General features: G+C 41.5%; 7 protein-coding genes, 1 long non-coding RNA gene, 3 other non-coding genes and 4 pseudogenes across 26 annotated transcripts; 6 read left to right on the top strand and 9 right to left on the bottom strand.

Annotated features, from left to right (window-relative positions):
• Positions 1-130,018: 130,018 nt before the first annotated feature.
• TBX4 (T-box transcription factor 4) lies at positions 130,019-162,565 on the bottom strand. 6 transcript variants are annotated; one of them, XM_010339712.3, is made up of 9 exons: positions 162,389-162,565; positions 158,298-158,480; positions 157,359-157,510; positions 149,128-149,247; positions 147,443-147,590; positions 136,158-136,310; positions 135,085-135,173; positions 134,738-134,967; positions 130,019-132,188 (listed from the first exon to the last, which is right to left on the bottom strand). In XM_010339712.3, the coding sequence occupies exons 2-9, from the start codon at positions 158,475-158,477 to the stop codon at positions 131,569-131,571; spliced, it is 1,692 nt and encodes a 563-aa protein (XP_010338014.1). In that variant the 5' UTR covers positions 158,478-158,480; positions 162,389-162,565; the 3' UTR covers positions 130,019-131,568. The 6 variants fall into 6 exon arrangements, with proteins under 6 accessions (XP_010338014.1, XP_003929128.1, XP_010338012.1 ...); XM_003929079.4 differs by having other exon boundaries at positions 157,359-157,453; XM_010339710.3 differs by lacking the exon at positions 162,389-162,565 and having other exon boundaries at positions 158,298-159,984.
• Positions 162,566-193,158: 30,593 nt separating this feature from the next.
• On the bottom strand, positions 193,159-195,134 carry LOC101052675 (small ribosomal subunit protein uS2-like; annotated as a pseudogene).
• A 15,342-nt stretch (positions 195,135-210,476) lies between these two features.
• TBX2 (T-box transcription factor 2) lies at positions 210,477-220,745 on the bottom strand. Its single transcript, XM_010339986.3, has 8 exons — positions 220,660-220,745; positions 219,228-220,077; positions 217,859-218,126; positions 216,673-216,819; positions 215,418-215,494; positions 215,155-215,318; positions 214,121-214,755; positions 210,477-211,944 (listed from the first exon to the last, which is right to left on the bottom strand). The coding sequence occupies exons 2-8, from the start codon at positions 219,623-219,625 to the stop codon at positions 211,489-211,491; spliced, it is 2,145 nt and encodes a 714-aa protein (XP_010338288.2). The 5' UTR covers positions 219,626-220,077; positions 220,660-220,745; the 3' UTR covers positions 210,477-211,488.
• On the top strand, positions 219,917-233,685 carry LOC141581930 (uncharacterized). Its single transcript, XM_074389098.1, has 3 exons — positions 219,917-219,956; positions 220,144-220,553; positions 225,986-233,685. The coding sequence occupies exons 1-3, from the start codon at positions 219,917-219,919 to the stop codon at positions 226,418-226,420; spliced, it is 885 nt and encodes a 294-aa protein (XP_074245199.1). The 3' UTR covers positions 226,421-233,685.
• On the bottom strand, positions 226,898-888,758 carry BCAS3 (BCAS3 microtubule associated cell migration factor). Of its 10 annotated transcripts, XM_039475902.2 has the most exons (27): positions 888,654-888,758; positions 886,973-887,060; positions 882,897-882,951; positions 875,834-875,909; positions 865,871-865,977; positions 832,386-832,467; positions 787,467-787,539; positions 722,519-722,626; positions 719,560-719,636; positions 708,774-708,850; positions 693,245-693,328; positions 683,120-683,290; positions 675,158-675,251; positions 661,115-661,248; positions 619,188-619,452; positions 593,987-594,137; positions 582,174-582,218; positions 574,074-574,198; positions 570,716-570,881; positions 568,495-568,595; positions 531,787-531,887; positions 528,552-528,748; positions 523,951-524,048; positions 251,816-251,983; positions 239,719-239,784; positions 230,879-230,969; positions 227,647-227,733 (listed from the first exon to the last, which is right to left on the bottom strand). In XM_039475902.2, the coding sequence occupies exons 2-27, from the start codon at positions 887,053-887,055 to the stop codon at positions 227,697-227,699; spliced, it is 2,832 nt and encodes a 943-aa protein (XP_039331836.1). In that variant the 5' UTR covers positions 887,056-887,060; positions 888,654-888,758; the 3' UTR covers positions 227,647-227,696. The 10 variants fall into 10 exon arrangements, 8 of the variants coding, with proteins under 8 accessions (XP_039331837.1, XP_010338009.1, XP_010338008.1 ...); XM_039475903.2 differs by lacking the exon at positions 230,879-230,969 and having other exon boundaries at positions 226,898-227,733; XM_010339707.3 differs by lacking the exon at positions 239,719-239,784 and having other exon boundaries at positions 226,898-227,733.
• Positions 621,906-622,453, top strand: LOC104651608 (immediate early response 3-interacting protein 1 pseudogene; annotated as a pseudogene).
• LOC120367055 (small nucleolar RNA U13) lies at positions 646,114-646,212 on the top strand. The gene has a single exon (XR_005581555.1). It is a non-coding gene; the product is annotated as a small nucleolar RNA U13 (small nucleolar RNA).
• On the bottom strand, positions 803,952-804,024 carry TRNAK-UUU (transfer RNA lysine (anticodon UUU)). The gene has a single exon. It is a non-coding gene; the product is annotated as a tRNA-Lys (tRNA).
• LOC120367032 (small nucleolar RNA SNORD74) lies at positions 886,184-886,260 on the top strand. The gene has a single exon (XR_005581532.1). It is a non-coding gene; the product is annotated as a small nucleolar RNA SNORD74 (small nucleolar RNA).
• Positions 888,759-903,507: 14,749 nt separating the features above from the next.
• PPM1D (protein phosphatase, Mg2+/Mn2+ dependent 1D) lies at positions 903,508-960,781 on the bottom strand. Its single transcript, XM_039476860.2, has 6 exons — positions 960,098-960,781; positions 939,066-939,294; positions 933,647-933,771; positions 922,173-922,363; positions 916,196-916,438; positions 903,508-909,395 (listed from the first exon to the last, which is right to left on the bottom strand). The coding sequence occupies exons 1-6, from the start codon at positions 960,567-960,569 to the stop codon at positions 908,838-908,840; spliced, it is 1,818 nt and encodes a 605-aa protein (XP_039332794.1). The 5' UTR covers positions 960,570-960,781; the 3' UTR covers positions 903,508-908,837.
• Positions 926,821-926,935, top strand: LOC120367096 (U2 spliceosomal RNA; annotated as a pseudogene).
• Positions 960,782-1,000,603: 39,822 nt separating the features above from the next.
• LOC120366840 (uncharacterized) lies at positions 1,000,604-1,048,636 on the bottom strand. Of its 2 annotated transcripts, XR_012514507.1 has the most exons (4): positions 1,048,416-1,048,636; positions 1,013,144-1,013,236; positions 1,009,145-1,009,315; positions 1,000,604-1,003,041 (listed from the first exon to the last, which is right to left on the bottom strand). It is a non-coding gene; the product is annotated as an uncharacterized LOC120366840 (long non-coding RNA). The 2 variants fall into 2 exon arrangements; XR_012514508.1 differs by lacking the exon at positions 1,013,144-1,013,236.
• A 26-nt stretch (positions 1,048,637-1,048,662) lies between these two features.
• APPBP2 (amyloid beta precursor protein binding protein 2) lies at positions 1,048,663-1,126,044 on the top strand. The gene is made up of 13 exons (XM_039476389.2): positions 1,048,663-1,049,108; positions 1,073,764-1,073,852; positions 1,080,623-1,080,774; positions 1,090,218-1,090,341; positions 1,104,660-1,104,828; positions 1,107,401-1,107,490; positions 1,109,719-1,109,786; positions 1,109,865-1,109,970; positions 1,110,684-1,110,808; positions 1,115,985-1,116,070; positions 1,117,880-1,118,070; positions 1,120,648-1,120,813; positions 1,123,652-1,126,044. The coding sequence occupies exons 1-13, from the start codon at positions 1,048,971-1,048,973 to the stop codon at positions 1,123,903-1,123,905; spliced, it is 1,758 nt and encodes a 585-aa protein (XP_039332323.1). The 5' UTR covers positions 1,048,663-1,048,970; the 3' UTR covers positions 1,123,906-1,126,044.
• Positions 1,064,377-1,064,888, bottom strand: LOC120366839 (splicing factor 3B subunit 6 pseudogene; annotated as a pseudogene).
• Positions 1,126,045-1,140,523: 14,479 nt separating the features above from the next.
• Positions 1,140,524-1,152,004, bottom strand: CHCT1 (CHD1 helical C-terminal domain containing 1). The gene is made up of 6 exons (XM_010339702.3): positions 1,151,939-1,152,004; positions 1,148,829-1,148,930; positions 1,148,406-1,148,581; positions 1,147,933-1,148,032; positions 1,144,753-1,144,948; positions 1,140,524-1,140,737 (listed from the first exon to the last, which is right to left on the bottom strand). The coding sequence occupies exons 1-6, from the start codon at positions 1,151,987-1,151,989 to the stop codon at positions 1,140,652-1,140,654; spliced, it is 711 nt and encodes a 236-aa protein (XP_010338004.1). The 5' UTR covers positions 1,151,990-1,152,004; the 3' UTR covers positions 1,140,524-1,140,651.
• Between the last annotated feature and the right edge of the window lie 1,429 nt (positions 1,152,005-1,153,433).

Genomic DNA, 1,153,433 nt, shown 5'->3' with positions numbered 1-1,153,433 from the left:
GCTACTGCAGTTCGCTAACACACACATTAGTTTATTTCTTCAGCCGCACATTGTTAAAGCCAAAAACTCAAATCTGAATATTGACTTTCCATAAGCCTTTGCCCAAAGTACTTATCCATAGTATAGATCAAATTACAGAATAAAATTTTATCTGAAAACTTATTTTTATTTTTATTTTTTGAGATGGAGTTTCGCTCTTCTTGCCCAGGCTGGGGTGCAATGGCACAATCTTGGCTCACAGCAACCTCTGCCTCCCGGGTTAAAGCGATTCTCCTGCCTCAGCCTCCTGAGTAGCTGGGATTACAGGCATGTGCCACCATGCCCGGCTAATTTTGTATTTTTAGTAGAGATGGGTTTTCTTCATGTTGGTTGGGCTGGTCTCGAACTCCTGACCTCAGGTGATCTGCCCACCTGAGCCTCCCAAAGTGCTGGGATTACAGGTGCAAGCCACTGTGCCCAGCTGTTCTCTGAAATATTTTGATGTTCAAATGTAGTATAATAATTGCATTACATATATCATATTACTAGATTTTATTTACCTTTTGTTAGTATTACTCCAACTGGTACAATAAATTTATTTATGAATAATGAATGAATGACATGGTTCAAATCTTACAGATAGGGAAACTGAACAACGATTCTGTTTTTTTTTTTTTTTTTTTTTTTTTGAGACGGAGTTTCGCTCTTGTTACCCAGGCTGGAGTGCAATGGCGCGATCTCGGCTCACCGCAACCTCCGCCTCCTGGGTTCAGGCAATTCTCCTGCCTCAGCCTCCTGAGTAGCTGGGATTACAGGCACGTGCCACCATGCCCAGCTAATTTTTTGTATTTTTAGTAGAGACGGGGTTTCACCATGTTGACGAGGATGGTCTCGATCTCCTGACCTCGTGATCCACCCGCCTCGGCCTCTCAAAGTGCTGGGATTACAGGCTTGAGCCACCGCGCCCGGCACGATTCTGTTTTTATTATTATTAGGGTAGGAATTGAATTTAGGTTTCCTACTAAGTTCTATAAGTAGTATCAGTTACCATAGTAGGTGTACTTCTCTGTATATCAATTACTATACTAGATGTACTTCTCCCAAAATAGTCCGAAATCTCAAATCTTCATAACCTAGGAATGGCTGAGCATTGAGTGAAGATAGTATTGCTGGCACCACTATAAGAAATCAAGAATGATTTAAAAAAATCCTCTTTTGTCACTAACAACCACTTTCTTCCAATGGAACTGGCAACTGCTGCAAAATACACTTTTCAAGAAATTAGTAAAATTAAATATTTTAAATAGAGAATGTGATATTTGATTGAAATTATTGCTGTATTTGGGATAATGTAGACAAACCATTAGAAGAAAGATTCAGTTATTTTAGGGAGAAAAATCACTTTAAGATAACCTAAAAAAATCTGTATTTAGGTTTCTAGCTCTTTCCTTCCTTTCTTTCTTTCTTTCTTTCTTCTTTTTTTTCCAATAAGATAGGAACAAAGTGATGTAATATTATAATTTTATATATTGATGATTTAGATCAATACATAAATCATCAATGTATAAAATTATACATCATTTTAAAAATTGTTGCATATTGTGTGTATATGTGTGTACTCATCTATATGTACTTGGATATATATGTTTACATGTGTGTGTATATCTCTCTCTCTATATATGTGTGTCTGTGTGTGTACTTAGATAGATACGTATCTCCTGGGAGTGGGAAAAGAAAGAAAAAGAGAAGTTCAAGGTGTTGGGGTGAGTAACAAATAAAATGAAGGAAAAAATGAGATTCAAAATAAGTCATAAACAGACTTATTTTGGTAGACAGACAGCTAATAAAATTGGATTATGAGGGTAAAACATATATAGCCGGATTTTGGTAGGGTTTTTTTTTGTTTTGTTTTGTTTTTTTGAGATTGGGTTTCTCTCTTGTCCCCCAGACTAGAGTGCAATGGCACAATTTTGACTCACTACAACCTCTATCTCGTGGGTTCAAGCAATTCTCCTGCCTCAGCCTTCTGAGTAGTTGGGATCATAGTCTCCTGCCACCACAGCCGACTAATTTTTGTATTTTTTTAGTGGAGACAGGATTTCATCATGTTGGCCAGGCTGGTCTCGAACTCTAAACCTCAAGTGATCTGCCTGCCATGGCCTCCCCAAAGTGCTGGAATTACGGCTGTGAGCCACCATGCCCAGCCCAATACAGCTAGATTTTTAAAAACAGATAATAATTGCTGGAATTTCAAAATCAGGTATTTATTGAGTACATATATTTGCTTGGCACTATGCTAATAAGGGAATCAAGAGGAAGTTTAAGCCATGGTCCCTGCTTTCAGGAATATAAAATCCAGTTGGGATGACCAAATTAACCTGGAGAAATAAGTTATGTGATATTATTGTGGAATGAGTTAGCTCTTCAAAGGCAGTAGAATTCACAGGTTTTAAACAAAAAGCATGTAAATTCCTTCCTAAAGTTTCATACAATCATTCCTGAAATCAGGTCGTTCTTGTTTTCACTAGGAAATTATAACTTATTTGCTAAGAAGTATATAAGAAGCAAGTCTATTTAATGTTATAATATCATCACTGTTTTATGTTATTCTGGAATGTAGCCACTAAAGATTTAAAGCCATGTTTTTGTAACCCTTCCTATGACTGCTCCAAGAGCCAGATAAAGTTAAGCTGATATTTTGATTCAAACCCTGATACCAAGCTGGAAGCTTTCCTTCTTCTGTTCCTACCCTGTATGCACTTGGTAAAGAAAAAATATTAACAGAAATGACCTACAGAATCCCTTAACTTATCAGCAGGGATAAATTTGTAAGACATAATTTTCTCATGTTATTTCAATACTATTAAAATGTTTCAGATAACATCAAAATTTGATAAAGAATTTAAACTAAAATGAACCTCCACTGGGTGAATGGTGTTGTTACTAGCATCGTATAGATCAAGATTGTTTTACAATAGAGAAGTCCTTTGTGGTCAGTGGGTATAAAATGTGGCTTTAAATGCCAAAGTGTAATGAAATTTAATTTATGTCACTCTATTTTTGCTTTCTTTTCTGTGAACTAATCATGAATCTACTGTGTCATTTGAGTTTGCTTAACAGCTGGTGTTAATGAAAAGACACTGGTCGAAATATATATAGTAAGGATGGCTATAATAAACCCAGTACAATATGCTGAAAATTTTTATGAGTCTATTCATAATATACATGCGAACTTGTCAGAAAAAATCAATACCTTAGTGAACAATAAAGTTGGGGGGGGTACTCTGAGATCAGAGTTTTTAGACTATTCTACTATTTGCCTTAAGTCTGTAAAAGGTAGCTATTTTCAAATTATATGTTAATTGCATTTGCTTATTTTTAGCTAGCTATTTTGTCCCTGAAACAAATCAAAGATTTGTTTACCAATTTTTTTTCAATATGATAGCTTCTAGCTGTTAAGAAAAATTGGATATGATGATATTAATTTGCTGTTAACTAATGTCGTACAACATTGCTAAATGACAGTCCATCTGTCAAATTAACGTCATGACATCCTACTTGTTATTTTAATATGTTATGAAGATGAAATGTGTTTTTTAGATATGTTTTACATTTGTACTAAGTAATGGAAAGTACGATATATTATGTGCCTGTGCCCTGAGGAAAGTTTTGAACAAAAATAATTGAAGGTAATAAATCTTACCCCCTTTCCCTCTGTGTTGCCCCTTTCCTTGTATACCTGCTGTATGACTGACTGTATCTCCTGTGTGTAGCAAGCCTTTTAGATAGCAGCAAAGACTGAGATCTATTGTGTGCATTTAGAATAAAACCCAGCCTACCTCCCAAAAGTTTGCTTTACCCTGGACCATAGACCTAAAAATATTCTCTATGATCAGTTTTATGATTGGATTCCCTTTCCCAAGATTGAAATGTGCTCTTGAATGATGTTGCTATTGTTACTATCAGACAAGTTTTTCAAATAATTAGGAACATCTACAAGCTAATAAATCTCTCCTACAGTTTTAATTTGATTGTGTACTTGGTAGATGTTTTTGCTTAAGAGGGTGTGTGTGTGGCGGGGGGGGGTACATGATTTATAATGTGTTTGGGTTTTTTGTTGAAATTGTCATAGGCAGCTGTGCGGTAAAATTTGGCGCAGAGAAATGATGCAGTTCACATTTGATATATAAGTTATTATTCTCTTTAATAATGCCTTGATCTTGGCAACATTCCCCAGTGTCAATTTTTACAATTTGAAGATCATTCACTTTGAGACACATCACTCTAACAACTGGTGTTCCTTATAGTGCTTTGTTTTCATGTGTAAATATACAGCACAATTAATTATTATACAGTATCTTAAAAAACGATAAAAGAGTTTCACAACTTTTGTGTAACATTATCCAGAGTATGTTCAGTGTATGTATAAATATGACAATATCTTGTGAAAGCAAATTTTCAACTATTTAAGTGGAATACTTTTCAACAAGAAATAATGATGTGAATATAAACTAATCCAATATATATGAATGTAGCCCAGGCTTGCAATATTGGTTTATCCATTAATTTTCTTAGCCCAGGTGTTTGTTTAGTGGGAGTCATCTCACGAAGTGATGATAGATGTATTTTACTCAGAGCTGGTTATACAAACTCTTGTACTCTTCATGCTCAAAGCTGTTTGGTTAGGAACCATTGCCTAGAAAGTGGAAAAAGTAACCATTCATGAAAATCATTCCTAACCTCTCAATAAAAAAAAAAAAAAACCACTTTCTAAAAGCTTTAATAAACAAATCAGAACATTTTAAAACCCAGGTAGAAATGAATTTTATTAACAAATTTACTATAAGATTCTTATTGAATAATTTTATGTATTTTTTTTCTAAAATGGGGATCTTTCACTATACTTCTTTCTTCTCCCCTTCCCCCTCGCCCTTCTTCTTTTCTTTTTTTAAATGTAGTCTTTCTCTGTTGCCCAGGCTGAAGTGCAATGGAGTGATCTGGGCTTACTGCAACCTCCTCCTCCTGGGTTCAAACGATTCTTCTGCCTCAGCCTCCTGAGTACCTGGGATTACAGGTGGTGGGACCACACCCAACTAATTTTTAGTAGAGATGGGTTTCCCCATGTTGGCTAGGCTGGTTTTGAACTTCTGATTTCAAGTGATCTGCCTGCCTGGGCCTCCCAAAGTGCTGGGATTACAGGCATGAGCCACCACACCCAGAGAAAACCACTGTTATTGATAACACTCTGCTGTGTATGCTTCCAGGATATTTTTTACAAAACATTTAAAAAATGTAGTTATGCAAAGCATATGCAAATCACCTTTTGTCACTTAAGAGATATCTTTTCAGGTCAATAATATAGATCGATCGATCGATCTATCTATCTATCTATCTATCTATCTATCTATCTATATATTTTTTTTTTTTTTGAGAGGGAGTTTCACTCTTGTTACCCAGGCTGGAGTGCGTTGGTGCAATCTTGGCTCACTGCAACCTCCGCCTTCCAGTTTCAAGCAATTCTCCTGCCTCAGCCTCCTGAGTAGCTGGGATTACAGGTGCCCATCACCATGCCAGGCTAAGATCTTTGTAATTTTTAATGATGACATGGTATTCTGGTCACAGTTAAACAACATAGAGGTAAACTACAATTTATTTAGTAAGACTCTGTGAATGAACATTTCAGTTGCTTCCAATTTGGAGTGATTATAAACAAAATGGTAATTTTTTGGAGTATATTCCTAAAAATTCAAATTATTGGATTTAAGTGTTGAGATATTTTACAATTTTATGTATCTTGTCAAATTGCTCTGAGAGTAATACCAGTCAGTATGTAAATTTACACTGCCACGAACAGTGTGCAAGAATGCTTTATGCTCTCACTTGCTCTGTGTATAATCTGTTTCCAATATTTGCCAGTTAGATAAAACAAAAATTCCATTTTATTGTTGTAAGTTAAACATCTTCTGCTGAGCATGGTGGCTCAAGCCTGTAATCCCAGCACTTTGGGATGCTGAGGTGGGTGGATCACCTGAGGTCAGGAGTTTGAGACCAGCCTGGCCAACATGGAGAAACTCCGTCTCTACTAAAAATAACAAAAATTAGCCAGGCATGGTGGCAGTGCCTGTACTCCCAGCTACTTGGGAGGCTGAGGCAGGAGAACTGCTTGAACCCAGGAGGAGGAGGTTGCAGTGAGCCGAGATCATGCCACTGCACTCCAGTCTGAGTGACAGAGCAAGACTCAATCTCAGAAAAATGAAAAATCTTCTATTACTGATGGAGTAACACATCTTATACATTTATTGACCATTTTAATTATCTTCATTTTTGAATTACCAGGAAATGTATGCCTTTTCTCTATTTTTCTATTTAAGTATTTGTCTTTTTAAATTTTATTTTTAATTAATTTATTTATATTTATTTTTTCTTTTGATTTTTTTCTTTTTTTTTTTCCCCAGGAAACCATGTTTGAATATTTTTTATTTTTTGATAAACACTAGAAATGAAAGGTATCTGTCTTTTAAAAATTAATTTGTAAGAGCCCTTTATATAGCGAAGATATCAACCTTTTGCATATCATATGTTGAAGTATTCTTTTCTTTTTTTTTTTTTTGAAATGGAATCTCACTCACTCTGTCTCCCAGGCTGGAGTTCAGTGGCATGATTTCAGCTCACTGCAACCTCCGTCTCCTGGGTTCAAGTGATTCTCCTGCCTCAGCCTCCATAATAGCTGGGACTACAGATGCATGTCCACACTCGGCTACTTTTGTATTTTTGGTAGAGATGGGGTCTTATCATGTTGCCCAGGCTGGTGTCAAACTCTAGACCTCAAGTGATCTGCCCACCTTGGCCCCTCAAAGTTCCAGTCTTGAAGTTTATCTTTAACTTAGTTTATGTTGTGTGGTGAATGGTCAATTACGTGGTGAATTATGTTAGCCTTTTTAGTGAGTTTCTAGCTTTAGTGAATGCTAAGAAAGATCTTCTTCACCCAAGAATATGAAATAATATATTTTATTTTCTTTTAGTGTTTCAATAGTTTTGTTCCATTTATTTTTAAATTCATTTTAATTGATAAATAATTAAAAGCAATTTTTTTTTTTGAGATGGAGTCTTGCTCTGTCACCCAGGCTGGAGTGTAATTGCGTGATTTCGGCTCACTGCAACCTCCACCTCCCAGGTTTAAGAGATTCTCCTGCCTCAGCCTCCCGAGTAACTGGGACTATAGTTGTACACCACCATGCCCAGCTAATTTTTGTATTTTTAGTAGAGGTGGAGTTTCACTGTGTTGGCCAGGCTGGTCTTGAACACCTGGCCTCAAGCGATCTGCCCACCTCAGCCTCCCCAAGCCCTGGGATTACAGGCATAGGCCACCGTGCCCGACCTAATATATAATTAACATACATTAAATTGTACATATTTAAACTATATAATCTGACAAGTTATGATATGTTTGTAACCCAAGAGGCCATTCATCATCTCAAAAAGTTGTCTCATCCCTCTTCGTGGGTCCTCCCTCCCACCTCTTTTTCTGCAACCCCTTACCCCTTACATCCCCAAACAACCACTGATCAGCTTTCTCTCACCATAGACTACTTTGCATATTCTAGGATTTTATATGAATAGAATCATATAGTCATACAGTATGTTACAGTATGTATTCTTTTTAGTCTGGCTTCTTCCACTCAGCATAATTATTTGCAAATTTCATCCATGTTGTTGCACATGACCATAGTTTACTTTCTTTTCTTGTTCAGTGCTATTCCATTGTATGGATCCGCAAAATTTATTTGTTCACATGTTAATGGACATTTCATTTGGGTAACGTCCAGTTATTTATTATTACAAATGAAGCTGCCATGACCGGTCACGTACAGGTATTTGTATGGAGGGATCCTTTCATTTCCCTCGGGCAAATACCTAAAAATGAAACGGCTGACTCATGTGGTAGTTATATGTTTAACCCTTTTAGAAACTGTCAAACGGTTTTCTAAAGTAATCGCACTATTTTACATTCCTATCAGCGAGGTCTAAAAGCTTAAGTTCTTCCACCTTGTTGTCAACACTTGGTATGCACAGTCTTTTTGATTTTAGCCATTCTAGTGGGTATGTAGTAACATTTTATTGTGATTTTAATTTGCATTTCTCTAATGACTATTGATATTGAGCATCTTTTCTTGTGTTTATATATCATCCATAGATCTTATTTGATGAAGGGTCTGTTCAAATCTTATGCTCATTTTAAAAAATGAGTTGGTTTGTTGTTGAGTTTTAAGAGTTCTTTATATATTCTGGATTCCAGTTCTTTATCAGACATGTGCTTTGGACATATTTTCTTCCAGTCTGTGACCTTTCATTCTCTTAACAATGACCTTCAAAGAGCAGAAACTTTTAAGTTTGATGAATCAAATTTGTCAATATGGATCAAACTTTTGGTATCATATCTAAGACATTTTTGCTTTGCTCTAGGTTACAGAGATTTTTCTCCTGTATTTTCTTCTAGAAGTCTTATAATTTAAAGTCTGTGATGCACTTTGGGGTCACTGTTGCATGTGATATGATGTATGAGTTCAATTTTATTTTTTTGAATCCAATTATTCCAGCAACATTTGTTGAAATTAGTCACTTCCCTTCACTAGATTGCTTTTGTACCTTTGTCAAGAGTAACTTGTCCAGGCTAGGCATGGTGGCTCATGCCTGTAATGGCAGGCTAAGGTGGGAGCATCACTTGAGCCCAGGAGTTTGAGACCAGCCTGAGCAACACGGTGAAATTCTGTCTCAATGAAAATACAAAAAGTTAGCCAGGTATCCTTGTGTGTGCCTGTAGTCCTAGCTACTCAGTAGGCTGAGGCGGGACAATTACCTGAGCTCAGGAGATCAAGGCTGCAGAGTGAGACCCTGTCTCAAGAAAAAAAAAATGTTGTCCACATATGTGTGAGTCTATTTCTGACTATATTCTGTTTCACTTATTTGTCTATACTTACGGTACCACACTATCTTGACTGTTATATCTTTTTAAGTCTTGAAATCAGATAGTGTTAATCCTCCAACTTTGTTCCAATTTTAATTCATCAAGAAGACATAAAAATCTTAAAAATTTATAACTTCAATAACAGAGCTTCAAAATACATGAAGCAAAACCTGATAAAACTAAAAAGAGAAACAAACAAACCCACAATTATATAAGAGATTTCAAAATCCTTCTCTCAATAACTGATATGACAAGTTGACAGAAAAGCAGAAAAGGTACTCAAGCCTCAAATAACGTTGTCAACCAACTTGGACAGCCCAACTACCAACAGCAGGATAAATATTCCTTTCAAGTGCTCATAAAATGTTTACCAAGAGAGACCATATTCTGACCCATAAAACAAGTCTCAATAAATTTTAAATAATTTAAGTCATGCAAGGTAAGTTTTCTGATCACAGTGCAATTTAATTAGAAATCAGTAATAGAAAAAGATATTTAAAATGCTTAGGCCCTTGGAAATTAAACAAACTAGTTCTAAATAACCCATGAGTCAAAGAAGAAATCACAAAGGAAATTAGAAATTATTTTGACTAGAGAGAAATTTTTAGGACTAATAGCCTATATTAGGAAAGAAGAAAGGACTCAAATTATCGACTTTAACTCATACCTTAAGAAAATGGAAAAGGAAAAAAAAGAGAGAGAAAAGAAAATGGAAAAGAAAGATCAGCCGGGCGCGGTGGCTCAAGCCTGCAATCCCAGCACTTTGGGAGGCCGAGGCAGGTGGATCACAAGGTCGAGAGATCGAGACCATCCTGGTCAACATAGTGAAACCCCGTCTCTACTAAAAATACAAAAAAAAAATTAGCTGGGCATGGTGGTGCATGCCTGTAATCCCAGCTACTCGGGAGGCTGAGGCAGGAGAATTGCCTGAACCCAGGAGGCGGAGGTTGTGGTGAGCCGAGATCGTGCCATTGCACTCCAGCCTGGGTAACAAGAGCAAAACTCCGTCTCAAAAAAAAAAAAAAAAAAAAAAAAGAAAGATCAGATTAAGCTCAAAGAAGGAAGAAGACAAGAAATAAGGAGAATAGAAAGCAATAAAATGAAAGACAGTAATGAAGAAAATCCATAAAATGAAAAGCATGTACTTTGTGAAAATCAGTATGAGTGATTAACCTGTAGCCACCCTAATCAAGAAAATGAAAGACACAAATTGCCAAAATCAGGAATAAAAGAGAACATTACTAAAGATCCTACAGACATTGGAAAGATAATAAGGGAATATTATGAGCAATTTTATTCCCATAAATTTGACAGCTTAAATTAACTGAAAAAAAAAAAAAAAATCCCTCGAAAGACAAACTGTCAAAACTCGTTCAAGAAAAAACAGATAATCTGAATAGCCCTGTATCTATCCACAAAACTGAAACGTTTAAAACAATCCCATAATGAAAATGCCATGCAAATACTACTTAACATTTAAGAAAGAAAAAATATCAATTTTATACATATTCTTTCAGAAAAGTGGGAATATTTTCTAACTCATTCTATGAAGCTAGTGTTACCTTGAGATGAAAACCATCAAAGATATCACAAGAAAACTACAGACTGATATTCCTCATGAACAAAGTTGTAAAAATTCTAAACAAAGTATTAGCCAGTCAAATCCATCAATGTAAGAAGAATGCATCACAATAAAGTTGGGTTTATCCCGGGAATGCAAGAATGGTTTAATATTAAAAATAAATCAATGTCAATCATCATATTAACAAACTGAACAAGAACCACCGATCATCTCATAGACACAGAAAAAGCAATTGACAAAATCCAACACACATTCTTGATTAAAAAAAAAAAACTCTTAGCAAATGAGAATAGAAGAAAATTTCTTCAATTTGGTAAAAGGCATTTACAAAAAATATCCTTCTAACATCATACTTAATGAAGAATGATGGAATGCTTTCTCCCTAGAATTAAAAAAACCAGACAAGTTTGTCTCCTCTCACCATGCCTATTTAACATTAGTGGTGTTAGCCAGTTCAGTAAACAAGAAAAGGAAATAAAAAGCATCCAGTTAGAAAGGACGTTCGCAGGTGATATGACCATCCATGTAGAATATCCAATGCAACATACACAGCTGTACTAGAACTAACATGAGTCCAGCAGGTGGCAGGATGCAAGAGCAATATACAAAAATCAATGATATTTCTATATACTAATAACAATCAGAAATTGTGATGAAAAACAACATATTTGCAACACAAATACAACATACTTATTAAAAATATGGAACATTTAAGAATAAATGTGACAAAAGATGTACAAGTCCTGTACTACTAAAACTACAAGACATAGCTGAGAGGGCTGGGTACAGCAGCTCATACTTATAATCCCAGTACTTTCGGAGGCTGAAGCAGGAGGATTGCTTGAGCCTAGAAATTCAAGACCAGCCTGGGCAATGTAGCAAGACCTCATCTCGACTAAAAAAAAAAAAAAAAAAAAAAAAAAAAAAAAACAAAAGAAAGAAAAGAAAAGAAAAAGAAAAGTAAAGGAAAGAAAGGAAAGGGAAATGGCAACAAACGGAAAGGGAGGAACCAGCCAGGTGTGGTGGCGCACACCTGTAGTCCCAGCTACTTGGGAGGCTGAAGTGGGAGGATTGCTTGAGCTGGGAGATGGAGGCTGCAGTAAGCCATATTCACGCCACTGCACTCCAGCCCGGGCAACAGAGTGAACCCCTGTCTCAAAAAAATAAAAACATTGCTGACAGAAATTAAAAACCCAAATAATGGAGAGATATACCTTGTTCATGCATTGGATGACCCAATACTTTAAAGGTATCATTTCTTTCCAAAGTGATCTTAATCAAAATTACTGTGAGCTTTTTAGTATTAATAGATAAATTCTAAAATTCATATGGAAATGCCAAGGGCCTAGAACGGTCAATGCATTTTATAAAGTGCAGATGGTGTTCTTGATGAATTAAAATAATTTGGGTCTTGAAGTCTAAGAAGTCAGATAAGCAGGAGAAATCTTGGGCTGACTGAGGCTAGATTTATTCAGACAGATTGTTTTCCCCTCTACTTCATTCCAAAAATATTTAAGATTGGTAGTTTTTAGCTCCTTCAATAATCTAGGTATTAGAATAATGCTCTTCAGAAAATAAATTTTTACGACAGCCTTATGGTAAGAAAGGCATTGTACATAGGGACCTCGTGCATATACGTATTTATACTTTTTTTTGAGATAGAGTCTTACTCTGTCACCCAGGCTGGAGTGCAATGGTACGATCTTGGCTTTCTGCAACTTCTATGTCCCAGATTCAAGCGATTCTCCTGCCTCCGCCTTTTGAGTAGCTGGGATTACAGGTGCACACCACCACACCTGGCTAATTTTTGTATTTTTAGTAGAGATGGGGTTTCGCCATGTTAGTCAGGCTGGTCTCGAACTCCTGAGCTTGTGATTTGCCCACCTCAGCCTCCCAAAGTGCTGGGATTATAGACATGAGCCACTGCACCCAGCCTATTTATCTATATTTTATATATGAATGTGCATACAAAAAAGTTTCACACACACACACCAATTACCCTTAATATATGTAGTAGAGTCTGGTATTTTCTCTTCTCTTCCACATCATTTTTAAAAACTAACACTAGCTATAACCCACTATTTTGATTTAGTAACCAATGACTGGATTGCAACCTGCAGGTTGAAAATATCGATATGAGGGGCCGGGCGTGGCGGCTCAAGCCTGTAATCCCAGCACTTTGGGAGGCCGAAGCGGGTGGATCACGAGGTCGAGAGATCGAGACCATCCTGGTCAACATGGTGAAACCCCGTCTCTACTAAAAATACAAAAAATTAGCTAGGCATGGTGGCACGTGCCTGTAATCCCAGCTACTCAGGAGGCTGAGGCAGGAGAATTGCCTGAACCCAGGAAGCAGAGGTTGCGGTGAGCCGAGATCGCGCCATTGCACCCCAGCCTGGGTAACAAGAGCGAAACTCCGTCTTAAAAAAAAAAAAAAAAAAAAAAAAAAAAAAAAGAAAATATCGATATGAATAACACGTAGTTCATGTCCTCAAGTTATGACAGAAGCAGACACATGAACAGATAAAGTTCAGCACAGCATGATAAACTGTGCTAAGACATGAGGCGCTGTGGGATGGTAGGGTTGGCGAAGTGAAGAACAGTGTCATTGGTGTCCTAGGCCAAGGGAACCGCAAGGGAAAAGAAAGAGAGCTTCAAGTTAAAAGTAGAGAGTAGTAGGGGAGAGAAGCTAGAGATACATAGGGAACCAAGTCATTTAGGGCTTTGTGTGAGGAATTTGGCCTTCATCCATCCTGCGGATGATAAGAAGCTATCAAAGTACTGTAAGTAAAGAGGTGATGTGATCCGATTTGTGATTTCGGGAGATCACTCTGGCTGTAGTGTGAAAGGTAAGAGAAGGACAAGACTGGGAACGAGAGGGTTAGTAAGTTATTGCAAAGGTCCAGGGGAGAAATCCTAAGAGCCTGAACTTGGCCGGGCGCGGTGGCTCACGCCTGTCATCCCAGCACTTTGGGAGGCCGAGGCGGGTGGATCACGAGGTCAAGAGATCGAGACCATCCTGGTCAACATGGTGAAACCCCGTCTCTACTAAAAATACAAAAAATTAGCTGGGCATGGTGGCGCGTGCCTATAATCCCAGCTACTCAGGAGGCTGAGGCAGGAGAATTGCCTGAACCCAGGAGGCGGAGGTTGCGGTGAGCCGAGATCGCGCCATTGCACTCCAGCCTGGGTAACAAGAGCGACACTCCGTCTCAAAAAAAAAAAAAAAAAAAAAAAGAGCCTGAACTCATCTGTAGAAGTGATAAAAGATGCACATTTTGGCCAGGCGCGGTGGCTCACACCTGTAATCCTAGCACTTTGGGAGGCCGAGGCAGGCGGATTGCGACATCAAGAGATCGAGACCATCCTGGCCAATATGGTGAAACTCCGTGTCTACTAAAAATACAAAAATTAGCTGGGTGTGGTGGCGTGTGCCTGTAGTCCTAGCTACTCAGGAGGCTGAGGCAGGAGAATCGCTTGAAACTACGAGGCGGGGGTTGCAGTGAGCTGAGACTGCACTACTGCACTCCAGCCTGGGTGACAGAGCGAGATGCTGTTTCAAAAACAAAAAAAGAGGCATATTTTAGAGATCAAATGAAAGACTTGCTGATTGAGTAATTGATTTAGTATAGGAAGTAATGGCGAGTGTAGGAGAAGAAATTATGATGTGATAAAACTCCCATTTAGTCATTCAGCCATCTGAATTAAGATGCTTCTTAAAGGGCTTTTATAAGTCAGGCACCCTACTGGGTGCTAGCAATCCACCCAGCATGGCGTGGTGAGCAAAACAGATATGATTCCTATTGTCTTTAAGCTAACAAGCATTGGGACATTGCCTGTACCTTGTCATGTACACAAACAGACATTATCTGAATAATTTAAAAAATAGGTATGTAAAAATTATGATAGCTATTCTGAAGGAAAGGAGTAGTGTTTAGATTAGGAGATCAGAAAAGATCTCTTTTTTTTTCCTTTTGAGATGGAGTCTTGCTCTGTTGTCCTGGCTGGAGTGCTGGGTTCAAGCAGTTCTCCTGCCTCAGCCCCCCAAGTAGCTGGGACTACAGGCGTCCGCCACCACACCCAGCTAATTTTTTGTATTTTTAGTAGAGGCAGGGTTTTACCATGTTGGCCAGGCTGGTCTCGAACTCCTGACCTCAAGTGATCTGCCCACCTCAGCCTTTCAAACTGCTGAGATTACAGGCATGAGCCGCGGTGCCCAGCCAAAAAGGCCTCTCTTAGTGACACTTTAGGTGAGACCAGGAGAGTAGACAGGCAGGCAGATGATTGACAGGGTACAAGTAGCCTAAGTGGGTGCTGTGTGTCAACTTCCTCATCTGCAAAATGGGAAGAGGAAAATGCAGATAAGGTATTTCTTGTAAAGCTTTTTAAATATGGGAAGGTGTTGTTTGCTTTGTGATTTTCATTAATTTTGATATTACAGTTTTTTTCCTGAATATTTTGCATCTGGATTCATTTATTTTTAAAGATTTGCATATTTAAAAATGTTTAGAATAACTAAATATCAAGGTACAGAAATTTTAATACATGGCAACTCTTTCTAAAAGCTCTGATTGCTAATCAAACTCAATTTGACAAGCATATATTCAGAGCCTACTATGTTCCAGGCACTTTACATACATTTTTTTCAAAGTCTCACAATAATTTGAGAAGAAAGGATTAATTCCCCCATTTGCAGGTTAAGAAAGTGAAGTTTTGAGAGATTGAATGACTTGTCCAAATTCACATATGTAAGGGACAGATCTGAGATTTAAAACCCAGTACTTCTTCTTGCATATATTTTCTCATTTAATTCTGAAAAATACCATATAGCATATATATTATCACCCCAAATGTACAAATGAGAAAACCAAAGGTTAGAGAGATATAGTGGTTATTCAAGGTCAAACAGCCAGTAAATGATGGATTGGTAATTCAAATTCAGTTCTATCTGACTCTAAAACCTGAGATCTTAACCATTATGACTTAGACCTTCTCATATGTTTTAATATAATACCTTGTGATAAATTTTTTAAAATTAAAGTAGCATGGAAGAGAGAATAGCCAGCTCTAGTAGCAAAGGGGATCAGTTCAGCCTTCTAGGGAAGGTGCTGTCGGAGCTTGGTGTCAAAAGGTGAACAGAGATCACTTAGGCAAATAAACAAGAAGAGGACAATGGGGGAAGATGAACATGTGAAGTGGCATAGGACCGTGACACGTCACAATTCCAATCTCAGCATGTATCTTCTACACACAATTCTCTGGAATGATGTTCTTTTCCTATTCTTTGATCGGTCACCTTCCCATGGTTTTCATTCAATAATGGTTATTACTAAGAACTTTATGCCAGACACTGTCCACAGAACTCCCTTTCTCAGACAATAGAGGTCTTGGACTTTACAAACACAAATATCTGGTTAACCCTCTTGAAGAGTCCCAGTGATAGCAACATAAGAAACATCTTAACTCAAGGACCTGAGCTCTTTGCAGACTTACTAGCTGAAAACAATTAAGTTGTTGGGGTGCCTTCTACAAAGGTGAAAAATCCATTTGGGGACAAGATAAAGTTCAATCCCCAGTGCGTACTAATGGGTTGGAGGCCAAGTACTTTTTTTTTTTTTTTTTTTTTTTTTTTTTTTTTTTTTTGAGACAGGGTCTCGTTATGTCACCAGGCTGGAGTGCAGTGGCGTGATCTCAGCTCACTTCAACCTCTTCCTCTCTGGTTCAGGCAATTCTGCCTCAGCCTCCTGAGTAGCTCGGATTACAGGCACACGCCACCATGCCCAGCTAATTTTTGTATTTTTAGTACAGACGGGGTTTCACCATGTTGGCCAGGGTAGTCTTGATCTCTTGACCTTGTGATCTACCTACCTTGGTCTCCCAAAGTGCTGGGATTACAGGCGTGAGCCACTGCGCCCGGCCAGAGGCCAAGTACTTCTAACCCTCTGCACTTACAGCCTTCTTTAACTCTCTTAAAGACTGAAATACATCTTCTTTAGTTCTCCTATTATCAGACCTATTAACTTCAGCTTCTCAGTGACCTCTAAGTCTAGGCAGCATTTTCCTATTGTCTGTCCCACCAAACTCAATATTACACTTTTTTCCTTCCTATACAATGTCCTCCTTCTCTCCCTTTTCTTCCTTCTCTGATCCAAGTAAGCAGTACTGTGGAATCTGAGATCTGAAGCATGCGGTATTTTGTAGGGGTACACCATTGAGAGGGATCACTTTTAGACGTAGGGACCTGCCATCTGCAACCAAACAGCATCTAGAGATTTGTGCATCTAATGTTCCACTTAGTGAGCCTTAAGGGGGAATGCTATTGGTACTCTGGTCAAAAGCCCAGCCATTAGGAGTTCCAGAGAACAAATTCAATGTGGAAAATCCCGTACTACTTAGAAAATTGGAACTGGTCTCTAATCAAGTGATGATTAAATCTGTGATCCTCTTTGAAGACCTACTATTACTATCCGGACACAGCTGTGGAAGTTATACTTGTAAAGATGAACCTGGATCAATGGGAACTACTCTAATAAGCTGAGATCCTTTAATCAACATCCTGGGGATGAAACAAATGTGGAAAGACTTGTCCTTCCTAGTTAAGAGACTATGATCTTTTTATCTTCGATCCCACAGTTACCTGTCAATGCAACACTCAGAAGCCATTTCAGATACCTTCTTGAGATTGTAGCTGTGGCCAGGCTCGGTGGCTCATGCCTGTAATTCCCACCGCTTTGGGAGGCCAAGATGGGTGGATTACGAGGTCAGGAGTTCAAGACTAGCCTGACCAACATGGTGAAACCCCCGCCTCTACTAAAAATACAAAAATTAGCCAGGCGTGGTGGCATGTGCCTGTAATCCCAGCGACTCGGGAGGCTGAGGCAGGAGAATCGCTTGAGCCTGGGAGCTGGAGGTTGCAGTGAGCCGAGATTGCACCACTGCACTCCAAGGGAGACTCCAACTCAAACAAACAAACAAACAAAAAAACCAGAAAAACAAACAAAAAAAAGATTGCAGCTGCTTTTTTCTATCTGTGGATGGGGTCTGAACAATGCTTTGGCTTGCCCTATTCCCTTACCTGGTATCGATTCTTGTCCCTAATTTTATGCCCCAGTCTGCCTGCTCCTTTAGTGAGTTCCAGTCTAAATTAATCCCGTTGTTTGTACAGTTTTGGGTTGCTGTTTTGCAATTACTTTTTTCTGGTCCCTGTCATTTGGCTGTGCCCCTTGCTTAATTTTATCACAACCCCAATTTATCTACATCATAGAGAAACTACTTTAATGTCTCTTAGTATTTGTGGGCAGGTCTAAGAGCGAAGCCTACGCTGGTTAATAACTTCCCACCAGTTTTGAAGATCATCAGTGCAATGAAACCAATGAATACTTTTTAAAGGATGTAATGCCTTGAAGTAATATGATTAGCATTGAAGAGGAAGACAATACAAAGGAAAGTCATGGTTCTTGCCTTCAAATAGCTACTGTCTAGTGAGGGAGACAGTAATAGAAACAATGACAGACAATGTAAGTTTAAATTGGAAAACAAGTCCAAGAAGCACCTGGTTGTACAGAGGAGTGCCCAGATGAGAACAGAGATGACTTTACAAAGGAGTTGGAATGCTAGGCCAAAGCTGGAGGATTGCTTGAAGCTGGGAGTTCAAGATCAGCCTGGGCAACACAGTGAGACCCAGTTTCTTAAACAACAACAAAAACAAACAAGGACCAGGACCGGTGGCTCACGCCTGTATTCCCAGCATTTCGGGAGGCCAACGTGGGCAGATTACCTAAGGTCAGGAGCCTGACCAACACGGAGAAACCCCATCTCTACTAAAAATATAAGATTAGCTGGGTGTGATGGCACATGCCTATATTCCCAGCTATTCTGGAGGCTGAGGCAGGAGAATCACTTGAACCCGGGAGGCAGAGGTTGCGGTGAGCCGAGATTATGCCATTGCACTTCAGCCTGGGCAACAAGAGCAAAACTGTCTCAAAAACCAACCAACCAACCAACCCAAAATAAGAGCAAATGTTTATATAGTATCATGTACCAGGTACAGGTACTGCTTGGAGCACTTTACGTATATTAACTCATTTTAAAATATTTTTATAGGATTTTAATATATAACTATAGAGGGTAGAGCATAAGTCAAAACACAAAAGCCTAACTCATAAATTCTTTCTCAGCCGTAAAAGGGATTAGGTTAATAATACCTCATTCTCAAAACTGATCAGAAAACTAGATTAGACTGATTGGAGAAGTAAGCCAGGTGGCTGAATAGAGATACCCAGAAACAAGATCTTTAACTATGTTTATTCTCTATACTACAAAAAGCTAGATTATGGAGCCACTTTACCTACCTATAATTGTGGGCTTATGTTATTTTTTTTACATATAAATCTCAACAAGTAGTACAGAATTTTTTCCCATTCCAACAAATTAAGTATTTGAGGATGTGTTGCTAGAGACACAAGGGAAGTACAGGAGAAAGAAAGGGCTACTTTCCCCAGCCACGAACACAGGAAAAAGCCCTAAGCCTTTGGGCAGAGGTAACAAAAGCAGGAGTTTAGTATTTCATCACAGAACGCAAGAGAATAATCTCCAGTTATACAGGTAGGGAAGATAAGACACTTAGAGCATTTGTCTAATGCTATGAAAGGAGCTGGCACTGAGCAATGGATTAAATCTAATTCAGCTAATATATTTGATCAGATGCAGTTAGAATAACCTTTCAGGTTGCTAAATAAGCAGAAGGTAGAATGTATAGCCCTGATCACTGTGGTTAATTTTGAACTACTGTAATCTGCCTATAACCAAGCAAGCTGTCATTCGGAGACCAGGGTCAGCATTTCCTTTCCATTTATAGGGCTGTGAACCCCTGAAACATAAAAATTAAAGCTGGCCACTTACGGACATCTCTTTGGGACCACTTACATGAAATGACGAATAGGGTTAAATTCTAAAAAATTAAATACAAAGAGATTTCCCAGAAGTTAGGCATAAACTGTCATTAGGTACATTTTCCATTTTGAATTCTTGTGGATGGGAGCCAATAGGATGATGAGACCAGCATCACATACTGCAATATGCTCAGTACGTAAATGCTTTGTATTTGAAACTTTTGTATTTTTGGCTGGGCATAAAGCAGCATCTTTCAAGCCAAGTAAGAATAATAAAAGAGAGAAAGCTTTTGTAGGTTAAAAAAAAAAACTATTTCATTTTACTTTTAATTTTTATTTATTTATTTTTAGTAAAATTTTTAATTTCAAATTAGAGAAATTTTCTATACAACATGAAGACTTAGCAATTTTCTAATGAAAATCAGAAATTCATTTGGGGTTATTTAACCTTTTAAAAATGTACCTAACATTGAGGATGGTGAAATATTACAATTTCAAATAAAACAATTCAGTCTCTTTTTTTAAAAATTTATTTATTTTACTTTACTTTAGGTGCGTACTGTATCCGGCACTTCTCCCCATATTGTCCCTCCCCACCTTTTCCTCCCTCCCCGCCACTGCTGTCTCTCCCCTACCCCCCCAACTGTCCCCAGTGTGTCATGCTCCTCTCCCTGAGTCCACATGTTCTTGTTCAACACCCACCTATGAGTGAGAACATATGGTGTTTGGCTTTCTGTTCTTGTGTCAGTTTGCTGAGAATGATGGTTTCTAGATTCACCCAAGTCCCTACAAAGGACACAAACTCGACTTTTTTTATGGCTGCGTAGTATTCCGTGGTGTATATGTACCACATTTTCTTTGTCCAGTCTATCATTGACGGGCATTTGGGTTGGTTGCAGGTCTTTGCTATTGTACACAGGACTGCAATGAACATACATGTGCATGTGTCTTTATAGTAGAATGATTTATAGTTCTTTGGGTATATGCCCAGTAATGGGATTGCTGGGTCAAATGGAATTTCTATTTCTAGATCCTTGAAAATCGCCACACTGTCTTCTACAACGGTTGAACTAATTTACACTCCCACCAACTGTGTAAGAGTGTTCCTATTTCTCCACTTCCTCTCCAGCATCTGTTGTCTCCAGATTTTTTAATGATCGCCATTCTAACTGGTGTGAGATGATATCTCAGTTTTGGTTTTGATTTGCATTTCTCTAATGACCAGTGATGATGAGCATTTTTTCAGATGTTTGTTGGCCTCATATATGTCCTCTTTTGAAAAGTGTCTGTTCATATGCTTCACCCACTTTTGAATGGGGTTGTTTATTTTTTCTTGTATATCTGTTTTAGTTCTTTGTAGATTCTGGATATTAGCCCTTTGTCAGATCAGTAGATTGCAAAAAATTTTTCCCATTCTCTTGGTTGCCAATTCACTCTAATGATGGTTTCTTTTGCTGTACAGAAGCTCTGGAGTTTAATTAGATCCCATTTAATTTATCTATCCTGGATTTTATTGCCATTGCTTTTGGTGTTTTAGTCACAAAGTCCTTGCCTATGCCTATGTCTTGGATGGTTTTGTGTACGTTTTCTTCTGGTGTTTTTATGGTGTTAGGTTTTATGTTTAAATATCTGATCCATCTGGAGTTAATTTTAGTGTAAGGTGACAGGAAGGGGTCCAGTTTCTGCTTTCTGCACATAGCCAATTTTCCCAACACCATGTATTAAACATGGAGTCCTTTCCCCATTACTTGTTTTTGCCGGTTTTGTCAAAGATCAGATGGTTGTAGATGTGTGGTGTTTCTTCTGGGGTCTCTGTTCTGTTCCATTGGTCTATGTCTCTGTTTTGGTAACAATGCCATGCTGTTTTGATTACTGTAGCCTTGTAGTATAGCTTGAAGTCTGGCAGTGTGATGCCTCCAGCTTTGTTCTTTTTGCTTAGGATTGTCTTGACTATGTGGGGTCTTTTGTGATTCCATATGAAGTTTAAAGTGGTTTTTTCCAGTTCTGTGAAGAAGATCATTTATAGCTTGATGGGGATAGTGTTGAATCTATAGATTACTTTGGGCAGTATGGCCATTTTCATGATACTGATTCTTCCTAACCATGAGCATGGAATGTTTCTCCATCTGTTTGTGTCCTTTCTTATTTCATTGAGCAGTGGTTTGTAGTTCTCCTTGAAGAGGTCCTTTACATCCTTTGTTAGTTGTATTCCTAGGTATTTTATTCTCTTTGTAGCAATTGTGAATGGGAGTTCGCTCTTGATTTGGCTCTCTGTTTGTCTGTTATTGGTATATAGAAATGCTTGTGATTTTTGCACATTGATTTTGTATCCTGAGACTTTGCTGAAGTTGCTTATCAGTTTGAGAAGATTTAGGGCTGAGACGATGGGGTCTTCTAGGTATACAATCATGTCACCTGCAAATAGAGACAATTTGACTTCCTCCTTTCCTAATTGAATATCTCTATTTCTTTTTCTTGCCTGATTGCTCTGGCTAGAACTTCCAATACTATGTTGAATAGGAGTGGTGAGAGAGGGCATCATTGTCTAGTGCCTGATTTCAAAGGGAATTCATCCAGCTTTTGCCCATTCAGTATGATATTCGCTGTAGGTTTGTCATCATTTTATGTACATTCCGTCAATACCTAGTTTATTGAGAGTTTGTAGCATGAAGGGCTGTTGAATTTTATTGAAGGTCTTCTCTGCATCTATTGAGATAATCATGTGTTTTTTGTCTTTGGTTCCATTTATGTGATGGATTACATTTATGGATTTGCATATGTTGAACCAGCCTTGCATCCCCGGGATGAAGCCTACTTGGTCATGATGGATAAGCTTCTTGATGTGCTGTTGCGATCTGTTTGCCAGTATTTTATTGAAGATTTTTGCGTCGATGTTAATCATGGATATTGGCCTGAAGTTTTCTTTTTTAGTTGAGTCTCTACCTGGTTTTGGTATCAGGATGATGTTGGTCTCATAAAATGAGTTAGGGAGGATTCCTTCCTTTTGTATTGTTTGTTACAGTTTCAGAAGGAATGGAACCAGCTCCTCTTTGTACATCTGGTAGAATTCGGCTATGAACTCATCTGGACCTGGACTTTTTTTGGTTGATAGGCTATTGAATGCTGCCTCCATTTCAGCCCTTGTTACTGGTCTATTGAGGGTTTCAACTTCCTCCTGGTTTAGTCTTGGTAGAGTGCAAGTGTCTAGGAATTTATTCATTTCTTCCTGGTTTATTGGTTTATGGGAGTAGAGCTGTTTGCAGTAATCTCTGATAGTAGTTTGTATTTCTGTGGGATCAGTGGTGATAACCCCTTCATTGTTTTTTATTGCATCTATTTGGTTCTTCTCCCTTTTCTTTTTTATTAATCTGGCTAGTGGTCTATTTTGTTGATCTTTAAAAAAAAAAACCAGCTCCTGGATTTATTGATTTTTTGAAGGGTTTTTGTATCTCTATCTCCTTCAGTTCTGCTCTGATCTTAGTTATTTCTTGTCTTCTGCTAGGTTTTGTGTTTTTTTGATCTTGTTCCTCTAGCTCTTTCAATTTTGATGATAGGATGTCGATTTTATATCTTTTCTCTCTCCTCTGGTGGGCATTTATTGCTATAAATTTCCCTCTTGACACTGCTTTAAAGGTGTCCCATAGATTCTGGTAAGTTGTGTCTTCATTCTGGTTGGTTTTGAAGAACATCTTTATTTCTGCCTTCATTTCATTGTTTATCCAGTCGACACTCAGAAGCAAGTTGTTCAGTTTCCAAGTGGTTGTGCAGGTTTGAGTGTGTTTCTTGATCCTGAGTTCTAGTCTGATCACGCTCTGGTCTGATAGACTGTTTGCTATGATTTCTGTTCTTTTGCATTTTCTGAGGAGTGATTTGCTTCCAATGACGTGGTTAATTTTAGAGTAAGTGCAATGTGGTGCTGAGAAAAATGTATATTCTGTGGATTTGGGGTGAAACGTTCTGTATATGTCTATTAGGTCCACTTGGTCCACCTCTGCATTCAAGTCCTGGATATCCTTGTTAATTTTCTGTCTTGTTGATCTGTCTAATATTGACAGTGGAGTGTTGAAGTCTCCCACTATTACTGTGTGGGAGTCTAAATCTCGTTTTAGGTTGTTAAGAAGTTGCTCTATGTATCTGGGTGCTCCTGTGTTTGGGGGCATATATATTTAGGATAGTTAGCTCTTTCTGTTGGATTGATCCTTTTACCATTATGTAGTGTCCTTCTTTGTCTCTTTTGATCTTTGTTGAATTCCATTTTATCAGAGACTAGGATTGCAACCCTTGCATTTTTTTTGTTCTCCATTTTCTTGGTAAATCTTCCATCCCTTTGTTTTGAGTCTATGTGTGTCTTTTCATGTGAGTTGGGTTTCTTGAATACAGCATACAAATGGGTTTTGACTTTTTATCCAGTTTGCCAGTCTTTGTCTTTTGATTGGGGCATTTAGGCCATTTACATTCAATATTAATATTGTTATATGTGAATTTGATCCTGCCATTTTGTTACTGGCTGGTTTTCTTTCCCATTAGTTGACTCATTTTCTTCATTGCATTTTTGGTCTTTGCCAACTAGTTTGCTTTTGCAGTGACTGGTACTTGTTCCTTTCCGTGCTTAGCATTTCTTTCAGGAGCTCTTGTAGGGCAGGTCTGGTGGTGACAAAATCTCTCAATAATTGCTTGTCCGTAAAGGATTTTATTTCTCATTCACTTATGAAGCTTAGTTTGGCTGGATATGAGATTCTGAGTTGAAGGTTCTTTTCTTTAAGGATGTTGAATATTGGCCCCCACTCTATTCCGGCTTGTAGGGTTTCTGTCAAGAGATCTGCTGTAAGTCTGATTGGTTTCCCTTTATGGGTGACCTGACCTTTCTCTCTGGCTGCCGTTAGCATTATTTCCTTCATTTCGATCCTGGTGAATCTGACGATTATGTGCCTTGGGGTTGCTCTTCTTGAGGAATATCTTTGTGGAGTTCTCCATATTTCTTGAATTTGAAATTTGGACTGCCTTGCTAGGCTTGGGAAGTTCTCCTGGATAATATCCTGGAGCATGTTTTCCAGCTTGGATTCATTCTCCCCATCATATTGAGGTACACCGATCAAGAGTAGATTAGGTCTTTTCACATAATCCCTTATTTCTTGGAGGCTTTGTTCATTTCTTTTCACTCTTTTTTCTTGTCTTGCCTTCTCTTTTTATTTCACTGAGTTGATCTTCAATCTCTGATATCTCTTCTTCTGCTTGATCGATTCGGCTATTGAAACTTGTGTTTGCTTCACGTAGTTCTCATGCTGTGTTTTTCAGCTCCATCAAGTCATTTATGTTCTTCTCTAAGCTGGTTATTCTAGTTAGCCTTTTGTCTAACCTTTTTTCAGGGTGTTTGGTTTCTTTGTATTGAGTTAGAATGTGTTCCTTTAGCTCAAAAAAGTTTGTTATTATCCACCTTCTGAAGCCTGTTTCTGTTGATTCATCACACTCCTCAGTCAAGTTGTGATCCTGTGTTGTTGAGGAGTTGTGATCCCTTGAAGGAGAAGAGGTGTTCTGGTCTTTGATGGTTTCATCTTTTTTGCACTGGTTTTTTTCCCATCTTTGTGGATTTAACTCGCTGTTGTGTCACGGAGCTGCTTGATGAGGTAACTTGTCTGCCTGTGGAGGCGCTACTGGGTTTCTAGGGACTCCATCAGGTTACTAGGGAAGCTTTGTCTTTTTTGTTTATACTGGGAGATTAGGCCCACCTCTTCCAGTGACCTGTAGGTGCTGCTGGGTTGTCAAGAACACCATCCCATTGCTACGTAGGCTTTCTATGTTTTTTTGTTAAAACATGTAGCCCAGTCCCACCCCTCTAGTGGTGGGTTGTGCCCTTCCTCCACTGGGCTGGAACATTCAGCGTTCATTTCAGACTGTGGCACTGGCTACGCAACCCACTAGAGTCAGAGTTTCAGGCCTCTGGGGTTTGTGGGGGAGGATAGGAACCCACTCCAACCACACCCAGCAGTCTCCCCCTTTCAGCTTCCTCTCTCCCGTCATGGGGTAGGGGCCCGCCCAGCTGCTCCCACTTACAGCTCCCTCTCTCTCTGGGTGGGGGGAGGGGGCAATAGCTCAGTCTGAAGGCTCTTATTCAACTCCACACTTATCATTCCCGGCACTTGACTGGCAAAGATCCCCCTGTTCTGTGTATTGCTGAGGCTTTGGGAGAAATGCTGTATCTGGACCGGCATATCAGAGGGGGAGCCTCCAACTCACCGGTCAGATACACTTTCTGGGTGAAGCAGCACCCCTCCCCACCTCAGTCTGCCCTGAGTGGGCTTTGCTCACCATTGGACCAGACCCATTGAAATGAACCTGGTACCTCGGTTGGAGCTAGGAGATCTCTGGATTTCTGTGTGTCTCTCACTGGGTGTTGTGCACTGGAGTTGTGTCTAATCGGTTGTCTTGGGTAGGATCCAACAATTCAGTCTCTTAACATATACTAATGCCAATGAGCTAGTTCTATGGAAGTATACTTGTTGCAATTTATTTTGTTAAAAGTTAGTTAGAATCTTCCTTGGGTTGTAGTTCCAAACAATTGTTAACATAATTATCTGAAATTGAGTAAGGCATAGAATTTTTGAGGTCTTTTTGTTCCCCTGATGTTGTTGAATCTTAACAGATTGTAAAAAGAAAATTTTTTTGATGTTTAATCAAAATAATCAAAGTTGGATTCTTCTCTATATCAACTCAGTAGCCTTTTCCACCAGCTTTGAGTATGATTTCTTCTTCCAGGTAGACATAGCTGGCATTGAGAATGAAGAGAAACGCTACTGTCTATTCACAGAACTCCTGGGATCCAGAAAAATACCAATTTTTTTTTTTTTTTGAGATGGAGTTTTGCTCTTGTTGCCCAGGCTGGAGAGCAATGGCATGATCTTGGCTCACCATAACCTCCGCCTCCCATGTTCAAGCAATTTTCCTGCCTCAGCCTCCTGAGTAGCTGGGATTACAGGCATATGCCACCACACCTGGCTAATTTTTGTATTTTTAGTAGAGATGAGGTTTCTCCATGTTGGTCAGGTAGGTCTTAAACTCTCAACCTCAGGTGATCCGCCTGCTTCAGCCTCCCAAACTGCTGGAATTACAGGCATGAGCCACTGCACCCAGCCTGAAAAACACCAATTTTAATAAGACACTAGAATCATGTGATGCTTTGATACCTATCCCCAATATTTTATTGCTTGAGAAGAAAATGTATGTATCTTCTATTTTGGAAGAAATATATATATTCCTTTGTTTTTGTTTTCAAGTCTCCAAACCTAAGCAGCTTTGCAAAGAGAAATAATATTAATACATCCTTGCAGTAGCTTAAAAGCCAGTTGAGAGACACTCATATAAATGGGAAGGGTTGGAAGCCTGAGGTGCCTTCTTTCTATGTTGCTTTGCTGTTGCTTACTCTGAGAAAGTGAGGCCTATGTAATATCCTTGGAAGGGTGATGAATTGAGAAAGTTATCTTCTGGTAGAATTCTGAATTTCAGTATAATCATGCTGGGGTTGGGGGAAGCTTCCCATCAGCAGTCACTTTACAGACCCAGTGAGTTATCAGGACAGAGACTTTGGCATCTCTGTAGACAGATATCCAGGAAACAAACAAGGGGCAAAGAAAAGCTCATGAACAAGCACTTTGGATGCCAGCTGCCCCAGTCCAGCCCTTATTCTATTTTTCCTCCCTGGTTACATTAAAGGAAAAATTGAATAGCACTGGAAAACAAAATCCTCATGACCTTCATAAATTCGGACTTTATAAACGGAGGTGGGGATTTCAGAGCAATGACAGGAGCTTTAATAAAGGAAAACAGAATACCAAACCAGGAATTTTAAAATCGAGGAAATACTCCGTGTTGATGAAAGGTACGGCTGTGGAGATTTAAGGAACTGGAGGGAACTGATTTCCCGTGGAGAGTCCTCCAGCTCTGGAAGCATTCTTTCCCTGGCATTGATGTTGAACACAATTCCATTCTTTTTTTTTTTTTTTTTCCTTTCTGGAAATTCCTGGCACAATTTCTGATTTGGCAATTGGAACTAATTACATTCTTTTGTTCACTGCAATTAAAAAACTACGTTTCATTTTAAAACACAAAACTTATGCCCATCTAGAATTACTGTATTCCTGCTATGAACGAATTTGCTGTCGTTAGGTTTAAATCAAAAGATATCTGAGTCATATAATTTTAGATACATATTTCAAATATACATTCCATGACTAAAGTTTAATTTCTCATAGGATGATGGTGCCAATCAGTTCTCAGCTCCTAGAATTCAAGAAATAGAAAATCCTCTAGGTTTTCCAATGGTTGTGGCTCACTGGAAAACGCACAGGGATTTTGATTCATTTTGTTTTCTTTACTTTCACATTTGCCCAGGTCAGGTTAGGCAACCTGGTATAGGAAAAAGAGAAAACAGGGAGTCAGAAATGTGAGTTCTCTTCCGAAGTTTGTCACTTAACCAAGCATCATTAGGCAAATTATTTAACCTTAATGCACCTCAGTTTTGAAATTCATATAATGGAGATAGTAATACCTATTCTACGTTCTTCATGGGCTAATTGTGAGGGTCAAAACAAATCATGTGTTGGAAAGTTCTGGGTAAAGAATAAAGAAGAGTCAGGCTGGGCGTAGTAGCTCACACCTGTAATCCCAGCACTTTGGGAAGCCAAGTCAGAATGGATCACTTGAGTTTGAGACCAGTCTGGTTGCATATCCCTTCTTTAGTGTATGAACAACTGAAATAGTCTGTACTCTTAATATGGCTTATTAGGCCTTGCATGGTCTCGCCTCTGCCAGTCTTCTTCTATTTCCCTAAATGCTCTGGTCATAATGAACGTCTTTCCGTTCCTGCCACATCATGCTCCCTTGCCATCCATGTCTCCACTTGCTGTTCCCTCTACCTGGAAAATTCCTGGTCATCTTTCAAATCTCAGCTTCAAAATCATTTCCTCAGGAAAGTTTACCCTAATCCTTAGACTAACTGATGTCTCTCTGAAATATGTTCTCATTATGCTTCTCTTTGCTGCAATTACTTGTTTAGTATTTGTCTTCTTAATTGGATGAAGTTTCCATAAGAATAGTGGCCATGCCTTTCCTATTCACTGCTGGGTTCCTAACCAAGTTCCTATCAAGTAATAGGGACTCAATAAATAATTGTTGAGTGAATAAATGAAAGAACAAATTGACAAGAGGTAGCCCTCAGTAATTGTTTGTTGGATGAATAGTCTTAAAACCAAATATACTATTAAATACAACTTGCTGTACAGAGGAGAGTTACCCTCAGCAAGCTCACTGCCATGGGTCATGAATGGCAGAATCTGAAATTCTGGAATTCTTTTTGGAATTGCCTTCAGAACATATAATATGTTCTCCTAAATACTCTAGATAATGGCAAATATTCACACTTTGAGATTCGATTTTATTTTGGAAGCAGCAAAATCATGCAGAGCCAAAATGGGTGATCAAGCTGGGTAACTCCACCAGAGGTGAAAAATTAATTATGTGTGACTATAAATTAATGAGTCTGAGTTTTCTACACGGCTCATAAACCAGGTCATAAGGCAATTCCAATAGAGAAGTTTCAAAAGTGTTTTGATCTAATGCAGGATTGTTACAATGTTTGTATAGCTTCCTAAGGGAACTCCTTTGTAGGGGGCATTGCTCATTTGATGTATACCATCAGACATTTAAAAAAGAAAACTTGTTTCTTTTAGTCACACTTTCTGTGTACATATGTGCTTTCTCCAAGCTTCAGGAAAAGCATAATATGGTAGAGCCCACACATTAGAATTAAATGTTACTTATCATTATTGTGAATACTTACAATAATATGCAAATTATTGATCATCATAATTTGGCCACAGGTCACCACAAAACAGTTACTCTAGCCCACCTACTTTGAAATACCTCCAACAAAATGTTATGAAATATAGATAATTCTTTGCCAACTAAGGTAGTTCTCCAGGGTGTCAACCACTCCGAGACTGGGCTGGCTCTATTCATTGAAGTTAATGAGTGAGTCCAAGGTTCATGGCACAGATGGTGCCTTCACACTCTGGTCAGACGCCTCGAAATATGTATTAATGGTCACAAGGGAAATCGTGGGCAAGAACAGAACTACAAAAATAAATCTAATAAAAGCAGCAATAATAAATCTCACTTAGATCCCCCACTATGTGCTAGAAATTATGCTAACCTAAGCACTTAATATACAGGTGATATTTTTCATTTTAGATCACAAAGCTAAGAGAGGTTGATGATACTCATTATCATACATCTCTCAATTAGAAGAGCTAGACTGAGAACTCACAGTCCACATGATTCCAAAGCCCATGCTCCTTCCACTTCACTCAGATTATGTAATGAACTGGAATGAGGCCACCCGCATATGCAAAAATGGTACATTCTTAGATCCCAGCTCTACGATTGTAATGCTTTTTTTTTTTTTTTTTTTTTTGAGACAGAGTTTCGCTCTTGTTACCCAGGCTGGAGTGCAATGGCGCGATTTCGGCTCACCGCAACCTCCGCCTCCTGGGCTCAGGCAATTCTCCTGCCTCAGCCTCCTAAGTAGCTGGGATTACAGGCACGCGCCATCACGCCCAGCTAGTTTTTTGTATTTTTAGTAGAGACGGGGTTTCACTATGTTGACCAGGATGGTCTCGATCTCTCGACCTCGTGATCCTCCCGCCTCGGCCTCCCAAAGTGCTGGGATTACAGGCGTGAGCCACCGCGCCCGGCCACCATTGTAATTCTTTTTGTGCCCATTTTTTCAGCAGTGTCTCAGTCTTCTGGCAGCTTTACCTTCTTCAAAATGAGCATCAAGCTTTTCTGTTGGGTGCCTTTTTCTCATAATAACCTACTAAACAGTCTCTCTACCTCTAGTCTCTTCTCTACAATCCAGAGTTGCATAATGTTGAGCATTTTCTGCCATGTTCTCAGCTTTCCTTAACGAGTTATGCCAACCTTCTAACTTCATTGCCCCCAAAGTTGTTATTGCCCGTCCTTCGCAGAGGATCGGCCTCATGAAAACTGATTTTCCATTATCTTTACTTCTTGTAGAATGGCAGGCACATTCTTGTAGAAAGGCACCAAGCCTTCCCTATGGGGAATGTTTCTTGCCACTTGATAATTGAGTCTGATATGGGGAAGGGTAGGGTGGGGGTGCAGGGCTGATGGAATGTTTCTAGTTACTAAATCTGATACCTGTATCTTGTTCAGGTACAGACTCCAATGTGGAACCTCGCTACTGGACTCTGTCAGTCTCTAGGGAACACATCAGCTGTCATAGCATTTTTGTCATTTCTCCATCTTGATTATGCCATTATGTAGATAGAACCAAATTCAGTTACCACTTTTAACTTTGTCCCCTTGATGAGGTTCTTGGAGAGAAGCATGGTTTGTCTTGTGTAGTAGGTAGGCTGGCCCATTATCTCTGTTTTCATAGCAAAAAAAAAAAAAAAAAACTATGACACAAGAGTCTTTAGTGTCCAGTGATAGGGAAGCATCCAGCTAAAGAAATTCGAAAGAAAGCTGGGTGAGGTGGCTCATGCCTGCAATCCCAGCAGCTTCGGGAGGTCCAGGCAGGCAGATCACAAAGTCAGGAGATCGAGACCATTCTGGTCAATATGGTGAAACCTCATCTCTACTAAAATACAAAACATTAGCCAGGCGTCGTGGTGCTTGCCTGTAACCCAGCTACTGGGGAGTCTGAAGCAGGGGGAATCCCTTGAATACCAGAGGCGGAGGCACACAGGCTGCAGTGAGCCGAGATCATGCCACTGCACTCCAGCCTGGCAACGGAGCAAGACTCCGTTTCAAAAAGAAAGAAAAAATTTCAAAAGAAATTAGTAAAGCCTTGTGTCATGAAAATCTGTGAATCAATTTTTTTCTACCTGTTTACAATTTAGCATGCTTTAACCTCATCTCCTTGTGCATTGGACTTCATAGAGTTTATTTTAAGGTCATTAGAGTCTATTTCTAGCCCATCATTAATTTTAATTCTTTGTCTATCCCTGGCCATTCATCATGGTTTATTTAATTATATATTATAAGCATCTCTTGAGTCACCTCTGCTCATAGAGCTCTTTTCTGGGCCCGAAAAATAATATAGAATTTTATAAGCCATCCTCTATTCTCAAGAGCCTCTTATATTGTAATGAGGAGAGTAAACACATGAAAAAAAAATCTTAGCTAAGAGAAATATTTCCAAGGATATAAGAAATAATTAGAAAGAAAACATCCAGGTGTGGTGGCTCACGCCTCTAATCCCAGCTCCTTGGGAGGTCTAGGCAGGAAGATCCATTGAGCCCAGGAGTTGGAGGCCAGCCTGGGCAACATGGGAAAACCCCATCTGTACAAAAAATATAAAAATTAGCAGGGGGTGGTGGCATGCACCTATAGTTCCAGCTACTCGGGAGGCTGAGGTGAGAGGATCACTTGAGCCTGGGAGGTCAAGACTGCAGTGAGCTGTCATTGCACCACTGTGCTCCAAAGGAGACCTTGTTTCAAAAAAGTAAAAATAAAGAAAACATGCAAAGAGGAGAATTATTAGGTGCTTCAAATTGCTATTTTAGCAGGCTCTTTTTATCTGTGTATTTTTCCAATATCTTGCTCAGAGCAGCTTACAATATTATTAGTCTGCTAATACTAATTTTCCAAGGTTTCTGGAAAGTGATTTAGAAGCAGGAATTGGTATTCTCACCAAATACACTAGGGAAATAAATCAAAACTGGACTTGTACCAGGTCTCATGGCAATTATAGAAAAGATATTTAGATGGCTTGACTGCTAGTGATTTACTAAAAATAAATTGATTTCTAGGGAGATTTGGCCACATATTTCTTCGTTATCTGTTAGTCTACACAATTCTTCCTAACTTCTGTAAAGGTTTTCAGTGTGGAAAATAAATTTCAGGATGTGATAATTAGTGATAAAAGGGCTTAGGGTTATCCAGAAAGAAACCCAAGAAGAGAAACATGCACCAAACGTTGAAGAATACTAGCAATGATTTTTACACTTGTTTTACTCTAAATCGTCATTTTTTGAACTTTTAATCGTGATTCACATTAAGAAATACATTTGATCTTAAGACTCAAAGTTGCTATCTTCACTGTGTGAAATGTACTTTTGCCATTTTATATATTTCAACTTTTTTGTTTGTTTGTTTGTTTTGAAACTGAGTATTGCTCTGTCACCAGGCTGGAGTGTAGTGGTGTGATCTCGGCTCACTGCAACCTCTGCCTCCCGGGTTGAAGCAATTCTCCTGCCTCAGCTTCCTGAGTAGCTGGGAATACAGGCACATACCACCATGCCCAGCTAATTTTTGTATTTTTAGTAGAGACGGGGTTTCACCATATTGGCCAGGCTGGTCTCGAACTCCTGACTTTGTGATACACCCGCCTCGGTCTCCCAAAGTTCTGGGATTACAGGTGCGAGTCACCGTGCCCAGCCATCTATTTCAATTTTTAAAATTCTGGTCAGGACCCAATAAATGGATCAAAATCCATAGATTGAAAATTCTTGCTTTAAATTGTCCACAGCTTAAAAAAACAAGTATGAGTTAAAGACAGCATAGGCTAATCCAAGCCAACTTTAGTAATTTGACATGATCATTTCTTTTCCTCACTGATAAATATGTACTTTAAAAAAAAAGAAAACCTAGTGTGCTTGAATTAACGTTTTCTTGTAAGACTCACCTGGGAATTAGAACATTTTGTTTGCCATCTATGAATCATTACAAGAAATGCCTTTTCTGAATTTTGCACCCATTTTTTAAACAAAGGAAATGATACAAATGGTATTCTAATTCCATTTAAAAAAACTTTCAAAAGAAGGAAGTTATTAATAAATGTGCTCAACATTACATAGTTTTAGGATACTGAAGCGTTTTTGCTTAGGTTGTCTGTGCTTATTTTAATGTAATAGTCCAGAAAGGATAGACGGATGTATTTGTTGTTTTTGTTTTAAATCAACTAGTGTGAATTTTCAAGAGCAAATTTCTGCGTTCTCAAATAAATCATTTGTATCAGATTCATCTGTTCCTTTTCATATGGTTTATCACAAGTGGGTTGCAGCTGGCAGCCTTACAAACTGGAATTTGGATTCTATTAACAGCTCCAGTGAACGATTTCTCTGTAGTATCTGGGCTTCTTCATTGCTACACACGGTGAACATGGCTTTAGCACAATTACTTAAAGCTCCCTCAATTAGAAATTGCAAGATAGCTGTCATCAAACTCATGTAATGTGGACCAGCCGAATGTCTGGCAGAATTTGTATGTGCAACAGATTAAATACCTGCATTGTTTTCTCATCTTGAAGCAAATACATTGCTTTTATAGCTAATGGAAAAATCAGAAGTGTTTCCATTATCTTAGTTTTAAAAATAACATACAACAAAGCAAATCTCAAAGTAAAATGCCTGTTTTTTAAATGTCACATTTAGGAAGTGAATAAAATAGCTTTATTTACATCAGAGTGAAACTTTAGCATCATCTTTAAGATGTGAAATATAAAAGTAATGAGGGATTAGTAGCTTTTGAGTAAGTAGCATAGTTGCTAAACATAATGAATTTACCGTCTGGAAAGTCCATTTAAAATTCACTCTGCTTCTAAGCAATATTGTGTCATACAGTAGAAAATGCAATAGGATGTATAGAAGGCCTTGAATCTGGTCTTATCCGTTTACTGATAGTGTAACTTTAGATGATTTGCTTAACCTTTCTAGGCCTCAATTTCCTAATTTTAAAAATGAAGGTGTTGAACCACATGGTTTCTAAACTTTGTAGTATCTTGGGAATAGTTAGGGTTCAGTTATGTAGTTAGTATATGAATGTTAACAGACAAGAATTACTGACTCTTTTCTTTCCATAATAATTAGTTCGTGCCTAATCTTTGTTTGAATGCCATAAAGTTGAATAAACATTAAAAAAAAAATCTCTGACCATTCTTAGAAACTAATAGAAAAGAGGTTTCTAAAAGTCTATTATGGGCTATGCACAGTGGCTCAAGCCTGTAATCCCAACACTTTGGGAGGCTGAGGCATGACGATCACTTGAGGCCAGGGGTTCAAGAGCAGTCTGGGCAACATAGCAAAACCCCATTGTTACAAAACATAAGAATAAAAAAATTATCTGAATGATATGGTTTGGATGTTTGTCTACTCCAAATCTCATGTTGAAATGTAATCTCCATTGTTGGAGATGGGGCCCAGTAGCACATGCCTGTAGTCTCAGCTACTTGGGAGGCTTAGACAGGAGGATTGCTTGAGCCCAGGAGTTCAAGGTTGCAATGAGCCGTGAACATGCCACTACACTCCAGGCCGGGCAACAAAGCAAGAGCCTGTCTCACAACAGCAACAACAACAGAAATTTTAAAAGTCTATCTGGTTATCTAGGCAAAGCTAGTGACTACTATACTAAAAGAATAAATCCTATAGAAAAACCATTAACGACAGAGAGAGTCATAAAACAGTGTACTCATCCTCTCATATCAGTGAAAAAAGGCAGTGTGCTTTTAGACAATTGAATTCAACAAAAATTATGCTTACTTATGAATACCAGGACTACCAGCGACAGGGAATGGTGACCATCTGGATCTAAGAAGTTTCTTCTTCATGTAATCACAGTGATGACATCATTCATAAGCGGCAGAACATAGGAAAACATTTATCTTTCATTCCACAAGGTGGTGTGTTTTCTGTTTAAACTAGTTGGGGGTAGTATTTGTATTCTGAATCTAATGATGTGCTTTTTAAACCATTTTCTTATTTTTGCCTTGTTTGTAGTACATCATTTAGAATCTTGCCTCTGGGTCTAACAAATTGCCCCATGTCAATGCAGATACGTGTACTTGTTCCCAAATTGATAACATATGCCAAGATTTTCTGTATTGCCATCAACAAACACACTCCTGGGCATCTTGTGGACCCTCATCCCAATGAGAAGTCCAAATGTATTCTCTCTCAGCAAGAAAATCAGCTTCCCCTGTGGCTATGATTTTAAAAATTAAATACACTTTAGAGAAATAAGATGATCCTTTACCTGTAAATATTATTTGCATAAATATAGACCTGAATGAATTTGTGAAATAATATTAGAAGTAATTCAGAACAAAAAGTTAAGGATTATTGGCAATGAAGTCCACCAACTTTAACCTCTCTAAGATTCTACTTAGAGCCATCCAAGTATCTGGATTCTGCCTTTCTTTCTGTGCCATAATAACATCTCGAACTGAACCTCCTCTTTTTTTTTTTTTTTTTTTTTTTGAGACAGAGTTTCGCTCTTGTTACCCAGGCTGGAGTGCAATGGCACGATCTCGGCTCACCGCAACCTCCGCCTCCTGGGTTCAGGCAATTCTCCTGCTTCAGCCTCCTGAGTAGCTGGGATTACAGGCACGTGCCCCCATGCACAGCTAATTTTTTGTATTTTTTTTAGTAGAGACGGGGTTTCACTATGTTAACCGGGATGGTCTCGATCTCTTGACCTCGTGATCCACCCGCCTCGGCCTCCCAAAGTGCTGGGATTACAGGCTTGAGCCACCGCGCCCGGCCGAACCTCCTCTTAAATACTCTCAAATGAGTTCCAGGGTTAGTTTCAAGGAATCCAGGTGAAAGATGTTTGGTTTCTGCTTATTTGTTTCCTTCTAGATGTTTGTTTCAAGTACATCTGTAAACTGAACATCAGTGGTAAGGTATGTGGGCCATTTAACCATTCATTCATTCATTTTCTCACTCATTTGTTATTGAGGGCCTTCATTGTTGTAGACATTGTATTAAGCACTGAGGATGCAAAGATGGAATAAACTCTCCCCTAAGAGAAATATTCATGATAGCATTAAAACTAATATTCAGCAAAGTAAATGAAATTTAATAACTTTTTATTTAGAAAATAAACCTTTATTTCAAATGCTTTTCTCTATTGTTTTCTTTCTTCATTTGTTTTGTTTTGTTTTGTTTTGTTTTGTTTTGTTTTGTTTTGTTTTTTGAGACGGAGTTTCTTGTTGCCCAGGCTGGAGTGCAATGGTGCAATCTCGGCTCAGTGCAACCTCCACCTCCCAGGTTCAAGTGATTCTCCTGACTCAGCCTCCTGAGTAGCTGGGATTACAGGCACCCACCACCACGCCTGGCTAATTTTTTCATATTTTTAGTAGAGATGGGGTTTCTTCATGTTGGTTGGGCTGGTCTCGAGCTCCTGACCTCAGGTAATCTGCCTGTCTTGGCCTTCCAAACCACTGGGATTACATTGTTTTTTGTTATTGATTTGAAGTTATTGTTTCACTTATTTGTTACTTTCTTCAAAACAGTTTAAGCTAAGAGTTCTTTATGGTTTAAACACCATATCTTGCCAGAAAAAAAAAAATCAGTAAATGCATTTAAACATTTTGTAAATTTTAGCAGGCTTCTAATTATTATTTTATTCTGATTTTTGCTTTAAAACAAATTTATATTCTCACTGTATGCTTGGGTCCTGGAATGTTATAAACATGGTGAGAAATTTCTCCCAGCAGGTCTTTGGGGAATAGATCTCAAAGATTATGTATTTAGAGAGGATTATTTAGACAGGTCTGAGCTCAGAGATCAGGAACCAGTACACATCACAAAAGCAAATATGATTATTAATAGGACACATAATGGAAAGTTTAACTGTGCATAAGAGAAATCAATAGTCTTTTTTCACTCTAGGAGGGGCTGACTGTCATGTTAAAGAGTATCCTGGTTCACATGCAAAACAAAGCCTGAGATCAAATGCCTTCCTAAACTAAAGGATACATTCAGGTGTTTACCTTTAATAGTCTTTCTGCTCAGGGCATTAAAAATGGTGGATTAAAATGAAAAACATTCTGTATCCTGAGAGACAATAATACTGCTAAATGGTAAGGTAATTCTTATTCAAACTAAAAATGTCTCTTTTTCTTTCACTCAAATTGAGTCATCAGAATGTATAGTATTATGCTTAAGCCAATAAAAAGAAGAAAGAATAAAATACTCAGAAGTAAAACATGTTTATACTTACACAGTTTCAAGTTAGAAGTGGTTGGGTAATTATCTCACTAAACTGCTATACAGCTACAGTGTTTTAAGGCTTTAAATTTCTGAAGTGCTGCACAGATATTAATAAATTGATTCTTACAACACTAAAAAATTTATGTATTGTCACTGAGATTTCTAAGACAGAGGGAGAAATTTCAAATCATTTCAATGAGGGTACACTGGGCTGGTGGGACTGTGGCAAGTTTTAGATATCCTTAAATCAGTTGTGTTCCAGAGGCAAGAGAGGTACTTCTGGAACAATCAGGGAACAATTCAAGATTGGATTTGATTGAAGGCCAAAATAAACAATAATTGCTACAGATTAGCATAGAGAGGTGGAAAGCCAGATCAATCTTAGAGCAGTGGGCTATTTTGCTTCTTAAGAAATAGGAGGCCTTAACAGACTATGATTTCATCTTATATCCAAACGACCTCAGCACTGTAGCTGGTTTGAGACTAGAGGAGGGAGTTGCTCTTCCTTGCACTCAAAGGCCGTTTCATTAGCATCTAAGATAGGTGCAATCTTGCTTGTCAAATATTCCCAAACCAATAGACAATAAAAACCAGGCATTCCCCAGGAGCAAATCCCCAGAAGAATGACCAGAAATCCGGGAGGCAAACATGATGCAGTTTTCTACATGAGTTCTCCCTCCTTGCTTTTTTTTTTAAATAAATGAGCTAATTCATGAGATTTCCAAATGCATTCTTTTGACATATGGTAAGAGGGTAAACATACTGAATTTATTTCAGAGGAAGAAGTAACCTGATTGATTCAAACAGTACCTCGGAATTGATTCAGTAATGTCAAAAGTCACAACTTCTTTTTATCACTGGATTCACGAAATTGCATCAGAGGAAGATATATGCTTGAGTGTGATTGCTCCCAGACATGCATTTTTCTTCCATGGAAGATCTGAACAAATACTCAAAAGCCAACTTGCACTCATGTGGGTTTTAGTGGCACGCCTCCAGCATGACTTCTCCCTGAATGCTATGCCAAAACGTGTAAAACAGCGAGGATATATCCTGACACCAGTCATTTTCTTTCTGGCATTCAAATTCAGACTCTTCTGTTGATATAACTGTACTCCAGATTTTTTTTTTTTTCTTTTTTTGAGACAGAGTCTTGCTCTGTCACCCAGCTGGAGTGCAGTGGTGCGATCTCGGTTCACTGCAACCTTCGCCTCCTGGATTCAAGCAGTTCTCCTGCCTCAGCCTTCTGAGTAGCTGGGACTACAGGTGCCTGCTACCAAGCTTGGCTAATTTTTTTTTTTTTTTTTTTTTTTTTTTGTAGTAGAGACGGGGTTTCACTATGTTGGCCAGGCTGGTCTTGAATTCCTGACCTCGTGATCTGCCCACCTTGGCTTCCCAAAGTTCTGGGATTACAGGCGTGAGCCACTGCACCCAGCCCCGTGCTCCAGATTTAACTAGTTATCTTGTATTGCTTTTTTGAGGTGAGGGCAGGAGTGATCAGCAGGCCAGCATGGGAGCGAACATGTGACAAATCAAAAGGATATGAGAAGTTGTTAAATGACAGAAGAGTTCTAAAACCAGAGATCATGATATGCTTACTTTGAAATGAACAATGTCAATTTCAAAGCCCATCTTAACTGAATATAGAGAAAGCAGACCCTGGAATGAAGTCAAGTACGGTGGAGGATTAAGTCTTCATTCCTTTTCAGGAGGAAGAGCCCCTCCCTGCATGCATGTCACCTCACTAACAGGCGGCAGGAGACACTGTTGGGCTGTGCTCTCTTCCCCAAGTGAGAGGTCTGGGGATGGATGAACTCAGAGATCACTCGCCTGTGAATACGGGGAAAAGAACCCCTTTCTACCGCAAGGATTTAATGTGATGTTGATGGTAAGTGACATGATCACTGAAAACAGATGCCATATGGAGTCTTATTGATTGATGTGCAGATCTCTGACAGCAGAAACACAGGTTGTCAGTTTGCTTTCGTGGTTGTCTTCCTGAAGATCCAGTCAGGAAAGGCTCATCTTCATTTCAAATGCTGGAACATGAACCACGCTGACAGAGGAAGACAGGGTTCTTCTAGCCGGCCTTGTTATTTCAAAGTGTAAGCAACAGGGGGAAATTTCTCTAAAGGCGAGACTCAGGAATTTTGAAATCCCCCTTCACAAAGTCTCATTTTTAAATGAAAATTTCCTCTTAATAGTTCACTAGGACCTGTTTTTTTGTTTTTGTTTTGTTATGCTTTTAGACAGTTGCTACTACCTTTAAGGAGTTTGCCATCTTTCCAGATCTATGCCATCTTTCCAGACAACTTTGGTTAACTCGGGGTTTGTGGAATGAGGGATTACAGCCCCTGGTGCTTTTGTGTGAGTTTAGATGCTGGTATAGTCCAAAGAGATAACATGACTTCACCATGTGTAGTAAAACAGTGACTGACTGAAAGTAGGAACCCTGTCAGGAGGCAGCTAGAGGAACCCCTTCACCTGAACAAAGGTTGCGAGACGAAGCTGTTTGCTTCTAATTGGTGTGGTCTGATCAAACAAATCAATTGAGTGAAATATTTATAAGCTCTAGAGTGAAAGATATTCTTTAGACTCTCAAAGGACGATATATATATTGTTAGCTACTAATCATGTGTGATTCTGTAAAAAAAAAAAGCACGTGTCAACAACATCAGAAATGATGGCATTGGATAATATCATACAGTGTTAGGGCATACTTTATTCCAATGGTAGATTCTAATAATATTTTCTGGATTTATTTTTGATCAATTGGCTCATATTATGTTTGTTTTAACAATATTTATTTTTTAACAATATTAGATATTTTTCTATAAAAGCAATACATATTTTTCATTAAAAACATGGATAACATAAGAAAAGCCACCCATAGTTTTACTACCCAAAGACAACCAGTATATTTTTCTGTGCTGAAAAATATTTTTAAAAAACATACCATATATACAATTCTACATTCTGTGTCTTAAACTTCTCACTATATCACATAAAATATGTTTTGTGTTAAATTCTTCTCAATTTTATTTTATCAGCCTACGGTGGTAATTTTCAAATGAATATACTGTGGTATTCTCAGCTATGTTGATGTTTATCACTTTATCATGAGTACTACTGCAAGGGACATTGCTCTGCAAACTTGTATCTCTGCATCTTGGTTTATATTTATATAATTGGCTACCAGACATAGAATTATTAGATCAATTTATAAGAACATTAAGGCTTTTGATAGAAATTGTGTATTTTCCAGGATGATTGTTTCATTTTACGCTCTCTAGCAGAGCACAATCGTGTTCATTTCATGGCTCAATCACATGGCCGATTTTTGAAACTCTCTTGAGATTTCATGAGGCACAGTGGAATTTGGAAGGAGATGTGGCTGCTGTTTGACCTTTTCCATAACTCCTTCCCTGTCCAATTTTCTTCATTATGAGATTAATTACAAAATATCTCACAAAACCATTGTGTAAAAAAACCTACTAAACATAGATGGAAGATAATTCATAATTTAAAAATACTTCTTAAGCACCTGCTGCATGTGGGATTGTGATGAATACAATTGTTTTTTTTTTCAACTGCATGCTTAACAATTTTAATTTTTCCCAGATGATAGTTGTCTAGGGAATAAAAGGATGAAAAACTGGTTAGGGTATTAGGAGACACATTCTCCACCTGGCTCTTTCACTAACGTGCTGTGTGACCTTGGGTAAATTACTTAACCTCTTTGGGTCTCTATTACTTCACCAAGGGACGGCATTGGATTTAACCAGATTATGACTAAAGTGCTTGTGACTCTAAGATTCTTTGATACAATCAGAGACATTTTTCCAGAAAAGGATGAGTCTTCTAACAACTCCTCCTTTAAAAATCCAAATGGAGAGTGTGTACGATATTTATTTCCGAAAACTCTCAGTGAGTGCAAATCTGTATTGCTGTACTGGGGTAACTTTCATCTTTCTATCCAGATTTTTCTTTAAATAAATATCATGAATTTCACCTGATCTTTTTGTCAGTTAAACAAAAACATGAAAATTGTAACAAAGAATCCTTTAAAAATACAAATATACTACAGAATGTGCCAAATTATACCTGAGTTTTGTACTATAATGGTCACTGGTTTCAGGGAGAATTTCGCAAAAATTTTTGAAATCAGAATTTAAGGCTTGTAATTACAGCACAAAAGATATCTTACCCTGAACAGATAGCATCACTTTATCTGGGCTGCAATTAACACTTTATTTCACTTTTGTATCTGCTCTAGAATATGGTGCCAGCAAGAAAAAAAAATCATATATTATTTCCTACAGAATATTTAGCTAGATGTGTTCTTTAAAATAAGTTTTATTGAGATGTAATTCATATACCATAAAATTCACTTTTTAAGGTATACAATTCGGTAGTTTTTAGCATATTCGGGGTTGTACAACCATCACTAGAGCTATGTGTTAAATACATAAAATGAAAATGTCTGGACAGTGTAACTAGTGTTTATTTCTGTTTATTGGATGTGGTATTATGCATATGCCCTTTTTTGCTATTCAAGACCTTGTTTGATTGTAAAAATTTAAACCATTCAGAGTTTATAAAATAATTGGATATATGTTATGGGCACATTTTTAGTTTAATTTGAAATCTACCATCTACTAAATACTACTGGAAAATATTTTGTTTCCATAACAAAAATAATTTAAAATGTGTGTTTGGCAGTTTTATAATACAACGAAAGATGAGTAAGATGCTTGCAAAAGCTTATATGTTTCTGAATGTATTTTAAGTATTAAGAGTTATTTGAAATTTACACTGCCCTCTATAGACATAATTCTAATGGATGATTAAAAATATCATGCCCAGAGAAAAATATCTGAAGATGATAGAGGGATAATAGTTGTCTTTTCTCTCCATGCCATGGGGAGGTGGGGAGGGGGAAACACTGCTTGTAGCTTGTATCTTGAGAAAGCACAGGTATGATTCAAAGCAGTAAGTAATAATCATTAAGATATTTCTGTTTTATCTGGGTTATTTCAAAGGATTGATTATGAGTCAACTAGATTTGTCTTAACCTTTTGCTTTGCAATGAAATTGCTAGCAATTTTTTCTTAACTATTTTATAAACAAGCTGAATAACTTGCTTCTGTACTGAATGACTTTCTAGTAATATGTACTACCAAAGCTATAAAAACATAAAGCTATCATTTTAAATTTAGATTTTCCTCTTAACACTAAGTAAACTTTACAATATGACATCTCATTTCTCTTCTCTAGTCCATTTCTTAGGAACTGAATGGGTTGTCACAAATTATTCTCTTACTATTTGATTTGAGAAATTGATACTCATTTCACAGATGAAAAATTTGAAACAAACCTCTCACTAGAGAGGTAAAAAGAAGAGATGAATGTTCTTTCAAGGACCTCAGTACAGATCTGAACAATAAGAATCTCTGAGTGTCTGCACAGATTACTTGAGATGACTTCGAATAAGTCACTTAACCCTTACAATACCTTATTTTTCTCATCTGCCAAATGAGAGAAAATGGTGGTTTAGTTATATGGCTTATGATGACCGAAAGTCATTGCGTAACATCAAGGAATTGTGTAAGATCTATCGCTGGGAAGGTATCAACACACTAACATTTTTAATAGAACCTATACATTTTCTGTGGAAGTTTTATTCACATTGGGAAACTAGTCAAACTCGATGTAAAATACACTGAGACACTACGAAGGTATAAGTAAGATAATTCAGATGATGATATGTTAAGGAGATTATGAACATTGATTTTTTTTTTATTTTGTTCTTTGGTGAGCATTGAAATCTAGGAGAAGCAAATTTCGCTTGAGGAACTTAAGATGACTCATAATAAGACAAGAAAAATGCGAAAAAAAAGCATAAGACAAAAGAGATCAAATACTTAGCCGAAAGAAAACAAACTTGGAAACTAGTTAAAGACTGGAAATGGTAGGCATGAGTTTCATTTTTGTGAAGTTGGTTGGTTATTTCTGGAAGTGTTGCGTGTTTTATAAATGCAGTTTATATATTAGTTGGATGCTAATTGTCCAACCAGAAAAAAAAAAAATTGTCTTCTAGAAAGACTGATGCCCTCTGTTGCTACTTATTGCCTTCTGCCTCTGTCAGAACAGAGGGAAAGAGCAAAACTCAAGGCAAAATAGTCAGGGAGCAATCCTGTGAGTGACATTTGGAGCCAGCACCCCTGTGGGCTGAATTACCTGCTTATGAATGACTGTGCCACAGCTCCACCCAACTGCCCTCCGAAGTGAGTTCGTAGCATCATCCAAGGACACAAACATCATTCATTTGAAAAAGTTCCTGTGGTAATAACATCTTATAGAAATGTATGCCATGGAACTTCAGGAAAACTCATATCAAATGGAAGCATTTTCTGCATGGAATTTCTCTTGAAGTGAAACTAAAATGAGTTCCTTTGGTAACCAGGAGAAATGTCGGCCAAAAATTCTTTTGGAACTAATGAGTACTTCCCTACTCAAGGAAGCAACTTGAAAGACCATTCAAAATGTATGCTGGCTGGCCAGGCCTAGGATCAGTATTTGTTCACGTTATCAAAGCACATGGAGAGTCCTGGCTGCAGATGGCAGCATCACACTAATGCATCCTTCCCAGAGCTTCCCAGGGCTGATTTGTGGGAAAGACCCATAAAAGCTCTTTGGTGCCTGGAGGACTAAAGTTCACTCTCTTTAAAAAAACAGCCACAGGTTTTCTTTGTTGGGGGTGAAACTTTCCTCAACTCTTTAAGCATCCATTCCCAAAGTCACTGTGATCAGATATTTGTGGGGCTTGAGAGACAGACACGATGAATGTGTATTTTATTAGAGCTTCTGAAAATACCAGTTGTAGGGCCCTTGAAAACACAGATTTGTCAGCATTTCACGTTAATAGGCTTTTTATTTGTTTGTTTTTCTTCCTGATTTATAGACAGCACCCCATTATAGAGGCAATATATCTTCATTTAAATAACTTTCAAGTTATTTATGACTGGCAAGGACTTTGAGGCTGGGGTGTTTTACTTTGTTTTATTTTTATTAAGAAGTTCATTCTGGTGCTAGGGTAACAGTAGAAATAAAAGCAATTTAACAGAGTTCCCTGGATGAGTGGAATAATCTGAGTTAATTGCATGACGGATCCAAATTTTTGAGGAGAATGTTTCATTTCCAGCTATATTCTAACTTCAATTTATAACAAAAATGATATGTAATCGATAAGTGATGAAAACTTACTGTGTGACAGAGTCTTTTATGTCTTATTTCATTTAACTCTTGCTACAAATCCATGATTATTCTCACTTTGCATCTGAGGAAACAAGGGCAAAGAGACTCAATGACTTACCCAAGACCTCACAGCTCATTGTGGTGGAGCCAGGCTGAAATGCAGGAGTTTTCAGGATAAGATCAGTCCCTTCAGAGCCATGATAGCTTCTTCTCTGAGAACGACAGGCTAGTAAGCAGGCAGGAGAGCTTCAAGACGGGAAAGAGGATGTGACTTGTAAGCACTTGAAATGGGTGGTGAGTGATTTTTAAAATTTGTTTATTTCTTTATTGAACAGATATTTATCAAGTGTTTTGTATGTGCCAGGCCTGGGACAGGAACGGCGGAAACACTGACATCATCTATAATACCCAGTTCTTGATCCTTTGTTATCCGCAGAGGGAAACCCAGCATGCAGACAGATCGCTGAAACACAGGGCACTCTGTCACTGCATTTAGCACACTGTATCATACAATAACATGGGGACCCAGAGAAGGCAAACCTTACCCGGGCTGGAGGAGAAAAGAGACTTCCTGAAGGAGATGATGCTTCAGTTGAGCCTGGTGGGCTAGACTGGCATATTGGAAGGGATGGATGAAAGGCATTCCAACCAGAGGGGCAGCAGAAACCAAAGCCAGCATGGCATGCACCTTAAATGGCATCCAGCTTCCACACTAAAGAGCACAATTTAGAAAATAATTGTGTCAAGTTCAAAGGGAAGCATGGGAATCGCTATTTTCTCATCAACCCTTTCATTAACCTAAAAACTGTTATAATAATGCTAAATGTCAAGGTCATTTGTATGGTACCCTCAACCACCAAAAGTATAGTGAAGAATGTGGGAGGGGAAGAAAAATACAAAAACTAACATTTATTGAATACCGTTCATGTTATCTCAGTCACTGTTTCCCATTAACCCTGTGATATTATTAAGGTACCTTGGCCGGGTGCAGTGGCTCATGCCTGTAATCACACTTTGCGAGGTTGAAGTGGGTGGATCACTTGAGGTCAGGAGTTCGAGACCAGCCTGGCCAACACGGTGAAAACTTGCCTCCACTAAAAATACAAAAATTAGCTGGGCGTGGTGGCACACACCTGTAATCCTAGCTACTGGGGAGGATGAGGCAGGAGAATTGCATGAACCTAGGTGGCGGAAGTTGCAGCGTATCTGTTCTATGATATGTCTTTACAATGCTAAGGAAGTTGCTAATAGTTAAGTAACTAAGAAAGGGCAGTGCCAGGGTTGAGACCCTGGTGACTCTAAAGCCCATACTCTTTTAATGGTTTCTTTCCTCATAGTACCCTCAGGATGAGCATCTCAAAGTCTGTGTACTGACTTTCTTATGCATTTTACCCATCAGAAAGCGCCTCAAACTCTAACTCAGGTGGTTTCCTTTTATAAATCCCAAATCTATTCTCACCACCAGCTCGTCATCTCACATACTGATTAAAAATCAACCCCCCAGTTGGATGCGGTGGCTCATGCCTGTAATCCCAGCACTTTGGGAGGCCCAGGCAGGCAGACCACTTGAACTCCGGAGTTCTAGACCAGCCTGGCCAACATGGCGAAACCCCATCTCTACAAAAAACACAAAAATGAGCTGGGCGTGGTGGCGCATGCCTGTGAGCCCAGCTACTTGGGAGGCTGAGGTGAAAGGACTGCAGTGGGAGGATTGCTGGAGCCCGGGAGGTTAGCCTGCAGTGGTCTGTGATTGTGCCACTGCACTCCAGCCTTGGTGACAGAGACCATGTCTCAAAAAAAGAAAAAAAAATTAACCTCCCTCTGGCCTCAGTTTCACCACTACCAGTTCAGTTCTTTTCCTAAAATAGAACTAATCACATCATTTTCCAAACAAAAATCTTTACTGCTTTCCAGTTGCCTTCATAATAAAGCTCAAACTTCTTAGCACAGTACTGTGCTCAAGGCTGTTCTCTTAACCCTGCATTCATCTGTCTGTCTCTCTTTTTTAAAAAATTTATTTATTTATTTTTATTTTTTGAGACCAAGTCTCGCTCTGTCACCCAGGCTGGAGTGCAGTGGTGCAATCTCACCTCACTGAAACCTCCGCCTCCTGGTTTCAAGAGATTCTCCTGCCTTAACTTCCTGAGCAGCTGGAATTACAGGCATGTACCCAACACCTGGCTAATTTTGTATTTTTAGTAGAGACAGGGTCTCACCATGTTGGACAGGCTAGTCTCTAATTCTTGAGCTCAAGCAATCCAACTGCCTTGGCCTCTCAAAATGCTGGGATTATAGGCTAAGCCACCACGCCTGCTCATTCCCCTGCCTTTTACCGTAACTGTATGACACTGGACTACTTACCGCTGCCTAAATATGGTATGTTCTCTTTCCCTAAAATGTACTTCCCATCCTTCTTAATCTGACAGGATCTGACAAAATCCAATTAATCTTTCAAGGCCTAGTTTAAATGTCACATCCTCTGTGAAACTTTCTCCTATCTCTTTGTGTTAAATTAATACTTTCTTCTTTATACTCCCACAACATGATTCCCACCTTTATTAATGCACTTATTTTGTTTTAAAGTGGGCTGTGTACATGTATGCCCATTGAATTGAGAGTGCTGTCATACTCACCATCACATATGAAAGTCACTCACAATTCCTCATAAGCCAAAATAGTAAACACTCAAAATGCTTATTGAATGAATAAAACTCAGTTATCTGAATTCACAGAGGCATTAAAGATAATGAATTAGGAAGGGGAAAATGAGATTGCAAGTTATGACAGGCATGCTGATTGTAGGGCAACATACAACTCTCAGTAAGAGAAAGCCACATAAAATATAAATAACTAAAAATACCAGTTTGGGATTATTTGCTATAAAGTTAAATATCCCATTTATTTCAGTAGACCTTGAAGTGGCTTTGTTACTGCACAATACAATTGATACTAATAATAATGACCCAGTATCACTGTGAAAGCATTTAAAATTTGTTGTACAGAGTATGTACATCCTTATTCATGGTGGCATGAGGATTATAGCTCAATGTAATACAACTGAGAGTACAGAAATAAACTCATGTGTCTATAGTCAACAGACTTTTGAAAAAGGTCCCAAGATCATTCCAATGGGGAAAGAATAATTTTTTTCAACAAATGGTGCTGGGACAACTGGATATCCATATGCAAGAGAAGTTGGATCTCTACCTCACACCATATATTGAAACGAACTCAAAAGCAATCAAAGACCTAACTGTAGGATCTAAAACTATAAAACTCTTAGAAGGAAACTTAGGTGTTGATCTTTATGATCTTGGATTTGGCAATGGATTCTTAGATATGACACTAAAAGCACAAGCAACAAACAAGCAAAAAATTAGATAAATTGGACTTCATCAAAATTAAAAACTGTATATCAAAGACACTATTAAGAAAGTGAAAAGTCTGGACATGGTGGCTTATGCCTGTAATCCCAACACTTTGGGAAGCCACAGCCTGGACAACACAGGGAACTCCCTTTTCTATAAAAAAAAAAAAAAGCAAGAAATAAATTAGCTGGGTATTGTGGTAATATGTGCCTGCAGTTCTAGCTACCTGGGAGGCTGAGGCAGGAGCAGTAGCTAGAACTACTTCAGTCAGGTAGGTCGAGGCTACAGTGAGCCATGATCATGCCATCACATTCCAGTCTGAGCAACAGAGCAAGACCTTGTCTCACACACACACACACACACACACACACACACACACACACACAGAAGGAAAAAAGAAAAAAAGTGAAAAGACAACAAAAAGAAAAAAAAAGTGAAAAGACAACAAAAGACAATAAAGTATTTCCTTTTATTCTTTATTCCTAAAGAATAAAAGGAAATATTTGCAAATCATGTATCTCTTAAGGATCTAGTATTTAGAACATATTTTTTAAAAAATCTTACCAGTCAACAACAACAAACCCAATTTCAAAATAGGCAAATGGCTTGAATAGTCAGTAGCTAATAAGCACATAAAAAATACTCAGCATCACTTGTAACTAAGGAAACACAAAGCAAAACCACAAAGAGATACCACTTCACAGCCACTGAGATGGGTGTCATTTTTAAAAAATGGAAAATACAAGTGCTAGTGAGGGTGTGGAGAGGTTGGAACTCTTGTGTATTGCTGCTGGGAATATAAAATGGTGCAGCTGCTGGGGAAAGCAGCTTGGTGGTTCTTTGGAAAGTTATAGAATTTCCATATGATCCAGCAATTCTACTCCTAAGTACCTACCCAAGAGAATTGAAAAGATGTAACCAAACAAAAAATTGTACAGAAAAATTCATAGCATTATTCATAATTAATAGCCAGAAGGTGAAAAGAACTCAAATGTCAATCAACGAATCAGTGGATTTTTCAAATGTTAACATTTTGCTATACTGGCTTCAGTGAATTTGGTGTGTATGAATCTGTCCCATTTATTTATTTATTTACTTTGAGATGGAGTCTCACTCTGTCGCCCAGGCTGGAGTGCAGTGGCACAATCTTGGCTCACTGCAACCTCTGCCTCCCGGATTCAAGCAATTCTCCTGCCTCAGCCTACCAAATAATTGGGACTACAGGTGTGTGCCACCATGCCTGGCTAATTTTTAATTTTTAGTAGAGACAGGGTTTCACCATGTTGGCCAGGCTGGTCTTGAACTCCTGACCTCAGGTGATCCGCCTTGGCCTCCCAAAGTGCTGGATTACAGGTGTGAGCCACTGCACCCAGACCCCTTTATTTTTATATACTGTTTATGTGTTTGAATTTATAAACAATATGTAGTATTGCTTTATGTAGTTTTACAATTTTTGGCTGAGTGTAGTGGCTCAACCCTGCAATCCCAGCACTTTGGTAGGCCAAGGTGGGCAGATCACCTGAGGGTTTGAGACCAGCCTGGGTAACATGGTGGAACCCTGTCTTTACTAAAAACATAAAAATTAGTTGAATGTGGCAGCTTGTTCCTGTGATTCCGGCTACTCAGGAAGCTGAGGCAGGAGGATCACTGGAGACCAGGAAGTCGAGGATGCAGGGAACCGTGATTGCACCACTGCACTCCAGCCTGGGTGACAGAGCAAGACCCCGTCTCAAACAAAAAATCTGTATAAAAGACATCATAGGCTGGGCGCAGTGGCTCACGCCTGTAATCCCAGTACTTTGGGAGGCCGAGGCAGGTGGATCACGAGGTCAAGAGATCGAGACCATCCTGGTCAACATGGTGAAACCCCATCTCTACTAAAAATACAAAAAATTAGCTGGGCATGGTGACACATGCCTGTAATCCCAGCTACTCGGGAGGCTGAGACAGGAGAATTGCCTGAACCCAGGAGGCAGAGGTTGCGGTGAGCTGAGACCGCGCCATTGCACTCCAGCCTGGGTAACAAGAGTGAAACTCCGTCTCAAAAAAAAAAAGAAAAAAAAGAAAGAAAGAAAAAAAAAAAAAGAAAGACGTCATAGCTACCTCACTGTGTTTTGCTTTTTTTCCACTCAATATTTTAAATATATTGTAAAATCTGTTATGTAATTGTAAGCCATTCAAAAGACTTTCACAGATGTCTTCTAACTTGGTCTCCCTCCCTTGACTGTCTGGCCGTCTCCACTAACAGCCCTGTTTAATTATTTGAGCAGTTGAAAATTCTAATAATCAAGGTAATGTATGACATAGTTTAGAAACATAGTCATAATACCTTCTACAAGTTTTTCTGTTACAACCAGGATTACAGAATTTAAGTTATAAGACACAAAGCATTAAAAAAATATGATTAAAAGGTACAATAAGTACTCAAGAATCTTTGTTTAATTATATTTCAATTTCTGGAGAACACTGGTCATATACATAATTCAAGCACTTTATCAAAATTAAAACTATCGAGAAATAGGCATACATTTAAAATATTTAAACAATTTGGGAATAAAACTATGTAGTAAACATATAAAGTCAAAAGTATGGGCAGATTAATAAACATACTTAGTATATACACACTAAATCTGTAGATATTTTGTATCATTAGATCAGAACTTATGAGAGTTGTATTCTCAGACCAGTCTTCAGCCTTCAATCATATTTGCTTGAGAAACTAATTTTATCAAGGATGAACTTAGGTTTTTTGTTGTTTTGTTTTGTTTTGTTTTGTTTGAAATGGAATCTTGCTTTGTCGTCAGGCTGGAGTGCAGTGATGCAATCTCAGCTCACTGCAACCTCTGCCTCCGGGGTTCAAATGATTCTCCTGCCTCAGCCTCCTGAGTAGCTGGGACTACAGGTGCCTGCCACCACACTCAGCTAATTTTTGGATTTTTAGTAGAGACAAGCCTTCACCATGTTGGCCAGGATGGTCTTGATCTCTTGACCTCATGATCCTCCTGCCTCAGCCTCCCAAAGTGCTAGGATTACAGGCGTGAGCCACTGCACCTGGCCAGTGTTTGGCAGTTTTATACATCCTTCAAGTAACCCCATTCCCCATCCCAGTATAGCTACTTTTCATAACCTGTGGACTTCACAAAGGCAACCTCTCTTTTGATGTAGATGGACATTTTTTTCTGGCCTGGAGCATGGTGCATGTCCCTGATCCTCTCCTTCCCAACTTTCCTACTTTATGTGCTTGACATTGTCAGTTACAAGGCCTCAAAGATGAACTAGACGTCTGGCTCCAATTCATATTCGCTGGCACCTGAGCCATTAGGTTAGCAATTGGTATATGCATCTTTCAGGCTAAATGCAAATGTGCCTCATGACCTCACTCGTAACAGTATTTCCCTGGGTGGTATTTCTTAATATGGGTTATTATTATTCTCTGTGAATCACTATGTCCACAAAGGTGTGGTTGGTTAGGTAAACACAGAGGAGATACATGAGCTAAAGCTGAACCTGTAGAAACATTCTATTTCCAGTGCTTATAGTAATGACTTGCACATTTGTAATATCTCTTTCTGGCGTTTTTTCATGGTGGGTGTTGAACCTGGGAGAAAAAAAAAAATGGAGATAGGTGGAGGTTGGTGAGGAATGCTTCCCACTAACAGATCAAGACATCTAAAGGTCTGGCATGATGGCTTATCCGTATGTCTTCCTAGCTCTTTGGGAGGCCCAGTGAGGGAGATTGCTTGAGCCTAGGAGTTTGAGATCAGCCTAGGCAACATAGTGAGACCCCAAATCTACCAAAAAAAAAAAAAATTAGCAGGGTATGGTGGCATGTGCTTGTAGTCCCAGCCATGTGGGAGGCTGAGGCGGGAGAATAGCCAAGCTCAGGACTTTAAGGCTGCAGCGAGTGGTGATGGAACCACTGCACTCCAGCCTGGACAACAGAACCAGACCTTGTCTTAAAAACAAACAAAAAAAAGGCATCTCAAGTATAGGTTTGCTTTTAAGTAACAAAAATGCACATGAAACAAAGTTACCACTCAAAGATAGTTCTCACATAGATTAGTCACTGTAACTTTGTAATACATTCCAAAATGTGTTTCTTCTTTGAACTTTTAATTGAAATGAAACCTGGATTAATTAGCATGTGGCTTCTTGTCTCAGAGATCAACGCGTTTAAAAACCAGGTGAAGAAGTCAATTTCAATGTTAATCTAAGGTGTTTGAAATTTCTTTTAGCTTTAAAATGCTTCAAAGTATCCAACGTATCAGATCTATAGAAAAACAGATATGTGTTTAGGAACTTTTCAGCTTGTTTTCACTTCATTTTCATTTTTAGTTTGCATAGAGAAAATAGTTCCTAGTAATAATTGTTTCCAGTGAAAAGAAGTTCAAGCCAAATTGAAAATATTTTTTGAATAGCTCAAGCGATTTATAATTTATATAGAATGCAGTATTGTTCATTCTGTACTCTTATTCATAAATGATATTGTTTGATCATTGTTAACATGTTAGGTACAAGATCAATGATTTTTGCTTGATAATACCTTGTATTTAAAACTGTTTTTAAAGTTTATTTGTCATCTGGTTTTAATGTGGTGGAGTCACAATACATGAAAGAGAATATTCACTAGACCCATCTTTTGGGTTACACCCATTAACACAAAAGTTGTAATGTTTTCTAAGATGCCTTCATTTAATTGCCAGCTATGCTGAACTTTTCACAAGTTGCATCAATAGTGAGTCACTTAAATAAAAATTCACTAGTGTGTACAATAGAACAAAAGAAAGAGGCAAAAGAAGTTTCGGCCTCTAGACAGATGTAGAATTTTCAAAAGGCACAAAGAGATAACTTTTTGTCAACTTCTCATCCTATAAAAGAGCTGTAAGAAAAATACTAAAGAGTCTAATACCATGTAAACATTAATAGAAAACTAATATTTCAGCAGGTGTGCGTGTTGCTTTTTCAACTGAACACAGTAATCCTTTGATCATGTCTCTGAAAAGGCTTTCTTTCCCGGCTATGTTGCAGCAACTTTTCTTAAAGGTATAGCTTCATTTTCCGGAAATTTCTTGATATCTTAATTAGTTTTTGCTTTTTAAAAATATTCCATAGAAGTAATTTGGAATGTAATTATTGGCTACTGTGAGAATAATTGTTTTGCTTTTAGAATTTCTCCTGTTTAGATAAATTTACTAACATCTGTTATTAACTATATCATACACTAATATTAAGCTTTATTATAGTCAGAATTATACTTTTTCTTATAAGATATTAATATAATAATTAAGCTTCACTAAAGAACAAGTATTTAGAGTATGCCTATTAAATACCCAAGACTGGGCAATCTACTGTGTTACATAAATACAAAGAAAAAGTACTGCCTTCAAGGAGCTTACAGTTGATTTAATATTCACATCTATTAATATACTATTAGGATTAAACATGTGTCTGATGCCAAAATAATAGCCAGGGAAATTGTCTACAATTGAAAAAGTTATTTTTTTAAAAAAGCTATTAAATTGGTGATATATTACTATGTATTATCATTGCAAACTGTATATATATATATATATAATATACATTTCTATATTATATATATATATATATAATTTTACTTTAAGTTCCAGGACACATGTGCAGAATGTGCAGGTTTGTTACATAGGTATACATGTGCCATAAGGGTTTGCTGCAACTATCAACCCATCACCTAGGTTTTAAGCCTCACATTCGTTAGGTATTTGCCCTAATGCTCTCCCTTCCCTTGCCCCCTACACCCTGACAGGCCCCTGTGTGTAATGTTCCCCTCCCTGTGTCCATGTGTTCTCATTGTTCAACTCCCACTTATGAGTGAGAACACGTGGTGTTTGGTTTTCTGTTCCTATGTTAGTTTGCTGAGAATGACGGCTTCCAGCTTCATCCATGTCCCTGCAAAGGACATGCCGCATATATACATCATGGAGTACCAAGCAAACTGTTTTTAACGCTTTCACCTTTCACCAGGTTTCGTCAGTGCCCTACAGACATAGTGTGAGGGCAACCCTCCCTACTACTAATGTTTTAATTCAAACGTGCAACCCAGTTTACCTCCCAGCTGGGCTTCCTTCTTGCCTCATTCTCAAACCTCTGTTATCCATACTGCCCTGGGAACAATTTGCCTAACATTTCCTTCTAAAAAATCTTGGTGGTTTTTCATTACCAACTGAATAAAGTCCAAGCTCTTTAATATGCACGTAAGACCTCTCCCTCTCCCACCCCGAAGCCTTACTCAATCTTATCCTCTGCATCTCTCTATCTACTGTAGAATTTGATGCTCTAGCAATACTGGATGGGAAAAAAAAAAAAAGGCTGTTACATACATACAACAGCTGTTTCATACCTTTGGTGTCTTTTTCCTTACTGTATTCCCTCTGCCAGCATTGCCCTCCGGTGAGTCTTTGCCTGGCGAATTCTTCCTCATCCTTTAGGATCAATTCAGGCATCATTTTCTCTAGAGGTGCTAGGTTGACGTTAGAAGTCCCAGCTGGGTGCGGTGGTTCACACCTGTAATCCCAGCACTTTGAGAGGCCGTACTTGGGAGGACCACTTGAGGTCAGGAGTTTGAGATCACCCTGGCCAACATGATGAAACCCTGTCTTTACCAAAAAGACAAAAAATTAGCGGGGGCGTGATGGCGCATGCCTCTTCTCTAATCCCAGCTACTCAGGAGGCTGAGGCAGGAGAATTGCTTGAAGCTGGGAGGGCGGAGGTTGCAGTGAGCTGAGTTTGCACCACTGCACTGCAGCCTCAGCAACAAGAGTGAAACTCTGTCTCAAAGAAAAAAAAAGTCTCTTTTTCTGTGATCCCACAACAATCTCTGCAGCTCTCTATTCAGCATATTATATTGAGATTATGCATGTATATATAGAGGACATATATTCATTTTTGTATCATCAGTGCAACTGAACAGAATGCATGGATTAGTAGGCCTTTTGGAGTAAACATGCATAGTTCAGTAGGTACTTTTTTCTTGTTGATAACTTTACTACTTTTTAGCGGAGTGCCGTTGGGCAAATCTTCAAAACTGTTTTTTCATCTTTGGTTGTTCTTTGTTGTTTTTTTTTTGAGATGTAGTTTCGTTCTTGTTGCCCTGGCTGGAATGCAATGGCGCTATCTCGGCTCACCGCAACCTCTGCCTCCCAGGTTCAAGCAATTCTCCTGCCTCAGCCTCATGAGTAGCTGGGATTACAGGCACCTGCCACCACACCCAGCTAATTTGACGTATGATTCAGCCAGCTGTATGATTCCAACTATGTCACATCTGGGAAGGCAAAACTATAAGATGGTAAAAAGATCATTGGTTTCAGCAGAAGGAGGAAGGGGTTCATAGATGGAGCACAGAGGGTGTTTAGGGAGCGAGGACCTTCAAGATTGACACCTGTGAATAACCGGGTAGCCTTCTTAATATGCATGTGTTCAACAATAGAAGCACACACACATACTGACGGTACATGTGTACACACACAAATGCTGTGATCAGTGTAAGAAACCAATGAAAAATCTGATTGTGAGTTAGACGTTGAAGCATCCAGTTTATTATTAATTCATTACTTTCTTAAATAAGAAATTCCAGAATTACATCCTCTTCTGAAGAATTACAGCATGTGAATTACAGCCAGAGACATTTTTCAAAATCTTAAATTGGGAACCACAGCTTAGTGGAAATAGGGAGATATGAGTTCCAAATACCCTGACTGTGGTGGGGTTAGGTGAGAAAATAGAGTGATTTCATTTTAGTGCTGGTTTGTAACATTTCATTTCCTCTTATAAAAGTACTTTGACCTTTGTGAAACACGGGAAATGTAAAAGGACTGAAAAAAAGACCCAGGGGTTCTTTCCCACCCTTCCAGAACCATCTCCAAAAGATCCTTAGACCAGAACACCTGCTTAGTATTACTCAGATGGGTGGTTTTATATCTTCCAATAGCAAAAATGCTAAATGAGGGAACTGCAGGATAATAGTGTCCTTAGCAGCTATGTACTTGGCATAATCTGGCACGTTTACCTAAGAGCTTGCTGTGTGCTTAATATGTGAAGTTCCTTTTCATGGCTGTTTGTTTCTGTTGGACTGTATGTGTTAAAAATAATACAAGGTCAAATTCCATAGGAAAGCATGGTTCTGATTGAATTTCCAGTCCCTAGATCTGGACCTAAGCCAGTAGGATCTGGGAATGTGGCAAGGATGGTATGCCTTACATTGCAGCACTCAAAAGTGACTACTTAGGGTGATTAACTAGTGGTGAGGATAGGTTTGGAGAGGTATTTCAACCAGACTGATTAGCAAGTGGTTAGATGGGACAGGAACACGGGTAAAATATATGCCCCCTCTCTGGAAGGGAGCTAAAAGAATGCCCTGGAAAGAGATGAAAAAATGAGTCAATATGTGTTCTTAAAAGTGATTTGAGTTAAAGAGTCCAAGCCTTAAATGTAAGTATTTAGCCATATAATTTGGGGCAACTTATAGGTAATGTTGCCTTTAAGCCCATTTTTGACTACAAACTAAGAATGAAATTTTTTTTAAAAAGCTCTATGATGTCCCTAATACTATATTAGTCTAAATTAAGCTCTGAAAGGTTCTGTTTTGTATCTTTTTAATTTCCTTTGTGAAACAACCCAACAAACACACGTCTACGTGCTGAGACTTTTCGAATTAGTTATTGTACAAACAATCTGTTCAAGAATATCACTCTTAAAAAATACATTGTGATTGTTAATGTGATTGTGAAGATGGTGATTCCTCCAACAATCAGGATTTTAACCATTGCTCGGTCACCCTCCTACTCAATTTTTATCTATGAGATTTTGGTTCTCACTTATATTTCTACTCCAGAACACTTTCAGTCTTCTGCCTGGAAGGCCTTTCTCACCTTTTGAGCTTAATGAAATCCTATTCATCTTTTAAGGTACAGCTTAAAAAACATCTCCTACAGAAAATCTTCCTCATCCTCCATCCTCCATCCTTCCCAAGCAAAATTATTCCTCCTATTTCACAGTTCTATAGGACCTAGCACTGTGTCTACTAACCCTACTTGTTACATTTTATCATAGCATGTTTTTATGATTCTCTCAAATTAATTGTAAGCTTCTTGAGGACAAGAATTGTCTTTTTCTAGAACATCTACTCCCCATGGTCACGAAATCAGCATAAAGGCCAGGTACAGTGGCTCGTGCCTGTAATCGTAGCACTTTGGGAGGCCAAGGAGGGCTGATCACTTGAGGCCAGGAGTTCAAGACAAGCCTTGCCAACATGGCAAAATCCTGTCTCTACAAAAAAAAAAAAAAAAAAAAAAAAGGAACGAAAGAAAAGAAAAGAAATTAGCATAAAGTCTTACACATGGCTGGCACTTAAATGTTTTTTGAAACCAAAGAATCAAAAATAGAAATTTTTCTCTCCAGGGAAGAAGCATCTTTCCACACACATTCTCTTGCTCTGTTACTGAACTGGGCTTCCTGTCTGCTCATGTTCCCAACGATGTGAATATGAGCTTCCTGGCTTTATATCTGCAAATATGTTTATCGGTTTTCTCATTGTGGAATTGGACGTGTTCCTTTGAATCCATTTACTTATTTAAAAATGTACATGTTGACCATCTACTATGGTGTACTGAAATTTTCATCGACGTTAACTCTTCATTTTCTTAAAATGTTGATAAATAATAATATCTACTACTACCATCAATTGCATAGCATTTTACAGTTTACAAAACACTTTCAGCCAGGTGCAGTGGCTCATGCGTATAATCCCAGCACTGTAGGAGGCTGAGGTGGGCCAATATCTTGAGTTCAGGAGTTCAAGACTAGCCCTGGCAACATGGCGAAACCCTGTCTCTACTCAAAAAGTACAAAAATGAGCCAGGTATGGTGGCACATGCCTGTAGTCCCAGCTACTTGGGAGGCTGAGGTGGGAGGATTGCTTGAGCCTGGGAGGCCAAGGCTGCAGTGAGCTGTGATCTCGCCACTGCACTCCAGCCTGGGTGATAGAGTGAGATCCTGTCACAAAAACAAAACAAAACAAAACAACAACAAAACCACTTTTACAGCCACCATTTCATCAAATCTTTTCAATATGTATGAAGTGGATATTATTATTATATCAACTTTTAAGGCATTTCTTAGGTTCTCAGCTAACTTTAAAGAAAAGCGCTTTTATTTTATCATGTTGAATCATAAAATATAAGATCTCTAAGAGACATTAAAGATAATTGAGTCCTATGCCTTCCTTTTACAGAAAAATAAACTGAGATAGTCTCACCTTAACAGGTGAGATCTCAGACTCAACTGAGATCTGGATTGGCAAAGTGACTGAAGCTGTTGCATATTCTTAATAAATGTCAGAGTTTAAGTTGTAATAGAATCTGCCTTCTGAGTCTGAGTTTGATATCTAGCCACTACTCATATGGCCTCTAGGACACAAGTTTGAGTAACCATCACCCTCATTTTTGAGAAATTCTATTTATTCATTTTTCAGAAGGATCAGTTCTGGCACAGTTTTGCAAATCTCTTGTTCTTGTCATTGTCTTCTTTCTGATTTGTATTCTTTTTTTCTCCTTTGCCTGCAGTATCTATAGTAAAACTTATGCATACCTACACTGTACATACAACTTTCACCATGCAATTTTTGCTTTCTGGAAGATTTCATCTATCTAGCTCACTAACCTTCATTTTTTCAAATCTCCTAATTTCTTAACCTTTAGTTCTTGTTTTGAATATTCAGATAGTTAGTTGGATAGTTTTATAGCATTTACCCAAAGGTCTGATGAGAGCGCTGGGTAATTTGATCATGGGGGCTTTGTCGCCCAGTAATCCTCCTTTCCAGAGGATTCAGGGAATTTTAAACTGGAATGAATTCTTAAAGATACATGGTCTAATTCCATTGTCTTATGGATGAGGAAAATGATCTCCAGTGAAAAGAAACTCGCCTCAAGTGATTTGGATTCTGGATCCAAATCCTAACCACAGTCTCTCTACCACATTGTATTTACTGCTTCTTGCCTGGAAATAAGATCTCTGGACAAGGGCAAGGGCATCGGCTGAGTGCAGAAAAGGGAAGCCAACGCATTTAAGTTGACATAATGATAATGTCCACTTCATACATATTGAGAAGATTTGATGAAGTGGTGGCTGTGAACATGGTTTTGTTGTTGTTTTGAGACAGAGTCTTGCTCTGCTGTCCAGGCTGGAGTGCAGTGGTGCAATCTCAGCTCTCTGCAACCTCCTCCTCCCAGGTTCAAGTTATTTTCCTGTCTCAGCCTCCTGAGTAGCTGGGACTACAGGTGCGTACCACCATGCCCAGTTAATTTTTTATATGTAAAGACAGGGTTTCATCATGTTGGCCCGGCTGGTCTCGAACTGCTGACTCCAGGTGATCTACCTGCCTCAGCCTCCCACAGAGCTGGGATTACAGGTGTGAGCCACCACACGCAGCCTGTTTTGTTTTTTTGAGATAGGGTCTCACTCTGTCACCAAGGCTGGAGTGCAGTGATGCGGTCTCCAAACCAGACACTACTAAACTGGTCAAAATTTCAAATAATTTGAAATTTCTGTTTATAAAAATTGACCTTAATTGTAGCTAAACCTGGAGGAGTCTTCTGCACAGCCTGGGAAACCTTCTCTCCCTATTCCAGTTTATCAAACTATTAGAAATACATTTTATTCTGAATGAAAAATGATCATTATGTGACGATTTTCTAGCACTCTATGTTATCCTATCTCTAAATGCAAGCCCTATTATTCATTTCTTGGTACATTACAGGGAAATACTGATAGTGCCTCGGCTGAAACTAGCTGAACTTAAAACATTGTACATGAACCCTTTATAATTTATTAACGAGATTTGAGCATAGAGCCTGATTTTTGTAAAATTTGGTTCTGTGAGACAGAGTCTTTTGCATTGATTTAAGGTATCTAGATTCAGACTGAAACTTTCCAGACTTGAGAGTGTTCACATTTTCGTAGCTCAATTGTAAATCATCTTTCATTTAGAAGATTTAAAGACAGACTTGAGATCTAAATCTTTTTAGTCACCTTCCTAACTAGGAACAGCCTCTAGAAGGGCCTTGTTATGGTGTTTTCCTAATGGATTAGAACAAACAGTTTGATAATGTTCAAATAGAACAAATACTATCATGAGGAAAACAACATTTTCCTCCAAGAGTTAAATGTAAAATTAGGTGTCATTACAGGGCATTTGGAAGACGTTTGAAAGCGTCTAGTCCAAGCAGACCAAACCGCTCCAATGTAATGGGCAGCAAATCAAAACCAGAGTGGTAGGTTTGTTGTTCTTGTATTTGTTTTGCTTCATCCTGCTTGATTATTTTGGCAAAGTGAAGCTGAAACGGCCATGCTCTGAAGTTCTGTAAATGTAAGCTTTTAATTAGGTAAAGGACTCTTTTGCAGCTCTTGTTGGGTGCTCATTTTGTGCTTGGAATGCTTTATTCTCCATACGCTGGTATGTTTTGAAAAGAGTTGCGGTGGTCCGCGCTGACTCGCTCCAGAAGCCACGAAAACCCTCCTCCACGGAGCTTTTCCGAGTTTCATCCGCTGGGAGGTGGCTCTTGTAGGTGCCTGATGCGTTTGAACATCTCTGGAATTTTCTGTATGTTTGCACTGTGAAAGCGAAACTCAACTCTGTTCCTGTGCTGAAAGTTAAATCTGATGAAACGTTTTCTATCTAAAAATTGTTTTAAAATTAAAAACATTTTAGAGTTAGCGCTACCGGTAAATGGTAGGTTTTTCCCAGAAGAGGGTCTTATCTTCTTTCCTTTTTTGCTAATATTTGCTCGAATGTTTGACTGATTTGCACATGTTTTTCCATCTGTGGTTTAACTTAGAAAATGAACAGAGGAGAAAAATAGTTATCAAGTGATGGTACAACGCTGTGGCTACCTTTTTTTTTTTTCTTTGAAGCAAAGCAAGTTTTATAGTCTTTAAGCTGATATTTTTCATTTGGATGAAACAATCTTGAAATAATAATCTCGTGTACTAGGATTTTTAAAAGGTTATAATCTGCCTTGCAAACTATTCATTTAAACAATGTAGGTAAAATCCAGGTGATACAGAAATTAAAAAAATTTTAAAACAGTTTGAGAGGGAAATTTTAATTAGAATCAAATTGGAAAGTGTGTGTAAGGAAATATACGTCATTTTTAGCATTTTGGGGTACAGCTAAAGGAAATCCCTAAGCCAGCTTCTTTCTGAAATAGTAAATATGTTGCATATAAATTAGGAACCAGAATTAGAGGATACTCTATTTTTTTTTTCAGTTAGAATTGGGTCTGCTGTTTAAATCTAGAATACGACAGTCATCTACATTATACAAAAAGCAGCCACTTTTATGAAAATGAATCCTAAAGTACGTGTGTAAATATTCAAATATCAAGGATGTCTACATGTTTTTCTATCTGTGGTTTTAACTAAAAAATGGGACAGAGGAGAAAAATAGTTATCAAATGATGGTACAGAAAAAAAAATTGACACCCACTGATGATCTTATCACACTTATTCTTGCGAAACAGGTGTCTGAACTGATTTGGGAGCTTTGGTTTTATTTTTGTCAGTGTTTAATTTCCTGCCATGCAGCTGCAGTTGGTGTTATGAGATTTATGTGATTAAGTGTGCAAAATGACAAACAAGCCTGTCTGCTGCTCATCTTCTCTCTTTAGTCACCTAATCACCTTTGGATTCTGGGCTCTGTCAATGAGTGAGTCCCTCGCGCCGGTAAGCCGCATTTATCAATCTAAACATTTGATCTGCACTGACCGCATTAGTTGGAGGTGAGGTCTAAGATAAAATTTGCAGTTTGGATTTAGGAAGGCATTTTATAATCCCATATTGGAAGTTGTTTCCTTGGTTAAAGTAAGCCTCTTTCTTTCTGGTCACGTTGACACCACACAGGCCACACAGTCCTGCGTATGCGCCTCGGCTAGGTGGGAATCATAGCAGTGCTGCCAATATCGAAAGCCTCAAGAAAGGTAGACTGGTCAAGACCATCTCATCCCGCAGGAATGAGGTTACTTGGAATTCAGAATCATTTATTCTTGGAAGCAAAATGTTCACAGTGAAGGCTTGAGACTTAATACAAAATCAACCTGAGGTGATTTGGGGCGCAGTGGCTCACATCTGTAATCCCAGCACTTTGGGAGGCCAAGGTGGGTGGATCACTTGAGGTCGGTGACGGGGAGTTCGACATCAGCCTGGCCAACATGGTGAAACCCCGTCTTTACAAAAAATACACACATTAGCTGGGCGTGGGAGGTGCGCATCTGTAATCCCAGGTACTCCGGAGGCTGAGGTGGGAGGATCTCTTGAACCCGGGAGGCGGAGGTTGCAGTAAGTGGAGATTGAGCCACTGCACTCCAGCCTGGGGGATAGAGCAAGACTCCATCTAAAACACACACACACACACACAACCACCCTGACAGCAGTACTGTAGTTTACGTATCTTTCACTTGCACGGTACTTGACACACTTGAAGGATTTGGGGTGATTGATAGTTCTCTGTGTTCAAGGTGACGCCTGCCTTCCTGCAGATACTATCATCTTAGTGTATTAGTGGTAGTAATGACTGGGATTTAGGTAACACTGTCTTAAGTAAGATCACAAAGTATTTTATGCTTATTATCTCCTCCCCTTGAAGCACCAGCCAATATTACTCTTTAGAACATGCTGGTGGGGAAACTGAAGAGGAGAGGACTTGACTCAGTCCCACAGACACACGGTGCAAGGTACTTTGGGTCTCTGATCTCCCAATTGCTAACCTGCTGTTTCTTCAACCCAATTGACTCTTCGTTTTTCTCAGTGATTAGGAGCCATTAGCTTTTACATTTCACTCCAAGATTTTGTTTTCTGCAAAAACAAAATCTCTAGACAGTGGGAAATACATTTATGTGTAACGGCTTGCATTTGTATCATAGTATATGGGTCTTTGCATATGGTTTGACATGTGTTTGTTTGTTTGTTTGTTTTTTGAGTCGGAGTCTTGCTCAGTTGCCCAGGCTGGAATGCTATGGCACCATCTCAGCTCACTGCAACCTTGGGTTCAAGTGATTCTCCTGCTTCAGCCTCCAGAGTAGCTGGGATTACAGGCGCTCACCCACCACCGGGCCTGGCTAATTTTTTTTTTTTTTTTTTTTTTTTTTTTTTTTTTTGAGACAGAGCCTTGCTCTGTCGCCCAGGCTGGAGTGCAGTGGCACGATCTTGGCTCACTGCAACCCCAGCCTCCCAGGTTCAAGCGATTCTCCTGCCTCAGCCTCCCGAGAAGCTGGGACTACAGGTGTGTGCCACCATTCCCGGCTAATTTTTCTGTATTTTTAGTAGAGACAGGGTTTCACCATGTTGACCAGGATGGCCTCCATCTCCTGACCTCGTGATCTGCCCACCTTTGCCTCCCAAGTGCTGGGATTATAGGTGTGAGCCGCAGTGCCTGACCTAATTTTTATTTTAGAAGACATGGAGTTTCACCATGTTGCCCAAGGTGGTCTTGAACTCCTGACCTCAAGTGATCCATTTGCCTCAGCCTCCCAAAGTGCTGGGTTTATAGGCATGAGCCACCGCTCCTGGCTGGTTTGACATATATTTTTAACAAAACTGAGTGTGACAGGATGACCTCACTCTGAGTCTTGAAAGGCGAGGCACAGGAGCTGCTGAACTTTCTTTGTATGGAAGCCCAAATGCACAATGCTGCCCTGTTGCAAATGTGATTGGATAGTGCTAGAGATGATGTGGGCCTTCTTTATATTTGGGGCTTCGCTTTCTCTCATCAGCTTTCATGGGATCCTTTCCTTCCCTCGCCCCCTGCACCAACTCTCACCATTCACATGTGACTGTGGGAGTTGACTCAACTGTTTGCAGTTCTGTAGAATTCCTTTACACAAAGCAGATCCCGCCTTTGGTGCTTTGTGTACGACCAAGCCCTCTAACACCCGGTTCCTTTTGTCAGCATAAACCCCAATTTGAGAGCATTTCTTGTGGTAAAAACACAATCTGATGAAGACATGAATTGGGTTTGACACACATTTGGCTTGGAAATATGTTGTTGGTAAAGGATCCCCCTTAAGCGTATTTGTAAATGCAGATATTTCTCACTTTGAATTGACTTTTCATAAAGTGAAGGGAAAGGAAGAAAAGGGAACCTTAGGAACATTGAACATTCATTTTGCATCAGTCCCTGTCTTTTGTGTTTTCACAAATCCAACTTCTTCAAACCTTAAAAAAAAAAAAGAAAATTACTTCTCTGCTGGGCACGGTGGCTCATGCCTGTAATCCCATCCCAGCACTCCGGGAGGCCAAGGCAGGTGGATCACAAGGTCAGGAGATTGAGACCATCCTGGCTAACACGGTGAAATGCTGTTTCTACTAAAAATAGAAAAAATAGCAGAGTGTGGTAGCGTGCACTTGTAGTCCCAGCTACTCGGGAAGCTGAGGCAGGAGAACCACTTGAACCCTGGAAGTGGAGGTTGCAGTGAGCCAAGATCAAGCCACTGCACTCCAGCCTGGGCAACAAAGTGAGACTCCATCTCAAAAAAAAAAAAAAAAAAGTTATTTATTCCATTTGAACAGAGGAGAAAATTGAGTGAAAGGTCAAGTAACTTGAACAAGTTCCTTGGTAATAAACTAATGAATAGTGGAGTCTTAATTCCAGTCCTAGCATGTGGGATAGTTACTGGACAAACTATACTGGAGAGGCCCTTGGGTGAATTTAAACACTGATCATGAGTGTCATGGAAATACTGGAATGAAATCGCACTTAAGGATCAAGTGCACTACATACACAGCCATGGCCATGCAGGTATTAAATATAAACACAAAAGAAACCTCTTCCAATCCCTTAGCTTGTGGCATTTGAGAACGGCTTCTCACAAAGACCCCACTTTAAATGTAATCATAGTGTTTTCAAATCTGAGATAACTATGAGGAAATCTGAAGCAAAATGTGTCCTAAGCTCAATGGCCTGGCAAAATCCAATATCTTTTTTTTTTTTAATTCTATACTTTCTATTCTGTTTTATTGATCTATTTGTTTACTTCCTTTTTTTCTTCTTCTTCTTTTTTTTTAATTGCATTTTAGGTTTTGGCCAATATCTTTTAAAATCAGACTTCATTGGGGAGTAACTTGTAGGAGAATCTAGTGTTTTCATTAACATTGCAGCATCTGGGTAGAGTAAATAAAAATTATGTGGAAAAGGGACTATTTCTATTGACTATTGTGTATTTCTAAGTACTAACAATCTGAGACAGAGTACTTATGGATTGACAGAAAAAGCGCTTCCCTTTTTAAAGGCATCTAAGCACAGGCTAGGGGGCATTAGATAATAGATTATTTCCAACTCTTAGCATCGGTGGATTTAAATTCTGCAAACATTAAATCACTTCGTAATTGTGTTTGAAAAAAAGCCGTGAAAAAACTGTATGCCTCGAAAAGGAAAGAAGGAAAAAGGGAAGGAAGGAAAGTGAAAGAAAGGAAGGAAGGGAGGGAGGGAGGAGGGAAGGACGGGGAAGGAAAGAGGGAAAGAGAAAGAGAGAAAGAGAAGGAGGGAGGGAAGGGAGAGATGGATGGAAGGAGAAGGAGGGAAGGAAGGAAGAAAAGGAAGGGAGGGAGAAAGAAGAAAGAAGAAAGAGAGGAAAAAAGGAAAGAAGGAAGGAGAAGAAAAGAAGAAAAAAAAGAAAGGAAAGAACAGAACAGAAAAGAACCAGAAAAACCTGTAGTGATCAGGCCCGACACAGACCCGAGCCGGAAGACAGTGCGAGACCCTGAGCGCACGGAGACCGAGAAGTCCGGACGGTGAGAGGAGACCTAAATTCTACCTCATACACATTTCTGCGTAGGTTCCAGTGGCACAACTATCCGTGTGCCTCTGAAAATAATTTTTTCTACTTTGGGCAAGCGATAGATGGCCGATGCCTGCTTGATGTTTTTCTGAAAATTAATCCCGGCAGTGAAGCCATTCATATTTTCAACAGTAGAGGTCCTCAGTATCACAGTTCTTCAATGAAGTTGCTGAACACAATTCTCCCACCCTTGAATTATTTGGCATTTATGGTTGCTTATGGAACTTAAGTCATTTTATGGATAGAATTGTCTATTATTATGTCATTGATAAACAAAAAAATGTAGCCCTCATGGTCTGATCTTGGCTTAAAATTTCAGTCTTTTGTTAACGGCTGAAATAATGTGTCAAAAATGAGTTGACTCAACAGTGAAATAATTTGAAAAATATATATAAACCATTCTCTTAAAGCTTTGGAAGAAAAAGACTATGAGAAAATGTTTAGAGACAATGTCATAATTTATTGTTATGAAAGAAAACAGTGAATTTGGGAGAAGAAAGGGGGGTGGTGGTTCTGTTTTTCTAAGAACTGTCAATTAACTTTGTCTATGGTGTTTAGAACTATAGAGCTACAAGATAATTCGGGTTTTTTGTTTTCTTTCTTTCTTGTTTTTGTCCCAGGGATTTTTATTTGAATTTTCTGTCTGTAGACACAATTCGCTATGAACAACTCCATTTACTCTTTTTTTCACCAGAAATTGACATTGTCCTTAACTCCTCACAATTCTTTATTCTCCATATAACAATTAGGAAATCTTATCAATTCTACCTCCTATATATTGCATGTCCCATTTTCCATCTCTCTGGCTCCCATTGCCCTAGTCTGGGTCCTTAACTTGGTCGTTACAATTCTCTTCTAACCGGCCTTCCTATTTCTAGTTTCATATCTTTTTAAACCATTCACTGTGTATTTATAAAACCACCTTTCCAAAATGCCAGTCCCCTGTTTAACACTTCCAGTGGTTTTCCATTGCTATTGAACAAAGCACAAATTTCCTAGCATAGCCTGCCAGTTCCTTTATAACCTTGTCCCTAACTAGCTCTCCAGCTTTATTGCTTCCTTTACTTTTTACCATAGCCCTCAAATCCATGTTCCAACTACACACGGAACTACTAAGAGTTTGTCAGATGCATCAGACTGTTTCAACCTTTCTGTCTTCCCCCGCTGTTTTTCTCCCAAATATTACTATTCTTTCTTCTTTCCTGAAGGATTTTTTTTTTTTTGAGGCAGAGCCCTGCTCTGTTGCCAGGCACGAGGCTGGAATGCAGTGGCTCTAGCTTGGCTCACTGAAACCTCTGCCTCCTGGGTTCAAGCAATGCTCCTGCCTCAGCCTCCCAGGTAGCTGGGACTACAGGCGCGCGCCCCCACGCCCAGCTAATTTTTGTACTTTTTAGTAGAGATGGGGTTTCACCACGTTGGCCAGGATGGTCTCCATCACTTGACCTTGTGATCCACCCACCTCGGCCTCCCAAAGTGCTAGGATTATAGGCAAGAGCCACCACACCTGGCCAAGGAATTTGTGTACCTGACAAATAACTAAATCTTTCTTTAAGATCCAGGCCAAGTATCTCTTGCATTGTAAAACCTTTCCTGAACCTCAGGCAGGGTTAACAGTTACTTTTTTTGTGCCAACATTCTATATATTCTTTCACTCCCATAGACCCCGTAGTACACTAGCTGCTTTTCCTGCTAAACCAGTGATTCTCAGTGGTGGCAGGGAGTGTGCTGGGGACAGTGCAATTTTGCCCATCAGAGAATATTTGGCAATGACTGGACCCATTTTCTGTTGTCACAGCAATGGGGTGGAGGTGGTGCTACTGGCATCTGTGGGGTAGAGACCAGAGATGCTGCTAAACATCTTCTAATGGCCGGGACAACCTCCCACCACAAAGAATTATCCAGTCAAATGTGGGTGGTACCAAGGTTAAGAAACTCTGTGTCAGACTGTAAAATTGTATGTCTTTTAAAAACAACTTCCAATCCTTAGAACCTAGAACAATGCCAAGCAAAGTTTAGGCACTAAATAAATGTTGGTTGAAGAAGTGAAAAATTCCACAGGGTTATCTACAGGGAATCCATTCAAGGATTTTCTTTAAAAAAGATTATTTTAAAAAATAACCAGAGCCCTAATTCAATCACATTCAAAAATATACATTGACATTTATCTTAAAATTTCCTCAATAATGCATAGAGAGACTAGATTAAAATTTTGATCTGATTATATGCCCACCTCTTCCAAAAAGTTATAAAATGTCAAAAAAAAAAAAAAAAACAACAGAAAAAAGAAAAAAAAGAAAAAGTTCATCAGATTAGATATTTTGAAGAACTCCTGAAAGAGACCATAAAGGGAGGAAATACTCAAAGAAATAATAGAAAATTTCCCAGGTCTGAAGGAAGATTAAAAGGGCCTGCATCATGGGCTTACATCAAAATACCAAGAATAAAGAGAGGAAAAGCAATCTACAAAAGGATAGATATCATAATGACATTTTATGTCTAATTACTGGAACTAGATACCAAAATTATATTGAGATGAAATAATAACTCAATATAATGAGGGAACATTATTTTAAAACTAAAATCTTATTCCTTTTTAATAGTTAAATAGTGGGACAAAAATTAAGACATTTTCAGACACAGTAAGACTTAGAAGTTTATCATCACAAATTTTGTCTTTAGAGAATTACTAGAAGAATTCTAGTGGAGTATAAGGAATTCAGAGTAATATAAGAGATATCAGAAACAAACAATAAGCAAAGAAGCAAAACCTAAAATAAGTCTAATAATATTCATGCATGATGAAAAATAGTTAACAACAACGTGGAACTAAAGTACCAGATGACTTCAATTTGTGAGGTAGAAGAAGAAAGACAAAAGTACAAGAAAGAGAATGAATGTTTGCTAAGACTCATGTTGGGTCCAAGAGGTGCCTGGACATATACACAAATGATTTCAAAAACAGAAAAATTAGAAAACGTAATGTTAAAAATGTTAAATAAACCATTGGGAAAATGAAATATATGGGTTCCAAAACAATAAATAAAGGGAAAAAGAAGAAATAAATCAACTCAACAAAAGGCAATCAAAAAGAAATAACAGTAAATTGAAAACATAAAGTGAGGTAGCAGGATTAAATCAAAATATGCCAGTATTCGTAATAAATGTAAACCAGTTAAATTCTCCAATTAAAGGATAGAAAATCCAGTTAGGTTTTTCAAAAGTCTTGTTATATGTTATTTACAAGAGACATATATAAAATGATGAAGAAAACTTTAAAATGAAGAAGTGGAAAAATCTATCTCAGATAAATGTTAAGGAAGCAGATATAGCAATATTAATTTCAGACAAAATACTAGTTTTAGTGTAAAAGATGAAAAACAACAAAAGGGATAAAGATTTTTCATTTTGATAAAAATACAATCCATCAAGAAGAAATAAGAATTTTGAACTTTAATGAACTAGAACATAGCTTTAAAATACACATTATTCTGTAACAACCAATAGAAATTCAAAAATAAATTCACAAATCCACAATTAAAGTGGAATAGTCTAACAACTCCTTATGAGAAATCAGATGATCATGTACACACACAAAGTAAAGACGTAAAGAATTTATACTAACAATCAAACAAATCTGAGCTAAATGATGTATGTAGAACATTATACCCAAGAAAAGCACAATACATTTATCTTCAAACATCCATGGAAGATTCTCAAAATTCAGTCATGTATTAAACTATAAGTGAAATTTTAATAAATATCAGAAAAACAGAAATCTTATGCGACATGAATTTCCAATCACAATTCAATAAAATTAGTGATTAGGAATTAATAAAGGATATTTCCCCCAAAATCTCTCTATGAAAAAATAATTAAGCATCTTTAATGTTACTCTATTAAATTACAAACTATTTGGAAATGGAAATCATGAAAAACACAATATACCAAAATCTACTGGATGCAAACAAAGTTATATTTGGAGGACATTTTTAGGGTGTAATTAGAACATAGAAAGATTCAAATGACTTAAGCATTTGGCTCAAAGAATTAGGGAAAAAAAAAAAAACAATAAAATAAGCCCCTCAAAGAAGTAATGAATTAATCAAGATGAAAGAAGAAATTAATGGAAAACTCAAACAAGTAGAACTAATGAATAAAACAAAAAATTGAAGTTAAAACAATCAGTAAAATATACAAAGTTCTTGCAGATCTGATCAACATCAAAGAAAGCACAAAAAGCACAAATAAATACATTTAAAGTTTATCTACATACCAATAAATTTAAAAATCTAAATAAAACAGAATTTCTAGAAAAATATAACTTAAAATCTATTCCATAAGATAAATAATTCAATATATTTAAAGAATGATAAGTGAGAAGTCTTCCTCTAAGAAGCATCAAGCTTAATATTGTACAGATGAATCCTACAAAATCTCAAGGAGTAATTGTTTCTTTTAATAGATAAAATGTTCTAGAAAATAGTAAGCTAAAACTTTCTATCTCAGCCTCATAGGCAGAAACCAAATCTGGACAAGGGGAGCCTACACTTAGATATAGACCGATGTCATTTATGAAAGATCAAAAATGTAAATAACATATTCACAAGTAAAGTTCAATGATATATTAAATGGTAAGTACATTATATCAAACTAGGATAAATGTCAGAAATCCAAAGATGATTTAATCGTCTATAAATTAACAGATAAAAAAATAATAACCTCCCTTTAAAAAAATTTAATAAAACTCAGCACCATTCCTTATTAAAATAAACAAAGACAACCATTTTTAGTGAATTAGAGATAAAGGTAAACTTCCTTAACTTGACAAAGTTTATAGCAAATATATAAGCATTTCCTTAAAAATCTGGAACCAGATAGGATGCCCTTTATAACTACTGCTTAATGTTATACTGAAAGCTAATGCAATGTGAAAAGGAAAGTAAATGAGAATAATAAATATTGGAAACAGACAAAAGCATCATTGTTTGCAGACCATGTGTTAGTCTAATTGAAAAATCAACAGCTCTAAGAACTACTAAGAGAATTTTGCAAAGTAACTAACTAAAGATCAATGTAGAAAATCAATGGATTTCTTAAAATCCAGCAATTACAGGAAATAAATAAATTCCTGGGAATAAACTTAACAAGAAATGTGTATGAACTACATAAAATAAACTACTGAACTTTGATGAAAGTTATAAAAGAAGATTCAATGGAGTTAAATACCATGTTATTGGATTGGAAGACCCAATATTGTAAAGATGACAGTTCTCCTAAAATTATTCCTAAGTTTAATGCAATCTCAAACAAAATCCTGGTAAATATTTCCATGGATATTTGACAAGCTGATTAAATAATTGACAAGCTGATTCTCAATTATTTACTGAAAGGAAACTGAATAAGACCATAACAGAACTACTTGATAAAGAACAATGAGGGAGCAGTTGCCTTACCATATTCAAAAACTTGCTATAATGATATAATAATTAAAGCATTGATTAAAAGATAGTAATCATGCAATGTTTGCTCTAAGACCTCAACTCAGTAACAGAAATACAGCTGGAAAATACCAAAATACTTGGAGATTAAACAATACACTTCTAAATAACACATGTCAAAGAAGAAGTCTCAAGAGAAAATTTAAAATATTTTGGAATTACATAAAAATAAAAACACAACTTATCAAAATCTATGGGATGTGGCAAAACCAGTGCTTAGGGGAAAATCTGTAACATTGAATGCATATATTAGAAAACAAAGATCTAAAATCAATCATCTAAGTTTCCAGTTTAGGAAATGAGAAGAAGAGCAAATTAAACCTAAAGTAAGTAGAAGAAAAAATAATAATAAAATCTGGAACAGAAATCAATAAAATTGAAAATAAGAAGTCAATAGAGAAAAATCAATAAAACCAAAAGCTGGTTCTTTAAAAGATCAATAAACTTGGTAAGCCTTGGCCAAGCTAACCAAGAAAAAAGAGAAAGGACACAAATTACTAGTATCAGAAATAAAAGAGGAAACATACTACAGACCCTATGAACATTACAAAGACAATATAGAAATACTATCAACTGTTTTCCACCCACAAATTTGATAAACTAGATGGAATGGACCAATTCCTCGAAAGACACAATCTGCCAAAAGTCACATAAGAAGAAATGATCTAGGCCTATGCCTATTAGAGAGACTGAATTAGTAATGATGACCTTACAAAACAGAAAGCACCAAGCCCAAATGGGTTCATAGGTGAATTCTACCATATTTACTTTCAGAAGATAAAAGTGTTACCCTAGTATCAACACCAGACAAAGACATCACAAAGAAAGAAAACTACAGACCAATGTTGTTCATGAACATGGAAATAAAAATCTTGAACAAAATATTATCAAACTGAATCCAAGAATGTATTAAAAAAACTCAACACTGTTACCGAGTGAGATTTATATCAGGTATGCAAAGCTGGTTCATCATTTAAAAATCAGTTAATGTAATTCATCACATCAAAAGAAGGCTAAAGAAGAAAAATTACTTTATCATATCAATAAATGCAGAAAAAAGCATTTGACAAAACGTAATGCCCATATAAGCAATTATAGCAAGTTTGCAGGATATAAGGTTAACATACAAAAGTTAACCACTTTTCTATATACCAGCAATAAATAAGTAGAACTTGAAATTAAAATTCTATTTCATTTTATTTAGTACCCCCAAAAATAAATTACTTAAGTATAAATTTAACAAAATATTTACATGATCTCCAAAATTCTAATGAAGGAAATCAAATAAATAAATAGAGATTCCATGTTTATGGACAGGAAGAGCAATATTGTCAAGATGTCAGTTGTTCCCAGCATGACCTATAGATTCAATGCAATTCCAGTCAAAATCCCAGCAAGTTATTTCGCGGACTTCTTTTCGTTCTTTTTTTTTTTTTGAGATGGAGTTTTGTTCTTGTTGCCCAGGCTGGAATGCAATGGTGTGATCTCCACTCACTGAAACCTCCACCTCCCAGGTTCAAGCAATTCTCCTGCCTTAGCCTCCTGAGTAATTGGGATTACAGGCATGCACCACCATGACCTGCTGATTTTTTTTTTTTTTTTTTTTTTTTGTATTTTCAGTAGAGATGGGATTTCTGCATGTTGGTCAGGCTGGTCTCAAACTCCTGACCTCAGGTCATCTGGCCGCTGCAACCTCCCAAAGTGCTGGGATTACAGGCGTGAGCCACTGTGCCCAGCCTTTTTTGTGGATTTCTACAAACTGATTCTAAAATTTATATGGAGAGGCAAAAGACCCAGAATAGCAAACGCAATATTGAAGAAGAACAAAGTTAGAGGACTTACACCGCCTAATTTCAAGACTTACTACAAAGCTATAGTAATCAAGACATTGTATTAATAGTATTGGTGAAAGAATAGACAAATAAATCAATGGAACAGAATAGAGTACTAAAAGTAAGTGAACTATCAAGCCATGAACAGACATGGAAAAAACTTAAATGCATATTACAAAGTGAAAAAAGCTGCATACTGTAAAGGCTGCATACTGCAGACATACCCCAGAGAGATGTGGGTTTAGTTCCAGACTATCACAATAAAACAAATATCACAATAAAGTGGATCACACAAGTGTTTTGGTTCCTCGGTGCATATAAAAATTATATTTGCACTGTACTGTAGTCTCTTAAGTGTGCAATAGCATTATGTCTAAAAAACAATGTACATATCTTAATTAAAAATATTCTATTGCTGACTGGAAGCAGTGGCTCATGCTTGTAATCTCAGCACTTGGAGAGTCTGAGGTGGGCATATCACTTGAAGCCAGGCATTCGAGACCAGCCTGTCCAACATGGTGAAACCCTGTCTCTACTAAAAATCCAAAAATTAGCTGAGCATGGTGGCACACACCTGTGATCCCAGCCACTTGGTAGGCTGAGATGTGAGAATCACTTGAGCCCAGGAGGCAGAGGTTGCAGTGATCTGAGATCATGCCATTGCACCCCAGCCTGGGTGACAGAGCAAGACTCTGTCTCAGAAAATAAACCCATAAAACTTTATTGCTAAAAATGCTAACAATCATCTGATACTTAAGAGTCATCCAGTGAGGGGTGAAATCAACTTCTTCCAAACTCCTGTTAATACTGATATTTTGATTTCCTCCCATGAATCACAAATGTGATTGCATCTAGAAGGGCAAGTCATTTACAGAAAGTTTTCAAGGGATTATGCTCAGATCCATCATGGAAATCACTGTCTATAAGAGCCATAGACTTACAAAATTTATTTCTTAAAAAAATGAGACTTGAAAGTTGAAATTATTCCTTGAGCTATGAAGTATAGAATGGATGTTGTTTTAGCAGTCATGAAAATAACATTAATCTCCTTGTACATCTCTATCAGAGTTCTTGATGACTAGGTTAATTGTCAATAAGCAGAAATATTTTGAAAGGAATTTTTTAATAAGCAGTAGGTCTCAACAGTGGGCTTAAAATATCAATAGACCATGTATAAAAATCAGTAGCATTTCTATACACCACTAACATTCAAGCTGAGAGCCAAATCAAGAATGCACCGTCACTTACAATAGCCGCAGACACACAAACACCCAGGAATACATCAAACCAAGGAGGTGAAAGATTTCTACAAGAAGAACTACACAACATTGCTGAAAAAAAAAAAAAAAAGATGACATGAACAAACAGAAAAACATTTCATGCTCACGGAATAAGAACAATATTGTTGAAATGGCCATACTGCCCAAAGCAATCCACAGATTCAACTCTATTCTGTTAAACTACCAATGTCATTTTTCAGAGATTAGAAAAAACTATTCTAAACTACATATGGAACCAAAAAAATAACCTGAATAACCAACACAATCCTAAGCAAAAAGAACAAAGCCAAAAACATCAAGTTACCTGACTTCAAACTATACTATAAAGCTATAGTAACCAAAATAATATGGTACTGGTGCAAAAACAGACACAGAGATGAATGGATCAGAATAGAGTACCCAGTGTATAGTCACACACCTACAACTATCTGATCTTTGATAAAGCTGAAAAAATAAGCAATGGGGAAAGGACTCCCTAGTCAATAAACGGTGCTGGGATAACTGGCTAGCTATATGCAGAAGAATGAAACTGGACTCCTACCTTTTACCATATACAAAAATTAACTCGAGACAGATTGAAAATGTAAGACCTCAAACTCTAAAAATCCTAGAAGAAAACCTAGGAAACATCATTTTAGACATCAGCCTTGCCAAAGAATTCATGACAAAATCCTCAAAAGCAATTATAACAAAACAAAAATGGAAAAGTGGGACCCAATTAAACTAGAGAGCTTCTGCACAGCAAAAGAAACTCAGCAGAGCAGACAGACAGACTACAAAATGGGAGAAAATATTTGCAAACTATGCATCTGACAAAGGTCTAATATCCAGAATATATAAGGAACTTAATTCAACAAGCAAAAAACCAAATAACCCACTTACAAGTGAGCAAAGGAAAGACATTTCTTGAAAGAAGACATACATGCAGCCAACAAGCATATGAAAAAAATGCTCACTATCACTAATCATCAGGGAAATGAGAATCAAAAACGTTAGTAAGATACCATCTCACAGCAGTCAGAACTGCTATTATTTAAAAGTCAAAAATAAATGCTGGCAAGGCTGCAGAAAAAAGGGAACACTTATATACTGTTGTTGGGACTGTAAATTAGTTCAACCACTGTGGAAAGCAGTTTAGAGATTTCTTAAAAGAACTTAAAAACAGAACTACCATTCAACCCAGCAATCCCATTACTGAGCATATGCCCCAAGGAAAATAAATCGTTCTACCAAAAAGACACATGCACTTTTATGTTCATCACAGCCTATTCCCAATGGCAAAGATGTGGACTCAATTTAGGTGCCCATCAACAGTGGACTAGATAAAGAAGATGTGTTACATATACATCGTGGAATACTATGCAGCCATAAAAAGAATGAAATCAGGTCCACTGCATCAACATGGATGGAGCTGGAGGCTGTTATCCTAAGCAAATTAATGCAGGAACAGAAAACCAAATACCACCGCATGTTTTCATATATTAGTGAGAACTAAATATTGGGTCCACATGGATATAAAGATGCAAACAATAGACACTGGGGACTAGTGGGGAACAGAGTTGGGAGGAAAAGGCTGAAAAACTACCTATTAGTAATATGCTCACTACCTGGGTGATGGGATCATTCATACCCCAAACCTGTGTTATGCAATATACCCATGTAACAAACCTGCACATGTGTATATCCCCAAATCTAGGCTAAACATTGAAATTATAAAAGAAAATGTGGCCGGACAAGGTGGCTCCCGTCCTGAGATCAGGAATTTGAGACCAGCCTGGCCAACACGGTGAAATCCCGTCTCTACTAAAAAGACAAAATTAGCTCAGTGTGGTGGCGTGTGCCTGTAATCCCAGCTATTCAGGAAGCTGAGGTGGGAGAATTGCTTGAACCCAGGAGGTGGAGGTTGCAGTGAGCCAAGATCTCACCATTGCACTCTAGCCTGGGCAACAAGAGTGAAACTCCGTCTCAAAAAAAAAAAAAAAAAAAAAAAAAAAAAAAAAAAAAAAAAAAAAATCACCAAAGTCATACATGGATGTGCACTTTGTTAATCCATCTATAGTACACAGGCAGAGTCAATTAAGCACAGTTCTTAAAAGCCCTAGGATTTCCAGAATGATTAAATGAGCATTGCCTTCAACTTAAAATCACCAGCTGCAGTAGCCCCTAACAAGAGAGTCAGCCTGTCCTTTGAAGCTGTAGTCCAGGCATTGACTTCTCTCTAGCCACGAAAGTCTTAGGTGGCATCTTCTTCGAATGGAAGGCTGTTTTTTTCTGCATTGAAAATCTGTTGTTTCGTGTAGCTACTTTCATCAGTGATCTTAGCTAGATCTTCCACATAACTTGCTGTAGCTTCTTCGTCAGCACTTGCTGCTTCACCTGCACTTTTATGTTATAGAGATTTCTTCTCTTTAACTTCACGAACCAACCTCTTATAGCTTCACACTTTTCTTCTGCAGCTCGCTCACCTCCCTCTGCCTTCATAAAAGAGGAGTAGGGCTTTGCTCTGGATTAGGCTTTGGCTTAAGGGAATGTTGTGGCTGGTTTGATCTTCTGTCCAGACCTTTAATACTTCTCCATATCAGCAATAAGTCTGCTTTGCTTTCTTCTTCTTAATTCTTTTTTTGAAATTGATTCTCACTCTGTCACCCAGACTGGAGTGCAGTAGTACAATCTTGGCTCACTGCAACCTCCGCCTCCCCAGTTCAAGCAGTTCTCCTGCCTCAGCCTCCCAAGTAGCTGAGATTACAGGCACCCACCACCACGCCTGGCTAATTTTTGTTTCTTAATAGAGATGGGGTTTCACCATGTTGACCAGGCTGGTCTTGAACTCCTGACCTCAGTTGATCCATCTGCCTCGACCTCCTGTTTTTTTTTATTATTGATGCATTTTCAGTAGCACTTTTAATTCCCTTCAAAAACTTTTCCTTTACATTCACAACTTGGTTAATTGTTTAGCACAGAGGCCTAGCTTTTGGCTTATCTCAGCTTTCAACATGCCTTCCTTACTAAGCTTAATCAATTTTAGCTTTTGATTTAAAGTGAAAGAGACATGCAGCCTTTTCTTCCATTTGAACACTTAAAGGCCATTGTAGGGTTATTAACTGGCCTAATTTTAATATTCTTGTGTCTCAGGGAATAGGGAAGCCTGAAGAAAGGGGGAGAGAGACAAGAGAATGGCTGATCAGTGGAGTAGTCAAAACACATGCAACATTTACTGATTAAGTTTGTCATATTAAATGGGCATGGTTTTGTTGCCCCAAAACAATTATACTAGTAACATCAAAGATCACTGATCACAGATCACCATAACCGATATAATAATAATGTAAGTGTTTGAAATATTGTGAGAATTACCAAAATGTGACCCAGAGACACGAAGTGAGCATACGCTGTTGGAAAAATGGTGCTGATAGACTTAGGTGATGCAGGGTTACCACAAACCTTCCATTTCTGAAACATGCAATATCAGTGAAGTGTAACTAAAAGAAGTATGCCTGGCTGGGCATGGTGGCTCATGCCTGTAATCCCAGCACTTTGGGAGGCCAACATGGGCGGATCACAAGGTCAGGAGTTTGAGACCAGTCTTACTAATAGGGAGAAACCCCGTCTCTATTAAAAATACAAGCTGGGCATGGCGGTGCATGCCTGTAATCCCAGCTACTCAGGAGGCTGAGACAGGAGAATCACTTGAACCCAGGAGGCAGAGGTAGCAGTGAGCCAAGACGACGCCATTGCACTCCAGCCTGGGTGACAGAGCAAGACTCCATCTCAAAAAAGAAAAAGAAAAAGAAAGACATATGGCTGTATATGATTTTAATGATGGGACGTTACGGAAGAGGCAAAACTATGGCGAGAGTAAATCGATAAGTGGTTGCCAGGAGTCCAGGGGGTCGGAGGAACGAATAGATGAAGCACAGGGGAATTTGAGGTCAAGGAAACTACTCTGTATAATGGTGGATACATGTCCTCATATTTGTCAAAATGTATAAAATGTACAACGCCAAGAGTGAACACTAATGTAAACTATGGACCCTAGGTGTGATGATGTCAGTGTGGGCTCATCAGTTATAATAAATGTGCCATCCAGGGAGGGGATGTTAAAAGACTTTTTTTTTTTTTTTTTGAGATATAGTTTCACTCTTGTTGCCAGGCTGCAGTGCAATGGCACGATCTTGGTTCACTGCAACCTCCACCTCCTGGGTTCAAGCGATTCTCCTGCCTCAGCCTACCGAGTAGGTGGGAATACAGGCTTGCGCCACCATGCCCGGCTAATTTTGCATTTTTAGTAGAGAGGGGGTTTCTCCATGTTGGTCAGGCTGGTCACTAAAAGACTTTTTGAAAGGCAATTTGAAATGCTCACTCTCATCAACCTATTACTTAAGTTTCTTGGGTTTTTATTCTAGATAAATACTTACACGTGTATACACTGACATATACACGAAGATGTTTATCCAGCATTGTTTATAATAGCAAAAAATAACAAAAGATAAGTAACATAAATATTCATATAGCTAAGTAGACTATGATTCTGTGGTTTCACGGAATACAATCTCAATTTATGAACAGTATTTTAAAATCAAAATGGAAAGATATTTATATGTGTGTGTGTGTGTGTGTGTATATATATATATACACACACATACAAGATATAAATATATAGAAAAATTGTCAGAAAGAATAAACCAAACTATTAATAGTAGTCACATCTTGGAAAGGGTGTGGGAATAGAGATTGGGAATAGAGATGGGAAGGAAGTACTTTCAATATTTATGTTCCCTACTTAGATATTTTCTAAAATTTGGAGAATATATTTCTTGTATAAATAATTCAAAATTGCACAAGTGTTTGAAATTATACCCATATTTTGAAAGTAATACATGTTTATTTTAGAAAATACGGAGATGAAAATATAAAAATAAACAATAGCCTGTAACCCAGAAATAGCCACTATTAGCATTTTGATGTACAGATGGTCCCTGACTTACAACAGCTGGACTTTCAATCTTTCACCTTTACGATGGTGGAAAAGCAATACCCGTTCAGTAGAAACCATAGTTCGAGTTTTGAATTTGGATCTCTTCCCAGGATAGGGATATGTAGTATGATACTCTCTCATGATGCTGGGCAGTGCCAGTGAAAGTGAACAACCAGCACAGCCACTCTGGCTTTCACTTTCAGTACAGTGTTCAGTAAATTACAGGAGATACTCAACACTTCATTAGAACATAGGCTTTGTGTTAGATGATTTTGCCGAACAATAGGCTAACGTCAGTGTTCTGAGCATGTTTAAGGTAGGCTAAGGCTAAGCTATAATGTTCATAAACTGAGGAGTATGTGTATAGCCTACCAATTTTTCTCCATATCTTCGCATTTTTAAAATAAAAATAGTAGCCAGGTGTGGTGGCTCATGTCTGTAATCCGAGAACTTTGGGAGGCCCAGATGGGTAGATCACTTGAGGTCACAAGTTCGAGACCAGCCTGGCCAACATGGTGAAACCCCGTCTCTAGTAAAAATGCAAAAATTAGCTGAGCATGGTGGCAGGCGCCTGTAATTCCAGCTACTCAGGAGGCTGAGGCAGGAGAATTGTTTGAACCCGGAAGGCAGAGGTTGTACTTAGCTGAGATTGCGCCACCGCACTCTAACATGGGTGACAGAGCAAGGCTCCATCTCGAAAATAAATAAATAAATAAAAATTGAAAAATAAAAATAGTATTATATATTATGATGATCTTCCCTAACACATTTGATTATGAGTAAAGTTTAAATTAGGGATATTAATCAATTGACAGTATGTTTCAAATACACAGAATGTTTTTGTACAACATCCTTTTAAAAGGGGTGTAGATATTCCTTCATTTATTTAATAGATACTAGGGATATAATTGTGAGTACAAGTATAGTGCATATAACAAATTCCGTGTTGAGGAACTTTTCGTTTTTTCCCAATATTTCACTGTTAGAATCAGTACTGACATATCTCCGTAATTAAATTCTTACTATGATCGTTTCCTGAGACTAGTTTCCTAAATTGCTAGAACTGTTATTGCTGGATCAGAGGTAATGTGCATTTTCTAGGCTTTTGATTATCTTTCCAAAAGCCCTTCAGAGAATTAGTGTTTAATACCCACCAGCAGTGCATGAGAGCGCCAGTTTCCCAGTGCCCTGACCAATATTAGATATTATAATATTTCAAAGTTTGATTTTGATATGCAAAATTTCACATTCTGATTTTATTTCCATTTATCAATTCTTAGATTATAAAGTTTAAATGAGAGTTATTTACCCTTTGACAATATGTTTCAACTATATGTAAACTGTTTAGCCCCCAAACCATAAACTGAGATTACATTTGATTGTCTTTAGAGGTCTCAGTTGCTTAGCTGCTTAGACATGCTATTAAGCATGTAGTTTATACTTCATGTGTCTTTGTCTGAAAGGTATCACGCTACATACCAAAAATAACATTATGATTTTGACTCATGATAGATTCACGTATTTCCTTACAGAAAAATAAATTTATTTTTAATAAATTAATGATGTTTTAAAAATTAAAATGTTTTCTGGAAAACTCTATTCTTTGGGAGAAAGCTTTCTTTATGCGAGATTAAAATCTACTTTGGAGTTTTACGTGGATTAAGTTTTAAATTAACATAGAAGAATAACAATATGAATCAATTTGATCAAAGAAAAAGTGTCACTAATTATTTAAACAAGACACTTACAACGGGGATTTAAAGGCAAAGAAGCGGATTTCCCTTGCATGTGGATCAAATCAGAAGTATCCCATAATTGACTCTTTACAAGACCCTGCTTTAGTATAATGGACTAGATATTAAAGCTCTGAGTATTTAAAGCTAGTTTCCGTCTTTCTCTAAATGGAGGCCCGCCACTAAGAGCTATTTTACAAGTCTGACACATTAGTTGCATCACGAGGTAAGACCCTGGCTCTGCTCCTATGGTCCGGAATTTCAAGTGCTTTCAATAGTTAAATGGTGTGAAATGGGTAACATTGAACCTGTGAGAAGCAATGAGCGTCTTAAAAAATAAATTCCAGATGGGAATGGATATAGATACTGTAATGGTTCTTTTCAATGAATTAATTCCAAAAAGAGCTCATACATCTTTTGAATTTTTAGCCAACTTATTTGTGAATAACTTTGGGGGGAAAATGGTAATTTTTTCCCCTTCCATTATTTAACATGGCCTGGGAACAAAGGGGGTTTTATAAACGTCTACTGACAGATCAAACACGGGAGCAGAAGAAGAGGAGTCAGATACTGAATGTTTTATAACTTTCCTACAGCAGTAAAGTCAGAAGGGTCAAGTCAAGACCACAGATCTTCCTTAAAGTGCTATATCACACTAAATAACCTTTTCATATTTTAGCATCCCCACTACAAAATGGAGTTCTGGTACCTACCACTATATAGTACATTATTCAGGGAGACATAATGCATTTTAACGTACCCAAATGTTTTGATTTTACAGCATCTTTAGTAGTTCACATGCAAAATAACTCTGAAAAAGCATTTCCGTGTATTGAAAAGGGTTTTATTGTCTGACTAGATGTGAGCTCAAGTCCCAAATCTGCCACTTAGTAAAAGTGTGACCCGAATCAGGTTACCAAATCTCTCAGGGCCTCAGTTTCCTTATTTATAAAGCAAGGATCATAGTTATATCTGTAGGAATATTAAGAGGATCACACAATTCAGTGTCTGAAAAGTCCTTGGCAGAAGGCTGACTTGTAAGCCCTCAAAAATCATGGCTATTACTATTCATAGTGAATGCTTGTCCAATTAAGTTTCTTGTCATTTTTCTTCCCCATAATCAAAATGTAGTACTAGACTAAGGGGTATCAAAAAGAGGTCCTATTCTGACACCCAAACACCAGCCATTCTTTTCTCTTTAATGGAATACAGACTATTGAAAAATACATGTCTGCTTCTACTACCCAATATAGCACATGGAATAGAGCCAAAGCCGTACCCCTGGAGTGGGCCTCTGAAGCTCTAGCTTCGTGTCTTCCCAGCACAACTGCCCAACCAGCCGCTCACAGGCACTGCTGGTACCATTAGGATGAGAGTCACATCAGCCCAGATGAACGCGGGACTCACTCCACAACTTGCCAGTGCTCCATTTGGCAGTAACTTCGTGTAAGTAGAAGGTGCTGGAAGAGGCAGGATGGCAGTCTGGCCCTGACTCTAGTTAAAGTTTTCCGTGTTTTCATTACCAACTCCATTTTTATGGTTTAGTTCTTGGCTATAGTAAACTCCAGATTGAATAGATGCCTCAAATATACATCTGAGACCAGCCTTTCGCCTTAAATAGCAGTCAAGTTGCCTGCAGATGCATTGTTTTTTGAAATGGAGCATAGAAAGGGTTTAAAAAAAAATGTCAGGCGTCAAGCAGCCTCACAAATCATTTTTATGTGGCTTCCTGGACCTTTGTTTTTAGCAAATCCCTTAACGGGGGATTGACTCATTTGTGTGTTTCTTCAAAGGAAGGATTTTGCAGGTAGCTCTTCATGAGGCCTGCTGCCTTCTAGGATTTGGGAGAAGGAGTTTTAAGAGAGCAGATATGTTTATTTTTGAGAAGTCATTGTTTGGTACCTGCAGCCATTAGCTCGGTGACTAAGGCGCTGGCAATCTCTGGGGTAAAAGGATCTGTGTACTCCTGTAACTCAGCACCACAGGTCTGAGATCCCAGGGCTGAGCTGGAGGCTAAACCGTGATGTTTCAGGATCTTATTAGCACAATTAATAAACAGACTTGATTCTATGCTAACCGGAGAACTGATTGGGTCTTCTTTTATAAATAGAAATTCTATCATATGATGTCTGTTTTTGAAAGCAAAGCCGCTTAAACATTATCAAATTATTTTTTGTCCCTTTGTGTTGTGCTTTTGGAATGAAAATAAATACGTAATTTAGATGGCGTGTGCCTCTCACTAAGTTAAAACATAAGCAAATCTACTTAGCCAAAAACCAAATTTATTCTCATTTTATTAGGCAGGTGGTGTACATATTAGATGATTTCCCTCTCGGGTTTTACATTTATTTCATGTGTTTTTCTCCAAAGAACAGGAGTTATTCTGTCAAAAGTGGGGAGGTGAAATCGCGGTTAAGGGGATACTGCAAATTCTACCCTTTCAGCAGAAGTAATTTATAGTTTCATAATATTCCAAAGTTACTCTTTGTCTTTTACATGACAATTTATGACCAAGGTATGTTCATGTTTCCCTTACCCCTTGCTACAAGCCTGAACAAATAAACTGTGTGCATACAGGGCCTGTTTCTCCATGCTGTTTTCCAGGTATGGTTATTTCTTTTTTCTTCCCTTGACCCCACATGACATAAGCTAAATTCTGCACTGCATTATTTTAAACCAGAAAGCATATACTGTGAAACTTAATTGGTGAGAATGACTTTTTGTGTTATTTTGTCTGAAACTATGCCTTAAAGTAATCCAACTGATTGTAAAAAATCAATATACTGATAAAAAACCAATAGAAGAAAAAGGTTTGGCTGCCCAGAGAAGATATGTATCTTTGAGATGCCTAAAAATAATTTTTTCAGACATTTGCCCTTGGGTTTAAAAAACATTAAGTCATAAAAAAATATGTAAAAAATAGTGTGGCAAACACCTCTCCACCCACAACCTAACTTAAGAAATTCCACATTAGCAGTAAAATCGAAGCTGTTTGTGTGTACCTTCACTAGCTGCAGCCTCCTTCCAACCGCCTAGATGAGAGAGTCTAGCATTTTATCATTTCCAGGCACTTCTGTATATTTTACTATATATGCATTGGATCTTTAAACTATACATAGCATTAATATCCATTTTTAAACACTTCATAGAAATGTTATTATCCGTGTGTATGCTTATGAAAAATTGTTTTTTTTCTCTCAACATTTTGTGTCTTGCAGCAATCCACACTGATAAATGGAGCTCTAACTCACTAATTTTCACTCCTCTGTGTTACTTCATTCCATGGTGATACCACCATCTACTTATGAAATTCCCGTGAATGGATATTTAACCCACCTACTATTTTTGACTATTATTAACATTGCTAGTGTGAACATTCTTGTGCATATTTTTTTGTGCACATGCACAAGAATTTCTCTAGAGCATATCCCAAAAGTGGAACCGGTAAGTTGTGGCATAAATGCATATTCACTTTCTCTATTTATTATCAATTTATTTTCCAAAATCAAGTCAAATTATACTCCTACCAGCAGGTTCTGTTTCACTATCTCGCCAACACTTACATTAAAAGACTTTGTAATTTTTGTTAATATCTCATTGCTTACTTAGTGAGGTTTAATATCTATTTACCGTCCATGCGTGTTTCATCTTCTGTGAAATGTAATTTTCTATCTTTAATCCCTTTTTGAGGGATTATTTGTCTTTTTCACACAGATTTGTAGAAACTCCTTGTGTATCCTGGGAACTTAACCTTTTTGGGTTCTCTAGATTTTAAATACCTTTTTCTAGCCTGTGTCTTGTTTTTTACTTGTGCTATGGTATGTCATTTGATAAACTTCAGTTTTAACTTCCAAAATAGTCAAATTCACCAATTTTTTTCTTTTTAGTTTATACTTTTTGTGACTTAAGTACTATAACCTTATAGTATCAAATGTCAAAATGTTAGATTTTTTTTTTTTTTTGCCGGGTGCAGTGGCTCACCTCTGTAATCCCAGCACTTTGGGAGGCCAAGGCAGGAGGATCACTTGAGACGAGGAGTTCGAGACCAGACCTCCTGTCTCTGGTCAAAACAAAAAAACCCCAAATATTAAATCAATACGTGTGTGTGGTGGCACATGCCTGTAGTACCAGCTACTTGGGAGGCTGAGGTGGGAGGATCACCTAAGCCAGGAGGCAGAGGTTGCAGTGAGCCGAGATTGCACTGCTGAACTACAATCTGGGTGACAGAGTGAGATCCTGTCTCAAAAAACAAAACAATTTGATTTTTGGTGGGACAGAGTTCCCCACCTTGTTTTATTTTGTTTTTCAAAATTATGCCCTGTATGTTTACTCTTCTTTTGTAATAGTATGACTTTGAATATCAATTTCTAGCTGTCTGATGATTTCCATGAATGGGCTGAGTATATCTTTTCAGAGTTCATACCATCACAGCCTCCTCACCCATGTCTCTGCTCCTCTGCAGGCCATCTCTGTCTGTCATAGTCTCTCTTCAGCTCTCTCCAATTGGCAGGGAAGTGTAAAAACTTGTGGTTATCAATCTCGATAAAGTTTGCTGAATAATTGGTCAGTAGCTCAATAAACGGCCAAGAATCATAAACTCCTAAAATTTTCATGCTAAAAGGAATCAGAGATCATTGATGTAAACCCCTTTATAAATATGAAGGTAAGAGAAATTACGACAAAATCAAATTTCCCTAAGCAGTAGAAAACGAACCCATGATTGAATACAGAGAGCGTTAGATTCGAACAGTTCTTACTACCTACATGTTTCACCCTCTCTAAACTGTAAGTTTATCGCCCACAGTTTTTGTGAGCATTAAATGTTAAGTATCCGGCATGATACCTGAAATACTTTAATTAATTTAAGTAGGCACTTAATGTTATTTTCCTCTCCCTGCCTCCTAATCCCTGCCCATAATGATAAGCACAGTGCAGTGGGAATTTAGTCTAAGGGGATTTGAGAATGCTTCCCAGAAGAATGCACAGAATTAGGAGTAGGAGATGGCCAAGAACATCCTAGGCCCCAAGGAACATCGTGCATTCGGCAGCAGTTCACAGAATCTAAGTTATGCTATTGTAGCCCACAGATATATTTTCATAATGAATAAAGAAAAAGGTTTCCAGAGGCTTCTTTGCAGGTTTATACTGTGATGATGAATTGGAACAAAAGAGTTGTCTCTCTTAATGTGTTTTAGGCTTGAGTTTCTTGTTAAGCATTTCAGCTGTTTCTGAGTGTGTTAGAGCAAAGGTGGGATAGAGTAGTGGATCTCAAAGTAGGGTCCGCAGACCCCTGAGAGTTCCCAGGATCCTATCAGGACCAGGGGGTCCAAAAGGGCAAAACTAATTATTTTCTTAATAATTCTGACGCAGGCCGGGTGCGGTGGCTCACACCTGTACTCCCAGCACTTTGGGAGGCTGAGGAAGGTGGATCACAATGTCAAGAGATCGAGATCATCCTGGCCAACATGGTGAAACCCCATCTCTACTAAAAATACAAAACTTAGCTGGGCATGGTGGCACATGCCTGTAATCCCAGCTACTTGGGAAGCTGAGGCAGGAGAATCACTTGAACCCAGGAGGTGGAGGTTGCAGTGAGCCGAGATTGCGCCACTGCACTCCAGCCTGATGACAGAGTGAGACTCTGTCTAAAAAAAAAAAAAAAAACCCTAAGGCATTTGTCTTTTTTGTACTATGTTGACATATGCATTGAGGGTTGAAAAGTCATGTTTGTAAAACTACTATCGCCACATGTACTAGTTAGTAGTCACTTTATTTTTTTATCACAATGCACTTACATTAAAAACAAAAGCAAAACAACAAATAAAAATAGCCAGTTTCAGGCTGGGCACTGTGGCTCACACCTGTAATCCTAGAACTTTGGCAGGCCAAGGCGGGTAGATCATGAGGTCAGTAGTTCGAGACCAGCCTGGCCAACATAGTGAAACCCCCGTCTCTACTAAAAATACAAAAATTAGCTGAGTGTGGTGCGTGCCTGCAATCCTAGATACTTGGGGGAATTGCTTGAACAATTCAGGAGGCGGAGGTTGCTGTGAGCTGAGATTGCATCACTGATCTCCAGCCTGGGCCACAGAATGCAATTCCATCTCTGGGGCGGGGCGGGGGGGGGGGTGGAATATATATATATATGTTACTTGAAAATATCCTTGGTGAAGTAACATTTATTTTTCTAAACCTCAACTCTTGGTAAGGGTCAGTGTGGTAAAATGAGAAGCACACATAGGCACTTCTGCTGCATACCAAAAGACAATGACCATTTCAAGGAAAACTACCTTGTAATTGAGTTGCAAGCTGAGTTAGCTGCTTTTTTCATGGCACCTTATTTTTATTTGAAAAATGACTGACAGACAAGTTTTGGTTACTCAGATTTGGTAGACATTTTCTCGATGATGAGAAAAGGAGCCTACCACTTCAACAAAGCAATTTTATTGTTGCCAACAATAAAATTCCAACCTCCAAACAAAAACAGAATTTCAGAAAACATTCAGTTGTTTCTGATCACATGAATGATGACATTAAAAAATATCACAAATGTTAACAAATGTGATTTGTGGATAATGTATAAGGAAATGTGTCAACATTTGGACCTGCATAACTTAGTGAACTAATGTTTTGCAAGTTGCCAATAAATGATGTCGTTTATGGGGAAGCAATCCATTCAAAGTACATGAGAGGCCAATGATTTTAATGTAAAGAAAAACAAAGTTTTATTATTAAGGGTTTGCATTCTATACTGCAAATAATCATTGAGAAACTATCAATTTTTTAAAAGAAGTATCAATTTTTTTTAAAATACCAATTTTTTGGTGTAACATTTAAAAAATAGTCACAATGATCTTCAAAGGCTACTTGAAACACTTCTTCCTTTTTCAACCACATGTCTGTTTTGAGGCTACTTTTTCTTTTCTTTTTTGGTTTGGTTTTGTTTTGAGATGATGTCTTGCTTTGTCACCCAGCCTGGAGTGAAGTGGTTCGATTCCGGCTCACTGCAACCTCCTCCTCTCGTGTTCAAGAAATTCTCCTGCCTCAGCCTCCAAGGAGCTGAGATTACAGGTGCCTGCCACCACATCTGGCTAATTTTTGTATTTTTACTAGAGACAGGGTTTCACCATGTTGGCCAGGCTGGTCTCAAACTCCTGACCTCATGTGATCCGCCCACATTTGCCTTCCAGAGAGCTGGGATTACAGGCGAGAGCCACTGTGCGCAGTTGAGGATACTTTTTCTTTATACACTTCAACCAAAACAACATTTCACAACAGAGCAAATGCAGAAGCAGATATCAGAATTTGCTGTCTTCTGTTAAGCCAGACAATAAAGAGATTTTATAAAAACAACAGATACTACTATTACTACTACTCTTCTTGATATTTATGTTTGGGAAAATATAGTTTTGAAAATTAAAATTGTTTTACTGTTAACACGTAATGGGCTTATTTTTTAAAGGAATTAATAAAAAGATATTTAAGTTTTTTTCTCGATATTAGTTTCCAGTACACTAAATACTGATAGAGATAATTCATGTACATAAAATCTCTTTGGGGTCATCAATAATTTTTAAGAATAAAGGGTCCTGAAGCTAAAAAGTTTGATAACTGTTAGTATAGAGAGAGAATAAACTTTGGGATCTAAAGAAGAAAGTATTAGGAACAATGAAATTAAAATTAGAGGTGCACAAGAGACTGTAGACACCCAAGCTGTGAATTAGTGTGGGTGATGAATTATATTGAATTAGAGCAAGGCTATGATGCATTAAAAGGTAGCACAGTGCAGTAAAAAAAGTTTACTGGACTCAGAACTGATTTCTCTTTCTAATTTTACTGTTAAGCACAGTTACTTCAAGTCGAGTAACTAGAAGTCACTTCCTTTTAGAGTTGCCAGACTTAGCAAATAAAAATACAGGACGCCCTGTTAAATTTGAATTTGAGATAAACAACAAATTATTAGTGAGCATAAGTATGTCCAGAATATTGCATGGGATTCAAATTTAATAGGGTGTCCTGTATTTTATCTGGCAGCCCGACTTCCTCTTCCAGGTCTTAATTTTCTCATAAGTAAAATCAAGGTGTAGGCGAAATTCCTATATGTCTGCCCTTCTACGGAAGCTGGTCTGTGACGATAAAAAGAGAAAAACTCTAGGGAAACACAGTGTGTTTGTGTGTGTGTTGATACCGAGTTGCAAATGGTCCTTTATGGAGAAGGACTGTTGTGTGTGTTGACGTTGTTCTTCCTACTTCTTTGGCATTATAATATTCCTGCTTTCATGGGATGACAAGTATTATTTTTCTAATGCCCATTTGGCAAAATTTATAGCTGATTCTTGAAATGGTTTTGAAGTGTTACTTGTATATAAAACCACTGCACTAGACGGTGTCTAAGTTTTCTCCCAGCTTTCACATTCCATGGATTTTGTCTTTGCAAAGGCAAAAGGACACACAACTCTTTCACCGGACAGCTGATGTGGCTCCATCATTTCTCTTCTAGGACACATTTCCTCAGTGTGTAATACAGAGAGAACAGCTTCGCTCTTCTCTCCCACACTGCTAGTTGCCGGGAGAGTAAATGAAGTCATGTCTGGAAAGTGCCCTGATCTCTTCAGAGAAGAACCTAGAAGGGGAGGGAGGTGCCATTGCCCTGAATTTGGAGCAATCGTGACGTTTTCAGAATGAACTGAAAAGCTGAGTAAGTATACTTCAAGTATTGTTTTTGATTTGCACATCTTCAGTTTGAGCCTTAACAACATGTTTGCTGTGATTCCAGGAATTTTGTGATCTTAGTTCGGTGTTGACATTTTACATCCTTCCCAGGACTGTAAGTACTCTTTAAGGAATGTGTGGTTAATGTAGTAGAGAGAAAAACCCCAAATCACACTGCATCTGAGAGCCAAGAAGTCCAGCCTTTTTACTGGCTTCCAATACTGGCATTAAATAAACATGACTCGTTTTTCTGGAAACACCTGTCAACCTTAAACATGCAAGGACAAAGCCAGAATCTTCGAGGCTCACTGAATAGCTAAGTCAGACATCATTTCTCTTCTCCAAAGATTGTGATTGTTTGCTTATTTTTTTCATACAATTTCTTAGACTAGGTTTTCACCAAAAATAAAAGCCAAATATGATGCATCACGGGCAGAGAATTCTTAATCCAAAACCCCAGAGATTACCTGACTTGATTATTCCACATACTCTGTATTCTCAACCAAAATAGACTTCTTTTTAAAGAGAATCCAATTTCCAATGGGTTTAACCTAGAAAAACAGCAAAAAGCTAATAAAAGCTCGGAGGCTCATCCAAGGAAAGCATTGTGGCTGCTACACATTTGGAATCTTGATCTAGTGGAGAGGTTTGGAAAAGCTGCCAGTTCCTCTAGTGAATTTGCTGTTCTCTGGGATGTGGGATGGGGCACCTGGTAGACTCCTAGTAAATTCTTGACCAGGAATAAATTATGCTGGACTGCGTTCCTGTATTGCCAAAACTTGGCCTAATTGAGATAGTGGAGTTGTTAACAGACTTAATCTTTGTAAAGAAAGAGTGTGAGTGTGGAGACAACTTCTCCAGCTTCTTCCCACTCACTCTTCACCACCCTTTGTGTTCCTATTTTGTGGCACAACTGAGAACCGACTTTCTTCAAAGAAACATATCTTAAATGCCTGTAGTAGTGCCTGCAGTCTTCCTGTTCATTCTCTGCCGTAGTATCCTATGCCAGGGGTGTTTTACCAAGAGGTGCTTTACCCTGCAATCGCTCTTCAGACCTGAGTCGATTCTTCAGGCATCAGTAGCTGGATAACCTCAGCAAGCATCAGATGACCTTCCTTTCCTCCCCTCCCTATCCCCGCAAAATGACCTTTTCCTTCCCCTCCCCTATATATAAGATCTCTAAATCTGGCACTGTGAGTTCTATTCTCAGATTCAGCCCCTCCTGTCTCCACATATTGCACGGTCTTGATGGAGGATGGGCAAGTCCCCAAATCAAGGCTTAGCCTGGGAGGGTCCTTGGCTTCACCCAGTAAAAAATTCAAGGGTGAGCTGGTGGGGGGTTCAACGGCAACTTTTATTGAAGCTGCAGTGTACAGCTCCTTGCAGAGCAGGGTTACCCCATTAGCAGCAGCTCAGAGGCAGGGCTGCAATCATATTTATACCCACTTTTTAATTTTATGCAAATTAAGGGGCAGCTTATGCAGACATTTCTAGGATGAGGGTGGTAACTTTCAGGTTGTAGAGTGGTTGCCATGGAAAGGGACGGTACCTTCTGGGTGCTGCCATGGCAATGATAAACTGACATGGCACACTAGTGGGCATGTCTTAGGTAAGGTGCTTCTGCTCTTCCCTCAATTTGGTCTGGCATCCAAGCCCCGCCTCCAGAGTACAGTTCCACCTCCTACATCAATCTGATAGAATTTCTTCTTTCTTCTTCCCTGCTGGGTTTCAAAATCGATCTTGTTTTCCTTATGTTTAGGTGGATTGACTGAAGACAGGGGCTAGATTTGTAGGGCCTACCGTGTCCTCATGCTTCCCTGAGACCCAGGTTTCTCTGGCTGCTTCTCCACATCTTAGAAAAGTTGATTACACACCCTGTAGGTGAGAAGTTGTGCCTCGTATGGAATTATAAAGCAAATAGTTATGAAATGCCATGATCTCTGAAGAGGAAAGTAAACATCAAGTACAAAACAGAAAACGTCACTTATGTAAGAATGCTTATTGAGGCCAGATTGATGCTACCATGAAATGTCTCATTCTAGCGTATTATATACATCAGATTCTAAAAGTGGACCACAAAAGTGGACCAGCATAAGCCACATCAGCTAGTGGCTTTGGGGAGCAAATGACAAACAGATAAGTTTTTGTATGAGGTGAACTTAGCCTGTTGTGTTATGGTGAACCACAGGACAAATAGAAAATTATCATCCTTAAAACAACAACAACAAAACTCATTTGTTGAAGCCCTAATATATGCCAGTAATTATGCATATGTTATTCTAGTATTCAAACAACTCAGCAAATTTAGGTATTATTATCCTCATTTTCGAGATAAGGAAACTTCTTTTCGGAGAGATGAAAGGATAGTAAGAGAATTGTTTTGTTTTGTTTTGTTTTGTTTTGAGATGGAGCCTTGCTCTGTAGCCCAGCCAGGAGTGCAGTGGCACGATCTTGGCTTGCTGCAACCTCCACCTCCTGGGTTCACTCCTCAGCCTCCCAAGTAGCTGGGATTACAGGTGCACGCCTCCATGCCTGGCTAACTTTTGTATTTGTATTGTTTATTGTTTATTTGTACTTTATTGTTGGCCAGGCTGGTCTCGAACTGCTGGCCTCAAGTGATCTGCCAGCCTCGGCTTCCCAAAATGCTGGGATTACAGGCATGAGCCACCGCACTTAGCTAAGAATTGGAATTTAAAACCAGTCCTGTAGCCTTAGACGTCTTCTAGTCTAAACTGGTCTTCTTTATACAAACAGGGACACTGAATCCCAGAGACGGAAAATGGACATTCCAAGGCCATATCGTTGTTAATAGAAAAGCTGGAGTTAAAAACCGGTTGGATGGTGCTTCTTTCTGTCATATTCAGGCTCTTAATGATCTAAGGAATCTGCAGCTATAGCATAAGAAAAGCGAAGCAGGATAAACCGTATGCTAGACCATAAAACAAGCCTCAATAAAAGTAAAAGGATAAAAATATCACAAAATTTCACAAGTATGGGGAAATTTAGACACTCCTAAATAACCAATGAGTCAAGGAAGAAATCAAAAGGGAAATAATAGAAAATGCTTTGAGATCAAGAAAATGAAGATATGACATACCAATTCTAGCTGGAATGCAGCTAGAATAATGCTTAGAGGGAAATTTATACCTGTAAATGCCTATGATTCTTTTAAAAAAGAAACCTCAAGTTCATAAGTTAACCTTCCACTTTAAGACATTGGACAAAGAAGAGCAAACTAAGCCTTAAGCAAGCAGAAGGAAGGAAATGAAAAGATCAAAGCAAAATTCATGAAATAAAGAATAGAAAAACAACAGAGAAAATTAAATGAAACAAAAAAAATCCTGGTTTTTAAAATGATCAACAAAATTAGCAAACGTTTGGCTAGACAGACCAAAGAAGAAAGAGAAGACTCAGATTACTCAGATTGGAAATGAAAGTGGGGACTCTAAAGGAATACTACTCTAAAGGAATCGTACGTACTACGTACGATTGTACACCACTGCATTAGACAGCCTAAATAACATGGGAACATTCCTGGAAACACACAAATTATCAAAACTGGCTCAAGAATAAATAGACAATCTGAATAAAGTAATGGCAAGTAGAGATTAGATTAGTAATAATAATAATTTTAAAAGTACCCACAAAGTAAAACCCAGAAAGAGATGTCTTCATTGGCCAATTCTACCAAACATGTAAACAAATTAATACCTATTCTTCACCAACTCTTCTAAAAAATAGAAGATGAAAGAAGAAATAAATCTATCTATATTTGCTGATGGCATGATCTATGTAGACTATTCTAAGAAATTCACTAATTATTAGAACTTATAATAAATGAGTTTAGCAGGGTTTCAGGATACACAATTAACATATAAAAATGTATTTTTGGAGACAGAGTCTCATTATCATCCAGGCTGGAGTGCCATAGAGAAATCTTGGCTCACTGCTCCCTCTGCCTCCTGGATTCAAGCAATTCTCCTGTCTCAGCCTCTGAAGTAGCTGGCACTACAGACGTGTGCTGCCACACCCAGCTAATTTTTTGTATTTTAGGAGAGATGGGGTTTCACTGTGTTGCCCAGGCTGAACTGGAACTCCTGAGCTCAGTCTGCCAGCTTTGGCCTCCCAGAGCGCTGGCATTACAGGCATGAGCCACGGTGCCTGGCCTAAAAAGGTATTTCTATAAACGTTTCTTGCAATGACAATTTGACTAAAATTTAAAAAGCAATTCCATTCACAATAGCATCAAAAAGAATTCATATTTAGGAATGAATTAACAAAAGAAGCATAAAACTTACTCTGGAAACTAAAACAATTTTTTGAAAGAAGAATTTAAAGATCTAAATAGGCCAGGCATGGTGGCTCATGCCTGTAATCCCATCACTTTGGGAGGACGAGGCAGGTGGATCAAGAAGTCAGGAGATCAAGACCATCCTGGCTAACATGATGAAACCCTGTCTCTACTAAACTACAAAAAACTAGCCAGGTGTGGTGGCACACGCCTGTAGTCCCAGCTACTCGGAAGGCTAAGGCAGGGGAATTGTGTGAACCTGGGAGGCAGAGGTTGCAATGAGCAGAGATTGCGCCACTGCACTCCAGCCTGGTGACAGAGCAAGACTCCGTCTCAAAAAAAAAAAAAAAAAAAAAAATATATATATATATACACACACACACACACACATACACACACACACACACACACACACACACACACACACACACACTGTAGCTGGGCGTGGTGGCAGGCATCTGTAGTCCCAGCTACTTGGGCAGGAGAATCACTTGAACCCGAGATGTGGAGGTTGCAGTGAGCCAAGATCACACCACTGCACTCCAGACCGGGAGACAGTGCAAGACTCCATCCCCCACCCCCACCCCCCGCCAAAAAAAAAGATCTAAATAAATGGAAAAACATCTCACATTTGTGGACCACCAACAGACATATAACAAAGATAGCAAGATGCAACACAATCCCTATCAGAATCCCAGCTGGTTTCTTAGTAGAAATTGACAAACCGATTCTAAAGTTTATATACAAAGTTGATGGACCCTGGAATAGCCAAAACAATCTTGAAAAAGAAGAACAAAGTTGAAGGATTCACACTTCCCAATTCCAAAACTTATTACAAAGTAACATTAATCCAGACAGTGGTACTGGCATAAAGATACATTAGGCTTTATGGGATTTCTAGATTTTCAGTTCTATCTCATTGATGTATATTCATGATGTAAATACTGATGTAAAGTATTGTGTTATTTTATTCTCCCACAGATGGGAGAATATACTTGCAATTGTATTTCTAATTAGGGACATGTATCTAGAATATATAAAGAACACTTATCACACAATAATAAAAGATAACTCAATTTAAAAATGGGAAAAGAATCTGAATAGACATTTCTACAAAGAAGATACACAAATGGCCAATAAGCACCTGAAAAGGTGCTCCACATTATTCATCGTCAGGGAAATGCAAATCCAAACCACAGTGAGGTATCACTTTACTAGGATGGCTAGAATCAAAAAAGACCTGGGAGTGCAATTGCTGGGCCATTTGTTAACTGTGATGACTGTCTGAGGAACTTCTGAACAGTTTGCCAAAGCAGCTGCACCATTTTACATTCCAAACAGCAGTGTGTGAGGGTTCTAATTTCTCCGCATCTTCAACAACCCAAAACTTGTTATTGAATGTTTGTATCTGGCTTGTAATTGAATATTTGTAACAATATTATTCATTATTCCCAAAAGGCGGAAACAATCCAAATGTCCATTAACTGATGAATGTTTAAGCAAAAGTAGTCTGTGCATGCAATGGAATAGTATTTGGGTATAAAAAGGATGAAGCACTGACACATAGCACGCCGTGAACAAACCTGGAAAACATTATGCTGACTGAAAAAAGCCAGTCACAAATCACATATTGTGTGATTGCATTTATATGAAATGTCCAAAATAGGCAAATTTATAGAGACAGGAAGTAGATTAGTGATTGCTTAGGGCTAGGAAGTGTGGGGGGAAAGTGGGTGAGAGAGAGAGCTAAAGGGTATGGGGTTTATTTTTGAGGTGATGAAAATGTTCTAAAATTGATTGTGATGATAGTTGCACAACTCTGTGAATACACTAAAAATCATTGAGTTAAACACTTTAAGTGGATGAAGTATAGTATGTGAATTATATCTCAATAAACCTGCTAAAAATGCATTCATGACAGGTAGCATTATAATTAAAGAAATTACTCCTGTTATTACAAAGCTAAACAAGGAAGCATCAAATAAAAGTTCTCCAAAGGTTTAAAAAAGAGAGAGAGGGAGACAGAAAAGAGAAAGCTTAAATCTTAAGGAAAAAATAACAAAATGCCAAAAGTTAAGTAAGGTGGAAATCTGAAAGCTCACAAAATGAAGGATGGCTGAAATCAAATCCCCCAACATAGGTTCTCATCCGGTGCTGAGACCTTTCTGCATATCACAAGGGCTTCCTTTGTCAGTTTCAAATCCTGTGTTTCTCCACACTTTAAAAGTTTTTGACCAAGAGTTAAGGAGTTTAGTCAGCAAAAACAATGAGAGAAGAGGGCAAATGTCTTCTCTGTGTAGTGGTAGAGGGCAGAAAGGGCAGTTAAAATCCACAAAGGTTTACCCAAAGCCTGCTCGGCATCTTTGTACTAGGCTTTGCAGGGAAAACAGGGATGTATAAAATATGATATCCTTGCTCATAAGGAGCTTACAGACTCTCTGAGAAATTCAATAGAGTAAGTGAACAAGCTCTTTTGGCTGGAGAGATGGAGAGAGGAGAAAAGAATATCTAGCCTGCAACTTCCTGGCAAGTTTGCATGTTTCATAAGATTAAAAATACTGGAAAATAGTAACTCAACTAGTTAGGTTCACAACACTGTGTGACAGACAGATAACCCCTCTTCACTTCTCTGGTCAGGTCAATCTCTACTAATCTAAAAGACTAGTTTAGACTAGTCTTTTAGAAGATGACTAGTTATTACTTACCTTTCAATCCCCACCCCCTCTTTTTTTTTGAAATGGAGTTTTGCTCTTGTTGCCCAGACTGGAGTGCAATGGCAATCTTGGCTCATTGCAACCTCTACCTCCTGGGTTCAAGTGATTCTCCTGCCTCAGCCTCCCCAGTAGCTGGGATCATGGGTGCTCGCCACCACGCTCAGGTAGTTTTTTTAATTTTTAGTGGATTTGCCACGTATGCCAGGCTGATCTTGAACTCCTGACCTCAAGTGATCTGCCGGTCTCGGCCTTCCAAAGTGCTGGGATTACAGGCATGAGCCACTGTGCCCAGCCTGCCTTTCAACCTTTAAAGTATTTGAAGTAGGATTTATAACTACTTATCCCTCTGACAATATCATTAGAAACATGTCATGAAAGATACTGCTTCTGCAGCCCACAGATTATTATTCACAAAACATGCTTTAATGAATAGTACTTCACAAACTATGTGTATGTGCAGATTCTGCTAATGAATGGTGGTTCAATAAAGTCACTGCCATGAAGGTGAGAGAACGCACATTCCAATGGAAAATTGTACCATTCTCATCTCCCTCATCTCTGACAAATGCAAGAATCTGTCTACATGATGTGGTTTCTCCTTACCCCCTCCCTTTTACTCTGCATTTTGTGTTGATCTCCCCACATCTAAATGGAGGGCTCAGAGCAGAGTTCTTCCTGAGCTTGATGCTCTCCAGTCCTGTCTCCTAGGACAATCACAGTCTACCCATGAAAGCCCCAAATTGGCCACTTGTTGCATACAAGGTTTCTGTTGACTTTTTTTTTTTTTTTTTTAATAGAGCCAGTCATGTTCTGGATGAATCTGTGCTTAAGTCTGGTCTGACCCTGCACCTCAGTGGTTTTATTGGCTGTGTGTTTGGCGCTGGAATCCTCTCTCTAGCTATTGTCATTATTGAGACTACTTGTGTCTCCAGCGAATCTCTCCTAAATCCCCGGTGGTTATCTGGCTTGGGTATGTGTGTCTACGAACTGAGTGCATTCTTGTCTAAAGTATGTCCTGACTTTCTGATAGCAGCCATTGCTGACCTAACTTTACTAGGTACTCTGCTTGATATGATTAAGATTAATGAGGCCTCGTCTCAGTCATGAACCTATTCAAGGATAAACTTGTAAATCCAATGAGTTCTGAAGATGACTAGTTACTACTTAGCTTTCAACCTTTAAGGGATTTGAAGGATGATTTATAACTACTTTTCCCTCTGACAATATCATTAGAAAGATGTCATGAAAGATACTGCTTCCACAGCCCACAGATTATTATTCAGAAAACATGCTTTTATGAATAGTACTTCATAAAGTATGTGTATGTGCAGATTCTGCTAATGAATGGTGATTCCATAAAGTCATTGCCATGAGGGTGAGACAACTCACATTCCAACTGAAAAATTTATCACTCTCATGCCTACTATGTGAGTACCGTCTTCAAGAAAAAGACATGAAAATTATAAAATTACACTCATGTAAAGATAAACTTGAGAAAGGTATAGCTCCCCTGTTATTATGTATCTGGACAGAGAGCTCAGTTTCCCCGGGTAGCTGGGTGCTTGCCATTTAAGTACACTTTTCCACCGGTTTAAGCAATGTAATTTCTCTGGCTTCTTAAATGGTTATAATTTAACCTTTTTTAATGACTCAGAGCCATCCGTTTAAACGTGGAGACAGCATGACAGTGGAAAGAACACAGACTCCAAAGTCAGCAGACCTGTGTTGGAATATTGGCTCCTGCTGTGAATAGCTATGTGACCTTGGGTAAATTTCTTAATGTTTTCCAGCTCCCATTTCTCATCTGTAAAATGGGAATGCTAAATCACAGTGATGATTTGAGAATTATGTGATAAATGGCAGTTTTTTTTTTAAGTACTCTTCACCCCAAAATTCTTTTTCAAGTGAAATTAATACAGAGTCCCATTGTGAACAAATAAAAGTGGAAATGCTCTGAGTTTTAAAAATTATTGCATCAGCTGGCCGCAGTGGCTCACACCTGTAATCCCAACAGTTTGGGAGGCCAAGGCAGATGGATCACAAGGTCAGGAGTTTGAGACCAGCCTGGCCAATATGGTAAAACCCTGTCTCTACTGAAAATTCAAAAATTAGCTGGGCATGGTGACGGTCGCCTGTAGTCCCAGCTACCCGAGAGGCTGAGGGAGGAGAATCACTTGAACCCAGCAGGCAGAGGTTGCAGTGAGCTCAGATTGTGCCACTGCACTCCACCCTGGATGACCACCCAGGCTGGAGTGCAAAGGTGTGATCATGGCTCACTGCAGCCTCGACTTCCCTGGGTTCAAGCAATCCTCCCACCTCAGCCTCACGAGTAGCTGAGACTATAGGCACATGCCACCATGCCCAGCTAATTCTTGTATTTTTTTTGTAGAGACAGGGTTTTGCCATGTTGTCCAGGCTGGTCTCCAGCTCCTGGACTCAAGCAATCTCCCCCATCTTGGCCTCCCAAAATGCTGGGATTACAGAAGTGAGCCACCATGCCCAGCCCTATCTGCTTTTGAATATGGTTTTTTCTTACTATCAAGCTGCCATCTACCTTTTCTCACTGCAATCAGTGCCCCTCGCTCACAAAATCATCTTTAATTTGCTACTTCTTTCTAACTAGCTCTAGGCTTAGGAACCAGACAACTGTGACTCACAAGTTCTAGGTGAGGGTTTTAGACTACCTATATGAGTAAAAGACATAATCACATACCTTGGGCTCGTGCTTTGCAACACAAGTCTCGGTTATTCAGAGACCTTTTTGGAAAGCAGTGTGGTGCAGTGGAAAGAACGTGAGTTTTAAATCAAACAGACCCAATTCTGCATCTCAACTCCTCTACTTGTTAGCTGTGTGACCTAGGGAAAGTTGTTCAATCTCTCTGAGCCTCAGATTCATCATCTGATAGAGAAAATAAGACCAAAATAGAGTTACAAAGATTAAATGAGGAAATACATATAAAGTATATAATGGAGTTCCAGACACATAGCAGGTGATACATAAAGCTTCATTCTCTCCCTTAACCCTCCAGTTTTGCTTTCTTCCTGGTTTATAGCTGTGTATCTGGAGAGACTGAGCTCTGACTGGGTCAGGGGAGATATATAGCCTAAAATATGGAATACATTAGGAAAGGAATCATGGTGAGACCATAGGAGATTGGGATCATGAGAAGCTGAGAGATGGAGTATGGCCATAATTTCTTACTAATAAAAGAAAGAGGAAAAAAATCCCAAGATGAGAGAGAAATTTTGTGAATGCCACAGCATAGAGTCATTAAGACAAACCGGATCACATATATGCAGTTGCAAGTGTGGTTTGCCCTTCATCGGGCACTATTCTTAGCTGTTTTGTCTTGCCTGCCAATTTTTGGCATCAAAATCCCAACTATAGCCAGGCGTGGTGGTTCACACCTGTAATCCCAGCACTTTGGGAGACTGAGGCGTGTGGATCTCCCGAGGTCAGAAGTTCGAGACCAGGCTGACCAAAATGGAGAAACCCCATCTCTGCTAAAAATACAAAATTAGCCAGCTGTGGTAGTGCATACCTGTAATCCCAGCCCAGCTACTCGAGAGGCTGAAGCAGGAGAATCACTTGAACCCCACACAGCTGGAGGTTGTGGTAAGCAGAGATCATGACATTGCACTCCAGCTTGGACAACAAGAGCTAAACTCAGAGGCCGGGCGCGGTGGCTCATGCCTGTAATCCCAGCACTTTGGGAGGCCGAGGCGGGTGAATCACGAGGTCAAGAGATCGAGACCATCCTGGTCAATATGGTGAAACCCCGTCTCTACTAAAAAAATACAAAACATTAGCTGGGCATGGTGGCACGTGCCTGTAATCCCAGCTGAGGAGGCTGAGGCAGGAGAATTGCCTGAACCCAGAAGGCGGAGGTTGCGGTGAGCCAAGATCGCGCCATTGCACTCCAGCTTGGGTAACAAGAGCGGAACTCCGTCTCAAAAAAAAAAAAAAAAAAAAAAAATAGAGCTAAACTCCATCTCAAAAAAAAGAAAAGAAAAGAAAAGAAAAATCCCAACTATAGTTAGGAGCTGGAATCCACTTGGTTCAAGTATCATGAATAGTTAAAGGATTTTGTCTGTTTGAACTCAAGACTTCATAAAGACTTTTAAGAGGATCTTATTGATCCATTTAAAGGCTTGACTAAATGTATATTATGTGATGAAATATAGGACGAAATGTACATTGTAGAATAAGCTATATTTTATTTGTTAATTTATACATAAATGTCTAAACTCTACTATAATCATCAGGTTCTGATTATGCATTAATACAGTTTCAATATTAAGCAGTAATCATTTTACGCTAAAGAACTGGTGGGTCGTCTCTCTCCCGGTACTGTTCAGATCCTACTCTTTCGCTGTGTGGTAGTACATTGCCGACTTTCTGACTTCTATGCTGTCTGCTATTCCTGCTGGTCTACCTTGTCCAAATGCTTTAAACTGTTGGCAGAAAATTCTCAGCTTCTCTGTCTGCAATTGCTCAGAGTTCGGTCTGTAATTGCAGTCCTTTGAACTGTATTTCCATAGCACTAGCAAAACTGTTCCCCATCTCCTCCCGAACAGAACCATTTAAAGCTGTTACAAATGAAAGTTCACTTTCTTTCACTCTGTGCCCTCCAACATGCACGCCGCAGCCACTCTCTCTCTTGCACGGCTTTGATATCTCTTGCTCTCACTTGCTTGTTGTCTGCTCTCCCTTTCTCTGTTTCTTTTTTTAGGAGGAGAACAGAACAACCTGAAAAATGTGCAGAAGAAATGATAGTTCTTGGGTCACATCACACCTTCCTTTGTGACTGTAGCAAACTAGAGTTTCGTTGTTTAATTATTTCATGCCCACATTTATATGGGCATCAGATATCTAAGCAAATTTTACCAAATTATGAAACAATTTCTTAAGCAGCTTCTGTTATTTTTACGCTGTTTTACCCTATTGTTCTACAAATAAATTTGGACCATGGACTGAAAGGTGTTATAAGAATCTCCAAGGAAAATAAGATTACTGAAGCTAAAATTGGGAAAGAGTAAAAGAAAGAGAATTAAGTTCGAAAACTCAATTTAGTTCCATTTTAAAACTATGCTCGGCCGGGCGCAGTGGCTCACACCTGTAACCCCAGCACTTTGGGAGGCCAAGATGGGCAGATCACCTGAGGTCAGGAGTTCGAGACAAGCCTAGCCAACATGATGAAACCCCATCTCTACTAAAAATACAAAAATGAGTCAGGCATGGTGGTGGAGGTTGCAGTGAGCCGAGACTGTGCCATTGCACTCCAGCCTGGGTAACAAGAGTGAAACTCTGTATCAAAAAACAAAAAAAACAAAAACAAAACAAAAGCAAACAAACAAACTCATTGGAACCTCACTTGTACCAATTCTGTGACATGTTCTGGAGTCCTTAGTGGTAAAGAAATAAAATACATTTTTTTAAAATAATGAATTCTTTTTTAAAGGTATAAAATCAGTCTTTTAAATTAAGAACCCATAAGGTAATGAGGACTCCACTTTGTGTGTGTGTGTGTGTCTGTGTGTGTGTGTGTGTCGGAGTCTTGCTCTGTCACCCAGGCTGGAGAGCAGTTTCGTGATCCTAACTCATTGCAACCTCAGCCTCCCAGGTTCAAGCAGTTCTTGTGCCTCAGCCTCCCGAATAGCTGGAATTGCAGAGGTATGCCACCATGCTCAGCTAATTTTTGTATTTTTAGTAGAGACAGGGTTTCGCCATATTGGCGAGGCTGGTCTCGAACTCCTGGCCTCAAGTGATCTGCCTGCCTTGACCTCCCAAAGTGCTGGGATTACAAGCGTGGGTTGTCACACTCAGACCAAGGACTCTGCTATTATCATCACTTCTAGTTCCATGAAATGTAGGAAACAGAAGAAATCTATGAAATCAGCACCAAACTTAGAATCAGGACATAGTTTAAGCCCTGGCTTTTCATTTACTCCCTGCATGACCTTGTCCAAGTCGCTTAACCTCTCTGAGCCACAGTTTATAAAAGTGAGATAACCTTCCTTAGAGGGATGCTCTGATTAAATTATGAGATTATACACTAGGAAGCACTGTGAAAACACAATTTTATTTTGCAGTTGTCAATTTCCATTCTTCTCTCCCTTTGGCTCACTCATGCCAGCCCTCTCAGTTCCGTACCCTGTCTTGCTTCAAGGTAGAGGAGCACTACCTTCACTTAATACTTGCCTAGGGTGTGTCATGCACTTTACGTGTATCACCATTTATTTGTTTGTTTGTTTGTTTGTTTATTTATTTATTTATTTATTTGAGACAGAGTCTTGCTCTGTCACCCAGGCTGGAGTGCAGTGGCATGATCTCAGCTCACTGGCTCACTGCAACCTTCACCTCCCAAGTTTAACTGATTCTTGTGCCACAGCCTCCCGAGTACCTGGGATTACAGGTGTCCAGCACCACATCTGGCTAATTTTTGTGTTTTTAGTAAATATAGGGTTTCACCATGTTAGCCAGGCTGCTCTCGAACTCCTGATCTCAGGCGATCTGCTGCACACTTCGGCCTCCCGAAGCACTAGGATCACAGGCATGAGCTACCACGCCCGACCAACCTCATTTAATTCTCAAAACAATTCTGTGAGGTAGGTACTTGGAAGATTTGAATCCAGGCAGTCGGACGCAAAGTCTGTATGCTTGAGGCCAGGCTGATCTGAGGTAACTTGCAGGCAGCAGTCACTATCTGTCACTTTACTGCCATGAAGGAAAAAGTTTTTAATAGAGGTGTTCCTTTCAGGAGGATATAAACTCAGCACTCAGCAAAAGCCATTAGTAAATCCAGCGGGAGCCCTGGATGCCTCAGAAATGGTTCCGTTCTGCAGCCATAGAAGGATTCTCAGGAAGCTAGTGGCTGGCCCTGGAAGGAACGGAGCCCCGTGCAGTGCCTCTCAGGACACTTGGAAGGTTTGAGACCAGGAGGGCTGGCCAGCAGACCAAGGCTGCACCAGAGAGCTTGAAACCAGCAAGGCTTCCCCAGGCTGGACTCCGAAGCCAGCTCAGAGCCGGACCCTGAACATCTGTAGATGGGCTTATATCTGAGCTGCCTTTTCTAGCCAGACCAGAGGGAGGCTTGGAGAAGCCTAGAAGAGAATCAGAGGCCCCAGAGTAAAGAAAGTTGGACAGGAAGCTTCCTAGCCCAGCAGGGGCCAGCAGCAGCGAGCAGAGAGCACTACCCCCACCAGCTCTTGAAGTTCTACGAAGTGCAAAGATTGTGTCAGCATTTCCATTTTAAACCCCTAATTTCATAGGTTTACAGCGCCAGTCATAAAAATTCACTCTGGGCTGAAGTTTGGCATCCAGTCTCTTAGCTTTTTTAAAGCTGTGCACTCAAAAATGGAGACATGTCTAGTTTCAGACGTTTTGGGGACTCCTATAAACACCCCCAAAGCTTTGGTAAAAATGGACTGCTAAACTGTTTTCTATGATGCAGCAAAGCCCTGCCTCTGTGAGTTTTCAGAAAATGTGTTATGAAAAAGTAATATTGTTCCACCAGAAATACAGATTCCGCACGCACTGAACTAGGGCAGTGGAAAGGAATAGAATCGATTGTGGCTGCAACGTGTCACGTGACCTTTACCGTGACTCACCACCCGGGGGCCGAAGCTCTTACTTGAAAAGACATATCAATTTCCAACTGGAGGCAGCTTCCTAGAGGATTGGAATCTGCAGATGATTCAGGTTATTACAGGTTCTGTGACCTCAACCAATATGTATTTAAACCTCCATTTCCTTTGTGATGAAAGTGGAGATAATTATACTCTCCTTGCAGGTTTTCTGTAAACAGAAAAGATCATATATGTCAACACATGTAATAGACTGACTTTTATTGGTAGCAACTTATAGGTAACTCAGAGAAGCAAAGGTATCTGTGGTGATCATTAATGGAAAGTTCTCTAACCTCTTCATTTTAAGATTTCCACTCATTCCACACATCCTCTAATACCTCTCACTGGCCACTGAGGCTGGTAAAGACATTCAAAATGTGAGTTAATTTGAAAAATCAATCCTCAGGGGAAAGCTCCCAAGAGTGACGTTATAAATCCCAATGTTTAAATGATGCAACATGGCAAGAAGCTAATATTTAATAATTCTGCAAGTATGGCAGGAGTCCCTGAGAGTGGCGAGAGCTTGAACCAGGTGACTTAGCTCGAGTAATAATACTCAGGCAGACTGGTACTCATACCAGTCTGCTTGATCTGCGAGAAGTTCAGAGAGCCTCATCTTCCCAAGTCCTGGGGCTTTGACAATTTCAGGAAGAGAAAGAACAACAGTAGCCCGGGCATATGTGCCCCTGAAGGAAAGGCAGAGCAGCAGCAGGGCAACCACCCTATGGGACCTCCCTATTCCTGAGCAAGAGGCTGCCCCTAGATCCCAAATAGGCTGGGGGAGTCGAGGCTTATCTCAGGGGAGCCAGGGAATGTCTGGCTACGGCGCCTGGTTTGGGAGCAGGGAAAGGAATCTGTGCCTCTGAGCCCAACCCCAAGCTGCCAACATGCTTTCTATCTCTGGAAACAAGGATTCTGTCAACAGAGGGATTTTCAGAAACATCTTCATTAATACTGGTACCACTGAGATGCCCATGGAACACTTAAGGGTCAGTCAAACCTGAGGTTTTAACTTTTCCTTTTTAAATGTCAACAGCAAACTGCACATCTCCCAACAGTTAACAATTTTACCTGCTGCTGTCTAATCCTTTAATCCACCACAAATTCCATTCCAAAGGGAGTCAATAAAGCAACATAAAAGTGTTCGATGAATATTAATTGATTAGGAGAAGTGAGTGAAGTTCCTCTTAAAGCCAGTACATTTCCAAGCTCTTAGTACTACTTCGTTCTCCAGGTTTTAAAATGATACAAAGCAATATATGGAGAGTATATATAGGTCGATGAATAATAAGATAAACACTTATGCACCCAAAATACAAGCTAAGGAAAAAAAAATCACTCACACCACCAAATAATCCCATGCAATTCTCCCCAATTTCAAATTCTTTTCCTACACCTTTGAGGCTGCACTATCCTGAACGGCATGTTTATTACATGTTGCTCACCTATGTACGTATGCAACCCTAAACTATACTCCTTAGTTTTTTGTTTTGAGTTTAAGAAACATGGTTTCATAGGCCAGGCACAGTGGCTCATGTGTTGGCCTCCCAACACTTTGCGAGGCCAAGGCAGGTGGATTCCAAGGTCAGGAGTTCGAGACTAGCCTGGCCAACACAGTGAAACCCCTGTCTCTACTAAAAATGCAAAAATTAGCTGGGCATGGTGGCAGGCACCTGTAATCCCAGCTTCTTGGGAGGCTGAGGCAGGAGAATCGCTTGAACTCGGGAGGCGGAGGTTGCAGTGAGCTGAGATTGTGCTATTGCACTCCAGCCTGGGTGACAGAGTGAGTGAGACTCCATCTCAAAAAAAAAAAAAAATGGTATCATACTATATGTATCCTTCTGCAGCTTCTTTCATGCATCATGTTTGCAACATTCACTCATGTTGATATGCATGTCTGTAATTCATTTATTTTCATTGCTGTTTCATATTCTATTGCTTGACTATGCTAAAATGTATTTAACAAGTATCTTCTTGATAGATACTTGGATTGATTCCAGTGTTTTGCTACTGCAAACGATACTGCTTTGAATGTTACTATACCTGCCGCCTGGACAACATGGCAAGAATTTCTCCAGGGATTTCTTTCTGCTGGATTATAGGGTTTGTATGTCTTCAGCTTCCCAGATAATGCCAAATTGCTTTCCAAATGGTTGCACACAACCACCAACAGTGTGTATTTGTTTCAGTTACTCTATATTCTTTTAATGTTTGGTTTTATTTGACTTTTTAAGTTTTGACAGTCTAGTAAATGTGAAATGGTAACTCTTCGTGATTTTAATTTTCATTTCCCTGATGTTCAATGAGATTGAGCATCTTTCTCATAAGTTTATCAGACAGTCCTATTTGTTCTTCTGTGAAGTACATGTTTCATATGGTTTGGCTCTGTGCCCTCACCAGCTTCATCTAGAATTGTGATCCCCACGTGTTGAGGGAGGAACATGGTGGGAGGTGACTGGATCATGGGGGCACTTTCCCCCAAGCTGTTCTTGTGATAGTGAGTTCTCATGAGATCTGATCCTTTAAAAGTGGTAGTTTCCCCATCCTCCTTCTCTCCTGCCACCATGTAAGACATGCCTTGCTTCCTCTTCACCTTCACCGTGACTGTAAGTTTCCTGAGGCCTCTCAGCCATGCAGACTGTGAGTCAATTAAACCTCTTTTGTTTATAAATTACCCAGTCTCAGGTAGTGTCTTTATAGCAGTTTGAAAACAGACTAATACAATGTTCAAGCCTTTTGCCCAACACTTTTTTTAAGAGACAGGGTCTTGTTTTGTTGCCCAGGCTGAAGTGCACTGCCATGACAGGCACTATCACAGCAGCCTCAAACTCCTGGGTTCAGTGAGACTCCCACCTCAATCTCTTGAGTAGCCAGGACTATAGGTGCATGCCACAGTGCCCATGGAATTATCTGTCGTTTTCTTATTTGTTTATAGAAATTCTTTACATGTGCTGTATCTTTGTTAGCTAGTGTATTGCAAATATATTACCAACTTATCTTTTCCCTTACTTGTGCTGACTTTTGATAAGCAGAAGTTTTAATATAGTTTGTAACTATTATCTTCATTCTTTTCTTACATTACTGTTTCTCAGAGGAGGAAAAATAAGCTGGGATTTAGTTTACCCTTAGTGAGTGCCTCCCCCAGCACCTCTTGGGCAGTGTTGTTTGGGAGGAATCTGGAGTTGATTCAGTTTATTTCACACACATTTTTTTTCAAAGCAGGAGTTTGTCTCTAGAGGCCCCCAAAAAGTACAGGCTTTGGTTGATAACTTTCACCTGTTCTAGGGGCATTTTGCTTAGTGTCAAACAGCTATCAGAGTTGCAAAAATATTATTTACTCCTGAGAGTCAGTACGAAGCTGTAAAAAGAAACCCTTCCCCTTTACTTAGGGTTCACTATGGAGCTGAACAAAGCTGGTATCTAAAGCACATTCCAGTCCTTATCCCCTGTGTAAGTTCTGAGACCCTCAGTCTCCTGTCTGTTAAATGAAGATGATTGCACCTGCCTCACTCACTCGTGAGAATCTATAAGATGATCCAGATCAGCTGCCTACATGGCACTCAGCTCTCAGCAAATGCTTGCTCCCTTTGCCTTAGGAAGTGTAGTCCTTCCCAGCAGTCAACCTGCTCAGCCCATCTGTGATCTCTGCCACAAACCCGTCCTCCGCTGGTCTCCCCTAACTCGCATCCACACATGTGGCCTATGTGAAGACTCCAGTAGAGAAATAATTGTTGGCCCGAGGTCCGGCTCTTTAAATACTCAGGAATATTAGCACCATGCGTTTGATCATTCTAACTCACTACGTTCCATGTATTTGTCAAATGAAAAGCCAAAGCACAAAATTTTAGGCCAGGATTGTACAAAGTACAATTGGGCATTCCAATTTTTATTTTGTTAATCACAAAGTTTCATTCAAAAATGCCCCCTAGACCTTCATTCTTATCCTCCTCCCCTGTCCCTGTTACAGCACACAGACCCAAACCCCAAACACACACGTACACACACACAGACACACACACAGTCACACACACCCCCCTTCCTGCACAGGGTTTTCTCTGTTGCCTTAATCTACTCAGAGTAGTCAGCTATGATCAGAGTGAATCCAGAGGCAGTTGCAGTGATGTTTGGATTCAAAGCCTCCTATTCTGTCTTTACTGTTCTTTACTACAGAATTTAAGAATCTTTTCAAGGTTTTTCCCCCTCAGTTGACCTTTTCATCAATAGACCTTGGCCTGGCTAGCACCAGGTACATGAGCTTGGTCAAGTAATTAGATGCCCTAATGTTTATGCTGCTTATTTCTTCATTAGCCAAGTTTATGTTTTAGTAAACACACCAATTCGAGATCTCAAATATTCCTTGTAAGTCATTCATTCGTTTATTTTACAATCTTTCCCACTTGATCAGCTGCACTGCTTCATTTATCACCTTCCCATTCTGAATTACTTTAAAAAGATTCTTCATTCATTCATTCATTTAATCAGCAAATGTTGAGTGTTGTTTTGGTTTTAAAAATGTGCTCTTAAACTTGCCAAAGCCATTGTTACAGCGTTTAGTAACTTCAGAGCCCACTGATCTGTGTTTGTGTTGTTGGTGTGCACGTTGCTTTTGTTATTATATTCAGATCATTCTTTTTATTTATTTTATTTTATTTTTTAGAGATGGGGTCTCACCCTGTCACTCCGGCTGGAATGCAGTGGCATGTTCATAGCCTACTGTAGCCTTGAACTCCTGGGCTCAAATGATCCTCCTTCCTCAGCCTCCCAAGTAGGTGAGATTACAAGCGTGAGCCACAGCACCTGGCATTATTCAAATACTTCTATCTCATTCAATTTTCATTAATATCAAAGGCCTCCCCAGATCTGGTGATGTTCAGCGTTTCTGTTTTCCTCTAATAAACTCCAACCGTCTTTGGCATGTACCGCTCCGTGGCAGCTCGCGGACGCTGCTTTGTAACACAGTTGTAATTTTGCTTGTGTTCTCTCCCGTCTAGAGTGAAAGTGCAATCCCAAGTGTCTGCCTGCTCCCTTTCAAATGTCACTTTTTTTCTGGTATCTTTGAGGAAAGGGGGTTTTATTTCAAGGACACAGTCCTAAATTGCCCTTCCTCCATGTGGCGCTGCTACCAGCCACACGGCCTCAAGGAGGGGTGATGCGGAGGAGGCTGTACTTTTTATTGCCCTCACCCTTTGTTTCCTTCAACGCCATCTACACAGGCTGTTAGGGAGAGTGTGTTTTTATGGGAGTCACAGAAGGGCTAACAATGTGGTAGAGCAAACGTGGGCGTGAACGCGAGACAGCCAGGTCCAAAAGTCCCCAGGCTGTCCCCACGGTAGAGAATGTTTCCTAGAAAGAAAGAAATTGTTCTTTCCTTCGGTTCTGGCTTACTGCCGTATTCATAAGCCCTCTTTTCTCCCTAATCCTTCTCATATATCCTGTCCTTCTCATACATCTCTGTTCTCTCTGATGACCACCCACCTCCTTCACAGTGATTCTCTGCAGAAACTCAAGTCTTCTCACGTTATTCCACAGGGAAATTCAGCTCGCTCTCTGTCTACCACAGCTCAGTGATGCCTTTCTCAGCCAAAAATGCCATCAAGAGTTTTTCTAAACAATAACTTCATCTACCCTGAAAATCAGTTTTGCAGCTTTCCTATAGGAGAAGTGCCTGCAATCAGTTTTTGTTTGAAATGGCAGTTTATTTCTTACTACTACAAATGTGGGGACCAGATCTTATTTCACATCATTCATAGCAACTCGCACATGAGAGCTTCTCATTTTGCTGTTCCACTCTTTGGATCTTGTTTAACAAAAACACTTGCATTCCAATTTCATGTGTGAAAAGGAGAGGGAGGAAAAAGGTGAAGACAGCATTGACTCCGAGGTTTCTCACCTACATGAACCCAGTGGTTGGTGAATCATAAACCTCTGCTTGGGACACATAAGAAGAGACCCTTTTTTTTTTTTTTTTTTTTTGGTAAGGAAAAGGAAAGAGTTCAGTTTTGAACATGTTAAGCTTGAGTTTTCTACGGGACATCAAATAACAATACCCAGAGGGCAACAGGAATACAGATGTTGGTACTCGAGAGAGACGTGGTTTGTGTCTTGATTTGTACATTCTTCTACTGTTTTATTATTGTATTTTCTTTTACTAAATATTTGACGATTGCATCTCTTTCAATTTGATCTCCAAGAACATCATGTATTTGCTGACTTCTCCATCTATCATCTTATTTCTAATTATTTTTTCCCTTGGCATGCTTTGTGATTTCTCTTTTAGGTTAACCTAGACACTAAGGATGTACAAATCTTGATCTCATGATCCACTCGCCTAGGCCTCCCAAAGTGCTTAGATTACAGGAGTCAGCCACCGTGCCTGGCCTTGGTTTGTGTTTTAAGCTAAGTATTATTTATTATAAAAGGGTCAAAAAATTGAAAAAATTAAAAATTAAAACATTTACAAAATAAAATGCTACAGTAAACTAAGATTAATTTATTATTAAAGCTGGGCATGGTGGCCCGTGCCTGTAATCCCAGCACTTTGGGAGGCCGAGGTGGGTAGATCACTGGAGTCGAGGAATTCAAGACAAGCCTGGACAACATGGTGAAACCCTGTCTTTACAAAAAAATACAATGTATCCTATCGTTAAGTGACATGTGACTATAATTTGCAAATAAGATTAACTAGAAAATCTAAAAGAAACGAATAAAAACCTCTAGACTCAAGAGAGTCATAGTAGTCCTTTACAAAATAAAAACTGCTTTCCTACTGCATCTCAGAAATAACCACTTAGAAAATATAGGCCAGGTACGGTGGCTCACGCCTGTAATCCCAGCTCTTTGGGAGGCCGAAGCAAGCAGATCACCTGAGGTCGGGAGTTCAAGACCAGCCTGACCAACGTGGAGAAACCCTGTCTCTACCAAAAAAACGAAATTACCCAGGTGTGGTGACACATGCCTGTAATTCTAGTTACTCCAGAGGCTGAAGCAGGAGAATCGCTTGAACCCTGGAGGCCGAAGTTGCAGCGGACTGAGATGGTGCCATTGCACTCCAGCCTGGACAACAAGAGTGAAGTTCTTCCGTCTTGAATAAAAAAAAAAAGAAAGAAAAGAAAAGAAAATGTAGTGGAAAAGTATTGAAATAAATGCCATGCACAATAAAAACAAATAAAGAACAAACTAAGTCTGGAGATGCAGACGAGGGAAGTTAGGGGAATTTCTTTCATATGGGCCATGTTGTGGGTGGTAATTATACCCCTCATTTTTGCTCTTACTGCACACATGCTACTTCTGAGTTCCCAGTTAAAGAACATGCTGCTAGATTATAGGACCATGTCCGCCTTCTGTTTCCCATATGAAATATACTAGCAAGCTCAGTGCAGAGGCAGAGGCCTGAAACTACCTGATTCCTCTTGTTTTTGGACATTTTTCTCAGTTTGACTCAAACTTTAAATAGAGACTCAACGGAAAGAAATAATCACTTTGTGAACTAATGAGAAAATATCTCTATATCAAAATTATTAATCTAACTGTCTCCCTCCCAACCTGAGGACTAACAGTTCCGCAAGATTTAGCGTCTGTATGCCTCTTAAATTTCTTTGCTCCAGTTCAGCACACTTTTTTTTTTTTTTTTTTTTTTTTTTTTTGAGACGGAGTTTCGCTCTTGTTACCCAGGCTGGAGTGCAATGGCGCGATCTCGGCTCACCGCAACCTCCGCCCCCTGGGTTCAGGCAATTCTCCTGCCTCAGCCTCCTGAGTAGCTGGGATTACAGGCACGTGCCACCATGCCCAGCTAATTTTTTTGTATTTTTAGTAGAGACGGGGTTTCACCATGTTGACCAGGATGGTCTCGATCTCTTGACCTCATGATCCACCCGCCTCGGCCTCCCAAAGTGCTGGGATTACAGGCTTGAGCCACCGCGCCCGGCCCAGTTCAGCACACTTTATCATCAGACCTTTCAAAAATGAATCTGAACTGGCGTTCTCAAACACACTAAGGCCAAAGGAAAGAGAAAGCAAGCTCTTTCAAAGCAGAGTTCCCTCTCTCCTGTCATTCCTCTCTCCCCAGCTCTGACAGATAGGTTACTTGGTACAACAAGGAAGACAGCTCATCTGTGAGTCCAGCGTGACGTTTAAAGAATCATTTGTGAGCTGGAGACTATTCTAAATCACCAGTGTCTTTTGCCTCATGGTTGACTCAGGCTAGATCCCGGTTTCTGTTAGAACAGAGCCATTTGGGAAGTAAAAATGCTTATGGGAATTTTAAAAAACAGGGACATAATGGTATGCATTGTGGCTATGATTTGTATTTCCCTGATGACTACTGAAGTCGAGTCCCTTTTCATAGAAGACTTCTGATTTTGGCCATATTATAAGTTAGATAACCTGAAAATACTCCTGCTCAAAAATCTCTTGGAAGATGGATAAAAATAGAGCAACATTCACTTAAATACATAACTGAGCTTGCAGGAAAGTAAGAGAAATCTCAAAGACCAGAAATGTACAAACTAAAGGAGTTGTACCTTTAAGCTGATGCTGGGACTACCTGTGTTATTAATAAAAGGGCTTAAATTTTGTTTTTCTGCTAATAATTAGTTAAGGGTTATCTTTATTATTATCATTGTTAGGATTTAGAGTCAGGGTCTTGATCTGTCACTCAAGTTGGAGTGCAGTGGTAAAACCATAGCTCATTGCAGCCTTGAACTCCTGGGCTCAAGTGATCCTCCCACCTCAGCCTCCCAAGTAGCTAGGTGCATGTCACTGCGACCGGCTATTTTTTTAAAATTTTTAATAGAGTTGGGATATTGCTGTGTTACCGAGGCTGGTCTCGAATGCCTGGGCTCAAGTGATCCTCCCACCTAGGCTCCTCAAAGTGCTGGAATTACAGGGATGAGCCACAACACCCAGCAGATTATCTTTTAAAAACAGACTAATTTTGAGTAAAGTTTTTTGAAGTATAACATGCATTCAAAAATTTGCTCAAGTTAAAGTTGTACACTTGGATGTATTTTCACAAAGTGAATACATCCATGTAACTAGTGCTTATACGAAGAAACAGCCTTTTACCACCTCTCCAGAGGCCCCCCTTGTCACCTGTTCATTCAGTCACTGCTCATCCCTCCTAAGGAAATCTCCATTCTAACTTCTAACAGCATTGACGGAGTTCTGCCTGTTTGGACTTCATATAATGAAAACATGAGATCTGTACTCAATGAAGCCTGGCTTCTTTTGCATAACATTATATTTTGCAAGATTTAGCTATGCTTTTGCATTTAGTTGTAACTGATTCATCCCCACTGCTATATGAATACCACAATTTATTTATCCTTTCTACTACAGAGGAGCATTTGGGTCGTTCCCACTTTTGTAATATAATGAATAATGCACTGTTAGTATGCTGTACAAGCCTTTTGTAAAGCACATGTATGCATTGCTTTTGGATATTACTAAAAGGAAAGTTGCTTGGCCATAGGGGACATTCCTACTAAACATAGTTATGGGATACTGACAAACAGTTTAGTAGATACTGACAAATAATTTTCCAAGTGGTTGTACCAGTTTACATTCCCACCAGCTGTGGATGAAAGTTCCACTAACACTCAGTATTATCTTCTTTATTAGCTACTCTGGTGGGAGTATAGCAGTATTGCATTGTAGTCATAATTTGCAATCTCCTGATGGCTATTGAAGTTGCGCGCCTTTTCATGTGTTTCTCAACAAGTGGAGTATCCTCTTTTGCAAATAGCCCATACAAGTCTTTGCTCATTTTTCTATTGGGTTGTGTGTCTTCTTCATTCTTTCTTTTCTTTTTTGAGACGGAGTCTCACTCCGTCGCCAGGCTGGAATGCAATGGCACTATCTTGGCTCACTGCAACCTCTGCCTCCCAGGTTCAAATGATTCTCTTGCCTCAGCCTCCCAAGTACCTGGGACTACAGGCCCGCACCACTGCGCCCAGCTAATTTTTGTATTTTTAGTAGAGATGGGGTTTCACCTTATTGGCCAGGATGGTCTCAATCTCTTGACCTCATGATCTGCCCAACTTGACCTTCCAAAGTGCTGGGATTACAGGCGTGAGCCATGATGCTGGGCCCTTTCTCTTATTGATTTACAGAAGGTTTTAAAAATGCATTCTGAATTTGAGTCTTCAATGTCTTCTATTCTGTGCTTGTTTTTGTTGTTGTTGTTACCTTACTGGATCTTTTGATACACATACATTTTTATTTTAATATAGATTCTGTCAGTTTCTTCCATTATGACAGTGCTTTTTGGGTCCTTTTTAAGAAATCTCTGTTTAGCCTGAGGTCACGGAGATATTATTTTATATTTTCTTTTAAAAATATTTTATTGTTTTCATTTCATATTTAGATCACAGTCAATCTGGAAGTTATTTTTTGTATTTTTTTTGAGTCAGGACTGAAACTTCACTTTGTTCCATAGAGATATCCGATTGGCCCAACAGCACCCTTTTCCACTGCAATGCTGCCCTTTTCATAATTCAGCTATTATGTACGTGTGCATCGATTTCTGGACTTTTTGTTCCGTTCAATGGCCCATTCATCTACCTTTGCACCAGCCTTAACTGCTATAGCTTTATGATAAGTCTTCATGTAGTGTGAGACCCCCTCCAGTTTTATTCTTCTTCAAGACAGCCGGGAGCTTGAGTTTTTACTGACATATGGGGACAAGAAATTAATGGAGTTGATATTGAGATTTACGAATTACTGAAACCCCCCAAAACTCCCACGCTGGCCAGGCGCAGTGGCACACGCCTATCAAAACAGCACTTCGGGAGGCCAACGCAGGCAGGTCACTTGAGGTCATGAGTTCAAGACCATCCTGGGTGACATGGTGAAACCCTGTCTCTACTAAAAATACAAAAATTAGCTGGGCATGGTGGTGCAAGCCTGTAGTCCCAGCTACTTGGGTGGCTGAAGCATGAGAATCGCTTGAATCCAGGAGGCAGAAGTTGCAGTGAGCTGAGATGGTGCCACTGCACTCCAGCCTGAGTGACAGTGTGAGACTCTGTATCAAATTAAAAACAAAAACAAACAAACAAACAAACGAAAAACTCTCACTCAGCACAAGACAAAGAAATTTTGTCCCCTGTTGAGTTTGGGGTCTGAATTTATACTTCTTGCATAGTCTAACGATCTCCAGACTAAAAATCAATGTAAGAGGTTAATCTTTAAAAACAAAACTTTTCTGAAGGACTCTGACAGGAGATAAAGCCTAGCTTAGGATGAATTCTCACAAAATTTTAAAATAATAAAAGATAAATATCTGTGGTGAAATATCGGTAGACCCAATAAATGGCAGGGTTAGATTAGCCAACCCCTCCCTGCCAGAACTTCAGCTAACAGAATTATCCTCTAGAGATTATTTAAAAATTGTTCAAGATAATTACAAAAAAGAAAAGATTGTGAACATCAGAAAAAAACCAAGCTGACTTGAAAAAGAATCAGAGTTTCAAGGAATGAAACACACAATTGACCTTAAAATTGAGAGTATTCATTGAGTCAATGAAAGTGGAACGTCACAGTTAAATAAATGACTGGTTCTAACCACAGAAGCATAAATATGACCCTGATTAATTGCCATTTTGTACTGCAGCCATCTTTGGTTGTGACCTGCTGAATACCAGCAGACGTGGAATAAACAGAAAATGTTCTGAATGGGCTGGACATCCCTACCAACTCCTTCCCAGGGTATTTGTCTGTCCGTCTTAAATGCTAAATGTGGCATTTCTAGTGAAATACTACCAAAAGGGTAATGCTGAAAAATGACCTAGCAAAACAGAAATTCAGAGGAAGCTTCCTGGTGGCTACACAGTTACCACTGGAGGGTTTTTTAATGCCACCTACGCAAAATGAGCCCCATCTGGCCTGTTTAGGCTTAGACTGTGTTGCAGGCAGCTGACATAATTCCCCATGTTTAATTTCAGCACTTTCCCCAATCTGCACAGTGGAACCAGCCCTTTGAATTTAGATTCTAGTTTCACCACCTACCGCCACATCTGGCCAGAGTCAGCCGTCAGTCTCTGACGCCTCCGTTCCCCTCCCACTTCCAGAATCCTCACCAAAGGCTCAGGCCACCCTGCGGCTGTGCTTCCGCCCATCTGAGTCCTCAGGTCCCTCAGGAAATGGAGATAGTTGCTGCTATTTACAATTACTCTTGCCAGCCATGGCCCTTGGTGCTTTATATACATTACCTCATTTATTTATTTATTTATTTATTTATTTATTTATTTATTTATTTTTTCCAAGACAGAGTCTCACTCTGTTGCCCAGACTGGAGTGCAGCGGCGTGATCTAGGCTCACCGCAACCTCTGCTTCCCAGGGTCAACTGATTCTCCTGCCTCAGCCTCCCGAGTACCTGGGATTACAGGCACCCACCACCACAGTGGGCTAATTTTTGTATTTTTAGTACAGATGGGGTTTCACCATGTTGGCCAGGCTGGTCTCAAACTCTTGACCTCAAGTGACTCGGCCTCCTAAACTTCTGGGATTACAGGCATGAGCCACCGCGCCCTGCCACGTTACTTCATTTCAATTCTCATAACCACCCTGAGACATATACATATATAAATTCCCCCAGTTTTTAAAAAATAAAGAACCTGAGACTGTTTTTTATTTTTATTTTCCCCAAGATCACACCCTATAGCACCTCAGAAAGGAGATCTGAACCTATGTCTGTTCTAGGTTTTTTTCCATAACACTAAGTAGCCTGATTTGTGGCTTATTATCGTATTTTCTAAATCCAGCTTCTTTCTAAAAAGACAATTCGTTTTCATAAAGGTTTCAACATTGGCAAGTAAACAAAAGAGGTTGGCTCTGTGGTCTTCACAACAGCCACGTTTCTGCTGCATGCCTGGCTGGTCCCTCAGCTGGGAGCTGCTGCCCACTGTTACGGAAACCGCACCCTGGACAGGCTTTATTGATGCCACCTTCAAAGCCAAGGCAGCCATCTGAGAGGATGGAAGAAACCAGCAAAGTATGGGATTCTGGTGAGCCGTCCCAGGTACGGTTGTGTTTTTATGCACCGGCACATTCGTGGAGCAAATTTGGTGTCCTCATAACGGCAGTTAATGAGTACAAGCGAGGTTCAGTTCTTTGTGTAAACAGGGGAGACAGCCTGTGTCTGAATATAATTCCGACTGCATCGAGGTCATTTTAGAGCTGGTGGAGCTCTATTTGTCTTAGGAAATCTCGAAAACTTTTATAGGGAATTCGGAAAATATTTTCGGCCAGCAGGAAAGATAAAATCCCTGCACACAACGTGCAGGCATGGGCCCAGAGACTGAACAGACAGACTGCTGTAAAACCCCTGTTTAATAAGGCATTAAAATGCCATCGACCTGGACACATTAAAAAAAAAAAAAAAAGAGCTATGAAAACAAATACCATTCAAATAATTAGGATCTTATGCCTGAGGCCAGCCTTGATGCCAAGCAGGGACTTCCCTGCAGGAATCGGAGCTGAGCCCGATTCCCAAAAGGAGGAATCAGCCAAGACGAAGGCAGCCCTGGGCCTGGGATTTTTCCCAGCCCCCCTCCACGCCTGCCTCTAGATGCCAAAGTCAGGGTGTTTGCAGTCCCTTCCCTCCCGAGGACATCTTAGGTAACTCTCTAGTCCAGTAGCTCCAGTGGGGATCGTGTGCCCCTGAGGCTGACTGATGTGCCTTCAGGAAGGCCCGCGGGGAAGGCCTGTAAGGGTGGGGCCTGGTACCTTTCTGCTCCACAAAGGACAAGGAGGCATTTCAAGGCCTACTCTACTGGGGAACGATGTGCCAAACGGGAGTGAAGGTTGGATAGTGAACATTTGTTTATGAACGTAGCTGTGAGGGGGAAAAAGATGTCTTTTCATTAGCTTCTGCAAACGTGGAGGCTGCTGCTGGACTATTTCCTGCCACATCACTGCTGAATAGCTGAAAGCCAGGTGTCCAGGGGCACTTGCTTTACCACCCTAATGCCGCCCCCTAGGGTAGTTTCCAAGGGCCCAGCCTCAGAAATCTGAAAAATAAAGAACGTGCCATTTTATTATTTCTGGAATGATTGATTGTTTGGGGGCACCAGCATAGCGCAGGGTTGATGCTTAGCAGGTCTAATTGAAGGAGCTTTCGTAAAACTGAGTGTTAAATCTGATTGTGTCTCTGGTACAATGTGAGAGGGCTCTTTATTCTCACATGAATTTGTATCCATGACCGATAACTCTGCTTAAGGAATCCCATGGAGAAAGTTGTATCTGTCTGTGTTTCTTGTTTGATTTCTTCTTCCTCCCGTACATTTTCTTCTCTTCCGAGAGATTGTAATCACAGCAAAATCTGAAAATGAGAGAGCAGAGAAAGAGAGAAGAAAGGGGGCGGGGGGAACAGAAAGAAAGAAATACAAAGCCCTCTCATTTGCTGGGGTTAATTTGAATTGAACCAGTTGGTTTCGTTTTGTGATACAAAAGAAAAATTCAGGCCTTAGGGCCTAAGACTTTCATTAAATTCAGCTTTGGCAAGTTCTAATAACACAGGGGTTTATTAAAAGCGTGAAAAATGTCATTGCCGAAGCCATTTCTAAGCCGCGGCTTCACCTCTCGGGTATGACTCACGCTTTCTCCCTGGCCGCCTGAGCTGTAAAGTTGGGGGCAGGATATTTGGGGTCCAGGGAACCGGCTCCTTGAATCTCTCTTGCCATTTGGCCGGGATCATGTCCCAATTAGAGACCTTGCCGTACAGAGCAGTAGCTGGACAGCAAAAGTGAGAGAGGGGCTGAGTGTTCAGGGCTGTTACAAGTGATCAGTCCAAAGGATCCACACGAGAGGAGCACTGTCGCCGATTGTTCCCGGCCGCAGCCACAGGCTTTTCCGTGTGTGCCGGAAATTGACCTCCTCAAAAGCTGAGGATGCAGGCAGGGAGGGGAGGCGGGTAAGGCAGGTGATGCTAAATCGTGCCCCTCTCCGAGCGAATGGAATTGATCAGTACCTTGCCAATCATTCCCCCTCCTTAGCCTATGAAAAACAGTGGCTCTTTTCCACTGATGGGACCATCGAGAAGCTTACTCGTCGCAACCGCCTTTCATTTCCTACTACGTGTTTTCATTCAGAAGCGTCTCATCGGGCCCGTGGACCAAGGCCAGGAGGTTGGCCACACAGGTATTACTCATCCCTTTTTGTAACAGAGGACAGTGAAGACAAGAAAGACAGAGGGTCCTGCCCAAGGCCTCCAACAAGACAGCAACAAAGCTGGGACTTTCTTTCCACAATAGATGTTTCCCTGGTGTCACCAAGTGTGGCAAGGGACGTGGAACGAGGGAGCCAAGCTCAAGCCACCCTCTCCTGGGTGCGCTAGTGAGGATGGCTGGCTGACCTGCTGGGGGCACACTCTTTTCTAAGCGTCCTTGAACGTTGTCGTGCATCCTGGGTGAGACCCAAAGCCCTGGCAAGGTGGGGCGCTCAGAGCGCTGGGAGGACCGGGCTGGAGCCCCCCAGCGTCGCCCGCCTGCCGCTCGCCTTGTGTACCCAACTGCACAAAGATCTGGACTTCGGCATCGGGTAAAGGAGGCTTAACCGTGAGACGGGAGATGCAATAAAGTCAATACACAGAATTTCCCAGGAAAGAAACATCTCACTCTTTGAGACAGCTAAAATGAGTCCTGTGCAGACAGGCAAATTATGTGGAGGGAAGGGGGACAATCTGAACTGAGCACATGTTTCATCTCTATTATCTCATTTAATCTTTTCTATAACCTTGACAGATAGGGAGGATTTTATTACCCCTCATTAACATGGGGAGACAGGCTCACAGAGATTAGGCAGACATCTAACAAGTAGGGAAGTTCCAGGCCTTTTCCCTTTCTGCTCCCAGGCCTGGCCTCTCCACGCAGAGCTCTGGTGATCTGCCTCTGGGGGGACGGCAGAGAGCCAGTGCATCACAGGAGGGGCAGAGGTCCCAGCTGCGAGCAGAGACACCTGATGACCGCCCCGTCCCCCTGTGGCCTCCACACTTTTTTTTTTTTTTTTAAATCTCACCCCTTCAGCAAAAAACCTTAAGGCCAGATGAAGTGGCTCACGCCTGTAATCCCAGGACTTTGGGAGGTCGAGGCAGGTAGATCATGTGAGGCCAGGAGTTCAGGACCAGCCTGGCCAACATGATGAAACTCTGTCTCTACTAAAAATTTAAAAATTAGCCGGGCGTGGTGGTGCGCATCTGTAGTCCCAGCTACCCAGGAGGCTAAGGCATAGGAATCACTGGAACCTGAGAGGCGGAGGTTGCAGTGAGCTGAGATGGTGCCACTGTACTCCAGCCTGGGCAACGAAGCAAGACTCCGTCTCAAACAAACAAACAAACAAACCTTAAGGCACAAGCTACCAATATCTTATTTACAAATTGATCTACTTATTATACGTATGCACTACTATATAAATATAGAGGTTCGATATTTGAAAAGTATGAGAATAAGTTTAAAATGTAAGATAAATAGAAAGAGCAGTTCTGGTTCCTCCGTCCCTAACTTTGCTCTGGCGAGGTCTGCTGTGGATTCAGACAGAGCCTTGCCATGGCTGAGAAATTCGTGATTGCAAACATGATTTGGGAATCATCGTCCTTTAGCGCTGCAAGGGTTGTGAGGAGCTGTGTGGAAGAGGAAAAGGAGGCTCAGAGAGAGGGGAGCCACGGCCAGCATGACACAGACGGGACCAGGACCACGCCTCCCCACACCGAGTCCCAGGCTCTGTGCTCTGGTCTACACCGATAGAAAAAGAAGCCAAAGGTTCATTTTTGGGGTCAGAAAATTAAGTTTGGGTCTCTTGTGGGACAGGCTGGAGCTTAATGCCTGAGTCTCCTATGCTGTGTCCCAAGTACATTGAGGTCCATCGCTGCCCTGAAGAGATGGTCACTGGCTTTTCAGTCTGGGCCACAGAGCATGTGGGTCAGGCTCCCAGCACGTGGAGACTAGAGAGAAGGAGGACTGTGCTGTGCCATATTTGATGCTATTAAAAGCAGCCTGCATAGTTTCCATCATTCCTAATGGAGCTGCGTCATTTCACAGACCCAGCCCTCGCTTCAGGCACCCTAGTTAGGAATTCTGGAAGTTACAGAAAAGAGACTCCCGAGCAAGTCTCTTCTAACTCATCCCAAGGAAGCATATTTCGACCAAGAGTTGGGAAGACAAGGAAAGGACACCCTAGCTTTGCCACCCAAGCCAAGTGGGGCTTGGGGACATTCCCAAAACACTTTATTCCCCCCTCCCGCAAACACTTTAAACAGTTGCTTTCGAGGTACCTGAACTATTTCCCGACTCTACCAGCTTGGGCCGAGGTGACTCGCCCACATGGGGAGGCGAGAGCTAGTGCCGTGGCACCCCTCCTTTGATCAGCCCCTGCTCTGTGAGGTGGAGAGCAAAAGACAACCCAGCTTCATGGCCCTGCGGGGATGGGTCGATTGGTGGAGGTGACTGTAAATTATCATCCTCTAGAAGGGTAACCCTCGGCCATTTTGTACCCTTCAAGTAGTAAACTTATTTTAAAAGACATTTGTTTTCTTTTTGTTAATAAACTCAAAGTCACTAAAAATACAAAGCGATTGAGTCCAGTGGCCTCAGAGGAAAAGGGAAGAAGGCAAGACCGGCAGAGAACGAGCAGTGGCAGCGGCGATAGTGGCAGCAGTAGTGGCATCTTAGAGAAAAAAGCGGTGGCTCATGCCTGTAATCCCAGTACTTTGGGAGGCCGAGGTGGGCGGATCACGAGGTCAGAAGTTCAAGACCAGCCTGAACAATATGGTGAAACCCCATCTCTACTAAAAATACAAAAAATTAGCCAGGCATGGTGGCGCGCATCTGTAGTCCCAGCTACCCGGGAGGCTGAGGCAGGAGAATTGCTTGAACCCAGGAGGCGGAGGTTGTGGTGAGCCGAGATCGCGCCATTGCACTCCAGCCTGGGTAACAGAACAAGACACCATCTCAAAAAAAAAAAAAAAAAAAAAAAAAAAAAGCCAAAGCTTTGGGTTAAAGAGACCTGGGTTTGAAGTCATTGCTGACCCATAACCTTGAGCACATTTCTTCATCTCCCTGAGCCTCAGTTTCCTCCTCTGTGAGGTAAAGGTGTTAATTCCTCTCCTACCAAGTTGTGGGGAGGATTAGAGATGACAATCCTAACATAGTAGGGTGCCAAGCTGGGTGCCTGAGGACTGATTACTAATAAACTCAATGTAAAGTGTATTTTTCTTTTCTCATTTTGCAGATGAGGAAACTAAAACTCAGAGAGTTCAGATTCCACCCTGCTTTTCTGAATGTGAAATCCAAAGCAATGCCCTTCCGTAAGCGGGGCAGGAAGGAGGGTGGGAGCCGGCATTTGTTGAGTGCTTGTTTAGTGTCGGAACATCAGGGATAAGAATGTGCCAAGCCCTCTCACATATGTTGTTTTAATCTCCATGATCCCAAGAAGCAGATGTTATTTGCAATATTATCTCCAATGCATTGGCAGGCGCAGAAGGAATGGCTATGCTGTTGAAAGGCACAAACCAGAAAGTGACAGAGCCAAGTATTGAACCCAGGATTTCTGGCTCAAGAGGCAGAATTGGTGTCACTACCTCGTGGATGCTGAGAAATCTACTTCAGTGAGACAGCATTCACCCCTCGGGAAAAGGGGATACCAGAGTGCAAAATCCAGCACCTGTTCTTGGTAGAAGGCTAGAAAAGGAGCAGCAGCAAGGTAGAATCTTAAGTCATCAACTCTTTTTTTTTTTTTTTAAGATGGAGTCTCACTCAGCTGGAGGCTGGAGTGCAGTGGCGCGATCTCAGCTCCACCTTCTCCCAGGTTCAAGTGATTCTCCCGTCCCAGCCTCCTGAGTAGCTGGGATTGCAGGCACCCAACATCATGCCCGGCTAATTTTCATATTTTAGTAGAGACAGGGGTTTCACCATGTTGCCCAGGCTGGTCTTGAACTCCTGACCCCAGGTGATCTGCCTGCCTCGGCCTCCCAAAGTGCTAGGATTACAGGTGTAAGTCACCGCGCCCAGCCAAGTCATCAACTCTTAAGGCTGCAGGTAGTCAGCAGGCTTAAAGAATACCTGGCCCATGGGCACGGTGGCTCATCCCTGTAATACCGGCACTTTGGGAGGCCAAGGCGGATGAATCATCTGAGGTCAGGAGTTCAAGACCAGCCTGGCCAACATGGTGAAACCCCATCTCTCCTAAAAATACAAAAACTAGCTGGGGGTGGGTGGGTGGAGCATGCCTGTAATCCCGGCTACTCAGAAGGCTAAGGCACAAGAATGAGAATTGTTTGAACGTGGGAGGTGGAGGTTGCGGTGAGCCAAGATGGTGCCACTGCACTCCAGCCTAGGAGACAGAGTGAGACCTTGTTTGGGAAGGAAGGGAGGGAGGGGGGGAGGAAGGAAGGAAGGAGAAGGAAAGAAAGAAAAGAAAAAGGAGGGAGGGAGGGAAGAAAGGAAGGAAGGAAGAAAGAATACCTTGCCCCGACTTTGTCAAACCTGTTGCTCGAGGATCCTCTGCAGAACTCACCAGCCGAGCCTCCAAAGACCCTGTGGCCACTGGCTGCCTCATTTTCGATCAGCTCCCAATTTCAAAGAGCCCTGCTTGCTCTCCTGCCTGGCCTGGAAAAGGAAGCGGCACGCAAAGCAGCCTTGCCGTCTCAGAACCCGGGGGTCTCAGGTGGCTCTTGCCGGGATGAGCCTTTCTCCTACTGAGGGTGTTTCTAAAAGCAGAAGGCAGGACAGCTGGGGAAGGTGTGAGGGGAGCCTCAGTGTGCCCAGGCATAGAACAGGAGTACACGTCCCGCCTTCCCGTGGGAGCGGTGCTCTCCGATGCCATAGAGGATTCACTCCGTTACAGCTGGAGGAGTCTCACAGCTCCTTATACCCAGTGCTAAAGGTTTACGTGAGCACATGCGGAGAGACTCATCTAGCTCACTAGCTTATCTGCAGGCTGATCTGTGGGGAGTGGCTGCTTCGCTGCTGCCCAGTGGCCCATACAGGTACCTGCTAGGGTTGGAGAGAGGAGAGAGGTCAGGCTGTGAAGGGATGAAGGACCCAGGAGCACTGTCGTTTCCCAGGCGCATGCCCTGTGCCAGGCCCTCGGCTAGAGGCTTCACGCAAGGAGCCATACTGGGGGCTTCTTGGCCTTAGTTTGATTTGTTTCAGGTTTTTTCTCTTAAGAGAGCGGCAAGGCCAGTCCCATCTTGGCATAGAGTGAGTGGTCTCCTATGGAAGGCTTTGAAGGAAGAGGCCATTTGGAATCTTTGAAGGAGAAAGAGGTGTCAGGGATTGGGGGTCAGATGCTGGAAACCCCTGCTCCAGTACTCCCAGGCCCACCTGCCCCGAGGAAGCAACAGACCTATCCAGCAGCCTGTGACCCTGGGGGTTGGCCGGGAGCAGTGCCCTGCTTCCTCCCCAAGCGAAAGGTGGCCGCCAGAGCGCAGGATTCAGGCCACGCAGAGCTGAAAGCAGGGTCGCCAGTGAAGGCAGCAGTCCCCTCCTTGAGTGGCCTCACAGCTGCTGCTTGGGCAGTTCCCTGCTCCACATGTCAGAAAACCGTCACTCCGTGAGCGACAGCCTAGGCCCAGGAGCACCGTTCACAGCAGCCCCAGCTCCAGAGCCTCCTGCAACTGACATCTTGGCCAGCCCAGATCCAAGGATTTGCTGGGACAGCAAACCCTGCCGGGCCTGCTGGAAGCGAGGAAATGCGTAGGGCTGTGGAAGATCTTCAGGAGGTAGAATCTGCAGTTTGGTGGGTGGGTGGGGAGGGAGGTGGCATCGAAGCCCGAGCTTCCGACTGGAGCAACTGGATGCCGGCTGGTAGCGCCGTGACCAAAACGGAGGGCGTGAAGGAGGCCTGGAGGGAGTCTGGGCTCCAGCCCGAACCGGAGGACCTCACATCTCTTTCCGGCAGAAACGTCCGGGAGACGGTATCAGGAGAGAGAAATGAGATTGGACTTGAAGTTCGTTGGCACATGCTGGTGAGAGAAGCCGTGGGAGCAGATGTCATCACCCAGGGAGGGGACCTCGGGAGAGCAGAACATGCTGAACACCAGCAGCGTGAAAGGCCTGGGCAGGAGAAAGGTGTCCGAGGGGAGAGCCAGAGCGGGGAGGAAAACCAGTTCGCGGGGGAGGCCCAGAGGCCAGCCTCGGGCCACTGGGCGGCGCTCAGGAGAGCCAGCATGTCCTCAAGTTACTGCTGTTAGGCTTGGGGCATAATTTCTTTCAGCCTTTCTTCTTTTTCTTTTCTTTGGGTACTTCTATAATCACAGGCTTTTAAAAAAATTTAATTAAACCTTTTAATTGCAGAAATAATATGTGCCCATTGTAACAAGTTAAATAAAACAGAGAAATACGATGGAATCATCATAAACAGTTTCTTCTAAATCATATCTGTGTCCCTAACACACACACACACACACACACACACACACAAATACACATCGTACACATACACCACACATGCACGTAAATGCACGCTATCTCCTGGACGTTTCTGCTTAATTGATGTTAGGAACTCCAGGAGACTGTCTGTCAGAAGTTTTTTTTCATGGAGTATTTCACGTATATACAGATACAGCTGATCCCCTGGTTAACTGCTATCTAATGATCTAGTTTTGCTACACCAATCTTTTTGTTTTCATTTCAAATGTTCTTGAAATTGTACTCTACATTCTGATCCTCTTTTTTCACTTATTTTTAAATCAAGACTCACGTCACTAAGGGCCCTTTGTAAACATGATTTCAATGACAGCATCATGTTTCCAGAATGTGAGTCTCTCATAATTTACCAATTTACTTTCTTCCAATTTGGGGCCATTAAAAAATAAAACCACAATGAGTATCATATAGTATTAAACTACGTCCACATGTCCGGTTATTTTCTTTAGGGTATGAACACTTTTAGAGTCTTTACCCATGCTACCAAATTGCTCTTTCCAGAAAAACCGTATCGATCTGTTCTCCCACTAGCAGCGACTGAAAGAGGCCTCCAACACCTTTTCTTAAATGTTTACTAATCTGTTAGATGCAAGTGGCATGTTATCACTTCAATTTGCGTTTTAGATTACCAGTGAGGTTAACTCTCCAGTTGCAGTTCTTGTAAGACCTATCTGAATAGGCACCCATGCTCCAGTTTTCCAAGGAGGAGGTGGTCAGCCTTCCTCCCTCACCACCGCCCAGTCCCAGCCCTGAGCCCTCCTGCCCAGAGGTTTGGACCCACCCTTCGCTCCAAAATGGTTCTTTTCCTTCTGGTCCTGTGTCCCTTGCCATCTGCTCTCATGTGTCTTCCATCCCTCCACATCCCATGGCTGGCCTCTCTGTCTCTCTGCTTCGGTGCCTGTGGGCGCCTCTTGCTCTGCACCCCAAAACCCTTGCACCGGAACAACCAAACACAAGCCTAGAATGTTTAAGCAGGCTGCCAGGGCCTGCCATTGGCCTGGGATCAGTGCTGACAGGCCAGCAGACACAGCAGAGGCCCCTGCTGCCCTGACCTGGGCCCGGAAGAAATGGGAGGCCACCACTAGGGCCTCCCCTGCAGGGACCGGGGAAAATCCCCCCATCTTTCCCTTTCCCATTTTCCTCCTCTCCCCATAATTCCGACTTAGGCTTTAACTTTCACAAACGATGCCATGTGCTGGCTTGGGGTTTCTGCAGGAGAATTTCTGCACTCTTCGGGGCACTGGGGCCTGTTTGCCCTTGTTAGAGAAGAGGGACCCTCGATGCTCTGCAGACCCCGTCAGGCTGCGGTGATAAGCAGGGCTGTCTGAGCTGCACCATGTAAACCTGGCCCTTCCGAGTGAGACTTCGCAGAAATCCCACTGGAGATTCTTCGGCCCCTGCGCTGTCTACTTCCCTTCATAATGATAAATGGCTGAAAAGAAAACTATCTAATCTCCAAACTGCTTGCTTTTTCCCCCCTCCTCTTTCTTTAAGGAGAGAAGGAAGAACACAGTCACATAAAACAGAGTCCTTCATCGCCTGCTCCTCAGGAGACGACTCCTTCCCTTTTCATCCCGGGCCTGTTTCTGATCTGTGATGGGTTCGCATTGAAAGCTCCAGCCCGGCCCTCCCTAATCAGCCGCGACAGCCGCTGTGGTTGCTCGGGTTGCCCATCGAAATTGAATTGATTACCCGGCCCCTTTGCCATTTTGTTCGGCGCACAATTGCTTAATAGCTGTCACCTTGGCTTTCAGTCCAGGCCGGCTTCAGGCTGACTGGTTCCCATTACTTGGGATGGCCAGTGCAAGTTCATCACCTTGACAGGATGTCCCTGATTGCTTCCGTATGCCTTGGAGACCTGTCATCGATTTGCGTGGGGGGAGAGAGGGCTTGCAGGGGACGGCATTGAAACCTCTTGGCTGCAGGAACGGCCAGGTTTCGCTGCAGAGCGCACCGTGTTTGAATCACGACCAGATCTTCTTGTCAGGAGTGTGGCCTCTGCTGACATAGCTGCTAATGAATTTGTAAATTTTTAAAAAATACCAAATAACCCAGCCTGTTCTAACCTTTGCTGTCGCCACCTGCCGCCTGGGTGAGGGTGGCAAGCTACCAGTCGCTCCCTCCCCACCCCTTTCTCCTGCCCGCTGAGCCGGAGACCCGGGCTGGGAGAGAAACATCTTTCAAGCGAAATCCTTTGCGCTGGGAACTACTTCAATTAGACAGCAGGGGGAATGTTAACATGCCCTCCGGCCTTTTAAGTGGGTTTTAATTTTATGTTGTAAGATAAGACACTGCAAGGCTGGACTGCTGCTCCTGGAGCAGGCTCCATTAGTGGGGCGAGCCGAGGCTTCTTGACCCCCTGAGGCCCAGCCAAGGCTGGAAGTCGGTTTGGTTTTTTAACAATTTGTCGGGCTGACCCAGCTTCTCCTTCCCTTCTCCCTTTTGTTATTCCAGGCTCTTCTGCGGTTGAGGGCCAACTGTTGGTGGCTGAGTTGCTGCTGAGAGGCCTGCCTGGGCTTCCCCCAGGGGCCTGGCCCTGGGCTGGAGAGCACAACCCCCACGGCCGCTGCCGGGGGACACGCAGCTGAACGTTAATTGGCGTTTGTCCCCTTCCCAGGCAGGGCACAGCAGAAGCAGACCCTTTTCATGTGGCAGGTTTCTGGCTGATGATGTATGACCTGTTGGCGCTTCTGAATGGTGCCCTTTGTTTCGGGATATCCCATGTGCCCCCTTTTTATTGAGCTGTTGATTCAGAGGGGCAGGAAAGTTCCACAAATCCCACTGCAGGCCCGGCTCTGGCCATGCCCAGGTGGGGAAGCCCGGGGACCTCACGCTTCCCAGCAAGCTGGCAGGAAGCTGTGGGCTGCCTTAAGGCAAAACACCCCTTTAAGAAGCGGCTTTCTTCATGTCAGACTCAGCCAACCACGTGTTTGGAGAGAACCCGGGAACATCCGCATTGCCCCCAGCCCTCTGACTGGGCTCTAGAAGGTATGGAGTGTCCCAGATGTGCAGTCTTCGCCCAGAATAAAACAGTACAGCAGGTGGGAGTTAGGAAGAGCATCCCCCCCCCCCCACATCCCCTGAGCCAAGCTCAGTTAACATCTTTCTCCATAACCAAGAAGCCCAAGGTGGGAGCCAACAGCTAAGGGAAGATGGGGCTTGGCTTCCTGTTCTGCAGGAAGAAGTCCAGCTGGAGAGCTGCCCTAGAGCCACAGAAAGACTGCAGGGAAACAGGAGACAAGGTGGACTCCTTACCCAGCAGGAAATCTCCTTTGGCCCTAACAGGGCAAGGATTCAAGGGCGCACCTCCCTTGCCTTCTCTTTTCCTGGGTTTCCAGACCAGCCTGCAGTGGAGATGCTGGACGCAGGCGAGCAGCTTTGGGGAAGGAGCCACGAGGGGCAGGGCAGGTAGCAAGGCCTTACGGAGGGGGAGCCAGCAGCACCTTCCCATGCCTGCCTCTTCCAACCTAGAGTGAACCTGGGCTGGATTTCACCTCTTTTTTCCTCTCTCCATCTTGTGGCCAAGCTTCAGGGACCTGGCAAAGGTGTGGGCAAATGGGAACTTTGCCAGGCCTTGACTCACCCTCTCTGGAGTGACAGTGGTGATGAGCTCCAGGAAGCCCCTGTTACTGACTTGAACCTGCTCTTCAGTTCCTTTTCTGAAGCAGCCACATAAAATCCTATGAGAAATTCCCCACTTATGAGACCACTTCCCCCAAACGGCCAGCTTATGTGTTGACTGCCGAAAGGAGACAGATTCTTCCTTTACTGCCTGGCCTGCCCTTATGGGGTCTTTGTGGACCCTGGAGTCCAGGTTCATAACCTGGGGAGTAGCATGAGATCAAAGGTGCAATTGCTCTGTTGGTCCTAAGTGATTTCACTCTGAGCTCAGAGGCTCCACGGTACAAATGTTCAGAGGCACTGAGGGCCTCACCTGACACTTGAGAAAAAAATACCGGCAAAAAGGAGGCAGAGGCCATTGCAGAGGCAAGAAACGACAAGTCAATAATAAACAGCATCACACGCTTCACAGTTGTAAAATGGCTTTATGTTCCGATATGCAAAATAAAACGTCCATGCTATATAACAAAACACTTGAAGTTTCATATCACCTGTTAGCTAATGTGTTTTCTAAAAAAGCTTTATCTGTAGTGTGTGTGTGTTTATATATATATATTTATTTATTTATTTATTTATATGTTTTATCTAAACCATTCTTAGTTTTTAATATCAAACATGTAATAAAAATTTAAATAGATGTCTTTCCAAATATCGCCTCCAATGTTCATTTTTATTAAGTTCATTCATTTGTAAAAAGCAAAGCTGAATTTGACATGTGGCCTGCATTTGTGAGATATATATATATATAATATATTTATTTATTTATATAATATATAAATAACTGTTCAGCATGCAAAGAGTTTAGTGATTTCCCAAGTTTGATGGAGAGTTCACCCCAGCCACACTGATGGCCTGGTGGTGTTCGATGCTAAAACGCAGGGCTGAGGACTGTGTGAGCACCACGCTAGAGAATTCTCTTTGCTCCTCTAAGCTCGCTGGCTGAATTTACTGGAAGAAATGAATTTTTCTCAATCATCTTTATTTCTGTTGGGCTTTCTCGCTCCAGAAGCGTAGATTTTCTGAGAGCAGAACAGGCCCTGGAGAAGCCAGACATCATCTCCAGTGTGGTCTCCTGGGGATGAGGCCAGGTGGGGTGTGTTTCATAATTGCCCATCATAGGCTGCAGATGGTGTGGTGCCTGGGAGGCCGACTCTCTGCACACCAGAGTGACAGACTGTATGTTGGGGATCTAGGGGGAAGAGCTCTGTGCTTTATTACAAAACCTGAATGATGACAGAGATGCTACTGGTTGCATTGTATCTCCTCTTGAAGGAAAAATTTAAAAAACCTTTAAAAATATCCCTCAGGTGACATTTAGCACATGGCCCTTTCCGATCGTCATCCCTCAGACCTCAGAGCTCCAGTAATCAGTGTCTAGGTCACTCACTGAGCAGCCAGCTGCACTCTCAAAGTACACTTGGTGGCTTAGCTGAGCCCATTCTCAGGCAGCCTCCCAGACTTGACAGAAGCCAAAGGAGTGGGCCTCCAGCCACCAAAACAAGACTCTCAGCTCCCCTTGCAAATAGAAGGCCAGGCCCGCTACGGTGTGCACAGAGCTCTCACACCCCAGCAATGAGAATCTTTCCCCATGGGAGAGACCTCGCCACCTGGCCCCTGAGAAAATCAACAATTACAAAACCCTCTCAATCACTCCTATGAACCCTCCACTCCCATCCCACCCATGGGCATATCAAGAGATGTCAGATTACAATGGACCCAGGTCCTGTAGCCAAAATCACTTCTTAGATAATTGTGGTTTCTTTTTTCCTTGCCATGACCTCAGTTGTATATCAGAAGATGGATGCTCTCCACATACGTGCTCGCGTGCACACACACACACACACACACACACACACGCCCTCTGGAATACCTCCCTGTGTTCCTTGGTAGTGCAGGCCACCCAGAGGTTAGTACTGGAGCAACACGGTCCCGGGGCTGTGAAGCAGGCATGGGACTCATCCATCAGTCCAGTTCTCCACAGTCCCCATTCCTGAATGGTACTGTAGGGAAGATTCTCGGGACAAGGAGAAGGTTTGAGAGTAGAGAAACTCATTGGCAGCATTCAGATGCGGAGAGGGTGGCTTCCTCTCACACCCCGGGGCGAGGCCGCGCTCTCTTGGGAAGGAGGCGCTGGGCCCCCGCTCTCGGACCTGAGACTGGGAGAGCTGATTGTAGACGCTGAAGTGGGTGTTTCCTGGTGGCTGGGAGCTCTGGGCGGAGAGGGTGGGCAGCCGAGGCATCATGGTGGTGGCGGTGAAGTGCGTGGGGAAGGGCTGGTACGGCACAGTCTCCATTGTCTGCACGCTATAGCTGGTGTACGGTGCCACTGACGTCCACATGTTACAGCTCAGCGGAGGTGGGGGCAGGTCGTCCACCCCAGACACCCCAGCAATCTCGGGCCCTGAACCTGAGTACATACAGGCTTCTCTGGGGGTCACCTCACTGCAGTAGGAGGGGCTCAGCATCTGCTGGTCGTAGGGAGGGGGAGAACGGAAGTAGTGATCCTCCCCCACTGAAGAGGGGGCTTCCAGATAGGATCGCTTGCAGGGTAAGTCCAGGTGGCGGGCACTGTCTGCTGAAAGACAAAGCAACACTCAGGAAGAGCCATTTCCACCAGCCCAGGCCTCAGAGCACCCTGCTGGCTGCCGGGCCAGCCTGTCCTTGTCTCTCCACGCCTGCCCTCCCCATGTTGCCATGGCACTCCCAGAGCCATTTTAATCAGCCACAGCTTTTATAGTGGCAGCTGCCAAGAAGTGGTCGGATTACAGACCCTAGTCAGAGGCCACGGGGGACACCACATCACCGGACACTGAGTGCCAGGCTTAGCCAGGCAGCGCCAGGCTTTGATCCTTGGCCAGCCTGACTCTTGGGAGTAAGAGGCCTTGGTGTGCAGTGGCATTCTCTGGCAAGGCTTGCCCTGGCCACGGAAAGTGGAGGCACTTGCCAGGCCAGCCCAGGCCCAGAGGCCTCATTTGTCTGAAGTAGCCAGAAAATTAAGGCCGTGAGGTTTCTGCCCCCATTCTCAGCTCCCAGGAAGACCTCAGAGAGCCAAAGCCACTCAGAGGCATGCTTCCGCTGTTTTTAGAAGAGGAACTAACTTTACATGTTAAAGAAGAGCCATCAGACTGTTACTACCCAGGTTCCAACATGACAGTGTCTACAAAATTAAGAAATAGAAATGATAAGTGAAAAAGGCGACATACTTTTCAGGCTAAGCAGATACTCTGGAGGAAGATGACATCGGATGCCACAAATCATGTATGTGTGCCTTTCAACATCCTCCACCAGGAGGTCCTAACTATCTGGAATGGCACGATCCAGGGCTGACCCAGGCCTGAGGGTTTGGGGAGCAGCCCACTGAGCCAATTGACTCATTTGGGCAGGGTGAGGTGGCTCACGCCAGCACTTTGGGAGGCTGAGGCACTTGAGGTCAGGCATTCGAGACCAGTCCGATTGACATCGTGAAACCCCGTCTGTACTAAAAATAGAAAAATTAGCCAGGTGTGGTGGCATGCACCTGTAATCCCAGCTATTCGGGAGGCTGAGGCAGGAGAATCACTTGAATCTGGGAGGCAGGGGTTGCAGTGAGCTAAGATCGTGCCATTGCACTCCAGCCTGAGCAACACAGCAAAGCTCTGTCTCAAACAAAACAAAACAAAACCCACTCGTCCACGGCTCATCTTGGCCTCCCTTCTCCTGTTTTCTCCAGGGCTTCATTCTGGCAGCTCTGCGTGTGCACACACGGGGTTGGAAACAGAGTGGCTGAGTGGGTGTGAAGGTCTATGCCCACCTCTCCCCTCTGCCCCCGCTGATGGCATCTGCCCTGCCCGGGGAGACCTGCTGACCCCTCCCTGACCCTGCTCTCTCCTTAGCCCCTCAGCCCGATTCTCCATCTTCTCTCCAAATCCCTCTCTTCTCCCTGCACTAAGCTCTTGATCCTGGCAGGAGGCCCAGTCACTCTAGGTCAGGAGTGAGCAAACTTTTTCTGCAAAGGGCCAGATAGGAAGTATCTCAGGCTTTGTGGGCTGGAGGGTAACTGTTGCAACTACGGAACTCTGCTGTTGGCCCACGAAGCAGCCATAGGCAACCTATAAATAAATGCGCATGGCTGTGTTCCAATAAAGTTTCATGGATCCCAGAACTTTAATTTCATATAATCTTCACATTTCAGGAATTATTCTTCTTTTGAATTTTTTCAATTATTTTGAAATGTAAAAACTATGGTGTACAGGTAGCAGGCCGGGTTAGCTCCAAAGGCCACAGTTTGCAGACCCGTGCTCTAGGTCACTGAGTTCTAATGAGACCTGTGCAGGGGATACTCAGTGCTCTGAAAGGGCTAGTTCCTAGCAACAGGGCTGAGGGAACATTCTGGATGGCAAGCAAAAGTCCCCAGGCTCATTCTGAAGGGAATTTCAGTGGCCTGGTAAGAGCTTCTGGTAGAATAACACAAATCATCGCAATTCTATCCATGGAGAAATCAAGACCTGGCACGGAGCACGGGTGTCACGGTGCCCGGCTCTGGGCTCCTCCTCTTTACGAAGGTGCCCGGCACAGAGGGTGCTGTGGCTTGTCTTCCCAGCCCCCATCTATAGCCACAACAGCTTATGTCAACTCTCAAGCATCCTCTGCAGATCCCGGAATGACTGGGTGGAAGGCTCTCTGCACGCGGGGCACCGAGTCCTCCCTGTTCTAGAGTCGAGGTTGCTTTGACAAATAGCAGCCCCAATCCCAAAACCTCTGGACTGGGAAGCATCAGCCTCTTCCTGCGCTTCCAGGCAGAGCGCAGCTCACTGCGTGCCTTCAGCCCAGTGACTGCAAAGCAACACTTGGAACGGTGTCTGGGGACACCAGGGCTACAAGCTGTCAGTGAGGGTTCCAAAGGCTGCATTAAAGACGAGAATCAGCTTCCCTGCACTGGGAAAGATGGCCCTGCACCCAACCATGATTCCTAACACTTCAGGCCCACTCTCCCAGGCCACACAAGCATCAGATGTGTGTGTGCATGTGTGCGTGCATGTGCGTGCATGTGCGTGCATGTGTGTGTGGGGGGGGTGTGGAGTGGTTGTGGGTAGAACCTCACCCCTCCTCTGACCCTTTAGGGCTTCTAGACCAGGAGAGCACTACCTCGTCTTTTCAGGCAGTGATAGAAGAGGCTTGAGTCCCTCTGGGCGGGGAAGGTGCTGAGGGGCAGGTCCTGCGGCTCCGTGAGCTGTGAGTGCGCCCCATTCTCGTGCTGGTAGTGCTGGAGCGCCTGGTGGGTGCCGAGCAGGGGGCCCACGTCTGGTGTGCCCGAAAGCTGGGGGGAGATGAGCCTCTGCCTCATGATGCTTTTGGAAATCACAGGGTATTCTTTGCTGAAGGGGTGGGGAGGACAGGAGGAGAGACAGGAAGAGAGTGAAGACGCACTGAGGGTCAGAGTCCACGTGCCTGAACCCCGTCTGTCCCCCACCCCCGGGGCCACGCAGCCCCACCTCTGCAGCCGGGCCACGCGCAGGTCACTGTCATCACTGCCCCGGAATCCCTTAGCAAAAGGGTTGTTCTCAATTTTCAGCTGGGTGATCTGTGGAGAGAAAACACACAGGGTCACCGGGAGGAGGGTGGGACTGGGCTGGCCTCCAGCCCTCCCTCCTCCCCAACCCTAAGCACAGGCAGAACTAGGGCAGGTCTGGGGAAATGGGCCTTGCCATTCACACCTGGCTTGCCCCTGGCCCTGATCCCTTCTTGCTCCCCACCCTCCAATGCTTTCTCCTGCTCCCCAGCCCCCTGCACTGCCCAGCGTCTGTCCCCATGGGTCTCTCCCGGGGACCTGTAACAGCTTCCCAGTGAGCACCCTGGGCATGCCGCGGGAGTCCGTGCCGCCACCTCATCAGGCTCCGAGTGACCGCTCTAGATGCAATTCCGACTCTGTCACGCTTCTGCCTAAAATCCACCGAAACCACAGCCCTTCCCCCAGGGACCCCTGCCCACCTTGCCAGTCCCTGTGTGCATACTGTGGAAAGCAGATGGGTGTGGCAGAGCATGGCTGTCAGTGACCGGCACACAGTGGGGGTGCCGGGGCTGGGCGGGGCAGTGCCCGGGCTGGGTGGGAGGTGGCTGGGGCACCTCCGCCCACAGCCAGGGGAGGCCCCGGCTCGGGCTCTGCTCCCACACAGCTGACAGCACCCAGGGCTCCTCCCCCTTCCCTACCCCTCTCTCTGCAGGCAGCAGGAGATGAACCAGGAGACAGAAGACTGTGGAATGAAAGTGCCCAACGCTCAAACCGCAAGGCAGGCTCCAAGCTCTTGGTTTTTACAGTTGCCAAATTGCTCCAATCCCCAAAACACAGAGACTGTAATTCCTCTGCGCCAGAGATGGACAAGTTGAGGGTCCTTTTCTGTTCATCGTTCAGTGTGTTCGTGGCTCTGAGGGACTCCGCAGGCTTCTGAGGGCCCCGCACCCGGCCTGCCCAAGCCCTGCTGGGACGAAGACCCTGCCTCTACGCATGGTGGAAGGAGTGCAGGGCGGTATAAAGCGGGGGCTGTGGGGCTGTGAGCAGTGGCTGTACCTTGTGATTCTGGTAGGAGGTCACGGAGATGAAGGAGGTCTCTGGGAACACGTGGGTGCAGAAAGCAGTGTTTTTGGAGCCGAAAGCATTGTTCTCATCAGCCTTAACGATGTGGAGCCGCGGCTGGTACTTGTGCATGGAATTGAGGATGATCTGGAAGAGAAGGGTCTCAGGCTGAGTGCCAGGTCTCCACCCGCCAGCCCCAGGCCCTGACCTCGTTCATCTGGTCCTGGGCTGATTTTTCTCATTATCCTCAAAGCCCAGGATCCAGGGGGGCCTGCCAACCAGGACTGAAGCTCCCAAGTCAAGAACCAGGCCCTGGGGCCGAAACTCTGGCCCCCGGCCCCACTTAGCCTCTCTGTACCGGCACTCACGCCCAGCCCCAGGCCCTCCCTGATGTGATCAATTGCTTCACTGTGGCAATGCAGACCTTGAGTAAGCCCTTGACAGCGTAAAAGGTTGTGTGAACTCAGCAAAGTGTAGCAGGTGGAATTCTGAGCTGTCAGCAAACGTCCAGGGTGCGGCCGAATCACTGCTTAATCTCAGACAAGTCACTCGGACTCTCTGTGCCGCCATTTCCACGTTTGTAAAATAGGATCATAACACGTAACCTCCCTCCCTCAGGGGCCCCATCCAGCCTCACCTTTTCTCATACCCCTCTTACGCATGACCTGCCTCTTCTAGAAATACTTGGGTTTTGCAGGATGAGGGAGAGGGAGGAAGCTCAGGAAAATGTCTCACTGTAACTTTTTTTGTCACATTGCTCATCATTCATTCATGCATTTCTTTTCTTTTCTTTCTTTATTTCTTTTTTTTTTTTTTTTGAGATGGCGTCTCACTCTTGTTACCCAGGCTGGAGTGCAGTGGCGCAATCCCTGCTTACTGCAATCTCCGCTTCCTAGGTTCAAGTGATTTTCATGCCTTAGCCTCCCAAGTAGCTGAAATTACAGGCATGCCCCACCAATCCCAGGTAATTTTTATATTTTTAGTAGAGACAGGCTTTCTCCATGTTGGCCAGGCCGGTCTCAAACTCCTGACCTCAGGTGATCCGCCCACCTCGGCCTCCCAAAGTGTTGGGATTACAGGCGTGAGTCACGGCACCTAGCCTTGTTCATGCGTTTCTCAGCATTCACAGAGGCCTGCTGACGGTGTGCTGGGGAGACCCAGATGTATCCTGCCCTCAGAACTGCCCAAGGTCACTCCCAGCCCTCAGGGAAGGTCTTTGTGAGCTAGAGTTCAAGGTGCCAAGGTTAGACGGCACAGTTCCTAAAATAATGTCATAGAAGGCCAGAGGCCCCCTGGCCCCAAGGGCCTCTGAGGATGCCGTGGGCTGAGGGAGGCCAGTTGCCTTGCTGGACAAAGCTTAGCAAAGCACCCTGGAGGCTTGGCTGCCGGAGCCCCCGGGGGCAGCTCACAGTAGTTGCTGCTCCAAACCCGCTTCATTTGGCTGCGCCCCACGGTAGCAGCTGCATCATGTGCCATTAAAATGTATTTTTTATCGTTGACATTTGCCAGACGCCCTCCCCATTGAAGGCAGGACCAGGAATTTGGGGCATTTTATCAGCCCTGCAGCTTCTGTTAACCCTTTGGTTTCTGTCCTGGCCGGGCCAGACAGGCCCTCGGGCTCCCTTCCCCCGGAGCTCCCTTCTCTGCAGCTGACAGTGCCCTTTCCGCGGGTCCATGGCTGTGCCACCTTCTAGGTTCTCAAGGACCAGGTCTGGTGCTGACGCTTAATGAAAAGGTTTTTTTTTTTTTCTTTTCTTTTCTTTTTGAGATGGAGTCTCACTCCGTCACCCAGGCTGGAGTGCAGTGGCGCGATCTTGGCTCACGGCAGCCTCCACCTCCTGGGTTCAGGTGATTCTCCTGCCTCAGCCTCCTGAGTAGCTGGGACTACAGGCGCGCGCCACCACACCTGGCTAATTTTTGTATTTTTAGTAGAGACGGGGTTTCACCATGTTGGTCAGGCTGGTCTCAAACATCTGACCTCGTGATTCACCCACCTCGGCCTCCCAAAGTGCTGGGATTACAGGCGTGAGCCACCGCGCTTGGCCTTGAAAAGTTTAACTCTGGTTGGTGACCAGAGTGCTGAGAGAAAGGCCAGAGCCAGGCTCTTCCATGATAAGCCTGGGCCAAAGTCATAGTCTGGGAAGACTCTGCTCTCATTGTGCCCTGGGGCACAGGGACAGTCTAGAGAGCCAGTTCAGCTGAGGAGGGGGTGGGCCACGAGCTGGGCTGTGGGCACTGGCCTTCCCTGGGCTCCTTGGTTGGGCTGGGTGCTCCATCCAGCAGGAACCACACTTTCTGCCTTCCGCACTGGCCACACCCCGCTCAGCCCTCAGTGACAAACCTCTGGACCCTCATGAGGCAAGTACATAACCACCCAAACCCCAGACCAGGTCTTGCAGCTGGGAACTTGCTGCCCCACTGGGGGCCTGCCAGGTGAGGAATGCAGAGTGAGGCTACAGGACACAGGTCCCGCTCAGAGAGGCCTCATTGATGTTTGTCCCTTTCCAGGACGCTGTGGTGAGAGGAACTGGGCCTGGAAAACACCTCCCAGCCCCTTTAGGTGACTCCATCATGCTGCACGATTCACAGAGCTGCAGGCGCCCACAGAGGACCCAAGTTCCTGGAAGATCCAGCAGCGGAGAACCGGGGAGGTGGCCGATGTCCCAGGAATGCCCAGTTCCCACCTGTGCACCTTTGCACACACAGTTCCCTCTGCTGTCTTGATCTTCCTTTAACATTCTCTTCTCACCTTCTGGGCCTAACATCTCTTCCGGGAAGTCTTAGGTACAAGGGCCTGCTCCGAACGCCCAGTTCTGAAACTTGCTTCTCATGCATTATCTACCTGGCTGTTACTCTGCTTTCTAGTGGCTTCCTATTTCTTCTTGTTTTAATTCTAAACTCCTCGGGAGAAAGGACCATACCTTTTAACCTTTGTACCTCTAGGCTCCTTTGCCCCCCGAGACAGGATCTAGTGAGTGCAAGGTCAGGTTTGGGAGTAGGACAATCTGGGCCACGGCCACAAACCCTCCATGGACATGTGGATCCTCCTCTCTGGTCTTTACTTGCTCACTAAAGACAAGATCATCTCTACGGCTTTTTTCAGGTCAAAAGCTGTGATGAAACACGGACAGAGATGCTCTCCCATGAGCTCCCGCATGTGCCAGCTCCCTGGCATGAAGGCCTCCCTGCCCCGGTCACTCTAGCTCTCCGGTGGTGGAGGGACAAAGGGAGACCAAAGACCGTGGGCTGAGAAAACTCTAGACAGAGCCGCAGGCGCCAGCACCCCATGCAGGCTGTGCAGGACACTAGAACAAATGGCAGCGGCCACCCGCTCCTGACACCTGAGTAATCACGAGCCATCGTGGGCTGGTCACAGCCCTGGGTAACATCATCAACTCCCATTCTCCTCACCATCATCCCCCTCCAGGTCCACTCAGTGACCAATTCCCGTGACTCTTGTACACCCCTGCTTCAGGCCCCACCGTCTCTGGCCGGGGTCCTGGGACATGCTCCTCCTACCTCCATCTACTTTCTCTCCGTTTCCACCTGCCACACATCGTATCAATTCAGTCCCCTGCTCAGAACCTTTTGGGAGCTTCAGAAGATGCGCGTTGCTTAAGGGCAGGGCTTTCCGTATTTCCTTCTCTTTCCCCCACATCCCCTCCTGCCACTGCTGCCAGTATATAGGGCTCAATAAATGCCTTGTAGCCACAATCCCACCTTTGATCATTCCCTCTTGACCCTTGGAATAAAAGCCAAACTCCTTAGCCCATCAGACAAAGTCCCTGATGACGAGTGTGGGAAGAATGCCCAACACGCCTTCCAAGGCAGGGAACCAGCCGGGCTGGCAGTCAATGCTGCAAAGAGGGAAGCTGCCAGTCCTGCAGGGCCAGGTGGGAGCACTAGGTGAGGGTAACCCCAGTCACAGAGAAGTCAGGAAGGGTGCAGAGGCCTTCATGATCTCTGTTCACCAGCGTCAAGCCCTGAGCAAGCTCTTCTCCAACCATTGGGGTCCTCATCTATAAAGTGGGGCCTTTGGCTAAGTGGTTCCAGACCCCCTTCCGACTCTGACGGTCTGGAACCTGGACAGGTATCTGGAAGACAGTCCCACCCACTGAGCCAAGGCAAGTATAGACTTGAGCCTTAGTCCCATCAGCCGGGAGAATGTGAAACCAGCTCTGTGACTCACACACCTGGCTTTGCTCGGAACTTCCTCAGGCGCCACATTAAACTACTTTGCCAGAGTTTCACATTTATATTTGCTGCAGAGGATATGGGGCCAAATGGGCCAGCCACGTCAGCAACCCTTCTACATGACTGGTTCCGTCATCATCGTTTCACAGAAATGGGATTCATTACGTTCTGGCCACGATTCAGAACCCTGTTCTATTTTAACAACGGCAGTTGCTTCAAACATCCCCCTCCTCAAGAGATCGCCATCGCGTGCTTGGCCAACAAGGCCCAGATTTATCTACATCAGAATCACAGAACATTAGGGCATGGAGAGGCAGACCATGGAGATCATTTGTGTCCAACTCTCTAATCGTACAGATGAGGAACAGAACGCTGGTAGCGGGGCCGTGACTCGCCCAGGGACACACAGCTGGTTGGAGACTCAGTCCGGAGCAGGATCCAGATGGCCTTTGAGAGAGCCTACACTTCTCTCTACAAGCTCAGAGTTAATGAGAAGGTGCCAGTTAAACGCTGTAAGGGACGTGGGTCGGCAGGCCCTACTGTCCATCACGGAACGCACGTTATCTGGATGCTAGCCACTCAACAGTGTGGCTAACGTCCATTTTGTCAGACACTAAAATCGGATTTACCCTGTGTCACAATTTAACTTTCCATGACTACCTTCTCCATCATCCTTCTGATCCTCGCCAGCTCTACAAAGAGGTTAGGACAGAGATGGGCTCTCAGCTTAAAAAACGAAGAAGAAAAGAAAGAAAACTGAGACCCAGAATGATAGGAGGTACATCCAAGGAAAATTCAGACTAGAACTGAGTCAGGAAGCCCATCAGCCCACTCAAGAGGCCTTGGCCAGATGAGCCTTAGGCCTCCCTCCCAGGGGAGCAATCCTGGGTGGTACCATGGAGCCTCCAAACCTTCCTGCCTTCTGCCACAGCAACAGCAATAGCAGCTGGCACTTACTGAGCATATCCTACGCACCAGGGCCTGTGCCAAGTCATTTACATACATCACAGAATTAATCTTTATAGCGTCCGTATAAAGTAGGCATTAATTATTATTGCCCTTATTTTAACAAGCGAGGGACTGCGTGTCGGGGAGGTGCAGGCGTTTGCCAGCATCAGACAGCTGATTTGAGGCACAGCCAGCGTTAGCACTGATTTCCAAGCCTGAGTTCCTACCTTCACCTGGCTGGGGAGGGTGGGGCCTGATCTGGAGTTCAGGGCTTGGCACGTTGTCAGGGGTCAGCAAATGTGGCAGGAAGGGAGGAAAGAGGGAGATAAATAGTTCTGGGTCCCCAATGGCAAATTAGCAGCATAAGCTTTGGGGGTCAGCAGCCCCTGGCAGGGAAGTGGTTTTGCTGTCTAATGATCACCCCCTTCAGCAGATTCTCATTCGCTTACCATCCAGCAGCACCCACTGGCTTGCTAGACACAATGGTTAGGCACTAGGATGCCACAGTGATTGAAAACCTCATGGTTTACCATCTGGTGGGGAAGTCACATAGTAACCCCAAAACTGAGCTGTGTAAGTGATGGGAAAACGTGGTGGAAGAGGGGCTGCATTCATCAGGGTAACAAGTCAGGTGACCCACAAGAACAAGAAATGGGCAGGGCTGTTGCAAGGAAACCTGAATATGTTTTGAAGGAACAAAAAGCCCTTCAGCAAATAGAAAAGCATTCCTATCAGTCTTCCCTAAGTAAATGTATAATTTAAAGCAAATCCAATAAAAATACAAATAAGTTCCTTTTCAGCACTATAAGCTTATTCTAAAGTTTATGTGAAAAAATAGACAAGACTAGCCAAGAAAACTCTGAAGAAGATCAAGGAGGCCCAGTCCTGCCAAACACTAAAACCTATTATCCAGTCTCAACAGCGAACAGACTGGCGTGTGAACAGGCACACATTCATACGGGGATTTAGTGTTCAGAAATAAGGCACCTCAACCAGGGAGGAAAGAGGACGACTCGGTTAGTGGTGCTGGGACAACTGGATACCTCTCTAGAAAAAAAGAAAAAAAACTGGATTCACACCTCAAATCAATGCCAGGATAAATTCCAAAGGGATCAATGCTTTAAATGTTAAAATCAATCCATAAAATACTAGAAGAAAATTCCCTTATAAGTAAGGCGCGGACTAGGGCTTCAAAAACTCAAAATCCAAAATCCATAAAGAAAAGACTGATCAATTCAATCAAAAGTATCACCCTGGGAATATCCCTACAAGCAAACCAAATGACAAATGATGACCTGGACATGTGTAACTCATATCACAGATAAGATCTAAATCCTCCTAATTTATAAGAGGTCCTAGAAATTGATATCAAAAACCTACCGAAAAATGAGCAAAGGATAAGAACAGCAGTTCACAGGAGAGGAAATTTATAGAAAAAGTTGCTTAACCTTACTCATACTATGCAAATTCAAGCTAAACTGATACCCACTTTTCATCTGTCAAACTGACAAAAAGCCACAAGTTTGCTCTCCCACCCTTCCTGGTAAGGCTGTGGCAGTGGTGGAAATACATACATCAGTACAGCTCCCATGGAGGGTAATTTGGTGATATTTTCAAAGTTATAAATACAAGTACCATTTGAACACACCGTTTGTCACACAGGTAGACTTTGCACAGCATAAAATGGCATGTGCACAAGCTTAATCAGAAGAGCAAAGAATAAGAAAACATCTAATTCCTTCAAACAAGAACTGGCTACATGATTTCTGAAACAATCATCTGAGCAAATTCTATGCAGCTGCAGGCCAGGCACAATGGCTCACACCTGTAATCCCAGCACTTTGGGAGGCTGGGGCAGGTGGATCACCTGAGATCAGGAGTTGGAGACCAGCCTGACCAACACAGTGAAACCCCATCTCTACTAAAAAAAAAAAAAATACATATATATATATACACAAAAATTAGTGGGGTGTGGTGGTGGGTGCCTGGAATCCCAGCTATTCAGCAGTCTGAGGCAGGAGAATTGATTGAACCTGGGAGACAGAGGTTGGAATCAGCTGAGATTATACCACTGCACTCCAGCCTGGGCAACAAGAGTGAAACTCCATCTTAAAAAAAAGTAATAATAATAATAATTCTGTGCAGCTGTGAAAGGGATGAGGAAGCCCTCTGAATAGACTATTCTCCAAGAGAGATTATTGTTTACAGAGCAAGATGCAAAAAAACGTTTCTATAGTATGTCACCTTTTGTGTATAAAAGAGGGGATTTCAGGTAACCATGGTTTTCTGCAGCAGAGCTTGAAAGAAACAGTGGATCAGGAACAAGTAAAGAGAGATGTATTGGAGACATTTTAGTTTATTCAATGACTTATGTTTAAAGCATGTGAAAGTATTTCCTATTCATAAATAAAACTTTAAGATGCAAATAGGTATAAAATTATACCTTTGGCAAGTACTAGCATGAAAAGGTGCATAGCGCTCTGACAGCATAGAATAAGGACCCCAACTCTGAAGAAGGGGCATTTGAGGTTGGGTCTCGAAGCTCAGGAGTAGCTACCTAGGCAAAGAGAGTGGGAAGACAGTCCCAGGCCTAAGGGAGGGGCAGGCAGGCCTCTGCCAGTTATGAAACCCAGCGGCTAGAGGAGGACGTAGCATATTAAGGGGACTAGTGTGTGCCACTTTGGGACTGAGGAGCTGCAGCCCACACCTGTGGCCCCAGGACTAATGCAGATCCTCCAACAGCTGGACTCACTGTGTCAGAGGTCATAAGCTGGCCGTCCCTCCCTCCTCAGCAATCTGGGACACCCATATGCCACCATTTCCGAGTCCTGCTGCAGGATACAGGTTCCACCTATGCCCCGGGGAGGCGCTCCCCAACTTCTTGAAGCCCAGGTATTGCTAGAAGCTTATTCAGTAGAGAGGAGAAAGAAAGCGGGGGTGGGGGGATGAGGGAGAAGCAGCTTCCCTTCCCATCTCATGTTGCCTGGCACAGGACCCTGCTGGGCATGGGAGGGAGTGGCAGGCTGGAGGGAACAATGGGCAGACAGCTTTGTGGCCAGCAGAACAGCAGAAACAAAGCTGGATTCAGGCTACCTGGAGGCAGTGCATCCAGCCCCAGCCCTGTGGTCCTTTCTGCTCCTGGCCCTCCCCAACCTCGGGACTGGAGCTGACTCCCAGGTGCCGATGGTCAGACTCTGAATCCGCTTTCCTGAACCTGCCCTCCAAGGTTTGGACTGGAAAATTCCTTATGGGTTTCTGCTTTCAGGGCTTTCCTAATCCCACAGCAAAAACCCACAAGGAGTTTCTCGTCAGAGCCCAGTCCCGTGTTTCAGGAGGTTCTGGCCATACGGTCTCTCCATCTGCCACACAGGACGGGCTACCACGTCCAACACGTCAACTGGACCCTAAGGTCCTCAGACTTCAGAGCAGAGCAGCATTCACGGAAGGAGGGAAGCTTGAACGACAGGGAAACCAGGAAAACTGGATCATCCCAACATGGCTGTTCTACGCCCTCGCCCCCGACAGTCAGTGCTTCCTGCTCTTTGAGGCCTTAATGCACCAGCGAACAGACACATGGCCTCCCAGCCACCCTGCTCATCTCCTGGGATGAGGAAATGGGGCGGCTTGGGCCTGAGGATCTCCAAGCTAGAAGGACACGGAGTTCACCTGTTAGGCCCCAAGATGATGCCACAGCCATTCTCATGGGCTCTCGACTTGCCCCTTCACAAGGAAAGAGCCTGCCCCTTTGGGCAGGAGTCGGGGGTGAGGGCTGCTGATAGGAGGCAGCTGCTCCAGCTCCTGGGATACCATGAGGATCCCCAGGAAAAGTCCAAATCCCCGTGGCCATAGATAGTGCCTTGAGGCCTGGAAGCTTTCAGGGCAAACTGAAAACGTGGAAGTGGGTTGTGCAGAAGGAAGGGCAATTCCCAACACAACATGGTTTTCCCCAGGCCCCTGCACTTAGAAGCCAAGAAGGGCGACTCCTTCGCCCTTCAGTGGGAGCTCACCACTCCCACAGGCATGGGCCAAGGGCCAGAAGAAAGTCAGCAGCCGAATGGGCTGCTGTGTCCCGATCTGTCCCTCATAGCCCTGTGTGAATGGCCAGGGGCTGCTCCCTCTTCAGGGCTGACGATATCTAAATAGGTGACGATAGAGCCCTGGGTACGGAAAGGCAGTGGAGAAGCCCAGAGAACACCGGGCCGGGAAGCAGAAGGCTGGGCTCTGAGCCAGTACCTGGGCCCTGCCACACCCACAGGGCTGTTGTAGCCAATGAGCGGCAAGTAACTGGGTAAGTGTAGGGACAAAGGGAAAAGTGAGGAGAAAGCGGAGTTCTCGTGGGGAGTATCCCTATCGCCAAGGCAAGGGAAGCCCCAGGTAGGCATGAGGGGTGCAGCCAGGGGCATCACAAGCCCGTCGAGCTTCCTCAGTGGCCCTGACTTGTGTGCAGGGTTATCACAGATCACTCACAGATCACTCACAGACCCACGGAGAGACACCGGAGGTTAGCCACGCTGGGAAAAGCTACCGCTGGGCTGTGAAGGCCAGAGCGCTCTCTCCCACTTCCTAAAGAAGGCCCAGCTTTCCATGCCTTAACTCCCTCCCCTGTCGCTTTCTGGAGGTCCTCTGAGGCATCCCTGGAGCTGGGAGCCTGACAACAAGCTGTCACATCCAAAATCCTTTCCAGGCTTGGGTCCCTAGGGACTAATGGCCACCTGAAGATGCAGCTCTGTATTCACCCCCATGGGGGCTGTGTGCGTGTGCAGTCATGGGCCAGGCTTCCTAGCCTCCCAACACAGAGGCCCTCCCTACCCTTTTGAGTTGGTGCCACAGCCTGGCCAAGCACAGGAAGTCAGGTAGGAGTTGACTGGGAACAAAGTCTTGACCAGAATGGGACCCAGGAAGACCCAGGAAGCCCCTCTGTCTCTCAGCTAAAACGCCCTGGGGCTCAAGGAGGCGGGAACTTGGCTGATCCTCCCCTTTGGGCATGGGCCTGCCCTGTATGGGAAACCCAGTATAGGGACTCACAAACTGGATAAGATAAGGCAGGAGTTGATGGTATTAATTAAGCATGCTCCCAGCTGCTTGTTCACAGCCCACCAATGACTCAGAAGAGAACTGAACAGATTCTGAGAAATTAAAACTCGAAGCTCATTGCCAGTTACATACCCATCAATCAGCAAAGAAGGATGGCTGGAGTTTTCCATAAGGAACTATGATTCAGGCATCCTGGCAGCACACAGCTGCCCAGAACTAGAGCTGGGGCAAAAACCGAGACATACCTGTGCATCCCGTAACCCCACCAGCCATGCCTGCATCTCGGCGGCCTCCACTGCCCCTACCCTGCACCTCCCAGTACCCACGGGCAGTCTTGAGGGGCGGGGCCTGTACCCTGGCAGATAGTACCAGGTCGCCAGACTTCTGTTTGCCACACACTTGAGCTAAAAATTTCCACATAAAAATCTCTTTTTTGTGGCCTTGCCAGGGCCAGATGGGGAAAGAATGAGCTTGGGCAGCCTGGATGGGGCGTCAGCAGCATCCCCGGGCCTTCAGAACCTCTTCTGTGAGGGCCAGGCCAGACCCAGCAGGAGCTAACACCGGAGCCAGGACAAGGCCTTTCCTTCTAGAAGTAGGCGGCCGTCAGGCCAGGGAGGCGATGCACGCCACAGAGGTGCTTCGGAATGCATCGGTGACTCTTGCTCAGAAAGGCTTACTCATCTTGTGTTATGTTCCAGCAAGGCCAGATTTGGGGGAACTGCAGCTGAGATGTGGCCTGTCCCCTTTATCATCATAGCTGCCATTTATTTAGCACCTCCCGTGTGCAAAGTGCTTCCTGTATACCCTCTCATTTAAATCTCACAACATGAAAGGTACATATGGTCATCTCCATTTTCTAGACAAGGAAAGTGGGGTTCAAAGAGGCTGAGACAATTGCCCAGAGTTACCCAGCCAGTAAGTGGCCGGGAAGTCCAGCTCTCTGCAGGACTCAGAGGCTTGAGCTCCTTCCCTAAACTGGTCAGCGAGTGCCAAAGCCTGGAGCTGGATCCCAGAGTGGATTCCCCTCAACCCCATCCCGGCCTGTCTTATCCCTAATACTGTCCCAGACTTGCCTCCCGAAGCCAGGAAGCCCCCATCCTTACATGGCCAAAGGGGTCCAGGTGGTTGTTTGTCAGTTTCAGCTTCTGGAAGGAGACCAGCTGCCGCATCCAGTGGGCCCCCGTGGCAGGAGAATCTGGGTGGACATACAGCCTTCCTGGCATGGCCGGCTCAGCCTTCCCTGCCACCATCCTGTCAACAGAGCAGATAAGAGCTGGCAATTACCCCGGGGGCTGGTGAGGCCAGGTTCCCTGTTCCCTCTTGGAGCAAACCCCGATTGACCAGAGAAAAAAAATAGCTGCTGGTCCCACCACATTGTCAAATTAGGACTTCAGGGGCCAGAATGAGGGACAGGGGAGAGAATGCTGTGAAAGAGAGAGCAGTTCTGAATCGCCTTTATTTTACCGCAGTAGAAAAAAAAAAAGGAGGTTACAGGGAAATGGGGTCATTTATTCGAAGGACTGGGGCTAATCACAAAGATAATGTGGGGAGATTTAGGCACTTTTGTGTAAATTCACACTTAGGATTAAAAAATTTTTTCTTTTTAAGAGACAGGTTCTCACTGTCACCCATGCTAGTGGTATGATCTTAGCTCCCTGCAGCCTCCAGTTCCTGGGCTCAAGCAATCCTTCTGCCTCAGCCTCCCAAGTAGCATGCGCAGTTAACTTTTTCCATTTTTTTATAGACACGGAGATCTCACTGTATTGCCTCGGCTGGTCTCAAACTCCTGACCTTCAAGTCATCCTCCTGCCTCTGCCTCCAGAGTAGCTGGGATTACAGACATGAGCCACCACACCTGGTATGATTATGATTGTCACATGTTATAAATTATATTATTTAGAGGGAGCTTCTCAGAGGATCTAGACAACTCCCAAATGGCTTGTCCCCATAATAATGGTAAGAAATTAATTGGTAGCTCTCCCCTCAGCCAGAGTCTGCTCTGAACTCTAATCTAGCCCAGAGAGAGAAGAAACAGAAGCGTGGCCCTTGCCAGGACATGGCCACCAAACCCCGCCTCCTCAGCCCAATCTCTCCAGCTCTGTGGCCCGCCTGCCACGGAGCCCAGCATCCTGGCCAGCTGCTCGCTCCTGGAGCGCTGTTCCAAGCTCCCGGCCAGTTAGGGACTAAGGAGTTGGCCTCATGAAAGGTAGCCCAGAATGTATTGACCTGTCCCCAGTTTGGTTTTGTCCCTTCACCTGTCTCTGTCTCTCAGCCTCTCACCAAAGAGTCCTATCCACCAACCCCCTGGCAGAGCTTCACTTAGTCGATGGCTGGAGGGGCCTGAGGCCAAGGAGGACACAGAGCAACAGACACCAGGTAATGGCCCTGCTCCTAATGTCCCCAGGAGAACTGCTCCCAGCTTTCCCACAGTGAAGCACTGACAGAGCCTAAATCTGGCCAGTGTTCATAATTTGTCTGTCACCTGACAGCCTGGTCACCAAGTCCTGACTGTCCATGGCCATGAGAAGAGTAGAGACTCTTGCAATCCACCAAACTCCCAAACATGCAGCTGGTTTTCAGCCCGACCCCAGCCCCAGCTGCAGCAGGTGTGCAGACATTCCTGACCACCTCAGCCTCGGCAGGGCCAGTGCCAGGCAGTGGACTCCAGCCTGCAGATCTGGGCACTCACCCAGGTCGCCAGGAAATTCCCCGGACCAAACACCAGGTGGGGGCATGCGGCCAGCGGGTGGATGAGGGAAGGGAGGCGACGTGGTGATGGTCCACTTACCATTTGTTGTCACAGAACTTGTAGCGATGGTCATCGGCGGGGACGATGTCAATCAGCAGGATGTACTTGGTCTTGGGGTTCATGCCCGTGACTTTCACCTTGTAGCTGGGGAACATCCTCCTGCGGGAGCCGAGGAGTGAGGCGGAGCGTGAACAGAGCACCAGGAGAGATGGAACAGAGCGAGCGAGGGGGCAGAAGGTCACCAACAGGTACTATCCTTTTGGCCGGCGATCCTGGCATTGGTCACAGCTGTGTGACCTGCACAACTCACTTCCCCCTCTGCCTGCACTGCCCAGGGAACAGGCGCCACTGGCTGCTGTCCCTGAACCTTGCAGCTATCAGTCTGTGTCTAGGAGGAGAATTTACACCATTTCCCAAATTTGCTTATTGTCTCCCCGATAATCCCCTAAGACTTGGGGCTAGTGCCTTGAACAGCTGAAGCACAGAGACCCCAGTCAGGATGGTGGGAGCAGGTTCTGATGCCAACCTGGCTGCCTTAATTTCCCTCCTGTTCTTTGCCAGCCCAGACACAACTGAAGTTCTGGGGTGCAATTATAGGGGGCCAGAAACCCCCATCGGCTGCTTTCATAAACAATGAGCTGCCTCCTCTGGGTCAGGCCTCTGAGGAAACCCTTAGGCCTTAAACCAACTCACAGGAAAACGGGAGACTGCTGTCAAAACCCTGCTAGGCTTGGGCTCTTCCGGTGTGACCAGCAGGGGAGCTTTTCCCTGTGAATACCTCACCTGGACCTGCGCACCCTGAGTACCAGGGGAAAGTCTGTCCAGGAGCCTCATGGATAAGAGAGGGCACAGATTCCGAAGCCACCTGCTATGGTCCACAGCCTGGCCCCCCACTGACAAGCCTTAGGGGACTTGCTTGAACCTCTCTGTGCCTTGGTTTCCTTATCTCTAAACGAGGATAGCATGACCACCTGTCTCATAGATTGCTGTGTGCATGACCACAGACCCCTGCTGCACTCCACCCTCAGCAAAGTAACAGAGAAATGGTATGACCTACTCCTATGAAAATGGATTCACCAAAACCCAGGAAGTTTGTCGTTTCCTGCAGCCCATGCTGCGGCCGTCCAGGGCCCTGAGGTTCAGGGCACATTCTAGAGGGGGCTTCCCCACACCCCTCAGCACACACACACACACACACACGCACACACACAACAGCAAGGCGGGTACACAAACCCGCACTGCCCCCTCCCCTGGTCAGCAGGTCCCTGACTTCACCAGAGGGAAGAACAGAACTTCTCACCATCCTCCTCAGACACCATCCCCTGCCTCCAGCTGATTTTCCACAAAGGTGTCCCCAAGAGAAACAGGATCCAAACCTAGCTGAAGCCACTTCGTGAAGACACTAAGCCCCCTGAGCTATGCTGTGCACTGTCCAGCATGTCCACTCTGGGGAAACCGTCAGGTGGTTGTCTGCCTCTCACTAACCCGAGGCAGGATGGGTTTCAGGAGAAGCTGTCCAAGACACCAAAAACAGATGATCAGAGGCCCCTAGCTTGTCACCAGGTGCACCTGGGCAGGACAGGGGCTTCCAGAAAGGGTCAAGGCCTCTGTAAGCTGGCAGGTTCTAAGCCCAGGCCAGGACCCTGAGCGAGGTGGAGGGTTCACTTCCACGCCAGCCCCGCCTGTGCCCCCCTGTTGCTGGAGGAGAGGCCTGTGCAAGCTCTGTAGGCCGGGGACGTGGGGACGGGGGGCGTGTGCCCGGGCGCGTGTGAGTGGGTGTGCAAGTGCGCATGTGTGGATGTGTGCGTGCCTGGAGGGAGGAGGGAAGTTCTAGCTGCAAGTCTAGGGACTTATAAACCGTGTGGAAGAATTTGTCTCAGATGTCAATTGAAAGCATTTTCAAATGTCCACCCCGCCCCCTCTCCAGGAATGGGGGAAGTAAGGGGCTCAGGAACCCAGCCCTGCCTCCTGCTTACCAGCTCCTCTGTGGGGCCTGGGGGCGCAGCTGGAGCCTGCACCACCCTTTGCTGGCCTTGCCTCTCTCCTGGTGGGCCTACAGCTGAAGCAGGAAGGGCAGCAGCTGCCTCGCCTCCCCCTTCCCTGGGGGAAAGCCAAGAATCCTGCCCCCTCCAGGCCACCATTTTGTAACTGCCACAGAAAACAGCCACAAAATGGGGCAGCCCTGGCCATGCTTGGGCTGGCCTGGCACCGGGGGCCTGCACTCAGCTTGTCTCCTGTAATCATTCCAGGTGGCAACAACAGAGAGCCGCCAAGGCTTCCCTCCAGGACCAGTGTCCACACGGGGGGCCAGGAGCGGAGGGCTCACTGCCACTTGGGCAGGCGTCATAGCCTAGGCCGAGAGGAAGCTAAGGGGCCCTGGCCTTCCCCGTCTCTTTCCCGCTGCCGGGCTTCATCTCCGAAGCCCAGGAGGCCTGGCTTACGCTGACTAAGTGCTTTCTGGAAGGCCTTTGAGGAGCCAGTGCCCTGCGTCCCCCCAGGTGTCTTGGGACCTGGTCCCTCCTGGAAGCTGATCATAGGCCGGATTCCTGGCTGATCACAGCCTCAGGGAGATGTGAGCAATGGCGCAGGGAAGGGGAGTATCTCCCAGCCTCGCCTCCCGTGCCCACCAATTCCGCTCTACCTGGGGCAGCAGCGAGGGACGGTGGGATGTCTGGTCTAAACCGGGAATTCAAAAGCCCTCTGCTCAGGCTGAACTGGCTCAGGGGGGTCCATTGTCTTCAATGGAACAGATGTCTACGTCTTGGCGGGGTCCAGTTCGGGGACTGCTTCTGAGCCATGCAGATCACCCTCTGCGGTGGGGTGGGGAGGCCCTAGGCACCATCGTTTCCCTGCCTAGGTGACTCCAGAAGCGGGAAGAGTCCACCCAGGGCTGGGGAAGGGCTGCCTGTGAAGGTGAGGCCCCCTCTCCCACCTCCATCAGCCTCCTGCCCCGGTCGAGGGGAGAATTCAAGGCCCCATGGGCATCTGCCCCTGGGTTCCTGAAGAGACTAAAGTCGGTGCCCAGACGCCTGACTTGGGGGTGTTCAGCAGCGCCCTGTGCCTCGGGCGGCAGAGGCCAGGCTGGGTTTGGGAACTGTGACTTCCTCTGGGCTCTGCCCCTCTAATGAAAGGTTTGAAATGATGGAGTGAGATGCAATTTTTTTTCTGTGATTTATGACGTAGATTGTACCTGAAAACCAACACCCTACGGTGGCAAGCAACGCCCTCTGCATGTGTGTGTTGGGGTGGGAGGGGTGACCAAGAAGGAAGGACTGCGGGGGGCCCCTGTATCCGCACAGGCACTGTCTACCTCTGGGCCCCCCCAGCGAGCCCTCCCCCGGGGCGCTCTCCCTTGCTCCCCTCCCTGCACCTTCTCCCTGCGCCCCCCACTCTCTCTGGCTCCCGCCTCGTCCTCCGGCCCCTCCTTCGCCCCAGCCCCTCGGCGCCTTTTCCACGTGCTCCTCACCTTCTTTCTGTGCCCCACGCGCCCTCTCCATGGTCCCCCAGTTCCCCGCGCCCCATCGGGCTCCCGAGCCCCCAGACAGGCGGGGACTCCCCCCAACCCACACGCGGAAACGGCTCCGCCAGGGGAATAAACAAGCCGCCTGTTCGCCGGCCCGGGAGGAGATGAAAGCCCGGGACTTCTCCTCTGATCATGAAACAGGCTCCGAAAGGGTGCGCGGCTGGAGCGTTTATCTATTCATACTCGGAAATGGCTTTAGAATGAACTGCTAAGATAAGCTTGCTCGGACGTTTCTCGGTGTTGGAGGCGCGCGGGGCCCGGGGCGCGGGTTTGGGGCTTTTTTATTCTGGCAACAAACCCGTAACTGAGAACTCACTGCTGAGCGGGGACACGCCAGTTCCAGCTCGCTGCGCTTCGAGACCCGCGGGAGCTCCCCGGCCAAAGCGGTGACCAAATTCAAGGCGCTGACTTACTCGCAGCCTCCTTCTGGGAAGGGGGACAGAGACTAGGGGGCACCCCTAGATTCTCTCCACCTGGAGGGTCCCCCAAGCCCTAACCCCACCGCAGTTCCGCCTTTCTCGGGGGTCCCTGGGGACTCCAGGAAAGAGCTACGCGGACCCTCCCTCAATGTAGGGGGAACACCAGCCGGAAGGGGTCAGCAGTCTAGAGAGCGGTTTGGAGGGTGGGAACGGCACTGACTGGCAGGCACACAGGAAGGATTCTGGGGCGGTGGTGGTGATGATCTATTTCTTTATCTGGATGAAGGTTACATGAGCGTGTTCATTTTGTGCAAGCCCGTAGGCCTGCACACTTAGGATGCGTGGGTTCTTCTGTGGGAATGTTCCACTGCAATACATTTAGGTTAAAAATCATGTATGTGTGTGTACACCACCCTCCCATGTGTATATATGTGTACACATATTTAATTCTTGGATCCCAGAGCCTGAAAAGAACCCGCAACAGGAAAACGGCAGGGGTCCCCTGAAAACTCTTTGTTTCTCCAATCTTGATGTCGGGGAAATGGGGGCGTCTTCAGGAGGAATCTTGGGTGTGCTGGGAAGAGGCCGGGGCCCAACATCCAAGCCTGGGGTTAGAAGTGGGGCTGCTGGTGCCACTTACACTGAGACCCAGCCTTTTGTAGCCAAGTGAGTTCTGATTCTGAAGCTACTAAGTCAATTTTCACGTTTCACACACATGCACAGAGGCATACACACACAGTTTTCTAATTCACCCAAAGCGTGTTTAAGAAATATTTTCCCTGAGGGAGGGAGGGGTGAGTGTGTGGAATGGATGTTTTTTTGGAAGATCAGTTGCTTCTCTTAGATTTTTTTTTTTTAAGGCACTTCCTTCTGATAGACTTTTACTTTCAGAAAATACTTTAAAAAGAGATCAAAGCACTCTCTCCCCAACCCACTTTCCCAGTGTCTTCAACCCTTACTTCTCTTATCATCCACGCCACTGGGTTCTGACGCTCTGTATACAGAGTGAGGGCAATTGGCTTTGAAGCCCCGGATTAAGCCGGGCCAAATCCTTGCCTCAGAATAACAAACAATACAGGTTCAACAGGAGTTCTCATCGGTAGTTCATTTTTCAAACGCAAATTCACTGTCACTAACACAAGCAACATTGAACTCAACAGGCTATGAAGGCTGATAGTGGAGATTTATCTGGTGGCAAAACCATGACCTAGGAGAAGGGTTAGGCAATTTTCATTTTGGGGAGGTTTATATTCAATGTTTTTGTGGCGCTCACTTTTATCTATGTTTGGGAGAAAATGCAATTTCTCACATGGATCAAGCTTGGCAGGGATGTGAGGAGGCCAAGAGAGGGATCTGCTGTCTGCAGTTATCAGCATGAACCTTCTGGGCGCAGAGTCCTGAGAGGCTGAGACGGGTTGCAGAGGGCTGTGGCCCCCATTTTGCACCTGACATGGAGGTTGCTGAGGATTCAGAAACTGGTGGCTCACACGGTGACTGGCATTTTATCCACCAGCCCAAATTCATTGGCCGTTCAAAGTCACTATCCAGTGAAAGGGATTCTCTCCGTTGACCTTCAAGACTCTCAAGGACCCAAAGGGCTAAGGTAAGAAGGAAGCCTGTGACCCAAGAACCCAACCTGGCTTGAGAACATTCTAGGTCTGCTTCTCCAGGACCCACTCCTGCCCAGCCAGATGGCAGTTATCATGTCCCTAATCAGCCAGGGTGTCTACAGCAGAGCCACAATCCACACTGAATAGGACCCCATAAAAAAGCAATCAGGGGAACTTATCAAAGTAGGGATTGTGTTCTGGAGTTGGGGTACCTCATCTGTTTTGCCTATGTGGACCTGGCGACTGACTGACTTTGCTTCTCTGGGTTCTCTTGGTTCTCCTCCAGCTCTAACCATCTAGGAAGCTATGATTCCAGGTTTAGCAGAAAGGTCCCGACTAAGAAATGGAAATGTCCCAAGAAGGGTTCCTGTAGAGGCACACAGAATTTGGGGAGCAGGGAGAGCCACTGGACAGGATGTTGAAGAACCACAGCCAGAGTAAAGCAGATCAGAGCAATAAAGTGATTGCTGAAGGTGGGGGCAGCTATGAAGGAGGAAAGGGCATCTGTGGGGGGTGAGGGGTTGGGGGCATGAGGCTAGTGATTTCCTTAAGAACTAGACTCGGTGCAAGGACAACTTTCTGACAGACAAGGGAAAGGCTGTGATGGCTCCATAACTGGCCAACATCATCACAGCCATTTAAAAATTATTATTATTCCCTAAGGTCCATCTCTAAGCCTCAACTGAGATCAAGCACAAACATCTGCCTGAAGCTGGCCACCTCTGGGAGTGTGTGCATAAGTGTATGTGTTGGGAGAGGAGGCGAAGGACCCACGCAGAGGAAGGAAACCCCACTGAGGAAAACCACAACATGCCCTTTGTTTAAAATGGCAGAGCCAGGCATGCACAGAAAACATGCTGGCCAGTTATTTTCAAGAGACAAAGTTACTTCTGCTGCCTAAAAGTGAAAGTTCTGAACCTTTCTTTCTTCTTACCTTCTCTCCACATCAGCAGGCACAAGAGTGAGCCCCATTCCCCTTCACACTTGACCCCGTGGATTACCCATTTACCAAGCGTCATCCACATGATTCCCTGGTTTGAGTCTCACAGTAATAGAAAAGGAAAGGACAGCAGATAGGTCTTCAGTCACCATTTCCCTGACACCACTGAGCTACAAAGAGACTGTAACTTGCCCAAGTGCACTCAGCCAGGAAGAGGCAGGGCTTGTGACACCTGGCTTCCACTGTCCCCAATGACGGCTCCCTGTGGCACCCTCTGCCAGCCCCCTAATGCATCCTCCTTCCCTATCTCCATCCCCAAAATGCAGGAAGCTCAAGCCCTAAAGTAAACTTACTTCCTCTTCTGATAGATGCCCTGAGTGGTGATGCCACCTCCCTGGCTAAGACCTGAGGGTGGCCAAATGCCCAGACCTCTACCCTCAACAAAATAAAACTTTATAAGGCCTGCCAGTGAGCAGAGACAGGAAGGACCACAGCACCCCTACACTGCACACAGCAAACCAGCCGGCTTTGTGTTTCCTTTGAATAGTCTATCATTCCCTAAGCGGTTCAGCAGAGCTAAGCTCTCTTGAACGTAGAAGAAAATGCTGAGCAGGTTGCCAGACACGTCTCTAATTATTGCCCATATTATTCACCAGCACTTCTTGAGTGCTTGCATGTGACAGGAACTCAGTGCTTTACATACAATGTATGAGGCAAGACCTGTTCTTTTACAGATGGAGTGGGGAGGGGGCAGAGACTCGTTAGTACGTTGTCTGAGGTTGCACAGATGAAAGTAGCTGAGTTGGAACTGGACCCCCCACCCGCCAGGGTCTGGCTCCGAACTCCTGGCCCTTGAAGCTTCATCATCTTATTCCTTCGAAATCCCAATTATGAGAGACATCCAGGCAAAGGGGCATTTCACACCTAATCTGTCCTCAGGAACCGAAATCAAGTGTGTGTACGTGGAAGGGGCAGAGTGGGTGGGGAGGGAGTTCCCGAACCTGAACTTGCCAGCGTCTCTGTCTACTGCAATCCGCCTTCACCTGACAACTGCTCTCCTCCACATGCCTGCCCCCACCGCAGACTCCGGCCCCACTGAATCTCTCACTCCCCCGCCTGTGAATATGCCTCCTCTTAGCCTCTCCTCCCTGTTCTCTCCCACAGACAACAGCGCATTTTAAAGATGTTTCCACTTTATAAATCATCCTTCTCTGGCAGCCACCGACAACCGCTCTCCCAGCAACACACACGGAGCCCAACGTGGTGCTTTCCCTTTGGCCGGAGACGGGGATGGAAACGGAAGAGCTGCGCCCCTGAGATGACAAGCTCGGGGTTCCAGTCACTCACGAAAATGTATGAATACTGAACAGCAAAGTCCGGTTTCCTCTCCCCATCTACTGAGAGGCATCTCAGGGTCCCCAGTGGATGCATTCCCGAAAAACCTTCGCAGGTCCTCGAAGAGAGGAGGACAAAGCAGCCCCCCAGGGGGCCAAAGTGCTGCCCCTGGGACTTTGGGCTTCGCGATCCCTGTTTGCATTCATTTGCATAGCGCTGCCCCTTCCCTTGGCCTTCCACCGCGAGGCCCGCGCGGCTGCGGTGGCCCCCTGCGGGCTTTGGCGGCCCAGTCCCCAGCTGCGGAGGGAGGTGGCACTGTGGCCGGAGGAGGCAGAGAGGACTCCCACAGGCCACCAGGCCGGGCCGAAGAGGACTTCTAAGGGACCCCCTGACCCCGGGTGCTCCCCACAGCCATCCCCGGAAGTAAACCTCCCAGCGCTGACCTGCCCGCCTTGGTGATGATCATCTCGGTGCCCGCCTCGTGGAACTTCTTCCAGAGCTCCTTCTCATGCAGCCCCACCTTGATGTTCTCGATGGTCTGGGGATGGGAGGGAGAGGGACTCGTGTCTGCCTGGCCCAGGGCTCCACGCGGAGCCTGAGGAAAGAAGAACCAGACCCGAAAAGCTGTGCGGAACCCTACCCACCCGGAGCCCACGCCTCCAGCTTTCGTTTCACCGAATGATTTTGAACTCTTCGTGAATTTAAAAGAATTAACTGGTGGCTAAAACACCCTCCTTTGAAGGTGCACCTACGGAGGGACCCGCAAAGGACACATAGTGGCCAGCGCAGGTTAGACGACACTCCTGCACACTCATGAACATTTCCGTGGCGGGCCACCGCCACAGGCTCGCAGGGCAGACACAGGCAGGGAGAGGCGCACGCACCCTCGGCCAGGCTCGCGCCTGCAGATGGTGCACATAGATGCCCAGGCGGCATCCCGCACGCTGTGATCCTCCGATTATCACTGTGAAGTCCCTCCGCGATGTCCCAGAGGCCTCGGAGCCCCGCAGCGGCTCCCATGCGCATCTGCGGGGTCGCCTCCTCCTGCCCTCCGCTCAGTCCCAGGCCCTTTCCGGGTTGGTGGGGCTGGACACTTGGTCCTGGCTGGCTGCGGTACTCCAGGGGTCTCCCTCTCTCTTACTCCCTCTCTCATCTATCTCTAGCGCGTCCCAGAGTAGCCCCGAGGGCTGAAAGTGGAGAAGGACCCAGAAGGCAGAGAAAGTGAGCCCTGCCCAGTGGAGAACGAATAGGCAGACCGTCCTGAACCCACCCAGGTTCCCCCGAAAGCGCGTCCTGCTGACAATCAGACGGAATGACCGACACAGGCGGCCCCGCAGGCAGAGCGACGCCCGACTTTTACCCGACGGCTGGCGCAGCCCTACCTGCTCCGCGGTGGCGGCGGCGACGTCGGCCCCGGGGCCCGGGGGGCTGCCTAGCGCGGCTCCACTGAGACCCGGTGCTGCCAGCGCGGGCTCGACGTTGGCGGCGCTGGCCTCGCCGAGCGCTGGGCCCGGGGCCCGGAAGGCCTCCTCGCTTTCGGACAGGCCTTTATCCTGCAGCATCTCCTGCGGGTACAGCACACAACGAGTCACTCGCTCAGGTCCACGCTCGTCAGAGGCCCCGTGGCCCTCTCCAGCTGTTCCAGGGGCTTGGTGCGGGGCGCAGAGGCTGCCCTGGCACACGTGGACCCCGCCCCCTCCTGAGCTGGAGGAGGGAGCCTGCATGGAGGGCAGGTCCCTCGTCTCCTCCCTTCGGGCTGTGGACCTGGGAGGGTCTGCGCCAGTTCAGTGTTTGCCTGCCCCTGGGTGTGGGGTTCTGTGATGAGTAGGTCTGGAGGAGGGACCGCCCTCTCGGCATTGCCCCAGCTGCACCCCGAGTCCCTCCCTCCTACTGGGCTCAGGTGGAGCCTGAGGCCTGCGTCTTCTCGGCTGTTCCCCAATAACTGGGGTCCAGGCCTCTCTGTGGGCCCCAGGACAGCCTGGACACTTCCTGGCCATGTAGGAAAGGAGAGTCAGGCTTCTGCAGCTCCATACCTGTGTGCAGAGAGGGCCTCGGGCTGGGCGGCCCCTCAGGCTCACCTCACCCATCTGCCCTCACCAACCTCTCAGCACTGAGGCAGAGATTTCCTGAACCAAAGGTTTTACTCCAGCACACTCGCCGTCCACAGACACCCTCTTCCTATTCCAGCGCAGACATCCTCACACCCAAACACAGCCGCTCACACAGCATCCCATTCGCCTGAGCAGCCACCTCTCCTGGGTGACAGATCCAGACCCTGCCCTTGGCCAGGGCCTCCCTTTCTGGTGCTGGCGTTCGCACCACAAGCTCACTCAGGCGCACTTTAGCGCCACAGGGCTCTGCTTTGGGCCTAAAGACCCACACCCTTCCCAGCCAAGGACCGGGTCAGTAGGCCGGGCCCATTCACAGGAACCACTTAGCCCTGCCTGGCACAGCTGCATTTCTCCGCGTGCCTTGGCCGATTCACTCGCCTACCCAGGTGTCTGCTCCCTGCCCGAAGCAGGTCCTGGGGCTACGGGATGAGAGTCCAGCCTGAGAGCCCAGCCTGCCCGCATCCCCTAGGGGTGTGCCCCGCTCCCGCTCCCTCCGCTGCCTCTTTCCACCTCGCCGCTCTTCCCCATCCTGCTGGACCTGGGCGCTCCGGTGGGGCTTTCTGCAGGTCTGAGGGCCCCTCTTGGCGCCGAATGCTCCGCCTTTCTGCCTTTCTCCTCCCACCTTCTTCCCGTTCTCCCCGGGGCCTCTGGGAGCATCCCCGGGCTCAGGCCTCTCGCCCATTCTGTTCCGAGGCCTCCGCATCCCCGGCCTAGACTTCGACTCCCAGGGCCTCGCAAAGTAAACAAGCAAAGTGCAACCGAGGAGATAAAAAGGGGCCGGGGCCAGTCCGGCTTGGGAAAAACCCATAAAGATAAGGCTGACAGGCGGGCCGGTATTCGGCTACAGCCGCAGGGAGAGAGACTGGCTGGACATGGCCAGCGCCAGCACCCGCCTCCGGCACGTGTGAGCGGGGGCGCCGAGCCTCTGACACGCAGGAGTCCCTGCACAGGGGGCCACTGCCTTAGTGAGGTAGCTGCCCGCTCGGACCAGCGCCCTGGGTCCGACTATGTCTGGGGCCCCGGGGGGATTGGCGCTGGCGACCTATCGATCGGCTGGTCCCAAGTGTGGCGGCTTGCGGGATGCAAGGAGGCGTCTCGCGCATGGCCCGCATGGCCACGGGGTCCTCTGTGGAGCTGTCGGCACACCCGGAGCTGTGCAGTCGAGCTCTGCGGCTCGTGCCCTGCGCTCTCAGTCCTGCATGCTCGGTCCTGCCCCGTGAGGAGCTCCTTCACGGCCCCTGTCCCCCGACGCACGTCCTGCAGCTCGGACTGGGGACCAGGCCTGCGCGGCGCTCTTTCCCGGGCTCCGGCTTTGCCGCTTCCTTTTCTCTCGGCCACGAAGCCACTTCCTGACCTCGCCACGGCTTGCCCCCTCCGAAGCTCCCCATCAATTTCCTTTTTTTCCAGCCCTGCGGCCGTGCCCGCGGTCCTCTCAGACCTCGAGCTTGGGCGCGCTCGGACGCCGGCACCGCGGGACCCCGCACTCAGCCCCGGCCGCGGTCCGCGCTCCGCGCTCGGCGCTCATCCTTCACGTCCGCTCCGCGGCGGGCGCGGCCCGCAGCCTCCGCTCCCTTTGCGATGGGGTCCATTTCTTTCAGCTGCCTCGTTTTGCAGAGGCCAGCCTTTTTCTTTTCACTGTTTGGTTACTGGTGATATGTGTCTTGCACTGGGGGAATTGTTATTGCTTCATATTGTTTTTAAATATTTTAATTGTCCTTATTATCAGAGTTGTATTTTGGTCCGTTTGGGAACGTTGAGAGTATCCTACCGCGTGGATTATGACTACTTTGTATCTTTAATACTGCATGGTTAAAGCCCTGGTTTGATTCGTTAGTTTACTGTTATTACATTTGTTGTTTTTCTGTCACTGCTCCATCATTTCAGGGCCGCCTGGCACATTTATAATACTATCACCAATATCGAGGTGACATAGTGTTCCAACAGGTCACGGTTAATCTATTATTATTTTTTATTTTCGCGTTGTATCCCTAATACGTTTCTGTTGCTTGCTCTTCATTTGGTTTATACTTTGTCACGCTGTTTCAATAATTTCTTGTTTACTGTAACTTGTCATATAATTGTTTTCAAAATTCATGTTAAATTTCTTCACGTCTTTATAATACTGCTTGTTATCTAACCACAATTTGTTTTGTTAGGCTTGCTCATAACGCTCCAGGTATTATTTTTTCCACACACCCTGACAATATCTTGTTACTTTGTAATTATTTTTAATGTTACAGATCTTAATTTGCTGGTTATTTTTCATCACATCATTACCTCTTGTTATTTTGCCATACTTTGTAATATTGCTGTAGCTCTTAATACTCTGATTATTTTTCATCACATTGGTACAATACTTCTTATTAATCAACCATTATTTATAATGTTCTTGTGACTATTCATACATTGGTCATAAATTGTCATATTACTCCAGCAATTCTCGTTAATATGCCTTTATTTATATTACTATTGCTCCTAAGATTTTAGTTAATACTTGTTTTAATAGTTCACTATAGTATCAATAATACATTATATTATTCTATCACTACCACTAATAGTATTTCCCTTAATACTATTTTTCATTGTTCATCTTTCTCCTATAGTTTCTTAGTTTCCTACAGTTCAGAACTTTGTTACACTATTACTATGTGTTGTATTGATGCTATTGGTTTTAATACAACAATCCTTAAATTGTTCCTCTATTTAGAATTACTTTGTCTTTAATCTTTTTAAAACTGATTACTATTTTCACTTGATTCTGAAAGTGACTATGATTTTATTATTTGAAAGTTCACGTGTTATATCAGTTATGCCATTAGCCCTTTCTTTGGTAATTGCTCACATTCTCATAATCTTTAATCATCGACCATTATTTATATATAATTCTCCTTGTTCTAATTTTGACTATCTTGTTGCATCAAAGGCTCTGAGTCCAATCTTCTGATCACACATTTCTACATGGATTTTCGCTTCAGTACCCGGCCCTCTTTCCTGGCCTTGCATATTCATTCTGCAAACACCAATTTCCAGGGCCCCGCTCCGCATGTCACGGCTTAACCCTGTTCTTAGGGTGCTGGATCTACCGTTTCTAGGCTCTTGGGTCCCTAGACCCAATTCGTCGCGTTACTCAGAGAGAAGGGCTTGTGCCCCAACTACTGGGTGTCGGGCCGAGGCGGCAACCCGACCGAAGGCACTTCGCGCCGCCTTCCTGCAACCTTGACCGCCCCTGAAGTTCTTCCCCGGGTCGCGTTACTCACCCCTTTCCAGCTCATCCTCCCCGACCCTGCAGCCTAATCCTGAACCCCTGTGGCCCCAGCCCCGCACTCCCAGCTCGTACCCACTCGGCTGGGACTGACACTCACCCTAATTGCGGTGCCGCATGCGGAGGCAACAGCGGCCGGAGGTCCCCTGCAGACTCAGGTCCGAGGAGCGCGGGCCGGCCGGCCGGGGCTCCGACTCCGTGGCGCTGGGTCAGGGTCCCGCTGCCCGCCGTGCCCTCGGGGCTGGACACATCCCGGCTCTGGAGCGGGCCCTTGATCTCCTAGGCTGCACTTTGGGGCCTCAGCTCCCTCCTCCCTCCCTCCCTCCCTCCCTCCAGGGCCGCCCCCCCTCTCCGCGCTGACGTCGCCGCCGTCAATCAGTCCGCGCCCGCTGTCCCCCAGGGAGGGGGGCTCCAGGGTTACCCGGCGTCGCGGTCCCCGGGACCCCGAGCCCTACGCGAGCCGCCGGCTCCTCCACCGCGCGGCCCAGTGCCCTCCCCTCGGCCCTCGGGCCCCGGGGTCCGGGTAGGGGCTGGGAGCCCCGCATGGTTTAGATTAGAGCGGCGGCAAGCGAGGACCAGCAGCCGCGCGGCTCGCAGCCATGGCTGGACGACCAGGAGGGCTCGCCCGGCCCCGCCGTGCCCGCAGAATGGGGCGCTCCACGGCCGGGCCTGGCCCCCGCCTGCCGGCGCCCGATTCCAGGCAGCAGCCTCCACCGACCCCAGGCCGCGGGCTCCTCCCGGAGCCCAGCTCCCAGCCGTACGCGCCGTTCATTTGGGAGCCCGGGTCCCGAGGTCGAGGCGCACACGCGCTTCCCAGGCCCACGCTCTGCTTCCCGACCATGCCCACCACGCGGCCTCGCACCTCTAGGCCCGGGCATGCTCGGGGCGAGCTGGGCACGGCCTGGTCTGGGCGCGGCCCCTCTGCTCATCCGCCCTCCTTGTCTGGCCGAGGGGGCCGCGGGCGCTGGACCCGGCCTGGCGCGCCTCGGAGTCGGCCGCGGAGGTCAGGGGTGAGGACCAGGGAGGAAGCCCGGTGGCCTGGCGCGGGGCGGCGGTGGCGGGGAGGTGCTGGGTCGGCCTCTGAGTCGGGGCCGAGTCCGGCTCAGGCCTTGACCGAGCCCAGGCCGAGCTGGAAAGTGCCAGGCTTGGCAGTGCCTCCTGGGGAAACTGCGGCCCAGGGCCAGGATTCTGCGGCAGCTCCTTGAGATCCTGGAGAGCTGAAGAGGAAGCCCAATGCCTGCCCTGGTCTAGGAAACGGAGACTGGGGAGCATCCTGCCCCGAGCCAGCCGGTTCTTCCCGCCTCAGAAAGGGAGGCCTGCTTAGTGCCTACACCTCTCTGCCCAGCCTCTCCCCGTTTCTCTCTGTCTGTGTCTGCCACAGGACTCCAGTTCCACTGGCAGACAGACCCATGTGGACCCCAGCCTCTGCCCCAGCCTCCCCACCTGTCATATGCCCAGAATCCTGGGGCAGGAATAGGCCTGCCCACCCATCTGCAAAGGCCCCAGAATTTTCACCAAAAAGGATCCCCAGAGGGTTCCTCAGAGCTTAGCATGGGCTGCCTCCATCCCTCCACCGTGTCTTCAACCAGCCTCTGTCTCTTTCCGGATTCTGACCTCAAAATCAGCTTGAAGGGAAGGAGATGGGGAAATTCTTTTCCTAGGTGGGTCTGACCCTGTTCTACTGCTAGGAAATGGAAAGCCAGCATCAATGCCTTCTATACCACCCTGCACTCAAAGGCAGAAGCAAAACACCGACTCAGAAAAGCCAGTTGTTGCTGCTGTCAGGAGCCGGAAAACCAGCTCATCAGCGCGCCACTGCTCAGGTCCCTAGCACCCTTACAGTATCAGATCCCACCACCCCACCACCACTCTTCTCATGGAGTCTCAAACCAGGGAGGGGAAGTAATATCTAAGCTGGATCCTTCCCCAATCCTGCGGACTCCTGGAACGGAGAAAAGGAAGGCCCTGGCATTTCAGGAGATGCCTGGGGAGTCGTGTTTCCTGTGGTAGGGAGATCTGGATGACATGCCTCAGCTTCTTCTCACAAGCCCCCTCCCAAGCCCTCTCCAACAGCCTGTAGGGAAATCCTTTGCAAATAAATAGTATACAGACTAACCAATCAACTACTGTGCGAAATGGTGAACACGGAAGGCAGTGAATCACCAGGTACTATGGGAAGACTAGAGTTAGGCCAGACTCCGGAAAGAATTTGTTGACAATCATTGGAGGACGTTCCTAATGAGACTATATAGTATAGCTCTTTAATTAAAAAAAATAAAAAAAGCTAGACTGGAACCTTCGTGTAAGGGCAAGGCTTTCTGGAGACTCATGGCAGACAGTCTAAATTAATATCAACAGGTTCATGATGACGGGGAGAAATGAGATATGGAGGGAACAGGTAAGCTTTTGGCAGGGAAAAGGAAGGGGAAAACCAGCCACCGAGTGAGTAAGCGAGAGAGGCTGTCTGCACACTCCCCATTATTAGAATGGAATACCTCAGTCCACTGACTTCACGACACACATTTTTTTACATTCTGATAACTCTGAAACTGGGATGCATCTGATAGCTAATGGTGTGTCATAGTTTAATTAGCAGCGTTTTTTCTTCTTAGTTCTATGTAGAATAATAGAAAAGCTTATAATGGATGTTGCATAGCATTTGATGAAAAAGAGCCTGTGTGGAAGAGGAAAAGACCAGTTTTTTTTTTTCTCCAAAACTACTTTGAGGAGTTCCAAGTATAAAAATCTTCCTTAACTAGCTAAACAAATAAATGACGTACCACACATCTGTCACACTGATTTGGGTTGTCTTGGAGAAAGTGCTCAGTTTTGGTAACAGGCTGACCTTAGTTTTGAAATCTGGCTCTGATTCCTTGCTCACCATTTTGCAGCTAGGTGACCTTGGGCAAGTCCCTTAATGCCCATATAAAATGGGGATGATTACAGCAACCTCCTAGCTCATTGTGAGAATTGCCTAAATTAATGCCTGTAAATGCCTGGCATGTGGTAGGTGGCTGATAGAGACTACTCACAAGTATTTAAAAAATGGCTTCTACCTTTCTCCTTTCCCCAAAAGGCTGTAGAGGGGCCCAGGGGCCTTGGAACCATTCAGTGGTAGGTGCCAGGTCATGTCTTGCAAGGCAACCTGTGTCTGCCTCCAAGCCGGGGAGGAGGCGGGGTCCAGCCCCCCACAGGGAGGTGTTGGGGAGGAGGGCTGGGGGAAACCGTGTCTGTGTAGCATGGCTGAACATAGAAAGCTCTATTGTAGGAAAGCAGGAGGGGTGACCCAGCCTCAGCTGCTAGTGTGAGGGCTGGGAAGGGAGGGGCGTTCTCTATGGCCCCCTGGGAGGGGAGGGGGTGCTGCTTGCTGACTAGCCCACTTCTGGGCTACGATGTCACAGGGCTGGTGGCTGGGGCAGCACTGTGGACTAGCAGGTAATGTGATACGGCCGCTGTGGGCAGCAGCAAATATAAAGCTGGTAAGGTTAAAAAACAAACAAACAAAACCAAAGAAACAAAATTAGCTAATGAAACCATAAGTAGAAAACCACATTAGGATCAAGGAAAAAGGAGAAAGTATACATGCTATCACTAAATGCTGACAAAGTTATTAGAATTGAGAATAAAATCTGGCTTACGAGCAGCAGAGGAAAATGGTAGTTCTCCGTATCAGAAATGTGGAAACAGTAAGTCTTCGGTGAACGGTGAAGGAACAGACTTTGTCCTGGCCCTAAATTTTGAAAGTAGATTCTTGGCTGAGTGTGGTGCCTCACGCCTGTAATGCCAGTACTTTGGGAGGCCAAGGTGAGTGGATCATTTGAAGTCTGGGGTTTGAGATTAGTCTGGCCAACATGGTGAAACCCTGTCTCTACTAAAAATACAAAAATTTACCAAACATGGTCGCGCACTCCTGCAGTCCCAGCTATTCAGAAGGCAGAGGCAGGAGAATCGCTTGAACCTGGGAGGCAGAGGTTGCAGTGAGCCAAGATCACACCACTGCACTTCAGCCTGGGAGACAGAATGAGACTCTGTCTCAATGACAATAATAATGATAATAAAGTAGTTTCTCATGTAAATGTTTATTGTTATATCTGTACAGTGTTTTATCATTTACAAAGTGGTTTCACAGCTGCCATCTCATTTGATACTGAATTAACTCCATTTTGTCTCTGTGTTATGGATTCATTCATCCAAAGAAATATCAAGTGCTTACTATGTGTTAGACACATAAACAGGAGGAAAGGCCAACTGACCATTCTATTTATTAGTCAATCAGTTGGGACTGCGAAACGGTCAGTTGTGCCCCAACTACTGGGTGTCGGGCCGAGGCTGCCAAACGAAGGCACTTAGAGCTGCCTTCCTGCAACCTTGACCCCCCCCTGAAGTTCTTCCCTGGGTCAACCCAACTGATTGACTAACCCGTCACTAACTGCAAATTCATTAATGAATGACCTGCAAACTGACTAATTAGTCACCTAAATAATCAATCCCAGAGAGAGCAGGGGCTACAGGATAAGTGGGGGATGCCAGTCAGCACAGTGAGGTGGCTCCCTAGAGCCTGGGGTGACTTTGATTGAGGATGACCTTTTGTTGGAGGATGAGCTGGCACCATAGTGTAGCAAAAAGAAATTACAATTAAAAAAAAAAAAACCTAGGTTTTTGGATCACTTAATAAATACCAGTGCCAAGCCTCAACCCAGACCAACTGAGTCAGAATCTGTGAGTAGAGCCAAAGCCGGGTGTGGTCACGCTGCCTGTAGTCCTAGCTACTCAGGGGGCCGAGGTGGGAGGATAGCTTGAGCCCAGGAGTTCCAGGCAAGGGTGAGGACCACCGGTCTATGAAAATCATGAAAATCCTTTTCTCTGATCTCCTAGTCTCTCCTGTAGCTAGAGATGGCCCCGTAATCCAGTGTTGGCCAACGAGACCTAAACGGAAGACCGGAGGGGAGAAAGGTTGTGGGAAATATTTCGTTTTCTTGATAAAGGAGAAGATGTGGTCTTCCTTTCCCCTGCAGATGAAATCCTTGAAGTTCTCACTCTCTAGAGACCTTAAGGCAAGAAGGATGAAAGTCAATATGTTAAGGGTATCACAGAAAAAAAAAAAGGGGGGCCTGAGTTCCTTATGGCATCATTGAGCAGTTAAATCAGTGCCACCCTGCTTTTTACAGACAAGAAAAATAAACCTTATTTCTTTTCATCATTGTTTGTCTGAATGGATCTCTGTTACTTACAGCCAAATATACTCCTGAAGCATATGTACAAGTTCCAAGCACAGTGTTTTTTTTTTGTTTTTTTTTTTTTTTTTAGAAACAGGGTCTCACTCTGTTGCCCAGGCTGGCATGCAATCATAGCTCACTGCAGCCTCAAAAACTTCTGGTTTCAAGCCATCCTCTTGCTTCACCATCTCAGTGCTGAGCGCCTTACTCCATAATGAAAGACACTTACCTGAGTGTGCATGTGCCCAAGCCTTCCAATCCAAAACCAGGACACAAAATCCCTCCTCATTTCTTTCCCAGTTAGGTTTTCTGTGTATGCTGTGGTCTGAGGCCAGGGATTCTCATTAAGCTCCAAAAGGAAAAGGATGCATGAGGCAGTAGGGACTTGATCTGTCTGTCCCCTGTGGCTTTATTGTCACCCAGTAGCCCCAAGTCTTGGTTCCAGATTCCTCAGCCCACATCCCATTCAGATTAGCAAGCTCAGGATGGCTGTGGGGCGGGAGCCTGAGCTCCCTCTGGGAGGCTGGAGAAGGACTGAGCAGGGGATGGGTAGAGGTGGTAGCAGCAGCTTCTGCAGGTGCTTCCCCTCACACCACAGATGCAGGTCTGCTCACCTGACCTCTCACCCTACTCTCCCAGCCCTTCTCCCGTCAGGGAGAACTAGAAACTTCCATGTAGAAAGAACTGAGGACTGGGCTGCCTTGATCTCTGAGCTGGGGGTGGCAGACTGGTCTGAGCGCCTTTGGGACTGAGGGCAGAGACAGTGCGGCACAGGTGGATCCCTCCTTTAATTCTCATTTGAGACCCTACAGAGGTAGGGAATGAATGATGAAGTCTGGGTTTTGCATAGCCTGAGCAATCTAGACCTCCTGATCCAGAGACCTTTTTCTTCAGTGGATTTTCTGTAGAAAGTCAGCTTCCCCCTTCCCCATTCTTACACTACATGCTCCTGAATCCCCATTTCCTTCAATTTTCTCCAGTAAGTCTTCTCTGAAATACATGCTTATTTTACTACCAGAGGAAGGTATATCTGCTGGGGTCGTGTGAGGTGAAAATTTGTTCTAAATCAGAGATATTATTGAATTTTTAAAACACCTCCCTTTTTTTCCCTTTCTCCTTTGCGTTCTTCCTAAGCACAGACAATCCAAATTTGGCTTTAAATTCAGCTCCTTGGGGATATTTCTGAATGAGGGGCTAAAATAAATTAGAATGCAAGTATCAGAAAATGCTTGGAATTTGACATTTAAAAGCCTGAATTCAGGTCTGTTTACAGAGGGACCAATAGCATGTTCTAGGTCAGAGTTTTAAGGCAAGAGCAGAGTTTTCAGGCTCTGCTTCCTCATCTATAAATGAATTGAATACTAACACCCATGTAATACAGGGTTGCACTGGGGGCTCATAGGGCAGTAGAAAGGATGAAGTGACAGCACATAGATAAAATTGCTTTGAGGGCGGCCGGGCGCGGTGGCTCATGCCTGTAATCCCAGCACTCTGGGAGGCCGAGGTGGGTGGATCACGAGGTCGAGAGATCGAGACCATCCTGGTCAACATGGTGAAACCCCGTCTGTACTAAAAACACAAAAAATTAGCTGGGCATGGTGGCTCGTGCCTGTAATCCCAGCTACTCAGGAGGCTGAGGCAGGAGAATTGCCTGAACCCAGGAGGCGGAGGTTGTGGTGAGCCGAGACTGCACCATTGCACTCCAGCCTGGGTAACAAGGGCAAAACTCCGTCTCAAAAAAAAAAAAAAAAAATTGCTTTGAGGGCTTACAATTATAGCGAACATTTACCGAGCACCTACAATGTGCCTGGCAGAATTCTAAGAAATTTGTGTGTGTTATCTCATTTCAACCTTACTACCTTCTCAGGTGGTTACTACCATAAACTCAATTTTGCAGATGAAGAAATTGAGGTCAGACAATTTGCCCAATACCATACAACCAGGAAATGAAGTCAGGAGTTAAAGCCAAACTAGTCTGAATCTTCAATGCCTATGCTTTTAAATAAACCGCTCTCCAGTCTCTTAACCTAAGCCAGTTTTATTTGTTAAACAGAGAAAACACAACCTCCTTCATGGTGTTGCATTCTATGTACATATACATATAAAAATATATGGATAGTGTCTGGCACATGGTAACACTCTAATATGAGTATCATTATTATAAATAGGACTTGACCAAGGTCTCACAGTAAGAAAAGAGGTCACTGGATCTAAAAGGCTGGAGAATCCAGGATCATAACCTATTGGTTATGATTATTGTTCATTTGCTAAAAAATACAATACTCACCCAGAGACCAAAAACTTAATCATCTCGCTCTTCAGATTTCTAAGAGAGGGCACTTCCAGTATCCTTGATGCTCCTAAGAATAGCATTCTCTGTCTCCTGCTGACTCCTACCATGTTAGCCACTGGAATAAAGCCAGCAGGACTGCCACCGGAGTGAGGGAGTGAGCTGCTCACTCACCAGGACACATTGCTGATGGAACGAAGAGCGCTGTACACACAGACTCTGCTGTCAGCTTTTCATGTGCAAAGATGGTGTTGATGGCCCTTTCTAGCTGAGAACACAGCCTTGGCCAAAAAAGGCAAATTAGGCCAACGCAATGGCTCAGGCCTGTAATCCCAGCACTTTGGGAGGCTGAGGTGGGAGAATTGCTTGAGCTCAGGAGTTCAAGACCAGTCTGGGCAAAATACTTAGTATGGAGACCCTATCTCCACCTGGTGCAGTGGCTAATGCCTGTAATCTCAGCACTTTGAGAGGCTGAGGCGGGTGGATCACTTGAGGTCAAGAGTTCAAGATCAGCTTCGCCAACATGGTGAAATCCTGTCTCTACTAAAAATATAAAAATTAACCGGGTGTGGTGGTGCATGCTTGTAATTCTAGCTACTTGGGAGCTGAGGCAGGAGAATCACTTAAAATCGGGAGGCGGAGGTTGCCGTGAGGCGTGACTGCACCATTACACTCCAGCCTCAGTGACAGAGTGAGACTCTATCTCGAAAAACAAACAAATGAACAAATAAACAACAAACAACAAAAACACCTTATCTCTATAAAATACAATTTAAAAAAAAAAAGTAAATTCTCGACTACGTCAGAAACAAGTGATCGTAAGGAAAAATGTGCTTTCATCTAGAATAAAATCCTCTGTAACAGGTCACTGGGCAAAGAACCCTCTGCTTCTACCCCACATCCCATCTACTTGGGCACAGATCTACTGCCCCAGAGGCAATCCAGCCCTGGGTATGGAGGGACACATTAAAGCGTTGCATAAGGTGCTCAGAACACCATTCTCTCTCCTTCCTTGAGTCTGATTTATTTATTTATTTCAATTGCAATTTATATTTATTTATTGATGGAGTTTCACTCTTGTTGCAATGGCGCGGTCTCGGCTCAACACAACTTGCATCTTCTGGGGTGAAGTGATTCTCCCGCCTCAGCCTCCCTAGTAGCTGGGATGATAGGCTTGCAGCACTTCGTCCGGCTTATTTTGTATTTTTACGAGAGACGGGGGTCTCCCCATGTTGGTCAGGCTGGTCTCGAACTCCCAACCTCAGGTGATCCATCCGCCTCAGCCTCCCAAAGTGCTGGGATTACAGGCATGAGCCACTGCGCCTGGTGGAGTCTGATCTATTAATATGAAGGCACTATATAAACACAGAGCCAAATGACTCATGGCAACAAAGCTGAATGAAACTCCAATGAAAGGCACGTCGTTCCTGCCTTCCACTCCTTCCCCACATCACAGGGCCCTTCCAGCGGTCTGTACCAAGCTCAAGCCTCTTTTCCAACTGCAGTCCCAAGAAGCTGTGTCCTGGAGCTTTCTGAGTGCCCCCATCCCATGTCACCACGGTCCTCGTCCCCTGCTGCCTTCTTTCTCAAACGTCCCCCATCTGCCTGGGGCCCCGCTCACCCACAGCTGCTCTCTCTGTGCTTAGGTTTTCAGTCCCCAGTTCTAAAGTGCCAGGCACAGTGGAAATGGGAGTGGAAGGAGGCCTGATGTGGGCATCAGTGGGAAGATTTGGAAGAAATTGGAGAAGGGACTTTGCTCACTGCTCAGTGACCAAAACCTTTCAGATTTCACGAAGAAGGGACACTCAACTGAAGGCCTACAGGAAACTTCCTTGCCTCCAAGGCCCATAAGCTCTCCATCAACCTGGGAAGTGCCTCCTCACGTCTAGCTTCAGCCCCTCTTGCTGCAGTTGGTCCTTTCTCTGTCAGAGGCTGGTCAGGCCTCCACAGTAAGACTTTCCATTCCCTTGTTCAGTCTCCAAAGCCGGGGTGGGGGCTGTCCAAGGAGTGCTCCGCCCTGGAGCTGTGCCCACAACTGGCACGGGACAGGGTGCAGACCCGAGCCTGTAGGTTCGCGAGAGGCAGGCCGGGGGCTGTGGCTCCTCCGGGAGACGCAACAGGCCCCCGACGGGAGGACGGGAGGGGGTCCCTAGGCCCGAGCACCCCCTGCCCCCAGCCCCGCGTCCGTGCGTTTCTGAAGTTTCTCCTTTGAACGTGTGACTTTATTTATTGGGCCTCGTTGAACCTCGGCCACGTCCTCCCAAGATCACTGATTTGGTAACTGTGGCTCAGCCTGCTCCGGCATTCGCCTCGGGATCCGATCCGTGTCCTCCCAGCTAGTTGGAGGTTGTCCCCGTCTTCTCGCTGGGCAGGTAGGGGCTGAGTCTCGGTTCCGTGATGCAGGACGACGCCCCAGGCTGGTGAGGCGCCTGCCCGGCAGCCGTCTGGAGTCTCATCGTTCTCGTTCTCACCGCGGCCCTCGCCAGCCTGCGGGAGGCCGATTCCTGAGCTCACCTCGCTGCGCCAAGCGTCAGGGAAGGTGGCTCTGTACCCACCGCCATCCCCAGCAGGAGTTCCCTGAATGGCTACTGGGGCTGTCCTTCAGCTCAGAGGGCCTGCATTCTACCAATTGAAGCTCTGATCGCCCCGGAAGCCCGCCCCCTCCACCATCTTGGATTCCGGAGGGGAAAGGGGCCCCATCAACCAGGGGGAAGCGGGCGGAGGTGGGGCCGAGGCCCGAGCTGGCGCCCACGTGGCCGCTAGGCCTGTGCCTTCCCGCCACCTGTGGCCGGCAGGCTGGCCCCTGTTGAGCTGCAGCTGCAGCTCCCAGACACCAGCCCAGTCCGTCGCCAGGGGATTAGTGTCTGTCTGTCGGTTGGGACAGCCTCAGTGGGGGTTGTCCCGGCCTAGACAAGGGCCTCCACCTCGCCTTTCCCCAGGACCACCCCCCCTGAGTCCAGCATGGGTAGAAGGGATTGTTTTGGGGGGTCTGACTGCCTGGAGTGCTGATCTCTCCCAGAGCTGAGGTGTGGGGTGACCACAGTCCCCCTCCCTGCCCAGCCTGAGCCACATGTGCTGGGAAGTTCATTTCCCCTCGCTTTGCAGAACGGGCTCGGGGATTGACCCTGGGAGTGACCCCAGTGTCAGGAGGCATTAATGATCTCCATACGGGCAATAAACAGGCAGACCGGCTGGCTGGGTGTGGAGGTGCCCTGGAATGGGGCTGCCTTATTAGCCTCACATGCACTCGTGGGTAGAGGCTTAATTAGGAAGGGCTCCCTCCTCTGTCTCCCCCTCCCCCAAGCATCCTTGAGCTCCATGGGAACTTAAAGTCTTCTCACTGGTTCCTCTGCTCCTCAAGGGCTTCCTCAAGAGGCAGCTTCTTCAGACGTCAGCTCAGCCATTTGTCCGCCTCTAACAGGACTTTCCACTCAGCCCTGATAATAAGGTCTATCTTGTTCTTAAAAGCCTCCAGAGGCAAAGAGTGCACAAACGTTCTGAGTCAGCTCACTTTTTTGTCTACCAGACCCAGGAACAAGAAGGTCTTTCTCTTCTTTAACTTAAATCCCCCTTGACCATTTAAGCTGAAGCCTGTTGAGCCTTATTTTCTCAAAGAGCACAGGGAGATAGCTGCTTACCACCCTTTCCTTCCAGTCTTTAGTAACTGCCTGGTGATTACAAAGCACAATCTGATCGATCACAGCTATCTCTCCAACTTGACTGCCATTAGGGAGGTTGCTCATTCTAAGTGTGTGACTTCTTCTCTTTGAGCTTCAGTTTCCTCATCTGTACAGCTCACTTAAAATTCACCAGACACCACAGGCTAGGCACAATGCTAAGCACTAGGGCAATAAAGCTGAGGAAAACTCAAAATCTAGTTTAGGGGAGCCCCCAGTCCAGTGGAGGAAACAGACTTGTAAACAAAAGCCGTAATAAAATGTGCTCAGGGCTTTAATCTTAAATCCTTACTGAGTGTGAAGAGAGTACAAAAGAGGGATTCACCAACTCATCCTGGCTTAAAAGATGAATATGAGTGGGATCCTTCGAGACAGAGAATGTGGGAAAGGCACCCAGGAGAAAGGAAGAATATAGGCAGAGGCATAGAGAGTCCTGTTTGAGGAGTAGTGGGGCTGGAGTGATAAATGAAGCCTTGTTGAAAGATAAGGTTTGGGAAAGACCTTGTAAACCATATTAAGAACTTTAGCTAATGGCAATGCGGAGCCATAAAGAGTTTTTTTGAGGGGGAGGAGAGAAGGAGCAGTTTGGACTGATCAGATTGTATTTAATTTAATTAATTTATTTCTTTGAGATGGAGTCTTGTTCTGTTGCCCAGGCTGCAGTGCAGTAGTGTGATCTCAGCTCACTGCAAACTCCGCCTCCTGGGTTCAAGAGATTCTCCTGTCTTAGCCTCCTGAGTAACTGGGATTACAGGCATCCACCACCATACCTGGCTAATTTTTGTATTTTTAGTAGAGATGGGGTTTCACCATGTTGGCCAGGCTGGTCTCAAACTCTTGACCTCAAGTGATCTGCTTTCAGCCTTTCAAAGTGCTGGGATTATAGGTGTGAGCCACCATGCCCAGTCCAGATTGTATTTTAGAAGACGACTGGTAGTGGGCAGTTAGATTTGCAGGTAGAGACTGGCAGCAAGGAGTGATGAGGACAATTATTATGAAGTTATTAGAAAGATATTTAGGAGACATGGAGTATGGAAGAGGCAGGAGTTAAGGGATGTCTCCGGGCAGAAGTATGATGGATGGTTGTGATTTTGTACACAGGACTTCATCGCCCCGCTTTTCAGGTTCAGAATTTTGGTTGAGTTTGAGGAGAAAGAATCATTCTCTAGAGGCTTTTAAAAACAAGGTTGACAATATCAGGATTGAGTTACAGTTTGGTGGGACCATCACTGAAGGGGTTCTGCTCACCCCCAGCTAAGACCATGTGACCTTAGCACATTCAGATGCTTTCTTCCAGTAATTATAGAGTGCAATCCTGGCAAGAAAAGGACTTTTTAGGAGCAAGGGAGAGGTCAGCAATGTAAACTACTCCCAACTATATTAAGGAGGATTTGAGGAGGAGGAAGTTAGAGTCACTGGGGACATCAGGAAGAACAGATTAATGGAGGGAAGATAGTAGTTCATCTCCATCCCAGGCTGTTGGATCATCAAATAAGCTGGCTACCATAAATTGGAAGGAGTCACCAAATGGGAGAGGCTCACACTCTGGTTTTCCTAGGCTCCTGGAAAGAATCATAATGCTGGCCTCCTGTACCAGCTTCTCTCTCCTGGGCATTGACTAAAACTTGCCAGTAAGTCCCTATACACCACCGGAGTCTTCACCTGCCTAGAGGGCCTGTTTTGGGGAGCCCTCTCTCTCAGACTCACTTAGAAGTCAGGCCTACCAGCAGAGAGTCTGAAGACAACCCTGCAATCATGCTGTATTTTTGCAGTGCATGACCCTTCATAGTCCACCCTCCTTATTTCACTGTCAGTAACATCCCAATGCATCATCTGACATTAAAGCCCTCCAAGATTTAACACCAAATCTGTTTCTACCTCAGTCCCACTGCCCCTCCTCAGGAACCAAATTCCTCTTCACACAGCTCCCTCACAACGACCTTCATGATTTGTTTAAGGCACCTTTGTTTACACAGCATCCCCTTGATTTCTCTCCCTTGATTTCCTGCCTACCTGTATCCTTCACAGTTTATGGAACATTTTCACATACCTGAGCTCAGAACAACCCTGAGAAGCAGGAAAGAATGCAGATGGTATCACACACATTTTACAAATAAGGAAACCAAGGCTTAGAGGAGTTAAGGGACTTTCCCAAAGCCACACAACTAAGAGGGGGCCTCTTTAGACTTTTGAAATTCCATGGCTTCCAGATTCCAGGCTCCAGAATCATAAAATTTAGTGCAATTGTCACCTCTTTGTGAGCCCTGGACAGGCTGTAAACTGCATGCAATTTGACCCAGAGGGTTTCTGGACAGCATGCCATGGTGGTTAAGAGCTTGGCCACTGGGTCCAATACATCTCAGGTATTATCTTGGGTGATCTGCTTAGTTTCTCTGGTCCTCAGTTTCCTCATCTGTAAAATGAGCAAAATAATACTCATTTACTTCATTAAGTTATTAAATATTTGAGAAGCATTTACAACACTACACAGAAAATAGATTTACTTGAAAGTGAAATGGATTTGGTTGGAAAAGATTACACTTATTTATTGTCCATGATATTACCACTGCTTTAGAGTAAAATGTCCTCATTGGAGAGAATCTGGTAATTTTGGCAGAGTGCAAAGAAAACAAAAGAGATAACCACTGAACATTTTTGCCAGAGTGATGACAGCAAGATGGTAGAATAAGAGATTCCCATCCTCATACTTCCATAGAAATATCAATTTTGACAACCATCCATGGACAAGAAGAATACCTCAAGTAGGAAACCAGGAGTCCAGTGAAGCAATTACAGAACTCTATCCAAACAAACAAACAAACAAAATTAAGACTAGATGCATTGATGAAGATAAGAACATGGTAGCTCATGCCTGCAATCCCAGCACTTTGGGAGGCTGAGATAAGCAGATCACATGAGGTCAGGAGTTTCAGACCAGCCTGGCCAACGTGGTGAAACCTTGTCTCTACTGAAAATACAAAAATTAGCCAGGTATGGTGGTGGGCACCTGTAGTCCCAGTTACTCAGGAGGCTGAGGGAGGAGAATTGTTTGAATCTAGGAGCTAGAGGTTGCAGTGAGCTGAGATTGTGCCACTGCACTCCAGCCTGTGTGACAACAGTGAGACTCCATCAGAAACAAAAGGTAGAAGAAGAAGAAGAGGAAGAAGAATAAGAAGAAAGAGAAGAAAAGAAGAAGAAGAGGAGGAAGAAGAAGAAGAAGAAGAAGAAGAAGAAGAAGAAGAAGAAGAAGAAGAAGAAGAAAGAAAGAAGAAGAAGAAAAGAAGAAGAGAAGGAAGAAGAGTAGTTTGACTTGACCTACATCACCCCACTCCCACGACAGCATGGCTTAGTGCCCGAGTCCATAGTTTCTTCCATGGGGAACAGTGAGAGTGAAGTGAGTGTCCAGCTTCCCCAACCTTACAGGTTATTACCCAAGAGGCTCACTTCTGCCTCACCTCACCCAGATCACTGAGAAGACCACACAGCTAATAGTCTTGAGGGGGCTAGGAATAGCCACACAACTATTAAAAACCAGTGGTAGATCCCATTAATTGGCTTGAGACTCCACCAGGAGTCCTGCCTGAAAACCCTGTTGGGATGCCTCGCCTTCAGTACCTTCAATTAGATGACTCACATCCCCAGCAGTCTGCATGTGCCCCTGAAATGGCACATGCAAAAGTCCTCAGATGGTATTTGTGCACTCCTGAGACAGAGCACCTGAGCCTTCACAGATAGTGAGTGCAAGCCACCACAGAGGACACATGCAAATCCCCATAGACAGCACATAGATATCAGCAGCTGTCTCAGCTTTGCAGGATTGAGAGAAGGTGTGCAGTCTCAAACACTTCAAGGCACTACTTTGGAGAAAATTAAAAGGAGGCCCTCAACACCTGGCCTGACTTTACAAGATTGAGACTAGGCACACAATCCTAAGATTTAATCCCCCCAAGGGGGAAAAAGAGAGTGGGGCAGGTGAATTCATAGAAAAGGCCTGAAAGCCCTCAAAATCTTGACGTGATTATCTTTTTCTTCCAAAGCCAGTTAGTAGAGACTGGAAGAAGAGACTGGTTCTTCAAAAACAGAAATGCAACACTGCAAGGAACTGAAGAATTAAGAAAACATGACACCACCAAAGGAACAAAATAAAGCTCCTGTGGTTGATCCCAAACAAATTGAGACCTATGAGTTGCCTGACAAATAATTCAAAATAGGTGACTTAAAGAAGCTCACTGAGGTAGATGAGAATGCAGACAACTAAACAGTATCAGAACAATACAAGAACAAAATGAGAACTAAACAGAAATTCTGGAGCTGTAGAATACAATGAATGAACTGAAAAATTCAATAGAGAGCTTTGACAGAAAACTTAATCAAGCAGAAGAGAGAAGCAGTGTACTCAAAGACAGATCATTTGAAATTATCCAATCAGAGCAACAATAAGAAGAAAGGATGAAAAAGACCTATGTGACTTATGGCACAACATGAAACAAAACAATATTTGCAGTATTAGTCAATGTTCTAACATATTCAAAGTGCTGAAACAACAAAAACAACTGCAAACCAAGAATACTTTACCCAGCAAATCTATTCTTAAGAAATGAAAGAGAGATAAAGACTTTTCCAGCTGAGGGAGTTCATTACTACTCACAAGAAATGCTAAAGAAAGTTCTTCAGGTTGAAATAAAAGGACATCAGCCAGCACTGGAAAGAAGAAATTCCAGCTGAGGGAGTTCATTACTACTCATAAGAAATGCTAAAGAAAGTTCTTCAGGTTGAAATAAAAGGACATCAGCCAGCACTGGAAAGAAGAAAAGAAGAAAGAAGGAGGAAGGGATAAGGAATAAGGAGAAGAAGAGGGAGAGGGAGAGGAAGAGGGAGGAAGGAAGAAGAAGAAGAAAGAAGAGAAGTGAAAGGACACCAAATATAAGAAACATGAAATTTATGAAACTTACTAGCAAAGGTAAATGTATAGTCAGATTCAGAATGGTCTAATTCTGTAATGGTAGTATGTAAATTACTTTTACCAACAATGTAAAAGTTTAAAGACAAAAGTATTAAAAATGACTATAGCTACAATAATTTATTAATGAATGCACATTATAAAAATGTAAACAGTAATATTAATAACATTAAATGTAGGGGAAAAGAAGTTAAAGTTTTTGTATGTGATCAAAGTTAAGTTTTTATCAGGTTAAAACAATCTATTATAACAATAGAATGTTTTCTGCAATCCCATGATAATCACAAAGAGAAAAATCTGTAGTAGATACACAAAATATAAAGAGAAAGGAATCAAAACATAATACTATAAAAATTATTGAATCACAAAGGAAAACAGTAATAGAGAAAACAGCAAAGGACCTGCAAAACAGAAAAAAACTAAATGGCAATAGTAAGTTCTTACCTATCAATAATTACTTTAAATATAAATGATTTAATTTCACTAATCAAAAGACAGAACAGCTGAACAACTAAAAAACAAAATCCTAGGTTGGGCATGGAAGCTCACGCCTGCAACCCCAGCACTTTGGGAGGCTGAGGCGGGCAGATCACCCGAGTTTGGAAGTTCGATACCAGCCTGACCAACATGGACAAAACCCGTCTCTACTAAAAACAAAATTAGCCAGGTGTGATGGCACATGCCTGTAATCCCAGCTACTCCAGAGGCTGAGGCAGGAAAATCACTTGAACCCAGGAGGTAGAGATTGGGGTGAGCCGAGATCATGCCATTGCACTCCAGCTTGGGCAGCAAGAACGAAGGTCTGTCGCAAAAATTAAAAAATGAGAAATAAAAATCCTGCTATGTGCTGCCGACAAGAGACTCACTTTAGCTTTAAGACACACACAGGCTGAAGGTAAAGGGGTGGAAAAAGATATTCCACTCAAATGAAAGCCAAAGAGAGCAGAGGTAGCTATACTTATACTGGGTACAATAAGTCAAAAAGTCTCAAAAGAGTCAAAGAAAGTCATCATATAATGAATAATAAAAGAGTCAGTTCACCAAGAAGGTATTACAATTGTGAGTATACATATACCCAACATTGAAACACCTAAATATATAAAGCAAATAACAACAGAACTGAAAGGAGAAACAGAAGACATTCAACCTTGGATAGATCATCCAGACAGAAAATCAATAAACAAACAGCATTCAGTGTAATACTAGCAAGCTGAATTCAATAGCATATTAAAAGGATCGTATACTATGATAAGGGGGATTTATCCCTGGGATGCAAGAACGGTTTGACATATACAAAAGAATAAATGAAGTACACTACATTAACAGATAAAGAATTTTTAAAAATGGTCATTTTAATATATGCAGAAAACACATCTGACAAAATTCAATATCTTTTCATGATTAAAAACACTCAACAAATTAATTATAGAGGAATGTACCTCAACATAATAAAAGTCACATATGACAGCTCACATCTGACATCATATTCAACAGATGAAATTTGAAAACTGTTCCTCTAAGAAGAGGAACAACTCAAATCTGCCCACTCTCACCACTTGAATTCAAAATAGTACTGGTGTTTGCCAAAGCAATTAGGCAAGAAGAATAGATGAAAGAAATTCAAATTGGAAAGAAGTTAAATTGTGTGTTAGCAGATTATATGATACAATAAATAGAAAATCCTAAATCCTGTCAGAACTAATACACATCTTCAGTAAAGTTGCAGGATACAAATTCAACATATAAAATGCATTCGCATTTTTATGCACCAACGACAAACAACCCAAAGAAGAAATTAATAAAATGATCTCATTTACAATGGCATCAAAAAAATAAAATACTTAGGAATAAATTTAACCAAGGAGGTGAAAGATCTGTACCCTAAAAACTATAAAACATTGATGAAAAATATTGAAGAAGATACAAATAAATGAAAAGATGTACCACATACATGGACTAGAAGAATTAATATTGTTAAATTGTCCATACTCCAAAGCAATCTGCTGATTCAATGAAGTCTCTATAAAATTTGAATGGCAGTTTTTACAGAAATAGAAAAAGCAATTCTAAAGTTCCTATGGAAGCACCAAAGACTTGAAATTGCCAAAGCAATTTTGAGAAAGAACAAAGTTGAAAGAACCACACTCCTTGATTTCAGACTACATTACAAAGCTATGGTAATTGAAGAAACATGGTACTAGCACACAAACAGACATCAACAAATAAAACACAATAGAGAGCCCAAAAATACATCCATGCATTTATAGTCAACTAATCTTTCGCAAAGACACCAAGAATACACAATGTGAGAAAGGACAGAGTCTTAATAAATGCTTTAGGGAAAACTGGATATCCACCTGCAAAAGAATGAAACTAGATCCTACTCTTACACCATATACAAAAAATTAACTCAAATTGGATTAAAGACTTAAACATAAGACCTGAAACTGTAAATCTCTTAGAAGAAAATATAGGCTAAAAGATTTTGGACGTTGGGCATGGCAAAAACACCAAAAGCAGAGGTGGCAAAAACACCAAAAGCAGAGGCAACAAAAACAAAAACAAACAAGTGGATTCCTCAACCTAAAAAGCTCTTGCATAGTAAAGGAAACAGTCAACAAAATGAAAAGGCAACCTATGGAATGGAAGAATATATTTGCAAACCACATATCTGATAAAGGTTAATACTCAAAATATATAAGGAACTCACGCAAGTCAATAGCAAAACAAAAACAACAATAAAAACACAAGTAGCCTGATTAGAAATGGACCAAGGACCTAAGCCAACATTTTTCCAAAGAAGACATACAAATGGTCAACAGGTATATAAAAAGGTGTCCAACATCACTAATCATCAGAGAAATGCAAATCAAAGCCACAATGAGATATCATCTTACACCTGTCAAGATGGTCATTACAGATTGAGCATCCCTACTCTGAAAATACAAAATATAAAATGGTTCAAAACCTGAAAGTTTTTGAGTGTCAACATGTCACCACCAGTGGAAAATTCCATATCTGACCTGATATGATTGGCCATAATGAAAATGCAGGCACACAACACACAGTTTATTCAGCATCCCCAAGGGGGAAAGCCACCTGTAGCCCCCTTTAGCTGTGATATATCTTTTCTGCACATGTCCAAATTTCCCCACGTAAGCACATTCACCAAGAGTTATAAAATGGCGTAACCCATTTTTAAAATGGTGTGCAGGCCAGATGCACCAATTTCAGGTTCTCCACAGTGCCCCATATAGGGTCGATACCTATGTGCATTACTCCCCGTGGGATTTCTTTTTGCTTATTCTCTGCTCTGTGGTGTAAAGATATTAGTGAAAATGTCAAAAAGGCTTACGGATACTCCTGTGGGGAACAGTGGTGAGAAACAGAGGACTCGGTTATGTTTATCTATAGCACAGAAAATTAAGCTATTGGAGAAAACGGACAGCAGGGTACGCATGAAATGTCTTACAGAAGAGTATTGTGTTGGAATGACGACCATCAATGACCTGAAGAAACAGAAGGATAAACTATTGAAGTTCTGTGCTGAAAGCAATGAACAGAAGTTAATTTTAAAAAATAAAATAAAAAAACAGGCTGGGTGCAGTGGCTCATGCCTATAATCCCAGTACTTTGGGAGGCCAGGGCAGGCAGAGATTGCTTGTGCTCAAGACCAGCCTGGACCACATGGCAAAACCCCGTCTCTGTAAAACAATACAAAACATTGACTGGGTGTGGTGGCTCATGCTTGTCATCCCAGCACTTTGGGAAGCCAAGGCAGGTGCATCACTTGAGCCCAGGAGTTTGAGATCAGCCTGGCCAACATGGTGAAACCTCATCTCTACTAAAAACACAAAAATTAGCATGTGGTGGCACACACCTGTAATCCCAGCTACTCTGGAGGCTGAGGCATGAAAATCATCTGAACCTGGAGGATGGCGGTTGCAGTGAGCCAAGATGGTACCACTGCGCTCCAGCCTGGGTGACACAGTGAGATTCTGTCTCAAAAAACAAAAAAACAGGCCAGATGCAGTGGCTCACACCTATAATCCCAGCACTTTGGGAGGCCAAGGCAGGTGGATCATGAGGTCAGGAGAACAAGACCATTCTGGCCAACATGGTGAAACTCCGTCTCTACTAAAAATACGGAAAAAAAAAAAATTAACTGGGCATGGTGGCACATGCCTGTAGTCCCAGCTACTCGGGAGGCTGAGGCAAGAGAATTACTTGAACCCAGGAGGTAGAGTTTGGAGTGAGCCAAGATCCGGCCACTGCACTACAGCCTGGGCAACAGTGCAAGACTCCATCTCAAAAAATAAAATAAAATTAGCTGGGTGTGGTGATGTGTGCTTATAGTCCCAGCTACTCAGAAAGTGGGAAAATTGCTTGGGCTGGAAAGGTGGAGGTTGCAGTAAACCAAGATTAAGCTACTGCATTCCAGTCTGGGTGACATAGACATTGTCTCAAAAAACAAAATAAACAACAAACAACAAAAAACAACAGTGTATAAAGTAATAATGAAGATCTTGATCATGTATTTGAAAGAGTGGGATCAAAAGTGCTGCAGTAAATACCGGCTACTGATCATGAAACAAGCAAAGATCTATCACGGTGAACTGAAAATTGAAGGGAACTATGAATGTTCAACAGGCTGGTTGTAGAAACTTAAGAAAAGGCAGCATTACATTTTTAAAAATTTGCAGTGATAAAACACCTGTTGATCATGAAGTAGCAGAGAAATTGACAAGTTTGCACGAGTCATCACTGATAAAAATCTGATGTCACAACAAATCTGTAATGCTGATGAAACATCACCACTTTGGCATTATTGGCCCAGAAAGACACTGACTACAGTTGACGAGACCTGTAATTCCAACACTTTGGGAGGCCGAGGTGGGCAGATCACCTGAGGTCAGGAGTTTGAGAACAGCCTGGCCAATGTGGTGAAACGGCATCTCTACTGAAAATACAAAAAAAATTAGGAGGATGTGGTGTCGCATGCCTTTAGTACTAGCTACTCAAGAGGCTGAGGCACAAGAATCGCTTGAAGAGGTTGAGTGACAGAGGTTGGCAATGAGCCGGGATCATGCCATTGTACTCCATCCTGGGCAACAGAGCAAGACTGCCTCAATTTAAAAAAAAGGAAAAAAAAAAAAAGATGCCAAAGATAGAGTAACTGCTGGGATGTGCTAATGCAGCAAGCATCCATGAGTATAAACTTGCTGTGATTGGCAAAAGCTTGCATCCTCCCTGTTATCAAGGAGAGCTCTTACCAGTCCACTAGTAGGCTAACAAGAAGGCATGGATCATCAGGGACGTCTCTTATGATTGGTTTCACAAACATATTGTTCCGGTAGCCAGTGCTCACAGCAGGGAAGCTGGAATGCATGATGATGTAAGACTGTTATTCCTTGATAACTGTTCTGCTCATTCTCCAACTGAAGTTCTCACAGAAAATAATGTTTATGCCAGGTACTTTCCCCCAGATGTGACTTCATTAATTCCATGTGACCAGGTATCCTTAGGTCAATGAAGAGTAAATATAAGAACACTTTATTGAACAGAATGTTAGCAGCAGTGAACAGAGGCATGGGTGCAGAAGTTTTTCAAAAGGAGGTGACATGAAGGATGCCACATATACTGTTGCCAGTGCTTGGAACACAGTGACTAAAGACGTAGTTGTGCGTCCCTGGTGCGACCTCTGGCCTTTGATTACGTTCAGTGGTGATGAGGAATAAGGTAGTGACTTCGAAGAATTGTGTATCGAGTGAGAATTGGTGTTAAGTGAGAAAGAAATGGCATCTGACCTTCTTTCACGTGCAAAAAATATACCTTCAGAGTCTGCCGGTAAGCTGGAAGAAGTAGATATCAAAGGGGCTTTCACATTGATAATAAGGCTCCTTTTGTTTACTCATTGGCTGATGGTGAAATAGCCAAATGGCTCCAAGTCAAAGTGATTGTGATAATAGTGGCAATGAAGATGACATTGTTAACATTTTTTGCAGAAAAAATGTCTGTAGATGGCATGGTGAAAATGTATGATGGGCGTATTAAAGGACTTAAGCAGCATGCGTTCCTAAGAGATTAAGAAATCATGTCTGTTTATAAAACCAAAAAAAAAATACTTATTTTTTCTTCTTCTTCTTCTTCTTTTTTTTTTTTTTTTTTTTTTTTTTTTTGACAGGTTTGCTCTTGTTGCCCAAGCTGGGGTGCAAAGGCACAATCTCGGCTCACCGCCAGCTCTGCCTCCTGGATTCAAGCAATTCTTCTGCTTCATCCTCCTGAGTAGCTGGGATGACAGGCGTGTGATACCATGTCCTGCTAATTTTTTTGTGTTTTTAATAGAGATGCGGTTTCACCATGTTGGCCAGGCTGTTCTTAAACTCCTGACCTCAGGTGATCTGCCCGCCTCGGCCTCCTGAAGTGCCGGGATTATAGGTGTGAGCCACTACACTTGCCCAAAAAGACACTTCTAAGACAAAAACTGTTGTTGGCTGGGTGCGGTGGCTCATGCCTGTAATCCCAGCACTTTGGGAGGCCGAAGCAGGAGGATTACTTGAGCCAGAAGTTCGAGACCAGCCTGGGCAACATGCTGAGACCCTGTCTCCACAAAAATAAGAAATAAAAAATTTAAAAATTAGCAGGGCATGGTGTTGTGTGCCTGTAATCTCAGCTACTTGGGAGGCAGAGGCAGGAGGATTGCTTGAGCCCATGAGGTCAAGGCTGCAGTGAGCCATGTTCACACCATTGCCTTACAACCTGGGCAACACAGTAGTGAGACCCTGTCTCAAAAAAAAAAAATGGTATGTCGTATTTTTTACCATTAAGTGCTTTTGTGTGAATAAATGTAAGGAAATGATTGTTGAATTAGTAGCATATAAATTTAGATTCAGGCATGACAGTGATGCTAAACAACCACAGATTGTCCACACTGGTTGCTGCGATCCTGGCGCCTTTGCTTTCTGATGGTTCCGTGTACACAAACTTTGTTTCATGTACAACATTATTTAAAACATTGTATAAAATTACCTTCAGGCTATGTGTATAAAGTATATGTGAAACATACGTGAACTTTGTGTTTAGACTTGGGTTCCATTCCCAAGATATCTCATTACGTATATGCAAATATTCCAAGCTTTATGTCCAGTTTTTATAATTTTTCAGGGTTTTCTTTTTTCTTCTTCTTCTTCTTCTTCTTTTTTTTTTTTTTTTTTTTTTTTTTGAGACGGAGTTTCGCTCTTGTTACCCAGGCTGGAGTGCAATGGCGCGATCTCAGCTCACCGCAACCTCCGCCTCCTGGGTTCAGGCAATTCTCCTGCCTCAGCCTCCTGTTCTTTTTTCTTCTTAATGCTTAGTCCATTACTTGTGCGCTTACCTATTTGTAAGAGTGAAGAGTTAGAACAACCTTTTAAAATAAAGCTTGGAATATTTGCATATATGTCATGAGATGTCTTGGGAATTATTTTAAATCCAAAATGCTTCTTGTCCTAAATATTTCAGATAAGGGACACTTAAATTTTATTTAAAAAAAAATAAGTGTTGGTGAGGGTGTGGAGAAATGGGAACCCTTATGTATACTGTTGATGGGGATATAAGTTGGTATGGCCATTGTGGAAAACAGTGTGAAAGTTTCTCAAAAAAATTAAACACAGAAGTACCATATAATCCAGCAATCCCAGTTCTAGGTATTTGTCCAGAGGAATTGAAATTAAGGTCTTGAAAAGTTGCCTGCACTCCTATTTTCAGTGCAGTATTACTGAAAATAGCAAAGATACGAAAATAATCTTAATGTCCATCAACAAGCAATGAATAAGGCCGGGTGTAGTGGCTCACTCCTGTAATCCCAGCACTTTGGGGGGCCAAGACCAGTGGATCACTTGAGGTCAGGAGTTTCAGACCAGCCTGGCCAACATGGTGAAACCCCATCTCTACTAAAAATACGAAAATTAGCTGGGCACACTGGCGGATGCCTATAATCCCAGCTACTCAGGAGGCTAAGGCAGAAGAATCACTTGAACTCGGGAGATGGAGGTTGCAGTGAGCTGAGACAATGCCACTGCACTCCAGCCTGGGTGACAGAGCAAGACTCAGTCTCAAAAAAACACACCAAAAAAACCCCCAAAACAATGAATGAAGAAAATGTGGTGCATACATATACAATGAAATCTTATCCCATCTTAAAAAAAAAAATCTTTTCATTTGCATCAATTTGGATAAGCCTGGGATTACAGGCATGTGCCACCATGCCCATTATGCTAAATGAAATAAGCCAGACACAGAAAGACAAATCTGTAAGATATCACTTGTATTTGGAGCCTAAAATAGTCAAACTCACAGAAACAAAGAAAAGAATGATAGTTACCAGGTGCTGGGGGAAGGGGAAAATCAGAAGATGTTGGTCAGAGGGTGCAAAGTTTTAGCTATGCAAGATGAATGAGTTCTAGAGATCTAATATAAAGCCTGATGACTGTAACTAACAATACTGTACCATATGCTTGAAATTTGCTAAGAAGGTAGATCCCAAGTTTTCTCACCGTGCACACAAAAAAGATAACTATGTGAGGTGACGGATATGTCAATTGTCTTTATGGCAGTGATTATTCCACAATATATATCTGAATCAAGTGGTATGCCTAAAAACATACAATAAAAGGATAAAACGATGCTCTCAGAATAGGCAAATAAATAAATAAATCCTTTTTTTTTTTTTTTTTTTTTTTTTTGAGACAGTTTTGCTCTTTTTGCCCAGGCTGGAGTGCAATGGTGTGATCTCAGCTCACCACAACCTCCACCTCCTGGGTTCAAGTGATTCTCCTGCCTCAGCCTCCCAAGTAGCTGGGACTACAGGCATGTGTCACCACACCTGACTAATTTTGTATTTTTAGTAGAGATGGTGTTTCTCCATGTTGGTGGTACACCTAAAAATATACAATAAAAACTCTGGTCTTGAACTCCTGACCTCAGGTGATCTGCCTGCCTCAGGCTCCCAAAGTGTTGGGATTACAGGCATGAGCCACTGCTCCTAGCCATAAATAAATACTTTTTTAAAAGAATGCATAGGTGGGGGGAAAAATGCCTATACTAACCCATTGAGCAAATGTAGCTTTTTAAAAAAAATTATTCTCATCATCATAAATAAATGAAGCTTTTAAACTTTAAAAACAAATTGTGTCAAGTAATCTTTCCCTCTTAAAAAAATTTAAATTATAAAATAAAACAGATCTAGAAAATAAAAGTCAGACATCGGATTTTCAGATAAGGTCATTTTTATTAATTTATTTCAGCATTAGTGCCCAATTTTTATAATTTTTCAAGCTTTTCTTTTTTTCTTCTTAACGCTTAGTCCATTACTTGTGCTCTTGCCCATTTGTAAGAGCAAAGAGTTAGAACAACCTAAATATCAAATAATTTATGGGTTACTTAAACAAATTATGGCCATTTACTAAACCATATGTATGGAGTGATCCCAGCTTTGTAAAAATTAATTGCAAGGTGTGACCAGTGGTTCTCTCTGAGAATGTGCGATTGTGGGTGTTCTTTTGACTTATGTTTTTATTTGGCTCATTTGTACATTTTTCTATAAGAGTACACATTGCTATTTTAATAAGAAAAAGAGAAATAAGAACAATAATGATAAATAATAGCTAATATTAAACACCATATACTAGTGTGTCAAATGCTTGATATAAATCACTTGTTGGCTGGGTGCATGCTTGATATAAATCACATGTTGGCTCATGCATGTAATCCCAGCAGCAACATAATGTAGACACGATTACTTACTTTTAAAAATAAACTCTTATTTTTAGAATAGATTTATAGAAAAGTTGCAAAAACAGCACATAGACGTCCCATATTCTGCCTCACACCCAGTTTCTTCTGTTGTTAACATCTTACATTAATATGATATGTTTGTGTATTTGTCCATTCTCACACTGCTATGAAGAAATACCTGAGACTGGGTAGTTTATGAAGTAAGGAAGTTTAGTTAACTCACAGTTCCTTATACCTGGGGATGCCTGGGGAAATTTACCAGCATGGTGGAACACGCCTCTTCACAGGGCAGCAGGAGAGCGAATGAGTACAAGCAGGGGAAACACCAGATGCTTATAAAATGATCAGGCCTTGTGAGATTTGTTCATTATCACAAGAACAGTATGGGGAAAACTACCCCCTTGATTCAATTACCTCCACCTGGTCCCTCCCACAACACATGGGAATTCAAGATAGGATGCGGGTGGAAACACAGCCAAACTGTATCAATTTGTTACAACTAACATCCGTCTTTCTTTCAGACTTGCTTAGCGTTATTTATTTATTTATTTAACGGAATGTTCTTTTTCTGTTGTAGGATTCCATCCAGGAGACCACATTACATTTCGTTTTCATGTCTCCACAGGCTCCTCTTGGCTGTGCTCGTTTCTCAGACATTCCTTGTGTTTGATGTCCTTAAATAGTTTTAGGAAGTGCTGTCAAACATTTGGTGGAAGTTCCTTGATTATGGTTGGTTTGGTATTTTTCTTATGATTAGACAGAAGTTATGGGTTTGGGGGAGGAAGGCCACAGAAGTGGGGTATCATTCACATGAATCATATGGAAAACATGTTATGAGAAAAATTTCTCACTAACGATGTTCGCCTTGGTCACCAGGGTGAGGTCGTGTTCACCAGCTTTCCACCGTAAAGGGTATTCTTTTGCCCATTTCCATGCTGCAGTAGCTGGCAGGAAGTCACCAGCACAGCCCACCCTTCAGGAGTGGGGAGTCACACTCCACTTCCTTGAGCATGGAGTATCTACATCAATATTTGGAGTTCCTCTTCACAGATTTGTCTATTCTCTTCCATTGACTAACTTACTTTACTCGATCATTTATTAGTGTCAGTATAACTCATGGATCTTTATGTCATATGTTGGGTTATAATCCAGTACTGCCTTACGTATTTCATTGCTCAAATTGTTCCAGCTTTGGCCACTGGGAGCTCTTTCAGTGGGCTCCTGCGTTCCTTTGGCCCCATTATTATAATTCACCTTCTGCAAACGAGAAAACTAAAGAAGAGAAAAGCTAAATAACAGCCCAAGGGTCACACTGCTGGTAAGTGTCTGTTTCTAAGTTTGGGGCAGCAGGCGTGACCTCTATACTCCAATACCTCCTCTAAAAAAATTACACACCTATAATCCCAGCTACTCAGGAGGCTGAGGCAGGAGAATCACTTGAACCCAAGAAGTGGAGGTAGCATTGAGCTGAAATTGTGCCACTGCACTCCAATCTGGGTGACAGCCAGACTCCATCTCAAAAAAAAAAAAAAAAAAAAAAAAAAAAAAAAAAAAAAAATCCAGGTGCGGTGGCTCATGCCTGTAATCCCAGCACTTTGGGAGGCTGAGGCGAGTGGATCATGAGGTCAGAAGATCAAGACCATCCTGGCCAACATGGTGAAACCCTGTCTCTACTAAAAATATAAAAAACTTAGCTGGGCATGGTGGCGCACACCTGTAGACCCAGCTTCTCGGGTGGCTGAGGCAGGAGAATTGCTTGAACCCAGGAGGTGGAGGTTGCGGTGAGCCGAGATCATGCCATGGCACTGCAGCCTGGGCAACACTGCGAGACTCCATCTCAAAAAAAAAAAAAAATTACAGCAAAAAACAAAAACAAAAATTAAAAGAAATAAAATACACACACACATACATACACACACACACACACACACACACACACACACACATACATGCTTTTAGGACTTTCAGACTTTTCTGATTTATCTTAATCTGGGCCGGGCGTGGTGGCTCACGCCTGTAATCCCAGTACTTTGGAAGGCCGAGGGGGGTGGATCACGAGGTCAAGAGATCGAGACCATCCCAGTCAACATGGTGAAATCCCGTCTCTACTAAAAAAATATATATAAAAAATTAGCTGGGCGTGGTGGCGCGTGCCTGTAGTCCCAGCTACTCAGGAGGCTGAGGCAGGAGAGTTGCCTGAACCCAGGAGACGGAGGTTGCGGTGAGCCGAGATTGTGCCATTGCACTCCAGTCTGGGTAACAAGAGCAAAACTCTGTCTCAAAAAAAAAAAAAAAAAAAAAAAAAAAGAATCTTAATCTGTAAACTTTGGCTATGGTTTTCTTCCTTGTCTGTGTGTGTGTGTGCACGTGTGTGTGTGTGTGTGTGTGTGTGTGTGTGTGTGTGTGTGCCTCTAGTATTCTCCCATGAATCCTTATTGTTAGATTTTTCATTCATTCCAATAAAGGCTTTACTGTTGGGTGTTTCGGTTATTCCAAATTTTTGCTAATTTACACAATACAGAGAAAAATGATCAGCTACAAAAGAATCAGAAGTTTAAAAGTAGATTTAAAACACCCTGAGAAGGCTGGGCACAGTGGCCCACGCCTGTAATCCCAGTACTTTGGGAGGCCAAGGCGGGCAAATCACCTGAGGTCAGGAATTCAAGACCAGCCTGACCAACACGGTGAAACCCTGTCTCTGCTAACAAGACAAAAAATTAGCTGGGCGTGATGGCACAGCTACTTGGGAGGCTGAGAGAGGAGAATCTCTTGAACCTGGTAGGCGGAGGTTACAGTGAGCCGAGATCGTGCCACTGCACTCCAGCCTGGGCAACAAGAAGGAAACTCTGTCTCAAACAAAAAGAAAAGAAAAGAAAAAACACCTGAGAAGATGGACATAAAGTCATCAAAGGTTCCGAAACCACTTCATAAGATACTGAAAATCTGAACGTTTCAAAACAGCGCTGTGGATTTTAGTTTTCGTCATGTCACAAGGCCATGCTTCTGATCAAATTGCCTTTTTTTTTTTTTTTTTTTTTTTTGAAACAGGGTCTCGCCGTTGCCCGGCGGAGTGCCGTGATACAATCACGGCAGCGCCGACCTACTAGGCTCAAGTGATCCTTCTATCTCAGCCTCTCCAGGCTGGGACCACAGGCACATGCCACCACACCCAGCTAATTAAAAAAAATGTTTTGTAGAAATGGGATCTTGCTATACTGCCCAGGCTGGACTCAAACTCCTGGGCTCAAGGGATCCTCCCACCTTAGCTTCCCAAAGTGTTGGGATTACAGGCATGAGCCACGGCGCTCAGCCTCAACCTGCTTTTGGCCAAGACATGGAGCCCACTTGCTCCAGCACATTGCTCCCTGCACTAACCTCCAGGCATGAGACCTGAGTGCATGTCCAGACTCACTAGGCTTCCTGCTCCCTCTGTCTGAGAGCTGCACAGGAAAGCACCGCCCCTTGATGGGAGGCTCCACACCCCGCCCTGCACCATCTTGCCAGCCAGTCCATTTCTGCGCTCCAAGCACACCAGTTGTCTGAAACTAGAGAGTACGTGCTCTCTGGGATCCATGCTCCACTCTCTCGGCCCAGCCTTAGCCTCTCCCAACCTGCCAGCCCAGCTGGGGCCCTCAGCACACACAGCAGCGACCCCACGAGGTGCTGCTGCCCGGCCTTAATGCATTCCACAAGCCTGTCCCAGCCTTCACCTCCCTGACCCTCACAATAACCCTGTTTAGAACCTGTGTCCAGTGGACAGAGGAGGAAACAGGCGTAGAGGCGAAATGGCCAGGTTAGAGGCAGAGTCTAACAGAGCTAGAGCCTGCGCCTCTCCCTTTACATCCAGTGCTTCTGCCTACCCTCGCTGCGCCTGGTCTCTGCTCTGGTCTCCCCAGTGGGAGATGCTGATTCAAGACACTCCCTGCCCCTTGCCAGGCTTGGGTTGGTACCTGGGGTATCTCTTCAAAAGCAGTCATCTCCTTGCATCTGCCCACAAAAAAGGAAGCAGCAGAGAGCTGAGGGGTTCCAAGCCTCTCCCCTCTGACAACAGTGTCACAGACAGGACCAAAGTCGATATGAAGCATGAGGAGAAAACCAACACCAGGCCGCCACCCTGGCTGCACAGGCACAGCCCCAGAGAGCCCAGAGCAAGGTTTCCCAAAGTTGACACCATAGACATGTGGGCCCGAGAGTTCCATGGCGTGGGGGCTGCCCTGTGCATTGCAGGATAGTCAGCAGCATCTCTGGCCTCTATCCACTAGATGCTAGTGACAGCTTGTGTAAGCAAATATGTCCCCAAACACTGCCAGACGTCCCCTCGGGTCCAAAATCACCCATTTACAAACCCCTGGTCTCGCATTTCCAGGACAGAGTCTATTTTAGCTGGATTCTTTTCAAGAAAGGTATTCAATATTTAATGTAATGGATAATTATTATTTGTTTTAGAACGAGTTGAACTAATCATTGTTGAATGGAAATCAATTGGTTACTAATTAACTGACTGGAGGTTGGAAATAATCTGGTGAGAAATAAGATGATTAATATTACTGCAGGTAGAACTAGAAAAGTCCTTTAAAAGTTCAGCTGAGGCCTGAACTTTATCAGGTCGGCTGTCTTGATTTAGGATTTTAAAATACAATCATAGCCTGGTGCAGCTCACTCCTGTAATCCCAGCACTTTGGGAGGCTGATGCAGATGGATCATGAGGTCAGGAGTTCTAAACCAGCCTGGCCAAAATGGTGACATGCTGTGTCTACTAGAAATAGAAAAATTAGCCAGGTGTGGTGGCACACACCTGTAGTCCCAGTTACTCAGGAGGCTGAGGCAGAAGAATCCCTTAAACCCAAGAGGCAGAGGTTGCAGTGAACTGAGATTGTGCTACTGCACTCCAGCCTGGCTGCAGAGCGAGACTCCATCTCAAAGAAAAAAAAAAAAAAAAACATCTAGGTGGGAAGAGCAGCTGGGGCCTGAACTCTTGCTCTCTGCCCAAAGGCCTGACATGCTGGGGATGGCTAAGTCAGTGCCCAGCCTGCCTTAGGAAGGGGTCTAGTGGCTAACCCCAAGGTGCCAGGTGATCTCTGGCTGAGACACAGACCTTCTGTCAATGTCTCAATGTCTCTGCCCACTGTCCACATACGCCTTCTCCATTCCAGGACTTGGCCCATGAAAACAATATGGGGGTCCACAGATTAGCAGGTGCCTGGTGGCCTCGGCTCCTGAGGCCTGAGTGAGCAGAGGGCAGAATCTCCCCCATGCACCCCACAACCCACCATTCTCAGCATGGGGGATGTGTTCGCCAGGGGTGCGGGTTGGCATTGAGTCTTCAGGCCAGAGGAGCAGAAACACCATCTACACAAAGGATCGATACATTTGCCCAAGATGCAGAAGCTCTTACAGCCTTTACTCTTCAGAAAGACAGTGGAATGGAGGGGGTGGGGAGCTATTTTCTGTTTCCCCCAAGATGGACACAAAGTCAGGAGCTTCTCCTGAAGGAGAGCTTTGGATAGACAGGGCAACTTCTGGCAGCCAGGGCATGAGAGAACTGAGTCGGTGAATCACTGGCCACGGGCAGGGAGGAAGCTGCGCGGACCTTCTCAGGCCCTCTGAGTCAAGTCCTCTGACTGTGGATTCCCGCCTCGGCCTGGGATGGAGATCCAGCCGAGCATGTTCAGACTCAGTAGGTCAGGATGGAGCTCGGATGACTTTAACGTTTTTTTTAAAACTGATATTTAGTTTCCATCAACCTTACTTCCATGGTGCTTAAGAGCCCGTGCAAGAACAGCTTAAGGCCATTCAGTGGTTGTTCCTGCCCATTCAGTGGCCTGACAGTGGAAGCTGCAGACCGGGCTTCCGTGCCAGGCTGAGCTCTCTAGTCTTCAGCAGGGAACTGCTGGATAGGCACAGAGGGCAGCTGAGGCCTGAACTCTTGCCCTCTGCCCAAAGGCCTGGCATGCTGGGGTGTGGTCAGACCAGTCTGTACCCTCAGGCAGGGAAGCAGTGAACTCGGGAGCTGGAGCAGTCCACTTACCAGGGAATTCCTCCTTGCTCACAGCCTTTTCGGCAGCAGCCTGCTCTTCGTTGTCAAGTCTCTTCAGGAGCTCTGGAGAAGGAGAGATCAGGCATGACCTCCCACGGGTGCTCCTGGGAAATGGTGCCACGTATGCGCAGAGCTTCCCAAGCCAGCATCCACCGCGTTAAATCCACTGAGTGAGCTCCCTTGCTGTGGCATGGGATGGCAATGTCCACGTAGCGCAGAGGAGAAGCTGTGTGACACAGGGCGCTGGGAGGTAGGTTAACAACCCTGAACGGCTGGTGGTCAGCCCTGAGGTCAGTCACCATGAGAAGCCGTGGCTCCCGGGAGGCTGCCTGGCTCTGGTTGGTGAAGGCTCCAGGAGTGAAGCAGCAGCAATTGGAGTGGCTCCAGTGGCAGCAGCAAACTTCAGCATGGCCCTCTGGCCAGTATTTCTGGAGGATGTGACACTGACATCAGCAGGGTTTTCAATGGCAAACAATGGCCCGAGCTGCCAGTGGAAGCTTCTCCCAGGTCTTCTTTGGATGGATGATGTAGATGGCATCACTTTTCCTTTTCCAGATGTAGCGTTCCAACTGGAAGTCAAGATTGGTGCCACCTAAGTGGCTTCCTGCTGCCAGGAACTTAAGGACATCTTCCTCCTTCATTTGCGGGACATCGAGGGCTCCAGACATTGCGAAAGTTTCCCTTTAAGTTAAGACAGTAATGCAGAGCAACACCGTATGGACCCCTTTGTGGGTGGCACGGAAAGGACTTTAACGCTTGTAATCAACCCGTGGGCAGTTTGGAGGCACTGAGAAGGCAAATTCATGTTCTTTGCTCTTGCACGTCCTTTTAATCCAGCTCCCCTCTGTCTGAGAAGTTGGCAAGCTCCGCTGCAGCCCCGGGACCCCTGAGGGCACAACTGCGTCATGGACCCCCCAGTGCCAACCAGATGCAATGGTTGCTCAATACATATTTGTTGGAAAACAAACTGTCAAGTAAATCTTTCTATGTGAAAGATGCCTATCCTTAAAAAAAATGTTTAGAGCAGTTTGGCTTGACTGCAAAATTGAGAGGTGTTGTTTATTCATACAAATTCATTCATTCATAAGTGGTTTCCCATATGCCGTCTGCCCCGACGCATGCACAGCCTCCCCCATTTCCAATGTCCCCAACCAGAGGGGTACATTTGTTACATTCACATCCTATTTTAATTTTAATTATTTTATTATGTTTTATTTTGTTTTATTTTTTATTTTTTTGAGACAGGGTCTCTGTTGCTTAGGCCGGAGTGCAGTGCAGCCACTCACTGCAAACTTTGCGTCCTGGATTCAAGCAATTCTCCTGCCTCACCTCCCAAATAGCTGAGATTACAGGCACCCACCACCACACCCCACTAGTTTTGTATTTATAGTAGAGATGGGGTTTTGCCATATTGGCTAGGCTGATCTCAAATGCCTGACCTCAAGTGATCTGCCCACCTCAGCCTCCCAAAGTGCTGGGATTACAGGCATGCGCCACCATGCCCAGCCCCCATATTTGTAAAGTTGGGACTATATCTATCTATCTATCTATCTATCTATCTATCTATCTATCTACATTTATTTTATATATATATATATACACATTTATGATATATATATTTATTACATAAAATTTCCAATTTTAACCATTTTAGGTGTACAGTTTAGTGGCACTAAGTACTTTCACATTGTTATGCAACTATGAGCACAATCTATTTTCAGAACTTCTTATCATTCCTAACAGAGACGCTGTACTCATTAAGCAACGACTCCCCATTCCCCTCTCCTCCCAGCCCCTGGTAACCTCTACTCTCCTTTCCGTTTCTATGACTTTTCCTATTGCAGATATTTCAGCTAAGCAGAATCATACATTTGTCTTTTTGTGTCTAGCTTACTTCACTTTAGCATCAGGGGCTTAAAGTTTTCTCTATATTGTATAGCATGTATATTCAATATAGAGCAAATAGCATATATCAAAACTTCATTCCTTTGTACGGCCAAATAATATTCCATTGAATGTATGTACCACATTTTGTTTATCCATTCATCATTAATGGACATTGAGATCGTGTCCAACTTTCAGCGACTGTGAATAATGCTGATATACACTGGTGTGCAAGTATCTGTTCGAGTCCCTGTTTTCAATTCCTTTGGGTGCATACCCTAAGAGTGCAATTGCTGGACCATGTGGTAACTCTATGTTTAGCTTTCTGGAGGACCACCATACTGTTTTCCACAGAAACATCACCGTTTTACATTTTCAACAGAATGTACAGGAGTTCCAGTTGCTCCACATCCAGGGCTGTTGCGGTGGCTCACGCCTGTGACCTCAACATGTTGGGAGGCTCAGGCAAGAGGATCACTTGAGTTCAGGATTTTGAGATCAGCCTGGGCAACACAGTGAGACCTCGTCTCTTTAAAAAGTCAAAAATTAGCCAGGAGTGGTAGCACATACCTACAGAGCCAGCTACCAAGGAGGCTGAGGTCGAGGGTCACTTAAGTCTAGGGGATTATGGCTGTAGTGAGGTACAATTGCACCACTGCCCTCCAGCCTGGGCAACAGAGTGAGACCTTGTCTCGAAAAAAATTGTTTTTTCCTCCACATCTTTGCCAAACTTGCTTTCTTTCCTTTCTTCCTTCTTTTCCTTCCTCCCTCTCTCCCTCCCTCTCTCTCACTCGCTTTCTTCTTTCTAGTACAGGTGGTGGTCTCACTATTTTGCCCAGGCTATATTATAAATCCTGGGCTTAAGTGATGTTCCCTCCTCAGCCTCCCAAGTAGCTTGGATGACAGTCAGGTGCCACCATGCCTGGCTCGCTCTCTCCCTCTCTTTTAAAATTCTAGCCATCCTGGTGAGTGTGGAGTGATATCTCATGGTTGTTTTTTTTTTTTTTTTTTTTTTTGACTTTTCAGATTGGTTTATTTTACTTAATAATAATATGCATTTAAATTTCCTCCATGTATTTTTATGGGTTGATAATTCACTTCTTTTTTTTTAATTGCATTTTAGGTTTGGGGGTACATGTGATGAACATGCAAGATTGTTGCATAGGTACACACTTGGCAGTGTGGTTTGCTGTCTTCCGTCACCTCACCTGTATCTGTCATTTCTCCCCATGCTATCTCTTCCCACCTCCCCACCCCCCGCCCCTCCCCCATTTCCCCCCAACGGACCCCAGTGTGTAGTGCTCCCCTCCCTGTGTCCATGTGTTCTCATTGTTCAACACCCACCTATGAGTGAGAATATACGGTGTTTGATTTTCTGCTCTTGTGTCAGTTTGCTGAGAATGATGGTTTCCAGGTTCATCCATGTCCCTACAAAGGACGTGAACTCATCGTTTTTGATGGCAGGAGGCCAACAAACATATGAAAAAATGCTCATCATCACTGGTCATCAGAGAAATGCAAATCAAAACCACATTGAGATACCATCTCACACCAATTAGAATGGCGATCATTAAAAAATCGGGAAACAACAGATGCTGGAGAGGATGTGGAGAAATAGGAACACTTTTACACTGTTGGTGGGAATGTAAATTAATTCAACCATTGTGGAAGACAGTGTGGCGATTCCTCAAGGACCTAAAAATAGAAATCCCATTTGACCCAGCAATCCCATTACTGGGTATATATCTCATGGTTTTGATTTGCAGTTCCTTAATGGCTAATGATGGTGAGCATCTTTTCATGTTCTCACTGGTCACTTGTATATCTCCTTTGGAAAAAATATCTATTCAGGGTCCTTTGTCCATTGTATAATTGAGTTATTTATCCTTTTGTTGTTAAGTTGTAGAAATCATGTATTTTTCATATTAAATTCTTATCAGCTATATTATTTACAATTTTTTTCCGCTTTGTGAGTTGCATTTTTACTTTCTTGATAGTGTCTTTTGGTGCAGAAAAGTATTTAATTTTATGAAGTTCAATATATCTATTTTCTTGTCATCTATGCTTTTAGAGTCATATTTTCAAAACCATTGCCAAATTCAAGGTCATGAAGATTTGCCTCTGTGATTTCTTTTTTTTTTTTTATTGCATTTTAGGTTTTGGGGTACATGTGAAGAACATGCAAGATTGTTGCATAGGTACACTCATGGCAGTGTGTTTTGCCCCTGTGATTTCTTCTAAGAGTTTTGTAGCTTTAGCTCTTAAGTTTAGGTCTTTGATGCATTTGGGGGTTAATTTTGTATATCATGTAAGGTAAGGGTTCAACACATGAATCCCCTCCCCAACTGCCACCCTCCAAATCCTATCTTAACCACTGCATTGTCTACAATGTCCCATCCAGGAGACGGAACTGTGGACATCCAGTTTTCCCAGCACCACTTGTTGAAAAGACTATCCTTCTGACATCGAATGGTCTTGGCACCCTTGCCAAAAATCAAATCTCGTTTGGATTGATGACTCAGTATGACAACTGGAGTCAGTGACCAGAGACCCTTTCAACCACGGAGAGCTGGTAATGGATCTTGTCTGAGAGTGCGGCCAACCCCGCCTCCCACGCAATCCTCTCTGGGGCAGTTGTTGCACGGGGTGCTGGGAATGATATGGCTGTCTTCAGGAATCTACTTCTTCAAGGGATGTTTTAACTTAGCACTTGAAAAGGAGGCAAGGTGGTTTTCTGGGAAGAGATGACAGATGTGCGTTTGAATCCTGACTGTGTCTCTAGCCCCATGGCACTGGCAAGTTGGCTTAGCTGTCCAGGCCTCAACTGTGCAATGGCAAAGTTGTGTAACTGGCCACATACAATCAGTCTGCCCTGTCCCTGCTCCGGGGACACTACTCCTCACAGCTCTGTCTCATTTTCTTGGTGCAAGAGTGGGCACATGACCTGGCCTCACCAAATATAGTTATCTTTCTCCTGTGCCCTGAGTAGATATTGGACCCTCATGGGAGCCAACCCATCCCCTGAGATAGTTTGCTCTATGCACAGAAAGCAGCCTCCCTCTTCCCCTGGAAATTAGGGCTCTGCAGGCCATTTGAGCCTAGGCTGACCTAGGCACTTTTTCCTGCTGCTTGGGGAGTTCGTGCCTGAGAGCTGAGCCAACACAGAGGGAAGTCCGGCTAAGAGCTGGAGCCAATCAGAGACAGCCCAGTCTTATTTGAGTCCCTGGAACCAGCTATGCCTGAAGTCTACACTTGCCTTTATCGCTTATGTAGAGTAATACATTCCCTTTTTGGCTTAAGCTAATCTGAGTTGGGCTTTTGTCAGTAGGAGCTACAAGAGCCCTGACCTGTATAGGTTTCTCCAGAGCAGTTGTATGGATTAAGAGAAATCAGGCCAGGCGCAGTGGCTCATGGCTGTAATCCTAGCAATTTGGGAGGCCCAGGCAGGAAGATTGCTTAAGTTGAAGAGTTTGGGACTAGCCTGGGCAACATGTTTGAAAGCCCAGTTTCTACCAAAAAAAAAAAAAAAAAAAAGGAAAAAAGAAAAAAAAAAAAACTGGGCATACTGGCATGTACATGTAGTCCCAGCTACTTGGGAGGCTGAGGTGGGAGGATCACCTGAGCCCAGGAGGTTGAGGCTGCAATAAGCTGTGATCATGCCACTGCACTCCAGTCTGGGTGACAGAGTGAGACCCTGTCCCAGAGAGAGAGACAGAGAGAGAGAGAGAGAAATATATTGCGAAGTACTAGGCAGTCAGCATGCATTTTGAGAGAGACCAGGAAGCCTGGTTTTCTGGTGTGGCTGCACTGACAGCAGTGGTGGAGGAGAATGGGTTGTTTGTACGGGTGGAGGAGGGAGATGGGCATATGACCCCAGGAGTCAATCCGAGTGTTTCCTTGGGATTGTTCTAAGTAGAACAGCAGAGTCATTTCCTTCCCTTCTGAGCCATGAAGCTGGATTTCTGTAACTCACAGCTGCCTGCAGCCAAGCCCCCTGCCACATGAAGAAGCCCATCTGTGGTAGGAGAGAATGATGCCAACACAGAGAGGAAAGAAATGAGAGAAAAAGCAAGGGAGAGAGACAGAGACAGAGAGAGCGAGTGCTGGGGCATGTGTCTCTGGCCCCCAGCATTCTGAAGGCAGCTGCCCCTTCCCTGCACTCCCCGGGTCCTGTGCAAGCCAACACACTGCCTTTTTCTTCAGCTTGAGTTGGATATCTGCCCTTATGACAGAAGGATTCCTGACTAATATGTCCAGAGGCCAGCTGAGGTGAAGCCATAAAAGGCCTGCTGGGTCGGCTGGACAGCCGGGACTGTGACCCTCATTCTTGGCATGGGAAAGGCCAACATCCTTCCCGGCTGAGCAGCTCTCACATCTGGGTATCCAAGGCAGATGGATACCTGGGTGGGGACAGACAGGGCTGACGCAGGGCACTGACACATGAATCCCCTCCCCAATTGCCACCCTCCAAATCCTTCCTCAACCACTGCATTGTCTACAGTGTCCCGTCCAAGAGACGGAACTGTCGTGACGACGACGTGGCTAACTAACCTGTTTCCTCAGCTCTTGCCCAGTTTGAGGGAGGACGCCCGGTTCTTCTCTGCTGGTCTGATGAGGGTGAGAGCATGGGTTGTCCTGAGCCCCCAAGGCCAACTTGATAGGTGGAGAAATGTACAGGCAGGAGGCCCCAGTGATGCTCGGTTTACCTCCCTGTGGCCTCGGTCACACCTGGTCCATTTCCATGAGAACTCACCACGTTCTTCCCTGTGTACCTGGCATGGCATCCTACATTCCTTCACTCACGTCACTCAACAGACATTGATTGAGCACCTAGATGTGCCATAAAATGTTCTAGGACCAATGATAGAACCATGAACAAAGCTCAATTCCAGTGAGGGGAAACAATAAGCAAAATAAGTAAGTAAAATAGTCTCACTACGTCCGATATCAACAACCAGAGGCAGGGAGGAAGGGAGTGGAGAGGCTGAAAGTGGGCTCCTGTTTTCCATCAGATGGCCTAGGATGGCCTCACCAAGAAAGAAATCAGGGACCAAGGAGTAGTGTGGCTGGCACATTCAAGAAATGGCAAGGAATTGCTGGTGGGAGGGTACCATGGTAAGCAGTTTGGTGGTTCCTCAAAAAGTCAGCACTTGGATAAAAAGGTATCACTTTGATAAGTGCTAACTGGTAAGTTCCTCAAAAAGTTGGCATTAACTGCTTTGGATGCTGGTGGGGAAAAAAGTTAGCATTATCATTGGCCCCAGCAATTCCACTCCTAGACATACCCAACAGAAATGAAAACATATATTCACACAAAGACTTGAACACGAATGTTCAGAGCAGTATCATTCATAATAGTCAAATGCCCATCAACTGATGATGAAGAAACAAGAGGTGAACAACCTGGTGATGGAATTTGGCTGAGCTGTGCTACAACACGGGTAAGCCTTGAAAACATTAAGCTAAGTGGAAGAAGCCAGTCGCAAAAAGGCACAGAGTGTATGATTCTATTGATATGAAATGTCCAGAATGGGCAAGCCCACAGAAACAGAGGGCGGCTTCGCGGTTGTCAAGGGCAGGGGAGTGACAGTGGTGACTGTTGCACAATCTGGTAAATAGAGTAAAAACTAATGGATTGTACCCTTTCATAGTACATTTTATGCAATCATATCTCAGTTTTTAAAAAGAAAGAAAAAATGGCAAGGAGTCCAGAGCGTGTGAGAGACAGAGGGAGGATTCCCCACAGGTGACACAGCAGCCATCACTGAATGCATCCTTGTTGAAGTGCTGTGAACACAAGAAGGGTTAACCCCTTCTTAACCTCCATCTTTCCACCCTGCGGAAGAGACCTCTGGCTCCCAAAGGGGTGAGAGGGAGAGCAGCTCCCTCTGGGTGTGGCAGGTTCTGATGTCTGAACAGATGGGGACTGTCACACAAATCCCTGCTATGTCAGGGAAAAGACCAGCAAGGCATGAGAGAAGGGGGCACTTGAACCAAGGTGACCAAGACCAAGACTGGTGCAGCCCTAACCTCCACGTTCCCTTTCCCTGGGCCAACTCTTCGCTTTTCCCCACTGATAGAACCTGTCTTGGGTTCTCTGAAGCTCAGTGTTTCTGCCTGTGAATGGAGGAGAAGGGAAATTATCCCTCAGCCCTGGCCCAGAGCCTGATGGAGGAAGAAGAGGCAGGCCCTTGTGTGTTAGGCGTGGTGTGAGGGGAGACATCTGTGCCTCTGCAATGGTGCCCCTGGGACCCAGGCCAGAGTCTGGTCCCCCACCCCAGCTCAGATGGAAGCTGCCAGTACAGCATCTGGAAAGGCAGTGCATTAAGTCAGATGGGCCCCTCTCGCCCAGCAAGGTCCCAAGGGAGGGAGTCGTGGGACAGGTACGTTTCTATCAGTGAGACAGGAGCAGGGGGAAGCCTTGGAACACAGCTGCTGTCCCGGGCTAGCTGTGCCATGTGAGGGATCAGATCACAGAGGACACTGCCCATTCCCTCCACTCTGGGTGGCGGCCACATTTCCTCCTGCCCTTTGCAGAATACGTAGATGAGTCTATTTCAGAGATGAGGAAGGTGGAGGCGGAAGGAGCCAAAGCCCCAGAACTACATGTGCCGCTGGGATTTGAACCCAGGGCTCTCTGGCTGCACAGTCCGTGTTCTCATTCATTTCCCTCAATGTTAATTCCCTGGCAGCAGCGCCTAGCTAGACATGAGGGTGGAGGCACAGGGCGCTGGCCCAGTGTCTGGGAGGCTGCAGCCAGGTAGGCTGGGAAACCCCGGCTGGCGGCAGGAGGGCGAGGGGCTCCGGGCCTGAACCCAAGCCCCGACTCCTGGTCTGAACGACTCCAGATCCCCACCTAGTGGTAGGAGGGAGCCACTGCCCGCACAGCGCAGGCAGTCCGCAGCAGGTATTAACCCAGCCGGGTCACCAGCAACCATCCTGCGGCCAGAAACGCCCCGTCCCCGGGCCGCGCTTCCCTGGGAGAGGGAGGAGGTGTCGCCAGCGCGCGTGCGCACGGAGGCTCTTCGGCCTCCGGACTTCGCCGCCGTTCATCCGCAGACACCCAGCGTGCAGGCCCGTCGGGCCCCCTCTAGTCTAAACCCCCCAGGTTTAGGGCGCATTCAGGCAGGGTCTCCCTGGCCCGCGCCTGGCCTCCAGGGTGGGAAGGGGGCTCCTCTCTGGCAGGCCCAGCCCTGGCCGCCGCGCTGGGCTGAGGGGTATTTCCCCACTCGCACAGCGCCGCAGGCTCCGTCCTCCGCAGTCCTTAGGGTCCCCCCAAGGGGCGGGAACCATCACTCATTGGTCCAGGCTCCAGACCCGCCCCACGATGAACCACGCAGAAGTAGGTGCCGGTATCCCCACTTGGCAGCGGTGATGGAGGAGAGGTAGAGGCACGTGCCCAAGTCCACACATTCGTTGACGACTAACACGAGACAGGGCGTGCATGGGCACCCAACTCAGGAGGGAGAAGGCAGAGGCGCAGCTCCCTGGAGAAGGAGCCAGTGGGCTGAGTTTTTTTGGAGGAAGGCAGGAAGAGCATTCCGAGCCCAGGAAACAGCATGTGCGTATGGGAGGCTGAGGCAAGGCCAGCAAAACTAGCCTAGAGGTGGGCAGTGGGGGAGGAGTCATGGGGAGGGGGGTGAGTAGGCAGGACTCACACAGGCCCCAGTGTCAGGCCAGGGAGGCTGGGCTTGACCCCAAGAGCAAGGGAAGGCTTTGGGAGGCTTTAGCCAGGGCAGTGACTTCATCTCGGCCGCATTTGAGGAAGGCCCTCTACTCCACAGGAAAGATTGTGGGGGCAAACGTGCTAGGAGCTTCCCCAAGGGACCCAGGTGGAGAGGTCTGCCCTGTCCTTGGGGGACAAGGTTTTTGCTCCAGAGGCCAGAAATTTCCAGACCCTTAGGCAGCAGAGAATCACCCGCACAGCTGGAGAGCAGGGTTTGAGGGCTAGGAGTGTCTGTGGATGGCCCGGAACTTTCTCCTGCAGAGGCACGTCCTCAGGCAAGACACACACACTCCCTGGGCCTCAGTTCCCCAGGAGAGAGAGGAGACCCGGTTGGCTGAAAGGAAGACCGGAAGCCGTCCAGAGTTCTCTGCGGGGGGGACTCAAGTGGACTTGGAGAAGGGGCCTCTGGCCCAGGACCTGGAGGTGGGGGTTGGGGGAGTATCCTGGAGGGACCAGGTGCACTTCAGTCACTCACCCAGCAAGGGCTTTCTGCACTCCTGCCAAGTGTTACGCACATAGACAGGCACCTGCCACACAGACATCCACGAATACACGGACACATGCGCATGTGAAGATGTTTGGTGGGGTAGTTTTCCTCGGAGAAACCAGGCCAGTTGGCAGCTCCCCAGTCTCTCTAAGGCTCTGCAGCTCCTCTCTGCCCCCAGTTTCCTGGGGCAAAGTTTTTTCCCACCCCACCCTATGCACTGCTGTGTCTTCTCTTGGGAGAAGAATGTCGCTATCTCCTACCAGATCATTGGCTCCCTCAATAAGGATGCTGTTGTCTGTTTCCCTTATTCCTGGGTCTCCCGGCCCAGTGTTGGGGTATGTGTGTGGGGATGGCAGGGTGAACTCCTGGGTGACTTGCTCAAAACTGAGAGGTTTTCCGGAACTCAGAATACCAGTACTTCAACCAGAACTGTTGTGGGCAAATGGGGACAGTTGTGGGCAGGCAAAGCATGGAAGTGTGGACAGCCCCCCAAGAAGGAAATAAAGAAAACCCAAAGTGAGGGCAGGGTGAAGGAAGCGACCAGCCAGTCCAGGGCTCAATGAAAACCAGCCCCCAGGACAGCCCGCCACAGGCCAAATGCCAGGGGACCCTGCAGCCTAGGGGCTGTGGAGCAGGAACGGCAGGCTCAGGAAAGGACACAGGCCCCGGGGTCTGCCAGAGCCTGGTGTGGTCCTGTGACCTGCTTCTCAGCCTCTCTACCACCTTGGGCCATTTTCTTGTCTGTAAAATGGAGGTGATCGTACCAACCACCCAGTGCTGAGAATGAAATAAAACGTTTGTGTGCGTATTAAGCACACAGTGGCTGTTCCACAGCTGCTCCTGTCAGGCTGAGGAACAGGCACCATGGGGCCAGAGGACATCCTGCTTGTTCTCTTTGGGAGAGAAATAAATAATAATGAGGGCGAAAATGAGCCGCGCCCTGAGCTGAGCACCGGACGCACTCCCTCCCACCGCTCCTGTTAGTTTTACTCTGAGAAGCCCCTGCCCTGGCCAGTGGTCCTTGGGGGCCCAGCTGGGCTGATGGGAACCACGAGGCCACCTCCCCCCGGCCTGCTGGACTTAGGATCTGAGCCAGGCTGCTTCTCCCGAGAACATCCGGGCACTCCCTCCTCTGCCCCTTTCGCCCTTTGCCTGTTGCAAGTCTGACTCTTGCCCATCATCACTTCATCAGCGAAGGTTTCCAAGGGCCAGGCCCACAGGATTGTGAAAGAGCTGTCCTTTACTTACTGGATGGCCTTGGGAACCTCACTGCATTTTTCTGAACCTCAATGTCAGTGAAATAGGGACTCACAGTCTCCACCCTGCCAGCGAGGGTCGGGGAGAGACCACATGTGAAAGTGTGTTAACTGTCGTGAGGGCTTCCTCGCAGGTGAGAAATTAGCCTGGGGAACACCCTGAAACCTGGGTGCCTGAATGGCCTTCACTGGTATTCCTTTCTCTCTTCGAAGAGAAGTCACATTCAGTCAACAAAGTGTGGTGCTGGGGACCAAAGTCACCCACCCCCGAAACCAACAGCCTGTGTCTCTCCAAAAGCAGCTTGCTCAAGGTGGAAGGCCAAGCTGTGACTGAGCCCCACAGGGAGTGGAGGCCACGGATTCCCTGAGGGGTTTGGACCTAGAACGAAATTTCCTCATTGGGAATTCACCCCGGCCACCAGCCCTGTCCCCCACCCCAAGAATCTTGGCCAAGGGCCTCCAAGTCGGTTACTCTGCCTATCCCTCTGGCTCAGATTCCTCAAGCATTCAATGGGAACATGGCTCTTGTCTGGGCAGTTGAGGCTCGGTGGGGTGGTCATTGGAAATGGCCTAGGTCAACTGGCCATTCGCAGATCAATCTGATTTTAGTCCAGACCACTTATTTTGCAGATGAGGATTCTGGGGCCCAGAAAATAAAGTCGCATTTTTGAAGAGCACCCACAGCCCTCGAGGCAGAGTTCGACCTTGTACCTATCTAGCGCCTGTCCAGTTTTCCTACCAAGCAGCGACCTCAGCCATAGATGAGCGTGCAGATAATTTTTTTTTTTTTTCTTTGAGATGAAGTTTCGCTCTTGTGACCCAGGCTGGAGTGCAATGGCGCGATCTCGGCTCACCACAACCTCCGCCTCCTGGGTTCAGGCAGTTCTCCTGCCTCAGCCTCCTGAGTAGCTGGGATTACGAGGTCGAGAGATAATTATTAAATCACCAAAGATTCGGTCCTATTCTCTGCTACACTACTTTGAAAGAGAAAAGAGCTGAGAGCCTAGTGCGGGGACATCTGGCCTGGGTCACATCACCCAGCCGGTGACTGTATTGCAGTGGAAATCACCCTCTGGTGTTAGCCGTGCTGCTTTCTAGCCGTGTGCCCCGAGGAAACGTGTGTGGGGTTAATCTCTGAGGGTGTCAGAGCTCATCTGGGGACACAAAGGCTCAGCTGGAAACAGGCTTCTAAGCCCCACCTCCTCCAACTCTGGCATTCCCCGGCCAACGGGCCTCACATCCCTCGCCCCCTATTCAGACCTGACCCAGAGCCTTGGAGGCTTTCAATCCAAGGGCGACATTCTCAGGCTGACCCCTGTGCCACCTCCCCCAGTTCCCACCACCTCCCGCTGAATAACGCAGCCAAAGCCTCCCCTACGGAGGCCGGACCTTAGGAGCGGCTCCACCGGGCACATCCTGCCCTCGACCCTGAAGACCCCGCCCTGAAGACCCGGGTGAGGGTGGTGAGGAGGGCGGGTCGGAGCCGTAGGTGCCCTCTCCGCGCGTGGAGCGCTGGATGCCCTCCGATCCTTCCCCTACCCCGCCCCCAAGTCCTCACCGTCGAGTTGGCCTCGCGCTTCCAGGGCCGTGCGCCCGGCGCCCCGCGGATCCCAACCACAGCCCCCTTCGGAGGGGCCCGGGAGGCCGGAGTCCCCGCGGCTCCTTCCCCGCAGAGGGAACGCGAGGGTCCAGCCCCGCCGGCGCGCAGGAGAGGGCAGGTCGGGGTCTGCAGCCTGCCTGGAAGGTCGCCGAGCTGGCGCTGCCGGGCGGCCCCGGGAGCAGGGTAGAGGGCCCCATCCCGAGCCCCGAGCCCTCAGCTCCGCGAGTCCGCAGCCCCGAAGTCCCTCGGCGGCCTGTGCGGGGCTCCGGAGCCGGCTCTGCGTGCTTCGGTGGCTGCGCCTCCGCGCCCCGCTCGCCGGGGTCCGGGTCTGCCTTCCGCGCGCTCCGGGCGGCCGGTCCCGGCCCTGGCCTGCAGCGCCATCTCGTGGGCCTGTGGGGAGTTGCCGAGGCCCGCGGCCTGGGCGGATTGGGGTTCGCTCCCAGCGGGGCGCTGCGGGAGCCGCCCAGAGGACGCGCGGGGAAACGAGGCGCAGCCGTCCGCTCGGGAAACCGGGTGTTTCCGGAGTGGGCTCGGGGTCCCAGGCCTCTTCCCCATCCAGTAGGAGGAGCAGATGTGCGCCTCCAGAGAGCCCCAAATGCAGTCCAAACGCAAAACCGTAACGGGCGTGCTCGCACGCGCTCAGCGCCGGGCGACCAGCCTCCACCCCGAAGGCACTCCCGGAGGATACCCAGGGGAGCCGGAGCGCGGGCTCCCTCCCCAACGCGCGGGGGCTCCCCCGCTGCCGCCCGGTCCTGAGAGCGCGGAGCGCCCGGGCTCCTGCGGGCTCCCGCCTGCCGGCGCCCGGCACCTCGGGGCCCCGAACAACGAGGGAGGGGAGGAAGCGGGGCTGGATTTTGGGTCCTTCCCAGAGCGGAGGAAGGCAGGCTCGGGGTGTGAATCCCGATCCCGTGGAGGCTGTCCCTCGCGGGGCCATCGCGAAGCCGGGACATGGGGCGTCGGGGGCCTCGCGTCTGGGCGCTCGCGCGTGGGACTCCTGGAGACAGTGAGGCTGAGAGCGCCCCTCCCGCCCCGGGAGCGCCCCGCGCAGGGGTTCGCGGTCTGCTGGGGAGCGGGGCCCGGAAGCCGCGCCCTTCGGGAGGGCCGGGCCGGGCCGCACCGGCGGCGGCGGGGCAGAGGGGGAGGCCGGGCTTGAGAGCTCGGAAGAGTCCGATTAACCCAGAGGAAATGAGGTCCCCGGGCCTTGGGATCAGCGCGGCTTAGCTGCTAGGGGCCTCTCGGAGGCCCCGCACTCAACCCACCGTCTCCGAGTCCCCCGGGACTCGCACGCGCCACCCCACACCGACAAGCGCAATTCGCTCGTAGACCCACACGCCCCCCACGCGGGGCCGCCAGCAGGCATCGCCACCGCCCCAGCACCGGCCCTCCTGCCACGCGCCTGCCGGCGGCTCTGCCGTCCAAGGCCCCGGGCCAGGCCCTGAAGGGTTAAGGAGGCCTTGCGGCACCGGAGCGGCGGGTACGCGGGGCGCCAGGGCTAATTGGCGACCCCGGGGACAATAAGGGCTGAGAGGCCGGGGACGAGGGTGGCTTAATTGGGCTTGGGAGTGGCCTAGCCTTTGTCTGGGACAAGGTCCAGCCGCCAGCCGCGGGTTCCCGCAGTCGCACTCAGGCTCCCAGCTGGGGCCCAGCGGAGCGCGGGGTGGGCGACTCGGAGGGGACAAGTGCGGCGGGAGGTGGCGGCGGGAGGTGGCGGCGGGAGTGGGGTGGGGGATCTCGAGGCCCTGGAGTCCCCACCCCACCCGGGTTGCTGCAGCAACGACGCGGCCTGAAAGAGGCCGCCCCGCCCGGCCTTCGCAGCCACCAGTCTCCCCCGCGCCCGCGCCCCTCGCGCGACCCCAGGACGGTGCCGCCCCCTGGTGTCCGCAGGCCGCTGCGAGCCCGCGGCGGACTCGTCTCCCTACTAAGGTCCTGCTGAAAGTGAGAAGCCGTGGGACGCAAACGCGCCTCTCCTCTAGGAGTATCAGAGGCGTTTCAGCCCAAAGCGACCTCCAATCAACATGCTGCCCACGGGCTTTTATCTGGGCTGAAAAAGGGGTGTCTCTGTCCCCGTCGGGTTCCCGGACCTGCCCGCAGGTCTGGGGCAGGGAAGCGGGAACCCACCCTCTGGGGTGGGGACACGGTTTACTTACTGCAGCCTCCCACTCTGCACTGGCTGAGCCCCCTCCCCGCTCCAGCCGCAATCCGCGTGGCCTGGGGGCAGCCCCCTCCTGGAGAGGCGGGCCTGGTTCTCTCTCTTGCAAATGTATCCGCCAGCGAAAACGTCCTGGGCGTCTGGGGGCCCAACTGTCTATTCCACCTTCACTTTCACTCTTCCTCCATCTCAACGTCCCTGGCGTCTTGGAAGCCAGCACCCGCCCCAAGCCTCACCCCGTGCAGTGCCCAAGTTGGGCAGCCTGTTCGGGCAGGGCGTTCGGGGTCCCCAAGGCTTAAGGAGGAGAGAACTGGGAAGGTGGTGGATTGCTCGGTGACCCACCAGACCCAAGGTTGAAGGAGTGCCTACCCAGCTCCCACCCTTCCCCACCGCCACTGCTAGGAGTGGGGGCTGGGGACACCTGCTAGCTGGGCGAGGAGGGTGCGGCCCTGGGCGCTCACCGGAGCGGGGCGGGAGGCAGCTGTCCTTGCAGGAGTGGGTCTCCGGGAAGGACCAGCCTAATGGAGATGGGCACAGCGGGATCCCTGGGACACCCCAGTCACGCCCATTATTATACAGGGGAAACTGAGGCAGGAATAGAAATAGCCCACTGACCCCACTCCCCACAGGGATTTAGATAGATGAGTTAAAGTAAGAACTTTTAGTCCAGTTTTTGCCACTCTAGCTAACAGCCCTGACGCGGAGAAAACGTTTGTCTTTGAGGTTCAGGAGGTAGAGAGACGGGAAGAATTCTAGCCTCCGCGATAATTGGCGGGGGGTAGGGGGTAGGACACAGCCGAACCCCTCCTCGGAAGGGAGAGAGAGAACAGGGAGCACCCATCCTCCCAGCCCACCCACCCAGAAGCATTGAAAGGGGATGCGTTTCCCGTGTGATGCCCGGAAAGGGAGTCGGAGGCCTGGAGTCCAGGCCGCTCGGCTGCGCTCCTCCCGGCGGGGGTGGGGGCCCAGGCCCGGGGCGCCGAGCGGCGGGAGCGGCCGGCAGGGGGAGCCCGGCCCCGGCCTGGGACGCACCGGGGACCCGGCATCGCGGCTCCGCCCGCGCCCCCGCCGCCCCGCCGCCCCGGGATGCGGCTGCCACGCTGGGCGAGGGGCGCGCAGCCTTCTGTCCCCGCCTCTGGTCCCTCCTTGCGCGCGTGCAGCGCCCCCGCCCCGCGCGGCCCACAGAGCGCACAGCGCCGTTCACTTCGCTTGGTAGCGTTTTATTGTTTTCTCGCGTTTTTGTCGTTTCGTTCTCGCTCTGGAGCGAAAAGTGAAAACCTGAGGTGGAGCCCGCGGGCCGGGCGAGCCAAGCCCGGGCGGAGGGGCCGAGGGGCCGGCGGGGTGGGGGCTCCTCCGGGGCTCGGGGCCTTCTCCCGCCGCCGAGGGCCCCTCCAGCCCTGTACAATATAGATGCTCACGTAAAATGGAAAAAAATTTAAATGTATGAGTTAATCTCTATATGTACACAGCAATGTACACCTTTGAATAAATTAATACCAATTTGCATATTCTGGGGACCTTAAAGCTTATTTACACAAATTACCATTTATTTCATAAATATTTTTTTTTCCCCTGGGGACTCAAGGCAGAAGTGCCACTCCCTACGCTGACCCAGGGCTGGGAGGCGTGCCTGTCTCTTCCGGGAAGAGGTGCAGGGACTACAGGACAGGTACCCTCCCAGCTCAAGTCTACACTGACTTCAGTCTCACTGGCTCCAGCATCCCTCAACCCAGCTTTTCTCTCGCGGTACAGGCCCAAGGCCCAGGGCTCTGGGACTCCCTCCGAGGCTCCCACCCCTGACCCCTGCACCTTCTGGCTTCTGCAGGGACGCTGGGCCCCGGATGAGGCCTTTCCCACTGGGCTGGAAGACCAGAGACACCCTCGGATGCCACCTTGACGCTGGAGTGGATCTGGACCGAGCCCAGCAGCTCCCAAGTTACTGTGTTTCCGGCAGCCTGATTCCTTGTTGAGGCCCAGGGAAGTGTCCCAGGCCCCGACTTGCCAGATGAGGCTTTATTCCGGCTGCTGCCGCCCACTTTTCTCCTTTATTTAAATAAATACCCATTCTGTGCTGTACACGTCCCAAGCAGCAGGGGCAGGCAGCCCCAGTGGCCTGCGAGGCAGGGGAGCAGCAGGGCAGCCCCTCACTTAGGCGACTCCCGGCCTGGGGAGAGGGCTCGCTGGCTCTCCAGCCCACTCACCAGTCTCTGGATGCTCTGCAGTTCATTGGCCGCCTCCTTGGCCGAGCCACTGGGCGACAGGGCAACGCGGGACGGGGCCCCTACTTTGCGGAGAGCCAGCTCGGGCAGGGGGCTGGGCTCTCGGCTGTTTCCGCCAGCAGCCTTGGAGCCCTCGGAGGAGGCCAGCCCAGTGGTGAGGAGGCTAGTGCTAGGCGGGATGGTGACCGGGATCTGGTAGGGGCTGAAGCGCAGGCGGGGCCGGGCACTGCCCAGGAACGGGCTGCGGGACAGGGAGCTGGCGGCTGCGGCGGCGGCAGCTGCAGCGCTAGTGGCCGGCAAAGCCGAGGCGGCTGCGGCCGCTGCTGCCATGTAGGTGTAGGGGTAGGGGAAGAGGCCTCCGAAAGTGGGCATTGGGATTCCCTGGAAGAAACAGAACAAGACAAGGGTTAGACATCCTGCCTGAGGTGTTTCTGAGGGTGGGCTGGGTGCTGGGCTGGGGTGGTGCTATCCCCAACACCTTGCCCTGCTGTTTTAGGTATGTAAAGACACAGCTTACCTAACTATAACCACAGGCAGCACACGTAAGCACGAGCCGGTGTGCCTGTGGCCAAAACCAGTTAGAAGGGGGAGATGGCTTCAGGCTACAATGCAAAGGCCTACAGTCAAGCTCTGTGCTGGGTATTACAGAAGGGGGAATGGAAAGCACAGGAAACGGGGCAGGCCTGGGGCCAGGCGGCAGGTAGGCAGCTTTGGCTGTCTTGGAGTTTCTGCTCATTCAGAACGGTGTCCTCACCACCCCTCCTATCTGCAGGCTCTGAAGGGCTGAGGGTGCCCAGGCTGGGGAAAGAGCCTTGCAAAGTCCCCTTCTGCCTGCTCACCTGCTCAGGGTTCTCCTGCCTTAGCCAAGAAGAGGGCACAGGTGCCAACCAGTTCATAAACTGGCCTGAACGTTCTACAGGGAACTCCTGGCAGCACCTCCCTGGCAGCTGAGGAAGGAATGCAGTCTTTGCCTGTGGGGGGCACTGCAGCCAGGAACCCCTGGACAAGCACCTTCCTGAGTCCATGAGGTCGGCCTCCTACATGGTCTGACCTTTGAGATAATGGCTCACTCCCCAGAGCAGGTGGGTATGGGGAGGAGGGCAGGGGGCTGAGAACTGTGCTGGGCTCCCTGAGAGCCTCAGGCCTGGCTCAAGCAGGGAGAAGCAAAGAGGTAGCCTCATCAGGCCTGAGAAAATGCCCTCCTGAGAGGGCCAGGCCCTACTGAGCATTTCAGACCTGGCATCTCAGGTTGGGAGGAAGGAGGGAGGCTTCAGATCTCTTCCTGATCTGAAATGTGGCTCTGCCTGAAGTCTGGTATGGGCTGCACTGGCCTGGGAAGGTAATCACCAGCAGCTCCAACAACGGACGCCTCCCAGGTCCGCACCATGCACCTGTTGCAAGGCTGTGACTGGAAACCCTGACTTCCTCATAACCTCTGTGATGCGGGTGATCATTACCAGTTTGTCTGGGGAGGAGGCATTCACATACACAAATAATGAGGAGTGCAGATGAAAGCTCTGGGCCCTGAACTCCATTCTCCGGAGGCTTCCCCTCCAGCTCAGAGCCCTAGAGGAGTGATGCTGATACCTCAAACACTCTACACACCCTAACACTGAGCTGTGCGTAAAACTCATTTCAGAATTGCCTGTGCTCCCCACCCCAACTTTTAAAACGTTTGCTTCTGAACCAAAGGAGCTTTCTCAGACCTGGATTCCTATTTTCCTTCCCTTGAGATAAGATCTCAAGGATTCAATTTGCCAGAAACCTCAGAGGGAAGAAAATGAATGAAGAGATTCCACATCTTTCCACAGGGAATATTCCACCCAAGCAACCAAAGAGGCCACTCTCCCCACCGGATCTCCTTACTGTGCCCCAGCCACATTTTCAACAACACTCCCCTGGGAGCTCAGAATTTCCATGGAGCATGAGGAGCTGAGTCCTCATTCCTGACATGTGTCTGGGGGTCTGGGGGAAGTCAAGGTAGGGGCAAGACCAGCCTTGTCCTTTGCCAGAGCAGAGGACTTTGCAGAAGGCCTGAGAGGGGCCAGAGACATCTGGGAGGGCGGGCGGTCAAGTTTCCAGAAAACAATGCAAACGCTCCTCCTCCCTTTGGCTGCCTGGCCACCCCAGCCTTTCAGGACAGAAGGGAGCCAAGGCTCTTCGCTCCCAAGAAAGATGTCCTCAGGCCAGGAGAACAGACTTCACAAAAGCCAGGGGCGGCTCTGGTTTGTGAGGGTCCGAAGAGTCGGATGGGCACTGCACTCCTCGCTGGCGCCACGGGGAAGGAAGCAGGCCCAGAGAGGGTCAGGGACTTGCCAAAGGCCACACGGGAGTCAGAAGCGTCGCCCTGGCCAGCCCCTGGACCTACAGCACAGTCCTTCCTCTTTGCTAAGAACCCAGGTGTCCTAAAGGGCGACCCGGGGCCTCCCCTGGACGGAGTTCTTGTCTGCCAGAGGCTCCCAGCGCCCCTGGCACCCCTCGGGCCCTCTGCTGGCCTCAGCCGCCAGCCCCCTGGCCTCCTCACTTGCTGGCACTGCCACGGGGTCACAGGCCTTACCTGAGATGCCAGCATGTGCTGGGAGAGGTGGAACGGGAAGGGCGCGGCGGTGCTTGCTGCGCTGGCCGCGGGACCCAGCCCGCCTGCGTCCAGCCCCGCGGCGGTCCCGGGCCCGCCGCCTCCGCCGTTGCCGCCGCCTGCCACCGAAGCCAGCAGGTGACCCATGCCCATGGCGGAGAAGGCGCCAGGGCCCATGGTGAACTGTCCGGGGTGCAGGAAGAGCGGCTGGCCGGCTCCCAGCGGCCCAAAGAACTGCTGCCCATGCAAGTGGCTGGAGAAGGCCAGGCCAGGCAGGTGTCCGGCGCCCAGAGGGGACGCACTGTCTGTCTGCACCACCAGCGGCGCCAGGCCGGGCTCCTTGCCCTCGGCCGCCTCCTTGCGCCCCTCGTCCTTCCTCCGAGCCTCGGTGCGCTCCTTCTCCAGGCCCCGCAGGCCGAACGGGCCGTCCCCGCCGCTCTCGGCCGGCTCCTTGCCCCTCTCTGGGCTGCGCCGCTCCCGGGCGCGCTCGGGTTCGGTCAAGCGAGGGGGGCTGGCGCTGCCTGGAGCCGGGCTGCGGCCTAGGGGCGCCCCCGCGCGCTCCTCGCTCAGCCGTTCCGGCTCAAGGTCGCTGTCCGCGGCACAGGACTTCTCCTCAGCTGCGGGGAGAGGGGGCGCGCCGGTTACAGGGGCCGCGGCGGAGGCCGACGCGCAGGATCAAGGAGACTCGGGAAGGGCTGCTCTCGGGGAGGCCGAGTCGGAGCAGCTGCAGGAGTCTGGCAAGGGGCAGCTGCAGATCACTTAATCCAAGACCCGAGATTTACAGTGGAAGGAACCAAGCCCTGGCGAGGAAACCCTACAGCCAGAGAATTACACGGCGCCCAAGGGCCAGGCTCGGAGGCGAGCTGCACCTTCTGGCTCTCGGGACCGCCCTCGCAGGGGAGTCCCGGGACGGAAACCCAGACACTCGCTGACGCTTCCTCCCTGGCCTTTCAGATGAGCCGGTTGACCACCCGCCACCCACGACCTCCCTTTCCCTTCTCCGGTCCGACCCTCACCTCGAGCCCGGTGCAGGCGCAGGGGACTCGGCGCTGCTCCCGGGGAGGGCGGTGGTTCCCTCGCGGGAGGAGGGTCGCAAGACGAGGCGTCCGACTCTGCGCCATCGCGCTCCGGCTTGCAGTGCTCCTCGTACAAGCGCAGAGACGGCAGCGTCAGCTGCTTCCTGGGGATGAGCGGAAGGAGCGGGTCAGCGAAGAGCGTATCCCTCCTGCGTGTTGTTCCCGCGGACACCCGCCACAGGGCTGCCGTGCTCGCCCCTCACCTTTTCTCCCGCCGGCCGTTCCCGGTGTCCCGGAAGCCCTTGGCAAACGGGTTGTTGTCGATCTTCAGCTGCGTGATCTGCGGGGACCGAGGGGGCGGCGCTAGGTCAGGCGGTGGCTCTTCCAGCCTGGTCGGGGGCACCCCGAGGTCAGCGGCGGGTGGCCACAGAGGGGAGACCCAGGGAGCGTCCACTTGGTACCCACCCCCCCGGGATGGGACGCCCCGAAGTGAGGCCGGCGGGAGGGCCTCGCGAAGTGGTCCTCCTCCAAAAACTTCATTCGAGGAATTATCCCTAGACAGGTCCAAAGTTGTGCCACTGAGTCTGAACCCGCCCAAGCATGCTCACCCGCCCGCGGGCTTGCGCAAGTTAAACGACCCCTCTCCTGAGCAGGCGCGCACAGAGACTGCAGAGCACACGCAAGGCCGCAGGTACACACAAAGCCAAATCACTCACCAGCCCGCGCACGCCAAGTATACACAGAACAAGCTCCCACAGAACCAAACGAATTCATCCGCCTCCACAGTTATCTAACACACCCCAAACTGAGCACGCACAGCCCAGCGACACTTTGGTTCACAAAGCCACAACGACAAGCACGGACACTCGTACCCTCTCTTTCACTCGACAGTGGCGCATAAGGGCACAGGCCTAGAGCGGTGATGCTCTGTCCACTAGAACGAGGGTGGAGAAGCCACAAGCAGAAAAAGCCCTTTAATTGGAAGGAAATTAAGCGCCTCCCAAGGGGTCTTGCGCCTCCCAAGGGGTCTGGACTGATCCAGAGCAGTAGCCAGGGGTGCTTTGGGGGGGCTGTCACCTGTCCCACCCTCTGGCTCCCCCGGGAGAGTGAAAACTGGGCCCCGGGTTCCCACCGTCCGGAGAGCCTGGGCAGATTGCCTCGGGCGCCCTCCTTCATTTACATTCTCATTCCCGAGCCAAGAAATAAACGAATAAAATGTAAAAATGTCTGCGCTGGTCCAGTCTCTGCTAATTGCTTAGTAAACATCTCCACCCGAGCGAGCGCCCAGCTGTTCGCGCGCCCTAGGGGAGCCTGCGTGTGCGCGCAGTGGGCTTGAGAGGGCGCCTGGAGGATTTCCGTGGGTGCTGACCGCAGGGATGCGAGGCTCGGGGCTCTGGAGCCGGTCGCAAGCGCCTGGATCCGATGCGGGGGGCTGCGGGGGCGGTGAGCGGACCGCTGGGACTGCACGGGTCAGGGGGCGTCGGTGCAGGGGCTGGGCCCACCGCCTGCCCCGCGCACCTTGTCATTCTGGTAGGCGGTGACGGCGATGAAGTCGGTCTCTGGGAACACGTAGGTGCGGAAGGTGCTGTACGGCAGCTTCAGGATGTCGTTGGCTCGTACGATGTGGAAGCGCGGCTGGTACTTGTGCATGGAGTTCAGGATGGTCTGCGGGGAGGGCGGGGTTCAGCCGGCAGCCACCAACCTCGGCCCCAGCTTTTCTATTCTTTGGGGACCTGACCTTTCCCTCTCTGTTTCTCTGTCTCTTTCTTGGCTCTTCCCCTTCCCCATTTTCTCCTGTCTCTGCTCTTTTCTCTTATTTCTTTTTCTTCTACTTTTTCTCTCACTTTTCTTTTTCATAGCGTCGCTTTCTCTCGCCATTAAAAAAAAAAAAAAATTCCCGGTTGGCAACAGAAATGAAACATAGCAAAATAAAACAAAACAAAAGCAAACAAACAAACAAACAAAAAGACCTCCCCAAAACCCTAAACAAAATAAAACCCTACAATTCCACTCTTAACATTCTCTTCCTTTCTGGCTCTGCAAAGGCCCCTAACCCCACAGGGAGAGGATTCCAGCCTTTGGGGGCTCACCAACTGCCCTACCTCAGAATGGGCTCTTCCTTTTGCTCTATGAAACCCCACCCCACCCCCCATTTGCTGGGGCCTTGCTCAGGCATGAATGGGGAGAACCCCCAAACCCTCTCCTTCTAGTTGGGCATCTGCCTGGGGGAGAAGGAAAAGTCTTAGGGAGGCTGGGGAGGGTGGTTTAACTTTTAAATCCCCTAGTCTTGGGGGAGGGCCAGGGACGCGGGGCTTGGTGGAAGGGTGACGGACAAGTTGAGGTCACGGGCAGGTCTTCCAAGCTCGGCACCTACAGGCCAAGACCAGGGTGACCTGCGGGGCCCCCAGCACTGCAGACCCAGTCCGGGCAGCACCTGCCTCCCTCTTGACCTAGAGGGGCCCTCCACAGCCTGATGAACTGAGATCGTGAGCTGCCTGGAGCTTAACAGCCACCAATCCCACCGTTCCCCAGGCTTGATGAGCCGGGCTCCGGTAGGCCACAGGGCAGTGACCCGGGCAGGAGTACTCTGGGGGTTTGCCCAGCGCTTCCCCCTGGGAGATCCTGGGGCCCTGCTCTCCTGCTCAGCTGCAGGGCCAGGTCGGCACTCTCCCGCCCGTTGTTCCCACCCTGCCCCTACACTCACGAAGCCGTGCTTGTCAGAGATGTTGTTGGTCAGCTTCAGCTTGTGGAAGGCCACAGGCTTGGCCATCCACTGCTCCCCCGTGGCTGGGCTGTCTGGGTGGATGTACATGCGTTTGGGCATCTCAGGGTCGGCCTTGCCTGCCACCATCCAGCGCGAGTTGTGGAACTTATAGCGGCAGTCGTCAGCGGCGACAATGTCCATCAGCAGGATGTACTTGGCCTTCTTGTCCAGGCCGCTGACTCGCACCTTGAAGGGGGGGAACATCCGCCTGGGAGGGAGGGAAGGGAGGAGATCCCATTGGAACCGGCTCTTCTGGGTCCGAGGACCCTCCTTCTCCTTTATTTCTCCCTGCTCCCTATGGCGCACACCGCTGCTGCCTGGCTGTTCCCCCTGTGGTCCTCTGCTCTGCCCTCTCATCGCTGCCCCGGGAGACCCCATATGTGGTTGTTGCTCCCGGGAGATCCCATTTCTGCCTGTCAGACCCTAAACGGCCTCCTTTGGGCCTTGTGCTCAGATCTGGGGACCCTCTTTCTTCCTGATCTGAGATGAAAGCCGACGACCAGGAGAGAAGTCTAGGTCCTTCAGAAATATTATCGCTTCTCCTGAATCTCCCCGAAATTCGTTCAGGGGAAATACCCACTTGGGACGGAAGCTCCCAGAAATAAATGTGGAAGGTGTCTGTATTGGGAACTGGGCTACAGAGCCTGATCAGACATCCCGGCCGTGCAGTTCGGGGGAAGAGGGTGAACCCGAGGCCTGGATTCTCGGTGGCTGAGTCAAGGATGGAGGGGCTGGGACTGTGGCTTTCTTCTGGCTTTAAGGCCTGGGGCGGCGGATGCGTCCAGGGCTTGGATCCTCGCGGTGGGGCAAGGGATTCCAGCCCAGTGACGCGGTGGGCTCGGCTGAGCCAGTGCTCGATACCGGGAACCGAGGGACCGGCCTGGGGCTAGCGGGGCGCGGGTCCCACTAGGAGCTCCGGGGTAGGAGCAGAGTCTGGAAGACGCTGAATTTCCCCCGAGCTCGGAGACGGACCCGGACGCAGAAGGGCGAGAGTGCGGGGCAGAGGAGACTGCCAGGGCCAAGCCCCGCGCTGGGACTCAGAACTGTTGGGGCTATTCTTTAGCAGCCTGTTTTCGTTTTATTTCATTCGGGGGATTTTAGTGTTTTTGTTTAAAAAAAAAATTACTCCAGCGCCAAACGAGAAAAGTCAACTTGGTTGTCTGTGGGAGCGAAGCGTGGCGTCAGGGCCAAAGCCTGGAGCCCGGGACCGGGAGCCGGGAGTCGGGAGTCCCGGGCTCTGCGCTGGTCGGTGCGGTCGCGTGCCCCAGCCCGCCCGCCCGCGCACCCTCCAGCCGGCCGGCCGCCCTACCTCCCCGACTTGGTGATGACCATCTCCGTGCCCAGCTTGTGAAACTGGTCCCACAGCTCCTTGGCCTCCAGCGTCACCTTGGGGTCGTCCTCCACCTCGTCCTCGGGCTCCAAGCTCTTGAGCGAGCGCAGATGCGCGGCGGGCGGGTGCGGGCCCAGTGCCGAGACGTGCAGCCCCGCCTCGGCCGCTGCTGCCGCCGCGGCCGCTGCCGCCGCCGCCGCCCCCGCCAGGCCCGGGTCAGGCAGCGGCTTGGCCAGCGCGCCGGGCGGCAGCGCGAGTGCCGGGAAGAAGGAGGGCTGCGCCGCCGCCAGGAAGGCGGACATGGGGAAGTCGGCGGGCCGTGGCGCGTGGAACGGGTGGTAAGCCATGGCGCTGGCCGCCAGCGCCGGCTCTCTCATCGGGACATCCGGCCCAGGCGCCCGGGGCCCGGGGCCGGGGGCGCGCGGCTCGGACCCCCGGCCCGGGCGGCGGCGCGCGCGGAGGACGGACGACCCGGGTGGCGGGCGCGGCAGCTGCTCCTCCGGGCTCTCCGTCCGGCGCACCGCCAGGGGCACTGGGCTCTGTGCGCGGGGGGCGGCGGGGGCTCTGCGCGGGGCCGGGCTGGGCTGGGCTGGCCCGCTCCGGCGCCGGGGACCACGCGCGACTGGTTAGATCTTGTCGTGATCTCTGGAAAACTGTGACTATCTCACATGTCCTGCCCAGCTCGGATCCCCTGCGCTAACGAGCCAGGCCCCCCTTGATTGCTGATTTTACGCTTTTTGGACCAATTGTGGGTCTCCGGGGGCGGGGTTTTGACAGCTCAGGCCAAGCTCCGGCCGGGAGGGGGGGCCTGGGAGAAGGTGTCGGAAGCCTTAGCAGTAAGAAAACATGTCAACAGAATAAAATATTAACCAATGACGGGCCGCCGGGCCCCGAGACCCCTCCTCCTGTCCCGGCCCCCACCGCCCGCCCGCGCCCACTGCCGCCTGCGCGGGACTGGAGAGCGCGGAGGGCCGACCTGACCCGCCGAAAGGGCCTAAGGCGAGGGGCGCCGGGGTCCCGGGGCCTTGGGGAAGGACCCGCAGCCGCACGCTGGCCCCAAGTGCAAAGCATTTACATGGCCCGGAGAGGAGAGGGGGCGCCCTCCTTCTCAAGTGCCTGGAGGCCCGGCCGCTCTGGCCGGCTCCCCAGATTGGCCTCCGACCCAGCTCCCGGTCGCGGCGCCGCCTGGGGGTCCCTGCGCTCCGGAGAGAGATTGCAGGCGCTGGAAAGCGAGGCCAGTGGGCGGGCGACTCGGGAGGCTCGGGCGGCCGAGGTCCCGGAGCGGATCCCAGGTGGCGGGAGCTGGTGAGTGGAGCCATGGCCGAGCCCTGCTGGGGCCGGCGCAGGCGGGAGCGGGACGCGGCCTTGCGCTGGGGAAACGCGGGGACCCCCTACCCGCGCCCGCGCTCACCGGAATACTCGGAAGGAACCTGGAGTTCTCCGCAGGCCCCGGCCCCGCCCTGAGTTTTCTGGAGGCTGGGAGAGCGGGTCCTCGAGGCTAGAAAGGTGAGCGCACCTTTCGCTGAGCACAGGGCGGCACTGCGCGGGCGGACCCCGGATTCTCCACCCGCGGCCCAACGAATTTTCGCCCTATCCGGTACCGGAGACGAAAGTCTACTTCATCCGAAATACCGGCATCCTCTTTTCGCCCTGTCAACCACTTTTTAAGAGTCTGTTCTCATCTCTCGGAGCCTCCTAAGTTCAGGAGTGCTAAGCAACGAATGCGGGAGTCGGGGTGTCTGGGAGCACCTATGACTGAAGCCCCCTCCTCCGCGATCAGTCTTGTCTTCTGTCTTCCGGCAGCCCCAGTATTTCCCCCCCACCCCACGAAGTGATTGTGTGTGTGTGTGTGTGTGTGTGTGTGTGTGTGTGTGTGTGTGTTTCGGGCCCGGTGTGATGCCCCCTGCGCGCAGCAAGAGCTGTAACTCAGGGTGTGCACGGGGAGAGTGGAGCGATCACGCACCTGCTTCCAATCGGGCTCGGGCGCGGACACTCAGGCTGATTCCTGGAGGTCGCGTTCCGAAGGAAAAAACAGAGCATACACTAACCACGGGTGACACTCCCACCCGTAAAACCGCGTGGTGGGCGCGTGCATCCCACATCCAACATTGACCCATGCAGGCGCCCGCCCGCTGCGCACACCGGTCGCAGGGCACCTCGTGTTGAACGTTGGGAACAACGTTTAAAGGCTGGATCTCTTCCGGCAGTGCGGATTTGGGACCTGCGGAAGCAGTTCGGCCTCTGCGACCGTTTTCCCTACTTTTCGGGACCGACCCCAGGGCACTCACAACTCATTACTGCAGGTATGAGCGCCGCCCCCGCAGGGTTTTCTCCACGACCTAGCTCTTGGCTGGGTCGCTCCTCTCTTAGTACCTTTTCTCTGGCCAGAACGAATCTTTGACTCCGCGCTGCGCAGGCTACGCAGCCGGGGTAGGATCCGTTGCAGTTTTGCACAGGCAAATACCTGCCGGCTCCACCTTAGGCGAGATGTGCCCCTTCGGGGAGGGGCCCTTGTAGACACGTTTGCGCAGCCGATGAGGTGACCAGATAACCAGGGCAGCTTTCCTTAGCCGGGTATCCAGGTACCGGCCTAGAAATCTGTGAATACATTTGCAAAGTCGAGTGTGAAAATGTGTGTGTGTGTGTGTGTGTGCACGTACTTTTGTCCTTGTAAGAGTATGTGTACATCTAAATGTGTGCGTTTTAGACATTAGTCCATCCATAGCTGGTCCAGGAGGTCAGAGGCCTGGAGAGTTTGAAACACGCAGGCCTGGGCTATTTAACCAAGAAACCTGGCGGCGACAGTGCAATGGCTGCCTCTGGGGACGGCGACCCCACCTACAGTGCCACGGACCTGTCCTCTGGCTTTCCAGGGGTCTGTCCCGGTCAGGATCCCACCGCCCGCCCCGCCCCGCCGTCCCGCAATCGCCCGGAGGTCCTGTGGCAGCCGCTCTGAAGTCTGTAGCGACCCCCAGCCAAACTCTCCGGCTAGGAATGCCGGAGGCTCATCGAAAACTGGCGCTAGGGAGGCCTGGGAGGCCCTGAAGCGGCGCCGTGCGGCTCCCGCTGGGCCCCTCCCCCGTCAGCCTCCCCCCCTTCCCAGGAACCCGCGCCCCTGGAGGACTCCCCGGGGCCGAGTGTGCGTGTTTCTTTAAGAGGCCCCGGGGGGCGCCTCGCAGGCCGCCCGGGGCTGGAGAGGGAGGGCGCGGGAGGGGGCGGCTGGCGCCAGGCGGCCGAGGCTGCACAACAAAGCTCCGGCCCCTGTCACTTCGCATCGGCCGGGCCCCGCAGACGGGCGGGGGACGCGCGCTCGGCCGCCCCTCCCTCTCGCAGGCGGTCTCCGACCCGGGCGTCGGATGAGCTCCGGAGGGTGGTGCGCGGACAGTGCGCCCGCGCTTCCCGCAACAGCGAAAGGGGGCGGGGGCGGGGGCGGCCTGGGCCCGGTGGGGCCGCGGTCCTGAGGCTGACGCGGCTGCCCTTCCGTCTGCTGGCCCCGCCATCCCTCGCAGCGTCGAGGGGCACTGCTGGGACCTTCCCCAGGTTGAGCCTCCGAGGTGGCAGGGGGTCCCCGCCGCTTCCTCGTCTGTGTGCGAGGCCGGGGTTGGGTGAGGCCGGGGTTGGGTGAGCCCGCGGGCAGGGGGCGGCAGATCCGGCTGTGCGGCCGTGTGGCAGCGGGGACGACGGACGTGCGTCCCAGTAACGGGGCGCGGGCTGCAGACTGGCTTCAGCGCTCGCTGGCAGACGAATGTGCCCAGGCTAAGCACAGGGGACGCGCGTGGCCCCGTGCTATGGGCAGCTGTGAGGGTGCCGCCGGGCGCCTCGGTCCCCGCCTGGACGTGGGGAGTGTGGGGGTGAAGGACACTCCCAGGACAGAGTCGCTTCCCATCACGGCTTCCCAGCCATACCGCACCTCCCGGAGCCCTGGCGCCAGCCAGCCCGGTTTAGCGGCCGGGCCGGGCTCCCCCGCGGTCCCAGGTCTGGCTGGGGTGGGGGCCGCGGCCTCCGTGACCCCAGCCCGCAGCGGCCCGGCCCGTCCCGTCCACTTAAACAAATTGCCGCTGACAGGCGCGCAGTCTCTCTGGAGCCGCCGCCCGCCTGTCGCCTCCCTCCTGTCCCAATTATCCCGCGCGGGGTCGGGCCAACTGGCTGGGATGGGGCGGGGGACGCGGGGAGAGCGGGCGGCCAGACTCCCTTCTTGTTGCGGGGTGGCCCAGGGTAGCGCCTCCGCAGCCACGGCCTGTGTGGCCCGGTCCCTCCTCATCCTGGCGGATGCGAGGGCAAGGCCCAGCCTGGCCTCTGCGGGCCGGGAAGGGTGTCGCTCTGCACCTGAGGGCGAGATCACGCGGCCAAGAACTAAGGCCGCATCCCCGCTGGACGTTGGATGACTTTCCCAGAGTTCTGGGGAACCCCGTAACCCTGGGAGCTGCAAGACGGCTCAGTGTCTCGGGGCCGCGGTTCCGCTGGTGGCGGCTGTATGCTTGGGAAAGCTGGGCCGCAGAAGTGAAGTGCGCGTCTGTGAACCTTCGTGCGTGGATGTGCATGGGGCAAGATCATGGGTGCGGGTTTCTGGGATCACGGGAGCGTGAACGGGGCGCTCGATTGAGTGGCTTGCAAGACGGGGTAGAGGGCAGGAAGGACCCAAAGGACGGGCCCACCTGCGACAGAGGGGCGGGGCTGCCGGGGCGCTTACAGGCTCTGGGTTCGCATTCGGAAACGCTTTCGAAGGGAAGCGGGTCCGGATTCCCTGGAGCAGCGTGGGGACGGCGCCCCACAATCCCGGGCTCTAGCTGCGCCGCCTCTGCCCTCCCCGCCCCTGCTAAGAGGCTACCTGGCCTGGCTGTCAACCTCTGCACCTCGAACCCTGGGTTTGCCTGGTGGACCCGCAGCTTGCCCTTTGCCTGCTTCGGCTCTGTGTCGCACTTCCGAGAAGGGCATGCTGCTCTCTCCCCTCCACTCCCTCCTTTACACTGAGGACCCTGAACCCCAGAGGTGCAGTCATTTACCCAAGACCACGTGCCTGCTGGCGGCAGAGCTGGGATGGGACCCTGGGACCTTAAAGAGAGCAAGTCCAAATCCACTCCCAAGGAGGCAGTACCGCTGAGCTGCCTACCCCTGCTCTTACAGCAAGGTGATCCTGAGATGCCAGGGCCGCCATCCTCCCCTGGGCTCTTGCTCTGAATTCGAGACATACAGGATGCACTGTCACTTTGCCTCTAGAGTCTCCAGTTCTAGCTCTGCAGGAGAGGGCTGCCTTCCAGCTGCACAGAGGCAAGGGAGCAGCTGCAAAGGCAGTCTCTCAGCCCCAGCCGGAAGCCTGATGGAGTCGGGATGGAGGTCAGCCGGGTCAGCATCCTGGATGGGATGGGAGCATAGGACAGGAAGCTCAGCTCTGATTTGGGTCCCTCTAAGGGAACTGGCCAGGGTATGAAGCATGAAGCAGCCAGGTGCAGACAGGGATGGGTTCACTAGGTGTGTGACTTTATGACCTTGGGCTAGGCCCTGCCCTACTCCGGGGCTCAGGCTTGCTTGCCATTGGTAAGAAATGAGGATCAAACAGAACTCTCAGGCACTTTCTAGTTTCGTGAGCCCCTGAATTGTGAAATAAAACATTACCACTGAGAAACCATATCCACGTCCAGACTGGTGGCCGCCTACCTGGCCTCCGCTCATTTACAGAAGGGCTGGCTGGCTCTGGTGTTCGAGCTTGTGTGCTTGCGTCAGCCTCAGGCCCACTGGGCCTTTTCTCATCCTAGACAGTACCCTCGCTCCTTCAGTTGCCACCCTGGCTCCCACCAGCCTCTTTCCAGATCATGAAGATATTCTTCCTTCAAATTGAGAGGAAGTCCATAGTCAAGTTGCCCGTTGACCTGGTAGTGCCGAGAGAATCGGGAGGTCACGTGGATTCCTAAAGGTCCCCTGGTCTGGCCACAGTTTGATTCATGCTCTGATGCCCTCCCAGGTGATGCCACCATGAGGTCTGCTGGGGCTGGGGTGAGTCCCCAGATTGCCCTGGATGTTATCAGTAGAGGAGAGGAAGCAGCTGTTCAGGGGCCAGTGGCCAGTAAAGACCCCACCCTGGGGCCCAGCTCTCACTTCCAGCTGATTACAGGCTATGGCAGGCTCCATAACCTCCCCAATTAGCCGGAGGCCAGGCCCAAAGCCCTTCTGATAACCTGAGCTCTAGTGGCAGCCGCTGTGGGGCCAGCTTATCTGGCCTCTCTTATCCTCACCCTTCCCCCACATACTCAAAGAGTTGCCCTGGCTTTGAGCAGATGAATAACCAGATTGTCCTGCAAGCTCAGCCGGCAAGTCCAGCCCTACACCCACCACTTTCCCTGCCCCGGGGAGGCCACAGCTGTTTTGCCCCCGCTGGAGGGGAAGGGCCAGGCCAGGGAGGACTTCTGACTCTCTAAGCTGCCAGCCAGTTCCCTGAATGGCTGCGAGAGACCCTGGCAGCAAGGTCTCTGCCACAGCCACGTGTCCTAGGGTGGTTTCAGAGGGGCTCATGCTTCCTGGGGCAGGGAGACAGGCCATGGGCAGCACGCACAGGTAGCCTGGTAGCACTCTCCTCCTTGTCCCTTTCTGACTGGCTTAGCTGGGTGTAGGGGCACTGCCAGGCCCATCAATAATTCAGCAAGATGGGGAAAAGCCGCAGCTCCTCCAGCACCCCCTACTGCTGGGGCCAGGCTTGTGTTCCTAGCATGCCTCAGTTTGGCATGTGACTTCTCACCCTGCAGGTGCCCAGGCTTAGCCCACCCCGTGTAGGATCTTCTTTCAGCCTACAGAGCCTACTGGGATTCAACAACCCTCCACCTGTGCCTCCAACGTGCTCAACTGATCTGGCAGAGGGAACTGACGATGAGGGTCTCTCGGGCACCAGGGATGGGATGGGTGTGTGTGAAGGGGGCAGGGTCCCCAGGGGCGGTCACAGCTCTGGCGGGACAGTTGCATGGGAAGGCCTGCTTGTTTGTGAGCTCAACTTTTCTATGGCTGTTCCATTAAACTTAACCCAAATCACTCCTGGCTTCGTGGGTTTCCTTCCATTCTCCAAGGCCTCCCCGGGGTCTCTGGGAAGTGTGGGCCAGGGAAGGGGCACTAGGACTAGCATTCGTCTCCTTCCTGCTTCCTGCTCAATACACCATTTGTCCTCCCTGTTCCCGTCTCCTTGTTGACACTCATTTTAGGTCCAGAAGTGGTGGCGGTGGGGCAGGGGACAAAATCAGGCACGTGTCATCTGAAGATTCCAGCCAGGTTTCCCGAGATACCCACCTTCACCTGACCGCCCTTCCATCGTCTGAGTTTGAAGAGAGAAGCAGTTACAAGGCGCCCCCCGGAAAAGGCTTTGCCAGGCTCTCCTCCCCACAGCAACCCACCAGGACGTGGCTAGGCAAGACCCTCAGGCAGGAGGGTCCAAGCCTGTGGTACCCCAATAACTCACTGCCTCTGGTAACGGGCAAGATGCTTGAAGAATGGGCTTAAATCAGGCCCCATCCAAATTCCAGGGCAAAAGTTCTCCTTCCCATTCCAACCCTCCACGGACTCCTTCTGTCCCCGGGTGCACATGAAAGGGGGCGTTGGGATCCTGGGCGCTCAGGCCACAGGACTCTGCTCAGCGTTTGGAGCGGACCCTGACCCCAGCAACTCAGGGATAGACACCAATTGCAGCATGATTTATTGGACAAGACGTGCACTTTTCGACAGGGCCTCAATAACCACGGTTTCCTTCACTGAACAGTACAGGACCAGGATAAAGGGGCTTAAAGATAAGAAAGACAAACTCTTCCCATCAACAGATGCGGAGAGAAGGGAGGAAGAAGAGGTGTCTCCTCCTGCCCTAATACTCTGGGCCTCAGTTCGCCCCGTGCTGGAGGGGGGCTGACCAAGGGAAGCTGGGGCAGCATGTATCACAGCCAGACGTGACGTGAGGCTGTGGCTGTCTACTCAGGGTCAGGAAGCCCGGCTGGACCATCGACCCTGCCCCCACTCAGGCCCCCAGATCTGGTCACTGTTCCAGACCCCTCCTCCCCAGTGGATCTGGTTAAAAAATACAAAAGCGGATCCAATGCAGCAGGATGTTATGTGCAAACACACACAGGGACTGGGTTTCTGCAGTCTCTCCTGGCCACAGCCTCCACTGACAGGTACGGAGGGCAGGAACGCCGAGGTGCTGGGAGAAGGTCTCTTCTCCATCCAGGTAGGATGGGCGGCTGCTGTCACTAAGCTTGGGGAAGGTGTTGATGAAGGAGGAGCAGAGACTGAAGGGTAGGACCAGAGGGGGGCTTCTCCCCTCCTCCAGCAGGGGAGGGGGCCGGCCAGTCAGAAGCAGTTGCTGGTACCTACGGGAAGCCAGTCGGGAAGAGGCTGAGGGGCTGGCTCTCATTGGTGGGCAGCGGAGATCGGTAGCCATCAAAGTTTCTTGGGATGCTGCCACTGGTGGAGCCTGAGCTGTTACTCAGAGTCTCGATGCTTCCCTCTCGCTGAAGTTCTGCAAGACAGGAGAGGGCCAGGCCTGGTCAGAGTTGGGTCTGGGGAGCAGGGGCACCACCTGGGCTAGGCTGCCTGCCTTGAGGCATCATTCTGGGTTCACTTGTGTCCTTCCACAGGGGGATCCTCACCTGCTCCCTGGATGGGCAGGGGGTAGCTCAGGGCACAGAAAAGCTCAGCCAGGGGAGGGAAAGCCCCTTGGCTGGCAGACTCCGGTGCAAGAGCATGGTCTTTCCCTGTTGCGAGAAGCCCTTTAGCCCCAAAGCACGACCACCCTGATGATGTGTGTGGACGGCACCGCTCTTTGCGGGGCCCGAGCCCGAGCCTGCACACACACTCATGCTCAGCCAGCATGCCCCCAACTCCACAGTGCCTCTTGTCCCGGCTCTACAGGGGAGGCAGGTGGGGAGAAGCCAGGGTACCGGAGGGCCCGAAGCGCCCCTGCCTGATCTGTCCCCACCTCCCCTCTCCTGCCCAGCCTGTGCCTGGAGCTTCCGCCTGGCATTGCCACTCACTCATTCACTCAGGCTCACGCACACAGTCCGCCTGCTGGCCAGGTCTTGGCTCATCTTTGGCACCTCCTGGCAAGTGTCCTGTTTCCCTGGGAGGGATGCCTGGTTTGAGGGGCCACTCCACTGAAGAGAGGGGTCCCTGTTTGTCTGAAGTACCTCCTTTCTCCTTTCCTCTCAGGCCCCAAGTCTCCGGGAGGCCCCTCAGCGTCAGCCTGAAAGACAGGCAGGGAGCCCTGCCCACCTCTTCTCCACCTCCCTGGCTGTGCACATGCATGTTCTCATTTCAGATATGGCAGCCTGACCCATCTCATTCAGCTATGGGCCCCTCCAGCGTCCCACCATCTCCTGACCTAAGTCAGGCCCTGGAGTAGGTGGGCTGGGAACAGAATTCCCTGTTTGCTGAGTGCAAGGAAGAGCCAATTACTTGCCTCTTTGAAGGTGGTCAGTTCCTATTCCCTTTCGGTCTACCCCGGGGGCTCTGACACGTGGGCATACACACACCAGGCAGTGTCTTGAGTCTGCCCTAAGCCAAGATGTGTAGACCTGCAACGTCTCCTTCTCTAAGGGACGCTTATGACTGAGGGGGCCTGGCCTGTCCACCAAGGACTGCAGGACCTCAGCGCAATCATTTGAAACAGCAAGATGCGCACAAATGTTGCCCTCATCTGGCCTGGCTCGAGACCTTGGTCTTCAGCCTGCAGCCGCTCCCAGGCCCCCTGCAGCCGCACGCGCAGCACAGCTGGCTCTGGTTAGGGAATGAAGGGGTCATGGCCTTCACTCCTGGACCGGCCAGCCAGGAACGAGCCACCGACCCCCACTCCCTGCAGGCCCCAGGAGCAGCAGCCACAGAGTGGAGTGGGGAGGAAGTGGGCGCCTGGGCCGGGGGCCGGGAGGGCTGGGATGCCCTCGCCGAGTCTGTGGCCCGGGTCTCGGTGGGACGGTTCCCTGGGACACCATGGCCTCTCGGCTGATTGGGGGAAGAGGCGGATGGGACTGTGGACAGGGGCTGAGGGCCTGGCTATGGTCCCTGACCTCTAAGGGACACTGGCTGCCTGGGAAAGTCAAGAGCTGTCTGGATAAGGATTGAAAACAAGGCAAGTAGGATCTCTTTTTCCTGTTCCTTCTTCAGTATCACCCTAATTTGTGGGGACAGGCCATTGTGCCATGAGATGGAGAGGATGGGAAAGCCAAGAGCAGACCCTGGGAATTCTACATGGAAGCTCCAGATTCCAAGAGAGCCCCCTCTGTTGCCTTCCTTCCCCACAAGCGAGCCGAGGCGATGGATCTGGGGCCCCACCGCCCTCAAGCGCGGCCGGCCGGCACTAGGGGGCGCTGACAGCAGGACCAGGCGGGCGGGAGAGGAAAGAAAAGCAGGGGCTTCCTTAGGATCGGGGGGTCACGCCTAAGGAAGAAGGCCCCAGAGGAAGGACCCACCGGGATGGGGAAGGCTGGCCCTTTTTTCACAGCTGAGGGACAGCTTCAACGGCCTTGATGCAAAACACCCCCATGTCCACACTGCCAAGGAGGCCAGGAAACAGGAGCCCGGGCCCCGGCTTGGCACCACCGCTGTCCCTTGGCACAGGCCCCCAGCAAAGACCCCAGCAGCCTCAGCGGCCCCACCAGCGGGTCTTCGTGGATGCACCCCAGCCCATCACACCACAGAGCAGAGACAGGCGCCCAGCCTACAAGATGAATGTGCTCTTCCCGGGGCCCAGGGGCGGCCTGAGCACCTTGCTCGAATTCTCCCTGTCCCAGTCAGGCCCGGGGAAGATGGACTGGGGCAGGCTTCTCCCTCGCCCCCGCCTGAGGGTGACCAAGGCTCTGCTGAACTTCTGTCTCCTCTGCCTCTGCCCTGGCTAAGCCTGCACTGTGCGCCTCGGTCTCCTCATCTTGCTTTTCGTCTGTGTGAAAGCCCTCAACCCCTCCTGAGAGTCCTCAAGGCAAGGTCTGAACTCCCCAGCACTACGAAATGGCCTTGCATGACCTGCCGCCAACCCCTCACTAGCGGTACCCGGTGTACCTGAGGCACAAAAGGGATGAAGCCATGTGCTGCGTGGCCCCTCCAGGGGCTCTGGGCTTCTGGGCCTGCGCTCACAGAACTCGCTCCGACTAAAATGCCCTTCACCGGCTCCCTGGCCCCAGAACACCCACTCATTTTCCAGAGTTTAGCACCAGCGTCCACTCCTCTGTGGGCTCGTCCCGTCCCCTCGCAGAGCCCGCCGGACCCCACCCTGCACTGTGCTGACTCCTAGCCCAGCCCCCCCATGTGTCTCCTCATCCAGGGGAGAGCCCCTCAGGGGGCTTCTCTGCCTTATCTCTGTATCCCTAGTGGCCTGGAAAATCATGGGTGCCCTAAACATTTCTAGAATGAATGAATGAATGATGTGGGAAGGGGAGGTGGGGGCCCATTATTCAACACAGACTCACAGTGAAAGAAAGGGAGGCCTGCTGGCCCTGGGGCAGCCTGGTGGGCACTCTTCTCCAGGCCTCCTGTCAGACCCCTTCTCTTCCTCCCCCTGCAGACAGGGGTGTGTGTGTGGGAAGTGGCGGGGAGGAGGGCTGCTCAGATCCCCGCTCCGTCATCCCGGCCGCCCAGCCCTAGGACAAGCGGCAAATGGAAATGTGTGGCCTTACCTTCCTCCATCCCGAACGCATGCTTTGTTACTGTTGGGTTGATCACGGACGCTGGGCTGTTGGCATTGTTTTTTTTTTCCTTTTTTTTTCCCTTTTGAAAAGAAAAGCATTGAGGAATCTTTTTGGAAAAGATGGACAACGATTGAGAAGTACACTGATCTCTGCAAGCAGGTGGAGAGATGTCAGGAGGCACGGGGCACACCGGGGGGAGGGGAAGCTTGCAGTTGAGGAGGACAGTGACATGCACGTGTCAGGGCTAGGGACCAATGCATCTCGGGGGTCCCAGAGATGGAAGTGCTGTGACAGAGGGAGCCAAGACCCTGTTCCACGTGGGGGAGGGGAGGAGTGACAGGCTCAGCATGAGGAGCAGTTGCAGGAAGTGGGAGGGGTGGGGACCTATGGCACATGCAGTGCCAGATGGGGCCCCATGCGGGTGGGCTGCCAGACGAGGACAGGGAGACAGACTGCAGTTTTCAGGGATGCCCTTGGACCTTCTGACTCAGTGACCCAACTCCCGGCTGCTGCCCTCCTCCCCAACTCCCGATACCCCCAGGTCTGGGCAGCTGTCCTGTGGCTGAGACGGCCCTCTGGGAGAAGACCGTCAGGAACCTGCCAGGGCCGGGAAGAGAGTGCTGGGGGCTCTGTGGCAGGGAATGAGCGTCCCCAGCTGCCTCCCCCCTTAGCTGTGTGCAGATTCTGGTCAGTGGGAAAAGCTCTAAAAGAACTTCTTCTCCAGGCCCCAAAGTAGGGCAGGAGAGGAGTGGCTTCCAGACAAGTGGCTAGACCCAGTCACCTCACTGTGACCTTGCATTCTCCAGGAATGTGGTCCCCTGGTCAGGGGGTGCTATATAGCAAAACCAAGAAGAGGAAGCAGCCAGTAGCCCTGGGTCTGCAGCTGCTCCCCCCACCCCCAAGAAAGAATGGCTGCTGGTGCGGGCCACAGGATGCTGGCAGCTCCGGCATCACTGAGACCGGCCCCTATGCCCACGCTGGACAGCCATCCCCGTTGGCTCATGTTGGAAATGGGCCTGTTACCCTCAGCTGCCCTTCTATGCCTTGGGCCAGGATGGACAGACCACAGGGGTAGGGGGATAATGAATGAGTAGTGACTGACAGGTGCCTCTGCTGTCATGAAATAAGTGAAGGATGAGACAGCTTGATCCTTGGTACTACTGTTCTTAGGGTGAAAAAAAAAAAAGGAAGGTGGATCCTCATGCTGCCCCACTCCATATGGAGTGAGGTCCAAACTCAAAGGTGTTAGAGGGGCTGGCCTTGTGAGAGAAGCAACCCTGGCCACCAAGGAGCCTGTGCCGAGGAAGATGGGGCGGGGTGTTCTCTGTGAGGAGGCAACGGCACAGCTGCCCACACCTTGCCCAGCGTGCAGCATGAGCCCCTGCCCCTCTGCCCACGGTGTGGTGCTGTGTCCCCTTTGCCAGGCTGTGAGTTGATGGGCAGCGGACTCTCTGGGAGGGGTGAAATGCGGAGAGCACAGGGCCTATATGAGATGCAGGGAAAGCTGGGGAGACCAAACCAGGGGCCCCAGCAGCAGGTCAGATCTGAAGTTAGGCCGGGTCAAGTGGCTCACACCTGTAATCCCACACTTTGGGAGGGCAAGGCAAGAGGATCACTCGAAGCCAAGGGTTCAAGACCATCCTGGGCAATACAGCAAAACCGTGTCCAAAAATCAGAAGATTAGCGGGGGCATGGTAGCACATGTCTGTAGTCCCTGCTACTCAGGAGGCTAAGGCAGGGAGATCCCTTGAGCCTAGGTATTCCAGGCTGCAGTGGGCTATGACTGTGCCACTATACTCTAGCCTGGCTTCCGAGCTGGACAGCCAGGAGTACGTCTGGCCAATCAGAGGCCCTGAGAAAAGCTCCTCTGGCTTGTGGTAGTGGGGTGGGGGACACTGAGCCCTAGTCTCAGCGACCTGAGAGGAGCCAGAGAGGGCAGCGCTCTGTGTGTATGTGGTTAGGAAGAGGCCGCCTGGGGCTCCTGGCCTGGGGCTTCGGGCAGCTCTGGCACTCCTGCTACCACAAAAGGAGCAGCGTCTATGGCTCTGTACATGAGCGTCAACATGCTGCCCGCTGAAGGGATTGGCGAGCACTGCGAGTGGGTCCTGGCTGCAGCTCTGCACCCAAGCTGCCTGGGGAAGCAGGAGGAAACCTCAGGGTTCAGCCTGACCCCGCTCCCACAGCTCCTCCCCTTCCAGCAGCGAGGGGAGGATGTTTTCCGAAGCCTCAAGAGAACCCGAGAAAGGCAGAGGGGCAGTGTCTGCCCAGGCTGGTGGAGGCATTTAGGGAAGTGGTAAAGAGCACAGCCCTGGCCAGCTGTACCTGGGAGACTTTGGGAAAGTTACTTGAATCTTTGTCAAGCCTGAGGTTCCCGAACATGAGGTTAACATGTCTGTGTCACGGCCTGGTTCTAAGAATGAAATGAAATAATGCATGTAGAGTGCATCACAAAGTGCTTAACGCTTCCAGTCAGCAAATGTGAGTTACTATTATTGCTGCAATCGGATTAGTCACTGTGATGATCCGCAGGGCTACAGGGTCCCTCTCCAGCCTCCCTCCCGGGGAGGTATCTCTGCCATCCAGGCTCTCATCAGCTTGGCTTCCACGGGAGCTTGGGAAGGAGTCTTTCTTTTTAATCAAGAAATGGCCCAGGGAGGAAGATGGCAGATACGTGTTTACAGCTTTTCATTTCCCTCCTTGCCTCTTTGCAAATACCCTTTTCCAAGATGGAAAATAAATTTCTAATCCTGTTGACACGCATCGATTTTTCCCTCCTGCACCCACCTCTCAGCTCTCCCACATCAGCAGGGGCTATGGTTAAGACCCTTGCCGGGGCTGGGCTCGTGGTAGCCCAGGGGAGCAATGGCTGCACGGCATACGGCAGACAGTGAGCTGCCAGAGCTTGCCCAGCACCTGGCTTTGAGGAGGTGTGCAACCAACAGCTTTGGTCCCCTTCTGCCTGGGGCTTCTTGAATGGGAAGTGAGGTACATAGTCGGGGAGACCCTCTCATTAGGAGGTCAGGCATTTTCTGCATTTTCCCCTTGATGGGACATGGGAGGTAGAGACCAGGGGACCACAGGACCGCTAGAAGTTCAGCAAATGGACCATATGTGGTCTGCCCCAAGCGATCAACTTTGCCAGCGAGGGGCCTGTGCGCAGAGCCCTTACGTTCTACAGACAGGACCAGCTACGCAAAATAGGGCTTGGAGAGAGAGAGGCTAGGTGGAGGGAAGACGAACAAAACGCGTGGGGCTGTGCACGGCTGGCAGCTTCCTGGTGCTGGCACCTGGAGAGGGGTGGCCCAGGCAGACGTGGCTCGGGGCTGCTTGTCTTACACCAGTCCTGTGCCTGGAAACAACTGCTCTCTCTTCCGGAGCGTGGCTGGGGAGGCGGGGGGCCTGTTGGGTCAGACAGAGATGGAGTTGGCCGAGCCTGCCTCTAAACCCCTGACAGCCTCGTCAGAGACCACACTCTGGGCTGGAGCCAGCCTCAGCCCCCAGGGCACTTTTTAGGAGGTGAAAAGTGCAGCAGTTAAAGGCGGCCCTGTTTCCCACCGCACTCAGCATCCCCACCTCCCAGGCTGCCTGGCTCCCCTCAGCTTACCCCCACGCCCTGCAGTGTGGGGCTCCCCTCCCCCCAGGTTCCCTCTGAGGCTCCAGAGCTCACTGCCACACCCACAGACCAGGGGTCCTCTTGGCCCACCAGTAGCGAGTGCCTGGGACGACGGGGGCTGGGGCCGGCAGGGACTGAGACGGCAGTGCCCGTTCTCCTCTGGAAGGGGTTACTGTTCCCTTCCCACACGTGCTAGAGGAAGGAAGGAGGGCAGCTTCTGGTAGCCGAGGATGAAAAGACTCCTCTGGTTCTGCTAACAGGAATCCTGGTTTGGGCTGCGGGCACCAAGGAGCAGGTGAGAGGCAGTGCTCCCTCCGGCCTGCGAAGGGCCTTCACGCCTCAGTCTGAGCGCAGACCCCTGGCCCAGGCGCCTCATGCACTGGTGCCTTCCCCACAGCACAGCCTGGGCTCTTGCAAGCTCTTGCTTGAGTGCAGGCATGGCCTCCTCCCTGGCTGGAGTCTCTTTCCACCCACAGGCTCCTAGGAACAGGCTTTCTCTCCTAGCCCAGCTTTTGTTTCTGACCAGAATGAGGCCACATGGTGCATCCTGCACCACCCCCACCAGCTCCTAACACGGAAGGGAGACCTCTGGGGCTCTTGGCTCAGGATCCCCAGAACTGCTGTCCTTGGCCACCGGGGCCAGGCACAGGTGCTTAAAGCCTCAGCAGGGTTTGCTGGGAGACCTGAGGGTGAGAGACCTGAGATGCTGCCAGGCGTCCACCACCCCTTGAAGGGGAAAGTCATGACTGACATCTGGCTAGGGAGAGAGAGAGGACCCTCTCTGTGCCTGAGCTTCTACCCGAGAAACCAGGGAGGGCACGGGCATGTCCCCTTCCCGCCGGGACCCAGAGAGGAAAGTTCAGGCAAGCCCTGTTCATGACAGCAGGCCAGTGTGGCCTGAATGCCATGAGCGGGGCTTAGAGACAGACTAGAGCCCTGGATCCCCAGGGGCCCCAGCAGGGACAGGGCAGATGCCAGGAGATGTGTGTGCTGGAATGCTGGGGAGGGAGGAAGAAGGTGGAGAGGTGGGGGAGGAGAGAGGCCTAAGGAGAACTCGGGAGGGGCCTCTCCCTAGCTCCTGTCCCACGTTTACCAGGCTTGTCACTTAGGGCAGTCACGCCTCTCCTCTAGAGCCTACTGTGCCTGTGTGTGTCATAAGGAGAGCACTGGAGTTCCAGGTGGAGCTTCAGCCCAGCCCGGGTTCACCTTTGCAGCCTTTGAACCAGTGAAGTGTGGTAGGACCAGCATGCCTGAGCCTCGGGCTGTGCTGGCCTGGGGGGGCTGCGGCCACATCCCCCACCCCCAACAGCTGCTACACCTCACTCCCAGGAAAGCCGCCTTACTCAGGCCTCCCCAGATCTTGGCTTCAAAGGAGAACATGGCCGGATCACCCACCCAGACCACCTTGACTAGACCCCATATCCAGGGACCCTCTCGGTGCCCACACATGAGTGAAATTTGAAACCCTGACCAAGGGAGAGTACATGCAGCCACCACACGCCATACGAGGGGACAGAAAAGGCTGCACTGACCCAGCTCCTCTGTTCCTGTTTTGATGTGTCTGAGAAGCCGGGCTCAGGACCGGCCAGCTGTGGAGAAGCCCTGGCCTACGGCTCCCCGTGGCGGCCTGGGGAGGAGGACTGTGGCCTCAGTCCTGCCACAGATGTGCCAAATAACCTGGGCAAGTCACTTCACTTCCCATCTGCGTCAGCGTCTGTGGCACAGGAGGGGAGGGTCTGCTCCGGTGACCACACTGGGTATGTGCGGCTCTAACGAGAAGAGCATGCGGGGGGCTTTAAGAAGCAGAGCCCGCCCCGGACACGCACTCGAGACCCGTGAGTAAAACATAAGCTTTGCTGCCTCTGCTGTCTCCAGCAGGCAGAGAGCCCCCAGGAGCGGGGTTGAAATGCCCCTCCCACCTCCGGCTCCTCCGTGCCACCCTGGGAGCAGAGCCTTGGCTGATGCCCTTTAGGGGGTACTCAGTGCTGAGGGGCATGGCAGGCGGGCTTGGGGGATGAAGAATGTCTGGCCAGGTGTCGCCATGCCACCACTCTGTGTGGAGGGGCCTGGAGGAGTCTCAGGCACTAGCACACAGGCCCGTTCTGGCCGGCTATGAAGAGGGCGCAGGGCTTGGAGCTCGCCCTTGGCACCAGGTGCTGGCAGCTGGCCTTGACCTGCCTGTGTCCTGGAGTCCAGCCTTGAAGCTCGGAAGACCCACCCTAGTTCCCGGCTCCCTGAGGTCCCCTCCAGCGTGACGAGATAGCACTGGGCCCTGTGGACCACAGGGGAGCGGCTGTCCTTTGAATGCTGCTGGCTGGCGGGCACAGCCACATCTGGTTCTCATTCAAATGTCCAAATGTAATTAAATTCCCTACAACACAGCGGAAGAGTTTGGTAAGATGTGGCTTTCCCCTTCTCCATCAAGGTTAAGAAATCAGTCTCTCATTCCATGGGCAGACGTGCGTTCCTCCCTGCCACTGGTCCGTCCTATTCTGCAAAGGCGAAGGCCTGTGCTCTGATCTGTTATCTAGAGCTTATGGGGCTGGGGCCAGCATGGGATACCCGGATCTCCCCCACCCCCATGTTCCATTTACCCCCCTGAGAGGATTAAGAGCTGAGGCCAAAGCTGCGGGCTTGCAGCTGAGCAAGGCGGTGTGCTGGGAGTTGGTCAGGGGTGGGGGTGGGGGGTCAGTGCCCCCACTCCTTCTGAAAGGGTCTCCCTGACCCTGAGGAGATAGCACTGTGCCGAGGCTCACCTCAGTGGCACACCAGTGTCCTTCCACTGCTGGGATGTGGGGGTGTCATAATAATCTCCTGAGGGGACTCCTGCTTTCTCTGTAGCTCTTCACAATAGGAAGTACTCGAGGATTATGATTCTGGAGTCTTTGGGACAAGGAACCCCCTGTGCTTGGGCATGGCCCTACAGCCCAGGGCAGGGGAGGACCTTCCCTACCTCTTACTTCTCACCTTAGGGCCCTGGGACTGCTTCGAGGAGGCACCCCCCTACCTCACCCCCCACCCCGTACACGAAGGAGGAGAGGCGTGTGAGACACTGGAGGAATCTGCCTAATAGACAAGGCCCCACGTGGTGCCTGAGCCCTCTCCAGGAATCTCCAGGACCTCCACATCTCACAGACTGCCACTTCTGGCCTGGGAGGGCTCTGGACAGCTTAAGGGACAGCTGGGTCCAAGGTGCAGTCCTGTGTGAGAGGGGCGTCCTGTTTCGGGCTTCAGTGCCTCTGCTCCTCGGCCTCCTGCCCAGGACTTCCCCATATCCAAATCCAGGCAGAACGGTCCCCGGAGGGCTGCTTTTCCCAGCTTCCCTTCCCACTGGAGGATCTTCAGTTCACGGCACTTATGACTTTCATGGTACTGGGTTCCATTCTACTTCCTCTGTTTCTAATCATTGTGGTACAGGCTTTATGAGAGTTTCTTTTCTTTTCTTTTCTTTTTGGAGACAGGGTCTTGCTCTTTCACCCAGGCTGGAGTGCGGTGAGGTAATCTCCGCTCACTGCAACCTCCGCCTTCCGGGTTCAAGCAATTCTCCTGCCTCGGCCTCCCGAGTAGCTGGGATTACAGGCATGTGCCACCACGCCTGGTTAATTTTTGTACTTTTAGTACAAGTGGGGTTTCACCACGATGTCCAGGCTGGCCTCAAACTCCTGGCCTCAGGTGATCTGCCTGCCTCAGCCTCCCAAAGTGCTGGGATTACAACCGAGAGCCATTGCGCCTGGCCCCAGGCTTTATGAGGGTTCCTTTATAAGTGAGGGTCTTTTTCACTTTGAAACGAACTGTCCTGAAAGTTAATAACTTGTTTCGGCTGTGACTGCTACCCAGAAACCAGTGGGGGTTGGAGAAAGGATGACCAGGCTCGGGGAAGGAGAGAATTTTCTAGATTAATAATGCTATGCTGAAGTTGAGGTTCCTTTAAGACTCCAGGCCAGCTCCTGTGTTAGAGTCCCACATGCTGCTCACAGCAACCCTAACAGAGAACCAGACCCACATACAGGCACATACGGCATCTGTGTGCCGAAGAATGCTGGCCTTAGGGACAGGCTCACACACCCAAGTTGGTGTGAACCAACCAATCCCAACGTCACGGACCTGGCTCTAAAGAGGAAGAGCTTTTTATATTTGTTTCCAAATGGTAAACCTAAGTTTGGTCATAGATTTAATTTTTCGGTGGCATTTAGCATCTGGTAGCCTTGACTTCGGTGAACAAGGTTCGAAATTGACTAACCCATTTCTTGGTCTAGTGTTCCAGGCCAAGCCTAGCCAAAGGAATGGTGTTGGGGCACGGCCTCTGTTGCCCTCTTTGGGGTCCCAGCCTGTGTCTCAAGCCCACACGCTGTGGCTGGGAGAGGCTCACGGTCTCAGCTAACCGTGGAGATGCCGCCGCCCGTCCAGATGGAAAAGGCCGGGCTGAGGCCAGGCTGCCTTTGTGCTGTGCTCGCAGACTGGCTGCTGGTGCCGGGGCTCTATTCATTATTCAATTCAGCTGGCTCGGGTGAGCCTTTCCATTTGCTCCTCCAGAAGGAATAACAAATCTAGAAATGCAATTCCACTTTGGTGTATTAAGATATTGATTTGCCTGTCGGGTGGAAGTGCATTTGCTCTGTCAGCCCTCCCACGGGTAGGAAGGGGTTAACCAAATGTTTATCACAAGGCTGGCTTCAGAGTTGAAAGTAATGTGATCAGTAATGAATTTTGTGTTACATTAGGTTGTATAAATGGACAGACAAGCGCAGACAACAAGTGGCCAGGAGTCGGGGCTAATCTAATGATGTAAAAATAGAGACAGCACCAATTATACTAGGGGCCAGCTCCAGGCTCCTGCAGGGACTGCAAATGAATAGGTACAAATCAAATTACTCACTAATAGACGCACTACAAGAGGGGCAGTCAATGGTAAATGCATTAGAGCCTAGTGACCTCTCTGCTCTGCACAGCAGAGTCCGAAAATTTGACTTCCATCTTCAAAGTGGGGGGCAGGGAGTGGCGTTCTCAAAGAAACTCTTGTTGGGTGAAGGATGACAACCGCTCCCCATCCCAAACCAGTCCCCGGCTAGAAGAGACCTCCCGCCTAAGCTGACCCCTACCCTCACTTGAGTGCTCCGGGGCCTGGGCATGAGGGGGTAGGAGAGCACCCTTCTGAAGGACAGAAGCAGCAGTGGGACAAACCCTTCCATGTAGGCAAAGATAGGACGTTACATACCAAAACACTTCACAGCCACGTGTCTCTCGGGGGGGAAGGTTTTTACTGCTACGTCAAGGGCTGTGTCTGTATTGAAAATAAAATATTCCTTTAAAGAAGATCACAAACTGCACCTTTAAGAGAGCAGGAAGAGCTGAGATCAAAGTGAGTCGATACCCAAATCTGGTCTGACCACTGAGAGCTTCGCGGGGGTATTCACGGTCTGTTCCCAGGCATGGCACGCCTAGGGTTTTACAGACTTCTCACTAGCCTAAACTGGTCTCATCCTTCCCTCTCCCCTCCTCCCCAGGCCAGCTGACTGAGTTCCAACACTCCTGCCTGCTGCACAGGGCTGGGGTAGGGAAGTATGTGGAGAGAAAGTCAGGATCTTGGGTAACCCCTCAGATTTTCTTCCTATTCTCAGCTTCCGTGGATTTAGAAACCAGGTGTGAAGTTCAAAGCTGCCTGGCAGTGTGTGCTTAGGGAGAGGTCACCAAGACCAGCTCGAGGGCACTAACCGCACACTCCCATTCAGCTCTCAGTGGTCGGGGATGGATAACGCACGAAACCAAGAAACTCCAGGCCTTCCAAGGACCCAGCCCAGGCTCACACTCCTCCAATGCCCACCTCGGGTCAGCACCAAACAGTCACACACAATGCTGTGGAGATGGCACGCTGGCCCAGGCCCAGTGGAGCCGGGAGATGATGGGAACATTCCAGGAAAAGCGAACACAGCGGGCATGGAATGGAAAAGTCATCCTGAACAAATAACACAGCTGGGTGGCGATTCTCCCCAGACTCCATGGAGGGCGCAGAGGGGTGGAAATGCTAGCTAGCGGACTACACCCAGTAAAAAATATGTGAGCAACGGGGGAGGCTGCGGAGCCTGGTGCTGGGGATTTTGCCAGCAAATTTAAAAATGTCTTATGCAGTGCGCTGGCAGGTCCCTGGGGGCAGGAGTAGGGTAGGAGGGGGCATGGCAGGAAGAAATAAGCAAAAGACTGAGGATGGAAAGCTGTTTCCGGTAAGGGTGCTCCAAAATGCCTTCTTCTGCTAGGGAACTTGGCTTTTCTGTTAAGTCAGATTGGCTTGGCTTGGCCTGGCCTTCTGGGTACAGGGCTCTCTATGGCTCCTAAGAGCCAAGACTCTGGATTCCTAAAGGGTCAGAGAGTCATTGCCAACTTTCATTTTCTGTGAGCAAGTGTATCTCCCTCTCTGAGCAGCCACCATATCCAGGGGGTGGCCTGCAGGTCTCAGGCCACATTTTGAGAAGGGGGAGGGGCAGAGGCAGGGGCAGAAGGGAAAGGTGGGTATTTAACCATCCATGACCACATTCAACTTTGTTCAGAATCTCACACCTCACAGAAAGGTCAGTGGTTAAAAGTCAATACTGTGGCAGAGGAGGAGGAGCAGGGAGAAATCCTCCCTGCTGTTAACCATTTACCTACGTTAATGCTTCCAGAGGACAGCCTGTGCTCTGGGGGTCCGACAGCCCTCCCCCAGCCCCTCAGTCCAAGCCTGTGCCTTTCCACACTCATTCCTACTTTCGTGTCAGGACAGCAACTGGAGAGGGGACTCTGAACGGTCACAGAGGTCACACCGGCACTTCCTCCTTGTTGATAGGAATCTACTGTGCCTTGGTGAAAGAGTTGAAAGGTGACTTTAGACAAGTAAGAAATAAGCAGAGGAGATTCTCAGCCCCAAACTCCCACTGCAGCTCTGCCCCTGGTGGGGCCTCCGATAGCCTTAGTGACGAAGGTGGGGGAACGATCTACCCAGAAGCAGATTTGGGACCTGGCCAGAAACTAACAGGTATGACTTTTAATCAATAGTTATTCCCATTGCCTTGACTGGCTTTCATTCACCTCTCAGAGGCCCCAGAAACCCATCCAGTCACTCAACAAACATTAACTGAGGCTCAGCCTGGCTCTCCTTCCAGTGCTGGCTGCTGGGCAGGAAGAAGGCAGGTGGCTGGGGATAACAAAGCTGATTTAGACTTGGTTCAAAGAACCAGAAGTGGGTCAAGACGCACTCATGGGAGTATGAGTGAGGGCGGGGCTGGAGCGACCACCAGGGTTGGCCCTTTTCCAATGGCAGAACCCAGGGAACTGGTCAGCAAGTTAATGGAAAAGACAACATACACTTACTTGCACAGGGCCCAGTGTCCAGTGAGTGGGTGGTGCAGAAATTCAGAGACAGAATGGGTTGCACACATTTGGCTTCATGATCAGGGAAAGCAACACAGAAGGGGTGAGATTTGCGCTTGGCCTAAGACTGGGCAGAGCGGAAGGGTGGCGGTCTCCTGAGGGCTGACCAACATGTGCCAGAGCCAGGTGAACAGGGTGCGTGCTGGGGAGGCTGGGATCCTACATTTGTGTGAAGGTGGAGGAGGTGGAACATGTGGAGGTGACTGCGGAAGGGGAGGTGGGACATCAGGCTGGAGGGGAAGGTGGGGAAGGCCTGTAAGAGACCAGAAGCACGATGGCGAGGAGCCTGAGTGGTAATGCGCAGGCCTAGGCACTTTCTTTTCTTTTTTTTTTTTTTGAGACGGAGTCTCGCTCTGTTGCCCAGGATGGAGTGCAGTGGCACAATCTCGGCTCACTGTAACCTCTGCCTCCCGGATTCAAGCAATTCTCCTGTCTCAGCCTCCTGAGTAGCTGGGACTACAGGCACACACCACCACACCCAGCTAATTTTTGTATTTTTAGCAGAGATGGGGTTTCACCATGTTGATCAGGTTGGTCTCGAATTCCTGACCTCATGATTCGCCCACCTTGCCCTCCCAAAGTGCTGGGATTACAGGTGTGAGCCACCGTGAGGCCTGGGCACTTTCTGAGCAGGGAAGTGAGACGGTGGTCAGGGCAGGCTCTGCAAGCGATGGTCCCCTTCCTCCACTGGATCCCTGCTTATTCTGAGTAAAAGGGGAGGACGACTGACATGACTGCCACCCTTCAGACCAGGTGACACCAGCAGGATCTTCATAACTGAAACCTCTTCCCAGATATCTTATTTTAATCCCACATCTTTCAGTTATAATCTCACTTCATGTCTTCTGTTTCCTCCTTTGTACCTGGCAGTGCTGTGACAATTCGAGGACATTTGTGTGACAGGCAGAGTCTGAGGCGTGGCCACTGCTCCCATGGGGAGGAGTCAATGAGAGAGACCGAGTGGTCCATACAACGGCCAGAACATCAGAAGCCAGGACGCTACAGGAGGCCGGCGATGACTACATTTACTAGCTCCCCCTCCCACTGCATCAGAGAGGAAGAAACTGAGCCCAGAGACAGAAAGGCACATGCCCAGGGTCACAGGCTTCCCCCATTTCTTGATGAGGGCTTCAAATCCCATCAAAAAGGGGGAAAAACAAACAAACAAACAAACAAAAAAAACAAAAAAAAAACGTTTTTCCCAATGGCAGGAGCTTGATGCTGGGAACTGAAAGGGCTCTCAGATTTGGCCTCTCCTGCCAATGGAAAATAGCTAGGAATAGGCAAGCCGACACTGAACTGAGATACAAATAGCAACACCAACATCACCACCCCTGCCGAGGCCACCGGCTATCCCCCAGTCTCGCTGGCGCAGCTGCTCCCTCTCGTCCTGAACAGGGATGCTTGTCACCTGCTGGTGGGACTGGGCCCTCTATCTGGTGGCCCTGTGCCTCTGGGGACATTCTCTTCTCCCACCCTCAGCAATCAAAGCATTAGGTACTAGAGAGTTCTAGCTTTGCCTCTGCGTTCTAGAGAGACCATGCCCCGTGGGCAGGGGAGCTCTCCTGACTTCCGCTTGGTCTAGCTCACTTAGGGAGGCCCGGTGGGTAGCTGGGGGTAGACGTCAGAGAGAAACAGACCCACACTTCAGTACTGTGGCCTCTGGTGCTTTCATCTCTCTGAGGGTAGGAACCATGTCTCTGATTCTTCCCCAGCCTATGGGGGAAGAAACTGGCAGAAGCCGACAGAGAGCCTGCCTGCCCCAACCACAGAAAGAGCACGTCGGGCCACTGATGAGGTCACTCAGAGAAGACACTGAAAGAATTTTTCTAGAAGCTGTAGCAGGAGGAAAACTCCAGGGCCCAATTAGGTGAGGCAGAGGAAAGGCCCTCGGTGCTGGCTAAGTTGCTTCGGTGACAGCGTTTGCTGAGGAGCTTGGTGTTGCAGAGACGGGCAATTTTAGGAGCAGTGGGCAATCAGGGATATTGCCCAGAGAAGCCTAGAGTCTTTGGCAAGACAGCCAGACCAGGCCAGAGCTACAACTTGCACAGAGGAATCACCCTTGCCTTCTTGAGAAGGGGGCCGGGAAATGGGATAGGTAAGCCTTGGAGGAAAAAAATTAAAGACTGAAGACTGGGTCTCATGGGCGGCCATGCTGGGCATCCTGGAGAAGAGAGAGAGTCTTACTTTCAGGAGGCCAAAAGACTGTGACCCTTCCTGGGTATCCAGGATAAACACCAGTTTGGCTGAGAGGATGGCTATAGGAAGAGGAGGGAAGATTCTACGGAAAGATCAAAGCAGCTTGGTGGCTGTGCGTGGCGGCGAAGCCGGGAATGTGACCTATGGGGCTATAGCCATGCTGGCCCTGTGAAGGCAGCATCTTCAGCTTACAAGACCTCTGGGTCTGCTTAGGATGGGGTCAGGGTAGCTAACGCAGGACCCATAAAGGAGGCTCACCTTTCACTTAGAATCAGAAAATCTCAGGGCCCACACCACACATGTAAGTGTCACTTCTCCAGCTGCCTGCAGTAGCACTGCCAGTTCCTGTTTCTATGGCCTTGCAATGAGTTGGGTCAGCAGGGTGCATCTATTTACCCCTAGGGCTGGACTGGGTGAAGTTTTCTTTTCTGAATTGTAGATTTAAAAAATACGTTGGAGGTAGAAAATTCTAACCACCACCACATCTTCTGAAATGTCTGCCAAGTCCAATGTGGTCAACTACTTTCTAGAGCGAACACTGACAAATCGATTATCTGCCTTTAAGATGGGACTGACCGGAGAGTAGGGATGGCTAAAAGATAAGATAACTGGCCCAGTACAGTGGCTCATGCCTGTAATCCCAGCACTTTGGGAGGCCAAGGTGGGCGGATCACCTGAGGTCAGGAGTTTGAGACCAGCTTGGCCAACGTGGAGAAACCCTATCTCTATTAAAAATAAAAAATCAGCCAGGCATGGTGGCGCATGCCTATAATCCCAGCTGGGAGGCTGCGGCATGGGAATCGCTGGAACCTGGGAGGTGGATGCTGCAGTGAGCGAAGACTGGGCAACTGTACTCCAGTCTGGGGGACAGAGCGAGATCCAGCCTCAAAAAAAAAAAAAAGAGAAGATAATTAACTCATGGCACTGGTGCCTGCAATTATTGTCATCTGATCATGTGGCACACTGTGATGGGATGGAGCCAATATGGCCCCTATTGGAAATGCAGCCTTAGGATGAAAAAGTTCCCAGCCCTCAGTATTGAGCCAAGTAGGCGTTCCAAGGCCCTTTGGAAGAGCTGATTCTATAGGCAGGAGAGGGGTCCAACACACTGAGTTATTTGGTACATATCTGATCAACTCCAGTAAAAAATAGCTCACACTTATTGAGAGCTGACTTTCTACGGTCTCAAAAGACTTTATTAGCACATACGATGTGCACGCACACGCACACATACACACATTCACACACACACACACACACACATATATACACACGAATAGTGCTTTTAGGTCATCTTTTGCAAAACATAGGCAATCAACAAATATTTGTTATTAACTTGCTGAAACCTCCCGAGATCACTTAAAAACTGCCTAATGTTCAAAGTGTGATTTTTATGTTAACAAGAGAACAAGAAAGGTGCAGCCCTTTCAATACATAAAAGTAGCTTCTGGCCGGTGTGGTGGTTTATGGTTGTAATCCCAGCCCTTTGGGAGGCTGAGGCGGGCAGATCATGAGGTCAGGAGTTAGAGACCAGTCTTGCCAACATAGTGAAACCTCGTCTCTACTAAAAATACAAAAAATTAGCCAGGTGTGGTGGTGTATGCCTGTAATCCCAGCTACTCGGGAGGAGGCTGAGGCAAGAGAATTGTGTGAACCCGGGAAGTGGAGGTTGTAGTGAGCCCAGATCATGCCATTGTATTCCAGCCTGGGCGACAGTGCGAGACTCTGTCTCAAAAGAAAAAAAAAGTAGCTTCCAACAGAAATCTCTGGAAGAGCTTTAGTTGAAAATAATCTTAAAGCCCTTTCTGCAGAGTAATTAACACACAAACAGGAAAACTCAGAGGATTTAGGAGAATAAGCTAGAGTGTTGACTTTCAAAGTGCAGATTACAATTCATCAACGTATTATGAAATCACTTTAGTGGGTCATGAATGTATTTTTTTTAAATGAAATAAAATAGAAAGTACAAGATAGTTCTTTTCTTAGAATAACAGAAGGCGGCTGGGCGCAGTGGCTCACGCTTGTAATCCCAGCACTTTGGGAGGCCAAGGCGGGCAGATCGTGAGGTCAAGAGATCGAGACTATACTGGCCAACATGGTGAAACCCCATCTCTACTAAAAATACAAAAATTAGCCAGGCGTGGTGGCGGGCGTCTGTAATCCCAGCTACTTGGGAGGCTGAGGCAGGAGAATCGCTTGAACCCGGGAGGTGACAGTTGCAGTGAGCCAAGATCACACCACTGCACTCTAGCCTGGGTGACAGAGCCAGACTCAGTCTCCAAAAAAAAAAAAAAAAAAAAAAAAAGACTACTTTAAATAGGGGCCAGGCACGGTAGTTCATGCCTGTAATCCCAGCAGTTTGGGAGGCTGAGGCAGGCAGATTACTTGAGGCCAGGAGCTCGAGACCACCCTGGCTAACACAGTGAAATCCTGAATGTACTAAAAAATACAAAAATTAGCCAGGCATGGTGGCAGGCACCTGAGTCTCAGTTACTCAGGAAGCTGAGGCAGAAGAATTGCTTGAACCTGGAGACAAAGGTTGCAGTGAGCCCAGATCATGCCACTGCACTCTAGCCTGGGCAACAGAGTGAGACTCCGTCCAACAAAAAAGAAAAAAGAAAAGAATACTTTATACAGTGATCCCGACCCATGCATAAGGCCTGGGCTTTTGATATCAGATGTGGGAGAGCACTAAAAACAAAGACTAGGGCAGCTACACAGTTATTCAAAGAGTTAAAAGTCTAAAGAGAAAATGGACTTAATATGTACACAGGTGTTTATTTAAAAAGCTTTGTTGCTGGAATTAAGTTATATCTTTACCTAGATACAAAACAGTTGGAATAAGTCAATGTTTTGTTTACTTTAAAAATTCTATTTTTCTAGAAAAGGCAATATTGAAAGGAATGTCTGCTAAGCAGGAATTAGTCAAGTTATTTTGAGGGGGGTAACAGAGAGAGGAGGGGGCTTTGAGAAACAGCATTCCAGGCAAAAGGAAAAGTATGCACAGAAGCCTGGCGGGCAAGAGAGTACATGTGCTCAGGGACCCTCTGGGGGTTCAGCTTGGCGGGAGCTCACCCAGGGCAGCAAGAGATGAGTCTGGAGCGAGGGCGGTGGCTGGTCTCAAAGGGCTCTGGGCATCAGGATGGGGGAACTTGAGAGACGGAAAGGGTCCCAGGAGCGGCATTCAGTTTGTGGACATGTGGATATGTCAGTAGGTAGCTAGCCAACTTGGAAATTATTTGGAAATCATCAGTTTATGGATAGTAATTGGAGACATAGAAGCAGAGACTGCTTGGTACTGGGGCAGAAGAGACCAGGGCCAAGACAGGGCCTTGATAAATATGCCTAAGGATGACCGAAGAAAAGGACTGAGAAGCAGCCAGACGCAAGAGAAAACCAGGAGAGAGTGGTGAAAGGCAGCAGCAGGGAGAGCATCGAGAAGGCGGGGGGGGGGGGGGGGGGGGCTGGCAGGGCCAGTGTTGAGGTGAACCCAGTCTCTGGAGGTGACTCTGGGAGAACCACTGCGGCTGGGCGGGCTGGGGTGGGAACTGTGCCTCCTCCGCTACAGGAGGAGAGGGGAGCATTGAGGCAGGGATGTTTAGGATGTGGGTAGCAGAAAGTTGAGATATTTATCAAATGACAACCTCGAATTTTCTCTCTGAGAGTAAGGCACAAGATGGTGGAGTAAGATTTGAGGAGAAGGGGGAGTTTGAAATAGGATCCATCAGAAGGACAGGGACTTCAAGAGTTCAAGATGATGGACTGAGCACAGGCACCATACTAAGTGAACTCAGTAAAGGGAAAAAGATCAAAAAGAAAATACAGACTCTTAGTGGACCAGAGATCTGAAGAATCTCTAAGAATGAAGATAGGCCGGACGCCACGGCAGTGAGCAGGGGCTGCTGCAGAACTGGGGAGGCCCAGGCCTCGCTGCGTCTCTACCGCAGACACTGCGCTAGGCACTGGCTTCTGCTGCAAAAGATGAGTGCGAACTGAGGAATGGGGGCGGGGCATGAGGAAAACACAGTGCAGGCTCCAGTGGAGAGGAGAGACCACGGGTCTGTAGAGGCGCCAATCAGAATAACGTGCATTCTTTCTTGGGAGCCCAGGTGTAAGAGCAGAGTTGGACTGAGCTCGAATTGGAGTTTGCTGAATGGGAAGATGGAAGGGTGACAGGGGCCAGGAGCATAAGGATATTAGCAAGAATGCAATTCAGCCAGTTATCTTAGAGCTGGAGCTGCAAATCACATATGCAGTCGAATTCAACTATTTAGTCAGCATCCATCACAGACCACAGAACTGCCATCTGCCCTATAAGTTAACAATCATTTAAAACTGATCTTCTCAAACTTCAGCAGGCACAGGGATCCTGCTGAAACACAGACCCTGACTGAGTGGGGCTGGGTGGGGCCTAAGAGTCTGCATTTTTCACCAGCTCCTGGCTAATGATGCTGTGGTGGGTCTGAAGACCACTCTCTTTTTTTAAAAAAATGTATTTTTGAATTGACAAAAATGATATATATATATATCATGTGCAACACAGTGTTTTGAAATATGTATACATTTGGAATGGCTAAATTGAGCTAATTAGCATGCATTATCTCACATACTTACCATTTTTTGTGTTGAGAACGCTTAAAATCTACCCTCTTAGTCAGGCGTCCCCAAATTTTTTACACAGGGGGCCAATTCACTGTCCCTCAGACCATCGGAGGGCCGCCACATACTGTGCTTCTCTCACTGACCACCAGTGAAAGAGGTGTCCCTTCCTGAAGTGCGGCGGGGGCCGGATAAATGGCCTCAGGGGGCCACATGCGGCCCTCGGGCCATAGTTTGGGGACGCCTGTTCTTAGTGATGTTCAAGAATACATTGTTACTAACAAGCATCACCATGCTGGACAATAGCACTCTTGAACTTAATCTTATCTAACTGAAACTGTGTGTCCTTCGACCAAAGCTACCCACCAACCCCCAGAATAGTGAAACCCCACTCTGAATAGTTAATTTGAAAAGCTTTTGCTTTACCTTGTGGGTAGCTGACCTGCCCTATGGTACAGCTTACCAGCCAGGTGCTGGAATGCACACTGTTACATCTCCAGAACCTCTGTTAGCCAGCTGACACCATGTGACAGGTTGAAATTGGCCATAATAGGAGTTTTTACATTACAGAAATCTACAAATCAAGGCTGGCTACACCTATTTAACAGCGAGGCATGCTATAGAATAGGCTTCTTCATCAGGGATCATGAGAGCAAGTTTTCAGTTGGCCTCTGTGCTTCATTCATACTTCGATAATGAGGCCATTGGTCCCGATTGCTGTGCCTTCTGGAAAGCATTAAGGGAACTGACTTATCTCTGCGGCATCAGAGGACCTAACAGAGGCATACACTTGCTGACACTCTGTCCTATGAGCCAAACTATAGAAGCAGGCTTGTGGGAAGAAAGGGGGACTGCGAGGTTGCTATGGGCAAAGAGTGACTTGCTGGACATTGTCACCCATGTTGCACTGTATTTCCCCAGCTATCTACAGGCAATAGGCTGACCTGGGCACAGTTGTACCAGGGTGCCCTTTCAAAGTCCCAGGGTGCACCACCAGGCTGATGATTTACCTCTAGTTGGAAAATGTGAAAAGTGATTCTCCACCACGGAAAGTGGGTAACTTCCGTAAGATCTGCTTCGCTTATTGGCCTTTAAAGCGGACGTAGTTTTAGGCTGGGCATGGTGGCTCCTGCCTGTAATCCCATCACTATCGGAGGGCAAGGCAGGTGGATCACAAGGTCAGGAGTTCGAGACCAGCCTGGCCAACATGGTGAAACCCTGTCTGTACTAAAAATGCAAAAATGAGCCAGGTGTGGTGGTGGGCGCCTGTAATCCCTGATACTCGGGAAGCTGAGGCAGTGGAATTGTTTGAACCCAGGAGGTGGAGGTTGTAGTGAGCTGAGATCGTGCCACTACACTCCAGCCTGGGTGACAGAGCGAGACTCCGTCTGGGAAAAAAAAAAGTAGTTTTTTTCTTAAAAATAAAACACACATCTAATATGGTCAGAGAAAGCCAACTGAATCACTTTTGGTGACAGTTTGGGGAGGACAATGAAATCCCTCTGCTCAAAAAAACAAAAGGGACCTGTGGGTCATGCAGTTTTAATTTCCTCTATCTTTCTTTCTCTTTTCTTATTCTTTTTAATTTCATGAACCTGCTTCAGGCACAAAGCCTCTCCTGAATCCCTCAGCTGTCTGGCAGATGCATTGCTGCCAGTGCCGCGCAGGTTACGATGCCAGACTGAAGTTCCACAGCTGTGACTCAACGCACCTTCAAATCCGCTTGCTGGATGACAGTGAAATGCTCCCAGGGGCTCCTGAGAAGGTGGTGGGACAGAAGAGCCACCCAGGAGCTCCTCCAGCCCTTGGAAGAGGGAGGCTGCCGGGGATTGAGTCCAGTGGCAGCGGGCTCTGGTTTACGTGAGCCAAGGCTGGCCAGGGACCCCAGAGATGCAGGCGAAAGGCTGTGCCATGAGCCACATCCCTGCTTAGGCCCCCTTCCAGGGGAAGCGAAGTCAAGCCCCGGGAGACGGCAGAGCTGCTTCTCATCTAGAACAATGGCATGATGACATGCTACCCATGCAGCCAAACTCTTCCTCCCCTGCACCCATTGGTTTCATCCCGTTCATTTGCCAGTTATTACAGGAGCACCATGGGCAGGCCACACAGCCGGTGTGAGTGAAGGTGTGGACTCAACGTCACCGCACAGCTGGTGCTGTGGAGATGACACATCTTAGTGGAGGGGCTGGCCTGGGGGTGGGCGGAAGTGGGGAAATGCCTAACTATAAACCCAAACATCTAAAGATCTGGAGGAGTCACAGGGAAGCGCGACCTTTGATGATGCCAGACATTTCAAGCCCTGCCTCAATGCTCTGACTCAAAATCTTGCTGGTCCTGATCGGTGCCCGCCCCAGGGTTGTAAGTTTCTCCTCACCGGGGTCCTCTTTCCAGGAAGGCATATGGAGTGGGGATGGAGCAGTGCACAGCAGAGTAACAGTCTTGAGAAGACTCAGGCAAGCCAGAGGGAAAAGGCCTCCAGCCAGCAAGTGAGGTGTGTGTGTGTATGTGTGTGTGTGTGTGTGTGTGTGTGCGCGCGCACGCGCGCACGTGTGCGTGCATGCAAGCTTTCTTGGCCCAGCACTCACTTTTCATTTAAGGACATCTTCTGACTGCTCTGGGATGCAGGAAGCCACCCAGACCCCAGTTGCTGGACTCGCTCAGAAGCAAGAATGCAGGGCCGAAGGCAGCGTGAGGAAAAGCTGGTGGGGGCTGGAACCAGCCCAGCCTGCTTCATGCTTACTCCGCTCAAGGGGGAGGGTCCTGCTAAGACTTGCCAATCCAAGTCAGTGCAGCCTGAGGACTCTGCCTGGGCGCTGCTGGAAGACTTGGGGACACTCCCAAAGGAGGAAGGTGTCTTTCTGGGAGCCACTTGCACAGTGGTGTTGGTCACAGCAATCCTGCATGTGGTATTCCACGCGGGAAGGGCAGTTCCACTGGGAGCTCCCCTTACACAGGATTTCCACACCAGAGCTCAAATGGACAGCTGTTGGAGTGCTAACTAAAGAAATGGACAGCAGAAACAAACGTATGCCCACCAACGATTCCAAAGGAGCTCTGCGCCAGTAGGTGCGGGTCCTGATCAAGTCAGGCTAGAAGTCTGATGACCCCTTTACCTGTTCCGGATCCCACGACATCCCGGCTGGGTGACTCGGCCATGGCGTCAGCGAGCCGCTCCCGGAGGCCCTCCTCGGTGTGCTCCATGGAGGACATGTGCCGCAGCCCGAAGCCCTCGGGCCAGCTCCCGCACACCTCCAACAGGGTCACGCTCCGGTCAAAGGTACCTGTGGCACACACGGGACATCTGACGTTGAGTCCACACCTTCAGAGAGCAGGTCGTTCTTGTCTCCCTCCCGCCCGCTCCTTTCCATACCCAGGGTCCATTTCCGCCTTTCTGCAGGATGGAAGCATACCGCGAAACAGCATGTGTAGCGCAGAATAAAGCAGCTCATGCCGCTGAGAACACGCAGGTCTCTGGAGTGACTTCTGTTACACTGAGGCTGGTGGTTTTCACAACTATTTCTGAGGAGCTACAGGGCTCCCCTGGTCTTCAGCGACCACCTCAAGAACTGGGACGGGGGAAGGCAACCTCCTTCCCAGGTTCAACCCACGCATCCCTACTTTCCTTTTATTGATACAATGGGATTCCACCTAAAATTTCATTTAGGGCCAGGAGTGGTGCCTCACACCTGTAATCCCAACACTTTGACAGGCCAATGCGGGAAGACTGCTTGAGGCCAGGAGTTCGAGACCAGCCTGGTCAACAGAGTGAGACCCTGTCTCTATAAATAAATAAATAAATTTTTCTGTAAAGAAGGGGTTATATAGCCTAATTTTTTTAAAGCTTTCTTAACCATTATATCCTATAACCTATAACCAACCTTCTCATTTATCACTGAAGTTCAGAGATGTTATGGCCCAAGATCGAATAGCAAGTCTGTGGCAGACAAGGTCCAAGGACTGGCTCTCCTGATGCCTCAGTTTAGAACGTGTTCTGCTTCCCCATGTAGTCTCCCAGCTACCCAAGGACAAGTGAACAACCAGGGAATTATTCTGGGGGATACCAGCAAAGAGTTGGGTGATAGCATCTTCGGCAAGGATCTGTCCTCAAGCCAAAGCTGCTCCCAAATTCCAAAAAGTACGTGGCATTCTGCTGAATGCTAAGATTAGATTTTACATGCGAGATCACTTCAAAGTCCAAATTGAAATCATTCTACTTTATTATACAGGAGGTCTTCTGTGAAAGCTTATTTCATCTACTCTCTTGGAAGGAGATTATAGTCATGCTCCGTTGCTTTAAGCACACACCATTTCCCCAGCGATTAGGTAACTGAATCCACTGCATTTATTGGGCTTGGTTCCTGCCAGCACCAGGAAGATGGGGAAAAAAATGCAAATGCCAATGTTTCCCAAAGTTAAAAGTACACGAAACACACACTCTTTATCAGGCCTTGCTTCTCCTCTTTGATCAGCCGTCAGAAACTATCTTCCCCAGGCAGTCAAGACTGGGCAGTGTCAGTACACACTCCCTACCAATGACAGGTGGTAATAGAGAGGGTGCGAGCCCCAGCCTCGGCAGGCGGCCCTGCCTCTGATAGCGGCCACAGCAGTGAGGTGATAACCGTTAGTAAACACCCCGACAGCCGGTGACTCCATACATCAGCAAAGAGGGCCAGATAATCCTGAATTCTCCCGGCCAGACAAAGACCCTTGGCCAGCCTGCTGCGATTTATATGTGTGGCAAGGGTCACTACTGGCTCCTGAATTTCATCAGCCAAGTTTGGCTTTGATTTATCTCATACCTAATTGGAGGGAAGATTCCTGGCACTGGGAGAATGGGCAGCATCTGTAAGTGCCTCTCCCCAAAAAGAGGCCCCCCCCCCAACTTGGGAGCGGGTTGCTTGGAATCAAGTCAGGTAGGACTTGAGAATGGGGAGCTCCCTATACCACCTCTCTCCATCAAGAAGGGTCCGGTTGTACATCTGGTAAGCTAGGCACTGGAAATTGGGGGTGTGGGGCTGGGTGTCAGATGATTCTCCCAGGACCTGAGCTGCACTAGAGCCATGCACTGACAGTGCCAAACCCACAGCAACACTCGACCACCGTTGGCAGCAACTCCCAGGTGACCAGCTCCTTAGGGAGGAGGGCTCTGACATATAGTAGGCTTTTGATTCTGCTGCCTACTCACGCGTGATGCGTGGCCAGTCCTTCTATCTCCTTTTCCATCTCTAAAGGAGAATGAATAACCCTTTGCCCTGTCGCACAGGAGTGGAGAGATTAAGCGAAGTCCCCACTTCCAGCACTTCCCCAGTCTTGCCTGACAAGATCTAGTGCTACAGTGCTACAGCCTCATCGTTTTTCTGAAGCGTCTGCATGGGACCCAGGGGCGTAATGATAACAAGAACACGCAGGTCCTCCTCCTCCCTGTACACTCGGCTTTTTTTTTTTGAAGACAGTCCTGCTCTGTCCCCAGGCTGGAGTGCAGTGACGTGATCTTGGTCTACTGCAACCTCCACCTCTTGGATGCAGGTGATTCTCATGTCTCACCCTCCTAAGTAACTGGGACTATAAGCACGTGCCACCACACCTGGCTAATTTTTGTATTTTTACAAAATACAATGATCAAGAGAGCAGATCATTTGAGGCCAAGCGTTCAAGATCAGCCTGGACAACACGGTGAAATCCCATCTCTACTAAAAACACAAAAATTAGCTGGGCATGGTGGCGTGCACCTGCAATCCCAGCTACCAGGGAGGCTGAGGCAGGAGAATCACTTGAACCTTGGAGGCAGAGGTTGCAGTGAGCTGAGACTGTGCCACTGCACTCTAGCCTGGGTGACAAAGTTAATCAATCAATCAAAGTTATAGCACGAAAGGTTTGGATAAGAGTGGGGCCAGTCCATAAGAGATGGTAAAGTCCAGAGGGGTGTGTAATATTTTAAGGGACAAAGTAACATTACACAGGAGAAAAGAATTATGAGCTAGTATCAGAGTGGAGGATGGAAACAGGCCTGGCCTTCCGGGTAGACTAATGCCTGTGAGCTGTACGATTCCAGGCATGTGTCTCTGATTCCTCGTCCACAAAAATGGAAGAACAATACAACCACATAGGACTGTTGTGAGGGTTGCAGTAGATAAATGTAAAGGACCTGACACATAGTGAGTGTTCTGCGCATAATAGGTATGTTCATGTATATGTTCTTATTGACAAATATGTATACCTTTATACCGCTTGAGACATCATAAATTTTGTCTATCACAATGATCCTGAGAGGGAGTAGAGGTACTATCCCCCATTTACGGTGATGAACCTGGGAGCTCTAAGAGGTCACATGACATGTGGAAAGTCTCTCAGAAACAGATCTAGAACAAGGGTCCCTAATTCTTAGCTTGGAGCTCATTCTATCAGCTCACACACTGTTTCCCTTAGCAGTACCTGTAGTGGAGAAATGTTCTGTTTTTTTGAGACAGGGTCTCACTCTTTTGCCCAGACTGAAGTGTAGTGGTGCAATCACGGCTCACGGTAGCCTCACCTTTCTGGGTTGAAGTGATCCTCCCACCTGAGCCTCCCGAGTCGCTGAGACTACAGGTGCGCACCACCATGCCCAGCTAATTTTTTGTCGAGACAGGGTTTTGCCATGCTACCCAGGCTGGTCTCAAACTCCTGTGCTCAAGTGATCCACCCACCTTGGCCTCCCAAAGTGCTGGGATTCCAGGCACGAGCCACTGTGTCTGGCGAAGAACTATTACATGTGTAAACCACTTCTATCTTTCTTGTCATTCTGAGAACTTCTGTCACCTTCAACCAATGACATTTAAAAATCTTTCCGACTCTCAACCAGCCCAAGTTGCTTAGAGTTTGGTGGTAATGATGATGAGTCACTCTGTCTGCTGGATTGCACATGCAAGAGAAAAAAAATTGATAGTAGGTCTATTCTCTCTTATCATGGGCACAACTAGGAAGCTGTGGATAGAAGACTAGAGATACCGAAACTGTTCAGTAAAGGAGCACTTGACCACTTTTCCTATCCTGGGACATCACGGAGAGGATACAATCAGTGGTCCTGCTTCTGCTGCTAGAAGTCCCATCAGAGGCTCTGTCACACCTGCTGTCTCTTTCCCTTCCACCCTCGCAGCCTCTTTGCTGAGAACAGCAAAGGTGCTCCTGGAATCTCCCTGTCCTGGAGTAGAGCAAGGCTGCAGGTGTGTTTCAGCAGGCACTGGGGTGAAGAGGCCAAGCCCTTGGAGGGTGAGGTCATCTCTGGGCTCTTAGGAAACTGCACATCTTGTCAGTGTTGATGGCGCAGCTATCAGTCATCTGACCAGCCCAGGGACACTCCATCAGATGAGCTGGCCCTTTGAGCCCTATTACAGGGGAAAGGGTCAGTTTCAAGGAGGGAGAAGCTGCTCACTTTAGTGCAGGCTGTTTGCAAAGGACAAAATAAACAGGCTTGGCAACAAAGATCTTTTGCGGAAGCAGTACTCTACTATTTACAAAGCCCTCTCACATTTGTTATTTCAGTTAACTCACACATACATCAAATACGGGTTAGTGCCCACTCTGACATGAGTCGAGCACCGTACTAAGGTACAGAGTGAATTAAAAAAAAAAAAAGAAAGAAAGAAAGAAAGAAAAGAGGAGCTTATGTGACTTCACCAAACTATGGGAAGCAGCAATTACCACTATTTTGTAGATTTCCATCTTACTGAGTTTCAGAGACACGAGGCCTCTAGTTCTAAGTGCAGCAGTCTTCCCAGGATATCTCCTGGGGATTCTTTCCTTCAGGGCTGCCTCCTGCCCTGAATACCATTTTCTAAGAATGAGTTCAAGTCTTACCTGCTCAACTACCGAAGGTATAAAGAATACTCTTGCTCAAACTCTAACGGCAGAAAAAGCTCTCTACCTTTCCAGGTAAAGTTGGTGAAAGCTAGGCACTTACTCAAAAAACGTGTGCTTGCATATACAAAATTATGCAAGCAATTATGGGCCATCTGTGGATGCCTCTGAAACCCACCTGTGAACCCCAGATTAATTAGATCATTCCTATGGCCGTTTTTCTGTACTGCCTTACACTGTTCACATGAATTGCTTTTCCAACTAGTTTAGAAGCTCCAGAGGGCATGAATTCCTCCATAACGAAAATAGGCACAGAACTTTGTACATCATGCTTCCTCAAAACAGGTTCATTTATTGACTGATTATGACCAGCTGGGAAATCTAACAGTCACTTTGGAGTCAACACCCTTTGGGTGGGGTACCAGAGCCTGAATATCTAGGGTCAGAGTAGGCAGAAAATGGAGTTAAAATTAAAAGAGAGGAAGGAAGAAGAAGATAAGTGAGCAGAAAACAATGTCACAATTTTACCCTACGGCCTTCTGTGTACTTATTTTAGATTTGGAGGCCCTGGAAATTAGAAAAACAAAACAGTCTGTCTAGGACGGCAGAGAGAGTTGGTCTCATCCAGGTGAGCGTCCCAAATCCTCCTTCCCAGCTTGGCATCCTGTGCTATACTCTCTCCCCAGAGGAGAAATGGGTCAGGTTCTTGGGTTTCACAAACCCATTAAAGGCATGCTGTGACAGCTGGCAAACTGGCAGCTCCTGGGGAGGCTCGGGGAACACGTGCTTTACCTTTGTATACCATTGTTAAAGGGGCAAGGAAGCCCAGGGACTGCAGGTGGAGGGGACAGGTAGGATGCTCCTCTAAGCTGATAGTGTCTAATCACACCCTAGCTATTTATGAGACTGTGACACAGCCTCTGCTTTGCATTAATTAGGTTCAGCCCAGGTTGGGACTTTGCTGGGAGCCTGTTGATCAGATTTCCAACCACCAGGGAGGCCAGATACCAAAAGCAAAACCTGCAATAAGCAATGCTTTGCAAGATGTTAGCCCTCCCAGGTGAGAGGTTGTGGTGATGATGTCTACAATAACTAAGAAATGATCCCAGGCATGATGAAGGGAAGCAGTGTAGAGGAAAGCCTCCTTGCTAAGCTTACCAAACTGCTCACCAAACTGAGCTTAAGTCTGCTGCTGTGGGGACACCTCTTTCTCCACACTCTAAGTTGGTTCCTGTAAGCACAGGCTGACATTAGCTCTTCTTGGTGCAATGGTCAATTTCATGTGTCAACCTGACTAGGCTAAGGGATGCCCAAATAGCTAGTAAGGCTTATTTCTGGGTGTTTCTGGAAGAGATTAGCATTCGAATTGGCAAACTGAGGAAAGAAGATTGCCCTCACCATTGTGGTTAGGTATCATTCAACTGAGGGCCTAAATATATTAAAAAGGGAGAGGAAAGGCAAATTCATTCTCTCCTTTCGAGTTATGACATTAACTAACTCCTGCCCTTGGGCACTGGCACTCCTGGTTCTCAGGCCTTTGAGCTTGGACCAGGACTTAGACCATCAGCTCCCCTGGTTATACTCTACCAGCTTCCTTGATTCTTCACCTTCAGACAGCAGACAGTGGGACTTCCTGACCTCCATAATCACATGAACCAATTCCCAAATAAATCTTCTTTTATCTATGCATCTCCGTAGATATCTCTTTTATAGTTGTTTCCCTAGAGAACCCTAATATAATTGGCCATCAGATATGTCCACAGGCATATTACATATACCACAGCTATATTATATATTCTACCTGTGGATACATCTGATGGCCAATTATATTAGGGTTCTCCCACGGTGACATATAGATATATATCAGATATTGTATATTATATGAATCATATCACATGGTCCTGAGCCAGGGAAGAGGGGTTCGACAGCAATTGGACTAAGAATTTCTTTGCAATCTAACAAAGTTATTTTGACAAGGAGGCCACTTTCACAATTGTCATATGTGATTATAATGCACACTCTAAAGGTTAGAACATAGATTACAAATCAAGACATTTAGGTCATAACTGGAATTCTCCCTGAACTTTTCTGGTTACTCTGGGCAAGTCACTCATCCCTCTGGGTCTAATATATATATATGTAATATATATACTACGCATAGACATGTATATAATGACGTCATGTGGACTATGTTATGACTAACAGATTAGTTCACTGTAGGAAGCCAGGTAGGGTGAGAGGAGATGAGGACCCCATCTGTCCTTCTCAATCCTTTAGGTTGATTCCCAAGGTAACAGCCTTCCTATATCCATAGACAGAGCGAAGGGGCCTGGAGTCCAGCAATCTTTTATGACTCCGATGATCTAATGTTCACCAAACTTGTGACAACTAGTGAACCACGATATGCATCCACTTGGCTGTGAGGTTTGGGTTTGGGGCATTAGGTTATTCTTTAACGATACTACTCATGTTTAGAAGTGAACTGAGCAGAGAAAGGAAAGGTACCAATACAGCAAAGAAATGCCTTTGCCAGTGTTGAAAAGCCAGGAGATGTTGATGTGCCAGGTGTGGTGACAGCATGCACATCTGTTCTCACAGGCCCTCAGGGGCCCCAGTGAGAAACGACTATTCCTTGGTCAGAAGTCCATGAGCAGACTACTGGGTGTGGCCAACATGGTCCAGAGCCAGGAAAGAGGGGTTTAACTGGACTAAGAATTTCTTTACAATCTAACATAGTTAGTTGGACAAGGAGGCCGTTTTCACAACTGCAATATATACAATAGCATAATGCATGCTTTAAAGGTTAGAACATAGACTACAAATCAAGACATCTAGGTCATAATTGGAATTCTATTAACTTTTCTGGTTACTCTGGGCAAGTCACTAATCCCTCTGGGTCTCTCTCTCTCTCTTTTTTTAACTATTCTGTTTCTCTCTCTGCAGAATCACCCCGCTAGGTCTTAATTTTCCTATTTATGACACAGAAAATAAATAAATGATGTCCATTTAAGGGGTTCACATTGGCACTAATAATTGCAATGTCATTAACAATAATGCACTACCAGAAAATGGTGTCTGATATTTGAGGTATCCTAGGGAAAAAGCTACCAATTTCATTTTCTACAGACCAGAGGACAATCAGCAATCATACCATAAGAGTCTTGTTTTTACCCAATTAAAGGCATATGTTAAACAGAAGACCTGGGTTCAAATGCCAGCTCTTGTTACTTTCTCACTGCATGACCTCAGGAGAGTCATTTTCCCTCTTTGAACCTTGGTTTCCTTATCGACTACAACGGGTAGAATGGTGTTCCATCCTCCCCCCCACCCACCTCCAAAAAGATATGTCCAGCTGGAGCCTCAGAATGTGGCCTTAAATGGGGTCCTTGCAAATGTAATTAAGGATCTCAAGTTGAGATCATCCTGGATTTAGGGCGACTCCTACATCTAATGACTGGTGTCCTTAAAAGAGAAAAGAGGGGGCCGGGCATGGTGGCTCACACCTGTAATCCCAGCACTTTGGGAGGCCAAGGCGGGCGGATCACGAGGTCAGGAGTTCAAGACCAGACTGGCCAACATGGTGAAACCACATCTCTTACTAAAAAATACAAAAATTAGCTGGGTATGGTGGCTCGTGCCTGTCATCCCAGCTACTTGGGAGGCTGAGGTTGGAGAATCACTTGAACCGGGACCCAGGAGGCGGAGGTTGCAGTGAGCTGAGATCGCACCACTATACTCCAGCCTGAGCTACAGAGTGAGACTCCAACTAAAAAAAAGAGAAAAGGGGGATCACAGACACAGACGGAAGAAGCCCATGTGAAGACAAAGACAGATTTGAGTTATCCTGCCTAAGCCAAGGGAAGCCAGGAGCCGTGAGAAGCCCGGAGAGGCAAGGGAGGACAGCGTGGCCCTGCTCACACCCTGATTTCAAACTTCTGGCCTCCAGAAATACGAGAGAATACGTGTGTTGTTTTAAGTACATCAAGGTAATTCCTTAAAGCAGCCTAGGAAAATAATAAACCTATAAAACAGGGAAAGAAATATTTGGCTTCCAGGGCTGTTGTGAGCATTAGATCAGATAGTGTATGAAAGAGTATATTAAATAAAAGTTGGCCGGGCGCTGTGGCTCATGCCCGTAATTCCAGCATTTAGGGAGGCCAAGGCAGGTGGACCACCTGAGGTCGAAAGTTTGAAACCAGCCTTCAAACAATATGGTGAAACCCCATTTCTACAAAAAATATATATAAAAGTTGGCCAGGCATGGTGGCATGTGCCTACAGTCTCAGCTATTTGGGAGACTGAGATAGGAGATTGCTTGAACCCAGGAGGTGGAAGTTCCAGTGAGCCATAATTGCATCACTGCATTCCAGCCTGGGCAACAGGGCGAGACTCTGTCTCCAAAAAAAAAAAAAAAAAAAGAAAGAAAGAAAACAAAAGTTATAGGCAGGATAATCACTCGAACCTGGGAGGCAGAGGTTGCAATGAGATCGTGCCACTGCACTCCAGCCTGGGTGACAGAGAGAGACTCCCTCTCAAAAAAAACAGAAAACAAAAAACAAAAAAAACAACCCTGAAGTAACCTGATGTAACTAATCAGCTTTTTGTTTGTTTCCTTGATCTCACCTTATAAAACCCATTGTTCTCCCATTGGCCAGTGGGAACTCTCATTCTATTTTGTAGAATGGAGGCTGCCCAGATTCATGAATCACAAATAAAGCCAATTAGATCTATAATGAAGTTTGTTATAATTTCGTCTTTTGACAAGTGCTTTGTAAGCTGCACAGGCCCATTCAAAATTAGAGGATTACCCTTGGGCTCTGTAAGCAGCTCTTCTTAGGGGCAGTGGGATTCTATGAAAGGGTAAGAGAGTGACTGAGGGAACACTGGGTCAGAGGCAAGCAGCCAGAGGAGCAATACTGGGGCAGGGAACGGCCGCGTCAGCTCCTAGCCTGGGCAATACCACCGGTAAGGCTGACTAGTTATGTGTCAATTATGTAGCCAGGGCTTTGGTGGGGAGTAAAAGCATATAGTGAGGATGTGTACCCCACTTTCTCTGAGGATGCCTGCAGGGGGCACAGGAGAGTAGGGGAAGCAACCTCTTAGCTCTGATCTCCCCACATCTAAGGGTGAAGACAGAACTTTGCAGCTTCCTAAATTCTTTAATAAGCAGGCAGAATTATACTCAAAATGGGTAAGAATGGAATGAGATAGACTTGTGGGCAGGAATATCACTGGGATAAGCTACCTGAAGGGCAATTTGGCAATATGTATTAAGAATCAAGGCTGGATGTGATGGCTCACACCTGTAATCCCAGCACTTTGGGAGGCTGAGGTAGGCAGATCACCTGAGGCCAGGAGTTCAAAACCAGCCTGGCCAACATGGCAAAACCCCATCTCTACTAAAAATAGAAAAATTAGCCAGGCATGGTGGCACATGCCTGTAGTCCCAGCTACTCGGGAGACTGAGGCAGGAGAATTGCTAGAATCCAGGAGGCGGAAGTTGGAGTCTGTTGAGATTGCGCCACTGCACTCCAGCCTGAATGATGGAGGGAGACACTGTCTCAAAGAAAAAAAAAAAGAATTAAAAACATGCCCAACTAACCACCTAGGCAGGGATGCCACTTCCAGAAGCTAGCGCAAGTACATGACCTAGGAAGCAACAACCTTCATGCATAAATACACTCATTGCCGTTCTAACACTACCCTGTGCTACGGTACTTGTTAGGAAAATTATACTTCATTCTTGCAGTAGAATATTAGGTGGTCATAAACATGATGTTTAAAATTAGAAATTCTGCACTTGGCCTACAGTTTTTGAAATCAGTTTTTAAAAATACAAGAAAAGACAAAGTTGAGAGAGAATAAAACGCCTCCTGGGAGAAGCACTCATGCTAGGACCAGGCAGGGGACCTGGATGAAGTGTGGGAGGGGCCTGACCTGGCTGCCATGCTTCCTCTGTCAAATCCGGTGCTGACCCTGACTCAGCCAGGGGCAGGTCGGCCCGCAGCTCCATGGCCCATGTCTGACTCTTCTCCCAATGGCCATGGCTGGCTGCACGCAATGTTGACTCATCCCTGTGTACATATGGCATATGTATTTTTAATTCATATTAGGAATGTGCACCAACTTGTGTGTGAAAAATGGCGGAAACAATTCCACCTCTGTACAAATGTCATACATCAGATCAGAAAGGGCTAGAACAACTCTGGAAGGAGCTGATTTTAAAATCAAGTCCCTTTATCTGTCCTCTTTGTCTCCCCTCCCCACAATTAACCTCTGGATAAACAGGCCCAGCTTCCTGGGAGGCACCTTTTCATGACTGTCAAGAACTATCTGGGCCCTTCAGTGACATCATGAGGTCATTGAGCAGGGCTGTGAGCCCAAGAGATCAGTCATCAGCGTAGGTCTGGGTAATAAGAATCTTGACTGACTCCACACTCAGAACAAACATGGAGGTGCTTCAGGGAACAGGAGAGCCTTCCAAGGCAGGCCGACACCGGTATTCCCAGAATGGACGCCAGCGACCCTTTACTCTTCCGCTTAAACTTGGCACACTCATGATTTTTCCCCCTCCAAGTGGGGAGAGAAGAATCACTTTGTAGTTGGGCTGCAATGAAAATGTTTCCTGGCTGGGCGAGGTGGCTTACGCCTGTAACCCCAGCACTTTGGGAGGCTAACGCAGGCAGATCACAAGGTCAAGAGTTCAAGACCAGCCTGCCCAACATGGTGAAACCCCGTCTCTACAAAAATATAAAAATTAGCCAGGCATAATGGCAGGTGCCTGTAATCCCAGCTACTCAGGAAGCTGAGGCAGGAGAATTGCTTGAACTAGGAGGTGGAGGTTGCAGTGAGCCGAGATTGCACCATTGCACTCTAGACTGGGCGACAGAGACTCCGCCTCAAAAAAAAAAAAAAAAAAAAAGTTTCCTGTAGGTTGCCCTGACCTGCTTCTTCAGGTAGATAGAAAACGTACACAGAGGGCTGTGATAGGATTCCTATAGCAGGGCTCAGAATACACTTCAAGACAAACTATCCTCAGAAACCTAAGAATTCCTTGAATGGAAAAACATGGAACTGAATCTCTCAAGACAGCAAGCATACAAACCAGGTTTTCTAGGACAGTTCTCATTCCAAAGAAGTCAGTCTGTGGTCAGATATCAGGAAAGGTAAGAGAACTAACATTTGTCAGCTCTCCATTTTGCATCAGGCATAGCTAGCTACTTTATGCACACTACTGCATTTAAATCATCCCAATAACTTTATGAAGTGGATGTTATTCCCATTTTACAGTTCAAGAAACTGGCAGAGAGAAGTAAAATTTTTGCTGAAGATGACAAGATCAAGGATACAGTCAGGATTCTGATTCTAGGTTCACTGGACTCCAAAGCCTGTAATTTCTCCACTAAAACCATGCCGAATTTTTATTTTGAAAATACGGTTCCAGTACCAGTGAGGGGTTTTCAGCTCAGTCTTTCTATTTCAGAATTTTAAATCGGTTCTTGCAGTTGGGTGTTTGGGGTGGGGGGAGCAACCCAGCTAGATCCTGTGATTTCTGTGCTCCACAAATAAGTCAAATACGAGGCTCTCAACTGAGAACTTTGAAGTCTGAAACCTGGGCCAAACAGTGTTCTGTTTTTGTTAATCAAAGAAGAAGTTTTAAAAACCAGATTTATCACGACTGGATTTCAGATGTGAAACCCAATATACACACAGACACGAGTGGCTTGTTCTCCTGGATTATTTCTGACCTTTCACTCTCCTCTGAGGATCTGTGTTTCCTCAGAGTGCAAACTCTCTGCCTCCCCAGCTGGCGGAGGTGTCTGGAGGCCCAGCTTTGCAGGCCTGGGCCCCTGCTGGCCTTGGGAATTTCAAAGACCAGGGAGGGATGGGTGGGCACATTGGCTCCGACTTGGAGCCAGCGGCTATTTGTTCCTCTAAGGCCCTCGGACAGCCGCTGTGGGGAAAGGAAGGGAGGAGTCCGCCTGCCCTGAAGGGGAGGGGCCCAGATGTGCCTGCAGTACTGGAGGAGTGGACTGGTTTGATGCCTGACCCATTTTTTTGTTTGTTTGTTTTGTTTTTTTGAGACAAAGTCTCGCTCTGTTGCCCAGAAGATGTTGCACTTCCCGTGTCCAAGTGATTTTCCTGCCTCAGCCTCCTGAGTAGCTGGGATTACAGGCACCCACCACCACGCCTGGCTAATTTTTGTATTTTTAGTAGAAACGGGGTTTCACCATGTTAGTCTCGAACTTCTGACCTCGCGGTCTCCCAAAGTGCTGGGATTACAGGTGTGAGCCACTGCGCCCGGCTTCCTGACCCATATTTAGCTTTCTTATTTTGGCAGTCTCCTAACTATGTGGGTTTTAAAATGGCATTCCCAGCTTGGGCAATAAACATCTGTATTTGCAGTGTATGGTCAACCTTCCACTTCTCTTGGCCACCTACACCCATCAGCTCTCACTCCAATGGACAAACCTGTAGCAGATTTTCAGGCTGGAGCGTAGGGTCAGGCCCTGGGATGATCTGGGCCTGGCCTGCTATTCTGACCGGGGGTCAAGCATTTTACAGGCCCTTACACTGAAGCTGTTCAACCAAAGACTTGGCATAAGAAGAGCAGGCTAAGCAGCAGCACTGTTCTGGAGTTGCTGGGGATGGTTTCCATCAGGCCCTGAGGCTTCAGGTGGGCAGAGGACCTTACACACAGGGGGGATGGGATTAGCATGAATGTCAAGGCCCAGATGTCCCCCACTCAAGAGCAGTGGAAGAGTCCACAGGAACAGGAAGTCTCTCACGAATGTCGCACATGTTTTCACAGATTCAGTACATATTTTCCCATAATTCTTTCCTTTTGGTTGTGGGATCACAGCAATTTTTCCCACAGGCAGAACAGACGCTGTCAACTCCATTTCACAGATGAGGGTGCCGAGGCTCAAGGTGGTTCAGCGACTTGCCTCAGTCAACTTGGTTTCTTACTGCCCAGGGTGGTTGTGCGACCCTCTGTGAAGGTCTCAGTGAACAAACTGGCGCACTGCAGAAGCATCATGGCTGCCTGCGGCGGGCGCGGAAGCGGAACCATCATGGTGCACTGGTGAGTGACCTTGCTAAAATCTGACCAGGGCCCTCGTCTCACAGGGACTTCCCTGACTTTCAGCCTCCTGTCCTGGTCTTGCACCTTGGGGCTGGGGACAGCACTCAGCTTGGTATCACTAGAATTTAACACACAAGGTGTGCTAGGAGCCTGTTCCACACCTGAAACAGAGGGGTGCCTGGGAACTGTCATTTTCCGCCTTGACATGCCAGAGCATTTGCTCAGCCTTGGCTGGTCCTCTTGACTCAGCAGCCCAGGCATGGAAACCAGGGAGAAAGCAGGGAAAAGCTGAGGAGCTGCAGGAACACACAGGGTGAGCCAGGAGGCGCAGACACCCTAACGATGACAATCATCCCTCAGGCGCACACTGCTGTGCCATTTACAAGGCCCTTTCACAGCCGTTTGCTCCCGTGATCCTCACAACACCCCTAGGGAGGAAGTCAAGGCAACCATTACGATTCGCCTTTCCCGTTTCACAGCTGAGATTGCAGGGAAGGGAAGTGTGCGCAGAGCTTAGACGGAGAACCCAACTGTACACTCAGTCGCTTTCTCGTCCAAAGCGCGCTCCACCTGCCGCAGCAACCAGCAGCCTCACCTGGCATCCGTGGGAAAGGCGCTGCTCGGGCCCCTCCCCGGCCCTCCTGAGTTACAAGCTGCATTTCACTAAGACCCGCAGGGGTTCTGTGTGCCCTCACCCCGGCCTGTCCCCGGAGGCATATTTTAGCTGTCGGTCCCCTTAGAGTATACCTGGTTCTATCTCCTCTTTTAAACACGAGGAAATGGAGGCCCAGGGAGAGGAGGGGACAGAGCATGGCCTGTGACAGAAGCAGGAGTAGACAGAAACTTGGTCCTGTACATCCGTCTTGGGCTCATGACGTCGGCTTGTTTATCCAGCTGACCTTCAACTGGTGTCTCCCTTTTCTCTCTTCCTCCTCCCCACCCCAGGAGTCAATCCTCAAATCGCCTTCAGCCGCCAGTCTCTTGGCCTCTCCCTGCAGTCCCAGCCTTGTGTGAGGCGTTAACATGAGTTCCAGGGAAGGGGGTTAACGCTCTATGAAGGCAGAGAGAGAAATTCAGACCTCCCGCTAGCAGCCCAGGACAGGCCTTCCCTGCGCCGCTGCAGAGGGCGAGCGAGGCTTGGGTCGTCTCTGGCCTTTCCCCTCACCGGCCTCGCTGCCTATAGGAGAGGGGTGGGAGTCCAGGCTCCCCTGAGGAGAAGGCTCTGCGTAGGCCTTGTCAAAAGCCCACTTCGTTAGTAAGTGTGAAAAGTGCCCAAATCACTGTGTTAATCTGGTTATGATTTCCCCTCCACTCACGGTCTCATCGTGTGCCAAGTGCAGCGCCTACGGGTAAAGAGTTTCTGAGATGAGGCTGCGGCTGGAGCCGGGGTCAGGATCCCCCCCCCCCACCTCCACTTCTACTCCACCGAGGCCAATCAGGATGCTATTCATTTCCCTAGCTAAGAAGCGAGTTCACAAAGGCCAGCAGGGCCTCCTCTCACCCCTTCCTTGTGCAAGAAATGCCAATTCCTCCCTTGAGGAGGAAGCAACATATTTTGTTTCTGCTTTACTCAGGCAAGGAGCAGATTTATAGTCAGCCCAGGGTGTGTTTGTGTGGACGAGGAAACCTATCTTTTTATCTCTGGGCCTAAGGTACACAATGGATTAGAAGAAGATTGGATTCATCCATAAAGAGGGAAAAAAGAAAAACGTCAAAGCAAGAAGGGGCTCCCAGGAGGGGCCCGGAGACCTCCTGTAACTATGTCGGAGGGACACGGACCTGTCATCTCACTCTGAATTAGGGCTAACAGCTGAACGAAGGAATTCACTTCTCACTGTTTCATTTTAGTTTTGGAAATGCCTTTAGGGTTGAAAAACTACTAGGAGCACTTTCTCATGTCTCTCAGATTGCGGGGAAGAAAAGGTAAAGAAGTAAAAGCAGTGCTTGCTGCAGAAATATCTAGCGAGCAGCTCAGTGAGCTGCCAAAAGGTCAGCAGTCCTTTCCAGGCCTCCCTCTAAAGGGAAGAGGCCTAGATAGGAGCGGTATGTCCTCTGATGTAGGAGGTGGCTCTCCAGTTCTGAAGATCTGAAATGGCTGGTAGTGGAAGAACCAGCCCATCTCCTTCCACCCCTGTCCTTGGAGCTACCCTCTAGCAGAAGTTGTTTGTGCCTTTTCATCTGGCTGCAATCTCTTCTCTTCATTTGGCACCTCCTCACATCCTCCTGGTTAAGCCATTGTGAGATGGGGTGGGGATGGGGATGGGGGAGAGATGAGGTAGTTATAAGGCCACCGAGCTCTTTCGGCAGAAAGAGTACTCAGTCGAGAGTGGGAAGCTAGTGTTTGATCTAGCTCTGGTATGGCCTAACCACGCGACCTTGTGCAACTCACTTCACCTCCCGGTACTTCCGTTTTCTCCATTGTGTAAGAGGAATAATTCATTGTAAGTTTCAAAACTGTGCTAAGATTCAAATGATAGGCTACATGACAGATCATTCAAGAAGCAAACTTGGAATCTGAATGTCAAGTACTGATTTTGCTCCCAAAAGCCAGGTGGCCTTTAGTGGGTGCTTTCACCATTTCACACCAGGTACTTTGAGATGTAAGGATAATTCCCATGCTATTTGGTTTCTTGAGGAGTGGAAACGTTCATAGTTCAGGAGACAGCTAAACTGGAAATGAGAAGTTACCAGCAATGTCTTTACAATAGCTTTAATATTGCACGACATACTCAACTGCTATCCTCCAGGATCAAACTGAGCTCACCCTGAAGTTATTCTGATGTCCCAAAGGTATCTAAGGTTTAGGAAAGCACCCAGCACAGATCTTGCCACATATAGGTGCCCAGTAATTGTTTACTGAATGGATGGGGGAAAGAACAAGCCTTCACTATATTCGGATCTGAAGTACGCATGATGGGTCTGAAAGGGACCTCCAGACAGCACCATCCTTCAACCTCTCATTGCAAAATAGCTCTAAGTTGTGGCAAATGGCAGGATGTCCTTCTTTTTTAAGGTCAAAGGCTGGGCATGGTGGCTTACCCCTGTAATTCTAGCACTTTGGGAGGCCAAGGCAGGAGAAGCGTTTGACCTCAGGAGTTCCCTTGGCAACACAGGGAGACCTCATCTCTACTAAAAATAGAAAAAAGTGTGTGGCAGCACATGCCTGTAGTCCGGCTACTCAGGAAGCTGAGACGGGAGGATCTCTTGAGCCTGGGAGGTTGAGGCTGCAGCGCGCCATGACTATATCATTACACTGCTGCCTTGGCAACAGAGCAAGACTCTGTCTCAAAAAAAAGAAGACTGAATAATATTCCACCATATATATACAGCACAGTTTCTTTATCTATTCATCCACTGACAGATTGCTTCCATATCTTGGCTTTGTGAATAATGCTACAGGAACATGGACACACAAATACCTTTATGAAGGAATGACTGAATTTCCTTTGGGCATACCTTAAATATATACAATAGTATGTATGTATGTATGTATGTATGTATGTATTTTTGAGACAGAGTCTTGCTCTGTCACCCACACTGGAGTGCAGTGGCACGATCTTGGCTCACTGCAACCTCTGCCTTCTGGGTTCAAGTGATTTTCCTGCCTCAGCCTCCCGAGTAGCTCGGTGGAATTACAGGTGCCTCCCAGCACACCCGGCTAATTTGTGTATTTTTAGTAGAGACAGGGTTTCATCATGTTGGCCAGGCTGGTCTCTAACTCCTGACCTCAGGTGATCTGCCTGCCTGAATCTCCCAGAGTGCTGGGATCACAGGCATGAGCCATGGCACCTGGCCAAAATTTATTATTATTTTTTTAAATGAAATAAAAGCATCCAAAAAAGGAGCGCTCCCTAACTTCCTTAGAGGCACATTCCTGAGTTTTCTACGCAGTAGGTCCCTTCTCTCTGCAATAAATATGTATAATTTAGGTTTCTATTTTTCCTAGAAAGACAATGTTCCAAAGCTAATTGTTTAGGAAAGATTATTGATCTTAACTATTCAGTAATGAATGACAATGTTTGAATTTCAAAAATTGGCAATTTCACACAAGGGGCACTGGCCCTCTGAACTGCTACTATGCCTAGTACCTTTGGTAGAGAAGAAGGCCTTATTTACAAAATTACTCCTGAGAGCAGATGTATTAAGCATGCTTCAATAATTCCACGGCTGGGGACATGAAGCAGTGTTAGGTCTTAAATACATAAACAAGTACAGCCAGCTCTTTCCATGGCAATTACCCAAAAATGTCTTCTTTGTCTGCATATGGTACCTCTTCCACACTTCTTTAATAGTCAGCTCTGAAACATATGCTAGTTTGAAAAAACATGTTGGATTACAGTCAAGCCCATTATTCCCCAAAATGGAGTAGGCAATCAGACTGTCTACACCAGGGGGCAGTGAGGGGCTCTGGTCTAAAAGCTTTCAGAGAAGCAGGGCTGGACCAATAATCTAAGAGCAAAATTTCCAATGGAGTCCCAGATACTCAGTTGTTCAGAAACTCTGTTAGGTCAGTGGGTTAGCATTTTCATCCCCACGCATCTGAGGGACTCACGACATGGTTCCATCAGTAACAGTGGCTCGTCGCCTTGGGGATTCCCAAGAACTTTAGGTTGGAGGGTGTTTGTGTGTCAGGTGGGAGAGTAGGAGTGTGATCTGCAGAGTTGGAAAGAACCTATGATCTGGAGAGTCATTCCCAGACTTCCCTGATAAGAAGAATCACCTGGAATGCTTATTGAGCAAATGAATTCTCAGGCCCTTCTGGATATTCCAATGCAGTAGGGGTCTAGGGTAGGACTGGATTCTTATCCAGGGATTTTGGAAACCACTGCTCCAAATCACAGGTCCTCAAATCCGGCCTTAACTCTGTCCAAGAGACTGCAGAAACACATGACCGTCCCCCCACAATCATGGCAGCTAGCTACAACGATGTGGTCCCTTGTGGGCAGCCCAGATTCTATTAAGCAAGTTGACTTAATTGGGAAATTGCTGACTACCCCCATCCTTAGCTTCCTCAGGTTTCCTCTTCCCTCTCTGACCACCCCCAGGTCACTCCCAAGACCTTATTTTATTCTCTCTGCAACTCAAATTTTTGGTGCCCTCAGCCTTCTTCTCTTCTTTCTTGAGCGAGCTCAGCTACTCTAACAGTTACAAATACCCAATGCTACCTACATGCTACTGACTTCCAAAACTGCACCTCTAACTCAGTTCTCTCCTGGGCTCCAAATCCATTTGCGTAAGACCAAACACCCTTGCTGGATGTTCCACAGGCATCTCCAACTCAACATCTCCCAAACAAATCCACTACCTTACTTCTCCAGCCCTTGCTCTTCCTTCTCTAGCCCTACTTAGGTGGGTGGCAACACCTTCTTCTCATTGCCCCAAACAGTGCCCCTCCATCCAGCTGACCGGTAAGTCCTGTGGATTTTCCTTCCCAAGCCCTCTTGAATTTATCTCCCACTTTTTGTAGCCACTGGGCTTAGGCTCTTACCGGTTCTCATTGGGATTACTCCAGCAATCTTTACACTGGTCTTTCTGCCTATTAATGTGGCTTCCCTTCAATTCATTCTTCCTAGTGCCACCTGAGTGACCTTTTCTACAATATGAATCTGAACATTTTGCTCTGCCCTCAGGATGAAGCCCAGTCTTCTTAGCACAACTGTCTATCATCTGGCCCTACCAGCTTTCCAGACTCTGAACACTACACCCCACCTTGCACCTCGCCCCCTGTGCCTCTGCATCTGCTGCTCCCTCTGCCTGGAATGCCTTGCCCCGTGAAGTCCTATTCATCTTTGGGGACTTAGGTCAGCTGGAGAAGTCTACCACTCCCCTTCTGGGTCTGACTTAGGTCTTCCAACAGGCCCCCACAACACTCTAAGTGCAGAATTTCCACTGAATCACCTTCACATAGCACCTAAAGTTACCAATTCCACAAGAGACACAATAGATGCCCATTATGCACCAGCCACCATGCTGGATGATGGGAAATTTGGTAAAGGAGACAGACAAAGGCAATACAATATTTTCTGGACCATCTTCCCACTGGACTGTAGGTTCCTGATGGGCAGCATCTGGCTTTTCCTTTTATAGATCTCTGTGTCCCAATGCACAGCACAGTGCCTCAGTTCCTGGCACCTAGCAGGAAGAAGGGAAGGAAGAACTCAAGGGGAAGACAATACAAAAGCTACAATTTCACTATCCAAATATTTGAAGAGTGATTCTGGCCGAGTGTGGTGGCTCATGCTTGTTAATCCCAGCACTTTGGGAGGATGAGGTGGGTGGATCCCCTGAGGTCAGGAGATGGAGAACAGCCTGGCCAACACGGTGAAACCCCATCTCTACTAAAAATATAACCAATTACCCAGGTGTGGTGATGCACACCTGTAATCCCAGCTATCCAGGAGGCTGAGGCAGGAGAACTGCTTGAACCTGGGAAGTGGAGATTGTGATGAGCTGAGATTGCACCACTGTACTCCAGTCGGGGTGACAGAGCAAGACTCTGCCTCAAAAAAAAAAAAAAAAAAAAAAAAAAAAAAGATATGTTAAAACAAAAATCAAATACTTAAACAGTGGTTTTATTGAAAAGGGAATTGATTGTTTTGTGGCCCCCAGGGGCAAAAAAGGACACAGGGAGAGGACAATGACCTGATTTCAGACCAACATGAGAAGAGGTGCCAAGTGATATGAGAAGCTGCCTTCTGCAGCCTTGAGATTTAGCCCAGCATGAGCTGCTCCGTGAAGCCCTCCTGGAGTCACCCTGGACGAGGAACCAGTGCCCCTCCCACATCCTCACAGCACATGCCAACCTCTAACACGGTGTAGATATGCTTGTGAAGTGGCTTGCCTTCATCCTTCTCCTACACCTGATACTGATTGTTTTGTCTTATTTTTATATTTGCAGAGCCTAATGGAGGCAGTACAGGAAATGGTTAAAGGCTCAGGCTTCAAGGCCCTTGTGTCATCTAATAGTTATGTGGCCCTGGGCAAATTATTTACCTCTCTCGGCTCAATTTATACAGCTGTAAAATGGGAATAATAAAAACACTAAGGCTTCAGTGAATGTGCTCAGTACAGCACCTGATACATAGTCAACGCCTGAATGTGCTGCTATCCCACAGAGCCTAACAGTCCCGGGCAGCTCTTCCATTTCAGAAAGAAGCTGAGGTATCAAGTGACTTTGTATTAGGTCAGAGAGCTGGACCCAGAGGCCAAAACTTTAGACATCTCATATAACATTGCTTTCAGGCGACCGGGTGCAGTGGCTCACACCTGTAATCCCAGCACTTTAGGAGGCCAAGGCGGGTGGACCACAAGGTCAGGAGATCAAGACCATCCTGGCCAACATGGTGAAACCCCATTTCTACTACAAATACAAAATTTAGCTGGGTGTGATGGTGCACGCCTGTAATCCCAGCTACACGGGAGGCTGAAGTGGGAGAATCATTTGAACCAGGGAGTCGGATGTTGCAGTAACCGAGACAGTGTCACTGCACTCCAGCCTGGCGACAGAAGGAGATTGTTTCAAAAAAAGAAAAAAATTCCTTTCAGGCATTTAAAAAAGTTTTCTCCTGATTTTTCAATCACGCTAAAATGACCTGACAATCAAAGGAAGTACTTCTCCAAAGGAATACAAATGCTGTTTGTAGATGACATCACTCTTCCAGTCAGGAGAGAAGCCCAGAGCTCACAAAATCTGTCCCGAGCATTCGTGTCACTGGACTCTGCAGGCCTTGTAAGTCAACTCCTCGACATCAACAAGGATTATGGCACGAACCCCACGGTCACCTTCTCAACCACTCCTGCCAAATACTAAAAGGATGATGTCAGGTGCATGACCAAGCCAATGCCCTTGGCCTTGACATTCACTGACCTCCAGTACATACATCAAGGACCTTCACCTTCACTCCAGCAACTCAAGGAGCTGGCTCACGGCATTGTCTACAATTGGCATTTCTAGGACTTTAAGAGAGTCATCATGAAACTTCCTATTCATCTCTCCCCCTCACTTCTTATTCTTATCATGCTCTTTGACCTCAAAGAGCCTGCTCACCCCTGAAGCCCTCCTCATTATCCCAATCTACTGGCTTCCTCCTGGTGCCACTCCTTCACTGCCCATCCCTGTATTTGGGGTTCACAGGTCCTCTAACACCCTCACCAAGTCTGCCCTAAACCCCCTTCCCCACCTCTGCTCCTCCTAGCCTATCTGCCACTTCCGCTTTGCCAAACCATCAAGATGAACCATCCAGGCTGCTGAGCTGTGCTACACAAAATGCGCATGCTTGTGTCAAATGGCACCATGGCACATTTCTCAGCTAGGCGTTCCCTGCTCCTCAGCCCGCACTCCTTCCTTCCCTTCCCCTCTCCATCCCTCCTTCATTTATCCATGGATTCCTGGCTACTTCCCTCCTGTATTTCTTCCTCTCAAGCTCCCCAAACCTGTCACAACTTTTTCCTCATTCTCGGGAAATCACCTGCCATCAACTGCCTCTGGGATTCCCTTTCTCGTTCTTTCCTTTAAAGATTCAGCTGTCCACACATCTTAAAAGTGACCCAGGGTAGGAGTGACAAGCACAAAACACAGCCCCTGAAGAACTGCCCAGCCAGCTGGTCAGGCAGAGCAGAAGCAGAATCTCCTCTGATGAGAGCAGGCAGGAGAGCGAATATTGTCCGGGAACAAGAGAACAGTTCTTCCCAGCTTCAGTTTCCCACTGAATACATTCTGGAGGGTTTTTTAGTTTGCCCTTGTCACTTCTGTTCTTCATCAGAGAGCTGGTGCTGTGTGAGGCTGAGTGGCATCCCGAGGCGGAGGAAGATGATTACAGCAGGCGAGCTCTGCCCCAGGCGGATGGTTTATAATCCAGATTACCCTGTGCTTCCTCCACATGAGAGGGACAGAGTGGCTATTTTTCTGTGAGGGGTGTGTGTGTGTGTGTGTGTGCGCGCACGCATGTGTGTGCGCGCGCGTGTGTGTGCGCGTGCATGCGTGTGCGTGTGCGTGTGTGTGTGTGTATTTTAGATCCAGGACAGGAATCATAAAACCTGTCTGTGGTGGCAAACAAGGGCCTGGGGTGACATGCTACTCATCATGGCTGTCCCTTACTTAATGAGCTGGGCCCTGCTGCTTCCCTGGCTCACCTCTCCCACTTCCTTTCCCCGTCCTTTTGGGAAGCCATGATGAACCTCCCTCAGTCCCTCCAACAACCTCCTTCATTTCACCCCACGGCCTTTCCATCTTCGCCTTGCTCATCCCTCGACTGCAGCTTGAATGGAACTTCTGAGAAGCCTTTTCTGATCCTCCCCTGGGTTAGGTCAGGTGCCCTGAACCTGCCCTATCAGCATGAAACACGCTCTACTGCCACTTCCGGCTATTTCCTCTTTCAGAATATAAGCCCCAAGGGGGCAGAGATATCATCTGCTTTGCTCTCCATGGTACCCTCAAAACTTAGGACCCGCCTTCTTTGATGTCTCTAATATTGGTCCCAGAGAATCAAGGACTTTAAATGTCAACAGGACATTAACATCACTGCACAGATGCAAGAAAGTCCCCATGAAGAAGAAGCTGGGCCTGGAAGGAAATTAGTCTTGACAAGAAGACCCAGGGTCTTGGTTGAACAGGCCCATGTCTCTGACAAAAAGAAGCAACTGGTAAGAGGGTGGCTCTTTAAGAGCAAGGGGATTTTTTTTTTTTTTTTAATGTCAAAAGATGATTTGGGGGGGTAAACTAAGGTTCCCCTAAGTAAAAAGGGTTTGCATGGTCCACCTCCTTATGGGTGTCAGTGAGGCCTCTCTTTTAGACTCAGATGCAGTGCTCCCTGGGGTCGGGGGCTAGCCGGCATCCTCAGCCTACCCTCAGGCTCCTGGCTCTTGTCTTCTGACTCTTGTCCATCTCAGCCCACTCAGGACCTTCTTGCCAACCACATTTCATCTGGCCAACTCTACCCAAGCCTGCATCCAGCAAGGCCCCCAGTTCTGCTGGGATGACCTGACTTCACCAACGAGTCACCCAACAAAGCACTGGACTTTGTAGAAGGAAAAGAAAGGGGAGGAGGTGGTCTAGGGTCACCACGGGGGCTGCAGGGCTGGACTGCGCAAAGAACGCTGACACAGATTTGCTTCTCTCTTTCCAGGCAAAATGCCCAACTGGCACTGTTTTTAGAGGAATTAAGCTGCTTTTGACTTAGACAGAGGATAATCACAAGTTCCTGGAGGATAATATTGAGAGGAGAATCTGTCAGGAGAGACATCTGATCACACTCAGAGGTGGCAGAGGAGCGACAGTGCCTTGCCATCTCCCTGTTTGGCTCAAACCTCTGCCTACGCTTCCTCAACCAGTACTTCTCCAAGGGGCCTCCCATCAACGAGTGAGCTTTCCACTGTGTGGAGCTGCAAGGCCCACCCCAGACTACAATCAGAATTTCTGGGGCAAAGGGTATCTGTATCTTTAAAAAGCTCACCAGGTGATTCTGAGGCGCTCCCTGTTGCTATAAACCACGGCTGGATCTCTGTTCCTGCCTGGGTCGGTGTGTCTGCCTGACCACTGGTGGTCAGAGAACAGGGTGCAGACCTGTGTATTCTCTCCGTTCAGAGGCTACTCTGGCACCATACACAACAGGCTATGCAATGGAAGGGCTCGTTCTGCCCTTCCAGTTGGCAGCTTTAGAAACATTACTGTTTCCACCCTGTGTGGCAACAGCCTTAGCCAATGTGTTTATGAAGACCCACGGCAGAGAGCGATGACAGAGACACAGGGTGCCACCCCTCCACGAATTAACCCTCCTCAGTGGCCCAGGAGGCTGGCAGAATAGGATAAGGTGGCCAAGAAGTTACTCTCTCGCCTTCGTTTAAAAGAAAATCTCTTCATACGGTACACGACAGAAACCTCTAGCCCTTTACTGTGTTTATTTCTGTAGTGTGGCGCATGTCTCTGTCTGCTCAGGACTGTAATGGGGGTCAGCACATGCCTGCTGCGTGACTGAGCAACCGAGCCTGCCACCCTGGGCTTGGGCTCTCTACCTGTGTAAGCGCCTGCCCCAGTGAGGAAGAAAAGAGGATGTGCTCGGCGTGGGGAGGTCCCGGACGGCGACACTGCCTCACTCACTGGGCCTGAGGATCAAGACGGAAAGGGCATCCTTAAGAACCAGGCCCTAGGCTGGGCACGGTGGCTCAGGCCTGTAATCCCAGCACTTTGGGAGGCTGATGTGGAGGGATCACCCGAGGTCAGGAGTTTGACACCAACCCGGCCAACATAGTGAAACCCCATCTCTACTAAAACTACAAAAAGTAGCCAGGTGTGGTGGTGCGTGCCTGTAGTCCCAGATACTTAGGAGGCTGAGGTAGAAGAATTGCTTGAACCCAGGGGGCAGGGGTTGCAGTGAGCCGAGATCATGCCACTGCACTCCAGCCTGAGCGAAAGAGACTCCATCTCAAAAGAATCAAGCCCTAAGCCATTGTCCTAAGTTCATTATTTACTCCATTGTCTGTCCACATCTCATAATCACTTTTCTGTCAATAGTTTCTAAAAAGCTTCTTAAAACTATGATCCCCACTCAAAAACTGTTGTCCAAACCATCCCTGAAAAGGAATACCCACTTGTGTCCTACTGGCTACTAAGTTTAAGATATTTGAGTATTCCCATCTCTACTAAAAACACAAAAAATTAGCTGGGCGTGGTGGCAGGCACTGTAGTCTCAGCTGCTCAGGAGGCTGAGGCAGCAGAATCGCTTGAACCTGGGAAGCAGAGGTTGCAGTGAGCCGAGATCGTGCCACTGCACTGCAGCCTGGGTGACAGAGTGAGACTCTGTCTTAAAAAAAAAAAAAAAAAAAATTGGATTCACAGAGAAAAGGCCAGATGATTGCCACTCCCTGAACCCATCTTTGGGGGCTGAATCTCATGTTTTGGAAGCAGCATGATAACAACCATTGTGGCTTTGGACTGAGTGTGCTTTTCAGTTGCAACTGTGAATCAACTGTGATTTTATGGTTCTGCAGAGGGACTGCTGGCCTCCTAAAGGAGGCTTTCCAATGCTGTGGAAAGAGCACTGGACTTGGAGACAGAAGACCGGAATCCATCAGCAGCTGGCTGAGTGTCACTGCACGAGGGCTCCGGCTCCACCAGCTTCAGTGACTTTATGTGCATAACGGGGATAATGTATCTGCCTCTCCACTTGAAGCATTGCTGAAAGGATCCAATAGAACAGGAAGTGTCCGTTCACTGCCTCTCTGTAAATTCTAAAGTGCTTTATTTTGGGAAATCCCAGGCTCTCCTCTGAGGACGCCACCTGCCCCAGAGTCCTCTCCTGAGGTGGCTGACCAGGGTGAGAGCTGATGTCCTCTTTGCTCCTCATAGACGCTCTAGACTTTTCTTTCTTTGATTAAACCCCCACCTTTGACTGTGTCGTAAGATTATTCCACCCACTGCCCCTTCTTGTTACAGTCTGTTCCTGTGGCCACCCCATGCTCCCAGCACACTCACACTCCTTATTCCTTAAGGATTCCAGCTCCTGCTTCACTGCCACTCTAACAGTGTCACAACACCAACCTGGTCAGTCACAGCGATGACCCTGTGAACAACCTGGCTCTCAGGCGCTGACCCTCCTCCCTTCCAGTGCCCTTCTCCTACCCCTCTGTCGCTCACTGCCACAGCCCTACCTTTGATGGAAGTAACAATAACTGCAAATCCCATCACAATCCCAATCTCAAATATCCCACATTGATCAAAGATCCCTCTTCTCTTTCTGGTTCTCTGCCTCTGCCACCCCAATGCCAAGCAGCCTTCAACCTCCCCAGGGTCTATAATCCATTGACCCCGCCTGCTTTTCACTGTCCCCCCCACCACATCCAGCTGTTACACTCAGTCCCTTGCACACACTCTCAGCTTCTGCATCCTTTTCTCTCTTGGCCATACCTGCCTGGTGAAACCACAACCTTGTTAAATCCAGCTTCCCACCCGCTCCCGGCCCCCCACAGCAACTCGCAGCTGGGAGAAACGCACACCATGCTAAGTGGTCTGAGCCTCAACTGATGATCCCTCACCTGAAATGGACCTTTCACGCCACCCTCCAGTCCTACTTCCTGAGCACATTCCTCTTCTACCCTCCCAAATGATCACTTCATTGTTGCTCCTCTCCCGTCAAACTTCCAGTATGTTCACCACCATTCTCACTTTCAGTGGGGGAGCTTCGAGGGTGGCTTCATCAAGAAAATGGAAGCCATCAGAAAGGGATTTCAAGTCCCGTCCTGGCATCCACCCTCCCCCTGCATCTTCATATACACAGTCTCCCTTCCTTCCACCAAGGCCAAGCCCTCCATCTATGCACAAGCCCTGACCCCCTCTTGCCATCACTATGCTAGTATTTCTTCCATTAAAAAGAAAAAAAGAAAGACCTTCTTGACCCCATTTCCTCTTCTAGTTACCGCCCCATTTCTCTCCTTCCCTTAATCAAAACTCCTTGAAAGAGATGTCTGGACTTGCCGTCTACAATTGCTTTCCTCCCTTTCTCTCTTTGAACCCACTCCAATGAGGTTTTGCCCCGCCGTCTGTACTGAAACTGCTCTTCCAAAGTTAATGACGTCCCCATTTCTTTTTCAACAAATCAATTAATGCAGAGACCTCCACATTACTGAATCCCACAGCCATTTCTCAGCTGTCATCTGACCTCATCTTTTAGCAGGTCAAGTGTGCTTTTGGCATAGCTGATCCCTCTCTCTATTAGCTTTAAGGACAGCACACTCACCTGGTTTTCCTTCCATCTTTCTGGTCACTACTTTGTAGTCTCCTTTACTAACTCTTCCAATAATCTCTTTTGTCTTTTTTTTTTTTTAGATAGGGTCTTGCTCTGTTGCCCAGGTTGGAGTGCAGTGGCACAATCTGGGCTCAATGCAACCTCTGCCTCCCAGGTTCAAGCAATTCTCCTGCCTCAGCCTCCCAAGTAGCTGGGATTAGAGATATGCACTCTACCATGCCCGACTAACTTTTGTATTTTTAGTAGAGATGGAGTTTCATCATGTTGGCTAGGCTGGTCTCAAACTCCTGACCTCAGGTGATCCACCCACCTTGGCCTCCAAAACTGCTGAGGTGTGAGCCACTGTGCCCAGCCTCCTCATTCTTTACATGCTGAGATTCCCTAGTTGACCTGCAAAGCTTTGGTGTGGTCAAGAAAGGATGAGAATGCCAAGGGAAGTCCTAGTTGAAGCTCCTTTAGGTGGCTCCATGGGTCTTCCCATTGCATCCTCGTCCTCTGGATCCAAGGGAGCCAGTGCCTCGAGGCTCTCACTCACCGAACCAAAGCCCTTTCTTCATTGGCTTTCCGGTGTGACCTGGGATGAAGGAGAGGTGGGCACTAGGGGCAGGGAGTAAAACAGACTAAGGGCAAGGGGCGCCTACCACTCTCAGAATCAGAGTTGAAGCTGAGAGCTGGGAAGATGACTGCCAATCACCAGTTTCTGGAACCTCCACAGAACAACCTTCCCAGGAGGTCACATGTCACTGATTGAGTAATAGGGTCCAAAAGAACATGAGAAAATGGGAGAAGCAGATGGGTCTTTGCGAAAATTCTATTCCCAAAACCAAGATGTTAAAGTCTGGCTCACTGAGGAATGGGGTAATGGGGTATGAAGAGGGACGTGACTGCCATGGAGGGGGTAGGGGAAGAAGGGTTCATTTTATTTGGTATTTTTCCTTTCTTTCTTTCTTTCTTTTTTTTTTCTTTTTCTTGGTAAGGGCACCAGACAGGCTTCCCATTTGAGGACCGATAAGAATTTGCCTTGGGACATTGAAAAAAATAGCTTCTCAGTGTCACAGGGGAAAATGTATTCTTCCTGGGAAATGGAAAAGGCATTAGTCAGGGTGAGGACACAGAGCTACGACTCCCACACGGGCCTGCTTGGCCAGATCCAACGGTGATGGGCAGCCTCCCCCACCCTGGGACAGCCTTCTTCTTCCAGGCTGGCTTTGGCCTGACTCACAGCTCCAAAAGCCCCTGCCTCCCCTCAGCAAACAACGCCAGAAAAACATCTGCTACTCCTAACCTTCTACTTCCCAAAAGAAATGATTAAAAAGTTAAAGAAACACTTCCATATGGAAGAATCCAATTCCAACAGGTCACCACAAAGATACTTCAAACACAATAAAACAGGAAGAGCTAAAAAAAGCAGAGAAGTTCACAGAACCCACACAATCTTTTATATAAAGGGGAAAAAAAGCAACTCTGGTAACTTTACACAGTTCAGAACACCATTTGGCAGTTAAGTATGTCCTTAATCTGCTGAATTTGCTTATTATAGTAAAGGTTTAGAAGAATTTGAGAGTGGTGGCCAAAAATACTGCAATAATCTCTACTCCTAAAGTAAACTTACAAAGCGAATTAACTTCTTCAACTGAAATATTTTAAAGTTGAGTCTATCCCCTACCTCCCACCCCCGCCGGAGACTGGCCACAGGGAAGACACGGTCACTTAAAATCAGAAACACTTGAGTGGATTTATGGTTATTCAACCAACAAATATTTATGGGGCTAACATAAGCTGGGCCCAGTGTTAGTCACAGAGATACAACATTAGGCATGACATTCGACCTGCCTTTGAGGTGCTCACAACACAGAAGGAACACTACAGTGCCTAAGTCAGAACCCAGACTAACAATGGCCCCAGATCTGTGGGCTACTGGGTGGGGCGCTTGCCTTCACCGAGACTTGCTTTCCTCAAGTATAAAATGGGATAGAACTATCTTCCAGCCGGGCGCGGTGGCTCACGCCTGTAATCCCAGCAGTTTGGGAGGCCAAGGCAGGTGGATCACTTGAGGCCAGTCGAGACCAGCCTGGCTAACGTGGTAAAACCCCATCTCTACTAACAATACAAAAATTAGCTGGGTGTGGTGTCGTGTGCCTGTAATCTCAGCTACTCAGGAGGCTGAGGCGGGAGAATTGCTTGAACCCTGGAAGCAGAGGTTGCAGTGAGCCGAGATTATGCCACTGCAGTCCAGCCTGGGTAACAGAACAAGATCTTGTCTCAAAACAAAACAAAACAAAACAAAACAAAACAAAACAAAACAAAACGATATCTTAGTGTGCATCAGAACTTTATCTCTCAGAATCTCTTCCCTACTTGAAAAAAAAGAGAACTACCTTCCTTGCAGGACTGGTGTAGGAATAGGCACACCACAAATTCTCCATATCAAGGAGGCTTTCTCTGTCACTAACGCCTTCAGAAATGCTGAAACATTTCAGCCAAGAACCCAGTGAACACTTTAAGGCTAGAGGAGACGGAGCAGACCAAAAAATGATCTGTAAGGGTGAACGCAAAAAGAAAAAGGAAAAAAAAAATACTATACTAAAAACAATCCCACCAATATTTCATTTAGGTGTACTAGAAACCGTAATTTTCTTCGGAGGGTAACAGACGCAGAGGCCGTTCCCACAGAGTTTGGCAAATCAAAGGCGAGGGAAGCCTGGCAGGAACTTGGCAGGAGGATCCCTGTGAGCGTTTTGTTGCTCCAAGAGGAAGACCTGGGGCCGAGGCTGTGGGCAAAGCCAAGCCTCGTCCTGGAGGCTGCAAGCTGACTTCTTTGGCCACCTCCCTTGGGCCTTAAATTGCTTCCTGAGGTGAGGCCCCCAGCTAATGGTTTATTTACAATAGGAAGAAGCGCTGACCTGGGAGAACACTGAATCACAGACCCCCACATTAGCCAGGAACACCAGTACTCTCCACCACTAACTCCCCAAGGCATGCGAATCTGCCACCGCCTCTATTTACACATAGTCAGGGCTCACGTCCCTGTTCCACTCAGGTGAGGCGATTTTAAACAAAGTATAAAAACAGGATCCTGGGGAGAAATCCAGGTTTGGAGTTCGGAAAGGATAAAGTTCTTTTTTTTGAGATGGAGTCTCACTCTGTTGCCCAGGCTGGAGTGCAGTGGGTGATCTCGGCTCACTGCAACCTCCCCCTCCCAGGTTCAGGCAATTCTCCTGCCTCAGCCTCCCAAGTAGCTGGGACCACAGGCACAAACCACCAGGCCCAGCTAATTTTTGTATTTTTAGTAGAGATGGGGTTTCACCATGTTAGCAAGGCTGGTTTCGAACTCCTGACCTCAGGTGATCTGCCCGCCTCAGCCTCCCAAATTGCTGGGATTACAGGTGTGAGCACTTGGCCAGAAAGGATAAAGTTCTGCTGCTGCCTCTCCTGTATAACCTTGGGCAAAAACCTTTTCCTCTCTAGGCAAAATGACATGACACATTCATGCTCCCAAATCTAGCTTTCCCCAAAGAAATGTGTCAGTAACATTAAGACAAACAAAAAATGGATATAGCACCTCTGTGGATGAATGAAACGGAGCCCTAGTGCAAAGTACAAATGATTGTGACTGTGGGGAAGCCAGGCTTGGCATGAACGCAGTGCACCTTCCAAACTAGAAAGTCACGCTACCTGTTATGTAAAAACTGCCAAGGCTGCTGCCAGCCTAGCTGAGCTAGACCTGAGCATAGGTGGGTAAAATTTCTAGAAAGACCCACAGAGAATAGGAAGAAAGCTCAAAGCTCTCTGTGGGAGGAGGCTAACAAAGACCAGGGGAAAGAAGCCTCAGAGAATGCAGGCTGTCTGTTCTGGTGTTTAATATCTAAGAACTAAAGGCAGAAGAGGTGCAAAAAGCTTAATAGTATTTGTAGTTCAAATTAAAGTGTTCAAAGCCCCGTTATAGAGCAGGGTAATGTATGCAATGACATCTGGGACTGTAATCAGCAAAGCGCTTTCAAGAGCTGCCAAAGCAAACAGCCAAATAACAAATCCACTTTACAGATCATCAATCCGGTCCTGGACTTGCCAAGGTAAATAGTAAAAGGCTGAAGTTTGCTTTGCAAACCAGGGAGCTGGGAGTTTAGCGAGGCCTTGATCCAGAGCAGCACCACTGGGGCTGGGCCTCTGGAGCCGGAGGTGCGAAAGGAAAGCCAACACGCCCTGTATCTGAAAAGTACGGAAAGGGGGCCAGGAGAGAGGGCTCCCTGAGGTTGGGGCTGGTCGCCCTTGGGGTGAGGTCTAAAAACAGCTGTCAATCTGGCAGGCAGCCACCGCTGCCAGGCTGATGAGTGCCCCCTCAGGTGCCCACTCTCCAGCTCGGACTCTGGCACTTCGTGTTTCTGGCCAGATTGGAGTTTGTGGATTTCTGAGAAGAAAATACAATCAGAAGCTGCTTTTTCTCCCTTTCTTCCACTTTCTAAGAGGGGCAATTAATTTTCAAAGCCAGAAAGGCATTTCTTTTTTTCTGCTTTTTTCTAGAGATGGGGTCTTGCTTTGCTGCCCAGGTTAGTCTTGAACTCCTGGCCTCTAGTGACCCTCCTGTCTCAGCCTCCCACAGTGCTAGGATGAGCCACTGCACCTGGCCCAGCAGAGCATTTCTCAGGGAAGTCAGTCAGCACCCATAGCAGCAGGCACAGCCCTAGGGAGTGGATTGTCTACTGCAAAGCCTGACTCACAGGGACGCTGACCCCCTGGTACTTTGAGCTGAGGCAGCTGTAGAGGACCAATGGCCCAGGGGCATCTTGGCATCACTGCTGAGAGTCTTACAACTGGAAAAAAGGCCCAGACCCTTTGACGGGACCCAACAGACAGAAAATAGTAGTTCTGAGTAAGAGGGGGAAAGGAGGCAGTCCTGTACCATTAGGGACCTTGACAACAGACACATTGCAAGTGTTCCCTGGAGACCAGGACTCAGCATGTTAGGCCAGAGGGGAAAGTCCCCCTCCTAACCCTGGGAAGAAATCGCTGCTGTGACCGTACGAAGCACACACAAGGCCTGCGGACTTTAATGGAAGCAGGCTTGCCTAAAACAAGGCTCCCTAAGGGAAGTTTGCTGAGTCAACTTGGTGAGAAAAAGAAATGGGCTGAGAATGACACCAGGCTGAAAGTTGGGGCAGTGATGTCCCTGAGGAAGACTCTGGCCCGCTCTGGGTGCCCCTGGGATGACCACAGTGCCAAGGCTTTATTCTTGGTAACTGAGGTCCTGTGCTCAGGTAAAGGACCTCAGTCAGGTTATCAGGCAGGTTCAGGCACTCTCCATCCAGAGACCAACTTCTGCTCAGGAAAATCAGGTGTAGTAAAGTTCTCACCCTTACGTGCTGGGCCCAGGCCCATCAGTGAGTCAGACATTTACTGGACATTAATAAATACGAGTTGCTGTTCCTGTGACACTTCGGTTTCCCAAAAACACGATTCAGTATCTGTGGTGCCTCCTTTGCCCTCTTAGGATCTATTATGTGTAAGACATTCGCTCAGTGACTGGATATATCATTATTCTTACAACGTAACTCTGCAACGTAGGTTTTATCATCCTATCTTATAGATGAGAAAATTGAAACCCAGAGAAGTTACGTAACTTGCTCAAGGTCATCCAGCTCAGCCTTGTCTCCTACATGCTTTTCCCGTGACTTCTAAGGAACTAACTATTGATCCCCACATCCTCCCTCTCATCAGTGTTCAAGGGGGGTGGCTGGGACATGAGCTCGGAAGCTCTTTGTTGACACTTCTACTGTATTGTGATCATCTGTCTACACATCTGTCTCCCTTGCTAGGCTGTGAAGACCTGCAGGGCTGGGATTGTGTCTGATTACCTTTCTGAGTCCCTAGGGCTCTCTCAGGGGCTCATCAAATTATATGTTGAATTAATATCCGAATGAATGCTGACTCATCTCTCAATCAGGGAACCAAATGACCAGGAAGGATCAAGAACTTGGCAGGGCACCGTGGCTCACACCTGTAATCCCAGCACTTCGGGAAGCTGAGATGGGCATATCACTTGAAGCCAGGAGACTGAGACCAACCTGGCCAACATCTCTACTAAAAAGACAAAAATTATGCGCATGGTGGCAGGCCCCTGTAATCCCAACTACTCAGGCGGGTGAGGCAGGAGAATCGCTTAAACCTAGGAGGCAGAGGTTGCAGTGAGCCAAGATCGTGCCACTGCACTCCAGCCTAGATGACAGAGCGAGATTCTGTCTCAAAAAAAAAAAAAAAAAAAAGGTTCAAGAACTTGATAAAGCTCTAGTGTTAGTTTAGAGGGCAAGAAAGGCTCTTGGGCTCAAGATGGCATTGAGGGCAGACAGACAGTGTGTAGTTTGCACAGGATTGGCAATGTGAGTGGACAGGAAGGTGAGCTATTAGTGATGCTGAGGCAGAGGCCTGCCTGCCACACAGAATGTCTCCACTTTGTCCTCGGCCTGGCTTGAAGTCACAGACAGCTATTGCCTGGTAAGAACTGGTGCCCTCTGAAGATTACAGGTAGAGATCAGCTGCTGGGCACAAACTCCTCTGAAGATGGAGCTTTCCAGGACTAACAATCACCGTGGCAGTGGCTGACAAGGTCTGAAGGGCCGGCCGCTCCCTGTGCATAACGACACTGCTCCTCTCACCGGACTTCACTTCTCTGCTCACACAGGTGTCCTCTCTAACCCACCTGCCAATAAAGGTCTAGACACAGGTGTGAGCAGGGTCCAGGGAGACAGGCAGGGTCTCAGAAAAGCACCTTGCTGGGTCTATGAGAAAGGGCTTGCAGAACCTCCAGGCTGCAGCAGTGTAGGTTTGGGGAGGGCAGTATTCTAGAAAGCTCACTGAACTTGGAGTCAGGAAACCAGATTACAGTACTGGCTCTACCCTGGACTTGCAACAGGACTTCTCTGAGCCTTAGCTGCCTCCTTTTTAAGATGGAGATAGGCTGGGCGCTGTGGCTCATACCTGTAATCCCAGCACTTTTGAAGGTCAAGGCAGGCGGGTCACCTAAGGTCAGGAGTTTGAGATCAGCCTAGCCAACACGGTGAAACCCCGTCTTTAGTAAAAATACAAAACTTAGCCAGGCGTGGTGGCAGATGCCTGTAATCCCAGCTGTTTGGGAGGCTGAGGCAGGAGAATTGCTTGAACCTAGGAGATAGAGGTTGCCATGAGCCCAGATCACACTATTGCACTCCAGCCTGGGTGACAGAGCAAGACTCTGTCTCAAAAAAAAAAAAAAACAAACAAAAAACAAAAAACAAAAAACAAAGGTGGGGATAATAATTCCCATGTCACAGGGTAGTATAGAGATTAATAGAGGCAACCAATTGGAAAGAACTCTGTAAAATTGTAACAGTCTCTTTACAGGACAGTCTTTTCTTGCTGTCAAATATGGAGCCATAAACCCTCCTTTCAATATGGAGCCATAAACCCTACCAACCAGTGAACTCTTCGTCCCTCACAACTATTTGAACAAGGTGACCTCCTCCCGTGCCAAGGTAGGCGTCCAGGATACTCTCCAATAAAGGGCAAGCAGGGGTTCCCTTGGTGAAGGAAGCTGGCCTCTCGGATGATGGAGAGAGGGGAGGGGATGCCGAAGTCGGAGCAGGATGTTCAGGGCCCAGAGGACTCGGTGTCTGAGCGCTGGGCATTCCTTAAGTCTGCTGTCCTAGTGAGAATGTTTTAGTGAGTCACTAGGCAGTATCTGTTCTATGAATGCCTCTTCTTCTGCCCTCAAAACGCAAAAGAGAAGCCATCTAGGTGTCACTCCACAGAGCCTTTCCAAGAGAGGAGCCTGTGGCCCAGCTCCAGAGCCCAGCGGGCTGGGTGGCAACTCTCTGCGCTTGTTTGAGGCAGCCTCACCCTGCTCATGGGAGGCTGAAACCCGCATGCCAAACCAGACACACATATGGAGAGGATTAGCCCAAACATGCAAAAGAGACAGACCAGCACAGGATGATACAGAGGAAAAGGCTGGTTTGGTACAACCCCCCCAAAAAGCATACCAATCGAGCCCATCGCAGGCTCAGTTACGGGCAGATAAAGCTCTTGCCAGCCCTAGTGACGGGCTGAGCATTCAGGCAAGTCATCAGCTAAGGCCAAGAAACACACCAGCCACGTGCTGAGTACGCACTGAGAAGCCATGCTAGACGGGAATGACACGAACGTGTTCTTTGTTTATGAATTCTCATCATAAGAATTCTTTTACTGTCCCTCTCCTCTAGGAGTGGGATGGAGGAAGGGTTATATTATTTGAACCTTTTCTTTTTTTTTTTTTTTCCTCCACTTAAAAACATTTAAAAATAAAAATTTAAAACTAGACATGGGGTCTCACTCTGTTGTCCAGAGGGTTCTTGAACTCCTAGGCTCAAGCGATGCTCCTGCTTCAGCCTCTCAAAGTACTGAGATTATAGGCAGGAGCCACTGTGCCCAGCCTGGACCTTTTTCTTGAGGTTAAAGTTGTCTTCAACTAGTTCTGGGCTTGAACCAGGTGACCTCCTCCTGTGCCAAAGTAGGCATCCAGGACATTCTCCAATAAAGGGATAAGGGCATGTGGCTGCTTGCCAACCCTCTCCCCACTCCCAAGGAAATTTCAGAAGCTCTGGTGATCATACCCTGTCAGAACCAGATCCAGAGAACAGAACGTCCTGGAATGAAACAAGGTAAAGTGCTTGTCACATGCCTTATGAAAGGAAAACCTCTCCGAAGATCAGCGGGAACCTTTGGCAACTGTCCAGCCAAAGAGCCCCCCTCCACACTCCAGCACCCATCACCTCCATCCTCTGCCCCTGTGTGCTCAGGGTTCTAGGGTTGCTACTGTTTCATGTGTATTTCTCTGACCTTGCTGGGGAAATCCGAAGCTCCTGGAAGGCAGGAAGGGGTTGTAGATGCTTTTCTCACCTCTACAAACAGCATCTATAGTAGTTTTCAAGAAGGAGTTGTATTTGTTCAATCCCCTGGCACTGTTCTAGTGCACACTCACCACCAAGAGAGAGGCCCTCTGGGAGGTGGTTTCACCTGACCCAGTAGGGGGATGGCAGAACTGTCCCACCATCACTGCAGGATGTCAACACTGGCAGAGACCATTGCACCATCAGCTGATTTTTGCAAATCCCAGGGAAAGAAAGTGACTTGTTCCCAGTCATGCTATGGAGTATAGTGGGAGTGCTGGGACTAGAACCCGGGTCTCCCTACTTCCTGGCCATTGCTGCCGGAGTCCTCTGTGAACTTCAAGTGTCTGTGTGCTCACTGGCATGTGTTTCCGAGGAATAGCCAGACGGGCAGGGGGGACTCCTGGGGGCCTGTGGCTGTGGAGGTCTGAGAAGCTACGGAGTCTACAGATCAGGAATGTGAATCTCAGCTTCATCATGGACTTAGCCAATTGGCCATAGAGGCACATGCTGTCCTCTGTCATAAAACCGTCCACTGAGAAGGATGGCCTGCTGCCCAGGGAATGAAGGCCTGGGCAACTCATTTGGGGGCCCAGGCCAACTCAGAGTGAACACTTGGGCAAGTGAGAAACTACTGGCCGGGCATGGTGGCTCATGCCTGTAATCCCAGTGCTTTGGGAGGCTGAGGCCAGAGGATCACTTAAGGCCAGATGTTTGAGGCTGCATTGAGCTGTGATTGTGTCACTGTACTCCAGCCTGGGTGACAGAGCAAGATCTTGTCTCAAGAAAGAAAGAAAGGGAGGCAGAGTATAGGAGGGGTGAGGACGAAAGGGAAGGAAAGAAGGGAAGGAAGGTAGAAAGAAATGAAGAAATTAAAAAAAACTACTCCCAGCCCTTCTCCCAGCCTATGAAAAGAAACCAGAAATTTCAGAGACCATCTTCATTGACTCAGAAGAGACCTCCGGGCATCTAGACTGAATTCTGAACTGTAGCCATCTGTTTACTTGGCAATTTCCCCTCAACCGAAAGTTCTGTCAGGGCAGGGGCTGTGTCTTCATTTTCTATTTTCAGGACCTTACAGTGTCTGCTATATGGAAATTCTCACTAAATGCTCGTTAAACAGCCGCTCTAAACTTGATCATCAGGGACAGCTGCTCGAAGAATGAGCATGTAAACAGGGTCTTGCAGTCTTCATGGGTAAGTGCAGTGAGGTTCTGCAGGTGAGCTTGGAGGAGGTGGCGAGAACAAATGGAGGATGGAACCAATTTTCCTCCTGTCACCCTCACCTGGAGCTATTCCAGCATCGGTCACCATTCCTGCTCTCACTTCTGTTTTCTTCAAAAGTCTTGACCATTATTTCTGATTAGAAAGATAATGTACGGCCTGGATGTCTGTATCCTCCCAAAGTTTATATGTTAAACCCTAACCCCTGATGTGTTGGTATTTGGCGGTGGTGCACATTTGGTCATGAGGGTAGAGTCCTCATGATGGGAGGTGCCCTTAGAAAGACAGCTTGCTTCAGCCCGGCGTGGTGGCTCACGCCTGTAATCCTAACACTGGGAGGCTGAGGCGGGTGGATCACGAGATCAAGAGATCGAGACCGTCCTGGCCAACATGGCGAAACCCTATTTCTACTAAAAATACAAAAATTAGCTGGGCATGGTGGCAGGCGCCTGTAGTTCCAGCTACTCGGAGGCTGAGGAAGGAAAATTGCTTAAACCCAGGAGGTAGAGGTTGCAGTGAGCCAAGATTGCACCACGGCACTCCTGGCAACAGAGTGAGATGCCATGTCAAAAAAAAAAAGAATAAGAGCCTACTTTTTCACCCTCTGCCATGTGAAGACACAGAAAGATGATGGCTACCTGCAAACCAGGGGGTGGGTCCTCACCACACACCAGATGCGCTGGCATTTTGTTTTTTGTTGTCTTGTTTTTTGAGACAGGATCTCACTCTGTCGTCCAGGCTGGAGTGCAATGGCACAATCAGGGCTCACTGCAGCCTCAACCACCCCTGGCTCAGGTGATCCTCCCACCTCTGCCTCCTGAGTAGCTGGGACTGTAGGTGCACACCACCATGCCTAGCTAATTTTATATTTTTTTGTAGAGACGGGCTTTCACCCTATTGCCCAGGCTGGTCTTGAACCCCTGGGCTCAAAGGATCCGCCAGCCTTGGCCTCCCAAAGTGTTGTGGTTACAGGTGTGAGCCACTGCGCCCAGGCTTGCTGGCACTTTGATCTTGGACTTCTGGCTTCCGGAACTGTGTTGTTTAAACCATCTAGTCTATGGTATTCTGTTATCGCAGCCCGAATTAGCTGACAATGGCGACTGTAAACTATTTTACCTATATAAAACCACAAAGCAGAATGAGAATTTCCTGTTTGTTTTTGTTGTTTACTTCCCCAGAGACAAGCACTCTTAATGGAGCTTTATGCTTCTACTAGTCTTTTTTTTTTTCTCTACAGGTTATTAGACACATTGTTTTTCACTTGCTTTTTTAAAACGTAAACATGTTCTCAAGCGTTGTTAAAAAGCTATAGGTTATTCCATGATACATACATAGCAAAATTTATTGTTACTATCTCTACAGATCAACAATTATTTCATTTTTTTCTTTGCTGTTACAACAGTGCATTTGTCTATACCTTAATACTTTTACCTACATTTTTGTAAAATAAATTCCTAGAAGATAAATTACTGGGTGAAAGAGAATAAACTATTAATGTGTAATGGTTACTACCAAATTGCTTTCCAAAAAGGGTGCACCAATTTACACTCCCACTAACAGTGTCTGATCAACCACTACAAACCTTAAAGTCACACCTACTATTAAGCCCCTTGAATTAATGTCACCTTTGTTTTATTCAGTCACACTTGGGCAGGGTGTGGTGGCTCATGCCTGTAATTCCACCACTTTGGGAGGCTGAGGCAGCTGGATCACTTGAGGCCAGAAGTTCGAGACCTGCCTGGCTAACATGGTGAAACCCCATTTCCACCAAAAATACAAAAATTAGCTGGGCGTGGTGGCGGATGCCTATAGTTCCAGCTACGCAGGATGCTGAGGCAGGAGAACTGCTTGAACACAGGAGGTGGAGGTTGCAGCGACTCAAGACTGTGCCACCACACTCCAGCCTGGGCAACAGAGAGAGACTGTGTCAAAAAAAAAAAAAAAAAAAAAAAAGTTCTGCTTCATTTTCTATTTGCTCCCTCGTCTCCATACCACATACCTGCCTGTTATCTAACCCTCAATATAGTCTCATTACAATTCTATGACATTGTAAACATTTACATTTATTATATTATTTTGTAAATGTCTCCTAGACTCTGAGGTCCGATTGCCTCTAATATCGATTTTTTAAATTTAGTTTTTTAATAAAAAATTTTATTACCCTTTTATATTTCCTTTAAAAATATTTTTCCTTCTACTGTCATTTCTTTTTTCTTTTTTTCCTCTAACAACAAATACAAATAGATTTTGAGCTGCCTAAAAGGAGAGACGGTGTCCGATCCATCTTTTCGTCACCTCCCATTCTTCTCTCCCCATTCTTTCCCAAGGAAACACCTAGACCAAACATCTCTTCTGTGCTGAAGACCCATAGATCCAACTGTGGATTTAGCATCCTGATATCTCCACTGGAAATGCAATGCATCCAAGCCTCCTCCTCCATGTGACTGGCAGCTCTTACTGAATGACATCAAATGAATGAAATAAGCCAGAAAACTGAGGAGAGATCCTTACCATCTCCTTCTCTCCACCCACCCACATCCACTCCATAACAAAGCCCTCCTAACACTCATGATTGTCCACATTACTGTCCTCTTCTGTTTGCTACTGGGGAAGCCTAATTCATTCCATCATCTTCCACTTAACTTCTGTAACAGTCTCCTGTCCTGTCTTCCAAACCAAGGCCAGAGTGATCTTTTCTTTTTTCAGACGAAGTTTCGCTCTTGTTGCCGAGGCTGGGGTGCAATGGCGTGATATCGGCTCACCACAACTTCCACCTCCCAGGTTCAAGCGATTCTCCGGCCTCAGCCTCCCAAGTAGCTGGGATTATAGGCATGCACCACCATGCTCGGCTAATTTTTTGTATTTTTAGTAGAGATAGGATTTCTCCATGTTTGTCAGGCTGGTTTCGAACTCCCAAACTCAGGTGATCCGCCCACCTCAGCCTCCCAAAGTGTTGGGATTACAGGCATGAGCCACCACACCTGGCCCAGAGTGATCTTTAAAAACTCAAATATGATCACTTTACCTTCTGCTGAAAACGTGCTTCTCATTCAGGATAAAACTAAAGTCCACATGAGCAGCAAGACCTCACCGTCACTCCGGGTTATTTTCCCCCTTAGGTGCTGAGCTCCCGCCACCCAGGCCGTCTTTCAACTTCTTAACAATTTCTTTTACCTCCTCCCCTCTTACCCTCTTTGCTGATGTATTTCACCCATCAGAGCCAAGCTTAAACGTGACCTCCTTAGGGAGACTCTCCCTGCGTACCCCTTTCAGATGCTCTCAGACCACATGGAATTTTTCCTTCATTATACTCCACACAATTTGTAATTATGTTAATTTGTGAGACTGTCTGATTAATGTCTATTCCCCTCCTAGACCACAAACTTCACAAGCTCCACTGTGTCCGGGGAGAGTGTATTTAATAGCACACACAGTTAGCATTAATAGAGATTTGACGGATGACGAACAAATGAATGGTGGGTGCTTAGTAATGGGTGACAACATGATTTTTCACTCTTCTTTCTGCCAAGGCTTCTCTGCGGTGTATTTTAGCCAGATTTAATCTGGATCCAGATACTGTGAGTCTCTCGTGAGAGAAACACTCGGCATGACTGGGTCCCAGAATACAGTCCCTAGGGACCACCGTATCCTGTTTATCTTGCCACAAAGACCGGAAAAAATGGAGAGACGCATTTCAAAAACACCTCCCTAAAAAAGCCCCTGCTTTGTGGAGTTGGCCCATCTCTCTCTTGCTGGTCATCATCAGGCCTGTTACTCCCGGAAGCCAGTTATTCTTTGAAAATGGAGCCCTGTCACTTTAAGATTCTAGTCCCTTGCTTGGGCCATATATCAATGCTCCCTGCTGCAGTGGCTGTGCTGCCTGCTGTTCAAATTTGTCCAATTAGACACAGCCCCGTGGGGTGGAATTCAGTGTGAAATGTGCCTGCCACTGACCAGGAGTGAATTGGTGTGGAAAGCCCTCAGGGAGGGCCAGTACAGGTCTTCCCAGTGAAGGCTCACCACCCTCCGGGCAATGCCCATCTCCCTGAGGCAGAGGGTCACCCTGCAAGCCGTGTGAGCCCTAGTAACTGTTCAGGGCAGGGCGGGGAGAGGCCACCCGAGTGTGTGTGGGACAGGGTGGAGGTTGAGATTCAGCCTCCACAGATATGAAAAGGTCAGGGCACTACTCATATGGTTGTTAGTTACTTGCAATGGTCTCTATCAGCCACACAAACGTGATTCTGTCACTCTGTAACATTAGTTAAATGCTAAGTGTGTAACAGCCGGTGGTCCTGTTGTGGTACACAGAGACACAGAGTCAAACATTCAAAAGCCCCCCATCGGCAACTCATTTTGCAGTGAGGGGAGGGGGGCTTTAAAGCACAGGCTAACTGTGCATAGTGGGACAGACTCCAGTGGAAATGGTTTTAAGATAAGAATTTTTGGGGCTGGGAGTGGAAGCTCATGCCTGTAATCCCAGCACTTTGGGAGGCTGAGGCAGGTGAATCACGGGGTCCAGGAGATGGAGACCATCTCAGTCAACAGGGTGAAACCCTGCCTCTACTAAAAATACAAAAATTAGCTGGGCCTGGTGGCGTATGCCTGTAATCCAGCTACTTGGGAGGCTGAGGCAGGAGAACGGCTTGAACCCGGGAGGTGGAGGTTGCAGTGAGCTGAGATCATGCCACTGCACTCCAGCCTGGTGACAGGGAAAGACTCTGTCTCAAAAAAAAAAAAAAAAGAATTTTCATTATCTCTAACAAAAAAATCTCCTTTGCAAGAACTCTCTAACTTAAGTTTTAAAATGGTTCCTCTTTTTCCTCTAGCAGCTCAAACTTTTTTCTAAAACTCTTGAAAGTCTTAGAAGGTTAGACTTCTGAACATGGAGGAATTTCAGAGATCCATCAGTCTACATTCTTTCTTCTTCGTTTTTTTTTTTTTTTTTTTTTTTTTTTTTTTTTTTTTTGAGACAGAGTTTCGCTCTTTTTGCCCAGGCTGGAATGCAGTGGCACGATCTTGGCTCACTGCAACCTCCACCTCCCGGGTTCAAGCAGTTCTCCTGCCTCAGCCTCCCGAGTAGCTGTGATCACCTCACATGTCAGCTCTGGGCTTCAGTTTCACCAATGGGTACGATAAAGGACGTGGGGTCTCTTCCACCTCTAACTCACTGATTGAAACATTTCTTGAGTGCTTAGCATATGTCTGGCACTGGGGATATAGAAAATCGGAAGGGTGGAGTCCCTGCCTCTGGAGGAGTTCTCAGCCTGGAGGAGTTCTCAGCCTGGTGTGAAGTGTCCCAGGATGACCCATGCGCTAAGTGGTCTAGCAGAGAGCGCACTGAGAACACAGAGGAAGGCAGCCCCAGCCCAAGAGGTGTGAGGATTCCGGCCGGAAGCCAGGGTGAACACGATGAGAAATCCCCAAACATCTCACAGACACTAACAGTTCTTACCTTGTCTCCCGCCCAACCTTTGACAAGGAGCTACCATTTTCCTCCAGGAAGAATGTGCAAACAAAAAGGGAAGAAGCGTCTGGAAAAAGTGAGACACAAGGAGGCAAGGAGCCCACGCAGGGACTGGGGGCCGTGGAAGGCCAGCGCTGCCTGTTGCTGCTGGATCGCTTACAGTGCAGAGCTCCGCAGCAGGACACTGGCTTCCTGGGGACTCGGCCCCGCGGTGATGAATGGACCCTGAATCCTCGGCGGGAAGAGGGAAGTGGAGCCTATTAAGGAAACAGAGGCTCACCTTTTGACAGAGATGCCATATGGAGGAAGGAACTGGAGACCCTGGTCACCAATTTCCCCGCAAATTCACGAATCCCCTCCACACCCCCAAGTTCATAATTTTGAGAACAGCTAAGATATTTCTCAAAACACTTTTACATTATCAACAACTTTTCTCTTCCAAATCCATCCTCCCAAGTAGGAAGGATGAGTGTTACTGCTTCAGTTCACAGAGTAGAAAACCAAATCTTAAATCAGCTCAGGGCCACACCTGTGATCACACAGCTTACCAGGGAGGGTCAAAGCTGAGCCTGGAACCAGGGCTGGAACTCCCTTACAGGAACTGCTCACTGCACTACTTATTTCCATGTTGTGGCTGAGTGCGCCACATAAATTCATATTTAACTAGTGAGATTTAAGAAGAGAAGAATAATCAGAATGGGTTATAAATGAGTCCTTCCCCCTGGGGAAGTTTGGGCTCTAGACAAAAGTCTTCACATTTTTAAAAGGCTCCCCTTTGTGAAATGAACAATCTGGCCCATGGTCATCAGCTGCCTAAAAGACCGATGGATTACAGAAAATTTCCCATGTGATGCTAAATTCATGTGACCATTCTCCTTTTTCTTTCTTTCCTTTTTTTTTTTTTTAAACCAACTGCTTAGGAGCTCAATCAAATTAATTGCAGCACTTTCAAAAGGCATCAAAACAGCCACAACGCTCCTTAAAAAGAAGGAAGGTGCCTTGTTTTCAGAAAAAGATGTAAACTCCTCACCCTAGGGTACTCAAACAGATACTTATTCCATGACAATCTGCCCCTTTCTCCCAGAGGACCACCCCCGCCCCCACCACCACCTCTCTCTCTCTCTCTCTCTCTCTCTCTCTCTCTCTCTTAAAAGAGAGGCTTAAAAATATCAACATCAATGAGACTACACTTTTAGCTTACTTCTGCCAAATTTTATTTTCAGTTTTGGGTAACTGGGAGTTCTTTATGGTCAAGGACAAAAAAAACCAAGAGGCTGGAAAAACCTCATTAAAAAACCAACTAACACAACTCGCTTGTTTGAAATGAAGTGAAGGCAGGAGAAAGGGAGGAAAAAGGAAAGAGTGGGAGGGAGAGTGAGGCATGTTCTTGGCTGTGCCTCAGATGTGAAGAAATGTCACAGCTAAATAGTGGCTGAGTTTCAGTCTCACTCCTTAGAGGAGGGCGGAAGGCTTGGAGGGATGGGTGTAACCCTGGCAGGCAATCCTGGTCCTTACTAGGGGTAAGGAGAGACAACAATTCTTTCTCATCTTAAAAACTGCTCAGTTTGACAGCCCCTGAAACAGTCTCCCAGAGCCTAGTCCCTTCCTTCAGAGTGGGTCCCTTGCATTTAAGCAAAGAGCCTTTACACAGAAGCTCACTCATGCCTCCCAATACTAATCTGAGGAAATAAGTGGGGGTAGGTGTTATTATGCACAATTTACTTATAAAGAAATTAAGCTGAAGCTCAGAGATCGATAACTTGCCCAAGTTCATACAGACTGCAGGGATTAAAATCCAGCCCTCCAGGGTTCGCCCCACCATCCCCTTTTGTTTCCCAGCAGAAGCATGGCCAGATCGAAGAGCACTAGGTCAGTCTCGTTTTAGAGACTAGAACAGCCACAAGGATGATTTGCTGGTCGGCCTTCCTAGGGCTTGCACTAGTATGAAGAAGCCCTGATGATAAAGACCAAATGCCAACCTAAGTGTCAGTCAACAGAGCAGGGTTCTCTGAGGGGGAAGAGATAAGGGTACAAGCAGCCTGGCGGCCTACAGGGGCATCCAGATGACCCAGGGAGGAAAGTGCTTCCTGACCACAACCTCTTACCACCCGACACCGAATGGCCTCTTCTCGGGGTCATCAGCCACTTGCCATTGCTGCTTTTGCTCATGCATTTCCTCATGGCCCAGGACTACAATCAAGCTCTTTGAAAACAGGTCATGAGCTTCCCCAAGAAGCCACAGTATGAATAGTGAAGGCACATGGGAGATGAGGTAGGAGGAATGTGAGTCTCTCAGTCAAATATAATCAGGATCTTTTTTCTTTTGCTACTGCTCTGTCTTTACTTGGGTTAAAAAGGTGTTAACCTTTTTTTTTTTTTTTTTTTTTTTTTTTTTTTTTTTTTGAGATAGAGTTTCATTCTTGTTGCCCAGGTTGGAGTGCAGTGGCACGATCTAGGCTTACTGCATGCAACCTCTGCCTCCCGGTTCAAGCAATTGTCCTGCCTCAGTCTACCAAGCAGCTGGGATTACAGGCATCTGTCACCATGCCCGGCTAATTTTTTGTACTTTTAATAGAGATGGGGTTTCACCTTGTTGGCTAGGCTGGTCTTGAACTCCTGACCTCAGGTGATCTGTCTGCCTCGGCCTCCCAAAGTGCTGGGATTACAGGCATGAGCCACCACGCCCAGCTGGTGCTACCATTTTATTTCATGCAACATCTATTCAGGGGAAGGGATGTTACAGCAAAATGAAGAGCCTGCCTTAAACAAATGAAGAGGTAAGGGAAGCTGGAGATAAAGTTTTACTTATGTTTGTAAAGCTCATTAGAAGAAAAAGAAAAGGAAGTCAAAAGACACTAGGTTAAGGATTCAGAAGACATGAGTTCTAGTCTCAGCTTTATTATTTCTTAGCTGGATAAGATGAAAAAATCTTAAATTATCTGGGCCTTTGTAAAAAGAATCCATTAAATGAACTAATAATAATAATCCTTTCCTGTATCACAGCATGCTTTAACGTTCATTTGAGATAAGGTATATGAAAGCCCTTTATAAAACATTACACACGTGCTATATTATTATTATGACTGAAGAGCTGATTACACGTGTTTCGGGCAGACTGAAGAAACTCGCCATGCTATTTAAGAATATGTTAGAAAAAGGTTTCACTGTGCTCTCTGAGTCCTGTTCCTAAACTAGGTCAATGTTTTGTGACTCAAGCAAAAGAGAAATAGGCTGAGAAAATTTGTAGTAAAATATATTCTTTCACCATACTCCTTAGCTAAGAGTCCAAGAGATGAGTGAGGAGCCCAGGTCTTTTGGTTCATAGTGCTACTGTCTAGAAATGGACCATCTGATGCAGAAGGAAAAACTGGGCTTTGGATAAAAGAGACCTGCGTTCGAATTCCATCGGAAAGGTTCTCATAATAAATGCACAGAAAAAAAAAGACGATTCTGTCTGGGCACGGTGGCTCACACCTGTAATCGCAGCACTTTGGGAGGTCAAGGCGGGCGGATCACCTGAGGTCAGGAGTTGGAGACCAGCCTGGCCAACATGGTAAAACACCTTCTCTACTAAAAATACAAAAATTAGCTGGGTGTGGTGGTACAAGCCTGTAATCCCAGCTACTTGGGAGGCTGAGGCAGTAGAATCACTTGAACCAGGGAGGCAGAGGTTGCAGTGAGCCAAGATCATGCTACCACAGCCTGAGAGACAAAACAAGACTCCATCTCAAAGAAAAAAGAAGAAAAAAAAGAAAAAAGACTATTCTGTGAAAAACTGTGAGTTTATGCACAAAGGAAATTTAAAGTCTACCTTCAAAGATACATACTACTTCTTATTGTAATGTCATTATAGCTACTGAGCCTGACTAAAGGCTAAAAAAGATACAGTTCTGCACTAAGGAGAAAAGAAATTACTTTAGTTGATGTCAAAATGATAAGCCATCAAAAAATTGTGGTTTATTCAGGAGAAAAAAGATCTCTTAAACAGACCTTGATAGCCTGGCAAACTTTTAAATTTAATCTCGTGATATTATGTAAAAAAAAAAAAAAAAAAAGCCTCTATAGGATATCAAGCAAATGTATAAAAATGTGATCAATACAGATGGCATATTATTTAATTATAATCTTCAGTGACAGAGACAATACGAAAATCTCGAGGCAACATTCTGACAGTGGAATAAATAGATATAATTATTCCTCATACTAATCCCAGCAGAATTGTAAATTATCAAGCTAGACTGTACTTCTGAGTTCTAAGGTTTCCTTAATATAATAGAGTTTAATGTAGGGGGTGTCATAGCACCAAAATTCTGTCCTTTTATTAGAATAGAACACTCTCTGAGGATTTCAAGTTCAGAGGGTCAGAATGGCCCTGAGCTGTCTACATATTGCTAGTATTCCCCGACCCCAGCTACCTACTGGGATAAGCACGTGCAGAAGCACTGTAGTGGGGAGCACAGGCCCAGGGCAGAGGCGGGCAGAGGAGTTCCGAGTAACTGTGCATTCTCCCCATCTCGGAATCACAGACTCACAAGTGGAAGGGCTTTAGAAATCCTCTAGCCCTTACCCAGAATTGTACGGAGCAGAAAAATGAGGATCAGAAAAGAGAATGCGCTTGCTCAAGATCACATGGCTTCCTGGCAGAACCAGGTCAAAACCCAAGTTCCATGATGCATAGTACAAAGCTCCTTCTATGTCACTCTGGGAGCAAAAGCAATTGCTGAGGTGGTCAGCTAGCACATGGCCAATATAGCTGTGGCTATTATCATACCAACAGGAAGGAAAGTACTCTCCAGCAGCGGCCAAGAGAAATTACAGTTAACATTAACATGATGGAACCAACTTCAAAGTCACTCCAGCTGGACTCTAATAATGGGAGATGAAACTGCTAACCCTAGCAGAAAGTTGCAGGTGGACAGCTCCGGCTGGAAATAGCACATGTCCTCGGAGCAGGAGGGCTCTTCAGAAACCCCAACACAAGGCTGCTGCCTCACTGCAGGGTGGGGAGGCACAAGGAAGTAACCTTTCATCTGTGGGCAGTTCCACACGTGATTAAGTGGTGCATCCCTTGTTAACGCCATAAGACACTTAGAAACACCCACATTTGTCAGTTGAGGGGAAGGGGAGGAGGGGCTGCTAATGTCACAGAGAGAGGGAGACAGTGCTGTCTGGGTAGACTTCAAGAAAGACTACAGGCCAGGCGCGGTGGCTCACACCTATAATCCCAGCACTTTGGGATGCTGAGGTGGGTGGATCATGAGGTCAGGAGTTTGAGACCAGCCTGGCCAATATGGTGAAACCCCATATCTACTAAAAATACAAAAATTAGCTGGGTGTGGTGGCAGGTGCCTGTAGTCCCAGCTACTTGGGAGGCTGAGGTAGGAGAATCTCTTGAACCTGGGAGGCGGAGGTTGCAGTGAGCCGAGACTGCACCACTGCACTCCAGCCTGGGCGACAGAGTGAGACTCTGTCTCGAAAAAAAGAAAGAAAGACTACAGTAGGCAGGGAAGACAGGAGAGAAGAGGGCTGCTGCTCCATCGCCACCAAGGAGTGCAAACAGGGCACTGCAGATTCTGGACCCTGAGAAGAAAGGTTCCAATGGAGAAAAGTCAGTTAATTCTAGAATTTCTACTCCTGCCTAGGTGGACTTCACCCGTGGAACACTCAGTAACTTCTGGCCAGTTTACATCTTGAATGAAGAGCTGATTCCACCTTGCAGAGAAATAGTCCTAGCCATCCTTTTTCTAGGATATGTTCTAGTCGGCTCTTCCCAGGGCCCTGACTCCTGGTGTGATGGTGGAGGAGAGGAACCGAGGAGTGGGGACGGAGCTCTAGCAGCAGAGGCGGCCTCTGGCCCTGCTTCCTGCACAGCCCAGACACCCGCAGCACAGACCCTGTTCTTGCTGTGCCTTCACTGTTGGTCCTGCATGCTCAGCCTGCCAGAACAGCCTTGGGCATGGCATTCGTTCAGGCTCTGCCTGGACCCCACCCCACAGACCTCATCAGGGACCTCGGCTCAAGCCTGCCCTTAGGGGGCTGAAGGGGAGGAGAAGCCTCTTGTGGCAGGGCCCCTTTCTGGCTCTCACACTGTGACTCTGCTCTAATTACTAGGCTCTGTCCTGTCCCTGAGGACAAGTTCCCCAATCTGGGCACTGGACCCCTGCCTTGATCGGCTTCGGTTCTTAGGAACAACTGTGCCCTACTTACTCTGTCAACTACTATTCTCCCACCCCACCCCACTCAAAGGGGTCTTGCTGGATTCTAAAGGTGCTGCTGAGGCCTCACTGCCACTTGGCCCTCTTGGTGCTACTACCCCACTGACCTAGGTCTCTACACTGAGCCCTCTCCTTGCATGGCCTCACCCCGACCGTCGATGAAGCCCTCCATGCTGCCATGAGCTGCCCTTCCCTGCTCCATGCCCCAAGCACCAGGAACTGTCTGGTTCATCCAGCCTGATGCAACCCAGCCCCATCAGCAGGTGTTTGGGAAACACTTTTTTGCTGATAGAGGCCATACACTACCAGCAGATGAAATAATTAAAGCATATGACCTGCTATTTAGGAAGCATGCCGTTACACTGTTGTATTCTATCATACTGTATATTGTGTGCCTCGGGTGGGCTCTGAGGAGTCCTCTCTCTCTCTCTGGCCCTTCTGCTTTGTCTCGAGCTAGCGAGGATGGCAGGAAGACATGGCACAGGGGCCTCTTAAAGGGCTAGCAATGAAATGCTCAAACTGATCAAATACCTAGGGCATAAGAGCTAAATATAATATAATGGATATAAGTATATTAAATTTAGAGAGACGATACTACTCTTTAGAATCCTAAACTTTTTTAAGAAAACAAAGCAGTGGACAAATTTATTTTATTTTATTTTATTTTTGAGATGGAGTCTTGCTCTGTCACCCAGGCTGGAGTACAATGGCATGATCTTGGCTCACTGCAACCTCCACCTCCCAGGTTCAAGTGATTCTCCTGACTCAGCCTCCTGAGTAGCTGGGATTATAGGTGCCTGCCACCACGCCCAGCTAATTTTTGTATTTTTAGTAGAGATAGGGTTTCATCATGTTGGCCAGGTCTTGATCTCTTGACCTCATGATCTGCCTGCCTTGGCCTCCCAAAGTGCTGGGATTAAAGGTGTGAGCCACCACGCCTTGCCAGCACCTGCTATAGATGGTCACTAACCTAGGCACTGGAGATCGCAGATGAAAAGGGAAAATCCTGGTCCTAAAGTGGTTCTGTGAGATAGAGAAGTAGATAGATGGACAATGGAGGAGACTTTAAGGTATCAGCTACGGGCCCCCGTGAGCCTGCCTAGGAGTGAAGAGGAAAGGCTGTGCGGAGCTGTGCTACTGCAGGGGAGCCGTGGAGGGGAAGCAGCAACGTGTGGAGGCAGATGGGAGGGCAGAGGTGCTGGGTGAGGGGCACATCAGGGAACATCTCAGGGATCAGTACCAGCAAAGGCATGCGGCATCAAACAGCAGTCATTCAGCCCGGTCACATCCCAGGACCCACATGGGGTAGTGTTGAGGTGTGAGACTGAGGCTGCAGAGTCCTTGGGGACAGGAAGAGACACCTCAGGATCGCTGGGACTCACTGGTCTATACCTGGGCTCTGTCATTAACCAGTGACTCGTGTAGCCTCTTCCATGGGCTTCTTTGTTCTGGGCAGCAAGACGCAAGAGCAATGGTGCCGCTGCCAGCCTAGCGTCTGCTCTGAGACTGTTCTGAGGGACCTACCACACCTCAGAACAGGCGGGCATTGGCTGGCACAGTGGCTCACACCTGTGATAACAGCACTTTGGGAGGCCGAGGCAAGTGGATCACCTGAGGTCAGGAGTTCGAGACTAGCCTGGCCAACATCGTGAAACCCGGTCTCTACTAAAAATATAAAAGTTAGCCAGGCGCGGTGGTGGGCACCTGTAGTCCCAGCTACTCAGGAGGCTGAGGCATGAGAATCACTTGAACCTGGAGGTGGAGGTTGCAGTGAGCTGAGATTGTGCCACTGCACTCCAGCTTGGGGTGACAGAGTGAGACTCCATCTGAAAAAAACAAAACAAAACAAAACAAAACAGGGAGTGCGTGCTGAGCGGTGTGGAGTGACGTGCCTCTGGAATGTTGGGGAGAGGATTCAAGGCATTTTCCAGGCACACAGTTCCTCAGATGGGCGAAGAGGAGTTCCAACATCAGACAAACGTAGCAACTGCTAAGAGCATTCAAATTCGGAATTCCCTCTGGCGGCTGAGATCAACATTTCTCACAGAGGAAACCTGGACAAGTCCGATCTGCAAAGACCATTATCCACTCCCTATGTCTAGTTTATTGGCCCAGAATACCAGGTTAGCGAGCTGAAGTAATTAAACATCAAGCCAGCTGTTTTAGGCAATTAGGTAACATTTTTCATTTAGGAGACCACACAACAGAGGGGAGAGAACAGGGAGATAAGACCTGTGTTTTGATTTACTAAGTCTCTGCTGCAGATAAAGCCCAGCTTTTTGGAACCCTTCAGGCAATTACTATTTCAGGCTTGGCAAGAACTTGAGTCTGAAAGTAACTATTGGGCTTGTCTTGGCAAGACTCAAAGTCACTGTAGCTGTAAGGTTGTCCCAGGCAGTGGTGGAGGGGAAAGTCGGTGGCAAGAGGAAGCCAGGAACCGTAGTCATTAGGAGGGCTGTCGCAGGCTTGGAGCTCAAAGGAGGCCAAATCCAGGCCTCCCACAACATGTTCTTAGAGAGGGAATGCGGTCAGAGGGTGAAGGCCCGGGCCCGCTGGTTGGGATTCTGCGGTTCCCTTTCTGGCATCTGTACTTGCCAGTTCTGTGGGCACTGTTTACACTCCCTGCCTCAGTATCTTTTCCTATAAAAGAGGAGGAGACTGAGAGCTTTTAGGTTTGTGGGAGCAAAGGAAAGAGGTGCGACTGGCAGGCTGCTGATGGCGCCTGCTTAGTAGAAAGGGAGAAGAGAATGTGAGTATCAGGAGATCAAAACGTGAATCTCCTCCCTGCCACCCACTAAGGTGACTCAGCTCAAGTCACTTCCCTGTGCCTTGATTTGTAGGCACCAAACCAGGGAGGTGGCCTACGCTAGATAATCCTAAGGGCCCTTCTAGTTCTGGCATTCTACTATCCCCAGATGCCAAGCCAGATAATCTGCTGGGCTGAAGGCAAGTAAGATTCTCTTTGAATGGAAAAGAGGAACAGCCTGTGCGCTGCCAGCCAGCTTCCCCCACAAGACTCTGGAGCCAACACCAAGTATGGGGCCGGGCGAGAGGGCTGGCGGAGGAGACAGCAGGCCCGCGTGTGGTCACTGGCTCCGCGGCATTGAAACATCTCTTGCTTGAGCTCTTCCACTTAATTGGGAGCTTGCCTTTCCAGTTGTGTATTTTTATCCTGTGCCCTGGAACCCAAACCATTAGGTTTGTAGCCAAAGGCTGCTTCTTGTTTAATCGTTAACTGCCTGGGCCCTGAGGAGCTCTAGCCTGGCCGGAAAGTCCTCCTCCAGATGCTGCACCTCTTCAGCGAGCAGGACCCAAGAGAGGACACCGAGCTGGACCCAAGAGAGGACACCGAGCTGGACCCAAGTCCGCGCTCTGTCCTCCAGCCTCGGAAATAAATCCCCTACATTGTCTGGCCCACACAAATCCCAGTTCAGCCAGGCCTCTCCTGTGGGGTTATTCTGGTAACAAAATGCTTGACATCAGCAATTCTTTTCTACGCTTACCCGCTCTCAGAGATGAGCCAACTGGGCTATTCCTTAGGCTCCACTTTCTGTGTCTGAAATGCGGTTGAAAACGAATATTCCAGATGTTTCCTCACATTTTAAGCAGAACCGCAGATTAAGCTTCCTATAGGAAGGTAATAGGGCACAGTGGAGGGGGGACAGTCTTTGGAGTGGGATCATGGCGTTGAAATCGTGGCCCCACCCTTTCCAGTCGAATGGCATTGAGAAAACATTGGTTCTTTGAGCCGAGCCTTAGTTTCCTCTCCAAGCAAAATAACAGCATTCGCTTTCTCTACCTGGAAGTCATCACCACGAATCCAAAGACTGTTTTGGTCATCACTACTAGTCTTAGCCTAACACAGAGTAGGTGTCTCAATGAATGCCACTGAGTCAGTGATTAAAAACCTCACAGGATTTTGAGGAGATCAACAAGATGAAAGACAGGAAGTGTCTAACTTTGTCCCTGGCACTTGGGCAGTGCGTGTTCACAAACTGGCAGTGCTTGGAGCCACATTTCTTCCACCTGAGTGAGGTGGATGCTCCGAGAGGAATGCAAGTCTTCGGTTACACCCACTTAAGTTGTGAAGAGGCCGTCACGTGGGAGGGAGGACCGGCACTGAGAAAGCTCTGAGTGTAACCAGTCCTGACCCCGAGGCCACTGCTGAGGCTCAATCTCTGGCAATCAGATACAGAGCAACTGATGTCCCCGACGGTGGTAGGAGGCCCTGCAGAAATACCGATGGCTTTCTGGCTTGAGGGTCTTCCAAGGAGATGCATAAAACTAGACCCGGGCATGGAAACCAGCACGAGTGCCCCTGGCACACTAGACCATTGTTCCAGGACAGAAGCAACTCAGATCAAAATGGTGAGTGGGATTTTCCTTGCATTGGCCACAATACATATGTTTGTTCAAGAAAAAAAAGTTGGAGCAAGAAGACATGAACGTCTGCTGCTAAAGAAAAGCTTGTTTGTGCCAGCCACAGTGGCAAGATTGTTCGGGGAGTCCATCCCGAAAGTCCAACTACCCCATCAGCATGGCCGAGGTCAGTGTCAATTTGCGGTGTGCCAACTGCTGTAGCCACTTCAGTACCAGATGTGAAACACACAGGGCCCCTGCCTTTCGGGAGGACTGGCATCTACTGGATGTGCTAGCCCCTCTGAGCCAATACCCACCCCTTCTCCTTGCTCCCTTCCCCTTCCTTGGACAGACTTAGACCCCTCCACAGACAGCAAATAACCACAACATGCAGAATCCCAGACTTGCTTATGGAGAGCTGGATCCACTGTCACCTAGGGGTGAATGATGGGAACTCGGCAAGGACCAGCACCTCCTACTGACAGCCCAGGGCCCACATTTTAGGAGCAAGAGATCAAACGAATCTCCCCTCCTGCTTTGTTGCTAACAGGACACCCAGAAGCCACAACTATCTGCAGAAGTACAGCCTGATGAGGCGGAGATGTGGCATGACCTGCTAACCTTACGCTTGACTTAAAAACGTGTTTCTTCAACACGGGACGCCAAGATCCCTCTGTCCTATATTTAAGGGGATTTAGGAGCAACAATTTACTCCCCAAGATCTTCAAGCAGCCTAGAAATTAGCACATACTAATTTCTCCAAACACTGAATAACATGTCCTAATATGGATTTAAAAAACAAATATCCAAATGTTTCACAAACCAAACAGCCTGACTGGAGATCTCTAATTTGGACCATGCTGTGAAGGATGTAACTTCACCAACCACAGCAAGATCCAGTCTTGGAGAGACGCCATCACATAGAATCTCCTAGTTCTAATGAGGTTGGAAAGTTTGTCAAAAGAAAATTGACTTTAAATTAATGTCTAAGGTGTATCTACATGTGCTGACATAGAAAGTAAACTGGGCTCCCTGTATAGTATAATCTCAAAATTTAAAAAGGAAAAATACATACATATCACATTTAGGCACATTCACACAAGACATGGGAACATAATAATAATAACAGTTTTAAAATAACACATAGCATTTACTGCCAAGCAGCATTTTTTAGGGGCAGGCAGTATTTTAAGTGTTATCTACATATTAATTCATTGAATTCTCACAAGAACCCGAGGATGTAGGTATACCATTTTATAGATGAAGAAACTGAGACACTGAGAGGTAAGTAACTTGCTCAAGGTGACACAGCTATCAAGAGAGAGAGCTGGGATTTGAAGTTGAAGTGAACTGCTCCAGGTCCAAATTTTATGTCCTGAGCTCAACAGTCACTCATGTCACTGAAGATCTTCATCGGCATTTTACCTGTCTCCAAGCGCTTCCCACTACACTCACACATACACAGGCCAAAAGAACTGGTCAATACTTTTCTTTTCTTTCTTGCTATGCTATGGAGTGTCCCTGTTGCCCAGATTGGAGTGCAGTCACGTGATCTTGGCTCACTGCAACCTCCGCCTCCCAGGTTCAAGCAATTCTCCTGCCTCAGTCTCCCAAGCGGCTGGGACTACAGGCGTGCACCAGCTAATTTTTCTATTTGTAGTAGCGACTGAGTTTCACCATGTTGATCAGGCAGGTCTTGAATGCCGACCTCATGATCCACCTGCCTTGGCCTCCCAAAGTGCTGGGATTACAGGCATGAGCCACTGTGCCCGGCCATGGTCATCCTTTTTCTATCATGGTTTTTACCACTATGATAATCTGTTTACCCATCAGTCTCTAGCACTAGACGGTAAGCTCTTAGACAGTGAGCACTTGGAGGGCGGGGCACAGAGACCTGCTCCCCTTCATGTCTCTTATACCTCTAATTTTTGGTTCATAGCTCAGCTTAATACCAGGGCCGTGGGAGACATATTAGTTTCTGGGAGATGATTCACATGCAGGCTAGAGAGATATTTGAATTTTTCTTTTCTTTTCTTTCTTTCTTTCTTTTTTTTTTTTGATACAGAGTGTTGCTCTGTTGCCCAGGCTAGAGTGCAGTGGTACAGTCTTGGTTCACGGCAATCTCCCTCGGGTCCAAGCGATTCTCCTGCCTCAGCCTCTCATGTAATTGGGATTACAGGCATCCACCACCACGCCTGGCTAAATTTTGTGTTTGTAGCAGAGATGGGGTTTCACCATGTTGGCCAGGCTGGTCTCAAACTCCTGACCTCAGGTGATCTGAACGCTGCAACCTCCCATAGTGCTGGGATTACAGGTGTGAGTCACTGTACCTGGCCAGAGAGTTCTTTAGATGGTCTCCTTCCAGATTATTCAAAGGATCCTTCAAAATAGGGGTTAGTGGGTCAGAGATGGAAGCTCATATGCATAAAAGCACACCAGGAGGAAAGGACTGGAAAGATGGAAGTGGGGGGAAAGAAGAGATTGCCTTTGATCCATTCAGCCAGCAAACCCATAGCAACTCCCACTGATTCATTAGCTTCTAAATTCTTACATTTATTATTACTAACCATATGGAAAGCAGTGGCTAATTCTTGCCACATGGCTGGGATACGGCTTCTTAGTAAGGAAACATAACCTGGTAGCCTAAATGCTGTAGTTTTTCAAAGGAAAACTGCTTTAAGCCTACGTGTTTCCCTTAATTTTATCCCTTTATTTTTAACTACATTTGCTTGTGTTCATGGCTTCCTTAAACAAGCTGCCGTTTGACTTCGTGGGCGTCTTCTCACAAGGGCGCAGACAGATTCACAGGAGGCTCCTGGGCTCCCTCTTGTCACCACATCCTGCCTCCTCAACCCATAAACAGGCTACTACTTTTCCACAGCGGCTATTCTACAATGCCAAAGCCCCTGGGTCACCTTTCCAGTTCCAGGCTTTGCTCAGAGTGCCTTCTGGATGTGTGTGTTTACCTTGGGAAGGAAAGTACGCTTCAGGAAAGGAGGTAACACCTGAGATAGAAACTGCTCTTTCTCAGGGAAAACAAGCAAATCAAAATATTCTTCCCAGCTATGATGGAGCTGGGAAGCAGAAGGGAAGTGAGGCAGGAACGGTTTAGGGCCACACACTGCCACGACCCCTCTGATGCCCACTTTGGGTCCACAGTTACGCCCCTGCCAGTGGCCTCCTGCTTCCTATTCTACAGAACGGCAACCTGGGGAGTACTAAACATTGTGCTGCAGAGTTTAGTACTCAGGCGTTTAGTACTCAGTACAATGCCCATACCAGTTCCATCAAACATGGGGCCTCTCCACCAGCCCCCATTACCCTAGAATGAATGGGGAGGATGAGAGGGGACTCTGGGTCTCTTTTTCATCTTGAAAATTTTGAGATGTTTGCAAATCAGTAGAGAGCTACCTAATTCCCTCATGCACATCCTCACACGGGTTAGGTTCTTTTTTCGCTGTCACTAAACCCAAGGCTGAAAGAAGCGCTACTCCTTGAGGGCCGTGGGAGGAGGGAACTTGCTTTGGTCAAGAATCATAGACTCCTGAAAGAAACAGGATTCCATGCCGAAGATGCTTGGAGGATGGGACAGAAAGGTCCTCAGAGCCTCTGCTGGGGGAAGCCACATGGCTGGAGAGAGGAAACACATATATATTCTCCCAACCTACTTATGTTTTGGTACATAAACTTTATATGTATAATGTTGGCAGATTCCAGTGCATAAAAAAGTAGCTGAAAAAACTCAAACCATAAATAATGCCAAGTAATAAAGAAGGTGAATGTTTCTGTTATGAGATTCTTTCATTGTATAAATCTGTTTAATAAGCTGGCTAAGAATCACTGATAGAAAACAGACTTAGTATGGTGTTACAGACCAATCCGTTCTAAAAGGCCAGTATGGGAACGCGTGCCAAGTTATATTTTTCTGTTCTTAACCAATGCAACTTAAGATGTAAGTGTTGTCTTCCTCCTGCCTGCCCTAAACCACCCTCACCCCTCCCTCTGCAGACTCATCGTTTCAAGGCACTTTACCATATTTATAGATCACGCTGCCTTTTGTCTTACTCACCGAGAAGGGCTGGGGTCTGTGTATGACTCCTGCTTTTTGAGTGCTATTTCTCAACATTTGTATGCATGTGTTTAGAAAAATCCCTCCAAATAGCCTTCTTTGACCCAAGACCCATGGCAACCACTTTGGCTAGAGAAATTCACTGAACACTAGAGGGGGCGGTGAGGGGGATGGGGGGAGATGGAGGTCGCTGGGGTCACATTCATCTCCCAACACTATGGTTGCTAATGCTTGATGTTTTTCTGGGGTTGGTTACTATCATCATGATAGGCTGTAAAATGAAATGGTGTAAACTAGCTGAAGGCTTGGGTAGAAATATTTGCCAGATGGCGTAAACAACACCAGGAGTCTCCACACACTCGGCTGCACTTCCAGGGCTTGGCCAGTTGTGCCCACACTGTTGTTTACAGCACTGGGATGCATGAACTACATTGCCTGGCTGGTCTAGTTTCTAACCTGAATTCCCAAGTCCTGTTTTAGGAGGACCATACACAGTTCTGTTTTTTTTGTTTTGTTTTGTTTTGTTTTGTTTTGTTTTTGAGATGGAGACTTGCTCTATCACCCAGGCTCACTGAAACCTCTGCCTCCTGGGTTCAAGCTATTCTCCTGCCTCAGCCTCTCAGGTAGCTGAGACTACAGGCATGCACCACCATGGCCAGCTAATTTTTTTGTATTTTTAGTAGGGATGGGGTTTTACCATGCTGGCCAGGCTGGTCTCGAACTCCTGACCTCAAGTATTCTACCTGCCTTAGCCTCCCAAAGTGCTGGGATTACAGACATGAGGCATCACACCCAGCCATACAGCTCTCTTATAAGGGTTTGCTAAATACATAAAACAAAAGGTTATGGATGAAATAGATTATTTCTCTGCTCAATTTAATGAGTGCTTGGAAAGTATGAGTCTCTACGTCGTCAAGTTGTTCTGTTTAGGGCTGCTCACATAGCGTTATCTGTGTTACATCTGTAACCATGTGTCAGATGTTTTGCTGTGCATTTGACATAGATCATATGGAAGCGTCTAACAGAAGGTATTACAAAAAGTGAATTAAAAGTATGAATTAAATACACTTAACTTGATTATTTCTTGAACTGGCCATTAAGACCTTACTCAGGAATATAACCCTTTCTAGAACACTTGGGAAAAAGTAATTTGATATAGAGCTCTTGGACATAACATTAGAGGTCTCTCTACAGTTTCTCAGATTTATATAGTTCCTTTTATTTCTGAACACCAATTTATTTTGGCAAAATGTCATTGAAAAGATTGGGATTATTCCTATTTTACACAGGTAGACACCAAACACAGAGACAGAGTTTAAAGGGGAGTGCTTACATATTGGCTAAAAGCTAAAGAAAGTTAATTCCACATTTATTATCATTATAACTGTAGTAAATGCAATGGGAGAAAGAAAAAATGGGTTAGATTCTTTTCTGAGATTATGCTTAAGGAACTTGAGTAAAACTCTAGAAAACTCTAGTAAAAGTAGAGAGAAAAAAATTACAGGTAGTTTTGTTGTTGTTGTTGTTCCCCAAAAAGTAAATTAAAACTGGCAGAAAAATCTCCTTCTGGGGACAGACCCAGAGGAACCAACCCACAGCTGAGATGTAACTGCGGGGTATTTTGGGGCCATAGGACTTGAAACCAATGTTCAGCAAGTCCCAGCTTGGGCTGGCACTAGGCTAGGCCCTTTACTTTAATCATCCTTTTCTCATTCTATGGTTTGTGGGGAAAGCAGCAAAAGAAAACTTCAAGGACTACTGGGAATGACTCTTTGATCAGCACTGACAGACCTCTGAGGGAATCACAAAAGCTGGGGATAAAGGCCCAGAGCCCTGATGCCAAATTGGCCAAGAGACCCAGAGCTATTCAGAAAGATCTGAAATCAGGAAAATTACAAAGAATTAGAAATAACCATTGTACTGAAGCCTGAGGAAAAATCCAAAGTTCTATTAAGGAATGATTAATCATAGTGATCAAAAGGTAATAGTACCTCTGGGCTTAGTTTCAAAGAAATATTTTAAAGAAAATAGCTTTTTTTTTTTCTTTGAGATAAGAATCTCAAAGATTCTTATCATTTTTATCATTTTATCATTCTTATCATTATCCCAATGCTGGAGTCGGGTGGTGCGATCATAGCTCACCGCAGCCTCGAGCTCCTGGGCTCAAGTGATCCTCCTGCCTCAGACTTCCAAGTAGGATCTACAAGCATGTACAACCATGCCCAGATAATTTGTTACTTTTTGTAGAGATGGGGTTTCTTCACATTGCCCAGGCTTGTCTTGAACTCCTGTGCTAAAGCAATCCTCCCATCTCCATCTCCCAAAGTGCTGGGATTACAGGCATGAGCTTGGCGTGCCCAGCCAGGCTTATTGAATTATGTTTAAAAATTAATGTCTGGTGATACTGAGTACTTTTCACTTCTTAAGGCGCATTCTTTTTTTCATTTAAAAACAAAGTGTGCTATTCTCTAATTGCTATACTTAAGCCTGAAGTCTGGGTGATAAATAGTAATAACCAAATCACCATTATGGCAGCAAAGTACTTTAATCATAAGCAAAGTGTTGATGAGGAAATACAAATAGTACATGCGATCTTTACAGCTCAGATGCAGAGATTCAAAGGAGTGTACCCAAGATCACACTGTTGCCAACAAATGAAACCAGGACCAGACTCAGGTGTACACCATTCTTACAGCACTGCTTTCCCACATACACAATGTGGGGCTTTATCACGTTTTCCTCAACTGTTTGCAAACTGGAAATATACTAGGCTTCCCCACTCCTCACACCATACTGGTGGAAAGGAAACTGTTAACCCAGCTATGCAGCTGAATCAGAGGTTTGGCTGATTCTTGACTATGCACCAGGGTCATGGCAACCCCAAGAGATGTTGCTTCATTCATTGACTAAGGCCAGTATTCTATCTTCAGAGGAACAGGGCCCTATACAAATGAATTTGGTCCCCAAGTCTACCAGAATGTCCTCAACCAGGGTTCTGGACAACTTCTGACCTACCAAGGCAGCAGAGCATCACTCACAGCCTGCCCAGTGAGCCCAAAGCAGCAGTGAGCCCAGTCAGAGGAAAAGCCTGGCGTTCTAGAAGAAGCATGGCCTTTGAAAGATTGGTCGACCTGGGTTCATATCCACTGTTTGCCTCTATACTGTGTGGACTTCAGCAAGCTCCTTAAGCTCTGTCCTCATCTATTAACCATGTATAATCACTTACACTGAATTGTGGTAAGGGTTAAATGAGGTAATATATGTTATGTGCTCAGAAGAGCCACTAGCTCATGGAAGGTGATCAATAATGATGGCTTCGGTCAGGCGTGGTGACTCATGCCTGTAATCCCAGCACTTTGAGAGGCTGAGGTGGGAGTATCACCTGAGGTCAGGAGTTTGAGACCAGCCTGGCCAACATGGGAAAACCCCGTCTCTACCCAAGATACAAAAATTAGCCAGGTGTGGTGACAGGCACCTGTAATCCCAGCTACTTTGGGAGGCTGAGGCATGAAAATCACTTGAACCTGGGAGGTGGAGGCTGCCGTGAGCCAAGATCGTGCCATTGTACTCCAGCCTGGGCAACACAGCAGGACTCCTTCTCAAATAATGATAATAATAAAAGGTTACATTTACTTGTTAGTTCTATCCCAATATGAATAAACACTTTAGAAAAGGACGGGGGGCCGGTACAGTGGCTCACACCTGTAATCCCAGCACTTTGGGAGGCTGAGGGGAGCAGATCACCTGAGGTCAGGAATTCAAGACCAGTCTGGCCAATATGATGAAACTCTGTCTCTACTATTAATACAAAGAAATTAGCCAGGCATGGTAGCACACACCTGTAATCCTAGCTACTCAGGAGGCTGAGGCAGGAAAATCACTTGAACCTGGGAGACGGAGGTTACAGTGAGCTGAGATCGTGCCACTGCACTCTAGCCTGGGTGACAAGAGTGAAACTCCATCCAATAAATAAATAAATAAATAAACAGAGAAAACGATTGGGAAAAAAATAGAATTCAAAGGTATCAGGGAACTGCAAAGGCATGTTGGCTATTCAGTCCACTATGGAGGTGACTACCTGTGTCAGGGACATTGAGGCATGTACAGAGCGCTACGAAAGTCCAGAGATGTACCACAACCCTTTCTTCTTCCTCCCTCCCTTCCTTTCAGGGGGAAAATAAGGTCAGATGAGGCTTCCCAGATGAGGTGACATATCTGCTGAGTCTCACAGCATGAAGGGGAATGGAAAAAACAAGAGCAAGAAGGACACTCTAGGCATGAAATAGTATGACGAATACGGGAACTACAAGAAATATCGCAACGCCGGAACATAAAACTCAAGGCAGCAAGTGGTCAGAGCTGTGGGTACAGGGGCAGGCAGACGCCAGACTTTGCAGACCTTGTTAAGAAGCTTGAGTTTCTTACTGTGGGCAAATGTAGCCTTTCAATGACTTTAGACGGGTGGTGACATGGCCAGAGCAGTGGTGTCACCGGACGGATGAGTGGAGGCCAAAGTGATGGCAGGAAGACCAGATCATCGCAGCAGGGAGGGAATGAACTAGGGAGTGGTAATAGGAATGAAAAGGATAAAGAGCAAATCTGAGAACCATTTGGAGAGAAACAGTTAGCAGGAACTGGCAACTGATGTGTGTGAAGCGAGGGAAGAGACGGTGGTAAGGAGGACTCCCCCACTTCTGGTTTTGTTGATAGGGTGGATGGTGGTGTTATAGGCTGGAATTCAGAAAACAATGGCAAATGGCACTGCTGGGAGTGGAGGACGATTAGGATGGGTCAGGCAAGAAACAGTGTGCCTACTCTTCATCCATCTCTCCAACAGATGCTGCTGAACACCTACTGAGTGCCAGGCACGAGACTTGGTGCTGGGTCACAGAGACGCATTTTCAGCCTCTGCTTTTCATGACCTCACAGTCCAGAAGGAGGTCAGAAATGTAAGCCGAGAACCACAGTACAGCATGGTAAGTGCTCACTGTAAGGGAACAAAAGGGAACAGGAAGTACCAACTCTGCCTTAAGCCACGCAGAGTCAGAAATGGGCAGAGGGAGAGGGTGCACACTGACATGTACCTGTGTCCTCTTCCTGTGAGCTGGGCACTCCCCACTGTACCCACTCTTCTAGAAGGAAGTCCGGGGCAGTAATGAGAAATGACAGCAGGAATAGAAAGCGCCAAAGTCCAGTGAACAACAGGTGGTAAGACTGTCAGTTCAAATCACCGTCCCAGAAGCCAGGCGGCGATGGGGCTGAATCTAGATCAGATCTCAAACTCTATTAGACCCACAGCACTAATTGCCCAGTGAAGCCCATGTGTTCCTTCTCACCCACTGGATGTTTCTCTGGCAGTTCAGAAGTTCCAGGCCGCTGCTGTCCCCAAACACAGGCGCTTGTTTACATTTTTCCCCACTCTCATTGATGACGGACTATTTTTTTTCTTGTTTTAGGCAGCTCAGAAGATGCCCACAGACTGGACTGGGCCTCCTGCAGCAGTGTGTGGCTCTGGCTCCCCATACATTCTCTTCATTCTGTCTCAATAAGATGACATGCTAATATGCTCTGGAAAATCAATACTATCCGCCAGCTTTGCTGCATCAGCAGAGCTGCTCAGCACACAGCACGAGGGCTGAAGTGCTTCAGGTCCATCTCAGAGGCCCCACTGTCGGGCAGGCCCTTCCCTTCCATGGCCAGTCTGAAAGGCAGACGGGAGAGTTCATCACAAGTTGGGCTGGCTCAACTATCCCTTGCTTTGAATATCCTAGAATCATGGATGGTCAGATGGCACTGGAATGGGCCTTAGAGATGGTCTTCTCTCTCAAAGCCCATATTTCATGGAAAAGAAACTTAGGAAGTGATCTAGGCCTTAGATCTCCCGTGGCCAGAACTGTTTCATCTCACTACCTTTCTCTACAAAGTCTGAACTACCGTAGGATTCTTAGATAAAAACACATCCAGAGGCCACAGCTGATACCGTAAATGATGGATCTGTCACTCATCAGTGTAACCTAAATCTTTGTTTTCTTAATAAGAAAATGGGAGTAATAATAATATGGACCTTGTGAGTAGACTGTCAGGATTAAACAAGAGAGCCCAGGATTCCAGATAAGGAGACTATCTAAAAATAGTGTAAGAACCCTCCACATCTTAATTTCCAGTTCTTAATTCATAATAAAGAGGATATTTCATTCCTCAAGAATCTAAAAATGACCACAGTAAAAAGGCAGAAAAATTTGCATTTCATTATTGGAATGGTGTGGCTAGCATGTTGAAGATTCTATTAGATGGTACCAATTTTCACATTAAGTGGACATGAGTTATTGCTGAATACTTGAAGCTGTCTCTGGAGAATAAGACATCACAGCCACATAAATGGCAAAGTCAGAGCCCGCAGTACATGCTGATGCGACATTAAGAGACAAGATGAGGAAAGTCAAGTAATACACCAGAGAGAACAGGAGAACCCTGGGAGTGGGGGGAGGGGAGAATTTTTGGCTCTTTCTCCTAGCATCGTCAGAGTGGGATGGGGAGGTGGTAATGAGCTGACTGTATGTGTGGAGAATCTCAGCGTTTTCTTAGGACTAGCTGACAGGGCTAGCTTTTCCTCAGCAAGACACTGGGTCTTTGCAGGATGCAAATAGAGTTCAAAGTGGCCCGGCTTCACCTAATTCTAGAGATGATCTGATGTCTTTTTCAATGATATGAAAATATGCAGACATTTGTGAGTGGGGTGGAAAGGGTGCAGATTCTTCACACAGTAAAGAAAGTATTTCTTTCTTTTTTTTTTTTTTTTTTTTTTTTTTTTTGAGACGAAGTTTCGCTCTTGTTACCCAGGCTGGAGTGCAATGGCGCGATCTCGGCTCACCGCAACCTCCGCCTCCTGGGTTCAGGCAATTCTCCTGCCTCAGCCTCCTGAGTAGCTGGGATTACAGGCACGTGCCACCATGCCCAGCTAATTTTTTGTATTTTTAGTAGAGACGGGGTTTCACCATGTTGACCAGGATGGTCTCGATCTCTTGACCTCGTGATCCACCCGCCTCAGCCTCCCAAAGTGCTGGGATTACAGGCTTGAGCCACCGCGCCCGGCTAGTAAAGAAAGTATTTCTTTGGCTGAAGGGCTCTTTAAACTATAATCCCATTTGGTGGTTACCAACCTGGGGTCCACAGGCCTCCAAGGGATCCATGAATAGAATTCAGGCGGTCCATGAATTTTGATTGGGGAAAAAATTACTCCTAGATTTTTGTTAACTTCTAACTGAAATTTAGCACTTATATCAATTATGAATGTAGGCAGAAAACAGTAGTTAGCAACCTGTGGCTGTAACCAATAGAAATAGTCTTTGTTGTTTTAGACGGAGTCTTTCACTGTCACACTGGGGCTAGAGTGCAATGGTGCAATTTTGGCTCACTGCAACCTCCATCTGCTGGGTTCAAGCGATTCTCCTGCCTCAGCCTCCTGAGTAGCTGAGATTACAGGCACCTGCCACCATGCCCAGCTGATTTTTGTATTTTTTTAATAGTTGACATGGGGTTTCACTATGTTGGCCAGGCTGGTCTAGAACTCTTGACCTCATGATCCGCCCACCTCGGCCTCCCAAAGTGCTGAAATTACAGGCATGAGCCACCACCCAGTCGAAATCAGTCTTTTTATTGCACATTACTATTGTTGCAATTTGCACCAGGGATTGGAAAACTTTTTCTGGAAGGAGCCAGATGTCAAATATTCTAGACTTTGAAGGCCATATGATGTGAGGATGTCTATTCACTTCTGCTGCTGTAGTGTGAAAGCAGGTATGGACAATATGTACATGAAGGAGCATGGCTATATTCTAATAAAACTTTATTTACAAAAACAGTCTATGGAAGAGAGGGCTACAGTTTGCTGACCCCTGTCACACACATTATGTGTTCACACACATCATGACTTTGAAAGTATAGTAGGGATGAATTCTGTTTAATTAATATGTTAAAAGACATATATTCCTATATCATAAATGTGCAGGCATTTAAAATATTTCAGTACTTATGTTCCTACACACTTTATTTAAAAATATTCTGAGAAAGCGTCTGCAGGATTCACCAGATTGCCAGCGGTCTGCGGCACAAAGATGAAGATGCCCTGCCACAGGAACATGCGTTTGCCTACAAACGATTCCTGGGTAGAGGCTAGAAGAGACGGGGGAGGAAGCTGGCAAAACGAAATCTGAGTGTAGAAAACATTATCAGTTGAAGCTAATCAGAAAGGACATAAACACGTCTCTGGAATTCTGTGGCAGTTGATGACGGAAAAAAAGGTATTCTTTTCCTTGTTTTCAGCGAATGAATAGAGTTCCACGTTCTGTACATTTCTTCTCTCATTGTTCAAGTGTTCACTGTTCCTAGCTTGCCCTCCCATGGCATTACTTCTTACTGCCATAGATTTTTCATTTTTGTTTTTTTCTTTTTTTTTGGCCAGGAACACTGTGTCAAGATGCCGTACATTTTTTCTACAGAGTCGCAGTGAAATCTGGTACTTAAACACATGGGTTTAAATGCCCTAAATTAAAACTTGCCCCACTGATGATTTCCTTCCCCCAGATGTCACCTGAATAATGCCGTCTGGAATCTTATGGAGCAAGTTTTCTCATTAGAAACCTGAAGTCGAATATACAGGGAAGGAGTTAAAGGGGAGGAGGGCGGGCATGGGGACCAGACGCTTCTCTGTGCTTCATCGAGGTCAAAGCATTAGGAAAAGATCCTTAGGGTCTTGGGACAGTGAAACCAACTGGGACTAAACATGGCAAGTGACATCTTTCTCATAGAAGACGGGCTGCTTTGTCCTTTCAGTGTAAGCTGTATTTACGTCTAGTAATGCAGCAGCAAAATGTAATGTGAGGAGAAAGCCCCTTCTGCCTGGTACTGTACTAAACAGCTCTGGGTTACATTTACAATTTTAATAAACTGATTTGTCAAAACTGTCAGAATCAAGGGAGATCATCTGGATACCAGATGAACGAAAATATCTGTAATTATAAGTTGTCCATTTTTCTCTTTCATCTTCTATATATGTATCTGTGAGCAGCCACATATTTTCATGCACGTACATGCACATAAATTTTAAATCACTTTTTAAAAACCTGTCATAATAGAATTCAGGAAAGTAGAAAATACAGTTCTCCTGGGATAACAATGGGACTCGAAGGCTAAGCTTCACTCCCTGTCTCAGTACCAGCATCCTTTTGCTGAACTATGCTGTCAGAGCCAAAACATTTGTTTCATTACCACCTGGATTGTTCCTAATCCTTGCTCATCACTCACTTGCTGTGAGACCACAGGTAAGCAGCTAAACCTCTCTGGCTCTCTAATAGCTGTGTGTGAAGCAAACATTTGGATACTCATTAAATGCCCCACATTGACAGCACAAGTATTAATGAGATTGTTTGGGCAATGAACCCCAGATCCTCTAAAGAATGCTACGAAATGGCCAGGAGTTGGCAGGAATTTATTTAAATACCTTATTCCAAGTTTACTCAGAATCCCATCTTTTGTAATATAACTTTTAAATTATAGGTCAAATGCAGTGGCTCATGCCGGTAATCCCAACACTTTGGGAGGTTGTGGTGGGCAGATCACCTGAGGTCATGAGTTCGAGACCAGCCTGACCCACATGGTGAAACCCCGTCTCTACTAAAAATACAAAATTAGCCAGCCATGGTGGTGCAGGGGCCTGTAATCCCAGCCACTTGGGAGGCAGAGGCAGGAGAATTGCTTGAACCTGGGAAGTAGGGATTGCAGTGAGTTGAGATCACACCACTACACTCCAGCCTGGGGAACAGGGTGAGACTCCATCTCAAAAAATAATTAATGAATTAAGGCATGTGACTACTTTGAACTGGAAGGCAGCCCACACTTGAGAGTACTGAACTCTCTGTTGCCAGAAAAGGGTGAGAAGGATGACTGGAAAGATGGAGGATGTGGCCGGAGCTGCAGGAACCGAGGGCGCGTGAGTGTCCCCTCAGCTGTGGGATGCGTCCCCTTTGGGGGCTTGGATTCTGGCTCCCTTTTGGAAGTAGGTTGGGAAGGCAGCGGGCCGTCCCAAGGATCTGTCTCATCGTTATTCTCAGGGCAGAGAATGTGAGCTATAGTACCAACTCACGTGGAGAATGAAGATGCTCAAGAGGGCCAGCCTTCGCACGGTCACGAAGACCAGGGCAGTTGGAATGGTCTCCACATAGTAGAGCTCAAAGTCCTTTTAATTTTATTTCCTTTTTTATTTTAAGATCAATGAGAAATGCAGTCTCTACATAAGGCTAGAGAGCTGGCTTTGGGCGGGGAGGGACCTGGGGGGACAGCTGATTTTTGAACCTGACATTCTAAATGACCCCTAATGGGTTAAGGGCTGTAGTGAGTGTCTCTGTGGCAGTTTTCCAGCCCTGTTACACACTAGGCATGAAGTGTGCTGGGAACTACAATTTACTGAAGCGTTTTGTTGATGTCCAGGCCTATGTCTTTGGTGACTGAGAAGAATCTGCCATTCTAAGCCAGGAATGAACACAGATCTAGAAGGATAATGCTGAAAGTAACTCTAGAAACCTGCTAGGATAGGCTCCTTACCTTCATGGGGAAGAAAGCTAAGGTCTAGAGCAGGGGTCCTCAAACTTTTTACACAGGGGGCCAGTTCACTGTCCCTCAGACCGTTGGAGGGCCGCCACATACTGTGCTCCTCTCACTGACCACCAATGAAAGAGGTACCCCTTCCTGAAGTGCGGCGGGGGTGGGGGGCAGATAAATGGCCTCAGGGGGCCGCATGCGGCCCGCGGGCGGGCCATAGTTTGGGGACACCTGGTCTAGAGAGAAACTTGTGACTCGCCCAAAGCCCCACAGAAAGTTACCGATGAAGCTGAAGGGGAGATGTAAGGTAGCTGCTCAACCACTAGTTCATTTTGCTACAACAAAATGCTAATCGATGGTCCTTAAGAGTATTCTCTCTGGACAGCATGGAAACAGTCTTTTTAAGGGACAACATCCCTTAGAAAAAGAAAAATACTTGGCTACAGAGCAAAGTAGAATGTGCTAACAACAATGGATGGAATAAAGAGATCACAGCGCATGGCTGATGGGGGGAGTTATTCTCACAGTGAACACAAACACCTGTGCTTTCCCTCAATTTCTGATTTTGCCCTCTCCACCAGACTCAGCTTGCTTCACGTTGACTCTGCCCATCAACCACTGAGGACCCCCATCACACTGACCTCCCTTCTAGCGAGAACACCTGGGCTTGGCTTTCCCTGCAGTTTTGCTCCTTTGCTTATTTCCACAGGGATTCAGGTCCCTGCCGACTGCTGCTTTAATCATTTGTTAATTTGCTTAAACATCTGGTCAAATTTTGGAAATACTCTCAACAGGAGGGGGGTTTAGGTGAACTTCTCTTAGATGCTGAGAGTTTCCACATGCCCTTCTCTGCCCTCCCCCATCCCCAAACACACCCACACCACTAGATCACTAGACAGTCTAAGCCAACAAAGTCAGGGAGTATGACTTTGGCTTCCCTTTCTCTTGGTTGTTCTTTAGGCTCCCTAACTCAGTATGTTCCAAAGTCAGCAAGCCTTCTCTGCTCTAGCCCCAGCCTCTTCCTCTGTGACCGCTACTGCTTTCTACTCCGTTGTCAGGCCGGAATTTGAGTGTCATCCTAGACTCCCACCTCCCTATTGCGTTCTAGATCCCATATGCATTGACTGTCACAGAGCCCCTGAATTTCCTTTCCCGTGTTGGCACCTCCTCTCCATTCCTCCTGCCCCTACCTTACTGAAGGCATTCAGCACTCCTCACTTGGATGAGTAATTGGTACCTGACAGTCTTCCTGGATCCGGTCTCATCCCACTTCAATCAGTTTTCCACACTATAGCCTGAGTGGTTTTACTGAAACACGTGCCGATCATATTACCTTGTTTCAAATTCCATGGGGGCTCCCCAAAGCCTTTAGGCTCTCCACCATGATACCTAACCTCCCATCATCAGCCCTTTATCTCTCCTACAACTCCAAGCATTTATGTCTTATAACCCAGAGGTCCTGAACGAAAGGTCACTTCCTGTTTGTGCTCTGTCCTCTCTTGTCAATGGACGTTGCAAGCACTATTTCCTTTTCATGGCTGCCTGGCTAATTCCAACTTGTTCTTCAAGACTTGGTTTAGTCAATAATTTTTCCAGGATGCCTCCTCTGCCATGTGGTTGGTGCTTAATGAATTCCTGTTGGGCTGGGCATGGTGGCTCACACCTGCAATCCCAGCACTTTGAGGCCCAGGCGGGTTGATCACGAGGTCAGGAGTTTGAGATCACCTTGGACAAGATGGGGAAATCCCATCTCTACTAAAAATACAAAAATTAGGTGATGGGTGCCTGTAATCGCAGATACTCAGGAGGCTGAGGCAAGAGAATTGCTTGAACCCGGGAGGCGGAGGTTGCAGTGAGCCAAGATCACACCATTGCCCTCCAGCCTGGGCGACAGAGCAAGACTCCATCTCAAAATAAATAAATAAATAAAATAAAAATAAATTGATTTCTGTTGAATAAGTAAACCAATAAAACGGTAGAAATATGTTCTAGTAAATACATCTTGTCCTACAGAAACATAGTAATAACTGCAAGAGGGACAGGGAAGAATTCCCACTGGGGGATGAGAATTTTGGCTAGAGATGATGTCGATATTAGGGCTTGGACAAAAGAGCCCTATTTCGTGTACTTTTGTCAAAATCACCATTTTCAAAAAGAGGCAGATTACTGAAGAACAGTCTCTCCACAGAGAACCTGAAGTTTGGAAAAATATTATTACTGCCTGCCTTGGAACCATCAACTCATAGTGATGCTAGTTGCCTTTGCTCATTTTACTAGCAACTGGTCCATCAAATTGTCATTAGGGCTAACTCAAGGTAACCACCAGGAACTTGGAGAACGCATATGAGCTCTGGATAAAGGCTGTTCAACCTGACTGGAAGAATGAGAGAGTATGGAAACAGACATCTGTCGCTCATGGTAGTGATATATTCTATGTCCTTGGGAAGAAATTTTGGAAATATTTTTCTAAATATCATTGGCAAAACAAACTCATTTTCAGGGAACTTTTCATGCCCCTTTTGGACTGATGCAAGAGCTGTCTAAGCAATGCTGTGTGGAAAGTTGTGATGACCTACAGAAATTTCAAATGGCGGCCGGGTGCGGTGGCTCAAGCCTGTAATCCCAGCACTTTGGGAGGCCGAGGCGGGTGGATCACGAGGTCAAGAGATTGAGACCATCCTGGTCAACATGGTGAAACCTCGTCTCTACTAAAAATACAAAAAATTAGCTGGGCATGGTGGCACATGCCTGTAATCCCAGCTACTCAGGAGGCTGAGGCAGGAGAATTGCCTGAACCCAAGAGGCGGAGGTTGCGGTGAGCCGAGATCGCACCACTGCACTCCAGCCTGGGTAACAAGAGCGAAACTCCGTCTCAAGGAAAAAAAAAAATTGCTAAGAAATTTCGAATGGCAACCATGGACATCTCAACAAGACAGTTTTTTGACCTGAGTGGTATCAGAAATAGGCTTTCCTATAACCAGGCAAATAACTGGACAAAGGAACCTTCATCTGGAAGGCACTGCCACTCTTGGTGGCAGCAACTCCACAGCAAAGGAGCTTCCCCGCAGAGACAGAGGGGATGACTCTCTCCGCCTGTCCTTTGGCTTGCGGATTATGCCAGGCATTGTTAGTCTGAGACAGGGGTTCTCTGCCCACCCTGCTCAGGAGTCAGGCTGCTCTCCGGCAGAAGTCTCCATCACCAACGCCTCCTTGCATATCACCTGCTCTTTATAAACCACTTCTCTTGAGAATAAAGTTTAAGGAAGGATAAAAAGCATTACTGTCCAGGTTCCCTAGTATTCCAGCACAATCATTCCAGATGTTGTGACCCTCCACTTAAAGGGAGTTCCTTGTGTAGACTGCCTCTCTGGGGCGGCTTATTAGGGAGCTTACCCTCCAAGGGCTTAGAGAGAAGCCCTGGGACAGCACATCTCCAATCAAGACTTTAGCACTTAGCAGGGACTGTTTAGAACAGGCGTCCCCAGACTTTTTACACAGGGGGCCAGTTCACTGTCCCTCAGACCGTTGGAGGGCCGCCACATACTGTACTCCTCTCACTGACCACCAATGAAAGAGGTGCCCCTTCCTGAAGTGCGGCGGGGGGCCGGATAAATGGCCTCAGGGGACTGCATGCGGCCTGCGGGCCGTAGTTTGGGGACGCCTGGTTTAGAAGGTGGGATTCTCAGCTTGTCTCCTTCATAAAGTGACACCAAGCCCTTCCTGCCAGCCACAGTCTTGAGTACTGATGTCATCAGAGGCTTGGAGGCTGCCTTTTGTTTTCTGAATTACTGAGGCAGCTGATGTTCCATGGACCTGCCATTCTGAAAGCACCATAGGAGCAGAGAGTGCCGACTTAGGGGCAAAGATCTCAAGACTAGCAATGAACCAGAAGTCTCCAGAGAAACTGCCTCATGATGTTTGGAGAAGACCGGGCTCATGCCAAAGACCAGCTAAATCAAATTCAGACTAAATCCCAGCAACTGAGATTGGGTATAGCCTGTCTTATTGTTTTTAAGTGACAATACAATGTTTTGAGAATCCTGACAAATACAGGGACAGGAGAGATGAGACAGAAGAATATCCAGCGAGGTAGGGCATTTCTGCCACCCAGACTGGGCCTGGGAGTCAACTGTGTGAAGAACTCAAGGCCCTTCAGAGCCAGTTTGCCCACCAACACCTGAAGCAGTGTGTTAGAACAGCACTAGACAAGAGCTCTATTTCTTATCCCTTCTCAGGCTTCCTGAACTCATACAACCAGAGTGGAATTTTTTAATAACAAAAGGAATTCCAAATACCATGCTGTGGCTAGCATAACTCTGCTTGTTCGTTGTGTGACTTAATCAAATGTTTAAAGATACTTAGGATGGGTGACTCTCCCTAGGCTGGTGGGAAGTTTCCTGTCCCTCAAAGAAGGAAAGGAACTGAGTGGGACCGTCATACATAGTACTACCACCTACTTGTGGGCCTAATAAAACCTAAGGCATTATGTTGCAAGACTTTTTTCATACATGATGAGTAACTCCAATTTAAGTTTAACTACAGCAGTTGGGATTTCTTCTATACATTTATTGTATTTTAAAATAACATTTTGGAGACCGGAAAACACAAGGATGAAACACTCTAATCTATTGCATAACTATTTAACTAGAGATACAACAACCTACTTTGCAGAAAAATGATGCTGTGGCTCACGTCTTTAGTACCAATACTTTGGGAGGCCAAAAAGGTCAGGAGTTTGAGACCAGCCTAGACAACATGGTGAAACCCCACCTCTACCAAAAAAATACAAAACTCAGCTGGGTGCAGTGGTGTACACCTATAGTCACAGCTACTTGGGAAGCTGAGGTGGGAGGATCACTTGAACCCAGAAGGCAGAGGTTGCCATGAGCTAAGATCGTGCCATTGCACTCCAGCCTGGGTGACAGAGTGTAAGCCTGTCTGAAGAAATGAATAAATAAAAATTAGGTGCTACTTCCAGTAGATCTGTTGAATCCTGCACATAATGGAATTTAAGGATACGATCATATACAGTTCCTCATAGAACCAACCCTACAGTCTCCTCTCTTTCATGCTTGCCAGTGTTGATCTCTGGTCATGTGGCAGCAGCACGAGGGTTGTGATTTAATATCTTAGAAATGCCTGAGTCTATATAGCTGTCACTTCCAAGTGACAGAATATGAAGACCTTGTTCTGCTGTCTTCTATGGGACTTCTCTAGGGCCTAGTAGTCTTATCTGAAAAATGAGCCAGGAGGGTTAAATATGCAGTTCTTAATTTTGTTTTTTTCACCATCTCAACATATCTGAAAGATACGCAGCTCTCCCATTAGTAAGAGTGGGAATGATTTCCAAATTGGGGTGTAGAAGGCAAGGCAGGAGAGAACTTATCAGAATCTCTTGGACTGGAGGGGCAGGAGGATTTTCTCAAGCTGTAAGTGAGATTTCCAACTTACCCAATTTCTAATATCCCTTCTAAAGATGAAACTATGATTATCTCCACATCCACCCTTTAATTTTCTCTCCATTTGTTCCCCAGTGAAGTATTACATCAGTAATAATTTTTACTAACATACTGGTGGTCTCTGAGCTTGCTCACAGAATGTGAGTTCATGGAGGAAACTCTCTGGTTGCCAAATTTCAGCCATTATTGGCATTTATACTTTGAGAAAACCTACCCCAAATTTTATACATATGTCAAATGATACACTTGTCAAGAATAACCCCCCATAAATAACCTTTTTCTGGCTTATTTGAACATTGATTATTGCTTAAGTTCATATGATTTAATTGGAGATTTTTTAAGTTGAAGGGTTCAACTTTGCAAATATTCTGCATGTATTGATGAAAAACAGACATCCCAGGCAGATTTTAAAAAAATGAAATTCACATACTTTGTTACTTGCATGACATCATGTAAGTGATAGTTTGTAAAGCTCTGGTAACCTATTTATCAAGTACACATACGGGCACAAGAATAGGGGACCCTCTGTATTCTCCCAACCTGGCCATACCTGCCTGACCCCCAAGCACAAAGAACCCCTCACCCCTCATTTCTTTTTTCTTGTTTTTTGAGATGGAGTCTCACTCTGTCATCCAGGCTGCAGTGTGGTGGTGTGATCTCGGCTCACGCAATCTCCGCCTCCTGGGTTCAAGCGATTCTCCTGCCTCAGCCTCCTGAGTAGCTGGGATTACAGGCACACACCACCACGCCTGGCTGATTTTTGTATTTTTAGTAGAGATGTGGTTTTGCCATGTTGCCCAGGCTGGTCTCGAACTCCTGAGCTCAAAGTGATCTGGCTATCTCGACCTCGCTGGGTCTTACAGGCGTGAGCCACCATGCCTGGCCCCTCATTTCTTTTCAAATCAAACTAGGGGACTATCTTTTTCTCTTAATTCTCTGAAAAACTACCTGAAATAAAAAAGAAAGAAAAATACATGAACTGCTGTGAGAATGTTGAGTGGCAAGGAAAGTGGTGGGGCGGGGGAGTCGGGGGGTAAGCAGGAGGGAGGGTTGGAACTCATCTAAAGAAAACATTGGGGTGATCCTAGAATCCTATCCCCTGCAGGGGTGGTGGGTGCCAAGTTCTGCATTTCTCCTAAATGATCCCAGCAGCTGCTGCACGTTATATGTGGCAAGTCTTCTAGGATCTCAAAGGGTTTTCAAAGTCATACTGGCAGCTGCCTCCTGTCGCCCCACTCCATAATGATTGAACCTCTTGTTCCTTTTATAGAGTTGTTCTCTCCTAATAAAACACTAAATGCTGGTCTGAGCAACTGTTCCAGGATCACTAGATGCAATCCTTCCTCCCTCTTCCTCCTCACCCCACATGCCTTTTATTTTCTGTCACAATGGACCCCTGTGTAAACTGCTCCGGACTGACTCACAGCCGCACATGCACGCATTCGGGCTTGCAAGTGTGCACACACCAACACACACACAGACACCATCAACCCTCTTTCAACCAAACCTGAACTCCAAATCCATTTCCAGCTATTTTAAGAGCTGCTACTTTAAAACTGGGCAACCATCCTAAACACATGAAAGCGTACACGAAGCACAAACTGCCATAAATGAAGAACCGCAATTCGTTGTGTCGGGAGCCTGCAGAGGTGATACCTTCAAGCTGTTTGTCAGAATAAAAAGCTGTGACTTGTCAGCTCTTGGATGGGGAGCACGGCAAAACAAGCCATTTTTCACCCGACAAATATGAACCACATTTTGAAGGTGTGAACTCTCTCCAAACTTCAAAATGCAAATGGAAACACCACCATACCCATCTACCAGTCAGCTCAAAAACTGTTCCTAGGTCATCTCAAATCTCACAGTCCTTCCCTAAGTCATAATCCAGGAGCCACAGAAAGCAAGCTCAATTCCCTTCCCCACATCGAGCATAGTAAACGTGGCCTTTATTTTTAAGGTTTCATGCTATTTTCTATGTAATCTTTTTTTAATATTTCCTTTTAAGATGGTAAGTTTCTCCAGAGCTGGAGACTGGGTGAGTCGGCTTTTTGTCTGTTTGTTTAAATCACCAATAGCTAGCAAAATACCTGGTAAGTTGTAGTTGTTCATCAAATTTTTGCTGAATAAATGAAACCTAAAAACAAAATGGACCTGGCTCACCAGTGCTTGACTCAAACAGGCAAACTAAAAAGTTACTTGACCACATTCACTCCCAAGATTTTCAAGGCTTTTTTCTGGGCTTTTAATGACAGAATCCTACCTTCCTGGAACAATTCTGTTCAAGTAATGGGCATCTGACTATAAAGGAAAAAACAGAAAGAAGCTTCGAGCTCTAATGGGTAGCAAACAAATTAGAGGCACCCAAATTCTCTGTGTCATTTTTCTCTATCTAGAGATCTCTCTGAAAGTATAAATTAAAATGTTGTAATTGGTGATTTAATGTTTTAGCTCACGTTGGTTTATTTTTGGTTACCAAGCACTAAGCATTTTCTTTAAACTGATTTATTTTTCTATTATGAACATTTTAAAAAATCTATAAGCAGAGAGAATGGTATCATAAACGCCGCTGCCAGCTTTAACAATTACCAATTCATGCCACTCTTTTTTCATCTACATAAATTAATTTTTAACTTATGTTTGGTGACAATCAGACTTCTGCTTACTGCTCCTCAATTAGCTTATAATTACTACCAACTTCTTAGTTAGAAACCTCCCACCCAGAAGGTGGATGTTTTGAGCCAAAATATGACATTTGACATGGGTACAGCTGCTTAAAATATGTCTTCATTAAAGTCAGATGAAGGAGATAAGCTTGGTCTCGGCCTCCAAAGGAACACAAAGTTTGCATTTTTTCTTTTAGGTATAAAAGTAGAACTCTTTCCACCGCCACGCTCCCTCCCATGCTCCCTTTACACACATATGAACCCAAGTAAACACCCTCATTTCTGAAAAATTTAGTGTCCCAGACCTTTTGGCCATCAGCACTCACAACAGTTTCCTAGCTGCTTTGCTCACACTTCGAAGGAAACCTGGAGGCAAGGACACGGGGCAAAATAAACACTCAAAACAAATTGATTCTAAGGAACAGACCTTTATACCTCTTCGTTTTTATGGCTTAAGATGGTGCAAAAATGTTACTTACTCCCTAAACAGTTATTAGTCTCTGTAATGTAACATAGCAGATACTTTCTAAATCCTTTTAGCCTTCTCCCCTTTACTGGAAAGATCATCATTTTTTTTTTTTTTTATTTCAAAGTGGATTTAATAAAGAAAAGGAGTGCTGTTAAAGTAATACGTGAGGCTTTGACATTAAGCAGTGCAACCCTGTGGAGTCGGCAAGAACAGGGTCTCTAATCTCCAGTGATTTATAGAGGCTCTTCCTTCATCTCTGTACTTCGGGAGGGCCAAAAAGTTTAGAGACAGGCTGGCGTCCCTCTTACTCCACACCACTAACTCCTGCTGGCCAGCCTGCCTGCTAAAACTTTTAACCCTTTAGCTGTTAGTTGACAGCACACCCATTAAAGCCAGTTTATTTGCTCTCAGAGGACAGAGTGGTTTCACATTGCAGTAATGTACATGGAAGTAAACAGCCATGTCTGAGGTTGAAAAATTGTAAGTAAAGAGCAAAAAGGAAGCTAAAAATCAAACTGAGATCATTTGAAGATGTCTGGAAATGGTCAGAAGGGAGACCCCTTTCCATGAGTGACTCACAGTCTGTTGGGTCAGCACCCCAACCGCTCTGAGGGAGCCAGCTGAGTCATGGTGGTACATTCTCTCCCAAGTAAGGCTTAGTACTCGGAACTACAACTCAAGTCAAAGTCAAGTTCCAGAATATGGTTAGAAGGATTAGCCAGCATTAAGAGTCTGAAATAGGTTTTTCCAACAAGTGGACTAAGGGGTGGGAAGGAAGGTGCACCTGTACTGGGCCTTGCCCAAGAGGAGATGTGCAGAGGAAGGGCCTTGCTGAATGGGATGGGTCATTTTAAACATTGTATTGGTTACAGATGAATACTATGTCATGTTTCTCATGCTCCGCCCCTATCCTCCAAAAGCAAAATCTTCTGTCCTAAGGCTTTTCTGAATACCAAGGTGCCTGCAAAACACCAGCCACCATCCTTGCCTGGCCAGTTGGTGGTTCTCAGTCCAGCACTTTCCCCCACGGCTAAGTAGAAGGCCTGCAGGGAAGACTGGCATGGGGGTGGGGTGGTAACTTCTTTCTAGGCATCTCTGCCTTAAAAACCGTCAAGAAAACGTCCAGTCCTCTAGTCCACCATATTTTGTGGTTGCTGCAGACTTGGCTGCTTGTCTCTGTCAGTCAGACAAGAAAGCACTCCTCCTAAGTCACCGGGAATGAAGGAGAACGTAACCTTGCTCAAGGTCTTGGACTTAACTTCATCTTTTAAAAGATCAAAGCACCACATTTGCCAACAAGGACTGACTGGGGATCTGAAGTAGAAAGTGCATGCCAACCCGAAGCTAGGACAGTCTGTAGCAGAGATGGCTCTGGGACAAAGCCCTTGTACTTGATAACCTTGGGCCCTTGCTGCCTGGTTCCACTCCTGACAAAGAAAGATACAGAGCCCTACTTTAAGAGGCTTTCTGGAATCAAGCACGCAGGTCAAGAAGACCGACAAAGGTCTATACTACATACTTTAGGGCCAGCAGATGACAAGGTCACAAAATTCACAACCGATAGGAGCACAGCGAGCAGTCAAAGACCTCACGCTTTCCCTCTCCACAGTCCGTGTAATTTCTTTGATTCAAGAAGTTGACTGAGTGCCTCATTTAATGGAGTGGTTAAGGCAGGATCCAAGGCAAGGGACAGGGAGTGACTTACTGAAGAGCACACAGCCAGCTGGTAAGAAAGTCAGCAACGGAGCCCGGGGCTTCTGACTCATAGTCTTGTTACACCTGGATGTAGACTAACAAGCTAGTCTACATCAGACCCAAGTTCGAGTCCTGATTCCTCTGCAAGTTACTTCAACCCTCCAAGCTTCAGCTTGCTCCTCTTAAAACAGAAATAATGGTACCTTTTCAATGCTGTGATGACTACATGAGAAAATGAACAAAAGTACTTAGAACAATACTTGGCACATAGTATGTACTGAACAAATGTTAATGTCTTATTGTTATTACTATTATTTCTTCAGAAAGTCAATAATAAGTACACTTTTTGTTTTGTTTTTGTTTTTGACACAGGGTCTTACGCTGTCACCGAGGCTGGAGTGCAGTGATGCTATCTAGGTTCACTGTAACCTCAACCTCCTGGGCTCAAGTGATCTTCCCACCTCAGCCTCAGTAGTAGCTGGGACTACAGGAGCCCACCACCATGCCTGGCTAATTTTTTGATTTTTCATAAAGACAAGGTCTCACTATGTTGCTTAGGCTGATCTCAAACTCCTGGGCTCAAGTGATCTTACCGCCCAGCCTCCCAAAGTGCTGGGATTACAGGTGTGAGCCATCGTGCCCAGTCCTGCAAAGTGCAACTCGTGGAACAGCATGTGGCCCTCAAGCTGACTCAAAGCTGCTTTGAGCGAATGCAGAATGGCGGACAATTTTCCCCATAACAGCCCCTACTGTAGGCTTCCTCTTCTCTGCTGCAGCATGTACCACTTCTGGTTGTCATTGATCTCTATAGAGATCTGTTCCCAGACTCCAAAGAGCTCTTTAGGTGTAAAGCCCATGGCATATTCTAGTTGCACCTCTGGTGTCTGGCTCAGTAGGTGGCCCATAAAGTTTCACTGAATGGCTGGGTGCGGTGGCTCACGCCTGTAATCCCAGCACTTTGGGAGGCCAAGGCGGGTGGACCACGAGCTCAAGCGATCGAGACCATCCTGGCCAACGTGGTGAAACCCCATCTCTACTAAAAATATAAAAATTAGCTGGGCATGGTGGTGGGCCTGTATTCTCCGGAGGCTGAGGCAGGAGAATTGGTTGAACCGGGGAGGCAGAGGTTGCAGTGAGCCGAGATCACACCACTGCACTGCAGCCTGGGTAACAGAGCAAGACTCCGTCTCAGAAAACAAAAAGTTTCATTGAATAAATGAATGAATGCAGTATAAAGGGCCTAGAAAGCATTCCCTGTCCTTCCTTGCCCTGGCCAGGATCTCTGTAGTGTAATTTGTCTAAATATGCTACCTTCTCACTCTGGTAAGCCCACGGCAGAGTTTAGAGCCCAAACTTCTCTGAAGATGCCACGTTCCTCTGGCTGCCCTGGGAGCCGCCTTCACAAGAGTGGAAGTGAGTGTTTATCGTACCCCTGCTAACAGCATGCCCACAGATCCTGGCACACTGTTAGCACTCTCTGCTGGTGTGAAAATCCCTATTCTAACATGTTATATTTTGGTCTTGCACCAAGCAGCAGCATGCTAATGTGAGAAAATCTGGAGAAACCCTTCTAGGTCCAGTCATCGATGGCCTCCAGGGTCATAAACACCATGTCGGATTCCTATCCTGCTGCCCATTTACCAGCCTCCCAGTCAACAAAGGCCTCTCCACATGCCAGACTTCACCAGCACCGGAGTGGGCGGCGACATCAGTAAAAACCCAGCAACCGCTGTTTCATCTGCTCATGATAACTTTCAAATGCAGATCCAGAGAATTCAGAAGCAAGAGGAAATGTCTCATACTCCCCACCCCCACTGCAGGCTCACCAAGGGACAGTTGCAAAGACCTACCCTCTGAAAGCTGCAAAGAAATCCCAAAGGAAGATGTACGCAGAGTTGGAGCTACTTTGCAGCAGTCTGTTGACTCACACCCACACACTGGGAACTCTCTGGAAAAAACTTCCCACCAGTTGTTTCCTTTACGTAATGTTTCTGGTCCATGAGTAAAAAGGTGTCATGATAATGACAGTCAAAGCCTGAGGCTGGTTTTAGGTCTGAGGTTTCACAAGACAAACTGCAATATTCACGTACCGTGTGTGGTGTGGGTGTGTGTGTGTGTGTGTGTGTGAGTGAGTGAAGATAAACTTTCCAAGTCTTGAAAATCAAAAAACAATTGGTAGAGCTTTAGAATGTAGAGGACTAAAGCTCATTCACCTGAAGCAGGGACTGGAGATGGGAGGGAACACGTCCGAAACTCCAGTCTCAGCTGCAGGCTCCTTTACCTTTGGGAAACTGCAGATCTCCAGCTCCTAGCCTCTTGTCTCCTGGATAAACAAGCCTTATCGGCCACCCACAGTACTTCAGTTAGTAAAAGGGCTTAGGAATGTAAATCACACTGGAGTGAAGTGTGATTCTAATTTGCACTTAATCAAAGCCAATTAGAAGTACATTATTTACACAAAGTCCATGCATCTCAATTATGCCTAGCGCAGCTCAAGACAGTTTTGAGTCCAGACCTTAATTCTGCTTAATTAGAGGAATAAACATTTTCACTGAGTCAATCCTCTAGTCTAGTCTAGATCCTATGGATAAACCAAACCAAGCATGTAGAGCTTTTTACTCTAGGGCCGAGAAAGAATAACTGACACGTGTTGAAAAATCTGCAGAAAACAAAGTATTCAGACTTGGAAGTTACTCTAGGTTGGAGAAATAGCACTCAGTTCTCTCTTTTATATATACTTATTAGCACTGACTCTGCCATGCACTAATTGTTATATTTGCTTTGCTTCATTTTAGCAAGAAAAAACACAACCTAGGAGGATGGGAAAAGCAAAGCACCCCAATTTAGTTCTCAAGTGATACTTTTCATTTCTCTGGTTCTTGTGGTCCCTGGTCTACCCAGGTGGAGGCAGTTTCGGGATAGTTGGCTGGAATCACTGGGGGACAGAAGAAACACCGAGGTCAGCACCAGTCAGCAGGCATGGTCCCAACAGAGACCAGGGACAAGAATTTAGGGCAGCAAAGCTTTCAGAAGCCGACAGGAGAGCCAGGAGAGGGCCTTGATGACACTTGCTTGAGAACTTCACTCACCCATTCATTCAACAATAGGCATTAGCTAGGTACTGAGGAAGCTTCTGCTGTCCCTTCTGAGGTGGCATCAGATCATTGTGCCAACCCTGCCATGCCTGGGCAAATTTCCTCACTTATTGGGTGAGTGGAGGCTCTCCCAAGCAGGGACCCTGACAGCTCTTCTGAGGATTCCTTCTCTTTACCTTCGCAACAATTGGCATGGCCTTAGGGGAACAAATAAACGCCCAGATAGGCTGAAAAGCCAGAGAGAATGAAGCCTAAACAGCAGGAGGGGAAAAAAAAAAAATGCAGCTGTGGCTGCACTGCTCATTGCAAGGAGCCCAGAAGCAGCAACAGAGGTCAACAAGCCTTCAGATCGTAACACCAAAGGTACAACTGAAGCTGCCCAGGTGAGTCAGTTCAAGGTCTAACTACTTAAAAATCAATTTACAACTGCATGTGGTGGCCTGTTGTTTCAGCTACTTCAGAGGCTCAGGCAAGTGGATTGTTTGAGCCCAGGAGGTCGAGGCTGCCGTGAGCTATGACTGTCTCACTGCATTCCAACTTGGGTGGCAGAGAAAAACTCTGTCTCAAAATTTTTTTTTTTTTTTTTTTTTTTTTTTTTTGCCGGGCGTGGTGGTTCATGCCTGTAATCCCAGCACTTTGGGAGCGGAGGTGGGCAGATCATGAGGTCAAGAGATCGAGATCATCCTGGTCAACATGGTGAAACCCCGTCTCTACTAAAAATACAAAAAAAATTAGCTGGGCATGGTGGCGCGTGCCTGTAGTCCCAGCTACTCGGGAGGCTGAGGTAGAATTGCTTGAACCCAGGAGGCGGAGGTTGCAGTAAGCCAAGATTGGACCACTGCACTCCAGCCTGGGCAACAGAGTGAGACTCTATCTCAAAAAAAATTTTTTTAAATCAATTTTTACTTTTTCAACCTCATTTTGGTACAAATTCCCTCTTAATTCACATGGTCATCCCTTCGTCATCTCTGATGAATGAAATAGGAGAGTTAACTAAATATAATAAGGCGAATGAACTAAACATAATATAAAGTACCCAGCATAGAGTGGGTGCTTAATGTCTGGTGGATCAATCATAGGAAACCAAGGCTAGCTGAATTCATTGGTACTTTTCCAGCAAAAATGGTCACCTTTGTATTAAAACATAAAACGGTAAAATCTCTGAAGGAAGTAGGCAGCACCATTGAATGTCATGGCTGCCCAATTGTTTTCAATACATAAAGGTGCAACGTGGAGCAAAACAAAAATCACAACTTTTAGTATTACAACATCACAACATAATAGTATTATTTAGCATTATTTAAATAAAAGATGCCATGGATGATTTATTTATTTATTTGTTTGTTTGTTTGTTTATTATTTATGAGATGGAGTTTCACTCTTGTTGCCCAGGCTGGAGCAATGGTGTGATCTTGGCTCACTGCAACCTCTGCCCACCGGGTTCAAGTGATTCTCCTACCTCAGCCTCCCAAGTAGCTGGGATTACAGGCATGCGTCACCATGCCCAGCTAATTTTCTATTTTTGGTGGATGGGGTTTCTCCATCTTGGTCACGCTGGTCTTGAACTCCCAACCTCAGGTGATCCACATGCCTTGGTCTCCCAAAGTGCTGGGATTATAGGCATGAGCCACCACGCCTGGCGGGCTGATTTATTTTTAAAGGGGGAAAATCACAGTTGAAAAAAATACATATATGTTTAAAAAATACATATTATATATAAAAACATAGATGTTAAAAATTATTTTACTGTAATTTCTCCCCTTTATTAAGTCATTTAATTACTTACATATTTAAGCTCTGCGCATTTCACTATGTGAAAAAGTTATCTCAATAAAAAATGTTTAAAATTCATATTTTAGGTAGATAAAGGGATGATGCAATGTGACCAACTCATTAAACCAAAATGGAAATTCTCTCAAAGTGAGGTAAACAGACTTCTGGAAGGGTTTGGTACATATGCTGTGTGTTGATGGGCTTTTTTCTTTTTCAAACACTTGAGATACTCTGTTTTATTGACAAGGACCAATCTAAACATCACCTTCTATAACCTGGGCATTCAACATGTCCTCGGAGCCTCCCTCCCTGACACAGGAAGTCACATCTGTCTGAGACTAAGCCAATGCGACCAACTTTAATTCCCAGAAGACTTTGCCTTTGAACTCTTTCAGCACAGTGAAAGTGAACTCTCTGTCCTGGAATATTATCCAAATGTCCTGCCCACTTTTTTCCAACCATCCAACTCTTAAAAGTCACTAGTCTGGACACTTGGGGAGAGCCTCTCACCAGAGGCCCAATTTGCCCCTCCTCATTCAGCTCCCAACCAGGGCTCGGGAAAGCTTTCTCATTGGTAAGGTATTCCCAAAGAAGCAATAAAGAAAACCCCGCATTTATGAGCTTTGCTTTTTCCTAGAGACAAATTTTATTTCAAACCTGAGACCAATTAGGGAGAAAAATAACAAAAGCATCATGTGTTCACTGAAAAACTGTCCCAAATAATTTCTTTATACTTTTAGAAAGGACTTTCTCATATATTAATTTACTTGATCTTATTAGATATTCACAAAAATCCAGGAGGCACACACCCAGTAACTAACAAGTTTGAATGTGTTATAGTTAGTTGTCAATGAGATCTTCCGAATCCAAATTCAGTCTTCCTTTCATTACATGAAACAGCCTAAATTGAAATAGCTGTTTAGATGAAAAGTCTTGAACATCTATTATGTGTACAACAGTCTTGAAAAAAGGAGGCAGCAGAAAACAAAGATTTACCATAAAACAAAGAATTTTTTAAAAAATAGAGAAATGAGCCGGGCGCGGTGGCTCAAGCCTGTAATCCCAGCACTTTAGGAGGCTGAGGCGGGTGGATCACGAGGTCGAGAGATCGAGACCATCCTGGTCCACATGGTGAAACCCCGTCTCTACTAAAGATACAAAAAATTAGCTGGGCATGGTGGCGCGTGCCTGTAATCCCAGCTACTCAGGAGGCTGAGGCAGGAGAATTGCCTGAGCCCAGGAGGCGGAGGTTGCGGTGAGCCAAGATCGCGCCATTGCACTCCAGCCTGGGTAACAAGAGCGAAACTCCGTCTCAAAAAAAAAAAAAAAAAAAAAAATAGAGAAATGAGAAAGTCTGATACAAACCCCAGAAATTATTGATAAACACATAAAATTTTAAAATGTCTATGGCAAAGATACTAACCAGGAAAAATATTTATAATATATATGACACAGTGCTAATTTGCTTAGTATATAGAAAGCTACTCCAACTCAATATGAAAAAGATAAAATAAAAGCAATATAAAGATGGGAAAAGATCATGAACAATGAATAAAATAAATATGACATTTAAATTTGTGAAAATATATTCAAAGCCAGTCTAAGAGAAATGCAAATTTAAATTACTGTAAAATACCACATTGAATCTGATTTGCAGAGACCAAAAAATCTGATAACACACTGTATAGGCAAGGTGTAGAGAAATAAGTACTCTCATACATCGGGGGTGAGAGTATAACTTAGTGTGGTGACTGATGGAAAATTTGACATTAAATAATAAAATTACAAAAAATTCCCAGGTCACTTATCCTTTGCCCTGGGAATTCTACTTTTTTGTTTTTCTGAGACAGTCTCACTCTGTCACCCAGGCTGGAGTGCAGTGGCACAATCTCAGCTCATTGCAACCTCTGCCTCCTGGGTTCAAGCAATTCTTCTGCCTCAGTCTCCTGAATAGCTGGGATTACAGGCACACACCACTACGCCTGGCTAATTTTTGTATATTTAGTAGAGATGGGGTTTCACCATATTGGCCAGGCTCGTCTAAAACTCCTAATCTTATAATCCTCCCGCCTTGGCCTCCCAAAGTGCTAGGATTACAGGCATGAGCCACCATGCCTGGCAACATCTAAGAACTATTTATACAGATGAAATTATACAAATGTCCCAAGATGTAGACTACTTACTTTAACACTATTTTTAATGACAAAAGCTTGAAGACCATCTATAGTCCAACAATGGGGACTGTGAAATAAACAGTGGAAAACTATGTTGTCTCTAAAAATAAGGAAATTCTATAAATACCAAAAAAAGGAAAAATCTCCAAGATGTATTAATATAGGAAAAGAGTGTGCATCGCAGGGTATCTTTTTGATGTGAAGACAAAAGGATGCACAGAACTTTCATTATTTTATCTTTGGAATGAAACACAGTAAACTGCTAACGGTGTTATTTTCTCTCGGCAGGGATTGGGAGATAAGAGTAGGTATCTTTTTATACCATTTTGTGCCCAATTTTCTTTTTAAAGCAGGAAGTATGTAATATCTTTTTAGAAGGCTGAGGTACTATGGGAATACAACAAGCCAGTCAGTTGGAACTTGCTGGAGAAAGCCTTCAACCTGTTAAGGGTCCAGACATGCCCAGATGGCTCCATGTTTGCTGCCCAAATGATCAGGCATGTGTGAAGAGAACTGGCAGAACCTTTAGCTCTGGCACTGCCCATGTAAGCACTAATCTGCCATAAAAATACACTTGGAAAGGCTACTTCTTGCTAGATACACACACACATACACAGACACACACAGACACACACACACAGCACCAACCTTTTCATGTGAATACAGCTTTTGTTTCAAGTTAAAATAAGCTTTTATTTTCATTGTTTTATCAAATCTATACAACACACTCCAAGGTAGGTACTGTTCCTCCTGCTACATAGATCTATATATACATTGAAGCGCAGAGAACAAATTACTCATGCAAGATGTGAAATGTTTAAGTGGAAGAGTTGTGACTCAAACCTGGATCCTGATTTCAAATTAGAAATTATTTCTACCAGGTCAATTACCCCACATTTCCTTCCAAAGACAAATCTGATGACCTCCTTGAGCTGGACTGAGTGATACCCAATAGCCTCTTGAACTTTAAGAAATAATAACTGTCGGCCGGGCGTGGTGGCTCATGCCTGTAATCCCAGCACTTTGGGAGGCTGAGGAGGGTGGATCACGAGGTCAGGAGTTCAAGACCAGCCTGGCCAAGATGGTGAAACTCTGTCTCTACTAAAAATACAAAAATTAGCCGGGCACGGTGGCAGGTGCCTGTAGTCCCAGCTACTCGAGAGGCTGAGGCAGGAGAATCACTTGAACCCGGGAGGGAGAGGTTGCAGTGAGCAGAGATCATGCCACTGCACTCCAGCCTGGGTGACAGAGTGAGAATCTATCTCAAAATAACAATAATAACTGTCTTTGAGGTAGACTATTGTTGATCGTATGTCTGTATCTATCTAAAGAGAACTGCACTTGCTCAGAATCCTACTTCTTTCTGCAATGTGTGTCTTGCTTCATTCAGAAATGGAAAGAGTAATGAACCAGGACTGGGGGGTTAATGGGACCAAATCCCAGGCCCAACTTGGTGGGTAACTTTGGAATAATACTTTCTCTCTCTGGGTATCAGGGACTCCAAGTGTAAAGGAAGGGCCTTGGGGTAGAGGAGTTCTGAGGTCCCTTACAACTCTCCTCTTTTTTTGAACTAGAGGATTTCTTGAGTTCTGCTGACAGTAGGGAGAGAATTACCCAAGAGATGAATATTTGACTAAAGGAAAGTACTTACAGCTCTGGAGCCAAGCTAAACAAAGAATTAATGTAGACTTGGAAGGAGCAGAATTGGAAGGAAAAAAAGAAAGATGTAGAGACACGGAGAGGGAGAAAAAATAAGCCGAAGGAGGCTTAGCAAAGCTTGTACTGCCACAGTCACCCAATCAGCCTGCAGCAGCCAAGCCCAACTTGGCTTGTGGTTACCTGCCTAGCTTTTTTTTTCACTCAAGCAGAGGGACCAGTGCCACCTCATCATGGAGGCCCAATGGCTTAGCCCACTATTTTAAACATGGTTTGTGGTCTACACCAGGATGGTCTGAACAACTCTCTGTCCTCCAAGGGATTAAGACTGAATGTAACATAAGTTTACCCGAATGGCAGTGATGAGGTCTGGTGAACAGTCACTGGGCCACATCAAAATTAGACCCACAGCTGTTCTAAGGATAGCTTCTGCTATGGCCCCAGGGGAAAGTTTGCAAAATACAAACTGGCTTGTGAATCTCTTGGCCACGATGGGCTAGGCAGAAGCTGCTCTTCAAGAAGAACCCAAATAATAAGGAATGGAATGGAACCCTCAATCTGTGCACAAGCCTGCCTACAAAAGGAATCAATGACCAATGGAAAGAGAAGAAAGAAGCAAGAACTTTTGTTCTGTTAGGTGTGTCAGTCCTAGGCTGCCTTAAAGAAAAAACAAAGGTTTACTGAGATATAATTCACCTATCATATAATTCATCCATTTAAAGTATAATAGGCTGGGCCCAGTGGCTCACACCTGTAATCCCAGCACTTTGGGAGGCTGAGGTGGGTGAATCACTTGAGGTCAGGAGTTCGAGACCAGCCTGGCCAACATAGTCAAACCCCATCTCTACTAAAAATATAAAAATTAGCTGGGCGTGGTGACATGGGCCTATAATCCCAGATACTCAGGAAGCTGAGGCAGGAGAATCGCTTGAACCTGGAAGGAGGAGGAGATTGCAGTGAGCCCAGAAGTGCCACTGCACTCCAGCCTGGGTCTTTTTTTAAGATGGAGCAAGACTCCATCTTAAAACAAAAACAAAAACAAAAACAAGTATATAATTCAATGGCTTTTAGTGAATTCACAGAATTGTGCAACCATTACCACGACCTATTTTAGAGGATTCTGATTCCTCTTAGCCATTACCTCCCAATCTCATGTCCCCAGTCCCAGGGAACCACTACTTATCCACTTTCTGTCTCTAGATTTTCCTATTCTGGATATTTCATAGAAGTGGAACCATACTTCCAGTCACAAATATTTTCAAGGCTGATTCATGCTCTAGTACAGGCATCCCCAAACTACAGCCAGAGGGCTGCATGCGGCCCCCTGAGGCCATTTATCCGGCCCCCCGCCGCACTTCAGGAAGGGGCACCTCTTTCATTGGTGGTCAGTGAGAGGAGCACAGTATGTGGTGGCCCTCCAACGGTCTGAGGGACAGTGAACTGGCCCCCTGTGTAAAAAGTCTGGGGACGCCTGCTCTAGTATGTATGAAAACTTCATTCCTTTTTATGGACTATTTTGTGTTCCATTGTATGAACACACCACGTTTTGTTTATCCATTAATCTGTTGAACACTTAGGGTGTTTGCATCTTTGGGTAGAGTGAATAATGCTGCAAGGAGCACATAAGCATCTGTTCCTGTTGCTGCATTCAGTTCCTTTGGGTATGTCTATCCAACAGTTGATAGAGGCTGGCCATGGTGGCACACACCTGTAAGCCTAGTATTGTGGAAGGCCAATGTGAGCAGATCACGTGAGCCCCAGAGTTTGAGACAAGCCTAGGAACATAGTGAAACCCTGTCTCTACAAAAAAAACACAAAGATTACCCAGGCATGGTGGCACATGCCTGTAGTCTGAGCTACTAGTGGGGGCTGAGGTGGGAGGAGGCTGCAGTGAGCCAAGATTGTGCCACTGCACTCTAGCCTGGGGAACAGAGTGAGACTCTTTCTCAAAACAAACAAACAAAAACAACTGATCGACATTTGTTTTTACTTTTTGGCTATCATGAGTAATGCTGCTATAAATTCATTTTTTGTGTGGACATGTTTTTCTTTAGGGTATACACCTGGGTATGGAATTGTTGGATAATATGGTAACTCTGGTAGCTATCTGAGAAACTGCCAGTTTGCTAAAGAAGCTGCACCATTTTACATTCCTGCCAGCAGTATATGAGGGCTACAACTTTTCCACATCATTATCAATACTTGTTATTATCTATCTTTTCGATCACAGCCATCCTAGTGGGTGCCAACTAGTATCTCCTTGTGGTTTTGAGTTGAATGTCCATAATGATTATTGATGTTGAGCATCTTTTCATGTGATTATTGGCCACTGCATATTTTCTTTGGAGGAGTGTCTGTTTAGATCTTTTGTCCATTTTTAATTGGGTTATTAGTCTTTATATTATTGTGTTGTAGTAGTTCTGATATATTCTAGACATAAGTCCCTTATTTGATTTGATTTGCAAAAATTTTCTCCCATTTTGTGGGTCATCTTCATCCTTTCACTTTCCTGATGTTATTCTTAGAAGCCTGAATGTTTTCTAGTTTGATAGTGTCCAGTTTATTATCTATTTTTCTCTTGTTTGTGCTTTTGGTGTCATATCTAAGACACTACTGCCTAGTCCATGGTCACAAACATTTACTCATATGTTTTCTTCTAACAGTCTTACAGCTTCACTCCTTACATTTAGGTCTTTGATCCATTTTGAGTTAATTTTTGGGTATGGTATGAGGTAGGGTCATGTGGATATTCAGTTGTCCCATTACCACCTTTTTTTGTTTTTGTTGACACAGAGTCTTGCTCTGTCACTCAGGCTGGAGTGCACTGGCATGATCACAGCTCACTACAAACTTGAACTCCTAGAAAAAGCGATCCTCCTGCCTCAGCCTCTCGAGTTACTAGGGCTATAGGCACATGCCACCGTATTTCCAAATTTTTTCCTGTAAGAGACAAGGTCTCATTTTGTTTCCCAGGCAGGTCTCAACTCCTGGCCTCAAGTGATCCTTCTGCCTCAGCCTCCCAAAGCATTGTGATTACAGGTGTGAGCCACCATGCCCAGCCTACCACTTGTTGAAAATACTATTCTTTCCTCATGGAATTGTTGTGACATCCATGTTTAAAAATCAATTGACTGTAAATGTGAGGGTTTAATTTTGGACTCTCAATTCTATCCCATTATGTTGTATGTCCTTTTGCCAGTACCAGACTGTCTTGATTACTATAGCTTAGAAGTATATTTTGAAATTGAAAAGTCAAGGCCTTCAACTGTGTTCTTTTTAAAGATTACTTTGGCTTTTCTGCACCCTTGAATTTATACATAAATTTTAGGATCAGCTCATCAATTTCTGCAAAGAAGTCAGCTGGGATTTTGACAGAGATTGCATTGAATCCGTACATCAATTTGGGGAGCACTGCCATCTTATCAGTTTTGTCTTTTGATCTATGAATATGGAATATCTTTCCATTTATTTAGTTCTATAATTTCTCCCAAAAACAAAGTTTTCACTTCTGTTAAATTTATTCCTGAGTACTTTATTCTTTTTGATGCTATTGTAAATGAAAGTGCTCTTCTAATTTCATGTGCAGTTTGCTCATTGCTACTGTATAGAAACACAAGTGATTTTTATATACTTACAGTATATCCTACAACCTTGCAAAATAGGTTGTCTTTTTTAGGGTTTCATACCTAAGGCTACCAAAAAAACTATTAAGGAGTATAATGCTTTGTACTGTATCAGTTTAGCTAATCTAGAACTATGATTCTGAGAATTCTCTTCCATGTATGATTATGAGTTGGGGTGAATCATAAGAAAAATTTCCATGAGATGTGGAAGGTGGAAGACAGCAGCAATCATTATGCTCTGAAGGGTAAATGCAGGGCACATGGTCCTATGGCAGCTTGTGCTTACTGTCACCCACATGCCGGCCACCCTGTTGGACTACATTGTCTCCCAGCTCTCACTAGATAGTCTCTCTCAAATTCTCTGACTCCTGGGTCAAGTGCACATGTAGTTTTGTAATGAAGAGTGCCAGCTTCTTCTGCAGGTCAGTCTGCCATTTTATCAAGGCTAAAGGCACTGACAAGGCTGCAGCGAGCCGCCGCTCACTGTGATTATGCCACTGTTCTCCAGCCTGGGCAACAAGGTGAGAGCCTGTCTGAGAAAAGAAAAAAAGAAAAAAAGAAAAAAACACATCCCTTGCTGTGTTCCTGATCGTAGGAGAAATGCACATGGGCTCCAATTTGCCCTTTGTCTCTGCTGATTCACACTGAACTTTCTTCCCAGCTTCAGCCCTGCTCCACATTCAGGCCCACCAAGAGACTCAAAGGCAAGAGACTTCTTCGACAGCACCAGCAATCACATAAGGCCATGCATAGACCTAATCCCCATAAGGAATCCTTTATTCTATATATTTCCATTCAATATCTGTGCTCTTTACTTATTATAAATGGCACTGCTTTAAAATTTCAATTTCAGATTATTTGTTGAGAGCATATAGACAATTCAATAAATTTTTACATATTGATGTTATGTCCTGACACTGTTAAATTACTTATTAGTTCCAGGAGCTTTTCAAAAACAGATTTCAGGGTTGGGTGCAGTGGCTAGTGCCTGTAATCCTAGTACTCTGGGAGGCTGAGGTGAAAGGATCGCTTGAGCTTAGAGTTCTAGACTACCCTGGGGAAATGGTGAGACCCTGTCTCTATAAAAAAATTTTAAAAATTAGTTAAGTGTGGTGGCATTCACCTGTGGTCCCAGCTATTCAGAAGTCTGATCACCACTTGAAACCAAGAGGTAGAGGCTGAAGTCAGTCATGTTCACGCTATTGCACTCCAGCCTGAGTGACGCTACAAGACCCTGTCTCCAAATACATAAAAACAGATTTCATAGGTTTTTCTATACAGACAACAATGTTTTCTAGGAATAAAAACAGTTTTACTTCTTCACTGCCAACTGAGATGCGTTTGGTTTCTTTATTTTCCCTTACTAGCCAAAACCTCCTGTACTTGGGTGAATAGCAGTGGTGAGAGTGGACACATCCCTTGCTGTGTTCCTGATCTTAGGAGAAAGCTTTCAATCTCCATTATGTCTGATGTTGGCTGCAGTCTTTTTATAGAAGGAATTTCAAACATCTGTTAAAAATGTGTTCAGGCCAGTGTGGTGGCTCATACCTGTAATCCAAGCACTTTGGGAGGCCGAGACACCTGAGGTCAGGAGTTTGAGACCAGCCTAGTCAACATGGTGAAACCTTATCTCTACTAAAAATACAAAAATTAGTGCGGTGTGGTGGCAGGTGCCTGTGATCCCAGCTACTTGGGAGGCTGAGGCAGGAGAATTGCTTGAACCCAGGAGGTGGAGGTTGCAGTGAGCAGGGATTGTGCCACTGCACTCTAGTCTGGGTGACAAAGTGAGACCTTGTCTCGGAAAAAAAAAAAAAAGTTCAAAGATTTAAAAGAAAATATGAAAATAATGAAGATAGGAAATGGGAGATATTAAAAAAGAACCAAACATAACTTCTAAAAATAAAAAATTCCAATTTGACAAAAGATTAAACACTCCAGAGACCTATACACTTGAAGATACAGCAACAGAAACTAAACTGTAGCACAGAGAAAATTAAAACTTGTAAGAAAAAGAAAAAATAGTGCCACAGTGACCTATTAGTGGTCTGATACATGAAACTGGAGTCTTAGAGGCAGGGTTAGCCATTAAAAAGTTTGAAGAAAAAAAAATAGCCAAAAAATTTTCAAATTTGATAAAAATAATAAACTCATAGATCCAAGAAACTCAACAAACTATAAAATAGGATGTAAATAAATAAAACCAGTCCAGAGCTTATCATCATCAAAACAGTGAAAAATAGGCAAATCTTAAAAGAAGCCAGAGGCAAAAGACATATGACATACAGAACAAATAACTGCTCACTTCTTGTCAGAATCCATACAAGCCAGAACGACATCTGGCTTTTTAAAAAATGGTATTCTTTTTAAATGCAACATTATATTCAGCAAAATATCCTTTAAAAAAAAAAAGGTATTCAGCCTGGGCAACATGGCCAAACCTCGTCTCTACAAAAAATATGAAAAAATAGCCGGGTGTGGTGGTACGCGCCTGTAGTCCCAGTTACTCTGGGGACTGAGGCAGGAGGACTGCTTGAGCCCAGGAGGTAGAGGCTGCCAGGGAGCCATGATCATGCCACTGCATTCCAATCTGGGTGACAAAGTGAGACCATGTCTCAGAAAAAAATAAAGATAAAAATAGACATCTTTAGACAAAAACTAAGAGAATTCTAGCTAGCACACTGGTGTTTCAAGAAGCATTAAAGGAAATCGGGGTGAAGGAAAACTGAAACTCAGATCTACACAAAGGAATAGAGAACACTAGAAATGGAAGCTACAGGAGGAAGTATTCTACCAAAGTGAGGACATAAGCCAAGAAAAATCACATGGGATACAGGAGGGCGCAGGAGATCTAATCCAGGAGTGAAGATGATGCTGTTTCAGGTATGAAGGGCAACACGTCTGGACTGGAGCAGATATCAAGAGATTAAAAGGCAAAATTGATACAAAGTGTAATGTATCTAACAGGCGTAGATCTAGTTATGCATAGCCTGAAACTTACACAATGCAATTTATATATGAAAGTAATTTTTACTTAGAATGAAGAGAGATGATCAAAATTGCTTTTTTTTTTTTTTTTTTTTGAGACAGGGTTTCACTCTGCCACCTGGGCTAGAGTGCAATGGTGAAATCTTGGCTCACTGCAACCTTGACCTCCTGGGGCTCAAGCCATCCTCCCACCTCAGCCTCCTGAGTAGCTGAAACTACAGGTGTAGTCTCATGAGATCATGCCCAGCTAATTTTTGTATTTTTTGTAGAGATAGGGTTTTGCCATGTTGCCCAGGCTGGCCTCGAGCTCCTGAGCTCAAGGTATCTGCCTGCCTAAGCTTCCCAAAGTGCTGGATTACAGACATGAGCCTCTGTGCCCAGCCAAAATTACATGTTTTTAAACACTGACAAACATCTTAAATATCACCAAATCCTAAAAAATAACGTAGTATTTTTCATTAACTGCCCAAAAAGATTCTAAAATTCTTATTTTTTTATATTTTGGCTGCATGCTTATTGATTGCTTCTGCATACAATATGTTTGAAGCACTATTGTATAGAAGAAAGATTATATTTCAGTTTTTCCTTTAAAACATAATTTGAGAATAGTCTCTTCAATTAATGGTAGCCAACCATGATGGCTTACCTCTTTAATTTCAGCACTTTCGGAGGTCAATGTGGGAGGACTGCTTGAGGCCAGGAGTTTGAGACCAGCCTGGGCAACAGAATGATACATCATCTCTACAAAAAATAGAAAAATTAGCTGGGCATGGTGTGTGTCTGCAGTCCCAGCAACCTGAGGCAGGAGGACTGCGTGGGCCCAGGAGTGTGAGGCTGCAGTGAGTATGACTGCACCATTGCACTGCTGTCTGGGCAACAGAGAGACCTTGTTCAAACATACAAAACAAAAACCCAAATGGTTCTAGGAAAACTGGTTAACTACATGCAAAAGAATACAGTTGGGGCTGAGCATGGTGGCTCATGCCTGTAATCCCGGCACTTTGGGAGGCTGAGGCAGGTGGATTACTTGAGGTCAGGAGTTCAAAACCAGCTTGGTCAACATGGTGAAACAGCGTCTCTACTAAAAACACACAAAATCATCTGGGTGTGATGGCGGGCGCCTGTAATCCCAGCTACTTGTGGGACTGAGGCAGGAGAACTGCTTGAACCCAGGAAGCAGAGGATGCAGTGAGCCGAGATCACGACACTGCACTCCAGCCTGGGTGACAGAGCAAGACTCCACCTAAGAAAAAAAAAAGAATAAAAGTTGGATCCTTCCCTTACACCATGTACAAAAATTCAAAATAGGTTTAAAGACATAAATATAAATCTGAAACTATAAAACTACCTGAAGAAAACAACAGGGGAGAAGTTTCATTACACTGAATTTAGCAATGATTTCTAACACATGACACCAAAAGCACAGGCAATGACAGCAAAAGCAGACAAACAGGATGACATCAAATTTAAAAATTCTGCCATGAAGGAGACAACAGTGTGAAAAGGCAGCCTTTTCCACACATAAAATGGAAGAAAATATCTGCAAACCATATATCTGACAAGGGATAAGCGTCCGGAATGTATAAAGAGCTCCTACCACTCCACAACCACGAAACAACCTGATTAAAATTGGGCAAAAGTCCAGGCACAGTGGCTCATACCTGTAATCTCGGCACTTTGGGAGGCCGAGGTGGGAGGATCACATGAGGCCAGGAGTTCGAGACCAGCCTAGACAACACAGCAAAATCCCATCTCTACTAAAAATACAAAAAATTTTAGCCAGGTGTAGTGGAATGTGCCTGTAATCTCAGCTACCTGGGGAGGCTGAGGCACAAGAATCATTTGAGCCTAGGAGGCGGAGGTTGCAGTAACAAGATCATGCCACTGCACTCCAGCCTGTGCAACAGAGCAAGACCTTGTCTTAATTTTTAAAAAAAGGTGGGGGGAGGAGGGTGGCAAGAGACTTGAATAGACATTAATCCAAGAATAACTGCAAATGGCCAACACGTTGTATGAAAAAAGCTATAGTAATGTTGTTAGCAGAACATTACTATTATCAGAGAAATGCAAATCTAAACCACAGTGGTAGACCACCTCACACCCATTAGGTTGGCCACTATCAAAAGAAACGAAAAAACAAATGCAACAGAGAATAACAAGTGCTGGTAAGGATGCGGAGAAACTGGAACCTTTGTGCATTGTTGGTGGGAATGCAAATGGTGCAGCCACTATGGAAAACAGCATGGAGACTCCTCAAAACATTAAAAATAGAATTACCTTATAATCCAGCAATCCCACTTCTTGATATATATTCAAAAGAATTGAAAATAAAAAGAATTGAAAATATATTTTCTAAGAGATAATTGCACACCCGTGTTCACTGAAGCATTATTCACAATAATCAAAGAGATGGAGGCAACCTAAATGTCAATTGATGGATAAATAGATAAAGAAAATGTAGTATATACATAGATACAGGGGAATATTATTCAGCCTTTAAAAATAAGGAAATCCTGTCATATGCTACAACATGGATGACCCTTGAGGGCATTATGCTAGAAGCAAATCATAAAAAGACAATTACTGGCTGGGTGTGGTGGTCACGCCTATAATCCTAGCACTTTGGGAGGCTGAGGCGGGTGGATCATTTGAGGTCAGGAGTTCTAGACCAGCCCAACCAATACAGTGAAACCCCATCTCTACTACAAATATAAAAACTAGCCAGGTGTGGTGGTATATGCCTGTAACCCCAGCTACTTAAGATGCTGAGGCATGACAATTGCTTGAACCGGGAGTCGAGATTGTACTCCAGCCTGGGCAACAGAGTGAGGCTCTGTCTCAAAAAAAAAAAAAAAAAAAAAAAAAAAAGACAATTACTACACAATTCCACTTATATACCAGGAGCTAAGGGTGGGGATGGGAATCGTTTAATGGGTATAGGATTTTAGTTTTTTATGATGAAAAATTCTAGTGAGTTGTTGTGCAATAATATGTGAATGTATTACTATACTGGACACTTAAGACGATAATTTTTTTTTATACCACGATAAAAAATAATTTGGCAAATGGAAAGCAAAAGCAAACTAAAAAATTGTAGTAGTGATCCTAAAAGAGAGGGATAGACAGACAGAAGCGCTATCAAAAGGACTGTAGAATTCTAATTCCCCAACTAGATTGAGGAATCGACATTAAACAGAGTCTGTTTCTTATTCATCTGTAAGTCTGAGGAGTCAAGGAATCATCCTTAGTTAATAGAAAATACTGAATGAATAAACGACAAATGCAAAACAGGCAAAGGTAGAAGAAGCAGAGGTGCAGCGTCCCCAAGATCAAGTATGATTAAGGATACTGTATCTTCAGTGAATGACAGTCTATCTGTGGCCTGAGTGACATCTATAAGTGAGTAAGTTTCTCTCCAGGCACCAAATGTAGGACATTACATTAAATATTCAAGAGATACATGACCCAGTTTTTTTCGGGGAGGGGTGAGTATGGGTTTTCAGTGAGCTTTGTGCACACAAAGACCTACATAGGACAGGTTCTTGGACGTGGAGGAGAATAAAACAAAGGAGGGCAGTCTTCCCCAATAGTCATGTTGCAGATCACCCGGTCCTTGCTTACACAGCACTTCCGGGCTTTGCTCTGGAAAATTCCATGATGTTTCACCTAGCTACCTCCTTTCATTTTCCTTTTTTCCTGGAGACCAAGTCTCACTCTGTCGCCCAGGCTAGAGAGTAGTGGCACTATCTTAGCTCACTGTAACCTCTACCTCCCAGAGTCAAGTGATTTGCCTGCCTCAGCCTCCCGAGTAGCTGGGATTACAGGCGTGCATCACCATACACAGCTAATTTTTCTATTTTAATAGAGACAGGGTTTCACCAAGTTGGTCAGGCTAGTTTCAAACTCCTGACCTCAAGCAATCTGCCCTCCTCAGCCTCCCAAAGTGCTGGGATTACAGGTGTGAACCACCATGCCTGGCCTAAATTACTTTTTTATTTTCAAAACATAAAAGCCTTGACATCATGACTTAATATCTTTTAGTTTATTAACCATGGTGGTAATTTAAAAATTAACTGTCCTATCCTAGTAGAAAGGGAACAAGAAGCAGTCTTGCTTTGGAATTCTGGTGCTATAAAGAAAATATGGAGGGTCCCCTTTTGACTCTATCTCTGGCCAGAGATAGTGCATGTCTGGCAATAGATGAGTGTGCGTGTGTGAGGACACTGTTTATTCTAGCCTTTCTAAAATTTACAAATTGAAACAAATAATGGTGGAGACATTTGCAACTATGGGAAAAGGGTGTTTACAAAGTGGGAGAAAATAGACTAAATAGGCTTACATTACAGAAAATTTCTAACACGAAATGGGATGGACTCCATAACAACAGAAGGTGCAAAGGGCTGTGAGTCATACTAATTGTAGCAATTAGATATCTTTAAAGATTTCCTAAATATGTCAGTTTTGGAAAACAGTACCTACATGTAAGGTCATCTTGGTAAGCCCTGAGGACACTAGGCAGGAAAATTTTCCTAAGCCTCTTATTTCAGCTCTCCACTCTTAGATACAGCTTCTCAGATACCAAGTCTTAGTCCAGTGTTAAATCATTCAGGCCCAAGGCGCTTCTCATACGTTTCTCTGGAAACTAGTTCCCCTTTCCCAAGCTTTGCCTGAAATGGAATTGCTCAGGATGAATTTTCTTGTGAGAAGCATGCAAGACAGAAGATCATCATTTTAATTTCCACACATCAGCCATTTTCTTTGTCCACTAATGGTTGTGTGTGTAGATGGTGTGTGCCTCTTTCTCTTTAAGCAATTTTTCTCCTTTATCTATTGCACAGTCTCTTCCTAGCATTGAATGTTTTACTCTAAATTCCTAAATACTAAGGTAAAAATAAGATCAAATCCTAAAGCATAAGCCTATGTCTGCTAATTTGGTTGTCACAGAAGTATTCATAAGAAAAGTATTAAGTTGCTTGTTAATGATCAAAACGGGTATGCCTAGAAGAGATATCATTTTAATGAAAGTGAGGACAGGTTTCCCCCCATGGAATAACTGACTGTGACCACAAGAGCTTTCATATGGATTTCGTATCTTTATAAAAACAATAATTAAACAGCAAATAGCATTAGAAACAAATAAAGGAAATATTTTAGTAGCTATGAAAGGTGATGCTAGGTTTCCCACAAGATAAAGACATTTGTCTTTTATATATAGGAAAAAAAGAGCAACTATTCTCCGGTTCAGTTAACAAGAGAAGGTGTGAGTTTACGAGTGTTTTTTATAAAAATGGTATAGTCAAAAGGTATATACCTTTTTTTAGAACAAAGGTAAGGTCCGTGGTCATTAAATCTTTCCTACATAGAGTCCAGGACAGCATGACACACACAAACCAAGGCAGATTACTACTTGGTGTTTGGGGGGGATAGAATAATGACGGTTTTATATAGTGAAGTCCTAAAATTCATTTCTTTATCAAGTGAGCTTCCTTCACTAAGTTTGGGCATGAACTGACAATCCTTACATAAAGTCAACATGAATTGTAACAAAACAAGATTGTAGAAACCAGGCCCACAGAAGCAGAAATTTGGTCTGTTTTCCAAGAGAGATGTTGATTTGTCTTTTTTCTTCCTTGTAGGAGAGGGGAAGGAATGGAACAATTATTGAATACCTATTATGTATCAGGTACTGTGCTTTCTTATATACAGTAACCTATGTAATTGTCAAACTAACCTGGTGAGATAACTAATGTTCAGTAATTTATATGAGGTTACAGAGCTAATACAAATAAACAGTGGAATTGAATACAGGGCTGTCTGCCCCAAAGACCATATACTTGCCTCTGTAGGGCAATTTCTTTCTATCATACTTTCTAAAATCCCTTTTAGATTTCTAAAACCTGACCATAACTAACTGCTTAGCTCTCTTTTTGGTTCAGATTTTAGAAAATGTTTGAAAGGTATGAGATATTAGATATAGGCCTGAAATTTCTCTATGCCCTTCCCCATTCTCATGTCTCCTGCCTTCTCAATATCAGACTATTCTTAATCCTCTGCAATCTGGTTTTATTTCACTCTCAACATGTTTTTAAGACTTATCTGTGAGGCCAGGCATGGTTGCTCACACCTGTAATCTTAGCACTTTGGGAGGCAGAGTCAGGTGGATCATCTGAGGTCAGGAGTTATGAGACCAGCCTGGCCAAAATGGTAAAACCCTGTCTCTACTAAAATACAAAAATTAACTGGGCACGGTGGCACACGCCTGTAATCCCAGCTACTTGAGAGGCTGAGACATGAGAGTCACTTGCACCAGGAGGTGAAGGTAGAGGTTGCAGTGAGCCAAGATCATGCTACTGCACTCCAGCCTGAGCAAGAGTGAGACTCTCTCTCTCTCTCTCTCTCTCTCTCTCTCTCTCTCTCTCTCTCTCAAAAAAGCCTTACCTATCTTACTACATACAGGTTTACTTCAATCATTCTTACTGCTACACAATGATTATATCATGATTTTAAGCCATTTTTTTGTTCATTTGAAATAAACATTGAATGAATCTTCTTTTATATACAAGTCAGAATTTTCTCTGGATTATATACCTAGAAAGTAGAACTGCAAGATCTGGAAATAACAACAATGACACATTTAAATAGAGCTTATTTTATGGCAACCATTTGTTCTAAGCATCATGTATATGTGTGTGTTTGTGTGTGCGTGTGTGTGTGTGTGCGCACAATATATGCATACACACACATACACTCATTTAATCTTCACAATAATCTTCTGGAGATTCACTTGTTAACTCCATTTTACACATGGAAAATAGTCTGGCTCTAGAATCATATAACTTTGCTAGAAATTGTAAATTACCCTCTAAAAGGATTATGTCAATTTATACTTCTACCAAGAGCATATGAGCATCCAACCCTTGCCAACATGTATGGTCAGATTTTTTTTATTTTTGCTATCCTAATATGAAGTTCTAAATTTTTCCTATGTGGATAATCATTTGTTTCAGCACAATTTACTGAACAGGCTATTGTTCAGCACTGATTGTCATATATCAAGTTTTTACATAAATGTAGATTATGTTCCACTGTCTATCTTTTTCTGTAACAACATCATTCTGTTTTAATTATTACAGCTTTATAATACATGTTAATATCCAGCCGGAAAGAAATTGATATTTCAAATAAAAATCATAATAGGTTGCTTCAAAATCTTTCCTTGCTGGTTTTAATCCTCTAATCTTCCACATGAAGTTCAAGATCACCTTGAAAAATACTATGAAAAACACCTGCAATGGATATTCTCTGACTGCTCCTTCAGAAACCCTTTCTATTCTTCACCTTGTTCTATGTCCCATGAAGCTGACCTCTGCCTGGGCAGCATCAACTGGGTCTCTCTTTCTTATATGCAGCTAATGAGAGTCAATGGAAGGAGAATGAAGGGCAAAAGGAGAAACAAGTCAAGGCACCTTTCTCCTTGGCTCCCTCACCACTATGCCCAGGTTAGTAGCAGCTGCTCCTCTACTGATGGCCTGCCAGGTGGGCCTCACTACACTCAAGCTACAGCACTGTCTGGGTTCTGATAAAGGTTGCACCCATTTGCGGCTCCCGGGGGTGCTAAAGGTGCTTCTTTGCTTTGCCTAGCTCAGGGTGCCTCACCTTCCCTTGTTGGTTTATTGGTTTTCCTTAAGCTTTGTCTACACCAGGCATCCCCAAACTTTTTACACATGGGGCCAGTTCACTGTCCCTCAGACCGTCGGAGGGCCGCCACATACTGTGCTCCTCTCACTGACCACCAGTGAAAGAGGTGCCCCTTCCTGAAGTGCGGCGGGGGCTGGATAAATGGCCTCAGGGGGCTGTAGTTTGGGGACACCTGGTCTACACCTTTATAAACAGGTCCTCCGTTAACTCCCCCCGGTGAACACTTCTGTGCGTGCCGTTGATTTCCTGCTAAGATTCTGAGTGATTCAAAACTTCTCATGGGTTTCATCCTAATTTCATTTAATTTCTAGATTAACTTGAGGGTAACTGACAGCTTTTAAATATTAAGTCTCCTGGCTGGGCCCAGTGGCTCATGCCTGTAATCCCAGCATATGGGGAGGCCAAGGCGGGTGGATCACCTGAGGTCAGAGTTCAATACCACCCTGACCAACATGGCAAAACCCCATCTCTACTAACAATACAAAAATTAGCTGGGCACAGTGGCAAGTGCCTGTAATCCCAGCTACTTGGGAGGCTGAGGCAGGAGAATTACTTGAACCCGGAAGGCGGAGGTGAGTGGTGAGCAGAGATCACACCACTGCACTCCACCTTTGGCAACAGAGCTAGAGTCCATCTCAAAAAAAAAAAAAATTAATAAGTCTTAATAAGTCGTCTCCCTATCTGTGAATATGTGTATGTCCATTTCTGTGGCTCTTCTTTCATTCCTTCAACTTGGCTTTACACATTTCCTGTAAAGGTTTTGCAGGTTTTCTAAGGATTATTCCTAGCTTCTTTGTGCTGTTGATTATTATTGCAAACAGGATTTTTTTTTTTCTAATTGGTTATTGCTATCATGAAGGTCAAGTTCTATATCTAGCAATGTTGCTCAATTATTTTATTAATTCTAAGTTTGTTCATTCTTCTGGATTGTCTATGTAGCAAATAATGTAATCTGGAAATAAAGTCGGCTGTGTCTCTTTTCTTCCAATTATTCTTACACCTCTAGTCTGTTGTTCTTGTTTCATTGTTCTGACTAGTATTTCTAGTATAACACTGAATAGAAATGGTATTCATGAGCATCCTTGTCTCATCTCTCTTAGCTTTCTTTTAACTAAGTAAAACTATCCTAAAGTCTAAAGCTTTGCCTCCCAGTTTCCATGTGTCTTTAAATAATTATATTCAAATTAAAGTGTGCAGGAGTCATACTAGCCAAAAAATTCACGTTATTACTATGTACCCTGGAAGGAATGATATAACATTCTGATACAGAAATGAGAAGCCTTGACAATCTCAGTCTACAATGAAACAGCCTCATGTGAGTTGTGAGTCTTGGCTGGGGTATAGCTAATTTAAACAATAAGGTTCAACCAATTCTTGTATATGCAACTACCAATTTGTATACTAGAAATCATGGAGATGGTCACATCAAACACCACATGATTTACCATTTTAGCTTTTGAAACTAGGGGGAAAACATGCAGAAAAGAAATAAACAGCTCTTTTTTCTAATGAATGTACTAACAGAAGAGTAATGAGGTTGGAAAACAGATGTGGACAAAATGCTGCAGTGTGGGCCACACAATCTGGAAAGGAATGATAAAAAAAAACTTTACAAGCTGTTTTGAGCCTTGAATTAAAAGGAGTAATCAGGCAAGGCTGACTTATAAAGGGTCAGGGGGTAGCATCCTGCAGCAGAGAATAAGCAGAACTCTTTTTACTTAACTGTCCCCTGACCAGCTAGGACTGGGAAGAAGGATTTCCCTGGGTCGCAGCTCCTGTGAGCATATTTTTGAATCAGTGTCTAATAATTGCCATTGAACCTCCTTTCCCTGCCCACCGCTCCCCAGGGAGGTGGTTCCCTAATGGGTTGGCTCTTTTTAGTCTTGTTTTAGTGTCTGACTCTTTATATTCTGATGGGGGCACCTCGATCTATTTCTGTGACTTCCAGGCAAAATGTGTCAAATTAGAGAAATGCATTCGATGATAGTTTGGGAGAGCATTGACTCTCTAAATATAATTTCTCCCCATACCCTTTTCACCAGGTCTACCTCCTAGAGTCAATCAGAATGCATGTAATAAAATAATTCCAACTAAATCCTCATCTGGAGTTGTTGCTTTTCAACTGTAACAGTACACTAGAGCAGGTGTCCCCAAACTACGGCCCGGCCCGTGGGCCGCATGCGGCCCCCTGAGGCCATTTATCCAGCCCCCCGCCGCACTTCAGGAAGGGGCACTTCTTTCATTTGGTGGTCAGTGAGAGGAGCACAGTATGTGGCGGCCCTCCAAGGTCTGAGGGACAGTGAACTGGCCCCCTGTGTAAAAAGTTTGGGGACGCTTGCTCTAGAGTATAGCAACATCAAGAGGTAAAGGCAGCATATTGGTAAAAGGAAGTTAAAGCCTGATCCTGTTTCCAAGATCAACCACACAAAGACAATCTTCTTCTGCTCCTATAGGCATTGTTATTAATGGTCTTTTATGGCAGAATTGTCAGACACTCATCAGTTTACTAAACTATGTTAGTCTGTACAAAGTGTCTCTCAAAGTGGTACTGTGAGAAAGCAGTCTGCTGCAGTTGTCTGACTTGGCCTCTGAAAGCTTTCAAAGTCAACTACTGAAGTCCAGCCAGCATCTAATTTTACCCGTGAGTTCCAGGAGAGAATAAAGCTGGTGGGAAGATTACAAAGTTCCTTGAAGCTCTGACCTAAAACAGGAAGAGAGTTGTCAGCCTTCATGTCTCTCACTCTAAATTCCAAGGAAAACAACAGTGGCTGGGCATTTTATAACACGTTCCCATTGTAAAATTGCATATTTCAGAAACATGATGCCAACTCTCTCATTTTCTATAGACCTTGTGTCAGTATAAACAGATGACCTTAAAATGAGTATTTTTTTACATAAGCTTTTCAATTCCAATTTGTCTAATGTACTATGGGTTTCTCTGGGTTTTCTTATAACACTGTGGAAATCTACTGTTTTCTCATTGGGTAAGGCTCTACACACTCAACTCAGATGACTGAATTAATGTCCTGGGAATTTCTGGTAATGTTAGTGTGAAATACCATCATAATTTCAGAGTTCCAGGGGCATTCTGAGCTTTCTGTAAATAAAGTGGAAACAGGGCTTTGAAGTTAAGTCTTGTCTTCGGCATTTAGCAACTGTTTAAACCTTGGGCAAGTTATTTAACTTCTCCAGTACTTATCTGTAACATGGGTATAAGAATACTACCTTGGCCGGGTGCAGTGGCTCACGCCTGTAATCCCAGCACTTTGGAAGGCTAAGCCAGGTGGATCATTAGGTCAGGAGTCCAAGACCAGCCTGGCCAAGATGGTGAAACCCCATCTCTACTAAAAATACAAAAATTAGCCAGGCATGGTGGCAGGTGCCTGTAATCCCAGCTACTTAGAGGCTGAGGCAGGAGAACTGCTTGAACCCGGGAGGTGGAGGTTGCAGTGAGCCGAGATCACGCCACTGCACTCCAGCCTGGGCAAGAGAGTGAGAGTCTATCTAAAAAAAAAAAAAAAAAGAATACTGACCTTAATACCTACCTTAAAGGGCTGTTGTGAGGATTAATAAAAATCTATGTTAGGCACCCTGTACAATGCCTACCTCACACAGCAATTAAGTAAACAGTGGCTATTAGTATTATTATTACCAGGTCAGTCCAAAGTGATAAAAGGCATATCCTATTCAGTAAGATGCTACAGAGCGACATGCCTTAGGGCAAAAAGTGACCTCAGGTGCCCCTAAAAGCACCAGGAGGATCAGCCAACAAGGGAACAGAAATGATAGCAAGTGTCTGATGTCTAGGGAGATCTCCAATATGATTGTCCTAGGCCAGTAATGAATGCCTGCCCACTCTCAGACTGGTGCCCTGGAACCAGAACATGAGCCTCTTCTTGAAAGCAGGTTGATGGAAGGGGGGGGGGGGGAACTCCAAGAGAACCAGCTCCAATGGCTGGAAAACTTAAATGGCTTCATTAAAATTCTTCTGTTGACCAACTTGCTTTCTTGAGTAGCAGTTCACACACCCGCCAGTAACCTAAGAATGGACCATGACTTAGACAAGCCAGCTTCGCCAGTATTAAACATATCATCCAACGATATTCTCAACCCCTATGGATAGGAACTGGCAGTTACTGTGCTATTAAAGTCGGAGCTGGACTCCAGTAAAAAGGAACAAAAGTACAAACCATACTGGAACACTGACCATAACCCTGGGTCATTATCTGGCTGACTTTCAGTGTTCTGAAATTCTATGTGCCCTCAAGAAGAAGAGAGATCAACACAGATTAGTTCTGTGAGCTCTGCTTACGCTCCCCATGCTCTTTCAAAATAAAAATGTAAATACAAGTAATGATCATATTAACTACTATTTACCAAGCAGCTACGAAGTACCAGGTACTATGCTAAACAATTCCCGCTCTTCTGCCTCCTAGAAGGAAACATGTTTAGAAGGGGCTTAGACACTGAAAAGCTTCTTTAGTATCCAATAGAGAATAACAAGTTTACTTCTGGCATTTAAGCAAGCTGTTTAGGAGAGAAAGGCACTGATACTTAGACCCTTGGGTTTAAGAAGGAAACTCATCTTTTAATCAGAAACAAAACAAGAATCCCCAAGAGCTCAAAGCTCACTGCAACATCTGTCAGTTTAGAATGGATTAATAAAATTAAGAGGGACGGTAAAATCTTATCTTGGGGGAATTACGAATACAAATCCATATGCTGGAATAGGATAGCGTAGTCAGTTGTCAATATTTAGCTAGTGTTCTGTGGTTCTTCCACAGAGTGATGCCTGGCTTCCCAAATAAACTACAGAGGGTGTATACCAGTCCCTGTTATGTCGAATGAGTCTACTAAAATTTATTATCCGTAACTCTCCACTTTAGAAAATCATGAAATACCCAGCACTTTGGGAGGCCGAGGTGGGCAGATCACGAGGTCAAGAGCTTGAGACCATCCTGGCCAACATGGTGAAACCCCGTCTCTACTAAAAATACAAAAAAAAATGAGCTGGGTGTGGTGGCGTGTGCTGTAGTCCCAGCTACCTGGGAGGCTGAGGCAGGAGAATTGCTTGAACCCAGAGGTGGAGGTTGCAGTGAGCCGAGATCGTGCCACTGCACTCCAGCCTGGCACCTGGTGACAGAGCAAGACTCTGTCTCAAAAAAAAAAAAAAAAAAAAGAAAGAAAATCATGAAATAAGGAGCAAACATCATTCTACTTTTTAAATCAATGTTGTATTATGATCAAGGGAAACAATCTAACATTTATTAAGCACCTATTTTGTGAGCAGCACTCTACATGCGATTTCATTTAATCCACATAATGATACCATGAAGTAGGTATGATTATTCACATTTTACAGAGGCCCAGAGGGTGAAGCAACTTTTCTAAGGCCTCAGCTAGTGAAGAAGTGGCAGATCCACAATTCAAACCTAGGTAACCATGCCTCTAAAAACCTGTGTTCTTTTGATCATACCAGACAGCCTCCTAGGAACTATGCTACACATTATGGTGGATGTCTAGAGGCAAGAAGTAACAACCCCTTTCCACAAGGAGTTTAAAGTCAGATAGGAAAGAAAATAAAGATACATACTTCAAGACAACATAAGGCGAAACATGGTAAGTTCTAAAAGAGGGCAATGACTACTAAAGACAAAGATATTCAGAGAAAAGAAGACAATTTTTGATTGGAATAATCAGAAAGGCTGCGAGGAAGAGCACTATTTTCTATAAACCTTGAAAGATGAGTAGAAATCCTATAGGTGGTTAACCAGGAGTGTATGAAGGACACAGAGAGGGGCAGGGCTCTTCAGAGGAAGGGAACAGTGTGCACAAAAATAAGAAAGTGGGAAGAGAAAATCTATGCTCAAGAGATGATAAACAATTACATTTCCCATGAGCAAAGACTTCATCTAAGAAAGAAATGGGAGGTAAGAAAGAAAAGATCAGTTTGAACGAGAGTGAAAATGGGAAAGGAAATGTCTGTTTATTGGATTCCTATTAATATTAGGCACTGTGCTTGTGTCACTGAATTCAATACTTGCAAGACCTCTTTGAGCTGGTCTGTCATTCACATTTGTCTAGATGAAGAAACAAGCTAAGTGTAAGTCACACATCAATTACAGAGAAGAATCATACTTGGAATTATTTGATTCATCCCAAATTCTGTGTTCCTCTCTCTACATAATGTTACCTTAAACAAGACAATAATGAATTCAGATTTCTATTATATGAAGATTCAACGCATCGAAGGTTTTGAAAAGAAAAATATTTTAACATGATCAAAATATTTGCTATTTTGAAATAAAGGAAAACTCTCCTGGGACCACTGAAGTATTCCATTCAAAGGAAGGTGGCTTGGTTTTGTATTCTTGAAGAAATGACTGAGGACATGGGTGGAATGTCAGAGTTCTGCCTCTTTTTTTTTTTTTTTTTTTTTTTTTTTTTTTTTGAGATAAGAGTCTCACTCTATTGCCCAGGCTGGAGTGCAGTGGCGCAATCTGGCTCGCTGCAACCTCCGCCTCCTGGGTTCAAGTGATTCTTTTGCCTCAGCCTCCCAAGTAGCTGGGACTACAGGCATGTGCCACCATGCCTAGATAATTTTTGTATTATTAGTAGAGCAGGTTTCACCATATTGGCCAGGCTGGTCTCTAACTCCTGACCTCATGATCTGCTTGCCTCAGCCTCCCAAAGTGCTGGGATCACAGGTGTGAGCCACTGCACCTGGCCAGTTCTGCCCTTTATTAGCAATGTGATTTTAGCGTTTCTTCCCCTAAGCCTTATCAGCAAAATGGGCAGGACAACACCCATCTCAAAGATCTACATTTAAAAGGAAATCATGAGAGTTGAAATGCTCTGTAAATATAAAGCATAATGTAAAATTTTTTTTTTAATCCAAAAATCTTAATTTTGGTAGAGAAAATAAATACCTCAAAGAAAACCTAGGTCAACCCCAAGGAATTACTTGTATGCAGTTCCTAGGTTAACCCCAAGGAACCTTGTATGCAGTACTAAGGTTCACCCTTGACTTGTAGTGGCTCAGATACCATCTGCATGGGTTGGGGTTAAAGCCTGCGGAGATCATTTGGGGTCCTGTGCCATGGCATACCAACAACCCTGAAAGCCCCAGGTTTCTTTTGAAATGATTATTTTTGTGTGACTCTGTCTCTAAGGCTCTCTGGTGACACAAATCACTGGTTTCAAAGGCAGGAAGTGGGCATCAAGCCTGGACACATAGTACTCCATGGACAAAGACATCTAAACAAAACCAAATGGCCAGGCTTGATGGTTGTGCCTGGAATCCTCGCACTTTGGGAGGCTGAGTTGGGAGGACCACTTGGGGCCAGGAGTTTGAGACTAGCCTGGCCAACATGGCAAAACCCTGTCTCTACCAAAAATACAAAAATTAGCTAGGTGTGGTGGCCCATGCCTGTAATCCCAGCTACTCGGGAGGCTGAGGCAGGAGAATTGCTTGAACCCTAGAGGCAGGGGTTGCAGTGAGCCTTGATCACACTACTGCACTCCAGCCTGGGCGACAGAGTGAGACTCTGGGTCAAAAAATAAAAATAAAATAAAATAAACCAAATAAAAAACAAAGCAAAAACAAAACAAACAAACAAACAAACTACCTCTTGGCTTGAAGATGGAAGGCCTGACAACCCCAGGTAGTCTGATCTAAGTCAGGGTCATTTTGAAGGTAAATATAACACTTTCATGTTAAAACAGAAGACTCAGTTACATAAAGCCACTGGCCCATTTCTCCTGACTACCAGTAGAGGCTGACAGAGGCTGGGAAACATTAATTGTGAAAGGTTAAAAAAAAAAATCAGAAAATAAATATAGTACAATTATGACTTGGAATTTCAGAAAATATCTTGTCAATTCGACCAGACTCAATTTTCAGGAGAAAAGAGAACAGTGTTTCCCATCCCCAAAGTCTCAGAGCAAATCTGTACCTAGTACTTGACAAGAAAACCATCAGGAAGACCCCAAACCACCTTAAAGTCCAGTCTTATCCACTTCTTCTATTAGGTGTCACTCACTGGACATCTAAAAAGACTGCCAGGACTTTACCACAAATAACTTAGGGAAAACAAAGCTGTGATAAGGTTCTCCACAGGAGCAGCTAGCTACATTAGGAACCCTTTAGGACTAAAACCCTGTACAGTGTGGTAAATGAAGAAATAGTCTATAAAAAGCTTCCAAAGAATAAGAATTCTGATGGAAAAACTTCACTAAATACAGACACAGCACTTAAGCCAACTACCCAGATAGAAGTACGAAGCCAAGTCTACTCTGATTTCAGGACTAACACTGATTCCACAGGGTGCGAGGATGTGCCCATTGCGGTTCCGGAGAAGGATGGATAGACTTAGGGGTGCTGATGCTCTACAAAGACCCTGTCCCCTTGGTAGTCATACCAGTTTCCTGTGGTACTTTCCAGACATCAGCAAATTAAGAGGAAAGGTAGGAAAGTGTGATGTGGAAACTAACGAAGGTGTCTTCTGGAAATCTGGAAGGCTGTAAGGGTAAGAAACTTGGGCACACTCATTTAAGCTCTCTTCTTACCTCGTAGGGTGACCTAGAGATGAGGAGTTCTTTTCTTTGGCAACTGGGAGTGAGACTACCTGGGAGTAATACTTTAGACAAGCACCAGAGAAGGGAAAACTTGGGTATTTTCATCCAACTCTTGGGTAGAGATGTGAATGGAGAATTGGTTCCAATCTCTGGTAGTTCCAAAAAGAGCAACATGTGAAACTTCAATAAGTCATTGTGCTCTTCCTGTGACAATTATAGCTCTTTGAAAATCTGCCTTAGTGCCTTCAGAACAAATTGAGATAAATGAAACCAAAGTCCCAAAGAGGAAAATACCAGGAAAAAGAAAGCAGGACGATACAACAGGGCTGTTTCAATGTAACCAGGGAATGTCAGAATAAGGAAAATGCTAAATGAATTTACAGTTGATTTTTCTAGGTAAATAATGCTTTTGTTGTAGTGTTGTCGCTGGTACGGATGATAGGCTTTTCCAGTAACTATATACTGTCCTCACTGGGTATGCAAAGCAGTATAAATTTTCTAATCTTTTTTTTTTTTTTCCTTTTTTCCATTTCATTTTCTTTTTGAGACATCTCGTTCTGTTACCCAGGCTGGAATGCAGTGGCGCGATCTTGGCTCACTGCAACCTCCGCCTCCTGGGTTCAAGCGACTCTCCTGCCTCAGTCTCCCAAGTAGCTGGGACTACAGGCACATGCCACCATGCCCAGCTAATTTTTGCATTTTTAGTAGAGACCGGGTTTCACCACATTGGCCAGATGGTCTCGATCTCTTGACCTCATGATCCTCCCAAAGGCATGAGCCACCGCCCCTGGCCATACATTTTTTTGATCAAACATTTTAGCAAAACAGGAAAACCGACTGACACTAGGGCAAAGGAGAGATAAGTGCTCAAAGGAAAAGACAATTGAGGCATCAACTAAGAAAGTAATTTTACTTTGTAAATCAGTGAGCCCTGTAGTAAGCAAAGAAATGTGCAGGCCGGAGTTGTTTGAGCATTCTGAAAGCAAGCCCTCTTTACAGTAGGAGTGTTAAGTGAGGCCTGAAGGGCCACTGCTGTGGGTGAGGCAGGAGCAGCCCAGCAGGGTTAGATCTCCTGAAGGTTTTAAATAAAAAACAAACATCCACTTAACTTTTATAGGGGATTGCTCTCTAATAATGCCTAAGGAAGGAGGCTGGTTCTCTTGAGTTTTTTCCTCAGGCTTGTCTCCATGCTGACTAAGGAACCAGGTCAAAATGGGGGTTTTAAGGAGAGTCCCAGAGGGCCTGATGTAGAAGAAAGGCTAAAGGATTTAGATCTTACGAGTATTATCCTAAGGCTCTTTCTCCTCCAGTTTCCTTTTACATGTAAATTAGACAAGCGCTCTATTCAATACCAAGTTAGGCTAGCAAGGCAAACCACTTTTTCTTTCTGAGCTTCAGTTTTCCTACATGTAAACCGTGGAGGCTGAACTGTATGTAATATACACTTAATCATCTCTCAAGTCTCTTTTAACTAAAACTATGCAACACAAATGGGAAGGCAAAACAAAGCAAAAACAAACAACAGTAACATTAAAGCCCACTTCTGAACCTCTGTTCCACAGCTGGAATCTGAGCACAGGACTTTACCAACCACTGGCCTAAAGGTATCCTAGACTTACCTTCCCCTTTACTCTGCTCTCCGGCCTCCAATCCTGGGCTGATACACAATACGCTCTAGGCCAAATTCCTGAGGTGACTGCTAATGTAGCAGCTGTAGAAATAGTAGCAGCAATAATACAAATGATAGTATCATGCTAATAATACTATTATTAATGAGATAGATAACATTATTGAGCCCTCATTTCATATCAGGTACCGTAACTGTTACACATGTTTCTTCTATCTATCCTTATTATCTGTGAAGTGGCATTGAAAATACACACACACACACACAATTTTTTTTTTTCTTTTTTTTTTTTTTTTTTTTTTTTGAGATAGAATTTTGCTCTTGCCTCCCAGGCTGGAGTGCAGTGGAGCGATCTTGGCTCACCACAACCTTTGTCTCCTGGGTTCAAGTGATTCTTCTGCTTCAGCCTCCCAAGTAGCTGGGATTACAGGTGTGTGACACCACACCTGGCTAATTTTGTATTTTTAGGAGAGATGGAGTTTCACCATGTTGGCCATGCTGGTTTCCAACTCCTGGCCTCAGGTGATCCGCCCACCCCGGCCTCCCAAAGTGTTTGGATTACATGCGTGAGTCACTGCACCCAGCCTAGACATTGATATTATCTTCATTTTGCAGATGAGGAAACTGAGACTGAGACGCATAGAAGTTAGGCAGGTAGTTAAGAACAAATGGTATAGCAACAGGCAGGCGCAGTGGCTCATGCCTGTAATCCCTGCACTTTAAGAGACGAGGCGGGTGGATGCCCTGAGGTCAGGAGTTGGAGACCAGCCTGACCAACACGGTGAAACTCTGTCTCTACTAAAAAATACAAAATTAGCCAAGTGTGGTGACACATGCCTATGATCCCAGCTACCTGGGAGGCTGAGGCAGGAGACTTGTTTGAACCCGAGAGGCGGAGGTTGCAGTGAGCTGAAATTGCACCACTGCACTCTAGCCTGTGTGTGTGTGTGTGTGTGTGTGTGTGTGTGTGCAACAGAGTGAGACCCCATCTCAAAAAAAAAAAAAAAATGTATAGCAACAGACTACTGGAGAGCCAAAATCCAAGGAAAAAAGGGCAACTTAGCCCGGTGAGGTAGAAGCCAGTGGGTTTAGCTGACTAAGAGCTGACAGATACAGATTCCACGATTGGTTCTATCACTATGGTGTAGGCAGGTCAATGTCCTTGTGTATAAGCAGAGGGTAGAGGATGAGATCACCTTGAAGGCCCTGTTCACCTCTGCTGCTCTACGTGGGGAACCATGTTCCATAAGGACTCAAGGACACGGCAACTGTTTAATTCCCAGGCTTGTTTTTTTTTAAGTCCTTCACTTCTATTTTAAAAACTTGCATGTTCCCGTGGCCCTGGAATGCCTGCCTCCGGCCCCTCTGGAGCCCTGGGTTATGTGAAAGCAGCCGTGCCAAGCTGGCCCATGGGCGGGGCTGAGTCTTCCTGGCTGGCTTGTGACATGTTCCTGACGTACTGTGTGGTCAAGAAGCTGGAACTGGGGGGGCTGAACAAGGGCCAAGCCTTGCACTTCAGCTTCCTGACCTGGCAGCCATTCAGAGAGACCCTGCTAAGTGCTATTTCCTAAATACACTCTCTTTTCATAACAATCTTACCACACTGCTTTCCTTTACAAGCGCTCTTAAAAAAGGGAACTGGACTCCTTCTGGTTAATCTACACAGACTACATTTGGAAACCATCAGAAACTGAACTCTAAACAAAACGTTATTAATGTGTTGTAATCTGCCCTCTATGTTGCAGATGAAAAGAAAATGTTTTATAGTTTTGGAGCATACGTTTTAATTGCCTTTTAAGAGTGCATATACTTTTAGTACTTCATGTTATAAAACTGTAGTATCTGTTTCTTGATAACTGTTGAGTGATCTCAGCTATTTTTATTAGTTTTTTTCTTTATCCTTTTCTCTCTTTTTCTTCTAAACTGCCACCCATGTAAAGTTCCTTTAGATCAAGCTTGATAGAAGGCTCACATATTTGGGATCTTCATTATAAATAGCTTCTTTACAACCTCCACCTAACTATAAAACACTTGTTCCTGAAAATGAGTTCTATAAACAAAGATGGAGTGAGTGGCTTTGTCTAATAATCCAGTATAGCTGGGAACCTAGCAGTCTAGCCTTTTCCCAGTTGCTATTGCTTTTTTATGGGGGCCAGATGACCTGCAGAGATCTGATGTTCTTGCTACTTTTCTCAACTGTACAGCCCTGTCCCAAGAGACCAACATATCACTCATCAACCCAGAGGTTTCAAGGGCAGCATCTTGGATGGACCAGGATCCAGTCTTTTTTTTGAGGCGGAGTTTCGTTCTTGTTGCCCAGGCTGGAGTGCAACGGCAAGATCTCGGGCCATGGCAACCTCTGCCTCCCGGATTCAACCGATTCTCCTGCCTCAGCCTACCAAGTAGCTGGGATTACGGGCAACTGCTACCACACTTGGCTAATTTTTTGTATTTTTAGTAGAGACAGGGTTTTGCCATGTTGGCCAGGCTAGTTTCAAACTCTCAATCTCAGGTGATCTGCCTGCCTTGGCCTCCCAAAGTTCTGGGATTACAGGCATGAGCCACCGTACCTAGCCCAATCTTTTTTTCAGTAAGGAATCCCAAATTCATTAGACAGGCGTTGACTTAACAGACTCTCCACCAGCTTATCATCAGCCTGACAAATACTGGCTGGGCCAGTAGGCTGAGGCCTCCAATGTCTCACCTTCCAGCTGGGCAAGCAGTGCCCAATTCTTGCACCAGTGATGTAAGACTGGCTCGTAGGAAATGAAATGACCTTTCTGAATGGTTTCCTGGGGGCAGGGCTGGAGGGATGAATTCTTGGTCAGGAGGAAGTAGATTAAACGCTGGTCTCCCTAGTGGTCCACAGTCTTAAGACCTCCCACTGATATGAAGCACCACAAAGGCAGCCACAAGTCATAAAGCCTTTCTGAGATTGTCCAATGTAGGATAACGTTCAAAAACCAGACTGATAGACTCCTTGGACCAGAAGGGCCCCATAGAGACTACCTGGTTGATCACTCAATTTCAGGTGAGGAAACTGAAACCAAAACTCCTTGGACCAGAAGGGCCCCATAGAGACTACCTGGTTGATCACTCAATTTCAGGTGAGGAAACTGAAACCAAAGTGGGCAGTAACTCACCCAAGGTCTCAGTCTACAAGTACGCAGAGCTCAGCTTAAAAGCCTGGTTTCTAATTCACACACTCATGGCATGTCGTGGGCTGGTAAAGGAGGGATCACTGAAAAGAATGCCTTTCAGCTGTCCGAAAATGGGAGACCGAGCCCTTTAATTTCAGTTTCTTTTTAGAGATAATCATCTTTCTTATCTCAACATTAACTCAAATGTTTCTTATGATGTCTCCAGTGCTTCCCTAATGCCTTCATGACTCACTGGATATTACGGCTTGATGCAGCGCAGAGCAGTGCTCAGCCACAACCTTGGTTTCTAAAGCAATTCTTCAAAGTGAAAAACAAGCCTTTCTCTTGGTCTTCTTTCCATCTCACACAATATATTGAGAATCCTTTCAGTGGCTTAGTAGGCCCTATTTTCATAACATGTCAGAACTCACAAGTGCATGAATGCTGTTTATAAATCTTCTCATGTTTAAAATTACCAGGACTGGTAATTAGGTTTTCTTCCCTATCATCCCTTTAGTAACCTTTTACTTCATATTTAGCACACATTTCTGAGGGGGATAAATGATCTAGGAACACTGAGGTCTTATGTTTGTCAAACCATTTGCGGACAATCATGAAGGCAAAAGCTATCTACTGGGCCCAGGGTATGAACTTACCTTAAACTTCCACCAGACAAACCCAGGGAAAGGGGCCTGGTGTCTTCAACCTTCTTTACAGAAGAGCAGGACCATTTCATAACCTTCTCTAGTTTCATAATGGCTGCTCCTATTTAGTATCTTGTTTTCTGATCCTCTTTAAGCCTGCCTCATTCAATTTCTGATTCATAATCTCTTGGGCAGGTGATGTTTTAGTACCCTAAGAAATCATCTGAAAAGGAAGCTTTAAAAGCTTTAAATGTGACTGGGTTATCACATTTTCTGTTGTTGTTGTTGGTATTCCATGAGTCTATCAGATAGATTCAGAAAGCTTTTTTTCCCTTTTGACAGATAACAGATTAAGGCATAGTAATTACAAAAATAATGGGCAGAGGGCAGCTACTTAAACACATTTGGAAATAACGCCTGTGACCATGATTCCACACATATTTCTAAATAATCATCTTCTGAGTTTCCTAAAAGAACATGAGAAAAAGAGTTTTCCCTTAGATCAGTTAAGGGAAAACTCTTCCACTCTGTAGCTTTTGTATTAATTGGCGTTCCTAAAACAAACTATTTCTTCAGCCAGAGATGCAATTCTATGTTGGGACACTACAGTCCATCTCCGCTGCTGAGATCCCGCTCCTTCAGATTTCAGCAATATCGTTTTTGGGTGTGTTTCATGACCTTTTGTGCTAGCAAATAAGCCTTTGGAGGATTAAAATTAACTTTCCTTATCCTAGTTTAAGGAGTGCTCTGCTCTGGGAACATCAAAAAAAGGCATAGGCCTGAGCTGAGCCAAATACCTACTCCAGCAATGCTGGTATTACTTTCCTATTTTTATTTACTTAATTTATTTTTGAGACAGAGTTTTACCTTGTTGCCCAGGCTGGAGTGCAGTGGTGCAATCTCGGCTCACTGCAACCTCCACCTCCCAGGTTCAAGCGATTCTTGTGCCTCAACTTCCTGAGTAGCTGGGACCACAGGCATATGCCACCTCGCCCAGCTAATTGTTTTATTTTTATTAGAGATAGGGTTTTACCATGTTGGCCAGGATGGTCTCATACTCCTGACCTCAGATGATCTACCCACCTTAGCCTCCCAAAGTGATGGGATTACAGGCGTGAGTCACCATGCCCAGCCAAGCTTCTCATTTTAAAAACAGATTTTTGCAGTAGAATACATAGGAAAAGAATATATATTCATCTAAACAATGTCTTCTCTTTAAGAGCAAAGAAGAAGGAAGTTTTATAAATATTTGACAGTAATACTACTTTGTTAAGCTACTCCAAGAGTTTGAAGTATAAACAGTGAATATACTGCTTCAAACTTCTTGACCTATAGGTCTAAAATAGTTCACTCATCTTGTCCTATGTGTCCTAGTATGGACTAAACAGAATATTCAAAGATGTCCTGGTATCACATGTGTTAGGGGCCTTAAAGTCAGACTATCACAGCTGGTCATCTGCCACAAAGCTGGCTAGAGAAATTCCCACCATGAGACACTTCTGAAATGACCATTCAAGACTGAGGTCATTGCGACTTACTTCCTCCCTGCTGAGGAAGCATAAACCAGGCAAATTGTCACCAGATGACCTTTGCACTCTAATCTTATATTTTACTCCGCCTCCCAAGGCCCAAGGCTCTCTGGGAATTCATGCCATGCTGGGACTTAGACCTTCAACTGCCAGTATCTTTACCAGTTGTTTTCTTTGAAAGACCTGAGAAATGGGTTGAAATCATCATAGGAATCGTCCTTTAGATTTCCTTTTTAAATTTGCTTAAAGTAGTATCAGCCACAGCTCACATATGTATTCCTTTACCCAGGACAAAAAGCATAAAGACAAATTATGTTAAACCATCCAATCCAACTCAGAAGCAAAATCAGGCCTTTAGTCTTCAGAAGGACTCAGATAGGGTATCATCTACAGAACAGATAGGAAGAGCAGAAATTCCCTCAGTGGCTTTGATGGGGAAAGGATTCAAGAAGTGCTCAGAAAAGCAGAAAGCTCTCCAAAAGAAGCTAATTCAATCCAAGTCAATCTCCAAACCAAAGATATGTGGAAAAATTCAGAAAAGCATCCTAACAAAACATCCCAGCAAAGCACCCCAACTCCGTCTTGTAAACCCACAACTGGTAGGAGCAGAGTTCCAATGTGACAGCCTTTTAATGCAGTAAGTTGTAACCACAAGTGCGGTTGCTCTTCTAACATTATTTTCTTTGAGAAAATTACATGGGTGGGTAGGGGAAGCAAACCCAAGAGGACTGCAGTTTCCAAGTCCTGAGGCCTGACTGGTGAGATGCAAGGAACCTAGATGGGGGGAGGGCCTGATGGCAGGTAAGAAGAATATAGGCTGATTGCACAAAAGGACTAAGATCTCCAGCCACTCATCAGGTAGAGTATGCTGCTCTCTACTTGCAAAAATGCTTAATAAAATTTTACTGCCAAGGCAAAAGGAGAAACATCTGCTGTAGTCAAGAGCAGCTGTGGTCAGCAATAAGGGACTTGGCACATGGTCAATGCTGCTCTTGCTGGTAGGTGGTATTGTGGTCACCAGTAATTACTTTGGAGAATTTCATGGAGTCAAGGATAACTAAATGGACAAAGAACATTTTATTTTACTTTCTATCTTTAGCTCCAGAGCAGAAATCATGACATGTTGTACAGAATTCAGAAGCCCAATGAATCCATATTTTTCATCGCAGAACTTTTTACCTCAAAGACTAGAAATACTTAAACATAAGTATTTTAAACAATATATGTTTGATAAGTGACCTCTCCACTCATTATTTCTGAGTGAACAGTTCCTGAAGATGATATTAGTTTTCAAGTTTTTTCCTTCTGAAAGATGTATTATAGAACACTATAAGAAAAACGTGAAAATTATATTTAGCAAATCAATAAATGGTCCAGTTTTTTAAAAACTTCACCTTTATCAAATTTGCATGCTATCTTCAAAGTTAAATAACTTTACATTGAATGGGAATTGGAGTGTAAATAAAAGTCTATTTGATGTATTCATTTGTGATAATTTTTCATGGAATGATGAATGTCAGAAAGTAGCAGTGAAATTAATATATACTGTACTTAAAAAATTAAACACTTGGGAAATAACCTTTTGAGTCACTGGAAAATGATAAAGTCTAAGACATTTCAATCAAGCTAATTTCAGTGCTAAGGCAATGCATTTTTCCTACCAGAAACTATATGAAAAAACAAATTAAACAAAATGGGTCTCCGAATGAGGGGATAACAACAGGCTGAAGGAAAACGTCATGACTGTGTCAATTAGGTTATTACACACACATACACACACACACACACACAAATACACACTCTCTCTTTCTCTCAAAGGCAAAGCTAGCCACATTCATTTTAAATCATGTCAAGGCTGAATGGTTGATATTGCATTAAAACAAAAGCATGACTTGCATTTTAATGCAAGAGCTAACCTGTAGCAACTGGTCTAATTCCGGTATACAGGCTCCAATGAGGCCACGTCAGGTGCCTCCCCTAGCCTACACCTGAATACCAAGGCTCCTACATTGACTTCTGGTTAGTTTTGGAATTAAAAGGAGAGACCTGGGAGACTGGGGGACTGGGGGAAACAACCTAAATCTATTTTTTTTTTTTTTTTTTTTTTTTTTTTTTTTTTTGAGATAGAGTCTTGCTCTGTTACCCAGGCTGGAGTGTAGTGGTGCCATCATGAGTCACAGCAACCTCTGCTTCTGTGGTCCTCCCGCTTCAGCCTCCTGAATAGCTGGGATTACAGGCACACGCCACCATGCCTGGCTAATTTTTGTATTTTTTTGTAAAGATGGGGTTTTGTCATGTTGCCCAGGCTGGTCTTGAACTCCTGGACTCAAGACATCTGCCCACCTCAGCCTCTCAAAGTGCTGGGATTACAAGTATGAGCCACTGTACCTGACCATATCAACCATAAGACTCCCACAAGACAGAAGATAATTCCTGTCAGTGTGTGAAGCACGCAAAATCTGGGTGTTAGAAAGGCAGAATTCTAAAGTCTCAGCCCTCTCAATCACTGTGGAACCGTGGGTGGGTCACTTGAACCCTCACAGCTTCAGATTTTTTCACATGGTAGAGGAGGTGACCTTCCAGCTTTAGCTTCACACTGAGTCCGCCAAGAATGGACCCCTGGACCCTAAAGAGCTGCCCATCAGCTCCAGGGCCTTCCTGACTTTGCACTAGGCTATAAGTACCTCTACTCAAGAATTTTTTTTTCCCCTTTCAATGAGACAGAACTTCATTAACATGAAAAAGAAGCACTAAATGCAGGTGTTCCCTTAGGAACCGCTTTTTCTGAGAGCCCAATAGCTCCTCTTGTTATGTTAAAGCCTACCATCTGAAACCACTTGAATGTTAGGCAAGAAGGTACTTCTACAACTTTGATTTGTACATATAAAATTTGTCTACCAAAGAGAAAAACTAATTGACACATTGTTTAGAAACCACTTTTCACTTTTTAAAATAAACAATTTTATACAGATCAATAGCATTTGCTTACATACTTCCTAAAATTAAGCTGAGTGTGGTAGTACATGTCTATAGTACCAGCTTCTCAGAGGGCTGAGGTGGGAGGATCACTTGAGCCCAGGAGTTGAATGAAGCCTTGGCAACCATAGCAAGACCCTGTCTCTAAAAAATAAATAAATACTTACTGATATTGTTTGTCTGTGTCCCCACCCAAATCTCATCTTGGAACTATAATTACCATAATTCCCATGTTTCCTGGGAGGTACCCGGTAATTGAATCATGGGGGCAGTTTCTCCCATCCTGTTCTTGTGATAGTGAGTTAATTCTCAAGAGATCTGAGGGGGCTTCCCCAATTCACTGGACTCATTCTTCTCCCTGCAACCATGTGAAGAAGGACGTGTTTGCTTCCCCTTCTGCCATGATTCTAAGTTTCCTGAGGCATCCCAGCCATGCAGAACAGTGAGTCAATTAAACCTCTTTCCTTTATAAATTACCCAGTCTCGGGTATGTCCTTAGAGCAGCGTGAGAATGAACTGATATACTTAGTAAAATTATAGTCTATTATACCACATTTAGAAAGATGAATAACGAAATCACAAAACACTATGCAATTGCAGTTAAATCTTTTTAAAAATTGCTCCTTCTCTACATATCTGTTTTAAAAATACAGAGTGAATCAGGTATGGGAGATTTGGGTAATTTTAACACTAATTAAAATAATACTCTGACTTTTACCTATTGTTATCCTTTTCTAATACGTATTTTTGTTGACTTCTAGTAACTCGGTTTCCAAACCCAGTGAATTTGTTCATAATGTTCACAATATAGTGTTAAGTAAACAAGCAAAGGAAAATACATTCATTACGGGGCAGGTAAGACTCATCACTTAATAACAGATAAGCTCAGTGCGATTTCATTTTACAGAAAATAGTGTGTATGTATAGAAATGGATACAAGAATCTTATAAGTACCATAATGTTAATAGTTGTTAACTCTAGGTAAGGAAATTATAAGTGATTTTAATTTTCTTCTTTTTGCTTCTGTTTTTTTCCTGTTTTATTTTTTTAATGATATGTATTCATTTTAAAAAAAAAGAGGTTTAAAAATGCTTTCATTCTTTTAAAACTTAAAGTAATTAGCATGTTAAAATTCATCCCTTTGGGAGGCTGAGACAGGGAGAATCACTTGAGGCCAGGAGTTCAAGACCAGCTTGGGCAACATAGCAAGACTCTTAGCAAAACAAACAAACAAACAAACAAAACTGAAAAAGTTAGCAGGGTGTGGTAGTGCACACCAATATTCCCAGCTACATGGGAGGTCTAGGTGGGAGGATCACTCAAGCCTAGGAGTTTGAGGTTGCAGAAACCTATGGTCATACCACTGCACTCCAGCCTCGTTGACAGAGCAAGATCCCATCTCTTTTTTTTTTCAAAGATGGGGTTTCACCATGTTGGTCAGGCTGGTCTTGAACTCCTGACCTCAGGTGATCTGCCCGCCTTGGCCTCCAAAGTGCTTGGATTACAGGCATGAAAGATCCCATCTCTTAAGGGAAGTACAAAACACTCATCCTCAATTACATAAAATAGTTAGAAGTTATTATTTTCCCTGAAGTCTCAAGCCGTCACTTTCTCCATGATAGATGTTTCTGGCAGGGAACTGTGCTACATAAAGGAATGTAAGTGAATAGAAGTCCTGAAGGTCAGGATAAAAGGAGTACCCTAGATTCAATCAAACTGTACTTAATTCTAAGTCTTCTTATATTGTCTTTATGTTTTCTTGAAACACATTTCAGATATTCCTCAAACAATTAAAAATAATGGGCCGGGCGCGGTGGCTCACGCCTGTAATCCCAGCACTTTGGGAGGCCGAGGTGGGTGGATCACGAGGTCAAGAGATGGAGACCATCCTGGCCAACATGGTGAAAACCCGTCTCTACTAAAAATACAAAAAATAGCAGGGCATGGTGGCACGTGCCTGTGGTCCCAGCTACTTGGGAGGCTGAGACAGAAGAATCACTAGAACCCAGGAGGCGGAGGTTGCAGTGAGCCGAGTTTGCCCCACTGCACTCCAGCCTGGTGACAGAGCAAGACTCCGTCTCAAAAAAAAAAAAAAATTAAATTAAATTAAAAATAAAACTACCATATCACCCAGCAATCCCACTACTGGGTATATATCCAAAAGGAACTGAAATCTGGATCTTGAAGAGGTATCTCCACTTCTCTGAATGGAATGTCACTGAAGCATTATTCATAATAGTTAAGATATGGAAGCAGCCTAAATGTCCATTGATGAATGAATGGGTAAAGAAAATACAGTATATAGACACAATGGAATATTACTCAGCTTTAAATAAGAAAAAATCCTAGCCGGGCGCGGTGGCTCAAGCCTGTAATCCCAGCACTTTGGGAGGCCGAGGCGGGTGGATCACGAGGTCAAGAGATCGAGACCATCCTGGTCAACATGGTGAAACCCCGTCTCTACTAAAAAAAAATACAAAAAAATTAGCTGGGCATGGTGGCACATGCCTGTAATCCCAGCTACTCAGGAGGCTGAGGCAGGAGAATTGCCTGAACCCAGGAGGCGGAGGTTGCGGTGAGCCGAGATCGCGCCATTGCACTCCAGCCTGGGTAACAAGAGCAAAACTCCGTCTCAAAAAAAAAAAAAAAAAAAAGAAAAAATCCTGCCAGGGCAGCAGGAAACTTTTGGAGGTGATAGACAAGTATATACATATCTCCAAACTCATCACAGTGTATACATTACATGTGTATAGCTTTTTGTATGTCAATCATATCTCAATAAAGTTTTTTTTTTTAAAAAAAAGAATTATATTTGAAAGAAATTGAGGTTAAATTCATGAAGGCAGTGAAGAGGCAACAGTCTTTAGAGAACTGTGAAAAGCTGTGATCGCTATTACTTCAATTCAACATTGGCTCAGAGAAAGAATAAAATTAAGCCAAAAAAAGGCTGACTGGTAGAAGATGGGCTCTGAATTTATATTTTCCCTTAGCTTCTTAAATTCCAGGCTCTTTGCATCTCACGAGATTTTAACTAGAAGTTCTGCCATAGCTTTTTGTAAATTTGCACTCAGTGATGTCGTTCTAATTGGAGGAGGGGTCTAGGCACCACATGTGGGTTTTGTCATGCCTAAAGCATCTCATATGAAGGGAGGAGGGCTATAGTCTATGCCTAGCAATATTAACCAAACATGCATTTTGTCTAAAACAGACTTCCAAGTTACTCAAACATCACTATAAACATACCTTATGTGTTTTAAGGTATTATAATTTGTCAAAGGGCTAACCAGCACACATCTAAAGGTCTCCTTTAGGTCAGGCTCTGATATTTATACTGCCTTCCTGTTGTTTGGATTCTTTACCTTGATAACAAGAGTTATTTCTGGTCCTGGATATACTTCACACTGAGAAACGATTCCTCTTTAGTAAACATCAAACAAACAAGAAAAAAACCTGAATCTTATACTATTATGAAAGCTCTTAGATTTCTCAGAGACATTAAACATTTATTCAACCAAATTTTATTCCATGTGTTAAATGCTGTTAGTAGAGAAAAACAGGTAAGTACATTTTTAAAACTGGTTTTATCTCCAAACTATTATCTGGATTATTTACTTTGACTTCTCTTTCATCATTAGCATAAACAGTTGGCTAAGGTGTGTGTGCTTAAATCACAGGATGAAACAAGCAGAAAACAACAGAGCCAAAGGGAGATGTGGGTATTGGGTGGTAAACAGGCTCACTCACTGGCTTCACCACTTGCTAAGCTAAACACCAACCAACAAATTCATAGTCACAGCAGAGTCCTCATTGACTTTTGCAATCACATGCATATAGTCAAGCCTCTAATACTAAATCCACAGATTCAGTGTGCTCACTACATGAGGGTCCCCCAAAGAACACCTAACTGTACTGTAACTGCTATTCAGAGTCTTCTGAAGGGTCAGTGATGGGGAGTGACAACTGAGGGGGCAGAAGCAGGAGGTTTCTCGTGGCAAAAATCCTGTCATGACCAAACAAGAGAAAGCTCCCTAGTAAGAGTAGCATACTGAAATCTAATCAAAAGCCCAAACTATTTGTCTTCGATTTCATCAAATCATTTAAAAAATAACAGCCCTTGGTACCTTTTAAAAATGCTTCTTTTCGGGGAGAAAGTTTTAGTTAAGATATACTTCTGTGTATCCGAGATCAAATTAAAAGAAATGGACCCTTCGGGTATAGGGCTCAAGGATATAGGTAAATGAATCTGTTCTAGTGAATAAGATAAAATCTGTTTTAAAATTTTTAGGGTATGTGTGCTAAGGCTGGTAAGTCTCCAATAAATGTCAGCTACACTTATTCCTTTTTATTATTTATTTATTTGAGTCGGAGTCTCACTCTTGCCCAGGCTGGAGCGCAGTGGCATGATCTCGGCTCACTGCAAATTCTGCCTCCCGGGTTCAAGTGATTCTCCTGCCTCAGCCTCCAGAGTAGCTGGGATTACACGCGGGCACCACCATGCCCAGCTAATTTTTTGGATTTTTAGGAGAGATGGGCTTTCCCCATGTTGGCCAGGCTGGTCTCGAACTCCTGGCCTCAAGTGACCCACCCGCCTTAGCCTCCCAAAGTGCAGGGATTATGGGCATGAGCCAGCATGCTTGGCTCCACTTGTTCCTTTTTATTATCATGGTGTAGTGAAAAGAATATCGACTTTGGAATCAGAGAAACCTGAGTTCAAAGCCTGTCCCTACCACTTATCTCCTCTCAGGCTGTTTTTGAATCTGCGAAATAAAAATACCGTTCTACCCAGCAGGACGGTTGTTAAGGAGATGAAATTATGCCTAGAGGAGTGCCTATCATAGCGCAGGCATTCAATAAATGGTAGCTCATGCTCCTGCTGCTGCTGCTCCTGCTGCTGCTGCTGCTGCTGGTTGAGGCGGCAGGATTACAGAGCCCAAACATCTACGAGATGCTTTTCTCTTCACCAAAATACCTGTCACCAGGAGAATGTAAACACCCACACAGAAAACCCCAATCAAAATGTTTTTATCACAAACACATTTAACATTCAAGTGCAAAACTTTTAGGCCTGAGAACTTTCAACACAACAATTATAGCTTGACATACCTGAGTGTTCTTTTAAAAAAATATATTCACATTTAAAAGGTCAAGTTGTAAAGCCATTTGATTAAAATAGTAATAAAAGAGTAAACATTAACTCACTCTTTCTCCTTTGGTCTTTACTATTCCAACTGGTATCACCTCCAGAATAAGTTGCACCTTAAGACATTTTAGGATTATCTTGATTAAAATCTTTAAGTTCTTAATTTTAAGTAGGAAAAATCTAATCTCTGAAAGCCAACTTTAATACTTAGCATGATCTAGATCTTAACAGTTGCATGTTACCCTTTGCTACTCCTGAAACATTAACACACTGAAACGTGATCACTCAGAGTAAATGAAGTTCCCTTTTTATATTAATCTTGGAGCCACTGATAAAATGCAAATGATTAACATCAGAAAGAAAGAATTACTCATCACTAGACCAAATTTCCAAAAGCTTCACACGTTATAGAAAGCATTCACAAGGATTTCAAAACTATCTGCTAGAAGCTCTGCAATTTGAATATAAAACAAAAACAAAACCCCAAAACAAAAAAGCTGAAAATCTGTAGAGCTAGTCATTATTTCAAACTCCAGCTTTCCTCTTGGATATATAACTATCTTTGATGGTACTGCTATAAAAACTAAAATCTCCTCTTCAAATCTGATACACAGAGAATCTGTTCTAACCCAGGCTAAATAAAGATGTTGGTGCCAATCAACTCCGACTATCTACACTACAATAACCTGCTATTTTATTCATTTTGCTTTTGCATTTCAAAAATGAGCTCACTAAATCAGTATCTGATCGTCCCCTAAGAACTGTGAATGCCAACCTATCTGTAACACCTAGGAAAAACTGGCTCAAAGATATGCTATATTACTTCAATTGCTAAAAATACACACAAATGAAAAAATATTAGGTACCCAAGCATTTGGACTTCTGTTTGTTTGTCTGGACTATCTGCAATATCCATTTCGATTTTGCTATTTCTAGTCATGAAGCCATCACAGGAGGTTGGCCTCGGGGCCCTGAGAGGAAATCTGGCTTCCACCTCTGGGACACACGTTTCAGTGCTTATGTCTGACTGACCCTGCCAATCACCCCTCCCAGAAGTCACAAGCCTGGCTTACAATAACAGAGTATATCAAAGAGGACAGGAAAGAAAACAAGACTGTGGCAGGGTCAGCAGAGGATAAGAATATGGTGAAGACACCCCATGGAAACCGGGAAGCGGAGAGCCATATAACAGTGGTAGCAAATGTGTCGCTCAGAACAAGCAAGGCCATAAAGACACAAGACCCGCCAAAGCCAGCTCTGTACCACCATAATAAATCGCTGTCAGAAGGAGCTCTGAGAATAGATTGTCTTGTTATGATGGAATTGGTCAAGAAGAAATACTCTTGCGGCTGGGTGCGGTGGCTCACACCTGTAATCCCAGTGCTTTGGGAGGCCAAGGCGGGTGGATCACGAGGTCAGGAGTTGCAGACCAGCCTGAGATGGTGAAACCCCATCTTTACTAAAAATACAAAATTAGCTAGGCGTGGTGGCAGGTGCCTGTAATCCCAGCTACTTGGGAGGCTGAGGCAGGAGAATTGCTTGAAACTGAAAGGCGGAGGTTGTAGTGAGCCAAGATCGTGCCACTCCACTCCAGCCTCGGCAACAAGAGCAAAACTCTGCCTCAAAAACAAACAAACAAAAAAATTAGTCGGATGTGGTGATGGGTGCCTGTAATCCCAGCTACTTGGGAAGCTGAAGCAGGAGAATTGATGGAAATTGGAAGGTGGAGGTTGCAGTGAGCCGAGATTGTGCCACTGCACTCCAGCCTGGCCACAGAGTGAGACTTCATCTCAAAAAGGAAAAAAAAGGCTGGGTGTGGTGGCTCATGCCTACAATCCCAGCACTTTGGGAGGCCGAGGTGGGTGAATCACGAGGTTAGGAGATTGAGGTCAACTGACCAACACAATGAAACCCCATCTCTACTAAAACTACAAAAATTAGCTGGGTGTGGTGGCGTGTGCCTGTAGTTCCAGCTACTTGGAAGGCTGAAGCAGGATATTCCCAGCTTGAACGCAGAAGGTGGGGGTTGCAGTGAGCCTAGATCCCGCCCCATCTAGGCTCTGTCCAGCCTGGATGACAGAGTGAGACTCTGTCTCAAAAAAAAAAAAAAAGAAAAGAAAAGAAAAGGAAGAAAAGAAATTAAAGGCTTAAAAAGGGAGATTATTATCTCCAACATAAGACCTAAGAAAAGGAGCAACTGGCCTTTGTCCTCCCACTTTCCTACGGAATCCGCCAAAAATGCCACTGCCTCATGCACTCTGACAGGAGGGGGACAGAAGTTTCCAGGATTTTGAGGTATGATAGCTGGCACTTTTCTCTTTGCACCCAAGGAGTTAAACTGAGTCCTGGGGAGATAAAAATCTTTGGTTTTATTGTGCAGTAAGGCTGCCTGACAGAAGATCCAGCTGCAATTGTAACATTCCAAGCTCACAAGGCACCACGTTTTACTAACTATAATTTAACTGGTCCGACTGCTACAGTCCAAATTCTTGTTTGGATAATCAGCCTTTGTTTGAATATGTTCAAAAACAGCACAGGCTAGCATTCGCCTCTGGGTATGTCATGTGAGCTGATTACCCTGTGGCTCCCAGTAGCAGAGATGCCTAGACAAGAGGAGGATTATTTTCCTGGTATTACTGTTAAGCTAACATATAATCAGTCCTTTCCCCCCAGTCTCCACATCTCTTTTGCAGCCTCCCTAACCTTTTTTTTCCCTTGTCTTTCTCCTTCTATTTTATTTTATTTATTTTTTTTTTAACAATTCAAAATTCTTCTTTCCAAGTTCAAACAAAGTTTAAAGGTGAAAAGGTCAAAAGCTTCATGGCTGGAGCTGTTTAGAGGGAGGTAGGACTAACTGGGGTCTCCAGCTCAGCATCTACTAACGGCTCAAGAATCTCATATTTCACTGTATTTCTGTACTGCATAGTCACCTTGACACAATCTGTTTGGAATGAAATTAAGCTCTTGTTAATAAATTTTAACATGAGAGAATAATAACTCTACCCACTAAACAAGCACATTCAAACATAAGCAACTTGAGTGGCTCATTTATTTGTCAAATATCCAAATTTTCAAAATTGTACATTTTAATTGAAGGGTACTTATTTGAGATCTTCCCAGGCTGCCTGTCTGCCAGTCTTTGGTCTTTGGCTATAACTAGCTAAGAAGGATCCTGGAAACCGCACCTAACCCTTCTTTCAGCCTTCGAGTGGCCACTCTTTTCAAAAAGACCAAATTAGTTGACAAATTTAAAGTGCTTAGGACAGGCTGGGCGTGGACAGCCAGGCGTAGTGGCTCACGCCTGTAATCCCAGCACTTCGGAAGACCGACGTGGGCAGATCATCTGAGGTCAGGTGTTTGAGACCAGCCTGGCCAACATGGTGAAATCCCATCTCTACTAAAATACAAAAATCAGCCAGGCGTGGTGGCGCACACCTATAGTCCCAGCTACTCGGGAGGCTGAGGCAGGAGAATTGCCTGAACCCAGGAAGTGGAAGTTGCAGTGAGCCGAGATGGTGGCGCTGCACTCCTACCTGGGCAACAAAGCAAGACTCAGTCTAAGAAAAAAAAAAAAAAAAAAAAAAGACAATAAATAAATACATAAATACATAAATAAATAAATAAAGTGCTTAGGACAGAGCCAAGTTGAAAGAAAATGCGAAGCAGTATACTACGATTATTTTTTGGGAGAAAGCTGAGCCAGAGGGTATAGTTATAGTGGTCAGTGGAAAGACTATTGGCTGGGAAAGGCCCTGGCGCAAGAAAGGTGGGAATGACTAGCCACAGGTCCACGAGTTGGTGAAAGCTTTGCAGTGGGAAATGAAGTGAGCTCTAAGCTGGTCTAACTGCAGGTGTTAATCTGCTTCTAGTAGCCCCTGAATTGCTAGAGGGAAGCCCACCGAAGGAGAGGGAAACTCCACTCCCTAGGAGGGAGGTCTGTTGATTTTGCAATTAACAGCAGCAAAGAAACACATTCTGAAACTTTCCCTAGAAGGCTGAGAATTTAATTCTATACAGCAGCTTAGTATTGAATCTGCGAGGTCTTGGCTGAGGTGGCAGGTGGAAATCAAGAGTACTCCAGACCTGGCTCCAGCCAGAGCGCAGGGCGAGGGACAGGAGTAATCAAGAAAAGCCACTTGGCCAAAATTCCAACCTGCTCAGCAATGGTGCAGGAATCTGGGATCTGGGGAAGAAGAGGAAGGAAGAAGAGGGAATTGTGTCCCAGTGTTCAGTGGGAAGCTTAGAAAGTGAGCTCTAATGGCTGCAGCTTTATCAGTTACTTCCCCATTCTGCATTCTTGCTCCATGCATTCTGGGACAGAGGAAGGGGGTTTCTACTGTGAATTTCTATAACTTCTAATAGTGCTATGTTTACACCACTACTAATCTTTAATATCAATGAATGACACCCTCTACTAGTTGAAATAGTTCTGCAATTTAAGGCCACTTTTTTTGTTCCCTGATGTGGGTACTAAGTGAAAAAAAAAAAAAAACCCAAATCTGATATTAATAATACTCAGTTCACATTAATTAGAATAATGAATGGAATGCCACAGCTGGAAGAGCTCTTAAAGAAAGCTCAACTAGACAGGACAGTGCCTCAGGGGCCAGAACTGAAGCCAGAGAGAGATTCTCCCTGTGCCCTCCATTAACCAAAGCATCTCCTCTTGTATCTGTTTTACAGATTGGGGTTGTGCATAAAATTTTATTAGAAAAAGAGTTCTTTGATTAGGAAGATGAATTGAGCAGGGAGGTTTGACAAAGAGCTAGCCTCACCCATGCTTTCATTTTTAAGTAAAGGAAACATGAGACAGGAAGACTGTGACTTATCCAAGGTCCCTCAGTGAATCAGACAGGGTTAAGGCAAGAATCCCTCTCCAGTCTTCAAGTCTTCTGGCTGCACCTTTTAGCGAAGCCCTTCATTTACTGTGTTTTGATCAGAAGACTGCAACTTAAAAAGAAATATTTCTTAGAGATATTTAGCACAATAACTCAAATTAACAGTCATGTTTCGATTTGGACAATGAACCAATATAAGCTTAGTTGATGGCCATCTTCAGTTGTAGATTCACTTCTGCAAAAGCCATTAGCCACAGAGTGTTCTGGGCAGCTCAGATTTTACTAGAAACCTATAAAAGCCTGCGGTCCAAACTCTTCCCTGGGGCTCAAAGGTGTGAAGCTTCCTAAATGAAACTTGGGCACTCAGAACCTTTCCAATCAGCTCTAATCTTTATCACCTCCTTTCCATTATCCCTCAAAGAGTGTTGCTAGATAATATGGAGAGAGGGTTAAAAAAAAAAAAGTAGTATTTTTAGCCCCTTTTTAAGTGGTGACAAAGTTTATCACCCTCCTACTCAAATTAGTCACACAGGTTAGTCCCAAGAGAGAGCAGTCTAACTACAGATCACTGCAAAGGAATGACTTCATGGAGGCCCAAAACAAACACTTTGGCACATGGTTCCATCTGGAAACATAGTCAAATAGAAGCAAATTCCATGAAATTCCCAACTGATTCAGGCAACATAATTTTGCATCTTACAAGACAAGCTCAAGGCTAACCGCAGTGGCCTGCTAAATAGATAAGAAACTCTAAAAAAAAAAAAAAAAAAAAAAGAACGGTTAAAGAAAATAATTAAAATAGACAAAGAAAACAGTTATTTTAACACTGATAATAATTATTTCTTTTTTTCTTTTGTCAAAACCACAATCAGAAGAATATAATAATTATTTCTAATACACATAGTCAGAAGGGTTGAAGAGGCCAGTGACGAGCAATGAGAAGAGATCAATGAAGACTGCAATAGGATTTGCAAAGAATTTTCCACCATTATGATTCTTTTTCCTCTTAAGAAAGAGAACACTGGTGCTGGATCCTCAGAATGAAGCCCAGAGATGAGTTTTTGAAGATTTTCTTTACTCAAAAGAGGATCCTCAAGGCAGGACTAGAACATGGACCATGAAAAAGGCTATAGTCCAAGAGTCTGTCAAACTGCCATGAATATAGCAAATATTCCTAACTAAGACTCTGCTTCTCTGTAATACAAAAGAAAAACAACCTCCCACCCTGCCAGGTGATGATTTTGAGGAAAATTACTCTCCATCCCCCACCTTTTTTGGCCAAAATAAAACATTACAGTCAGTACCTGTCATTACATATAACACACATGCCTATCCAGAATTAATTGCTCCTAAACCATCTGGGAAACAAAGCACACTACACAAATTGGCATATAACCACTAACTTTGTGGAATGCCTTTAAACTCTCCTTCTCATTTCTTTTTCTTTTCTTTTTTGAGACATGGTCTCTCCCAGGCTTGAGTGCAGTGGTATAATCATGGCTCACTGTAGCTTTGATCTCCCAGGCTCAAGTGATCCTCCCACCTCAGCCCCCTGAGTAGCTGGGACTACGGGTGCATGTCACCACACCTGGATAATGTCAAAGTTATTTTGTAGAGACAGAGTCTTGCTATGTTGCCCAGGCTAATCTCAAACTCTGGGCTCAAGTGATCTTCCCACCTCACCCTCCTAAAATGCTTACAGTTGTGATTACAGGTATGAGCCACTGTTCCCAGCCTTCTTATTTCTTTTGTAGGTAGGATTCCTTAATCCCCAGCATGGTTCCTGCATTACGGATTTGAAACTTAAGAAAGGCATGGGTTAGAAACAGCTTTGCACTTCATGGTATGACTTTGAGCAAATATCTGAAACTAATAAAACCTGTTTCTTATCTGTAAAATGGAGATAAAGTAAAGCAATAAAAAGACACTATCAGGAGAGCAAACAAGCAACCTAAAGAATGAGAGAAAATATTCTCAAACTATGCATATAACAAAGACCTACCATCCCGAAGCTATAATAAGAAACTTAACAAGCAAAAAAGGAAAAAAAACACTAACAAATGGCCAAAGGACATGAATAGACAAGACATACAAGCAATCAACAAACACATGAAAAAATGCTCATCATCACTATAATCGGAGAAATGCAAATCAAATACCACAATCAGATAGAATCTCATGCCAGTCAGAATGGCTATTACTAAAAAGTCAGGTCAGGCACAGTGGCTCACGCCTATAATCCCAGCACTTTGGGAGGCCGAGGTGGGAGGATTGACTGAGTCCAGGAGTTTGAGACTAGCCTGGGCAACATAGTGAGACCTCATCTCTATTAAAAAGAGAGGGAGGGGGTGCAAAAAACAGATGCTGGTGAGGCTGCAGAGAAAAGGGAATGCTTATGCACCATTGGTGGGAATATAAACTAGTTCAGCCATTGTAAAAAGCAGTTTGGAGAGCTCTCAAAGAACTTAAAACAGAGCAACCATGTGACCCAGCAATCCCATTCCTGGATACATATTCAAAGAAAAACAGATCATTATACCAAAAAGTCACCTGCACTTATATGTCTATTGCCACACTATTCACAGTAGCAAACACAAGGAATCAACCTTGGTGCCCATCTAGTAGACTAGATACAGCAAATGAGGTGCATCTAAACCATGGAATATAAACAAGAACGAAGTCGTGTCCTTTGTAGTAACATGGACGGAGCTGGAGGCCATTATCCTAAGCAAATTAATGCAGGGACAGAAAACCAAGTATCACATGTTCTCACTTTTAAGTGGAAGTGAAACATTGAGCACCCATGGTCATAAACATGGGAACAATAGATATTGTGAACTGAAGTGGGAGGGAGAGACAGGGCACAGGCTGAAAGCATACCGATCGGGTGCTATGCTCCCTACCTGGGTGCAGTATGCCCATGTCATAAACCTGCACATGTGCCCTCTGTAATCTTAAAGTTGAGGGAAAAAAAAAAAGAAAAAGAAATATAACCTCTATCAATGTTTTTATGTTACTGTAGTGTTTCTGGGGGCGTTATGTAATGATGGACCAGGGAGAGCTGTTTTGCTTAAAATTTTACGGAAAAGTAATTTGGCAGACAAATAGCTTACATACTAAAACAAAGTATACATATATGCACATAATATCAACCTCTTTCTACACATACATATATATAAATAAAAGTATGTTATATATATTTTTTGTTTTTTGAGACAGAGTCTTGCTCTGTCACCTAGGCTGGAGTTCAATGGCATGATCTCAGCTCACTGCAATCTCTGCCTCCCCGGTTCAAGCGATTCTCCTGGCTCAGCCTCCTAAGTAGCTGGGACTATAGACACACATCATCACATCTGGCTAATTTTTGTATTTTTAGTAGAGATGGGGCTTTGCTATGTTGGCCAGGCTGGTCTTGAACTCCTGACCTCAGGTGATCCGCCCACCTCAGCCTCCCAAAGTGCTAGGATTATAGGTGTGAGCCACTGTGCCTGGCCCAACACTATTTTATAGTTTGAAGATAAAAGCCTAGCTTCAGGAGAATTTTCAGCTGGCAGCAGGCAAGGCTGTGGCTCCATATCCAGAGACTGGGTAAGAAGGATGCATAAAGTATCTCTCCTCTACTATTAGAGCTATGTAAATGGAGAAGAACAAGAATGTTGCTCATTAACGTGGACTGAGGGTGCCTGGAAGGAAAATTACTGTATTTCGACAAAGAAAATTGGTCTGTGCTATAGTTTGAGCATCCCCTTCAAGACTAATGTTGAGATTTAAGTGCCACTGTGTATCAGCCTGTACTTCAACTGAAGCTTTGAAGCCAGGCACTGACTTCTCCTCTCTAGCTTGTACTTCATGGTATGACTTTGAGCAAATACCTGAAACTTTCTAGCTATGAAAGTTCTAAATGGGACCTTCTTCCAATAGAAGGCTATTTCGTCGACATCAGATGTCTGTTGTTTAGCACAGCCACCTTCATCCATGATCTTAGCCAGATCTTCTAGATGACTTGCAGATGCTTCTCCATCAGCAGTTGCTGCTTCATCTTGCGCTTTTATGTTATGCAAATAGCTTCTTTCCTTAAACCTCATGGACCAGCCTTTGCTAGCTTCAAACTTTTCTTCTCCAGCTCCCTCGCCTCTCTCAGGCTTTATAGAATTGAATAGAGATAGGGCCTTGTTCTGGATTAGGGTTTTGGCTTAAAGGAATGTGGTGGTGGCCAGGTAGGGTGGCTCATATCAGTAATCCCAGCACTTTGGGAGGCTGAAGCAGGAGGATTGCTTGAGGCCAACAGTCTGAGAAATGTTGTGGTTGGTATTATCTTCTGCTCAAACAACTAAAACTTTCTCCATCTCAGCGGCATGGCTGGTTTACTTTCTTATCATTTCTGTGCTCACCGGAGTGGCACTTTTAATTCCCTCCAAGAACTTTTCCTTTACATTAACAACTCGGCTAACTGGCGCAAGAGGACTAGCTTTCAGCCTGCCTCGGCTTCTGACATGCTTTTCTCACTAAGCTTAATCATTTCTAGCTTTTGATTTAAAGTGAGTGGTGAACCTCTTTCTTACACTTGAACACTTAGAGGCCATTGTAGGGGTATTAATGGGCCTAATTTCAATATTGTTGTGGCTCATGGAATCGGAAGGCTGAGAAAAGGCAGAGAGATGGAGGAACAACTGGTCAACTACTGGTCAGTGGCGCAGTCAGAACACACGACGTTTATTAAGTTTGATGTTTTACATGGGCATGGTTTGGGGGTACCCCCAAATGCTTACAACAGTAACGTCAAAGATCACTGATCATAGATACAATAATAATGCAAAAGTTTGGAATGTGGTGACAATTTCCATAGTGTGACACAGAGACACGAAATAAGCACATGCTGTTACAAAAATGATGTCTACAGATTTAACACAGTTGCCACAAATCTTCAATTTGTAAAAAATGCAAAGCACAATAAAGGAAAGTGCAATAAAATGACATGTGCCTGTATTTTAGAGCTTTGAAATCTTTTTAAAATACACTATACCCATGTGTCCTTCCCACCGTTAAAAAAAAAAAACAAAAAACAACTACACTATAAATTACGGTTTCCTGTTAAGGCAATTTTTCTGGTAATAGATTCCAATGTGTCTATAGTCGCCTTCATAATTTCTCAACTGGAGCTTAGAAGACTCTCAGAACAAAATAATAAAGAATTTTCCCATCTCTGAAACTGTTCAAGACTTCGATTAAGAGCCATGTACTCGTTCTTCACATAAGGAGTCCTACCTGCTGAAAAGTGAGGAAGGTCCTACTGCTGGCTTCTACTGGGCCTTGAGGGAGACGCAGGAGTATAAAGGCATGTGTGTAAAGGAAGTGGCCTTCTTAGTAAAGCAAGATGCAAAACCCTTCTGCGCTGGAAATCTGAAAGGACAGTCTCCAGGTGGAAAGGGATTCTATGGCTACACCTGTGGCTAAGCCTTTGCACTTTATTTCCCTGAGGGTTCACTCCCAAGTAATAGGAAAAGTGCTGCGAACCCCACTGCGTCACCAATTCTTCCCTTCAGAGAGGCTCAGAGAGTTGCAAAATTCCCTTTCAATGTTTGACCTTAGTAGAAATTTTACATAAAATCAAGCAGAGGGCAAAAGGAAGATCATTATAGAAAATATAAATAACACAAAAAGTGGTATTTCTCAAGTACAGGTTTCTGATTCTAAAAATCGCCTTCAGAGTAGCCACAACTTTCCCAAGTGTGCTCTAACCTGATGGGCTGTTGTAAATTAACAGGACCTATGCCCAGTTTCTTCTTCCTTGGTTTCCCACCTGTCTCTCAGCCATGTGGCCTTAGGGCACAGAAGGTCTCCCCAGCACACGGGCCTGCTTCTGCTGTCTACCTGGTCATTACACTTTATTCATGGGCAAACACAAATTCCTTCCAAAAGCCAAAGAAAGCCCTTTTCTGTTTCAAACTTCCTACAGTCCCTAGAGTACCTCTGTTCTTAATTGCAATTTCTGGTCTTAGGGACATGTTTAGGTTGTAACAGCGTTGGTGATTAACATTCACTCACAGAGGCCAAATGAATTACCTTAATCTGGGATCCAGGGATGGATTTCAGAGGGGTCCTGAAACCCCTGAAAGCACCTGTAACACTGTGTATGCATGTATATTTTTTCAGAAGACTACTCATAAATTTCACTAACTTCTCAGAACAGTCCGTGGCCCCTCTAAATAGTCTGTGGGAACTCATTCGGTAATTCCTCCATTCCTAGACAAGAAAAGGGTCTAGCCAAAATCAGTTCATTCTGGCTAACCGGGTAACATTAGCTTAACTATGGAGTAACCATAATCTATGGGAAAGGGGCATTAGCACCCCGTTAACCACCACACACACCCCAGCCTGGAACCCCTCTCCCAGTCTTAATCATCTCTTCCCCTGAGGGTCCCATCAGGAAGGCCCACCAGAGCATATTTTATTTACCTGGATCTCTGGTCCTCAGGACTAGAAGCAACAAATTATAAAAGAAAGGATATTACACGATATAGACAGGCAAACTGATAGCAGTAAGAACAAATGTAATCTCTTTGAACCTCAGTTCCCTAATACGTAAATGTGATACAGTAACAACTATCTCACATGGCTGCTGTGAGGATTAAATGAGATATCCCATGTAAAGCTATGGGTATCTGGCACATATTAGGTAGTCAATTCAAGGTTTGTCTCTAAGAGATAGGGTTGTCAGCTTTGATGGCAAAAAGGAAAATATACAGAAAATACATGAGTACTGGAGCTATTTTGCATCTGAGCAAAAAATATCACATTTTTTAAAATTTAACCCTTAAAATCTAAGACCTCATAAATACTGGATGCTCATAACAGTAAGTCATTCAACATAATTCAGCAAATAAGAACTGCATGCCTATTACAGGCTAGGCCCTGTCCTACAGCAAAGCATATTCAATGTATTTTGTTTTAAGAAGCAAACATAAAATCCACTTAACAAAGATCTCCATACAAAAGTTTGAAACGTCTGAATTGTTTCTTCAACTATACAAAAAATAAGAAATCTTAATATAATTTAAACGTTTCAAATACTGCTACTCTTTTTAGACCAGCTGGACTTATCTGAAAAGTAGGTATCAGAAAACAATTATTTCCTGAATTCTTTAGAGAGAAATTTGGACAGAACAAGAATGTGACTATGTATATCACAGACACTATTATGGTCAGTAGATATTTTAGGATTCTAAAAAAAAAAAAAAATTTAGAGCTAGGGTCTTGCTATATTGCCCAGGCTGAACTCAAACTCCTGGGTGCAAACAATCCTCCCACCTTAGCTCCCCGAGCAGGACCTTGTTCATGCTGTATTTTTGGATACAGAACATTTTCAATTGGAATTAACATATGATAGGGGAAAAGTGGGCAATTTACTAAAGTATAATCATATACTGTATTCTATAGCTGAAAACAATATTGTTTCCATAGCATATGTAAAGAAAATATGTTTTCTGAATAATCAATAATGAAGCCTTCCCTACCTTGGTTGTATCCTTTTAAAACAGGAATAAATATCCCCTTCATTACTGGATTACATCACTAAGATTTTAGGTAGAAAAAGAAGCTGGGAGAGTAAACTGATTACATATGCATCAAATGCAAGACACCTAAGTGTTTCTGGATTGTAGGGATAATATGCCCTGGGCTTACTACTGCTTCTTGATCCTTAAAGAGCTTTAGGGGTCTGATTTCAATTAGATGCTTTAAGCAGTAAAGCTACATCCACAGAGACACACTTACAGAAGAACTTAGATGATTAAGATGTGGAGGAAACTGAGTTCTTTTCCTTTCCTTCTTCTTTGTCTCTCATTGGCTATGCATTTGAAAGAAGAAAAAGGTCTTATGATTTTGTGAATCAACCAACTGCAGCAAAATTTAAAAAACTAGAGAGATCTTGACAAACTGGGCACGGATAGTGTGAATCTTTGGAGAGGAAGTGTACAAGTTCATGACCTTTGACATAGTACCCACCGGCTAAAACCGACACCAGTGTAACAGGTAAACTTCAGAAGCAATTGGAGTTAGATCAGTGCTGGGAATTCAAAGGACCACATCTAATGTGAAAAGGGGTATTTATTATATTTACCACATACTCTGTGTTCTTCCAAGTCTGTCAGGAATACAAAGGCAGGCATGGTCAGGAGAGAATAAAGGAGAGATGAGTCTTATTTCTCTTGAAAAAAAAAAAAAAAAGAAAGAAAGAAAGAAAAAGCCAGAACAATACTTGTAAGTCCAAAAGGATGGACTTGCTAGCAGTGATTGCTTTCACTCTGTGTAATTGCTGACAAGTCTCCTGTGGTCAACTGAGACCAAAATTTATTTGGATTAACTTCTGGAATCTCAACAACATCTGTAAGTGGCAGCTATGGATATCAGCATGGAATGACATGTGTTCGATCCTAATGTCTCTCCTTTGTGTTCATAAAACCAAAGACAGGAGAACAGAAGAATGGGTTCCAAATGTTCTAGATCTGTGCTCTTCAATATGGTAGCCACTAGCAACATGTGGGAACTGACTGCTTGAAATATGGCCAGGCTGAAATACACGTGCTGAAAGAACGTCAATTTTCATATTGATTAAACCTTGAAATAATGATAGTTTAGATTTACTGAATTAAATGAAACATATTCATAGAATTCATTTCACCTGTTTTCACAAACCAAGAAACTGAAGTACAGAGATGATTAGGAATACATCCAAGGTCACAGAGGTTAAGAAGTGGTGAGGTAAGATTCAAATCCCAATGGACCAACTGACCCCAGATCTACATCAAACACTGCAAAGATTTCAAAGGCCTACACTCTATAGTCTAACTCATTTCGCAGATTTTATCTCCTTTTGCTGTCCTTGTCATACTGTCTGATAGGCAAACTAAACCACCTGCTCGTTCCCATATGTACACCCTGTTTTCCCAGCATTGCTCTCTCTGTCTGGGATGACTTTCCTTTCTTATTTCCATATAACAAAACTCAGCTTGAATGATACCTCTTCCACAAAATCTCTCCTGAACTTCAAGAGGAAACTGATTTCCCTTTCCTTTGAACGTTGCCACACCTTCACCTGTACTTTTGATATCACTTTATAGTCATACATTTATACTTAGTCCACCTTCCTGCTAATGAGAACTTTACTTTGTGTATCTTCCCATCATCCACGCACATAATAGATACTCTAAGATTTCTCTTGTAAATCAATGAGAAAATAATAAAGATATAGGATCAACATAAAAACTGCTTTATATAACCAAATACAGGAGAAAAGATGGACTATCAAACTGATATAAAGCAAATGCTTTTCTATTCTCAATTACAGGTGGTTGAAAAAAAAAATGGAAGAATAATAACTTCACTCTCACCCACCTCCTTCTATTCAAATGCAAGTACATGATATTTCGCAGACACCCTTCAGACATGATCACTGCAACCTGGTTCTAGCTCTACTGTCTGGCTGACATCTTCAGGCACAACTCTACACACCACAAGGAATCCAGGTGTAGTAAACCAGCTGTTTTGAAAATACTTGAGCTGACTCTTTCATTAAACGGCCACCTCATCAAAGGCCCTCAGAGATCCAAATGTGAGTTTTTCTATACAGGATCCTAACTGCTAGGTTTCATAATTGCTATGCATCAAATGTATCCTAATTGCTAGGTTTAAATTTTTAAAAACCATACATCATGAAAAGATACTTTGCAATTCTCTAATGATTCAGGGTTAAAGACATCTTTTAGTGGCTGGGCGCAGTGGCTCACGCCTGTAATCCCAACACTTTGGGAGGCTGAGGTGGGTAGATCATAAGGTCAAGAGATCAAGACCATCCTGGCCAACAAGGTGAAACCTCATTTCTACTAAAAATAAAAAATAAAAAAAAAATTAGCTGGGCATGGTGGTGTGCGCCTGTAGTCTCAGCTACTTGGGAGGCTGAGGCAGGAGAATTGCTTGAACCCAGGAGGCGGAGATTGTAGTGAGCCGAGATTGTGCCACTGCACTCCAGCCTGGCGCCTGGCAACAGAGCAAGTCTCTGTCTAAAAAAAATCAAAAAGCTCTGTGGCTGGGCATGGTGGCTCACACCTACAATCTCAGCACTTTGGGAGGGCAAGGCAGGTGGATCACCTGAGGTCAGGAGTTCGAGACTAGCTTGACCAACATGGTGAAACCCCGTCTTTACTAAATGCAAAAAAATTAGCTGGGCATGGTGGCGTGTGCCTGTAATCCCAGCTACTCAGGTAGTTGAGGCAGGGAATCTCTTGAACCCAGGAGGCGGAGGTTGCAGTGAACTGAGATTGCGTTTCAGCCTGGGCAACAGAGCGAAACTCTGACTCAAAACAAACAAACAAAAAACCAGCTCCACTAATATTTGTAGAAAATATATTCCACTATTACCAATTGCAGTTGTGATTAAGGAAAGGGAGATATTGCATTGGTGTTCTTTAAATATGGAGAATTCAACTAGTGATTTTGGGAACAACTGAACTGGAAAAGTAGAGAAGCCCAGTGTGGCAGGCAGGACACTATCACTGAAAGGAAGCTGAAGGGCTGGCTCCTCCACAGCAAACAAATTACAACCCCGTCTTTCAGAAAGGAAGCAAACATGAAAGCAAAGGAAATCACAAGCCCAGAACAGCAGCACATTTCATTCAAGGCAGCTGATGAGGCAAAAGGAAACTTCAAAGCAAAAATCAAAAACACCAACAGGCAGACAAATCAACCTGGCATTGCAGAGTGGCCATGGCCCACCTTGACCAAGACCACTGGTCACTGAATGAAAAAAAAAAAAAAAAAACCCACATGGCAAGTGACATACATCACGCAATCAGCAATAAACTAGAATAAATTAACCATGCTCACTTATTACTAAGCTACTGAGACATGAGGCAGGAGCCTGAGGTTTCACAGAAAAACGTAGCAGGAGAGATCTATGAAACAGCTGTACCTCAGGCAAATATGGCGGAGCAACAGCAAAAAGAGGAATGCTACAGCTCCTTTTCTTTTTAAGCAGGCTTACAGATTGTTAGACCAGAAGCTACCTTGGAGAGAGCATCTACCCCACCTCTCCCAGTTTACACAGAAAACTGAGGCCTTGAGAAAGGAAGGACCACACCAAGACCATTCTCATCAGCCACGCCTAAGTTTCTTGCTTTTCGACTGTAAAAAAGAGCGTAGGTTTTCAGAATGGAAGTCTCTGGTTTGACAAGCCTACGGACAACCTTTCTTTCAGAGTTTTATGCAGAGTCCTTGTTTTTATCATTTCTTTACAGTTCTCCACTATTATCTCATATCTTGGTTTACTGATTTTATTCTGCACCTATATGTTCTCTATACTTGTACCTAGGTTCGTATGACTGTTAACAAATTCCCTAAAACTAAGCCCTTTGAACACACAGTGGGATCACATGTACACCTAGAGAGCAGCAGGCATGCATTCTTAATAGTAAGCCCCTATTAAGTGCTTCACCATGTGCCAGGCACTGTGTTACACAGCATTATCTTATTTAATCCCCAACAAACTTATCAGGTAAGTTAAATTCTCATTGTAATTTTCATTTTGCAAATGAGGAAACTGTGGCAGAGGCAGGTAAACCCATTTCCTAGTTAGTGATGTGGCTGGCATTCTGGGTAACTCTAGGGTTTATGCTCTTCACATTATACTCTCTTGTAACCCACATTCTTGGGGTTTTTCCTTCATAGTATGTAGTCTCCTGCAGGTTTCTTTTTTTGGTGCCTTGCAGAAGACCCCAACCACAGGCACCATCTAAGCCTTTTTTTTAGGATATCTGTTAGGGTAACAGTCCCAATAATACACAGCACCAGTGGCTTTAGGAAAGATGCCCAGCTCTAAGAAAGTGAAGGGGAAACAGGCTTGGGCCTTCCCAAGAATCCATGCCATGTGTCCCAGAGGTGTACTGGCTTTTTTTTCTTCCAATAGTGATAATCAGATTTATCCCTTAATAGCTAAAGTCATGCCTCTGCTGGTGACAAGAAGTTAAGAATCTTAACTCTCTAAAGGACAGATGATAACCCAGTACTATCAACTTGGTTTGGGAAGAGAAAGCTGTGAAATGGCCTTAAGTGTCTGATAGGAGATTTTTTTTCAGACAGCCTGAAACACTGTGAATGATGATAATGATAAAAACCAATTTTAAGTAGGTAGGGCTTGAAGTAAAGGAAGTCTCTCTCTCTCTCTCTCTCTCTCTCTCTCTCTCTCTCTGAGATCACACACACACACACACACACACACACACACACACATTAGAAGAAAGTATTCTGAGATCCCCTTTAGCATAAGCCAGGCAAACTACTGTTTCCTTGTCCCTGAGAAGGGAAAGTGATGTAGAGAAACGACTATAGCAGCTGATAGCTGCACCAACACTGCAGCACTAGGATTCTACTATGAGCTACACTTTTTTGTTTTTTTTAAAAGATGGAGTTTCACCATGCTGGTCAGGCTGGTCTCGAACTCCTGACCTCGTGATCCGCCCACCTCGGCCTCTCAAAGTGCTGAGATTATAGGCTTGAGCCACCATGCCCGGCCTGAACTACACTTTCTAGGTGGAACACAGACATCTTTTCCTCAGGAGGCCCCTCCTTATTAGACCAAGTTCCAGTATGACACCAATAACTTTATTAATTTGGCCATGATTTTTTTTCTTCCATTCTTACTACTAGTTCCTTTTTGAGTATCCTGTTGTCACTGGGTACAGAGATCAAGAACTGTCTTTGGCGCCACAAGGGGAAAATCAACTTAGTGTCATTGTATTACCTCATTTCACTACCTCACTGTTTCAGCAAAGAGAATTCCAGGTGGAGTGGATATCCATCCCTTTAATCCTAAAATTTGAAGTTTTAAGTCATTAGTTGAGAATTCAGCTACTTTGTTGAATCTGAAGATCAAATAATGCAACCACGTTGACAAAGTAGCATTAATTAACTGTAAAATCTAAAATGTGGGTAAGCTATTAAATAGAAAATACAAGCTTTGGGCCTGACATTCCCAAATAGATTCATGTGACTCCATCAAATGAGAAAACTTTGGTTTTTTTGTTTGTTTTGTATTTTTAGTAGAAAGGCCTCCCAGGTTCAATCTGTCACCCAGGCTGGAGGGCAGTGGTGCGATCTCGGCTCACTATAACTTTCGCCTCCCAGGTTCAAGTGATTCTCCCACCTCAGCCTCCTGAGTAGCTAGGACTACAGGCACCCACCACCACTCCCAGCTAATTTTTGTATTTTTAGTAGAGATGGGGTTTCACCACAGTGGCCAGGCTGGTCTCGAACTCCTGACCTTGTGATCTGGCCGCCTCTGCCTCCCAAAGAGCTGGGATTACAGGCGTGAGCCCTGCGCCTGTCTGAAAACTTTTTAGATTTAATGGCACACCAGGATTTTCCTCTGAAAGGTTCTGGAACTGGCAAACTTATTTCTGGTTAGACCCTCTTTCTTGCCCACTCCTCTCCCCGCTTAACCTGCCTTGTTCTTCCTGCCCCAAACAGGATGGGAAGAAAATGTCCTTAAAAGACCTTTCCTTTTTTATGTTACACAATCTCATCTCTGGAATTCAAGTCCTAGTACTGCTCAGCCCAAATAAGAAGTGCTTGTCACCAGGACGGCGGCCATCTAAACAAGCAGCAGCTGGATGAGAAAAGAGGGCATGTCAGCCCAGAGCAGCAGAGAGGGTTTCTCACGGCAGCTATCTGCAACCCTCCAAGGAGCTACAGAGGCTGCCCATTAAAACCCTGTTAAAACACTTCTGATGTTGTCAGCAGCAGAAAGCTGAAATAGCACAGTGATCGCTGAGATGCTATCTGCCTCAAGCAATTCAGTGGTACTGTCAATACTATGAGCAAGAAGGTACAAGATAAGCAACAATCTAATTTCTACATCAAATTTTCATAAACTCCCTGAGCTGGCGGCACCAGTAATATGGTCACACACAGACCAAGTCAGTGGGCCACCTCTGAGAAAGAAAGACTTTTGTATATTGAGATCTGCCCCGAAAGTCCTGAACCTGAACACTGCACGGCTCCCAAAACTCCCTAGGAAACATGCCCAGAAAGGAACCACGGGAATGTTCCTCTCCAGGGTACCACTGGGTACCGCTGAGACACAGGATGACTGGATAGGAGCTTTCTGAGAGGTTGTATGTTTAGAGGGCAACGTACTCTACCATCATCTACTCGCCTCCATCCCCCATGAGAAGAGTGAGCACTTACTGAAAAGGCTACAGACCTGTTTGCTTTTGGACTTTACTGCCTTGTTTCATATTTCCTATAAAAATACTAGGTACAGAGCTCAGAATTCTGATTCTACAGAGCCATCCTTTATCAGCAAACAGAAAATGAGGAGGAAGATCACTTTTTTGGATTCAAGTGACACTACTTGTGTTGAAAACAATGGGACATACAAGCTAATTCTAATTACTTTAGAAGCACAGATTCTGGTATCATTCCATTTAGTAGCTCTTTCTTTTGGTTCTCCTATGTTTAACATAGGGTGATAAGTAAGGTGACTATCATCCAAACTGGTACATTTTTGGGTGGCATAAGCAACAATGATAATTAAACTGGTACAAGTAAAGCTGGGACCTAGGTAAATTTGGACCTGCAGGAACCCTAGCTAAGTCCCTGTCCTCACAGCAGATTGAGAACTGAAAAGTTATGTGACAATACAGGAAATGAGTAAGTGGCTATTTAATCACAAAACTAAACAGCAGGATAGAATGGAGATGTTCAGCCCATCGGCTGTCTTCCTTGCCTAAACAACAAATATCAGCTCTTTGAACCACAATGTTCATGCAAGCAACTGTGCAGACCCATCCCTGTGCCTCTTGGTGAGAGGAAAGGAGTCACTACCAAAATAATTACAATGTAGGTGCAATTATTCACTGTAGCTTTACATACAGGATTGTAGGACCTCTAGGAACATGAAATTTAACTGATGCCAAGAGCACGTACGTCTCAGGGTCCTTTTCCCTGGCTCTAAGGACACACAGACTGGGGTTTGGGTATTTTCCATTTTGAAAGAAGAATTTAAGGTAAGCCCAGCAATCTTAGGAAAATTCAGTCTTCAGTCGTTCAGCTAGGAAAGGGAGCATTACCTAACCTTCTGGACATACTACTCACTGTGATAATGGGCTCACACTAGCCTTGGAATGGGGCAGTAGAGAGAGGACTTCAGACTGAGAAAATCAGTGTAATCAGCTCCAGGAGGAACAAGTTAGAAGGTGCCCAATATAATCTCTCATGACCCCATATTGAGGAGTTTTTCCTTTAGCCATCTCAGTTCTTCATGTTCTGGCTGGATCAAGATTGTGATACAATAACCAGATGGTAAACGCAGCAATATTAAATGGAGAGGTACTTGGAGAAGATCGGATAATCCCAAGAATTCCGGTGGTAACCAGTCCACTAAATTACCAGTGATCAATTATAACAGTACTCATTCAAAAGCCTGAAGGCCTCTCAGAGGAGCAATAAAGTCAGCCACCAAGACTGTTATAGAGAATTCCGAAACTTTTCTTGTACAGTTTATTTTGTGCTTGGCACTAGGAATTTTTGTAAAAAATTACTTTCAGGAAGAGGGGGAAAAGGGCTTAGAGGAGCAGAAGCAAAACTGTGTGGGATGTTAGAGGATCAAGAATAATGTTTCTCAAGAAAATCAGCTAGTCAGAGGAAGCTGCCTAATGATATCAGGTCTGGAAAACCTAACAGGATAAAAATGCAGACTTTTGGAGTGTGTCTAGGTCCTGGGAATATGCCCTTCATTTATTTGCCCACTCCTTTAATAGCTCCAAATAACGACGAGGGGGAATGAGGGGGGTAGCATTTCTGCTCTTAGTTCCTGTTTATCTTTTTCAAGAAAGATTTCCTATAATTTACATTACTGGGGAAAGCCAAACTAAGCCGAAATGATTTGGGGGCTACAATATGCCTACCAAATGCTTCCAAACCATTGTAAGGGCTGGAAATCATCCAGGTAGAAAAAGAATCTATTCTTTCCAGGAATCTAGATTTTTACTACCACAAAAAAATGGAGGATACTTTAAAACTAGTGCTTGCTTGTTTTACTTATTTATTTATTTGGAGATGCAGTCTTACTCTGTCACCCAGGTTGCAGTGCAGTGGCACTGTCTTGGCTTACTGCAACCTCTGCCTCCCGGGTTCAAGTGATTCTCCTGCCTCAGCCTCCTGAGTAGCTGGGACTACAGGTGCCCGCCACCACACCCAGCTAATTTGTTTGTTTGTTTGTTTGTTTGTTTTGAGATGGAGTCTCGCTCTGTCACCAGGCTGGAGTCCAGTGGTGTGATCTCGGCTCACTGCAGCCTCTGACTTCCTGTTTCAAGTGATTCTCCTGCTTCAGCCTCCCAAGTAGCTGGGATTATAGGCGCCATGTTGGCTAGAATGGCCTCGATCGCCTGACCTTGTGATCCACCTGCCTAGGCCTCCCAAAATGCTGGGATTACAGGCATGAGCCACCACACCCGGCAATTTTTTGTATTTTTAGAGTACAAGTGGGATTTCACCTCATATTAGCTGGGATTACAGGCGTGAGCCACCACACCCAGCCAAAACTAGTGCTAACTTTAAACTACACATGGTAGACAAACAACTTTGCATACTACCTATACGAAGGTATTTAGATTCAAGCAGATGCACATTTAAATCTGTATTTTCATGGAATAGTCTATTTGAAAATCACCTCACATCATATAAAATCAACAAATAGGCCCAGTGCAGTGGCTCACCCCTGTAATTCCAGCACTTTGGAAGGCTGAGACGGGTGGGCCATGAGGTCAGGAGTTCAACACCATCCTGGCCAAGATGGCTAAACTCTGTCTTTACTAAAAGTACAAAAATTAGCTGGGAATGGTGGTGGGAAACTGTCATCCCAGCTACTCGGGAGGCTGAGGCAGAGAATTGCTTGAACCCGGGAGGCGGAGGTTGCAGTGAGCCAAGATCGCACCGCTGCACTCCAGCCTGGGGGGCAGAGCGAGACTCCATCTCAAAAAATAAATCAAATCAAATAAAAAAATCAGCAAATACTTATTGGCCTGCATAGTTCATAGGTACAATGATATATACTATAATCCTACACATTTCCATTTGGTATGTTGTTTTTGAGCTGTTAAGTGTTTTTACTTTATACTTCTATTTCAGCTACAGCCAACTGCTGGAAAAAAAAAAAAAAAAAAAAAAAGCTTCCCCTTCAATATCTCGTACACTTAAGAAAAATCTGACAAAATGGTGATATAAATCCCATTAGGAGCATCTTGTGCTATAAATAAATGCACATCAACACCACCCTAAATCCATTCATCTGTCTCAAGTCATCCTGAATTTCTAGACATCCCATGATACTCTAAGGATTCTCCCTGCTAGCTTAATCTTAGGAAATGGGAATAGAAAATGCATATTGTGCTGCCTAATCTGAAACAGTGCTATCTCTCCAAAGAAAGTGGTATGACTATCAAAGAAATTAGTATGGAATAAAATATATAGACAATATTCAGCAGACAGTTCTAAAATATCAGCAATCTACTACTGGGAGAACCAACCAAAATATGTATTTGAATATAGTAGAAAAGTGAATTTACATATTATATCCTGAAAAGCACAGAGATCTAAGACAAAGGTTTTCAAATCTGGCTGTACACTGCAATCACTCAGGGAATCTAAAAAATACTGATGCCTATGCTCCAACTTCAACTGGAATTTTTAAAAGGTATCCAAGGAATTCTAATGTATAGTCAAGGTTGAGAACTACTGTGCACCGAGACATTAGTGTTCACATTTAATGGAGCCTGCATGACATGAACTGAGGGTTACCAAATTAAGGAGGTAAATGTAAAAAGAGATGAAAATTGGGTGAGGTTAATGTTAACCTTCCACATTTCTTTAAATTCTAACAATTTTAATTTGAGCTTAAGTAGCTTAAAAAGTATGTTCCTCTGTATTTTATAGTCAGTGGCATAATGCAGGTTGGTTCCCACTCTATGGAGATGATGGAATACAGGTGTTTGGAAATTTACATTTAAATATTGCCTGTATTATTCAAGTAATATATCAATAGAATTACTACAAATCTAGAGAGAAATCAGGAATCATCTAGTGCAGATGCTTCACAACACACTAAACTGAAGAACAGAGAGGTGAAGTGAAAAAGGACATAGGGTTAGTCACTGACAGGAATGAGTAAAAGCCCAAGATTTCTAGATTCTCCATTAGGAGCAAAAAGAACGAACTAAGAAAGTACTTTTTCTTTCTTTTTTTTTTTTTTTCTTTCTTTTTTTTTTTTTTTTTCGCTAGTGACCCTGAAATATTTTTATATATGAGTTTCAAAACAGATTTGCTTTTCTCTAAAAAGAGTTAAAGCATAAGGCACAGGTAAAATGTACCCTTGTCGTCCATTTTCAGGAAGCTAGGTCCCCGAACTGAAAAGAATTAGATTAAGCCAAAGAGTAGATTAGGAAAAACTATAATAATAGATAATATGTGAAATTAATCCTGGTTATATTTCCTGCTTATCTGTTCCAGTTATCAAGAGATCCTGATTAGTTGTATGTAGTGGGTGTAAGAGGTATACAGAGGCTGTATTTCTTTTTCTTGAGGGTAAACCAATGCAGTAAGAACATGTGAGTGGTAAATTTTCTGCAATGAAACCAACAACAAGCTTACTATTGCTAGCTACTGGTTAGCATCTACCTAGTATACTCTTAGCTAGACCATATTCTTCTGAATAGTTAGGTTTCAGTATTTTCCAGAAAGGCCACTCGTTTGTGGACCTGTTAATTACAAAGAACAGTCCATCGTAATATTTCTGTAGTTCATTTAAAAAAAATTTTTTAATGTTTGTTTGTTTATTTATTTATTTATTTATTTATTTATTTTTTGAGATGGAGTCTTGTTCTGTGGCCCAGTCTGGAGTGCAGTGGCATGATCTCAGGTCCCTGTAACTTCTGCCTCCCAGGTTCAAGCAATTCTCCCTGCCTTGGCATATTTTATATATATATATATATATATATATATATATATATATATATATAACTTTATTCTATACTTTGTTAATATAGCAGAATTTAGGTAGCTCTTTTGATCATATAGATATTTTTTTTTTTTTTTTTTTTTTTCTTGAGACGGAGTTTCGCTCTTGTTACCCAGGCTGGAGTGCAATGGCGCGATCTCGGCTCACCGCAACCTCCGCCTCCTGGGCTCAGGCAATTCTCCTGCCTCAGCCTCCTGAGTAGCTGGGATTACAGGCTCGTGCCACCATGCCCAGCTAATTTTTTGTATCTTTAGTAGAGACGGGGTTTCACCATGTTGACCAGGATGGTCTCGATCTCTCGACCTCGTGATCCACCCGCCTCAGCCTCCCAAAGTGCTGGGATTACAGGCTTGAGCCACCGCGCCCGGCTCATATAGATATATTTTCTATAGACAAAGAACTATGCTTTGTTTCATATATCATTTTATATTTTAAAACTATTTGAGCTTCAAGGCTGGGCATGGTGGCCCACAGTAGTCATCTCAATGCTTTGGGAGGCTGAGGATGGAGAATCATTTTTGCCCAGGAGTTTGAGGCTGCAGTGAGCTATGATTACACTGCTGCACTCCAGCCTGGGTGACAGGGGGAGACCCTATTTCTGAAAATAAATATGTAAATAAAAATAAAACTATTTGAGCTTCAAAATAGGATATCCTTCCAGTAGAACAGATCTTTTCACAGGTATGCTTTTTGTATAATCTTTAAGGGGCAGTAGGTTGAGGATATAAATCTGTGAAGTCCAGAATATTCCTATTTAGTTTTACAAATGACAGAAGACAATAGTGTACCAGTTCTTTCTAACATTAGCTGCTTTGTTTCTCCTCCTAGCCTTACAGAAAAGATTATTTGCAACTCTTCACATCCTTACAAAATATTCAAACTCTTCAATGAAACGAGTTTCCCACATTGTAGAAACACCCACACAGCAAACTGCAACAGTGAATGAAATGAATTATAGTCAGATCTTTGACGATATTAACTTTATTCTAAGGCGCTGCCCTGGTGGGCAGCTTTCTCTCCCAGTCTATGCCTGAAATTTTTTACCCAGTAAACATATTCTGGACCTTCAGATGAGCCATTGAGTGGTTACGTGAATCATAACCATTTCATGTGTGGGAACAGACTGGTGTAAGCACAATGATGGTTCCCCGGTTGAAATGTCAGCAGCATTTTTTTTGATGGAGAGATGACCTGGATGCAAAAATAAGAATCTCAGTCTAATGATGCATAATTCCCACTAGACCAATGCACATCCACGATATCAGCCTCAGGAGAGCCTGTCTGCCTCTCTTGGCCACCTCTGCTGTGGTAGACAGCGTTCTTTTCAGCCAGCAGCTCTTAGGTGGAGCAACACTCACTTTAAATCAGCTTTCAAACAGCTACTCATCCAAGGAAGGCCAACTCGAAAGGACTCAAATTGGGCAGCTAGGAAATCTGCAGCTGGAGACATGACAAAAGAAGTCAAAAGGGACAGAGTGGGAGAATGGCTCTCAAGGAGCCAGGAGTCTGTGGATGTTTAAACCCATGTTTGAAAAGTCTTACAGATCACAGGTACAGTCAGTAAGGAAGCACAAGCCCTTGGTGGCCAACTGGATTATCATCTGAACGTCCCAGACAATGATTATTGATTACTGAGGGGGTAGAGGGAAAGGGAGGTGGTGCCAATCTTTTTTGGGAGAATTTTAACATCATTCCATTTCTTCTGAATAACTGAGAATGCCTGCAAACATTACTCGCTATAACTGCCCTTTCTCCCCCGTGCCCCAGGCCTTTCCTCCTGTCCTCCACTCAGCGCTAGGACCCTAGCTCAGGGAAGGCTATGGGAGCTAAGGGTTTAGCTCATCATCTCTGTGGGTATGGATGAAGCTGGCTCAGATAGATTGCTGATAGAATCTTTTCAGTTTTGCTGAATGAGGTTTATGTATGCCTTTATTGCCCCATGATAACATATATGTATCTGCAAAAAAGAAAAATGTCCATGAAAAGTGGCTTCTCTGTGGTTTTCTCTGCAGCACATCTGGCTATGAGACAGGATAGAGTGTGCTAGTAGTTGAAAAGTTCCCCTCTTCTCTCCCCTCATTCATGTATGGTATTACTCAGAATTAGGGAAACACTTTGTGATCCTATTTAATAGTTACCCCTAAAATTACCTCTGCCAAGCTAGCAAAATTATCTCTGCCAAGCAGTTCACTATGACTGACAACACAAGGCCCTTCTTAGCACCTGGTCACAGAGCAATTTCAGTGACAGGTCTAGATGAAAACTTAGTGAATCTCAGGCTTTTACTGATGTTATCTTACTCTTATCCACTAGGCATGAGTTGGGGGAGAAATTCAGAACCCTTACTTCTTACAGCTGGCTCTCTCTTTCAAGATTTGTCTTTAATACTTACTCCCTTAGGAGTTCTGGATATCATTTAATAAACTGTAAAGGTAAATTTCTAAACAGTTCCAAAAATAGCCTGCCTTCAGAGTTAACAAGCCACTGTATTAGAAAAACTATGAATTTCCTTTATATACAAGAGGATCAAATCCACTGGGTTACTTCATCCCTCAGGAGATAAGCTACCCCTGTGCGTGACAGGGTGCCATTAACTTCCACCACAGTGACAATGTAAGCACATATCAGGTCAATAGGTGCTAATGATTCTGAGATATGGATAAACTTTAATCTTCTTCCAATTCTGTATTTTCGTGAAATCTGACCCATTCCCTCTATAGCTGATGGCACCAACTCCCAAATGTGAATTTCATGTCTAACTAAAGCACTCTGCAGAACTTTCCTGCATGAGCTGAAGACTGGACCACACTCAATTGGGTTTCTGTTCAGCCTCTTTAAGAAGTAGTGGCAGCAGCTCTCCTACAGAATGATCCAGGGAAGCCACCTAAAAGGGTGGGTGATCTTCATAAATGGACAGGAAACAGAAAAGACGAATATTGGGCGGATGACAGATCCCTTAACTGGCCTTCAAGATACAAGCTGTTCTATTAAACATAGGGCCATTATGCTGGCCGGCCATCCACTTTAAACCCCAGAGTGATTAAAATGCTGGCAGGAAATGAAAGCTCTCTATTGAAGGTCCTTCCCTGAGGTCCTAATTTCAAACCAAATTTTACAGCACCGCACAGGAACAAAGGAAGCCCAGTCTTCCAAGTCTTCTTTTTGTCACTTTGAACAAAGACACCCCCTCATACTCCTCAAAGAACAATGGCCTCTGTACAGCCACAGCCATGCCAAGAATGGGCACAAACCATACAGAAACACATTTTAAAAATACATTTTACACTGCCCTTGACATTTCGGATAAATAGAAACCACTGCACTGAAATTCCAAATATTTCATCCTTTCCCTCCTCCCCTCGCCTTTATAAGGAGAATTTTCCTATTCTCCCAATCTACTTGATCTTTGACATTTTGGCCTCTGTGAATGGAGGACACAGTGGAGTAGTCAAATAAATTAATTATTCAGATAATTGCATTTTATTAAAATAATCACTATAACCAAGACAATCACATGATTTTCACCAACAGAAGATGACAACAAGCTTGCCTACAAATCTTTTTAAACTGAAATTGCTCTAGAGTCATTCCTGCTCCCCAGTCCACTCTAAGCAAGCCAGGGAAAAGACATTATTAGAATGAGATTTTTTTTTTCCCCACTAGCTGTTGTTTCGCGGTGGTCTTTTTTTTTTCCTTCTTCTTCAGCAAAAACAGCTTTTATGTTTTTACTGAACCACTTCAGATTCACTCTTCCACACAGTGGATGTTTACTTGGATTTGGCAGGCTGAGAACAGCTGGTTGTTTCCTAACAAATGGAACATGAGACCATATGTTTCAACATTTAAGCAATTTTGAACCAACCAGAGGTATAATTCTGAGTGTCCTTTGTTGAAACTGTACATTAAATACCCAAAGGATCTGAGCTATACAAGAGATACAGGCCCTCCTTTTTTTCTTTTTTAGCACTTTTCTCTTAGCAACAAAACCACTCCACACCACTTGGATCATAGATTTGCACCTCAAGTCTGCAGAGAGCACCGGCGAGCTGAAGGCTACTGCAGGGGCAGCTGTATTTTAAACAGGAAAAGACAGCTAAGCAGACCTTTTCCTTCTAATTCTGTTTGGGAACAAAATGTGTCTGAGGCTTTCTCTGGGGAGCATCAACAACATGGATACCTACTTTCCTCATAGAACACGGACTTCTGGCTTTACAAAAGGGAGTCTCTCCTATTAGCATTTGGGTTGACCACGTGCTTTGCTTCTCCCTCTATTTTTTTTTTTAAGAACATTCTCAAATTAAGCTGGGCTAATGAGATTTGAGTTAAACTCAAGCTGAGGATAGGAAGTGTCTGTAACAGAAGAAAAACTCAGTTTTTTAACGACACTTACTAGCACATTTCTTTGGTGCTTCAATATTAATCATTAATGTTAGAAAATGAAACCATGGGTTTAAAGTCAGGCTGAGTTAAGAGCTTAGAGTGTCCAGCTTTAGACAAAAGGAAATATAGTGAAAAGTCCACTACGTGAGTAGGCAATACAATAAGTAAAATACCAAGCCCAGGAAAGTGGAATAGGAAGCTACTAGTCCCTGGAAAGTTCTTGAAACCTTCCCATCGTGAATTTAGATTTGAAATACTAAGTAGAAATCGATAAATTTTTTTATAGACCACTTTCTAAAAGATTAAATAAGTTACTTATTAAGATACAATAGGAAAAGGGTATGTGATCAGCATTATCTCCTAAGTTTTTTTTTCATATAAAAGACTAACAGTAATTTTCCCCTCTAATTCTATTTAAGAACAAGAATCTTACTAAAAATTTTGCAAAGCCAATGTTTTTAGCCATGTTACTAATAAGATCTCAGCAAAACCAGAAAAATTATTTCTACCCACCACTTCTCACTAAGCAAGAAATACACATATATATACATGTACCTTATTCCTCGTAGTTTAAGTCTCACAACTCTAAGAAAACTGAAAAATAGGCCCTCTGCCAGCGTATTTCCTGGAGCCACGTAAGAGGGCAGATTTTCCTCCTCCTCTTGATTCTAAAGCAATATAGAAATTTGGGTAGAAGACTAAGGAGCAGATATATTCATGCTTTTTTTTTTTTTTTTTTTTTTTTTTTGACAGAGTTTCGCTCTTTTTACCCAGGCTGGAGTGCAATGGCGCGATCTCGGCTCACCGCAACCTCCGCCTCCTGGGTTCAGGCAATTCTCCTGCCTCAGCCTCCTGCGTAGCTGGGATTACAGGCACGCGCCACCATGCCCAGCTAATTTTTTGTATTTTTAGTAGAGACGGGGTTTCACCATGTTGACCGGGATGGTCTCGATCTCTTGACCTCGTGATAGACCCGCCTCGGCCTCCCAAAGTGCTGGGATTACAGGCTTGAGCCACTGCTCCCGGCCCATATTCATGCTTTTAAGATGCAAACCACTGCACAAGGAAATGTGTATAAAGATGTTCACTGCAGTTTTGTTTGTAAATGCAAAAAATATTAGACAACATCCATAGGGAAACCATTAACTAGAATACTATCACAGAATAGAATGCCATGAGTTTGGTGATCAGGAGCACGCCTTCAGTAGCCAGGGCATCTTGGTTTGAATTTAGTCATGCATCTATTGTCTTTGCAACCTTGGACATATTTGTGATCTTTCTTGAATTTAGTTTCCTCATCTATAAAGAATAACAACAGTATCTGCACCCTAAAGTTTTAATGAATATTAAATGAATATATATCTGCATCTAGAAAGATTATTAATATGTATATAGTAAAAATAATAAACAGATGTATAAGTATTGCACAATTGACAAGAAAGCGATGTCAATCACATATACCAGAGAGAGAAAAACATAGGCTGGAGAATAAGTGATAAAGTAATAAGAGGACAGAGAAGTAAAATGGGAATTTTTCTTCTTTTATGTGTCTAGCCAATAAACGTTTTAAAAACATCTCTGCTATCCTTGGCACATTTCAAGAGTTCATGTGAAGAAAGCTTCTAAAAGCTGCTAAGAAAGAACAAATACTAAATTGCATTTTCAAATAAAGAGGTACTTGAAAAATATATTCTTCTGTAGCTTACATGTCACTTGTACCCCTAACATGCCTGTTCTTTCCAAACAAAATTATTTTGACTTCGTGTAGAAAGTTAAACACACACACACACACACACACACACACACACACACACACACACACCCCTTGATTAAATCAAAGTAAAAACTGGTATATTCATAGTAGATCCCCCCTGCACACACACGGTTTTTATTTATTTATTTATTTTTGAGACAGAGTTTCACTCTTGTTGCCCAGGCTGGAGTGCAATGGCACAATCTTGGCTTACTGCAACCTCCACCTTCTAGGTTCAAGTGATTCTCCTGCCTCAGCTTCCCAAGTAGCTGAGATTACAGGCATGTGCCTTCATGCCCAGCTAAGTTTTGTATTTTTAATAGAGACAAGTTTCACCATGTTGGTCAGGCTGCTCTCAAATGCCTGGCCTCAGGTGATCCACCTGCCTTAGCCCCCCAAAGTGCTGGGATTACAGGCATGAGCCATTGCACTTGGCCCCCACTCACAATTTTCTAATCTAAAAATCCAGTTTAGTTAACAGTATAGTCATTCATAGTGCCACAAATGAACTACCAACATTTATAGATATATTAATATGTACAAACCAAGTTAAGTATGACCTTACTGATTATAAAATATAAAGTTATTCTCCACACTAAATAAGCATCTGATTCACAATTTGGGGAACACTGTGGACATGATGAACAGAGAATGCTGGAGATTGCCCTGTGCATAAGGCAATGGTTCAACAGTGTTTAGTCAGGCTTTTGCGAGGATTATGACTTACCCCTTACATCCCAATCTGTCCAGGATTCACTTATTCACTCAAGAAACATTCAGTAGGTGTCTGTAACTAGACTGCAAGAGACGGAAGGGCCTACATAAACTTTTACTGGCTAAAACTGTGTTCTCCATATAAATGAAAAAACCTACAGATATCAAAGAAAACTGGAAGTGAGGAGCGTGCTAGTTACTCATCTCAGTTGACTCTTCGGGTGGAAAACAAGTTCAAATTCTACTGGTCTGATGGGTACAGATCACTGAAAGAGCTTTGGGGACATAAACTATCTTCCTAACTAAGCAGAAAGGCTGTCTTTTTGGTTGTGTTTGCCTCATATTTTGCTCCTGAAACAGTTTTTTGTTTTGTTTTGTTTTTTGTTTTTTGAGACAGAGTCTTGCTCTGTTTCCAGGCTGGAGTGCAGTGGCACAACCTCAGCTCACTGCAACCTCCGCCTCCTGGGTTCAAGCAATTCTTCTGCCTCAGCCTCCCAAGTAGCTGGGACCACAGGCATGTGCCACCACGCCTGGCTAATTTTTGTATTTTTAGTAGAGACGGGGTTTCACCATGTTGGCCAGGATGATCTCGATCTCTTGATCTCGTGATCTCGTGATCCACCTACCTCGGCCTCATAAAATGCTAGGATTATAGGCATGAGCCACCGTGCCCGGCCCTGAAGCAATTTTATACTCTAAGAATACAATGACCATTCACCTATTGAGTCCTTGGCAAAACTAGGTACACTCTGTGGCTCCTACAAAGCTTAAGAAACTTTAAATTAGCCATTTTAAGACTAAACAGAGTGGGAAAAGCATGCTGGGCAAGAGTCTAAGGAACATAAAAGAAGCACTTCCTCTGATGAGGAGCCCTTTCTCCTGCCCCGCTTCACTCCAGACCAATGGCAGGATCAGGAGGCACTACAGCATGTGGTAGCAATCACAAAGACCAATTTGTTCCGAGTATGTCAAGGTCAATGACATTATGGCTGAGGAGACCGTCTTGAGTCCTGGAAGTCTGCAATAGTTCCTGAATGTCACGCAGGATCACCTATGGTGTTTGTTTGCCATTTCCTTCATACTAGCTCTCTCAACAGCTATCTTTCTTGTAGAATTAGAAGTATGCAGAAATGAAAATACCTCATTCTGGTGGTCTTCTGTTGGTCAACAAATAAATGCTACTGATGTTGGCAATGTGGGAGGCCCACCAGGAAGTCCAGCTGGATACGTTGAAGTGTAACAATTTTTCCTTCCTAAAACATATTTTATCAGGAAACTTCTCTGGCTATATCTAATTTGGATATATTCTGTCTGTTCTGGCTCTAGAAGACAGAAAAGGAGGAAAGAAATAGTGCCCTTTTTCCCCCTTTCTTTCAGTTTCAATCTTTTTTTGACAGGTAGAAATGAGAAAAACAATACTTCTTACATTTCCCAGACAAATAAATTCCAAAGAAACTTACTTTCTAATAAGAGTCTTACAACTCTGCTTCTATTTTAACAGTGGGCTGGGAAGATGAGCAGAATAAAGATAATCCATTGCATACTTATTAGTGCTTGCTCCTTAATTTCTTCTTAGTGTGGACCAAAAGTAAGCCTTCGATTGCAGATGGAATCAGCCTCCCTAAACTTTTATTCTATCATTCTTTATTTTTTCATTTTTTCTTTTTTTTTTTTTTTGAGACAGGGTCTCACTCTGTCACCTAGGCTGGAGTGCAGTGGCACAATCATGGCTCACTGCAGCTTCAACTTCTCTGGTCTCAGGTGGTTCTTCCACCTCAGCCTCCTGAGTAGCTGGGACTATAGGTATGTGACCCCACACCAGACTAATTTCTATATTTTTTGTAGACAAGGGGTTTCGCCACATTGACCAGGCTGGTCTTGAACTTCTGGCCTCAACTGATCCATGAGCCTCAGCCTCCTAAAGTGCTGGGATTACAGACATGAGCCCCCAGGCCAGGCCAACTCTAATTTTTCTTCGAGTTTTTCTAAATGTTTAGTAAATTCCAAGGCAATTTTTCATTCTCAGCCAAGATAAAGACTGAGCAATTAATGGGAATGAGATTTAAAGAAAAAACCCTAGTACTGTGTTTTCAAAGGCAATTATGTTCTAGACATATTTAATAAAGAGGCTATAAATTCTGTTTTTAAGAAAGCTACAATGAAGCAACAACACATTGTTATTTTTAACATGGGTATTTCAGCTTACAAAATATTCCACTCAATGTTTCCCAAATTCAATTTTTTCACATAATGCTCAGTCTAATATGTGGGAAAAAAAAAAAGACAAATCCAAACATAGAATATTATTTTCAAAAAATAGTGGGCTAAATGTAAAGGCCTTGTAAAATGTGATATCAAGAATCTTCTGAACTCGTTCACATGACCTTCGTTCTATTTATAGAAATGTAGCAATTCCCATTTGAATACAGAGCAATACCTTGTAGGAGAATTTGGTTTCGCACAAATAAACTTGAGGAAAGTGTTGACTTAAAAATAAAACACTGGAAAAGGAGGGAGACTTTCCCTCCCTCTGTGAAAATTTCCGGAAACATTGTAAACAAAGTCAGGTTTGGCTCAGAGACTGAGTGACTCTGGTTCAGCTGAGGAGGATGAAGAGTATATCAAACCTCCCAGAGTGAGGAAACGTTTGTAAAACAGTTAGTAAATCACAGGCGGCTAGGGTCACCAGGCTGAACAACCCGAGGACAGGCTGCCAAAACCCCAGCTGTGAAAGAAGGGGGCCGGGCACTGCCTCCCAGCTTGAACCCCATTCTGAATGATCTCTTGGTTCCATTCTCTGCCCTTTGCCTCTATCACTTCAGAGCCCTGATGGCGATGCAGTTAATTAGCTCTGGGCCACAGGCAGTGCCGACTGTCCCAACTGAGTGCCAAGGAGGGGACACTCGTAGACTGAAAACATTCTCTGCAGAGTGACACTGATTGAGCCTTTGGTCTTGGGGACAAGGCTGAAAGTTCCAGCTGGGAAGAAGGAATCACACTCAACCTGAAAAAAAGTGGTTACGAAGATGAACAGAAGGCAAAATATGTAGCTCGAAGTTTCCACACATTTTAAAATGTCAAGTGTTTTTTGATCACTTTTCTCCCTAACTAGTCTCTGATCATCTGTTATTCTTTTTCTGATTTTACAAAAATGGCAATGTGGAAACTGTTAAGTTCTTCAGAATCTGTCTTTTTGGTTACCTCTTTATCCCCCAGAAATCAGGAAGACATAATAAAAATCGTAACGAAGTCTCACACCTATAATCCCAGAATGTTGGGAGGGTGAGCCAGGGGGATCACCTGAGGTCAGGAGTTTGAGACCAGTCTGGCCAACATAGTGAAACCCCCTCTCTACTGAAAATTAGCTGGGCATGGTGGTGGGTGCTTGTAATCCCAGCTACTTGGGAGGCTGAGGTAGGAGAATCGCTTGAAGCCAGGAGGCAGAGGTTGCAGTGAGCTGAGATTGTGCCACTGCACTCCAGCCTGGGTAACAGTGAGACTCCAGATCAAACAAACAAACAAAACACCTCATAATGAAGAACTGCTAAGGCAGTGATGAGGGAGGTGCACTTGGGGAGGCTCCTTTCAACTGTGCCAGGCAGAAGGTTCGTTCAGACTGGTCTTAGATTTAGTTCTATTAATTAGTCTTCTTTACTCTCCAAAAGCGATTTTTAAAAGCTGTATATTCTTTATCTACAATAAACTTAGTTTGCCCATACAGAAAATGTTACTATGCATTTAAACCAGGGTATAAATGAAAGATAAAGAATGGCTTAAAAGCATTCTTAAGATGAGAAGCACAATGATAGATAGAAAATGTAGGTTTAAAAAATACTAAATGAAAAGAAGGTAGAACAGATCAATGCCTGTACCTAGCAAAAATCAAAGATGGACTTTTTTTTTAAATTTTAAAAAAGAAGGAGGCTGGGCGTGGTGGCTCACGCCTGTAATCCCAGCACTTTGGGAGGCCGAGGCGAGCAGATCACCACAGTCAGGAGTTTGAGGCCAGCCTGGCCAACACGATGAAACCCATCTCTACTAATAATACAAAAATTAGCTGGGTGTGGTGTCGGGCCCCTGTAGGCCCAGCTACCCAGGAAACTGAGGCAGGAGAATCGCCTAAACCTAGGAGGTGGGAAGTTGCAGTGAGCTGAGATCAAGCCATTGCACTCCAGCCTGGGTGACTAGAGTAAAACTCTGTCTTAAAAAACAAAAAGAAAAGAAAAAAGAAGTGTTGACATTGTGAGGGAAAAAAAACTATTCCCTTTTAGATCTGGGAGCTACTAAAAATAAATAAAATTTAATTTAACTTAAATAATTTTTTGGAAGAGAGAGCTTGTGCACAGTAAACTTCTTCAGCAATCATACAACATTTAACATTAGCCCTAATTCACAGCAGAGAAAGACTGCTTTCATCATCATGCTGATACTACAGTCTGTTTATAGAAAATTCAGTACCTTGATTACCTACATTAAAATAGGACAGATATATAAGGGGAACCTTTACTTAATTGACTTTATGACTTATCTAGGCTGTTTATTTCTAGGATTGACCTTTTTTCTTTTGAAAACTCAGATCATCTGAGAACAACAAGATGTGCTTTTGAGTTGTTTTTTGGGGTTGGCATTGAGTCAGGCACACTTTTAGCTCATCTCATATTCTTCTGGCAATATCAGGCTAATGGTGATGCCATATAATTCTCAGCTTTTCTTTGTAAAATATTAACTTAGCCTATTCTGAGATCAAACAAGATTTTGGGCTCAAAGGCATCATATTCTAACCAATGGAGTAGTTAGTCCAGACAGCTCCTTTAGAGGAAAAACAAGTAAAATCAGAAGAAAAGTAAACTCAACAATTAAAAATTAAATAAGTATTTTAAAAAGAAAAAGAAAATGAGGTGGGATGGGAAAGAATAGTAAACTCTTTGTTGAGAGTATCAAGGCTTCAAGTGAGTAAAGAAAAGCATGGGCATTGGAGCCAAATCTTGGATTAAAATCCTGATCCCAACCTTATTAGCTGTGATAGACTGTGAAAATCATTTCAGACATCGTCAGTTTCCTCATCCATAAAATGGGGATAAAAATCACTACCTTTCTGAAAGTATCTCGAATAATGTCTGGAACATAAAAATTACTTAAAAAAAAAAAAAAAAAAAAAAGGTAGCTTCCTTTCCCTTACCTTTCTCCCTCACTGGAAAGTACAGAAAAGGCTTTTTTTAAAAGCCCATGGATTTTGCAGATTGAACATGGAATATACTTCACGAAGGGGGTTATGGTACTCTCTCTCATCATTAACCACAATCTGAGCAAACTCTCTAGGGCTTCAAGTCTCTCACCTCCTCCTGCACCACATTGTTATAGTCTAAGTCAGAAGGGCTCTTTAACCCTCAAAGAAGAAAGTGTATCCCCTCAAATAAATGGACATGATTCAAACTTTGGATATTTAGCTATTTAAACATGTTGCTCACAGCTCATGTTCCCAGCTTGAGGAATTCTTCTTGGATCCTTTTTCCAGTGGCAGTGGATGGTTTCCACATTACATTCTTTGCCCGCTTATGCAGCTGGCAAGTCAGATAAAATCAAAACAAATTCACAACAAATACACACATAAACACACACACTTAGTGCTCTTGTGAGTCAGGCAAGTCGGTGATTTCCATGTGATAGAAATATGATTACGGTCTGCAGGCCTCCTCATTCTGACTTTGCCACTAGCAGATACCAGTGAATGCCAGGTAGTCTGCACTTAAGAAGAAATATTCCTATCATTGTTTGATTTTAGGTTTGGGTCAAAATGTATTTATTTAAACATTATCTTAATATTTTAAAAGAGACCTCCTAATTTTTATGGAACAAAAAGACAACTGTATGACCTACATTTTTTTTTTTTTTTACTATTTGTCCTTTTTTGTTCTGTCTGGTGAATGGGTGAACAGTGCTTTGTGAGTATGAATTAAAAATAAACACCTGTCTTGACTCAGGGCTGCTAACTTGGCTTTAAAATCCTATGAAGGTTTTTATTATTTCTAATGGAGATTCTTGGGCTGAGGCAGGAAAGAGCAAAGGTAACCGATCAAAAAGTACATTTTCCAATTCTATTTGGAATTCCAGTATGATACTTGATTATTAGGCTCAAACAGGTAAACTATCTGATCCTATGGGTGTGGCCAAGTAACAAAACCCAAATTTTGGCTGAAACAGAAGATAATAGTAAAAAGATATTAATATAGTAAGACAGCCAGCCAAACAGCTGAGGATATCTGACCACCACCTGCACTGATAATCAAAAGAAATATGCTCTAGTCCTAATGCCTCTCCAATACAAGTATTTGGGAGGCCGAAGGGATCGGCTCCAGGAGGCTGACATTCCACACCAGCTCAGTCACTGATTCACCACATGGCCTTCGGCAAGCCAAGGATCCCCTTCTGAAGCTCAGGTTCCTTTATTATGAAATAAGGCTAATAATCTCTCCTTCTCCAAGTTGCTATGGCTATAAAATAAATCATGATTTGTCAATAGAAGTGCCAAATTGATGTCACTATTATCAAACAGTGTACTGCCAGTAAGGCAAGAATAATAAGCTAACCTACTAATTGTATTAATATAAATCTCCTCATTCACTCAGACCACTCTGACTCCCTCTGATGTCTCAAGCAAGCTGCCTTTGGGACTTGAATAAAAACTTTATCACTAAGTCAACAGTAGGTTCTAAGTAGGTTTTGTTTTGTTTTTTAAAAAGAGGATAAGAAATGAAGGGAGCAACTTCAAACTGGCTTAGACAGGATGCTGTAGTTAGTCTTGTTAAATTTTTCCCAAGCATGTTTCTATTTAAAATTATCTTTTTGGATTATTCTGGAAGAAAGGGTAACTTATCTCATCCAAAATTGGTGTATCTCATCCAATTTCCTTATATAACAAGGCTTGAATGTTGCGGAGGAAGTAGGCAAAAACTAAAGAACCAAGAAAGATCAAAAAGCAAGAGACCTATAACCCATAAGGTTAAGAGGTTATGACCCTAGGGCCCTGAAGTAAGGTGGATGCCTAGAAAGATGTTTTCAGGTATTTTTAAGCGAACTCACTTTACCGGGCTTTTGGAAAAGGAAAAGAGATAGGATCTAATGCTGAGGACAACATTCCTGGCATGAACACACTTGTAAAGATCATGGGTATCCTATCAAAATTAAGCTGTCACTGCTGTTTGAGAAGGGAACTATGGTATTAGTAATTCATTACCCTTTGGGCTCACTGTTTAAAGTTAACATTGTCCACCTTGAAAGTATTTTTGAATAATTTGTTCATTAAAGTCATTGTCCCAGTCCTAACCTTTCACAAGGTGTAGTCAGGGCACAAATTGAAGGCGAAAAAAAATATGTGATTACATAATCAAAATGAATCACATGCACCTAAACAATGATGTCACATTCTAAATTTGGTTGTGATCACTACTATTTGCCTTTAAACTACGGGAGGGAATTTGCAGTCAGTATGATATCAAGTTGTCTTTAATGTAACACCACGCGCTAGGTTCGAACCTGTGCTTTTCTAATGTTTGACGGGGAAGCAGTTGTAGCTGTGGCAGTATAGAGAGGAAAGAATAAGGACAGCTGGCAGCATATACGTTCTATACAACAGAACAGATAAAAACATATGCATTCTGTGGTTCTACATGGTATACAGATGGCTAAAAAGAGAAAGAGGAAATAGAAGGAAGAAATTTCTTCCTAGTATATCCCAGTAAGACCGCAAATGTATTATAGATTGGAAAAGGTTAAAAAATATAAAAATAACAAGAATTGCTTTATCTAAGCTCCGGAAGGACAGCCTCTACTGGATACTTTTTTCCAGGATAGAGAAAGATTGGTTTTAGTTATATATTTCTAGTAATCAGAGTATGGTAAGATACATTAAAATTTTTGGAGCTTGTAAACCTATATTAAAGTTCATCCTCAGGGAACAATCAGTGATTTCTAAGTATCATTATCTTAAAAGCTTTAGAAACATGTAACTTTCAAACTTCCAATGACATTAAACCAATCTGCATCAATCTAAGGAACATTTGGACTCTCAGTCAAGAAATTAAACCACTAGCTCTTATATTCTGAGGATACCTCTAGGCCTCAGCCTCATTTTCACACTTAAAAGTTTGAAGATAAATGCTAAGAAAGTATTTTAAACTAATTGAACAGTGTATTCAAATCAAATAGATTAACTAAAAGAAAATGCACAGAAGCTAAAAATGGGACAGAATCAAAGATGGCGGGAATAGCAACGACAAGTTGTCAAGAACATCCTGGTCTACTTTCACTCTCTGGCAAAACATAAACGATTTATTGTGAAAATTAAGGTAATGGCCCTTCTCCCCCAAAAGTCTTAGTATAAGATGGCTGTACCTATTATAGAAGAAAATATTAAATTAATTATTTGAAAATCAACATATCCTGCATTTTATCTTAATCGTGTATCAGCAAACATCCACCAGGTAATCATATGTGCCAGGTTCACTGGATATAAACAGGAAGACGATTAAGTTTTCTTGCCCCCAACAAGCTTAAAATCTAATATTCATTACTATATAGATGGGATAGACTTTCAGAGCCAACACCTAACACACTCATCTTATTACTTATCTATGGAAATATCTGACCGAAACCACATCTAGAAGTCATGACAATTTCTAATAAAGTGTTGATGCTTGAGCAACATTTGCTTTGATCCTATAAGGGCCACAGAACAAAGTGGGGAGTTTACTTTATACAATTACACAGTAAATCTGAGTGTTTTAGGGATCAGCAGATAGCTTTCATAATTCAGGTCTCCTGGGGGTCTTTATCCAGTCTTGGCACTGTTCTTTCTCAGTATAGGGTCCTCTGTGTGCATATAGTTGGAAGATGCATACCTGATTGAGGGGTCCACGGCATCCTCCCTCTGCACATTCTAGCTTTCTGATCTCTTCTACTCTGGCAGTAGCATTAGAGGAGGTATCTGAGATGATCACTACAGTTCCTTCTATTTCTGACATTCCGTGAGTTAAGGCTAAATGTTTGTTTCAGGCAGATCGTTACAAGAAGGAAAATGCATTACCTAACTTCTATGTCAAAGCAGAAGATTCTCTACGACAATGCCTCAATGTTGGCAAAAGAGCCTAATTTATATATCTTTATGGATTCTGATAGCATGAGCTCATCCTACACCTATAAATGCATTCATTATGTAAGCTTTCCCTTAAGCAAATATAAGACTGGAGATGAGGAAAGTTCTGCTTGCCATTCAATTTCGCTTCAGCAGAATTCTCCACTATTAGGAAGGAGCGGCCCATTTCTAGATAATGGGAACAAATTTTTCATCATCACTGTGGTGTCTTTTATTTCACTATGTCACTCTTGGAAGAGTTTGAAAGTCATATACTCTTCACCTTTGCCTCTTGAAGCATCAACAGGTTACAAAAAATAATATTTTGCCTCAAGGTATGCAACCTTAAGATGAACCCAGTAAAATGGGATTCGTTATTCTGTTGGATATATTAGATGTGCAATAACGATGTATTATAAAGCAAATCAAATTACAAAAATGAATCCTATCCCTTGGATAAAATTCTGGGAGTGAGCCAACACCACAATTATTATCTTCTCTAGCATTGAATGTTCTACATAAGTGTTTGGAAGATGTAAACAGGACATAAATCTGAGACTGTTTCTTCAATCTGTCTACAAATAACCATGACATTATATATAAACTATACTTTAGGGCATATATGCTTTCTGTTTCAGCAGTTAAAAAGTGTATTAGACACTACGATAAACAGAAAAAACAGAGCGTGAATGCCGATAAATGCAAGCCTTCCGTCTCGGAAAGTCTTCGCTTATTTGATTAAGTTAGGTGAAAAACAGAGCAGTCATGCTTGTAGCCTTTCTTCCTTTTCCCTTTCCTCTCCTCTTTTCATTTCTAATGCAAATCGGAAGTCTATGTGGAGCAGTCTGGCTAGCCCCAGTCTAACCTCCCCATCTGGAAGGGGACTAACCAGCCTTGGGGCTACTTCCAACCCTTCCCAGCTGTTGGGTTGGGGTTTTTTGTTTTTGTGGGATTGAGAAAGCATATTTATATAAATGATTGCCATATCCTTTGCCAGCTGTTGACCCTGTTCTTGTCCCAGCTGGGGCATGGTTTTCATTTTTAGCGGCCACAGACTGGAAATGACCCTGATAGAGTTAGCACGCTATGCAAACAGCTTTACGCGCTATTGCTGTGACAGTTCAGACAATGGATGCACAGTGTAATCCAAGGGACCGGTGTTTCCCTTTGGGCAAATGTCACAGAATCCAGAGTTGGAAGTATCAGTTGAAAAAATAAATTCTGAGATTCACTGTATTATGGAATAACTTCTCTCCAGTAGTTCTGACTACACTGATTTCAGCTAGGGTCAGAGCAAGAATTTATAGCACCAACAAATGAGACTTGAATAAGCCTCAGAAGTTGTCTAGATAGATCTGCAAAGGCAACTGTTGTCTCCAAAGTTAGAGGAGAGGTAAAAAGAGCTATATTTTCCGTTTTGAAACTACATATACGTGCTTCTGACATCGATGTCCACAAATGCTCTAGATCCCTACACTGTAACGGGACAAAAGGATAAAAATCAGTTCGGACCTTTGGTCTTTGCTACAGTCTACAATCATTCCCAAAGACAGCCAGTCAGATCTTTCCTTACGATCATTACCAACCAGAATAAATCTATGTTTAATCTGTGCATAACTATAGTCACAATTAACTAGAAAGTTTATAAATAAGTCCCAGCTACTTGGGAGGCTGAGGTGAGAGGACAGCTTTTAGTCTGGGAGTCTGAGTCCAGTCTGAGAAACAGAAAGAAATTCCATCTTTTAAAAAAAAGGAGGGGGCCCGGGTGCAGTGGCTCATGCCTGTAATCCCAGCCCTTTGGAAGGCCAAGGTGGGCAGATCACTTGAGCCCAGAAGTTTGAGACCAGCCTGGGCAATATGGAGAAACCTTGTCTCTATAAAAAAGAAGAAGAAAAATTTAGCCAGGTGTGGTGGCTCATACCTATAGTCCCAGCTACTTTGGAGGCTGAGGTTGGAGGATCACCTGAGCCCAGGAGGTTGAGGCTGCAGTGAACCTCTATGATTGCACCACTGCATACCAGTGTAGGCAACAGAGATCCTGTCTGCATAAAAAAAAGATAAAAAGAAATAGGGAGAGTACAGTTGGTGGAGAAACACACGGTGTTTGGAGGAAAGAGTATAAATATCCCATTAAGGATGATTTATCCTGGACAACCAATATTTTATCTGCAGTTAAATGAGGAAAAGAGAATAAGCAGAAAATTTTTACAACTTTCATGTCCTGTATCAAGTCCTTCTGGCTATAAGCACAATCGGTATATGTAATGAATAAAGAAATTTAATTTTTAAAAAACTGCTAATGCTTAAAGTGACAAATACACCTGAATATTTATAGTAAGTGATCATTTACGGGACACTTCAGTCATTGTAACAGATTGTTAAGAGTCTGAACCGTGAAAGGGAAAACTCCATGAGAAGCTTGTCAGAAAGAAGGCAGTATTAAGTTCTTCATTCTCTTCAAGCCTGCAGGCTGGTGGCTCTGGCAGATGGAGACTGCCATACGTAACTGTAATTAAAATGTGAACCACATCTTAGAGGTCAGAATAGAAGAATTGACAAATGGGAGCTGGGGATAGAAAGTGAAGATATTTCCTAATACAGGCATTTTCAGTCTTTGAGAAACAATCCAAAAGGAAATTTAGCCTACGAATCTAAAAGTCACATGGTTAATATATCTTTTTTTTTTTTTTTTTTAATGGAGTCTTGCTCTTGTTGCTCAGGCTGGAGTACAATGGCGTGATCTCGGCTCACTGCAACCTCTGCCTCTCAGGTTCAAGCAATTCTCCTGCCTCAGCCTCCTGAGTAGCGAGGATTACAGGCACTCACCATCATGCCCAGCTAATTTTTCGTATTTTTTGGTAAAGATGGGGTTTCACCATGTTGGCGAGGCTACTCACAAACTCCTGACCTCAGGTGATCCACCTGCCTTGGCTTGCCAAAGTGCTGGGATTACAGGTGTGAGCCATCACACTTGGACTGTACTTTTCTTATAAGCAGAATATGACTAGGTTTGCAAAAATTTAATATATGCCCTGTCATTGAAGTTTGATTATTGACATATTAGGGTTTATACTCTTATTTTATATGATCTGTTTTTTCCTGCCTTGTATTTTACTGGTTTTCTATAGCAATTTTTTCTCTATATGTTTGGAAGTTGTAGATTATATTTCTATCATGGTTTGTCCTTTTTTTTTCTTTTTTTTTTTTTTTTTTTTTTTTTTTTTTGAGACAGAGTCTCCCTCTGTCTCCCAGGCTGGCATGCAGTAGTGTGATCTCAGCTCACTGCCACCTCTACATTCTGGGTTCAAGCGATTCTCCTCCTCAGCCTCCTGAGTAGCTGGGATTACAGGCATGTGCCACCACGCCTGGCTAATTTTTGTATTTTTAGTAGAGAAGGCTGATCTCGAACTCCTGATCTCAGGTGATCCATCTGCCTCAGCCTCCCAAAGTGCTGGGATTCCAGGCATAAGCCACTGCACCTGGCAACGTCCTTACATTTTTATACTATACTTTAACTACAAATTTTCCTGGGTTACTGAGTATCTCAATATTTGTCCTGAATATGCTTTAATTGCCAGTGAACATCCCCACATCATCCTTGTCATTACTGTCTGGGGTTTTCATCCCATGTAAATAAATCATAATATGAAAGGTACTGCTATTCTATTATCATTGTAACATTCAAAGTTAATTACTATCATAATTCTGATGCTTGCATATCATTCCTACCTCTATATTTATATTTTGTTGGTAAAGCACATCTTTAAAGGATTTTCTTTCTCAACAAAAGCATGACAGTGGTAAACTCCTGCTACTGTGTAAAAATACTGAATTTTAGATGAGTATACAATTGTAAGATAAGAATAATTTTTACTCAGCACTCTGGCATATTATTCCATTGCCTTCTTACATCTATCGTCACCAAATTAGAAGTCTATCATCAACCTAATTTTCACATTTATATAGAAAATATGTCTTTTCTCTCAGCCAACCTTTTAAAAATCAATGCTCTTCAAGTATACTTCAAAGTACACAGATACAAATTTATTTTTATTTACTCTGCTCAACATTCAAGTTATACTTTCAATCTGAGGACTACAATTCTAGAATATTCTTAGTAGTTATAATGTGAACATCACTTCTCCCTATTTAAAGCTAGAATTGCTTTAAAAGCAGCTCAGAATTTCAGTCAGCTTTCACTTGCTAGGGAATTAACTGATGGGATTTTGAAGCCTCTCTGAACTTGGGTTAACCAATGACAAAGTCTGTGACATTGCAAGGCAATATTTTCTCTGTCTTACTATATAAATTATATAAATATTGACATTTCTAAACTCTATTTTTTTTTTTTTTTTTTTTTAGACAGAGTTTCACTCTTGTTGCCCAGGCTGGAGTACAATGGTGCGATCTTGGCTCACCACGACCTCCACCTCCCAGGTTCAAGTGATTATCCTGCCTCAGCCTCCCAAGTAGCTGCAGTTACAGGTGCACACCAACACACCCGGCTAATTTTTTGTATTTTTTGTAGAGATGGGGTTTTTCCATATTAGTCAGGCTAGGTCTTGAACTCATGACCTCAGGTGATCTACCCACCTCAGCCTCCCAAAGTGCTGGGATTACAGGCATGAGCCACCATGCTCGAATTTTTTTTTTTTTTTTTTTTTTTTTTTTTTTTTTTTTTTTTTTTTTTTTTTTTAAACTGAGCCTCACTCTGTTGCCCAGGCTGGAGTGCAGTAGTGTGATCTTGGCTCACTGCAACCTCTGCCTCCTGGGTTCAAGTGATTCTCATGCCTCAGCCTCCTGAGTAGCTGGGATTACAGGCACCCACCACACCTGACTAATTTGTGTATTTTTTAGTAAAGGTAGGGTTTCACCATGTTGGCCAGGCAGTTCTCAATATCCTGACCTCAGGTGATCTGCCCTCCTCAGCCTCCCAAAGTGCTGAGATTACAGGCCTGAGCCTCCATGCCCAGTCTCTAAACTCTCTGTTTCTCAACTAATCTTTCACATTTTCATACCGCTGTGTTTCTTTCTGTGTGAACTACTGTTCAAATATACAGTCTAAAATTGTTACTGAGTTAAATTTCAATGTCTACTATTTTACAGCTAATATTTTGAAGTGATTATTTTTCATATCTGCTTGTTCTTATCTTGCTTCATTTCAGGGATCTTTTGCTATACAATTTCTTATTTTATAAAGTTATTACTTTGTCCTTTTGAGGATCTTAAATTTTTTAATTGTTTTATTCTTTTCCTATCAGCTGAGTGAATTCATCTCCTACTTGCTCACTTTCGAATTTGTCTTTATTCATATTAAATTATGGCTTGACTTTATGGATTTTGTTTTGGAAATAGAGTCTCCCTCTGCCCTCAGGCTGGAGTACAGTGGTGCAATCACAGCTCACTGAGTCTCAACCTTCTAGGCTCAAACAGTCTTCCCACATCAGCCTCCTGAGTAGGTGAGTAATTTTTTAAAATTATTTTGTAGAGATGGGGTCTCCCTATGTTGCCCAGGCTGATTTACTATTATTACTACTATGATTTGACAGTGTCTTGCCGTCACCCAGGCTGCAGTGCAGTGGTGATGCATAGCTCACTGTAACCTCAAACTCCTGGGCTCAGGCAATCCTCCTGCCAAAGTCTTTTGAGTAGCTGGGACCACAGGCAAGTGCCACCACACCCAGCTACTTTTTAAAACTTTTTGGTAGTGGGGCGCGGTGGCTCACAACTGTAATCTAAGTACTTTACGAGGCTGAGGTGGGTGGATCACTTGAGGTCGGGAGATCAAGACTAGCCTGACCAACATAGTGAAACTCCATCTGTACTAAAAATACAAAATTAGCTGGATGTGGTGGCACATGCCTGTGATCTCAGCTACTTGGGAGGCTGAGGCAGGAGAATCACTTGAACCTGGGAGGTGGAGATTGCAGTGAGCTGAGATCGTGCCATTGCACTCCAGCCTGGGCAACAAGAGAAAAACTCTGCCTCAAAAAATAAAAATAATGCTGGGAACAAAAAAAATAAAAATAAAAATAAATAAATAAAATAACGATTCTTTGCAGACATGAAGTTTCACTATGTAGCCCAGGCTGGAGTACAGTGGCGTCATCTTGGCTCACCACAACCTCCACCTCCTAGGTTCAAGTGATTCTCCTGCCTCAGACTCCAGAGTACCTGGGATTACAGTGCATGCCACTGCACCCAGCTAATTTTTTGTATTTTTAGTAAAAACGGGGTTTTACCATGTTGGCCAGGCTGGTCTTGAACTCCCAACCTCAGTTGATCCGCCCGCCTCGGCCTCCCAAAGTGCTAGGGTTACAGGAGTGAGCCACCGCACCTGGCCAGGCTAGTCATTTCTATTCATTCTATAATTCATGGTAATGTGGCTTTCCTCTTTCCTGCAATAGCAAACTGCTCTGGCTTCTGATAATTTGCTTATTGTTATAAAACAATGACTACTGTCCTTATCATCAAGAACCGCTGTCCTATTCTATCATGAATGACACTGCTGATTGAAACTCACTCCCCTATGACTCCTGGTAGCACTGTACTTTTTGGGTTCTCTTCGTGCTTCTTTGACAGTTCCTTCTGTACAAATCATCCTATGCCAGTCTACAATATTTTGCTGATTTTTAGGGCGTGGCCTTAGACCCACCACTTTTCTCACCCTGCATACTTTCCCTTTCACCTTCCATAGCTATGTGTTGGTAACTCCCACATTTTTACTCAGGGCCGGCTGATCTGCCTTTTGTCATCTCACAGGTGCATCAAGGTCAACATTCCTAAAAGTATCCAGTTCCTCTTTAAACTGCTTCTCTTAACATTCTCTATTCCATTTAATTAGCATAGACAGAAACCTGGAATTTATATTAAGCTCCTCCCACTTCTCCTCATGACTGATATCCAATCACCATGCCTGATGATTTTAACTTGCAGCTATTTTTCAACTTTCTATTCCTCTCCATTCTTCTCCTTTCAATTCCATTTACCCCTGCCCTAGGTGTCAGGTCAACACTTTAAGTGATCTCTCTGACTTCATTTTAAATCTTTCTTTGCATTTGCTCTCTCTATAGCTACCAAATTACATTTAAAATGCAAGCCTGACTCTGTCACTCCTTTTCTGCTTAAAACCCTTCTCCATCCTTATAGGATAAAGTCCAGGTTTCTTATTTTTTATTTTTTTATTTTTTTATTTTTTATTTTTTTTATTGCATTTTAGGTTTTGGGGTACATGTGATGAACATGCAAGATTGTTGCATAGGTACACACTTGGCAGTGTGGTTTGCTGCCTAAAATACACACTGCTCTGGATTAATCTCTCTCTTTTTTCTTTTCCTTTTTTTTTGGAGACAGAGTCTCGCTCTGTTGCCAGCATGGAGTGCAGTGGTGTGATCTTAGCTCACTACAACCTCTGCATCCCGGGTTCAAGTGATTCTTCTGCCTCAGCCTCCCAATTAGCTGGGACTACATGCATGCGCCACCACTCACAGCTAGTTTTTGTATTTTTAGCAGAGAAGGGGTTTCGCCATGTTAGCCAGGATGGCCTCAATCTCTTGACCTTGTGATCCGCCCACCTGGGCCTCCCAAAGTGCTGGGATTACAGGCGTGAGCCACGGCATCCAGCCTGGATTAATCTCTTATGACTCCCTGCCAGGACTTTATATGATGTAAAGTCAATCTCCTTATGAGCTCTTTGAATATACCATGCCTTCTCTTGCTGCTGTGTCTTCACTTATGCTTATCTTCTCTACCTGGATTGCTACTGCACTTCTCCCGGGTGTACTTCTACAGAAAGCTTTCCTTAAATATTCTCCCCTTTCCTCAACTCCAAGCATATAAAGGAGCTCAGCAACAAAGACCACACCCTTTGAAGTGTGCTGTTATCTTTTTTTTTTTTTTTAGACAGGGTCTTGTTTTGTCACCCAGGCTGGAGTGCAGTCGCATAATAGCAGTTCACTGCAGCCTCAACCTCCTGATCCCAAGCAATTCTCCTGCTTCAGCCTCCCAAGTAGCATGCACCACCATGCCTGGCTAATTTTTTGATGTTTTGTAGAGATAAGGTCTCACTATCTTGCGCAGGCTGGTCTCAACTTCCCAGGTTCCTCCCACCTCAGCCTCCCAACGCGCTGGGATGATGGGCATGAACTACCTCACTGGCAAGTATGACATTCTTTACTGAAAAATATGATTTGAAATCCAGTTGATTTTTTTTTTGGACGGAGTCTCGCTCTGTCACCAGGCTGGAGTGTAGTGGCGAGATCTCGGCTCACTGCAACCTCTGCCTCCTGGGTTCAAGCAATTCTCCTGTCTCAGCCTCCTGAGTAGCTGGGAGTACAGGTGTGCGCCACCACGCCCAGCTAATTTTTGTATTTTTTTAGTAGAGATGGGGTTTCACCATGTTGGCCAGGATGGTCTCGATCTCTTGACCTCGTGATCCACCCACCTCGGCCTCCCAAAGTGCTGGGATTACAGGTGTGAGCTACTGCGCCTGGCCTCCAGTTGATTTTTAATCTATATCTTATAGGTTTAACATATTTAAAATTTGTATGTATACACTTTACTTTCTTCTCCTTCTTTATATGTGTTAAGCTTGACACAGCACTCTTCGCAGTTGCATGAGGGACCTCTCCTTGTATTTGCATCTACAGTGGACTCTCTATATGCTTAGCACAAGGTAAGACCTAGTGCTGGATTAGAGAAAAAGAAAATCACCAATAACGATAATGCTGTTTTAAGGTAAGTATGATCTCCGTCTAGTAATAAAATGAGCCAAGGTTTAACAGAAACAATTGTGATATAAACTACCTAAAATCCACTTTGTTCACAGACTTGTGGTCTATACCAGAATATAAAACAGTAGAGTGGGAACTCTCTTGTTGAAAAATCCCATGGAGAACATTTATTAGACAAGCAGTCTATATTTCAAAGACGACTGATGAAACTACATCATAATAGGTAATATTTCTGGCTGAAAAGAAAAGAGAAATAGAAGGTTTTAGATATCAGGGTACCAACTCAATAGATCCTTGAAGGTAAACCACAACAAAACTTCCAATTTAAGAGCTGGAGACAGTTCAATAGCAAGAATAGCAAGGAGAGACGGTTTTAGGGGAGAAGACATCCCTGAAATCCTATAATTCTGCCATGTATTTGTTTTTCCCTCAAAAGTTCAAGAGCAAAAAATGTATTAGATGCATTTGCACACTGGAAGATGAATGTTAAAGACAGGAAAATTTTTAAATTTAAGCCAAGTTAACATTGCTTTGAAGACTGGGATGGGGGCTAGAAAGAAATCTGGATAGAAAAAAAAATACTTTAATGATAAATTTAAGCAAATAAAATGCAGATTGGAAAGGAGAAATTCTTCTAAAATTGGGCAAGATTGATTTGGCATGTTATACAAATGGAGGAAATCTGTAAAAAAAGAATGAATGAAAGAAAGAAAGAAAAAGAAAGAAAGAAAAGAAAGAGAAAGAGAAAGAAAGAAAGAAAGACCTTAGCTGCTAATCTTAGGTTAATAGCAAATGACCCCATCCACTCTTAACCTCAAAGACTGACCTCTTGACCCACAGCCAGTGGCCCTGTTCAGACACATGTTGCCACCAGAGAAAATAAAAAGAGAACATAACGTGGTGAAATTTTTACTGCTAATGACGAATGACACACACTTTATACTGCCAATGAGCAAAGTCATCAATAAATAGCCCTATACACGGTTGCCAATTTTTTTTGGAATGTAGCTTCCTGTTCTGTGTTTTTTAAATTCTATTTCTTTATTATGAAGGTAAAGGGGTAAAACTGTCATTCTCAGCTCTAGGTATTTTAGAAGGAAAAATTTTCAAGTATAGACGCTAAAACGAAGGGAAAAGCAACATGCGTAGCTGTGTTAGTCATCAGGGCTACTCAATCATTCATATCCATGCTCTTCTACTGGCTTTGTCCACGACTAAAAGACGAATGATAAGAGAGCAGTTTCACAGACATACCAGAAATCTAGCTGAGAACACGTATCAGCAACATAAAGTCCAAAGATAGGAAACTCTAAAAGCCTCACGCTGAGAGTATTTTGAGCAAGTTCTTAAAATCTCTTAGTGAAGGGTCTATCTTGATGTCCTTGATAACACTTAAAGTCTTGGTTTATGTTGGTTTGTGCTGGCAAGCTGACTCTATAAAAATAGCACATAGAAACCAATGGCACTTTAATATTCTTGAAATTTTGAATAAATGAGGGTTACTTCATTTTTTCCCCTAACCAAATGTATACTGCACAAAACGTTTTTGGAAAAATAAGGAAACTGTTAATATTTGTGGCCTCCTAACAGAGAAACTGGTAACTGGGGACAGGGAAGGGAAAAAGGATTTTCATTATGTATCATTTTATGTTTTAATTTTAAACCAATTGAAAATTTAAAATCATATTAAGCCAAAAATTCAAATGAACAATTAAGTTATCAGCATATTTTGACCAAATTTAGAAAATAGGAAAAAACATATTCAAGTATGAAAAAGAAAGACAAGCTGGAAGCAGGCTCTGAGTTACATAAATTTACATGTGTATACTAGTGAAAGCAGAGCTAAGATATAAGAACTAATAACTAATCGTAATAAAATCAACCTTTACACACAGATTAAAATGGTTAGGTTAAAAATGGTTTCGTTAAGCAGTATACATTTACATGTGTATACTAGTGAAAACACAACTAAGATATAGGGACAGGTAACTAACTGTAATAAAGACAACTTTAACATATGGGTTAAAAATGCATATGGATATATAAATAAGCTATCACATGTTAAATATCAAATTTAAGGCACTGGAAAGAGAAGACACACTACATTTTTCAAAGCGATTGGCTATTAGGTGAAAAAATAAAAATTATATTTCACCCTCCATCCTAATGCTACATCTCTCCCAAGGGAACTATTTAGCAAATGTACAGATAAAACTAAATTGTGTATATGCCAGTGTGATTTGTGTATTTTCTTATATGTTGTATTTTCTTAAGTCGGTATTTCCAACTTGAAGATAAGATGAAAAATGAAGCCTTTCTTAGCATAAAGTTTTAATTTTTAGCCAGGCATGTGGATATAAAATAATCCACAATTCTCAGAGATAACATTAAATTATGTTTAACTGTATAAGGTAACCAATTTCTCAAATTTTTTAATAAATGTTTTCTGCATTAAAGTTGTTCAACAGTAAATGATGCTTTGACATGCTTTTAATTGATTCGTTTTACACTGAGAGAGAGGATACCAGTGATTTGTGAAAGGATTTTTTTTTCCTGTCTTGCACACATCTCTCATTTGTCCATCTTAATTCAATTAAAGGAAATAAGGACAGTTTGACCGATGAATGAACCATATTTTAACCAAGGACACTTCTATTTAAACTGGAGTGTATCAACCACTGTAATTGTCAGTTAGTTACTTCCGATCTCTAACTTTTGTTTTGAGAGGTCACAGCATGGTCATGAAAGACAATATAGTAGAATATGGGTAAGTATTTAAACCGTTAGCCTAGTAGCCATTTGAAGAAAGAAAAATTTTAATTATTACTACCATACATGGAGATAGCCCAACTCACCAGGAGCTTTGGCTGAAGTAGAGGCTTATGCATTCAAATAAAATTTTTATTATTTTTAAGTTGGAAAAGTAGATCCTAATTTATTATTTATTTTGAGTTGAGTTCTTAAAATCTCTTCGTGAAGGGTCTGATGTGAATGTCCCTGATAACAAAGTCTTGGTTTGCGTTGGCAAGTTGACCAAAGCCTTACAGGTTTTAGTAAGGAGTTTTTGTCACTGTTGTTTTAACCAGATCTGTAAGGGTTTTAATTTACCTTCAATTAAACTCACCCATTTTAAGTGTTGAGTTTGATGTAGGTTTTTGTTTTTGTTTTAATGCACATAGCACGTAATCATCACCATAATCAAGATATAGAATATTTCCATCACTCCAAAAAGTCCCTTTATCCCTTTTCAGAGTCAATCCCTTTCCCCCAACTCCTGTCCCCTGGCAATCACTGACCTGTATTCTACCTCTATAGTTTTGCTTTTTCTAGAGCTTCATATAAGTAGGATCGCATATGATATAGTCTTTTATGTCTGTCATTTGTCATTTAGCACAATGCTTGTGAAATTCATCTGTGTTGCTGTGTATATCAGTACCTCCTTCTTTTTATTGCTAAGTAGGGAGGCAACACGATTTGTTTGTCCCTTCACCAGTTGATGAACATTTGGTTTGCTTTTAGTTTTTGGCCATTGAGAATGAAGCTGCAAGGAATATTCACATACAATCTTTTTATAAACACTGATTTTCATTTCTCCTGGGTATACTCCTATTAACAGAATGGTTAGATTAGACGGCAAGTATATATTTACCTTTATAAGAAACCACCAAACTATTTTAAAAAGTGGATATACCATTTTGCATTCCCTAAAACAAGGTACAGTGTAAGAGTTCTGCAATCACTTCACATCCTCACCAGCTCTTGGTATTGTCAGTCTTTTCATTTCAGCCATTCTAGTTGTATACAGTATCATTTCCCTCATTTCCCTAAAGACTAACGACAGAGCGACTCTTCATGTACTTTGTCATTTAATAATCTTCTGTGGTCTTTGTCCAAATGCCCACTTTTTGGTTTTTTTTTTTTTTTCTCATTATTGAGTTATAAGACTTCTTTACATGTTTTGCACAGAATTACTCTATCAATTACAATCTATCCTTCATTATTCAGGGTACTTAGGAAGTCACTATGAACACTGGATTACTGAAATGGGAAAAACAGGGTTAGGTTCCTGCAAGACACTGGTCATGACATTTTCATCAACTAAAATGTCATTTATTAAACATTACATAGATTAATTTGCCAATATCTCCTCAAAGTGAAAAACAAGCTGGTCTCAACAGTGTTGAAAACCTGCTTTTCCATATAACCCTTTTTCTGTGTAACACATAAGTTGGTACTTTAAAAATTCTTCTACATTTGCAGACCATACCTTGCCTGAAAGTTTAATATTCTTCACACCATACAGCCTTTTGAAATGTTCAAACCAGCCAGCACTAGTTGAGAAGGGCATAACATTTTCCTGACTCTGGATAATATGATGGTAAATTTCTTTGGCTTTCAGCCTATCAACAATTCTGTCCATTTTACTTTTAAAAAAATCAGTCACCTTCTCATAAATCCACAAATTTAGTCACCTTTCTATCTTTTCCATAGTTTCAATCAAGCACTATAGATACTACCCTAGCATTTTCCCAAGAAGCTTTGTACAGATTGGTGAACTCCCTCTTTCTTTTTCTGGATATACCATATTGTAGATTCATTAATATTAAACTCACAGCAAACTGCACTATAACATTTACCTAAATAAAGCTTTGGAACAGATACATAGCACTTCGGCATCACGCTTAGGGGACATTTTAAACATTTTAAAAAACCTCATGTAGAAAAATACAACAAACATATTTATGGGTCCTGTGTACAATACTTAGCTTGAGGCACCATATGAATTAAAAATAAAAAATATTTTTTAATGAAAAATATATTTACACTGAATATAATTGATAACAAATATTATATTTGGAACTACAGATAATGGAAAAAATTTTTTTTCTTTGCTCTGGGCATGGAAAAGGGGAATTGTCTTTTTTCCTATTTTTCTTTTTTTCAGACGGAGTTTCACTCTTATTGCCCAGCCTGGAGTACAGCAGCATGATCTCGGCTAACCACAACCTCTGCCTACCGGGTTCAAGCGATTCTCCTGCCACAGCCTCCCAAGTAGCTGGGATTACACGCATGTGCCACCATGCCTGGCTAATTTTGTATTTTTAGTAGAGATGAGGTTCTTCCATATTGGTTAGGGTGGTCTTGAACTCCTGACCTCACGTGATCTGCTCACCTCGGCCTCCCAAAGTGCTAGGATTACAGGTGAGAGCCACCGTGCCTGGTCTGGGAAAATTTCCAATTTGAGACAACATGGAGTTCAAAACATGTTTGTCTGAAAACTATACTTAAGATCAGGCTTTTGTTCTTATGAGCTCTTGACAATGAGTTTTCCTAGAGTGGACAATTTGGCAACTGACATACGAAATGGTAAAATTTAAAGTAATGTTTTCTTTTCTAAAAGCGAGAAACTAGATTTTTAAATGAAGGGGAATTTCTTCAGGAAAAACTCTAATGGCAAATTTTTTAAAATAATATTCAATATTGGGAGGAAGAATAGGATCCTGAAAGAAGGTTCTTCTATTAAGGAAATATTTCCTTAAACAACTTAAGAATCAGCATGAACACACAGCAGGTATCAATTCATTAAAACAAAGACAAGACAACAACTGTCTTTTCCTCTAAAATGACACTGAAAATAATAGGGAAGTTATTCAGCACATAGCCCACACATTCAAGCCAAGATAAAGGCCAAGAAAGCTCAGTGAAAAGGAGTCCACGACCACAAGAACAAAATACTGACATGGTCCACAGCATTCTACATTCGACAACATGGACGAGTCTCAAAAACATTAGGCCAGCAAGCCAGCCTCAAAAGACTACATATTGTATGTTTCCATTTACATGCCATGTCCAGAATGACAAATACATAGAGACAAAAATTAGATAATGACTGGCTCGGGTTGGGGAGTGTGAGCTCCTGTTCAGGCGCGTGTAGGAACACGGGATACTAGGGGTATGCTAAGACTCCGTTGTGGGGTTGGATGCATAACTCTGTACACTTACTTAAAAAATCAGTAAATTGTACACTTACCATGGATAAATTTTATTGTATGTAAATTATACCCAAATAAAGCTGTTAAAATAAAAATAACAATAACCAGAAAACAGTGGGGTTAGAGAGATAAGGATGAAATAAGCTTGGTTATTTATTGATAATCACTGAAGATGGGTGATGGCCAGTGGGGATTTTTTATGGTATTCTTTCTCCTTTTGCCTAGTTTAAAATTTTTCAAAATAAGTTTAAAAAAAGTTAAAAAAAGAAAGAAATGCTATCACAAACTCATAATCCACATTTATACTCCTGTTAATAAACAACTAGTTAAAAACAGTTTAGATGCCTCTCAAAAATGGTGGGATGCTTTTAGGCAAAATTCAGAATATCTAGATACTATGAGACAGCATTTTAAATCTCAAGCATAAAGCAATGGCCAAACTTGGTGGCTCATGCCTACAATCACAGCACCTTGAGAAGCCAACGTGGGAGACTCACTTGAGTCCAGGCGTTTGAGACCATCAGGACAAAATAGCAAGACCTCATCTAAACAAAAAATTTAAAAAATTAGCCAAGAGTGGTGGAGCACATCTGCAGTCCCAGCTACGAGGCAGGCTGAGGCAGGAACATACCATTTGCCCAGAAGGTTGAAGCTGCACTGAGCTTGAATCGTGCCACTGCACTCCAGCCTGGGCAGCAGAGTGAGACCCTATCTCAAGATTAAAAAAAAAAAAAAAAAAAAAAAAGGGATAAAGCAAGATTGTAGACTTTTGGTATTAAAAATAAAATATTAAGCAACCGAAAATTTTCCAGCCTCTGCTGTCATATCATGTACTTCAATTCAAGAATAAAGGCAAACTTAGTTATAGCAGACAAATATCACAGTGAAGCTTCTATCTCTTTTGATATTAGAATTGACTATCTCTCTCTCCAGTGTATCTCTCTATGTAGGTGATCAGAGTAACAGAAGCAAAATATCTTCACTACATCAATTGTCAGAAAATACTTTCTAAAATCTACTCAGACTCAACCCATGAATTACCAGGCGAAGACAATACATTTCCAAGAAGAGAGAAGAAGAAACTATGCTATTCTTCAAGAGTCAACACTGTTACTAGAACAGGTGGAAATTATTTATCTGGCTCTGCTGTATCTTACAGATATACAAAGGAAGAACAAAACTGTTGAAAGGAAGAAAGGTAAGAAATAAAGGAAGAAAGGTTTTTTGTTTTTTGTTTTTTGTTTTTTTTTAAATCCATGATAACTTGAGGATTTACTCTCCGTTCATTTTAAGCAAAGGAGTTCAGAGCCATGGTCAATTCTCAGCTGTACGGCCATCTATCATTTCTGAGCTCATCATTCTTCAGGTTTACTAAAAGTTGGATGAAAGGACTAAAGGAAAATAAGGATGAACTGCAATATATTCAAGATGAGGAAGCTTTTGGAACAGAAGCAAATAATAAAAACATTAATAAAGTTTAAATTTTCTAGTATAACAAACGACATCACTTTGGGTCCTTTATGAAGGACCAAATTGGGAACATTTGCAAAAATTAGTGTTTATGTTGTTAGGGTTTATAAATCTTACAAATAAGAAAGAAACCACTCAATTAAAATAAGAGAAACAAATGTGAACAGGCAATTCACAAAAGAAGAGATACAAATAAGGATCAAGAACTTTTTGCCTAATGAAAAAACCACCAGATTCTGGCAGGGATACACAGGAAACAGCAACATTTCTCTTCAAAGGAATATAGTCAAGTTTGTTTCCAAAAGTCAGTTTGGCACGTTTGGCAGTTTGACACATATTTAAAACATCTATACTCTTGGAGCCAGCCATTGTACCTCAAGGAATCGATCCTATAGAAATAACTACATTATGGATGAACACAGAAGCAAAGATTTCATGGCAGTGTTGTTAATAGTATTATATATCCAGACATATACACGGAGAGATCTAGAAACTATACAACAAAATGTTAAGTGGAAATATCACTGAGACATGGGGTTTTACGAAAATTACAACATGAATTTGTTACTCTTTTCTCACACTTAATTTTCAGTGAGTACAGTACGTTGTACCTGTATAAACAGAAAAATAGTTAAAGCTATTGATACTTTGCGGGGAAAGAAGAAAACAATTAATTGAGCACCAGTCCTTTCCTTCCCTTCTAAATGTATGCCTTGCTCTTCATAGCCTTTTTTTTTTTTCCTTTACCTTCCCCAGTGTGTCCTGAAACTTTTAAAAAGTATTATGTTTCCACATGGACACAGGGAGGGGAACATCACACGCCAAGGCTTGCTGAGGAGTGCGGGGGAAGGGGAGGAAGCGCATTAGTCAAATACCTAATGCATGCGGGGCTTACAACTTAAATGATGGGTTGACAGGTGCAGCAAACCACCATGGCACATGTATATCTATGTAACGAATTTGTACGTTCTGCACATGTGTCCCAGAACTTAAAGTAAACATTTTTAAAAAGTGTTTTATTTCTTTCCTATCTCAAGACGTCTTCTTAATTCTATAGATGTGTAGTTTACTACCACAGTGGGTCACCTCTCATGGAGCGAATGACATAACTTAAGCAGCTAGTATCTCAGACCATCAAGAAGATGGTCTTTACTGAATTCACACTGCAACTGTCTGCTTTTTTGGCATTTGGCAACTCAAAAAGAAACACCAATTAATGGACGTTTTCTTCAAAAGGCAAAAGAAATGACCAGACTATCAAAGGGAAATGATTAAAATAGTCAAGCTCTTTGGCTGTGTTAGTACACAAAAGACTGTTTCTGGGTGTACTGATCCATAAATGGTCAAGCAAAGGTTCAAAGATAATATCGCCTATAGCAATAAATCACTTCTTAGCTCTCTGAGTGGCTATCAGAATTATTTCATGGCAACGCCACACCTTGCTCTGATTATAATCCTACATTTAACCACTATCAGTGGGTCTTCAGAGTTTCAGGCCTTAGCATGTAAGCACAGGCTTAGGCAAGGAACGAATCATCTTGTCCCTCATCAGTCATATAATTAATTAATTAAACTGTTTGCTCTTTTGCCCAGGATGGAGTGCAGTGGTGCTATTACAGCTCAGTGCAGCCTGGAGTTCCCAGGTTCAAGTGATCCTCTCACCTCAGTCTCCTGAGTAGCTGGGACTACAGGCATGTGCCACCATTCTGGGCTAATTTTTTTTAATTTTAATTTTTTGTAGAGACAGATTCTCACTTTGTTGCCCAGGCTGGTCTTAAACTCCTGAGCTCAAGTGATCCTCTCACCCCAGCTTCCCAAAGTGCTAGGATTACAGATGTAAGCCATCATACTTCAGCTCAGATTCTTTTTTAAAAAAATTGCTATACTCCATCAGGGACTATTCCAACTAGGGACGCAATGACAGAAGATAAGACCCTGTCCTCATGGAGGTTTTCTATTCTCGGGCTCTACCTGATCATCTTATTTCCTTCTCATTTCAAGTGCTCCATGGCTAGGATAACTTTATTCTATGCCTAAAGCACAAAGCCTACTGCAGACAATGCCATATGACCTCTGTGCTGCTGCTTCCTGTTCCACTACAGACACAAGGCATGGTATCAGTGCTCCTGAGAAAGGTAGCAAGCTTCAGCCCTCATACGGTATGGAAGTGCATCACTTACCACTGGGCCCTCTGAGTTGTTTCCTCCTATTTGTAAGGTACCCATCCTTCAGGTGACCTGACAATCAAGTCTGGATATGCAGTGTGCTACTTACCCTGAGGCAAGGGAGAATTTTCATTCTTTCTTTCATATCTTCTGACAACACTGGGCTAGAATTTTAGCCAAATGACTTCTACCCAGTGGCTCCCAGTTTAACAGTACATTGGCTCAGAACTTATTTATGACAGCTTGTTGGCTGAATGGTTTAATCTCTTATCTGGGGCCATAATCATTTTCCTGTCTTGGTTTATTTTCCAAGATTTTTTTAAGTGAAATAATACATCATTATCTGAGACTTCTCATTAGAAAGAGAAAAGAATATTAGAAAGCTCTTGGGATTAATATAAAAATGTACGACAGCTTCTCTGAGCTTTTAATCGGTCCTTCACAAGTCCCTTACCCTAATGACTTAATGATGTTTGGCAAAACAGTGCACTCAATCTGGCCTCGGACTCCAGAATATCTCAATACCAGGAATTAATTACACAGAAACTCTGTGTGTCTCTTAAAAAAAAAAAAAAAAAAAAAAAGAGAGAGAGAAAAAAACAGTGACATTTTACCTGTAGTTTTCTAGTAAGGACAGACATCCCCTCCTGCCCTCTGGAGTTCATAAGGTTATCCTTGTGTTAATGACCACACACAGCAGACAGATTTGGTCTTTCTGCTTTTCTTTCTTGTAGAATGATTTCCCTAAAGCCAGTGTTGGGCAAAATGCCACTAATACCGCCATAAAGCCCCTGCAGTGCTTGAAGGTAGAGGCAAGAGATAGAGGGTTAGGAGGTAATCAAGCTTACAGATTAAGCCTTAGTAAAGCTACAGGATGAGCACAGCTCTTGGTGTTTATTAACTCTTCTAGTACTGAACACTCCTCCCCCACCTCATGGCACAAAACACAAAGGTCTTTTCATCAATGGACCTCAAAGGCTGGCCTGGAAGTTCCAAGAATAGCAGCTCTACTGGAGCTTTCTTTGGTGTCCACTACCGTCAGGCAACAGTTCCTACTTTTCCACATAACCTTAAAATTATCCATGACTGCAGACAATGACATTTTTCTATCCATGCATTGACATCTGTGAGGGCCAAGTATTGTAGGTACTGGACTGTAGATTAAAAAAAAAGAAAAGCCTTTTTCTGTGACAATAGGAGTCTGGAATAGAAAAAACTTAAAATAGGAACAAAAACAGAAATTCAATTTTAAAGACAAAGAAAAACAAATTTGATTAAAATTAAATAGCTGTTTCTAGCAAGGTCTTCTCTACTAATCTACCTGGGTGGAGATTTCTAAGGATTGAGTCTTTTTCTTTTTTTTTAATAAAAAATGCTAATGTTAGGCTGACAGCCCAATTTACCTAGCAATGGCATTTTAAGTCACTTGGTGCATTAAACCAGATCCAGTAACACCTTCTCACCTCTTGAATTCCTTAACCCAAGCCCAGGAAAAAGTCATATCATTTTTTAGAGTGTAATAATTAATTATAGGACTTCTAGAATAAATGGATGCCCATTACTTTGCAAAGCTCCAGCGTCTTCATATAGGGTGTGTCAGCTTCATTTCTTTTTTCCACATTTTGACATCTTAAAGGGCTATACCCAGGGTGTTAAATTGGGGGGTACTAATTCCTGAGGAATATTTCATTTTAAGCCACGGAAAATTTCCCACCTCTATTTGATAAATTATATTCCTTTACCCTCAACTTAAAAGTTATATCAATTACCCAGCTGAACAAAAACAATTTTATATTATAAATTTGTATTGTAACATTGTTAAATGAATTAGATAACAATGACTACGGCTTCCCAATCATAATTTGAGACAGATAAATCTGTACTTTATTGATAGCAGAAGCAGATAGCCCTAATCACTAAACACTAGCATGATCTGGTTTCTGTAGGATAATGACCCATCTCTATATTCATAACAACAATCTCATTCATCATAATTCACATTAAAAAAAGAACAACTCTAGTCAACCTAATGGAAGAAACGTGTGAAAAGTGATTGGATGGGTAAAACTCTGTATGCAGCTGGAGAGTCCTAATTGATTATATTGTGCTGCAACTAAGGCTTCTGCTTGTACATCAGATCTTTATCTAACTACATTTCAATTGATTTTCGCTGATAGTCTTCTTTCTTATGTCTAAGGTTTAAAGTACTAAACTAATAAAAGGATAAAAGACTTTGTAATACAGATTTCAAAATATAATGTCCAAGCAGGACTTCCACGGAATAAGATGGCAGATTGAGTACATACAGCCCACCAAACCAGAACCTGTGAATTTTAATTTAAAATAAAAAAAGAAAGATTGGGATTAAAGTCTGTATTTGAAGAGTCTGAAGCAAAATGCCAAGGCAAACATTCAAAGATGCAAGTGTCCAATTTTTTTTATCATAGAATGTAGAGATGTAGGAAAAAAGATTACCCATTTAAAAGCTGTAATAGTCACATGTAATATACATATTCAATTGGTTTAGTCCAAAATCAAAATGCCATGAATTTAGCTCTCTCATTAAATAACGAAGGGCTTGGAAACAAGTCAGCTGCAACCGATAGACACTATATAACTTCCACTTGAAAGACCTTCTAAATTAATTGGTATACTCAATTTAAAAATCTCAAAATAGCACTGCTGAACATAATATAGAATAAGAGTATAAACCACCATCCTTGAGAATATATTTTGATAGTTTAATTGCATACACTAAGTTGGATATATTTAAAGTGCACCACTTAACAAGTTTTAACATATGTATACACCCATGAAATCATCACCACAATCAAGGTAATGAACATAGTATAGTCATCACTGCCAAAGGTTAAATCATGCCCCTTTGTAATCCATCTCTCTTCTTGCCCCATTTGTAGATCCAGGAAACCACTTCCTGCTTTCAATTACCACAGATTAGTTAGCATCTTCTAGCAATAAAACCATATAGCATGTATTCATTTGTTCTGGCTCCTTTTTCTTATTTGAGATCTACCCATATTATTGCATTTATCAAGAATTCATTCCTGTTTACTGCTGAGTAGTATTCCATTTTATAGATAAATGCCAATTTGTTTTTCCATTTACCTGTTAAGGGACACTGGATTATTTCCAATTCTTGACTACTACAAGTGTATATAGCTGATACTCAACTTTCATGTACGATTCTTATATGGAAAAATGCCTTTATTTCTCTTGGTTAGATATTTAGGAATGGAATGGCTAGATCATATGACAAGTACATATTAAATGTTTTAAGAAACTACCAAGGAATTTTCCAAAATGTTTGTACAATTTTCTATTTCCAAAAGCGATGTACAAGAGCTCTGGTTCTCTATGTCCTTGTCCCCAGACTAGGTGTGATCAGCATTTTTAATTTTGGAATATCTAATAAGCATATAGTGGAATCTCATTTTCATTTTAATTTGCAAATCTCTAAGGACTAATGGTATTCAACATCTATATATATTATTGGGCCAAATCTTTTCAAATTATTTGCCTAAAAAATAAAAGATTGAGGCCAGAGTGTAGTGGCTCATGCCTATAATCCTGGCACTTTGGAAGCCTGAGGCAGGAGGATCATTGGAGCCCAGGAGTTCAAGACCTGCCTAGGCACTATATAGTGGGAGCCCGTCTCTATGAATAATTTCAAAAATTGTTTGGGCATGTTAGCACATGACTGTAGTTCCAGCTACCTGGAAGGCTAAGGAGGGAGGATCACTTGAACCTGGGAGGTAGAGGCTGTAGTGAACCATGACAGCACCACTGCACTCCAGCCTGGGTGACATAGGGAAACCCTATCTTTAAATAAATAAATAAAAGGATTGACATTACACAATTTTCAACCTGTCAGAAAAAACAAATCACAGACAATGGGGGTAAAGGGCCTTGGCCTTTTGAGGGTTGGGTTAATTTTTTCTTTTACTATCAGAAAATAAGACTAAAAATTATATCATTGAGTAAAATGAAAACAAAAATAGGGAGAAAAAATCTCTGGGTAAATAGCTTTTATATGTATCAAACCAGAAAATATATATATTAGCCATATATATTAAATATATACATATTATATAACCATATACATATATAGATATATACATATATGACCTGATTTTTGGTCTTATTTCCCAAGAGTAAAAGAAAAAATTAACCCAACCCTCAAAAGGCCAAGGCCCTGTCCCCCACATTGTCTGTGATTTGTTTTTTTCTGACAGGTTGAAAATTGTGTAATGTCAATCTTTTTATTTATATATATCACCTTATAAATAAGGTGGACAGTTTAAGGAACAATATTTTCTCTACATTTTAAATTTCTCCAAATTTTCTTTTCTTTTTTCTGTTCTTTTCGAGACAGGGTCTTTCTCTGTCTTCCAGGCTGGAGTGTGGTGGCCAATCACGGCTCATTGCAGCCTTCCCCACCGAGGCTTAAGCAATCCTCCCACCTAGGCCTCTGGAGTAGCTGGGTCTACAGGCACATACCTCCACACCCAGCTAATGTTGTTATTTTTTGTAGAGCTGGGGTCTCACTCTATTGTCCAGGCTGGATTCTAACCCTAGACTCAAGCAACCTTTCTGCCTCAGTCTCCCAAAGTGCTAGGATTCCAGGTGTGAAACAGCATGCCTGGTCTCAAACTTACCCATTTTTTAATTCAGTTGTTTTTATTCTTATTCTAGACTTTTGAGTTTTTTACATTTATATATTTGGATACAAGTCCTTTATCAGTTGGGTGATTGGAAAATACTTTCTCCCAGTGTGTAGCTTCCATTAATGTTTTCTCCCAGTGAACCATGGTGTATTGTTGGTGGAAATGTGAATTAGTACAGCTATTATGGCAAACAGTATTGCAGTTCCTCTAAAAATTAAAAATACAGCTATCCTATAATCTATCTGTGACAGCTTTGAAATTATTCCAAACATTCACATAATTTGCTACATTGGTGACCTATCTTTTGCTAAGATAAAAACATGGAGTATAATGCCCTTCCTCATGACAATGTTAAGTCACACCTTATCAGATCACATATGAGAGTTATCGGTCTCAACCACTGGACTTCAAAATACATGTAAACCCAAGATTTTTTTTTCCACTGTCACCCAGGCTGGAGCACAGTGACACAATCACAGCTCACTGCAGCCTCAAACTCCAGTGATCCTCCTGCCTCAGTCTCCTGAGTAGCTAGGACTATGGCCATGCACCACCACACCCAGCTGATTTTTAAACTTTTTACAAAGTTGGGGTCTCACTAAGTTGCTCAGGCTGGTCTCAAACTCCTGCCAACAGTGATTCTCCTGCCTCAGCCTCCCTAATTGCTGGGATTACAGGTGTGAGCCACCATGCCTGGCCTAACCTCAGGACTTTGACAAGACACACTGAGACCTCAGGATGCAGCAGTACTACTCTGTCAGTCTTCAAACTATTCTCCAAAGTCTCACCTGCCAACACCTGCAGCACTCACTAGTGTAGAAGGACTTGTGTGTGGTCAAAATATTGCTCCTGAGAAGCTCTCATAGAAAAGTACATGTCAAACCTTGATTAGACTTTACTTCCATGGAGGCCTGATTCTATCCTAATTGAGTTACCAGATTTCATCAATTGGACTCTAAATAAAATGGAACTCACTGTGTCTATCGAGTGTATTCCCTATAAGATTTGTTCTCATTTTCTCCCTCTTTTTGAGCATTGTACGGGAGCAGGAAAGAGACTCTCTTTGTGTGGTAATATACCATGTGATTATTGAAATCATACTTTGGCCATCTCTTTATTTTAACCACAGAAACCATAAGCAGTCCTAAAATTGGGTATATACACAAAGGAAAGGAAATTCGTGTGTTGAACATATCTGCACTCTCATGTTTATTATAGCACTATTCACAGCATCCAAGTTATGGAATCAACTTAAGTGTCCATCAACAGACGAACAGATAAAAAGAAAATGTGGTACATATAAACAATGGAATACTATTCAGCCTTAAAAAAGAAGGAAATCCTGTCATTTGTGACAACATGGATGAGCCTGGAGGACCTTATGCTAAGTGAAATGAACCAGGCATGTAAGGACAAATGCCCTATGATCTCAATTATGTGTGGATTTGATGAACAAGTTCACAGAAGCAGAGAGTAGAATGGTGGTTATCAGAGGCTGGGGTGAGGGCAATGGTGAGATGTAGGTCAAATGGTACAAAGTTTTAGTAAGGAGGAGTAATACCACAGTTAATAATTTACTGTTCATACAGTGAATATACTGTATCTTTTAAAATTGCTGAGAATAAATTTCAAGTGTTCTTACCACACACAAAAGCATGTTGTACATTACAAATACATATAATTTTTATTTGTAAATTTTTAAAAATTAATTTTCTGGCCGGGCGCGGTGGCTCAAGCCTGTAATCCCAGCACTTTGGGAGGCCAAAGCAGGTGGATCACGAGGTCAACAGATCGAGACCATCCTGGTCAACATGGTGAAACCCCGTCTCTACTAAAAATATTAAAAATCAGCTGGGCATGGTGGCACGTGCCTGTAGTCCCAGCTACTCAGGAGGCTGAGGCAGGAGAATTGCTTGAACCCAGGAGGCGGAGGTTGCGGTGAGCCGAGATCGCGCCATTGCACTCCAGCCTGGGTAACAAGAGTGAAACTGTCTAAAAAAAAAAAAAAAAAATTTAATTTTCTTCCAATGTGTGACAATCCATTAACAGAATCATTAGAGGAACTGACATTTTTTATTTTGATGAAGTCCAATATCCATTTTCAAAAATGGATTATACTACTGGTATTAAAATGAAGAACGAAGGTTTGACTTTCCACTATTGTTTTTCTGTTTTTATTTAAATAATTTCCACTTTGATCCATATGATAGTTTTTGGGTTTTTGTTTGTTTGAGCCAGGGTCTTGCTCTGTCAACTAGGCTGGAGTGCAGTGGCATGATCATAGTCACTGTAACCTCTAACTACTGGGCTCAAGTGATCCTACCATCTCAACCTCCCAAGTCGCTAGGATTACAGACATGCACAACCATTCCAAGCTAATTTTCTAAAATTGTTTTATAGAGGCAGGATCTTGCTATGTTGCCCATGCTGGTCTCAAACTTCTGGCCTTTAGTGAGCCCCAGTCTCTCAAAGCACTGGGCCATATTATATAGTTTTTTAAAGATGTGACCTGAGACCACTGATTTGAGACCTTTTTTCTTTTCTAACATAGGTATTTTGTGTTATAAATTTCCCTCTAAGTACTGTTTTAGCATACCTCACAAATTTTGTTAAGTTTTGTTTTAATTGTCATTTAGTTCAAAAGAATTTTTTTTTTTTTTTTTTTTTTTTTTTTTGAGGCAGTTTTTCTCTGTCACCCAGGCTGGAGTGCAGTGGCATGATCTTGGTTCACTGCAACCTCTGCCTCCCAGGTTCAAATGATTCTCATGCCTCAACCTCCCATGTAGCTGGGACTACAGGTGTGCACCACCATGCCTGGCTAATTTTTTCTATTTTTAGTAGAGATGAGATTTCAGTGTTGGCCAGGCTGGTCTCAAATTAACTCCTGGCTTCAACTGATCTGCCCGCCTTGGCCTCCCAAAGTGCTGGGATTACAGGCGTGAGCCACCGTGCCCCACCTCAAAACAATTTCTAATTTTCCTTTTCATTTCTTAAATCTATGAGTTATTCAGACATGTTAGATTGCAAATACTTGGTGATTTTTCCAAATCTCTTGTGGTTACTGATTTTTAATTTAATTCCATTGTGGTCAGAAGACACTTTGTATGACTTAAATCCTTTAAATTTATTGAGGCTTACTTTAGGACTCAATATGTTGTAATAAATAGTTTGTGTGCACTTGGAAAGAAGGTGGTTCTGCTGTTGGTTGTGTGTGTGTGTGTGTGTGTGTGTGTGTGTGTGTGTGTGTTTTAATAAATCTCAACTAGATTAAGTCTGCGATCAATGTTATCCTAAATATTCCATATCCTTCTTGCTGATTCTTTGTCTATTCTATTGAGGACTGAGAAAGAGATGTTGAGTCTCCAACTATAACTGTGTGTTTACCTAATTCTACATGTAGTTCTATCAGTTTTGTTTCATGTGTTTTGACACTCTGTAATGAGCCAAACATTTAGACTTGATATGTTCTCTTCATGCACTGACTTTTTTGTAATTATGAAATGTTTCCTTATTCTGTGATAATATTCTTTGCTCTGAAGTCTACTTTGTCTATTAATACAGCCATTCCTGCTTTTTAAAGCTTAGTGTTTGCTTGGTGTGGTTGCTCACACTGGTAATCACAGCACTTTGGGAGGTCAAAGTGGGAGAATCACTTAAGTCCTGAAGTTTAAGAACAGCCTGAGCAACACAGTGAGACTCCATTGCTTTTTTCTTTCTTTTTCCAACTGAGACAGAGTCTTGCTCTGTCACCCAGGCTGCAGTGCAATGGCTCCATCTCAGCTCACTGCAACCTCTGCCTCCTGGGTTCAAGCAATTCTCCTGCCTCAGCCTCCTGAGTAACAGGGACTACAGGCGCATGCCACATACTCAGCTAATTTTTGTATTTTTAGTAGAGACAGAGTTTCACCCTGTTGGCCAGGATGATCTCCATCTCCTGACCTCCTGATCCACCTGCCTTGGCCTCCCAAAGTGCTGGGATTACAGGCATGAGCCATTGTGCCCAGCTGAGACTCCATTTCTACTAAAAGAAAAATTAGTTTTAAATTAGCAGGGCATGGTGGCACCTGCCTGAGCTATTCAGGAAGCTGAAGCAGGAGGATAACTTGAGCCCAGGAGTTTGAGGTTGCGGTGAGCTATAATCTTGTCACTGCATACCAGCCTCAGCAACAGAGACAGACTCTATTTAAAAATAAAATAAAATTAGTGCTAGCATAATATATCATTATTTTCATCCTTTTACTTTTGTCCTATTCATGTTTTAACAGTTAGGTGAGATTTTTACTGGCAGGATATAGTTGAATCTTGCCTTTTTTAATCCAATCTAACATTTTCTGTCTTTTAATTGGGTGTTTTGACCATTTACATTCAATATGACTTTTGATATGGCTAAGTTTAAATCCGCCATATTGCTAAATGTTCTCTATTAGTTCATATATTCTTTGTTCCATTTTCTCTTTTTTGTTCCCAGGAGACTTCTTTTGGATCTATTGAATATTTTTAGGATGCCATTTGTTAACTGATTAGCTACACCTGTTATTTTAGAGACTGCTTTAAAATGCATAGCATATATTCGTAACTTATCCAACTCTACACATTTAGGATGTATTATAGCACTTCATATACGGTGTAAGAACCTTACAACATTTTTCTCTTTATCACTCATTATAAGCAATTAAATTATGAGGTGCCTTGGATCTTGCTTTTAAGGCAAGGAAGGCTAGAGGAGTTTAGTGGAAATTTTGCCCCACATTTGACATAAAAATCCTGTATTTGTTTACTTGCAAATTATGAGATTTCTCAATCTGGCCAATGGGAACAGAAATTACTCCCAGCCCTGCCTAAGTGCCAGTGAATGTTCCTTCTGATCTTTTTAAGTGGCTTTCCTGGACCTTGGGTATTTTCCCATGTGCTCAGCTGAAGGCTTGCAGGATGTCCTCTGTAGATATCTAGAATGTTCTTTTTGTGTGTAGCTCTTTCCTCTCGGGGACTCTGCCCTGTGAACTCTAGCCACCTTGGCCTCCCCAGCCTCCCACCTCTATCTCTTCCACTCAGGAAGACTGCTATACTCCACCTGGATTTCCCCTCCCTTCAATATGTACTGGTGACGAGCTAGGACAATTGTAGGGCTCACTTCATTTGTTTCCCGTCTTTCAGGGTTCGTTATCCTTAACTGCCTGTTACCCAAGACCTTGAAAACCATTACATCATATCATTGTTCAGTCTGTTTCAAATGGAAGGGTAAGTCTGGTGCCTGCATTTATTGAAGGCTTTGTAAAATTCGGTGTGCGGAATGCCCAATTAATGATTAGAAAAAGAATGCTGGTCAGGCACGGTGGCTCACAAATCTAATCCTAGCACTTTGGGAGGCTGAGGGTGGATCGCCTGATGTCAGGAGTTCGAGATCAGCCTGGCCAACATGGTGAAATCCCATCTCTACTAAAAATACAAAAATTAGCCAGGCATGGTGGTGCGCATCTGTAATCCCAGCTACTCGGGAGGCTGAAGCACAAGAATGGCTTAAATCAGGGAGGTGGAGGTTGCAGTAAGCCAAGATCCAGGGCAACAGAGCAAAACTCTGTCTCAAAAAAAAAAAAAAAAAAAAAGGAAGGAATGTTAATTATTTCATTTTCAGAAAAATCAACTCACAGAAATTGGATCAAAATCTATTTTAAATGAGATAAGTAAAAATGGTCTAATATCCATAGATATTCTTGGCTTAAAAAAACCCTCAATACATTATCTTATCACCACCACCATTGCCTGCAACTCAAATAATCTTTAACATACGTTTAACAAATGAAAAAGTATAATATTTCTGACTTTGCGTTTATTTATAAAGGTTGGTGTGAATGCTTCTAAAATACATTGAGGAATTCTTAAAATAATTCTATCTCGGCAGGGCTCGCACCTGTAATCCTAGCACTCTCAGAGGCCAAGATGAGAGGATCACTTGAGGCCAGGAGTTTGAGACCAGCATGGGCAACACAACAAAACCTCACCTCAATTGTTTAAAAAAGAAAGAAAGAAAGAAAGAATCCTATCTCATTGTATAGTTGGTTATCCATATACAAAAATCTCAAACCAAGTTATTATGCTTTGGTGTAAAGGACTGTTACCTTTATCCTAGACTTCTTAAAAACTGTTAGGCTTAATATGATTTGCCATTTTGTTTCAAGTGAAATATTTTAAACATTATTTAAAAGTGGGCGTAAGGGTGGCAATTTACAGTTAAAATGCGTTTTGGTATTGTCTGAACATAAGAATGACATAGGTATGAGAATTGTTGAGAAAGTATCTTTCTTAATGGTGATATCTTAATCATATGAAATACATTCTAATGTCAAATAATGTATTGGCTGGAAGTACAATGAGAATCCCTGCATATTGCTCCTCAAAATAAATAATAATTTTTGGAGGGTTTGTTTAAAAGCAGGCCCCTGTCTGATCTCAGCACATGTGAGAGTATTTATCCACACTTGTACCTTGAGAGGTGAGACTTTTCCATTTGCGGGCATTAGGAAACTAGCAAAAATGGTCAGAAATCAGTTTATGCTACTCTAGACATTTCAGCATCCTTCTATCACTCTAGGTTATGTTCGAGGTGAACATAAGTTATTCCAAAACCGTACTATATAATGATAACATAAGGTATGAGCAGTTATATTTACAATGACTATAAGCCTTCAGAAGAAGTTAATGAACTGCGACTGACCTTGATCGCTGACTCAGATCCTGCAGCACAGGGCAGAACCTGCTCCTTCTCCCACATTTGCCAACCTTTGCTACAACAGTAATCAATTTGCTGTCTTGATCTCTCAAGCATATCATACATTTTTTGATCTACCATTAAGCTTCAAACTTGTGGCCTAATTAAATTACTGGGGAAAAACACTCTGGAATTCTAGACTTTGGCAGGAGGGAAAATTAGAGATAAATATTTGAAAAGGTAAGAAAATTATGACCTAATCTCCAGGCGTTCAAAGTCACTGTTAAGAATAAATTAGCGTTCATTTGATTGCATTTATTTTTTACACAACAGAGTCAGCCCATTTTGTAGCATGGTAATTCAATGCCAAATACAAAATGTAGGAGAAGAGAGATACGGAAAAGGCTCAAGGAGGCTGGGTGCAGTGGCTCATACCTGTAATCCCAGCACTTTGAGAGGCCAAGGTAGGTGAATCACAAGGTCAGGAGTTCGAGACCAGCCTGGTGAAATTTTATCTCTACTAAAAATACAAAAAAAAATAGCTGGGCATAGTGGTGGGTGCCTGTAATCCCAACTACTAGGGAGGCTGAGGCAGGAGAATGGCTTGAACCTGGAAGGTGGAGGAGGATGCAGTGAGCTGAGATCGTGCCACTGCATTCCAGCCCTGGTGACAAAGTGAAACTCTGTCTCAAAAAAAGAAAGGAAAGAAAGAAAGGAAGGAAGGAGGGAGGGAGGGAGGGAGGGAATGAAGGAACAATGAAAAAGAAACAAAGAAAAAGAAAGAAAAGAGAGAGAGAGAGAGAATAGGCTCAAAGAACAAGAGAAGTCCACGTGGTAGATATAAATAGATACAGAGTTGGATCAAAGAGTCATCATAAAGATCTTCCAGAGTGTGGGAGTTAACAGAGGGAAAACTGTGGAAGAGTAGAAGAAAAGCCTAGAGTTAGAGAAATCAAAAACAGACAGAAGGAGACAGATGGGAAAAAAGAAAAGTCAAACCTGACCCAGCAAATGAAAGAAGCCAATACTTAATTTTGTCAGTGGGCATAAATTGCATTTGTTTCCAATGAGTGATAAAAGCCAATGGAAAAATAAAATGATGTCTACCATCAGGAGGCAGGCAGTGCCGCATCATACCAAAGAGGAGAGACATGAACCTACAGTTACAGCAAATATCGAAATGCAGGTTTTGGCAGCGAGGCACGTGTACAAGTGTCTAAGACGGTGAAAAGTAGGCATAGGGAACAGAGATGACACTAGAAAGAGTAAAAGAAAATAGCAACGAATCATGAAAGCACTAAAAAATATAATGCAAATCACAGCCCTCCTCTTTGTATGGAATGCCTTTCCAAATACTGCTACCTGTTCAAAGGTATCCCCTATAAGAAACCCCAGTCCTCATGAACAGGGTTTGTTTTCCAATGTCTGGGCTCCCACAGCATACGTATGTAAAACTCTTCTGTGTCATTTCCTTAAGTACCTTGTAGTGCAGTTTTTTAGATGTCTGTCCTATTACACTGTAAACTACCTTGAGTCAAGGGACCATCTTTTCTACTACCTCGTGCCTAATGCCCAGGGTATATATAGCACAAGGTTTCACAGATACCTGCTAGACATTTTCTTTCACTCTCAAAAACCTAAGTATCTATAGTTCAAGGAGAGAGTGTAGTTCAGGTGAGAGACTGGTACCCAAAAGGTCTGAATTAGAATTCTAGATCTGGCAGTATCTTGCTGTATAATTTTAAACCTGTATTGTTAATCTTTCTGAGTTTTATCTTCTTTTAGGGAAGTGGGACTAGATAAGGACTTTATCAGTGTCACAATTCTAATATTATGATAAGCATTTACTCTTCATGCCATTAATTTTGCAATTACTCACACAGTGCCTTGTGGTATCTCTTCATTTTTTAAGTAATTGAAATGTACTTATACCTCATCTTTTCCTAACTAAGGGTCCTTGAATTAGGAAAGGAACAAAGTTTTCTCACCTCCCACACTACTATAAACACAATTAGCTCTCAATAAATATTTACTTATTTCACAAAATAAATAGATTATTTAAGGAAGTGCTCGGCTGGGTGCGGTAGCTCACGCCTGTAATCCCAGCACTTTGGAAGGCCAAGGTGGGAGGATGGCTTGAGCCCAGGAGCTGGAGACCAGCCTGGGCAACATAGTGAGACCATCTCTACAACAACAACAACAAAATTAGCCAGTCATGGTGGCACACGCCTGTAGTCCCAACTACTCTGGAAGCTGAGGTAGGAGGATGATGCCAGCCTAGGAGTTGAAGGCCACAGTGAGCTGATTGTGCCACTATGCTCTAGCCTGCGTGACACAGTGAGAGGATGTCTCTAAAAGTAAAAATTAAAAAATAATAATAAAAAGTTCAGGCTGGATGCAATGGCTCATACCTGTAATCCTAGCACTTTGAGAGGCCAAGGCAAGCAGATCACTTGAGGTCAGGAGTTCGAGACCAGCTTGGCCAACATGATGAAACCTCGTTTCCACTAAAAACACAAAAATTAGCCAGGTGTGGCAACACATGCCTGTAATCTTAGCTACTTGGGAGGCTGAGACAGGAGAATTGCTTGAACCCGGGAGATGGAGGTTGCAGTGAACCAAGATCATGCCACTGCATGTTAGCCTGGGAAACAGAGGAAGACTCAGTCTCAAAAAAAAAAAAACAAACAAACAAAAAAAACCAAACAAAAAAACCCACCATAATAATAAAATGTTTAGAAAAAGAAAAAGGGAATGCTTTTTGGAACTATTTGCTCTTAGAAGGGCTTGATACAAACTGCCTTTTAACTACTAAGTAGTTCAGAGGGAAGACCACAATGAAACTACAGTTAAATAAGCTACTTTATAGGACAAATAATATGCCATGAGGGAATTCAAGGATTTTTCTTGTTGATAATCTGCCAAAAGCAATCCTGGGAAAGGTGCTTTGTTTCGTGAAGACTAAACTAGCAATTACGGGGAAAAATTTATGAGACTTAGTTTCCCTCATTCATCAAGAAGCTGAAGTAGCAATTACCTACTTTAGCTATGATCATTACCATCATAAGAATTATGTAGTATCACTTGGTGGAAAGACAAAATTTGGATTTACAAAACCTCAGTATGACTCCCAGCTCTATCACTTAGTAACTATGCTGAAATAACGTAACATCACTAAGCTTCCATTTACTCATCTATAAAATATAAAATAGTAATTCCTGCCTCTTTGAGTGATTTCAAGTATTAATCCAGGTAATGTAAGTGAAGAGTTCTATAAATTATAACTTTTTAAAAATAGAGAATAACTTTTTGAAAAAATAGAATAATTTTTTCTTTTTAAAATAGTTTTTAAAAGTTTTTTTTTTGTTTTTTGAGACAGTGTCTCACTCTTGTTGCCCAGGCTGGAGTGCAATGGCGTGATCGCAGCTCACTGCAACCTCCACCTCCTGGGTTCAAGCGATTCTCCTGCCTCAGTCTACCGAGTAGTTAGGATTACAGGCATGTGCCACCTCACTTGGCTAATTCTGTATTTTTAGTAGAAACTGGGTTTCTCTTTGTTAGTCAGGCTGGTTTTGAACTCCTGGCCTCAGGTGATCCGCCTGCCTCAGCCTCCCAAAGTGCTAGAATTATAGGCATGAACCACTACAACTAGCCTAAAAAGTTTTTTTTTAAACTTTTTTTTTTTTAATAGAACAACTAATGTAAATGTCCTCAGAGTACATAATACTAATGAAAGTATATGTGGCCAGGATAAATATTGGTGGACACTAAGGTTAAGTGCCCCTTTGGAGAGGATCTGGCTTCTTTGGTGAATTCACTCTAATTCCTTTGGATCCCAAGCCTCCCTTTAAGGGAAAAGTGTCTAATTTAAGTGCTATTGGTCCTAACAGAGCTTCCTTTGAAATATACCAGATAATTAGGGAAACTATTAGGTAAGGAAAGGGCATAAAAAAGGAGTAAGAATTGAATGGGTAGAAACTGTTACTGCTTCCCTTCTTCCAAGCAGGCCTGTCAGCACTCTGCTGCTTTAACAGCCATCTCCATGGAGAAACAACTAAGTAACGATGAACACCATTCAATCTGAATGTCCATGAGGGGTTGGTTGGTTTGTTCACCTTTCCATAATGAACCAGGGAAGTGGTCCAATCAGGAGATTAATACCATGCTGAGGTTAACAGAACATTCTTATGAATGAACAGGTATCATATATCTATCATTTGTGGATACTAATTCATAAGGAACTAGAAGACTATGAAGTATGCTATCTTAGTCCATTTTCTGCTGCTATATTTATAATGAACAAAAGTTTATTTGCCTCAAAGTTTTGAAGGCTGGGAAGTCCAAGAGCATGACACCAGCATCTGGTGAGAGTCTTTTTTTCTTTTTCTTTTTTTTTTTTTTTTTTTTGTGGTATACACAGGATGTTTAGACACATGGTGAGGGTCATTCTATGGTGGAAGATGGAAGGCAGAAGCAAGCACATGACAGAGCAAGAAAACTGGGCTGAACTCACCCTTTAGTCAGAATCCCACTCTGCGATAACCAGCCCACTTCTGCAATAATTAACCTACCCCTGCGATAACAGCATTAATTCATTCATGAGGGTTCCACCCTCATGATCTAATTGGCTTTTTTTTTCCTGGTAGGGATGGGGTCTCACTATGTTGTCCAGGCTAGTCCCTAACTTATGTCCTAAAATGTTCTCCTGCTTTGGCCTCTCAAAGTGCTGGGATTACAGATGTGAGCCCTGTGCCCAGCCCTAATCACCTCTTAAAAGTTTCACCTCTTAACACCTTTTCACTGGGGATTAAATTTCTAACACATGAACTCTGGGGACATATTGAAATCATAGCACATGTTTAATATAAAAACTACACTGAACATAATTTAGTATTTCTTTAAAAATTTAGAAGATCAATACCTTGCCATTGATTTGGAATTACTACACACATGATACCATAACAGTTCTATCACTTTCTAATTAAGGGCTTTCTAAATTTCCCAGTATTGATGCTTCAAAAAAAAAAAAAAAAAAAAGTCATATCGTTATCATTGATTTCAGTGCCCAAAAATCTGGTCGTTTCAAATAAACCTTTGATTTATTTGAGGTTTTTAAAAATTCGTTTTACTTTTGGGTAGATGGAATATTACTACTTCTTAACCTACATTCCATAAAGGACCCTGAAATGAAACTTTTAAACTAAAGAAAGACTCTGGGAAGCTGTGCCCTGGAAAAACATACTGTGATTATACTTCAAACCTAAAAATCTTGGTCATTCAAGTGTTAAGAGACTAGAAACCATTTCATCTCCTAACAGTTGAGAAGAATTGATCTGCTAAATTTCAGCATAGAAAAAACATTTTATTAAATAATATTTCTCATGTGTGCTGTAGGGCCTTACTTGTTTAATGGAAACAACATCTACACTGGTAAATGTATTCTAGGTACTCACTATTATGACACATAATAGGTACTCAACAAATATTTGCTGAATGAATGTGAATAGAATGTTGCCTTAATCTTTTCCCAGAGTAAGACCAAATTTACAGGATTACCTATGAACTTAAATGAAATATATATGTATATAATTTTACTAAGTAGAAAGCTCTAACATCATGTTGGTCCTCTTGAAAGTCCCAAAAAATAACAAAAGGCAGAAACATTAAGAAGGTAAGTAATACACGTTTCTTTCTCATATTCCATCAAGAGTGGTTCCTCGGGTTGTAGCCCTGGCTGGAGAAGCTGTTCCTTCCCAAGGAGGGCACTATGACATGGAATCAGTTTCAGAAAGAGAAATGTAGCCCTGGACTGGTTTACTTATTATTTTTGTTTTCAACAGTTAAAAGCTGAAAACTGCAAAATGTTATTGGGGAAGTCTGCTAAAATAAATGCAGAGTCCAAAAAAATCAGTGAACCATACCAATAAGGTTTATTACTGGAATCATTTGGTCTTACTGCTGTACAACAGACTGTAGCATGAAAAAAGATAGGCAGAAATTCTGCAAGATATCTCCAAATAAAATACGGTGTGTATATCTGGCCTTTATATCTATGGTATGAGAAAATTCCTATAGAGGCAAATGCATATGAAACATCTTTCTGCTGGGAATGCAAAGAAACCCAGCTGGCAGGAACACCCCTTCCATATGCAAGCTCTCCTTCTCCTGAGAAATGATTCCCTACCTATCCCCATCCCACAGGGAATCAGAATCTTAACGAGGCTCCCACTTCCTAAGTGAACCATATACACTCCTACAAGAACCATGGCTCCATACAAGTTGTTTACTTACCCAGGATATTTTCCAATAAAAGATCTTCCATTTTTACTGAAGAAAAACATGGTGCAGGACCAGGATATGTACATTTCATTTGGGGTAGTAAAACCATCCACATACAGATCAAACTTCATATTCTATCAACCAAATCTACAACCAGCCTATAAATATAAATCAGCTCTACATTTAGCTGGCTATTAAACACAAATTTAGGATTTCTTCGTAGAAGGAATCCAATTTAGTTATGGCATTAAATGTGTGCTTTTTGCCTCAGAGAGAGTAATATAATTGAATTCTGACCATTGCAGCAGATCAGTGCTGCTCATCTCTGTCCAGCAATCATGTTTATAAAGGCCAGAGAAGGCAGTACTACTTTTCTAGAACAAGCGACGAGTTAAATATAAGCTGAGGAGAATGAGTTCAGCCAACCAGAGAGCAACTCAGGCACCATGAAACTGGAATTGCGGGGGCCAGCGTGTGTGCTGGGGGGCGCTGACTACTCCCCTCCACCAGCAACCACCCTATCCCTCCGTTGACATCGCCTTTCCAGATGGCCTCTTCAACCACCACTAGGTTGTTTAAAATAAAGACATCTTCTATCTTTTCATTCAGAAATGTTTACACTGAGGCAAAATAAAAGAAAAAAAAAAGATACAGATATAATCACATGATCAATCACACACTGCTTAAACCCACAGCACATTTTGTGCCACTATCTCTGTCTTTTAAAGAATACATTTTAAAACATTATGCTCTGTGGTCAAGAAACTGGGACAACTGCTTTAAATTAAAGGCAACAAGTGGACCTTGTAACATGATCAAAATCCAACCCAGGCCTTTTCTGAATTCCAAATGTAACCAGAATACCTCTTTAACAATATTTGATAAGAAATATTTAACACTTTTCATATATTTCCTGTAATTATACATTTATAACAAAATGTGGATTTACTTGGCAGCCAAACCAAAATGTTTCATATTACTCTCAGATTGCAACTCTTGCTGCTGAAATACAGTATACTAAAAATGAAATAACTTTTCCATTTTAATGTGGTTATAAGCTTCCTGCTAGGCAGCAACCTAATTGAGACTTTTATGTTAGCTTTTTTAAGACATGCTATCCTTCATCATCTGCAGAGTATTTTAACTATAGATCTCTTATAGTCATCCCAAAGTTGACACAGGCAAGGGGGATGGGGTGGGAAGAGGAAGCCCACTTTATCAAAGTCAATGGAAATACAAGGTATTAATTATGTTAAATGAAGAAATATGGCCATTTGGTTACATTTGTGGGTCAGAAATATTTTAATCTGTCGCTGCCAGCCAGCTGCCTCTCCCTGACACTCCCTCCTTGCATTTATATCAGCTGCAGGAACACATCAAAGCTCCAAAATGTGAGGAAAGCCGCCACAAGTAGGGCCTCCCTCACCCAATCCCTGCTTCAAGGTCGCAGTTTTAACTACAGCGACCATAGGGTGATCCACTACAGTCAGTAATAGGGCCATGACCTTTTTTATATTTTGGAGGCATAGATGGTAGAAAAGTTGTTAAACCATCAGCCCTAGGCATTTTTTCTTAAAAGGCCCTAGTCAATGGAAAATACAATTTTTGTGATATTTAGAAAAGAAAACAAATGGTGTACTTAGTTGCTCCGAGTCAAAGCAAAGTTGAATCACATAGATGCAGCTGAATTTTAAGCTTTGCTAAGCTTGCCAAGCATACCATGCTGTAGCACAGCCACAGAGAGGAGAGACGTACTTGTCTGCCATGATGCCCCAGCAAGTTTTATTAGATCAATGATCGGAAATTCCACATATTAACCATCAAGTACGGCAATGGCAATTACCTAAATCTGACATATTCACTCTATGACTAGCAGAGGGACTTTCGTAAGGTTAACCAGTAAACCAAAAAAAAAAACCAAAACAAAATTAACTCAGACTATTTTTATAAAGTTTTTCTGATCAAGGAATCAGATAATATGTTAAGAAGTCAGGTCATTATAACATGCAAAAATTCTGCAAAAAAAAAAAAAAGAAAAAAACTACTCTGCTTTAGATGATAAAAAGCAATTTTTTAGTGAATGGTACTTCCTTGCACTTAACTTATATCTTTGAATCTAGTAGCACATAAAGATTTTGGACAAATGTATTTATAGATTGTTCTATTTTTCAGTATATATTTTTATTTAAATCAAAGATACCAGTGAGACTCCATCTTTCCAAAAAAAAAAAAAAAAGAAAAAGTCAAAGATACCAAACACATATTTTTTGTTTTACTTCAATTGCAGAAATTCTCCAAGGTTATTAATTTAACTTGTGCAGATGAATTTAAAGAAACTAATCTTTTGCAAAGACTACACAGACAAACACAACTTATCTGTTCTAGGATTGGATTTTGAGAGTTCTTATGGTAGATTTTTTAAAATAGGAATTAATCAGGATGAGGCACAAATAAACCAGATTTTTCTTGAATGGTACATCACAGGAACAACTTTTACGCGAAGACAAAACAAAACACAAAAACAAAGAAGGCAGGACTCAAGTGAAAAGACAAACGGCCTCCCTCTCTAGGCCTCTGAAAAGATGAAGGCAAGGGCGTTTTCACTGCTGTTGAGTCATTCAAACCTTAATCAAATGTCTGCACTTCAACACAGTTCTCCCATCTCCTCAAGGATGTTAAAAATGCATAAGATTACTGTCTGAAGATGTGTGAAGACAGCTGCCTGTAGTTTTTATAATCTTAATAATTCAGTAAAAATCCACATATCATGGGTCAGATTTACCAAATGGTTTTAAATCAGGAATAAAAGGATTTAGAAACATCTTCCCCTGAAATCATCTCACAATTTTCTTCTTCATTTCACACACTACTTCTTCAGGAAAAAAAGGAACACTTTACTTGTACTGATAGTTAATTGTTGTCGGAGGCAGTATCTACCTGCACAAGGAATTTTAAACTAAACCAAACAAAATCCCTCAAAGCTGATACTGGCTATACCGTCTCTGATATCAAACCACAGCAACATTCAATTTTGAAAATAAGCAGAGGTAAACATATTGATTTTCTGCTCCTATGTGTAATTCTTATTGAGTAATCAAAGGCAAAAAGAAAAAAGAAAAGAAAAACCTAGCTGAGACAGTGAAGACTATAACTCTAATACTTTAAAGGAAAACATTTATGAATATAAATGGATTCATAAGTTCGTGCTTGAAATGAGAAAAATTATGGTTACATATATTCTGAGTTGTTGATTTTAAATTGTATCAAGAATATATGCAAGCTGATATATAAATAATTGCCTTTTATATAACAAAAAGGATCTATTTCTGACAAAACGTGAACTTCTAATCAAACTTCTGATTAGAAGTTTTGTTATTAGAAGTTCACTTTTGTTATTTGCTAGTTTTTGCATTTCAGTTAGTATTTTCTGAGACCTTCATTTTAAGTAAATATAGTTAGACTAGCCTGGCTTTCCAATGAAATCTAAATCAAATTCCTTTATTGGAGCTGCCTTACTGTCTCATGTGCTATATCTCTCTCTCCCTTTAAGCAAATAATCAGTATCAGTAAACCTGCCATTTGTGCAACTGGGATTTTATTGTTAAGTCGTAAGTGTTGAAATTATTTAAAAGTCTGGATGAAGACAGCATGATATTTGATGCAGGAGTAATGCAATCTGTCTAATCTCAGTTAAAGATTCACTACCAAAATTCCCAACAGTTATAACAGCTGCATGAATTCAGTAAAATACTTCTTAAAAAGCTATCAGCAAAGTTAGTCGAACTTGATTTTTTGAATGACCTGGAAATTTAGTTTAGCTACATTAATACAGCTGATTTTGAGTTAAAGCAAAAAACAAACACCAGCCTCAAGTCATGCACATATTCTACCCCTTTTTCTTAAAAAATGACTGAAACCCTTGAGAAAAACATGGCATAAAGGTACAAGTACTAATATTACAAGACATCTGATGGGTCATGTAAAGAATAAGAAATCATCTCCCAGATGTTTGCAAGACAACAGAATAATCTCTCCACGAATATAGAAAAAATGTCAGAGTATAAACAAAATATCCATGATTAAATAAAACTTTAGGTGATCCAAACCGACTAGCGTTTTACAATATTAATGCTAATGGTTATTTTGCAGGTTTAACAGGTCTCATTAAAAAAAAAAAAAAAGAGCTGCATATAGGAAGGAGAAGCAAACAGAAAACTAGTCATACATGGTAAGTAACAAGGAAAGAAGAGGTATCAAATCAGTTAGAAATATACAATAGCAGTTTCCAATGTTGGGTCAGGAAATAAGGTAGTTAGAGAAAAGTTGCAATCTAAAACAGAAAACACTTTTAGGAAACGGCAAAATTAAAACAGAAGTAGATATGTAAAATAGATGAATGAAGACAAGGTCTTCCTGCACCAAGGGAGTTGTTTAGGAGAAACAGTGTCCGTTTGTGGCCAGCGATAATACTTTCCATTCAATAGAGTTTGCAGCTTGCTGATTCATATGATTGCAGGCTGGCGCCCTGCTGGCGAGCCTCTCCACTGAAATTAAATCCACTCTCTTCAGTTATAAATTATAATGCTCTATAAACAACACTCCCATTGGGAATGGGGTAGGGGGAGAGAGAGAGAGAGAGAGAGAGAGAGAGAGGGAGAGAGAGAGAGAGAGAGAGAGGGGAAGAGAGGAAGAGAAGGAGAGACAAGATTGAAAGAAGAGGCAGGGAGGGAGAAAAGAGCCGGAGAGGGAAAGCGTTTCTGCATAGTCCACTCACTGTTTAATGTTCTGCTCTTCTGCAACAAACAAGGGGAGTAAGTCTTCCACAGATAGCTCTCCTGCTGTAATTCCTACACTGTTTGATGTAGAGCCCAGAAAGGGAAGTGGGATAGTAATATGAGTCTAAGAGGAAAAGTACTTACAAATCAAGGAGTGTACAAGACGAAGAAGAGATAAAAGAGATTTCTATACCTGGATTTTTCAAATATATTACTGAATATATCTTAGGAGTCTCAAGGGAGAGCCAAAATGAATAAAATTATTGAATTCTATTTAGACCAATTAGATCTTCACATTATACATCTCTTAACATCAAAATCAACCAGAGTTATTTCCCCCAGATGCACTGGGAAAGCAAAGAAACAGGAAAGAAAAGTTAAAATTAATCCATCCCAAACAGCCTCAGACAAGGAGTCCAGAGCAAAGAGAAAGTGCAATGATTTCGAGATTAACCACTCTGGCTTTTTAAAATAAGTATGTATTTTGAAATTCAATGCTAAATTTATAGGAGAGTGTTGCCTCAACTGTTTAAATATTGTGGAATTTGTTTTTTTTTCTTAATGTGCTGTTTCAAAGGAAAAACAATTGCAAATATTAGGTTGTGTTAATTACCTAAATGATTCATAAAGAAGTCTATTGGTGAGTTGGTTGGTATGTACCAGCTTCAGGACATTAACTTATATCCATACTGCAGATTTTTCGTGTGCATGTGAATTTTTTTTAGGAGTTATTCATGCCTTATAGCAGGATAGAAACAATTATTGTTATGTGCCAATTAGTATTCCAAGGATTGACGCCCATCAGTCTACGAAAAGACATAGTTTCATATTTAAAAATCCCTCTGAAATTTCTTACCAAATGATGAAACTGGACATAAAAATAAAAAGGGGAGGCAGGGGTTGAGTAGGGAGAAGGTGGGAGAGAGAAGCAAGCCCGTTCCAACCTAAGTCTGAACCCACAAAACCAAAGAGACCATTTCAGGTAAGGAAACTCAAGGAAAACAGAATCCTCCACAAACCATGTCTTTCCATTTCTCTATGTCATTTTGGCAGATCACATATTCCCCCAAAAGAAACAAGATAAAGCAAAACTCCACTTTTCTCCTGAAGTCAGAGAATGAAGAGGCAAAGAGAAGGTGCCTGAGATTCCAGTTTTAGATCCAAGGAATTTTACCAGGCTCAACTACAAACCCTGAAAAGAAGACGAAAATGAATAAATTGACCCAAACTTTAACCAGAGAATTAGGCTTAGTAACAAGTCCGATTTTACTTTTTTTTAAATGTGTCTCACTGACTGTCTTTCTCTGTCTCTCTGCGTTTGTTTGCGGTACATACTGAGTAAATTATTTGCTGATAGGTGAATCTTAGCAAATGCTTTTCTTCCTTTGAATGCCTGGTGAGCTTGTTGGGAAAAGTCATTTAAGTCACTTAAAACAATCCCATGAAAAGTAAAACTCAATTCTGAAATAAGAGTATAACTTAGAGCTTAAAAATAAATTAAATAAAGGAAGCATTAAAAGATAAATGGAGCAGGATGCTCTGTGGCTGAGGTAATCTGAGTGGAGAGGGAAGAAGGAGGGCTACGTTAATAAATGATTAAAAGGCTTTAACAAGGGCCTATCAGGTTGACCAGGAAAGCATTCTTCTTCTCTGCTCCTCCCTGAGACCACCTTTTTTACATTTGTTCTCAATGCTGATCAATATGGTTTTCATTTGCTGATTTCCATAATGCCATATGTGATCTGCCAGGCTGACATAACGAAGCTAGAAAGAGCTGAAGTCATTTTAACATTCTCGCTTGCATGACTGTCGCCAGTTTACCAAATGCCTGTTATCTGGGAGTCAGTATCTCTCTCTTGTTTACTGACAAATACCAGAGAGGTTTGCTCCTAGAGAAAGCAGGTCTGGGTGGCAAATTTAAGATTCAAACTAAATATTACACTTTTTTTTTTTTTTGCTACCACTCTAATCTGTAATTTAAGCTTGATTAAATAAAAACAAGATTTAAGTGTGAATTATCCTTTTCTGAACACAAGTGCTCACTTCTGTTGATAAAACAATAAATCACACACAAAAAAAGCATCAATACTTTATGATGCCACCAAAGCCTCAGGACATATTTACTGCCTCAATTCAAGTTTTCCTATAAATACAGTGTTTTAGTTGGCCAACTAGTATTTGTCTCTGATAACTTTCACCAAAATTCATATCAAACTGTGTGTTTTAAAACTTTTTACTCTTTGCTAAAGTTTCTTTAATCCATGCTCTGGCCTGAAGAAACTTAAAAAAAAAAAATCGTATGTAAGCTTCCTACACTTTTTTCATTGTATAACGAAATGGGTTTCTTGAGGTCATCACATAAGTGACCCCCTAAGAGCCTTCCATGACGCCTGAAATGTCTCATTTAAAAATCGCTGTATTGGCCGGGCGCGGTGGCTCAAGCCTGTAATCCCAGCACTTTGGGAGGCCGAGGCGGGTGGATCACGAGGTCGAGAGAACGAGACCAACCTGGTCAACATGGTGAAACCCCGTCTCTACTAAAAATACAAAAAATTAACTGGGCATGGTGGTGCATGCCTATAATCCCAGCTACTCAGGAGGCTGACGCAGGAGAATTGCCTGAACCCAGGAGGCGGTGGTTGCGGTGAGCCGAGATCGCGCCCCTGCACTCCAGCCTGGGTAACAAGAGCGAAACTCCGTCTCAAAAAAAAAAAAAAAAATCTCTGTATTGTTTGTTGATCACTTTTCCATGCTCAAAAGAAAATTTCAAGAAAAAGTGCAAATAGGAACACATTTCTGAAATGATTTACCTTTTGCAAGCCAAACACCCCCCACCAAAAAAATAAAAAACCAAACCAGTTGCATTTGATCAAATGGATACTTCAACATTGTAATTTAAAAATAAAAATATATTTAGTGCCAGCACCTTCATTTACAATAAATTTAGATCCTTTTTATATTAAATACATTAAATAATAAATATTCTGATAATTAACAGAAGTCATATTTTAGTTCTCAAGAACAAAATCCCTCTGAGGCTGGGTGCAGTGGCTCAAGCCAATAATCCCGGTAACTCAGGAGACCAATGTGGGGACGATCGCTTAAGCTCAAGAGTTTGGGACCAGCTTGGGCAATGAGACCTCATCTATAGGAAAAAATTAAAAATAAAAAAATTAGTCAGGTGTGGTGGTGCACACCTGTGGTTCCCGCTACTGGGGAGGCTGAGTTAGGAGGACTGCTTGAGCCCAGGAGGTGTAGGCTGCAGTGAGCCGTGATCCTGCCACTGCACTGCACTCCAGCCTGGGCAACAGAGGGAGATGCTGTCTCAGAAACAAAAACAAAAACAAAAAACAAAACAGCTTGTGCCGGCAATTAGTCCAGGAGCTATGAAAACTAAAATCAGAGAATTTTGCAAAGAAAATCCCTGTCAATTGTTCCAAAAAAAGATGACTGTGTCATGGCTAGGTCAGCACACAAAGTTTTAAAAACAGTTGCATCTCCAAATACTGCATTTGCTCCAACTCTCAGTTCACAGTCTTTGCTGTATAACGTGAGTTTTCTTTTCTCCTCCTTTCCTTTTTCCCTCCCTTCCTTCCTTCCGCAAACGCAATGGACACACTGCTTCAAAACAAAACAAGGGAAAAGCAAACGAGCTGAAGGAAAGCAGTGTGACAAATATCTAAAGGAAAGGTCCCTCAAGACAACAAAGTGGCATTGGGGGGATGAACATCCCATTTACTCCCTCAACCTTAGCTTCCCTTCCCTAAACCAGTGGGTTGTTTACTCCATTCTCTTAATTTCTTTAGCAACAGTGAAAGGATACTAAAACAATGAGACCTTTAAGCTGGCTAGTGTCAGAACGTGAATTATTCCTGTTTCTGTGTGTATGGTTGTTGGTTGGTTGTTAATTCGTTTGGAAAAAAAGTGGCCTAAAAGTGCACACATCACTGTTACTAAAGAATCCTAAAATGACTGCTGTTGAATTCTGATATAAATGTTGATAATGAGGTAAGTAGCAAAGTTTAGCAAAACATACCAAACAACAACAACAACAACAACAACAACAATGAAATGATACAAGGATTCTAAAGGCATACAATGGTACAGAGAATTCATCTTAAGGACAGTTCTCTGGGGTTCTGAGATTTTTGAATTATGGTAAGGCAGACAATAAAGAACCTGTAGTCCATTTAAAAGTAACAAGCTAACTCCTCTTATGAATTCCAAGTTAAATAGGAGATGTCACCTTACATTGGAGGTTTGGTGAGGTTGGAGAGATTACGTGGTCAGCATCTTTTAAGTGCAAAGTCATCTCTTTCCTTCTGATATTCACAGTAAAAACAATTATTAAAATCATAAGGAAACAGAGAAGAAAAGGTAATCTTGCCTAGACATGAACCAGGAAGAAAGGCAGGAATGATATTCTCAAAGTCCAGTGGAACTGGTGGCAGAGTACCCCACTGGAGACTTAACAGCTAACATTTTACTTTACTTGGCCCATAATTACCACAGTGAAGGACAAGTCAGATTAACACTGTCCTACATCACTGTATTATGGTAACAACAGGTTAGTTACAACAGTTGAAAACACTTACATCAAAGGTGAGATTATCACCAGAATAGACTTCTAAAGGGAGGTAATAGGTGACAGGCAGGAAAAGGGCACTTCTCTTATTTACAGGATCCATGGGAAGAGAAAGGGCGTTCTAGGCTTCAACTGGCAGACAGGGAGAAAATTATGAAGGTTCTTTTGAGCTGTAGTAAGCTCAGGAGGATGAGAAAAATTGTAAGCTAGTATAGGATGCTAGAAAACTTCCTTCAAAAGAAAAGTTTTCTTTCAAAGCAGGTAAAAAATACGAAAGGCATTATATCCTTCCAAGTTCAGGCAGTAAAAAAAATAACAGTTCAACAATAAGGGATACCCTTACAGAAGAATAAATCTCTGGGAGGCTGTTTTAGATCTTTTGCCCCAGTGGGGCAAGCATACCTTCTACTGCTTTGTGGAGAGAGGTATATTCACAAAACTTAAGGGTCCTTTGAGGAAGAATGACCAGAAATCTGCAGTATTGGGATTTTTTTTTTAAAAGAAGATAACCTTAAGACTTTATTAGCTTTATAATATTTTTAAAAAGATTGAAACTGGTCAGGCACAGTGGCTCACCCCCCTAATCCCAGTGGGTGGATCATGAAGTCAGGAGTTCAAGATCATCCTGGCCAACATGGTAAAACCCCTTCTCTACTAAATACACAAAAATGAGCTGGGGTGGTGGCAGGTGCTTGTAATCCCACCTATTCAGGAGGCTAAGGCAGAGAATTGCTTGAACCTGGGAGGCAGAGAATTGCTTGAACCTGGGAGGCAGAGATTGCAATGAGCCGAGATGATGCCACTGCACTCCAGTCTGGGCGACAGAGCAAGACTGTCTCAAAAACAAACAAACAACGATTGAAACTTAGAACTGGATAATTTGGCCCTTTCTTCTCTTTTTAACTCCTCCACCAGCATTCTTTTAGATCTGAGGTTGGGCTCAACATATCCAAACCTTAGCACTATTTTCTTCCAAGTTTTAACCCTTTTCTGGAAAAATAGGCTGTCTGCCTACTATAAACCACTCTCTTTCCTATGACAAAACGACTTTTCCTGGACACACAGAATCTTTGTCCTTCTGGTACTGTGTCAGTATGTGAAGCTGGTGCTTGCCACACTTCTTACAGTAAGTCTGGTGCATTTTAAGAACATTCACGTTTGCAGGACGACTATTAGCATGAAAACCCTGTGGTCTATCTCATCAACACTGTATCCAGAGTCCTTGCCAAGAGCACCTGGCATACAGTAGTCATTCAAAACATAGATGTTGGCCAGGCGCAGTGGCTCACGCTTATAATCCCAGCACTTTGGGAAGCCAAGGCAGGAGGCTCACTTGAGACCAGCAATTCAAGACCAGTCTGGGTAACAGGGCGAGATCTTGTCTCTGCAGAAAATTTAAAAATTTGCTGGGTGTGCTAGTCAGTTTCAGCGACTTGGGAGACTGAAGTGGAATGACGGCTTGAGCCAGGGAGGTTGAGACTGCAGTGAGTCATGATTGTGCCACTGTACTCCAGTATGGGTGACAGAGTGAGACCCTATCTCAAAAAAAAGTGTTTTTTTTTTTGAATGAGAGAGATCTTTAGAAGCAATGCAGGAATTTGCCAGGTCATTAACAGATTAAAAGCAAATGTAGGAAAAAACAGAGGAGGAGGTGGTAGTGGTATAAGTTGATTATCCCTTATCCAAAATGCTTGGGACCAGGAATGCTTTGAATTTTGAATTTTGTCTGATTTTAGAATATTTGCATTATATACTTACTGGTTGAGAATCCCTAATCTGGAGATTAGAAATCTTCCAATGAACATTTTCTTAGAGTGTAATATTGGCACTCGCTCAAATAAGTTTTGAATTTTCGAGCATTCTAGATTTCAGATTTGGGATTTTGGATTTGGGACAGTCAACCTGTAACAGTAGCAGTAGGAGAAGTAACAGTAACTGCAGTAGTTGTGGTCATTGTAGCTTTAAATGAGAAGTCGGAAGTGTAAGTGAAATTCAGTCGTCTAGATGTGGCTATACAGAAATCTGTGGCTCAAGGGCCTTATCGGTATTAAAGATTTACTCCCCTTCAACTGGGCTCCCAGGGAACTACAAAAGAAGGTTTGCACAAGTGTGGAAAACCAACATCTTGGGTAACAGGAGGATTTATAGTCACGTTCAGCAAGTGAGAAACGAAATGATGAGGTAAGTACCTTATTAGTAATGCTAAGGTCAATACCAGGTCAGGATGGGTTAAGACAGAAAAGCCCTGTCCCAAGTTCCAAAAGCAGTCTGGGGGTCAAAGACATTTAAAACATGGCCTCAGTTTCCTAACTCTAACATACCAGGGACCAAATCTAATTATGAGAAGTTATAGGAAAGCAAATCTAAGTGTAATCAATTTGCAGGAATTAATGAGGAGAGTTGAGAAACATGTCTGTTAAAGACAGAGAAAGGAAGGGCTGTATTATTTTATTTCCTGGTCTTTTGTAAACTCTATCCTGGTAGCAGAATTTCTATTTCTAGAACAAGCAAAGCTCTGTCACACATCTTGTATGATTGTTCCCACTTCTCAGTGCACATGGGTGGTGGTTATTATTTTTAATGTATTCCTACTTCAGTAAGTCATAAATAAGCTTACCTATTCAAATGACCACACTAAATGATGAGAAATAGCACACCGACCCATAAGCAGCAAAGACCCAGAAGGCAACACTTAAAACATAAACTGCCAAAAGCAACCTGATCGGGTTTCATAAATCAGAGTGGCCATGGCCCTGAAGAATGGGAACGAGAGCTCCAGTAATTGCAGTCTTCTGTCTGGGAGCATACTGTAAAAATAGCCACAGTAAGCAATCTTCCTGACCAATCAATAGACTCCTATTAACCTCCTGGCCAATTACAGGATGATTGGCTAAGCAAACAAAGAATTATTGGCTGTTTAGTTGGGACTTTATTCGGGCCTCTCTCTTCCCCTGTTTCTCATTCTGTTCCGCCTCTCCTCCCTACCCCCTTTCCTGTTAGGAAAAAACATCTGCAAACACCTGATATTCATCTAAGTCTCTGCAGTTGTACAGTCTTGTTAAATTGTTACCACCTTTTCCACAAGCAGTTTTGGCAATTAACCTCATGGCCAGAGACTTCAAAGAAAACAACTGTTGAGTTTAACCTCTCTGAGCTACCATAGATTCCTTTATGATTTTTCCTGAAACACTTTCATCCAGAGAGGAAAAATGCAGACTGATAAAAGTAATGTTTATTTTAATATTTGGTTAATTTATTAAGAAGACAAACGCCTCAGACATTTGCCATAACAGGGTGCACTCAATTTTCAAAGCCTTCACAAAGTGGGGTTTTATTTTCATTTACATTCCCAACACATGTGTGCTTCTCTGCTCTTCCACAAATCCTACATTTGCTGGAATCCAAGGATTTGATACATTTGACCCTCCCTTGCCCCTGTTCACAAATCTCTCATGTGTTTCTCAAAACTGTTTAAAAGTTCAGAATGAAAAATGCATGTAAAATTAATGCTAAGAACCAAAGTTGCCCTTAAAAATCTATTTTTGTTTTCTCTTTTTACCCTCACAGATAGACTTTTTACACTAAAAGCAAGGTTAATCCCCAACTCTCGTGAGGAAAAACCTACTAGCAATAAAGATCAAAATATATAACTAAACAAGCAATACAATTCTTCTCAAGTAATCTTCTGGCCTAAGTATTTTGAAATTTGTGCTACGGACCCAACTTTTTACAGCTGTGCGTAATAATAATGGGCCTGATCTTACCAGCTGAAGGCAGGTTTGTGGAGGTGCATTAACTCCTCCAGGCGACAAAGTTCATTTCGAATTTTAATAAAAGTGATTAAATATTTAGTAGACCCTGAGAACTACTGATTTCTCTCTCTGGCAAGGTTGGGCTTTGTAAAATTGCCACTAATACTTTTGCCACTCTGAGAAACTTGAAGAAGTCTGTAAACGATTTAGAGTATTTGTACGCCTTTTCTAGAAGTACCATGGGGTTGAAATAAAAAATGTGTAGCAAAGTCAACAGAGCTTTTGTTTGATATTTTCAGTTACCAATATCCTGGTGCTACAATTAATTCTCCCACAGCGATAAATAACTGTTTTCTGGAAAATGGCACTCTGCGGTACAGTACCATGCCATTTGATGATTGTGTTAAGGGCCTGGTTTTAACCAAACAGCACATTTTTACCAATAGCACACCTTCATGAGTTTAGGGAAGCAGAGGGGAAAGTGCAGTAACAACAGTTTTTGGGAGGGAGACCGACCTGGAGTAGATTTCTACTTTTGCTCTGTATTGGCTGTGTTGAGAGTGAGCAAATACAAATAATTATACCTATCTTGTAGGGATGTTATGAGGATAAAATAGAGTATATACAGCAAAAGTCACAAACTGTTTCAGTTAGCCTGCACTGTTTTAAAAAATCAGGAAATATCCATAAAAATGTGAATTTCCTGTCTCTTTTGACTAAATGTAAGGTCTGGCAACACAGGGCCCACATTTCTGCAGTTGGCAACATGGAATGGAACAGCAGCAGCAACCTTAAATGTAGGCAATTTGCTGTATAACCCCCACCACTTAGACCCAGCCAGGGTAGCCTCTGAGTTTTTGAGCCTTCCATGAAGTGGTTTCACACAGTGTTCTGGCACATAATGTTTGGTACATAGTAAGTACTCAATAAAAGGTAACTATTATACGAGCTACTACACCAAATAAAGTGAGTTGGCTGCAAATTTGAGGGAGGTTTCACAGACATATCAGCTAAACCTTTTATAGGCAGAGACATATCAAGCTCTGGAAATAATACAAAAACTTCTATGTGTATGTGTGGGAGAGAGCTGTATTAATATAAATTACACACACACACACACACACACACACACACACACACACACACAGAGTTTTCTAAACCTTCTGAGTGTCTCTACTTACCTAAAATTCCCATGGCACTTACCTTTAACAGTGTTCCTTGTGGAATTTAGCACGTACTACATCTTGTATTGGTGTTTGCATTCCCGACCAACTTACACATTTCTAAGCTGTGTATTCCCTAAAGTTTTGTTGAGAATATAAAAACACCTCTAATTCAGGCAACTAGGGAAATGGCCAGTCTGAAACAAGGAAGCAGGTGAGTTATATCTGAGACGAATACACTGCTTTGGTATAAGAAACACCTGTCAGCCCACGCGTGATAGTGCACACCTCTAATCCCAGCACTTTGGAAGGCTGAGGTGGATGTATGAATTGAGCTAAAGACCAGCCTGAGCAACATGGTGAAACCCCATCCCTACAAAAACAAAAACAAAAAATAGCCAGGCGTGGACAGGCACGGTGGCTCATGCCTGTAAATCCCAGCACCTTGGGAGGCTAAGGCAGGCGGATCATCTGAGGTCAGGAGTTTGAGACCAACCTAGCCAAGATGGCGAAACCCTGTCTCTAATAAAAATAGAAAAAATTAGCTGGGCATGGCGGTGCATGCCAGTAGTCCCAGGTCCTCAGGAGGCTGAGGCACAAGAATCACTTGAACCTGGGAGGCGAAGGCTGCAGTGAGCCAAGATCATGCCACTGCACTCCATCCTGGGCAATAGAGACTCTGTCTCAAAAAAAAAAAATTGGCCAGGTGCAGTGGTGTGCACCTATAGTCCCAACTACTTGGGGGGCTGAGGCAGGATGGTTGCTTGAGCCTGGGAAACTGAGGCTGCAGTAAGCCATGATCACACCACTGCATTCCACTCTAGCCTGGGCAACAGAGCAAGACCCTGTCTCAAAAAAAAAAAAAAAGAAAGAAAGAAAGAAACATCTGTCATTACAACAAACTACATGGGTTTGAAATATTTTCATTTTCTCTGGCAAGTGCATGCTCCCCTCTGAAATGTTATTTACCAATTTGCATAACACATTTTACTCACACTTCAAGATCAATCTCAATTCAGCAAAATCATACATTCTTAATGGGCTGTGTTATCACCTACAATCTTATCTTTTTACTCTGATTATGACAGTCACAAGGAAAGAAAATGAATATCATCGGTGGACCAGCAAACCCTAGAATTTGAATCTGCCACTCTAGCTAAGATTCTATCATTTTTACCTTAATTTTAGTTCCATTTTGACAGCCATGAAAACAACCTATCAATATGATTAGGTTGTTTTAGATATTTGGGAGTTGGGGGAAGAGGGCAGAAACAGTCCTAAGAGCTCAGTCATTTTAAACAATAAGTATTCGAAAGCAATTTTCAGAGTGACCCAAACTAGTACACCAGTAAGTGACCTTGGCCTGATGCAGTGGCTCATACCTGTAATTCCAGCACTTTGGGAGGCCGAGGGGGATGGACCCCTGAACTTAGGAGTTTGAGACCAGCCTGGGCAACATGGCAAAACCCTGTCTCTACAGAAAATAGGCAAAAAAATCAGTGGGGTATTGGGGCTTGCGCTTGTAATCCCAGCTACTCAGGAGACTGAGATGGGAGAATCGCTTGAGCCCAGGAGGTGGAAGTTGAAGTGAGCCATGATCACATCACTACGTTCCAGCCTGGGCCACAGGGTGAAACTGTCTCAAAAAAAAAAAAAAAAAAAAAAAAAAAGGGTAACTAACCTTGTGCTATGGAACAGTACTGTGTCAGCTATCTGGGGGTAGATCATGCATAGGGGGATGAGTCCTCCCCAGAAAAGTAGTAGAGCAGGGAAAAGGGCAAAAACAAAAACATGCTCCATCAAGAGGATGCAAGGTAATCTCAGATTCCAGGAGTATCTTGGAAGCAGCCCCGGGAGTTTTGGCAGCCTCTGCAAACAAGTGGCCTGGGTTGAAATTTGTGAGGGAAGGAAAAAATGAAATATGTCATGTACATGAAGTTCAAATCAAACCTAAAACTTCCTCTGTCCACGCTTGTTAAGAGGACTTTCATATTAAACAGGAACTCTCCTGAGAGGAAAATGATTTCTGGTCATTCTCACTGCAAGACTTAGATTTTCAATTTCCCTTTAATTTTTATATTCTTTTTCAGCTTAAGTAAAAAGGAGAGGGATATTTGTGCTGAACATTTAAGAATGATTTTTTAAAGTGACATTAAATGACACAAGGGTCTGGTGCTATGCTGTACAGTTCAATGAACTCCTGCACAGATCAGCAAGATGGTTGGAAATGCCTCCCTCCGTCTGTTTTTCATCTCCAAAGTCTGTGTACTCAGCAGAGTGTGAAGAGAGCCTCTCTTCTCCTCAGAACATTCTCCCAGTGGTCCTCCCCCAACCCCCACTCCCTCTCCGTAGCCCCTGCAGCAGAGAACAGGAACTAGAGCAAATGCTTTTGTGAATTAAGAGATCTTGTGAGCGTAAATTTGGTCAGGCTGCTCCTTTCTGCAGGCCAGACCCCGCTGCTGCCCCAGGATGTGAACTGTCAGTTTGCATAGCTGGTGATGAGTTGCAGAACCATCAGCAAAGGTGAAGACGGCAGAAACAAGAAAGATTCAAGACTGGTGGAAATCATTTCACAAGGAAAATTTCAGCCATCAGTGGGAGGAAGCTTTGAAAAATGCTGCCATTTCCGAGTCAGAATGAAGGAAAAATTAAATTACTGCCGGTGAGGCGAGCCAAAGTTGCATCTCCCTCCAGGGAGAGTTTTGATAATGGTAAACATTTGACAGCTGGCCCAGAGTTGTTATCTTGTTCTAACAGTTGTTATGGTCTAAATGAATATTTCTGATAAGGAAACAGAAAATTTTAAGCACTTTTATATTTTTAAGTTTTAAACCTTATGGTGGCGAGCCAAACAGGTTTAGAGCAATTGGTCACCGAGGGTCTACTCAAATGCTATAATGATCTTGATCTGGGAATCTTAGCAGTATCATTATTTCAGTTAATCTACATGAAGTAATTCTTTGAGGTAAATCAACTGACTAAGAAAGTATCTTTGACCTTTAGCTTCCTCAGCAACCCGTAAAAACAATTCTAAGAGCTGACTTGAAGTACTCCAGAAAAGAAAGAATTAACTAAAGCTAATTTAAATACACACTCAAGAACATGCAGAGAAATATCGTGTTGTTAAAGGACTAGTTTTCTGACTACTGAGGATCAACAATTATAAATTTTCAAACTTTCACAGATTTCATAAAAAAAAATTAGACCAAACATTTCAGAAAGGTAACAGAGATAAAGTAGTCAACATTTTAGTCCTAAAAAGGACTGCTTACTGGGTGTCTAATGGTTTTGCATTACCAGAAGATAGAGAATGCTTGGAGGGACATTTCATTATAAAACACTTGCTTAATTCCTATATATAGCATAAGAAAACATCTATGTGATTGTCTGAAATGTTCCAGGTCTTCACAGGCACTGGATCTGTCGTAGTATCTAGACATACATGTAAAGGCTCAGAAGAGATGTTAGGGAGTCCCTTGCCTTATATGGATTTGCTGATAGTTGTATCCTCAGAGAAAAAAACAAAGTCCTCAGAATACTGTAACCCTCCTAAAAAAAAATACACTCCAAAATTTATTCCACCACTGACATTCCTCTAGGCAGGAGTTTACCAGTGGCAAAAAATAGGGACAATGGCAAAAAAAAAAAAAAAGAGTCCTCCTATGGAATGAACAAAAACTTATAACTTATTTTCAGAAAACTTACAGAAAATTTGAGCATTACTTGCCTAAAATGTAATTCACGTAAGTTATGGGAATTTAGTATTTCAGGAAAAAAATTCTTTCTGATTTCATGAATAATCATCATCTCCTTAGTGATTCACATTGAGGATTCAGTCTCTATCCCATGGCAACAGTAGGAGACATAGGCCAACGGAACAAGCACCTCTAATTTGTAGGTGTCCTATCTTTCTGTGACTTATACTTTATTTAATTTTTTGAGACAGAGTCTTGCTCTGTCACCCAGGCTGGAGTCACTACAGCCTCTGCCTCCCAGGTTCAGGCAATTCTCCCACCTCAACCTATTAAGCACCTGAGACTACAGACGCATGACACCATGCCCAGCTAATTTTTGTATTTTTCGTAGAGATGGGGTTTCACCATATTGGCTGGGCTAGTCTTGAACTTCTGAGACCTCAGGTGATCAGCCTGCCTGAGCCTCCCAAAGTGCTGGGATTACAGGCAGGAGCTACCATGCCTGACTGACTTATATTTTAGAATGTTTTGCAAGCATTATGTCCCGACGAAAGGAAAATTTTAATGTTCTTACCTCTATTTTTCTTTAAAAAACAAAATCAGAACATCTACCTTTATTCTATATTTGTGGAAAGTAAAATTTCATTGTTTTTTTCCCTAGGGACCCAGCCCTGCCTTAATATGAAAGTATATAAATTGATATTAAAGTATGGTATTTTGAGAATGTTTCAAAGTAAGGTCAAACTGGTGTTAAAAACCCTACTAGTGAAGGCTAAAATAACAGTCTGGCTGAACAGTCTTAAGTGCAGCTGACTCCAATTACTAAGTACATCCTAGCAATGTTTTTTACTAACAAGAACAATGCAAGCAAGTTGAGTTCAAAAATAAAGTCACAGAGAACTTACTCATAAGAAAAATTAGATAAATTATCCCAATACTATAGCTATATGGGCATTTGATAGTTAACTTCACCTTCACCACTGAATACATTGAGTTCTTTTAATAAATAATCAGGAAGAGAGGTGAGGGAGATTCTAAAAGGGAACAAATGCTAGAAGAAAAAGCTTCTTTTGAGAAAAACCAAGATAATTTTGGATAAGAAAACATATACATAATTAACCACTATAAAATCATGGAACCAGCACTTTCAAATAATTTTTTAAAACATTTTATTATGGAGAATTTTGAACATATATCAAAACAGAAAAACATGACAAAACCCATGCATCCATCATACAACCCCAACAACCATCAAACCAGGGCAATCCCGCCCCATCTACATACAAATCCACTTCCATCCTCCTCTATTATTTTGAAGCAAATCCCAGATGTCATCAAATCCATTTTTGTCAGATGCAGTACATGAAAAGGCAGAGATCTTCCAAGCACATTATTCTATATGACTGCCTCTTCCTGCCTTCACCTATATCCCCAAATCAATCTTTTCTGATGCTATGTTCCCCTACTCTCCCCCACCCCAGAATGTTGTTACTAGTGCTAACTAGTACTCCTAGGGCCCTATACAAGTCTGGTTAAATAGAGGACATTTATCAGATACACAGGACTTTTGTTTTACATGAGGGCTGATGGCTTCCATGTACACGTTCATTCTTAAAATTCTGATTCCTTCAGGCAAACATTCACTTAGGATTAGACCAGTATTCCTCCATTACCAAAACTGGGGTCACGTCATCTAGCATCAAGGAAGCCAGTATACTACAGTAGTTAAGACATCAGCTTCAATTGTACAGACCTGGGTTTAAATTTGATGCTGCCAATTACTAACTTTGTGTCTTTGGGCAAATGACCTTTCTAAGTCTTTGTCTCCTCGTCTCTAAAACAGAAATAAAAGCGACAATCTAACAGACCATCAACAAGATTGAATGAGATAAGGTATATACAGTATGTAGCCAAGTACCCTAATCATAAATTTAGTTCATTAAAAAAAATAAAACAAGAGAAACTTACATGTAATAAACACCAATAATGAGAAGGTGTATATATCTAGGGAAAAGGAGAAAATGAGAATAGAAATGGGAATAAAACTACTCCATTTAAATAAATCTTATCCTCAACAAACTTCCAAGAACTTGAGTATCTCTGTATAATTGTTTAACTTTTAGTAAGCTCATAATCTAAAACATGCACGATTCAACTTTTATTTTATTTTTTGAGACAGGTTCTCGCTCTGTCACCTAGGCTGGAGTGCAGTGGTGTGATCATAACTCACTGTAGTCTCAAGCTCCTGGGCTCAAAGAATTCTCCCACCTCAGCCTCCCAAGTAGCTGAGACTATGGGCTCCTGCTACCAAACCTGGTTACTTAAAAATTTTTTTTTGTAGACACAGTTTTGGGACGTTGCCCATGCTGGTCTCAAATTCTTGGCTTCAAGTAATCCTCCCACTTTGGCCTCCGAAAGTGCTGGGATTACAGCCATGAACCCCCATGACCAGCCTAATTCAACTTATTTATAATTGTTTCAACATTTAAGCAATCAAATGCCCTAAACATGAATGTAAAGGCCCTTGGTTGAAGAATGTAACATTTATATACTGGTGTAGGTTCTAAAGGCAATAGAGGATGAATACTCATTACTATGTTTAAATGAACCAGCCTAGTCCCACTGTGCAGGTGAACCAGGATAAAGAAACAGGATAATATTGATAAAGAAAAGTAGAAGTGGTAGCAGTGATCTCTCACAGGCTTCATGCCTGTCCTATTTCACTATTTTACTTTTGGGGGAAAAAAAACCTCAAATGGACGAAGAGCACAGGGAGGCATGCTTTTTCCTTATTTAACATTTTTTTAGGATATGTGCAGATTAGAACAAGATTTCTCTTAAATCATGTACTATCAATCCACTACAATCTGTAATGTGCTCAATGCCTTATAGTCATTTCATAAGGAAAAGAATATGAAAGTTTTATGTAAGAACTATAAACAACATAAATATGTAATATATTTATTAACTGAAAAGTCACAAAAGAGAAGCTTTTAACTGACTTTATAAAGAGAATATTCTTTTCTGTCTTTTCTCTTGCATTTCAAAGTTATATAAAGGCCATACTAAGAGGGCCAAATGCCAGAGTGCTGTTTCTCCAGAAAAAAAAAAAGTGGAAAGATAAGCAACTTTTATGTGACTTTACAAATTGAACTTCACTTGCTGTGATTACTTGGTAAATGTTTGATTGTGATAACCACTTAGCAGGGTTACTTTTCTTTAGAGTTTTTATCCTGCTGCCAGAATAATTTTCCCCACCTCAAAACCTTCCATCTCTGTCTCCTGTTCCAAATCTCCCACCAGCACTCTACTTTCAGATTCTGGTCCTAACCTCCCTTGACAGCTGGATCTTCCACAGCTTTCCCTCACATATCCTTTGCCCTATATACAAAGCAAACCTCTGTTTTTTCCCAAATTGGTCCAGTATGTGTATGCCTTGGTGACTCTGTTCCTTTCTTTTTTTTTTTTTTTTTTTTTGAGATGGAGTCTGGCTCTGTCACCCAGGCTGGAGTGCAGTAGTGTGATCCTGACTCACTGCAACCTCTGCATTCTGTATTCCAGCGATTGTCCTGCCTCAGCCCACTGAGTAGCTGAGATTACAGGTGTACACCACCACGCCTGGCTAACTTTTTGTAGTTTTACTAGAGACGGGGTTTCACTATATTGGCCAGGCTGATCTGAAACTCCTGACCTCAAGTGATCCACCCATCTTAGCCTCCCAAAGCGCTGGGATTACAGGCATGAGCCACTGTGCCCGGCCGTAATGACTTTTTGTCTTGACAATAGGTATCCCTTTCCTCAATCTTCACCTGCCAAAATTCCATGTATTCCTCAAATTCTAGCTCAAATGGCATTTTTTCCATAAAACTTTCCCTGATCACCCATTACAACGAATTTTACCTTTCTTTGCATTCTGAGAGAACTCCATCTACCTTGTTGTATGGTCACTAGGGTTGTATTTTTATTAACTGAATTCCAAGTGTCTGGGGGCCAGGGAGCATGCCATCTTCATTTTTTATATTCCCTACATCATGTAGCATGATGACTTGTAATCACACTGAACTATGCTGCACATATGAGTTCTAGGAAACAGTCAATAATAGCATTTACGCTTTTTCTGATAAGCAATCTACACAAGGAATCCTTCAAAGGGAGTTTCTTATATAGGTCACCCACTTCTGAACATTATGGCTTCTGCTATAAACAAAGCCCACACTTAGCCCAGAATGCAAAGGGTGCAGCCATGCTCTCTCGACAGAGTGAGAAACTGAAGAAGGATGACACATGTGTAAGAGGAAACTCCAAAACCACAAATATGAAAACAGCGTATGTGAACCCCGTTTGGCCAGATCACAGACATCTTTAACCTTCTCACACTTCCTTAAAGGAGCAAATCAGGAAATGAAGAAAAAAAATCTTCACACTTTTTTTTTAAGTCCTCCAACTTTTTAGACTAGATCATCTATAACTCTAAGGGAAAAAATGTGTACTCTTTAGGCCCAAGAATGTATCCAAAATTCAGAACTTCTATCACTAGCAATACAAATATGGGGGAAAATGAACATTAAAAAAAGAATAATTCTTGAAAATCCAAGAATAAAAAATTCATCTCTGTCTCTATTATGATTGATTTTTTCTAGATCTAATAGATTTAATAAACAAATGTAAGCAAAAGCATAAAGTGGGTTTAAAAATAACTTGAAGATTACAGCTAATTTAGGATGGCATTTGAAATAAAGTATTTTTCTTCTTTTTAAAAATGTACTACTGATGAAAATCTATCCACTTATTATAATTTTCTTATCTTCAGAATTCAAATCTTATGAGTATGAAAAAAAAATTCCAAGACACGGAATCCTCGGAATTTCAAAGTAAATAATCAGAAAGATGCCCAAAGAATTGTTACTTTTCTGTTGAATTCCTAAATTCAGCTGTCATTTGGATCAAGAGCCAAAAAAACCAACGTTCTAGTAAAAAAATTATAGGATTTCAATAAAGCAGAAGTCTCTTATTGCAACAACACTTCTTAAACACTGAAAAATTCAAACAGACCACATTTATCCATTTATTCTTCAATGCTTCAACATTGCCCCCTAAATGGATAATTTATTTTGTAATTACAATAGAGTCAAGAAAAAATGCAAAATTGCTTCTGAAAATATGTTCAGAAATGTTAAAGTAACACTGGAGTATGAATTTAACCCCAGCAGAGTAATTCGTTCTGTGCGTAAGTCACACAGCCAAGGTACAACAGTAATCTCTGAATCTGCACTGTATAAGCAGAAATTCCCATACATTCCAAAGATACTCAACATGGGTAATTTATTCAATCCAAATTTGTGGTCTCTGGCACCTAAGATGTTTGCTGGGGATAAGCTTAATTTTGTGGTTTTGTCAAAGCTAAGATTTCTAAAGCTGTGATATTCAAAATGATAGCCACTAGCCTCATATGGCTATTTAAATTTAAATTAACTGAAATTAAATGAAATTTTAAAATTCCCTTTCTTGGTTATAACAGCCACATTCCCAGTGCTCAGTAGCCACATGTGATCATTATATTGGACAGCACAGATATACCACATTTTCATTATCACAGAAAGTTTTATCATACAGTGCCATGCCAAAGATGACCAGCCTCATAGGTCCTATCTGTTTTAGTGCCATTGCCCGAAGGTTCTATCTCAAAGATGAGAACTGATGCCCTTATGAATTTTCTTTTGTTTTTGTAGGCTGAAAATTCAAGCTTTATGATGATTCAATATAGATTGCACATGTCCTACCATATCAAGATCTAAAGATACAAAAAAAACAAAACAAAACAAAAAAACAACTGGCTCCTCAGTGGACTCAAAGAAAACAACAAACCAACCAAAACAGTAATTACCACAATACAAAAACCCATCACTGTCCATAAGGTATGTGGGCTGTTCTACTGATAACTCAGTTTTTAGATTTTTTTTTTTTTTTTTTTTTTTTTTTTGCACTCCAGCCTGGGCAACGAGAGCAAGACTCCATCTCAAAAAGAAAAAAGTTTTATTGAAGTAGAATTCACAATTCATACATTTGATGTGTACAGTTCAATGTCAATCAAGTATCTGAATAATTCAACATTTTCTGAATAATTCAACATTTCAACATAACCAACCCACCAGGGCTGGTTACTGCTGGTTTCTAGGGCAGTGGTTCTCAAATGGGGACAATTGGCTGAGCACAGTGGTTCACACCTATAATCTCAGCCCTTTGGGAGGTTGAAGCAGGTGGGTCCCTTGAGACCAGGAGTTCAAGACCAGCCTGGGAAACATGGTGAAACCCTGTCTCTACTAAAAGTACAAAAATTAGCTGGGTGTGGTGGCGCACACCTATAATTCCAACTACTTAGGAGGCTGAGGCAGGAGAATCACTTGAACCCGGGAGGCAGAGGTTGCAGTGAGCCAAGATCATGCCACTGCACTCCAGCCTGGGTGACAACATTGAGACTGTGTCTCAAAATACATATATACATACATAAAAAATGGGGACAATTTTGCTCACAAGGGGACATTTGGCAATATTTGGAGACATCTGAGGGAAGGGGGCATGCTACTACCTAATGGGTAGAGGCCAGGGATGCTGCTAAACATCCTACAATGCATAGAACAGCCGTACACAAATAATTGTCCAGTCCAAAATACTTTCAGTACTTAGGCTGGGAAACCCTGTTCTATGGATATAAAGATAAAGCAGAGACCGCATCTGACTTAAAAAAGGTTACTGTCTAGTGAATGAATGCAAGGTGGAAACAAAGCTATGTCCAAGATGCTCTGGGTACAGAGAAGAAGAGGGGAACTTAAGTAAAAATACCGAAGACAGGAACTTGCCAAGGTACTCAGGATGGAAAGAAATGGTTTCATGTAGAGGGAATAGCATTGGAAAACACTTAAATAGGTGCAAAGCATTTTGGAGTCTAAGAGGTGCCAGTTGTTCCAAATTGTTAGAGCTCAGGCTGCTGGGGGGTGGGGAGTGCAGGGAAGAAGGAGAAGGAGGAGGTGGTAGCGGTGGTGGTGGCGGAAGCGGAAACAGGAGCAGCAGCAGCAGCTGGAGAGGCAAATGGGAGCCAGATCCTAAACTTTGTATGCCATGTTAGGAAAGAGTTTGGAATGGACTTCTGGTTGGAAAACATTTTCTGTACCAGCCCAACAGTAAGTGTGTTTAGGCCACATGGTCTCTGTTATAATTGCTCAACTCTGCCATCATCAGAGAGCAGCCATAGATAATATGTAAGTGAACAGACATGACTATGTTCCATTAAAACTTTATTTATGAGCACTGACATTTGAATTTCATATGATTTTCTGTTTTCATAAAATCTTCTCTTGATGTTTTTCCTCCCATTTAAAAATGTGAGAACTGTTCTTAGCCCGTGGGCTGCATATAGACAGGGGGTGGCAGTACTCTGCCAAGTCCTGCTATGATGTACACACAGGAGCTCAAGGTGACAAATTAGCTAGCTGATCAGTTAAAAAATGAAGCAGGGAATTTTCCTACAGATCTCTGAAAGTACTGACTGTCTTCTAGCTATTTTCTGCTAAATAACAAATGTCCATGGGCCTACATTTTGTTATTAGCTTGTTGTAATACTTACAATGACATGGTATGCTAACTCAAAGGAATAAAAAGCTTATTTCAGGCCACTGTGGTGAAATGACATTTACCTAATGCAGATATAAATTTTGTGTTAATTAGTGAGCATTTGACACTGATGTAATTTGATTAGTGTGGCTAAGTCCGTCTTAAACTTGCTCCCTAGTACTAACAGAATATGTCCTTGAATTAAGAAAATTAGGGCTAAGTGACAAAAAGTACCAGATAATAAGAAACCAACTCTACCATTTAGAATCATCTGTTATACAATAAAGATAATACTAATGGCCTCATCGGGTCATTATGAGAAGCATGACACAGGGCACTTCATACTTAGCAGTTTAGGTGATCTCACTGTCTGAGATAGTCCTGATTTCACCTCAAGTCGGATTCTAAAGTCTTCAAACCACTGCAAACCTCCTATGTTTAATTTGGAACTATTTTCAACCAAGAAGTCTAAAACAATTCCAGTTTTGAAGAAAATACTGTATATCACTTTTACTAATTTGTGAAAATGCTTTATTTAAAAAAAATAATAACCTAAGAGAAAATTAGAGTATGAACCATCGGAAATCTTAAAAACTGATCTTTGACATGGCTCAGTTGTCATGAATAGTTCTAGTTCTATGATTTGGAGATGTTACTACATCTTTCTTAGGGACAATAAGCTGGGGGACAAAAGGATTGTTCTGAAGATTAAATGAGGTGTTTGCAAATTTAATTACATAATTATATAGTACAGGCTCCATCAATGTTAGCATCAAGTTGAAATGTCATTACAATCATATTTCAGTTTGTCTCTAAATGTACCACCATAACATAGTTCTCCAAACTTTATAATACTTTTCTATAATTCCAGAACCAAAAGGATCTAGAAATCGCCCAGTCCAGTACTCTCATTTTATAAATAAATTAACTGACCAGGGAGGTAGTAGAGGCTGGTGTAAAAAGCGAGGCCTCTGAAGTCAGACATGCATGGTTCTGAATCTTAATTCCGCCAGCCTACTGTGGTACAATCCAGGCACATTACTTTCACAAGACCTCAATTTCCTAATTTATAAAATGATGAAAAATGAGATAATGCTCATAAAGTCTGAGCACAATGCCTAACAGCTGATTTTTTAAAAAAATCAACACATGTTCATTACTATTATCATTCCTAATATTATTACAAAATGATATTTCTTCCATTTCTTTTTGGGATGTATAAATTGCTCCAGTGTTTATTCTGAACGTGACTTCTGTCTAACCATACTGACCAGACTATAGCAGACTATATGAAATATTTATTTTATAAATCAGGCCAACTCTACGTCTTCTTTTTTGTATGTGACTCCTTTGTTAATATATCCCTCCATTTAGAATTACTTCGCAGTCTTCAAATGCTTTCATCTCTCCAACTCTGCTCCATGGCTCCTTGGAATACATATGTGAAAACCACATGCTAGGTATGTTTGCAAAATACTTTGTTAAAAGATTACCCAGTAAAAAATCAGAGATGGTTTTTGGGGTTTACTTTTTTGTTTTTTGGGTTTTATTTTGTTTTTTTTTTTTTTTTAAGATTCCAGGCAGTTGCAGGCCAATGAAAGTCTCAAAAAGCACCCTTCCAATTCATTTGCTGCAGGAAGCTAAGGAAATAACCTATTTCCTCTTCCCTCTTTTCTATCTGGGTTTTCTGATGTGTTCCCAGATCCTCAAAGAAAGATTCAGAGATCCAAGAAATCTTAATATACCTGTTTGAAGCCAGGAAAAATAAAGAACACTATGCCAGTATTTCAGACCAGGAAGACAGTGCATCGATCCTTGAGGGGGAATTTGGTTCAGTCCTGAAAATTACTAAGTCTTTCTTCCCAACTTAACAGGGAAGTAATGTCAAATGGCTGAAATTTGCACATCCTTCCACTAGCCTGGAGGGTGCTCCTACAGTAATCTTACAAACTTGGGAATTAGTCCAGCAGCCTAAATCTTTGTCTCTTGGCAGATGAGTTGCAGCAATTTTTGGCTTTTCCTACAGACCTTGTACTTGACATCAGTTAGCCTAACTCAGACCCTGACCTTGCCTTTGTACTTGGGGAAGAGTTTAATCTTCAAGATGGACCCAACCTCAACAGAAACAAAGTTAAGTGTGAAAGTTCTTACCCAACCCTTCTCTTAGTATATACTATTTCATCTTTAATGGAGATCTTTCATCTCAGATGTTCATCAGAAAGGGGTAACTTCAAATACTCCCTTATATCTGAGCAACATTCAGCTCATTTGTTGCTCTGGGCTTTTGTTTTTGTTTTGCTTGAGACCAAGGTAAAAATCCCAGAGAAGCCATAGAGATCATTTTAAACGCTGCCCTCACACTAATGGTTATATCTTTTTATCAGCTTATTCATCTGATTGGATTAGATTTTAAATTTTCCTTTAGCCTTAGATATTTGACAAGATTCTCTAAGTACAGTGAGATTTTCTCCAAGAAAAGGGATCACTTGATTGGATCAGAAACCACAACCTGCCTGTGGAAGTTAAACCTTTCAGTAGGTCAGGTCATGAATCAGGGGTGGTGGCATTTTATGAACCTTGCTTGGATTCTTCAATCTTTCACATAGACCTGGTAAGGAGCTTCTTCTCATTGACAGGGATAGTGGAGTGGACTCTTCTATTTCTCCTGTCTTTCTCTCCTCTCCATCTTGCCTCCTCCGTATTAAACAAGAGCAGGCACAGTGGTGTGCTTTTGCTCCCTAGAACGTTTCACGGCTTCTGAGGCACTTTATCTTTCTCCCTCTCTATGTGTTCTGAATGTAGTATTTTGACCACTCAATATAATTTAGAGACTCATTATACAAGCCTGGCACAAGCAATCTATATTCTTACCATTTATTCCAATGTTAGGGAATCTTCTGAAAGAAAAAAGAATGTTGGTTAAGTTTGACCAGGGCAGTAGATTATAGCTCACACAGCCATAGATGGTGGGACTACCATTACGATTTGGTAGATGCCCCAAGACCCAGGGCAAGCAACCATAATTATCTGTCAGGTAAGTTCTCACCTATACTCAAGTAATTGTGGAGTGGTGCCTTCAGTTACAGACCTAACACTAGATTTAAAACTTTTGACCTAGTTGTGTTTAAAATTACCAAGTGAACAGGAATTTGTTTTTTGTGCTGGCATTCTGTCTTGTAAAAATAAGAAGAAGGGAAGGTGATTATAGGCACCTAACATCAAATTTAGTAAAAATCACTGGAGAAAACCAGAAGTGTGATTTAATGATCTGAGAAATTAGGCAAGTGTCACGTCTGAAGAATCTTAAAATGGTTATAGGTCAAAGCATTAAAAACTTCTTTGGGGATAGAGTGGCTATAAGGAGAACATAGTGAGGTATCTGCCAGGGGTTAATTGCAACTCTGCATGAAAAGCAGTTAACAAGTGAGAATTAGAACACCCAAGAGGAAAAGAAAAATGTTTCCAGTGCCATGAGAAATAAACAACAAAGAAGAAATATTTCCTTTGGCTACCACTACCTCCTTTTCAAAAGCTCAGAGGAGCTACGGGGAATGCCAAGGACTGGTTTTCTCTCAACTCCCTCTGAAACATTTGTCTTCATTACCACTCTTTTTAATCAGGGCTCCTTCATGAGTGTTTCTGCTCAGCCCCTAAGGGGCAGCTCTGGTCTGTGATAAATCAGAATCCACACCACAAGTCACTAATCAGCACTCTCAGGGAAAGAAAAACAGAGAAGTGCAGACCACTACAGGCTGAAAAGGCCTGGAGGCCCACAGGCCTCAAGGAAGAAAGGCCCTGACGCAGAAATAAACTGGTGAAGAAGGAAAGGGAATGCAATGTTTAGGCTTTATTTTAAAATCTCAAATGCAAATCGTTCACACTTAATTATAAGAATTTGGAATACTATTTCATTTTAACAGTATAAAATGGATTATGAATTTATTTAGTGAAAAGTAATTTATACCCTTGGCTTAATAATTTTAATACGCAATTCAAAACTTAATAAGCCCAAGGAAGAGGAAAAGAAGATAAATTAAGATAATTAAAATGATCAAAGTCAGGGAACCCTCTGTCACACCTGCTGTTCAGCGATATCATTAGGAAATGAAACATTTCAGTTAAGAACTCTCTAATGTCTGTGATATGATGGCTATGTTTTGTTATTTTGCTTAAGTGGAATTACAAGCATAAAATTACAAACACAAAGTATTTTTTTCATTTGGAAAGTATCTCAGAAATAACCTATGAAAAAGTTAAACAGACTTGTTAAAGGTCAACCTAGCTAGGTAGTGGCAGAGTTTACTCTAGAACCTAGGTCTCCAATATCTTTTTTTTTTTTTTTTTTTTTTTTTTGAGACAGACTCTTGCTCAGTCACCCAGGCTGGAGTGCAGTGGCGTGATCTCAGCTCACTGCAACCTCTGCCTCCAAGGTTCAAGTGATTCTCCTGCCTCCACCTCCCAAATAGCTGGGATTACAGGTGCATGCCACCAAGCCAGGCTAATTTCTGTATCTTTAGCAGAGACAGGGTTTTGCATGTTGGCCAAGCTGGTCTCAAACATCTGGCCTCAAGTGATCCACCTGCCTCGGCCTCACAAAGTGCTGAGATTACTGGCATGAGCCACTGTGCCTGGCCCAAGACAAATATTTCTTGATGCTGACTTCAGGAGCTAGAATCAGAACTGGTTGGAGGCCAGCTAAACTAAAAAGGTCAATTTGATTAGGGTGGGGGTGCTCCTAGAGGGGATGTACAAGAAGCATGGCTAGACTTTTAAATCTCCATTCAAAACATTTGAACTTCATGTTATAAAATGGGATACAATCAAAGGTTCTTGAAAACAGGGGTGACAGGAAAAAAATTGTTTGAGGAAGAAGATTCTATTCAAATTATGCAAGATAAACCAGGGAGGCGGCAGGGTTAGAGAGGCTTATGTTCGTGGAACCAATTTGGTTACTTCTGCAGTGTCCCAGGCAAAAGGTAATTAAGAATCAGTTTTGTGGTTATTCTAATGATTGGTATCCTTGGGTTGTATTGGTGGAGAATAAAAAAATTGTACAGATGAGTTTCTCATAATTAATTGGGAAGATAATTTGCCACTTTTTATGAAGCTCTGGGATTTAGAATTGAGAGAAATACTTGTGGAATTATTATTAATAAACATGAGACATATAAAAAAGTATGTAAAGTAAATTTAAAATTAGTCACATAAACTCAGTTAAGGTGAAAGTGGGTCTTTCAGCTGTCCACCAAATATGTGACTACAACAGCTGGACAGATGTCATTAGAGCATCATCCATATGCTCTATCTTGAACCCGCCACTGTCTGAGTCATGCAGACTGTGTGTGTGTAATGGTGCTGTGGAATACAACACTGCCTTTATGAACAAAAAGCCACAAAACAAGAATCATCGGTGGTCTACAGAAAAGTGTTGGCAGCCTTTGTTAGTACAGATAAGGATTTTATTTTTCTTTGAAATTTTATAATTAAGAGAGAAATAATTAAATGATTTTCTGTGAGAAATTTCAGCTTTATAAACAAAAATGGCTGCTGCAGACCTTGAAGAATAGCTCAGGAGAAGAAATACTCAGATTGTAAGTTCTAAAATATGGACAAGGAAGGATATAAGAAGAACATGGGGAGAACTAAAAGTGTCAAACAATGGTTCTGAGCCTGGACATCTGCACTTCCCGAAACAGGAGACTCCTTTTCTCCAATAGCACAGCCAAGGCAACCAAAGCCTTCCGTGTTTCCAGAGCTGAAAAGATGCCGAAGGCCCTGGAAGCTAAAAATCAAGACTAGTTGCTATAAAGCAGACCATCTCAGACATATTCTCATTCCTGACAAATACCTACCCACCAGTGGGACTGGGAGACACATGGCAACCAGAGTAAGTTGTCAAAACTTACCATTATAAAACGTCCATCTTCCAAAAATACAATCTTTGCTCAGGGCAGTGTTTTCCTTGGAAGACAGCTCTTTTGAGAGCTATAAAAAGGTGGTTAGAATGGATGAGGTTAGCTCTAGTAGTCTAATCTAACAATCGTGTCGAAAATGTAAAGGTGAATAATGATGGTAGAATGTTTTACAAAAAGACAACAACAACAAAGGAATTCATTAATTATGTTCCTCTTCTTCAAAGAAATCCACAGTTTTTAGCACTGCTCTTTTGAGAAAAGAAAATTGCCTATAAGTTCTCTGGCCCTTCTTCTTTAATTTCCTTTCTTACCCCATGCCCTCAGGTGGCTAGCCTAGTGTTACATGGCCTAGGCTACATATAAAGTTCACAGCTCTTTGCCTGATCTCATGATCCTCTATCAAAACAGCACTTTCAAAAGTGTTTCCTGTCTAGCTCTACCCTTGCGTGAGTGTTTCCTTGGCTGGATCAGCTGCCAAACTAAATCCCTTTTGTAGAAAACTGCGAAGAACTCAATATAGCCCTGTCCCGCTCTCCACCTTAGGCCTGACATCCGGAAGTGACTTAGGAAGTACTCTAATGGTTACCAAATTTGGGGGAACTGATTTAACTTTTCTGTGCTAACCATGTGTTTAAGAGAGACTGCATCACTAATCATCACTTGACCTTGTGACAGACCAAAAGTTGCCGATTTTTTTTTCCTGGGGGGAAGAAAATTCTACCAGCTAGCACAATGATGTAAATGCAAAATCATGTTGTGAGACGACTGCCAATATGCTGGTTTCCAGATGTTTGACAAGACAGTGCAGAAACAACACAAAGGAGGGCTAACAGTTTCTGTCACAAACTCTGCTGGGTTACTTACTTGCTTTCTCTCTCTACACACTTTTTTCTTTTATTTTACAAGTGCTGCAGATTGTATATAGCTGTCAAATGATTCAAACGATTTGAGATAGAAAAGAGTGGAAAGTTTGTCCATTGCTTGTCAACCTCTGTCTTTGAAAACACAGAACAGTTTCCAAATCTATTATCATTACTGTGTTCAGCAATAATTGCAGGGTGATTTGTTTGAATGTATATCTACTGGTATCCTACCTTTCACTTAAATAAGCTTGTACGCCAAACAAATAAGAAAGGAACTTGAATGGATCGCTGCACATTTCACTAAGTATCTCCTCTGCATGTCAGCCATAGATGAAATCTAATTTAAGTCAAAGTCTAACGCTGCCCAGGCGGACCTCACTGCATGGGCTTCATTTTTATGTACTCATCCTTGACTCACACTATTCCTGGTGGAAGGCTTCCTAAAAGAAAACCAGATTGAGTTGTCAGGTTTATAGTATCAAGGAATCTCTAAAACTAATGGGTTCTTTAAAAGAAAAGCCAAACTTTGGGTAATTACATTCAAACTCCCGAGCTCAATGGGAATTGTGGTGTTCTTTGCTGAATGTCTTCCCCAAAGCCACACAAATGCAATACAGAGTCTTCCTTCAAAGGAAGACATTGAACAGAATGACTCCTGTGTGGCAGAATGTTAATTTCAAGTATTTACTCCTTAACTTTTCTTTTTTCACACAGCCAGAAGCAGTATGTATGCGTTCGTGTGTTTATGTATTTTTAATCTTTTTATATCACCCTCCTCACTTTGTAGCCTCCTTCCCTCCTGTTCCACTCCCCCAAAAAGGGAAAAACAGGAGACAGAGGATCTGAGGAGTAATTTTCAAGCATACAGTTTACCAATGATGACAGACATTACTGAAGTTTGGTAATATTTCCTTCTTTCCCACCTCTGGACATACAAGATAACTGTACTTCCCCATCCTCTTAAAGTTCTAACCTAGTAGTCTGTAACAGAACTGTCTATGATGATAAAAATGTTCTATACCTTGTACTGTCTAATATGATAATGTGGCTACTGTAACTGAGAAAATGAATTATAAATTTTATTTAATCTTCATTATTTTAAATGTAAATAAAAAACACAGCTAGTGACTATTGGATAGCACAGTTACAGCTCATGAGTCGTAAGCAGAAGTGACCACCATGAAATGCCCAGTGTCCCCTGACCCCTGCCACGGTCACCTAGAAAAACTCAGTGGTGAAGCCTTCTCTAACCTGGCTCCTTGATTGGATATAACATGGAACAGAGGCTCCTCAATCTGTGATAGACAATATTTAGCAATCATTTAGCCTGAAAAGTCACTAAATGTACCAAAAAGAAAATACAGAAGTACGAATCTTTGCAAAGACCAAATATTACCCATAAAAATGTCAAGAAGCTCCTATGGCACATGTGTAGCTGGTGGTGAAGAGGAAGAGATGCAGCTGCTGGAGATGTATTCTTTTCTTTTCTTTTTTTTTTGTTTATGTTTCAAGATGTATCCTAATTTAAATGTAATCTAATAATGAAGGGTGGATAACCTTGGTGTTCTACTACCTGCTTGGAAAAATAACCCAGAAAGGAATCTTAACACATTTTGTATTCTTGTTACCATGTAAGACATTCCAGTATTCAAAGTAGTAATGATATGGTTGTAATGTTTTTCCCACAACGAAAAATCCCCTAGTCATGAAAGAGTTAAGAGAGACCAAAATTAGACACAGTTCATGTTAAAGGTTAGAAGAATAATCAGTCATTTGAAAAACACTACATAAACATTTTTCCGGATGCAATTTTCAGTCCAAGGATACATTTCCCAGTAGAAATCAGCAGCTAAAAAGGAAATCATTTCGTCTCCCTAAGTGCCAAATTGTATCCTGATTTTTCCTGGTCTGGCTCAACTTTCAAAACTAGTGGTTCAACTTCTGCAATCTTTCACCCAATGACTATATAAACATATCTTTACAAGACAGACATAATCCTTGGGTGGGCCAATTTATGTTGGATTATGAAAATACTTAAAATACAAAATCATATAATGACTATTGTCCTTCTGTTTTTCACTAAAAGGAAAGAAAAATCTATTTAACATAGGCAGTGGTTCATGTGAGACAACATGACACATACACACTGCTTTCTTTTTTTCAAATGTCCCTGAAAATAAATATTACTGACAATTCAGTAAAGGATTGCCGCACATTTTGGCAAGGTGATACGTAAATTCAGAATTTGCAAATATGCTTCTGATGTACCCACATGCCACAATGCACACACAATTGTAATGAATTAAACTGCTCACAGGCAAGGAAAAATTCTCACCCTTGGAAGTATTTTGGATCTTCTGTATTCGGTCAGAGGTTATAGAAACATTAGTTTTAAGGATAAAGTAATCTTGAGTAAAAAGTAAAAGATTCATTCACAATTTATTACTGCTTCCAATTCATATATATTTCACATCATTCAAATTCCCAATAACACAATTCAAGCAGAATCTCAACTCTATAACTAGGAGAAATCATAAATTTTAAATCTTTGTGGAAAGGTAAACTTTTTCCACGTCTTCCTGAAATTCTAGAGCTTTTATAGTCAACTACAAGAGGTATCATGAAAAGCCTATATTCAACATTTAGCATGTTGAGGGGAAGAATTTTAACTTTCCCTCTAATGGATAAAGTTATGTAAAAGAAGACATTTTGGAAGTCTTTGGAGAATGCAATATAAATCATAGCCATAAGATCTGGAAAAGTCTGGTTGAACATTAAGAGATTCTCACATCTGTATCTATACATTCCCATCTTGGGAATAATGTATCTCCAAAACCATTCACAGAAAAATGTTGTAAAGTATTCTGTCCATTGGTAAGCAAAACTTAGAGTTGTAACCATGAACATTTTGCTTTCATCATAGATTATGAATTATATAATCAAATATCCATGAAATTATATGGGTAAAAATGTCTTTTTTGCCAATATTCTAAAAGTTATAACAAAGCAATGAATTTAAAATAGCTTATTTCTAGGAACTTTCCATAGTTCATAGTATAACTCTACGAATAATTTTCTGATGCCTAGATTAGTTCTCTATCCTTGCTCTGAGAAAACAAATATGTCATTGAAGCAATATGATCACACTATAAGAAAGGACACAGAATAATGCACATTTTTCTTTCACGGCTGAGAGAGGCTGAGAGTGGTTGATGAATGTCAGATTTCTCTAATTCACAAAATTTATCTGAGTACAAGGACATATTAGGAAAGTATTTCTGTGTTCAAGTGAGTAGCTCTCCCCAAACCAGCAAGAAGTATTTAATTAAATATTTTTGTTTAATTCTAATGGCAACAAAATGAAACTTTTAAGTATTTGCCAAAATTAGAAAATCTCTAGTTCTTCTGAAAAATATAAATATACATAGACATTCAAAACTAAAAATTAAAGGTTGATTATCTAAATCTACCTTTTTAGTTCAAATATTTTGCATTCCTTTCTGATTTAAAACACTCTCTTATGAAAGCCACCATTATTTATAAGTGAAGAAAGAAAAGGGAATTTGTCTTACATCTCCCCTCTCCTCACTTTGCCATTGTCACCTGTATCTATTTCCAGGAAGCCAATATTCATTAGGGTTAATCTGCCTACTAAATGAATAAACAAAGGATTTCTCTGTCACTAAGAGGCCAGGTGAGCTGATAGCATCTTCTAACACAGAAAATCATCTGTACCATACAGCTCAGGAAATTACCTGCTGCAATCCCACACCTGGGATCACTTGGCAGGCAGATCCATAATGTTGAGTAATATATGGAAAATGAACTATAACCATTTTTTCAAAGGGCTGAAAAATCTCTCATATTTCAAAACTGAAGAACATTTTAATATGATTAACTGCACAACTCACTAGGGAAAAACAGTGAAAAAATATCAAGAAATGCTTCCACATTTTTTTCCCTAAACAATAACAAGGTAGGTAAGAAATGATGTCAAAATACTACCATGCAATAAAATATGAATAACTGGCACAAAAATGCCAGTACTTCTAGGGATCTCCACGATCTTAAAAATAAGAACGGTTCTGCAATAGAATGTAGTTAACAAACGAAATGAAAAAGATGCTTTATTATATTATAATGCCTACTTTTATAGACTGACAAATTCAGATCAAGTAAAGCCTTGGTGGCTCAAGATACCAGGAAAAGAACCCAAGAGCAAATATTTGTTAGTAGATTAAATTAATGATAATATCACTCCGTGTTTCATTTTGTGAAGCAGAACCCCAGGTTTTACTGCCCTGTAGAAATAATTTTTTCCAGCTAAATAAGCCAATAGGAAACCACTGGTGTTAAAGAAACAAACACAAAATGAGTAAAAGAAATGAGGTCAAAGATAACTGACTTCTCTCTAAATGTTAAATAATAAAAAAAAAAAGTATACATATCCTAGATACAAGTTTGAAATAACATTTGGTAGCTGAAAACCATGTGGTATAAGCACATAAAAGAACTGGTTTGAAAATCAGTTTGATTACACACATGCGACTATAGCAACAAAACTCATTCACAAAACATGAAAACAAATAGTGATTAGTGATCGTTCTTCTTTCAAAATTATGTGCAGTTCTACAGAAGGTCCTGGGTATATCAGAGAATGAAATAAAACTAAATATGTCAGCATGTATGCCAATGAGAATCAACCAATAGGCTATCCTTGACACAAGGGCCATTAAGTTGCTGATACAGGTTCTATTTCTTTATTCAACTTTTAATCATTAGTTTGCATGTTTGCAGAGAAAAGAAGCCAAATTATTAATATAGGGCAGATTATGTATCACTCTATAGAGGGACTACAAGTAGAGAATTAAAAAACTTAGGTCTTGTAGGACTGAGTGCCCCCTCTGCCCTCCCTCAAAAAATTAAAATAGAAAAAAAAAAAAAAAAAAAAAAAAAGACTTAGGAAAAGAGTTTGTCAAATGTAATGACTGCCCACTCTATGTCGGGCCCCATATCAAATAGGGCTGAGTTTACTCAAGGGTGATAAAAAACAGATAGGGTCTTTGTCTACAGTGTATACTATCATTATTATTTTTGAAAACAGTTTCTTAGCTTCACAGGGGTTCCCTGGTTGTTTTTACACTGTCAATATGTCAGATTTATATAAAATACTACAAAACTATTGAGAAGTGTGTCAATTTGGGGGAACAGCAATATTGATAGGGAAGCCGGGGAGGTGTGGGGCGCCAGGTCACATATATGCTGTACCTAAGGAAATATAGAGAGAAATAAAAAAAGACTTACCCAGTGGCTGGGTGAAGTGGCTCATGCCTGTAATCCCAGCATTTTGGGAGGCAGAAGTGGGTAGATCACCCGAGGTCAGGAGTTCGAGACCAGCCTAGCCAATACAATGAAACCCCATCTCTACTAAAAATACAAAAAATTAGCCAAGCATGATGGTGGGCAACTACTCAGGAGGCTGAGGCAGGAGAACTGCTTAAACCCAGGAGGTGGAGGTTGCAGTGAGCCAAGATCGTACCACTGCACTCCAGCCTGGGCAAAAAGAGCAAAACTTCATTCCCCCCAAAAAAAAGATTTACCCATAATGTGGACTCTTTCACAGTCTTTATCTGTTGGGTCAGGTTTTCTGAGATAAGCCATTTAAACATAAATCAAATTAAATGCAAACTGTATGTGAATTCCAATAGCCGTCAGCTTACACTGTGGTATTGACAACAGATGCTAAATATGTGAACATCATATATACATATTCTTGAATTTATTTTTGCTGAGATTTTTTTTTTTTGGTCTATGTGGGAAAATTCAGCATGTGAGTTTAAGGAAATGTATATGATTTCCCTTTCAAGATCCTACAGAAACATATGGGAGCAAGATAATGTTTGTTCTGACCTGCCAAAATCCTGTGGAGATCATCTCGAATCCACATCACATTCCTGAGTCCTAATGCTCACACGGGGCTTTTGCATTAGCAGATGTGTGAAAATGCATGTATTCAGAGAATTCCCTCATGGTTTCATATCTAAAGAAGCTCCTCTACAACAGTTCTTCCAGCCAAAGGCTGAAATGACATCTCCAAGTTCAGTATACCTTCATTTAAGCCAGTGTCTGAACGGAAAAAATTCAGCTGAAGGGTTTGTTATCTGGCTCAAAACCAAGGGAAGCCTGAGTGAATGTAAGACAGATTTCAAAAGGCCTCCTATATTCTACTTCTAATCCTTAAGTCACATCAGAGACTGTAGTAAATTTTTACTTATTCACATCACAACTTCTTGCAATCAGATTTCACCATTTCAAATGCATCACTGGCAGATGCATGTGTATGATTTTAGTTGTGATTAAAAGTGGGGGAAAGGAGACTGTTCAATACTGTTCCTATTTCAGCTGTGGCAAAACTATGCTGAAAATATTTTTAAAAACCAATCTACTTTTGCAGAATTTCTCTTAAACTTTCTTTTGTAAAAATAGTATGTTTTTGGGCCTTATAAATATAACAAAGGCTCACTACAGAAAGTTTTGGAAACACTTAAAGAAAATTAAAACTTTTTATAATCCTATCACTTGGAGGTTAAACACTATTTACGAGATCTGATCTGTTCCCTTTCTGTCATCCATGAATGAATACTATAAAGTTGCATAAATCCATAACTACAAAATTTTTCATAATACTTTTTGTACAGTTTTGTACTCTTCTAAGTTCATTAAAATGCAAAGCAGTGGTTACAATCTTAAATAGACAAAAGCATTAAAGAGGGGGGGAAAAGGACATCTAGAAATGTTAAAAGGTGTATTTTATTCTATAATGATACCCTAACAATTATGACTATCTATATATCAAATAATACAACATTGACACCATATAGCAAAACCATAAATTATGATGAAAAGTAGAGAAAAACATTAGCCACATGAGATTTTAACTTCACCATTTTTAAGTCCACAACAGGTTATATGTCTGTGTATCTACATTTATAGCTCTCTCTCTCAAAAAGCATATAACATAATTAACGAGGTAAATCTAACCGATGAAATTGCAACTCTATATGCTGAAAAAAGAAAATAAACCCCTTTTTTTAAGTGCCCATGAAACCTTTACAAAAATCATGAAATATTTTTGCCAAAATACAAAATTTGGTCAAACCAATCTCCCGGATCTAATGAACAATTTACAGGAAATTTGAAACAAAAGGACACCAAGAGATCAGCAAAATTCAGTCTATGGGAAATGGTATAAGATAAATGTCCTGGTTTCCTCAACAAATAAACCATAAAGAGGTAAAAACAAGGAGATGGAGGATAAACCTACATATCAAAAGAGTCTTATGAGATATATCAACCAATTGCAATGTATAGATCTTATGTGAAACATGATTTTTTAAATGAGATAAAGAAATTTAACATAAATCGGAAATTAATATTAAATTATCATTATTAATTTTCTCAGGCATGATCATATTTTGCTTATAAAAAAGAGTCCTGGCTGGGTGCTGTGGCTCATGGCTATAATCCCAGCACTTTGGGAGGCTGAGGTGGGCGGATCAATTGAGGTCAGGAGTTCAAGACCAGCCTGGCCAGTATGGTGAAACCCCACCTCTACTAAAAATACAAAAAAATTAGCCTGGCATGGTGGCACATGCCTGTAGTCCCAGCTACCTGGGAGGCTGAGTCAGGAGAATGGCTTGAACCCGGGAGGTGGAGGTTGCAGTGAGCCAAGATCATGCCACTGCACTCCAGCCTGGGCGACAGAGCAAGACTCCATCTGAAAAAAAATTTTTTTTAGAGATGTTTACTATAATATTTACAAATGAAATAACATGACATATGGATTTGTTTCAAAATAATATGGTAGAGTAGTGGGGTAGCATATAAAACTAGTTTGGTGATGGGTTGCTAAGGGTCAAAACTACTTGATTTTCAGGAGTACATCAGGCTATTCATTCTGTGTTTGCATATGTTTGAAATTTTTCATAATAAAAAGTTAAAGAGAAAAGAAAGGATGAACGTGTGTATGCACACACACACACAAATAAAATGTTGATAGCAAGTATAGTTATTCTTTTGAGAAGGTGCTTTAAGGGAAAGGAAAGATATGGCTTTTTAGCTGATACCACATTTACAACAAACCACTATTTGTTCATTTTTATTTAAATTTCTCTTTGGTGTAGACAGATGTCAGTTAATGTTAGCAATTGTTGAATCTAGTGAGTATATTTATATATTCACTGTACTATATTTAAAATATTCTGTAAGTTTGGAATTTTTCATAATAAAACGTTGTAAAATTCCTACTTATTCTCAAGTTAAAAAGTTATCTTAGCAATTCTTGCCTGTATACTTTCGGATATACTGAAGAATAATTTTATCAATATTCTAAATCCACTGGCATTTTGATTGGGATTGCACAAAAGTTCTGAATTAATTTGGAAATATCTTCAATTGTCTAATCAGTCTTCTTATTCAGAACATGATATATTAATTTATGTAAATAATTTTGTAATCTCTCTGTAGAATTTCATAGTTTTCTTTATATAGGCTCTATATCTTTCCTCTTAGGGTTATTTCTAAGTATTTTATATTTTCTGCTACTATCAGGAGTGAAATATTCTAAAGAACTCAACCATCTAATTAGCTTATACTTGTTTATAGAAGTAACAGGAATGTTTTGCATATTTATCAAGCGTATCATCTGTTGTTAAGTTCAAAGATAATGCTCTTGAATTTTCTAGGTGAAAAAACCATATTGTCTGTAAATGGCGATTTTTGTAGTTGTAGCTCTTCTTTGTGTTTTATATATTACTATCTTTTCTGGAACATCTAGAGTAATTGTGTAATGGTCTTAGTATGATTGCCTCTTTCAAGATTGTAGGAGCAATGCCAAGAGTGTTTCATATTAAATATGATGATGGTTTTGGGTTTAAGATAGCTATTATTTATTATTTAAAGAAGACATCTATTTCTAGTTATCTCAGAATAAATCTCATAAATAAATGTTGAATTTTATCAAATGCCCTTTCAGCATCTAATGACACTATTGTGTTCTCTTAGCAGACCAACAAATATTATACATTACAATAATAGATTTTATAATATGGGATAAATCATATTTGGTCATGGTAGACGATTCTTTTACTGTAATGTTCAATTTGGTTTGTCGGTATTTTATTTGGTATTTCTGAATCTAAATTAATATGTAAGATTCCTACATAGCTATCTTTTATGTATGTTTGTTAGGTTTTAGTCATTCATTTTTAAAAGCCTCTCTTAGAGGGGATTAGAAAAACCCTGTCCTCAATAGGTGTTAAAAAGTTCCTCAATGCTAATGCTATTTATTATGAAATAGAAAAAGGCAAGAGGCCACAGCCTGCAAGCACAAAGGTGAGATAATGGCTTCCACATCACTTAACTGTCAGCCTTGCTTAGTGTGAAGTGTTGTGTCTAGAGACACCCAACCAACCATCCATTTAAAAATATAGAGAACATTAAAGTAATTGACAAACATAGGAACTTTCAACTTTTTGGAAGATAATTTAAAATCCAAAATGCATTTTGGGAGTAGTGTTAATATGGAATAAGAAACAAACAAACAAACAAACAGGTTAGGACGAAAAACAAATAATATCTATTTCAAATAGCAGCACAGAATCCTGTGAGGTTAGTCCCCATATTGGTAAAGGTTATTGAACCTCAAGGTCTGTCTATGCCTTTGTCACAACAAAAGCTTGTTCTCTACTGCCAAATAAACAGGAATGTGCAGCCTAGCAAGACGGAAACTTTTAGACAATCATTGCTTTACCCAAACGCCACACAAAAGCTTGCAGCACCCCCACTACCCACTCAGGGAAAGGCCAAGTAGGGAGCCCAGACTCCACCATTGAGAGGCTATGACAAGGTGCCCTACACCTCCACTGGGGTGGTGCTGGAGAAGACTTTCATCCCTATCTGCTGGTAACAAGAACCACCTCCTAACACATGCATGCAGTTTTGGTGTAGAACAAATGGAAAGCCTGGATTTTCCCCCCTGCTTGGCAGTAAGGAGGGACCACTCCTTCTCTCCACTGAGGTGCTTATGAAAGAGGTCTAGGGGAGAATCCATTTTTGGACTTTGACTGTATCATCCAGCACTAATGCATTGTCATTGGGGACTATGTTGGGAGCTGGAACTCCCATCTCTGCCCAGTAGAAACCTGACTGGGTGTCAACAGTAGCAAGGTTAGGAAGCTGGGCTTCTACCTCCACCTGGCAGAAATAAGAGAGAACATCCTACTTCCCCTGCCATTGTGATACCAGAGACAGCCCTTTAAAACAGAAGGCTTAAATACAATTCATATCATAGGGAAACGCCCAACTTTCAACTGAAAATGACTCAAGATACCTCCAGCCAGGAAAATATCATAGCAAATGAAAAAAAGATAATCAATAGATATGAACACCAAGATGACAGAGATCTTAAAATTATCTGACAGACTTTTAAAGCAGCCATGATAAAAATGTTTCAATGCATAATTATGAACATCCTAGAAACACATAAAAATGAAAATGAAAGAAATGTATATGTCAGGTGATAATATCGTCAGTGTAGGTTCATCATTTATAGCAAATATAGTACGCTGGCGGTGGATGTTGATAATGGGCGAGGCTATGCATGTGGGGGGTAGCAGCAAGTATATGGAAATCTCTGCACCTTCTGCTTAATTGTACTGGGAGCCTAACTAAAATTGCTCCAAAAACACTCAAAGCCTCATCAAAGAAATAGAAGGTCTTAGCAAAGAAGTAAAAGATACAAAAAAGAATAAAATGCAATTTTTAATTTATTTATTTACTTATTTTTGAGACAGGGTTTTTGTGTGTCACTGAAGCTGGAGTGCAGTGGTGTGATCATAGCTCACTATAGCCTCAAACTCTGGGTTCAAGCAATCCTTCTGCCCTCAGCCTCCCTAGTAACTTGGTCTACAGGTGCAGGCCCCTCCACCCAGATAATTTTAAAATCTGTCTTGTAGAGACAGGGCCCTGTTTTGTTGCCCCAGCTGGTCTCCCATTCCTGGCTTCAAGCAATTCTCCTGCCTCAGCCTTCCAGAATGCTTGGATTGCAGGTACCTGGCCTCAAATGAAAATGTTAGAACTGAGAAATATCATAAACAAAAATAAAAAGCTAAGTGGATGGGTTCAATAGCAGAATGAAGAGGCACAGAAAGAATTAGTAAACTGTAACACAGAGCAATAGAAATTATCCAGTCTAAATAACAGAGGCTCAGGGATCTGTGAGATTATAATGAAATATGTAACATTTCTATCCCTTTAAGTCTGGAAGGAGGGGAGAAAGGGAATGGGTTGAAAAAGTATTTGAAAAATGATGGTTGAATAACATCCAAATTTTGTAAGAAACATAAATTGACACATTAAAGAAGCCAAATCCTGAACCTCAAACAGGATACTTCCAAAGAAACCCACTATAAGAGGCCGGGCATGGTGGCACATGCCTGTAGTCTCAGCTACTCTGAGGCTGAGGCAGGAGAATCGCTTGAACCCAGGAGGCAGAAGTTGCAGTGAGCTGAGATTTCACCACTGCACTCTGGCCTGGCTGACTGAGTGAGACTCCATCTCCAAAAAAAAAAAAAAAAACCCTACTAGAAGAGACACAATCATAGAGTAGTTAAACATCTGAAAAATCTTGAAGTCAGTGAGAGAAAAATAACACTTTATATGGGAAAAACAAAACACTTCAACTAATGTCACATTTGTCATCAGAAAACACAGAGGGTCAAAGACAGTGACAGTTTTTTTTTTTTGTTTGTTTTTTGTTTTTGGTTTTTTTTTTTTTTTTTTGAGTATTGAAAGAAAAGAACTATCAACCTTAAATCCTATACCCAGCCATAATATCACTCAGTAATAAAGGAGAAATCAAAACATTTTCACATGAAGAAAGACTAAGAATTTGTTGCCAGTGGTCTTACTCTGAAAGAATGACTAAAGGAAGATCTCTTAACAAAAGGAAAATTTGTGGTGATGGAACAGTTTGTATCTTGATGGTAGTAGTTATATGAATCTGCACACATGATAAAATGACACAGAAGTATATGTACACTTCAGACCAATGTCAATTTTCTTTCACTTCTGTAAAGTGTAGGGAGTAATAAGTCTGCTGGGAGGATGCACTTCATATAGTAGCATCATTAGGCAGGATTAGGGGCTTCCTAGATGATTTTATCCCTATTACATTAAGGCAAGACGGCTCAACATAACATGATAAACTCAAACATTTCTTCAACTATAGGAGTAGAGACATCAGCTTGTAAGTACAAATAGCCACCTTTTGAAAAGCAGTGTGACATCACTAAAAGAGGTTGAGCTTGATGCTGAAGAACTGGGAATCTAAATCCCAGCTTTCCAGTTACTAAATGTGAGACCTAGTAGAGGAGGGAAGGATACAAGGGGACGGGTCTTAGCTTCCTGTGTTTAAGAGTATTTTTGTCAGAAGGGAAACACCTGACTCTGTAGCCCTTCCAACTCAAGTTAGACACCATCTCTTTTGAGAATAACTCTAAGAATTCCCCGAAGACTGGTGAGGTGCTCCCATGGTACCACCGTCTCCTGCATGAACTAAACTTTAAACAGAGGGATGATTAATTAAAATAGAAGACTGATTACATAATTTATAAAACAGGCATACAATGGAAAACAATATAGTTATGAAAAACTGAGCTGGACCCAGAATAGCCAAAGCTATCCAAAGCAACAAGAATGAAACTGAACGTACTACATTACCTGACTTCAAATTATATTACAAAGCTATAGTAACCAAAATAGCATGGTACTGGCATAAAAACAGATACACAGATCAATGGAACACAATACAGAACCCAGAAACAAATATTTTTTTTTTTGAAATGGACATTTGTTCTTGGCATCCAGGCCGGAGTGCAGTGGTGTGATCTTGGCTCACTGCAACCTCTGCCTCCCAAGTTCAAGTGATTCTCCTGCCTCAGCCTCCAGAGTAACTGGGATTATAGGCACTCACCACCATGCCCAGCTAATTTTTGTATTTTTAGTAGAGAAGGTGTTTCACCCTGTTGGTCAGGCTGGTCTTGAACTCCAGACCTCAGGTGATCCACCCTCCTCAGCCTCTCAAAGTGCTGAGATTAAAGGCATGAGCCACTGTGCCTGGCTTAGAACCCAGAAACAAATCTACTCACCTACAGTGAACTTAATTTTGACAAAGGTGTCAGGAACATATATTGGGAAAAAGTCTCTTTAATAAATGGTGCTGGGAAAACTGGATATCCATGTGCAGATGAACAAAACTAGACCCCTCTCTCTCACTATATACAAAAATCAAATTAAAAAATGGATTAAAGCAGGGTGTCCAACCCCCACGTTGTGGACCAGTACAGGCTGTGGACTGTTAGGAACTGGGTCACACAGCAGGAGGTGTACAGCCTCAGATGATCCACCCACTGAGTGCTGCGGTGGGAGTGGGTTGGGGGAGAGCATTACTACCTGAGGTCTGCCTCCTGTGAGATCAGTGATGGCATGAGATTCTCATAGGAGCAGGAACCCTATTGTAAACTGCATGTGAGGGATCTAGGTTGCATGTTCCTTATGAGAATCTAAATCTAATGCCTGATGATCTGGGGTAGAAGAGTTTCATCCAGAAACCATCCTGTTCCCCCACCCAGTCCACGGAAAAATGGGCTTCCATGAAACTGGTTCCTGGTTCCAAAAACATTGGAGACCACTGGATTAAAGACTGAAATTTAAGACCTCAAATCACGAAACTACTACAAGAAAACACAGGAAATGCTCCAGGATATTGGTCTGGACAAAAATTTATTGAGTGATACTCCACAAGCACAGGCAACCAAAGCAGAAATGGACAAACGGGATCACATCAAGTTTAAAAGCTTCTGTACAGCAAAGGAAACAACCAACAAAGTGAAGCGATAACCCATAAAATGTGAGAAAATATGTGCAAACTACCAATCTGACAAGGAAATAATAACCAGAATATATTAGGAGCTCAAACAACTCTATAGGAAAAGATCTAATCACACTATTTAAAAATGAGCAAAAGATCTGAATAGATATTTCTCAGAAAAAGAGATACAAATGGCAAACAGGCATATAAAAAAGTGCTCAACATCACTGATAATAAGAGAAATGCAAAGCAAAACTACAATAAAATATCATCTCACCCTAGTTAAAATGATTTATATCCAAAGGACAGGCAATAACAAATGCTGGCAAGGATGTGGAGGAAAACCCTCATATATCTTTCGTGGAAATGTGAATTAGTGCAACCACTGTGGTGAACTGTTTGGAAGTTCCACAAAAAACTACAACTAGAGCTGCTATACAATCCAGCAATCACACTGCCAGGTATATATTCAAAAGAAAATAAATGAGCATATTTAAGAGACAACTGCATTCGCATGTTTATTGCAGTACTATTCACAACAGCCAAAATTTGTGTCTATCAACAACAGATGAATGGATACAGCAAATGTACTTATACACAATGGAGTCCTATTCAGCCATAAAAAAAGAATGAGATCCTGCCATTTGCAATAACATGGATGAAACTGGAGGTCATTATGCTGAGCGAAATAATCTTGGCACAGAAAGACAAACATCACATGCTCTCACACATTTGTGGGATCTAAAAATCAAAACAATTGAATTCATGGAGATAGAGAGCAGAAGAATGGTTATCCAAGGCTGGGAAGGTTGATACGAGGGTAGGAGGGAGGTGGAGAAGAATAATGGGTACAAAAAAATAGAATTAATAAGACGCAGCATTTGATAGCACAACAGGGTGACTTTAGTCAATAACAATCATACATTTTAAAATAACTAAAAGAGGGTAATTAGATTGTAACACAAAGGATAAATACTTGAAGGAATAGATACCCCATTTTACATGTGACTATTACATATTACATGCCTGTATCAAAACATTTATATATAGTAGGGGTATATATGTACACACACACACACACACACACACACACACACACCCCTACTATGTCCCCACAAAAATTAAAATTTTTAAATTAAAAAAAAAAAAAAAGACAACGAGGCCAGGCATGGTGGTGCATGCGTACAGTCCCAGCTACATGGAAGGCTGAGGCAGGAGGATCTGTTGAGCCCAGGAATTCAAGACCAGCCTGGGCAACACAGCAAGAACCTGTGTCTTAAACCAACAAACAAAACTGACATGGAAGGATATTCATGATAAACACAGAGTAAAAAGATTTGGAGGTATATATTCCAAAGGTTTATCTTTAGATGACTCTGAACTCTCTCCCTCTCTTCCCTCCCCGCCTACCTTCCTTCTTATGTATTCTAATGTTTCTAAAACAACCTTGGTTTATCTGTAACATACGAAATGTACAATATAAATGCAGAAGATTAATAATCTTCATATATGAGATCTAAAAATCAATGAGGGCCAGGTGCAGTGTCTCACACCTGTAATCCCAGCACTTTGGAAGGCCGAGGCAGGCGGATCGCTTGAGGTCTTGACCAGCCTGGCCAACATGGTGAAACCCTGTCTCTACTAAAAATACAAAATTAGCTGGGCGTGGTGACTCCCACCTGTAATCCCAACTACTCCGGAGGCTGAGGCAGGAGAATTGCTTGAACCTGGGAGGTCGAGGTTATGGTAAGCCAGGATCCTGCCACTGCACTCCAGCCCTGGTGACGGACTGAGACTCTGTCCCAAAAAATCAAATCAACGAGAATAGAAAAACTTCAAAATGGTCAATGGGCAATTAACATTTTTGTTCAATGTTCAACCTCAATAATAATCAAACAAATATAAATTAAAATTGCTTTCTTCCCCAAATAAAACTTGTTATTCTTTCTTTTGTCTGTGGTCACAGTATATAAAACAAAATTTGCCATTTTAACCATTTTCAGGAATACAATTCAGTGGCATTAATGACATTCACAATGTTGTACAAGCATCACCTCTGCCTATTCACAAAACTTTTTTTTTTTTTTTTTGAGACGGAGTCTCACTCTGTCGCTCAAGCTGGAGTGCAGTGGCGCAATCTTGGCTCACTGCTACCTCCGCCTCCTGGGTTCAAGCACTGCTCCTCCTCAGGCTCCCGAGTAGCTAGGACTACAGGCGCATGCCACTACATTCAGCTAATTTTTTTTTGTAGTTAGTAGAGATAGAGATTCACCATGTTGGCCAGGCTGGTCTCAAACTGCTGACTTCAAGTGATCCACCTGCCTTAGCCTCTGAACCCAAAACTTTTTACTCACTTCCCAGACTGTAACCAGTAAGCAATAACTCCATTCTCCTATTTTTCCTAATACCTGATAACCTCTAATCTACTTTCTGTGTCTACAAATTTGCCTATTGTGTATTTTTCATATAAGTAGAATCATACCCTGTTTGTCCTTTTGTTTCTGGCTTAATTTAAATGAGAGTTTCATTCTTTTTTATGGCTGAATGAGGTTTCTTTTTCTTTTTTCTTTTTTGGAGAGACTCTCGCTCTATCCCCCAGGCTGGAGTATAGTGGTGTGATCTTGGCTCACTGCAACCTCCACCTCCTAGGTTCAACAGATTCTCATGCCTCAGTCTCCCAAGTAGCTGGAATTACAGGGGCCTGCCACTATGCCCAGCTAATTTTTTTTTAATTAGTTTTAAAAAAACAAAAACAAACAAAAAAAAAAACTAATGGGGTTTTGCCATGCTGGCCAGGCTGGTCTCAAAACTCCTGACCTGAGGTGATCTGCCCACCTCGGCCTCCCAAAGTACTGAGATTACAGATGTGAGCCACCGCGCCTGGCCTGAATAATGTTTCATTGCATAGACAGTCCACATTTGGTTTATTCCATTCTTCTTTTGGTGGATACTTGGGTTGTTTCCACATTTTGGCTCTTGTGAATAACACTGCAATGAACATTGTCATACAAGTTTACTTTTCATTTTTTTGGTTATTTACCTAGAAGTTCAATGGCTAGGTAGTATGGGAATAACAGGTTTTGGTTATTGAGGAACCACCAAACTTGTTTTCTACAGTGATTATACCATTTTACATTCCTACTGGCAATGTAAGAGAGAGAATTATTCTTTTTAGTCTACCAAATTGAAGTCCTTTAAAAAAGTAAGCCTAGTGTGGGGCTGAGTGTAGTGGCTCACGCCTATAATCCCAGCACTTTGGGAGGCCAAGGCGAGTGGATCATGAGGTCAGGAGTTCAAGACCAGTCTGGCCAAGGGTGAAACCCTGTCTCTACTAAAAATACAAAAATTAGCCAGGTGTGGTGGCAGGCACCTGTAATCACAGCTACTCGGGAGGCCGAGGCAGAGAATTGCTTGAACTTGGGAGGCAGAGGTTGCAGTGAGCTGAGATTGCCGTGCCACTGCACTCCAGCCTGGCGACAAAGCAAGACTTTGTCTCAAAAAAAAAAAAAAAAAAAAAAAGTAAGACTAGTGTTAGCAAAGCAAGACTAAAGGAAGGAAATGAGGTACATCAAACTTAGCTGAATGAAGCACAAATTGATAGAACTTTACTTAGGGCAACCTGGCAATATGTAAACATAAAATGACTTAAAAATATATGCATTGTGGACCCAGAATTTCCACTTCTAGGTATTTATCCTAAACAAATAATCACAGATAACCACAAAGATTTATATAAAGGATTTTTATTTATTCTGAAAGTTTAATGATAGAAAACTAGATGAATAAATGACCAAATCACCATTAAAATATCTATGTCTTCAAAAATATTCAATGACTTGAAGGAAATCTGCTGAAATAAATGAAGCAAGTTTCAAAATATCATTTATTCTACAACTGCCCCCCACTCCTTATAAATGGGGGATACGTTCCAAGATCCCCAGTAGATGCCTGAAACCATGGACAGTACCAACCCTATACAGCCATGCACTGCTTAACAACAAAGATGTGTTCTGAGAAATGTGTTATTAGGTGATTTCATCACTGTGCAAACATCAGTGTGTACTTATACAAACCTAGATGGAATAGCCTAGTACATACCTAAGCTATATGGTACAACCTCTTTTATTACTCCTAGACAAAAAAATTCTGTACAGTGTGTTACTGTACCAAATACTGCAGGCAACGGTAACACAGTGGTAAGTATTTGTGTATCTAAACATAGAAAAGGTACAGTAAAAATCTGGTATTACAATTTTACTGGAGCACTGTTGTACAAGCATATGAGGTCCACTGTTGACTGAAAGGTCATTATGCCATACATGACTGTATACACCATGTTTTTTCCTGTAAGTACAGACCTATGATACAGTTTAATGTATAAGTTTGGCATAAAGATTAACAGCAGTAACTGGTAATAAAATCGAATAAGTATAACAGTATGCCAGTATCACTATTCTTGTGTTTTAGGGCCATTAAATAAAATAATGGTTACTTGAATACAAGCACTGCAATAGTGCAACCAAGATGGCTGCCAAGTGCTTAAAGGGAGGGTAGCATGGACAGCCTGGAGATGCTGGACAAAGGGATGATTCATGGCCTGGGAGGAACGCTATAAGATTTCACCAGGCTCCTCAGAAAGGCACAGAATTGAACATGTATCAGTTGCTTAATTCTGGACAATATCTTAAATAAAACACCAATATGTGACAAATGAATTTAACCAAACATCCCTAGCTGCATTTCTTTCCCAAAGTGTACCAGTACTAAAGCTCTTTCACTATATATATTTTTTTTTTCATTTTTTCCCCCCATGCTCAAAACAAGAGGTCTAAGAATTCTGTGGGTTTTTCCTCTAGTGTCAGCATAGTAGTCATGGCCTTTCAAGGGTCTTGTGTTCTAGCCACATTCCACTTAGGTTTTATTGAAAACCTCACAAATAAAACTAGCTCCTCCTAGGTTTTCCTGTGATCATTTAGTTTAAAGAAATTAAAGGTCTGAGGAAAGCAAAGGCCAGGTTTTGGGGTAAACCACCTGGGTGGAAAACTGGGCTAGTGCAAGGCAGTCTTCCAATATGCTGTGCCCTGTGGCAGGGTAGTTTTCAATAAATTTAAGTAGAGAATATTTAAATAGCACCCAATTTACTTTTTATTCTCACAAAAAGGGAAGGATGAAAGAGATGGAAATACAGATATGGTTCCATAAAAAGCCACAGCTGAGCCAAGAGCAGTGAGGAAACCCACAGAGGTTACCTAAAGTATGTATTACACAGCTTGTGATGAGAAAATGCTTCACGACTTTTCCTACTCTCAGCTATTCCTAGCTTTATTAAACAACCTGGTACCCTAGCAAAAGACACTACCTGCTTCCACCAGGAAATCTTTTGTGCAGTGGTTATTTGCAGAATCATCCAATGCTTAGGTCTACTGGGCTTACTTTTAAGAATGCTCTGCTCCAGGGCTGGGCAAAGTTACTCTGCTAAGTAAAATGTAAGATAAGGTTTTAAGTATTTTTTTTTTTTTATGGAGAGGGCAAATATGTTTCATTACTTTAAAGCTTTGAGATGATCATCTAAAGTTCTTCAGTGAATCAATTGATGGGGTAATACAGAGGATATCTCACAAGGTGACATGTAATACCTGATTTGGAGCTCAAGGTGTTGACACTGATCCTAAGTAAAGGAAAATGCTATGTGAACCAATAAATAATGAAGAATGAGATTAAGGGCAGCTCTGAAAGGCATGTATCTCAATCCCCAAAGGTTGCCTCACATAGTCAATACTGATGCTCGAAAGCATTTGCCCTGTTTTACAATGAAATAAACACTTTAAAGCCATCCTGTGTTATTTCCTTACTTTAGTTTCAATAGAAAAAGGGTTTTTTATTCCGTTATACAAGATGAAAAAGTTACAGAGATCTGGTATAAAAAAAAACAAAAAAACCAAAGCAGAAAACTATATCTTAGTTACTCCTTAGTCAAAGCCTCGCCTCTTAAAAGCCTGAAATAAAACTCAGCATCTTTGCTGACATGAGTACGTGGGTGGGGAGGTGGAATGGGAAAGAGGACATCAAGCCCACCCAACTCCTGGAATTTTTACAGAAAAGACAAAACTTTCCAAGTGAAATAGTCATTTTGGTAAATGAAACCATTTGTAACTTTCGAGAAGGTTTTTCTTTTATTCCAACGTGTCATAAGAAAAATCCACACTGTGCATCTAATTGGCTATAAAGCTTTGGTTTAAAGATGGGTCAACAAGAGCTAAAACCACTAATGTCATACTTGGAGAAGGAAGAGTGGAGGGTAGTGACGTCCCAACACTTCCAGAATCCCAATGAAAAGTCTCACCCAGGCAAAAGACTATCTGCCAAATTTATGCCAAGAACAAAGTTTTATAGCTAAGTTTAAATCTTTTGTATATTTAGGGTCTGTTATAAAAATAGTAACATTTTCTGCATCCTTGAGGGAACCTTTCCCTTATTGAGATGAAACAGGATTATCAAAATAGGAAGACAGACGCTGTGAGGGAGAGGTGGAAACAGGACAAACTGAAACAGAGACAGAGAAAAAAAAACCATGAAAGACAGACAAAGGCAGTAAGACGGAGTGAAAAACACATATAAACAATCAGTCTGACATGTTCAGGAGAGTAATTTGTTCCTCTGGCAAACCAAAAAGCTTCATTTCTTTGCCTTTTTAGGCTGAGCAAAATGCATTTACATGTAAAAACAAATATAACTAAAGTTAAATCCATTTGGGAAGCAGTATTTTGAGGTTCTTTTTTTTTTAAGAAGAGAAGGCTTAGGGAGTTAATTTCATTCCTTTGTCCCAACCAAAAACCCCCATGAACTGGTTAATTTCAGGTCAATACAAGTTCCTGGAGTTCAAGAGTAAAAATGCCAACATATTCCTTACTAAAGCCACAGTGATGAATACTTTTCCCTTAAACAATTCTCAGAGCTGCCTCAGATTGCTGCAAATGTATCCAAATGACAGGGGATCACAGATTTTAGAATCAGAAGAGTGTTTGAGCATTTAATATACAAACTTATTACAAGAGTCAACTGAGGATTAGAAGACACTGTTGTGTCTCTATTATACCAGCATAACCTAAGAATGGAAGAACCGAAGGGTAGGGATGGGGGTGCAAGATAATAATTTCTGGGATTCAGATTCTTGTCTGAAATATCAGAATATAATCTGTTATTGGAATGTATCTTCATACCAAAGCACGTTATAGAAAAACACAGGCTCTGGAATCAGACTGCTATGGGGATTTGACCTAGAATCCACACATTTCAGTCTGTTTTCTCAACTATAAAATGGGGACAATAGTATATCCTATTTCCTTAGGACGATTACCTATCTCCTTAGGACATCCCACAGCCTCATACATTATAATACACATGAAGAGAAAAACTAAAACTTTGGGACAGACAAAAAGAAACTCTTTTGTGGAAAGAAGGTAAGGTGGTGAAAACTGACATTTAATGAGTCATTGTTAGGCACCTGAACTATGGCCAGAAGATTTACAAATGTTGTGTCTATCAATTTTTACAACATTAGAGACAGATGTTCCCATACTCTTCTTACGGACAAAAAACTCAAGGTTATATACCCAGCCAGCTACAAATGGGAATCAAACCTACACCTGACCACAAAGTTCATGCACTTGCATTACACACCTGTCTATTCAAACAATTTATCAAAAATGTGCTTTAACAATGAGCTATGTAAAACATGTTCATGACAAAAAAATTCAGACACTGCCAAAGTTGGCATCATTCCACAGCCTTTCAATTTATTAGTATTTATATCATATCAACTAACTAGAAGGCAAAACTTAGTTACCATTTTGCAGATGAATAAACAGAGGCAGAAAATGGGCCAGTTAAAGACACTGCAGTCCCCACACATTAATGGGTATACTTTCATATCTGTGCTTCCCTAAATTTATTAAAAAGCCAAAGATTATTCTGAAATTGAGGTGGGGAGGTATTTCTGAATACATCACACAAAACAAACCAGAATTTTAAAATGTGAAAACACAAGTCAAGAGGATGAGAGCTGAACAGCTCTTATAAGTTTGAAAGTGGCTAAGAGCTCTTAGATCTTTATAGTAATAAATATTGTAGTGTACAATAGTCCGTTGGGAATCCTCACTCATATGTTATTCCATGATTGAAGATCAAGGTGTCAGGTCCATTTAGAATCAGTGTATTTTGGGTGTGTTTTAAGCTTTAATTCCTATTTTGAAAAAGCAATTTGCAATATTTCTAAGGGAAATATAATCACTTTGCTAACCTTGCACTCTCACACCCCCTGGTATAGCGTGAACTGTGAATTTCAAACACTGGTATTCCTTTAGTTTGAATTTTCCCATAAGCATATGAAAAAGAAATGTATCCTTGGCCAATCACCATTGCTAAGTGGAAGGCCTTTTTCAGCTTAAGAAACCATTACCTGATTGACAGTGGCTTTCCTAGCTGAAAATAACTGTTTGCTACTTAAGGATGTTTGTGAGATGTGGGTATACTTAGGTGAGCCTTGAATATAACAGTTTTCCATCATCAAAATCTCATCAGAGAGGTTTTGCCAATGGTCTCTTAAAATAGAGGTGCCATTCCAGAATGGAGGTGATGTATTTTGTGACCTCTATGATACAATAGTATATGATAAAAAGAACAAATATAAATAGTTCCTAGGTCACATACATGTTCTGATGATTATATGAATGAAATCAAGGTTGGCTGAGAAGGTCCCAGGAAAAGTGAAGTTTTCAGATTCACACCTTTGCTCTACCATCTACTAGCTGTGTGACAGTAGACAAGTTATTGAAATCACTTAACCTCACAGTTGTTGAAAAAAAAACAACCTAAAAAGTACACTGTTAAGAACAGAGTTTAATTTACGTTTGCATGGATAATGCATGTCCGTGTTCTAATGATCTCCAATGGAAAGATGGTCTCCATGTCACTTCTGCTTCCTAGCCACACAGTTTCTCTTTGAGAAGGTAATTACTGTTTCCAGGCGAATGCAAGAACTTGGTTTCAATGTTCCATGATGAAATGTTCAATTCATTAACATTTGTTGAGTGCCTATTATGTGTCAGAACCATTCAGGGAGCTACAGGGAATACAAAGATGAGCTGATAGTCTAGAATGAAAAACAATATCCAGCTAATTTTAATATGAGATTGTAAACATAACAGTAAAAGTTTAAGAACAGAAGAGAAAGTAATTAATTTAATTAAAGGGGTGGGTTGGAATAAAGAGTAAGATGAAGAACACGTTTCAAGAGAAACGAAGTTTCAGGCACCTTTGCTCTACCATCTATAGTTCTCTCTGGCTTAGGTCATGTGATTCAGGAACTGGGCCCCTCTCGTGGCTATAAAAACTCTAATTTGAGGTACTGACTCAAGACTATGAATTTCTAACAGAGGAAAAGGAAAAGGCAGCCCAAACAGTAGGTCAAAGGGTTCGCTATGTCCTCTTTAGGTAGAGAAAAACAGAAGAGTAAATGGATTCCGTTCCCAGTCTTACAAGCATTCATTTGAGAACTACATAAAGTCATCTAAAGAAGGGAAAACTAACTGGGGAGTTCAACTAGCATTCTCTACAATCTTAACATTGAGCATTTACAGGATAATGGTTGCCTTTCCAAATATTGTAGAAAACCAAGGTAAAACAGGTTTAAGACTCAAGATGCCATTTCACAAAACGGAAGTCAGTTCTACCATGTTTCTTGTAGCTGTCTAGAGCACAAATACAAGTAACTAAACTGTAATGACACCACTAAAATTTTGCAATTCTTCAACAAAATGTTTTGGCTTAATGGAACTTAAGCTCAGATCTCCATATGCCAATATCCTGTGCCCAAAACGGGCTACCTTCAAAGGCAGCCCAAAATATCCCTAAAATTACATCTGAAACTTAACCTATTATGAACAGAAAGCAAAAGCATGTCCATTATTTTCAGTACATGTTTACCACAGATCCCAGAAAGCAGGACTTTATTATAGTTAATGCTTTATAAAGATATTCTTAAAAATTTCCATGCTAAGTCTAATAGAATGAAAGCTTGTATGAAAAATAAGAAACATTCTGCTTTAACGTAATGCTGCTTTAAAATAATAACATAAAAGATAATTTGAAATGCTTTGTAAAATATTTCAGTTGATCACACAATTGACTATAGGCCTAAACAAAGGAATAGTGATCATAACATAAGGGCAAACCTAATTGAGGACCAGGTTGAAGTCAGGTAATGAAGATAAAGATCCAGCATTACATTATTTCTGAACACTGACAGAAAAAAATTCAAAAATTTTTTTAAAAAGACTCAGCATTATCAACTTTATATCGCTTTATGACATATTTAAAGCCTTATGTGCTATAAGAAATCAACAATGGTTATCATTGTTGATTATCACTATCATTATTAATCAGATATCAACAAATATTGATCTGCTTTGTGGAAGGTACCAATACCAGGCAAAGAGAGAAACAAAGACAGCCCTTGTTCTTAAAGAGTCCTTATTATAAGCCATTACTTTTCCCCTTTGTTCCAAGCATGCTACATATAGGGGAATCCAGTAACGATGCCATCCAGGGGTATCTTAAGCCAAGCAGTAACAAGCAGTAACAGAGCAATCAGGATCCACACCTACTATTAAGGTGTTTCATCCTTCCACTTTTACCATTTTCATTCGGCAACAAAATCTTGATCCCAATAACCTAAAAACATTTAGAGATGTAAAAACTGCTATCAGTATCATCTCCTTCTACTCACTCTTGCCCATGGATCACAGATGCCATAAAATATGCTCACCTAACTCCTTTCTGCAGCATACCACTTAACTCCTGGAAAAGCTCAAACTCGAATGTGTTATTATTTAAATCCAAGCCTCACTTCAAATTCAGGTATTTGGGTTTTGAAAAAAAAACCTCCCCCAAATTCTACTCTGATATTAGAAAAATCCCAATTATAAGTCACAGCATATTAAAGTCACAACATTTGCAAAATATCAGGATCACTTCAGGGGTGAGATTTGAACTTCAGGACCCAAAACCAAAAACACAATGTTCTAATCCTATAATATCACTCTCTTCTGTGATGATTGTGAAAGCTTCTTAAACATTAAGAACAGAAAGAGGGAGAAAACCTCTGTTTTTCTCCTCTCCAGGCACAACTTAGTCCCAATGTTCTGAAAATAAGCATTTTCTATAACAACAAGCTACCTTCAAACTGTCCAGATAATTATAGGTTCAGGTCAAGAACTCCAGATCATATTGATTACATCTTTAGGCAAGAAGGACCCTCCAGCACCGTTTATATCCACTATAACAGGGGCAGCTTTTAAGATCTGTGACACTAAGAATTTTCTGTCCTATCAATGCCAGGAATGGAAAGCCAATGACCAGTCAGGCCTGTCAGTTGTTGCCTAAAGCAATAGGGACAAGCTGGGAATTCATCACACTGGAACGTCATCTGTCAGCTGCATTCACACATTTTCACCACCTGAATAGTTGATTCTCTTCAACTCCCACATGGCTCATTTCAGTATACAGTGTTTGAAATGAATATTTGATTAGTCAGGGTAGAAAGAGGTTTGGACTTATCTGAGGTGTCACCATAATGCACTTTAAGTAATTTTAAGTATCAGGAGCTAGGTGTCCTAGGTCTTGTTCTTTGAATATTGCTAAAATGCACCTGTGATCCTAATTCAAGAAGATTAAATGAGATGAGACATGTGGCAAGATCTAGCACAGTGTTGGGCACCCAGCTGTTTATAAATTAATACTGGTTTCCCATCTCTTTTACTTCTGTCTATTGAAAAAATATCCTGAAGACTTCTCATAGAGCTCTTGATTATTCAGAGACAGGGATCTCACACTGCCAAGGAAACTTAAAAATCACCCTGCTACTTGTCCAATTTCTTGTTTTATCAAAAGTCGAAACCATCACCTAAATATAAACCTAAGAACTGAAGAAACAGAATACTTCTTCAAATTCCTTATGTTTAGATCTGAACAGTTTGATTATAATATGCCTAGTTACGGTTTTCTTTGTGTTTCTTAATACCGTACTCACTGTACATCAAGTTTCTTAAAACTTTGGTTTATGTCTTTCATTAATTTTGGAAAATTCTCAACCCTTCATGTATTTCTTTTGCCATATTCTCTCCTGTTCTTCCATATATGTAAATAATTACACAGATGTTAGGCAGTTTGATATTGCTATAGTTTGATATACCACTCACACTGAGTCCTGTTTTATTTCATTATTTCTCTCTCTCTGCTTCAGGTTTGATAAATTTTTACTTATCAAACATTATACTTAATAGTGAAATAATAAACTCTTCCTCCTAGGGTTGAAAAGAAAACAAGAATATTCAATACCATAATTTCTTTTTTTAAATTGAGACAGAGTCTTGAGATTGGCACAATCTCAGCTCACTGCAACCTCTGCCTCCTGGGTTCAAGGGATTCTCCTGCCTCAGCCTCCCGAGTAGCTGGAATTATAGGCACCTGCCACCAGGCCCAGCTAATTATTGTATTTTTTAGTAGAGACAGGGTTTCACCATGTTGGCCAGACTGGTCTCGAACTCCTGACCTCAGGTGATCCACCTGCCTCAGCCTCCCAAAGTGCTGGAATTATAGGCATGAGCCCCCATGCCCAGTCTTCAATATTATATTTTCTATTCAACATTGTAGTAGAGGTTTAAAAGCAAGTGTAATATGGGAGAAAGATAAATATAAAGATTAAAAATAAATAAAACCAGCGTTATTTGCAGATGACATGATTACATAGTAAAAAATCCAAGGGATTCTATTAGAATATTAAATGAATTTGGAAAAGTTGCTGAATACAAGTTCACTTTTTGTTTGTGACAGGGTCTCCCCTCTGTCATATAGGTTGGAGTGCAGTGTTGCAGTCTTGGCTCACTGTAGCCTCCATCTCCTGGGTTCAAGCGATCCTCTCACCTCAGCCTCCCACGTAGCTGGGACTACAGGCGCATGCCACCACACTCAGCTAATTATTAAATTATTTTGTAGAGACGAGGTCTCACTATATTGTCCAGGCTGGGAAACAAGTTTATTACACAGAAAAATATTTTATTCTACATACTATAAAGAAAATTGAAAAGTGAAATAAAATGTGCTATAGTTATTATCATCAACACATAATAATAGAAAGAAAGAAATTTTATATAAGAGGTATAAGACTTCTACATTGAAAGTTACCTAGGAGAAATTAAAGAAGGCTTAAATAAGTGAAAAGTCATAAAAGTTTATGTTTTGCCTGTAATCTCAGCTACTCAGGAGGCTGCATAAGAATTACTTGAACCCTGGAGGTGAAGGTTGCAGTGAACCTATATCACACCACTGCACTCCAACCTGGGTAACAGAGTAAGACCCTGTCTCAAAAGAAAAAAAAAAAAAAAAACTTGCCGGGCGCGGTGGCTCACACCTGTAATCCCAGCACTTTGGGAGGCTGAGGTGGGTGAATCACAAGGTCAGGAGTTCGAGACCGGCCTGACCAAAATGTTGAAACCCCATCTCTATTAAAAATATAAAAATTAGCTGGGTGCAGTGGCATGTGCTGTAATCCCAGCTACTCAGGAGGCTGAGGCAGGAGAATCATTTGAATCTGGGAGGCAGAGGTTGCAGTGAGCCGAGATCGCACCATTGCACTCCAGCCTGGGTGACAGAGTGAGACTCCGTCTCAAAAAAAAAAAACTTTATGTTTTGGAAGATTCAGTATTTTTAAGACGTCAATGCTTCCAAATCTGATATACAGATTCAATGGAATCCCAATCAAATCTCATCTGAATTTCTACAGAAATAAACATGCTGCTTATTTAATATATGTGTGTATGAGAATATGCATACCAGTGTTTTTCAAATATTTTTCGATTCAGGATCCCAGTGTGCGTAAAAAACTCAGGGCCCTGGCTGGGCATGGTGGCTAATGCCTATAATACCAGCACTTTGGGAAGCCAAGTTGGGAGGATCACTTGAGTTCAGAAGTTGGAGATCAGCCTGGCCAACATGGTGAAACCTCGTCTCTACTAAAAATACAAATATTAGCCGGACATGGTGGCGCATACCCGTAATCCCAGCTTCTCAGGAGGCTGAGGCAGGAGAATTGCTTGAACCCAGGAGACAGAGGTTGCAGTGAACCAAGATTGCACCACTGCACTCCAGCCTGGGTGACAGAGCCAGATTCCGTCTCAAAAAAACAAATGACAATGACAAAAAAAAACCCAGGACCTCAAAGATCATTGGTTTATATGTGCTATATCTATCAACATTTAACACAATTATGTTTCAACTAATTTTAAAACAATAATAAAGCCTATAAACAAATGACATTCTATATAAAAATATTTTCTATCAAAAATAGTGAGAAAAGTAACGTTTTTCTGAGAAAACTCTCTAACAGACAACAGCTAGATTCTCATATCTGCTATTGCATTCAATCTTTTCTGATATGCTGTTTTGGTTGACATACACGAAGAAAAGTTGGCCTCACTCAATATGTAATTGTTAAAAAATAAAGTATATTAATAGCATTTTCAGTTCTGGGGATGTTCTTCTTTGATATGACCCTTAACAAATTGGTTGCAATGCAGAATCTGAAACCGTATCAATTAACTTTCATATTCTATTACTTTAAAATCCTTTGTCCTATCTTGCACTTGGAATGAGTCCTTTGCTCATGCATGATTTTGTAACAACATTAAATTGGTCATTTGCAAAATGTATCAAATGCTGATATATTTTATAATCCATTATGTAAAAAATCATATTAGTTAATATCACTATTTATTTCATGAGAAATATCTTTAAATATTGGGACCCTGTTAAGCAGACAGTAGTGGATACAAGATTCTCAAATTTCTAATTTTCAATCAAAAGCTAGAATTTAATTATTGGTAATAAATATTGTTATTTGTTTTCTTCAAAGTGACAGGCTTTGCTTATTTTTGAGAAAATTTCTGCCAAATGCCCATGTCTGAATAAACATAGTTTGTTTTATTCAGATAAAATGGTATTCCATGAAAACAGCTGCTAGTTCAGTTTACAAATAACAATGGCTTTTCCTCAAGACTACTGTGCATTCATTCCAATTTGATATATAGAATATTAAGAAGTTACACAAGGATCAAAACTTAATAAAATTAAAATTGATGATTTTTACTGCTTCAAAGATATTCTTAGGTGAATACAGCTAGAAAAAAGAAAAACTCTAAGTAGACAGCAGGGGCTACTAGCATAGTTTGGTGCCATTGCCTTTACTATGATAGGAGACCACGAGTTTTATCCACAACTGCTTCTGCACCATCTGTACTAAATGTCACCAGAGTAGAAAAAAGAAAGGCAAATAATAACTTAGTGCTAGTGGAAAAATAATTTTGACTTAATAGACCACTTAAAAGTGTCTTGGAAATTCCCAGAGTTCTGCGGACCACACTTTGAGGAACCACTGGTATGTTCATACAAATGCACGTGTGTGTAAATACAAAGGCTCTAGAATAGTCAAGATATCCAGAAAGAAAAACAAAAGTGGAGGCATTAAAATTTAAGACCTCAAAACTTACTAAGCAGCTACAGTAATCAAGACAGTACAATATGCTTAAGACAGCTATATAAATCAATGTAACAGAATAAAGAATTTAAGGAAAAAATAAAATTTTAAAAAAGACATCAGTGTAATTCATTAAAGGAAAGGAGTATCTTTTTGATGAACAGTGTGGGAACAACTGGGTATCTATATAGAAGACACTAAACACGTTGATCCCTGCCTTGCATCATCTCATTAATATATATACATATATATATAAATACACACACACACACACACACACACACATATATATATATTTTTAGACAAGGTCTTGCTCTGCCACCTGGGCTGGAGTACAGTGGCACAATCACAGCTCACTGCAGCCTCAGCCTCTCAGGTTCAAGTGATCTTCCCACCTCAGCCTCCTTAGTAGCTAGGACTAGAGGTGTGCACGACCATGCCTGGCTAATTTTTCTATTTTTGTAGCGTTTTACCATGTTGCCCACACTGGTCTCAAACTCCTGAGATCAAGCAACCTGCCCACTTGGGTCTCCCAAAGTGGGATTATAGGCATAAGCCACCATGCCTAACCACTCACAATAAAAAATTAATTTGAAAAAGATCATAGTCCTAAATGTGAAGACTAAAACGACACAATTTCTAGAGAAGAGTATTTCTCAAGACTAGAGGGGCTGAGCATGGTGGCACATGCCTGTAATCCCAGCACTTTGGGAGGCAAGGCAGGCATATCACCTCATGTCAGGAGTTCAAGACCAGCCTGGCCAACATGGCAAAACTTCATCTCTACTAAAAATACAAAAAGTAGCTGGGCCTGGTGGTGTGCACCTATAATCCCAGCTACTTGGGAGGCTGAGGTAGGAGAATCGCTTTGAACCTGGGAGGCAGAGGCTGCAGTGAGCTGAGATCACACCACTGCACTATAGCCTAGGTGACAGAGTGAGACTCAATCTCAAAATGGTGGCGCGTGCCTGTAATCCCAGCTGCTTAGGAGGCTGAGGCAGGAGAATTGCCTGAACCCAGGAGGCGGAGGTTGCGGTGAGCCGAGATCGCGCCATTGCACTGCAGCCTGGGTAACAAGAGTGAAACTCAAAAAAAAAAAAAAAAGACTGGACAAAAAATCATATTTTGTTTTGAAAACATAAAAGGAAAAACCAATGAAAAAATTAGACTTCTGCTTGTCAAAAGACACCATTAAGAAAGTGAAAAGGCAATTAACAGAAAGAAAATATTTGCAATGCATATATATCACAAAAGACCTATATCCAGAATATTTAAAGAACACTTGATATTCAGTAAAGACAACATATCTAATAAAAATCAGTGAGTTAACTAGGACATTACAAAAGGTGATCCAAATGGCCAATGAGCATATTAAAGGTGCTCAATATAATTAATCATCAGAGAAAAGCAAATTAAAAGCACAGTTCACATCCACTAGAATGGTTAAAATAAAGATCAATAATATAAAATGTTGATCAGAATGTGGAGCAGCTGGAATGCTCATGTATTGCTGATAAGAATACAAAATGGTACAATCATTTTGGAACACATGTTGGTAGCTCCTAATAAAGTTAAACATATGCCTAATTTGTGATATAGCAATTCCAGTACTAGGAATATGTCCAAAGGAAGTGTATGCATTATGTCAACTAGAGAGACAGAGAGAGAGACAAAGGGAGAGACAGAGAGACAGGGACTCATAAAAAAAAAAAATGTTTATAGCAGCTTTATTCCTAATAGCCAAAAGCTGGAAACAATATAATAATGGATAAATAACCTGTGGTATATTTGCAGAATGGAACACTACACTGCAATATTAAAAATGAACTATTGATATATGTAATATCTGGATAAATCACAAGCAAATTAAGTTGAGCAAAAGAGCTCAGATACAAAAGCATAGATACAAGATGATTCCAAATATATGAAGTTTAATATAGGCAAAGCTAATCTGTGATGATAAAAGTAGTTACCTCTAGGTCACAGGTAGTATTAACTGGAAGGAGTGTAAGAAACTTTCTGTGTTGATGGAAATATTCTGTGTTTTTATGTGACTGGTGGCTACCTGAGAATAAAAATTCATCAAGCTGTATGATTAAAGTATGTGCATTTTTGCTACACCTAAATTATATCCTGATTTTAAAAACATCTTCAGAGGTGCTTGAAAGTACAGCTTCATCCATGTTTCAAGCTGAAAGGACTCTGCTGAGTTAACAAAAACTAAAGATCCATAAAGTAGTGGTCATTATTCTTTCCTTAACATCAAGCTTCCAGAACAAGACTTTTCTCTGGAACGACTATTTTCATTTTGATTATTTACGTTAGCCTTTTTGTGACAGTTCTCAACAATATCCAGGGGGAATATCAGGAGCTCTGGTTCTGACTAGTTGACCGAGTGGAGTCCCAGGCTGCTTTTTAATTGCCCACTGGGCTTACTATTCAATGGAGAGGGGCTCTTTGTTTGTTTCTAAGTTTATAGATGGCACCTATAAGCATAAGCCTCTCCGGCTCTTGCACACAGTTTAAAATAGTGTGGCACTAACAGTTTGACACTCATGTCACTAAGACAAATGGAATTCCCGGTTCAGACTTAAACAAATTCTAATAGTGCCCCCAACCTTGTCCCCTAGCCACCATAGTCTGATACAACAAACTACATAAACAGTCTAATCCTGTATGAGAGACGGAGTAAAGGCACAGAAGTGAAAAGTTGGGTCTTTGGTCAAAAAGTTCCACATAAGTATGTGGAACCCTAGCACATCAACAGTGAGAAGAACTGCACCAATTCCTTCTAAAAATGCTGAGGAAAGATTTAAAATCATGTCAAGGACCTGGTGCTTGCAATATAGAAAGCATGGGCAAGGTTTTAGTTGACACAAAGATTTATTCAAAGAAGCAATGTGTCATCAGAAGATACTTTCCCAACAGCTTCTACTTCTGTTTACTGTTTCTTCATCTTCAAATGGGGCTATCATTTTTTTCTTAATTGTGCTGAACTAAAATTTTCGTCATTGTTAACTTGACTTTGATCTTCTAACATCTTATAAATATTAGAAAGAAGAATAAGAGAAATGTTTAAATCAGAAGAGGAGAAATGCAGCTGAGCATTTTACTTGTCAGCAAATAAGGTTTTTTCCCTACATTCTTAATTTCTAAAACTTAATTTTGATTTGATGCAGACAGTAGATAGTTGAAAGATTAGAATTAATTTAATGTATACACTTCCCCTCATTTAATATTTGAGTTTGAATATTTTTCCCCTCTGAGGGATGGTTCACAGGTCAGGGCTGAGCCTTCTTTCAATTTCATTCTTATTCTTACTTAATCCTCTTATGGATCCCACGCAAGCTTTCAATACCCAAGGTACATGCCTGGAGTTTTCATCACTATATAATCACCAAGAATATCTGAAACTCTGTTAATTGAATATCACATCATTTATTCAAAAAAAATCTTAATATTTCTGAAGAACTTTATATCCAGGAGTTACTTTAGGAAATAATTTGAACACACCCCTTCCAAAAAAGGTAGAAAAAAAAATAGGGACTCTTTCTTTCTTTTCTTTCTTTCTTTTTTTTTTTTTTTCAAGTAAAACCCAAAGCAAATGTATGCATAGGGACTCTTAATCTTCTTTTACTGATGTAGAAGTGAATGGCATGGTAGGAGAATGACTTGACTTGAAGGTTTTAGCAAAAGTTCAAGACCATGATTATAAAGTCATGGCTTTTTTCACTGAGTTCTAGCTTTGAGATCATGAAACTATGTGTCCACACCACTGTAGACTGAACAGTGTCTCTCACAAATCTCTTTATTTTTACCATCAGCATCTCTGTGCCTCTGATTGCCTTTAAGATATAATATCTAAGTCTGCCTCAGATTGAAATGGTAACTGTTGATACAGTGAAATATAATCTTAGAATACTCTTGCCCCAGTGCATGAACAAAATCCCTAAATGATAAAAGCATGCCTCTGTAACAAAGTCCTTCCAGCATAGATTTGACTGCAAGACAAAATATCTAATCATACTTCTCTAGTACTATTTGTTTTTATGAAGGTGATGTACCAAATGCCAAATACATAAAGTCGGCATAAATGATTATTACAAAATCAATCAAACGAAACTAGTTTGGAATTTTAAGTGTATAATTTTCTTCAATAAACAAGTTATCTTGATAGTGGAAAAAATTAGGTGCTCAAAATTTATCTACTAAATTAATTATTTTTATTACTTCAATTGTACAACAGAAGTAGTATTTCTCTTGAGTCAAGAACAACAAAAAACACGAAGTCTGCAACTTTGTCCCTATTTACTGAAATGTTTGATGTAACACTAATACCTTATGATCCAAGCCTGCTCAGAAGGATAAGAAGTCATTTTACTTATCTGTCACAATTGACCTTCTCATACTACCATCTTCCTCAGGTATGCAGACAAATGCTGCTTCCACCACACTTGATAACTTTATAAAATTTTTTCTTTATTAGTTTGATAAAGATATCTGTTCTGCATATAAGTCAGGCTTAAGACTGTCTTTCAATCTCAACTATCTGAGATTCTTTGTTAGTAAACATCAACCTCCACAGTACAACTACAAATCAGGACAAACAAACTCAGGGTGAACAAAATCTTTCTAGGCTCTGATTTGATGATGCAGAAGCAAGGAAAGCTTATTTAGTAGGTGCAGCCTTCAAGTTTTGGAATAAGAACAGTCACCAATCTGGAAAACAAAATTCCAACAAGACATTGACAGCTACCTTTCTTTCTCTTTAGAGGTCTTACACCTTCATCAAAAGAAGGGTACATGTTATAAGGTACAAACGATGGCAAGAAATTCTTAGCTATCTAGCCAAAATGAACATACAGAAAAAGAAAATAAATAAATTGATGCAGTGCTTTGGCTAGAAATACTATCAGGGATTCACAGACACTGTTGTTCATTAGCTGGTCATGGGAAAAAGTGAGCAACTGCCTTAAATCCCATTTGTTCTGGCTAGCCTGTGTCTTAGGTTAAAAATCTTATAATGTGTCCCTTTCCAGAACGATCTCCTCAGCCAAGAAGGGAACATCTTACAATTATTTAACTGCCTCCCACCCACAACCAAATTTTAGATAGGATGGTTTTGTTTTGTTTTGTTTTGTTTTGTTTTGTTTTGAGACGGAGTTTCGCTCTTGTTACCCAGGCTGGAATGCAATGGCACGATCTCGGCTCACCGCAACCTCCGCCTCCTGGGTTCAGGCAATTCTCCTGCCTCAGCCTCCTGAGTAGCTGGGATTACAGGCACGTGCCACCATGCCCAGCTAATTTTTTGTATTTTTAGTAGAGACGGGGTTTCACCATGTTGACCAGGATGGTCTCGATCTCTCGATCTCGTGATCCACCCGCCTCAGCCTCCCAAAGTGCTGGGATTACAGGCTTGAGCCACTGCGCCCGGCCTGTTTTGTCTTTTTGAGACAGAGTCTTGCTCTGTCACCCAGGCTGGAGTGCAATGGCACAATCTCAGCTCACTGCAACCTCCACCTCCTGGGTTCAAGCGATTCTCGTGCCTCAGCCTTCTGAGTAGCTGGGATTACAGGCACACGAAACTACGCCCAGCTATTTTTTTTATTTTTTAGCAGAGACAGGATTTCACCATGTTGGCCAGGCTGGTCTCAAACTCCTGATCTCTAGTGATCCATTCTCCTCAGCCTCCCAAAGTGCTGGGATTATAGGCATGAGCCACTGCGTCCTGCCGGGATGGTGCTGTTTGAATCACCAAAGACAAGATGAAACAGATGTGATGGGAATAACATCTATTCATCAAGCAGTTATTGAACTGCTGAAAATTGAAACTACTCTATATGTATTTTATAGAGAGACAGTAAGAAGCTAGTTCATAGGTGTCTAAAGGCATAGAATTTACCCTGTGTATAAATCACCAAGGTTAATAATTTAAAAATATGTATCTTACGCAATGCATTTCTTTGCAAAAGAATAAACCAGAGATTACCAGATGATTAAGAAATTGTGGAAAAAAAACCATTACATGGTAAAAGTGGCACACTCTGCTCATCTCTTTTAGCTTCAATGGAATAGCACTGTTAGAGTAATACAGATATCTAAAGAATAAACTGCAGACCCAAGATTTAAATAAAATATTTTTACTTTAAAAACTATTATAATTGTCAAAGGATTTAATTGTATCACATTAAATTCTACATCTGTGAAAAAACTAAGTACATGAAAAATAATGATACCAACACAAAGTTAGACAGAGCAAGAGCTGTCACTAAAATAGAGAGTTAAATGTAACATGTGCCATAGGAATAATTTAAAAGCCAATACATGAACTCATATAAAATGCTTGAAGATAATACAAAGCAATGAAGACCAATAGAAGATGTGTCACCCTGGTCATATCTCTAAGTAACAGGCAATGAAACTCCAGGTAAAGATCTTCCCAATGTGCAGCTGACTCCAGTGCATGGATCATAATCAGAGGCACTTCCTGGTTCAGGAGCAATTATAAAAATTTATTAGCCTCTTTTTATCAGAAGAACCTAAAACAAAATTTTCCCATAAATTTGTTTCCATAAAGAACTCAAATCATTTAGCCACAATCTTGTTAGACTTGCTACCTTGATTTTTGTTAGCCTAGATGTTGTTTTCCACAGACATAGAGAGTAATTCTGTTAAAACAAACCGTTGGGCCTATTAGATAAAGTGGATAAACATTCCACAACAAAACATTATTCACTCAAAAAATGTGTTAACATACATTTTTCATTCAAAAGGGATCCAAACCTTGAAGGTAGCTGAAGAGAGAATTACTCATAAAAGTCCAATTCTTTATCTACGGGGCTTCTTTAGCTCAAAGTTAAAGAAAGCAGCGCATATGTTTCACTATTTTGGCTGTCTTTCAGAAAGGTACCATGGCTTCCTGGAATGAAAATAAGCCTAGAAATGTAATAATAAAGCTTAGCCTTCAAGAAGTTCTTTCCTACTCAAAAGATTGGTACTTTCAGGCAAAGAGGTTCAATGTGATAGAACAATATTCTGCAAACTCATAGAGTTTATCTCTGATGTAAATTAAGTAATCTTAGGACTACTTACAAATCAGATTATTTACATGTAGGCTCTAATTCCTTATTCAAAAATCAACTTAAAAACTCTTCTTGTAAAAGGATTTAAATAAAGTTCATTGAAGCTCCTCCCATGTTGCATGAGATGACTTTACATACAGCTAGATTGCTACAAGATAAATACGGAATGTTGGCTAGGCGCAGTGGGTCAAACATGTAATCCCAGCACTTTGGGAGGCTGAGGCGGGTAGATCACCTGAGGTCAGGAGTTTGAGACCAGCCTGACCAATGAGGTGAAACCCCCGTCTATACTGAAACTACAAAAATTAGCCGGGGATGGTGGCAGGTGCCTGGCCCAGCTACTCCGGAGGTTGGGAAAGGAGAATTGCTTGAACCTGGGAGATGGAGGTTGCAGTGAGCTGAAACTGTGCCACTGCACTCCAACCTGGACAACAGAGCAAGACTCTGCCTCAAAAAAAAAAAAAGAAAGAAAAAGAAAAGAAAATGAGTGTTACCTCAGAATATAGTATTGAATATGTTCACTTTTAATAACACAAGGTAACTGCTTTGGCAGCCTGTGTTCCTAGTGGCTAGTCGCTTGACAATAAAACATCAGTAATCTGGTAGTTTAAGAAGGTTTAAAAAGCCCAGTCAAGGCCTACTCATGTATTCTTGAATAAAATACTTCAGGTTAAAATCTGTAACATTTCCAGGATTCACAATTGTAAATGATCATTCCAAATGAGCACATCTCTTAGCATTCTCAGAATGTGACTATAAGAAAGATTTACTGTTTAAGTTCCTATCTCGGTATGTCATTCAACACAGGGAAGCAGTGATAGAAACTCTATACATTTCCATGCTCATTGCCACAGGACAACCATGGATGCCAAGTTTAAGCATTAGGAACAAGTATGAGTCCTCTAAAGTAATAGTCTACATTAAAAATGAAGGCATAGCCCTAGACGGGGCAGCTCAGTAAGATGCAGAGTACAGTCCACTAACCAAAAAATCAGAAAGTTAAGAATACGTATAAAACCCACTAGCTTTGAAACTTAAAAATGTATCCACAGACAGAAACTTTGGTCATTTTAAAGTGACCTTCACAAATCAGTTTTATGTTTATTTCCATTTTCTTATACAGTTTAAGCCTCAATCAAATCAGTAGTCTCTAGGGATTTTGAAATCGCCATAGATTAAAATCCTCTCTGACTCAACTGTTTGACTAATGCTGAGTATTTAATAATTCTACTTGAGAGTGAATTTTTGGACAAAATCCTGCTGTGCGCTGTCTTCAGATGCTCCCCAGCTCCACTTGAAAGCAGGGCATCACTGTCCTTATTTTAACACTCAACTCAGAAATGGGAAAATATATCACTACAGACAGTTCTACTATTTAGTAGGCCTAGTGGAAAACAGTTTTATAATACTAAGGAGCAACTATCACCAACAAAGGCAAAGATCTCCTCCTCTGAACTAATAATACATATTCATAGCTTGTTTCCAAGGATAAGAAATTAATAACTGTGATAGACCAGAGTTAAGTTAATTAATTTCTAAACTTCATGCTTTTGATAATAAAATCATTGAAGCTATAGCACTTGGACTGTCTCTATTTCCACAGATTAGGCACTCTGATACTCAACAGGTTGAGTAAATTGAATCCATATATTGTATTTACGTTCTCTGTCAAGGTTGCTTCTCCACATTTCAGTGATCAAAGGCAAAACAGTCATCAACCCTGTAGCCTTCAATACTATGTTCACTACATTTAATCAAGTGCCAACTCCACTGCATCTTTCACCAACCTTAGGAATGCTTAAAAGCATGGCATTGTTCAGCAACAAATATAGGCAAAGTACTGCATTAAAATGCATACACACCACCAAACAAAAAATGAAGAAGAAAGCAAATAAATGTCAACCTCTACATTGTATGAAAAAATTAGTTAAAAAGCACAGGACTGCCCAATAAACATTTGAGAGGTGGTTTTCTACCTGAGGCAGCATCAATCACTGTGGAAACTCCCCTTCGATCAGAGACTGGACGGGATGACCCTGGCATGCTGACTGGGTCAGAGCGGACTGGCTGGATCCTGCAATGCAATTTAATTTAATTCATATATGTTACTGGCATCAAAACTGTCACTTGCTACAAAAGACCTTAAATCAGGAATGTTGGAGTAGCACAATCCATTAAAGAACCATCCATCCTAAAACAAGACAAACAAGGAGCTGTAGTCCCTAATTGCTGCACAAGGATAAAGCACTACAAACATTCTCTACAGTCCAGACCCCTTCTAACTTATCTATGAGTGTTATTCCACAGATTTTTAAGGAAGGGACTGAAAAGCTAACATTAATTTAAAGGGATACAATTTGGCATTTCCAAGGGACACACATGAAGAGTTTTGAGAATCCTGAAATTCGTGAATAGCACCATAGCTATTAATGTGTTCCATAAAAGGCAGCAATATGTAATTCAAAATCCTTAATGAAAGTTACTTTATATCTGACAGGAAGCATAGGATAACAAAGATGTACTGTGGCTGGGGGAGGGGGAGCTAGCTAGGGTCACTACTAAGTGACCTACCTTTATAAAATTACCAACTAGCATATAAAAATCAATGAGAACCTCAGTAAATGTACAAATTACCACATATAATTTAAAGTATAATAAACATTCATCCTGGCTAACAGGGTAAAATCCTGTCTCTACTAAAAATACAAAAAAATTAGTCAAGCGTGACACACGCCTATAGTTCCAGCTAGTTGGGAGGCTGAGACAGGAGAATCACTTGAACCTGGGAGGCAGAGGTTGCACTGAGCTAAGATTGGGTAACTGCACTCCAGCCTGGGCAAAAGAGTGAGACTTCATCTCAAATAATAATAATAATAATAATAAACATATAAATGCTGAGTGTCTCTTTCTAGCTGCATTAGAATAAATCCTAACATAAAAGTATCTGGAAGATTAAAAGATCTGAAAGTCCCAGGCAACTTAGAAAAACAAAAACTTATTACAACAATATATGCATGTATTTCTGGTAATTCATTCATACAGTAAGTATTTACTGAATATTTACTGCATGTCAGAATTACTACGGGAACAAGCAGAAACAAAACAAAACACCGACCAATGTCTATATGTATGACACAGCACATGAAATTCACGACAATGCAAAATAAAACTAAAGTGTAAATACGAATAACATAAATAATAAAAGCTCAGACAGGGGAATACATTAAGGGTCCACATAAGATAGAGGTCTTGTAGAGCTGAAATAGGAATTAGGTCTGTATACAGGAATAGTATATGCATAATGAAGAGGAGCAAGAATTGGCCTTTACTCACAGGACTGCAACATGCAGAAACGTAGATCAGTGACTAAATATGACAAAGTCAGGGCATCTTCAAGTACATGATACGGCTGAAGTGCAGAGTTCATAAAGGGTATCAGGGGAAGATAAAAAGTTGATAAGAAATGTGGGGCAAATGACAGAAGCCTGAAATGTCAAGTGTGAATTTCAGACTAGTTATGCAACTAGTTTGAATGCATGTGTTTGTTGTGAGGAAGAAAAAAAAAAAAGGAGAGAGGTATAGCATGATCCAGTACCAGAAGGTGAAAATAGAGACAAGGAGCTGGGCTAGAGCAATTATAAATGAGAATGAGGAGAATTTCAATAGTCGGATTTCTAACTGGATGCTGGGTGAGAAATGGTAGTACTAAAAAGGACTTAAAATTGATGAGAGTTAAATCTAAATTTCCCATAAAAACTGTGCTGTAGGGTCTTAGCCAAGGTCCCAACCAAGCTTACCTGCTGAAAATTTAAAATATAAATTACAGATGCAATTAATAGAAATTTATGAACCTGTTGCTCAATATAAAGATTTCTAAAGTTATATGCGTCCAGTAAACAGGATAATATTCTAATCAAACATAAACAATTTAAAGTCATTTAGATTTTTTTTAAAAAAACTGAGGGACTACAGGTGTGCGCCATCACACCAGGCTAATTTTTTGTATTTTAGTAGAGACGGGGTTTCACCATGTTGGCCAGGATGGTCTCAGGATGGTCTTGATCTCCTGACCTTGTGAACCACCTGTCTCAGCCTTCCAAAGTGCCAGGATTACAGGCATGAGACACAGTGCCTGGCACTATATCTACTTTTAAAAGAAGGGAGTTAGAAAGATCTTAACAGAAGAACTGTATGTGAGGAAAAGAGTAACAAAGAAAGCTGAAGGAGGCCACAAAACAACGGGCAGAGACCTCCTAAGAAAAAGCAGAGCTTTACAGTAGCAGCTAGTCAGTCGCTAGAAAAAAATAAGACAGTGTCTTGTGCATGGTTTTGCAAAGAAACTAAATGTGTTACGTAGTTGTAAAGAGAATAAATTGGTTAGTTATTTTAAATGCTTTATTATTAACATTTAAATAACCAAATGACTATTTTAAACACAAGTACATTGAATCACCAAGTTGAGGACTGAAAAGAATTGACTACCTGACCATGGCTTGAGGTCCTAATCTAGACCATATTTTATCATTAGCATCATTGAAAATTGGTCTTACGCTGTCACTGTATTCTGTCATTATTATCTGACATCTTGGTCAAAAAATGTCATCTTTAGAAAGCTGGAGGAATTATGCTGGAACAAAAAACCAAAAATGTAGAGAAGAAAGAAACAAAACATAAAGCAGACTAAACAAATGAAAAATACTAAACCAAGTATTGAAAGGAGATGCATTCATCTTTATGAATCCTTCTTTAAGAAGATATATCAGTCAGGGGAAAGCAAAAATTCAAAAAGGAACACCAGTTAGGAGTCTGTGAAACATTGCTAGGGTGCTGGCATTGGGAATGGAGAGGAGTGGAAGGTTTCTAGATGTAAATTTTGAATAGAAATGACATAAGTTAGTAAAGAATTAGATGTGGCATGTGTGAAAGGAGAGGTTTCAAGAGTAATTTAAAGAGATGAGGCTGGGCACCATGGTTCATGCCTGTAATCCCAGCACTTTGGGAGGCAGAGGCAGAGGCAGAGGCAGGCAAATCACCTGAGATCACGAGTTCAAGACCAGCCTGGCCAACATAGTGAAACTCTATCTCTACTAAAAATACAAAAATTAGCCAGGCATGGTGGTGTGTGTCTGTAATCCCAGTTACTTGGGTGGTTGAAGTAGGAGAATTGCTTAAATCCGGGAGGCAGATGTTGCAGTGAACTGAGATTGCACCATGGCACTCCACCTTGGGGTGACAAAGTGAGACTCAGTCTCAAAAAAATTAATATACTCATGCCTGTAATCCCAGCACTTTGGGATGCTGAGGTGGGAGGATCACTTGAGGTCAAGAGTTCAAGACCAGCCTGGCCAACACGCTGAAACCCCATCTCTACTAAAAAATACAAAAAATTAGCTGGGCACGGTGGCATGCACCTGTAGTCCCAGCTCCTTGGGAGCGTGAGGCAGGAGAACTGCTTGCACCAGGGAGGCAGAGGTTGCAGTGAGCAGAGATCACACCACTGCACTCCAACCTGGGTGACAGAGCAAGACCCCGCCTCAAAAAATAAAATAGAATAGAACAAAAAATAAATAAAGAGATGAGAAAGAATGGAGTGAGAACAGGATTAGGGAATGAAATGATAAGTTGCAATTCAGACCAAAGTAGGCAACTGGCCATACTCTAGGAATATCTCCTGACACTTAGTAGAATCCCTGATAGGTACTCAATAAATATGCGACATATTTTCTAAACAAATATATCAGGCATAACCCAACTTTGCAATTTTTGTTTTGTAATAAAAATTTATTATTGCTACTGACAAAATTTCCACTATTTTTTTTAAAGGTGTGCAAGAAAGAGGTCAGAGGGTGTTTCACATTCAAGATACACTACAGAACTTTTTTAAAAGAGAAGACAAGAAAAGGGAGAATACATTATATTAGACTGAGTCCTTCATTATCTGTCGTACCCTAATGTGCCAAGTCTTGACATAAAAAATTAGACTGCTAAGCAAACTTAAGACTGCAAGTCAAAACTATCTTGAGTTGCAATTAAAAAAAGCTAAAAATAAAAAGCCATAATTTGTAAACCTGTACTAGGATTCCTACAAGTAAGGATGAGAGAACATGTATTATAAAAATAATATATGTATATAACTGGATTTATAACAACATTTTTCCATTCAAAAACTTTTTACGATTGAAAAGAAGGAAGATAGAGGATTAGATAAAAATCACAGAAGAAATTTCATTGAAAGGTGATGCCAACTTCAGAAAGATCAAGAAAAGAGTACATAATCAGACTTCAAGCAGTTAGAAATATGAGCAGAGCATCAAAAAGTGGAATTGCTTGAAAAGTGCCGTATTAGATTTAGGGAAAATATAATCTGAAAAACAAATATTTATTTCATGTCATGTACTCCCACATGACATCCTATATACCATCTCCAGTCATGACAGTGAATCACATGCAACAGTACATGTGGACTGCAACATGACACTGTGTCAAAAGGGGAAAAGTAAATATTATGTATGATGTTTATTTCACATGAACATATTAATTCTTTTATGCAAATCACTCCCTAGTTCCCATTTCCTACCTGAGACTGTTGAGATCAAGATCATCTGTATCAAAATCCAAAAGAGGCTGTGGCGTGTCACTTGGACCATGAGACTGCAACACAGATGAACTGGATGAGATGACTGTGGTTTGGCCTGAGGGGTGGATGGTTTTGAACTGGAACTGTGGACCCATCCACAGACGTCTGTGGGGTCCAGTGTGTGTTACAATCTCAACCTGGAACGGAGTAGGAATGATGACTTAAATGGATTATGATCTCAATTTGAGAGCCTTTCACAATCCCCCATTCTTCCTCTCAATACCCACATTCTTCAAGAACCCCATGTTAAAGTGGGAAAGGGATAGGGCACCCATAATTAAAAGGTAATAATAATCACAGACAATGCAGACACTTAAAATGTCCCTCTACTGGTTTTCAGCAAAATAAACAAAAATTACATTTTGTGTACATATACATACACAGACACACATGCGCACCTCACTCCATATACAACACAAAAATCCTATGAAAGTAAAAGAACCAGTTGCCTGCCTCATGTAACTAGTGTCAGCTCCCTAGCGTATATCTCCATTCACTCTACACAGTACTTACCATGTTGTAGACATGCACTGAATACTACATCTATTAATCCACAGATTAAAAGTAATTCCTTCACTGAGGATCAAGCTCATGACAAACGTGAACCTGTTCTTGAACTACCTAAGGAAAAGTAAAGGTCTGAAATAATTTTAATGCCCAAAGCCACTTTCTTTCCATAATAAAATATTATAATATTTACTATACTGTCCTAATATACCCACAGTCCACTTTTAAATGAAAAAAATTATTATATATTTTCTCTCAAACTAGGTATTTGTCTTCCAAATAGCCATTAATTAATGGGTTTTCTCAACTGCCGCAAATATTGACACAGGCATTTTATGTGCTACAAAACAGAAATACCAAAATACTTTATGAATTCCACACTCAATGGAGGGGTTAGGAAAAGTTCCCAATATTTTATTAGACATTATAAAGTCAAAGAAGTGGGTGGAAGACACTGGGAAAAGCCTGAAAATACACGTATTACATGATTTTTTACAAATAAGCAACTCGAATGAGAGATTAAATATACAAACTAGTTTAAATGTCTTGTCATTGCTACATCCATGCCTCTGCAAATACTTTATGTAATTGCATCTGCAAATACTTTATGTAATTGACTTCCCACGTGCCTTATTTTTGTCCTGAGTTTTTTTATATTTAATCACATTTCTCTGATTGTGGTGATTAATTCTTAACAAAACATAACTGAAAAGGTTCACAGAGTGTAGCTCTGTGTTTGTGAGTCCAAAAGGGCAAAATCATCATGGTCTTTGGAACAATATTCACATTCCCACTAATCACAGGGAGAAAAATGCTCAGATTGAGGATAGTGATTTCTGATTCAAGTAGTTGTATTCAGCAATGTAAATTAGGCCACAGATAAAGCATTCTGTGTATTTTAAGCTCAAAACCATCAGTGTCACAGAGCCGAGAGGTAAACAGATGCCTGTGCAATTTCACCGAGGCGATGGCCAGATGTTCCTATTCACTCTCCTGTTGTATGCCGGACAAACATATTGTATATACTTTTACACTGACAGCACACATTACCCCTTTCTCTAATTGAAAAGTTGAAGTGAAGGACAGTGGTTTCTCTGCCAGCATTCCTTGGACAAAATTTTGATTTTGGAAAAAAACACATGCATTTTTGGATTTACTTTATCTTCCTATCATTAAGGAAGGATGGATCGTCACATGCCATGAACTGAAGAATTGATCTCCTTCAAGGAACTTCCTATGAATGTTTTTGCTGTGATGAAATAAATACATGTTACCTAAACACTATTTGATTTCCCAGTTTCCAGACTTACTTTAGGTTTTAGGCTATCCTCCTTGAGAAAGAAATGAAACTACAAATGGCCTCCACATTTTCTGAGGCACCTGTCCGATGAAAAGCTGCCAGACTGGTAATCTGAGATAGATCATTAGCTTCACAAAATGATGTCAGACTTGAGGCAGACATAACAGTATTTGTAATGAAGTCATTTGTAATCCCATCATTTTGAAATCCACCCAAGTATCTTTTATTTCAAAGCCCTTTGAATGAAGACAGCTTCGCCTGGCAAGGGGAAGGATGGTCAATTGAAGCTGTTGGAGACTAGGCATGGGGGCTCATGCCTGTAATCTCAGCACTTTCAGAGGCCAACATAAGAGGATCACTTGAGCCCAGGAGTTCAAGATCAGCCTAAGCAACATAGGCAGATGCTGTCTCTAGATTAAAAAAAAAAAAAAAAAAAAAATCAGCCAGCATGGTGATGCATGCCTGCAGTCCCAGCAATGTTGTAGGGCTGGTTTAGAGACCACTAGAAGCAGCATTACATGGGCTTAGGAAAGGAACCCAGACATGTGCCATCAGAACTTCTAGAGTGGAATGTTGTATTTACAATAATGGAAGTATGAATTCAACCTTCAGAAAACGGTGGCTCCACAAAACAGATCCCAAAGATTGTTGAGTAGCTTCACTGTTTCAACAAAGTCAGCTTTTATTTTAAACCTGATGAAAATGTGTTCCAAAGAGCCTATTTAAATTCCAAGCTCTTGGCTGGGCCCGGTGGCTCACACTGGTAAGCCCAGCACTTTGGGAGGCCAAGGTGGGTGGATCACTTGAGGTCAGGAGTTCAAGACCAGCCTGGCCAACATGGCGAACCCCCATCTCCACTAAAAATACAAAAATTAGCCAGGCATGGTGGTGCATGCCTGCAATCCCAGCTACCTCAAGAAGCTGAGGCATAAGAATTGCTTGAACCTGGGAGGCGGAGGTTGCAATGAGCCAAGATCATGTCACTGTACTCCAGCCTGGGTGACAGAGCAAGACTCTGTCTCAAAAATTAGTTAATTAGTTAATTAATTAATTCCAAGGCCCTAAGGCTTTAAATAGATTGTGTGAAAAATACACAAATTTTATGCCATGTGTATGGAAGCTAACATACACACACACACACACACACACACACACACACACACACACACACACAAATATGTATAATATGTATATGTACACCGGCAGCAATATTTGTGAGTAATCTGTAGTATGGAAAGACAACTAATTCTTGATAACCCAACAGAGAGTTACTAATTCTCCCCACTTACCTCTAAGGAAAAGAATAAAAACAGACAGTAAATTTCTGTTTTCTGTTACTTTAATATTCCCAATATTTCAGAGTTTTACCTGGGAAAGCCATTCTTCATCTTCCTGTCCACTATGGTCAGAAGCTAAACTGTCATAAGACCCATGTCGAGTAATGGGCCCAGGACTTCCAGGGGGAACCACTATAGGAAAAAGAAAATAGATTTAAAGCACTTTGTTCCATGCAGTGGAAAAACAGATATGGGCACAACCATTTTGGATACTGTGGTAATTTATAAGATAAAATATAATACTTTAAAGCACAGAGGCAATTCAAATAATTATTGAACAAGTAAGAATAAAGTTCTTAGGAAAAAGATACTTTAAAAAATATTTACAGGAATTTCGTATGGACATCTTCTTCCAATAAAAGAAATAAACAACTAAGTATATGCTAACAGCAAAAGTACACTGAAGAGCAGTGACAAATCTATTTATTGGGGGAATGAAATTAGGATTCTTTAAGAGAGTTTACTTAGCAGCTTCATATAAATGCTAGGCATAAAAATGCACATTTAATTGAAAAACACTTTTGGTTCCTGAAAAAATTCATTTATCCAGAGAAATGCATCATTTTTCTTAGATACCTGAGTGATTTTCATGATTCTTAAGTGGTATGACATAGTCAAATTATAAACAGCCTACTTTTTAATTCAAATAGGAACATTTGCTTAGTAAAACAATAAAATAATTCAAAACCATCTGCTGAGTTCCTAATATAAACCAGACATTATCTCCTCAAAGTTTTAGTCTCCTCTTTGGAAGCTACCACTCACTCAGCATGTCTGTCTCCGTATCTCTAAAAATACTTATTTATTTATTTTTACGGCAGTTTTAGGTTCACAGCAAAGTAGAGCTAAAGATATAGATATTTCCCATATAACCCCCAAACTCATACATATTTATTTAACCTTTTCTTTTCTTTTTTTCTTTTTTTTCCGAGACGGAGTTTTGCTCTTGTTACCCAGGCTGGAGTACAATGGTGCGATCTCGGCTCACGGCAACCTCCGCCTCCTGGGTTCAGGCAATTCTCCTGCCTCAGCCTCCTGAGTAGTTGGGATTACAGGCATGTGCCACCATGCCCAGCTAATTTTTTGTATTTTTAGTAGAAATGGGGTTTCACCATATTGGCCAGGACGGTCTCGATCTCTGGATGTCGTGATCCACCTGCCTCGGCCTCCCAAAGTGCTGGGATTACAGGCGTGAGCCACCGCGCCCGGCCCTTTTTTTTCTTAAGAGATAGGATCTCGCTGTATCATCCAGGCTGGAGTGCAGTGGCATGATCATAGCTCACTGTAACCTCAAACTTCTGGACTCAAACCATCTTCTCACCTCAGTCTAATAATGAGCTGAGACTACGGGCATAAGCCACCATGTCTGCCCAATATTTTCTTTTCTGGAGAGACAGGATCTCACAATGTTGACCAGGTTGGTCTTGAACTCCTGGCCTCAAGTGATCTTCTGGCTTTGGCTCTCAGAGTGCTGGGATTATAGGCATGAACCACCACACCTGGCCTACCATTTTAATACTCAGAGAAATCAAGCAATGAAGTACTGGGAGGAACAGAGGAAAAAGAGGGGAGGTAAGCAGAAAGAGAAGTAAGAAAGTAAAAGACGATCATTAAAGAAGCATGGAAGAAATAGAAAAGAATGAGAAGCAGAAAATAACCTGATAATTTCCACCACCCAGAGACATTTATATACACACATCAACATACAAAAATTTCCTTGATCTAGATTCCTACATATGTAAACAGAGGATGTGAATATATAAATTTCTTAATATATGTTCCCAGAAAGAGTTATACACTTACCCAACCAGTGAAGAGAATGCCAGCCTCACTGAGCTTTTGCTAGAACATGGTAGTATTTTGAAAAACTACACCTTAGTGAAATAGACACAAATAAAATAGACAAAGCATAATCTAGGGCAAGATTTTAAAAGACACAGACTCACAAAAAGCTTATCTTAACTTGTTGCAAGAGGAGAAATGAGAATTCAGTGAATTACCCAACAGAGGCATACATAATATTGAAGTGTAAGATCTGCAGCAGTTAAAACTTTTAGCTGCTAGTTCTCCAAAATCATAGTTCTACAACCAAGAAGCATGGTGGCATTTGCACAAAACACAAATGATCACTAAAGCATACACCTACATTCTTGTGATGACAGTAATATCAAGAATAAAAGAATACTACAATAACTATTATTTCAGCATTCTTTTGAAAATAATTAATATATTAATATATATTGAAAGGCTGATAAGTAAACTGATGTTTTCAAAAGGCTAAATTATTTTCACACCAGTAAATTCTATATTAATTCTTAATACAGAGGAGAATAAGGGATCCTGGAAATTCTCACCCCTTAAATACCAGTGAAAAATGTGAATATGGACAAATTTGTAGAGGCTGGAAAGCAGATGAGGGCAGAGAAGATTTTTAAAGAGGTAAGGTAATATGTTCTGCAAATATCTGAAGGAAAGGTATTACAAATGGAATGTTAAGTACAAAGATTTTGAGGTGTAAACACAAAGGAAATCACTAATAGCCAGGAGGCCGCTGTGGTTGGGTGGGGTAAGCCATGTTGTAAGTGGAAGATGAGTCAGCAAGGCAAAGGGGACAGGACCAGCAGATTATTGTGGGCTTTTCATTTTTCTTTTTTTCTTTTCTTTTCTTTTTTTTTTTGTAATAAAACTGGAGTAATCTAATGGAAAGCAATTGGAAAGTTATAAGTAGAAGTGAGAAACCATGCCTTATGTAAGCAGCTAGTACCTAATGTGAATTTCTCCAAGAGTTTATGTTATGTTTTATATATGCTGAGTCTATGAGTCTAGACTAGTTCATGTCACAGAATAAGTACTCAATTAAGTATTTACTGGGTGGCTGGAGTTTTGGATTCTATACTAAGTAAGTAATGCCACCAGAATGGCTGCATACTTAATTATCCTTCATCAGAAAAGGAAAAATATAACGTCTGGGATTGGCTTCAAAATAACCCAGTGGCAGGGATGGAGGTGGGAAGAAGGATTACAGATGAAAAGAAGATTGGTCATTAGTTGATCATTGCCATAGCCGGCTGATAGCCACATGGAGGTTCATTATACCATTATTTTCTAGTTTTGTGTATGTTTGGAACTTTCCAGTGAGAAGTATCCTCTCTGCCCTCATTAACTTTCTGAAGGAAGTAATAAAGATTCCAAATATATATGTAGAAATAGTACCATAAACATGCATCCCAAAATTCTAAAGAGATTGTAAGAATTTCCATCTCCTTTTTTCACTAAAAATAGTTTTCTAATTAAGCATGCTTGAAAGCCATCAGAAGATGGGCAATATAAAAAATAAGTATGATGGGATAATATTTTTCACCATCAAATAAATATTCTTCCTTATCCCCACCATTTTTTCCATGTTTGATACACTTTTATTATTAAATTGGGTAAAAGGCACAAACATCAAAACAGGAAAAGCATATAACTAGAAGATAACTAAAATCCAAGTAATTTTGAAAAGTCTGAAAGAAGAGTGCAATAAGGGAACATATTTTTTCACAATAAACTAATCATTAACTGGCACTGTGGTATTAAACATGCAACTAGATATATTACTGTTCAAAACTGGTAATGTAATATATTAAAATCTGTTGGTCTTCCTATCATATTCAGTATTGGATGCTTTTTTTTTTTTTTTTTTTTCTGAGATGGTGTCTCACTCGCCAGCTGGAGTGCAGTGGCGCAATCTCAGTTCGCTGCAACCTCTGCCTCCTGGGTTCAAGCAATCCTCCTGCCTTAGCTTCCCAAGTAGCTGGGATTACAGGTACATGCCATCATGCCCAATTAATTTTACTATTTTTAGTAGAGACAGGGTTTCACCATTTTGCCCAGCATGGTCTCAATCTCCTGACCACATTATCTGCCCACCTCAGCCTCCCAAAGTGCCGAGATTACAGGCATGAACCACTGTGCCCGGCACGGTATTGGATTCTTTACACAGTTTTAGGAATTACAATATGCAGTATGGAATACCTTACAACAGTCCCAACAGTATAGAAAGCCAGAACCTTGTTCCTCCAAATGTGGTCCTCAGACCATCAACATTGACATTCCTGGCAGAGCTTCTTAGAAATAAGCAACTTCAGGTTCCACTCACCCAGGCCTACTGAATTACAATCTGCATTTCGACAAGATCCCTAGGCGATTTCATTACACATTAAAATTTGAGAGCTGTGATATACAGGGGTAGACTCACTGCCATTCCTCTAAAATACTCAGTAGCAAAAGTCTGGAGAATCTATATTACCCTTTAGAAGGAAAATAATATGAAAAACTGGTTTTCATTTGAGAGCTTAGGAGGAAAATAATTAGCTACTTAAAACTGTTTCTAAAATCTAGACAAGAAAATTCTGAAATAAGCATGGTTATTTTGAGATTAAGTTAACTATAAATTATTAGAAATTTAAAATAGAAAATACTACCATTTTCATAGGATTTACTTTTTTGTCCACTTCTTATCCTTCTAAACTCTTCACTGTAACCTCAAATTTCAGTATAGATGGCCATTATAGCAGAAAAGCCAAGCTCTGTTTGCCATGACTGATGTTGGGGATATGTCAAGCCAGTACTTGCATGAGTTAAAGTGACAGATCTAAAACATTCAGCTTACCAGTATTCAACACTTTTCTTAGTTTTTGTTGTTGTAGTTGTTGTTTTAGCCAAGGGTGGTTAAGTGTTTGGAAATGAAAGCTTTATCCTTAGGTGGTTTTTGTTTTACAGATATGATCTGCCAGGGTCACACAACTTTCACACAAAAAAATCAGTAATTCTCTTGATTTTGGTCAGTCTACATACAGTATTGAAAAGCTTTGTGAGAGTAATTCTTTTTAATGTTCCCAGGCTGTCTGGTGTAAATATAGAAAGCCAGCCTAGGAGACAGGATAAATGATCTGTGGGAAGGGCCCATAATCAATGGCCAGTATTCTAGTTTAAAATTCATTCTTGGCCAGTCACGGTGGCTCACGCCTGTAATACCAGCACTTTGGGAGGCCAAGGCATGTGGATCATGAGGTCAGGAGTTTGAGACCTGCCTAGCAAACATGGCAAAACCCCATCTCTACTAAATATACAAAAATTAGCCAGGCATGATGGCATTCATCTATAATCCCAGCTACTGGGGAGGCTGAGGCAGGAGAATCTTACCATGTTTCCCATGGCTTAGAGGAGAAGAATGTTTTGTACATGTACAAGAATAACACAGACACAGTCCAGAGACCTGACAGGAGTTGGATAAGAAACAAGAATGGGCTGGGCACAGGGGCTCACGCCAGTAATCGCAGCACTTTGGGAGGCCGAGGCGGGTGGATCACAAGCTCAAGAGTTCGAGACCATCCTGGCCAACATAGTGAAATCCCGTCTCTACTAAAAAATACAAAAATTAGTTGAGCGTGGTGGCACATGCCTGTAGTCCCAGCTACTCGGGAGGCTGAGACAGGAGGATTGCTTGAACCCAGGAGGCGGAGGTTGCAGTGAGCTGAGATCGCACCACTGCACTCCAGCCTGATGCCTGCCAAAAAAAATGAGACCCTGTCTCAAAAAAAAAGAATGGATGCTGTAGAGACCTATATGAACCAATGACCAATGATCTGGTGAAAAAAATGGGACCTGTCAGTGGTAGCAGTTAGGATAAAATGTCCCCAAATCCCTTCCCTTATACTTTCATACCCTATAAACCCTAGAGAATTTAAATATAACTTTGGAGGCAGTATAATTGATTGAGATTAATTTTTCCACTTTTCTCAGACTGGAGGTACTAAAAAAGACTCATAGAGTTTATTTAAAGAAAAGTAAAGTTACATATCTTGCAAATCCAAGTTCAATGGACCAAGATACACAATAGCTACCCTAAAGAAAAATGTTTAGTATCTTTTATATTTACCAATTGTCCTTAGATAATTAGTAGGTTTGGTACAAGAAAAGGATATAAATCTTGCCATGTTCTCAGTAATTTTCAAACACACCTAATCTACCAAACTGAAACGGATATGCTATCAATTTACTTTAGAAAATACAACTTCAAAAGTATTGCCTCTATACACAGGAATTTGCCAAATATAGATCAACAAGCAAGGACAGGATGAGTAAATCATTATGAGGTAACTGTGAGCTGGTCCATTTTTAGTGTTTATAAGCAAATTGTGTTTGTAGTGAGTAAGTAAGAGCTAAAAAAAAAAAAAAAATCACTAATGGTATTTTTCTTACAGGGATATATGGGCTTCTGTGCATATATGTGTGTGTTTCTATGTATATATTAATATATTTTCTTTATTTTTTTTTTGAGATAAAGTCTCACTCTGTCACCAGGCTGGAGTGCAGTGCCATGATCTCGGCTCACTGCAACCTCCACCTCCCGGGTTCAGGCAATTCTCCTGCCTTGGTCTCCTGAGTAGCTGGGACTACAGGTGAGCGCTACCACACCCAGCTAATTTTTGTATTTTTAGTAGAGACAGGGTTTCACCACGTTGGCCAAGATGGTCTCCATCTCTTGACCTTGTGATCTGCCCGCCTTCCAAAGTGTTGAGATTACAGGCGTGAGCCACCAAGCCCGGCCTATTTATGTACTTTCATATTTGAGTATGTGTAAACCAGACAAAAGCCAATCTACTTTAGAGTTGACCATTGAAAATTAGTCCTGTTAATCTAAACCAAAAATACTGCCAAGTCCGTAGAATAACATATATAAAGTTATGAAATGAAAGATTAATGGTCCCTTAATAATATCCATAAGTCTGAATCCCATATAACAAAATTCACAATATTCCAAAAGGTCGATTAATAAAATAACTTTTCAAATCAAAATCTTGGAAGAATTCTATTTTTGAATTTTTATATGTCTTCTGCAACTTAATACAAGAATCAATGTGTAAAGAATTTTTTTAAATTACCCACAGAAAATATGGTATTTATGAGTTAGAGAAAGTTAAAAGTATTGCTTAATATATTGCTAAACTATAGATGCAAAGTATTGAAGTATGCAAATAATAATTGCAAGATTAAAGGTATAAGCATTATATTAACAGACATCTAAACTGACATCCTTAAGTTTTGTCAAATATCTACTTCTTTAACACTACTTAACATAGGTTAGGATGGGTGAATTTGAACCAAGATTCCAAGAATAAGTTATTACTATTCCTAGAAAAATTTAAATCTAACATTTCAATTTTTCCCTCAAAAGAAGATAACCTTAATTTTATGGAATCAAATTCCTCTTAAAATATTCCCAAAGAAACAGCTAGATATCAAAAAAGCTCATCTGCAATTAATCCAGTCTTCTACTTAGAATACAAAAGGTAAGAGTTTTATCATTAACATATTGAATATAATGTACGTTAGAACAGGTAATTAATTACTCTCATTATATTGGGCATGATTTTAGATACTCAGGAAAAAAATTAGACCTCCTAAAAATGACGCTTATAAGATTTAAGTATTTCTTTACAAAGAAAAAATAAAAATAAAAATACCTGTATCCAGCGCTATTTCATTTAAAGCAATGAAAAACAATTGCCAATGCATGTAAAAGTTAAAAGACTACACACAGCTTGTAAGCATCCTCTTTATATAAACTAGCAGAAAGCATAATACTGAACATGGAGCAGTGCTTATTTATGAAAGTATAGAAGGAAAAGTCTATTTTGATTGGTTTTGTTCTGTTCTTGTTCTATCCTTTCCTACATTTCTTAAATTCCCAGTAATAAAGTCTCTTAGTTGTAGCTCTGGAAGCTTTAGAGGACACAGCTGATCAACTATAGGTACCACTGTTTGTAAACTCCAGCCTCCCAACTCTAGCAGATATTAAGAAGCTCTCCTACTCCTTGAAATTAATGGCAATGCTATCACTATCAGAGAAATCTGCTTCTCAAATTAAGGATAAAAATGCTGACCCTAATGGTACCTAGTTTTATATGTGAGATAATCATATAGTTACCTACCTTAAGGTTTTGTTGGGAATTTAAAATATGATAACAGGCTGAATATATATATATATATATATATATATATATATATATATAAATTTAGAGTCTTTTAATTAAAAAATTCACTCTGATCTATAAATGAAGATTAAATACATTTATAAGTTTAATTATAAATGTAAAATTCATACTCTGATTTATAAGTGAAGAATCAAAGATGGACCCCAAAGCTCTTATCTGGACAAGTGAAAGCGAACTGGGTCCTCCTGGCAGATGAGTTTTATATGCGCACTGGAATTCTTCAGATTCAAGACCAGATACTGTTTTTGTTTTCTCCTACTTTTTACCATTTCTCCACCCTTCCTCTGCAAACAATAAAACCCTTCCCATGTTAAAAGTTTTTAGGGGAAACCTGAGAGATGAATAATGTTATGCCAGCATTTTTCAGTCGTTTAGGTTATTTAGAGGAACAACATTCCTTTTTCTAGCAACAGAGAAATTTGCAGTTAAATGACATCATGCTGCCTTGAATGAAACAGCTCAGGCCCAAAGTTCACCCAAAGGCCAACAGTGATAAACTCTCTTCCAAGGACAAACTTCAATATATTGTTGGTACTTATTAAAAACAGCATTTATATAGCACCATATAATAAGCAAGGGCTCTTTACCTAACTCTGTTTCTGATCACAAAGCACTCAAGAGGTAAGGATGAAATTCTGCTTGGAAATGTAGTTTAATTTTGCCTTTTTAAAACAAAGGTTCTGACGACAAATAATCCAAAAGCAAAATGAACAACGGCAGTTATCAATGAACAAGCAATTCACAGAGAAAGAATTATAATATCCAACAAATAGATTTATATCATAGTAATTAGAGATCTACCAAATCAAATAAGTTATCATTGTATACCTATCAAAGTGGCAAAAAATTAAAGTGTGATTTTTTAAAAATCACTAAGGGAGAAGTTTCTCAGATTAAATATAACACACATAACACCTTGAAAATGGGTAGTATTAAAATTCACACTGATTTATAAATGTGACAATTTAAATGTAGAGGAATTCACTAAATTTAATACACAGAGCAGTAAAGCAATTCATGGACTATCACTGGGTTGTTCTGTTGATTAGCATGCATCCCTATACCAATAAAACAACAATAAGTAAAGGGGAACAAGCTTTATCCACGTTATATATTATACGGATCAATGATCCCTTGCACCCTGACCCTGTAGTACCATAGATGTTCTCTAATTAATTATTAAAGTTTTCTAACAGTCAGTATTGTACATCTCTGGTTTCACTTTCCTTTTATTCCACATTCCCAGAAGAATAGTCACAGGCCATATACAATTAGAAAAAGTATGTATCTTCTCTGTGTATAAGCTAATAGATTTCACTGAAAAAATGACAACTCTGGGTGCATCTTTTCCCCACTTCATCTCCTTTTCTGTACCCCCACAGTATCATAATATTACTACAGAAGACATAAACTAAGGAGCTTTCATTTATTGTTCTTGCTACCAAAAAGGTCATTTTACTTTTAGTATCTGGACAAGTTACACCTGGAGTTAGTCTGGCTGGGCTTACAATTGAGTTTTCCTTCTTAGTGGCCCTAAATATCTCATAAAATAAATAGAATAAAGTATGATGGGTTCATGCTATCAGCCAGATCTCTATTAAGAAAAAATTTCAAACAGTCCAAGTATGTGTGTGTGTGTGTGTGTGTGTGTGCGTGTGTGCGTGTGTATGTGTGTGTGTGTTTGTGTGTGTGTGTGTACATATTTTTTGAGACAGAGTTTCGCTCTTGTTGCCCAGGATGGAGTGCAATGGTACAATCTCAGTTCACTGCAACCTCCGCCTCCTGGGTTCAAGCGATTCTCCTGCCTCAGCCTCCTGAGTAGCTGGGATTACAAATGCCTGCCACCACATATATTTTTTATAGCGACAGGTGTCATTATGCTGACCAAGCTGGCATGCAGTGGCTATTGACAACCATGGTCATCACAGTGAACTACAGACCTGGGTCTCAAGTGATCCTCCTGTCTCAGCCTCCTGAGTAGCTGGAACTACAGGTGTATACCATGGCACCTATCCTCTAATATACTTCTAAGAAGTGAATAGACTGTAACAATCCCCTCAAAACATTTGCAAGGTCAAGCCATTTTAAAGTCAAGATGGAGTTTATGAGGGGTCTTCAAAAAGTTCATGGAAATGCATATTGTTTTTTGTTTATTTATTTATTTATTTATTTTTATTGCATTTTAGGTTTGGGGGTACATGTGAAGAACAAGCAAGATTGTTGCATAGGTACACACATGGCAGTGTGGTTTGCTGCCTTCCTTCCCCTCACCTGTATCTGTCATTTCTCCCCATGCTATCTCTTCCCACCTCCCCACCTCCCCGTCCCTCCCCCATTTCCCCCCAACAGACCCCAGCGTGTAGTGCTCCCCTCCCTGTGTCCATGTGTTCTCATTGTTCAACACCCACCTATGAGTGAGAACATGCAGTGTTGGATTTTCTGCTCTTGTGTCAGTTTGCTGAGAATGATGGTTTCCAGGTTCATCCATGTCCCTACAAAGGACGCAAATCATTCTACTATAAGGACACATGCACACGGAAATGCATATTGTTAAAAAAAACTATGCATGAATTTCAAAAAATTTTGCACCAAAATAAATGTACTAACTTGTTACAGCACATCTGAGCAGGATCTAATTTGAGGTGATGAAGGATAAGGTATCAGGTTGAAAAGAGCCCCTATCAGAGTAACATGAATTCTGCTAAAACTAAAGTAAGAACTAATGTCAAATTTACAGGCAAGCTTGGGTAGAAGAATGGTGAAATTGTTGACACTTTACAAAAAGTTTGTGGAGAAAATGCCCCAGAGAAATCAGCAGTTTGTAAATGGATAGTTCATTTTAAGAAGGGAGAAGACAGTGTTGAAGATGAAGTCCTCAGTGGCCAAGCCATCCATATCAATTTCATTAAATAAAAAAAAAAAAAAGTTCATCTTCTTTGTGCCTTGACTGAAGAGGACCAATGATTAACAGCAGAAACTACAGCCAGTGCCAAAGACATCTCAATTGGTTCAAAAGGGGACTGAAACAGGGAGCAAGGCCAGGAGATTCCTGGGCAAAAAAGCACCACGAATCTCAGCGCGGCTGTTTCAGCCGGTGCAGTGGGTCGCTGCACGGAAAATCACACAGATCCCTGCACCTTTTCAACGGGCGACTGGAACACCTGGGAGACAAAAAAAAAAAGGCTCTAAGACAGGGAGCCAGGTGTCAGGCTCGGCTGGCCCCACCTCCACAAAAAAAACAGCAATCTGAAACGCTCTGGATTGAGAGTTTCACAGCAAGCACAGATGAACAAAGGACGGTTCAGCTCTGTGGGAGAGGGGCATTCGCCATTACTGAGGCACTCCACCACTACGGAGGTAGTCCGCCATTGCTGAGGCAGCCCACCATTTCAGAGGCAGCCCGCCATTACAGAGAGTCCGCCATTACAGAGGTGGGCCGCCATTGCTGAGGCAGTTCTAACTATACCCGTATAAACAGGACTGCAGGAAAGTTCACATGGCAGCTGGGCAGAGCCCACAGCAGCTCAGCAAAGCCTCTGCAGGCAGACAGTGACTAGACTGCCTCCTCGCTGGGCAGGGCAGCCCTGAAAAAAGCCAGCAGCACAAAAGAAACTCATAAATAAAGCCCTAACTCCCCAGGACAGAGCACCTGGGAAAAACAAAAGGGGGTTTATGAGTTCAGCTGCAGCAGACTTAAACATACCTGCCCAGCAACTCTGAATGAACAATGGAGCTCACAGCTCAGCATGTGAGCTCCTCTAAAGGACAGACTGTCTCCTCAAGCAGCCTCCTGACTCCCGTATATCCAAAGAGTTACCTCATAAAGGAGAGCTCAGACTGACATCGGGCGGGTATCCTTCAGGGACAAAGACAGCATCAGAAACTGGCAGCAACCCTTACTGTTCTGCAGCTGCTGCGGGCAATCCCCAGGCAAGCAGGGCCTGAGTGGACCTCAGTAGTCCTACAGCAGAGGGGCCTGACTGATAGAAGGAAAACTAAGAAACAGAAAGAAATAACTTCATCATCAACAAACTGGACGTCCACTCAGAGACCCAATCTGAAAGTCAACAACTACAAAGATAACAGGTGTATAAATACACAAAGATGGAAAGAAACCAGTGAAAAAAGGATGAAATCTCCCGATATCAGAACACATCTCCTCCTACAAGGGATCACATCTCCTCACCAGCAAGGGAACAAGGCTGGATGGAGAAGGAGCGTGATGAATTGACAGGATCAGGCTTCAGAAGGTGGGTAATAAGAAGCTTCTGTGAGCTAAAAGAATATGTTCTAACTTGATGCAAAGAAACTAAGAACCTTGAAAAAAAGATTTGACGAAATGCTAACGAGAATGGACAACATAGAGAGGCATATAAGTGAATTGACGGAGCTGAGAAACACAACACAAGAACTTCGTGAAGAATGCACAAGTTTCAACAGCTGAATTGACCAAGCAGAAGAAAGCATATCAGAGGTCGAAGATCAACTCAATAAAATAAAATGAGAAGGCAAGGTTAGAGAAAAAAGGGTAAAAGGCATGAACAAAGTCTCCAAGAAATATGGGACTATGTGAAAAGACCTAATCTACGTTTCATAGGTGTACCTGAATGTGATGAAGATAATCAATCCAACCTGGAAAATACTCTTCAGGATATTATCCATGAAAACTTCCACAACCTAGCAAAGCAGGCCAATATTCAAGTCCAGAAAATACAGAGAACACCACAAAGATATTCCTCAAGAAGAGCAACCCAAGGCACATAATCATCAGATTCACCAGGGTTGAATTGAAGGAGAAAATGCTAAGGGCAGCCAGAGAGAAAGGTCGGGTTACCCACAAAGGGAAGCCCACCAGACTCACAGCAGATCTCTCAGCAGAAACCCTGCAAGCCAGAAGAGAGCGGGGACCATATTCAACATCCTTAAAGAAAAGAATTTTCAACCCAGAATTTCATACCCAGCCAAATTAAGCTTCATAAGTGAAGGAAAAATAAAATCCTTTACAAACAAGAAAGTACTCAGAGATTTCATCACCACCAGGCCTGCTTTACAAGAGCTCCTGAAAGAGGCACTAAACATAGAAAGGAACAACCAGTACCAGCCACTCCAAAAACATACCAAATGGTAAAGAGCATCAACAAAATGAAGAAACTACATCAACTAACGGGTAAAACACCCAGCTAGCATCAAAATGGCAGCATCAAATTCACACATAACAATATTAACCCTAAATGTAAATGGACTAAAGGCCGCAATCAAAAGACACAGACTGGCAAATTGGATAAAAAGCCAAAACCCATTGGTGTGCTGTATCCAGGAAAGCCATATCATATGCAAGGATACACAAAGGCTCAAAATAAAGGGATGGAGGAAGATTTACCAAGCAAATGGAGAGCAAGAAAAAGCAGGAGTTGCAATTCTCATCTCAGATAAAATAGACTTTAAACAAAGATCGAAAGAGACAAAGAAGAACATTACATAATGGTAAAAGGATCAATACAACAAGAAGAGCTAACGATCCTAAATATATAAGCACCCAATACAGGAGCACGCAGATACATAAAGCAAGTTCTTAATGACTGACAAAGAGACTTAGACTCCCACACAATAATAGTGGGAGACTTTAACACCCCATTGTCAAAATTAGACAGATCAACGAGACAGAAAATTAACAAGGATATCCAGGACTTGACCTCAGACCTAGAATAAGCAAACCTAATAGACATTTACAGAACTCTCCACCCCAAATCCACAGAATATACATTCTTCTAAGCACCACATCACACCTACTCTAAAATTGACCACATAATTGGAAGTAAATCACTCCTCAGCAAATGCAAAAGAACAGAAATCATAACAGTCTCTCAGACCACAGTGCAATCAAGTTAGAACTCAGAATTCAGAAACTAACTCAGAACTGCATGGCTTCACGGAAACTGAACAACTGGCTCTTGAGTGTTGACTGGATAAACAATGAAATGAAGGCAGAAATAAATATGTTCTTCGAAACCCACAAGAACAAAGACACAACATACCAGAATCTCTGGGACACATTTAAAGCAGTCTCTAGAGGAAAATATATAGCAATAAATGCCCACATGAGAAGCAAGAAAAGATCTAAAATCAACACCCTATCATCAAAATTGAAAGAGCTAGAGGACCAAGATAAAAAAAAAAAAACTCAAAACCTAGCAGAAGATAAGAAATAAGATCAGAGCAGAACTGAAGGAGACAGAAACAAAAAAACCCTTTGAAAAAATTAATAAATCTGGGAGCTGGTTTTTCAAAAAGATCAACAAAACTGACAGACCACTAGCCAGATTAATAAAAAAGAAAAGAGAGAATAATCAAATAGATGCAACAAAAAATGATAAAGGGGATATCACCACAGATTCCACACAAATACAAACCATCATCAGAGATTATTACAAACAACTCTATGCACATAAACTAGTAAACCTGGAAGAAATGGATAAATTCCTGGACACTTGCATCCTCCCAAGCCTGGAAGAGGAAGAAGTCAAAACCCTGAATAGACCAATAACAAGGTCTGAAGTTGAGGCAGCAATTAAGAGCCTACCACCCAAAAAAAAGCCTAGGTCCAGGTGGGTTCACAGCCAAATTCTACCAGACATGCAAAGAGGAGCTGGTACCATTCCTTCTGAAACTATTCCAAACAATCCAGAAGGAGGGAATCCTTCCTAAATCATTTTATGAGACCAATATCATCCTGATACCAAAACCCAGAAAAGACTCAACAAGAAAAGAAAATTTCAGGCCAATATCCATGATGAACATAGATGCAAAAATCTTCAATAAAATACTGGCAAACCGACTGCAATAGCACATCAAAAAGCTTATCTACCGTGATCAAGTAGGCTTCATCCCAGGGATGCAAAGCTGGTTCAACATATGCAAGTCTATAAACATAATTCACCACATAAACAAAACAAAGACAAAAATGACATGATTATTTCAATTGATGCAGAGAAGGCCTTTGACAAAATTCAACAGCCCTTTATCCTAAAAACCCTCAATAAACTGGGTATTGATGGAACGTATCTCAAAATAATGAAAGTTATTTACGACAAACCAACAGCCAATATCATACTGAATGGGCAAAAACTGGAAGCATTCCCTTTGAAATCTGGCACTAGACAAGGATGCCCTCTCTCACCACTCCTATTCAATATAGTACTTGAAGTTCTAGCCAGAGCAATCAGGCAAGAAAAATAAATAAAGGGTATTCAAATAGGAAAAGAGGAAGTCAAATTGTCTCTATTTGCAGATGACATGATAGTATATCTAGAAGACCCTATCGTCTCAGCCCAAAATCTCCTGAAACTGATAAGCAACTTCAGCAAAGTCTCAGGAAACAAAATCAATGTGCAAAAATCACAAGCATTCCTATACACCAATAACAGACTTAAAGAGAGCCACATCAGGAACGAACTGCCATTCACAGTTGCTACAAAGAGAATAAAATACCTAGGAATACAACTAACAAGGAACGTAAAGGACCTCTTCAAGGAGAACTACAGACTACTGATCAACAAAATAAGAGAGGACACAAACAGATGAAGAAACATTCCGTGTTCATGGTTAGGAAAAATCAATATCGTGACAATGGCCATACTGCCCAAAGTAATTTACAGATTCAACAATATCCCCATCAAGCTACCAATGACCTTCTTGACAGAACTGGAAAAAAACACCTTAAATTTCATATGGAACCAAAAGAGAGCCCACATAGCCAAGTCAATTCTAAGCAAAAAAAAAAAAAAAAAAAGCAGGAAGCATCACATTACCAGACTTCAAACTATACTACAAGGCTACAGTAATCAAAACAGCATGGTACTGGTACCAAAACAGAGATATAGACCAATGGAACAGAACAGAGGCCTCAGAGGCAATACTACACACCTACAACCATCCGATCGTTGACAAACCTGACAAAAACAAGCAATGGGGAAAGGAGTCCCTGTTTAATATATGGTGTTGGGAAAACTGGCTAGCCATGTGCAGAAAACAGAAACTGGACCCCTTCCTGACACCTTACACTAAAATTAACTCCAGATGGATTAAAGACTTAAACATGAGACCTAACACCATAAAAACCCTAGAAGAAAATCTAGGCCAAACCATTCAGGACATAGGCGTAGGCAAGGACTTCATGATCAAAACAACAAAAGCATTGGCAATAAAAGTCAAAATAGACAAATGGGACCTAATCAAACTCCACAGCTTCTGCACAGCAAAAGAAACAGTCATTAGAGTGAATCGGCAACCAACAGAATGGGAAAAAATTTTTGCAATCTACCCATCTGACAAAGGGCTGATATCCAGAATCTACAACGAACTAAAGCAGATTTACAAGAAAAAAACAAGCCCATTCAAAAGTGGGCAAAGGACATGAACAGACACTTTACAAAAGAAGACATACATGAGGCCAACAAGCATATGAAAAAATGCTCATCATCACTGGTCATTAGAGAAATGCAAATCAAAACTACATTGAGATACCACCTCACACCAGTTAGAACAGCGATCATTAAAAAATCTGGAGACAACAGGTGCTGGAGAGGCTGTGGAGAAATAGGAACACTTTTACACTGTTGGTGGGAGTGTAAATTAGTTCAACCATCGTGGAAGACAGTGTGGCAATTCCTCAAGGACCTATACATAGAAATTCCATTTGACTCAGCAATCCCGTTACTGGGGATATATCCAAAGGATTATAAATCATTCTACTATAAGGACACATGCACACAAATGTTCATTGCAGCACTGTTTACAATAGCAAAGACCTGGAACCAACCCAAATGCCCATTGATGATAGACTAGACAGGGAAAATGTGGCACATATACACCATGGAACACTATGCAGCCATCAAAAACGATGAGTTTGTGCCCTTTGTAGGAACATGGATGAACCTGGAGAGCATCATTCTTAGCAAACTGACACAAGAACAGAAAATCCAACACCGCATGTTCTCACTCATAGGTGGGTGTCGAACAATGAGAACACATGGACACAGGGAGGGAAGCATCACACACTGGGCTTTATAGGGGGGAAACTGGGGAGAGACAGAGGCGGGGGGTAGTTGGAGAGAGATAGCATGGGGAGAAATGCCAGATATAGGTGATGGGGAGGAAGGCAGCACATCACACTGCCATGTGTGTACCTATGCAACAATCTTGCATGTTCCTCACTTGTATCCCAAAACCTAAAATGCAGTAAAAAAAAATAGTAATACTTTTATAGAACAGGTTTTTTTCACGTAATACTATGTGTGTCATCCATGTTAATACATTTAGGTCTAGCTTACTTTCATTGCTGCATACCATTTTATTTTCATCTTGTACAACAAAGTGAGGTTGTCCTTTTCCCTGCATTTCCTTCCTTCCTCCCTCCCTTCTTTCTTTCTTCTTCTTTATTTCATTTTCACTCATTCTCTCTCCCACTTGGTCATTTTTTTCCTTCCTTCCTAAATACATATATATATATATATATATATATATATATATATATATATATGAAAATGGACTACTAATATTACATGAATGAATTGTAAATAAAAGTTCCTCTCATTTTCCTCAATCATTGCAATAGTGAACAGTGATTCCAATGACAATCTCAGAAAAGCAAATATTTTTCCAGGATTTCAGGTTTTAGTGTAAGAGTCTAACCTTTTTAGGGAAAAGTTTCAGAGTCTAAAAGGAACTGTCAAAAAGAACTTCCAGAGCACAGCCTTTCAAGATAATACAGGGCACCAAGAAAAATCTTACTGTTTAAATTACTAAGGGAAAAAAGATGCTCAAAGAAAATAGGTCTAATAGAAAACTTTCTATAGCTTCGAGAATGTGCCCAATATTGGAGCCATACTTGTCCAGATGACCACTGAAAATCAGAGGAAATAAAATACAAATGCTTTCTCTTCACAACAAAGTATCTTTACCTGAGCCACCTGGTAGTGTCTGTGATGAAGTAGGTGGAATTGTTAGAGGCAAGAAAGACCTCAAAGGAGAAGAAGGTTATTTGTTTTTACACAACTACTTACAACCACCAGCTATGGTTAGTGAGTTTCTTTTTTCTATCCAAGCTATTGGGTAAGACATTTTGGATCAATTATCTCATATTATCTAACAATGGTCCTGTACGGTAGATATTATTAATTCCCATTTTAAAGACAGGGAGAAGAAAGTTTAGGGAGGTTATCTACCTAAAGTCATCCAGATAGCAAGTAGCAGAGACAGTTCAAATTCAGGACTGCAGACCCTAAACACCACATTCTTAACCTTAAGCAAAATCGTCTCACCTCGATTTATCACTTCATTACCTACTAAGTTCATTATTTCAAATTAAATATATCATATAAAACATGTAAGAGATTTTTATCCCCAAACATCAATTATATCATTGAGAGTCTCTGTTGTCTGTCTATTCAATATCTGTGTAATTTAATATAATCTTTTCTATAATCATAATAAACGTCTATGTATGCTGATTAGAGATACCTATAAATGTGATCAAACAACAGGGAAAAATTACTTTAACCAGAAGTCACAACATAAGGGGGTGACATTTAAGGAAGCTTCAGACATTTAAGGAAGCTTCACATGCAATGAAAGAAACAATCAAAACGCAGCTTTACATACTCTATAATACCTCTGATTAAAATATTTCATCTTAGAAAATACTAGTTTGTTGGTTTCATAAAGATGTACATGATGCAACCACAGATGATGTTCTAGCATCTAGAAAAGAGCAGAGAAGTCAGCAAAGTGACCAAGAAAATAAAAAAAACACTGTCCTCACAAAATCCCCAAATCTCAGCTTTGACCAGATTTCACAACGTATAGGGTGGTTACAGGTGTTCGTCACAAAGTCATAAAATACAAAGAAAGCATAGTATAAAAGACAACAAACTGATGGTATAAAGGTAACGAAGACAATGCAGTGTTTCTGGTCTCTCTCCCAAGTTCCACAAAAATCGCATGGCCAAAAGTCTCCTGTCCTATGACAGCAATAAGGGGAAGAAGAGACTGAAGCTTCAGAGAGATGATCTGTGGCATTCACCCACCTCCCTTATGCCTTGATTACTTGGTTGGTTACCTTCAGTAAGAAAAATCAAGAGAGAAAATTTCTTTCAAAGAAAGAGGAACTCAGTAATGATAAGAGCTTATATACTATCAAAGCAAAATTAAAATTTTTGATAAATGGAATAGTCAGAACTCAAGAAATAAATATTAAATATGTTAGCTTTATAATTAGCAGCTAAAAGAGGCTGCAATAAAAAAAGTAGCTATGCTAAAGACACAAGACTATAATTTAAAACAAAGTATTAAAACATGTAGCAAAAACTAAAATCATGGATACATTAATTTCAAGAAAGAAGGGATTTCTAGGTATTCCTAGAAATAAAGAATAATTCAAAATGATTGCCTAAAAATGTTTATCAAACATATATTTTCCATAAAGAATAGCACAGGGTGCTTTGTTTCTACTATTTTATAATCAAGGAATTATTTGCAAACTATTAGAAAATCCTATCACTATGTAAAATGTGGGGGAAAAAATAGTAATAAGACAAAGACCTTGACTTCGAGTGTCCTAGCTGCTTGTTTCCTTCTCTTTTAACATGTCTTGGGCCTTAATTTTCATGAGTTTCCAAACAAGTTATGAGATTTTAGGGCAGTCACCTCCTCAAATCTTAAAGTTGAAAAAGATTTTTACACCCTTAAATTATCAAGATGAGAAAACTGAGGAGTAGAAGGCAATGATTCATCAAGGTAACAATGTGAAGGAAGTCAAAACCATCAGTGTCGGGATTTCCTGTTTCCTGAGTAAAGGCCCTGTTACACTGGAACAGTTGCAAATCTGTAAGGTTATCTGGGAAATCACATGAACATACAAGCACAAGATGGATATATAGAGGTGCAATTGAAAATTGAGTAGAAAGGCTGAGCTACAGGGTTTTGCTGGTATGTTCTGGAATATTTAAAAATGACTGTGTAATCAGGAGAGAGTAGAACACATCTTTTAACACCACAGAAATTAATTTTTTTACTATTTAAAAGATGGTAGGTAGGCACAGGCCTTCTATTAATGGCAAAGAGATGTAGATATGCATATAAACAACACTGCCATAAAGAAGACATTTTTGTTTTAGCAAAATCTATATTTATATGATTACATTTCCTACGGTAGAGAGCAGCTATAATTAATGGATTTCCCTCCTTCTCCTAATGCAGCCATTTGTCAATTCAAATAAAGAGAGTCCAATCAATTTTGATGTATTTAGTAAGCAATTTGTCAAAGAGTGCTATAATCCAGTTAATATATTAATTCTTGTCATAGAGAGAGTTCTAACAACTATAAGGTTTTCCATAACTCGTTTGGAGAGGAAAACCTTTGCATGGATGCAACGGTCATTCCTATGGAGATAACACCTCTGTATTCCAGTATCTGAGAGCATGCAGTAGTACATCACTTAACAGGAAGACCATTCTGTTGTAATAAAACCCCTGGGTCTCCTGGACAGGGTGGCAGCTGATTTATTATAATAAACTGAGTTTCTTCAAATTTCTGTGTATCTCATGTATTTTTAATAAACAAGCCAGTATATGTAACAATAAATACAACATTAGTAAGCTCTAAGAGGAATATGGCTTTGTTAATACAAAGCCTGCATCTTAAACTTTTAAAAGTACTTTATAAAATAATTTTTACACTTCATAAATGTATTTTAAATACTTTATTAAAATAAAGTATAAGTTAAAATTTTAGTTTGCACTCTTAACGTTCTTCATATGACTTGCAAAATAAGTATTTCTCAGTCTTTTATTTTTCTTGTCCCAACATATTTGAAGTAAATGACTGATTTCTATCAGTATATAACATAGGCACTGTACTAAGGCCACACAGTTAGTTACTGGTGGTCAAGACTCCAACTCGTGGAAGGCTGCCCTTCAGCTGACACTTGTAAAGCTCTGGACATGACAGTTTTCTTACTTTCCATCTTGGGAGCTGGAGACAGAACCAGTAGATATGCAGAGCATTCTGGCAGGTGATCCACATTTATACCACAGAAGAAGTGTGGACTACGGTGACCAAAGAAGGGTCCAATCCTTTTCCAGGTTGGTCACTACCAGTTTGGGTAGAACAGAGGGCCAGAAGAAGACAGGTTTTGAGCATGTCACAGATAACCTCCAGGGCCATCCCGAGCAGATTTGGCAAACACTTTCCAAAGACGGTAACTCTCTCCATTCACTATACCCAAGGCTTTCTATAGTACTATATCAGGAAATGCAAAATCAGGGGAAATCATTTCTAGAAAATACAATGGAAAAACATGGCAATTTTTTTTAAAACTAGAAGAATACGAAAGAAAAGATATAAGGAATACATTTATTTTCCAGACATTAGGATGCCCTTGGCCCATTTATAAACCATGTTAAGAGCAGAGAAAAAAAAATTAGAAGAGTAATTTGGCACAAGGCTGTGTATTTATTTAAAAACCTGCAATGTATACTAGTTCTCCAGACTGCCAGACGTCCCATTGTTTCATATGTCTGCTGAGAAAGGTGCCCTATGTGTCAGTAAAGCACACTGAATATTTTTCGATGACCCAGGGGGCAGAGGTCACTTATTATAAATGGATAATGAGATCTAATGCAGTGCTCTGAGTATGGACAAAGAAAGGGTCTATCCATAGCCCCTGGTGGATTGGTCATTCAGGCTTTTATTTCCTCCGCACACTTAATGGAGTCAAACAATTGACAGAAATTCTATAGAGAAGGCTTAAACTGAGAGAAACAAGTGTATTGCAACTCTGATAGACAAATACAAATAGTGACCCTGAAACGGTGCCAGAATTCCTGTTACAACTAAGACAGCAGACAGTTGTAGCTTTCCTCCTAAGTTCCTAATCAGTCATTTATTAGCAATTAACCCTAGTGATGGAAGTGATGCCACATCAACCCACAAGCTCCTGCCAATATCAACCCATTACATTACAGCAGGTAAGCAGAGACAGACCATTCTATTTTGGTTCCTCATTTTTTGGAGAAAAGGGCAAACATATATTCAAATGCTGCATCCCCTATCCCCACTATGCAATCATCAAAACACACATTCAGGAATATCAGCATCTGCATGTAAAGAATCTTAAGCTTAAGATTCTTTAGGTGAGATAGAATAAATGGCATCAGGAGCAGAGTTCTGATAGCCTACAGGCTTTATGACCAGTAGATGCTTTTTCTTTAATCTATCAGAATCAATGTCTTAGCCCAGTCAAATCTTTCAATCCAATATAACAAATATGACTAGCTTGAATGGAAAAAATACTCTCAACTGTATCTGAAAAATAGCAAGTCATATAACAATATGAACGAACACCGAGATACCACCATCGCATAGAATTTTGTAAAATAAAGACATTAAAAAGTAAAAAGCAGCCCTTTATAGAGACATTCCTCTTGTTTCACTTTGATATTAAGAACACTTACGACAGGGCCAGGTGTGGTGGCTCACGCCTACAGTACCAGCACTGTGGGAGGCCAAAGTGGGCGGATCATCAGGTCAGGAGATTGAGACCATCCTAACCAACACGATGAAATCCCATCTACTGAAAACACAAAAATTTAGCTGGGTGTGGTGGCATGTGCCTGTAATCCCAGCTACTCAGGAGGCTGCGGAAGGAGAATCACTTGAACCAGGAAGTCAGAGGTTGCAGTGAGCCAAGATCATGCCACTGCACTCCAGTCTGGTGACAGTGAGACTCCATCTGAAAAAAAAAAGGAACAATTATGACAGGGCCAGGTGTGGTGGCGCATGCCTGTATACCGAGCACTTTGGGAAGCTGAGGTGGGTGGATCGACCCTGGCCTTGAGCCCAAGAGTTTGAGACCAGCCTAGGCAACATGGCGAAACCTCATCTCTACAAAAAATACAAAAATTAGCCAGGCATGGTGGCCTAGTAGTCCCAGCTACTTAGGAGTCTGAGGCAAGAGCATGGCCTGAGCCTGGGAGATAGAGGCTGCAGTTATCTGTGATCATGCCACTGCACTCCAGCCTGGGGGCAACAGAGTGAGACCCTGTCTCCCCCCGGCCAAAAGAAGAATTAGGACAGGATGATGGTATGACATCTACAATTTTTTTTTTTCCCAACTGGTAAATACTAAAGCAAATGATAGAAAATGCCAAGATTCACTTCAGAATAGGGTATGGATAATTAGGTTATAACAGAAAGAACTTTTAATGTTTAAACATCTCAAGACCAGCAATGACAGAAAAACTCAACGAATTCTATTCCAGAAGTCTGAAGATCTATGTGAAGACATGGAGAAGTATGTAACCAATGAACACAAAGGCAAAAGGGAAATCTACTAGAAACTCTAAGTTCATCATTTATAACATTTGCAGATTGTTGATGGTACTTTCATTTAACTACTTGACATCTTTTCATTGAAAAAGAAACTTTAATTTCATAATGCTCCCCAAGTTAGAAAACATACATGTGGGTAAATTCAGGGTCTGAATGCCTCAAATATTTAGTTTCTTAAAGAAAATCACTGTTTTAATGAAATCATTTCTCTATGGAAGGATATATGTCAACTGAGAAGTCTAAGTATAAATAAGTAAAATTTTAACTATCCCAGAGTTTCAAGCCTGGATAGAGCAGTATGACACACCCTATGGACAACAATGGACTATAAACACTCTTTAAATAAGCCCTACATTACAAGTTTCCTCTACAAGAGAAAAACATTTCTTTCTTCCCCTTCCACCCCTATCCAGTCCTGGGCAAATATTTATTATGGACAATGCAAGGAAATATTGTTGAGTACCTCCACCATGTACAGTACACATACCACAACAGCAATGCAATCCAGGATGTTAGGTTAAATCTAATGTGACATTTGAAAAGGAGCAGCTCATAAAAAAAAACTGCTGCATATTTAATTGCTTTTCCAGGACACTGACAATATCCACGGTAGAAAACACCAATAATTTCTTAGACTTTTTGTATCACTGTCCCTTTTATAAGCAGCAGGGAGTGGAGTTGATAACAGCAACATACACAAAACATATCACCACTGGACTGCAAAACTAAAGAAACAATAGGATAGTAAAATATTTTTAAATGACTTCATTCTAAATCCAAATGTGTGACTTTATATTAGAATGAAAACTACTGGCTCTTTTCTAGTTTCAATGTTGTGGTTTATATGCCAGCAGTACATATGGTTGGGAATCAAGATCCTTAGAATTTAACCTTAATCATGTTGCTGACTTCTGATTTTAGTACTTCTCTACTAAAGCTCAATACTACTTTTAAATACTGTCTGCTTTATTGTCTGTAAATGCCAAAATAAAAATGTAAGTGAAGTCTAAGAGATTAGTAAAACAATCATATTTCTTAAAGCATATAAATCAACAGACAGCCCAGCTATTCAAAAGAAACTCACAACAGGCCAGGCATGGTGGCTCATGCCTGTAATCCCATCACTTTGGGAAGCCTAGGCAGGCAGATCACTTGAGATCTGGAGTTCAAGACCAGCCTAGCCAACATGGTGAAACCCTGTCTCTACTAAAAATAAAAAAATTATCCAGGCATGGTGGCACACCCCTGGAGTCCCAGCTATTTGGGAGGCTGAGGCAGGAGGATCACTTGGCCTGGGAGGTGGAGGTTGTAGTGAGCCAAGAGTGTGCCACTGCACCTCCAGCCTGGGAAATGGGAGAGAAACCCTGTCTCAAAAAAAAAAAAAAAAAAAAAAGAAAGAAAAAGAAAAAAACAAAAAAAGAAACTCACAACAGACTTAGTTATCTTCAGTACAATAAAAACTAAGATTTTGTAAAAGGAACACTACTATTTAAGGTCAGGTTCCAGTAAGACCTTTTAGAATGATTAATTCAACTCATGATCCTCTTTTCTAATTCCCAAAGCATTGTTTCATGACTTCCATCACATAAAATTCTGCACTAGTTGCTTTTCCTTCTAATTACTTGCTTTCACTTTCATCTGCTGCCTTCTAACATGTTCCATAAGATTCCACGTGGTCAAACATGTAGTTAAGGAAGAGGAAATTAAAGATATAAAGAAGATCCAAATGGAACTTCAAGAGATTAAAATATGGTATCTGAAATGTAAAATACATGGAATGAAATTAACACAAAGAAAAAGAATTAATATACTTTCAGATACAGAATTACAACCTATATACAACCAAACAGAGAGGAAATTAACAATGAGAAAATCTTCACCAAGTATCAGTGAGCTGGGAAAGTAGCAGTGGTCAACATAAATAAAACTGGAGTCCAAAAGAGGGAAAATGACAGAGATGGTGAAAGAAAAAAATATGTGAACATACAGCTGTATACAAATTTCCAAATTTGGGACTGGGCACGGTGGCTCATGCCTGTAATCCCAGAGCTTTGGGAGGCCGAGGTGGGTGGATCACAAGGTCAGGAGATTAAGACCATCCTGGCTAACATGATGAAACCCCATCACTACTGAAAGTACAAAAATTAGCTGGGCATGGTGGCACGCGCCTGTAGTTCGAGCTACTTGGGAGGCTGAGGCAGGAGAATCACGAGAACACAGGAAGTGGAGGTTGCAGTGAGCCAAGATCGTGCCACTGCACTCCAGCCTGGGCAACAGAGTGAGATTCTGTCCAAAAAAAAATTTCCAAATTTGATGAAAACGATAAATCTACAGACCCAAGAATCCTATTAACCCCAAGCAGAAGAAAGGCCCAGCATAGTTGCACAGCTTTTTCTTCATTGTTTTTGTTTTCTGTTTCACTGATTTACACTCTGATCTTTATTGTTTCCTTTTTTCCCTCTATTTTCTGTTTTGCTTTATTTTGCTTGGCTTTGTCTAGTTTCTTAATGTGGAAGCTAAGGTCACTGATTTCAGATCTCTTCCCTTTATAATATAAACATTTAGCCCTATAATTTTCCCCTGAGTATGGATTTAGGGCCACTCCATAAATTTTCCTGTTTTTCTTTAAACTTTTTATTCTGAATTAGCCAGGCATGATGGTGCAAGCCTGTAGTTCCAGGTACTCAGGAGGCTGAGGCAGGAGGATCACTTAAGTTCAGGAGCTGGAGGGCACAGTGAACCATGATTGAGATACTACACTCCAGTCTGAGTGATAGAGTGAGACCCTGTTGCCATTAAAAGAAAAAAGTTTTTATTTTGAAATTATTAAAGATTGACAAAAAGTTGCAAAATAGTACAGTGATGCTCTGTGTACCCACCACTCAGTTGCAAAATCAGAAAATCACCATTGATACAATCCAGAGACTTTATTCAGATATAATGAAATTTACATATACAGTTTTACACTCATTTTATGTGTGTGGGGGGCTATTCAATTTTATCACATGTATAAATTGGTGTAACCTCCACTACAATCAAGAAACAGAACTGTCCTATCACCACAAAGATCTACCTTGTAATAATTCTATACAGGTACATTCACCTGCTTCTCTCCCACCCGATCCCTAAGCCCTGGTCACCACTATTCTATTGTTGATCTTTATTATTTTGTCATTTTGAGAATGTTACATAAATGAAATCATGCAGTGTGGAAACTTTGGAGATGGGCTTTTTTCACTCAGAATAATTTTCTTGAGGGTCATCAAATGTGTCCCAAGTATAATAGCTTGATCTACTTTTTAAAAAAACTGAGTAGTTGTCAAAGATATGGATATATTCTGATCTCAATGTCATTCAGTTAAAAATAATTTATTTCCCTTTAGATTTATTTTCTGAATCATTTAAACTATTTAAAAGTGTGTTTGTTTCCAAATATTTGTGCACTTTCCAAAAATATTTCTGTAATTCATTTCTTACAGAATATACTTCGTATGACTTAAAACTTTTTAAACTTATTGAGACTTGTTTTAGAGCCAAGAAGATTCTCAATTTTGGTCAATGTTTCCTGCGTACTTGAAAAGAGTCTGTATTCTGTGGTTGGGTGAAGTGTCCTACCTAGTCTAACATTAATGTAGCAATTCCAAGTTTAAAGTTCTTATAAGTAGCATATAGCTAGAACTTACTTTTTAAAACTAATTTGACAATCTCACTTTTTATTAGAATGTTTGACCATTTATAACTAATGAGTATTGACATGGTTAGAATTACATCCTCTTGCTTGTTTCCATCTTATTTCCTTTGTTGGCATATTAAATACAACATTTTGTTTTTGCTATTTTAGTAGTTGCTTTTGAGTCCATTATGTACATCTTTAACTTATCACAGTTTACCTTCAGGTAATATTAACAAACTCACATATATTATAAAAATCTGATAGTATAGTTTCATTTCCCACCACTCTGGAGTTTATGCTGCTGTGTACACACGTACATATAGAAACATACATATATATACACACACATATACATTAAGAACAATATGCCTTTTTTTCTGTTAACAGTCAATATTTTAAAACAAGTCAACTATATTTTAAGTTTTAATTATTTACATTTTTACAAATTAGAAAAATATCTCACCCTTTTACCTATGTTTTCCCACCATTCCCAGTGCTCTTAATTCCTTTTGTGCTGATGTAATTTTCTTCTAAGACTCCCTTTAACATTTCATATGAAGCTGTCTACAGCTGATAAATACTTTAAGCTTTCATATATCTGAAATTTAAAAAATTCTGCTGTCTTCAGAGATTTAGGGGTCAAAGGCAGTACAGAATTCTAGGTTGATGGTTATTTTCTTTCCACACTTAAAAAAAAAAATCTGCTTATCTTTGCTCCTTGGTGTGTAACATGTCTTTTCCTCTGGCTCCTTTTAAGATTTTTTTTTCTCTTTGTCAATGATTTTGAGCAAATTGATTATAATACACTCTGGGGCTGGGCATGGTGGTTGACGCCTGTAATCCCAGCATTTTGGGAGGCCAAGGCAGGTGTATCACCCAAGGTCAGGGGTTTGAGACTAGCCTAACCAACATGGAAAACCCTGTCTCTACTAAAAATACAAAATTAGCTGGCTATGGTGGTGCATGCCTGTAATCCCAGCTACTTGGGAGGCTGAGGCAAGAGAATCGCTTGAACCCGGGAGACAGAGGTTGCTGTGAGCTGAGATCATGCCATTGTACTCCAGCCTGGACAACAAGGGTAAAACTCCTCTGACTCAAAAAATAAATAAAAATAATACACTTTGGTATGCCTTTCTTTAGGTTTACTGACCTTGTTCTATCTGCAGTTTTATAGTTTATATCCAATTTGGAAATGTTTGGCTATTATTTCTGTCCCACCACTCCTTCTTCAGAAACTCTGATTACTATTATCTATTTTCCCACAGTTCAGTGATACTCTTTTAAAATTATTTTCTTTCTGTGTTTCATTTTAGATACTTCGTCCTGCGCTATCTTCAAGTTCACTAATCTTTTTTTCTGCAACTTATTTATTTAATTAATTAATTAAAACTTTTTTAGACAGACTTTTGCTCTTGTTGCCCAGGCTAGAGTGCAATGGCGCAATCTCGGCTCACCATAACCTCCGCCTCCCAGGTTCAAGCAATTCTTCTGCCTCAGCCTCCCAAGTAGCATGTGCCACCACGTCCAGCTAATTTTGTATTTTTGGTAGAAACAGGGTTGCTCCATGTTGGTCAGGCTGGTCTTGAACTCCCAACCTCAGGTAATCTGCCTGCCTCGGCCTCCCAAAGTGCTGGGATTACAGGTGTGAACCACTGCACCCAGCCTAATTTAATTTTTTTCTGATGCAGGGTCTTGCTCTGTTGCCTAGCCTGGAGTGCAGTGACAGAATCATGTGTCATTGCAGCCTTGACCTCCTGGGCTCAAGCAATGTTCCTGCCTCAGCCTCCTGAATAGTTGGGATTACGGGCATGCAGCACCATACCCGGCTAATTTTTCAAATTTTTTCTGTAGAAATAGGGCTGGTGTTGAACTCCTGGCCTCAAGCATTCCTTCCACTTTGGCCTCCCAAAGTTCTGGGATTACTTTTCTGCAATTTATAATCTATATTCAATCTTATACAATAAAGCTTTCTCCTCACACATTATGGTTTTCACATCTAGAAGTCTTTTTATATTTAGGTCTAAGTATCTATTTATTATATTTTTATATCTACTTAACATTTTGAACATATGGAATATAGTCATAATAACTGTTTTAGTGTCACTGGTCCTGACTCTGTGCCACCATCGTGCCCTCTGAGACACTTAGATGGTTGCTTCCTAGACTGCAGACAGCTTCTTCACAGCCACCAGTATTCTCTTGAATACTGAAAAAGGGCCCTTGTCAGTCTTCAGCATTTTTTCTCCATGAAGATCTCCCCTGATACCCTATCCAACAAATTCTAGGTCAGGGTTTGAAAACAGTAAGTATTTTTGGCTTGGTGGGTCGTATGGTCTCAGTTACTATTACTCAACTCTGGGATTATAAGATATAAATGAAATGGTGTGGCTATGATCCAATAAAGCTTTATTTACAATAAGCACGTGGTCATTTGCCGACACCCGTTCTTCTTTGGTCTTATCGGACTCTCAGGTCTGTCTCCTCAACTCAGGGAGTCCTCTGGGTTCCACTTGCTTTCTCCCTCACCGTGACACAGCCTTGAAACTCCAAAGACAATAAACTGAGGCAAGTGCAGGGCTTGTCTCATTTGTTTCCCATCTCTCAGGGATCACTGTCCTTCATTCCCTGATATCAGATGACTTGAAAACAGATGTTTCATATATGATTTTTGTTTCTGTTGTTGTTACATGCAGAAAAATAAATCTGACCCCTGTTATTCCATCTTGTTGTGAAGCTACTACTCAACTGGAACCTCAAGAAATAGTCAATGAAACTAAGAGAACACTGTATCTCTCCAAAATTTGAAATCAAATTGAAATATATAAAATATCCTCTCCATCTTTCTCAAATTCTTTTTAAAGTTAGAAGAAACCAAGTATAATCCCAATAATACACAGGGAAGTACTATGGATCCTAGTCACCTTTCTGTTGTATATGAAAGCTATATTTTTGTTGAATGAATGTATATTTCTATTACAAATAAAACTCAGTAAGCTTACAGAGGAACTTCTCACATACCCACAGACTGATCTGGAAAGAAGTCCAAACTCTGAAACCCACTCTGCCACAAAGCTTGTTAATGTCCACAACTTAAAAATATTGTTGCTGAGAGCCAGGCATGGTGGCTGACGCCTGTAATCCCAGCACTTTGGGAGGCCAAGGCAGGCGAATCACGAGGTCAGGAGATTGAGACCATCCTGGCTAACATAGTGAAAGCCCATCTCTACTAAAAATACAAAAAAATTAGCCAGCCGTGGTGGTGCATGCCTATAATCCTAGCTATTTGGGAGGCTGAGGCAAGAGAATCACTTGAACCCAGGAGGCAGAAGTTGCAGTGAGCCAAGATAGCACCACAGCACTCCAGCCTGGGCGACCAAGCGAGACTCCGTCTCAAAAAAAAAAAAAAAGAAAGAAAAAGAAAAAATACTGTTGCTGCTAAATTACCTGAAAGAAAAGGAGGAAACAATATTTTTCCCTTAAATAGGCTTTCCTAAGTCAACTCAGTAAGCTCTGTTTTTAATTTACAAATTGGAAGCTCTACAGCAGACTGAAGAAAAAGTTATTGTCTACTTTGGGATCATATTCAAAGCTGGCTGGTATTTACTGATATGTTATATGGTTCAGCTTCATTTTTGGCAAAGGTACTCTGAAATATAATGCCTACGTTAGAAGGCAATATAGTAAGTAATTTTTATTTTAAAGGGAGTAAAGAAAGTGCTAACACAAAAATCACTAATGTCCTCTGCTGTCATCTTTTTATAAACTATGCCCAACATTTCTTTGACCAAGACAAAACATCTTTTGCATTATAAATTCTTGACTGTTACCTTTACTGAGTTAAACAGAAAGATTAGATTACCATCTATATATTTAGTTTGCATATATAAGTTAATCTACGAAACTGCTGGAATATCAGACTTTTAAAAAACTCATTAAAAATGCCAATTTCATATGGTTCCACCTAATAACAGAGAAATCATCTGTGCTTCTACAGTGGTCTCTGTATGGAGCACTGCAGTATGATCTAATTTACAATAAACCAAAATTCCTCAATTTGGGGTATCAGCAAAATTCCTCAATAAAAATAAAAATTGATTAATTCTGGTCATTTCACTCAATTAATATAGGTAGGAAATGTTACTACAATTTAAGAATACAGAATTTCGAGATTTTACGTATTTTATGTTAAGGTTACCTAAGAAGTGTTTAGTGTTTGGGGCTGGTTCCCCTTTCCTTCCACTAAAAGCCACCCTTTTTGCCACATATACAGAACTTTGTTTTTGCCACATACACAGAACTTTGTTTATCAACTAGCAGTGTATTTATTATGATTACCGGGCTGGAAGGGGAGTGGAGATTCCTTGCTAAACATCCTGCTCTCCTACTCTCTTATCACTGAGACAAAGTCTCTTTCCCATTTCCATTTAAATCATTCTTTGTCTACTATTATTATAATTCCTGGAGTTTGTACAGGTCTGCTTCATTTGATCCACAGATCCAAATACAAAAAAAAAAAAAAAAAAAAAAGCTTGCAACATTTGTGAAGTGTATATTAGAGTTCTACTAAAAAGTTATACAGTTAGCCTTCCATATCCCTGGTTCCACATCTATTGGTTTAACCAACCACAGGTTGAAAATATTCCATGAAAGAAAAAGATGGTTGTGTCTGTACTGAACAGATGTACAATTTTTTCTTGTCATCATTTCCAAACAATACTGTGTAACAACTATTTATGTAGCACTTACACTGTATTAGGTATCATAAGTAATCTAAAGATAACTTAAAGCAAACAGGGGGATGTCTGTGGGTCACATGCAAATAATACATCATCAGGGACTTCAGCATCTGTGGATTTTGGTATCTGAGGGAGGTTCTGGAACCAATTTCCCATGACACCAAGAAATCACTATATCTGAAAATAACATTTATTAAAGTCTTCAAGTTGGGAAATATGAGGTAATTTACAACATGGCTAAGGAAAACCAAAAACTTTCTGGCACCAGGTAAAATATACTTGTTTTAAGAGGTGTAGTATCTTTCCAAATGGCTTGAGTAAGGGAAATTTGGGAGAAAGTGAGAGAGTAGAGCTTAATGGCTTTACCTTGCAGAAAGTGTGTAACAGATGGGTAAGTAAAGGCATTCTCTTGAAAGTGGCACCAGTATTGCATATATATATATATAATCAATTTTTTTTTTTTGAGATGAAGTCTCACTAACTCTGTCACCCAGGCAGGAGAGCAGTAGGGTCATCTTGGCTCACTGAACCTCTGTCTCCCAGGCTCAAGTGATTCTCCTGCTTCAGCCTCCCCCAAGCAGCTGGAACTTCAGGTGTGCCACAAGGCCTGGCTAATTTTTGTATTTTTAGTAGAGACAGGGTTTCGTCATGTTGGCCAGGCTGGTCTTGAACTCCTGGCCTCAAGCAATCCACCTGCCTTGGCCTCCCAAAGTGCTGGGATTACAGCCATGAGTCACCACACCTGGCCTAGTATTGCTTTTATCAATTGTATTTTAAGCCTTACTCCTCTGACCCAAATGTCCATGGTTTGCATATTTCATTGCTTCAGTCATGTAACATACCAGCATGTCCAGCATTCTCAATCAGATATGTTATTCTTTATGTAAAAAAAAAAAAAACTTGACTTATTATTATTATTATTATTATTATTATTATTATTGAGACAGAGTTTCGCTCTGTTGCTCAGGCTGGAGTGCAGTGATGTGATCTCGGCTCACTGTAACCTCCTCCTCCAGGGTTCAAGAGATTCTCCTCCCTCAGTCTCCTGAGTAGCTGGGATTACAGGCACGTGCCACCATGCCCAGCTAATTTTTGCATTTTTAGTAGAGACAGGGTTTCACCATGTTGGTCAGGCTGGTCTCAAACTCCTGACTTCGTGATCCACCCACCTTGACCTCCCAAAATGCTGGAATTACAGATGTGAGCCACTGCGCCAGGCCAAAAACTTGCCTTTAAAATAAAGTCCATCTGTATTTCCATTCTCAATGTAAAGAAGCATTATGATTACTATCTAAGATATTTTTTTATCTGACAGTATGATCAGAATCACATAGACAGAATAGATATTCCTTTCTTTTTTACTTAAGAGACAGGATCTTGCTCTGTCACCCAGGCTAGAGTGCAGTGGTGTAATCACAGCTCACAGAAACCTCAAATTCTTGGGCTCAAGTGATCCTCCTACATCAGCCTGCTGAGCAACTGGGACTACAGGTGAATATCATCATGCTCAGCTAATTTTAAAATTTTTTCGGTAGAGACAGGGTCTCTCTATGTTGCCCAGGATGGTCTGGAACTTCTGGCCTCAAACAATCCTCCCACCTTGGCCTCCCAAAGTACCAGGATTACAGGCATGAGCCACCATCCCTGGGCCAGGTATTCCATTGTTACTGCTGAATACAAAAAGAGTTTTGTTAATTGTACTAAAAGTCCCAGAAGTCTATCATTTGAAAATACATTCTTCTGAGATAAGAAACAAAAGCTTATAATAATGCTTAAACGTATAAACTATTTTACAGTTTTAAAAAGGACTTTAGCATCACTTCACTGATCATTATAATATCTCTATAAGAGCAAGTATAATAACTGATACCTACATTTATCAAGTTATTGCTGGATTTAGAACTAGAACCCAGGTCTTTTCATCTTTATCCCAACATTATTCCCTCTGGAACTCAAAAGGTCTAAAATGGAATGCATTATACAGTAAGTCCTCATTTAACATCATTGATAAGTTCATGCAAACTGTGACTTTAAGTGAAATGAAGTATTACAAAACCAATTTTACAACTGGCTAACTGATGTAAACAAGAGTTAAGGTCCTATGGCATACTGTGTTCTGGTCAAAAACATTAGTAAACTCCTGAATAAAGACCACAAATGCTTTAATATTAAACGTCAAAATAAACGTGAGCTATATATACATTTAATAAAGATTAATCAAAACAAGTAATAAAATTATTTACTCATTTTTTAGTGAATCACTGAGTAGTGGAGCTTGAAGTGCTGGTTAGTTAAATCAAGGAATAAACATTTGCAAAGTGAAAATTTTAATATTATTGTGCATTTGTGTGATTTACCATATATTTTAAGAATTTTTATTTTGCAATAATTTGTATTCACCCATTCAGAGTTACGGGTGGACAGAGCGTATATCCTGGAAGCTCAGGGTATAAGGCAGGACCCAACCCTAGACAGGAGACCATCTGATTGCAGGGCACTCTCACACACGCATGCCCATACTCACTCAGCCTGAGACGCAATTTAGCCATGCCAATCAACCTAACATGCATACCTTTGGTATCAAGGAGAAAACCTGTGTACTCACTGAAAACCCATGAAGACATGGGGAGAACGTAAAAACTCCAGAAAAGGCAATGGTCCCAGGCAGGGAGTGATTATATTTTCTCATCAGCTTTAGAAAGAATTGACGTTAAACAAAATGACATTATTCAAGAACCTGCTGTTAGAAACCACAGAATAATTAGTGACTACTTAGTTTCAAATTCTCTTTTTTTAAGATAGAGTTTCACTTTGACGCCCAGGCTGGGAGTGCAGTGGCACCATCTTGGCTCACTGCAAGCTTCACTTCCCAGGTTCAAGCAACACTCATGCCTCAGCCTCCTGAGTAGCTGGGACTACAGGTGGACGCCACCATACCGAGCTGATTTTTTTGTGTGTGCGAGGTTTCGCCATGTTGCCCAGGCTGGTCCAAGACTCCTGAGCTCAGGCAATCTGCCTGCCTCAACCTCCCAAAGTGCCAGGATTATAGGCGTGAGCCCCCATGCCCAGCCTCTAATTCTTTTCTATGCCAACTCTTCAACATCTCACAGGTCTGTCCTGTCTTCTCGATAATACAGCACTGATTTAAAGTCGCATCTTGCCCTAGGATCACCTAGCCTCCATTCCCTTCCTCTCAACTTCCTGCTGCAATGCTGCCAGAATGATCTTTCTAAAATACAATTCTGATGGTGTCATTCCTATGCTTGAAAGCATGTGATGGCTTACTACTGCCAACAGTGGTGGTTCTTAGATTATGCACCTGGGGATTTTTGTCATTCTGAGAATTAGACAAAGGTGTTTAGGACAGCTAAAATCAACCATAGTATAATGTCAATAAGGTCCATCACTGGAATGAAAAACAATTAAGACATAGATATAGCTATATCTTTTCCCCAATATTTTTTGTAAATATTTCAGACTTGTTATATCTATTAAACAGACTTAATAGGTATCAAAATAACAAAACAAAACCCAATATTAATTCTGAAAGAGTCAACTATGCTTAATTCAACAATTAGTTTTGCTCCTTGAGAAGTAATGAAAAATGTACTCATGATTCTTAATTCACATCATATTCATGTCATGTATTTTTCCAGTTCATATGATAGTTAAATAAATGCTTTAAAAATCTAGAAACTAACAACTTCTATACGCACTGCTTCTTGAATCAATCTGAAAACCACTACATATTACCCTTCGGTGATGCCTTAGGCAACGCATGTCACTGCTCTCACAGTTCCATTTATAATCCTCCACTGATACACCTACCCCATTTTATTTTACTTTATTATTAAACATCTGTCTTCTGAATCAGTGAATTAATTGAGGACAGAGGTGATATACTAATCACCTTTAAATTACAGCTGCCTCACACATAGTAGGCACTCAATAAAAATGCACTAGAAGAAGCTCAACAACTATATGAGAGAGCAAGACAGCCAACCGTTGATTACAGTTATGGAGTTTTATAACTTGAAAGCAAAGTCTATAAAGTATTTGTTTCCAGTATAATATATAAAACATTATAAAGATAAAAATAAAATCATTCAACAACTATTTTAATTCATGTTTTCTAATACACCAGGCAAGAAAATACATTAAATACAACAAAGCTCCATTAAAAACATGTCAATGTTGATTTTTAAGAATTTTCTTTAAAACATGCAATACTCAGAGCCATCAAATTAAGGATTCAGTCTACTCTACAAAACTGAATTATAATTGTAAACCATTTTTAATTCTATAAACACAAACTGGATAATAAATATTAAATTGCCTTTAAATGCTTTCCATATAAAAAGGCCATATCTAGGTCAATGAACTTGGTTCAGTCTCTACAAATGTTAATGCTTAAATATAAAAGTAAGCAAACAAACAAATACAGTTGAAATCTTTACCTCATTACTGCAAGTAAAATTCTACCAAAAGAAAAGCCTGCTGGTATAATTTTCTCAGTTGCACTTTTAACCATGCTAAGTTTTGCTTTTTTTAAATTTTAATGTTAGATCCCAAGCTTTATGAAATTTTTATTATATCCTAGTATTTTCAGGTAGTTGTTTTTGTGTTTGTTTTAATTTTTGAGCCCTCCAGATATTACCTATCAACTTAACTATTATCATTACAGGAATATATTTCATAGGTACAGAATATAAGCAGTCAGAGACATAATGTATACTAAAGCTTATGGCTTATATTTGTATTAAATATCTTATTTGCCTCAGACTAATCATTGAAGGCCTATGGCCTATGGACCAGTGGTAATGTTTGCTTTAAAAGCTAGCATTTTAAGATGAAATCTGAATAGACCATATGAAAGGAAAAAGAAATCTGAACTACTTACGGCCAGCAAGCAGGAACTGATAATACTGTACTGCATCTGCAGCGAGGAGCAGAGGGTGGTTTGCGTTAAATGGTGGCTGCAATTCATTCCACTGAGGGGTTCTAAGGAAACAGCAGAAGAATATTAATATTTAAGCTTAATAGATGGGATGTAAATCACCATGACTGTCATCACTGATGAACACTGACTTAAACTCATACTATTTTTGTGATCATTAAAATAAACTTGTAATCATTAAAATGAATGTGCTGAAACCTGAAACACAAGGCCATCTGCTATGAAAAAATAAAAAGGTGGCAGTCTTTCATACAAATAACATGCAGTCAATATGAGATTAACAGCAGAAGACCCTCCAACAGGATAGGCAAGACATTCAGAAGATTAAACAGGTGTAAAATTCAAATGTTATGACTAAGTAGTTCTAATTTATGTAATTTCTGACCTTTCTATTCTTAAAATATGTGTATATTTTAAAATAAAATGAAGTAGGTAAAATGGTTAATAAAACACAGCTGTGTAAATGGATAACTTATTATAGATCAAATTAGCATCCGAGTTCTGAAATAAGTCACTATTTCAACGATAGTGCAGTAATTTTAATTAGATCTGCCAACTCCTAAATAAGCTTGATAAATCAGATATTGATCAGGTCAATCCAGCATAGTAAAGTAGTTGTAAAGAATGCTGGAGCCTCCAAAAATCAATATAAGAATATTTTAAAATGTCAAAAGGACAGGGATCATTTTCATATCCATTTTTGGGTTTCCTTCCATACGTGTCAGGAACAATTTTTTCTCTCCTGGATGATGAACTATATTAAAGAGGTTTTATTCCAGGTTCCATTTTTTCCTTTTGGTTATAGCTTATAAAGATTCTAATCATTATGTACTTTTGATATGGACTTTGATTCTTAATAAACATTCCTACAAGGGCTAACCATTGTATCTCAGAGAATCACTTTCAGAGAAACCTTCAAATCTATCTATATTAGTTTCTATTCCCCTTAATGGCTATCTCAATGTTACTCTCTATTTTCAATGAGCATGAGATTGCAAATAGCGGAAGTACAAGTCTGAGAAAATTTAACACAAAAGTGCAAGGAGAAAGAAGTTCAAACAGAGGTATTCTCCAAGGTGCATTCAGAAGACAATTAAAAAACATGTCCCCACAAAAATCTGCACATGAATGTTCACAGAAACATTATTTAATAGTAGTGTAAAAAGTAGAAATATCCATCAACTAATAAATGGATAAACAAAAGGCGGTATAACCATATAATGGAGTATTATGGAGCCATAAAAAGGAATAAAGCTCTTATATATATGCTACAACATGGATAGATCTTGAAAATAAGCTAAGTGAAAGAAGCCAGACACAAAAGGTCCCCTATTGTATGATTCCACTTATATGAAATAATAAGAGTAGGAAAATCCATAGAGAAAGTAAACTGGCAGCTCCCTAGGTATGATGGGTTGGAGAAAAATAAGGAGTGACTGTTAATGGGTATGAGGTTTCTTTTTAGGGTGATAAGAATTGATTGCAGTGATAAGGGCACAACTTTGTGAAAAGTTACTTTTAATAGGTTAATTTTATTGTATGTAAGTTATGTCAAATGAAAAAGTAATAAAGGGCTAGGTGCTCAGGCCTATAATCCCAGCACTTTGGGAGGCAGAGGAGAGTGGATCACTTGAGGTCAGGAGTTCGAGACCAGCCTTGCCAACATGGTGAAACCCCATCTCTACTAAAAATTAGCCAGGTGTGATGGCGGGCACCTGTGGTCCCAGCTACTCAGGAGGCTGAGGCAGGAGAATCACTTGAACCCGGGAGGTGGAGACTGCAGTGAGCCGAGATTGGACCACTGCACTTCAGCCTGAGCAGCAGAGTGAGACTCTGTCTCAAAAAAAAAAAAAAAAAAAAAAAAAAGATGTATTGCTTGTTTTGCTAGATGAAAGTGAGATTTAAAAAATTACATACTGTATGATTCCATTTATATAACATTCTAGAAACTGTAAACTAATCTGTAGAGACAAAGAGGAGCAAAAGAAGGAGAGATTACAAAGGGCCACAAAGAAACATTTGGGAGTGATGAGTATGTTTGCCATGTTAGTTGTGGTGATGATTTCGCAGCTATATGCATGTTAAAACTTATCAAACTGGACACTTTTAATCTTATATACCCTTAACGAAGCTGTTAAAAAGAAAAAAAGAAAGGAGGTACTACCTAACCAGAGTCCAGCTGGCTCGAGGCGATGTCATCATTTCCAGTGGAGTGTCATCACTAATCTTGGGGGCAGTGCTGAGGGGTCGTGGCTCCATCATGTGCTCCACTAAGGTGCCGTAGCAACTGATAATGTACAGGGACTCAACTACAACTTGTTTGGACTGATCTACAAACAGAGAAACAGAACCCGATGTGTCATGATGGCACAAAAGGAGCACAGAATAATTTTTACAAGTTAATGACCTTAAGAGTTCCCTCTTGAGGCTACTCAGAGAAAATAAAAAGACAGGAATTTTTTAATTTTTCTAACTTTTCTTTCTTCTCTTTTTTTTTTTTTTTTTCCTTTTTAAGATGGAGTTTCACTCTTGCTGCCCAGGCTGGAGTACAGTGACACGATCTCAGCTCACTGCAACCTCTGCCTCCCAGGTTCAAGCGATTCTCCCGCCTCAGCCTCCCAAGTAGCTGGGATTACAGGCACCTGCTACCATGCCCAGCTAATTTCAGTATTTTTAGTAGAGATGGGGTTTCGACATGTTGGTCAGGCTGGTCTCAAATTCCTCACCTCATGTGATCCACCCACCTTGGCCTCCCAAAGTGCTGGGATTACAGGCATGAGCCACCGCACCCGGCCGAAAGGAATTTTTTATGGTGCTTGTTCCTTGCTTAAAGGTTGCCTCGTATAAGTACATGCTAGACATTTTCACATATGAAAATGTCTATAATATCAGACTATTTTCAATCTTAAGCAGCTTATTTCAAGAATGATAGGACTCTGCCCCAAATCCTAATATAGTAAAAGACTTTATAGACTTTTATATTTGTTTACAATGTAATTTGTCCCACATTATGAAAAATGAATGATAGCAGGGAATGGACTAACTGAAAAGGAATAACATATGGACTAAGATTTAGTTACCCTGAATGTACCAAATGACTCACATGAAAGGTTAATTGTATTCCTAAATCATCCTAATGTCTCATCTATTTTTTCTCAGAAAACTTAAATTTAGAACTTAAATTTCTGGTTCAAAATAAACAATAAACATATGGTGTATCAATGGAGGTTCATCAGTTCAAACACACCTACCAGGGTAGGGGATACTGATAAAAGGCTTTGCATGTGTGGGTACAGAAGGTATATATGGAAAATCTCTGTACCTTCTGCTCATTTGACTGTGAACCTAAAGCTCCCTTAGAAAATAAAGTCTATTCAACACACATACACATATATGCATGTGCATCCCCTTCCCCCAAATCCTCTTCTTTCTGTCCATGGGATCACTGGCCCCTGTGGTAAATGAAGTTCAGCCATACTTTGAGAAGTCAGGTGCTAAATGTGGATCTAATCAACTGACTTTATAAGGAATACACATGTACTCACTACAAAAACAGGTTTAATTCTCTCTCTCGGGTTTTACAGTAAACCTAGGAGCATATAAAATCACTCATGAATGTTGGGTGGGTCACCTTATCTCTCTGTCAGGCGAATCAATTACAGCTGATTTGAGAAAATGGCTAATGATCAGCCAGCGGAACATAAAGGAGTAGCAGGTTAAAAAGGTAATTAGAACAGAAGGGAGAAGCATTTGAAATCGAGCTTCACAGAAGGTTTTAACTAGTAACAAAAAGTCCTTTCGATAGCATCATTAAACCTAAGGAGGTAACAAAAAAAAAATAAAGATGGGATAAGGGAATGGAAGGCTTGCATACTTAACAGTATCCTCTCCCACTTAGGTAAGGAACCTGCTGTGCCTGAGATCCTATTACGAAGCAAAGGGTCACTGAAAGGCGATAAGAAGAGAAAGGGCTCATGTCTGACTGCCAATGTTAGCATAAAGGAGAGCCATTTTGCCAAGAATAATACAGCCTGTGGAACTCCTCAGAGAAGTGCCCTAGTAACAACCAGTTTGTGACCTAGTTTAATAATACTAAAATATTAAGGGGAAAATCATAACATTCAAAATGATATGCTTGGTTTATGAATGTAGGCATTCTCTTCTAAACAGAAGCAATAAGGAATCACAGCATTAATCCTATAAACATTTTAGGTTTGGACCTTAGTGATCAAAGCAGGGATTTAAAACATAATAACTACAGTAGTCCCTCCTTAGGTGTGTGTTCAGTTACCCATGGTCAACTGCAGCCCAAAAATATTAAATGGAAAATTCCAGAATAAACTTCAAAGGACACACTGAGTAGTGTGATGAAATCTCTCATTGTCCCAATCGTCCTGCATGGGACATGAATCATCCTTTGTCCAGCATATCCACACTGTATACGCTACCAGCCCATTAGTCCAATAGTAGCTGTCTTGGTTATTAGACTGAAAAGCATCGTACCATATAGGGCTCCAAACCATCCAAGGTTTCAGGCATCCACTGGGGATCCTGGATGTATCCTCCACAGATAAGGAGGGACTATTGTATATTAATTCAAAGGAGCAATAGTAACCACAAAAGCTGAGCCTTATTTCTCAGTGGCATGCTGTTCCTTTCTCCTTTTTCTTAATCATGTTCTTAAAACATGGCAGAGTGCTGGGCATGGTAGCTCATGCCTGTAATCCCAGGACTTTGGGAGGCTGAGGCAGGCAGATCACAAGGTCAGGAGTTCGAAACCAGCCTGACCAACATAGTAAAACCCCATCTCTACTACAAATACAAAAAAATTAGCCAGGCATGGTGGCAGGTGCCTGTAATTCCAGCTACTCGGGAGGCTGAGGCAGGAGAATCACTTGAACCTTGGAGGTGGAGGTTGCAGTGAGCTGAGATCGTGCCACTGCACTCCAGCCTGGGCAACAAGAGTGAAACTGTCTCAAAAACAAAACAAAACAACCACCACCAAAAAAAACATGGCAGAGATTTTCTTTTTTTTAATGTTAAGATTTTTAACACTAGAAAATCTGGTTTCAAACTCTGATTCTATTGCCTAACTAACTACTGCTTTTAGCTAAGATATTTAAACTTGCTGGTCTCAAGTTCTTCATCTCTAAATCAGGGACAATGAGGCTTTTCCTCTCTACACTTCATAGACAAGGGTGTGAAAATATCTTGTAAAAATGTAAATGGTATAAAATGGGTATAGAATTGACAGCACTGAGATCACCTGTAGATTGACACCAACAAAACAAAACACAATCATCACTCAGTGGGCAATTCATTTAACGTTCATACTGAGAGGATAGTTCTTCTTCTTGACTACGCTTGAGTAATTAGTTGAAGAGTGACAGATTAATTACATTTTAAAAAAATGGTTTCCAGACTATTGGGTACAAGATTATTCTAGGGGAACCGCTAGCAAGTTTCCTTAAGAAGCAAAAACTACAGATAGAATATTTATTTTTTTCAGCCAAAATACATACCTTTTTCTCTTTTCAGACCTGCATTATTTGCAAACCATGACCTGGATGTACCAAAGACAGCAGCCACACAAAATTCTCCGCCCATCGATTTGCTGGGTGAAATTTGTGGAGGAGGTTTAACTTTGCTTAAAAAATAAAATAACAGTAAAAAAAAAAAATTATCATGATGAAATGACAGTCTGTTAGGTAATGACAGATTTTCCTTTAAATTCCACCCCATTCAAGTCCTCCAATATGAACATGCATTTTGCCTTAAGTAATAAATGATGATGTGAGACTATGTTCTGGAGTAAAAGTCAAATCAGTTCAAAGTTCCAGAGTTTTGTAAAGAGAGCAACATTTATAAGAGCAATAAAAATCAACTCCTTTTTGAAGTATGTGCTGGCAAAATCCAAGTCAGTTCTTTTCAGATAGAAAACTTTTTTCTAGAAATTTCAAAGTGAAGCAATAGTACCAGCACAAACATCTCAAAATACTAAAATGGTTTAGCACGTCACGTTTATATATATATTAGGTTAGTGCGAAAGTAATTGCGAGTTTTGCCACTACTCTCAATAGCAAAAAAACGGCAATTACTTTTGCACCAATCTATAAGACGTGGGATTAATAGTACAAACAAATGGAGATGGCATGGATGAAAACGAGGTGACATAGAATGAAGCCTTCAAAATGCTTTCTCAGCCACAATGCTATGGAGAGGTAGACGGCGTAAGGGAAGCATAGCTAATCATCTAAGCAGGCGTCCCCAAACTATGGCCCGCGGGCTGCATGTGGCCCCCTGAGGCCATTTATCCGCCCCCCCCCCCCCCCGCCGCACTTCAGGAAGGGGCACCTCTTTCATTGGTGGTCAGTGAGAGGAGCACAGTATGTGGCGGCCCTCCAATGGTCTGAGGGACAGTGAACTGGCCCCCTGTGTAAAAAGTTTGGGGACGCCTGAATTCTAATGCAATAATATTCACTGATGTTCTGTTGTCTCTTTTTCTTCTTAAATTTGTGAAAATGATGTGTCTATTTTTGTTCAGTAAAAAAGACCAAGATGGAGTTACATACCAATAGCCTCTCAAACCTAAATCTTTTCTCTTGCTCATATGTCTGAGGGCACATTTAGTAACTGCCATTACTTCCTGTCACTGCCATTAAAAAGAAGTTGCTCTCCTCTGTTTCCCACAAATAAGTTTTCATACTTGGCTTCTAATATTAACCTCACAGCTTCTTTTCAATCCCATATTTCTGTTCTCTTTTAGTTTATCAAGAGCTTCACAAAGCAATTTTGCCAACCACCTTTGATAAATTCCTTTCTCTAATTCACAGACCAGTAGCCTCATCATGCACTGGTCAAGATCACGGCCCAAGTAGGAAACAGTAAAAACTAGAGCTCTGATGTTCCCCTCTGCTAAGTCAGTCTCCAGTGTCAAACATTATTTCTACCTTATTTTGCTCAATTTTTTTTATCCCTTCATCTTTTAATAAAGTATGGTGGGATGGAAAGAGATAGTTTTGGAGTCAGAAAGAAACATGCAGTTGAATCCCAGTGCTGTCACCTCTTAGCTGTGTGACTTTTGGTTAAGTTATTTAACCTCTCAGAGCTCAGACTACTCATGTGTAAAATAGAAATAGTAATGTCTACTTCATAGGATTATTTTAATGATTATATTGTCTCAAAGCACTGTCCCCAGCTCATATAGTACCACCTGAGAACTTCTTATGAGTGCAAGCAAATACTCATAGGCCCCATCCCAGATCTACTAAATCAGAAACTCTGGGAATGGAGCCCAACAATCTGTGTTTTGAAGCAAATCCTCCAGGTGATTCTGATGCATGCTCAAATCTGAGAACCACTATATCAGACAAAGCAGGTAAAGTTCCCATGGCAGTACTTTCCCATATCACAGTACTCAGCAAATACTAACTCTTCTATATGGCCCTCCACCCTAAACTAATCTTAAAAAAATTCAGACTTTGCTTTGGTAATCTCAGTTTCCCAGTTCCTATGACACTTTTAATAGTCTCTCAGACATCTTATTTCCTGAGGTTTGTCTTAACATCTTCCTCTAAGGAAAACTACATCTGGATCAGAGGCAACTATGATTGGTCCCTTTGGTCTCCCTCTTTGAACAAAATCCATGGTAATGCCTATTACTACATATGAAAAAAAAACCTCTTCTACCATTAACATTTCTTAAAACACTTCTCATGATTCCCACAACAAAAAACTTCCATGCCTAAAATGTCAACCAGTCACAGTGAGACTTCCAGTGACAGGAATAAAGACGTTGTTTTAAATAAAAAGCTTCTGAGGGGAAATAAATCTGGTTCTGTAAACTGTTTCACCCCTTCATACTTGCATCTGGTACAACTGCAGTAACCTACTTCTAGAAAGGAAGACTCTCCTCTGCCCTATACCTGAACAAACATGCATTTTCCCATGATATCTGGGTCACTGGCATCAGAATTGTTCTTTCTGGTCATGATGCTCTGTTGCATTACCTGAGAATATAAGGTTACTTTGAAAGCTTTTATTTCCATCCCTGAACTACTATTGCTGAACTCTAACTGGTATTTTTGAGGCACTACTAGTCATTTTTAACCCTTAGAAGTTTGGGGAGGATGGGGACTGGCGGAATGGCAGAGATAAAAGTATTGTAGAGTTTCTTGAAAGCAGTTTGCGATTGTGCGACTACATGCTTTTACCAGAATCACCATCAGAGAACAAAGCTACTATAATGTACCAACAAGCTCTTTGCAAATTACTGGATGTCACTGCTGTTATTTTTAAATCATGTGGTAACAGGTGAGTATGCCACTTCTTAAGAGAAAATAATGGTCTCTCTAAAGTAACCATCCTAACATACTAAAAAATAGTTGCTTTGGGGGCGGATGGTCACTTTCTAACATGATAAAAAGTAGAAAACTTATAGGACATCAATTTAGTTTTCTGACATACAAAAAATATTCTATGTTTATTAGCTTGCAGTCTAATCAGCTCATGTAAAAAGCTAAAATCTCTTATACCTCTACAAGTTACATATAATTTTGTTTTGGAACACACAAGTTAAAAGCACCAACACAGTGTTATTTTATATAAGGTCACTATCTCCTACAGGGAATAAGTATTTCATCATATAATTATGCTTCATTTCCATAAAGAATTATCATTTTTATTTTTATATTTCATCATTTCTTTTTTCCTCTGATAGGGCCTTAAACTCCATCAGTAAAAGTCTGTGTTTATTAAGGAGTCAAGAGTTTTAACCCTGAAAATAACTCACTACCTGCTACATAACATAGTGTTGTGTATTAAGTATGGAGAATACTGGGCAAACACATTCGTATCAAGTTATTTCTATCATCAATCTATAATGTGGAATGACTGATATTTCAGCAAAATGGAAACATAAAAATATGTGTGCGTGTTTAAGATTTGCAGAGGAATAAAAAGGAAAAATAATCTAATAAAAATGTTATCAATAAAATATCTTCTATGGGGATACATTCAAAGTTAGAAATTTTAACTTGGGCTCAATCTGCCCTTCATCCTAAGTTTTTAAAGTTTCAAGAAGGCTTGGCAGAAGCAAGCCTTTCCTATCAATGTGTGTCAGTGACATACCATGTATGAACTTTTCCACAATGACCTAGAATATATATCACAAAATAACCTTTTGCTGACAGAAAGATAAAACATTGAAAAATAACACATATTTGAATGTATTAGAAAAATGCTAGCTTTGTGTATTATGTAAATTTACAGATTGGTGACCCAGTCCGCAGAGGAAAGCACTCCAATGCTAATGTTCTTTTTCTATCTTGTTCTCAACATGTCCCTTTCTACTCTTAAAGGGGTCTGAAAAAAATCTCATTACAAAACATTTGCAAGTTTAGAAAAAATTTCTCTGGGTGTTTGGATGCCTTCTCTCATATATTTAGTCATTTACAGGGCATGTTTGTTCAAAGCAGGTAAAGTTCCCATACAATGATATTAAAATAGTATTTCAATTTATATTGGTGCCCAGAAGATTAACGATATTAACTATGTGGACTCATCAATTTTTTTAAATGGTTGTACATGAGAACAAAACATACTCCTGATGGACTCCTTTCTACTAATAATTCCTGTTCCTTTGCTATTCTTAGCTTCTCATAAATAACCCCATCTTCAATAGCTTTTTAAAAATTTGAGTTAACTTTTGAGCAAAACGTAAAAGAAAAATGGAATAAATCCAACTTTCAGCATCTCAGAAGAAATGACAACCACAAAACATCGTATTTACTAAGTCTGATATAAATCAAGGTAATCAAAAGAAAAACAAATGTGCAAGCAAACAAAAAGCTGAATAATCAAATTAACAAATAAGATGCTAAATTAAAAATCAGGATTTTAACTCTTTGTTATTTCTTTTGAGGAAATGCTTAACTGTCTAACCATAGAATGAGAATCATTTTCACTGCAATCATCAGGAGTTGTAGGGATATTAACATTACTAGGACTTTAAAAGTATTTACAAAGGCTACTGAGGTTCCCCATTTTTCTTCCCTTGGACTTTATTATGTAATCCAGCCAGGTCAACATATTAAATTTTTCTTGCCTACTTTTTCTCTGTACTCAACTTCAAAGAGAAAAAAAGAAGTACAAAACTCTAATGATATCTGCTTAAAAATTACCGGACAATGATCTTCATGTGAATAATTTTACTGTTAGAATAGGATAGATGTGGAGTATCTGTGGATGGCAGGATAAGCAGCAAGGTGCTCCGGTGCCTTGTGTGGAAGGACACAAGCATGGAAGGAGCTGATATGAGACAGAAGCACAGTTTCCTTCCTTTCTTAAAATGTAAAAGAACAGTCAATGTTTGAGTTTAAATGTATGACCCAATATTGATGTAAGCATTACAAGTGGTATAACAGCTTTCTATAAAAGAAGAAAAAAATATTCTTTGTATTCTTTTAGAAGTTTTCTCTCATTCTCAATCTTAGTTTCTAAAATTAGACCTAAATGGGAAAACTGAAAGTATTTTATATTAAATAACTAAAGATGCTAACAATCTGTCAAAAATTATTCCATTCTGTCATAAATTTTTCTTAAAGGTCTAACAGATTTGTGTAAATGTGGCAACTAAAAATAAATTCTCCTCTCCATACAAATATTTACCTTTCAAAAAATGAAACTGTAAAATTTTAAAATATTTAACAGAACAAGATTAGTTTATATGAACTCTTTATATCTTGATCAAAACTCTTAGAAAATCCTAATTAAAACTTTATAATATGCAAGTTTTAATTCTTTAAAACTTACCCTTATATAATACAAAGACAATTTACAAGAAAGAAATATACTCATATGGACTACCTATTGTCTATCTGTCATGTATATTTTTTGATAAGCAATTCAAAAATATCAGTAGCTGAAGTACAATACTACATGCAAAGTAGAAGCTTGATAAATTCTTATTTATTTGTAATATTGAAAGCAAAATTCAGATTAAAAAACTCACACTGGAATTATCTTAAATGTCTATGTTTAAACAGTATGTTACTTGTGTAATTCTTTTGTATTATTTTATATGGTCATCCAAACTCAAATACCCTAGTTAAACTAATCTAGAGGACATATGATACCAGGTAAGTCCAGCGTGACTAAAATGTTGAAGACGAACTTTTCACTTTCCAACAAGCTTATTTTGTTACCAAAGGGAATGATTTTATTTTCTAACTAACTCATCTGAAAGTGCATGAATGTAAAGAACTAAACCCGTTTAATGGAGAACAAAGAATTAGTAGAAATTGTGATATACCAAAAGCAAATTCTTAGCCAAGTGTTAACGTTGCAACTTGAAACTAATAAAAAGTTTGTAGAAAATTTACATTTCATTTTAAGAGGAAAGGTAAAAAATTTTTTTCATCCAAAATACATATATTACCCTATAAATGGATATATTAAAAACATTTATTTAGCATAATGTTTTATTTCAGAACAGTAAATAAAAAAATTCTCAGGTTGAATGCTAAATAACACGGAAAAATAGCAAAAACTATTAAAACAAAGGAGCTCTTATAAACAACATGGAGGAAGTTGTCAAATTTATATTCATTTGCTGCCTTAATTTGAGGTTTCATTAAGATCTTAATGGAAAAAACATGCACCACTGGGAAAGTAACGTTTTAAAGGAGGGCCTTTTAGTCTAGTATAAGTGACTAAAAACGAGTTTCTTGTGAGCTAACGATGGCATCAAACAAACCACAAAGCAGTCTTCTAAAAGACAGGCAATGATTTAAAAGTCTACTATATTTCATATATCCCTTTCTTTAATCTGGCTCTTTTAATCTTGTTTCAACCTCAAATCATTTCTGGTTGACAAGTGCTTTTGCTTAAATGTGAGGAGCACATACGTTGTTGGAGGAATGAACTTTTCTTATTTAACATACAATTGTTATTCCATCTTTTACTTCTATGCAAAAAATTCCATCTTTATTAACATACTAAAACTCTTTGCTTTGTACTTAGAAGAAGAATTTATCCTTAAATGGAATTTAATTTCTAAGCTTACTCTACAAAGAAATTTTGTCATATGTTGAATGTGGTATTTAAAATTCACCGATCACTGGAAGGCTCATAAGTAAGATCTACGTATCTTATTTGTTTTTAGAAGACATCTGGTTAACAAAATAAATAAAGATCGTCTTTCATGAGATTTACATTCATGTATGTTCTGAATTTGTTTAGAATAGTTTTGTAAACTGTGTCTAATTACAATTTTCAAGGAGGAAAATTTTATGTTGATTTGTTTTATGTCACCTATTCTTAAGTGATAATAAAAATTTCAGATCTTCCTATGGCATATAAACATTGAAATTAGTTTGTGTCAAATAATAATTAACCTTAAAAAATTATTTAAGCTTCTTTTTGTCCAATAGAAAAAATGTTGTAATGTTTTTTCTAGTGTAATAGAACACTATGAACAATTCCCAGTTAGCAGTTATGAGAACTACACATATAGGTGCAGAACTCTTTTCAAGTATTCTGACTAAATTAATAAAATTAATATACCTTACATTTCTCAAAACTTCCCATTGGCCAACATATCCTTAAAAGTGAAAAACATAATCTAATTTAAAGAAGCTTCTTTTGAAACGTGGTATTTACCCCTGAAACTGGAAAAGAAACAGTGGTAGCAGCTAACAGTGACTGCACATTTACTATGTGCCAGGCACTGTTATATACTAACATATACAAAGATATGTATCAGTTTATTTAATTCTCATAGTGAACCTATGAGGTAGGTACTTTTAATACATAAAGAAATAAGAAACAGAAATGTTTTAGAAAATTCCCCCATATCATACAGCTAGTAAGTGTGTGAACTGGGATCTATGACCTAGGCAGTCTAACTCTTAACCAATAAACATTTTTTATCATTCTTAACACATTCTATTTCCCATCTTTACATGAAAGTATTAAATATATTTTTTTCCATGACCTTCATGCCTAAGACTAACAAAGCTATATTCTATACACTGATATGGAAGAAATTACTAAATAATTAAGCTATGATGTATATGTGTTAATAATTCAAAATAATTATTTAGGAGGTTTTATGTAAAATATTATTTTGTCATTATGTAGCCCCTTAAATACCTAAACTGTTCAAAACAAAACTTTTGTCTCTTTAGGACCAAGTAAAATGCAACAAAAACTTTTATAAGGCTCTTTTGGCATACCTTAAATATATTTATCTTTCAAAATAAATCATGTCCTCAAATGCTATGCATGATATGTAGAGAACTTCTAACACTATAATACTCAAAGCTTTAAACTTGGGTGTTAGCCTTGTCTTGTAATATTTATAAGCATTATGAGAGAATTCTTCTATTTTAAAGAAATTCATCTGTGATTTTTTTTTAACTTTTTAAAGAATAAAATGAAACCAAGAAAACTGCTTTTCTAAAGCTTAAATATCAACATTCATGTTCTGTCTACAAATTATTCAGTAACTTGGTGCATCTAACTGTGATCAGGCCATGCAACTGGAAACAAAACTACAAAATGAATTACTTTTTGAGAGTACAGCAAATGAATGAGGCATGCGGGAGTGAACTGGAACTCACCACGGAGCTTTTATGGAAAAACACCCCGCTCCAAAGAGATATGGCCTTCATGGAAAAGGGGGGAAAATGCACAAAAAATTAGAGAAAAGCTCATTTAACATTAGCAAATACATGTATATCATACTGTTATAGAGTATGGATAAAAAATAACTAAAAAATTAGTAATCATTTACAATTCTGCTGTACATACTGTCTGATAATAACCAATAAACAGAATGATGTGAAATAACAAGGCCCTGAATTTTGAGAGTTAGGGATTCAAAATTTTCTATTTTTCCCCCTTTTCTGGAGTACCCCTGTAATATTTCTAATCTAAAATAAAATAAAATTCACTGCTGAAGCCCTTTAAAACAAAGTATAAGTTAAATGGAATAACCAGATGGAGAAGAGTGAGATCAATAGCAACCGATGTGTGGCTGTGTGACACAAAATGGTTAAAATTAGCTAGCAGTGACTGGATAAAAAATTTGATTTGACACTCTTCGCTTTTCTTTGGTTCCAGTCTCAGAATCACAGAAAGAGGCACATTTTTTCAGGCTGCTTATTTGTCATAAATTGAACTGTATATTGTCAGTCAATGGAAAAAACACTAAGTACAACTAGTACTTTTCTCTATTTATGGTCATAATCCAGGAAATTAGGAGGTCTCTTAATAGTGATACAAGAGGTTAGCTTTCTTTACCTGGTCTGCACTAAGTTAGGTTAGCACACAGTAAACTAAAGCTACAATCACTTGTTTTAAATACAACTGGGGATACAAAGTAAGACTTTAATGTTATACATATTTCTTCTCAGAATTCTGTTCCCAGCATTTAAGATATGCCATACATATCTGCACATATCGGAGTGATTTAATGATATCCAAACCAAATGGTACTGTAACATCTGACATTTGGAAGTCATAACAATTGGAGGAGAAAAAGCACATTGTTAAAACGTGGTATTTCCTTCTTCAAAATTGGTTCTAGAATTAAAAAAAAAAAAACCCTGTTGATTAGCATTAATTTCCCAGTAAATTGAGAATATTTGACCACAAAGCAAAACTTGAGAAAAATGCTTTCATGACACTTGTGTACAGTTTTGAGGCTTGAAGTGCATTACATACAAAGAAAGGAACAGAGACATATAAGAGATAACCAGAAGAAAGTAAAGTAGAAGGAAAAGTGGGATAGAGAAAAAATAAAACTGTACAGATGATGTCAATGCCAAGCAAAGATAGCTCTCTCACAGTTAGTCATAAGAACATACTCAGTGATATGGTGTCAGCATCCACATTTAAAATGATAGACTTTAAACTTTTTTGACTGGGAACCCTTAGAAATACATTTTAAGGTTTAAGCTTGTATGTGCATGAATACAGTCAAAGAAGACTTAAACAACTTAGTGAATGTGTTTTTATTTGTAATAAACTTTACTATTTTTTATTTCAATGTTTTATAAATGTTAATGTTGGGATTATGTTACAATGCAGATAAATGCATATTCTAACACTGTGGATCTGGCTGGGATCTGAGAGTCTGTATTTCCAATAAGCTCCTGGGTAACAGCAATGCTGCTAGTCTGCAGGACCAGTGGCAGAATTGCATTTTTTTCTATTCTACTTCATTAAAGAAAAAAAAAAGTTGGCCATAATATCTTTATATGATTTCATGACTAATTACCTCAAAACCAAAATGTTACTAGAGCTCAGCTTGCAGTTTGAAAAACACAGATTTAAATAACTAAGACTGGCGGGCGCAGTGGCTTATGCCTGTAAGCCCAGCACCTTGGGAGGCTGAGGTGGGCAGATCACTAGGTCAAGAGATGGAGACCATCCTGGCTAACATGGTGAAACTCTAACATGGTAAAATTAGCTGGAGAGGTGGAGTGTGCCTGTAATCCCAGCTACTCGGGAGGCTCAGGCAGGAGAATCCTGCCTGGGCCTGGGAGGTAGAGGTTGCAGGGAGGTGAGATTGTGCCACTGCACTCCAGCCTGGTGAAAGAGAGAGACTCTGTCTCAAAAAAAAAAAAAAAAAACCAAAAATAATATTAATTAACTAAGACTACTTGAAGAGTACAATCTCTCAGCAGAATACTGAGCCTGTTCTGAAATGACAGGAAAATGAATGGTCCAAGCCATTTCTATATGCCTACAAATGCCTCTAAAACAAAGAGGTTTTTGTTGTTTCACAGTACACAACTTCTCTTAATTTTACCTCATTAGGCATGACACCTGAAATAACCAAATGGTCCAAATGATTCTGACAGAAGTGACTGTAGTCTGGAATGTCCAGGCTTAAGTTGCTCTTTAGTGTATACTGTATCTACCTGGGGTAGTCTCCCATCTCATCCAGAACATTAGCATACTGATTTATTACAAGGAATTTAGAAGCTTAACTTAGTCCTTTATTACTTAAAATGTTTCTCCATTGACTGCAAAAACCAACAAGCAAAAATGAAACAAAACCTTCAAGTTTCTAAAAATTCAAAAGACCATCTGATAGTCCCTACCTATAAAGCCAGCAAATACCTTCTTTCCAGGTTTAGGTTTCCTTATATGTAAAAAGGAAACATATATTAGCCAAAGAAATGATACAGAAACTTAAAAAAAAAAAAAAAAACTCAGATTTTCCTTTCCAGGCAGTAATATGTTTCCAACAAGGAGATTTCTCTAGCTACTTGCTAGTCCCATGATCCTAAAATGCACCATAAAACTCCAGACACTGTAGTTTACAGGCCTGTACTAAATAAATAACATTATTGTCAAGTTTGAAAACAATAAGGTTCACTACTCACAATTTGACCCATTTGTGTTAAAGTTATCCTACTTCAGCTAGGCGTGGTGGTTCACGCCTGTAATCCCAGCACTTTGGGAGGCTGAGACGGGCAGATCACCAGGTCAGGAGATGGAGACCATCCTGGCCAACATGGTGAAATCCCGTCTCTACTAAACATACAAAAATTAGCTGGGCATTGTGGCTCATGCCTGTAATCCCAGCTACTCAGGAAGCTGAAGCAGAAGAATCATTTGAACCAGGAAATCAGAAGTTGCAATAAGCCAAGATCGTGCCACTGCACTCCAGCCTGGTGAGAGAGTGAGACTGTCTCAAAAAAAAAAAAAAAAAAAAGTTATGCTACTTCTATCAAATTAGCATCCGCTGGCTAACAGAACTCAAGGAGAAAGGGGGCTGGAGAGACAAGGTGAGGACCTGGTTTAGCATGTACCCTTGGCACGTATAAAATCTATACTCACCCACCTCTTGCCTAGTCCTACAAGGTAGACCTCTGCCATATACATGTGAAAGAAGATCCACAAACCCCAAAGAATTACAGTGACTGATGTAATTACTGTCTTTGTATGGGTAGTGTCAGCCATTCTTTTGAAATGTGCCTGTTTCATCTTTCCCCGGGAGCAAAAGAATGAAAACATAAAGTCACAAAGTACAAATCCATGATCCAGCTGTCTTCACCCATGACTCCCCTCTCCCCTTGCAAAATTTCACAGCTGTAGTTTTGTATTAAAGTGGGATGAGGGTGGAAAGAAGAAAGAGATAATGTGAGTAAGGGTGTATACTGAATTAAATATTCTCTTTAACACAGGCAGCCCAAATTACTATATTCAAACATGAATAATTTGTGTTTTCCAATCATCTTTAATATTAGCAGGCTTAACAATCCTGCCATATAAAATCTATTCAATTTGTCATAATTATATCCTTTCTGCGCTGAATTCTGATTTTTAAACGTCAGGAAAATCTGGTCAAGAGACTAAATATCTGGAAATATTATAGACTTTATTTATAGACCACCGTGAAATGACCTGGCCGTTAGTTCTCAAAGGGTTTCTTCTGGAAACTCCCAGAAGATAGGAAAGAATTATGTTTTATAATATACCATAACACTATGTAAGTCATTCAACTGATTCATTTTGTTGAATGTCACATGGTACCACAAAGTCTTCAGTCTTACTAGCTGAAAACAAGGCAAATATCAAGATTTTTTTAATATGAGAAAAAAGTAAAACTAGATTTGATCTGAAATCCTCCAGTCCTCTATAATCTGACTCCAGTGCTAAAAGGTATTAGTAGCAATTCTGTTCAATCATCTCCAGAGTTAAAGAAGTACCTGGTATCTAAGAGACAAATTCTATAAACATACTCTATAAACCCTATTTTTCAATTAATCATGTCCTAAGACAATTCAGGCACTACCATATAATAGACATCAGACTGAGCCCATATAAATATTAAATGTAATAAACAGAGATAAAGCAGAGAAAAGGCTATACAACATTGTGTCAAATATTGAAGTAGAGCCATATTTCTCTAAAAATAAATTCTACAGACTCTAATGACTTCTAAATTCTGTGTGCCCTCTGTTAAAACAACTGAAGTGAACTCACATTTCCTACATGCATATCAGTAAATTATTCCTAATATCATTTTTAAGTTCTACTTTGAATTTTTTATTAATTTTAATTGCTCCCTACCAAAGAGACCTATGGTATTATTGGTAGTCAACTATTGATCTGTAGGGCAAACTGAAGCTAAAATGGACAAGTGTCTACTTTTGATACCCAATTTTAAATTATAAACTCAAGATTTACAAGATTTTCATTAGAAGGCTGGGCATACGCCAGGCACAGTGGCTCAGGCCTGTAATCCCAGCACTTTGGGAGGCCGAGGCAGATGGATCATGAGGTCAAGAGATTGAGACTATCCTGGCCAACATAGTGAAACCACGTCTCCACCAAAATACAAAAGTTAGCTGGGCATGATGACTCACGCCTATAGTCACAGCTACTCCGGAGGCTGAGGCAGGAGAATTGCTTGAAGCCAGGAGGCAGAGGTTGCAGTGAGCTGAGATTGTGCCACTGCAGTCCAGCCTGGTGCTTGGCGAAAGAGCAAGACTCTGTCTCAAAAAATAAAAAAGAAGGCCAGGTATGATGGCTCATGCTTATAATTGCAGAACTTTGGGAGGCTAAGGCAGGACTGATTGAGGGTAGGAGTTCAAGATGGGCCTGGGAAATATAGCCAGACCTCATCTCTACAAAATATTAAAAAAATTATCTGGGTGTGGTGATACATGACTGTAGTGCCAGCTACTCAGGAGGTTGAAGCAGGAGGATCACTTGAACCCAGGAATTTGAAGTTACAGTAATGTATGATCACACCACTGCACTTGAGCCTCAGTGACTTTTCATTAGAAAATCATTGATAATGTTAAAATTCTATCATATGTGGCAAAAAAAGAGATAAACATTATATAAATAAAGTCAAACTTCTGTAGAGATTTATGCCTGCTGATTTTTTAAAATATGGTATATAGTAGACATGATCCAAAAAAATTCCCAGATTTATGATAACATGCAATAAACTATGGTGTAGTTTAAGTACGCCGTTGATTTAATACAAAAATTGGAACTCAAACTATGTTAAATATATTGCATATGTAGGGACATCCATATATAGTCCAATGAAAATACATTGTCCATTATTTTACAACTAGAACCAAACATCCATTTCTTAGCTATGAAAAACTAGCAGTTACATAGGGTAGAGATGTAAGGTAGGGAATTACCCACGCTATTATAACTGTATCTGGTGGTCTTTCTCCAAATATTTCCCATTTAATTCTTAGAACTTTGCCTGGATGTGTCCAAAAAAAATGCTATTTAATGCTTCCATTTAATATCATTTAAAATCATCTATGTTTTCTAAATGGGGCCTGTGCTCATCAGCACTGGCTTACAAGCTGCTCAACAGTCCTGAGGCTTACAAACGGGATCAAAGAACTGGGAGAAACTCACACATGATAAGAATAAAAGATTATAATCTATATATATATAAACTTGATTTTTCAGGTGAAGAAATTTACCTAGGACACACTGGCAAATAGGTGGTAAAACCCAGATGAGAAGAGGCTAGGGCCTGAGACTCCTAATTCGTTATTTTTTCCACTACATTACCTAACCTACTTCTATAGGGTGGGTCTCCAGGTTCCCAATAACCATCTAAATCTTCACAAAGAAATGAATAAACATGGCCAGGTGTTGTGGCTCATGCCTATAATCCCAGCATGATGGGAGGCTAAGTCAGTTGGATCGCTTGAGACCAGGAGTTCAAGACCAGCCTAGGCAACATGGAGAAATCCAATCTCTACAAAAAGTACAAAAATTAGCCAGGCATGGTGGCACACACCCACCTGTAGTCCCAGCTACTCGGAAGGCTGAGGTAAGAGAATCACTTGAGCCCAGGAGGCAGAGGTTGCAGTGAGCTGAGATCATACCACTGCATTCCAGCCTGGGTGACAGAGCGAGACTCTGTCTTAAACAAAAAAAAAGAAAAGAAAAGAAAAGAAAAGAAATTAGTAAATATAAAGATGGGGAGGGGGAAGGAAATGAGGAGCTACTTCCATTTGGGGAAAAGGAAACCTATGAGAGAGCAAGTCATCTGATACCTCACAAAAAGTGGTCTACCTAGGTAAGAGCAAGGGAGTAACTTCATTTATATTTTTTATTCCCATGGAACTACCTACCATGACTTATTTTTGAAATTTACTGTTCTTTGCTTGTGTCCACAAAATAATTTGTACATACAAAGAATTTTAGCTTTAAGCAGATAAAATTAAGCTTATTGGTGAAAATTTTTATTTTGTAAATTCTTACACAGAAAATATTTCTTAAAATTTGATCACTCACTTGATAATGCCAAACACCTATGAAATGTTGCTAATAAATCCCTGCTACAAAAACCTGCTAACATCCAAGACATGAAGCAAACTCTTAGCACCTAATTTCACTTTTAATAGATGAGGAGAGCTATTCTTACTTACATATGATAAGAACATGATGGATGTGGTAACTTGGACTTTTTAAACCTCCAGTCTTAAACTAGAAGAAAACAGAGTCTGTTTGAATAAGTGACTGTTGAAGCTAAATAATTTCTAACACTTCTTTTACCTCCATCCATGTATACTGTCATAGAGTTAAGCAGCAGCTGTTGCCAAAACAGGCCTTATTCCCTCCAAGTGCTGCTTCAAGGTACTGAACAAGAAGGTGTAAATACATCTGTCTTCTGCTATTTGTAGTTCTACTGGCCTCCTGCATGTCTGGCAGTAAGACAGATGGTCCTTGACACTGCACAGGATTTCAGGCACATGTATTTGCAAAAGTAAGAAGGCAGATGTTGAATATGGTAACAACACGTTTTGTCCCCTTAAGGTTTAAGCTGAGGTATCTATCTCAATTTGGATATTTAATTACCGGATCCTAGAAATCTTTGCTTTAGAAATGTAGTACTTTATGGTTATTTTATGAGTATGTGCAAAATACATAGGACATAGACCAAATAAAAACTCATCTAACCTAAGTATATAATTTTACCAACTATATTATCAGGTGTTTTCTTTCTACATAATCCATGCCAAATACTTATTGTTGATTTTATTTTCAAAATACTAGGAAAGGAGTTTTATAAAAGCAAACTTTGAGTAAATGAGAATTTCCAGAATGAAAAGAGATACACGGAAAATGAAAACTCTCATGTGCTCATCACCCTGTGACATTAATGGAGCCATCAGATTTCTCAGCAAATACAATAAAACTTAATGCCAATAATTAATGCAAATTAGCTAACTCCAGTCTTGAGAATTTGTCATAGTAAAAAAAAATTTATAAAATATAGCCTTTAGAATCAAATAGGATGAAAGCTAATGGGATGAAATATTGTCTGAGATTTGCTTCAAAACTCAGCGTATGGCAAAAATGAAAATTCATAGAATATAGTTGGTTCCCACAAATCAAACATTACTTTTGACGAGGCAAAATACATGTATTTTAGTGAAAATGTTAAATTTTAAGATAATCAAACCATGTATTATATTCTGAAAACTTTATGATTAAATGTTTAGATGACCTATAGTAAAAGAATGAAAAGTCAATAGGAGTTTCCGAGTATAATCAGAAAAGCCAATAGGAGTTTTGCAGAAAAGTCAATAGGAGTTTCCGAGTATAATTAACAAACACATCAGAGAGTGGCTTACGGCAGCGGTCCCCACCCTTTTTGGCACCAGGAACTGGTTTCATGGAAGTTTCACCTCAGATTATGAGGCATTAGATTCTCATAAGGAGCATGCAACCTAGATCCCCTACATGTGTAGTTCACAGTAATAGGGTTTGCACTCTTATGAGAATCAAATGCCGCCACTGATCTGACAGGAGGCGGAGCTCAGGTGGTAAAGCTCATTCACCTGGTGTTCATCTCCTGCTGTGAGGCTCAGTTCCTAACAGGCCAGGGAATGGTACCAGTCCGAAGCCCAGGGGTCGGGGACCTCTGGTTTAAGGATACTGAATCTTGTAATCCAGCAATAGTCAAGTATAAGTTATGACTGACCACTATCATCAAACTCTTATCAGTCACTGCACTCTATATTAATAGGAAGGGATAAAAAAATAGTAGATGGGGAGGGAAAAAAAGGAATAGTAGGCTGAGTAATTTGTAGTACACTAAAGCTATGCCACAAGTAGGAAATTCATTCTAGACAACAATTAAGTGGAATTGAAAAACTAATGAAATACATTCAAGAGTTCTTCTTTTGATAACTGTACTACAGTTATATAAGACAATGTCCTTGCCTTTAGAAATTACACATTGAGGTATGTAGGGATAAGGGTATATTAAGTCTGCAACTTATTCTAAAACAATTAGGAAAAACATAACATGTATACGCAGGCAGAGGGAGAGAACGTGAATGATGTGTTAGTGTATATGCAGGCAGAGGGAAAGAACGTGAATGATAAAGCAAATAAGTTGATCTATTAACATTTGGAGCCAGGTGCAGTGGCTTGTGCCTGTAATCCCAGCACTTTGGGAGGCCAAGATAGACAGATCACTTGAGGTCAAGAATTCAAGACCAGCCTAGCCAACATGGTGAAACCCCGTCTCTACTAAAAATACAAAATTTAGCTAGGCATGGTGGTGTACCTGTAATCCCAGCTACTAGGGATGCTGAGGCAGAAGAATTGCTTGAAACTGGGAGGCAGATGTTGCTGTGAGCCGAGATCGCACCACTGCACTCCAGCCTGGGAGACAGAGCAAGCCTCCATCTCAAAAAAACAAAACACAAAACAAAACAAAAAACTGGGGGATTTGGGTATACAAGAATTCTTTTGACTAGTGTTACAACATTTCTGTAAGTCTGAAATGTCACAAAAAATGTAAACCTAGTACTCATTGTGGGATGAGTATCAATTATTCTCTCTCAACACTTCAATATAAGGCATGCTAAAAAGAATTTGAAACCATGGCAGAAATAAAATGGTATGAATTGAGATACAAAGCCTAGTCAACAATATGATACAAGTATCTTAACTAACACTCATTTCAAAGCACATAAAATAACTCAAATAATATTTCATTTATTAATAATTATTAAACTATTCATAATGCAACAGAATACATGCTCCAAAAATCTGAGAACAGAGAGCAAATTTTTATAAGAAAGGAAACATAAGAATTTTATCTAAATTCATAATGTGTGGTAACACAGGAGGCCACCAAATGACTAATAGTTTCTATTCATCTTAGTGCAAAGAGAAATTGCGTAGTAATAGAGAGACAAAGAGAGCAAGAGATTTTATCTTCTTATGGAAAATTTCAAATGCTACATAAAAATGTAGACTCACTTCCTACCCCTCCCCATAAATATTATGAATTAAATTCTAACATCATATCATTTTATGCACTACACTTCAGTTACTATTTCAGAGACATATTTGGAGAAGCTCATTAGAAAAAGAGAGCTAATTCTTTGCATTCTAAAACAGGACTTATGTTAAAATTAAATAAACATACACCAGAAACAAAGCACCAGAATATGCTTTTATGACTCCAGGAGCCTTTTGAATCTTCTTAAATTTCCCTCACTCTGAATATAAAATTAAATTACAGAGAAACAATTTTGAGGATGGTTTCACTTAGATTCAGGAAAGACAGGCTAAAATTTGTAAGTGCTTTGGAGAATTGTACAATGCTGGAGTGAATCAAGATGATACAATTATGTACTGACTAACTTCAGTAAGTCAAAAAGAAACTTTAAAGTCATGATTCCAGATTTAGTCCTATTTTTATTTGATTCTACATCCCAGGAATGTAATATACAATGAAAAAGTAACCTAATTGTGAATATAAAGAACATAACCACTTCACTATTCACAGCCATTATTCTTAACTTATTTTAAAATAAACTAACAGAGGAAGAGAGAAGAAAAAGTTGAAATACAATTTAAAATTATACTTTTACTGGACACAAAGAGTTACAAAGCTGAAAAAAATTACAAAGATATACAGGCCAAATTATTGGTGCCTTAAGATGTCTGATTTGAGATGAAGTTTTGCTGAAAAATACAGCAAATGCCACAGACTCAATTTTACGTCTGCCTGCAGCAATAGGATCTCTCTCTCTCTCTCTCTTTTTTTGGAGACAGAGTCTTGCTCTATCACCCAGGCTGGAGTGCAATGGCACAATCTCAGCTCACTCCAACCTCTGCCTCCCGGGTTCAAGTGACTCTCCTGCCTCAGCCTCCCAAGTAGCTGGGATTACAGGCATCCGCCACCACACCCAGCTAATTTTTGTATTTTTAGTAGAGAGGAGGTTTCATTGTGTTGGCCAGGCGGGTCTTGAACTCCTGACCTCATGATCCACCCACCTCAGCCTCCCAAAGTGCTGGGATTACAAGCGTGAGCCACCGCACCCAGCCTAGGATCTCTTTATACACAAACACCACTCCACCTAGCTATAGGGTCAATTTCTATGTTACGGTGATACCTGGAGCCGAAAGGCCCTGTCCCTGAGACTACTGAGTATTTTTTTCACAAAAGTGACCTCTACAAACACATTAATACTGAGCACAACAAAATTAAGATATATTAACATAGCAGCCAAATAATGTAATATATTTCTTTCATTGGAAAGAACTTGAGGACTGTTTGAGGCCAAGACAGGGTTTTCTCCTTACCACTTTAATACAGAAATGTAAAAAAGTTGTTCCATTTCAAACTCGGTTAAACTTGAGGATTGCTCATTATGAAAAACAAGCAATTTGCCTATAGACGTGTATATTTTCTGATATAAAATGGATTTTCAGTGTTAATATACAATTGACTATCTAATGATATCATAGAACTAGCAGTTTATTTTCAGGAACCTAATGAAGTTTTAATATTATATTCCTAAGGGGTAGCAAACTGCTAATATAGCTAAAATAAGCACAAATAAATCAGGTGAGTCATCAAAAGTCTTTAAGGAAGTTAATGATCAAACTTAAATAAAGCCCAAATCTTGGTGTACCAGCTTTGAAAATTACCAATAACATCACATTGTCCTGACACTAATGACAGAGTAGTATAGACGATTTTTTCAAATTATTAAAAACATGGTTATCATCTAAGGTTCTCTCCATATTTTTATCTGTCAAAATTTGGGAGTCATTTCAAATCCTGAAAGAGCCAGGAAAATGAAACTGTACTTTCTTTCAGGCAAAGCCACAAGGCAGTGAGGATAAGACGAAGTAGATGGATCTGTTTTTGATTAGCCAATACTAGTTTTCACAGCTTGTCACTGCTTTGTTTTCTCGATGGATGTGTGTATACATGGTTGTGTGCGAGTACGTTTGTACAAGTTCTATGCTTTGTACTTAATCTGATGCCACTAAGTCTCATTTGAGCTGGAAATGAAGAACATAATAAAAACCACACAAAGAAAATGTACGTGTTATTTTTATTCATTCAACCTCTAAAACAGCTGTTAAGAAAGCACCAAGCCTGAGGCCTTACCCTGTTCGTTTGGTGATGGTCCCCAATGTCATTGGCTGCTTGATTTGTGCAAGAGGCATCACTACCATCAAGCTGGGGAGAGGAGAGAGCCGAGGGTTGCCAGGGTTGTTGTTGGTAAAATTGTTATAGGAGTCTTGGCTGTTCAGTTTCCCTACAAAGAGAAAAATAAAGAAAAGCATCATCAAGGGAAGTTCCCTATCTCTGATAGGGTTTTCACTGACTCCAGTAATTATTTAAGAAAGGCATCAAAGGTATAATTGATGCCAAGAGAATTATAATTATGTGGATAAGAAGAAACCAAACTATTCTTGTAGAGCTGGATGGCTTATGCCTGTAATCCTAGCACTTGGGGAGACCAAGGCAGGAGGATAGGTTGAGGTCAGGAGTTCGAGATCAGCCTGGGTAACACAGCAAGACTTCCATCTCTACAAAAAAATTAAAAATTAGCTGAGTATGGTGGTACATAGCTGTAATCCTAGCTACTCAAAAGACTGAGGCAAGAGGATTACTTGAGTCCGGGTATTCAAAGTTACAGTGAGCCATTCATACCCCTGCACTCCAAGCCCAAGTAGCATAGAGAGACACTGTCTCTAAACAAACAAAAAAGAAGTATTCTGGTAACATCAGTGTGACTTGATTATACACATATTTCAGTCTTTGGGAATTAGGGCTGAATTCCTTATCTTTCTAAAGACAGTTAAAGTGGTCTGTTGGCCTTCTTAGGTCCTTACATTCAACACAATCTGCTATTTCCCTCATACCTTGTCAATTTCTAGATAAAAACCAGCTGAGCTTTTGATAGGGATTATATTTAATCTGGAGATCCATTTGGTGAATACTGCCATTTTAACAATATTATGTGTTCTAATCCAAGAATTTAGGATGCCTTTCCCTTTACCTAGGTATTATTAAATTTCTTCCAATGTTGTTTTGTAGTTTTCAGGGTATAAGTTTTGTACTTTTTTGATTAACATATTACTATTTAATTCTTTTTCATGTAATTTGTATGAAATTGTTTTCTTAATTTCATTTTTCAGATTATTCATTGCTAATGTATAGAAGTACAGGTAACTTTTGTACACTCATCTTGTGTCCTACAATTTGGCTGAACTAATTTCATAGTTCTAATAATTTCTTCTGGATTCCTGAGGATTTTCTACATATATAATTGCATCATCCTCAAAAAAGAGATAGCTTTACTTCTTCCTTTCCAGTTTAGATTCCCTTTTTTTTTTTGCCTAACTGACCTACCTAGAACTTCTACTACTATGTTGATTCAACAGGGGAAAAGCAGACTGTGATTTATTTTTAGTTAATTTTGTGTATGTAGTGAGAGTTGAGTTTCATTGTGTTCATTCTTTTTTTAATATAGATGTGTAATTGTTCCATCACCATTTGCTAAAAAGATTAACCTTTCTCCTTTAATTGCCTTTCAACGTTTGTCAAAAACCAACTGACCATATATTTGTGGGTCTATTTCTGGATTGATCTATGTGTTCCATTGATCTATGTGTATATCCTTTCACTAATATCACATTTTCTCAATTACTATAGTTTTCTAGTGAAAAAATAATTATTTTTTTCTACAATTATATATGTTTTCTGCAATTAAATTTATTAATTAAATTTCTATTAATTGATGGATTTACAGAGAAACTCTATAAAAATTATCTCATTTTCTGTGTTATGGAATAAGTCAGTGCCTGTAATTCAACAATTCCTTCATGCAGAAAACTTCTTATTAATCTAATGTAATTTTATATCACTGTTCTTGACTGTTGATAAAAATTATCAACCCCATTTATGTGCTTAGCAATACATATGGTATTTTAAAAATGGTAACTACAGAAAGCACAAACATATACTTCTTTTTTTTTTACTAATTTGAATTAAGGTGACAAATTGATGTACACAACAAAAGAACCCCCGAAAAAAGTCCAAATTAATATCTTATTTCTAAAACGCACCCTGAAAATCAATTGCTTTAAAAATAGCATGGATTCAGAATAGAGGGAGAACTACCACATAGTATCTAATAGTAGCCTGAGAGGTAGTGAAAAGTCAAAAGTCCCTTTCTAAAAAATCATAAGATGATAGTGGCTTCAGAATTAGATAACGGCTTAACCAAATGCTATTTCTTCCTTGGACACAAATCTGTCTTTCTATATTACTCTACAGAATTATCAAGTTAAACTTTGATAAATGTCTCTTTTGTAAAATATGGGGAAAGATAAGAAATTCATGCAAATAAAATAAATCTTTCTCTATCTCCTCAATTTCTATTTCAGAATACACATTAAAGTTAACAGAAGCAATCTACACCTGTTGCAGGAATAACAAAAGACAGCATTCACAATACATACAAGATGATTTAGGCTACAACAGAGAACCTTGTAGAAAATATGAAAGGAGAAATCCCATTACAATATTATATATGTAGAAGAATATGAGAAAATCTGCTTTATAGTTAAGCCATTCAAAGTAATGTATCATCACACTCTCAAGGCCAATACAGATGTAAATAATTACAAGATTGCTATTAGACAACTATGCTAGTATTAATTTGAATTTGAAATCAGACTGCAGCTTTATGTCACAAGCTGCTGAAAATTAAGAACGTGTACATCATAGATACTTCACAACTAGTTATCAAATATTTGTTGAGTGCCTTAGCCCATGATAACACTGTAAGGGATTGTTTTCCTTGTTATCGTGAAGTTACAGTCTAACAGGTACAAACAGGAATCATTAAGTGTTAATTGTCTAGAACTAAAGATAAGTAGATGTGGGAACAGCTTTATTTGGAAAAGGGCTCGAGGAAAAGGGCAAATGGGGTATGATCTAGATTTTGAAGACTGGACAAAATATGGATAAGGGTAGGAGAGAAGGAACATTCTGGGCATGAAGGGGAGAGCAGCATAAAGGGATGCCGTTGTGTGACGAGTAGTGAGGAATCTCTTTTTTTTTTTTTTTGAGACGGAGTTTCGCTCTTGTTACCCAGGCTGGAGTGCAATGGCGCGATCTCGGCTCACCGCAACCTCCGTCTCCTGGGTTCAGGCAATTCTCCTGCCTCAGCCTCCTGAGTAGCTGGGATTACAGGCACGCGCCACCATGCCCAGCTAATTTTTTGTATTTTTAGTAGAGACGGGGTTTCACCATGTTGACTAGGATGGTCTCGATCTCTTGACCTCGTGATCCACGCGCCTCGGCCTCCCAAAGTGCTGGGATTACAGGCTTGAGCCACCGCGCCTGGCCGGAATCTCTTAACTATTGCAGAGGAGAGATAATAGAAAGCAGTGGAAGATAAAATATTTCCGTTTTTGGAGGACCTCTCAATTGAGCCAGAGGAGTAGGAACTTAGGTTAAGTTCTTCAGCAAGGGAACAGTATAGATGTTGAAGTCATTGCATTTGACAGATAAAAAGAGTGGTCTAGGAAAATGAAGTGATCCATTGAGAAGTTCCAAATCTGTGGTTTAGCTAAGCATGACTTAAAATGCTTCACTGTCTCACAAGGATAAAGGACGTCCTCAGAATAGCATACAAAGAACTTCAGACCCAGGCTTCTCAACCTGCTCCTGTGTTTATGCTGTAGAGTCCGTTTGAAACTAGCACACCTGACAGAATAAAGTAAGTTGTTTAGATTTTACATTCATGTTTATGTTTGTAGGGGTGGTGTCTGTCTTACATATTAATGGATATGGCTAGCAACTTAAAAGCACAGCTTTAATGAAACAATAGGTATATTAATAAAATGGTGAATAAAGCCAAGGTCCGGCTAACACCCTTTTCAGCCTTAGCCCACCTGCACCCAGGTGAATAATAAATAAATAAAACAAAAAATTTAAAAAAAAAAGCCAAGGTCCAAGAAGACAAAATCAGAGAAGAAGGTACTAACTCTTATAGTCTTCAATAGGGTTGTTTCAGTAGTGAGGTGGAAAAGTCAGATTGTAAGGAATAGGCAAAGGAACTGCTGATAGGAAAAATCAAGGTCACAGATACAGATCCAAGATTTACAGACTGACACTGAACAGAAGACATTAACAAAGATGACATATAGCACCAAGCAAAAGTTTGACTCAGCCTTTGCTCTTTCACTTCACACTTTTGGAGGCTTATTGGTATTAGGCCCTGTTCTAGATTCTGAAGGAGTAAGCCCAAGGGACTTCAAAGAGTTCTTAATGTAATGGTACAGAAAGACATATTAACAAAAAATGAAAAATGTGAGAAAAACATGCTAATAATTATATCTGAAAAATGACTCAGGAGCAAAAAGGAAGGAGTCACTTTTATTATCATTTTAAAGGACAACTTAAAAAGGGAGAAAAAGTATACAAATTTTGAGCATAAGGGAAGGAATCTGTATCTTCTTATTTTGCTTTTCTTGTATAAAATAAAGGAGGAGAGATATATAAATAAGTTAGTAAAACGAAAGCGCTAGCTTAGACTGAAATCTCAATAGCTGACACAGACATGTAAATAATAAACATTAAAAAAATAAATGAAATAAACATGCAAAACAGCCTTTCTTTGCAAACCTATTGTTCAAATATTTGGTTATAAATGATTTTACACTATTTATTCTGTCTTAGATTTTCTTTGAAAATTCAGCTAGAATCTAACAAACCTCCAGATTTGTCCTCCACAATACTGGAGACTCCATCAAGCTGCCTGGACTCCTGAGGACAGTGATTTACTAGTCATTAATAGCTAATAACTCAGTAAAAGTTTGCTGAATGAATGAAGGAAATATATTTATTTCCATATCCAGGAGGCAGAGAAAAATATGGCTCTACGATCTATAGAACAAATAATTCTGGAGGGGACTCAGTACTTCAGAAGGTTGCCAGATGACTGGAGTCTGCGGCTTTCAGTATTCTGCTCAGTCTCATGTTCACTGGCCCAGGAGGTCAGACATGATAACTTTAAAAATAGATCTTTAGACATTTCCATGTGGTTATATCAAGCCTGCATTTTCAAGCCAGACTTCTTCATTAAAGAAGTTTATCAGGAAGAAAACTAGGTCCAAGTGTCTGCCTTGGACCTAGATGAAGTCTGTTGCTATTCTTTTTCTTTGCTCCACTTCTCAGAAATACATAAGATACAAATAATATTTCTGAGATCTATGAGGAGGTATCACCTTTACTAACCTTTCTTTACTATACTCTTCAATTTTTTTCCTTTATTGTAAGAGTACAGTGAAAAAGAACAGAGATTATTTAATTGCAGTTTTGGTAGTGGACTGCATGAAGTTTTGAGATACATAAAATATTTCACACACCATTATACTTTCAAATTCCAGCTAAGATGAGACCTGTAAGTGACAAATGCCATGAGAATGAATATTCTCACAGTATTTCTGGCACAAGCAGACAGAGGAAGTCCCAAAAATCTCATGAGAAAATAAGCTCATCTAAGACTCTCATCCCAGTTTTTTGGGCTTACTCTATATAGATAAACTTGCATAAGCCTCAGGCTTTTGGGTCTTTATCCAAATCCACTAGAGCTTTGATCCTTTAGAGGTTTACCAGTCCCCACGATAGATGGAGTTCTCTTGGGGGAAAGAAATTCCAAGTTCCAATAAAATGGCTTCTCAGTAAGTTAAAGCAGGAATTCTACTTAGGAATACAAAATTATTTTAAAATCTGAATTTTTAAAACATTCCTTGATGTTTAAAGCTATGATGTCTTGTTTTTGTTCTGCTTTCAGTTTTTGTTTACTGCTATTATTGTTTTTAATGTTATAACACAAAGCCATTAAACCACTTGTGGCTGGGGTTTAACCACCGACTTTCTGTGTTCATCTTCTAAAAGTCTGCAATTTTTAAAAAAGGAATTATGAAAACAACTTCTTGTGCTTTTCTTTTTTCCTGTTATCTTTTGGATAAAGGATATCTACAGGTAATTCGTACTTCAGGGGACACAAACTCTCAATCTTCATACTAACATGTAGTTCCACTGTCTGCATATATGAGAATGACATGGCGTGATCTGTTTACTGAAAGTTTTGCTAACTTCAAAATGCCACCTTACTTATGCTTTGTCCTAAATTATGTTTTCTCAGACATTTTCTACTATAAAAACACAGAGGAAAAATGGATTAAGTTGAGGATGAAAGTGAACAGAGAAAATAACAATGGGCTTTGTTGCTGTGCTGGAGGAACAGCTTGTCAGGTCAGCTTTGCAGAGAGGCATATTCCCAAACCAGCCATCATTAACGGACTCACTTCCACAGGAAAAAAAAAAAAGACAGAGTCTGAAAACTCCGGACAAAAGAAATCCCTGCAGACAAAGTAAAAACAAATTAAAAGACCCATTATAAAACACAGATGCTACAAGGAAAATAAACTTTCTAAGATTTACTGGGCTTTGACAAACTTGGACATTTGTGGAAAAGACATCAGCAGCAACTCCCAGGTAATGTGGCTGCAGAGTTAGACTCCTTTCTGTTTTATCTTTATCCTCTGTGCAGAAGCTGCCAGGTTGGTATTCTTAGCTTCTGAATGCAGTGATGTGAGAACATGTGAATGTGGCAAACTGCCAACTGCAAGAAATCTCTGAAGCTAGCAAAACTGAAATTGTTGAACATTTCAGATTATGTTAAATATTAAAGTTACTATCAGTGTATCTGTGTGTACACATGTATAGTTGAATTTCTTCTTAAATGCAAATAAGAGGGAAAATAAAGAATGAATGCATATGCATCCTTTCTACCTTTAAAAAATTTCCATATCTTAATATAAAATCAGATAAAATAACATTAAGGAATCAAATGATAATAGTTGTAGATCAGAAAGTACCTTAAAAGAGTGTCATACATGGTAGAGAAATTTTTGTTATAGGTTTCTAAAAGTTATTGTTAATGGAGGACAAAGGAAGATTCTTTAGGAACAGAAGGTATGAGAAACTAAGACCTACAATGGAATAAAGTGGGTCAAGTGAAACATTTAGAGGATAAAAAGAGCACTGTCCTTTTGTTGTCATTAGAGATATGAGGTAAACAGGTATAATGGCAAAGCTTCATTTGCAAAAAGAGCAAAGGACACTAAGCAATGGTGCCCTATGAAAGAGCAGTGTTATTAGGACGTCCACCTATCATCTCACTTATTCTTATCACAGACACAGACCTCACCCACTTTAGGCACTCCACTTTTCTGAAGGTTTGCAACAGACACCTTACTATAACTCAGTACTCTAGACTCCTATGATTGTATTAAATTCTGTTCTCATCACCTCTCCCTACACTTATCCACAAGATCCACTATTGTTCTAGGATTTAAGCTCCTCAGTTAGCGTCTCTGGTCTCCTGTTTTGAACTCCTGCATTTTGAAATTGGATTACTGAGCCACACTGAAGCCCAAAGTCAATGTGACTCTGGCACACCTCAGAAGACAATTCTACAGAAACAGCCCTATTCCCAAGCATCTCCTTTACTTTCGCCCTCTTTGCAACACTTTACCTATTCTAAGACATCATGTAAATGTTCTATTCCCTATATAATATTTTTCAAAAATAAAAATAGGTGAGTTCTATAGGGCTTTTTTTTATATATAAACTTTTATTTTCTACAGAAGAGTAAAGCTTTCGGTCTGTTTTTAATATCCGCCTATGAAATTGACAGGGATAGAAATCTAAAATATACCAAGGAGTTTAAGTTAATTCTGTAGCTGAAAATCTCTGACTTCTTGACTCTGTCAAAGAATACAATGGTAGCTTGTTTTGAAATAGTCACTAGAAATCTGGGCTCTGAAAGATTAAAAACACTGCTTAGTTCTTGCTTGCCATCCAATTTAACATTAAGCTTTTTCAATCAAACTCTCAATAATTATTTAATAAAAAAAATACCCTGTGTAAACAGGACTTTCTTGCAGGTGGGTTGTTTTTGGTTGGGATGGGAATGTGTGTCTCTCTATCTCTCTCTTCTCCCCTTTCCTAGATGAGAATGTCAAGTTTCCCAGCTGCAGTTCCAGGACTTCCACCCTCCTTTATGACCTTTTCTCAGGCATGTTCCAGTATAATCTGTAATCTACTCAAGTCGGAAAAGGAAACAGCAGCACCCTGGTGAGAAACAGTGCCTTCTGACCCACATACCAAACTGGGCGGAAGCAATGCTTGTTCACAGGAGCCAAGGAGAGTGGAACACACAACTAAAAGAAAATGAATTTTAGTGTGTCAACACATACAGACACAGACACACACACACAAACACACATATTTAAAGATGATAAACACAAAAAACAGTTTAAGTGACAATTAGAGACAGAAAATGCTGAAGGACAATCCTGTCTGGGCACTAATTTATTTTGCCTATAACTTTTTTTTTTTTTGAGGCAATAGATGCTGAAGTTAAAACTGCAATTTTTGATGCATTTCAAGCAAAACACTTGTTGCTTCTTTCAAGTAAAAAGTTATGTCACCATAGACATTACTGTAGGTACTTTGAGAAAGGGTGGGAAGGTAGGAAGATAAGAGAAATCGCCCACAAAATGGACTTGAAAACAAGAATCCAACCTTTTTTTTTTTTTTTTTAACAGGATGGGGATTGAGATTATTAATGATATTGTCATCACCTCTCCCCACTACATACAAAGTAGCCGGCATGGAGCTTTGCCTAGGGCTTATTAAATGTCACTAGAATTAAAAACATTTTTAGGAGAATTGAAACTGTATAAATTTATGTACGAATACTCCAATAAATAATTAGCTAGGTAGTTTTCCTTTTCTATTGTGAATCCATTATCACCTGTTAATTATTATCTGAATATGCCTGCTACTGTAACATACAAATTTGAGTATTTTTCTTTTCTTAAAGCTAAAAAAAAAACCAATAAATTTAGAAATTTGATGCCTAAAAAGTAAAAGTCATAAAGAAATAATCACTGTTGCTAGAATTCTAAGTACAGCAAGTATAGTCAACATTACTCCTGAAAGGTACCAAGGTGGGCCTAAAACAAGGAGTATCAAAAACTTAGGAGGCAAAACTCAGCCTAGAAAAGGAGATGAAATTAACAAGTTAGAAACAATGTTTATAAAATGCAAGAACACAAAGGGAAAAATAATAGAATTAGCTGTGAGGAATTCTACTGAAATATTAAAAAATCTGTCTGAAAAGTTTCATACAATTAAGTCTCAATCACACAGTCAACTCAAGCTTATAAGCTAAATGAACAAAATCTCCTCCCTCAAAATGGTAAGTTCATTACTTATTATTATTAGAGCACTCCAAGATTTTGGAATAAAGGAAATGCATTAAGAATTGGTGCTCTTAATATTTAAGAAGTTGTAGCAATTTTTAATGTAAGTATTAAGATTATAGTTTGACACTCTTTTCAACAATGAAAAAAAAAACAGTAAAAAGACTATAAGAGGGAAGATAAAGTTTTCATATGTATAAATAAAAAAAAGAAATAGATCTTTGACCTTAAGCCTTAACCTATTTCTAAATGTATCACATTAAAGCACCCTCAAAATTTCCCCCCACTAGGGAAAATTTCCCACTTGGGGAAATTTTGTAGGTGCTTTAATAGAAATAGACCTGGAAAATATCCTTATATTTCCCACTTGGGAGTAGGAAATTTTGAGGGTGCTTTAATATAATACACTTAGAAATAGCCCAACTATAGTACTAAAACTAAGTGCCTAGAAGTGAGGAGTTTTAACCTAATGAAAAATCCCCACAATTAAAACTCCATCACCTAATATCCCTTAGAATAAGTCTGAGTTGAAATGTGCTCCCCAAAGTATACCTCCTTATTAAATTATTTCTTGAAAATACTCTGTACTCAACTCCCCCATCTTAATTTCATGATGAATTTTGTATATCAACAGAGTAAATAGAAATACTTTACTGTAGACAGAAAAAATATGGAATTCTATCTTCTTGTTTCAACAAATGTAACTTTATTACTTAAACTGCTTAACATATAAGATGTAGAAGTATCAGAACTTGGTTCTGAGATAAACACTTTGTAATAAGACGAAATATAGAATTGCAAGATTTAAAGTATATTTTCTTAGATCTGGAGAACTCAAAACTATTGAATTTTACATTTGCAGAACTTATCTTTATATACTTTGTATACCTATACATTGAAAAAAGTACACTTAAGGAACACTTTAATATAAAATCAAAGCATTTTCTCCTGAATAAAAAAGTACAGCCATAAAATGTAAGTGACTTTCCTAACAATCAAAATGATGTAAACTGAAATAGCAAAGACTCTCTTCTCCCCACAGTCCCCTATTCTCCCGCCCCATCCTACGGAAGCCTTCCTTCTTTTTACCCATGACTGTTAAGGATATTTTCTGGCTCTATTTCAGCATCATGACTCAGGTCATGAGAAGTGTCAAAGATGCATTTCCTTCAGATGGGAAAGAGCAACAGATTATAACAACCATGCAAAGATGGGAGTACAGTGCAAAAGGGCCAAATCAGCATTTTTGACAACAGGGCAGATAAAACCTTTCTATTCACATATACTTTATTTACAGTTTTAAAACATTTAAATATCTATCAAAACATGCTTACATATTTTATTCAAGATGAAAACAGAAAACCAATATACAATTTAGCTGCTTAAACTATCAACAATTTGTGGAACAGTTTCCCAAAAAAAGAAAAATCAAATTAAGCACACCACATGAATACTAACAAATAGATCAATCCCTTCTCTTCTAAATTTACTTTTCCAAAAGTATGCCTATGAATTCACCTATGTATGTAAAACCTACTTTTATAAAAGATCCTTGACAATAAGAACTACAAAGAGGAGTAATACCATGACCATGCCCACTTGAGAATTAATGACTCTTCTTTCCCTGTAATTCCCTGTCAAGCTGAAACACTTCTTAATCAGCTGGAGCACTGCTGGAAAACTATATTCATTTATCAGTACTGTCATGCTATATCTTCCCTCATCTATGATTTTATCAAATACAGACACATTTCAATCTGTTCTAAAACTAGACCAGAGTGAAATATTATTGAACATTAATTAAGCCTTCCTTACTAGTGATGGCTGTTAACACAGGAAATGGAATGCTCTATTTCTTCTGAAGCCAACAACAACAGTACCCATGTTAATTCCACCTTGGTCCATTCTGAAATAGTAATTTCCCTCTTGTGCTTCATTCTAGCTTCAATATTCTCACCTGCAAAAACACATCATCCAATGTTAATAACTCTTTCAATGAACCTTAAATCCTTTTCCTTTTCTCATCCTCCTCAAATTCAAAGTATCATTTAACTTATCATGGTAAGAACCATCATAATTTCTATTTCTATGCATAATCCTGGTATAGCCCTGATCCTAGTCTTGCTATCCTTTTGTAGTTTACAACTATCAACTAGCAGATTTCTAGTTCCTGCTCAGATTTTAATCTCAAGATTATTCTTGTCTGATATTCTCAAGTCTGATAATTTCTAAATCTCTTCATTTGGGTCAATCATTTAGACTCTAGCTATTATACATCCTAAGATGCCTACTCACTCTCTTCTCCCTCTCCAATTTTTCTCCAAATTTTTAAAAAAAGATTTCAAGGCTTCCTTTTGATAAGTACATAAGGAAATGAACTATGTTCATTTGTTGCTCTACCCATTTGCACGTCTATATTTGGATAAGTAGTTTTTACATTTATTCACTTGAGCAACTAAAAATTTCATCTCCAGATTTTCATAGAAATAGTTTTATTTCAACCAGAATTTCTTACTTAACTGTCCTCTTAACTAGGGAAGTTTGCAATCATACTTCTTAACTAGGGAAATTTGCAATCATACGCAAATAGGTTCTCCAAATTCTCTTTTTGTTATTCTAATCAGTAGACAAAAATAATGTAACTCCTTCAATTTCTTGAAAACTAACTTCTAAGTTTATTGTCAGAAATTCTTCATTATCCCAACCCCACCCTGAACAGAGGATAGAAAGATTTATTTGTGGGAAGACTGAAGAGTGTATGTGAAAAGACTTATACATAGTGACTATTTGAGGTATCATAAAATGGCAAATCCTACCTGATATACCACTGATACCTATAAGGTGGTATGCCCTTCCCACATTCAAAAGCTTCTAATCAGTTCCTTAGTATTGATTTGTTGATTAGCTGAATAAAAATGAAATAATAAAAATAAATTATTAAATAACAAAATTTAAAAATAAAATAAAAATGATCAGCCAATGATCCATCAAGGATTCCCCGTCACTGAGGTCATCAATCAATTGGATGGACTCTAGGTCTCAGTATTTTTCAAATCAATCCAGCTTAAGTATAATGTACAGTCAAGGATTGAAAATCACTACTCCAGACGGCTTGGTGGGTCACACCTGTAATCCCCAGCAATTTGGGAGGCCGAAGTGGGCAGATTGCTTGAGCCCAGGAGATCAAGACCAGACTGGGTAACAAGGCAAAATCCTGTCTCTATTTAAAGAAAGAATGGAAAGGAAAAAAGAAAGTAGGAAAAGAAAAAAAAAATTGCTGCTCCAACATTAAAGAAGAAAACAAAAATAATTGAAAAAGGAACTCAGAGGAAATGGAGATAATACAAGGAGCACAAAGAAAGCTTCAAAATTTATGTCTCTTAAAGATAAAAATATTGGACATATAAAATAAGAAAAGGGTGTGATGATAAAAGAAACATTCAAAGAAAAGCATATTAAAAAGAGGTTGCAGAAATAAAAATTGCAACAAGAACAGAAGATTTGTTGGGGATATTCTCATAAAGTTACAAAAAAACAGAAAATAGACAAGCAGTTAAGGGCTCAATGTAGGAGATACATTATTCAAGTAATAGGATTTCCAGGAAAGGGAAAAAAAAAAAAAAAACTTAGCTGAGAAAAAAACTAAAGAGTTGAAAGAAGAAGCCTCCGGGGAATGACACCCGAGAGTGAGGAGGATAGGCCAAAATGTGCCTTCTTTCATTACAAAATTATATTTTTGACTTTTATAAAAAAGCACGTATTTCTTTGATAAAAAATAAAATTATATTTAAAAGGTAAACAACAACAGTAAGTGTCCAACCAATGTTAACAGAAAAGAGATAACTATTAGCCCTTATAATGCCTCAATTCCTCAAAAATGAAGTTTAATCATTCTGATGTCATAAAGTATACAGATTGCAAGTCCTCGAATAGCAACACATAGAGAATTTTAAAAAATTTTTTTAGCATAATGACCCCATGTACTCAAATGATATAACTAAAATATTTACCTCTATTCAATCACTGGTATTCACTGAGAGGAACTGGGTATCTGCATGTAGTACTCAGAAAGGACATTAATTGATAGTAATATATTTCCAAAGTCTAATTCTTTAAGAAGATGTTGAAGAATAAATCACAGAAAACATAATAAAAAGGAAGAGAGGCTATTCAAGATCTGATAAGACATTAACATCCCTAGTACCTCAGGTTCATGCCAGGGTTGCCTTGATTACAATTAGAAAAGTTGAGAAAACATTGCCCTCTAGAGGCATGTCTCATTAACCATTTAAAAATAAAACTACTTTGAAATCTGGAGTTTATGATTCGCCAATGTAAAAAATACATAGGAAAGTAAAAATATTTTCTCAAGCAGTAAAAAGAAAAGAAGAAATTCTGGGTTAGTGTCAAGGGATAATTACATTATCTGGCATTTACTTAAAGGCAAACTTACAGAGAAAAGAAACCTGATATATCCAAAATGAAATACAGATAATAAAGTATCTAAATAGAGTTTATTTAGGTTTAAAATATTTTAAAATTAATTTTCATAGCACTAAATTTTAAAGTGTAATTTATAGGCAATTAAATATCAGGTTTCCTTGAAAAGATATCCCACAGGCAATTTTACTTTCCTCAAAAACCGTGCTATCTATACCTTTCTCTCAATTTTACTGAGAACCTAAAATTTCTCTTAAAAAAATATTTAGAAACAACTGTACAGTCTTCATTTAATAGTTTCTTCCATTAATGATTCTCAAATGAAAGCATCTTGTTTTCAGGAAGGTATTATGAGGTCAATCTTTTTTATCCACTTTCCCTAACAAGCTCATCTGCACTGTCTTGAGAAAATAGTAAATGTCAAAACTAGCAAAACGTTATAGCAACATTTTTTTAAAAGATGATAGAAGAACTTGAGAAAACAAATTCACCACGAAAACTTTAAATATGAAAACAACAAATGAGAAACAAAACTGCATTTGAGCTAAAACAATAAAGTACACATAATCAACAAAGACCCAGGTACTAAACCAAGATATCGTCCCATAAGATTTTTTTCCCATTTAACATGTTTATACTATTTATATACTCTATGTCATATGAGGCATAAAATTTAAAGCAGAGCTACAGTGCACATGATTGATTTTTACTGGCAAAAATTAAAACATACACATGGAAACTTCAATCCACAAGTAAACAGTGATGTAGAAAGAGAAGTCGAGAACCAACTTTATCATTGATTCTCTTAAGTAGGTGAAACTATGTAAGGCTGAAATGTGCGGTTGTTTTGTATTTAAAATTGTGATGTGGTCTATATCGAGAAAACTACTGATCAACAAAAGTTAAAATTATAATAAACCATCAAATGAAAGCTATAAACAGTCTCTGAGTGGTAAAAAGAATGCCTCATACAGATGCTTAAAAGAAAAGTGATACTTCCAGTTTTGTAAAAGCACTTTACTGAAATATGGAGGCTCCAAGTCCAAGAAATGAGAGGCTTTGTGTAAAGTTCTCCAAGTCTCATCAACTACTTCCATTTAGACAAAGCAGAGTATAGCATTTAGATGCCAAAAGCTGTGACTCAAGGATGACTCCTCCACCGAGGATGAACAAGTTAATAGGAAAGCAGATGCTTCCAGGAATTCCAGAAAACTGAAGAAGTGAATCCAAGATCTGTTTGTTAACTCAATGGGAATTGCAGGAAGAAAACAAATTCCTTAAAAGTCCCATGACACAACAAACTCTATATTTTTGAACCTAAAATTGAAAACTAATTTGCAAAATAAAGAAATGGCAAAGCCTCAAGAATAGGTATACTGATTTATAAAACCATTATTTCCTGATGTATACCATTAAAATGAGCAAAAGCCAATTAAAATGATAAAACTACCATCACTTTTGGTTTTATATTGGTGTCTCCCTTCATTTCAGAAACAATGTTCATTTCAGAAACAATGTAGCCACTCAACTTATGAATACTGAGGCCAGGATTGTTCTAAAAGCTTTAAAGAATAAGTTCACAGTTACTATATTTAATTTACATATTATTTAGTGAATTACTCATTTGTCCTGTTTTCTGGTTAAAAAGTACTGTACCAAAAATATACAAAATGAATCATTTCTATAGACTCTCACATTAACAGTAGTAACAATAATGATACTAATGATAGCAGCTACAATAATCCTCTACTGATATGTGCCAAACACTATTTAAAGTGCTCTGATTCTCATGGTTACTCTATAAGATTGGTAATATTATTATTCCAATTTTACAGAAAGAAAGATGAGGTACAGATAGAATAAATAATGTGTCTAAGGTTACAGAGTTAGGAAATCATGTAAGATAGATTCTACCACCAGGGAGTCTGATTCCAGGGCCTCCAATTTCCTCACCAAGGAAGCTTTAACTTAGTAATCAGTAGCATCAAAAACAACAAGTAGACTCAAAATAATAAGAGCCATCTATAACAAACCCATAGCCAACATCATAAGGACAGAAAACTCTGAAATAAAGTTACACTCCTACAACCACCTGATAATCTTCAACAATACTGACAAAAATAAACAATGGGAAAAGGACATAACTATTCAATAAATGGTGTGGAGAAACTGGCTAACTATATACATGCAGAAGAATTAAACTGGACCCCTACCTCTCACCACATACAAAAATTAATGCAAGATGGATTAAAGACTTAAATGTAAGACCTGAAACTATAAAAATTCTAGAAGAAAACATAAGAAAAACTCTTCTAGACACTGGCTTGGCCAAAGAATTTATTACTAAGTCCTTAAAAACAAATGCAACAAAAACAAAAATTGACAATTGGGAACTAATTATACTAAAGAGCTTCTATCAACAGAGTAAACAGATAATCTACAGAATGGGAAAAAATACTACAAACTGTGTATCTGAACAAAGGAATAATATCCAGAATCTATAAGAAACTTAAATCAACAAAAAAAACCCCAAATGACTCCATTAAAAATGGGCAAACAACATGAACAGACACTTCTCAAAAGAAGACATACTAGTGGCCAATAAACATATTAAAATGCTTATCACTAATCATCCGAGAGATGCAAATCAAAACTACAATGAGGTACTATCTCACACCAATCGGAATGGCTATTGGTAAAAAGTCAAAAAACAACAGATGTTGGTGAGGCTGCAGAGAAAATGGAATACTTATACACAGTTATTCGGACTGTAAACTAGTTCAGTCCCTGAGGAAAGGAATTTTGAGATGCCACAGAGAACTAAAAATAGAATTACCATCTGACCTAGCAATTAGCAATCCTACTACTGGGTATATAACCAAAAGAAAATAAATCATTCTAACAGAAAAACACATGCACTTACATGTTCATCACAGTTCTATTCACAATAGCAAAGACATGCAGTCAACCAAGGTGCCCATCAATGGTGGATTAGATTTTTAAAATGTGGTACATATGTACCGTGGAATACTATGCAGCCATAAAAAATAATAAAATTATGTCCTTTGCAGCAAAATAGATGCTACTGGAGGTCATTATCCTACATGAATTAACATAGAAACAGAAAACCAAATATAACATGTTTTCACTTATAAGTGGGAGCTAAACATTGAGTGCATACAGACACAAAGATGGGAACAAAAGACACTAGGGATTCCCAAGTGAGGAGGAAAAGGTGGAGGGGGGAAGTTAAAAAAACTACCTATTGGGTACTATGTTCACTAATTGAGTGATGGAATCAACAGAAGCCCAAACCTCAGTATCGTGCAATATACCCATGTAACAAACTTGTATATGTACTCCCTTACCTAAAATTAAAATGATAATAATGATAGGTAGAAAGTAGAAAACTATCAGTACAGATAAAGAGTATACAGAAGGAGCAAATATATGAAGTTCAACCTATTTTTAGAGGGAGAAAATACATCACAAGCTAGGCTTGAAAGATGGGGTTGAATGTATACCTGAAGAAGTAGGGAGAAAGTAATCGAGGTGTAGAAACATGGTATTGAAGTTGGAAAGCAAAGACATGTAATTAAATTTACTTAGGGCACAAATAACAGTGATAGATATGCTTTATTTATTCAATGAAAATTTACTAACTGGTGAAAGAAATGCCTGTTCTCCTAGAGGACTATTTCCTACCTTTGCCTTTCTCCTTAAAGTTCCAATACCTGCACCCATCCTCACTACCCATTTCCCTATGAAAAAGAAAGCAATATCCTCTGTCCCCTCTAATTTTCCTCATTTTCCTGCTTTCCCTTACATCAATGCTCCCTGAAAGACTTGTCAACATTGGCCTCTCTTCCTATTCTTATTAAAATCCTACCATCCCACCAAAAGGGTTCTTATCAAAGACAGATTTCTTTTACATGATGGGTTCCCAACTCCCAGGCGATGGACTGGTACTGGTCTGTGGCCTGTAAGGACCCAGGCTGCACAGCAGGAGATGAGTGGCTGGCAAGTGAGCATTACCGCCTGAGCTCACCTCCTGTCAGATCAGCGGCAGCATTAGATTCTCATCGGAGCACAAACCCTATTGTGAATTGCACATGCAAGGATCTAGGCTGCACACTCAGGAGAATCCAACTAATGGGTGGCGATCTCAAATGGAACAGTTTCATCTCGAAACCTCACACCCCTCCCACACTGGCTCATGGAAAAACTCTTCCACAAAACTGGTCCTTGGTGCCAAAAAGGTTGGGGACCACAGTTCTGTATTACTAATTGTAATGGTCTTCTGTCTTTTTCTCGGATCAATCAGTAGAATTCAACACATTAATCATTCCTTTCTCTCTAAAAAAAAATTAATTGACTTGGCCTCTAGGACTTTTCATAGTTTTCCTTTGTATGTCACTGGCTACTTAGTGTCAGAGGGCCCCAGGGCTCAGTCCTGGGACATCTCTTTTTTAAACTCACTCACCTACAAGGTGATCCCATCCCATTTTTGTTTCAGCTATCTATGTGTTGCAAACATTTCTCACTATGTAAATGACTGATTTCCACAGACCTCCAGACTCATAGCACCAACTACCTACTTAACATCAGTGGGAGGTCAAAGAGACATTTTACTAAACTTAACACATCCAAAACTCCTGATCCTGTCGCCATCCAAAACCTGCTTCATCCACAGCATTCCTCATTTCAATTGACAGCAACCCTATCGTTCTAGATGTTTAGGCTCAAAGTTTTACTAGTCATCTTGACTCATCTCTTCTTTTAGACTTGACATAAACTTACCAGAAATTCTGATGACCATACCATAAAAAATATATCAAGAATATAATGACTTCTCACAATCTTCACTATAAACAACTTACTCCAAACCTCATCTTTTCTTGCCTGAATTTTTGCAATAATCTCCTAACTGGTCTCAACTAAGTTTCCACCCATGTCCACATACAGACTTTGTGTTCTTAATACAGACCTTCACTCTAGTCCTGCCAAAACACAGTATTATCATGTCACTCTTATTCTCAACGCCCTCCAGAGCCTACTCATCTCATGCTGAGTGAAAGGCTGACAATAATCTGCCCATATTACCTCTCTGATATCATCACCTATTATGTACTTTAAACAGTGTGCTTCAGCCACACTGGCCTCATCATTCCTTGAACATTCCAGGCACACTCCCACTTCAGGATTTTACACTGGCTGTTCTACATTAATTTCTCTCTTAGTTCTATCAGATCTTTGCTCAAATGTTATCTCAGTGAGGCCTACAGGAAACATACTAATTTCAAATCACAATCCTCCCTAGGCACTCCCTAGATCCCTTCCCTCATTTTTCTCAGTAGCTCCATGGGAACAAGGACATCCTTCTCTTTTGTTCAGTGCTATATTCCTATAACACAGAACAGCGCTTGGACACAAGAAACACTAATTAATGCTGATTAATGTTGATCAAATGATGTCTTAGAGATACTAATTTTTAAGTTGTTACCATGAATAAAAAGCTCTTCATTCTAACAAGTAATTATTTAAATCTAAATTTTTTTTTTTAAGAACAACTTCTAAAGATGTTTTAAAACTCTGGTTTAAAGATGTTTTAAAACTCTGGTTTAAAGTCTTAGAATCTGGTCGGGTATGGTGGTTCACACCTGTCATCCCAGCATGCTGGGAGGCCGAGGCAGGTGGATCACTTGAGGTCAGGAGTTTCAGACCAGCCTGGCCAACAGGGCAAAACCCAGTCTCTACTAAAGATACAAAAATTAGGCCAGGCGCAGTGGCTCATGCCTGTAATCCTAGCATTTTGGGAGACTGAGGCAGGTGGATCACTTGAGATCAGGAGTTTGAGACCAGCCTGGCCAACATGGCGAATCCCAGTCTCTACTTAAAATACAAAAATTAGGCCAGGCACAGTGGCTCATGTCTGTAATCTCAGCACTTTGGGAGGCCAAGGTGGGCAGATCACTTGAGCTCAGGAGTCTAAGACCAGCCTGGCCAACACAGTGAAACTCCACCTCTACTAAATATACAAAAATTAGCCAGGCATGGTAGCATGTGCCTGTAATACCAGCTACTCAGGAGACTGAGGGGGGAGAATCGTTTGAACCCAGGAGGCAGAGGTTGCAGTGAGCAGAGATTGTGCCACTGCACTCCAGCCTGAGAGACACAGTGAGACTCCATCTCAAAAAAGAAAAAGATAAAAAGAAACAAATCAGCCAGGCATGGTGGCACATACCTGTAATCCCAGCTACTCAGGAGGCTGAAGCAGGAGAATTGCTTGAACCCAGGAGGCAGAGAATGCAGTGAGCCAAGATGGCGCCACTGCACTCCAGCCTGTGTGACAGAGCGAGACTCCATCTTAAATAAATAAAGCCTTAGAATCTATGTCAATTGCCAAGATATAAACTGAAGCAACAAAAAGACTTTGTGCTCATGGAGGTCAATCTAACAGGAAGCCCAGACATATCAGTGAATAACTTGCATATTATAATATAATAAAAGTATGCAGAGCATACCAATACCAAGGTTGACCAAGATGATACAAATCAAAAGAAGGCTTAAGAGAGGCGGTAATATTTCAGCTTGCTTAGTAGGCATTCAAAGAGGCAATAATAATGTCAAATAGAGAAAAGCCACAAATAGTAAAGTTATCAAAAAATAAATACATGTGGCATATTCAGGGAAGGATACAGAAATCTAGGCATGGTTTAGACAAGAAGCTGAAAATAAGACAGGACATTCTTCAGCCTTCTAGGAGTATGGTGAGACACAAAGATCTTAAGCAGAAAACTGACAGATCATATTTACAGTTAACAAAGGAAGTGCTTGTGATAGTTAAAAAAAAAAGTTAGAGATTACTGATATAGATGAGGGAAGAAATAATGATCAGGGATTCTTAACCATTTTTGTATCAAAGACTATTTAGACAGTCTGGGGAAGCCTGAGGAATGTTTCTCAGAATAATACTTACAAAGCATGGAAAAAAAGACATATAATTACAAAAGAAAATGAACTATATTGAAGTACAGCTATCAATATATTAAAAATAAAGTGCTACAGTAATGTATGTAATCAACTAATACTAAAATATTATATAATAATTTCAAAGTAGTGATGAGTGAAAACAATATTTTAAGATATATTCAATAATGCAAGACACTTCAAAATATATATTTCATATATAAAGTGATATGCATACATCTTCATTTTCTATTGTATCACAAGCACTTTTAATATTATTATTTTCAAGTGTCTTCTATGTTCATAATAAAAAGGAAATGCTTACTTTTGGTTAAAGGATAGTGAATATAAAGACGTAAATTTTTTCCTATCCTGTTCATGGATCACAAGTTAAGAACTCCTCTCCTTCCCTCCTGGCTTCTTTAAAAAAAAAAAAAAAAAAGAACTCCTCAACTAGACTAAGTGAATGTTCATGCAACAAGATAGGAAATGGAAGAGATATTTATAAAGAATATATTTCAAATAAATAAACATCCTCTGGAAAGTTTAAACAAAATTGGCAAATAGATAAAATAATCCTAACCTAAACTGGATTGGCTCCAAAGAGTCAAAAGGAAATACCCCTATATCAACTGTTATTTAACAGTTTCCTTCACTTGCCTAAAAAGAGCACAGACAAACAATGGTGACACCGCCAAAACATGATTCATTTTCAAGATGAATCCCTCCCTGCTCAATGGTTTACACTGTTTTTGACCAGCATCAGACTGTTTACCCACACAAACTGTAAATACATCATTTTTAGAACTGACCAACAACAATGCCCATTTTGTTATGACATGTAAGATACAAAAAACATGAAGAAAAATAACCATAGCTCTAATGTCTATGCTTCAAAAATGAGAAAAACTACACAGAGTAATAGAGGTAAATTCTGGAAATAAAATTTAACACATGTCATTTATCAGGAGGAATAGGCTGCCTGAAATTCCTTGCTTTCAAAAAGAAATCTTAGGTACAGCAGCATTGTCAAACAGTGTGGATTCTCCTCTCTGGTATTTCTGCAAAAAACATGAGGAGAGACACGAAAGCAACAAGGCTGAGAGAAAACAGTATATATTTTGACTTGGAAATCTAGTATTACTCCTTAATTACAGTCCTTTTACAAATGACAAAATCATTAATTGGCACTTGCAACCTTCAACAAAAATATATTTAAAAATATTTGTTCACAGTCATTTAATATCTGTCTTTTCCCATGGAATAGAAGATATATGAGGGTAAGAATGACCATAATCTTTTGTGCACATTATGCTCAAAGCCTAGCCAAAACCTCTTATGTGGTTTGCTGAATAAAGCAGCAAGAATAAGAACAATAAAGAAGCTCATGGGAATATTTTCTGAAGTCATACAAATGTAGGGACCACAAATACTTCTTTATTTACTAATACATCTGTGGTTTCTCTTATTGACCTTGCTGCCCCATGTGGACAGTGAATCTGTTTGCCAAAAGATTTTGGTGAAATTTTAAGTTTTTGGTTTTTTTTTGTTTTTTTTTTTGAGACGGAGTTTCGCTCTTGTTACCCAGGCTGGAGTGCAATGGCACGATCTCGGCTCACCGAAACCTCCGCCTCCTGGGTTCAGGCAATTCTCCTGCCTCAGCCTCCTGAGTGGCTGGGATTACAGGCACGTGCCACCATGCCCAGCTAAATTTTTTGTATTTTTAGTAGAGGCGGGGTTTCACCATGTTGACCAGGATGGTCTCGATCTCTTGACCTCGTGATCCACCCGCCTCGGCCTCCCAAAGTGCTGGGATTACAGGCTTGAGCCACTGCACCCGGCCGAAATTTTAAGTTAAGAGAAATATTTAACACAAAAAGAAAAGCCCCCAAAGAACCTATACTATACATTGAGAGAACACAACTTTAACATGAACACCAAAAATGTAACTAGTTAAGTCTGAAATACAATGTCTTGCAAATAGCTGAAAATATCAACATCTCATAGCTTTCCAAAGTTTATTGTATAAAAATTCTGAAGACTTTTTTGATATATAGGCATTTTTTTCCATTTTTATTTTATGTTTGGGGGCACATGCGCTAGTTTGTTACATGGGTAAACTGCATGCCACTGAGGTTTGGGGTACAAATGATTCTGTCGCCCAGGTAGTGAGCACAGTACCCAACAGGTAGTTTTTCAACCCTCACCCCTCCCACTCTCCTCCCTCCAGGAGTCCCACTGTCCTCCCTCCAGGAGTCCCCAGTGTCTACTACTCCCATCTTTATGTTCATGTACACTTAATGTTTAGCCCTCAATGACCTTTTGCATCTAGGACTGATTCTAAAAACTTTCAACCTTAAATATCATGGGTCACTAGTTAAGTAAAATACATATGAATAACAATCATTCTCATTAAAAATAATAGAGCCAAAGCATAAAGTATGATCTCAGGAGAAAACAGAGTTCTCATTTTTTTGAGTTACAAAAGTCCCGAGGATAATATTGACCTATTTTTTTCCAGTCTATCTTAAAGTTTCCTAGAGTATGTGTGTATATGTGCACGCACACACACACACACACACACAGACACACACATCTGGAATTCATCAGATATTACAAAAGAATGTATAATGCCATCAGTACAGAAGCTGAAACAAATTAGGATAGGTATATGCTCAAAAGAATTACAAAGAAGTACTCAAACAAACACATGTACACACATATTCCTAACAACACTATTCACAATAACCAAAAGGTAGAGACAACCCAAAAGTGTATCAGTGGATGAATGGATCAATTGCATTATATCCCTACAATGGAATATAATCTACCCACAAAAAGGAATTAAGTATTAATATATACTACAATGTGGATGAACCTCAAAAACAATATACTAAATGAAAGACGGCATAAACAAAAGGTCATATATTCTATAATTGTATTTATATAAAATATACAGAACAAGTAAATTTAGCAATCTACAAAGCAGAGAGTGGTGTCTTCTAGAAGATTAAGGGAAATAAGAATGAATAGTAAGTGCTTAAAGCATATGCACTTTCCTTTTGGAGGAAGGAAAATGTTTTGGAAACAGAGGTAGTGGTGGCACAACATTATAAATATATCATCACATTTAGATGGTCAATATTATGTTATGTGAATTTCAGATCAATTAATAAAATAACAATGACTTTCTGTGGTAACCATAATCTCTCTATATAAGATTCCCCAATCTTGAAAACCTAAAATGGTCACCTATCAAGGGAAATCTGCTCCAGAAAAAGTGATCTAATGTAAACGTTTTCTGTCGTTCCAATGAGAATGAAATGATACAATCACTCCAGTGTTGTTTATCAAGGTTAAGTTTCACCTACTTATGATCAAGAATTTCCCCTCAAAAATTAATATACATACTACCATTACCCCAAACCTGAAACCATGCATGTATATCAGCAGTCGTAGAAAGGATAAATTAATAGATGTACAATGGAACAAGTGAGAGCTGTAAATAAATTAACTAAACATACCTGCAACAACATAAATGAACCTCACAAATACAATGTTAAAGAAGCCAAAGATTTCAAAATACACATACTCTATATAATTTCATTTACATAAAATGGAAACAACACTGTTTAAGGATACTTGCTCAGGAACAGAACTATTTTAAAAAGTAGGCTGGGCACAGTCACTCACAACTGTAATCCCAGTATTTTGGGAGGCCAAGGAGGGCGGATCATGAGGTCAAGAGATCGAGATCATCCTAGCCAACATAGTGAAACCCTGTTTCTACTAAAATATAAAAATTAGGTGGACGTGGTGGCACATGCGTGTAGTCCCAGCTACTCGGGAGGCTGAGGCAGGAGAATTGCTTGAACCTGGGAGGCGGAGGTTGCAGTGAGCCAAGATCATGCTACTGCACTCCAGCCTGGCACCTGGCGAGAGACTCTCTCAAAAAAAAAAAAACCAAAAAAACAAAAAAAACTAAAGAGGTGGTTACCACAAAAGTGAGATTTGTGGTTTAATGTTATGGAGAAGGTACATAAAAGAGAGATTCCAGTAATGTTCCATTTATTGATTGGGATGATGATTACAAAGCTATTTGCTCTACTTTTGTTTGTTTTTCCTGTGACATAGTAGTAAAAATCCCACCAATCCCATTTTAAAATAAAACGTAAATACTACTCTATCTAAAATACACATTACCCATGACCATTTCTTTCCAACATTGAATATTTCTTAATAAACTATAGTGTCCAATTGAACATAGAATGTTCTGGAAGAGACATGTAAAAAAAAAGGTTCAGTTCTCTGAAGTTATAACAATAATTCCAAGTTTTACATTCCATAAATAAGATACCAAATATTCATTATATATTGAAACAGGGATTTACAATAGCATGGTAAAGATCACCATTACTATACTGGCTCCAATTTATTTAATGATTTAATAATTAAATTATTAAATTAAAATTTAATAATTTCATATAAGCCTAAGACCTTCTTTTTACAGGAAGAGACTATAAAAAGTTTAGTTTTATCCTAGAATTGTCAAACTAAGAACAAAAGGAAGATTCAAGAGAACAGTGGAGACAGAAAATTACCATGCAAGGGTGACCCAGAAGGGCTGCTTGATAGACCTGGAACAGGGCTACAGCGACCTCCTTGCTTAGATGTCAGTTCTTGTTCAATCTCTTCCAGTCCAGCACTTTTCTGGAAACGGCTCATGCGATTCACTACTCGTGGTGACATATGTGTACGAACACAAGGCTGGCCACCATAAGGGTTGATGGGGAAAACGTGGGAAGTACCCCGGAGAGTACTGACCACAACCCAGCGACAGTCATGGCTGAAGCAGATGTCTTGTACCTAGAAATGAAATAAGAAAAGATACAAAAATGTCTCAAATTACTTGGATTTATCTAAGAGTTATCAAACATCACCAAATATGAATGTAAATGATTGCCTCATTACCAAATGTACCTAAGATGGGGTTATAAATTTAAAAAAAAAAATTCTATAGATGAGTTTCACATTGACAGTTGATCAAAACTCCATTAGGTAGAATGTTACTTCAATAGTCAGGGATACAGGACCCTGAAGAGAGGTGAGATGCAAAGAAAGAAGATCTTAAAACACTCAATGCCGTTTGCCCCCCAACCCCAACACACACGCATAACTGATAACAACAACAACTCATGTATCTGCAGTGGCTGACAAACTTTTTCTATTAGAGGCCACATGGCCTTGTAGAATGTAAAAGCTCTACTGTCTACTGCGATTACTCAACACTACTCTTGGAATGTCAAAGCAGTCATAGAATATATGTAAAATGAACCATGAAAAAATCCTAAACCTGAACTTACCAGTAATAAGTAATGAAACTGAAGCTGTAATAAAAAGTCTCAAAAAGAAAAGCCCAGGACCAAAAGCTTCACTGCTTAATCTTAGATGTTTTACCCAATATCTAAAGAAAAGCTAATAGCAATCATATTCCAACTACTGAAAAAAGTAGAGGAGGAAGGAATACATCCAACCACATTCCACAAGGCTAGAATTACTGATAGCAAAACCAGATACACACATCAAAAAGAAAGAGAAAGCAAGAAAAAAAGAGAGAGAGAGAAAGAGAGAAAGAGAAAAAGAAAGGAAAAGAAAAGAGAAAATAAAAGAAAACTAAACTACAGGTCAATATCCCAGGTGAGCATTGACACAAAAATTCTCAACAAAATATAGTAAATCAAATCCAACAACACATTACAAAAATCTTTAGAATGACCAAGTGGAATTTATGTCAGGTATGCAAGGATAGTTCAACATACACAAATCAATATGACACATAATATCAAGAGAATAATGAATAAAAACCATATAATCATTTCAACTGATGTTGGAAATATATTTGATAAAAATTCAACCTTACTTCATGATGAAAACTCTCAAAAAACTGAGTATAGGAGGAACATACCTCCACACAAGGAAAGCCATGTAAAACAGACCCACAGCTAGTATTTTACTGAAGGGGGAAAAACAGAAAGCCTTTCTGCTAATATTTGGAACAAGGCAAGGATGGCTACTTTTATCACTGTCATTCAGTAAAGTACTGGAAGTCCTAGCCAGAGCAATCAAATTGGAAAAGAAAAAGTCAAATGATCCTTGTTTGCAGATCATATAATCTGATATTCAGAAAAACCTAGAGACTCTACGAAAAAACTATCAGAACTCATAAACAAATTTAGTAGGGTTGCAGGATACAAAATCAACATAAAACAATCAGAATCATTTCTACATGCCAACTGTGAAGAATCTGAAAAAGAAATTTACAAAGTAATCTCACTTACAATAGCTACAAATAAAATCAAATAACTAGCAATTAACCAAAGAAGTGAAAGAGCTTTACAATGCAAACTATAAAACACTGATAAAAAGAAACTGAAGAGGACACAAGAAAACAGAAAGATATTCCATGTTTATGGATTGGTAGAGTCAATATTGTTAAAATAGCCATAATACCATACACAATCTATAGTTTGAATGCAATCCCTATCAAAATACCAACGCCATTCTTTACAGAAATAGAAAAAAAAGTCCGAAAATGTATATAGAGCCACAAAAGACCCAGAATAACCAAAGCTATCCCAAGCATAAAGAAAAAACCTGGAGGAATCACATTACCTGACTTCAAATAGTAATTGAAACAGCATGGTACTGCCATAAAAAACAGACACACAGACCAATGGAACAGAATACAGAACCCAGAAGCAAATCTACATACCTACAGCGAACTCACTTTCAACAAAGATGTCAAGAAAACATAATGGGGAAAACACAGTCTCTTCAATAAATAGTGCTGGGAAAACTGGATATATATGCAGAAGAATAAAAATAGACCCATATTTCTCACCATACACATATAAAATCAAAATGGATTAAAAACTTAAATCTAAGACCTAAAACTACAAAACTACTACAAGAAAACACTGCAGGAAACTCCTGGACATTGAACTGGGCAAAGATTTCTTGAGTATTACCCTACAAGCAGGGACAACCAAAGCAAAAATAGACAAATGGGATCACATCAAGTTAAAAAAGCTTTTGAACAGCAAAGGAAACAATCAACAGAGATAACACACAGATTGGGAGAAAATATTTGTAAGCTGTCAATCTAACAAGGGATTAATAACTAGAAAATATAAAGAGCTCAAACAACTCAAAAGGAAAAAAATCTAACAATTCTATTTAAAAATGGGCAAAGGTATGAATAGATTTCCTCAAAAGACATACAAATCACAAACAAGTATATGAAAAGATGTTCAATATCAATGATCAACACAAAAACGAAAATCAAACTACAAAGAGACATTATCTGCCCCATGTTTAAAAAAAAAAAAAAAGAAAAAAAGAAGCTTTTGATATCCCTTGTGGTGGCTGGAGAGAAATCACTTGGACTTCAGGGCGGCTCCAGACGGCCACAGCCTTTACCCTGTTACTCATTGCTGCAGGCAGCCCTGCTCTGCATTAATGCCATCGCCATGCTACATGAGGAGCGATTCCTCAAGAACATTGGCTGGGGAAGAGACCAGGGAATTGGTGGATTAGGAGAGGAGGAATTAAATCGCAGCTAATGAACCTTATTCGATCTGTAGGAACTGTGATGAGAGTGCCATTGATAATAGTAAACTCAATTGCAATTGTGTTACTTTTATTATTTGGATGAATATCAGTGGAGGAAATGGAGACTCAGAAGAAGACATGCCAATAGAAGTTATCACTTCAGTCATTATTGGAATATTTATATCGCTGGCTCACCTTGCACTTGTCAAAAATGTACAGTTGAAAATAAAACCAGAGTTTCTATTTTAAAAAAAAAGGTGGGGGGGGGGCTTTTACCCAAAAGACAGGTAACAGCAAATGATGGCAAGGACAAGGAGAAAAGAGAACCCTCATACACTATTGGTGGGAATGTAAATTAGTACAACCACTATGGAGAACAGTTTGGAGGTTCCTGAAAAAGCTACAACTAGAGCTACCATGTGATCTAAAAATCCCACTGCTAGGTATATACCCAAAAGAAAGGAAATATATCAAAGAGATAGCTGCACTCACATGTTTATTGCATCATTATTCGCAATAGCCAAGATAATGGAAGCCACCTAAGGACCTATCAACAGATGAAGGGATAAAGAAAATGTGGTACATATACACAATGGAGTACTATTTGGCAATAAAAAGAATAATATCCTGTCACTTGCAACAACATGGGTTGAACTGGAGGTTACTATGTTTAGTGAAGTAAGTCACTTACAAAAAGACAAACTTTGCATTTTCTCACTTACTTGTGGGATCTAAAACCTAAAGCAATAAACTTGGCCAGGCACCATGGCTCATGCCTGTAATCCCAGCACTTTGGGAGGCAGAGGTGGGTGGATCACTTGGGGTCAGGAGTTCAAGACCAGCCCGGTAAACTTGGCGAAACTCTGTTTCTACTAAAAATACAAAAATTAGTCAGGCGTGGTGGCGCATCCCTGTAATTCCAGCTACTCAGGAGATTAAGGTAGGAGAAACTCTTGAACCCAGAAGGTGGAAGTTGCAGTGAGCTGAGATCACGACACTACATTCTAGGCTGGACAACAGAGTGAGACTCCATCTCACAAAAATTAAAATTAAAATTAAATGAATAAATAAATAAAACAATGAACTCATGGAAATAGAGAATAGAAGGATGTTTACCAGAAGCTGGAAAGGGTAGTGGAGGGAGAAGGTGGGAGTGGGGATAGCAAATGGGTACAAGAAATAGAAAGAATGGATAAGATCTGGTATTTGATAGCACAACAGAGTAATTGTAGTCAACAATAATTTAATTTTACATTTTTAAACAAATAGAATGAATAAGATCTACTATTTGATAGCACAATCAGGTGACTATAGGCAATAATAACTTAATCATATATTTTAAAATAACTTAAAGAATATAATTGGGGCCACATGTGGTAGCTCACACCTATAATCCCAGCACTTCGGGAGGCTGAGGCAGCTGGATCACCTGAGATCAGCAGTTCGAGACCAGCCTGGCCAACATATTGAAACCCTGTCTCTATTAAAAATGCAAAAAATTCCCTGAGTGCAGTGGCACATGCCTGTACTCCCAGCTATTGGAGAGGCTGAGGCAGGAGAATCACTTGAACCCTGGAGGCGGAAGTTGCAGTGAGCTAAGATCGTGCCACTGCACTACAGCCTGGGCAACAAGAGTGACACTCTGTCTCAAAAAAAAGAATACAATTGAATTGTTTATAACTCAAAGGATAAATTCTTGAGGAGATGGGTACCCCATTCCTCACTATGCACTTATTTGACATTGTATGCCTGTATTGAAACATTTCTTTTCTTTTGAGACAGAGTCTTTCTCTGTCACTCATGCTGGAATGCAGTGGTGTGATCTTGGCTCACTGCAACCTCTACCTCCCGGTTCCAGTGATTCTCCTGCCTCAACCTTCCCAACAGCTGGGATTACAGGCACCCACCACTATGACAGGCTAATTTTTATATTTTTAGCAGAGCCAGAGTTTCATCATGTTGGCCAGGCTGGTCTCAAACTCCTGACCTCAGGTGATCCACCTAGATCAGCCTTCCAAAGTGCTGGGATTACAGGCATGAGCCACAGCACCTGGACAAAACATAACATTTTATGTACTCTATAAATATATACACCTACCTACTATGTACCCACAAAAAAATTTTTTAATTACTAAAAAATATTTTATAAATAACTAAAAGAGTATCATTGGATTGTGTGTAACACAGAGGATATGTGCTTGAGGTGATGGATACCCCGATTACCCTGATGTGATTATTATTTACAATATGCCTGTATCAAAATAACTCAAATACCCCATAAATATATATACCTACTCCGTACCCACAAAAATTAAAAAATAGCTATATATATACACATCTATAAGTATGAGGCATATTACCTTCATTATAATATCATGAATTAGGTAAGAGTCCACAAGCAGTCAGAGAAGCACTTTTCAATATACAAGATCTTCAAATAAAACTACATATTTCAGAGATGCACCATGAACAAAAGCTACAGGTAGCCATCAAAGTTTTTAAGAGTCTGGAATCTATTAAATAAAAGAAATTTTAGTCTTATGTATTAAGAAAAGAGACTTCATTGGTAGAAAACTGCTAGATGAACATTATCAATATATGAACAAACTAAAAATTCAACCACGTGACTACCAATCCCGATTATTTTAATGCATCCAATGACACATTAATGTTATAAAGACTGTCCTGAAAATTGAGAAATTTAACTCCTAACAATCCCAGTATTTCAGATAAATAGTTGTTCCAGAAGTGTTTAACCTCTGTAGCTTGCCTACAATTATGTTCAGCTTAACTGACTTTTCTGAATAGATCAGGGATGCTATTAAAAGAAAGAATGGAAGTAGTAGAAGAGCAGGAGAAAGGGAAAGGCAGGACAAAGAAGGGTGTAAACAGAAGAAGCAAGAGACGAGAAACCCAGGACCAGAAGAAATTAACATTATAATATGAAATACATTTTCACATGACAGAGTCAACTATATAAAGTTGGACAATCTATGTTCCAGCCACATTGAAACTGAACTATGTTATCTAACATCTTTTTCCAAAACACTTACAATCAAGACCACTTCCTGGTCTGTCAATAAAAAGGAATTTCTTTCTTTCATTTTAAGAATATTCATGAAGTCCTTGCCTACGCCTATGTCCTGAATGGTTTTGCCTAGATTTTCTTCTAGGGTTTTTATGGTGTTAGGTCTTATGTTTAAGTCTTTAATCCATCTGGAGTTAATTTGAGTGTAAGGTGTCAGGAAGGGGTCTAGTTTCTGCTTTCTGCACATGGCTAGCCCATTTTCCCAACACCATTTATTAAACAGGGACTCTTTTCCCCATTGCTTGTTTTTGTCAGGTTTGTCAAAGATCAGATGGTTGTAGATATATTGTGTTGCCTCCAAGGCCTCTGTTCTGTTCCATTGGTCTATATCTCTGCTTTGATACCACTACCATGCTGTTTTGATTACTGTAGCCTTGTAGTATAGTTCAAAGTCTGGTAGTGTGAGGCCTCCTGCTTTGTTCTTTTTGCTTAGAATTGACTTGGCTACACGGGCTCTCTTTTGGTTCCATATGAAGTTTAAGGTGGTTTTTTCCAGTTCTGTGAAGAAAGTCATTGGTAGCTTGACGGGGATAGCGTTGAATCTGTAAATTACTTTGGGCAGTATGGCCATTTTCACGATACTGATTCTTCCTAACCATGAACATGGAATGTTTCTCCAACCGTTTGTGCTCTCTCTTATTTCATTGAGCAGTGGTTTGTAGTTCTCCTTGAAGAGGTCCTTTACGTCCCTTGTTAGTTGTATTCCTAGGTATTTTATTCTCTTTGTAGCAACTGTGAATGTCAGTTCATTCCTGATGTGGCTCTCTTTAAGTCTCTTATTGGTATATAGGAATGCTTGTGATTTTTGCACGTTGATTTTGTATCCTGAGACTTTGCTGAAGTTGCTTATCAGTTTCAGGAGATTTTGGGCTGAGACAATGGGGTCTTCTAAGATATACAATCATGTCATTTGCAAATAGAGACAATTTGACTTCCTCTTTTCCTATTTGAATACCCTTTATTTCTTTTTCTTGCCTGATTGCTCTGGCTAGAACTTCAAGTCCTATATTGAATAGGAGTGGTGAGAGAGGGCATCCTTGTCTAGTGCCAGATTTCAAAGGGAATGCTTCCAGTTTTTGTCCATTCAGTATAATATTGGCTGTTGGTTTGTCATAAATAGCTTTTATTATTTTGAGATATGTTCCGTCAATACCCAGTTTATTGAGGGTTTTTAGCATAAAGGGCTGTTGAATTTTGTTAAAGGCCTTCTCTGCATCAATTGAGATAATCATGTGGTTTTTGTCTTTGGTTCTGTTTATGTGGTGAATTATGTTTATAGACTTGCGTATGTTGAACCAGCCTTGCATCCCGGGGATAAATCCTACTTAATCATGGTGGATAAGCTTTTTGATGTGCTGTTGCAATCAGCTTGCCAGTATTTTATTGAAGATTTTTGCATCTATGTTCATCATGGATATTGGCCTGAAGTTTTCTTTTCTTGCTGAGTCTCTGCCGGGTTTTGGCATCAGGATGATGTTGGTCTCATAAAATGATTTGGGTAGGATTCCCTCGTTTTGGATGATTTGGAATCGTTTCAGAAGGAATGGTACCAGCTCCTCTTTGTATGTCTGGTAGAATTCGGCTGTGAACTCATCTGGACCTGGGCTTTTTTTGGGTGGTAGGCTCTTAATTGCTGCCTCAACTTCAGACCTTGTTATTGGTCTATTCAGGGTTTCTACTTCTTCTTGGTTTAGGCTTGGGAGGATGCAAGTGTCCAGGAATTTATTCATTTCTTCCAGGTTTACTAGTTTATGTACATAGAGTTGTTTGTAATAATCTCTGATGATGGTTTGAATTTCTGTGGAATCTGTGGTGACATCCCCTTTAACATTTATCATGACCAAAACACCAAAAGCATTGGCAACAAAAGCCAAAATAGACAAATGGGACCTAATCAAACTCCACAGCTTCTGCATGGCAAAAGAAACAATCATTGCAGTGAATCAGCAACCAACAGAATGGGGAAAAAAATTTTGCACTCTACTCATCTGAAAAAGGGCTGAGATCCAGAATTTACAAAGAACTAAAACAGATTTACAAGAAAAAAACAAACAAGCCCACTCAAAAGTGGGCAAAGGATATGAACAGCCACTTTACAAAAGAAGACATACATGAGGCCAACAAACATATGAAAAAATGCTCATCATCACTGGTCATTAGAGAAATGCAAATCAAAACTACATTGAGATACCATCTCACACCAGTTACAATGGCGATCATTAAAAAATCTGCAGACAACAGATGTTGGAGAAGATGTGGAGAAATAGGAACACTTTTACACTGTTGGTGGGAGTGTAAATTAGTTCAACCATTGTGGAAGATGGTGTGGCGATTCCTCAAGGACCTAGATATAGAAATTTCATTTGACCCAGCAATCCCATTACTGGGTATATATCCAAAGGATTATAAATCATTTTACTATAAGGACACATGCACATGAATGTTCATTGCAGCACTGTTTACAACAGCAAAGACCTGGAACCAACCCAAATGCCCATCGGTGATAGACTGGACAGGGAAAATGTGGCATATATACACCATGGAATATTATGCAGCCATCAAAAACGATGAGTTCGTGTCCTTTGTAGGGACATGGATGAACCTGGAAACCATCATTCTCAGCAAACTGACACAAGAACCGAAAATCAAACACCGCATGTTCTCACTCATAGGCGGGTGTTGAACAATGAGAACACATGGGCACAGGGAGGGGAGCATCACGCACTGGGGTCTGTTGGGAGGAAATAGGGGAGGGACAGCGGAGGTTGGGGGGTTGGGGAGAGATAGCATGGGGAGAAATGCCAGATACAGGTGAAGTGGAGGAAAGCATCAAATCACACTGCCATGTGTGTACGTATGCAACAATCTTGCATGTTCTTCACATGTACCCCAAAACCTAAAATGCAATTAAAAAAAAAAGAATACTCATGATATAGAGGTGGTGTTAACAATCAGTAACAAGGCAGGAAGACAGAATTCCACCTAATGCTTTTTTAGAAAACTGTTATTAGTGAAGTGATTCTGCTCTATGACCTTGAAGATACATCAGCACATATAAATGAGCAGAGAAGACTGCTAAAGATATCAGCTGTCAAACTAAGTAGCGAAAGTTTAATCCTTCAAATAACATTACAGAGGATAACAAGTTGTGCATCCACAAAATGTAAAATAATATAACTGTTGCTATTATTTAACTAGCTAGATGGTTTTCCAGACATTAAAAATGAAAAAAACCTGTGAAAATGAAAAACTAGTAATAAGGTAATGACATTATCTGCATGATTTTTGGACCTCAATTATGGAATGTTATTTTTTTTTTCTTTTTCTTTCTTTTTTTTTTTTTTGGAGATGGAGTCTTGCTCTGTGGCCTAGGCTGGAGTGTGGTGGTACGATCTCGGCTCACTGCAACGTCTGTCTCCCAGGTTCAAGTGGTTCTCCTGCCTCAACTTCCCAAGTAGCTGGGATTACAGGCACCTGCCACCATGCCCGACTAATATTTTATATTTTTAGTAAAGATAGGGTTTCACTATCTTGGCCAGACTGGTCTTGAACTCCTGACCTCATGATTCACCCGCCTTGGCCTCCCAAAGTGCTGGAATTACAGGAGTGAGCCACCATACCCAGCCAGATGGAATACTATTTCTAATAAACATTTTCTCATCATAAAAGGAAGAGCTAAACAGGAGTCGAGTTGTATCACTGATTTAATTCTATGGCACTCAATACCATGAATATCATGACAAACGACATTTACCATGTACAGATTAGGCAACTGTGACAACAAATATTTTAAAAGTACAGGTACCACTCACTACCCAAACCCCTGCTCTCGAATTTAGGACACAAACATATTTAGATAATTATTTCTTTAAGACACTCACTAGTCAATATTTTGAACTCAGGAACTAAGCAGATGTGCATAGCAAGAGATATGTGCTCGTGTTTGGCCACATTTCAAAATGCTATAAAACTAATGCAGAAAATGATTTTGGATATAAGAGAAGTGGAGGTTTCTTTTAGAACTGGGGTCAGCAAACTTTTTCTTTAGAGGGCCAGATAATAAATTTTAGGCCTTGAAGACAAGAAAGCAAAATCAAGGATACTATGTAGTTGTTTATAACAAGACAAAAATCAAATTTTGACAAAAATTTTGGTTGGTGCAATTCAAAATACAATTAATTCAGTATAGTGTTTTGTAATATAGATCTACAATGAGAAGAATGGCATTCTTTTCATGGGAATAACCTTTTGCTCAGTTGAAATTCAAAGTTAGTGTTAACAGATTCTTCACAGTACAGAGAGGAAAAACTATACAGAAAGTCTTCTCTTAAGAAGAGTCCATACAAGACATGAGTTAAGAATATGAGACCAATGAAATTAAGGTACTTTAAAAAATTCAATAGTAAGCCAGGCGCAGTGGTGCACTTGTAGTCCCAGCTACTCAGGAGGTTAAGGGAGAAGAAGCACTAATGCCCAGGAGTTACAAGGCTGCAGTAGGCTATGATTGTGCCATTGTACTCTAGCTTGGGAAACAGAGTAAGACTCTAATCTCTAAAATTAATTAATTTTTAAAAACATGGATTATCTGCTTAAAATAAGAAAAATGAACTTCAATAGCAAGCAGACATTTTGTTTATCTTGTTTTCAAGATAGAATATAGCTATATACAATAAAATAATAAAATGTGAATAGGGAAAATCACTTTAGTATTTTTTAAAAATCACACACGCATAAATCCCACAACCCAGAATCAACTATTGCTCATTATCTTGGAACACATCCCTCCAGGCAACTCTAAATGCAAAAATGCAGTATATCTATCCAGTTATATATATCACATAAATATATATACGCATGTGTGTGCATACACTTATAATTTCATATCAGGTTAGATTTAAAATACCAATATGAAATGAAAAAAATCTACAAAGTTTAATATTATAGAAGATTATGAAAATACATAGAAACAATACTATAAATATAAAGCCACATGTTATAAGCTTTACCTAGAGGCAATATACCACAGTTATATCTACCACTTAAATGCATATGAAAGTTTGTTACCAGCTCTGTGCCTTTAGATTATTCATTTGCAAAATAGGAATAATGATGCCAATTTCATAGGGTTATTGGGTATGAGTTATTACATACAGTACTTAGAACAGTACCTAGCACTTCATAAGCACTATGCAAAGATGTTTGCTATTATTATTATTATCATCATAAAAATATAGTCCAACTCTGTCTAAATGTCTGTTTTTACTGGTATATCAACAACTGCTATCACTCTTGCGGCCAGGCATGGTGGCTTACGCCTGTAATCCTAACACTTTGGGAAGCCGAGGCAGGTAGATCACTTGAGGTAAGGGGTTCCAGACCAGCCTGGCCAGCATGGTAAAATCCCATCTGTTCTAAAAATATAAAAATTAGCTGGGTATGGTGGTGCATGCCTGTAATCCCAGCTACTTGGGAGGCTGAAGCAGGAGAATTGCTTGAACCTGGGAGGCAGAGGCTACAGTGAGCCGAGATCGTGCAACCCAAGACGAAGTAGATAAATCATACTTCTTCAACATTAAAAACTGTGTGTGTATCAAAGAATACATTGGCTGGTCATGGTTGCTCATGCCTATAATCCCAGAACTTTGGGAGGCTGAAGTGGGAGGACTACTGGAGGCTAGGAGTTCAAGGCTAGCCTGGGCAAAACAGCAAGGACCTGTCTCTACAAAAAATAAAACCAACTTCACCTGGCATGGTGGCACAGGCCTGTAGTTCTAGCTACTCAAGAGGCTGGGAGAATCACTTCAACCCAGGAGCCTGAAGCTGCAGTGAGCTATACTAGTGCCACTGCATGCCAACTGGTCAGCAGAGTGAAAACCTGTCTTTTTAAAAAGAAAAAGAAAAGAAAAGAGAAAAAGGTCAGGTGCAGTGGCTTATGTCTGTAATCCCAGCACTTTGGGAGGCTGAGATGGGCAGATCACTTGACCCCATGAGTTCAAGACTAGACTGGGCAACATAGTGAAACCCTGTCTCTACAAAAAATACAAAAATTAGCTGGGCATGGTGGTGTATGCCTATAGTCCCAGCTACTCAGGAGGCTGAGGTGGGAGGATTGCTTGAGCCCAGGGAAGTCAAGGCTGCTGCAAGCTGTGATTGCACCACTGCATTTTACCCTGGGTGACAGAGTGAGACCCTGTTTCAAAAAAAAACAAAAAACAAAAAACAAAAAACAGTATTAAGAAAGTAAACCAAACAAAACAAAAAACAATAAAATGAATGGGAGAAAGTATTTGCAAATAATACATCCAAAAAAGATCTAGTATCTAGATTACATAAATAACTTAAACAATTTGACAACATAAAGACAACCCAATTAAGAATAAGCAAAAGACTGGGACAAACATTTCTCCAAAGAAGATAAACAAATGGCCAATAAGCATATGAAACAACTCTCGACATCATTAGTCATTAAGGAAATGCAAATAAAAACCACAATGAGAATGGCTCAAATTAAAAAAGATGATACCACAAGTTTTTGTGAGGATGTGTAGAAACTGAAACCCTCAAATTTCCATAAGAGAAAAATAAATGGGATAGCCACTTAGAAAACTCTTCCACCAGGTGCAATGGCTCACCCTTGTAATCCCAGCACTTTGGGAGGCTGAAGCCAGAGATCAGTCTGGGCAACACAGTGAAACCTTGTGTCTACATAAACAAAAAAGAAAATTAGTGAGGTGTAGTGGAATGTGCCTGCAGTCCTAATCACCTCGGAGGCTGAGGTGGGAAGATCACTGGCGCCCAAGAGTTTGAGGCTGCAGTAAGCTATGATTGAGCCACTGCACTCCAGCCTGTGCAACAGAGAGCAGGACTCCATCTCTAAAATATAAAAGCTTAAAAAAAAAACCTGTTTCCAAAAGTTTAACATAAAGTTACCATATGACCCAGTAGTTTCACTCATAAATATTCAAGAGAACTGAAAACATATGTTTATACAAAAACTATACAAATGTTCCGGACTCCTAAGAGCCTAAATGTGGAAATAAATGTCTACCAATTGATAAATGAACAAATAAAATGTTATATATCCATATAATGAAATACTATTCATCCATGAAAAGGAATGAACTTTCTGATGCATATTTAAAAATGGATGAACTTTGAAGCATTATGCAAAGTGAAAGAAACCAGACATAAAAGGCCACATATTGTATGATTACATTTTATATGAAAGGCATAAAATAAGCAAATCCACAGATACAGAAAATAAATTGGTAATTGCCAAGGATCAGGGAGGGGGGATGAAAAGTGACTTGAATAGGTACAAGGTTTATTTTGGGGTGATAAAAATGTTCTTGAATTGAATGTATAACTAATGTATAACTCTGTGAATACACTAAAAAACCACTGACTTTCACGTTATAAAATGGTGAACTTTATGTATGTGAATTATACCTCAATAAATCTATCATTAAAAAAAATGAAAGGAACACTAACTTGCTAGTTTGCTGAAAGTAAAGTTCTATAGCTTATTTTTACAGTTCGCGGTTTCATTAATAGCCCCTTAGTTCTTAGAGATGCTTTTGCTGTCTATGCTCAAAGGAAGATAAGCAGCTGCTGAGAAGGCTAAACTAGCATTTTTATCTGTGCTTTGGCTCATTTCACATCTGGGTTTGGGTTAAACAAGTGGCTTGAATAAGGGTAAAAGGTATAACCAGATGTTCTTAATAAAGTTTCCTTCCATTCAGCATAAAAATGTGACATAAGAAGAAAAATTCAAGCAAACAGCACCTAACTTAATCTGGGAATCCTCATTAGGGCACTCATTATTATCAATTTAGAGTTTTTAAGTATACAAATGTCAGAGTTCTTAACTAACGAGATACAAACACAGTATTACAGTGTTTAATTAAATGTTCTGTAAATTTACATTGGGTTATGTAATTTACCATTCATTAAATTTTCCTTAGTATTTAGTATATTTATAATATCTCACATTTATTTCTCATTATAATGATATAAAATATGGCTAATCAGAAACCAATTAGGCCTCTAAAAGGCAAATATATTTGTTCTTAAAAACATACTGTAGTCCTAGTCCAGTAATTCTGATTTACATAAGTACTTTGAGTAATCTGAGTTATTTGTTTTTAAATATTTCATTGATGTGAGAATTCAGAACTGTAGTATTTGGGGTAACCAATATTTAATATAGCAGATATACTCACATGAAACATAAAATTTCAAAAAATGTGTTTTCAATGATGTTCAACATTTTATCAAAAGTTAATTTAACAAAATTAATTCACAAAATGGGTTTAAGTCAAAGTACATATGAAACAAGAGGACTGAGCACTAGAACTAAATATTTCTACATTTCAGCATCTAAGATGTAGAAATCAGCATTTTTTAAGGCTGTGAATTCACCACCAAAAACTCAATAACAAACTCAATGAATAACAGTGATAAAATTTTGGGATTTAATGTCCTAAAATCTAAAGCAGAGATTCTGAAACTTTAATGTGCTAAGAAGCACTGAGATTATCTGCACAAAATGCAGATCCTGTGGTCCCACCTTCAGAATTATGATTCAGTAGGTATTTGGGTGGGAGGGGGTATGACCAAGAAATCTGCATTTTTAGAATAGTCAAATAATAACTCTGGTATTGATCAGCAATACCAGGCTAGAAAATAAAGTGACCAGCAACAGCATTCCCTCCAACCCCATACCAAACCTTAGAAATTATTTTTTAAGAAGTATTTTTAGGTTGGGAGTAGTGGCTCACGCCTGTAATCCCATGGGAGCCCAAGGCGGGTGGATCCCTTGAGGTCAGGAGTTTAAGAACAGTCTGGCCAACATGGTAAAATCCCATCTCTACTTAAAAAAAAAACAAAAACAAAAACAAAAATTAGCTGGGCATGGCAGAGTGAGCCTGTAATCCCAGCCACTGGAGAAGCTGAGGCAGGAGAATCGCTTGAACCTGGGAGGCAGATGTTGCAGTGAGCTGGGATTAAACCACTGCACTCTAGCCTGGGGGACAGAGCCAGACTCCTCAAAACTACTGAGAGGCAAATCCAACATCATCTCCAACATTTGCTCCTTCACTGAATGCCACTAGAGATACTTAATGAGTGATTGCCTAGCCTCTTTTACAACAAGTGCTGACAAAGTTATGATCACTCAGACAAAGGCAGGTGGCTATTGCAGGATTCTGGAAAAGTATCTGCTTTCCTGATAAAGGAAATTAACATCACTGATGCTGCCCTTTCTTTCCATCTTATTGCCCTGAAGGCTGAAATGATGCCCAGCAAAGTGACATTTATAAGGCAATCATGAGGGAAAGAGCAAAAAAAGTCACAAAGACATCATTGAGGCAAGACCAGCAGCAAACTTTTTATAATGTGATAAAAATAAACCCTGATTTAAAAAAACCATTGTTAAATGTGCTTTTCTTTCTATGGCCAAAAGTATGCCTAATGATTCAAACTAAGAACACCCTTTCTAACCCTACCAGAAAAGAAAGAAAATCCAAGAGCAAAGAGTTCCTGGTTAAAAAGTCTAAAAACCAAAAGCACTAAACTTTTAGATGCCTATGAAAATGGCATTAAAATCATAAAGATAACTGCATATACCAAAAATACCTTGTCAAAGTCCAAGCCATATGATGATATGTTTAATGAAAACATAAAGAAATATAAAAAAGGGAATTAAAATACAAGTTCTAGAGACATTGTCAGCCATGTACTTCCACAATTTTTACCCTTCAGCACTGATAAAAACACTTGCATTAAAAATACTTTCAGGCTGGGCACAGTGGCTCATGCCTGCAATCTCAGACCTTTAAGAGGCCAAAGTGGGAAGATCTCTTGAGGCCACAGATTCGAGGCCAACCTGGGCAACACAGCAACACTTTGCCTCTAAAAAATTTTTAGAAAAATTAGTGGGGCATGGTGGTGTGCACCTGCAGTCCCAGCTACTCCAGAGGGTGAGGTGGAGGGTCTCTTCAGCCCGGGAGTTCAAGGCTGCAGTGAGCACTACTACACTCTAGTCTGGGTGACCATGCAAGATCCTATCCCCCACCAAGAAAAAAAGGCCAAGTGAGGTAAAAGCCCAACATCCTGGCTGTCCCACCTTATCCACAGGGTAGCTTCCGCTGTCATGTAGACAGGGAATAATGTTATCAAAGGGCAATTGTCACTGAAGCAACTGGCATGTGCACATTCAACACACTAGTCCTATAATTTTCATGGGGGAAAGACATATTGGAAGGGAATGTAAAACAGTGGGACCCTTTAGTCCCATTCAATGTACTATCATTGTGACTTATGTTGATGAATATATAACTAGTATTAATGGCTTATATAACTGTACTTAAAGGCTTGTGCATGTATACCAAGGTGATAGTGAGACAACTGCACAACAGACCACCTACTAGGCTTCCAGTTCCTTCCCATGTTATATGCCAGAAACAACACAGGATTCCAAGAGTAAAATGTTTAGATAAAGGCTTAATGGTTGAAGTACTCAGAGGTGTTATCTCAGTACAACATCGCCACCTGCCTGATGCAGTCACCAAGTACACTTCCTTTTTTAGAAGGCTGCTGTTAACCAGCTACAAAGTTCTAATTGTAATTGAACAATTGACCCATGGAGGCCTTGTGACTTTCTAGACTTACTTGGGGATGGGTCAACTCAAACTTGGAGATGAATAAGATGGGAAGAGCCCAACCAACAGGGACTGCTATTCAAATGGAAATGGTATATTGCAGAGTACAGCCAGCCTGGTTGAGCAGAACATTGGGTTTTACAGCCACTTTATCTTTTACTCCACTGCCTGAAACATGCCACTGGCTCAATAGGCACTGGATTCACAGAACTTTCTTTAAATACCTGGGCCTGATTCAGTGATGTCTCAGCTAAGGTGAAACCTGATGATGCCCACTGGGCCTTGACAACTGTATAACCCCAACAACTCTGGAAGGCTGGTTGAAGTAAGGAGCAATCAGCATGGTAGAATAATGCAAAGCCATCACCCCAGCTTTAATTCCGGGTTAGGCAAAAACAATGATGGTGGGCCAACTATGCCCATTCATTTATATACTGTCTATGGATGCTTTTGTATGACAGTAGCAGAGCTGAGTATAGGGACTGTATGGAATGCAGAGTCAAAGACGCTTATTATCTGGTCCATTAAAGAAAAAGTTCGCTGACTCCTAATTCTGACATCCCTCCAGAAGTTTTATTTTTACTGACTTTTCCTCAGTTGGCCATGGCCTGGCCAGTGGTCTCACCTGCCGCAAGGAAGACTAATCACTCGCAGATTACAGATGCACCTTTTGGGGGCCATGAGTTCTGCAAACAAACCATGGCTGTTATTGAACAATCTGGACCACTCATGCCCAAGGTAAGGTTGTATTCACTGATGGAAATGAATGGAATCAACTGCTTATCAAGCCTACAATGCCTTCAAGTGCACTGTGATTGCCATCCAAATCCATCAATAAATAAATGTTTTGCCTGTGGCTTAAGTACCATTTATCCACTGTTTCATATCCATTCAAACTACGCATGATGTCCTAATTGAAAAGAATATGTATTCTGCAGTTGTTGGGTTTGGTTATCTATTAGGGCAATGTGGTTGATAGTGCTATTCTAATAATTTATGTCTTTTTTCTCTATTTATTCCATCAAACATCAAGAAAGTGGTATTTAAAACACCAATGCTTATTGTAGCATTACTCATCCTATTAATTCTACTTATGTTTATTTAATGTATTTTTAAAACTCAGTTTTAAATGCATATATTTATTTTCTTTTTTATCATCCAGCCCAAAATGTCAAGGTGAATTTCAATTATGTGCATTTAAAACTGAGTTCAGGTGCATACATCTAAATTTTCCTGATAATTTGACTTTCGAACCATACAATGTATCTCTGGCAATAGGTTTTGTCTTAAATTCAATTTTAGTTGACACGAATACAGTCAAATTTTTAATATTCTTATGTTTCTTATTTTCACGATGTATCTTTTAGCATACATTTATTATAATATTAATGTCTCTATATTCAACATTATCTTATAGGCAATTTCCTCCTTTATATTGGAGTACATTAATATTTAATGTAATTCCTATATGGTTGAATTTTGAGGTACCATTTAATATTTGTTTTCTGTTTATCCTTCTTTTTCTTTTGCCTCTGCCCTTTCCTTTCCTATCTTCTTTTGCATTAACTGAACATTTTTTAATATGCCATTTTCATTGAAGTATTGATTTTTTATGCACAGCAATGTTGAACCTTGCAATAGTACAGCTCCATATACCTGCCTCCACCCTAGCATCTTCCATCTTTGTGCTATACTTGTCATATGCATTACACGTACATACAGCACACACAGACTTATTATTTCCATATGTTAGACACAGCTTTTTAAAAGAGAAAACTCATCCTTTCTATTCAACAAGAAATTATCATGTTCTTTTTTATTTCCTAAAGATGCAAGTTTGCTCCTGGTATTATGTGCTATTAGCATAATTTCTAAAGTGGATGTCCTGGCTTTACTGCTCCTTCATCCTTGAGGGATATTGTTGCTTGATGGAAAACTTCAGGTGGTCAATATTTTATTCTTTGAATCCTTCAGACACGTTATTCCACTGTCTTCTGACTTCCATGGTTTCCAATGAGAAGTCAATTGTGTGTTAAAATGTACTTTCTCTGTGTATAATGCATTATTTTCTTCTGCCTACTTTCAAGATTTCCTCCTTACTTTGGTTTCAGAAAAAAGATATGATGTCCTTAGACATGGCTTTTGTTGTATTTAATCTAGTGTGCTATTTGCTTACCTTTCTGAAGTTGCAAATGTATGTCTTTTGACAAAAGTAGGAAGTTTTCCACTTTTAGATATTTTTTTTCCTCCCTTGCTCTCTCTCCTCACCTTCTGCAATAACTACATGTATGTTAGCTCTGATATTGTCCCACATGTTGCTAGTCTCTATTTATTTTTTCACTCATTCAGTTTGGAAATTTCTAGTGATCTATCTTCAAATTTAATCAATTCTGCTATTAATACATCCATTTTTTATTTTTGATATTGTATTTTTAAGCTGTAGACTTTTCACTACTAGGTAATTTCTTACATTTTCTCTTTGCTGACATTTCTTATCCTTTTATTTAAAAGAAGCGTATTTTCCTTCATGGCATTGAGCATTGTAATAATAAATGCTTTAAAATAATTTCTACTAGAAAATAGAGACTTCCAGTTCCAAAGTGGTGGCACAGAAGCTAACCAGCTTCACTACCCTTGCAGAAAGCCAAAAACAAATATATAGCAATGAGATTTTAACCAGTAACACCCAGAACTCAAATACGAGGATGAGACCATTTCTGAGGCCACAGAGAAGTGAAAAAAAAAATCAGAGTGATTGGTCAGAGATTCAGACTTCCAGATCTGTGATGTCCCTCCCCTAATTCTGCCTGGCATCAAGAGCATAGAAAATCTTCTCCTGACTCATGATGATTATGCCAGAAAAAGTGATACTGAGGTGGTAAACCAGCTTTCTCACCATCTTGGGTGCTCTGGCAGGAAAACTGTCCTTGCCTTAACCTACAGAAAATATCATGGCTGCCTGATGGGAGAAATAACACTGAGGACAAGCAACAAAGTGGAGAGGCTGGACTACTATCCCGAGCCCTGGAAACTCTATTCTGTTACTTGGCCAAAGGAGACATCAAATTAAAGTGACTATTCAGCAGCACCATGCAGTAAGAGATACATTACAAAGGTCCCTGGGCACAAACCCCAGCCAGCCTTGACACACTGTGGGGATAACCACTTTAGGATGTTCCCAAATCAGGATAGGAAGCACTCGATTTAGCAGAGCCGAGGTGAACCTGGGCTTTAGGTACCACCTATATCCAAAAGGGAGGCAACAACTTAGCTGTAAAGATTCACTAAGAGGCCAAACACAAAGCTTCACGCTTTTAATTCCAATGCCTTGAAAGGCCAAGGCAGATGAGAGGATCACCCGGGGCCAGGAGTTTGTGACAGGCCTGGGCAACACAGTGAGAGTCTGTCTCTACACCTCCCGCCAAAAAAAAAAATTATTTTTAAAGTTAGCCAGGTATGGTGTCACATGCCTGCAGTCCAAGCGACTCAGGAGGCTGAGGTCAGAGGATTGCTCCAGCCCAGCAGTTTAAGATTACAGTAAGCAATAACTACACCACTGTACTCCAGCCCAGGCAACAAAAATGCACTAAGCAAAATATACCCAATAAAACCAAAATAAGGTAGATAGATAAAACTTAAACAAATAATCCTTCAATGCAAAGGTATAGCTAAACACATGAAAAAAAATCAGCAATTAGGGAATTATGACCTTCCCAATTGACAAAGCAAAAATACAGTGACAGACCCTAATGAAACAGTGATCTGTGAGCCCTCTGACCAAGAATTCAAAATAGCCATTTTAAGGAAACAGTAATCTCCAAAAAATAAAATAAAATAAACCATAGAAAAGCAATTCAGAAATTTATCAGAGAAATTTAACAAAGAGACTGGGGGAAAATATGAAAATCTTGGAACTGAGAAACATATCTGCTGAACTGAAGAAGTCATTTGAGACTCTCAACAGTGGAATGGACCAAGCAAAGCAAAGAATCAGTGACCTAAAACACTGGTTATTTGAAAATACAGTCAGTGGGGAAAAAGAACAAAAAGGAATGAATACCACCAACAAGATATAGGTAATTACCTAGAAAGACCAAATCTAAGAATTACTGGTGTTCATGAGGGAGGTAAGGGTAAAGCATAGAAAATGCAGCCAAAGAAATAACAATTTTTCAAAACTTAAGAAAGATACAAATACCCAGTTATGGGAAGGACTAAGAACAACAAACAGATTTTACCCAAATAAAAATACTCTAACACATATAATAATAAAACTCTCAAAGGTCAAGGACAAAGAGAGGATCCTAACAGCATCACAAGAAAAGAAGCAAATACTGTATCTTCAACTTTTCTGGCAACAGACTTCCCAATGTAAATCACAGAAGCCAGGAGAGAATGTAACAACATTTCAGAGTGCTCAAGGAGAAAACATTGCCATCGAAGAATATTATAAAATTACACTTCAAACATGAAGTGGAAATAAGTATTTCTGAGACAAACAAAAATAGATAATTCACCACCACCAGACACACATTACAAGAAATGCTAAGGAGAACAATTCCATCTGAACCAAAAAATCTCTTATGTCCAAAAAGAAAGCTTTTCAAGGTTATAAAACCCACTGGTAAAAAGCCCATGGTGAAACACAAAATATAACTGAAATGATGGTGTGCAATCCACTCACAACTCTAGTATGAAACCCAGAAGATAAATCTATCAAAAATAATCATTACTATTAGCAACCTGTTAAGACATAGGTAATACAAACAATGTAAACTGAGACAACTAAAAGTCAAGATGCTGCAGGTGCCAGGCATGGTAGCTCACGCCTGTAATTCCAGCACTTTGGGAGGCCTAAGAGGGCAGATCATTTGAGGTCAGGAGATTGAGAGCAGCCTGGCCAACGTGGTGAAATCCTGTCTCTACTAAAAATACAAAAAAATTAGCTGGGTGTGGTGGCACATGTCTATAATCCCAGCTACTCAGGAGGCTGAAGTAGGAGAATCACTTGAACCCAGGAGACAGAGGATGCAATGAGCCAAGATCGTGCCACTGGGTGACTTCATCTCAAAAAAAGAAAAGAAAACCTAGGTGATGGAATAAAAGTACAGAATTTTTTTACATCTTCTTTTGCCTTCGTTTCTGCTCTTGTATTTGTAATCTTAGTTGTAGTCTCTTTAAAATAACTTGTTATATCTATTATAAGATGTCTCTGTAAGCCTCACAACACAAAACTTGGTAACCACAACACAAAAACTTGTGACATAAAATCTTGTAACTGACTCATTAAAAAGAAATAGCAACAAATTAGCAGCATGTTACCAGAGAAAATCACTTACCCACAAAGGAAGGCACTAAGAAAGAAACCAGAAAACAAGCAAAAGAATGGTAGTAGTAATGCCTTACTTAATAATAACACTGAATGTAAATGGTCTCAATTATTGAACTAAAAGGCACAGAGTGGCTGAATGAATAAAGAAACAAGACCACATTATATGCTGCCTTCAAGAAATCTACTTCACCTATAGAGACACACATAGATTGAAAGTGAAAGGGTGAGAAAAGATATTCCATGTATCTGGAAACCAAAACAGCAGGAGTAGCTATACTTACATGAGAAAGTAGACAATCAGTTTAAGATTATAAAAAGAGACAGAGAAGAACACTTTACAATGATAAAGGGCTCAATTAAGCAAGCATATGTAAGAATTATAAATATCTATGTAGCCAACACTGGATATCTTCAAGTCTATAAAGAAAATATTAATAGACCTAAAAAGTAGACTGTAATACAATAAAAGAAGGAGACCCCACTCCAGTAATGGACAGATCATTCAGACAGAAAATCAACAATGAAACAGCAGAGTCAAACTACACATTAGATCCAATAAGCCTAACTGATATTTAGAAAACATTTTATCCAACGTTGCAGGATACATTTTCTTTACCAGCACATGCAACAGTCTCCAGAAGAGACCATATTTTAGGTCATAAAACAAATCTGAACAAAATTTTTAAAGTAAAAATATATAAAATATTGTTTATGACAACAAGAAACTAAAATTGGTACTTATTAAGAAGAACTAGGGAAAATACATAAACGCATAGAAGTTAAAACATCCTCCTGAGTGATCAATGGGTCAATGAGGAAATTAAGAAAGACATTTTAAAACGTCTTGAAACAAATAAAAATGGAAAAATGGAAATGCAATATAGAGGCCAGGTGTGGTGGCTCATGCCTGTAATCTCAGTACTTCGGGAGGCCGAAGGGAGCAGATCACTTGAGGTCAGAAGTTCAAGACCAGCCTGACCAACATGGTGAAATTCCGTCTCTACTAAACATGCAAAAATTAGGTGGGAGTGGTGGCAGGTGCCTGTAATTCCAGCTACTCAGGAGGCTGAGGCAGGAGAATCACTTGAACCTGGGAGGTGGAGGTTGCAGTGAGCCAAGATTGCACTACTACACTCCAGCCTAGGCAAGAGAGCAAGACTCCATCTCAAAAAAAAAAAAAAAAAAAGCAATATACCAAAATCTGTGGGATACAGCAAAAGCAGTACTAAGAGGCAAATGAAAGAAAAATGAAAGGCTTCAAATAAACAACTAATGATATACCTCAAGGAACTAGAAGCAAGAACAAACCAAGCCAAAAATAGTAGAAGAAAAGAAATAATAAAAATCAGAGCAGGTCGGGCGCGGTGGCTCAAGCCTGTAATCCCAGCACTTTGGGAGGCCGAGGCGGGTGGATCACGAGGTCGAGAGATCGAGACCATCCTGGTCAACATGGTGAAACCCCGTCTCTACTAAAAATACAAAAAATTAGCTGGGCGTGGTGGCGCGCGCCTGTAATCCCAGCTACTCAGGAGGCTGAGGCAGGAGAATTGCCTGAACCCAGGAGGCGGAGGTTGCGGTGAGCCGAGATCGCGCCATTGCACTCCAGCCTGGGTAACAAGAGCGAAACTCCGTCTCAAAAAAAAAAAAAAAAAAAAAAAAAATCAGAGCAGAAACTAATGAAATTGAAGCTAAAAAATACAGATCAATGGAACAAAACATTGACTTTCAAAAATGTAAACAAAAACCAACAAGTTGTGAGCTTGACTAAGAAAAAAGAGAGAAGACTTAAATAAAATCAAAAACAAAGAAAGGACACGTAACAACTGAGACCTCAGACACACAAAAAATCATTAGAGACTTATGTGAACAATTATACACCAACAAATTGGAAAACCTAGAAGAAATGGATAAATTTGTGCAAACAGACAACCTCCAAGATTGAATCATGAAGAAATAAAAAACCTCAACAAACCAACAACAAGTAACAAAATTAAAGCTGTAATAAGAAGCCTCCACACACCCACACACACGAAAAGCCCAGGACTTGACAGCTTCACTGCTGAATTCTACAAAACATTTAAAGAATTAATACCAATTGTACTCAAGCTCTTCAAAAAACCTGAAGAGGAGGACATACTTCCAAACTCATTTACAAGGTCAGCATTACCCTGATACTAAAACCAGATAAAGACACAACAAGAAAAGAAAACTACAGGCCAATATCCCTGACAAACATAGATGTGAAAATCCTCCACAAAATACTAGCAAACAGAATTCAACAACACATTAAAAAGATCATTTACAATAATCAAATGGGATTCATTTCAGGGATGCAAGAATAGTTCAACATAGACAAATCAATAAACATGATATATAATATTAACAGAATCAAGAACAAAAACCACATATTTCAATAGATACTGAAAAGCATTTTATAAAATTCAACATCCTTTATTACTAAAAAAAACCATCATCAAAATGGGTATAGAAGAAACATACTTCAAAATAATAAAGACCATATATGACAAATCCAAAGCTACCATCATACTGAACAGGGAAAAAAAAATGAAGGCCTCTAAAGACTGGAACAAGACAAGGATGCCCACTCTCCTTGAATAAGTAAACTATTATTCAACATATTACTTCCAGTCCTGGCTAGAGCAATTAGGCAAGAGAAAGAAATAAAGGGCATCCAAATTGGAAAAGAAGAAGTCAAATTTGCCTTATTTGCAAACAACATGATCTTATACCTAGAAAAGGCAAAAGAGCTCACCAAAAAATTGTTAGAGCTGATCACCAAATTCAGTAAAGTTGCAAGTTGCAAAATGAACATACAAAAATCAGTAGCATTTATATACACCAACAGAGAACAATCTGAAAATAGAAATCAAGAAAGCAATCCCATTTGTAATATCTACAAAAATATAAAATCCCTAGGACTTAATCTAACTGAAGAATTGAAAGATCTATAAAAAGAAAACTATGAAATATGAAAGAAATGAAAGACACAAAAAATGGGAAGATATTTCATGCTTATGGATCAGAAAAATTAATACTGTTAAATGACAACACTATCCAAAGTAGTTTACAGATTCAATGCAATCCCTATCAAAATTTCAACATTCTTCAAATAAATAGGAAAAAAATCTTAAAATTTATATGAAGCCACAAAAGACCACAAATAGCCAAAGCAATCCTGAGCCAAAGGAATTGAGGTATCACACTTTCTGCCTTCAAAATTTACTACACATCTGTAATAACCCATAAAAATAGATACATAGACCAACGGAACGGACTAGAGAAACCAAACATAAATCCATGCATTTACAGCCAATTCATCTTTGACAAAGATGCCAAGAGCATACAAAGGTGAAAGAACAGTCTTTTCAATAAGTGGTACTGGGATAACTGGATAGTTATGCAGAAGAATGAAACTAGACCCCTATCTCTCACCATAACAAAAATCAAATCAAAATGGATTAAAGACTTAAATCTAAGACCTCAAACTATGAAACTACTAAAAGAAAACTTTAGGGAAACAGTCCAGGACATTGGTCTGGGCAAAGTCTTTTTGTTTAGGATCTCAAAATAATAGACAACCAAAGCAAAGTAGACCAATGGTATTACCTCAAGCTAACAAGCTTCTACACAGCAAAAGAACCAATCAACAAAGTGAAGAAACAACTGTTAGAATGGGAGAAAATATTTGGATACTATCCATCTGACAAAGAGTTTGTAACTAATATATAAAGAGCTCAAATAACTCAATAGCAAAACTTCCCAAATAATCCGATTTTAAAATGGGCAAAATCCAACCCCACTAGAGACAAGAGAAAAAATAAGAAAATTAAAAATGGGCAAAAGATCTGAACACATATTTCTCAAAAGAGGATATACAAATGTCCAATAGGTATATGAAAAAAAAAATGCTCAACACCACTAGTCATCAGAGAAACACAAACCAAAACCGCAATGAGATATCATCTCACCTCAGTAAAAATGGCTTGTATCGGCCGGGCGCGGTGGCTCAGCCTGTAATCCCAGCACTTTGGGAGGCCGAGGTGGGTGGATCACAAGGTCGAGAGATCGAGACCATCCTGGTCAACATAGTGAAACCCCGTCTCTACTAAAAATACAAAAAACTAGCTGGGCGTGGTGGCGCGTGCCTGTAATCCCAGCTACTTAGGAGGCTGAGGCAGGAGAATTGCCTGAGCCCAGGAGGCGGAGGTTGCGGTGAGCCAAGATCGCGCCATTGCACTCCAGCCTGGGTAACGAGAGCGAAACTCCGTCTCAAAAAAAAAAAAAAAAAAAAAAAAAAGGCTTGTATCAAAAGGACAATCAATAAAAGATGCTGGTGAGAATGTGGAGAAAAGAGACTCTTGTACACTGCTGGTAGAAATGCAAATTAGCGCAGCCACTACGGAGAACAGTATGGAGGTTCCTCAGAAAACTAAAAATAGAATCACCAAACAATTCAGCACTTCTACTACCAGGTATATAGCCATAAGAACAAAAATCAATGCATCGAAGGGACATCTGTACTCCCATGTTTACTGCAGCAATGTTCACAATAGCCAAAATATGGAATTACCCTAAGTGTTCATCAACAGATGAATGAATAAAGAATATATGGTATATATATACATACATATATATATATATATATATATATATATATGCAATGAAATATTCAGTGATTAAAAAAATAATGAAATCTTGTCATTTGTGGCAACACAGCTGAAACTGAAGGCCACTATGTTAAAAGAAATAAGTCAGGCACAGTGAAACGTTGCATGATCTCACTCCCAGGTGGGAACTACAAAAGTGGATCTTTGATCCTTTTGCAGCTCATAAGCATGATTGGGTTTTCATGCTCTTGTGAGAGGTGTCTCCCTAAAGCATTGTTACAACGTCAGCACATTACCCATCTGATGTGGAAAAAAAGTGAGCCTCATGAAGATAGACAGTAGAATGGCAGTTATCAGAGGCCAGGAAATGTGGGGCAGGGGGCAATGAAGGGGAAGAAAAGGAATATAAATGTATTTATTACCACTGAACTGTACACTTTAAAATGGTAAAGATGGTGAATTTTATATGTATATTTTAATCTCAATTTTTTAAAGTGTAAAAAATAGGAGAAAATTGATGTGGAATATATAGAAACTCTGTACCATCTTCACAAGTTTTCTGTAAATCTAAAATGATTCCAAAATTGAAATTTTATTTTTAAGAAAATAATTTTTATAAATTTCTACATCTGGTTAATCTTGGGGTTCATTCTGCTAATGTGACTATTGTGATTCTAGGGATTGAAGCAACAGCTCCTGCCTGAGATTTTCCACTGGGAAATTCCTCCTGGCCAGCCCTACTGTTTTCAGACTAGCCTAGCCAGCCCCCACAATCATATATGCCGATAAACCTCTTTAATGACTTACTGATTCTGTTTCTCTGGTAAAATCTTGACTAATGCAGAGGTTTAATCCAGTTCCTCTCACTCCATCATGGCTAAATGACAAAATTTATGATATGATTTTAAGTTTTTCAGAATTTCTCTCTGACCTCAAATGTCTCCCTTACTGCTGTTCAGAGTGCTTCTAATTTTACCATTAAGTAATACTTTCTTTGAATCTTCTGGTATTTGAATATCCTACCTAGGAGAAAAAGATGCTACTATGAGAAGTTTCACGATTAGGAATATGTGCTCTGAAGAGAAGGCCAAGAGTATAGCTTGATGATATTCTGTTGAAGACATCAGGCATGCATTTCATGGATCCACTGGACCAACAGAAGCCAGGAATAGAGACAGGGAAATCCAAGAAAAATCTGTGGATTGTCCTCTTGTCTGATGGCATGGATCCCCATGACATACAGAGGAGATACACAAGGTTTTTGAGAATGTAGTATCTGCAGAACCTGCCATCTTGGACTGACAGGCACAAAGACATGATTTAAAAAAAAAAAGGAGGAGGAGGCTACTGGACTTGCAAAATTCTACAAGCAGGAAACAGGCTGATAGAGCTACCTAGGTGGAATCCTGTGCTACCCTTCAATAAAATGTATGAATGACTCCAAGGGCAGGGATGTGGGCTTAAAGGTCCAAGCAGGACCAAGGCAGGAGTGGGCAGAGCCGCAGGCCCAGAAAATGAAGCTGCAGTCCAGGAGGGCAGTGCCTCAAGCCAGATAGGAGACTCCAGCCTTGAAACACAAAATGGGATTTGCCCTGCTAGATTTTTAACATGTTTGAAACCAGTGACTCCTTTATTCTTTCCCATTTTCCCTTTTGAAATGTCTATCCTATGCATGTCCCATTACTGTATTTTGGCAGGAGGTAACTTTTATTGTAGTTTCATAGCTTCACAGAGGCACAGGAATTTTGCCCCAGGATGAATTCCAGAGTCTCAACCACACCAGAGTCAGATGGTTGAGATGATGAAATTGGACCTTTGAGCTGATAATACATATTTTTTAATTTTGGACTTAAGAGTTGATGCTGTAATGGGTTGTGACTTTTGAGGAGGCTGGTAGGGGAAAAAGGTAATACTTAGCATATGGCATGAACATGAATTCTGGGGGACAGAAGAGGGGAATATAGAGAAGTGAATTATAGCCCCCAAAAGATGTCCACATCCCTTAAAAGACCAAAGAGTTACTCTCTGGAAAAATCGGTGATTAAGTTATAGATCCTGAGAGAAGGGGCTTATCCTGGGTTATCCAGGTTGGTACTTAAAACAAGCACATGTATCTTGATAAGAAATACAGAAGATGAGCAGACTCAGAAATGAGGAAGATGCAATACAATGAGAGAGACAGGGATTCAGTGATGTGGCTATAACTCAAGAATGCTAAAGGCCACCAGAGGCTAGAAAAGGCAAAGAACAAATTCTTCCTCAGGATTTCCAAAGGAAGCTCAGCCTTGCTTACATTTTGATTATAGATTTTTGGCCTGCAAAACTGTAAGAGAATACATTTTCGATATTGTAGGCTCCCAAGTTCATGGCAATTTGTTATGGTAACCACAGGATAAAAACCATTGAGTAATTTGGGACATCATGAATTTTATAATGTGAACAATCTGCCCAGGATTGACATTGCTGGATTCTATGGTAAGTACATATTAATATTTTAAGAAAATGCAAAATTATTTCCCAGAGAAGCTGTACCATTTTATTTATTTATTTACTTATTCATTCACTCACTCATTTTTGAGATGGGGTTTCACTCTCATTGCCCAGGCTAGAGTGCAATGGCACAATCTCAGCTCACCACCATCTCCACTTCCCGGGTTCGAATGATTCTTCTGCCTCAGCCTTCCCAGTAGCTGGGATTACAGGCATGCGCCATCATGCCCAGATAATTTTGTATTTTTAGTAGAGACAGGGCTTCTCCATGTTGGTCAGGCTGGTCTCAAACTCCTGACCTCAGCTGATCTACCCGCCTTGACTTCCCAAAGTGCTGGAATTACAGGTGTGAGCCACCACGCCCGGTCTAGCTGTACCGTATTGTGTACAGCAAAGCATGAAATACGAGAAATTTAGTTTCTCTACTCACTGACTGTGGGAAGTTCTTTAAAAGTATTGTGGACATAAGACATGTGACTTATGTCTTTTCATTCTCATAATGGTTTTCTTCAAAGAGCAGATGTGTTTCATTTTGATGAAATACAGTTTATCAACTTTTTAATGGATTTTGCAATAGAAAATTTTGCAAAACAAAATTTTTTTTTGAGACAGGGTCTTGCTCTGTTTCCCGTGTTATAGTGCAGTGGTGTGATCATCACTCACTGCAACCTTTACCTCCCCAAGCTCAAGTGATCTTCCCACCTCAGCCTCCCAAGGAGCTGGGACTACAGACACGTAACAGCAGGCCCAACTAATTTTTTTTTTTTTTTTTTTTTTTTTGCTTTTGTAGAGACAGAGTCTCCCTATGTTGCCCAGTCTGGTCTTGAACCCCTGGGCTCAAGTGATCCTCCCACCTCAGTCTCCCAAAGTACTGGAATTACAACTGTGTTAGACCTTAATGTCACATTTTAAAAGTCTGTGCCTCACCCAAGTCACAAAGATTTTTTTGGTTCTCTTTTAATAACTTTATAGTTATAGGTTCTACATTTAAGTCTGTAATCTAATTTGAGTAAATTTGTTTTATACATCTTTGCACTGTTGTCAAATATAAATTGTCTCCATATGTGTGGAAAAGGTCACAGGATTCCTATCGATTATTACAGTTTTCAGAAGTCTTAATATAGGTAGTGACATTCCTCCAACTTTTTCATTTTTAAAATTATTTTGCTCACAAGTCCTATGCATTTTCATGTGAGTTTTAGAATTATCTTGTTAATGTCTACCAAAAAAAAAAAAAAAAAAAAAAAAAAACAACCCTGCTGGGATTTTTATGCAGATTACACTGAGTCTATGGATAAATTTGGACAGAACTGACATTTTAATGATGGTAAGTATTCTAGCATAAGAAAATGGCTTAATTCTCCATTTATTTACATCTTTATCTACTCTCAGCAATATTTTCTAGCTTTCAGAGTACAAGTCTTGCTTACCGAATATCAATAGCATGTATTTTTGGATATTCTAAAATGATCAATTCATTGCTGTTAGTACACAGAAGTCCAAATGATTTTGGTATATTGATCTTATATCCTGTAACCTTGTTAAAATCATTTATTAGTTCTTTTTTTTAAAATAAAATCCTTTAGTTTTTCAACATAGACAATCATGTCATCTTTGAATAGTTTTACTCTTGCCTTTCTGGTCTGATGGTAGTTCTTTGTTCTCATGTCTTCTCTGCAGATCTCTGGAATTCTCTCTCTGCAGCTCCCATATCTTTGGTCCACTGTATTGAGAATCTATGATCTTGGCCTCCTGGGACTCTTAGCAATATCTCATCAATTCAGAGAGGCTACCAAGCTCCAATAGGGTTCCCCCTTCCTGCACCATGACTGGAAACTCAAGGCAGTAAGCTGGGGAAACCATAGGCATCCTCTCTCTCATTTGTTCTCCATCTCTCAGGGATGGCCATCTTTCAACGACTAATGTACAGTAACTAGGAAACCACTATTTGGTGTTTAGTTGTTTCAGGGAGGAGAGTTAATCCAGGTCTTAACTTATATTGGCCAAAAGTAGAGGCCCTAATATTAACTCTTTATTTGGCATTTACTGTGCCAGTGCTTTGCTAAGCATTTTACATATAATATTTCTGATATTTCCTCAAAACTCTGAAATCAGTATTGGCCCCATTTTACAAAAGAGTAACTTGAAGATTAGAGAAAGTACTTAGCCTGTCCTTAGTTATATAATTACTAATCAGCATCCAAGTACATAAGCAAGCTGGGAAAATAGGAATGAGGAGTGACTGCTAATGGATAAAGGGGTTATTTTAAGGATTACAAAATTGTTCGAAATTAGATATTAGTGATGATGTGCAAACTCTAAGCACATAACAAAAACCACTGAATTGCACTTTTAAAAATAAATTTTATAGTATGTAAATTTTTTCTCAATAAAAATGATGTTTTGGGGGGAAAAAATGAAGAAAATTACATGACTATAGGGCCACGCATAGGGTTGCTAAATTCACAAAAAAAAATTACAGAAAGCCCAGCTAAATTTGAGTATTAGTATAAGCATAACTAGGCAATATTTGGAACATCCTCACACTATTTGCATTTATCTAAAATGATCCTCAAATAGTTATCAGTTAATAATATTGAATAGCTAGATTGTTTTCCCCTTGACAATTGAAGATACTAATCATATTTTGCAGTATTATTCTAGTATGGCAAAATTAACACTTTTCTGATTTACAGTTGTTTCAAAAGCAAGTTTGCCATTACCAAAATTAGTATACTAAGTACAAAAATGACCTGGGTCTGCTTAAGAAAGTACGTTAACAAAATACATGTAAGGTTTATATTTACTGTTGAAAACAAGGACTATTTTTCTTACTACATATGTGCTTTATGAGGAAAATTACTGTCAGATGCAAAGGATATCCCAAGTCACAGACCACAAAATAACTTAATTCAGTATAATTAGATCCACATACTGCATTTTTTCGTTGCCTGATTAAAGTACCCTCAGAATTCTTGGAAGAATCCAGAAAAACATGCTTTTGTAGTACTCAAAGATGGCCAAATAGATCATGTGATATATATAGATTTCATTACTGGTGCTAGATTTTATATATTAGTTCAAAATAAATTTCTGTAGAACCTTATAAAAATTAATTTTGTGGTCACTAACTGAGGTCCTGGTATAAGGGGTTTAGAAATTCTCGGTCTCCCAGATTACAGAGTATGTTCTAGAGCACAATCATGTAAATAATTTCTATTTGATTTTCCTGCCTGTTAAGTAGAAATATCATTGGCATTAGCAAACATTTGCACCACAATATGCAAGGCTCCATTCTAAGCATGAGAGATACCAAGAAGCTTAAGCAAAATTTCTATTTCCATATTGGACTTATAGATAAATTAAATGGTAAATAACTCTAATATCAAGAGGTATCAAAAATAGGTGTTAAGTACTTAAATATCCAAATTCTAAAAGGTCATAGTTGAGGTAGAGCATCTCAGTGACTACCTCATCTATGATGGGACAGGGTTTGAAACAGAGTTAAGAAACAAAATGTGCCCAGAAGCACACTGAAATATTAACTCTAGATAAAATCCTCATCAAATTTAAAACTTCCATACAAAAGAGACAAAAGCAAACGGTAACTAAATTTATGAATAAGCAAGTTAGCTGTGCCAGAAAGTAAGGACAAGCTCAAAGAGTGATGAAGATATATCAAAAGGACACAGACACCAAGTTATTGGGCTCCCACTAGTCAAATGTAGGACATTTTGTGCACTATAATAAATATTGAACAAATATAATCCAATGAATAAAATAGGAATCTATGAGGCCAAAATGATAGGTAAATAAAGGAATAAACTGAAAGTTAGATACAGAATGGGATATTTACATAGTTTTCAATTACTGCTCCAAAGCACCACGTAAATTTTTGTAAGTACAAAAGAGTAATTGCACAGTGAAGAAGACTAGTAGACACCATCTCAGTCATGTGATTAAACTGATCATCATCAATAACAAATAAAAATAATGTACCACCTGATAGGATGCAATAAAAACCAGCATCTACTCTGTGACATTCCTGTCAAAGATAAGCAAGCTGAATCTAATCATAATGAAACATCAGAGAAAAAAACTGAGGCACTTTAAATAAATGCCTTGTAATATTTAAATATGCTGAGAGCATAAAAGTCTAAGAAATAATAATGACCTGTTCCAGAATGAAGGAGACTAAAGAGAGATAAAAATTCAGTTTCCCCAAACTAGATCCTTTTGCTAGTTACTGGGACAATCAGTGAAAATTAAAATGGAGTTTGAAAATTAGATGGTGGAAATTAATTTGGTAGGTTTTTTTTTTTTTTTTTTTTTTTGAGACAGAGTCTTGCTCTGTCGCCCAGGCTGGAGGGCAGTGGTGCAATCTCAGCTCACTGCAACCTCCGCCTCCTGGGTTCAAGGGATTCTTCTGCCTCAGCCTACTGAGTAGCTGGGACCACAGGTGCACACCACCATGCCCAGCTAATTGTACTTTTAGTAGAGATGGGGTTCCATCATATTGGCCAGAATGGTCTCAAACTCCTGAACTCATGATCCACCTGCCTCAGCCTCCCAAAGTGCTGGGATTACAGGCATGAGCCATGGCACCCAGCTTGATTTGATTTTTTATGATTACATAGAAGAATGTTCTCATATGTAGAAATACACATTCCACCATTGAGGGTAATAAGACATCATGTCATGTTGGCCATCTACTTTCTTTTATTTATTTATTTATTTATTTATTTATTTTGAGACGGAGTTTCACTCTTGTTACCCAGGCTGGAGTGCAATGGCGCGATCTCAGCTCACTGCAGCCTCCGCCTCCTGAGTTCAGACAATTCTCCTGCCTCAGCCTCCTGAGTAGCTGGGATTACAGGCAGGTGCCACCATGTCCAGCTAATTTTTTTGTATTTTTAGTAGAGACGGGGTTTCACCATGTTGACCAGGATGGTCTCAATCTCTTGACCGTGTGATCCACCCGCCTTGGCCTCCCAAAGTGCTGGGATTACGGGCTTGAGCCACCACACCCGGCCTGGCCATCTACTTTTTCCGCGGAAAAAATATATCTGTCTTGGTGGAAGACCTGTGCATATAAAAATCAATAAAGTACAATTTATTTTTAAAAGCAATCCCAGTATTAGTGGTGACAGACAAGTAGACAACCAGTCAAAATACAAAATAACATGTACTATAACGGGGCATAAAATGAGTGACACAAAGAAGAGAATAATTGATTCCATCTAGATAAGGAAAAGAAGAAATAAGGTAATTTTGAACATGAATATTGCATAAATAAAATATATAAATCATGATCCAACTAATATACTACTAAAATGAAATCTTAATAGAAGAATCAATTTCATTAAATGCAATAGGAACTTTAAAAGTATGCATTGTAGGTATTTTTGGGAAGAATAAAGCAGATATAATAAACAATCCTCACCCTCAAGAAGGTAAAAATATTTTAAATATTTCTTCCAGAAGAAAGAAATTGGGCATTATATGCATGAGATGTTAAATATTCCCATACTTATTCATGAATGAATTAAAATTTGCACATAAATGATAATCTGCCTGACAGGAACATTGGAAGAAATGCAAAGATACTGAGCTAATGACTAAAATTCCATTTTCTAGTTTTTCTCTAACGGAGGAAACTACTGGTATGGATAAAATGGTAAATAGTGATAGCTTAGAAAAGTCATTCAATGCTAAAGGTTAAGATTACCTGGATGATGGTAATGAATGCACAACAGTGTTAATTAATACCATTGAACTGTATGCTTTAAAACGGTCGGTTTTGTTGTTTTTTTTTTGCATTTCACCACAATTTTCTAAAATGACAAGACTTCCAAACTATTTTAAAATTCATATGAAACCAAAAAAGAGCCCAAACAGCCAAGGCAATCCTAAGCAAAAAGAACAAAACTGGAGGCATCATGTTACCCAACTTCTAACTATACTACAGGACTGTGGTAAGCAAAACAGCATGGTACTGACACAAAAGCAGATGCACAGACCAATGGAACAGACTAGACAGCCCAGAAATAAGGCCCTGCACTTACCATCTGATCTTCCACAAAGCTCACACACCTACCATCTAATCTTCGACAAAGCTGACAAAACAAGCAATGGGGAAAGAACTCCCTATTCAATAAATGGTTCTGGGGTAACTGGCTAGCCATATGCAGAAGGTTGAAACTAGACCCCTTCCTTATATCATATAAAAATAGCAATTCAAGATGAATTAAAGACTCAAATACAAAACTCAAAGCTATAAAAACTCTGGAGGATAACTTAGGCAATACCACTCTGGACACAGGAATTGGCAACGATTTCATGAAAAAGACACCAAAAGCAATCACAACAAAAGCAAAAATTGACAAATGGGCTCCAATTAAACTAAAGAGATTCTGCACAGCAAAAGAAGCTATCAACAGAGTAAACGGACAATCTACAGAATGGGAGAAAATATCTGCAAACTATGCATCTGACAAAAGTCTAATATCCAGCATCTATAAGAAACTTAAACAGGCCAGGTGTGGCAGCTCATGCCTCTAATCCCAGCACTTTGGGAGGCCAAGGTTGGGGGATCAAAGGTCAAGAGACTGAGATCATCCTGCCCAACATGGTAAAACCCCACCTCTACTGAAAATACAAAAATTAGCTGGTCATGGTGGCACGCACCTGTAGTCCCAGCTACTCGAGAGGCTGAAGCAGGAGAATTGCCTGAACCCAGGAGGTGGAGGTTGCAGTGACCCGAGATTGCACCACTGCACTCCAGCCTGGTGACAGAGTTAGATTCCATCTCAAAAAAAAAAAAAAAAAGTTAAATTTATAAGAAAAAAAAACCGAACAACTCCACTAAAAAGTGTACAAAAGACATGAACAGACACTTTTCAAAAGACTGTCATCAGAAAAATGCAAATAAAAACCAGGAGAAACCATCTCACACCAGCCAGAATGGCTATTACTAAAAAGTCAAAAAAGAAGAGATGCTGGTGAGGTTATGGAGAAAAGGGAATGCTTATACAGTGTTAGAATGTAAATTAGTTCCATCATTGGGAAAAGCAGCAGGGCAATTCTTCAAAGAGCTAAAAAAAAGAACAGCCATTCAACTCAGCCCAATCCCATACCTAGGTATATACACAAGGGGATATCAAATATTCTGCCATAAAGATACATGGATGCATATGTTCTACTATTCATAATAGCAAAGACATGGAATCAACCTAAATGCCTATCAATGGCAGACTGGATAAAGAAAATGTGGTACATATATACTATGAAATACTATGCAGTCATAAGAAAGAATGAGATTATAGCTTTTGCAGGAAGATGGAGGCAGCTGAAGGCCATTATGCTCAGCAAACTAACACGGGAACAGAAAACCAAATACTGGATGTTCTCACCTATAAGTGGAAGCTAAATGATGAGAACACATGGACACACAAAGGGGAACAACAGACACTGGGGCCTGCTTGAGGGTGAAGTATGGTAGGAGGGAAAGGATCAAAAAAAAAAAATAACTATTGGGTACTAGGCCTAGTACCTAAAAGGCAAAATAATCAGTGCAGCAAACCCCCATGACACAAATATACCTATATAATAAACCTGCGTATGTACCGACGTTAAAAGTTTAGGCCAGGCACAGTGGCTCATGTCTGTAATCCCAGCACTTTGGGAAGCTGAGGCAGGTGGATCACCCAAGGTCAGGAGTTCAGGACCACCCTGGCCAACATGGTGAAACCCCACCTCTATTAAAAAACACAAAAATTAGCTGGGCATGGTGGTAGGCGCCTATAACCCCAACTACTCAGGAGGCTGAGACAGGAAAATTGCAGGGGCCAGAGGTTGCAGTGAGCCAAGATAGCAACACTGCATTCCAGCCTGGACAACAGAGTGAGACTCCATCTCAAAAGAAAAAAAATGTTTAAAAATAACTTTTAAAAAATTAAAAAGACTTCCCAGTTTAGCCTGATGATAAAATAACAGAGATACAGAAAAATGTGCAAACCCATTTCCTGTCTTTAATCTTTTCTGAGCTGTAGCAACAATCACACAAAAAGTACAAAAAGTATACAATAAAGGATACGAATTCAAGATTTTAACATTTTAATTAAAGCTGATGAATTAATTCAAATAGAACTTAGACTATGAAAATGCCAAGACCCAGTCGGGCATGATGGATCACGCCTGTAATCCCAGCACTTTGGGAGGCTAAGGCAGGTGGATCACCTGAGTTCAAGACCAGCCTGGCCAACATGGTGCAATCCTGTCTCTACTAAAAATACAAAAATTAGCCAAGTGTTGTGGTGGGTGCCTATAGTCCCAGCTACTCAGGGGGCTGAGGCAGGAGAATCACTTGAACCAGGGAGGCAGAGGCTACCATGAGCCAAAATCGCGCCATTGTACTCCAGCCTGAATGACAGAATGAGACTACATCTAAAAAAAAAAAGAAAGAAAGAAAAGAAAATGCCAAAACCCTATAAATCAGTAAGTTAAATTTTCCCCTAGATATTAAATAGCTTTTAAGAACTATTGATCTTTAACTGTTAGAACTCAAATTAGAAAAGTTAAGTAAAATCTTTTTATTTAATCCTCAGATCACCAGTGGAAGGGTAATAACTGAAAAAGATATAATACCACTGCACTGTTAAGAATAATTTCATCTACATGAATACATATGGGAATCTTAAGAAGGCACAACAGATTGCCGAGCAAAGCAGCTCTGGTTGCAGAGAGGTAATGGGTAACTCATGTTTTGCTCCATGTATTTCCAGATTGTCTAAAATTTACCCCCAAAATGTTATTATGTATTACTTATATAATAAAAAATATTCAAGAAATAGAGCAAAACAATAACATAAAACAAAATATTATTCAAAAAGCAAACAATATAGCTATCACTACAAACTTGCATAATATTCTAGAGTTCCTAGCCAAAAAGAGAAAAATAAAAGCAAAAAGCAATGATTTTCAGAAAATGTATTCCACTTAGAAATTCCAAGAAAATTTAACTGAAAAACATTTTATAAGAGAATTTAACAAAGCAGGAAGATGCAAATTCAATACAAAATTTTCAATAGTTTGCCGTATCACAGCAATGACAAACTTTAAAATGCTACAATTCCTAGTTGCAAAACTTCCACAACATAAAGATGTCAGTTCTAATTGTATTAAAAAGTAATTTCAATTCAGTTTAAATCAAAATCTCCACAGGATTCACTACATAACACAATAAGGTCACTCTAAAACACAACAGCTGGGAAAGCTTTTGAAAATGAACAATACATCAAGTTATAAAGCTAAAGTAAGTAAAAAAGTTGGTGAAGGGTGTTATTTTTGCTTCCTATTAGAGAAATTTCCAAACATACAAAAAGTATAGAGAATGTTAACATTACCCACCTATGTGGACATCACTCAACTTCAATAATTAACACTTTGCAAATCTATTGATGCTATCTCATTGTTTGTTTTGCCAAATATTTTAAAGCACATTAGAGATACCATATCTGTTCACCTATAAATAATTCAGAATATATGCCTAATAAATAATGACTTGAAAAAATTAGTGACAAGAAAACGCAGTGGCTTATGCCAACACTTTGGAGACAGAGGTGGGAACCCAGGAGTTCAAGACTAGCCTGGGTAACACGGCAAGACTCTGTCTCTACAAAACAGATATACAATTATATACACAGCAAATTAGTCATACTTGATAAACATCATATATACCTAGCTCATAGTCAATTTTCTCCAACTGTCTCAAAAATGTCTCTTTATACTTTATTTAGATCAGGGTCCAAAGTTTTCACAATGCATTTACTCAATGTGTATTTTAAGTCTCTTCTAACCAACATAACCATCCCTCTATTTTCTTCTGTCACTTATTTGCCTTATTATCTAACCAACCCTCCCCTCTCGCTAGATCATTTCAAAGCAAATTCCAGACATCTGTAAATACATTTGCATCACTAAAAAATAAGGACTTTAAATTCTTAAATATCTAATAATATTATCTATATAATATCTAATAATAATAACGTATGGTAAGTCAAATGTAGAAATATCACTGCTTGTCTGAAATGTCTTTTTATACTTAGTTTGTATGAAAGATGATTTAAATAAGGTCCACGCTTTGTATTTAGATGATACTCTCCAAAGTCTCCCTCAAATTTTTAACAGTTCACCTTTCCCCCACCACACATCAACTTTTTTTTTGAGACAGAGTCTCTCTCGGTCGCCCAGGCTGCAGTGGAGTGTAGTGGCAGGATCTCAGCTCACTGTAACCTCGCCTCCCAGATTCAAGCCATTCCCCTGCCTCAGCCTCCAGAGTAGCTGGGACTACAGTCATGTGCCACCATGCCTGGCTAATTTTTTGTATTTTTAGTAGAGATGGGGTTTCACCATGTTAGCCAGGATGGTCTCAATCTCCTGAAGTCGTGATCCACCAGCCTCGGCCTCCCAAAGTACTGGGATTACTGGCATGAGCCACCACAACCGGCCAACTTTTATTTTCCCAATACAATTATTTGTTAAAGAAATCAAACCATATTTGTATTGCAGAACTTCATACCTTTTAGAGTTGCACAGTTTCAGTTTCATAGTATTGTTTATTTTATCGCTCTATTTCTGTATTTTCTCCAAAGTGCTAACTATATCTAGAAGCCGATTTCTTAGCTTGGTGCAAAAGTAACTATAGTTAACAATAATTTATTGTATATTTCAAAATAGAAGAGTAGATTTAGAATGTTCCCAATACAAAGAAACAATAAATGTTTGAGGTGATAGATATCCCAATTAGTCTGATATGATCATTATACATTGTATGCTTGTATCCAAATATCACATGTACCCCAGAAATATACACAACTATTATGTACCCACAAAAATTAAAAATAGGCCAGGTGGTGACTCACACCTGCCATCCCAGCACTTTGGGAGGCTGAGGCAGGAGGATCACTTGAGCTTAGGAGTTTGAGACTGGCCTGGGCAACAACACAGTGAGAAAACATAGTGTCATCTCTACAAAAAAAGAAAACAAACTGAAAAAGCTACCAGGTGTGGTGGCATGCACCTGTAGTCCCAGCTACTTGGGAGGCTGAGACAGAAGGATCACTTGAACCCAGGAGGTCAAGGCTGCACTGAGCTATGACCCTGCCACTGCACTCCAGCCTGGATAACAGAGCAAGATCCTGTTCCCAAAATAAAAATAACAAATAAAATTTTATAAGAAACTTTTAAAATGATTTTTAAAATTTTACTTAAGCTTTTTTTATGTTAGACTATTTCAATGAAGCTGGGCGCAGTGGCTCACGCCTATAATCCCAGCACTTTGGGAGGCCAAGGCAGGCAGATCATGAGGTCAGGAGTTCAAGATCAGCCTGGCCAACACGGTGAAACCCCGTCTCTACTGAAAACACAAAAATTAGCCAGGCGTGGTGGCACACACCTGTAATTGTAGCTACTCTGGAGACTGAGGCAGGAAAATTGCTTGAACCCAGGAGATGGAGGTTGCTGTGAGCTGAGATTGTGAAACTGCACTCCAGTCTGGGCAACAAAGCAAGACTCCATTTTGAGAGAAAAAAAAAAAAGAGTATTTCAACATAAAAACTTTCCTTCAACTACTTGTCTTATTAAATTGATATGAGAAGAGTGTGGTAAACACTGTCTATTTTTAGTTTATCAATTTTCAGAGTGAATTAGTAAACAAGCAACCTAGAGTAAGAACTCATGCTTTTTCAAACATATTCTGGTAACTATTAGAGTTTAAGTTCTCTATATTTAAAATGATTCAGTCCATTATAGTCATTTATTTTGGTGTGAACTTAAGAGAAACCACTTTAGACTGTTGGAAAATGATAGGCTAGTCAATAAATAGAGTAGGGTTAATCAGCTATCTCGTAGAATAACATATATACAGTACTGGCAAGTGCATATAAGCTATGAAACAAAAGGTATTTGAGATTTTAGGCTATTAAGAAAATATAGAGATCTACCATGTGATATTAAGAATATTAAATATCTGTGAAGTACTTAGCATGATGCCTGATGTAAGTATGCAGTAAATGATACATATGAACATATGTGTACCCATGCATGTATACGTGATTATATGCTGGTAAATGTTTAAAATCCAGCTCTCTGAAGGAAAAAAACGGCCCTGATTTGTAGTTTTTGCAAATTTTCATGATCAAATAATCCCACCATGGATGATTTCATACAAACAATATAATGTCACTAAATATCACGCTAAAGAGGGATGTGCATAACTGTTTCTCACTAGCCTCCACTATATCTATTTTTGTTTACATGACTACATCCGTATTTATATGTATATGTGTGTGTATGTATGCACACACATATTTATGTCCGGAGAATCAAAACGCCCAGTAAAAGGTCTGGAGAGACAACAAATGAATGACAGGGGTTTTGTCTGGGGCAAGAAATGGTATAAGGTTGGGAAGAGCACCATAAACAGAGCTACTGTTTTATCAAAATTTGTTGAATTTTTAAACAACAAAGTGTTCATCTAGTGTTTATGTATTTACTGGGTCAAATGGAATTTTTCCCTAATTATCTAACCCATTCTATGACAGAAAGCAATATTTTCTCACAAACATCAACATTAAGCTGCAATGTGATACAAATGACCAGCTAGAGTAGATGACATATTACACCAAGAAATCGCCTTCTGAAAAAATACACAGCTTACTTTGGCTTCAGTTTCTCCCCTGTGAAGAGTGTACAGATGGTGGACAGCACTTTGTGATGAGGACCAAGGATGAGTCAGAATTTGGAAGACATGAAAGTCATGGCCAAGGGTGTCTGTTGTGACTAGAAGCATTCCTGGAAGACAAAAAAACAAAGGGTAAAAATAAAAATGACTCTGTATGTGGATGAAATATTCTAAAAAGCTACTCAACAATATTTAAAATATTATCAAAGGGAAAAAAATTACCAAGGCTCTAAGACACTTTACAAAAGAAAAAATTAAAAGAAAGTATATTTTTCAGGAGAATACCAAGCTTAATGACACATCATTATATCACCAAGTTATAAACACTAGATAGGCAGGTATTACGGCATTCCTGTAAAACTAGTAGAGTGAAGTTTGACATTCTTGAATTGATCAGTGATGAATTTACAGAATTCACAATTTTATTTTATATTTTCCTGAAGCAGAATCTCACTCAGTTTTCTAGGCTGGGGTGCAGGTGCCTGATCACAGCTCACTACAACTGCAAATTCCTGGGCTCAAGCAATCCTCCTGTCTCAGCCTCCCAAGTAGCTGGGACTACAGGCACATGCCATCATGCCTGGCTTTTTTTTTTTTTTTCGTTGAGACAGGTTCTTGCCATGTTGCCCAGGCTGCTCTCAAACTCTGGGCCTCAAGCACTCCTGTCATGGCCTCCCAAATCTCTGGGATTACAGGCACGAGCCACCATGCCCAGCCACAATCATTTTTCAAAACAAAAAATGTGAAAATGGCATACCCACATGGAACTAAAATCCACTCTCTTTTGCAATTTCTTCAAACTTTAATTCTACGCTCCAATTAATCTACTGATCCAACTACTACTTGCTCTACTTGATTCACCAGTTTAAAACTTAACTCAGCGGGGCACGGTGGCTCATCCCTGTAATCCCAGCACTTTGAGAGGGTGAGGCAGGTGGATCACCTGAGGTCAGGAGTTCCAGACCACCCTGGCCAACATGGCAAAACCCCCTCTCTACTAAAAATGTAAAAAAATTAGCCAGGTGTGGTAGCAGGCACCTATAGTCCCAGCAACTCAGGAGGATGAGAAAAACTTTTAGTTTTCAAATGTGTGGTTTTTCTTTTTTTTTTTTTTTTTTTTTGAGACAGAGTCTCACTATGTCTCTCAGGCTAGAGTGCAGTGGTGCAATCTTGGCTCACTGCAACCTCTGCCCTCTGGGTTCAGGCCATTCTCCTGCCTCGGTAATCTTGAGTAGCTGGGACTACAGGCGTGCACTACTGTGCCTGGCTAATTTTTATATTTTTAGTAAAGACAGGTTTTCACCATGTTGGCCAGGCTGGTCTTGAACTCCTGACCTGTGATCCACCTACCTCAACTTCCCAAAGTAAGCCACCGCACCCAGCCTGTAATATTCAATTTTTATGGAATGCTAACTACAACATTTTGTTCAATTTTGTTTATTTCTCTTCTCAGGCTTTCTTGCTGGTTTGAGACTACTTATTTTTAATAATCCTTATTGGTGAATGTTAAAAATAAATAATTTATCTATGGACTTTTGGGCTATATCTCCTTATATTAAAATTTTACTGTTTGTTCCAGAGATTATAATACACATATCTAACTTTATGTGCCTATTCATTTGTATTTTGCCCAGGTTTCATAATTGTTTTCTAGGGGAAGAATGGTCTGTACATTTACCTTGCTATTCCCAGAAGTAGAATCACATTAGTATAAGCATTTAAACTAATGTTTTGTTGAACAAAAAGGCATAAAAGAATATTAAGCATCTGAGGGAAAACAAGATAGTCATTTCAATGAAAAGACAAAGTATATTTGAGTTTGCTATTTCTTTGGCAAATACAAAGTACAGCTCTAGTCACTATATCAAAATATCCTACTAGATGCCACTGTCCTGTCTATTTCCAAGACAATACATTTGAGAAAATGAAAGGTGCCGTTTATTATAAATAATTTAATTAATTGTAACATATAATCTTACCTCTCAAAATATATCTAGCTATGATCATAAGATTATTGACATACTATACATTCCTTACTTATTGTTATCCAAACAATGAATTTCTAAGTTTAGGCATAAATGCTTTGTTGTCCATTTGCAGACACTACTTTGCCACTCTTCCTACTTTTTTGCTGAGTTATAGTAAGTTTGAATTATCAGTAAATCCACTACTATCTTCTGATTCCACCTCTCTGTAACAAATTTTCTGCACTTAACAAACAATTCAGTAGAAATATTCTGACAAAAAATAAGATGAATTTGCATTTGTAACATATATTCCTCACCTACCATAAACTTCATTACATTTCGTTTTAAATCGTACCAATGTTTTATGTAGAATGAGCATTCAAATAAAGGTCCTCATTTGCCAAATCAAGACTATTACTGTTTTACATATGAATGAAAATCACAAATGAACACTTTCCCATATGCTCCTATCTTTGCAAACTGGCATTCATATCTGTTTAGTTATGATTATGTAAATCGAATTCAAATTTTCAGGAAAACGTCCATTAAATATCGTCTGTGTATCCTATCTCAAACACTTTTTTTCCACTCCACCATGCAAATGCAATCCACCAATAAGTTTTTTTTTCATACAAAATTTTAAAAATAATAGAAAAAATTTAAGAAGAAGAAAAGAGAAAAAGAAATAGCTAGTACAGGACTATATAATCACGTGCTTTCTTTTCATTTACAATTTCCTCTTTTGCACACATTCTGCTAGGGCAATAGCAAGCTTTTTTTTTTTTCTTCTAGAAAACAAGTTAAAATGTACATATACATAAAAGGAAAAACTGGTACAGAGTAGACTGTGGCTTGAGAACTATTTATGCAGCATCAGAAGACTAAACCAGACTCTGGCCTGGCCATAAACTAAACCCACGCCCCAAATGAGGTGCCAAGCCACAAAAAGCATTTGCGTCATCTGGGAATACAAGGAAAAAGAAGGACTTCTAATTATAGGGCCTGGAAGCGGAAGCCTAGAGTGATTAGCTGTTTAGGCACTGCTGTATGTTTATCTGGAAGCTTCCTCTCCCTCACTCTCAGCCTCAAGTTTGATAGATGAGCGTTAGTGTTAGAGGGTGGGGATTGAAGCTGCTGATGGTACACAGCGTTCTCCAAAATCTGAGTTAGCTGGAGACTGAACATTAAGGCTTTTGTGGCCTCACACGAACATAAGTCTTTTCAACTGGGCGTCAGCTGGTTAACCCAAAAAGTAAATTAAAGAGTAGCAAAACTTCACCAGGCATATGCTATAAAATCTTGGAAACATGAGTAGGTTTGCCTTTTTTGCCATATCCTATTTATAACACCTACCTAATTGTATGGTTATCATATGCACACATGTGAACTAGAAGATGAACTACCAGCTATTCACACTCTTTCCCAAAAAGATATATAAACACAATTATGCTGAATCAAATAGAAATCTTTACAGGAATTCAGATTATATCACTCATAAAACAATTTTTTACTTTGGCATTAATGCTTGCACATGTAATACTTTTCAGTTAACACCTGTATAGGTGCAAACCTACAAATTAATTATTCAGAAAAATACACAAATTTGTAAACACAAAAGCAAAGAAACAGAATCCCAGTACTGAAAGAAAGCTTTAACCTCAGTTTTCACAAATGCATAATATCATAGCTTATTAAAGTCGGATTAATAAAACTTTCAAGCTGAATATGAATACTGGAAAACAATGGTCCCAAAGTCTCCATATGGGCAGCATCAATTTCTTAAGTAGCTTATAGCAGCATATTTTTAAGCTGCTTACAGATACTAATAATCAAACTCATCAATGTATTCTTCCACTTTAGTAGCCTAAAATAGAGTACATATTTATCAAATTTGCTACGTAACACTCTGTTAAAGGCACTGAAGTAAATACTACCAAACAAAGCAGATGATTTAGCTGATCCCCTACAAAGGTTGCATATATCCATAACCAACATAAATTAGAAAGAAATCGATGATATTGCCCTTATTTGTTTCATATGGAAAAGTATACAAAGTCAACAACTGATTTTCTAGCTCACTTTATTTTTTAACTTGAACTACTGAGTTCAAGCTATCCACCTGTGTTGGCCTCCCAAAGCATTGGAATTAAAGGTGTAAGCTAGTGCACCTGGCAAGGTATTATTTTAGATACCATTATTATCCCCCATTTTATTGATGAGGAAACTGAGGCATTGAGCGTACCAAGCAGATTAACTAGCTTGCCCAACTGGGTGGCAAAGTGAAGGAGGAAGGGGAACATGACATTTTATGTAGAGTCAGGAAAGACTTCTTCGATGATATTTAAGACAGGACTCAGTGTAAGAGTTAGCCAGGCAAAAGATGATTCTGGCCAGGCGTGGTGTCTCACGCCTACAATCACAGCACTTTGGGAAGCCAAGGAGGGCAGATTGCCTGAGCTCAGGAGTTTGAGACCAGCCTGTGCAACATGGTGAAACCCCAACCCTACCAAAAAAAAAAAAAAAAAAAAAAAAATTAGCCAGGCATGGTGGTGCCTGCAGGACTGAATACCTATGGTCCAGGCTACTTAGGAGGACAAGGCATAAAATTGGTTGAGCCAGGGAGGCAGAGGTTGCAGTGCGCCCATGTCATGCCACTGCACTCCAGCCTGGGCCAAAGAGGGAGACTCTGTCTCGAAAGAAAGAAAGAAAGAAAGAAAAAGAAAGAGAGAGAGAGAGAGAGAGAGAGAGAGAGAAAGAAAGAAAGAAAGAAAGAAAGAAAGAAAGAAAGAAAGAAAGAAAGAAAGAAAGAAAGAAAGAAAGAAAGAAAGAAAGAAAAAAAGAAAGAAAATTGACTTCAGGCAGAGGACAAATGATATAACATGTTTAAGGAGCTGAAAGATACTTTTTTAAAATGTATATATTATATATGTAATTGACCACATAAAATCATCAGTTTACCTACAAAATTATACCAATTATAAATATGTATGCACGGAACATCAGAACTTATAAATATATGAAGGAAACTTGACAGAATTGAAGTGAGAAAAAGCTCAACAGTCATTGTAGGAAAGTTCAATACTCCCCTTTCAACAATGGATAGAACAAAGAATGGAAATCATTAGGGAAACAGAAAACAAACAACAGTATGGAACAATCAGACCTAACAGATACTTACAGAACACTCTACTCAACAACAGCAGAATTTACATTTTTCTCAGGTACACATGGGAAATTCTCCAAGGATAGACAACATATTAGTTCATAAAATATGTCTTTTTTTTTTTAGAGAGAAAGAAAAAAAAATAAGAAGAAAAAGAATAAAGAAGAGGAAGAAAGAGAAAGAGGAAGAGGGAGAGAGAATGGGGATATTGCTTTATCGCCCGGGCTAGAATGCAGTCTAAATATGGGTATGCCTATAATTGTGCTTAATAATGGAGACATGAAAGAAAATCAGGGAAGAGAATAAGAAACGAGGAGCCAACCAATATTTCGTTTAAACTTCTAAGTTGATATGATGTGGTGCTAATAAGAGTGTATATTTTGTGTATTTAAAGTGGAGAGTTCCATAAATGTTAAGTTTACTTGTTGCAGATCTGAGTTCAAGTCCTGGATATTGTTGTTAATTTTCTGTCTCATTAATCTGTCAAATATTAATGTTGAAGTCTCCCACTATTATTGTATGGGAGTCTAAGTCTCTTTATAAGTCTGTATGTCTGGGTATTCCTGTATTGGGTGTGTATATATTTAGGATCTTTAGCTCTTCTTCTTGTTGCATTGATCCTTTCATCATTATATAATGTCCTTCTTTGCTTCTTTTGATCTTTGTTGCTTTAACGACTTTTATCAGAGGCAAAAATTGTAACTTCTGCTTTTTATTTATTTATTTTTGCTCTCTGTTTGGTTGGTAAATCTTTCTCCATCCCTTTGTTTTGAGTCTTTGTGTATCCTTGCATGTGAGATGGGTCTGGATGCAGCATACCAATGGGTTTTAGTTTTTTATCCAAATTGTCTATCTGTTTTTGGATTGGGGGATTTAGTCAATTTAAATTTAGAATTAATAATGATATATGTGAGTTTAATACTGCCATTTAATATCTGCTGGCTGTTTTGCCCATTAGTTGATGTAAATACTTCATTATATTGATACTCTTTGCTTTTTGGTATTTTTTAGAAAGGCTGATACTGTTTGTTCCTTTCTATGTGTAGTGGTTCTTTCAGAAGCTCTTGTAAAGCAGGCCTGGTGGTGATGAAATCTCTGAGTGCTTGCTTATTCACAAAAAAACTTTATTTTTCCTTCACTTATGAAGTTTAGTTTGGCTAGAGGTGAAATTCTTGGTTGAAAGTTCTTTTCTTTAAGGATGTTGAATATTGGTCCCCACTCTCCTCTGGCTTGTAGGGTTTCTGCCGAGAGATCTGCTGTTAAGTCTGATAGGTTTCCCTTTGTGGGTAACCTGACCTTTCTCTCTAGCTGCCCTTAGTATTTTCTCCTTCATTTCAACCCTGATGAATCTGACGATTATGTGCCTTGGAGTTGCTCTTCTTGAGGCATATCTTTGTGGTGTTCTCTGTATTACCTGGAGTTGAATATTATCCTGCCTTACTAGGTTGGGAAAATTTTCCTGAATAATATACTGAAGGGTATCTTCCAGCTTGGATTCATTCTCTTCGTCACATTCAGGTACACCTATCAAGCGTAGATTAGGTCTTTTCACATAGTCCCATATTTCTTGGAGACTTTGCTTGTTCCTTTTTATCCTTTTTCTCTAATCTTGTCTTCTCATTTTATTTCATTCAGTTGGTCTTCGACCTCCGATATCCTTTCTTCTGCTTGATCAATTCGGCTGTTAAAACTTGTGCATACTTCACGAAGTTCTTGTATTGTGTTTTTCAGCTCCATCAATTCACTTATATTCCTCTCTAAAATGTGTATTCTTATTAACATTTCGTCAAACCTTTTTTCAAAGTTCTTAGTTTCTTTGGATTGGGTCAGAACAAGTTCTTTTAATCCACAAAAGTTTCTCATTATCCACATTTTGAAGCCTGCTTCTGTAATTGGAACACACTCGTTCTCCATCAGACCTTGTTCCGTTGCTGATGAGGAACTGTGATCCCCTGCTGAGGGAGAGGCGTTCTGATATTGGGTATTCTCAGTCTTTTTTTGGCTGTTTTCTTCCCTTCATTATAAATTTATCCATCTGTGGTCTTTGTATTTACTGTCTTTGTAATTGGGTTTCTGAGTGGACGTCCAACTTATTGATTCTCAGCATCGAAATCTGAGCAACCCACTGCGCCGACTAAAACAGCGGCGTTAAGACCGATGCTTTTCTGACTCTGCACCAAGAACCGATGCTCCAAGGCACCGCCAAAACTGCCTCGCCGGTCACAAAAGTCGCGCTGGTGAACCATGGGGCTCCTCCGCTGGGAATCTCCTGGTGCGTGAGCAGCAAGAATTCATCTGAAAGTGTGGCATCCTCTCGCTCTCTGCGCTTTCACTGGGAGCTACAATCCCGAGCTGCTAGTGATCAGCAATCTTGGATCTCTCCCCCGAAAGGTACTTAATGATGGAAAATGGGGATCACTTGAGGTCAGGATTTCGAGACCAACCTGGCCAACATGGTGAAACCCCATCTCTACTAAAAATACAAAAAATTAGCCAGGTGTGGTGGGACATGCCTGTAATCTCAGCTACTCTGCAGGCTGAGGCAGGAGAGAATTGCTTGAATCAGGAGGTGGAAGTTGCAGTGAGCTGAGATCATGCCACTGCACTCCAGCCTGGGCAACAGAGTGAGGCTTCCTCTCAAAAAATAAATAAAGTGCATTAATTTTTTTAAGTTCCCTAGAAAATGTTATTCAATTGTCCCTGAAAGCAACAAATTTACACTGCCCATATTGAATCTGCCCAGATCTAAGCACGGGGATCAATCTGGTACTTCTAAACAAATCATAAACGCTGCCACTAAAATATTTGTTTTAATTCTGGACTCAAAGTCACAGCTAACACACAAGAATGGGAATAAAAAATTGAAAAACAAACTGAATGCAGCTGCTGAACTAGAAGTTTCACAATTCTATTTAATAGCATGACTTCATTTCTCCTCTAACTAGGTCCCATACAAGACAGAAATGTATGCCACCCAGTCGACCAACCTACATTGTCTCCTAAATTCATTTAGCAGTGTTATTCCATCATGTATGTTTTATATTATTTTTAACATTTCCCAGGAGGTGGCTGCAGGCCTAGTTTGTTCTTGGATTTTGTTGTCCAGGACATGTTTATAAAACTGTCATCTAAAAATATGTCTCTCTTTAAAAAAGACGAAAAGGGGCCAGGAGTGGTGGCTCACACCTGTAATCCCAGCAATTTGGGAAGCCAAAGCAGGCAGATCACAATGTCAGGAGTTTGAGACCAGCCTGGCCAACATAGTGAAACCCTGTCTCTACTAAAAATACCAAAAAAAATAGCTGGGTATGGTGGCAGGCGCCTGTAGTCCCAACTATTTGGGAGGCTGAGGCAGGAGAATCACTTGAACCCAGTAGGCAGAGGTTGTAGCAAGCCGAGATCATGCCACTACACTCTAGCCCAGGCAATAAGAGCAAAACTCCATCTAAAAAAAAAAAAAAAAAAAAAAACCTGAAAGGGCTGGGTGTGGTGGCTCATGCCTGTAATCCCAGCACTTTGGGAGGCCAAGGCATGCAGATCACCTGAGGTCAGGAGTTCATGACCAACCTGGCCAACATGGCAAAACCCTGTCTCTACTAAAAAATATATATAATTATTAGCCAGTCCCAGTGGCACACAAATGCAATCCCAGCTACTTGGGAGGCTGAGGCAGGAGAATCACTTAAACCCAGGAGGTGGAGATTGTGACGAGCCAAGATTTCGCCACTGCACTCCAGCCTGGGTGACAGAGCAGCATTACATCTCAAAAAACAAATAATTAATTTAATTAAATAAAAAAAGACTAAAAAAAATTTCTTTATATTCTTAAGTGTACCAGTGACAAATACAGGTAAACTGGTTTGAGTAAGATCAGCCTTAAAAACAAAAATCATGCAATGAACTTTTTTGCATGTTTTGTTTTACATGAACTTCCCTAAACTAGTAAAAAGTATTCTAACAAGCAATACTGTTATTATTAGCTATATTACACACCCCATGAAAATTCCTTTAACCAAATTAGAGAATTATTAGAGGGTTAAAACTTCCTAATATAAATTTTAAAACATATATGGTTACATGTATGGGTAAAGAAAGACTAGAGTATATTACTAGAGGATCTATAAGCTATATTTTGGAAAAAGCCAATTTAAATTAAAAACTGTAACTACTGTGTTAAGGCCTATTGAAATTACATATCTTTGTACAAAATGCCAATTAATAAAATTTCAGAATCTAACAAATATAATTCAGCCAGTATGCAGAGAACTACTTCATTTAATTTTTAATTATTTTTCCAGACAGGCTCTTACTCTGTAAACCAGGCTAGAGTGCAAGGGTGGGATCAGAGTTCACTGCAGCCTTAATGCCTTGGTTCAAGCAATTCTTCCATCTCAGCTTTCCAAGTAAGTAGCTGGGACTACAGGCACATGCCACCATGCCCAGCTAATTTTTTTTTTTTCACTTTTTTTTTTAGAGGCAGAATCTTGGTATGTCGACCAGGCTAATCTCAAACTCCTGGCCTCAAGTGGTGGTCCTCCCATCTCAGCCTCCTGAGTCACTGGGATTATAAGTACTCAAACCTCATTTTATAATGTCCCATTTCTTAATCACATTAGTAAATTTATTTACTAATGGGGAGGACTTAAATGAAGAATGCTAGAAAATACATCATTTTACCTCACAAAAACACTTTTAAAACTATAAGACAAATAATAATTTATGGGAAAAACCCCAGCTACTGAGATAAATATGCATTTACAAATAGCAGTGCAGTTTCTTTACTAAAACATATCCTCTATATATGTGTGTGTACATATATGTGTATCAATCAGAAGGGTTAGAACAGTAAATATGAACCAGAAACTAGCAGAGCAAAATAAAATGTCACCTAATAATATGACCTGATTAATGGTTAGAAGTTATGGCTAACCCCAACAATTTTTTTTTAAATAAAGCTGGTAGCTACTGACTAGCACTTGCTAACTAAAAAAAAAAAAAGAAAGAAAAAAATCCAGACTTCAAATAATTAAGAATTGAGCATTTTTTGCATGCTTTCTCATAATCAAGTAATAAGTCAATATTCAGAACAGCAGAAATACTCAGAGATGAAAGTAAATAATTAAGATGAATTGTAAGGAATTACATAAAATTTTGTCTACCAGCTACTATAAAGCACTGTGCAAACCAACTGTATGAGTAGTTGCTGAGTTATATACCCTCCACTGAATACAGATATCTAAACAGGTACAAAGGATTTATAAAATGTTGCAGAAATGAGGACACATTGAAAAACATATCTGTGCACAACAAACATTTGAGTCCACTATATAGACAATAGTTTGCAATCTATTTCAAATGTGCCACATTTTTCTTGCCTCTTTCATTCAAATAATATTTACAATGCCAGGCACTGAGTCATTATTTTCTAATTACATACCTTTTAGGTCCACGCTTGGAATTGATTTCCTTTTGAAGAGCTGTCTCCAGTACCTCAAAACCAGGCTAATATTTATCCCCTAGCATGCTGTCCTTACTCCACAAAGGGTTTTCCTTCCTTAAGACCCTATTTGTGCATTTGTAACTAACCAGCAAGTAGACTCTATGCATCGGGACTATCTCTTATTAACTCAATTACCAAGACTTAGCCAAACAAGGTGAATAGAGTTACTAGTGAAAGAGGCATCTTCCAATGTGTTAGCTGAAACAGGTGAAATCATACCAGAAAGCATCAACCTTTTCGATAAGGGGTTCTAAAACATTTTGGTAGCATGGATCCTGTCAGTAATATGGTAAAGCCTAAGAACCGCTTTCTTAGAATGAAATTAATTAAAACACAAAATAAAATACCTAAGATTTAAAAAAATTAAAATATAAGTATTTTAGGTGCTTTTTTGTTAGTATATTAAATTATAGGCTCTACCATAATTTTTGAAGCATAAGCTATATTTAGAGAATTATAAATAAATGTGAAATCATATTTTAAAAACCATTATTTTCATCACTCACAAGCTTACAGGTACCGTTAACTAATCAAATTTCTACATGGGATTATTTCCAATGATATTAACAGGCTTCATAGATTGCTATATGAAACAACTATGTAATATCAGAATAAGGAAACTCTATACACCATGAACCATTTCAAAGTGAATAAAGTCCAGAACTTCAGTAAACTCTCATCAAAATTTCTATTAAACGATAATGGAAAAAAGTATTTAAAAGTACTGAACTGACCTATCTCCTTCATTGTCAAAACAGTGCCTAATACAGTGCCATATATCTATAGTGGGGAATAGTTCAAAATAATTCACTAAGTTTACTATTACTCTGAGACACCATGCTAAGCAGTAGAGATACAAAGATTAATGACATCTGATCTCTTTGTAGGCGGAACAGAGAAGTTAGCAAGGGAAACAAATGTTTAAACAAATGATTATCACAAAATAAATTACATCATAGAGTTATAAACCTAGTGTCCCAGCAACATAGAAAACTAGGTATAAATAATGCTATTTTTAACCTTATTATATAAGCACAAATGTGAGAGGTCAAAGAAATCAAATGGCAAATGTAGATCAAAATTATGAAACCATTTTATGATAGAAAATTAATTGCAGATGATGATAAGAGATGACTGCAACACTCTTTATATTATAAAATATTCTTCTTTTAATGCAAAGTCATAGGAAAAAAACACAGCTGCCAGTGTCAGAAGCACTGTAGGACTATATGAAATGTACACTAACAAAAAGGAGATTTGACATAACAGATGGAATATCAAAATGAGCCATACTGGTTATTCCAAGTAGAGTGCTACAAGTAACATAACTTCCAGACTGTTTTTTCACATTTAACTTAATTCCCACAATACTCAGAGAATTTCAATATATCTTGTCTTTATTAATTAAATCAATCCTACTGATCACCAATCACGATAAAAAACCTGCTCCCTTAATCAAAGATGACTTAAGATATTACAGGATAGAGTATTCAAAGTGCTTTATAAAATAGTATCTCCATATAATGATAATCTCTTACTATCATTCTTCATTTGAAAAGATGAACAGAAGGAGAAAAGGATGGGCTTTTCCCCATCAATTTTAAGTGATATAACCATTTCTGAAAACTAAGATAAAAACAATATGCTCCTCAGATAACATCAACCAAATGGGTAAGATCTGAAAAGACTGCAAGTTTCTGATGACTATACCAGCTCTGAAAAAAAAAAAGAGTAGTTTTATTTACAAAGTATTTTTAAAATATAGATTGAGCATCCCTAATCTGAAAAACCAAAATCCTCCCAAAAATTTATGTTCTTCCTATAACACAAACCAAAATGCTCTGAAATGCTCCAAAACTGGAGGGCTGACATGATGCCACAACTGGAGAATCCACACCTGACCTCATGTACTAAGTCTCAGTTAAAACGCAGTGAAAACTATGTTTCCCGCACAAAATCACTTAAAATCCTGTATAAAATCACCTTCAGGCTATGTGTATACGGTGTACATGAAACAAATTTTGTGTTTAGACTTGAGTCCCACCCCCAGGATAACTCATTATATATGCAAATATTCCAAAAGCAAAAAATATATATATACATATTGAAATCAGAAAGACTTCTGGTCCCAAGCATTTCAGATATATAGTACTCTATCTGTAACTTGTTTCCTACCACTGGAAGTATTACACCAACTCCATACTGTGAAAAATGGTCATTTAAAGAGAGAGAGAGAATTAGGCATTTATACTGCTTTTGATATGTAGGAGAAATGTTGTTTACTCCTGGCTGATGAGAGAAAATGTTTTCTACAGAAGAATAACAGTCAATAAATGCAGAGACCAGGGCAGAATTAAGAAAACAACCCACCATTCTACAACCTTCAATGTAACAAAATTATTAATTAAAAAGTTGCCTCAGAAATAATGTCAAAATGATATACCGCAGAATACTTGTTAATCTCCACAAGAAAACCCTATTTCCAATAATGTAGATATGTGATTGTCATTACCTATTCATGTGATCAAATATAGCACCACAAATAGAGAGACAACCTAAAATAATGTGTCTCCCATGGGAATGAAATTATGTAGACAGCAATACTTATGAAGTTTAGAAACAAACAAACAAAAACTCCTCAGCCTGAATGGATTTATACCTCTAAACTTAACTTCCAGTTAACAGATATCCAAGGAATGGAGAAATATAAAAACATGCATAGTGGCAACACTTTGGGAGGCTAATGCAAGATAATTGCTTGAGGCCACAAGTTCAGGATCAGTCTGGGCAGCACAGTGAGACTCTGTATCTTTTTTAAAAAATAATTTAAAAATTAAATAAAAAATTTAAAAACTTATAAATGCAGAATTTAAGACAACTGCTTGTGACACTGCAAAAAAAATTAAGAGGTACAAATCATATGCTATATTAAAAGGAACTAAAGAGATATAACAAAAAGGAGCAAACCTTAAGAACAAACAGAAAAACAAAGAGCGCCATTAAACAAAATCAGAGAAAATTAAATTAGCTTACAAAGTGTTGTAAGTTACACAGAAACTTCAAGTTACAAAAAAAGTACTGCTCATATCCATTAATATTCTAGTTTGGAATACTGAAGTTCTTGGAGTAATTATAAATAGAAATTAATATAACTCAGTAACACTGCTTAAACGGCTACTGTTTAGTAGCTACTTTATTGAGAATAAAACTAATTTTAGAGTATTAAATTTTTATCATAAATTCATTTATTCAATATGATAGTAACTTTTCTAATATACACTGATGCATGAAGAAAACTCAGATTCCATATTCCATATTTGGCTGGAAAACCCATTATATAAATGGTCTACAAAAGAGAGAGAGAGAGAGAGAGAGAGAGAGAAACTTACCACTTGTATTAAAAGCCATGCAGCACACTGGCTTTTCATGGGCAGGGAAGTGGGCCACAATGCCATCACTGTCAGAATCCTCACTCACAAGCACCTTCGCGAAAGAAATAAAGACAAATGGAGGTAAATATTTTCTCACAAATAACCAAGCTTGAAGACTATTTTAACGTACATCACAATACCACTGACCAAATAACGTTTCCACTCTAGTAAATTATGTTTGTCAATATAAGGAGAGAATTCCATTTTAGAATCAAGAAAGAGATATAAGATGCCCCTAAGCAGATCAGTCATATAAACTGTAAAAAGAGTCAGCTAACTTGACTGTAGATGACAGAAACAATTACTTCTTCAAGTACAGGTTCAGAGAAAAAAAAATACAATCAACTACTTTCGATTCTTTACAAAATCACTTAGAGCTTTATCCAAGGACGGGAAATCATATAGATCTTACTGTGTTATGAGATCTGCTGGAAAATCACATTTTTTTTTTGCCCATTATTGAAATATAACATGAGAACAAGGAAAATAACATGTTAAACATAAACAAGGAGGTGTATAGAGAAATCACCCAATAACATTTTCATACTATAGTTTGAAAGTTGTGTTCTTCAACTCCTAGTTTACAGAGAGAAATAGAAAAACTTTGAAACTACTACCAAATCATAAAAGCAGAGGTGTATTAGTAGGTAGCTCTGTATCTCAAATGGAGTTTCTTTTAATCACTCCTCTTAATTTTTAAGGCTATATTAAAACATAATTTATATCCATATAATTTCCCATCGTAAGTTCAACAACTTTTAAAAAACTGTTCTTATCTAATGTTTCAGAAAGAAAACCTATTACACCAATTTTGGAATATGATATTTAGATGCAGAGAAATTTAATTTTAAGTAACCTTGGAAGTTGTCCTACACTGGCAATGCTAATATTTTTCTTTCAAAAATGCATGTTAGACTAAAGTCCTACTATGTGTAAAATACCCTGCTAAGAGCTCAGAATAAAGCTAAATGTTATTCCTGCCCTGAAAGATACAGAGTAAATGACTAGAACAGTTTTTCTATAAGTTACAACATATTTGCAAATATAGCCCAAAAAACAATGTACTTAAGCACCACGATAGTATTTGTGTGCATGAAAGTTTTACAAAGATACAACTTGCATACGATAAAAGCTACCCATTTTAACTTTACAGTTCAATGATGCTATACAATATCATAACGATCACAAGCCATCACAAAAATGTCTGAAATGTTATCCTTTCCAATCTTTAAAATTTATTGCTCTAGCTAGAACCTCCACTTCAATCTAGCCACAAATACATTGATTATATTGATCTTTTCAAAGAATCAATTTTAGATTTTTCCAATATTTCACTGTTTGCTGTTCCATCAATTTCTATCCAGATCTTTATTATTTGCTTAATTTGCCTTGCATTGGTTATAATTTGCTCCTCTTTTTATAATCTTTTAAGGGAAACACTTGCATTATTAATTTCAGACCATATTCTTTTCCTAACATAAACATTTAAAGCTGTACATTTTCTTCCATATAATAGTATAGCTACACTCTTTAAATTTTTATATGTTCTGTTTTCATTTTCATTCAATTCAAAATATTTTCTAATGTCCCTAAGCTTCTTTCTTCGACCCATGAGTAATTTACAAGTATGTTTTATTTCCAAATATTTGGAAATCCTCCAAATTGAATATTGTTATTGATTTTCACTGTCCTTAGAGAAATACTCTGCATGTCTTTAATCCTTTTAAAGTTATTGAGATTTGTTTCATGGCCAGCAACTGTTCTATCATGTAAAATGAATGTCCCAGATGTTTTTGAAATTAATGTGCATTCTGAAGGTTTTGGGTGGTCAGGTTGGTAAATAACGTCAATCATGTCTTCTAAGTCTTTTCTAATTTTCTATCCAATTGTTCTATCAATTATTTTTAATAGAGAAATAGTCTTACATGTTTACTAACATGCATGGGGAAAATTACAGAGTGCTTACTCATATCAACTAATGAGAATAAATTATTGAAAGCTTGGGCTGTAACAAAGAGCTAAAATTTCTTCTTTCAATTTTGTCAGAATTTGTTCAATGTTTTCAGGGGCTGTTTTGCTAGGTACTTATGCACTAAATTGTTTTATTAGTTATAAATATTAATAATGGTTTTCTAGAACAAGTATCACTGAGCAAAAAAAGAAAAAATTGTTTTATCTGTATTATGTATTAACAATTGTTATATCATATTGACCTTTTTATCATGAATGAAAGAAATGTCTCTCTTTACACTAGCAATACTTCTTGATGTAAAGTCTTTAAAATTACTATAGCCACTCTAATTCTATTACGGTTATTGTTTAAATGACATATTTTTTTAAATTTCAACTTTTTTTTTTTTTTTTTTTTTTTTTGAGACACGAGTTTCGCTCTGTTGCCAGGCTGGAGTTCAGTGGCACAACCTTGGCTCACTGCAACCTCTGCCTCCTGGGTTCAAGTGATTCTCTTATCTCAGCCTCCCAAGTAGCTGGGATTACAGGCGTACACACCACGCCCAGCTAAATTTTTTTTGTATTTTTAGTAGAGATGGGGTTTCTCCATGTTGGTCAGGCTGGTCTCAAACTCCCAACCTCAGATGATCTGCCCGCCTCAGCTTCCCAAAGTGCTGAGATTACAGATGTGAACCACCGCACCAAGCTGAGTTTTATTTTTTTGACCCACATCACTCAGAAAATTTTCTTGCTTTGGTACTGTCCTATAGGTACAAAATATACCGTCATTCAGGTTAAGATGAAGGAAGTAAGGTGAAAGCCATGTGCAACTTACTGTTAGTCTAAAATTATTTCAAAACTAAAAGTTAAAAATATAGAATATATTGCAAGCTTTTGAGTGGCTCAGTTTCTGATAAGTAAAAAGTGGTATCTCGCTTCTAATTTGCAGCTCTCTTATATTAATAACAAGTGAAGTTGTGGGTATACTTTAAATCATTTATATGTATAGTTGACCTTTGAACAACTCATGTTTTACAAGTGCTAACCCTCCGCACAGCTGAAAATCTGCATATGACTTTGCTTCCCCAGTATTTAGCTAGTGATAGCCTACTATTGACTGAAAGCCTAAATGATGACAAAGAATTACCAACTAACACATATTTCGTATGTTATTCGTATTATAGATTACATTCTTACAATAAAGCATTATTTACTGTTCATTAAGTGAAAGTGAATCAATCTTAAAGATCTTCCTCTTCAATGTCTTCAAAATGAGTAAGCTAAGGAGAAGGAGGAAAGCCAGGAAAAGAAGGGGTTGATCTTGCTGTCTAAGGGCTGGTAGTAACAAATAAAATCCACATATAAGTGGACCTGTGCAGTTCAAACCCATGTTGTTCAATGGCCAACCATATTTTATTTTTTTCTGTGAAATATCCATTTCTATATTTTGCCCTTTTTTCTACTTTAAACTTTATCTACGAGATTCCTTTTCCTTTCGTATATTATAATCCTACACCCTATATGTTTCCTTCCAACACAATTAGCATTGAGTATTCAATCTGATGGCAATAATAAAGACAGAAGCCATCCAGCAAAAAGGCACATTAATCTTACCACTACATAAGATTCTTTGAATGTTTTCTTTATGGATTTCACAAATATAAACAACCAGATACTTTTGGAATAATGTTCTCCATTGCATCATCATCTAGCCTAAAACATTAAACCATTAATGTCAGAGATATTCCAATATAATTTTCCTAAGACATGGAATCTTTACTCACCACTTATCAAAGCAGGATGAACTCTTAAGTCTGTATTAACAACCTGACTACATTAAACAAAGCAGAGTACATGAATTGATTTAAGGTGGATAAGCCTTTATCATATGAACAAAACACCTCAGAAGCTATTAAATTATTATGAATAACACTTGCTCGTCAAGCAAGAAATAGCTCAGATTTATGTCATCATTCTGAAGTATTTTATTTCCATTAGAGATTTTGCCACATTGCTAACTTCAACTACCTAAACGTGTAAAAAGCAAATTATACCACTTAACTTATTCTGGTCAAGAAATGCTTTTAAATAAAACATGAAGGTAACACAGATAAAAATGGATGCAAAGTCAATCAAATCCATTCCTCCTTAATGCAGTTAACACACAATGATCCCATCACCATAAAATCAAACTAATCAATATGGCATCAGAAAGATGGTGAATCCGATTTTATATACTACCATTGTAAACACCAAAAATATCATTATTAAAGCCTCGATGGATTTAAACAGAAAAAGTCAATGTATTGTCAGCTTTTCATATACAATCTAAGTTATATCTGGAAAAGGAAAAATACTACAGTTTAGGTTAAACATCAACCGAAGGAGCTAAAAGCAATAAATCTATGACATTAACCACTGCAGTTTGAATACAATCCGGCATAATCTAAAAAGAGGCTGTACTCCAACTGAACTACTTATCAGAGAAAAAAAATCTTATAGACAAAAAAACAGATTCATGTTAATTAAAAGAAAGACAGACAGTATCATACTGTACAAATCTTGCTTTAAAAATTTTAACTCTTTAAAAATGTACATACTAATTTCCCTTTTATTGAAAATCCATTTCTTTCCTGTCCTCTAACAGAATTTTTTAATCAAGTTAAAATTTCGGAATATGTCATAAGTGGAAGATTGGGGATACCAACCAATAACAGAAAAGGTAGAATATTCTATGTTGAACAACATTTAAGATTCTTAACTTTCAAAAGTTAGTATTTCTATGATTCTTCTTAATGAATGTATTTGTTTCAAGTGTTATCAATGCAATTTATCACAAACAAATGAACTTTTGCAACTCTACAATCTATAGTCTATTCCTATACTCCAAAATGAAGACTTCCTTTTTAAAGGTCATATAAAGTTAATGAACTTGAAGAAAAAAATTAAACCACCTTTTAAAACATAAGGCCTAAATGTTACATTTTTATGTATGTCCCCATTCTTCCATTTAACAAAATAAATATACACATTAAACTTCTATTCCATCAAAAATGCTGAGATAATATTTTCTCTTTTGAAATAACCCCAAATCTCTCCATCAACAAATGCTGGATCTTTAATAGATGTATGGACCTAGACAATGCTGAGGAGACTTGCTACCACCCAATAAATGTGGGTGGCCTTATAGGTGAATTACTTAAGAATAAAAAATCAAAGAACAAAAGGAATTTTTTCACTCTAACACTCACAACACTAAAGGTTAATACATTTCATTTCCAATAAAAAAGAGAACATTTGTGTGTATCCAGATCAACTAATTAACAGAGTTATTACAGTCAACTGAAAAGTTTTCCAGCACTTCATCAAAAAAATACAAATTTGTAACATATTTGGCTAACCACAAAGTTAAGACAGGAGAGGCAGAGAATTATTATTCAGATTTCAAGTAAAATACAACAGCCAAATTTAATAACCCACAATTTCAAAGGTTTTTTTTGTTGTTGTTTTAATTGCAATAAAATTTTCTTGATGCCATTAATCTTACTATAGCAACTAGCACATAAGAAGCTGCCATGTGTAATTTTTCATCAAGATGTCAACCCATATATAGTGGAAACATTTTCTCAAAACATATGTGCCGGGCGCGGTGGCTCAAGCCTGTAATCCCAGCACTTTGGGAGGCCGAGGTGGGTGGATCACGAGGTCAAGAGATCGAGACCATCCTGGTCAACATGGTGAAACCCCGTCTCTACTAAAAATACAAAAAATTAGCTGGGCATGGTGGTGCATGCCTGTAATCCCAGCTACTGAGGAGGCTGAGGCAGAAGAATTGCCTGAACCCAGGAGGCGGAGGTTGCAGTGAGCCGAGATTGTGCCATTGCACTCCAGCCTGGGTAACAAGAGCGAAACTCCGTCTCAAAAAAAAAAAAAAAAAGAAAACATATGCAATATTTAAGGTTAATACTCTAACAGCTCACACAGTTTCTAACCATTGTGTTCTGAATACATAATTATATATTCTATATAAAAACTAACAGGAATTTTATTTCATGAATACTGCCTATTCCTATCTCACTCTAGGAATTGATTTTAGATTGCATTTTTATATCAATGAGCACACAGTATCAGAATAAAAAAAAATTACCTTCCTTTAAGAAACATTTATTTAAAATGAAGACTATGATATAAAAGAAAACAAAGTTTAAGAGTGCATGGGGGAAAAAACACAACCCAAATGTTATCTTACCAGCAAGATTTATATGCAAAGGTAACATGTATTTTCATGCTTATAATCACCCATTGTAAATGTTTCTGAAGATTTATATGCAAAGGTAACATGTATTTTCATGCTTATAATCACCCATTGTAAATGTTTCTGAAGGTAGATTTTTAAAATTTCAGAACATTGTATCAGAAGACACAAGATTTTATAATAAGCTATTGCCACATATGCAATCTGATATGCTACTTTAAGATTTCACATATTTTTATAGATAAGGAAATATCTGTTATAAACTGTGATACTACTCACTAAATTATGTAACTTGCACCTATTAATTAATTTTTATAAATTCCTCTAAATAAGTATGGTCCTGCCTTTAAAAAGAAATTTATATGACCAGGGGCAGTGGCTCACGCCTGGAATCCTAGTATTTTGGGAGGCCCAAGCAGGCATATCATCTGAGGCTAGGAGTTCAAAACCAGCCAGGAACAAAATGGCAAAACCCTGTCCTTACTAAAATTACAAAAATTAAGGCTGAGGCCGGGCGCGGTGGCTCAAGCTTGTAATCCCAGCACTTTGGGAGGCCAAGGTGGGTGGATCACGAGGCCGAGAGATCGAGACCATCCTGGTCAACATGGTGAAACCCCGTCTCTACTAAAAATACAAAAAGTTAGCTGGGCATGGTGGCACGTGCCTGTCATCCCAGCTACTCAGGCTGAGGCAGGAGAATTGCCTGAACCCAGGAGGCGGAGGTTGCGGTGAGCCGAGATCGCGCCATTGCACTCCAGCCTGGGTAACAAAAGCGAAACTCCGTCTCAAAAAAAAAAAAATTAAGGCTGAGCACAGTGACTTCCAGCATTTTGGGAGGCTGAGGCAGGCAGATCACTTGAGGTCAGGAGTTCAAGACTAGCCTGGCCAACATGGAGAAACTTGACTCTACTGAAAAATACAAAAATTAACAGGGCATGGTGGCACACACCTATAATCCCAGCTACTCGGAAGGCTGAGGCAGGAGAATCACCTGAACCCAGGAGGCAGAGGTTGCAGTGAGCCGAGATCATGCCATTGCACTCCAGCCTGGTGGACAGAGTAAGACTCTGTCTCAATCAATCAATCAATAATAAAAACATAAAAATAAGCTGAGCATGGTGACACGTGCCTATAATCCCAGCTACTCAGGAGGCTGTGGCAGAAGAGTCACCTCAACCCAGGAGGCAGAGAATGCAGCAAGCCAAGATTACTCCACTGAACTCCAGCCTGGGCAACAGAGTGACACATCATCTCAAAAAAGAAAGCAAGAAAGAAAAAGAAAATTATTAATCTTATAATTTACGTTATGACAAATGTCATTACACACGAAAAAGAAGCAATAGTTGAGTCTCTGGGGTGGCAAGTTAAGAAGAAAAAGACTATTATGAACAGAACAGTATGAAACGTTACATAATTATGTATTTATGAAACAAATATCCTCGGAGAGCAAGAAGAGAATCTTAGAACCTTAGAACCTTGACTTTGCCTTTTAGAACCTTGACTTTGCCTTCATGTTTGAGAGATTAATAATGTTCAAAGTAACAGGTTTTAACATGTTACTCATCATTTTTAAAGAAACACCTCATCTGAAATAATCTCAATTCCTAAAATTCCAAATTAATAATCTCCTAGGCCAAATACATTTTGACTAATCTTGATCTTAGCCCTGTCTTTGCAGGTAACACACATTGGCGCACACCAAAAGTTCTTCTTACCTGGCCCTCTCCAACAGTTTCAGTGTCAATAACTGTGATGATGCCTGGGACCAAAGGACTCCGCCGTGAATTACTGTGGATGGCAACGTCATCTTCTGTCACACCTGAAGGCAGTGTGCCTGTCAGCTGAGTCACCACTTTCCCTACCATTGTCAAGCCACTTTTCAATGTCTGTACAATAAAGGTAAAATATATGACTTCACATGAGTATTTGGATACTACATAGAAATACGCATTTTTTTAGTTTTCCTAATCATAATGTTAAACTCTTTATTCTCTTACAATATTTGATATAGCAGTAAACTGCACAGATATTTGGCCTGACTTTTAATGACCTTGAATTTTAATTAGAATATAAGTATTAGTTAGAGGGAATGGCATCTGTAAAGTCTTTAAAGTCTTTTGATATACCAAAATTTACATCTTTAAAGACTTTACTGATGCCATTCTCTCAAACTAAGACTTCACCATGGCAGGGATAAAGCCATAGTTAAACAAATTAAAGAGCTCTGTTTTACATAAGGGTACAATTACATTTTTATAAAAGATATTTCTTTCATTCCCTCCTCTTAATGTATACATCTTAAAATTAATGACATAGAAGCAGCAACTATGAAATGTTCAATTTTTGAAATATTGTAAATTTAATTGTATATTTATTTTCTAGTATGAAAAAGACTGAGACATTAGTAGAATACATATGTGGAAAAGAATGTGCTTCCAAAGCAAATCTATAAATATGCTGTTACATAATACTGTATACCAAGATTTAGCATACAGAAAATACAGTCTCTGTTCAAGATATTAATTACTGGATGAATGAAGTATCATACTAAACTAGTTAAGAGAGTTATTTTCTATCTGGTAACAGAAAAAAACTAAAATGTGGTGCTCCTACTATATTATTTCAATTAAAGATAACAAGATGTTTATAATTACATTTTAGTTCCATTTCATTCAAAACAAAAGAGTAAAACTAACTCATGTAATATACTTTCTTCTATGTAATTATCTGATTATCCTCATACACATTAATAGAAAAATTTCTTTAAATAACAAGTTTTTTCATCTGAAAGGAAGAAAGCTTCAAGTTCCTGAGTCTATAGAAAACAAAATGAAAGGAAGAAAGCTACCAAAGACAAATATATGTGAGTCACACATTGCTGAAGAGTGTCATCATTAGAACCAAAACAGGCAGCCTAGAATACACAGATATATCAAAAATTACATTTTAAATAATATTAGGTACATCTTTCCAATTCTCATGTTGTAAGAAAAAAGTTTCATTAAAATATTTCAAGTTAATCCTCAATGAGGTGACTATCTTTTCTACAATAATTATGAAAAAAAAAATCCTCATCTAGTTCTGGCACATGCTATGGCTAAATTTGAGAATATAAACTATTATATACATGGTATTTCAAATTTTAATTCATAAAATGTGATTTAAGCAACAATTAGATTAAAATTGAAAAGGAGAGAAGAATTTTACAAAGAAATGTTCTATTAAAATACCATAAAACTAGCACTAATAATAGATGCATATTTTACTGTAGCTATGTTCCACAGTGCCTTTTCTATGGACTAGGGACTGGTGAAGGCACTTAACATAAACTATGTTGGTAGATTTTCTCAGATACTTCAATTTTATGAAAGAGAAAATTGAGGCTAGGGAAATTAAGCAAAATGGCAGCTCAAACAGTTACCCAATGACAAAGTCAGAATTCAAAACAGGGATCATCCTTCTCCACAGCCTGATTTTTAACCACTATCCTGTACTATCTTGTAATCTATTTCTGTTACTACTTGTGATCTCACATCTAATGAATATAAAACACAGATGTCTGATGGGTAGAAAAGAGGAAAAATTAAGATCCGTAATAATGTACTAATAAATACTTAAATTAAAATGACCAGCAAAGCTATCTGCTGAATTCAAACAAAAAGATATAACTTACAGCTGACTAAAACCAAGAGAAAGCCACAAATCAATTGTAATTGTTTTGTTTAGTGCTAAAAACTCAAACTCCAGTGATTATAAAACACATTAGTGTTCCTCAATTAGCAGCCAAACATTTCTTTCAATAATTCACAAGAAATGACTTACATAAAGTCTGTTAGAGTGTTGTCAAGTAAGCCTCTGAAGGACCAACAGAATCAGGCGCCACAGTGTATTGATGTCAAGAGCAGGCCAGGAAGGCTGATTAACCTCTGAGATGCCTCAGCTGATGTACTCACTCCATTAATGCTAATGGAGATGCTCCCACTTAAATGCAGCTATCCCTTTATCAAAGGAATGCCTTTTAGTTTCAAAGTCTTTGGTTGTATATCCTCCCCATTTGCCCTTGAGCCTATTAGTTCATGCTCTTATACCAATGAATAGGAATAAAACTAAAAGAACTGGAGCACATAAAAAGTAGAAAGTAATGTACCAAAGCAAACCACAAGATAACAGTAAAAGTTAACATAAGAGAACCAGGGAAAAGATTCACAAAGAAAGAGAAGACAGCAGTATATTTCATAGTCAATGGCTCATATTACATGAAGAGTGCTTGATATTTCCTGGGGATGGGGTGGGAGGGTGTGGGGGCAACTATGACTATTGATGGAGTCATCTTATTAGTGGACAGAAATCTAAACTCAAAATTTAAGTAATCAAATCTGCACTTTGTATAGCAAGCTACAAGATACTACTATTTATCATAACCATTAACTATTCAGAGAGCCAAGGTGGTTATAGAGAAGTGCTGAAAGTTTCCTGCATTTGTAAAAACCCTTGCTTTTAGGGTAAACTTGTTTCCATGTTAGAATCAAGCACATCTATGAGCACTAGTGTCCAGAAGTTAACTAATAATATTATTTAATGCAAATCTAAATCACCTCACAGTAATTTGTCTCTCGAATTAATTTTAGTAAACAGAATATGTATATACCTATTTTCTCAAATATATATGAAAAACTATAAAGCCTCAACAAAAAATAGAAATGGAGAAGTATAATCTGGACAAAATGAAAACTTAGACTGAGTATCCTCACAATCCAAGGTATCTACATAAAAAAGTTCATTAAATCACTGATTAATCTTCACACGAGTACTCACAGAACTAAACTGTAGCTGTAAGACAGCTGAACATTAGAGACTATAACGAAAGTGTGAGAAAATCCGTTATGACCTATAATTCCAATGAGCATGGTACTTATTCTGTTCTGCTGCAAGCAGATTTGCCAAAGGGTCACTAGTCATCTTTAACCTTTCCCATGCCATATCAGTTGGCCTCCCTATCCATTAGTGCTAATGGTGCTGCTCTCACAAAAGCTGTTAGTTGTCATTAAGAAGTTATCAGATAACAAGAGAAAACAGGGGCAGTTTTATTAAATCAATTGACCACACTGGGGTTAACCCACATGAAAATAAGATTATAATGAGGAAACTAGAAAATATGGACCAAGATTTTATAAATGTGTCAAATAATCTCATGTGAAGAATTTCAATATTAACTTTTTTCTTTATCCCTGCCATAGAAGATTCATGACTCTCATATTATTAATGAGAAAAGTCAAATTACTTGTGATGAAAATCAAAGGAAAAACATTAGTAGCATAAATATTATAAAGCTGAATTTGAAAATGCAGAAACTGTAAAAAAGATTATTTCCTCTAAGGAGCTCCAAGTGTATATGCAATGAATATATTTATCCTCACATGCAGTGAGACAAAAAAATTTAAGACAAAAAAATTAATAATTAATCCTTCTATATAACAAAGTGGCTAATAACCTCCATGAAGCCACAAAGGAAGCCATCATCAGAAAGAGTAAAAAAGAGTAGTATGTTTTCAGAGAAAGTGACTTAATAAAATAACTGTAAAATTACTTTAAGACTTTTTCTTAAGGAGCACATACTACATGGCCTTTTAACATACTTTCCATGTTGTATCTCAAAAAATTTATCACGTAGAAATAAAAAACATATTTTCTATTTTTAATAATGACAGGCTGGGGATGTCAGATCAACCTGATTTCCACTAATGAGAACAACTAGGAAAATAATAGAGAGTATTTTTGTAAAATGCTGCTTGAAAGTACTGAATATTTAACAACACGGTGAAGAGTTACAAGGTCAGAATCAGAAAGAATAAGGAAATCCAGACATTTCAGCTGGGCGTTTAGGCCTAGAGGTATCTGGTGATTCTAGGAAGCAGGAGGTAGGATGCTAAAAAACTAAGTGTGTTTTTGATAGCGAAAGTCATATATGAGAGTCAAAGGCCTCTCAAATGGGTCTACCTAGGGATATTCCCTCCAAGTTTGTATTTGAACATAAAGAAATACACAATAGAAGAGTGCACCTACAGCAATAAAGGGAGCACAGCTATTGCAGGTGAACTTATTTAAATAATCTCAATCCCTAAAACTGGATTATTATTCAAGATTAATACTGTCCCAGAACTCCACTGTCATCCCAAACTCAAAACTATTTCTAAAAAGTTTGAAGTAAATTCTGGCAAATAAGTTTCATAGGAGTTAAAATGAAATTATTTAGGCAGTTAGTGAGAGTAAAAAATCAGCCCCCAAATCATTTCTTTTCTAACAAAAAGCAGCCTAAAACATCAAGCTGCAAGCATAGATAAGCAAGCTGGAAGCTTGCATAGGTGAATGCTAGCAGCTGTGACAACAGAAAAGGGATCCCTGGAAGTCAGATATATTCAACACAGAGGTTCCCTCTTCCCTTTTCTTTATCACCATGTGTGCAGGTGACATGGCACCAGCCAGGTAGAGACTCCATTTGCATAATAAAAAATTATGTTTGGATAGCCAGCCTCTACACGTGCTATGTAAATGGCACACCTAATCCAACCAATCCACTACACCCTATGTAAATCAAACACTGCCTCCTCAAGCTCATCTATAAAACCAATCGCATCTTGCCCCAAACCCAGAAACCGGCTCCAGCCCCCTCCCTCTTGGGAGGAAGCTCTCTTCTTTCTTTCGCCTATTAAACTTCTGCTCTTAAACCCACCCCTTGTGTGTCTGCGTCTTCAATTTCCTTGGTATGAGACAAAAACCTCAGTTATTACCCCAGACAAACACCACCACTTCACAAGAACTCATGTCATTATAAATGAGAACCGGCAGAAACAACACACAACAGAAACGGACCCAAAAGGGAACCAGACATTAGAGTTATCAGAAACAGACTTCAGTATGACTAGGTTTACTGTGTTTAAACAAGTTTGATAATTTGAGAAAATTTTAAAAATCCAGAGAACCAGAAATTATATTTATGAAGATATTATCAATGAATATATGTTCAGTTTTATCAAATAGTTTTTATTCATCTATTGAGATAAGCATATAATTTTCTCCTGTTAAATGTGCAAATTATGCTCATTGATCTTGAGTAATAAACCAGTCTTACACTGTGGTTTATCTCAAATGGATTGTGGCACATTATATATTATCTTATATACTAGAGAATTATGTCCTATATATTCTTATACTAAATGGATTGTGACACAGCATATATTGTGTCCTATATATTACTTATGTCCTATATATACTTATCCCAAATGGACTGTGACACAATATATTGTATTCCATATAATGATGTTTTTCTGCAAATATTTTATTTAAGATTTTTCGCATCTATGTTCATTGATTCAGACTGTAGTGTTCTTGAATTATAATGCTCTTATCAAGTTTTAGTATTGAGGTGATCTGGCTTCATCAAACCAGATTGCGCATAATCTGAGTTTTCTTATTCTCTGGAAGAGTCTTTGTAATTTTGACATTGTTTATTCTTAAAGGTTAAAAAGGATTCTCTAGACGTTGCTAGGTCTGGAAATCTCTTTGTGGGTTTAAAAAAAAAAAAAAAAAAAAAAAACCCTTATATTCTCTCAAACAGAAAAGTTAAGAGATTACACATGTATGAGTTTTCACAAGTTAACACACTAAGAGGAGTATAACACATAATGAAAGAGTAACAAGGAGAAAAATATATTTAGAATTATACTATGTAATTAGAGCAGTCATTCTGATGTAGTTACCACACAAAAGTAGAACTTTGCCGGGCGCGGTGGCTCAAGCCTGTAATCCCAGCACTTTGGGAGGCCAAGGCGGGTGGATCACGAGGTCGAGAGATCAAGACCATCCTGGTCAACATGGTGAAACCCCGTCTCTACTAAAAATACAAAAAACTAGCTGGGCGTGGTGGCGTGTGCCTGTAATCCCAGCTATTTAGGAGGCTGAGGCAGGAGAATTGCCTGAGCCCAAGAGGCGGAGGTTGCGGTGAGCCATAATCACGCCATTGCACTCCAGCCTGGGTAACAAGAGCGAAACTCCATCTCAAAAAAAAAAAAAAAAAGTAGAACTTTGTCATACCTCAAAAAGTTAATTTAACTACAAACATTTAGAAGGTAATATCCAATACCTTATTGGGAGAAATTATCATTTAGCAGGAGAAATCATTCCAACTTTTCAATCTTTTCTATATAAAATATCCAAACTTTTAAAGTGAAATGTGGGGAGTTGGGGAGAGAGAGTATGGGAGAAATGCCAGATATAGGTGATGGGGAAGAAGGCAGCAAATCACACTGCCACGTGTTCACCTATGCAACAATCTTGCATGTTCTTCACATGTACCCCAAAACCTAAAATGCAATAAAATTTTTTTTTTAAAAAGTGAAATGAAGGATCCCTCTATGTCTAGAAAAAGTTGTGGGGTGGTTTTGGTTTTGTGTGTTTTGTTTTGTTTGTTTTGTTTTCTTTTGTTTTGTTTTGTTTTGTTTTGTTTTGTTTTGTTTTGTTTTGTTTGAGACAGAGTCTCACTCTGTCACCCAGGCTGGAGTGCAGTGGCCCAGTCTCAGCTCACTGCAACCTCTGCCTCCCAGGTTCAAGTGATTCTCCTGCCTCAACCTCCTGAGTAGCTGGGATTACAGGCAGGCACCACCACATTCAGCTAATTTTGGGGGTTTTTTTGGTTTGTTTTTGAGGAAGAGTTTCACTCTTGTTGCCCAGCCTGGAGTGCAATGGCACGATCTCGGCTCACCGCAATGTCCACCTTCCTGGTTCAAGAGATTCTCCTGCCTCAACCTCCCAAGTAGCTGGGATTATAGGCATGCAACACCACGCCCAGCTAATTTTGTTATTTTTAGTAAAGAGGTTTTCTCCATGTTGGTCAGGCTGGTCTCGAACTCCTGATCTCAGGTGATCTGCCTGCCTCGGCCTCCCAAAGTGCTGGTATTATAGGCATGAGCCACCACACCCAGCTTAGAAAAAGTTTTAACAAAATAATTTGACAATATGTTTTAATTCCAAAATATTCATATGCTCTGACTAGGAGTCCAATATTATTGGGATATGGAAAAATGTATATATATAATATATGAACATGAAAAAATGTTTTCAACAATATTTAATGACATTTGAGTTAGATATATTTATTGTAAGTTAAAAGGTCAGGGTACACTATATAATTAGATTCAGAGTGTTTCTAAAAATTAAACATGCAGACCAGGCACAGTGGCTGATGCCTGTAATTCCAGCCCTTGAGAAGACCAAGGCATGAAGATTGCTTGAGCCAGGAGTTGGAGGTTTTGGTGAACCATGAGCATAACACTGCACTCCCAGCAAAGCAAGACTGTCTCAAAAAAGAAAAAAATGTTAAATATAAATAAGTAATAACAATTTAAAATATGCATGTATACACAAACACACATGCTATCAAAAGACGGGTAACCTTAATGTTCATTAGTGATTTTTTCCCTTTATTTTGTAAATTTATAATCATGAATATGAATAAGCATTGACATCAGGCAAAAACAATTAAACTAAAATTAAATGTTACCCACTTTATTCAAAAACCAATTGCAGAAATTTATACATTGCCAGAGCTTAGAATGAATTATAACCAACCTACTAATGGCCAATAGCCTACTGAAAATTGAACTAAGATTTTTTTTTTTTTTTTTTTTTTTGAGACAGAATCTCACACTGTTGTCCAGGCTGGAGTGCAGTGCAATGGACTGCTGGTGCAATCATGGCTCACTGTAGCCTTGGCCTCCAAAGCTCAAGAAAACTTCCCACCTCAGCTTCTGGAGTAGGTGGGACAGCAGGCACGCACCACCACACTCAGATTATTTTTAAATTTGTTTTTTAGAGACAGGGTCTCACTATGTTGCCTACCTAAGCTGGTCTCAAATTCCTGAGCTCATGTGATTCTCCCACCTCGGCTTCCCAAAGTGCTGGGATTACAGGCATGAGCCACAGTATCCAGTCCTAAGGTGTTATATTAAACATAATTTCTTAGAGTCTTAAAAGTGGAAGACATGAGTATATGCCTCACAGTTCCCAATACTGAGGTATGAGAAAGTGGGGAGTCTACACTTGTTGTTTTATTTTTATTTAGTTATTTACTTTGAGACGGAGTCTCACTCTGAAGCCCAGGTTGGAATCTAGTGGTGTGATCTCGGCTCACTGCAACCTCTACCTCCCAGGTTCAAGCAATTGTCTGCCTCAGCCTCCTGAGTAGCTGGGATTACAGGCACCTGCCACCATGCTGGGCTGATCTTTGTGTTTTTAGTAGAGAGGGGTTTCACCATCTTGGCCAGGCTGGTCTTGAACCCCTGACCTCGTGATCCACCTGCCTCGGCCTCCCAAAGTGCTGGCATTACTAGTGTGAGCGGCTGCATCTGGCCTGCACTTGTTATTTTTAAAACGTCTTAAGTCCAGTCTCACTCCCTCCAGCAGGTCCACAACAAAACACAGACTGAGGTCACTTTGTTTTTATATAAGCGCATAAAAACATAAGAATAGCAAACAGGAGCTGAAAAGTTATTCTCCATTCCATAACTGAAAATTACTCAAAATGATCATAAGCTAAGCTATTGTGATCCATGTGTATGAGACAGAGAAGTTGAAAAGGAGTCTAATACTTGAGATAAACATCTCATTGTTATATTTTGTGGATAAATAAAGAGACTAATACTAAAGATGCTTTCTAAATACTCTCTCTTAGCTCTTCATTGAAATAGCCATCATAATTTTTTCTACACAATTAGAAAAGTGAGCAATCTTTATTAAGATCTCTGTAACTGCTGGGTGTGGTAGTGCACACCTATAACCCCAGCACTTTGGGAGGCTGAGATGGGCGAACTGTTTGAGCTCAGAAGTTCAAGACCAGCCTGGGTAACAAGGCAAAACCCTGTCTCTACAAACTATACAAAAAATTAGCAGGGCATGGCAGCACGCGCTTGTAGTCCCAGCTACTTGGGAGGCTGAGGTGGATGTTCACTCCAGCCTAAGCTGTCAGAGCGAGACCCTGTCTTAAGAAAAAAAAAAATTTTCTGAAATCTAAAATTCATAGTGCTATAGGCATAAAGGTTAATTATCTTTTGGGTACAAAATATGTAATGCTTCTCTCATCAAACCAAGGAACACATTCTGAAGCACATCATGTAAGCGTCTGTGATCAAATATGAAGTATTTTTGTATTTGTTTTACATAAAACAGTGTGACCTTTGATTCCCACTCCGTGGTTTGCTTTCAACTGTTGTTCTTTTCTCAATGGTTGTGCTTTCTGTTATATGCTGTCATTTAGATTCACTCTGTCATTCCTATTATTAGAATTGTTTTGTTATATACTTCACAATTCAAAAGGTTAGTGGTTATAAGAATACCCTATAATCAGCATAAAGTTTACCAGCCATCATCAAAATTACCCTCATACACATGAAAAAAAAAGAGCTCACTTGACAAACATGAAGGGGCAGCCCCTTGATATGAAAGAATCTTTGAATGTGACAAGGAGCTGATTCAAGTTTTCACAGGGAATAATATTCCTTTCATGAGAAGAAGACTCAGAAATGTTCAAAGATGCAAAGGGAGGTCAGTGTAGGTAGAATGATGCAAATCACAGAGAATCCAGAAGTCACTGTTTAAAACATGGAAAGCTTCTTCCAAATGTGGTAGTAATTTGATAACAGATTTGAAGCTAGCTAACAAACTTAAAATATTTAAAATTGGAGAAGTACAAGCACTACAATCATTACAATAGAAAATATAATTCAGGAAAGAAAACTGAACAATTACTACACATAATCACAACTCTCCGAGATTTCAGAGGTACTCACTTTAGCAGCACTAATAACTGTGGCAGTGTAAGACTGAATGTTGTCTCCACAGGCTCCACCACGGGACTGATGACATCGAATCAACTGAGAAAAAGAAAGGGAGAAAAGCAGAAGGTCATTTCTATTACTCAGTTTAACTCTGCAAGCTATTAGGATAGAGCTTATTCACCATGCATAGTGATGGTGATGGGAGGGAATGTTTGCATGAGTGTATTTCAGACAAACAGCTAAAAGCGCTGCTGAGACATTTTTACCCCTTTTTATAATCTACTGGTGCCACTCAGGCAGTTTCATGCTCAACTACAGTTTTAATTACAAGATGAATAGTCTTTAAGAATCCATAAACTCTGAAATGGTAGAATTGGGGTCTGGTGGCCTTTCCACAAATAAATTTTAAAAACATACTCAAAGGACTTACACATGACTTCCTAACTTAAATCTCTGACATGTTAACAAATTATATGTTTTATCCTGTTAATTCCTCCACAAAGTTTATAAAAGAAAATATAAAAAGTAGACAAAAGATTTTGCCATATTTACATTTTCAACTGTGGCAATGGAAAAGTGTTACAATTATGTGTAAATCAACTATGACACATATACCAGCTGTCCACTTCAGAGAGCTTAAGCTTTTACCATTAGGAATAAAAAAGACATATCCTTATTTGTGACTGACGTGAATAAAGCAAACTGCCAATTTTCAAAGTGAATCCCTACTTTGAGATACATGATTATTTCATATGCTAAGTAATAAGCCAGGATTAAATTCACCACTGGTCCTCACTTCCTACATTTAGTAAAAATGTCATTAGCCAGATTTGTATGTTTAACATTTTTAAAAAACAAAATGACAAGGGTAGAATATTAGAACCGCACATCATGAGTTTTTTAAAACCTTTGGAATTCACAGAGAATCTGTATCTCCCAAAACATAAAAATTAAAAATGCTTTACATAGTTTAAAACCAGATCCTCTGATGAAGATTGATATGTAATTTTTATTCTTAATTCAAAAATTTCTTTATAACTGACATCGTTATTTTAAATATCCCTGAAAGCAATAGTAATATAATAGAATGGAAAACCCTTAGAAGTATGATATGATACAAAGTCAAGATTTTTTTTTAGGCCATCTGTTATGTCACACTGAATGACTGCTTAAGTAGATTTCAAAGAGAGAAGTGAGGAATTTTCCAAATGATAGGTGGTCATCAAATGTGGTTTCACATAGAGTGATCATTTTAGCAAACAGAATCTTTTTCTCACTCACTCATTCAACCACAAATACACATTTGAAGAATTATGAAAATTATTCCTCTGCTGCCTCCTGCTGCATGAGCAAGGAAAGAAAGGTTATTGCTTATTCTCTGCTTCTGGCAATTAAAATACTCAAGGACAAACATATAAAAATAAACAACACTCTTACCTTCCTTTCCTTCTTTTTTTTTTTTTTTCCAGAGACAGAGTATCACTCTATCACCCAGGCTGGAGTGCAGTGGTATCATTTCAGCTCACTGCAACCTCTGCCCCTCGGGTTGAGGCAATTTTCCTGCCTCAGACTCCCAAGTAGCTGGGATTACAGGCATGCACCACCACACCTGGCTATTTTTTGTGTGTGTATTTTTAGTAGATATGAGGTTTTGCCATGTTGGCCAAGCTGGTCTCAAACTCCTGACCTCAAGTGATCCACCCACCTTAGCTTTCTAAAGCGCTGGGACTACAGGCGTGAGCCACCATGCCTGGTCTTATTATTACCTTTCAAATTCAACTGAGTCAGTAGATCTACATAAAAGTAACTAAGTAAGAAATTTTGGTCTAAAATTTAGAATCATCAGAAAATTACATTTGCATCTTAGTTCAACAAAATTAAAGACAAGTCAGAATTTTCCACAGTGCAAAATTCTATCAAATCAACTAGTTTCCAGGAAATATTATGGAGAAAAAGAAAAAAAAAAAAAAACAGTTTTCTAAAGAACATATATACTATGTTATTTTTGTAAAAGAAAGGATTGGTCAAGAACCATTTCATGCTCATCTCCTCCACACAGGAAAACCAAAATAATGCAAGGAGAGTCACACTTCAAATACATTGTCCAAGGAAGAAAACTAGAATTCATCAGAGAAGTAACAAGAAACAGCAAAAGTAGGTAGGAGAAAGAAGACAGCCTGCTTGGCTAGGATAGGCTGAGAGTGACTTCCTAACACAAGGCAAGGATAAGTAAGAGAACTCCAGCAGCCCACTTCCCCCACCATTGAATCATGCAATCTTAGCCAGAGGAGAGACCCTCAACCCTCCCAAGCCCTGAAACTTAACATAGGAAGATGTTGGGAGACTGCTGAACAGAACTGCTACAGGGAGGGTCCTATACACTTTCTGAGACCTAAGTGGCTATAGCAAGACACCATTCTCTTTTCTTTTTCTTTTCTTTTCTTTTTTTAAAGAGACAGGGTCTTACCACATTGCACAGGCCGGAGTGCAGTGGCTATTCACAGCTGCCATCCCACTACTGATCAGCATGGGAATTCTGATCTGCTCTATTTCCAATCTGGGCTGATTCACCCCTCCTTAGGCAACCTGGTGGTTCCCCACTCCTGTGAGGTCACCATATTGATGCTGAACTTGGTACAGACACCCACTTGGCATAGTGCACTACAGCCCAGAACTCCTGAACTCAAGCAACCTTCCTAACTCTGCCTCCCAAGCAGCTGGAACTACAGGCACAAGCCACCATGACCAGTAAGACACCATCTTCAAACCTAGTTATTGGCAGATGGCATGCTGCGCTGGGGCCTAGTAGTGCTGGGACTGAGGTGTTAGAAAAACAAACAAACAAACAAAAAGCTTGGAGGCCAGGTGCAGTGGCTCAAGCCTGTAATCCCAACACTTTGGGAGTTCAAGGCAGGCGGATCACAAGATTAGGAGTTCAAGACCAGCCTGGCCAACATGGTGAAACCCAGTCTCTACTGAAAATACAAAAATTAGCTAGGCATGGTATTGCATGCCTGTAATCCTAGCTACTCAGGAGGCTGGAGCAAGAGAATTGCTTGAACCTGGAGGTGGAGGTTGCAGTGAACTGAGATCACACCACTGTACTCCAGCCCCAGCAGCAGAGCAAGACCCAGTCTCAGAGGAAAACAAAACAAAACAAAACAAAAACCTCAGGCTGTCACTGCTGGGAATAGGGTGTGATCTGGGCACACTCCCGCAGTAGGGGCTGAGAATCAAGTAAAGCATGGGCTGTAGCAGCTACCAATGCAGGAAAGCAAGTGCTACCAGGACAGAGACGAGACATGCATGAGTTGCCACTGAGACAATGTACATCACTGTGCCAATGTACATCACTCTGGGGCACAAGGATAGTCATACTCAGCCCAATGCTGCCACCACTGCATACTGATGACCAGCCAACTTGGCAACCCAGTCTCCAGCAAAACTTCACCACAGCCACCACTAATAACCACACCCTGATTCATTAAGTAAATAATAGATACCCCCAATGATGTATACAGCAAAAAAAAAAAGACTACATTACTGTATACACCCAGAATCAAGACCAAGACCAAGTTGCCCTACCCAACCAGTACTACAGATACATCTTCATCCATAAAAAAGTCCTCTATGAAAATAAATGTAAAAGTATGAAGAGGTAACTGTTGCACCAGATGTGCAAATATCAATGTAATGGCACAGGAAACTTGAAAAATGAAGAAAATATGATGCCTCCAAAGAAACACAATTCTCCAGCTTCAGATTCAATCGAAAAGAAATTTATGAAATCCCAGACATAGGACTCAAATAATTTAAAACAATCTTGTGAGATACAAGAAAATTCTGAAAAATAATACAGATATATCAGAAAAACAACTCAGAATATAAATGAGAAATTTACCAGAGAGATGGATATCTTTTTTTTTCTTTTTTTCTTCTTTTTTTTTTGAGACGGAGTTTCGCTCGTTACCCGGGCTGGAGTGCAATGGCGCGATCTCGGCTGACCACAACCTCCGCCTCCTGGGTTCAAGCAATTCTCCTGCCTCAGCCTCGTGAGTAGCTGGGATTACAGGCACGCACCACCATGTCCAGCTAATTTTTTGTATTTTTAGTAGAGACGGGGTTTCACCATGTCGACCAGGATGGTCTCGATCTCTTGACCTCATGATCCACCTGCCTCGGCCTCCCAAAGTGCTGGGATTACAGGCTTGAGCCACTGCGCCCAGCCCAGAGATGAGTATCTTTTAAAAGAGTCAAATAGAAATTCTGGCCAAGTACAGTGGCTTATGCCTGTAATCCCAGCACTATAGGAGGTCAAGGCAGGAAGACTGCTTGAGCCAAGGAGTTCAAGACCAGCTTGGGCAACATGGCAAGACCCTATCTATACCAAAGAAAAAAAAATTAGCCTGGTGTGGTGGCACACACCTATAGACCCAGCTACTCAGTCAGGAAGCTGAGGCAGGAGAATCCTTGGGAGTCAAGGCTGCAGTGAGCCATGACTGCACCACTGAACTTTAGCCTGAATGACACGGTAAGATCAGTGAGATCCTGTCTCTTTAAAAAAAAAATTAAATTTTTAAATTTTTTAAACATAAAAATAAAAAAAGAAATTCTGGAAGTGAAGAATATATTGGAGCAAACAGAAAACACATTAGAAAGTTTTAACAATTCACTACATCAGGCAAAAGAGAGAATCTCAGAACTTGAAGATAGATCTTTTTTTTTTTTTTTTTTTTTTTGAGATGGAGTTTCACTCGTTACCCAGGCTGGAGTGCAATGGTGCATCTCGGCTCACCGCAATCTCCGCCTCCTGGGTTCAGGCAATTCTCCTGCCTCAGCCTCCTGAGTAGCTGGGATTACAGGCACGTGCCACCATGCCCAGCTAATTTTTTGCATTTTTAGTAGAGACGGGGTTTCACCATATTCACCAGGATGGTCTCGATCCCTCGACCTCGTGATCCACCCGCCTCGGCCTCCCAAAGTGCTAGGATTACAGGCTTGAGCCACCGCGCCCGGCCAAAGATAGATCTTTTAAAAACAATCCTAAAGTTCATATACAAGAAAAAAAAAAAAAGGCCTAAACAGCCAAAGCAGCCCTAAGCAAACAGAACAAATCAGGAAGCATCAAACTATACTACAAGGCTGTGGATTTCAAACTATACTACAAGGCTGCAGAAACTAAAACAGCATGTTACCGGTACAAAAATAGACAGAGGCTGGGCACAGAGGCACATGCCTATAATCCCAGCACTTTGGGAGGCTAAAGTGGGTGAATCACTTGACTTCAGGCACTCAAGACCAGCCTGGCCAACATGATAAAATTCTATTTCTACTAAAAATACAAAAATCAGCCAGGTGTGGTAGCATATGCCTGTAGTCTCAGCTATTCAGGAGTCTGAGGAGAGAGAATCACTTGAACCCAGGAAGCAGAGGTTATAGTAAACAGAGATCACAACACTGCCCTCCAGCCTGAGCAACAGAGCAAGACTCTGTCTGAAAAAGAAAAAAAGATACATAGATCAATAGAACAGAATAGAGAACTAAATAATGTCAGATACTTAAAAGCAACTGATCTTTTTTGTTAACAAAGTTGACAAAAATACAAAATGGAGAAAGGACACCCTATGCAATAAATGGAGCTGAGAAAATTGGCCATAGCAGAAGAATAAAACCAGACCCCTATCTCTCAGCATATACAAACATTAATTCAAGATGGATTGAAGATCTAAATGTAAGACCTGAAACTATAGAAATTCTAGAAGAAAACCTAGAAAAAAAAAAAAAACTCTTCTAAACATTGTCCTAGACAAGGAATTTTTGACAAAGACCCCAAAAACAAATGTAACAAAAATAGACAAATGAGACTTAATTAAACTAAAAAGTTCCTGCACAGCAAAAGAAATAATCGATAAACAGACAAATTACACAAAGGGAGAAAATATTTGTAAATTATACCATCAACTAAGAATATACAAGAAACTCAAACAACTGAACAAGAAAAGAAACAAACTCCATGAAAAACCCCAAAGGACATAAACAGACATTTCTGAAAAGAAACGTTAAGTGACCAACATTGAAAAAAATGCTCATCGGGGAATGCTGGGAAGATGGCCGCCTAAGAACAGCTCAGGACTTCAGCTCCCAGTGAAGGTGCAGAGGGTGAGTGGACGCCGCATTTACAGACGAACTCTTATTGCCCACAGACCAGGAGATACCCAGGCAGAGGGGTCGCCAGCGTCGCAGTCCCAGCCGGTGCGGCTGTTTTGGCCCCTGTGGGGCTGATTCCGCCCGCGCGGCTGCTGTGACCACGCCCTGTTGCTGCGGTTCTCCCTACAAAAGCCACTGGTCTGGGAGCCCTCTTAGCTGGCGAGCAGAGCCCTGAGACGGCAGAGTTGCCCATTCATCTGAAATAGCGAGTCAGGCCAGGAGATTCCTAGGCAAAAAATCCGCCAGGACCCGGCGCTGCAATTCAAGCCGACTCAGTCGCAGCACGGGAGATCCCGGTGCCTTTTCAACAAGCGACCGGAACGTGGGGTCGTTCAACTTAAAAGAAAAGACTCTGAGTCAGGGAGCCAGGTGATCAGGCTCGGTTAGTCCCACCCCTCCACCCCCAACAACAACGAAAACAAAAACAGTAATTGGAAACCCTCTGGGTTGAGCCCTCCAAACCAAGCACAGCTGAACCGGGACTGTCCGGCTCCGTGGGGGAGGGGCTTCCGCCATTACTGAGACTCTCCACGGCTACGGAGGCAGGCTGCCGTTGCCGAGGCAACCCGCCGTTGCCGAGGCAACCTACTACAACAGAGAGAGTCCGCCATAACAGAGGCGGGGCCACCGTTGCAGAGACAGTTCTAACTACGCCCATATAAAAAGGACTACAGGGAAGAGCTCAGGGCAGCTGGGCGGAGCCCACAGCAGAGCTAAGCCCCCGCGGGCAGGCAGTGGCTAGGCGTGCTGCTAGCTGGGCGGGTCAGACCTGAAAGAAAAATCAAAAAAGGCAGTAGTGCAACGGAAACTCATAAAGCTCCAACTCCCTGGGACAGAGACAGACAACAGGTGGATAAACCCACAAAAATGGGAAGAAACCAGCACAAAAAGGATGAAAACTGCCGAAACCAGAACACCTCTCCTCCTAAAAGGGATCACAACTCCTCACCAGCAAGGGAACCAGACCGGATGGAGAAGGAGGGTGATGAAATGACAGAATCAGACTTCAGAAGGTGGGTAGTAAGAAACTACAATGAGCTAAAAGAACATGTTCTAACCCAACGCAAAGAAAATAGGAACCTTGAAAAAAGATTGGATGAACTGCTGACGAGAATGGACAGCATAGAGAGGAGTATAAGTGAATTGATGGAGCTGAAAAACGCAACGCGAGAACTTCGTGAAGCATGCACAAGCTTCAACAGCCGAATTGACCAAGCAGAAGAAAGGATATCAGAGGTCGAAGATCAACTCAATGAAATAAAAAGAGAAGGCAAGAACAGAGAAAAAAGCGCAAAAAGGAATGAACAAAATCTTCAAGAAATGTGGGACTACGTGAAAAGACCTAATCTACGTCTGATAGGTGTACCTGAATATGATGAAGAGAATGAATCCAAGCTGGAAAATACTCTTCAGGATATTATCCAGGAAAACTTCCCCAACCTAGCAAGGCAGACCAATATTCAAATCCAGGAAATACAGAGAACACCACAAAGATATTCCTCAAGAAGAGCAACCCCAAGGCACATAATCATCAGATTCACCAGGGTTGAAATGAAAGAGAAAATGCTAAGGGCAGCCAGAGAGAAAGGTCGGGTTACCCACAAAGGGAAGCCCATTAGACTCACAGCAGATCTCTCAGCAGAAACCCTACAAGCCAGAAGAGATTGGGAGCCAATATTCAACATCCTTAAAGAAAAGAACTTTCAACCCAGAATCTCCTATCCAGCCAAACTAAGCTTCATAAGTGAAGGAAAAATAAAATCCTTTGTGAACAAGCAAGCACTCAGAGATTTCATCACCACCAAACCTGCTCTACAAGAACTCCTGAAAGAGGCTCTACACATACAAAGGAACAACCAGTACCAGCCACTCCAAAAACACACCAAATGGTAAAAGAGCATCAACACAATCAAGAATCTGCATCAACTAACCAACAAAACAGCCAGGTAGCATCAAAATGACAGTATCAAATTCACACATAACAATACTATCCCTAAATGTCAATGGACTAAATGCCCCAATCAAAAGACACAGACTGGCAAATTGGATAAAAAGCCAAAACCCATCAGTGTGCTGTATCCAGGAAACCCATCTTACATGCAAGGATACACAAAGGCTCAAAATAAAGGGATGGAGGAAGATCTACCAAGCAAATGGAGAGCAAAAAAAGGCAGGAGTTGCAATTCTCATCTCTGATAAAATAGACTTTAAAGCAACAAAGATCAAAAGAGACAAAGAAGGACATTACATAATGGTAAAAGGATCACTGCAACAAGAAGAGCTAACGATCCTAAATATATACGCACCCAATACAGGAGCACCCAGATACATAAGGCAAGTTCTTAATGACTTACAAAGAGACTTAGACTCCCACACAATAATAGTGGGAGACTTTAACACCCCATTGTCAATATTAGACAGATCATCCAGACAGAAAATCAACAAGGATATCCAGGACCTGAATACAGACCTGGAACAAGCAAACCTAATAGACATTTACAGAACTCTCCACCCCAAATCCACAGAATATACATTCTTCTCAGCACCACATCACACCTACTCTAAAATTGACCACATAATTGGCAATAAATCACTCCTCAGCAAATGCAAAAGAACAGAAATCATAACAAACGGTCTCTCAGACCACAGTGCAATCGAGTTAGAACTCAGAATGCAGAAACTAACTCAGAACCGCACAGCTTCATGGAAACTGAACAACTTGCTCTTGAATGTTGACTGGATAAACAATGAAATGAAGGCAGAAATAAAGATGTTCTTCGAAACCAATGAGAACGAAGACACAACATACCAGAATCTCTGGGACACATTTAAAGCAGTCTCTAGAGGAAAATATATAGCAATGAGTGCCCACATGAGAAGAAAGGAGAGATCTAAAATTGACACCCTATCATCAAAATTGAAAGAGCTAGAGGAACAAGATCAAAAAAACTCAAAACCTAGCAGAAGACAGGAAATAACTAAGATCAGAACTGAAGGAAATAGAGACACAAAAAACTCTTCAAAAAATCAATAAATCCAGGAGCTGGTTCTTTGAAAAGATCAACAAAATAGACAGACCACTAGCCAGATTAATAAAAAAGAAAAGAGAGAATAACCAAATTGATGCAATAAAAAATGATAAAGGGGATATCACCACAGATTCCACAGAAATCGAAACCATCATCAGAGATTATTACAAACAACTCTATGCACATAAACTAGTAAACCTGGAAGAAACGGATAAATTCCTGGACACCTGCATCCTCCCAAGCCTAAACCTGAAAGAAGCCGAAACCCTGAATAGACCAATAACATGGTCTGAAGTCGAGGCAGCAATAAAGAGCCTACCACCCAAAAAAAGCCCAGGTCCAGATGGGTTCACAGCTGAATTCTACCAGACATACAAAGAGGAGCTGACACCATTCCTTCTGAAACTATTCCAGACAATCCAAAAAGAGGGAATTCTTCCCAAATCATTTTACGAGACAAACATCATCCTGATACCAAAACCCGGCAGAGACTCAACAAGAAAAGAAAATTTCAGGCCAATATCCATGATGAACATAGATGCAAAAATCTTCAATAAAATACTGGCAAACCGATTGCAACAGCATATCAAAAAGCTCATCCACCATGATCAAGTAGGATTCATCCTGGGGATGCAAGGCTGGTTCAACATACGCAAGTCCATAAACGTAATTCACCACACAAACAGAACCAAAGACAAAAACCACATGATTATCTCAATTGATGCAGAGAAGGCTTTTGACAAAATTCAACAACCCTTTATGCTAAAAACCCTCAATAAACTAGGTATTGACGGAACGTATCTCAAAACAATAAAAGCTATTTACGACAAACCAACAGCCAATATCATACTGAATGGGCAAAAACTGGAAGCATTCCCTTTTAAATCTGGCACTAGACGAGGGTGCCCTCTCTCACCACTCCTATTCAATATAGTACTGGAAGTTCTAGCCAGAGCAATCAGGCAAGAAAAAGAAATAAAGGGTATCCAAATTGGAAAGGAGGAAATCAAATTGTCTCTATTTGCAGATGACATGATTGTATATCTGGAAGACCCCATCATCTCAGCCCAAAATCTCCTGAAACTGATAAACAACTTCAGCAAAGTCTCAGGATACAAAATCAACGTGCAAAAATCACAAGCATTCCTATACACCAGTAATAGACTTCAAGAGAGCCAAATCAAGAACGAACTGCCATTCACAATTGCTACAAAGAGAATAAAGTACCTAGGAATACAACTAACAAGGAACGTAAAGGACCTCTTCGAGGAGAACTACAAGCCATTGCTCAACGAAATAAGAGAGGATACAAACAGATGGAGAAACATTCCACGTTCATGGTTAGGAAGAATCAACATCGTGAAAATGGCCATACTGCCCAAAGTAATTTACAGATTCAACGCTATTCCCATCAAGCAACAATGACCTTCTTCACAGAACTGGAAAAAAACACCTTAAACTTCATATGGAACCAAAAGAGAGCCCGCATAGCCAAGTCAATTCTAAGCAAAAAGAACAAAGCAGGAGGCATCACACTACCGGACTTCAAACTATACTACAAGGCTACAGTAATCAAAACAGCATGGTACTGGTACCAAAACAGAGATATAGACCAATGGAACAGAACAGAGGCCTCAGAGGAAATACAACATGCCCACAACCATCTGATCTTCGAAAAACCTGACAAAAACAAGCAATGGGGAAAGGACTTCCTGTTTAATAAATGGTGTTGGGAAAACTGGCTAGCCATGTGCAGAAAGCAGAAACAGGACCCCTTCCTGACACCTTACACCAAAATTAACTCCAGATGGATTAAAGACTTAAACATCAGACCTATTACCATAAAAACCTTAGAAGAAAATCTAAGCAAAACCATTCAGGACATAGGTGTAGGCAAGGACTTCATGACCAAAATGCCAAAAGCAATGGCAACAAAAGCCAAAATAGACAAATGGGACCTAATCAAACTCCACAGCTTCTGCACGGCAAAAGAAACAGTCAGTAGAGTGAATCGGCAACCAACAGAATGGGAAAAAATTTTTGCAGCCTACCCATCTGACAACGGGCTGATATCCAGAATTTACAAAGAACTAAAGCAGATCTACAAGAAAAAAACAAACAAGCCCATTCAAAAATGGGCGAAGGATATGAACAGATACTTTACAAAAGAAGACATACAGGAGGCCAACAAACATATGAAAAAATGCTCATCATCACTGGTCATCAGAGAAATGCAAATCAAAACCACATTGAGATACCATCTCACACCAATTAGAATGGCAATCATTAAAAAATCGGGAAACAACAGATGCTGGAGAGGATGTGGAGAAATAGGAACACTTTTACACTGTTGGTGGGAATGTAAATTAATTCAACCATTGTGGAAGACAGTGTGGCGATTCCTCAAGGACCTAAAAATAGAAATCCCATTTGACCCAGCAATCCCATTACTGGGTATATATCCAAAGGATTATAAATCATTCTACTACAAGGACACGTGCACACGAATGTTCATTGCAGCACTGTTTACAATAGCAAAGACCTGGAACCAACCCAAATGCCCAACGATGATAGACTGGATAGGGAAAATGTGGTACATATACACCATGGAATATTACGCAGCCATCAAAAACGATGAGTTCACGTCCTTTGTAGGGACATGGATGAACCTGGAAACCATCATTCTCAGCAAACTGACACAAGAGCAGAAAATCAAACACCGTATATTCTCACTCATAGGTGGGTGTTGAACAATGAGAACACATGGACACAGGGAGGGGAGCACTACACACTGGGGTCCGTTGGGGGGAAATGGGGGAGGGGCGGGGGGGTGGGAAGAGATAGCATGGGGAGAAATGACAGATACAGGTGAGGGGACGGAAGGCAGCAAACCACACTGCCAAGTGTGTACCTATGCAACAATCTTGCATGTTCATCACCTGTACCCCAAAAGCTAAAATGCAATAAAAAAAAAAGAAAAAGAAAAAAATGCTCATCATCACTAATTATCAGAGAAATGCAATTAAAAATCACACCAAGATATCATCTTACTCCAGTGAAAATGGCTTTTTTTTTTTTTTTTTTTTTGAGACAGAGTTTTGTTCTTATTACCCAGGCTGCAGTTCAATAGCACGATCTCAGCTCACTGTAACCTCCACCTCTCATGTTCAAGCGATTCTACTGCCTCAGCCTGCCAAGTAGCTGGTATTACAGGCATGTGCCACCACACCCAGCTAATTTTCTGTATTTTGAGTAGAGACGGGGTTTCACCATGTTGGCCAGCCTGGTCTCAAACTTCTAACCTCACATAATCCACCAGCCTCAGCCTCCCAAAGTGCTGGGATTATAGGCATGAGTCACCACACCTGGCAGAAAATGGCTATTCTTAAAAAATCAGAAACAGATATTGGCATGAATATGTAGAAAAGGGGATCCTTATACACTGTTGGTGGAAATGTAAATTAGTTCAACCTCTATGGAAAAAACAGTTTGGAGAGTTCTCAAAGAACTAAAAATAGAACTACCATGCCACTCAGCAATCCCACCACTGGGTATCTATCCAAAGGAAAAGAAATCATTTTAAAAGGACCTGTACTTGTATGTTCATTGCAGTGCTAGTCACAATAGCAAAGTCATGGAACCAAACTAAGTGTCTATCAACAGTTGACTGAATAAAGAAAACATGGTTATACACACCATGGAATACTATGCAGCCATCGAAAGAATTAAGTCATCCTTTGCAGCAACATGCATGGAGCTGGAGGCCATTATCCTAAGGGAACTAACTCAGAAACAGAAAATCAAAAATAGCATGTTCTCACTCATAAATGAGAGCTAAACAATGGGTACACATGATGATGAAAACAGAAATAAGAAGACAGTGGGGACTCCAAAAAGGGGAGGGTGGGAGGCAGCTGAGAGTTGAAAAATCACTTTCTGGGTATAATGTTCAATATCTGGGTGATTAGAAGCCCAATCACCACCCTTACACAATATATCTATGTAATGAACATGTACATGTTCCCCATGAATCTTAAAAGAAAACAAAACCAAAAATAGATATATTGCTTCTCAAGATTTTATAGTCAAAGAACATTTTCACTGAAGGAGATTATTACCCCAAAATTCAATTCAATTTTATAATTCCATACTCAGCCCCAAAGCTAAAACAATTAGAAACTAATAAATGCTAGCTTTTATGAAAATACTATGTGGCCAGGCACAATGGCTCACGCCTGTAATCCCAAAACACTGGGAGGCTGAGGCAGGCGGATCACAAGGTCAAGAGATCAAGACCATCCTGACCAACATGGTGAAACCCTGTCTCTACTAAAACAATACAAAAATTAGCTGGGTGTGTGGGCACATGCCTGTAGTCCCAGATACTTGGGAGGCTGAGGCAGGAGAACCGCTTGAACCTGGGAGATAGAGGTTGCAGTGAGCTGAGATCATGCCAATGCACTCCAGCCTGGCAGCAACAGAGCAAGACTCCATCTCAAAAAAAAAAGAAAAAGAAAAAGAAAAGAAAGAAAGAAGAAAAAAAAATTCTATGTAAGGACATTTATCTAGAAATATTTTCAAGATAAAGGTACAACATTTGATTCACAAACTCCTTGTGAAGGCCACTACGTTGTCTGGTCTCTGTACTTGACACCAGACATTAACACGTGTTCCTGAAGAGGGAAAACAATTGGTGCCTATTCAGGCTATGCATCTATGAAGGGAGTTCTTTCTCCTCAAAGACAATATGTAACTATTCACATATTATCTCCACTTTCAAATGGGCAGTTCCCCACATGTGAGAATAGATCCACAAGACCCAAGGGACAATTTCTACATCTTTGTCTTGGAGGTCTCCAGCACTCAAGGGAAATGCTTCACAGATATAAACATTAGAAGATACCACTGTGTCACTGCACTTACTTGTATTCCTCCAGTCTTGTTAGAAACGAATAATTTGAAAGAGCTATTTTTACAAGATATACCATAAAATCAAGAGAAAGGACAGGATGGAATATAAACACAGAATTCAGTAAGATGTAACATATCTAGTAGTTGCAGACAGACTCATGATTAAGATCTCAAAGAATTTATCCAGAAAAGTAATTTTCTTCAGTAGTTTCTTGATTTTTGTACATTCCAGAGGCTAGAGGTCTAGTAGCCCTGTGGCTTTATCAAATAATTACTTTACTTACCACCTCCTAACTTTGTCAAGAACTGAAATATTTCATACTAATTTATATGAATCCCAAGATACACTCATTAACTATGCAACCAGCAAAAACATAACCAAAAATAGCAGTCTTCTTTGAAATCTGTAATATGTTTTAGATTTCATTCTACATTCACATGCAGGGTAACTAATGGAATTCAAAGAATTTTACCTTTCTTTTTGAAGATTCAAATTTACCTTTTTCCTTGAATTTGATATAAATAAAATTCCTAGTATATAAATACAGTATCTTCACTTAATACTATGACCTTAATAAATAAATTGATAAATAACGGAAAAAGGCAACAGAAGGTGAACATATATGATGTAATTATTAAAACAAATGGCTGGGGCCAGGAGTGGTGACTCACACCTGTAATCCCAGCACTTTGAGAGGCTGAGGTGGGTGGATCACAAGGTCAAGAGATCAAGACCATACTGGCCAACATGGTGAAACCCCCATCTCTACTAAAAATACAAAAATTAGCCAAGCATGGTGGCATATGCCTGTAGTCCCAGCTACTCGGGAGGCTGAGGCAGGAGAATCACTTGAACCCAGAAGGCGGAGGTTGCAGTGAGCCAAGACAGTGCCGCTGTACTCCAGACTAATGACAGAGCGAGACACTGTCTCAAAAAAAGAAAAAAAAAAGGCTGAACCTTGTTTAGATCTAGTTGTTAGCATATGGTTAATGTCAATTAAATGATTCTATGCCCAGGCTTCTAATCTACCAATGAAGATAGAAGTTACCTCTGCCTCCTGATTTCTAAAAAGTCAGAAACTACTTTCCTTAATATCACTACTGGGGTAATCTCAATGCTGCACTCTAGTATTAACAGGATAAAGTTCTCTCTATAAAGCCAAGCTTAAAAAATTAAGGTTCTACAGAGTCTGGACTTAATGACAACTGTCAAATATTTATAAATCCTTAAAAGAATTCAATTATTAGTTGCGCAATTAAAACCAAACCACAGCAAATGAACTAGTAAGTTAAACATTTATTATTGGTAATCACCTATGGAGCATAGGTATTTATTATGGAAAGTCCTTCAACACTTACTTCATTACAAATAATCCAAACAGGCCATATCTTACCTTGTTTTCTGCATAAGCAAGCCAGCGGCTCCCAAGAGCAATAGGATTCATGTTTGGCCCTGGACATGGATAGCAGCCTGAAAAATTTCAAATGGCACTATTGAGAAATTTCTTAATAACTTTTCTACTGGTGCATCATATGTCGATGCCAGAAAAATAGAAAAATCACACACTTATATGTTTTCAAGTCTCACATAAAATTCCCATAATACTAGTCATTATTTTGATAATAAATAAGCTCATTTTTTTCCTCCTCTATTTCGTTTCTTTGGATTTTTAACTCTGTCCCAATAAGAAACAAATCTGGAAAGAATTGGTCATCACTTTTGGCAAACACTGGGCATTTTATACAGTTATTCCTAACCAACAGAATGAAGTTAAGAGGCGCCATTTTAAGTGTAACATTCATAAATCAAGGAAGGATTTTGGGAGAGGAGAGAGAGAGGATATGATGGGTTCAGGAATGTAAGGGCAAAAGATAAATAAGACTATCAGACATGATACTGTGATGGGGAGAAAAAAGTATTTAACCACATTGAGGCCAATGAGGACAAGTAACTCTGAACAGCTGCCTCCACAGAAAGATGATGGGGAACTGCATAATCTTTTGTATTTATATTTCACTCAATATCATTCTTCTTGCTTCCAGTTCTAGCCAATAAAAACAGTTAACTGTTATATGACATATATTTACCACTTATTTTCTATCTTCCTCCAACTTGATTAGAAGGATATGTAAATTAAAGAATTTGTCTGTTTTATTCACCGCTCAATCTCCCCTACATGCCACTTGACAGTCATTCTGACCATGTTCTTATCTCTGTGCTCAAAAGCATGAAAGAAGCATACCTTACTGATGCTTCCAGTAAACAGCCATTTTCAGCCCAGCTCCCTAAATTGCCATCTATTCTGAATTGTCATCTTAAAAATAAAGTTATAGAGAAGAAAAAAATAAACTTATAGAGAAGAGACAGACTCTAAAATAAAGTCCACATAAATAAAAGCTTTCTCATTTTATTGCTCACTTTTTTAAAAACTGCTCATTGATGCTACTGTTTGAAGGAGTATGTTTGCAATGCTTTGGGTTTCTGGAAAACAGACCTCAGGTTAACTGCAATATTACTATTATCTACTGAATGCGTATTATATAAACATATATAGAATTAAAATACAATAAAAAATTATACAAAGGCAACATACTCTACTATAAATTGTGTAGTATTTACACAATAGATTACTCTTATTGAGTAAATTAATCTTATTCATTAAAAAATATACTTTTGGCTGGGCGCGGTGGCTCAAGCCTGTAATCCCAGCACTTTGGGAGGCTGAGGCGGGTGGATCACGAGGTCAAGAGATCGAGACCATCCTGGTCAACACGGTGAAACCCGGTCTCTACTAAAAATACAAAAAATTAGCTGGGCATGGCGGCGCGTGCCTGTAATCCCAGCTACTCAGGAGGCTGAACCCAGGAGGCGGAGGTTGCAGTAAGCCAAGATCACGCCATTGCACTCCAGCCTGGGTGACAAGAGTGAAACTCCAACTCAAAAAAAAAAAATATATATATATATATATATAAGCTCATCTCCTGAATTAGCTTTAAAACTAAGTACTATGACTCTCAATCAATTCTGATAACCACTTTAACCTCATAAACACAAAAGGATCCTAAGAGAAAACACAGTTTACAATTCTTCATTTGATCTTTTGAGTCCATATTTTTAGAGTTCAGTGGACCTCAGGAATTACATTGTATTTTAATGAAAGCAACTGTTTTCCTGCTTGCCAAAAGAATGCTTCAGAGCTAGAATCAGCAGAACATAAGTCACTCAGCACTATCTCAAACTTACAAGCATGACTCCTTAAAGATTAACCTTTGCCTCTAGGTAAACTCTGAAAACAAGTAGTTGGGCAGACATGAATCTCTATAATACTAGGCCTACTTCTAACACATATACAATGTTTTTGAACAAAGAAAGAGAGAACTGGATGGTAAAAGAACTCATTTCCCAATTTTAATGAAGGTAAAAAATTTTTAGAAGCATGCTGTATTTTTCCATTACTAAAAAAGTAATTAAGAAGGCACACAAGCATGATGCAATTTTAGATGGTATCCTCCCAGAAAGTGCTCCGAATGGAGAGGAGACCTGAACTCGTTTAGAAAAACAAAAAGCTGAACTACTCTCTGTGACACTTTGCCTTATTTTTCCTGGCAAGGACAAAGAAAAAGTTTCAGCCCTTTAAATTAATTAAAAAAAAAAAAAAAGGTATTTACATTTATAGTCAACTGATTTTCAACAAGAATTCCAAGACAAGTCAAAGGTTAAAGAATTCTTTTTAACAAATGGTGCTGGGTCTACTGGTTATCCAAATGCAAAGGCATCTGGATGGGAATGAAGCTGGACCTCTATCTTACATCACATACAAAAATGGATCAAAGGCTTAAATATAAAAGTTAAACAATTAAATCTTTAAAACAAAATATTGTAAATTTTCATCACCTTGGATTAGGCAATGATTTCTTATATATGACAACAGAAAAACTGGACTTTATCAAAACAAATGCAAGCTTAACATGCTTTAAAGGACACCATCAAGAAAGTGAAAAAACAATCTAAAGAATGAGGAAACATTTTTTGCAAAAAATGTATCTGATAAGTGACTTATATCTACAATATAAAATAACTATTACCATTCAATATTGAAAAGTCAAATAATTCAATTTAAAAATGGAACAAGATATAAAAACAACAAATAAGCACATTAAAAATGGTCAGTGCCCATACAACATACCCACAACCATCTGATCTTCGAAAAACCTGACAAAAACAAGCAATGGGGAAAGGACTTCCTGTTTAATAAATGGTGTTGGGAAAACTGGCTAGCCATGTGCAGAAAGCAGAAACGGGACCCCTTCCTGACACCTTACACCAAAATTAACTCCAGATGGATTAAAGACTTAAACATCAGACCTAATACCATAAAAACCTTAGAAGAAAATCTAGGCAAAACCATTCAGGACATAGGTGTAGGCAAGGACTTCATGACCAAAATGCCAAAAGCAATGGCAACAAAAGCCAAAATAGACAAATGGGACCTAATCAAACTCCACAGCTTCTGCACGGCAAAAGAAACAGTCAGTAGAGTGAATCGGCAACCAACAGAATGGGAAAAAATTTTTGCAGCCTACCCATCTGACAAGGGGCTGATATCTAGAATTTACAAAGAACTAAAGCAGATCTACAAGAAAAAAACAAACAAGCCCATTCAAAAATGGGCGAAGGATATGAACAGATACTTTACAAAAGAAGACATACAGGAGGCCAACAAACATATGAAAAAATGCTCATCATCACTGGTCATCAGAGAAATGCAAATCAAAACCACATTGAGATAGCATCTCACACCAGTTAGAATGGCGATCATTAAAAAATCGGGAAACAACAGATGCTGGAGAGGATGTGGAGAAATAGGAACACTTTTACACTGTTGGTGGGAATGTAAATTAATTCAACCATTGTGGAAGACAGTGTGGCGATTCCTCAAGGACCTAAAAATAGAAATCCCATTTGACCCAGCAATCCCATTACTGGGTATATATCCAAAGGATTATAAATCATTCTACTACAAGGACACGTGCACACGAATGTTCATTGCAGCACTGTTTACAATAGCAAAGACCTGGAACCAACCCAAATGCCCAACGATGATAGACTGGATAGGGAAAATGTGGTACATATACACCATGGAATATTACACAGCCATCAAAAATGATGAGTTCACGTCCTTTGTAGGGACATGGATGAACCTGGAAACCATCATTCTCAGCAAACTGACACAAGAGCAGAAAATCAAACACCGTATATTCTCACTCATAGGCGGGTGTTGAACAATGAGAACACATGGACACAGGGAGGGGAGCACTACACACTGGGGTCCGTTGGGGGGAAATGGGGGAGGGGCGGGGGGTGGGGAGGTGGGAAGAGATAGCATGGGGAGAAATGACAGATACAGGTGAGGGGACGGAAGGCAGCAAACCACACTGCCATGTGTGTACCTATGCAACAATCTTGCATGTTCATCACATGTACCCCAAAACCTAAAATGCAATAAAAAAAAAAATGGTCAGTGCCCACCAGGCACAGTGGCTCACACCTGTAATCCCAGCACTTTGGGAGGCCGAAGCGGGTGGATCACAAGGTCAGGAGATTGAGACCATCCTGGCTAACACAGTGAAACCCTGTCTCTACTAAAAATGCAAAAATATTAGATGGGCATGGTGGCACGTACCTGTAGTCTCAGTCTTAGCTACTCAGGAGGCTGAGGCAGGAAAATTGCTTGAACCCAGGAGGTGGAGGTTGCAGTGAGCTGAGATCACGCCCCTGCACTCCAGCCTGGGCAACAGAGGAGACTTCATCTCAGGAAAAAAAAAAAAAAATGGTCACTGCCAGCCAGGCGCAGTGTCTCACACCTGTAATCCCAACACTTTGGTAGATCAAGGCAGGCAGATCACGAGGTCAGGAGTCTGAGATCAGCCTAACACAGTGAAACCCTGTCTGTACTAAAAATACAAAAATTAGCTGTGCATGGTGGCACACAGTTGCAATCCCAGCTACTCAGGCTGAAGAATCACCAGAACCTGGAAGGTAGAGGTTGCAGTAAGCTGAGACTGCACCAGCCTGGGTGAAGAACAAGACTCCATCTCAAAAAAAAGTCAGTGTCATTAGCTATCAGAGAAATTCAAATCAAAATTACAAAAACTTATAGCCAAATGATCATACCCAAGAGAACATATGTATGTCCACCAAAAAACTTGTTCACTAGTGTTCATACAAGCATTATCTACAACAGCCTAAATGTAGAAACCAACCAAATATCTATCAACTAATGATCAGATAAAATGTGGCATATATATGCAATGAAATATAGAAAAAGAAAGGAAGACCTGATAGATATTGGACAATGGAGAAAAACTGATTATATATTTACGGTCAGTGAAAGACACCAGTCATGAAAGACCACATACTGTATGATGTCCAAAAAAGATTATAAACATCTTCCCCAGAAAAACATACAAGCACATAAAATATTAAATATCATTTCAGAGATTTGTTTAACCATCACACAGCTGATTAATGACCCTCTTAAGGTTTTATGAGCTTTGAATTTAAAACTCCTATTTTATTTTTGGTTTATTTTTCATGTATATGAAGCATACCATGAATTTCAGAGTACTGCCATTCTAAGACTCAGTGGGTGAGAAGTGTGTACAGAGAATAAGTCACAAGCTAGTTCATTGCACACATATTCCTTGAGTGTCCACTATGTATCCTGCACAAGCACATGCCCTGAAAACATCATAGTGACCTTGTCCATCTTATGCGAAACCCAGAAAAACAAAGATAGGTGTAACTTTTAATGTAAGCTGAACTTAGAACTCACACTAACCTACTGCTGAACTCTCATAAATATCACAAACTTGTTTCTTCACATAAAATCAAAGCTCCTCTTTCAAAAATTAAAGATAATTTTGCATTTTAAAGTAAAATTTGCATTTCCATTTTTTCTATTTGTTATTCATCGTTAATATAAATGAAGAACACACTAAAACCAAGAAATAACACAAAAATTGTAAGAAAAAATTTTTCCTCTTCCAAGTAAATACAGAGGCCAATGGAACAAGATTGCCTACTGTATACTCCTTTGATCTCTCTGGAGACTTCATATCTACCTTTCAATTTAAGGATACTGAAAATGACTACTAATGACATCTATCAGTCTTTGTCTTTTGTTTTCCTAATCATACCTGGTTTTGGATTTCCACATCAGACAGCTGCTCAAGGCGACTTTTTCTTTATATTGAAATACAAAAGTGTCTCCTTTCTCATCATATTGGATGTGTTCCATTAACAGTCCTCTGTCAGCTCTCTTTACCTGTTCCCTCCACACTTTGGCACAAATTCCCATGATGCTTGATCTGATGGACACAGCTGTCTCTACTTATTTTACAATCCCTTCATTGTATTCGCATATAACCAATGCACTAAGAAGGTAGTATGCAAAAGCTTTTCAAACTATTTTAGAAGATAACTGCTTGCATGATCAAAACAACACCCTCATTAAGTAGAAATCTTGTCACTTGACATGGGCTATGGTCCTACTTTAAGAACTAGGTACCAATCAATGGAGAAAAACTATGTGCTACAGGCAAATAAACTACCACAGATGCTATCTCAGTATGCCCTGTCCCACTCGCTCCCTATATCCCAATAACCTGTCCTCCAATCTCTATATCCTATACCTTTCAGTCTAATGGGCAAAACCAGCTTACAAGCATGGGATTAACCTGACAAAAGTTTCAGTCTGTATAAAGGAACAGGGAGAAGATGGAGAAACTGGAGGAAAATAAGATTCTTTCAAGTTTGAAGTGACACCCTTTGTTCCTTAATTTCAAAAATCCAGTCATGGTGAATTTTGTTCTAAATATTGATATAAATCACTTTAGAAGAAGCTGTAATTTCAAAGAAAAGCAGCCAAGTTCCTTCATTCAAATATTTGCAGAATATCATCAATCTTACCAACCTAAAATCGTATGTCAGATGCATAAATTTGACTCCAAGGGTTTTCAAGTAAAGTAATTTGTAACTAAGAATGACATATTTCCTAATGGAAGTATGAAATAAAATATATTACTACTACTGGTAAGGGTATCTGTAGATGAACAGGTAAGGGAGACCTGTATTGAAATGCTACATCAAATTGTATCCGGAGTATAAAGAAAGAAATCACAAACACATGCTGCTGTTGCTTTCTGAACTTTTTCATATTAAGTATGTACAAATATAATATACATGAAAATATATAATATACATGAAAAATTACCCAAATCAACAAAGTGAACACATATTGAACACAGAAATAACAACCAAACAAAAAAAAGACATTATAGACTCCCCAAAGCATCCTCTTATACTCCCTCCCTTTCAGTCACTATTCTTCCCAAGGATATGCACTATCCTACTTTCTGACAACCATATTAAAATTAAGAACATCTTCCCTCAAAGACCTTACTGGCTGGGCATGGTGGCTCATGCCTGTTAATTCCAGCACTTTGGAAGGCCAAGGCAGATGGATCACCTGAGCTCAGGATTTCTAGACCAGCCTGGTCAAGGCCAACATGGTAAAACCCCATCTCTACTAAAAACACAAAAATTAGCCAGGCTTAGTGGAGCATGCCTGTAATCCCAGCTACTTGGGAAGCTGAGGCAGGAGAATTGCTTGAGCCCAGGAGGCAGAGGCTGCAGTGAGCCAAGATCATGCCACTGCACTCCAGCCTGGGCAAAAGAATAAGATTCCATCTCAAAAAAAAAAAAAAAGACATTACTGGGCTTATATATACAGTTTGTTACACTTATTTCCAACATTTATTCCCAAAAATGACAGAATGTACTTTGATTTACGACTCTTTTTTCAACATTTTAACCATTAAGTAATACACATTTCAGATTTTATGAAATCCACACTAAATAGACTTTAAGGACTCCCCAACCCATGAGAGCTGTTATACAAACATTACTATGAAAGATTAAGTGATGGGTCAGGAATTACTGAATATTCATCACTGTGGACCACTAGCCACTTGACCAGGACTTAATTAAAAGCTGCATGCTTTTAATTAAAAGTACCTTTCTACAGTACCAGAAACACTGCTGACCCCTCTAGATTTCTTCCTGTTGCGAAGATTCACAGGATACAAGAGAGAGTAATGCTTTAACAAAGCTTGTTTCCTCTATTCAGTGGTCCAGTAATTCAGGGGGATGTATACAGGAATACATGGCAAAGATGTCCCAAAAAGATGTTAAGGAAAAAGGAAAGCACAAAATTCAAAAAAGAGTGCTAACGACTCAGTCTCCTGTTCACTTTTATCAAATTTGACTTATATTTTGTGCTTACTAAAAGTTGCAAAATAGAAGATCTCATTTTCAAAGGGGAAATCCTTTAGATAGACAGGAAAGGTACTCAAGAACTGATGCCTATAAAGACATAATTTTCTAACAAACTCATTCTTTACAAAATTTCTGTATTTACCCCAAAGTGATTTGTAAGAGAGAAATTTCATTCATATATGCATATGTATGTGTGTATATATATTCGTTTCTTAAAATATTCACAAACACTTTTAATTTCCAACTCAGACCTATAAAGATCTGTACTAATCCTATATAAATAATTTTCTTCCTCATCTGATAACTGTTGACAGAGTAGCACTACATTTTCAGACATACTATTTTCACAAACATTTTTGTTTCCTAAACATTCTGAAAAAAAACTACTTGTGCTTTGAAACTAGAACCCCTAATTTTGATGAATGTATTCACCTTAAGTGAATTGGGTTTATTATGAAAAGAACAACAAAAAAGTATCATTAATATTTTTATGTTGTCAAGGACATAACAGACACATACACCTTCCATGATATAACCTTGTATCATCAATCCAAAACAAATTGAGTACTCTTCTCTCAATGAGATTACGGTCGAGTGGCAAACAGATAGAAAATGTATACAAGACAGAATCTAAGTGCCTTAAAAGACACAGAGATCACATACTACAAAAACATTCCCAAAGGGTGTTAGGTAACAAATGAAGTCTGTTATCAAATAAACACAGGAAATAAAGAAATGTATTAAATAAATTTAAACAGACAAAATAGTAATCACCATTGCCAGTCTCAATAGAAGGTAGCATTTCCTAAGCATATTTGACCAGGGCATCCTGATTTGCATAGTATGTTGAAAATCTAATGTTCTGCAGACAGAGAGTGGGAAATGTTATCTTTAGGAGATTTAAAAAGAGAAGTTACTATAAGCTAAGGAGGTCAAGAAAGACTTCATGTAACAATTACATGAAGACTCCATAAATATCTACACTGGGCCCAGAAAGATATATAGGATTAAAACATCATAAGAAGGGGTATTAGTGAAAAGTTCATTCCAGTCAAGAAGACAAAGGAAAAATGTATCTCCAACAAAATGAGAATAATGAGTGGTTCAAATTAAATATGACATAAGAAGCATGGAAATTGAGTTGTAGAAAAGATTTAGCAAGGATGCTCATAAAGTAGGTTTTGGTGTACCAAAACCTTTGGGAGTTTCATTGGTAGTAAATGGACAAGGCAGCCATATATCTGTGTTCACTTAGGACTTTACAAGTTTACATATGTTGATCAGAGTTAAGTCCAGCATGGCAACTATGCAAATCAAAAGACTGCAGTTTGGATGATAATTATATAATCACTTGGCAATTTTTCTAAGTTCTTATCTTTCAGATGTCCGTAATAAATACGTACAAATTAAATTCTATAATGTCTGCAATAGGCTTCAAAATAATTGAGAAAGGGGTATAAATAAAAAAGATTGTCCATTATTTGATAGTTGTTGAAACTAGATAATAAATGCATGGGTGTTTTTTTATATGACTTGTCTAGTTATATACATGTATGTATTACCCCAAATAAAAAGTTATTGTTTATGGCCTTTACAGGAAAAGAAATGGCATATCTGTGGCACTAAAAATGTAATTAAGATACAATATTTTTGTCATAGCACTACATTATTACATGTTTACATAATAAGCCAAATTATTGAATATTGAAGACACTTATATATCTAAAATACATTTAACCAATTTAAGATGACTAAAAATATACTTTTTCCTGCAAGAACTTTCCATTTCAAATAGCAATAAAAACTAAGAAGAATACATCCTCTATTCTCTCTTCTGCTTAAAACTTTTTTTCACTCTTACCTCTGTCACATACAGTTTAATTGAGAAGTTATAGTAAAATTGGTAATAGGAAATTGCTAAATTGCTTTATTTGAAAATATGCCAACCTCTATACTGATTCTGTCAATGTATTTTTTCCAAGGTTTTAAATATTTACATTTTGTTTCATCATAGAGAATATCTGTACATTGGCCCAAATGAGGACTTGCCACAAATTCTATTACAAAATCGCAAACTGCCAAAACTCCCACTGAAAAGCTGCAAATACTATCAAATTACAAACACAAACAAAACTTTTAAAGGAAATTCTCCTTACAGTCTTACAGGTACATTTTTCCTTTGTCTTCTTGACTGGAATGGCCTTTTCACTAATACCCCTTTCTCCTTATGATGTTTAAATCCTATATATCTTTCTGGGCCCAGTGTAGATAGTAATTCTTATATGAAGTCTTCTTGACCCCCTTAGCTTACAGCAACTTCTCCTTTTAAATCTCCTAAAGATAACATTTCCCACTGTTTATCTAAACTAAAATATGTTTATTTAAAAGTATTGAAGGTCTTAAAACATTCTTTTAAAATATAAGTCTTTACTTGAAAAATATGTATTTTTTTTCACCTTTTGGTTAAATGACAGATACTTGTATGTCAGTAAAAACAAATTTTGCTCATATGCAAAGGTATAATATACAAGATAAAAGTATGGTATGTTAAGCAATTTAACAACTGCTTTGAAAGCATGAAATAGCTATATGAAACTAAATCACAATTTCTCAAGGAGAGTATGTAAGGAGAAAGGTAACCTACAACAAAGCTATGAAGAAAATGTGTTAGAAAGTTGAAAATATATATCATACAATTATAGAGGACATCCACAGAATCACAATTACCAAAACTGAAAATATTAAATACTGTGGAGATATTTACAGCTAGTTTTCTGATTGTGTCAAGTAAGTAGTATAAACCCAAATGCATATCAAGGGGAAAAAAATTTGGTACATACTTGTGACAAAGAATTTCTTTGTGAAAGTACAGCTATCAAAGGCAGCAATTTTCTCCTGCAAGACTACAACAAGAATCCTAAAATTAGAAGGAAAAAAAAAAAAAAAAAAACAGAAAGAAAAAAGTGAATATGAAATTCAATAAGTAGAATCAGAAATGCATTATATCATCTAGATGAAAACAAACGCCTATTAATGCAATTTGAAAATTAAAGATTTCCTATAATATTTAGTCTAGGAACTTCTGCCTCTTAAAATGTAAAAATATAAACCAAAAAAATCCTATATATAAGTAAGACAGACGAGTAGAAGAAAAGTCATGAAAGAAAAAACTACCACCTCAAAAAAATGTTTGTCTTTTAATGAAGTTTTGTTCTGGCCAGGTGTAATGGCTCATGCCTATAATCCCAACATTCCTGGAAGCTGAGGCAGGAGGATCACTTGAGGCCAGGAGGTCAAGACCAGCCTGGGCAACATAGGAAGACCTGTCTCTATAAAAAATAAAAATAAAATAAATTAGCCAGATGTGGTGGTGTGAGCCTGTAGTCCTAGCTACTCAGGAGGCTGAAGCAGGAGGATCACTTGAGCCCAGGAGGTCAAGACTGCAGGAAGCTATGATTGTACCACTGCACTCTAGCCTGGGCAAGATCTCGTCTCTAAAAATATAAATACATAAAGTTTTGTTTTCATTTATTTTTGAGTCGAGTAAGTCTACATTAAGAATGGATAACATTAAGCACAGCACAGTGTTGTATGAGTGTGATCCCAGCTACTCAGGAGGCTGAGGCAGGAGGATCACTTGAGCCCAGCAGATTGAGACCAGCCTGGGCAACATAGTGAGGTGCTGTCTCAAAAAGAAATGGAAAAAAAAAAAAAAAGGATAAAAAAGGTAGTAAATTGTTGGCTATCTACTAAAAGTGTTTCCCAGTGATGTTTTAGTCATGGTATTAAACATAAAATGGATTTATGTAACCTATCACTTTAAGCCTAAATGGCTGATGAATTTCCCAACACATATAAATCTAAGACAACTGCTACTCAGTGTAAACAAGACATTTCTGATGACTCAATATAGTAAAATTCACTAAGAATCTGTAAAAGCAGTATTTTTCCCCAATGCCCAAGATTTGTAAATAATTAGAAAATAATTTAGTTATAAACACTTTATTAAAGCAAAATTTTTAAAATACATCCAAAACCACTACTTTATGTTGTGTTATTCCTTTCAGGACATTAATATAAATAGCCAAGCTTAATATTTACTTCAAAAAATCAAATAAAGATGATAATTGTTAATAAATATTTAACAAACTAATAGCTTATTTTTCCAACTTCGAGGCTGGGAAATCTGGGCAACAGAAGCTAATATGAGTAAGAGAAAAATAAAAATGTATTATTTAATATGCATGCTTTGTTAATTTTGTTCATTTTTTTAATTGTACTTTAGGTTCTGGGGTGCACATGCAGATCATGCAGGGTTGTTGCATAGGTACTTACATGGCAAGGTAGTTTGCTGCCTCCATCCTCCCATCACCTATATCTGGCATTTCTCCCCATGTTATCCCTCCCCAACCTCCCCACCCCACACTGTCCCTCCCCTAGTCCCCCCCAACAGACCCCAGTGTGTGATGTTTCCCTCCCTGTGTCCATGTGTTCTCATTGTTCAACACCTGCCTATGAGTGAGAACATGTGGTGTTTGATTTTTTGTTCTTATGTCAGTTTGCTGAGAATGATGCTTTCCAGATTCATCCATGTCCCTGCAAAGGACACAAACTCATTATTTTTTATGGCTGCATAGTATTCCATGGTGTATATGTGCCACATTTTCCTTGTCCAGTCTGTCATTGATGGGCATTTCGGTTGGTTCCAGGTCTTTGCTATTGTAAACAGTGCTGCAGTGAACATACCTGTGCATGTGACTTTATGACAGAACAATTTATAATCCTTTGGGTACGTACCCAGTAATGGGATTGCTGGGTCAAATGGAATTTCTATTTCTAGAACCTTGAGGAATTGCCACTCCCAGGAGTCTAAATTAGTTCAACCATTGTGGAAGACACTGTGGCAATTTTGTTCATTTTTAAAAACAACAATTTAATTTACTGATGTAGAATAATTCTAATGAGTGACTACTGTTAAATCCTTGTGATTTTTTTTTCAAGCTGGGCCTGTTAAAAACTTTTCTAGGCCAGGCGTGGTGGCTCACGCCTGTAATCCCAACACTTTGGGAGGCCAAGGTGGGAAGATTTAGATGAGGTGTCTAAGGGCTAATGATCAAGACATTTACCATCGTAGGGCTTCAGTTTGCTCATATGGAAAAGGAAAGTGCTAAGTGATAGAAGAGTCCTAAGGTTCCTTTCTCCACTAAATGTTCTGTGATTAATTTGTCATTAGCACTAGAGGTCAGATAGAAGTTCAAGATAGATTTGAATATTTTCCCAGCAACTAAATGAAACAAATGTTAAGGATAAAAATCAGTCTAGTCCCTATTTTAGTGCCATTGTGAAGTATGAAGCAATAAAAATATTCTAAAGCATTTTTCATAGTTCAGGAACATGATTTTCAAAAGTTTTGGTGGGTTCTCACAGCAAAATTACATTTCACATCATAAATCAGCATACACATCATACATATAAAAAGCTGTATTAAAAGATTTCTCGAAACAATACTTAACTGTTTTAAGTTTGCTCTGATACTTTCTATTTGTTTCCATTTTGTTTTACAAATGCTCACTGTATCCCACTAAACTGAATTCACAGTTCCCTAACGGATCAAGACTACAAGTCTGAACATGTTCATCAAGAAATCGTAGCGCTATTCCACTGAACAGAATTAAGAAGGTGTTTTCTTGAGATTTTAAAAAATAAATCTAAGTTAGCCATTGAAATTGGTAGAGTTCTCCATGCCAAGGAAAGCATGTTTCTTATTTTATACAAGAAACATATGAAAAAAATCCTTACCGTTTATTGCAATGAAGATCATAAATGGGTGTCTTAAACTGAATGGACTTGACCATCTCCCCAGTACGAAGTGAATACAGATCCACACAACAGTACGGTGGGCTTGTGCTAAAAAAGAAAAATGCCATTATTTTTTTAAAAGAAGACCAATAATCTCTACATTTTCTTATTAATATAATATTTGAACCTCTGATTAACAAGATATTAGTAAACTGATTCACAACTTACCCCAAAAATGATCATAATATATCCTTTATATTATGTCAACTTAGGAATGCAAAATTTGGCAAAGAAAAAATATCACCCACCAAATTAGTACTACACGGAAGAAAAATTATATGATTAGACCAGGTGAGATCACTCATGCCTACAATTGCAGCACTTTGGGAGGTCGAGGGGGGCAGATCGCAAGGTCAGGAGTCTGAGACCAGACTGACCAACATGGTGGTGGAACCCTGTCTCTACTGAAAAAAATACAAAAATTAGCCAGGTGTGGTGGTGCATGCCTATAATCCCAGCTACTGAGAGGCTGAGGCAGGAGAATTGCTTAAACCCAGGAGGTGGAGGTTGCAGTAAGCCAAGATCACACCACTACACTCCAACCTTGACAACAGAGTAAGACTCCATCTCAAAAAAAAAAAAAAATAAGAAAAATGATATGATTACACCAATAGATACAGAAAATAATCTGATAAACGTCAAAGTCTATTAATAAGGAACATTTCCTTAAAATGATAAAGGGTACCAACCTTAAAACTAACAAAGAAAAGTTGGCAAACACTTATAAAAAATGAAAAAGTTTGACCCTAAAAGCAGGATGTAGAAAAAAATGCTCATTATCACAATTTCTATTCAACATCGTATGGAAGGTCTTATGCATGTCAAGAAAAGTAATTACTAGGAGGAAGAAATAAAACTGTCATTATTTGCTAAAAACTTGATTGTGTAAAACCCAAAAATACCAATCTGTACGTAGAAATATATGTCATCTGTACATAAACACACTCATACACAAACACAAACACACACACACAGGTATATTCACAATAAAGACAAACTGTTAGAATATATGGATTTATGAAGGCTACTAGATAAAAGTATAATATACAAACATCAGGTATATTTTAATAAATTGAGAACAATTGGTAAAATTTTAACCCTTGAATATCTTGAACAAATCTAAGAAAATATTTGTAACATATGTACACAAGAAATAAAATGGTTTTTAAAAAATACCTATGTAAGCTGGACATGATGGCTTATGCCTGTAATCCCAGCACTTTGGGAGACGATGCAGGCAGATCACTTGAGGTCAGTAGTTTCAGACCAGCCTCGCCAACATGGTGACACCCTGACTCTACTTAAAAATATAAAAATTAACTGGGCATGGTGGCAAGCACCTGTAATTCCAGCTACTAGGCAGGCTGAAGCAGGAGAATTGCTTGAACCTAGGAGATAGAGTTGCCGTGAGCCAAGATTATGCCACTGCACTCCAGCCTGTGAGACAGAGTGAAACTCTGTCTCAAAAAAAAAAAAAAAAAAAAACTAAAACTAAAAAAACCTATGTAAAAGCAAATAACATGGCCTAAAAGACTCTCTAAACTGATAGATTAAAACCTCATCAAAAATATACCAGAAATGAGATCTCATTCTAGAACATATATGGAAATGCATTCCATATGATTAAGACTTATTGTAAAGGTATAAGATAGAAAAAACCGTGTTCTAGACACAGGGACAGACAAAGAAACCAATGTTTCCAATTTAAGAAAGTTTTAAAAGAGCAGCTAGTTAAATTCAATAAAAGGAAATAACAAATAAGGAATAAGGAAATAAAAATGCAACAAGAATTCGATAAAATGAGTAAGCAATGAGGAGGAATCAGTAAAGATAAAATTTTTATTTTTTTAAAGATAATAAAACCAATAACTCTAGTCAAAGTTTTAAAAAAAATTACAGAAGGAACAAGTAAGTAATATAATAAAAAAAGGAATATTCTGATAACACAAATTCCTTAAAATGTACAAATTGCCACAACCAATCTACACAGGACAATTTGAATAGCCCAGTATCTAAAAAGAAATTGAATTCATAACTTCTTACAAAGAAAATCCTCAAAAATGCCTTTATCTCTAAGCTCTATAGATTAATCAAACAAAAAATTATAGCTATCACACACAAACTCTTTCATAAGGTAGAAGAGTCACTTTCCAACATATTTTATAAGGTCAGCAGCACACATCCAAAAACTAAATAAATATATTACAAGACAATAAAAGATATGCTTGTATATCTATATGTCTCATAAATACATGTCCAAAACTCCTTAAGAAAATATTAGCAAATAAAATTGAGCAATACAAAATCAGGTGAAGTTTATTGCAGGAATGCAAGGCTGGTTTACTACAGAATATCTATTAATGTAATTCACCATATTCACAGGAAAGGGGGAAACCACTCTAATTACTGCCACATTAGAAAGATACAGATGTGGCATTTTTAGAAATAAAAATGCAACACCCTTTTCAAGAGAAAAACACTGAACAAACCATAATTAGAATTAGAACCTGATAAAATGCATCGATAAAGAAATCTATAGATGTAAGAATAAACACCTTCCCCGTAAGGTCCAGAACAAGGCAAAATTTTCTGATCTTATGACTCCTATTCAGCATTGTATAAGAAATGTTACCCAGTGCAATAAGTACAGGCAAATAAATCTAGACCATCTGGATTGTAAAGGTAGAAATAAAACCATCACAAATAACATTATCTACATTAAAAAAAATCCCAAAGAATCTCTTTAAAAAGCTACTAGAATTTTACCAAGGTTGCAGAATTCAAGGTCTACATATAAAATCATATGTTTGTATAGAAATGAGCAATTTGAAACTGAAAGCATTATTTGCAATAGCAAATACAAAATATGAAATTCTAGGAAATAGAAAATATGAAATAATTCTATATAAGTGTAACACAATACATGTAAGATTTGTACACTAAAAACTATAAAATGCAGATAAAAGAAATCAAAGACCTACATAAATAATAGTAAATACCATGTTCTTGGATTGGGAGCTATATTCTTAAGATGGCAAGTCTCCCCAAACTGAACTATGTATTTGTTTTGTTTTGTTTGTTTTGTTTTTATTATACTTTAAGGTCTGGGATACATGTGCAGAACGCACAGGTTTGTTACACAGATATTCATGTGCCATGGTGGTTTGCTGTACCATCAACCCATCATCTACATTAGGTATTTCTTCTAATGCTATCCCTCCCCTAGCCCCCCAACCCCTGACAGGCCCCAGTGTGTAATGTCCCCCTCCCTGTGTCCAGGTGTTCTCATTGTTCAACTCCCACTTATGAGTGATAACATACAGTGTTTGGTTCTCTGTTCCTGTATTAGTTTGCTGAGAATGATGGTTTCCAGCTTCATCCATGTCCCTGCAAAGGACATGAACTTATCCTTTTTATGGCTGTGCAGTATTCCATGGTATATATGTGCCACATTTTCTTTACCAAGGCTACCATTGATATGCACTTGGGTTGGTTCCAAGTCTTTGCTATTGTGAATAGTGCTGTAGTAAACATACGTGTTCTTGTGTCTTTTTTTTTTTTTTGAGACGGAGTTTCGCTCTTGTTACCCAGGCTGGAGTGCAATGGCGCGATCTCGGCTCACCGCAACCTCCGCCTCCTGGGTTCAGGCAATTCTCCTGCCTCAGCCTCCTGAGTAGCTGGGATTACAGGCACGTGCCACCATGCCCAGCTAATGTTTTGTATTTTTAGTAGAGACGGGGTTTCACCATGTTGACCAGGATGGTCTCGATCTCTTGACCTCGTGATCCACCCACCTCGGCTTCCCAAAGTGCTGGGATTACAGGCTTGAGCCACTGCACCCGGCCACTTGGGTCTTTATAGTAGAATGATTGATAATCCTTTGGGTATATACCCAGTAATGGGATTGTTGGGTAATCATAATCGAAATCCTACCCGGCCTTTTTAAAGACAATGACAGGCCAACTTTAAAATCTTTTGTAAATTAAGATAACATGATTATTACATATGAGCATGCCTAATTTACTGCACGTCACTTTACTGTGCATCACAGAAACTGCATTTTTATTTAATATATATTTTTTTACAAATTGAAGGTGTGTGGGAACCCTGTGTCAAGCAAGTCTACTGAAGCCATTTTTGCAACACTACGTATTCAGTTAGCGTCTCTCCATCACATTTTGGTAATTCTCACAATACTTCAAACTCTTTCATTTATTATATCTGTTAGAATGATCTGTGATCAGTGATCTTTGATGTTACTATTGTAACTGTTTTGGGGCACCACAAAGTGCACCCACAGAAGATGGCAAATTTAATCAATAAATGTGTATGTTCTGGAGGTGCCACCTACCCACTGTTCTCCTGTCTCTCTCCCTCTCCTCAGGCCTCCTTAATCACTGAGACACAGCAATATGGAAAGTAGACCAGGTAATAATCCTAAAATAGACTCTAAGTATTCATTTGAAATAAAGAGCTGCACATCTGTCATTTCAAATCAAAGGCTAGAAATGATTAAGCTTAGTAAGGAAGACATGCTGAAAGCTGATACAGGCAGAAAACCAGAACTCTTGCACCACCTAACCAAGTCATGAACATAAGGAAAAAGTTCTTCAAGGGAATTAAAAGTGCTGCTCCAGTGAACACATGAATGAGAAGAAAATGAAACAGGCTTACTGCCGATATGGAGAAAGTTTTAGTGATTTAGATAGAAGGTTAAACACAACACAACATTCCCTTAAGCCAAAGCCTAATCCAGAGCAAGGCCCTAATGTTATCCATTGCCTAAATGACTTAGTTGGACTCCTACCCCATTTCTTTTGGCCAATGCAATGCCTATGTGACACAGCTAAATTCCTATTCAGCTTTAATTCCATTTATTTTTAGGAAACACAATGTTTGTGGTCAAAAGTTCCTTCTTAGGTCTAAACCAGCTAAAGCTGAAGAAACCCACAATGGCAGCTTACTGGACCTCTGAAGAACCTCTAGCTTCATTATAATCCAATTTCCATGCTACGCTGACACTCCCATCAGCACCATGACAGTTGACAATCACCATGACAATGACCAGAAAAGACCAGGAAAGCATACAAAAAAAGAGGTGGCTCCTTGATTCCAGGAAAATCTCCATCCCTTTCCAAGAAAAAGATATTCCTCTCCTGGCTCTTAATGCCCAAACCCTTCATTAAAGATGCCCTATATCTGTAACTTCCAGATTTCTCAGGAGCTGAGAAGTTAAGCTAAGCTCCCACTTCTCCAATTCCAAGGCTACTGAATAAAGCCTGCACTGCCTGACACTCACTTTCAGTTTGGTGTATTGGTTTCATGACCCTGAACAGGAAAGAGCCCTTATGGGGTAACCAGGACTCTCCATCAGCAAAAAGATCATGATTCACTGAAGTATCAGATCATTTCCATTTTTTAGCAATAAAATATTTTTAATTAAGATATTTAAAATATTTTAATTTTGGTGGTTTTTTTTTTGGTTTTTCTTTTTTCTTTTTAGACATAATGCTATTACACACTTAAGAGACTATAGTATAGTTTAAACATATCTTTTTTGGTTTTTTATTTTAGATAAAGGGTCTTACTCTGTCACCTGAACTGGAAGTCCCTGTAGCCTCTAATTCCTAGTCTCGAGCAATCCTCTAGCCTCAGCATCCTGAGTAGCTAGGACTACAGATGCACACTACCAGAGTCAGCCATTTTTTTTTTTTTTTTTTAAAGACAGGGTCTTGCTTTGTTGCCCAAGCTGGTCTCAAACTCCTGGCTTCAAGCAAGCCTCCCACCTCACCTCAAAGTGCTGGAATTACAGAAATGAGCCACTGTGCCTAGCCAAATATAAGTTTTATATGCACTTCATATTACTTGCTTTATTAAGAAATTTGCTTTATTGGGGTCATCTTGAACTGAAGCTACACTATACAATATCTCTAAGGTATAGATATATACAAATGATTTACATGTGTAAGACTTACAAAGCTACAATAATAAGGATAGTATGGTACTGGTATAGATGTACACATATATTTCAAGGAAATGGAATAGCAAGTCGAGAAATAAACTCATGTTTGTATGGCCAACTGTTTTTCATCAAAGGTACACTATAACTAAATGATTAAAAGATCGTTTTTGGAGCAAATTGTGCCAAAAGAACCAAATTTCTATATGTAAAAAATCAAACTGTTCCAAAAACAAACTCAAAGTGATGCAAGGTTGGTTCAACATATGCAAAACAATAAATGTGATTCATCAAATAAACAGAACTAAAAACAACAACCAACTATCATCTCAACAGATGCAGAAAAGGCTTTCAATAAAATTCAGTATTTCTTCATGTTAAAAACCTTCAACAAACTAGATATTGAAGGAACATATCTGAAAATAATAAGAGCCATCTATGACAAACCCAGAGCCACTATGATACTGAACAGACAAAAACTGGAAACATTCCCTCTGGGAACCGGAACAAGACAAGGATGCTTACTCTCACTAATCCTATTCAACATAGTTCTGGAAGTCCTAGCCAGAGCAATCAGGCAAGAGAAAGAAATAAAAAGCATCCAAATAGGAGGACAGGAAGTTAACTTATCTCTAGTCAGGGATGACATAATTCAATACCTGGAAAACCCTTAGTCTCTGTCCAAAGGCTCTTAGATTTCTTTAACAACTCCAGCAAAGTTTCAGGATATAAAATCAATATACAAAAATCAATAGCATTTCTATACACCAATAGTATCCTGGCTGAGAGTCAAATCAAGAATGCAATCTCATTCAAAATACCCAGAAAAAGAATACAATATCTAGGAATACTGTTAACCAGAAAGGTAAAAGACCTCTACAATGAAAATTGTAAAACACTGCTGAAAAAATCAGACACAAGCAAATGGAAAAACATGCCATGCTCATAGATAGGAAGACTCAATATTGTTAAAATATCCACACTACCCAAAGCAACTTACAGTTTCAATGCTATTCCTATCAAACTACCAATGGCATTTTTCACAGAATTAGAAGAAAACTATTCTAAAATTCAGATGAGACCAAAAAAGAGCCTGAATAGTAAAAGCAATCCTAAGCAAAAATAACAAATCTAGAGGCATTATACTACTTGACTTCAAACTATACTACAAGGCTATAGTAACATAACCAAAACAGCATGGTACTGGTACAAAAACAGACACATAGACCAATGGAACAGGCCGGAAAACCTAGAAATAAAGCCACACACCTACAACCATCTAATCTTTGACAAAGTTGACTACAACAAGCAGTAGGGAAAAAACTCCCTAATCAATAAATGATGGTGGGATTACTGGCAAACCATATGTAGAAAATTGAAACTGGGCTCCATACACAAAAATCTTTTTACCATATACAAAAATCAACTCAAGGTGAATTAAAGATTGAAATGTAAAGCATAATTCTGTAAAAACTCTAGAAGAGGCTGAGCCTGGTGGCTCACACCTGTAATCCCAGCACTTTGGGAGGCCAAGGTGAGTTGATCTCAAGGTCAGGAGTTCAAGACCAGCCCGGCCAACATGGTGAAACCCCATCTCGACTGAAAATACAAAGCTTATCTGAGCGTGGTGGTGGATGCCTGTAATCTTAGCTACTCAGGAGTCTGAGGCAGAGAATTGCTTCAACCCTGGAGGCAGAGGTTGTAGTAAGCCAAGATTGCACCACTGCACTCCAGTCAGTCTATGCAACAGAGTGAGACTCTGTCTCAAAAAAAAAAAAAAAAAAAAAAAAAAAAAACTCTAGAAGAAAACCTAGGAAATACCATTCTGGACACACACCCTGGCAAAGATTTCAAGAGGAAGACTCCAAAACCAATCTCAACAATTGCAACAAAAATCTACAAGTGGTACCTAATTAAACTAATGAGCTTCAGCACAGCACAAGAAACTTATCAATAGCAAACAGAAAACCTACAGAAGGACAGAAAATTTTCATGAGCTACACATCTAACAAAGGTCTAATATACAGAATCTATAAGGAATTTTAAAAAGACAACAAGCAAAAAAGAAACAGCCCCATTTAAAAAATGGGCAAAAGATATGAACAGACACTTCTCAAAAGAAGACATACACATAGCCATGGCCAACAAGCATATGAAAAAAATGATCAACATCACTAATCATTAGAGAGGTGCAAATCAAACCTACAATCAGATGCCATCTCACACCAATCAGAATGCCTACTATTAAAAAGTCAAAAAATAATAGATTCTGTGGAGAAAAGGGAATGCTTAGACACTGCTGGTGGGAATGTTCAGCCACTGTGGAAAGCAGTTTGGAGATTTCTCAAAGAACTTAGAACTACCATTCAACACAGGACAATCCCATTATTTGATATATACCCAAAGGAATATCAGTCATTCTACCATAAAGACACATACATTCCTATGTTCTTTGCAGCGCTAGTCACAATACCAAAGTCATGGAATCAATCTAGATGCCCATCAACAGTGATTGGATTTTTAAAATGTGGTACATATATATCACTGAATACTATGCAGCATAAAAAAGAACAAAATCATGTCCTTTGCAGAAATGTGGATGCAGCTGGAGTCCATTATCCTAAGTGAATTAATGTAGAAACAGAAAACCAAATACAGAATGCTCTCATTTATGAGTGGGAGCTAAACAATGGACACACATGGACACAAAGAAGGGGACAACAGACACGGGCACCTACTTGAGGGAGGAGGGTGAAAGGTGAAAGGGTGAGGATCAAAAATTACCTAACAGGTACTATGCTTACTGACTGACAAAATAATCTGTACACCAAACTCCAGTGACACACAATTTAACTATGTAACAAATCTGAATGCATACTCCCAGAACCTAAAATAAATTTTGGAAGGAAAAAAAATTCTTTATCAAGTTTTTCCTGCTAACTCTCTTGCATGTATTAAGTCATATTCTTATTTTCTGTATTGATGTTTTAATGTTTAATTTCAATGTCAGCACTAAAATTAATGTTATAACATAATATGGGCTAAGCTTACACTAGCTCTAAAATAAATGATTTAATGAAAAAATAAAAAAGTTGTTCATAACAAATAAAATGGCCATAATTCTATGATAACTGTTGTAGGAGCAAAAAGAATAATGTAATTTTTAATGGCCATAATATTTTTAAAGACACTTGATTAAAGAAGACATACAGATAGCAAGTAAGTACATGAAAAGATGTTCAATATACTTAATTATCAGGGAAACACAACTTGAAACCACTAATGGATACCACTACACCCACTAGAATGACAAAAATTTAAAAAACTAATAGTACAAAGTTATAGCAAGAATACAAAGTAACTGAACCTCTCACACATTACTGTTGGAGATGCAAAATGTTACAATCATTCTGAAAAATACTTTACCAGTTTCTAAAAACAAAAAAATAAACCACATTTTCCATATGTCACAACTAGGTATTTTATTATCCATAATAAAAAACCTAGAAACAATGAAATGTACATCAATAGGTGAATGGCCAGTTATGTATTAATGCAATGAAAAGCATCAGCATTTTAAAAGAACAAATTATCTAAAAAACACAAAAATGAATCTTAATATTATGATTGTGGGGGTAGTTAGGTTATACATAAAAGTCTACACACTATATGAGTCCCTTCTATGAAAAGGTAAAACAAAAAAAGAGGCAAAACTATAATAAAAGAAGCAAATCAGTGTTGCCAGAGAGAGGGGAAGAAGACACAAAGTGGCATGAGAAACTTTAGGGGTGACAGAAATGTCAGAGTATCATTATTATGATGGTAGTTACACAAATGCATACAATCAGAACAGCTGGAGGTGGGAGGGAACCTTGTATAACCCTGAACTTCAATCTCTAAAATTGACACAAAGCAAAAATTATTTATGTTCCCTACAAATTAATCCAGTCCTCTGCTAATAAGGAATGAGTTAATAATGAATGAAATCTAACATTTTGCCTGACCAACTAGGAGGGAAAAAAGCAGCTTGTCGGCTTCAATTAGGAGCTCATTATGGCTACAACACACTAGACACTGGAATTCTGATCACTTCACTGGCATCATCCATACAATGTCACAACTGAGATTCTTTCTACAACAAGCCTTCATTAGACAAAACAAATGTTATGAAGGTTCAGCTTGTAGATAACTGAACAAAACTTGTCAGAACTGAAAACTATTTATATATGAGAAAAATCTCTTATTCAACAACTAATAGAAAAAGATAATTCTTTAAAATAAGGGTCTTCACAAATTCACACATTCACAAAGGAGTCAGCACGCTTCCTGCCAATAACACAGTTGTGTGCACGCCCGACATATTCTTTTGTTCTCTGTTTTCTCTTTTGAAAAGCCTTGACCATTTCCATGGAACATAGCAAGACAATTTTAATTTTCCTCATGGGCAGGCTGATGAGAGTGCTTTCCATAAAATAATCAGTATGCATGCCCCATAAGGTGTTATACTAAAATATAAAGACATGAAACAAGCTTTTAGTTTCTAACATACACACCACAAATGGTGTAGAAAACAGTGCACAAGAAAGTTGTACATAGAATACAGTCTTCTTGTGACTTCTACAGCGCTATAATGGATTATTTTTAAAGGTTTGTGTTTGACATTTAAACATGGAGCTATGACTTTAAAAATAAACCGAATAGCAAAAAGGGGGTAAGTTGCTAGAAGACATTTTCAGAGGCAAGCTTAGAATGTAACTGAATCTATTGTAAGCAAATATGAGAGGTTATAGGAAAGACAGGGAGGATGCAATTTTTATTACTAAACAGTTCTTTAAACATCAGTAATTTGTGCCCAGGATCCCATATATACATATAAAAATGCAGAGTAAAGGTACTTTACACTATTCATGATAAATTTAAAATAGAAATGAATGTAAATTCTCTTTAACTGACCTTTTCTTTATCGAAGTTGCTTGTTTTATAGTGAGTTACTGAGCATGTGTGTTGAAAATTTTATCAGAACAATCTGTTACCTACTATACGTTTGACCCATACTCATAAAGGAAGTTATTAAGATTTTATTAGGCAGGAAAAAGTCCTCATTTTTATATATTACGACAGCCAAAGGTATGGAATTTACATAATGAATTCATTGCAGCGGAGAGGGCTAATCACAACTATTTAAAGAACAAATTTCAAAAAATGCTTATTTTATTGAAAATTAAAAGGTTAAATTAAGTAATTATGAACTATGAAACAAAATATTTAAACTAGATTTATTAAAAGAAAAAATATTATAAATATAGATAAAAAGCAATAAGAAATCACTAAACATTTTCATCTAAATGAGTCTATAATTTTTTAAAGAATTTTTTGGAGCTAGTCTCCCTCTATCACCCAAGCTGGAGTGCAGTGGCTCGATCTCGGCTCACTGCTATCTCTGCCTCCCAGGTTCAAGCAATTCTTGTGTCTCAGCCACCTGTGTAGCTGGAACCACAGGCACATTACACCACACTTGCCTAATTTTTGTATTTTTAGTAGAGGCGGGGTTTCACCATGTTGACCAGGCTAGTCTCAACCTCCTGTCCTCAAGTAATCCACCTTGGCCTCCCAAAGTGCTGGGATTACAGGTGTGAGCCACCACACCCAGCCTCAATCTATAATTTTATAATGCATTGGACAAACTAAAATAATTACACTTAGCTAAAACTTCTTTGGATTTTCGTATCATATATATCTTAAAATCAGGCCCTAATTCTGAAAACCTATCAACCTATTCTCCACACAATTTCTTCCTCCTTCTCCCATTAATAACAAACTAGGAGGTTGAGTCGTTATTATAATCTATATAATCAAATATTGAGTCATAGGCATTTGCTTTCAAAGGCTATGGAAAAGATGGTAGTTTTTGCAAATAGCATTATTAAGTAATTATCCCAGGAGAATTAGAAATATTTTCAGCTGGCCTCAGTCATGGCCTTCTTAATGGCCACCTTTTAACAAAGTAAATAAGCAGAATATTTCATGAAAGAGATCACATAGATGTATGATTAGCCACAAAGAAAATACAAAACAGCAGGGCACAGTGGCTTATATCTGTAATCCCAGCACTGTGGGAGGCCAAGACAGGCAGGATTGCTTGAGGTCAGGAGTCCAGACCAGCCTTAGCAACATGGTGAAACCCTGTTTACAAAAAATACAAAAAATGGCCAGGTATGGTTGCGTGCACTGTGGTCCCAGCTACTTTGGTGGCTGAGGTAGGGGGATCACCTGAGGCCAAGTGGTTGAGGCTGCAGGGAGCAGTGATTGTGCCACTGCACTCCAGGCTGGGTGACAAGGTGAGACCCTATCTCAAAAAAAAAAAAAAAAAAGAAAGAAAGAAAATACAAAACCACTCAGAGATACCACTACCCATCTATCAAAACTGATGAAAATTTAAAAATAGTGACAACAAATGCTGGAAGAAATAAAGACAAATTAAATCATTCACACATTGCTGGTGGGAATATAAAATGGAACAGTCCCCTAAACAACAGTTTAGCAGTTTCTTATAAAACTATACATGCAACTAGCACACGAACAACCAAAATAAGAAGGAAAGAAGATTGAAAATAACTCACTGGAAATAAGAATAATAATCAATTTTATGAATATACCACAGTTTGTGAATCCATTCACCTAATTAAAGGCAACTTGTTGCCAGGTTTTGGCAATTATAAATAAAGCTAGTATGCACCTTCATGTGCTGGCTGTGTGGACATAAATTTTCAACTTACTGTCTCCACAGTTTAATCACAGAGTTAGAATCATACAGTATGATTATCAGATTGACTTCTTCTACACAGTAATATGCATTCAAGGTTCCTCCATGTCTTTTCATGGCTTGATACCTCATTTCTTTTTAACACTGAATGACATTCCACTCACAGGATGTACCAATGTTCACCTGTTTGCATGGTGAAGGACAGCTTGGTTGTATTCAAGTTCTGGCAATTATGAATAAAGTTGCTATACACATCTTTATACAGGTTTTTGTGAGGACATAAGCTTCAACTCATTGAAGTAAATACCAAGGAGGGCAACTGGTTAATCTTACGGTATGAGCATGTTTAGTTTTGTAAGAAACTGCCAAACTGTATTTTAAAGTAGCTGTACAATTTTGCAGTCCCACTAGCAATAAATGAGCATTCCTGCTATTTCATATCTTCTCAGCATTTGGTATCCTCAACGTTAGAGCTTTTAGTGCTTTGAAAATGTGGTATCCAATTGTTATTTTTAATTTTCAGTTCCCCAATCACATACACTATTGAGCATCTTTCATCGGCTTATTTGCCATGTGTGTATCTTCTTTAGTCAGGTTTTTTGCTCATTTTTTAATAAGGGTGTTCATTTTCTTACTGTTCAGTTTTAAGAGGTTTTTGTATACTTTAGATAACAGTTCTTTAGTCAGACATGTCTTTCACCAATATTTCCACACCATCTGCAGCCTGTCTTCTCACTCTCTTAAAATAATCTTTCACAGAGCAAAAGTTTTCAATTTTAATGAAGTCCAACTTATTGATTTTTTCATTTATGACTGTGTTTTCGGTGTTGTATTTAAAAGGTCATCATCAAGCTCAAGGCCACCTAGATTTTCTATTTTACCTTCTAGGAGTATTGCCTTTCCATACAAACTTTAGGATTACTACATATCCACAAAATAACTTGCTTGGCTTTTTATAAGAATTGCACTGAATGTGTAGATCCACTTAGAAAGAGATGACATTTATATCTTTTTTTATTTCATGTATCAGTATTTTATTGTTTATTGATATAGATTTTTTGTTTTACTCTTAAATATTTCATTCTTTGTTGCTAGTAAAAATGTGATTCAGCAATAAAAAGAAATGAGACATCAAACCAGAGAAAGAAATGAGAGAATCCTGAATGTATATTACTAAGTGAAAGAAGCCTCTCAGAAAAAGTCTAAAATTGCATAATACTAAGTATGTAATATTACAAAAAAGGCAAAACCAGGGATACAGTTTAAAAAAAAAAATCAGTGGTGCCAGGAGTTAGGGGGAGGGAAAAAAGGCCGAACTAGCAAAGTACAGGAATCTTTATCTTTATGATACTATAACAGTGGGTACACAGCACCATACATTTCTCAAATGCACAGAATGTACAACTCAAAGGGTGAAATTTAATATAAACTATGGATATCAGTTGTATCAACATCAGCACATCAATTGAAACAAATGTACTAGATACACTAATGTAATGTGTTAATGATGGGAGAAAGTGGATGTATCAAGAATAAGGGAGTCCAGGCACCAAGTGCAGCAGCTTCAGTTTCTAATGCCAAAAATTTTAGAGGCCAAGGTGAGACAGCTGCTTGAGCCCAGGAGTTTAAGATCAGCCTGGGCAATGTAGCAAGACCCCATCTCTACAAAAAATAAAAAAAAATCAGCAAGGCATGGTAGTATGTCTGCAGTCCCAGCTACTCAGAAGGCTAAGGCAGAAGGATTGCTTCAGCCCAGGAATTCAAAACTGCAATGAGCTATGATTGTGCCACTGTACTCCAGACTAGGTGACAGAGTAAGAGCCTGTCAGGAAGAAAGAAGAACAAAGGAGGAAAAGAAAGAAGAAAGAAGAGCATTGTACTTTTCAGTCAATTTTTCTATACACCTAAAACCGCCCAATAGAAGTCTACTACTTTTAAAAATAATAAACAAAATTTCATAAACATTTCCTTTCTTCCTTCCCAATCTGTGTGCCTTTAATTTCCCTTTCATGTCTTATTGCACCAGCTTGGACTTTCACTAGGAGGTGAGAGTGGACATCCTCACTTTGTTCTTGACCTTAGAAGGAAAGCATATTGCTTGTAACCATAGGTATGATGTTAGCTGTATATTTTCTGTAGATATTCTTTATCAAATTGAGGAAGTTCCCCACTATTCTTTGTTTGCTGAGAGATTTTATCATGAAAGGGTGTTGAATTTTGTCAAAATCCAGCAAGTTGTTTTTTGAGTGTTGACAAATTGATTCTGAAGTTTACATGGAAAGGCCAAAGACTCAAAATAGCCAACACAATACTAAAGGAGAAGAGATGAGCTGGAAACTGATGCTACCTGACATCCAAGACTTACTATAAAGATACAATAATCAAGATAGTATGGTTCTGGTGAAAGAACAGAGAAAATATAAAGGAACAGAACAGAGAAGCAAGAAATAGACCCATACAAATACAGACAATGGATCGCTAACAAAGAAGCAAAGGCAATTCAATGGAAACAGGATAGTCTTTTCAACAAATGGTACTGAAACCACTGGATTTTCACAAAAACAAAACAAAAGGCATTAGGCCTTTGTGTGAGCCACATGGCTACCAAATTGAGCAACTGCTATAGGCAAGTGTGATTATCCAGCCCAAGGAGCACATTGGCCAGTTCGTCTTTGGCCAGGATATGAGGCTGCAACAGCTGGTCATGTGATAAACAAATTAGTCACAGGCCAGGCATGGTGGCTCATGCCTGTAATCCAAGCAATTTGGGAAGCTGAGGCAGGCAGATCACCTGAGGTCAAGAGTTCAACACCAGCCTGACCAACATGGAGAAACCCCATTTGTATAAAAACACAAAAAAATTAGCCACATGTGGTGGCGTGCGCCTGTAATCCCAGCTACTCGGGAGGCTGAGGTGGGAAAATCCTTTGAATCCGGAAGGCAGAGGTTGCGATGAGCCAAGATCGCACCACTGCACTCTAGCCTAGGCACCAAGAGCGAAACTCCATCTCAAAAAAAAATTAAATAAGTAAAATAAAAATTAAAAAAATTAGTTACAGTTAAATGTAATGTACCATGGAATAACATTTGTTTGAAAAGAATTGCAAAAAGAAAATCAGTTCTTGCAAATGATGCACTGAATCCATGCTACAACTTGAACTTTCTTTTTTCGTGAGACGGAGTTTCACTTATTGCCCAAGCTGGAGTGCAGTGGCACAATCTCAGCCCACTGCAGCCTCCACCTCCTGGGTTCAAGTGATTCTCCTGCCTCAGCCTCCCAAGAAGCTGGGATTATAGGCATACACCACCATACCTGGCTAACTTTTTGTATTATTAGTAGAGATGAGGTTTCTCCATGTTGGTAGGCTAGTCTCAAACTCCTCACCTCAGGTGATCCACCTGCCTCAGCCTCCCAAAGTGCTGGGATTACAGGCGTAAGCCACCGCCCCCAGCCTGATATTTGTTATAAAACTATGCAGCGCTTGCTGCTGAACCTGAGCTACAAATTAGAATAACAGCTTCCCGAGAGAAAATCTCTTTGTAAATATATTTTTTTTAATTTTGGAAAAATAAGCCTTATTTTCTTCAAAAGAATACAGAAAACATACCATGCTCAAGCAAATAATAAACACCCAACAAGTCTGTTACTCTGCTCTGTACCCAACCCCTCAAAAAAAAGTAGTAAAAACAGAAAGTGTACATGAAGCTATAAATAGATTAGTTCGTGCAGAAAACTGAATTTGTGTAGTACAAATATTTTCCAGAATGAAAAGGAAAGGAAATGAATAAAGAGATTTAAAAGGAAGATAGCAGATTAAAAAAGAAGAAGAACTGAACATGGAGATTCAGTTTGTGAAATTACATGTTATTTTAAAAAATTCTGTCTCAAGACTGCAGCATCAATCCTTCTCTGACAATTTCCAGCCTGCCCAGCTTGCTAACCTGTCCTATTTCCTACTTGCTATACCCCAAAATCACACAAACCAATTATTTAAAATGAATATATATATATATATATATAGAGTGTGTGTGTGTGTGTGTGTGTGTGTGTGTGTGTGTCTATCTGTGCTTATATACGTTGGCTAATATACTGGGGCATAAAAAATAAAACACTCATACACAGGGGCAAACATTTGTGCAAAGAAAAATAGCAAGGACTCTCGTTTTACACCTCTGGCTGAGCCTCTGGCTAATCTCAAGATGGAAGTGAAAACTAAGGCAGAGTTGTAGATGGCCTTACTACACCTTCAAGGACTGCCCCGCTTTAAAGCCAATCTGCAAATACCAGAGTACTTTTTTTTTCTTTTTGTAGTCCTAGCTACTCAGGGGGCTGAAGCTAGAGGACTGCTTGAGCCCAGGAAGTCAAGGCTCAATGAGCTATGATCATACCACTGCACTTCCAGCCTGGGTGACAGAGCAAGGCCCTGTCTTGAAAAAAAAAGAAAAAAGACAAAAGAAGGCAGGGCGCAGTGGCTCATGCCTGTAATCCCAGCTCTTAGGGAGGCAGAGTCAGGAGGACAGCTTGAGTCCAGGAGTTCAAGACCTGCCAGGGCAGTAAAGCGAGATCTCATTCTCCACAAAAAGGAAAAAAAAAAATAAAGACAAAATAAAAAAAGAAAGAAGGAAACTTGCAAACATTATAAAAGCCTCATGAAAAACCCACAGCCAACACTAACATCAGGAACAAGACAAGGATACCCACCATTATTCAACATTGTACTGAAAGATCTACACAAAGCAATTAGGCAATAAAAAGAAATAAAAGGTATCTATTCATAGATAACATGATCTTATATAGAGAGAAAATTCCAGATAATCTGTAAAAAAGTATTAGAACTGATAAATTCAACAAAGTTGCAGGACGAACATGCGAAACTTAGCAATGAACAATCCAAAAGACAAATGAAGAAAACTGTTCCATTTATAACAGCAAAACAATAGCCTATCAAAATTCCAATGGCCTTTTTGGCAGAAATGAGAAATCCACTCCTAAATGCAAATTTATATACAAGTGGCACCACAGCCAAAACAAAGTTGGAAAAGAACAAATTTTAAGGATTCACATTTTGAAACTTACAACAAAACTATGGTTATCAAAACACTGTGAAACTGGCCTAGCATTAGACATACTAATGTCTAATGTTCCAAAAATGGAATAGAATTCAAAGTCCAAAAATAAATTAATGATGAATTAATTTTTGAAAAAGCTGCCAAGTCTATTCAATGGGGGAAAGGACAGTCTTTTTCTTCAGTAAATATGTTAAGACAAGTAGATATTTCTCTGCAAAAGAATGAAGTGAAACCTTAGCTCCCAATTCAAAATGGTTCTAGTGACCCAAATCTTAGCAAACGAATAGGTAAATCTTCCTGACCTTGAACTTGGCAATTGATTCTTAGATATAGTATCAAAGTATAAATAACAAAGTATAAATAAATTAGTAAACAGATCATATTACATTAATATATATTTTTTTAATTGCATTTTAGGTTTGGGGGCACATGTGAAGAACATGCAAGATTGTTGCATAGGTACACATATGGCAGTGTGATTTGCTACCTTCCTTCCCCTCAGCTATATCTGTCATTTCTCCCCATGCTATCTCTCCCCACCTCCCTACCCCCCCATTCCTCCCCCATTTCCCCCCAACGGACCCCAGTGTGTAGTGCTCCCCTCCCCGTGTCCATGTGTTCTCATTGTTCAACACTCGCCTATGAGTGAGAACATGCGGTGTTTGATTTTCTGTTCTTGTGTCAGTTTGCTGAGAATGATGGTTTCCAGGTTCATCCATGTCCCTACAAAGGACACGAACTCATCGTTTTTGATGGCTGCGTAATATTCCATGGTGTATATGTACCACATTTTCCCTGTCCAGTCTATCATCGATGGGCATTTGGGTTGATTCCAGGTCTTTGCTATTGTAAACAGTACTGCAATGAACATTCGTGTGCATGTGTCCTTATAGTAGAATGATTCATAATCCTTTAAAATTTCTGTGCAACAAAGGAAGTAAAAAGAAAACCACAAAATATGAGAAGACATTTGTGACTAGTATATCAGATAAGGGTCTAGTATCCCAAATATACTGATAATTTTACAATTAAGCAAGAAGCCAAACATTCCAATGGGAAAAAAAAAAATGGGCAAAGGAATTGAACAGATTTTTTCCAAAGGAGATATACAAATGGCCAACAAGTGTGTAAAGGATGCTCAACATCACTAGTCATTAGGATAATGCAAATCAAATTCACAATGAAATACAACTTTATAGCCACTAGGTTGGTCATAATTTTAAAAATTAAAATCGGAAAATAACAAATATTGGTAAGAATGTGAAAAAATTGGAACTCTGGTCCACTATTGGTAGGAATTAAAAGAAAATGGTACATCTCCTAAGGAAAATAGCTTGGCAGTTCCTCAAAAAGTTAAACACAGAATTGCCATATGACCCAGCAATTCTACTCCTAGGTATATACCCAAGAGGACACAAGCATATGCTCTCACAAAAACTTTTACATGAATATTCACAGCAGCATTTTCATAATAACCACAAAGTAGAAACACCCATATGTCTCTCAACAGATGAATGAATAAACAAATTGTAGTGTATACATACAATGTAATATTATTCAGCCATAAAAAGGGATGCAGTACTGACACATAGTACAGCATGGATGAACCTCCAGTTATATAAAATACCCAGAACAGGTCAATCCATAGAGACAGAAGGCAGATTGGTGGTTGCCAGTGGCTGGAGGAAGAAGGAAATGGGGAAGGATTGCTTAATGGGTATGGGGTTTTCTTTAGATGTGAATAAAATGTTCTGGAACTAGATGGTGGTTGTGGTGATACAACATTGTAAATGTGCTAAATGCTACTGAATTGTATACTTTAAATGGTAACTTTTATATTACGTAAAGTCACCTCAACAAAAAGAGAGAGAAAGAAAGGGAGGAAGGAAGGGAGCGAGGGAGGCTGCCAGAGTAATTTCAGATAAAGTAGACTTTGGAGCTAAGAAAATAAGCAGAGACAGAGAGGAAAATAAAGATAGAAGGGTCAATACATCAAGAAGACACAGCAACTCTAAATGTATATACACTGAACAACAGAGCTGGAAGTTATCTGAAGTAAAAATGGGTAGAACTGGAAGGAAAAATAGACAAATCCACAATTATAATAGGAAAGACTTCAACATGCTTCTCTCAACAATTGATAGATGACAAAAAAACATACAGAACAACTCACAAATACCATCTGTTAACAAGAACTTGATACTTACGTAATACCCAATAACAGCAGAGTACAGATTATTTCGACATTGAGGTTTTGAGCCAATTTGAATGAGAACCTGGTGATGCTACTAAACAAAACAGGAAGTGGAGATGCCTGTGTATACATATTCAACCATAATAGTAAAAAAGCACTTTTGACATAAATATGCAAAAAAAATGACAAAGAGGCAGAACAGGGCTAGGCACAGGAGCTCATGCCTGTAATCCCAACACTTTGGGAGATCAAGGCAGGAGGATCACTTGAGCCCAGGAGTTCGAGAGCAGTCTGCGCAACAAAGCAAGACCCCTTTTCCACAAAAAAATTTAAAAATTAGTTGGGCATAGTGGTGCACATCTATGGTCCCAGCCACTCACTAGGCTGAGGTGGGAGGATCACTTGAGGCTGGGAGGTTGGGGCTGCAGTGAGCTGAGATGGCACCACTGTACCCAGCCTGGGTGACAAAGTGAGACTGTGTCTCAAGAGAAAAAAAAAATTAGCCAGGTGCAGTATTGTATACCTGCAGGCCCAGCTCCTCAGGAGGCTGAAGTGGGAGAATCACTTGAGCCCAGGAGTTCAAGATTGCAGTGAGCTATGACAAAGCAAGACAGATGGACGGACAGAGTTAAAGAAGAAGTAGAAAGGGAGTGTGTAAACAAGAGAATAGTAGAACACAGGGTGGAACCTTTAGGAACAATAACATTTTCAAAATATTTTTATATTTTGTTAAGTCTTCATCAGATTGTGATCTTGTTTAAGCCAATAATAGTATATTTTTTCATTTCAGATGCCCAGGCATGTGCTTAGACATAGTTTACCATCAATAAATGTTGTAGAATGAAGCAGAAACCAGCACAGCTGAAGGGAAAACAAGATGTTCAGAAACAAAGTATATGAGGAGTGGTCACTATTAAGGATCATAAGCAAGGGGACTTTATCCCTTGTGATCTGTTTTATTATATCACACTCAAACATTACAAACTTTAAAATCCACCTTGTCATAGTAATCTCCCTAAACAATTCTCTCTACTCACTTAATTCCTGTTTCTAAAGCTTTCAATGACACACCACAGCCATAAAGTTCAAACTTTTAACTATGCAAATAAAGACCTCCACAAGATGGACTTAGGTTTTTGTTTGTTTGTTGGCGTTATTTATTTATTTATTTTGAGACGAAGTCTTGCTCTTGTTGCCCAGGCTGGAGTGCAACGGCGTGATCTCGGCTCACTGCAACCTTCTGGATTCAAGCAATTCTCCTGCCTCAGCTCCTCCTGAGGAGCTGAGATTACAGGCATGTGACATCAGGCCTGGCTAATTACTCCTGACCTTAGGTGATCCACCCACCTTGGCCTCCCTAAGTGCTGGGATTAGAGGCGTGAGTCACCTCACCCGGCCTTGCTGTTAGTTTACATTCTCCCCTTTCAGACAACTTGTACTGTGGCCCTTAAACCTTTATTCTACTCTATCTACCTGGCTCTATTCCATCCTCATGTCTACTCATTGACTACAATGATATCCTGCCAGATTGAGATGCTTACTTTTTCCTTTGCAATCTTACGATACTTGTACCCATCAGATTAATTAAAGATCTGCCAGCCACAACTGACATAAAGAGAACCGTCTTACTCACTATCCCATGATAAACCTGTAGTCCTATCAGGCGTCCCCAAACTACGGCCCACAGGCTGCATGCGGCCCCCTGAGGCCATTTATCTGGCCCTCCGCCGCACTTCAGGAAGGGGCACCTCTCTCACTGGTGATCAGTGAGAGGAGCACAGTATGTGGTGGCACTCCAACGGTCTGAGGGACAGTGAACTGGCCCCCTGTGTAAAAAGTTTGGGGACGCCTGTCTTAAATGGTCATGCTTGATACTACAAGGGCCCTTCCCCTTAGTTTGACCAACAAAGGTATCTGAACCAAGGGCAAGCAATTTACAGGTTGGCATGAAGTGTAAAACTCTATTTCTTGAACTCCCTACCTCAGGTGATCCGCCCGCCTTGACCTCCAAAGTGCTTGGATAACAGGCATGAGCCACCACGCACCTTTTAAAAAAAAATTGAAAAACTGAAGTTTTTCATTCAACTCTATTGGGAACATAGGGAACTAGATGTGATGTTGGTATATCCTAACACCTCATATATCACAGAAGGAATTTATCTAAAATGGGTTAGTAAATACCAATGAAATTATTTTGAGTAATATGAAAGGAACAATGAATCTTAAGTCAAAATTAGGTCTCAATCTCAGAATGGCAGAGGGAACTACTGTCTATTATATCATCATTAATTTATTCCTTTGATAAATTTATATTAGTTTTATACTTTATGCCAGGCTCTATGAGCAAAACAGGGCAAAATCCCTCCCACTGCTGAACATATCCTAGTAGGTAAAGACACCTACTGAACACAGTATAAACACATAAATGAGTAAAATAAATCAAATGTTAGAGATTAATAAATAATATGTGTAAAGAAAAACAGTAAGAAAAAGAGAGAAGCGCAGATGAAAAAAGGATATGTAACACTGCCCATACAGCCACGTGAATATGAGAAAGTAAGAATTAGAAATGACCTCATTTCTTTAAATAGCTGATATGAGCCTTTATATGAAAAGGACACAATCTGTCATGCTGGTCACAAGGTAGATAAATGGCAGTATGACTATGAGTGTAGGGAGAGAAACAGGAGGGCACATCTTGCCAAAAATATGGAAATGAGATATAGTCTTTTTTTTTTTTTTTTTTTTTTTTTTAGATAGAATCTCACTCTGTTGCCCAGATGGGAGTGCAGTGGCGTGATCTTGACTCATTGCAACCTCTGCCTCCCGGGTTCAAGCAATTCACCTGCCTCAGCCTCCCGAGTAGCTGGGATTGCAGGTGCACACCATCACGTCCCGGCAAACTGCTATATTTTTAGTAGAGATGGGGTTTTACCATGTTGGCCAGGCTGGTCTCAAACTCCTGACCTTGTGATCCACATGCCTCATCCTCCTATGGTGCTGGGATTACAGGTGTGAGGGATCTTTCTTAACTTCAACAAATAGTAATGTAGATACTAGGAAAAGGGCATGTATAAACTTTTAGCCAATTTTTAAAAATATATACCAATATTATGTAAAATTAGGTAACAACAAAAACAAACACACATTAAAAAACAAAAATCAGTCTTGGTAGTATAGCAAGACTCTGTCTCTACAAAAAAAAAAAAAAAAAAAAAGGTTAAAAATTAGCTGGGTGTGGTGGTGTACAAGTATATTCCAGCTACTCAGGAGGCTGAGGAGAGAGGATATGTTGAGCCCAGAAGTTCAAGGCTCCAGTGACCTATAATTGGGCCACAGAATCCAGTCTGGACAAGAGAGCAAGACCCTATTAAAAAAAAAAAAAAAAAAGCTAAGAGAATGCAAAAGCCAAACAAAGTGAGTACTATCAGGAAATAATTGTCTTTCGAATGAAAGCCAGCCTGTAGATACGGAGGAATTTATTTTCTATACAATGGTAGAATCCAAGGGTACAGAAAAAAGAGCTTAGACACTGAACATTAGAGAAAGGAGAGAGAGCACACTCAGGAATAAGCAAATGTGAGCACTACTTACTTGGATGAAACTATAAATAAGTGGAGAAAGGAACTATAACCCACAATGTGGAATTACAGAGGACCATGTCCTGCAGAGTATGCAGAATACTGCAGAGGAAAAGGACATGGAACTAGCTATCAGGGTTCCAAACAGAAAATCGAAAAAAACGTGTTCTACTAAAAATTTCCTTTTTTAATCGCCATATAGGCAGGTGGTATTTTGGTGCCAGAAGTTAACCTGAATATAAGCCGTTCATGCCACTATTTTTGGTATGTTATGTAGTAATATCCTTAAATTTTTAATGACTATGTTTCCTATTAATTTACAAAATGTATAAGGTTGTCTACTACCAAAATATATAAAGCTGAAATTCCACTGCAATCAAAGACCTCCTATTTTTAAAGGTTATCCAATGATCTGGTTAAAGCAGTGGTAGGATATACCCATCATTTACTTTTGTTGAGTCATATCAATTAAAAACTTAGTTCCAAAGTAGAAAAGGATATTAAAAAATCCAAAAGTAACTAGCAGTTATTTATTATAGTATGTTTTACAATTACTTTTAAATAAAGATATAGAGAAGTATAACATACCTAAAATGAGTGTAAAAATCTAAAGTGTACACCTTGGTAAACGTTCATGAAGTACATATATCCCTTATAACTCCACACAGATAACAAAATACATTTTCAGCACCTCAAAAGGCTGCCTCATGTCATCTTCCATTTGGTGGTCTGCAGTCTCCCCAAAGGCCATCACTACAGACTCTTTCTGCAAGCCTGATTATGTAAGCAGCCATATGGGAAAGCCCTATGCCAAGGAACTGCAGACAGCCTTTCAGAACTGCCTCTAAGAAGGCTAGAAGTGGATTCTCCCCAAGTCAAGGCCCTAGATGAGACCTTCACTCCAATCATGTCATCTGCAAACAGGGACAATTTGATGTCCTCTCTTCCTATTTGAATACCCTTTATATATTTCTCTTGCCTGATGGCCCTAGCCGGAACTTCCAATACTATGTTGAATAGGAGTGGTGAGAGAAGGCATCCTTGTCCTGTGCCAGTTTTCAAAGGAAATGCTTCCAGTTTTTGCCCATTCAGTATGATATTGGCTGTGGGTTTGTCATAAATAGCTCTTATTTTTGAGATACAATCCATCAATACCTAGTATTGAGAATTTTTAGCATAAAGGGCTGTTGAATTTTGTTGAAGGCCTTTTCTGCATCTATTGAGATAATCATGTGGTTTTTGTCTTTGGTTTGGTTTATGTAATGGATTACATTTACAGATGTGTGGATGTTGAACCAGCATTGCATCCCTGGGATGAAGCTGACTTGATTGTGATGGATAAGCTTTTTGATGTGCTGTTGGATTCAGTTTGCCAGTATTTTACTGACGATTTCTGTATCAATGTTCATCAAGGATATTGGTCTGAATTTTTCTTTTTCAGTTGTGTCTCTGCCAGGTTTTGGTATCAGGATGATGTTGGTCTCATAAAATGAGTTAAGGAGGAGTCCCTCTTTTTGTATTGTCTGGAATAGTTTCGGAAGGAATGGTACCAGCTCCTCTTCGTACCTCTCTACAAAGAATTCTGTAGAATTCGGCTGTGAACCTATCTGGTCTTAGACTTTTTTTGGTTGGTAGGCTATTAATTGCTGCCTCAACTTCAGACCTTGTTACTGGTCCATTCAGAAACTCAACTTCTTCCTGGTTTAGTCTTGGGAGGGTGCAGATGTCCAGGAATGTATCCATTTATTCTAGATTTACTGGTTTATTTGCATAGAGGTGTTTGTAGTAATCTCTGATGGTAGTTTGTGTTTCTGTGAGATTGGTGGTGATATCCCCTTTATCATTTTTTTTGATAGCTTTCTTTTTTTTATTATTAAACTTGAAGTTCTGGGGTACATGTACGGATCGTGCAGGATTTTACATAGGTATACACATGCCATGATGGTTTGCTGCCTTCATCGCCGCGTCACCTACATTGGGTATTTCTCCCAGTGTTATCCCTCCCCAATCACCCCACCCGCTGTTATCCCTCCCCTAGCCCCTCCACCCCCCAACAGGCCCCAGTGTGTGATATTCCCCTCTCTGTGTCCATGTGTCCTCATTGTTCAACACCCACTTATGAGTGAAAACATGTGGTGTTTAGTTTTCGGTTCTTTTATCAGTTTGCTGAGAATGATGGTTTCCAGCTTCATCCATGGCCCTGCAAAGGACATGAACTCATCCATTTTTATGGCTACATGGTATTCCATGGTATATATGTGCCACATTTTCTTTATGCAGTCTGCCATTGATGGGAATTTGGGTTGGTTCCAAGTCTTTGCTATTGTAAACTGTACCACAACGAACATTCATGTGCATGTGTCTTTATAACAGAATGATTTATAACCCTTTGGTTATATACCCAGTGATGGGATTGCTGGGTCAAATGGTATTTCTGTTTCTAGATCCTTGAGGAATCACCACACTGTCTTCCACAATGTTTGAACCCTTTATCATTTTTTACTGCCTCTATTTGAATTTTCTCTCTTTTCTTTTTTTTTTTCAGTCTGGATAGTGGTCTATCCACTTTGTTGATCTTTTTGAAGAATGAGCTCCTGGATTTATTGATTTTTTTTTAAGGGTTTTTGGTGTCTCTATCTCCTTCAGTTCTGCTTTGATCTTAGTTATTTCTTGCCTTCCGCTATCTTTTGAATTTGATCTTGCTCCTCTAGTTCTTTTGATCGTGGCATTAGGGTATAGATTTTGTATCTTTCCTCACTTCTCTGGTGGGCATTTAGTGCTATAAATTTCCCTCTAACACTGCTTTAAATGTGTCCCAGAGATTCTAGTATATTGTGTCTTTGTTCTCGCTGGTTTCGAAGAACATCTTTATTTCCACCTTCATTTCATTATTTATCCAGTAGACATTCAGGAGCAAGTCATTTAGTTTCCATGTAGTTGTGCAGTTTTGAGTGAATTTCTTAATCCTGAGTTCTAATTTGCATGTGCTGTGGTCTGAGAGACTGTATTATGATTTCTGTTCTTTTGCATTTGCTGAGGAATGTTTTACTTCCAATTATGTGGTTAATTTTAAAATTAGTGTGATGTGGTGCTGAGAAGAATGTATATTCTATGGTTTTGGGGTAGAGAGTTCTGTAAATGTCTATTAGGTCTGCTTGGTCCAGATCTGAGTTCAAGTCCTGGATATCCTTGTTAATTATCTGTCTCGTTTATCTGTCTAGTATTGACAATGGGGTGTTAAAGTCTCCCACTATTATTGTGTGGGAGTCTAAGTTTCTTTGCAGGTCATTAAAAACTTGCTTTATGTATCTGGGTGCTCCTGTATTGGGTGCATATATATTTAGGATAGTTAGCTCTTCTTGTTGTATTAATCTCTTTACCATTATGTAATGTCCTTCTTTGTCTCTTTTCATCAGGTTTAAAGTCTGTTTTATCAGAGACTAGGATTGCAACCCCTGCTTTTTTTTTTTTTTTTTCTCTCCATTTGTTTGGTAAATCTTCCTCCATCCCTTTATTTTGAGCCTATGTGTGTCTTTGCATGTGAGATGGGTTTCTTGAATACAGTACACCAGTGGGTCTTGGCTTTTTATGCCATTTGCCAGTCTGTGTCTTTTGATTGGGGCATTTAGCCCATTTACATGTTTTTGGTTTTTTTAGACGGAGTCTCGCTCTCTCGCCAGACTAGAGTGTAGTGGCTCAATCACGACTCAGTGCAACCTCCACCTCCCAGGTTCAAGCAATTCTCCTGCCTTCGGCCTCCTGAGTAGCTGGGACTACCGGAGCACACCACCAAGCCTGGGTAATTTTTTTTTTGTATTTTTAGTAGAGACGAGGTTTCACCATGTTGGCCAGGATAGTCTTCATCTCTTGACCTCATGATTCACCTACCTTGGCCTCCCAAAGTACTGAGATTACAGGTGTGAGCCCCTGTGCCTGGCCGCAGAAGGAGTTTTTTTTAATAGATACATAATAAAGTTTCAGACCTTCTGCCATTATACTACTTCAAAATGACAATGATTACATTTCAGCAGTGTAAGTACAATTATGACTTCATTTATATGTGCTACGTTTAAATCTACCCAATTAATTTCCTTAAAGTAGATGAAAAATCATTAAACAAATTTATTTAAATAATTTTTAAATTTTTATTTTAAATTTTAAAAATTTTAAAATTTTAAAAATAGATTCTGAAACCAATCTAACCAAATGGGCCTCCATTGTTCAAGCTCTGTAACACACTAACATTTCTGGTGTTCCAACTCACTTTTATTAAGACAATAGGGGGTGTTTCTGAAATGATAAAACAGAGAAGCCTACTAAGCATTAAGCAATTTTAATCAAGAGTTATTTTAATTTTCGTAAGTTATATCAGTAATTTGTTCTTTATTAATTGAGGTTAACCTGTTAAAAGATTTGACCAAATGTATATAACCACATTACTTGGTTGAGTAATCATGAGAATTCTCAACCCATAACTTAGGAATCTTTTTATATATAAATACCACCGTACACGTTGTAAACACGGGAAAACCTTCTGACAATCTGTTTCTGATCCAACAGTTTCTACTTAAGAGAAAAGTCAAGAATGCAGTGAGGTCCCATCAAATGAACCACTAAAGAGCCAAAACATGAACAGGTCAACAAACAGGAGTAAGATTTTTAGCTATGCACACCTAAGTATTCCTGTGTAGTATTATATCTTTATATCATGGGATCAACAACTCATTTTCTTTGTCACAAACTAGGTTTTTTCCATTTACAGAATGAAAAATGAGCTAACTGCCTTGAGTTTTTTGCTAAGACTAAGTTTGATGTGAAATACTTAAGCTTTTTAAAAATTATAATCCATGAAGAAAAGAAGATGGCAGCCTCACACTGTACCTTCTGCATCTTTAAAAGTTAAATACCTCCTGAAAAATGATACAGTAGACAGATGCAAAAGGATCTTTTATGTTTGATGAAAAACAAGAATTACAAATAACACAATACTAAATTCAATTCCAAAACTCAACTTTCATAAATCCCTAACAAAAATACTCAAATTTTGTCTCTTATTTTTAATTATTTGTAAAAGTATGTTTTTTGTATTTTATACTTGTGTATTTTATTAGAACCATAGTTATTCTTAACCTGGACAATGTTTACAAAATAGAGGTTCTTTTTAAAAAATGCAATACAATGAACATCACTTTAAAGCAATGTGAAATATGGCTTTTATGATTTCAAAATTCTAAACAGTAATACCATTTTCCTTTACAAAGACTTTTATTATTTTCATTCATGATATTTAACAGATTGAAACAAAATTAAGAAAAGGGGAACAAAGTATTTGAGAAAGTGACATTTTCCAAGAATGTGCATGTATAAGTGAAACACAAAATAGCAAAGACATTTAAAATCTACCACAAATTGCAAGAAGCACGGAAACACTTATTTTTAAATGGGAAAAAGCTGCACAACCTTCAACATGTGTTACTGAATCTCATGCTTTAAATTTAAGAGGAAAATTTTTGATAGTATTACATTATTTGTATTCTTATTTCACTCCTAAAGAACAAAAGCCAGTTGGTCTTGCTTTTAATTAAGTAATTAAAAAGAAAAAGCAAAGAAAATGGAAACTTAACCATATTAAAAACTAAACTTGCGATGAGCCTAGTTAATAATAACTGTATGCTGCATTTTTCTTCTGCGGAGTTCTCAATAAGCACTGGGTTACGAAACTTTCCAACACTCCCACAACTTATAGAGAAGTAACCAGGCACAAAGGGGTAAGCAACATCTCCACACAAAAACAGGAGGTAATATTACAACTAGGGTTGGAATCAGACATTCTTCTTCAATAGAGATCTAACAGACAACATAAGATGCAAAGACGTAATACATTATGTTGAAAAAAGTAATTTGTGATTAAATACAAAGAAGTATTAGAAAGACTCTCTACCTTCAAAGGGCTTTCAAAGTAATTAGCTGAGTTTTCTTTTAGGGATTGAAAATTAAGTTATAATATAAGGAAATGTTCGATATTCCACCATGATAAACAAATACAATGAAAATTCAAATTATGAAAGAAATGTTACAGGAAACAGATACAGGCTGCCAGTTTATTTACATAGATACATGTAATATATAATATAGATACATATGTTATTTATTTATATGATACTATTTTCTACTATGCACACACAATCTTCCTCCACTAAAAACCATGCATAAGACAGACACAGTGGCATAAACCTGTAGTCCCAGCTACTCAGGAGGCAGGAGGATCACTTGAGCCCATTTGAACCCAGGAGTTTGAGGCTACACTGCGCCATGATCATGCCTGTGAACAGCCACTGCATTTCAGCCTAAGCAACATAATGAAACCCTGTCTCTAATAAAAACAACAAAAACCATGCATAAGTACAGCATGATTAATATTTTTTTAGATTTTTATCTAAAAAATATTTCCAAAATGGCGGTGTATAGAAGTCAGCAAACTATGCCCAAAATCCTACCCCACTGCTATTTTTGTCAATAATGTTTTACTGCAACACAGACACACTATTCATTTCTTTATTGTCTATAGTTTAGTTGCTACAGAGAACATATCATCCACTGAACCTAAAATATTTCTAATCTTGCAGGAGAAAGTTTGCTGATCTCTTACCTATACCCTTCTATTTCAAGTGAATTTGGGCTGCTTTTCACTATCTTTCTCAGGAGTCTTATAGTATTTGTTCTAGTTGTCGTGGGGTAATATGAGATCAGCCCGATCCTCACCACTCCCTCTCTGCACCCCATGTCCTCTGTCACCAACTTCCAGTTATTAAAGCTCCTAAAATCCAGAAACTTTAAAATGATATATATTGGAATTGACCATTCTGAGCAAATTACCCTTAGTACATGCTGTGCTATTTCATTACATCAAATAAAATCATTTTTTTTCCATAAAGTTTTCTTAACTTTTACCTTAAATAATTCCTCAATCACAATGCCTTGCTATTCTTATTTGGCAACTATGCACATGTTGTGATTTTCTTTCCATTTTGTTCAGTCTCTCATTTACTTCCATTTTCTATCTATTCTCCTTTCCATGTCTTCCAATTCATCAATTCTGTGATAAATTTGTGGGGTTTATCTTACCATGTCTTTCCTGAGTTCTTGTATTACTGTTTTATGGCCATCCTTCATAGAAAAAATAAGTTTTAAATTTTTTAATTTTAATGTTAAATTTTAATTTAAAAATGAAGTTATAAAAAGTACTGTGTGGCCAGGCACAGTGGCTCACACCTGTAATCCCAGCACTTTGGGAGGCTTAGGCAGGTGGATCACCTGAGGTCAAGAGTTTGAGACCAGCCTGGACAACATGGTGAAACCCCATCTCTATTAAAAACACAAAAATTAGCCAGGCATGGTGGTACGCACCTGTTCTCAGCTACTTGGGAGGCTGAGGCAGGAGAATCACTTGAACCCAGGAGGTGTAGGTTGCAGTGAGCCAAGATCTCACCACTGTACTTCAGCCTGGGTGACAAGAGCAAAACTCCATCTCAAAAAATATATATATTGTGAAATATTTGCTTATTATTTTAAACTGCTCCCCCAGGAACATTATTCTACTTATTAATCTTCACTTGTCAAAAACTTTTCAAAGAGTTAGGTTTTCCATTTCATGTAAGTTAACAAATTTATTACCTTATTAACTTTTGTTGATAATAAGATCTGTAGTGATGCCCCTTCTTTCATTCCTGATATCAGTAATTTGTATCTCTAACATCTCTTAATCAATCTCATTAAAGGGTTACCAATTTTACTTCTGTTACCAAATAATCAGTTTTTGGCTTAATTGAAAGAATCGGGAAATTCCAAATAAATTAGATTAAAGTTCAAGTGAATCAGGAGGTATGATAATCTGCTGAATAAGAAAGGGCTTAAACAAGGCTGTGGATGTTAAGAACAGCTAGTTTGCCATCTTTTGTTACATCTATTTATTGAATATACATTTACTAATATGAATTTTGCCATACAAATCTACAGTTCAACTACTCTGATCTCACCTAAAAAAAAGTAAAATTTCTACTAGATTTAAGGTTAAAGCGCAATCATTTGACAAGACAGCAAAATCTTCCAAGTTTCCAAGAAATAATCAGGTCCCATTTTCCTGATAACACAAAGTACAAGTTTGTCAGTCCTTTAAGTATCATCTGTCCCTAAACTGAAATCCAGGATCTGCCTTCACCAAACAGATAAGTCAACAAATCCCAAAAATAATGAGCACATTTTAACACTTCTAAACTGGTTTTAATCTACTGAGGTGCAAGTGAAACATATTCTAATTACTTTTCTACACAAGTTGATCTAATATAAAGTAGTATAAAACTATGTTTAGGTTATTAAAACTAACACACAGGAAACATTTTACTTTTTCTGTTCTCAAAGGAAATAATTCCATCTAAAAGTACTATATGACAATTCATAATTCAATATACATGAAATATCTGTAAATAATATTAATAATCCATATTAATGAAAAATTCCAACATTTCCAAGGCCAATGACAATAGAGTTCAAACCAAACAACAGTTTGTTCTAATAAAGAAAATAACTACCCATTAATCCTCCCAGAATACTTTCCATGCTTTTTTTTATTATGTGGAGATATTAAAACATTATTAATGAAGGAATGCAAACAACAAAACTAAACAATCTAGTTAATGCCATCTGTACATTTTTCAGACTTATAAGCTCTTTCACTAAAAAGAACTACTGTATAAGCTTCCAGAGGGCAGAGATTAAGTCTTGCTCACTGTTGTATGTTGAGCATTAGTACTGCTTGTTAAAAGAATTAATTAAAATTTTAAAAAGAGAATTTATGTTAACTATCTGTTAAAAGATTTTATCACTCTTTCTGATACAATTATCTAACCCCACAGACTGTATAACACCAAGAGTAAGCATTAATGTGAACTATGGACTCTGGGTGATAATGATGTGTCAATGTAGGTTCATCAACTATAACAAATGTACCATTCCAGTGGGGACTGTTGATAATGGGAGAAACTATAAATGTATGGGGGCAGGAGACATGTGGGAACTTTCTGTATCTTCCACTCAATTTTGCTGTGACCCTAAAACTCCGCTAAAAATCTCCCAAGAAAGCTGAGAGGATAAAATTTTTTCAGAGAATCTACTTTTTAAAATCCATTTAAAAGCCTAAACGATTAATGACTAAATGAATAAATGAATTCAAGAGACATACTTGGCAAAATTCCATTTCTGAAACAAACATTCTAAAATGTTTGACATTCCACCTTTTGTGAATCTTACTTTTCTAATAAGACTTGTATCTGTTACTGTCATATAATATCTATAATTTCATCATGAGAATATGAATATTGTATATTTGATAAATAACACCCACTGTTAGCACAGCTTTACAAGTATTATTTCATTTAACCTTTATAATAACCCTATGATGTGGGTAAAACTTTACACAGGAAAGCTTCTGTTTCTTTCTTTTATTTCAGCAACCATGACCTGATAAGAAAAGCTTTTCTTTCAACACTTGATTCAATCTTCAAATTCAAAAAAAGGAATACTTTAATGTTCAGCAATAAACTACCAGTGGAAATGTTTCTAACAATATCAAAGATTTTGGTTGCTAAATATGTAATATTTAAGTTGTCGATATTCATTTACTGGTTGATTAGGAAAGCCATTTATAGACATAGAAAAGAACTAAAAGAAGACTGGAATTACAAGCTTGACTTCAGTAACATCAGGTTTCCAAACAACCAAAGAAAAAACTAACAAATCTGCCCTTTGGCATTTAAGTGGTAGATAATATAATCAGCCATAATAATAGCAGAACTGTTATGGTGTACTGTTTGAAAGTAGTAATTCAGGATACTAAAAATCTCATACTGTAAATCCCCATGTAAAAAATGCATTTATATCTTTAATAACAGAAATATTAATAAATTGTTCACTATTTTTAAATTTTGGAATATATATGAATTTAGTGAGTCTATTAGAAGGCTCTATTGCACAATTCCTATTTTATCACTTTCTTCTGATTAAATCACAGAAACTGCTGGCAGAGGAATACAGAAGAAAAGAAAGGCAAAACAGATCAGTTAAAAATTAAACATTAAAATTTTAATGATAAAGAAATACATCATAAAGTTCCCTAAAAATCATGTACAATTGTTTTGAGTCATAATATTATTGAGAACTTTTGAAAACTAAAAGAATATACTAGGAAAAATTTGTGAGTCGGTTATGGTAGAAGCACTAACATCAACAAAAAGCAATCTGTTGTCGGGATTTATTTCCCTAAAAGCAATATAACTTAAAACTACTTATCACTTATGATAAAAAATACTCATTTTTCATATCAACAGATATACATAACTATAGCAAAGTAAAAAACATGGAGTACTTGAAATGAGGACACTAAAGTCTCACTCAACTCATAAAAAGATGTTAATTACACCATCTTCTGCCAACTAAGCACAGTGAGGCCAAATATACTACTATACTGTGAAAGAGTATGCCCAGTTTTATTACTCTAGTATCTTAAAACTTGATAATCTACCAATGTACATTAGTTTGAGTATACATATAAATCAACAGAAACCACTTTATTAAACATTTCAAAGAAACCAAACGTTCATCACAGCATTTGAGACACACTGAGAAATGAAGTAAAGCCAAAATTAAGGAATAACCTGTTATATCAAAAATCAAGGAATAACCTGTTACATCAAAACAGAACAAGAAACATTTTCAAGAAGGATATGTGTAAAAAAAATGTGTCAATTATGTTCCTTGTCAATTCTTAAAATGATAGCAGAAAATCTAAGCCTTTGCTTATATTTATTAAAAAGACAATGAAATATCCTTTTCCAAATACTTCTAAGAAATTTGACATATTGTTGAAGAACAAAATTATTATTCTTATACCATAAAGTATGTTTTCTTTGTTTGAAAACTAGTAATATTCACATTCATTTTACATAAATGTTGTCATATTACATAATTTGTGATAAAGCCACAACAGTATAATCTCTTCCCTATGTTATTAGAATCTGAAAAATATCACAAGATAGTTTAAATCTTTCTAATGATAATATGCAAACTTATTTTATAGTGAAATATAAATTAAATTGCATGAAATACCTAAAGATATAAATATGACTTTAAAAAGCAGTTTTCACATTTTGATAGTATTATTACCACGAAAGATTACTTTTCATAGTAGACAGAGAAATAAAATATTTTCTTATTTGGCTTTTCTTGTGAAGGCAGTTGGAATTGAGGGGGAAAATGAAGGGGAGTCAAATGACAAAGTCAAATGTTGTGAACTACATCTATTACACCAAATGTGGATAATTACAATTTTGAGATACATGAAGTGAAAACATCTAAATGCCTTACCATTGATCAAAGATTTTGCATACATATGTTCTGAACAAAATAAAAATAAATTATTTGTAATATAAGTTTGAAACTTGGTAGTTGAAACAAATAGCTCTCATTCACACAAATAGCCCTCATTCACAATTCACAAAACTATTCCATGAATGAAGATGCGATGCAAAAGTACAAGTGTGCAAAAGGCAAAATACTAATGTTATACTGAAGCAATCCGTAACCACAGCAAGGTATGAGTTTCTGACACAATCTTGGAAAAAATCTGGGATTTCATTAAAATTCTTACTGCTCAGGATCAAGAAAACTCACAGCATTCTGCTTTCAAAAATTAAAGCTATTCATTTAAGATATCTAACTTAAAGATGACCAAAGTAAATTTTTACCAACATGAAAACATGATTTTATTTCCATTTAAAAAAACAGTGCTATTAGTGAATTCAAGAATGATCTAAAAGATATTTCAAGATTTGATACATGCTGGAGCTGGAGACATAAGACAGCACAGGTGCACAAGGGCAGACTATTGGAAAATTGGATTCTCTTAGAATATATAAAACGGGCCAGGCATGGTGGCTCACACCTGTAATCCCAGCACTTTGGCAGTCTGAGGTGGGCAGATCGCTTGAGCTCAGGAATTTGAGACCAGGCTTGGCAACACAGTGAGACCCCCATCTCTATTTTTTAAAAATAGAGTATATAAAATGATTTCTCATGGTACTTATATTTTATGTGTTATAGAAACACTGCCTTTAAATGCAGAAGTTGAAAAGTCAGTGGTTTTAGAGAACTAACTCTTTATTTAAAAAATGCACACATGGCCAAACCTTTTGTGATACATAAATGGAATGATAAAAAACTTTCACAAAAATTGGAAATTCCCACTTTTTCCAGGATGAAGCAATTTAATAGTTATCAGTTTGATACGACAAAAGTTATGAGAATTCTTTTTGAAAAGCACACTTTAAGATCCAAATTCTCCTTAAAAATGCATAGAATGCTTCTTCTCAATGATTAAAATTTACATTTGGAATCTAAATTTTCAATTAAAGAAGAACCCTTTAAAAAAAACAACAACAACAACAACAAAAATCCTACCTCAGGCAAGCCTCAGTTCACTGGATCTATGTCACATTGATTTATAACAGTTATTTCTTAGGGGGGGTAAAAAAGCACACACAGATGCAAACAATTACTCTATTTTTGTAGGCAACAAGTGAGGTGGGTGGTAACTGAGAAATTTTTTTTAAATCCTGTCACAATATTCTGCTTTTTCTTAAGAAACCCTCCTCACACAACAAACATTTGCCACATCAGAGAATTTCCAGGGCCTGAAGCACCACTTTGATTCCAGCCCGCTGCAGGCATTAGCAGGAGGTAATTAGGGTAAAAAGTTCAGCCACAGTTCCATGTCTAGAGTCCTGCCAAAAATAAATTTCCTCTCTATTCACTGGTTTTTACTGTACCCTCCCCTAACAATCATATTGAAAACACATTTATCTGTAGAGTTTGTTCCTCTTCTAATTAACTTTATGGCATTTACAGTGTTTAATAATTTAAAACGGCACCAATTGCAGCAGTTTTATACTTAATAGTGGAGTGGTGTATTATTTTTCCTCTATTGCTGCTTCATTTGACAAGTGACTCTCAGAAGTATGCACTACAGCTGTTTTCGTCATCATAAACGTACATTTTATTTCCACATTTGAGAAAGGTGCATGGACAAAACTGACAAACATGCATTCAGAAGGTATTCTTTTAAATTTTTCAAGAAAGTGAAAAATACTAGTCAAAAACATTTAAAATATTACTTTACAATATACAAATTATTATACTTTATATTTTACACAGAGAAAAATATGACTATATCTAAATAACTAAGATTTAAATATACCATATATTTGAGGGCTTCTAATAAAAAGAAACCCACGATCATAGGAACCCTCAAAATACTGTCCCTTCTTCTGTATCAGTCTCTCCAAAAGCACATTCACTCACACCCACATCCATACTCACATAGGGAGGCACTAATTAACATGCCAGTTATCTCACAATAACTGTTTTAACCTTCTTTGTATATTGTATTTGAAAAATAAGATGTTAACAAAATCATATAAATCTAAAGAAAACCACTAGTCACCACAATTATTTTCTAACAAAAGATAAAATCAGTTAACATAAAAAATACATAACATAGGCCTGGCGTGGTGGTGCACACCTATAATCCCAGCACTTTGGGAGGCTGAGGCGGGTGAATCACCTGAGATCAGGAGTTTGATATCGGCCTGGCCAACATGGTGAAACCCCATCTCTATTAAAAATACAAAAATTAGCCAGGCATGGTGGCACCCACCTGTAGTCCCAGCTCCTCAGAAGGCTGAGGCAGGCAGGAGAATCACTTGAACTTGGGAGGCAGAGGTGGCAGTGAGCCGAGATCATACCACTGCACTCTAGCCTGGCAACAGAGCAAGACTCTGTCTCAAAAAAAAAAAAAGAAAAAGAAAGAGAGAGAGACAGACAGACAGACAGACACAGGCAGACAGACAGACAGACAGACACAGACAGACAGACACACACACACACACACACATACACACACAATATATATATACCTCAATCAAAGACATTTATTGGCCAGGCACAGTGACTCATGCCTATAATCCCAGCACTTAGGGAGGCCAAGGCAGGAGAATCGCTTGAGCTCAGGAGTTCAAGACCAGCATAGGCAATACCACAAAACCCAGTCTAGCCGAGTGTGGTGGTACACACCTGTAGTCCCAGTTGAAGTGGGAGAACTGTTTGAGCCCAAGGGGCAAATGCTGCAGTGAGCCAAGACTGTACCACTGCACTCCAGCCTGAGTCAGAGAGTAAGACTTTGTCTCAATAAAACAAAAAGACGCTTATTTTTTAAAAAGAAAAAGAAAAATTAAATATTGGCTCTAGTATATTACAGCAATTATGACAAATACCTTATTGGGCCAGAAAGTTTATTTTTAAAATAATAATAATCTGTTCATGAACATAAAACAATACTTCAAAGTTTGTAATTTTTTCAAGCTCTTCAGTCAGGTTTATAATTTAAACTCCTTTTGTGCAAAAGGAATTTTTCCAAATCTTTCCAAATTCTCTTCAAATATTTGGTCCTCTATATCCTAAGGCATGGCTAACAACTTTACACAAAGAAATAAAGAAAAAAAATACGGCCCTTGTACCATCCTGAACAAAATACAAAACCCAGAATCATATGGCATTTTTTTTTTTTTTTAAGACAGAGTTTCGCTCTTGTTACCCAGGCTGGAGTGCAATGGCGCCATCTCGGCTCACTGCAACCTCCTGCCTAAGCTTCCTGAGTAGCTGGGATTACAGGCACACGCCACCATGCCCAGCTCATTTTTTGTATTTTTAGTAGAGATGGGGTTTCACCATGTTGACCAGGATGGTCTCGATCTCTTGACCTGGTGATCCACCCGCCTCGGCCTCCCAAAGTGCTGGGATTACAGGCGTGAGCCACCGCGCCCGGCCATTTTTTAAAATATGGCATTTAAAAAATTTTTTTTTAAATATGGCATTTTTTAAAAATTTCTTGTACCAATTCATTTAGCATGACCTTTCCTATAAAGTTAACTATTCAGGGCTTCCTATTTGTCCCAATTTTCCTCTTCGTGATCTAGATGACATTAAGGTTTTCTGCTATTTTCCAGGTAGGTTTTCCAACTATGCATGTGCAACCATCATGTTTTATATTGTTACAGTTAATTTTACATTTCTCAAACATAAGAAACACTATTTAAGAGTGTTCAGGCCAGGAACAGTGGCTTATGCCTGTAATCCCAACACACTGGGAAGCTGAGGTCGGCAGATCACAAGGTTAGGAATTCGAGACCAGCCTGACCAAGATGGTGAAACCTCATCTCCACTAAAAATAAAAAAATTAGCCAGGCGTGGTGGCATCCACCTGTAATCCCAGTTATTCAGGAGGCTGAGGTAGGAGAATCACTTGAACCTGAAAGGCCGAGACTACAGTGAGCTGAGACCACCCCATTGCACTCCAGCCTGGGTGACAGAGGAAGACTCTGTCTCAAAATAAATAAATAAATAAAAATAAAAAATAAAAGTGTTCAATATTTGAATACTAGGAAGAAAAATTAAGAGACAAACGTATATTTACAATAGCTGCCAGTGGAGAAATAGCACACCCAGGATTTCAAATCCCAATTATTTAAGGCAACCCATAAGATTCATGATACAATCAAAACAGGAAATGACACACATTTACTACATTGTTCTAATTATTTCATATACTGACAATAAATAAAGATTCATGGAATAATAAAAACTGCTTAGAAATATCTAACAAAGAACTTATGACCCAGCAAGTCCGTTCCTAGTTATACATACCAAACAGAAATGCATACCAAAAGCAAAATAGAAATGTTCATATCCATACTATTCATCAAACCCCCAACGGCAAACTATCCAAATAACCATCAACAACAAACACCACTGTCCTGTCCCTATTTATCTATCTTCTCCATTATTATTATTATTTTTTTTTTTGGGGGGGGACAGAGTCTCACTCTATTTCCCAGGCTAGAATGCAGTGGCACAATCTCAGCTCACTGCAACCTCCACCTCCTGGGTTCAAGTGATTCTCGTCCCTCAGCCTCCCAAGTATCTGGGATTACAGACACACACACCACGCCCGGGTAATTTATTGTATTTTTAGTAGAGACAGGGTTTCAGCTTGCTGGCCAGGATGGTCTTGAACTCCTGACCTTGTGATCTGACTGCCTCAGCCTTCCAAAATGCTGGGATTAACAGGCATGAGCCACCACACCCAGCCCTCTACTATTTTTATACATTATATCACCATACTATATATTTTACTTATTTTTTTACTGTTTCGCTCTCCTTGCTAGAATGTCAGCTCTAGCAATACAATGTCTAAGAATGTCAGCTCTAGACATACAGATTTTTGTCTTCTTAGATCAGGGTTTTTCAAATTTGACCCTATTGATATTATGGGCTAAATAATTCTTTGCTGTTAAGGGCTGATCTGCAAATTATAGGATGCACAGCATAGCAGGTTCTTTGACTCTACACACTAGATACCAACAGCATCTTCTACTCCAGGTTGTGGCAACCAAAAAAATGTCCCCCAGACACTGCCAAGTGTCCCCTGGGGATCAAAATCATCTCTACCTTTTCCCCCTCAGTTAAGAAACAATGTCCTGGATTATTTAACAGTAGCTGACACGTAATAGATACCCATAAACATGTCTTGAAAGAACATAAGGAAGCCTCTTCTCAGAACAAAAGGGGAAAAAATCAAATAAAGCAGTTCTTAAGATTCCTATCTAAATGGCAGGAGAGGTGATCTTTATAAAACATCTTAAAATCATATACACAATGTATGATTAGCCCAGTAGCAGACAAGCTTACATCTCACTGAGACTGTGTTATTTACAGACTAAATTATACCCAGAAAGTCTTTGATTTTAACCAACTTAAAACCTTAGTTATAGCAAATTACCTTTTCCAAATCCCAATACTTTGATACCAGAAAATCAAGTAACACAATTAGTGAGATTTAGCAAAGTTTTATTCTGGCAAAATAACATCTCACTGTGTATCAACAAAAGATTTTCCCAAAAACAATGTTAAAAATACTTGACTTAGAAACTGTCATTGTTCTTCATAACGAATTGCCTAATTATCTACTTCAATTTTTGCCCTTAACATAATCACAACACAAGAGTGATCTCTTTTCAGGCTTATTCACTATGCACATCCCCTGTTCCACCAGAAGTCGAGTCAGCATGCCTGTACGGAATTCCACAAAGTCAGAATCTATGCAGATGTTCTTTCCCTTTTGGTTTTCCTCTAATTTGCAAATCTTGTAATCTAAGCCTGAAGCTGACTGGACCAACATTTAAACCAGTACAGCATTATCAGCCAAAAACTCAATCTGTTTTCTATTTATATGTCAAGACTGCATCCTTCTTGGTGGCTGGAAAAAAATTATTGTTTCGAAACGATTACACAGAGAAACTGCAAGCCCTTTAGTTGTTTTATGAACTGATTCTAGATGAAAAGCTTTACTTTTTGGTTTAAGTTGTAGAGCAGAAGAAAAAAAACAACTCTGAACTCAAGACTTTTACCTTTATATTTTTAACTGTATACTACAGTCACTTTGAACTATGTGACAACCAAGTATTTCCAAAAAAACCCTCATTACAAAGTGAAGATAGCACTACTACTCAATAAGACCTATTACATAGAAACATGCTTCTTCTATGAAGGGAGGGGCAGGAAGACTGCATTACAAAGAAACATGAGAAAACTATTGTGGGTGATGGATATGCTCGTTATCTTGATTGGAGTGATGGTTTCATGGATATATACAGATGTCAAAATTTATCAAACTGTACATTTTAAATATATGCAGTTCATCATGTTTCAGTATACCTCAATAAAGAGACACACAAAACACACACACATATCACTTTATACTATATGAGCTTCTGTAGGGAATATAAACACATTACCATTTTCCAGTGAAAGTAAAGTACTCAGGCCATGGAGATGGACAGTACTCAGGTACAGTACTCAGGCCATGGAGATGGACAAATCTGTAGCACAGGCACCAGATAAGGTGGGTACAGCCCTATTTCTCAAATAGTCATAGAGGCAAAACTCCTGCTCAAAAAAAGTATATAAATATATATGAAAAGAAATTCCTGCTGAAGAGTGATACCTAACTATACTTAATAGCTTCCTGACCCAAATAATATGAGGCACACCTAACATGTATCGGGATATAATCAATACTTGAAAACAGTGTCTCATTGAATCCCCACAAAAACCAAGCACAGCAGTCATATACAAGCACTACTTTAAAAATAAGGAAAGTGAGCCTAAGAACTGTCAAGTACATTGAAGTCATCATACGTACAAGGCAAAGTCAGAGCTTTTATATTTGCATTTCTTCTTCATTTAACTTTCTAAAACACTACTTTAGTTGAATATTAAAACAAAAACAAGCTGAGAATGATGGTTTCCAGATTCATCCATGTCCCTACAAAGGACATGATGTAAAATGAAGTTTAATGCCTGTAAAAACTACTTTACAAAGAAGTTCCCCCAGCATTTCTAGGCCAAACCTTGTAATTGACTTCAGCTATGTACATAGACAAGCTTAGGCTGAAATGCTAGGTGTATGTATTGGCTTCAGTGTATGACCCTTCATTGTTAAGCTATGAAAGTAAAACTGTATTTAACTGGCAATGAGGAAAAAACAATTGTAGAAAAGCGTTGGTCTGTACAGTTCATTGTATTAAGTGGGATTCATTGTAATGCCTCTGCATTTATTCTATTGCCTCAGCTGTTACTTGAAGATGGCATAATATGTAATTTATCCTGTGGTATCAATGATAAAAATTATACCTTTCTGTAGGAGGGGTTTATCATAATATGCTGCTTCTTGAAGGCCTGCACTTCCAGAATTGTGTTTCCTTCTGCTGTGCCATCCATATCTATATATCCATATATATCTTGACCAGTCCTGGTTATTTGCCACCCACTCCTTGTCTGTGGACCATGATAAGCCCAAGCAGTGACTTCAGAGCTGGGTAACATAGAAATTAAAGTGAAAAGACCTTTACGTTGAGAAGTAATTTGCATGTGTAATATAGGAAGGTGTTCTTTAGGTATGTCACAGGATTACTTTAAACTATTTGACTTAGACTCCAAAGTAACTAATGTTGGCAGTATAGCAAATTACGATGAATAGCTTTAATTTTATGTTTAAAAGTCTCATCATTTGTAGGTATCAGAATTTAAGCAGTTCTTAAAAAGTATTGTCTCCTTAATATACTAATTACAAAGCATCTCGAAAAAGAAAGAAGAACTGTCAAGTAATTTAGTTGTAATTTAGTTTACACAGCTAGTAACTCACAGCTACATCTGTGTGACTCCAAAACTGTTGTTAGTTCCATTATTCTATATTTTCATCCATGGATTCAGGAATACCAATAAATATTACGGAGCGCAAACCTTAGGTTAAAACTACATATGAAAAAAATTATCAAATATAAAATCAAACTTAGATCCATTAAACAGAAACATCACTACAAGTAGAGTTCCTGTTAAACTGTAAAAGCTGCCCAATATCATCCACAATATCATTACACCTGCTGATATTTGTTGTGTGGTTGTCTTTCTTCAGATATAGATTATAGACTACTATCTTCTGGTGATCTTTCTTTATGTCGCATTTCTAAGCATTCCTATTAAATTTCCAGGCAAATAGCTCAGGAGAGATGAGAAGACAAGAATTACATGTAGCTTGTGGAAAACATACCTTTTTGCAACATTGCTACATGAAATATATGTTAGTAAAATATCTGGGTAGATAATCCCATTTTAGTAAATATGTGGCCAACTGTTCTTAAGTTTGGAATCAGGCAGTATAGAAGCAAACCTTTCACAAATATATTCTTTTTTTTTTTTTTTTTGACCTTACCAGCTGCAGTGATCTAAATGTGTCACCCAAAATTCATATGCTAAATTTGAATCAGACAAGATATGGTGGATCATGCCTGTAATCCCAGCACTTTGAGAGGCTAACACAGGCAAATCACTTGAGCCCAGGAGTTCAAGGCAACATGGCAAAATCCCATCCCTACTAAAAATACAAAAAATTAGCTGGGCATGGTGATGTAATCCCAACTACTCAGGAGGCTGAGGCTCAAGATTGCTTGAAGCCAGGAGGCAAAGGCTACAGTGAGCCAAGATCACACCATTGCACTCCAGCCTGAGCAACAGAGCAAGACTCTGTCTCAAAAATAATTAAATAATTAATCAAAAATAAAATTGAATCCCCAGAGATAGTATTAAGAACTGGGGCCTTTAGGAGGTGATTAAGTCATGAGGGCAGAGCTTTCCCAATCTCGTGAATGGGATTAGCAACCTTATAAAAGAGGTTGCAGGGAGTACTCTAGGTTTTTTTGTCCTTCCACCACGTGAGGACATGGAGTTCAAGGCGCAACCTTGGAAGCAAAGACTGAGCCTTCTTCACCAGACACCAAATCTGCCATTGCCTTGATCACAGACTTCCCAGCACCTAGAACTGTTATAATCATTATTATTTATAAATTACCCAGTTTGTGGTATTTTGTTATAGTAAAAGGAACAAACTAAAACACGAGCATATTCTTTTTTTAAATATTTTATCACACTTTAGGTTCCGGGGTACACGTGCACAACATGCAGGACCGTCGCATAGATACATACATGGCAATGTAGTTGCTGCCTCCATCCCCATCACCTGTATCTGACATTTCTCCCCATGTTATCCCTCCCCAACTTCCTACCCCCCACTGTCCCTCCCCTAGTGCTCTCCAACAGACTCCAGTGTGTGATGCTCCCTTCCCTGCGTCCATGTGTTCTCATTGTTCAATACCCATTTATGAGTGAGAACATGCAGTGTTTGATTTTCTGTTCTTGTGTCAGTTTGCTAAGAATGATGGTTTCCAGATTCATCCATGTCCCTACAAAGGACATGAATTCATCGTTTTTGATGGCTGCATAGTATTCCACGGTTTATATGTACCACATTTTCCTTGTCCAGTCTATCATTGATGGACATTTGGGTTGTTTCCAAGTCTTTGCTATTGTAAACAGTGCCGCAATAAACGTACATGTGCATCTGTCTTTATAACAGAACAACTTAAAATCCTTTGGATATACACCCAATAATGGGATTGCTGGGTCAAATGGAATTTCTATTTCTAGGTCCGTGAGGAATTGCCACACTGTCTTCCACAATGGTTGAACTAATTTACACTCCCAACAACAGTGTAAAAGTGTTCCTATTTCTCCACATCCTTTCCAGCATCTGTTGTCTCCAGAATTTTTAATGATCGCCATTCTAACTGGTGTGAGATGGTATCTCAATGCAGTTTTGATTTGTATTTCTCTAATAACCAGTGATGATGAGCATTTTTTCATGTTTGTTGGCCTCATACATGTTTTCTTTTGAAAAGTGTCTGTTCATATCCTTCACCCACTTTTGAGTGGGTTTGTTTGTTTTTTTCTTGTAAATCTGTTTTAGTTCTTTGTAGATTCTGGAAATCAGCCCTTTGTCAGATGGGTAAACTGCACGATTTTTTTCCCATTCTGTTGGTTGTCAGTTCACTCTGATGATTATTTCTTTTGCTGTGCAGAAGCTCTTAAGTTTAATTAGATCTCATTTGTCTATTTTGGCTTTTGTTGCCAATGTTTTTGGTGTTTTAGTCATGAAGTCCTTGACTATGCGTATGTCCTGAATGGTTTTGCCTAGGTTTTCTTCTGGGGTTTTTATGATGTTAGGTCTTATGTTTAAGTCTTTAATCGATCGGGAGTTAATTTTAGTGTAAGGTGTCAGGAAGGGGTCCAGTTTCTGCTTTCTCCACATGGCTAGCCAATTTTCCCAACACAATTTATTAAACAGGGAATCCTTTCCCCACTGCTTATTTTTGTCAGGTTTGTCAAAGATCAGATGGTTGTAGACATATGACGTTGTCTCTGAGGCCTCTGTTCAGTTCTCTGTCTCTATCTCTGTTTTGGTACCAGTCCATGCTGATTTGATTACTGTAGCCTTGTAGTATAGTTTGAAGTCAGGTAGCATGATGCCTCCAGCTTTGTTCTTTTTGCTTATAATTGACTTGGCAATGTGGGCTCTTTGGTTCCATGTGAAGCTTAAGGTGGTTTTCTCCAGTTCTGTGAAGAAAGTCATTGGTAGCTTGATGGGGTTAGCACTGAATCTATAAATTACTTTGGGCAGTATGGCCATTTTGACAATATTGATTCTTCCTAACCATGAGTATGGAATGGTTTTCCATCTGTTTGTGTTCTCTCTTATTTCTTTGAGCAGTGCTTTGTAGTTCTTGTTGAAGAGGTCCTTTACATCCTTTGTTAGTTGTATTCCTAGCTATTTTATTCTCTTTGTAGCAATTGTGAATGGCAGTTCATTCTTGATTTGGCTCTCTTTAAGTCTGTTATTAGTGTACAGGAATGCTTGTGATTTCTGCACACTGATTTTGTATCCTGAGCCTTTGCTGAATTTGCTTATCGATTTCAGGAGATTTTGGGCTGAGATGATGGGGTCTTCTAAATATACAATCATGTCATCTGCGAATAGAGACAATTTGACTTCTTCCTTTCCTAACTGAATAGTCTTTATTTCTTATTCTTGCCTGATTGCTCTGGCTAGAACTTCCAATACTATATTGAATAGGAGTGGTGAGAGAGGGCATCCTAGTCTATGCCAGATTTCAAAAGGAATGCTTCCAGTTTTTGCCCATTCAGTATATTGGCTGTGGGTTTGTCATAAATAGCTATTATTATTTTGAGATATGTTCCGTCGATACCTAGTTTATTGAGAGTTTTCAACATAAAGGGCAGTTGAATTTTGTCGAAGGCCTTCTCTGCATCTATTGAGATAATCATGTGGTTTTTTCCTTTGGTTCTGTTTATGTGATGAATTATGTTTATAGACTTGCGCATGTTAAACCAGCCTTGCATCCGTGGGATGAAGCCTTCTTGATTGTGATAAAGTCTGTTTTATCAGAGACTAGGATTGCAACTCCTGCTTTTTTTTGCTTTCCATTTGCTTGGTAAATCTTCCTCCATCCCTTATTTTGAGCCTATGTGTATCCTAGAATGTGAGATGGGTTTCCTGGACACAGCACACCGATGGGTTTTGACTTGTTCAAAACCTCAATCAAAAGACACCAATTCGCCCATCTGTGTCTTTTGATTGAGGTGTTTAGCCCATTTACATTTAAGGTTAATACTGTTATGTGTGAATCTGATCCTGCCATTTTGATGCCAGGTGGTTGTTTTGCCCATCAGTTGATGCAGTTTCTTCATTGTGTCGATGCTCTTTACCATTTGGTACATTTTTGGAGTGGCTGGTACTGGTTGTTCCTTTCTATGTTTAGTGCTTCTTTCAGGAGCTCTTGTAAGGCAGGCCTGGTGGTGAGGAAATCTCTCAGCAATTGCTTGTTCATAGGATTTTATTTCTCCTTTGCTTATGAAGCTTAGTTTGGCTGGATATGAAATTCTAGGTTGAAAGTTCTTTTCTTTAAGGATGTTGAATATTGGTCCCTCACTCTCTTCTGCTTGTAGGGTTTCTGCTGAGAGATCCACTGTGAGTCTGATGGGCTTCCCTTTGTGGGTAACCCGACTTTTCTCTCTGGGTGCCTTTAGCATTTTTCCCTTCATTTCAACCCTGGTGAATATGATGATTACGTGCCTTGGGGTTGCTCTTCTTGAGGAATATATTTGTGGTGTTCTCTGTATTTCCTGGACTTGAATATTGGCCTGCCTTGCTAGGTTGGGGAAGTTCTCCCAGATAGTATCCTGAAGAGTGTTTTCCAGCTTGGATTCATTCTCTCTGTCACATTCAAGTACACCTATCAAACGTAGATTAGGTCTTTCACATAATCCCATATTTCTTGGAGGATTTGTTCATTTCTTTTTACTTTTTCTCTAATCTTGCCTTCTTATTTTATTTCATTGAGTTGATCTTCAATCTCTGATATCCTTTCTTCTGCTTGGTCGATGTGGCTCTTGAAACTTGTGTATGCTTCGCAAAGTTCTCATGTTGTGTTTTTCAGCTCCATCAATTCATTTATGTTCTTCTCTAAGCTGTTTATTCTTGTTAGCATTTCATCAAACCTTTTTTCAAGGTTCTTAGTTTCTTTGTATTGGGTTAGAACATGTTCTTTTAGCTCAGAGAAGTTTCTTATTACCCACCTTCTGAAGCCAGTCTCTGTCAATTCATCAGACTCATTCTCCATTCAGCCTTGTTCCCTTGCTGGTGAGAAGTTGTGAACCCTTGGGGGAGAAGAAGCGTTCTGTTTTTGGGTGTTCTCATCCTTTTTGCACTGGCTTCTTCCCATCTTTGTGGATTTAATCTACCTATGGTGTTTGTAATTGGTGACTTTCAGATAAGGTCTCTGAGTGGGCATCGTTTTTGTTGATAATGAAGTTATTTCTTTCTGTTTTTTAGTTTTCCTTCTAACAGTCAGGTCCCTCTGCTATAGGACTGCTGGAAGTCCACTCCAGACCCTGCTCACCTGGGGATCACCTGCAGCAGCTGCAGAATAGTGAAGGGTGCTCCCAGTTTCTTCTTCTATTATCTTTGTCCCAGAAGGATACCTGCCAGATGTCAACCTCAGCTCTCCTTTATGAGGTATCTCTTCGGATATACAGGGGTCGGGGAGCTGCTTGAAGAGACAGTCTTTCCCTTATAGGAGCTCAAGTGCTGAGCTATCAGCTCTGTTGTTCCGTTCAGAGCTGCTGAGCAGGCACGTTTAAGTCTGCTGCAGCGGAACTCATAATCGCTCTTTTTTCCCAGGTGCTCTGTCCTGGGAAGGTGGGGCTTTATTTATAAGTTCCTGAAGTGCTGCTGCCTTTTTTCAAAGATGCCCTGCCCAGCAGAGGAAGTAGCCTAGTCACAGTCTATCAGCAGAGGCATTGCTGAGCTGCTGTGGGCTCTGCCCAGCTGCTGTGTGAACTTCTTTGCAGTTTTGATTACAGAGGTATAGTCAGAACTGCCTTGGTAATGGTGGTCTGCCTCAGTAATGGTGAACTGTCTCTGTAATGGTGGACTGCCTCGGTAATGGCAGACTGCCTCAGTAGTGGTGGATTGCCTCGATAATGGCGGACACCCTTCTCCCGACAAAGCTAGACCATCCCGGGTCCAGCTGTGCTTGCTGTGAAACTCTCAATCCAGGGCATTTCAGAGTGCTGGTCTTTGTGGGGGTGGGACCCGCCAGGCCAGATTGCCTGGCTCCCTGTTTCAGCCCCCTTTTTGTCAGCTGAATGAGTGACTCTGTCTCCCAGGCATTCCAGGCACCAGTTGAAACGCCACCCAGATTTGTGTGAGTTTTTGTTGGAGACCCACTGCACTGGCTGAAACAGCCATGCTGGAGACTCATGGTGCTTTTCCACCCAGGAATCTCCTGGTCTGTGGGCAGTAAAAATTCATTTGGAAATTCGGTGATCACTCACCCTCTGCATTCTCACTGGGAACTGCACTCCAGAGCTGTTCCTAGTCAGCCATCTTGGATTGTTTCAACACCAGCATATTCTAACACAAAATCTTATAAAGCCACACATGAGATTCGGAGATGTGGTGAAAGCACAAGATGGCCTATGTTAAGCTCTTTGAATTTAGGATATTTTCAAAATGTATATTACTAGGATATGTATATAATTAAATAATGTGCATATGGTAGGACCAACGTTCATTGTTAAATAAAACCATATCATCATACATTAAAAGGGAAAAGCAAGCAAGGTACACTTAAATACAATACAATCCTTTCTTTTTTTTTTTTCTTTTTTTGAGACAGGATACTCAGTCTGTCATCCAGGCAGCAGTTCAGTGGCATGATCTCAGCTCAGTGCAACCCCCACCTCCTCAGCTCCAGTAATCCTCCCACCTTAGCCTCCCACGTAGCTAGGACTATGGACGCATGCCACCACACCCAGCTAATTTTTGTATTTTTTTTGTAGAGACAGGGTTTCACCATGTTGCCTAGGATGGTCTCAAATTCCTAGGCTCAAGTGCTCCTCCTGCCTTGGTCTCCCAAAATGTTGGGGTTATGGGCATTAGCCACTGTGCCCAGTCCAACCCACATATTTTTACAACCACCTAATTCCAAACAGCTGCCAAAAAACAACACATCAACAAGGGAAACAAATGAAATCACTCCTAAATCACAACATAGCATAACTAGAAAACAGAAAAACCACCAACTTTAAATAACAATTATGTTGGGGGATGATAAATTTTCAAAATTGGCCAAGATCGCTCCTGAGCTGGCACCAGAGCTGAGCAGGAATTGCCTGTAAAACAGAAGAATGGAATGGACCTACTGGTGGCAGAACACAGAAAAAAAGTCATGTAGGATTCACTCTGAGAAGCAGGGAGTCTCACCCTGAGCAAGGAAATGCTGAAAACAGGCTTAAGACCTGTTGAATCAAAGCCTGAGCTACTAGGGAATCACAAAGAAGGAGATGAGAACATGTACTGGGTAAGAGATACCAGTCAAAGGGAAAGAATCAGAGGAAAAGCATCAGAAATGAGATATGTCCAGTAATGGGATTGCTGGGTCAAATGGGATTTCTATTTTTAGGTCCTTGAGGAATCGCCACACTGTCTTCCACAATGGTTGAATTAATTTACATTCCCACCAACAGTGTAAAAGTGTTCCTATTTCTCCACATCCTCTCCAGCATCTGTTGTTTCCCGATTTTTTAATGATCGCCATTCTAACTGCCTTGGGAATTTTGTGATTAAAAAGAAGAAAGAAGAAAGGGGCTGAAGGTAAGGGTCTCATGAGAAAACCCACAGAGGAACTAAAAGCCATTACTCCATAGTATCATTTATTGAAGAAATCCTATGCTTCACTATACCTACAGAAAAAAAACATACTCCCACTAGGAAACCAGTTAAAATACCAATACTCCTCCAACCAGAACCCTAACCTCTCTAAAATTGAATGCAACAGCCATCACCAAAAAATCCTACTGAACTTATGACCAAAAATGGAATAACAACATTTCACATAAAGCTACCAGAAGAAAGCCAGAATTTTATCTTAATAAAAATATCTCCCCAAATCCCACAAAACAGAAAACTAAAACACAACAGCATAACATAATTATACATATATGTATGCCTACTTAATGACTGGAATTTCTTCCTGAAAACTCTGCCACACTAAAGGAAAAGGCATTCAAAGGAAAACCATTTCCAATACTTATAACAGAAAAAACTATAATGAATTATATGCAAACTCATATTTACTTGAGAAAGAAATATTATGTAGTATTAACACATAATAAAAGTTTATTATACTAGTCAAAATGAGAGATGACTTGTTTCTATATGGCTATTGATAAGAAAGAGTGCCAGGGAGCCAAATTTTGGAAAGTAGCAGTCAGGTGATTCACTTCCAGAGGGACATTCAATATCAAAATCAGACATGCTTGATGAGAATTTTCTTTTCCTCAACACTATGGTGCCAAAAGTAAAGCAAACAAAAACCTGGCAGAGTCATAAAGGAAGAATCTCTGTGTGGGAAAAAAAAAAAAAAAAAAAAAAAAGCACAAGATGGAAGACTGCCTTCTCTCACAGTTTGACAATATTAACCCACCACTGGCTTTCATTCTCCATGCAGTGTATTACATACAATGTTTCTCAAACACTACGACTATTTTTGGAGATGATGAAACTTCCTAGAACACAGAACCAGATCAGTCAGTGACCTAACTCTCAAGAGAATTAACTTCTCTTATTCTACGTCCATTTTCAATTCTCTCCCTTTCTCTCTCCATTTTGCTTTGTTTTGTCTGTAAGAGACAGAGTCTCACTCTGTTCCAGGCCAGAGGCCAGTGGTACAATCACAACTCACTGCAGTCTTGAACTCCTGCGCTCAAGTGATTTTCCCACCTCAGCCTCCCAAAGTATTGGGATTACAGGTATGAGCTACTGTGCAGGGCCTCAATCCTCTCTATAAAGTAATCTTTTGCTAAGTGATTAAAATTTTTCCCCTTTGCTTCCCTCGTATCTGCATGATTCCCCTCACCCTTTTTTCAACCTTTGTAAGACTCATGATTCCCTTGCTCTCAGACCAAACAACAACTTAGGACAAAATAAAAGCTAAAATCAAGAGTGCTCCAAAACACAGAGAAACATGGCAAACTACGGGTTAAAGAGTTGTGACAGTACTACCACATCTACCCTCTAACTAGGCATATATAAGCAAGGCAAAACTTCTTGTTTTAATACAAAGATGGTTACTATGGTTCATGTATCCATTGCTGTATGACAAACCACTAGAAATCATACTGGGTTAGGTGAATAATCACTTTATTTCTCATATTTTGTGAACTGGATGGGTTGTTCTTGATATTCTCACCTGGGATCATTCATATAGCTATTTTGTACTTCTGAGTTGGCTGCAAGTTAAGAAAGTGAGGATGGTTGGGTTTCTTTCTCCATGTGGTATTTCACCCTCAAATAATAATGACAATGGTGGTTTAATAGACCAAATCCCAGTATAAGCACATTTATCAAGATTGCATTTCTGGTATGTCTACTGACATGTTACTGGTTAAAGCAAGGCTCACAAAGAAGCTCACAGTCAAGCGAGAGGGAACACCACAAGAACACTGATAGGTCTGATCTGGAAGTGTAATTCCTTGAAAGGCATTTCTGCAATAAATAAAAACTGTACATTTCAAAGTTGTTTGACACAATATTCTTTAACTAAAGACTGTCGTTTTGACTAAACTGGCAATAGTGTCTCTGCGTGAAACTATATATAGAAACATTACTTCTTAACTTATATTTATTTCAAACTGTGTTTTGTGCAAAAACCATTATGCCAAAAAAAAACGTGTATGTAAAGCAGTATAGGTATAGCTTTTCAAGAGCTATGTAACGTAAGTCTGTAGCCAAATAAGCAATTGCAGGTATAAAACAATATTATAAATCAGAAATTCACTAACTTGAAATGGCCAAATAGAAAGATATGAATAAAAAGATAACTGAATTAAGGATTAAGAATGAAAAAATGCAAATTAATGCCATGACACACTACTGCATATTTATTTAAATGCCTAAAATGAAAAAGACTTTAAAAAATAGACTGACAATGTTAAGTGTTTCTTAAGCTGTAGAAAAACTAGAAATTTCATACACTACTGGTAGATGTAAAATTGTACAACCATACTTTGAAAAGCACACATCTAACATGTGATCTAACCATTCTACTTGTAGGTATCTGCTCAAGAGAAAAGGAAGTATATGTGTCTATAAAAAGGCTTAAATATAATGTTCATAGTAACATTATTTGTAAAGGCCAAAACCTAAAAGCAACCAAAATATCCATCAACAAGTGAGAGCATAATCATATTCTAGTAAACTAATACAATATAGTAATATTCCACAATAAAAATGAATGCACTACTTTGGGAGGCCACAGCAGGTGGATCACATGAGCTCAGGAGTTCAAGACCAGCCTGGACAACATAGTGAAACCCTGTTTCTTCAAAAAATAAAAAAAAATAGCCAGGCATGGTACAGCACAAACTATAGTCCCAGCTCCTCAGGAGGCTGAGGTGGAAGGATCATTTGGGCCCAGGAGGCAGAGGTTGCAGTGAGCCAAGACTGCAAAACTGCACTCCAGCCTGGGTGACAGAGGGAGACTCTGTCTAAAAAAAAAAAAAAAAAAAGAACTATTGATACATGTAATATTACAGCTGAATTTCAAAACAAATATGTTGAATAACCAAAGCTAGACCAAAAAAAGAGTACATGCTATATGATTCCACTTACATAAAACTTTAGGAAATGCAAACTAATCTATAGTAACAGAAAGTGGATCATTGGTTATCTTGAAGAAAAGAGCTGGGAGGGGCAGAAGGAAGAATTACAAAGAGACATGAGGAAACTTTGTGGAATAATATATTCATTGTCTTGTTTGTAGAAACAGTTTCAAAGGTGTATACACATCAAACGCATAAACCTATACATCTTAAATGTGTATGCTTTATTCAATTTCAAATATACCTCAATAATTTGATGTTAAAAGTATGTATGAGCACACACGCTGCAGTCTTTCCTGCTACAATTATGATTCTCAATGGAGAATGATATCAGTACATCACAGAAGTTGTATTATGGCCAGGAGTAGTGGATCACACATTTAATCATAGCATTTTGGAAGGCTGAGGCGGGTGGATCACCTGAGGTCAGGAATTTGAGACCAGCCTGGCCAACATGGTGAAACCCCATCTCTACCAAAAATACAAGTATTAGCCAGGCATGGTGGTGAGTGCCTGTAATCTTAGCTACTTGGGAGGCTGAGGCAGGAGAATCACTTGAACCCGGGAGACGGAGGTTGCAGTGAGCCAAGATCACATCACTGCCCTCCAGCCTGAGCGACAAGAGCAAAACTCTGTTTTAAAAAAAAGAAAAAAAAAGTAAGTTGTATTAATAAATAAAAGTCATAGTATTTTACTTGTTTGTACTATAACTTAACAGCAATTGAATACAAAGCACATTAGATCAACTGAATGCAGAAAACCAGGAGAAATCATGTTTTGCGTGGCTCAGATTGACCATGCCCTCAGATTTGAAAGTGCTTAAGGAGTGTTACTCCCTGGTCTTTGTCCATTTTCTTCTTTTCTCCATAACTTAACAGTCTCAACTCTTTCTTATACCCCCATTCCATCAAGGCATGTTTGTCTTTTTTAAGTAAAATCCTTTATTTAATAATTTTACTATTAGCATTAAAACAACTTTTTTTTTTTTTTTGAGATGGAGTCTCACTCTATCACCAGGCTGGAGTGCAGTGGCATGATCTCGGCTCACTGCAACCTCTGCCTCTTGGGTTCAAGCAATTCTCCTGCCTTGGCCTCTCAAGTAGCTAGGATTACAGACACACACTACCCCACCCAGCTAATTTTTGTATTTTTAGTAGAGATGGGGTTTCACCATGTTGGCCAGGATGGTCTCGAGCTCCTGACCTCGTGATGCACCTCCTTGGCCTCCCAAAGTGCTGGGATCACAGGCATGAGCCACAGCACCCAGTCAACAACTTTTTAAATGTTCTAATTTTGTATTCAAATTATTGTTCTGAAAACAATGTTGCATACATTTCACCAAACCTATTTCTATTCATTTTAGTGTGAAATTTTGTAGAATGAAGTGTACTACCCCTCCAAATACACATTGCATTCTCTATATCTTGTTCCTTGTCTTGGGAGACTGACCCATATCCTATGAATTGCATCAGTGGGCTCTCTGGACCTTCAGAATCCATTTCTGACTGGGTTGACCCAACAGGAAGCATCTAGAGAAATGAGATGCACCACTGTCAGGTTACTGAAGATAGCCAAAACCCATCCACCAGAGCCCACAGTTCCTGTTGCTAACCCTCTTCATGTCGCTTTCTCTGCAGGCTTTACTAAGGGTTATCTCCTCTGCTTAGAAATGATAATAAACCACACATGGTGGCTCACACCTGTAGTGCTGACTATTCAGGAGGCTGAGGTGTAAGGACTGTTTCAGTTTAGGAGTTTGAAGCTGCAGTGAACTAGGATCAAGACACTGCACTTCTGGCTGGGTTACAGAGTGAGATTGTGTCTCACTCTGTAAGAGTGGAGGGAGAAAGGAAGGGGAAAGGAAAGGAAGGGAAAGGGCAGGGGGGAGTGAGGGAAGAGAAAGGGAGAAGAAGGGAGGGAGGATAATGAGTCTCAGCTCCTACATGTGTTATTTTGCTTAAACTCTCTTTGAATTACTCACTTTGAGTATGTTATCTGTTTCCAGCAAGAGCCCTAACAGCACAGATTTTCAGGAATACTACATATGTCAAACAGCAAGTACATCGATTCTTTAAGAAATTAAACCAGCATTCCTTTGGTTTGGTCATCTGCACATAACCATTTTGGTAAACCATTTGAGATTTGTACCAATTTCAATATCATAAGAGAATATACAAAGTCTACAAATAAAATCTCACACACTCATTAGATGTGTCCATAGTTTAAATATTATAGTTAAAAATAAATAAATACATAACTAGCCCATGGTTACAATTTGACAGTATAATATGTGTATTCATTGACACTAACAGACAACTCTTAATCTCCCACTGAGATTTGTTGAGCATGTGTTTTAAACAGTATTAAGTGTGAGTCAGGTGTGTAATGTTCCAGCCCTTTGCCTTATCACCACACAAAAACTAAAAATTTGCTTTAAGTAATTAAGTGAACTGGGGTCATGAAAAATGTACATAATTGGTATTTTGTACAGTGACTCCTGTTCATCAAAGACAATGTTAACATTTTAAGACATACTATAAAAAATATCCTTAAGCCACTTGACAAAAATTAAACAGAAGAGGAAAGTCATCTTATTTCCCTAAGATTGCCTACATCCATAATCAGATAAACAGAGATCATATCTAGCATGCACTGAGGTCTTCGTGGTTCTAAGTTAATACTAAAGCCCAGAGGCCCACAAATCATCTCTGTTCTTGGATCTCCTAGTATGTTAACCCATCCCATTAAAAAGGTCCCTATGCCAATGCGGCAGGTCTCAGCATAAAAAGTATACCAAAGGAGGAGTAAAGAGAGCCACAGAGCCATGGCAGAGAGCTAGAAGAAAATCCAGATACCCACAGAAAGCCTGAAAAATGCCAGAGAGATGGGCAAATGAAAGACTTGGTGTCTGGATTTGGTGCCAAGGAACTGCTGGGAGAGCCCATGTCTATAAGCAGCAAAGACTTGGGAAATGGTGTAAATCTACTTTGGTGCCTATGAAAATAACACATTGCAAGCAAAACTGACAAAAATCAGTCAATACTGAAAACAGCAAGTATCATATATAAGAGTTCTGGGATATTTCACAACAAAAAGAAGAGTCACATACCTATTATCCCAAGCAATCTTCCTCTACTTCTAATCATTTTATAACATAACCCTTATTCATATTAGACAAACAATGAAATAAAGTCAATGCAGCACCACCTCAGGATGGCGACACTGCGCTTAACCTCCACCTAATAACTGCAGCTTTATGAAACTGGTTCCCAAATACCACGCCATGGACTTCTGCCAATCCAAGATGATGTTTTTGCCAGTTTGTAATAATGACAGAAAAATATTAATATTGTGAATTGTATTCTGTTTAATAAACAGTTGATTTTGAAATTAAGTCATTCCTCCTATTTAGCTATTATGATTATTTTGCTTTTCTCAGCCTGGCACAAGTACCTCGGGAGGCCAAGGCAGGCAGATCACTTGAGCCCTGGAGTTTGAGACCAGCCTGGCCAACATGGGGAAACCCCATCTCTACTAAAAATATAAAAATTAGCCAGGCCTCGTGGTGCACACCTGTAGTCCTAGCTACCTGGAAAGCTGAGGCAGGAGAATCGCTTCAATCCAGGCGGTGGAGATTACAGCGAGCCAAGATCGCACCACTGCACTCCAGCCTGGGCGACAGATTCAGACTGCATCTCAATTAAAAAAAAAAAAAAAAAAAAAAAAGATTATTTTGCTTTTCTCAAAGTAAATTCAGAGTAATACCTGATAGTCAACTATAATTTTTTCAAACAAAAGACTTTAATTTTTCTGATTCTTGAAATCTAGTCTTGGAAACAATGGCCATAGAATGCCGACGTAACAAGAGATAAGAGATTCCTAACCAATTGAGATGAAGAAATTTTCTCTCACTCTTACAAGAGTTTTTCCCCACCACAGTGATGTGTGATGGGAACCTCTGGACAAACATTTAACCTCTTTCTTCATTTACAACACGAGGCAGTGAAATTACATGATCTTCAAGGTTCTTTCCACTTCTCATAGTCTATGATTCTCTCTACATAAAGGTCACATTTTCATATAATGTGTATAATGTGATCATAATATATTAAACATTCTTCAAGGTCTGCAGTCAGCTCTTGAATAATGTTATTCATTGCTATCACTCATAGTAGCCAACAAGATCCTAACCATAAATAGCTACATTCTGGGAAATGTTTAGCACGTAACACACAATAAAGTTTGGCTTCCTCCCTCTCTGACATTATTACACAAAACACTGCCTTAGTTTCTGGATCAGTGGCAAAATAAACATTATCCCTTTCCAAGAGCTTAAATGACTTATCTGGAATTATTATGGTATGATCTCTCAAAACACTAGAATACCTATATAAATGGTATTTTAATAACTGTCATCAATGCAGTAGGAGACAGTATGTTAAATTTTGGGCTAGGAGCAATGTATTTATTACTAAAGGATAAAATATGAACAACTGGGATTATTTTCTGAGAGCTAATTATACAAATTGGGTCATTTTTGTCTTACCCAAGCAAATCAGAGTCAAGAGGCCAGTGGGGGAAAGCACCTGGGGCACATAGCACCTGCTCCAAAAATTAGCTGTAAAGCCCAGATGCTGAAACTGCCTGCTATAACCCTAAGATCAGTTACAACTAGTTACTGCTGAAACAAACTGCCATGACTCCACCATTGCCACTCTAGTGCCAATGAGCTTTCTTCTAAAACAATGTGTTGCATTTCTCCAATTTCCCAAGCTTTTCTTTGTTCTTCAGACATGCCAAAAACCACCCCAATCTGTTTATGTGCCCCAAATTGCAATTCAGTTTTATGTACATACTCAAATAAAATGTTTTGCACAGATTCATCTCTATATTTTTATTTTGACTTTGATTGACACTTTCCATAACAATTCCCCTCCTCTTTGAAAAGGAATGATGAATTATAAAAATGAAATGTTTGCCAGGTGCAATGGCTCACATCTATAATCCCAGCACTCTGGGAGGGTAAGGCAGGCAGATCACAAAGTGAGGAGATCTAGACCATCTTGGCCAACATGGTGAAACCCCGTCTCTACTAAAAATACAAAAATTAGTTGAGCGTAGTGGCACATGCTTGTAGTCCCAGCTACTCAGGAGGCTAAGGCAGGAGAATCACTTGAACTGGGAGGTGGAGGCTGCAATGAGCCAAGATCATGCCACTGCACTCCAGCCTTCTTTGTCTCAAAAAAAAAAAAAAAAAAAAAAAGGAAAAGTTAAACATCAAAAGAAAATCTTATTGAATTTTCCCAAGAATAATTTAATCAGCAGTATTAGTTGAATATAAGCAACTTGACAGAGTCTAAACCACCTGGTGCTCAACAAAGCATGTACCAGGGAGATAGACAGCAACCTGCCCATCCCATTCCTCTCAAAATGAAGAGATGTCCTAAGGTTTTCTACCCAGCTGGCTATGAAAATGTAAACACCGAGGTACAGTACATATGATTCCTTAGATTAAGATACACTCTCAATCATAAAAAAGTGAGACTAAGAAAGTAAACAATGAGTGTAACTGCTAGTATAGCAAGCTTCCTAAAATTCACTTAGGCAAAATATATGCATATTTGAAGGTCTACTAGATATAAGGCTGTGCTTAATACTCAGAAAAAAATAAAAAGATGGGCAAGATAAAGTCAACATTCTCAAGGTACAGGTGAAATTGGAGAATGTCTCTAAGCAGCCACTGCATGATTATGTGTGACTTTCTCCATCTCCATTTGAGGCAGTTGCTATTCTATCTGCTGTCTAGTAACTATGAATTCTCCTACTCTATTAATTTCAGACTTTTCATTGGTTCCCTAAATGGTTCCTTGTATCACCTATATTTATGCCTATAAATTTGAGTCTCATTAACTTAAACTGTTTTAGAAGGACTTACATCTTCTGTTCTACATTATCAACTGCCTGCATTACTTTATTTAAGAAACTGGAAGTGAGGGAGGGAACCTGCCCATTCTTGAAATTACTTTGCATTAGACGTAAGTTGGCACTGGACTTTTAAATAATAGTGTTCCTGAAATTAGCAACGACAATTTTCTAATAGCCATGTCCTTCTTATATTACTGCTATCATGTAAAGGAGACCTCCCTTGAGTTCATTAAACAATGTGTTTAAATGAAGAAATAAAATCAGGGAAGTCCTTTTCCACCCTGAAAAATTCTAAGTAACTAAACAGCTATGTAGTAGTATATGTCAAACATAATAAAATAACAAAAGTATCTTTACTTGTGCAGAAACACTACATCAAAGTATATGCCAAACACAAAAACTCTCTTAAGAAGCTACTGTTTGCCAGAACAATCAGGCAAGAGAAAGAAAAAAAAAGGCATTCAAATAAGAAAAAAGAAAAAAGTCAAATTATCTCTCTTCACTGACAATATGACTGTATACCTGGAAGACCTGAAATATTCCATCAAAAGGCCTCTAGAACTAATAAATAACTTTAGTAAGTTTCAGGATCAAAAAAATTAGTGTAGAAAAATCAGTAACATTTCTATATATGAATAATGTCCAAACTGAGAGCCAAATCAAGAATGCAATCCCATTGGCAATAAGTACACACACACACACACACACACACACACACACACACACAAAATACCATCTAAACAACAAGGTTAAAGATATCTATAAGAAGAACTACAAGACACTGCCGAAAGAAATCAGGACAATACAAGAAAATGGAAAAACATTTTATGCTCATGGACTGGAAGAATCAGTATTGTTAAAAATGGTCATACTGCCCAAAGCAATCTATAGATGCAATGCTATTCCTATCAAACTACCAATGTCACTTTTCACAAAATTAGAAAAAACTACTCTAAAACTCATACAGAACAAAAAAGAGCCTAAATAGCCAAAAGCAATCACAGGCAAAAAGAACAAAGCTGAGGCATCATATTACCTGACTTCAAACTATACTATAAGCCTACAGGAACCAAAACAGCATGGTACCAGTACAAAAACAGACACAGAGACGAAACGAAAAGAGAACCCAGAAATAAAGCTGCATATATCTACAACCATCTGATCGTCAACAAAGTCAACAATGACAAGCAATGGGGAAAAGCCTCCCTAAACTATAAAAATCCTAGAAGAAAACCTAGGAAATGCCATTCTGGATACTGGCCTTGGCAAAGTCCTCAAAAGCAACTGTACCAAAAACCAAATACACAATTGGGAACCAATTAAAGAGCTTCTGCACAGCAAAAGAGACTATCAACACAGCAAACAATCTACAGACCTTTGTTGGATGCACCATTTGTGAATATATTTTTGTAAGTATTTACAACTTCACAAATATTCACAAACTGTGCATCCAACAAATATCTAATATCCAGAATCTATAAGGAACTTAAACAATTCAACAAGCAAAACACAATCCCACTAAAAAGTGTTAACACACATTAACAGACATGTCTCAAAACAAGACACACAAAATTAGCCAGGCAAGGTGGCACATACTTGTAGTCCTAGGTACTCTGGAAGGGATAAACAAATTGCTTAATTTTTCCTAACCTAACCTCGTACTCTCTCTCTCTCTTTTTTTTTTTTTTAAGAAATTTTTGTTACCTCTGAAAATAACTGGTCAGAAAAGTATAAATATCTAAACCTGGGGTTAGAGCACCCTTAACATGGTCTGTAGATGGAACATGCCTGTGTATATATTGAAGAATGCCCTCCACAATGACAAATAGTATCGTTACTGGAAAGAACATAGCTTGAGGGTCAAGCAGAAGCCTGGGTCCATGACTGTGTGACTGAACCTGTTAGCTTCTTCTTGCATAAAATGAAAATAATACAATTAGACCAGGTGTGGTGGCTCATACTTGTAATTCCAACATTTTGGGAGGCTGAGAAGGGAGGATTGCTTGAAGCCAGGAGTTCAAGACCAGCCTGGGTAATATAGTGAACCTTAAGCTCATAAAAAAATTGTTTTTAATTAGCCAAACATAGTTTCATGACTTATAGTCCCAGTTACTCAGGAGGCTGAGATGGGATGATCTCTTGAGCCCAGGAGTTCAAGATTATAGTGATCTGTGATTGGACCACTGCACCTGGGCCTGGGTGACAAAGAGAGACTCTGTCTCTAAAATAAATAAACACACAAACTCAGTTGTCATAAACTCAACTGTTTCTATGTATGTATGTATGTATGTATGTATGTATGTATGTATGAACTCATGGATTATTGATGGCACTTGAGTTCCAAGTATCCTTTATCTGTCTGAGTTTTTTAAAAAGCAGAGCAGAGTTTTATATAAATTCTAACTCCCTGTTGAGATTCTCCATTTTTTGAGTTATTGCTATAACCCTTTCCTTTAATTCTTTATACATAGTTTATTTAGGTCTTAGAAGCTATTTATGATAGCTGCTTTAAAATCCTTGTCTGTAAAATTTAACATCTGGAGACAATAAGCTACGATTTCTATTGTCTGCCTTTTGATCACTGCCACAATTTCCTGTCTCTTGGCATGTGTCATAATTTTATATTTAAAAATAGACATTTTATAAACTATGGTATAACAACTTTGGATTCTATGAAATTGGTCTTCCTCTGCAATGTGCTAGTTGCTGATTTCTCTGCTCAGTTTTATTATTTCTTTTATTCTTGCTTTACTTTAAAGTCTGACTTTCAGGGTCTGGCCATGTATCTATGTATCTTAGTGGGTAGCCAACTATTCAACAGAGGACTTGCTCAAATACCCCAAGTCAGCAAAAGTTGTTTTCCTTTGCCAAAGGATCTGCACATCTACCCAGATTTTTCTTTCCCCTGGACCCTTTTTCATGTTTCCTCTGCATCCACAGCTAATCATTATCTTAGGCTAAAAGAGCCACTGGCTCTCAAAGCACACATGCCACCGAAACAGTAATTTCTGCAGACAACACTGGTAGGCATATGCAATACCTGCCACTCAGATATGAGTGAGAATTTTCCAAGCACAGCAGGTAAGGTACTACTCTTCACAACCTTTCTAACCCTGGAAGATCCTCTACACCAACTAATCAACCAACCAAACTTAGAAGAAGGAAAGTACAGAATGGGATGGGAGCAGCTGCAGGCATGAATGCCACAGATTCCCACTGTGGTTGTGCAAAGATTAGCAGTTTTTCAAGCTTAAACACTTTTCAGATTATTATATGCCTTTGGGTGAGTTTCAGAGTACTGCAATAGTTGTTTTCCCCTATTTTGCAGATGCCATTAAATCTAATTCACAAACTCTTAACTTTTTTTTTTTTGAGACAGAGTCTCTCTCTGTCTACAGGTGGGAGCACAGTGGCAGGATCTCGCCTCACTGCAACCTCTGCCTCCTGGGTTCAAGCGATTCTCCTGCCTCAGCCTCCCGAGTAGCTGGGACTACAGACACATATCACCATGCCCAGCTAATTTTTTTTTTTTTTGCATTTTTAGTAGAGCCAGGGTTTCACTGTGTTACCCAGGATGGTCTCGAGCTCCTGACCTCGTGATCCGCCTGCCTCAGCCTCCCAAAGTGCTGGGATTATAGATGTGAGCCACCTCACCTGGCCTTTTTTTGTGGGGGGGGACAGTCTCACTGTCACCCAGGCTGGAGTGCAGTGGAACAATCTCAGCTCACTACAACCTCTGCTTCCCAGGTTCAAGCAATTCTCATGCCTCAGCCTTCCAAGTAGCTGGTATTACAGGCGCAGGCCCCCACACTGGGCTAATTTTTGTATTTTTAGTAGAGACAGGGTTACACCTTGTTGGCAAGACTGATCTTGATCTCCTGACCTCAAGTGATTTGCCCGCCTCAGCCTCCCAAAGTGTTGGGATTACAGGCGTGAGCCACTACACCCAACTCACAAACTCTTACCATTCTTAAATGTATTTATTTCAGTTTCTCTTCCACTACTATATTACAAACTACTCTGGCAGTACTTCTTACTCTTTTACATCTACTGCAATATTTCTCATTCCTTAAGACCTAACCTATGCTGCTCCTTCTCCATGAGGCTTTTTCTCATTAATTCATGTACACCGAGCTGTCCCTTCTCTGAATTCCTATCATGCATCATTATTTCATAATTATTTTGCATGTGCTGTACTTTTTCTTTTCAACCACATTCATAAATCTTTGGGAAAAGAAACTGGGTTTTCATGATTTTGTATCCTTATCCCATACCTGGCAAAGTGCTGAGTATACAGTAAATTCTCAAAGGCTTTATGTCTCAAAAAATTTACACTTGAGGCCAGGCACGGTTGCTCACACCTGTAATACCAACACTTTGAGAGGGTGAGGTGGGCAGATCACGAGGTCAGAAGACAGAGACCATCCTGGCCAACATAGTGAAACCCAGTCTTTACTAAAAGTACAAAAAACTTAGCTGGGCATGGTGGCACACACCTGTAGTCCCAGCTACTCAGGAGACTGGGTCAGGAGAATTGCTTGAACCCAGGAGCCAGAGATTGCAGTGAACTGAGATCATGCCACTGCACTACAGCCTGGGAAACAGTGTGAGAATCTGTCTCAAAAAAGAAAAAAATCTACACTTGAAGAAATGTGTCTTGTAGCCTATGAAGTCAAACAATACCACTAGGAAACAATAACGAAGACTCCATGACCTAACCATGGTTTTTTTTGTAGTTGTAGTAGTAGTATTGAGAAAAAAAATCTTTATTATTTTAAATTACCAGGCCCAGAGAGAGACATTTAAACGGGACAGCAAACACACACACTTTTGAGTCATATACTTACCTCTTGAAACCTAATAATTCCTCACCTATTATTAGGTTAATGTATAGCTACAATGTTATATTATTAACACGTCATTCCCTTCTCCAATGCCACATAATCTGAAGTGTACACTGTTTACTAAAAGCATGGGACAGAGACTGCTAGTAGCCAACCTAATATCTATTTTGATCATTTTCCTTACTAACAAAACCTTAATCATTTCCCAGCTTTCCCTGAAGCTAGAAGTTCAATTTGAGAAAATGCAACAACTGGAAAGATATTTCTATTTGTTCACAGTATTATGGTAAGAAATAAAAAAGAAAATTCAGGCAAAACATTTAGAACAATGTCAGGCACATGCTATAGTATCAATAAATGTCATTTACTGTTAATAATAATTATTATATAATAAAAATAAGTTATTATTACCACCCAGTGGTAACTTCTAATCCAGTGTAAAAAGGCCATGATAAGCGACCATATTAGAAACACTAAACTAGAAAATATTTTTCTCAATGTGAGGGTATATTCTAATCTATTCCTGGCTTTATTTTGGATCCTACTATCACCCTGCATATGAAAAAACAGCAGAGAAAGCAGTTTAGTGACTGAGTCACAGGAAACCCTAAATATGTTTTACTTCCTCCTCCTTCTCTCTTATGAGAGCTTAATCTTATGGTTCCAAAGATTTTATAACATCAAAGTTCGCCCTCTGGAATAATACAAATTTGTAATAGGTGATGCAAAGAATTTTTAAAATTTCCTTACCCAGAAGATCCAATGCTCTTACAAACACCAAGGAGGGGTCTTTTTTCAGCAAAGTTATCACATTTTTGAGCACCTGATAAGGAGGATAAAATAAACTGTAAGCTTTGAGAAATATCGTTACATATACTTCCCACTATTTTTGTGCTTTCAAAATACTTGAAAAAGAAAAATACTCATTTTTAAGTTGATATAATATATATAATTTACTGAATAAAAAGTAGAAAAGCTACTACATATTACCATTATATATTATATGTGTAATCATTTTAAAAAGTTAATCAGGCTGGGCACAGTGGCTCATGCCTGTAATCCCAGCAATTTGGGAGGCTGAGGTGGCGGATCATGAGGTCAGGAAATCGAGACTATCCTGGGTCAACATGGAGAAACCCTGTCTCTACTAAAATACAAAAAAAATTAGCCAGGTCTGGTGGTGAGTGCCTATAGTCCCAACTACTCAGGAGGCTGAAGCAGAGGAATCGCTTGAACCTGGGTGGCGGAGGATAACGTGAGCTGAGATCGTGCCACTGCACTACAGCCTGGGTGACAAAGCAGGACTCCATCTCAAAAGAAAAAGAAAAAAAAGGCCGGGCACAGTGGCTCAAGCCTGTAATCCCAGCACTTTGGGAGGCCGAGGCAGGTGGATCACGAGGTCAAGAGATCGAGACCATCCTGGTCAACATAGTGAAACCCCGTCTCTACTAAAAATACAAAAAAAAAAAAATTAGCTGGGCATGGTGGCACATGCCTGTAATCCCAGCTACTCAGGAGGCTGAGGCAGGAGAATTGCCTGAACCCAGGAGGCGGAGGTTGCGGTGAGCCAAGATCACGCCATTGCACTCCAGCCTGGGTAACAAGAGCGAAACTCTGTCTCAAAAAAAAAAAAAAAAAAAAGTTTAAAACAAAAAAAATTTTTAAGTTAATCAGAGGGTTCCAACAAACAAACACACACCACAATCAAAGCACCTCACAATAAAGTTAAAAATCAACAAATAAACCGGGCACAGTGGCTCACACCTGTAATCCTAGCACTTTAGGACGCCGAGGCAGATGGATCACCTGAGGTTAGGAGTTCAAGACCCGCCTGGCCAACATGGTGAAAACCCGTCTCTACTAAAAATACAAAAATTATCCAGGTGCCTGTAATCCCAGCTACTCAGAAGCCTGAGGCATGAGAATCGCAGTGAGCCCAGACAGTGCCATCATACTCCAGCCTGGGCTACAAGAGTGAAACTCCATGAAAAAAAAAAAAAAGTCAACAAACAGATATGCAGTGTTTCAATTAGCCTTTCAGTTTGCCACTGACAATCATGTGCCAACAGTCAAGGATTAAGTCATTTGGAAAGTAATACTACATGGGAAGAACACATTAAAAATTTAAAATTGTCATTAATCATTTCCATGATGTAATAGAAGATACTGCAGACATGAAACAAAATAAGAATACAATAAAAAACAAATAGGTTTGGAGAATAAAAGAGAGCTCTTGAAGAATGATAAAAACAAGGTATATATTATTTTTTTTTAAAATGGAGTCTCACTCTATCGCACAGGCTGGAGTGTAGTGGCCCAATTTCGGCTCACTGCAACCTCCGCCTCCCAGGTTCAAACAATTCTCCTGCCCCAGCCTTCAAAGTAGCTGAGACTACAGGCATGTGCCATCACGCCCAGCTAATTTTTGTATTTTTAGTAGAGATGGGGTTTCACCATTTTGGCCAGGGTGGTCTCAAACTCCTGACCTCAGGTTATCTGCCTGCCTTGGCCTCCCAAAGTGCTGGGCTTACAGGCAGGTATATATTAAACTCAATACAAGAATCAGAGGCAAATTTAACAAGGCTACAGTAATCAAAACAGCATGGTACTGGCACCAAAACAGAAATATAGACCAATGGAACAGAACAGAGGCCTCGGAGGCAATACCACACATCTACAACCATCTGATCTTTGACAAACCTGACAAAAACAAGCAATGGGGAAAGGAGTCCCTGTTTAATAAATGGTGTTGAGAAAACTGGCTAGCCATGTGCAGAAAGCAGAAACTGGACCCCTTCCTGACACCTTACACTCAAATTAACTCCAGATGGATTAAAGACTTAAACATAAGACCTAGCATCATAAAAACCCTAGAAGAAAATCTAGGCAAAACCATTCAGGACATAGACATAGTCAAGGACTTCATAACTAAAACACCAAAAGCATTGGCAACAAAAGCCAAAATAGACAAATGGGACCTAATCAAACTCCACAGCTTCCGCACAGCAAAAGAAACAATCAGTAGAGTAAATCAGCAACCAACAGAATGGGAAAAAATTTTGCGATCTACCCATCTCACAAAGGGCAGATATCCAGAATTTACAAAGAACTAAAACAGATTTACAAGAAAAAAACAAACAAGCCCCTTCAAAAGTGGGAGAAGGATATGAACAGACACTTTACAAAAGAAGGCATATATGAGGCCAGCAAACATATGAAAAAATGCTCATCATCACTAGTCATTAGAGATATCATCTCATGCCAGTTAGAATGATGATCATTAAAAAATGTGGAGATAAGCCGGGCGCGGTGGCTCAAGCCTGTAATCCCAGCACTTTGGGAGGCTGAGGCAGGTGGATCACGAGGTCGAGAGATCAAGACCATCCTGGTCAACATGGTGAAACCCCGTCTCAACTAAAAATACAAAAAACTAGCTGGGCGTGGTGGCGCGTGCCTGTAATCCCAGCTACTTAGGAGGCTGAGGCAGGAGAATTGCCTGAGCCCAGGAGGCGGAGGTTGCGGTGAGCCGAGATCGCGCCGTTGCACTCCAGCCTGGGTAACAAGAGCGAAACTCCGTCTCAAAAAAAAAAAAAAAAAAAAAAAAAAAAATCTGGAGATAACAGATGCTGGAGAGGATGTGGAGAAATAGGAACACTTTTACACTGTTGGTGGGAGTGTAAGTTAGTTCAGCCATTGTGGAAGACAGTGTGGCGATTCCTCAAGGACCTAGACATAGAAATTCCATTTGACCCAGCAATCCCATTACTGGGTATATATCCAAAGGATTATAAATCGTTCTACGCTAAGGACACATGCACGCAACTGTTCATTGCAGCACTGTTTACAATAGCAAAGACCTGGAACCAACCCAATGCCCATCGATGATAGACTGGACAGGGAAAATGTGGCACATATAAACCATGGAATACTATGCAGTCATAAAAAATGATGAGTTGGTGTCCTTTGTAGGGACATGGATGAACCTAGAAACCATCATTCTTAGCAAACTGACACAAGAACAGAAAATCAAACACCATATGTTCTCACTCATAGGTGGGTGTCGAACAATGAGAACACATGGTCACAGGGAGGGGAACATCACACCCTGGGGTCTGTAGGGGGGAAGTAGGAGAGGGACAGCAGGGGGTGGAGAGTTGGGGAGAGATAGTATGGGGAGAAATGCCAGATATAGGTAACGGGGAGGAAGGCAGCAAATCACACTGCCATGTATGTACCTATGCAACAATCTTGCATGTTCTTCACATGTACCCCAAAACCTAAAATGCAATAAAAATAAAGAAAGAAGGGAAAGAAAATTTCCCAGACAGAAGAGCAAAAACACAAGAGAAGAAAAAAGCATCTTTATACACACACAAGAAACTGAAAGGGATGGGCTCAATGTTCCAATACATAGATGACAGAAGTTCCAAAAAGAGACCAGAGAACATAGGGAGAAAATCACCCATGAAATAATTCAAAAAGTTTCACCAGAACAAAAAACTATGATTTTATCAGCTTCTTCAGGTTCTAGCACAGTAGATGAAACAGGCCAATATCAGAGTATATTGTTTCAAGACAGTGATAACAAAGAAAAGTTTCTAAGAGCTACCAGAGAAGAAACAGATTCTTACAGGATCAGCAATTCAAGTGGTTGCTCCAGGTATTAAATGATACAACTTAACACAAAATCTTTCAGCTTATATCATACAAACTGAATGCTTTTCCTCTGAGGTCAAATATAAAGCAAGGATGTCCACTTTCACCACTGTTTGTCAATAGAGTACTAGAGGTTCTACGCAGTACAATAAGGTAGCAAACAAAGTAAAAGTCACACAGATCAGAAAGGAAGAAATAAAACTCCTATTTACAGATAACCTGATTGGTCACATAAAAATCCAGATGAATCAACAAATAAAACTCAAGAAAAAAATATACTAGAGTAAGTTAGTTCAGCAAGTCACAGGCTATAAGATCAGCATACAAAAACACATACTACCATGAACACATGAAAATTGAGATTTAAAGTACAGGAGCATTTATACTTGTTCCAAAGAAACTTAAATACTGAAGTATAAATCAATTAAACATGGACAGGACTTATGTACTGGAAACTACTAAATGCTGATAGAAGAAACAGACAACCTAACTATATGGAGATATATAACTGATATAAAGTTTAATGCAATTCCTACCAAAACTCCAGCAAGATTTTTTGCAGTTATAAACATGAGTATTCTAAAATTTGATGGAAAGGTAAGGGAGCTAGAATAGCTAAAACAAGTTTAACAAAAGAAGAAAATGGAGGAAATCACTCTAACATATTTCAAGAGTTATATAACTACAGTAAATACGATTTAGTGGTACTAGCAGAGGAATAGACAAATAGATTAAAGGAAGAAAAGAAAACACAGAAATAGACCACACAAATATGGCCAAATGATTTTCTTTACAAAGGTATAAAGGCAATTCAATGGAGGAAGAATAGTCAACAAATGACCTTGAAACAACTGGATGTCCATTAAAAATAAAAAAAAACTAAATCTCACATTTATCCCGAATTAACACAAAATTGAGCATAGATTTAAATGTAAAACTATACCACTTTTAGAAGAAAATCTGTAGGATACAGTGTTTGATGAAGTCTTACACAAGATACCATAAAGTATAATCCATAAGATAATTTTAAAAATCAATTAATTGGATTTAATTAAAATTATAAATTCTGCTCTATCAAACACCATGATAGGAGAATGAAAGCACAAGCTACAACCACACTTGAAAAAATACTTGCGAACAACGTATCTGACAAATGACTTAAATCTCGAATATATAATCTCACAACTCAACAGTAAAACAACAATTCAATTAGAAAAAGGGCAAAAGACATTAAGAGATAGATATTTCATTGGAAAGAGGAGATGGATAGCAAATCAGCACAGGAAAAGCCATTGGGGAATGTAAATTAAGAGTACAGTGAGATATCACTACACACCTACTAGAAGAGCTCAAAGGATCATGACAATAGTAAATGCTGGCAAAGATGAATGAGCAGGAACTAGATGTCTCATACATTGCTAGCAGAAACATAAAATGCCACAGCAGAAATATAAAATGCCACAATTATCACTCCTTAGTAATTACCAAAATGAACTGAAGACTTTTGTCCAAACAAAAATTTAAAAAACAAAACCAAAAAAGAATCCCAGTAATCACCTTACTGGGCATTTATCCCAGAGAAATAAAAACTTGTGTTCACAGAAAAACTTGTGCACAAATGTTAATGGCAGGTTTAGATACAAGAGTAAATATCTGAAATCACCCCTGATGTCCCTCAACAGATGCATGGTACATCCATACCAGAGAATACCAATCGACATAAAAAGGAACTAACTACTGATAGACTAAACAACTTGGATACACCTCAAGAGTATTGTGCTAGTGAAAAAGCTAATCTCAGCTGGGCGTGGTAGCTCACTGGTTCATGCCTGTAATCCCAGCATTTTGGGAGGCCGAGGCAGGCGGATCATTTGAGGTTGGGAATTCAAGACAAGCTTGGCCAACATGGTGAAACCTCATCTCTACTTTAAAAAATAAAAAAAATGAGCCAGGCGTGGTGGTGTGCACCTGTAATTCCAGCTACTCAGGAGGCTAAGGCACGAGAATTGCTTGAACCCAGGAGGCAGAAGTTGCAGTGAGCCAAAATCATGTCACTGCACTCCAGCCTGGGTGACAGAGCAAGACTGTCTCAAAACAAAACAAAACACTAATCTCAAAAAACTTACATATTGTATAATTCTACTATGTAATAATCTTGAATGACAAAGTAATTATTATAAGGATAGAGAAAAATGGTTCTCAAGGCTGGGGATGTTGTAGGGAGGCAGCATAAGGGAGATCTTTGTGGTGACGGAACACTGCTGTATCTTGATTGTGCTGGTGGTAAATGTGATAAAATGACATGAAACTATGTACACACAAGAATACACTGGACTGTTCTGCAGTATTTTTGCAACTCCACTAAGTCTGTAATTGTTTAAAATTAACATTTTTTTTTCTAATGGAAGATAGAATAAAGAGAAAACTTCTTGCTAGAATTGCTTTCAGAATGATTTTCTACAGTATTAAATAATTCCGGTTTTCTATTTTAAGAAGTACATGAGAAAAGAACGAGAAGACAAGCCACAAACTAGAAAATATCTGCAAAAAACATATCTGATAAAAGGATTGTTAGCCAATACAAAAGAATCTTAATTCAATAATGAGATAACACAATGGTCAAAAGACCTGAACAGTCACCCTCACCCAAGAAGACACACACAACGAGCAAATGAAAAAATGCTCTAGGTTCCATGTTATTACAGAATTCTAGACTTAAAACAATGAGATGCCATTGGCACAGCTACTAGAATGACCAAATTGCAGAACACTGACAACATCAAATGTTGAAGAGGAGGCAAGCAAAACCCTTCACATACTGCTAATGGAAATGCCAAGTAGCACAGCCATATTGGAGGACAGTTAGGCAGTTTCTTACAAAACTAAACATACTCTTACCATAAAAAGCTGAAATCACACCCTTGGTAATTACCAAAATTAACTGAAGACTTTTGCCCATGCAAAAATCTGCACATGATGTTTACGACAGCTTTATTTATAATTCCCAAAACTTGGATGTGACCAACATGTTCTTCAGCAGATGAATGGATAAATAAACTGTGGTATATCCAAACAACAGACGAAAAAGCAATGAGCTAATGAAATTATGGAATGTTAAATGCATATTGCTCATTGAAAGAAGCCCATATAAAAAGGCTATGTACTGTATGTTACCAACTACAGGACATTGTGGAAAGGATAAAACTATGGCAACAGTAAAAAGATCAACGGTTGCCAGGGATTAGGAGGAAGACATGAATAGGCAGGACACAGAGGAAATTTAAGAATTTCTAAGTTTTAAGTTTTAACTGAAACTTCTGTATGATGCTTAAATGGTGGATTATTTCATTATACATTTGCAAAATGTATCATTATACATTTGTGAAAATATCTAGAATCTATACCAAGAGAATCTTAATGCCAATTATGGACTTTGGGGAATGTGTCAGTGTAGGAACATCATTTGTTAACAAATGTACCACAATGATGCAAAAAGTGGGAAATGGAAGGAAGGAGTGTCTGGGTTTGGTCAGAGGGAGAGGGTATATAGAAACTCTACGTGTTTTTGTTTGTTTGAGACAGGGTCTCACTCTGTTACCAAAGCTGGAGTGCAATGGCATGATCTCAACTCACTGGAACTTCCACCTCCCGGCTCTAGTGATTCTCCCACCTCAGCCTCCTGAGTAGTTGGGACTACAGGCACATGCCACCATACCCAGCTAATTTTTGTATTTTTTGCAGAAAAGGGGTTTCACCATTTTGCCCAGGCTGGGAAACTCTATTTTCTGCTTAATTTTTCTGTGAATCTAAAACTGTTCTAAGAAATAAAGCTTTTTAATTAAAAATAAATGTAGTCAGGTGAGGTGCTACAAACCTGCAGTCCCAGCTACTCTGGAGGCAGGGCAGAAGAATCGCTTAGGGACAGCAGCCCAAGGCCAGCCCGGGCAACATGACAAGATCTTCTTTCCCACCCACACACACACACACAATAAAAGTAAAAATAAATGTAGCAAGCTCTTAAACACCTATGTTCATTGCAGCATTATTCATTAACAGCCAACAGGCAGAAGCAACCCAAAAGTCTACTGATAGATGAAAGGATAAAGAAAATGTGGTATACTGGAATGGATTATGCAGCCTTAAAAAAAGAAGAAAATTGGCCGGGCTCAGTGACTCATGCCTGTAATCCCAGCACTTTGGGCAGTAAAGGTGGTTGGATCACTTGGGGCCAGGAGATCGAAACCAGCCTGGCCAAGGTGGCAAAACTCCATCTCTACTAAAAATACAAAAAAATAGCTAGGTATGGTGGCACCTGCCTGTAATCCCAGCCACTCAGGAGGCTGAAGCAGAAGAATTGCTTGAACCTGGAAGGTGGGGGTTGCAGTGAGCCAAAATCACACCACTGCAATCCAGCCTGGGCAACAGAGTGCCACTCTGTCTCAAAAAAAGATCTCTGGGATAGAGCAGAAGCGGTGCTTAGAGGAAAGTGCGTGGCCCTCCATGCCTACATCAAAAAGACTTAGAGGGCACAAACTGATATTCTCAGATCACACCTCAAGGAGCTAGGGAAACAAGAACAAACCAAACCCAAACCCAACGGAAGAAAGGAAATAACCAAGAGCAGAACTAAATGAAATTGGAAAAAAAAAATACAAAAGATAAAAGAAACAAGAGCTGGTTCTTAGAAAAGATAAATAAAACTGACAGACCATTAGCAAGATTAGCCAAGAAAAGAGAGAAAATTTAAATAACTAACCTATGAAACAAAACAGGAGATACTACAATTGACACGAAACAAAAAAGATCATCCAAGGCTACTATGAACACCTTCATGGATGTAAACTAGAAAACCTAAAAGAGATGGATAAATTCCTGGAAAAATACAACCCTCCTAGCTTAAATTAGGAAGAATTAGATACCCTGAACAGAACAATAACAAGCAGCAAGAAGATTGGAATGGTAATTTTGAAAATTACCAACAAAAAGAGTCCAGGACCAAATAAATTCACAGCAGAATTCTCCCAGACATTCAAAAAAGAATTGGTACCAATCCTTCTGACACTATTCCACAAGATAAAGAAGGAACCCTCTCTAATTCATTCTATGAAGCTGGCATTACCCTAATACTAACACAGGAAAGAACATAACCAAAGAAGAAAACTACAGACCCATATCCTTGATGAACATGGATGCTAAAATCCTTAACAAAATATTAGCTAATTGAATCTAACAACATATCATAAAGATAATTCACCATGACCAAGTGGGTTTCATATCAGGGATGCAAGAATGGTTTAACATGTGCAAGTCAAGAAACATGATACACCACATTCTCTCTTAAACTGAGAAATGGAAAACCAAACATCGTACATTCTCACTGGTATGTGGGAGTTAGGCTATGAGGACACTAAGGCGTTAAGAGTGATGCAGCGGGCTTTGGGGACTTGGGGGGAAAAGTGGGACAGGAGCAAGGGATAAAAGACTACAAATATGGTGCAGTGTATAGTGCTAAGGGGATGAGTGCATTAAAATCTCACAAATCACCACTAAAGAACTTACTCATATAACCAAATACCACCTGTATCCCCAACAACTTATGGAAAAATGAAAAGAAAAAAGAAGGAAATTCTGTCACGTGCTACAATATCATGGATGAACCTTGAGAACATTACAAGTAAAATAAGCCAATCACAAAAAGATAAATATTACATGATTCCACTGAGACGAGACAGGGTGGCAGAGGGGAAAAAATTAAAAACTTAAGTAGTCACATTCATTGTTTTAGTACAGTTAGTGTCGCCATAACAGTATACCTGAGACTAGGTAGTGTTAAAAAAAAGAAGTTTACGGCCGGCCGGGCGCGGTGGCTCACGCCTATAATCCAAGCACTTTGGAGGCCAAGGCAGGCGGATCACCTGAGGTCGGGAGTTCAAGACCAGCCTGACCAACATGGTGAAACCCCATCTTAAAAAAAAAAAAAAGAAAGAAAGAAAAGAAAAAAAGTTTACTTGGCTCGCACTTCTGGTGGCTGGAAAGTTCAATATTAAGCAGCTGATGAGAGCCTCAGGCTGCTTCAACTCACAACACAAAGCAGAAGAGAGCCAACATTTGCAGAGATCACATGCCAAATGGCTGGGGAGACTCTTTTTTAATAGCCAGCTATTCTGGAAACTAACAGAGTAAGAACTCACTCACTCCCAAAGGAGAGCATTAATCTATTCATGAGGGATCTGTCCCCATGACCCAAGCACCTTCCACCAGGCCCCACTGTTACAGAATCCTTGGAGTGTCACTTTACCAGCTGGAAACCTGTGGGCCAGTGGCACCTCTGCCCAAGTTTTGCTCGGGCCCACTGGGCCCACTCAGCCTGGCAGGCTGCACTCAGCTCACACTACCAGGCTGGATCCCATGCCTGCCAGGAACAAGTGGAGTGGTGAGGGATGTGTGAGCGAGTGAGCATGGGGTCCAGACACTGCTCAGAGCCAGGCATGCTAGCTGCGGCAGGGCAGGACGCTCCACGTGCCAGCACGAGGCCCATGCACAAAGCTCCCTCCCTGCAAACTCAGAAGGTGGGGCTTCTGCCTGTTCCTAGCTCCCACCAGCTCCGTGGAGCATGCAGCCCAGGAGGAGCCACTGCCATAGTCACTGCTGCCATCACCACCTCCCAACATTTCTGACATTTGCTACAATGGGGATGATATTTTAACATGAAGTTTGGAGGGGACAAATATCCATATATATATGGATACACAAATACATAAGAAAGATAAAACACTAATTTCAGTTAGCTAGAAAGGGACTTAACTCTTATGGGTTCAGGAAGAAGAAAATATTTGGAAAGTATAGCCAGGGGACTTCAAAATTATCTCTTAGGCTGGGTGATAAAAAGCATTTTTATTGTCTGTTTTTTAGAGATGGTGTCTTCCTCTGTCACTCAAGCTGGAGTACAGTGGTGCCATCACAGCTCACTGATGTGCACTCACGTCATGGCTCACATGATGAGCTTACATCATGGCTTACTACAGTGGTGCCATGAGCTCACTAGTGGCTCACTCTAGCCACTAACTCCTGGGCTCAAATGAGCCTTCCTCCTCAGCCTCCCAGGTAGCTAGTATTACAGGCATGCGCCACCATGCACAGCTAATTCTTTAATATTTTACAGAGATGGAGGTCTGTCTCTGTTGCCCAGGCTAGTCTTAAACTTCTGGCCTCAAGTGAGTCTCCCACCTCAGCCTCCCAAAGACCTGGGATACAGGCATGAGTCACCATGCCTGGTCAGTAAAAAGCATTTGCAACATTAACAATCCATGTTAATTGATCTCTCCAAAAATAATGAGATTTAATCCAAAGGACAGGTTAATGGTTATATACTGAGATTGTGACTTGACATACTGTAATACTTTTTAACTGTGATTATAATAATTAAGACTGAAAATTAAGACAAGTTCTATCGTCTCTTAGACACCAGACTATAGTATCTACACTGGAAGTTTAATGCTGTTGTGCTCTATGATTATACCTGTGAATAGCTACTGCACTCCAGCCTGGGTAATACAGCAAGATCCCCAACTCTAAAAGAAAAACAAAACTAAGCCAAGTGCGGTGGCTCACACCTGTAATCCCAGCACTTTGGGAGGCTGAAGCGGGTGGATCACCTGAAGTCAGGAGTTTGAGACCAGCCTGGCCAACATAGTGAAACCCCATCTCTAGTAAATACAAAAATTAGCTGGGCGAGGTGGTATGTGCCTGTAATTCCAGCTAACCAGGAGGCTGAGGCAGGAGAATGGCTTGAACTGGGGAGGTAGAGGCTGCAGTGAGCCGAGATCAAACCATCGCACTCCAACTTGGACAACAGAGAGAGACACCATCTCGAAAACAAAAACAAAAACACTAAAAGCAACTGTTTATGAATAAAACTCTCTACAGTTATTTAAATATTTTAGAATTATATAACAGTGCCTCTATCTTTTATACAAATCTGTGATTATGTATCGAGAAAGCATCAAGGATAGGTTTGTTCAAACATAATTTACTGTACACTGCGTACCATTACTCCTGCTAAACAAATCAATTTCACAGTGCACAATATGACTTTTGATCCAAGCATAAGTTAAAAATTAGCAGCCTCACAGTCCACAATATTTATGTTCCAAATTATAAATGAACTTCATCTATACAAAGCCAATTCTTCACTCCTACATATTTCACCTTCACCTTTAACAATACCTATTTTCCTCTTACTTCCTGGTCTTTATAAGGTCTTTACAGTTTTGACCTATATTATTCATATCAATTTGGTATTTTGATGAATGACACATCAAGTTTTTAAAATGCAAATAATACTGGCAAGAATGTCGTGATTGTTTTGCTTTTCTCAAACCTGAATTGAAAAATTCCAGTAGTTTTCACTGACCTACTGAAGTATATCAGTCGAGCAAATTTTGCTCTGTAGATGAGGTACATAATACTTCCTAAAGGTTTATATAGTTTATGGATATTCAAAGAAGCAAAAATTTTAAACTACAAAATAAAAGCCCTACATTAAGAATGGCAATAGCCCCCAAAAACATTTACTAGAAAGTCCATGCAAGGAGAAAAGATCAGAATCTACAATAAACAAGTATTTTTAAAAACTTCCAACTTTATAGAAGGCAGACTATCCAGTAAAAAAATTCTCATTTCAGAGTTAGAAAACAATGTAACAAAATCTTAATGTTCATTTAAATAATTTTATTGTGGATAGCTTGAATAACTACAACTCAAAGTGTCCATATAAAAATTCTTGTAGCTATTAACTTGTTTTTTCATGCAGTATAAATAACATGTACTCTTCATGATGCCTAATGGAGTCATCACCCTCCCATAACATAATCCTCCAAATTGCACCGGATTAACTTTTTATATATAAAATTGTGTGTTTATTTGCATGTACAATAGAGAGAATGACGTTACACACACCTGTTCTACAGCATTTAACAGAATGTACCACGATGATTGAAATGAAAAGCGGCTAGCCAAATCCATCAAATATAAAAACTATTGCAATCCTGTTGCAAAGTCCTTTTGTTAAACTCCTTTTATTCTAAATCCTTTTAATTCTGTCCTATAACACAAAAACATTTACAAAAAGCTTAAAATCCTAATAAATCGCACAATTAAAGTAATGAAAATGGGCTTGCCCACCAAGTCACCAACTCCTCTCCCACGCAAAAAAATTCAAAAGCGTTTGCTTGTCAGAAAATGTTAAATAATATACCCCACCACACGCACCATTGTAAACTCATTTAAACCAAAGAATTTAAGCTCAGATATCAGCCTTAAGGATTTCAAGACATAAAATAGAAATGGATTCTGCCTGGGTCCAAAAAATAGACCCAGAGGCAAATAAAAATCCAACCGATAATGAAATAACTCTACTCTTTTGAAGTTAAGGATTATATCTTGAATGTAAAGATTGGATGCAAAAGTATGCTAAAACTAATCAATTTTCACTAAGAAAAATATTTTCTAGAATTCCACTGAATAACTAAATTTACCATTTAAACCATTTCCAAGTCTTCTGCTTCATTTTTTATTTTACTGAAATTATTATTATTTTTTTTTTTTTTTGAGACGGAGTTTCGCTCTTGTTACCCAGGCTGGAGTGCAATGGCGCGATCTCGGCTCACCGCAACCTCCGCCTCCTGGGTTCAGGCAATTCTCCTGCCTCAGCCTCCTGAGTAGCTGGATTACAGGCACACACCACCATGCCCAGCTAATTTTTTGTATTTTTAGTAGAGACGGGGTTTCACCATGTTGACCAGGATGGTCTCGATCTCTCAACCTCGTGATCCACCCGCCTCGGCCTCCCAAAGTGCTGGGATTACAGGCTTGAGCCACCGCGCCCGGCTGAAATTATTTTTTAAGATAGATTTGATTCAGTTTTTCCTTGTTAACTTATATATTCTCTCAATGTGAGCTTTCAAGGTGCAGTCAAATTTTGCAAATCTATATTTTATCCATAAAGTTTGATTCTATTTTCAATAAATTTTATGTGCAAATTTTTAGATCCTGTCAATGTTGTGTGCTACAAAATTCTATTTTCTTACCAAAGTTTCCATAGTCTTCATTATGAATTGAATAATACTCGCAGTTATTTCTTATCTAAACAGAAAATTGTGAGCAATTTTTTGAGACCGAGAAGAGAGATGAAGTGGAAGATGAGATAAAGAGGGAGAAACAGGAAAACAGATGGAGAGCCTCCAGGCACCATCAACCAACCCACAAAAAAGGAGAAACAAGACATAAATCATACTACCTTGAACTGTTTAAACTAAATATGATCACCAAAGACATCTTTGCCATTTGCCTTAAATATCTAAAATATGTGTGTACACTTTAGCCTCCACAGTGACTCCAAAACGTTAGTCAAACTATATTAAAGACAGTATTTTTTGAATGTTAAATATATAAGGTATCCCTTAATCTTTAATGGTACCTTCTATTTCACTTTGATGATCAGCCTCCTGTGCTCTTTCACAGTTTAGACTCATCACACCTTAAAAAGCACCAAATACAAATCTTCCATTTTATAGAGGAGTAAAGTGATCTTAAGAGAGGTTAAATAACTTGTCCAAATTCTTGTAGTACTAAATGCCACGTATAACCCTCAAAGCTAGACAAGAATTCTTTTCTGTTAGTTACTCTTATTCACTGAAAAAGCTACAGTCAAAAAATATATACATGATCAACTCATCTGCTGAAAATTGTAAACAAAATTATTGATAAAGGCTAATGCATTTAATCCCTTAGTGTTTTAATCCTCTCATCTGTAAAATGGGAATAAGTACCAGTATGCCACATAGTACTGTTGTAAAAAGATAATATACACAAATCACTAAACATGGTGCTGCAACATAGAAGAACTCAAACTTGATGTACTTCGTGTTGTTTCTGGCAACTCTACCATGGTGAAACCATTCATCTACTTTTCTAGTTTAAAAAAAAAAAAAAAGACAATATTCATGTCCTTGACTCCTGTATTGCTCTTCTTACCATCACGCCAGTATCTCCTTATCATTTCCCCACATTGCTCACTCACTCTGCCCCCACACTAGAGTATGTCAAACACACCCCTGCCTCAGTAATGCTGCACTTTCTCCTCTCTGGTTGGAAATACACAGTTTCTCCTTGGGATCTGAATAGTTCACTTGTATACTTTGCTGGGTCTTTGCTAAAGCATCTCCTAACCAGGAAATTGTTTCTGGAGACCATCTTCCATCCTACTCTATCTCCTTCTCCTGATTTGTTTCTTCACAGCACTTAACAGAACCTCATATTGCACACATTATATATTGTTGATTTACTTAACTCTATGAAACAAAAAGACTTGAATGAAGATGTTCCTAATAGCTTACTCATAATAACTCAAAGCAATATTAAACCCAAATTCCATCAGCAGAAAAACTGTAACCTGGTATATTCATATAATGAAATATACTTCACAATAAAAAGGAAAGATATATTGATGTATGCAACAACATCAAAAGCAGGGAAAACTACTCACTGAAACAAAAGAAAACAGAACAGTAGAAACTTCTGGCAGAGATGAGGGTGACTGGGAAAACACATGTGAGAACTTTCTGGGGTGACAGAAATGCTAGCTTTACAGGGGTATAGATTACAACTCCATATACATTTGTCAAAACTCAAACTATAACACATAATTTTGTGTATTTATCTACCATAAATTATGCCTTCATTTTAAAAATTTAAGCAAATAAGAAATACGTTTAGTGAGAAACAATATATAAACTGTGTGCATGACATGAACAGTGGCTGAGTAGAGTAGGAGAAAAGAGCTGAGCTTTGGCTCCTTTTTTATCCACGGTGTAAGAAAATCTTAATAATCAGTCTAGGTGAAGGATATGTAGGTGTTTATTGTCCTATGCTTTCTACCTTTATGAAGGAGTGAAGGTTTTGAAAATAAAAAGTTGGAAAACACACAAATTAGAAGAAAAAGTAATCCAATTCACTCCAAATGTTAATCACTTTAACTTTAAAAGGACTGTCAATAATAAAACATAAGGCTTTTACAATTTGTAGTCTGGTCTCTCTAGAGAAATGTTAACAGAAAAACAAGTAATCTTAGAATAAACACTTGGAACAACTGATCTCTTTTTCATTTCAATTGCTGACTGCAAACATGGGCACAGTCATGCATGCTCCCATACCAAAGTCAATTAATGTTCATGAGTCTTGACAATGAGCATATTAAAATGTTACATATTCATAGTAATATACAAAGATTTTATATTTCAGATTCCCACTGACATATATTATATACATATATATTTGCAGGGGGCAGGAAATGAGACAAGTCTTGCTCTGTTGCCTATGCTGGAACGCAGAGGCGCAATCTTGGCTCACTGCGGCCTGAACCTCCCAGGCTCAAGCAACCCTCCCACCTTAGCCTTCTGAGTATCTGAGACTACTGGTGTGCACCACCATTCCCAGCTAAAACAACACTTTTTCTTTTTTCTTTCTTTTTTTGTTTTTTCAAAGATGGAGTCAGAATTAGGTACTAAAAGCCACAGGACACATCCAAACAGGGACTTGAACCCTGGACCCTCAGATTAAAAGTCTGATGCTCTACCAACTGAGCTATCCACGCTTCCTCATACTATATATATTTTCACATTCTGCCCATATGTCCAGGTAAACAATATTAATACCTTGAAATTACCTGCATAATTTTATCCATAGTATTTCGATCCTGAATAAAACATAAACAGTTGAACCTTGGTATCTGTGAGGGATTGGTTCCAAGACCTCCCTCTGACACTAAAATCTGCCAGTCCTCAAGTCTCTGACATAAAATTGCATCGTACTTGTATATAACCTATGCACATCCTCCTGTGTACTTTAAATCATCTTTAGATTATTTATAATATCTAATACAAGGTGAATGCTATATAAAGTTATTATACTGTATTGTTTAGGCAATAATCAAAAGTGAAAAAGTCTGTGTAAGTTTAGTTCAGACATAACTTTTTTCCTAAGTATTTTTGATCCATAGTTGGTTGAATTCACAGTTGTGGAAACCACAGATACTGAGAGCTGACTGTGGTTAAATACAGCAGAGTTTTTTTACGTTGTAGATAACTGTTGTACAAAATGAGACATTAGCATACATATTGCTCTGTATCTTATTTTTCTCACTCAATACCTCAAGTAAATCCCTTTAGGTCAACAAATGTACACCTAACTCAGTATTTAATCACTTCATAATACTGCACAATATGGCTGTTAACAATTGGTTTGACCATTCCTACCGATGCACATTAAGGCTGTCTGACTATAAACATCCTAGTAAAAATACTCCGGTAATGTATGGGTACTTTTGTTCATATGAAACAGACTTTTGAAAGTGAAACTACTGGCCGGGAGTGGTAGCTCATGTCTGTAATTACAGCACTTTGGTAGGCCAAGGTGGGCAGATCGCTTAAGGCCAGGAGTTCAAGACCAGTCTGGCCACCATGGCAAAAACCTGTTTCTACTAAAATTACAAAAATTAGCTGGGCATACTGGCACACACCTGTAATCCCAGCTACTCAGGAGACTGAGGTACAAAAATTACCTGAACCTGGGAGGCAGAGGCTTCAGTGAGCCAAGATTGTACCACTATACTCCAGCCTGGACAACAGTGAAACTCCACCTCAAAAAATAAAAAACTAAGAAAAAAAGTGAAACTCATAAGTTAAAGCGCATGTTTGTGATTGCTAGATACATTTAATTTAGTAAATATTGCTTGCTGAGTTACTTTACAGAAATGCATGTGAAATTCACATTTCTCTCATAACCAGGCACAGTGGCATGTATCTGTAATCCCAGCTACTCGAAAGAATGAGGTGGGAGGATTGCAAGCCCATGAGTTCAAGACCAGCCTAAGCAACACAGCAAGATTCCACCTCATTTTAAAAAATTATTTTGTTTAATTTTTTAGAAAGAATGCATGCCATCATTACTAAGTATTTTCACCTTTTTTCTCAATTTGGTAGTTTTACATGTAGACCCTTTCTTCTGTATTCCCAAATTTTAAATGCTGCACTCCTTTAGATAGGATGCCTTCAATAAAACATCTTCAGTAAAAGAGATTTTGAACTTAGACATACTACATGCTTTGATGGCATTATTTAATATAGAATTCTGACCATATTCCAGATGTTTAGACAGTTTCCTGGCATCAGTTCTACAATGGAGTGCTGCTTTATATTATACATCATTTCTATGTTTGCCCAGCCACATCTCATTTATCTTCCCATATTTATGTGGCCAATTCTCACTGTACATTACAGCTGCCCATAAAGAACTCTAGAGAAGTCAAAGAGAATATTATAACATGAGAAACAAAGAGTCTCAAATCATACCTGTAGCATTATCTCATAATTTATACAAATGTGGAAACTCATGTATATAACTTGGAGGTGGAGTACATTTAGTTTAGAACAAATACGCCCAGAAAAAAAGGCAAATAGGAAGTCAATGATGGGAAAACTGTTACGTAGCTATTATGAGGAATACTGTATCACCAAAAATGTTACGATGCTTAAAAAATATTTTTTGTTTGTTTTTAAGGTCTTTATTTTGTTCAGGGCAGTTTTAGGTTCACAGCAAAATGAAGAGGAAAGTACAGAAATCTCTCATATATCCCCCACCACGCATAGACACAGTCTACCACGTTATCAGTATTTGTTGATTGCAGGCACAATGGCTCAAGCCTATAATCCCAGCAGTTTGGGAGGATAAGGCAGGCAGACTGTCTGAGCTCAGGAGTTTGAGACCAGCCTGGGCAACATGATGAAACCCCATCTCTACAAAAAATACAAAAATTAACCTGGCGTGGTAGTGTACACCTACAGTTCCAGCTACTCAGGAGACCAAGGTGGGAGGACCGCTTGAGCCCGGGAGTTAAGGGCTGTAGTGAGCTATGATTGCACCACTGCACTCCAACCTGGGCAAAAGAGCAACACTATCTCAAAAATAAATAAATAAACTGTTGATTGAACAATTGATGAACCTTCATTGACACATTATTATCACCCAAAGTCCATAGTTTACACTGGGGTTCATTCTTGGGGTTGCATACATTCTATGGGTTTGAACAAATATATAATGACATGTATTAGCATATCAAATATTTTCACTGCCCTAAAAATCCTGTGTGCTCTGGTTATTCATCCCTTCCACTCCCTGGAAAGACCTATATTTATGGTATGTACACAAATATGTTAAGTATACATGTGTATGCATTTGAGGCCCCAAATTTAATTGGCATGACAGAGAACACCTTAATTTAGAATTTCAAAAGACCAACTAACATGTTTTCTGGTCACAACGCTTGATCTGAACAGAAGTAACACAGAAAACAGAAAGAGCATGAAATTTAAAATCAGATCAGCATGAATTTCCAAACTGGCTTTCATAATTAATTGGTTTGTAACCTACACTCTGAAAGTCAACTGCCATATCTGTAAACTGGAGATGCTACCTAACTCAAGCATACTAAGTGCTCAGGAAAAGGGTAGCTGTTATCATAAACTAAGATAAAATGAAGAATTCTTAAAGCGACGTTTAAAAGTTGGTAAAATAACATAACATCTTTAACTATAAATTGAATTACACAGGCAATTATTAAGCAACCATTATTAGGTCTCACACTGTACTACAGGCTATTTGAAAGAATGCAACAGATAAACAAAAGTAGTTTTAAAAGTCATATCCTCTCAGTAATAACTGAACTCCTCATATGTGGTCATCCTTAATTTACAGTCTTTATCTAAGATAAAATGGCTATGTAGCAGGTTTAGGTTTCTTTTGCTTTTGCGAAAATTCATCTGATTTCTAACTCAGTTATTCATCTGGTGTGCTCAGTTTCTGACAGAAATTCTAGGTGGAGGATGATGAGGGCAATGACAGGAGGACAGAAAGAATTTAAAACATTATATTCAAAGAGATAAATGGCAGAGAATTTTCCAGAATTTCTAAAGAAAGAACCAGAAACCTTAGTAAGTCTCCAGCAGAATAAAAAGAAATTCACACCTAGAAAAAGGTCTATAAGCATATAGCAACAGTTATCAACTAATACAGGAAAAAACTGAATTATGGAAAAAAATAGGTAAAGAAATACACGTAATTGTATAATTGATATTTATAAAAATTTCTTTTTATATTTGTTTTTAAGGCGTAGGGGAAAAAACATGGAAATACAACAGAAACAATAAGAGGAAATGTGATTCAGATAAGTATAAATTAAGCTAGGTTTAAAGAGAAAAACGGCCGGGCGCGGTGGCTCACATCTGTAATTGCAGCACTTTGGGAGGCTGAGGCAGGCAGATCACGAGGTCAACAGATCAAGACCATCTTGGCCAACACGGTGAAATCCCGTCTCTACTAAAAATACAAAAAATTAGCCGTGCATGGTAGTGAGTGCCTGTAGTCCCAGCTACTTGGGAGGCTGAGGCAGGAGATTGCTTGAAACCGAAAAACAGAAGTTGCAATGAGCCAGGATTGTGCCACTGCACTTCAGCCCGGCAACAGAGTTAAGACTCTGTCTCAAAGAAAAAAATAAAAAGAGAAAAACAAGCAGGAAAACAAAGAAAAGGTCTCACTGTCACCCAGGCTGGAGAACAGTGGCACAATCATAGCTCACAACAACCTCCACCTCCCAAGTGAGTTCAAGAGATTCCCATGCCTCAGCCTCCTGAGTAATAGAGACTACAGGCATGTACCAACATGCCTGGCTAATTTTCGTATTTTTAGAAGAAACGGGGTTTCACCATGTGGGCCAGCTGGTCTCAAACTCTTAATCTCAAGTGATCCTTCCATCTTGGCTTCTGTAAGTGATGGGATTACAAGCATGAACAACCATGCCCAGCTGGAAAATTCTTTCTTTTTTTTTTTTTTTTTTTTTTTTTTTTTGAGACGGAGTTTCGCCCTTGTTACCCAGGCTGGAGTGCAATGGCGCGATCTCGGCTCACCGCAACCTCCGCCTCCTGGGTTCAGGCAATTCTCCTGCCTCAGCCTCTTGAGTAGCTGGGATTACAGGCACGCGCCACCATGCCTAGCTAATTTTTTGCACTTTTAGTAGAGACGGGGTTTCACCATGTTGACCAGGATGGTCTCGATCTCTCGACCTCGTGATCCACCCGCCTCGACCTCCCAAAGTGCTGGGATTACAGGCTTGAGCCACCGCGCCCGGCTGGAAAATTCTTTCTTTGGAAATGATGGCCAAAAAAAGCCAGGCACAGTGGCTTGCACCAGCACTTTGGGATGAGAGGCCGGTGGATCACCTGAGGTCAGGAGTTTGAGACCAGCCTGGCCAACATAGCGAGACCACCCGATCTCTGCTAAAAATACAAATTAGCCCAGCATGGTGGTGCATACCTGTAACCCCACCTACTCCGGAGGCTGGGGCACAAGAATCACTTCAACCCAGGAGTTGGAGGCTGCAGTGAGCAGAGATCAGGCCACTGCACTCCAGCCTGGGTGACAAAGTGAGACTCTGTCTCAAAAAAAAGGATGGCAAAAAAAACAAAAAATAAGACAGAACCATAGTGGCAAATTACCTTAAAGAGTCAAAATTTAAATATCTGTATGCACATCTAACAAAATATCTACAGATATTCTACAATTAACTTAGGAAAGCATCTCAAAAAATGTACGGCTATGTTAGCCACAACTCAAAGAAAGATATAACGGACCTCGGCCTGGAAATTAGAAGGAGCAAAGCTGTGATATAATTTATAAGAGGAAGCTCTGTAACACAGCTTAGGTAGAACTATTTTCCAAAGAAGTTATCAAAAATTCATATCAAGAGATCTTTTATACCAATAAATCTCTGTGCATGACAAGTTACCTAAAGCACTAACATGACAAAAAAGTTTTTTAGGACTCGGCGTGGTGGCTCATGCCTGCAATACCAGCGCTTTGGGAGGCTAAGACAGATGGAACATCTGAGGTCAGGAGATCGAGATCAGCCTGGCCAACACAGTGAAAGCCTGTCTCTACTAAAAATAGATAAATTAGCCTGCAATGGTGGCAGGCACATGTAATCCCAGCTACTTGGGAGGCTGAGGCAGGACAATTGCTTGAACCCGGGAAGTGTGGAGTTTGCAGTAAGACAGGATCACAACATCACTCCACTGCACTCCACCCTGGGCGACAGAGTGATACTGTCTCAAAAAATTTTTTAAAAATAAAATGGAAATCAAGATTTTTAGACGTTTGGATATTTTCCCAAAAATACTGCAATAGAAACCAAGCTCCAGTGGTCATATCAGAGCCTTGTCTTACCTATATTTCAAAGGTCAACGTGTTAAATAGCACCAAGAAGATTTCTCAAACAGAATCATACCATTCTTGCATGATTCAGAAAAACTCAGAGAGTGGTGTACATTAAGTACCCCTTATCTGAAATGCTTGAGAACAAGCAATTATCATACCTCAGCCTCCTGAGCAGCTGGGATTACAGGCACCCACCACCACACCCGGCTCATTTTTTAAAATTGTAGTAGAGATGGGGTTCTGCCATGTTGGCCAGGCTGGTCTCCAACTCCTGGCCTTAAGTTATTTGCTGGCCTCGTGCTCTCAAAATGCTGTTATTACAGGTGTGAGGCACCATGCCTGGCCAAGTTTTATTTTATTTATTTATTTTTGCCTGGCCAAGTTTTGAGTTTGTTGTGGTGATTGAGGTAAGGGTAAAGAAACTTAGTGGCCATAGTTGGATAACAGTAGTGGCAATGCTTTTCTGAGTACAGTAGAAGAGGAAGAGAGTAAGGGGGTGATGGGAAAGACACCAAGAGTTCTGGAGCCACTTTTTCCATACTGCCAGTAGTAGTGTGGAAGTCATGGAGCTCCCTCCTGATATTTGCTGATTTTAGCCATTTTGTCCGTAAAATATATATACAGATATACATATATATGCACACATACACACACACACACATATGTATATACTTTACTTCATTTGTTCTTATATTGCTATAAGATAGGTTAAAGAAGGACATCGGTGGCTCAAGCCTGTAATCCCAGCACTTTGGGAGGCCGAGGCAGGTGGATCACGAGGTCGAGAGATCGAGACCATCCTTGTCAACATGGTGAAACCTCGTCTCTACTAAAAATACCAAAAATTAGCTGGGCATGGTGGCGCGTGCCTGTAATCCCAGCTACTCAAGAGGCTGAGGCAGGAGAATTGCCTGAACCCAGGAGGCGGAGGTTGCGGTGAGCCGAGATCGCGCCATTGCACTCCAGCCTGGGTAACAAGAGCGAAACTCTGTCTCAAAAAAAAAAAGAAAAAAAGGACATTAGTTACATTTGGAAAACTAATATTAATGTATAAAGGTTAAATGACTAATGTGAGATATTATAGTGGCTTTTTCAAAAATATGAATAAAATACCAAGAGCAGATATTAGCTCTATATATGCAGTCATTAGTACACACACAGACACATATATATATATATATATATATATATATATATATATATATGTACATACACAGATTATTTTAAATGTGAAAAACTGAGTTAATACTATTTTAATAAATTTAAAACATTAACAAACTATGAAGTACAGCTTTATACTAAGAAGATTTCTCAGGGCAAAATACTGTATGTATTTCCCATACAGAGGGAAGTTAAGTCTCTTTTTAAATACTTCACCCAAACTTTAATTTTAATCTCTAACTCATAATTCTAATTTTTTAAATTTACAATCCAATAAAGACTGCCATATTCCGTTTCTCTCATTTGCATCTTTCTCCTCTCCACCTTGAGTACTGAGTACAAAGAATTAGACCATTAATAATTCTTCGTTCATTTCTTCTCAATGAATACATGGCCCTCTTCTTTATATTTTAATAATAAACACTTATGCCACCCTGCCATCCATAAGAAGTACAACACTGCCAAAAACTTTCATTTACTCACACAGATTCATACATTCCAAATCCTATCACCCATTACCAGGTAGTCAGTATCCTAAAACTTATGCAGATCATTCCTTTGCAAACACCCAGTTTTTGTTTTCCTTATTTTAAAATTAGAAGGTTTTTATTAGTTAATGTGCCTGGTTGTTACTGCTAACTACATAAAATTACATAAATTCACTTGGCCTCAAATTAGAGTATTTCCATGTTCTACAAATAAAAAAATAGAAATTCTGAAATATTCCCAAGGTAAAACCTATATACACATAAAAACCGCAAAGTACAGTAAAAACAAGAGATAAAAATTTAATGAAAGCTAGGTTAAACAGTAGGTGCCAAAAAGATAGTTTAAATGATAACAGTGGAGGCCCTCACTTTTTGTTGTTAAGACTAAAAGCATCATGGGGAAAGAAAATAATGATGCCAGTCTCTGAAAGGCAAGAATCATAGTAGTCCCTTGTTGATAGTTAAGAGGAGAAGGAAAGCTTAAGGCTCCTTTACCCATTCATGAGATCAAAAGAAATAAAGGAATCCCTTGGTGTTTTTATCACTTGCTTTTGCTACTGCATCTAGCACCCGAGAGAAGAAAACACAATTAATGCTATGATACCTCCAGAAATTTCTCTATAATGCCTCTATCTTTCAAAGTGTTTGAGATTTAACTTCTCAAAAGATACATTAAAATTTTTTAACTGTCTTACAAATGAAATTCAATTCCAAATTTTTGTCTTTATTTACAAAAACTCACATAGAACTTTAACTATGTACCCAGAGCTATCCTAAGCACTCATAAGTTACCCAAAATAAGGAGCTAAGGCAAAATGCTGAACCTCTGTAGCAGATCAGATTTCCCATCCTGCCAGAAAAACTTAAACAGATAAAATGTAAAAAAATAAATAAATAAATAAATAAATAATAAATAATAAAAAAAAAACAGTTTCAAGACATTTGACAACAGGCAACCCAGGACAGTGATCCTTGAGACAAGTGAAACAATTCATGTGAGCCCTATGAATGCCCCAACTTAGCAATCATTCATTTAAGTATTGTCAATGGCTGCTTTTACACAACAGGGCAGAGATGAACAGTGGAACAGTCAGGACAGACAGCCCACAAGCCTAAAATACCATCAAGCCCTCTTAAGAAAATGTCTATAGACCCCTGCTCTAGATTAATGGCTATTCTAGGAATACCTAACAAAGAATAAGAGAAAGTACTGAAAGAATAAAATTATTGCCAAGTAGTTTACCTGTGTCCCAGGACAAAGCCAAAAATATTTTAAGGAATACAAAGTAGCCCTGAGCAACCTAAGATTCAAAATGTGTGGCATCCAAACAAAAATTTTAAGTCATGCAAAGAAGTAGGAATAAATACAACCCATAATAAGGAGAAAAATCAATCAACGGAATCAAATTAGATAACATTAAAATTCCTGTGATAAACATACTCCTTTTATTCAAGAAGGGAAAATGAGCATGATAGAGACACATGGAAGATCTCTGTCTTTACACACACACATACACATGTGCATGCAAATTTTAAGTGAAAATGCAGTATCTGAGAGAAAAAAATACTCTGGATAGGTTAACAACATTAGATACTGCACACACAAAAACATAAAGAAACAGGAAGAGGCAGCAGTGAAACTACTGGAAGAAGAGAGAGGAAAAGACTTCAAAAGTGAACAAAGCATCAGTGAGTTGTGAAACGACAAGAGCTAAAACCCATGCACAGGAAGGAAAGAAAAAGTATTTTAATACACTTTGTAAAAAGTATTGTAAAGAAAATAAGCAGACAAGCCATAAGAGGAGAAGATATTTCCAAAAGCCTTATCTGATAAAGGACTATTACCCAAAAACATACAAAGAACTCCTCCAAACACAACACTAAGGCTGGGCAAAGTGGCTCACACCTGTAATCCCAGCACTTTGGGAGACGAAGGTAAGTGGATCACTTGAGTGCAGAAGTTCAAGACCAGCCTGGGAAATACGGTGCAACCCTGTCTCCACAAAAAATACAACAATTAGCCAGGCATGGTGGCACACCTGTGGTCCCAGCTACTCAGGACAGTGAGGCAGGAGGATCACCTGAACCTGGGAGGCAGAGGCAACTGTGAGCCATGATCATGCCACTGCTCTCCAGCCTGGGTGACAGGATGAGACTCTGTCTCAAAAATAAATAAATAAAACGAAACTCAACAAGAGAAAAACCTGATTTAAAAACGGGCAAAAGACCTGAACAGTCAGCCAGGTGCAGTGGCTCATGCTGTAATCCCAGTACTTTGGGAGGCTGAGATAGGCAGATGGTTTGAGACCGGTAGTTTAAGACCAGCCTTGCCAACATGGGAAAACCCCATCTCTACAAAAAATACAGAAATTAGTCAGACATGGTGGTGCTTGCCTATAGTCTCAGCTACTTGGGAGGCTGAGTTGGGAGGACTGCTTAAGCCTGGAAGGTCAAGGTTACAGTGAGTCATGATCACACACCTCTGCATTTCAGCCCTGGTGACAGAGTGAGACCCTGCCTCAAAAAAAGAAAATAAAAAGGACTTGAAGACCTGAAGAGTCACCTTACTAAAGGAGACAATACATGAAAAATAAGCATATTTAAAGATGCTCCACATCATATGTCATTAGAGAATTGCAAGTTTCAACAATAAGATACCAATGCACAGCTATCAGAATAGGCAAATTTCAGAACACTGACACTACCAAATGGTGGCAAAGATGCAACCTACACAACTCTCATTCATTGCTTGTGGAAATAATAAATAATACAGCCACTTTGGAAGATAGCTTTGCAGTATCTTACAAAACTAAACATACTTTTACCACACAATGCCAAAAGCATGCTCCTTGGTATTTATCCAAATAAGCTGAAAACTCATTTTTATATTTGGGTCAGAATCATTAAGCTTACATGGAACTTACTTGCTTCACATCATGCCTTTTTTTTGAGATGGAGTCTCACTCTGTTGCCCAGGCTAGAGTGCAGTGGTGTGATTTGGCTCACTGCAACCTCCGCCTCCCAGTACCATCTCTACATTCAAGCGATTCTTCTGCCTCAGCCTCCTGAGTAGCTAGGACTACAGATGCACACCACCACGCCCAGCTAATTTTTGTATTTTTAGTAGAGACAGGGTTTTGCTATGTTGGCCAGGCTGATCTAGAACCTGACCTCAAGTGATCCGCCCGCCTCAGCATCCCAAAGTGCTGGGATTATAGGCATGAGCCACCGCATCTGGCCCCATTGTTCTCTCTTAGACAATCTATTTGAAGTGTGAATATCTACTTGCTATTTTTGTTCCACTCTGTGGAGGAGGTGCATACTATCTGCAGTAGTCAGTGATCTTAAACCCAAAACTAAAAAAAAAATTTTTTTGACAGGGTCTCACTCTGTCACCTAAGCTGGAGTTCAGTGACACTATCTTGGGTCACTACAACCTTGGATCACAAAGTCAGCAGATCGAGACCATCCTGGCCAACATGGTGAATCCTCGTCTCATAAAAACACAAAAATTAGCTGGGTATGGTGGCACGTGCCTGTAAACCCAGCTACTTGGGAGGCTGAAGCAGGAGAATTGCTTGAACCAGGAAGTTGGAGGGTGCAGTGAGCCGAGATCTTGCCACTGTACTCCAGTCTGGTGACAGAGCATGAATCCGTCTCAAAAAAAATAAGAGAGAGAAGACTGGGATTAGAGAGGTGATGGCAAGGACTGAAAGCAGGTAACAAGTAAGGAGAGGGAAGTAGGGATGGACTAGGAACTGGGGAAAGCTCAAGGGCAGAGGAAAAGGGGGAGACAGACCCCCAAGGCTCCACACCCCCACACAGTGTTTCACAATCCTAACTACACAAGAACCCCTTGACCCATATAGGCCTCAAGACTAACATAGGGAACTGCCTACAGACTAGACAGAGGCATTGCTGCAGATAAGGAACTCGGACTCCCACAGGCTTCCAAGCCCTGAACAGCTGTAGCTTGGCACCATTCTAAGAACCAAACCCAGGCTGGGGTATGGTGGCTCACACCTGTAATCCCAGCACTTTGGGAGGCCAAGATGGGCAGACCACCTGAGGTCAGGAGTTCAAGACCAGTCTGGCCAACCTGGTGAAACCCCGTCTCTACTAAAATACAAAAATTAGCCCGGCATGGTGGCGGGAACCTGTAATCCCAGCTACTCAGAAGGCTGTAGGGGGAGAATCACTTGAACCCGGGAGGTGGAGGTTGCAGCGAGCTGAGAGCGCACCATTGTACTCCAGCCTGGGTGACAGAGTGAAACTTCATCTCCAAAACAAACAAACAAACAAACAAACAAACCTCAAAGGACTATGTCCTTCCCTTGAGGCCACTGGGCCAAGGAGAAAGAGGGGAGGCAAGGCACCTTCACACACCCCAAGGATAAATCCCACTGCCACTGCTGCAGGCTGCTGTGGGGCCACAGCACAAGCAAACTGCATTCCCCGCAACTACTCGCTTAGGCTGCTCCTGCTGAGGGGGGCCTTCCCCCTCCCCCATAGCAGGCCCAGAGCCAGTCTCCAAAGGTCTGTGACCTGCTCTGGGGCTGGACCTGGGGCTAGGGTTAGGGCTAATGCTGCCTCCAGCACCAGGCCAAGGAGGGAAAAAAGAGGCCAGGCACTTTTAAGTGCTTCAAAGACAAAGCCCACCTCCACTACTGCAGGCTGTTGTATAAGAAGAGCACAGGAAAACCACACATCCCACAGCTACCTCCCTATGCTGCTCCCAGTGAGAGTGACCTCGCTCTCTCCAGTGGCAGGACTGCAGCACAGACACCACTGCCAACACCTGAGCATTCCACCAGTAGGCTAGGGGCCATCCTGCCCTTGCCTACCATGGACATCACCTGAACGCACTACCAAGGGACCCAAGGACAAGTCTACTGATCCAGTCCAGTCCCCACAGTAATTGAGCATGTCACCCAAGGGCCTGGAAATCACCCAGATCAGGACATCACCATTGGCGCCTGACCACTCCTCCTGGGGTCTGCAGTTGGGCCAATACAACCTGCCAAGAGCTGGCACCTACGACCATGCACCACCATCAAGTCAAAGAACAGGTCTGCCAACCTGTTGAAGCCAATACTAGCATAAACCACTCAGATTCCAGTGCATTGCTTCACCACTGCTATTGCCACTCCCCACATCATACCAGCTGTCCAGGGTCCTGAAAAGCTGCCCACATGCCTGGCCCACCACTGCTAAGCAAGCCATCTTGAGGCCCAAGAATCAGACTGCCTGGACCTACAAACAATGGTGCCAGTACAAGCCGCCCTGGGGCAGAAAGGCACAATCAGCCTATCACTGCCACCAATGGAATACAAAGAATGGCCCACCGGGTGTCCTATTGCCCAGCAAAACTTCACCACAGACTAATAACTGTACCCAAAGCTACAATACTAGGGTTCTCTAGAGGGACAGAACTAATAGGATATATATATATATATAAAGGAGAGTTAATTGTTAACTCACAGGATCACAATGTCTGCAAGTTGAAGAGCAAGGAGAATAGGAGAATGATGTAGGCTGGGAGGCTAGGCCAGTCTAGCCTTTGCATGTTTTTCTGCCTGCTCTAGTCACAGTGACAGCTAATTATATGGTGCCCACCCAGATTGAGGGTAAGTCTGCCTTTCCCAGCCCACTGACTCAAGTATTAATCTCCTTTGGCAATACCCTCACAGACACACCGAAGAACAATACTTTGTGTCCTTCAATCCAATCAAGTTGACAGTATTAATGATCACAGCTACCAAGGAAATCACAGATACCACTCACATTGTTTACAGCCAAAGAAATTAAACAGTGCTCACACTAACATATGCACCTAAATCAAAGCCAAAGCACCCTACCCATAGTAGATGGGCATGGTGGCTCACACCTCTCATCTCAGCACTTTGGAAGGCCAAGGCAGGATTTTCTGAGGCCAGTAATTTGAGACCAGGCTGGGCAACATAGTGAGATCCTGTCTCTACAAAAAATTTAAAACTAACCAGGCATTGTGGCACATGCCTGTAGTTCCAGCTACTCGGGAGGCTGAGGTAGAAGGATTGAGCCCAGAAGGTCAAAGCTGCAGTGAGCCATGACCACGCCACTAAACTCCAGCCTGGGCAACAGAGTGAGACCCCATCTCTAAAAAATACAAATAAATAAAATTAAATTAAAAATTGGAAGAAGCGGCCGGGCGCGATGGCTCAAGCCTGTAATCTCAGCACTTTGGGAGGCTGAGGTGGGTGGATCACGAGGTCAAGAGATCGAGACCATCCTGGTCAACATGGTGAAACCCCGTCTCTACTAAAAATACAAAAAATTAGCTGTGCCTGTAATCCCAGCTTTTAAGGAGGCTGAGGCAGGAGAATTGCCTGAACCCAGGAGGCAGAGGTTGCAGTGAGCCGAGATCACGCCATTGCACTCCAGCCTGGGTAACAAGAGTGAAACTCTGTCTCAGAAAAAAAAAAAAAATTGGAAGAAGCAACCCGACTGTTAAACCAGATGTGCAGATATCAATGTAAAGAGACTTGGACACATGAAAAAGCAAGAAAATATGAAACCTACAAAAGAAAACAATAATTTTCCAGCAACAGAGTTTAGTAAAAAATTTCACAAAATCTCAGATTTTAGAGAAGCTCAGTAAGATCCAAGAGAGTTCTGAAAAACAATAAGGAAAAATCAGAAAAACAATTCAAGATATGACTAAGACGTTTACAAAAGACGTATTTTTTAAAAGAGCAAAACAAATTGTAGAACAGAACTCTATGAATAAATTACAAAATAGATTCAAACACAACAATAAACAAGATCAAGCAGAAGGAAGAATCTCAGAACTTGAAGACAGTTCTTTTGAAATAATGCAGTCAGGCAAAAATAAAGAAAAAAGGATGAAAAAGAATTAGCAAAGCCTTGTGACATTTGGGACAACATAAAGTGACCAAAAATTTGAAATGCTGATATCCACAAGAATGAAGATAGAATGAAAGAGTCAGAAAACCTATTTAACAAAATATTAGCTGAAAACTTCCCAAGTCTAGCAAGAGAAAGACCTAGACTTTCACAAATAAGAGGTCCAAAAATCCCCAGATACAATGCAAAGAGGTCTTCTTCCATGGCACTTTATAGTCAAACTATAGCCAAGCAAAAGAGAAGATACTAATAGCAGCAAGTGAAAGCATTTAGTCACCTATAAAGGAACCTCCATTAAACCAACAGTGGATTTCTCAGCAGAAGGCTATAGGACTGGAGAGAATTGAATCACATTCTGCAAGTGATAAAATAAAAAACATAAAAACCTGTCATCCAAGGATACTATATCCAGCAAAATTATCCTTCATGAATGAAGAAGAAATAAAGTCCAAGATAAGCAAAAGCTGGGGTAATCCATCACCACTAGACTAGGCCTACAAGAGATACTCAAAGGAGTCCTAAACATGAAAGTGAAATAACATATACCTGATCATGAAAACACACAGAAGTATAAAACTCACTGGTAAACCAAACATACAAATAAGGAAGAGAAAGGACTCAAATGGTACCACTACAGCATATCACCAAACAAAATGACAAACAATAAGAGAAAAAAAAAAACAAAGAATATACAAAACAACCAGAAAAACAAATTATATGACAGTAACAAAACCTCACATATCAATAACCTTAAATGTAAATTGATTAAATTATCTGCTTAAAAGATAAGGGCTGACTGAATGTATAAAAGAAATATGATCCAACTACATGATGCCTACAAGAAATGCACTTTGCCTACAGACATAGTTAGACTCAAAGTAAAGGGATAGAGAAAAGATACTCCATGCAAACAGAAACTAAAAGTGAGCAAGACTAGCTATACTGATAGCAGATAAAACAGAATTTGGCTGGGCACAGTGGCCACACCTGTAATCACAGTGTTTTGGGGGGCCAAGGTGGGAGGACCGCTTGAAGACAGAAGTTGAAGACCAGCTCAGCTAACAGAGCAAAACCCTCACCTCTATAGTATTTTTTAAAAATTAGCCAGGCATGGTGGTGCACACCTGTACTTCCGGCTACTCAGGAGGCTGGGATGGAAGGACTGCTTTAGCCTAGGAGTTCAAGGCTGCAGTGAACTACAATCACACCTCTGCACTTCAGCCCAGGTGACACTGTGAGACCTCATCTTTAAAAATAAAACAAAATGAAACAAAACTAAAGCAGTTTTTTTAAAAGTCACTATATAATGATAAAGGAGTCAATCCAGCAAGAGAATATAGTAATTCTAAATATATATGCACCCAATACTGTAGCATCCAGATTCATAAAGCAAATATTAGTATATCTAAAGGGAGAGATAAACTGAAATACATTAATGGTGGGGGGCTTCAACTCCCCACTCTCAGCATTAAACAGATCATTCAGACAGGAAACCAACGATGAAACATTGGATTTAAACTGGACTTCAGAACCAATGACCCTAACAGATATGTATAGAACATTCTATCCAACAACTACAGAATATACATTCTGCTAAATTTTTTTATAGAGATGGGGTCATGCAATGTTGCCCAGGCTGGTTAAACATTCTTATCAACGGGCCGGGCGCGGTGGCTCAAGCCTGTAATCCCAGGACTTTGGGAGGCCGAGGCGGGTGGATCACAAGGTCGAGAGATCGAGACCAACCTGGTCAACATGGTGAAACCCCGTCTCTACTAAAAATACAAAAAATTAGCTGGGCATGGTGGCGTGTGCCTATAATCCCAGCTACTCAGGAGGCTGAGGCAGGAGAATTGCCTGAACCCAGGAGGCGGAGGTTGCGGTGAGCCGAGATCGCGCCATTGCACTCCAGCCTGGGTAACAAGAGCGAAACTCCGTCTCAAAAAAAAAAAAAAAAAAAAAAAAAAAAACATTCTTATCAACACACAGAACATTCTCCATGATAGACCATATGTTAGGCCACAAAATAACTTTCAACAAATTTTTAGAAACTGAAATCTTCCAGTCTGGCCAATGTGGTGAAACCCCACCTCTACTAAGAATACAAAAATTAGCTGGGAGTGGTGGCAAGCGACTGTAGTCCCAGCTACTCAGGAGGCTAAGGCAGGAGAATTGCTGAACCCAGGAAACAGAGGTTGCAGATGAGCCAATATCACTGCACTCCAAACTGGGCAAAAGAGGGAGACTCTGTCTCAAAAACAAAACAAGCCGGGCGTGGTGGCTCAAGCCTGTAATCCCAGCACTTTGGGAGGCCGAGGTGGGTGGATCACGAGGTCAAGAGATCGAGACCATCCTGGTCAACATTGTGAAACCCCGTCTCTATGAAAAATACAAAAAATTAGCTGGGCATGGTGGCGCGTGCCTGTAATTCCAGCTACTCAGGAGGCTGAGGCAGGAGAATTGCCTGAACCCAGGAGGCGGAGGTTGCGGTGAGCCAAGATCGCACCATTGCACTCCAGCCTGGGTAACAAGAGTGAAACTCCCTCTCAAAAAAAAAAAAAAAAAAATCTTCTCAGACTACAGTGGAATAAAACTAAATATCAACATCAAGATGAACTTCGTAAACTATACAAATACATGGAAATTACACAGGATACTCCTGAACAACCATTGGGTTACTGAAGAAATTATGAGAGAAATCAAAAAATTTCTTGAAACAAATTAAAATGGAAACACACTATACCAAAACTACTTGGGATACAACTAAAGCAGTGCCCAAAGAGAATTTTATAGCAATCAACAAATCCAAAAAGTAGAAAGCTTTCAAATAAGCAGCCTAACAATGCACCTCAAGAAACTAGAAAAGCAAGAACAAACCAAACTCAATATTAGCAGAAAAAAAGAAAGAATAAAGATCAGGGGCCGGGCGCGGTGGCTCAAGCCTGTAATCCCAGCACTTTGGGAGGCCGAGGCAGGTGGATCACGAGGTCGAGAGATCGAGACCATCCTGGTCAACATGGTGAAACCCCGTCTCTACTAAAAATACAAAAAAAAATTAGCTGGGCATGGTGGCACGTGCCTGTAATCTCAGCTACTCAGGAGGCTGAGGCAGGAGAATTGCCTGAACCCAGGAGGCGGAGGTTGCGGTGAGCCGAGATCGCGCCATTGCACTCCAGCCTGGGTAACAAGAGCGAAACTCCGTCTCAAAAAAAAAAAAAACAAAAAAAAAACAGACACATAAACCAATGGAACAGAACAGAGAGTCTAGAAATAAATCCATATATTTACAACCAACTAATTTTTATAAAGATGCCAAAAATATACACAGGGGAAAAGACACCTTCGATACATGGTGCTGAGGAAATTCAATATCCATATGCATAAATGAAACTGAACACCTATCTCTCCCCACATACAAAAATCAACTCAAGGTGGATTAAAGACATAAATATAAGACCTAAAACAATAAGACTACTATATATGTCCATATATGGAAAATACTTCAAGACGTAGGTCTAGGCAAAAGCTTCATGACTAAAGACCTCAAAAGCACAGACAACTACAACAAAAATATGCAAATAGAACTACTTTAAACTAAAAGGGTTCCATACAGCAAAGGAAACAATTAACAGAGTGAACAGACAACTTGTTAAATGAAAGAAAATATTTACAAACTATTCATCCAATAAGGGACTAATATCCAGAATATACAAAGAACTTAAACAATTCAACCATTTTTTTAATCCCATCAAAATGTGGGCTAAGAACACGAATAGACATTTATCAAAACAAGACATACAAATGGCCAACAGGTCTATAGGAAAAATACTCAAATTACTAAGCATTAGGGAAATGCAAGTCAAAACCACAATGAGATACCACCTCACCGCAGTTAGAATGGCTAGTAGCGGCCGGGCACGGTGGCTCAAGCCTGTAATCCCAGCACTTTGGGAGGCCGAGGCGGGTGGATCACGAGGTCGAGAGATCGAGACCATCCTGGTCAACATGGTGAAAGCCCGTCTCTACTAAAAATACAAAAAAATTAGCTGGGCATGGTGGCGCATGCCTGTAATCCCAACTACTCAGAAGGCTGAGGCAGGAGAATTGCCTGAACCCAGGAGGCGGAGGTTGCGGTGAGCCAAGATCGCGCCATTGCACTCCAGCCTGGGTAACAAGAGCGAAACTCCGTCTCAAAAAAAAAAAAAGAATGGCTATTAGCTAAAATAAAAAAATAAAAGATGCTGGTAAGGATGCAGAGAAGGGAACACTGTGCGTGTGTGTGTGTGTGTGTGTGTGTGTGTGTGTGTGTGTGTGTGATGGAGTCTGGCTCTGCTTCCCAGGCTAGAGTGCAGTGGCACGATCTCAGCTCACTGCAGCCTCTGCCTCCCAGGTTCAGGCATGCTCCTGCCTCAGCCTTCTGAATAGCTGGGATCACAAGTGCGCACCACCACCAGGCTGGCTAATTTTGTGTATTTAGAAGGAAACTCCTTTTTTTTTCCCTTTTTTTTTTTTTTTTTTTTTTTTTGATACAGAGTCTTGCTCTGTCGCCAGGCTGGAGTGCAGTGGCACAATCTTTGCTCACTGCAACCTCCACCTCTCGAATTCAAGTGATTCTCCTCCCTCAGCCACCCAAGTAGTTGGGACTACAGGCCCACGGCACCACACCCAGCTAATTTTTGTATTTTTAGTAGAGAGGAGGTTTCACCATGTTGGCCAGGATGGTCTTGATCTCTTGACCTCATGATCCGCCCACCTCAGCCTCCCAAAGTGGTGGAATTACAGGCATGAACCACCACACCTAGCCAAGAAGGGAACTCTTACATGCTGTTGGTGGGAGTGTAAACTGATACAACCACTATGGAAAACAATGAAAACAATATGGAAATTACTCAAAAAATTAAAAATAGAGCTACCATATGATCCAGCAATCCCATTACTTGGTATTTATCCAAAGGAAACAAAATCTGTATAACCTGCGCTCACGTGTTTATCACAGCACTACTCACAGCAGCAAAGATATGGGATCAACCTAAGTGCCCATCAATGAATGAACGAAGAAAATGTGCTATAAATACAGAATGAAATAATACGTGGCCATAAAAAATGATAAAATCATGTCACTGCAGCACAGGGATGGAACTGGAGGTAATTATGTTAAGTGAAATGAGCCACGCACAGAAACTTCAGATGTCACATGTTCTCCCTTACATGTGAAAGCTAAAGAAACTGATCTCATGGAGATAGGGAATGCAGTGATACATATCAGAGCCTGAGAATAATGTGTGGATGGAATGGGGGTGGATAAAGAGAGGTTGGTTAATAGGTACAAACACACAGAACAGGGGTCCCTAACTCCTGGGCTGCAGACTGGTACCAATTCGTGGCCTGTTAGGAACTGGGCCAAACAGCAGGAGGTAAGCATTAAGAGAGCAGGCATTACTGCCTATGCTACACCTCCTGTCAGGTCAGTGGTGGCATTAGATTCTCATAGGAGCACCAATTCCATTACAAACTGTGCATATGGGGGATCTAGGTTGTACACTTATGAGAATCTAACTAATGCCTGATGATCTGAGGTGGAAGAGTTTCATCCCAAAATAAAACCCCCACTATGCCCCCATATCCAGGGAAAAACTGGCTTCCACAAAACTAGCCCCTGATGCTGAAAAAGTTGGGGCCACTGAGTTAGAACAAGTAAGCCTCAATATTCAATAACAGAGTATGATGACTATAGTTAGCAACATGTATTATGTATAAAGGTAGCTAGAAGAGAGAACTTGAAATGTTACCAACATATAGAAATGATAAATACTTCAGGTGATGAATAACTAAAATACCCTAACCTGATCATTAAACATCCTATGCATATAAGAAATACTCGCAATTATCACAAATATATAAAATATTTGTATCAATTAAAAAATTAAAAATAGGCCGGGCGCGGTGGCTCAAGCCTGTAATCCCAGCACTTTGGGAGGCCGAGGCGGGTGGATCACGAGGTCGAGAGATCGAGACCATCCTGGTCAACATGGTGAAACCCGTCTCTACTAAAAATACAAAAAAAATCAGCTGGGCATGGTGGCGCGTGCCTGTAATCCCAGCTACTCAGGAGGCTGAGGCAGGAGAATTGCCTGAACCCAGGAGGCGGAGGTTGCGGTGAGCCAAGATCGCGCCATTGCACTCCAGCCTGGGTAACAAGAGCGAAACTCTGTCTCAAAAAACTAAAAAAAACAAAAAAAAAAAAAAAAAAAATTAAAAATAGAAAAAAGGAGAAAAATGAAAAATGTTGCTTAAATAAGTAATTGTAAACCCACATGATGAAAATGTATGCAGCTACTGAAAAGCATATTAAAGGAGAATATCCAATAATAGGAAAATGCTCAACTAATAATGTTAAATTAATAAAAGGATATAAAATACATTACATAGTAATCCCAATTTTTAAAACACATCATGTATATGGAGTGTGTGTATAAAGAGGCTTAAATGACATAAAACAAGAGATTAACAGAGGGTATCTTCAGGGAATAGGATTTTGAAATACTTTGTACTTTTTTATACTTTGTGTTATATAACCAAATAATAATTGATATTACAAGTTTCAGTTTCACCATTTACCAAGTGTTAATTTCTTTGAGCTTTAAGTCTCCTCGCCTGTGAATTAGAATAATGGTACTCACCCTGCAGAACAGTGGTAAAGTGGTAATAATGTACACAATCAACCTAAAATGTTATCTGGAAAGTATCAAGCATCATATAGTTTACTTAATTCACCTCTCTTTTCTGTTCAGTGCATTTCTCTCTATAGCTCTTATAGAAAAACATCCTAATTACAGAGTTCAGCTAGGTATAAACTAAGAATCTTCTGAAATCAGTTTCTTATACCTAAAACCATGAAATCACCAAACTAAAAAAGCAGCAACTCTAAAGCAGATATTCTCCCCTAGAAACACTGTTCTCTGACCAAAAACATTAAAGAAATAAAAGATAAACAGAACATATGTTCTCAAGTTACAATTTACCTGAATCACAGGCTTAGCAAAATATTGCAAAAACCTCAATGATCACAAGCAGTAAGACCTCAATAATAAGGACTAGGTGTTAGTTTTAAAAATATACAATATACAAGACAAACTGAGAAGTAATTAGAGCAGAAAACATTAGAGAAGCCCTAAATCTCATAGTTTAGCCATTTAAAATGTCAATAAGCCTGTTTCTTCATCTTTGCAAAAGACTGGTGAGGAATATAAACAAATGTCAGTTGGCCTACTTTTAGAGGTTTGCTAGTGTTTTGGCTGAACAGATTGTGTGTAAGAGAGAGAGAGAGAGAAAGAGAAAGAGAGAGAGAGAGAGGGAGTGAGTGTGTGTGTGTGTGTGTGTGTGTGTGTGTATTTTTTTTTTAATTTACATCTGCATTTCTAAGAAATTATTCAAGGCCAAAGTGATTGTCTTTCTCCATGAGCAGGAAGGAAACAGCATATACACAAGGCTAGTATAATTCTTAAGAGTTATAAACTCTATTAATGCAGAAAACAACATCAGGCCAGGCAAAGAGGCTTACACCTGTAGTCCTTACAGTTGGGAGGCCAAAGCAGGAAGATCACCTGAGGCCAGTGGTTCAAGACCACCCTGTGGATCACAGTGGGACCCCATCTAAAACCATGCCATTGCACTCCAGCCTGGGCAACAGAGCATGACTCTGTAATTAGCCAGGCATGGTGGCACATGCCTGAGGCTGAGGCAGAAGGATCACTCGAGCCCAGGAGGTCAAGGCTGCAGTGAGCCATAATTGTGCCACTGTTCTCCAGCCTGGATGACAGAACAAGATTCTATCCTACAGGAGAAAAAAAAAAAAAAAAAAAAAAAAGGTCAGGTATGGTAGCTCACACCTATAATCCCAGTGCTTTAGGAGGCCAAGGCAGGAGTATCACTTGAGCCCAGGAAGTCAAGGCTGCAGTGAGCCATGATTGTGCTACTGCACTCCAGCTTGGACAACAGAGAGAGAGCCTGTCTCAAAATAAAATGAATAAAATAAAATATATCATTTGATCACTGATAATTTATAAACACTCTATAAAAAGTGTTATTCTAGATTATTATCTATAAAATATTGAATAAATTCATTATGGGGTACCCCCCATATGGCACACATTATTATTATGCAAGTCACCGCAAAGAATGCAAATATTAGAAAAATATAGTTCCTGTCATTCCAAAAAACTAACATTATAGTAAGGGAAATGCCATAATAAATGAGAAATTTTGTCCAAAAATCTATTAAAATCAGAGACTGGCAAGCAAGAACTACTCCTGACCATGAACAGTAAGGAAAATGTAACAGAACAAGAAGATGAATAACTACAACAAAACAAAATGTTAATTAAACTTTCAAGAAAAGTCATGGTTTAAAGTTAGGCATAGTAAAATACAGAAGGATTTTTTTTTAATATGAAACAAAAGATTAATAATAACCTAGTAAAGAGCTCAAAACAATGAGAAAGTATATAAGTGTGATATTAATGAATATAAATAGTAAAAATAAGAGGATTTTCTATGCTCCCTAGTAATCAAGGATCAAAAAATTACATATGGGTACAGTGCATCACATCTATAATTCCAGCACTGGGAGGCTGAGATAGGAGAATTATTTGAGGCCAGGGGCTCAAGACTAGCCTGGGCAACATAGCAAGACCTCACCCCTACAAAAAAATTAAAAATTAGCCAGGCATGCTGACCTGTGCCTGTATTCCTAGCTACTCAGGAGGCTATGAGAGAGGATTGCTTGAGCCCAGGAGTTTGAGGCTTCAGTGAGCTAGGATCACACCACTGCATCCCAGCCTGGGCCACAAAGTGAGACTGTCTCTAAAAACAAAAATTTTTGAGTTACATATGAATAGGATTTTCTGCTATCCAGACAGGCAATGATTGAAAACATTCAATAATAACCAGTATAGAACAGAATAAGGAGAAAGGGCATTCTCATGTAAAAATGTTCATAGACTCTCTCAGAGGAAATTTTACAGCATGCATCAAAACTGAAATACAGAGATCCTTTGAGCAATTACCCATTAGGAGTTATCCTTAAAAAAAATAATTCCTTGTATATGCTTTAAAATGTACATATATAGAGGTACACAACAATACAACCAATAGGGAAAAAGCTGAAAAACAACATAAATGCCCATACAATACAATGTTACATAATGTTTAGCAATAATAAAAGAAATATCTAAGTTCTGAAATAAAGCAATGCCCAAAACATGTAATACATATAAAGAATCTGAATCAGTCCTGGGACATAATAATATAAGTTAGTGTTTTACATGTGTGAATAGTTAAGGGGAAAAAACCTGGAAATATATACTGTTAATATGGGCCTTCAGTACATGCTCAACATCTGAGGAAGGATGAAAAGGAAGAAGCAGTCAGGTTTACTTTTGCTAACACAGTCTCACATAAATTTTCATTGCCCATATTTCAGTATTACTTGATTTTTTAATAATCAATATTTTCAGTAGTTAGAATTACATGGTCCTTACTTTAAGAAATAAAAAACATATTAAAGGAAGTGAAAGTCTCTTCTGATCTCATTCTTCAGAAATAATCTTTGTGAGCACAAAGTCTATAACCATATAAAATTCTTGACTTGTATATTAAAATGTACATACTGATACTTTTTTTTTTTTAAGACAGAGTCTTGCTCTGTCACCAGGCTGGAGTGCAGTGGCACGATCTCAGCTCACTGCAACCTCCACCTCCCGGTTCAAGCAATTCCCCTGCCTCAGTCTCCCAAGTACCTGGAACTACAGGCGCATGCCACCACGCCCAGCTGATTTTTTGTATTTTTAGTAGAGAACGGGTTTCACCATGTTGGCCAGGATGGTCTTGATCTCCTGACCTCGTGATCCACCGGCCTCAGCCTCCCAAAGTGCTGGGATGACAGGAGTGAGCAACTGCGTCAGGCCCATAGTGATACATTTTATTACAAAAGTGAGGCACTAAAAGCCAAAATGGCTACTTAGAGTAATAAATGAGAAGAATTTATTACTTGGAATTAAGTTCTAGAAGAACAGATTTGAAAGATAATTAGTAACAGTTTTTATCTGAGATAATACCAATTAATTGGTCATAGCTTTCTAGAATGTTACATTGAAAAAAATCCTAAAGCAGACCTAGGTTCATTAAGAAAATAATCAATTATTGTTGATAGTGGCCATGAAGAAGCAGGGATGCATAAGCTATGCTGACATGAATTAAATTCCTTAAATTCAATGATGGTCTTCTGTGGGATAAGAAGTCAACCAAATCCTTCAGTTTTTCACTTTTAGTTAGGAGACAGACTCTCTACAGAAATACCTTCAGAAAGAGAACTCACTTCTTCCAGGTCTTAACTTTCAAAGTATTACACAATCCAGCAATACTCAACAAATATTTATTAATACCTTATATAAAGCACTCTGTGAGGCACTGAATACATAAAAACAGTCTACAAATACAGCAAACAAGAGGCAAACAAGGAATTAAAGAACATTAAGTCCCATGGGAGCACACGCTACTGACAGTGGATAAGGAGCAGGAGGCAGTAGAAGGACATGAATATTCTAGGAGAGGAAATAACAAATGCAGATCTGAAAGCAGGAAGATGGATCTTTTGAGGAAATGAAAGAAATGCAGTACAACTATCACAAGGGAATGTTGTGATAACTAGCGGAGGGACAGGGTAAGGATGGCAGAACGTGATGCTGGAAAAATACACAGGAAGTGATTCAGTTCACAAACGACTTACAGAACCTTGTATGCTGCAGCTCTGCTAAATTAACTGATTAATTCTAACCATTTGCGGGTTCCATTGCATTTTCTATGTACACAATTATGTTACTGATGAATGAAGACACTTTCACATCCTTCTTTCTAATCTTTATGTCTTTTCTTTTTTTTCTTGCCTTATTGTAATGGCTAGGAACTGCAATAAATAGAAGTAGTAACAGAAGTCATCCTGAACTTAGCACGAAAGCATTCACTATATCACCACTGAGTATGACACTCGCTATAGATTTTTTTAAAGAAAATCTTTATCATATTCAGAAAGATTTTTTTTCTATTTCTAGTTTGCTAAAACTTTTTATCATAAATAGCTACTGAGTTTTGGCAAAGGTTTTTTCCTACTTCCATTGAGATGATCATACAGGTTTTCTTCTTCACTCTAATACAGATTACATTGATTAATTTTCTTTCTTTCTTTTTTTTTTTTTTGAGATTGAGTCTTGCACTGTCACCCAGACTGGAGTGCAAAGGTGCAATCTCAGCTCACTGCCACCTCCACCTCCTGAGTTCAAGTGATTCTCCTGCCTCAGCCTCCAGAGTGGCTGTGATTACAGGTGCCCGTCACCACGGCCAGCTAATTTTTTGTATTTTTAGTAGAAACAGGGTTTCACTATGTTTGCAAGGCTAGTCTCAAACTCCTGACCTGGTAATCCACCCACCGCAGCCTCCCAAATGCTAGGATTACAGGCATGGCCACAGCACTCAGCCCATGAATGTTTAAATGTTAGCCAACGTTGTATTCCTGGAATAAATCTTACTTTGTCCTGATGTGTAATTATTTTTATATATCATTGGATTCTATTTGCTACATACTTATATATAAAGTATACCAAAAAGAAGAATGTAAGGGAAGAAGGAGGGACAAAGGTGTTGGATATGAGAAGTATATGATAAGAAAAACAAAACAGTAGAAAAGGATTATTCAATAAAAGTATTAGTAAGCCACATTGGAACTATCTCTAAAAAAGAACAAGCAATTAATTTTTTAAAATTAAGCAGTACAGGAGACTTAACATCCAGATAATACAAGTTATAGAAAACAATGAAAACTTAATGGAAAAAATCAACAACAAAGAATTGAAGCCATTCCGTCAAAATACCAGACTTGCATTTCCACATTAAAAGGGTCCAGGAAAATGTATGAATCAAGACACAAGGCTGCAAAGTTTCAGAACATCAGGAACAAAGCCAACATTGTACGAGTATTTCCAGAAAGTAAAACAGGCTACAAAGCTTTAAAAAGGTATCAAAATGGTCTCAGACTTTTCAGCCTATGTTACACCGATGCCTTCAAAATTCTGAAGTAATGTTCTTATAAACATGTATTTGTTATCCAGTCAAATAATCGATCAAGAGTGAAGGAAGAATGAAGGCAGACAGTATCTCCCACACATCCTTTTTCAGAAAGCCACATATTCCACCATAACAAATTAAGAGTAAAATGGGTAAAAGAGAAAAGTGGGTATTACTCTTTTCCATTAAAAGTTTTATGTGATCATTTACATTCATAACTTTGGGGGAAAAAAAATCTAAAAGGGTGGTCCAAAGGTAGTGAGTTATCTCAATTGACTGTTTACAGCCAGTTACAGATAGAACTCCTTGTTCTACTTTCCCCCACTTCTCACTACTGCACTTGACCAGTCTTTTTAAAAATCTAAAAAATTAATAAAATAAAAGTTACACAAGTAATTTGTTCAAATCATAACAGAAAACTTACCCATGTAAAATTATATTTTAAATCTAACAATATACTTTTAAATAAGTACATTATAGTGAAGGAAGAAATCTTTTTTAAAAGAGGAAAGTAAATCTTATAAATAAATTATTAGCAGTATTAGATATTTTCATGATGTATTTCTCCTTAAAGTTGAGAAAAGATGAACATTGATAATAAGCATAAACAAAACAACTTCATAAATAACATGAAGAGGGAAAAATCTTCGTCTTCGAATTACACACAAAGAAACCGAGCCAAGTCCTTTAGTAATAAAGTCCTCCTTGATTCAAATTATCCAAAGAGAACGCCAGCTACTCCAAAAACCTTCTAGAAAAGGATGGTCTAGAATCATCACTGTCAAAATATTTCACCAAAGTATAAATGCAACAACAACAAAAAAAACAGAACAAGAAAGAGAGTGACAGAGCATGAGACAGCCAGAGAGAACTCGATCAATTGTGTGAGAAAGAAACAGAGACAGCTAAAGAGCTGAAATCAGAATATGCCATAGAGTTGAATAGCAAGGGAGAAAATCTACACATGACTGCAAGATACTGTTGCCTTGTTTCCTCCATCCTGCTCACTTCATTTAGGCAGATTTAGTTGCCAAATGTATATATATTTCAGACTATTGTGCGTAAATTATTTACGCACAATCACAATGTCGTAAGTTTTCGAAAACATCATTCTCACAAATTTAGAGGATTAACTGCTACAAGAAGTCTTATAAGATTTTTTTTACTTCAGATAACTTTTTAAAATCTAATAGAATCAAAATATTTTAATATCCTCTTTTTAAAAGGATTTTAAAGTATCCAAACATGATTTTTATGATTACGTTTTTAGTGCACAGGCAAAAACGTTCTTGAGTGAACACAGGAAAAATAATAAGAAAATATTACCTTTGGAAAACTCAGAGTTTTAAGGAGTAAGGAGTTACTTAACCATCTAAACAGTAGATTTAATACAAACACATATCTGAATTCTTTTAATATAAAACATATATACTATTTAAACACAACATTAAGAAGTATTCTCTATTAAAGCAGAATTACAAACTTAAAAGCCCAAAACTCCACTTCTGACATAGCTGTAGATGCAGAGAACACAGTCATCTACAACCCAGATAAAAGTGAAAACCAAGCTCTCCACGGCATAAGTATAACTGAGAAGGAGGGCAAACGCATGAGAACAGCAGTGACTTCAGGAATACCCACAGAAGAAAGCTAAGCCAGAAACATAACAAAGGCAGCACAGTCAGCCAGGAAGGGATCTGGGAAGAAGGATGCCATGAAAACCAAGAGAGAAAAGGACTTCAAGAAAGAGCCAGCAAAGGCAGAGGCTAAAGCGAGATCAAAGAGGATGAAGACAAATCAAAACCACAGCAGAAAGTGAATGGCCATATTGAATTGGTTAAGATTACCTATTTCCATCTCAACTGACAGAACTAAGTTTATCTTTGGGGGAGGTGGGGAAGGGGAATGGACAGTTGGAGGAAAACAGACTTTAGTTATCATTCTTGCTGTTTGTAGTCCAAGACCAATAAAAGAGAAACTCTTTCTGAATGATTTTTTTCTTAAGGACTACACTCACCAAACTGTGGAGCAGGCAAGATTCTAGCTGCTCGAATTGGGCCATGTCGAACAGAGAAGAGCTCCTGTGCTTCCCCACTGATCTGCATAAGAGAAGAAAGAAAATATTTCAGTGGGAAAATGCAGGTCACAATAGTATTATATAAAAACAAGATCTTCTAAATTTTATAACAATATTTTGTCTGAAATATATATACATACATATACACATACACTCACACACATTTATTGTTGGTCATACATGTTAAGTATACTCACATCTTAAATTACTGCAAGTAATTTTAGAAAACTGTAAGAACATACAGTTGATATGAACAGAAGAAAAAAGGTCTCTTCTGAAAGTCTGTAATTTTTATCTTATTAAACCATTAGAAATCTGTACAGTTCCTGCACAACCGCTTTCTCTTTGAGAACCAAACTTTAATACTACTTTGAAAATCTCAAATATTGTAGCAACTTTAACAAATATATTATAAATGAGAAAAAGCAATACATATTGCAAAGAACACAAGTGAAATATGAATAACTTAGGTATACTTACGGTTAAGCAACTAATTGTCCGTTAATCTTGAGTAAATCATTTAACCTCAGTAAGCCTATATTCTTTGGCAATCATAAAATGAAAAAGAAAAAGCTGCTAAAAAGGCCTCCAAGATATTTCTAATTTCAATATTCCGGGAACAAAAAATTGTGTATATAACTTTAAAAGTCATCATTTTATTATACACATAAATATACATATAGCTCAAACACTGTATGAATATCCAAGTATTTTGAGTCATTCACTCTATTATTTCAAATGGTAAAGGGTATGTTCAGGACATTTTTGGGGGAATAAAATTTTTTTTAAAAGAAGAATAAAAGGTAAAGGGGCATGGTAATAACGTGTCAAGTGTGAAAAACTGCTTTTCAAACTGCTGATTGAAGCACTGAGCAGATTAAATTATAGTTAAGAATAGCTTTCCTATTTCCATCTCAACTGACAGAACTAAGAGTTTATCTTTCGGGAAGCTGAGGGTGTGGAATGGACAGATTAAATTACTGTACATGGTTCTGTAGTTATTAAAACATTTTCATAATTGCCTAGTGTTTGATGAAATATGCAATATCAGAGAAAACGGCAAACATTATAAAACTGGTTCAAGATACAAAAGAACTTACAACCAACATAATAAAGATATAAATTCAATAGAGAAAACGTACTGATGTTATTTTTAATAGGCCTGCCATACAATCAGTTTAAAATATCAAAGATGTATATATTATAAAGTAAAAAGTGTATAAATCTTACAATATTACTATAAATCTTCAGAGCTTTTAGAGTAACTACTTTTTAGATTTTTCAGTTTCTATCTGAATTTAAGAGCTGCAAACTATAAGTATTTGTGTTTCTTAAATGTTAAGTTGCAGTAACACCTAAATAACCATCATATTCATTTTGTTTATGGTAATTACTACAAATTATTTATTAGCAATAACTCCTTCTGTAGCACTTGGGATGCAGACGTGAAGAATGCCAGGACTAACTGTGCAACAACAGCACCACCTATCACCAGTGAAACAGAAAAGCTGCAAACTCATTATACCAAACTATAAGAACTTATTTACTCTACAAATACCTTTGTAACTTTTAATTTTCAGAATAAAAACCATGGTCATTATAGTCTACATTATTATAGAAAAAAAATAAAATTTAGAAAAAGTCTTAAAAGATTATTCGTTCAACTTCCCCCACAATGTAGTATCATATATTCTCTGAAATCTAAAAATTAGTCTTTTTTATTCCAAGCACATTTATGCCAAAAAGCCTAACACTAATGTAATCTAACTATATTACAGATACGTTACTTGACATTTCCACCTCTTTTTAAGATTTTAACAATAGCCAAAAGAATAAAAACACTGCCAAGCCAATTACATTTTAAAAATAAATTATTGTAACAGGTGTTACCCAATATACATGCTATTCCTATTAATAAAATTAAAAATGTTTTAAATATCATAGAACTTACATTAAAATTATATTTTAAGTAATACTTCTCACTTTACATTTATAATAAATTATAGATTTCTAAAACAAAATCCACCACTCTGAACTATTATTTCTATATGCCAGAGTTCTAGTATTTAGCTTTTGGTCCTATCAAGTAAAACTTTTACATTGAAGAAGTATCAAAAAAAAGAAAAAGAAAAGACAAATCTGTCTTAGCATACTCACAATGTGATAAAAGTTTGCTATTGTATTTAATACACAAGAGCTTACTTTGACATAGAAAAACATTTTGAAACCTGAATACACAATACTTTTCAGCAAAACAGCTTTCAAGACAAACCTAAATGCCCTATTCGAAGCTTCTATCCTAAATCCTTCCTTACAAATAAGGCAACAGGTCAGGGGAAAAAAAAATTTAGACTGATTATAAAATGCATTCCCACACTCACGGTCCATTCTTCATTACCTCTAAGGTCCTAGGATCTCTGTTTAATTATAACTTGGGGGAGGGCATTGGGGGAGCAGAGGAAACATTGTATCACATTTATAGATATTTCTGAATATATTAAAATCAGGATTGTACAACCTTCTGAAGTTAGAAGTATAATTCTAAACTATCCTATGTGAGTCACAAAATGTCAAACTTCCTCAAGGAGATAACTTTGCAAATTGTGTGAATTCTACATTACAGTACCATTTCAGAACAGAAACAGTGTTAATAAAGTTGATATAGACATGATGCATACATTTCAGAAAAGACACACAGAGGATAGTTAGTCTTTAAGATTCTGCTTTAGCTATCTTTCTGAATAATAATTTTATACAAAATGTTCACTGAAAAAAAATGCCTTCAAATAAGTGCCAAAACTGAATTTACTAGGCTGTCAAGAGTGATTTTTTAAGTTTTAAGAAAAGAGCTCATTAAAAGTGGCAAGGAATCTCAGAGATAAGGATTTCATAGATCCTGAAAAGAAGTACACAAACCTATAAGTTCACTTTTAAACCAACAATAACAATAAATACAAGAGTAGAACTACAAGAAAGGAGTGTACCAAGCAGTATTCCAACTTCCTGGCAACTGTGAACAGGGAGAAAACCTCTCCAAGAGCTCCTCATGGTCTCTGCCTTTGTTCTTATTGGCATTTTAATTTCTGATGACAGACTTTTGTTGTTTGGGGCATAAACCGGACGTACCAGTTTGGAGGCACAATAAGGAGAACAAAGAATGATTTGTTCACACTGTAGGAAAAAAAATCTTTTCCAACCATAGAAAATAGCTTTCGCATGGTGAAAATATGCAAATTACATACCAAACCAAAAAAGGGGTGGGGGTAGTACAAGTTTAGAATCTCACAACTCAATCTAAGGCAAAAGGAAATTACAACAGCTAAGACAATAATATACACAGAGAAAAGGCTATACAAGTTCTGGGAGAGCTGTAGAAGTGCTTTTAGAGAATTCTAAAAACAAATGAAGGTCATCTTGCCCTCAGAACCAAACTTATTTCTAAAATTCTGACTACTTCTCATAGACTAACTGTAACATAGGAAATTCAATCAAATACCAAAGACAATAAAAATACTGCTTTATAATGCTGCATTATTAGGACAGAAGTACATATTCACATCCCTACTTTCCCCTATAGATACTGGTTAAATGGATGTTTGTGGTCTGACTTTTTTTTAGCAAACTTTATAGAAAGGTAACAAACACAGAAAAAATACATACATCACAAGTATGTGTATAATACAAATTTTAAATGTTAATACACTCTGAACCAAGAGACATCAAGAAACAGAATATTATGGATACTCAGAAGGTCCTGCTACATCTCTTTTCATAGTCCCAACTCAAGAGTGACCATAACTACAATCCTGATTTCTATTACTTTATATAATTTCTACTTGTTCATGTTACTGTTAATAGGTTCATACAGTATGTACTCTTGGGAACAGCTTCTTTCACACATTATTATCCTTACAAAATTAATTCACGTTGCTTCATGCAATTGTAGTTTTTTTATTCCTATTGGTATACAGATTTCCACTGTATGAAATTAGTACAATTTTATCCCTTGTACTGCTCATGGAGTTGTTTTTATTTTTTAACTTCTAGTTTTTAGTTCTTAAGATGTCAAAGAAGCCAGGCACAGAGGCTCATGGCTGTAACTCCAGCACTTTGGGAGGCCAAGGTGGGTGGATCACTTGAGGTCATGAGTTTGAGACTATCCTGACCAGCACGGTGAAACACCATCTCTACTAAAAATACAAAAATTAGCAGGGCATGGTAGCACACGCCTGTAGTCCCAGCTACTTTTGGGAGGCTGAGGTGGGACTATTGCTTGAACCCAGGAAGTGGAGGTCGCAGTGAGCCAAGATCACACCATTGCACTACAGCCTGGGCAACAGAGCAAGACTCAGTCAAAAAAAAAAAAAAAAAAAAAAAAGTTGTCAAGGAAAATTGTGAAAGATTATTATGTGTTCTGTGTGTTTTTTCTATGGATTACCAAGAGCTCTCTGGCAGACCCTTTGGGGTTACCTGATTCTACAGGGGATCTACACTTTGTCCTTGACTGGGGTACTGTACAAAACTCTGAGTTGTAGAAAACTGATAGTAAAAGAATTGATTTTTGCGCACAGAAATGAAAATGAATTTTGTCTGGCAGAGATACAATTCTACAGAATTCCACTCTGTAGAAACGATTATTCCAAACAGTACATTTTAGTGCCAACAGAATATTAACCAAGTTTGTATCTATCAAAAAATTCATTTCAGTATTCCTAATTGCCTCTCTGTGATAGTCACCTTCTCCTTTGAACCAACTGTAATAGCACCCCAAATCCCTAATCAATGAGTTTAAAAAGTGCAGGATATCTGTCCCTTATATAGCTGTATGATAATCACTGTTTTGCCATTTTGAAAACAACATAATAAAGAATATTGCTGTAAATATTCTCACAAATGTCTTTTAGTAAACATGTATACATATTTCTCTTGGATATATATATAGTAGAGTAACTGCTTCTGTGTATTAGGGCAGGCATACGTGTATCTTTTGCAGATCTTAACAAAATTGTTTTCCAATGTGATTGTACCAATTTATACTTCGATCAGCAACATACAAGAATTTTATCTGCTCCACATACTAGCCAATATTTGGTGTCAGTCATTCTGGTGGGTGTCCAGAAATTATGGATTTAAATCAATAGATGCCTGTGAATAAAATGCATAAATCAATCTTCAATGGATATGCAATTCTGCCTCAAAGTAAATATATACACAAATAGTCTTATTATAATGGCCCTCCATGAGGGCAGATGATGTAAGACTTTTGTCCTGAAGGACCACAGATAGGTATGATAGCACAGAATGTTAATGAGATTCCAGGACTCAATTAAGCAGCTCTTGGAACAAGTAGAGTACTTTTTTTGTACATAATGAAATTCTTATCTTAATTCCAAATATAATTATGACCAATGCTTCCCTCAAACTAAGGTGCAATGATTAGGTTATAGCAATGCAATGTACTCTGAAGCAGAAAGGCATTGATTTGTAAAAATTCAGACTTCCAGTTTCCAGGCCAACACATACGGAGCTCAGAAGACTTCACTTAGACTTGACCACAAGTAAAAGCTTAACAGCTCTTCTTACATCCGTCAGAAAAATGAGGTCATACAGCAAACTGCTGCCCCCAAAATTGGAGAGACAGATAGGCAGATACAGAGAATCACAATTTACCAGAGCAGAAATCCACAAGTAGAAACCTTCACAAGAACCAGTACCAAGGTAGGAACACCTAAACTGTGATTCACAAATTTCTAAAGGCTCAATGTTGACAAGACATTGTAAAATATAAAAACTAAAAATTGTGAAAAGTAAAAATTCCAGGGAGACCAAGACCTGGGGGCCCTCACACTGATGTGTTTTACCTCAAGCAGCTCCACCAGGCCCTAACACCCAATACTGAATAAAAATCTCCTCGAGCCTCGATTTTTTCACTCCTGGCAGTGGGTGTGAAAATTGAACCATCTTGAAATACACCAGACCAGATCATTATGTTCTTAACAAAGCCTGCCCTTGACAGAAACTATTTTATGAGAGCCTAACTTGCTGGGGTTATATCAGAGATTAACCTACCTGGGGAAAGGTAAATACCCAACTCCAGGCTCCTCTTACCTTCCTGTCTCACTCAAGGGTGTTAAAAAACATACCACACACACTCAAAAAAATTCTGTGAAGCAAATGACTAAAACTTACCCACAGGACTACAGAACACTTTCCCTCCCCACACACCACCACTCAATTACTAATGGCCCATTTATGATAGTTCCTTTTCCCCAATACATCATATCCTCCTTTCTTTATTGAGATAGGGTCTCACTCTTTCACCCAGGCTGGAGTGCAGTAGCATGATCTCAGCTCACTGCTACCTCTGCCGCCCTCGGCTCAAGAGATTCTTCCACCTCAACCTCTTGAGTAGTTGGAACTACAGGTGCCCATCACCATGCCCTACTGATTTTTTTTGTATGTTTTTGTAGAGACGGGGTTTCACCATATTACCCAAGCTAGTCTTGAACTCCTGGCCTCAGTGATCTGCCCACCTCAGCCTCCCAAACTGCTGGGATTACAGGTGTAAACCACTGCACATGGACCATATCTTCCTTTTTTTTTTTTTTTTTGAGACGGAGTTTCGCTCTTGTTACCCAGGCTGGAGTGCAATGGTGTGATCTCGGCTCACCGCAACCTCCACCTCCTGGGTTCAGGCAATTCTCCTGCCTCAGCCTCCTGAGTAGCTGGGATTACAGGCATGCGCCACCATGCCCAGTTAATTTTTTGTATTTTTAGTAGAGACGGGGTTTCACCATGTTGACCAGGATGGTCTTGATCTTTTGACCTTGTGATCCACCCACCTCGGCCTCCCAAAGTGCTAGGATTACAGGCTTGAGCCACCGCGCCCAGCCCCGTATCTTCCTTTTAACAAAAAATTAGAAAGCATAATAAAAGGCAAACAACACAATTTGAAGACACTAAACAAACATTAGAACCAGAATCAGAACAGGTAAGCTCAGAGAATAGCATACGGGATAAACGCCCCCAAAAAAATCCTACACCAATTCATATTATTTTCAAATTGCAAACAAATCAAAGACAAAGAAAAAATCTTGAAAGAAGCCAGAGTAAAAAAAATTTTATAGAAGAGCAAGGATAAGAATTACATTGCCTTTTCACTAAGAGTGAAATACTTAAGAGTCTTGTGGGGGAAAAAAAAAAAAAAAAAAAAAAAAAAAAAAAAAAAAAAAAAAACCAGCAACCTCTAATTCTGTATCCTGAAAAATCATCCTTCAAAAACAAATGACAAAAACCCTCAGACAAACAGAAACTGGGGGAATCTGTTGCTGGTAGATCTGTCTTGCAAGAAATATTAAAAGTTCTGCAGAGAAAAGCGAAATAATATAGGTCAGAAACTCAGATTTACATAAAGAAAAGCATCAGAGAAGAATAAGTGAAGGTAAAATAAAACATTTTTCTTATTAATTTTTTTACACATAAAAGTTTGTTTAAAACAATAGCAACAATGTACTCAATTATGTATATATGTGTGGTATTGTGTGTATAGATATATGGGCTCATGCATAAGTGAAACAAATGACAGCAACAATACAAGAAACAAAAGAGAATTAGGAATAGATTTGTTAATATTAGGTATTGTGCTATCCATGAAGCAGTATAGTGTTATTTGAAAGTGGACTTGGATTGGTTGCAAAGGTATTGCAAACTCTAGGGCAATCACTAAAAGAATTTTAAAATGTAGTGTAAATGACATGCTAAAAAAGGTAAGAAACAATATCATACAAAATGCTCAATTAAACTAAAAAGGCAGCAAAAGTGTGAAAGAGGAAAAAAAATAATGAAGAAAAAGCAACAATAAAAAAAATAAAATTTGCCAGCCAAGGTGGCTTGCTACAAGGAAGACTGAGGCAGGAGGATCAATTAAGCCCAGGCAGGAGGATCAATTAAGCCAAGGCTACAGTGACCTACAATCATGCTACTGCACTCCAGCCTGGGCAGCAGACCAAGATCCTTTCACTAGAAAAAATAAAAATAAAAACAAGGGCAACAAATAAACAGGAACAAATATGGTAGCTATTTACCCATCTATATCAATAATCACATTAAACATCAATGGTCTAAATACGTCAATTAAACAACAGAGATTGTGAAAATGGATTAAAATACAAGACCTAACTATATGGTGTATAGAAGAAATTCACTTTAAACATAAAGAAAGATTAAAAGTAACAGGATGTAGAAAGATATACCATGCTAACACTAATCAAAAGAAAGCAGCCACAGCTGTATTAACTTCAGACAGAGTAGATTTCAGGGAAAAGAAAGTTATCAGGGAAAAGGTGGGATATTACATAATGATAAAGGGGTCAATACTCCAAGAAGACTTAATTGGTGCTTACTGCATATGTGCCTAACGACACAAAATACATACTGCAAAAAAAAGAATTGCAAAGAGAAAGAGATGAATCCACTATTAGAGTTAGAGATCCTAAAACCCCTCTATCCGAAATGAACAGATCCAGCAGGCAGAAAAGCACAAAAGGACATAGTTGAACTCAACAGCACCATCAGTCAACTAAATGTAATTGACATCTATAAACTACTTCCTTTTCTTTTTTTAATTGCATTTAAGGTTTTGAGGTACATGTGAAGAACATGCAAGATTGTTGCATAGGTGCACAAATGGCAGCATGATTTGCTGAATTCCTCCCCTTCACCTATATCTGGCATTTCTCCCCATGCTCTCTCTCCCCAACTCCCCATCCCCCGCTGTCCCTCCCCTAACTACTTCTTACAACAGTAGCAGAATAAACATTCTTCAGACAGACATGGAACATTCACTAAGATAAGGCATCTTCGGGACCACAAAACACACCTTAACAAATTTAAAAGAACAGGCTGGGCACCATGGCTCATGCCTGTAATCCCAGCACTTTGGGAGGCTGAGGCAGGCAGCTCACCTGAGGTCAAGAGTTTGAGACCATCCTGGCCAACACGGTGAAACCCTATTTCTACTAAAAATACAAAAACTAGCCAGGCATGGTAGTGCATGCCTGTAATCCCAGCTACTCAAGAGGCTGAAGCAGGACAACCGCTTGAACCCAGGAGACAGGGGTTGCCGTGAGCAGAGATTGCACCATTGCACTCCAGCCTGGGCAACAAGAGTGAGACTCTGTCTCAAAAGAATAAATAAATAAATAAAATAAAATAAATTTAAAATAAAAAAATAAAAGAACAGAAATCACACAATGACCACAATGGAATTTAAAGTAGAAATTAGAAACAGAAAGCAGGAAAATAACCAAATATTTGAAGATTAAACAACATAATTCTAAGTAGCACATACGTCAAAGAAGAAAGCTCTAGAAAATGTTTAAATATTTTAACTAAATGAAAATACCACTTATCAAAATTTGTGAAATGCAGTGAAAGCAGTGCATAGAGGGAAATCTATAGCACTGGCTGAATATATTAGAAAACAAGAAAGATCTAAAATTAACAATCTAAACTTCCACCTTAAAAAAACTAGAAAAAGAAGAGCAAATTGAATCCAAAGTAAGCAGAAGAAAATAAATAATATAAAATAGAGCAGAAATCAATGAAATTGAAAAAGGAAATCAATAGAGAAAATCAACGAAACCAAAACCTGGTTCTTTGAAAAGATGAATAAAATTAAGACACTAGCCAAGCTAATTGAAAAAGACAGAGCAAAGGCACAAAATACTAATACTGGAAATGAAAGACAGGAGGCTGGGCTCGGTGGCTCACACCTGCAATCCTAGCACTTTGGGAGGCCGTGAATCATCTCAGGTCAAGAGTTTGAGACCAGCCTGGCCAACATGGTGAAACCCTGTCTCTACTAAAAATACAAAAACTAGCCAGGTGCAGTGGCATGCACCTGTAATCCCAGCTACTTGGGAAGCTGAGGCAGGAGAATCACTTGAACCTGGGAGGTGGAGGTTGCAGTGAGTTGAGATCGTGCCAGTGTACTCCAGCCTGGGCAACAGAGCGAGACTTGGTCTCAAAAATAAGTAAGCAAATAAATAAATAAAAAGAAAGAAAGAAATTAAAGAAGGGAGATCACAAAGATCCCACAGGCACTAAAAGGATAATAAAGGAATATTACAAACAACTCTATGCCCACAAGTTTGATAACCTAGATGAAATGAACCAACTCCTTGAAAGACACAGTCTGCCAAAACTCACACAAGAATAGACAAAGTATAATAAGAATTATAGGCTGGGCATGGTAGCTCACACCTGTAATCCAAGCACTTTGGGAGGCCAAGGAAGGAGGATCGCTTGAGTCCAGGAGTTTGAGGTTAACAGTGAGCTATGATCGTGCCACTGCACTCCAGCCTGGGTGACAAAGTGAGACCCTGACTCTGAAAATAAAGAACCAAGTGGATTTCATACCAGGTATGCAAAACTGGTTCAACATTCAGAAAATGTTGAACGGCTCACTTACACTCACTTAACATAAGCCATCACATCAGTAAGCTGCACAATAAAAATCACACGGTCAGAAAAAGCATGTGACAAAATCCAACATCTATTCATAAAAAAAAAGAAAAAAACTCCTCAGAAACTGGGAATAGAAAGGAACTACCTCAACCTGATTAAAGAACATCTACAAAGAAACATTGAGATACCACCTCACACCAGTTAGAATGGCGATCATTAAAAAATCTGGAGGCGCCGGGCGCGGTGGCTCAAGCCTGTAATCCCAGCACTTTGGGAGGCTGAAGCGGGTGGATCACGAGGTCAAGAGATCGAGACCATCCTGGTCAACATGGTGAAACCCCGTCTCTACTAAAAATACAAAAAATTAGCTGGGCATGGTGGCGCGTGCCTGTAATCCCAGCTACTCAGGAGGCTGAGGCAGGAGAATTGCCTGAACCCAGGAGGCGGAGGCTGCGGTGAGCCGAGATCGTGCCATTGCACTCCAGCCTGGGTAACAAGAGCGAAACTCCGTCTCAAAAAAAAAAAAAAAAAAAAAAAATCTGGAGGCAACAGATGCTAGAGGATGTGGAGAAACAGGAACACTTTTGCACTGTTGGTGGGAGTGTAAACTAGTGTAAACCATTGTGGGAGACAGTGTGGTGATTCCTCAAGGACCTAGAAATAGAAATTCCATTTGACCCAGCAATCCCATTACTGGGTATATACCCAAAGGATTACAAACCATTCTATTATAAAGACATATGCACATGTATGTTCACTGCAGCACTGTTTACAATAGCAAAGACGTGGAACCAACCCAAATGTCCATCAATGATAGACTGGATAAAGAAAATGTGGCACATACATCCATGGAATACTACGAAGCCATAAAAAAGGATGAGTTCATGTCCTTTGTAGGGATATGGATGAATCTGGAAACCATCATTTGCAGCAAACTGACACAAGAACAGAAAACCAAACACCACATATTCTCACTCGTAGTCGGGTGTTGAACAATGAGAACACATGGGTATAGGGAGGGGAACATCACGGGGGTCTGTTGAGGTGTGGAGGTGTAGGAAAGGGACAGCGGGGATGGGGAGGTTAGGAAGGGATAACGTTGGGAGAAATCCTAATGTAGGTGATGGCGGATGGAGGCAGCAAGCCACCATGGCATATGTGTACCTATGCAATAATCCTGCAAGATCTGCACATGTACCCCAGAACGTAAAGTACAATTTTTAAAAGTCCAGCTAACATCACTTACCTGTATTCCCAGCACTTTACGAGGTAGAGCTGGGTGGATCGCTTGAGCACAGAGTTTGAGACAAGCCTGGACAACATGGGGAAACCTTGTCTCTATAAAAAATACAAAAATTAGTGCTGCATGGTGGCATGCACTTGTGGTCCCAGCTACTCAGGAGGCTGAGGTGGGAGGATCACCTGAGCCCAGAAGGCAGGGGTTGTAATGAGCTGAGATCATGCCACTGCACTAAAGCCTGGGTGACAGATTGAGACCCTGTCTCAAAAATAAAGTAAAATCAGAAATCATAGTTAACTATCAGAAACTCGAGGCTGTCCCACTAAGAACAGGAACAAGGCAAGGATGTCCCCTCTCACCAGGTTTTTTAACATGATCCTAGCTAATACAGCAAGACAAGAAAAGGAAACGAAAGGTATAAAAATGGGAAAGAAAGAAATAAAACTGTCTTTGTTCACAAAAGATATGATCATCTATGTATAAAATACAAAAGATTCAACAACAACAAAAGAAGCTGGAAATAATAAGGAATTACAGCAAGGTTGCAGAATAATACAAGGTTAATATTCAAAAGTCACTTTCTTATATCCAAGCATTAAACAAGTGGAATTTGAAATCTAAAAAAAAAATACATTACCATATACATTAGTGCCACCAAAAAGGAAATAATTAGGTATAAATCTAATAAAATATGTACACAATCTATATGAGAAAAACTATAAAACTGATGAAACATACAAAAAAAGAACTAATGAAGAGACATTCCATATTCATTGATAGGAAGACTCAATATTGTAAAGATGTCAGTTCTTTCCAACTTAATGTATATACTCAATGTAATCCAAATCCAAATCAAAGCAAGTTATTCTGTAGCTATTGACAAATCAATTCTGAAGTTCCTATGGAGACGCAAAAATTCAGAATAGCCGACTAAATACTGAAGGAGAAAACAAAGTCAGAAGACTGATGCTAACTGATTTCAAGACTTACAAGCTACAGTAACCAAAATAGTGTAGTATTGGTGAAAGACTAGATTATCAGATCAATGGGACAGAACAAAGAGTTCACAAATAGATCCACATAAATAGTCAATTAATCTTTGATAAAATAGCACAGATAATATAATGGAACCAAGCCAGTCTTTTCAACAAACAGTGCTGAAACAACTGGACATCCACACGCAATAAAATGAACATAGACACAGACCTGACACCCTTCACAAAAATTAACTCCAAATGGATTACAGACCTAAATGTGAAACGTGAAACTCAAACTCAAAAAATAACATAGGAGTCTGGGCACAGTGGTTCACCCCTATAATCCCAGCACTTTGGGAGGTTGAGGTTGGAAGACTGCTTGAGGTCAACAGTTTGAGACCAGCCTGGGCAACATAGCAAGACTCCATCTCTACTAAAGATTGAAAAAATAGCTGGGTGTGGTAGGTAGTGTGCACCTATCGCCCTAGCTACTCAGGAAGCTGAGGCGGGAGGATCAGTTGAGCCCAGAATTCAAAGCTGTAGCAAGCTAGGATCGAATTACTGGGTAGTAGAAGCCTGGATAGTAGAGCAAGACTTTAGCTGGGGGTTAGAGCAAGACTCTAACCTGGGGAGTAGAGCAAAACTTTGTCTCTAAAAGTAAGTAAATAAATTAATGTAGGAGAAAACCTATTTGATACTGGGTATAGCGATGACTTTTTTGATACAGCAAAAGCACCATCTGTGTTTAAAAAAAAAAAAAAAAAAAAAAAAAAGCTAGACTTGGTTAAAATTTAAAACTTCTGCGCTCCAAAAGACAATGTCAAGAGAATAAGCCAAGCCATAAACTGAGAAAACATTTGCAAAAGACACATCTGATAAAGTACTGTTATCTAAAATATACAAATAATTTTTTTTTTTTTGAGATGGGGTTTCACTATCTTGGCCAGGCTGGTCTTAAACTCCTGACCTCGTGATCCAACCGCCTCGGCCTCTCAAAGTGCTGGGATTACAGGCATGTACCACCGCATACCACCACCAAGAACTCTTAAAATTCAACAATAAGAAAACAACCTGATTTTGTTTGGAGACAGGGTCTAGCTCTGTCGCCCAGGCTGGAGTGCAGTGGCATGATCACTGCTCATTGTAGCCTCGACTTCCTGGGCTCAAGCATTTCTCCCACCTCAGCCTCCCAAGTAGCTGGGACCATGGGTACATGCCACCATGCCCAGATAACTTTTTAAAAATTCTGTTGTAGAAGAGGGTATCTCACAAAGTTGCTCAAGCTGGTTTCAAACTCTCCTGGGCTCAAGCAATCTTCCTGCCTCAGCCTCTGAAAGTGCTAGGATTGTAGGTGTGAGCTACCACACCCAACCAAAGATCCAATATTTAACATGGGCCACTAGACATGGAAGACAATAGGAAAAGAATGCCTCGTGTTTATCTCGAGCGCATTCTGCCTTTCTGTCAAAAATACCTTTGATTTCAGAGTATTCTGAATTAGTAACTGCTCTAATTTCACCTGAGAAGACAGAGAGCAAGAGCAGCCAATACCTGAGATCCCGGAAATTTTAGTCTTATTCCAAAAATCAGGTTCTATCACAATATAAAATACGAAAAGTAGGCCAGGCACAGTGGCTCACACCTGTAATCCCAGCACTTTGGGAGGCAGAGGCAGGCAGATCATCTGAGGTCGAGGGTTCGAGACCAGCCTGACCAACATGAAGAAACCCTGTATCTACTAAAAAATACAAAATTAGCTGGGTGTGGTGGCCCATGCCTGTAATCCCAGCTACTCGGGAGGCTGAGGCAGGAGAATCGCTTGAACCTGGGAGGTAGAGGTTACAGCAACCCAGGCAAACAGTGCGAGACTCCAACTCAACAACAACAAAAAAAATCCCACAAATAAATGTTAATCTTCTCTAATAGGAAGAAAAAAAAATCAAGAATAAAAGGTAAAAATATAGAGACTAGAGAAAGGAAATTTACTAAGGAATTCGGTTCCTAAAGCAAAAAAAATACCTCACATAACCCATTTAAATATACACATGAAGGCCAGGAGTGGTGGCTCATGCCTATAATCCCAGAACCATAGAAGGGCGAGGTGGGCAGATCACCTGAGGCCAGATATTTGAGACCAGCCTGGCCAACATGGAGAAACCCCATCTCTACTAAAAATAAAAAAATTAGCTGGGCGTGATGGCACACGCCTGTAATCCCAGATACTTGGGAGGCTGAGGCACGAGAATTGCTTGAACTGGGAGGTGGAGGTTGCAGTGAGCCAAGGTTATGCCACTGCACTCCAGCATGGATGACAGAACAGACTTTGTCTCAATAAATAAACACATGTATAGTTATCAATTTATTAATTATTTCACATGTACTAAACATACAGATACAACTGGAAGGAATGAAGTTCCTTAAAAAGAAGATTGATTCATTATAGTTTTTTAACTTAAAAATTAGTAACAATAATTTACTTTTAATTAGAGATAAATTGTAAAAATGTAAAGGAGAATATGGGAGGCATGGCAGATATTATCTTATACCAAGGAATTCAGTAAAGAAGCAACAAAAATAACTCACCTAGCTACATGAGTAGCCACAGTAACTGAAAGTCAGCTCTACTGAAAGCCGAGAATCTCTCCCTAGAACCACCCTGTAAGCCAATTTGATAATATATTTTCATTTTATAGATAAGGAAACAAAGAAAAAGACTGCCAAAAATAACCAGCCCAAAGAAACATCAGAATCTCCTATAAATACGCTATATTCAAAACAGTTCTTAAACTCAGGCCTTTGTTTCTCTAACAAGTCACTGTCAGTGTGTTACTTTATTTTTTACAGCTCTGCCTCCACAATTTCAAAAACTTAAGATAGATAGAACAGTTTGAGGAAGGTTTTCCTAATAGTAAAGAGTAGTCCTTTTGAAAGCTCCTAAAATTAGGAGGAAGAGGGGAACAAGTTTTTTGTTTTTTGTTTTTTGTTTTTCCTGCCTAACCACAAAGGATTCAGTTAATGTCAGTGTCAGTATCTCTGTGACCTACTGTGTATACCACCTAGAAAAAAAATACAAGACACGAAAATTGCCTAAAATGCATATTTGTGAGGACTAACAACTTATAGAACAGATATTTGCTGACCACATGAAGGAAACAGCAACCCAGTCTATATTTTGGTCTTGACACTAAATTCATAATACAAAACTTGAGGCAGGAAGGAAGTAAATTTCAAGAACAATATGAAAACCACAAAACACAAATAATGAATGGAACTTGTAATCATATTTTCATACTTCCAGATTTTTGCACACATAGAAATGAGTATTTTAAGGCAACTTTGGCCTTTCCCCTTCAGCCTGATTTCCTAAAGGAAGATCAAAGAAAGTGGTTTGAACTCACACGTTCCTTCAGTTATGCAACACTGATTTAGACATTACACTTCAAAACTCTAGCCATTACTTCAGCATGCACCAATCCAAATATCATTCCAGTCCTTTGAAGCCGCCTTAATGGTATCTTCCATTTGCAACTAACACTTCTGTAGTCAAGAGATCTTACTCAGGGTAGATGTTAATGTAAAACCACTCAGACTACACTTACACACATGCCTGGAGGCAGACCAGAAGGTGTTCAAAAGTCAATGTAACACCATTATAGAGAGTGTCAGCATAGCGGCTGTCATAAACACTTCATAATCACTCAGACATACAAACTGGATTCTCTTTATTATTTTATTACATGCTGATAGGGGTTCAATCAAAAAGTGAAGAGAGAAAACAGTGCAACAGATAAATCAATTTTGGCTCATCGCCTCTTTCCACTTTTAAAAGACTGAATTTGTTACATTTTAATGGTATTGTAAACTTATCTTGATTTAATCCATTGATTAAAGTAGATTTGCAATAGATAATTAACCAAAGAGGAACTGTTTATATTAAATAGAAGCCTAAAAGTTTTTTTCCATAAAATAGCTATCGCATTAATTTGTAAGATTAACAAGATGATTTTTTTTTTTAATGACTGACAAAATCAATAGCAGCAGTAAGTGGAACAAGTAATAACTCCCAGATATTGCAAATGAAAATATACAACAATACAGCCTATTTGGAAAACCCTTGGGCAATTTCTTTTTTTGGGAGGGAGGAAATTTCTAATAAAGTTAAATATATGCCACCTACCCTGTGACTAAGTAATTCCATTAGGTACCTTAAAAAAAAAAAAAGAGCTCATGTATCTATAAGAAATGTTCACAGACACTTTATTCATTATAGGCAAATGCCAGAAACACAAAGCCCATCAAAAAGAAAATAACTGTACAGATTAAGATATATTAAAATAGTGAAATAAAGCACAATAGTAAAAACAAAAAATACAAACTACTATGATATAGCAACAACACAGATGAACGTAAAAAATGTATTTAGCAAAAGAAGACAGATGCAAAAGAGTACATACAGTATGCCTCTATTTATAGAAAGTTCAATGCATGCAAAACTAATTTACAGTCAGAATAGTAATTATCTTATCCTGAAAGGAGGAGTAATGACTGAAAAACTTTGAGTACAAAAATGTTTTACATTTTCTCCCCAATGGTGGTTTCATGTACTTGTGTATGTACACATGTAAACATGCATAGACACATATAAACACACATATATACAAATACATATATGCAAGTAAAAAATCACCAAACTATGGACCCGAGATTTGTGTATTTCATAGTATGTATATTATCTTTATTTTCAAAAAGATATTATCAGGCGTGTGGCTCACACCTGTAATCCTAGCCCTTTGGGAGCCCGAGACGGTGGATTTCTTAAGGTCAGGAGTTCAAGACCAGCTTAACCAACATGGCGAAATCCTGTCTCTACTAAAAATACAAAAATTAGCTGGGCATGGTGGTGGGCACCTGTAATCCCAGCTACCTGGGAGGCTGAGGCAGGAGATTCACTTGAACCCAGGAGGTGAAGGTTGTAGTGAGTCAATATCGCTCCACTGCACTGGGTGACAAAGCAAGACTGGGTGACAAAGCAAGACTCTGTCTCGAAAATTAAATTAAATTAAATTTTTAAAAAATATATCTATCATAAACAAACTATGGTATTCCATATAACGAAATATTATTCAGCATTTAAATAAGCTATCAAGTCATGAAAACACATGACAGAACCTTAAATGCATATTACTAAGTGAAAGAAACCAATTTGAAATGGCTACCTACTGTATGATTCCAACTATATGGCTTTTTGGAAAGGCAAAAAAATGGACATGGTAAAAAGATCAGTGGTGCCCAGGGTTTATCAGGGAGGGACGGATGAATAGATAGAGAACAGAGGACACATAGGGCAGTGAGACTATTCTGGGTGATATTACAATAGTGGATACCTGTCATTATATCATCTGTCAAAACACATAGAAAGTATACCACCAGACTGGGCACAGTGGCTCATGCCTATAATCCTAGCATTTTGGGAGGCTGAGGAGGGCAGTTCATGAAGTCAAGAGATTGAGACCATCCTGGTCAATATGGTGAAATCCCATCTCTACTAAAAAAAAACAAAAAATTATTGGTGGTGGCGCACATCTGTAGTCCCAGCTATTCGGGAGACTGAGGTAGGAGGATCACTTGAACAAGGAGGCAGAGGTTGCACTGAGCTGAGATTGTGTCACTGCACTCCGACCTGGCGACAGAGTAAGACTCTGTCTCAAAATATATATATATATATATATTTGAGACTCTGTCTCAAAATAAATATATATATATATATATCACCAAAACTCAGGCTGGGCATGGTGGCTCACACCTGTAATCCCAGCACTTTGGGAGGCTGAGGTGGGCAGATCACTTGAGGTCAGGAGTTCCAGATCAGCCTAAGTAACATGGTAAAACCCCATTTCTACAAAAAAAATACATGGTGGCATGCATCTATAGTTCCAGCTACCTGGGAGGCTAAGGTGGGAGGATCGCTTGAGCCCAGAAAGCAGAGGCTACAGTGAACCTAGATCTCACCACTGTAGTCCAGCGTGGCCAACAGAGCAAGACCCTGTGACAAAAAAAGAAAAAAAGTATACCACCAAAAATGAATCCTAATGTAAACTATGGACTGTGGGTGACAATAATGTCATGCTGGGAATGTTAACAGTTGGGCGAGGGTGTGTATGTGGAAGCAGGAGGTATATGGGACCTCCCTATATTTTCTACTCAATTTTGCTGTGAACCTAAAACAGCCCTTAAAGTCTGTTTTTTAAAAGGTATCTATTTAAAAACTTGACCTAGTTTTAAATATAACCCTTAATTTTTTCAAGTGTAAAATAAGATTAACACTAACTTGTAAAATTGACAGGATAATAAATAATATATACAATGTGCCTAAAATAATGTATGATGCATTCTGAATATTCCAGTTATAACTTTTTTTTTTTTTTTTTAATAAAGACGAGTTTTCACCATGTTGGTCAGGCTGATCTTGAACTCCTGACCTCAGGTGATCCGTCCGCCTTGGCCTCCAAAGTGCTTGGATTACAGGCATGAGCCACTATGCCTGGCCTATTTTTTTTTTTTATATTCTATGAAATTTTACTAGGCAGCACTAGTGTTAAAACTCCTCCCCCAGGTTTGATCCTGAGTTTAAAAAAACAAAAAAAAAAGGAAAGAAAGAAAGAAAGAAAAAAAAAAAAACATCCCCTAGGCATCCGTCATTCCTTGGGGGCTCTACAGCACTTTATTCATACCTCTGCCCTAACACTGATCACACAGACCAAGGTTTTTCAACCTCAGCACTACTGATGTTTTGGATGGGACAATTTTTGTTCCAGAAAGGCTGTCCTGTGCATTGTAGGATGAAGAACGGTATCTCTGGCTTTTACCTACCACATGCCAGTAGCAACACCCAATCATGACAATAAAACAAATAGCCAAATGGCCCCTTGGAGAACAAAATTACTCCTAGTTGGGAACCACTGACACAGACTGCAAATATTTAGTGACATTTCCTCCAGATAGGATATGATCTCCTCAAAACAGTGCTCAAGTCTTAGTTTATTTGTATCTTATAACAATTGACACAGACCTTAACATTCCAGTGTGGCTGAATGGAAAAATGATGATGCTATTCTAATAAAAATATAGATGTTAGCAGAAAGGGCTAGAGTGCAAATAAAATATATTGAAAGCAAAGAGCAAGAAATTACTAAGTTATTTTGGGACTTTCTCAGATTGAGTTTCTAATATACTTAGAATTCAAAAGCAGACAATTAAACCAATGAAAAAATAGAGTATAAAAATTACCCACACATCTATGGTATTTTTGGGTAAAGAATGGTCTTTTTGGCTGAGCATGGTGGCTCACGCCTATAATCCCAGCACTTTGGGTGGCCAAGGCAGTTGGATCACCTGAGGTCAGAAGTTCGAGACCAGTCTGGCCAACATGGTGAAACCCTGTCTCTATAAAAATAAGAAGAAGAAGAAGAAGAATGGTCTTTTCAGGAAATGGTGCTGAATCAATTGGGTACCATTATTCTAAAAATAGAGATAAATAAGAAATAAGGCTGAGGCAGATGGACTGCTTTGAGCCAGGAGTCCAAGGCCAGCCTGGGCAACATAGTGAAAACCCATCTTTACAAAAAAAAAAAAAAAAAATTTTTTAAGTAGCCAGGCAAGGTGGCACATGCTTATGGTACTAGCTGCTTAGGAGTCTGAGGCAGGAAGATCACCTGAGCCCAGGACTTGGAGGCTGCAGTTAGCTATAATGGCACCAGCCTGCACTCCAGCCTGGTCAACACAGAGTGAGACCCTGTCACTTAAAAAAAAAAAAAAAAAGGAAAGGAAAAGAAAAAGAAATAACCCTGACCCCATCTCATACCATACACATACAAAGTTTTTGTTTTCCAAATGAATCTTAACCCGAAAGGTAAAAACAACAACCCACTAAAAGGAAACATAAATGAATTTCTTTTTTTTTTTTTTTTTTTGAGACAGTGTCTCATTCTGTCACCCAGGCTGAAGTGTAGTACCTCGATATCGGCTCACTGCAACCTGTGCCTCCCGGGTTCAAGCAATTCCCATGCCTCAGCTACCCAGGCCTCACACCATCATGCCCAGCTAATTTTTGTGCTTTTGGTAGAGGGGTTTCACCATGTTGGCCAGGCTAGTGTTAAACTCCTGACCTCAAGTGGTCCACCTGGCTCAGCCTCTCAAAGTGCTGGGATTACAGGCATGAACCACCACACCCAGGTTAGAAGAATATTTTCATGTCCTTAGAGTAAACAATGATAAAAGAAATAATAATAGAGTAAAAGATCAAAAATCTGAACCAGACTTTTTCATCAAAAGAAAATCTGAGAAAGGGAAAAAGTAACAATAGCTATAAAGGAGACTATTGAGACAATGAATGAAATCTGAATATGAACAATAGTTTCCACAATAGTATTGCATCAAATTTAAATATCCTGGGTTTGATGACAGTGCTATGGCTATCTGCTTATTCTTAGGAAATCAAACTAAATAATTTATGGAAACAGGTCAGGCACAGTGGCTCACACCTGTAATCCCAGCACTTTAGGAGGCCAAGGCAGGTGGATCACTTGAGATTAAGAGTTCAAGACCAGCCTGGCCAACATGGTAAAACTCCCTCTCTACTAAAAATGCAAAAAATTAGCTGGGCGTGATGGCATATGCCTGTAGTACCAGCTACTTGGGAGGCTAAGGCAGGAGAATTGCTGAACCTGGGAGGTGGAGGTAGCAGTAGGCAAGACTGCGCCACTGCACTCCAGCCTGGGCAACAGAGTGAGACTCCACCTCAAAAATAATAATTTAGAGAAATGATGACATGATTTCCCCAATTTATAAATGATTCAGAAAATATGTGTATAGATACAGAGAGAATAACAAAGCAAATAAGGTAAAATACGTAATTGGTGATCTGCATAATGGGCAAGAGGAATACCTTATATACATTACAAAATTTTCTGCAAGTTTAATATTTATTGCAAAATAAAAAGCATTTTTTGAGACAGGATCCTACTGTGTGCTGTGTTGCCCAGACTGGAGGGCAGTAACATGATCATAGCTTACTGCAGCCTTGATCTACTGGACTCAAGTGATCCTCTCCCCTCAACCTCCTGAGTTGCTGGAATTACAAGTACATGCCACTATGCCCAGCTAATGTTTTATTTTTGGTAGAGAGAGGGTCTTACTATGTTGCCCAGGCTGGTCTCAAACTCCTAATCTCAAAGGATCCTCCTACCTCGGTCTCCCAAAGTGCTGAGATTGCAGGCATAAACCACGGTGCCCAGCCTAAAAAGCATTTTTAAAACCTCCCAGAAGATATCAACACATCTGCAACAGAATGACCAAAATTAAAAAGACTGACAATACCAAGTGCTGCTAAGAATGCAGGACAAACAGAACTTCCAGCTTCTGGTGGAAGTATGAAGTTGGCAATACCACTTTTGAAAACTACTTGGGAGTACCTGCTAAAGGTAAACACATACTTACCCTATGACACAATAAATCTACTCCTAGGTCAATGCCCAAAAGAAGTGAGTGTTTACGTCCACCAAAAAATACCATTTTTTGTTTACGTCCACCAAAAATTACCATATACAAGAATTTTCAGAGCAACTTTATTAATAATACTCAAAAACTGGAAACAAAAATGTCTCTCAGTCATATACTGGATTTTTCAAAATGTATTATGTTCATGATAAAATACTACACAGCAAAATTAGTGTTATACACAATAGCAGAAAAAATAATCTTACAGTCATAATGTTAAGAGACAAGCCAGAACATGAAAGAATACATACTTTTTAAATCTATATCATATTTTTTAGACATTCAAGAATAGAAAAAACAGATGGTGACAGAAGTCAGAATAGCAGAATAATGGTTACTTGGAGGTAGGAAGAAGGCACTATTGTCAAGGAAGTGGCACAAGGGACTTTTCTGAGGTACTGGAAATGTTCTAAATCTTAATCTAGGATGATAGTTAGAAGATATAAATTTACTCTGTACATTTAAGATTTGTGCATTTTTTGCTTTGCTTTATCCCCTCCCAGTGTCCACCCACTGCAGGAGCCCTCCGCAAGGGTGTTACCACCGCAGGGCTATGCTGGCTAAAAAAATTAAAGTTAAAAATTAAAAAAAGAAAAAAAAAGATTTGTGCATTTTACTGCATGTATATTCAATAACATTTACCAGGAAAAAATGCATTCCACAGACTTATAAATCAGCTTAGGTCCAAACAGTATATTGTTTTGGAGTAGAAAAACATCCAAAATATCTCAAATAAGAAAGATTCCAACTTACAATGATAAATTTCAAACTCACAGTAATGTCTACCGCCTATGCCAAATCAACAAAAGTCACGCCACCATTCGCATATAGGGAAAAATTAAGTTTCAGATGCAAGACTTCTCTGAAGTGATAATTTAGGAAATATACTATAAGAAAAGATATTTTAATCTACCAATATGGATAAATTCCAATTTCAGTATTACTCTTTACTCATCCATAACAACCAATGCCCTCCCACTGCAGATGTCCAAGGATCCACCTATTACTTCTTTTTTCAGGAAGAAGAGAATGGACCAAACAAAATAAGGTCCTGTTCTCAACAAAGGCAATTTTTTTCACTGGACTGCATCCATATTCAACCTTGCTCTGCTTGCCAGTGTACCCAAATCACTAACTTTATATTACTCCCAAATGAAACCCATAAAAACCGTTTCCTGGCTAACAATCTTAACATGACAAAGTCTATTGGCACCCAACCTCTAATAAATAGTAGACTAATTGGTATTTACCTCAAGAATGCCCTTGCATGTTTGCTCTAAAGCTTTTAGTGTGTAAAAGCTACACAAAAAGCTTTAGGGCAAGTATTTCCTTTCAAAGAGCAGCTGTACTTTTCTTAGCTCAATGTGGTAGCGACACCTAGTGTTAGGTCATTGAAGTACTGTGTAAACACAGCTCCAGGAAAACAGTACAAATACTAACTTGAAACAGAAATACAGTCATCCCTCTGTATCCACATGGCATTGGTTCCAGAATCCCTGTGGACATCAAAACCTCCAATGCTCAAGTCCCTTTTATAAAATGGCATGGCATCTGCACATAACCTATGCATATATAACCTATCCACATCCTCCTACATACTTTAAATCATCTCTAAATTACTTATAATACCTAATACAATGCAAATGCTATGTAAATAGCTATACTGTCCTTTAATTTTTTATTTTTATTTTTTTGAGACAGAGTCTCACACCATTGCCAGGGCTGAAGTGCAATGGCACAATCTCGGCTCACTGCAACCTCTGCCTCCTGGGTTCAAGCGATTTTCCCGCCTCAGCCTCACAAATAGCTGAAATTGCAGGTGCCCATCCCACCACATCCAGCTAATTTTTTGTATTTTTAGTAGAGATGGGGTTTCACAACGTTGGCCAGGCTGGTCTTGAAATCCTGACCTCTTGATCTGCCCATCTCGGCCTTCCAAAGTGTTGGGGTTACAGGCGTGAGCCACCGCATTCAGCCTATACTGCCATTTTTATTTGTGTTACTTTATACTGTTGAATTATTTTTTACTTTTTTCCCAAATATTTTCTATCCATATTGACTGAATCCATGTATTCAGAATCCATGGATACCGAGGGCCAACTGTATACTGTTTCACACAATACAACTGCCATATTCTAGGTGCTGTAAAAAAATATATTTTCCATCTTTTTAGAAAAAAATAAGCATTTCAAAAGAAGATAAGATGCTAGCCATAGTGGCTCCCACCTGTAATGCCAGCACTGCGGAAGGGGAAGGCAAGAGGATCGTTTGAGCTCAAGAATTTGAGACCAGCCTGGGCTACATGGCAAAACCCCATCTTTACCAAAAAAAAAAAAGAAAAGAAAATCAGCTGGGCATGGTGGTGCACACCTGTGGTCCCAGCTACTCAGGAGGCTGAGGTGGAGGAATCGCTTGAGCCCAGGAGGTTGAGATCCTGATTGCACCACTACACTCCAGCCTGGGTGACAGAGCAAGACTATGTCTTTAAACAAAAAAAAGAAGAAGAAGAGAAAACTAAGTAGCCATTTAAACAGATAACAAAAAGTATGGGGAAAAGTATCAAGAGACTTTTACCACTGAAACTTTAACTGAGAACACTTTATTACTTATAAGACAATATACTGTATAATTTTTGCCTTATATTATCTTTAACATAGTATAAGTCTAATAATCAAATTCTATTTCTGCTAAAATGATGCCATCTTTCATACCAAGCAGCACCAGCCCCCAGGTCAAGACTCTGGAAACATCTTTGACTTTCTTCTCTTTTAAATGTCTAACCACTTACCATGGTTTTTGGTAAACCTGTCACAACAACAAAGTTAGTTCAGGCTCTCAACATCTAACATTTAGACAGTGTTGAAATTCACTCCTAAACTGGCCTTATAACCTTTCTTTTCTCCTGCTATTTATCCTAATGCCACCACAAGATAAATATCATAGACAGCATTTGGAATATATGTTACCAAAACATGTTCAATGACTCCAAATTATTATAGCTGAAAGAATAAGTCCAATTCCTCATCCTGCAATTTGAATCTCCTCCTTGAAAAATGTGTATTTTATTCTCATGACTAAAAAGAATGTATAATGCTAAAATGAATGTTAATAATCACAGAAATGTTATTTATGTGAAATAAAATAATACATGATTGCATGTCTAAACATACTAATCAAAAACAACTCCTTCTCTAACTAGATGCCTTGGTAATAGTGTTTTTCAAACCATTTGTCAAAAAAGACACATCACTTTTTGGTTTTTCTAAAAGTTGGCACAAACTATACTTCTGTAAACTATACACATGTTTGGTTGGGTGCACTGGCAAATTCTACAGGTTTCTTTAAGTTTACTCTCATTTTCAACACTTCACCTTTTTGCTGCCAGTAACAGATTACTATCACTAGTATGGGTCACATATTTAAAACCAAATTCACTACCTTTCTACCCAAATCTGCTCCTCACATACCTTTCTTCTTTTTAAAAATGGTATTACCAATCCCAGCACTTTGGGAGGCCGAGGCGGGTGGATCACAAGGTCAAGAGATCCAGACCATCCTGGTCAACATGATGAAACCCCGTCTCTACTAAAAATACAAAAAAAGTAGCTGGGCATGGTGGCACATGCCTGTAATCCAAGCTACTCAGGAGGCTGAGGCAGGAGAATTGCCTGAACCCAGGAGGCGGAGGTTGCGGTGAGCCGAGATCGCGCCATTGCACTCCAGCCTGGGTAACAAGAGCGAAACTCCGTTTCAAAAAAAAAAAAAAAAATTAAAAAAAAATGATATTACCTCTATTCGAAGTCCTCCAATGGCTTCTACAACTAAGATTTTTAATGGGCAAATAAATTATACAAATCATTGCTAAAAGACATACAAATGGCCAAGAAACATGAAAAAGTACTCCACATTATAAGTCATCAGGGAAAGGCTAATGCTAAGTAAATCCTCAAGGTATCAACTACCAAAATAGCTAAAATTTAAAAGACGACAAAAATTAGCCAGGCATGGTGGCATGTGCCTGTAATCCCAGCTACTCACGAGGCTGAGGCATGAGAATTGCTTGAACCCATGAGGTAGAGGCTGCAGTGAGCAGGGATGGCACCAATGCCCTCCAGCCAGAGCAACAGAGTGAGGCTCTGTCTAAAAAAATTTTTTAACTAACCAAATATTGAACGCTAGTTAATTATATGCATGCAAAAGTAGTTAGGGGAAAGCATGCTGCTTGCATTTCCTCTGAAATGCACTGAATAAGATGGATATGAGACAAAGTATAGTAGGCAGCTCTATGAACCCCTTTTGGTTCTGAGGGTTGCCTGAAAAAAACAACTGGAAAAAAAAAAAGAAAGAATAATAAAATTTTAAGGGTATACTCTAGTTGAGGGGTCCTCAATCCCTGGCCAGGTACTGGTTAGGAACCAGGGCTCACGGCAAGAGGTGAGAAGCAGGCAAGCAAAAGCGAAGCTTCATCTGTATTCACAGCTGCTCCCCATCATGCACATAACTCCCTAAGTTCTGCCTCCTGTCAGGTCAACAGCAGCATTTGATTCTCATAGGTGCAGGAACCCTACTGTGAACTACTCATGTGAGGGGTCTAGGTTTTGTGCTCCTTAAGAGAATCTAATGTCTGATGATCTGTCACTGTCTCCCATCACCCCCAGATGGAACCATCTAGTTGCAGGAAAACAAGCTCAGGACTCCCACTGATTCTATATTATGGTGAGTTGTAAAATTATTTCATTATATATTACAATGTAATTATAATTGAAATAAAGTGAACAATACATTTACTGTGCTTGGATCATCCTGAAACTATCCCCACCCCAGCCCCGGTCCATAAAAAAATTGTCTTCCACAAAACCAGTTCCTGGTGCCAAAAAGGTTGGGAACTGCTGCTCTAGATAGCAGATTTAAGTATTTCCACTGTAAAATTTCAACTCTGCTCTATATTTGATATTTTAGATGTCCTTACAAGGGCTAAAACAAAGCCCTAGCCGACTGCCACCTCTTCTATTCTTTGCTTTGTTCCCCTAACTCCAGCTAAACTGCCTCCTTGCTATTCTTAAATATAAGAAACATCATGGTGGCACATGCCTGTAATCCCAGCTACTCAGGAGGCTGAGGCAGGAGAATTGCCTGAACCCAGGAGGCGGAGGTTGCGGTGAGCCGAGATCGCGCCATTGCACTCCAGCCTGGGTAACGAGCAAAACTCTGTCTCAAAAAAAAAAAAAAAAAAAAGAAAGAAACATATTCTGCACCACAGTGTTTGCACTGGCTTGGAGTGTTCCTCCCGCAAATACCCATGTGGATAACTTCACACCACTATGTCACTGGGTCTTTGAGAGGCTTTCTCAGACCATCCTATATAAAAGAGCAACCCACAGCAACACCAACCACCCTACCATAACATCTATCACCATCTAACATAATATATATTTATTATCTATCTTCCCCACCTACCAGAATGGAAATTCCACAAGGAGAATGACTTTGTTTTGTTCAGTGTTATCCCAGCACCCACACAGTCTGGTATGTAATAGACAATTAATAAATCTTTGCTGAGTGAATGAATTAATAAATGTATGGGATAAGTACAAATGATATTCTCCTTGTGGAATTTCCATTCTGGTAGGTGGGGAAGATAGATAATAAACAAATATATACCATGTTAGATGATGACAGATGTTATAGTAGGGTGGCTGGTGAACTGTGAAGATTTAAATGATGTTCAGTTATTCAGCACATGTCTGGGATATACAGTGGTGAGCACAATAGATGTGGTCTTCACAATCTTGGAGCTAGTAGAAGAGAGATTTAAATAAAAATAAATTAATATACAATATGTTGTAATATGAAAAAAGCACGATATATTATGACACCAATATAGGGTGGCACCAATCAATCTAAGACTGGGAGAAAAAAACTTCGAAAAGTATATTTTGAGGCCAGGCATGATGGCTCACTCCTGCAATCCCGGCACTTTGGGAGGCTGAGGCAGGTGGATAACTTGAGGTCAGGAGTTCAAGACCAGCCTGGCCAATATGGTGAAACCCTGTCTCTACCAGAAATACAAAAATCTGCTGGTAGCGGGCACCCATAGTCCTAGCTACTCAGAAGGCTGAGGCAGAAGAATCGCTTGAACTTGAGAGACGAAGGTTGCAGTGAGCTGAGATCGCACCACTGCACTCCAGCCTGGGTGTTGCAGTGAGACTCCATCTCAAAATAGAAATAAGTAACAAGTATGATATTTTGAAATGATTCAAATAAATACTAAAATGACAATAACTATTAGATTTGAAGGAGTGATTAAAGGCAGAGAATAGAACTACATTTTTTTCATATTTGAATCTCACAAAACTATTTGGTTTTTAAAATATATACAAAGATATCTTTGATTTTTTTTTAATTAAAAATTTTAAGCGGGCCGGGCGCGGTGGCTCAAGCCTGTAAGCCCAGCACTTTGGGAGGCCGAGGCAGGTGGATCACGAGGTCAAGAGATCGAGAGATTGACAACCTGGTCAAAATAGTGAAACCCCCGTCTCTACTAAAAATACAAAAAATTAGCTGGGCATGGTGGCGCGTGCCTGTAATCCCAGCTGCTCAGGAGGCTGAGGCAGGAGAATTGCCTGAACCCAGGAGGCGGAGGTTGGGGTGAGCCGAGATCACGCCATTGCACTCCAGCCTGGGTAACAAGAGGGAAACTCCGTCTCAAAAAAAAAAAAAAAAAAAATTTAAGCAAGAAAACCTGTATTTACCTCACCAAAAAAGAGGCAATAACATTGTTAGGCATGAGTTGAAAAAGGGTTGTTTATCCGGAACACAAGCTTAAGAATCATTCTATGTTATAACAGGTGTGTTGAAAGAAGGGCTGTGAGAGCTCAGGAAAGCTGGGAAAGCTACTGTTTTCCTGCAGCCATCCCATTTACAAAGCCGTAGACATTGGGCAGTAAACTACTGCATAGTTCTGCTTTTGAGCTGACTCTAAGTAATGATATTCCTAGGCATCATCTAAGTTCCATTCATATCTATGTACTTCAACAGACAATTTCTTTAAAAGTTTAACCAGGATATGCTAATTTTCTTAACCTGAGACTCCAAGATGGACAGTTTTGTCTTTCTTTTTAAGACAGAGTCTCATGCTCTGTCACCCAGGCAGGAATGCAGTGGTGCCATCTCAGCTCACTGCAACCTTCACCTCCCGGGTTCAAGCAATTCTCCTGCCTCAGATTCCCAAGTAGGTGGGATTACAGATGCCTGCCACCATGCCTGGCTAATTTTTACATTTTTAGTAGAGATGGAGTTTCACCATGTTGGCCAGGCTGGTCTTGAACTCCTGACTGCAAGTTATCCACTTGCCTCAGCCTCCCAAAGTGCTGGAATTACAGGCATGCGTCACAGTGGGATAGTTATATTAAACTCAACTAGAGGAAGTCCTGAGCACATACTACAAGCAAAAACTACGCTAAGGTTTGGACAAGGGTTGATTTTCTGCCCACCTACGTTTACTCAAAAGCAAATACACAGCCAGGCATGATGGCTCACATCTGTAATACCAGTGCTTTCGGAGGCCATGGCAGGAGGACTGCCTGAGGCCAGGCATCAAGACCAACCTGGGCAACATAGTGAGACCTACCTCATCTTTATTTTTAAAACGCAGGCCGGGCACAGTAGCTCACACCTATAATCCCAGCACTCAGGGAGGCCAAGGTGGGTAGATTACCTGAGGTCAGGAGTTTGAAACCAGCCTGGCCAATATGGTAAAACCCCGTTTCTACTCAAAAATATATAAAAATTAGCCTGGCATGATGGCTCACATCTGTCGTTCCAGCTACTCAGGAGGCTGAGGCATGAAAATCACTTGAACCCAGGGGGCGGAGGTTGCAGTGAGCTGAGATGGCACCACTGCACTCCAGGCTGGACAACAGAGTGAGTCTCAGTCTTAAAACAAAGCAAACAAAAAAACGCAAATACAATTGTCCCTCAGCATCTGGGGGGGACTGATTCCACAAACCACCCATAGATACCAAAATCCATGATGCTCAAGTCCTTTACATAAAATGGCATAGTATTTGCATACACGCTATACACATCCTCTCATATACTTTATCTCTTACTTATAATACCTAGTACAACGTAAATGCTGTGTAAGTGATCATACTGCAACGTTTAGTGAATGATGACAAGAAAGAAAACTCCATACCTGTTCAGTACAGACACAACCATCCTTTTTTTTTATTTCCAAATAGCAAACTGCAGTAAGGAGAGCCAAGAAATGACACCATGTGGGTCTAGACAGACTTTGTCACAGGCTATCATCTCTTCTCAGATCCCATTTCTCAAGAGAACCACTTATAAACAATATTCTGCTCTTTGGGCCCATTTAACTTTCCTGAGAATCATTTACTAACTCTCAAAATTGACTACACTCCTCCATTTCTCTCTCCTCATGAAGAAAGTACTATGGAAGCTTCAGCCATCAGGCCCTTCTGTGAGTCTCATATTTTGTGTGGCTCTCATGCACATGTATGCTTTTTCTCCTATTAATCTATTGTCAATTTATTTCAGAGGGAGAGGGGAAAATTCCCTTCACCTCTACAAAAACTAAACCTAAACTACAAAACTACTCGCATGTCATAACTTTAGCTGTCACATTTGAAAAGTGATGAAGTACAGCTCTTAGATTATGGGCTTTGAATTGGAATCCAGACAGAACTAGTTTAAATTCTAGTTCCACCTCTTAAAAGCAGTGTGACCTTACACCTGTAAAACAAGATAACTTCTACATTAGATGAGATAATATGTATATAGACCTCTTTGACCATATTAAGAGCTCAATCAATGGAACATAAGCAGCTTATTTTTCCAGATTGTCATTGTCTCATTGATTGATTGATTGATTGACTGAGACAAGGTCTCACTCTGTCACCCAGGCTGGAGTGCAGTGGCATAATCATCGCTCACTGCAGCCTCAACCTCCCAGGCTCAGGCAATCCTCCTGCCTCAACCTCCCAGGCTCAGGCAATCCTCCTGCCTCATCCTCATCAGCCTATGGCTGGAACCATAGGCACATGCCACTATGCCAGGTTAATTTTTTAAAATTTTTTATAGAGACAAGGTCTCACTATATTTGTTTGTTTTTTGAGACAGTCTTGCTCTGTTGCCCAGGCTGGAGTGTAGTGGCATGATCTTGGCTCACTGTAACCTTCCCCTCCCAGGTTCAAGTGATTCTCCTGCCTCAGCCTCCCGAGTAGCTGGGACTACAGACATGCACCACCACATCCAGCTAAATTTTTCTGTATTTTTACTAGAGACAGAATTGGTCAGGCTAGTCTCAAACTCCTGACTTCAAATGATCCACCTGCCTTGGCCTCCCAAAGTGCTGGGATTACAGGCATAAGCCTCTGCACCAAGCCCTAATTCATGAAATAGGGGTATTATAACAATATACGATTGGTCAAAGAAAAATTCCATGAAAAACAATTATTCAAGCCTCTCAAAATACAATCTAGGCCTAAGGAGGAATAAACCTTAATTACTCAAAGATAAACAGAAGTTAACTTCAAAAACTATTAAAAGTAATACCTCTAATTATAACCAGAATAAGTGGGCGGTTAAAGCAACCAAAGGAATGTGTTCAATCCAGTCCACACCCCTAACCATACAGGCTCAACCCTCTCGTTAAAGGTATAGCACCCTCTTTGTCTTCAATTCTGTCTACAAACAGCGTAATGAAGCAAAATGTAGTCTCTATTAGTAAGAAAAAGTTATACTTTAAAAATCCTTTCATTTTATCACAACCCAGATATTTCTCCCAATAAGAAAAAAAGCACTGCCAATTTTTAAGTACTTTTTCCATGCTTTGAAGCAACACTGAAATTACAAAGACAATTGTGGAACCCTGAAAAATGTCAGCTACACTACCCAAAAGACAAAAGAAAAAGAATACTTCTAATTTTATGACATAACAGCATGATTCTTCCACCTCTAAAAAGTAAACCAAGTTAAAAAAAAAAATTCCACATCTTAGATACTTAATTATATGATAATTTTAAGAATAGAAATTTTTTTTTAATAGAGATGGGGTTTTACTATGTTGGCCAGGATGGTCTCGATCACAAGGTCACCCGCCTCGACCTCCCAAAGTGCTGGGATTACAGGCATGAGCTACCGCGACCGGCAAGAAAAAAAAAAGAATAGAATTGGCCAAGCACAGTGGCTCATGCCTATAATGCTCACACTTTAGGAGACCAAGTGGGAGGATCACTTGAGCCCAGGAATTCGAGACCAGCCTAGGCAACACAGTAAGACCCTGTCTCTATTTAAAAGTGTTAAAAACTGGGCCGGGTGCAGTGCCTTATACCTGTAATCCCAGCACTTTGGGAGGCCAAGGCAGGCAGATCACCTGAGGTCAGGAGTTCAAGACAAGCCTGACCAACATAGACAAACCCCGTCTCTACTAAAAATACAAAATTAGGGCCAGGCACAGTGGGTCATGCCTATAATCCCAGCACTTTGGAAGGCCAAAATGCATGGATCACGAGGTCAGGAATTTGAGACCAGCCTGGCTAACATGGTGAAACTCTGTCACTATTAAAGATACAAAAGATTAGCCAGGCGTGGTGGCAGACGCCTGTAGTCCCAGCTACTTGGGAAACTGAGGCAGAAGAATCACTTGAACCTGGGAGGCAGAGGTTGCAGTGAGCCAAGATCACGCCACTGCACTCCAGCCTGGGCAACAGGGCTAGACTCCACCTCAAAAAAAAAAAAAAAGCAAAATTAGCCAGGCATGGTGGCGCATGCCTGTAATCCCAGCTACATGGGAAGCTGAGGCAAGAGAATCGCCTGAACCTGGGAGGCAGAGGTTGCAGTGAGCTGAGGTCATGCCATTGCACTTCAGCCTTGGCAACAAGAGCAAAACTCCATCTCAAAACAATATATATATATACAAAATACAAAAATTACCTGGACATGGTGATGCACCCCTGTAATCCCAGATACTCGGGAGGCTGAGGCAGAAGAAACGCTTAAACATGGGAGGCGGAGGTTGCAGTGAGCTGAGATCGTACCACTGCACTCCAGCCTGGGTGAAAGAGTGAGGCTCTCTCAAAAAAAAAGTATCTACAGATTTCACATAAGCTAACATGCTGCAAAGTATAATGTTTTAGATATTCAACCATATGCATACTTACAGGGATGCTCCAGACCTGCATTCCATCACTGTAGCCAATCATAATCAGCAAAGGTGGTTCATTCCCAGTGCTGTGTATTTCATGAAATTCCAGATTTCTTGATGTATCTGCATTAGAATTAAGTAACAAAGAAGCAAATTTAAAAGATAATGTCAATCAAAAAAACAACTCTACTTCTTTAATGCCTGATTCGATCTTTACATCTCTCTAGTAACTATCATCTCTTCTCTTCATAGCCAGAACTCTCAAATTTGTCCATCCTGGCTATCTATTTCCTTATCTATCTGTCATTCCTTGGCCCATTTCAACATAGCTTCTAGACACACTATTTAAATAATATCAAACATTTAAGAGAGGCCAAAGTAGGAGGATCACCTGAGGCCAGGAGTTCAAAACCAGACTGGGCAACATAGCAAGATCCTGTCTCTATAAAAAATACTAACAATAATAGTTAGCTAGGCTTGGTGGCACACATTTATAGTCCCAGATACTCTGGAGACTGAAGTGGAAGAAGGCTTTGGCAAAGAATTCAGGGCTGTGGTGAGCTATGATGGCACCACTACACTTCAGCCTAAGTGACAGAGCCCTGGTTCTAGAAATAATAACATCAATTCTACACAAACTTTTTTTTTTTTTGAGACAGAATCTCAGTCTTTCATTCAGGTTGGAGTACAGTGGTGCCATCATAGCTCACTGCAGTCTTGACCTTCTAAGCTCACATGATCCTCCCACCTCAGCCTCCCAAGCAGTTGGTATTACAGGCATGTGACATAATGCCCAGCTAATTTTTTGTATTTTTTGTAGAGACAGGGTTTTGCCATGTTGCCCAGGCTAGTCTCAAACTCCTGGGCTCAAGCAGTATGCCCACCTTAGCCTCCCAAAGTGCTGGGATTACAGGCGCAAGCCACCATGCTCAGCCTATACATGGATTTTGATTGCATTGGGGAAGAGGGGGACTTGGCATCCCTTCACATTGTTCAAGGGTCAACTGTACTTTTCAACTTCCATTCTTTATGTCCTTTATTTTTCATTCCTAATTGTACTATCTACAGCCTGTAGTACAATGTTGAATATAAGTTTTAAGTTTGGGCATCTTTGCCTTGTTCTGCCTCATTGGGAGAAAGCATTCAGTCTTACCATAAGTATGATGTTAGCTATCGTGTTTTCATAGACATCCTTTGTTCTTGGTTTGCTGAGTTTGTTTTTTTGTTTTGTTTTGTTTTGTTTTTCAAAGATGGGGTTTCACCATGTTGGTCAGACTGGTCTTGAACTCCCGACCTCAGGTGATCTGCATCTGATGGTGAAACCCCATCTCTACAAATAACACAAAAATTAGCTGGGTGTGGTGACAAATGCCTGTAGTCCAGGTTGCTAGGGAGGCTGAAGTGGGAAGATCACTTGAGCTCAGGAGGTCAAGGATGCAGTAAACTGAGATTATATCACCGCACTACACTCCAGCCTGGGTGACAGAGCAAGACCCTGTCCCCACAAAAAAAAAAAAAAAAAAAAAAAAAAAAAAGTATAAGGTTTTAGGGTCTTTTTTTTTTTGAGACAGAGTCTCACTCTGTCACCCAGGCCAGAGTGCAGTGGCATGATCTCAGTTCACTGCAGCCTCCACCACACCTGGCTAATTTTTGCATTTTTATTATATAGAGGGTTTTGCCATGTTGCCCAGGCAACATGTGCCTGGCCTCAAGTGATCTGTCCACCTTGGCCTTCCAAAGTGCTAGGACAGAATATAGGTATGTATAAGTTTTGACTCACCCAAAAACTTAACTGCTAATAGCTTACCACTGGCCAGAAGGCTTACTGTTAACATAAACAGTCAATTAACACATATTTTGTATATTTTTATATACTGTATTCTTAGAATATACATAAGTGAATCTATTAAATGGAAGCAGATCATCAAAAAGTCTTCATGACCAGGAGCTATGGCTCACGCCTGTAATCCAAACACTTTTGGAGGCCAAGGTGGGTGGATCACCTGAGGTCAAGAGTTAGAGACCAGCCTGAACAACATGGAGAAACCCCGTCTCTACTAAAAATACAAAATTAGCCAGCCATGGTGGCGCATGCCTGTAATCCCAACTACTCGGGAGGCTAAAGCAGGAAAATTGCTTGAACCTGGGAGGCAGAGGTTGTGGCGAGCCGAGATAACGCCATTACACTCCAGCCTGGGCAACAAGAGTGAAACTCTTGTCTTAAAAAAAAAAAAAAAAAAAAAAAAAAAAAGCCTTCATTCTTGTCTTCACAGTGAGTAGGCTGAGGAAGAGGAAGAAGGGGAGGAGTTGGTCTTCTCTCTCAGGGGTAGCGACAGATGGAAGGGAAAGCAGGAGAGGCAGGCATGCTCAGTATAACTTTATGAAAATATACTATACTTTGTATCTGATATTTCTGCAAATTTCTCTAAAAATGTTCCTATATAGGCCGGGCGCGGTGGCTCAAGCCTGTAATCCCAGCACTTTGGGAGGCCGAGGCAGGTGGATCACGAGGTCAAGAGATCGAGACCATCCTGGTCAACATGGTGAAACCCCGTCTCTACTAAAAATACAAAAAATTAGCTGGGCATGGTGGCACGTGCCTGTAGTCCCAGCTACTCAGGAGGCTGAGGCAGAATTGCTTGAACCCAGGAGGCGGAGGTTGTGGTGAGCCGAGATCGCGCCATTGCACTCTAGCCTGGGTAACAAGAGCTAAACTCCATCTCAAAAAAAAAAGTTCCTATATAAAACCAATCTTTATTCCACCATTTGCTTTTATTTCAGTGCCAGTATTATAGAAAGATTTATATCTAAAAGAAGTCAAAAGCAGTCTTACATAACTGGAAACTTTCTGAGAGACTATCTAACATCAATCTTCTGGCACTGTTTCTTCTACATCTTCTTCCTCATCATCTAGCATTGGTTTGGAAGCACTGAGCTCCGTCAAGCTATCTTCTCTTAATTTCGCTGGCATCATATCTATTAGTTCTTGAATTTCTCCAAGATCGCTATCTTGAAACCCTTCACCTCTCATCTTTTTTGCCACATCTACACCTCTTTCATAATTTTTTTTTTTTTTTTTTTTGAGACAAAGTCGCTGTTACCCAGACTGGAATGCAGTGGCACAATCTCGGCTTACTCTGCCTCCCAGGCTCAAGTGATTCTTGTGACTCAGCCTCCCAAGTAGCTGAGATTACAGGCATCTGCCACCACACCCAGATAATTTTTGTATTTTTAGTAGGCAGGGTTTCACCATGTTGGCCAAGCTGGTCTCGAACTCCTGACCTAAGGTGATCCACTAGCCTGGGTCTCCCAAAGTGCTGGGATTACAGGCAGGAGCCACCATGCTCAGCCCTCTTTCACGACTTTCTCAATGGTATTATCTGTCGTAAATCCTGTAAGTCATGCAAAACATATGGATAGTTTTCCCCAGCAGAATTTATTGCTTCAATCTTGCTGGCTTTGATGGTTATTTCTGTAACACTGATGGCACCTTCAATGGTGTGATCCTTCCAGGCTTTCTTGATGTTCCATCAGGGTTCTTTCCCAGACTTGGCAATCCTTTCTGTAGAGTACCATGTGTAGTGAGCTTTAAAAGGTCTGTGTGGCCGTTTGACCTAGAGGCCCTAGATCAAGATAAAGACACTGTGTCTGGGGTCAAGTAGACCACTTTCACACCTTTGGTATTGAATTCATGAGATTTCAGGTAGCCAGGGGCACTGTGTGATATCAATGAAACTTTTTTTTTTTTTTTTTTTTTTTTTTTTTGAGGCTGAGTCTCACTCTGTTGCCCAGGCTGTAGTGCAGTGCCACGATCTTGGCTCACTGCAACCTCTGCCTCCAAGATTCAAGTGATTCTTGTACCTCAGCCTCCTGGGTAGGTGGGATTACAGGCACACGCCACCATGCCTGGCTAATTTTTGTATCAGGAGAAATGGAGTATCACCATGTTGGTCAGGCTGGTCTCAAACTCCTAACCTCAAATGATCCACTGCCTCAACCTCCCAAAGTGCTGGGATTACACTTGTCAGCCACTGTGCCCAGCCTCAAAAAAACTTTGAAAGGCAGTCCCTTACTGACCAGGTATTTCCTGACTTTAGGAACAAAGCATCAATTACACCAATCCAGAAAAAGTGTTCCCACTGTCTAGGTCATCTTGTACAATGAAAAAATTGGCAGCTGCTATTTATTTTTTCCCTCCAAGGCTCAGGGGTTAGCAGCATTATAGATAAGGACAGTCCCGATTATAAACATGACTGCATTAGCACAAAATAGTTAGTCTATGCTTTCCTGTCTCAATTCCAGATGTGCACTTCTCTTCCTAATAAATGTCTTTTGTGGCGTTTTTGGTTTTTTTTCCCTCAGAATAGGGCATTTTTATCAGCATTAAAAACTCATTCAAACAGATAACCTTTCTCCTCAATGATTTTCTTAATGGCACCTGGGAACTACCCTGCTGCCTCTTGGTTGGCAGAAGGTGGTTCTCTTTTTATCTTGACATTTTTAAACCAAGCTTCTTTCTACAATTATTAAACCACCTTTTTCTGGCATTAAATTCTCCAGTTTTAGACTTTTCACCTTCCTTTTGCTTTAAGTTGTCATATAATGACTTCACTTTTTCTCAAATCATATTAGAGTTATAGTTAAGTCTTTCTTATAGCATCTTGTACCTATGTAAAAGCTGCATTTGATTGATTGACTGACTGACTGACTGATTTCTGGGACAGGGTTTCACTCCCATTGCCCAGGCTTGAAGTGCAATGTGCTATCTCAGCTCACTGCAACCTCTGTCTCCCAAGCTCAAGCCGTTTCTCCTGCCTGGGACTACAGGGACACACCACCACGCTCGGCTAATTTTTATAGAGACAGCGTTTGGCCATATTGCCCAGGCTAGTCTCAAACTCCTGAGCTCAAGTGATCTGCCAGCCCCAATCTCCAATAGTGCTGGGATTACAAATGTGAGCCACTGCACCTGGTCTAAAAGCTGAATTTTCTTTTTTTTTGAGACAGAGTCTCACTCTGTTGCCCAGGCTGGAGTGTAGTCGCATGATCTCGGCTCACTGCAACCTCCGCCTCCCAAGTTCAAGTGATTCTTATGCATCATCCTCCTGAGTAGCTGGGACTACAGGCACCTGCCACCACACCCGGCTAATTTTTGTATTTTTAGTAGAGATGGGGTTTTGCCATGTTGGCCAGACTGGTGTGGAACTCCTGGCCTCAGGTCATCCACCTGCTTCAACCTCCCAAAGTGCTGGGATTATAGGCATTAGCCACCGCACCAGCCTGCATTTTCAATATAAGAGAAAGTATTTAGCAAAATGTGCAAGGTTTTAGTGCCTGCCAGTGTCACTGCAATAATAGCATCACAAATTTCCTTTTCTCAGGGTTGGCATGGAGGCTCCCGCCTGTAATTCTAGCAGTTTGGGAGACAAAGGTGGGTAGATCGCTTGAGCTCAGCAGTTGAGACCAGCATAGGCAATATGGCAAAACCCCTCTCTACAGAAAAAAAAAAAAACAATATACAAAAATTATATTTTTGTATATTGACTGTAGCCAGGCACTCTGGTGCATGCCTACAGTACCAGCTACTTGGGAGGCTGAGGTGGGAGGGTCACTTAAGCCCCAGGTGGCGGTTGCAGTGAGCTGAGACTGTACCACTGCACTCCACCCAGGGTGACAGAGTAAGACACTGTCTCAAAGAAAAAAAAAATCCTTTTCTTTTTTTACAATAATCCTTAGGCCAGATTCATTTATCTTGAATCACAGCTGTAGACTTCAATCTACGGTACCTATCAGTCAATTCAAGTTTTTATCATGTCATGACTTCTGTTTCTTGGGAAAATTTCTAGCATCACTAGTGGGCACTTCATATGGGTCCCACTGTGTTATTCAAGGTATAGTATTACAATTAACATGATGCAAAATAGGTGAGAATCTAAAGAGATCACTTTTTACTGTGATGCAATTTACTAGAAAGACAAACTGCTCACCAGATATGATGTTAAGTGGATACTCATAATACTTGAGCTCCATGCAACAGCAACAGGAGGTCACTACAAAATTATTACAGTGGTACAGTAGGTACTGCAGTTAATTTTATGCAGTTATAATTTAATACTGCATCTATACATTTGTTTACATGGTTATAGGTGGCACCATGTACTGTCTGTTAAGTGTGTGTGTACATTTCAATAAATTTTAACTTTTTATAATAGATTTGTGTGTGTATATCTATACATACATACATACACACACACACACACACACACACAGAGAGAGAGAGAGAGAGAGAAGGAGAGAGAGAGAAAGAGAGAGAGAGAACATACTCTTTTTTTTTTTTTTTTGAGGAGTCTCTCTCTCCCTGCCACCCAGGCTGGAGTGCACTGGCGCAATCTCGGCTCACTGCAACCACCACTTCCCAGGCTCTAGTGATTCTCCTGCCTCAGCCTCCCACGAAGCTGGGATTACAGGCATGTACCACCACGTCAGCTAATTTTTTTTTTTTTTTTTTTTTTTTAGTAGAGATAGTAGAGATGGAGTTTCACCATGTTGGGCAAGCTGGTCTTGAACTCCTAACCTCAAATGATTCACCCATCTCAGCCTCCCAAAGTGCTGGGATTACAGGCATGAGCCACAGTGCTTGGCCTAGATTTGTGCATATTTTATAGTAAATGATAAAATAGATTAGTATCTATATACATCTTATGCATTCATAACATATCTTTTTCTTAATTTTTTTTGATATTTCTAGTCTATGTGGTTCATTTGCAAGTTTTGTCAAAGTGTCATACAAATCTCCAAAAAATTTTCCAACATATTTATTCCAAAAAGTCTGGGCATAACTAAAGTGGACCTGCGCAGTTCAAACCCATGTTGTTAAAGGGTCAACTATATCCTATATTTTAGGTGCTAGTTACATAAGCAGTGAATCTGTAAAAACTCATTCACTAATCTATACTTTTGTGTTATTTGCCGTATTTTTGTACAATAAAAGTTTTGTTAAAATCAAAAAGCAATAAACATTTCTCTTCCTTGACTTGATTTCATCACTCTCCTCTCTGATTTGGAGATAGAGTCTCACTCTATCACCAGGCTGGCGTGCAGTGGTATGATCTCGGCTCACTGCAACCTCCGCCTCCCAGGTTAAAGCGATTCCAGTACCTCAGCCTCCTGAGTAGCTGGAATTATAGATGTACGTCACTAAGACCAGCCAATGTTTTTTTTTTTTTTTTGTAAGACAGAGTCTCACTCTGTCACCCAGTCTGGAGTGCAGTAGCTCACTGCAACCTCCGCCTCTCAGGTTCAATTGATTCTCCTGCCTCAGCCTCCAGAGTAGCTGAGATTACAAGCACCCACCACCATGCTCAGCTAATTTTTCTTCTTTGTATTTTTAAAAGGGATGGTTTTTCACCATACTGGCCAGGCTGATCTCGAACTCCTGACCTCAGATGATCCACATGCCTCAGCCTCCCAAAGTGCTGAAATTACACACATGAGCCACTGAGCCTGGCCAAAACTGAATCTTTCTTCCCAGCCCTGCTTCTTTCTTTTCCTTCCTTCCTTCCCTCCATCCCTCATTTATTCATTCGTTCATTCAGAGACAGGGTCTTGCCCTATCACCCATTCTGTAGTGCAGTGGCACAAACACAGCTCACTGAAACCTCAACCTCCTGGACTGCAGCAATCCTCCCACCTCAGCCTCTTGAGTAGCTAGGATTACAAGGGCATATGACCTCACCCACCTAATTTTTTTGTATTTTTTTGTAGAGATGGGGTTTTACCATGTTACCCAGGCTAGTCTTGAACTCCTGGGCTCAAGTGACATACCCATCTTCGTCTCCCAAAGTGCTGGGATTACAGGCATGAGCCACTGCACCCAGCTTGTGGAGTCATTTTTGTACACTCTAAAAGGTAAATGATGACAGAGGCAGAAAACATTTCACCTACAGGGTCCCCTCTGCAAAGATCCTGAGGCATGAAGAGTTCTGTGGCTTTAATGACCTGAAAGGTAAGTGGGGTCAGTGCACAGCTGCTAAGGAGAGACAATTAGATGGGAAAAGAAACCAGAGTTTGAGGCATCTGTGGGACCTGAATGTCTAGAGCAATAGAAGTTTATAGCAGCATTTTCTTTTAGAGATGGGGTCTCACTGTGCTGCCCAGGCTGGACTGCTATGCTATTATTCACAGATGCCATCTCACTACTGATCATCATGTGAATTTTAACTGTTTCCAGACTGGGCTGGTTCACCCCTCCTTAGGCAGCCCGGTGGTTCCCCACTCCCGGGAAGTCACCATACTGATGCTGAACTTAGTGCAGACATCGAATTGGCATAGCACATTATAGCTCAGAACTCCTAGACTCAAGCAATTCTCCTACCTCAGCCTCCTCAGCATCTGGGACTACAGGTGCGTGCCACCGTGCCCAGCTGCAGCAGCTATTACCTTTGCATACCTCACACACTTCCCACTCTGTACCTCCCTCTTTTCCGGTAACTAATCTCATCCTCCGTCAAGCACAGGGCCAAGGCACATGACTAGCTGAGCAATTCTAGTACTACATCCTTGGCCACAGCAACTATTCCAATAATGGGAGAGTGACTCAGACTGAGCCATCTAGATTTCCTAATGAATACTTTTTTCTCTTTGATCTTATCATATAATCATAAAGGTATGAATAAAGAGTTTTGAGTAAGCACTGCACCAACTCTCTAAAAAGAAGTCAAAGAAGAGATGCAAACATTCAGAGAGGAGTGACAAGAAGTGCAGAAAGATTATAAGCATGACACGCCCCCCTTCCCAGATCCATAAGTAGATTATTTTTAAATCCCCTATGAGCCCAGGTACAGTGGCTTACGCCTCTATCCCAGCACTTTAGGAGGCTGGGGCAGGAGGATTGCTTGAGTCCAGTAGTTCAAGATAAGCCTGGGCGACATAGCAAGACCTCATCTTTACAAAAAAAATTTTTTTTTTTTTTTTTTTTTTTTGAGACGGAGTTTCGCTCTTGTTACCCAGGCTGGAGTGCAATGGCGCGATCTCGGCTCACCGCAACCTCCGCCTCCTGGGCTCAGGCAATTCTCCTACCTCAGCCTCCTGAGTAGCTGGGATTACAGGCACACGCCACCATGCCCAGCTAATTTTTTGTATCTTTAGTAGAGACGGGGTTTCACCATGTTGACCGGGATGGTCTCGATCTCTCGACCTCATGATCCACCCACCTCAGCCTCCCAAAGTGCTGGGATTACAGGCTTGAGCCACCGCGCCCGGCTACAAAAAATTTAAAAATAAGCTGGGCATGGCGATATGTGCTTATACTGCCAGCTACTTGGGAGGCTGGGGAAAGAGAATCACATGAGGCCAGCAGTTCAAAACTGTAGTGAGCTGTGATCATTTCACTGCATTCCAGCCTGAATGACACAGCAAGACTCTGCCTCTAAAAATAAAATTTTAAATCCTCTAACGAAAAAAGTATGGTGGTGCCTCAAAAAATTAAAGAATTACCAAATGATACAATTCCACTAGAAGAGATATTTGTACACCTATGTTCGTTACAGCATTGTTCACAAAGCCAAAAGGTAGAAGCAACGCAAATGTCTTTCAACAAATGAATGACTAAAATGTGGCATGATAATAAAGTTCCCTCTGTTTTAATCCTTAGAACAAAAGGTAACCCTAAGTGACCTGATGTTAACCAGTAAGTTAACCCCTTTTTTAAGAAAACTATTTTTTTACCTAAGAAAATTTTAACTCACTTTAACTTGATTGAAGTTTAACACTTACACACTGTGTTACAGTTACTTTAAAACTTGTTACACAGTAATAGTTCTAAAGTTTCTGTACTGTGGTTATGCTACCTTTTATTTTGAAAACCGAAAAATTACTACAAGAGAAAGTAATGTGACTAAAGTAGAGGGTCTCTTTTGGGAATCAGGTCAACTCCAAACAAACAATTAATTCGTGTGTCCCAAAAAAGTTAAAACCATACCATTTAAATCTGCATTTTCAAATCTGACCCAGACTATTTTCTCCTTTTCTTCTGTTAGAGGTGTTCCACTGTAAGCCTGCACAGTAAACAGAAACATTTGAATAAACATATTTTACAGCTTTAATATTACTGATGTTCAAAATAAACAGTGACTTAAAGCCAACACTATACTTCTCCAACTTCACCAACCCTAAATCTTGGTAACTAGAACATTTGGAACCTTATTACCCCCAACGAATATTATCCATGAGTCTGATAACTTTGATCAAAAGAGTTTTTAACTTATTAAAAGAATTGCAGTTTGGGCAGCTGTAATCTCAGTACTCTGGGAAGCCGAGGCAGGCAGACCACTTGAGGCCAGGAGTTCAAGACCAGCCTGACCAACACGGTGAAACCTTGTCTCTACTAAAAACACAAAAAATTAGCTGGGTGAGGTGGCACATGCCTGTAATTCCAGCTACTGGGGAGACTGAGACACTAGACCTAATCGCTTGAACCTGGAAAGCAGAGATTGCCGTGACTAGAGATCGCGCCACTTTGAAGTAAGTCTTGCAAAATGAGGCTTATATGCTCAGCCTGGATGACTGAGCAAAACTGTCTCAAAAAACAAACAACAAAACAAAAACAAAACAAAAAAAAACACAGAAACATAAAACACAATAATCCCTTATGAAGCATTACTATAATTCAAAGGCACACAAAAAACTGACCATCTCCTATAATGGTCAACAAATATGACTTAGAAAACAAACAAAATTTGTGGCAATTATACTGAACCTATACTTTTCAAGAATATTATTGCACTTCTTAAATCTCTTATCAGGCTTCCAGACCAACCTATCAGCTGCTTCCTGGAAGCCTTCGAAGGTCACAAAGATAAACATTATGGTACAAAGTATCAACAGGATTCAAAAGGAGGCATCTCTCCATAAAGCATGTTCTTTTTTTTTTTTTTTTTTTTTTTTTTTTTTGAGACAGTGACATGAGTCTCATGTCACTGTCGCCCAGTCTGGAGTGCAGTGGCATGCTCTCAGCTCACTGCAACCTCCACCTCCTGGGTTCAAACAATTCTCCTGCCTCAGTCTCCTGAGTAGCTGGGACTACAGGCATGTGCCACCATGCCCAGCTAATTTTTTGTATTTTTAGTAGAGACAGCGTTCACCATGTTAGCCAGGCTGGTCTTGAACTCCTGACCTCAGGTGATCCACCCTGCCTCAGCCTCCCAAAGTGCTAGGATTACACAGGAAAGCCACCATGCCCTGCCCAAACTACCTTTAAAAAAAAAACACCAGCTTAGGCAACATGGAAAAAACCCTGTCTTTACAAAAAGTAAAAATCTGAGCATGGTGGCATGTGCCCATAGTCCCAGCTACCACAGAGGCTGAGATGGGAGGATCAGCTGAACCTAGGAAACTGAGGCTACAGTGAGCCATGATAGTGCCACTGCACTCTAGCCTGGTAAGAATAAGACCCTGTCTCAAAAAAAAAAAAAAAAAAAAACTGTCCCCTAATATTAACTATCTAATCAAATCTGACATTTACATTTCTCAAAACTACAAAACTAACACTGGTGCATTACTGTTAAATCCCAGACATAAATTGAATTTCACAAGTTTTCTCACTAATGTCCTTTCTCTGCTCCAGGATCCAATCCAGGATGCCACGTTGCATTTAGGACAATTTCCTTTTCTCCTATATCAGGCTTTCCTTTCCTTTAACTTGGCGAAGCAATAACATTTTCAAATTCTTCTTCAGAATAGCAGACCTATTCCTTTCCAATATGCTCAAGATACTCTCCTTTGATTTCTGAGTGATATGCAGAACAAAACAAGGTTAAAGGTCTTTCAGTGTTCTTGAACCTCTTTTTGCTTTCCCTGTGAGTGGGAAATAACTTGCAAAATGAAGCTTATATGCTTTTAATATGTCTTCAAGTTTTCCTCTCTCCTTAGTGGACATGGTGTTTTTTATTAAGCATTTTTTAGAACATTCTGAAAAGCTGACTGAAGCACCTGAGCTCTGCTTCATGTGTTCCTTACTACAGCTTTGTACAAAGAAGGTATAGCACACCATTATTTGCCGCTCAGCTTCTTATGATCTCCTTTTCCAGTGCTTATTTTATTCTCAGTGAGACACAGACTCACCACTGCCCTTCTAGCTTTCACCTGACGTCTTTTTTAAAAAAAGTTTCTTTTTGGGTTTTTTTGCTTGTTTTTGTTTTTGCTTTTGTTTTGACAGTATTCCACTCTGTTACCCAGGCTGGAATACAATGGTATGATCTCAGCTCACTGCAACCTCCACCTCCTGGATTCAAGTGATCCTCCCACGTCAGCTTCCCAAGTAGCTACGACTACAGGCATGCACCACCACACCCAGCTAAATTTTGTATTTTTTGTAGAGATGGGGTTTCACCATGTTGCTCAGGCTGGTCTGGTACTCCTGGGCTCAAACAATCTGCCCACCTAGACCTCCCAAAGTGCTAGGATTATAGATATCAGCCACCACATCCAGCATCACCTGATGTCTTTACAGAGGTCAATGTACTGCCACACAACATTTTTTCCTTTTCCCCCAGCACTGATTAAAAGTCCTTCTTGAAACAAGAGCAACCAATTTAGCCTTCTTATTTAGACTCAAACTTTCACATCACTACTGAACAGATTTACTTCTTTTATACCTTAACACTGGTTTCTAACACACATACATATAATCATAAGTACAAAGTATTTTTCAATTTTATATAACATAGCTATAATCATTGTAGATATCATTCTGTATGTTGTCTTATTTGTTCACCATAGAGAAAACAATTTCCATAGTGTACTATTGTCATAAGTATAATTTTTATTTACAGCACATTATTCTGTAGGGACCGTAATATATCATCATTTGCTTGAGTATTAATTGAAATTTAAGCTGGTTACAAGTTTTTACACTGAAAATGTAAAAATTTCCTAAAGTTTGGCCGGGCGCGGTGGCTCAAGCCTGTAATCCCAGCACTTTGGGAGGCCGAGGCGGGTGGATCATGAGGTCAAGAGATCGAGACCATCCTGGTCAACATGGTGAAATCCCGTCTCTACTAAAAATACTAAAAAAAATTAGCTGGGCATGGTGGCGTGTGCCTGTAATCCCAGCCACTCAGGAGGCTGAGGCAGGAGAATTGCCTGAATCCAGGAAGCGGAGGTTGCGGTGAGCTGAGATCACGCCATTGCACTCCAGCCTGGGTAACAAGAGCGAAACTCCGTCTCAAAAATAATAAAAATAAAAATTTCCTAAAGTTCTGAGCTTTAATCTCTTTGTTGTATTTCTTTTTTTTTTTTTTTTTTTTTTTTTTTTTGAGACGGAGTTTCACTCTTGTTACCCAGACTGGAGTGCAATGGCGCGATCTCGGCTCAACGCAACCTCCGCCTCCTGGGTTCAGGCAATTCTCCTCCCTCAGCGTCCTCAGTAGCTGGGATTACAGGCACGTGCCACTATGCCCAGCTAATTTTTGTATTTTTTTTTTTTTAGTAGAGACGGTGTTTCACCATGTTGACCAGGATGGTCTCGATCTCTTGACCTCGTGATCCACCCACCTCGGCCTCCCAAAGTGCTGGGATTACAGGCGTGAGCCACCGCGCCCGGCTTGAATTGGTTTTTAAAATAAATTTTCAGCCAGGCACAATGGCTCACGCTTGTAATCCCAGCACTTTGGGAGGCAAGGTGAGAGAATCACCTGATGTCAGGAGTTCGAGACCACCCTGGGCAACATGGTGAAACCCTGTCTCTACTAAAAATACAAAAAGTATCCAGGCATGGTGGCACATGCCTGTAATCCCAGCTACTCGGGAGGCTGAGGCAGGAAAATCGCTTGAACCTAAGCAGGCGGAGGTTACAGTGAGCCGAGATCATGCCATTGCACTCCAGCCTGGATGACAAGAGCAAAATTCCATGTCAAAAAAAATAAATACATATTGGAAATATGTACTGGAAAAAATAAATAAATTTTCATAAGTGAAACTATTAGATCAAGACACAGCTAAGGGAAACTACCAGCCATCAATGCTAACACAACTAGAATCCAATGGGTAATAACTAAAGCTGCTGTTGCCAGTCCAACAACACGTTCTCTCCTTAGAAAGATATTTGCAGACTCAGAGAATATCTAGGCTCCATGAATTTGATGATTTCCAGAATAGAGCAGGAAGTAGAACATAATATTGGCAGAAAACATTATTTTTATTTATTTATTTATTTATTTATTTATTTATTTATTTTGAGACGGAGTTTCACTCTTGTTACCCAGGCTGGAGTGCAATGGTGTGATCTCGGCTCACCGCAACCTCCGCCTCTTGGGTTCAAGCAATTCTCCTGCCTCAGCCTCCTGAGTAGCTGGGATTACAGGCACGTGTCACCATGCCCAGCTAATTTTTTTTTTGTATTTTTAGTAGAGACGGGGTTTCACCATGTTGACCAGGATGGTCTCAATCTCTTGACCTCATGATCCACCCGCCTCGGCCTTCCAAAGTGCTGGGATTACAGGTGTGAGCCACCGCGCCCAGATCCTATTTTTTTTTCAAAGATGGGGTTTCACCATGATGGCCAGGCTGCTCTTGAACTCCTGACCTCAGGTGATCCGTTCACCTCAGCCTCCTAAATGCTAGGATTACAGGCGCAAGCCACCACATCCAGCCGAAAACATTATTTTTTAACGTCTGACCACAAAGTAAAAACACAGCATTCTGAATTAAACATGGGGAAAAAAATATTAGAAAGCACTGTTTTCATGTCAACTAAACAGTAGAGAAAATGTCTAATATAACAAAAAGTTAACTCCTATTATTGCTTTCCTAAGCAAACTATGGTCAGTAGGTGCTAAAATGATGATGTCACACCATCACAATTAGAAATTGTAATGTCTTTGGCTCATCTGATTATTTCGACTACCAATTGTATGCCATAAAGCTACATCTCCACCCTGGATCTCCAGTCTCTTCATCCTCCCTCCAGGAAAGACTACTTAGTATTTGCTTGGCTCTATTTTATGCTTTACATACATGACACCCTTTAAGCCTCAAAACAAACCCATGATAAATAAGATGATTAACCCTAGTTTATACATAAGAATACTGATGTTTAAAAAAAAAAAAAAAAGAATACTGATGTTTAGAAAGATTCAGTAACTTGTCTAGAACGGGTAAGATGCAGAGCTGAAATACAAAGCTAGGTCTAATATCAAACTCTATGCTCTTAATCACTAAGCTACTCTAAGCCCAATGTGCAAAATGTAAGTTATAACTTCTTTGCCAAATAAAGCTAACATCTACTAGGATCCTACTGTCCCCATTATATTCCCACTCAATTTATCATCATTGGATTTTACTCCACTCTATTCCTCAATTCATATGGCATCTCATTCATTAAGCCTTCTTTGATGTCCTGCAACTGATTTTAGTTTTCCTTCTACTATATTACCATGACACTCTGTTTCTTTTCCCCTTTTTTTCCCACTCAGCTTTTCAGGTTGAAGGCACTTTGTTTTCTAGGATCCTCCCATTAAGCTGGGACACTGGATCTATGAATGTCCTTTCTGAAAAGTGCAGTTACAGATAGCCTTGGTAGTTGAGGAAGACTACATAACAGGCTGGGCGCGGTGGCTTATGCCCGTAATCTCAGCACTTTGGGAGGCTGAGGTGGGTAGATCACCTGAGGTCGGGAGTTTGAGACCAGCCTAACTAACATGGAGAAATCCCATCTCTACTTAAAATACAAAATTAGCCAGGTATGGTGGCACATGCCTGTAATCCCAGCTACTCAGGAAGCTGAGGCAGGAGAATCGCTTTAACCTGGGAGGTGGAGGTTGCAGTGAGCCAAGATAGTGCCATTGCATTCCAGCCTGAGTGACAAGAGTGAAACTCCATCTCAAAAAAAAAGAAAAAAGACTACATAACCATAAGGAGAAAGCATGGAAACCTTCCTTCAGTATTCCCACTAGAACCGTGCTTCCCAAAGGTACCATTTCATTAAGAATCACCTGAGATTCTTACTATTGCTGCAGGTTGCCAGTTACCATAGCAAATCAATTGAGTTAAGAGTCTCTGAGAGAGGAAATTATTATTACTTTTTTTTCTTTTTTTTTAAAGACAGGGTTTCACCATGTTGGTCAGGCTGGTCTTGAACTCCCGACCTCAGGTGATCCGCCCACCTTGGCCTTCAAAGTGCTTGGATTATAGGCATGAGTCACCATGCCCAGCCAAATTATTATTACTTTTAACAAGTATGCCAAGTGATAATTATGTTAGGTTTGGGCAATAGTATACTAGATAATCCCAGTAAGGCTATTCTCATTCTTCATTCTCATATTTATATAAAAGGTAAAACAGTAAAAGACTTAATCTCTTATCAGTTGGAGTAACAGGATACCCTAGTTGACACAAAAATACTGCTCAATATGAAAGAGAAGTAGATTTCCCCCATCTCACTACTGCACTTGACTAGTTAAAAAAAAAAAAAAAAAAAAAAAAAAAGTAAAAATAAGTAAATAAATAAAAAGAGAAGTAGATTTGTGCTCAGGTCCAATATAGCTAATGTCTAGTTAAGGAGTGAAGAGTGTATCTTGCTTTTTTCCCTTCTGAGAGGCAATCCTTAAATAGGACAAGAAAACAGAAACCTACAAGGGTCCCAGGTCTAAACTCTCTACTAAAAATTCACCATGATTCTTCTCAGTAGGGGAAAGTCCTGAGGAATAATCTTTATGCCACTGTCATCACAACACTGGCGCACATCTATACAATAACATAGTCCCATCCTACCAATGCTCAGGATGCTAAAACATCAAAACCCTTTCTGAAGTTGCTGGTACTAGTGTCAAGTTTGGAAACATTTCAGAGTTCTCCTGACCAAAGATAAAACCTACTATTTCTTTTTTTTTTTTAAGATGGGGTTTCACCATGATGGTCAGGCTGGTAGTGAACTCCTGACCTCAGGTGATCCACCCACCTCCGCCTCCCAAAGTGCTAGTATTACAGGCGTGAGCCACTGTGCCTGGCAAAACGTACTATTTCTGAAGGCACATACAGACACTTACCTGTGGCACAACATCCTGTAGAAAAGTCACAACACTCTCCATGTAGGACTGCTCTCTGGAAAAGGGTGGAATGGACAACACTGGTCAGGAGAGCTTAATATAGATAATGAAAAAAAAGCTCTATTTACAAGCCTTAATAAAGTAACTCATTTTTCTTTTTTTTTTTTTTTTTTTTTTTTTTTCTTGAAACAGGGTCTTACTCTGTCACCCAGGCTGGAATGCAGTGATGCAATCTCGGCTGACTGCTGCCTCGACCTCCCGGGCTTAAGCAATCCTCCTACCTCAGGCTCCCAAGTAGAATGCACCACCATGCCCAGCTAATTTTTGTATTTTTTGTAGAGATGAGGTTTCACCATGTGCCCAGGCTGGTCTCAAACTCCTGAGCTCTAGCGATCCTCCCACCTCAGTCTTCCCAAGTGCTGGGATTACAGGCATCACTCATAATATTCAAAAAAGGGGAAAAAAAAGAAGCTAACTCTTATCTGATATTTCTGCTAAACTAACTACTTTCTGGTTTCATGGATCTTTATATATGTTATTAAATGTAAATGAGCTTTTAACATCTTTAAACATTAACTTTTTTCTTTCTTTTATCTTTTTTTTCTTTTTTCATGAGTAGAATCTCTTAACATTATCTCTTTTTTTTTTTTTTTTTTGAGACGGAGTTTCGCTCTTGTTACCCAGGCTCGAGTGCAATGGCGTGATCTCGGCTCACCGCAACCTCCACCTCCTGGGTTCAGGCAATTCTCCTGCCTCAGCCTCCTGAGTAGCTGGGATTACAGGCACACGCCACCATACCCAGCTAATTTTTTGTATTTTTAGTAGAGACGGGGTTTCACCATGTTGACCAGGATGGTCTCAATCTCTTGGCCTCGTGATCCACCAGCCTCAGCCTCCCAAAGTGCTGGGATTACAGGCATGAGCCACCACGCCTGGCAACATTATCTCTTTTTAAAAGTCATTATCTCCTAATTTGATAGAGATAACTTCTAAGCCATATTTGAAGGAGTGACTACAGAGACCTAAGGCATGACCCTCCTCTTGAGTCAGAGCAGAAGAATGCCCTAGTTAGAGCAAGTAAAACTGTTGCTGATGACTCACTATCCAGTGACCTTCTCTTTAAATTGGTTATGAACCTAGTCCCTTACCCATATATAGCAAGTAAGTCTGTATTTTCTAGCAGGTACAGGTATTAGAAGAAGCTATTAAGCCGTCACAGAATTTTGGTATAGGAAAGACATGGAAAAAAATTAAAATGCATAAAAATGAGGGAAAGCTGGGTGCAATAGCATATGCCTGTAGTCCCAGCTATTCAGAAAGCAGAGGTGAGAAGATCACTTGAACCCAGGAGTTGGCAGCCAGGCTAGGCAATATAGTAAGACCCCATCTCTAAAAAACAAAGTGAATGGAAAAAAACAACATTGTTAATTACATAAGGATACTAAATTAATATATTTTAAATATAAAGCATATAAATTCCAGCAAGTGGAGAAAAAATACTTCAAAATACTATTTCAGGCCAGGCGTGGTGGCTCACGCCTATAATCCCAGCACTATAGGAGGCCAAGGTGGGTAGATCACTTGAGGTCAGGAGTTCAAGACCAGCCTGGCCAATATGGTGAAAACCCGTCTCTACTAAATATACAAAAATCAGCTGGGCTTGGTGATGCACGCCTGTAATCCCAGCTGCTGGGGAGGCTGAAGCAGGAGAATCACCGAACCCAGGACATGGAGGCTGCAGTGAGTCAAGACCGCACCACTGCACTCCAGCTTGGGCAAAAAAGCGAGACTCCATCTCAAAAACACAAAGAAATCAAAATACTAATTCAAATCCATTTCAAGAGGCATGTGAAAAATCAAACTTGAAAATAATGTGATTTATCATAAATCCTATTTAAAAAGCAGCATGCCCTAGAGACCTAGAAAAATAGATTAGGCCTAAAAGAAAATTATTAGGCTACCTCTCCAACGTCATTTTTTGTCACTCTCCTTACTCTGCTTCGGCCATATGCAACTTAATTCCTAGTAAACACTAAGTTCTTCTTTGAATCAAGATCTTTATACCAACTTTATTTCTATCTGGATTCCTTCCTGTACCCTTCCATTCCTTTTAGATCTCCATGTTAAGTGTTGCCTCCTCTGAGAGACCTTCCCTGACATATTCTCCTTTGTCATTATCCATTGTAGTACACTGTGCACAATCGTAGCCTGAAATTATTTTATGTATTTACTTGTTTACTTCAGCCTGGCCAATTTGGCAAAACCCCATTTCTATCAAAAATACAAAAATTAGCCAGGCATGGAGATCCACGTTTGTAATCCCAGCTACTTGGGAGGCTGACGCAAGAGAATCCTTTGAACCCAGAAGGCGGAGCTTGCAGTGAGCTGAGATCATGCCACTGCACTCCAGCCTGGGCAATGGAGTGAGACTCCATCTTAATAAAAGAAAAAGGAAGTATACATATATATATATAATATATGTTAAACATATTATATACACATATATTTTTTGAGACATGGTCTCACTCTCTCACTAAGGCTGGAGTATAATGGCACAATCACAGCTTACCACAGCCTCAAGCTCCTGGGCCCAGGTGATCATCCCATCTCAACCTCCTGAGTAGCTAAGGCTGCAGGTGCCTGCCACAACACCTGGCTAATTTTTTTTATTTTTGTAAGACATAAGGGTCTCCGTATGTTGTTGAGGCTGGTGTCAAACTCCTGAGTTCAAGCAATCCTCCCACCTCAGCCTTCAAGTATACATATCCTTGGCCAGGCACGGTGACTCACACCTGGAATCCTAGCACTTTGGGAAGCCAAGGCAGGCAGATCACCTGAGGTCAGAAGTTCAAGACCAGGCTGGCCAACATGGCAAAACCCCGTCTCTGCTAAAAATACAAAAATTAGCCAGGGGTGGTGGCACATGCCTGTAATCTTTGCCGGAGGCTGAGGCAGGAAAATCACTTAAATCTGGGAGGTAGAGGAGGAGACAGAGGCTGCAGTGAGCTGAGATGGCGCCACTGCAATCCAGCCTGGGTGACAGAGTGAGATTGCATCTCAAAAAAAAAAAAAAAAAGGACATATATATCTTCAAGCCATATTAGATTATAAACTCCTAGTAAGTATAGACATTCTTTTTCAAAGAATGCCAAAATCGCTTTCGAGATAGGAGGCAGCTCTTGTCAGGGCCCACAAGCCAAGGATGGTCGGGGACTGTACATTTGGTAGGCATGACCTAAGCCGCGACTATACAGTTCCGGTAGAATTGCGGAGAAGCCTCAGCTCTTGTGCCCTGCCTCTGATGAAGCCTGTGTTCGTAGGGACATCTGAGAGTGATGATGAATGCAAACCACTCTGATGGTTTTAAAAAAAAAAGAATGCCAAAATCACAGAAATGTACTATGACACTTACTTTGAAACTTTCTGGCAGAGACCTCGACTAAGAGATACCTTTTACAGATAACACATGGATACAAAGACAGGAACAACACACACTGGGGCCTATGAGAGGGTGAAGGGTGGAAGAGGGGAGAGGATCAGGAAAAACAACTAATGGGGACTACGCTTAACACCTGGATGATGAAATAGTCTCCACAAAAAAACACTATGAGTTTCCCTATTTAACAAACCTGCACAGGTAACCTTGAACTTAAAAGAGATACATTTTACATCACCATCTGGTAAATACATACATACATATGAACACATCTGTGTGCATGTCATGGAACTATATGAATTCTCAGCTATATATTCTATTATATTCTATTTCATTTTCTAATACTAGTCCTGACCCACTAAACTGATTTTACTGATCCATTAATTTGTTAAACTTGGAGTTAGAAAACACTGCTCTTCAGGATTTAGCATAGTGCTCTTCATGTACTCTGTAAATGTGCTGAATACATCAACTTAACTCTCCAATTCTTCATTTGGCCTTGGAAATAATTATTCATCCCATAAAGCCAACATTTAAAAGGTTTTTACAAAAGTTATCACTGTTCATAAAGAAAACCTGAATGTTAGTTACTATACTGAGTCTTTTCTTCAGCTATTGGGCTTATCTGAAATGTGCTTACGTGACAGCCTGGGGACGAACCACAACTCCACCAGTACAACGACTGGGTCTTCTTGGGGAATCTGTAGCCATAGCTTCATTCATAAAACCTGTTTACAGAACAACAACAAAAAAAAAAAAAAAAAAAAAAAAAAAAAAAAAAAAGAAAGACATGGATCATTGTCGGGGTAGGAAGGAAGATTTATAATTGCTCACTATAGATCCCTTGTCAAAAATGCCTCAAATACAGGAAACTTTCCCAGAAATTCCTGTTACACCAGAAAGGGAAAAAAAGAGAAAGTAGATTTTTAATTTCTTTTAAAGGAAAATGAGGGAGTTGGGGTATTGAGATGGCGTCTCACTCTGTCGCCCAGGGTGGAGTGCAGTGGCAGGAGCTCTGCTCACTGCAACTTCCGCCTACCAGGCTCAAGCAATTCTCATGCCTCAGCCTCCCGAGCAGCTGGGATTACAGATGCACGCCACCATGCCCGGCTAAATTTTATATTTTTTTGTAAAGACAGCATTTCGCCATGTTGCCGAGGCTGGTCTCAAACTCCTGAGCTCAAGTGATCCATCCGCCTTAGCTTCCCAAAATGCTGAAATGACAGGAGTGAGCCACCGTGCCCGTCCTGTTTTGTTTTTTTAATAGGATCAGGCCTCAGAACCACAAAACAATTTAAGGAAGACTCTCGCTGTACCCTTTGGTCTATTGTTAACATAAATTACAAAGGTAAGAGAACCAGATCGTGAGATAGCAATTTACTGAAATTTTATGTTGAGATAGTGAAAATACACATGGTACAGTATTCCAAGAACAAACGGAACAAGTGACACGATACCACTCTACCTTCCAATTAAACCTGTCGGGAATCTATGAGTAAAGAACTGCGTGGCCACAGTTTAAATCAATTTGTAAAGCCCCCCGCTACTGGGGGGGTTACCTAATCACCGGAGTTTAATAAGCAACAAATAAGTCCAATCAGTATTTGACCAGTAGTAAGCAGTCAAATAAGTCACATAGACATAAATGTTGTTACAGCCCTTTATGCATTCCGGTCACATCAGTAAATCCTGATCCTAGAAGGCTTCATGAGCCTCTGAATCACTGAGATTTTAAGAGCATGGAGTCGGCTCGGTTCAGGTTCAAAGAGGACCGACAGCAACAGCAAAGGTCTCTTAGGGGGCTCAGAAAAGCCCACAGCCTGGAACTCCTCTTGAAGGCACCTAAAACCATCCTGTCTAAGGAGGGAGCGTTCACGGCTGAGGAGGAAACTCCCAGCCTGCGAGCCCCCCTCCTACCCCCAAACCACCCTCCGCCCCAGCCGGCCCAGCCACCACCTCCCCAGGGGGCACCTGCACCTCCAGCCCCTCAGCCCTCTCGTTTTCACCCCGTTCTTGCTTTCTCGCACCACAGTCTCCCAAGCCCGGTCCTTCCAGGGCCCTGCCTCCCGGGGACGACCCTCGTCCGCCGCTCAGGCCCCAGGTCTCCTCAAAGACACTCGCCCGGCGCTGCCCACTTCACCTCGGCACGGAGCCGCCGCCGCCCCCGGCCGCCCTCCGGCCCCTGGCACCGTTCCCCTCCCCCTCCGGTATCGACACCACTCTCCTGTCAAATTCCTGCCATCCCGACCCTGTCCCTCACGCCGCCGGTCCCCCGTCCTCCCCAAGCCTCCCCTAAGCCAAAGCCCCGCCAGCCCTCTCACCGGCCGCCCCGCCGGTGAACGATGCTCTCCAGCTCCAGGCTCACTGTTTGGAGTCTCCTCGCCTGATTGACGGCTGCCACTTCCTACCACACCTCAGCGGAACTACGGCTCTAGCCAATCCCAGAAGCAAACTGGCTACGGCCGGGCACCGCCCTTGGAGGTCAGCTCCGCCAACCAGCAAGTAGGAAAGAGGCGGACCCGCCTCCTAAATGTGGCCAATCCGCTGGGGTTGGAAGGAAAACACAACAGCATGTAAGTTCGGGTGAAGCCGACATGTTAGGTTCGGTTGCGAACGCAGGCAGCTGGGGAATAATTATGAACGTGTACATTTTTTTGGAAGACAGAACCTTCCTGGCTTTGAAAAGAAAAGCAACATCCCCCAGACCCCTGTCCCGCTCATGCGAGCGTCTCAAGTTGGACCCAAAGGACAGGGAGACTGCTCTGTTTACATCGAATTCTCGCGACAGCTGGGTCGAAGCTCAGAGCACGTGGACATGGCAGCTGCCAATCAGTTTTAAGTGGCCACTCACTCGTCTCACACCCGCCTTCTGCCCCGCCCTCGGCGATGTGTTTACCTTCCGGGAGCCCAGGCTGGCTCGCGCCGGCGATCAGCTGAGGACTATTGAGGCGCGGCCGGTTATCTCAACAATTTGAGCAGTATTGTAAACCACGCCTGACCGCTTCCTTGCCTCAGTTTCCCACTCCCTTATAGTTGAGGATCGAGATCTCGCCGTTGTCATTTCATCAGGTTAATTTATTAATATAAGAATAATAGGCCGGGCGCGGTGGCTCACGCCTGTAATCCAAGCACTTTGGAGGCCAAGGCGGGCGGATCACCTGAGGTCGGGAGTTCAAGACCAGCCTGACCAACATGGTGAAACCCCCGTCTTTAATTAAAAAATAAATAAATAGGCCGGGCGCGGTGGCTCAAGCTTGTAATCCCAGCACTTTGGGAGGCCGAGGCGGGTGGATCACAAGGTCAAGAGATCGAGACCATCCTGATCAACATGGTGAAACCCCGTCTCTACTAAAAATACAAAAAAAATTAGCTGGGCATGGTGGCGTGTGCCTGTAATCCCAGCTACTCCGGAGGCTGAGGCAGGAGAATTGCCTGAACCCAGGAGGCGGAGGTTGCGGTGAGCCGAGATCGCTCCATTGCACTCCAGCCTGGGAAACAAGAGTGAAACTCCGTCTCAAAAAAAATAAATAAATAAAATAAATAAATAAATAAATAAAAGAAGAATATTGACTGATTTCTTAAACATTCAGCATAGTCCTTTGTTGACTGGTTTCTTAAACATTCAGCATAGTCCTTTGTATACTTCATATACAGTACTCCATGTGTATTAGCAGATGTAATGCCAACGGGCATGGTGGACTGGGCGCGGTGGCTCACGCCTATAATCCCAGAATTTTGAGAGGTGGAGGCGGGAAGATCGCTTGTGGCCAGAAGTTTCTAGAACAGCCTGGACAACATGGAGAAACCCCTTCTCTACTAAGAACAGCCGGGTGTGGTGGCAAACGCCTGTAATCCCAGCTACTCGGGAGGCTGAGGCAGGAGAGTCGCTTGAACCTGGGAAGCGGAGGTTGCAGAGAGCCGAGATCGCGCCTTTGCACTCCAGCACTGGGCGACTGACCAAGACTCCGTCTCAAAAAACAAACAAAAACGAAGTAACAAAAACAGGAAACAAACAAACACACAGGGCGCGGTGGCTCACGCCTGTAATTCCAGCACTTTGGAAGGCTGAGACGGGCGGATCACATGAGGTCGGGAGGTCCAGACCAGCCTGGCCAACACTGTGAAACTCCGCCTCTACTAAAACCACAAAAATTAGCCAGGTGTGGTGGCGCATGCCTGTAATCTCAGCTCCTCGGGAGGCTGAAGCAGGAGAGTCGCTTGAATCCGGGAGGTGGAGGTTATGGTGAGCCGAGATCGTGCCACTGCACTCTAGCCTCTGGGTGACAGCGCGAGACTCTTAAAAAAAAAAAAGAAAGAAAGAAAAAAAAAGAATATATTTGGAAATATTGAAATGATTTGATAATGTGGAATTGTAACATTGAAAAGTAGGCCTAGCATGACTAACTCCATTTTGCTGCTAAACTCCCCACTCCCACCCTTCGGTGATATCTAGGTTAACTGCTTTTGCTTATCTCTGCACATAGACCAAACTATGGGAGGAATTTATAGTTTAAAGCAAGGATGATAATAGTTCCTTCCCAAAACTAACCCCCAAGGAGATAAGGAGGGTGTACACATAAGTAACAATATTGAGAGTTTGTGGGAGTGTTGTGATATAACCAATAACAGAAAGGCTTCAGGCCTCCAGGAACCCTCCCTGGTGCCTAAATGACACCACCCCTCTCCTTCCCCCGCCCTTAACACAAAAAGAGCCTGAAATGTGTACTGGCTAAAGATGGTTCTTTAGGCCGGGCGCAGTGGCTCACACCTATAATCCCAGCATTTTCGGGAGGCCAAGGCAGGTGGATCACCTGAGGTCAGAAGTTCAAGACCAGGCTAACCAACATGAAGAAACCCCGTTTCTACTAAAAATGCAAAAATTAGCTGGGTCTGGTGGTTTTCACCTGTAGTCCTAGTTTCTTGGAAAGCTGAGACAGGAGAGTCACTTAAACCCGGGAGCCGGAGGTTGCAGTGAGCCGAGATCGTGCCACTGCACGCCAGCCGGATTCTTTAGGATATTATTCTGCAATTTTCCCGGTTTGCTAGCTCTCAGAAATAAAGTTGCTGTCCTTGCTCTAACTCCTTGACTCTTGACCCATTGGCTGTCATGCCATGAGCAGAACAGTCTGGGCTCAGTTACAGAATGAAGGGAAAGAATCGAGGATGTTCAAGTCCAACAAACCTTAAAGGTGTTTTTTTTAAAAAAAAAAAAAAAAAAAAAAAAAAAAAATAGAGCCGGGTGCGGTGGCTCAGGGCCCTCGCAGAGGCATGAGGATCACAAAGTCAAGATGTTCAGGATCGAGAGGTCAAGATCCAGACTATTCTGGCTAACATGGTGAAACCCCATCTCTACTAAAAACACAAAAAATTAGCCGGGCGCGGTTGCAGGCGCCGGTAGTCCCAGCTACTCGGGAGGTTGAGGCGGCAGAATCGCTTGAACCCGGGACGCGGAGGTTGCAGTGAGCCGAGATTGCGCCACTGCGCTTCAGCCTGGCGACAGAGCAAGATTATCTCAAAAAAAAATAAATAAATAAATAAAGGAAGGATGTTTTCTGTATTTTGGGCTTGATCAGCTGAATGGTGCCATTTACAAATACGGTGAACACTGAGTTATACATTTCTTTTTTCTTTTTTTTTTTTTTTTTTAATTCCTGGCAACTTTTAAGAGTTATACATTTCTTAGTGGGAGTAAATTTCTGTGCCTTCATTTGTTTCATCCTTCATAAATTGTAGAAGAAATAGTATGAGGCTCATTGGCTTTTTTTTTTTTTTTTTTTTAAGCGAGGACGTTGGGGAGTGGGGGATAGATTTGCTGTCACCCAGGCTGGAGTGCAGTGGTGCAATCATAGCTCACTGCAACCTCCAACTCCTGGACTCATGTGATCCTCCTCTCATCTCAGCCTCCTAAGTAGCCGGGATTACAGGCACACACCAACATGCCTGGCTAATTTTTAGTGTGTGTGTGTGTGTGTGTGTGTGTGTGTGTGTGTGTGTGTGTGTGTTTGTAGTCAGGGTCTCCCTTTGTTGCCCAAACTGATCTTAAATTCCTGGGCTCAAGTGATTCTCCCATCTCAGCCTCCCAAAGTGCTGGGATTACAGGTGTGAGCCACTGCACCTGAGCCATAGGCTTTTTATGAGTAAATAAGGTTTTTTTCTTTCCTTTTTTTTTTTTCTTTTTTTTTTTTTTTTTGAGACAGCGTATCACTCTGTCTCCCAGGCTGGATTGCAGTGGCACAATCATGGCTCACTGGTACCTCGACTTCCCAGGCTCAAGTGATCCTCCTATCTCAGCGTCCTGAGTAGCTGGGATGGCAGACCTGCAGCACCACGCCTGGCTAATTTTTCTTTTTCTTTTTTTCTTTCTTTTTTTTTTTTTTTTGAGATGGAGTTTTGCTCTTGTTTCCCAGGCTGGAGTGCAATGGCGTGATTTTGGCTCACCAAAACCTCCACCTCCCAGGTTCAAGCAATTCTCCTGCCTCAGCCTCCCGAGTAGCTGGCACTACAGGCTCGTGCCACCACGCCCAGATAATTTTTGTATTTTTATTAGAGATGGGGTTTCACCATGTTGACCAGGATGGGCTCTATCAGTTGACCTCGTGATCCATGGCGCCCGGCCCAAATTTAAAGTTCTTAGATCTAATTAGAAATTTCTTCAAATGGGACTGGGTGCAGTGGCTCATACCTGTAATCCCAGCACTTTGGGCGGCCGAGGCAGGCAGATCACCTGAGGTAGGGAGTTCGAGACCAGCCTGACCAACATGGAGAAACCCCATCTCTAATCAAAATACAAAATTAGCCACGTGTAGTGGCACATGCCTGTAATCCCAGCTACTTGGGACACTGAGGCAGGAGAATCGCTTGAACCTGGGAGGCAGAGGTTACAGTGAGCCACGATCGCACCACTGCACTCCAGCCTGGGCGAATTGTCTCAAAAAAAAAAAGTCTCCAAATGAACTGCTAACTAGTTCTAATTACCCCATTTTCTTATTCACAAAGATGGTTTGAGATTCTCTTATGAGCCTTCACATGGAGATAAAACGTGTGGCGATCATATTTTTTAATGGAAGTAACTAGTGGATGCTTTGTACATATTGCCAGCTCATGTGTCACTCCAAAGTACAGAGATGAGGAGAAACTCTTCAGTGAACTATTTGTTCTTGATACCTAGCAATCCCAGCTACGAAAGTCATTTTTAGTGGAAATGAGTAACTTTAAGCAAGAGGTCTTTGTTTTTCCAATTGCTACCTTGGCCCAGTGTAATAAATTACTGATGCCTAAGATTGCCTCTCCTATGGCCCTGCAGAACAAACAAACAAAATCCCTTGAGTATAATCAGGGCGCTGTCCAAATGCAAGCCAGATTTCAAGGTCAATGTGTACTTTCTTGTGTGTTTTTGTTTTGGATAGGATTCTTTTGGTTTGTTTTCTAAGCCTTAAACAAGCTATTTCCTCACTGACCCAGGCCACCAAAAACACTTTAATAATCCTGTGTTTTCAGCAGTGCAGAAATAACCTGTTTTCACACAAAACTATAGTGAATGTTAGTATTTTCATTTTCAGCGAAGTAAAAGAAAAAACAGTTTAAAAAATAAAGCCCCATCACTTTTCTCTAAAATCTTCTACCTACAAGATAAAAATACATTAATTACTCACAATATTGACTTTTCTGATGTATTCATTAGGTCACAATTTTTTTGTTTTTTGTTTTTGTTTTCTTTTTGTTTTGCAAGACGGAGTCTTGCTCTGTCAATAGGCTGGAGTGCAGTGGCACGATCTTGGCTCACTGAAACCTCTGCCTTTTCAAGCAATTCTCCTGACTCAGCCTCCTGAGTAGCTGGCATTACAGTAGTGTGCACCGCCACACCCGGCTAATTTTTGTATTTTTAGTAGAGACAGGGTTTCACCATGTTAGTCAGGATGGTCCTGAACTCATGATCCACCCGCCTTGGCCTCCCAAAGTGCTGGAATTACAGGTGTGAGCCACTGCACCCAGCCCACAAATTTTTTTTTTCTTTTTTTAAAGATGGGGTTTCACCATGATGGCCAGGCTGGTCTTGAACTCCTGACCTCAGATGATCCATCCACCTCGGCCTCCCAAAGTGCTAGGATTACAGGCGTGAGCCACCATGCTTGGCCCCGGCCCACAATTTTTAAACACTACATTTCATAGTAATATCCTAAAAAGTTGAATTTCAAAATTTGTAGAATAGCAAAATCAACATAATCCAAAATCCTGTCACCTCACCTCTATTAATTACCGTTAGTGCATGTCATTTGTCCATCTTGAATACTAGGTACTAGGTAACTATGCTTTCTAAAACAGCATTTCCCCATTTTTTATTCAAAATTCTAAGTATTTGCAGTTGTTTATTATGTTGGATCCCTCTACTTATTCCCAAATTTAGCAAATATCCTGAAGATGGCCAGGTGCAGGGGCTCATGCCTGTAATCCCAGCACTTTGGGAGGCAGAGGTGGGCTGATCACCTGAAGTCAGTTCAAGACAAGCCTGGTCAACATGGTAAAGCCCTGTCTCTACTAAAAATACAAAAATTAGCCAGGCATGGCGCATTCCTTTAATCCCAGCTACTCAGAAGGCTGAGGCAGGAGAATCACTTGAACCCAGGAAGCAAAAGTTGCAGTGAGCTGAGATTGTGCCACTGCACTTCAGTCTGGGCAACAGAGCAAGACTCAGTCTTTTTTTTTTTTTTTTTTTTTTTTTAAGACGGGGTTTCACCGTGTTGGTCAGGCTGGTCTTGAACTCCCGACCTCAGGTGATCCACCCGCCTTGGCCTCCAAAGTGCTTGGATTACAGGCGTAAGCCACCATGCCTGGCCATAATTTATCATCTTATCAAGACATTTTTGTGAAATGAGGTTCTTCTAATAATTAAACCAAAAAGAAAAGTAAACTAGGACTGCCCCAGGCAATACTAAGTGTGATATCCTTCATCTTATTTATTCATTTATTTTGAGAAGGAGTCTCTCTCTGTCACCAGGCTGGAGTGCAATAGCATGGTCTTGGCTCACTGCAACCTCCATCGCCCAGGTTCAAGTGATTCTCCTGCCTCAGCCTCCTGAGTAGCCAGGACAACAGGCACACACCACCATGCTCAGCTAATTTTTGTGTTTTTAGTGGAGATGGGGTTTCACCATGTTGGACAGGATGATCGCGATCTCTTGACCTCGTGATCTGTCCACTTCAGCCTCCCAAAGTGCTGGGATTACAGGTGTGAACCGCTGTGCCCGGCTTTTTTTTTTTTTTTTTTTTTTTTTAAGAGGCAGGGTCTTGCTCTGTCACCCAGGCTAGAGTACAGTGGTGCAATCAGAATTCACTGCAGCCTCAACCTTCTGCGTTCAAAGGATCCTCTTGCCTCAGCCTCCCACGTAGTTGAGACCGCACGGATGTACCACCACACCCAGATAATTTTTAATTTTTTTTGTAGAGACAGGGTCTCACTTTGTTACCCAGACTGGTTTCAAACTCTTGGGTTCAACTAATCTGCCTGCCTTGGACTCCCAAAGTGTTGGGATTATAGGAGTGAGCCACAGCCAGGCTAAGTATGGTCATTGTTTATTTTTGACACATGAGTGAGTGCTACTTTGTAACTGCTCACAATTCTATTGCCTGTAACTAAAATGTAACAAAATCTCTTTAACAGAAAGGATAGCTTGTTTCATTTATTCTCCATGATGCTCTATTCACTAATAGGAACAATTAAATGTGGGAGCTACGACTCTACTGTTGGCCAGGCATGGTGGTGTCAGAAGTCTTTGAACCTGAGCAACTCCATCCTGAATAGGGGCTGGGTAAAACGAGACTGAGACCTACTGGGCTGCATTCCCAGGAGGTTAGGCTGTTAGATATAGTGAACCCCAAGTTTCTCTTCACACTATTAGTATGTCAGTATGTTCAGCTCTCTTATTCCTTTTTTTTTTTTTTTTTTTTTTTTTTTTTTTAGGTGGAGTTTCGCTCTTGTTACCCAGGCTGGAGTGCAATGGCGCGATCTCGGCTCACCACAACCTCTGCTTCCTGGGTTCAGGCAATTCTCCTGCCTCCACCTCCTGAGTAGCTAGGATTACAGGCATGCGCCACCATGCCCAGCTAATTTTTTGTATTTTTAGTAGAGACGGGGTTTTACCATGTTGACGAGGATGGTCTCGATCTCTTGACCTTGTGATCCACTGGCCTCGGCCTCCCAAAGTGCTGGGATTACAGGCTTGAGCCACTGTGCCCGGCCTCTCTTATTCTTTAAATCTCTATTTTAAAGTTTAACTTACTTGTAGTTTCAGTAAACAACCTATTCCACTGGTTCTAATCAGTAGTTCACATCTGTTTCCCTGGTCCCCTACCCCGTCCTGACTCATCCCATTCACCTGCTTCAGTCACCTGCCCTGGTCACCTGCTTTGAGTTCTGCTTTCCTGCTCTGACCTGGTGGTAACCATCCTTTCCCGCCAAACTACCCACCCCGCCACTCGGGCTTGTACCCCTACTCCCTTTAAAAGAGCCAATCAGAATTAGACTAGACTGTGCTGTCTAACCCTAGGCAGCAGGGGAATAACACAGCAGTAGGGTCGACCTCCGTCAGGCGTAAGTACCCCTTCCCCTCTTTGTCCAGCTGTGCACTCACCATTGTTCCATCTGTGAGCTGCACCCTACTATAGAAGTAAATTGCCTTGTTGCTACTTCTTTTGTGGCATTGAAAATTCCACTTACAACAAGGCCTTCTAAATCACAGGATCAGACAGGAGGTCAGCACAGGATACAGGTCATAAAGACCTTACTAATGAAACAGGTTGCAGTAAAGAAGCCCGCCAAAACCCACCAAGACCAAGATGCCGACAAGAGGGACCTCTGGTTGTCCTCACTGCTCATTATACATGAATTATAACATATTAGCATGCTAAAAGACACTCCTACTATGGCCAGGACAGTTTACAAATGCTATGGCAATGTCAGGGGGTTACCATATATAGTCTAAAAAGGGGAGGAACCCTCAGTTTCGAGAATTGCCCACCCCTTTCCCAGAGAAGTCATGAATAATCCTCCCCTTGTTTAGCATATAAACAAGAAATAACCATACAAACGGCCAACTAGCAACTCATCCTGCTGCTCTGTCTGTGGAATAGGCATTCTTTATTCCTTTACATTACTAATAAACTTGTTTTCACTGTACTCTATGGACTCACCCCAATTTTTTTCTTGTGCAAGAGCCAAGAACCCTCTCTTAGGGTCTGGATAGGGACCCCTTTCCAGTAACAGTAGCTTACGCCTATAATCCCAACACTTTGGGTGACTGAGGCAGGAGGACTGCTTGAGCCTAGGAGTTCAAGACCAACCTGGGCAATATACTGAGATCCTTTCTCTTTTTTTTTTTTTTTTTGAGACTGAGTTTCGCTCTTATTACCCAGGCTGGAGTGCAATGGCGCGATCTCGGCTCACCGCAACCTCCGCCTCCTGGGTTCAGGCAATTCTCCTGCCTCAGCCTCCTGAGTAGCTGGGATTACAGGCATGCGCCACCATGCCCAGCTAATTTTTTGTATTTTTAGTAGAGACGGGGTTTCACCATGTTGACCAGGATGGTCTCGATCTCTCAACCTCGTGATCCACCCGCCTCGGCCTTCCAAAGTGCTGGGATTACAGGCTTGAGCCACCGCACCCGGCCTGAGATCCTTTCTCTACAAAAAAAAATTAGCTGGGTGTGGTGGCCCATGCCTATAGTCCTAGCTGCTTGGGAGGCTGAGGCAGGAGGATTACTGGAGTCCAAGAGTTTGAGGCTGCAGTGAGCTGTGATTGTGTCACTGCGCCTGCACTCCATACCAGGCAACTGAATGAGACCCTGTCTTCTCCAAAATTAAAAATAAATAAATATAAATAAACCCACCCTAGACTCTTAAAAAGATACAAGAAAGTGCAACTGCTGACAAAGACCAAATCTTGGTTTTTGCTGTTTTGTTTTGTTTTGTTTTGTAACAGAGTCTTCCTCTGTCACCCAGGCTGGATTGCAGTGGCTCAGTCTTGGCTCACTGCAACCTCTGCTTCCTGGGTTCAAGTGATTCTCCTTCCTCAACATCCTGAGTAGCTGGGATTACAGGTGTGTGCCACCATGCCTGGCTAATTTTTGTATTTTTAGTTGAGACGTATTTTCACCATGTTGGCCAAGCTGGCCTTGTACTCCTGAGTTAAGGTGATCCACCTGCCTTGGCCTCCAAAGGTGCTGGGATTACAGGCATGAATACCATGCTGAGCCCCCAAACCTTAGTTTTATCAACTGTTTGAAAGATACACAAGGTGGCCAGGTGTGGTGGTGTTTGTCTGTAATCCCAGCACTTTAGGAGGCCAAGACAGGTGGATCACTTGAGGTCATGAGTTCGAGACCAGCCTGGCCAACATGATGAAACCCTGTCTCTATAAAAATGCAAAAATTAGCCGGGCATGGTGGCGGGCACCTGTAGTCCCAGCTACTCAGAAGGCTGAGGCAGGAGAATTGCTTGAACCTGGGAGATAGGGTGGGGGTGAAGGGGCGGGAGGAAAAAAGAAGAAAAAGCAACCTGGGAGGTGGAGGTTGCGGTGAGCCGAGATTGCGCCATTGCCCTCCAGCCTGGACAACAAGAGCAAAACTCTGTATATGTATTTTTTTTAAAAAAAAGTCCACTTGCAGTGGCTCACACCTGTAATCCCAGCACTTTGGGAGGCCAAGGCGGGTGGATCACCTGAGCCTGAGGTCAGGAGTTCAAGACCAGCCTGGCCAACATAGTGAAATTCCAGCTCTACTAAAAATACAAAAAACTAGCCAGATGCGATGGTGGGCACCTGTGGAGGCTGAGGCAGAATTGCTTGAACCCAGGAGGTGGAGATTGCAGTGAGCTGAGATCTCACCATTGCACTCCAGCCTGGCTGATAGTGCGAGACTGTGTCTCAAAAAAAAAAAAAAAAAAAGACATAATTTGCCTTCACCATATATATTACCTTGGTTAAAAACTGCCTTAAAATCAAGGAAAACTGAATCTGTAGTTAACAGTGTCCATAAGTACTTAATAAAAATAATATTAGGTAACATTTCCTGAGCTCTGTGTGCCAGTCATTATAGTGTTATCTGCATTTTACAGAGGAGGACCAAGACATAAAGATAAGCTGTTTAGCCAGAAGCAGGCACAGTGGTGGAAACATGAGGGATCTAAAGCCCCAGAGCAAGTTAAAGGTAGCCTCTGGGAAGGGGAAAGTACTGTTGGAGACAGCAGAGAGAGAGAGGAACTCAGGAAAGTGATCCCATGGAGTGAATTAAACAGCTCCTAATAAGCAAAGCAAAGACTTTGAGAGCTGAACCAGCAAACAGCTCACTGCCCCAAGGTTCCATACTAGCCTCTGGGCCATATACACGGACAGACCAAATTACACAATGGAAGAGACTTCTAAAATGAAATTGACGTTAGAACCACACCCCACAGGTAGTTGATTCAAATCTGTAACATGAACCTGCCGGGCGCGGTGGCTTAAGCCTGTAATCCCAGCACTTTGGGAGGCCGAGGCGGGCGGATCACAAGGTCAAGAGATTGAGACCATCCTGGTCAACATGGTGAAACCCCGTCTCTACTAAAAATACAAAAAAGTAGCTGGGCATGGTGGCATATGCCTGTAATCCCAGCTACTCAGGAGGCTGAGGCAGGAGAATTGCCTGAGCCCAGGAGGCGGAGGTTGCGGTGAGCCGAGATCGCGCCATTGCACTCCAGCCTGGGTAACAAGAGCGAAACTCCATCTCAAAAAAAAAAAAAAAAAAAAAAAAAAACATGAACCTAACCAGATTAATTTCCAAAACAAAAGTATCAGTGGTCAGCCTGGCCAAAATGGTGAAACCCAGTCTCTATTAAAATAGAAAAATTAGCTGGGCATGTTGGTGTGTCCCTGTAATCCTAGCTACTCAGGAGGCTGAGGCAGGACGTGGAGGTTGCAGTCAGCTGATATTTCACCACTGCACTCCAGCTTGGGTGCAACAGAGCAAGACTCCATCTCAAAAAATAAATAAATAAATAAAAATTTTAAAAGGCCACTTCATCTGGTCTTCATAGTTTCTTTTTTTTTTTTTTTTTTTTTTTGAGATGGAGTCTTGCTTTATTGCCCGGGCTGGAGTGCAGTGGCGCTATCTCAACTCACTGCAACCTCTACTTCCTGGGCTCATGCAATTCTCCTGCCTCAGCCTCTGCACTAGTTGGGATTACAGGCAGGGTATGCCATCACGCCCAGCCCATATCATATTTCTGAAGAGAAATATGCAGTAATTTAAATTAGTCCTGTGTAGGTCATTATGCATTGCTTTTTTCTCTGTTGGCTTTCAAGATTGTTTTTCTCTTTAGTTTTTTTTTTTTTTTTTTTTTTTTTTTTGAGACGGAGTTTCACTCCTGTTACCCAGGCTGGAGTGCAATGGCGCGATCTCGGCTCACCACAACCTCCGCCTCCTGGGTTCAGGCAATTCTCCTGCCTCAGCCTCCTGAGTAGCTGGGATTACAGGCACGCGCCACCATGCCCAGCTAATTTTTTGTATTTTTAGTAGAGACGGGGTTTCACCATGTTGACCAGGATGGTCTCGATCTCTTGACCTTGTGATCCACCCGCCTCGGCCTCCCAAAGTGCTGGGATTACAGGCTTGAGCCACCGCGCCCGGCCTTTTTTTTTTTTTTTTTTGACAGAGTTTCGCTCTTGTTACCCAGGCTGGAGTGCAATGGCGCAATCTCAGCTCACCGCAACCTCCGCCTCCTGGGTTCAGGCAATTCTCCTGCCTCAGCCTCCTGAGTAGCTGGGATTACAGGCATGCGCCACCATGCCCAACTAATGTTTTGTATTTTTAGTAGAGACGGGGTTTCACCATGTTGATCAGGGTGGTCTCGATCTCTTGACCTCGTGATCCACCCGCCTCGGCCTCCCAAAGTGCTGGGATTACAGGCGTGAGCCACCGCGCCCGGCCTTTTTTTTTTTTTTTTTTTTTTTTTTGAGACGGAGTTTCGCTATTGTTACCCAGGCTCGAGTGCAATGGCGCGATCTCGGCTCACCGCAACCTCCGCCTCCTGGGTTCAGGCAATTCTCCTGCCTCAGCCTCCTGAGTAGCTGGAATTACAGGCACACGCCACCATGCCCAGCTAATTTTTTGTATTTTTAGTAGAGACGGGGTTTCACCATGTTGACCAGGATGGTCTCGATCTCTTGACCTCGTGATCCACCCGCCTCAGTCTCCCAAAGTGCTGGGATTACAGGCTTGAGCCACCGCGCCCAGCCTTTCTCTTTAGTTTTTAGCAATTTGGTTATGTACCAAGATTTCTTGTTTGGGGATTTGATGAGCTTGAATCTGTAGGTTTACATCTTTCACCAGATTTAGGATGTTTTAAAGTCATATTTAATTATTATTATTATTTTTTGAGTCAGAGTCTTACTCTGTCACGAAGCCTGGAGTACAGTGGCCCAATCCCAGCTCACTGCAAACTCTGCCTCCTGGGTTTTAGGTTCTCCTGCCTCAGCCTCCTAAGTAGCCGAGACTATAGGTGCATGCCACCACAGCCAGCTAATGTTTTGTATTTTTAGTAGAGATGGGGTTTCCCCATGTTGGCCAGGCCGGTCTCAAACTCCTAACCTCAAGTGATCCACCCATCTCGGCTTCTCAAAGTGCTAGGAATACAGGCATATTCTGTGCCTGACCCAGATTTTTTTTTAAGCACCACATTCTTCTGAGTTTGTTTGTTTGATTGTTTTGTTTTTGCAACAGAGTATCACTCTGTCTCCAGGCTGGAGTGCAATGCTGCATTCTCGGCTCACTGCAACCTCTGCCTCCCGGGTTCAAGCAATTCTCCTGCCTCAGCCTCCTGAGTAACTGGGATTACAGGCACATACCAGCATGCCTGGCTAATTTTTGTATTTTTAGTAGAGATAGGGGTTGGCCAGACTGGTCTCAAACTCCTGACCTCATGATCCACCCGTCTCTGCCTCCCAAAGTGCTGGGATTACAGATTTGAGCCACTGCACCCGCCTGTTTTCAATTTTTTTCACCCCCAAGATGGAGTCTCACTCTGTCACCTAGGCTGGAGTGCAATGGCACAATCTCAGCTCACTGCAACCTCCACCTCCCAGGTTAAAGCAATTCTCCTGCCTCAGCCTCCCAAGTAGCTGGGATTACAGGTACATGCCACCAAGCCCAGCTAATTTTTTGTATTTTTAGTAGAGACGGGGTTTCACCATGTTGGCCAGGCTGGTCTCAAACTCCTGAGCTTGTGATCTGCCCATCTCAGCCTCCCAAAGTGCTGGGATTACAGGCATGAGCCACCGCGCCCAGCCTCATTTTTAAATCTTGTGTTTTGTGTAAGAGACAGGGCCTAGCTATGCTGTGCAGTTTGGAGTCTAATAGTTATTTACAGGTGTGATCATGGCACACTACAGCCTGGAACTATTGGGCTCAAGCGATCCTCCCACCTCAGCTCCCTGAGTAGCTAGGACTGCAAGAGCTAGGACTGCACCACCACACCCAGCTTGCTCTCTTTTAACTCTGTTTTTCCTTTTGCTAAAACTTTTGCTACTTTTATTATTTATTTTTAAGGCAGCATCTCACTCTGTTGCCCAGGCTGGAGTGCAGTGATGTGATCACAACTTACTGCAGCCTCAACCTCCTGGGCCCAAATGATCTTCCTGCCTCAGACTCCAGAGTAGCTGGGACTACGGGCACATGCCACCACACCCGGCTAGTTAAGTTTCTATATTCCACTTTTAGTCACAGAACATTGATTCTAAGTAGACTCTAAACGTATGTACATTGTAATCCCTAATGCGACCACTAATACTGCCTCAATATTTTGCCTGAAAGGTTAAAATTTACCCAGCACTTTGGGAGGCCGAGGTAGGAGAATCACTTAAGGCCAGGAATTTAAGACTTTGTCTCTTTCCATAGAAAGAGAAGTAGGGCCGGGTGCGGTGGCTCAAGCCTGTAATCCCAGCACTTTGGGAGGCCGAGGCGGGTGGATCACGAGGTCAAGAGATCGAGACCATCCTGGTCAACATGGTGAAACCCCATCTCTACTAAAAATACAAAAAATTAGCTGGGCATGGTGGCGCGTGCCTGTAATCCCAGCTACTCAGGAGGCTGAGGCAGGAGAATTGCCTGAACCCAGGAGGCAGAGGTTGCGGTGAGCTGAGATCGCGCCATTGCACTCTAGCCTGGGTAACAAGACCGAAACTCCGTCTCAAAAAAAAAAAAAAAAAAAAAAAAGAAATAGTGAGAATTTTAAGAATTAGCCAGGTGTGATGATATGCATGTGTAGTCCTAGCTATTTGGGAGGCTGAAATGCAAGGATCACTTGAACCCAGGAGTTAAAGGTTACAGTGAGCTATGATTGTGCCAATGCACTCCACATCAACCTGGGGACAAAGTGAGACCCTGTCAAAAAAAAAAAAAAAAAATTAAATTTATTCTCAACTTTGTTAATGAGATAGTTTATTTAGGCAGAAAATACGCTAAGATGCTTTACTCCTCTAGAGCAATCTTCCAGAAATCTGGGAGATGATGAAAATAACATTACTCATTAATGGTATTACCAAAACATAGCTAGTGTACATCTTACTAAATGTTATACATGCTGTATTTCAGAGTATCAATGCTTTTAACTTCTAGGTTGTGACAGCCTCCTTCCAGATGACACTTAAAAATGCCCACCTCTGCAGATCACAACATCAGCAGTTTGAGACCAGCCTGGCCAACATGGTGACCCCCACCCCACCCCTGTCTCTACTAAAAATACAAAAATTAGCCCAGCGGGCTGGTAGGGGCCTATAATTCCAGCTAGTTGGGGGGCTGAGGCAGGAGAATCGCTTGAATCCAGGAGGCGGAGGTTGCAGTGAGCTAAGCCAAGACCACGCCATTGCACTCCAGCTTGGGCGACAAAGTGGGACTCCATCTCAAAAAATAAATAAATAAATGTCTACCTCCTAGAATTCAGGCCTTGCGTGTAAGCAGACTTGGTCTGTGTGAACAACAAAATAAGAGAATTGATATGATACTTCCAGAGGCTAGGTTACAAAAAATATCGTGGCTTCTGCCTTGCCCTCTGGTGTTGCTTGCTCTGGGGACAAATTAACTGCCATGTTGTGAAAGGCCCTCTGGAGGGGAACATGTGGCAACCAACTGAGGTCTCCCGTCAACAGCTGTTGAGTCTTGCGGGAAGCAAATCTTCTAGCCCCAGTGACACCTTTTGAAAGATTGTAGCCCTGGTTGGTAGCTTGACGAAAACCACAAGACTATCACCCAGCTAAACCACTCTCAGATTTCTGAGGCTCAGAAACTGGTGATAAAATTTTTTTTTTTTTTTTTTGAGACGGAGTTTTGCTCTTGTTGTCCAGGCTGGAATGCAATGGCGTGATCTTAGCTCACTGCAACCTCTGCTTCCGGGGTTCAAGTGATTCTCCTGCTTCAGCCTCCCAAGTAAATGGAATTACAGGCATGCATCACCACACCCAGCTAATTTTTTGTATTTTTGGTAGAGATGGGGTTTCACCATGTTAGTAAGGCTGGTCTCGAACTCCTGACCTCATGATCCACCCACCTCGGCCTCCCAAAGTGCTGAGATTACAGGTGTGAACCACCGCGCCCTGCCTATTTATTTATTTATTTATTTATTTATTTAAGACGGGGTTTCACCATGCTGGTCAGGCTGGTCTTGAACTCCGACCTCAGGTGATCCGCCCGCCTTGGCCTCCAAAGTGCTTGGATTACAGGCGTGAGCCACCATGCCAGGCCCAATATTTGTTTTAAGCTGCCAAATTTTGATATTATTTTCTAGCAATAGATAACTAATATGTATTTTAATCCTTGTGGCGTAAGATACACATCACGAATTATCTTCTGCAAAATACTGAAAATAAGCAGAATGTGTAGACATGGTTAAATAATGGCATAGTTAATAACTTACATCTGTAGACTAAAATACTAAAGAATGAGGCTCTTTGATGTACTGATAAAAATCTTCAAAAAATAAGATTAAGATAAACATAATCATTGCATGTCTATGCATAGACTACTGCTGAAAGAATATACACAAAAAACGGGGAAATGTTGACTGTCTTGGGGACTGAAGTAGGGGGCTTTCATTTTACACATCATGAATTTTCCATTATGTATTATAAAGATTTATGTGTTACATTAACAAAATTTAAGAAAAACAGAAACATGAAAGCATTATTTGTGATTGTGTAACAGCTTCAACTCCCTTAAAGAGTAAGTCTAACCAAAGCGCTAGGAATACATACAAAAAAATAAGTAATTTGAACATGTAGTTATGTGTCTCAAAAAGGTTTTCAACATTAGCTACTAATATGATAAGGAATTAAGACTCTACTGCACTAAAAAATAACGTGATGTAGGAAAGAAAGCTATGACACTTTTTACATTAAACAACTTATTTGAAAAACACAGATTACATAACCTATTTTACAACCACAACCACTGGCAAAAAAAAAAAAAAAAAGTAAAAAGTACATAATTTTTTTTTTTTTTTTTCCCGAGACAGGGTCTCACTGTTGCCCAGGCTGGAGTGCAGTGGCATGATCATGGCTCACTGCAGCCTCTACCTCCCAGGCTCAAGCAATTCTCCCACCTCAGGTTCCTGGGTAGCTGGGACCCCAGGCACACACCACCATGTTCAGTTAATTTGTGTGTGTGTGTGTAGATGGGGTATCTTTTTTTTTTTTTTTTTTTAAGAGACGGGGTTTCGCCATGTTGGACAGGCTGGTTTCAAACTCCTGACCTCAAGTGATCCACCCGCCTCGGCCTCCCAAAGTGCTGGGATTACAGGCGTGAGCCACCACACCCAGCCAGAGATGGGGTAGCTCTATGTTGTCCACGCTGGTCTCAAACTCCTGGGCTCAGGCGATTCTCCCACCTCAGCCTCCCGAAGTATTAGGAATATAGGCAGAAGCCACCACATCTGGCCTAAACGGATTTCAATATGTATTTAGTTTTGCTGGTTTTTGTTGTTGTTTTGTTTAGACAAGGTCTCACTTTGTCACCTAAGCTGGAGTGCAGTGGCAGGAACATAGCACATTGCAGTCTAAATCTTCCAGGTTCAAGTGATCCACCCACCTCAACCTCCCAAGTGACTGGGACTACAGGCATGTGACACCACGCCTGGCTTGCTGGATTTTCACATGGTGCAGCTATGATGGTATTACAGGTGTACAAGATGGAAAGGCCCTTCACAATGAACAGACTCCAGAAGCGTCTGCTAGTTGCTATCTCTCTCTTGGAAAGATCTGAAAAACTCTAAGTTTTCCTACAAAAAAGTTATGTTTCTAATGAGTTTGCAGCATACTGTAGGTGCATGACATTGAATTCATGAACTAACTCTTGAATCTCTCAATGACAGATCTTGTTCCAAATTAATAAATTAATATCTCAGTGTACAAGTCACCACATCAAAATAATATACTGTTAATTAGTGTTTCAGTAATAATTTCCTTTAGATTTTTCCCTGGATTACCAAAGTATACAGTGTTTTATTCATTTTAAATTGCTACATATTTTACATAATGCTTATAAGCCATAATTGATTTAATCACATTCTTATTAGATATTTAGTTTATTTTAAGGTATTCTCTTTTTTTGAGAAGGAGTCTCGCTCTGTCACCAGGCTGGAGTGCAGTGGCATGATCTCAGCTCACTGCAATCTTCGCCTCCCACCTTAAAGAGATTCCCCTGCCTCAGTCTCCCACCCACCCGAGTAGCTGGGACTACAGATGCTCATCACCATGCCTGGCTAATTTTTTGTATTTTAGTACAGACAAGGTTTCATCATGTTGGCCAGGATGATCTCGATTTCCTGACCTCATGATATGCCCACCTCGGCCTCCTAAAGTGTTGGGATTACAGGCGTGAGCCACTGCACCCAGTCTATTTCAATGTATTCTATATTAAAATAAAAAATTCAGTGTGCAAAAATGAAGACTTTAAGTTGTATTTAAAACTCACTCTAGGCAGGACACAGTGGCTCACACCTATAATCCCAGAACTTTGGGAGGCCCAGGAGGGCAGATGAGGTCAGGAGTTCAAAACCAGTCTGGCCAACATAGTAAAACCTTGTCTCTCCTAAAAATACAAAAATTAGCTGGGTGTGGTGGCACACGCCTGTAACCCCAGCTTCCGGGGAGGGAGGCTGAGGCAAGAGAATTACTTGAACCCAGGAGGCAGAGGTTACAGTGAGCTGAGATCATGCCACTGCACTCCAGCCTAGATAAAAGAGTGAGACTCCATCTCAAACAAATAAAACAATAAATAAATAAATAAATAAAAATAAACTTTAAAGCATGATCATGGCACAACAGAACGTTAATCCAGGTCAAGCATCCCTAATCTGAAAATCCGAAATCCAAAATGCTCCAGAATTGGGAACTTTTTCAGAGCAGACATGATGCTCAAAGGAAATGCTCATTAAAGCATTTTGAATGTCAGATTAGGAACACTCAAAAGCTAAGTATAAAGCAAATATTCCAAAATTTTAAAATATCTGAAACACTTATGGTCCCAAGCATTTTGGATAGGGATACTCAACCTGTACATACCATTAAAATAAACCAACAACTACAAATCCAGCAACATGAAGAACAGTTCACTGATTAGATGAACGTATACACATATAATCAATGAAAACTGTATGATATAAAATAATTTAAAGACATGTTGGGAATTTGCAGCACCATCTGTTATTGAAATAGCAAGGAAAACTTCACATATTTTAAGCAAACACAAGAAGGCAGTAACTACTTTAAGACCTAACAATGCCATTGGTATGGTATGAAAAAGAAGGGAATTATTTTTGGCAAACACACTTTCCTCTATGCCGAAGATTTAGTAAGCATATCTGATGATTAAGGTTTTAGAAAAATGCTACTGATGTAAGAGATACTGCATAGTATTTTAATTGGGACAAGACTTACTGTAGCATAGCTCAATACTTCTATGAAAAATTTAGCTCTGAATTATGAAATCAGAAATTAAAAATGTTTGAAAGATACTTGTCTCTAAGAAACATGAAGTGAAACACAGGTCACTATGAAAATACATCACTTTTCCAGCCTGCTTAATAATTTACTTTAAAAAGTTGCGCAGTTTTCAAGACAAGTGGCTTATACAAATTTTTTAATAAGCATTTAAAAAGTTTAAATGTTTTTCTAAAATCTAATAGATTCTTTTGATTTCTTTAAACATTTAGCCCTGTTGTCACAATTACTGTGTATCAGAGGAAGAGACTGAATTTGTGTGCGTACAAATTTATACAAATTTTACAGCAACTTATACCCTAACAACTACAAAATTCACATTTATAATACAAGCAAGTACAAGGCCAGGATAAAATTGCTGAATTCCAAAAAGTCGAACTGTATATTCTTTTAATTTTGTCCCCTTAAAAAAAGTTCAACTTCGGCACCAAATTTAAAAAGCCCTCTTATATCCCAAGTTGGAAAAATCTCATGTCCCAGATGCATTTCAGCAAACACAAACAGTTTTCCTGTGTTGATGGAGTAAAGGATTTCCAATTTTCTTCTGGCCCCTAAGTCTGCGTCGCATGGTAAGTTTAACAGAGTTCTTTCGCTGCGAGGTTGCGGGGAGATTTGCAGGCTGAGCACCACTACTTCGACTTAAGCCATTTCGTCTATGCTTCTTCATCAGGGGGCCAGAATTGGACTCTTCTAATGTCCTTTTAAAGTTTGTTGGAGGGGTTCTTTCAATTTCTTGGGCTTTCATTTGGCCAGGAGTTGACATCTTCAAATTTTTTTGGTCCATGACAGTGTTTGTTGAATTAGTAGGCACAAGGCCAACTGGCAGGCTATTATTCAAAGAATCATGTATCCTTAAAGTCAGGGCTTTAGCACAATTTTCTTCAAGTGGTTCTGGATCTTTTGAGGGCATGACCACACCCTGGACATTCCCTCGAGCTATCTCAGCTGGAACCTCTAAAAAATTCTCTGAGAAGGCATCGCTACGAACCAGGGCAGGTATATGGTCCTTGGAGTTCAGTCGTGGCCATGAATCCTCCTCCAGTGACTGAAAAATAAGGTAAAACAAGTAAGAAAAAACTTATCCTAGAACTCAACAAGCCTATGCATGTGACATTAGGCTTCTTATGAAGCTATTAGGATGGCAAAACATGGTATGCATTCACTAATTCGTTCACCACGTATTTACTAAACTATGTGTAAAGTTTAATGGGAAGAACCTGAGTGAGAAGACAGCATCAAGTAAGAGTGATTCACGCCTGTAATCCCAGCACTTTGGGAGGCTGAGGCAGGCGGCTGAAGAGGTCAAGAGATCAAGACCATCCTGGCCAACATGGTGAAACCCCGACTCTACCAAAAATACAAAAAATTAGCTGGGCAAGGTTGCACGCACCTGTGGTCCCAGCTACTCGGGAGGCTGAAGCGGAAGAATGGGTTGAACCCAGGAGGTGGAGGTTGCAGTGAGCCAAGACCATGCCATTGCATTCCAGCCTGGCGACAGAGCAAGACTCTGTCTCAAACATGGTGAAGATCAAAAGTATCGCATACTCTGTGTATGCTTTTTTTTTTTTTTTTTTAAAGACGGGGTTTCACCATGTTGGTCAGGCTGGTCTTGAACTCCCAACCTCAGGTGATCTGCCCACCTTGGCCTCCAAAGTGCTTGGATTACAGGCGTGAGCCACCACAACCGGCCTGTGTATGTTTTAATTTTACTTTTGGCAATAACATAATGCTGATGAAATTGCTCTAGTTGTTTTTCAGAAAAGCCTTATATTTTCCTTAAGAACCATCAAAAAAATACTTTAAGATGCCATTAAGTGCTTGCTACAGCAGGACATATACTAAAATTGGAATGATACAAACATTAGCATAGTCCCTGTGTGAAGATAACACAAATTCATGCAGCATTACTGATTTAAAAAAAAAAAAAAAAACTTTTAAAAAAATCTCAATTTTTGGCTGGGGGCAGTGGCTCACCCCTACAATCCCAGCACTTTGGGAGGCCAAGGCAGGCAGATTATTTGAGGTTAGGAGTTCAAAACTGGCCTGGTCAATGTGGTGAAACCCCATCTCTACTAAAAGTACAAAAATTAGCCAGGCATGGTGGTGCATGCCTGTAATCCCAACTACTCTGGAGGCTGGGGCAGGAAAACTGCTTGAGACCGGGAGGTGGAGGTTGCAGTGAGAAGAGATCGTACCACTGCACTCCAGCCTGGGTGACAGAGTGAGACTCTGTCTCACAAAAAAATAAATAACAAAAATTAAAATCTCAATTTTCTAATAATGAAAACTAGTGTAACCACTGGGGGGATGGTAGCACCTCAGTGGGATAAGAAACAAATTTGTGGTTTTTTGGTTTATTTCCTATCTCCTAAATTCTAATTTTTGAGTATGTAGTGTGGAAAACATTACAACATTAAAGCACATTATTAAAGCAAAGTACAACATTAAAGCAACTATGTCATAATGGAAAACTCAGATGAAAGCTGCTTTGCACCCATCCTGCAATCACGATATACTGTCCTGTGATCTGAGAAAAGTAGTACATATGGGCCCCTACTGAAATGGTTAGGGAAAGTCTCAGTTAATGAAACAAATGAGAATTATCGAGGGTACTTGCTGTTTTTACAAATGCTGTTTTAAAAAAGCTTCATGTCAATCTAGATAGATACGCACCACTACTTTGGGTGTAGTGCTCTAAATCTACATATACGCAGAATATCGGCTCATCTCCAGGTAAGAACATTCTTACTATCGAACTCAACTCTTCCAACTAATAACATTTCACAAAATCATTGTCTTAATAGTTTATCAAGGTCCAGAGTTAAAGCATAAATACTCTCTCCTCAAAACATGTAAAATTTTCCTCAAGTAGACTCTCAATCAAATTTAGTAAAATTGTAATAGATTCTGAAAAGCCCAAGCAATCCTTTTGTAGAGCGGAAAATAAAGACATATTGATCTTTCTCTGACATAAAATCCTCTATTAATAAACACCTTTTTTAAAAGTGCTATATAAAAGTGTACTTATAGCCGGGCGGGGTGGCTCAAGCTTGTAATCCCAGCACTTTGGGAGGCCGAGGCGGGTGGATCACGAGGTCAAGAGATCGAGGCCATCCTGGTCAACATGGTGAAACCCCGTCTCTACTAAAAAGTACAAAAATTAGCTGGGCATGGTGGCACGTGCCTGTAATCCCAGCTACTCAGGAGGCTGAGGCAGAAGAATTGCCTGAACCCAGGAGGCGGAGGTTGCGGTGAGCCGAGATCGCACCATTGCACTCCAGCCTGGGTAACAAGAGCGAAACTCCATCTCAAAAAAAAAAAAAAAAAAAAAAGTATACTTATAATAGGAATGTTTCCTTTGTCTAGAATTAAAAGGAAAGGAAAATAAGAGAGGCAGGGAGGTTCAAAATAAAAGGAAAACTGAAGGCACCCAGAAGCTTCTTTTTTTCTTTTTTTGAGACTGAGTCTTGCTCTGTCACCCAGGCTGGAGTGCAGTGGTACAGTATCTGCTCACTGCAACCTCTGCCTCCTGGGTTCAAGTGATTCTCCTACCTCAGCCTCCCGAGTAGCTGGGGATAGAGGTGTCCGCCACCATACCTGGCTAATTTTTGTATTTTCAGTAGAGATAGGGTTTTACCATGCTTGCCAGGGCGGTCTCAAACTCCTGACCTCAAGTGATCCATCTGCCTTGGCTCCTGCAAAGTGCTGGGATTATAGGGGTGAGCCACCACACCTGGCCCAGAAACTTGTTTCTAAAATGATCTCAATCTAACCACAAACATTAATATGCTTTACTAAAAAACACATATATATTGACTTTAGGACCAATAGACACTGAAGACAAGAACAAAGAATTCTCAGTTACTAACAGGAATTCCTCTATAAAAGAAAAATAATGGGACAATTTCAGAGTTAACATAATATATTGTAATTTCTGTTTAGCTGTGTGCCTTTTTTTTTTTTTTTTTTTTTTTCTGAGACAGTATCTTGCTCTGTTGCCAGGCTGGAGTCAAGTGGCATAATCTCAGCTCATTGCAACCTTCCCCTCCTGGGTTCAAGGGATTCTCCTGCCTCAACATTCCAAGTAGCTGGGACTACAGGCGTGCACCATCACCCCCAGCTAATTTTTGTAGAGATTGGGTTTTACCATGTTGGCCAGGATGGTCTTGATCTCTTGACCTCACGATCCACCCGCCTTGGTGTCTCAAAGTGCTGGGATTACAGGCGTGAGACACCATGCCCGGCAAGCTATATCTTTTTAAATGTATAGATTATTATTATTCTGACACTACAGGTGTGCTGGCTTCCCTTCCCCCACTTTCTCCTTGAACTTTTCCTTTTCCTTCTCTTTTTATTGGCATTTGGTGGGAATACATTGCATCTGTTAGCACAGGCAACTGTTTAGACTTTTTAGACTTACCTCAGATTGATTTGTATTGCTAAGCCCTGCATGTTCATAAAACAGTTATGTTATATTGAGGTTACCCCCTAAAAACACATACTTTTAAAAAGTTCACTGCTTCAGAGATCAACTTCCTCCTCCCATCTACCCTGTAATCCAATATTAAACAATTAATTACAAATTGGTGCCTAAAACACAACTAAATCTTAAGTTTTAATTTTCTAAATCTCTTTCCTCTTTTCTCCATTCCTTTCTTATAAATCTTAGCTTGTAAAACATAGCTAAATTTAGTTTTGCCCTAAACAAAGAGAAAGAAATGTGAGTCACAGTGATCTACCACTTAAACAAAGGCTTTTCCACTATATTCATCCCAAAACAAAGGCAAATTTATGTCAGAATTCAAATGAAGTTGACATGTTTACAGACAAATCTAGTCTCAAATGCCTAGTATGAATGTGACTAAGTCTCTGAAACTATTCAACGTTAACCAAATAATCATTAAATTTATCTCTATGCACCGGGCGCAGTAGCTTACACTTGTGATCCCAGCACTTTGGAAGGCTGAGGCAGGTGGATCACATGAGGTAAAGAGTCTGAGACCAGCCTAACCAATATGGTGAAACCCTGTCTTTAAAAAAAATGAAAATAAAATAAAATAGAAATAAATTTATCTCTATGCTACTAAACATGAGATTACTTTAACAATGATATAAATGATATAGATAAAATATAGTTGGGAATATTCAACTTTATGTCAATTAAGGTAAATAAAACAAACCAAAAACAATTTCGGGGCAGAAATTTGTCTTTGTTACTTGTTAGATCAGAGCCAACAATATTAATTATTCTGAATTAATCTAAATATTTTCCTGTATTTGGGCAGGGTCAATTGGTTAACAAATAACTATACCCGCATATAAGTTTTGGCATACATACATCTCCTTATCTTTAGTTTGTTATTATTATTAGGTCACTATCAGAATTTAAGTAATTTTTAAAATATATGTTATGTATGGGTTTACTAATGCCAATCAGTAAACTGCAATAATTTTTACTTGAGGTCAATATTAAGAATGCCCTTTTGGGCCGGGCATGGTGGCTGACGCCTGTAATCCAAGCACTTTGGAGGCAAAGGCGGGCAGATCACCTGAGGTTGGGAGTTCAAGACCAGCCTGACCAACATGGTGAAACTCTGTCTTCTTTATACATACATATATATACATACATACATACATACACACACACACACACACACACACACACACACACATACACAAAGAATGCCCTTTTGTCCCTCACACTGTTCCCCACCCTAATGTCTCCTCCTCTATACTACCTAAAGGTCAGTTTATCAGGGAACATAAAAGTAATAATTACATACAAATATTCAGAAATAGGCAAATACACAAACATAAGCTCCTTGACAGCTTCAAAAAGAAAATAAAGAGGTTTTGCTGGGCGCGGTGGCTCACACCTGTAATCCCAGCACTTTGGGAGGCCAAGGCGGGTGGATCATGAGGTCAAGAGATCGAGACCATCCTGGTCAACATGGTGAAACCCCGTCTCTACTAAAAATACAAAAAATTAGCTGGGCATGGTGGCATGTGCCTGTAATCCCAGCTACTCAGGAGGCTGAGGCAGGAGAATTGCCTGAGCCCAGGAGGCGGAGGTTGCGGTGAGCCGAGATCGCGCCATTGCACTCCAGCCTGGGTAACAAGAGCGAAACTCCGTCTCAAAAAAAGAAAAAAAAGAAAAGAAAGAGGTTTTAAAAGGTTTCAACCTGCATTACCATTCAGCTTTCAAAGAAAGCTTTTGTAAATGAAAATACTCCATTTTGGCAGGGCACAGTGGCTCACACCTGTAATCCCAGCACTTTGGGAGGCCGATGTGAGTGGATCACCTGAGGCCAGGAGTTCAAGGCCAGCCTGGCCAGCATGGTGAAACCTCATCTCTACTAAAAATACAAAAAATTAGCAGGGCGTGGTGGCAGGCTCCTGTAATCCCCACTACTTGGGAGGCTGAGGCAGGAGAATTGCTTGAACCCAGGAGGTAGAGGTTGCAGTGAGACACGATCGTGCCACTGCACTCCACCATGGGCCACAGGAGTAAAACTCTGTCTCAAAAAAAGAAAATATTTCATATCATCTGATCATATGTGTTTTTTGCCATATGTATGTAAAGTGAAAGAAAGCCAAGCAGTGACAATACATTTCTAAATACTGATTATAGGTTTATAATGCCCAAATTTAAAGGCCTTTGACACTTTTAAAAACTGCCTGAATAGATGACATTAGATTTTGCTATAATTCCCATTTTAATGGTCAGTATACTGCAAACACATTCTCAGAAGGCCAGAATAGCCATACTATATATTAAAGCAATTATCAATCAATATTGTTAATTTTTATTGGGAAAAAATTAGTATGAAAACATAACTAGGTATCTGAATTCTTAGTAAATCAAAATAGAAAAGTATGGTATCAACTTAAAATTTGCTTATTTCACAGCAGATCTTAAACTCATTCAATATGAACATTGATAAAAAACAGGAATACGGTTTCTTTTATTTTTTTTTTGAGACAGAGTCTTGCTCTGTTGCCAGGCACCAGGCTGGAGTGCAATGGCACAATCTCGGCTCACTGCAACCTCCACCTCTTGGGTTCAAGCAATTCTCCTGCCTCAGCCTCCGAAGTAGCTAGGACTACAGGCGTATGCCACCACGCCCAGCTAATTTTTGTATTTTAGTAGAGACAGGGTTTCACCATGTTGGCCAGGATGGTCTCAATCTCTTGACCTCTTCAGCCGCCCGCCTCAGCCTCCCAAAGTGCTGGGATTACAGGCGTGAGCCACCGCGCCCAGCGGAGGAATAAGGTTTCTTATACAAGTCAACAGACAACCAGTTCTAATGTCTGCTATCCTCAGGTCCAGCTCAATCTTGATTCTCTACGACCTTGTTCAGACAGTTTAATGAATAAGGTTTCTTATACAAGTCAACAGACAACCAGTTCTAATGTCTGCTATCCTCAGGTCCAGCTCAATCTTGATTCTCTACGACCTTGTTCAGACAGTTTAATCTCTCAGGTTTATTACTGATAAAATGAAATAATATTTGCTCTACTTCTGGGCTATGAGATTCAAATAAAATATATTTAAGTGCTTCATTTGTAACTTCTAAATACTTTAAAAATAATGTTCATGGCATCAGATGGCAAACGATAATATTCTTAAGGAGCCCAAATCACCTTTTTATTAGTTCTGTACACACAGCTGGCATTCAGATTAGTACTGATGTAAAGATGGCTCTTTGATAATAAGTTACATCACTTTGTTGAATCAAGTTCAAATCCAAAATCCTGTAAGAATTTAAAAATTGTTTCCAGGTGACACTAACCAAAGAATTGATGACTACTAAAACATAACTTAAAAACTATGGAACTATATACCTTTACTGGTGGTGTAGAACATGGGGAAGGAGTCATCACACAGGTTTCTTGACTGTTATAGGAAGGGCTATCAGTCAGGTTCAGATATAACTCATCTTCATTGGTAAAATTTCCCTGATTGTCCACTTCTGGAGAGATGCAGATTACTATGGCACTAGTGTTATCTGCTCGGAGCATACGCTGTCTCCAGCGGCCTAATGCTCGATTCACAAGCATTTTGGCACAAGATTGTCCATGCTCACCCTGTATTCAAAAGAATAAGGAGAAGGAAAGTAACTCAGATTTAGCTGCCACTACATCTGTATCAAATTAAATAACTGGTGTTCATTGTGGCCTAAATAAAGCTCCCAAATTTTCACACATTATCCCCAGTCTCCTGAGCTATGTTAAAATAGTACTTTTCTGAATTAAAACAAGTACTAACAAAACACGGTTTTAGACTGTCATTAAATTTCACTCAGATATTATTATCAAGAAACTCAGCCTTCACTGTAACTTTAATTAGAAAAAGTTATAAAGAAGTTACTGAAAAAGAAAGTAAACATCAAGTTATTTAGAAAACATAATTCACAAACAAGACAATCAGGCACGGTGAAAAAAATCATTACAAAGGGTCAATTTCCTCCTAACATAAGAGCTTCTGCAAATCGAAAACAATGACTCAACATAAAAATTGTCAAAGGATATAAACAAAATCCAGAGAAAAGGAAATATAAACAACTTACGTGTGTGTGTGTGTGTGTGTGTGTGTGTGTGTGTGTGTGTGTATAAACAGTCAATGTCACTCATATGGGGAAAAAGTAACAGGTAATTGTTTATAGTATGGAGAACAAATATATACCAACCAAATGAGTAAAGAAAACAAAACCAAAAGGATCTCATTTTATGCAAATACATGTGGCTTGGAATAAAACTTTCAGTGTCATATATAAATTTAAAATCTGCTGAGTTTCAAATAGAAATGAAAATGGTGTACTCCAGAAAATAAGCCTACCTTTTTTTTTTTTGAGATGGAGTTTTTTATTTTATTTTATTTTTTTTTTGAGACGGAGTTTCGCCCTCGTTACCCAGGCTGGAGTGCAATGGCGCGATCTCGGCTCACCGCAACCTCCGCCTCCTGGGTTCAGGCAATTCTCCTGCCTCAGCCTCCTGAGTAGCTGGAATTACAGGCACGAGCCACCATGCCCAGCTAATTTTTTGTATTTTTAGTAGAGACGGGGTTTCACCATGTTGACCAGGATGGTCTCGATCTCTCGACCTCGTGATCCACCTGCCTCGGCCTCTCAAAGTGCTGGGATTACAGGCCTGAGCCACCGTGCCCAGCCGAGAGTGCAATGGCGCGATCTCAACTCACCATAACCTCCGCCTCCCCAGTTCAAGCAATTCTCTTGCCTTAGCCTCCCTAGTAGCAGGGATTGCAGGTACCCAACACCACACCCAGCTAATCTTATTTATTTATTTATTTGTTTGTTTATTTATTTATTTATTTATAGTAGAGAGAGTTTCACCATGTTGGCCAGGCTGGTCTCGAACTCCTGACCTCAGGTGATCTGCCCGCCTCGGCCTCCCAAAGTTCTGGGATTACAGGTGTGAGCCACCACGCCTGGCTGCCTACATGTATTAAAAGTACCTGAAGAAATAAATGAATGATGAAAAAGAGTGGAAATCTGTTTGTTTGTTTTTGAGACAGGGTCTCCCTCTGTCACCCAGGTTGGAGTGCAGTGGTGTGACCTCAGCTTACTGCAGTCTCAACCTCCTGGGCTCAAGTAATCCTCCCACCTCAGCTACTCAGAAGGCTGAGGCAGGACAATCAGTTGAACCCAGGAGGTGGAGGTTGCAGTGAGCCAAGATTGCACCATTGCACTCCAGCCTGGGGGACAAAGTGAGATTCTGTCTCAAAAACAAAAACAAAAGCGTATTATTTCAATAGATGCTGAGAAAGCATTTCATAAAATTGAACATTCCTTTTATGATTAAAAAAAAAAAAAAGCTCTCATCAAAGGTGGGTATAGTAGATATATACCTCAAAATGACAAACCCACAGCTAACATCATACTGAATGGGGAAAAAAATCGAAGGTCTTTCCTCTAAGGACTGAAATAAACAAAGATGCCCCACTCTCACTACTGTTACTCAATACAATACTGGAAGTTGCCTGGCCGTGGTGGCTCGCGCCTGTAATCCCAGCACTTTGGGAGGCTGACGCAGGTGGATCATTTGAGGTCAGGAGTTCAAGACCAGCCTGACCAATATGGTAAAACTCTGTCTCTACTAAAAATACAAAAATCAGCCAGGTGTGTTGGTAGGCACCTGCAATCCTACCTACTCGGGAGGCTGAGGCAGGAGAATCTCTTGAACCCGGGAGGCAGAGGTTGCAGTGAGCCGAGATCGTGCCATTGCACTCCAGCCTAGGAGACAGAGCAAGACTCTATGTCAGGAAAAAAAATACAATACTGGAAGTCCTGGCCAGAGCAATTAGGCAAGACAAAGAAATAAAGGGCATCCAAACTGGAAACGAAGAAGTCAAATGAGCCTTGTTTGCACATAACATGATCCCCTACCTACAAAAACCAAAAATGACACCAAAAAAACTGTTAGAGCTGATAAATTCAGTTAAATTGCAGGACACAAGATCAACATACAAAAAAAAAAAAAAAAAAAAAACCAAAAAAAACCCCGCAGCATTTACTATACCAACAGCAAACAATCTGAAAAAGAAATCAAGAAAGCAATCCCATTTCCAATAGTATACAAATAATAAAATACCTAGTAATCAATTTAACCAAAGTTGTGAAAGACTATAAAGGAAAACTAGAAAATACTGATGAAAGAAATTGAAGAGGACACAAAAAATAGAAAGATAGTCCATGCTTATGGATCGGATGGATTAACATTGTTAACATACTACCCTAAGCAATTTACAGATTCAATCCCTATCAAAATTGCAATGACATTCTTCATATAATTTCTTTTTTTTTTTTTTTTTTTTTTTTTTTTTTTTTTTGCGACGGAGTTTCGCTCTTGTTACCCAGGCTGGAGTGCAAATGATATCATTTGCACTACTTGAAAGTGTACAAATTTCTTTACATACATACACACAAAACTATACATTTTTATACACAAAAACTATATATATTTGAAGTAAGTATGGTTTACTTCAAAATTTTTAAAGTGTGTTTTAAAATCTCTATTTTTAAGTGTAGTTATGTCCACTCAATTTTTTTTTTTTTTTTTGAGACGGAGTTTCGCTCTTGTTACCCAGGCTGGAGTGCAATGCGCGATCTCGGCTCACCGCAACCTCCGCCTCCTGGGTTCAGGCAATTCTCCTGCCTCAGCCTCCTGAGTAGCTGGGATTACAGGCATGTGTCACCATGCCCAGCTAATTTTTTGTATTTTTAGTAGAGACGGGGTTTCACCATGTTGACCAGGATGGTCTCAATCTCTTGACCTCGTGATCCACCCGCCTCCTCCTCCCAAAGTGCTGGGATTAGAGGCTTAAGCCACTGCGCCCGGCCCTTTTTTTTTTTGACCAAAAGTCTCACTCTGTCACCCAGGCTGAAGTGCAGTGGAACAATCTCGGCTCACTGCAACCTCTGCCTCTTGGGTTCAAGTGATTCTCCTGTGTCAGCCCCCTGAGTAGCTGAGATTACCAGCGCATGCCACCATGCCCAGCTAATTTTTATATTTTTAGTAGAGATGGGGTTTCACCATATTGGCCAGGGTGGTCTTGAACTCCTGACCTCAGGTGATCCACCCGCCCTGGCCTCCCAAAATGCTGGGATTATGGGCATGAGCCACCGTGCCGGGTCTACATGTATTTGTGTTTTTTCCAAAAACCATTGTTGCCTTAGATCAATCCTACAAACTTTCTTGCTCAAATATCACTCTCTTCCATGAAGCTTCCTATGAAGTCTTCTGAAGTTTTCTATTGTCTCACTCTCTCAGGTCTCATAAGACTTGTTCTAATTATTATTATATGGATGCTTCCTTCAATACTCATCTTAAAATACTTTAGTGTCCATAAATAGGTTCTTCCAACCTACTACAAACTAGCTTTTGTTTTTATGCCATTGAAATGATCTCTCTCAGATCATTAAAGAATTCTAAATCCATTAGACAGAACAGTCTTTATGCTACTCTTTGATATCTGATGATCTCCGACTAAATGCAACACACCAGGCCCTGTAATTGTAAAACTGAATCAAGATGACTCTCGCCTTTAAAGAACTCATAATCTGGCTGGGCGCAGTGGCTCACGCCTGTAATCCCAGCACTTTGGGAGGCCAAGTCGGGTGGATCACAAGGTCAAGAGATCGAGACCATCCTGGTTAACATGGTGAAACCCCGTCTCTACTAAAAATACAAAAATTAGCTGGGCATGGTGGCGCACGCCTGTAGTCCCAGCTACTCGGGAGGCTGAGGCAGGAGAACTGCCTGAACCCAGGAGGCGGAGGTTGCAGTGAGCCGAGATCGCGCCATTGCACTCCAGCCTGGGTAACGAGCGAAACTCCGCCTCAAAAAAAAAAAAAAAAAAGAACTCATAATCTAATGGGATTGTTAGTTATTTATATATTCTATTTATAACAATATGGTAAGTGCTGAGGAAGGACCATATTCTATTTACTTTTGTAACCCCTGTACCTAATATGTTAGTTCAGTGAATGAATGGAGGCAATTTTTTTTTTTTTTTTGAGACAGAGTTTCATTTTTACCACCCAGGATGGAACCCGATGGCATAATCTTGGCTCACTGCAACCATTGCCTCCCAGGTTCAAGAGATTCTCCTGCCTCAGCCTCCTAAGTAGCTGGGACTACAGGCATGTGCCACTACACTTGGCTAATTTTGTATTTTTAGTAAAGGCGGGGTTTCACCACATTGGCCAAGCTGGTCTTGAACTCCTGATCTTGAGTGATCCACCCGCCTCGGCCTCCCAAAGTGCTGGGATTACAGATTTGAGCCACCACACCTGGCCTGAATGGAGGCAATTTAACAAAAATTCAATCAATTTGCCCCTCGTTTCACCTCAAAATACAGCTTTACCATTTCTTCCATCTAAGAGAAAGCTCATCTTTTCTAAGGATAACCCATCTGTGGGTCTTTGATTCCAGATACATCCATGTACTCTGTTAGGGAATGATGATGAAAATGTGAGATTAGAAGTTGGGCATGGCAGCACAGTAGTCCCAGTTAATCAGGAGGCTCAGGTGAGAGGACTGCTTAAGCCTAGGAGTTCTAAACGAGCCTGGGGAACATAGTTAGACCTCATCGCTTGGAGGGAAAAAAAAAAAAAAAAGTAGTAGAAGTAGTGGTAAAGGAGGCCAGACACGGTGGCTCACGCCTGTAATCCCACCACTTTGTGGGGTTGAGACAGGCAGATCACCTGAGGTAAGGAGTCCAAGACCTGCCTGGCCAACATGGTAAAACCCCATCTCTACCAAAAATACAAAAAATTATCTGGGTGTGGTGGCCCATGCCTGTAGTCTCAGCTATTCGGGGGGCTGAGGTGGAAGAATCGCTTGAACCTGGGAGACAGAGGTTAGAGTGAGCTGAGATCACACCACTGTACTCCAGCCTGGGTGACAGATCAAGATTCTTTCTCAAAAAAAAAGTGGTGGTGATGGTTGCACAGCTTTGTCAACTACACTAAGAATTACTGAATTATATACTTTAAAAGGATAAATTTTACGGTATGCAAATTATATGTCATTTTTAAAATAAGGAATTAGCAATGTTTCATAGGCCAATTTATACTGAAGTCAGTGGTTGTGCATTTTGTTATTAGGTTTCTCTTACTTATTTCTTGTCTCATTCCCCTAATGATTAGGATCTACAAAGCCTATATTTTACCCACTAGGAGATCTAGGCAAATGCAAGAATCTACCCAAGGTGAATGTCCTTAATTCATATTCAAGACCCTAATAGAAGTACCAAAACAATGTTTAAACAACAATATCAAGTTATTGAATCACTTCTCACCATCAGGTATTTTTTCTCCTCTTGGTCCTGGCACATTGAGATGGCATCTTGAGGTGGAATCATATTCCAAAGTCCATCACTCCCCAATATAATATACTTGTGCTTCTGAGGGTCCAGAGTGTGGACACTTGTGTCTGGTTCAGGTGACACCACAAACTCACCACTGAAGAAATCATAGCTCCACAAATCACCTGGGGGAAGGGAGCAGAAAAAGAAAGAAGTATTAGTTGGAAGCCAATAGTATGACAGCAACAGATTAAAAGACAATCTACACAGTCTCAATAGACGCAGAAAAGCATTTGGTAACATTCAAACTTCTTTCACGATAAGACTCTCTAGCAAAGTAAGAATAAAAGGGAACCCCCTTAACCTGATAAAGTACATCCACTAGAATTCTGTAATAATCATTTTGAAGATAAAATGTTAACTGTATTCCCTTTAAAATGCAGGAATAAGAAAACTATACCTTGTATCATTGCTTCTCTTCTAATACTATACTGAGTCCTTCCCAGCACAGTAAGATAATAAAAATAAAAGGTATACAAAATGGAAAAGAGAAAATAATATTATTATTACAGATAATTTCACTTCTTTTTTTAATCTTGAAACAGAACCAGCTGAGATAATTTCATTTCTACACTGAAAACCAAAAAGAAATTATTACAGTAGAAAAGTTTAGCAAAGTTGTTAAATACAAACCCAATATGTAAGTCAATAGTATTTCTTTTTTTTTTTTTTTGAGACAGAGTTTCGCTCGTTACCCAGGCTGGAGTGCAATGGTGTGATCTCGGCTCAACGCAACCTCCGCCTCCTGGGTTCAGGCAATTCTCCTGCCTCAGCCTCCTGAGTAGCTGGGATTACAGGCATGCGCCACCATGCCCAGCTAATTTTTTGTATTTTTAGTAGAGACGGGGTTTCATCATGTGGACCAGGATGGTCTCGATCTCTTGACCTCATGATCCACCCGCCTCGGCCTCCCAAAGTGCTGGGATTACAGGCGTGAGCCACTGTGCCTGGCCTAACAGTATTTCTATACAATAGCAATACTTAGAAAATACAAATTTTTAAATAATCTGATTTTAACAATGAACAAGATATAAGGTAATTAGGAACAAATTTAACAAAAGGTATACACACCTGTTATGAAAATTATAGGATCTATTTTGAAACATTAAAAAGATAATCGAAATAAATGAAGTAACCAATCACATTCATAGATAGGAATACTTGTTATAATAAAAATATTAATTCTTCCCAAAATAATCTACAAAGTCAATGTAATTCTAACCAAAATCCCAAAAGGACTGCTGTAGAATTTGATAGGCTAAGCACAAAGGGCCAGGATTAATCAAGATAATTTTGAAGAAAAAGGACAAAATGCGAACTTACCCTACCAACAGAAGTGCCAATGGCTGTGTGCAAACTTCCTGTTAACCCCTAGAGAAGTACAGTACCTACACCAAAACTTACAGAATGAGTACCAGTCACTTGGAAGAAAATTCAAAATCGAAAACAGCATTTTAAGGCTCTTTACCAACCGTATGACCAGCCTTTGGAGAGCAACAGTTCTCCCTGTCAGTGAGCCAGAAAAAGAAGGCTCTTACTTTTATCCTTCTCCTTGATTAGCTCTACATAAAAACAATGCCTAAACTTCTGCCTGTAGACCTATTAGATATAGTCAACCCAAACCAAAAAAAAATCAATAAAACTGAAACAGAAGAAAATAAAAATGATTTATAGAAACCATCTACTTTTCTGTAATACGTAAGATAACATAATGAAACAGTATAAATTTTTCTTTTGTTTCCAATAAATGAGGAAGAGACAGAAAGGAGAAAACATTAATTTCCACCTCTTTGGTTTATTATGAACTACGTAAGGGAAAGGCCTAAATTAAAAGCAAAAGATTTTCAGACAAGAGGTTAAACAATTTTTGTCCCCTTTCAGTAAGTCTCTTTTTTTGTTGTTGCTAAACAAAAGGAAGCTCTTTGTCCTTTTCCTTATTTAAACTTCCCCATTAGCGCCCATCAGAAATACTGGCAATTCAAACATGCTCAGAGTCCAACCAAATAATTCAAGTCAATTACTCCCACTCAAAAATAGCAAAATCATTACTAACCAGACTCTTCAAAGAGCAATTCAACCCTCTGAGCAGTAGAACAGAACACATGCAACCACTAAAATCTAATTATAATCCAGATAAGCTCACAAAGATACATTTACCTCTTTATAACAGAAAATAAAGCTCTCTGATTGACAAAATAATAAAAATCAAACATGGAGACAGTTAGTGGCACAATCACGGCTCACTGCAGCCTTGATCTCCTGGGCTCAAGTGATCCTCTTAGGATCCTGCCACTGCACTCCAGCATGGGCAACAGAGTGAGACTCCATCTTTTAAAAAAAAAAAGGGAAGACAGTTTTTTTGCACAATGACCTTTAAATTGGATCCATTGGATTGTCTCCTCATGCTCTACGGTGGTTCATGTCCAGGTAAACTCATTTTTGGCCATAGAACTACAGTGCTGATGTCATGTCCTTCTCTTTATATCACATGAGGAGAGACAGTGTGTCAGTCTGTCCTACTATTGTTTGAGGCTCTATGAAATATCCTGTTCTGTACCAAAATATGCCATATTTTAGCATCTGCTGATGATTCCTGAATGAATCAATTATTACTATAATGGTTATAAACTGATGATAGAACATTCTAACTGCATTTATTAGCTGACAGTTTTACTTTACTTTGGTTCTTTTTTCTCCTTTTTCCCAACCTCCAAACGTCTTTTTTTTCTGACAGGGGCTTACTCTGTAGCCCAGGATGGACTGCAGTGGTGGCTCATTGCAGCCTTGGCCTCTCAGACTCAAGCAATCCTCTCACCTGTCTCCCAAGTTGCTGGGACTACAGGCGTGCACCACCACACCCAGCTAATTTTTTTGTATTTTTTCTACAGATGGGGTTTAACCATGTTGGCCAGGCTGGTCTCAAACTCCTGAGCTCAAGTAATCCACCCACTCCTGCCTCTCAAAGTGCCAGGATTACAGGAACAAGCCACTGTACGTGGCACAGAAATCTTTTTTTTTTTTTTTTTGGAGATGGATTCTTGCTCTGTCACCTACACTGGAGTGCAATGGCTCGATCTTTGCTCATTGCAACCACTGCCTCCTGGGTTCACGTGATTCTCCTGCCTCCTGAGGAGCTGGGATTACAGGCACACACTACCACGTCCAGCTAATTTTTTGTATTTTTGGTAGAGACGGGGTTTCACCATGTCAGCCATGCTGGTCTTGAATTTCTGACCTTGTGATCCTACCGCCTTGGCCTCTCAAAGTGCTGGGATCACAGGCATGAGCCACCGTGCCCAGCCCCCAAAAAAGTTTTTCTTTGTTCTTGTTTTTTTTTTTAACAGAGTCTCACTCTGTCAGCCAGGCTGGAGTGCAGTGGTGCAATCTCGGCTTACTGCAACCTCTGCCTCCCAGGTTCAAGCAATTCTCCTGCCTCAGCCTCCTGAGTAGCTGGGACTACAGGCGCATGCCACCATGTCAGGCTGATTTTTTGTATTTTCAGTAGAGATGGGGTTTCACCGTGTTAGTCAGGATGGTTTTCATCTCCTGACCTCATGATCCACCTGCCTCGGCCTCCCAAAGTGCTGGGATTACAGTCATGAGCCACTGTACCTAGCCCAAAAGTCTTTTTTAAAGAAGAGTCTTGCTTGGAGTCTCTGGATCTGCTGGGGCTGGGGGGGACAGGGGGCGTGGCACATTCAATCTGCAAATCATTCATTGCCCAATTAAACACCTTTAAATGTTAAAAAAAAAAAAAAAAAAAAGGTTTTCCATTCTTCTACCTGTACATTCTGTCTCAACAGAGACTTACAGAATCTTTTTTATTCAATATTTTTAAATTTATTCCCGTTATGATTCGTTTTGATGCTCAAGTTCTTTTGAATTTGCTGGTATAAGTCCCTTGTAACAAACTCACCAGACAGATGATTCATATTCATAGTCACTTTCCCCTGTTTCACCAGTTCAAAACGTCTATGTGACTATGTAAGATCAGATAACTGGTAACTATCAGAACTGGGCCTTTAACTAAGGTTTTTATTATTGGTCTAGGGTTTGTACACCAAAGAAAGATCACAGAACATCATTTCCGTAGGTCCTGAAAGGAGGTGCCTTGAATGCTGGCAGACAGCCAATTCCCTTTTTTCTTCAGTAGAGGGCACTGAAAGGATACCAGAAAAGAGGAGGCCTTTCTTCTGGTTCCAGTATATTTCTGCTTGATCCTTGGCAGATGGCAACCATTAGTCCACAAGACATTCAGTGGTCCTTACCCCTAGCAAATTTCAGCACCCCTCTGAGTGGCTTCCCATGGAGAATGTCCAACAATGTTTACAGCCTCTAATCCAGGCATCCCCGAACTACCGCCCGAAGGCCGCATGCGGCCCCCTGAGGCCATTTATCAGGCCACCCGCCGCACTTCAGGAAGGGGCACCTCTTACATTGGTGGTCAGTGAGAGGAGCACAGTATGTGGCGGCCCTCAAACGGTCTGAGGGACAGTGAACTGGCCCCCTGTGTAAAAAGTTTGGGGACACCTGCAATCCATTCTCAAAATGGCAATCAAAATTCTCTTTAAAACACCAACCTATCGCTTCTCGGCCTTTTGGCTAAGATCAAGTGTAGTATCTGTTCTTATCAGTTTAAAACACTAACCTACTGGATTAAAGATTTAAATGTAAGATCTCAAACTGTGAGAATCCTGGATGGACATCAGCCTTGGGAAAGAATCTATGATTAAATCCTCAAAAGCAACTGCAACAAAAACAAAAATTGACAGGCGGGACCTAATTAAAGAGCTTCTGCACACCAAAAGAAACTATCAACAGAGTAAATAGGCAACCTACAGAAAGGGAGAAAATATTCACAAACTATGTATTTGACAAAGATCTAATATCTAGAATCTATAAGGAACTTAAACAATTTAACAAGTTAAAAACAAATAATCCCATTAAAAAGTGGGCAAAAGGCATCAACAGACACTTTTCAAAGGAAGACATGCAAGTGGTCAACAAACATAAAAAGCAGCACATTACTAATATAGAGAATGCAAATCAAAACCACAATGAGTTACCATCTCATACCAGTGAGAAGAGCTACTATTAAAAAGTCAAAAAATGACAGATGCTGGCAAGGCTGCAGAGAAAAGGGAATGCTTACACACTGTTGGTAAGAATATAAATTAATTCAGCCACTGTGGAAAGCAGTACGGAGATCTCTCAAAGAACTTAAAATAGAACTACCATTCCATCTAGCAATCCCATTACTGAGTATACATTAAAAAGAAAATAAATCACTCTACCAAAAAACACACATGTACTCAAATGTTCATCGCAGCACTATTCACAATAGCAAAGACAAGGAATCAACCTAGGTGCCCATCAAAGTTAAATGGTTAAAAATATGGTACATACACACAACAGAATACTACACAGCCACAAAAAAAGAATGAAATACATTCTTTGCAGCAATACAGATGCAGCTGGAAGCCATTATCCTAATCAAATTAACTCAGGAAAAGAAAGCCAAATACCACATGTTCTCACTTGTAAGTGGGAGCTAAACACTGGGTATACATGAATATACAGATGGCAATAATAGACACTGGGGACTACTAGAGGGAGAAGGGAGGGAAGGAGGAAGAGTTGAAAAGCTAATAATTGGGTACTCTATGCTCCCTACCTGGATGATGTAATCAATCATACCCCAAACCTCAGCATATACCCATGTAACAAACTTGTACATGTACTTCCTCAATCTAAAAGTTGAAATTACAAAAACAAAAATTAAAACCCCTCCACAAATCTAGGACAAATGGTGGTGATGGTTGCGTAACAGTGTAACTATACCTAACATCAATGAACCACATGTTTACAATGGTAAGTTATCCATAGGTTAAGTATATTTTACCACAATTAAAAACACACAAATCTGGTTATGTCTCCTACCCCTTACTCTGTTATAGTTTACAATTGATTTTAAAATAGACGCAATACTTCTGTTTTTTTGAAACAGGGTCTTGCTCTGTTGCCCAGGCTGGAGTACAGTGATGCAATCTTGGCTCACTGCAGCCTGCTGGGCTCAGGCAATCCTCCCACCAAAGACTCCTGAGTAACTGGTACTACGAGCACACACAACCACGCCCAGCTAAATTTTTGCAGAGAGAAGATTTCATCATGTTGCCCAGGCTACTCCTGAACTCCTTGAACTCAAGCAATCCACCTGCCTTGGCCTCCCAAAGTATTTGAATTATGGGTGTGAGCCACCACATCCAGTTAAACACAACTCTTTATCACTGCCTATAAAATACAGTATTGTCTCATTTTATCCAAGTCTCTTACTTCTTTATCCCTGTTCCATCTACACTGGCCTTCACCAGAGTTTCTTATGTCACTATGCTTCTATCACTGAGCTTTTTGAAAATGCTGTTTTCTATGCCTAAAACACTTTCTTCCTCCTTAACCTTCAGCAATTCTTCAAATCTCAGTTCAAATATCACTTTTCTTGACTCTCTGGTTAGGTGAAATATCTTTATTTTAGGTTTTCATTAATACATAGAAGAATTGGCTGAGTGCAGTGGTTTGTGCCTGTGATCCCTGCACTTTGGAAAGCCAAGGCAGGCAGATCACCTGAGGTCAGGAGTTCGAGACCAGACTGGACAACATGGTGAAACCCCATCTCTACAAAAATTAGCTGGGTGTGGTGGCATAAGCCTGTAGTTTCAGCTACTCGGGAGGCGGAGGCAGAAGAATCGCTTGAACCTGGGAGGCGAAGGTTGCAGTGAGCTGAGATTGTGCCACTGCACTCCAGCCTGGGTGAGAGTGAGACTCCATTTCAAAAAAAAAAAAAGAAGAAGAATTAAAAATTTTCAGTTTTATCTGGGGTCAGTGGCTCACACTTGTAATCCCAGTACTTGAGAGGCTGAGGCAGGTTGATCACCTGAGGTCAGAACTTCGAGACCAGCCTGGCCAACATGGCAAAACCTCGTCTATACGAAATACACAAAAATTAGCTGGGTGTGGTAGTGGGCACCTGTAACCTCAGCTGTTTGGGAGGCTGAGTCAGGAGAATAGTTTGAACCTGGGAAGCGCCGAGGTTGCAACGAGCTGAGATTACACCACTGCACTCCAGCCTGGGTGACAGGAGCGAAACTCCATATTAAAAAAAAAAAAAAATTAGTTTTTGTGATCATTTGATGAATGCCTTCCCCCTTTCCTAGAATGGAAGCTCCAAGAAGGCAAAGATCACGTGTTTGTACATACGGCAGAGTGCTTCATAAACACTGTACTCAAAAATTATCTCCACAATGAATAATTGCGAGACTCAAATGCAATTCCAGCAGGCAGCCACTAGGAGGCATCTTTGCTACATTGATACTTGAGTATTATCATCATCAGTGTCTATAGGGTACCAACACTGACAAGGAAAAATCTATTCCCACCCCCTCCCTCACACACAAAATAAAAGCTAGAAGAAAAACGGCCGTAAACCATAAGGCTGTGTGCTAAATACTAGCATTTAATTTACTTTAAGCCAATAAGTACTTCCATGCACAAGCTAAACTCAGAAAACCAATTGTATAGGCTTTTTTTTTTTTTTTCCTTTTTTTGAGACAGAGTCTCACACTGTTGCCTGGGCTGAAGTGTGGTGGTGCAATCTCCACTCACTGCAACCTCTGTGCCCCAGGTTCAAGCAATTCTCCTGTCTCAGCCTCCCGAGTAGCTGGGATTACAGGTGCCTGCTACTACGCCCAGCTAATTTTTTGTATTTTCAGTAGGCACGGGGTTTCACTATGTTGGCCAGGCTGGTCTCAGACTCCTGACCTCACGATCGCCCGCCCTAGCCTCTCAAAGTGCTGGGATTACAGGCGTGAGCCACCGCGCCCGGCCAGCATAGCTCTTTTAAAAATATTTTTTCTGAGGCCGGGCGCGGTGGCTCAAGCCTGTAATTCCAGCACTTTGGGAGGCCGAGGCGGGTGGATCACGAGGTCAAGAGATCCAGACCATCCTGGTCAACATGGTGAAACCCTGTCTCTACTAAAAATAAAAAATTAGCTGGGCATGGTGGCGTGTGCCTGTAATCCCAGCTACTCAGAAGGCTGAGGCAGGAGAATTGCCTGAACCCAGGAGGCGGAGGTTGCGGTGAGCCGAGATCGCGCCATTGTACTCCAGCCTGGGTAACAAGAGCGAAAACTCTGTCTCAAGAAGAAAAAAAAAAAAAAAAAAATTCTGGGCTGGTTGCGGTGGCTCACACTTGTAATCCCAGCACTTTGGGAAGCTGAGGCAAGCGGATCACCTGAGGTCAGGAGTTGGAGACCAGCCTGGCCAACAAGATGAGACCCTGTCTCTACTAAAAATACAAAAATCAGCCAGGTGTGGTGGCACGTGCCTGTAATCCCAGCTACTCAGGAGGCTGAGGCAGGAGAATCAGGTGAACCTGGGAAGTAGAAGTTGCAGTGAGCTGAGATCATGCCACTGCACTCCAACCTGAGAGTAAGACTCCATCTCACACAAAAAAAAATTTCCAAGTATCAGAATAATGGTTTGAAAAGTAGTAAGACAAAGCCTTTTTAGCTTAAATATTAAAATCTAAAAGGTATCAATATTTTTGAAAAGAAAATATTTATGTTACAAAAAAATCAAGAGGAAAAAAGCTTTTTTATCACTAAAACGATTTTGTCTTGTATAAGCCCTTTTATCAAAATTTTAATTTCTGTATGTATTTACAAAATTATGTTGAAATAAGGTAACTTCTACCAAAAACTGTCTAAACTTGCTGTATCAATTTTTATTCCTCCTAGTCAAGAAGATAGTTCTTTCTTTAACCCGAATCATGGTTGCGGTCTCCCTATTCCACCAAAAGCTACTTTCTTTGTCAAGGTCACCAATGACCTCCACATTCCTAAATCCCATGGTCATTCAATCCCCCCTCCACCTAAATTACAACAGTAATTGAAACACCTTCTTTCTGGAAACACTTTCTTCACTTAGCTTCCAGGGCACCCTCTCCCAAATTTCCTGCTATTCAACTTACAGCTCTTAGCTGTTTTACCTTGTTCTTCCATTCATATCCCCTTACTCTTTTAAAATTTGAATCCAACCCTCAAGTGGAATCAGAGTACATCCTCCAAGTCTGAATAGTGAGAGTATCTCAAGGCTCGGCCACTAGACCTTCCCCCTTTTCTCTCTGTACTCAATCCCTACATGACCTCAAGACTTTGGATACTATCAATATGCTACTGGCTCCCCCACATTAAAATCTCCAGCCTGGACCTCACCTGAAATCAATTCTTATAATGGGAAGCCAAATAGGTTCCACCATCTTAATGTCTAAAAAGTGCCTAAAGGGTAATGTGTCCAAAACTGAACTTCTAACCTCTCCTTTTCACTGATGTTCCAGTCATTTCAACTCCATCTTTCCAGCTGCTAGGTTAAAAATCATGAGTAGTGGCCGGGCATGGTGGCTCAAGCCTGTAATCCCAGCACTTTGGGAGGCCGAGGCGGGTGGATCACAAGGTCAAGAGATCGAGACCATCCTGGTCAACATGGTGAAACCCAGTCTCTACTAAAAATACAAAAAAATCAGCTGGGCATGGTGGTGCGTGCCTGTAATCCCAAGCTACTAAGGAGGCTGAGGCAGGAGAACTGCCTGAACCCAGGAGGTGGAGGTTGCGGTGAGCCGAGATCGCGCCATTGCACTCCAGCCTGGGTAACAAGAGCGAAACTCCGTCTCAAAAAAAAAAAAAAAAAGTCATGAGTAGTAGTTGGACGTGGTGGCTCATGCCTGTAATGCATACATATACACACGTTGTGCTGGATAGAGTGGCTCATGCCTGTAAACCCAGCACTTTGGGAGGCCAAGGTAGGAGAATGGCTTAAGCCCAGGACCAGCCCAGCAACATAGTGAGACTCCATCTCCTCAAAAAAGAAAAAATTAGCTAGGCATGGTAGCTCACGCCTATAGTCCCGGTTACTTGAGAGGCTGAGGTAGGAGGATAACCTGAGCCTGGGAGGTAGAAGTTGCAGTGAGCTGTCATCATGCCACTACAATCCAGCCTGAATAACAGAACAAAACCCTGTCTCTTAAAATAAAAACAAATTTGTATTTTCTCAGAGACATTTTCTTTGGAAATACCACCCCCATCTAGCATAGCCAAGATAAGATATCTTTTTTTTTTTTTTTTTTTTGAGACGGAGTTTCGCTCTTGTTACCCAGGCTGGAGTGCAATGGCGCGATCTCGGCTCACCGTAACCTCCGCCTCCTGGGGTCAGGCAATTCTCCTGCCTCAGCTTCCTGAGTAGCTGGGATTACAGGCACGTGCCACCATGCCCAGCTAATTTTTTGCACTTTCAGTAGAGATGGGATTTCACCATGTTGACCAGGATGGTCTCGATCTTTCCACCTCGTGATCCACCCGCCTCGGCCTCCCAAAGTGCTGGGATTACAGGCTTGAGCCACCGCGCCCGGCGCAAGATATCTTAATAGGTATAATTCTCTAGCCTCCTTTCTAAAACCAGATAGACCAGAAATATAACTTTTTTTTTAATAGTTATTTCACTTCGCTAATTAAAGAAAAAAAAGAGGTTTTGAAGGCTCTCAGGAGGAATATTAAGGGCTAAAGTAGGATAGGATACTTAAAAATAGTTTAAAGGAGGCCGGGCGTGGTGGCTCATGCCTGTAATCCCAGCACTTTGGGAGGCTGAGGCGGGAGGATCATCTGAGGTTGGGAGTTTGAGACCAGTCTGACCAACATGGAAAAACCCCATCTCTACTAAAAATAAAAAAATTTGCTCGGCTTGGTGGTGCACACCTGTAATTCCAGCTATTTGGGAGGCGGAGGCAGGAGAATCGCTTGAACCCGGGAGGCAGAGGTTGTGGTGAGCCAAGATTGTGCCACTGTACTCTAGCCTGGGCAACAAGAGTGAGACTCCATCACAAAAAAAAAAAAAAAAAAAAAAAAAGTTTCAAGGGTAACATTAAGCCTAGACATAGGCATATACTTCTTTAAGCATAGATAAAAACTAGCAAAACATTGAACGTGACTCATAAACAAAGGGCAATTGTTGGTGAAATAGACACGTAAACCTTCCCCTCAATTAGGCTTAAAACACACACACACACACACACACACACACACACACACACAGTCTTGTTCTGTCACCCAGGCTGGAGTGCACTGGCACAATCTCCTGACCTCGAGTGATCTGCCCACCTCAGCCTCCCGAAGTGCTGGGATTATAAGCATGAGTCAGCGTGCATGGCCTCGATTAGGTTCTAAAACATTTAACAGAATATCATGATAGGTCTATACTCATCATATGCCAAGTAAGGGTTTAGTTCTCAGTCTCCTCTTTTATTTTGTCACTGTATATTGTAGAAAATTCAATATAATTTCACCAAATTAAGTCCCACTTACCAAGTGCTCTTGCTACTGCCAGAAAAGGAATCTGATCAATAACTGTGCTCCTTCGAACAGGTCCATTGTGAGTGAGCCGAGGTCGTTTCCAGACTACACGATTCACTCCAGACTTGTTCATCACACTAAAAATAAATAGAGTTCACATAAATAATCTAAATGATTAAAATGTAACAACTAAGGTAGCTCAATATATTAAATAACTAATAAAACAAGACTACATTATCACAAAATAATGCCTTATGTGTTTCAGATACAAAGATGCATAAGCTGAAATTCCTGTTCAGAGAGGAAAATTTTGAGATTACTGGAATAGGCAGTACAACCGAATGAACGAAACTGTGAAGAAAAGTGAGTTTAACTACCATGTCAAGGAAAAAAAAAAAAAAAAAAGCAAAATGACTTAATTAGCAAGCAATTGGGGGTTGGCAGAAGACCTTATCTAAGTGGAGAGAGAGAACTGCTTGAACCCAGGAGGTGGAGGCTGCAGTGAGCCAAGATCGAACCACTGCACTCCAGCCTGGGTGACAGAGTGAGATTCCGTCTCAATAAATAAATAAATAAATGGAGAGGGACTAAATCATGATATAAGCAATTATAAAGGAAAGGTTATAGAATTCTGAGGGTTTCTGTTGGGGATGGGGAAAACATAGCAGAACTTTTTACAATTTTTATTGGTGGTGGGTTTTTTTTTGAGACAAAAGTTTTGGTCTTGTTGCCGAGGCTGGAGTGCAATGGTGCGATCTCGGCTTACGTCAACCTCCACCTTCTGGGTTCAAATGATTCTCCTGCCTCAGCCTCCTGAGTAGCTGGGATTACAGGCATCTGCCATCATGCTTGGCTAATTTTTGTATTTTTAGTAGAGACAGGGTTTAACCATATTGGCCAGGCTGGTGTTAAACTCCTGGCCTCAAGAGATCTGCCTGCCTCAGCCTCCCAAAGCACTGAGATAATAAGCATGAGCCACCGTGCCTGGCCTTCCATCCCTTTTGAAAACTAGTTTTTGTTTGTTTTGTTTTGAGACAGGGACTTGCTCTGTTGCCCAGGCTGGAGTGCAGTAATGTGACCGTGGCTCACCACAGCTTGACTTCTAGGGCTCAAGTGATCCTCCCACCTCAGTTTCCCAAAAAGCTGGGACCACAGGCATGCACCACCACATATGGCTAATTTTTAAATTGTTTTTGTAGAGAATAGATCTCACTATGCTTGTAAGGCTAGTCTTAAGCTCCTGAGCACAAGCCATCCTCCCATCTGGGCCTCCTAAAGTGCTGGGATTATAGGCGTGGGCCACCATGTCCAGCCAAGAACTACTCTAAATAAGTTCTGAAATCAACATGTTGATCATCACAAGAGTTAAAATATCAAAGGTATTCATTTTATTATATTAAGCTTTCTTCAGCGATGATCCTCAAAAGTCAACAGCAGAGTAAATACTAAATTTGTCATTCACAAGACTCCATGAAACATAGAGTTATGGTAAGATGCCAACATTCTGCCCTAATACCATCTTAAAGCTCTATTATTGTTTCCTAAACCTGCTCCCTAAAATTTAAGACTGAGTACTTAAGTAATTTAAAGTAGCTGCTTCCAACGTAACTAGGACAAGCAGCTCTCCTGACACTTAGTATTCAAAAATACTATGATCTGTGTTTCTGAGAAACAAAAAGACAAATAATGATACTGATTAAAACATAGAAGTTTTAGGCCGGGCGCGGTGGCTCAAGCCTGTAATCCCAGCACTTTGGGAGGCCAAGGCGGGTGGATCACGAGGTCGAGAGATCCGAGACCATCCTGGTCAACATGGTGAAACCCCGTCTCTACTAAAAAAATACAAAAAATTAGCTGGGCATGGTGGCGTGTGCCTGTAATCCCAGCTACTCAGGAGGCTGAGGCAGGAGAATTGCCTGAACCCAGGAAGCGGAGGTTGCGGTGAGCCGAGATCGTGCCATTGCACTCCAGCCTGGGTTAACAAGAGCGAAACTCCGTCTCAAAAAAAAAAAAAACATAGAAGTTTTAAATCTAGTAACAAAAAACCAAAGCAATGGTATAAAAGATGCTGCTTTTACTGCACTCCATGTTGTTGTCCTGTATGATTAAAAGGCATGTAAAAAGGAACAGCCTGACATGCAGAGAGCTGACTGAGCAGCAACAGAAGGCTGGAAAAACATAATGCTGGCCTGTTGCCTAGGCTGGGACAGAGGGAAGCAAGGAAATAACTTATAATAAAATAGCTCAATTTTTGCAAAAAGTTACCTGCTCCAAAATGGCACAGTATCTGTCCAACTGTCCAGATGGTATTTTTGGCAAGAAAGCCAAAAAACTCCTTCTAAAAAAGTTATTAAAATCAAATAAAATATAATTTTAAAATTCAAGTGAAAAAAACAAGAAAAAAATAGTCATATATATTTTTAAACACAAAAGGGTAATTTCTTCTGTAGAAAATAATTATTTCTTTTGTTCATTTATTTATTTTTAATTATAAAAATATTTTACATAGAGATGGAGGTCGCTGTGTTGACAAGGCTGGTCTCAAACTTCTAACCTCAAGTGATCCTCCCATGTAGGCTTCCAAAGTGCTAGGATTACAGGCATGAGCCATCACAGCCAACAGCTTTATTTCTTTTTCCTGACACATAGTTTTTACTCTTGTTGCCCAGGCTGGAGTACAGTGGCATAATCTCGGCTCACTGCAACCTCCACCTCCCGGGTTCAAGGGATTCTCTGGCCTCAGCCTCCCGAATAGCTGGGATTACAGGCATGCACCGCCACGCCTTGATATTTTTTTTGTATTTTTAGTAGAGATGGGGTTTCACCATGTTGGCCAGGCTAGTCTAGAACTACTGATCTCAGGTGATCGTCCGCCTCAGGCTCCCAAAGTGCTGAGATTACAGGTGTGAGCCACCATGCCTGGTCCCAATAAAAGTTTTTTGTTTTTTTTTTTTAAGACGGAATCTTGCTCTGTCGCCCAGGCTGAAGTGCAGTGGTGCGATCTCAGCTCACTGCAACCTTCGCCTCCCAGGTTCAAGCAATTCTCTGCCTCAGCCTCCTAAGTAGCTGGGATTACAGGCACCTACCACCCGCACAGATAATTTTTTGTATTTTTAGTAGAGATGGGATTTCACAATCTTGGCCAGGCTGGTCTTAAACTCCTGACTGTGATCCACCAGCCTCGGCCTCCCCAAATGCTGAGATTATATAGGTGTGAGCCACTGCGCCTGGCCAAGAAAAGTATTTTTTAAAAAAAGATTAATGAAAAGGAATCGGGCCTACCAATACTAAAAATTACAATAAAGTCTCAGTTTTAAAAATTACAATACTGGTAAATAAGCAGAGAAAAAAATAGCCCAGAAAAGACCCAAATAAATGGAGGAATTCTATTTATAATTTGCAAAGCCCACTTAGCATGACAACCAGCAGAGAGGTCTCAGATATATTCTGACCTTCACAATCACAGAATCAAATAAACTACAGCCAGAAAGGAGGTTCATCTAACTTTGCAGGATATTCGGCAGGAAATACAGTACGCCGCCATATCGGCTTCAAGGATGTTGTCTTCAGCAGTAATTCAGACAGCCAGAGCCATTTTTTAATCTCCCAAGTCATGGTTCAGTTGTAAGCAAGATGACAGGGTCTAGCTTAGGTAGGCTCAGGCGTCACAGAAACCTATGTAATAAACAGCACATGACTATAGTTTCTTGGTCCCTACACAAGACAAACTACACGCATGTAAGGAAGCCAAGGTCTGTGCTTCTGAATAGAAATGTATAGTCCATTCAAAGACTTCCCTACCAAGATGCAATTCTGTTCAAGGATCATTCTAAAATAAGCAATGCTGTCTTATAACAGAGGTGATATCCACATTTATCTTAACCAGAGAAATACAAGGAGAGGGTAAATTCAAGGTTATCTTCCCAGTGAAGACGGGTCTTAAGCCTGGTCAGCCTGCTACTCTGTAATGAAAAGATGTATAATTATTCAAGTGGCTACTAATAGCCATCTAGAAAAAAAAGTTAACTTTTATATTTACTACATAACTTAGATCTTAAAATTCCAGAAGGACTGAAGATTAAAATATAAAAGATGATGAAACCATAATAGTATTGGGAAAGTTTTTCTCAAAATATGGTTTAGGGGCCCCAGCATGTTCTGAAGACTTTTTCAGGGTGTCCTCAAGGTCACTTTTTTTCTGATAATACTACTAAGACCATATGTATACAGTGGAGTTTTCTGAGAGGCTGCATGACTGGATATGATACAATATAATAAAAAGTGTCAATATTTGCAAGATCTACATAACTCAGTGAACCAGGATATTACAAATGATAAATGCATATATTAAAAAGTCATCAATAGGGACTACTGCGTACTGTATGATTCCAACTACATGACATTCTGGAAAATGCAAAATTATGAAGGCAGTAAAAAGATCAGTGGCTGCCAGGATAAAGTGGGAAGGGATGAATAGGCAAAGTACAGAGGATTCTTAGGGGGATGAAACTAATCTGCATGATACTATAATGGTAGCTACATGTCAAAACTCATAAAATGTTTACCCAGAGTGAACCCTAATGTAAACTAAGGACATTGGGTAATAATGATATGTCACTGTAGGTTCACTAATTGATTATAACAAACACTCTGGAAAAGGATGTTGACAGTGGGGAAGCCTGGAAGGTAGTGGGGAGGGCAGAGTGTATATGAGAAACCCTGCCTCTACTAATACTACAAAAAAATTAGCCGGGTGTGGTAGCGCATGCCTGTGATCTCAGCTACTTGGGAGGCTGAGGCAGGATAATCGCTTGAACCTGGGAGGCAGAAGTTGCAGTGAGTCAAGATCATGCCATTGCACCCAGCCTGGGGAGCCTGGGTGACAAGAGCAAAACTTCGTCTCAAATAAAAAAAAAAAAAAAAAAAAGAAACTTACACAACCAAAACAATGCTGGTCTTCTCACTAAATGTTTTGGAAAAACACATAATGGGTTCGTAATTGCTGTTTTTAGATGAATTAACAAGACAAGAGGACTGCTTGAGCCCAGTTTGAGACCTGCTAGAACCTTTTCTCTCCAAAAGAGACAATTTTTTTTTTTTTTTTTAAAGAAAAAGGAAATTAGCTGGCACAGTTGCACAGGTGCACCTGTAGTCCCAGCTCTTAAGAGGCTGACGTGGGAAGAACACTTTCCTTGAGGCCCACTGATATATTATTTCCTTTTAGAGTCATTACCAGAAATGAACAGTCAATTCACAATAATAAGAAAAATACGAATGCACATACATGGGTACTACATCAGACAAACTAAAAAACCTGTAATACTAAGAAAGTAACTTCAATAAAAGGGAGAGTAGTAGGTCAATTTCATTAGTAAAGCATAAAAGGACTAAATAGAACTCAGAGAGAAAAGAGAAAACAACTGAATGTTACCTCCCACCAAGTCCTTCGATTCGTTCTCTTTCCTTGGGAAGTTCTGGCTTATGGTCTTGTGTCACCTCCACAGCTCTGACAAAATCATCCTTCGGGTCATCCTGAATTCCAAGAACCACCCCTGAGTCACCTACGTGAGCTACATACATCTTCATGCCCCGTATGATGACCACACTGGCAGTTGTCCCTGATGTGCTGGGAAGACCTGTCATAGTCTTTGGCCATTCCGCTGTAATAAGAAATAAAATATTTTACTCTTACAAATATAAACATTAATACACTGTCAGGATGCAAATGGCAACATACCCTGAATGAGCATGTAAACATTAGAATTAGCATAGGAAAAAATTTAAGAAAAATTTAAGAAAACTACTAAAGGACTTAGGTTAATCAATCAATACATTAATAAATTAATTCTACAAATAATACAATTATAATACAACTATCAAACCAATCCTAACAGAAACATACCACATGATAGGTTTACTACTGCTACATAACTCTTAGTCCTAACTACACTGAAAGGAAGAATGTTTAAGAGGTTTTTTTAATCTGAGTCTGTTTTGATTCAAAAGAGTTTTGCTATCATTTAGCCAGCCACTAAGCATCTGTTTACTAATCTAATCTCTCTTTGAAAAGGCTTTCTGAAAAACCTACTTGATTTGGTTTTTATTTTTATTTTTTAGACAAAGTCTTACTCTGTCACCCAGGCTGGAGTGCAGTGGTGTGATCTCGGCTCACTGCAACCTCTGCCTCCCAGGTTCAAATGATTCTCCTGACTCAGCCTCCCAAATAGCTAGAATTACAGGTGCCCACCACCATGCCCAGCTAATTTTTTGTATTTTTAGTAGAGATGGGGTTTTACCATGTTGGCCAGGCTGGTCTCAAACTCCTGACCTCAACTGACCCACCTGCCTCGGCCTCCCAAGGTGCTGGAATTACAGGCGTGAGCCACTGCATCTGGCTTGATTTGTTTTTGAAGTAACTATTTTGAATAGTCACTACTTAACAAATAACATTTACTGAGTTATTACCAGGTCCTATACTAAGAGCTTTACATATATTATTTCAAATAATGCTTGTGACAAACTTATGAGACAGATAGGACTATTTCATTTATTTATTTTACTTATTCTTCATCTTGCAGATAAGGATATCAATATTTTGAATAATTAAGAAAACTGCTTAACTCAAATATTTAGTGGCAGAATCCCTGTATATTAAATTACAAACCCTATATTGTTTAATTAAATTCACTGTCATTAAACAATTCTAAAGAATTCTGTAACACTAAACAAACTACAACTTATAGTTCATGATGGCAAAGTAAGTCCAAACAATGACATATTCTCCCTACCAAAATCCCACTGAAAGGCCAGAACATAAATATTACAGAAGGTCTGGCCGGACACGGTGGCTCATGCCTGTAATCCCAGCACTTTGAGAGGCTAAGGCAGGGGATCACCCGAGGTTGGGAGTTCGAGACAAGCCCGACCAACATGGAAAAACCCCACGTTACCAAAAAAAAAAAAAAAAAAAAAAAAGGGCCGGGCGCGGTGGCTCAAGTCTGTAATCCCAGCACTTTGGGAGGCTGAGGCGGGTGGATCACGAGGTCAAGAGATCGAGACCATCCTGGTCAACATGGTGAAACCCCGTCTCTACTAAAAATACAAAAAATTAGCTGGGCATGGTGGCACGTGCCTGTAATCCCAGCTACTCAGGAAGCTGAGGCAGGAGAATTGCCTGAACCCAGGAGGCGGAGGTTGCGGTGAGCCGAGATCACGCCATTGCACTCCAGCCTGGGTAACAAGAGTGAAACTCCGTCTCAAAAAAAAAAAAAAAAAAAGAAAGAAAGAAAAGAAAACGTCCACAGCAGTTATGAAACACGTAGAAAGGTCAAAAGCAAAGATGAAGAGTTCCTGGAAGTTTAAACAAATAGAATTATGTTAAGGAAAAAGTCAAAATGCAGTCTTATAATCCAACATAAGCAAAAAAAAAGAACAAACAGTAATAGACAGTAAATGAGTCTTCCCTTTTTAACAGTTCCAGCAAAGTTCGAAAGGCAGGGTGGTAAAGGACGAGGGCAGGAATGGATGGTAGGAGGTTGGCAGAAAAATTTTCAAACTGCAGAAGATGGATCAGTGGCTAAACTCTCCACACAGTAAGGTGAAATATTTAAGTTCCCAAAGTGCCACTAACTGTAACACCTCTCTTTTAAGGGAAGTGCTAATTTGTTGATGGGTGAGATAGACTCTCAAAAGGAGGTAGAAGAACAAATAGAGCCTAATAAAACTAAGGAGGATAGAGCAGGTGTGGTGGCTCATGCTTGTAATCTCAGCACTTTGGGAGGCCAAGGCGGATTACTTGAGGTCTGGAGTTTAAGACCAGCCTGGCCAACGTGGTAAAACTCCGTCTCTACTAAAAATACAAAAAGTAGCCTGGTATGGTGCCGCATGCTTGCATAATCGCAGCTACTTGGGAGGCTGAGGCAGGAGAATTGCTTGAACCCGGGAGGCAGAGGTTGCAGTGAGCCCACATTGTGCCACTGAACTCCAGCCTGGGCAGCCTGGGCAACAAGTGGGAAATTCCATCTCAAACAACAACAACGACAACAAACCAGAAACAAAATAACAACAACAAAAACTAGGCAGAGTCCCAGATGACTTTCATGGCTACAAAGATCATCTCTCTCATATATTCAGGTTAACTAGTCCTTTTATTTTCCCCAACATTATATACTCTGAAAACACATCTTCATACCCTAAAATAGCATGTGTATCTCATTATATCCCTCAATACAGAATGTCCTGTCACTCACAGCAGAGTGCTACATAGAATATATGAAATAATGACCTCCACAACTGTTGAGAGAAAATAGAACAGGTGTCAATATTGAGTAAGCCAGAAATTCATTCATATACACATACATATACACATATAACGTGAGTATAAGCAATCAAGAATTATCAGATTATTTGATATAGGAATAAATACATACATGTAAAGTCACCTGCATCAGTACCAGACACATAATAAAGTGCTCAATAAATGATAGTTCTTGTTGTTATGACTCCTATTTAAGAAATACAAACAAGCCGGGCACGGTGCCTCAAGCCTGTAATCCCAGCACTTTGGGAGGCCGAGGCAGGTGGTCACGAGGTCAAGAGATCGAGACCATCCTGGTCAACATGGTGAAACCCCATCTCTACTAAAAATACAAAAAATTAGCTGGGCATCGTGGCACGTGCCTGTAATCCCAGCTACTCAGGAGGCTGAGGCAGGAGAATTGCCTGAACCCAGGAGGCAGAGGTTGCAGTGAGCCGAGATCGCGCCATTGCACTTCAGCCTGGGTAACAATAGCGAAACTCCGTCACAAAAAAAAAAAAAAAAAAAAAGAAATGCAAAAAAATCATACACCATAATCAAGTGGAATTTATTCCCAAGAAAAGAATAAACAAATATACTAAAGTTGTAGAATACATAATCAACATGCTAAAATCAGTTCCATTTCTATTCACTAACTGTCCCAAAAAAAGTTAAGAAAACAATCCTATTTACAATAGCATCAAAAAGAATTAAATACTTAGGAATAAATTTAACAAAGGAGGTGAAAGGTCTGTACACTCAAACTGTGAGATACTGACGAAAAAAAGCTAGAGAAGACAAAAATAAATGTTAAAAATCTGTGTCCATGGATTGCAAGAATATTGTTAAAATGTCCATACTACCTAAAGAGATCTACAGATTTAAAGCAATCTCTATCAAAATTCCAATGACATTTCCCACAAAAATATGAAAATTTTTAAATTCATACAAAACCACAAAAGACCCCAAATAGGTAAAGCAATCTTGAGAAAGAAGAACAAAGCTTAAAAGGCATCACATTTCCTGATTTAAAACTGTAGTACAAAGCTATAGTAATCAAAACAGTATGGTAGAGACATAAAGATACACCAAGGAAATAGAAAAGAGAGCACAGAAATAAACCCACGCATATATGGTCAACTAATCTTCTGACAAGGGCTCCAAAAAATACACCCCGAGGCAGCCTAGCCAACATGGTGAAACCCCATCTCTACCAAAAAATACAAAAACAAAACAAAACAATACAACAACACACTAAGGAAAGAATAGTTTTTAATAAATGGCATTGGAAAAACTGGATATCCATATGCAAAAGAATAAAATTGTACCCTTGTCTTACACCATACACAAAAATTAACTGGAAATTGATTAAAAACTGAAATGTAAGATTTGAAAGCATAAAACTCAGGCCAGACATGGTAGCTTACACCTGTAATTCCAGTACTTTGGGAGGCTGTGGCGGGCAGATCACCTGGGGTCAGGAGTTCCAGACCAGCCTGGCCAACATGGTGAAACCCCGTCTCTACTAAAAATACAAAAATTAGCCGGGTATGGTGGCACAATCCTGTAATCCCAGCTACTCCGGAGGCTGAGGAAGGACAATTGCTTGAAACTGGGAGTTGGAGGTTGCAGTCAGCCAAGATCAAACTACTGCACTTGTGCCTGAGTGGGTCAGAGTGAGACTCCACCAGAGAACAGAGAGAGACTGGGAGGGGGAGGGGGGATGGGAGGGGAGGGAGAGGGAAGAGAAGAGAGAGAAAATAACAGAAGAGAAGACAAGAGAAAGCATAAAACTCCTAGAAAAAAAAACAAGGAAAAAGCTCCTTGACAGTGGTCTTGGCAATTACTTTTTGAATATGACACCAAAAGAAATGACAACAAAAGCAGAAATAAACAGCCTCTTACATCGAACTATGAGGCTTCTATATGGGAAAGGAAACCATCAATAAAATGAAAAGGCAACCTACAGGAGAAAATATTTACAAACTTTCGACAGGGTCTCAATATGTTGCCCAGACTGGAGTGCATGCTATTGACAGGTATGATGAAGGCATACTATAGCCTTGAACTCCCGGGTTCAAGGAATTCTCCTGTCTCAGCCTCTCAAGCAGCTAGGACTATAAGCATGTGGCACCATGCCTGGCTATGCCCTTTCTTTTTAAACAAGTTGAAGTAAATTAAAAAAAAAAAAAAAAAAAAACTTCTACTACAATAAATATGAATGAATAAACGAGATGAACTCTCAGAAAAGAGCTCTAAAGCACATTCAAAAAACAAAACTTGGCAGGATACAGTGGCTCAAGCCTACAATCACAGCATTTTCGGAGACCAAGGTGGGAGGATCACTTGAGGCCAGGAGCTCAAGACCAGCTTGGGGAACATAGCCATACTCTGTCTTTATAACAACAACAAACTTTTTTAAAATTAACCAGGTGTGGTGGCATGCAACTGTTAGTTCTAATTTCTTCGGAGGGGGAGGCAGGAGCTTCACTTGAGCTCAGCAGTTCAAGGCTGCAGTGAGCTATAACCATGCCGCTGTACACCAGGCTGGGCGACAGAGCAAGACTCCGTCTCTTAAAGAAGAAAAAAGAATACAAGAAAGAAAATTAAATTTACCTACAGTATACAAATAATTCAGCCATTCACAAAAATAACCTATAACAAAATGGCAAGTGAAAAACAAATCTAAAAATAAGTATCCTTAGATGCAATGCTAGTCAAATCACACTTTTGGTCAAAAGCCTAACATGAACAAAGAGATATTTTGCAATGACGTAAAAATGATGATTAATCCATACTTTTCTTATTCATTTGAAATGTCACCTTTATTATATACTACATTTTGCCTTAGATCTATTTCTGAACTTATCCTATTAATCTATTTATAGTACATTTTTTTCTTTTTTGAGGCGGAGTTTCGCTCTTGTTACCCAGGCTGGAGTGCAATGGCACCATCTCAGCTCACGGCAACCTCTGCCTCCTGGGTTCAGGCAATTCTCCTGCCTCAGCCTCCTCAGTAGCTGGGATTACAGACACGCGCCACCATGCCCAGCTAATTTTCTGTATTTTTAGTAGAGACGGGGTTTCACCATGTTGACCAGGATGGTCTCGATCTCTTGACCTCGTGACCACCCGCCTCGGCCTCCCAAAGTGCTGGGATTACAGGCTTGAGCCACCACACCCGGCCTTATAGTACTTTTTAAATAATTGGTAGTTTAATTAATTCTTTCTTCCTTCCTTTTTTTTTTTTTTTTTTTATTTTAAAGACGGAGTTTCGCTCTATCACTCAGCCTGGAGTACAGTGACGCGATGTCAGCTCACAGCAACCTTTGCCTCCTGGGTTCAAGTGATTCTCCTATCTCAACCTCCAGAGTAGCTGGGATTACAGGCATGCACTACTACACCCAGCTAATATTTTTGTATTTATAGTAGAGATGAGGTTTCACCATATTGACCAGGCTGGTGTCAAACTCCTGACCTCCAGTGATCCACCCATGTTGACCTCCCAAAGTCCTGGGATTACAAGTGTGAGCCACCACACCTAGCCTTCTTTTTCTTTTTCCTCTTTTTTTTTTTTTTTTTTTTTTTTTTTGAGACAGAGCCTTGCTCTGTTGCCCAGGCTAGAGTACAGTGGCTCCATCTCAGCTCACAGCAACCTCTGCCAACCAAGTTCAAGTAATTCTTATCCCTCAGCCTCCAAAGTAGCTGGGATTACAGTTGTGCACCACCACACTCATAACCCCAACTACAGGAGGCTGAGGCTCAAGAATCACTTCAGCCTGGGAGGTAGAGGCTGCAGTGAGCCACGATCATGCCAGTGCACTCCAGCCTGGGTGACAGAGCAAGACTCTGCCTCCAAAAAACAAAGCAAACAAAAAAATGATACTTAAAAAGCTGGGTGCAGTCGCTCATGCCTGCAGTCCCAGCTAGTTGGAAGGCTGAAACAGGAGGATTCCTTGAGCCCAGGAGTTAGAAGCTGTAGTGCACTGTGATTGAACATGGGGCTCACACCTGTAATCCCAGCACTTTGAGAGGCCAAGCCAGGAGGACAGCTCGTGCCCAGCAGTTCAAGACCAGTGTATGCAACACAGTAAGACCCTATCTCTACCTCCCACCAAAAAAAAAAAAGAAAGAAAATTCTCCCACACAGTTTTCCAAAGGAACTTTGTAGCAACTTGCAAAATTAAAAAACCTTCTTAAGATTCTGACGGAAAAGGCACTAAATTTATACATTAAGGAACTGATTTTTTTTTTTTTTTTTTTTTTTTAGACGGAGTTTCGCTCTTGTTACCCAGGCTGGAGTGCAACGGCGCGATCTCGGCTCACCGCAACCTCCGCCTCCTGGGTTCAGGCAATTCTCCTGCCTCAGCCTCCTAAGTAGCTGGGATTACAGGCACGCGCCACCACGCCCAGCTAGTTTTTTGTATTTTTAGTAGAGACGGGGTTTCAATATGTTGACCAGGATGGTCTCGATCTCTCGACCTCGTGATCCACCCGCCTCGACCTCCCAAAGTGCTGGGATTACAGGCTTGAGCCACCGCGCCCGGTGGAACTGATATTTTTATACTGTCTTCCTTAATTATAGTATTTCTTGTTTTCTACTTTATATGTTAATCTTTAACGACATAAAACTAGGAGTGCATTAAAAGACAGCATCAGATGGTACATTAACTCTCACTTATTATTATTTTTTTTTTTCTGAGACAGAGTCTTACTCTGTCAGACAGAATGTAAGTGCAGTGGTGCGATCCTGGCAAACCGCAACCTCTGCTCAAGCAATCCTCTTATCACTCAGCCTCCTGAGGAGCTGGGTTTACGGGGGCTACAGGTGCTCACCACCACACTCAGCTAATTTTTGTATTTTTTATATAGATAGGGTTCCACTGTGTTGCCCAGGCTGGTCTTGAACTCCTAGGCTCAAGCAATCTGCCCACCTCGGCCTCTGAAAGTGCTGGGATTAGAGGTGTGAGCCACTATACCCAGCCTAAGGAAAATTTTCTTAAGCAAGAAAATACATGTCATAAAGGCAAAACCAGTAAATTTTTGTTAACATAAAAATATGAAATTCTTAATAAACTGAAGCTATTATAACTAATTACAGAATGTGTATGTTCTTTGTGAAAATTTAAACCTTAGGACACTTAAGTACAAACTTACGTATGTACCAATTACTATCCACTGATTCTTTTAACTCTCAAGAGGTAGGTACTGTTACCTCTATTTTACAGGTAAGGATACCTTGGTGCAAGCAGATTTACTCAAGGGCACAAAGGTTGCAAACGGAGAAGCTGGGATTCGAACCTAGGCAGTAGAACTCTAGAGCACATACTCCCAATCACTTAAGAGTTCTTACAGAATTCTAATTGCAAAGTAGTATGGAGATGTAAAGCCTTCAGGGAAGCAATTTAAAAACATTTATTAGCAGCTATCAAAAGGCATACATTATTTAAGCAAATAATTCAGTTTTGAGAATTTTTTTTCTGAAGAAACAGTCCAAATTAAAAAAAGGCTATACTGCTTTCACTTTAGCCCTTATTTAAAGGGCTTATTTAAGCAGTAAAACTATTTAGTATTACATAATACACACCTCCCCCGTGTCTATAGACCAAATGGAATCTCAATTAGCTAGACAAAAACTAATAGCTTCTCCTCAAAGCTCTTAACTGATAAGTTAGGAAGCCTATTATGGTAAGAAAAGGCCAAGTGCAAGACTTTGGAGCACCCTAACAATGAGACTCTACTCCAAAATAATAAAAGCACTGTCACATCCCTCAAAGAATCACAAAGATTCCTGCCATTGGTAAAACATGAAAGAAGAAGGGGTAGTAAATCCTATATATTCCTATTATATAGTTTGACCACAGCAAAAATCTGATAGCTCTTGGAAAATGACAGTTAATTATCATAATCAAATGGTGACTCCGAATGCTGCTGTTTCTGATTTATTCTTTTCATTGAAAAAACCAGATTCTGTTATCTGGTCATATCCAGCAGCAGGACTCTGATGAAACTGCTACCTAGATTCCTAAAAGTATCCAGGTTTCTGGTCTTTTTACATCTTCAGTTTTACTTTTCTTTTTTTGCAAGAATAATACTATTTTCTTTTTCTTGAAGCAATAGTGTGTAAAGCACCAAATTCCAACCATTTTAAACATTTATAGGCCGGGCGCGGTGGCTCAAGCCTGTAATCCCAGCACTTTGGGAGGCCGAGGCGGGTGGATCACGAGGTCAAGAGATCGAGACCATCCTGGTCAACATGGTGAAACCCTGTCTCTACTAAAAATACAAAAAATTAGCTGGGCGTGGTGGCGCGTGCCTGTAATCCCAGCTACTCAGAAGGCTGAGGCAGGAGAATTGCCTGAACCCTGGAGGCGGAGGTTGCGGTGAGCCGAGATCGCGCCATTGCACTCCAGCCTGGGTAACAAGAGCGAAACTCCGTCTCAAAAAAAAAAAAAAAACCCATTTATAGTATTTAATTCCTACACACAAAGGGATTCTCTTACATAACTACAATCCCATCAAAATCAGCAAGTTAACACTGATACCATAACACCTGCATACAGGTATTTTGTTGTTTTTTTTTTTAAGAGACAGGGTTTTACCATGTTGGTCAGGCTGCTCTCGAACTCTTGACCTCAGGTGATCCACCTGCCTCAGCCTCCCAAAGTGCTGGGATTACAGGCATGAGCTACTGCACCCAGCCCTGCATACAGGTTTGTAGCCTAGGAGCAACAGGCTACACTATATAACCTAAGTGTGTAGTGGGCTATACCATCTAGGTTTGTGTCAGTATACTCTGATATTCGCTCACCAACACAAACTCACCTAAGACACATTTCTCAGAACACATCCGTGTTGTTAAGCAACATATGACTGTATACAAAATTACAGAAAAACAAAATAATCTACAAAATAGAAAGTGGCTCAGGCGTTAACTAGAAATGGAAATTAGAGAAGGTGGGTCAGATCACTTGAGGCCAGGAGTTCAAGACCAGCATGCTCAACATAGTGAAATCCATCTCTACTAAAAATACAGTAAAATTAGCTGGGCATGATGGTGCATGCTTGTAATCCTAGCTACTTGGAAGGCTGAGGCAAGAGAATTACTTGAACCCAGGAGGGAGAGGTTGCAGTGAGGCGAGATCAAAGCATTGCACTCCAGCCTAGGCAAAAGGGAAACAGAGCCAGATTCTGTCTCAAAAAAAAAAAAAAAGAGAGAGAGAAAACATGGAAGTGTTCTACATAAACACAGTAAGATAATAAAGTGCTCAATCTTACGAGTAATCAGAGAAATGAGAATTAAAATTACAATGAGATAAAATTTCATCACCATAAAATGCATACCACATCAAGTATTGGCAAGAAGGTGAAGGAATGATACTCTCCTACACTTCTTCACGGGAGTAAACAGGTATAAACACTTTGGAAAGCAATTTGGCAATATCTAGTGAGGTCCAAGACATACATACCCCATGGCCCAGCAATTGTTCTCTTAGTACACTAGAGCAGGGTCAGCAAACCTTTTCTATAAAAGACCAGAGAAATATTTTTGGCTTTGCAAAACATATGGTATCTGTCACAACTACTCAACTCTGCTGTTAAGTGTGAAAGTAGTTACAGACACTGTATAAACAAATGATCTTGGCAGTGCTCCAATAAAAAAAAAAATATCTACAAAAACTGGTGTTACCCCAACGTGGCCTGTAGGCTTTAGTTTGCCAAAGCCACGCTCTCAGAGAACCCATCAGATATTTGAACAACAAAAGACATGTACAGAAATATTCCAAACATCAATGTTTTCAATTACAAATAGTTGTAAAACTAAATAACCTTCTAAGATACAATGGATGAGCACCATATTGGTATATTTATGCTATCCCTAAGTGAAAATGAACAAACTAGAGCTACATGTGTCAACATGAAAGAATCACATACAATACTGAACCCAGAGGAATACCATAGTACCCCCATATCCCAAGGGCATATACATGTTCCAAAACCCCCAGTGGATGCCTGAAACTTTGGATAGTACTAAACTCTATATATACTATGTTTTTCTCTATACAAACATATCTGTGATAAAATGCAGTTTAGAAATTAAGCTCAGTAAGAGGTTAACATTAATAAAATGAAATAAGTATAACAATATGCCAGCATTAGTACTCTTGCTCTTTGGGTCCATTATTAAGTAAAATAAGGGTGACTTGAACACAAACACTGCAATACCACAAGAGTTGAACTGATAAACACCACCCAAGATGGCTACCAAGTGACTAAAAAGCTACTAAGTGACTAACAGCTAGGTAGCATATACAGCATAGATATGTTGACAAAGAAATGATCAATGTCTGGGGCTGAGAGTGGGATGGCACAAGGTTTCATCATGCTACTTCCAAGAGCGCACAAGTTAAAACTTACAAATTGTTTCTTTCTAGAATTTTCTATTTAATATTTTGACGTTGAACAAGGGTTATAACAAATTGCAGAAAGTGAAATCACAGATAAGGGGTGATAATACCATACAGATACTAAGATGTCATATGTAAGTTATAAGAAACATGCAGGCTAGGCGCAGTGGCTCACGCCTGTCATCCCAACACTTTAGGGGGCCAAAGTTGTAGGATCATGATGTCAGGAGTTCAAGACCAGCTTGGCCAACATGGTGAAACCCCACCTCTACTAAAAATAAAAAACATTAGCAGAGCATGGTGGTGGCATGCCTGTAATCCCAGCTACTCGGGAGGCTAAGGCAGGAGAATCACTAGAATCCAGGAAGCAGAAGTTGTGGTGAGCTCAGATTGCACCATTGCACTCCAGCCTGCGAGATAGAGCAAGACTTTGTCTTAACAAACAAACAAACAAACAAAATGTACTGTATATTGGTTAAAGATATACACAATAAAATTATAAAGAAAATAGGATGAGCCGGGCACGGTGGCTCAAGCCTGTAATCCCAGCACTTTGGGAGGCCGAGGCGGGAGGATCACGAGGTCGAGAGATCGAGACCATCCTGGTCAACATGGTGAAACCCCGTCTCTACTAAAGATACAAAAAAAAAAATTAGCTGGGCATGGTGGCACGTGCCTGTAATCCCAGCTACTCAGGAGGCTGAGGCAGGAGAATTGCCTGAGCCCAGGAGGCGGAGGTTGCGGTGAGCCGAGATCGCGCCATTGCACTCCAGCCTGGGTAACAAGAGTGAAACTCTGTCTCAAAAAAAAAAAAAAAAAAAAAAAAAGGATGATAAACACTGAATACAGAAGCAGTTGTCCCTCATGGGGAGTGAAAAATATATAATATAACACAGAGAGAGGGGGGCTTTAACTATACCAGTAATTTAAAAAAAATTTTTTTTTTTTAGTTGGAGTTTCACTCTTGTTGCCCAGGCTGGAGTGCAATGGCGTGATCTCTGCTCACCACAACCTCTGCCTTCCAGGTTCAAGTAATTCTCCTGCCTCAGCCTCCCCGGTAGCTGGGATTGCAGGCGCCCGCCACCATGTCTGGCTAATTTTTGTATTTTTAGTAGAGATGGGGTTTCATCAAGTTGGCCAGGCTGGTCTCCAACTCCTGACCTCAGGTGATCTGCCTGCCTTGGCCTCCCAAAGTGCTGGGATTACAGGCGTGAGCCACGGTGCCCAGCATGTTTCTTTTTTTCTTTTTTTGAGGTGGAGTTTCGCTCGTTACCCAGGCTGGAGTGCAATGGCACGATCTCAGCCCAACGCAACCTCTGCCTCCTGGGTTCAGGCAATTCTCCTGCCTCAGCCTCCTGAGTAGCTAGGATTACAGGCATGTGCCACCATGCACAGCTAATTTTTTGTATTTTTAGTAGAGACGGGGTTTCACCATATTGACCAGGATGGTCTCGATCTCTTGACCTCGTGATCCACCCGCCTCGGCCTCCCAAAGTGCTGAGATTACAGGCATGAGCCACCGCGCCCGGCCCAGCATGTTTCTTTTTTAACCTGAGTTATGTATGGGTGTTTATTATATCACTTTACACCTTTCTGAGTATTTTATAACATAAAGATTCAAAGAAATCTAGATTTACCTGCATAATACAGAAACTAATTACAATTTAAATTGCTTACCTTTTCTCTATCAATTCTAGAGACTACCTAACACAGATCAAAAGTAATGACTGATAATGAAAATGGAAAATATAAATTTGAACTTGATAAGTAATAAGACACGACTCTTTCAGAATGTATAATTTATGAGAAGGTAAAGATCCTTGATAGTGAAAAAATGGGAATGACCAACTTAAAACAAGATACACATTTAAAATTGTATGGTTTAAGAGGTTTCTTCAAATTCAGTTCTTTCTCTCTCTCCAATTCAGTTTCCTTCCATTTTAAATTAAAGTAATGCCAAATCAAGAACCAACAATTTAGGTTAAGACCAACTTCTTAATGATTTCCTTGGTCATATTCTTTTAAAACGAATGCTCTAAGTCTTCAGTCCAAATTAACAAATGAAGCTTTTATATTTCATCTTCCTTTACAAATCCTGTGGCTAATTCCCTGTAATCACACCAGAGATCATCACCCTTCACTTATTTTAACAGAATGTTATTGATAAGACTATGATACACAGGCAAAAGCTGCATTCAGTTCACCATCTTCTTTATACTATCAAAAGGGGCAATTAAAACATTATTTCCAATAAGTAAACCTAAAAAAAGCCTATACAAACTTTAAAACTTATTTCTTAGAAGGCAAGCATAATAAAAGGGCAGTAAACTCATATATGCGGATACACATAAATTAGGCACAAACCAAAACTATGATCATGAATAAACATAAAAGAAAAATAACTTTTAAAAAAGGAATATATTCAGGCCTGGGTGCGGTGGCTTATGTCTGTAATAACAGCATTTTGAGAGGCCAAGGTGGGAGGACTTCCTGAGCCCAGGGAGAGGAACCAGCCTGCGCAATATGGCAAGACTCTGTCTATACAAAAAAATTATTTAAAAAAATTAGCTGGACACGGTGGCACATGTCTGTAGTCTCAGCTACTTAGGAGGCTGAGGCAGGAGGATTCCTTGAGCCAAGGAAGTCAAGGCTGCAGTGAGCTTTGATCATGCCATTATACTCCATTATACTCCAGCCTGGGCAACAGGCTGTCTCAAGAAAAAAAAAAAAAAAAAAAAGGATGTATTCATATGCTTTCATTCCATACTGTATTTACCAAATCTCCCTCCCTCAAGACAAAAACAACCCATTTTTAAAATTTTACTTTGTAAATTTGGGAGGGGTACACAGTATTAGAAAGACAAATCAAGCTTAACACTAATCAAATAATTCAAGAAGGACTCAGTAACATAGAAAAAATACAACTTTAAAATGTAAGATATTCCATATTCTTAGGATTTTTTTTTTTTTGAGATGGAGTTTTGCTCTTGTTACCCAGGCTGGAGTGCAATATTGAGATCTTGGCTCACAACAACCTCCGCCTCCTGGGTTCAAGTGATTCTCCTGCCTCAGCCTCCTGAGTAGCTGGGATTACAGACACGTGCCACCAAGCCCATCTAATTTTTTTTTTTTTTGGTATTATTAGTAAAGACAGGGCTTTTCCATGTCAGTCAAGCTAGTCTCGAACTCCTGACCTCTGGTGATCCACCCGCCTCAGCCTCCCAAAGTGCTGGGATTACAGGTGTGAGCCACTGTGCCCGGCCTGGATACTTTTCTTTAATGAAAAAGTTAACAAGTGTTAGAATATGGGAAAATTGGAACCTTCATACATTGCTGATAGGAATGTAAAATAGTACAGCTGCTGTGTAAACAGTTTGGCAAGTCCTTAAAATGTTAAACATAGAATTACCATATGATTCAGCAATTCCACTTATAGGTTTATAGCCAAAAAATTGAAAACTGGGATGCAAACAAATGCTTGTACACCAATGTTCACAGCAGCACTAGTCGCAATGGCGAAAAAGTGGAAAAAACCCAAATGTCCATCAACAGAAAACTAGATAAACAAAATAAGGCTTGCACATATCTATATAATGGGATATTATTCAGCCCTAAAAAGGAAAAAACATTCTGACTCTGAAGACATGGGGTTTTTTTGTTGTTGTTGTTTTGTTTTTGAGACACAATCTCGCTTCTTTGCCCAGGCTGGAGTGTGATGATGCAATCTTGGCTCACTGCAACCTCCACCTCCTAGGTTCAAATGAGTCTCCCACCTCAGCCTCCCCAGTAGCTGAAATTACATATAGCCACGTGCCACCACACCTGGCTAATTTTTTTGTATTTTTAGTGGAGACAGGATTTTACCATGTTGTCCAGGCTAGTCTCAAACTCCTAACCTCAGGTGATCTGCCCGCCTCGGCCTCCCAAAGTGCTGGGACTACAGGTGTGAGCCACAGTACAGAGCCTGGTATAAATTTTATGTTATATATATTTTAGCACTTTTTTAAAGGGAGAAATTTTAATTTAAAAAAATGAAAGAAAGTCTATTTATTTATTTACACTCAACAGAAACTGAACTAAATTCAACTAGTTGTTGAGCAGCTACTTTGGGCAAGGTATTATGTGGTCAATCCTAAAAGGATTAGTTACGAGTAAGGCAGTATCTCTGGCCCCAAAGACCTCAAGATTTAGGTGACAAGCAGATACTATAGCAGACTAGTATCTGCCAGAGGTCTGTGTAATCTTTATAGGAATTGCACAAGGCCAAAACTATTTTCATAATAATTCTAAGAGTTTATTTGTCCTTTTCACAGTGCTGACATTTGTACTGATGGTAGGCTGCTGGTGCCTTGGCAGGAATCAAGGCAGTGGCACCAGACTGAGCTATTAGTCACTGCATTCTTCACAGCTACCTAATTACAGCCCAGAAAAGGCAAGCTAGTTTCACTTAAGAATATTCCTGGCTAGGCTTGGTGGCTCAGGCCTGTGGGAGGACGAGGCAGATGGATCACTTGAGATCAGGAGCTTGAGACCAGTCTGGCCAACACGGCGAAAGCCTGTCCCCATCTCCACTTAAAAAATACAAAAATTAGCTGGGTATGATGGCACACGCCTGTTGTCCCAGCTACTCAGGAGGCTAAACCTGGGAAGGTGAGCCCAAATCATGCCACTGCACCTTAGCCTGGGCAACACAGTGAGAATCTGTCTCAAAAAATAAAAAAATATGCTTGATGACACAATAAAAACTAATTTTATTAAATCTCAACCCATGAATACACACTTTTTCTGTTGCCCAGGCTGAATGCAGGGGCTCCATCATGGCTCACTGTAACCCAACCTCCCAGGCTCAAGCGATTCTTCCATCTCAGCCTCCTGAGTGGCAGAGACTACAGGCATATGCTACCATGCCAAGCTAATTTTTTATTTTTTGCGGCAACAGGGTCTCACCATGTTCCCCAGGCTGTACATGTTTTTAATATTCTGTATGACTAAAAGGAGACTATATACAACAGCCTTTTATTACATACTAGGGCTGATAAGAGGAAAAGCACCTGTGATTGTCTGAGTCATGTAATGAACTAGCCACATTTTTCATGGTCCATCATTTTTCCTTGAGACTGATAAACTGTGTTATTGTAAGAATTGGGCATTTGAACATGAACAAAGTGAGCTTTTCAATTCAAGAAAAATTGACCGTATTTGTTGTCAATAATACATTTCTAATTGCTGCTTGAAAAATACATTTTGGAAAATGTATACGTAAAACTAGATAGCTTCTCAATATTTAAAGACTTTTCTGATGAGATCACTGATATTAACAAACATGATTTTCTTTGATATTGTATAATGAAATGTGTCACTATTCAGAAGATGTTCTTAACTGAGTGAAGCATTATTTTTCCAAATGACTAATGCACTATGTCACAAAATCACAGAGAAGATTAATTCAAAGTACAAACCAAACCAATGGATCTTAATGTAAGAGTACAAAATTCATTACTAAGGTTTCAAATTCCAATTCAACTAACTTTAAGAAACTACTTTTCTTCTACCTTCCTCTGAGGAGGAAAAAAACAAAAAACAAAAAAACTACCACTTTTGTGCAGAATATCCACAATTATCTGAAGAGACAAATATTTTTCCTTTTTCCTACTACATATGCAAGTGGGGCTGCTTTTTCTTTAGACACTTCAAATGGCATAGCAGACTGAGTGCAGAAGTGGGTATGAGAATTCAGCTGTCTTCTATTAAGCTAGATATTTAAAGAGGTTTTCAAAAATGTAAAACAATGCCATTTCTCCCACCACTATTTCTTATTTGGGTAAAAAAGTGGTTTTTCTTGAGAGAGAGAGAGAGAGAGACAGAGAGAGAGAAAACATATATTTGTTTTTGAAGAAATTTTTAAAAATTTTCTAGCCCGGCGCGGTGGCTCAAGCCTGTAATCCCAGCACTTTGGGAGGCCGAGGCGGGTGGATCACGAGGTCAAGAGATCGAGACCATCCTGGTCAACATGGTGAAACCCCGTCTCTACTAAAAGTGCAAAAAATTAGCTGGGCATGGTGGCACGTGCCTGTAATCCCAGCTACTCAGGAGGCTGAGGCAGGAGAATTGCCTGAGTCCAGGAGGCGGAGGTTGCGGTGAGCCGAGATCGCGCCATTGCACTCCAGCCTGGGTAACAAGGGCGAAACTCAGTCTCAAAAAAAAAAAAAAAAAAAAAAATTTCTAAGTTTAAATTTCTCATATAGTAAATATAGGAAGATGTAGCCCACATAAACAAAAACTCTTTGGGGTCCTCAATAATTTAAGAGTATGAAGGGTTCTGAGAGCAAAAAGTTCGAGAACTACTACTACAGTCTAATGAGCACTACACAATTAAAAAAAAGGATAATGAGCACTACACAATTAGAAAAAAGGATGCTCAATTCCAAAAGAAAGACGTCTTCACAGAAGAAAACATACTGACTGGGAATCTACATGATGGATATATTTTTGTTTGAATTTTCCTTGTTGGGCACGGGGTGAGAACCAGAAGCCAAGAAAATGGAAATGGGGTACTTACATGTTCCCTGAAAAAACGTGAGGAATGTAATGGAAATTCATGGGGTACTTACATGTTCCCTGAAAAAAGGTGAGGAATGTAATGGAAATTCACGTTAACAGATATAATTTACTAGAGAGGCTGAATTTGGACATGAAAGGGGTTGGCCTGCAAATTACAAACTACAGTTTATTTTATTTTATTTATTTATTTTTTTTTTTGAGACAGAGTTTCGCTCTTGTTACCCAGACTGGAGTGCAATGGCGCGATCTCGGCTCACCGCAACCTCCCGCCTCCTGGGTTCAGGCAATTCTCCTGCCTCAGCCTCCTGAGTAGCTGGGATTACAGGCAAGCGCCACCATGCCCAGCTAATTTTTTGTATTTTTAGTAGGGACGGGGTTTCATCCTGTTGACCAGGATGGTCTCGATCTCTTGACCTCATGATCCACCAGCCTCGGCCTCCCAAAGTGCTGGGATTACAGGCTTGAGCCACCGCGCCCGGTTTAAATAAAAATAAAAATAAAAATAAACTACAGTTTATTTTATAGAAAATGTGAAGCCATCCAAGAATTTGTGACTAAATACAATTTTTTTTGTGTCTTTCTCAACCCTGTGACTTAAAAAAAAAAAAATTTTACCCTCATTTCCTTTGTCAAGACTCCCAAAATATGGCCAGGCGCGGTGGCCTTAATCCCAGCACTTTGGGAGGCCGAGGCGGGTGGATCACGAGGTCGAGAGATTGAGACCATCCTGGTCAACATAGTGAAACCCCGTCTCTACTAAAAATACAAAAAATGAGCTGGGCATGGTGGCGCGTGCCTATAATCCCAGCTACTCAGGAGGCTGAGGCAGGAGAATTGCCTGAACCCAGGAGGCAGAGGTTGCGGTGAGCCGAGATCGCGCCATTGCACTCCAGCCTGGGTAACAAGAGCGAAACTCCGTCTCAAAAAAAAAAAAAAAAAAAACCCAAAATAATTAGCTTACTTTTTTTTCCCCAAGTTTTGAGGACGAAGTCTGAGGTCTAGCTGTGGTACAAAATAAACTTAAACATTTTTCTGGAGTGTAAGGTTCTATGCATCGTTAAGAGTGAAAGCTTAATTCGAAAAGTCTGTGTATGTACAACAAAACCATACATATTTGCATTTAACAACATGGTCCCCGTTTTATTAAAAAAAATGCTCCTGTGGGTCCAGCACTGGCTCACACCTGTAATTCCAGCACTTTCAGAGGCCGAGGCGGGAGGATCGCTTAAGCCCAGGATCGCTTGTTGCCCTGCCTGGGCAACAAAAAGAGACTGCCCACACACATCCCTCGCCCCAGTCAGTCTCTTTAAAAAAAAAAAAAAAAATTAAATCAAATTAAATGCTCATGTAGCCGGGCGCGGTGGCTCAAGCCTGTAATCCCAGCACTTTGGGAGGCCGAGGCGGGTGGATCACGAGGTCAAGAGATCGAGACCATCCTGGTCAACATAGTGAAACCCCGTCTCTACTAAAAATACAAAAAAATAGCCGGGCATGGTGCTGCGTGCCTGTAATCCCAGCTACTCAGGAGGCTGAGGCAGGAGAATTGCCTGAACCCAGGAGGCGGAGGTTGCGGTGAGCCGAGATCGCGCCATTGCACTCCAGCCTGGGTAACAAGAGCAAAACTCTGTCTCAAAAAAAAAAAAAAAAAAAAAAAAAAAAAAAAAGCTCATGTAACGGAGTTTATGCCTTAAAGTTTTTTTAACCTTAAAGCTCAAACATGGCAAATTCATGTTGCTCCAAGTATACTGTAAAATAAACAAGACTCTAAATAGTTCTTTGTGTCTCATCTTCCTCTCTTGTCCTGCTGTCGACTTCTCGTTGCCCTGCAGTCAATGATATGACATATTTTTACAATATACTACAGTGCTTTCAGCTCTATGGTGCCTACAAAAAACCAAAATACATCCATAAAGAGGGGCCCCTGGGACTGAATGGGAAACGCCTCCAACAAGCCTAGTGGCTGATCTTTGAGTCAATCAACTAATTCTTGGCAGAAAGCCAAGCAAATGGAAAACATTCTTTGAAACCGGCTAATCTACAACTCTATGACAATACCTTTCTAAAAATGTTCTGTATTTGCTAAGACTTTAACTCTTTTCTCTCTGTCTCCATCCCTCTGCTGAAAATAAAGCAAATTTATTGTGCTGTCATAAACAAGAAGGTTTTTTTCACACCACTGGAGAGTATTTTCTTTGCTTTAACAAAGATGCATGCTATTTATTCACTGCAATAGATAAGCAACTATAAACCTGTAAGATGATTCTGTAACTGCTGGGAACAGAAATCCTGCCCAGTTTACAAACATTTAAAACTCAGATGAAACTACAACTACACCGAAATTTTTAAGACTCTTAAGGCCTTTATTTCCTCCCAGTATACAGTAATTCCTTGCCTTTTCCTATTTTGACGGGCATTTACAATTTATAAGTACTTTTAAAGTACGAACTGTTGAGAACTATCTGAAAGCAATCACCTAAGGCAATTTCCAAAAAGAAAGCTCAAGCAGAATTGAACGCACACCCTTAATACGGGGCCACTGTAAGAGGTAACAACACGTTCCGCGCTTTTATTTTTCATAAGCAGTACACGTTGATGATCCTAAAAATATCTAACCATCACTACAACGGAATTCCTTCCAAAATTTTAAATTGCCGGATGATGACACTCCAGCCCTTCCAAATTAGCTCACGCTTTACTCCACCAGCCAACCCCCAGCTATCCCGGGTCAATGTGGAGAACTGACACCACCGGTAGGAGGCAACCGAGAGGGACAAGACTTCCAGGAGCAGAATGATGACAGATTCTAAGGAAACACTCCCAATTTTTCCTTCGCCTGGCCCAGGTAGCAACATCAATTTATCTTTTGGCCAACATCTGGCGCCAGGTTTCAAACACGTTTTCGCTGGTTGCCACCAAAGTGAAGCGGCGAAGGGAGAGGACTGCTTCCCGTGGATCCCTGGAGGATCGAAATAAAGCAAGAGGAGGTTGCAGGGAGACAGCAATCCTATCTTCCCCAGGGCCAGTTGGTGTGCCGGGACCCCCACCCCGCAAAGCGCTATTCGACCGTTTAGAGCAGTCACTTCCATCCACGCACTTCGGATGCGCTCCGGGTGCCGGGGGCTCACGCGGGGCCGCTGCCATAAAAGCCCCGCGCTGCCTGGAAAAAGGGGCGGGCGCCAAACAAGCCAGGGAACTTACCCAGTTTCTTCCACATGGCCAGGTGACAAGCGAGAAAGCCTTTGCGGATGGCAGCGCACACCTTCGCCGGCTCGGACGAAGTGAAACCCTTCTGCTTCTTGATGAAACCCCACAAGTGCTCCCCGGCAAACTGTGCCGCCTCCCGCCCGCCGTGCCCGTCGCACACGGCGAAAAAGGCCACGGAGGAACGGCGGCGGCAGCGGCGGCCAGGCGCCGGCGAGGCCCCGGCGGCCGGGAGAGGGTCGCGAGCCTCTCGGGCTGCCACCGCTGGGCCTGTCCCCGAGACTTCGCCGCCGGGAGGAGCGGGGGGCGACGGCCGCGGAAGCAATGGCTGAGACAGCGACCGCCGCGGCAAGGGCTTTTCTTCCGCCGTCGGTTCGGGTTCCACAACGATTTGAGTAACGTCCTCCATGTACTTCCTCCCGCCCTGGTCGGAGAAGACGCTCACTCCCAGGGAGTACAGCCCCGCCATGGCCGGCTGGCCGGGATCCCGCCGGTCCCACGCAGCCCGCCGAATCCGGCGGCGGGAGACACACCGCGCGCTCGCCGGCCAACTATTGTTTATCTTCGACGACGCCGAGAGCTGGGAGGGGGCGGTCCCAGAGGCCGGGGGCGCGCAATGTCCGGACTTGTCCGCGAGAGCTGGGCCGGACCGCCGGGGCTAGCGGAGCCGAGGAGCTGCGCCTGCGCACTGAGCTTCCCCCGCCCGCCCGCGCCCGCCACACAAATCAGGCGTTCTCCCCCGCTGACGTCACTCGGCTCTCTGAGTCCGACCAATCCCGAGTCGAGTGGAGCGAGCCCGCCCTTCATACCCGCCTTCGCTCCCGCCCGCGACGGCCGTGCTCCCACCTCCCCCAGCCGGCGCCGGGCCCGCGCATCCCCCAGATCGCTTGCCCCGTGCCTCGGTCTCTTGCGCCCTCAGGGTTGTCTGCAGTTTGCTGAGCGTTTCCCGAGCAAGGCTTGGTCTGTGTCGCCTTTTGGCTCGGTCCGGGATTCTTAGTGCAGCCTGCCGGCCTTGGCGTCCCTCTGCTCGCCTTGCGGAGAAGGTGGGGTGGGCTCGGGCCCCTGGCGGGTGAAGAAGGGAGAGAGAACGGTCCACCCTCCGCTGCTAAGCGAAATGGCGGGAAACCTCCGTTCCGAAGGGCGACTGTGAACTGGCCGGAGCAAGTGCGGCGCCCTTGAGCGGGAGCTGGGTGGGAGGTTCCGACTGGGAATGGAGGAGGGAGGTCGTCCCATTCTGGTGTTTAAAAAGCACCTGGGAAATTTCCACCGTCGGCCGTGCCGTCTCGGTTCACGCAGCTAGGTATGTCAGAGGCGGAGGAGGGCTGGATGCCGGCTAATTCCTAGCGGGTCTTTTCAGCTTTTGTTAAAGGCAGTGCTCGTTCCGACCAGCTGTGGATACGGCGTTGTATTCCTGCGGTATCGCTCCAAGTTACCCCTTGAAAATAACTCACAGGCCGGGCGCGGTGGCTCACGCCTGTCATCCCAGCACTTTGGGAGGCCGAGGCGGGTGGATCTCGAGGTCGAGAGATCGAGACCATCCTGGTCAACATGGTGAAACCCCGTCTCTACTAAAAATACAAAAAATTAGCTGGGCATGGTGGCGCGTGCCTGTAATCCCAGCTACTCAGGAGGCTGAGGCAGGAGAATTGCCTGAACCCAGGAGGCGGAGGTTGCGGTGAGCCGAGATCGCGCCATTGCGCTCCAGCCTGGGTAACAAGAGCGAAACTCCGTCTCAAAAAAACAAAAAACAAACAAACAAAAAAAAAACTGCCAAGAGCGCCAGTGCTCTAACGGTTTGGTGATCATCCCTTCTCTTCACCGAGCCGGTCACAATCCCAGCGCTAAAACCTTCCTTTGCACGGATGGCCACGGAGTTCAGCCGCAGAGCGGGGAAGACCTTTAGTAGCATCCGTTTTGTAGTTGAATCACTTCAACGTTCACTTTTCCCGTTTTCGGTCACTTCATCAACCTTTGTCCTTTCCTGTACAACCTTTGAGATTTTCAAATGGCCTGAAAACCGTATGGAAATGGGAATGGGGAGAATGTACATGGAGTTGGCACAAGAAATGCAAATAGAAAAAAAAAATCTTTATACCAATAAAAATATAAATAAGCAAAATCCGCTCAAGAAAATGTAGAAAATCTGAATAGATCAACTAAATAAAAATAAATATAATCGAAGATATCCATTGCCCCCAAAAAGCACTAGACCAGATGGTTCCAGGGCATAGAAACGCTTGGAAAAAAAAAAAAATCACAACTTGTTTGGAGAGATTATCATAACCCTGTTAATAAAACCGAAGCATTGTGAACACTAAAAGGAAACCTACAGACCCTGTTTTATAACGAGGAATACAAAAACCCTAAATGAGACATTAGCAGCAGCCTCCATACCACAAGACCTGCAACAAGAACGGTTTGTGTAGCTCTGTATTATTCCTCTTACTGTTCACCGCCTTTGACCCAGGAGATTACCAAAAGATAATCCCATCATGCTTTATAATCCTCTCCACCTCAATCACAACCGATAGCATCTGCGCAACCCGTTTATTGCTCTAGTATCTCCATGCTACTCTCTGCTTCAGCTACTCTGATTCGGTGTCCCACTCTTCAAACATCCTAACCATTTCACTTCACACTTTTGATTTCGACATCTGCCATCAGCCACTTCCCTTTTCTTCTTAGCCTTTTCTGTAAATGTTCCCATCAACTTCCCATTCCAACTGAAACCCGGTTTAACACTTGGCAAAACTACCTCCCTAGTAACTTTTCAACTACAGGAGTTTGTTTTCCTCTCACAGGTATTCTTATCTTATGGCCCACTCCTCATATTTCCTCCAAACCACTTCTCTTCCTTATTCCTTCAGAAACCCAAGTTCTTTTAAAGTTCATGCAGACTGCCACTACTCCGAGATGCTGTCACCTACTGATCCCTGGTATCTTCCCTGTCATTTTTCATAGCCCACTTGTCTCCCTTTCTTCCACTGTTCATGTCACTTGTTGTCCACTTTATTTCTCAAGATATTGTCCTTATCTTCCATACTCTCTCCTTTTCAAGAGCTTTACTGCTCCAACAATGATCCTCCTTGCTCCTGCCTCATCAGTCTCGCCTTCCTCTCTCTTTTTAAATTTTAGAGACAGTGACTTGCTATGATGCCCAGGCTGGAGTGCAGTGATTATTCACAGGTTCAGTTATAGCCCACTGCAGCCTCAAACTGCTGACCTCAAGTAATTTCTCCAACTTTATCCCCCAGAGTACCTGAGATTAAGGCATGTGCCACCACACCCAGACTAATTTCTCCTCTTCTGGGTCGTTTCCATTTGTGTAAACATGTTCTGGTTTCTCTCTTTCTCTCTCTCTCTCTTTTTTTTTTTTGGAGACAGAATCTCCCTCCATCCCCCAGGCTGGAGTGCAGTGGCATGATTTCAGCTAACTGCAACCTCCGCCTCCCGGGATCAAGGAATTCTCGTGCCTTGGCCTCCCTAGTAGCTGGGACTACAGGCGTGAGCCACCACCATACCTGGCCACTATTGCCTTTTACCTGAACCACTACACTAGCCTCCTCACAAATCTTTCTTTTAGTCTTGGCCCTCTGTGATCCTTTTTCCTCCAGCTACTATATCAATCTTTCAAAAACCATAAATCAGATCAAGTCATTCTTTTACTCAATACATTCATGGCTTCCATCACATTTAAAATAGTATGGGGCAGGCATGGTGGCTGACACCTGTAATTCCAGCACTTTGGGAGACCAAGGTGGGCAGATCGCTTGAGGCCAAGAGTTGGAGAGCAGCCTGGCTAACATGGCAAAACCCTCTCTCTACTAAAAATGCAAAAATTAGCCAGGCCTTGTGGCACACCTGAAGTTCCAGCTACTTGGGGGAGGCTGAGGCAGGAGAATCACCCAAACCCAGAGGCAGAAGCTGCAGTGAGCTGAGATCATGCCACTACACTGAAGCCTGGGCAAGAAAGACTTTGTCTCAAAAAAATAAAATGATATGCAAACTCCTTATGAAGGCCTGAATCATCTGTTTCTCCCCTAAATGTTTGTCTGACATTTTTTCATAACACTTTCCCCTTCACCACTAATCTCTAGCCACACTGGCCTTTTTTCTGTTCCTTGAACAGAAAATACCAAACTCATTAGGAGACTTAGTGATAGCAGGTCCCTCTTCTTGGAATGCTGCCCCCACTCCCAGCAGCTTTACAAAGCTGAATTCTTCTTGCTACTCAGATCTCAGTCGAAATATTAAGGGACTTTCCTAACCATCCAATCTGAAGTAGCCACCCAATAATCTCTCTATCACATAACCTTATTTTAATTCTCTGCAGAGGACTTCTCATTAGCTGATCTTTTTTGTTTGTTTATTTGTCCCAATTAGAATATAGGCTTCATGAGAACAAGGAACTTGTCTTGTTCACTGCTGCATACTGTGAGCCTAAGACAAAGAATTGTTAAGTGAGTTGATTGATTAATTTACTTAGCAAGAAATGTGTAAAATTAATATGAGAAAAACCAGGAAACTTTGCTAAAGAAAAAAAAAAGGCTAAATAAATGTAAAAACATACCATGTCTCTAGATGAGAAGTCAACTCAATTGGTCTCAAATTAATCTATAAATTTATTGTAACTTTAATCAAAATTCCAACTGGATTCTCTTTTTTTCTTGACAGGTTGATTCCAGCATTTATCTGGAAGAGAAAATGGATAAGTATAGCCAAGATGTTGAAAAAGGAGGTGATCAGTTGTCTTACAGGTATTAGAATATTCTTTTTTTTTTTTTTTTTTTTTTTTGAGACTGAGTCTTGCTCTGTCACCCAGGCTGGAGTGCAGTAGCACAATTCAGCTCATTGCACCTCCGCCTCCTGGGTTCAAGCAGTTCTTGTGCCTCAGCTTCTGGAGTAGCTGGGATTACAGGCACACACCACTACATCAGGCTAGTTTTTGTATTTTAGTAGCGACAGGGTTTCACCATGTTGGCCAGGCTGGTTTCAAACTCCTGGCCTCAAGTGATTTGGCCATCTCAGCCTCCCAAAGTACTGGGATTACAGGCATGGAGTCATTGTGCCCAGCCAGATGTCAGAATATTCTCTTTTTTTGAGATGTTTTGCTCTTGTTGCCGAGGCTGACGTGTAATGGCATGATCTCGGCTCACTGCAACCTCCGCCTCCCAGGTTCAAGTGATTCTCCTGCTTCAGTCTCCTGAGTAGCTGGGCTTACAGGTGCCTGCCACCATGCCCAGCTAATTTTGTATTTTTAATTGAGTTGGGGTTTCTCCCTGTTGGTCAGGCTGGTCTCGAACTCCCGATCTCAGGTGATCCGCCCGCCTCAGCCTCCCAAAGTGCTGGGATTATAGGCTTGAGCCACTGTGCCTGGCCAATATCAGAATACTCTATCTAAAGTTGGCACTAATAGAGAAATGACCAAATTGATCAACAGAACAGAGAGTCCAGAAATGGATCAATGCATATATGAGGAAGAGTATATAATCAATGTGACATTTCAAATAATTGGAGAACTGATTATTCATCAACCGATATTAGGACAACTGTCCATCCCTTTGTTGGGACAACTTCTATCATTGAGGGGAAAAACAGATCAAATTCTTAACTCATGCCACATTTCAAATAAAATGGCAGGTGGATTTTAAACAGCTAAAATTAAGGAAAAAGTTTTAAAAGTTTAAGAAGAAACAAAATCTTTTTTACGTACCAGATTGGCAAAAGAATCTTTTAAGTTTGATAACATTTAGGGCTGGGAGAGCTGTAGGAGAGGAGCACTCTCATAAACCATTAGTGGGGAGGTAATTTGATATTTCTATTTCAGTTCATATCAACTGAAATGTAAACTATGTATATTCTGGCTAGATGCAGTGGCTTCTGCCTGTAATCCTAGCACTTTGGGAGGCCAAGTTGGGAGGATCACTTGAGCCCAGGAGTTTGAGACCAGCCTGGGCAACATGGCAAAACCCTATCTCTACAAAAGATACCAAAGGAAAACAAAAAAAATTAGCGGGGTTTGGTGGCGAGTGCCGTAGTCTCAGTTACTCAGGAGGTTGAGGCAGGAGGATCATCTGAGCCCAGGGGGGTTGAGGATGCAGTGAGCCATGATTGCACGACTGCACTCCAGCCCATGTGACTTGAGTGAGACCCTGTCTCAAAAACAAACAAATAAACAAAAACTGCATATATCCTTTGACCTAGAAGTTCCATTGCTAGGAATTTACCATACAGGGATCTTTGGAAAAGTTAGATATACAAGCACTTTCACAGCAACATTGTTTATAATAGTAAATGAATATATTTTTTAAAAATACTATACTAAAAGAAGAGAAAAAACGAAAAATACTAAAAGAAAACATGGGATAAAAATATCCTAAAAAATCTTTTGAAGTTTCCTTTGTGATATTTTCAGTGATTTTATGCTTAAAATGTTCTCAGTGTCCTTTTAAGCCAGGCATGGTGGCTCATGGCTGTAATTCTAGCACTTTGGAAGGCCGAAGTGGAAGGGTTGCTTGAGGCCAGGAGTTCTAGACCAGCCAAGGCAACATAGCAAAACCAGGACCTCGTATCTTAAAAAAGAAAACAACAGCAAAAACCCAGAAAATAAAATACTCTTTTTTTTTTTTTTTGAGACGGAGTTTCGCTCTTGTTACCCAGACTGAAGTGCAATGGTGCGATCTCGGCTCACCGCAACCTCCGCCTCCTGGGTTCAAACAATTCTCCTGCCTCAGCCTCCTGAGTAGCTGGGATTACAGGCACGTGCCACCATGCCCAGCTAATTTTTTGTATTTTTAGTAGAGATGGGGTTTCACCATGTTGACCAGAATGGTCTCGATCTCTTGACCTTGTGATCCACCCGCCTCGGCCTCCCAAAGTGCTGGGATTACAGGCGTGAGCCACCGCGCCCGGCCAAAATATTCATTTGTACTTCTGAGATTACTTAACTATAACTAAAATTTTATGTTTTCATTTAGTATTTTTCTGACTGAAATGTGTTTTTACATTCAAATTTATCTGGAATTATTTTGGCGTAAAGTGAATTTGAGTTTCTTTCAAACAAGTATGTTTCCCAATGTGTTTGTAAAATGATCCATTTTTATCCATTGGTCACTGATACTCCCTTTATTAGATAGTAGGATTTTATATATGCTTGGATCTATTTCAGGGTTAACTATTGTCAACCACTGATTTGTTCAGTTAGGAGTCATGTCTTCCTATTAATTATAGAGTTCAAAATCTTCAAACATACACTCTGAGAATTAATTTTAGGCCAGGCACAGTGGCTCAGGCCTGTAATCCCAGCACTTTGGGAGGCTGAGGTGGGTGGATTGCCTGAGCTCAGTGTTTGAGACTAGCCTGGCCAACATAGCAAAACCCCGTCTCTACTAAAAATACAAAAATTATCTGGGCAGGGTGGGGCCCACCTATAATCCCAGCTACTTGGGAGGTTGAGCCACAAGAATAGCTTGTGCCTGGGAGATGGGAGCAGCAGTGAGCTGAGATTGTGCCACTGCATCCCAGCCTGGGTGACAGAGCAAGGCTCTGTCTCAAAAAACAAAAAACAAAACAATTAATTTTAGAAGCAAAATAAAAATTTAATTTGCTATTGTTTCTTCCCATTACTAAAAAAGATCAGTGACATCTATGAAGTAGAGTAGTAGTTCATTGTCCATCTATTACAGCCACTTTGTATATTTACAGCTGTGAGATAATGTGTCTCAAGAGGTTAAATTCTGTACACCTGCTTTTACTCTGACCCTGTTATTTTTGCAACTCAGTATTTAACAAAATAATCACTCTAATCTAACTACCGCTGTCACATTCATTGTATGTGAATGTAAATTGGTGGGAGACACAAAACTAGAATCACAGCTGCCAGATTCCCAAAGGAATCAAACCTGTGTATGTTCTTAATTAGCCATGGAAATTCAGTCTGTCATGTTTCTGCAATAAGTGGTTTCTGAGTCAATAATGGGGAAAGAATATTCCTACCTTTGTCTCTTCGGATAGTTCTACTTACACACTTAGCTTAGCCTTTTTTTTCTTTTTCTAAAGAGATGTGGCCTAGTTTTTATTGCTTTATTGCTTTTCCTTTATAAAATGTTCCTTTTTTTTTCCATTTTATGAAAAGTTAAGTAAAAGCTATTTGTTTAAATAACTCGGACAAAGAATTTTTTTCCTTGAGGTAATTACTGTATGATTTAGTTTTACTCAGCAGTACTGTTTTTTTAATTGCTTTTGCTTTATTTACAGCAGTACTATTTACTACACTTCTGATGCAGAAGATTTTATGCCCCTAATAATGTACCATCCAGAATTTGAGACAAAATTAGAGAAACCACCTTTAAGATAGAAATTAGTTAAACATTGCATTCATTGGTAGGTGTTAACAAATTTTTGTTTCTGAGCTAGTGTAGGAGCAGATTATCTTAGAACACTCACTGTTCCTCTGTGTTAAACTATAACGCATAACATTTTTTTTTTTTTTTGACATTTTTCTGCCTCTATCCAGCATGTGGGACTTAACTGAACTTAGAAGGGACTTCAGAACTATTTATTTAGAAACAAGGTCTTGCCCTGTTTCCCAGGCTGGAGTGCAATGGCGTGATCATAGCTCACTGTAACCTTGAATTCCTAAAACACTTATTTAAAAAGGGGAAGCTTGGTCCAAGTTGGGTGGCTCACACCTATAATCCCAGCACTTTAGGAGGCTGAGGTGGGCACATCACCTGAGGTCGGGAGTTCAAGACCAGACTGCGCAACATGGTGAAGCCCTGTCTGAACTAAAAATATAGAAATAGCCAGACACAGTGGCGGGCACCTGTAATCCCAGCTACTTGGGAGGCTGAGGTAAGAGAATCACTTCAACCTTGGAGGTGAAGGTTGCAGTGAGCTGAGATCACGCCACTGCACTCCAGCCTGGACAACAGAGCAAGATTCTGTCTTAAAAAAAAAAAAAAAAAGATTTGCCTTTATTAGTCTTTCAAAAGTATTCAATTTAGTTTTCATAGAGAGAAATAATTTTTCCTCCACCCTTATTTCATCATGTAATGTAACATTTATTTAAGTATGTAATTAAAACAAGAAAAACTAGAACAAACAGGTTGGTGAACAAGCATTAACTCAACAGTGGGAGCAGCAGTGTGTGGATGTATCAGAGGATCAGAGAGTTGAAGTCTATCTCTAAGGGTTCAACATGCACTGGACTTCCGTATCTTTTCTTTTTCTGAGACAGGGAATTAATTTCAGAAGCAAAATAAAAATCTAATTAATTTGCTCTTGTTTCTTCCCATAGCTAGAAACTATCAGAAGCAAAATAAAAATCTAATTAATTTGCTCTTGTTTCTTCCCATAGCTAGAAACTATCAGTGACATCTACCAAGTAGAGTAGTAGTTAGTCCATTGTCCATCATGCTGTATTGCCCAGGCTGGAGTGCAGTGGCACATTCATAGCTAACTGGAGCCTCAAAATCCTGGGCTCAAGTTATCGTCCCACGTCAGCCTCTCAAATTAGCTGGAATATAGGGGTATACCACCACATCTAGCTAATTTTTGGATTTTTTTGTAGAGACAGAGTCTTCCTATGTTGCCCAGCCTGGTCTCAAACTTCTGGTCTCAAGTGTTTTTCTTACCTCAGCCTACCAAAGTGCTGGGTTTACAGGCATGAGCCACTGTGCCTAGCTCAGTATCTTTTTCACATGCTATCAAGGGCACTGATTTAGATTTATCATTTAATGATTAGGTTTATCATATAAGTGGTGATTGGTGGAAAAAGCTTCCGGTCTGTAATTATTCTTGGATAGGTTTTAATGAAAAATGAGGTAAATAGGCCGGGCGTGGTGGCTCATGCCTGTAATCTCAGCACTTTGGGAGGCCGAGTTGGGCGGATCACCTGAGGTCAGGAGTTTGAGATCAGCCTGGTCAACATGGTGGCACCCCATCTCTACTAAACATACAAAAATTCGTCGGGTATGGTGGGAGGCACCTGAAATCCCAGCTACTCAGGAGGCTGAGTCAGGAGAATTGCTTGACCCTGGGAGGTGGAGGTTGTAGTGAGCCGAGATCAGGCCACTGCACTCCAGCTTGAGCAACAGAGTGAGACTCTGTCTTAAAAAAAAAAAAAAAAAAAAAGAAAGAAAGAAAGAAAAATGAGGTAAATGAGTCAAAGGATTCATAGATAATGACAGACTGTCTTTGTAATGAGATTAAAATGGCTAACTCTACCTGCTTACACATAATTAACTAAAAATCATACAAATTTTGTTCTGATACTCTAGTGGATATTTTGTTTTTTCCTTTCCCGTATCCATAGGATCCATTCACTCTTCTTTTTTCTTTTCCTTTCTTTTTTTTTTCTTTTTGGAGATGGAGTTTTGCTCTTGTTGCCCAGGCTGGAATACAGTGGCTGATCTTGGCTCATTGCAACCTCCTCCTCGCAGGTTAAAGTGATTCTCCTGCCCCAGCCTCTTGAGTAGTTGCGATTACAGGCATGCACCACCATGCCCACCTAATTTTGTATTTTTTAATAGAGACAGGACTTCTCCATGTTCGTCAGGCTCATCTCGAACTCCTGACCTCAGATGATCCATCTGCCTTGGCCTTCTAAAGTGCTGAGATTACAGACATGAACCACCATGCCAGCCATTCTTTTTCAACTTTTATTTTAGAATTAGAGGGTACATGTGCAGGTTTGTTACAAAGATAGATTGTGTGATGCAGAGGTTTGGGGTATGAGTGAACCCATTACCCAGGTAGTGAGCATAGTACCCAATGGGTAGTTTTTCAGCTTTTGCCTGCCACCCCGTTCTCCCTTTAGTCCCTAGTGTCATTGTTCTGATTCTTATGTTCATATGTATCCAATGTTCAGCTCCCACTTATAAGTGAAAACATGAGGTATTTGGTTTTCTGTTCCTGTGTTAATTTGCTTACAATAGTGGCCTATAGCTCCATCCATGTTTCTGTAAAGGACATGGTTTTGTTCTTTTTTATAGCTGCATAGTATTCTTTTTTTTTTTTGAGACGGAGTTTCGCTCTTGTTACCCAGGCTGGAGTGCAATGGCACAATCTCGGCTCACTGCAACCTCCGCCTCCCGGGTTCAGGCAATTCTCCTGCCTCAGCCTCCTCAGTAGCTGGGATTACAGGCACGCACCACCATGCCCAGATAATTTTTTGTATTTTTAGTAGAGATGGGGTTTCACTATGTTGACCAGGATGGTCTCGATCTCTTGACCTTGTGATCCACCCATCTCGGCCTCCCAAAGTGCTGGGATTACAGGCTTGAGCCACCACGCCTGGCCAGCTGCATAGTATTCTGTGGTATATATGTGTACCACATTTTCTTGATCTAATTCACCATTGAGGGCACCTACGTTGATTCTGTTGTGAATAGCACTGCAATGAACATATGGCTGCCTGTATCCTTTTGGTAGAACGATTTATTTTCCTTTGGGTCTATACCCAGTAACAAGATCGCTGGGTTGAACACCCTTCTTTTGGTGAAATAATACAAAGATTTTCTTCTGGGTACTCACTCCCTCCCCTACTCTCAAACTATGTGATTGGGTAGAATTGGTCTCAGCCTCAGCTCTGGGAGAGCTCAGACCGGGTTAGGCCAGTCAACATATTTCATCTCCATGGCCTTACTGATGGTTCATCAGTAAGTTCATTATGACTAGGTTCATCATAACCTAGTCAGAAGCCAATGTGATATAAAGACATCTGCTGGAACTTCTGGGAAGGAAAAACTTCTCCTTGATAAAACGAAGCTACTAAAAATAAGCTAATGCTTCTTCAGGATTCTGTGTCCTGTGAATGTGAAGTTGGGACTGCTACAGCCACTCTGTTACCAGGAAAGGAATTAGCCTGAAGATGAAGCTAACACTCAGAGGAAGAGGATCTGGGAGCTAGATCCTACTAACATGATTTGAACTTTCTTTCTTTTTTTTTTTTTTTTTTTTTTTTTTGAGACGGAGTTTTGCTCTTGTTACCCAGGCTGGAGTGCAATGGCACGATCTCGGCTCACCGCAATCTCCGCCTCCTGGGTTCAGGCAATTCTCCTGCCTCAGCCTCCTGAGTAGCTGGGATTACAGGCACACGCCACCATGCCCAGCTAATTTTTTGTATTTTTGAGACGGAGTTTCACCATGTTGACCAGGATGGTCTCAATCTCTTGACCTCATGATCCACCTGCCTCGGCCTCCAAAAGTGCTGGGATTACAGGCTTGAGCCACCGCGCCCGGCCTAGGATTTGAATTTTCAATAAAGTCATGAATATCCCTGGAATTAGCAATAGTCTTGTCTTATTTTCTTTTCTTTTTTTTTTTTTTTTTTTTTTGTTTTGAGACGGAGTTTCGCTCTTGTTACCCAGGCTGGAGTGCAATGGCACGATCTCGGCTCACTGCAACCTCCGCCTCCTGGGTTCAGGCAATTCTCCTGCCTCAGCCTCCTGAGTAACTGGGATTACAGGTGCGCGCCACCATGCCCAGCTAATTTTTTTGTATTTTTAGTAGAGACGGGGTTTCATCATGTTGACCAGGATGGTCTCGATCTCTTGACCTCGTGATCCACCCGCCTCGGCTTCCCAAAATGCTGGGATTACAGGCTTGAGCCACTGCGCCCGGCCCTTATTTTCTTTTCTAATGAAAGCAGTTTGCCTTGGATTTTTCTTCACTTGCAATATAAAGAATCATTATTGACACAGATAAAAATCTGCTCCTCCTTGCTAGGGAATTGAGGATATCATGTAACTAGTGTAATTGGTCTTGTTTGAGCTCCTAACTTTCCCGAATTCTTGTGTTGCAGTGTTCTTTTCATCCTGTGTGGTCTGTTCTGAGATTTCTGCTTCCTGGTGAGTCTTTTAAAAAATGTCCTAGTTTTTGTTTATGTACTAATTCAGAATACAATTTTTAATATATTAAGACTTTATTAATTTCTTTGTAGCAGGAAATCTTTTTTTTTTTTTTTTTTTTTTTTGAGACAGTTTCACTCTTGTTACCCAGGCTGGAGTGCAATGGCGCGATCTCGGCTCACCGCAACCTCCGCCTCCTGGGTTCAAGCAATTCTCCTGCCTCAGCCTCCTGAGTAGCTGGAATTACAGGCACGTGCCACCATGCCCAGCTAATTTTTTGTATCTTTAGTAGAGACGGGGTTTCACCATGTTGACCAGGATGGTCTCGATCTCTTGACCTGGTGATCCACCCGCCTCAGCCTCCCAAAGTGCTGGGATGACAGGCTTGAGCCACTGTGCCTGGCAGAAATCATTTTTATAATGTTCACTAGCTTTCCACCCCTAGACATCGCTATTCCCTCATGATCCTTCCCTTACTGAAAGACATTTGTGTTTGTGCCTCAAGAAAGTGATGTTAGAGAGGAAAAAGTTAAACATTCAGCTTTTTTGTTTCAAAAACCTATCCTGGTATGCAAAAATATACAATTTAGCAGAGCCATTTTTTTTGGTGCAATGAAGGTGATAAAGATTTTACAAACTCACAAGAAGACATATACAGGGTTGTTCATTGCATCATTGCCTGAAATAGCAAAAATTGGAAACATTCATCAATAGTGGAATAAGTAAGAAAATTCACATAACTGTAATAGCAGTCACAAGAAATATTCTTTTAGGAATAGTATACCGGACATTGACTGACTGACCCAGCAACCATTCCTGACTCCTTTCTCCATTTGCTACCTTCTCCATGGAGTGAAAAGACTAATTATCCCCTTTCCTAAGCTCCATTGCACCTGGACCATGGGGAAAAAAATGAGATTTTTTTTTCCCCTTTTTTGAGAAGGGGTATTTTTTTTTGCCCAGGCTGGTCTCAAAATCTTGGGCTCAGCCTTCAGTAGCTGGGACCACAGGTGTACCATTGTGCCCAGCTGATCAGAGATATAAATGGAAGTTTGTAGAGGGATTCTAGAGACAAATGGAGCAGGCACTGCATCCCCCTGGCATACAACTGTGAAGGAAGTGCCAGGAGAAGTACAGAGATTCGGTCCCTGACATAACTGAGTTATGGAAAAAACGTCAACAGCTATTGACCTCCAGAATATTTGTATGTGAGAGAAAAAAGTTCATTTGTTTAAATAACTCTTGGTTGGAGTTTGCATTATTTTTAGCCAGGAGCATTCCTAACTGGTACATTGTATTAACATGGAAACATCTCAAAAAAAAAAAAAAATACAAGATCTTAAAGGATAATTGCATTTTTATAAATTTTTTTGAGATAGGGTCTCGCTCTGTCATACAGTTTGGAGTGCAGTGGCAGGCTCATAGTTCACTGAAACCTTTTTTTTTTTTTTTTTTTTTTTTTTTTTTTTTTTTTTTTGAGACGGAGTTTCACTCTTGTTATCCAGGCTGGAGTGCAATGGCGCAATCTCGGCTCACTGCAACCTCCGTCTCCTGGTTTCAAGCAATTCTCCTGCCTCAGCCTCCCGAATAGCTGGAACTACAGGCACGCACCACCACGCCCAGCTAATTTTTGTATTTTTAGTAGAGACGGGGTTTCACCATGTTGACCAGGATGGTCTCGATCTCTTGACCTTGTGATCCCCCGCCTCAGCCTCCCAAAGTGCTGGGATTACAGGCTTGAGCCACCACGCCCGGCAAGGAATAATGATTTATTATCATTTGCCCCTTTGACCCTTTAAATTAAGTAAACCTCCATAAATGGGAGCCCCTGAATGGCATCAGCCTTCTGAATTATTTAAAGACTGTTCAGTTTATTGGCTAGGCTTGATGGCTCATGCCTGTAATTCCAATACTTTGGGAGGCCAAGACAGGAGGATCATTTGAGCCCAGGAGTTCAAGACCAGCCCAGGGGCTGGGCACAGTGGCTCACACCTGTAATCTCAGCTACCTTGAAGGCTGAGATGGGAGGATCACCTGAGCCTGGGAAGTTGAGGCTGCAGTGAGTCATGATGGCCCTACTGCACTCCAGCCTGGGTGACAAAGCAATACCCTGTCTCAAAAAATAAAAAATAAAAAGTCCGGGCACGGTGGCTTATGCCTGTAATCCCAGCACTTTGGGAGGCCAAGATGGGTGGGTCACGAGGTCAGGAGATCGAGACCAGCCTGGCCAACATGGTGAAACCCCATTTCTACTAAAAATACAAAAAAAATTAGCCGGGTGTGGTGTCACGCGCTTGTAGTCCCAGCTACTTGGGAGGCTGAGCAGGGAGAATTGCTTGAACCTGGGAGGCGGAGGTTGCAGTGAGCTGAGACAGTGCCATTGCGTTCCATCCTGGGTGACAGAGTGAGACTCTGTCTCACATAAATGAAAGAAAGAAAAAGATAGAAAAGAAAGAAGGAAAGAAGGAGAAAGAAAAGAGAGAAAGAAAAGAAAGAAAGACTGGCAATCTATGTTGAACCCCTCAAAATGGTCTAAGAAAAAAATGATTTGTAGGCCAGGCGTGGTGGCTCAAGCCTGTAATCCCAGCACTTTGGGAGGCTGAGGCGGGTGGATCACAAGGTCGGGAGATCGAGACCATCCTGGTCAACATGGTGAAACCCCGTCTCTACTAAAAATACAAAAAATTAGCTGGGCATGGTGGTGTGTGCCTGTAATCCCAGCTACTCCGGAGGCTGAGGCAGGAGAATTGCTTGAACCCAGGAGGCGGAGGTTGCGGTGAGTCGAGATTGTGCCATTGCACTCCAGCCTGGGTAACAAGAGCGAAACTCCTTCTCAAAAAAAAAAAAAAAAAAGATTTGTTACACAGATATAGGGATATCTCACAGAACCAGAGGGCAGGAAGCCTACCCAAGCATGATGAGGACCTTGGACAGGGACTTGTCAGGAACCAAGGCAATTGTTCTCTGCATCTTTCTAGGAGCATAAGGGTCTCCACTATGCCTTTCACAGCAGAACAGCCTTTGCTTGCTCGTCAGCACAAATATTTTCTAAGCACTTACCATGGAATAGAACTGCTCAAAACACTGGGAATAGAGAAGGGAATCAAACAGACATAAAACACATTCAAGCCTCTCAAGTCTACATGTCCTATTCATTCCAAGGACTCATCATTTTTGGATTTTCTATTTATCTATTTGAATTTTTCAACATGAGAAAGCAGAGTTCTTAAAACCTTGCTTCAAGTTTCAAGTTGGAGCTGTCCAGCCTCCCGACCTAGTATCAGCAGAGGGCACAACTGAGCCTCACGGGCTGCGAAGGAGGTTTCTGGATCCCAGCCAGATCTCTTCCTAACTTCTATGTTCCAGGCGCCCCTCAGCTGTACAGAAAAAGTTGCTTCTGAGATTGCAGGTTGAGGCCTGGGAGCTGGCAGTCATTGTGACAATGGTGAGATACTAGCCTCCATGTAAAATGTAGAGAAAGAGAGAGGAAAAGTTAGTATCTACTGGGAAAAATAAATTAGAAAACCAAACAGTGCCAATAAAATGTCAGTCTGAAGGGGATGGGCTAAGAGACAAAGAGGTAGAAGGAAATGGACAACAGGATACAAGATGAGTAGGTGAGTTTGGAAGGTGTATTAGTCAGGACTAAATCCAGAGGAAGGGCTGACATCAGAACTGGTTGATCCAGCGATGTCATCAGAAACCACCTCATTCTTCATTCAGAGCTATGGAATGGCTACCTGTGGCGTTACATATATGTAGAATGGCTACATGCTTCCCCATATGACAGGAGATCAAGAATAACTTCCCATAGCTTTTTTGCAGGTAAAGAACTTTCTGAGCAGACTGGGTGTGGTGGCTCACACCTGTAATCCCAGGCACCTTGGGAGGCCGAGGTGGGCGAATCACTTGAGGTCAGGAGTTTGAGACCAGCCTGATCGACATGGGGAAACCCCATCTCTACTAAACATATGAAAATTAGCCAAGTGTGGTAGCACATACTTGTAATCCCAGCTATTTGGGAGGCTGAGGCAGGAGAATCACTTGAACCTAAGAGGTGGAGATTGCAGTGTGATGAGATCATGCCACTGCCCTCCAGCCTGGGTGACAGAGTGAGACTCCATTTGAAAAAAAAAAAAAAAAAAAAAAGAACTTTCCTAGAAGTGTTCAGCAAGGCTCTCTTACTGTTTACCAGAACCAGGTCATGTCTGATTGCTTTTAGATATGTTGTTCTCACCATGGGCAATTTTTCCCGAGGGGACATTTGGTAATATCTGGACACATTTTCGATTGTCACAACTTGAGAGAAAATGCTACTAGTATCTAGTGGTTAGAGGCCAAGGATGTTACTACTAAACATCCTTCAGTGCACAGGACACCCCCACCCCTGAAGCCTCCCCCTGCCACCCTCCCACCCCCTGCAACAAAGAGTCAGCGGTGCTGAGAGTGGGAAACTCTGTTTTAGATCAAGTAGGCCCACTCCCCAGCAGTACCCAGACTAGGTGTAGGAGTGGGGAAGACCAAAGAAAGATGATGATGAGTGGTCAGAGAGATAGAAGACGGAAAGAATGTCCTATTCAAAAATCAAAGGAGAATTTTAAGAAGGCAAACATAGCCTATATCATCAAATCCTATAGAGAGGTCAAGTGAGTTTACAACTGAAAATCATCAAGTGAGGCCGGGAGCGGTGGCTCAAGCCTGTAATCCCAGCACTTTGGGAGGCCGAGGCGGGTGGATCACGAGGTCAAGAGATCGAGACCAGCCTGGTCAACATGGTGAAACCCCGTCTCTACTAAAAAAAAAAAAAAATACAAAAAATTAGCTAGGCATGGTGGCGCGTGCCTGTAATCCCAGCTACTCAGGAGGCTGAGGCAGGAGAATTGCCTGAACCCAGGAGGCGGAGGTTGTGGTGAGCCGAGATCGCGCCATTGCACTCCAGCTTGGGTAACCAGAGTGAAACTCCGTCTCAAAAAAAAAAAAAAAAAAAAAAAGAAAGAAAGAAAAAAAATCATCCAGTGGATTTATCCATAAGGAGTTTCTTGTTGCCCTCACTCAAGAAGTTCCAGTGGGGTGGCAAAGACAAGTTAGGTTGATAGGGATTGAGGAGTGAGTGAGGTGATGAGAAAGAGACCCTGGTTACAGTATAGGTAAGTTGTTTAAGAAGCTTGTCTGTGAGTAGGAGAGAGAAGTAGCTAAAAAGTGAATAATGACTTTTTCCTTTTTTCATTATTATTTTTTTTTTCGAGATGGGGTCTCACTCTGTCACCCAGGTTGGAGTGCAATGGCTCGATCTCGGCTCACTTACCACCTCTGCCTCCTGGGCTAAATCGATCCTTCCACCTCAGCCTCCTGAGTAGTTGGGACTCCAGGCGCACGCCATCACACCTGGCTAATTTTTTGTATTTTTGGTAGACATACCAGAGTTTCATCATGTTCCCCAGGCTGGTTTCCAACTCTTGAGCTCAAATGATTTGCCTGCCTCAACCTCCCAAAGTGCTGGATTACAGGTGTAAGCCACTGCACCTGCTCAGAATAATGATTTTTTAATATTAAAGAGACATATTCATTTAAAAAATGCTGACAGGGGCCAGGTGTAGTGGCTCACTCCTGTAATCTCAGCACTTTGGAAGGCTGAGGCAGGTGGATCACCTGAGATCAGGAGTTTGAGACCAGCCTGGCCAACGTGGTGAAACCCCGTCTCTACTAAAAACACAAAGAATTAGCCAGTTTTGGCACTGCATGTCTATAATCCCAGCTATTTGGGAGACTGAGACAGGAGAATCACTTGAACCCAGGAGGTGGATGGTGCAGTGAGCCGAGATCTCACCACTGCACTCCAGCCTGGGCAACAAGAGAAAACTCTGTCTCAAAAAAATAAAAATAAAAATAAAATGCTGACAGGAAAGATACAAAACAATGGAAAAAGTAAAAGAGAGAGGGAAAAATGAGGAAAATCCTCGAGAAGCGACTGATATTTAGAGCAGAGCTCAAACTTTAACATGCACATGAGCCATCTGGGGATCTTGGAATCATTTGGAAGATCCTATTAAATGAAGATTCAGCTCCGTTAGGTCTTAGAGGGTAGCCAAGTGTCTACAGTTTTTTAATATGCTCCCAGATGGTACCAAAGTTGCTAGTCCATGGGCCGCACTTTAAATAGTAAGGCTTTAATAATTGTTCTCAAACTTTAGCATGCATCAGAATCACCTGATAGGCTGGTTAATCCACAGAATGCTGGCCCAACTCCCAGAGTTTCTGATTCAGTAAGTCTGGGATGGGGCATAAGAATTAACTTTCTATCAATCTTCAGGTGATGATTGATTTAGAGTATGTGTGGAGAAAATCATCTTAAAAGAGAATTTCACCACTGAGAAGAAAAGGAAAAAGCAAGAATTGACAAGGTTTCAGATAAGTTTGTAGATTTGTGAGACAGGATAGGACACTGAAGAATTCACTGCCGGCCGGGCGCGGTGGCTCAAGCCTGTAATCCCAGCACTTGGGACGCCGAGGCGGGTGGATCACGAGGTCGAGAGATCGAGACCAACCTGGTCAACATGGTGAAACCCCGTCTCTACTAAAAATACAAAAAAAAAATTAGCTGGGCATGATGGTGCGTGCCTATAATCCCAGCTACTCAGGAGGCTGAGGCAGGAGAATTGCCTGAACCCAGGAGGCGGAGGTTGCGGTGAGCCGAGATCGCGCCATTGCACTCCAGCCTGGGTAACGAGCGAAACTCCGTCTCAAAAAAAAAAAAAAAAGAATTCACTGCCCATTGGCCTGTATCTTCTCTATGAAGTAAGAAATTACTGAATAAAATCTATGCAGACTGGCATAGAATTTATGAGTAAGATGGACTTCAGAACAAGAAGCTCTGGCTTCCGCCAGGCATAGTGGCTTATGCCTGTAATCCTAGCACTTTGGGTGGCTGAGGTGGGTGGATCACCTGACATCAGGAGTTTGAGACCAGCCTGGCCAACATGGTGAAACCCCATCTCTACTAAAAATACAAAAAACTTGCTGAAAGCAAGGGGGAGGGTGATGGGAGAGGGAACTGTGAACATTAGGTGAAGGCTTGTTGCTCTCCAGTTAGCTCTTCTCATAACATTACAGGTAGTGCTAGACTTACGACCACGGTCGGGACCGCGGAACGGTTGTAACACGATTTGATCGTAAGTTGAGTAGGCTATATGTACAGTTGAAATGGTGCACGTGGAGATGGTAGTGCTGCCGGAAGCTGGTCTGCACTGTCGTACGCCCAGCTGGGCAACGATTGCGCTGCCAGACGTGGAGCAGTTGTGGCTAGCAATTGTGGTCGTAAAGTCGAATGGTCGTAAGTTGCATAGGTCGTAAGTCGATCAATACTTGTATACAGAAAGTCTGTTTGTGTATTGATTGACTGATTGAGAAAGAGTCTTGTGTGTCAGCCAGGCTAGAGTGCAGTGGCATGATGGGAGCTCACTGTAGTCTCCAGCTTCTGGCCTCAAACAATCCACTCACCTCAGCCTCCTGAATAGCCCAGACTATAGCTGCTAGAACACCATATCTGGCTAATTTTAAAAAAGATAGAAATGGGGTCTTGCTATGTTGTCTGGTCTGAAACCCTTGGCCAAATCCTACTACTTCATCCTCCTGAGTAGCTGGGATTATAGGTGCAAGCCACCTCACCCAGCTTGTTTTATTATTTATTAAAGGAACATTTTGCAATTAATTCATCCAGACAAGTTGACCAGGAACGTATGTGGTACAGTGAAATAATTAAGATTGTTCTTTGGCTGGTAACTAGAAATACCTGCTTGAAATTTTTCACACTTATTGAATATGTGGTTTATTTTGTTTTAAGAAGAAGTCTGATTATATTGCTCAGGGTGGCCTGGAACCCCTGGGCTCAGACAATCCTCCTGCCTCAGCCTCCCCACTACACCCAGCTTGACTAGGTGTTGTGATTTAGAAACTTAAAAATTCAATAATTTTAGGCAGACTGGCATGGAATTTATGAGGGAGATGGACCACCACCACGCCTGGCTAATGTTTTGTATTTTTTGTAGAGATGGGGTTTCATCATGTTGGCCATACTGGTCTCGAACTTCTGACGTCAGGTGGTCCAGCAACCTCAGCCTCCCAAAGAAGCTTTGGCTTCTGCTGGGCATGGTGGCTCATGCCTGTAATTCCAGCACTCTGGGAGGCTGGAGTGCAATGGCACAACCTCAGCTGACCAAGACCAGCTTGGCTATAGAGACCCCCACCCAGGCAGTGCTGAAGGCATTAAGAAGCAGACACCCAGATAGAACAGCAAAGTGGGACTATCCAGGGGCCAACAGCCTTCTGAGATGAGAGCCTCAGGGGACTGAAAGCATTCCAGGCTGAAGGCCTCGAGCAAATTCTGACTCATATACTTATTCTCTCTGAACAGGTGATTCTTTTTTTTTCTTTCTTTTTTTTTTTGAGACGGAGTTTCACTTTTGTTACCCAGGCTGGAGTGCAATGGCACGATCTTGGCTCACCACAACCTCCGTCTCCTGGGTTCAGGCAGTTCTCCTGCCTCAGCCTCCTGAGTAGCTGGGATCACAGACACGTGCCACCATGCCCAGCTAATTTTTTGTATTTTTAGTAGAGACGGGGTTTCACCATGTTGACCAGTATGGTCTCCATCTCTTGACCTTGTGATCCACCCGCCTCGGCCTCTCAAAGTGCTGGGATTACAGGCTTGAGCCACCGCGCCCGGCCTGAACAGGTGATTCTTGTTAACAAACAGGTGTCCTGTGTTTTCTCATAGAACCAAGATAAACTAGGTAGGCAGCTGGTGCCTGCTTACCACTGATCAAGGACAAACTACAAAGTATTCTCCACGAGGGAGTCACGGGGGCAGGATCACATACACCATGCTTAAAGAATTGTTGTAACCAATGTATAATATACATATACTGTTTTGCTACTTTAGAATGCCCCAAGCAGTTTTCCACTTGTGTCGGGCGGTGGTGGGGAGGGGGAGGTGAGCAGCCAGGTTTTCCCTGCCATTGTTCTTCTTGGCAAACAATATAATTTTATCATACACTCAGCATTTCTCAGCAGTCATACACTCAGCATTTCTCAACATTGGCTCACTGCAACTTCCGCCTCCTGGATTCAAGTGATTCTCCTGCTTCAGCCTCCCAAATAGCTGGGATTACAGACACCCACCACCACGCCTGGCTAATTTTTTGTCTTTTTAGTAGAAATGGGGTTTCACCGTGTTGGCCAGACTGGTCTCAAACTTCTGACGTCAAGTGGTCCGCCCACCTCATCCTCCCAAGTGCTGGGATTACAGGTGTGAGCCACCGTGCCTGGCTCCTGTCAGCATTTTTAAAATGAATATGTCTCTTTAATATTAAAAAATCATTTATTCTCTTTCCCGACTCACCCAATGCTCCCCTCCTTATTTCTCCCCGCTGACTTCTGGATCTTTATTTCCATTGTAAACAAACTCTCCCACATTCTTCTTTCTTCTGTAATTTCCCTCCCCCAATCCCTTCTTGTCTTATCCTGCAAATCCTATTCCTGGTGCTATCCTTTTGAGATTAGGAGGTTCATGGTCTCCCATAATCTGCATAGGGTCTAGAGGGAATTTTAATTTTTCTTGTTTTCATTGTTAGCACTTCTCTCAGAAGGGCAAAAAATCCTCTCCAACTTTTCTTTCTTATCTACCAGTTCATGGTTACTATTTTACATTTATAAGAACATGTAGCACCTTGCTCACTGTTTACCTCTAAATCCCATATTGTGCCACCATCCTGATAATGTCACCTTTCTTTGAAGAAAAACATTAAACAGAATAACTTCACACTTCCATGACTTACTCAACTCAAGTGACATTTCACATCAGGCCAGTCAGACTCATACATAAACATCCTGGAAGCTGTGCCACATTACCAATCTTAAACTCCCATGTATCTGCCATTCTCCTGCCACAGCAGCTGCCTCTGCACTTGCTGCCTGATTCCTCGTATCTACCGTTCTCTGTCTTCCACGTTTCCTTCCAGATCTCCCATGCCCTAACTTTTACTAGTACTATTCTTAGATCATACGGAGACCTACAGACTCCTCATCCTTCTATGTTGTTCCAACCTGTTAGCCACATGGTAGCCTCTCTGGTCTGACCTCCCTTTTCCTTCCTTCTCTAGTCTGATGTCCATGGTTTATCACTTCAACTGCTCACTCAGGAGCATGTTGACCTCCCTTGCATCCCTTCCTTCTATCAATCTGGATGTGGAAAGTAGAAAAGTTTCTCTTCAAAGTTTCCTTGTTAAAAAATAAATTTGCAAGGCCGGGCGCGGTGGCTCAAGCCTGTAATCCCAGCACTTTGGGAGGCCGAGGCGGGTGGATCACGAGGTCGAGAGATCGAGACCATCCTGGTCAACGTGGTGAAACCCCGTCTCTACTAAAAATACAAAAAATTAGCTGGGCATGGTGGCACATGCCTGTAATCCCAGCTACTCAGGAGGCTGAGGCAGGAGAATTGCTTGAACCCAGGAGGCGGAGGTTGCGGTGAGCCGAGATCGCGCCATTGCACTCCAGCCTGGGTAACAAGAGCGGAACTCCGTCTCAAAAAAAAAAAAATAAATAAATTTGCTAATAACTCTTTGTTAAGCCCTATCCCGTGTAGCTGTTAGACATGCCGTGCTTACAGGCACGTAGTATATTCTACTCTATGTCCTTGTACTTTTAACCAAAATATCTGTACTGGAAGTGCTCACAGTCATGTCCCAGCTCGCTGCCTATGCCCTTTACCTGTTTAAAAAAGTTTTAAGTTATTAGCCAATCAGGTTTTAGTTTAGATTGTGAGGTCTGGCTGCAACCAACAGAGATCAGACACAGCACTAAGGACAACCCCAGATGCATAAGGGATAAATATGTCTGCTTTTCCTTTGTTCATTGTACTCTCATGGCAAGATGGCTAGCGAGGGTACCCTTCCTGAAGTGCAGGAAGTAAAAATTGCTTTGCTGAGAGATCCTTTGTCTCAGTGCTGATTTTTCTTTGTAGCACCAAGCATCTCTTTCCAACACTAGACATCCCCAGAAACAATCCTGTACTGTCTGCTCTGCCCCTATAACAAGATGGGGAATGCTATGAAGTTAAGTGCTGCTACACACTTCTAGATCTGTATGCCCAAAATGACACTCAAGAACCTTATTCTGGGTCCTTCATCTGCTCCCTCCCTCTCCCATCATCTTCTCATCATTCCAAGCCTCCTCCAGGTAACTTAAGCCTCTGTACATTCATAACTACTCATTTGGCATCTTATTCTTTTCTTTTTCTTTTTTTTTTTTTTTTTTTGAGACAGAGTTTCACTCTTATTACCCAGGCTGGAGTGCAATGGCGTGATCTCAGCTCACTGCAACCTCCATCTCCTGGGTTCAAGCAATTCTTCTGCCTCAGCCTCCTGAGTGGCTGGGACTATAGGCACGTGCCACCATGCCCAGCTAATTTTTGTATTTTTAGTAGAGACAGGGTTTCACCATGTTGACCAGGATGGTCTCGATCTCTTGAACTCGTGATCCACCTGCCTCAGCCTCCCAAAGTGCTGGGATTATAGGCATGAGCCAGCGCGCCCAGCCAACATCTTATTCTTATTATTTGAGACAAAGTCTTGCTCTGTGACCCAGGCCAGAGTGCAGTGGCATGATCATGGCTCACTGCAGGCTTGAACTACTGAGCTCAAGTGATCCTCCTATCTCGGACTCCTAAAGTCCTGGGGTTATAGGTATAAAATACCATGTCCAGCTTCACCTTTGTTTTTTTCTTTTCCAGACAGAGTTTCACTCTTGTTGTCCAGGCTGGAGTGTAATGGCTCGATCTCAGTTCACCACAACCTCTACCTCCCAGGTTCAAGCGATTCTCCTGCCTCAGCCTCACAAGTATCTGGGGTTACAGACATGTACCACCATGCCCAGCTAATTTTATAGTTTTAGTAGAGACAGGGTTGCTCCGTGTTGGTCAGGCTGGTCTTGAACTCCTGACCTCAGGTGATCTGCCCACCTTGGCCTCCCAAAGTGCTGGGATTACAGGCATGAGCCACTGTGCCTGGCCTTGTTTTTGTTTTTGTTTTTGTTTTTGTTTTGAGACAGAATCTCACTCTGTTGCCCAGGCTGGAGTACAGTGGCTCGACCTCAGCTCACTGCAACCTCCACCTTCAAGGTTCAAGTGATTCTTCTGCCTCAACCCCCAAGTAGCTGGGATTACAGGTATGTACCACCATGCCCAGCTAATTTTTGTATTTTTGGTAGAGATTTTTTTTTAACAGCCCACAAGCTAAGAATAGTTTTTAACATTTTTAAATGATTGCATTTTAAATTGTTATATAAGTTCTACATAATAGGCTTCATAGTGTCTGTTGGCCCACAAAGCCTAAAATGTTTACCTATTGAGCCCTTTAAAAAAATATCGTCACCTCCTGATTTAGAATAGACATAATAATTAACTGAAAATATTCCGCACTTATTTTCCTTGGATCTCATTATTTACCTGGATGCTGTTGGAATCCCTCATTATGTGGGTTTAAACAGCCAGTTGAACAATTTAGCATCCTGCACAAGGGTTGCGAGAAAGTCAGTGCCATGAGTCATCTTATCTACAGGTTTGCCTTTGTGGACATTTTCCCACTGTTTGTTCGAATTGCTATCCCAGTTGACAGTTTTTTAGTTTTCCAACATCACATTTACATTGTATTAAGATTAAAGTTTTTTGTTTATTTTTGTTGTTGTTGAGACAGAGTCTCACTCTGTCACCCCCGAGGCTGGAGTGCAGTGGTGCGATCTGGGCTCGCTGCAACCTCTGCCTACTGAGTGCAAGCAGTTCTCCTGCCTTATCCTCCCAAGTAGCAGGCATGCGCCACCACACCCGGGTAATTATTTTGTCTTTTTAGTGGAGATGGGGTTTCACCATGTTGGCCAGGCTGGTCTCAAACTCCTGACTTCAAGTGATCTGCCTGCCTTGGCCTCCCAAAGTGCTGGGATTACAGGTGTGAGCCACCGTGCCCTGCCAGATGACAGTTTTTGACAGCTGGGTTTTTTTTTCTTTTGTTTTTTTCAGGCGGAGTCTTGCTCTGTTGCCCAGGCTGGAGTGCATGTGGTGTGATCTCAGCTCACTGCAAGCTCCACCTCCTGGGTTGAAGGGATTCTCCTGCCTCAGCCTCCCAAGCAGCTGGGATTACAGGCACACACCACCATGCCCAGCTAATTTTTTTGTATTTTCAGTAGATAAAGGGTTTTGCCCTGTTGGCCAGGCTGGTTGTGAACTCCTGACCTATAGTGATCTGCCTGCCTCAGCCTCTTAAAGTGCTGGGATTACAGGCGTGAGCCACCGCAGCTGGCCTGATACGTTTTTCTGTTTGGCCTGGCTTGTACTTCAGGTACAAGGCATAGCAGTGTGTGGTTCCCTTCCTTACTGTTTTGTGAATTGAGGTGAGGGAAACTGCCTCGTGGGGTCAGTTGCCCATAAGAATAAGGAAACTTCTCCCAGTGTTGAGATGAGCTACCTGCCCTAATGAGATGTTCCAGTCAGGGTAGAACCTCACCACAGATCTTCTTGTTTTTGTAGCCTCCTTTTCTCTCCTAAAGTCTGTGCAGTTGTCTTCAGGTATTTTTGACTGATCCATGAAAACAGATTTCAAGGAAAATGGCCCACATGTCTTCCAGAAACAGCTTTTTCTAGATCTTGTATCTGGGATTAGTAGTTATTGGCAGGAATCTGCCAAGATTTCCTGTCCTCAGTTCTCATGATACTGCACTATTCTCTTGTTCTCTTACAAATAGGTGTATACGGGCCAGGTGCTGTGGCTCACGCCTGTAATCCTAGAACTTTGGGAGGTCGAGGTGGGTGGATCACCTGAGGTCAGGAGTTCAAGACCAGCCTGGCTATCATGGTGAAACCCCATCTTATAAAAACAAACAAACAAATAGGTGTATAAATGAGTTTTATCCCAGCATTCAGTCCTAGGTAATCATTATCACTGGGCATATTTCTCACCCTTCCACTGTTTTGTCAGTTGTTTGTTTGTGTGTGTGTGTGTGTGTGTGTGTGTGTGTGTGTGTATGTGTGTGTGTTTGATTTTCTGAGATGGGGTTTCACTCCATCGCCCAGGCTGGAGTGCAGTAGCATGATCTCGGCTCACTGCAGCCTCAGTCTCCTGGGCTCAAGCGATCTTCCTACCTTAGCGTCCTAAGCAGCTGGGACTACAGGCATGTGCCACCACACTGAGTATATGTAAAGATAGGGTTTCGCCTGCCTGGGCCTCCCAAAGCACCAGAATTATAGGCATGGGCCACTGTACCTGTCTTGATATGTATATTTTTATCATTGACGCTAATTTTCCTTTTATTATTATTATTATTATTATTTTGAGACAGGGTCCCACTCTGTTGCCCAGGCTGAAGTGTAATGTCATGATCTCAGCTCACTGCAACCTCCCCCTCCTGGGTTCAAGCGATTCTCCCACCTCAGCCTCCCGAGTAGCTGGGATCACAGGTGTGTGCCATCACACCCAGCTCATTTTTGCATTTTCATTAGAGACAGGTTTTCACCATGTTGGCTAGGCTGGTCTCGAGCTCCTGGCCTCAAGTGATCTGCCTATCTTAGTCTCCTGAAGTGCTGGGATTATAGGCATGAGCCACCACACCTAGTCCCTTTGGTTATTTTAATCAGTTGTTTGGAGATAGAGGAGTAGGTGTCTATTTCTTCATCCACACTCAATCATTGGAGGATAAAAAAAGCTCATTAAAGATAGAAAGTGTATCTTCTGTCACACTACCATCTGAGACCCCAAAAAGACACAGTTCATGTCCCAGCAGTAAAGTCATGAATGACATGGGGACAATGTAAACTGATTATCAGGGGAGGGACTGAGCAGTCTGTAGAAATGGCATTATTGATTGGCTCCAGATGAAACAAATGCCAGATGAAAGGTCTAGAGCTAAGCAGGAAAAGTAGCACCTCATCTCAAATAGTCCACAGTGCTTTTCCTTTCCTGTGGAAAATAAAAAAGTTCCTCTTCAAAGTTTCCATTCTTGTTAAAGAATAATAATAAATGTTAGCAATAATCGTTTCTTTTAAAGACTAACTTTCTTCAGCTACTCAGGAGGCTGAGGCAGCAGAATTGCCTGAACCCAGGAGGCGGAGGTTGCGGTGAGCCGAGATCGCGCCATTGCACTCCAGCCTGGGTAACAAGAGCGAAACTCCGTCTCAAAAAAAAAAAAAAAAGACTAACTTTCTTCAAATCCTTCTTGCTTTTTGCTAGTACGTCTTTGTTAAGCCCTATCCTATGTATCTGTTAGATATAAAGGAATGTGTACATTCTATGTCCTTGTACATTAACCAAGATACTTATGCTGGACGTGCTCATAGGCATGTCCCAGCTCTAAGCCTATGCCCCTTCCTTATTTAAGAATGTTATTACTTTTCCAAGTCCTTTCACAAGCAGCTTCCTCTTTTCCTTTGTTCTCCATTGCCTTTACCTATTTAGAAAAATTTTAAGTTGTTAGCCAATCAACTTTAGATTGTGAGGTCCAGCTCCAACCAACAGAGATTAGACACAGCAGTAAGGACCCAATGCATAAGGAATAAATATGTTTGCCTTTCCTTTGTTCATTGTGCTTTTGTGGCAAGATAGTTGATAGATAGCACCTTTTCTTCAGAAAGTAAAATTGCCTTGCTGAGAGATTCTTTGTCTCAGTGCTGATTCTTCTTTGTGGCACCAAGCATCTGTTTCCAACATTTCCCTACAGGTGGTAATGATAGATAAATAACACATCCTGGGCGGACCAAGGTGGCTCACACCTGTAATCCTAGCATTTGGGGAGGCTAAGGTGGGCAGATTACCTGAGGTCAGGAGTTCAAGACCAGCCTGGCCAACATTGTGAAACCGTATCTCTACTAAAAATACAAAAATTAGCTGGGCATGGTGGCGCATGCCTGTAGTTCCAGCTACTTGGGAGGCTGAGGCAGGAGAATTGCTTGAACCCAGGAGATGGAGGTTGCAGTGAGCCAAGATCATGCCACTGCACTCCAGCCTGAGCAACAGAGATTTATCTGAAAATAAATAAATAAATATCTGAAAATAAATAAATAAATAAATAAATAATAAGAATACATCCTGGATGATAAAAAAAACAACCAATTTCTAGTTCAGCCCGGGCAACATAGCAGGAAGTTATCTCTAAAATGAAAATAAACAGAACCAGAAGAACGTATTCAGATTTGTTCCAGCAATTGCACAAGTTCATGTGTGCAGAGAATGTGGCAGTACTCAAGTTATCTTCTTTTTTCTCTCTCTCTCTTGCCCTTGTAAATTATCCAAATTATCTTTGGTCTAGGATGCTACTATCAGCAAATAGCCTTCTATCACACAGCAGGCCTTTGGGATGCTCTTTATAAAGTATGTTCCATTGACTGGGAATTGCATTAAAAAAAATACACCTTGATGATAGTGGGGGTATTCCACAGCAGAATAAGCTTAAATCATACTGTTATGAAGATTCATAGTCTGGCCTTTAGCTTGATGAAAGCAGGACAGACTTCAAATAGAAACTTTCCCTGCAGAGATGTAGGAGACTTGAGAAGAACCATGTTTAAGAATGAGCTTGGCCGGGCGCGGTGGCTCAAGCCTGTAATCCCAGCACTTTGGGAGGCCGAGGCGGGTGGATCATGAGGTCGAGAGATCGAGACCATCCTGGTCAACATGGTGAAACCCCGTCTCTACTAAAAGTGCAAAAAATTAGCTGGGCATGGTGGCACGTGCCTGTAATCCCAGCTACTCAGGAGGCTGAGGCAGGAGAATTGCCTGAGCCCAGGAGGCGGAGGTTGCGGTGAGCCGAGATCGCGCCATTGCACTCCAGCCTGGGTAACAAGGGCGAAACTCCGTCTCAAAAAAAAAAAAAAAAAAAGAATGAGCTTGCCTGGCTGGGCACGGTGGCTCATGCCTGCAATCCCAGCACTCTGGGAGGCCAAGACAGATGGATCATCTGAGGTCAGGAGATTGAGACCAGCCTGAATAATATTTTGGAACCCTGTCTCTACTAAAAAATACAAAAATTAGCTAGGCGTGGTGGCATGCGCCTGTAGTCCCAGCTACTCGGGGGGCTGAGACAGGAGAATTGCTTGAACTCAGGAGGTGGAGGTTGCAGTGAGCTGAGATCATGCCACTGCACTCCAGCTTGGGCAACAAAGTGAGACTCCATCTCAAAAAAAAAAAAAGGGATGAGCGTGCCTGGAGATTAACTTCCAGAATAGTTCACCTCTGTGAACATGCTCTCCCACACAAACAATGAAAACTACTGGCAAAACCACTAAGGCTAATCATTTTAGAACTCTAGAAATTAACCAAAGCCAACGAACAAACAGAATTGTCTATCCAAGAGAAGCTATTAAACTTTGCTAAGGCAGTGTGATCTGTGATATTTTAACTTATGGATGGGATGCTATTCCCATCCACCTTCCCTTCCTCAGCTCAGCAGAGGAAGGGAAGCTGTGAGCAGCAGTCTCACAGCCAATGGCAAGGGCTGACCTCTTGTGGAGGTCAGTTAAAAGAAATATCCCTCAAGCCCAGCCAGTATTTAGTTCAAACTTGCAGCTCTCTGAAAAATCTCTATTTAGGGAGTTGTAATTATTTGATGACTTAAAACTCAGCTCATCAGAAAAAATGCCCAACTCCCAAGGCGTTAACAAAACAAGAGCCATCTGCTAGCAATGTTGAGGCTAAGACGGCACTTTCAGTTGGGGTAAGCAAGAGGCAGGCTAGGAATCCAAAAGAACATCCTGGACAACTAGACATATAGGGAACCAGAAAAGGGAACTAGATGTAGGGAACTTTGAAAAGTTTCAGCATATTCCAGGGGATCTAAAAGGCTGCATGTATGCTCCAGGCTGTGTATTTACCCAGGAAAGAGATGGGAATGAAGTTTCCAGTCACACGCCTCTGGCTGACCTTAAAGCTCGTGGGCAAGCAGAAAATGAAAGCTAAGGCTGTCTTGTAAACTGTTTAAGGTATGAAGGCATGCCTTCTCAGATAGATTCCCTTGGCAAAGAAGACAGGACAGAAAGACAAAGCTTAAAGGAATTCTTCTGATTGATCATTGGTTGATCACTAAATTATATTGACCCAGAGATAGCACCTAGGAATTCTGGTTTATAATTTTTTTTTGAAAAGCTAGCAGAGAACTCAATTGCCACACAATGCACAGAATACAGAAGTTACAGAATTATTCAAAGAAACTCATCAAAGAAATAAGGAGAAACAACAGCAAAAAACAACCATCACCACCACCTCTGGAAAGTATGCCACATACACAGGACAAAAAGCAGCAAACAGAAAATGTCCCTGAGTGCGTCCAGATTTTGACCTTAGCAGGCAGAGACTTTAAATAAGCTATTATAAATAGGCTCAAAGAACTAAAGAAAAGCAAGTCTAAAGAATGTAAAAAGAGGGCCAGGCGTGGTGGCTCATGCCTATAATCCTAGCACTTTGGGAGGCTGAGGTGGGCAGATCACCTGAGGTTGGGAGTTTGAGACCAACCTGATCAACATGGAGAAACCCCATCTCTACCAAAAATACAAAATTAGCCAGGCATGGTGGCGCATACCTGTAATCCCATCTACTCGGGAGGCTGAGGCAGGAGAATGGCTTGAACCAGGGAGGTGGAGGTTGCGGTGAGCTGAGATCATGCCACTGCACTCCAGCCTGGGCAACAAAAGTGAAACTCCATCTGAAAAAAACAGAACTAAAGGAGAGTATGACAAAATCTTGCCAATAGAGAATATCAATAAAGGATAGAATTAGCTCATAATATAAATTTTAGAGTTGAAATATTTAAGAACTGAAATGAAAAATTAACTAGAGGTGCTCAACAATGGATTTGAACTGACAATGACCAAACCTGGGACTGGGTGCAGTGGCTCACACCAGTAATCCCAGTGCTTTGGGAAGCTGAGGAGGGAGGATTGCTGAAGGCCAGGAGTTTAAGAATAGCCTGCACAACATAGTGAGACCTCCATCTCTACAAACATTTAAAAATTAGCCAGGCATGGTGGCATGCACCTAACTACTCAGGAGGCTGAGGCAGGAGGATCACTTGAGTACAAGTTTGAAGGTGCAGTGAGCTATGATTGTGCCACTGCACTCCAGCCTGGGAGACAGACTGAGACCTCATCTTGAAAACAAACACACAAAACCCACTGGGTGCAGTGGCTCATGCCTGTAATCCCAGCACACTTTGGGAGGCCTAGGCAGGAGGATCACTTGAGTCCAGGAGTTTAAGATCAGCCTGGGTAAGATAGTGAGACCCCATCTCTTAAAAAAATTTAAAAATTAGCTGTGCATGGTGGCTGTGAGAGATAGGAAAGTTCTTCAAAGTGTATATCTTAGACTACATTATAAGGAGTTACAATCTCTTGCTCTATGGCCATTATCTGCTATTAGCATAAACATATACCCACATATATATATTCTCTAAATCAGCTACAGCTTAAATCAGGTACTTTGACTTGCTCCAGCATGTCTGAACAGAACTGGGCAAGCTCCAAACCCTGGTGTATGCCATTCCTTATTGGGAAACTCTCCTGACCTTCTCCTGCCTAGCTTCCTCTTCGTCCTTGTCTTCTTTCCCCCTTTTCTATTTATTTATTTTTTTTTTTTTTTGAGACAGAGTTTCACTCTTGTTACCCAGGCTGGAGTGCAATGGCGCGATCTCGGCTCACCACAACCTCCGCCTCCTGGGTTCAGGCAATTCTCCTGCCTCAGCCTCCTGAGTAGCTGGGATTACAGGCACGTGCCACCATGCCCAGCTAATTTTCTGTATCTTTAGTAGAGACGGGGTTTCACCATGTTGACCAGGATGGTCTCGATCTCTTGACCTCGTGATCCACCCGCCTCAGCCTCCCAAAGTGCTGGGATTACAGGCTTGAGCCACCACGCCTGGCTTCTTTCCCCCTTTTCTATAGGAAATTTTCAAGTTTTGAGCCAATCAAGTCAACCATAAAATGTGAGGTCCCATTCCAGCCAATGGAAACTGGACACAGCAGTAGGGTGATTGCGTGAGGTTAGGAAAGTTATAAATGTCCTTGTCTTCTTTGTTCAGGTGTGTTCTCGTGGCAAGACTGCTGGCAAGTTGCACCCTTTCTGCAGAAAGTAAACTAGCCTTGCTGAGTAATCCATTCCTCGGTGTGGATCTTTCCTGGTGTTATAAACCCATTTCCAACAGTGGCTGAGGTGAGAGGCTGAGATAGGATGATCACTTGAGTCCAGGAGTTAGAGGCTGCAGTGGGCCATGATTGTGCCACTGCACTCATACTGAGTGACAGAGAAAGATCCTGTCTCAGATTTGTCTTCAGAAATCTGAAGACAAGTCCACTGAGAGCCAATCTGGGGGACAGCAAGAAAATAACAATAAAGGCCTCGGAGAATTATGGGAAACCCACAAGTATACCAAAATACAAATAATAAGAGTTCCAGAAGGAAAGGATAGAGAGAAAAGGGTGCAAATAATATTTGAAGAAATAATGGCTGAAAACTTCTCGAATTTGAAGAAAAGCACAATACATTCGAGAGTGCAATGAGCACCAAGGGGAATAAACTCAAAAACCTTAGCTAGACACATTATAGTCAAATCGCCTCTGCTAGCTTCTGGTGGATGCTAGCCCACCTTGGCTTGTGGCCACATCACTCCAATCTCTACCTCCATGGTCACATTGCCTTTTCTTCTGTCTGTGTCAAGTCTCCTTCTGATTTCCTCTTAAAAAGATACAAGTGATTTTATTTAGCAGCCCCCTACATAATCCAAGATAATCTCCCCATCTCAAGATCTTTAATTTAGTAACATCTGCAAAGTTATTTTTTCCCCATATAAAGTAACATTCACTAGTTCCAGGGATTAGATGTAAATATTTTGTTTTAGGGAGGATCATTATTCAGGCTATCACAGTATTAATCTGAAGTACACATACATTTTTGTTCTTCATGAGTTTTATACCTCATACAGATATAACATTCAAAATATATTTGAGATGGAGAGAGAAGGGGGGAAGAGGGAGCAGAGAAGAGAAAAGATGATGGGTAGGAAGCTTCTTTAAACTCGTATCCTCCTCCTCATGCAAGTATAGTTTCTCAACTCTGGGAAGCACTTTTGATCTGTGGTAAGGTGGCAAAGTCGTTCAAAGCTGGATTCTGGGAATGGCCTGCCTTAGTCTTATATCTAGTCTATTTTTCATAGTTACTTTTTTCTTTTGTTAAAGAAATGACAGTCTTTATTTAGATCTTACCAGTTTTTCACTAATATCTTTTTTTTTATTCTGGGATCCAATCCAGGATCCCACATTGCATTTAGTTGTCATGTCTCCTTATGTTACTGACCATGGGTTCTCTGACTCTCAATGCAAAAGAAACTGACATGAGGCCAAAAGAGTTTTCCCAGACAAGGCTTCATTGGAGCTTATGCCGAGACGTAAGGGAGGCAGCACAAGAGAAAGAATTCCCTGATGAGGATTGACATCCAGGGTAGGGTATGCAGGCTGGGCTGGACAAAGCACGTGACGGGTAGGATATGCAGGTCAGCATATCTGACTGTGATGGTTATCTTGAGTAATGGACTGCCTGGGGGTCTGGTCAGGACAAGTAGGCTGTAAGTCAGTTGTTTGACATTCCTTCCTGAGGGGGAACACTCTGCAACCTTGGTTATCTCCAAGGCCAGTTCCTGGAATTCTTTAAGTAAAAGTATTAGTAGTGACGTAGTTGTGTGAGCATTTCAGTGGGAATGCGCTAATGGCAGGTAACCTGAAGCCAAGCCCCATCTCCATCCTGTCTCACTTGGACTCCTCCAATCTGCGAAAAACCTCGACTTTGTAAAAGCAAAATTTTAAAATCCCACCTCTGTGACAAACTTAGACTTTGCCAAAAAGGTAAAGAGGCCCTTGAAGTAAGGTAATGTAAGCCTAACCAAGTACTGAAGGTGAAACAAGTTCTTCAGTTGGGAGCTAAATTCTATGCTCCTCATAAGTCAAATGGAATGTTCATAGAGGTTTTCCTTCAGAGGTTTCTACTTGGATCATTCTTTGGAATGCTCTGTTCCAACCCTTTGATATATGTAGAGGGAGAGGCTAGGCTGCCCTTTCCCAGACACTGGTGAGCTAAGCAGTCTCTGTTAAAAATTCATATTTATGCGGCCGGGTATGGTGGCTCATGCCTGTAATCCCAGGTCTTTGGGAGGTCAAGGTGGGTGCATCACAAGGTCAGGAGATCAAAACCATCCTGGCCAACACGGTGAAACCCTGTCTCTACTAAAAATACAAAAATTAGCTGGGTGTGGTGGTGCGTGCCTGTAATCCCAGCTACTAGGGAGGCTGAGGCAGAAGAATGTCTTGAACCCAGGAGGCGGAGGTTGCAGTGAACTGAGATCGCCACTGCACTCCAGCCTGGTGACAGAGTGAGACTCCATCTCAAAAAAAACAAAACAAAACAAAAAAATCCATATTCATTTTTGCACACAAGTCCAAGGAAACATAATCAGTTCTTTACAGGTAAAAGGAGATTTATTGGGTTTATTATTATTTGAGACAGAGTCTTGCTCTACTATGCAGGTTGGAGTGTAGTAGGCTCACTGCAACCTCCACCTCCTGGGCTCAAGAGATCCTCCTATCTCTGCCTCCCCAGTAGCTGGAACCAGAGGCATATGCCACCATCCCCAGCTTATTTTTTTATTTTTATTTTTTGTAGAGACAGTTTTGCCACGTTGTCCAGGCTGGTCCCAAAACTCCTGCGTTGAAGCGATCTGCCCACTTGGCCTCCCAAAGTGCTGGGATTACAGACATGAGCCACCATACCTGGCCCAGGAGATTTATTAATCAGCAAAGGTATGTTTAGTACCTACTTGTACTTGGATCTTAGATTTTGAGGGGGAAAGTGATGACCAATAAGCAATTGAACAAACCAATCAGATAAATTTATACCAGCTATGAAGAAAATAAATCAAAGTGATATGTTTGGGTGTTGGGAGTGTGTGTATACTGGTTACTTTTGGTGGTCAAGGTTGTTTTCTTTGAGAAAGTGACAATTGAATTGAGATTTGAATGACGAGATGCTGCCAGTCACATGAAGCCACAGATGGAAAGTGTTGCAGGCAGAAGAACAATTCCTCCACACACCCTAAGACAGGAATATGCTGGTTTGTTTGAGAAACAGAAGGAAGGCCAATGTGGCAACAGCATATTAACCATAGAGAGATGAAACATGGGAATAGATGTCACCCCATTTAGCCAAATAAAACATTGGGAGTAAGTATACTCTTCTTTTTTACTTTTTTTGAAATGGTGTCTCATTCTACTACCCAGACTGGAGTGCAGTGGTGTGATCTCAGCTCACTGCAACCTCTTGCCTCCCAGGTTCAAGCAATTCTTCTGGCTCAGCCTTTCGAGTAGCTGGGATGACAGGCACCTGCCACCACAACCAGCTAGTTTTTGTATTTTTAGTAGAGATGGGGTTTCTTCATTTTGGCCAAGCTGGTCTCAAACTCCTGACCTTAAGTGATCTGCCCACCTCGGCCTCCCAACGTGCTTGGATTACACGTGTGAGCTACTGTATTATTTTATTTTGTTTTTCTTAGTAGCGTGAAAACAGAAGGTATACTCTTCTTAGAGCAAAAATGGACTTCAGAATACTTTCTCACTTGTCTCCTAGTGAACACAGATTGGGTTCACTTGAAAGCAGAGGCTGATGCTGGGGCAGTGGCTCTTGCCTGTAATCCCAGCACTTTGGGAGGCCAAGGTGGGCAGATCACAAGGTCAGGAGTTTGAGACCATCCTGACCAACATGGTGAGACCCTCTGTCTTAAAAAAAAAAAAAGAAAAAGAAAAAAAAATCAGAGGCTGAGACAAGGAATTGAATGAAGGTAGTTTATTTGGAAAGTGATCACAGGAGACATGGAGGAAAGTGAAACACAGAAGGAGTAAAAGATCATATAAAGGTCATTATCCAGGTTGTGACTGTGGATATCAGGGGCTCCAGTCAGCCAGGGTCTCCTATAATGATTCTCCCGAAGGAAAGGAGGCTGGATCATCACCTATTCCCACCCCTCTCTGCCTGAAGGTTGCCCTGGACTGCACTTGTCCATGGGTCTAGCAGGCTACTGTGGCACTGGAGAATGTCCTGGGTATTGAACAAGATGCATATGTGTACTCATGGGCACACTCAGTGCTAGGTGCATCTGAGCATACATAAAACTATTCAGCACAGCTGTGTCTAGAAGCAGAGACATGTGGAGGGACATTATATGAGACCGTAGGGGGTCTGCCATAGGTCCTGCTCATGATTTTTGAAACTTTCTCATCCAAAAAAATGATTCACCCCATAATTTCTAATAGGTGTTTATTTGTGTCTCTTCCCCTACCTGAAAATGAAATGTATAGTTGCTAGTGGGCAGAGAGGAGGAAATGTACCATTTCCCAAACCTAGGATGGAGTAACACAAAGGAAGAAACAGCAAAGGGCTGTAATGGCTGCTGTGTGACTCAGTAAAAGTGGAGTCACAGATAATTTGAAGTTCCAAGTACTCTAAAAAGTTTCAGTAATTTTTCTATCTAAACTCAGAAACTGGATCTCAGTTCTGCCCTGACATTTCTCAAAAGATTTCAGGGATCTTATCTGCAAGTACTCTATGTTTGAAACGAAGGAATGCTTCCTATCTTTGTTTGAAGATTTCCAGAGTTTTAAATTGCTACTCTTAGGGATGGCAAGAAACAGTCATGATTTATATGGTTTTTTTTAAACAATAAAGTACCCATTAAATTCTCTCTCTCTTTTTTAGACTTAGTCTCACTCTATTGCCCAGGCTGGAGTGCAGTGGTGCAATCTCGGTTCACTGCAACCTCTGCCGCCCAGGTTCAAGCAATTCTCCTGCTTCAGCCTCCCGAGTAGCTGGGATTACAGGTGCCTCCCACCATGCCTGGCTAATTTTTGTATTCTTAGTAGAGATAGGGGTTTCACCATCTTTGCCAGGCTGATCTTGAACTCCTGACCTTGTGATCCACCCGCCTTGGCCTCCCAAAGTCCTGGGATGATAGGTGTCAGCCACTGTACCTGGCCTAGTACCTATTAAATTCTCATATGATGCTTGAGATTTTACTTTAGTGATTTTCCTGCTAGGTATAAACTATTATATGATGTTGGTGAGTGGACATACGAATTACTAACTTCTCATCATTGCCCAGCACATGAACCATTGTTCCATATACTTTCCCAAATATTTTGCCATTACAATAGCTAGCAACTTGGATGTCTAACAACATGAAATGGAACAACCAATATTTTCTTCTTGATAGTAATTCTTTTGCTTTTTTTTTGAAACAGTCTCGCTTTGTTGCTGGGGCTGGAGTACAGTGGCATGATCTCGGCTCATTGCAACCTCCTCCTCCCTGGTTCAAGTGATTTTCCTGCCCCAGCCTCCTGAGTAACTAAAATTACAGGCATGAACCACCATGCTCAGCTTATTTTTGTATTTTTAGTAGAGATGGGGTTTCACCATGTTGGCCAAACTGGTCTTGATCTCCTGACCTCAAATGATCCATCTGCCTCGGCCTCCCAAAGTGCTGGGATTACAGGTGTGAGCCACTTTGCCCGGCCTCCAATATTTTCTTAATTATTATGTCATAATTAATTTTGATGGAAGCAGAAAAGACAGGAGAAAAGTCATCACAGGGCCACTTGGATGGTTTGTGTGCTGGAAGTGGACCCAGCTGCAGGGTTTGTTAAACCCCTGGGCTCACTCTGGTGACTGGTTGTTATCATGAAAACCTTACTAGTTCTGTCCACTAGGGGGCATTTTCAAAGTAGAACATATAAAATTATTTTGCAAGATAAGCTCTTGTCTAGCTAGGGAATGATTCAAAGTTATAAGGTTGTTGTCTAGTTTCAGAGAGAGTGCATCCTTTTTGAAGAAACTAGACCCTTTAAGGACTCTCACTACTAGACAGGAAAGGTAGTATATCGCCAGGATATAAGATTTCTTTTGCCAGCCCTCTGTTAGCTATAGAGAATCAGCTGTCATCTGGGCTCATGTGCAACTTTTAATACAAATTTGGCAGGGAGTAGAATAGGGGTTTTCAGGATGCAAGGGAGAATAAGGACTTTCGGAAAGAAAGGCTGTCCTTATAAGTCTCAAGGACACATGAAAAAAACCTTTACTCAGCTGTAACAGTCCTGAAAAATATTCTTTTTTCTTTTTTTGAGATGGAGTCTTGCTCTGTCGCCAACTCTAGTACAGTGGCACAATCTTGGCTCATTGCAACCTCTGCCTTCCAGAGTCAAGCTACTCTCCTGCCTCAGCCTCCAGAGTAGATGGGATTACAGGCATATGCCACCATACCAACTGATTTTTGTATTTTTAGTAGAGATGGGGTTTCACCATGTTGGTCAGGCTGGTCTGGAATTCCTGACCTCAGGTGATCCACCCACCTCAGCCTTCCGAAGTGCTGGAATTACAGGCATGAGCTACTGCGCCCAGCCAAAAATATTCTCAAGAAATAGGGAGGATATCTGGGACCTCAAGGGATTTTGTAAACTAGCAGTTAGTGATCTTAGAAACTGCTGGATCTCTCTCAGAGAAGGCCCAAGCTTAGGAAAATGTTGAAAGATACCCTCTGAAAGCAGCAAATGAAGAGCAGAGCTGGGGCTAGGGAGAGGCAAACGAGGAACCCGTTGTGTACAACTTAAGGAGACAGATAGATGCTCACCCACAGAGTCCTCCAAATGCAGGTGTATAGAAAATAGAACTTTTTAATTGGACACAATGGCTTACACCTGTAATCCCAGCACTTTGGGAGGCCAAGAGAGGATTACTTGAGCCCAGGAGTTCAAGGCCAGCTTGGGCAATGTAGTGAGACCCCCATCTCTACAAAAAAAATTAAAAAATTATCTGGGTGTGGTGGCATGTACCTGTGGTCCCAGCTGTTTGGGAGGCTGAGGTGGGAGGATCACTTGAGCCCAGGAGGTCAAGGTCACAGTGAGCTGAGATGGTGCCACTGCATTCCAGTCTGGGCAACACAGCAAGACCCGTCTCAAAAAGAAAAAAAGAAAAGTTGCCGGGCGCGGTGGCTCAAGCCTGTAATCCCAGCACTTTGGGAGGCCGAGGCGGGTGGATCACGAGGTCGAGAGATCGAGACCATCCTGGTCAACATGGTGAAACCCCGTCTCTACTAAAAATACAAAACATTAGCTGGGCATGGTGGCACGTGCCTGTAATCCCAGCTACTCAGGAGGCTGAGGCAGGAGAATTGCTTGAACCCAGGAGGCGGAGGTTGCGGTGAGCCGAGATCGTGCCATTGCACTCCAGCCTGGGTAACAAGAGCGAAACTCCGTCTCAAAAAAAAAAAAAAAAAAAAAAAAAAAGAAAAAAAGAAAAGTTATATTAATTTAGTTAATTAATTTGGTTTTTTGAAATGAGGGTCTCTTTTTTTTTTTTTTTGAGACGGAGTCTCACTCTTGTTACCCAGGCTGGAGTGCAATAGCGCGATCTTGGCTCACCGCAACCTCCGCCTCCTGGGTTCAGGCAATTCTCCTGCCTCAGCCTCCTGAGTAGCTTGGATTACAGGCGCGTGCCACCACGCCCAGCAACTTTTTTGTATTTTTAATAGAGATGGGGTTTCACCATGTTGTCCAGGATGGTCTCGATCTCTTGACCTCGTGATCCACCCGCCTCGGCCTCCCAAAGTGCTGGGATTACAGGCTTGACCCACCGCGCCCGGCCTAATGAGGGTCTCTTTCTGTCACCCAGGTTGGAGTACAGTGAAAAGATCAAAGTTCGCTGCATCCTTAGCCTCCTGGGTTCAAGTGATCCTCCCATCTCATCCTCCTGAGCATCTAGGACCACAAGTATATGCCACCATGTCTGGCTAATTTTTGTGTTTTTTGGTGGAGATAGAGGTCTCACTATATTGCCCAGGTTGGTCTTGAACTTCTGGCCTCAAATGAGCCTCCTTTCTTGGCCTCCGAAAGTGCTAGGATTTCAGGCATGAGTCACCATGCCCAGCCAAGTAGAACTTTTCTACAAGTCCATCTTAATTTATGACCTTGAGTCCCCATCCTGCCTGAGGCAGAAAACAATCTTGTTAATCTAAGACAAACTTCATCAAATTCAATTATATCTCAATTCATGTTTAAAATGGCTCAGTTACATTTCTTTCTACTTGATCATTCTTCCTTTTGGAGTTCATATTCCTGGGAAGGAGGTAAAAATGTTACCAGGGTGGTTGTGGGAGTGAGGAAAGGTTGTGACATTCTCAGTCTCTACCTATGTGGTATTTTTTGCTTTATGAGACATAAACAGCTTTTGAACTTAGAAACCAAAATGTACTGACTTTCATTTCTGACATTCCACAGTGATGTCCCCACCCTCCACCCTTGTTTTCTCAAAGCAAGGGTAGATTCAGAACTAATTTTAGGTTGTGGGAAAATCTCTTCTGGAAGAAACAACAACAACACCAACAACAACAACGACAACAAATGTGATCATCTAGAAAGTAAGGAAAATGCACATTAATATTTGAAATACTATAGCCCATTCCATAGGCAAAGAAAAACACATGCTACGAGCAGCCTGTATAGGAGGGTTTGTGAAGCTGGGCATCTGAGACATTAGAGACCCTCAACAGGAGCCAGACAGCATCTGTGGGGGGGCAGGCTGGATGCAGGCGGCCCAGAAGGCCAGTTCTGTGAGAACTCCGCCAAGGAGGTGCAAGGTAAAGAGGAAGTTCTTCAGATCTCAAGCTCATTGACTTCATATCTGACTATAAAACATCTCCATAGGGCAAGAGCATAAATTCTAAGTGTCTGTATTAGATTCCTAGACTCTGTAGCAAATTATCACAAACTGGGTGTCTCTGCTTCTCTCCTTCCTTCTAAGTGTCTTTATGCTTTCTGTTTTTTGTTTTTCTGAGAAAGAGTCTCACTGTGTCACCCAGACTTAAGTGCACTGGCATAATCACAGCTCACTGCAGCCTCCACCTCCTGGGCTCAAGCAATCTACCCACCTCAGCCTCCTGAGAAGCTGGGACTACAGGCACATACCACCATGCCAAGCTAATTTTTAAATTATTATTATTTTTTATTTTTTCTTTTTAGACAGTCTAGCTCTTTCACCCAGGCTGGTGGGATCTTCGCTTACTGAAACCTCCACCTCCTGGGTTCAACTGATTCTCCTGCCTCAGCTATCTGAGTAGCTGAGACTACAGGTGCGTATCACTTCACCCAACTAATTTTTGTATTTTTTTGGTAGAGATGGGGTTTTGCCATGTTGGCCAGCTGGTCTTGAACTCCTGACCTCAAGTGATCCACCCACCTTGGCCTCTAATTTTTAAATTTTTTTTTTAAATGGAGACAGGGTCTCTCTATGTTGCCCAGGCTGGTCTTAAACTCCAAGCCTCAAGCAATTTCCCCCATCTTAGCCTCAAAAGTGCTCAGATTTCAGGCATGAGCCACCAGGCCTGGTCCTGGGTGTCTTTAAACATCAGACATTTGTTCTTTCACAGTTCTGGAGGTTAGAAGTCCAAAATTGAGGTGTCATGCTCTCTCTGAAAGTTCTAGGGGAAGAAACTTATGTTTTTTCTTTTTGATTTAAACAACATTTATTTCCCACAGTTTTGGAGGCTGAGAGGTCCAGGATGAAGGTGTCAGCAGATTTGGTGTCTGGGGAGGGCACTCTTCCTGGTTTGCAGACAGCAGTTGTCTCACTGTACCCTCATTTGATGGAGAGCTGGGAGAGCAGGAAAATCCTTCCTTGATTCTTCCTAGTTTCTGGTAGTTGTTGGCAATCCTTGGCATTTTTTTGTTTTATGGACGCCTGACTCCAGTCTCTGCCTCCTTTACTACATAGTGTTCTTCCCATGTGTCTGTGTCTCTGTGTCCAAATTTTCTCTCCTTATGACAACAGTCTCTGGATTAGGGCTCATCTTAATCCAGTATTGCCTCATCTTGACTTGATTGTACCTGCAAGCACCCTGTTTCTAAATCAGGTCACATTATGAGATACTTGGTATAGAATTTCAACATCTCTTTTGGGGGACACAGTTCAACCTTAACGGTGCCTGAAAATAAAGAAAAAGTATAGGTAGTTTGGTTCTAGCATTTTTTTTTTTTTTTTTTTTTTTTTTTTTTTTGAGATGGAGTTTCGCTCTTGTTACCCAGGCTGGAGTGCAATGGCGAGATCTCGGCTCACCGCAACCTCCGCCTCCTGGGTTCAGGCAATTCTCCTGCCTCAGCTTCCTGAGTAGCTGGCATTACAGGCACGTGCCACCATGCCTAGCTAATTTTTTGTATTTTTAGTAGAGACGGGGTTTCACTATGTTGACCAGGATGGTCTCGATCTCTTGACCTCGTGATCCACCCGCCTCAGCCTCCCAAAGTGCTGGGATTACAGGCTTGAGCCACCGCGCCCGGCGGTTCTAGCATTTTTTAAAAATCAGCTTCATTGGCCGGATGCGATGGCTCACCCCTGTAATCCTAGCACTTTGGGAGGCCAAGGCGGGCAGATCACCTGTGGTCAGGAGTTTGAGACCACCCTGGCCAACATGGAGAAACCTCATCTCTACTAAAAATACAAAAATTAGCCAGGAGTGGTGGCAAGCACCTGTAATCCCAGCTATTTTGGAGGGTGAGGCAGGAGAATTGCTTGAACCCGGGAGGCAGAGGTTGCAATGAGCCGAGATCGCACTACTACACTCCAATGACAGAGGGAGACTCCATTCCCAATCCCCGCAAAAATCAGCTTCATTAAGATGTAATTTGTATATGATAAAATGTACCCATTTTAGCCAGGCATTGTGGCTCATGTTCGTTAATTCCAGAGACTCAAGAGGCTGAATGGGGAAGACTGCTTGAGGCCAGGAATTCAAGATGAGCCTATGCCACATATCCAGACCTACTTCTAAAAAATAAAATAAAACAATTACCAGGCACAGTGGCACATGAAGTGCAGTGGCTCAATCTCAGCTCACTGCAACCTCTACCTCCCAGGTTCAAGCGATTCTTGTGCCTCAGCCTCCCAAGTAGCTGGGGTTACAGACATGCACCACCATGCCTGGCTAATTTTTGTATTTTCAGTAGAGAAAGGGTTCTCATGTGATCTGTCTCATGTGATCTGCCTGCTTTGGCATCCTAAAGTGCTGGGGTTACAGGCATGAGTCTTAACTTTTTTTTTTTTAATGGGTCCTTTTAGAAGTGAGGAAAAGTACAGAATTGGGTTGGAACATCCTGGGAGGAGCTGGAGAAACCACAATGACTCTAGTGGAAAATTAAGGAGAGCCCTGACACTGAGCTGGCACATCAGTAAGACCCTTCCAGCTAGGGCCCTGCAAAAGGAGAATTGGGAAAGGGGAAATCTGGAGACTCTAATGTTTCTTTGGGAGTAAAGGAGGGGTGGGTGGTTCATTTTGTGAACATAATTTTCTCTTAAACTGTAAGAGACGAAACATACTGTTACACTTCGAATGCTGTGACTGAAAAATAACTGGCACAGGATCATTGGGATGATAACCACTAATAAACTCAACTTGAAAATGTAACTGAGTAGTGAATAAGCTGTGATTTCTCTTGTAGTGTATAAGCAACTATTGGATAAAAGGTAAATGTTCTGCCTTGACCCATTTCAAAGGCTTCAGAGGCCAGTATCAAAGAGCCGTTCATAAAAACCTTGAGGAGCTAGACTGCTTGTCTTATTTGCCTGAGAACAGTGTCTGGGAGGCCAGCTGGGATGTGTGGGCAGGAATTATCTGATATTACCTTGATCTCCTCCCTTGGAACATCCAAAGGGTACACTGTGTTCCAGGAAAAAACTGACACAAAATGTCAGCAGGAGACAAATTCTGAAAAACTTGCTTACTGGCCTTCGAGTTTTGACAAGATACTAGAAAACACTGAAAACATAAAACAGAACACATAAAAATTTAAACTACTTTTTCTTAAGGCAAATGTTACTATTAATGAAGACAAATTCCAAATGACACCTGAAAAACATATTTTAAATGTACCACTTGATAAAGGACTGGTATTCTCTCTCTCTCTCTCTTTTTTTTTTTTTTTGAGACAGGGTCTCACTGTCACCCAGGCTGGAGTTTTCACTGTAGCCTTGACCTCCTGGGCTCCAGTGATCCTTCCACCTCATCTTCCTGAATAGCCGGGACTACAGGCATGAGCCACCATGCGTGGCTAATTTTTAAAATTTTTGGAGAGACAGGTCTCACTGTGTTGCCCAGGCTGGTCTCCTGATCTCAAGCGATCTGCCTCGGCCTCCCAAAGTGGTGGGATGACAGGCATGAGTCATTGTGCTTGGCCAGGATTAGTATTCTTAATATAGATTAGAAGCAAACAACTCCCTAGAGGGGAACAAAGGAGAAAAACATAAATAAGATCAAGCGATTACAAATAGCCTATAGCAAATAGCAAATAACAAACAGCTAATAACTTTAAAAATTTTCAATTCACCAAAAATAATTTAAAAATATGGATGAGGGCCGGGCACAGTGGCTCACGCCTGTAATCCAGCACTTTGGGAGGCCAAAGTGGGTGGATCACCTGAGGTTGGGAGTTCTCGACCAGCCTAACCAAAATGGAGAAACCCCATCTCTACTAAAAATACAAAAAATTAGCTGGGCGTGGTGGTGCATGACTGTAATCCCAGCTACTTGGGAGGCTGAGGCAGGAGAATCTCTTGAACCTGGGAGGCGGAGGTTGCGGTGAGCCGAGATCGTGCCATTGCACTGCAGCCTGGGCGACAAGAGTGAAACTCCATCTCAAAAAAATATACATGAATGAGAAGCCAGGCACAGTGTCGAGTGCCTGTAGTTCTGGCTATTCAGGAGGCTGAGGCAGGAAGATCACTTTGGCCCAGGAGTTGGAGGTTACAATGAGCTACGATTGTGCCACTGCACTCCTGGGCAGCAGAGCAAGAACTTGTCAAAGAAAGAAAGAAAAAGAGAAAGAGAGAGAAAGGAAGGAGGAAAGGAGGGAGGAAGGGAGGGAAAGAAAGAAAGAAGAGAGAGAAAAATAAAAGAAAAAAGAAAAGAAAGAAACTGGCCAGACGCAGTGGCTCACGCCTATAATCTCAGCACTTTGGGAAGCCGAGGCAGGCAGATCACAAGGTCAGGAGTTTGAGACCAGCCTAGCCAACATGGTGACACCCCATCTCTATTAAAAATACAAAAATTAGCTGAGCGTGCTGGCAGGTGCCTGTAGTCCCAACTACTCGGGAGGCTGGGGCAGGAGAATTGCTTGAACCCAGGAGGCAGAGGTTGCAGTGAGCTGAGATCACGCCACTGCACTCCAGCCTGGGTGACAGAGTGAGATTCTGAGAAAGACAAGCAAGCAAGCAAGAAAGACAAACAGAAAGAAAGAGAATGAATACAGTTGTGAGAAAATCCTTTCACCTACTAAAAGCAGCAGTGTAAAAGACCAATGCTACCCAGTGAATTTTCAGATTATGGAAATTAGGCAACTATGTACTGTGTGAAAATGCAAATTGTTATAGTTTTTTTTTTCAGGGTTTTATGACAATATCTATCAACATTTACAGCATATATTTCTTTTGAAGCATCAGTTCCTCTATTTAGAAATATATTTTACAGATATATTCATAAAAATGGAAGAAGTTATATAAGGTTGTTCACAACAGCATTATTATAGGAATAACAACCTAAAAAACTAATGTAAATGTGCAATCAGTAGAGAGATGGTTAAATTAGTAAGCAACTATCCAATGGAAGACCCTGGAACCATTAAAAATAATGAGATCAATATCTTTTCACTGCATCCATGTTCAGCTTAATAAATTATCACAAAGCAATCACACCCATTAATAGCCCAAATGCCTTCTCATGCATCCTCCTAGTCACAGAGATCTCCCCAAAGGTAACTACCTCCTGATTTCTACCATTATGGATTAGTTTTGCCTGTTTGAACTTTATAGAAATGTAATCATACAGCATATTTCTTTTTGTCTGGCTTCTCTGGTCATTATTGTTTATGAGAGATATTCAAGTTGAATATACTGCAATGTATTTATTCTATAACTGGGTTGTGTCCAGTTTGGGGCTACTATGAAATCGTGCTTATGTGAACATTCATATATTTTTTTAGTTCACAGATGTCTACATTTCTGCTGGATGTATGCTTAAAAATGAGACCATTTTGTCTATGTGTATAATTAGTTTTAGTAGATGGTGCCAAGCAGTTTTCCAAAATAGTGTGCCAATTTATATTCCCACCAGCAATATATGAGATTATCAGCTGTTTATATGAAAAATCTGGGAGCATATATGTTAAGCTTAACTAGGTACTTCTGGGCAGTGGAGTTAGGGAACAGTGTGTGACTATATAGTTCATACACTTGAGTACTTTTTCTTTTTTAACAACAGCATGTATTTCTTTAAAAAATAATAGGCTGAGTGTGGTGGCTCACGCCTGTAATCCCAACACTTTGGGTGGACAAGGTGAACAGATCACTTGAGGTCAGGAGTTTGAGACCAGACTGGCCTACGTGGTGAAATCTCGTCTCAACTGAAAATACAATAATTAGCCAGGTGTGGTGGCATGCACCTGTAGTCCCAGCTACTTGGGATGCTAAGGCAGGAGAATTGCTTGAACTTGGGAGGCAGAGGTTGCAGTGAGCCCAGATTATGCTACTGCACTTCAGCTTGGGCAACTGAGCGAGATTGTCTCAAAAATAACTAAATAACTAAGATATAAATAATATTTAAAAATAGCACTTTAAATATTTTTCCTCTTTTCTATATCTCACTGATTTTATCATTAAAAAAATAAAGTCTTAAATATAATGACAAAAATATGGTCTAAATAAATGGAAAAGATAATTAGGCTAATAAGAGTTAGCAGTAGGCCAGGCATGGTGGCTCAAGCCTGTAATCCCAGCACTTTGGGAGGCCGAGGCGGGTGGATCACGAGGTCAAGAGATCGAGACCATCCTGGTCAACATGGTGAAACCCCGTTTCTACTAAAAATACAAAAATTAGCTGGGCATGGTGGCGCGTGCCTATAATCCCAGCTACTCAGGAGGCTGAGGCAGGAGAATTGCCTCAACCCAGGAGGCGGAGGTTGCAGTGAGCCGAGATCGCGCCATTGCACTCCAGCCTGGGAAACAAGAGTGAAACTCCATCTCAAAAAAAAAAAAAAAAAAAAAAAAAAAAAAAAGCCGGGCGCGGTGGCTCAAGCCTGTAATCCCAGCACATTGGGAGGCTGAGGCGGGTGGATCACGAGGTCAAGAGATCGAGACCATCCAGGTCAACATGGTGAAACTCCGTCTCTACTAAAATACAAAAAATTAGCTGGGCATGGTGGCGCGTGCCTGTAATCCCAGCTACTCAGGAGGCTGAGGTAGGAGAATTGCCTGAACCCAGGAGGCAGAGGTTGCAGTGAGCCGAGATCGCGCCATTGCACTCCAGCCTGGGTAACAAGAGCAAAACTCCGTCTCAAAAAAAAAAAAAAAAAAATAGTTAGCAGTAAGAGTTAGTGAGTAGGCACTAAATTTAACTGTGAAATCCAGGTGCAGTGGCATGTGCCCATAGTCCCAGCTACTCTGGTCACTGAGAGGATCACTAGAGCCCAGGAGTTTGAGGCTGTAGTACACCATGATAGTGCCTGGGAATAGCCACTGCATTCAAACCTGGGTAATATAGCAAGATCCTGTCTTTCTTGTTTTTTTTTTTGTTGTTGTTTGTTTGTTTTTTGTTTTTTGTTTTGTCAGCCAGGGTCTCACTCTGTCACCCAGGCTGGAGTGCAGTGGCATAATCATAGTTCACTGCAGCCTTGACTTCCCAGGCTCAGGTGATCCTCCCACCTCAGCCTCCTGGGTAGCTGGAATGAACTACAGGCATGTGCCATCACGCCCAGCTAATTTTTTGTATTTTTAATAGAGTTGGGGTTTCACCAAGTTGCCCAGGCTGGTCTTGAACTACTAGACTCAAGCAATCTGCCCGCCTTGTTTTCCCAAAGTGCTGGGATTACAGGCATGAGCCACCACACCAACCATGTCTCTTATAATAATAAAAAATAAAAATTTAACTTTGAGTTGCCTGACAGCCCAAGCAGGATATGGTCTGAGTAATCAGGGTAAACAGGTATTCTCAATATTGATAAGATATTTCAAGAGCCTGGGGAGTGTGATTCATCATGTCTTACCTGATTAGGCAATGGCCAGTTTTTTGTCATGGTTGGAGACCAAATTTCAAGAAGTAGGCTGGGCATGGTGGCTCATGCTTCAAATCCCACCACTTTGAGAGGCCAAGGCGGGAAGATCACTGGAGTTCAGGAGTTCAAGGTCAGCCATGGCAACACATTGGGACACCATCTCTATTTAAAAACAAACAAACAGACAATGACCCAAATTTCAAGAAACAGGGGAGTGAGATCAGAGGTAGGGTGAGAATAAGGAAAGAAGCTGAGGAGTAGGTTTGGATTAGATTGTAAAGGGCTATAAACGCCATATTATGAAATACACTTTATGATTTGGGTAATGATGAATCATTAGAGGTTTTCAATCAGGAAGTAAAATGGTTTATTTATACTTTAAAACAAAGTATACCCTTGCATCAATACCTTTGCATCAATAACTATGTAACAGGAAGCCAATATGCCATCTTTGTAGCTACATACTTCAAGGAATATGGTTTAATATACATAACTATTGGCAACACGGGTCTGGCCTGACTTCCTTACCTACCAAGTGGACCAGCAGATCAACAGTGAAGTAGAGGCCGGATGCAGTGGCTCATGCCAATAATCCCAGCACTTTGGGAGGCTGAGGTGGGAGGATCACCCGAGATAGGGAGTTCAAGATCAGCCTGGCCAACGTGGTGAAACCCCATCTTTACTAAAAATATAAAAATTAGCTGGGCATGGTGGCACACATCTGTAACCCCAGCTACTTGGAAGACTGAGGCACAAGAATCGCTTGAACCTGGGAGGCGAAGGTTGCAGTGAACCAAGATTGCATCACTGCACTCCAGCCTGGGCGACAGAGTGAGACTCCCTCTCAAACAAACAAACAAAAACAATCACATACACACACAAACAGTGAAGTAGACGTGAGCCCTTTCAGTCCCCAATTTTTTTTCAAACCATGTCTGAGAAACAGGGTATATTTCTAAAGTGAGATTTAGCTACTGTTCTTGGAAACCAAACTCATCAGTCCAAACAAAAATTGGGGAAAATCAAATTTGGGACTTCAAATGCCCGAAGGGAAATTGCAGTTAAGAAGGGAAGTATGTTTCGCTTTTACTGATTTATCTGCAAGAATGCATGATTCTGTGGGTCATAAGGTCTGGATTCATGCTGGAAGTAAGTTGCTTTATTTTAGTCTCAGACCTAAGCTTAAGCTACAATTCAGGCATACTAGTTTTGTCCATATTAACAGAATTGTATGTCAGTTCCCATCTGATTTTTTTTTTTTTTTTTTTTTTGAGATGGAATCTCCCTCTATTGCCCAGGCTGGAGTGCAGTAGCGTGATCTCAGCTCACTCCAACCTCTGCCTCCCAGGTTCAAGCAATTCTCCTGCCCCAGCCTCCTGAGTAGCTGGGATTATAGGCACTCACCATGTTGGGCTAATTTTTGTATTTTTAGTAGAGACAGGGTTTCACCATGTTGGCCAGGCTGGTCTCAAACTCCTGACCTCAAATGATCCACTTGCCTCGGCCTCCCAATGTTCTGGCAAAGAGGGTGAGACTCCATCTTGAAATAGGGAACTCCTATCCAGCAGTTCCCTACTGAAGGCTGTAGAGCTCAGCCTGACACAGAAGCCTGGTCTGCAGCTCCCACTGCTCAGGCCACTGAATGGGTAGGAATAACCACCGAGTGGTCTTAAGCTGTTCTTCCACAGGCTGATAAGCCACATGGAAATAAGGCTGACAGAAAATAAACATGTTTCTTAAAAAAAAAAAAAAAAAGGAACCTGGGAGTTGCCAATCAGGAGATTCATTCCTCACCTATAAGAAACATGAACCCCCATCTCATCCCTTGGAATGCAGGCCATACAGGGGACCGTGGTCCTTTGTTTTGGGTTAAATGAAGGTTGTCAGGTGGAGGTTGCTAGGGTGAGAGTGCTAAGTAAAAATGCTATATAACCAGTATGGTTTTTATAAGCAAACACAGCTCCTGTCCAGCCTGGCACCACTTGATTGTCCTGTATGTAAGTCTCCTCAATAAACCCTATTTCTCAGCCTGGGTAACAAAGTGAGGCCCCATCTCTCTCCATATATATATATATATATATATATATATATATATATATATATATATTTTTTTTTTTTTTTTTTTTTTTTTTTTTTTGAGACGGAGTTTTTGCTCGTTACCCAGGCTGGAGTGCAATGGCGCAATCTCGGCTCACCACAACCTCCACCTCCTGGGTTCAGGCAATTCTCCTGCCTCAGCCTCCTGAGTAGCTGGGATTACAGGCACGTGCCACCATGCCCAGCTAATTTTTTGTATTTTTAGTAGAGACGGGGTTTCACCATGTTGACCAGGATGGTCTCGATCTCTCGACCTCGTGATCCACCCGCCTCGGCCTCCCGAAGTGCTGGGATTACAGGCTTGAGCCACCGCGCCCGGCCTCTCCATATATTTTTAATTAGCTAGGACTAATGCCTTCTTTTTTTAATTAGCCAGGACTAATCCCAGCTACTCAGAAGGCTGAGACAGGAGGATCACTTGTGTCCAGGTGGTTGAGACTGCAGTGAGCCACGATTACACCACTGCACTCCAGGCTCGGTGACAGAGCAAAACTGTCTCAAAAAATAAATTAATTAATTGAATAAACCCTATGTCTCATTCACTGGCTCTGCATCTTGTCTTCAGCCTCTCAAACATGGTGCCATCCCTATTGAAGTCAATAGGAGTTCGGTATGACAGCTGCCTACCAATATAACATTTTGATTGCCTCTAGGGAGGGGAGATAGAGGGCTTGTGCCTGCTAGGAAAGGAAGATTTTCACTGTATACGTTTTTGTACTTTTTGAATTTTGAACCCTGTTTATTGTAATCCTTAGCAAAGAAAAAACTTTTCCCACCAGTTCCCTATAATTTAGACTGCTGATTCTGAAACTTAACATGTTATGACAATCACCTGAAAGGCTTGTTAAACCACAGATTGCAGAGCCCAACTATCAGAGTTTCTGATTTAGTAGGTCTGGGGTGAAGCCTGAGAACTGGTATTTGTAACAAGTTTTAGGGTGATGCTGATACTGCTGCTCTAGGAACCACACTTTGGGAACCCCTGACTTAGACCTGCTTGTCCAATATGGTAGCCACATGTAGCTATTAAGAACTTCAGCCGGGCGCGGTGGCTCAAGCCTGTAATCCCAGCACTTTGGGAGGCCGAGGCGGGTGGATCACGAGGTCAAGAGATCGAGACCATCCTGGTCAACATGGTGAAACCCCGTCTCTACTAAAAATACAAAAAATTAGCTGGGCATGGTGGCGTGTGCCTGTAATCCCAGCTACTCAGGAGGCTGAGGCAGGAGAATTGCCTGAACCCGGGAGGCGGAGGTTGTGGTGAGCCGAGATCGTGCCATTGCAGTCCAGCCTGGGTTAACAAGAGCGAAACTCCGTCTCAAAAAAAAAAAAAAAAAAAAAGAACTTCAAACGTGTCTAGTTCAAATTAAGATGTGCTATAAGTATAAAACATACAGTGGATTTCAAGATTTAGTACAAAAAAGAATACAGAATATCTCTTTAATAATTTTACACTGATTTTACAAATAAAAATTTGAAAAATTTTTAGGTTAAAGAAAATATGTTATTTGGGTTAAAGAAAATATGTTATTAAAAATAATTTCACTTTGGAAGAGGAGAAAGTAAGGAAAAGAAAAATAATACGTTCACCTATTTCTTTTTACTTGCTAATTACTAGAAAATTTCAACTCATATGGCTTATATTTCTGTTGGACAGTGCAGACTTAGACAATTCTTTCTTCTCTCCTATTTCTGTGCTGTTTAACACCAGGATTTTGCTACAAGACTGGTTGATAGATCTGATAAGCTGATAGTCTAAATTATTCATAGGTGATGATAACCTAATAAGTTTAACCTGTTTTCATTTTAACAGCAATTGCTAATATCCACATACAAAAGAGTATCTACTAGGGAGAATGTTCCGACGTCTTGGAAGTCAGGTGGAAAAGATACCTTTGGTTAGGCAGTTCTTTTCCACCCTTCTCAGTCCCTGCTAAACTCCAAACATGTATGTTGCCGCCTCTTCAGCTCATGGTAGGACAGGGCCTGAAAGCAAAAGAACAACTCATTTCTCACATTTTTTTCTCAGAAAGTAGACATGTTAAAAAAGAAAAGCTGCCGGGCGCGGTGGCTCAAGCCTGTAATCCCAGCACTTTGGGAGGCCGAGGCGGGTGGATCACGAGGTCGAGAGCTCGAGACCATCCTGGTCGACATGGTGAAACCCCGTCTCAACTAAAAATACAAAAAAAAAAACTAGCTGGGCGTGGTGGCGCGTGCCTGTAATCCCAGCTACTTAGGAGGCTGAGGCAGGAGAATTGCCTGAACCCAGGAGGCGGAGGTTGCGGTGAGCCGAGATCGCGCCATTGCACTCCAGCCTGGGTAACAAGAGCAAAACTCCGTCTCAAAAAAAAAAAAAAAAAGCTAAGTTAATTTGGAGCTAGAGAACAGCTGTTTTAAAGCTATTAAGTTACTATTTCATGAATGTCACACATTCTGTTTAAGTGGGTCAAAGGAATTCAGTGAATCCATATACCAGAAAACACTTTCACATTTCATCATTTGCTAGTTACTTTACCAAAGGAGAAAAATTCGCTTTTAATATCCATTTAAGGACAATAATTAGCCAGTTTAGTCATTATGAGTTATTTAATTTTTTATCTAATACCATAAATAGAATGATATAAAATATTTTGTATTTAGTTTTCTCAGGTTATACAGTCATATAGAGTCAAATAGTTCCATAAGTTGAATAATGTAAAAAGCTATTTTTTAAATTTATAAAATGTTTTGATTTCTGCACATTAAAACTTGTTGCCATTATATTTATGATAAAATGAATGTTAATGACTTGCTTCAAATAGGGATGAAAATAGAGCTATGAGAAAAGTGTTATAAAGGTATTTGCATTTTCTCATGTGTTTAGTGTACATATCACTTTGCATTTCAGAGCTCTTGAAACTGAACAGAACATAAATATTTCACAGCCCTTTTGGATTTCTTGATCTCCATACAGTGCTGCTGGATGAGTATCAAGAGTGGCTTTTCGTGGGAGGCAGGGACCATGTGTATTCCCTCAGCTTGGAGAGAATCAGTGACAGCAGTTTTCATCAGTTCACATTGTTTTGGTCTTCTAATTGAAGGTATACTCCATGTTCCACTTGTCCTACTGGAGCTTAGCTTCACCATCACCTGGAGCATCCTCTCAGCCCTTGACTTGTATAGAACTCCAGTTTCTCAGGTCCCCCATCGATAGTCTGCCATGCTGTGGAGGCATATCCTCTCCTAGCTTAATTATGGTGGAAGGAGAAGGGGAAGCAAAGTACCTTATTCACAAAGTGGCAGGAAGAAGTAAAAAATGTGTTTTTTGTTTTTTGTTTTGTTTTTTTTTTTTCAGATGGAATTTTGCTCGTTTCCCAGGCTGGAGTGCAATGGTGCAATCTCGGCTCACTGCAACCTCTGCTTCCTGGGTTCAAGTGATTCTCCTGCCTCAGCCTCTTAAGTAGCTGGGATTACAGGTGCCCACTCCACACCCAGCTAATTTATGTGTGTGTGTGTGTGTGTGTGTGTGTGTGTGTGTGTGTATATATGTATTTTTTTTTTTTTTTTTGAGACGGAGTTTCGCTCTTGTTACCCAGGCTGGAGTGCAATGGCGCGATCTCGGCTCACCGCAACCTCCGCCTCCTGGGTTCAGGCAAATCTCCTGCCTCAGCCTCCCGAGTAGCTGGGATTACAGGCACGCACCACCATGCCCAGCTCATTTTTTGTATTTTTAGTAGAGATGGGGTTTCACCATGTTGACCAGGTTGGTCTTGATCTCTTGACCTCGTGATCCACCCGCCTCGGCCTCCCTTTTTTTTTTTTTTTTTAACTAGAGATGGGGTTTCACCATGTTGGCCAGGCTAGTCTTGAACTCCTGACCTCAGGGGATCCACTGGCCTCAGCCTCCCAAAGTGCTGGGATTATAGGTGTGAGCCACCACACCCAGCTGAAAAATGCTATTTTTATCCATGCTAATATTATAGTATGATTACTGTCCCTTTTACATTTTTGTCTTTCCTGGAGTTATTATCTTGCTTGTTCATTTATTTGTCTTTTAAATTATTTATTATTAATTTAACCCCAAACTCACTCCAGTTATATAAATCTGCTCTTGATACATTAAAAACAGTGGTATAATGTATATGGATGTGCTAAATAGAACCGAATTCACCTGTCTATGGCCGCCCAAGTGTTCCTTCTGCTCATCCACCTGCTGCCTTTAGACTTCAGCATGGCCTGGACCCAGACCCTAGGATTTAACAATTGGCAATGTGGACAGGATGAGGTGAGTGAGTCTTCAACCCCTGAGGGTTCCCAGGTCAGCTGTGTGGCCACAGCATGAGCTGTGGTACCTGGTCATAGTGGTGCTGCTTGAATGAGCCCCAGTGGAAACATGGGAGGCAGTGGACAGATCCCCCATGAGTGTGGAGAAGGCACTGAAGCACCTGGATATGCACAGCATTGAAAGGAACATACCTGCGCCGGGCGCGGTGGCTCAAGCCTGTAATCCCAGCACTTTGGGAGGCCGAGGCGGGTGGATCACGAGGTCAAGAGATCGAGACCGGCCGGGCGCGGTGGTTCAATCCTGTAATCCCAGCACTTTGGGAGGCCGAGGCGGGTGAATCACGAGGTCAAGAGATCGAGACCATCCTGGTCAACATGGTGAAACCCCGTCTCTACTAAAAATACAAAAAATTAGCTGGGCATGGTGGCGCGTGCCTGTAATCCCAGCTACTCAGGAGGCTGAGGCAGGAGAATTGCCTGAACCCAGGAGGCGGAGGTTGCGGTGAGCCGAGATCATGCCATTGCACTCCAGCCTGGGTAGCAAGAGCGAAACTCCGTCTCAAAAAAAAAAAAAAAAAAAAAAAAAAAGAGATCGAGACCATCCTGGTCAACATGGTGAAACCTCATCTCTACTAAAAATCTAAAAAATCAGCTGGGCATGGTGGCGCGTGCCTGTAATCTCAGCTACTCAGGAGGCTGAGGCAGGAGAATTGCCTCAACCCAGGAGGCGGAGGTTGCGGTGAGCCGAGATGGCGCCATTGCACTCCAGCCTGGGTAACAAGAGTGAAACTCCATCTCAAAAAAAAAAAAAAGAAAGAAAAGAAAAAAGAAAGGAACATACCTTTGCCAGCAGAGTCAGATAGGTCTTTCTGACTGTGCTGAGGGAAATAATGTCCAGTCCCTGCAGGATGCAGTACAGGGAAGAAAAAGAACCTTTATTGCAGGCTCACCCTGTAGTCCATCAGAAAATAGAGCATGGACAGCTGCTGGGCCCCAAGGGTGGGCCCAGAGACCCCCCATCGTGGTGGAACACATTTCCTATGGTGCTTTTGTCCCCACTGAGTTGCAGAAGTTAAGCAACTAATGTCAGCAGTTGTATACAGACTTAGCGCAAGAACACTGCTGTGCAACCCATTCCCACCCGAGCATTCCAGTTCAAAAAGTACCTGCTGCAGTCAGTGGAAGTGTAAAGGCTTTTCTGCTTGATAAGAGAACTGGCCAAGGTGCCCAGCTTGCAGGACACTGGACAACCAAAGCCACATGTGGATCTGGCAAACCTCTGGTCTCTGAACCCAGATAAGTTTCCAGGCAGAGCTGCATGAACAGCTGTGAAAGCTGGTCAGTGAAAGGAAAACCTGTGTCTGCATCTTGGTGACGGCTGCTTGGTTCTTCAGTTATGCACCGTGTATGTGTCTCCCATACCTGAAGACATTCTGGGGGTGGATGTTTTGCACGGCTTGCCAGCTGGACCATCTGTCACGGACTTGCTGGACTGCTTGACAACAGAACTGGGACTTCTTATCCAGAGAGCCAGGAACTGTTTGCCTTCATGGGAAGGCAGCAGTGGACTTTCACAGTGTTGTTGGCTGGCCTATCGTGTAGCCCCGCCATAGGCTGTGGTTCTGTTAATCATGTTATGTTAACCTCTGATTCTCCTGCAGGTTTAAAAGTGGCAGCACCCTTCTTGCCTGGGATTGGGACGATGAGGCCTAGACAGCCTTTCTGGGTAGTAAACCAAGGGTGCCCATTTACACTAGATACAGACGTAACCACAGATAGTTTTGGCTAGGGACTATAGCAGTGTATGGAGCACTTGGAAGTGCTAGTAAGCTTTTTTTTTTTTTTTTTTTTTTCTTTGAGACTGAGTCTAGCTCTGTCACCAGGCTGGAATGCAGTGGTGCAATCTTGGCTTACTGCAACTTCCACCTCCTGAGGTCAAGCGATTCTCCTGCCTCAGCTGCCCAAGTAGCTGGTATCACAAGTGCCTGCCACCACGCCCAGCTAATTATTATGGGGTTTTTTTTTTGCATTTTTAGTAGAGACGGGGTTTTACCATGTTGGCCAGGATGGTCTCTACCTCCTGACCTCGTGATCTGCATACCTTGGCCTACCAAAGTGCTAGGATTACAGGTGTGAGCCACCATGCCCACCCACCAGTAAGCTTTTAGTCCCAGCTGTGGAAGAGAGCTAAGCGCCAGTGTTCATTAATAGAGAAGCAGTCAGTAACAGCGGGGTGGGTGTGTTCATGGGTAACCACCCCTGAGACTGGAAAAGCAGTAACTGCATATGCTGCCCCTCAGGCTCATAAGAGCATGGCAGGACGGGTTATGGTCATTGGGCTGATGACTAACCCAGTAGCAGAACAGGTGTGTTCATGGATAACGACCCCTGGACAGGGACAAGGAAGACATCCACTTTAGCGAAGTGGGGTGCCTACATAAAGCAGTAGAGTATGCTGAGTACAAGTTCCTTAGCAGCAGGGTTACAAGAGGTTTTGGGACCTGAAGTCCTAATGCAAGATGAGGCCATGAGACCTGAGGCATCCCTAGACCCTAAGCCTTCACTGTTAGGAAGGGCATCCCCCATTCCTAATAGGGTATTGTGTACAAGTGGGTCTAGCTGGGGTGCTACTGCTGGTGCAGTCCAGCCACGTACTGATACCATATGGTTTGAATAGGCAAAGTAGTTAATGAGCTAAACTCAAGGCAGTGTGAATGCTAATCACCAAGGAGGTGACACCTAAGGTAATCTGCACCAATAGCTGGGTAGTTTATCAAAGCTTATGTATGTATCAGGCCTGTGTGCCCAAGGCTTGTGTGTTAGGCTTATATGTCAAGCCTGTGTATGTATCAGGCCTGCATCCTCTAAGTTTATATGTCAGGCCTGTGTGTGAAACCTGCCTGTCCAAGGCCTATGTCTCCCCCAGCCTAGAGGGTGGAGTGTAAGGTACATATGGATGTGCTTTGGTCAAGGAATAGGCCAAGACGGATATCCAGGCCTGCATAACTCAGCGAGTTTGGCGCACAGGGCAATTATACCTTTTACAGACAATGGTGGCGGAGAGCCAAGAATGAACTTACCTGTTTGTGTAAGTTCATACTTGGCTCTGAGCCACTACTGTCTGTAAAAGGTATAATTGCCCTGCTAATGCTGTACAGGGGATCTGGGGCTTGGCTAGGCTCAACATGGCTTGACATGGCAGGCACGCTGGCACCCAGAGAAAGAGAGAGAGCGCCAAAGCTGTCCATCTGACAGACTGACAGGAGGGAGCCAGGACACGGTGTGGCTTGCTCGTGCTCAGAGAGAAAAAGAGTTAAGGGCCGGGCGCGGTGGCTCAAGCCTGTAATCCCAGCACTTTGGGAGGCCGAGGCGGGTGGATCACGAGGTCAAGAGATCGAGACCATCCTGGTCAACATGGTGAAACCCCGTCTCTACTAAAAATACAAAAATTAGCTGGGCATGGTGGCGCGTGCCTGTAATCCCAGCTACTCAGGAGGCTGAGGCAGGAGAATTGCTTGAACCCAGGGGGCGGAGGTTGCGGTGAGCCGAGATTGTGCCATTGCACTCCAGCCTGGGTAACAAGAGCGAAACTCCGTCTCAAAAAAAAAAAAAAAAAAAAAAAAAAAAAAAAAAAAAAAAAAGAGTTAAAACTACTGACCCTGAAGGCAAGGGAGAGCAGGCTGCACAGGTGTGTGTAGGAGCCATTGGACTAAGCAGCCGAGACAGGGTGGACAGTGTAAAAAGCTAGTTTGAGTAAGCCATGTAAGGGAGCTGCTTAAAACCATATTCACCTGCCTACGACCCCTCAAGTGTTCTTTCTGCTCACCCACCTACTCGCCTCAGACTTCAGCATGGGCTGAACCCAGACCCTGGATATAAGTGTTTTTCAAGCAATCGTAATCTATTAATTTAATCTTTCTTTGGACATCTCTTCCAGACCCTTCAGGCCTGCTGCAATCTGTACTGGTTCCTCTCTAGGCCTATACCACTGTCTTGTTTGTTATCTCCCTTTCCAACCATCCTAGTGGTTTACTATATACCTCTCTTTTGGTTATACCCTTCATTTTGTGTCAAATATTTCCTCCTTCTTGGTTTATTCCTTTTTTTTTTTTTTTTTTTTTTTTTTGAGACAGAGTTTCACTCTTGTTACCCAGGCTGGAGTGCAATAGCGCGATCTCGGCTCACCGCAACCTCCGCCTCCTGGGTTCAGGCAATTCTCCTGCCTCAGCCTCCTGAGTAGCTGGGATTACAGGCACGCGCCACCATGCCAAGCTAATTTTTTTTGTATTTTTAGTAGAGACGGGGTTTCACCATGTTGACCAGGATGGTCTCGATCTCTTGACCTCGTGATCCACCCGCCTTGGCCTCCCAAAGTGCTGGGATTACAGGCTTGAGCCACTGTGCCCGGTGGTTTATTCCTTTATTTTGGAGGAGTCTAACCCTAGTAGCTTCCTAAATTTTAAAAATATTTTACTTTTTTTTTTTTTTAAGAGACAGGCTTTTGCTATGTTGCCTGGGCTGGACTCAAACTTCTGGGCTCAAGAGATCCTCCTGTGTAAGGAACATGGCTTCACCGAAGTGAGGCAGGAATGGGCTGACGTAAACATTCTGCGTGACTCAGTGAGTTTGGAGTGCAGGTGCATAACTCCACTTGATATATAATCACCACTATGTAGTCATAACATGGAAAGGCTCAGCACTTGGTTTGGAGCCCCTATTGTCTGTGAAAGGTATAATTGCCCTTTGATTGCTGTAGAAGCACACTCATGCTCAAAGAGAGAGAGTTAAGCTGCTGACCTTGTAGGGAGAGCTGGTTGTGCAGCTGTGTATGGGAGCAGCAGGAGCTGCAAAGCTGGAACAGGTAGCTGAGACAGAGACAGACAGTGTAAGAGAGCTGCGGAATCACACCATCTTTCACCTGCCTGTGGCCCCTCTTTCAGCTATCTGCCGCTCATCCGCCCACTCCCTTCAGACCTCAGCATGAGCTGGAACCTAACTTTGAACCTGACATCCTGCATCAGGTTCCAAGTAGTTGGGACTACGGGCATGCACCACTGCACCTGGCTATCCCTTAGCAGTGTTTTGAGAAGGGGCACACAGGGAGCAACTTTTTTTTTTTTTTTAAGAAGTTCAACATCTGAAAATACTTTTAGTTTACCTCGAGATGACACACTAGTAAACATTTTTACAACAGTGTTGCTATTGGGAAGTTTTATGTCATTAAATTTTTTTTAATCCTGCTGGAAGAACCCATTCATTGTTGACAGTATTCTGAAAGTTCACACTGATGAGCCTTGGTGGAGGATTATTCTCATCCAATTTTCTAGGCACTTGGTAGGCCCTTTCTGTTTAGATACTCATGTTATTTGTGTTCTTTGATTTGGGGAAAATTTTCCTAAATTGTTTCTTGGTAATTTTCTCTATTCTCTTTTTTTCTTTCCTTTTTTTTTTTTTTTTTAAAAGACAAGGTTGGCCGGACGCAGTGGCTCATGCTTGTAATCCCAGCACTTTGGGAGGCCGAGGCGGGTGGATCACGAGGTCAAGAGATCGAGACCATCCTGGCCAACATGGTGAAACCCTGTCTCTACTAAAAATACAAAAATTAGCTGGGCGTGGTGGCGCGTGCCTGTAGTCCCAGCTACTCGGGAGGCTGAGGCAGGAGAATTGCTTGAACCCAGGAGGCGGAGGTTGCAGTGAGCCGAGATTGTGCCACTGCACTCCAACCTAGCACCTGGCGACAGTGAGACTCTGTCTCAAAAAAAAAAAAAAAAAAAGAAAAGACAAGGTTTCGCTCTGCCAGCACCAAGGCTGGAGCACAGTGGTGCAATCATAGCTCACTATAGCCTCAACCTCCCCCAGGTTCAGGTGATCCTCCCACCTCAGCTTCACAAGTAGCTGGGACTACAGGCACATGCCCCTACATTTGACGGATTTTTTCCTATTTTTTGCAGATATAGGGTTTCGACATGTTGCCCAAGCTGGAGTGCAGTGACACCATCATGGCTCACTGCAAGCCTGGACTCCTCGGCTCAAGCAATCCTCTCGCCTCAGCCTCCTAGTAGCCGGGACTACAGGCAAGTGCCACCACACATGGCTAATTTATTTTTATATTTAGTAGCGACAATGTCTCTATGTTGCCCAGGCTGGTAAATCTCCTCAACTTTGACTTCCAAAACTACTGTTGAGTTTTTAATGTCTGTGATCATATTTTTAATTCCCAAGAGCTCTTTTGCTCTCTAAAATTTAGAATTTAAATGTTCCCTTTTATAATTTCATCTTATTCTTGTTTAATGGATGAAATATCTGTGAAGATTTGAGTACTGTAATAGTTTGCTTGCTTTCTTCTCCCTTATATAGATTTCCTCCAGGTTGCTTTTTGCTGTGTGTTTTGGTCAGTGTTTTACATTAGCTGCTACTAATGCCTGGTGATTCTTGGCTGAGTGCTCTTAGTTAATATTGAGCTGCCTGCAGGTTTTATATGTGGGTGGGGCATGTTGACTGTGGCCTTCACTAACCGTTAACCTGACCCAGCTGTTCTGAAGAACACCTTATGTCAATTTCTTTATCCCTTCCTGGTTATTAAGAGTCCCTAGGGAAGCCTCTTCACCTGCCTAGATGGTACAGACCTAGTTGTGATCATTTTGGGAGCTGAGGCAGGAAAAAGGCTGAAGGTGAGAGGAGTACCTCAAGTTCTGTGACATAAATAAGATTGTCTCTTTTATCCATTCCTGGCTTAAGTTCATGGTGTCCCGGATCTACTAAGTTAGTTAATACCCATTCCTATTGACAAAATTATGTTGCTATTGCTATTCTGGTTTTCTTCATTAGTTTTCCTAATTTGCAGAAACCGTGAACTTGTTTTCTTTTTCTTTTTTTTTTTTTTTTTTGAGACAGAGTCTCACTCTGTTGCCCAGGCTGGAATGCAATGGGGTGGTCTCAGCTCACTGCAACCTCTGCCTCCCTGGCTCAAGTGATTCTCTTGCCTCAGCCTCTCAAGTAGCTGGGACTACAGGTGCATGCCACCACACCTGGCTAATTTTTGTATTTTTAGTAGAGATGAGGTTTCCCTATGTTGTCCAGGCTGGTCTTGAACTCCTGACTTCGTGATCCACCCACCTCAGCCTCCCAGAGTGCTGGGATTACAGGTGTAAGCCACTGTGCCTGGCCTTGTTTTCTTTATTCTTACTAGTTTATGTCTTTTTTAAAAAAATACACTGTTGTTATAATGGAGTTTGGCAAAGAGGTATTTTTGGCAGAAAAGCTCAGTTTTTCAAACCACTGAAACTAGAAGTCAGGAATAGTTTAAATACTGTTTTGTAAAAATATTAATACAAAACAGATGTTGAATTGGCCAAAGGTGGTGAACAAATTACACACATTCTGCTTCCATCTCTCCAACTTTCTGGTGAAATGATTCAAGGAGAAGAAAATTTTCATCTTGCTACTAAAAACTAAAGAGAAACCCCTTTCACATCTTAGTCTTCAAGTGATTTCCATGAAGCTGAGATGAAAGGCTTGGAAGAAAGAATCAACAGTATAGACAACTTGTTAAAGTTTGGGATTATTTCATTTTGGGATTTTAAAAGAGGGGCTTGTGCACTGAGAATTTTCCGCAGGTGGCCTCTACTTGGAAAAATGTCCATAGACTGATATTATCTACATGTTACGTTACTGACAGAAGAGCCAATAACCTAAACAGTATCAGTAAACCTGATATTTAAATATCAGTGGAGATCTCAACATATCCCATTTATTCAACTCAACAAATATTTATTGAGCATCTGCTATGTGCTAGATACTGTTCTGGTCACTGGAGATAAAACAGCAAAACGGACAGAAATCCCTACCATTGTGGAACTTACATTCTATTAATAGGAGGAGGAGAGGCAATAACATAAACATAATAATTACTAACTTATGTGGCATGTTAGAAAATGGTAAGTACTATGGGAAAGAGTAAAGCAGAGAAAGGAGAAGATTAGGAGTAAATGGGTTGCAGGTCAAGTAGTTATGTTACTTAAGGTGATCAGGGAAGGTCTCCTGAAAAGGTATTGTCTGAGCTGAGACTTGAAAGAGGTGAGAAAGTTGATCATTAAGGCATCTGTGGGAAGAGTGCTCCAGGCAGAGGGAACAGAAGAGCAAGGTGCCCACTGTGGCTGGAATAGAGTGGAGGAGACCAGTAGGAAATCCAGTGAGAGAGGTGAGAGGAAGCTGGGGGATCTTCAGATTGTGTGGAGTCTTCTTGGCCATGGGAAGGACTTTTGTTTTGACTTTGAGTGAAATAAGGAAGCCATCGCAGGGTTTTGAGCAAAGGAATGACAAGGGTGAATGCAGCGACCCATTTGAGGAGACTGTATCAGTCATTTGGATGAGAGATTATGATGGACTGGATCACGGTGGTAGCAATAGCAGTGGTGAGAAGTGATCAGATTCTCCATCTGTCTATATATAAAGATGGTTCATCTAGATTCATGTATCTCTATATATAGAATCTGATCATATATATACATGTACCCACAACTAAGAAGCTAATAGGAAATAAAATGGAGTATTAAAAAATATTAGGCCATTACCCATTTAGACAAAAGTCTACAACAGGCAAAACTAACTAATAGTACCAGAAATCACACAATAGTTGCCTGGGCTGGAGCATTTTGATTTGTGACAACTAGCTGCACAGGAGCACCAGGGAACTTCTTGGGAGATGGGAATGTCCACCTTGACTGAGGGTGGTGGTAACATACATGCGTACATCTGTCAAAAGTCATCCATGTGTACACTGAAAATGTATGAATTTTATTGTATGTAAATTTTGCCTTAAAAGTTGATTTTTTTAATAGCCAGGCATGGTGGTATGCACTGCACCTGTAGTCCCAGCTACTCAGGAGGCTAAGGCGGAGGATTGCTTGAGCCCAGGAGTTATAGAGATTATAGTCAACTAGGATCATGCCACTATACTCTAGCCTGGGAGACAGAGTGAGACCTTGTCTAAAAAAGAAAAAAAAAAGTTGATTAAAAAAAAAAAAACTGGCCAGGCACGGTGACTCATGGCTACAATCCCAACACTTTGGGAAGCCAAGGTGGGTGGATCACTTGAGATCAGTAGTCCAGGACCAGCCTGACCAACATGGTGAAACCCTGTCTCTACTAAAAAAATACAAAATTAGCCGGGTGTAGTTGTGCACACCTGTAATCCCAGCCACTTGGGAGGCTGAGGTAGTAGAATTGCTTGAACCCAGGAGGCAGAGGTTGCCAAGATTATGCCATTGCACTCCAGGCTGGGCAACAAGAGCAAAACTCTGTCTCAGACAAAACAAAACAAACCCAACAAAACAAAACCACTATCATATCTTTACTTGCAGATAGTTTTCGGGGGAAAAAAGACCCAACAAACTATTATATCTTTGACACTGTGAGTCCATGTGGTGAATTCAGACATCTATATTTTTTGCTTGCCAGACATTCCTGATCCCGTCTTTTGGTAACATCATCTGATTGTTTTCTTAGGTTGTCACCCTTTTTCTAGCTGATATAGTTTTGGTGAACAATTATATTGACCTGTCTTCTGGCCAAAGGTGGACATGTAACCAAGAGAGCCAATCAGCCTTTCTATCCCTGGAATTTTGAGTCATGTGATCCAAGGACCAAAAAATGCTTACAGCTGTTTCATCCTGCTAGTGATCAGCATCTGAAAGATGACCGATGTCTAATTCACCCATGGCCATGGTCTGTGCCCATCACTGCTATGCTTTCCTCCTTCTGGATCATAGAGCTTCTTGAGGGGCAAATTTCTCTGTCCTTTCTCCAGGGCACCTTGGAATTGTCAACCCTTCTAACACGCTGTCAGTGACCAGTTCTGGGAGGCTGCCTGAAGTTCCCAGACACACAGAAATTATTCTGTTTTTCTGAGCAACTAATGAGTTACCCAAAACACTTCACAGACGCTAGTTACCACCAGATAATTCAAGAGCATCATTGTAAGACTACCATATCATGCTGGGGGGCCTGGAGATGTTGTCTAAGGCCCATCAGCCTGGGCACATCAGCTGTTCCATTTTGGGTTCCTACTGCATTTCTCAAATCTTCCTGTGAAAATAGGTCCTATGTAGTCAGATGCCACAGATCTTTAGTTTTTGATTCCTACTCTGGGATCTATGGGTGGAGATAGTGGTGGCGTGGGGAGGGGACTGCAGGGTACTTTCTGCTTTGGGTTTTCCCTCCTTTTCCTTTCTCCTGTCCAGGCAAACTGGCTGTATAAGGGATATGGAAGCTCTGTTCATCAAGTTGCTCCCAAATCTACTGCAGTGTCTACGCATATTAGCTCTTTCTATTTCCCTTCAGGGCTAGACTTTTAAACAAAAGTCTCCTGTTTCCCTCTTCTGTGCCCTCTCACTTAAAAGAAGTAAACATAGAAACACAATAGCTGCTGCCTCAATGTGGGGGAAGGGTTGCAGAGTAACTTCAGTTCACATATTAAAATGGTTATGTTAGTTGGGCGTGGTGGCGCACACCTGTGGTCCCAGCTCCTCAGGAGGCTGAGGTGGGAGGATCATCTGAGCCCAGGGAGGTTGAGGCTACAGTGGGCTGTGACTGTGCTACTGCACTCCAGCTTAGGCAACAGAGTGAGACCCTGACTCAAACAAACAAACAAACAAACAAAAAGACTGTTATTTACCATGTAAACAAACTGTATAAACATCCTTATAATCTATTTGAAGATGTGAGAAAACATCTATAAAACCAGTTGGAATTCAACTTTTTTTTTTGGGGGGGGGACGGAGTTTCGCTCTTGTTACCCAGGCTAGAGTGCAATGGCGCCATCTCGGCTCACCGCAACCTCCGCCTCCTGGGCTCAGGCAATTCTCCCGCCTCAGCCTCCTGGGTAGCTGGGATTACAGGCATGCGCCACAATGCCCAGCTAATTTTTTTGTATTTTTAGTAGAGACGGGGTTTCACCATGTTGACCAGGATGGTCTCAATCTCTTGACCTTGTGATCCACCCGCCTCGGCCTCCCAAAGTGCTGGGATTACAGGCTTGAGCCACCGCGCCCGGCCGGAATTGAACATTTTTAAGGCTTCTGATATGTTTGCCTAAACATTTTCCAACATAACTTTAGTGTCTTCAACTCTAAACTTAATATGCTTTTCTTATCAGGCTAGCTCACCCCTCTGGATTTTGTAAGACAAAATTTTAAAATTTATTTTAATTAATTAATTAGAGACAGAGTTTTGTTCTTTCACCTTGGCTGAAGTGCAGTGGTGCAATCATGACTCACAAGTATAGTCTTGACCTCCCAGGCTCAAGCGATCCTCTTACCTCAGCCTTCCAAGTAGCTGGGATCATAGGCATGCACTACCACAACTGGCTAACTTTTAAATTTATTTTATTTTCTATTTTTGTACAGACAGGGTCTCACTATGTTGCCCACACTGGTCTTAAACTACTAGGTTCAAGTGATTGTGAACCACCACCCAGCCTTTTTTTTAAGAGACAGAATCTCTGTTGCCTAGTTGCCCAGGCTGGAGTACAATGGTGCTATTCTAGCTCACTGCTGCCCTGAACTTCAGGGCTCTCTCTCATCTCTCTCAAGCGATCCTCTCTCATCGGCCTCTCAAAGTGCTGGGATTACAGGCATGAGCCACCGCACCTGGCTACAAAAATATTTTAATACCACTTTACGCCCATTCGAATGACTATTATTTTATTTAAATAATTATTTATTTTGAGACAGAGTCTTGCTCTGTCACCCACGCTGCAGTGCAGTGGCCTGATCTCAGTTTATTGCAACCTCCGCTTCCTAGGTTCCAGCAATTCCCCTGCCTCAGCCTTCTGAATAGCTGGGATTACAGCTTTGCACCAATATGCCTGGCTAATTTTTGTGTTTTTAGTAGAGAAGGGGTTTCATCGTGTTGGCCAGGCTGACCTCAAGTGACTACCCCCGACTACCCTGCCTCAGCCTCTCAAAGTGCTGGGATTATGGGCCTGAGCCACCACACCCAGTTATTTTTTCTTTTCTTTCTTTTTTTTGGGGGGCGTTGGGGAGAGAGTCTTCTCTGTCACCCAGGCTATCGTGTTCTTGGCTCACTTCAACCTCCACCTCCAGGGTTCAAGCAATTCTCCTTGTTTCAGCTTCCCAAGCAGCTGATATTATAGGTGCTCGCCAACACACCCAGCTAATTTTTGTATTTTTAGTAGAGACAAGGTTTCACCATGTTGGCCAGGCTGGTCTCAAACTTCTGACTTCAAGTGATCCACCCGACTTGGCCTCCCAAAATGCTGGGATTACAGGCATGAGCCATCGTGCCTAGCCAGAATGACTATTATTTTAAAAAAGGAAAATAACAAGTGTTGGCGAGGATGCTGAGAACCTGGAAACCTTGTGCATTGCTAGATGGAATATAAAATGGTGCACATGCTGTGGAAAACAGTTTGGCAGTTCCTCAAAAAGTTAAACATAGAATTACCATATGGTGTAGCAATTCTACTCCTGGATATATTCCTGAAGAATTAAAAACAGGGACACAAACAAATACTGTACACTGATGTTTACTACAGCATTATTCACATTTGCCAAAAGGTGGAAATAACCCAAACGTTCATTGACAGATGAATGAATAAATGAAATGTGTTATGTACATACAATGAAATATTATTAAGCCTTTAAAAAGGAATGCAATTCTGATACATGCTACAACATGGATGAACTTGAAAACATTATGATAGGTGAAATAAGCCAGACACAAAAGGGCAAATAATGTATAATTCCACTACATTAGGCACCTAAAATAGGCAAATTTAGAGACAGACAGTAGAAAGCTGGTTGCCAGGGCCTGACTGAGGGGACAGGGGAATGGGGACTTACTGTTTAATAGGTACAGATTTTGTTTGGGATGATGAAATTTTTCTGGAAATAGATAGTGGTGATGGTTGTGCAACATTGTAAACATACTTAATGCTCATGAATTGTACATTTAAAACTGGTTAAAATGGGCTGGACGTGGTGACTCATGCCTGTAATTCCAGCACTTTGGGAGGCCAAGGTGGGCGGATCACGAGGTCAAGAGATCGAGCCCATCCTGGCCAACATGGTGAAACCCTGTCTCTACTCAAAATACAAAAATTAGCTGGGCATGAGGACGGGCCCTTGTAGTCCCAGCTACTCGGGAGGCTGAGGTAGGAGAATCACTTGAACCTGGGAAGTGGAGGTTGCAGTGAGCCAAGATCGCACCACTGCACTCCAGCCTGGGGACAGAGCGAGACTCTGTGTCAAAAAAAAAAAAAAAAAAAAGAAAAGAAAAACGGTTAAAATGGTAAATTTTATGTTATAGCAGTTTTTTTAAAAAAGAAAATTTCTTTTTCTCGTTTTTTTTTTTTTTAAGAAACAGGATCTTGCTATGTTACCCAGGCCAGAGTACAATGGCTATTCACAAGTGCGATCATAACTCACTAGAGTCTCAAACGCCTGGGCTCAAGTGATCCTCCTGCCTCAACTTCCTGAGTAGCTGGGACTACTATTGTGCACCACAACACCCAGCAGGAAAAAAATATTTTAAAGCGTATGTTCTTGCTACTTTGGGTTTTAAAGAAAGTAAATGTTTTGCAATGCAGCAAACACCTACATAAACCTAGTAGAAAATGTGCTTTTACCCCTAGAGAAAAGTAGAAAGGATCTTTCCTTTTCATCCAATTATTAAATACTCATCCTATATCTGCAGTATGGCTGGTACCTGAAATACATAATATTTATGTTTCTGTCCAGAAGATGCTTATGAGGGCCGGGTGCAGTGGCTCACACCTGTAATCCCAGCACTTTGGGAGATCACCTGAAGTCAGGAGTTCAAGACCAGCCTGGCCAACATGGTGAAACCCCATCTCTACTAAAAATACAAAAATTAACTGGGGATGGTGGTGCATGCCAGAAACCCAGCTACTCAGGAGACTGAGGCAGGAGAATTGCTTGAACCCAGGAGGCTGAGGTTGCAATGAGCTGAGATCGTACTACTGCCCTCCAGCCTGAGTGACAGAGTGAGGCTTCATCTCAAAAAAAAAAAAAAAAAAAAATGCTTATGGACCAGTTTTGGGGGGTAAGGCATCTATATATAGTAGTCCCTCCTTTGCTTTGGCAGATACATTCCAAGACTCCCAGTGGATGCCCAAAACCTCAGATAGCATCAAATCCTATATATAGCATATTTTTTCTTATACAGTAATGGGTATGTAGTATATACAGTGTAGATATATTGTACAAAAAAGATGATTCATGTCCTGGGCAGGACAAAATAAAATGGAGAATTAAAGATTTTTTTTCATACTACTCAGAATGATGGGTAATTTAAAACTTATTAATTTATTTCTGGAATTTTCCATTTAATATTTTTGGATCCCAGTTGACTGTAACTGAAACTGCAGAAAGAAAAACAGCAGATAAGGGAAGGACTACTGTATACTATGCTATGTTAAATTATAACATGTCACTATAAGAGACCTTAAGGGGACAGATTATTATGTGATCTCTTTTTCTTTTCTCTTGAATTACACATTTGTCCTAGTCCATTTTCTGTTGCTACAACTTAATATCTGAGATGGGGTAATTTATAAGGAAAATTTACTTTGTCAGCTCTGGAGGCCGGGAAGTCCAAGGTTGAAGGCTACATCTGGAGAGGGTCTTTTGTGGGGTTGTTGGCGGGGGGGCTCTCTGCAGAGTCCTAAGGCAGCATAGGGCATCACATGGCTAGGGAGCTCAGGAAAGAGAGCCAACCTGGCTTTTTATAACAGACCCACTCTCATGATAACTAACCCACTCCCATCATAATTCATTAATCAATTAACACATGAATAGATTAACCTATTCATGAGGACAGAGCCTTCATGACCTAATCACCTTCTAAAGGCCCCCACTTCCCAACGCTGTTACACTGTGCATTAAGATTCTTTTCTTTTTTTTTCTGTTGAGACAGGGTCACTCTGTCGTTCAGGCTAGAGTGCAGTGGCATGATCACAGCTCACTGCAGCTGCAAGCTCTTGGGCTCAAATGATTCTGTCACCTCAGGCTTCCAAGTAGTTGGGACAACAGGTTTGTGCCATCATACTCAGCAATTTTTAAAAATTTTCTGTAGAGACAGGGTCTCACTGTGTTGCCTAGGCTGCTCTTGAACTCCTGGGCTCAAGAGATCCTCTCACCTCAGCCTTCCAAAGTGCCAGGATTACAGGCATGAGCCATTGTGCCCAGACTAAGTTTCAACATGAGTTTCAGAGGGGACAAACATTCAAACCATAGCAATATTCTTTCTCTCTCTTGATATACTATACTCTCTTATCTTTACCTATCATCAACAATTATCACATTATTTTCCCTAGTCTTAAAGCTTTTTCCCATGTCTTCCTGAATATATGTGTGTGTGTGGCCATATGTATACATACTTTATATATATTATGTATAACATATTATACATGATATATATATATATATATATATATTCTTTTTTTTTTAAGAGATGGGGGTCTTGCTATGTTTCCCAGGCTGGATTAAAACACCTCAGCTCAAGAAATCCCACCTCAGCCCAGCTTCCAGAGTAGCTGGGGCTATAGCTGCCTGAAAATCTTATAGATATATCAGCCTTAATAAACAAAAAGCTGGACCCAAATTCCTCAGTATTTGTTAGGCTCAGTAGATAGCCTTACCATATATCTTGTATTCTACGTTAAAAACGTGTCATGTGCGCATTGTAACTAAAATGTTTGGTGGGAGGTTGGAGGTATATGGGCTCACTCAGGATAATGGTATTTCTATCAGATGGCTCAAGAGTTGTCATTATTATATGACTATATTATATTGCCTATAGTTTTCCTTGTTCCTGTTTTTTCTTTTCTTTCTTTTTTTCTTTTAAGACAATCTCACTCTGCTGCTGAAGCTGGCCTGCAGTGCCACAATCATGGCTCACTGCAACCTTGAACTCCTAGGCCCAAGCAATCCTCCTGCCTCAGCCTTCCAAGTAGCTGGGACTACAGATGCACACTACCATGCCTGGCTAATTTTTTTTATTTTTCTTTTGTAGAGATAGAGTATCACTATGTTGGCCAAGCTCATTTTGAACTCCTGGCCTCAAGTGATCCTCCTATCTCAGCCTACTTTTAAATTTTTTTCCTGATCTTTGCTATTTTCTATGTCCTTGAAAAAGCTATAACCTTTAACCATCACAAATAAAGAACTATATATATATATACTTTTTTTTTTTTTTTTTAAGACAAGGACTCACTGTATCACCCAGGCTGGAGTGCAGTGGTGTGATCTTGGCTCATGGCAATCTCTGCCTCCCAGGTTCAAGGGATTCTCCCCTCAGCCTCCCAAATAGCTGGGATCGCAAGTGCACACCACCATGCTTGGCTAAATTTTTAAAATTTTTCATAGAGATGGGGTTTCACCATGTTGCCCAGGCTGCTCTCAAACTCCTGAGTTCAAGCAATCCAGCTAATCCACCTTAGCCTCCCAAAGTGTTGAGATTATGGGTGTGAGTGACTACACCCAGTCAAGAACCACAACTTTGATTCACAAACTTCTGTGTATTTTATACATTCTGATAATTAGAAAAGATTCTAGAAATTTTTACTAAGTGCAATGTCAAGGTGAAAATGAACCCATGTTTTTAAAAAAAAAAAAAAAAGAAGGGCCGGGCGCAGTGGCTCACGCCTGTAATCCCAGCACTTTGGGAGGCCAAGGCGGGTGGATCACGAGGTCAAGAGATCGAGACCATCCTGGCCAACATGGTGAAACCCCGTCTCTACTAAAAATACAAAAAAATTAGCTGGGCATGGTGGCGCATGCCTGTAATCCCAGCTACTCAGGAGGCTGAGGCAGGAGAATTGCCTGAACCCAGGAGGCGGAGGGTGCGGTGAGCCAAGATCGCGCCATTGCACTCCAGCCTGGGTAACAACTCCGTCTCAAAAAAAAAAGAAAATGAACCCACTTATAATTGCTCAAGTAAATGTGTTCCAGTGTTATTTTCCTATGAGCTTCATTGCAACTAAAAATACTTGAGCATTGACCTATATTGGAACTGTTACAGCATTATTACAACCCAAACCAAGTCATTATCTCCTCCTCTGTGTTCCCATAAGATTTTGTGCAAACCCTATCACAGACTTCACAACGAATTATCATTGGTTACATGTCTGTCTTTCCATATATGATCCTTAACCTTTATTCCATACATTAAACCAGTCTTGGCAGCATGAATCCAAAACTAGTCAGTCTTTCTATGCTGGGTTTCTACTTCAGATTGTCAAGGCGAGTAGGCAGATTGTGTGTGCACAATTTGACCTCCCACGCTCAAGCAATCCTCCTGCTTCAGCCTCAGGTGGGCTTTCTTCAAAATAAGGACTGGCTAATCAGAGGCTATACTTTGTTTTGCTTCTTAGGGTCAAATAGGGATGATGTTTTTTCTTTTTTCGGTTTTTTTTTTTTTTTTTTTTAAGAGATGGAGTCTTGTTCTGTTGCCTAGGCTGGAGTGCAGTGGTGCAATTTCAGTTCACTGCAACTTTTGACTCCCAAGTTCAAGCGATTCTCTTGCCTCACCCTCCTGAGTAGCTGGGATTACAGGTATGCACAACCACACCTGGCTAATTTTTGTATTTTTAATAGAGTCGGATTTCAGCATGTTGGCCAAGCTGGTCTCAAACTTCTGGCATCAAGTGATCCACCCTCCTTGGGCTCCCAAAGTGCTGGGATTACAGGCATAAGCCACCATGCCTGGCCTGGGTTTTTTTTTTTTTTTTTTTTTTTTAAAAGCAGGTCTTGTCTGTCACCCAGGCTGCAGTGCAGTGGTGCAATCACTGCTCACTGCAGCCTTGAACTCCTGGGCTCAGGTGATCCTCCCACCTCAGCCTCCCAAGCAAGTAGCTGAGACTACAGGTATGCCACCATGCCCAGTAAATTTTTTTTTTTTTTGAGACAAAGTCTCGCTTTGTCACCCAGGCTGGAGTGCAATGGTGCGATCTTGGTGCACTGCAACCTCTGCATCCCATGTTCAAGTGATTCTCCCACCTCAGCCTCCTGAGTAGCTGGGATTTCAGGCACCTGCCATCATTCCCAGCTAATTTTTGTACTTTCAGTTGAGATGGGGTTTTACCATGTTGGCCAGGCTGGTCTTAAACTCCTGATCTCAGGTGATCCACCTGCCTTGGCCTCTCAAAGTGCTGGGATTACAGGTGTTAGCCACTGTACCTGGCCTTAATTTTTGTAATTTTTTTGGTAGAGATGGAGTTTCACCATGTTGTCCAGGCTGGTCTTGAACTCTGGAGCTGAAGCAATACTTCTCTTCTCTGCCTCCCAAAGTGGTGCAATTATAGGTGTGTGCCATGGCAGCCAGCAGGGATAGGATTTTTTTGAGACAGGTTCTCGCTCTGTCATCCAGGATGGAATGCAATGGTGTGAACACTGTTCACTGCAGCTCCGACCTCCCTGGCTCAAGCAATCCTTCCTGCATCAGCTTAGCTAAGTAGCTGGGTGCACCTCACCACACTTGCCTAATGTTTTTTTAAAAAGTTTTATAGAGATTGTGTCTTGCCATGTTGCCCAGGCTGGTTTCCACCTCTTGGGCTCAAGTGATCCTTTTGCTTCAGTCTCTCAAAATGCTGGGATTACAGGGGAGACACTGCACCCAGCAGGGAGGTGTATACGTTAGTAAATACAGTAAAGAGCAAGCACAAGGGAACAGCCTAGCAGGTAGCAGTTTGGATTAATTTTGGTCATAGGATATATGTCTAACAAGCAGGGTGAATTTAAAGGGGCCAAGACAAGATGGATGGTAACTATGAATGTATTCAGAAAACTCTTTAGTTTTCTGCAGATATGGGTGATGAGGGATGATGAGAATTAGGCTGGATTTAGGCCAGCTGTGGTGGTTCACACCTTTTATCCCAACACTTTGGGCAGCTGGCAGACTGCTTGAGACCAGGAGTTTGAGATCAATCTGGAAAACATGACAAGACCTTGTGCCTACAAATATATATATTTAGCTGGGCTGGTATCATGTGCTTGTAGTCCAAGCTACTCAGGACGATGAGGTGGGAGGATCACTTGAGCCCAGGTCAAGGCTGCAGTGAGCTGTACTGGCACTACTGCACTCCAGTCTGGGCAACAGAGAAAGACCTTTTCTCAAAACAAACAAAAAAGAATTAGGCTGAATTTCTTTTTTTGAGATGGAGTCTTGCTCTGTCTCCCAGGCTGGAGTGCAGTAGTGCTATCTTGGCTCTGCAACCTCCGCCTCCAAGGTTCAAGTGATACTTCTGCCTCAGCCTCCTGAGTAGCTGGGACCACGGGCACACACCACCATGACTGGCTGATTTTTGTATTTTTAGTAGAGATGGATTTTCACCATATTGGCCAGGCTGGTCTCGAACTCCTGACCTCGTGATCCGCCCACCTCGGCCTCCCAAAGTGCTGGGATTACAGATGTCAGCCACTGCACCTGGCCTAGGCTGGATTTCTTATCCACATTGTTTTCTTGGATGACCAGAAGTTGTTGACAAAGACCTGCTCTGATCTGTGGTTGTGTCAAGTTACATGGGTCATTACAAAATGACCTAGTCGTTTAGTTTTTCTGGAGACAGAGTCTTGCTCTGTTGCTCAGAATGGAGCACAATGGCTCGATCTCGGCTCACTGCAACCTCCGTCTCCCAGGTTCAAGTTCAAGCAATTCTCCTGCCTCAGCCTCCCGAGTAGCTGGGATTATAGGCACCTGCCACCACGCCCAGCTAATTTTTGTTATTTTTAATAGAGATGGGGTTTCATCATGTTGGCCAGGCTGGTCTTGATCTCTTGACCTCGTGATCTGCCCACCTCAGCCTCCCAAAGTGCTGGGATTACAGGCATGAACCACTGAGCCCAGCCTCATTTAGCTTTTATGATGTGTGGTGTCAAAGGTGTGCCATGACAAGACCCTATTTACTTGATGAGCAATGAATACACGCATTTTAGACTTGGAGGGCTCTGAAAAAGACTTCGGTTTTAGGAAAAAAAAATCATTGTCTCCATTTTGACACTCTGTGACTAGGCAGTTCACACTTAAAAGATGTAGCAGAGTCATAGTCTGTAAATTATAAACGTTGTCTAGTATAGGCAACAAATCCTATAATTTTTTTTTCTTGAGACGGAGTCTCACTCTGTTATCCAGACTGGAGTGCAGTGGTGCGATCTCTACTCACTGCAACCTCTGCCTCTCAGGTTCAAGCGATTCTTGTGCCTCAGCCTCCTGAGTAGCTAGGATTACAGGCATGCACCCCCATGACCAGCTAATTTTTGTATGTTTAGTAGAGACAGGGTCTCACCATGTTGGCTAAGCTGGTCAACTCCTGACCTCAAATGATCCACCTGCCTCAGCCTCCCAAAGTGCTGGGATTACAGGCATAAGCCACCACACCCAGCCTGAATAGTATCATTTTCATCAATGAATCCATATGCTTTGTGATATGTATCTCCTAAAAGGAATAGGTTTATTACGAAGTCTAAGATAATGAGATCCTGGGAACTTTAGGGAATTGGAATGGGGTATTCCAGTTATCTATTTTGGCATAACAAACCACCCCAACATTAGTGATATAAATGAACAACTATTTTATTACACTTTTGTGGGTGAGGATTTCAAACAGAGCACAGCAGGGATACTTGTTTCAGCTCCATGATGCTGGGCCCTCGTCCAGGAAGACTGAAGGTGTAGGGTCTCCCAGTTTCTCCCACTTTCTGTGTCCTGACCAAAAATCAGAGTGCCTTGACTCTCTGCCAGCTCTATGTTTTTCCCAGTAAGCATGAATTCAAACTGAGGCCTTGAACATCCCCAGGCACTGATAAAAGTATTTAGGTTTACTAGAAAGAACTGGCCCTAGCACTGAGTCAAATTCCTTAAACCCACATGTAAACTCTATGCTTTGACCCCTTTGCTGCAGACATACCCAGGTAGAACATTCTTTTTCTCTTGCCACCTGTCATGAGGATATGCTGCAACACTCTGTATGTAAGTTCCACTAATAAATGCTTTGGACTGATCACGCTGGCATTTTGTGCTGCTTTCTTGTGAATCCCAATCAGCCTCATCTTGAGATGGTTTGGAGCACTTTTTGGGAACATTCTTGCCTCCACTTTTGGGGTGACCCAAGCTGCAGGTTTGGTGGGACAAAATAAAGGGTGATTCAAATGTCTTACAGTTGGAATCGTCTGAAGATTCCTCACTGAAACTGTTCGCTGGACTGGGATGACTCAAGGGCTGTAGTCTGGAGCTGTGACTAGAGTGCTTACACGCAGCCTTCCATTAGGCTTGGGCTTTGTCAGGGTATGTATGAGTAAAAAAAAAAAAAAAAACAAAAAACACCTCAGTTTCTCCTTCTATACCCTCACAACATGCCTGTGACACCAGCTGTGTGGATTCTTCCCCCTACACATCAAGCAATCAATCAATTCTGCAGCAGACACCAGCTGGGTATACTCCAGTTCAATTCAGACACTATCTACTTGGAGAAAGCATCAGACCCCACAGGTTGAGGGCTCAGTCCCATAAGACTGCCCCCAACTTTGATGCCAACAAATGACAACTGCAAGCCCCAGCCTGTTTTACTTGTGCTTCTGATTGACTGGCTATAAATCAAGGTTCCCATGTCACTCTTTTTGGGTTTGATTAATTTGCTAGAGTGGCTCACAGCTCAGGGGAACACTTACTTACATTTACAAGTTTATTATAAAAGGATTATTTTTATTTTTATTTTCTTTCTTTTTTTTTTTTTTTTTGAGACGGAGTTTTGCTCTTGTTACCCAGGCTGGAGTGCAATGGCGCTATCTCCGCTCACCGCAACCTCCACCTCCTGGGTTCAGGCAATTCTGCCTCAGCCTCCCGAGTAGCTGGGATTACAGGCACGCGCCACCATGCCCAGCTAGTTTTTTGTATTTTTAGTAGAGACGGGGTTTCACCATGTTGACCAGGATGGTCTCGATCTCTTGGCCTCGTGATCCACCCGCCTCGGCCTCCCAAAGTGCTGGGATTACAGGCGTGAGCCACTGCGCCCGGCTGAGGATTATTTTTCTAAATTGAGACAGAGTCTCACTCTTTTTGCCCAGGCTGAAGTGCAGTGGCATGATCTTGGCTCACTGAAACCTCCGCCTCCCATGTTCAAGCGATTTTCCTACCACAGCCTCCCAAGTAGCTGAGATTTCAGGTGCCTGCCACCACGCCCAGCTAATTTTTAAATTTTTTTTTAGTAGAGATAGGGTTTCAACATGTTGGTCAGGCTAGTCTCAAACGCCTGACCTCAAGTGATCTGCCTGCCTCGGCCTCCCAAAGTGCTAGAATTACAGGCATGAGTCATCATGCCCAGCCAGGATATTTTAAAGGATACAAATTGTAAAAGAAAATAAAAACAGGACCTTCTAAATTTATTATGCCAAGGAAAAAGTTAAGCCCTGGAGACTGAGTCACATAGCATGTTTGCAAGTTCTGCTCCTTAGATTATAGATTAACTCTCTTTCTCACTGTTCTTGTTTTATAAATGACTAGGCAAGACCACAGCTCCTCCCCTTCCACTCACTCATCTTTGTTATAGATTAACCACCTCTTTTATTGTTGTGTACCTTAAAGGAGGTAGAGACCAGATGATGCAAAAGACCCCATGACTGCCACATCTTCAGAGTGTAATGTTAAATATACCTTTCATGAAAGAAAAAGACCACCTGATTAATCAGATTGTTGTAACTATGCATTAAGCCTTACATAGAGCTGGATGCAGTGGTTGGCACCTGTAATCCCAGGTACTCAGGAGGCTGAGGCGAGAGGATCCCTTGAGCCCAGCAGTTAGAAGCTGCAGTGAGCTATGATTATGCCATTGGATTCCAGACTACATAACAAAATAAGACCCTGAAGGGAGGAAGAGAGAGAGGCAGGGAGGGAAGGAGGGAGGCAGGGAGAGAGGCTTATACAGAAAGATGTTGAAATTCTGTTAAGCTTCCCCAATGTCTGTCTCTATATATATATCTGTCTTTACATTTGCAAAACACCGACTTCCATCCTTTGTAATCTGTGTTTCCCAGGAGGCTGTCCACAAACTTTGTGCTTGAATAAACTCTCTTTAAATCAGACTCTGGCTGGGTGAGGTAAGTTACACCTGTAATCCTTGGGCTTTGGGAAGTCAAAGTGGGAGGACTGCTTGAGCACTCCAGCCTGGATGACACAGTAAGACCCTGTCTCAATAAATAAATAAATACATTAGATTCTCATCCTTTTGACTATTTTAGGTTGACAAAATGAACAGCCAGATTAAGAGATATATAGGGTGAGGAGGTCTGGAACGGTCCCAAGAGCAAAAACTTCCATCCTCATGAAGTTGCAGTGAATCACCTTTTAGATGTATTTTCCTTCAACTTCTTGGAAGCCCCCTGCACTCAATCCTTCTGGTTTTTATGGAGGCCTCATTATACAGCCACAGCTGATTAAGTCATTGGCCATTGGTGGCCTTCAGCCCCACTTCCCTCCCTGGAGGTGAACAGTAGGGCTACGAGTTCCAACCCTCTGAACATTTGGTTGGTTCCCTTGGCAAGCAGCACCCCCATCCAGTGGTTATCTAAAAGCTTTCCAAAAACCACCTCATGAACATAAGCTCAGGTGTGGTTGCAAGGGGCTTGTTATAAGTAACACAAAATTGTCTTTCATCTTTATCCCCTGGAGCTGTTCCTGAGCTGTTTCAGAAACAAGGACAAAAGGGCAAATATTTTCACAAAAGATACTCGTGTTGCTCTAGTCACTGAGGAAATTACAAGGATCACAGGAGCTATGAGTCAGGAACCATGGAGGAAAACCAAAAAATATATAATCAAATCATTCAGGGCATGGTGGCTTCAGAGTAGCTTATCTTCTTACAAGGTAGCTTAGGAATCCAAGAGTGAGTATTATAGATAACAAGGTGACCTTTGAGTGTCCTTTTCTGATCTAGCCTCAGAAGGCATGCAGCATCACTTCCGCTACACTCCACTGTTTGGAGCAGTCATAATCCACCCAGACTGAAGGGGAAAGTATTTAGATGTCATCTCAGTGAAGGGATCCTTAAGGAAATTTCAGCTTAAAAGTTATCACAGTAGGGGCCAGGGACAGTGGCTTATGCCTATAATCCTAGCATTTTGGGAGGCTGAGGAGGGTGAATCACCTGAATTCAGGAGTTTGAGACCAGCCTGGCCAACATGGTGAAACACACCTACTAAAAATACAAAAATTAGCCAGGTGTGGTGGTGTATGCCTGTAATCCCAGCTACTTGGGAGGCTGGGGCATGAGAATAGCTTGAACCTGGAAGGTGGAGGTTGCAGTGAGCCGAGATCAGGCCACTGCACTCCAGCCTGGGCGACAGAATGAGACTCCATCTCAAAAAACAAAAACAAAAACAAGTTATCGCAATGCACATCATAGTCTCTTAGGATTCTCAGGGTCTTTTTGGACAAGATTCATGTCTCAGATAGCTTTGTGTGGTGCAAGGCCTCCTGCAAAATTTGAGGCTACCAAAAGCCAAGGGTTAAAGGGGATATGGTGGACTGCAAGGGCAGTTTTGTGATACTAAGGTCCTCTGTCTAAAAGGTTATAGGTGGCCGTAACAGTTTAGGCCTCTTTTGTATTCTACCCTTCTGGAGCCGGGAGAGCATGATTCTGGATCTGGTTCTCTATGCTGGTCATAGATTATTGCCATCTTCTGACACACAAATCTGTTTACTTTCCTGTTTACAATGCTTTAAGGATTGCCTATCAGCTCCAGGACAAAGTCCAAGGCCATTAGCATCACATATAGGCCCCTTTATGTTCTGTTCCTGACCACTAGAAATGTAGATTCTATGTTCTCATCCAAAACATGGAAAGCAGCATAGTATGACTGAGTTCAAATCCCCACTCCGGTAAGCTTCATTGATTTTCTGGGGTGCAAGGGAGGACCTTTCTTCCCTTAGCTGTGGACAGTCTACAACAAAAATGACCTAGTTTCCACTAGTTTCTCTAGTCAGCCAGTTCTGGAGGGCCCAACCCTGAAAATGGATTCTAATTCTAGAGCCTATGCTTCCTTTCTGACCTTTGACCTTTAGTATAGATGCCAGCCTATTGGTCCTGACTCCTCTAACCGTCATGGTAAATTGTTTTTCAGGGACCTTATACTTTCTTGAGACAGGTTCTGGCTCTTTTGCCCAGGCTGAAGTGTAGGAGTGCTGTCTCAGCTCACTGCAATCTCTGCCTCCCAAACTCCAGCAATTCTCCTACCTCAGTCTCCCCAGTAGCTAGGTCTATAGCTGCAAGCCACTATGCCTGGCTAATTTTTGTATTTTTTTTTTTTTTTTTTTTGTAGAGACAAGGTTTCACCATGTTGCCCAGGCTCGTTTTGAACTCCTGAGCTCAAGCAATCCACCCACCTCAGCCTCCCAAAGTGATAGGATTACAAGCATGAGCCACCACATCTGGCTCCTTATCCTAAAAAAAGAAAAAAAAAAAATTATATATATATATATATATATATATATATATATTTTTTTTTTTTTTTCTCCTGCCTCTCTCCCAAGTAGCTGGGGTTACAGGTGTGAGCCACTGTGCCTGGCCCAAAAATAAGATTTAAGTTTTTAATTTTTGTGGGTACATAGTGAATGTATATATTTATGAGGTACATGAGATGTTTTGATACAGGCATGCACTGTAAAATAATCACATCACGGAGAATGGGTTATTCATCTCCTCAAGCACTTATCCTTTGTATTACAAACAATCCAATTACAATCTTCTGGTTATTTAAAAATGTACAATTGTTATTATTGATTATAGTCACCCTGTTGTGCTGTCAAATAGTAGGCTTTATTCTTTCTATTTTTTGGTAGCCTTTAACCACAACCCCATCTCTCTCCCAACCCCCACTACCGTTTTCAGCCTCCAATAACTATCCTTCTACACTCTGACCATGAGTTCAATTGTTTTGATTTTTAGATCCCACAAATAAGTGAGAACATGTAATATTTGTCTTTCTGTGCTTGGCTTATTTCACTTAACAAAATGATTTCCTGTTCCATCCGTGTTGCTAAAAATAGCAGGATTTTTTTTTTTTTTGAGATGGAGTTTCACTCTGTCACCAGGATGGAGAGCAGTGGTGCAATCTCTGCTCACTGCAACCTCTGCCTCCCGGGTCCAAGCGACTCTCCTGCCTCAGCCTCCTAAGCAGCTGGGACTACAGGCCCACGTCACCATGCCCAGCTAATTTTTGTATTTTTAGTAGAGACAGGGTTTCACCATGTTGGCCAGGATAGTCTCAATCTCTTGACCTCATGATCCATCTGCCTCAGCCTCCTAAAATGCTGGGATTACAGGTGTGAGCCACAGTGCCTGGATCTTTTTTTTTTTTTTTAAGGCTGAATAGTACTCCATTACGTATATGCGCCACCATTTTCTTTATCCATCCATCTGTTGATGAACACTTGGGTTGTTTCCAAATCTAATCTTAGCTATTGTGAACACTGCTGCAACAAACATGAGAGTGTAGGTATCTCTTTGAAATACTGATTTCCTTTCTCTTGGCTCTTTGTCCAGCAGTGGGATTGCTGAATCATATGGTAGCTCTAGTTGTAGTTTTTTGAGGAACCTCCAAATGATTCTCCAAAGTGGTTGTACAAGTTTACATTCCCACCAATGGTGTATGAGGGTTCCCTCTCCTCCACATCTTTGCCAGCATTTGTTATTGTCTATCTTTTGGATAGAAGCCATTTTACCTGGAGTGAGATGATATCCCATTGACTAGTCCTGCTCTTTTTTTGGTTTCCATTGGCATGGAATATCTTTTTCCAACCTTTTATTTTTAGTTTTTGTGTGTCTTTACAGGTGTAGTGTGTTTCTTATAGGCAACAGATCAACAGGTCTTGTTTTATCATCCATTTAACCACTCCGTGTCTTTCTATTGAAGAGTTTAGTCCATTTACATTCAATGTTACTATTGATAAGAACTTATTCCTGTCAATTTCTTTCTTTTCTAATTGTTCTGTGGTCTTCCTTGTTTCTTTCCTGTGTCTTCCTCTAGTGAAAGTGATTTTCTCTGATAATATTATTTAGTTTATTTTTATTTTTTGTGTACCCATTGTATGTTTTTTGGTTTGAGGCTAACATGAGGCTTGCAAATACTATCTTATAAACCATTATTATACTCTGATAACAACTTAACACTATTTTCATAAACAAGCAAAAAGAAACTAATAAACTCTACATCTTAACTTCATACCCATTTTTTAACTTTTGTTATTTCTATCTTATTTTATAGTCTATGTCTTGAAAGGTTGTCATAGTTATTATTTTTGATTGGTTCATCATTTAGTCTTTCTGCTTAGCATAAGTAGTTTCTACACCAGTTACAGTGTTATAATGTTCTGTGTTTTTCTATTATCTTTATCAAAATCACTATTAACAGTGATTTTGTACCTTCAGATGATTTCTCATTGCTCATTAATGTCTTTTTCTTTCTCATTGAAGTACTACGTTTAGCATTTCTTGAAGGACAGGTCTGGTGTTGAAATTCCTCAGCTTTTGTCAGGGAAACCTTTATTTATCCTCTACCTTTGGGAATTTGACTATTAAATGCCTTAAGACAGGCGTCCCCAAACTACAACCCGCTGGCCACATGTGGCCCCCTGAGGCCATTTATGCGGCCCCCACCACACTTCAGGAAGGGGCATCTCTTTCATTGGTGGTCAGTGAGAGGAGCACAGTATATGGCGGCCCTCCAACAGTCTGAGGGACAGTGAACTGGCCCCCTGTGTAAAAAGTTTGGGGATGCCTGCCTTAGGTAGTCTTCTTTTGATTAAATCTGCTTGGTGTTCTATAACCTTCTTGTACTTGGATATTGATATCTTTCTCTAGGTCCGGGGGATTCTCAGTTATTATCCCTTTGAATAAACTTTCTACCCTGATTTCTTTCTCCACTTCCTCTGTAAGGTCAGAAATTCTTAGATTTGCCCTTTTGAGGCTATTTTCTAGATCCTGCAGGCATGCTTCATTTTTTTTTTTTTTTTTTTTTTTTTTGAGACAGAGTTTCGCTCTTGTTACCCAGGCTGGAGTGCAATGGCGCGATCTCGGCTCACTGCAACCTCCGCCTCCTGGGTTCAAGCAATTCTCCTGCCTCAGCCTCCTGAGTAGCTGGGATTACAGGCACGCGCCACCATGCCCAGCTAATGTTTTGTATTTTTTAGTAGAGACGGGGTTTCACCATGTTGACCAGGATGGTCTCGATCTCTTGACCTCGTGATCCACCTGCCTCGGCCTCCCAAAGTGCTGGGATTACAGGCTTGAGCCACCGCGCCCGGATGCTTCATTGTTTTTTATTCCTTCTTGTCTCCTCTGTGTATTTTCTTTTTCTTTTTCTTTTTTTTGAGTCGGGAGTTTCACTCTTGTTGTCCAGGCTGGAGTGCGATGGCGTGATCTCAGCTCACCACAACCTCTGCCTCCCAGGTTAAGCAATTCTCCTGCCTCAGCCTTCCAAGTAGCTGGGATTACAGGCATGTGCCACCATGCCCAGCTAATTCTGTATTTTTAGTTGAGACAGGTTTTCTCCATGTTGGTCAGGCTGGTCTTGATCTGCCCACCTCAGCCTCCCAAAGTGCTGGGATTACAGGCATGAGCCACTGCACCCAGCCTGACTGTGTATTTTCAAATAGCTGGTCTCAGGCTCACTAATTCTTTCTTCTGCTTGAACAATTCTGCTATTACAAGACTCTGGGCTGGGTGTGGTGCCTCACATCTGTAATCCCAGAACTTTGAGAGGCTGAGGCAGATAGATTACTTGAGCCCAGGAGTTCAAGACCAGTCTGGACAACACAGCAAAACCGTATCTCTCCAAAAAAATACAAGCCACGCATGGTGGTGTACACCTTTAGTCTTAGCTACTTAAGGGACTGAGGTGGGAAGATTGCTTAAACCTGTGAGGTTGAGGATGCAGTGAGCTGACATCATGTCACTGCACTCCAGCCTGGGTAACAGAGTGTGACCTTATCTCCAAAAAAAAAAAAAAAAAAATTCTGATGCATTCTTCAGTATGCTAATTACATTTTTCAGCTCCAGAATTTCTGCTTCTTTTTAATTATTTCAATTTATTTGTTACGTTTATCTGATAGAATTCTGAATTCCTTCTTTCCGTTACCTTCAATTTCTTTGAGTTTCTTCAACATGGCTATTTTACATTCGCTATCTGAAAGTTCATATATTTCAGTTTCTCCAGAATTGGTCTCTAGTGGCTTCTTTAGTTCATTAGGTTATGTTATGTTTTCCTGGATGGTACTGATGCTAGTAGATGTTCTTTAGTGTCTGGGCATTGAAGAGTTGGGTATTATCATAGTCATCACTGTCCGGGCTTATTTGTATTTGTCCTTCTTGGGAAGGCTTTCCAGATATTTCAAAGGACTTCAGTGCTGTGATCTAAGCTGTATCTGCTTTAGGGGGTATCCCAAGCCCAGTAATGCAGTGTTCTTGCAGACTTGTAGAGGTACCACCTTGATGTTCTTGGGTAAGATCCAAGGGAATTCCATGGATTACCAGGCAGAAACTCTTGTTCTCTTCCCTTATATTCCTTAAATACGTGAAGTCTCTCTCTCTGTGCTGAGCTGCCTGGAGCTGTGGAGGGGAGGGGGCTTTACTCCAAACCCAGTAACACTGTAGTTCTTTGAAGTTCTTGCAGACTTTTACCACCTTGATGGTCAAGGACAGCATCTGGGAGAAATTCTCTGGATTGCCAGAGACTCTTGTTCTCTTACCTTACTTTTTCCCCAACCAGTGGAATTTCTCCCTTTCCTAAGCCACATAAAGCTGGGAGGGGAGTGACAGAAGTACCCCTGTGGCCACCACCACTAAGACCGCACTGGGTTAGAGCTGAAGCCAGTATAGCATTGGGTCTCACCCAAGACCTGCTGTAACCATTCCCTGGCTACTGCCTATGTTCACTCAAGGCCTGGGGCACTACGATTAGCAGGTGGCAAAGCTAGCCAGGTGTGTGTCTTTCCCTTCAAGGTGGCAAGTTCCCCCAGGCCCTAGGTAGATCCAGATGTACTGTCCAGGAGTCAGGGACTAGAGTAAAAAATGTTAGAAGTCACCTGGTGTTCTATTGTAGTGCAGCTGAGCTGGCTCTCAAACCATAAGACACAGTCCTTCCTACTCTTCCTTTTCCTTTCCAAAGGGAGACTAGCCTCACTCTATACCCACCACCACCACAAGCCATGGGAAGTACTTGTCAGACTACCACCAATGTTTCCTTAAGGCCCAGGGGCTCTCAAGCTAGTGTGTGGTGAATGCTGTCTGGCCAGAGACTCACCCGTCATGGCAGTGGGCTCTACTCTGGACCAGGGCAGGTCAGAAATGCCATTTAAGAGTCGAGACTTGGAATCAGGAACCCCAAAGGCCTACTTGGTGCTCTACCCCTCTGTGGCCATGCTGGCACCTGAAGCCAGCAAGTCTCAGAGGATCACCCAAGGTCCACAATGTAGTGCCTGGGTATATCTGCTGGTTATTTAGGGCCCAAGGGCTCTTCAATTAGAAGGTGATGAATAGTGCCAGGACTAAGTCCTTCTCAGGGGTCTTATCCTTTCTGGCAGTTTATCTGCTCTTGGTCAGGACCTCCTAGTCCATCACACACATCTGAATACTTTCAATCTGAAAGCAGTGAAGAAGGGATCAAGAGGCCCTTTCATCCAGAGTCCCCTTTATGACTATACACATTTTTTAATGTCTAACTCAGTGATATGGTTTGGCTCTGTGTCCCCACCCAAATCTCATCTTGAATTGTACTCCAATAATTCCCATGTATTGTGGGAGATCACTGAATCATGGGTGTGGTTTCTCCCATACTGTTCTCATAGTAGTGAATAAGTCTCACAAGAGCTCATGGTTTTATAAGGAGAAACCCCTTTCGCTTGCCTCTCTTTGCCTGCTGCCATTCACATAAGATGTGACTTGTTCCTCCTTGCCCTCTGCCATGGTTGTGAGGCCTCCTCAGCCATGAGGAACTATAAACCCAATAAACCTCTTTCTTTAGTAAATTGCCAAGTCTTGGGTATGTCTTTATCAGCAGTGTGTAAATGGACTAATATACTCAGCATTTAAGGTTTACACAGCAATCAATATGTGTGTCTGACATACCTTTACCTGTTTACAGGACCTTACTACAGGTCCTGATTTAGCCAAAATGTCTAATGACATGTGCATTCAATTTCAGGGGATTCATGGATCCCTTGAGGTAGGGCTGCTGGATAAAATACAGATGCACTTTGGGAGGCCGAGGCGGGTGGATCACAAGGTCGAGAGATCGAGACCATCCTGGTCAACATGGTGAAACCCTGTCTCTACTAAAAGTGCAAAAAATTAGCTGGGCATGGTTGCACGTGCCTGTAATCCCAGCTACTCAGGAGGCTGAGGCAGGAGAATTGCCTGAGCGCAGGAGGCGGAGGTTGCGGTGAGCCGAGATCGCGCCATTGCACTCCAGCCTGGGTAACAAGAGCGAAACTCCGTCTCAAAAAAAAAAAAAAAAAAAAAAAAAATACAGATGTCCAGTTAAATGTGAATTTCAGAGGAACAACAAAGTTTTTTGTTGTTTTTTGAGACAGGGTCTCATTCTGTCACCCAGGCTGGAGTGCAGTGGCATGATCATGGCTCACTGCAGCCTCAACATCCTGGGCTCAAGTAATCCTCCTGCCTCAGTCTCCTGAATAGCTAGGACTACAGGTGCATGCAGCCACACCTGGCTATTTTAAAATTTTTTTGTAGAGATGGCGGTCTTGCTATGTTGCTCAGGCTGGTCACAAATAAGTTTTTGGTATAAGCATGTCCCCTGTAATATTTGTAAAGATAATAGATAATTATTCTTTTTTTGTGGGGCAGGAATCCTGAGCTTCAAAAGCACCAGCGTCTAAGAAGTGATGAAGGATTTGCTGACTGAACTGAAGGTATGAGCCAAACTATTGCATGGAACATACATTTCTCAACCATTTGTTTATCTGACATTAAGATGTGACTGGGCATTTGTATTTTTTTACTTGCTAAATCTGGCAATCTGATCTTGAGGCCATTCACAGCTTTCCTATGTTCATAGATTATGGAGGAAGATTATAGATTATATAGATAACATAGATTATATAAACTATAGATTATAGATTATAGACTGAAGATTAAGTGTGTTTCTTTTTTGTGGAATTATTTAACCATTTAACACTTAAGTACTAGGTGAAGGGTAAACTGAAAAAAACTCTTTCCGCTTCTTTTATCTCTAAATATCAATGAGGACATTATTATCGCTGTTTTCAGGACTTACATCGTAAGAGTGACTATGAGTTTGATAGTCTCACCAACACTATGGCCAATAATTTCCATGTTAAATTCCTAGAACGGAAAGATGTTACATCAAATTCTTGAAATAGCAGATGTAGAAAATTAATTACATAAACAGCAGATGTTCATGCTGGGAAGGAAAGAAGGTGAAACAAGTACTTCCGATTATTCAACAATCCCCTGAAGCCACCACTGTAACTCTGGGAATTGGAACACCATTAAGTCCTATCACCGCCATCACTTAGCCTTTTTTCTTTTCCTATTATTTGTAATTCCATAATCAAGCTAGCCTTCCTACTAAGTTCTGGGGCAGGAGTTTTCTTTTTTCGGAAATTTTATTTGGATAAAGAAACATGGTCAAAAAGTTAAAACGGTGCAAATAATTACACAAAGAAAAGTTAAGTCTCTCTTTTATCGTTACCACTAGTTTCTGGACCGCGGGTTCTTCACTTGGGTTAGGAACTGCAGTCTAATTCTGGAGTAATGTGAATTTTCTCAGTGCGTCATTTTCAAGGTACAGATAATTTTGCTCGTTTGTGGGGAGAGGATCCAAACTTTTACCTGAGCCTCAAGAGTCCGTGATGCAGACAACCTGCTGAAGTAACCGACGCGCCCGAGTGACTCGGAACGGGGGGTGCAAACACCGTGTGATAATTTGTCCCCTGTGCGGAAAGTCCACCCCGAGCCACTCCGCTCCCCGGCCGCCGGGACGCGGCGCTCTCCGCGGGAGGCATCCGCCTCTGCCCAAGTTTTCCGCCCGCCGCGCTCCTCCCCTTCGGCGCGCCGGCGCGCGCTGACGTCACGACGCCGCACACGCAGCCCCGCCCCTGCGGAGATCGGCTGTGGGACGGAACCCGGGTTCCTCTCACGTCGGGAATGTGAGGCTCTGGCCTGGCCGGCCGCTGTTCTCGGGACCGCTTTTCACCCGGGGCTGCGTCCGCCGCCGCCGTCCCTCAGTGCGCCCCCGGAGGCAGGGCAGCCGTGCCTTCTGCCGCGCGCCCGCGTGGCTGCCACCGCCCCTCCGAATCCTCCGGGGCCGCAGAGGGGTTCGCTACGGAGGGCGGCGGGGGCCTTCGGGAGGAGGAGGCGGAGGAGGCGGAGGAGGAGGGAAGGAAGATGGCGGCCGTGGAGCTAGAGTGGATTCCGGAGACTCTCTACAACACCGCCATCTCCGCTGTCGTGGACAACTACATCCGCTCCCGCCGCGACATCCGCTCCTTGCCCGAGAACATTCAGTTCGATGTGTACTACAAGGTATGCGCCGCGGGCCTGCTCTCTGCCCTGCGCCCGCAGCCCCGGGGGCCGCGCCGCCTTCCACGTCTGCGAACCCCCGCGGTTCACCCCTCGCCCCTCGCAGTGGGCTCGGCCTCCCGAAGCGTCGGGGGCGGTGTCCGCGTTGCCGGTTGAGAAGCACCCTGTCTGCCCGCGTCCTGCCTCCCAAGCTTTGGGGCCTTGAAATAATCTTCCTGAGGAGTCTTGCCCCCTTTTGGTGTTGCCTTCTGCACAGTGACCCTCTCGGGTCGGCCTTCTGCGTGGGCTTCCTCTATCGCGCCCCGGTCCCACCGAGTCCTTTCCTTCTGGCCTGTGTCTTCAGGACGTTTTCCAGCCTCTCCTTCCAATTCAGTGTCAGCATCCGCTAGACTTTTTTACCTGCTCCTCCCCCGACCCCTTCCTACTTTCTCATCTCACCGCCTTCCTTCCCCGAGTGCCTTTTTTTTTTTTTTGCCTCGTGTTCCTTCGTTTCTCCTTTCTTTTCCCAATTGGGAAGGAGTTAGGGATTATTGGAAATAATCTGTGTGTTTTATTTGCATATTCTTTAAAGCTTTGATTTTTTTTTTTTTTTTGTGGGAGAGGAAAAGGTTTATACTTGCAGTTAAATTAGGAATTTTTGAAGCTGGGAGTGCTCATCAACTGTTTGAAGAGGACAGGGAGAGATCAAAAAAATACTTTCGATTATGTTCCTGTGTTTGAAAGTTGCAATCTTGCAGCATTCTTAAATTGCTCCCTCTCAAAAATCTGAACAGAAAGTCTCCAAGCCACTCTCCAAGGAGTTTCAAGGGTAAATGTCCTTAGATTGGACTATTTTTGCACTGTTTTGAGAGTGTGGAGAACTTTATGAACTCAGAGCCTGCCTCTTCTCTCCCCCACATTTGAATGTGAACACTGGATTTATTATTCAGTCCTCCTTGTCTTGAATCTGCGTCCATAACTCTCTCCAGTAGCCACCCATGCAAAATGTGACCAGAAGTAGAACGTAATTTATTTTTTAGATATTAAATACTTCCTCTTGATCTGTAGTTTGGCTTTAACAGTGTAAACTGATATTTGAACAGAGGTGTATGTTCTTATGTAGGCACAGTTTATGGCAGTTGTTTTATTGGGAAAATTGTCTGCTTTCTCCACCCCTAGAATATATATATGTATTTTCAGAGTTAGCAGTTGATGGGCTGCATTCTGCTAAATCCAGCTGCTTTGCACCAATTCTAACACTTAAAGTGGAGTTTCCCCCCTAAACACTTGGAGAAGATTCATTTAGGTCATGCATATTATTATTTTCGATTTAGGAAAAAAGCTTCCTTTATTCTTAATCCCTTTGATACGTTGGTTTTTTTCTGTGTATATCTAAGGAAATTTTGTTCATTTAAGATACATTCTTCTGCAGGAAGGACAAATTAGATTTGTCTTTCTCAGCCTGGGAGACTGCAACTTTGTGTGTGCTCTCTGTCCATTTTATTAAATCGTATGTAATCTTGTGCCTCATATATAATCTTTTCAGAATAAATTATTGGGAATATTATCAAAGTATATTTACTAGTTGAATTTGCTCAAAATACTTGAATGTCTTTTAGTAACTTTCACCTCTAATTGAAGCTTTTCATTGAAGATCGTTAGTGTGAACAGACGGTGCTTTTGTCAGAATTTCTGCTTGACGTAGTTCACACAGTTTTAATATTGCCCCTTTTTGGTACACTTTTACTTCTTAATAGTTGTATAATTATTGGGAGTATGGCACTGTGCTAAGATGAAGGAAGTATTACATCTGCCTGTAACTGTGTTAAGTGCTTTTATATGTTATCTTGTTTAATCTTCAGAATTAAACTGTACTTCTAAAGTAGAGTACAGTATTACCCTGCTTTATTGGTGAGAAAGTTAAGTAATTTAATTAAGGTCTTAAGCCTGATACTTAGTTCCTGAGTTCCTTGCTTTTTTACTTAGATACCTATCTTAAGATAGTAGACCATTTTCGTGAAAGATATTATAACACTAATTTTTTATTAGCTCCATAGAAGTAGAGTGAAAGTCAGTCCCTGGAATCTATTCTAGTCTTTAGTGGAGATATAAGAAGAAATTATTCTTTTTATTAAAATTAAAAAAAAAAAAGAGATGGGGGTCTCACTATTTTGCCCTGACTTGGGGTCTTGAGCTCCTGCACTCAAGCTATTCTCCTGTCTCAGCCTACTGAGTAGCTGAGACTACAGGCATGTGCCACCACACCTGGCTTTTCTTCCTTTTAAACACTGTATTAACACATAAGTCTAAGAAACTTTTTCGTGTGTGGAGACGAGATCTTGCTCTGTTGCCCAGGCTGGAGTGCAGTGGTGATCATAGCTCACTGCAACCTTGAACCCCTGGGTTTAAGCAATCTTCCCATCTCAGCCTCCTGAGTAGCTGGGACTACAGATACATGCCACCGACACCTAGCTAATTTTTATTTATTTATTTATTTTTAGTATAGATGAGGTCTTGCTATATTGCCCAGGCTGGAGAAACTTTTTAAAGCAGTATAATTTGCACACATAAATATAATACACTAATCCTCTGCCCAACTTATGAAAATTTTAGGAAGCTTTACTATTTACAGTTTCCATTTTTCCCCACTTTAAAGCCAAGGAGAAACTCATCACTACATCTCTCTTGCAGTCCAAATTTCCGTCAGTAGGCATAGTCGTAGACAAAATTGCAGTATTTGTGGAATCATAAATTTCTGCATTCTGCTTGTTTGGTGTAGTACAATATGACTGTGTTAATTTTTGTAATAGCTTCAGATAAAGGCACAGTCATAAAGCATTAGGAGATGGGGTTATGAAATTAATGGAAGGTAAAGAAGTAGGAATGTTGACTGCTCCATAAGCAGGGAAGGGAGAGAGGAGTTGATAAATAGGGTAAAATATGAAGTATCTTTTCTTTTCTTTTTTTTGTAAAGAATGGAAGACATTAGGATATATTTGTTGGCTGAATGGCAGAAATCAAGAGAGTGAGCTTGAATATCCAAGTGAGATGGGAAATAAGTTATGGAGCAAGGTCCCTGAGTAGGACCATAAGTTGATGAGCCTTGCCCATTTTTGGTCTTTCCTCCTTCACCGTAACTAAATTAAGGTATTATCCTTATATTGGAGTTGGGGAAAGAACTTTTCTTCTAAGATCAGAAGGAAAAGATATAAAGGCGCGGGGAAAAATAATAAAGGCGCGGGGCTCACACCTGTAATCCCAACACTTCGAAGGCTGAAACAGGAGGATTGCTTGAGCCCAGGAGTTCAAGACCAGCCTAGGTAATATAGTGAGACCCTGTCTCTACAGAAAGATAGAAAAAATTATCCAGGTGTGATGGTGCATGCCTGTCATCCCAGCTACTTGGAGGCTGAGGTGAGAGGATCATTTGAGTCCAGGAGGTCAGAGCAGGCAGTAAACCTTGATTGTGCTACTGCACTCCAGCCTGGGCAACAAAGGGAGACCCTACCTCAAAACAAGTCATTAATATAAATAAGTTTGTAAGAATGATTGTAACGAATTAGGAGGTGAGTTCGTTTGCTGAGAGTGAGTGGTAGGAGTGGTAGCTTTTATGTAGGAAGTCTAAACAGAAGTTGGGAATGGCTACTGAGATATATGAGAAGGAAAGGTGACTAAAAATATGTAAAAGAATTGACAGGTCAATAAAAATCACTACTACCCTACAAAATACAGTCATGTGTTGCTTAATGACAGGGATACGTTCTGAGAAATGCATTGTTAGGCGATTTCATGCTTGTGGGAACATCGGGAACATCAGAGAGTATACTTACACAAGCCTAGATGTGTAAGCCTACATGGTAAAGTCTACTGCACACCTAGGTTATATGGGATAGCCTGTTGCTGTTAGGCTACAAACTTGTACAGCGTTGTTACTTTACTGAGTACTGTAGGCAGTTGTAACATAGTAGTATGTCTGTATCTAAACCAGGGGTGTCCAATCTTTTGGCTTCCCTGGGCCATGTTGGAAGAAGATAAATTGTCTTGGGCCACACATAAAATACGCTAACTGATAAGCTGAGGGGAAAGAAAAAAGGAAAAACAATCTTATAATGTTTTAAGAAAGTTTATGAATTTCTGTTGGGTCGCATTCAAAGCCATCCTCGGGGCCAGGTGTGATGGCTCATGCCTGTAATCACAGCTTTTCTGGAGACAGAGGCACGAAGATAGCTTGAGCCCAGGAGTTTGAGACCTGCCTGGGTGAGATAGCGAGACCCCATTCTTCACAAAAAGGAAAAACAAAAAGTATAACTGAAAGCTGTCCTGGGGCACATGCGGCCCGCTGGCTGTACATTGGGCAAGCTTGATCTAAACATAGAGAAGTTACAGTAAAAATACAGTATAAAAGATAAGAAATGGTACACCTATATGGGACACTTAACATAAATGGAGCTTTTAGGACTGAAAGTTGCTTTGGTAAGTCACTGAGTAGGTGGTGAGTGCATGCGAAAGCCTAGGACATCATCGTACACTACTGTAGATGTTATAAACAACGTATACTTAGACTACTTGAAATTACTGTTAAAAAATAAAGTAATTGGACTGCAATGTCACTAGGCAATAGGAACTCTTCAGTTCTATTGTAATCTTATGGGACCACCTTTGTATATGCAGTTGGTTGTTGACCAAAATGTTAGGTGGCATGTGATTGTAGTGGCTTGGATTCTGAAAGTTTTCTCTCCAACCATTTTGGTATAAAAGTGGATAAGATGAAGTGAAAGAATTGTAAGCCAGATGCAGCAATACATGCCTGTAGTCCCATCCTAGCTACCGAGGAATCTGAGGCAGGAGATGGTTTGAGCACAGAAGATGGAGGTTGTAGTGTGCTAGCTGTTGTTTTGCCTGTGAATACTGCCCTTCAACCTGGGCAACACAGTGAGACCTTGTCTCTTTGAAAAAAATTGTAGAACTCTATACAGAGTGAAAGAAAATAGACAGGGGGCTGCATTCTTATTCTAAAGAATGAAGTTTGTGGTCAGGCATGATAGCTCACACCTATAATCCCAGCAGTTTGGGAGGCTGAGCTGGGAGGGTCTCTTGAGTCCAAGAGTTCAAGACTGGCTGGGGGCAATGTGGTGTAAGACTCCATCTTTTTAATAAAATGAAGTTTGCCGGGCGCGGTGGCTCAAGCCTGTAATCCCAGCACTTTGGGAGGCCGAGGCAGGTGGATCACGAGGTCAAGAGATCAAGACCATCCTGGTCAACATGGTGAAACCCCGTCTCTACTAAAGATACGAAAAATTAGCTGGGCATGGTGGCGCGTGCCTGTAATCCCAGCTACTCAGGAGGCTGAGGCAGGAGAATTGCCTGAACCCAGGAGGCGGAGGTTGCGGTGAGCCGAGATCGCGCCATTGCACTCCAGCCTGGGTAACAAGAGCGAAACTCCGTCTCAAAAAAAATAAAATAAAATAAAAATAAAATGAAGTTTATGATCTTTTTATTTTAACTGCTGAAGGTCTATTTTGTGTTTTGTTCCAGATACAAAGTATGCCATACAGTTAAGCTTTACCTAGGTGAAGTGTTTCAGTAATGTTCACAATCTTGATTTTTTTGTTTTTGTTTTTGTTTTTTTTTTGAGACGGAGTTTCGCTCTTGTTACCCAGGCTGGAGTGCAATGGCGCGATCTCGGCTCACCGCAACCTCCGCCTCCTGGGTTCAGGCAATTCTCCTGCCTCAGCCTCCTGAGTAGCTGGGATTACAGGCACGCGCCACCATGCCCAGCTAATTTTTCGTATCTTTAGTAGAGACGGGGTTTCACCATGTTGACCAGGATGGTCTTGATCTCTTGACCTCGTGATCCACCTGCCTCGGCCTCCCAAAGTGCTGGGATTACAGGCTTGAGCCACCGCGCCCGGCCGATTTTTTTTTAAAAAAACAGTCTCACTCTGTTGCCCAGGCTGTAGTGCAGTGGCACAATCTCAGCTCACTGCAACCTCCACCTCCCAGGTTCAAGTGATTCTCCTGCCTCAGCCTCTCGAGTACCTGGTATTACAGGCACCTGCCACCATGTCCGGCTAATTTTTGCATTTTTAGTAGAGATGGGGGTTTCACCATGTTAGCTAGGCTGGTCTTGAGCTCTTGGCCTTAGGTGATCTGCCAGCCTTTGCTTCCCAAAGTACTAGGATTACAGGAGTGAGCCACTGCACCCAGCCTCCTTAATGATTTTTTAAAAAATTATTTAAAGTATCATGCTGAAAAGAAAAAACAAAATAAAAATAAATATCATGCTGAAAACCGTATGAATTAGGTTCTGATTTAGGATGAGTGTTAATTTTTTTCTTTTTCTCTGTATTTGTATAGCTGTATACAGCTTGAACCAACATTCAGTTTTCTGAGAATTTTAAAAAATTCACTGATGGCCAAGCATGGTGGCTCCTGTCTGTAATCTTAGCACTTTGGAGGCCATGGTGGGAGGATTTTGCTTCAGTCCAGGAGTTTGATACCAGCCTGGGTAACATAGTGAGATCCCATCTCTACAAAAAAGAAAAAATTAGCTGTGTGTCGTGTTGCATGCCTATAGTCTCAGCTACTCAGGAGCCTGAGGCAGTAGGATTGCTTGAGCCCAGGAGGCTGAGGTTGCAGTGAGCTGTCATTGCACCACCATACTCTAGCCTGGGTGACAGGGTGAGACCTTGTCTCAAAACAAAACAAAAAAAGGTTAAATTTGACTACTGAAATTATAAAAGTATCAGAAGAAATTATTGGGTCAATATTTTGGAATGGGAAATGACTGAAATCTCTTTAGAGAAATTGTTTTTCTTTCTTTTTTAAGAGACAAGGCCTCCCTCTGTCTCCCAGGCTGTAGTACAGTGGCATAATCATAGCTTACTGCAGCCTTAAACTCCTGGCCCCAGGTGATCCTCCTGCCTCATCCTCCCAAGTAGCTAGAACTACAGGTGTATGCCACCACACCTAGTTAATTAAAAAATTTTTTTTCTCCTTCTTGTAGGAGATAGTAACAAAAATACCTTAAAACTTTTTTTTTCATAGAGACCAATCATCTCACTTTGTTCCCCAAACTAGTCTTGAACCCTAGCCTCAAGCAGTCTTCCCGCCTCAGCCCCCGCACAGTGTTAGGATTACAGGTGTGAGTCACTGTGCCTGGCCTCAAAAATTATTTTTAAGGTAATGTGCAAATTATGAAAATGTGAAACACTATAAAAATAAGTGGCCAGGAGCAGTGGCTCATACCTGTAATCCCAGTACTTTGGGAGACCAAGGCAGGAGAATTGCTTGAGCCCAAGAGTTCAACACCAGCCTGGGCAACATAGTGAGACACTGTCCTTACCAAAAAAAAAAAAAAACTTATTCAGGCTTGGTGGTGCATGTCTGTGGTTCCAGTTGCTTGAGAGGTTGAGGTGGAAGGATCATTTGAAGCTTCGAAAGTCAAGGCCACTCAGTGACCTGTGATTGTGCCATCGCACGCTAGCCTGGGCAACACAGTGAGAACTTGTCTCAAAGGAAAAAAAAGTAATGTAAAAATAATGTTAAATTCTATCTTTACCTCTTGTCTTACCATCTTGCCAACACTGGAATGCCATCTTGGCATGAAGAAGGCTTTTCTAAGAATGAAACCGAAACCCAGAAGGAAAAAAAGAAATTGATGTGTTGGAATGCATTAAAAAGTAGAGAGCCAGGAGCAGTGGCTCACTCCTGTAATCTGAGAACTTTGGGAGGTCAAGCTGGGAGGATGGCTTGAAGCTAAGAATTCTAGACCTTCCTAGGCAACATAGGGAGACCCTGTCTCTACAAAAAAATTAAAACTTAGCCAGGCACAATGGCCTGCGCCTGTGGTCCCAGCTACCCAGGAGGATCACTTGGGCCTGGGAGGTTCAAGGCTGCAGTGAGTGGTGATCTTTTCACTCCACTCTCAGCCTAGAAGAGTGAGACTCTGTCTCTCACTAACACGTACAGGGTGGGGATGGTTGCTCATGCCTATGATCCCAGCACTTGGGGAGGCCGAGGCAGATAGATCGTCCAACCCTAGGAGTTCAAGAGTAGCCTAGGTAACATGGCAAAATGCTGTCTCTACCAAAAAATAATAATAAATTAGCCAGGCGTGGCGGCATACACCTGTAGTTCCAGTTACTTTGGAGGCTGAGGTGGGAAGATTGCTTGAGCCCAGGATGTGGAGATTGCTGTGAGCCAAGTTCATGCTATTGCACTGCAGACAAAACAAGACTGTCTCAAAAAAAAAAAAAAAAAAAAAAGAGAAAAAGAAATTGTTAGCACACTTTAAAAAAACGCTTTGCAAATGACAGCATTTGATAGACGAAGGGCACGTGTTCTAATACAGGAAGATCTAATTCTAATCAGTTTGAGAAAGGCAGCTAAAGCAACTAATTCATGTCCTGAAAACCTGAACAGCCAGCTTACAGAAGAGGAAATATGAATGGCCAATGAACATTAATGGATACTCAACTGAAATACAAATGCAAATGCAAGATGAAGCCAAATGCAAGAGAATCATGATGATGAAGAAAGAAAAGCTGGAGGAATTAAACTTAATTGTTACCTAGATGTAACAGTTAAGATAATATGGTATTGGCACATGGATTGACAAATAGACCAGTGGGTCAAAATGGACAGTCCAGAAACTGACTGATACATATGCTACCACTAACGTTATGATAAAGGCGATACAGCACTATGATAGGGAAAGGAAAGTCAAACTAATGGTATTGGCCAATTAATTTCTGTATCAGGGAAGAAAGTATCTTGACTTTACCTCACACCACACACAAAAGTCATTTCCAGATAAATTGCTCATCTAAATATGTAAAAACAAAACTGCTTTTTAGAAAAAAAATTTCTTTACGTCAGCAAAGATTAATTAGGATCTCAAAGTAGGTAAATATAAAGTGTGAAAAATTGGTGCTATATTAAGATCAAGAACATCTCGCCGGGCACGGTGGCTCAAGCCTGTAATCCCAGCACTTTGGGAGGCCGAGGCGGGTGGATCACAAGGTCGAGAGATCGAGACCAACCTGGTCAACATGGTGAAACCCCGTCTCTACTAAAAATACAAAAAATTAGCTGGGCATGGTGGCGCGTGCCTATAATCCCAGCTACTCAAGAGGCTGAGGCAGGAGAATTGCCTGAACCCAGGAGGCGGAGGTTGCGGTGAGCCGAGATCGCGCCATTGCACTCCAGCCTGGGTAACAAGAGCGAAACTCCGTCTCAAAAAAAAACCAAAAAAACAAAACAACAACAAAAAATCTCATCAAAAGATACCATTAAGCAAATGAAAAATCAAGCCACAGAGTGGGAGAAGATATTTGCAGTACCTGTATCTGACAAAGGACTCATCGTACACCTAAATAATTATACATTATTAATAGCAGAGAAAAAGCCAGGCACAGTGGCTCATGCCTGTAATCCCATCACTTTGGGAGGCTAAGGCAGGTAGATCACCTGAGGTCAGGAGTTTGAGACAAGTCTGGCCAACATGGTGAAACCACATCTCCACTAAAAATAAAAAAAAAATTAGCCGGGCATGGTGGCAGGCATTTGTAACCCCAACTACTTGCGAGGCTGAGGCAGGAGAATTGCTTGAACCTAGGAGGTGGAGGTTGCAGTGAGCTGAGATTGCTCTGTTGGACTCTGGGCTGGGGACACAGTGAGACTGTGTCTTTAAAAAAAAAAAAAGTAGTAGAGAAAAATACTTAGGTTTTTTTTTTTTGGTTGTTTTTGTTTTGTGTTTTGTTTTGTTTTTAATGAAGAGAACTTAAATAGGCATCCCAAAAGAGAATATTCAAAGGGCTAGTGAAACATTTAGAAAGTAACTCAACCTTATTTTCTCTTCAGAGAAGTACTGTTTTACTTGTACAACCGTCACAGTGACAAAATGAAAATGTAAACAAGGATATGGAAAAATAAAAAACTCTCATACATTGTTAGTGGAAATGTTAAGTTGATAATGCCATTTTGGAAAAGTGGCATTATCTGCTAAAACTGAACGTAAACACACCCAGTAAGCCAGTAATGCTACTTCAAGATATATATGCTTATGAATGTTCATAGCACCACTGTTCATAATAGCTCCAAAGTGGAAATTGTCCAAATTCCCATCAACAGAAGAATTAATATTAATAAATAGTGGGATAATCATATAGTAGAATATTATACAATGAAAATAAATGAACAACTACTACTTGAAATAATATGATTAACTCTTGCAAATGATACTGAGTGAAATAAAGCAGTCACAGGAATGTATACCATAGGTTCCTAAACTTTCTCGCTTTGTAATACTTGGTTCATGGCAACCCCAGGCTTAAAGAAATACCTGACAGTTCTGTTTATTAAATAATGAGATCCAAAAAAAACTTAATATTGTTTATGTCATAACAACTTAAGATCTGTTTTTTAAAATGCGTAAGAATTGAAAGAAAAAACTTTCATTCTTAGACAACCACATTAACTAATGGGATATTTGTTTGTTGGGCAGTATACAGCATCTCAAACCTTGGAATCAGACCGGATACCACCACTCTCATCTTTTTTTTTTTTTTTGAGATGGAGTCTCACTCTGTCGCCCAAGCTGGAGAGCAGTGGCATGATCTCTGCTCACTGCAACCTCTGCCTCAGCCTCCTCGGTAGGTGGGATTACAGGTGCGCACCACACACCTGGCTAATTTTTTACATTTTCAGTAAAGACCGAGTTTCACCATGGCTAGGCTGGTTTCAGACTCCTGACCTCAAGTGATTGCCTGCCTTAGCCTCCCAAAGTGCTGGGTTACAGGCATGAGCGACTGCGTCCAGCCTCAACTTATATTCCTTACTGACTTTTGCGTATTACTCTGTTATCACAGCAACCACTGAAAACACAGCTTCATAAAGATGTCATTGAAAGCAATGTAGTGTACCAATCTAGTAGTTGCAACAATTGCAGATGCAACAAATGCAGATGTTGAATGTCATATTTGATGTCATGCAGATGTTTCTCTCATATTAAGAAGATCTTGTAGTTCCCCACGGCACCTTGGTGCAGAGTTTGGAAATTGTGGGTGTATAATATATTCCCATTTATAAGTTCAAAACAGGCAAAATTTAGGTGTTGGAAGTTAGGAGACCCTATCCTTGCATAGTAGTGATGATGCAGGGACAGAGGTGAGGCTTCTGAGATTTTGGTTATACTTTTTTATGATCTGGATGCTGATTACAAGTGAGAATTTATCAAGCTTCACATTTAAAATATGAGTTGTGTACTCTTCTATATGAATGTTTTACTTTTATTTAAAAAATTTAATATAAGCCAGGTGTGGTGGCTCATGCCTGTAATCCCAGCACCTTGGGAGGCCAAGGCTGGTGGATCACCTGAGCTCAGGAGTTTGAGACCAGTCCTGTCAACATGGTGAAAACCCATCTCTGTTAAAACTATAAAAATTAACTGGGCATGGGCTTATGCCTGTAATCCCAGCTACTTGAAAGGCTGAGGCAGGAGATTAGCTTGAACCCGGGAGGCGGAGGTTGCAGTGAGCTGAGATTGCACCACTGCACTCCAGCCTGGGAGACACAGTGAGTCTCTGTCTCAAAAAAAAAATTTGTTTTGAGACAGAGACTCATTGTGTCTCCCAGGCTGGAGTGCAGTTGCTCATGTCTGTAATCCCAACACTTTGGGGGCCAAAATGGGTGGATTACTTGAGGTCAGAAGTTTGACACCTGCCTGGACAACATGGTGAAACCCCATCTCTACTAAAAATAAAAAAATTAGCTGGGCGTGGTGGCGAGTGCCTGTAATCCCAGCTACTCGGGAGACTGAGGCAGAAAAATCACTTGAACCTGAGAGATGGCAGTTGCAATGAGCTGAGATTGTGCTACTGCACCCCAGCCTGGGTGACAGAGTGAGACCCTGTCTCAAAAAAAAAGTTCTAAAATAATATCAGATTGCCTTTACCTATCAGATTGTCATGGTTGAAAAATTCAAATCACTCATACCCTTTAACCAACAATACTATTTAAATAATTTTTCCTCCAGGAATACTTGTTGAATATGTGGAAAATCCTATTCAAGGATATTCAGTGTTTGTTCATAAACAGCATTGTTTACGATGGCAAAGTTGAAAACAACCGTATGCTAAACAGGAATGGAATATCATAGTGTGTTTATAAAGAATGAGTATTCTATATATACTGGAGTAGAGATGCCAGAACATAGAGCAAGTAGGGAGAATAAAAAGTTTGTTACAAAGTAGTATGAATAGAATAATCTTACGTGTGTGTTTTGTTTTTGCTTTTTTGGTAGAAATGGGGTCTGACGTTGGCTGGGTGCATTGGCTTACACCTGTAATCTTAGCACTTTGGGAGGCCGAGGTGGGTGGATCACGAGATCAGGAGTTCGAGACCATCCTGGCCAATATGGTGAAACCCTGTCTCTACTAAAAATATAAAAATTAGCCAGGCGCAGTGGCAGGCGCCTGTAATCCCAACTACTCGGGAGGCTGAGGCAGGAGAATCACTTGAACCCAGGCAGCAGAGGTTGTAGTGAACCAAGATCACACCATTGCACTCCAGCCTGGGTGACAGAGTGAGACTCTGTCAAAAAAAAAAAAAAAAAAAAAAAACCTGTCAAGGTCATAGAAAGTCTCAGAAACTGTCACAGCCACGAAAATCCCAAAGAGACATGGCAACTAAATGTAAGGGGCTTTCTTGGAGGGGATCCAGAACACAAAAAGGACATTAGGTAGACTAAGAAATCTGAATAAATTATGGACTTTAGTTAATAATGATGTATGAGTATTTGTGCATTAATTGTAGCAAACATGCCACACTAATGTAAGATGTTAACAATGGAAGAAACTGGAAACTGGGCCTAAGGTATACGGTAACCTTAGGATCACTTGAGCTGGGAGTTCAAAGCTGCAGTGAGCTATGATCATTCCACGCCACTGCACTCCAGCCTGGGTGATAGAGTGAGACCTTGTCTCTTAAAAAGAAAAAAAAAAAGCCAAGCATGGTGGCTCATGCCTATATGCCTATAACCCCAGCAGTTTGGGAGGCTGAGGCAAGTGGGTCACGAGGTTGGGAGTTCAAGAACAGCCTGGCCAACATAGTGAAACCCCATATCTACTAGAAATACAAAAATTAGCCGGCGTGGTGGTGGGCATCTGCAGTTCCAGCTACTCTACTCGGGAGCCTGAGGCAGGAGAATTGTTTGAACCTGGGAGGCAGAGGTTGCAGTGAGCCGAGTTGCACCATTGCACTCCAGCCTGGGCAACAGAGTGAGACTCCATCTCAAAAAAAAAAAAAAAAATTAGAGGCTAGGAACAGTGGCTCACACCTGTAATTGCAGCACTTTGCAAGGCTGAGGTGGTCAGATCACCTGAGGTCTGGAGTTCATGACCAGCCTAACTAACATGGAGAAGCCCTGTCTCTACTAAATATACAAAATTAACTGGGTGTGGTGGTGCATGCCTGTAATCCCAGCTACTTGGGAGGCTGAGAATTGCTTGAACCCAGGAGGCGGAGGTTGCGGTGAACCAAGATCATGCCATTGCACTCCAGCCTGGGCAGCAAGAGTGAAACTCTGTCTTAAAAAAACAAAAAGAAGAGGAGGAGGAGGAAGAAAAAGAAGGAGGTTTGTAGCAAGTGTATTGGTGCCATTTTCTCAAAAGCATGTGTTCACTTCTTATCTCTGTGTCACATTTTGGTAATTCTTGTGATATTTCAATTTTTTTCATTATTATGATATATGTTACGGTGTTATGGTGATGTGTGATCAGTGATCCTTGATATTACTATTTAAATTGTTTTGTGGCACCACCAGCCACACCCATATCAGACAGAAAACTTAATTAATAAATGACTACTGAAAAAAAAAAAGAAATGGGGTCTGACTATGTTGCCCAGCCTGGTCTTGAATTTCTGGCCTTAGGCGTTCTTCCTGCCTTGACTTCCCAAAGTGCTAGCATTACAGGTATGAGCCACCTTGCCTATCCTCCATTGTGGGTTTTTTGTTTGTTTATTTTTTTATTTTTATTATTTTTTTTTTTTTTGAGACAGAGTTTCGCTCTTGTTACTCAGGCTGGAGTGCAATGGTGCGGTCTCGGCTCACCGCAACCTCTGCCTCCCGGGTTCAGGCAATTTTCCTGCCTCAGCCTCCTGAGTAGCTGGGATTACAGGCACGCACCACCACGCCCAGCTAATTTTTTGTATTTTTAGTAGAGATGGGGTTTCACCATGTTGACCAGGATGGTCTTGATCTCCTCGGCCTCCCAAAGTGCTGGGATTACAGGCGTGAGCCACTGCGCCCTGCTTGTTTGTTTATTTTGAGACAGAATCTCGCTCTTTTACTTAGGCTGGAATGCAGAAGTACAATCACCACTCACTGCAGCCTCCACCTCCTAAGCTCAAGTGATTCTCCCTAGTAACTGGGACTTACAGTTGTGTACTGCCATGCCCAGCTAATTTTTGTATTTTTTCCAAAGATAAGGTTTTGCCTCATGGTTCAGGCCGGTGTTGAACTCCTGGGTTCAAGTGATATTCCTGCCTCAGCCTTCCAAAGTGTTGGGATTATAGGTGTGAGCCACCATTCCTGGCCGTTTTTGCTTTTTTTCCTTAATGTGGGGAAAATATATGTATATTTATGTGTTTGCATTGAAAGAAAAATATAGGGGAACAAAACAAAAAAAATTTTTTTTTTTTTTTTGAGACAGAGTCTCACTCTGTTGCCAGGCGCCAGGCTGGAGTGCAGTGGTGTGATCTCGGCTCACTGCAACCACCACCTCCCGGGTTCAAGCAATTCTCCTGCCTCAGACTCCCAAGTAGCTGGGACTATAGGCATGTGCCACCAAGTCCAGCTAATTTTTGTATTTATTAGTGGAGATGGGTTTTACCATGTTGGCCAGGATGGTCTCAATCTCCTGACCTTGTGATCCGCCTGCCTCGTCCTCCCAAAGTGCTGGGATTACAGGCGTGAGCCACCACACCTGGCCACAAAACAAAATTTTAATGGTGTTTACTTAAGGAGTAGGCTTGCAGTTGCCTTTTACTTTGTACATGTATGCTTTGCTTTCTTTTATTTTATTTTACTTTTGAGATGAAGTTGTACTCTTGTTGCCCAAGCTGGAGTGCAATGGCATGATCTTGACTCACTGCAACCTCCGCCTCCCGGGTTCAAGTGATTCTCCTGCCTCAACCTCCTGAGTAGCTAGGATTACAGGTGTATGCCACCATGCCTGGCTAATTTTTTGTATTTTTAGTAGAAACGGGGTTTCACCGTGTTGGCCAGGCTAGTCTTGAACTCCTGACCTCAGGTGATCCATCCGCCTCAACCTCCCAAAGTGCTAGGATTACAGACGTGAGCCACTGTGCTGGCTTCAAAATAAAAATGTAGAAAACAACATTTATTTTGGTGGATCTGTGTTGATACCATATTTCTCCTTGAGAAGCTTCAACTGTTCCTCCTCCTCCTTTGTGTCCATCTTCTGAAATGCTTTGTTGGCATTGTAGTACAAAACCACAAGTTAACTGTTACAAACATTGACTCTCAATAGGTGATCACAGGCATTCTTGGCAACAAAGATTTCTTCATATATCACATAAGCTGTTCCTCTAGTTTCAGGTGTGTTCCCCACTCTGATTTGGTGAATAGTTCCATATTTGCCAAATATATCATACATTGATTCAATTGTGATTTCGTATGACAAATTTCTTATTTACAGTATTCGATTTGCTTCAGGTGGAAGTCGAATGCTTGCCCTCTTAGCCACTTGCATTGCTCTCTTGGTGGGCTGATGAGGTTACTGTAGCAAATGCTGAAATTCCTCCAGACATCTCCTGAGCTAGCTGGGCTTCAGGCGCTGCATGGCGTCAGGGGCAGGACATCAACACCCAGGCTCTGCCGGAAGCTGTTAATAGCACCCACAGAATAGCACTGTCTCATACTGAGACACATCCATGTAGTGTTCCCTTTCGAATAGACTCACAGAGCAAAAAAAACAAAAAACAAAAAACACCCAATTTGTTTTTTTTTTAAGACTTTCAGATTTATTTCTGAAACTGTATACTCTGTTTTCAGCACTTTTTTTTTTTTTCCCCCTGAGACGAGTCTTCTGTTGCCCAGGCTGGAGTGTAATGGGGTAGTCTCAGCTCACTGCAACCTCCACCTCCTAGGTTCAAACGATTCTCCTGCCTCAGCCTCCTGAGTAGCTGAGATTACAGGCACGCGCCACCATGCCCAGCTGATTTTTTGTATTTTTAGTAGAGACGGGGTTTCACTATCTTGGCCAGGCTGGTCTCAAACGCTTGACCTCGTGATCCGCCCACTTTGGCATCCCAAGGTGCTGGGATTACAGATGTGAGCCACTGCTTGCTCCCAGCTCTATTCAACATTCTTGAAGTGCTAACCAATACAATTAGAAATTAGTAAAAATTGGCAAAGTCAACTGAAAAACTATAGCAGTAAAGGAGCTGATTACACGTTTATAATTAAAAATTCAATTTTTCTGTATGCAGTATAAGAAAGATTATATCTGATTCAAAATAATAAAACACCCCAAGGAGTAAATCCGAAAAGACACTCAAAAGTCTTCAATAAATTTAGAAGAGACAGTATTTTGTTCCTAGATCGGAAGATTTGGGGTTTTAAATAAGTAACTCTTCCCAGAATCTGTATGTTCAGTGTAAATTTAATCAGAATCCCCAGAACAGTTCTTAGAACCAAGTTAAAAAATTTAAAAATGTGTAGTGGGAAAATATATATATATAATATAATAGAGGATTAAAGTTTATTCAGCATATTCCAAACTCTTGCAAATCAATAAGAAAAGGAGACTGAGACCGGGCGCGGTGGCTCAAGCCTGTAATCCCAGCACTTTGGGAGGCCGAGGCGGGTGGATCACGAGGTCGAAAGATCGAGACGATCCTGGTCAACATGGTGAAACCCCGTCTCTACTAAAAATACAAAAAAACTAGCTGGGCGTGGTGGCGCATGCCTGGTATCCCAGCTACTCAGGAGGCTGAGGCAGGAGAATTGCCTGAGCCCAGGAGGCAGAGGTTGCGGTGAGCCGAGTTCGCGCCATTGCACTCCAGCCTGGGTAACAAGAGGGAAACTCCGTCTCAAAAAAAAAAAAAGAAAAGAAAAGGAGACTGAAAAGTATGCCATTATGTTGACAGTGATTTTTCTATGTAGATGGTAAAATTGAGCAATTCTTTTTGAAATTCCCTACATTTTCTAATGTTCTTAAAAACATAAATTCTGAAATCAGAGGAAACAAATATTTTACAGTTGGTTATCTAGAATACAGAATGAGTTTTCTTGTAGAGGCAGAATGTATTTTCTTTTCTTTTTTTTTTTTTTTTTTTGAGACAGAGTCTTGCTTTGTCACCAGGTACCAGGCTGGAGTGCAGTGGTGCAATCTCGGCTCACTGCAGCCTCCGCCTCCCAGGTTCAAGCAATTCTCCTGCCTCAGCCTCCCTAGTAGCTGACTACAGGCGCACCCCAGCATGCCCAGCTAATTTTTATATTTTTTAGTAGAGAGGGAGTTTCACCATGTTGGCCAGGATGGTTTCAATCTCTTGACCTTGTGGTCCACCCACCTTGGCCTCCCAAGGTGCTGGGATTACAGGTGTGAGCCACTATGCCTGGCCAGAACGTCTTTTCTTATGGCTATACTGACCTCTCCTTCTGCCTCATAGGAACACTTTGATTTTCACCACATATTGGTAGTAAAGCTTCAAGAAGAGAAGCTGAGAAACTTATTCCAAATACAGAGATTGCTGGTATATATTGTGTTATGTTTGACTGGTTATTGCTGGCTACGCCTTAACATCCAGATAGATTTTTGTTTTGAACTTCCGTTTGTACTATGGTAACATCTCCTACCTTTAACACAATTATACTGTCTTGACAATTATGCCATTGACCTATAAAGTGAAGTATACAGTAGGAGAATCTGGGTAAATACACAGTTCATTCTTTTAACCATTGGAGGAAAAAAAACTCTTAATTTCTTGTTGCATGGATGATTGACCTAGTGACATCATCATCATAAATTGACAGCATATTTAAGTTTTAGTATTTTCTGAAATGACACTGTAATCAAACAACAGATAAAGGACATTAAATGTATGGTATAAAGTACAAAGAAAAGAAATGTCAATATTCTAATATAACTTTTTTTTTTTTTGAGATGGAGTTTTGCTCTTGTTGCCCAGGCTGAAGTGCAATGGGGCGATCTTGGCTCACTGAAACTACCACACCGCCTCCTGGGTTCAGGCGATTCTCCTGCCTCTGCCCTCTGAGTAGCTGGGATTACAGGCATGCACCACCACACCTGGCTGATTTTGTATTTTTAATAGAGACGTCTCCATGTTGGTCAGGCTAATCTTAAACTCTTGACCTCAAGTGATTTGCCCACCTTGGTCTGCCAAAGTGCTGGAATTACAGGCATGAGCCACTATACCTGGTCTATAATTTTTTCAGAGTACAGATGAATTTTTTTTCTCCAGAGACAAGATCTCACTTTGTCATCCAGGCTGTAGTGTAGTGGTGCAGTTATAGCTCACTGCAGCCTCAACCTCCCAGGCTCAGACAATCCTCCCACCTCAGCCTCTCAAGTACCTGGAACCACAGGCACATGTCACCACACTTGGCTATTTGTTGTTGTTGTGTTTTTTTGTTTGTTTGTTTGTTTGTTTGTTTGTAGAGATGGGGGAATCCCTACATTGTCCAGGCTGGCCTCAAACTCCTGGGCTCAAGCAGTCCTCCCACCTTGGCCTCCCAGAGTCCTGGAATTACAGATGTGAGCCACTACACCCAACATCAGATGAGTGTTTTACTTTTTAAAATTGTTTTTGAGGCTGGATTTTGCTGTGTTGTCCAGGCTGGAGCGCAGTGGTATAATCATGACTCACTACAGCCTCAACCTTTGGGGCTCAAGTGATCCCTCTGCCTCAGCTGCCCAAGTAGTTGGGACTACAGGTATGTACGACCACATCTGGCTAATTTTTTATTTATTTTGTGGCGACGGGGGTCTTGCTACATTGCCCATGCTGGTCTCGAACTTCTGGTCTCAAGCAGTCCTCTCGTCTTGGCTTGCCAAATTGCTGGGATTATAGGTGTGAGCCACCATGCCAGCCTTCAGAATCATGTAAGTGAAGATAACACATGTTTGTTAAATGAAACATATTCTTCTTTTATGTTAAAGGTAAAGGATACATTTATAAGATTTTTCTGTTTTAGAAAATTAAATATGTACAAAAATAGAATAGAATAATAGATTCCTATATGTCTGCCACCTAGCTTTAACAGTTATCAATTCTTGGCCAGTCTTGTTACTAAATCTCTTCTTCCCTTCACTTTCCCCTTTCATGTAGTGTTGGGAAGCAAATCTAGACATCAGATAATTTCATCTATACATATTTTACATACTATTCATCTATACATATTCATACTATACTGTTATAACACCTAAGGAAAATTAACAATAGTTCTTTAATGTTCTTAAATATACAGTCACTGTTCAAATTTTCAGTTGTTTCAAATGTGTATTTTATTTTATTTTATTTATTTTTATTTTTTTTTTTTTGAGATGGAGTCTTGTTCTGTCACCTAGGCTGGAATGCAGTGGCATTATCTTGGCTCACTGCAACCTCTGCCTCCCAGGTTCCAGCAATTCTCCTGCCTTAGCCTCCTGAGTAGCTGGGGTTACAGGCGTGTGCCATCATGCCTGGCTAATTTTTGTATTTTTAGTAGAGACAGGGCTTCACCATGCTGGCCAGGTTGGACCGAACTCCTGACCTCGTGATCCACCCGCCTTGGCCTCCCAAAGTGCTGGGATTACAGGCGTGAGCCACCATGTCTGGCCTCAGATGTGTATATTTTTATAGTTTGCTTGTTTGGATCAGGTAAGTTTCACAGGTTAACATTTTGTTGATATACATTTTGAGTCTCTCTTATCTATAGTTTGTTTACCTTTCCTTCTGTTTTCTTTTCTTTGCAACTTATTTGTTGAAGAAACACATTCCTTTGTCCTGCAAACTCTACAGAGTTTCCTGAAGTCTCAATTTTGCTGATCAGTATATATAGCATTTTCATCTCCCCTCTGAAAGACCTGGATGTGTTTGTGTCTGTGTGGGAACTTCATGAGTTTCACTGGTTTCAGACCTTTTTAATGCCATATTCTGAGTTTGGCGTCTGTAAATCATCTAGGTAGTATGAATTTGGACCAGGTACCCATGTATATCCTGGGCTGGAGGTTTCAGTTTTTCATAGGAGACTTGCTAAGGCTAGAGGAGATGTAGACTTCTTTAGGCAGGTAGTTAATCTCCAGGTCTCTTTGCTTACAGAATATACTGCCTCAGCTCCTTTCTGAACTTTGATACTGTAGCTTGAAACCATTCAGAGTTATAAACTACTCTGTTTTTCTTCTTTCCTAGCTGCTTTCAAGTTTGTATTTTCTTAATTTTTGGCAACTCTGGAGTTTCTATGCTTGGTTTCAGTTTAGCTGTTTATCCAAAAGTTACTTTGTGATTTTTTTTTTTTTTAAATATCCAGCCTTTGTATGTTCGAAAAAGGGTTGAAAGGCTAGCATCTTTGTCAGTGCTACCTGCCATATTGCTAGAAATGTTACTCGCAATTTCTCTACATCTGAAGTTCTTGGAGTATATATTTTATTTGTGTTCTTAAAGCAGTTTGTCTGCCTTTGTTGTATAATCTGTGAAAATTTTTTTTGTCTTTTGAAAGATTCTAAATTTTTTGAGATTAGAGAACAGTTCTACAAAATAATACAAAAATTAACCAGGTGTTGGTGACTCACACCTTTAGTCCCAGCTACTCCGGAGGCTGAGACTGAAGCATCTCTTGAGTTCAGGAAGCAGAGGCTGCAGTGAGCTAGGATTGCGCTGCTGCACTGCAGCCTGAGCAATAGAGTGAGGGGAGAGAGGGGAGATGGGAAAAAGAAAGAGAGAGCGAGAGAAAGAAGGAAAGGAAGGAAGGAAGGGAAAGGAAAGGAAGAAAGGAAAGAAAAGAAAAAGAAACAGCTTGGCTGGGTGTAGCAGCATGTGTCTACTTGGAAAGTTGAGATAGGAGACTCTCTTGAGCCCAGGAATTGGAGGTTGCAGTGAACTATGGTCACACCACTGCACTCCAGCCATGGTGACAGTGAGACCCTGTCTCAAAAAAATGAAAATGAAAGGTTACAGTCTGATTGGAGAGGCAGTAGTAAACTGTGGAAATGAGGTTTTTCCTAAAGTGTCAAAGTTACCAACCAGATTAACCTGGATAATTTCAGTAAATAAGGGTGTACTATAATAGCTATTTGATTTATTGTTGATTTAGAGTAGAGACTATGTGTTGAATTTTTTGTGTCTTCTGAGGTTCTGAATTCCATATAAAGTAGGTAAGTACCAATTTGGATTATTGATTTAGAAAATTATTTAATGGGACCAGGCATGGTAGCTCATGCCTCTAATCCCAGCACTTCAGGAGGCTGAGGTGGACAGCTCACTTGAGGTCAGGATTTCTAGACCAGCTTGGCTGACATGGAAAAACCCCATCTCTACTAAAATATAAAAGTTAGCATTGCATGGTGGTGCATGCCTGTAATCCCAGCTACTTGGAAGACTGAGGCACGAGAACTTCTTGAACCCAGGAGGTAGAGGTTGCAGTGAGCCAAGATTGTCCCACTGCAGTAACAGAATGAGACTCTGTCTCAAAACAAAAAAAAAGAAAGGCTCAATTGAAGACTACACCCCAGCATTGTGCAATATATCCATGTAACAAACCTGCAGAAAGAAGGGAAGAAAGGAAGGAGGGAGGGAGGAAGGAAGATTTAGTTGAAGCCCACACCCCAGCATTATGCAGTATATTCATGTAACAGACCTGCACATGTACCCCCAAATCTAAAATTTTTGAAAAGAGAGGAAAGAAATTTTTTTTTTTTTTTTTAAATGAGACGGAGTTTCGCTCTTGTTACCCAGGCTGGAGTGCAATGGCGCGATCTCAGCTCACCGCAACCTCCACCTCCTGGGTTCAGGCAATTCTCCTGCCTCAGCCTCCCGAGTAGCGGGGATTACAGGCACGCACCACCACGCCCAGCTAATTTTTTGTGTTTTTAGTAGAGGCGGGGTTTCACCATGTTGACCAGGATGGTCTCGATCTCTTGACCTTGTGATCCACCCACCTCGGCCTCCCAAAGTGCTGGGATTACAGGCTTGAGCCACTGCGCCCGGCCTATATATATATATATATTTTTTTTAAAGAAAATATTGAATGTACTAGGTACTGTGCTAGGTATTGGGAATATAGTGGTGACTATGTCACCTCATAGAAGGTTGAATGTGATGGAATAATAAATTTAACAAATGACTGCTTAAGTGAATGCCTGTATGTCTGAATGCTACCGTGGAGGTAAAAACAAAACAAAACAAAACAAAACAAAAAAAACAGTGTGTCATGAAAAAAATTTTTTTTTTTTTTTTTAGACAGAGTTTCCCTCTTGTTATCCAGGCTGGAGTGCAATGGCGTGATCTTGGCTCACCGCAACCTCCGCCTCCTGGGTTCAGGCAATTCTCCTGCCTCAGCCTCCTGAGTAGCTGGGATTACAGGCACGTGCCACCATGCCCAGCTAATTTTTTGTATTTTTAGTAGAGACGGGGTTTCACCATGTTGACCAGGATGGTCTCGATCTCTCGACCTCGTGATCCACCCGCCTCGGCCTCCCAAAGTGCTGGGATTACAGGCTTGAGCCCCCGCACCTGGCATGAAAAAGTTTTAACAGGACACAGAATTTAGATTGCCGAGTCAGAGGAAGGTCTCTGTAAGGAAGTAACAGTAGTTGAGAGGATTTGGATGAGTTATAAACTAACCAGGCAAAGAATCATGTTTCCAGTGCTTCATGTAGAGGTAGTAGCATATATTTGCAAAGGTTATGAGCTGTAAGAAAGCTAAGGTAGCAGGAATATAGGGGACGGGGAGAAACAGTAGTAAAAGATTAGGTCAGAAAGATAGGCAGGCATCAAACCTGGGGGCAGTGGCTCAGGCCTATAATACCAGCACTTTGGGAGTCCTAGGCAGGAGTATCACTTTAAGCCCAAGAGTTCATAGACCATGCTAGGCAACATAGTATGACCCCGTCTCTACAAAAAAATAGAAAAATTAGCCAGGCATGGTTGTGCATACCTGTAGTACTAGCTACTATCTGGGGCTGAGGTGGGCGGATTGCTTGAGCCCAAGAAGGAGATTGAGGCTTCATTGAGTCGTGATCATGCCACTGCCCTCCAGCTTGTGAGACAGAGGTGAGACTGTCTCTCAGGGAGGAGAAAAAAAGAAAGAAAAAGGCCAGGCACAGTGGCTCATGCCTGTAAATCCCAGCACTTTGGGAGGCCAATTACTTGAACCTGGGAGGCAGTGAGCAGAGATCGTGCCACTGCACTCCAGCCTGGCAATGGAGCAAGACTCCATCCCAAAAAAGAAAAAAGAAAAATTAAACAGCTGAATATAGAAACTGCCAGTATTCGTTAATAGGACATATTTTCGAACTAAGGCAACAATTTTTCTAAGTTCTGTTTTTAAATCTCATTTAGTAGGATGCACCATTTTTCGGTCATTAAAGGAATCTAGTGAATTGTAAAATACATGAAATTTTGTTTTTAGGCAAAGTAGTTGTATAACTTGTTTTTGTTTTTATTTTTTTTTTGGGACAGTTTCACTCTGTCACTCAGCCTGGAGTGCAGTGTCGTGATCTTGGCTCACTGCAACGTCAGTCTCCTGAGTTCAAGCGATTCTCCTGCCCCATCCTCAAGCAGTTTCCCTTCTCCACCTCCCTAATAGCTGTAATTAGAGGCTCAAGCCACAGCACCCAGCCTTAAAATGTTATTTTAAATAGCAGTTGTAAAATGTTAGAATGTATAAACCATTATGATGTGATTAGAAATCCAGCCGGGCGCGGTGGCTCAAGCCTGTAATCCCAGCACTTTGGGAGGCCGAGGCGGGTGGATCACGAGGTCAAGAGATCGAGACCATCCTGGTCAACATGGTGAAACCCCTTCTCTACTAAAAGTACAAAAAATTAGCTGGGCATAGTGGCGCGTGCCTGTAATCACAGCTACTCAGGAGGCGGAGGTTGCTGGTGAGCCGAGATCGTGCCATAGCACTCCAACCTGGGAAACAAGAGCGAAACTCCGTCTTAAAAAAAAAAAAAAGAAATCCTTCAATTCTGCATTACTATAGACATACTCTACTATTGATGTGTTTTTGAAATGTTATACTCAAGACTGAGCTGAGATTTTTGAGGTGGTCATATTGAGCAGCTCTGTTTTCTGGACATTACCTTTGCCATTATTTTGATAACTTTACATTGACTCTCTAGTTTTGTTTAAGTAAAAAAGTTAACAGGTTAACATTTCTTTAATGATTTTTATCCGTATTTAATAAATACATCATTATACAGTACTCTGTAGTACTTACCATGTTCCAGGTACTGTTCTAGGTGGTTTACAAATACCAATTTATAACGATTATATACAACTATTAAAATATTTTTATATTGTAGAAATTTGTTAGTGTTACATTTCTTTTAAGTATCCTTCCTGAAATAAATTATATTTATCAAATATAATTAAAGTAAAAATAAAATTGTAGAATTTTAAAATCATAATTATTTGTTTTTTATTTCAGCTTTACCAACAGGGACGCTTATGTCAACTGGGCAGTGAATTTTGTGAATTGGAAGTTTTTGCTAAAGTACTGAGAGCTTTGGATAAAAGGTAAATTCTTTTTTAAAAAATTGTGGTAAAATAATACGTAACATAAAGTTTACCATTTTAACCAAATTCAGTGGCATTAAGTATATTCACATTGTGCAACCATCAGCACCATTCATTTCCAGAACTTTTTCATTGCCCTAAATAAAAACTCCTTATCCATTAAATAGTAGTTCCCCATTCCCTCCTCCCTTTATCCTGTGCAGCCGCCATTGTACTTGAGATGAGTTTGACTGCTCTGATATCCCATATAAGTGGAATCCTATCATGTTTATCCTTTTGTGTGTGTTGTATTTCATTTAGCATAATTTTTTTTTGAGATGGAGTTTTGCAGCCTCCACCTCCCAGGTTCAAGTGATTTTCCTGCCTCAGCCTCCCCAGTAACTGGGATTACAGACATGTGCCACCATGCCTGGCTAATTTTGTATTTTTAGTAGAGACAGGGTTTCTCCATGTTGGTAAGGCTGATCTCAAACTCCCGACCTCAAGTGATCTGCCTGCCTCGGCCTCCCAAAGTGCTGGGATTACAGGCATGAGCCACCGCGCCCGCCCTCATTTAGCATAATGTTTTTAAGGGTCATCTATGTTGTAGTACAAGTCAGAATTTCATTTCTTTTTGTGGCTTGATTACATTCCATTGTGTGCATATACCACATTTTGTTTATTCATTTGTCATGTCAGTGGATATTTGGGTTCTTCCTACCTTTTGGCTAGTGTGAATAATACTGCTGTGAACATGAGTGTAGAAATGACTTTTGAAGTCCCTGCCTTCAGTTATTTTGGTTATATACCCAGAAGTTGAATTGCTGGATTATATGGTAATTCTATTTTTATTTATTTTTTAAGAGACTTAGTTTCTCTGTATTGTATAGGCTGGCCTTGAACTCGTGGACTCAAGGGATTCTCCGCTCTCAAGCTCCCTGCTAGCTGGTTCTACAGGTGCTTATGCCATTGCACCCAACTCCTGTTTCCAATTTTTTTGAGGAACTGTCATACCATTTTCCATACTTTATTTTTTTTGAGACGTAGTCTTGCTCTGTTGCCTAGGTTGGAGTTCAATGGCATGTTCATAGCCCAATGCAAACTCAAACTCTCCTTGGCTTAAAGCCATCCACCCACCTCAGCCTCCTGAGTAGCTGGGACTATAGGCACATGCTACCACACCCAACTGATTTTTTTTTATTTTTAGTGAAGATGAGGTCTCTCTAGGTTGCCCAGGCTGGTCTCAAACTCCTGGGGCTCAAGTGATCCTCTTGCCTCAGTCTTCTGAAGTGCTGGGACATAAATAGAAAATTTTTTTTTTTTTTTTTTTTGGATACAGAATCTTACTCTGTCACCAGGCTAGAGTGCAGTGACACAATCTCGGCTCACTGCAACCTCCACCTCCTGGGTTCCAGCAATTCTCCTGCCTCAGCCTCCCGAGTAGCTGGGATTACAGGCATGTGCCACCACGCCCAGCAAATTTTTGTATTTTTAGTAGAGAGGGGGTTTCACCATGTTGGCCAGGATGGTCTTGATGTCTTGACCTCATGATCTGCCTACCTTGGCCTCCCAGAGTGCTGGGATTACAGGCATGAGCCACCGTGCCCAGCCAAATTCATTTTTAAGTTACTTTTTTTAAAAACTCCACTACAGCTCTTTTTTTTTTTTTTCTTTTTTTTTTTTTTTTTTCCGAGATGGAGTTTCGCTCTTGTTACCCAGGCTGGAGTGCAATGGTGCGATCTCGGCTCACCGCAACCTCTGCCTCCTGGGTTCAGGCAATTCTCCTGCCTCAGCCTCCTGAGTAGCTGGGATTACAGGCACGTGCCACCATGCCCAGCTAATTTTTTGTATTTTTAGTAGAGACGGGGTTTCACCATGTTGACCAGGATGGTCTCGATCTCTCGACCTCGTGATCCACCCGCCTCGGCCTCCCAAAGTGCTGGGATTACAGGCTTGAGCCACCGCGCCCGGCCTTCTTTTTTTTTTTTTTTTAAATTTATTTAACTTTAGGTGTATACTATATCTGGCATTTCTCCCTATGTATCCTTCCTCACCCTCCCCTCCCCACTGAAGTTACATTTATTTTTGGCTAATGTCTTAATGTGGTTTAGAAATTATTTTGTAAATCTGATTATATCAGAAAATTTAGAATGGATAAAATAATTTTGCCTCGTAAGTGTAGAACCAATATAAATCTATAAAATTGGGCCGGGTGCGGTGGCTCAAGCCTGTAATCCCAGCACTTTGGGAGGCCGAGGTGGGTGGATCACGAGGGCAAGAGATCGAGACCATTCTGGTCAACATGGTGAAACCCCATCTCCGCTAAAAATACAAAAAATTAGCTGGGGATGGTGGTGCGTGCCTGTAATCCCAGCTACTCTGGAGGCTGAGGCAGGAGAACTGCCTGAACCCAGGAGGTGGAGGTTGCGGTGAGCCAAGATCACGCCATTGCACTCTAGCCTGGGTAACAAGAGCGAAACTCTGTCTCAAAAAAAAAAAAAAATCTATAAAATTGTTTCATTGAGAAATTGTTTCAACTGGTTTTTCCATATGCCTGGTATTATTTCACTATGAATTGTGTTTCTTTGCACTTGTTACCAGAACCCCTGTCTTACACTTTTTTCCAGTCACTACTTCCCCTCCCCTAGGGTAACCACTAGATTCATTTTATTTATTTTAGAACATATTAAATGAAATTATACATTTTGTGCCCTTTCGTGTCTGGCTTTTTTTCCCCCAGTATTGTTTTATGAGAATCACTTATGGGCAATTACAGTGTGTTCATTCTCACTGCTGTATATATATGGTGTTTTATTATATCAATATATTATTATTTATTCATTCTATTATTGATGAACATTTGGGCTGTTGCCAGTTTTTAGCTATTATATCTAATGCTGCCCTGAACATTCTTGTAAATGTTTTTTGGTGAACATATGTATGCACATCTATAGATACATACCTAGAAGGAGAACTTGAAACAATTTAAGACAACTCAAGGAGTCTTTGCCAGCATTGTAGAGAATGTAGCAAAAATACTGTGGCAGTAATTATACAGCCCCAAACAGAAGCTTGGTGACAAAGAGAAGATAATTTGTTCTGCCTGCTTCTATCCCCTTTGGAAAGTTAACATTTTGGCTGTTTAGCTTTCTGAGTTCAAAAAAAGGGAGATTGAATTCATCTTCCCATTGTAAATATCATCATATAGAAGTAGCTATAGATCTGGCTTTTCATTGTAGTTGCTGTTGGTGTTTTTTATTTTTTCTTTTTTTTTTTTTTTTTTTGAGACAGGGTCTCACTTTCATTACCCATCCTGGAGTACGGTGTCAAGATCATGGCTCACTGTAGCCTTGACTTCCAGGGCTCAGGTGATTCTCCTACCTCAACCTCCTGAGTGGCTGGGAATACAAGCATGCACCACCACACCTGGCTAATTTTTTGTAGTTTTAGTAGAGACGGGGGTTTTGCCTTGTTGCCCACGCTGGTGTCAAACTCCTGAGCTCAAGCCATCCATCTGCTTTGGCCTCCCAGATTGCTGTGATTACAGGTGTGAGCCACCATGTCTGACCTACTTGCTGTTCTCTTTAGTGTTCTTCACTAAGTTTAACTGCCATTTTCTTTCCTAACCCGAATTTCTAGGAAAATACTAGTATAGCTTCACAAAATACTGCTGATCTCTAATAAGAATCTTACAAAGTTGTTGGCATTTATTCAACAGATTAAGTAAATACTTGTTGAGTGTTTAATATGCTTCAGGTACTGTTTTGTTTTATTTTTATATTTTTAGAGGTACTTAGGTGCATACATTTATGGGTTACATAAGATACTTTGATACAAGCATGCAATGTGTAATAATCACATCAAGGTAAATAAGGTATTCGTCACCTCAAATATTTATCCTTTGTGTTACAGGCAATTCAGTTATATTTGTTTTGTTATTAGGATGTAGAATTATTTTTTTACTATAATCCTGTTGTATTAGCAAATACTAGATTTTATTCCTTCTGTCTTATTTTTTTGTACCCATTAACCGTCTTCATTTGTCCTCTTCTCCCCAATTACCCTTCCGAGCCTCTGGTAACCATCCTTCTCCTACCTCCATGAATGCAATTATTTTAATTTTTAGCTCCCACAAATAAGTGACTACATGCAAAGTTGTTCTTTCCTTGGCTGGCTTTATTTTACCTACCATATAGTACCATCCATGTTATTGCAAATGATGGAATCTCATTTTTGCTTTTTGTTTGTTTGTTTGAGACAAGAGTTTCACTCTTGTTGCCCAGACTGGAGTGCAATAGCGTGATCTCAGCTCACTGCAACTGCCACCTCCTAGGTTCAAGCGATTCTCCTGCCTCAGCCTCCCGAGTAGCTGGGATTACAGGCATGTACCACCACGCCTGTCTAATTTTGTATTTTTAGTAGAGACAGGGTTTCTCCATGTTGGTCAGACTTGTCTCGAACTCCTGACCTCACGTGATCTGCCCACCTCGGCCTCCCAAAGGACTGGGATTACAGGCGTAAGCCACCATGCTTGGCAAGGATCTCATTCTTTTTTATGTCTGAATAGTAAACCATTGTGTATATTTAGTACATTTTCCAGATACTGTTTTAGGTCCTGGGGCCATAGCAGTGAATATGATCCACAAGGCCCCTTCCTCATGGAGTTTGTATTTTAGAGAGGGATGATAAAATAATAAACAAGTAAGTTGGCTGGTCACCGTGGCTCACGCCTGTAATCCCAGCACTTTGGGAGGCCAAGGTGGGTGGATCACTGGAGGTCAGGAGTTCAGCCTGACCAGCACAGTGCAACCTTGTCTCTACTAAAAATGCAGAAATTAGCCAGGCGTGATGGGGGGCGCCTGTAATCCCAGCTACTCGGGCGGCTGAGGGAGGAGAATCTCTTGAACCTGAGACGGAGAGGTTGTGCTGAGCTGAGATCGTGCCACTGCACTGTAGCCTGGACGACAAAGTGAGACTCCGTCTTATAAATAAATAAATAAATAAATAAATAAGGAAACAAGTAAGCAAATAGCATGATTTCAGAATTTAAGGATAACTTTGAAATGTGGCCTATGTACTAATACTGTAGAGAGACTTCTTGATTAGTTGATTAAAGTTGTAAGAAAAACTAATAAAGGAGAACTTACCATTTTGGTAAAGGAAGACTAGAAAAACTTTAAAAAATATTCCTGACTCTTAAGGAAAGGTTAGCTTTCGGGGATTTGAATCTCTCTAGGTAGTTTTAAATATGGCTGTTGTAAAGATTTAGTGGAATACCTCTCTTTCATCTCTTAGGTTATCTTTCACCAAGTCCAAATCCTTTGGTAAGTGTTTTATGTATTTGTGAAACTAAAAGCATGTAAATTGACCTTTTTTCCTTTTATCCAAATCAGTGACTTTGTTGTTTACAATGTTGTTTAAAAGTTTTTTTCTATTGAAACATAATTCACACACCGTAAAATTCACCAGTTTAAATGCTACCATTCAGCTGTTCACAAGATTTTGCAACCATCACCACTATCTAATTCTAGAAAATTTGATCATCACAAAAAGAAATCATTAACAGTCACTCCATTTCCTCTTACTCTGGCTTACCATTTCCTCAGTTAACAGTCACTCTATTTTCTCAGTTACTGGGTGACCATTAATCTACTTTCTGTTTCTATGGATTTCTCTATTCTAGATATTTTATATAAATGGAGTCTTATATTCATATGGTCTTTTGCGACTGACGCTTTCACTTAGCATAACATTTTCAAGGTTTCATTCATGTTGTTGCTTGCATCAGTACTACTTTTTTTTTTATGGCTGAATACTTTCCCATTGTAAGGATAATACTGCATTTTGCTTATCTAGTCATCTGTTGATGAACGTTTGAGTTGTTTTTACCTTTTGACTATTATGAATAATGCTGCTCTGAATGTGGTTGAACAATATTTTGTGTGTATATAGCCTTAATTCTCTTGAGTATATATAGGTTGTATAATATGATAACTCTATGTTTATAAACTTTTTGAGGAACCACTAAATTGTGTTTTGCAGCAGCCATACCATTTTATATTCCCACCACCAATGTATGAGAGTTCCCGTTTTTTTGTTTTTTGTTTTTTCTTACCACGTGACCACTTGAAAAAAATTATAGCAGGGTGTAGTGATGGGTGTCCATAGTCCCAGCTATTCTGGAGGCTGAAGCAGGAAGATCTTAATTGAGACCAGGAGTTCAAGGCTATAGTGAGCTGTGGTCATGCCACTTCTCTGCAGTCCAGGTGACAGAGCACCCTTGTCCCTAGAATATAAATAAATAAATAAATATATTTAAAAATTCTATTGGGTTTAAAGTGTTATCTCATCATGATTTTGATTTGCATTTCCCTAATCATTAATGATGTTGAACTTCTTATTTTGTGTTTATTGGCATTTGTATATCTTTTGTGGTGAAATAGCTGTTCATATCTTCATTACCTTTTAAGAGTTGAGTTATGTACCTTTTTATTGTGGATTATAATTTGGTTTTTAGAGCCAATTTTAAAAGTTAGCTTCATCGTTCCTTGTCATTGAGTTACACATTGTGTACTTTTCCTGAATATTGTAGGATCACTCAGTTACCCACTGAGTAAAGATATTAGGCTAAATTTTGAATTCTGGCCTATAATTGATAAGGCAAAATGCTTTTTATCTTATTCCATCCTGGAAAATAATGGTGCTATTATTTAAAAGAGAAGAGAAGCAGCACTTTCTAAAAGGAGAAAAATAAATTACCTCTATAAAATAAACTTTTTCTTTTCTTACAGACATTTGCTTCATCATTGTTTTCAGGCTTTGATGGATCATGGCGTTAAAGTTGCTTCAGTTTTGGCCTACTCATTCAGTAGGCGGTGCTCTTACATAGCGGAATCAGATGCTGCAGTAAAGGAAAAAGCCATTCAGGTTGGATTTGTTTTAGGTAAGTAATGGTAAAACAGAAGTGTTTTGTCCTGTGACGGACTCAGAATTAAACCTGCTAACAAAGAATTCTTCCAGGATTTTTCCAAAGTCTACATAAGAAGATTATGAGAAAAACATCAGAACCATTTAACTCTGTGCCAAAGCACTATACTGTGTATTTGGATAGTATCTTTCTAAATCCTCATGACATTCTAAGTGTTGGTATTAATAGCATTTTACAAATGAGGAAACATACTCAGAAAAGTTGAGTAACCGGCTCAAGTCACATAGCTAGTAGAGCTAAGTTTAGAATCCTTTGTCTGTGTGATTCTAAAGTACTTATTTTTCTACCATGTCATGCTGCCACCAGCCTCTTTCATCTACATACTGTAGGCTGTGGCAGGGAACTTCATCCTTCCGGAGCCTCAGTTTTCCCATCTCTAAAATGAGGATTATTCTTTATATTCTCATGGGGATGTTATGAGGATAGTGAAAACAAATGTAAAAGCAACATAGACCTTAAAAATACATGATAGGGCCAGGTGTGGTGGCTCATGCCTATAATTCCTAGTACTTTGCAGGACTGAGGCTGGTGGATCATTTGAGGTCAGGAGTTTGAGATCAGCCTGGCCAACATGGCTAAATCCCATCTCTACTAAAAATACAAAACTTAGTTGAGTTTGGTGACACATGTCAGTAATCCCAGCTACTCAGGAGGCTGAGACATGAGAATCACTTGAACCTGGGAGGCAGAGGTTGCAGTGAGCCTAGATTATGCCATTACACTCCAGCCTGGGTGACAGGGAGACTCTGACTCAGAAAAGGAAAAAAAAAAAGGCTGGGTATGGTGGCTCTCACCTGTAATCCTAGCACTTGTGAAGACTGAGGTGGGAGGATCACTTGAGCCCAGGAGTTTAAGACCAGCCTGGGCAATATCGTGAGACCTCATCTGTAAAATAAATTTAAAAAATAAACAAATTAAATGAAAATATTAAAGTAGAAAAAAGTGGGCCGGGCGCGGTGGCTCAAGCCTGTAATCCCAGCACTTTGGGAGGCCGAGGCGGGTGGATCACGAGGTCGAGAGTTCGAGACCATCCTGGTCGACATGGTGAAACCTCGTCTCTACTAAAAATACAAAAAAATCAGCTGGGCATGGTGGCGTGTGCCTGTAATCCCAGCTACTCAGGAGGCTGAGGCAGGAGAATTGCTTGAACCCAGGAGGCGGAGGTTGCAGTGAGCCGAGATCGCGCCATTGCACTCCAGCCTGGGTAACAAGAGCGAAACTCCGTCTCAAAAAAAAAAAAAAAGTAGAAAAAAGTTTTGTGTGCTATACATGTAGAAAAATCTGTTTAATATTTGTATAAAATTTTATGTGGTTTTCATTTATCTGTATAGATAAGCGTGTTTCAGGCAATTACATATTAAAGTTTTTGCTACCCTTTTTTTTTTTTTTTGAGGCGGAGTCTTGTTCTGTCACCAGGCTGGAGTGCAGTGGCACAATCTCGGCTTACTGCAACCTCTGCCTCCTGAGTTCAAGCAATTCTTCTGCCTCAGCCTCCCGAGTAACTGAGACCACAGGCACGTGCCACCATGCCTGGCTATTTTTTGTATTTTTAGTAGAGACGGGGTTTCACCATGTTGGCCAGGATGGTCTCGATCTCTTGACCTCATGATCCACCCACCTCGGCCTCCCAAAGTGCAGGGATTACAGGCGTGAGCCACCTCGCCCAGGCAGTTTTTGCTACATTTTTTGTTATTTTGTTTTATTATTTTATTTTGAGACAGGGTTTCACTCTGTCACCCAGGCTAGCGTTAGTTCGTTTTCATGCTCCTAATAAAGACATACCCAAGACTGGGTGATTTATAAAGCAAAAGGAGGTTTAATGGACTCCTAGTTCCACGTGATTGGGGAGGACTCACAATGATGGCAGAAGGTGAAAGGCACGTCTTACATGGTGGCAGATGAGAGAATGAGAGCCAGGTAAAAGGGAAAACCCTTTATAAAACCATCAGCTCTCATGAGACTTACTTGCTAGCATGAAATATGTATGAATGGCATGAAACAGTATTGGGGAACTGCCTCCATGTTTCAGTTATCTTTCACTGGTCCCTCCTACAAAGTGGGAATTAGGGGAACTACGAGATGAGATTTGGGTGGGGACACAGCTAAATCATAACATTCTTCCCCTGGCCCCTCCAAAATCCCATGTACTCACATTCTAACACCAATCACGCCTTCCCAGCAGTCCCTCAGAGTCTTAACTCATTTCAGCATTAACTCAAAGGTCCACAGTCCAAAGTCTCATCTGAGACAAGACAAGTCCCTTCTGCCTATGAGCCTGTAAAATCAAAAGCAAGTTAGTTTATTTCCTAGATACAGTTGGGGTATAGGCATTGGATAAATACAATGATTCCAAATGGGAGAAATTGGCTAAAATGAAGGGGCCAGCGGCCCCATGCAAGTCTAAAATCCAGCAGAGCAGTCGCATCTTAAAGCTTCAAAATGATCTCTTTTGACTCCATGTCTCCCATCCAGGTCATGCTGATGCAAGAGGTGGGTTCCCATGGTCTTGGGCAGCTCCATCCCTGTGGCTTTACAGGGTACAGCCTCCCTCTCAGCTGTTTTCACAGGCCAACATTTAGTATCTGTGGCTTTTCAGGCACACGGTGTAAGCTTTCAGTGGATCTTCCATTCTGGGATCTGGAGGACAGTGACCCCAGTAGGAGCTCCAGTAGGCAGTGCCCCACTGGGGACTCTGTGTAAGGCCTTCAATCCAACTTTCCCTTCCACACTGCCCTAGCAGAGGTTTTTCATGAGGGCGCCACCCTGTAGCAAATTTATTCCTGGACATCTAGGCATTTCCATACATTCTGAAATCTAGGCAGAGGTTCCCAAATGTCAGTTCTTGACGTCTGTGCACCCACAGGCTCAACACCACTTCGGAGCTGCCAAGACTTGGGACTTACACCCTCTGAAACTATGGTCTGAGCTGTACTTTGGTCCCTTTTAACTATGGCTAGAGCAGCTGGAATACAGGGGACCAAGTCTCTAGGCTGCACGCAGCAGGGGAGCCGTGGGCTCGGCCCACAAAACCACAAAAGCATTTTTTTCCTCCTAGGTCTCTGGGCCTATGATAGGAGGGGCTGCCACAGAGGTCTCTGAAATGCCCTGGAGACATTTTCTCCCTTGTCTTGGAGATTAACATTATGTGAATTTCTGTAGCCAGCTTGCATTCCTCCTCCAAAAATGGGTTTTTCTTTTCTGTCACATGCTCAGGCTACAGATTTTCCAAATTTTTATGCTCTTTTTTCCTTTTAAAACTGAATGCTGGCTAGGTGTGGAATCCCAGCATTTTGGGAGGCTGAGGCAGGCCGATCACCAGGTCAAGAGATTGAGACCATCCTGGCCAACATGGTGAAACCCTGTCTCTACTAAAAATACAAAAATTAGCTGGTTATGGTGGCCCGTGCCTGTAATTCCAGTTACGAGGAGGCTGAGGCAGGAGAATCGCTTGAACCCAGGAGGTGGAGGTGGCAGTGAGCTGAGATTGCACTACTGCACTCCAGCCTGGCAACAGAGTGAGACCCATTTAAAAAAAAAAAAAAAAACTGAATGCTGGCCAAACGCAGTGGTTCGTGCCTCTAATCCCAGCAGTTTGGGAGGCTGAGACGGGCGGATTACTTGATATTAGTAGTTCAAGACCAGCCTGGCCAACATGGTGAAATCCCGTCTCTACTAAAAATACAAAAACTAGCCAGGCATGGTGGTGGGAGCCGGATGGTGGGAGCCTTTAATCCCAGCTACTCAGGAGGCTGGCTGAAGCAGGAGAATCACTTGAACCTGAAAAGTGGAAGTTGCAGTGAGTTGATAACGCCCCACTGCACTGCTGAGATCGCCTCACTGCACTCCAGCCTGGGTGACAAAGTGAGGCTTCATCTCAAAAAATAAAAATAAACAAGGGCCTGGCATGGTGGTTCACACCTGTAATCCCACAACTTTGGAAGGCTGAGGCAGGCAGATCATGAGGTCAGGAGTTTGAGACCAGCCTGGCCAACATGGTGAAACCCTGTCTCTACTAAAAAATACAAAGATTAGGTATGGTGGCGAGTGCCTGTAGTCCCAGCCACTTGGGAGACTGAGGCAGGAGAATCACTTGAGCCTTGGAAGTGGAGTTACAGTGAGCTGAAGTTGCACCATTGCACTCCAGCATAGGCAAAAGAGCGAAACTGTGTTTCAATAAATAAGTAAAGGTTTTAACAGCACCCAAGTTACCTCTTAAATGCTTTGCTGATTAGAAATTTCTTCTGCCGGATACCCTGAATCATCCCTCTCAAGTTCAGAGTTCCACAAATCTCTGAGGCAGGGACAAAATGTCACCAGTCTTTTTACTTCAGTTTCCAACAAGTTCCTCATCTCCATCTGAGACCACCTCAGCTGGATTTCACTGTCCATATCATTATCAGCATTTTGGTCAAGGACAGTGAAGAAATCTCTAGGAAGTTCTAAACTTTCCCACATTTTTCTGTCTTCTTCTGGGCCCTCCAAACTTCCAAACTTTACCTGTTACCCAGTTCCAAAGTCGCTTCCACATTTTCAGGTATCTTTATAGCAGCTCCCCTCTCTGCTGGTACCAATTTACTATATTAGTTCATTTTCATGCTGCTGATAAAGACATACCTGAGACTGGATAATTTATAAAGAAAAAGGAGGCTTAATGGACTCACAGTTTCATATGGCTGAGGATGCCTCATAATCATGTTGAAAGATGAAAGACACATCTTACATGGCAGCAGGCAAGAGAGAAAGCCAACTGAAAGCGGAAACCCCTTATAAAACCATCAGCTCTTGTGAGTCTTATTCACTACCATGAGAACAGTATTGACGAGACCATACCTATGATTTAATTCTCTCCCACCAGGTCCTTCCTACAAAACATGGGAATTACGGGAGCTATAATTCAAGATGAGATTTGGTGGGAACAGTCCAGCCATATCAACAATCATAGCTCACTGTAACTTCCAACTCTGGGGCTCAAGCAGTCTTTGTGCCTCAGCTTCCCAAGTAGGTAGGACAACAGGCATGTGCCACCTCATCCAGCTATTTTATTTTTGTTGAGACAAGGTCTTGCTATGTTTTCCAGGCTGATCTTGAACTCCTGGGCTCAAGCATTCCTCCCATACTACTGGAATTTTAGGCATGAGTCACTACACTTCACTCTTTTTCTTTATTAAACAAAATCTTTTTTGAAGTGACTAGATTCATAGGAAGCTGCAGAAGTATACCCAGAATTCTTTGAACCATTTCTCCAGCTTCCCCCAGTGGTCACATATTATATAACTGTAGGTCAATATCAAAACCAAGAAATTGACACTGGTATTATACTATTAACTAGACTCCTGGCCCTATTTAGTTTTCAACAGTTTTTATATGCAGTCATTTGTGTGTGTATGTGTCTGTGTGGTTGATTCATGTAAAGAGTCATATAACCACCATCACTATCAGGATGCAGTACTATTTGATCACCACAAACTACTTTTGTTTTGGGGGGTGTTTTTTGTTTGTTTTTTTTTGAAATGGAGTCTGACTGTCACCCAGGCTGGAGTGCAATGGTGTCATTTTGGCTCACTGCAACCCCCGCCTCCTGGGTTCAAGCAATTCTTTTGCCTCAGCCTCCCAAGTAGCTGGGATTACAGGCATGCACCACCACACCCAACTAATTTTTATATTTTTAGTAGAGACGGGGTTTCACCATATTGGCCAGGCTGATCTTGAACTCCTGACCTCAAGTGGTCTACCCACCTTGGCCACCAAAAGTGCTGGGATTACAACTGTGAGCCACTGCACCCAGCCCTATTTTTGACTTTAACTTCTCCCATTACTGTGTGCATGTGCTGTGTGTTTTCTGTCTTACAAATATATACACATATACATACACATCTTTCCCAGCAAATTTTAATAGTCACTTTCTTATAATCTTTTTTTTTTCTTTGAGACAGGCTCATTCTGTCGCCCAGCCTGGAGTGTAGTGGCACGATCTCAGCTAACTGCAATCTCTGCCTCCCAGGTTCAAGTAATTCTCTTGCCTCAGCCTCCTGGGTAGCTGGGACTACAGGTGTGCATCACCATGCCCAGCAAATTTTTGTATTTTTAGTAGAAACAGGGTTTCACCATGTTGGCCAGGCTGGTGTCTCAATTTGCCTGACCTCAGGTGATCCGTCTGCCTCAGCCTCCCAAAGTGCTGGGATTACAGGTGTGAGCCACCAGCCCCGGCCTCTTTTCTTTAATCTTAGAATCATTCTTTGTAGTAGTCAAAGACAGCCTGCTGAAGGAACTTCAGAACATATTTTTTTGAAAGGGACCCTCAGCATTTATTTTTTAGTCTTAGGAATGTCAGTAGCAACAAAGAATTGTCCAAAGAAAGTCTCTAAAAACTTGTGATCTTCACTGATGTTGAGGATGATACCCCCTTAGTTCTAGACGATCAAGTAAAAATGTGTGCATGAGAGAAATTTAGTATCAAAGAAGATGAAAAGAAGACTAGTATTCATTGAGGTCCTCAGTCATCTCCACATTTACTTATGCCAATCTGGCCATTGTAATGACCCAGATAGGCAGATACCTTGGAGGGAGAACCAAGTCCTGGCAAACTTATAGTTATCAGTCTTAATCCTGAAATTACCCAGAGAGTGAAAAAAGTCATACCAGAAGTGTTCTGCATACATCACCACAGTAAGTTTAGAACATTATTACCACCCCAAAAAGAAAACAGTACCCGTTAGCATTCACTTCCATTTCCCTCCAACACCAGGCAAACATCATTCAATTTCTATCTCTCTAGATTTGCCTGTTCTGGACATTTTATATAAAGGGACTCTTGAAATATATGGTCTTTGGCATGGTGCAGTGGCTCACACCTATAATCCCAGCACTTTGGGAGACCAAGGCAGGTGTATCACGAGGTCAGGAGTGTGAGACCAGCCTGGTCAACATGGTGAAACCCCATCTCTACCAAAAATACAAAAAAAATTAGCTGGACATAGTGGCATGAGCCTGTAATTCCAGCTACTCAGGAGGCTGAGGCAGGAGAATTGCCGCTGAATACGGAAAGCAGAGGTTGCAGTAAGTAGACCACTGCACTCTACCCTAGGTGGCAGAGCAAGACTTCATCTTGGTGGAAAAAAAAAAAAAAGAAATACATGGTCTCTGTGACTGCCTTATTTTATTTAGCATAATATTTTCAAAATCCATCCATGTTCTAGAGATATAATTCAATATAAAGGATACTTGTTTATTTAAGAGACAGGGTCTTGCTTTGTTACCTAGGCTGGTCTCGAACTTTTGGCCTCAATTGATCCTTCCACCTCAGCCTCCAAAAGTGCTGGAATTACAGGCATGAGCCACTGTATCTGGCCTAATACAAATAATTTTTAACCAGATATTAGAGAACTAAAAAGGCAAAAAGGGAACAGTAGAGTATTAGAAACAGTAGAGTATTTTGAAAACTGGCTGCCATACCTATGGCTTGGGGAACCAAGGGAAGAGGTTGGAATTAAAAATTAGAAATTGTAGAGGTTTGCCCTATAAAGCTGGGATGCTGTTAGACTGTTACTGGTGCCTCAGAGGTCTGAAAAGAGGGCCATGGGTCTAGCTAGACCTCTCGGAGGGGCAATCTAGGTGACTGTTGCTGGTGTTTGATGGAGTGCTGTGAAACTGGTTTTGCAAGCATTGGAAAACTGCAACTGGTATTGACTATTGCTTAATGGAATGAACTTCTACCAGAGTAAAGAAGCAAACCCTGGGGTGTTTTTTTTTTCCAGCAGGAACCTCACTAACACAAACAGGAAGGAAAGTGTCCTTTGCTCTTACAGTCTTGCAGCCCTTTCTCCAGTGCCTCCTATTGGCTGAGCCTAACAGGAAGCCAGCTAACAAAGGAGAAATGTGGTTTGCAGGGTCCTTGCTCAGCATCCTCAAACACTCTAGTAGTGTGAATTTGAAGCTGAAAGAAAATATTCTAATAACCAACCCAATACACAATATGCTGGGACGATAAATAGAATATTGCTTAGTGTGAATATGAATAATAACCTCATTATTCTGCTCAACTTGGTGAGGAACCTAGAAAGTTCTAAAGCATAGTTCTCTCCAATTAATTTTAAAAATTGCTTAATTACATGTAGATTTAATTAAATATAAAATGTGAATCTAAGCAAAATAGAGTATTTTGTTGACTCAGACATTAATACTATTGAGAAACAGCATATTTTTTTGTGTACCAAGAAAAAAATACGTGGCTAATTACTGTAATATTACCGTCAGTTTTATCATGTACTCTATTTTCAGAGTTTTGGTTTTTTTTTTTTTTTTTTTTTTTTGGTATTTTTTTTTTGAGACGGAATCTTGCTCTGTTGCACAGGCTGGAGTGCAGTGGTTTGATCTCCGCTCACTGCAGCCTCTGCCTCCCAGGCTAAAGTCATTCTCCCATCCCAGCCTCCTGAGAAGCTAGGACTACAGGCACTTGCCACTACACCTGGCTGGCTTTTGTATCTTTTGTAGAGACAGGATTTTGCCGTATCACCCAGGCTGGTCTCAAATAATTTCAGAGATTTTTTTTTAATGTGCGAAAAAAGGTGTTTTAGAACATACCATGATGGTATGTTACTTTGTGTTTTCTGGTTATTGTAACTAATCCTGAATAGCACTAAGAAATTATTTCTTAATAACTAATGTAGTATAGAGACTATAGACTTAGCTTGTATGGATTTGAATCTTTTCACTTGCTGAATTATAAGTGTTGGTTTTTCTGTGACTCAAGTTTTTTCATCTATTAAATTGGGGCAGTTATTTCATTTAAGTTGAAAGTGTGTTATGAAAGTTAAATGAGTGAGTTCATGTAGAGTAGTTACCACAATACAAGGTGTTTTACACGGTGTAGTAACAGTGTATTAAATGTTAGTCATTTTTAGGGGTGAAATTCCTCAAAAAGATAATATTCTGAGTAAATAATATCCAGAACAGTAATTTCTTACTATAAGATAATTAAGCATCACAGTCTTTTATTTTTAATCTGTATATCGTCCATTATGTGCTGCTTACTAAGAAGATTAAGTATATTCAGATTTATCTTCTTTGGGATTTCATATTGGGAGATGCTAAAGTTATATGTACACTGCAAGATAAAAATAGTAAAATAATTCAGTTAGCTCATTAGCTGGAAAATTATAACTCTTAGGCCATGGAGTGAGTATTTTTAGAGAGTTGAAACTTTGACTTCTTATTTAAGGTCTTAGCCTTCATCCTCATTCCCCTAGTCCAAAATCTTTTTATAAAAATCTTAGAATTCATATCTGTGTTAAACACAAGACTTTAATATCGTGGTGTTTTTAAAATGTGGTTAATACTCACTGTCAGCATGTCATTTCAACTTTCAGGCTATTTATCAAATGATATTTCTTGTTTTTTAGGTGGCTTTCTTTCAGATGCAGGCTGGTACAGTGATGCTGAGAAAGTTTTTCTGTCCTGCCTTCAATTGTGTACTCTACATGATGAGATGCTTCATTGGTTTCGTGCAGTAGAATGTTGTGTGAGGTAAGTTGGAACATATCCTGTAATTACGTGCTGTAATGGTATTTAGTAGCTTTTATAGTTTTAGCTCTTCTAAGTATATGCCAACATTTGAGTAACTCTCAGAGATGCTATTTATATGTCATAGTTTTACTAGTCTGGCCTTCTCTCTCTCTCATCTCTAAAATAGTTAATCTGCTATAGGTAACTTAGGTTAGATTTGTGTGTTATCAACCAGAACGTGTTTCTTTTTTTTTTTCTTTTGAAATGGCATCTCGCTCTGTCACCCAGGCTGGAGTACAGTGGGGCGATCTTGGCTCACTGCAACATCCACCTCCTGGATTCAAGTTACTCTCTTGTGTCAGCCTCCTGAGTAACTGGGATTACAGGCATGCACCACCACGCCTGACTAATTTTTTGTATTTTTAGTAGAGATGGGGTTTCACCATGTTGGTCAGGCTGGCTCAAACTCCTGACCTCAGGTGATCCACCTGCCTTGGCCTCCCAGAGTGCAGGGATTACAGGCTTGAGCCACACACCTGGCCCAGAATGTGTTTCTATTTATCTTTTTGCTTTGTCATAGCGCTTGTTTATTCATTCAAGAAGTATTTATTGAGTAGTTATTAGTGCTAGGAACTATGGTAGACACTGAATGCTAGGAAACTCCAGAAATGTACTTTTTCTTGGGTGTTACTTTTGTACTCCTGCTTTGTTTATATTTCCATAATTGTGCATAACAAGATTAGTGCTTTGCTTATGAAAAACTTTTCTTTGAAGATACATTTATATTTATTACTTTTTTGCAGATATTCTTAAAGTCAAGCAAATCTAAAAGTAACTCTGCTTTATTGTCCTTATTTTTGTTTGCACATGTTACATTTACCTTTAGCTATTTTCATACAGGTTTTCTCTGTCCTCCAATTTGATTTGGCATTTCTTAAAAAGATTTTTTAATATAAAACTAAAAATAAAGTCAAAAAATTAACAGAAATTCTTTATCCTAAGTCCAATCAATTTATTGAATATACAGTCATCTATTTTTATGGAATTAAGGTACATATTTCTAGGTATTTTTAGATGAGTTAATTTAATCTGAATCCTTTCAAAACTGGAATAGTCTTTTATAAAACTATAGTATTTTTGTTTTGAGGTTTTTAAAATATATTTTTTTTACTTTATTTTTATTAGAGATGGGGTTTTGCTGTGTTGTCCAGGCAGGTCTCCAACTCCTGGGCTCAAACACTCCTCCTGCCTGGGCCTCCCAAAGTGCTGGGATTACAGGCATGAGCCATCACACCCAGCCAGATTACTGTTGATTTAAGCTAAAGTTGAGTAAAACTCTCTCTCTCTTTTTTTTTTTTTCCAGTTGAATTTCAGTCTTTTGAGGCTGTCATTGCCTTTTTTTATACAAGGTTTATCTATGTCACATTGACATTCAAATCGTGAAATTAATTTTGCAATATGCAATCTTAATTTTAAATATTTTAGAAGGTTATAATTTCCCACATCTACTTTAGAAGTGTATGATAAATTATAGGAATATTTGTGTGCAGAAACTATAAAAAGACTGGTATTTAGCCCTATAATTTATAGTACTCAAAAATAATCTCTCATTTTCCCCCCTTCTGCCTATTCTGTATTTGACTAGATTATCCCATATGGGATTTGGGAGATTAGTTATATATTTCTGTGTATATAAACTGGTTAATTTAGAACAGAAAAGGCATTTTGTATGATTTTATCATAGATTATTCACTATATAAAGCACTTTCTTTTTTGTATATGCTTTAGTTTTTTAATTCACATATTCAGATTTAGTTCATCCAATTACCTGTGTTTCTTCTTATTTTAAGGCTCCTGTATAAATTTGGCTTTAGCCTTACCAAAAGGTTTAGTTTTCTCACAAGACAAATCAGTCTCCTTCCTCCTTCCTAGTTTATCATCTTTAGCAAGTAGTTCACATCATTATGGTTATAGCAAGTGTTAATAGGCAGTGAGAAGAGGGGAGGGCAAAAAGTACATGCCAGCTGAGTCATCTTTTTTTTTTTTTTTTTTGAGACGGAGTTTCGCTCTTGTTTCCCAGGCTGGAGTGCAATGGCACGATCTCTGCTCACCGCAACCTCCGCCGCCTCGGTTCAGGCAATTCTCCTGCCTCAGCCTCCTGAGTAGCTGGCATTACAGGCACGCGCCACCATGCCCAGCTAATTTTTTGTATTTTTAGTAGAGACGGGGTTTCACCATGTTGACCGGGACAGTCTCGATCTCTTGACCTCGTGATCCACCCGCCTCGGCCTCCCAAAGTGCTGGGATTACAGGCTTGAGCCACCGTGCCTGGCCGAGTCTTCTTTTTTAAATCAGAAAAAAATTGCTTTCCGAGAAGTCTACCCTATGTCTTTGATTACCTGTCTTTTAAACTGGAAACTGGAATACATTCTACATAACTTCTAATCTGTATAATATAGTCTGAAAAGCAAAACATTTTTAATTGTGCATGAATGAATTTATGGATCTACATTAAGGAAGAAAACATGAGGAATATTGGATGATTTCTGATAACTGGCTGTGTGCAGTGGCTCACACCTATAATCCCAGCACTTTGGGAGGTCAAGATTTGAGGATTGCTTGAGCTTAAGAATTGGAGACCAGTAAGACCCCATTTCTATAAAAAATTTTTAAATAAATAAAAAGAATAACAATTCAGAACTGGCTGTCCTTTTAGCAAGCACATGGGAAACTAGAATATTGTTGGACCAAGGAACAAAGCCATTTATAATGCCACCTCACTGCCTGTATACTAGGATATTTTGTCTTTATGAATTTGAAATTTCAAAATAAAATTTGCCTCTATTTAACTAACCTTGCTGCTGGGCATGGTGGCTTATGCCTATAGTCCCAGCACTTTGGGAGACCAAGGCGGGCGGATCACCTGAGGTCGGGAGTTCGAGACCAGCCTGACCAACACGGACAAACCCCATCTCTATTAAATATACAAAATTAGCCGGGCATGGTGGCGCCTGCCTGTAATCCCAGCTACTCAGGAGGCTGAGGCAGAAGAATTGCATGAACCCAGAAGGCGGAAGTTGCGCCATTGTACTCCAGCCTGGGCAATAAGAGCGAAACTCCATCTCAACTAACCTTGCCAAATTATTGGTCATTACAGGTGTATTTAATATAATTTATATATAATTAATTTTTTCATCTACTTAGTATTATTTGAAAAGATTAAAATTTTATGACTTAGCTTTTTTTTAAGGCATAGAGAAACTTGGAGTATTAATTGACCAGATGTTTAATTGAAATGAAAAAGAAATGTTTTGCAGAACAGATACTAATCAAATCCTTTGGACAATCCCAGGGGCTTTGAGCCTTATGCAAGAATAAAAGTATGTTTTTCAATTTAATGTCACAAAACCAATTTCTAATCTGGAGCTAGCATCAGAACATTGTAGAACAAAGGTCAGAGAACCTTCCTAGCCTTTCTTAATAGAACGTAGTTAAACCTGATACCGTTTTTCAGTCCTTTGTGTTCTTTGAGGACCCTGCCTATTTCCATTTATTCATTTTCTATTTAATAGCTTTGTTTTTCTTGCTTATACATGTCTGTGGCCAAACACATCCAGAAAATACAGAAAGTAATAAGGAAGAAAATTGTTGCCTATAACCCTGCTGCTCAGAAATAACCACAATTACTGAATTGGTCTGTTATTGGGAGATGACAAACATAAAATCACACCCCAACCCCCTTTTCAGTTTTTTTTCCATGGAGTTAATCAATCCATGTGAGCATGGTTTGTCTGAGGCCAAGAATTCTCTAGAACCTCCAGATAAAAGAGAACAGAGGTTGCCTTTCGGCTTGTCGGAGTTGGGCAGAACAAACTTTACATTTTATTTTAAATGCTTTTCTACTGTTTATTATGTTTTTAAACCATTTACGTATATTACGTTAGTATTTTTTTGAAAATGATAAGAACTTCTTGAACTACTGGATGGTGGAGTGAGGGGTGTGTGTGTGTGTGTGTGTGTGTGTGTGTGTGTGTGTGTAAAGACTTGAATGTGGATTGAAAGAGAACCCTGGGCAGTTGAATTTCCTGAATCCAAATATAAATAGAAATTAGAAGCTAGAAGGAAGTAGCAGTATCTCAGTTACTGAGAGAAAATACTGTACCTCACCAGTTTTAAGGGCAAAAGAAATAATTTTCAAATATATAAAGACCCAGTATACCTCCATGTACCTTATCTGAGGGAAATAATCAAAGAACTTCTCTAACCAAATATAAGTTCTGACCAGGCATGGTACCTCATGCCTGTAATCCCGACACTTGGAGGGGGTCATGACAGGAGGACTGCTTGAGCTCAGCCTGGGCAATATAATGAGACTGTCTTTATTTTCTTTTAAAATAAAATTTGGAAACTTGAAAAAAAAATTCTTAATAATAACAAACTCCAAGGTAGGGGAAGATGATATAGAAATAGTGGTAAATAATGAATATTTAATATGTCTCAGATGTAAATGGAGTAGGAAGAGAATGAAGAACAAACAAATGGAGACTTTGTAATAGGCCTTAAATAAGGATTTTTTTTCAAACCAGAGATGAAAAATGTTAGAAATTACAAAAAAGAAAAATTTTTAGTTACCATGTCAAATCTGTTACAGGTTTAGTGTTCCTAATCCAAAAATTTGAAATAAGGATAGTCAACCTGTATTTTAAACAACAAAGTAGTATTTAGGAAAGAAATGTTAACCTGAAACTTCAGTTAGTGCTAATGCCAGGAAGCTTATAGAGACCACCTAGCAAAATTTTCTTTCTGAGGAACTAATAAGGCCAAGCACGGAGGCTCACGCCTGTAATCTCAGCACTTTGGTTGGCCAAGGTGGGCAGATCGTTTGAGTTCAGGAGTTCAAGACCAGCCTGGCCAACATAGCAAAACCCCATCTCTACTAAAAATAGAAAAAATTAGCATTAGCACTAACATCTAAGCTCTTGTCACCTCCCCTTGAAATTCCTTTTTCAAATCTTCCTTAAGAATAGGAAGACTGGCTGGGCACAGTGGCTCATGCCTGTTAATCCCAGCACTTCGGGAGGCCAAGGTGGATGGATCACCTGAGGTCAGGAGTTCAAGACCAGCCTGGCCAGCATGGTGAAACCCCATCTTTACTAAAAATACAAACAAAGTAGCTGGTCATGGTGGTGGGCGCCTGTAATCCCAGCTACTTCAGGAGGCTGAGGCAGGAGAATTGCTTGTACCTGGCAGGCGGAGATTGCAGTGATCTAAGATCACGCCATTGCACTCCAGCCTGGGTGACAAGAATGAAATGGTCTCAAAAAAAGAAAAAAAGTAGCCGGGCGCAGTGGCTCAAGCCTGTAATCCCAGCTCTTTGGGAGGCCGAGGCAGGTGGATCACGAGGTCAAGAGATCGAGACCATCCTGGTCAACATGGTGAAACCCCGTCTCTACTAAAAATACAAAAAATCAGCTGGGCATGGTGGTGCGTGCCTATAATCCCAGCTACTCAGGAGGCTGAGGCAGGAGAATTGCCTGAACTCAGGAGGCGGAGGTTGCGGGGAGCCGAGATCGTGCCATTGCACTCCAGCCTGGGTAACAAGAGCGAAACTCCGTCTCAAAAAAAAAAAGAAAGAAAAAAGAAAAAAAGTAATGAAATTTAACAGATTTAGAATTATTCTGGAGGTCATTACCTTACAGTTTTAAGAGTTGGATACTTTTATTAACTGGCTTTTTAAAGATTACTTTGAAAAGTGATGGAGTGAGTAGTTCAGTTGTGGAGATCGTGGATGACTACTTGCCATAGGAGAAATTGAAAAGCCCAGCAGTCCTAATGCTTTGCAGATGGTTACTGGTAGCTTTGGATTAAATTTCTGGTGACGCCGGGCGCGGTGGCTCAAGCCTTTAATCCCAGCACTTTGGGAGGCCGAGGCGGGTGGATCACGAGGTCGAGAGATCGAGACCATCCTGGTCAACATGGTGAAACCCCGTCTCTACTAAAAGTGCAAAAAATTAGCTGGGCATGGTGGCACGTGCCTGTAATGCCAGCTACTCAGGAGGCTGAGGCAGGAGAATTGCCTGACCCCAGGAGGCGGAGGTTGCGGTGAGCCGAGATGGCGCCATTGCACTCCAGCCTGGGTAACAAGGGCAAAACTCCGTCTCAAAAAAAAAAAAAAAATTTCTGGTGACATCAGAGATTCAGAAGTACTGGTTTTCAAACAAGTGAAAATGTCTTACCCTAAAAAACTGTTATTCCAAAGAAGGATTTATTTATCCAAAAAGATAAAAACTGTCAGATGACTGAAGAAATAACTATGGTGATGGTAAAGCTAAATATTTAAGGTACATGTCAATAATTTGGATAAAGCAAATTGTGAAGAGGAAAGTGATTTTTGAAAATTTAATTTAGATTTTAAATATGTATGTATAAGGAAATACTTAAATGTTATAAATTTTGCTCTTTCTGTTTTTAATAGAAATAAGACCTCAGGATGTTGCCCAGGCTGGTCTCAAACTCCTGAGCTCAAGTGATCCTCCTGCCTTGGCCTCCCAAAGTACTGGAATTATAGGCATAATCACTACACCTGGCCTTAAATATAAATTATAGGTGTTTTAATGTTATCACATATATCCCTAAAACTTGATATATATGAGTCGGTAAAAATACTGTTAGATGGAAAATGGAGGTTCACCTTACATTCAAGTTATTTATTTATTTTTTTTTTGAGACAGAGTTTTGCTCTTGTACCCAGGCTAGAGTGCAATGGCGCGATCTCCGCTCACCGCAACCTCCGCCTCCTGGGTTCAGGCAATTCTCCTGCCTCAGCCTCCTGAGTAGCTGGGATTACAGGCACACGCCACCATGCCCAGCTAATTTTTTGTATTTTTAGTGGAGGTAGGGTTTCACTATGTTGACCAGGATGGTCTCGATCTCTTGACCTCGTGATCCACCCACCTCAGCCTCCCAAAGTGCTGGGATTACAGGCTTGAGCCACCGCGCCCAGCCCATTCAGGTTATTTTTTAATAGACACGTAGCCTATTTTTAAAATACACATTTGGGGCTGGGCACGGTAGCTCACACCTCTAATCCCAGCACTTTCGGAGGCCAAGGTGGGTGGATCACAAGGTCAGGAATTCGAGACCAGCCTGACCAACATGGAGACACCCCATCTCTAAAAAAAATAAAGTAAAATAAACATTTGGGAGAATGGAAAAGTAAAAGTGTTATGAAGTTCTCATCTTTGTGGGTAGGGTAGGAAAGTGCATCATTATTTAATGTTCAAACATTATCAGTGCTAGAGCTGGGTATTTAAATGCCTTGTGTAATGGAAAAACGTGATAAAACTTCCATACTAGGTGGTATGCATATGGGTGAGAATAATTGGAAACTTGACCAAGCTAGATCATAAGCAAAGAGAATAGAGGAAATAACTGATTATGACAAATGTTAAATAATATGAAAAGGTTAGACCAAATATAATTATCATCATAATACATGTAAATGGGCTCAATTCTCCTACCTAAGGATGGCAGTTGCCAAGAGGGTTAAAAAATAAAAGCTAGTGCTATATCATAAAAAGAAAAACAATAATACTAATAATAAACACTAACACCCCAAAACAATAATACTGACAATAAGGAAGAATTCAGGGTTAAAATCGTAAGTTGATAGGAAAGGGATATTGATAATAGAATGTATAATTCACAAAAAGATCTTAAACCTATGTGTAGCAAATAAGATTGGAGCCACCAACATAAGCAGTGCACCTTAAAAATACAAAAACTTTGATAAAAAGATAATCATTAAAATGTTAAGTGCCTCCAGGGTAGGTTAATTCTGAATATATAGAGGTTATTAATGAACTAGGTTCCTGCCATCATCTGTCTGCTAATTCTGTGTGTACCCATCTTGTCTTTGGCTAGCTCTCCACTGCTTGTAAGATTACTGCCATGGTTTGAAGTATCAGGTACAGATTCTACATTCTCTAGCAGAAGAAACATTCTCATAGTGATGTCCTCCCTGACTTGAAATTAAAATCATACAAGACTAATAAAAAAGAAGACTCAAATAACTAAAATCAGAAATGAGACTTGGAACATTACTACCAATCTTCCACAAATAAAAGGATTTAAGGAGACTCCTATGAACAGTTGAACACCAACAAATTAGGTAATAATAGATAAAATTGACAAATCTCCTAGACATGTACAAATTACCTAAATGCCCCAAGAAGAAATAGAAACTTTTACAAGACCTATAACAAGAAAAGAAATTAAATCCATAATCAAGAACCTTCCAACAAAGTCCAGGACCAGAAAACTTTACTAGTGAATTTTATCAAACATTTAAAGAATTAGCACTAGTTCTTAAACTCTTCCAGAAAATTGCAGAGGAAGAAACACTTCTTAACTCATTTTATTTTATTTTATTTTTTATTTTTATTTTCATCTTCTTTTTTTTTTTTGAGATGGAGTTTCGCCCTCGTTACCCAGGCTGGAGTGCAACGGCGCGATCTCGGCTCACCGCAACCTCCGCCTCCTGGGCTCAGGCAATTCTCCTGCCTCAGCCTCCTGAGTAGCTGGGATTACAGGCACGTGCCACCATGCCCAGCTAATTTTTTGCACTTTTAGTAGAGACGGGGTTTCACCATGTTGACCAGGATGATCTCGATCTCTCGACCTCATGATCCACCCGCCTCGGCCTCCCAAAGTGCTGGGATTACAGGCTTGAGCCACTGCGCCCGGCTTATTTTCATTTTCATTTTATTTATTTTATTTTGGAGACAGAGTCTCACCCTTTTGCCCAGGCTTGAGTGCAGTGGCATGATCTCAGCTCACTGCAACCTCCACCTCCCAGATTTAAGTGATTCTCCTGCCTCAGCCTCCTGAGTAGCTGGGATTACAGGCACCCACCACCAGGCCTGGCTAATTTTTGTATTTTTAGTAGAGACGGGGTTTCCCTGTGTTGGCTAGGCTAGTCTCAAACTCCTGACCTTAGGTGATCCGCCTGCCTTGGCCTCCCAAAGTGCTAGGATTACAGGTGTGAGCCACTGCACCAAGCCCCAACTCATTTTAAAAGACCAACATTACCCTAATACCAAAGACCAAAAAAATGGCATCAAAGAAAAGACAGCGTCAGACCAGTGTCTTTTACAAATACGGATGTAAAAATCCTCAACAAAATACTAGCAAATCAAATCTAATAGACTATTAAAAGGATTTTACACTATGACCAAGTGAGATTTATCCCAGGAACGCAAGGGTGGTTCAGCATAAGAACATTAATGTGATACACCATGTTAATAGGATAAAGGGAAAAAAGAAAAAGAAAATCCCAGTCATCTTGGTTGACACAGAAAAGACATTTTGCAAAATCTTAACACCTTTTCATGATTAAAAAAAAAAAAAAATTCCTGGAAAGCTAGGAGTAGAAAGGAACTTCTTCAATATGATAAAAAGTATTTATGAAAAACCTACATTTAACATCATACTCTATAGTGAAAGACTGAAAGCTTCCCCCATAGGATCCAGGAACAAGACTTGGATGCCTGCTTTCATTAGTGGTACTCAACATTGTACTAGAAGCTTTAGCAGAAGAAATTAGACAAGAAAAACAAAAAGCATCAGTATTGGAAAGGAAGAAGTAAAACTATTGATTTGTTGGACTTAAAATAAAAAACTTCTGTACAAATCAAGAAGGTAAAAAGACAACCTATGGAATGGGAGAAAATATTTGCAAATCATATGTCAGATAAGGTTCTAGTATCCAGAATATATCAAGAACTACAAACAATTTAAAAATGAAGCTGTGTGTGGTGGTTCACACCTGTAATTCCAGCACTTAATGGGAGTTTGAGGCAGACAAATCAGATGAGGTTAGGAGTTCAAGACCAGTCTGGCCAACATGGTGAAACTCTGTCTCTACTAAAAAAATACACAGACACGCGCGTGTACACACACACCCAGACACCCAAGTATGGTGGTGCACACCTGTAATCCTAGCTACTCGGGAGGCTGAGGAGGGAAATCACTTGAACCCAGGAGGCAGGAGTTGCAGTGAACTGAGATTGTGCCACTGCACTCCAGCCTTGGTGACAGAGTGAGTCTCTGTCTCAAAAAATGATAAAATAAAAAATGGGCAAAGGACTTGAATAGACATTTTCCCAAGGAATATGTAAATGGCTAGTAAGCACATGAAAAGATGCTCAGTGTCATTTGGCATTAGGGAAATATAAATCAAACATAATGAGGTACCACTTTATTCCTACTGAGATGGGTACAATTAAAAAAGTAAAAACAACAGAAAATAAGTGTTGGCAAGGATGATAAGAAATCGAGTGATTCTGCTGAGAGAGCATTTGGAAAAAAAAGAAATTGGAAAGTTTGTGCACTGTTGCTGGGAGTGTAAAATGGTGCAGCTGCTGTGGAGTACAGTTAGGCAGTTTGTCAAAAAGCTAAACATAGAATTACAGTATGACTCAGCAATTTTACTCGGAGGTATATGCCTAAAAGCAGGGAATCAAAAGTTATTTGTGTGCTAGTGTTTATAGCAGAATTTTTCACAAGTCAAAAGATGGAAACAGTCCAAGTATCCATCAACAGATAATAGATACACAAAATTTGGCATTTACATACGTATGCATACAGTGATTCCCTCAGGTTTGATATATGCTACAACATGGATGAACCTTGAAAATTTTATCCTATGTGAAATAAGTTAGGACATAAAAGGACAAATATTGTATAGTTCCACTTACATGAAATACCTAAAATAGGCACACTTATAGAGACAGAAAGCAGATTAAAGGTTACCAGGGACTTAGGGGTAAGGCAAAAGGGGAAGCTATTGCTTAATGCTTATAGAATTTCCCTTTGGGGTGATGAAGAAGTTTTGGAAGTGGATAGTATTGATGGTTGCTTGACATAGTGAATATAATTAATGCCACTGAATTGTATACTTAAAAATGGCTCAAATGGCAAAGTTTTATATATATTTCACCATAATAAAAAATATTTTAGCCGGGCGCAGTGGCTCAAGCCTGTAATCCCAGCACTTTGGGAGGCCGAGGTGGGTGGATCACGAGGTCAAGAGATCGAGACCATCCTGGTCAACCTGGTGAAACCCCGTCTCTACTAAAGATACAAAAAATTAGCTGGGCATGGTGGCACGTGCCTGTAATCCCAGCTACTCAGGAGGCTGAGGCAGGAGAATTGCCTGAACCCAGGAGGTGGAGGTTGCGGTGAGCCGAGATGGCGCCATTGCACTCCAGCCTGGGTAACAAGAGCGAAACTCCGTCTCAAAAAAAAAAAAAAAAAAAAATTTTAAAACCCATACTAGTCTTTATTTTCATTATGCAGTTCACTCCTTTCAAGCTCTCATTCATTTCCAAAAATTTAAACTGGTTCTAGAAAAGGACACTTAAGGAGAGAAATTCTTTTCTTTTAGGTTCATTTCCAGTGTGTTTTACTTTTGTCATGTCTGGCTGATGAGGCTCTTAACTAGTCATATTCAGTCTTAATGGTAAATATAGTAGTAAACTAATGACTTCTACATTTGTATATTTTTCATTTCAAACAGTGAATAGTTCAATCAAGTAGTAATTGCCGTTGACAATAGGTGTTGATCAGGTAGACATGATTTTATGTTATTAAGAAAGTAAGTAACTACTTACATGGTAGTGTCACATTTTGATAGGCTGCCTTTTTCTTAGGCAGAATGTTGGGATAAAATTAGACCATAATAAGTTGGACCAAAAGTTCCTTGGATTCAGTATACTGCCTAGTGTCAGCCCAGATGAACATCCAGACCTAAAGAATCTCCATATGTTTAATTTGCGCTTTTGTTTAAATAGACATCCAGCAGGGACTGGAGAAAATATCAAGCTGTGCCTTTCCAGCATAGTGTTTATTTTGTTACCTCATCATGTGCCAATTACTAAGTAATATCCACAGATTGTTATTTCAGGAGAATACTTACTACAGTGAAGGTCTTATAGGAAGGAAATTCTTATATTGTGGAAATGAGAAGTAAGCACTGTTCTTTTCATTCTCTAAATTTTCAACCTATGGTTGAAATTTTTTCTCATTTTTTTTCTCTTTCAGCCATTTGGCCATCAAATCTGTGTTTCAAATACTAATCCTTTTTTCTCAAGGACTTTTTTTTCCGGACTATTACAATATCTTCTGCCTTCGTTGCTTTGCTTCCATTCTTGGCTTTGCTATAATCCGTTCTCCACACTGTAGCCAGAGCATTCTTGATAGCATTGCATTGTCCCATATGGTAGCCATTAACCATATGTGATTAAGTTTAAATTAATTAAACTTAATTAAAAGTAAAATGTGCCTGGGTCACATTAGGCACATTTCTAATACTCATTCACTGTGGCTAGTGGTTACCAAATTGAGCAACACAGCATAGAACATTTCTGACATCTCAGGAAATTTGGTAGTGTTCTAGAGCATAAGTCAAATCACCTCCCTTACACTGTTGCAACTGAAACTTCCTTTCCTCGTCTAGGGAGGTGCTATAAAATCTTGCTTATCTCCCCCTTCTCATTTCTCTTTACATAACCCTTTATTCACTGTAGTCTAGATGAATTGACCTTTCTTTTCCTTTGACTATGCCAGGATTTCTCCCCATCCTTACTCAGGGGCTATTTCTTCTGTTTTGGAACATGCTTCCCTGCCAGATTTTTACGTGGCTGGCTCCAGTGTCATCATTTAGGTATCAGTTTAAATGTTATCACCTCAGGAGATCCCTGTCTACCCTAAATAACCTCCTTTAAGAATCTTTTGATCATATTACCTTACTTTTTCTCATCCTTGTAGCATTTATCCTTAAATGAAAGTCTTACTTATTTTTGTATATTTGTCTGCTTATGCTAATACCCTTCTCACCACTAGAACGTAAGCCTCTTACAGTAATAGATTTTGCAGATAACTGTATGGTATGTGTTAGGAGGATACACAATGCCGTTGTATAGTATTCATTACTTTATTGATTAGTCCTGGTTCTTTTAATCTGTTTCCCTGACTTTTAAAAAATCTTTTATAAGATTAAAAGATTGTCTGAATTTTTCTTATTATGGGTTATTAATCTGTTAATATTTGTGGTATAGATGGAAAAAATAAATTTCATGTATCTGTTGACTTGATGCTCCTGAAGAACACTTCCTAACCTCTCCATCCTTGGTTTTCTTTTAAATAGCTTTTATACCTTTGTTCCTTCTCAGACTGAGCATTTTCAGAATATTGTATTGGCTTGATACATGAACATAATGTTCTAGCTAGCATTTGATAAATAAATAAATAAATAAATAAATAAATAATTTGTCTATTCCTAACACTATTTGCCTATCTTTGTGCAGTCTGTATAGATATACAGTCTACTGCTATCAATACCAGTGTGATCTCTAAAGTATTGTACTATTTTGTCATATCATTAAATAGTCAGCATGGTTGTACAGTTACTTTGTGTAAAGAACTCTGTATTTCCGCTTTAGAGGAAAAAGATTTTAAAATAGGCCGGGCGCGGTGCCTCAAGCCTGTAATCCCCGCACTTTGGGAGGCCAAGACGGGTGGATCACGAGGTCAAGAGATCGAGACCATCCTGGTCAACATGGTGAAACCCCGTCTCTACTAAAAATACAAAAAAGTAGCTGGACATGGTGGCGCGTGCCTGTAATCCCAGCTACTTAGGAGGCTGAGGCAGGAGAATTGCCTGAACCCAGGAGGCGGAGGTTGCGGTGAGCCAAGATCGCGCCATTGCACTCCAACCTGGGTAACGATCGAAACTCCGTATCAAAAAAAAAAAAAAAAGATTTTAAAATAAATAGTTAACACTATTGCTATTTTCAGTAAATTTGTCTTATTGAAAAGAAACAAAAATGAACATTTATGAAGCATCATGAAATAAGTAGTAACCGATCAAGTGTTAACACAGACTATACTAAAACTAAGAATAGAAGGTATTTTATGTTTATTTTATTTTCTTCATTATTTTCCAAGTTTCTTATATTGAGGCTATATTACTTGTGGACTTGGAACAAAAAGAGTAAATGTCATTTTTTTAGATGTAGCACATGCTGAGTACATAAAATATATTAAATATTTAGAGAAGATAAGGAATCAACAGTGATGAGATTAATTATAGGAAGCTTTCAGGAAAAAGCATGTACTTCTTTTTGGGGCATGAGGTCAACTCCAATTTGGGCCACACACTTATTTTCAGCTGCTGCCATGTAATTACATTTAATTACCTTAAGTCATTTAGGTGATTGGTAAGAGGTCCACCAAGCTGGAAATAACAAAAACAGAGCAATGTTATTTGTGTTTTATAGATTGCTTCATGTTCGAAATGGAAACTGCAAATATCATTTGGGTGAAGAAACATTTAAATTAGCTCAGACATATATGGATAAACTATCAAAACATGGCCAGCAAGCAAATAAAGCTGCACTCTATGGAGAACTGTGTGCACTCCTGTTTGCAAAAAGTCACTATGATGAGGTAAGTGTTTTAAGGTACATTTCATTGTGACTGATAAGTACGTATAAAAACAGGTTAAATCAAATAGTCTTCTCTTGTTTTTCTTACAGATCTCATTTTTACATATTAGGTTTAAGGCAGTACACATTTGTAATGGAAAATTTATATCAGGCAAGCCAGGCACCATGGCTCATACCTGTAATCCCAGGAGTTTGGGGCCAGCCCAGGCAAGTGAGACCCTGCCTCTACAAAAAATTAGCCGGGTATGTGGCACTTGCCTGTGATGGTTACATCCTACATGGGAGGCTGAGGCAGGAGGATCCCTTGAGCCCAGTAGGTTGAGGCTGTAGTGAACCCTGTTTATACCACTGTACTTAAGCTTGGGTGACCAAGTGAGGCTCTGTCTCAAATAAAAGAAAAGTGAAATCAGACAAAAGGAGTATTTGTGAGATGGATTTGAAATATATAAATGTATAATTTAGAGCCCTTTCTTTGTTGTTTTTCTTTTAATTTAACCAAAAGTATCTGCCTAAATTGTTTGGATGGGCTTCTTGTTGTAGTTTTTGAGACAGGGTCTTGCTTTATCTCCCAGGCTGGAGTGTAGTAGCACAATCTCAGCTCACCACAATCTCTACTCCAGCGTTCAGGCGATTCTCCCACCTCAGCGTCCCAAGTAGCTGAGACTACAGTCACACATCGCCACACCTGCCTACTTTTTCTGTCTTCTTTGGTAGAGACAGGTTTTCACCATGTTGCCTGTGCTGAACTCAAACTCCTGGGCTCAAGTGATCCACCTTCCTCAGTTTCCTAAAGTGCTGGGATTACAGGCTTGAGCCACCATGCCCAACCTGACAGTTATTTTCTTTCTGCGTTTGGATTTAGGGGTTTATACTATGCCTTATTCATGTATTTGCAACTCTCAGCACATTCATGAGGAATGTAGAAATTTACAGAAAAGTACACAAATCTTAAGGACATAGTTTGATGAATTAGCACCATGTTCTTCTGTTAGTCAGGATAGGCTAGGCTATGCAGAGATTATATCAACCCCCAGAATAGCTTGGAACAATGAAAGTTTCTTTCCAGCTCATAATATATCCCTGTCTTCAGATGGCCATGGCTATTCTTAACATAATATCTGTACTTTGATCCAGACCCATTATGGTTTTTGGGTCTGTGTGGAACATACCTATCTAGAATATTAACAGCCTGGTCACAGGGACAGAAGCTTAATGGAGAAGTACTGCCAGCTCTTGGACTTTTCTTCCAGAAAAGGCACGTTTCACTTCTCATATTTTAATTGCCAAAAGAAATCATATGACCACACTTGTCTTTTTTTTTTTTTTTTTTTTTTGAGACGGAGTTTTGCTCTTGTTACCCAGGTTGGAGTGCAATGGTGCGATCTCGGCTCACCGCAACCTCCGCCTCCTGGGTTCAGGCAATTCTCCTGCCTCAGCCTCCTGAGTAGCTGGGATTACAGGCACGCGCCACCATGTCCAGCTAATTTTTTGTATTTTTAGTAGAGACGGGGTTTCACCATGTTGACCAGGATGGTCTCGATCTCTTGACCTCGTGATCCACCCGTCTTGGCCTCCCAAAGTGCTGGGATTACAGGCTTGAGCCACCGCACCCAGCCACTTGTCTTTGTTTGTTTGTTTGTTTGTTTGTTTGAGACAGCGTCTTACTGCATCAAGGCTGGAGTGCAGTGTCATGATCATGGCTCACCACAGCCTCCACCTTGGCCCCACCAAGTAGCTGGAATTACAGGTGCACATCACTACACCCAGCGAATTTTTTTAAGTTTTGACAGAGACAAAGTCAAACTATGTGATTACCCAGGCTGGTTTCTAACTTCTGAGCTGAAGCAGTCCTCCTCCCACTTCAGTCTCTCAAAGTGCTGGAATTACAGGTATGCACCACCACACCCAGCCTAAGATAATTTATTTTGCCTTTTTTATTTCTTCCACTAAGCACCAGGAGAGGAAGGATATTTTTTGTTTTGTTCCCCACTTCATACCTAGATACTAGCACATTGCCTGCCACTTAACCTCTCTATACCTCAGTTTCCCATAATAGTACGTATCTTATAGGACTGTTGTGTCAGGTTAATGTGTTAATGCACATAAAATACTTTGGACAGTAGCTGGGACAAAGTAAGCACTCAACTAAATAGACAATTCAGATATAAAATAATAAATGTTATAGTAGGAGGATGGAAAGTATAGAAAAACTTGTCTAGGGCTGAAGCCTGCAAGACAGATGAGCTTTAAGGGGTTAAAGAAAGGGGGAAGGCAGAGGGAACAGTATGTGCAAAGGCTTCTGGTCAAGAAAGAACATGCCTCTGATTTCCTGAAAATGAATATCAAGTATCTACAAGGTCTGATTCAGACAAGCTATAGATATTAAGAGTAAAAATAATATAACAGGTTTATACTTTGAAGAAAGTTTAGCCTCAGAAAAATTTAACTGTAAATTTTGTGTGTATTCTTTAAGTGCTTGAAAGCTTGTAGAAAAATTTTTCAGTCATTTTGTTAAATATTGTCAGTTTGATTTACCACAGTTGTGTCTCTTCTATAAATAATGATTTTTTTAGGCATACAAATGGTGCATTGAGGCAATGAAAGAAATTACAGCAGGCTTACCAGTGAAAGTTGTGGTGGATGTCTTAAGACAAGCTTCTAAGGTAAACGTAATGTTAAAATTATTCAATGAATTATAGGATTTATCAGGCTTCAAGTTTCTTTTTAATTAACCTATTATTTAACATTTTAGTTATTTGTACACTCTTACACATAGGTCTGTTTTATAAGCTTCTGTGCTCATTTTTAGAAATCTGGTTTTTAACTAAAACTATCACACACAGATTTTTAACTAATTTTTCTTTAAGAAAACCAGTGAAATAATACATTTTGATAATTGTTTTAGCATACTAAAGTACTGATCATAGTAGTATTTGGGTGCTATTCTGGCTTGAGTTTGTTTTTGTTTTTCTTAAATATTCATAGCAACCTGAATTCCTTATGCCAAAATACTATGAACTTTGGTCACTTTTCTGCTAAAGGAGAGCCTGGTGTTAAATCTCTTTGTCATAGGATTGCAGTCTCACACAAGGCAGCTTGCTATAAGACTGCAGTCCTGTGACAAAGAGATTGACCTGCTAGGCCATCCTTGATTTTTCTCTGTTTTTCTTATTCTGTAAATAAATAGATTAAGTCTTTTAAATTTTTATTTTATTTTAAATAGAGACAGGATCTCACTATGTTGCCAGGCTGGTCTCAAGTGATCCTCCCACCCAAGCCTCCAAAAGTGCTAGGATTACAGTTCTGAGCCACCACACTTGGCCTGCATTAACTCTTTGAGGACATTTAGTAAAACTACTGCTTTGGTGCAGTGAGGCCCTAAAACAATGCACTTTTCAGATACACTCTTCTACCCAGAAGTTTCTCAGATTTTAATATTTCATTTTGATTGATTTTACTTATGGAAATTCAACTAGAAGATTCCAAAATTATGGATCTGGGAGAGTCCAAGATTTCTGTGAAATATTAAGTCAGTCATTTTTTGAGTAAGTAAACAGCATAAATATTCAAGTTATCAGAGCTAGAACAGGAATATTCTTATTTTTTAATTAATTGAAATAATTGAATATTCATTTAATATCAAGACAGCATAATATTTTTGCAGGATATATTTCTATATGTAAATTGTATTTAGAGTTTTAAAAAATGACTAGCTATACTCATGGTTCAAAATATTTTAAGAAATAATTGGGAGCTGTGCACAATGGCACATGCCTGTAGCCAGGAGTTCAGGTCCAGCCTAGCAGTGTAAAACCTTATCTCTTAAGAAATAATGGGAAAACTTGAAATTCTATGCATTTAAAAATTATTAAATGAAAATGACAAAAGATTGTTGAAAGCCACTCCAGGACTGGGATATAAGGACCTTAGAAAATACTGCAGTTGGCCGGGCGTGGTGGCTCAAGCCTGTAATCCCAGCACTTTGGGAGGCCGAGGCAGGTGGATCATGAGGTCGAGAGATCGAGACCATCCTGGTCAACATGGTGAAACCCCGTCTCTACTAAAAATATTTTAAAAAATTAGCTGGGCATGGTGGCGCGTGCCTGTAATCCCAGCTACTCAGGAGGCTGAGGCAGGAGAGTTGCCTGAACCCAGGAGGCGGAGGTTGCGGTGAGCCGAGATCGTGCCATTGCACTCCAGCCTGGGTAACAAGAGCGAATCTCCGTCTCAAAAAAAAAAAAAAAAAAAAAGCCGGGCGCGGTGGCTCAAGCCTGTAATCCCAGCACTTTGGGAGGCCGAGGCGGGTGGATCACGAAGTCGAGAGATCGAGACCATCCTGGTCAACATGGTGAAACCCCGTCTCTACTAAAAAAGTGCAAAAAATTAGCTGGGCATGGTGGCACGTGCCTGTAATCCCAGCTACTCAGGAGGCTGAGGCAGGAGAATTCCCTGAGCCCAGGAGGCGGAGGTTGCGGTGAGCCGAGATCGCGCCATTGCACTCCAGCCTGGGTAACAAGGGCGAAACTCCATCTCAAAAAAAAAAAAAAAAAAAAAAAAAGAAAATACTGCAGTAAATTCTGCCCCCATTGTTTTATTTTAATAATAGGGAAAGATGGGAGTATACCAGCTTTGTAAAATAACTTTGTTATGACAAATTTGTACCAAGAATGACTGTCAAAATTTTAAACTTTATAATTTTCCCAGCTTATATACAGATCTGTTTATAATAGAATTTTTAAGTACTTGGAAAGAAAGAAATTACAAATAGAACCTTCGTATTTATGTTTGGTGGGTTTTTTCTTATTAACTATTATAGCCAGAATATATAAACTCTATTTTAGCACACTAATGAACTGTTGTGAAAGTTAACAGTTTTTCACTTTATCTTTAGGCTTGTGTAGTAAAACGTGAATTTAAGAAGGCAGAACAGTTAATTAAACATGCAGTGTATTTGGCACGGTAGGTGATTATTATTTAAAATATCCTTTTAAATTGTCTGTATACTTTATATCCTAATAATTTTATTTCTTTCTGTAGGGATCATTTTGGATCCAAACATCCAAAATATTCTGATACACTGCTAGATTATGGGTTCTACTTACTCAATGTAGATAATATCTGTCAGTCTGTTGCAATTTATCAGGTATGTTAATGGTTACCCTTTTTTTCTTTCAACCTATATTGACTTGCTGACTTGTATTTGTTTGTGGTATATAAATCACCCTCTAAAAATGACTATTTGACACCAACCCCGCCCACCAATATAGGCTGCATCATTATTTTATTAAGTATTACCTAGAAGACATAGACATTAATGCTTTGGAAATTAAAGAGAATCATTCAGGAAAGGAATTGTTGGGTTGCAAGCTCATATTTGGGAGTAGTTTTCCATTTTTTATTTACTCATGTAATGGATTGTCTTTGTTGTTGATTTAGCACATGTCACTAAAGCTGCCTTTGTAATAACAAGGATGGCTGATAATAATTGTTTTAGGCCTTTCTTACTCATTCTCAGTAAATTATGTATTATGCCATTGCTCTAGACAATGCATACTTGATTTTAAGGTTCACTTTTGAAGAAGGACATAGAGAAAAACATTACCTATGTCTTGAGAATCAAGACATAGGAATGATTATTATTATTAAACGATTGCATTTTAAGTCAAACGCTGTTTTCAGAAATTCAGGCCTTCTAGGTGACTTTCATGTTCTGAGATTTAAATACAGCAGGACTTCTTTGCCTTCAAAATTTTATGGTGTTAGGTATATAGAATATATATTTAAATTACTAGGATGTTTAATTTAACTAGGTGGTGTTTTCTACAGTATTGAAAAATATTTTTATGATTCTTTCAGGCAGCCCTTGACATTCGACAGTCAGTGTTTGGTGGCAAAAATATCCATGTAGCAACAGCTCATGAAGATTTGGCTTACTCTTCATATGTCCACCAGTATAGCTCTGGGAAATTTGACAATGCACTGTAAGTTCCACATTCCTTTTCTCTGAAGGAGGAAATACTGTTTTTGTTTTTGTTTTTTCCCATTAGGGAACTATTATAATATTAATAGTACGTGATGTGCTTTATAGATTGAATTTGTCTTCCTGGAACTTTAACAATGCCTAAAATGTTCTTGAAGTCATTTAAAATCATACCATTTGTCAGGTGCAGAACTGTGGGAGGCTGAGGTGGAAAGATTGCTTGAGCCCAAGGATTCGAGATGCTGTCTACTCAGAAAATTTTAAAAATTAGCTGGATGTGGCTGGGTGCGGTGGCTTATGCCTGTAATCCCAGCACTTTGGGAGGCTGAGGCGGGCGGATCACCTGAGGTTGGGAGTTCGAGATCAGTCTGACCAACGTGGAGAAACCTCGTTTCTACTAAAAATACAAAATTAGCCAGGCATGGTGGCACATGCTTGTAATCCCTGCTACTCAGGAGGCAGGAGAATTGCTTGAACCCCGGAGGCAGAGGTTGTGGTGAGCCAAGATCGTACCATTGCACTCCAGCCTGGGCAACAAGAGCGAAACTCTGTCTCAAAAAAAAAAAAAAAATTAGCTGGATGTTTTGGTGCATGCCTGTGGTCCCAGCTGCTTGGAGGCTGAGGCAGGAGAATTGCTTGAGCTCAAGGGGTCAAGGATGCAGTGAGCCATATTCACACCACTGCATTCCAGCCTGGGCAACGGCATGAGACCCTATCTCCAAAAATAAATAAATAAAATCATAATTTATAGGTTATTAATTTAGCCTTTATGTGATTTAATATTGAGACTTGTGTATTTTCATGGAGAATATGACTTACCTTTTGAGTATTTCCTTCAATAATTTTTGAGTAATACAGTAGCAAACTAATAACGTAAAGACTTCCTGATCAGAACACGTAGAAATACTGAATAAAATGTAACAGTCATCTTTTTAAATGTATAACTGAGCTTGCAAGAGTGAGGGGGAAATCCCTCGAGGGCCAGTAATGGACAGTAAAATTCAAAGGGTTAAGCACGACCTGTGGTATAACTGCTTTGGGATGGTGGGAAAGTTTAGAGATTTCTGTAACCTTGGTTTAAGAAACAGCCTGTAGGAGGCTAGGAGTTAGAACTGAAACCCTCACAAGCAAAGTCAAGACTACAACCCCAGGGAAAGGACAGGTGGACGTCTATCTAATTAATAACTGACAGGGAAAGTTGGCTATCTGAGCTTGGGGTCACAGTTGAACCCAAAAAGAAGCCTCACAAAACTTATAATTCTATACCTATATTACTCTTGAGTTTAGGGATAATGCATTCTAATCTCCAAACAGAAAAATACTGAAAAAAAAAAAAAAAAAAAAAAAAAAAAGCACTTTGGGGCTGCTGATTCTTCTGGGATTCCTTGTGAGAGAAAATGCACAACCTGGAAATACTTATCTGTCAACCCAAACTATACAGTCATTTAATAGACAAAGCTTTACCTAAAATGAACTCACCATTAAAAATCACAAAACATGGCTGGGTGCAGTAACTTACACCTGTAATCCCAGCACCTTGGGAGGCCGAGGCGGGCAGATCATGAGGTCAGGAGATCAAGACCATCCTGGCTAGCACGGTGAAACCCCATCTCTACTAAAAATACAAAAAATTAACCAGGCATGGTGGCACACGCCTGTAGTCTCAGGTACTCAGTAGGCTGAGGCAGGAGAATCACTTGAACCCAGGAGGTGGAGGTTACAGTGAGCCAAGATTGCGCCACTGCACTCCAGCCTGGGCGACACAGTGAGACTCCGTTTCAGGGGAAAAAAAAAAAAAGTAGGCCGGCGCGGTGGCTCAAGCCTGTAATCCCAGCACTTTGGGAGGCCGAGGCGGGTGGATCACGAGGTCAAGAGATCGAGACCATCCTGGTCAACATGGTGAAACCCCGTCTCTACTAAAAATACAAAAAATTAGCTGGGCATGGCAGTGCGTGCCTGTGATCCCAGCTACTCAGGAGGCTGAGGCAGGAGAATTGCCTGAACCCAGGAGGCGTAGGTTGCAGTGAGCCGAGATTGCACCATTGCACTCCAGCCTGGGTAACAAGAGAGAAACTCTGCCTCAAAAAAAAAAAAAAAAAAAAAAAGTAAATAATCTCCACTGAATCAGCAGACATAATGAACAGGATTAGAATCCTGAAAACTTCAGTTAACAGAACTTTTTTTTGGTTGATGCTATAAAGTATGTGTTCTTTATGTAATTAAAGATACAAAATAGGTTGGTGAACCAGGCCTGCAAATAAATTAAAGTCTTAAGTTTTACCAGAACATAGCCATGCTCATTCATTCATGTGTTTTCTATAGCTTCTTTCACACTACAGCAGCAGAGTTCAATAGTTGCAACAGCCGGGCGCGGTGGCTGAAGCCTGTAATCCCAGCACTTTGGGAGGCCGAGGCGGGTGGATCACGAGGTCGAGAGATCGAGACCATCCTGGTCAACATGGTGAAACCCCGTCTCTACTAAAAATACAAAAAAATTAGCTGGGCGTGGTGGCGCGTGCCTGTAATCCCAGCTACTCAGGAGGCTGAGGCAGGAGAATTGGCTGAACCCAGGAGGTGGAGGTTGCGGTGAGCCGAGATTGCACCATTGCACTCCAGCCTGGGTAACAAGAGCGAAACTCCGTCTCAAAAAAAAAAAAAAAAAAATAGTTGCAACAGAGAATGTGTGGCTGACACAGCCTAAAATATTTACTCTCTGGCCCTCTACAGAAAAAGTTTGCTGACCCTAACATAGAAGAAAGAATCAAGAATATTTTGGAGGACAGTAAAGAAAATGGGCGTTGTTTTTTTGTTTGTTTGTTTGTTTGTTTGAGACGTAGTCTCACTCTGTTGCCCAGGCTGGAGTGCAGTGGTGTGAGGGTTCACTGCAACCTCCACCTCCCAGGTTCAAGCAGTTCTTCTGTCTCAGCCACCTACGTATCTGGAATTACAGGCACACACCACCATGCCTGGCTAATTTTTGTGTTTTTAGTAGACACGGGGTTTTCCCATGTTGGCCAGACTGGTGTCGATCTTCTGACTTCAAGTGATCTGCCCATCTAGGCCTCCTAAAGTGCTAAGACTTTAGATGTGAGCTACCACATCTGGCCGGAAAAGAACAGATTTTAAAATAAAACAAATGATATATGCTACAACATGGATGAACCTTGAAAACAGTGTGCTCAGTGAAAGGGTCACAGAGGATAACATATTGTATGATTTTGATATATGTGATATGTCCAGAAGAGGCAAATTCATAGAGACAGAAAATAAATTGATGTTATCTAGGCTGGGGAATTGGAGGGAAATGGAGAGTGACTGCTAACGGGCATAGGTTTCTTGATGGGATGATGAAAATGTTGTAAAATTAATTTTGACGATTGGCGTACTATGTGAATACACTAAAAACCATTTAATCGTACACGTTAAATGGGTGAATTGTGTCGTATGCTAATTATATCTTGAGCTGTTATAAAAATAAAACAAATGGCTAGAAATAGAAATAGTTATTGACACTTAAACTCAGCAGACAGGCCAGACATGGTGGCCCATGCCTGTACTCCCAGCACTTCAGGAGGCCAAGGTACGTGGATCACTTGAGCCCAGTAGTTTGAGACCAGCCTGGACCACATAGCAGATCCCCATCTTTATACAAAAAAATACAAAATATTAGTTGGGCATGGCAGTGTATGCCTGTAAACCCAGGTGTCTGGGAGGCTGAGGTGGGAGGATCACCTGAGCCCAGGAGTTTGAGGCTGCAGTGAGCCATGATTGCACCACTGTACTCCAGCCTGGAGGACAGAGTGGGATCCTGTCTCAAAAAAAAACCTCAGCGGACAAGTTAAACAGCAGATTAGTTACAACAAAAGAGAAAATAAATTGAAAGACAGATTTGAGAAAACTAGTGGTTACCTGGAAGATGGGAGCTAAGAGGCTTGGAGTTGTTTGAAAGGAGCTGATAATAAAACAGAGAAATAGCTTACCTTCTGTTTGGTGATATGGGCCATAAACAACCAAACTTGTTCAGGCAAGAATACATGTTGTAAAGAAGAGTAAAGTAGGGTAAGATTTGAGAGAGTGGTGGTATTTTTTTTTTTTTTTTTTTTGGAGACAGTCTGTCACCCAGGCTGGTGCAATGGCACAGTCTCAGCTCATTGTGACTTCTGCCTCCTGGGTTCGAGCAATTCTCCTGCCTCAGCCTCCCGAGTAGCTGGGATTACAGGTGTGTGCTACCATACCCAGCTAATTTTTGTATTTTTTTTTTTTAGTAGAGATGAGGTTTCACCATGTTGGCCAGGCTGGTCTCAAACTCCTGACCTCAAGTGATCCACCCACCTCAGCCTCCCAAAGTGCTGGAATTACAGGCATGCGCCACTGCACCCAGCCATGGTAAATTTTTTAGGGCCTTTTATGTGGTCTGTTCTGGAAAGACCTGTTCAGTGAGGAGCAAGCCGTGAGAATGTTCAGGGGAAGGGCATTGCAGAGAGGTAAAGCCAGGGTGAGAACGTGCTCCACATGTTCAGGAAACTGCTAGGCCTATGTGGCTAAAGGGGAAGGAGAGAATTGGTATGAGAATGGCAGGAGAGGCCGGGCGCGGTGGCTCAAGCCTGTAATCCCAGCACTTTGGGAGGCCGAGGCGGGTGGATCACGAGGTTGAGAGATCAAGACCATCCTGGGCAACATGGTGAAACCCCGTCTCTACTAAAAAATACAAAAAACTAGCTGGGCGTGGTGGCGTGTGCCTGTAATCCCAGCTACTCAGCAGGCTGAGGCAGGAGAATTGCCTGAGCCCAGGAGGCGGAGGTTGCGGTGAGCCGAGATCGCGCCATTGCACTCCAGCCTGGGTAACAAGAGCGAAACTCCGTCTCAAAAAAAAAAAAAAAAAAAAAAGAGAATGGCAGGAGATGAGGTCAGGGAAGTAGCAGGCTGAAAGATCATGTAGAGTCTTGTAGGCTATAATACGGACTTCCTCTTTCATTCTGAGGGAAATGGGAGTCTCTGTTGGATATTAAAAGTTCAGTCTACAACAGATTGGAAATTTAAAACAAAAAGCTGGACCTTTACCACAGATAGTTTTAGAGTACTTTCTATCAATATTATATTACAGACTGTGATTTTTAAAATTCCTAAACCATTTGTAACTAAAAAGAAATGCCAGACTATATTTATCTGTATTACAGATTTCATGCAGAAAGAGCTATTGGTATCATTACCCACATCCTACCTGAAGATCATCTTCTTTTGGCTTCTTCAAAGAGGGTGAAAGGTATCCTTTGCAATCTAGTCTCAGATATTTTTAAGTAGATGATACATGGTATAAAATAGGGGTATTTGTTTATTTTCTCAGAGGGCTGGAGGATTTTCTCACAGGATTGACTGTGTCTACAGATTACTAAATAGCCATTTTACCACAAGTCTACTTAAGGATTTCCAGTAGTTCATAATGAAAGACTGTTTGCATCTCTCATAAAACATTGTTAATAGGCTGGGCATGGTAGCTTATGCCTATAATCCCAGCACTTTGGGAGGCCAAGGCACGTGGATCACCTGAGGGTCAGAAGTTTGAGACCAGCCTGGCCAGCATGGTGAAATCCTGTCTCTACTAATAGCAGAGATTACAGTAGCTGTAATCCCAGCTACTCAGGAGGCTGAGGTAGGAGAATTGCTTGAACCCATGAGGCAGAAGTTGCAGTGAGCAGAGATCATGCCACTGCACTCCAGCCTGGGCTACAGAACGAGACTCTGTCTCAAAAAAAAAAATTGTTAAAAGCCAGAATTTCTTTCTTATCTCTCTCCCTTTTGTAATTCAATCATGCATGCATTAGGTTTTTTTTGAGGATTACATGGAAGAATAACACAAATGTTTCCACACAACGTGGATAGAAGATGGGTTTCATAGCTTCAGCTTTGTAGTGCAGGATTCTTATCCTGAGCTTCATATCAAGTTACCCTGAATGTTGCAAGGCTTTTGCCAAATACCCCTATCTTCCATTTCTTATTTTAACTTTCCTTCTGATTACCACCAAGGCTTTCTCAGGTAATGCATTTATTTTGCTAACATAATTGGGTCACCTATGTGGTAATTCTGTGCATGTGGGATATGTTCTACCTTAATTCTGGAACTGAGTTTTTTCTCTCTCTAGGTTTGCATTTTTTAAGTTAACACAAGTAATGCATGATTAATGTCAGAAGTTAAAAAATTAGATAGAAAAGAGAAAAAATAAATTACCTTAAAATCCCACCAATCCTCAATCAACATTTTGGTGAATATTATTTTAGACTTCTCTTACTTCAAATAAGATAACTAAGTGAATGATTTTTTTAGTTTTATAATTGTTTCACTTAATATATTATAAACATGTTTTCATGTCTCTACATACGTTCTTTTTTTCTAATGTATTTAACCTTACCATTATTATTTGACTCTTATAATTGTTTTAACTGTTTTCTTTTTTAAAAATGCTACAATGAAATAGATCTCTTTTTCTTACCTTTGTATACATAGACAGTTTTCCAAGAAATCAAATTATCTGGTAAAAGAATATGTATATTCTTAAGACTTTAGATGGAGTTTGAAAGTCTTGAATGCAGCTTTGAAATTGAAATGTCTTCTTGTCTGATGTGGTTGGTCAGATGAGTAGGAAACCAGTTGTTTTAGCTGTGTTTGGTTAAAGGTTATGTTTTATAAAGTGTGGTTTCAAAATGTTCAAAGTGCTAAGGTACTCCTTGACACAGTTTCATAACTTTTAAAAACTTGCCTTGTCCTTGCATTTAATTTAAAAAACAAATTCACATCAGCAAAGTATAGCAGTCTATTAAAATAGAAGCTAATTCTGCAAAATAGTTTGTACCATTGTTTTTCTTAAATTTGAATTTATTATACTGTGCAAAATAGAATGACTGCCAAAAAGTGTACTTTTTTGTGAAAGTGGAATTCTTTCATCTTGACCAGTTCCAAACCATAATCACATATAAATACGTTCAGTAAACATTTATATTACTTAAGTTTAGATGTTCTGATTAGCTTTGGTAGATGGGTTTTGAAGTGCACTAATTTATTGCCTTCTTTATTTAGCACTTATTTTAGAGGAGATTGCAATTGACTGTCATAATAAGGAAACTGAACAGAGGCTACTTCAAGAAGCTCATGATTTGCACCTGTCTTCACTCCAACTAGCTAAAAAAGCTTTTGGGGAATTTAATGTACAGACTGCAAAGCACTATGGAAACCTTGGAAGACTTTATCAGTCAATGAGAAAATTTAAGGTAGAAACATGTTTTACTATGTTTTTCTCTCTCTTAAGTAATGAAGTAGAATCTTAAATAATAAATCTTAAGCTCAAATAAATTGTATACTGACTTTTTTCCACGAAGAAATTGAGAAAATAGCCAGTATAAAACAACAAGAGGCCAAGCACAGTGGCTCATTCCTATAATCCTGGCACTTTGGGAGGCTGAGATGGGAGGTTCTCTTAAGACCAGGAGTTTGAGACCAGCCTGGGCAACATAGGGAGACCCTGTCTGTACAAAAATTAGATAGATGTGGTGGCACTTGCCTATCTTTCTAGCTACTTGGAAGACTAAGGCAGGAGGATGGCTTGAGCCCAAGAGGTTGAGACTATAGTGGCTATGATTACACCATTGCACTCTGGCCTAGGTGACAAAGTGAGACCCTATCTCTAAAACAAACAAAAAATAGTCAAAATGTAAATATCAGGACCATGGGCCAGGCACAGTGGCTCAAGCCTATAATTCCAGCATTTTGGGAGGCCAGAGTAGGAGGAGCACCTGAAGCCAGGAGTTCAAGACTAGCCTGGTCAATATAGGGAAATTCTGTCTCTACAAAAAACACAAAATTAGCCAGACATGGTGGCTTATACCTGTAGTCCCAGCTTCTCCAGAGGCTGAGGCAAGAGGATTACTTGATCCCAAGAGGTTGAGGCTGCAGTGAGCTATGATCACACCACTGCACTCCAGTCTAGCTGACAGAGTAAGAGCCTGTTTCAAAAAGAAAAAAAAAAAAATCAAGACCATGAACAATTGGGAAACATGTCAGACCAAAAGGATTAATATATGAGGCCAGGCGCAGTGGCTGACATCTGTAATCCCAACACTTTGGGAGGCCGAGGCGGGCGGATCACTTGAGGTCAGAAGTTCAAGACTAGCCTGGCCAACATGGTGAAACCCCATCTCTACTAAAAATACAAAAATTAGCCAGGTGTGGTAGCATGCGCCTGTTGTTCCAGCTACTCAGGAGGCTGAGACAGGAGAATTGCTTGAACTTAGGAAGTGAAGATTGTAGTGAGCCAAGATCTGCACTCCAACTTGGGTGACAGAGTGAAACTTCGTCTCAAAAAAAAAAGGTTAATATACAAAAGTAGTGCTTCAGATAAGAAAAAAAATTTAAATAAAAAAGACAAATATGATTGCTATACTTGACTTCAAACATGGTTCTTAGTATATAATTATTGATACATAATTCTTAGTATATACTACGTACATATAGCTCTTAGCAGAATACCTGGCACGTGGTAGGTATACAAGAAGTGTCAGATATTGCAGCAAGTATTATTAATCGTAGCAATAAATATGACTAACTTTAATGTCTTTTAGAATTTCGAGTTATAAATTCCTTTTTTTTTTTTTTTTTTAAATATAAGATCTTACTCTGTTGCCCAGGCTGTACAGTACAGTGGTGTGATCACGGCTCACTGCAGCCTCAGCCTCCCTGGGCTCAGGTGATCCTTTCACCTCAGCCTACCAAGTTGCTGGGAGTACAGGCACACACCACCTTGCCAGCTAATTTTTGTATTGTTTGCAGAGACAGGGTCTTGTCCTATTGCGTAGACTGATCTCGAACTCCTGGGCTCAAGCAATCTACCTGCCTCGATCTCCCAAACTGTTGGGATTACAGGCGTGAGCCACTGCATTTAGCCTATACATTCTCAATTAATTTTGGATCACAGCAGGGAATGAGTGAGAGGTCTGCCTTACCTGAAAAGCAGACCCTTTATGTCCCTCAATTTGCTTGAGTTTATTTTGTTGAGGGAAATAAAAATTGTCAAAATTCCAAAAAATGAAATAAAGTATATGCCCATGTAAATTAACATATTTATGATATAGAGCTTGTAAAGAAGGTCCAACTAAAATTTGGACTGTTAACTGTTACCCAAAGGAAGTAATTTTTATTTTAGAATATTTTGTTAATTTCTTCTAACAGTTTCTTTTTTTTTTTTTTTTTTGAGACGGAGTTTCGCTCTTGTTACCCAGGCTGGAGTGCAATGGTGCGATCTCGGCTCACCACAACCTCCGCCTCCTGGGTTCAGGCAATTTTCCTGCCTCAGCCTCCTGAGTAGCTGGGATTACAGGCACATGCCACCATGCCCAGCTAATTTTTTTGTATTTTTAGTAGAGACGGGGTTTCACCGTGTTGACCGGGATGGTCTCGATCTCTTGACCTCGTGATCCACCCGCCTCGGCCTCCCAAAGTGCTGGGATTACAGGCTGAGCCACCGCGCCCGGCCCTAACAGTTTCTTATAATTAATTTTGCAAATTTCTTCTTTGTTGTTAATTTCTTCTAACAATTTTTTATTACTAGGGTAAGTTTTCACTTGTTACTTTTGGCATAGGATAATATTGCTGTCATTAGTTTATCTGCAGTTTCCAAAAATCTGTAATGCTTCCCATAGGCAGTTTTTGGAATAACATAGTATGTTCTTTGATCTGATTACCTCATGGCATTCATAAGATGTCTTTGGCATTTAGATCAGTCTTGCTCATTGAGTAAGAACTGTTAAGATGAGAAAAAGTATAATGATTGATTCGGCATAATTGTTTTTCAGGAAGCTGAAGAAATGCACATCAAAGCAATTCAGATTAAAGAACAGCTTCTTGGTCAAGAAGATTATGAAGTAGCCCTTTCAGTGGGACATCTGGCTTCTTTATATAATTATGACATGAATCAGTATGAAAACGCTGAGAAACTTTATTTGCGATCTATAGCAATTGGTATGTTACATTTACATTTTCTGTAGTCAGTTGATTACAAATCAACATGTCAGCATGTCTTACATGTTATATAAGGAAAATGTTATTAAAGGCTTAATAACATTTTATGAGCTGGGTACAGTGGCTCATACGTGTAATTCCAGCACTTTGGGAGGCCAAGGTTGGTGGATCGCTTGAGATCAGGAGTTGGAGACCAGCCTGGCCAGTGTGATGAAACCCCATCTCTACTAAAAAATACAAAAAAAAAAAAAAAAAAAAAAAGGCCAAGCATAAGTCCCAACAACTCAGGAGGCTGAGGCAGAGGAGAATCACTTGAACCTGGGAGATGGAGGCTGCCATTGAGCTGAGATTGCGCCACTGCAGTCTAGCCTGGGTGACAGAACAAGACTCCATCTCAAAAAATAAATAAAATAAATAGTAAAATATAAAATAAAATAGACTTAAATGGGGTAAGTTGCTAAGGATATTCAGGAACCACCCAAAAATCATCTGGAACATTTTGCTAAAGGTGCTTTTTTTTGATATTGAAGTCAGTAGTAAGAGGTGTGACAGTAGAGTGTCATGTGTAGGCAAAAGTAGTTATTTTAAACTGTTTGTGCAATTACTGCCCACTCATTCCTCCCCCTACCTTCTCCTAACTTTAACATCATGGATCAGGTTTACCTGTTTTTGAACTTGATTAAGTTATACAATGTATATTTGTATGTGTCTGGCTTATTGGTGAACATTAATGGTGAAATCTGTGATGTTGCATATTACTGCCGTATGTTTGATTAGGATGTCATTATCCATTCCACTGTTTTGTTTTTTTCCTTTTTAAATGTTTTTATTTTTTTGAAACCATTACATCTGAGACCATTCCACTGTTAATACACATTTGGAACATTTGGATTTCCATTTCAGGACTACTACAAAATCAAAATAAGAAGCCATGTCCATCATCTTATGAAGTTCCTGTTAAAACTCTTACCCATTTTTTATATTGATTTGTCTTATCGTTTTCTTATTGACTTACAGAAGTTCTTCATATAATATGAATCTGACAGACCCTTCGTTGGTCATACACACTGCAGATATATTCTCTTACTCTATTGCTTGTTTCCTAATGGAGCCTTTTATAAAACAAAAGTTGTTAATTTTTTTTTTTTGAGGCAGGATCTTATCCTGTACAGAACAGGGCTCACTGCAGCCTCAACCTCCTGGGCTCAGGTGATCCTCCTGCCTCAGCCCCCTAAGTAGCTGGGACTACAGACGTGTGCCAGCATACCTGGTGATTTTTTTTTTTTTTTTTTCTTCAATATGACGAGGTCTCACAGTGTTGGCCCAGGCTGATCTCAAGTTCCTGAGCTCAAGTGATTCTCCTGCCTCAGCCTCCCAAAGTACTGGGATTGCAGGCATACAGGCATGAGCCACTGCGCCTGGCCAGTTTTTAATGTAATCAGATGCATCAGTATTTTCTTTTGTGAATAGTACTTTTTGTATTCTGTTTAAGAAATCTTTTCAGCTGGGCACGGTGGCTCAAGCGAGATTGTGCCTATAATCATTTATCCATATACATGGGGGTTCCCTATTATTCATAATATGTTGACTGACTTGCTCATTCCTCAAGTACAGGTAGTTTCAGAATTGCTAACCCATACCACTATGAAAAACAAACCTACTATTTACTGTTCAATATTTCTTTACAGTTTTCCTTTTTCTTTAGTCTGAAGGTAGTATATGTTCAGAATACAGTGTTCAAGAGTTAGTTGGGGTTATTTACACCCCTTTCCTTCAATGTGGTTATGTTATTTTTTCTTTTTTCTTTCTTTTTTTTTTTTTTTGAGACAGAGTCTCACTCGGTTGCCAGGCTGGAGTGCTGTGGTGTGATCTCGGCTCACTGCAACCTCTGCCTCCTGGTTTCAGGTGATTCCCCTGCCTCAGCCTCCTGAGAAGCTGTGACTACAGGCGGGTGCCACCATGCCTGGCTAATTTTTTTTTTTTTTTTTAAATTTTTCTCTCCCTCCCTCTCCTTTTTTTTTTTTTTTTTTTTTTTTTGATATCTTAGTAGAGATGAGGTTTCACCATATTGGCCAGGATGGTCTCAAACTGACCTCGTGATCTGCCCGCCTTGGCTTCCTAATGTGCTGGGATTATAGGCATGAGCCACCACACCTGGCCAGTTATGTTACTCTTTTGCAGAACAATTAAGCTTATTTATCATGTTAAATTTTTGCCCACATCCATATTTTGTTATATTTTCTTATTTTCCCTATCATACACAAAAGAGCATACTATAGATACTCTTTGGTATTTTACTTTTTAAAACCTGAACAACATACATACTGTCAGTCACTTCATAACACTTTATAGAGAGCCCAGAGTTTTCCCCTCAGTTTGCAGCTACATAGTATGCCATTGAGTGAAGATACCCAGTTGATTAAACTGGTATGTGTTTTCATTTGTTTCTGTTAATTTGTAATTACAAATACTGTTGCAGTGAATAAGCTTGGGCATGTGTCTTTTTCTGTTGTTGGAGTTGCTGCCATTCTTCTTTGAGATCTCTTTAAAAAACAGTTCCTTCAAACCATGATTTTTTATAATTCTGTTCTAATCTAGCCAGCTTCTTTAGACAAGAGAAAATTTTTTTAAAGTCTTAGTGATAGCTCATAGGTGGGACTGATTTGGGGGATGCTGATGCAAGAATTACATCCATTCTTTTTGGGGGAATAAACCTAAGCCACCCTGTTGAAAGAATTGAACTTGTGTTCTTGTTATAGAAATTGCTTGTTATCTCATTATTTGTGCTTGCTTTTTTTTTCTTTTTCTTTTTTTTTTTTTTTTTTTTGTTACTTTCAGGGAAGAAACTTTTTGGTGAAGGCTACAGTGGACTAGAATATGATTATCGAGGTCTTATTAAACTTTACAACTCCATTGGAAATTACGAAAAAGTGTTTGAATATCACAATGTTCTGTCTAACTGGAACCGGTTGCGAGATCGGCAGTATTCAGTGACAGATGCTCTTGAAGATGTCAACACCAGCCCCCAGTCCACTGAAGAAGTGGTGCAGTCCTTCCTGATTTCTCAGAATGTTGAGGGACCGAGCTGCTGAAGGAGGACTTCAGTTAACCAATTACCTTTTCCCAGATTCCAGGGAATTCATACTGTGAAATCAAAACCATGTTGTTTTGGGGGGCTGGAATTTGCATTGAAACACTGGTCCAGTCCATTGAAGACCCTATTTTGGGTGATCCCTATCTTGCAGAGTGTCTGTAGGAATAAGCGTATATTCAGTTACATTCAGCATGTACCGCATGTGTAAGTAGTCTGGCCCACATTTTCAACCTAGTAGAACAAACAACAGGAAATCTTTTTTTGTTTTTGTTTTTAAAAAATTCATTTTGCAGAAAGCCTGAAATAATAAAACATACCCCTAAATAAAACTATTTAAGAGTTTAAAAGAGTTGCATTCTTTTATGTAAGGATGATTGTAACAACTTTTTAATATGTAATTCTTCCATGTGGAGGTATTCAATACTGTAGTGTAAAGGAATTTTATGGGGAAAATCTTTATATGCAGTATAGAAAAGTTAACACAAGTACTAATAAAACGGACATCCCAACTTAAGTTTGGCTACCTTGCCCAGAGAAGTGTATACAACCACTCTGTATTACCAAGAAAGGACTGTCAGATTCATCTGAACTGGACCAGTGTTGATCTGTAAGTAATAGAAAATCTGATAGACCAGCATTACTGACTTTTTTTTTTTTTTTTTTTTTTTTTTGGTACAACAGTGCAAGATGCTCTGATGGCATTTGCTAACAGGACCAGGAGGATCTAAAAAGGACCAGCCTAATGTAGAAGGTGATTATTTGGACCAGAGGCTTTAGATTATTGTTTTAGACCCTATGTATACTTTTATCAGAATGATTTTTTTTAGATTAATGATGAAAACGGATAATGCAAAAATTATATTCATGTAATAGATACCAATTAGGGAAGTTTGGCAACTTCAATGGCATATTTTTAGTCAAGGTACACAGATGGCAGTGCCATAAGCAAGTCTATAAATACCGGCTGCAGCCATCCCCCTCATTTTAAATGGTGCCCTAATAATCAATGCAGTTAACAAGTATATTGGCTGTGAGTCATGAAACAGTTCATGTTCAGATGGAAATGTTAGGTTACTGTATGGTTTATGGATATTAATGAAAACGAATGCCCAAAAATAAGTCTTAGAAAATCTTCTGTTTTTATGGTAAATAGTAATACAACTAGGTCATTTCATTTGAAATCTAGGAGTCAAATGAAAAGATCACCTAATAATACAACAATTTCACTAACTTGACTTTCTGTTTATTGGGTTTTGAGTTGATTTTTTTAAAGCCAGTCAGGTTATTTAATAATGAGGTAATAAATTTAAGAATTTGTGACATGTAGCAATTCAAGAAACAAAAAGGTATTTTGCTGTTACCTCAATTCTTACTGTAGTAGCCTAACTAATGCTTCTATAGTTAAGAATCTGGGTTCCCCCCTATTTTCAGGGGTTCATGACTTGGCTGTTAAAGTTGTTGCTCCTAGCTAATGCTTCGAGTAGTCTATGGGTGAATGGATGTGTGTTGAATTTTAGGTTTCTTTTAACATGCATGTTGGGTGAGAGGGGAAAAAATCTAAACTGTCTGCCACATTGATCTTGAGTACAGAAAAATTCATTGTAGATTTCAAATTTTATTAATATTTTAAGCACTTTTTTGAACTTCCCAACCTTGTTTGAAGCTGTTATTTGCAGTCCTATTAGTTATAAGCCAGTGCATTTAAGACCCTAGGAGGGGATTGGTTGGGGGATGTATTCGTAGAGATGAAGCATGCCCATACCCTAAGATGATTAACTGTGTGGTTTAGAAACCTGGGTTTATTCCTCAAATTGAATTATTTTATTTTTAAAATTTGGAAAGAGTAGATTGACATACTTAAAGTTTATGAAGCTGCCCCCACCCCCCGCCCCTCAGTTAATTGCAGTCTGATGCCAAGAGGCACTTCTTTATTAATTACCAAATAGTCTTTGTGACCAGGGACTAACATTTTTAAGTTACTCAGCTCTATCCTCATGGGCCTATATATTTAATACCTCCAAAGATCTTTTCAGGATAGACTTTGTATGCTTTTATTGGTTATTTAGATTCCAGTGGTATGTTTGTGGTATAGGAATGTCATGGTAAATTGTTTTTTAATAAATATTTTGAAACATGTTTCCATATGAAGTTTTTTTTTTTTAATCTGTATTTTTTGGTTTTGTGCACATACAGCATTTCCTAGGATAAAAATAAAGAAATGACTTACAGCCTCATTGTCCGTAACTCAGTTTGAACTCAGCTTAGCTCACACTCAGTGATAAAACAACACGGTGTTTAGAAGCCTAGGATGACAGGGTGGTAATGTCAGTTGGCAGTCAGTTGTGTTTTTCTGAAACATGGTTATTGGCAGTTTCTCCTTATCACTGCTGCTTTAATGTTTTTTTGTTTGTTTGTTTGTTTGTTTGTTTGTAAATCCACGTACTTTAATGCATACACTCTAGCTTAAGAAAACAGATTTTCACTTTTGGTTAGGGATCTGACTTAATATGCTGTTATTTCTGGTTCTAATGAAGAGTAATACCTTATAACTTTAAGATTCATCCTTTTAGTAGGGATGTTTAGGACAAGTTAGAAAGATGTGTGCCACTATGATTTGTTGGTTTTTTTAAAAAATCTCGGAGAAAAGAATAAATTTCATTTTACAATAAGTTTACCTTGCACAAACTTTTTACATATGGTGAGGTATGTAAGGAAGCCCTGGCCAACTTCAAGGTTTTTCGGGAGTTCAGTAAAGTCATGTTAAATGAGGGCCTTTGATCTCATCCTCTTCTGACTCTTCTCTTCTACTCAGTCTTTTCCTAAGGTTTGGTGCTACTCAAGTTGGGTGCATCAGGGAGCTCTGTCCGCACTCGCATGTGTCGCTCAGGTCGCCATTCATGCCTGCATTCCATTTATTAGAGCCAGTTGGGATTTTTAGAATATAATCTTTAGAGTCCTTAAAGCTGACTTTGCCAGAGGGATTGAGACCCTTATTACCATCAAATCTCTGCCTCTGCTTGGTTAAAAATTGATTCACTATTGCTTTGTAGTAACCCCTGCCCAGGTATTTTTTCATTTGTGAAAATAAAGGATTTGATAAAGACCTTGGGTCCTAGTCTGTTAGGAAGAGTTTATAATTTTGTGAAAATTAAGTACAGAGGCTGCAATCTCAGAAATAATGAGGATGTCATCTGGCTGCTCCCTAATAGTGCAGACCAAAAACTGCAGTAAACACATGCCGAAACATGATTGAAACCTTTGACCAAAACTGTATACATAGAAATAATGATTTGCTCATAACAGGTATCGTTAACTGCCATTTTTTTATGTTTTTCATAAAACATAAAAACACAAATTTCTCTAGCCTTGCTGCTTCCTTTTTATTTTTTCTGAGTGGCAAAGTTACTACTGGAAAAACACTAATTTATAAGTGCAAATTTTTTTAGAGTTTTATGTTTGCTTTAAAAGTGAATGTGTATTTCGCCTCTTGGCTGTGGAGGATCTTAGTTGCCAGGAAATTCTTTTTTTTTTTTAAACAGAGTTTCACTCTTGTTGCCCAGGCTGGAGTGCAGTGGCGCCGTCTTGGCTCACTGCAGCCTCCACCTCCCCGGTTCAAGCAATTCTGCCTCAGCCTCCTGAGTAGCTGGGATTATAGGCACCCGCCACCATGCCCAGCTAGGAAATTATTTTCTTGTTGTTAATATAACATTTGGATTAATCTCCAGCTTCAACACTAGTTCTTTTGTCCATAAATCTCAGGAATGTTTTAGGCAGAAAACTGGTTTTACCCTGTTGATAATCAGAAGGAGTGTGCTTTAGGATTTATTGCATAATACTATTCTTTAATTGCAGTCCTAGGTATCTATAGCATGAGTGGCCTTAGTGAGTTGTTGAAGTGCACATGTTTTTCAAGAGTAAAATTTAAGATTAAAAATATATGCTATATATAGATATCTAGAAAACTTGGTTTGTGGTGCACAGTTAAGTGTTGGATCACTAAATAACCATTGCAGGTACCATTTGTGTAACATTACTCATTTCTGTAGATTCCTTTTATGGGAAGATATGTTGCCATGGTAACTAAAACTCTTCAGTTTAGTTCTACTTTTATGATGTGAATGAATGCTACATTTTACTAAATATTACCAGGTCAGTACTATTTTTATACTTTATTAAGCAACAGGGGATTTCAGTTTAATAGACTCAAAATAAAAACTTCTTAATGGAACAGTTAAAAGCAAAACACTAACAATCTTTACATGAAAATCCCCACTAGTAGTGCCACAATAATTTCTATAGAAATATCTAAGGTCATTAGATTTTTGAAGACAGTTCTTCATTGTGTCAGGATGACCTTTCATATCATTCTCACCAACTTGTAGTGCCCACTGTTATTTGTAACTATTAAACCATACTAAGTATGTTTGTAACCAGCATTGTGATATATTCTGTACTTGTATTGCTAAAAATGAATTATTGACCTAATAAATATAGTGTTCCTGTATTCATAGTGTATCTGTTTCCAATTTGGTTTTGATTGCTTTTCGTTGGGATTAAGCTTTGCAGACTGTTTTTATTAGAGAACAGTGTGAGAGAAACTGTCAGAACTAGAACAAAAGTGCCCCTGTTCAAGAAAATTAAGATGTGTGGCAGAGGAGGCACATAGTAACATCTGGAGATTGTGCTGATGAAAAGCACTTTGAAAAAGACAAAGCACTGCATCAATGCAAAGGGATTTTTTAGTCTTTACAAAAGTCTTAACAAAAGCATACCGTTCTTTTAAGAATCCTCTCATTCCGGCCGGGTGCGGTGGCTCAAGCCTGTAATCCCAGCACTTTGGGAGGCCGAGGCGGGTGGATCACGAGGTCAAAAGATTGAGACCATCCTGGTCAACATAGTGAAACCCCGTCTCTACTAAAAATACAAAAAAATCAGCTGGACATGGTGGTGCGTGCCTGTAATCCCAGCTACTCAGGAGGCTGAGGCAGGAGAATTGCCTGAACCCAGGAGGCGGGAGGTTGCGGTGAGCCGAGATCGCGCCATTGCACTCCAGCCTGGGTAACAAGAGCGAAACTCCGTCTCAAAAAAAAAAAAAGAATCCTCTCACTCTAAAGGCTGGAGATGAATGAGGAGACCTGGTAAAGTTCTCCTGGGAATAGTGAAGAAAACCCTAGATTGGAGTTTCAGTTCCAGCTCTGTCTCTGAACTAGAAGATTCTGAGTTACGTCATTCCAACCCTCTTTGTGTTTTATTTCCTCACATGAATAAGGGTGTCAAATTAGGTCTTTAAAAAACTTCACCATGGGCCGGGTGCGGTGGCTCAAGCCTGTAATCCCAGCACTTTGGGAGGCCGAGGCGGGTGGATCACGAGGTCAAGAGATCGAGACCATCCTGGTCAACATGGTGAAACCCCGTCTCTACTGAAAATACAGAAAATTAGCTGGGCATGGTGGTGCGTGCCTGTAATCCCAGCTACTCAGGAGGCTGAGGCAGGAGAATTGCCTGAACCCAGGAGGCGGAGGTTGCGGTGAGCCGAGATCGCGCCATTGCACTCCAGCCTGGGTAACAAGAGCGAAACTCCGTCTCAAAAAAAAAAAAAAAAAACTTCACCATGAAACAGCATAAATCTGAAGTACTCAAAAATCAGTTATAGGAAATGAAGATTTAATTTTTAAAGATTAGGAAGAAGAAATTGTAGGCAAAATCCCATCACTTGGAATATGGTCAGCATCAGCTTCATTGCCTGCCACATTCAGTGATACTGGGTTTTGAAATATTTCTTTTTACATCTCCATGACTTTGAACCTCTGAACATGCTACTTCCTTTTCTCTTTGGAATGCCATTTCCTGGATAGTCTTACCTGTCAGGCTCAAAGATCAAGGGAACCTTTCCTTTAAAGTTTGTGTTGCCACTTGGTACTAATGCAACATTTTAGTGAGAGCTCTGTTAAAGCAATTACCATGTGGCCCTATAACTTATAGAGTATTAAGACTAATTTCCAACTTGTAAACTTTGCTGATTTATTTTTTCAAGAAACAACAGAGTTTACCCTGTGACAGATACTGTCCTGAGTGTGTTAGCAAACTACACCAAGTAACTTTAAACACACGTTTCTATAGACAAATGCCCATTAGGATGGCTATTACAGAAAACAAGTGTTGGCAAGGATGTGCAGAAATGAGAGCCCTATGTGCACTGTTGGCAGGAATGTAAAATGCTACATCTGCCATGAAAACCAGTAGGACCTGTGCTCAAAAAATTAAAAACACAATTACTCTGTGATCCAGCAATTCAACTTCTGGATATAGATCCAAAAGAAAGGTTCTTGAACAGATGCTTATATACCCATGTAGCAGCATTATTCGCAATAGCCAAAGGTGGAAGCAACCCAAATGTCTATCAATACATGAACAGGTAAATAAGGCAGGCCAGGCATGGTGTCCCACGTGTGTATTCCTAATACTTTAGGAGGCTGGCCAACACAGAAAGATTGTTTGAGCCCAGGAGTTCGAGGTCCGCCTGGGCAACAAGGTGAAACCCTGTCTCTACAAAAAAATACAAAAGAAATAATTAGCATGGTGGCACACACCTGTAGTCCCACCTACTCAGGAGACTGCGGTGGGAGGATTGCTTGAGCCCAGGAGGTCGAGGCTGCAGTGAGTCATGATCACACCACACCGCATGCCAGCCTGGGTGACAGAGTGAGACCCTGTCTCAAATAAATATCGCTGGGCATGGTGGCTTACTGAGTACCAGCTCGGCCATAGAGACACCCATCCAGGCGGTGCTGAAGGAAATGAGAGACAGACCTCCATATAGAACAGCAAAGTGGGTCTATGCAGGGGGCCAGCAGCCTTCCAAACTAAGAGTCTCAGGAGCTGACAGCATTCGAGGCTACAGGCCCCAAATAGACTCTGACCCATGCAGTTATTCTCTCTGAACAGGTGATCATTATTAACAAGCAGGTGTTTGGTATTTTCTCATAACAAAACACACACCAAGTAGTCAGCTGGTGCCCACTTAACACTGATCACAAACAACCTAAAGTATTCTCCACGAGGGAGCCATGGGAGCAGGGTGAGATATCTTAAGGATTTGTTTTAACATGATGTTTATACATTGTCCTGCCACTTTGGAATGCCCCAAGTAGTTTTCTACTTGGGGATGCTGCAGCTAGGTTTTCTTTGCCATCGTTCCTCCTCACAAACAATATATTCTGTCATATACTCAGCATTCAAACAATATTCATAAACAACGTTCCTCAACATCAATATTCATAAACATTTCTCAACAGTGGTGCATGCCTGTAATCCCAGCTACTCCAGAGGCTGAGACAGGAGAATTGCCTGAACCTGGGAGGCGGAGGTTGCAGTAAGCCAATATCGTGCCACTGCACTCCAGCCTGGGCAACAGAGCAAGACACTGTCAAAAAAAATAATAATAATAATAATAATAATCTGTAGATATATAGATACTTCAAGAATGTTAAGAAAACAACAGAAATAAATACAGCATATACATACAGTGGAATATTCATAAGAATAGAAAATTCTGACAAATCTATAACATGGACAAAGTTTGAAGATACGCTAAGTCAAATAAGACAATCACAAAGTATGATTCTACTATATGATGCATCTAGGGTAGTCAAATTCATAGAAGCAGAAAGTAGGGACAGGGCATGGTGGCTCATGCCTGTAATCCCAGCACTTTGGGAGACTGAGGCGGGCAGATCACAAGGTCAGGAGTTCGAGACCAGCATGGTGAAACCTCATCTCTACCCAAAATACAAAAATTAGCTGTATTAAATTAACATGGTGGCGCATATCTGTAGTCCCAGTTACTCACAAAGCTGAGGCAGAAGAATTGCTTGATAGAGGTTGCCAGGAGCTAGAGGTAGGGGAAAATGGAGAGTAGTTGCCTAATGCAGGTGTACCCAACCCCCGGGCCATGGACTGGTCCAGGTTGGTGGCCTGTTAGGCACTGAGCCACATGGCAGGAGGTAGGCAGTCGGTGTGCTCACTTGCCTGAGCTCTGCATCCTGTCAGATCAGTGGCAGCATTAGGTGAACCCTAAACTGCACATGTGAGGGGTCTAGGTTATTCACTTCTTAAGAGAATCTAATGCCTGATGATTTGTCACTATCTCACATCACCCCTAGATGGAACCGTCTAATTACAGGAAAACAAGTTCAGGGCTCCTACTGATTCTACATTATGGTGAGTTGTATAATTATTTCATTATATATTACAATGTAATAGTAATAGAAATAAAGTATACAATAAATATAATGTGCTTGAGTCCAGGTACAGTGGCTCACACCTGGAATCTCAGCACTCTACGAGGCCAAGGCAGGCAGATAGCTTGAGCTCAAGAGTTCGATACCTGAACATGGCAAAACCTCATCTCTATAAAAAAATACAAACAAGTAGCTGGGTGCAGTGGTACATGCCTGTGGTCCCATCTACTCAGGAGGCTGAGGTGGAAGGGTTACTTGAGCCTGGGAGGAGATTGAGGCCGCAGTGAGACGTTATTGTGCCAGTGCACCCCAGCCTGGGTGACACAGTGTGACCCTATCTCAATTTTTAAAAATGTAATATACTTGAATCATCTCAAAAGCACCCCACCTCCCCCTGATCCCAATCTGTGAAAAAATTGTCTTCCACAAAGCCAGCCCCTGGTGCCAAAAAGGTTGGGAACCACTGGCCTAATGGATCTAGAGTTTGTGTTTTGCATGATGCAAAAGTTCTGGAGATTGGTTTTGCAACACTGTGAAAATCAATACTAGTGAATTTTACACATAAAATGATTCCAATGAGGCCAGGCGTGGTGGCTCATGCCTGTAATCCCAGCACTTTGGGAGACTGAGGTGGGTCACCTGAGGTCAGGAGTTTGAGACCAGCCTGACCAATATAGTGAAACCCATCTCTACTAAAAATACAAAACTTAGCCTGGTGTGGTGGTGCATGCCTGTAGTCCCAGCTACTTGGGAGGCTGAGATAGGAGAATTGCTAGAACCTGGGAGGCGGAGGTTGCAGTGAGCTGAGAACGTGCCACTGCACTCCAGCCTGGGCGACAGAGCAAGACTCCATCAAAAAAAAAAAAAAAAAAAAAGTTCAGATGGCAAATTTTATGTGTATTTTACCACAATTCTTTAAAAATCAGAGGCTTTACTTTGCATAAGCAGTTAAATACGATGCATCAAGTTTGAAAAAAAATCTGTGAGTGATCACTTCCAGAAAACCTTCAAAAACCTCTGGTGTAATTTCTTTCTCAATTAGAACTTTGGTGTAACAAGTGAAAGTTGATTTGCATTTAAATTCTTTCCAAGTACAGAATCAGGCTTTTTCACTCTTGCTGCTATTTAAATAGTTTGAGTATTTTTCTTTCTTTCCTGTTACATAATGACGTTATTTCTCTCTATGAGCTAAGAATGATCCAGATGTTGCCTCCTGTTTCACTTAGTCATGAGGTATATGTTTTTGTTTTGTTTTTGAGACGGTCTCACTGTTGTCCAGGCTGCTTTCAAACTCCTGGGTTCAAACAATCCTCCTGCCTCAGCCTCCTAAGTAGCTGGGATTACAGGCTTGAGCCACTATGCCTAGCTCATGAATAGTTACTTTTTATTTCTAAACGTTCTATTTTTTTTTTCAAGTCTATACTCTTTTCCTATTACATATTCTCATGCCTGTAATTCCAGCACTTTGGGAGGCTGAGGCAGGTGGATTGCTTGAAGCCAGGAGTTTGAGATCAGCCTGGGCAACATGGAGAGAATACATGTCTAGAATTTTTTTTTTTTTTTTTTTTTTTTAAGTTAGCCAGGCGTGGTGGTGCATTCCTGTACTCCCATCTACTCAAGAGCCTGAGGCAGGAGGGTCACTTGAGCCTGGGAAATTGAAGCTGCAGTGAGTTATCATCATGCCACTGCACTCCAGGCTAGGTGACAGAGTGAGACCCTGTCTCAAAAAAAAGCCAATTCTGGCTGGGCGCGGTGGCTCAAGCCTGTAATCCCAGCACTTTGGGAGGCCAAGGCGGGTGGATCACAAGGTCAAGAGATCGAGACCATCCTGGTCAACAAGGTGAAACCCCGTCTCTACTAAAAATACAAAAAATCAGCTGGGCATGGTGGCGCGTGCCTGTCATCCCAACTACTCAGGATACAGAGGTGGAGGTTGCAGTGAGCCGAGATCGCGCCATTGCACTCCAGCCTGGATAACAAGAGCGGAAACTCCGTCTCAAAAAAAAAAAAAAAAAAAAAAAAAAAGCCAATGTCTGTATACAAAAACAGGAAAAATCGCAAAAAGACAGGAGCATTGTGTATGGAGGAGTCAAAAAGTCTGGGCAGTCAGCATCTCAATTCAACTAAGCAACTAAGCCAGTCCCTGAGCCCCTGTTTTCTTTTTCTTTTTTTCTTTTTTTTTTTTTTTTTTTTTTTTTTTTTTTTTTTTTTTGAGACTGAGTCTCACTGTTACCCAGGCCTACAGTGCAGTGGCACAATCTCAGCTCACTGCAATCTCCACACCCCCCGATTCAAGCAATTCACCTGCCTCAGCCTCCTGAGTAGCTGGGATGATTACAAGCATACACTGCCAAGTCTGGCCAATTTTTGTATTTTTTTTTCTTTTTTTTTTTTTTTCAATCTTGCAGGATAAAGTCTCTGAATGTACAATTTTTGTGTTTTTACTAGAGACGGGATTTTTTTTTTTTTTTTTTTTGAGAAGGAGTTTCACCCTTGTTACCCAGGCTGGAGTGCAATGGCGCGATCTCGGCTCACCGCAACCTCCGCCTCCTGGGTTCAGGCAATTCTCCTGCCTCAGCCTCCTGAGTAGCTGGGATTACAGGCACGCGCCACCATGCCCAGCTAATTTTTTGCACTTTTAGTAGAGACGGGGTTTCACCATGTTGACCAGGATGGTCTCGATCTCTTGACCTCGTGATCCACCCGCCTCGGCCTCCCAAAGTGCTGGGATTACAGGCTTGAGCCACCGCGCCCGGCTAGAGACGGGATTTTACCATGTTGGCCAGGGTGGTCTCGAACTCCTGACCTCAAGTGATCCGCCTGCCTTGCCTCTTAGAGTTCTGGGATTACAGGTGTGAGCCACCAAACCCAGTGCTAGCCTGTTTTCTCTGTAATGGGGAGAAGGAGTTTCCCTTACAAGTTTGACACAAAAATCCAATGAGAATGGTTATAAAACTCCTTGCCATTTCTTCTGAGTTACATGTATTTGTGATCATTATTATAAAGAGGAAACTTTGGGTGACTCCTGAGAAACTAGGGTGGGAGTGGGTCAGGCAATAGTCAGTCACTACATTCGCCGTTAGGAGACTTTTCCATTTAAAACTAGGAAAAGTCGCCAGGCGCGGTGGCTCAAGCCTGTAATCCCAGCACTTTGGGAGGCCGAGGCAGGTGGATCACGAGGTCAAGAGATCGAGACCATCCTGGTCAACATGGTGAAACCCCTTCTCTACTAAAAATACAAAAAATTACCTGGGCATGGTGGCACGTGCCTGTAATCCCAGCTTCTCAGGAGGCTGAGGCAGGAGAATTGCCTGAACCCAGGAGGCGGAGGTTGCGGTGAGCCGAGATTGCGCCATTGCACTCCAGCCTGGGCAACAAGAGCGAAACTCCGTCTCAAAAAAAAAAGAAGAAAACTAGTAAAAGTCATCATGTGCATTGGGTCATGCTTGGAATCTCAGTTATTTGGAAGGCAGAGATGGGAGAATCACTTGAGACTAGGAGTTTGAGGCTGCAGCGAGCTATAATCATGCCACCGCACTCCAGCCTGGACAAGAGTGAGACCTCATCTCTTTAAAAAAAAAAAAAATGGCCGGGTGTGGTGACTCATGCCTGTAATCCCAGCACTTTGGGAGGCCAAGGTGGGCGGAGTTTGAGACCAGCCTGGACAACATGGTGAAACCCTGTCTCTACTAAAAATAGAAAAATTAGCCGGGCGTGGTGGCACACACCCGTAAGTCCAGCTCCTTAGGAGGCTGAGGCAGGAGAATCACTTGATCCCGGGAGGCAGAGGTTGCAGTGAGCTGAGACTGGACCTTTGCACTCCAGCCTGGGTGACAGAGCAAGACTCCGTGTAAGGTTAAAAAAAAAAAAGAAAAGAAAAGAAAGCTTCAAAACCAAGCCTCACTTGTTGCCTATTTTCGCCTTTAGGCATCCCGATTGTTCTCACGGTTGCTAATCGCACTCCTGGCCCCCTTCTCGTCATCTTCTGCCCACGCTGGTTTGCACACACTAGTTGAAAGAACAAGGCTGTTGTGTCCCATAATTTCTCTAGGTGGCAGTGCTGCCTCCCCTTCTGGAGACACTTGGTGTTTTGGACTGTTCCCAAAACGGCCACATTTCACTTGTCAGTGAAATCTCTCAGGAGTAGAAAACATTGGAAAGCCCATAGTCACCATGGACACCCTCCAGCCTGGCTTCCTTCTCTCTGAAATCCTCCCTGCTTTGACAAAACTATGAGGATCTAGCCAAGCCAGGCTGGCCCCAGGCCTGTGCCTTCTCTTATCTTGCCACTTCTAGAGGCCATGATTATAAGGAAGAAAGAAATGGCGCTTCCTCCCCACTTCCCCCATTCACGCGTCCCTGAACTCGTTCTTCGAGACTAGATTGATACTCATTTTAGCGTGATAAGTCTATGACGATACTCACTTCTGAATGCAAACTGAGGGAGGGAGGGAGAAGGGTCACACAGATCTGCCCTGGCGTCTCCTGCTCCAGGCCAGCCCTGCGCCCTCTATGCTGCTGCCTTAGGCAGAGCCCTGGCAAGGATGTCATTTGTGTTTTTGGGAAATGATTGGACCCTCCTAGAAATGACTATCATCTACCTGGTCTTTCTAGCTGGAAACAGTGCACCATCTTCACCTCCCTCCCTCCTCCCTTTCTCATCTCCCACATCTGTCACCAAAAACTGCCCATTTTCTATAATCGCATACGTTACGATTCTCCCTTTTCTGCATACTTTCCATTGCCTTTTTGTACTCCAGGGGTAGCAAGTTACAGAGGCTACAAGGGTCACAAAGGTGATCTAAATGAGTGAAAAGGGACAGTGTGGAAGGCAACAGGGAGGGGTGTGAACTGTGGTGAATGGAAAGCATATCTGTGAAGCCTACACAGCTCCTTCTCAGCCCAAGCCCGTCGTCATGTGCAAATGCAGGCCCAAGTGTGGGCAGTTTTTACAAGAAGCCAGAAATCTGTTATTTTTAATGTGAGATATACCAAGTTCTGATATTGGCAACTAATTTTTTAAATGTCTTTCTTTCTTTTTCTTTCTTTCTTTCTTTCCTTCCTTCCTTCTTTCTTTCCTTCTTTCCTTCCTTTCTTTTTTTAATTGAGACAGAGTCTTGCTCTGTTGCCCAGGCTGGAGTGCAGTGGTGAAATCTCAGCTCACTGCAACCTCTACCCCCACCAGGCTGACATGGTTTAACTTCATATCCCTACCCAAATCTCACCTCTAATTGTAATAATCCCCACATGTTGTGGGAGGGACGCAGTGGGAAGTAATTGAATCATGGGGGTGGGTTTTTTTCTATGCTGTTCTCGTGATAGTGAATAAGTCTCATGAAATCTGATGGTTTTATAAAGGGTAGTTCCCCTGCATATACTCTTGCCTACTGCCATGTAAGACATGACTTTCTTTACTCCTCATTCACCTTTGGCATGATCGTGAGGCCTCCCCAGCCCTGTGGAACTGTGAGTCAATTACATCTCTTTCCTTTATAAATTACTCAGTCTCTGGTATGTCTTTATTAGCAACATGAGAGCAGACTAATAGAGTGAATTGGTACTGGGTAGTGGGGTGCTGCACACAACAGGAGAGCCCCAGACCTGTCTCAGGAAAAGAGTTTTTTTCCTGGTGCTGAAAATGTGGAAGTGACCTTGGAACTGGGTAACAGACGAGGTTGGAACAGTTTGGAGGGCTCAGAAGAAGATAGAAAAATGTGAGAAAGTTTAGAACTTCCTAGAGACTTTTGAATGACTTTGATCAAAATGCTGATAGTGCTATGGAAGATGAAGTCCAGACTGAGGTGGTCTCAGATGGAGATGAGCAACTTGTTGGGAACTGGAGCAAGGTGACTCTTGCTATGCTTTAGCAAAGAGACACTTGCCCCTGTGGCAAATGCCCCTGCCCTAGAGATTTGTGGAACTTTGAACTTGAGAGAGATGATTTAGGGCATCTGGCAAAAGAAATTTCTAAGCTGCAAAGCATTCAGAAGGTAATTTGGGTACTGTTAAAAGCATTCAGTTTTATGTTTTCACAACAATATGGTTTGGAATTAGAACTTACATGTAAAAGGGAAGCAGAGCATAAAAGTTCACAAAATTTGAAGCCTGATGGTGTGATAGAAAAGAAAATTTCGTTTTCTGGGGAGAAATTCAAGCTGGCAGCAGAAATTGGCATAAGTAAGGAGGAACCAAATGCTAACCCCCAAGACAACGGGGAAAATGTCTCCAGGGCATGTCAGAGACCTCCCCGGAAGCCCTCCCATCACAGGCCCAGAGGTCTAGGAGAAAAGAAAAGTTTTCCTGAGACAGGTCTGGGGCTCCCCTGCTGTGTGCAGCCTCAGGATTTGATGTCCTGCATCCCAGTTGCTCCAGTGTTGCTAAAGGGTACAGCCTGGGCCATAGCTTCAGAAGGTGCAAGCCCCACGCCTTGGCAGCTTCCACATGGTGTTAAGCTTGTGGGTGCCAGAAGTCAAGAATTGAGGTTTGCAAACTTCCACTTAGATTTCAGAGGATGTATGGAAATGCTTGAATGTCCAGGCAGATGTATGCAGCAGGGGTGGAGCCTTCATGGCAAACCTCTGCCAGGGCAGTGTGGAGGGGAAATGTAGGATGGGAGGCTCCACACAGAGTTCCCACTGGGGCAGTGCCAAGTGGAGCTGTCAGAAGAGGGCCACTGCCCTCCAGACCCCAGAATGGTAGATCCACCAACAGCTCACTGTATACCTAGAAAAGCTGCATACAATCAATGCCTGTGAAAGCAGCCAAGAGTGAGGCTGTATCCTGCAAAGCCTCAGGGCCAGAGCTGCCCAAGACCACGGGAACCTACCTGTTCCATCAACATAACCTGGATGTGAGACATAGAGTCAAAGGAGATCATTTTGGAACTTTAATATTTGACTGCCCTATAGGATTTCAGACTTGCATGGGGCAGGTAGCCTCTTCGTTTTGCCCAATTTCTCCCATTTGGAATGAGTTGATTTACCCAATACCTGCACCCCATTGTATCTAGGAAGTAACTAACTTGCTTTTGATTTTACAGATTCATAGGTGAGAGGGACTTGCCTTGTCTCAGATGAGACTTTGGACTTGGACTTTGGGTTAATGCTGAAATGAGTTAAGACTTTGGGGAACTATTGTGAAGGCATGATTGGTTTTGAAATGTGAAGATGTGAGATTTGGAAAGGGCTGGGGCCGAATGATATAGTTTGGCTCTGTGTCCCCACCCAAATCTCACCTCTAATTGTAATAATCCCCACATGCTGTAGGAGGGACCCAGGGGGCGGTAACTGAATCAATAGGGGTAGGTTTTTTTCCGTGCTGTTTTCATGGTAGTGAATAAGTCTCATGAGATCAGATGGTTTTATAAAGGGGAGTTCCCCTCCACACGTTGTCTTGCCTGTTGCCATGTAAGATGTGACTTTGCTCCTCATTTGCTTTCTGCCAAGATTATGAGGCCTCCCCAGCCACGTGAAACTGTGAGTCAATTAAACCTCTTTCCTTTATAAATTTCCCAGTCTCAGGTATGTCTTTATTAGTAGCGTGAGAAAAGACTAACATGAGTTCAAGCGATTCTCCCACCTCGGCCTCCTGAGTAGCTGGAGCCACAGATGCGTGCCACTATGACCAGCTAATTTTTTTGTAGAGATGCGGTTTTGCCATGGTGCCCTGACCAGTCTGAAAATCCTGCACTCAAAGGATCCTCCCACCTCAGCCTCCCAAAGTGCTGGGATTACAGGCATCAGCCACCATGCCTGGCCTTAAAATGTTTAAACAAGTAGAATATGACCAGGGACAAACAATCAGTGGCCTTACTTTAGTGCACAGGCTGCAGATTTGTGACTGCTGGCTCGAGCCACCATGTTAGCTAAGACCGTCGGTGTTGTTTCCTCTTTGGTCTCCTGCCTCTAGCCTCGCTGTCTTCCGTGCACCTTGCTCACGGTCACCAGAGCATCTCCCCAGTGCCCTCATCAACCCATTTATTCCACTGCTTGATACCTCCCTTGCTACTGCCCATCCCAAGCTACCGACAGAATGAAGCCCAGACAATGCAGGTAGGCTGCCAGGCTTGCCATTCTCGGACCCCAGGCTCCCTCCCTCCCCACCTGTGCACTCCCCCCACAGACGCCCAGCTGCTTTGTTACCTCCTCCGAGGCCTGCCTCAGTCACCTGTATTTACCCTGCCATCATGTCTTTTCTGTGTCTGTCTGCTTCACTTGACTGTGATTGTCCTTGACACAAGTGACCATATCTTATTCATCCATGCATATGTGGGCCACCTGCCACTTAGGTGGCTGGCAAGTATTTTTTAAACAAATTAAAAATAATGACTGTTAGTCAAGTAAAGTAGAACTGTCATAAGAATGTTTATTTCCCACCTCATTGATTTCTGATTAAGACCTGAGCATCCTTTTAATAAGGATAATTTTCTTTTTTTCCCTTTTTGGTCCCCATTTCCCATGCTCTGAGAGCCAGGGTGAGCTGGCCTCTTGTCCCAGCAGATCTTCTTATGGGTCAGTCCCTGGAGTTTCTGGGACTTCCTTTATCCTCCTTCTCTTGAGTGTTGATGTTTGAGAAAGTTTCCTTAAAGAATCTGAAAAAGGGAAGGTCAGAGACAGTCCCAGTGACATCATAAATGGTAAGTTATTTCAGTCTGTAATACATGGGGGGTGTGGTAGGGGCAGAGAGGAAGAATAGTAAAATTTTATATAACTTCCAACCTATATATCACTTAGTCTTTTCTCACGGAAACGCTGTAGAGAGATGGCATTGTCCCCAGTTTAGGTATAGGGTAAAACAATGACCTACCCAGAGTCTTACAGCAAGTTAGGGGAAGAGTCAGGGCAAGACCCAAGTTTCCTTGACCTCTGGGTCCAGTCTCGGATTCTTCCTTACTCCTTTCTCAGGCCTGATGACCCAATTCCCAATACTGTTTACAAACCCCACCGCCAAGTTTAAATTAAAAATTAACTTTATGGCCAGGCACAGTGGCTCATGCCTGTAATTGCAGCACTTTGGGAAGCTGAGGTAGGTGGATCATTTGAGGTCAGGAGTTTGAGACCCACCTGGCCATCTCTACTAAAAATACAAAAATTAGCCAGGCATGGTGGCACACACCTGTAATCTCAACTATTTGGGAGGCTGAGGCGGGAGAATTGCTTGAACCAGGGATGCCAAGGTTGCAGTGAGCTGAGATCGCACCACTACACTCCAGCCTGGGCCACAGAGTGAGACTCTGTCTCAAAAAAAGTAAATAATTAAATAACTGACTTTATGAACATAGTGCCAAAGAAACACCACATAGGTTATTTTCATTATAAGGACAGACTTGGTGAATCATCTCACCCCCATTCCTGTGGGTCCATGAGATCTTTTGTGCTTTGTCAGGTAATAATGGGAAGAACATAACCTCATCTCTTATGTAGCCTAGCCAAAAACACGAACCCATGAAGACTTTCAAGTCCTGTTTATAGAGGAACGAGCTAAAAGATGTCAAAAGGAAGCAACAGGGAATAAATTAGGAAGGAGAACATTCTGCTGAATAATGGCCTCATCTTTTCAGCAGGTCAGGGATGGGGGGAAAAAAAAAAAAAGAACTTTCTTAGGTTTAAAAATTTAAGAGACTTGACCAGGTGAAATGCATGCTTTGAGAAGCCAGTACAAATGTTATGTTTGGCTGTTGGGAAAATGTGAATACAAAATATTTAGTCCGGCTATTAGATGAAATGAAAATATTGATGTGGAAATGTTGATTTGGGACCAGGCATGGTGGCTCATGCCTGTAATCCCTGCACTTTGAGAGGTGGAGGCAGGTGGATCTCTTGATCCCAGGTATCCAAGAGCAGGCTGGGCAACGTGGCAAAACTCCATCTCTACAAAAAATAAAAAAATTACCCAGGCACGGTGGTGTGCATCTGTAGTCCCAGCTACTTGGGAGCCTGAGGCAAGAGAATCGCTTGACCCAGCAGGTGGAGGTTGCAGTGAGCTGAGATCAAGCCACGGCACTCCAGCCTAGGTGCCAGGACTGAAAAACCCGTCTCAAAAAAAAGAAAAAGAAAAAAGAAAGGTTGATATCATTAACTTTAAGCAACTCCAGGCCAGGCACCGTGGCTCATGTCTGTAACCCTAGCACTCGGAGACCAAGGCAGATGGATTACCTGAGGTCTGGAGTTCAAGACCAGCCTGACCAATATGATGAAACCCTGTCTCTACTAAAAATACAAAACTTAGCCAGGCATGGTAGCATGTGCCCTAATCCTAGCTACTCAGGAGACTGAGACAGGAGAATCACTTGAACCCAGGAGGCAGAGGTTGCAGTGAGCCGAGATTGTGCCATTGCACTCCAACCTGGCAACAAGAGTGAAACTCCATCTAAAAAAAAAAAACAAAAAAAAAAAAAAAAAAAAAAACTCCAAATCAAAATCACATGTACAGCATGATCTCATTTTACTTAAAAAATATATATTTAGGCCAGGCGTGGTGGCTCATGCCTGTAATCACAGCACTTTGGGAGACCAAGACAGGTGGCTCACTTGAGGTCACGAGTTTGAGACCAGCCTGACCAACATGGTGAAACCCATCTCTACTAGAAGTACAAAATTAGCCAGGCATGGTGGCAGGTGCCTGTAATCCCAGCTACTTGAGAGGCCAAGGCAGGAAAATTGCTTGAACCTGGGAGGCGGAGGTTCTGTGAGCCAAGGTCATGGCCTTACTCCAGCCTGGGCAACAAGAGCAAAACTCCATCTCAATAAAAAATAAAATACATATATTTATGACTGGGCGCAATGGCTCATGCCTATAATCCCAGCACTTTGGGAGGCCAAGGCAGGTGGATCACGAGGTCAAGAGAGCGAGGCTATCCTGGCCAACATGGTGAAACCCCGTCTCTACTAAAAATACAAAAATTACCTGGGCATGGTGGTGCGAGCCTGTAGTCCTAGCTACTGGGGAGGCTGAGGCAGAAGAATAGCTTGAACCTGGGAGGTGGAGGTTGCAGTGAGCCCAGATCACACTACTGCACTCCAGCCTGGAGACACAGCGAGACTCCGTCTCAAAAAAAAAAAAAAAAAAAAAAAAAAAAAAAAAAAAAATATATATATATATATATATATATATATACACACACACACACACATTTAAAAGATTTGGAAAGTTAATAGTGATGATGACAATGTGATGTTTACATTTCCTTATTTTTGCATACCTGTATAATCAAATTTTCTGTTTATATTTATAGTACTAAAAACGTTATTAATTTTAATAAATGCATGAAAACCCATCGTCCAAGGCTTTCTCCTGTTACTTCCCTCCTTGCATCTCTCCGACCTGCCCTTCCATTCACCGCCAAATCCAGGCCGTCTACTGGCCGCCCTTCACCTTTGCACTTCCTTTCTTTCATCCACATCCTTATCCTTTTCTTTAAAGCCTGTCTCAAATTTACCCCCTCCAGGCAGCTTGTCTTGATTGATACATCCTTTGCCCTGTGGCCTCAGACAGCTGTTTGTAAAAGGGAGATAATACCACCTATCTCATCAGGATGATAAAGGGGTTGAGTGAAATTAACAGATACAAAGCCCCTGGTACAGAGATAAACCATTCCAGAAGCCCAGAGCTCACGTTCCTCATCTGAGTCATGAACTGCTTGGGCCAGAGCATCTTAGTTGTGGATTGGTCTTCATTCTCTTGTATGTTTACATCCTCAATTTAAACAGGACCGGCCAGACTCAGTGGCTCACATCTGTAATCCCAGCACTTTGGGAGGCCGTGGTGGGCAGATCACTCGAAGTCAGGAGTTCGGGACCAGCCTGGCCAACATGGCAAGACCCCCCTCCCCGCCCCCGCAACTACTAAAAATACAAAAGCTGGGCATGGTGGTGCACACCTGTAATACCAGCTACTTGGGAGGCTGAGGCAGTACCCGGTACTCACTTGAACCCAGAAGGCGGAGGTTGCAGTGAGCCAAGATCGAGCTACTGCACTCCAGCCAGGGTGACAGAGTGAGACTTCATCTCAAACAAACAAGCCAAACCTAAAAAATAATAATAAAATAAGGCCAGGCGCAGTGCCTCACGCCTAGTAATCCCAGCAGTTTGGGAGGCCGAGGTGGGTGGATTGCCTGAGCTCAGGACTAAGACCAGCCTGGGAAACACAGTGAAACCCAGTCTCTACTAAAAATACAAAAATTAGCTGGGCAAGGTGGCAGGCACCTGTAATCCCAGCTACTCAGGAGGCTGAGGTAGGAGAATCACTTGGATCCAGGAGTCAGAGGTTGCAGTGAGCCAAGATTTCACCACTGCGCTCCAGCCCTGGCGACAGAGCAAGACTTCATCTCAAGTAAATAAATAAAATAAAATAAAAAACCTTTCTATATTGAACACACCTGGTGAAGAGGAGAGCTTAAAAAAAAAAAAAAAAGAGACAAAGTGGAGAAGGAGAAGAAAAGATGGACAGGAAGGAAAAGGCAGGGTGAAGATGCAAAGGAGGGAAGAGGAACTTGTCAGGCTCCAGGCAGACGCTCCTGGCTATTTGAGTCTACTCTTGGGAAACACCCAGACACCACTCACAAATCCGTGGGCCCAGGCATCACCCCAGCAGCAAATGGGCATTACCTCTCTCGACATGGTCCTGGGATGTCTGCTCCCCAGGCAGGGAGCTCCCTTGAGCTGGGGCCTGCATCTTGGACAGCCGCTCCTTCACGCTGCTGATGTCTCCACGCAACCCCCAGGCATCACAGAGCTTGGGCAGACTGTCTTCCTGGTCGGCCAGCAAGGATCTCTCTGGTGCATCCGAGGGGTACAATGCCGCCTGCCATGGAGGCTCCGTGTTAAGGAGAGTGTTAGGAGAGGGTGGGACCTGAATCTTAGAGTCCCGGCCCTGTGTTGGTTGAGAAATGCTGAGATCTGGCTGCCCCTCACACTTCCCTAACCAAAAGGTAGGAATCACAGATGTGGAAGAGGAAGGACCTTGAGGACATGGAGGCAAGCTGCCAGTGGTGTCTTCTTGGGTTGTCCTTTATTTTCAGATCAGAGCTTCCATCTCTTTTTGGAATTGCAGTGTCTTACCGGTTTGTTTGCAGCGAAACATTTGTTTTAAAGACCTAACTTAGCAAAAATTAAATTGGGAGCCTTTGTAAGCTTTGAGTCTGTTTAAAAAAATAAAATTTTCATAAAATTGAGAGCCTGAATTTTGAAATTAAAATTCAAAGAATATGTGTGTGTGTGTGTGTGTGTGTGTGTGTGTGTGTATAAAATAAATTTTTCAGCCGGGCGCAATGACTCATGCCTGTAGTCCTTTGGGAGGCCAAGGTGGGCAGATCACTTGAGGTCAGGAGTTTGAGACCAGCCTGGCCAACATGGTGAAATCCTGTCTCTACTAAAAACACAAAAATTAGCCCGGTGTGGTGGTGCTTGCCTGTAATCCAAGCTACTCAGGCTGAGGCAGGAGAATCACTTGAACCTGGGAAATGGAGGTTGCAGTGAGCTGAGATCACGCTATTGCACTCCAGCCTGGGAGACAAGAGCGAAACTGTCTTGGAGAAAAAAAAAAAAAATTCAGGGCAGTGAAATTCAGGAATCTAGAAATCAGTTGAGTGGCAGCTCCTTGCAATCAGAAAAGAGATCACTGAAATGATCTAGTCATTACATGCCCAGAGGAAGAAATAGATGCAGAGGCGGGGGCCTGGTTCCAGCCGCCCTGCCTGAGTGTGACAGGAAGGAGTGGTTAGAGCGCAGCTCTCATCCCAGCTGTTGGAGGCTGAACTTGGCCTCTTCCTTCCTACTTGGTATAAGGACTGCGACAAATTACCTTACTTGCTGCAGACAATAATCCTAATGACCACTTATGGTTACTTTTGAATATTGAAGAAACACAAAGTGCCTGGCACAAAGAATGCCTTTATAACTGTTTTATCTATGATGATTATTCTGGACTGGTGGTTCTTTTTGAGACGGAGTTTCGCTCTTGTTACCCAGGCTGGAGTGCAATGGCACGATCTCGGCTCACCGCGACCTCCGCCTCCTGGGTTCAGGCAATTCTCTCCTGCCCCAGCCTCCTGAGCAGCTGGGATTACAGGCACGCGCAACCATGCTCAGCTAATTTTTTTTGTATTTTTAGTAGAGACGGGGTTTCACCAGGATGGTCTCGATCTCTTGACCTCGTGATCCACCTGCCTCGGCCTCCCAAAGTGCTGGGATTACAGGCTTAAGCCACCGCACCCGGCCTGGACTGGTGGTTCTTAAAATGTGCTTTGTAAACCCCCAGGAGTCCGTGCAATATTTTGACCTCAGGGACCTCCTGAAACCAATGGATTCTAATGAAGCCTAGTATGAAAAGTTCATTGATATGAATCTGAAAAGGCTACATATTGTATGACCGCAACTATATGACATTCTGAGAAAGCAAAACTACAGAGACAGTGAACCTAAGATCAGTGATTGCCAGGGGGTTGGGAGTAGGAGGGCAGGGACAAATAGATGGAGCATAGGGGGTTTTAGGACCGTATGATACAGTGTATGAGGACGTGTATATGGAACTCTTTCATATTATACTGTAATGGTAGATACATGTCATCATACATTTGGCAAAACCTATATATAGCCTATACAACATGAAGCGGGTGCCCTACTGTGAACTGTGGACTTTAGCTAATAATAATGTATCAATATTAGGTCATCAGTTGTAACAAAGGTACCACTCTAATGCAAGATGCCAATAATTAGGGAAATGGGGAGAGGGGAAGAGTAGACAGGAACTGTATACTTTTTCTTTTTCTTTTTCTTTTTCTTTTTCTTTTTTTTTTTTTTTGAGATGGAGTCTCGCTCTGTTGCCCAGGCCAGAATGCAGTGGTGCAATCTCAGCTCACTGCAACCTCTGATTCCCGGGTTCAAGTGATTCTCCTGCCTCAGCCCCCTGAGTAGCTGGGACTACAGGCACGGGCCACCATACCCAGCTAATTTTTGTATTTGTAGTAGAGACAGGGGTTTCACCATGTTGGCCAGGATGGTCTCAATCTCTTGACGTTATGATCCACCTGCCTTGGCCTCTCAAAGTGCTGGGATTACAGGCGTAAGCCATTGCACCTGGCCTCTTTCCACTTAGTTTTTCTGTAAACTTTAAACTGCTATTTAAAAAAAAGTCTAGGCTGGGGGAAAAAAATAACTAGCTGAAACAGGGAAGAGGTGAAAGCACCTCTCTCTCTCAGACGTGCCTACCAATGCCAGGTCAGTTTAGCACTGCCATAGTCATAGTTGGAAGTTGTGACCCCTTTCCATGGCAATAACCCAGAAGTACCACCCTTTTTCTAATAAATTCTGAATAACCACCCCATAATTTGCATGTAATTAAAAGTGGGGCTAAGTCTGAGCAGAGAACTGCCCCTGAGCTGCCACTCTGGGCACACTGCCTGCAGGGCAGCCGCGCTCTGCCAGGAGCAGGATCTCTGCGGCTACTCTGCATGGCCACTGCCATGCAAGCTGCTGTTTAATACCTCTGGCTCACCCTTGAATTCTTTCCTGGGCAAAACCAAGAACTTTTCCGGGCTAAGCCCCAGTTTGGAGGCTCGCCTGCTATGGATTAAATACATATGGAGAGTTTGATGCTGAGCCTCAGCCTCTTCAGCTCACTCTGCCCAGGGCAGGGGTAAAGGTTGAGCAGCAGAGTCTTGCCCTGGCAGTGTGCCCTGGGAAGGAGCAGAGGGGCTCTGGGTGTGCCAGTCCCAGGCCTTCCCCAGAGTCTAAGGACGCCCCAACCAATCCTCAGCTGTGTCCAGGAAGAACTGTCCCATGCCTCACCAGGAACTTGGCCGGCTGGTTGTTCTTGGTGTATTTGTAAAGTCGGCAAAGCTGCTTTGCTTCCAGCTCTGAGAAGAGGGAGACGAACCGCCAGAGCATCCTGTAAGAGAGAGGCCCCAGGCTGGGGAGGTGGAGCACAGTGCTTTCTCCCTCCAGCATCCATCTCCGGGGCAGGACCCACCCAGGAGAATATGGGCCACATGTCCCTTCAGGGTTTGGGGTTGGGGGGATGGAGGGGTGGAGATCTGCCCGAACTTGAATATCCTGTCCTGGTGGTCAGCGCCTGCAGCCAGTTACTCAATCAGAGCCAAGGTGCCGTCAGGGCTGCCCTGAGTGACTAAGAGCTCTCTCCACCCCTCCAGGCTCCTGACTCCTCCACATAAAGATGAAGGACCTAGGGATCGACTAAGGTGTCCCCTTGAATGGAGCAGGGTGTCCCAGGAGTAGTATAGGGAGCAAAGGGCCTGCCCTACTTTCTCCAGTGTTTGATTTCCCAGGCTCGGCAGTAATGCTGCAGAAAGGTGTTGACGTGGTCCCCTAGGACCATAAGGCTCTGCTTCATGTCCTTCAGCTTCTTCTTCTTGGAAAGGTCCCCGGGCAGGTGCAACTTTCGCAGGAACTTCTTCAGTGGTCTTAGGTATTCTTTACACTGAGGAGGCAACAGGTGAGGCGAGGGGCCGTCCCAGGTATTCAGCAGACCCGTGTGGCCACAGCCTTCAGTGGCGAGGTGCTGCGTGTTTCGGGAGGTGGCTCCGGTGCACCTCTCACCCCACGTCCTTCCCAAGGGTAAGAAAGTGGGGCAATGCACTGTGGGTTTGAGGCCTGCCATTTCCTGACTCAGCCTTCCTGGCCAATGGGGCAAAGGGGACAGGGTTCCAGGCAGGCCGTTTACTCACAATTTTGAAGGTGTCCTGATCCAGGCCCTTGGCATAGCGCAGGAGTGAGTCTCTGGCAGGGCTGGCGCTGGAGCTTGTCTCTAGGCAGGGTGCATTTGTCACCTGGGAGGAGGCAGGGGGCACTCAGCCAGGGGTTTGGACCGTGACTCCTGCGGGCAGTGCTGGGCAAGGACTGGCCCAAATGGCAGTCAAAGCCTTTCTCCGTCGCCCTCTGACCTTCTGGACCCAGCAGTGATGTGAGTGAGCCTTGGGCAAAGAAACTCATCTCTGAAAGTCTCTGCTTAAAAAACCTAGAATATTCTACCTCTTTCTTTTATAATAATCATAGCATATTCTACTAGGTAACTTTGCAAAGCACCTGATAAACATTAACCCACTTTATTCTCCCACAAATTCTGTCAGGTTAGATGTTATATGACCAACAGGTTTATAGGCCTGCTGGACAGTCACAGTCCAATATATGAAGACAACAAAAGTTGCAGCAGACCAGCCTGGGCAATATAGTGAGACCTTGTCTCTACAAAAAATATAAAAATTAGCCAGGCATGGTGGCATGCCCTGTGGTCCCAGCTACCCAGGAGGCTGAGGTGGGAGGACTGCTTGTGCCCAGGAGGTGAAGGTTGTAGTGAGCCAAGATCACATCACTGTGAGAGAGATTTTATTGATCGTTGGGTGCTCAGTGAGGAGACGGAAAGAGACCCCTCCTGAAGGAGTTCTGGACTGGGGTTTTTAAGGAGATCATGGAGAGGGAGGGATTGAAAAAACTGGGGTCATTGATTGGTCAACGTCAGGGGGATGAAATTATGAGGATGTGGAAACTGTATTCTTTGGTGAATTAGGTTTTTGAAGGGTTCCTTAGACCATCTGGCATCTGTAGTTTTACTGGTGTGTAGGACCTGAAATAGTATTTTAGAGAGCAAACTTAATGCTTTGTAATGTTAGAGCTGTTACCTACAGAGCAGTTAAGGGAATATCATCTTGTAACAGGGTCTGTGGAATTCTTTTTATTTATTTATTTTATGAGACAGAGTTTCACTCTATCACTCAGGCTGGAGTATAGTGGTGGAATCTCGGCTCACTTCAACCTCCGCCTCCTGGGTTCAAGAGTGATTCTCCTGCCTCAGCCTCCCGAGTAGCTGGGATTACAGGTGTGCACTACCACATCTGGCTAATTTTTGTATTTTTAGTAGAGACGACATTTCACCGCGTTGGCCAGGCTGGTCTCAAACTCCTGACCTCAAGTGATCCACCCGCCTCAGCCTCCCAAAGTGCTGGGATTACAGTTGTGAGCTAACGTGCCTGGCTGGGTATATGGAATTCTAAGGAAACAGGCACCAAAGAACTCTAAGGAAGTGGGTCAGAGCACAGGCTGACCTCATGACTCATGCTGAATGGGCTGCAAGCTCAGTTTATTTTCATTTTTCCCCTCTTTTTTTATCTGGTTAATTTTACACAGTTTCAGTATCATTCACCCTGGTTACACATGAGAACAATGGGGCATCAGAAGTTTTAAGCGACTGCTTGGGGGAATGAGCAGGGATTGATTTACTCACTCACTCAAATGTTTGCTGACTGCATCAGGCTGGGCCCATTTCTTTGCATCCCTAGCCTTTACCATCATGTCACATGACTTACCATCATGTCACACATACCATGTGACATGATGCTAAAGGCTAGGGATGCAAAGAAATGGGCCCAGCCTAATGTGTGGCCCCTCCAAATCTCATATTGAAATGTGATGCCCAGTGTTGGAGGTGGGGTCTGGTGGGAGGTGTTTGGGTTATGGGGGTGGATCCTTCATGAATGGGCTTGGTTCCCTCCCTGCCCTAACCAGGCAAGTTCTCACTCTGTCAGTTAATGTGAGAGCTGAGCGGTAACAAGGCCTGCCACGTCCTCCTCTCTCTCTCTCTTGCTTGCTGTCTCACCAAGTGACAAGCCTGCTCCCCCTTCATCTCCTGCCATGCTTGTAAGCTTCCTGAGGCTCAGAAGCAGATTCTGGCACCATGCTTTGTGTATTGCCTGCAGAACTGTGAGCCAAATAAACCTTTTTTATTTATAAATTGCCTAGTCTTAGGTATTCCTCTATAGGAATGCAAAATAGACTAATAAACCGTGCCTCTAATGAGCATTCAAAAAAAGTGGGCGCTGGTGATGACGAGAAAGAACCTTTGACTGCAAAAGTGGAGCAAACGAAGCTGAAAACTAGGCCAGACATGGTGGCTCATGCCTGTAATCCCAGCACTTCGGGAGGCTGAGGTGGGCGGATTACTTGAACCCAGAAGTTCAAGACCAGCATGGCCAACATGGCAAAACCCAATTTCTACCAAAAATACCAAAAAATCAGCTAAGTGTGGTGATGAGCACCTGTAATCTCATCTACTTGGGAGGCTGGGGCAGGAGAATTGCAGGAACCCAGGAGGCGGAGGTTGTGGTGAGCCAAAATTGAGCCACTGCACTCCAGCCTGGGTGACAGAGCAAGACCCTGAAAAGAGAGAGAGAGAGAGAGAGAGAGGAGAGAGAGAGAGAGAGAACAGAGAGAGAGAGAAAGCAAGCAAGCTGAACAGCAGTTGACAAAGTGACTGGTGAAGTAAAACTAGGAGTCAGAACTGGATTTGCACCTCACCTTTCAAAAGCTGCTCAGAAAAGTACGAATTCTGGTCTGTGTTCAGGGAGAACAAGGAAGATCCATATCCAGACCAGTCTGAAGGGAAAGGCCAGGAGAAAGGGAGAGAGTGCAGAGAGAGGAGATGTGACACAGGCTCCTCCAGGTCCTAGAGACACAGGACTCTGGCAGATCAACTCCCTCAATCACAGCACACACACCACACAGCCACACACACAGGCCACATGAACATACGCATACATACTCTCAAGTCTTCATAACCAACAATGAGATGTGACCTCTTTCCCCATCATCTCACCAGGAAGGCAGTTCAGGCACAGACGTCTGAATGAATGAACATTCTTGTGCTTTAGGCCTCTTGCTGTCTCAGGTACCATACCATTGTTCTCCTCTTTCCTGAATTTCATGTTCTCTGCTTTCCAAAACCAGCCCCTCCGGGACCCTCCTTCCTTCCCTCCCTCCCTCCCTCCCTCACACTCCACTTCACCTTCTCCAGTGGCTTGTCCCCTTCACCCCCTTGCCCATCTGAGGCCTCCATCTCAGCAGGTGTGCCGGTAGGCTCCAGAGTGGCACTCCTCAGGTCCCCTCTGGCTTCTGACCTACCGCTTCTGTGACCTGGGCCTCTCAGGGAGTGGGCAAGTTGGCTTCAGAACTCGGAGCAAGACCATGGCAACTACCAACACAGAACCCAGCCCCCCACCGCTCCCATCACCTCGTTCTTAGGGGTGGCCACAGCCGGCTCCTCCAACTGGAATCTGGAGTAGGCAACCGAGCAAGGTGTGCGGGGTCGAGCCAGGGCTTTGGCAGAGCGCACAGCTGGCCAGGAGGGGCTGGCGTCCTTTCTCCCAAGAGTACCGTCAGATGCTGCTGATTCTGACACCTCCTGGTAAGGCTTTTGAACGCATTTTCCTTCACGTGTGCCATTCCTCCCTGCTGGGTTACGCCGTGAGGGGGCTCCCCGAGAGGAGGCACAGGGTTTAAACCTAAGATCCTTTTCTGATTCTGGACAGAGGCCTCGGGGGCGCCGAGAGGAAGGACACAGCGAGCCCGCATTGCCCCTGCGGCCTCCGGGAAGTTGTTACCAGACCCTCGGTACTGGGTGCTGGGTACCGGATGGGGTGTGTGTTTTGGGGGTGTGCAGAGATCCCCGCGTCTAGGGACTCATTCACCCTCCGCAGCAGCGTCCCCTCGCGTCCCCGGCGGCGCACGGCGGGGTCTCGGCGTTGAGAGACCGTTGCCGCCGCGGTTTCTCACTCGATCCACCGCTTCCAACTCTGAATTCCCTCTCCCTGACCTTCCTTCGTGCCCTCTGGGACCCGGGCCCTGTTGTCCCCACCCAGTGTGGCCCTCTTCTTCGCCTGCCTTGGCGGCAGTGCGCTGGAACCGCCGTCGGCCCGGGCTTCCCTTTGCCACCCAGCGGCCACCCCGGGCCCAGGACAGGGGCGTAGCGGCTTCAGGGCGGGTAGCCGGGAGGCCCGGGGCTTTGGAGGAGCCCTTTTGAGTCCGGAAACTTTTTAACAACTTCTCTACGCTAGCGTGTTCAGCAAACTTTTTTTTTTTTTTTTTTTTTTTTTGAGAGGAGGAATCTCTTCCACTTCTCCGCCTCCAACTGGAAGATCTGTTTGCTGAGCATTAATTCTGGATTATTTTGTGAGTATTAAGAAGGTTAATTATATTGGCTAGAGCAAGGGGAAAGGAACCTTACATACGTTTCTACTGGGCGTGAGATTGACAAACAATATGTTTTAAAGTATTTAAATGTGCATTCTCTGTGACTCACCAATTCTCCTTGTAGGAATTAGTCCTAAGGAGAGAAGATGAAGAAGACAGAATAGTGACAATTTGGAAACAACTGCAAGGTCACTAATAGAATATATAAATAATGCTATATATCCATAAAAACATTAAATACGCCGCTATATATCGGTTTATTGACATGGAAAACAGGGAATAAAACCATGTATGGTATGATTACATTTTTT

This window comes from Saimiri boliviensis, chromosome 17 (genome assembly GCF_048565385.1).
Source record: "Saimiri boliviensis isolate mSaiBol1 chromosome 17, mSaiBol1.pri, whole genome shotgun sequence".
Taxonomy (NCBI): Eukaryota; Metazoa; Chordata; class Mammalia; order Primates; family Cebidae; genus Saimiri; species Saimiri boliviensis.
Note: the sequence above shows the minus strand (reverse complement) of the source record. Positions and strands in the feature narration are given on the sequence as shown.

What these genes read in the sequence shown, in the direction of transcription:
- TBX4 (XM_010339710.3), bottom strand. Translation starts at nt 158,639, where the DNA reads ATGCAGGCTCCCTCCTCCAGCTCAGGAGGGGGCGGGGTCCACGTGTGC. An exon ending in ATCATCACCAAGGCGGGCAG is followed by an intron (nt 149,248 to 157,358) that starts GTCAGCGCTGGG and finishes CGGCTCCCGCAG; the next exon opens with GAGGATGTTCCCCAGCTACA. An exon ending in CCTCCTACCAGAATCACAAG is followed by an intron (nt 135,174 to 136,157) that starts GTACAGCCACTG and finishes TTCTCTCCACAG; the next exon opens with ATCACCCAGCTGAAAATTGA.
- TBX2 (XM_010339986.3), bottom strand. Translation starts at nt 219,625, where the DNA reads ATGAGAGAGCCGGCGCTGGCGGCCAGCGCCATGGCTTACCACCCGTTC. An exon ending in GTCATCACCAAGTCGGGGAG is followed by an intron (nt 218,127 to 219,227) that starts GTAGGGCGGCCG and finishes CCTCCCTCCCAG; the next exon opens with GCGGATGTTCCCCCCCTTCA. An exon ending in GCGCCTGCACCGGGCTCGAG is followed by an intron (nt 214,756 to 215,154) that starts GTGAGGGTCGGA and finishes CTCTCCCCGCAG; the next exon opens with CTGAGGAGAAGTCCTGTGCC.
- LOC141581930 (XM_074389098.1), top strand. Translation starts at nt 219,917, where the DNA reads ATGTCCTGCCCAGCTCGGATCCCCTGCGCTAACGAGCCAG. An exon ending in CCCCTGCGCTAACGAGCCAG is followed by an intron (nt 219,957 to 220,143) that starts GCCCCCCTTGAT and finishes CCGGGCCCCGAG; the next exon opens with ACCCCTCCTCCTGTCCCGGC. An exon ending in ATCCCAGGTGGCGGGAGCTG is followed by an intron (nt 220,554 to 225,985) that starts GTGAGTGGAGCC and finishes CTCACCCTGCAG; the next exon opens with GTGCCCAGGCTTAGCCCACC.
- BCAS3 (XM_039475903.2), bottom strand. Translation starts at nt 887,055, where the DNA reads ATGAATGAAGCTATGGCTACAGATTCCCCAAGAAGACCCAGTCGTTGT. An exon ending in GATCTTCATTGCAATAAACG is followed by an intron (nt 719,637 to 722,518) that starts GTAAGGATTTTT and finishes TTCTAATTTTAG; the next exon opens with GATTCTTGTTGTAGTCTTGC. An exon ending in TTCTGGGTCACCCTTGCATG is followed by an intron (nt 594,138 to 619,187) that starts GTAATTTTCTGT and finishes TTCTCTTTGTAG; the next exon opens with GGAAACTGAACAGCCAAGAC.
- PPM1D (XM_039476860.2), bottom strand. Translation starts at nt 960,569, where the DNA reads ATGGCGGGGCTGTACTCCCTGGGAGTGAGCGTCTTCTCCGACCAGGGC. An exon ending in ATCGAAGGACTTGGTGGGAG is followed by an intron (nt 933,772 to 939,065) that starts GTAACATTCAGT and finishes ATTTATTTTTAG; the next exon opens with TGTGATGAACAAGTCTGGAG. An exon ending in GGCAGTAGCAAGAGCACTTG is followed by an intron (nt 922,364 to 933,646) that starts GTAAGTGGGACT and finishes CCCTTCCCCCAG; the next exon opens with GTGATTTGTGGAGCTATGAT.
- APPBP2 (XM_039476389.2), top strand. Translation starts at nt 1,048,971, where the DNA reads ATGGCGGCCGTGGAGCTAGAGTGGATTCCGGAGACTCTCTACAACACC. An exon ending in CATGCAGTGTATTTGGCACG is followed by an intron (nt 1,109,787 to 1,109,864) that starts GTAGGTGATTAT and finishes TTCTTTCTGTAG; the next exon opens with GGATCATTTTGGATCCAAAC. An exon ending in TTTGCGATCTATAGCAATTG is followed by an intron (nt 1,120,814 to 1,123,651) that starts GTATGTTACATT and finishes TGTTACTTTCAG; the next exon opens with GGAAGAAACTTTTTGGTGAA.
- CHCT1 (XM_010339702.3), bottom strand. Translation starts at nt 1,151,989, where the DNA reads ATGGAGGCCTCAGATGGGCAAGGGGGTGAAGGGGACAAGCCACTGGAG. An exon ending in GAAATCAAACACTGGAGAAA is followed by an intron (nt 1,148,033 to 1,148,405) that starts GTAGGGCAGGCC and finishes TCTCTCTTACAG; the next exon opens with GATGCTCTGGCGGTTCGTCT. An exon ending in CCAGGACCATGTCGAGAGAG is followed by an intron (nt 1,140,738 to 1,144,752) that starts GTAATGCCCATT and finishes TCCCTTTTTCAG; the next exon opens with ATTCTTTAAGGAAACTTTCT.